Source organism: Rana temporaria, chromosome 7 (assembly GCF_905171775.1).
Source record: "Rana temporaria chromosome 7, aRanTem1.1, whole genome shotgun sequence".
NCBI classification, from domain to species: domain Eukaryota; kingdom Metazoa; phylum Chordata; class Amphibia; order Anura; family Ranidae; genus Rana; species Rana temporaria.
In genome coordinates this window covers 164,930,186-165,849,426 of record NC_053495.1, presented here as the reverse complement: position 1 = coordinate 165,849,426, position 919,241 = coordinate 164,930,186, and the positions used below count along the sequence as shown (strand labels likewise).

General features: G+C 42.3%; 1 protein-coding gene across 1 annotated transcript; it reads right to left on the bottom strand.

The window, feature by feature from the left end:
• Positions 1-34,038: 34,038 nt before the first annotated feature.
• Positions 34,039-830,914, bottom strand: ASTN1 (astrotactin 1). Its single transcript, XM_040360365.1, has 23 exons — positions 829,811-830,914; positions 428,809-428,996; positions 323,328-323,724; positions 279,676-279,849; positions 225,943-226,050; positions 221,288-221,437; positions 219,091-219,258; positions 215,219-215,303; positions 213,393-213,467; positions 210,033-210,170; positions 209,464-209,614; positions 179,513-179,679; positions 169,557-169,751; positions 156,486-156,613; positions 131,390-131,494; positions 109,098-109,286; positions 84,733-85,004; positions 71,494-71,627; positions 59,302-59,453; positions 56,339-56,474; positions 55,694-55,794; positions 39,361-39,544; positions 34,039-34,728 (listed from the first exon to the last, which is right to left on the bottom strand). Exons 1-23 carry the CDS (start codon positions 830,085-830,087, stop codon positions 34,491-34,493), a joined length of 3,912 nt encoding a protein of 1,303 aa, XP_040216299.1. The 5' UTR covers positions 830,088-830,914; the 3' UTR covers positions 34,039-34,490.
• Between the last annotated feature and the right edge of the window lie 88,327 nt (positions 830,915-919,241).

The following is a 919,241-nucleotide window of genomic DNA, read 5'->3' as shown; positions in this document are numbered from 1 at the left end:
TCATGATTAAGTCACGTGTCTAGTGATGTAACGCGTGGGGGAAGAGCTACAAACGGGACGGATTGCACATCCGAATGAGGAGACACATCGTATGCTGAGCAGCCAAATGAGGATTGTTTGTTTGCTGATATTAATCGGTGGATTCGTGAGTGTGACCTATCTCAAGCTTGTCAAAATTGTTTCCATATGGTTGTGTGTTATCTGCACAATGAGGATTTCTCTTTTTGTCTCTCTGTTTTTCACATAAGCTGCACAACTGTGGAAGATCTGATACTCACATGTGAAGCAAATCAGCTTGGAGTCTGTAGAATTTGATCACCCCATACTTATCTTTCAAGCCAGTACACAGCACTTGCACTCAGGAGGTGTATTGTAGTTGCATGCTCAGTAGCATGCATTTGGACTAATTATTTTTATACACATGTACTGAATTTGAATCACCTATGGTTTGTGGTTCCGGTTCACATCACAGAAGTTAATACCAGTGACTTACACTGTCGGATCTTAGGCTGCAATTCTAGGCCGGCCGCTAGGTGGCGATTCCATTGTGGTCGGCGTAGAATATGCAAATGACTAGTTACGCCGATTCACGAACGTCCGCTTTGTCCGTCGCTCTAAATTTACGTTGTTTCCGTAGAGATACGTCGCGTAAAACTAAGCATACCCTCTAGGTGGTCTAACCAATGTTAAGTATGGCCGTCGTTCCCGCGTCAAATTTTTAAATTTCACGTCATTTGCGTAAGTCGTCCGTGAATGGCGCTGGACGCCATTTACGTTGACATCGAAACCAATGACGTCCTTGCACGCGCAGTACGTTCGGCGCGGGAACGCGCCTAATTTAAATGGTCCCCGCCCCATTTGAATTAGGTGGGCTTGCGCCGGGCGGATTTACGTTACACTGCCGCAAGTTTACAGGCAAGTGCTTTGTGAATCAAGCACTTACGCTGAAAACTTGCGGCGGTGTAACGTAAATGGGATACGTTACGCCGCCGCAGCGTAGCCCATTTCTACGTGAATCTGGCCCAAAATAAATAATATTGAGCTGTGTGAAGGCTCTAATAAAGTGCCAATAATTTATTAAACTCTTCTAAAGTGACGCATGCAAGCAAATCACATGGGAATGTTTCTCTTTTGGCTTGATTGTCCATTTAGTCATTTATTTGACATTGCAACAGGAGTGGTGAGATGACCTTCTGTGGCTTTGTAAAAGTGAAGTTTAGTCTAATGCCATGTACACATGACCGTCGTTTTTCTCAGCAGGAAAAAAAACATTTTTCCCGGCAGGATTCCTCTCAAGCCTGCCTTGCATACACACGTTCAGGCCAAATACCGCCCGTCCAAAGCGCGGTGATGTACACCACGTACGACGGGACTGTACAAGGGAAGTTCCATTCAAACGGCGCCACCCTTTGGGCTGCTTTTGCTGATCCTCGTGTCAGTAAAAGTTTGGTGAGAGACGATCCGTGCTTTTCAGTCTTTGTGCTTTTCAGTCTTTGACAAATGTGCTATCTCCATTCCGAACGTTTGTTTTACCAGAACAAGCGTTCCCGTCTCATACTTGATTCTGAACAAGCACGTTTTTTTCCCCCTCGGAAAAGCATACACATGACCTGTTTTCACGATGGGAAAAAAGAGAACATGTTCTTTCCTGTCACAAAAACTGTGATGGAGAATACACACGGCTGGTTTTCCTGGCCAAAAGCTGTCGTGGCAGTTTTCCCGACATGAGGCATAAGTTGGGCATGAAAGGAGATCCCAAAAAAAATGCAAGACAATGATTAAACCCACAATTATACAAGTCAAACTAAACTCAGAGTTCAATGGGTACTTCTTTAAAGACGACCAAAACTGAAAAAAAATAAAGATTTGCTATGTTATCAAAAAGCATTTAGAAATTGTTCCTAAGCTAAGCAATGTCCTGAAAAATGTACCTTTGTCTTGAATGCATCCTGCTAAATAGTAATGTACTTCCTGGTATGTGCGTGAGCCTAAATAGTCCTAGGCCTTCAGCCTTGCAGCTTTATATCTGCAATGTATGAGATCATCTAGGGCACTGCTGCTGCTTCTGACTGCTAGTCTTATAGACTTGGAGTGAGATTTAGGCCCCTTGCACACTGGGGCATTTTTCATGCGGTACAGCGCTAAAAATAGCGCTGCTATACCGCATGAAAAATCATGCCCTGTAGTGTTCAATGTGAAAGTCCGAAGGCTTTCACATTGAAGCGGTGCGCTAGCAGGAGCGCACCAAAAGTCCTGCTAGCCGCATCTTTACCGCGGTATAGGAGTGGTGTGTTCACCGCTCCTATACCGCGCCTTCCCATTGAAATCAATGGGAAAGCGCGGTAACCCTTTTTCGGCCGCTAGCGGGGGTTAAAACCTCACTGCTAGCGCTCGAATATCGCGGTAAATACGAGGGTATAGCCGCGCTACAAATAGCGCGGCTATACCGTCACCGCGGCTGTCACCGGGTGTGAAAGCAGCCTTAGTGATGTCACCATTCTGCTGCTTACCTCTCTCCTTGTTGGAAGCTTTGACATGAGAGAACAAAGCCCTGCCTCTACCAAAATGGTCACCTCCACCGAGAAGCTTCTGACTGCTAGTCTTATAGACTTGGAGTGAGATTTAGTGATGTCACCATTCTGCTGCTTACCTCTCTCCTTGCTGGAGGCTCTGACATGAGAGAACAAAGCCCTGCCTCTACCAAAATGGTCACCTCCACTGAAAAGCACAATGCAGAACAAGGTGAGATAAGTCGGTAATAGGGAATGATCAGCTGTAGCGATACCTCAGACACTACTGGTGACTAGTCCTTTGCCCTCGACCTGCCTTGTTTAGGTCACTGCTTCCAGAGCTCAAAGTGTTCAGTTCCCCTTTAAAGTTTTTTTCTCTTTTTTTTTACAAATTGATTTGCACTATAGTGTTTTTTTTTTTTTTTTTTTTACAATCATGGATACACTTGTAAATGTTGCAAAAGATTCCGACAGTAGCAGATAGTTAAATGAAATTTCCCGCTGTATAAAACACTTTTATTACCATTTTTTTCATCAGTTTACATTCATCAATAACCATTTCTTGTTATGGAAATGAGCCCAGGGAGAATAAATTGATCATGAATAATATGAATAACAGACCTGGCACTTTATTCCCCAACCAATTCTTAAGCACAAAAAAAGTTTGCATTTCTACAGGGTCTTGCTGCATCTCTAAACCATAGAATCAGATAACAGTCACCCATTGGGGTCATTTATGGTCAGGTCAAGAAAACAGCAACTAACACTAAAAGGTTCATAAACCAAATCTTCCTGGTAAAATAGTAAAAACAGTGTTGCGCCCCAACCCAACAAAAAATAAAATTAACATAAACACAAAACATAATTAGGTAGATTCACACACAATAGCCTAAACTTGCGGCGGCGTAGCTTAGCGCGTTTAGGCTACGCCGCCGTAAGTTAGCTAGGCAAGTACATGATTCTCAATGTACTTGCCTGCTATGTTACAGCGGCGTAGCCTAAAGCGGGCGGGCGTAAGGGCGCCGAATTCAAATGTGTGTTAGGGGGGCGTGTTGTATGCTAATTGTGCTTGACCTTACGTTTTTTACGTTTCTTTTTAACTGCGCATGCTCCGGGCGCCTACATTTCCCAGTGTGCATTACGGCTAAGTACGCTGTACGGGCCTATTGATTTCGACGTGGATATAAACAACGTAAATCGCTATTCGCAGAACGGCGGCCATACTTTAACATTGCTATTCCATCTAATAGATGGAATAACATTAGGCCTGATAATGGCTTCCGGAAATGGCGTAAATGTACTGCGGCGGCCGGGCGTACGTTGGAGAATCGGCGTATCTACTCATTTGCATATTCTACGCGACCGCAATGGAAGCGCCACCTAGCGGCCATCCGAAATATTGCAACCTAAGATAGGACGGCGCATACACTTAAACATAAGTCGGCTTAGATTCTGAGTTAGGTCGGCTTATCTACTGATAAGCCGGCCTACTTACTGAATCTACCTAAAAGTATATCAAGTGAAGAATTCAAGAGAATACATGATTAATGTGTGAGTCATATATAATTCAGTTCATCTATTTATTTATTTTAGTTTTTGCTATAATACATATCAAAAAAAATAAAATAAAAATAGATATTTATTTATCAGTTTAGATCGATATGTATTCTTATACATATTTTTGTTAAAAAAATTGCAATAGGCGTATATTGACTGGTTTGTGCAAAAGTTATCGCGTCTACAAACTATGGGATAGATTTAGGGACTGCAACATTGCGGCGGACAAATCTGACCCCAAATTACACTTTTTGGGGACCAGTGACATTATTACATTGATCGGTGCTATAGAAATGCACTGATTAATGTAAAAATTACACTGGCAGGTAAGGGGTTAACACTAGGGGGCGATCAAGGGATTAGGTGTGTTCCCTCAGCACGTTCTAATTGTAGGGGGGGTGGGCTACCAGGGACATGACAGAAATCACTGTTCCCAATCACTAGGAACAGTACATCTCTGTCATGTCTCCTGTCAGAATGGGGAGCCGGTGGTTTACACTGGCAGATCCCCGTTCATCGAGTCCGTCCGACCCGCGTGCACGCTCCCGCAGCGTACAGTGTGAGCGAGAGTGCACAGGCGGCGGCGTGTACACTCCCGCAGATGCGCCTCCATGAGCCGCCGGCTGCTTGTCGGCAAGTGGTTAAAGGGAAAGATATTCTTTATTCAATTTGCTTCGGAAATACACATGTACCATTTAAACATTATTGTCTCATGCCATTTAAAAGGAACAGTAATCATTTATTCACTTGGATTCTTCACTTGATATACTTATGTTTTGTGACATAGTTTTTGTTAATTTCATTTATTATGTTTGAGCACAGCAAGTTTTTTGCATAATGTGCACACACATACACACACACACATACACAAATTAAAGTGAACCTTAAAGCAGAGCTCCACCCAGTGCCGATCCTGACCTCCCTGGGGCCCTAAGCAAAATGACATGGCACATTAAAAATGGGAAGCGGGGGGCGCTGACGACAGTGACATGTCACATTAAAGAAAGTTGCTGCTGTCAGAAATTACATCTTACATTAAATTGAGAAGCAGGGGGTGCTGACTTCTTACCTCTTCTCCCATGCAGCCAGGGAGTTGAGAAGCAGAGTGAGGGGGCGAAAATTACTTCTTACCAGGCGGGGCCTCTAGTAATTTGGGGGGCCCTTCGCAGCTTTGCAGGGCCCTAAGCAGCTTGCATAGTGAGCCTATAGCGCGGATCAGCCATGGCTCCACCCAAATATGAAACTTCCGCTTATCTGGTTCCTCCCCCCTCCGGTGTCACATTTGACACCTTTCAGGGGGAGGGTGAAGCAGATACCTGTCTAATACAGGTATTTGCTCCCACTTTTGGGGAAAGATCGCAGCATCTACGCCATATCCGGCTCATCCTCCCCACTGTCTTCTGGCAGACACACAGGTCCCAGAGGACAACAGGGACCAGTTATGTGCAATAGGGAAACAATCTGTGAAGCTGCAAGACTTACTTAAGATGCCAGCGCCTCCACCCGGGAGCTGAGGGACAGGTTGGTTTCGGTGAGGACATCGCGGGCTAGTGATCTTATATTAAAAGTCAGCAGCTGCAGTATTTGTATCTGCTGACTTTTAATTTTTTGCAACTCCTCTTTAAGTTTGGGTTTAGTAAGGCAAAGTAACTGGTTCATTTTAATTCTCCACCTCCCCAACAGCACATACACTATATTGTCAAAAGTATTGGGACATCTGCCTTTTAAACGCACATGAACTTTAATGGCATCCCAGTCTTATTCCATAGGGTTCAATATTGAGTTGGCCCACATTTTGCAGCTATAACAGCTTCAACTCTTCTGGGAAGGCTGTCCACAAGGTTTAGGAGTGTGTCTATGGGAATGTTTGACCATTCTTCCAAAAGAACTTTTGTGGGCTCAGGCACTGATGTTGGACGAGAAGTCCTGGCTCGCAGTCTCTACTCTAATTCATCCCAAAAGTATTTTGTCAGGTTGTGGTCAGGATTCTGTGCAGACCAGACAAGTTCCCCAAGCCCAAACGCGCTCATCCATGTCTTGCTTTGTGCACTGGTACATTTTAAAGGTACACTTTACCCAGAGCACTGGTTGGTTGAACAATTAGCTACATTTTATATCTCTCAGAGACACCACTGGCAATATATATATTTTGTTGATGTCACAATGTAGAGAATAAGATTTCCTATCATCTGTGCCCAGTCTTGCCACACAGAGTTAATCCATCTCTGAGCAATCCTCTTTTTTGTTCAGTGAAAATTAACAGACTTCCAGATAAAACCCTGTCTAAATTAAAAGTCCGAAAGCCTCTCTCCTTGCTTTGAGTGACAGGTTATTTACATATCTAGCTTGGACATGTTTATTATATGTTATGTTATGTTTATCATAATATGAGGTGATCCACAGTATAAAAAGTGAGAAATTCACCCCTCCCCCACATAACACATCCTGGTAATATACAATGACCTGTGGATCACCTCATATTATGATAAACATAACATAACATATGATAAACATGTCCAAGCTAGATATTTAAATAACCTGTCACTCAAAGCAAGGAGAGAGGAAAGGACTTTTTATTTAGACCGGGTTTTTATCTGGAAGTCTGTTAATTTTCACTGAACAATAAAAGAGGATTGCTCAGAGCTGGATTAACTCTGTGTGGCAAGACTGGGAACAGATGATAGGAAATCGTATTCTCTACAGTGTGACACTTTAATGGATGGATGTCAGTCTGGAAGAGTGGGTGTTTTTAGGTAGTCTGAATTTGCCTGCAGACTGCCCTAGGTAATGTCCATGTGTAATGCTGAGACTTTATGATTGAAATAACTAAAACCTGATGGATGAAAGAGGTGGTCTAGGAACCTTGGGCCAGATTCACAAAGGAGATACGACGGAGTATCTCAGATACTCCGTCGTATCTCTCAGAGTATCTATGCGACTTATTCATAGAATCAGTTACGCATAGATAGCCCTAAGATCCGACAGGTGTAATTGTTTTACACTGTCGGATCTTAGGATGCAGTACCGCGGCCGCCACTGGGGGGAGTTTGCATCGTAAACCAGCGTCAGGTATGCAAATTAGGAGTTACGGCGATCCACGACGGTTTTTCGCGTTCGCTACATCGCTGCTAGTCTAGTTTCCCGACGCAAATTTAGTCGTCGTTTTGGGTGCCCTAACTTTACACAGCACACGTATGTGCTGTATAAAGTATGGCCGTCGTTCCCGCGTCGAAATTTAAAAATTCACGTCGTTTGCGTAAGACGTCCGGGAATACGGAAGTACGCTACGCACGTCGCCGTTCGAAAAAATTACGTCAGTTCGCGCAAAGCACGGCGGGAATTTCAGAATGGAGCATGCGCAGTAGGTCCGGCGCGGGAGCGCGCCTAATTTAAATGGCACATGCCCCTTTAAATTACGCGGGCTTACGCCGGAGGCCGCCAGCGTAGGTTTTCATTGCAAGTGCTTTGTGAATCAGGCACTTGCGATGAAAACTTGTGGCGGTGTAACGTATCTACGATACGTTACGCCGCCACACTTCTACGTGAATCTGGCCCAGTAAGACAGGCAAGTAAAGGTCTAGATGGTGACAATTGTCCCACAGCCAGAAAATTAACATTGTGCAGTAACATTGGAGTAAGTCGTTTTTTTTTTTTCTGTTTTTTTTTCTTTGTCTTATAAAAGTAAGTAATTTCAATAGAGGCGAAAAAAAGTGTAAGTCCCCTTTCACACGGTCGGACCGTTCAGGTCCACCAGTCATATTTGTCAGCAGACCTGAACGGCCTGAGCGTCAGAGCTGACATCCAACCCGATCCAATCTGCTAAAATCAGACGGATGGCGATACATTGCCATCCGTCCATGGCAGATCGGGTGAGATCTGATGAAAACTGATAATATATGCTGTCCGTTTTTATCAGATCGCTCCATAGGACACAGCGGCGCTGCACAAGCCCCTCCCCGCTCAGTGAGCAGAGAGGGACTTGTCATCTGCCAGGCTCAACGGAGATCTGCGGAGAGATCTCCCTCTGAGCTGGCGGACTCCGCTGAGATGGAGTCCGCCTAGCGTGAAAGGGGCCTAAGACCAGAGACAAGGCTGGAGATTAGCTTCAAGAAAGGTCATCTGCTGGACAAAATAAGTGAAGCTGTAAATTCTGACTGCAATTTCATACATGCCTAGTAATTAAAAAAAAAAAAAAAAAAACACATGGCATTTTTAATTGCTCCTATGACCATGTAAATGTAAATCTTTAAGAATGAAAATATAACTGGTCCTTGCCCATTTACATGAATGTTACTTTTTCTGAATATTCTAAGCTCCTACAAGATGGATCACGTATGCTATATGCATCGCTTTGTAGTGTTTGGATCAGGAATATTAATAGGAATAGCTTGTATTTTCTCTAGAAAAGTCTGTCTGTATCTAAGTGACTTGTATTTTCTCAAAAAAAAATCCATCTGTACCCAAGTGACTTCTGTGCAGTTTTACTGTTTTGATATGAAAGCTGTATAGCAAGCAGCAGTTAAAAAAATGCTGTTTTGTTCCCATAACTATAAAGCATTATGGGGAACAAATTTAGTGACGCATGAAAAATTTGATGTGAAAGAAGATTTTGGTATCTGTCATTCTTTTACAGGTGCCACTTCCCCTGATTTCTCTGTCAATATCAACGGCTCAACTATCAACTTGTCCCCCCACGCCAAGGTCCTAGGTGTAATCCTGGACTCCGAACCAACCTTTCGGGTCCCACATGCTATCGCTATCCAAAATTTGCTGCCTCAACCTCTGCAACATCTCCAAGATCTTCTTAATCAATGTCACCACAACGCTTCTAATCCACTTCCTGGTCATCTCTCGCTTCGACTACTGCAACTTCCTCCTCAGTGGCTTACCTTTAAATAGGCTATCCCCACTTCAGTCTTTCATGAACGCTACTGCCAGGTTCATCCACCTCACAAATCCCTCCATTGGCTTCCACTCAACCAACAAATTAAATTCAAGATACTAAAAATAACTTAAAAAGCCATCCACAACTTGGCCCCAGCTATATCACTAGCCTATTCTCAAAATACCAACCTAATCGCTCTCTTCACTCCTCCCAAGACCTCCTGCTCTCTAACTCCCTTGTCACCTCATCCCATGTTCACCTTCTGGACTTTTCCAGAGCCTCTCCTATCCTCCGGAATGCTCTACCCCAATCTGTTTGACTTTCTCCTAGTTTGTCCACTTTCAGACGATCCCTGAAAACTCATATCTTCAGGGAAGTCTATCTGGCCCTCACCTAACAACTGTACATTTATTTTCTCCATCAGCACCTCCCCCACAGTTATTACCTCTTGTACCTATTGACCTTCCCCCTTAGATTGTAAGCTCTAAGAAGCAGGATTCCAACTGTATTAAAGTGTATTGTGTTTGTACTGTCTACCCTCAAGTTGTAAAGCACGGCATAAACTGTTGGCGCTATATAAATCCTGTATAATAATAATAATAATAATAACAGTGTGTTCATCACTAGGGGAAATGTATGAGTGGATCCTAACCTTGCTTGATTTAATTTTTGCAGTGCTTAAAATGTTACTGTCTTTCTAGGACTGTTGTTTCATTTTGAATTCATGGGAACCCTAAAGCTGGATTCCCTGTTGTGACTTTCCTTTAAAAAAATTGTTGTATCCCACAGCAGGAGGAAAGAATAGAGACTCCCCCTGAAGGTTATGAATTACTTATAGGTTTTCCACGTGCATTGGAAACAAAGTGGTTTGCATCCACCTGGTGCACTGTGTTACAACAAAACTTTGGGCCACAATAAGGCCAGGTTCACACCTTTGCAGGTTGCAGATGATGCAAATTCCAGGTGCATTTTACATTTTTCAATACACGGTTTTAAGTCTATAGAACCAAAAACACAACCTGTTGGTCCCTGGCCTTTCCCTAAAATGCACAGAAAATACACAAAAAAATGCTTATAAGGCCGGGTTCACACTGGAGTGCTTCATTTTTGGCCTCAGTGTGGGTGTTTGTGGGGTCTACATGTGTTTTACACACCTTTTTAGCTTTTGTCCTATTGACTTCTATTAGGTTGTGCGTTTTTGCCGCGATTTCTGAAGGCGCATCAAAGGTTGAAGCATGCAGGACCTTTCATATGCTTTTAGAAATCGAAGCAAAACCATGCGATCTAATAGAAGCCAATGAGACTGCAGGTAAAAATGTGTGTAACATGCACATAAACTACTCATACACCCAAACTGTGGCCAAAATGCAATGTACTAGTGTGAACTCAGACTTACTACTACAAATCAATACACAATATGTATTTAAGAAACAAAGTGTGACTATGGCCAATATCAAAAATGACATATATGATACAGTCTCTCAATAGCATTTAATCAGCAGTCTTTTTTTTCCCGAGTCCCAGTGTAAGTAAGTTTATTACCTGTTGGACCTTTACAAGCAGGCATTAACGTGGTTGTAAACCCTTATAGACTTTTTTTAACTACAAGTAAGCCTATAATAAGGCTTACCTGTAGCTACCATGGATATCTTCTAAACCTGCACGGTTTTGGAGATATACCCTGTGTCAGCATGTGCCGACATCATCGTTACATGCACACTGAAGCAACAGCTTGCTTGTGCCATTTCTTCAGCTGCTGTGCCATTACAGGTGGCTCACACGCACATGTGCGAGAGTGACATCATCGCAGCTCTGGCTAATCACAGCACCAGAGCCCGCGATACCCAGAAATAACTCCAGGAGACATGTCATCGGGCAGAACAGTGTCCAGGGACCGCTGCGGGGGCTTCGATCTAAGGTGAGTATTTCAAAATGAGCTAGTATGGTATGGATGCTAGCTCATTATTCCTTTGTCTTGCAGTTTTTTTTTTTTTTTTTGGGGGGGGGGGGGTTCTAGGGTTTACAACCACTTTAAAGGCATTACCTTTAAAGCAGAACTAAACACCAGAACATACTCATCTCAACCTTTCAGTGATGTGGTGGTCAGATCTCTCACAGGTTCTAGCCACACGATTGGCTAATGATTGATGTCATTCTTAGGATGCGTTCAGAAGTCATTCCAGCACAGTCAGAGTGTTCCGGGAATGCGCAGCTCAGTGTACAGTGAGTAGAAAACAGTGAGCAGGCAGGTAAGGGTGTATTATTTCAGAAGAGATATAGCATGTCTTCTCTGCAACAAATAACTGCCTTCTTAGGCCGCGTACACATGACCGGACATGTCCGCTAAAAATGGTCCGCGGACCAGTTTCCGCGGACATGTCCGACCGTGTGTACGGCCTAGCGGACAGGTTTTCAGCAGACAAAAGTTTCTTAGCAAGCTAAGAAACTTGTCCGCTGGAAAGGTGTCTGTCGGACATATGTCGGACATATAACCAGCGTCGCGAAATCCAGCGCATTCGTCGAATTGATTCGACGCATGCGTGGAAGCATTGTACTTCCGTGATAGAGAACGTCGGTGTCTTCTACGTCACCGCGTTCTCTGTCCGCGGGGAATTTGGTCTGATGGTGTGTACACACATCAGACCAAAAGCTCCCAGCAGACATGTCCGATGAAAACGGTCCGCGGACCGTTTTCATCGGACATGTCTGATCGTGTGTACAGGGCCTTACAATTTTCTATAAGTTGCTATAGCACACACAATGCAGTGGCTACCAACTTGCCACAGGGCCCTTTACCAGATCAGCGCATTGGCAGCCCGGCACACATCAACAGTCACTCCTCTGGCTCAATGAACAGTCTTGTTTTTTTAAATATTTATTGAGCTGCTCACAGTGCCGGATCACCGTGTGTGGTGTGTGCTCTGCTGACTTCCCTGCCAAGAGCACACACCACCAGTTGGAACCTGGCACTGTGAGCAGCCTGCTTGCATGCTAACAGTGGGATTTAAACCTCCGGGAAGCTTACTACTCCTACATCCCTGTCCACATCGTGTTACACCAGCCCAGGGGACCCCAAGGCACTGCATGTCCTGTGCAGCCCTCATCTGGATGCCTATAAATGGGTCGGGATCAGGCTTATAGGTCATACCAACACCATCGATTGGTGTGCTGTGATCAGTAAGGACTATTGCAACAGCGAAGGAGAACTATTCCCCCAAGGCTATACCATCCATACAGTCCTCTACTTATAAGCAAACATACAGACCAGACTCGGTTCCATAAGGCTCCGAGGAAGAGGAAAAATCCTTGAAACGCGTTAGTCGATTACTCCATCTCACCATCCCATGAGACATGGGTTTTGCTTTGTGACCTCTTAGAAGAATTATGCAATGTTATTAAAGTAACTAAATGTGAGTACTCCACCTACTTTTCACCAAGGATAATGCACCAGACCACACACCTTTCTCTTTCTTTCCTTGCTTTAGTTCTTTGAACTCCCCCTAGTTGGCTGAGGCAGTAGGGCATGCAATATCCATCCAGTAAGCACCTTACAGAAGTACAACACATTTGTATCTAGGCCCTCTGCATAGCGCAGGAGAGATTTTTCAGTTGATATTGGATTGAGACAGACCATTTACCACTAATAGGCATGCTTACAGTACACTGGTCAGATATTATTTATTTAAAACCTTTATTAAAAAAGAAAAAGAAAATATTGCTGTAACTGCTTAATTAGTGTTAGCTGGAGTTTGACTTCACGGTCGGAATTTCCGATGGAAAAAGTCAGATGGGAGCTTTTCATCTGATATTCCGACCGTGTGTATGCCCCATCTGACCTTTTCCTATGGAATTTTCGACGGACTTAGATAGAGAGCAGTTTCTCTATTTTTCAGTCGGAAATTCCATAAATCTACTAGTCCACCTAATGTTGCCCTCTCCACTGATTGACAATGCTACTGTCCAAGCCTGGCTAAGTTACTTTTCCATATATTCACTGGAGGAGTAAATTGAGCCACCCTAACACTCAGGCCTCGTACACACGACCGAACATGTCCGCTGAAACTGGTCCGTCGGTTCGCGCACGGCGCCGCGTCATCGTCGCCGTCGCGTCGCCACCACGTCACTGCGTATTCTGTCCGCAGGGATTTTGGTTTGATGGTGTGTACAACCATCAGACCAAAATCTGCTAGCAGACATGTCCGATGAAAACGGTCCGCGGGCCATTTTCAACAGACAGGTCCGCTCATCTGTACGAGGCCATACTGGGTACAAACGGGCTAAAAATTGGACAAAAAACGGTCGGTTCGTCAGGAATCTGGCAACTTTTGGTCTGCGTGTATAGTTCCTGATCTGACAGAAGCTGGTCATGAGAGCATACAAGAAAACCAGCAACCGATTAGTGCTGTTAGCCAATGGCTGCGAGTGCTGATTAGTGTTTTCTTGTGTGGGGAGGGGGGCAGTCCCCCTATCATAATACAATAGCACATCGGGAGAGATTATCGAACCAACATCGCTTGTGTTGGTACAACAATCTGTCACTTTTTTTTGTTTAGCCCGCTGCATTGAACTAAAAAACTGGGTAATGGGTTTTAGACCCTGCTTCCCTGTCCTAGTACAATGTATGATACTGACAGGTTGTCCCAAAGTAAGTATATGGAATTGTATGTGGAATTCTGGCTTTACCGACAAAATATTTAAATCCATGTTGCATGCAGACTGGTGGATTTTAGCATAAGTATGCCATTGTGTTTTCTTATTCAGTTTTGGGCTCATTACTGTCACAAGGTGTACTTATATAGAAAAAATATAACCCCAGTATCTCATTTAGAAGTTTACAGTCAGGAGTTTTATGCAGAAGAGCAATAAGCAAAAACAGAGAGTTTCTTGAAATGTTTCTGAATACAACAGTGGAAAAGCAATCTTTTTGTTATTTCCATGGTTTCTGGTGTTTAATCTTAAAGTACCAGTCACTGCTGTCTCTTTATATTTTAAATTGCACAATTTTAGAACTTCGAACCACCAAGTGGTTTAACCACTTGACCACTGGGCACGTAAACCCCCTTAATAACCAGACCAATTTTCAGCTTTCGGTGCTCTCACAATTTGAATGACAATTACTCAGTCATACAACACTGTACCCAAATGAAATTTTCATCCTTTTTTTCACACAAATAGAGCTTTCTTTTGGTGGTATTTAATCACCGTTGGGTTTTTTATTTTTTGCGCTATAAAAGAAAAAAGACTGAAAATTCTGTAAAAAAAAAATTGTTTTCTTTGTTTCTGTTATAAAATTTGGCAAATTTAGTATTTTTTCTTCATTCTTTTGCATAAATGTGAAAGATGAAGTTACGCCGAGTAAATAGATACCCAACATGTCACCCTTCAAAATTGCACACGCTCGTGGAATGGCGCCAAACTTCGCTACTTAAAAATCCCCATAGACGACGTTGCAGGGTATTGCGGAGTATTGTGGGGTATTGCGGAGTATTGTGGGGTATTGCGGAGTATTGTGGGGTATTACGGAGTATTGTGGGGTATTGCAGGGTATTGCGGAGTATTGCAGGGTATTGCGGAGTATTGCGGGGTATTGCGGGGTATTGCGGAGTATTGCGGGGTATTGTGGGGTATTGCGGAGTATTGCGGGGTATTGCGGGGTATTGCAGAGTATTGTGGGGTATTGCGGCGCATTGCGGAGTATTGCGGGGCATTGCGGAGTATTGCAGGGCATTGCGGAGTATTGCGGGGCATTGCGGAGTATTGCGGGCATTGCAGAGTATTTTGGGGTATTGCAGAGTATTTTGGGGTATTGCAGTGTGGGGGCATTGCAGAGTGTGGGGGCATTGCAGAGTATTTTGGGGTATTGCACAGTGTGGGGGTATTGCACAGTGTGGGGGCATTGCAGAGTGTGGGGGCATTGCAGAGTGTGGGGGCATTGCAGAGTATGGCTGGTACTGCAGAGTATTGCACAGGGAGGGATCGATGGCTGGATCTGTGACTACATGTGTCACAGATCCAGCCCGCAGCAGCAGCTGCTGCTGCTTCCGCTCTCTCCCCTCTCCTCTCTCACACTGTACCGTTCGGTACAGAGAGGAGAGGGAGGAACCGGCGTCATCACATGACGCCGGTTTGTTTACTAGTGATCGCTCCGTCATTGGACGGAGCGATCACGTGGTAAATCGCCGCTATCAGCGGCGATTTACCGTGATCCGTGATCAGCCGGGTCCGGAGCGCGACTCTGGGAGGACGTACATTGACGCCCTCCCAGAGTTAAGCAACCGCCTTGTAGACGTATTTCGTCTATAGGGCGGTTGCTAACTGGTTAAAGGCGTATAACGATTACAAAATCTTTTTTATTATTATAAAAAAAAATGTGCATGTTTATCATAATTAAGTTAGAGTCTTTTTTTGACTGACTCCTGACAGAAAAAAAAAACTGGACAATTACCTAAAAAAGGTGCTTAAAACGTTTGATAATCAATAGTATTAGAAGCCACCACTTAAAATGCTAAGTTCTCTTTTTTTCTTCTAAATTCCAGGCCCCCTATGTACCAATATACCATTAATGTACTTATTTTGAAAAAAAAAAAAAAACAGCTTTCCATTTATTCTACGCCCTCTTATCTCACTGCCTTTATGGCTGTTTTAAAAAAACTGCTCGATTATTTCTGTCTTACTTCCTAGACAGACTTCAGGTCATGACACAAGAAGTTGACCAGCTGAGGGTAGATGATACAGGGTGTGTGCTAATGAGATCAGCTGGACAATTCCTTCCTGTCTCATTAAAGTCTGTCCAGGAAGTAAGGCAGAAGTAATGGAGATGGAAAGTTGTTTTATCTTTGCAAAAGAAGTACATTAATGCTATATTGGTACATAGGGGAGCTGCAATTTAGAAGAAAAAAAATAATGTGTGTGCCGTAAAGAAGCTTCTTAAACCTTGGAGTATCAGGGAGCTGAGCTGAGCTACCACAGCCTTTTTAATTTGCCTCTTAAACTACAGAGTCAAGGTGAATATTTTGCAATGGGCTAGGGCCATAAATGACATCCTATATAATGGATCCAAAATTATGTTTTTCAACAATTTTTCGCCAGGGGTTCAGAAGCGAAGGGCACATTTTCAAGGAGTTTGCTACTCCTGGGGTTAAAATATTCCATGCTTTATCCTGTTCGACTACGGGTGGTCTATGAAGGCCATGTACAATTTTTTCAATCATCCCAGGATGCACAGGACTGGTTGGGTGGTCAATTTAAAACCAACACTCTAGGGTGATGGGCATATTCTATAAGGAAAATTAACATAAGGTTCACGGTGTGGTTAATGGTGCACAATTAACATAAATGCCGTAGGCTTAATCAGTGATAGTAACTAGATGTTTTTTTTTCTCTATTGGTGGCTCTCTCCTGTGTGAAACTGTTTTGTGTGTTTTTTTGGAGCATTTATTATTTTGTTCAATTATTGATTGCTATTTATTGCAATATGTGGTGCAGGACACTCTTAACTGTATCTCTGTAATTATGGTAAATCAATCAATCCATGTTTTTTTATGAAATGTCAGGGTATTGAACAATGCCTTAAAAAGACAATGCGTATTTGACTATATTGCCTCTTCTCGTCCCGCCCCTTGTTTGTCTACAGGAGACACATGCTTCATGTAATACGACTAGATTTCTGAAATGTCACTTTGTTCAGAAAGCTTATCGGTCTGCTTTTACCTCCTATTCAAGGGGGGTTTCTGTTTTAGTTTATTCAGGTATGCTGCTCTTCTGCAGTAGGACCATGATGGACGAAAGCGGCAAATATGTATTTTGGCAATGCAAGATGGATGATCTTGAGTTAATATTTGCCGCTATAAATATACCTCCCCATACAATCCAGAAGTGCTTCGTCAGCTCATTTCCTTTGCAGGGGCTTTACCTCAAGTGCCAATTTTGGTGCTTGGAGATTTTGGCCTGAAGCTGGATAGATGGTCAGCTCCAAGGTCGATGACCTCTGAGTGTCTTCTCCCCCTTTTAAGGAATCAGTGCTATATGATATATGGAGACGATTGCATCCTGAGACATGTTATTCTAAAACACACAATTCCTTATCAAGAATCAATTTGGTTTTGTGTTCTGTAGACATTGTTCCATGTTTAGTTGAAGTTAATATAGAACCTTGTGAAATTTCAGATCATTCTTCTCTGTTAGTTACCATAATATAAGGGCATTGGTCGTCTAATATACCCTGGTGGCTGAACCCTTTCTGGCTCGAGATATTTCCCAAAGAAGATGTTATCGCTGCCCACATTGAGGATTTTTGGGCCCTCAATCTGGGTTCTGCTTCACTATGGATGGTATGGTATGCTCTTAAGGCCTTTGTCTGGGGATTGTTAATTCAAAAAATATAAGCCATTAAAACTGCTTCCCGGAGAGTAGAACTTTCAAAGGCTGACACCTCTGTGGCAAAAGATTGTATATCCAGGATCCTTTTTCGGATGGCCAACAGGAGTGGTTATCATCTCAAGGAAGGCTGAACAAACTGTTGGAACGTAGGGCGAGGAATAAACTGTTCTTTCAGAAGAGACTGAACTGGACGGAGGCAGAGGTGAATGGTAGGTTGCTGGCTCAGATAGTACGGTCTCAATCTAATCACGCTCATGTTTCAGCCTTAATGAATGGAGAGGGTCAGGTTATTATTCAGACTAGTGCCATTGTGAACAATTTTTATGTCTTATTATCAGGATTTATATACTTCTACAGACCCCAGAAGATGTGGATCGGGGCCACTGTGTGCAAAAGAGCCACACAGTGGAGGTAAGTATGACATGTTTGTTACTTTTTTTTTTACTTTAGTGTCGCTTTAAATATGCAGGTCCTGGTCTTGGACTATTCAGACTGTGCTTTTTTAACACTGGATGCCATCAAGGCCTTCAATAGCATCGTGTGGCCTTATTTGTGAGCCATTCTTGAAAAATTTGGGTTTGGGTCTATTTTTTACCAATGGATCCGGTTTTTGTATATTGCTCCTATAGCATCAATTAGGGTTAATGGTCTCCAATTCTCTACATTTAGACTCTGCTAGGGGAACTAAGCAGGGGTGTCCATTGTCTCCCCTGATTTTTGCCCTAGCCATGGAGCCCCTGGCTTATTTTATACGGGCCTCTTCAGTTGTTACTGGTCTGATTAGAGGAGACATGGAGGAAAAGATATCATTAAATGCAGACAATGTTCTTCTGTATTTAACTAATATTCATTTATCTTTGCCAGCAGTAATGAAATACGTCAAAGAATTTGTCAGGTTCTCTGGGCTAGGTATAAATTAGGAGAAATCTATGCTATTGGCTCTGGATCCTCTTCTGGACTCATTACCACCTACATTGTCTCATCTTAGGGTAGTGTCTTCCATAAAATATTTGGGTTTAACTAGTTCTGACTCTGTTCAGTCGTATACTGTAGATAACATACTTCCACTACTATTGAGATTTCCAAAGTAAAACTTGGAATAAGCTCCCTCTAATTAAAAAAATAAATGGATGCCACAGCTTTTGTATTTCTTACTTAACGCAGCTATTTGGATACCCTTACGTATTTTTAATAAGATTAACAGTATATTTAGGCATTTTATATGGCAAAATTAAACCCCCTGCATTTAACTGGAGGTTCTCCAATACCCGAAATATGATAGGGGATTGGCAGTTCCCAATCCGAAGATATATTTCCTTGCATCTCAACTACAGCACTGTGCGGGATGGGAATCTGAGCAGTTATCTTCTCTTGCTCGACATCTATTCTCCCACGTATTTAACGGTCGGGCACCACTCCATGTATTAGACTGGCAGTGGATGGTGTTTTTCTTACTGCTATGCCCACTCTTAAAGAGGAAGTAAACCCTCAAAAAAAAAAACACACCCTGCAAGACAAAGGCATAATGAGCTAGTATGCATAGCATACTAGCTCAATATGAATTACTTACCTGAGATTGAAGCCCCTGCATCAGTCCTCGTTCCCCTCCTCCATCAACGCCATCTCTCCCGGAGTGACTTCCGGGTATCGCATTTGCTCGCAGGAGCCGCCAGTCACGGCACGATCGACGTTAGAAACGGCACACTCAATGAACCTGCGCCGTTGTCTATGGCTCATGCGCCGTAGACATCCGTTCCTTTCTTGTAGGTTTAGGAGCTATTTCTTGCACCTACAGGTAAGCCTTAATCTAGGCTTACCTGTAGGTAAAAGTGGTCTGTAAGGGTTTATAACCACTTTAAGTTAATGTGTATACAGTTATACATGGTATACAGTTAAGAAAATGATGGGTTTTTCTTATCCTACCAGATACACCCCTATATGGGGCAATGATAGATTTCCTGAACTTCTGCCTCTCAGAGATTTTCAGAGATGGAAAAAATCTGGAGTAATTACTCTAAGTTGTATGAGAATGGTTTACTTAAGTCCTTCGAAGAGTTAAGGATAGAGTTTTCTTTACAGTCAAATTGTTTTTTTCACCTGCGTCATGCTTTATGTTCTCAATTTTTTTCTCTCAAGATATTCTTTCCTCCTACCCCTGTACTGGATAAGATAGTACAAGAAAGGTCAACTAAGGGTCTTACCTCTGTCACATATAGGGTGCTATCAGATAAGTTCTTAGTATAAGAAATTACACTTTGCTACAATGTAAAGTAGTGAGTGTACAGATTGTATAACAGTGTAAATTTGCTGTTCCCTCAAAATATTAGTATGTATTTATTTATTTATTTATTTTTTTGGGGGGGGGGGGTTCTTTATGTAGCATCTGTTTTTTTTGCATGTTGTTTGAATAATTTGTTTGTAATGTTTAAAAAAAAAAAAAATATCTGATAAAAAAAAAAAGCGTTAACAGCTTGCTCTTCTCTGTGCTGTATAACTTGTATCCAGGTATTATATTCAAATACTTTTTTTTTGTTGCAAATTAACAATTCTCTTTGATGAAACGCAAAGTTATCATTGTGAAGCATGTGCAATGGGGAATATTCCAGTGATAACAAAGAATTATTCATCTGACATAGTCATAATGTTTTGTAAATTCATGTGCAATACTCTTATACATGTTATTCTAGGGGTTCTGCTGCCTTTGAGATTACCAATATAATATTCATATATGTGTTTGGCCATAATGCCATACATGTATATGTAAAGAAAAGAAAAACCTGTAGAAAATCAAATGGTCATCAATTTATGTAAGTACTAAATTTTAATGCATTTAGAAGTAAGAGCATCAAAGCCAGCTTTTCTCCATGACCTAAGAGGCAGACACACTACCTTTACTCCGAATAATTTACTTCACGGTTTAACATATCCCAACAGACTGCCCACATAAAATGCATAAAAGAACAAAGCTTGTTACATAAAGACCAATTACCATTCAGAGATAAAAGTGTACAAATGGACAGGTAGTCATGATAGCTCTTAAAGTGGGTGTAAACCTCAGACATGAAATATGAACAAAGCATATCCCTCTATAGCAGTGATGGCAAACCATGGCACCCCAGATGTTTTGGAACTACATTTCCCATGATGCTCAACAACACTGCAGAGTTCATGAGCATCTTGGGAAATGTAGTTCCAAAACATCTGGGGTGCCAAGGTTCGCCATCACTGCACTCTAGTGTGCACTTGTCTTAATTAAAATCACTACGTGTCATTTCTGTTTGCTGCTTCATTCTTCTGTGAATATTCCCAGCAGAAGCAGCATTCCAGCAGCACATGCACCCCCTGCAGGTGGAAATGCAGGATCAGGTATATATACGTGATCTGGCGCACAGCTGCTACCTTGTAGCAGTAAAACTGCTTTAGGGTGGAAAGTGGTTAAAACTGCAGTTTAGTATTTAATTATTTTTATTTTTTGGACAGCTTTTCTCATTTTACTTACCGATAATGAAGCATGCCCCATGTTGTCCTGCAGCTTTATCCTGTTGAAATCGTGTGCAGGGATGCACTGACTTCCTGTCTCTGAACTTCCAGCAATGGCAGGCGTACCTCAATTACCAAACACTAATGAAAAGCTAAACTAAACTGAGTGACCGTTCTAATAACACTCTCTAAATTAAGAAAAAAGTATCTGAATATGTAAAAATTTGTTTCCACTTTGGCGAGCATTTACTGAAATCACTCTGCATACAGTATGCCAACTCTTTATGGAAGTGTAACTGTTAATTGTCCTACACATATCATTATCTGGTATTCTACAAAAAGTTATATTTTCTGACAAGGTACATTGTAGAACTGTCACCAAGGTCAAAGTTGAATACTTGTGGTATATGTAGGGTATGCAATCTAAAACACAATCCATCAACCAATCAAACCTACAAGGGTTAGACCAGTGTTTCTCAACTCCAGTCCTCAAGGCGCCCCAACAGGTCATGTTTTCAGGATTTCCTTTAGATGAAACGGCTGAGGTGATTACTAAGGCATTGAAACTGATCAAATCACCTGTGCAAAATAATGGAAAGCCTGAAAACATGACCTGTTGGTGCGCCTTGAGGACTGGAGTTGAAAAACACTGGGTTAGACACATAGGCACGGTTTGCAGGAAATACATTTGCATGATTCCGTCATCAACACAGATAGTGCTGACATCACAATTAATCCTCCCAAGCAATTGTCTTCTCCACCCCTCTTTGCCAACCCTTGGGAGAAGACAGTGGGGCAGATTAAGATAGAGATACGATGGCGTATCTCCTGATACGCCGTCGTATCTCTGAGTTCCGTCGGTCGGATCTATGCGCCTGATTCATAGAATCAGGTTCCGCATAGATCTCCCTAAGATCCGACAGGTGTAAGTGACTTACACCGTCGGATCTTAGGCTGCAATCTCACGCTGGCCGCTAGGTGGCGCTTCCGTTTGTATACGCAAGGAATATGCAAATGAGGAGTTACGCCGATTCAGAAATGAACGACCGCCCAACGCTTTTTTTTTACGTCGTTTGCGTTCGGCTTTTTCTGGTGTATAGTTACCCCTGCTATATGCGGCGTATCCTATGTTAAGTATGGCAGTCGTTCACGCGCCAAGTTTTGAATTTTTTACGTCGTTTGCATAAGTCGTTCGCGAATACGGATGGACATAATTTACGTTCACGTCGAAACCAATGACGTCCTAGTGACGTCATTTAGAGCAATGCAAGATGGGAAAATTTAAGGACGGCGCATGCACAGTTCGTTCGGCGTGGGGACGTGCCTGATTTAAATTTTACACGCCCCCTAGCCGCGGAATTTGAATTCCGCCGGGGGATTTACGATACGCCGCCGCAAGTTTACAGGCAAGTGCTTTCTGTATAAAGCACTTGCCTCAAAAACTTGCGGCGGCGGATCGTAAATTAGATAGGTTACGCGGATCTAAAGATCCGCTACCCTATCTGAATCTAGCCCATTGATTTCTGATAGCAGCTATCGCAGACGCTAGCGATAATCGCAGGAGAATCCAGCATGCTGGTTGTACTCAAGTTAATCAGTTGATCAACTTGGTACATTCAACCTTCCCACACACAGATTCCAACCATCTATGGCTGGCCTTAGGTTTCCTAAGACTGAAGAATGCAATATTTGGCAAAGGGATAATAGAGCGATCCATTGGATTTCTGAATTGCTGTCCTTTCTAACTGCTACTGTTAGGCTGGGTTCACACTACGGTTTTCCCGTCCGTCAGCCGCATACGATTTATATGAAAAACCGTATGCGGCTGAAACGGACGGGAACGTATGGAACCGCACATATGTGCGTTTTCCATTGACATTAATGTTAAAGGAAAACGTATGCGGTTGCCATACTGTTTTAAAAACGACCGCAAAACCGTGGTTGAACACGGTTTTGCGTACATTAAAAAAACGTTTTGCCAGCAAATCGTACGCACCCGGATGCATCTGAGTGCATACGATTTGCAATGCATTGTCTATCTATACGTTTTCCCGTCCGTGCCCGTACGTTTTCAATACTGAAATCGTATGCGGCTGACGGACGGGAAAACCGTAGTGTGAACCCAGCCTTATTGTTTTGGTGCACTTACTGAACATCTCACAGTATAAAAGGTTCAAAACCGAACCCTAGGACATTGTAATTACATAGAATGATCGAGTGGGCTGAAAATCTCCATGTGGGGACAGTGGAACATCAAGCCATTCTTGTGGTTCACAGGATGTAGAGAGCTCATCTGATGGTCAAGAAATAACAAATATGCATGTTGGGTTGAAAAAAAAAAAATATCTGAAGGCTTGCATGGTCAGATTTGCAACCATGAGCACTTTGCTATGCCTGCTGTTCACAGAACCTATGACTCAAAGATAAATACACTTCTAACACAACCGATACTCATACTTATGGCGAGCCAGTTTGAGAAAACATTGAAGTCCTGGTAAAAATAGTTGTTCCAAAGAGGGGAGTGTACCATGGTACTGGGAGTGATAAAGGGAGCCTAAGTATGATTTAATGGCTCTTGTAATCTTTTTAGTACGTGACATAGTACATAAGAACCCCCAATTGACTATTCTGTCACCGAACCTTCATTAAGAAATCTCCTTTGTTTCATTACCTGACACCAGAGCCCGAACGTCTTAAATTTCCAGCAAACACTCGTAAACAGAGATGCCGTTTATTGCTTCTGAACATGAAAATCCACCAGAGATTCGGATACTTCATCATTTTAAATATCCATGAGAGCATGAAGTATTCCGATTATTTATTTACAATTTAGCAAATATACAGGGAATATCGTACACTTTTATAGAGTATACATAAAACAATCAAGATTATATAAATGATATAATATACTAACAGTTAGTAAACAGTTTAAACAATGTAGAACTGTAAAAAGCATCACAAAGTGCTTCTTTACTGGCAGAATAATTGATCAGACATAGATCTGCCTACGGCAGAAAAAAATGAGAACTTTAGTCAGGACAAAAATCACCAGTAAAATTACATAATAATAATGTTGTTTTTGTGTTTTAAATATGAGCTTCAGAAGTTTCTATTTGGAAGTTTAAAACACAGTTCTTAAAAGTCCTGGTGATTACCATGGTAGACATGTGGCGTGCCCACTTTTGGCTCTGATCACATAGTCTGTGATAGATAATGGTATATTGAACTCACTCAGAAGTTTTTGTGGCAAGCAGGTTATGAAGACCAACATCAGGTGTGTATACATAGATTTTCTACCACACAATGCATCTAAAAGTGCAGACATAAGGGATCAACTGTCTGACGTATCATAAACCTAATGCCAAATTAAATCTAACAAACCTTCAGCATACAGGGAAAGAAGGCATCTAAAAGTGCAAGAAAGTAATTTATTGTACCTTGCACGGCCTTTGGAACCCAGAAACCCAAGATGCTTTATTATGCAAATGCTGGAGTAGGAACTCAAGCTTGTGTCTATCTATTGGTCAGTGAGGCCATATATCACAGCTATCGGCCAATAGTATGTTTGAGACGATTAGCTAGAGAAAATTAGGCCACTATTTGCATAATTTGGCAGATCACGGGGGCTCTGTTGGATATGCAAAGTTGGTTCGCAATTTCTGTGTATTCTGACAAGTTACTAAGATATTACAGGTTTACTTTAACTCCAAAATCTGTGTTTGCCTGCAGTTCGTCTTTAATATCCATATGCGTAGGTTTCTACTACCCTCTTATCAGCTGTCCTATTAGAATGTGAAATATAAAAAAAATATCTAACAATTACACAGGTTTAGAAAAAAAAAAAGTCTAAGCTTCTCCCTACTAGCCCCATTACCATATTTTTTCGAGGAAAGAGAGCCTTTTAAATTCTGTCGCAAGGCATGGGTCTTTGCCGACAGGTTCTCCGATCCATAGCAGGTTGTCAAGCGTAATACTCTATATCTGAAATTTTAAGCAGGAGTTTGAGCAGAAAATTCATATTCATCTTACAGTAAGTTGTCATTGTTTGAATATTACAGTGACGTGGGCTGTCAAAGTCTTTGTATTCCAAAAACTGTGCACACAGAATATTTCACAAGGTATTACATCAACTTAAGCATGCAAAGATACCTTTGGGAATAAATCATCTCAGTTTCCAATATGTATAAAACAAATATAACTAAAAAAAATATATTTTTAAATGTACGACATGTATACATGATGGATAAAACAATAGGATCTTGACATATAGCACCTTTAGTAGCAGAGATAATTTATTGGGTGCCTTTAAAGGCCAATATAACAAGAGTGAACAGATAATGGAACTCTAGCTATCCTTTTGTGTATTTTTTTATAACATTTAATTTTTGTTTTGTTGCTATATTATTCGTAGCAAATTGTAAAAAAGAAATATTAGGAAAAATCATACATTTTAACAGTGAACAAACTAACATGCCATTTTATATAATTTAACAGTACTTCTTAATGCAGAGAAATAATGCAATTTAACAAATGCCTAAAACCTGCAGTTATTTGCAGAAAAACCTAACAGAGTTACCAGCCCTTATTAAAGGGTATTTTCTGACCCTCTGTATAAAAATATGAAAGGGTCCATCAACTAATATAAAGGGGTCCACCACACAGCTGATGTTTTCTGCCATTTTACTTGCGGTCTAAAGTTGTGTCTTTCAGATACACTAATGGTTAGCTACTTTCTTTATGTCTGAAAAAAATATGAGTCTCCTGCAGATGATGCAACTGAAATGGGAATTTTAGCATTTGAAGGAAATGGATCTGCATCCTTTAAATCCAGTTTATTTCACTGTGTAAGTGTGGTTTTGACCATTCCCACAACTTTTAACTCTTGCCATATTTTAAATGCCTTAGCATGAACAATGGTTTGTCTTCCCTAGGCTAGATTTATTAAAGGAGAATTCCAGCCAAAGCTTGTTTGGCTGGGCTATCCGCTCAAGTCTGGATCCGTCAGGTGCCTGGACTGACACCCATATCAGCCTCTCAGCGAGCCTGATCCATCCCCTCCAAAGCTAAGCACTCCAATTAGCAAGGAGGGAGAAGAGCAGAGAGCTGTGATGCACAGTCTACAGCTCTTTGCTCACAGAGCTGTAAAAACCAAGCGATCTGTGGTGTTCGACTGCTCGGTTCTCAGTGTAGAGGCGCCGGGGGACAGATACAGCATCGGAACGATGCTGCATCCACTTAGGTAAGTATGATGGAGAGAAAAAAGAAAACCATAATTCTATTTTAAAGCAAACCTTAACATAAAACCTCCAATATGCAAAGATGGGCTTTTTCTAAAACTCATGACTCCATGTTGTCCCAGGAATGTGATTTAGAGAATCACTGACTAATAGGAGGGTGGAAAGCACCAAGTGCCAGCACCCAGGGTGCATCTGACACTTTGGACCAAAGCTGGAACACTTGTGGGTGAAAGATTGACAACTTTTCATCAGCTTGAATATCTAGTCTAGTGCAATAGAAATTTTATAAAAACATCACCTGAAGCAGGACATGACATTATGGAAAGTTCTTGGAACAACTATAGATAATAAAAACAGTTTGAAGGGCATATCTATAAACATAACTAGTGGCACCTGAACCGTGATATGTGGAATATGTGACCCTTTAAAGAAATGGTGCATCACAATGGCTGTCAATGGCACAGCAGCCACTTTCCACATTTTATGTATCAGAGACTGCAACAGGCTAAGAAAGACACCTTTGCTTGTTTTATTAAAGGCCATAGTAAGGTTGGGGGTAGTAGAACAGTGATCTGTGACAAGATAATCTGTCCCCTGAAGTCCTGGAGAAATAGCTAAAACCAGTGGATGATTCATGCTGAAATAAAAGGCAGTCAATTTCCGAGCATCAGTGGGGCTATGTCTTAATACTATAGAAAAAAAGGAGAACAAAGGTAGCATTGTTGCCAATAGCAACCAATCAGTTTTCATATTTCATTTAATGGAAAAAATAAACACATATCCTGAATCACTTATGGCCATTGGGCAACAACCTAATTTTCTTTTTTCCACTTTTAATGAATCAGTCTGTTGATGAGAATGTGTATTGGGGAGACATTAACAGCCAGATTCACGTAGAGCGGTGTATGTTTAAGCGGGCGTGGCGCATCTCATATGCGCTACGCCAACGTAACATAGAGAGGCAAGTACAGTATTCACAAAGCACTTATTCCCTAAGTTACGGGGGCGTAGCGTAAATGGGCCGGCGTAAGCCAGGGTAATTCAAAGTAGGCTGGTAGTGGGCGTGTTGTATTGAAATGAATCGTGACCCCATGTGAATGCATGGCCGAACGAACGGCGCATGCGCGCGCATGCTCAGAATTACGTCGCAAATACTCCCTACGATACGACGTCTCAATGCATACGACGTGAAACCTCACTTACGCCCAGCCCCATTCACGTACGACTTACGTAAATGATGTAAAATCCGACGGCACTTCCGACGTCCATACCCCAAATGACTTAGACCAGCTTTTTGGTGGTTTAACTTTACGCCGGAAAAACGCCTTACGTAAACTACGTAGATTACAGCGACGGGCGCAAGTACGCTTTCTCTTACGTCGTCGCTAGTCGGTTTTTCCCGTCGTAAAGTTGCACTTGCTATTTAGGTGGTGTAATATTAGACAGCCCATGTTAAAGTATGGCCGTCGTTCCCGCGTCGAATTTTAAATGTTTTTTTTTTGCGTAAGACGTCCGGGAATACGAAAGGACGTAACGCACGTCGCCGTACAAAAAACACGTCGGGGCGCCGTAATTTCGCGCAAAGCATGGCGGGAAATTTCCTAACGGAGCATGCGCAGAACGTTCGGCGCGGGAACGCGCCTAATTTAAATGGTAAACGCCCCATTAGAATGAGGCGGGCTTGCGCCGGACGGATTTCCGTTACGCCGCCGCAGGTTTACAGGCAAGTGCTTTGTGAATCAAGCACTTACGCTTAAAACTTGCGGCGGTGTAACGTAAATGACATACGTTACGCCGCAGCGCAAGTACGTGAATCTGGCCCTATGTGTTTCTGGTCTTAATTCACTTGAGCCAAATATATCATATACTAGGTTTTCACAGGGAAGCCTGTATATATATATACATATATATATATACTGTATAACATAGTATGCAAGATTCATGAAGCTTCAATGATGCTTGTGTTTGATAAACAGGCATGCTAAATTGGCATATGATAATATTAATGGAGGCATGCTAAACTGGCATATGAATATTGATGGAGAGGTCACTTTGGTGTGGTTTAATACCATTTAAAATGCCTAGGGGAGCTTAATTAATCAGGGCCAGTAATGCTTTTTGATATATACCTTCTATTGGAAAAAAAAAAAAAAACTAAGCAATCAAGAAAAAAAAAAAGGTATAAATGGTTAAAGTAAGAAACCATGGGAAAGTGTAATTGGGAGACATATTATCCCTTTTCTGTTGTCATTGGAATAAGCATTTAGGTTCAAACTGAACAGTTATTGTTAGCTGTTTGCTGCCCAAAATATGACAAAAGTCTCAAGAGATTGTACTGCTGAAAAACCTACAGCATTCTTGTTGCTCCTAGAATGCATAATATCTTTTTAATCCTGAGCTTAAGGCGATGCTCTTTTGCTCATTTGCTCTTGACATCTATATTGTTACTTAAACAGCTTAAAAAGTTTACAAATTTATGATAAAATATGGTTAACGAAACAAGGTGCAAATCAGGCCCCATACACACCATAGAATCTATCCGCAGATAAATCCCATCAAATGGGTTTCTGCGGATAGATCCTATGGTGTGTACACTCCGTCGGATATCTATCCGCAGATAAATCTCCCCTGGAATGGATTTCCAGCAGATAAATATTTGTCGACATGCACAGAATATCTATCTGCTGGAATCCATTCCAACGGATGGATCCGCTCGTCTGTACAGACTTACCGGATCCATCCGTCCAAAGGGATTCCCCGCACGCGCCGTAATGAATAGACGCATGCGTGGAATTCCTTATATGACAGCGTCGCGCCCGTCGCCGCGTCATAATAGCGGCGACGGCGCGACACGTCATCGGCAGAGGATTTCAGCGCGGATTTCAATGCGATGGTGTGTACACGCCATCGCATTGAAATCCTCTGAAATCTTAGAGAGGATTTATCCGCGGATACGGTCCGCTGAACCGTATCTGCGGATAAATTCTATCGTGTGTATGGGGCCTCACAGTTAGAGCAGAAGCAGAGGGTGATTGACCCTGTTCACCCATTAAATGCAATTGTTAGAATATATAATCCTTGGAACATTTATCTAGGACTTAGAGCTGTCATTATTGCCACATATTTGCTTAAAAAATAATACAAAGCAAATAGAAAACAAAAACCATAGACTCAAGCTTTTGGCTTTTGGCACGTTCTAATCACTTATTTCTCTGATATGAAAAGATCCAATCTATACTGTGATCCAAATGAAAGTAATCATGGTCTCAGGTCTTACAAAATGGAGTAAGATACTACACTGGTTTTCAGAAGTAATAGGCTAGGATGCATGGTAATATGTCATCACAGTCCAGGTCTCTTATTTTCTCAAATTTTAAAATGTTTTATCAAGGGTTCATCTAAACCTTGCACATATACTTACACGCTCAAACATGCCTAAAGTTAAGCTAAAGCCAAATTTTTCTTTTCATTTTGGATTAAGTACAAATAGCCAAAACTCCATCAGTTTTTTTTCTTGTCTGCGCTCCATTGGAGATATTTCCATTTACTTTCTTACTTGCAGACACAACAGGGAGAAGAAGGAAATCTCTCCAAACTTAAAGTATTCCCCTCCCCCAACATAGGTTGTCACTGGATCAAGTGCCCCCCTCTATACCTGTTCTACTGACAACATTCTGCTGAAAATTTGGGATTTTCCCTCACTTTCACTTCCAGACAGCAATAAAAGCTTCACAGGAGCACTAAGACCTCTTTTACAATGAAGCACTGCTAAAACAGCCGCTAAAGCGCAGATCGTTTTTGCGTGACCTTAAAAACACCAAAAAATACTTGTTTTGTGGTTCTTTCAAAGCGCTTTTAAGGCATTTTAAACATGACTAAACAGACTGGAGCCAGATTTTTTTGCAGCGTGGGGACCAGAGCCTGGGGTGTCTGTGCCTACACAAGAAAGGGCACTGACCTGTTACTGATGTCTGAGCATAGCACCAGCGGCATTAAGCCATTGAGAAATTTCTTGCTGAGCTGGGACTGGAGTTGAAAGGACCCGTTGCCGTAAGTGCCTACAGGAAGGGAGAACCAGCGAGGACCAGAGCTGAGAGAATGAGCCTTGTGAGGACCTGTTCACGAGGACTGAATTACTGGGTACCTTAAGGACAGCAGACTGCCAAGTGATCTAGAATGGCTTCCTGTGCACCAAGAGGCGTGAGCTGAATCATCTGTGCTTATCTCAAAACTGACACAGTTAATGCAATACAGACTGCACATCTTCACAGGCTTCCTGACGACGTGGTAACACGAAACATACGTCGAGGCGCCTGGTCACGCAAAATCAACGCACTTCCGGTCGCGATGGCTCTCTGGATCCGAGAGGTGGAATGCACGCTATCTTTGCAAGCGTCCTGGTCGCGGAACCGTCTCTCCACTAACAAACTTTCAACGCTGACTAGCCTCAGTGCCGGGGAAAGGCACCAACCAAAGTAAGGGGCCACTTGGCGCTGTCTGATTTTATATTTTTTATTAAAAACTTTATTACCCTATGACGGTTTTTTCTTCTTTCTGGTTTACTTCATGTGATATGGAGTCTGGTGGAATCAAGTGAATAAGAGCTGCACATGGAATCCATGGCTTTTGCTATTTGCCTTTTTAATTAAAAAGGTCAACATCTTGTGGTAAGGTGCCATCCTTGAGCACATTTGCGGTGATTGCTTCTCTTTTTGGTGGAGGTGGAAACTTCTATTGGTTGAGTAGAATCATCCTCCGAGCACAAGTTTATTACCAACTTGTTAGGTTATGCACTGTGTTGGACATTATTATTAATATTATTACTTTGTATGATTATTCACTGGTTTGCTAATGTTGGACATTATTAATATTTCAATTTTATTTTTAATATTTATTAAGATTTACTTATGATTATTAAGGTATTTCACTATCTATAGCGCCCCCTATATTTTCACTTTACAGACTGCACATCACTGTCCACCAGCCATCAATTGCACCCTCTTAAAGGGATAACTTCACATGCACCCCCTCACAGTACAGATCCAATGCCAGCCGACATAACATTTCACACTAGACACCAGGTATCACTACAGAGTGCACTGCAGGACAAATCTTTGAATTGGTTTATTGCTGTAATATCCCTCACTGTTTATGCAGTTTGTTATTAATGCCGTGAAAGCCATGTTAGTTTGGTTTAGCATTAATGTGGTCTAAGCTAAATGCCATATTTACGGCTAGTATTAAAATCAGTTAGCCTAACGTGTTCTAATGTGATCTTTGCCCATTTAATGGTTTGTGCATCGTATTACCTTGCCTTGCCTTAAACTTATTCTACTTCCCACCAAGTTGCTTGTGTCCTATTTTCTGTGTACTGTTAAAGGGTGGTAACAAACTAGCACTTACGTTACACAGGTGTGAGCAGCTCTAACTTAAAAACCAGATGTGTCAGTGAAGACTGAGAAGCTTAGAGATTCATGGGAAAAGCGAGAACTCATCCTATAAAGTGGCTCCTATGGGGCTAAGCGCTACATGCTGTATGGAGGTAACTCTTTCATATTAATGGCATCAAAGTACAGTAGGGTAATATTAAATTAAAGGCCAGGTTTCCCGAGCTTTAAATGGGAAATATTTAGGGTATATAGTCCTAAAGTGGCATGATTTTCCTTGTAGAATGTCAATGGCACAAGAAGGAATAAAAGGTTCGAGTGAAAATCCTGGGTTACATTCCTGTTAGGAGATGCATTTTTTTGCTACTAGGCTGGGAAATATATATATATATATATATATATATATATATATATATATATACATTTATTAATGGCTCTGACTGCATTGTGTGATCAGATCATTCACTAGAAAATTATAGAATTTTCTATATACAGCGCTAATGTGTTAACAAACCAATTCAAACTTTTCCATTAACAAATCAAGTGTCTATATATCTATATCTATCTCAGTTCATTAAATAAAGTGTTATGCAGTGCCATACACACAAAAAAGTGTCTCTGTGTGTTCTTTCTTTAAACACTAAACAATACATTGATAATATTGGCCCAGATTCTCAAAGGGCTTACGACGGCGCAGCACCATGTACGCCATTGTAAGTCCTAATCTGGCCCGTCGTATCTATGCGACTGATTCTTAGAATCAGTTACGCATAGATATCCATTAGATCCGACATGCGTAATTCTCTTGCGCTTCGGATCTTAACTGCAAATTTGTTTTGGCCCGCTAGGTGGCGCTTCTGTTGATTTCCCCGTCGAGTATGCAAATTAGCTTGATACGCAAATTCCCGGACGTACGCGCGGCCGACGCAGTAAAGTTACGACGTTTACGTTAGGCTTTTCCCGGCGAAAAGTTGCCCAAGGGTCTATGAGGCGCAACCAGTGTTAAGTATGGCAAGTTACGTCGGTCAGATGAAGCCTATTTTCAGGCGTATCTTAGTTTCTGAGTCAGGTGCACAGATACAACGGTGTATATTTGCACTTACGCAGCGTATCTCGAGATACGTCGGCGAAGGTGCTTTGTGAATCCGGGCCAATATCACCAGTGTATTGTTTGGTGTTTAAAGCTAGAACACTTGGAGTGTAAGGCACTGCATGAACAGTTTATTGAATGACGAGACAACAGGGGCACAAGATTACACTATATATCAGGGTTTCTCAACCAGGGTTCCATGGAACCTTAGCATTTCTCCAGAGACTGCTAGGGGTTCCTTGGGCAATTTCTGCCTCTCAGAGAAGTTCCCACTGACACCATTGATCTTTTTATCTATCTGTAAGGGGGCAAATCTTCCCAATGACCACAAGTGTAAGGGACATTGGAGTTGTAGATTTAGTAATTTTAGCAGGGATTCCCAGAAAATGTTATCAAGGGTTCCTCTGTGTTAAAAAGTTTGAGAAAGGCTGCTATATACTATATATAGACACTTCATTTGTTTATAAAAAAAGTTTGAATTGGTTTGTTAACACATTAGCGCTGTATATAAACTATTGCATTTAGTAGGAAGTGTTAAATCATCACTAGTGATAAAGCAGTGTTTGATGCTATTGTATTTTTTGCACACTATGGGCCAGATCCACGAAGCAGTTACGCTGGCGTATCTATTGATATCTATTGATACGCCATTTACGTCGGGTCAAGACGTATTGACATAAAACACGCCCCCATCTCAACCATTTGAATTGCGCGCCCTTACGCCGACACAGTTACACTACGCCGCTGTAACTTATGGCACGAATTCTTTGTGGATACGGGAAATACGCTGTAAGTTACGGCGGCATAGTGTATATCTGAGATACACTACGCCAGACGTAAAGAAGCGCCGCGCTACTTGGATCTGGCCCTAAATATTTTTTGTCATGATTGATTTTGGTTTTTCCTAAGTGCTGGTATATAACACTAAGTACTAAATGATAGAATTTGCCAATTTTGTTGAGCACCAACCAGAGCCCTGACTTGTTTAAATTTGCTACTGTTTCTGGGTGGATATATTTCTAATGAAATTTGCAATACAAAGATTTTGTTCTATGCCTTACCAAAATTAATTCTACTTTATGAAATATCACCCATTCCACATTTTCTTAAACATTCTTATCTTCTAATTACTGAAAAAATAACATTTTAAGGTTTCCTGGTAAACAAAGACTTGGCTATAACATGTCAGTAATTTTAGTGAGCCTAAGCATCACGATTATCTTCCAAGGGCAGAACTGCTAGTATGTTTTATCTGTTTTTCAGCAGGAAGACACTGATAAGTAACCCTCCCCAATGAGAATTAGGCACTGTGTGAATGGACCTCAAGCTATTTTAGACTGAAGGAAAGTGAGGCAAAGTGTGGGCAATAGGTGTAGGGTAATTACTGAACTAATTGAATACGTTTCTAGTACAGTTATTTAGGCAGCTGTTCTAGCCAAAAGTGAGGATATGTGCGTGTATAATATGGCATGTTCTTCTATGTCCCACATTACTCATCCATTTAAAACACAGATTCTTTCTACAACTATATTTTGGAATGGCAAGCCGTTGTAACTTCTTGACATTCCTATACATTTTTACATTGCACTGACCTCATAAAATAATAAGGCAAACATTCCTATGACTTAAAGTCTAAGTTACACAGCTGTTGCCACTATTTACTAAGTCATGTCAGAGACATTTGGAAAATACTGTAGGCCATTAAATAAGAAGGACAATACAGAAGGATACTGGGGCTCATTTATAATGCTTGTTTTTTGTGTAGTGCACCATCATGTAGATTTCCACCAGATCTCTTGTCAAAAACGTCGACTCAACAAGCAAACGGGTGGCAGTCGATTATCTTCTGCTTTTAGTTCATCAGTGAGAGCTTCAGTGGTCTCATTTTATACAGTGTCTAATTCTTTTTTTTTTCAAGCACTGTCTGTTCCTGAGTCCTGGTACTGGTCGAAGTACCAGTGACCTTCAGTAGTCTTTGCTGTCTCCATAGTCATTGCTCAATACAATTAATATTTGCTCCTCGCAGTTCTTTCGCAGGTCTTTACTCAGTTCTGTCCAGTTTAATGCATGAGGTTTTGGCTCATTGTAGCGGCAGGCCAAATATCGCAAGGAAGAACGTCTCAGGCTGATACGCGGTTCTCCCAAAAGATAGCTGCACCGAGGACTCAAGACATCCAGCTGAGATAGTACTAAGCCAGCTTTCCTGAAAAGATGGAAAAACATTGGTTTTATCTACTGTTAGAGATGATGACAGTATTTTATTTAGTAAAAGAAATGGAAAATGCTCAATGTGCACCCGAGACAAGTTTTCATAACTGACACCAGGAAATGTTGCTCACGTTTTCATCTTCCTATTAACCAGAAGGTACAAACTGGCAATACCAAAACACATGGGCGAGACCTTCTGGTACACATCACTTCCACCTTCTGGAACGTAGGTGGAACGCAAATCTGTGGTACTGGACTTTTCATTGATGCTGATTTTTATTGCTACAATGTAAATGTATTTTTCTGGAATAAAAGTTTTAAATACTACACTATGAGATAAACTTTCATGTCTCCCCCTAACCTATGGGGTATTAAAGATACAGGAATGCCCTTTATGATGCACTAAAATACCCATGATATCGAGGGAGAAATAAAAACAGCTCCTTTTCGGGGGATTCACTTAACTAAAGCGTTTCACCTTTGAGAAAAGGGGTCACATTTTTCTGGTAAGTGCAGTGTGAGCTCACGTGTTAGCATGGATTTGTGGTGTTTCTCATCATTAAGACACTATTTCTGATTCTATCATCACAGCAAGCACTTTTATGGAAAGTCATAAGAAAACACTTTATTGAAGTTTATGATGAACTTTCTATATATGTACTGTTATATGTGATTTGAACATAACTTTTTGGGACTATCACCTAGCACTTTTTATCGGTTGTCACAATTTTTTATATACATTTAATTCATGATTTTTAATGGAATTTTTTTTAACATACAGGTGCACCTCATAAAATTTGAATATCATCAAAAAGTTAATTTATTTGAGTAATTCAATTAAAAAAGTGAAACTCATATATTTTATATAGATGTGTTACATGGAGTAATATATTTTAAGCATTTCTTTCTTTTAATTTTGATGATTTTGACTTATAGCTAGCGAAAAGACAAAATTTTGTATCTCAAAAAATATGATTATTACATAAGACCAATTAAAAAAAAATGTATACAGAAATGTTGGCTTACTGAAAGTATTTCTATGTACAGTACAGTATGCACTCAATACTTGGTCGGGGCTAATTTTTCATGAATTACTGCACCAATGCGGCGTGGTATGCAGGCGATCAGCCTGTGGCACTGCTGAGGTGTTATTGAAGCCTGGGTTTCTTTGATAGCGGCCTTCAGCTCATCTGCATTGTGGGGTCAGGTGTCTCTCATCTTTCTCTTGACAATACCTCACAGATTCTCTGAGGGGTTTAGGTCAGTCCAGTTTACTGGCCAATCAAGCACAGTGATACCATGATAATAAAACCAGGTAGTGAAACCTTTGGCAGTGTGGGTAGGTGCCAAGTCCTACTGAAACATGAAATCAACATCTCTTTATAGCTGGTCAGCAGAGGGAAGCATGAAGTGATCTAGAATTTCCTGAGAGGGCTGCGCTGACTTTGGACTTGATAAAACACAGTGGACCAAACCCAGCAGAAGACATGGCCCCCCAAATCATCACTCACTGTGGAAATTTCACACTGGGCCTCATGAAACTTAGATTCTGTGCCTCTCCACTCTTTCTCCAGACTCTGGGATCTTGATTTCCAAATGAAATGCAACATTTTCCACAGTCTGTGATGATTTGTGAAGCCATGTCATCTGCTGGTGTTGGTCCACTGTGTTTTATCAAGTCCAAAGTCAGTGCAGCTCTCTACCAGGAAATTCTAGACCACATCATGCTTTCCTCTTCTGATCAGCTTTATGGAGATGCTGATTTAATTTTCCAGCAGGACTTGGCACCTGCCCGCACTGCCAAAAGTACCAATACCTAGTTTATTAATCATGGTATCACTGTACTTGATTGGCCAGCAAACTTGCCTATAGAATCTGTGGGATATTGTCAAGAGGAAGATGAGAGACACCAGACCCAACCATGCAGATGAGCTGAAAGCCTCTATCAAAGAAACCTGGGCTTCCATAACACCTCAGCAGTGCCACAGGCTGATCGCCTCCATACCACGCCACATTGGTGCAGTAATTCATGAAAAAGGAGCCCCGACCAAATATTGAGTGCATACTGTACTGTATATGGACATACTTTTCCGTAAGCCAACATTTCTGTATTAATCCTTTTTTTAATGGTCTTATGTAATATTAGAATTGTATGCGATACTGAATTTGGGGTTTTCACTAGCCATAAGCCATAATCATCTAAATGAAAATAAAGAAATGCTTGAAATATAGCACTTTGTGTGTAACACATCTATATAAAATATACGAGTTTCACTTTTTTAATTGAATTACTCAAATAAATAAACTTTTTGATGATATTCTAACTTTATGAGATGCACCTGATAGTCCCAAAAAGTTATGTGCAAATCACATACAACAATACATACAGTATATAGAAAGTTCATCATATAGTTCAATAAAGTATTATCTTGGTGAATATCCAATATGCTTCCCGTTTACAAAGCCTCTGGTGCCTCCTACCCCTATCTAGGTCTCCAGTGATCGACTCAATGAAAAAGCTTTCATGCCAGAAGGGTCACCAAGGTGAGCTTCTACAAAATGTCTAGGGACCGGGTATTTCACTCTAGTCTTAAGGATATCCCGCTTGTGTTCACCAATACGCACTCTCATAGCACGGGAAGTGCGTTCCCCGGGTGGCTGTACTTATGGCGATTTCTCTCTAAGGCGCCTCAGTGTAAGTCTTCAATGCCCACCCCCCCCCCCCATCTGGCCATTTCCTTCTCTCCCTTTTCATCCTTCTTCTCTCTTCCCCCACCCCACCTCCCCTCCCCTCTCCCCCCCCCTTTTCCGTGATCTGTTCCCCTGTCTCCCCTTTTTGCCATCTATGGATGCATATATACATTTGCATGGATGGGCTATGGCATGTAGGGGATACTGTGACTACCACTGAAATGCAACATAGTGTAAAACTGTGGATAACTGGTTTACTTGGCAGCAAAAAAGTTTGAAGTTTACACTCACATTTCAGTAGAGTTATATCAGGCATGTAACAAAGTAAGCAGTAAGGTCAGCGGGTCCCTGATATAACTCTACTGAAATGTGAGTGTAAACTTCAAACTTTTTTGCTGCCAAGTAAACCAGTTATCCACAGTTTTACAATATGTGCATCTTCGTTTTTTTCTCTTTTTTCTCTCCTACATATGCTGAGTTGTTGCATTGCTAATGTTGGCTTAAGCCTATATCACTACTGGCTGATATTGGGATGATCCCTCCCTCTGGTTTATCATTTACCCCATTGTACTGGAAATCACCTTCCTGCATCTTACTAAAGACAGCTCTGGAATCGGGACACCATTATTTCTAGCCTTCATGACCCATTAAGTATACGCTTATTTGGGTCCACGCAATCTGGTAAGCCTCAATTTACATAGGTGGTGGATTTTTTTGGCACATCGTCACTTTATATTTTCAACACTATATCACAATTTGTTGGACTATTTTTTGAATCTTCTATGGGACTTTACAGTACTATTCCAGTGAATTTTGATTCATATATATGGACATTTGAACACTTTTGGTGTCATCTATTTACGTTTCTAAGATTCATTTCTTGGTTATTTCACATATAATTAGCGCTACACTTTTTTGTTTTATATGTTTATGCCTGCAGAATTGATCTCATTCTGTGGTGTTGGCTGCCATTTATATGTTATTTTAGGTAGCGCGGTGATTCATATACATTCTGTATATTGTTTGTTGGCTCCTGAATTATTAAATCAATATATGCCGCTGTGATTGCCTCCTACTTGACTTGGTCCATTAACCAAGGAGTTGGATGTGCTGAGCTAGACTGCATTTCCTCGTGGCCTTTTTACTTTTAAATGTTGCTTGATCTCTATGTATTTAGAGATCATGGTGATCCGGTAAAATGTTTTGTAAATGGTGGTGGACACCCCGATTGGAATATTCTCCTGCTGGTTTCACCTATTGCATGGACATTTATAATTCACATGTGTACCTTATGATTTGAGCACTTTTTACTTTTTTCCTATTTAAGAATTTCTGGATGCACACTTATTAATGTTCACAGAAGAGTGAATTTGACAGGTTGGACTTTCTTTGAATATACTATTGCCATTGTTAATTCAAAAGAGGATCAGAGTCACACATATTTGTACACTGGAAAAAAACAAAACATACACAATGGAAGTGTATGAAGATGACGGCCATTTTCTGTAAACACCTTAGTGCACAATGCACATGCAAACACAATTTTGCATCTTATATACATGGATTTTGGGGATTATGGAGGAGGATGGACAAGTGCTGTAGACACCATGCAGTCACATGGAAAACCAAAAGTCACTGGCCATTCAAATTCATCCAACAAATTCATTGTTCATGAAATGAACAGGCATCAGGTTAAGCCTACAGACAGAACATTCCCTGATCTGACTGTACATAACTGCATCCAAAGAATGGTCTTTAATATCTATCCATAGACTTGGCCTGTACCAGCCTTCAGGTCTGAGTGCCTATAATTCTAAATAGAGATTGTTCATTGTTTGGATCTTCCAACCGCCCCTTCATGTTTATGGGCACCTAAACTATGAGGACATTAAATACATCAAAATTACATTAAATGTATATAATAAAAAAGAGGTACCTTGGACCAAGCTCATCCTCACAACGCCAGTTGAACTCCCCAAAACTCTGAAAGTGCTGGTTGTAGTGAAAACGTACACGGTGCAGGCTGGGGGAGCCAAGTTCCAGCAGTGTGTTGTATGCCGTTTGTTGTTCTTTACCGCTGGTGTAGCCGTTGAAAAGGTTGTAGATTTTATCAGCAACCTCTGTGGGAAATTAAAGTTATCAGCTCAGAAAGTGTAATATACATTTCATTCTTAATGGCCCATGCTTTTCAACTCATCTCCATCTTCATCTTTATTATGACCACAAAGGAGTCTATAGTGACTCGGATCATCTCTTAATACTTGCTGCCTTTCTCAAACTCATTAATTTTTTTAACAGCAGAAATTAAAAGTGCAACAGAAAATATAGAACCGAGGCACCGAAACAAAATAATAACCCATTCTAAACGTTCTTTATCATCTTTAACAGTTTATTAACTTCAGTCTTAATTATATTTAATTGGTTGCCAAAGCAGCTAAACTGCAGGAATCGCTGTAACAAATATCACTGAATATACAAAATATAGCAGTTAAGGTCATGCAACTGGAGGAAGAACATTCAAGCAATTTATAACATTTAATTAATTAGAATTGCCAAGCAATCCGTTTGCAGTTGCTACTGCTAGAACAATTTTAGGCATTTGGGGATTTCATGAGGCAGAAACATATCTGGGATAAGTAATCAAGCTTGTCGTTTTCAAAGGCCCCTTGTATGATAAGTTGCTGAATATGAATCAGTCATTGGGGGCTCATTACACAATCAGTAGCTGGAAGCTACCATAGAAACCCAGGAGTCCTATGGTTTACACTTCCTGCAGCTATGGAACCGAGTGCAGCACAGATTATCTAACTTTTCATAATAGTACAGGAAAACTTTATAGAACAAAAGTTGTTCATATTATAACGGGATCCGATCTTTACCAAATACACTATATTACCAAAAGTATAGAGACACCTGTAATTACGCGCACACAAGCACTCCAGTCTTAGTCCACAGTGTTCAATATTGAGTTGGCCCACCCTTTGCAGCTATAACAGCTTCAACTCTTCTAGGAAGAGTGTCCACAAGGTCTAGAAGTGTGTCTATGGGAATGTTTGACCATTCTTCCTAAAGCGCATTTGTGAGGTCAAGTACTGATGTCGGAGAGAAGACCTGGCTCGCAGTCTCCGCTCTAATTCACCCCAAAGGTGTTCTATTGGGTTGAGATCAGGACTTCTGGAAGAATGATAAAACATTCCCATAGACACACACCTAAACCTTGTGGACAGCCTTCCCAGAAGAGTTGAAGCTAGTATAGCTGCAAAGGGTGGGCCAAATCAATATTGAATCCTACAGACTAAGACTGGGATTCCATTAAAGTCCATGTGCGTGTAAAGGCAGGTGTCCCAATACTTTTGGTTATATAGTGTATTATAACTGGACTGTATTCACACATTAAACTTTAGTATGTAGTACCAGCCAAACAGAATATATTGGTATTTTTTTTAGTGCTGGACCAAAAAAATTAGAAAGGGTTGTGATTGGTTGCAGTGGGTGAAAGACGCAAGCTTCCCATTATATCCTATGATTTGTATGTTATTTTATATATTATATATAGTACTATGCTGAATAATATATATATATATATATATATGAAAAACATTTAAAAAAATAAAATGTTATTCAAAATATAAAAAAAAATACATTTACAATTACAATTATAAACATTGCCCTATCTATAGATATAGGGCCAGATTCACAGTCGAGATATCGCAGAGTATCTCGCAGAGTATCTATGCAACTGATTCATAGAATCAGTTACGCATAGATATCCCTAAGATCCGACAGGTGTAATTGTTTTACACTGTCGGATCTTATGATGCAGTACCACGGCCGCCGCTGGGGGGAGTTCGCGTTGTAAACCAGCGTCGGGTATGCAAATTAGGAGTTACGGCGATCCACGACGGATTTTCGCGTTCGCTACGTCGCCGCTAGTCTAGTTTCCCGTCGCAAAGTTAGTCGTCGTTTTTGGTGCCTTAACTTTACACAGCAAACGTATTGCTGTATAAAGTATGGGCGTCGTTCCCGCGTCGAAATTTAAAAATTCACGTCGTTTGCGTAAGCCGTCCGGGAGTACGAAATTACGCTACGCGCGTCGCCGTTCGAAAAAATGACGTCACTGCGCGCAAAGCACGGCGGGAATTTCGAAACGGCGCATGCGCAGTAGGTCCGGCACGGGAGAGCGCCTAATTTAAATGGCACACGCCCATTTTTCACGCAAGTGCTTGGTGAATCAGGCACTTGCGATGAAAAATTGCGGCAGTGTAACGTATCTACGATACGTTACGCCGCCGCGATTCTACCTTAAAGCGGTAGTTCACCCTGACCCACATGATGTTAGCATCGAGACAGGCATTGTAGCGCGAGCTACAGTATGCCTGTCCCGATTTTTTTAACCCCGTACTCACCTCGTAGTCGTCCATCGTAGATTTCGGCTCCCGCGGGGAATGGGCGTGCCTATGGAGAGGGAGGATGATTGACGGCCGGCCCTGGCACGTCACTCTCCCCGAAGACAGCCGGAGTAGGTCTCGGCTCTTCACGGCGCGTGCGCACAGGCTATGCGCACGCGTCGTGAAGACCAAGCCTATTTCGGCTATTTCCGGAGAAGCGTGACGCGCCAGAGCCGGCCGTCAATCATCCTCCGTCTCCAGAGGCACGCCCATTCCCCGGTATCTTCGATGGACGACTACAAGGTGAGTATGGGGGGAAAAAATTCGGGACAGGCATACTGTAGCTCGCGCTACAGTGCCTGATTTAAAGGTAAAAGAAAATTTTTTTTTTTTTTTCCTGTCGATAGGGTGAACCCCCGCTTTAATCTGGCCCATAGCTCTTCTAGTCTCTACAGTGACCGCTTAATACGTTATTTTTGTGAGTTGAGAAGAAGTTCTTCTCAACTGTCATGACAAACCATAATTTTTAAAATCACAATTCACTGAGGTGGAAAATATGATCTAATCTTGACTTTCTTGCTAAACTCTTTAGGTAATGGAATTGCCCATCCCTACATGACATAGGGGAATTTTACAGCAAAGTTATTAATACCTAACAAAAGTGCAGTTCTCCCAGGTAAGGTCTATTTCAGTCAGCCAAACATTTATTTTGTTCAAATAGGTCGCCAATGAGCTAAATTGGCAATATAACGTTATTCCAATGCAATTTTAGAAGAACATATACTTTGTTAAAAAGTAAGGGCCAGGGGGGCGTGGCCGACCGGAGCTGAAGATGGCAGCCTAATCTCACAGCTCATCAGCCCAGGGAGAGCAACACAGCCACAACGGCCCTCTCAACGACTCCATCCACAGCCATCCGTCCTCCTGACATACCCTGGACCCCGGAGAACATGTCCAGGAAGAGGCTTACTGAATACAAGCCGCAGAAACTGACGGCGTTCTCCTTCAAGCCGGCGGGGAAGGTCAGTGACGACAGTAATGGCGCCGGCCGCGCCGCGCTGCGGGACACGCATGACAATGCCACAGGCATTAATCCGATCAGATCAGGCAGCCAGTCCCCCCCTGTATCCTCCGATCGCCCCCTGGACAGAGACCCCCTCACCAGCAGCCCGGCTAAGGCTAAGATGCGGCTGGATGCGCCGCCGGAGCGGCAGGCCATAGCATTAATTGAGGCCCCGGCTTTTCTGTCCAACCAGGCCTTACACTCCTCAGTGGCCTCTTTCCCCACTTCAGGCCAACCTGTGCTGGACTCTACATTAAAAGACATGCTCCTATCTTTACAATCCTCCCTGATGACTGACCTATCCTCCCTTTTCACTAAGGTTAACTCAGACATCCACTCCCTGGGGGAAAGAATTTCCCACGTAGAAACCAGTATGACTGACTGTACCTCAACAGTAAATGACATGATTGATGTATATGAGGCTGTCAGAGAGGAGCAAACGTGGATGCGCAGTAAACTCGCAGATTTAGAAGACCGATCTCGCAGGAACAACGTGAAACTTAGAGGGGTCCCTGAATCCATACTTCCTGCAGATCTCCCTAAGTACGCCAAGGAACTCATACACCTCGTACTCCCGGACGCACCTCCCCGCGACATAATTATTGATCGGATCCACAGGATCGCAAAACCGTCCCATCTTGCCGCCTCAGTACCCAGGGATGTGTTGATGCGCATACACTTTTTCCATGTTAAGGAACGGCTCATGTTTGGTGTTAAATCTAAGACACCGCTACCAGCTCCGTTTACGGATCTCCAGCTGTTTCCTGACCTCTCAAAGTATACCCTCCAAATGCGGAGGCAATTGAGCCCAGTCACCAAGGGTCTCCAAAATCACAGCATCCAGTACAAGTGGAGATATCCAGCCTCGCTAATCATCACCAAAAACGGAAAATCTCATGTGGTCGCCGACCTCGATAAAGGCATACACCTCCTACGCACCTGGGGCATACTGCCTGAGCCCCCCGCACCGCTCCCGCCTCGCGAAGACCGCAACTCTCCCCGCCGGAACCTGAACCCGCACCCTAACAATGTGGATATGGCATGAAGCAATGATCGACAACGGGCCACTAACTACGACCCCTCTCCCATGGGTCCTGATTGAGCCTTCCCTGAGTTTATTCAGCTCCTGTTGTGTTGGACTGTTCTGCCCCTGACGGAGGTCGTGGTTGAGATCAACCCCACCTCCCTTGAAGCACTGCCTCCGGAAGGTGGTGCCGCTCAGCTTATAGCACTTAGTTCCCTCATCAAGTTATCCTCCTCCCTGAGGGATAGTTCCCTTTAACTTTGCAGTTTCGTTTCCTCTTTTGCTCTGGTGTGCTTCTAATGATTCACGACTCTACTCACATACTACCAAGATATTGTTTTTTTTCCTTTTGTGGTAACATGTTGTTCTATCCGCAGTTCTGACCTCAATTCCGCAGCTGAGTCCTGTCCTTCTCTGGTCTCCTACTGACTGTCCTCCTGTTTCGTTCCACCGCCGAAGAGAGCACCTAACTGTAAGTGTTTATTTCCTGCACACCTGCACTGTCTACCCAGGATGCCACTCAACCTCATTTCGCTGAACGTTAATGGGCTTAATCACCCGGCCAAAAGACACTCATTATGGAAAACCGTGAAGGCTCTTCATGGTGACATTATCTTTGCTCAGGAGACGCACCTCCTCCAAGCGGACGTTCACCTATGCAATAACCCTCACTTTCCACATGTCTACCATGCATCCCACGCTACTAAAACCAGAGGAGTCATGGTAGCGATCCACAACTCCATTGACTTCAGGCCCCTGAACGTAGTACTAGACCCTGAAGGCCGCTATATATTTTTGGTTTGCACCATTGACAAGAAAACGTTCACCCTGGTCAACGTGTATGCCCCAAACACCCACCAGAGGCAATTCCTCCACAAAGTCTTAAGGACACTCACACCAATACAGCAAGGTCACCTGATCATAGGGGGAGACTTTAATCTTGCTCCTGATTCCCTCCTTGACACCACAGCTGCAACCGGACGGCGAGACTCCCCGTTGAAAAAAATTATTTCGTCCCATAACTTGTTTGACATCTGGAGATGTCATCATGGAACTGAGAAGGACTTCACTTTTTTTTCCCCTAGACACAATTCGTACTCGCGAATCGATCTATTTCTAACGGATAAATGGCTCTTACAGCAAGTGTCAGCCTCGGCGATCCACACTGCCACCTGGTCAGACCATGCCCCAATCTCGATTGCCATTGAAATCTCGGCTCGGCCCCAAAACACTTTCCTGTGGAGAGCGAATAATTATATTTTAGAGCACGACGAATATGCCGTAGAGATAGAGAGCCACATCAATGATTTCTTTGTACTCAATAATGGCTCAGTGTCTGACCCTGGGGTACTGTGGAGGGCCCACAAGGCGTATATGAGAGGGGTACTTATGAAAATAGGATCTATGCATAAGAAGAAGAGGACGCAACGCATTGATGACTTAACGTCTCACATAGCATCCTTAGACTCCAAAAACAAGTCGTGCCCCCACCCCTCCCTACTTGACCAAATCATGACCCTGAGAAGAGAGCTCCGAACGCTACTCCTTCACTCCTACGAATATCTCCATAGGAAGGTTAAGGCTACTGTCTATTCCACGTCCAATAAGGCCGGGAAGAGACTTGCAAACCGTTTAAAGAATAGACGTACCAAAACCAATATCTCCCAAATTTTTCACCCTCACTCCAATGAATCCCTGACGAATCCCCAAGATATAGCAAACGCTTTTAGTGACTATTATAGAGACCTGTACAATCTTCAGCAAGACCCCCATACCCCGCAACCAACGCCAGACGACATCAACGGTTTCCTCCAAGCCATTAGACTGCCTACTCTGACCGGTGATCAATTATCGTCCCTCAACGCTCCATTGACAGCCCATGAAATTGCGCTGACTATTAGATCACTTCCCTCTAACAAAGCCCCTGGCCCCGACGGCTTTTCAGGGGAATACTACAAAAGATTTTCTGCCCACCTGACTCCCCACATGACCGAGATGTTCAAAGCTGCTGCCTCCTCTTCTCAATTTGCGCCTGATGTTTTAAATGCCCTTGTAGTAACGATACCGAAACCAGGGAAGGAGCCGAACAAACCTCAAAATTTCCGCCCAATTTCGTTGCTAAATCTGGATTTGAAAATATACGCCAAAACCATAGCGAACAGACTGAAAGCAGTCATGCCCACCCTCATCCATAGAGACCAAGCTGGTTTCACTGTGGGCAGACAGGCATCAGATGCCACTAGAAGATTACTAAACTTGATCCACCATGCGGAAACGACGGGAACGCCTTCTCTGCTCCTCTCCTTGGATGCAGAGAAGGCGTTCGATAGAGTACACTGGGCATATCTCAGGTCTGTGCTCCAACTATTTGGCTTCCAGGGTTTCATTTTCAATGCCATTATGGCTCTATATTCCGCCCCTTCAGCCCAAGTGTTCACAGCAGATATGATCTCCCGCTCATTCCCCATCACTAATGGTACACGCCAAGGATGCCCCCTTTCCCCTCTCATCTTTAACCTACTCATGGAGCCCCTCGCAACACATATCAGAAACAATCCCTCTATCTCCGGTATGCAGATTGGACACACCTCTCATAAACTCAGTCTCTTTGCGGATGACGTAATCTTAATCCTTACTGATCCGGTCTCTTCCCTGGTTGAAGTACAGAAAATACTTAATTGGTTTAGTAATATATCATACTATAAGGTAAATGCAACCAAATCGTTTATACTCGACATTAACCTAGACGCCACGACTAAGAACCTCCTACTGTTACAACATCAGTACACCTGGGCAGACGATGACATATCCTACTTAGGGGTCAAGCTGACCCGCACGACTAAACGTCTCTTCTCAGCCAACTTCCCGCCCCTCCTTGCCAAGATTCGTTCGGACTCCCAACACATCACACAACACGAACTCTCATGGTCGGGTAGGCTGGCAGCCTTTAAAATGCTTTGCCTACCACAGATATTGTACTTTTTCAGAACGCTACCTATACCACTCCCTACGTCCTTTTTCAGGTCCCTACAAACAATTCTCAACCAACATCTCTGGAAAGGTAAAAGACCTCGGTGTGCCCACTCAAAACTGATCAAGCATAAACTAGCCGGGGGCGCGGGATCCATAGACTTCGAGGACTACTACCTCGCGGCCATTCTGGCTCAGCTGCCCGAATGGTTCAGTGCATGTCCAAAATCACCATGGGGACACATAGAACGCCTCTCTCTCGCACGCCCCTCCCTTAAAAACTGGGTCATGAGTATCCCTCTGGGAGCGGCGGTTCCGTTCTCTCTCTCACCCTCCATGAAAGCAACGGCCAGAGCCTGGGACAAGCTGGTCACAAATATTTCCTGTACCACCTCTCCCTCGCCTGACCAAATACCCCTAGAATCCCTTCACTATCTATCGCCGGACCTGCCCTTGACCCACTGGACCCTTAAGGGAATTCGATTCCTGAATCAGATAGTACTTGACACAGCACCTAAACCCTTCTCCCAGCTTCAGAAGGAGTTTGACCTCCCCTCTACTGAACTCTTCACGTATGTGAGACTCTGCCACTGCATTAAGACAATACCTCTGCCCATTTACGCCATTCCTCCACAGACCTGGAAGTTCCTTACGGACCCAGTCACCCGCATTAAGGGAATCTCCCACTTCTACAATCTACTGCACTTGAAGACCCAATTTTCCAAGTCGCCCTCCCACCTTCGTTGGGAGGCCGACTTGGCTTGTACCTTCTCCGTTGACCAATGGTCGAGGGCACTGCAGGCAGTGTACACCTCCACAAAATGTTCAGCACTTTGGGAACTTACCCAAAAAATCTCTCTACGGTGGTATCTGACGCCGGATAGATTGGCATCATACAACCCCCAATCCTCCAATCTATGCTGGAGATGTAGCTCCCTTAAAGGGGACATGCTCCACACATTCTGGGCTTGCCTCTCCATCCACACATATTGGGAAAACACTTTCAATCTCATATCTAACGTCACCAGACACCCGGTGCTCCCATCTCCTGCTCTCGCGTTACTCAACCTGACCATTGAGGACATACCTTCTCCCCTTAGATACGTTACTACACATATTTTACTGTCTGCAAGACTCTGTCTAACAAGACTTTGGAAATCAGAGAAGGCCCCGACGATAGACCAAGTAATTGACCTTGTGGACCTTCACTTTAGCTACGAAACCTTGACAGCGGCCAGCGCTGGCCAAACCACGAAGTGCCGTCTGGCCTGGGGTCCCTGGGTAACCTGCTCTAGAACTGCGATGACAGCCAAACGTAATGTGACCTAGATGTTGATATCCAGACCCTTCTTGACTGAACAATGTGACCACCGTCTATATGTAATGTATGTGAACCTTTGAGGCGCTGTTACACACCTTGAGGGGGCTATCCCCCTCCAATTGTATTCGACGACGGTCCCCCCCCCCCTCCCGGACCACAAATAGAGCCCATTTGGGGTGGCCGGGAGATGGCGGAGACCACAGTGCGTGTATGTTTAAATATGATGTTTACCTTTAATTTGTCTATGACACTCTGTTTCCCTCTCTAAGGGATGTCAATCCGTAACGTCGTTGCGCGACGTACAATGTTCATATTGTACTTGTACCCATGTTAAAACCAATAAAAACGATTGAAACAAAAAAGTAAGGGCCAGATTCACAAAAGAGATACGACGGCGTATCTCCTGATACGCCGTTGTATCCCTGTTTCTAACTATGCGACTGATTTATAGAATCAGTTACGCATAGATAGGCAGAAGATCCGACAGGTGTAATGGACTTACACTGTCGGATCTTAGGATGCAGTACCACAGCCGCCGCTGGGGGGAGTTTGCCTCGTAAACCAGCGTCGGGTATGCAAATTAGGAGTTACGGCGATCCACGAAGATTTTTCCCATCGTCGCGAGTGTTAGATTTCTGTCGCAAAGATAGGGCACCTTTAACATGGTGTAAAAGTACTCCACCATGTTAAAGTATGCCTGTCTTTCCCGTGTCGCTTTAGAATTTTTTTTAAATCTTTTATTTTTCCCGGCGTAAATCTTTTTTCACGTCGCGATTCACAAAACGTCGGCGCGTCGTAATTTCGCGCAAAGCACGTCGGGAAATTTGCGATGGGAGCATGAGCAGTACGTCCGGCGCGGGAGCGCGCCTAATTTAAATGGTACCCGCCCCATTTGAATTGGACCGCCTTGCGCCGGACCTGTTTACGATACACCGCCGCAAATTTCCAGGTAAGTGCTTTGTGGAACGTGCACTAAATTGGAAAAATTGCGGCGGTGTAACGTAAACCGGTTACGTAAACTTGCGCCCGCTGTACGCGAATCTGGCCCTAAGATCCCCACCTTCAACAGTATATACACGTTAATAAATAAAATTAAAGTTTTTTTTTGCTTTGCTTTTTAGGAATAGAGGGGTAGATCCACAGAGCCAGTACGCCCGTGTATCTACTGATACGCCGGCGTACTTTCAAATTTCTCGCGTCGTATCGTTGTTTTGAATCCTCAAAACAAGATACGACGGCTTCTGGGTTAGATCCGACAGTTGTACGTCTTCGTATGCCTTCGGATCTTAGATGCAATACTTTGGCGCCCGCTGGGTGGAGTTCGCGTCGTTTTCCGCGTCGGGTATGCAAATTAGCGATTTACGACAATCCACGAACGTACGCGCGGCCGTCGCATTTTCTAACGTCGTCTGTAGTAGGCTTTTTCCGGCATATAGTTAAAGCTGGTATTTTGCAGCGTATAGATAGACTTGCCATGTTAAGTATGGCCGTCGTTCCCGCGTCGAAATTTGAATTTTTTTTTTTGCGTAAGTCGTCCGTGAATAGGTATGGACATAACTCACGTATAAGTTCAAAAAATTACGTCATTGCGACGTCATTTCGCGCAAATCACGGCGGGAAATTTCTGGATGACGCATGCGCAGTTCATTCAAATGAAACCCGCCCCCTGATCGCCGATTTGAATTCCGCCACCAGAAATACACTACGCCGCCGTAACTTACGGCGCAAAATCGTTGAGGATTCGAAATTCCGCCAGGTACGGCGGCGTAGCGTATCTCTGATACGCTGCGCGGATCCAATTTTCTCTGGATCTGGCCCATTGACTTGTATAGGAATGCTCCTGAATTACACATGTCATTCAGCTTTGAACAGGATAATATCCTCACCTGATCCTGATGTAAACCTGACCTGATCCTGATGTAAACCTAACCTGATCCTGAAACGCTGAACAACTACTGGGTTCACGCTGCTGCGGTTCAGACACTGCATGTAATTCCTGTGCGAAATTACATGCAATCTCTCTGGGGTATGATTTGAACCATGCATTTGTATGGCTCTAATCGCACCACATTCGCACCAAACTGGTGCAAGACCATTTTTTGTCCGCACCAGAATTAAATTGAATGGGTGTTCACACCCATGCGATTCGATTCTGCAAATCGTGCTGCATTTTGCAAACCGGTTGCGTGGTATTGTTAACTTAACCACTTGCTTACAGGGCACTTAAACCCCCTTCCTGCCCAGGCCAATTTTCAGCTTTCAGTGTTGTCACTTTTCAAAAATGACAGTTGCGTAGTCTTGCTACACTGTACCCATATGATTATTATTTTATGATTTTTTTTCACACAAATCAAGCTTTCCTTTGGTGCTATTTAATCACTACTGGGGGTTTTATTTTTTGCTAAGCAAACAAAAAAAGACCAAAATTAAAAAAAATATATTTTTTATATAGGTTGGATTAACATTTTGCAAATGGGGAATTTTCCTCCTTCATTGATGTGTGCTGATGAGGCTACACTGATAAGTACTAATAGAGCGGCATTAATAGGCACTGATAAGGCGGCACTGATGAGCACTGATGAGGCGACACTGGTAGGCACTGATGAGGCTGCACTGATAGGTGGCACTGATGGGCAATGATAGGCAGCACTAAAGGGCACTGATAGGTGGCACTGATAGGCACCTATAGGCACCGATTGGCAGCACTGATAGGCAATGATAGGTGGCACTGGTGGACACCAGTGGCGTATCCAAGGTATGGCAGCCATGGCAAGTGCCATGGGCGCGATGGGGGGGGGGTGGCAGCCAAAAAAAAACTCTCCCTGCATTGAAAAAATCCCCTCCCATTCTTCTGCGGCCGCCTATTGCACTATATCCCCGGTGCCAATGGCGGCATGGCAATTCACTTGCAAGTACCTTGGCTGGCTGGCAGTATAATGTAGGAGAGTGACAGGCGTGGACGCCCACATGCTTGTCTATCAGTGTGACCAGAATTGAAAATCAGTCAGCAGGAGTAAGCGAGCTGTGCAGGTGGAATGGAGGAGCCATTGTAGTGGTCTGAGTTTTTTCCTGACGATCCAAATTGTTGGAGACAGCATGACAGTCCAGCCCAGGCATCCACAGCACAAACAGACCAGCCCAGCCAGGCATCCACAGCACAAACGGACCAGCCCAGGCAGGGCAGGCACACCTTAAGGTAATAAATAGAGGAGGTGCTGGAGGCAGGAGGGATGGATCATGGAGGAAGGAGGGATGGTGTGATGGTGACAGGAGGGATGGATCATGAAGGCCAGAGAGATGGTGTGTTTGTGACAGGAGGGATGGCTCATGGAGGAAGGATGAATGGTGGGATGGTGACAGAAGGGATGGATCAGGGAGGAAGGAAGGATGGTGTGATGGAGGATCAAAGAAAGGCAAGGCACTTGGCGGCTCTGAGGCAGTCGCACTCCCCCACAACAAAGAAGGTCAGGACACTACACTACTGTGGGAGGGGGGGGTGAATTGGGCAAAGGAGGATATACTACTACACTACTGTGGGGGGTGAATGTTTTGACAGGGGCACATTTTCGGTGCTTGCCATAAGCGCCATTTCCACTAGATACGCCTCTGGTAGACACTGGTAGGTTCCATAGTTATTCAGGTTGAAAAAAAGACACAAGTCCATCTAGTTCAACCCCCAAAAAATTGTAATAATAACACAATCCCATATACATAATCCTTCACCCACAGTTAATCCAGAGGAAGGCAAGAAACCCCAGCAAAGCATGATCCAATTTGCTACAACAGGGGGAAAAAAATCCTTCCTGATCGGAGGCAATCGGATTTTCTCTGGATTACCTTTACCTATAAATGTTAGTACTCAGTTATATTCTGTAGATTTAGAAAATAATCCAGGCCCTTTTTAAAGCAATTTACTGAACTTGCCAGAACCACCTCTGGAAGGAATCTATTCCACAATTTCACAGCTCTTACTGTGAAGAAACCTTTCCGTATTTGGAGATGAAATCTTTTTTCCTCTAGACATAAAGAGTGTCCCCTTGTCCTCTATTATGACCTTAAAGTGAATAACTCAACACTAAGTTCACTATATGGACTCCTTATGTATTTATACATGTTGATCATATCAGGTGGCACTGGTGGGCACTGCTTAGCAGTGCTGATATGCAACGGTAGGTGGCACTGGTGGGCACTGTGCGGGGACGATGTCCTGTTTACTCCAGACAGTAATCTGCCTTTTTTCTCCTCACTCGACTTTGTTTACATCACATGACCAGATGTCATTGGCTGACAGCTGATCACGTGGTAAGGGGCTGGGACCGGCCCCTTTCTCCGTTCTGTAAGCACATAAGTCTCATTGTGACTTGCTAATCACAGAGCGAGCTGCACGCGCCCCTCGAGGGGCACGCAGGCTGCTCATGCACTGGAGGACATACATTGATGCCCTACCGGCAATATAGGCTTGCGCTGTAGCCGTCTTTTGGAGACAAGAGTTTAACATACACCCGGTTCGCATACATAGGATGCAATTTAGATGTAGTGCCGAATCTGTATCAAATTTGCTGCAAAATTGCACCCCATTAAGTGTGAACCTAGGCTTAGCTGTGAAAAAAGAGCTTTAATTTGCACCGCACATGTGAACCCAGCCTCAGAATTCTGATGGTGATCTCATTTAAGAAGTTTTAACCACTTCCCGACGGCCTATATACGGCCGCAGGGTGGCTCTACTTCTTTAGGACGCCGTCTTTTTACGGCCGCCCCTTTCCTCGTTCCCCATGCGCGCTCCAGAGCGCGCAGCGGGGAACTTCTGTGCTGGCCGTGTCCCTTGGACACAACCAATCACAGATCGCCGTGAACGGCCAATCGGAGTGGCCATTTGGTAGACGATCTGTGCAGCCAATGAGAGATGTAAACATATCAGATCATTTCTCATTGCCGGCTCTCACAATGACAGCGTGCTGTCAGGGAGAGAGGAGACCGATCTGTGTCTCTTGTACATAGGGACACAGATCGGTCACCTCCCCCAGTCACCCCCCTTCCCCCACAGTTAGAACACTATATAGGGTACACATTTAACCCCTTCCTCACCCCCTAGTGTTAACCCCTTCAATGCCAGTCACATTTATACAGTAATTAGTGCATATTTATAGCACTGATCGCAGTATAAATATGAATGGTGCCAAAAATGTGTCAAAAGTGTCCGATGTGTCCGCCATAATGTCGCAGTCCCAATAAAAATCGCAGATCGCCGCCATTACTAGTAAAAAAAAAAAAAAAAAAAAAAATTATTCTGCCCCCTATTTTGTAGGCGCTATAACTTTTGCGCAATCCAGTCGCTTATTGGTTTTTTTTTTTTTTTTACCAAAAATATGTAGAAGAATACGTATCGGCCTAGACTGAGATTTTTATTTTTTTTAATTGGGCTATTTATTATAGCAACAAGTAAAAAATATTGTATTTTGTTTCAAAATTGTCGTTCTTTTTTGTTTATAGCGCAAAAAATAAAAACCGCAGAGGTGATCAAATACCACCAAAAGAAAGCTCTACTTGTGGGGAAAAAAGGACGTCAATTTTGTTTGGGAGCCATGTCGCACGACCGCGCAATTGTCAGTTAAAGCGACGCAGTGCCGGAAGCTGAAATTTCACCTGGGCAGGAGGGGGTTATGTGTGCCCAGTAAGCAAGTGGTTAAGAAAACATAAAAATCACCATGTATTTCACCCTGATAGCTACTTTACAAACCTAAAATATTGTTTTGATAAGGTAAGATTGGTGTTCCCAAACGTTATGAAGCATACACGGTATCTTTTTTGGGGGTATATAAAGAAGCCCTGTAGTGGGGGATATTTTTTATTCAGTCTGGAAAACCTCTTTAAGTCCTCCTGTACGTGATTTATGCAAACAAATGCAATCAAATCTGTCCCAGGTCCCGAAGTTACATTTGTGCATCAATCTCATTTTTCACTGCTGACATTTTTTTTTTTAGATGCATTTTAGATGTTTTCCCTTTGAACATCTACTACCTATTAATTTATTTACAAACCAGAGCACTTTGTAATGAAATATGTAGAAGCTGGTGGGTGGTTTAGCTTCATCTGTAGTACAAAATTTAAACTTCTGCTCAGTATGCCATACCATAAACCTGGACCCACTCAGAGCACAATCGTGGAATCACAAACAGGATGTAGAATACGGATTTTAATGTATTCTGCTGCATAAGTGTACAAGAAAGAATTACAGTTATGTCCCCAGATATCGTATTGACCTTCTATCTCCAGGAGAAGTGTGTGTAATACAATGTTTTGTGCATTAATTATATATAGATCAGGGAAAAAAATATGTGCACACTGAAAACAGGAACACACGATGGTCTAAAACAGTGATCCTCAAAATACGGCCCTCCAGCTGTTGCGGAACTACACATCCCATGAGGCATTGTAAAACTCTGACATTCACAGACAGGACTAAGCATGATGGGAATTGTAGTTCCTGAACAACTGGAGGGCCATAGTTTGAAGACCCTTGGCCCGGATTCACAAAGCACTTACGCCGACGTATCTCGAGATACGCCGCGTAAGTGTAACTATGCGCCGTCATATCTGTGCGCCGTGCCCACAAAACTAGATACGCCTGAGAATAGGCTTCCTACGACCGACGTATCTTGCCTACGCCGTCGTATCGTGGGCGCATATTTACGCTGGGCGCATTTTCCGCTCCCATTGATTTTCTATGCACATATGCGAATGAGGGAGATACGCTGATTCACGAACGTAGTTGCGCCCGGCGCATAATATACGCGGTTTGCTTAAGTAGTACGTTAGGCATAAAGTTATTCCCCATATAGGAGGCACAACTCATGCAAAGGTATGGACCAGGGAACACAAGCCGTCGTATCTTTTGTCGTTTACGTTGTACGTGAATATGACTAGGCGTAGGTCACGCTCACGTCGTAGTCAGTGATTCGACGTATCTTAGGCAGTTGTTTTGACGTGATTCTGAGCATGCACACTGGGATGCGGCCACGGGACGGCTCCGTTCATTTTAAGTACTTCTATGGCGCTTGGCCCATTATTTGCATGGGGTCACGCCTCATTAGCATGGCTCATGTCCACTTCCACCTAAGCTGGCTTACGCCGAGGAAACCCAGCGTATCTTTAAGAACGTGTGGGAGCGAGTGCTTTGTGAATCCAGTGCTTGCCTCTGTGCGATGCGTCGGCGTAGCGTATATTAGATACGCTACTGCGGCATAAATATGCGCCGATGTATGTGAATCCGGGCCATGATCTAAAAGTTATACAGTAATTAGAAGCTGTAAGTATTGTTTCCATATAATGTATGTATGTGTGTGTCTGTATTGTATATGTGTGTATGCTATATAGAGCGTAAATACACACTCTGTACTTCATCAGGGTCACCATATGATGACAGAGGTCTCAGAAAAGATGTCAGATGATTGTGGAGTGACACAATCATCATGACATCAATAATGTTAAGAACAAAACTTTTACCTTGTGACTTTACATCATCCACCTCCGGACAGGGCATTCGGACAGTGACGTGACTTGGTTCTGATCGTCTTCCAGTATTATCGACTCCCCATAGAGTGAACCTGAGCAGGAATTGCAACAACAATCTGTTATGTTGACTCTGACACAAAGCAATCCGGGAAATTTATTATATCATAAAACAAGATGGGTTAAGGGGGGACTTTAAAGCTACCAATGATGGAAGCTATAAATTATATTACCAACTGCATTTTAAATTGAGTAGGCCTGAGGCAGGGTACAAAGCTTATCATACCTTGGCCAAAGTAAGACTTCAACTTAAATAGATATTACCAAAGATGATTAAATGGTAGCAGTATGAAAAGATTAATTTACCAAACTGGGGTTATTAACAAGCCCTTAAGTCCCAAGGCAACAGTATGTCACCCGTTAAATAATACAGGGACTATTAATAGCAAAATCTATTAACCTTTTTTTCCCACAATGCTCCAAAATAATTCACTTCACTGATTTCCTTTGCTAATGTTAAAGATGGGCAATTTAAATGAAAATAGAATTTGAAGCATTTGAACCGGCAGAGTTTGACTTCATTATTGGCCTGATTATAAAGAGAGAGGACAGGTGGCAGCAGGAGAGAATGGAGCTCACGTGTAGGAAGTGTCGGACTCCAGGCAGCGGACCACGATCGATATCAATGAAGAATGTTTGTCGGGTACTTGGGCCGGCATCACACATGGAGATTTGGCTCCTGAGATGATGTCTTCGACAAAACTCAGCACGTTTTCTGAAGAGGAGGAAAATTATAACATTTTCTAGTTTATATGCATTTATCTAATCCCTCTTAAAACTTAACACATAAGGACCGAGCTGCTTTCTGGGATTTGGTGTTTACAAGTTAAAAACATGTTTTTTGCTTTACATTGAGTCCCCTTAAAATCCATAGTTAAAAAAAGGATCAGTTAGTATGAGGATTAGCGTTACAGGAAGGTTCAGCATAGGGCTTAAAGGGGTTGTAAAGGTACATTTTTTTCCTAAATAGCTTCCTTTACCTTAGTGCAGTCCTCCTTCACTTACCTCATCCTTCCATTTTGCTTTTAAATGTCTTTATTTTTTCTGAAAAATCCTCACTTCCTGTTCTTCTGTCTGTAACTACACACAGTAATGCGAGGCTTTCTCCCTGGTGTGGAGTGTGGTGCTCGCCCCCTCCCTTGGACTTCGGGAGAGTCAGGACGCCCACTAACACACAGCTCTTTTCTCTATCTGCACCGTAGAGAGCGTCCTGACTCTCATGTAGTCCAATTTCTCAGAAGAAATAAGGACATTTAAAAGCAAAATTGAAGGATGAGGTAAGTGAAGGAGGACTGCATTAAGGTAAAGGAAGCTATTTAGGGAAAATAAATTGTACCTTTACAACTCCTTTAAGGTAGGAGAGTAGGTAAGTGTGATGGCTAGGGTTATGGGGCGAGGGGTTGGTGTGAGTGTTTGGGAGGTCTTATGATAGAGCAGAACATCTGTACCAATAACTACCAATACTAAACTATTGTCTTTGGAAGTTAATATATAGAACAAATAGACCTTATGCAGAGTTGTGTCAGTTATTGTAACCATGTTTGCTATTTTATCTAGCACACATTTTCATATGAAAATATTTAAATCATGTACTTAAATATTGTATAGATGTGTTATAGACATTTTGTTGCATGCACATGGTTGTACTAGTGCTACTTTCTCATTATCAGTATTTTTTTTTTCATAAAATGTTTACTGTCCCCTAGACAGATAGGTTAATTTTCTGCTCTGCTCACAAAACCTAATTAATGTCAGAAGATAGCAGCACAGAAGAAGAATATAACATGAACATTCATACAATGATTTTTGTGAATGGATTTTACATGCATATACAGAATAATTTCTAATATAAGGATAAGAATAAAGCATGTACGTGTATATATATATATATATATATATATATATATATATATATATATATATATATATATATATATATATATATATATATATATACCTGACCCATGCAAAACCTTGTGAGAATTGAAAATAATTTTTTAGTTGAACAGTTTGACAGACACCACCGCAGTTCCAAACCCCCCACATATGTTATCTTTTAGTTAATTGACAGTTAAGGATTTTATTCCCAGCAGGACCACACAAGATGCAACATTCCAGGAATGCTGACTTGCATACAGATATTGTCCTAGTTAATGTGTGAATGTGAACTTTAACAAGGAACTTCTCTTATTTTTTCCATTTTAGGCTTCTCAATATGCCATTGGAAGTGTTGTTATATCTGTTCAATAAAATACCCATTATTCCTGCCAGAAATCTTGTGAGATGTTAACGTTTTACTAAACCCAGGACCCTGCATTCACTATATTTGGTCTCCCACAGTACACAGAAAATGGAAATATTTTTTGTGAATATATACTGCTAAATGCATTTTCTCATCAGCAGTATATAGCAGTCTTGTGACTTTGATAAGTGTCTGGCTGAGCACTAGTTAAAGCTTGTGGGAGGAGTTTTCAATCTCCTCTGATTGTCCTATAACAGGAGTGACCAACCAGTGGCCGGGGGGGGGGGGGCACATGTGGCCTGCGGAGCCCTCTGATGTGTCCCACGACTGCTCTGGGATGGCTGGTTGGCAAGTCTAGATTGCAGGTTTGCTGACCTGCCATCTGAGAGCATCAGTGTTGTGATTGAAGCCAGCGGTAGAGGAAGCAATCGGCTTTTCAGAAAGTACACCACACCTGCAGGATATAATAGCCATCTACGGCAAAGTGCAACTAACCGGCAGAAAAAGCACAGGTACACTGCGCCGCAATAGATCGCAGACCATCAGTGTAAAAGAAGCCTTATGCCCATTTCACATGATCGGTCCGACCCAATCGAACCCTCAATTCACCTCTATGGAGTGGCAGATGTAAACAGACTTTTGTCCGTTTACACGTGCCTACCTCCAATACGATCTGCTAAAAAAACAGAAGTGGATCTGCCCCTTCTATCTGATTGGATCGGAGGGCCCATAGAGTAGATTGGGCTGTGTCTGTATCTGTTTTGTATATGTAGACTGGACACAGACCTTTCATCTGCCCACTTCGCCTATTGTGGCCTGCGACTAGTTACTAAGTCGCTTAAGTGGCCCTCTGCCTTCAAAAGGTTGGGCACCCCTGTCCTATAAGGATGCAGGACCCCTGACCCTCTGTCTGGACAGTGCTGATTGGCCCTGTTCTGATCACATGCACTCTCCCAATAAAAATGAAAAACTCTCTAGCAGTGGTGTGAGCAGACTATTGCATTAGGGTGTGCACCCCAAAGCTCAAACAAACATGTGTGCGTCTATATACTGTATATACAGCGTCAGCTGAACTGGACAGTGATTGAATGGAAAATGCTCTGTACTAAGTTGCTTCCTGTTCATTTACAAATTGAAGCCTAGTAAACAGTTTACTAGGCTTCAATCATAAACAAAACAAAATGCATCTACCACATCTATGGGCTAGTAAGCCACAATATAATATATTTTTGTGTGTAAGGCTCCCAATTGTCTGAAGAAAAGTGAAGAACAAGGACTGTACTATTCTATAGGGGATTACCTGTTTCCATTTTGGAATGGTCTAGTTTGTCAGCATTTTTCTCCTGACTGATGATGTAGTCTACTATTCTTGCTCCGATTGGAGATTCTAAATGCTGCCACTCCAGCACGAGGAGGGTACTGCTCGGTTCCTGCAGCATAGACAGATGTAACCTGAGAGGAAGAGAAGGAGACACTTAAAGCCTGGCTAAATTAACAAAAAGCAATGATTCACTGCTAGGAAAAGATGACATTGACCAAATCTGACAAGCAGCACTGTAATGTAGTATGTTCAACAAAATATGTACACTCAGTCTCAATGGCTGGAGGCTAAATCACCAGATTACAAGGGGATATCAAGCTGGTTGTGTGACCCAGGAGACAGTCAGAGTTTGTGGAACAAGCTAAGAACTGGAACAATGGATTATGGGAAAGTCAGCAGAGGTAGCCATAATATATCATATAGTAAATTTTTTATTTCATTGATGGGTTTTAGTTCTTTTTTAAGAACTAAAACTAGTGAAATGACCACTTTCATAGGCAAGTAATATCATAGATACATCATAGGTAACCCTTGCAAAATATTCAATACAATGTAATATTCTAAAAAACATCATATATACCATATATACTCGAGTACAAGACAAGTTTTTCAGCCCTTTTTTTTAGGCTGAAAATGCCCCCCTCGGCTTATACTCGAGTCTATACTCCTGACTGTGTACCTGATTATGGTGCAGAGTCAGATGGCGGGCGCCCATTGTTGAAAAGTCGCGCCTCCTCCTCATTCTGTTCTGTTCCGCCTATCACGGACGTCCTCTTGTCCAAGGATGAAAGGACATCTGTGATAGGCGGAACACTGAATACAGTGTCTGCTGGGAAACTGAGTGTTCCGCCTATCACGGAACAAAAGGAGGAGGAGGCACGACTTTTTAACAATGGACACCCACTGTCTGACTCTGCATGACACCATAATCAGGTATACAGTCAAGAGTATAGAATCAGGTATGGCGATTGGCAAGCCTGCAATGGGCACAGTGAGGTGAGGTTGCAATGGGCACAGTGAGGTTGCAATGGGCACAGTGAGGCTGCAATGGGCACAGTGAGGTTGCAATGGGCACAGTGAGGTTGAAATGGGCACAGTGAAGCTGCAAATGTGCATTGTTGACCCTTGTTTCCACTTACAGTAGCTGCTGCATTCTCATCCTAGGCTTATACTAGAGTCAATAGGTTTTCCCAGTTTTTTGTGGTAAAATTAGGTGCCTCTGCTTATATTGGGTCGGATTATACTCAAGTAATATATATATAAGAAAAATATACACATGTAACAATTAGAGGATTTTTAGATTGGTCCTCTTCTCATTAAAGTCCCAATATGCTAGCTAAGTGCTTATAAAACGATCAATGCTTCTCCCGTGAGATGTTAAAACACAACGTAATTTCACCACTTCAGTGATATTCCTGTCACCGTTAAGAATGGCCACTCACCAGATCTCATTTAATAAATACCTTTGGTTCATTCCCAGGATAACCACTCCTTTTATACATATTTCCACCAACTGCCAGGTGTGGTTATCCTGGGAATGAACCAAAGGCATTTATTACATGAGATCTGGTGAGTGGCCATTCTTAACGGTGACGGGAATATCACTGAAGTGGTGAAATTACGTTGTGTTTTAACATCTCACGGGAGAAGCATTGATCGTTTTATAAGCACTTGGCTAGCATATTGGGACTTTAATGAGAAGAGGACCAATCTAAAAATCCTCTAATTGTCACATGTGTATATTTTTCTTATATATATATATTTCAAATTTCTTTTTGGTTATCACAATGGTTGTTTGTTTCTATGGTAGTGATTCTTTGAATCTGATATAGGGGAATCTATGCTTCATAAGAGCACTATTTAATACGTGTACAGCACATATATATATGTTTTTTACATTTTTTCCTGAGAAGAATAGATGTATATAAGCATTTTTGGCACACATTTGTACACATCTATACATATCTGGTGTATTGTCAACGCAGATGATATGTATTGGGTTTAGAAATTAAAAATATTGCCCAGAAGGAGGTGGCGATAGACAAACCACCAGGGGAGCGCAATTCACATATCACATTCATTTTTTAAGGACAAGACACAATTGGGTGTCTTGCCCCCTTTCTTTCTGATTGCAGCACACCCACTATTATAAAATAATTTTGGTTTCCACTTGCACCAGCAACACTCGTATCTCAGAAAAGGCAATTGCTTTATGCCAACAGAGAGGAGGCCTGATCCCAGATTGTAATTAATAGAGCTTATACAGTGAGGCTGTAACATATGTCAGCCCCCTGTTTTTTCTAGAAAAGAGGGAACCCCATTTTTCAACATGTTATTTAATGTAATATACTTGGACAAAAATTAAAAAATATTCAGAATAATGGTCAACCTAAATCTATTAAGTGCTTTTAAAACGTAATCAATACTTACGATTTAATGAGTCATAACAGAACCATGCTATTCCCTTCAACAGTTCTATATTCCCTCACAAGGTGCAGTTGGCTAAAAATGGATACTCTTGTATTACAAAGCCAGTGAGTATTCACAAAAGTTCTATTTGTTCTTGGCCCAACATGTTCCAGGTCTCCAGACTATCTCTAGACCTGGATTTCAGTTAGTTTATGTACACCAAGGGGTACTTCTTCTAATGAGTTTGGCTTCTTATTGCAAATCTATTATTTGAAAATCATTCATTAAACATTAGTAAGCTTTTTGTTTTTTTTGCAAACATAAAAGTTGAAATAAAAAAATGCACATAATGAAAATGTACTGGTAATAAATGTTCCCAGAGCAAAGGTTTTAGTTTAAAAGGACACTATTGAAATACTGTACTGTAAAAATTTATCAAAACGATAATAACTCAATTGATTTCCATATTCACCTGAAAATTGCTAACCAAGGTAATTTGAATTATGTCGGTCTGTGAAAAAGTTAAAATGGTAGCTGCTATGTCGTCAACCACTGACAAGTGCCACCGTGTAAATAACATCTCCTGGGGGGTTGAAAGGGGTGTGAATTTTATGAGACTGCTAGAACAGAGAACATATCTGGCAGTAGACTGCCCATCAAGGGTCACAGCTGTAGTAGGGTTTTTCTTGGGTGGATGAAGGCCACTCAAGAATCAAATTTAATCTAAATCAGGCCCATTATAGATACAAGGGACAATGTCCTTGCAGTCAAAGACCTCAAGAGGTTTGCTGGTGAATGGTAGGGCAACACATAGCAGCAGCACAATCATCCAACTACCATATAGGGCCAGATTCACGTAGATCAGCGGATCTATAGATCCGCTCGATCTACGTGATTTAAGATCCACTCCCGCAAGTTTGAGAGGCAAGTGGCTAATTCACAAACCACTTACCTCCAAACTTGCGGCGGCGGATCCTAAATCCCCCGGTGGAATTCAAATTCCGCGGCTAGGGGGAGTGTACTATTTAAATCAGGCGCGTTCCCGCGCCGATTTAAATGCGCATGCGCCGTCCGGGGAATTTCGCGGCGTGCATTGCTCCCACTGACGTCACTAGGACGTCAGTGGTTTCGACGTGAGAGTGACTTGCGACGCGCATGTTTGTGAATCGGCGTACGCAAACGACGTTAGAAAATTCAAATTTGACGCGGGAACGCCGGCTATACTTAACATTGGCTGCGCCTGATAAAAGCAGGGGTAAGTATACGACGGGAAAGCCGCTACGGAAACGTCGTAAGAAGACTGCGTCGGGTCCGCGTAAGTTCGTGAATTTGCGTATCTCGCTGATTTACATATTATTCAAGGTAAATGAGCGGGAACGCCCCCGGCGCCATTTTTAAATCGAAAATAAGATCCGACAGTGTAACACATTGTAACACAGGCGCATAGATAGGACCAGTGTAAGTCAGAGATACGATGGTGTATCTGTAGATACACCGTCGTATCTCTTTGTGAATCTGGACCATAGTATGCAAAGCACAGCTACTAAAGAACAAGGTATGAGGGTTTCTAAGAAATTGTGCTGCTCAACTACAGATCACACATTCCAAAACAATTTGATTCTATTAATGCTAAGGGCCACTTATCTTTAGTACAGAGGAGATAAGATATGAAGTAATTGGCAACCATACCACTCCAGACTAAATTACTTGCAACACTGTTAGGTTTATGGCCTATTACCTCTTTTTGCCTTAGAAAATACAAATTCCATATATTCACAATAACTAAAGCCACATGTCAATGTTGCACGTATTGTTGCCCTAATTGGATATTGAAATATCTGAAATTCATGTGACACAGCAGTGGAGATTACTTGTTGTCAGACAGCTACATGCAGTTCGATAAAAAACATTCTGATACACTAATGGACTAATTCATGAAAAACATGCAGATGTTGTTACAGCAGTCAGACAGTATCCATGGTTTATTTTTCCATTACAACTAACTGGTAGTCTTTTCTTATACCTGCATTTCCTAAATATTCAGCTACTTTGTTATAGGGCATTTTCACCCAATGCTAAGATACGTAGTAATAATAATAGATAATTTATCAGGACAAATTGCAAAAAAAATGCAAAATAAATAAATAAATACTTAGGGAGGGAGTCAATGCATGCAGATTTGCTGAGGTATAACAGATAACGTCTGACCCTTAGTTGGGTCTTCAACACCTTTGGATCTTCAGAACCCTGAATAACTGGCTTCCTCTAGACCACTGCATTGCATCAGCCTTGTGTTCCTTTCTACAATCGGATATGAACTATGTGTATTGTCCTTAATAGTTATATCCAAGTACTGCCGCTCAGATACCATAGTATTGAATTAAGGGATTATACTAAACTGTTCCTTTGCAGGACCAGCTGTCCAAACACAATATAAAGCCCTGGAGCACGTAGACTCATATGGTTTTGCTCACAACTGTGTCTCCTCCTCTGCAGAGCAGAGGAGGAGACACAATAGACCAATACCTTAGCATACCTGCTAAGGTATTGGTCCGGCTGCTCAGCAGAAACTTCAGCGCCTGCCTCTTTCTTCCAGCAGCGCACCAAAACGTATCTGGAGTCAGCCTTAACCCCTTCAGCACTGATGTAAAGTGAAAAAAGACCAGGCTGACACTCTCCCAAGAGCAAAAAGACAATTTGGTTCTTCCCCACATGGTTTAAAAGAACAATAGCACAGTCTCTGAGGTACACATACATTACTTGCCACTCTCCCATGGAGCCAAATGGAATTTCTGTGTAACTGCAGTTTGTTGCTAGGGGTGACCACAGCAAAAATAACGTCAAGCCCCACGTTGGGTGCCAAATGTAGTGCCTACCCCACATTTCCAGGGGCCTGGTGGTGACCCCCAGAGGCAGGGAGAGCTGACATAACTCTTCAGGGTGCAGGTTAGTAGGCATGGTGGGTGATGAACAAGATAGAAAATGGGCCCCAGTCACTTTTTATACTTAAACAAGGAGAAGTTTATTTCTCACAAACAGGAAAAATGTGGGAGAGAGGGGATTGTCTTAGTCAAAAATAGTAACGATCAGCAGTCAGGCAGACTCCTTTGACAAAAAGATGAGGTAAGGCTGACAGAAGTACAGGAAAAGAGCCTTTAAGCTGAACCAGCACATCTGTACTTTGTATAATAGGCTGTCTCCTATAGTAACTGAACTGAACTCACGAAAGGTGCAGGAACTTCATTGATGATTCCATCTTGACGCTTTCCCAGGCTCTACATGGATTCCGGTCCATGCAAGAGTCCCCTCTGGTACTTTATCTCAGGCTTCAGGGATGCAGCCAAGAGCTGTTCCAGACACATCCACCCAGGCCGTAGCCCAGGTGGGAAGAACCCTGATGACCTGACTCCTTCCAAATAAATACCTCCTCCCAGCATTCATAGCAGTGAATCTGATTGGCTGAGAAATGTATTTTTACTTATGACCTGAACTCACAGTAGCTCATCATATTAATGTCAAAGGCAACAGCGCTATCTACTGACAAAAAGCAGAAGCCCCAACTAAAAAGGATTAGAAAAAAAAAACAATTTGATGCTACAAATTAACCAGGCTGGATACCACCCAGCACAACTAAATTTACATGTAGCCTTACTTTGGGACAAGGGTGCTACACCCGAATTTCCTAAATATTCAGCTACTCTGATATAGGGCCCATTTTCCCCATGCTAAGATAACTAGTATTAATAATAGCTAATTGATCAGGATAAATCGCTACGTTTCTGCAAAAAGCAAAAAAAAATAAAACTTTTCACGATTTGAAGTTTTTATAATGCAGTTGCAAGCTCCTTCAGGTGGAAACCTTTTTCTTATTATGTTCTAATGTATGAATAGTGAGTAACTTGGCTCTTTTGTTTTGTTATATAAATTGACAGTTCTCCATAAGCTGTAAAATAAGGGATTACATACTTCCACCTTATAATTTGCGCTGCTGGAAAGAGTATTCGCAATAATAATTAGCTTTTTTTATTACACAACCGCCTGACCTCTGGGAGCCAGTAATAGAATACTACACAGCCCAAATCCCTAGGAACACACACAAGGCAGCTTTATGGCACACAAAACACACAGAGATGGAACACGCAGACACACATAGCTTACAAAAGAGGTTTGCCAGGCTGTGATCCATAACTTAATAAAAAGAAATATTATTGCTCATATCCCACAAAGCTCAGAGATGTGTGACACAGAACATGAGACTGAGGTCTGTGGAAACATAACTATCAATAAAACATGGTTTATTGCATCATATAAAAGATGAGACAGCTGCAAACAATGATCTTTTAGAGAGATGAGAGCTGTGATATGGTGCAACCCTGAGGGAACAGAGGATGACAATGATGTCAGGGATCAGGTGAAGGGACTGGAAACAGCAAAGGGCATGTTTATATGAATAGGAGAAGAAAACAGAGATTGGATACATTGCGTCCAGGGCAGAAGCACGTTGGTTTTTTTTTTTAAGTGAATTTGTAATGTCCTATTCAAGAGAAAACAAAAATATACTGTTCTGGCAGGATTATATGGGTGCTGCAACATTTAGACCTGCAATGGGATTGAAGCAGCTTCAGTGCCTCCAGTTCCATCAAGCGCCAAGCCCCAAAGTATACAGAGTATGTTTTTTTCTAATACTCCAACTGCTCACACTTTTCTGAATATTCATATTTGTTTAGAGCAGACTTTCTCCCCTCATTACACACTGGTAAATAAAGTGCATGCCATACAGGCTTGGGAGGGTTCCATGGCGGGGGCACCGGAAGATGTAGGAAGGGCAGCAAAATGCACCTTCACCTAAGTAGACAAAAATCCTTGCATCGGCCCTGTGTGTAACACAAAGGTTCCTCCAGAGGATGCTAGGGGTTCATTGAGCGATGAACAAATTATGACAGATAAGTAACTACTTAGGCACTTTAGTAGGCATTCTTCCCACTGATCACCAATGAAAGGAGCATTCATTTCACTGACCCCAACAGTGTAATGGGGCTCTTCTCTCCCTGACTCTCCAAATAACCACCAATGTAAGGAGATCATCCACCCAATGATTACCAAATCAAAGAGGGTCCTGTTTCAGTAACAATCAATGATGAACTTCACTGACCACCAAAGGAAGGTTATGGTTTACTGATAACCAGTGGGGCATCTTTCCACTGACCACCGATGTGAGGTTACACTACGATTTTCAAAATTTCACATTTATTTTCTGGTCATTATTATTATTCATTTTATTTCATTATTATTATTACTGAAAAAAATGTTGTATAGAGCAACCCTGGGTGTCAAATGTTCTAATTGCACTAAATGTTTTGATTGTTAGTTTATGCTTTCATCTCAACTTACTGTTCAGGCTAATTTACCCTGAGCTATAATAATTATTAGCAGGGGTTCCCCAAGACCTTAAAATTATCTCAGGGGTTCTTCCATGTTAAAAAGGTTGAGAAAAACTGGTCCAGAGAATATTCAATGAATATCCATATCTGTCAAGAGCAGCCTTTCTTAACTATTTTAGCCTAGAGGAGCCTTAGAAAAAATGTTGAGCTCCCAGGGAACCCTGCTGCTAAAACAAATATTATAACTAAAGGTCGTGGTATAATAGCTTGTTCAGTAAGTTGAAGAAAGTTTTAGAAAGCTAAATACAAAAAATGGCATACCTGGAGTATTTGACACCTAGAGTGGATACTTTTACAATAATTCCATGCTCTATATAGCAAGCCTCATGCACACTGGAAGTTTTTGGATGTTTTTTACAGCAGCTGTTTTTGGCAGTAGATGTTTTTTTATACATTCATTAAACATTCCATCATGTTATCCTATGTATCCATGCACACATAGGCTGTTATCAGCAGTTTTGGGCAGTGGCTTTTTTGAGCAGTAAAAAATAAAAAAAACTAGTGTGTTCTAATGCCGCGTACAGACGGTCGTTTTTTGTGATGAAAAAAAAATTGTTTTTGAAAACGTCATTTAAAATGACCGTGTGTGGGGAAAACGTTGTTTTATGTCTTCTGAAAAACGACAAAAAAAATATTCGAACATGCTTGAATTTTTTGTGTCGTTTTTCAAAATGCCGTTTTTTGTGTCATTTAAATAGTGTTATACAGGCATACCCCGGTTTTAAGTACACAATGGGGTTTATTTACTAAAGCTGGAAAGCAAAAAATCAGGCTCACTTCTGCATAAAAACCAATGAGCTTCCAGGTTTTATTACCAGTCTTAATTGAACAAGCTGGGGATAGAAGCTCATTGGTTTCTATGCAGAAGTGAGCCTGATTTTGCGCTTTCCAGCTTTAGTAAATAAACCCAATTGTGTACTTAAAACCGGGGTATGCCTGTATATGATAGTGTGTGGGCAAAACGACGTTTAAAACAACGTTTTTAAACCCGCGCATGCTCAGAAGCAAGTTATGAAGCGAGCTTCAATGGAACAGAGTGGCGCCGTACGTGCTGAACGTAACCGCGCTTTGCTACAGCATTTTCAAAAAAATGATGGTGTGTATGCTTCATCGTTTTTGAAAATTAAGTTTGAAAAAAGTTGTTTTGTTTCATGATTTAAAACGTCGTTTTATTTCATCACAAAAAACGACCGTCTGTACGCGGCAAAGAGAAGTTTTTCAGCTGTAAATGTTGATAAACGTTGATAAACTCTCAAAAACATCACGTTTTTGAACGTTTTTCATCCATCAAAAGAAATAAACACAAAACATACTAATAAACGCTAATAAACGCTAAAAAACGTTATTGCAAAAACGTTGAAAAAAGTTGGAAAGCTCACTCCACAGCTACTGGCGTTTTTATAACATTATTTTAACGTCCAGTGTTCACGAGGCCTTATAGTTAAATGTAATAAATTATAATGGCCAGAAAAGAAACACAGACTATGAAAATTTTAGTGTACCTTTAAAGGGGTTGTAAAGGTAAAGAAAAAAATCTAAATAGCTTCAGTTACCTTAGTGCAGTCCTCCTTCACTTACCACATCCTTCGATTTTGCTTTTAAATGTCCTTATTTCTTCTGAGAAATCTTCACTTCCTGTTCTTCTGTCTGTAACTCCACATAGTAATGTGAGGCTTTCTCCCTGGTGTGGAGTGTCGTGCTCACCCCCCTCCCTTGGACTACAGGAGAGTCAGGACGCTCTCTACGTTGCAGATAGAGAAAGGAGCAGTGTGTTAGTGGGCGTCCTGACTCTCCTGAAGTCCAAGGGAGGGGGCGAGCACGACACTCCAGACCAGGGAGAAAGCCTTGCATTACTGTGTGGAGTTACAGACAGAACAACAGGAAGTGATGATTTCTCAGAAGAAATAAGGACATTTAAAAGCAAAATGGAAGGATGAGGTAAGTGAAGGAGGACTGCACTAAGGTAAAGGAAGCTATTTAGGAAAAAAAAATTGTACCTTTACAACCCCTTTAAGCTGGGTATGCACATTTAGATTTCTTTTGTTTACCTGGCGGTTGAATGAAAAAAAATGGATTCCCCTATCCACACAAGCAAGGTGGATATGAAATGCTTCCCCCCAACTCATCCACTGTCAGAATACAATGATCAGCAATGCAGTAGCTGATTGAATTAAAGTTTTACAACGGTCCTGTTTGATCCACTGATCGACTTCTGTCAAACAAGGATGGTCTCATACGGAACAAAATATGTCCAGTTCCTGAAGATCTGGATACATTTTGATCCATGAGCACGCACCCACCTTTACACTAGTTGTCAGTGGAACTGTGTCCTTTTGGTTGAGGATCTCCAGCCTGAAAGCAGCATGTGGCCCTTTTTGGTATATGATGTGCAAATCTTGGACCTCAGCAATTTGTAGTAGGAACATTGATCAGAGCGATAGAATTGATCTCTACTAGCCTCATTTAACATCTTGCCAGTTTTTATCTTCTGCAGCATATCCCCATCCAAAAATGTCCACACTCTCCGACTCTCATTTCTCTTTTTAGGTCTGCAGTTTATGACAGTCCTTTCAAGCACTACATTTATTGAACATCACCCTCTCGTGATGTCAGAGGCCTCCTCATTTGAGGTCCCATTTAACTCATAAGTTGACAGTTGGTCTAGAGCAGTGTTTCTCAACCTTTTTTCGAGGCACCCTTTAAAATTATAAACAATCTCAAGGCACCCCTTTTAAAATGATGGACAGTTGCGAGGCACCCAATTCGAAAATGTAAAAAATGATTCTAATAGTTTTACATAACGCAGCAACATCCACAAGTAGGACACCCAACGTTAGAGGGGATTTATTCTTCCAAAGTATTTGCACGTTTGCACACTTGTAGTGATTAGTATTCCAATGATTTTCTTCTCCCACAATTTCTCTCCATCGGGCATCTAATTTTACCCCATTGATGAGGGACAGGAGCACAGAAGGGTCAAACAAGGATGCTGTGGAGGCAACAGACATACTCCTTATTAACTGTCCATCAACTTTCATTGGTTGTTTGGATGCCAGTGTCTAGAAAGTCGTAATGGTGCATAATGAAAACCTGTGGTTTTGTGTATCTAAAAGGCAGACTTGATCCACCTGCTGGCTTTTTTTGGCATTTTGCCAAGGCACCCTTGAAGAAACCTCAAGGCACCCTGGTTGAAAAAGGCTTGTCTAGAAGATGTCAATTTCATGCCTACATGAATAGGATAAATATATAGGAATGGGAAGCTGTAAAACATATACAGTACCATGATCTGCCAGTTCAATTAGAAGCTAATTCTTTCTTTCATTTTTAAAACTCTACAACGAAAAAGAATGAGGTTGTTTTTCTTTCATATAGTTTCATACACGTTGACCAGTGTGTGCCATGAGCTTAACAACAACCACAACATGCAATAGTCATCATTTTTATTGTTGATTTTTAAAAATATATTTTTTTAGTTTTGGAAAGAGTAGGAAAGTGTTATGCCGCGTACACACGGACGTTTTTTGTCTTGTAAAAAAACATTGTTTTTTCTCATGAAAAAAACAACGTTTTTCAAACTTCATTTTAAAAAACGACGTTGCCCACACACCATCGTTTTTTCAAAATGCTCTAGCAAAACGCGGTTACGTACAACACGTACAACGGCACTCTGTTCCATTCAAGCTCGTGTCATAACTTGCTTCTGAGCATGCGCGGGTTTAAAAATGTTGTTTTAAGCGTTGTTTTAGCCCACACACGATCATTTTTTATGACACAAAAAACGACATTTTGAAAAACAACATAAAAAATTGAAGCACGTTCGAATTTTTTTTTTGTTCATTTTTTTAGAAGACAAAAAACGACATAAAGCCCACACACGATCATTTTAAATGACGTTTTTTAAAACATTGTTTTATTTCATCACAAAAAACGACCATGTGTACGCGGCATCAGACCACCTACTGGACTTTAATTCTACCAGGGTCTCTATTATAGAGATTTTTCATTTTTCTTTACTCCCTGTCCTGCCAACAGCAGTTTCACTAGCCAGGAAGTAAGTGAAAATCTGCAACATTAACATAGACAGCAATAAAAATCTCCCTAATAGTGCCCCAGATAGCATTTTAAGCCAAGAATGATTCTATCCCACACTCAATCAAAAATAAAAAAAATGTTTGGGCAATTTAATAAATGAACTTTGAAATGCAGTTGTTGCTATGAGCTACTACAAAGTATTATTCATTGCACCTATTAAACAAGCTGATGTGACACATGTGGCCAGACAACACTAGAGTTAGATGGGTTAAAGATAAAAAAGTCTTACACAGGTTGTGGTAAAGGGGCGCAGGTTGGGAGTCCATCCACACCAAAGGCAGAAGAATCACATCGACACCAATCCTCAATCACGTCTCCACGGCCAGAGCACCAGAGAGAGCTGAGCACAGCTTCCTGCAGCAACTGAGAGACAGACAGACAGACAGCTGAGCACAGAACCCTGCAGTAACAGAAAGACAGACAGACATCTGAACGCTCAACCCCTAAAGGTAAAACGTGGGCACAGATATAACATAATATTGGATCATGCAGGCACAAACATAGAGTTATTGAACAAACAAAGGTGTAGGCGTAGATGAAACCTCAGCTTTTTACTGTTATATAGGCAACCTCTATTTGTGGACAGGATACATAGGCTTTAAGGATGTCTCTGAATGGTTGCCCAGAGTCTCCAATCTCTCCTTAGGTCACACTAGAATGAATGGCAACCTTATCAATAAACCTCACTTATTTGCTCCCCTTTCGTCTGGTCAGTATGATGGAAAGTGTGTTTTTTTTTTTTATATCTGCTAATGATAAAGTGTAAAAATAAAAAAAATAAAAAACCTGTTGAACTTATCAGAAATAAGAGCTGTCACTTTTTGTTCACTCTTCCTGTGTTATCACATGTTTTGGAGAAGAGGAGAAATAATTTGATAGTTTAACAAAAGACAATTTGGCATGGTTGGCACAACTTTTTCTTATTTCAGTCCACACAATGCTGTGTCTTGTCACAACAGGAAATAAAAGCGAATTTGTGGCAGATAAATAAATATTTCTCTGTACTTTCAGGGTCTATAAAGGGATAGCACATGGGGAAATGTGCATGAATTGTAAAGATGTGCTTCATATTTTTTATGCCGACATACTGTACACTTTTATAGTTGTCTAATCTAAAACTCTGTTATTGCTTGAAGACTATGGTATATCTAGTCAGCTGCATCATGTGTTTGTCAACACTCTATTCAAATAAATACATAAACCCTTGATGGGTGGTATCCTTGTTCGGTCAATCCTATGTTCAGTCAAAGGCTGGTTAAAAATGGTTGTATTTTCTAGACTATTCTGCGATCAGTGTGGATACCATTCCAAGAGAGGAATGCAAACAATTTAGAGAAATTTAGTTGCTCGGTCCTCAGAGACTCCATTATCACCAGTATTCTCATCTAAGGTATAGGTGGTCAGCTTATTGGACTTTCTCCTCAGATACAACGTTAACCTTATATATTGACCACTATGAAAGGTTAAATGTGTCCTAAACCAAGAGCCAGTTGCCAGATTATGCTTGATGCAGATGTTATATTTTTGAACAGAGGCAACAGAGGAACAGAGAACTTATCTCATGTCAAAACAATACAACTGGGCAAAAAAAAATTTCCAATGGAGACCCAAAAAACTGAAATATAGGTTTTGGATGGGCTGGCTGGTCTGGGATTAAGATTAGGTAGCCATATAAATGTAGCACAGTTTTACTGCACCTTATATCCGTGGTTGGGAATGAATGTACCATAACATCTTGCCTCAAATGGAGAAGAAAAACAAAAGGGGTGATTGCATAAAACATATGGCCACAGTTGCCAACTGCCCAAAAGTTTATAAACAGCCCACACAAAAAAAGGCTAAGTCTCTCTTTAAAGAATAATATTCCATACTTCAACAAAACCTGGCAACTGTGGGTCATTTTCAAATATTCTGAATCCTTTGACTCATTTATAAAGCGGTAAACCCTTGAACAAGGGATCCTGACACCCTAATGTCTTTCTCTTATCTCCTTTCACACTTTCCTCATTTTCCCAAGGGAACCTTTCTTGGGGGCCAACATTTTCTTTATTCCTTTCTACCTAATTATTAGAATTATGTATACTATTTTCCAAATACAGATTTGGATTGGTGATCGGCTGATCGCTAAAATATACCTCACCATGTGGAGGTATCGTCTACGGCCTTCACGCTAAATATGGAAAATTTTATATCAAAACGTAGTTCGAATAAATATTCTAAAAAAAATACTCCATTGTTGAATCTAGTTGTAAAAATGTTAATATGATTGTACAACAGTTTATTTTTGATTATAAAATAAAAACCTTTATTGTTTAAAAAAAAGAATAATATTCCATTATCGATATATCGTTTTTAGAGTAATAGCAATGACATGACTTTTTAATCTCATACTTTAATTGATTTGCCACAGGTTCCTTTCCCGGATTAGTGCAACAGCAGCCAGGCACACAACAACCACTCTTCTGGCTCAATGGAAAGTCTAAGGGTTGCCTTTCCTTTTTATATTCATCACTGAATGAATTTGAATAGGGCTCAGGGAGCTGTGGGATACTCCATTAATGCTGAACAGTAATGAGAGGGCACTCCCTACTTTTAGGTAGATTCACAAAGAGTTAGGCCGGCTTATCAGTAGATAAGCCGGCCTAACTCAGAATCTACGCCGCCGCATGTTTAAGTGTATATTCAAACAGAGATACGCTTAAACATATCTAAGATACGACGGCGAATCGGGAATTACGTCGTTTACGTCCACGTCTAAATCAATAGGCCCGTACGGCGTACTTAGCCGCAATGCACACTGGGAAATGTAGTCGCCCGGCGCATGCGCAGTGACAAAAAACGTCAAAAACGTGAGTTCAAGCCTCATTGCCATGAAACACGCACCCCCAACCCATTTGAATCAGGCGCCCTTACGCCCGCTCGTTTTAGGCTACGCCGCCGTAAATTAGCAGGTAAGTAGATTGAGAATCATTACTAGCCTAGCTAATTTACGGTGGCGTAGCCTAGACAGGCTACGCTAAGCCGCCCTAAAGTTAATCCAGTGTACCTGAATCTACCTATTTGTCTCTACTCCTTAGAACAGTCCCTTTAGTAATTACCCAGAAAATGGATATCACTGAGAAACAATCAAAAATATCCCAGGCAAGCACAAGCACTAGTACTGATACACACGAGATAGCAGCAGCAATGGTCACCGGGATCTAGATTGTTCATTATTCAGAGATTTGGATATATCTGAATACCCGAATTACAATATAAACAAATTTTACCGAATGCTCCGAATAACGTAAATGAAATTTGTCTGAATTTTGGAAATTCAGACTGAAATTTTAATCACATTTTAAATTGAACTCCATTAGAATCTAACTACACATATTGCTGAAATCAAAGATTGTGTGTGTTATTAGAGTACCATTTTGAAATAATGCTGTTTTTGTTAAGCCAAATGATTTAAAGAGTCATTGTAATCATTTGATGAAGATTTTTCTTTTGTTTGCTCACTTTGTTGCATTCAAATCAAAGACAATATAACATTTTCGCTTCTACGGATGTCAAAAATGTATTGATTTGAATGCTTCGAATTGAAAAAATCTGTAAATTCAAAGAAAATTCGAAAATTCTGAATACCAATTCCGAATACGAATTGAACGAATCAGCCAAATTTAACTAAATGACATAACTAGATTAACTAATCAAAACTAAACTAAACTAAACAAATTTTTCCCCCCAGGTTTAAAACAGCTGGGACCTCAATGAACTCCTTAAGGCTGGGAACTTCTCCTCGATAAGAACACGGCAGCTCCAGACCCCAGACACTCCCCCAGCCACTTTCTGGGCACCCTCCCCCAGGGATTAGCTGAGACAACATAAATATTTAGTTTGCTGATTTGCCTTTCTAGCCCACTGCATTCTAGAATCCTTTAGAAAGCAGGGGGAAGAAATCAAACCTGCAACCAGTGGAGCCCAGAACAGCCCAAAGCAATCCCAAACTGCTCCACTGATTACAGAGGAGCCAAAAATATAAGATCTCGAAAAACAAAAACCCTACATTTACCTAACAATCCTAACAACCTGTTTGGGAGGGTGCTAAATCTACAGTATACAGCTTTGAGATTATATTGAGCAATCTATGGGATTGATTTGCTAAAGGAGTAGTGAATGTTTATTTTGCAAGGGAAATGTGAGCTTTCTTAATCTATTTCACTAATCTAAGTGCATATAGATTTTTCCAAAATTAACATTCATACACATTTATTAAATCAACCCCTATATGTCACACAACACTAGCGAAGTGCCAGCCTGCCCTATTATTACTAGTGTCATATATGGTTGTATAAATACTGCTAATAATGTATTTCTAAGAATGTGACTATTGTGAGCGATTTTTTTGCAGCTGTGACCTGCTCCTGACTTTTCAGATGTGCCTATTTTTTGCTGAGTTACCAGAAGTGTCCCCTCCATGTCAAAAATTGTCCCACACCTTATTTAGCGCAGTTCACTGGGCAATTGCATTACACTGGCGCTCCCCCGGGATCAAAAACTGAGGTGTATGAAGGCCATTCAACTTATGGAGCATTTTCACCATACCATTATGGATACCATGCCTGTCTATAATAGAAAATGGGTATCTTGGTCCGCATACAGATCTGTAGGGTTACAAAAGTTTGGATAGCATCATACTGACAACACTAAGATTTTGTGCCTTGTACCTTTTGTTTCCTTTTTTTTTCGTTTTATATTAGTTTTTCTCCCCCTTTTTTCCCCCCGCTTATATAACACGGTTTTATCTTTGCCTGTCATTATGGCCTAACAGTTATAAAGTTGTCTAGATGATTCAAGTTGTTACTCCCCCGTAGGGAAATGGCCAATGTTATGTATGTTCTTTAGCATTTGTGCTATATTTGTACCAAACTGATATCTGTATATGTTCCCTTTTTATTTCTTATGCTGCAATAAAAATCGTTGGTAAAAAAAAAAATACATATTGGAATGGCAACCCCAAGTCTAACCGTAGACCTAAGTATCAGGAAAAACTATAAAAGCGAGAGAGACGCTTCTCCAGGTGAGTAGATCCAGGTGAGGTGAAATTCAATAATGAGGACTCCTCCTATGGGTGCAAGTTTCGGCTCACCTGCCATGAAGATACATATGGGAAAAAGAATGGCTGCGCATCAGAATTTCGAAACTCCTTTTTTTACCTGTTTTATTATCTGTTTGTCTTTGCACTTCATGGGATAATATAATAAAATTACTTTTGAGATTCCGGTGTTAAGCCATTCTTTTTCTCATATGCATGAGGTACAACTAGACCTTACTCTTAATATAACTGCCATCCTGGGCATTTGAAAAAATACTGTTGCCTTATATGTACATAGCCAAGAAGACTTTCCTGTGGGTTTCTAAACTCAGTTAGCCCTTTATGAATAAAACTGTGAAACTTACAATAGCCTGTATGCAGCACATTCTGAATCTGTCCTTTATTGCTACACATATGGGGTGTACAAAATGGCTCCACAGGGAGTTACCTACGATATACATACACTTAAGAACTGGCTTGTACTATGCATCAAGGCCATTTGCCAGATATACATAAACTTAGCATAAAATCTTGAACCTAGCTCACATATTTCTGTTTAATAATGCATGTATTATAAATGGGGTTTTAAACTCGTTTTTAATGCCTATTGACACGCCATTTCATTATTTTCATGGATCATGCATATATGCTCCAGGGCTCAGAAATTTCCTCATGTGTGATCATTTGACGCTCTGCATCTCATATATAAACTGTGTCACTTAATAAAATGGATAAGTAAAGATAAGGGAAACACACATGTGATACAATGCACCACAGTGTATTGCTGGAAAAATTTGTGAGGCATTCAATTGTTGGAACATTTTGGTGTCAGAACTTTATTGATTTCAATTGACTGTCTTAAAGTGATTCTAAGAGAAAGAATGAAAGAAAGAAAGAAAGAAAGAAAGAAAGAAAGAAAGAAAGAAAGAAAGAAAGAAAGAAAGAAAGAAAGAAAGAAAGAAAGTGATATACTTACCTGTTCTGTGCAATGGTCTTGCAAAAAGAACCCCCTATGCTTTTCATTTTGGGTCCCACACAAGCCTCTTGCTATATGGGCACTCAAGCAAGCTTGCACCCAGGCATGCTCTGTGTGTCCATTCACATATAGGACGTTGCTTGGCCCCTCCCCCACTCTCGCCTTATTGGTTAACTGACTTTGATTGAGAGCAGCAAGAGCCAATGGCTTCTGCTGTTGTGTGAGCCAATCAGGAGAGCGAGAGTCCATTTTCTAGCTGCTTTGAAACACCTGCTGTATACATTAGAGGGATGGCAGGCCATTACGATTCTGCATCAAAAGAAAGCAAAGGAAAAATAAGTTATGATTTCAGTGTCTCGGTTGTGAACTTTGAAAATTAATTTCTCCAGAATGCCTATAGCTATAGAGGTGAACAGGGACTTTTTTTTCTCTGCCTGTAAAAAACCCCATCACTTGTGTGTTTAGGAGAGGAGCTTTTGAGCATTAAAAACACTTAAAAGTGCCTTACTGCACATTCCCACCTTAATGCAATCTAATGGGCAGAATTCTGGCTAATAGAATGCATTAACACACATGCAAATCTGCTGCTTTTTACTGTGCTTTTGCTGCTGGAAATTTCTGTAGGAAGAAAATAAACATCTTTTAGCTTACAGTGTGCATGAGGCCTAATACATCACAGTCTTTTCCCTCAAGACTCTCATTTATTTCTACTTAATAAAATAGTACTTTTCATATATGTGTTGTTTTGTGCAGTGTATCGCCACACTTAAGCATCTGTATGTGAACAAGATATGAGATTTGCCACACATTAAAGGACAAACATTTAATACAGAATGCATCTGTTAATAATAGACATGAAACCATACAGTTACACATGGATGTGTACATAAAACCAAATATTTCCATACAGAATCCAACAGTTATAGACAAAACATGTCAATCTACATTGTCACAGTGATTTACATGCATATTAGGAAAAAAATATTAAATTCATCAGAAAACTAATCAGGCTTCATAAGCAAAGACATTTGTCACTGCAAATAGTAATCATTTCATAGCTAGTTATTGCACTAGTTACTTGCTGTTGGTAATAGCCTCACAATGTGTATTCCCTTCTTTTTCAGTGTTAAATTAGACGATTTAGTAGTATTTAGTATTAGGATGCCCTGTTTTTTTTCACTATTGAAGCTATTAGTTTGTCATTAAATGGTTGACTCAACAGAAGGAAATGAAATAGAAATCTCACATTTAATGTAAGTATCATCCTGAATAACTAAACAATACAAAAGATCCACATGGATTAATATGCAGGACTTTAAATATACCTCACCAGCATTGTACATGAGTCATAACAGCAAAATTATACATAAAAACACAATTTTTATTACGTGAACAATATACAATCCAATATTAAAGATAAAATCCCATAAACATGGGTTATAATGGAACAATCTCAATCTATGTTAGCTTCTGTCTTCTGTAGTGGAAGACCCGCAAAACATGTAGACTGAAGTTCACGTGTCTAGATTGTACTATTGTACCCCATATTATTTTTTAATATTGGATTTCATATTGTTCAAATAGTAAAAATTGTGTTTTTATTCATAATTTTGTTGTTGTTACTTATGTACAACACTGGTAAGGTATATTTAAAGTCCCATTGATTAATCCATATGGATCTTTTGTATTGTATTCAGTTATTCGGAATGACACCTACCATTGTTGTTCCTTTTCGGAATAGACATTAAATCAGGGATTTCTTTTTCATTTTCTTTCCCAAGCGACTGTAAAGATCATTTTTGTTAATAGCAAACATGTTCATACTAACCTGTTCTGTGCAATAGAATTACATAGAGTGGCACCAAACCTCCTCTTCTCAGGTGCTGGTGCTCCTGGCTCATCCTCTCTGGCTAGTGCCCCCAACAGAAAGCTGCTTCCCATGGGGACACTCATGCAGGCTTGTTCTTGGACCCTGCTGCTGTGTCCATTGACACAGACATGGGATTTGGCCCTGTCCCCTGCTCTCTCATCACTGGCTTTGATTGACAGCAGTGGGAGCCGATAGCTCCTGGTGCCCCAGCAAAGGTTGTGAGACCCAGAAGTGGGGGGAGAGAAGAGCTTAAGACGTGCACAGATACAATGAGAACTTAAGTAAGTATAAGGCGGGGAGGGTGTGGAGCCAGTACCAATGCCTACACATTTTTTACTTAAGGTAAAAAATGTTTAGGGTTTAGAACTACTTTATAGTCCCATTTATTAATCCATACGGATCTTTTGTATTGTGACTCTACAGAAGGACTTGGATTTTTATCAAATGAAAAAATTCTTCCTATAGAAAAAAATCATACAGTGGAGTAGCCATGTTTGACTATTCTAAGGCCCCGTACACACGAGAGGATCGATCCGCTGAAATTGATCCGCGGATCGGTTTCAGCAGATAGATCCGCTGGTGTGTATGATCCAGCGGATATTTATCCGCGGATATATTTCGGGCCGACCGATTTCCAGCGGATAAAAATTTCCTAACATGCTAAGAAATCTATCCGCTGGAATCGGCTCCAGCGGATCGATCCGGTGGTCTGTACAGACTCACTGGATCGATCCGTCCGAACCCATCCCTCGCATGCGTCGTAATGATTCGACGCATGCGTGGAATTCCTTATATGACAGCGTCGCGCACGCCGTCGCGTCATCATCGCGGCGACGGTGCGACACGTCATCGCGATGGGAATTCGCATCGCGGATTTCGATCCGATGGTGTGTACACTCCATCGGATCAAAATCCTCAGAGGATTTATCCGCGGAAACGGTCCGGAGGACCGTATCCGCAGATAAATCCTCTCGTGTGTACTAGGCATAAGAGTGTATTAAATAAACTTTCTTGTTTCACATTGCCCTTAGTGTCCTCCAAGCATGTGCCATATGGCTATCTAGCTAATTGCCTGATAGATTACTCACTGCATACACCACATGGCCAGCAGATTAGGAAGTATCAACTAATCTGCTTTTTCAGTTCAGAATTGTCTGAATGCCAAGCTGATAACTGCAGTATGAAATAGAGGAGGAAACTTGTATCTTTGAATAGTAGGCTTATTATGGGAACGGCCTACCCTACCTCTTAGGCCGCGTACACACGGTCAGTCAAAACCGATGGAAACGGACTGAAGGACCACTTCATCGGTCCAAACCGATGGTATGTGGGCCCCATCGGTCAGTTATCCTTCGGTCAAAAATGTTAGAACTTGCTTTAAAATTTAACCGATGGATGCCTAACCGATAGGTCAAAACCGACGGTTAGTATGCAAAAGCATCGGTTAAAAACTTGTGCATGCTCAGAATCAAGTCGACGCATGCTTGGAAGCATTGAACTTAATTTTTCTCAGCACATCGTTGTGTTTTACGTCACCGCGTTGGACTCGATCGTTTTTTTTTAACTGATGGTGTGTAGGCACATCAGACCATCAGTCAGCTTCATCGGCTAACCGATGAGAACGGTCCGTCGGACCGTTCTCATCGGATGGACTGATCGTGTGTACGCGGCGTTACACCATGTGGTAGATGTGTTGTAGAGATATGTTTTAGGTAGAATAAAGCACAGGGCTGGCATGACAGGGTGGAGGGGGAACCAGACAGTGTAGGGTTAATATGCCTCAGGCCTCGTACACACCACCCAACATGTCCGATAAAACCATTTTCATCGGACATGTCCGCTGGGATCATTTGGTCTGATGTGTGTACACACCATCAGACCAAATTCCCCGCGGACAGAATACGCGGTGACGTGGCGGCGACGATGACGCCGCAATGTGCGCGCACCAGGAAGTTCAATGCTTCCACGCATGCGTCGAATCACTTCGACGCATGCGTGGGATTTTGGGCCAGCGGACATGTCCGATGAGTCGTACTGACCATCGGACATGTCCGACGGACAGGCTTCCAGCGGACAAGTTTCTTAGCATGCTAAGAAACTTTTGTCCACTGGAAACCTGTCCGCTAGGCCGGGAAACTGTCCGGTCGGCCCTACACATGACCGAACATGTCCGCGGAAACTGGTCCGATGGACCAGTTTCAGCAGACATGTTCGGTCGTGTGTACAAGGCCTTAGAGATAGGTGGGAGTTTCCTACCTATGTGATTGGTGAGTAAACAGGGTGACAGGGAGGAGCATAGGAGTAAATACTGTAGGAAGGGGTGGTACCATAGCAGTCAACATTGGGAAGACAGCAGTGGAACGCCCCGCCCTCCCTCCCTGGGATAGGTTATATTTATTTTGGGTATAGGTGTGGAAATGGGAGTTAGGACCCCTTGGATGAGGTTAAAAAATCTGTCGGTGGGATACAAGTGGGGAACCATTGTTGGTATTCTGTTCTCTGGTTGGGTGTGATCCTCTAAGAAGGACCAGGTATTGGTAGACCTGTAAGGTCTGTGGGGTAAGTGTTAATGTCCCCGAGTCGGCTGGGGACATCTAGCTTTGGTTTAGGTTACGGTTAAAAGTGTTAATTATGCATTTTGTTGTTTAATAAAAGGCCGGAAGGCCATTTAACTCTAACCAGTGTCATGTGTTTACTGGGAATGGGGAGGTTGGAGGTATAGGGGGCTAAGTATAAGTGGCACGGGTACCTATGAGCTTACCTAGTCATGACCTGACTGTGAGACAGACTGCTGGTACAGATAAGAGACAGATTGTTGTGGTAATATACTGTACAGCCAGGTTTCTCTATGATGCCAAACTCCTCCTTCTTCCCTCCCAACAAGCCAAAAGAGCAGTTTTGAACTGTCACCTTAAGACAATGAAGTTGACATCTTGAGACTGTCATGCTGTGATGAAGCAGTGAGTCAAATTGCCATTGTTATGTGCGTGTGGCATGCAACTAGGCTGTTGAGCTGCGACATCAGGTCATTTTGTTACTGCTAAATTTATTTGTCTGCAAGGCTGTGTATAAGAGGTTTGTCTGCCTATTAGGCAGCCCTTGTTTGTATTCCTGATGCTAAGAATTGTGCCAAAGAAGATATACTTTAAAATACAAGAGCTTGTGTCGATGGGGAAATACAACGTGATTTCAGGTGCATTCCACTTTCTTTTGACAACAGTTTAAAATGCTTCTTAGATCATTCAGAATGCTTAGAAAGGGTACCCCCCAGTGTACACACAGGGACTTTAATGGCAACTCAGTATACAGATAAATTGGAAAATATTTTATAAAACATTGTTAAAAAGTTGGTGCATACAGTACATCACCATACAGTAAAAAAGTACAGTATAACAAAGCTGATTGAAATGTAATTGTCTCCTGATACTTTACTACGATACATTTCAGGACCTGTGAATAGTCCTATATATATTTGAGCTGTTGGCAACAACTTGGGTTTATTTGGATGGGTTTCTAATTTTTATGTCTAAGAGCATTCAGAATTCATTTACAGGTACAGGTGACTAGTGGTTGACCTGCTCTGATCTACATTTGACCTCCTTCTAAGCTGCATCAAGCTGCTTTTGCATTCCATTTGGCTTATGACTTATGGGGAGGGAAGCAGTTCTGACATGAACGAAAGCCCATCAACAAAAAGGGCTTTTTAATTAACAAAAAATCGAATCTTTAGCAAATTTCCTCTGGGGGTGAACCTTTCAGATGCATGAATTTTAAAATGGCAGTGAGTGATGTTCCATCAAAGAATGTTCTGGTAAAAGTCACAATAACTGCTTTATAAATAGACCAACTACTGTGTTTCCCCGAAAATAAGACCTACCCCGATAATAAGACCTAGCATGATTCTTGGGGAGGGCTGCAATATAAGCCCTACCCTGAAAATAAGCCCTAGTAAAAATAGTTTAACATTTTTTTAAATCCATTTTGCAGAATGATTGAAGCGGCTCCCCCTTTCCTCTCTCCTCCCGCCCGATGCCCGCAGCCCCTCCCTCCTCAGCACATGAAGCGGGCAGATGCCAGCGGGACACTGGCTCCCCGCTCCTCCGCTCTCCTCCCACCCGATGCCCGCAGCCCCTACCTCCTCAGCGTACAGACGCCAGCAGCACACTGGCTCCCCCCTCCTCTGCTCTCCTCCCGCCCGACGCCCCCTCCCCAGTGCACGGAGCAGGCTGATGCCAGAAGGACGCCGGCTCCCCCCTCCTCTGCTCTCCTCCCGTCCGACGCCCGCTGCCCCCTCCCCAGTGCACAGAGAAGGCACGGAGCAGACCAACGCCAGTATGACACTGGCTCCCCCCTCCTCTGCTCTCCTCCCGCCCGACGCCCCCTCCCCAGTGCACGGAGCAGGCACGGAGCAGGCCGACGCCAGCAGGGATCCTGGAGCAGAGAAGAGCCCAGGCAGACCATGCGACAGCCAGGAAAGTCAGGGAAGCTGCAAGAAAGGTACCCACTTTGGGATCATTGTGCATACCATAGTTAAATAAGACACCCCCCAAAAATAAGCCCTAGTGTGTTTTAGGTTGCCAAAATTAATATAAGACCCGGGCTTATTTTCGGGGAAACACGGTAGTCTGTTTATTACTCCTCGGGACAAAGTTGGCAACAATTGTTAGATTCGTACTGCCAATGGCTGTACCTGACTAAGTGGACCTGGTCATTATAGAAACATAGGGCCAGATTCTCGTAGATTGCCGCATCTCTGCGGCGGCGTAACGTATGCTCACTTGCCTGTAAAGTTGCGGCGGCGTAGCATAAATCCCCCGGCGCAAGCCCGCCTAATTCAAATTCGGTGGGTAGGGGCGTATAGCATGTAAATTAGGCTGTTCCCGTGCCGAACCTAATGCACATTCACCGTCCCTAAAATTTCCAGACGTGCATTGCACTAAATGACGTCGCAAGGACGTCATTGGTTTCGACGTGAACGTAAATGGCGTCCAGCCCCATTCACGGACGAGTTACGCAAACAACGTAAAATTTTCAAATTGCGACGCGGGAACCACGGCCATACTTAACATTGGATACGACACCTAGAGGGCATGTTTATCTTTACGCCGCGGATCTCTTACGGAAACGGCGTAAATTTACTGCGACGGGCAAGCGTATGTTCGTGAATCGGCGTAACGACTCATTTGCATATTCTACGCCGACCACAATGGAAGCGCCACCTAGCGGCCAGCGTAAATATTGCACCCTAAGATACGATGGCGCAGGATGTCGTATCTTAGGCATGTTTAAGTGTATCTCAGTTTGAGAATACATTTAAACATACGACGGGCTTAGATTCGGAGTTACGTCGGCGTATCTACTGATACGCCGGCATAACTCTTTGTGAATCTGGGCCATAATTGTTAAATACTTTTCGGTCACTTACATAGTTACATGAGAAATACAGTATAGTAGAGACCAGCACATTTCATGCAAATGCAATATACAGTAGAATTCATTATTTTAATGCTTTTCATATCCATAACATTTATTGGAAGATACCTACCTGCTGGGTGATATTGTTATTTGTGACCAGCTCATATATGGGTGCTGCCTTTGTGACCTCTAGAAGAACAGGTTCTGGGGGAGCATCAGGACTCGAGGTTACATGACACAACTGACAATAAGAGGAGCAACGACCTCGGCTCTGGCACTCCATTCGCAGGCCTTGTACAAGGCGCCTCGTACTTGTGTCCAACAGACTGTTAATATATTCAGGGAAAGTCAGCACCTTGGGCTCTCTCTCCCGTTCCTCCGACTCATCTGATGGGGTATTTCCTGCAGGAAAAATAGTGTATGTATTAATAGATTTATAGACTGTAACTAAACATTTTAGAAGATAACCTCAAAAAAGTGGACTAACTTTGCCTTCATGTACCTATCTAAGAAAGTGGTTATGGAAATTCTACTCATACTAGAACTTCCACTTTTGTTCAGTATGGGTTAGACAAACATGAAGTATAGCAGATTAATAAGTTGCTTTTTTCAAGTGTGATGTGCAGAAAACAAATTTTGTTTTCTAAGCCCTGCTCTGGGTCCTGTAGCCCAGAGGCATTGTAGAGCATTGGATGGGATAAAGCCTCCAGCTCTAGCTCCACATTTTACCTATTAGCTAGACTGCACTATATAGAGAGCTATCCATAGCCCTTTTTATATGTGACACAACCAAACCACTGCCAGGCGCTCATGCTATAACCCACCAGAATGTAAACTGTCCATGGGCCAGATGTGTGAAGCTAATGATAGTGATTATTGGAAGTCCGGAGTCCAGTAACATAAGTAGCCGGAAGTCAAATAAAATGCAGTTTATTCCAACAATGAAGCAGCAATAAAAACAGCAAGAAGCCTGAGTTGAATGTGGAACAGCATTACCAGAGGTGGATCCAATCCCATCCTGCAGCAGCAGAGGGCGACGAGGGAAAACCTGCTCATACCAGGAGATCTAGATGGAGGGCAGATCCTGTGTGAGAAAGCTGCCCGCCACGGCCGAACAGCAGAGAAGCACAGGTCACCAGGAACAGCGTTGCTGTAACACCGGGATCAGCTGTTCTATCACCAAGAAGCTGAACAAACAGGAAGTGAAGTCGGTTGCCAGGACTACATGATTTGGGAAACACCCCTTTGTCAAATCCCACAAGCACCCCTTTGTATATGTGATCTGACTGATGTCCACAGATAGCTTTCTCTTGCTCTCTCTGCTTTGAGAGCTTGCTGCTGGGTGAAAAGACTGACTACTGACAGAATGCTACAAATGGAACTGATATTTGTTTACTTGCTTGGTTGAGCAGATGTCTTGTTTTACAGTGAGGGAAAAAAGTGTTTAAACCCCTGCTGATTTTGTACATCAATCTCCCTCAGTCCGGGGCTCCATGCAAGATCTCACCTTGTGGAGTTTCAATAATCATGAGAATGGGGAGGAATCAGCCCATAACTACATGGGAGAATCTTGTCAATGATTTCAAGGCAGCTGGGACCATAGCCACCAAGAAAACAATTGGTAACACACTACGCCATGAAGGACTGAAATCCAGCAGCACCCGCAAAGTGCCCCTGCTCAAGAAATCACATGTACAGGCCTGTCAGAAGTTTGCTAATGAACATCTGAATGATTCAGAGGAAAACTAGGTGAAATGTTGTGGTCAGATGAGACCACAACAAGCTTTTTGGCATTGACTCAACTTTCCATGTTTGGAGGAGGGGAAATTCTGCCTATGACCCCGAGAACACCATCCCCACCATCAAACATGGAGTTGGAAAGATTATGCTTTGGGGGTGTTATTCTACTAAGGAGACTGGAAAACTTCACTGCATCAAGGGGATAATGAACGGGGCCATGTACCATCAAATCTTGGGTAAGAACCTCCTTCCCTCAGCCAGGACATAGAAAATGGGTCGTGGATGGTTATTCCAGCATGGCAATGACCCAAAACACACGTCCAAGGCAACAAACGAGTGACTTAATAAGAAGGACATTAAGTAATGAAGTGGCCTGGCCAATCTCCAAATCTTAATCCCATAGAAAATATGTGGAGTGAGCTAAAGGTTCGAGTTACCAAACATCAGCCTCAAAACCTTAAAGGGGTTGTAAAGGTTTGTTATTTGTTTTCTAAATAGGTTAAAGCGGATGTGCCACGGGAAAAATATATTAAAAGCCAGCAGCTACAAATACTGCAGCTGCTGACTTTTAATATTAGGACACTTACCTGTCCTGGAGTCCAGCGCCGATCGCAGCAGATGACGAGCGATCGCTCGTCACTCTGCTGCTCCCCCCGCCATCCACGCTGAGGGAACCAGGAAGTGAAGCGCTGCGGCTTCACTGCCCGGTTCCCTACGGCGCATGCGCGAGTCACGCCGCGCCCGCCGATTGGCTCCCGCTGTGTGCTGGGAGCCGAGTGTTCCCAGCACACAACGGGGGGGGGCGACGGGATATGACGGAATGCCCGTCTTTTGCCCGTGAATGTCGGGCCGGAAGTGGGTGCAAATACCTGTCTTTAGACAGGTATCTGCACCCCCCTCCCCCCTGAAAGGTGTCAAATGTGACACCGGAGGGGGGGAGGGTTCCGATCAGCGGGACTCCACTTTAGGGTGGAGAACCGCTTTAATTTAAGCTAGTGCATTGTTGGGTCACTAACCTTTTCCTTCAATGTCAATGTTTTTATTCTTTGTTTTCTTTGTCTGAATCCCTCACTTCCTGTTTCTCCTCAGTAAGCTGTTCTGGCTGACTATCCCCCAGCCAGAAAGGCTCGGATGATGGGGGCAAGGTTACTGAGGAGAAACAGGAAGTGAGTAATTCAGACAAAGAAAAAAAAAAATTAGAAGGGAAATCGAAGGGAAAGGTAAGTGAATCAACAATGCACTAGCTTAAAGGAACCTATTTAGAAAATACAAAATTAACCTTTACAACCCCTTTAATGACTTGGAGAGGATCTACAAAGAGGAGTGGGACAAAATCCCTCCTGAGATGTGTGCAAACCTGGTGGCCAACTACAAGAAATGTCTGACCTTTGTGATTGCCAACAAGGGTTTTGCCACCAAGTACTAAGTCATTTTTTGTGAAGGGGTCAAATACTTATTTCACTCATTAAAATGCAAATCAATGTATAACTTTTTTGAAATTCTGTTTTCCTGGGTATTTTTGTTGTTTTTCTGTCTTTCACTGTTAAAATAAACCTACCATCCTTTACAATCACTGTAACACTCCTCTATTCCATCCAAAAGGTAAAACATGAAAAACCTTCTGTGCTGTAGCAGCCCCCCAGACTCTCCCCTTTTTTCTTTCCTGAGCCTGATCCAATCCATCGATGTGCAAGAGCGCAGCGGCTCCAGCCGCTGTCTCACTCCTCATTGGACAGATTGATAGCAGCAGGAGCCATTGGCTCCCACTGCTGTCAATCAAATTCAGTGACACAGGAGTGGGGGACGGGGCCAAGTCCTTCTCTTTGGGTCAATACATGCAGCAGCTCGGTAGTCAGCCCGCACACGTGCCCCTATGGAAACCAGCTTTTCGTGGGGTCATCTGATGAAGAGGAGGGGCCTGGAGCATTGGCGGGAACCACAGAAGAAGAGGATCTGGGCTGCTCTGTGCAAAACTATTGCACAGAGCAGGTAAGTATGACATGTTTGTAAAATAACAGGAAATGTACCCAATGCCATTATGGTTTCTCTTTTTGGCTGTTACTTCATACAGAGCTTTAAACCACTACTGGGGCTTGCATTTGGGTAGTGAACAACAAGTGATTCAAACAGCCAGATGTCGGCACATGCTAATTTTCATTCAATATTTTCAAAAAAGTTTAATGCGTGGTATAACTTTTAAATAAGAGAGAGAAGGCAAGCATTAAAAATTGTGAAAAGGAAAGCTGCACATCCACACCCTCTGTGAAAACATACCCTAAGGCCCCGTACACACGGTCGGTTTGGTCCGATGAGAATTAACTGAAGTTCATTTTCATCGGACCAAACCGACCATGTGTATAGGCTATCGGTCTGTTTTCCTTCGGTCCAAAATTTTAAAACATGCTTCAAAACTGAACCGATGGACCGCTGCCCCATCGGACCAAACCGATGGTTAGTACAGAAAAGCATTGGTTCAAAACCCGCGCATGCTCAGAATCAAGTCGACGCATGCTTGGAAGCATTGAACTTCGTTTTATTCAGGTTGTTGTGTGTTTTACATCACCGCGTTCTGACCCGATCGGATTTTGAACTGATGGTGTGTACACACATCAGGCCGTACGGCCACTTCAGAGGTGAACCAATGAAAACGGTCCGTCGGACCATTCTCATTGGTTTTGTCCAACCGTGTGTACGGGGCCTAAGTGGTCATGTTCCAGGCAAAGTCTAAAGCTGTGAATGTGTGTATTATGATGTAAAATGAGTTGTAAGTGGAACTACTGTAAAGGCAAAACCTTTTGTTCATTTAGAATAGTGTAAGGGAGGGCTATAACCACTCTCCTCTCACCATTTTTTGCCAGGTATTTCTTTTTGGGTATATTTCCCATTACTTCCTGTCCCATAGCCAAAACAGGAAGTGAGAGGAAAAACCTCCATAGTGTAGGAAATCCTGGTAGTCACCAGAACAAGTGTCCCCAGTAGAAGATTCCTGAGAACCCAAAATGTGAGATTTACTTTAACTTTCACTCTCGATGATAATGGGAAACAAATCTCCCTAAATGGGTTTTCATTTTAGCTTTCAAAATTCTCCTGATGAAGCAGAATCCATGTTTGTGAAATGCATATAGAAAGTTCCAGTCCACTATCTATTTAGCAGGCATGCATGCATGAGATATCAATATGATGTGTATGAATGAATATATTTGAATGCATATAGGCAGATAAAAGATGTTAAATAGAAAAATATTTTTGAGGCTATTTATTACAGGTACTTATACAACACCATACATTTAGGCAGTGATTTCCATATATATTGTACATTCACACCAGTCTCTGCCCTCAAGGAGCTTACAATCTAAGATCCCTAACTCACATTCATACATACACATACTAGGGCCAATTTAGATAGGAGCCAATTAACCTACCAGCATGTCTTTGGAGTGTGGGAAGAAACCGGAGTGCCTGGAGGAATCCCATGCAGGCACAGGGAGAACATGCAAACTCTGTGCAGGTAGTGTCCTGGTTGGGATTCTACCCAACTACTCTAGTGTTGCTAGGCAGAAGTGCTAACTACTACTTACTGCTAGTGCAAAACATGTGTTATGCAAGGTTTTTAGGAAATGTTTAATTTGTTAAAGTTACAGTCAGGTTGAAAAAAGTCCATCCAGTCCCATCAATAAAAGAGACAAAACAAAATCATACAATCCCATATACACAATCCTATACCCACAGTTAATCCAAAGCTACCCACAACTCAGCCCCCAGCTACATTCTCTTTGTTTTTCTCAAGACCTCCTGTTCTCTAGCTCCCTTGTCACTTCCTCCAATGCTCACCTCCAGGACTTTTCCAGACACTCTCCAATCCTATGGAACGCCTTACCCCAATCTGTCCGATTATCTCCTATTCTATTAGCTTTTAGACAATCCCTGAAAACCTTCCTCTTCAAAGAAGCCTGTTCTACCCACACCTAACAACTGTATTTTCATTTTCTCCATCTGATCATCTCCCCACCACTGTTATCTTTTATTCCACTTGACCTTTCCTTCTAGATTGTAAGCTTTAACGAACAGGGCCCTCTGATCCTTTCTGTATTGATTTGTATTGTAACTGTCCCCACGTTGTAAAGCGCTGCGCAAACTGTTGGCACTTTATAAATCCTATATAATAATAATAATCCAGAGGAAGATGAAAACCCCTAGCAAAGCATGATCCAATTTGCTACAGTGAAGCCCCATACACACTATCAGTTTTCCTGACGGTTTTCTCATCAGGTTTACCAAAACCATGTAGTACAAGGGCCTGCCTGATTGCATACAAATTGAAACTCTTGAGGTTTGACCTCATATTAGATGGTTTTGGTAAACCTGAAGAGAAAACCGTCAGGAAAACTGATAGTGTGTATGGGGCTTGAGGGAAAAAATTCCTTCTTGATCCCCCGAGAGGCAATTGGATATTCCATGAATCAACTTTACCTATACTGTAAATGTCAGTACCCAGTTATATTATATACATTTAGGAAAGAATCCAGGCCTTTTATTATTATTAAAAAAAAAAAATTGTTTAAAATGATTGCCTGGATACCCAAAACTTCCACTGCTTTCTGCTGTTGTGATATGCAACAGCTATTTGGATGAGGTACCTTACATATGAACACACTTCAATTCCCTATAATTACCTACATTTATTCAAAAGAAAATTGTTTTTCAGCTCTTATCCACTAGAATAATATTAGGTCAGTCAGAGCAATGAGAGATGATTTGGTGCAATGGGTCACTGCACATTGGCCTTATTATCAGTGTTCCTCCAGTTGTGGGGCTGCCAGGCACAATGGCTCCTTGATTGTTTTACCTCTACTTCTATCTTCATTTGTAGAAGTCTATCTGCACATCTGGAAATGTATATACAGTAAAACCTTAGTTTGAGAGTAACTTGGTTTGAGAGCGTTTTGCAAGACAAGCAAAATGTTTTAATAAATTTTGCCTTGATATACAAGCGATGTCTTGATATAGGAGTAGCGTCATGTCACAACTGAGTATAAAAAAGAAGAGAGGAGCCTCTGAGTGTAGCAAAATGGTTACATTTAATGAAGGTACAACATTTAGCAACTTATTGCTACACTAAGGCTTTGTACACACGACTGAACATGTCCGCTGAAACTGGTCCGCGGACCAGTTTCCGCGGACATGTTCGGTCGTGTGTAGGGCCGACCGGACAGTTTTCCGGCCTATCGGACAGGTTTTCATCGGACAAAAGTTTCTTAGCATGCTAAGAAACTTGTCCGCTGGGAGCCTGTCCGTCGGACATGTCCGATGGTCAGTACGACATGTCCGCTCGCCCGAAATCCCACGCATGCGTTAAAGTGATTCGACGCATGCGTCGAAGCATTGAACTTCCACGTCAGAGAACGTCGGTGTCGTATACGTCACCGCGTTCTCTGTCCGTGGGGATTTTGGTCTGATGGTGTGTACAACCATCAGACCAAAATCTCAGAGCGGACATGTCCGATGAAAACGGTCCGCGGACCGCTTTCATCGGACATGTTTGCCCGTGTGTACGAGGCCTTAGAGTTGCCTCTCTTCTCTTTTATACCCTGTAAAAAAATGCTTTGATATACAAGTGCTTTGGATTACAAGCATGTTTCTGGAAATAATTATGCTCGCAATCCAAGATTTTACTGTAGTTTATATACTCTTTTGGTGCATAAGACAAACCAGGAAACTAAAATCAACAATTAATGATAGACATGGAAAAGCGGGGCTAATTAAACTTTGGCGGCTACCTTGTATCTGCTGTGCAGTTTAGCAGGTTTAGGCAATAGCAAGTTGCACATGCAAATAATATGCTGATGCAATAGTCACAAATGAGTGGGAGACAGATGTACAATACGGAAGGTTTTTTTTTTAAGATCTGTCTGCGTTGAGAACTGTAATATGTGAGATGTCTCACTGCTGGATACCAGGACTTAGGCAGATCTGACACTTTAATAACACTCAGGCAAAATTACCAGAAGTCTGCAGAAAGTAACACTTCACATGTTGTAACAGCAGTCTTGTTTTGTATTTCATGACTTTTTTTTGGAGTACAAAAGAAAGTAAGAAGTGTAAAGAGATACTGAGTTCAAAGTAAATATTTTTTTTAATGTATCATTCAGGCTAGTTTAACTCTAATGCATTACAATAAATAGATTTTGTGCACGTATTCAGTAACACACAGTACTATCCTTATTTTTTTGGTTGTGTATTCATTTATTACAGGTACTTATATAGTGCCATCAATTTACGCAGCGTTTTACATATATATATTGTACATTCACATCAGTCCCTGCCCTCAAGGAGCTTACAATCTAAGGTCCCTAATATAATTTGAGGGGTTTCAGGGATTCCCCACAGACCCCGAAACTCCAACAGGAAAAAGTGGGCGGGGAGGACTATACCGGTACTACATATATTGGTTGAACGCAACCAGAGTAATTCACATTGGGTAAATTTAGAAAAATATTATTATTAGAATACTAGGACGATGGTACACCCCCTATTCTATTGTATTTTTTCAATTATAAAAGGTTAAATCATAATCTAAGGTCCCTAACTCACACATTCATACATACAAGGGCCAATTTAGATAGGAGCCAATTACTTACCAGCATATCTTTAGATTGTTGGAGGAAACAAGAGGACCCAGAGGAAACCCACGGAGGCACAGGGAGAACAAGCAAACTCCAGGCTAGTATTACCAAGGTTGGAATTCGAACCAACAACCCTAGTACTGCTAGGCAGAAGTGCTCACCACTTAGCCACTGTTGTTTATGTTAGTATAAAATTTAAAGGCCAATATTAAATCTTAAACATTAGAATAACTAAGGATATTTAATCAAACCTAAATAAACTGCCCCTTATGCCGCGTACACGCCATCGGGTTTCTCGGCGGTGAAAACACCACCGAGAAAACCGATGGGGAAACCGAGCACCGGCTTGGTCCCTTTTCCCCGTGTACACATGGCCGGTTTGCCCCGACTGGTTTTCTCTTGGTCGAGAAAACCGGCCATGTGTAGGCTCCCTAGCAGTGTTTCCCTATGGGAAAACTGCCGATCAAAAACACGCAAAACAACATGTTCTAAATTTTCCCGTTGTGATTCTCGGTGGTTTTCTCGTCAGCAAAACTGCTGGAGAGCCTACACACGGAAGATTTTCTCATCCAAGAGAAAACATGACAGTTTTCCCGACGAGAAAACTGATCGTGTGTATGCGGCTTTACCCTCCTCTGTGGACCCTTATTACAGGGGTCAGAAGAGCCTTGGATGCAATTAGCCTTGATCACCACAAAACACGATGAGGAAACCAGGCATGGTGAGCATGGACAAACAGCTCTCCACAATCCGTTTTTTTATTGTTGTTCATCAATTGTGTGCTGGCTGCTTAAGGATTGTTCATTTATTCGTCCATTTTTTAATTATTCTTTTATTTCAACCAGTGCAGCAGATTTTAAAATATTATTTGTTGAGGGGTATACATTTTTTTTATTGTGGCATTTATGTTCATATTTTATTGATAAGGTAGCGCTATTTTTTTTTCATCTTATTTGCACTTTAAAGCGGGGGTTCACCCTATTAAAAAAAAAAAAAAAAAAAAAAATTATTCTAGCATTACATTCGGCATCGTAGCGCGAGCTACAGTATGCCGGTCTTACATTTTTTATCCCCGTACTCACTGTGCTATTCCACATTGAAGATTCTGGGGAATGGGCGTTCCTATGGTGAGAGAAGGTGATTGACGGCCGGCCCTGGCACGTCACGCTTCTCCGGAAATAGCCGAAATAGGCTTGGCTCTTCACGGCGCCTGCGCATAGCCTGTGCGCAGGCGCCGTGAAGAGCCGAGACCTACTCCGGCTGTCTTCGGGGAGCGTGACGTGCCAGAGTCGGCCGTCAATCACCCTCCCTCTTGCTAGGAACGCCCATTCCCCGCGGCAGACGGAATCGTCTATGTACGATTAAACAGTGAGTACGGGGTTAAAAAATGTAAGACCGGCATACTGTAGCTCGCGCTACGATGCCGAATTGTATGCTGAAATGTTGTTCAGCAGGGTGAACCACCGCTTTAATGACTCACTAAAAAAGGAGCAGCAACACTATAATATTATTACAGGGAGTGCAGAATTATTAGGCAAATGAGTATTTTGACCACATCATCCTCTTTATGCATGTTGTCTTACTCCAAGCTGTATAGGCTCGAAAGCCTACTACCAATTAAGCATATTAGGTGATGTGCATCTCTGTAATGAGAAGGTGTGTGGTCTAATGACATCAACACCCTATATCAGGTGTGCATAATTATTAGGCAACTTCCTTTCTTTTGGCAAAATGGGTCAAAAGAAGGACTTGACAGGCTCAGAAAAGTCAAAAATAGTGAGATATCTTGCAGAGGGATGCAGCACTGTTAAAATTGCAAAGCTTCTGAAGCTTGATCATCGAACAATCAAGCGTTTCATTCAAAATAGTCAACAGGGTCGCAAGAAGCGTGTGGAAAAACCAAGGCGCAAAATAACTGCCCATGAACTGAGAAAAGTCAAGCGTGCAGCTGCCAAGATGCCACTTGCCACCAGTTTGTCCATATTTCAGAGCTGCAACATCACTGGAGTGCCCAAAAGCACAAGGTGTGCAATACTCAGAGACATGGCCAAGGTAAGAAAGGCTGAAAGACGACCACCACTGAACAAGACACACAAGCTGAAACGTCAAGACTGGGCCAAGAAATATCTCAAGACTCATTTTTCTAAGGTTTTATGGACTGATGAAATGAGAGTGAGTCTTGATGGGCCAGATGGATGGGCCCGTGGCTGGATTGGTAAAGGGCAGAGAGCTCCAGTCCGACTCAGACGCCAGCAAGGTGGTGGTGGAGTACTGGTTTGGGCTGGTATCATCAAAGATGAGCTTGTGGGGCCCTTTCGGGTTGAGGATGGAGTCAAGCTCAACTCCCAGTCCTACTGCCAGTTTCTGGAAGACACCTTCTTCAAGCTGTGGTACAGGAAGAAGTCTGCATCCTTCAAGAAAAACATGATTTTCATGCAGGACAATGCTCCATCACACGTGTTAAAGTACTCCACAGCGTGGCTGGCAAGAAAGGGTATAAAAGAAGAAAAACTAATGACATGGCCTCCTTGTTCACCTGATCTGAACCCCATTGAGAACCTGTGGTCCATCATCAAATGTGAGATTTACAAGGAGGGAAAACAGTACACCTCTCTGAACAGTGTCTGGGAGGCTGTGGTTGCTGCTGCACGAAATGTTGATGGTGAACAGATCAAAACACTGACAGAATCCATGGATGGCAGGCTTTTGAGTGTCCTTGCAAAGAAAGGTGGCTATATTGGTCACTGATTTGTTTTTGTTTTGTTTTTGAATGTCAGAAATGTGTATTTGTGAATGTTGAGATGTTATATTGGTTTCACTGGTAAAAATAAATAATTGAAATGGGTATATATTTTTTTTTTGTTAAGTTGCCTAATAATTATGCACAGTAATAGTCACCTGCACACACAGATATCCCCCTAAAATAGCTAAAACTAAAAACAAACTAAAAACTACTTCCAAAAATATTCAGCTTTGATATTAATGAGTTTTTTGGGTTCATTGAGAACATGGTTGTTGTTCAATAATAAAATTAATCCTCAAAAATACAACTTGCCTAATAATTCTGCACTCCCTGTATTCACTAATATTTTTGGAACAGTGTTGGCGCCACCATTTCTTCTTCTAATAATGTAACATGTTTACCATTCTCCCCCTCATCCCCTGACCCCCCCTTCCCTGTGACAGAAGGTGGGGATTCTTCTCTCCTTACCTGCTGTTACATTTAAAAAATGTATTAACTGCCTGGATGTAGATACGGACAGAGTGTTGACAGAAGTGTCTGCAGAAGCCTGAGATCATAATTACTCTGCAGGCTGAACAGGGTTACCTGACAGCCTGTCTGATATTGGGGTGCAAAAAAAAAAATTCAGATGGCAGAACATGGGAGGTCAGCAGGGCTAAGGATAGAGGTTGGCTGAGCCAAGGGCAGGGGTCAGCAGGGTGGAGTACAGGGGTTACCACTGGCAGGGCAGAGGACTGGGGCCAATGCTGGCAGAGCAAAAGACAGAGGTCACTGCTAGCAGAAGAGAGGACAGAGGTCACTGCTAGCAGGAGAGAGGACAGAGGTCACTGCTAGCAGGAGAGAGGACATGGTTCACCACTGGAAGGAGAGAGGACAGGGGTCACAGCTGGAAGGAGAGAGGACAGGGATCACAGCTGGAAGGAGAGAGGACAGGGATCACTGCTGGAAGAAGAGAGGACAGGGTTCACCGCTGGAAGGATAGAGGATAGGGTTCACCGCTGGAAGGATAGAGGACAGGGATCACTGCTGGAAGGAGAGAAGACAGGGGTCACAGCTGGAAGGAGAGAGGACAGGGTTCACCGCTGGAAGGAGAGAGGACAGGAATCACCACTGGAAGGAGAGAGGACAGGGATCACCGCTGGAAGGAGAGAGAGGACAGGGATCACCGCTGAAAGGAGAGAGGACAGGGATCACCACTGGAAGCAGAGGGGACAGGGATCACATAACTTCCCACATTCCCCTTATTAAAATGACATGGAAGAGGAAGTCGAATATGAGTTTTCAGCAAGAAAAAAATCAACTAAAGTGGTTCTAAAGGCAGAAGGCTTGTTTTCTTAATGCATTCTATGCATTAGGATGGAATATAATGTGCAGCAGCCTTCCTCAGCCCCCCTAATACTTACCTGAGCCCCATCTCAATCCAGAAATGTGCACAAGTGCCTCTCCCTCCTGATTGGCTGTGACACAGCAGTGACACCATTGGCTCCTGCTTCTTCTAAGTCAGTTATCAAATGAGGGAAGAGAGGGGGGCAGGGCCGAGCCACAGCTTCGTATCTGAATGGACACACAGAGCTGTGGCTCTGCTCAGGTGCCCCCATAGCAAGCTGTTTGCACTCGACAGGAGTGTCGGCGAAGGACCTGAGAAGAGGAGGATCCGGGCTGTGCTGTGCAAAACCACTGCAACAGATCAGGGAAGTCTAACGTGTTTGTTATTTGTAAAGAAAAAAATGAGACTTTAGTATTACTTTAAAAATGTAAACAGCAATTTGTAATTTTTTTTTTAAGTTATGCTATTTGAACGGGTACATGTAACAAATAGTAATTAGCTGTTATCTCAGTTTGGCTGCAAAAATGGAAATACGTAATAGGCAATCCTATCCTTCTGCCTAAAGAGCACTTCAAACCCCTTCAAATTTGTCATTACTTAACACCAACATTCACCTACAGTAGTTATTCCAAATATAACTAAGGAATATCCTTTTGGGAACTAATTTCCCTTAAAATAGGTACAACTATATTTTACAATCTTTCCCATTTACATTGGAAACAATAATTCAAAGCAAACTACAGTCATGTACTGTACACTGTATTGGGAGCTGGGGGTGTCCTCAAAAAATATTTCTGAAATGGTTCATAACTCCATATAGGCCTTGTACACACGGGCAAACATGTCCAATGAAAACGGTCCGCTGGACCGTTTTCAGCGGACATGCCCGCCCGGAGATTTCTGTACAATGGCTGTACACACCATCATACAGAAATCCGCGTGTACACGATACACAGTGACGAGGCCACGCCGTCGCGGCGACGATGACGCGGCGACGTGCACGGCCCTGGAAGTTCAATGCTTCCACGCATGCGTCGAAGTCATTCAACGCATGCGAGGGATGGCGGCCGCTCAGACATGTACGGTAAGTCTGTACAGACGACCGAACATGTCCGACGGACAGGATTCCAGCGGGCATGTTTCTAAACATGTTTAGAAACATTTGTCCGCTCGAAAACGGTCTGGTGGACAAATGTACGCTGGAAACCTGTCCGCTCGGCTGTACACACGACCGAACATGTCTGCTGAAACTGGTCCGCGGAACCAGTTTCAGCAGACATGTTCGGTCGTGTGTACGGGGCCATAGAGTAAACTCTTTAAAGAATGCTCCCTTAAATGTTGGAGGAACTGTGACCAAAAAAGGACTATCATACATTTACTATGGGCAGGCACCTCCCATAGAAGTTTTGATACTCAGTACATAAAACTACTATCTACAATCTTGGTATGTTTTACAAAATCAGAACTAGCTATGTTGATCATATGGTTAGAAAAAATGCCTTTATCAATATCAAATCATTATAGTTGCTTAATTCTCGATTAGTGGCAAAACTAACCTAAACAAGATACTAGTAGAGGCGTATCTAGTGAAAATAGCGCCTATGGCAAGCACGGAAACTGCGCCCCTGTCGAAACATTTGAAACCCATCTTTCAGATAACCTTAACAAAAAAAACAGCTAACAAAACTAGTGATATTTATCATCCCTTGTGATACCTTGGGTAGTGACATATCCTCTATATGGAGAAATCTGGTGTTAAACCCCTGATCCCTCCTCTACCCTCCAGGCCAGGTAAATGCAGAACCAATACTGGAAGTGATGAAATCTTCATCACTTAAGGCCTCAGTTTTCACAGAGGAGAGGGAGAAACTGATGTTCCTCATTTGTGCGCTGCCAATCCGACCAGATGGAATGGAAGAGTCTGGGAGAACAGGGGAGGGCTGTGGCTGAACGTAGCAAGGATAGCACTGCCATTGTCCATTAGCAAATGTGCTGAAAAGGAGATCTGCCTATGCTTGGGAGGAGGGAAGAAGAGACCCTCAGACCCTGGTAAATGCCTTGCTGCCCAGCCACTCAACAGCGCCCCCTTCATATGGCGCCCATGGCACTTGCCATGGCTGCCATACCCTAGATACGCCACTTACTAGAAGGAACATGAAGACAATAAAAGCAAGTGATTTGACCTGTTGTCAATTTAGGAAAAATATCACCTTAGGCCCCTTTCACATGGGTGCCTCCGTCGAATGAAATCGGCTTGCTCAGCGGGGGATCGACACGCTGAGCAGGCAGATGACAGGTCCGTGTCCACTCCGTTGTGCAGAGCAGACACGGACACAGGCCACTCTCCTCTATGGGGAAATCAGATTTAAATGGACCGTCCATTCCCATCTGATCCACCGACGGATTGAAAATAGGACCACCATCCGTCTGTTTTTTGTGGGCAGGATCAGATCAGATGGCGACGGGTGTCAGCAGACATGAAGGAAAATGGAGGGTTCGATCAAGTGCACCTGAAAAACTGACAGGTAGACTACTGTAGAGAGTAGTCTAGCTTAGTGGTTCTTAACCTTTTTTGAGACCAAGACCCGGTAAATACCTGGCGAACATTGGCTGTTTGCCATGCTCAGGTAACACCCAAATTTGCGGCGGGTGTTTGCCATGCCGAACACCCTGCAATGCAGTGCTTGCTGCACAGTGCATTTTGTGGCCGGGTTGGGCAAAGCTTTGCAGGGAGCAGTATAAGCTGGTTTGTAAGAAGTGGGCCGGGAAGCCGGCCGCGGTGTCCTTAACAACTGATGAGTCATCAGCTGTGAATGGGCTTTCCCATTTTTCTTCTAGGTGCGGCGGGAGGCATGATTGATGATGGATCTACATAGGGGGACACTGTTTTTTTTATTTTTTAATAAAGGAATCAAAAACTGTCTTTCTGTTTTTTTTTTACTTTTTGACACATCAACATGGGGACACGGTGCTTTGAGGTGGGGGGCAGAGCCCTCACTGCCCCAAAGCTACCACCCCCCCATGTTGAGGACTTGTGGCCTGCTATGGTTCAAGAGGGGTGCTCACTTGTTCCCCTCCCCCTTTTCCAAACTGCCAGGCTGTTTGCTGCAGCATGTGCTATGCATGCTACAGATGCACCACTTTACAGGCAGGCTAAGGGGACCTCCTAGGCACTATATTTAAAGGGAATTTGTATTGTTGCACTTTAAGCATCATTAAAATCACTTGTCCTGAAAAAAACGATTGTTTTAAAAAAAAAATTGGGATTGGAACATGGACCCCCATACCTCTTTTATGGCCAATTACTTGCATATAAGCCTTCAATATGGACACTTTAGATTTTTCCCATTTGGCTCCCATAGACTCCAATAGGGTTCACCGTTCGGGTTAAAACTTTTCCCCTGTTCGGGAGTTCTGTTGCGAACTGAACAGTGGGGTGTTCGGCCCATCTCTATGTGGGAGATTGGGGGGCACTATTTAGGCTGAGGGCTCTCAGGGGGTGTGGAGGCACTGTAGGACACTATGAGAGGTTGGGGGCACTGTGGAAGCTAAGAAGCACTGTTGGAGGTTAAGGAATCTACAACTCTGTAATATTTAAGCAATAAGCTGTTCTCATTGTTACCCAGCATACATCATCAGCATAAGCTGTGGCTGTGAATACCATTCAATCTGGATTTATGCTGAAGATCCACCCTTTGATAGAAATGTTTTTTTACGATACATGAGAGTCTGCACTGATGATCCATGCTGGATAAATGGTCCCGATTGTTATCTTTTTCATGAGCTCATGAGCTGATTTAGATCTCCAGTGCTGAGATCTATTATTTATTCAATTATATTTGGGAAGCAGCTTTACATGTCTGGTTTTACTCAAGCACTGGAAGACATTTGGAATTTTTTTGGGCACTTTAAACGCTTTTCTTCACTGTATTTCATCAATTATTTATATATATATAGTTTAACAAACAAAATAATTCTACAAATTATTTGTAAATACACCTGTATAGTGTATTTTTTTGTACATGTCTATACCTCAGATCAGGGGGAGGGACATTTGAAGAAGTAACGGGAGATAGAGGAATTTGATTCTAATATAGGGACAGACTCTTCATATCAGGAACAGTACAGAATGTAGTCTGATGAAACTGCATTGTATGTACTTGCTACAGCATTTTATGGCATCTATATCAAAGCAGGACATTGTCTGAGAGTGTTATTTGTTTTTTCAAACAGGGCATCTAAAAACAATAGGCAGACATAGAGAAATAACTATGTCCTTTATGCATTTATGGCGTAATTCTGTGTTTTGCCTGACTTTCTTTAAAGAAGCTGTATGTGTATGTGATTTATATTATTTCAATGTGAAGCCTCACGACCCTCTAGTGTGCAATGCTGGCACTACAAGACATTTTGCCAATCACTGCATTGAATGTATAAGTACAATTTTACTACCAAGACAGCATTTAACTGTCATGTCATTCAGTGTTACAGCTTCATCATATTTCTCGGAGATGCTTCCTCCCGCTTGCGGTAAAGTTCCTGAAATAAATGAGAGCAGTTCAGTTTGTCAGACTACCTAAATCAGTTCGCTCACATGTTTCAGGTGAATTTACTGCCAATGCTAATAAGGAGCAGATATGTCTCTTGCAGACAGCTGTTTAATATGCACAGGAAGATGCCTAATAGTTCTTATACAACAGCAGTGTACACACTGAACCCTCAGAGGTTTATCCAGAAGAATGTTTACAATAGCTGTAGACAGAGCATTGTCAATGGTGTCACATCATCTAATATCAGGATTAATGAGATAGGGCATCTGAGATAAAACTAATAAGAGACAATCCCGCTGTGACAGTGTTCCCAGGCTGACTCTTATAACATCATTCATAGAGTTACCAAGAGCAATGCCCAAGATTGTTTTATGTTTCATTTTGTGGTCTCCAAACTGAGCCGGGGGGCAGATGTGGTCCTTTGCTTGCCTATATCCTGCTCTTGGGGCACTATTCCCCTCACTGACACCAACAATGGGGTATAGTTCCCATCACTGACACCATCAGTTGGTGCATTATTCCTTCCACTGACACCAATGGTGGGGCACTATTCCTTCCCTTGATACAAACAGGGGGGCATTATTCTTCTTACTGACACCAATGTTGGGTCACTATTCCTTCCCCCTTAACCAACAATAATTCACTATTCAGTAGCACCCTCCTAGTGTAGGAGGCTAGGTAAAAAATAATTCTCCTTTTTTTTTTTATCAAGGGAGCAGTAATTGTTTGATTTCTTGTTTGATTGCTTCCCCATCCTCTGGAATGAGCTTCCAGAACTTAAGGAGGAAGATGCAAAATAACCAGCTTGAAAATGTATAAGGTTCCAGCTAATCCCTGGAGAGGAGTGTCCAGAAGAGGCTGAAATGGTGATAAATAGTCTGAGACACTGGACAGCAGGTCGGTGGTATTTACGCTACTGCAATAGAAACTGGTCTTCGAGCCTGACCCCTGATCATGACAACAGTAGCAAGGCCACCACAAGTGCAGCAGTGAGCAGTAATAAAATGTAATCTACTGAGAACTGGAACTACATATATATCTAGAGCACATTTATGGCTGCAATGCTAGTCTTAGACTGACTGGGTATGCACTGTCTAATAGTAAAGGAGGATGGTAGAGGAAGGGGAGGCAGGGGAACAACAGGGACTTGCAGAATAATTATTATGGGAGGGGCAGTTTTTGAGAAGTTCTTCTGCTGGCTATCCTTGGGGTCCTTTAGGAGCATCTTTTCACTTAACAACAGTCCCAGTTAACCTAGATACAGTATAGGTACAGCATGGGTATTGTATAGTCTTGGCACAGGTGCAAGGTAGATGTGGTTTAGATGCAGAAACATGTTCCGTATAATGCAGTAAAGGGTTGGTATAGGTGAAGTCCAGGTTTGGAATAAGTGCCTTATGGAGTGCAGCATGGGTGTTATATGGATTGGGTACCCTTGTTCTCCTGCTGTCAGTGGCTCATTTCCTGCAAGCAGTATAAGCAGTGGGCGAATACCCCTCCCACAAGTCCCCAGGGGGCCCCCTCAGTCTCTCCTCAAAGGCCTCCAGTGAAAATCGATGGGAAGTAGAGGGTGAGTGGATGCACCAGTCCCTTTATGGCACTAGTGCAGGTGCTGTAGGGGGTGCTGTGTTGTCCCCAGGTGTCCTTACTCCCAATCTCAGGCTTGTATCTCTGCTGACATGGTCTCCCACTGGCAAATGAATATTCAGACAGAGAGGCTCTCTCTCTAACTCCTTCAGCTCCATGAGAAATAAATTTCCTGAGCAGTTTAATAAAAATCCCTCCTTACATGGCTGCTGTCTGAAACTCCCAGGATTCTCAGCGTTCTGCATAGAAGTCTATGGGCTTGCTTGGCTTAAGCTCTCCCCCTGCTGGCTGGAGGAGAATGGTGTAGCATAACATCAGTATCTCAGTGAAGGGAGAGAAGAATAAAAGACTGCTTCATACTGCTGTAGCCCAGCACCTAGCTACAGGAAGATTCACCCTTTCTGTTTGTCATGTTTACTGTTATCACCAAAATTAAAAATGAAAGAAAATATAAAATGTTGTCCGCAGAATAGTATTAGAGGGGAAATCTTCCAATAGCGACACTAGTTCATGTGACCTTCATGACAACCAGGGATTCTCTCACTTCCTGTCTTGGCTATGTGAAAGGAAGTGAAGGGAAATCTCCCAAATGGGACAAATATGGCAAAACAAAACAAAACTGACAGGGGTTATTTTATGAGTTCAAGCCACTTTTAAGTGGACCTATGGTATACTAACACCTAGCTACCCCTAAGTAGTTTCTGGTGCTAGGGCCTCAACACTGCATGATGCATGGATTCTGGCATGTGGTATATCTGCATGCTTTTACAGGTAAAGATGCTGCTGCAAGAAAAGGTGAATAAACAACACAAAATAGGTATGGGTTAACCACTTGGATCTTGGGTGCCCTTTTAAAATGGCACTGGGACAGTAGTTATGTGTCCCAGAAATGCTTTCAAAGGGCAGCAGGAATCAGTGTCTCTGCAGGGTCAGCTTTGCAGCAGGCTCAGCTCTTACAGCACTTTCTTTCAGCTGGTAGACAGCTGATCTCTCGATATTGCATGTCAACAGATACTCCTCCCATGGCGAATTGTAAATGATATTATGAGGATGGAGGATTTACTGGCATTCAATATGGACACTTCCTCTAAGTTTTTATCCCATTTCTTCAAAACGTAACAGGACTATGATGTTTTCACCACTATACATTGCTCAGGGACAAACCACTCCCCCTCTCTTTCTTTCTTCTTCAATCTATTCGCCTTTTTTCTTTCTCACTCTATTCACAGTTCCTAATGCCTGGTACACACTATGAGTTTTTTTTCCTTCAACCCAGCAGTGATTTCCCCTGCTAAGCTGTTGTGTTCTGACAGCGGGACGTGGGGGACAAGGTGGATGCCCCCCCACACCAGAACACTTCGATCGGGCCATTGTTTTTTTTAACCGCCCGATTTCTCCCAAAGTTTGGCCAGTGTGTACGGTGCTTTACCCACAACCTGTACTTTGTCATGAGACTATGCCATATATGTGGTAAAAAACAATGCATGATGTTATTTTATGGAGTTCATTCTTCAGTGTCACTCGATCACTAATGATCAGTTATTGACCTTCTTTTCGACCGTTGTACCCACTGAATGACTGTAGCTTTTTGACATTTGCCTCAGTTATGTGGTAATAATTGGCTGTATGTACCACCTTTTTTCCTTCTTGTAAGTTTAAAATTCATATTAGAAAATGTATTCAACCTTAAAGGGGGGGGGTGAAGTTTGTAGTTCAGATGTAGACTTTCTTTTTATTTTCTATATATATATATATATATGTTCTCGTAATAAGCTTGTTGGAGCAAAAAAAAATGCAATAAGACAAGGTTTTTTAACATATCCAATCTAGTCTGCCACTTACGAGCAGGGCTGGACTGGGACAAAAATTTGGCCCTGGACTTCATCCAGACTGGCCCACTTTGACATGTTTCTCCTATGCCGGCCGGACAACTCCCCAAGCCCCCTCTCCCCCTTCACTAGCCACTAGCCGTTCTACTTTATTAGAGTAGAATGGTTGGTACTGGTACTCTTATAGGCAGTACCAGTGGGGAAGCTAGACATTATTTTACCCAGGGCAAAGAATCAGTTCGGTGCCCCCCCCCCCTTATGGGACAAGTTTAGGCAGAAGTGAGAAACTCCCAGTCCATAGCTGTTGAGTCAGCTGTCTGTTCCCCTCCCCCATGCTCCTCTGTCATCCCCCCTGCTCCTCTGGTCCTCCCCCAGATTCTCTGTCCCCCCCCCAGGTGAGCGCTGCGGGGAAGGGAGAGGAGGTGAGCTCTGCGGGGAGGGAGAGACAGAGGAGCGGAGGGGGGGCGGCAGTCACTGAAGCCGGCCCACTGAGCCATCGGCCCACCGGGAAACTCCCTGTAGTCCCAATGGCCAGTCCATCTCTGCTTACGAGCCACTGCAATGTGTACTTTCTGGTAACCCATAGACATAACATTGTATCCCAACCCAGCAAAAAGAGGCGGAAGACTATTATCTAATGGCTATGGATATCTTTACATTTGGCTTATCACCCATCCAAAATCATTCCCAATATTTAAAAGAGCTAAATACAGCAGCTTTGAAAAAAAGTTGTGTTATGTTTACATTTAGCAAATACGTTTTTCCTGTAAGACTATGAACAGATAAAGGTTTAGCATCTCTGACCTGAAATGTCTTTGTTTTCCTGTTTTATCCTGCCACATATCTGCAGGCTACGACCACTGTTAAGATTGCAATTATCCCTGGCCTACTTGCTGTTAGTCAATTTAGATAAGGATTCAAGTGAACAAAGAGATATGTATCTTCAGAAGCTTTTGAGAAGAACAAAAGCAACAATTAATACCCCAGCACAAGCCTAACAGTTTGATATCTGCATTAACAAATCAGTGAGCTTCAATGGCAGAAATGAATTTATTTGCCCGGGAAAAAGAAAGGAGCTTTCTGTTGAATCATTTCACTATCAAAATAAATGCATCCTTTTATTATGTGAATGATTTGAAATCAGTAGTTACTTTTTGCAGGGGCTTTTTTTTTTTTTTTGGAGGGGGTATTTTGTGCTTTTCAGTTTTTAATTAATTTATTTTCATTTTCTTTTTATGTTGATAGGGCCTTTTTAAAGTTTAGGGTACTCAAAGTGCAGCATTAAGGCAGGCCATCAATGGTGCAAATTTCGTTCCTGCAATGACAGGAGGGACAAAAGAAGTTCACACGATTTTCCCATCAGCACAGACAGTGTTGGTGGGAGGGGGCGGGGGAAGCCGTCCCTGCCGTGACAAGATAGTGATTATCGATAGCAGCTACTTATGATAATCGCAAGCGAATCCGACAGGCTGGTTGCACCCAAGTTGATTGATCAACCAGCTTAGTACATTCAGCATGCCCATTAATGGCTCGAATCTTGTCTGTTTTCTGCTGAACCGGCTGAGATTCGAACCGTCTATGGTTGGCCTTACTTGTTACTGGCCATCAATTCCTGGAACTGCCATCTGATTGCAGCATGCCTCTGCATCATGTGAAGGAGAAAAAAGGAAGATGCAAGAACAGTTTGTACCTAAAACACCTCATATTTTACCACTCACATTCACTGCACCTCCAATGTCCATATATAAAATAAAAGTTAGGCATACACTGATTAGACCTTTTTATCCTTGATTAAAACTATCCTGCCAATGGAAGTTTTACACTGCTGTATCCTATGCAGAATCCTAATTCTTGTAGTAAAGCCCCAGCATGCTCTTTGCCTCTAGTAAACTTGGGAACAGCCAAAAAATTTTTAATTTTCCTGGTGCTGGCAAATTTTACACTGCTGGGTTATCAGACATCTGTTGATTTTTGCAGTAAAACACCTACCTGTATGCTTGTCCTCTACTACGATTTGGGAACGTCTCCCTCATTAATAATGTCCTGCTGCTGGTACATTTTAGAGAGAAAAACAAGGTGCGCAAAAAAAACTAAGTGCAGCAGAAGATGCAATGAATGGTATATTTAAATAAAATCAGCCAAATGGCTACTCACACTAATATAAAGATCAATATGCATATCACAGTATAATACTTTGGTCACAAAGCGGGTCCCCAGAGGATGGTGGTGTGTAGATGTTAAAACAAGAGGAGAGGAACAACCGGCCGGACATCCATATTGTCATCTCGGAATCAGCACGGAACACTCGTAGTCGCATCGGAAGTGATGTCAGAACATGGAGATAACGTTTCAAAGCATCCGCTTCTTCATCAGATCTAAATGGCTTTTGATCAATAGACTAGGGATCAATAGCCATTTAAATCTGACGAAGAAGCGGAAGCTTTAAAACATTATCTCCATGTTCTGGCATCACTTCCGATGCGACTCTAAATGTGTTTCATGCTGGTTCAGAGACGACGGGATGAATGTCCAGCCGGTGGTTCCTCTCCTCTCATGTTAACATCTACACACCACCATCCACTGGGGACCTGCTGAGTGACCACAGTATTATACTGTGATATGCCTATTGATCTTTATATTAGTGTGAGTAGCCATTTGGCTGATTTTAATTAAATATACCATTCGTTGCATCTTCTGCTGCACTTACTTGTTGGCGCACCTTGTTTTTCTCCCATTGTTCTTCCAGAGACTGCTTCACTCTCAGGGGAGCTGCCACTAATGCTGCATACGTATACTTCCTGGACTTTATAGACTTTTAGTTGTGTTACCAGTGTTTCGGTACCCTCTCGAGTGCCATTCTGTTTTTGTCTTGCTGGGTAATTTTATACAACTACAGAATCTGATTGTCTTTTTTTGGACACAGCTTCCATAGTTAGGAACTGATGGTCTCTTTAGTTTCTTAGCATATTGTAGAAAATCTGTGCTGCCTGTTTAATATTAAGTGAAAAAAACAACAACAATTAAGGTGCTACCTCAAGGGGGGGGGGGGATAGGGTTAATTCCTTAAACCGTGAAAATAATGTGATTAGGTATAGGTGCTGCAATTTAATTAGCCTAAATATACAGCTCATAAGTAATGGAAAATAAATTAAAATTGCGCAAACCTATACAATAAATTCTGATACAATCAACCTGCGTGCAATAAAATTCTGATACAATCAAACTGTGTTGACATTCAAGTCCATATGGTGTTTCAAAAATAAAACAAAACTGGGGATATTAAGCATTCACGTGGAAATTTGAGACTTCTTATTCAATGTTGACTGATAAGGGGGGCCACTTACCGGATAAGGTGGATCTCCAGTAATAGAGATTAAATGGGCTCAGTAATATTCAGCTAAAGAGAAGGAGAAGAGACTTCATGGTGCAGTATTTCCTTTAAAATAATTTATTGCAAAAACTTCCATAGAACACTGACATCCAAAGACAATGAAACAAATTTTAAACAGCCGAGGCTCAAACCATGCGTAGTGACGTCAGAGACCAGTGCTCCACCCAACGTGTTTTCCTGTACAAGGATTGAACTGGGAATGGAGCCTCCATTCCCAATTGAAGCCTTGTACGAGGAAAATGCATCGGGTGGAGCACTAGTCTCTGACGTCACTATGCTTCAGCTGGCTGGCTTGAGCTTTGGATGTCAGTGTTCTATGGACTTTTTTGCAATAAATTATTTTAAAGGAAATAATGCACCATGAAGTCTCTTCTTCTTCTCTTTAGCTGGTAAATGAATCTGAGTTTGGAAGACATATAGGAGGATTGGGTAATGCTGTGTGGAAAACATTGCATACAATAGCAGTCTGCTGTATCGGGAGGAATACTGGTTCAGGAGGTGTATCAGGAGGAATATCCACAGTCGGACCGACCCATCCCTGAGCGAGTGTAATATTGGTTCCGGAGGTACATTGGAAGGAATACCCTTGGTCAGACTGACATATTACTGAGCCCATTTGATCTCTATTACTGGAGATCCATCTTATCTGGTAAGCGGCCCGCCTTATCAGTCAACATTAAAAAGGAAGTCTCTTTTGTTTCTTACCTTTACTTATGTCTTCAAATTCAAGCCATAGCTGTCTCTGAACTTGCCGATTGGGGTACCAGATCGAGCATGTTTCCTCAAACCCATATACCGCCTCCTGAATGTAATGGTTTCCAAACTGTTCTAACAGTGGCATGAATTCCAAACGTGAAGTCGCCCCATCTAGTGCATGGAGAGCATGAGTAAAGGCTGGAAAAGATAAAAAAAAAACAAGAGAGAAAATTAAACTAGACATAAACACGTTTGCTATTTTGCTTTCTCTTTTGCCCACCACTAGATATTTGTGGTCAAATTCATCCAGAGAACTGAAAGGGATGCAGGGGACAGAGAAGTCAAAAGACTTTTTATAGTTCAATAAACATGAAACCATCTCTCATTTCTGTTGTTGTGTGGTCTGTACATTTTAAATGTAGCTGTGAATATGAAGCAGACAGCTTCTAATAGCACATTTTAGAAGTAGTTTTTATTAAAATAACCACATAACACAAGTTGCAAAATTGTATAAAGGTGATTTAGGTGTGCCTAGGGCATCTTTTTTTAATCTCTTTACCCGGAAAAACCCTAAGAATAATTTCTAGCAAAAGATAATATCAACAGTTCACAGTATTTTAGTATTTAGTATTTAGTGTGATGAGTAATTTGTAGATAGTATAATAATTGTAAAAGATGAAAGAATGTAATGTACCTTGATTATTTTTAACACCTCTCTTGCTCTATAGGATACAGGGGGTGTGCGACTTACGAACGCCCGACTTACGAACCACTCCTACTTACGAACCGGGCACTGCGGGGACCCTCTGCCGTTCTGCGCAGACCATCTACTGTTCTGCGCATACGCGGCCAGACGGAGCCTCGGAAAATGTTGGAAATGTCCGTAATTGGCCGCACATGCACAGAACGGCATTGGACGGAACATTAGAAAACATCGGAAACTTCTGTAATTGTCATTCGCGCATGCGCAGCCGACTTACGAACATTTCCAGATTACAAAGAGGAGGAAAGTCCCTAACGGGTTCGTAACCTGGGGACCCCTGTAAAGGTATAAAAATAAAAATAAATAAATAAAACTATAATAAAATAAATGAAAATACAGTAAAACCTTGGTTTGAGAGTAACTTAATTTGAGAGCGTTTTGCAAGACAAGCTACTTTTTTAAATACATTTTGACTTGTTATACAAGCAATGTCTTGATATACAAGTAGCGTCATGTCACAGTAGTTGAGTATAAAAGAGAAGAGAGGCACCTCCAAGTGTAGCAATATGGTTACATTTAATGAAGGTACAACATTTAGCAACATATCACTACACTTAGATGAACCTCTCTTCTTTCTCTTTTATACTCTGTTGCTCCTGCTGGATTTTGCTTCTAATCCCCTTGGGGAGGCTTTCATCTGTGGATGGACATTTTATGGTTACACAACCTATCACATTGCTATAATCTTTTTATATGGACTATAAACTGAAGGACAAATCATCTGAGTTTCCATTATTTCTTATGGGAAAACTCGCTATGATATACAAGTGTTTTCGATTACAAGCATGTTTCTAGAACAAATTATGCTTGCAATCCAAGGTTTTACTGTAAGGCAATAATAATGAATAAAAAATAAAAAAAACAGGCTCTGGAAGTCAGTGGAGAAGTGCTCCCTTGGTGGCCAGTGGAGGCATATAAGCTTACACTGGTGGTCACTGGAAGAAGAGCCTCTTTAAATCTACAGTAATTAGGAGGAAGAATGCCCCTAACATTAGGAGTCCGTGAAAAAAATGCTCCATTACATTGATGTCTGATTGGAAGAATGACCCTTATATTGGTGGAAAGTAGGAAGAATGCCAGCCTTACAAACAGGTACCGTGTTCCCCAAAAATAAGACCTACCCCGAAAATAAGCCCTACTGTGATTTTCTGGGCGGGCTGCAATATAAACCCTACCCTGAAAATAAGCCCTAGTTTAAAGTGATTGTCAAATCCCAAAATGCACTGCACTACAATATTACACAATGCAAACCGTGCATGCTGTTGCAGTCCATGTGTGACAAACACCTTCTGTACAGCGCCACTCAGAGCTCAGCTGATCCCCTGTTGCTCTCCTCCTCTTCTCCCAGCTGTCAGGTGGAGATCTTGCCCCACCTCTCTGCAGTGCTCAGAGCAGGCGTGGGAGCTCTGACGGACCATGAAAGTGCTGAACAGCGCTCAGGTGATCCCCTACTGCTCTCCTCTTCTGCAAACTGTCAGCTGGGGACCTCGGGCCCGCTCCCTCTGCAATGCTCAGAGCGTGCCCTGGACTGCACCAGAAAATTAAGGTCAGTGCAGGAAGAGAGGATCAGCAGATAATGGAAGCACTGAGCGGCGCTATAACAAGGCACCCATCACAAATAGACCACAGAAAAATGCACAGTTCACACTATAGATTACTGCAATACAGTGCACCCCAGAATTCCACAACCACTTTAAGACCTAGGATTATTTTCAGGAAAACACAGTAAGAAGACCACCAGAGTTGGTGAAAAAGCTCCACTGGTGACATGCCACTGAGTCTTTCGAGTTAAGTTTGCCCTAGTATTATGCAGGTAATTTCAAGAAGGAGATGGATCCATTGTGAGCCTAGGCTGCAGTAGGAAAACACCCAAGGGTCACAGGAAGTAGGTTAAATGACACTGGCTGACTTTTAATCCAGGAGACAGATGACATCTAGTGTGTGTGTGTTGGGGGGTTGCCTCTTTATTTTTACTTTTTTATGTATGTATTTTTAGTTTTAATTCTGCTGAAAAGAAATGACATGCTACCTCTACAATAGGAGTTCAGTTTATGGCGATATACTTTCATAAAGGCTTGTAGACTAATGAAATGAAGAGGCTGCTGCTGCTGCTTTCATTACAACACTGAGACTATTCAGGTTGTTATAATAAGGGCAGACTCTCACACTTTTCTGTGAGTTTTATTAAATGTGCTGGCACATATTTCATCAATAGTGTTGGGCAAATGGTTCGGCCCAAACATGAGTTCGGGCTAAACATTGGCTGTTTGCCCTATTCAGAGAACACCCAAATTTGCAGGGTATTTGGCGGGTGTTCACTCCACCAAACACCCTGCAATGCACTGTGCGTCCTGCACCCTGATTGGGCAAAGCTTTGCCCAACCAGGGCGCAGTAAAAGCTGGTTGTTAAGGAGCGGGGTCGGGAAGCCAGCTGCGGCATCCCCATTGCGCAATGAAATTAATGATTTTTACATTGATGGTCAATGGAATCAATTCTTCCTATGTTGGTGGTCAGTGGGAAGAATGTTCTCTATACAAATAGTTAAAAAAGATTATTTGTCTGTTTCTTTATGTCTTCAGCCAGACAGCTCATCCCATCCTATTGGAAGTCAACCACCACCTCTCCCTTGTCACATTGGGTTTTGATTATGAACGACACTATGAGAATGGAGGAGATGTTGGCCCTTGACAGCGATACATTTGATAAATATTAACTATTGTGCTCATCTGGCTCCACTTCTCCTCCTCCGATACTCTTGCAAATATGTTGTCAACTCCGACATGATCATTCATGCATGTCCCATGACAATGGGATGGGCTAGGTTCGTACCTCAGGGTCCCCCTCCCCCAACACACCCTTAATAACCCTTCTTGGATTGTCTTCTCAGCAGCACACACTCTTCTCTCTGATCTCTTCTTGCTTGCTTCTCTTTTGTCTTTCTTTCTTTTTCATCTTTTCCCTACTTTTCCTCCTTTTTCTACCCCATCCCATTCTAGACTCCTGACCTCCCATTTTCATTTTTTTTTCTGTTGGTTTGGCCATTCCCTCCTGAAATTTTTGGTTACAATCTTGCCATGAATGACGAGGCTTTTGTGGTCAAATCTAATTCTTATATCACTTTGCGGTCATTGATGTTAATGTTGTTCTACATGGTGATAAGAGTTATGCTGTGGGCGATAGCCATTTGGCTGACTCATCACACATGCTTACCTGTGACTTTTTCAGATTGTGACTCTTCATACTGTTCTATGTATACTATGTTGAAGTACCAATAAATATATTTTCAACCCTTGGTTGGTGGTTACTTAGCTGACAGTCATAAATTGCTCATTGCACAAGGAGCCCTGGGGTTGGATAAACCCTGGTTGAGAACGTCTGGTGTATAATGTGGTTTTTATTGTGTCTTTAGAAAAAAATGAGGTAAGAACCTGCAATACATTTTTCTGAAAACCTTGCAATGTATATTGTTTGTCTGGAAGATTCTGAAAGATATTTTTTTTCTTTTTTTTTTTACAAGCTGAATTACAGATATAGGGCCAGATCCAAGTAGTGCGGCGCATTCTTCCGTCCGGCGTAGAGTATCTCTGATACGATATGCAGCCGTAACTTACAGCGTATCTTTGGTATCCTGAAAGAATTTGCGCCGTAACTTTGGCGGCGTAAGGGCATGCAATTCAAATGGATGTGATGGGGGTGTGTTTTATGTTAATACGTCTTGACCCGACGTAAATTACGTTTTTTTAATGGCGCATGCGCTGTCCGTGGGGGTATCCCAGTGCGCATTCTCGAAATTAACCCGCAACAAGCCAATGCTTATGACGTGAACGTCATTCTACGCAAAGCCGTATTCACGAACGACTTATGCAAACGATGTAAAAAATTAAAAATTCGACGCGGGAAAGATGGCCATACTTAACATTGAGTCCGCCTCATATAGCAGGGGTAACTATACGCCGAAAAAAGCCTTACTGTAACAACATAAAAAAATGCGCCGGCCGGACGTACGTTCGTGGATCGCCGTATCTAGCTAATTTCTATACTCGACGCGGAAATCAATGGAAACGCCACCTAGCGGCCAGCGTAAATATGCACCTTAGATCCGACACCAAGATACTAAGGCCCCATACACACGAGAGGATTTTGATCCGATGGAGTGTACTCACCATCCGATCGAAATCCGCGCCAAAATCCCATCGCCATGACGTGCGCGACGCTGTCATATAAGGAATTCCACGCATGCGTCAAATAATTGCGACGCATGCGGGGGATTGATTCGGACGGATTGATCCGGTGAGTCTGTACAGACCAGCGGATCAATCCGTTAGGATGGATTCAAGCGGATAGATTTGAAAGCATGTCTTCAAATTTTTATCCGCTGGAAATCCATCCCAGGGGATAAAAATCCGCGGAAACAGATCCGCTGGATCGTACACACCAGGGGATCTATCCGCTGGAGCCGGTCCGCGGATCAATTCCAGCGGATGGATCCTCTCGTGTGTATGGGGCCTTAGACGTACGCCAATCGGATCTAGCACAGCTTCAGGCGTATCTTGTTTTGTGGATACAAAACAAAGATACGCCGGAGCAAATTAGAAGTTACGCGGCGTATCAATAGATCTGGCCCATAGTATGTAAAACAAATCTGCCTAATAGAAATAGGACTATGGGACATTTTGAACTGTTATGATCTGGAGGTTTCTGGATAAGATCTGTGGTTTGAAGGACAGGGAAGTGACATATTTTCACAGTACCAAGATAATACTGTGACAGAAAATAATGTGAGCTAAAACTCTATCCTTCTGTAAGACAATACTTGTACATGAATCAGGTAAAAACACATAGGTCACAGATTCTTTAGTCTGCCAAGAGTACGGCAGATAATGCATTACATTGTGCACTAGCACATACTTCAATGAATTTCTTGCCAATACTTGATGGAGACATTTTCCAACTGTAACATATCAATAACGAGATAAACTAAGATGAGAAAACCGAAGAATTTCACAGAACAGAACTAAAGCATTAATTAGAAGCAGAAGAAAAATACCAAGGGTCTCATGTTTGATACTTCATCAATACCAAAACAATATTTTACCAGTTCAGTATTATTGTAAGCTTCTTTGTTTCAACATGACTCTTTTAAAGAGCGGCCTTATGAATGTTGAGTATTATATGTATATTTGGTGCACAAATGCACATTTAATACAAGGTACACCTGAGAAACAGGATTCCCAGAATAAGTCTCTCTAATTAAAACCTTAAAACTCTGAACAAAGCAGGAGGGAATCACTGCTATAATAGTTTATATAATATTTTAGCTTGAGCTACAGAGCTTTGTTTAACCACTTTGCTGGTGAAAGACCAGAGCACTTTTTGCGATTTAGCACTGCGTCGCTTTTACTGACAATTGCGCGGTCGTGCGACGTGACTCCCAAAAAAATTGGCGTCCTTTGTTCCCACAAATAGAGCTTTCTTGTGGTGGTATTTGATCACCTCTGCGGTTTTTAGTTTTTGCGCTATAAACAAAAATAGAGAGACAAGTTTGAAAAAAATGAATATTTTTTTACTTTTTGCTATAATAAATATCCCCCAAAAATATATAAAAAACATTTTTTTTCCTCAGTTTAGGCCGATACGTATTCTTCTACATATTTTTCATCCAAAAAAATCGCAATAAGCGTTTATTGATTGGTTTGCGCAAAAGTTATAGCGTTTACAAAATAGGGGGTATTTTTATGGCATTTTTATAAAAAAATGTTTTACTAGTAATGGCAGTGATCAGCGTCTTTTTTTTTCAGAACTGCGACATTATGGCGGACACTTCAGACACTTTTGACACATTTTTGGGACCATTGGCATTTTTATAGATCAGTGCTATAAAAATGCATTGGATTACTATAAAAATGCCACTGGCAGTGAAGGAGTTAACATTAGGGGGTGGGGAAGAGGTTAAGTATGTTCCCTGGGTGTGTTATAACTGTAGGGGGGGTGGCCTGACATGGGGAAATGACTGATATTCTGTTCATACATTGTATGAACAGAAGATCAGCATTTCTCTCCCTGACAGGACCGGGAGCTATGTGTTTACACACACAGCTCCCGGTCCCCAGTCTGTAACGAGCGATCGCGTGTGCCCGGCAGTGATCGCGCCCACCGGGCACGTGCACGGGAGTCCCTAGTGGCCTGCGCGAGAGCCGATGTATAGCTACGGGCTCTCGCGCAGGGGAGCCGACCTGCCGCCGTATAACTGCAGTGGCTGGTCGGCAAGCAGTTAAAAAAGGCTTTTTTATTAAAGTGGAGTTCCACCCAAAAATGGGCAGCACCCAAGAGCCGAGACACAGATCGGCTTCCGCTGCGGACATCGCGGGCGCCCTGGACAGGTAGGTGTCCTTATTTTAAAATTCAGCAGCTGCAGTATTTATAGCTGCTGGCTTAAAAAAAAAAATAATTGGCGAACTCCACTTTAAAGATGCTTGGGAGAACCTGAAAACATGTGAAAAAGAGCCAAGAGCTCCACCTGATGGCTAAAAATCTAAATACAAAATATTAGTATATGTAATTTCAAATGTTCCAGGTTATTTTCTTCTCAGTTCAGAATATAATAAAGCAAGAACGAAAAAAGATTCCCTTTAAACAAAATTTTGCCTGTGGTCATTTAGCTTTAAGGATTAAAGTTATGTTAATGGTTGAGTTTCAATGTTGGGGGGAAGGATTGTCTCAAAATGTAAATTCAGTTTTGCTGAAAAATAGATGACATCTTACTTTGCTATTTCTTAGGAACAGGACAATGTGGTGAACTGCAATACCTCTCTGTGGGTAGCAAAATAATCAAACACAGAAAGACAGCACATAACAGTGTTCTTTGATTGTTAAGCTTTAGTTAAACGACATGTAGCAACTTCAAAGCAACCTTACATACGCATATCAGGCTGAACCATAGCTGCAGCTGGAGCTGTGTAAGGCTGAAAAACATAAGCAGAGTTGGTTTGACATTGCTAGATGTTCTTTAAATAAAGACTTAAGTCTAGGTAAAGACTCACACCTGTTTTCCCTATAGTCATGTATGTATGTATGTATGTATGTTAGGATTTTTGATTGACTTTTGTTAAATTTTGCCTTACGGCAAACATGCTTCTTGCTCTCCCCCTCAGCACAGATGACCACACACATACTTTTAGCATTGAGGACAAGCGGACCTGTATCTGACCAGGTCTGCCTGAGAATGCTGGGCAAGACCAGGACAGCACTGGGTAGAGTGGTCAAACGCTGGTGCCTGCAATCTCATATTTAGTAACCATGCATATCTATAACAACAACGTGGGTGGAGTTAAAGTGATTCTATCTCTAAACAAAAAAGTAAAAAAAAAAAAAACAGCTGGCAAAAGATTAGTAACATAGGGATTATATTGTATTGAAGTGTTGAGGTTAACGTTAAAGTGGATGTAAACCCAATTTTTTTCTTTTTTTTTATGTCACAATGTAGAGTATGAGATTTCCTATCATCTGTGCCCAGTCTTGCCACAAAGAATTAATCAAGCTCTGAGCAATCCTTTTTTCTTATTTCAGTGAGATAAATGGACAAACAGGAGAAAACTTTTGTCCGTTCTTCCCCCTTGCTGTGAATTACAGGTTATTTATATATCCCATGCACTAGCCTGAGATAGGCATTATTTTTTAATTCCCACCCCCATTTTTTTTCTGAAGTCATGTGGTTACTTTTCTGGATTTTAAATGGATGTTAGTGATCATAGCAAAATTTAGTGTAAAGAATACACAGGAGAAAATGCATGTTGACAAGGGGAGTGTAGAGGTGGGTGGGGAGTCTACTGACATCACGACTCCACCAACCAAGCTCCAGACAGCAGACCCACCCACAGAATCTGCAGTTTTTCAGTTCTTATAACAGACAGAGGGGAGACATTTGACAGGTAAGGATACATGCAGGAGGCATGTACCCAGTATATCCTTATAGATCAGCACTCTGGTAGTAGTTTAGAAAGGATGAGAGTGGGTTTACATACACTTTAAGTGTTAGGGATAAAGTTTGCATGTTTTATCTGTGATTGTGTTGGTTTGCTCCAGGTACCCTAGTTCCCTCCCACAATTCAAAGACATTTTGGTAAGTTAATTGACTCCTGTCCAAAATTGACCATAGTAGGATTTTCTACTGAGTGCACCTAATAATACATTAATAGTTTTAGTGGTTAGGTTATAGTGGTTGTAAAGGCAAACGTTTTTTTTTTTACCGTACTGCCTTTTATGCAGTAAGGTAGAAAAAAATCTGCTGCATGCAGCTGCCCTCTACATACCTACAGTATACATACCTGACTCTAATTTTGATTCAGTGGTGTGTATGAAAGCTGAGGCTCTCTCGGCTCTCTCGCTTCTTATTGTTTCAGTTACAGAAGCAGGAGCCAAAATCATTGCATGCAGGTATGTGTAACATGCTTGTTATTGAAATTTAAAGAAAACAAGCTTTACAATCACTTTAACCACTTGCGGGCTTGTACTGGGGACAGGCGGCCCGCACAAGCAAAGCAATGTACCTGTACGTCGCTGCCTGATTCTGGGCATTTGTACACAGGGGGGGCCTGTCAGCAAGTCAGCCCATGATTCCTGCAAATCAGGGATGATAAACTTGGAGATCTATAAGTAAAAGCAGCACAATTTACACATACTACAGATTGTTAGACACACACAAATCCCCATGATTGCCATAGAAGTTAACCCCTTCCCAGCCAATGTCATTAGTACAGTGAGAATGTATAGTATTATGACTGATCACTGTGTTACTCACTGGTGATGTCAGTGGCAGTTATTCAGTTCCCCCCAGCATCAGTTTGTGTCCGATTGCCTGCTGCACTATCCCATTATAAGTCTCTGATCACCTCCATTAGTAGTATATACAAAAAATCCAGTATACTGTACATACCATATATTTTTTTAAATTAAAGACATGTAGCAGAATTCATTTTGACCAAAATATATGAAGACATTTGATTTTTAAAAATGTTTTCTTAGATATGTTTTGTGGCAAAAGGTAAAAAATATTTTTTTTTTCAAAAATTATTTCATCTGCAGGAGATTTGTGCTTTGTATTCTATGAATTCTGTCAAAACGTATAAGCGTTAATACTTTTCTTTTTAGAGCTTTATTGAACACTTCCCGTAATACTTTGAAATCTACTGTATGTCCTTAACAGTCTCTGGGAGGCCCTGAACCCTCAAGTTTTTTCGTCTGCTACGGTTTTCCTGATCTTCAAGCTTATATTGAATGTTCCTTATCCCTGTCCATTCCATCTCGACTCTCTTGCAATTCCATAATGGCCCATTTGTACTCATCTAGATGTTCTTCTGTTTCTTCTACCCATTGTAGGACATTCTGTATGTCCCTTCTTGTTGCATTAATTTCACCTTTATTCATATGTTCTAAATGTGACATCATATCTGCCATATCTTGTTTTGTAGGGAGTACTTGTAAGTCTTCGGCATGCATTTTCTGCTGTTGGTGATCTTCTGAGGAAGCCTGATCTATTTTGCTGCTCTTAACTTGTGGAGACTGAGCTCTATTAACCTTTTGTGTATCATCTACGGATGTTTTATCTCCTTCCTCTCCCATACACGTTCTCTTTTTTGTTTGCTCTACTGGGGTGATATAATCTCAACTGCACCTTCTACTACTTGATCCCAACTTATCTTAGACCAGATATGATTTTATGGAACTATAGTTCCCACCTTCCGCTTGATATGTCTTAGCTCCTTTCTTCCCCATTACTTCACTCCAAATGGTGGCTACTCCAAATACAACTACAGTGCTACTGTAGCCACTTAGTTTTTATTGCGTTCAGTTTAATCAATCAATAAATTGATAAGCTGCTAATTAAAAAGCGGGATAAAAAAAGGGAGCTTAGTGCAAAACAATGCAGGATTTAAGCAGTGTCTCAGTAGATGGTATAAATAATGTATATAATGAAATAACTATGATGAATAATTGTTCATACTAAATGGACTGAGCTGGGTTCATATGGAATGTTGATGAGAGGAAAGGAAAAAAAACAAAACAAAAAAAAACAAATTAGTCTCTAGTCCTTGGGTCTTGCATATGCAAATGCACCACCAAATACGCTTTCCTTAGTTATCCAGGCAAAGAAACATCACAAGCAAAAAAGACATTGTAATTTATTTGACCTTGTAGTATTTATCCAAGTGTTTTCTCCCTCCCCACTGAAACCAGGAAGCATATAGCAGACACCCTTAGTATAGTCCTTTACATATATATATATATATATATATATATATATATATATATATATATATATATATATATATATATATATACAGTATATATATACACACACACACACAACAATGCACTTATTGTATGCAATATTATTTTTAGTTTTATTTGTTTTGCATGTATATATCTCTTGTGTTAATGATAACAGTGTATTTGTACTTTATCCGCTCCTACTGATGCTATTTCCTCTAGTGCTATGTATCTTTTTTTCCTTTCCCTTTTTTTGTCTTCCTCCACTTTCCTCTCGAACCAAGACCACCTGTAATAACATTCACACTGGGTTTAGAGCTTAGTTGCTATTTGCTGAGGTACCGCTGCTGGCTGTGGGCACCCTCCTGTACCTTTCCAGTGCTTTTTCTATAACCTCTCACAAGCCGTGTCTTCCAGGCGGGTCTCCAGGCAGGTTCCACACAGTCCACACCAGCCGAGCTACTCTTTAAGGCTAACGGTATCCTTTAATGTCCTCAGCACTCTGCACTTACTTGACTCCCACTGCACTTGTGATGAGCTCCTGTCACTCCGACCCTCTCCGAAGAACGCAGAGAGACTCTGATCCTCCGAACCCACGAGCAGAGCTCGAGGACACTCCCACGAACCTCAGCTGCTTCTCACTCCACTCCAGGACAGCTTCACCAACAAGGCAGCAGCGGCAAAGAGGGAGACCAGAGACCCACTGGTATGGGCAATTAACAGGCTGTAAGGGCTGTACGGTCCACAGACTTAACAGACTAACAGGCTGACAAGTCCGATTTAGCAGGTCGGATTGAGCAGGATTTAGCAGACTGAGGGATGGCTGCGGATGTCAGGCATTACTTTATACTAGAGTCACCTATCCTAACGCTCACTTGGGAAAACACATGGAGCTCGCAGGTACACCCTGCAACACGGCACCATGGTGTTGCTCTGCCCCGCTGTCATCAGTTTTTCTCATTGGGGACAATGTGGGCATATAAAAGTCCCCAAGGGATGGTCCACTCAGCTGAGTGCCCTTTTGGGCGGAGGCCGGGTGAGACACAACACTGTTTCCCAATGTACAGGTAGGGAGGAGGGAGGGATAGGTTTGGGGGTGTATATGTTGTTTCAGTGTTATATGTTCGTTTTTTGGTTTTATTTTTTGTTAGTTGCATGGTACATTCCTAGAGTTAGGGGAAAACCTTTTTTTATTATTCCTATTGCAAAGCTTATAGTGTGTTTTCTGAAGTATGGCACCCCTGAAAATAATTACTTAGAACGTTAAAGGTTTAAACAGCCCTAACAAGAGACATCAGATACCTCAGGAGTTGAACGGATTCTCTGCCATTCTCTAAAATGGTCATCAAAAATTGGTTGGGGGTCTAAAACTGTTCCAACATGGTTGCATAGTTACTCTTGTAATAAAAGATCTAGGGGGCCAGCAATAGGGTTTGATAAGAACACACCATTTATACTGAAAGTAATGAAATCAGACCCGAAGGACGTTATTTATTTATCAAGGGATCTTTATTTAATTCTGATTATACTTTGGTGAATGTATACTGTCCAAATACTTGCCCCTCGCTTTTTCTGAATATTAAAGTGGAGGTTCACCCTAAAAACAAATTTTTAACATTAGACTTTTTTTCTCCCTACATACCTTTATATTCTGATTTGGTCCAGGGCTTCCACTTTCTGATGACTCCGGGACTGGGTGTTCCTATCCCTGCCTCAGGGTTCCGATGACTGCGAGACTGGGCGTTCCTATTCTTGGGTTTGATGATTGACGGCTTGTGAAACAGGTCCCCTGACGCACAACGCGCGTCACCAGATTTCCGGAAATAGCCGAGCTGCGAGTCGGCACTATACGGCGCCTGCGCAGTCAGCTCTACACGGCGGGCGCAGGCACCGTATAGTGTCGACTCGCAGCTCGGCTATTTCCGGAAATCTGGTGACGCGCGTTGTGCGACAGGGGACCTGTTTCACAAGCCATCAATCATCGAACCGAAGGATAGGAACGCCCAGTCCCGCAGTCATCGGAACCCGGAAGCCCCGGAAAAAATTGGAACATAAAGGTATATACGGAGAAAAAAATAAAGACCTGCCGAAATTAAAGCGGGAGTTCACCATAATTTTTTTTTACCCTTAGATTGATGCTCATTTTGTCTAGGGGAATCGGCTAGTTGTTTTAAAATCGAAGCTGTACTTACCGTTGTAGAGAGCGATCTTCTCCGCCGCTTCCGGGTATGGTCTTCGGGAGTGGGTGTTTCTTATTTTGATTGACAGTCTTCCGACAGGCTTCCGACGGTCGCATCCATCGCGTCACGAGTAACCGAAAGAAGACGAACGTCGGTGCGGCTCTATACTGCGCCTGCTCACCGACGTTCGGCTGCTTTCGGGAAATCGTGACACGATGGATGCGACCGTTGGAAGCCTGTCGGAAGACTGTCAATCAAAATAGGACCGCCCAGTCCCGCAGCCCATACCCGGAAGCGGCAGAGAAGATCGCTCTCTACAACGGTAAGTACAGCTTCGATTTTAAAACAACTAGCCGATTCCCCTAGACAAAATGAGCAGGAATCTAAGGTTAAAAATGTTAGTTCCAGGTGAACCTCCACTTTAAATGCCCTTACTATGCTTAGTATGCTAAATGTAATGTTATTATTATTTTTTTGGGTGAACCCCTACTTTAAGGGTCATAATAAACTAGAGGTATTTAAAGAGGGAAGATTGATGCTGGCGGGAGATTTTAATTTTGTCTATGACCCAGCTCTAGATACTCAACCTCTCTATTTGAGGTCAGAGAGAAAACATCTAAATGCAATTAAACATAAATGATATCAGTTAGTGGAGGCATGGAGAATTTTACACCCTAGGGATAAAGATTTTACATATTACTTTTTAGTACATTCTTCATATTCTAGAATTGATTATATTTTGTTAGATCATCAGCTCTTAGAAGAGCTATTAAGGGCAGAAATAAAATCAATAACCCTCTAGGACGATGCTTCAGTTGAGGTTGCCTTGAAGTAAACCACTTAAGACCCGGACCATTATGCAGGTTAAGGACCTTGCCCCTTTTTGCGATTCGGCACTGCGTCACTTTAACTGACAATTGCGCGGTCATGCGACGTGGCTCCCAAACAAAATTGGCGTCCTTTTTTTCCCACTGTAACTGGAGGGTCCATGGAATCCAGAAGCTCTTACATAGTATGAGCCAGGAAAAAAAAACATATCTTGGATTGCTTTAACATGGGTCTGTAATCCACAATATATTCCAGGATATCTGTAAGAACTATTTACAGGTTGTTGATTCTGAACTCAACAGGTTAATTGAAAGAGTGACTCATTCAATGTGGAAACACATACTGTTAGGTGTTAATGTTGTCTGTTGTAATGTAAATGAATCTAGTATGGTTTCTAAGGATCTGTCATTGTGTTGTGCTAATTAACCCGGTATTGTGTGAAGGTCTATTGGTGATAATGTGTGTATTGCAAGTTAACAGACAGTCTAAAGGCCATAATGTCTACTAAAAGAATGTGTATTGTATAGCAGGTGAGAGAAGAAACCTTGAAAGGTCATATCTCGGAGTCACCATGTCTGGGTAAATGATTAGTTAATTAGCTCATGTAAATTATGTCAGAGATGGTGCCAGAATGTCTACCAAAAAAGATGTGTATTGGGCTGATTGTGTGATGATGTGGTTGAGTCATTGTTCATTGTGGTTACTAACTGTATATAAGAGCCTGATTTTCTCAATAAAGGTTCTAGTCGTTTTGAACCTCAAACAGAGCTGTGTCTTGTTACTGGGGGAATTCGTATGGATTGTATTCGCCGGATTGTCGATAGCTGTCTTGAGTTCGGAATGGAATATCATAAACCGCGTTAACCCCTGTCCCATTTGAGGTTCTGTTACACCCACAAATAGAGCTTTTTTTTGGTGGTATTTGATCACCTCTGCGGTTTTTATTTTTTGCGCTATAAACAAAAATAGAGCGACAATTTTGAAAAAAATATGTTTTACTTTTTGCTATAATAAATATCCTCCAAAAATATATAAAAAAAAAAACGTTTCTTTCCCTCAGTTTAGGCCGATACATATTCTTCTAGATATTTTTGGTAAAAAAAAATCGCAATAAGCGTTTATCGATTGGTTTGCACAAAATGTATATCGTTTACAAAATAGGGGATAGTTTTATTGCATTTTAATTAATATTTTTTTTTTTACTACTAAGGGCAGCGATCAGCATTTTTTTGCGTGACTGCGACATTATGGTGGACACATCGGACAATTTTGACACATTTTTGGGACCATTGTCATTTTCACAGCAAAAAGTGCTATAACAATGGACTGTTTACTGTGAAAATGACAATTGCAGTTTAGGAGTTAACCACTAGGGGGCACTGTAGGGGTTAAGTGTGACCTCATATGTGTTTCTAACTGTAGGGGGCGGGGCTTTATCAGGGAACAGACGATCAATGACACTGCCACAGTGAAGAACAGGGAAGGTATGTTTACACACACCTCTCCCCGTTCTTCAGGACATTTACTTATTTTTTATAGAAAATAATAGAGAAAATATCGCCTGACTGCTTTGGGAAACCCATGAGATGTTTATGAGGGGGAGGCTGATAATAGAGAGAGCTAAGAGGAAAAAAAAATATATGGCAAGCCCAGAAACAATCCCTTTACAAGAAATCCAGGATTTGAAACAGCTACATAAAGGATTAAATGAAGATCAAATAATGGTTACATTAACAGAAAAGCGAGAGGCCTTGAAGGACTTGATGGAGCAAGACACTAAATGGGCATTCAATAGGATAGCTAAAAACATTATAAAATGGGAAATAAGCCAGGGAAATTGTTGGCAGGGTTAATTAAATCTAGAAGTAATGTAAATTATATAGCAAAAATAATAGATAATAAGGGGGAGCTGGAATATATAAAAAATTACATTACAAACATTTTTCAAGAATATTATCAACTACTGTATAAAGTGAATAATATACAAAATATTTACGATATATAACTTAGAAGAAATAAAATATAGCAATATTTAGAAAAGGCAAAGTTACCGGCTATATTAGAAGAGGGCTGTACTAATTTGGACACAGAGATCTCTAAAGGAGAAATAGAATAGGCAATCAAATGTACTAAAGCAGGTAAAAGCCCAGGTCCGGATGGGTACACTTCTTTATATTTTAACAAATTCTCAGGAACATTAATGCCGCGTACACATGATCGGTCAAACCGATGAGAATGGTCTGATGGACCGTTTTCATTGGACCAAACCGATCGTGTGTGGGCCCCATCGGTTAATTATCCAAAGGTTAAAAAAAGCAATCTTGTTTTAAATTTAACCGATGGATACCTAACCGATAGAAAAAAAAAACGATCGTTTGTAGGCATGTCCATCGGTTAAAAATCCACGCATGCTCAGAATCAAGTCGACGCATGCTTGGAAGCATTGAACTACATTTTTTTCAGCACGTCGTTGTGTTTTACGTCACCGCGTTCTGACACGATCGTTTTTTTAACCGATGGTGTGTAGGCACCACTGAACATCAGTCAGCTTCATCGGTTAACCAATGAGAACGGTCCATCAGACCGTTTTCATCGGATGGACCGATCGTGTGTACAGGGCTTAACTCTCTACTTTCAGACATGTATGAACTCCATAGGTGGAGCTTTGGAAACATGTGCAGAAGCCTTAGGGGCCCATATATCTCTTCTAGTTTAAGAAGGGAAAGATCCAACATTGTGAGCCAGCTGCGGGCCAATATCCTTGATTAATGAAGATATAAAGATTTATGTGAGGATATTGGCCAAGAGGCTGAAGCCCTTTATGTCAAACTAGTTTAGAGAAAGATCAAGTGGGTTTTGTCCCTGGGAGGTATGCAAGGGATAATGAAGTAAGAGTATTACATTTAACCCATGGAGCCAAGAAGGGAAAAAAAACATTACGATTTATTTCAGTAGATGCCAAAAAGGTCTTTGACAGATTAGGCTGGGAGCATGGGCGTCCGCAGAACTTTTTCCAGGGGGGGGCATAATTTTACGGTCACCTATGCACCACTTCTTTGACAATGTCATGAAGGGGAGGGGCTTAGTCATTATCCCATAAAGCATAGGCATGTGCCCATGATATGCAGCCTCACTGTGCTGATCAAATGTACAGTACAGAGGGTGTACAGTATGTGTATATAGAAGGGGTGGATGGTATTGGTATATAGAGGAAGGAAGGTGGGTATATACAGCTCTATATACAGGACAGATGATGTATATCTGCAGTCAGTGATGATGGAGGAATACAGGAAGGAAGATGGGTGTATATAGCTGTATACAGGACAGGACGGATGATATGATCTTTCCTATATCTGTCACCCCCCTTCACTGATCATACCTGTATGCACTCAGCTGCCCCCATTTTCTGTATATATGTCAGCCCCCCCCCCTGTACACAAACAGCCATCTCCCTTCGCTTGTAATCAGAGCCCCCACTTGTAAGGTCACGATGGTCTTCCTTCTCCCAAGTCCTGTTTCCACATGTCCCTTTGAAAATACATTACAGGAAGCAAAGCAAACATGAGGGCGCACATACAGGAAGCATCCAGAGATGGCAGTAAAGAGCTCTGTAACTCAGTGACACTGATCTTGCAACAGCAGTGGAGCCGACTCGCACAAACACAGAGAGAGTCAGCACAGCTACAGATGCGAGCATGGCAGACCCTTGCCAATTCCAGGGGGGTCACTCGCCCCCCCTTACCCCTATGAGCGGACGCCCATGGCTGGGAGTATATGCTTTTGACACTAAGACACGTTGGCATAGGCCCACGTTTGTATAAGTGGATAGAGGCATTATACTCCAGACCAACGGCTCAGGTATGGGTTAATGGGACCCTGTCAGATTCCTTTATTATTCATTATAATTGTACACGCAAGGGATGTCCACTTTTGCCTTTACTTTTTGTCCTTTCTTTAGAACCATTGTTAGAAACCATATGTGAAAATCAGGAAATTGGGCATATAGAGGTTGCCAGTTCTTGTCTTCTTCTGCATTTGCAGATGATATGATGTTATATGTTTCTAATCCTATACAAACACTTCCAAATATTTTAGCTGAATTGGAAAAGTACAGGGAAATATCTAATTTAAAGATCAATCCAGAGAAAACAGAGATATTGAATGTCTCTGTTCCCCTAGCAGAATGTAGAGATTGTAGATCTCTATACCCCTTTTCTTGGAAGCAGAAGGGCTTAAAATATCTGGGTATATTTCTATCTGCAGCAGTAGTGAATTTATACCAAGATAATTACCTGCCTCTGTTTAATAAAATTATACAGGATCTGAAGGGATATCCTGTTGATAATCTGTCCTGGTTTGGTAGGATAAATGTGATTAAAATGGTGAGCCTACCGAAAGCCCTATATGTTTTTCAAACTCTCCTGATAAACATCGCAAAGGCTTATTTTAAAACTCTTAGATTATTGATTGGGAGATTTATATGGAAACATAGAAGCCCTCAAATTGCTATTGAGATATTGATTAGACCAAGGTCAAGAAGGGGGGGGGTCTATATCTCCCAGATGTTGAGGTATCATCAGGCAACAGTGCTACAGAGTACAATAGATTGGATTTATGGTACATCTCAGAAAAAAATGTGTATCATTGGAAGAAAATTTAAGTGGAACATCCTTGGGACAGATAATCTGGGTACCAAGGCAATACAGGGGTCTTCCCGGGGATGTAGTTCCAATAACAATAGAAACTTTTAAAGCTTTTGATAGCCTGTTTAATGGTATAGCAAAATAATAGCTCTCTAATGCCCCTCTCGGGTACAAACTACTTTCCGACAGGGAAGGAGAATAAGTTGTACTTGAAATGGACATTTTCAGACAGCATGAGATTAATGAATGGGAATACTCTCTGTTCAATATCTGATTTACGAGAGAGATATGGTGTCTCACCCTTGGATGTCTGGAGATATAGACAACTCCAACATCTTATGGATGTCCTCCCAAAACCTCTCTACTCTATTAGGGAGTTTAGTCTATGGGAGAGACTCATAGACCAGGGGGGATAAACAGACATGGTATATCCAGTATATATGGGGTGCTGATCCCCCCCTGGTTTCTGGGTCCCTATGTCCTCTGGAGAGTTGGGAATCTGAACTAAATCAAACCATATCAGAACAATTGAAATGTAAGGTTATGGATTATATACATTCCACTTTAATAGATACGAGGATATAAGAAATTTATTATACACTGTTAACTAAATGGTATTATGTCCCAGCAAAACTTCATATGATCAATCCAGATGTATCATCGATGTGTTGGAGGGATTGTGGATTTGAGGGAACACATGCCCATATATGGTGGCATTGTCCCTTGATCCAGCCATTTTAGAAAGAAATATTGAAAGTAACTAAGAAGATCAGTAATGTTGAAATCAGGCAAAAACCCCTGTCAGTGTTTGTTCCATGCTACAGACGAGGTAAGAAAAAAATATAGCGTAGCTGTTGTCCCGTTTTTGTTAAAGTGGTTGTAAACCCTTTACAACCACTTTATGCTACAGGTAAGCCTATATTAAGGTTCACTTAATAGAGATGGAGGCAGCACCCGATAGACGATTGAAAAATCGGCTCTGGTCAGGTTTTTTACCCTATGCATTCAGATAAAAAGCCTTCTGTGTGCTGCTCCCCTCACAGCCCTCCTTAATACTTATCTGAGCCCCTTTTTGATCCAGTGATGTGCACTAGAACCTCTGCTGTCTTGGGACTCCCTTTCCTCACTGGCTGAGACAGCAGCAGGAGCCATTGGCTCCCACTGCTGTCAATCACAGCCAGTGAGCCAATGAGAAGAGCGGGAGGTGGGGCTGAGCTGTGGCTCTATGTGTCTTATAGTCCCATAGAGCGAGCACGCACCAGTGACTTTAAATGAGGCACAAAGAGGAACCGGAGTGTAGAAACGATCATTTATTGATCGGCAATAACCATGACATAGTACACTTAAATAGATATTGCAGTAAAAGGTTATGTTTACAGAAACTCTAATACAATAGAAAGATAAATAAAAAACATAAGTGATACAAAAATATACAATAATATTCGCGTAGTCCTCTCGGTGCTTTACAGTGCCATGCTAAGTTTTTAAGTGAGTAGAAAGTATCAACTTTTTCCCGTCTATGCCCCCCCTTCCCCATATCTTCATTTGTTATTGGGGTTAATATATGTTCAATGCTTTATACTCTTTTCACAGAAACGTCATACGCATCAGCTCCTGACAAGGTGGTATTATCCATTGAAACGCGTAGAGCTTACAAAGATGCATACTCTAATGACGCCATCTGTGAGGATATTCATTCCTTTTTATAAAAGAAAGTTTTATACGAATTTGTACATGGAGCTATAACGGGAATATTATTGTATATTTTTGTATCACTTATGTTATTTATTTATTTATCTTTCTATTGTATTTGAGTTTCTGTAAACATAACCTTTTACTGCAATATCCATTTGAGTGTACTATGTCATGGTTATTGCCGATCAATAAATTATCGTTTCTACACTCCGGTTCCTCTTTGTGCCTCATTTAAAGTCCCAAATTGTTCTCGCATTCACATTGCTATCAGGGATGGAGGCCCTTTTCCGAGGTGCTTCATTTAAAGTCCCAACCCCCTTGTTTTTCGTTATTTGTTTTTAGAGCCGAACCTTTAATACCACTTAAACACATAAAAAAACACATTCTGTAATTTATATACAGTCTGGCTGGATAATACTGATAGAAACACGGCTTTAACTCAGTTTAGGTTAAAGTTAGGGGCTAGGACATGTTCACTCTGAGCTTGATTTTAATGTCAGGAACCCCTAGCCACAAAAAAGGGTACTGTATCAAACATAAGGTAATACTTTTAATTATTCAAATATAAAATATACAATAGCTGACAATTCTAAAACACTTCTAAGTATAAACTGCTACCTTAATATAACTTAACTAGCTTATTTAATAAGCCAAGGAGAAATGTGCTATCTGCAGTAACGCTTAGAGGCCATCATTGTTCACTGATACATCACTGATACATCTGTTCTACTCTGATCAAAGGTAACGTCTGATTGGTTGCTGTGGATCACTTATCCTTGGACATTACCAATCCACTTTGCACTGCCTTAAATAATAAGTAAAATATATCTATTGCAAATAGAGATGTGGGCAAATCCACAGATAGAAGATGGCAGTGGCTTGACAGGACACCATCTGATGAAAGGTTTTTGTACATCTCTCTATAAATTTCATAGTGCATATTTTCCTATCATTATATATGCTGAAAACTGCTGGGCATCTCTTTGCACTTACAATACAAAACAACAGGGAATTAGATTAGATTCTAACCAGTCGACAGGTTTTTCATCTCTCTTTGGTGTTCCGTGGCTATCTGTCTTTGATGGATCATTCCAAATACATTGTTCAATTACCACCCAAATGTGTCAAAATCTTTAGCAATTTTAAAATACTGCTCTAAACTATGTAGAGGGTCCAATGTCATAGATCCATAATTGTACCATTACTGCAAAGTTACACATGTCATTAGAGGTTATATGCATCTTTAAATTTTGTGATGCTTCTAGAATTCGTAGCTCAGGGACAGAGCAGTAGCAGGGCCCTTTAATGAATTAGCTTGTCTTTCATTTTTTTTATGTATTTTGCTACACACATTAATGCCATCACAATTGTGTTTTATTTGCTGAAAAATGAGAACACATTTTTTTTTCTAAAATAAATATGTTATAATTGATCAGCCTATTTTCCTTCACAGCATTTTTGCTTTTCTGCATCTAAGAACACAAGGTCAATTTTAATGAGTGGGATTATTTCATCAAATAGCTCACGTCCTCATCAAGAAGCCTTAGCTAGCCAGGTTACAGGACATACGTAAGCAGAACTGAACCAATTAGTGGCACTGACATTTTCACTTATTTATTGTGGTTATAAAAAAAACTTTATAAAAGAATATTTTTTTTACTCCTTCCAAAAGTCTATATACATTGGTCAAGGAATAGTGAACTCGCTGAACATTTCAAGCCACAGCTCAAGAAGGTCAGCTGTGGTTGAATTTAGGGCATCATTAAAACTAGACTAATGCACTCTTAGGGGACTATTGAAGAGCTGTCAGAATAATGCTGACTAGTACTAACTAGGTGCTATACCTTATGTTCAGTGATATTTGCTCAGTATTTATTGTAAACACACTTCTGTTTAAGTGTTGACATTTTATCGAATCTCCTTACCTTGGGAGACAACTGGCTGGTTAAGTCGAACATGATACATAACAGACCGAACAGTCCAATGTTGAATTAGAGGATAGCCAGTCACTTCACTGAAATTTACCATGCCTGAAAGAGAAGTAAAAGGGTATACAGTATGTATAAATTATATAAATGTATATTAGTGCATTACTTAGCAAACATTTTCCCAAAGCCTTCAAGGAGTGGCTGACACTTATGCAAAGCACGGTTAATAAATGGTCAGACTGGACTATCTGACTCACAGCACATTTAGTGCTCATGTACACACAGACTAGGTTGACCACCGGATGTGTGAAAACGTGAAACTTGGCAAAATCGAGGTAAAATTGTTACCGCCATGTTACCGCAATTTTTGCCAGAGTTGTCCGGCGGTCAAAATGTTTCTACCTGATTCTTCCACATTCAGAAGAGGGGGGTTTAGGGAGGTTGAACCACCCCTTATCGAAGCAGCTTCTAAACTCAGGTAAAATCCTATGTGTACATGGACCACAGGCTTTTATGAAGTTGAATTTTGGAGCTTTGGCATGTAGTGTACATGAGTCCTTACTCATCTATGCTGCTGGGATCATGGGGTTCCATAGTAAAAATTGGCAGGGACCCCCTGACCATCTCTTTCTGTAGCACCTGACAGTGTGAACTGTGGAAATGTTGTCACTGATCATAGAATTATGTACAGTAAGCCTAAATCAATATTAGGTAGCAGGATAAGTGTCATCATAGTCAGTACACTTCTTGGGAGCAGTACTATTGATATAAATTGTTATGAAAAAGCAGCAGTGCATGGAATTAGCTTTTAATCTTAGGAATAGTAATATTTATAATTAAAAAAATCTGGATATTTTATATGATTACTGTCAGGGATACCGAATGCAGGTACCCGGCAGCAGGGATGGTTGGATCACTGTAGCTGCACTTAGGAAACTAAGACTGGACTATATGGGATCTAAGTAAGTTTATTAACAGTGGAAAAAAAATGCAAGCCCAAGCAAACAGAAAATACAGCAAACATGAAGATATAAGTAAACTATAAACCAAGTGACAAAAATACCCAACTATAATAAAATATATACAATATATACAAAATAACACATATCACAAGCTAAAACTGGAGGTGTAAGGAAAGGGGGGGAACCCGGGCTGGATTTAGGAACAAGGGGCCAGATCCTCAAAAGAGATACGCAGACTAAACTGCTGTTCAGTCTGTGTCTAACTTTGGAAACGATCCTCAAAAGGCTTTTTCCAAAGTTAGGCAGAAGATCAGGCACGTGTAATTGAATTACACTGCCGAATCTTAGGATGCAGTACCGCATCCGCCGCTGGGGGCATTTCGAGTCGAAATGCCGTTGCTAGTATGCAAATTAGCACTTAAGGCGATCCACAAAGCTTTCCAGCTTCGTTTTTTTCGCCGTAAGTGTTATTTTGCAAGTGTAAAACTAGGGCTGATGTTACAAAGTGTAAACTAGTCACACCATGTAAAAGCCCATTCCAGCGACGGCATTTGGTATGCATTCCCGAGGGAGAACTCCACGGCAATTTGTAAAGACAAAACCGGCATGGGTTCCCCCCCAGGAGCATACCAGGCCCTTAGGTCTGGTATGGGTTGTAAGGGGACCCCCCTACGCCGAAAAATCGACGTAGGGGGTCCCCCTACAATCCATACCAGACCCGTATCCAAAGCACGCTACCCGGCCGGTCAGGAAGGGAGTGGGGACGAGCGAGCGCCCCCCCCCTCCTGAGCCGTGCCAGGCCGCATGCCCTCAACATGGGGGGGTTGGGTGCTCTGGGGCAGGGGGGCGCACTACGGGCCCCCCCACCTCAGAGCACCCTGTCCCCATGTTGATGAGGACAGGGCCCCTTCCCGACAACCCTTGCCATTGGTTGTCGGGGTCTGCGGGAGGGGGCTTATCGGAATCTGGGAGTCCCCTCAAATAAGGGGGCCCCCAGATACCGGCCCCCCACCCTAAGTGAATGGATATGGGGTACATCGTACCCCTATCCATTCACCTGTAGGCAAAAAGTTAGTTAGTAAACACACAACACAAGGCTTTTTAAAATATTTTATTATTCTGCTCCGGATGCCCCCCCTGTCTTCGTTATTAGCTCAATTAGCAGGGGGGGCTTCTTCCGCTCTCCGGGGGTCTTCTTCCACTCTCCGGGGGTCTTCCGCTCTCCGGGGGTCTTCTCCGCTCTCCGGGGGGGGCTTCTCCGGACTCCGGGGGGCTTCTTCCATCTTCCGCTGTTGACTCGGCGAACCCCGGTTCTTCTGCAGCTCTCCGGTGCCTTCTTCTTCAGCGCTGGCTGCCTGCTATGTTTGTGTGTTAGTTCGATTTCAAACAGGCAGCCGGCGCGGTCTTCTGTGACGTCAGGGTCTTCTCTTCCCTTCTTCCGATGTTGACTCGTCGCCTGTTGTCGTTGTAATGATGGAAGCGCACCTTGCATCCCATTTATATAGGCATCACCGTCCCATCATGCTCCGGCAGGTACCCACGTGGTGGGTGCCTACCCACGAGCACCCACCACGTGGGTACCTACCGGAGCATGATGGGACGGTGATGCCTATATAAATGGGATGCAAGGCGCGCTTCCATCATTACAGCGATAAGATGCGACGAGTCAACATCGGAAGAGGGGAGAAGAACAGAAGACCCTGACGTCACAGAAGACCGCGCCGGCTGCCTGTTTGAAATCGAGCTAACACACAAACATAGCAGGCAGCCAGCGCTGAAGGAGAAGGCACCGGACATCTGCAGAAGAACCGGGGTTCGCCGAGTCAACAGCGGAAGAGGGGAGAAGATGGAAGAAGCCCCCCGGAGTCCGGAGAAGACCCCCGGAGAGTGGAAGACCCCCGGAGAGCGGAAGACCCCCAGAGAGTGGAAGGCCCCCGGAGAGCGGAAGAAGCCCCCCCTGCTAATTGAGCTAATAACGAAGACAGGGGGGGCATCCGGAGCAGAATAATAAAATATTTTAAAAAGCCTTGTGTTGTGTGTTTACTAACTAACTTTTTGCCTACAGGTGAATGGATAGGGGTACGATGTACCCCATATCCATTCACTTAGGGTGGGGGGCCGGTATCTGGGGGCCCCCTTATTAAAGGGGACTCCCAGATTCCGATAAGCCCCCGCCCGCAGACCCCGACAACCAATGGCAAGGGTTGTCGGGAAGAGGTCCTGTCCTCATCAACATGGGGACAGGGTGCTCTGAGGTGGGGGGGCCCGCAGTGCGCCCCCCTGCCCCAGAGCACCCAACCCCCCCATGTTGAGGGCATGCGGCCTGGCACGGCTCAGGAGGGGGGGGGCGCTCGCTCGTCCCCACTCCCTTCCTGACCGGCCGGGTAGCGTGCTTTGGATACGGGTCTGGTATGGATTGTAGGGGGACCCCCTACGTCAATTTTTCGGCGTGGGGGGGTCTCCTTACAACCCATACCAGACCTAAGGGCCTGGTATGCTCCTGGGGGGGGAACCCATGCCGGTTTTTTCTTTGAAAATTGGCATGGAGTTCTCCCTCAGGAATGCATGCCGCTGTCATTTTTTTTTTTTCCCGACGCAACTTTTTTAAGCCGTCGCGATCCTCAAAACTCGGCGTAACGTAACTTCGCGCATGCGCAGTACGGCCGGCGCGGGAGCGCGCCTCATTTAAATGGGACTCGCCCCATTTGAATAGGAACGCCTTGCGCCGGCGGAATTTTAGTTACACAGCCTGAAATTTCTAGATAAGTGCTTTGTGGATCGGGCACTTAGGTAGAAACTTTAAGGCAGTGTAACTTAAATGGGATTTTTTAAGTTACGCCAGGTTTTTGTGGATCTGGCCCCCGGGGAGCAGATATGAGGGCACAAGGTACAGGTACAAGACATAGGCAGGATCGGGTTGGAAACAAGTACAGCATCAAACAGCAAGCAGTTTCTGGCTAGCAAGGCAAAATACTTATACACAAGGGAATGGTAAAGGAGGGACTAAATACCCTCCCAGTAGCCAGCCTCAGGTGGAGACTGATTACTGGGATGTGCTGGCTGCTAGGAAACACCCACTGATGAACATTGGAACTACAATCTTCCGCTCCGCTTACATTATTGCTAATACTCCTGTGCCCAATTACTCTAATAGCTAATACAAGCATCTTTAACTTCTTCCCACCCAGCCACTGTACATAAATGGCCGATTGGGCCTTTCGTCATAATGAGTGGATGTTCAGGAATGTCCCTCAGAATGAGTGATCACAGGACACAGCCAAGACAGGATCAGGATATGGGAGCTGTGATTGGCTGTGATCATGTGACGGCTGTGTCCAATCACAGCCTTCACAGTGTAAACAGAGACACATGTCTCTGTGTCAGTTCACCATGCTGAGCTCACAGATCCCCCCCACACACAGTACACCAAGCACCACTGTCCCTGTCCCCATACACACCTGTCACATTGCCCCCATAAACATCTTTACCAGTGCACAAAACATCTGTCAGTGTCTCTATCACACCTGTACCAGTGCACAAAACATCTGTCAGTGTCCCATCACATCTGTACCAGTGCACAAAACATCTGTCAGTGTCCCATCACATCTGTACCAGTGTACAAAACATCTGTCACAGTCCCCCATTACACCTGTACCAGTGCACAAAACATCTGTCAGTGTCCCATCACATCTGTACCAGTGTACAAAACATCTGTCACAGTCCCCCATTACACCTGTACCAGTGCACAAAACATCTGTCAGTGTCCCATCACATCTGTACCAGTGTACAAAACATCTGTCACAGTTCCCCATCACATCTGTACCGGTGCACAAAACATCTGCAATAGTGCAATAGTGTTCCATTGTGACATCAACATCTGTCAGAGTCTGCCAGTAGTCGATCAACATCTGTCAGTGTACCAGTGTCCCCGCCCCCACGTGCAAAGGCAAACACACACATGACCCCATACACATATGTAAACAGCGATAGCACCACACATGTGAGGTATCGCCACGAACATCAGAGCGAGAGCAAGAATTCTAGCACCAGACCTCCTGTATAACTCTAAACTGGTAACCAATAAAAGCTTATAAAATGTCACCTATTGAGAGTTTCCAAATTCCAAAGTTTGGCACCATTTCACAAGCATGCGCAATTTTAAGGAATGATATGTTTGATATCTATTTACCCAACGTAACACCATTATTTTTATATTTTACCAAAAATGTGGGTATTATATTGTCTCTGTGTGCATTACAATTAATTAAAATATATTTCTGCGCTAGTGTGTAAAATTGTGTTCGACAATCTGCTGTGCAAATACCAAGTGACATAAAAATTAGCAGAACCCGCCATAAAAATTAGCAAAACCCACCATTTTATTCTCTAGGACTTTAGAAAAAATACAAAAGTGTCAGAAAAATGCCTGGTAAAGTGGATAATGGCTAAAGGTGCCACTTGGATGTTGCGCCATGTAGGATGCCTTGGCTATACTTATGCCACTGCTGTTGACCAAACCTGATATTTTGTCCACATATGCCAACTTTCAAACAATTCCAATGATTTTAAATAAGCCTTTAATGATGGTGATGCAAACAACCAGGCATTAGAATAAAACCTACCCCCAACCATTTCTCTAAGATCTTCAAACTCATCAAAGATGTCGGTAGGAGGTTCCCTTGATCTATTTGTATGTTTTCTCTAAATAATACATTTACAATACAGAGGTGATACTGAGATAATTAAAGGCTTCTCAAAAACCTGCTTGAATCATGGCAAAAGCTTGCTGTACCCTTTGCAGCTAAATGTCAAAGTTTGGATCCAAACCATTCTCTGCATTAAAGGGTCACTAAAGGATTTTTTTTTTTTTAGCTAAATAGCTTACTTTACCTTACTGCAGTCCTGGTTTCATGTCCTCATTGTTCGTTTTTGCTTTGATTTTGCTGTAATTCCTCTCTGTTCTGGACACTTCCTGGTTGTCTGTTTCCTGATCACCACAGTACTGGGAGATTTCTCACTGTGGTGACTAATCAACGAGGTGTGTCTAAAACCCCTCAGCACCAATCCAGTTTTGTTTTGCAAAACCTTCACAGCCCTCTATTGGCTCTCTGGCTCTGTACATCAGAGAACCAGGAAACAACAGCAAAAACTAAACTAAACTGTAGGTACATTATATGATTGGTTTTTATCTATTTTTAATAATTTTTAAAAGGAATCAGTTAACTATTATGTCTCTATACCCTGTAAACAGTCATTTCAGCAAAACATTTTTTTTCCTTTAGTGACCCCTTAAGGTCAAACACTTCCTATGCCAGAGGATCAGTTCAGCCCCACTCCCTTTATACTTCCCCCAGCCTGATCTCAACCATGATGGTCTTTTTTTAACCTCGCCTACTTTGTAACTATGTTTATTATTTTTTTTTTTTTAAATTAAAGCTTTAGTATCCCTTATAGAAATCAAATTTCTGATACAATGGGCATGCTCAGTTTTTGTAAAAAAAAGGGACTTTATACAAATAGAAAGAGCAGAACAAATATACATATAAAAAATGATATAACATTACTGGTAGTTACAAAATAAAAAAATAACCTAAATTATTATAGCTTCCTTAAAAGGAACTGTAGATAAACAGATTAAAAATATTGACCCATCTATTTATACTTTTTGATTTATAAAATCTTGATATATTGGTGTAAGTAATAGGATTCTGAAGGCCTCTTTGTAAAGCATATAAGGGCAGACAACCGTACTTGCAGATTACACACCATGTACTGTTCGCAGTAGCTGAAGAGGAGCTGTACTGTGTGGCTGAGGCTAAGAAACCACCTGAGATTCATTCACTGCATGAAGCCATGTGTGAGATTCATAGACCAGTGAGAGATCCTTGATAACTTTATGATGATCATTGTGAGCATAAATGCGAAGAAGTGTGAAATTATCACAAATAAGATTAGGAACTCGTAGCCATTAATTTAGGTCTTAATTGATCAGAATTATGAAATGAGCCACTCTGCAAATTTGTGATATCACATAATCCATCTGAAAACTGGTGTGTGAATCACCTTCAGAATTATTATTCATTTGGCAAGTAATCCGATTGAGGTAATGTCATCTCAATACACATCAGCAAGATGCACGTGTGTATTGTTGCAAAAAGAACAGACTACTTCAAACAAAAGGCATCCAAATACAGAATTATAATATAATAATAACTATAATTATAAAAAGCACACAACTTGCAAGTTCCTTTCTTGTGCTCAGAATCAGCAATTTAAAAAAAAAAAGACCTACTTTGATAATAAGGATGTAATTTTTTATAATAATAATACAAGCAAAATTGGAAAGTAACAAACCCCTGTCAAATGACAGATGCATACTACTCCTTCCAGCACAATGCAGTACTTAGGGCCAGATCCACAGCCCCGCAGCGCAACGTAACTTAACAGATTTAAGTTACACTGCCGCAAATTTCCTAAGTTAGGTATTGATCCACAACACACTTACCTGGAAATTTGCGGCGGTGTAACTCAAATCCGTCCGGCGCAAGGCGTTCCTAATCTAATGGGGCGAGTCCCATTTAAATTAGGCGCGCTCCCGCGCCAGACGTACTGCGCATGCTTGTGACGCAAATTTCCCGACGTGCTTTGCGCGACGTGACGTAATTTTTTGATCGGCGCGTAGCGTATTTCCGTATTCCCGTACGGCTTACGCAATCGACGTAAAAATTAAAAAATTTGACGCGGGAATGACGGCCATACTTTACACAGCAGTACGCCTGCTGTGTAAAAGTAGGGCCGCTTTACAAAAGTGTAACTAAGCGACGGGAAACTAACGTAGCGGCGACGTAGCGAACGCGAAAAAGCTTTGAGGATCGACGTAACTCCTCATTAGCATACACAACGCGTAATTTCGACGATGAATGCCCCCAGCGGCGGTCGCTGTACTGCATCTTAAGATCCGGCAGTGTAAAACTATTACACCTGCCGGATCTTCTGTCTATCTCTTGGAAACTGATTCTGTGGATCAGTTCCAAAGATAGAAACAGGGATACGCAGGCGGAACAGCAGATCTGCCTGTGTATCTCTTTTGAGGATCTGGCCCTTAGTGCTTTGGGCAATACATTTCGAGGCCTAAGCACAGTCAGTTTAGGAGGTGTAGGGGATGCCTAGCCCTGTGTAAATGCTGGTTTTCTGAAAGTCAGAATTTGCATTAACCCCTTTATGACAGAAACATTATTTAACAATTTGCATTAAAAACATATGTTTTAGTGTTACAACATTTGTAAATATTGGTTGGAAACCGCACTGCCTTGTCACGGCTCTTCTGTAAAGTGCAGTCCTAACTCTGAGATTTAAGAATCTCCATGCTGGAGCATATATAGCAGTGGGTAAATGAAGGACAGGTATGCTTGACGGCAACCCATTCCTCTTTAAAGATGCAGGGGCACACCAGAAGGCCAGCAAAGCATGATGATAGCTGAAGGCATCCAAAGAAGAAATGGGCTGCCTCTAGGCATACCTGCCTGTAATTTATCCATTGCTTTATATGCTCTCACATGGAGATAAGCTACTAAGTGTGCTTGGGAAAACTCTTGTTTTGTGTTTTCTGTGCAAAACCCTTTCATATGCACTTTACTTTGAAGGATATTTATTTTTTACAAAGAAAGATATTAATAAAATGGGGTGGTTGCTGGCTTTGTGTAGCTTGCAATCTTGTTCTTGTCACAATCCATTGACACACCTATAACTGTAAATTATTGATCTGTACCCATGCAAAAATTGGTCCCCCGCTGGCTCTAAAACTGAGAACAGAGCGATTAAACACTGTCGATCACTTGGTTTCCAGAGCTCCACTGTCAGTCACTGGCTCTGCCCCCCCCCACCCGTGCTCACTGGAGTTCTGGTTGTGATGGGGGCAGGAGCGGCCGGCTTAGGCTCTCAGCAGCTTACTGAGAGGCTGAGCTGTGTGCCTGTCCATGCATGTGGGCAGATCACAACCATATGGTCGAGATCTTTCCCGAGCCTGGACCGGCTTCTACCATCAGCTGACAGTGGACTTCAGCCTGCTGAAAACGGGTCACAGGAGTGCAGAACAAACTGCACTCTTGTGATCCATAGGAGAAGTGCAGCCAAACAAGCTTTGGCTCTACTTCTCCTTTAAAGGTATAAAAATGTGCACCTATCATGTAATCAATTCATGAACCAAAACCTAAAAATGTACAATTAAATATAAATTTAAAAGAGCTGCAGGTCTTGATTAGGCCAAAGAGGTAAAGAGGTAAAGAAGAGGAAAAAGATCCAACGTGCTCAGTACAAATAAATATTAATAAATGGTATTAAATAAACAATAAACAATTGTTCAAAGAGTCCATAATGTGAAATCCTAATTAAAGTGCTCAGTGCCAATAAATCCATCTAAACGTGAAGGAAAGTAACAACCAGGAGAATGGTGCTCTTCATCTTTTTCCCAGTAGAAACACAACACACTCATCAGAAATAGATGACCTCTTTTCTCAAAGAAGGCCAAAACTCACTTAAAGTTTGCCAAATTGGTGTTCCCATATGCATCATTTTAAACTTTCAGTCAGCCATTAGTATCCTGTACATAGATCTCACCATATATTTGATGGTACTCCTGCACCTTCAAGAGACTCTGTACAGGCCAGAAATATATGACCTAATTTCTCAAAGAAGGTCAAAACTCACTTAAAGTATCCCAAACGGGTGTTCCCATATGTATTTGTTTGATTCTCAGTTAACCAAACACGTTTCGTCAGCAATGCCAGACTCCTTACTGTACTTGTCACGAGTTGTCATGTACTGCTCATGGTCAAGTACTGACAATTGAGAGCTGGTAGGACAGGTTGGTTCCTAATGATGTCAGCATTGCGTAGCCAATCGCACAAAATGCTGCATGATCATGAGCTCCTCCTACTGGCCCTGGGCATCACAGCTCATTTAACGCACCAGTAAAGTCCAACACGTGTCCCTGTAGGGTAATAAGAAACATTCCCTTTTCATCTTTGGAGTCCACCATTGTCATCCTGCCAGCAAAGTGCTACTTGTATTGCTACACCACCATCTTCAAAAATATCCCATGCATGGGCAAACATGTCACAGGTTTCTGACAGCACCCAAATACTTACAAGAGGCCAGCAGCCTCTTTCAACCATATGTCATGTGCGGGCTTCCCTATGCATGCACGAACATGTCACTGGTTTCAGTTATGTGGGACATGGCAGAGACAGGTAGAAAGTCTGTGCATGACTGGTGGACCATGCACATGCACAGAAATGCTGCAGATCTCTGTGAGATCCTCAATACTTGGCATAGACCAACGGCATGTTTGTACATGTGAGGGATCCAGCTGCGAACATGCACCCTTTAATAAAATTGCCTTCTTAAAAGTATGATGTGAACATACCATGAGACGGTGAAGAGATTCCTTTTGTCATCCTTGCTCAGGCAAGGAATCTGAAAGTGGAGTACAGCACAACAAAATAGTAATAAACTTCTTAAAACGTTCAAACTATCTGCTAGTCTGGACATTTTAAGGGGTTGGAAACATCTTTTAATTGATGAAGGTCTACATTAAGTTTGCCCTTGGGCTGCTTCTGGTTTTGTCACTACTGCTGAAATGTTCAAATTGTGCTTCTTAGCAAAGAATGCTGCTGGATCAGCTATATCCACAGGATACTCTGTATATATGTGCTGAGAGCCATTCTAAAAGAATTACAAAGGCATTTCATGGACATACCTGAATTTACATTTGTGCAGGTGAAGCTGTACTTAAGTCATGCTGTCCTAGACACACTTACCTGGCAGTCAGGGCCGGCCTTAGGCCCTTAGGCGCCCTGTGCGAGAAAGCTTTACAGCGCCCCCTAGTGACCACGCCCCTTGGTAACCACGCCCCTTGGTAACCGCACCCCTCGGTAACCACACCCATTTCTCCAATACCAGCTCCATTTAAAGCCTTCCATTCCGTTAAGTTCCCAACAAAAAGATTACAAGCTATGATAAAAATACAACTTTTATTCACAAGGTATAATAACGCCACATATACTGTATATCACACGGTATAATAACGCCACATATAAAGTAAATCACATGGTATAATAACGTCACTTATAAAGTAAATCACACGCTATAATAACGCCACATATAAAGTAAATCACACGCTATAATAACACCACATATAAAGTAAATCACACGCTATAATAACGCCACATATAAAGTAAATCACATGGTATAATAACACTACCTGTAAATTTACTATCAAATATCAAACATAATTACAATAAAGTATTTTTTAACATTTGCATTTACAGTTCCTTTAAGAAACACCCTATTTAAAAAAGAAAATACAAAACAGACATTACGCAGTACACTGCACTTATAAAAAAAGAATTTACTTACAGAAAAAAGTTTTTACATCTGCTGCCTGCTTCTGTGGATTTTTGCCCTCTTTTGTCTTCTCAGTGCGCATGGCATATGAGCTCCTCATAGCAAGGCAAGGACAGCCGCCATGCCATCTTTCCGGCAGAATCCGCCTGTGGCCTGCCAGGTGTACCTAGAGCATTTGGCACCCGGGGCGGATCCTATATCTGCCCCCCCCCCCGTAAAATGTAAAAACACCCCACTGTGCCCCCTGCGTCCTTCTATATATCTGTCACTACTGTGTACCCCCTCTCCACAACTGCACCAATGGACCTCTCTTCATTACACAGCACCCTTCACCTCTGGACCCCTTTACATTACACAGCCCCCTGCACCTCTGGACCCCTTTATATTACACAGCACCTCTGGGCCCCGTTACATTACACAGCACCCTGCACCTCTGGGCCCCTTTACATTACACAGCACCCTGCACCTCTGGGCCCCTTTACATTACACAGCACCCTGCACCTCTGGGCCCCTTTACATTACACAGCACCCTGCACCTCTGGAACCCTTTACATTACACAGCACCCTGCACCTCTGGGCCCCTTTACATTACACAGCACCCTGCACCTCTGGAACCCTTTACATTACACAGCACCCTGCACCTCTGGGCCCCTTTACATTACACAGCACCTCTGGGCCCCTTTACATTACACAGCACCCTGCACCTCTGGTCCCCTTTACATTACACAGCACCCTGCACCTCTGGACCCCTTTACATTACACATCACCCTGCACCTCTGGGCCCCTTTACATTACACAGCACCCTGCACCTCTGGGCCCCTTTACATTACACAGCACCCTGCACCTCTGGGCCCCTTTACATTACACAGCACCCTGCACCTCTGGACCCCTTTACATTACACAGCACCTCTGGGCCCCTTTACATTACACAGCACCCTGCACCTCTGGGCCTCTTTACATTACACAGCGCCCTGCACCTCTGGACCCCTTTACATTACACAGCACCCTGCACCTCTGGGCCCCTTTACATTACACAGCACCCTGCACCTCTGGGCCCCTTTACATTACACAGCACTCTGCACCTCTGGACCCCATTACATTACACAGCACCTTGCACCAATTGACCACTTTATATTACACAGCACCCTGCACCTCTGGGCCCCTTTATATTACACAGCACCCTGCATCTCTGGGCCCCTTTACATTACACAGCACTCTGCACCTCTGGACCCCTTTACACTACACAGCACCTTGCACCTCTGGGCCCCTTTACATTATACAGCACCCTGCACCTCTGGACCCCATTACATTACACCACCCCTGCACCTCTGGACCCCTTTTACATTACACAGCACCTCTGGGCCCCATTACATTACAAAGCCCCCTGCACTTCTGGACCCCTTTACATTACATAGCACCTCTGGATGAACCCCTTTACATTACACAGCACCTTGCACCACTGGGCCCCTTACATTACACAGCACCCCACAGCTCTGGACCCCTTTACATTACACAGCACCCTGCATCTCTGGACCCCTTTACATTACACAGCACCCTGCACCTCTGGACCCCTTTACACTACACAGCACCTTGCACCACTGGGCCCCTTACATTACACAGCACCCTGCACCTCTGGGCCCCTTACATCACACAGCACCCTGCACCTCTGGGCCCCTTTACATTACACAGCACCCCGTTACATTACACAGCACCCTGCACCTCTGGACCCCTTTACACTACACAGCACCTTACACCACTGGGCCCCTTACATTACACAGCACCCTGCACCTCTGGGCCCCTTTACATTACACAGCACCCTGCACCACTGGACCCCTTTACATTACACAGCACCCTGCACCCCTTTACATTACACAGCCCCAGACACCTGTATGTAACACAGACACCCCCCTAACAGTTCTGGACCCCCTGCATGTTACGCAGACCCCCGTACAGTGCATACCCCCTCCCCCTAAAATACAGATCTCTCCTTACAATACAGAACCCCTTCTACAATACAGATTTACCCCTACAATACATAACCCCCCTACAATAGACCACCCCTACAGTGCAGACCCCCCCTACAATTAAGAACCCCCCCACAATACAGAACCCCCCCTACAATAGACCACCCCTACAGTGCAGACCCCCCTACAATAAAGAACCCCCCCACAATACAGAACACCCCCTACAATAGACCACCCCTACAATAAAGAACCCCCCCCCCCCCCACAATACAGAAACCCCCCCCCCCCTACAATACAGATTAACCCCTAAAGTGCAGACCCCCCCAACAATAAAGAACCCCCCCCCACACACACACAATACAGAAAACACCCCCCCTTACAATACAGATCAACCAATACAATAAAGAACCCCCCCCCTCTAAAATACAGCCGACCCCCCCTTCAGACCTGTAAAGCAAGCAGGCTCAGATAACCTGCTTGCCGCGTGTTGCACACACAGCACAGTACAGGCAAGGGGGAGGCTGCTTCACCGCTCGGCTGCGTGACTGAGACAGTCACAGGCAGCCAAGACTCAGAGCCGCGGAGCTGCCTAAGGAGAAGGGGGATCACTGCGGCCAGGTCCCGGGTGTGCCGACGGCTCGCTGGGATGCGGCTTGCACGGCACCCCCCCTGCAAAGCCAGGCACCCGGCACCATGCCATGCCACCCGCGAAGGTCCTCTTCAGTTGCGGGGGGGCGCTGGCGCCGGCCTGACACCCCCAGTGTGCGGCACGCCCCCCGCCCACTACTTAATATACAGGCGAATTAAAAAATCTGTGCGGTCGCCAGGCGCCCATGTTGTTATGGCGCCCTGTGCGATCGCACTGTCCGCACACCGCAAAGGCCGGCCCTGCTGGCAGTACCTTTTTGTATGAACTCTACCCATTGATTGCATGTTATTATTATAGTAAAACATATTACTAGAATGTGCTATTGGAGGAAACAGGTTGTCTGCTTTATATTCCCAGCCAACTTAAAAGAGAAGTATGTTTTTTTTAATTATTGGCCAATCAAACTTACCAAGGTGCATGCAGCACCGGTGCTGCATCTATCTTCCACCGCCTCCTCACTGAGAACCGAGCCATCGAACACCACTGATGATTCGGTTCTCTCACCCCCTCAGGCAGCTGCTGCCTGTCAATCAGCAGCCCCCCTGCTCTGCTCCTCCTGGAGTGCTGAGCTGTGGAGGGGTGGGAAATGGTCATCTCAGCGGCTCGCTGAGAGGCTGAGACTACCATCAGTCCAGACACCTGGCGGATCCAGACTTCGGAAGTCAGGATGACATGGAGCCTGGACTGATCTTCATGACGTCAACACAGAGCGGACTTCAGACCGCTCTCTGCTGAAAGCAGGTCACAGGAGTGCAAAACGAATTGCACTCCTGTGACCCAGAGGAGAAGCCCAGCCAAATGATCTCAGGCTGGACTTCTCCTTTATGTGCACAGAAGATGGTTTCATGCTTCTTGGAGTATAGTAAGACTTATGAGTCTTCGCAAGATCCCCTGCAATCCCTTCCCTACAGTTATATTGCTGAATGTACCCAAAATGTGCAGAGATGGCCAAAGAAAGAAAAATGAGGAAATGCTTATGACAGTTTATAAATATGAACACTTTATGCTACAACCCCCCCCCCCCCCCCCAAAACACACTCCCTAACTTGTGTCTTTAAACACAGACCTACTAGTGCTATTATGGTAACTACAGTTCTAAATATGGTGGATAATCTAAAGCAGAAGTCTTCTTGTTTATCAACCCCCACCCCTCCCCTTCCCTCTGTTCCCTGATCCCCCATCCACCCACCAATTAAAAAAATAATATGTATACATTTTCCGTCGCCTTTTTTCCTTTCAGTTTTCTGTCCTGTATAAGTATTGCAGCATAAATGTTTTTTTATTTATTTTGTTTGTTATTATTTTAAACAATGCTAGCCTCTTGAATTAAAAGTTACACTTTAAGGGCCAGATTCACAAAAGAGATACGACGGAGTATCTCAGATACTCCGTCGTATCTCGCAGAGTATCTATGCGACTGATTCATAGAATCAGTTACGCATAGATAGCCAGAAGGTGTAATTGTTTTACACTGTCGGATGTTAGGATGCAGTACCGCGGCCGCCGCTGGGGGGAGTTTGCATCGTAAACCAGCGTCGGTTATGCAAATTAGGAGTTACGGCGATCCACGAAGATTTTTCCCGTCGTTACGTCGTCGCAAGTATTAGATTTCCTTTGCAAAGATAGGGCACCTTTAATATGGTGGAAAAGTACTCCACCATGTTAAAGTATGCCCGTCTTTCCCGCGTCGCTTTAGAATTTTTTTTTAATTTTTTCTTTTTCCCGGCATAAGTGCTTTGTTGACGTTGCGATTCTCAAAACGTCGGCGCGTCGTAATTTCGCGCAAAGAACGTCGGGAAATTTGCGACGGGAGCATTCACAGTACGTCCGGCGCGGGAGCGCGCCTAATTTAAATGGTACCCGCCCCATTTGAATTGGGCCGCCTTGCGCCGGACGTGTTTACGATACACCGCCGTAAATTTCCAGGTAAGTGCTTTGTGGATCGGGCACTAAATCTGAAAACTTGCGGCGGTGTAACGTAAACGAGTTACGTTACGCTGCGCCCAAGCTACGTGAATCTGGCCCTAAGCGCCTGTATATTCATAGAGAAAAAAATAGGTAATAAATATTTGCCCTTTGAGAACGTCACGTGTGACGAAACATGTCAGGGCGGTGCTACGTACTGACGTCACTACGCATTCACGTGACCCCGGAAGCACGGGTGTTCGCCTAGAGTTCTTTATGCCGGCTTTTTAATGAATACAATTTTTTAATGTCTGTATGGATTTTTTTTTGCCATTTGGAATAAATGAACAAGCGTATTTGAGGTAATACAATATTTAAGTCTTATTTTTGATTCCCTCACACGCTACTATCCTATTGGAGGAGTATTAGGCCCTTGTTTGGGCAAGGAGATCTTACTTCTTTCACCCTAACGGAGAAGAGAGATTATTGGCAGGAAGCACTTTTGGATCCCAACATTGTGATGTCTTTGGACGAACCCAAGACCCTGCAGAGGGTTTGATCTGCAGAAGCTGCTGACCTTGCCAATAGTGGAGGTCCACCACATCTGGTAAGGTTACCTATTACCTATAATCATCTATCACTTTTATTTCAACTTTTTCTGCGTACTCATGGACTTCATTTGTCCTGATCATTTTGGAATTGGACTATCCTTGATAATAGGAGTCTCTTTTCAGTCACTACATATTTTACATTTTTCACCTTGAAATTTCTGTTCTCCAATGTTTATTTTTTTATTCACCTATATGATTGTAGCACATCTATTTATATAAAATATAGTGTGAACCTAGAGCTTTAGGATATTTTTCTATTAGCCTAGGTTTTTTTTTTTTTTTTGCACATACAGCTGTTCCCTTTGGTGTGTGTATGTGAGTCCAGCAAGTGTATGGCAAGTTCTGGCTGGATACATTGCCACAAGTTGATGTGATACCATTTGTCTCAGTTATTTGCACACTGTTTATCTATTGTTAGTTTGTAGTGTGACTATTTTTTCTTTATACATTTTCTCGCATGGTTTCACATGTATATTGTGTCGCAGCTTAGTTTTCATTAGTATTGTTTCAAGTTGTCATTAGAGCAATATTAACCCCTTTTCTTACAATAAATATTTACAGTATTGATAATTTTACTGTTCTGCTTAGCAGAAAATTAGGATAATTCTTGAAAAAAAAAATCACATTTACAACTATTTGTACTGACGTGCTCTTGTAATATTACCACTTCCTAAGGTAGATGTTGCTATATATGGAACTCCTTTTCCTGAAATGCAGACATAGCAAAAACAAATTTATCAATGCCATGGATTTCTGCTAACAATACAGTTTATTTACAGGCTCAAGCCAATGACTTTTATTGAGTGGTAGGTCATCGCAGGAAATCACAGTCCTTGCTAAACAGTTTATGAATCATAATCTGCATGAATAAAACTGTCAAGGAATGCTTTCTTTAGACTGGTCTTATGCTATGAGTTTTTTTTTTAGCAATGCAAATACCTACTGGAATTGCATTTGTGTCATTCAGGGTTTGAACTTGCAGCCAAATGTTCTAAGAAGGAATGGATAAAAGATTGTTTTTTGCATCTGACATGAACTCCCAATGCTGCCAGCCAAAGGTACCCAATCATATGGTGGAAAATTATGTGACTGAGTCATATATGGGGACGTCGCTACTTTTGGCTGCATCTATCTATATGTGTATATTAGACATGTGCATTTGTTTTCGTCCAAATGCATTTTCGTCTGAATTTCAGGTATTTTCGTTATCGTTTTAACAAACGATAATGAAAGCACAGAAAACGAAAAACGAAAGATCCGACATAAACAAATGCTTTATTTTCGTTTTTGTTGCGGTCCAATGTGCCTAACCTTAACTCTATTAGTCCAATATTATTCTACATAAAGAGAAAAGATTCGACATTATAGAGACATAAAGAAGAGTAGACATAGAGAGAAAAGATTCGACATAGAGGGACTTGAAGATTCGACGAAGTAGCTAAAAACATACGATCGCAGCAAGCGGACATTTATGGTGAAATGCTCGGCCCATAGGCTATAGAAGAATTCTAATGTTGGTTGACTAGTAATAATAATTAATAAATATAATTATTATTAGTCATACAACATTCAAATTCTTCTATAGCTTGTAGGCGGGAACATTTAACCGGTAATGTACGATTGCGGCATTGTAGTTTCGATGCTCTGTCAAATCTTTTTTTTTTTTAAAGATTCTTTCGAATCTTCTTTTTTTTTTTTAAAGATTCCGTCAAATCTTCTGTTTTTTTTTCTTTTTAGATTCCGTCAAATTTTCTTAGGACATTCGACAGGCACCATAAGCCTTCAATGACAGATTTGACCTTAATTAATTTGGATTTTTAACAAAAAATGAAATAAATAAAAACGAATTTCGGGAGTAACTAAATACATTTTTTTTTTCGGACGAAAACGAAATATTTCAGTGTGCACATGTCTAATGTATATGATCATCAATTAACACTTCTACTGTGCTCTCTACAGCCTGAACATTTGGACTGGGTGCCAAGTGTTTGAACCTGTATGATGCAACCAAACTCATGAGAGGCCAAACTCAAAAATCAAAATGCCCATGTCTGAAAAAATCTTGGTGGGTGGCCTGATTGTCCAGTCAATGGGAATGTATATTTTGTACTACCCTCTATACAAAAAAGTAAACAGGCTCAATAAATGAATCAACTTTCTTGCCTATCAAAGTGTTCCTCCTCCATGAAAAACAGATAAATGATGAGGAAAAAATGTAGACTAGTTATGTTTGTTTGTAAATACAAAATAACATTTTATGTATTATCCTTTTTACCAGTTTTTGCATTTTAAAGCCCAAGTTAACTCTTAGTTTAAAACAACTAAATAAGCTCCACGTGCATCCAAATAAAAAGTGATTAGCGTGCCCTAGTGACACATATATTTTCAGCTGCAACACAGTCAATTGGAAGTCGCCAATTCTCAAGCCGGGTGCATTGTATTCTGGTAAATGAGAAACTGATGGTGACAATAAATTACGTACATGACACATTTTTCTTTGGCAGCCCTGGGTAGATTATTTTTGTCTAACGCATCTACCTACATGCTTTCTATAAGTATAGAAAGAGAGGAGGTGTTCACTGACTCATATCACACATTTGTATTGGCCACATCCCTAGGACAATACACAAAGTGTTGAAATGTAAAAAAGGTTTATTAGAAACAGGTACACACAATGGCACTTAATGGTAGTACACGTCACAAGCACCTAATATACATATAAAAAGACAAGTGAACAGATACAAAACAATAAAACAGCACATATGCCACACAGGGTGTGACAAATAGACAGAAAACTCTCCTAATAGATGATTGATAAATGACCAATGCGTTTCTGGAAATAGACCGTCATCAGGGACCACAGATGAAGAGTAGTGTTCCTCAAGCCTCAGGCACCTGTACACTGGGGGATAACGCCATTCCTTGACCCTGCTGCTTTGAATCTTGAGATTGAATGGGTCTATTTAGACTCCAATAGGGATCCAGGGTATTTTGGACTGGGATATGGGCAGGACGTGATCTGGTATCAACACACCGGAAGGCCCTGGGCCCACTTATTCCCCGTCCCTCTGGGCTTGAGGAACACTCAGATGCACATCCTATCTTTATATTTGCAGGCAGCCAGGGAGGGTCTATACCCATGAAATGACTTGGTTTGTGTGAAAAAAGAACCACGACTGCACTACTCTTCATCCGTGGCCCCTGATGACGGTCTATTTCCAGAAACACGTCGGGCATTTATCAATCATCTATTAGGAGAGTTTTCTGTCTATTTGTCACACCCTGTGTGGCATATGTGCTGTTTTATTGTTTTGTATCTGTTCACTTTTTATATGCACATTAGGTGCTTGTAACGTGTACTACCATTAAGTGCCATTGTGTGTACCTGTTTCTATAAAAACCTTTTTTACATTTCAACACTTTGTTTGGCCTTCAAAGTCCCACTTAGGGGGAGATATTCTCTTTTTTCTGTAAGTATAATCCAACATTCTGGGTCAACATACTTACAGTGAGCCTTTGAGACAGAGATGCCCCCCCCCCTTTTTTTTTCTCATCTTCTTCTCCTCTATCACTTTCCTATCTATATTTCTGGACTCTCTCCACTAAAGCATTGTCCTTTTTTCTTTTTATTTGTATGCCTTCGAGCAGGGGCATTGCTAGGTCTACAAAAGACCTGGGGCTAGAGCCCATAGCCGCAAAGTAAAGAAAGTCATACGCTTGGGCAGGCATACTCATGTATATAATATAATGACTATATATTGTGACAGGAAGTCAGGTAAATCTGTGGGTGTTGTCACTGATGGGACATACATTTCTGCCTTGTTTAGACGATACACAGATGGTTATCGGGCGTCGGCTACAAACGTAGCCAGAGAAAGGCTAAAGGCCGTTGAAAAACCTCAGCTGTTCAGAATGAGGCAATTAAAGGCCTCTATAAGAAGTCCAGCGGGTTACCACTAATTGCTGCATCACTTCTAAGGCTGTGTGAGTAGGAGAGCAGTGCCAGAAGGTCTTCTGTGGAGGTGAGGAGACCATTGATTTTTTCTGTGTGAAACAAAATCAAAAGACTATTGTTTTGTGCTGTATGACCAGCACTGTCTACCCAGCAGTAGGCTGTGTTAGACTTCATAGATAGGTTCCTGTGTGGAAGGTAGACGCCCAAAGTGGCTAGAGTTTATTTTATGTTTTGATTTTGTTTATGCTGTTTGAATGCTTGCAATTGTTTTCCAGCAAGATGGAAAAATAAACCAGAAACTTTGTTTTCAACCATCTTCGACTGCCAGTCTGTATATATTCAGTGTGTGTGGTGAACCCATCCAAGTGGTCACACACCCCGCTACCAAGCTAACCCCTCACAATATATATATATTGTCATTACATCATGGTCCCCAGAGAGCCCCCCACTTGCATCAGGGTCCCCAGATAGTCTTCCCCTTACATCATGGTGCCCATAGAGCCATTCCTTACATAAGGGCCACCAGAGAAAAGGCAAGCAGTGAGAGATGATGTTGCTGCCTTTAAACAATGCTTAATTGGTACTAAGGGGCCCAAAGTGTGCCAAAAAATACCCTCCCCCCCACACCATTACACCACCACCACCAGCTGAACCATTGATACAAGGCAGGATGAATCTATGCTTTCATGTCGTTTAGGCCAAATTCTGACCCTTCCGTCTGAATGCTGCAGCTGAAATCGAGCCTGTGTGAATTGTAGCCTCAGTATCATGTTCTTAGCTGACAAGAGTGGAACCTGGTGTGGTCTTCTGCTGCTGTAGCCCATCTGCGTCAAGCTTCAATGAGTTTTGCATACAGAGATAGTATTCTGCATGCCTTGGTTGTAATGAGTGAGTATTTGAGTTACTGTTGCCTTTCTATCATCTCCAACCAGTCTGCCCATTCTCCTCTGACCTCTGACATCAACAAGGAATTTTCGTCCACACAACTGCCGCTCACTGGATATTTTCTCTTTGTCTGCCCATTCTCTGTAAACCCTAGATATGGCTGTGTGTGAAAATCCCAGCAGATCAGCAGTTTTTGAAATACTCAGACCAACATATCTGGCACCAACAACCATGCCAGTCTTTCTTCCTCATTCTGATGCTCGGTTTGAATTTCAGCAAATCATCTTCACCACATCTAGATCCCTAATCGGATTGAGTTGCTGCCATGTAACTGGCTGATTAGCAAATTGTGTTACCAAGAAATTGAACAGATGTACCTAATAAAGTGGCCAGTGAGTGTATATTGAACATTATGTGCAGCCCTTTGGTGATATCAGGGGTTGAGGCCCCCTTTAGCTCATAAAGCAATAACCGTTGCTTTAAATATTCACAGAACATGCTGTAGCAAGTGCCTTCTGTTGAACACATCCATAAAAACATTAATTCCAAACTGGCAGTGGCAGCAACTGATGCAGGCTAAGCTCACAAAGCGTCGGATGCTGCCATCCTTTCCTTGAATATGCATCGAAGAAGAAAAAAAATGAAATCTGGCCAGGATTTGGCAAAGAGGTGGCTTGCAGTATTTGTGTGATACATGCAGGAGCCCGGGCAGAGTCAAAACATCCTTACAATCCTTTTATCATATTAACAAAAGGTCAACCTCATCCGTTTAAGCCATGTTCCCAATTTCCATAAAGGGAAGATAATGCGTGTGCATGTATAAGGTTACAGCGTAAGCAAAAAAAGGAGAATTGCGGACAGCTCTCGTGATAGGTGAGCGGAGAGTAATGACAGATCCCACTTATCTATGAAAGCTGCTAATTAGACAGGGTTCATACAATATCGGAGAGCTGACTACGCAGCATATGTTAGAGTGGGATAAGAAGATGTCTAAGAAAAACTGAATGGTTCGATAATGTCACTGTGCTGATTAGCATTGTCTTGAGCTGGAATTGTCGAACGGTAAATTTAATGTCTGAACCTTTTAGTTATTTCTCATCACAACACTATGGTACAAGGTCAGCAGCCAAGACGTTGGCATCATCTAAAGGGGAACTCCAGCCAATAAACTCTGAGCTGCTGAAATGCCTGCGCTGAAGGTTAAAATCTGCTTTCAGCGGGTGTGCTTGTTTTTAGTTGCAGCATTGTGCGGATGGGGAGAAGGGAGACTTGCATTGCATTGTGGGTAATAGTTGGTTTTCTTACTAATATTATTATTATATAGAATTTTTATAACGCCAACAGTTTGTGCAGCACTTAAATAAAGGGAGACAGTATATTGTAGTTACAATACAAAACAAGAGGGTAGGAGGGCCTTGCTCCAGACTAGGGATGAGCCCAATTTTTGAGTCGAGACCCGACAATTCATCCAGCCACGATCAGTTTTAAATGACTTTTTTCCTTTAGAAATGTCATTTTGCTGCGGGACTGTTCTAAACATGGGAAAATGTGCCACTTTACAGTTATACTAGAGACCCCCAGGTATGAAATTTAAAGGAATATTTCACTTTTAGGGCCAGATTCAGGTACATTTGCCGCGGCGTAACGTATCGCATTTACGTTACACCGCCACAAGTTTTACGGGCAAGTGCTTGATTAAAAAAGCACTTGCCTGTAAAGTTGCGGCGGCGTAGCGTAAATCCCTCTGGCGCAAGCCCGCCTAATTAAAATTATCCGGGTAGGGGGTGTGAATCATTTAAATTAGGCGCGTTCCCGCGCCGAACGTACTGCACATGCTCTGTTTTGAAATTTCCCGCCGTGCTTTGCGTGAAATGACGTCGCACCAACGTCATTTTTTGAACTTCGACGTGCATTACGTCCTTTCCTATTCACGGACGACTTACGCAAAAAATAAATAAATTTGAAATTTGACGCGGGAACGACGGCCATACTTTAACATGGCACGTCTATCTATACGCCACAGAATAGCAGCTTTAACTATACGCCGGGAAAAGCCGACTAGCAACGACGTAAGAGAATGCGACGGCCGCACGTACCTTCGTGGATCGACAGAAAATGCTAATTAGCATACCCGACGCGGAAAACGACGCAAACTCCATTCAGCGGGCGCCAAAGTATTGAACGTACGATCCGAAGGCGTACGAAGCCGTACACCTGTCGGATCGAAGCCAGAAGCTGTCGTATCTTGGTTTGAGGATTCAAACTAAAGATACGACGCAGCAAATTTGAAAGTACGCCGGAGTATCAGTAGTTTTCAAAACCTTTTTTGCATTGATACATGTCCCCTGGGGCAGGACCCGGGTCCCCAAACACTTTTTTTGACAATATCATGCATAAGCCTTTAAATTAAGCACTTTTGGTTTTTCATGTTCGTGTCCCATAGACTTTAACGGTGTTCGCATGTTCAAACACATTTTTTGCCTGTTCGCAAGTTAATTTTTTCATCAGCCTAGGCCAATATGTATTCTTCTACATATTTTTGGTAAAAAAAAAAATCACAATGACTTTATATTGATTGGTTTGCACAAAAGTTATAGCGTCTACAAAATAAGGGATATATTAATGGTATTTTTAGTATATTTTTTTTCTACTAGTAATGACAGTGATCTGCAATTTTTAGCAGGACTGCGACATTGCAGCAGACAGATCGGACACTTTTGATACTTTTTTGGGACCAGTGACACTTATACAATGATCAGAGCTAAAAATAAGCACTGATTACAGTGCAAATGACACTGGCAGGGAAGCTGTTAACACTAGGGGGCGATCAAGGGAGGTGTTTATAACTGTGGGGGGAGTGTACTGACAGGGTGTCGAGATCGCTGTTCCTGATCAGTAGGAACAGCAGATCTCTCTTTACTTCCCTGACAGAACGGGGAACTGTCTGTTTACATTGACAGATCCCCCGTTCTGTTTCTCTCAGGAGCAATTGTGGGTGCCCAACGAACATCGTGGCTGACGGCCACGTGCATCGTCTCCTACGTCAAGCGGGCACGCACCTGCAAAGTCTATTTAAAGGGCCACCTTACAGCTATGGTGATTTGCCCAGTAGAGCCAACCGTATTGAAAAAAATTGCCTGGTCATGAAGGGGGGGGGGGGGGAATCTTCCGGAGGTCAAGTGGTTAAACAGACTCTAAATCAAGGTCCCTTTTTGTTTTACATCACAGCTTTCCCCGTACTCAGACTGAATATGATTACAAAACTCCATTCCCTCTCAGGAAATCCATTCTTTGGCTGTATCAGGATTCAGGAAGCCTTATTTGAATGTAACATTTCCTTCGCAAACCTGTCTGAGACATCACTACCCAGAGGTGGTTTCATCGATCTGTAGCTTATGTGTTATCACTCAATATTATCACCTTTTAATGGTTTATCAGGCTTTTCACTCACAGAAATAAAAAAATAAAAAACTTCCAAGACTGACATGCGATAACTCATTAAAGGGTGATAATATAGGTTTTAAACACCCAGTAAACAATATACTCCAGTATGGTAGGAATAAGTAGCTAATAACACAACAGTGTAGAAAAAGCACATTTCACCAAGGTAATTCACATTCAGGCGTTCCTTTGACAACCTGACTTTCACACTACCGTTAAGCATGCAATTTCCAAATCTATTAGACATCTCTTGATCTGCTCTTCTGTCGCATTGTATTGAACCAGCTGTGAGTGGGTAAATAAATGGATTTACTGACCTGTCAGGAAATCAGGGTCGGGAACAGGCTCAGATATCTCTTCGTGACACTGAGTTTCTGATGGTACGGTGGTAACAAGAAGGCCATCTGGCAGCTGGTGCTCCAAACCGCGAGCAAAGTTATTTTGTCTGAAACAGAAAAAAAAAGATCAATGCTAGTGAAGGATTGGGCAGGGAAATTTGGTTCCTAATGATTCTTCAAGTGTAGCGCACATGTATTAATACATTTGTGATAAGAGATAGCAAATAGTGGTAAAGAGTGATGAGCGGCAAACTTCAAATCATATAGCTGAATTTTGGTTTGTACTAACTTATGCCCCGTACACACGATCGGAATTTCTGACGGAAAAAGTCAGATGGACTTTTTCCATCGGATTTTCCGATCGTGTGTAGCCCGATCGGAGTTTTTTCATCAGAAATTCCGATGAATTCCATCTGAGTTTAGATATAGAACATGATCTATTTTTTTTCGTCGGAATTCCGATGTGATTTGGCCAGGCAAAAGCCTGATCGTGTGTACGCAGCATTAGAAGTAGACTCTGGGCACATTTCTAACTGGGTCCTATTGAGGTATCACATTTTACTAATAGGCAGATAGTTTACTGCTATGTGATAAATGGCTTCACATATATTTTTTTACCAATCTGTATAACATTACCTTATTGTCCTATTTACTTATTACTTACTACTGGTTAGTCACATTTGTGGGAAACATAGGATGCCTTGATGAATTTATATATTGACAATTAATAATTGCAGTTATTCCATATATGTAGAAATATTTACAGTTTAACTGACACTCTTGCATGTGTGCTAAGAGTTAGGCCCCATACACACGGGAGGATTTATCCGCGGATACGGTCCAGCGGACCGTTTCCGCGGATAAATCCTCTCGAAGATTTCAGCAGATTTCTCTGCGATGGAGTGTACTCACCATCGCATTGAAATCCGCGCCAAAATCCTCTGGCGATGACGTGTCGCGCCGTCGCCGCGATTATGACTCTGCGACGTGCGCGATGCTGTCATATAAGGAATTAGACGCATGCGGTGGATCTCTTCGGACGGATGGATCCGGTGAGTCTGTACAGACCAGCGGATCCATCTGTTGGGATGGACTCCAGCAGATGGATATGTTCTGCATGTCAGCAAATATCCGATCTGCTGGAATCCATCCCAGGGGAGATATATCCGTGGAAACAGATCCGCTGGCGTGTACACACCATAGGATCTATCCGCTGAAACCCATTTGCTGGGATTTAACTGCGGATGGATTCTATGGTGTGTACGGGGCCTTAGTTTACTTAATTCCTCTTAATCAACACATGGTCATTATTTGGGAACTCATTGCAGGCGCCGACTCTTCTGTCCCTTGGAGGGCGTCAACAGTGTGGCTCCTTGTAAATCCCTCGGGTTGGGCTCCTCCCTCCTGGGGAGGTGGGGGCAGCCATGGAGACCTCCAGATCATTCAACGGCTTTTAATATTTCTGGTCACGTGATTACTCTTTTCATTCTTCAGCTGTGTATATTCCATTATGGTTTATTCAAATGTGATGTATGATGATATGCTTCTTAAATTCTGTAGATATTTAATGTATTTTTTAGAGCCAATTATACCTCTGAATAAGACCATACACAGGTCGAAACGCGTCAGGTTCTCACACTATATAGCATTATGTAATGTAACTAGGGTTGTCCCGATACCGATACTAGTATCGGTATCGGGACCGATTCCGAGTATTTGCGGGAGTACTCGTACTCCCGCAAATACCCCCGATACCAGAATAGAATACTTCCCCGCCGCCGCTACGACGCGTCCCGGCGCATCCCCGCTTGGTTCATACGGGCGGGGAACATTACAGCATTCATTTGAATAGCTGTAGTCTTTCCCGCCCCGCCGCGTATAGACACTCCCCCTTGCTCGGGTGAACTGTCCAATCCGGAGCAAGGGGGAGTGTCTAAACGCAGCGCGAAGCGAATCATTACAGCTATTCAAAGCTGTAATGTTCCCCGCTGTGTAGTGTGTACAGCTTCTGTGTGCAACGGCGGACTAAGCAGGGGGCGTCAGGCCGACACCCCCCCTCCGTGACTAAAGCATGGCGCGGCCGCGGTGACAGCATGATTGATGGCACGGCATGGCAGACTAGGTAAAACACAGGCTGGGCTATTCAGGGGGGGGGTGGTGTTTGCGAGCCGTACCCTAGTTATACCCGCCACCCGGGACCCGCCGCAATGATCCCCTTCTCCATGGCAGCGCAGCGCCGCAGCTCTGATACTATCGGCTCAGCTGTGACTGTCTCTGTCTGACAGTCACACAGCCGAGTGTGAAGCTGCGGCGCCGCCTCCCACCTCCTCCTCCGTACAAGTGCTCTGCTCTGTGGGGCGCGCTGAGTCTGAAGACAAGGGGGTGTCAGTCACTCTGCACTATTGTAAGGGGGGGGGGTGTTCTGTATTGTGGGGGGAGGGTGTTCTGTATATGAGGGGATGTTCTGTATATGAGGGGATGTTCTGTATATGAGGGGATGTTCTGTATTGTGGGGGGAGGGTGTTCTGTATGGGGGGGGGTTCTGTATTGTGTGGGGGGGGGTGTTAGTATAGGGGGGTTTTGTATATGAGGGGGGGGTTCTGTATTGTGGGGGGGTGTTAGTATAGGGGGGGTTCTGTATAGGGGGGGTTCTGTATTGTGGGGGGGTGTTCTGTATATGAGGGGGGGGTTCTGTATTGTGTGGGGGGGGTGTTAGTATAGGGGGGTTCTGTATATGAGGGGGGGTTCTGTATTGTGGGGGGGTGTTAGTATAGGGGGGGTTCTGTATAGGGGGGGTTCTGTATTGTGGGGGGGTGTTCTGTATATGAGGGGGGGGTTCTGTATTGTGTTAGATGCCTCTGTCTGTGTGTCCCCCGCCGTGTACCGCTCCGGTCCCCGTCCATGCTCTATTGCTGTACCCAGCAGTGCTGTGCATCAGTACCCCTCCATGCTCCGCTCGTGTCCCCCGCCGTGTTCTGCTAGTGTTTCCCCCGCCGTGCTCCGCATCGGTCCCCCTCCATGCTCTTCTCCGGTCCTCCGCTCCCCTCTGTGTACCGCTCTGGTCCCCGCCGTCCTCCACTCCCCTCTGTGTATCGCTCCGGTCCCCCGCCGTGCCCCCCCCCCCCCCTCTGTCCTCGATCTGTCAGGATGGAGAGCAGAGGAAGGAGCCCTTTTCTGAATGAACAGTCAGTGATCACTGACTGTCCATTCATAACTGAGCATCATAACTGTGTAACGATGTCTCAGTTTATGGATGTAGAGAAGCCGCTGTCTCCTTTACATTCATTTACAGCGCAGTTGAGCCTGCAGAGAAAGGGACTGGGGAATCTGTGTCCTTAGTCCCTTTCTCTGTCTTAAATAGGAGATATTAGGGGTCTGTTAAGACCCCCAATATCTCACCAAAGCCCCCCCAACAGAGCTGCTAAAAACAAAAAAAATAATTGTAAAAATAATAAAGTTAAATAAAAAAAAAAACTGACACCGCCCCCCCCCCCAAAGAAAGCATTGTGTGTGTGTGTGTGTGTGTGTGTGTGTGTGTATGTATATGTATATATATATATATATATATATATATATATATATATATATATATAGTAAAGAATATTAAAAAAAATGAATTGTAAAAAATAACTGACAGTCCAAGCGTCAGTACTGCATATTACTGCCACTGTCAAAATAAAACTTAAAAAAAAGTATCGGTATTCGGTATCGGCGAGTACTTGAAAAAAAGTATCGGTACTCGTACTCAGTCCTAAAAAAGTGGTATCGGGACAACCCTAAATGTAACGATGTGTATAATTGTGTTTGTATGCTGTATTGTGGAATATGTATTGTATCATTGGACCAGAATTCATATCTGGTATTTTAATTATAATATGACATCAGACATTTTCTTAATAAATCATTTTTATAGCGCTATCTATCCTACTTTCTTGACCCTGTTACATTGCTGTTAAAAAGCCCCAATGGGAAAACTTTTCCATATGATCTTTTTTCGGGGTGTGCAGCTCATACATCTCTCCTACACGTGTCTTTCCCATATCTGTATAATACTTGCCTAGATCCTAGTCCTATTCAGGACTGTCTTCCTGCACAAACTAGAAGGCTGCCGCTTTCATGTCAGGGCAACTTTCAGTGAGCGCTGCACCGGAGTGGTCATTTTTGCAATCCTCCACCTCACTCCTTACTTTCTGCTCTCCAGCTACATTGGTCGGGCCCGGGGGAGGGGGGCAGGCTCAGAGAGGTCATACTGTTAGGTCCCATGGCTTAATGAGAATTGTAAGGAGAGCACCTGTGTACTGCTCTGCCTGTGCGTGGCTCACCAGACTACTTTTCCCGAGCATGCACCTTTCCTCTTCGGCCGCCAATCTCATCGAGACTCTAAGTGTAGGCACAGATTGGAGGGAGATTGGTCATGCAGCCCTGTCATCACTCGCCCCCAGCTTAAATCCACTCGCCAAATGCTAGTAGGCAAGTGGAAATTTTGAGGGCTGTGTTATATAATAAAAGCTTATGATTTTTTATATGTCCGATTCCTACTTTTTTTCTATTACAGATATTGCCTATGAGTGTCAAATATTTTTGTCTAACTTCAAAGAAGCTCAAATGCTGAATTTGAACCCCATTAAATACATGGAAACTGAATTTGTCAAATTCAAAATGCCCTTTTTTGGGCTAAAAGGCAAAGGAGTATCAAAAATAACATGGGGATGGGCTTTAGGAAACGTGTCATTTATAGCTTCTTAAAAAAAAAAAAGAAAAAAAAAAAGCAGAGCACAGACCCATTCAAGAGTCTGGTATGTATTTTGGGCAAAGTTTGGAGGGGTCTGTATGCTGTTTTTTACTTTTTTAAACTGAGCATATATATTTTTTTAATTGGTAAATTTAACTTTTACTGCATAGAACCCCCCCCCCCCCCATATATATATATATATATATATATATATATATATATATATATATATATATATATATATATATATATATATAAACAATTGTGGATTGTGCTAACTACTATTCCCAATTAAATTACATTTTGTCGTGCAAAATATGTATATAAATATGTGGGTACATATATCAGACCCTTTGAGTCTGGTATTTTAAGGGGGTGGAACATCATGCAAATAAAATAAACAAACAAAAATTCTTGAGATTCTTGAGGTTCCCCAGGACATCTAAACACTTGTGACTTTTATATCTGATTTTCAACTCCAGGCAAACAGGCAATGGTTTGGGCAAATCGTCCACCAAAGTTTAGTCCAAACGTAGGTTTGGACCAAACCGTCAACTCATGCCTAGTGATAAATATAATTTAAAGGAGACCAGTACAAGGATAAATATAGAAGATGTCATTACTGTTTTACTTCTGAAACTATTATGCACCGTACACACGATCGGAAATTCCGACAGCAAAAGTCCGATGTGAGATTTTGAACGGAAATTCCGACCGTGTGTATGCTCCATTGGACTTTTGCTGTCGGAATTTCCGTCAGCAAAAGATTGAGAGCTGGTTCTCAAATTTTCAGATTTTTACATCCGATCATCTGTAGCAATTCCGACGTGCAAAATTCCGATGCATGCTCGGAAACAATTTGACGCATGCTCGGAAGCATTGAACTTAATTTTCTCGGCTCGTCGTAGTGTTGTACGTCACCACGTTCTTGACGTTCGAAAGTTCAGAGACCTTTTGTGTGACCATGTGTATGCAAGCCAGGCTTGAGCGGAATTCGGTTGGAAAAACCATCCAAGGTTTTTCCAACAGAATTTCCGATTATGTGTACGGGGCATTAGTTGCCTGGCTAGTACAATATGATGACTGAAGATGGATTACAGTAGTGAGGCTCTAGGCAAGGCAAGAACATTGCACCCCACCCCATCACTTTGATTCACAGATTGGCATTCATAAAGATGGCAGTAGGCACAGAGAAGTTGCCTAAATAGCACTGAACGATTGTGACCATCAGACACCGAGTAACAGGCAAGTAAGTAGACAGATGCGACCAACTGCACTATCACCTTGGTTCACTGCAAGAGCATGAAGGTTGTAGCTGGCACCTCTGGACATCCACCTAGGCTTCTTTCTAGGTTGCCCTGTGGATGATCTAATTATGTGCCATTGGTTTCCACACTTTCTAAAACAGTGGTATAAAACTAGTTTGCATAAAGCATATTCAGAGCTCTTTATCTGCATACTTGTTCAAGTGTCTTCATTTACACTCCTGGTTTTGTAAATGCTTTTCTTCTAGCAGGCATTTGGGCACATTTAGGTAATTTATTTATTTTATTGGGCAGAATATTCATTTATTCTGGACACTGAAATGAAAAAATGCTGACGTGCCAAATGTTTCTAGCTCTTAGGCACGTTTAGATGCATTTAGGCTTTTCCAACCATGTAAACAATAGGGCAGGGATAGAGGCTTCCATCATTGCAAATATATGGCTATGATATATACCTCCTACTCATTTATGTAGGGTGCGATGGTAGATGGTATCTGAGGCCCCTTTATTGTTAGCTGTTCCAATATAATTTGGGTATCTTTTGTTCAACTGGGAACACTACGTCACAGTAATTTGCTCCTGTGTACATATTGTGTTTAACCACTTCAGCCCCGAAAGAATTTACCTCCTTCCTGACCAGAGCACTTTTTTGCGATACGGCACTGCACCTCTTTAACTGACCATTGTCCGGTCTGCACCAAGAACAAAATTGATGTCCTTTTTTTTCCACAAATAGAGCTTTCTTTTGGTGGTATTTTATCACATCTGCGTTTTTATTTTTTGCGCTTTAAACAAAAAAAGAGCGACACTTTAAAAAAAAAAGCAATATTTTTTATTTTTTGCTATAATAAATATCCCCCAAAAATATATATATAAAAAAAATGTCTTTCTCAGTTTAGGCCAATATGTATTCTTCTACATATTTTTGGTAAAAAAAATCGGTTTGCACAAACGTTATAGTGTCTACAAAATAAGGTATAGTTTTATGGCATTTTTATTATTATTTATTATTAGTAATGGTGGTGATCTGCGACATTATGGCGGACACATCGGAGACTATTTGACACTATTTTGGGACCATTGTCATTTATACAGCGAACAGTGCTATAAAAATGCGGCAAGCGGTTAAAGTGTATGTACAGTAACAACGTTGTATATTAGATTTAGATAGCGTAATGAAGGGTTGGATCCCCTATCAATTAAATTTTTGCTGTCTGTTTTCCATTGGGAAAACTTCTCTTCAATAACCGTTCCATGGGTGCAACATGGAAGTGAGAGGCAAACCCTACAATGTGAAAATAATTACTCTCTTGGACAGTTGACAATGTCGTCATTGGAAGATCTCCCCTTACTTCTTGTTCTGGAAACAACTCTTTTGAATTTCCCACCCCATTTTGTCTCTGGGACGGTGGGCATCTCCCTAATGAAGAAAAAACAGCAATTCAAACTTGACAAGGGTTCAAATGTATCCCTAATCTATCTAATGGTTTTAAAACAAGGTTTGGCTATATACACAATTTAACCCTTACTGGATGAGCAGATTTATCAGGTCTGATCGTGTTTATGGCCACATTTATTTCTACTAAATTAAAAGATGTCCTAATTGACTTATGGAGTAATTATAATATTAACTATTAGGCCTTACATAGAGTTAATTAAAGGGCATATTTTGACTCTAATGCCTTTGCATGTGCAGATTTAGCACAATTAAATGGATTGCTAGGTTAATTGCACTATATGCATTATAGAACTGCAGGATAGAAGATAAAATAGAGAATTGACAGTAAATAACAATATACAGTACATCTAAAGATGTAATGTTTCCTATGAGTTTAATAGTAGGGTTTGTATATTTTCTTAAGGTTTCACAAGTTTTATTCACAAAGAGATAAACATGGCTTGACCTGGTTGAAAACAGACTTCATTGACGTCTATGTTAAATGCACTGCGACTATATAGTCACTGTGTTGATATGAAAGGGATAATAGACCTTGAAAGCTGCTTGTTATCTTTTTTTTTGGTCCATTATCCTTTTGATGCAAACACACTGAATACAGATGATTCATTTAACAATGGGCTTGAGGATCCATATTTTAACTCTGTCCAAGCTGGGGTCAGACAAAGTACCTCCAGACAATGCTGAATTGTTGGAGTAATTGTCAGGGCTGTGGTGAAATTTATTACAAAACATTTTTGATGTGTTCGCTGTGACAGAGATGAGATCTTTTTGATGGAGACAAATAGATGGACTGGACAATCGCAGGCTGGCATTTTGAGAGGTAAATTGGGGGGAAAAAGAAAAAAATTGCATCGGTCATAACCACTTCAATGTTATTCGAATTTCCAGCCTTAAATGACAGTTTTACTTTGGCTGGTTGCTATAGCTTATATCAAATTCCTTATAGTTCTTTACCCAGAAAGGTCCTCTTGTACATCTATTGCATATCCACAATTACAACATTTCCATTTAGCCAGTTTGCAAATAAACATCCAACTTTGCACATTTTGCAATGGAAAACTAAAGTAAACCTACGCCTTCCACATAAAATATTCTTAATAACTCTATCCTACTATGGTATAAAATGGTGTAAAATACGATACCAGTGGCGGCTGGTGCTCAAAATGTTTGGGGGGGGGCGAAGAAACAGAAAAAAAAACATCAATTGCAGCCACTGTGCCCTTCAAATGCAGCTACTGTGCCAAACGCAGCTACTGTGCCATCAAACGCAGCCACTGTACCTATAAATTGACGCCACTGTGCCATCAAACCCAGCCACTGTACCCATAAATTGCCGCCATTGTGCCATTAAACGCAGCCACTGTACCCATAAATTGCCGCCACTGTGCCATCAAACGCAGCCACTGTACCCATAAATTGCCGCCACTGTGCTATCAAACGCAGCCACTGTACCCATAAATTACCACCACTGTGCCATCAAACGCAGCCACTGTATCCATCAATTTCTGACACTGTACCCATTAATTGCCACCAGTGTGCCCCATCAGATGCTACCAGTGTGCCCATCAATTGCCGCTATTGTGCCCCATCAGATGCTGCTAGTGTGCTCATCAATTGCTGCTACTGTGCCCCTTCAGATGCTGCCAATGTGCCCATCAATTGCCGCTATTGTGCCCCATCAGATGCTGCCAATGTGCCCATCAATTGCCACTACTGTGCCCCATCAGATGCTGCCCCACACTTACCTGGCTCGCACGTCCTCCATGTCCTCTTCCGCCCAATCACAGCGCTTGACATTTCAGGCAATCAGGTGACCGGTAACAGACCCGGCAACCTAATTGGCTGAGAGGCGTGTTAGCAAAGCAAATTCTTTTGCTTTGCTAACACACAGCTGAGCGAACAGATATAACCAACATTTTTGGTTGCCTCTCAGGCAGTTCCAAAAAAAAACCCTGCCTTTGTAATTCAGGTGCCCGGCACCCGAAAAGGGGTGGGACACCTGAATAGGGGGTGTCAGCAGCGACCATAGATAGATTCATGCAATGCATGAATCTATGTATGGGTATAAGCTAAAATTAGCATGCCAATTTCCATGAGCAGAGACAACATGTGTGCCAGGCCAGCCGGCTGATACCAAGTCCCCAAAGTCCGGGATATCAGGCACAAAAAGGTGACTCGAGTACTGTATAAGCCAAGGGGGCATTTGCAGCAGAAAAACTTGGCTTATACTCAAGTATATACGGTAAGCAATTGCCATGTTTGTTTCTTTATTAAAATATTTTCTTCACACTTTCCTCCATCTTTTGTAGCCTCTCAGCGCTGCTATAACCACTTTCCATTTTTCAGGTCAGGTGTCCTGCACTGTAGTCTTTATTGGAAGAGTATGTGAATGAGCGACATTACAGGACCATCATTGAGAAAGGGAGAGTGTGTTGCCATCCCCTAACAGTCACTCAACAAGGATTTCTATGGCATGATCACCTCCCTTCGGAGACTGGGGCGCAGGACAGTATTTCAACATGATAACGACCACAAACACACCTCCAAGACAACCACTACCTTGCCAAATAATCTGAGGGTAAAGGTGATGAACTGGCCAAGCATGTCTCCAGACCTAAACCATATTGAGCTTCTGAGGGACATCCTCAAATTGAAGGTGGAAAAGCGCAAGATCTCCAACATCCACCAGCTCTGTGATGTCGTCATGGAGGAGTGGAAGAGGACTCCAGTGGCAACCTGTGAAGCTCTTGTGAACTCCATGACCAAGAGGGTTAAGGCAGCGCTGAAAAATAATGGTGACCACTGAAAATATTGACACTTTGGACCCAATTTGGACATTTTCCCTTAGGGGTGTACTCACTTTTGTTAGCAGCGGTTTAGACATTAATGGCTGTGTGTTGAGTTATGTTGAGGGGACAGCAAATTTACACTGTTATACAAGCTGTACACTCAGTACTTTACATTGTAGCAAAGTGTAATTTCTTCAGTGTTGTCACATGAAAAGATATAATAAAATATTTACAAAAATGTAAGGGGTGTACTCACTTTTGTGACATACTGCATGTCATACATTCAAATTCAGTAGTATGTGGCCAGTCCTCTAAATACATTTTCAGAAAGAAGAAAGAGGTAAACTTTTCCCTACTGACACTGTGGGATTGTTCAGTAATTTACAGCACTCAGGTTATTGACTTCCATAACTGAGCTGAGAACTGGATAGAGCCTTTATCTGAAATTAGCCAGACTGACACTGATTAGTTGTTAAAGGAAGAACTGCCATATGTATTTTCGATGAGTGTCAATGACAGCCTTTCCCCTAAGAACAACAACTTCTCAACACAACTGGTTTATGATGATTGATGCTTCATGCAATCATTAACTCTCACATAGAAAAGAAAGATGAACTCCAGGCAAACATCAATACACTGTTGAAATACTTATATGTGAACTTCTTTATCTGCCAAAGAAATTTTCATTTTTTTCTGGCCAGTCTTGTGATCCAGACACTGCTGCTACACTAAATAGTCAAGAAAACAACTCTGCCCTTTCTTGCTTTAGTTTCATTGCTTTCAGGGTCACCTAATTTTTCTATGGACAGAAGGATTGCTGATTTATTGTCCAATGAGCAGGCTGGACACATAGAGGTGACATGGAAAAAATGGAAAGGTGAATTTAAAAAAAGTGGGGTCACATGCCTACCTGTGCAGTGTGGTGAATGTGTGTAAATCACAAGACAGGCTGAACAAAATTACAAATCCATTGGTAAGCAAAACATATATACACTGTATGTACCGTATATTACTTGGTTGTCTGGATTTCAACTTTAAAGCGATGAGGGTTGTACAGTATATCACTCCTTATTGCCTTATGCCACGTACAGACGGTCGTTTTTTTGTGATGAAAAAAAACGTAGTCGAACATGCTTGAATTTTTTGTGTCGTTTTTCAAAACGTCGTTTTTTGTGTCAATTAAAATGATAGTGGGTGGGCAAAACGACGTTTAAAACAACGTTTTTAAACCCGCACATGCTCAGAAGCAAGTTATGAAGCTAGCTTCAATGGAAAAGAGTGCTGAACGTAACCGCGCTTTGCTAGAGCATTTTGAAAAAACGATGGTGTGTAGGCAATGTCGTTTTTGAAAATGAAGTTTCAAAAACGTCGTTTTATTTCATGATTTAAAACGTCTGTTTTTTTCATCACAAAAAACGACCGTCTGTACTCGGCATCAGTCTGTCGTGGCATCAAAATGTGGACTTGTGCAATTAGTTTTGGCACAAATATAAATTTGGATGAATTTTTGGTTATTTGGATGTATTTAAATCTCCAAATGAAATAGTAAAGAATTTCGCTGAAATTCATTAAATTTTGTTTCATATATTCGTTTTCTAACAAATTCCAAATTTTCTAACTATATGAATAGGGATTGAAGGAAAAATTATCGACCGATTAAAATTCTGTGTGAAGAATAGGGATGAGCTTCGAGTTTGAGTCGAACTCATGTTCGACTCAAACATTGTCTGTTTGCCTCGGAACACCCTGTAAAAGTCTATGGGAGAAATCTAAAGTGCTAATTTTAAAGGATAATATGCAAGTTATTGTCCTAAAAAGTGTTTGGGGACCTGGGTCCTGCCTCAAGGGACATGTATCAATGCAAAAAAAGTTTTAAAAACTGTCATTTTTTCAGGAGGAGTGAATTTAATAATGCTTAACGTGAAACAATAAAAGTGAAATATTCCTTTAAATTTCGTACCTGGGGGGTGGGTGTATAGTATGCCTGTGAAGTAGCGCATGTTTCCCGTGCTTAGAACTGTCCCTGCACAAGAGTTCCCCTTAAAATCCACACCAGACCTGAAAGGTCTGAAATGGATATTTGGGGGGAACCCCACGTCATTTCTTTTTTTTTTTTCTTGACGGCGGGGTTCCCTTTAATATGCATACCAGACCTGAAGGGCCTGGAAATTGAATTTGGGGGGAACCCCACGCTTTTTTTATTTTTATGAATGACTTTTCTCTGAATTGCCGGGAGCCGACAATACATTATAGCCGCGAGAGATTTTAACAGGGCTTAAGATCATGGATGTTTGTAGATACAGGGATTTTAGTGTTAGGGTTGACTTCTACTTTCATGCCAGCTTGGTTAAGGTCTTTTGTATGGGTTTGGTTTGGATATATGGGTTGGGTCGAGATTACAGAGGGCTCAATGGATAAATTTAAAGACTCAAACTGACCTGACCTTTTCTAATGAGAAATCAGGCAGTACAAAAGGCGGATGAACAGAGGCTGCAATCAACGAGTATGGCTAGCTTTACACGGGTATTTGCAGGCATCACAGGGTGCTGCAATTCATAAAATATTTTAGTCCAAGATAAGATTTTAGGGTATTCCCTCTTTCAGGTGTACCGACCAGCTAGGTCAAGGCACATCAGGCCTTGGTAGTTAGGGTATCGCATTTCCAAGTGAAGACTCTGACCACAAGTTTACTTTAAGCAAGGCAACTAGAGTAAACCCAATAAATGTGTTGTATTTCGCTTCAGCCTTCACAGACAAACTTTTAAATGTATTTCATCAAAAAGAATAAATATATTTATTACTCACCTAAATGTTCCTTTCAGTAGTTGCCCTGACGAAATGTCCTTGGTCTTATTATTGTAGCCATAGAAAAGCTCTCCAAAGAGGGTCTGGTTCATCGGCATCTCAGGACTCTCTCCACAGTGCGCTCCACCGGGACAGGGCTCTGTGACCAGATGACATGACAGCCCATCAGGACCCAATTTATAATCTTCAATACAGCTGCAGGAGAAAAACATACATAAGGTCAAATCAATTATTGATTCTATACACTAAACTACAGAGCTTTAGCTATTTCTTGTCATCAGCAAATACGTGCCTTCTTTGTTACGATATGATCAGAGGCATGTAGAGGAAAAAAAATCAAAGACATAATTGCTGGGTGTGCTCATTAAGAGAGAAAAGAACACGGGTCTGACCTTAATGATAATTAAAACAGAACATTAATGAAATAAAATCCATATATTGAGTAAAAGCGGTCTTGACACCCACACTTAAAACCACATATGCCTTTAAAATAAATATGTACTCATGGCCAAGTGTGAACAAATTCATTCTGTCCAATCTAAGAGCCAGAAAAACTGTCAACAAGAAAAAAAAAAGGATTTTAAAAAGGTTAAGCAGCAACGGAAATGATTTGGTAATAACCATTACATGACCCCTGGGGTTTGTATAGTTCTGCTCAAAACTTGCACTTCTGCTCCAGAAAAAAAAAAAGATTTACTATGTCCATAACATTGTGTCCTACTGATATTTTTACTGCCCATTTAATCTTCCAGTTTTTACTGCCCAGGTGAATGCATTAAATATGGGCTGTCACTGTTCTAGTAGACATTCTCTGCAATGAACATGAGGGTTCAGAGACTATGGTGCCTTGGTGCAAAATCTTAACCACTTAAGGGCCGAGACTCTTTTTCAGACTCAATGTTTGAAAGTTAAAAACACGTTTTTTTGCTAGAAAATTACTTAGAACCCCTAAACATTATAAAAAAAAATCTAACACCCTAGAGAATAAAATGGCAGCCATTGCAATACTTTATGTCACACCGTATTTGCGCAGCGGCCTTCCAAGCGCACTTTTTTTGGTAAAAATAAAAAATTTGTATTAAAAAATAAGACAACAGTAAAGTTAGCCCAATTTTTTTTTTTGATTGTGAAAGATAATGTTACGCCGAGTAAATTGATACCCAACATGTCACGCTTAAAAAAAGCCGGCTCGTGGAATGGCAACAAACTTTTACCCTTAAAAATATCCATAGGTGACGTTTAAAAAATTCTACAGGTTACATGTTTTGAGTAACAGAAGAGGTCCTAGGGCTAGAATTATTTTTCGCGGCGATACCTCACATGTGTGATTTGAACACTGTTTTCAGGAGGGGCTGCCCCTCTCCCGCCGCCGACAACGGTGATCTTGCATTGAATCCACTGCAGAGATCACCATTATCGTAAACCGGAGCACTCATTGAAGAGATGGATACCTGGATTATGGCAGCTAGCTGCTGCCATAACAGAGATATCCATCTTTAAAGTGACAACGCATATATACAGTGGGTGGTCTGGAAGTGGTTTTTAATAGGGACCTCTTATTTCTTGCTGTTACGTATAATACAAGTAAATGAAAAAGTGTCTATTAAAATCTATAGAACCTATAACGTTCTCTGAGAATAGCAACCTTTGCAAAAGCCCATGACGTCAATCCTCCCACTGATTCTGAATGCTTGTCTCAAGGGACCCCAGTTCATATTTTGTATTAGGGTCCTAAGAAGATTACCTGCACCCATGCCACAACAAATGGCCTATGTCTTTTTTGTTTTCAGTGATCTCTCTCTTTTATATATGTTTTGTCAGTGTTGATTAAGAGGTAGTAATCAGTAAATCTGTAAAAATCCATTATGTGTGAATTTATTAACTCTAAGTTCATTTTAGCCCGACCTGTTTATTTCCTTTGAGACTACACACCTTCTAAATTGAGTTTAACATTAAGTGAGCTTAGGTACAAAAAGGCAAATCTTCATCAGCTCAGCTGCCATTTAAATTTGCCCTTGGACTGTAACACAATTAAAAAATGCCTTTCAGCTTCTAAGTTCTGAGATAAAACAAGAGAAAAAAAAACAGATAGTTGATACAGTGCACCACATGCAGTTAATAGCCACTATTTTTTATTTTTTACAATATACAAGGGAGAAAAAGACTTAGGCCCCGTACACACGACCGAGTTTCTCGGCAGAATTCAGCCAGAAACTCGGAGCTGAATTCTGCCGAGAAACCTGGCCGTGTGTACACTTTCGGCCTGCGGAAGCCGACGAGGACCTCGGCGAGGAAATAGAGAACATGTTCTCTATTTCCTCGTTGTTCAATGGGAAATTTCAGCTCGCCGAGGTCCTCGGCGGCTTCACAAGGAACTCGACGGACAAAACGATGTGTTTTGCCCGTCGAGTTCCTCGGACGTGTGTACGGGGCCTAAGGGCCAGATTCAGGTACAATTACGTTACTCCTCGGCGGCGTAACGTATCCCATTTACGTTACACCGCCGCAGGTTTACAGCGTAAGTGCCTGATTCACAAAGCTCTTACCTGTAAACTTGCGGCGGTGTAACGTAAATCCGCTCGGCGCAAGCCCGCCTAATTCAAATGGGGCGGGCACCATTTAAATTAGGTGCGTTCCCGCGCCGAGCGTACTGCGCATGCTCCGTCGGGTAAATTACCCAACATGCATTGCGCTAAATGACGTCGCAAGAACGTCATTGGTTTTGGCGTTAACGTAAATGGCGTCCAGCGCCATTCACGGACAACTTACGCAAACGACGTGAAATTTTAAATTTCGACGCGAGAACGACAGCCATACTTAACATTGCTTAGAACACCTAGGAGGTAGCCCTAATTTTACGACGCACATCTCGACGGAAACGTCGTAAATTTAGATCGATGGGCATCGCGAACGTTCGTGAATCGCCTTAACTAGTCATTTGCATATTCTACGCCGACCGCAATGGCCTCGCAACCTAGCGGGCGGCCTAGAATTGCATCCTAAGATCCGACGGTGTAAGTCAATTACACCTGTCGGATCTTTGGGCTATCTATGCGTAACTGATTCTATGAATCAGCCGCATAGTTAGGATGGGCGGATCACAGAGATACGACGGCGTATCAGGAGGTACGCCGTCGTATCTCTTTTGTGAATCTGGCCCTATATTTCTTCCCTTACTTTCTGTCTTCATTAGTTTCGATCAGGGGTCTCCAAACTATGACCCTCCAGTTGTTGAGGGACTACATTTCCCATCAGGTCTAGTCATGTCTGTGAATGTCAGAGTTTTACAATGCCTCATGGGATGTGCAGTTCTGCAACAGCTAGAGAGCTGTAGTTTGGAGATCCCTGTTTTAGAGTAGACCATGGGTGCTAAACCAGTGGCCCTCCAGCTGTTGCGAAACTACAAGTCCTATCATGCCACTGCCTTTGGGAGCTTGTGAGCTTGTAACTGTCAGCCAGTGTTTATTACTTGTGATCAGCACTTTTTTTGTATTTAATGGCAAGGGGCGTGGAAATTTGCTCCTGAGGAATCTATTGTCACTTGGGAGATCTGTTGTTGTTGGGGAGGACTATTACTCCAGGTGGGGGATCTATTGTTGTTGGGGGTCATTTTCTCATGGGATAGATCTACTCTTGATGAAGGGGTCTATTGTTGGTGGCTGCTGGAGAGTCTATATTGATGATGGTTACTGGGAGATCCATTGTTGCTGGTGGCGGTGTCAGAAAAATGATCGTGTGTACGAGGCATTAGAAAAAGATTTTGGAGCTCAACTGATAGTTTTAAAAAAAAACATGTATTATTCCTTGTGTCGTACACCTTAAATATGTATCACAACGGCTCATGTTTTGGGTTGTTGCCTTTCATAAGAATTTATTTTGGCTTGCTCAGTGCAATTTCAGGAAACAAGTCAAATCAGTCACTGAACTGCTAATGCTCACCATGAAACGGTAGCTGTGGTAAGGCCAAACATATGTTCAATAAACCCCAGGGCTACTAACAAGGCAATACAGCCAGCCCTCCTGTACCGGGTCCAGGCCTCATGAGTTCAAAAGGGGAGCTGACATTACAGCCTTATTGCTCTGACACTTGTGCAGTATTTTTTGACACAGTATTTTTACTAAGCGCCAAAAATGTCCAGATTATACGGAAATCAAACCAATCCATAACTTGTGTAATCAGAGCGCAGATGCTTAAATCAACTCCAAAAGATCAATATGCAAAATATCTGTATATAAATAGTGTATATAATGTGCACACAGTAATTTGTACCCAGTACTTTGTATCTCATCTACATTCTAAAGAGCAATAAATGATACTACTGTCTCACACGGTGATCATTACCTCTGAGGTAGTCCAATAAGGACGTGACGTGTCAATTGGGCATGGGCAGTGACATCATTGTGCATGCAGTGATGTCATTGTGCATCCTTGAACAATTAAATGCTGACGCTCTTGGGAAGCCATGACAGGCAGCTTCCACAGTTGCTTTCAGTGTTTTTAACCACTTTGCAATTTTAATAAAGATAATGGCAGTGAGCACTATAGAGTCCTCTATTTTATTTTGAGCTTTGCATACTACTTGAGATGGATGTGGGAGCTACATGGAGGAATACTGCCTAACTGGAAGTCATAGGTCCTTCATCTTTTAGGCGAGTGTACAGCTACACAGGTATACATTTGGGATTGATCACTTGGAGATACTGGAAGTTTTATTCACATTTTCTGAAGATAGTGGATTTGTCACAGTGGATTATTTGTATTGCACCAACTATGATCATATGTACTATATACAGTACATATAAAAAACAAAAATTAGAGAAAGTTAGAATTGTGATTCTGCTCACAGGTAAAGAATACACATAATGGGTTTGAATAGGTAATCATAAGAGTGGGAGGGATAATAAGGGGGTGGGTAAGGGAGTACGATAAGGGAAGGGTAAAACTGGGATGGCACAATTATCCCTAGTTTTCGCCCCGTAAAATATCACCAAGGGGTGTTTTTTTGTGTGTGTGTGGTTTTCTTATCTTCTCAGGGTAATTTGGAATAGTGAATTTGCTCATTCTATCTCTTGCCTCCTCCGGGGGGGAAGGATATATTTTTATACTTGGTAATTATGATAAGATTCAGGGAGACACACCATTTATTTATACGTAGGTATTGCATTTATGCTTTGTTGAAAGATTAATGTTTTTTGTAATACAGGATGCATTTTATGATGATGTTATATTGTTTGTAATTCTTTGTCAAATTAATAAAAAATAAGTTAAAGTAAGATACAGTAAATAGCATTGGGCATGTATCGCAGTGTTCATATTACTGTATATATATGTATACACTTATTTCAAATATTGATCTTTCGGAGTGGATTCATGCATTTGCACACTGATTATACCATGTGTATATGTGGTTATGGGTTGTTTAGGTTATGTATATTTTGTTCAAGTTATTGCTATATGTGTGTAAGTTATTTAAAATGAACGTCAACAGTTTTATTGAAGGTATTATTTTCAATATGTACAGTATACTTGTCACTTTGAATAAGTGTCTACAGTTTTCTGAAGATATTATTTGTGGGTTGAGGGGAATGCTGCACTAGTACATATTTATTGATCCTAGTTTTGTGTGAATCACAGTTTAGTGGGGGCTGGCTTTAAACTAGTGAAATATTATTTTTATTACTTGAGAGGTAGCGCAGAGACATTACAATCTATTATTACAGAAATACAATTGTCATTAGTCATTTGTGGACCTCTAAGGTGAAGCTATAGTTATTATTCAAACTAGGAAAGCTTAAATTGCAATCAGTTCACCATGAACATCTTCAGACAATAAGTATTGTTGTTAAGGTACAATAATTCACACAAAGAATGTCTTAGACTACCAATTGTGCTGTCAATATTCAGATCACTTTACATTGTTCAATGTCACTTTCCAAAGTTTAGACTAGATCTTATTGATCAAATGTCTTCTCAAACATTCTGTTTGATTATATATCTATAACTATCACCCTCACACACTTGGGCCATTAGGTTCTTGGAAGTCCCTTGCTGAACCAAATTGCCAAATATGTCTGGGAAGCAATCACTTGAGTTGGAATCTATGTAGACATGATCAGCAACATCAAGGGCCAGATTCACAGAAAAAGTACGCCAGAGTATCTGCTGATATTCTGGCGTACTTTCAAATTTGCCGCGTCGTATCTTTATTTTGAATTCACAAACAAAGATACTACGGCATTTGGCTAAGATCCGACAGGCGTACGGCTTCCTACGCCTTTGGATCTTAGGATGCAATACTTCGGCGCCCGCTGGGTGGAGTTTGCGTAGTTTTCCGCATTGGGTATGCTAATTAGCTTTTTACGGCGATCCGCGAAGGTACGCGCGTTCGTCACATTCTCTTACGTCGCCGCTAGTCGGCTTTTCCCGTCGTAAAGTTGCGATTGCTATTTAGGTGGTGTAAAATTAGACAGCCCATGTTAAAGTACGGCCGTCGTTCCCGCGTCGAATTTCATTTCGCGCAAAGCACGGCAGGAAATTTCAAAACGGAGCATGCGCAGTACATTCGGCGCGGGAACGCGCCTAATTTAAATGATACTACGCTGCCGCAAGTTTACAGTCAAGTGCTTTGTGAATCAAGCACTTACGCTGAAAACTTGCGGCGGTGTAACGGAAATTGGATACGTTACGCCGTCGAATATCTACATGAATCTGGCCCCAAGTGTTCACCCTAAAACTTAGTTTGAAAAACAAAAATATTGTATATATCTCAATACAATGTTGTCACATTGGCATTGATTTACTAACACTGGAGAGTGCAAAATCTGGTGAAGCTCTGCATAGAAACCAATCAGCTTCCACTTTCTTTTGGTTAAAGATTAATTGAACAAGCTGAAGTTAGAAGCTAATTGGCCACCATGAAAAGCTGCTCCAGATTTTGCACTCTCCAGTTTAATTAAATCAACCCCATTGAGGCATTACTATATAGCTTGTATCAAATATCAAGTGCACATTAAACTGGTGACAAAAAAAACATTCATTGGTTCTAGAATTGTGTTTGCAGCAGCACCGGTGTTAAAAGCTGCTGTTCTTGTTGGTACAAAAACTTGAGATTGTTCTGTTATTCACTGAAGAGAGACTGCAGGAACTTATAAAGGCAGAAGGCATAGAATGCATTAGGATGAAAAACTTTCTGTGTGCGACAGTCTCCCCAGCACCCACTAATACTTACCTGAGCTCCTTCACTCTGCAGCATTGTCCACAGGTGTTTTAGCTGTGCCATACACTCCTCCTGATTGGTTGAGACAAAACAGCGGCGCCATTTGCTCCCGCGGCTGTGAAGACCGAGGAACTCGATGGGCGAAACACATCGTTTTCCTCGTCGAGTTCCTTGTTAGGCTGTCGAGGAACTCGACAAGGCAAGTTTCTCCATTCCCTTCAAGGAAAAAGAAGACATGCTCTCTTTTTGACTCAACGGGATCCTCGACAGTTTCCTCGTCGAAAAATGTACACACGACCGGTTTCCTCGGCAAAAAAAAATCTCAGCAAGTCGTGTGTACGAGGCCTCAATCAAAAACATTCAGCCAATCAGGGGAGAGAGGGAGCAGGACTGGGTCGGGGCTTCATGTCTGAATGAATACACAGAGCTCTGTAGCAGGCTGCAGACTGAGGGGGCACTCACCAGAAGGGGGGGGCAAGAGAGCAGAAGAGGGACCCGAGAAGAGGTGGATTTGGGCTGCTCCGTGCAAATCCAGCTGCACAGAGGAGGTGAGTTTAATATGTTTGTTATTTTTTTAAGACAAAAAAAAAATCAACCTTTTACAATCACCTTAATATGTACCGCCAAAGGAAAGACGTATATGGGGAATGTTATTGAAACTCAATAAGGTTCATGTATTTCAATATAAATCTGAGATCACAGGCATTGCTTCAAGTTCAAAACTAGCCCTAGAAAGTATTATTTTACCAAAACAATAATGGATGCTGGAAACTTCCAGCAGGGGTAGTGAGTTCATCAACAGCAAGTGATTTTCATCCCTAATATAAGTAGGGAGAGACTTTATACAAATGGATGTACGTTTGCGCCAATTAAAAAATATGATGTGCGCAAGCACGCAAAAAAGCGAACTCGCTGTTCGTTGGAGATAGGCCCACTGTTTACAGCCTCCATGTGAGTGCATGTGCATGTGATCCATTATTTCCCAGGTTATCCCCACAGTATTATGCCATTTGCTTCTTTCTTTTATTTTTAATCATGTCCACCTGATGCCGAGTCTTCATCCAGCCACAGACAAGCTCTGTTGGGATTTTGGGATACATCCAAGGTGTTTTCGGGCTGTCCGTGCTATAGCCTTGAGGTGAGCATTTTGAGCCACTAGAGGTGTTTGCACCGAAGTTTGTCTCTTCCCAACACTGGAGTGTGGTTTTTTATTCAATCACTGTTTTCAAAGGGGTAAATTCAAAGAGCAATTGCGCCTGCGTAACCATAGTTACGCAGCGCAATTGCTTCCTTGGCCCGGCGTAACGACTTCTCCTGATTCAGAGAGCTCATTACGCCGACTGCAGCCTAAGATATGCGTGGCATAAGGCTCTTATGCCCTCATATCTTAGGCTGCATTCTTACGCAGGCCGCTAGGTGGCGTTCCCGTTGTGGTCAGCGTATAGTATGCAAATTGCATACTAACGCCGATTCACAACGTTACGCGAGCCCTGCGTAAGCAGTTTACGTCGTTTGCGTACGGCGGTTTTTGCGTAAGGCTGCCCATGCTATTAGCAGGGGCAGCCAATGCTACGTATACCCATCTTTCCCGCGTCGCGAAATTTGAAATTTATGTAGTTTGCGTAAGTGAATCGTGAATGGCGCTGGACGCCATTCACGTTCACTTTGAAGCAAATGACATCCTTGCGACGTCATTTACCGCAATGCACATCGGGAACGTTTCCCGACGGAGCATGCGCTCTACGCTCGGCGCGGGAACGCGCCTAATTGAAATGATTCCCGCCCCCTACCGGATCATTTACATTAGGCGCCCTTACGCAGGGCATTTTTGAAGAGCGCCCACGCAAATTACGTGGCTACTGCTTCATGAATGAAGCGTAGCGCAAATAATTTGCGTAGGCACAGGGTAAAAAGGGTACACTGCGCCTCCGTAAGGAGCGCGCAGCTGTACCTGAATCTACCCCAAAGACTTTAATATCTATTTTGCATGATAGATCTTTACTTGGACTCTGATCTACTGGACTTGCACTATATACACATATTTGGATTTTTTTGTTGTGGTATAGCTTTTGTGTATTTATAATATTTTGTTATAAGGTTTGTTTTTGAGTTTTGCTATTTTTTGCACATTGTCACTTTTTGGGTATACTACTTTTACTCTGCCTGCCTATAGTGTCTATTGCCCCTAGTGGCCATCTTGCCCACGTGGTGGGCCTTTCTTTGCCTTTACCCCTCCCCAGTTACACAGCGCAGTCAATATCACCTATTTGCAAAAAAGTGTGTGCTCAGACGCACTGTCTGGTGTGAATAAGCCCTCAGACTGGTGTACCCAAGGATTGTGCACAGGGGCGGACTGACTATTCGGGCACTCGGGCACTGCCCGAGGGCCCCATGCCACTAGGGGGTCCCCATAAGGGTTGCCAGGCTCCGTAAAACCAGGGACAGTATGTCCCTGATATGTCCGAAACCGACATGCTTTTGATGTGAAAATCCAGAGATTTTAGCTTCCCCGCCTCTGCACTGCCTCCTGGCGTGGTGGCCATCTGTAAGCCTGGGGGCCCCATCATATTCTATTGCCTGGGGGCCTCATGAGTTGTCAGTCCGCCCCTGATTGTGAATGGTTCTAAAGGGTGCCTTGACTGAAAAACGGTTGAAAAACACTGTGGTGAGATTAGGTATTTGTACTTCAATATAGTCTTCAAGGCATGGATAAATATTAGCGTGGTTTATAGCTCTTACCCGCAAATCATGAGAATATTGTACATTTCTGGATCGTCTGGAAAAGGGACTTCTTTCTGAAGGCAGAGCTGTTCACAGCCACCATTAAAACCATCCGAACAGTCAACCCCCATCTGGCGATTGTAGCATCCTGATTGGTCCTTCATAGGGCTAAGTCCTGGAGGGCACTGCAGAGAAAGATTGATGTTTCATGGTTCCATCATAAAACCCACCAATTTATTACCTTCTACAACCATGATTACATTCTGCATATGCTATCCCACATTCATTTGTTCAAGAGCCTCTCTATGATTCCCTGCTACATTTAGTGAGAACATAAAAAAGAAAAAAAAGAAATACTTGAAGTGTTTATCGTTTATTTGTGTGTTGCTGTACCAAATATAAAACATTTTAATCAAGTGTCTGACAATTGATCTGCTTGCTGGAGAAGTTCACATTATTTCTTTCCAGTCTTGAGAGTTTAGTTTATGGAATATAAACCACTTTTTAGCAGGAGTGACACCGCTGCCGCAGGAAGATGGTGTTGCTAAGCAACTGTTTTGCAAAAACTTCAAGAACAAGTTTGGCTTCATGCTCAAAAAATAGACAAAGCCTACAATAATCACACTGAAATCGTGCCAAAGTAAAAAGAAAGAAAAAGCCAAATATGTAAAAATAACACATTAGTTTTGGGTGAACTAACACAATCATACAGTTAAAAAAAACAAGTTTCTACGTATACAATGCATTCTTCATTTTATGTGTTACAGTTTATTTCTGTCCCTGTCCCTTTTTGTATTATTATTATTATTTTTTTCTGGTTCTGTAAAGTTTTTAAAATTGTAGTAATTGTCATTGTACAGCATAGCATATAAAAGCATATAAAAAAATTGAAATGTTTCTAACATGATTGGGGCTGCCAGTTAGGGTTGCCACCTTATCCCTTTAAAACAGAACACATATGAATTACACCGGTTCTGTGGCTGATTAAGGTGGTAATTGAACTCAAGTGGAGCCTTATCTAAGTTAAATTAGCCTCAGAACCTGTGTAATTCATATGTGTTCTGTTTAAAAGGGATGAGGTGGCAACCCTACTGCCAGTTGTGCACTTGTAGCTCACACCAACCTTAAAGTGATTGGAAAGGCTTGTTTATTTTAATTTTTTAAATAACAAACATGTTATACTTACCTCCTCTGTGCACAGAGCAGCCTGGATACTCCTCTTCTCAGGTCCCCCTTCTGTGCTCCTGGTTCCTCCCTCCTTTCGAGTGACCCCTCAGCCAGCAGCCTTCTATGGGGGAACCCGAGCTGAGTCAGAGCTCTGTGTAACGGAATGACCCGGGACAAACAGAGACTTTGGAAGGATGTGACATTACTGATAGCTCATATTGCAATTGGAGATATTGCAAAGTGTTGGTTTATTCTATGACTCATCTCTCTGTGTAGACTGTTGACATGTTAAATGTGGCTGGCTCTTGAAAGGCCTTTCATTGTGTGATAACACTGCTTAAAGCCTATTGATGCTCAGAGGTGTGAATACGTTTCTGTCGGAGACGGACCGTCTGTCTAAAGATGTGGATTGAGAAGAAATCATTGTGTTTTGTTTGAATTCTGTTAATGAAGGAATGTGCAGTGATTAGGTCATGATAATTATAGCCCAGCGCTGAGATGTCTGGAATTTTTAGCAATTAGCCATCTGAAGGTGTATTGAAGCCCCCCCAGGGTGTGATGTGTGGGTGGAGAGTTTGATTGTTCCTTTCATGATTGAACTGTATATAAACTTGAGAGCTAACCATTAAAGTTGTCTTGCATTTGAAACCAGAACAGAGCTATGTGTCTCGTGTCTGGGGGAATTCTTATGCGTCGTGTTCGTTTGCCTGATTGTGGAGTGTCGATAAGCTGTCGTGGGTTGATGGAAGGTCGTAAACGGTGGTGACCGTTACACTCTGTATATCCATTCAGACACGGATCCCGACCCAGCCTTGCCCCCTCTTTCCCTTGATTGGCTGGCTGATTTTGACTGACAGCCATGGGAGCCAATTGCGCTGCTGCTGTGTCTTAGCCTATCAGGAGGAGTGTCCCAGACAGCTTAGACATTTGTGGACATCACTGGAGAGAGATGGGCTCAGGTAAGTAATTAGGGGGTTCTGGGGAGGCTGCTCTAGGGTCCCTATTTGTTGCTTCTAGCCCCTCTCTCCTTTGAGTGGCCCCTCATCCATCAGCTTGCTATAGGGCCCACCCAAGCCGAGTCAGTGCTGCATGTGTCCATTTAGAAAAGGCGCCCCGACCGGGCCCCGCTCCCTCTCTCCCTGATTGGCTAACTGACTTTGAGTGACAGCCACGGGAGCCAATAGAGCCACTGCTCTGTCTCAGCCAATCAGTAGGAGTGTACTGGATGGCTGAGGGGATCGTGGATATTGCTGGAGAGAGAAGGAGCTCAGGTAGGTAATTGGGGGGTGCTGGGGAGGCTAGTACACACAGAAGGTTTTTTATCTTAATGCATAGAAGGCATTAAGATGAAAAACCTTCTGCCTTTACAACTCCTTTAATTAAGAAGTCAATATTTCTTCAGACCCACCTCCATAATACCAGAGTTGGAGAAAATTACAGATATATGACTATAAAATTGATTAACCTCTTGCCCTCTGATAGATTTACCCCTCCACCCCTTTCCTGACCAGGCCATTTTTTTGTGATATGGCACTGCATTACTTTAAATAACAACTGCGCGATCGTGCAACGCTGTACCCACATAAAATGTATGTCCCCTTTTTTCCCACAAATAGAGCTTTATTTTGGTGATGATTGTTCACCTCTGCGTATTTTATTTTTTGCACTATAAACAACTTCTGACAATTTTGAAAAAAAAAAACTATATTTTTTTCTTTCTGCTATAAAACATATCCAATAAAAAAAATGAAAAAAAAAATCTAATTCCTTAGGTCAATATATCCACATACTTTTGGTAAAAAAATCCCAATAAGCATATATTGGATTGGTTTGCGCAAAAGTTATGCAAGGTGTGCACCCTAAAGCTCCAACACATATGCGTTTGACATATTTACCGGCCTCTTCCCCACTCTCCATCCTGAAACAATGGGGGCATATATTAGTACCGATCCCCTATATTAAACTCCTGTGGCAGCTGAATATTGACAAAAGGGAGAGGAGGAGAATCCTACTTTCAGCTGCTGCAGGAGGAAAATACAGATCGATCCCACTAAATGCCACCTCCGCCACCTCGCCTGTCCAGGTTCTGAGGGTCCATAAGGAAATATTGTGGTTTATCTATCACCTGCCCACCATTGACAGGTTGCCAACCCCAGGATTAGGGTGTGCCCAGGCACACCTGGCACACCCCTTGCGCACGCCTATGTATGGGATATTTTTATGGAATTTCTATTTATTTATTTATTTTACTAGTAATGGTGGCGATCAGCAACTTATAGCAGGACTCCGATATTACGGCGGACAAGTTGGACACTGACACTTTTGACACTTTTTGGGGACAGTGATCCAGTGATCAGCACTAAAACATATGCACTGTCACTGTACTAATGACACTGGCTGGAAAGGGGTTAACATCGGAGGCGGTCAAAGGATTAACTGTTTGCCTAGCCAGTGTTTTACTTTAAGCCCTGTACACACGATCGGATATCTGATGGAATCTAGTCCGATGGATTTTTTCGTCAGATATCCGATGAAGCTGACTTTCATCAGTCTTGCCTACGTGCTGAAAAAAATGAAGTTCAATGCTTCCGAGCATGTGTCGACTTGATTCTGAGCATACGTGGATTTTTGACCGATGGACTTTCACACAGACGATCGTTTTTTTCTATCGTTTTTTTATCCATAGGAAAAATTTAAAGCATGTTCTATTTTTTTCACCAATGGAAAACAAACCGATGGGGCCCACACACGATCTGTTTGTCCGATGGAAACAGTCCATCGGTCTGTTTTCATTGGACAAACCGATCGTGTGTACAGGGCTTTTAGTGTGGGAGTTGCTTTTGCTACAGGAATGCATAGATCCATGTCCCTGCTTTGGAACATAGGATAAATTCCTTCCTTACTGACACTTTTTACACTTTTTTGGGGACCAGTGACCCTAATACTGTGACCAGTACTAAAAAATATGCACTATCACTTTACTAATGACACTGGATGCCTTTGCAGGAAAACAGGATCAATTCCTTCCTTACTGTCAGTACAGCGATCTTCCTTGTTTACATAGGTAGATCGCAGTTCTGCCTCTGTACAGAATGATCAGCGGGTGCCGGCGGACATCGGGTCTGCATGATCCGCTGATCAGCTCCTGCTGTGTAAAATCACAGCGAGAGCGAGCCACTGGCAGTGTGCACTCGCACCGAAAACCTGGAAGTGCAGGATCATGTAAATATACATAATCCTGTGTAGCACGGCTACCTTAGAGCAGTAAAACTGTTATAGGGCCGTCGACAAGTGGTTAAAATGAGAAAATATAATTATGATATTAAAGCGGACCTTCAGCCATTTTTTCAACTTTCCATCTATTAAATCTTCTGCCTGTCAGGAACGGTGTTCACCTGCTGGTGGCCACCAGAACTACAACCTTTGGTGCTGTATGCAACAGTGCCACCAGCAGGTGAACCAAGCAATGAAATCGTTCCTAACACTGCCCTTGTTGTTTTAAAGGGGTTGTAAAGGTACACGTTTTTTCACCTTAAACCTACATTCTATGCATTAAGGTGAAAAAACATCTGAGGATTAGAGGCCCCCCTTCCCCCCTGCCCCCCCCCCCCGTTTACTTACGTTGGCTTCTCATTCATTGGTTGATTGAAAGTAGCGCAGCCATTGGTCAATCACATCCAATGATGGGGGAGTGGCCGAGTGATACAGGGAGCGGCTATAGCCGCTGGCTGTATCACGGGAGCCCGCCCGCAAGAACTAACCACCATGCGAGCTTGCTCATGTGAAGGTGGTTAGTTCTTGCGGGGCGGAGCCGAGACAGCCGGCGAGGGACCCCATAAGACCAGGTTCGGGGCCACTCCGTGCAAAACAAGCTGCACAGTGGAGGTAAGACATGTTTGTTATTTAAAAAAATATATATATTTTACCTTTACAACCCCTTTAACTTTGGATAGTAAAACATTTTTTTTTCTGCCAGTAAAAACCTCATACAGTCCACTTCCTGCTTCTTGTCTGGTCAGTAGCCTAGGCGTATGACATCATGCACAGCTCACTCTAGTAAGAGTTTTCCAGGAAGGGAGGGAGGTGAGTCATAAGAGAGCCAATGAGAGCTGCAGGCATGCAGAGCTGGAGGTGTGTGTGTCTGTGTAAATCCAGGAAGTGAAAAGGCAGTTAAAATGGATACAGCCAGACTCAGTGGAGGGAGATTGCTGCAGCATATTTGCTAAGTACATTGGTTTCTATGCAGAAGTGAGCCTGATTTGGCGCTTTCCAGCTTTAGTAAATAAACCCCATTGTGTACTTAAAAGTGGGGCATGCCTGTTCTCAGAACCCTAAATTTGAGGTTGATCCAGAGGAAGGGAAAACCCTAATGCCGCGTACAAACGGTCTTTTTCGTCATGAAAAAAAAAATGAAATTTTTTTTCATGCCGAAAAACGACCGTGTGTACGCGGCATATGAATTACAAGTAACTAAATGTTCACAAAAGTGGAGTCTCTAACAATAGCAACCAGTCAAGTTTCATCTTCCAATTTATGGAAAAACGATACAAGAATTCCAATAGGACAATATTTTAATAATTTGTATTGCCCAAGAGTGTAATCATCACTTATTTTCACTCCAAGAAGCAAGACCATTTAAAAACAGGAGCATTATACAGTATTGATTGTTTAAAAAGTGGGATTTTTTTTTTTTTTTTTTTTTTTAGGAGCTACCAAAGTTATAAATATAACCAGATAGCACTTTTATCAACGTCAATGTCATATGTGTTTGAGATTTGACTGTTTTTGATTATGAAAAACACACCATTTAGGTTTATTTGATTGCTCTGTATAAACCACTGGAGATATAGACTCCCTATATTTTAAACAATGATCATTTTCAGAACATCCTGTATAGTGTATACTGTAGCTTTGTCAAGACTCACAGGTTTCTTTCACACATATGAAAGAGTCTATCCACAGAACATTTCTGAATACATTATACTGTATTTGCACCATACTTATGTACCTTTCAATGAAGCAAACCATGCAGTAAATGTCCATTTAGCACCATTCAGTGGCTAATGGACACTGTCTGCTAATTACAAATATGAGAGCATAGGCGCGCGCAGCCTATTGCATTAGGGTGTGCACCCCAGAGGTAAAACACACATGCCTGTATATATATATATATATATATATATATATATATACACACACACACACACACACACACACATTATATTGTCAAAAGCATTGGGACACACATAAACTTTAATGTTATCCCAGTATTTGTGAGAGAGCTTGGGGGGTATTATTTAGAGAGCTGGGGGGGGGTTGGTGAGAGAGCTGGGAAGGATTAGTGCGAGGGCTGGGAGGGATTAGTGAGAGAGCTGGGAGGTATTAGTGAGAGATCTGGGAGGGATTAGTGAGAGAGCTGGGGGGTATTAGTGAGACAGCTGGGGGATAATAATGAGAGAGATGGGGGTATTATTGAGAGAGCTGGGGGGATTAGTGAGATAGCTGGGGGATATTAGTGAGAGAGCTGGGGGGGATTAGTGAGAGAACTGGGGGAGTATTAGTGAGCGAGCTGGGGGGATTTAGTGAGAGAGCTGGAGGGATTAGTGAGAGAGCTGGGTTAATTATTTGGAGATTAGAGGGAGAGCTGGGGGTATTAATGAGAGAGCTGGGGGGATTACTGAAAAAGCTGGGGGGATTAGTGAGAGAGCTGGGGGGATTAGTGAGAGAGCTCAGGGGGATTGGTGAGAGAGCTGGGAGGGATTAGTGAGAGAGCTGGGGGTATTAATGAGAGAGATGGGGTTATTAGTGAGAGAGCTGGGGGGGTAGGGAGAGAGCAGGGGGGATTAGTGAGATAGCTCTGGGGTATAAGTGAGAGAGCTGGGGGAATTAGTGAGAGAGCTGGGGATATTAGTGGGAGAGCTGGGGGATTAGTGAGAGAGCTGGGGGGTATTAGTGAGAGAGCTGGGGGATTAGTGAGAGATCTGGGGGAGTATTAGAGAGCGAGCTGGGGGGGATTAGTGAGAGAGCTGGGGTAATTAGTGAGAGAGCTGGGGGATTAGGGGGAGAGCTGGGGGGTATTAATGAGAGAGCTGGGTGGGAATAGTGAGAGAGCTAGGGAGTATTAGTGAGAGAGCTGGGGGGATTAGTGAGAGATCTGGGGGAGTATTAGTGAGAGAGCTGGGGTAATTAGTGAGAGAGCTGGGGGATTAAGGGGAGAGCTGGGGGGTATTAGTGAGAGAGCTGGGGGGATTAGTGAGAGATCTGGGGGAGTATTAGTGAGCGAGCTGGGAGGATTAGTGAGAGAGCTGGGGTAATTAGTGAGAGAGCTGGGGGATTAGGGGGAGAGCTGGGGGGTATTAATGAGAGAGCTGAGTGGGATTAGTGAGAGAGATGGGGGGTATTAGTGAGAGAGTTGGGGGATAAGTGAGAGAGCTGGGATGGCATTAGTGAGAGAGCTGGGGGGATAAGTGAGAGAGCTGGGGGGATAAGTGAGAGAGCTGGGGGGATTAGTGAGAGAGCTGGGGGGGATTAGTGAGAGAGCTGGGGGGTGGAGGGACATAGGTGAGAGAGCTCTGGGGGGCATTTGTGAGAGGTGATTGCATTTGCAATCATGGCATACCCATGTATGGCAAGTAACTCTTAAGGCCTGGTGTGTAGCTCAAGACTTGAAATGTTATTTATGTATTGTATATTATGTGTGTATATATATATATATATATATATATATATGATAGGTAGTGCAGAGATGGGCCGTACACACACTTGTAGGGGTATTGGGGCTGGGTGCAATCCATGAAATAATATTGAGTATAAACTATTTTCTAAAAACTGTACACTTGGTAGTTTACATAGTGTCACACTGTGTGCTTTTGGGTTATGTAAATGCTCAGCAGAGCCATTCTACATATTCTATTATGTACAGTGCCCTTAGCTCTGCAGCATTGTGAGATATGTATTTATAATCAGCACATTGTTAGCTGCCGAGCACATTGCACTAAATAAACCAATGCAATACCATAGTAGTATTTCAGTTTTACTATTTCAATTGCCCATGCCAGAGTCACGGGTCTTATAGATATTTTTTATTGTTTTTTCCTATGCTGCATTTTTCTCCCTCTCTCCTCTACACCTTGGGCATCTGCTCTTATTTCTTCTCCTATTTACACCTCTCATCCTATGGCTGCTGATAAGAATTTATTGGCCCTGGATTTGGTTTTGCCATGTAGATATGGCAATTCCACGCAGAATTACCTGGCCTAATCTGCCATTCTGATTACCATGTATATTGACACCTTTAATCATAGTTTCAGAATGTGAGAAGCTGATGTCTAATCAAATGAAATGGCTAATTGGGTTTGCTAATCATTAAACAGACTCTTCTGCTTGGCAAAGCTTTATTGCAGGGAAAGTCCAGACTGCGGCTGTATATTTGTGAATGCAATTAAAGTGTTGGGCAGAACACCTAGCCATCTACTACATATTCTGCGAGGCAAGAAAGCTGTTAAGGACTCCCTAGTGGGATTACATTTCCTCCTTACTTTACATGCAGTTATAATTTTTGCTACTGCTAAAAAACAGCTACAACAGACAGTTATTAGATCATTAATGCTGCAAGTAAACGAAGTGTGAGTGATTTTCCATAATTACCAACTGCAACCATTCGTAGCATTGAAGGAGAAAAATGAAAAACACCAAGCCCCCTGATCTTGAAGCAATGCTCAGCAAACCCCAATACCCTTCCCATAGGTGTGCACAGCCTATTGCATTAGGGCGTGCACCCCAAAGCTCAAACCCGTATTCCTTTCTCTACAGCCTCAGTTGCATGGGGTAGTGAATCAATGGGAAGTGCTCTGTGCTGAGTGGATTCCCGTTTATTCACCAACTGAAGCATAGTAAACTATGTATACTATGCTAAGTTTACTATGCTTCAGTTATGAATGAACACAGTGAGCATATGTCCATTTAGAAAAGGAAGGGGCCAGTAAATTTTATATTTACTAGCCCCTTTCTCCAATTTCCATCCTGAAACATCCCCACAGCAGCCAGGGAAGAGGAGGGAAGCCAGAAGCACTGCAGGGCAGGGGGGGCCAACACGGGAGGAAGCCCGGGCAGTAGGGGGAATCGGTGCCGCACAGTGATTAGGGTGTGCCCAGGCACACCTGGCACACCCCCTGCGCATGCCTATGACCCTTCCAACAGTTTACTCCCCCCCTTTGCTTCTCTGGTTAGGTTGACAAGTAACAATTTGCAGTATGCAAATGTAACACACACAGACAAAAAATAATAATGCAAAACAACATATTGAGTAATAATGTATACAGTGCACAAATAAAAAATAATAAAATCTTGAGCGTATAGATCAGGGGTCTCCAAACTTTCTAAACAAAAGGCCAGTTTACTGTCCTCTGGACTTTAGCCATTGGTAGTACAAAATGTCCCATCATTGGTTTCATTGGGAGGAATTGTGCCCCATCATTGGTGTCATTGGGCCCCATTGTTTTTGGCGTCATTGGGAGAACTGTGCCCCATCATTGGTGTCATTGGGCCCCATTGTTGGCATCATTGGGAGAACTGTGCCCCATCGTTGATGTCATTGGTAGGAATTGTGCCCATCATTGGTGTTATTGGGCCCCATTGTTGATGTCATTGGTAGGAATTGTGCCCCATCGTTGATCTCATTGGGAGTAATTGTGCCCTTCACTGGTGTCAGTGAATGAAATATTATCCAATACAGTGGCGCTTTTAACCCCTTTTCGTCCGCTAACGGGGGTTAAAAGCACCGCAAAAACTATGGTAAAGCACGGCGCTTTACCGTATGTAGAAATTAATAGAATTCAGAAGACCTCAGGAGTCACTACCACTCCAAGGGTTGGAGATAGCTGTGCATCTGCCGACATATTCTCCACTACTCTTATGTAGGAAGGCAGTTGACAAGCTTCAGTATCTTCCTTTATCTTCTAGAAATCCACTTCAGAAAATATTCTAGACTAAAGTCTTTACTACTTATTTTTTTCCTATATTCCCCTATTAATGTAAAGCTAGCTTGCACTGCATTGTAACATACGAATTCCGCAGGAGGCTAAATCTACTGAACCATAATGGAACTATAACCTTTTCAATATATTTCCTATGGCTTCTTTCCATAAATCCAGGTATGGTAACAGATCATTACATTATGTATAGTTAAAGATTCAATTGTTATATGAAGTAAGAGCTGAATGAAAGAATAAAAAAGTACATCCTATGGAGCAGAGTCTATAATGCCTATTGATCGTCCCAGCTATGGAGAAGTTGAATGCATATGTTTCATTGCTGTAAACGTGTGAATGTTCCCTTTTCTCTTTCCCTGCACCTGACTTTTATTCTGCAGCTTTTTTTTTTCTTGCCATCATTTGAAAGTTGCACGCTGAGCTCTTTTCTATTTGCCTGCCACGCAATCCTTCATTTCTAAATATACTCTTCTGTTCTCTCCTGGTGTCTTTCTTACAATTCTCATTCTCACCTCCCTTTTCCTGTTATCCTGTTCTCTGTTTCACAATCACAGACTTCTTGTGATTCGATTTCTCTTGTTAACAGATCTGGTTCCCTCAGAGGGGAACAAAATACCACTGACACTTTTTTTTTTCTACGTTTGCCTGTCTTTGACAGAGCAGGTGCACTGAGGTGTTACATACTAAATAAGGGGATGTGTGATCGCAAGTTCCCCCCAACCCTTCTCTGCACAGCAATGTCAACACAAACCACCAGGTGCTAGATCTCTTCCAAGGTATTGAGCATTCCTATCCTTCCGTATCCTCACTTTCGTAAAATGCAACTCATCCAGATGGTAAAGCTTAAAGGAGTTGTAAAGGAAACAATTCGACTGTTTACAGGGTATAGAGACATAAAAGTTAACTGATTCCTTTTAAAAACGATTAAAAATAGATAAAAATCAATCATATAATGTACCTGTAGTTTCATTTTCGTTTTTGCATGTTATCCTGCCTCTGTGCTGTATAGAGCCAAAGAGAAGTGATGGTTTGGAAAACAAAACTATAAGCTCCCAGTACTGTGGTCCTCAGGAAACAGACAACCAGGAAGTGTCCAGAACAGAGCAGAATTACAGCAACATCAGAGTAAAAACGAACAATGAGAACATGAAACCAGGACAGCAGTAAGGTAAAGGAAGCTATTTAGCTAAAAATATGTTTTCCTTTAGTGACCCTTTAAAGCTGAACTCATGGGAAAACAGTCTGCATTTCAAAAGTCAAATGCTCGTTATCATCTGGGGCACCAGAAAATAAAAATGTTACGTATTTTATCCTCCTTATTACTAGACCGGTCCCCATAGCCTTTTCTCCCCTAGGCTCTGGCAGTCACAGGTGCTCTGACATCATCAACTACAATGCACGGCCTATGGCTTTGCATTGGACATGAGGATGCTGAGGGGCAGTCCACCAGTGAAGGGCAGTTGAAAAGAGGATCAGGGAAGTAAAACAAGTAAAAAAGAGGACCACTCTGGGTGCAGCCAGGGGCATTTCCACCACTAGGTAAACAAGGCGTCTGCCTTGGGTGGCATTTTTCAGGTGGCGACGTCGCCCCCAGGCACTTTAACCACTTCCCATCCTTTCAGTGGTTGTAGCGGGATTTTACTTACACAATGTGCGTGTAGTACTCATTTGTCTATATATTTTTTATTAAAAGGTGTCACACTAGGGCCGGTGCACGCTCTCTTGTACTCGTCTTTGTACCGGGATGATGCCTGTTGCAGGCATCACCCCAGTATTGTTTTTTAGAGCCGGCGGTTAGCTCTCTTGTAATAGCAATCAAAGTGGCTTACTAGTTGCTCATTTGCTATTATAAGCAGCGGGAGGGGGCGCCCCTCCCGCGGCCCTCTCTGGATCTTCCGGTAGGATGCAGGCTGGCTGGAGGCCAAGCAAAGCCGGGTATGGTTTTGATCAGCTGTTCGTAATAGTAAAACGGAAGCAATGACATAATATCACTTCCAGTTTACTCAGAAACCACCGGCGCCAGTTTTTAAAAATCAAAAGCATTCAAAATCACAGATCTTGGTGGTTTAAATGCTTTTAAGTGTAGAGGAGGGGTCTTATAGACTCCAGATCTCTCCATAAAGAGTACCTGTCACATACCTATTGCTGTCACAAGGATGTTTACATTCCTTGTGACAGCAATGAAAGTGATCAAAACATTTTTTTTACTTCCGCTCCTTAGGTTTCATTGGTAAAATCCTGTCCTTCCCACCCAGCTGATGTTAACAATGATTACATTTTATTTCCTGTAATTATGTAATACATATATACCTCTCAGTCTTTGCTGTTATATTGTATTACTCTGTGAAGATGCGTTTGTCTGTCCTGGATGCCGCCACGGACTTTATATATTGTAAATGTTTTCATAAACCTAATAAACATATTTTAAAAAAATATTAAAGCAACAGTTTAAAAAAAAAAGAAATGTAATGCCCCGTACACACCATCACTTTATGTGATGAAAAAAAATGACGTTTTTAAAAACGTCACTTTAATTGACCGTGTGTGGGGGAAAACGTCGTTTTATGTCTTCTAAAAAACGACCAAAAAAAATTGAAGCATGCTTCAATTTTATGTGTCGATTTTCAAAACGTCGTTTTTTACTTCACAGAAATTGACCGTGTGTAGCAAAAAACGTCGTTTAAAACAACGTTTTTTCACCCGCGCATGCCCAGAAGCTAGTTAGGAAGCAAGCTTCAATGGAAAAAGTGGTGAGAACGTAACCTCGCTTTGCTAGAACATTGTGAGAAAAACGATGGTGTGTAGGCAACTCCGTCTTTGAAAATTGAAGTTTCAAAAACGTCATTTTTTACTTCACAGAAAATGTCGTTTTTTTTCATCACATAAAGTGATGGTGTGTACGGGGCATAAGAAATTTGTAAAAAATAAAATAAAAATTGAAGTGTCCCCATCCTCCTGTACTCGCGTGCAAAGTACATCGGTCCTGCACACATGCAAACAGCGATTGTATCACACATGTAAGATATCATGTGAACATCAGATCATGGCCAGTAATACTATATATGGCACTTGGATGAATTATGTCTCAAGGTCTGATGATGTTCACTGTGAATGGCTGCAGCTTCCCTATCAGACCCTGAGAAAAGAACAGTATACCACGGCTGGGGTGGGACAAATTTAGATGGGGGGGGGGGGGGGGCGCTGGATTTCAGTGTTGCCTGGGGCAGCACAAAACCAAAATGCACCACTAGGCCCAGCATCACTAGTAAGAAAACTTATTAGACAGTAAACATTGCATTTCAGACCCACCAGGGTCAGTGTGGCAGCAGTCTCATGCAGATGTCAGGCAGTTAAGGGATCCACTGCTCCTTGACTGCCTAACATCTGCATGAGACTGCGGCCACACCGACCTTGGCGGATCAGACATGCGCTCCTTTACCTGCTAAATGTGAGTTGTTTATTGTCTAATAAACTTGCTTATTAGTGATGCTTCACCCAGAGTGGCACTCAAGGTTAAGTAGGTCATATTCCCCGCCCACGACTGTGCTGGGAGCGTGCACAGCGCACGCTCTCAGCACAGAAAAGTAATTGCATAGGGCCATATATATGCGATCCCTAAACTGAGGAAAAAATGTTTTTTATATATTTTTGGGGGATATTTAATATAGTAAAAGGTCAAAAATATAGCTTTTTTTCAAAACTGTCGCTCTTTTTTTGTATATAGCGCAAAAAATAAAAACCACGGAGGTGATCAAATACCACCAAAAGAAAACTCTATTTGTGGGGAAAAAGGGACGCCAATTTTGTTTGGGAACCACGTCGCAGGACCGCGCAATTGTCAGTTAAAGTGACGCAGTGCCGAATCGCAAAAAATGGCCCGGTCATTGGACAGCCAAATGCTCCAGGGCTGAAGTGGTTAAAGTGTATTTTCGTGCTAAAAACTTGGATCAAATGGGGAAGAATTTGAACTCCTGTCTGGCTTTTTCTGCTATCCAGTTCTCAGTTATAGTGATTTCCCTTTATTTTCTGTCGTGAGGACAATGGCTTCATCAGACAGAAAGTGAGAGAATCTCTCCAACAGCAATACAATCAGATAAAAAAAAAAAAAAACCTGGCTAGCCTTTCTATACTCTTCTGTCTATGTTATTGTTGGAAATTTACTCTTACTTCCTGTCTGATAAAACATTGGGGAATTACATTACTTGGCATTATTTGCATGTTCTCAGGATGATTTATGTATCTAAATATTATGTACAGGTATATTAGGCCTTTGATTACATGTATGAATGTGTCTATCCTAATTCCCATTAAGTTGTACTGTGTTCAGGGGCGGACTGACAACTCATGGGGCCCCCGGGAAATAGAATATTATGGGGCCCCCCGGGCTTACAGATGGCCACCATGCCAGGAGGCAGTGCAGAGGCGGGGCAGCTAAAATCTCAGGATTTTCACATCAAAAGCATGTCGGCTTCTGACATATCAGGGACAGGTTTAAAAAAAACACAGATTTTTACATACTGTCCCTGGTTTTATTGAGCCTGGCAACCCTGATGGGGCCCCCTAGTGGCATGGGGCCCTCGGCAGTGCCTGAGAGCCCCAATGGTCAGTCCGCCCCTGACTGTGTTATCCTACCCTGTGGCTGGTGCCCCATGCAGGACCTTGTATGCTGGTGTGATTTAAAAATCCTACAACAGCTGCAATTATTTCTAAAACATTTTTACATTTCTTGATGTTTCAGGCAGAATTTATTTCCTGCTATGGAGTGATTGTGCTGTGAAAGTATCATCTCCATTCTCAAACATCTGCTGTACTTGTTAATTGTTGCTAATTATGGTTCTTTAGAAGGTGATATATGCTTTGGGAATTCTGGTTGAAAGATCATCCAATTGCAAGTCCCATCTCTATCAAACTCCAGACCAAGGCTATGCGGAGATATTCATAGCTGCTATTGGTAACCGAGTCATCACCAGTCAAATGAGTCCAATGACCACATCTCTTCTAGGCTTCTGCCCATAAAAATGGTCACCTTGTCACTGCTCAAAACTGCCTGTATTTAAGATGATTTGCAGGTAGAAAGGTAAAACAAATCTAAACGTAAATACGTGGATTAGTGTGGATATCAGTCTCCAGGAATCCCATTCACAGCAGCACTCAAACTCAAAAAGGAAGATCCGCGTCCTCACTCTTCAATTAGCAAGCTGCTGGTTTGTTCTTAACTAAACTGTGCTATAGCTTCAGTGGAAGTGTCGAAGTTGGGCATCTGAATCACCAAACGTAACAATTTAAATTAATTATTTTTGGCCTTCAGGGGTAATTCAACTTAATTAAAGGGGTTGTAAAGGTAAATTTTTTATTTTCTAAATTGGTTCCTTTAAGCTATTGGATTGTTGGTTCACTTACCTTTTCCTTCGATTTCCCTTCTAAGGCCCCTTTCACACGGGGCGGATCAGTAATGATCCGCCTTCGTATGCTCCGTAAGCTCAGCGGGGATCGCTCCGTTGATCTCCGCTGAGCCGGCGGATGACAGGGCGGTCCCCGCACACTGTGCAGGGACCGCTCTGTCTTTTCTCCGCTCTCCCCTATGGGGGGATCGGATGAACATGGACCGTATGTCCGTGTTCATCCGATCCGATCTGCAGACAGAAGAAACATAGGGTTTTCTTCCGTCTGCAAAACTGTATCATTGCGGAGGCGGATGATTACGGGTGTCAGCAGATGTTCATTACAATCGCAATCTCATAGGGACCAATGTATGTCCCTTTTTCATCCGCAAACGGATGGATGAAAAAGCGGACATACGGTCTGCACGTGTGAAAGGGGCCTAAATGTTTTTTTTTCATTGTCTGAATGTCTCACTTCCTCTTCCTCCTCAGTAAACTTGCCCCCATCATCCGAGCTGTTCTGGTTGGGGGTTAGTCAGCGTGCTTACCCCCTACCTTGGGACTACAGCGTCTCCCCACAGGGATGTAGTCCCAAGGGAGGGGGCGAGCACGCTGACTTTACAACCCCTTTAATTTTTATTTTGGCTTGTCCCCTTCTGTAAACTATGGCATTATTTTTTGTGCGTTTTTGTGCCAAAAATTTTGGTCTTATCTGACCAGAGAACTTTCTTCCGCATGTTTACCGTGTCCCCCACATGTCTTCTCACAGGCTGCAAACGAGACTTCTTTTGCCTATCTTTCAACAATGACTTTTCTCTTGCTACTCTTCCAGAAAATCCAGATTTGTCAAGTGCATGATTAATAGTTGTCCTGTGGACAGATTCTCCCACCTGAGCTGTGGATCTCTGCAGCTTCTCCAGAGTTACCATGGACCTCTTGGCTGCTTCCCTGATTAATGCTTTCCTTGCCCAGCCTATCAGTTTAGGTGGATGGCCACGTAGTTTTGCAGTTGTGCCATACGCTTTCCTAATTCTCTAACAAACCTCCGAGGGCTTCAAAGAACAGCTATATTTAAACTGAGAATAAATTACACATAGGTTCCATCAGATTTTAGTTAGGGGTATCAGAATAAAAGGGACTGAACACAAATGCCCGACCCCCTTTTCAGATATTTATTTGTAAACAATTTTGAAAACCATTTATCATTTTTCTTCCACTTCACAATTATGTGCCACTTTGTGTTGGTCTATCACATGAAATTCCAATAAAATACATTTACGTTTTTGGTTGTAACATGACAAAATGTGAAAAATGCCAAGGGGTGTGAATACTTTTTCAAGGTACCGTATATCAAGATGTAAGTCCCATTCATGGTGAATTCCCACTCAAAGGTTGCTAGGGTGCTCTCCTGTTCATAATCAAGGCTCATTAGTGAGTAAAAGGCTTTTTTGAAGGAGTTGTTGAGGGAGAGAGTAGCTGCGGTTGAAAATGGAAAATACCCACATCCCTAGAAAGGATGACTAACTTCTGTTCATTTCCCCCATTTGGGGGGGGGGGGGGGAGATGCTACATTGCCGCTAGTTGGGAAAGGATTTGTTATTACTTCATAAAAAGAGCACTAGGCTGTAGGCCACATGTGGGTACTGCGACTCTCCTCCTGGTACTACTGTCAATGTCCAATGCAGGGTTAAAAAAAAGGTGATTTGCCCTGAACCATGATATGGGTGTTGTTGTGCTTTACACTGTTAAGAACCGCATTTTAACTTTTGCTGTTATGAGACTATGAGATATATAGGGCCCCTGATGACGTCAGTTGTGATGAAACAGTCGTAGGGCGTCACACACGTACTGCGCATGCGGGAACAAAATGTATGGCTGACGAACCATGGACCTTTTTATCCTTGCATGGAAATTTGTTTTATCACTTTCTATCCAAGAGTCCTTTTGTTTTTATTGTTTTGTATCCAATTTTTTAATAAACAACCTTAAGTATGTCTACACTATTGGAAGTTTCCTCTGTTTTACATTGGGTATCACCAATCCCCAACACCGGATGTTTACCTGCCTCAACCCTGGAACCAGTTTCTGGATTGCATCTGGATCACCCATCTGGGAACTGCGGAATGGTCGTATCTGGAAGGTTTCCCTAAAGCGCCAGTGAGGACCATCACTCTGCTGAGCCTGTTTTGACCCCCCTGAGAAGGGCGGTCACTGGCTAGTTGGTAAGCCTTAAGTTCTCCTCCTGGTGGCGGGTCTCTTCACGCATTGGATTCCATCCACATATATTAGATCACTGGAGGTCTACATGAATACATCGAATTCTCACTTTTCTCCTTAGGAGTTTTTTCATCTATGAACTTTTTAGTGATTCACTGTTCACTATTTATCAATTTGTGGTTCTTATATTTTATTTTTTATACTTTTTCACACTGTACATTTACATATTGAATCACATAGTTGCATATGGTTCATCATCCAACCCTACACTTTATTGTATATATGAGAAGTGACTCAAGATGCATACAATATACAAGTTGCAAAGTAAACATATTCTGAAACCAATTATGCTAAACTGGCCTTCTATTTTTTCTGAGAAGACAGGGGTGTAGCCAATGCCTGGGTGAAGAAATTATTAGCTGGCTCTAAATAAAAAAGGGTGGTTGGTCTGCCATTGGGAAAACCTATGGATGGTATTGATGCCATCTTCTGAAAATCTAGCCAGAGGCCTTTGCATTCAGCAGGCCTTGACTGCTACAGTAGCCCCACGACTCATGGAGTAAATTTCCTTTGTTGTACTAAACTGTGAAATAATGAGCTTCACATTATGGCCTGGGCTACTGACCCTTCTATAAGTGAAATATCGGCAAAATGCCCTTGCAAGTGTCAAGGCTTAGATGAACCTGCTGAAAGGGACATTACATATATATATATATTGTGACAGATGGATGGTCTGTCACTGTCCAATGATGCAGATTTCAGCATTAAAGGAGTGCCTGATCAGATGTCAAACTCATTAGTGACAAATTTTGGCTCAATAAAGAGAATCATTATAGACAGACATTTCTCCCTCCCAGGAGACAGATTATTTCAGCAGAAGCGTGTGGCTAGAATGACACATGTTTATCCAGGGCAGCCTGGCCTCATGTAAAGGCACTTTGACTAGATTGTCATCTGATGGAAAGGTTTTGGGTCACTGCCTTGCACAGAGACAGATGATGCTTGAATAAGCTGAGAGCCTGTAAAGACCAGAGTGGCAACTCCATTGCTCCAGATAAGAGGCCAAAATGTATATGTTGGGTGTTGATGAACCCCCTGCAAGGGTAAACCTTGTGTAATGATGCTTTCATTGATGAGAAAAAATAAGCCAATGGGTACACTTTTTTAAGTGTGATGCCAGGTACACACGATAATTTTTCTCCGCAGGAAAAAAAACAAAGTTTTTCTACAACGTGATTCCTCTCCAGCCTGACTTGCATACAGTACACACGTTCATGCAAAAAAACGCCTGACCAAAGCGCTGTGACATACAACACATACAACGGGACTATAAAGGGGAAGTTCCTTTCAAATGGCGCCACCGAGAGCTGGTTTCAAATTTTTTGCAGGCAGTTTTTTCTTTGAGAAAACTGCTAGGGAGCATACCCAGGGCCGGATTTCCCACAAGGCCAACAAGGCCAGGCCTCGGGGCGGCACTGTGTGCAGGGGCGGCGGAGAAGACAAGTACCTTTTCAGCAGTGCGGGCCGTGATTCTCTCATTGCCCGCACTGCTGTTACAACTTCCGCCCTTACATACAGGCTGCATGACACAGAAGAGAGAGAATGACGTCATCTCTCACCGCCTGCCCTCACTCTCCTCTCTTACTCTCATCTCATGTGCCTCTGTTTTACAATTCACCTGCAGCTAATTTCCCCGTGCGGGAGGGGAGAGGCTGACAGTGTTGTACCTGGCTGCAAGTACTCTGTAATGCTGGGGGGGGGGGGGGGGGGGGTTTACATGCAATTAGTGACAAACTGTTATTTTTTTTTGGGTGGCAGCCAGGTAACTATGGCAATCCCCATCTGGTGGCAGGCAGTGTGGCAAGTGACATTCCCATCTGGTGGCAGGCAGCATGGCAAGTGACATCCCCATCTGGTGGCAGGCAGCATGGCAAGTGACATCCCCATCTGGTGACAGGCAGCGTGGCAAGTGACATTCCCATCTAGTGGCATAATGCATTTCAATCATCCTGACACCATAACAACCATGGTGCCGGAATGATTGAAGCACTAACACCAGCCATTGTCTGCGAAAAATCGCTTACCCACCTGTGCGCCGCTCCCAGCCCCCCTATGTGATGATGGGGGGGGGGGCGGCATTGAAGGACCCGGCCTTGGGGCGGCAAAGGGAGTAAATCCAGGCTTGAGCATACCCATGACCGGTTTTCACAACCAATATAAAAAATTGCAGTTTTCTCGTCGTGAAAACCGGTCGTGTCTACAAGGCATAATAGTTCCCTAGTTTTGGAGCTCCAGGAACCTAAAAAAAATTGAATTAATTCTCTTGAGCAAGTCAACCCAAATCCAAAATGAAAGTTTTGAGTGGATATAACCTTTAAGTGATAAAGAAGCTGGGATTTAAAAACTCCCCCTCCATCACCAAAAAAGAAAAATCATGAGTCAGAAGACAGAAGGACATTTTTTGGCATAAAATATTAAAAACCAAGATTCCCTGGCAAGTACCTCCTCTGTGTGATTTGTATCTGAATTAGTCATACCAAGTTGAGATAACTCACGATGCAGCAGACATACATGTCTGGTGATTATGATTCATAGAAGAATCACTGCAGAGGTGGACCGGGTGTTTAATGTCCATTAAATAGTGTAATAGGTAACAGAGTACCAGATTACTCTTGGTGCATGCCACATGACCCAGTTAACTGAACCAGATGACTGTGATATATTAAAGCCATTAGAAACCACATATTGCGGAAGACTTTGCAAGTCTCCGAGTTTCTAAGCCATTCAATGTCAAGGGGACAGCAGAAAATTGCTCTGACATCCACTGCAGGACCCCTGCTGCTGATGTGAAGGGGTTAATGCTGTTACTTACTAGGACAGAGTGTGGTCTATTATAAGGAAATTTATTTCAACTATTACTATTATGTTCAAGAACAACACATGGAAATGTTATCATAATACCTTCTGCAGCCTCAAGAAATTCCTCATGACTGAATATCATTACCTGTGCGCTATTAGTGCCATTCTGTAGCTAATGTTTTATTGGAGTTTTAAATGAAGATCTCCAATCCACAACATCCAATGTCAGCCTCTTGCAATCTTGATGTTCTATTCTTTTGTTCTACTAGTAAGATTAATTGATGCACATGTGGGCAGAACAGAGGTTTAGTGGTTAGCACTTCCACCTACCGTGTTATATATAAAATATAATAATTATTATATTAATTTTGCCAACAAAAGACATATTAGGGCTTATTTTCGGGGTAGGTCTTACCATGTAATATGCTTTTCCCCCACTCTCTCTCCCTGCTTGACAGGAATCCCCAGTGTGAACTGAGTGAAAATGCTTGTAAAATCCTATAATCCACTCTATTACAGTAGTATATAATGTACATTGTATTTGTTTCTGTAATATAATTGTGGCAAATACCTTCATTATAGGGCTGTTCTGCTCTTCTGCGACCCACCGGAGCTCTCTTCCCCGCAATTATATTACAGAAACACACACATTATATACTACTGTAATACAGTAGATTATAGGATTTTACAAGCATTTTAAACTAGGGCTTATTTTCAGGGTAGGGTTTATATTGCAGCCCTCCTGGAAAATAATGCAGAGGTGGACCGGGTGTTTAATGTCCATTAAATAGTGAAATAGGTAACAGAGTACCAGATTACTCTTGGTGCATGCCACATGACCCAGTTAACTGAACCAGATGACTGTGATATATTAAAGCCATTACTTATTTTCGGAGTAAGTCTTATTTTCGAGGAAAGACGGTAATAGGACTGGGGTTCTTGGTTAGAATTCCATTCAGGATGCTGTATGCATGGAGCTTGTGGGCCAGATCAACGTACCCTGGCGCATATTTCCGTTGGGCGTAGCGTATCTAAGATACATTACGCCGCGTAACTTATTTTTTTTTTAATCCTCAAAGAATGCGCTCCGTAAGTTACGGCGGCGTAGTGTATCTTTGGCGGCGTAAGGGCGCGCAATTCAAATTGATGTGATGGGGGCGTTTTTATGTAAATACGTCGTGACCCGACGTAAACAATGTTTTTTTTTAATGGCGCATGCGCCGTCCGTGGGGGTATCCCAGTGCACAGGCTCAAAATTAAACCGGAACAAGCCAATGCTTACGACGGTGACGTCATTCTACGCAAATCCCTATTCGCGAACGACTTACGCAAACAACGTAAAAAATTCAAAATTCGACGCGGGAACGATGGCCATACTTAACATTGAGTATGCCTCATATAGCAGGGGTAACTATACGCCGGAAAAAGCTGAACGCAAACGACGTTAAAAAATGCGCCGGCCGGACGTACGTTCGTGGATCGCCGTATCTAGCTAATTTGCATACTCAACACGGAATTCGACGGAAACGCCACCTAGCGGCCGCCGGAAAAATGCACCTAAGATCCGACGGCGTACTAAGACGTACGCCTGTCGGATCGAGCCCAGATGCAGTCGTATCTTGTTTTGTAGATACAAAACAAAGATACGACGCGGGAACTTTGAAATTACGCGGCGTATCAATAGATACGCCGGCGTAATTCTTCTGTGGATCTGGCCCTGTATGTTTTGCCTGAGGTTGTGTGGTTTCCCCCCACTCCAAAGACATGCTGGTAGGTTGATTATGGCCTATTTAAATTTACCCCAGTATGTTTATGTATGCATGCACAATAGGGAGTTTAGATTGTAAGCTCCTTGAAAGCAAGGACAGATTTGAATATGCAGTGTATAAAGTGTTGCATAAATGGTTGGTGCTATATACAATATCTCGCAAAAGTGAGTACACCCCTCACATTTTTGTAAATATTTTATTATATCTTTTCACATGACAACACTGAAGAAATGGCACTTTGCTACAATGTAAAGTAGTGAGTGTACAGCTTGTATAACAGTGTAAATTTGCTGTTCTCTCAAAATAACTCAACACACATTAATGTCTAAACCGCTGGAAACAAAAGTAAGCACACCCCATAAGTGAAAATGTCCAAATTGGGCCCAAAGTGTCAATATTTTGTGTGGCCACCATTATTTTCCAGCACTACCTTAACCTTCTTGGGCATGGAGTTCACCAGAGCTTCACAGGTTGCTACTGGAGTCCTCTTCCACTCCTCCATGACGACGTCACAGAGCTGGTGGATGTTAGTGACCTTGCGCTCCTTCACCTTCCATTTGAGGCAGCCCCACAGATGCTCAATAGGGTTTAGGTCTTTACCCTCAGCTTCTTTAGCATGGTAGTGGTCATCTTTGAGGTGTGTTTGGGGTCGTTATCATGTTAGAATACTGCCCTACGGCCCAGTCTCCAAAGAAAGGGGATCATACTCTGCTTTAGTATGTCACAGTACATAGTTACATAATAGGTCCAACCTTTGTGTGTGATTATATGTCAGTATTACATTGTATATCCCTGTATGTTGCAGTTATTTAGGTGCTTATCTAATAGTTTTTTGAAACTATCGATGCCCCCCCTCACCCCCACTGAAACCACTGCCTGTGGAAGGGAATTTCAAATCCTTCACACTCTTACAGTAAATAACCCTCTACACAGTTTAAGTTTAAACCTCTGTTCTTCAAATTTTAATGAGTGGCCATATGTCTTATTGAACTCCCTTCCGCGAAAAAGCTCTATCCCTATTGTGGGGTCTCCAGTGCGGTATTTGTAAATTAAAATCATATCCCCTCTCAAGCGTCTCTTCTTCAGAGAAAATAAGTTCCTTGCTCGCAACCTTTCCTCATAACTAATATCTTTCAGATCCTTTATTAGCTTTGATGCCCTTTCTTATAGTTATACTCTCTCCATTTCCAGTACATCCTTCCTGAGGATTGGTACCCAGAACTGGACAGCATACTCCAGGTGAGGCCAGACCAAAGTCTTGTAGAGTGGGACAATTATCGCTTTATCCCCTTCTTAATGTATGCCAATATTCTATTTGCTTTGTTAGCAGCAGCTTGGCATTGCATGCCATTTCTGAGCCTATCATCTACCAGGACCCCCAGGTCCTTTTCCATCCTAGACACTCAACACAAAGCAATTATGCCCTGTACACACGATCGGGTCATCCGATGAAAACGGTCTGATGGATTTTTTCAGCAGGTATCCGATGAAGCTGACTTTCATCAGTCTTGCCTACACACCATCAGTTAAAAAAACTATTGTGTCAGAACGCGGTGACGTAAAACACAACAACCTGCTGAGAAAAATGAAGTTCATTGCTTCCGAACATGCATCAACTTGATTCTGAGCATGCGTGGATTTTTAAACGATGGACGTGCCCACAGACGATCGTTTTTTTCTATCGTTTTTTTTAACCATCGGATAATTTTAAAACAAGTTCCTAGTTTTTTCACCGATGGATAAAAAAACTATGGGGCCCACACACGATCGGTTTGTCTGATGAAAACGGTCCATCAGACAGTGTACGCGGCATTAATGTCTAAACCGCTGGCAACAAAAGTGAGTACAACCCTAAGTGAAAATGTCCAAATTGGCCCCAATTAGCCATTTTCCCTCCCCTGTAACTCCCAACTGATGTCATCTCTTTTCTCCAATCAGCAAATTCCAATTTAGATTCACAGCACACATAGCATCCAAATACAATGGTACATTAGGGGAACTATTTAAAATACATTAACCACTTCCCGCCCGGCCTATGGCCGATTTACGTCCGGGAAGTGGTTATGAAATCCTGACAGGACGTTCTAGAACGTCCTGCAGGATTTCATGCCGCGCGCGCCCGTGGGGGCGCGCATCGCGGCGATCGGTGATGCGGGGTGTCAGTCTGACACCCTGCATCTCCGATCTCGGTAAAGAGCCTCCGGCGGAGACTCTTTACCACGTGATCAGCCGTGTCCAACCACGGCTGATCACGATGTAAACAGGAAGAGCCGGCGATGGCTCTTCCTCACTCGCGTCTGACAGACGCGAGTAGAGGATAGCCGATCGGCGGCTCTCCTGACAGGGGGGGTTAGCGCTGATTGTTTATCAGCGCAGCCCCCCCTCGGATCGCCACACTGGACCACCAGGGATGCCCACCCTGGAGCACCAGGGTGGGCAAAAAAAAAAAAAATGACAGAAAAAAAAAAAAAAAAATGACAGAAAAAAAAAAAAAGCATAAAGAAAAAAAAAAAGATGCCAGTCAGTGCCCACAAATGGGCACTGACTGGCAACCTGGCAAAAATCAGTGCTGCCACCCCAGTGTCCATCAGCGCCACCCCAGTGTCCATCAGCGCCACCCCAGTGTCCATCAGTGCCACCCCAGTGTCCATCAGTGCCACCCCACAGTGCCCATCCATGCCCAGTGCCCACCTATCAGTGCCCATCTGTGCCACCCATAAGTATCCATCAGTGCCGCCCATGAGTGCCCATCTGTGCCGCCTATGAGTGCCCAGTGCCGCCCATGAGTGCCCATCAGTGCCGCCTATGTGTGCCCATCAGTGCCGCCTATGTGTGCCCATCAGTGCCGCCTATGTGTGCCCATCAGTGCCGCCTATGTGTGCCCATCAGTGCCGCCTATGTGTGCCCATCAGTGTCGCATACCAGCGCCGCCAATCAGTGCCACCTCATCTGTGCCCGTCAGTACTACCTCATCGATGTCCATCAGTGCCATCTCATCGGTGCCCATTAGTGCCACCATATCAGTGCCCGTAATTGAAAGAGAAAACTTATTTACAAAAAAATTAACAGAAAAAAATAAAAACGTATTTTTTTTTCCAAATTTTCAGCCTTTTTTTAGTTGTTGCGCAAAAAAAAAAAATCGCAGAGGTGATCGAATACCACCAAAAGAAAGCTCTATTTGTGGGGAAAAAAGGACGCCAATTTTGTTTGGGTACAGTGTAGCATGACCGCGCAATTGCCATTCAAAGTGCGACAGTGCTGAAAGCTGAAAATTGGCTTGGGCGGGAAGCTGCGTAAGTACCTGGTATGGAAGTGGTTAAATTATGTTTTAATGAACAAATAACTATATTATATAAAGGTCTATTCTACCTGCCTACACTGACAATTTGTCAGATCTTTTTGATGTAGGAGAAATACATGGCAGTATCTGTATGTACAAATAGGTAGGTTATTACAGCAGGAACCTTCTTGTGCTAGATCTCACTTTAGGTCTGCAAAGGAATTTTTTCCCAGTTATAAATTATTTTAGGATAGGGTTTTTTTGGACAAACACTTCTTTGTGTGAAAGTACTTGATCAAGACATGACAAAAGCTACCCTTACCTAACAAATACCCTTGAATTCATGGGGGGAGAGGGGGGGGGTTAATAAAACTAGGGAAAGCTATTTGTGTAGCATGTAAATCTTTTTCTGGGAAGCAAGTGTTTTTTCTCTACTAGATGTTATTATAATGCATAGTAAGGCACTTAAAAAAGTTTGTACGGTAAATAATTGGCAAAATTGTGTGCTTTAAACAAAGCATGGTTATTTCGTATTTCTTAAACTTGCTCTAGTTTTACATAAGCTCCCAAAGTGTCAGGACAATTACCAACTGCTCCATATGTTGATTTTTTTTCAGGTTGGGTGTAGACATTAATGGACACATCAATGTCAGCACAGTCATCATGAATGGACACATCAATGTCAGCGCTCAGCAGCATTCATTACATCTTTGGCTTTAGATAAACAAAGGTAAGCAAAGCAACTGCATGCGTGTTTTCAGCCATTCAGCTCAATACTTTCCAGTACACTGAAAACCTGGGATGGAGGAGATCTCTAAGGCCCCATACACACGAGAGGATCCATCCGCTGAAAAATCTCAGCGGATCGGTTTCAGCGGATAGATCCCCTGGTGTGTACGTTCCAGCGGATATTTATCCGCGGATATTTCCGATTATCAGCAGATAAAAATTTGTAGACATGCTAACAAATCTATCTGCTGGAATCGGCTCCAGCGGATCGATCCGGTGGTCTGTACAGACTCACCGGATCAATCCGTCCGAATCCATCCCCCGCATGCGTCGTAATGATTCGACGCATGCGTGGAAGTCCTTATATGACAGCGTTGCGCACGTCGGCGCGTCATCATCGCGGCGACGGCGCGACATGTCACCGCGATGGGAATTCAGCGCGGATTTTGATCCGATGGTGTGTACACTCAATCGGATAAAAATCCTCAGAGGATTTATCCGCGGATACGGTCCGGCGGACCGTATCCGCGGATCAATCCTATCGTGTGTACCAGACTCAGTGGTCTTTTTTTCGGTGCCAGTAGGTACACTTCTTTATATTATCTCAAATGACAGGACTGTGCAATTACAAAAATCTGTGGACATTGGATGACGCAAGAAAAGTGGACTGAGGGCACATAACTGAAATCTGTCCAATGGAAATGGGAACTTAGCTGGAGTCTTGAGTATTTTAGGTATCACAGAGAGTAAGGACTCGTACACACGACCGAGGAACTCGTCGTAAATGAAACATGGTTTTCCTCGATGAGTTCCTTGTTAGGCTTGTCGAGAATCTTGACAAGCTTTCTTTGTGTACACACGGTCAAGACAAAATCTTGTCGTTCTCAAACGCGGTGACGTACAACACGTACGACGACACTATAAAGGGGAAGTTTGATTCCACTGGCGCCACCCTTGGGGCTGCTTTTGCTAATCTCATGTTACTGCGTGTTAAGTAAAAGTTTGGTAAAAGACGATTCGCGATTTTCAGTCTGTTACAGGGTGTCGAATGTGGTATATCCATTACGAACGCTACTTTTACCGAAGGTGCTCTCCCGTCTCATACTTTATTCTGAGCACGCGCGGGTTTCTAAGCATACACACGAACGTGTTTCTCTTTGTAAACCAGCCGACGAGAAACACGACGAGGAAATTGAGACTCCAGACGAGGAAAAAGAGAACTTGTTCTCGTTTTTTCTCGTCGAGTTCCACAACAGTTTTCTCGACGAAAAACATACCCCCGACCGTTTTCCTCGGCAAAAAAGCTCTGCCACCAAGTTTCTTGATGGATTCTTTCGAGGAAAACGGTCGTGTGTAAGAGGCCTATGACTTTTTTGTATAAAGTTGCCCCTACCTTCCTTTCATGTCGGTGCATTGATTAAATCAATAACATTGACTTATTAAAAGACATCTGTTTGGCTCTCTCAATGGTAGCATTTTAGCCTGCAGGCTAAATTAAAAAAATCTATGCGTGTATAGTCAGATTAGGTGTCTGGTAAGGGAATCTTCTGACAACATTTTAGAATTAATTTCTTATAAATGGGCAAGAAAAGACTACCAACTGTCCCTGATTTCGAGGGACTCTAATTTTGAACAAAGTCCCTCTGTCCCGCTTTCCTCCTTATTTGTCCCTCATTTTGGTCTGATCTATATACTGTAGATGTATATAAAATACACGTTTTCTCTTTCAAAAAGTGTTTTCCAGTGCTAAACCTTTCATCCAATACCTAAATTGCTGCATTTGTAAATTTCATTGGTAAAAGATTTTTTTGAGGGTATAGTTCTCCTTTAAGGGGGCGTGTCAGAGGGGGTGTCCTATGCCTACATACTTTTGCTAATAGGTGTCCCTCGCTCCCACCTCAAAAAGTTGGGATGTATGTAAAGTCTAAACATTTTTTAGCGTAATGCATTCCTTGCATTAAGGTAAAAAACATTAAGGCATCAATATCCCCCCTCAACCCCCCCCCCCCTTTACATACTTGAGCACTAATTTGATCCAGGACTGTGCACATCTGCAGCTCTTCTCTCCCCACACTTCCTGGTTGCACTGACTTTCTTGAGGCTGCGAGAGTCACTGACTTCCACTGCTGTCAATCAAAGCCAGTGACGAGGGAGTGGGGTGCAGGCCAAGTCCCACTGTCTGTCTCTATAGCGGCTTTTCTATAGGGGCACTCGTGGAGGGGAGGAGTCGGAAGCACCAGCCAGGAACCAGAGAAGAAGAGGTTCAGGGCCGCTCTGTGCAATTCCATTGTACAGAGCAAGTAAGTATAAACCTGTTTGTAATTATTTTTTTTTATTAAATATAACAATCACTTTAGAAACATGGTAACATTTAGTCCTTGTAAATTTAGAGACTGTTACGAAACGCAGCACAATACATTAGAACCATTCTGAAGGCTAAAAGGGGATTGCATGATGTTGTAAAGAGCTATGTCCTTATGCATGTAGGGCTTCGAATATATGAAAAATTGCAGTGTAACACTTGCACTGGCTGTGGTGTCCATACAGCCACGGAAAGCTAACCTTTTTATGTGTTATAGGCTGCCTGCCAGGTCGCGATATTAGATTTTGCTTTATGTTTGACCATGCTTCAAGTCTTCCATGTTTGAAAAATGTCCATTCGATGTCAAAGCACAGTTGTAAGTATGGCACACTCCCCATGTTTCTAACACCTAACTAAATACATTGCTAACACTCAGTTTAGAAAAGTTGTCCTTTCAATATTCCTGACAATTCCCTGAGTGACAGCAAATGTACTCATATACTTACCTTCAACCCTGAAGCCAGAAAGCTTTTGTTAAAAAAAGTCAAAATCTTACTGCCCATGTGCTCTGCTTGTCTTATTCATTCCTATGGCTGGAGAATAACTCTCCTGGATGTCTGGGGGCCACCATGAGTACAGAGCAGATTAGGTTAAGTATTTATGTTGGTAGTTACCACATAGGCCTCATACACACGACCGAACATGTTTTGCCGCGGACATGTTTGGTCGTCTGTACGGCCGACCGGACCGGATTCCCGGCCGAACGGACAGGTTTCCAGCGGACAAATGTTTCTTAGCATGCTAAGAAACATGTCCGCTGGAAGCCTGTCCGTCGAACATGTTCGGTCGTCTGTATGACTCACCGGACATGTCCGCTCGGCCGAAAGCCCTTCGCATGCGTCGAAGTGATTTGACGCATGCGTGGAAGCATTGACCTTCCAGGGTCGCGCACGTCGCCGCGTCATCGTCGCGGCCACAGCGCGGCCACGTCACCGCGTATCCTGTCCGCGGGGAATTTGGTCTGATGGTGTGTACAGCCATCAGACCAAATGATCCCAGCGGACATGTCCGATGAAAACGGTCCGCGGACCAAACTACTTAGCTAAAGAATCTTTACACTTAAATTAAACACACAGAATTACAAAATCCAGGAGGCACTTTGCTAGTATATCTAAAAACGATAGAAAGAGACTACAGCTGCCCTTTAAAGATTACTTATATCTTTGTGAAGTATGCAGCTAACCACAAAGACTAAAACTTTACAAATCTACTTACCACACAACCACTAGAGTCCAGCTTACGATCAGAAACACAGCGGAAGTTCTTGCTGCATCCCCCATTTCCTTTGGAACAATCCCGAACAGGACCGAAGGAGTCTAGCAGAATCTCAAGGTTATCAAATGAAGAAGAGGTCATAAGCTCCTCTCTGTTGGCCAAGCAAACAATAGGAAAGGAAACAGGGGGGGAAGGATGATAGATAGGAAGAGACAAGAAGGAAATATATCAAATTAAGCCAAGCTAGAAAAAGAGAGCACTAGTCAGTGAAAGGGGCATGAAAGAGGTCAGGGTGATGGGAAAATAGATTAAGAAAATGGGTAGGATTGAGACATAGGCAAAAAGTGAGAGATGCGTTGATAAAAACATACAAATCATCTGGCAGAAATGTGCTGCCTTGGTAAGATAGTAACTGTTTATGAGCAAGCAGCACAAAGAATGCATTCAGCATTCAGCCATTATTTACTAGAACAATGTGTCCCTGATACAAGAAGGCCCATTAATCAGAGCACAGGGAGAAGCACAACACACTGACACTATGTCTCCCCTGTGGATCCCCACGCACTCACCTGACCTCAACAGCATCCTCCATGACAGTCATGTCTGTTTTACACTTGGCTGATGGATTAATGGCCAGTTCGGCAGGAGGGATGACAAAGCTCTTACTGAGAGGAAGCCACATACCCTCTCCCAGTGTGTACGTAAATCTGTGTTAAAAGAGACAAGGTGTCACCACTCCTTTTTTCCATATACATTCATGGAAAATAAATGAATCAGGACTAAAAGCAAACATCATTACTACAGCTTTTCTTCAAACCATGCACACCACAAGAGAAGAAGGACCATCAATTTCTACAGGCCTTGGGGAAAAGAGTGGAAGGGGGAGCTGGAATTCAGCCTTGTCAATATATTATGTCTATACCTCAGATAAAAATTGAAACGTGTGACTGTCAACCAAAGAAAAAATGTTTGAATGGAAATTGCACCAGTGACATTACCAAGCATTAAAAATGTTCTGTAGTTGGCCAAAAAATAACAAATTTTCAAGTCTTATCCCTTTACTTGAAAGTTTATCTCTTAAGATTTGCGTCATGACACTGTCTTTTGTTTACAGTACTGATGAAATGTATCATAAAAGCATCTTACTTCTGCATGAACATTCAGGCCCGGATTCTCGTACGAGTTACGCCGGCGTATATCCAGATACGCCGTCGTAACTCTGAGTCCGAGCCGTCGTATCTTGGCGCCTGATTCAAAGAATCAGATAGGCCAAAAATTCACTAAGATATGACCAGCGTAAGTCTCTTACGCCGCCGTATCTTAACTGCATATTTACGATGGCCGCTAGGGGCATGTACGCTGATTTACGCCTAGAAATATGTAAATCAGCTAGATACGCCAATTCACGAAGGTATGCCCGGCCGACGCAGTACAGATACGCCGTTTACGTTAGGCTTTTTTCCGGCGTAAAGTTACCCCTGCTATATGAGGCATAGATGAGGCGTACCAATGTTAAGTATGGACGTCGGAACAGCGTAAAATTTTTCACGTTTTACGTCGTTTGCGTAAGTCGTTCGCGAATAGGGCTGTGCGTTCACGTCGAAAGCATTGGCTTCTTGCGGGTTAATTTGGAGCATGCGCACTGGGATACTTTCACAGACGGCACATGCGCCGTTTGTAAAAAGCGTCATTTACGTGGGGTCACATAAAATTTACATAACACACGCCCACATCTTCCACATTTGAATTAGGCGGGCTTACGCCGGCCTATTTACGCTACGCCGCTGCAACATTGGTTTGAGAATACGGCACTTGCCTGTCAAAGTTGCGGAGGCGTAACGTAAATAGGATACGTTACGCCCGCACAAAGATGCACGCTTCTACGTGAATCCGGGCCTCAGTTGTCATTTGTTGAGAGTTTTCTTTTTTTTTAAACCTGCCAGTGCTGTAATGGCATTGAATTGTATCAAGAACTGCAACATATCTTTGCATACCTGCTCCAAATCTCACAATGTTTTTCTGACCAAATTTCAAATCTTACTGCTAGTATCGAGGGCTGGTGCACTGCATCAGATGCACCCTTTAGTTAATAAGGCTACAGGAACAGGAAAAGTTTGACCACACTCACAGATTTGAAGTAAAACTGAAAATGCTATTAAAGAGAAAAATCATCAGCCAACATCATGGACATCAAGACATCAATGCAAACCTGGCAGAGATTAACGCGTTTCACGAAATGAAATTTGCAAAGCCATAGACCAGGGGTAGGCAACCTTGGCCCTCCAGCTGTGGTGAAACTACAAGTCCAATGAGACATTGCAAGACCCTGACAATCACAGGTATGACTCCTAGAGGCAGAGGCATCATGGGATTTGTAGTTTTAAAACAGCTGGAGTGCTGAGGTTGCCTACCCCTGTCATAGACTAAGCAAATTTAATTTCATGAAACATGTTAATCTCTGCCAGGTCTGCATTGATGTCACGATGTTCATGATGTTGTGATGATTAGTATCTTCAATAAAATTGAAATACCAATGGGTAGGGAAAAAAATCCTTGTTTAAACTCTATTGTTCTTTCCTAAAATACTGACACTTAGGCCCCGTACACACGGTCGGACAAAACCGATGAGAATGGTCCGACGGACCATTTTCATCGGTTCACCGCTGAAGTGGCCTGTACACACCATCGTTCCAAAAACCGATCGGGTCAGAACGCGGTGACGTCAAACACACGACGTGCTGAATAAAACGAAGTTCAATGCTTCCAAGCATGTGTCGACTTGATTCTGAGCATGCGCGGGTTTTGAACCGATGCTTTTCTGTACTAACCATCGGTTTGGACCGATCGGGCAGCGGTCCATCGGTTCAGTTTTGAAGCATGTTTTAAAATTTTGGACCGAAGGAAAACAGACAGATGGGCTATACACACTGTCGGTTTGGATCGATGAAACTGAACCTCGGTCCATTCTCATCGGTTTTGTCCGACCGTGTGTACGCGGCCTAAGGGTTCTCTGTACATGCTCCTTTGTGTAATTTTATAATGACATGGCTTATGTACTGGAGAACTGATGGACTGTGTCTGTATGTCTGCCCTCCCATGTTGATGGGTACCTTTACTCATAGAGGTAGATTATAATTTCTAACCCTGAGCTTATTAAACTCCATAACAAATCTGAAGGGTTTTTGAAGACTCAACCGTTATCTAAAATCAGTCAGTGATGTGATGAACTAGGGGAGATGCTGCCATAGATACACTATTCCTGGCAGCCAGTCGTTCTTAGTACAGCTAAGTTTAGAGAAAGACTGTGACTGCAAAAAAGTTATCAGCTTTCCTTTGGAAATTAATGAGCTGAAGGCAGTGAATCACCAAACACCCCCCTCTTTGTCTATGGTAAAAGTCAAAAATCACAATCTGATCTGTGTTTAGAAAAAAGTCACACAAGCACCAGGCTCTAAGTTAAAGTGGTATCATTTATGGGCTAACCCAGTGGATCAAAGATGCAAGCTTTCAAAATCCTTAAGACTTTTTAGAGATATTGTCTTGCCTGGTGAAAAGCATGAGAGCCAGCCAATAATTGGCATTTACTTTAAAGCAAAGCCTTCTGCTGTCATTGATGGTTAAAAATGCAAAACATTCTGTAGTAACTAACCATTCTTCAAAAAAACAATGGAACAGACTAGTTAAAGTTACTGAGGAAATTGTCAAACCTGGAGGCCATAAGCAAAATTATAGACTCCTGTCATCCATCACTAGCAGTGTGTGTATAGAAGGAGCTGGGCACAGCGAAGGTCAATGTCTGAGCCTATATTACAGCCTGAACTAAATGTCAGTTGTCGCCACACATTGCCCCTGTTCACTGAGCTTGATATCTACTGTGAATTGTAAACTAGTAATGCAATGAGCACAGTGCTGATAAGCTAAAGTTATACCTGAATATTTTGTCGGCCGGTTGTTCCCCGAGGACCAGGTCAAATCCTCTCTGAAACATGGTGTAAGGCCAAGGGCTGCATCAAAAGACAACGATAAGTACAGATATCTGATTATACCGTTTTGTGAACAGAGGGAATTGCACTGTATGAGACATTCACATGTGTGTTTAAACCTTTATTTTTTGTGAAGGAAGCAATGGTGTACAATGGCTGCAATTATTATTATTATACAGGCTTTTTTATAGTGTTAACAGTTTGCTTAACGCATTACAAAGAAAAGGAAGACAGTATAGTTAAAATACAATTCAATCCAAGAGGGTTCAGAAGGCTCTGCTTGTGAGAGCTTACAATCTAAGCTTACTGCTACTTATGTTGGCTTGCCACAGGGGTAATCTAGAGATGTTTAGTCACTTACTAGGACCTCAACGGCTGAAGCATCTCATTCTATGGCACACTCAATATAATGTAAAAACTGTATCGAGCATCATGTCCATGTGTATCATCATGTTTTGTATGATGTGACTAATACATTTGGAATATTTTTTTATGTAACTGTTTTCTATGTTTATATTCCTGGGGGCAGATCCTCAGAGCGAGTACGCCGGTGTATCTACTAATACGCCGGCGAACTTTCAAATTACCCGCATCGTATCTTTGGTTTGAATCCTCAAACCAAGATACGACGGCATCTGGGTTAGATCCGACAGGTGTACGTCCTCGTACGCCTTCGGATCTAAAATGCAATACTTTGGCGTCCGCTGGGTGGCGTTCACGTCGTTTTCTGCGTCGGGTATGCAAATTAGCTATTTCCGACGATCCATGAACATACGCGCGGCCGTCGCATTCTCTTACGTCGCCTCTAGTCTGCTTTTTCCGACGTATAGTTAAAGCTGCTGTTCTGCGGCATATAGTTAGACTTGCCATGTTAAATATGGCTGTCGCTCCCGCGCAAAAATTTGAATTTTTTTTTTGCGTAAGTTGTCTGTGAATCGGGATGGACGTAATTCACGTCTAAGTTAAAAAAAATGACGTCGTTGCGACGTCATTTAGCGCAATGCACGGCGGGAAATTTAGAAACGGAGCATGCGCAGTTCATTCGGCGCGGGGACGCGCTTCATTTAAATGAAACACGCCCCCTAATCGCCGTTTTGAATTCCGCCGCCAGAGATACACTACGCCGCCGTAACTTACGGCGCAAATTCTTTGGGGATTCGAAGCGGCCAAAAGTAAGTTACAGCATCTCTGATACGCTGCGCCCATCTATTTCTATGTGAATCTGCCCCCTGGTTTTTAGCTTTTTGCAGACAGGGTTAGTTATGGCAAATACGCTAAATGGAAATGAAGGCAAAAACCATAAGAAAGGTTTCTCACTTGGATAGAATAAAATGCCAGCCACAACGGTAGTATTAATATTAATGCTCCTCTGCAGAGCCCTGAAAGCCCCTATATCTGGGTGCTCTGCCCCTATACCATTTGATTGGTAAGGGAAATTACATTAATGGATCACTCAGGACGCAGACAATTTGGAAAGTGCTAGGGCCATTGCTAACTTCCAAACTGAAGGTATTTATGTATTAGAATATCCTAGGTTTAAGGGCTTCTTAAACACCCTAGAAAAACAGTTACTATGATCAAGCACCTAGAATTGCTTGCTATTGGTTTCAAGTAACTGATTACAAAACTACCTTTTACTACCGGTTATATGTACATATTTGATGTAGGGCCACTTGTTTTACAGGACCCTATGCCTTAAAATTATTTTCAAAGCCTGCATAAATCTGTGTCACATGTAATAGGATTAAAGTAGAGCTTCCATAGTCACTTACCCCTGATTTGTTCCCCACTCATTCCGTATGCAGAGGTGTTTGTGCACTGGATCCCTCATGTATCCTTCATGACAGAGACACTCTCCTGAAATAAGAAAAGTAACCTGACTATCCTTTGTACAAAGTTCAATTGTACATAGTACAGTTAATGTACACTTGCTCTATTTTGTTACTTGACGGGTTAGTCCTTCTAAACTGCTAGGGGTGGTGCCAGCAATGGAGTAAATGCACAATGGGCTATTAGGCACAGTAACAGCTTTGGACCACCAATCCCTTCAATAAACAATGACAAGGATGAGGCTAAACACAGGGAAGCCACCCTATCTGCTTTGCCTGTACTGACAGGGCCCACCCCATTAGACATACCGTAAATTGCCTGGAAGTTCACCCTCCTTTGTGTCATGACATGCCTCTGTTTAATAGAAAACTGGATGACAAAGAGTTATCTTAAACTCAACAGCTCCAAAACAGAACTTCTCCTGTTTCACGCCAGTCGTAAGAATCAATTTGCAACAACTTGGACACCCCCGTCCATTCTGGGCCAAATCATCACCCCTAGCGCCAAAGTCAAAAGTCTCGGGGTCATCTTTGACTCCTACATGACAATGGACGCACAAATAGGGTCAGTAGTCAGCGGATCCCATCATCTGCTGCGCCTACTACGCAGATTTACCCCATTTATTCCTAAAGAGAACATAGCAGTCGTGGTGGGAACAATTGTGAACTCCAGACTTGACTATGCAAACGCCCTCTATCTGGGACTCCCAAAGTACCAAATCACGCGCCTGCAGGTCGTTCAAAATACGGCCGCCAGACTGGTGACTGGGAAAAAACCCTGGGAATCAATCTCACCTTCGCTGAGATCCCTTCATTGGCTGCCAGTAAAAGACAGAATTGCTTTTAAAACACTCTGTCTGACACATAAGTGCATCCATGGGAAGGCCCCCCAATATCTATCCGAAAAAATAAAACCCCATAACTCCAATCGCATTCTGCGATCCACCAACCAAAATCTCCTCCAGATACCCAAAACCAGATAAAAATCCAAAGGAGAAAGAAGATTTGCGCTCCAAGGTCCCAGACTATGGAACGCTCTGCCAACCAGCATTCGGTTGGAGGAGAACCACTTAGCCTTCAGAAGAAAGATCAAAACTCATCTCTTTTGATATCAAAGGAGAAAGGAACAACGAGCACCCAGAGGCGATTTAGTTTGCATGTGCTGCGCTATATAAGTTTTTCATTCATTCATTCATGAAGGTTCATTGGTTAGACCGATTGTGCTCTTGGATTACTGCAGGAACATGAACATTGAGTCCCTGGGCCTTCAATAGCCCCTAGGCTCCTGCTTAGATTGTCCTGTGGATCATCCTGCTTTGGCAGGTACATAGCAGCAGAACAAAATTGTGTCATTGTATAGCAGAAATCAAGGACTAAGGAAGAGGGAAACAGGAAATTCTGTCTCATTTAGTAAATCTCACCCTGGAAGATATTTAGCTGACTAAATATGTGCCTACAGATTAGTTGGATCTGTGAAGAATCATGCAATTCATTAATTCTGATTGTTTGGATTGAATGAAGGAATTGTATGAGTCTCTATAAATCAGGTTTGACAAATTGGAATGTACATATTCAGGCAAAACAGAAATGGCCAAATTGAATGCTTGCTAAAATGGACCCTGACACAATTTAAAAAGTAAAATGAGAATATTTATCTGTCTTGCTGCCATTTCCTTCAATCTTTGCTCTTTCCAAAAGCTACCTCCTCTGTCATAGGCTGTGGTTTTTCCTTTTGGTCCCAATGTCACTACTGTGTCCTGTAGTGTCTTAAGGGCTAGTGGATGAAATCACATTATATGGCGAGGGGCCAAGCATCCAACACATGTGAAAGTGTGTTAGATGTAAAGGGGCAGATCCAAAGAGCAAGTACGCCGGCGTATCTCCTGATACGCCGGCGTACTTTCAAATTTCCCACGTCGTATCTTTAGTTTGAATCCTCAAACCAAGATACGACGGCATCTGGGTAAGATCCGACAGGAGTACGGCTTCGTACGCCTTCGGATCTTAGATGCAATACTTTGGCGCCCGCTGGGTGGAGTTCGCGTAGTTTTCCGCGTCGGGTATGCAAATTAGCGATTTACGACGATCCACGAACGTACGCGCGGCCGTCGCATTTTCTAACGTCGTCTGTAGTCGGCTTTTTCCGGTGTATAGTTAAAGCTGGTATTTTGCGGCGTATAGATAGACTTGCCATGTTAAGTATGGCCGTCGTTCACGCGTCGAAATTTGAATTTTTTCTTTTTTTTGCGTAAGTCATCTGTGAATAGGGATGGACGTAACTCACGTCTAAGTTAAAAAAATGACGTCATAGCGACGTCTTTTAGCGCAATGCACGGCGGGAAATTTCGGGACGACGCATTCGCAGTTCATTCGGAACACACACTATTAGATTTTCTGCAGATTTATAGCTTCAGATTTACCAAAACCATATATTATTTTCAATTTGTATGCAATCAGGCAGGCCCTTGCACTACATGGTTTTGGTAAATCTGAAGACAAATTTTTTTTCCTCAGTTTAGGCCGATACATATTCTTCTACCTATTTTTGGTAAAAAAAATCGCAATAAGCGTTTATCGACTGGTTTGCGCAAAATGTATAGCGTTTGCAAAATAGGGGATAGTTTTATTGCATTTTTATTATTTTTTTATTTTTTTACTACTAATGGCGGCGATCAGCGATTTTCATCGGACAATTTTGACACATTTTTGGGACCATTGTAATTTTCATAGCAAAAAATGCTATAAAAATGCATTGTTTACTGTGAAAATTACAATTTCAGTTTGGGAGTTAACCACTAGGGGGCGCTAAAGGGGTTAAGTGTGACCTCATATGTGTTTCTAACTGTAGGGGGTGGGGCTGGACGTGTGATGTCATTGATCGCCTTTCCCTATATCAGGGAACAGACGATCAATGACAGCGACACAGTGAAGAACGGGGAAGCTGTGTTTACACACAGCTCTCCCCGTTCTTCAGCTCCGGGGACCGATCACGGGACTCCAGAGGAAATTGGGTCCACGGGTCCCGTGGCCGCGGTCACGGAGCTTCGGACCGGGTCGCGGGCACGTGACCCACGGCTGGGCACTTAAAGAGGACGTACAGGTACGTGCTTGTGCCCAGCCGTGCCATTCTGCCGATGTATATCTGCAGTAGGCGGTCCTTAAGTGGTTGAAGTTCAAATCTAGTTTTTTTTATCAATTCTCTCTGTGGTCCTACTGGGAGAGTTTTCCTCATTTCCTAAACCTATAAGCAATTGTCACAGGACAGGAAGGCAATGACAGCAAAATAAAACAAGATTAAAGTTCTACCCCCACTTTACTTTGCTTTTGTCCTTTTCTGTGTCTCCTATGGAAAGAGTTCCTATCACATCCTGTCCTTACAGGAAAAAAATCTCCCCAATAAGTATGAAGACGGCAATACAAATCTGACGGATGATCTAACATTTCCCCTCTATAGCCAAAGAAAACAATTATCTTTGGTTGGAGTTGGGCTTTAATAAATAGTACAGGAGACTGGTGTCCATGATCTTGCATCATGCTACCATTAATAATTTCCTTGTAGGATGCTAAAGTGTCACTTTACACCTTGCAATAATATCTTTGATGCAAATGAAGTGGCAATGTATTTAAGAAATCAAAGAAAAACTGCAAATTGTAGCAATTTTTGACAGATCACAAGCAGCTTGCTACATTCATGTTAATTAAAAAAGATTTCATATTCATTGCCATGGGGCACAACCCAAACACATTTTATACAGTACATTGTAAAGGAGCAGTATAATGTACAATAAGAGTAAAAAGAATTTGAATTACTTTACCTGTATCAGGGTCACATAAGTGCTCACAGGGGTCCAGTATTCTCTTTGCACAGAGATCCAGTGCCCAAGGGCCACTGGAGTTCATCTGTGAGAAGAGCACCACCTGGGCAGGGTTCAACCAATCACTGGCATCCAACTGGCTTCCCTCAAGTAGGATAAAGCGGCTGCCTAATTAGGAAAGAAATCAAGGTGGTTCAATATATTAATTAAACTTTTTTCAATTTAGACTAGTAAGAACATTAAAAAAAAAAATCACAGGGTCACACTTTGAAACAAATGTTTTTTAAAGAAATGATCTTATACTTTCTTTTAGCTTCATTGTACATTAATCATACATCTGGAACATGGGCAAAACACAGATCTACAAAAGACTACAGGTTTTAGAAAAATTGAAAATTGGCTTTTTATTCAACTGTAATGGGATAGTGACATAGATAGTACTAGACACATTTCACCAACCAATCATAAGACTGATCAAAGGTTGGATCAGGTTAATAGTCATATTGAATTATTTCACTCTGCTGCTTTTGCTTCTCAAAAGTCAAGCCAGCCAATGTGGTGTCTGCATATGATCCCCCTTCCCAATACCACAAAAACAAACATGCAATCGTTTGCAGTTGAGCATACATGTCTATGCATTGATCTATACAAATGAAGAAAAACTAATCTTAAGTGGTTTGACCAGGTCTACAAATACAACTGCATTGTAATGCACAGTCTATGAGCATCCTAAGTGCTACCCATAGACAGATTAAAGAGTTGCCTCCACATTTGTTGTCAACAAAGGTCCAGGTCCATCGCTTCTACTGATCCCAACAAGATCTGAACACCTTCAACACTAAGGCCTCGTACACACGTCCGAGGAACTCGACGGGCAAAACTCATAGTTTTGCTCGTCGAGTTCCTTGTGAAGCCGCCGAGGATCTCGGCGAGCCAACTTTCCTCATTGAACAACGAGGAAATAGAGAACATGTTCTCTATTTGGCTCGACGAGATCCTCGTCGGCTTCCTCGGCCGAAAGTGTACACACCACCGGGTTTCTTGACAGAATTCAGCTCCGATCGAGTTTTTGGCTGAATTCTGCCGAGAAACTCAGTCGTGTGTACCGGGCCTCAGGATGGGTTCACATATGAGCCACATGCAGCTCACAGCAGGGGTACGGTGCGTCCTGGTTCACTGTTTCAGCTCTGATTTCAGCGTGAATTTTAGGCTGAATTCAGACCTGCAATAGACCAAAAGATGCACGGCGCTTTTGTGCAAAACGCACCGGACTTGCTGCGGAGATATGTGAACCGGCTCCATATCCTGCTATTGTGAATTGGATGCCGGGAACCGGCATCCAATTTGCAATGGTGTGAGCCCAGCCTTAAAGGGGTTGTAAAGGTACAATTTTTTTTCCTTAAATAGCTTCCTTTACCTTAGTGCAGTCCTCCTTCACTTACCTCATCCTTTGATTTTGCTTTTAAATGTCCTTATTTCTTCTGAGAAATCCTCACTTCCTGTTCTTCTGTCTGTAACTCCACACAGTAATGCAATGCTTTCTTCCTGATGTGGAGTGCTGTGCTTGCCCCCTCCCTTGGACTACAGGAGAGTCAGGACACCCACTAACACACAGCTCCTTTCTCTATCTGCAACGTAGAGAGTGTCCTGACTCTCCTGTAGCCCAAGGGAGGTGGCGAGCACGACACTACACACCAGGGAGAAAGCCTCGCATTACTGTGTGTAGTTACAGACAGAAGAACAGGAAGTGAGGATTTCTCAGAAGAAAGAAGGACATTTAAAAGCAAAATGGAAGGATGAGGTAAGTAAAGGAGGACTGCACTAAGGTTAAGGAAGCTATTTAGGAAAAAAAATTGTACCTTTACAACCCCTTTAATCTGCCCATCCGGTGACAGAAATGTTTTATTTACTGCATTATGGGCCAATAAAGTTAGAGTTGGTTGGATCCAGTCCACTTAACCCAAAATAATGCTGTGAATGGCCAAATCAAAGTTAACTGAGGATTATTCAATCCATACACAGCTGTTTTATTTTGAAAGCAATGCAACAAAATGGACAACCGAGTTTTTATAAATGTATGCAACCCAGTAACTTTAATGTTTTGCTAATATTGCATGCTTTTTCTCTTTCAAAAGCATCCTAGTGTCATCAAATTTATAGTTCTGAGGATACTTACTGTTACTGTTTCTTTACTTACCATCGGCAATCAGATGTTCTGGCACATGAAGGGTTATCCTAACTATCAAGGGGCAGCTGATATGTGATGAGCAAACCAGACCGATAACACAACTGGTTATACTAAGGAGTGTTAGCGTCATTTTGTTCACAGGACTCCGGGGCGAACCAACTGTAAGCACAGAACACAATAATGGCAAAACCTAGAGTTACATACAACTGAAAATAAAAGTATGTTCAGTCCACTAAAGTATTTCTAATTTTAGCTTTGCATAAGTGACAGTTTTGGCTTCATGGAAATTTGAACTTTTTAAAGCAACGAGTTTACTTTAGAGAAAGGAGGAAATGGGGCGCACACTTATCATCCACTCATATCCCCCATTACCCTTTAAAGTTAACATTTACAGAGAAAAGCCTGGTAATTCTGCTTTTGGAAAGTGTGTGCAAAAGACGCTATTAGTCCTTAATGGGGTGGATTCAGCAAGCAATTACGCCTGCGTATCCATAGATACGCAGTGTAATTGCTAAGTAGCGCCGGCGTATCGACTTTCTGTATTCTGAAAGCTCGATACGCCGACTGTAGCCTAAGATATGACTGGCATAAGGCTCTTAAGCCGTCGTATCTTAGGCTGCATTCTTACGCTGGCCGCTAGGTGGCATTCCCGTAGTGGTCAGCGTAGAGTATGCAAATTGCATACTCACGCCGATTCACAAACGTACGCGCACCCGGCGTTCGATTTTTACGTTGTTTGCGTTCGTCGCTTTCTGCGTAAGGCTGCTCCTGCTATTAGGAGGCGCAGCCAATGGTAAGTATACACGTCGTTCCCGCATTGCGATTTTCAAAATTTACGTCGTTTGCGTAAGTGAATCGTGAATGGCGCTGGACGCCATTTACGTTCACGTCGAAGCAAATGACGTCCTTGCGACGTCATTTACCGCAATGCACGTCAGGAAATTTTCCAGAGGGAGCATGCGCAGTACGTTCGGCGCGGGAACACGCCTAATTTAAATGATCCACGCCCCCTACGGGATCATTTAAATTACGCGCGCTTACGCCGGCCACTTTTACGAAACGCCCCCGCAAATTACGGAGCAAATGCTTCATGAATGAAGCATAGCTCAAGTAATTTACGGAGGCGTAGCGTAAAAACGGTACACTGCGCCTCCGTAGTAGTGCGCGCCCCTACCTGAATCTACCCCAATGTCTCATGATTATAGAAGGTCAGTCCAGTATATGGAGCGCTGTGTCTCTGGTAAGGCTGCTTACAGGCAAACAGAGTAAACTCAAATTAGAGACCCAGGTGGAGACCCAGGTTAGGATCTACAAAGAGCAAGTCTAATAGGAGAACCAAACCAATGGTCATTCAATCCACATAACCCAAACCTAGTGCTGTCATTTCAAATTCTAATCCCTGATAAAGGAGCCATGCCAGAGCCCCCAAAATGCATTGGTTGTGTATGATCACTTTAGTATGAATCAATCAAAGCTCATGTGGACTTTCTGACCATGGGTATGGTACTCTGTTTGGACTTGCTACTTGCAGACCTCTGAGTTTAGATACACATGTACATCAGTCTCTTGCCTACCTACTAAACGGGCCTTGGTTACTCAGTACCCTATCTAGACCTAATTATTTTTATAAATAGCTATAAACTTGGGTCAGAACGTATATAGCATAGGTGTGCGCAGCCTATTGCATTAGGGTGTGCACCCCAAAGCTCTAACACATATGCGCTTGAAATATTTACCGGTCTCTTCCCCGCTCTCCATCCTGAAACAATAGGAGGAAAAGGGGAGCAAGGGAGCACATGGGGGACTCGGGCAACAGAAGGAAGAGGAACGGGGAAAGGAGGGGTGGCATATATTAGTATTGATCCCCTATATTTCCCTCCTGTGGCAGCTGAATGTTGACAATAGGAAGAGGAGGAGAAGCCTACTTTCAGCTGCTGCAGGAGGAAAAGACACATCGGTGTCACTATATTCCACCCGCACAACCTCTCCTGTCCAGGTTCTGAGGGTCGGCAAGTTAGGATTGCGGTTTACCTGTCACCTGCCCACCATTGACAGGTTGCCAACCCCAAGATTAGGTTGTGCCCAGGCACACCTGGCACACCCCTTGCGCACGCCTATGGTATATAGTAATTCCGAGGGTGTTTTAGCTAGCAGGGAAACACACTGATGATAAACCTGTTAGATTGCCCAGATTAGGCTAGTGATCTTAATATGTGGAAACGGCTACCGAGAAGAGATCATGATTGTCATCGGATGTCATCCATTGCAAGGATGAAACAACTGCAAGACTATTGTGATATAAGCCCTCAGGATCAGACATGAAGAAATCTACTTTAAAGTGGAATATTATTAAGAGACATTTTCTGAAAAGTTTCCACATACTCTGGTTTATTATTGCTTATCTGCCAAACTAAATAATGTCTTGTCACGTATGTCTTGACCTTGTGCTTGGTCTGCAAGGCAAGCTCTTGAGGCTAGTGGTAATGCTAATGCAGATAGTACAAGCTGTGTACCCATACTGTTAAAAAGTGCTTGGTGCGAAATATATATAATGAGTTTGGATTTTTGTTTTCTGAGACTGAGATTTCCCCTTCCATGTTCATAAATACCAACCACAACCATCATTTGAGACAAATAGCAATCAGCCATCTCTACTGTTTTATCAATCGAGAAGTCAGTGCCAAGTATGTTTTCCTAATCTACCCACTTTATCCCCTACAGCAATACTCATACATACATAATATATTTAAATAAATAATTAAATATTAAATAATAATTTAATATTAAATTATATATTTAATGTAATTGTAATAAACAATAACAAAGACCGGTCATGGATGCTCTGTTTTTCTGTAGTTTTTTGCAGGCAGCCTGAGGTGGGTAGACCTGCTGGGTCCTTCCCTTAGCTATGATTTCTGCCTAGTGCTAATGTCATTACTACTTGTAAAAGATAAGATCATAGGGCCAGATTCTTGTACAATTGCAGCCGTGTAACGTAACCCGTTTACGTTACACCGCCGCAAGTTTTCAGTGTAAGTGCCTGATCCACAAAGCACTTACCTGTAAACTTGCGGCGGTGTATCGTAAACACGTCCGGACGTACTGCGCATGCTCAGTTTAGAAATTACCGCCGTGCTTTGCGCGATGTGGCGTAATTTTTTAGAATGGCGACATGCGTAGCGTCCATTCGTATTCCCAGACGTCTTACGCCAAAACAAAAAAAAATTGAAATTCGACCCGGGAACGGCGGCCATACTTTAACATGGCTCGACTAAAGATAAGGCATGTTAAAGCAGGTGTAAATTTGCGACGGGAAAAATTACTAGCGACGACGTAACGAACGCGAAAACCGTTGTGGAGCGTCGTAAATGCTCATTAGCATACCCGACGCAGGAAAACAACGCGAACTCCACCCAGCGGCGGCCGAAGTATTGCATCCTAAGATCCGACAGTGTAAGTCAATTACACCTGTCGGATCTTAGGGCTATCTATGCGGAAATGATTCTATGAATCAGCCACATAGATAGGACAAGAGATACGACGGTGTATCAGGAGATACGCCGTCGTATCTGTTCTGTGAATCTGGCCCATAGTTTGAAAAGGCATATGGTGCACACAAAATGCCTTTATATTCAAAGTGGACATTAAGGAATAGATTTATATTTTAATGTTTCTCTTTATTGGAATTATCAATGGATGAATATATTTAGATTAAAGTTCTTGTCCTTGGAATTCAGCTTAAAGGGGTTGTAAAGGTTCCTTTAAGCTAGTACATTGTTGGTTCACTTCCTTTTTCCTTCGATTTGCCTTCTAAAAGTTTTTTTTTCACAAATGGGCACTGACTGGCAACATAGGTAAATCAGTGCCGCCCCACAGTGTCCATCAGTGCCACCCCACATTGTCCATCAGTGCCACCCTACAGTGTCCATCAGTGCCACCCCACAGTGCCCATCCATGCCCAGTGCCCACCTATCAGTGCCCATCAGTGCCACCCATAAGTAGCCATCAGTGCCACCCATAAGTGCCGTCCATGAGTGCCCATCAGTGCCGCCTATGTGTGCCCATCAGTGCCGCCTATGTGTGCCCATCAGTGCCGCCTATGTGTGCCTATCAGTGCCGCCTATGTGTGCCCATCAGTGCCGCATACAAGCACGGCCAATCAGTGCCACCTCATCTGTGCCCGTCAGTACTACCTCATCGATGTCCATCAGTGCCATCTCATCGGTGCCCATCAGTGCCGCCATATCAGTGCCCGTAATTGAAAGCGAAAACTTACTTATTTACAAAAAAATTAACAGAAAAAAATAAAAACTTATTTTTTTTTTCAAAATTTTCAGTCTGTTTTTAGTTGTTGCGCAAAAAAATAAAATTTGGTGATCAAATACCACCAAAAGAAAGCTCTATTTGTGGGGAAAAAAGGGCGCCAATTTTGTTTGGGTACAGTGTAGCATGACCGCGCAATTGCCATTCAAAGTGCGACAGTGCTGAAAGCTGAAAATTGGCATGGGCGGAAAGGTGCGTAAGTGCCGGGTATGGAAGTGGTTAATAAAGTCAGCTAACAAAGAAGACAGTGCAAGCCCTTTAACATTCATACACCTAAATATCAATAATGGGTGAACTGACCATTTAAAACATCTATTAAAAAATATAATTTGAAAACTAACCTCTACTACGTCTTCGGCTCCGAGAAGGGTCCGTATAGAAAGTCAGCTGAGTGTCACTATCCATCTCTCCTCCGCATTCGCCTTCAGGGTTGAGGAAGGCCGAGCCTGCTGTAAGATATAATTCAATGTCTTTCGATAAGTAAAATTAAAATAGGGCATCTCAGGGAAGGAGGGTTGTGGGATCAATGCAATAATCTGATGGAATATAAATAAACTCACACAAACATATTCCACAACTCCAGGGGCCAACAAAAAATTGCAAAACGACATACTTTCAAAGCCTCCGGCACGCAAGAGATTAAAAGAAGTACAAAAGAATATGTCATGAAATCTCATGTAGCTGGTAGCATTTGTCTCTTCATTTTGTGTCTCCTATTGCATCTCTTTTCTAAATCGCTATCTGAAGCTGCTTTTCTCTTTTGCCCTTTGGCCTAGTAGATGACAGCCACTGGCTACCTGTTGAAATGTTACACATACTGATTCTTCTATTTAATTATATTCAATTCAAGGGCAACGGAAGGACAGCAGGCTACAACACTGACAATCGCAAAGCTGAATTGCTGCCTTGATGTTACAGTGAATTACCTACCCTGAATAGTATAAAACATCTATTTCGTACATTATGTACTGTTATTGTTCTCGAGTAAAGGAACACATTGAAGGCCATTTATTAATATGCTATTCTGTTTGCTAAAGAAGAAAAATATTCAACAAAACAAAGAACCGTTCATCTTCATTTTAATGAACATTCATGGACAGCAGAGATGTATTTGCTTTCTTAAGACCAAAATGAAAGCAATGAAAGGTAGTGGCATGGCCTATAATAATAATTATGATTTTCCAGCAAAGAAAATGGAAGCTGACACCTTATTGCTTGCTATGGGCAGCATCTCTTGTTTTTCAAGTGTTCCTGTTTTTATAATTGAACCCTAAAATTGTACAAAGCACTATAAGGGCAGTAACAAAAAAACAAGTTTTATTACCCAGGAAGACCACATGCCGGCTTCAATTTTCTAAATTACACAAGAAAAATGTCAATCATATAGTATGATTGAATGCTACAGGGTGATACTTGTTTGTTAAAACAAGAATCGATAAAAAAAGAAAAAAAGAAAAAAGAAAAAAAATGCCCCCAATAAACTGTAAGCCACAGGAGTCAATATGAAGTTTCTTTAACATACACAAGGGAAATACTTCTGGATATTTATAGCTGTTCTCAGTTACAAAAGCTGGTTGTTACTATAGTTCTAGAATGGAAGTTACATACATTTACTTAAAGTGATACTTTTTAATATTTAATACTGCACTGTTTCACAGTCCACACCACGAATTACCACTGTAATCCAGAACATCCACCTTTAGAATCTTCTAATTCCAAAAAATTAATCCCTACATAGCCACTGTTTTATACAGTGACAAAAGAGATAAACAGGGTTAAAGCGGAGGTTCACCCATACCCTACACATTTTCCCCTTCGCTTTATGCTCGTTTTGTCTAGGGGAATTGGCTATTTGTATTAAAATATGATCCGTACTTACCCGTTTTCGAGATGCATCTTCTTCCGCCACTTCCTGGTATGGGCTGCGGGAATGGGCGTTCCTTCTTGATTGACAGTCTTCCGAGAGGCTTCCGACGGTCGCATCCATCGCGTCACGATTTTCCGAAAGAATCCGAACGTCGGTGCGCAGGCGCAGTATAGAGCCGCACCAACGTTCGGCTTCTTTCGGCTACGAGTGACGCGATGGATGCGACCGTCGGAAGCCTCTCGGAAGACTGTCAATCAAGAAGGAACGCCCGCTCCCGAAGACCCATACCCGGAAGCGACGGAAGAAGATGCATCTCGAAAACGGGTAAGTACGGATCATATTTTAATACAAATAGCCGATTCCCCTAGACCGAACGAGCAGGAAGCTAAGGAAAAAAAGAAAAAAAAAAAAAAAAATGGTTGAACTCCCGCTTTAACATTGTGGGGTTGATTTACTAAAATGGCAGAGTGCTAAATCTGATGCAGCTCCAGGATTTTTTGGCACTGCTTAACTGAACAAGCTGAAGTTTGAAGCTGATTGGCTACCATGCACAGCTGCACCAGATTTTGCACTCTCCAGTTTTAGTACATCAATCCCTGTGAGTCATGATTCCACTATAACCCATAATGATGTAGGTCAAACTTTAAGTTCTAGGGCGAACAGGTGATAGAGATTGCATTCTAAGACTATAGCCTCGTACACATGGTCGAGTTTCTCGGCAAAAGCCTGCAAGAAGCTTGCTGTGGTTTTTTTTTGCTGAGGAAACCGGTCGTGTGTACACTTTTCAACGAGGAAACCGCCGAGGATCTCGTCGGGCCAAAAAGAAAGCATGTCTTCTTTTTCCCCGATGGCAATGGGAAAATTTTGCTCGCCGAGATCCTCGGCGGCTTCACAAGGAACTCGACGAGCAAAACGATGTGTTTCGCCCGTCGAGTTCCTCGGACGTGTGTACGAGGCTTATGAGGAAGTCAATACCTCAGCCATCTAAGGCTCTAGGAAGCCACAAGGTCAATTGAAAGTAGAACTATGGCCTGCCATAAAAAAGTGTTGCAGCTTGCTGTGATGGTGGGGCAACAATGCTACACTGCTCTTGAATTCAGAGCACAGTCACCACTCTCTTGTAGATTGTGCCTGGTTGCACTACAGTGGAATGAAACAATGTTGCAGGGGGCTTGGCTATCAGATTGGCACTGCTGATTCACAAGCTTATCAATTAGCATCTGGACACACCAAGTCTGAGTATGACTAAGTGAAGGGGTATAAAATGTTAAAGTGTAACTCAATGCACATATCAGAACAATAATGATAATATACTTATTCATTCATTCATTCAAAGAAATAACTATGAAAGCATACATTTAGCTAGATTTGTTTTTCCTTTTTTACCTATCAGATGGGTGATTCTCATTACCGTAAGTTTGGAGGGGTTAACCAGGGTACATAGAGGATGCTGGTAGTGTATACTAATAGCAAATGATAAATATGGAGCTTATAAATAATATCTTGATGTTAGGATACTTGCCAGGAGTTCCACTTAAACAACATAGCAAAAAACAAAATATAAATATTATGCTCATGAGCATCAAAATGTTAGGATCAAACGTAATGTCTCTCTTTCAGTTCTTGAGATCAAAGCGATCTTAAAGGGGTTGTAAAGGTAATTCCCCCCCCCCCCTAAAAAGCTTCCTTTACCTTAGTGTAATCCTCCTTCACTTACCTCGTCCTTCGGTTTTGCTTTTAAATGTCCTTATTTTTTCTGAGAAATCCTCACTTCCTGTTCTTCTGTCTGTAACTCCACACAGTAATGTGAGGCTTTCTCCCTGGTGTGGAGAAAGCCTCTTGAGGGGGAAGGAGGCGAGCAGGAGTGTCAGGACTCCCACTAACACACAGCTCCTTTCTCTATCTGCAAAGTAGAGAGCGTTCTGTCTTGCCTGCTCGCCCCCTCAAGAGGCTTTCTCCCCACCAGGGAGAAAGCCTTGCATTACTGTGTGTAGTTACAGATAGAAGAACAGGAAGTGAGGATTTCTCAGAAGAAATAATGACATTTAAAAGCAAAATCAAAGGATGAGGTAAGTGAAGGTGGACTGCGGTAAAGAAAGCTATTTAGGGAATTTTTTTTTTACCTTTACAACCCCTTTAAATATCCTTAGTCAAGTTAAAAGATATTAAGATAATTATGTAGTTATAACAGATGTTTGGAGAGGTTAACGAAGGTACATAGAAGAGGCCGGTAGTATAAACTAATAAGAAATTATAAATATGGAGCATCTAAGTGATATCCTGATGTTAAGATACTTGTCAGGAGTTACACTTAAACAACATAGAAAAAAAATAAAAAAATAAAAATAATATTATGAGAATGTTAGGATCAAATTGAAGGTCTCTCTTTCAGTTCTTGAGATCAATGTGATCTTAAATATCCTTGGTCAAGTTAAAAAGATGCAAAAATATTTAGTTTTAACTGATGTTTATGCATGTCCTATTTCCTCCAAAAATCCTGAATAATAGAAATGCTGACAAGGGGGAGTTGGTTTAATATATAACAATTAGATTTTGTTTTACAAAGGCAGTGAAAGCTCATAAAAGGAAACATTTCCGCAGGCCCCCTTTATGCCTTCCAGCGGGACTGAAATGATGGCCCGCCACCTAATTTATTTGGACATCTAAAATTGGTGCAAAGAGGTGAAGTGGTTTAGTAAGTTGATGGACTAAGCAGAGGTTATACGATTACCCGAAGATGTAAAAGTTAAGCAAAAATTAGGCCAATAAGAAGCGCATTGCATTAATGAAGGCGCAGAATTATGCATTGAATATTGGCGGTGTGAGTGATTTAGTAATAGTTTGAGCTTAACAATGTTTTTTTTTACAGCTGGACATGCCAGGATTTAATTAGATTTTTAAATATGTCCGATAATATGCCAGAATATAAGGCAATACAAGATATTAAACAACGGGAGGAATGGTGAATTAGGGGGTGGTCAAATGCTATAGAAAAAAATCTGCTATGAAGATGGCGGGAAAATGATTAATTCAGTTTTGGCTGGATTTAATTTGAGATAATTGGAAGACATCCAGGAAGAGATGGATTTAAGGCAATTTGCAATAAAATAAGGAGATATGATGCGAGTGGAAATATACATTAATGTATCATCAGCATATAGATGGTGATTTAAACCATAAGAGTTGATTAGTTTGCCTAAGGAGTATATGGAAAACAGGAGGGGGCCAAGGACAGAACCTTGATAGACTCAAAATGATAAATGCAAAGCAGAGGCACAGATATTGATATGAGACAGTACAAGATAGAAGGTAAAAGGAAAGACATTTTGTCAGTTGCACTGTGTAATCTACGGCCATCACTGCCAATGACAAACGTATATATGGGCAAAATAAAAGAAAACAATATGTACATCTCTCCAGCATACGCACATGTCACTATGTGTTACCCCTTTAAAAATGATAGAAAAATACTAATTGATACTGCCGGAAATCCATTCAGCTCCTAACTTTTTGTAATTAGCTGACAAACATTGTCACCTCTGTGTAGTGGCATAGCTGGAGTCAAAGGGGTGATTGGCCAGAGTGCAACATTTTTTGGGGGGTGCAAAATTATTAAGGATTTAGGGTGAGAAGAGGAGATGAACTATCCGTCTGTGTGCACTGCTGTTCTGTTCCTGTCAGTGTTGTGCTCCTTCATTTCTCTCTATCTTAGACTGTGTGAATGGGTCCAGCTGGGAAGTTCTAAGTTAATCCTGGTACACACTATGAGTTTTTTTTCTGTCAGCTCCGGTAGGAGCCACTGTACTAACCATCCAATGTTAATACAGTGATCTCCCCCGCTGAGCTGCCCCCCCTCCAGAAAACTCCAGTCTGCGATCTCTGCCATTGGCTGAGAGTGCTGAGCGGGAGCTGGTCAGCTGCTGGTTTTCCAGCATTCTTGTCCAAAGGAAGTTGGCCAAACGGTTGGCTTCTGTTGGACCGGCTGACATACAAATGGGACAAATGTCAGGCATTTTTTTGAACCGGCCCATGTCTCCCGACATTCAGCCGTGTGTATGGGGCTTGAGAGTGGGGAGAGTGGAGGAGAGTGAGGTGTACTCCTGCTGCGTGTGTGGCTGTGTGCTCCTCAGTACTGTTGGGGGGGGGGTTATATTGAGTTAGGGTGCAAAAAAAGGGGGTGGATGGACTGGGGGTTCACAATGAGGGGGTGTATGGAGTAGGGGAGCTCAATGAGGGGATGAAGGGAGTGCGGGTGCACAATGGGGGGAGTATAATGTGGCTGGCGTTTGCTTAGGAGGGTGCATAGAGTGGGTGAGAATGATGGGCGCACAGGGGAACTCTCAGACAAGACATAGATTTTCCCACTATGTACACAGTACCATATACAGTATATAGTATAACATTATAGTATAATATATATTTCTATTGACATTTTATATATATATATATATATATATATATATATATATATATATATATATGGTGCTCGGGTGCTCGCTGGCAGCCCACACTAAGCCACTGCCTCTGAGAACTATTATGTGTTTTGTAGTCCTATCACACTTTCTGTCCTAAAGTGTCAATGCTACTCAATAAATACAGTACAGTTAATGAGTGTTGTCAATCTACTATAGGAAGGATGTAACTGAAAGTATCACCTTGTTAAAATAATGGAAAAAAAGCCTGCAAGATGAACAGAGCAACCACATCTAAGGTCTGATAGTCTGCAACATATTATATTTTTTGTTCTTGGGGTTTAATGCACTTTAGTACACATGGGGGGGGGGGGGGGTGATTTACTAAAACTGGAGAGTGCAACATCTGGTGCAGCTGTCCATGGTAGCCAATCAGCTTCTAACTTCAGCGTGTTCAATTAAGGTTTGACAATAAAACCTGGAAGCTGATTTTTATGAAGAGTTGTACCAGATTTTGCACTCTCCAGTTTTAGTAAATCTTCCTCTGTGTTGTCCAAAATATAAAATCAGGACCAGGGCCAATCAAAGTTTTAGTTGGGGGATAACACATTTTAATTGGACAATTTTGGGAATCAATAAGCAACATAATGTAAAAAATACAAGTTTTCTAGAGGAACTATATTTATCAGCTTTTGTTTTCCTGCAAGCAAAATTCCAAAAAACAGACAAAATTCTTTGGAGTATTTGTTTCTGTTGCCCATACTGTATACATTATTGATTTTAGAGAGGTTTGATAGGGGGTCCAATGGCACTAAAGCAAAGGCTGAACGGGTGGTCAAATTTCTTTCTCACTGACAGATTTAAAGTTAAGTTTAGGAAAAAATATAAAAAAATCAGCACAAGAGATGTTCCATTGAATTCAGAGTGTGCTTTGTACTTGTGCCAGCTGTAATAGTGGAAATCCAAAGTACCATACCCTGCAACTGTAATTGTCTGGGGTTAATATCAGCGCTGGGCCTGTGACAGGCACTTATCAAATGCGCAGACTATGTCTGCCCTTTCTGCCCACTCCCCTCCTCCATTCATAGAAACTGTTATATACAGAGAAACCATTTTGACTTTCCAACCACTTTAAGGATTTTGCCGATATGCTGTGATAGGCACTTTCTTCCCACAGAGAACAAGGAATAATCATCATCGCACATCTTCCGATCTGCTGGACAAACTCTGCATGCTCAGAGGAGCTCATTATCGCATTAACCCCTACACAGGATACTAGTTTCTTGAATCTGTTTATGTTTATCAGGCTCGTTTATGGCCACCCTTAGGGTTTGTTCACACTTTAGTATTTTGTGCATTTTAATGCATGCTCCCACCGCAGGTAAGCCACAGGACACTAGTTAAAAACAATTGAAGTCAATAGAGGTGTATGACATTTCTGGAGGAGAAACTGCAAGATTCACATATTTGCATTGTTGCTTGATGTGTTTCCACTGAAATCAACAAAGACACAACAAAATACATTTCAAATACATCGTGCTAAGACACACATCAACGTGTGTCATGAGTAAGATTTGTTGTCAGCACACCAGCAAGTTTGTTTCAAAGTTCAAGTCTCTTCTTTGTTGCATGAAAAAATAGACCACTTTTTGGTAATGTGCAGGTACATTTCATCAGGCATGTATCACATGTTCGATCAAGGGTTCCTGCATGGTCCCAAAACACTGCCATTCTATTTGGTCATGCAATAAAGAAGAACTTTTGGAAGAAAACAAAAGAAACAACAGCACAACCTCATAGTGTAGCATTATTTTTTATTTTATTTTTTTATTATTATTATTGAGAAATGCACACGCACAAAAGTACACACATGTGTAGGGTCAGTGCTGATCCTGACCTCCCCGGGGCCCTAAGCAAAATGACTCACATTAAAGTTAAGAAGCGCGGGGGGGGGGGGGGGGGGCGCTGCCGACAGTGACATGTCACATTAAAGATTAAAGTTGAGAAGTGAGTGGAGGGGCTGTTGTCGGAAATTACATGACATCTTACATTAAAGTGAGAAAAGCGGGGGGTGCTGACTTCTTACCTCTTCTCCCATACAGCCAGCCAGTTGAGAAGCGGGGTGAGGGGCCGAAAATTACTTCTCACCAGGCGGGGCCCCTAGTATTTTGGGGGGCTCTCTGCAGCTTTGCGGGGCCCTAAGCGGTTTGCATAGTGAGCCTATAGGGCGGATCGGCCCTGTGTAGGGTGTGGCATAAAGGTGACTTGTGGGCCAGAAATGTCCTAGGGGCAGCCAGAGAACCACCAGCCCTGGCCACCAGCTGGGGATGAAGTGTGCTGAAGATGGAGAAAGACACTGTCACTGCGATCGGTGTTCAACCTGGGACTTGAATTCCCCAACGTCACTGTAGAAACATGCACTGTAGAGACTGGACGTGTTTCAAAGGTGGTCATATTTGTTCCAAAGAAAACCTTTACACTGTCAAACAAGCTTATCAGTGTTCTGATGACATATCTTATTCATGTTATATACACTGTGACTAGCTGGAAGTCATTGCAGCACTCTCTTGACCAAATGGTTGATTCCGGTATGGTGTGTGAAACAAATAAACTCCATGTCAAGGTGTGTCATAATGCATGTGAACCAAATGTGATGAGCATCCACGTGCTTTGACAGCCAACATAAAATGCATTGCAACACATGTTTAAAACGCATTAAAATACACATTAAAACATGCCGACAAGTGTTGACATGCATTTTGAAGTGCCTCTATTGATTTCAATGCAAAACCCATCAGGTGGAAAATTGCATAGGTGTGAATGCAGGCTGGGAAGAAAAAAATTAAACAAAACAAGTCTAAAATGCTTTTCAGTACACAGTAGATCTAAACCCAATTACTACAATCTCATGTAAGCTTTATTCTGTTAATGTCTTTTTGAAAATAGTTTTTAATCTTCTTACATCTGCAGCTTAAATTAAAATAATACCTGGTGCTTGTACAATGAAGGTGCAGATATAAAAAAAAACTTCAGATGGTATTTTATGGAAAAAAAAACAATGTGTTATGGAACAAAGTGCTTTGGCAAACTAAATATTATCCAGTTAGGGTTTAGATCCATTCCATATTGTGCTACAATAAAATGTGTGTGTTACTGAAAGTTGCACTAGAAGTTATTTCGTTTGGCGTATTAACCTCCTTAAAATTAAAGTGGTACCCAAACTTACATACCTTTTTAGGAATTCCCAACACTGGCTCCTGTGTACTTTCTTTGTCACACTTAAATGTCTATTTGTTGTAACTTATATGGGGATCCCAACTACTATAAATATACTTCCCTTACCAGGCCGGTTGACAGAGGTGACTGTTTTAAGTATTTTCTAGCAACACAACTTGTGACGGTTCAATGGCGGTTACAGCCTGATCTTACCAACTCCTCTGTTGTGTGAGGCTGCTATTGTTAGATCCCTGGAAGCTCTACAATCCCTGATGTTTAGAGGACATATGTCCCCTCATCCTCTTACTCCTTCCATGCATACCACCATCCAGGCTTGAAAAGTGGGTACAGCTCTGGAGTCTCTTCCCCCTATCACTCAATCCCCCCATACCCTTTTATGGCTTGTTCCCACTCTTAGGCCCCGTACACACGACCAGTTTCCTCGGCAGAATTCAGCTTCCGACCGAGTTTCTGGCTGAATTCTGCCGAGAAACCCGGCCGTGTGTAAACTTTCGGCCGAGGAAGACGACGAGGAGCTATCAGTGGCTGCCAGCCCTGAGTTATCTCCTCTTCACCAGAAATGGTCTGTGGATATCCCTGGACTGGATGATGAAGTTTAATTTTGGTCTCATCTGACCAGAGCACCTTCTTCCACATGTTTGCTGTGTCCCCCACATGGCTTTTCACAAACTGCAATTGGGACTTCTTATGGCTTTCTTTCAACAATGGCTTTCTTCTTGCCACTCATAGTGGCAAGAAGCCATAGTACAATGATGGCATGATATTTTGGAAGTGATTGGTCACACGGCGCAGATAACTGTACCATGTGAACTGCAAAATTGCCTACTTGGGTTAGTGGACTGACAGCCTTCCGACCGTTGCATACAGCGCGTCACCAGTTTCCGAAAGTAGCCAAACGTCGGTGCGCAGGCGCCGTATAGCGCCGCACCGACGTTCGGCAACTCGTGACGCGCTGTATGCGACTGTCGGAAGGCTATCAATCAAATAGGAATGCCCAGTCCCGAAGACCATGCAGCGGAGAACATCTATCTCAAAAAAGGTAAGTACTGTATTGATTTTGATCAAAACACCCGATTCTGCTTCCCGTAATTAGGCCCAATCTAATGTTAAAAAAAAAAATTCGGGTGAACTCCCGCTTTAATAGGCCTCGCCTTCCTCTATGGGGTTGTATTTTTTGTTACATAAGTTATTTTTGTTGTTGTTGTATAGTGGCCTCTTTAATGTTCCTGCCCCTGCGTTTTTTATATGTTTTTCAAATACTCAATAAAAAGACTTTTCAAATAAATAAAAAATTCTTTAGATTTAGGTCTCCTTCACACAGGTGATATGGCCCATAAAGTGTAAATGAGTGTCTTGTTTATACGGCTGAGGCCTCGTACACACGACCGAGTTTCTCGGCAAAAAACAGCAAGAAACTGTCTGGGAGAATTTTTTTTGCCGAGGAAACCGGTCGTGTGTACATTTTCGTTGAGGAAACTGTCGAGAAACTCGACGAGCAAAAAAGAGAGCAAGTTCTCTATTTCCTTGACGGGAATGGAGAAAATTGGCTTGTCGAGTTCCTCGACAGCCTAACAAGGAACTCAACGAGGAAAACGATGTGTTTCGCCCGTCGAGTTTCTCGGTCGTGTGTACGAGGCCTGAGTCTGTCTGAAGCTGAGCTCAGGCAGACAATTTTTTTTTTCCAATGGGGACACACTGGTTGTATGGACACAACCACTGGTCCTAATGTGGTGGCTGTGCAGGGGTGGGTTAGTGGCTCTGAAATTACACTATTGGTGTTAAGGACCACTTTTCTGCCCCTGCACGCCAGTCAAATTAAGATGAGCGTCTGTGTCTGTACAGCCACCGCAGCGCCAGGCATCTATAGCCACATAGAAAGAATATAAAGGTGAACTAACACCTGACCCACTCCTCATCACTGTGGTGGTGATGATCAATCAGAATCGAACTGGTCCATGCTGCAAGTATTGCAGATAGAAGGGGAAGAAGAGTGGGAATTCCAAATCCACAGACCAGCTTATCAGCCCCAGAGGTAAGTACTGTATAGCAAGGACAGGGAAGGTGGATGTCTGGTGTTAGTTCACTTTTGCATTTTTTCTTAAAGTGGTCCTAAAGTCAAAACATTGTTTACCTTAATGCATTCCCTGCATTAAAGTGGCCCTAAAGGCAGAAGTTTTTTTTTTTATCTTAATGCATTTATGCATTTACCACGTTTAGTTACATTTTTGTTTTGTTTTTTAGCTTTCTGTCTATCTCCTTTCCTGTGTAAATGGGTTAGAAAGGGGAGAATAGATCCAGTGCTGCTCACAGATGCATCTCTTCTCTCCTCTCTTCCTCTTCACACAGGGACTTGGTCAGTAGCAAGAGCCATGGGCTCCTACTGCTGTCAATCAAATGCAATGAGGAGGAAGCGAGGGCGGGGCTAAGCCCCTCTGTGTGTGTCAATGGAGCATGGCTCCATAGACACACACTGCTCGGGAGTGAGCATGCACTGTTTGCCCTTATAGAAAGCAGCAAAGAGAGAAGAAGTCAAGAACGGCAACTGGTACCCCAGAAGAGGAGGTTTGGGGCCATTCTGTGCTAAACCTTTGCACATACCAGGTGAGTATAACATGTTTAAAGGGGTTGGTAAGGTTCATGTTTTTTCACCTTAATGCATCCTATGCATTAAGGTGAAAAAACATCTGACATTTACGCCCCCCCAGCCCCCCATTTTTACTTACCCATCGTTCACCTGCTGCGCTCGCCCCCAACGTCCTCTTCTCCGCTTAGTCTGGCAGTTAATTGGCTAGAGTGGATGGATTGGTAGCAGCTCAGCCATTGGCTCACGCTGCTCTCAATCACACCTAATGATGCGGCGCGCCAGGGGGCGGGACCAAGTGATACAGTGAGTGGCTATAGCTGCCGGCTGTAACACAGGAGCGCGCCCGCAAGAGCTAACCCCCATGGGAGAGAGCTCCCATGAAGGGGGTTAGTTCTTGCGGGGAGGAGCCAAGACAGCTGCCGATGGACCCCAGAAGACCAGGTTCGGGGCCACTCTGTGCAAAAGGATCTGCACAGTGAAGATAAATATAACATGTTTGTTATTTTAAAAAAAAAAAAAAATCCTTTACAACCCCTTTAATATTTTTTTTTTAAATTCCCTTAGTAACACTTTGAGTGAGGAAGTGAATATTAGCCTACCTCTAATAGGCAGCAAAGTAAATTTGTCCAGCCGTGGCCCCACTCTAAAAACACTTTTATTTTCATTTGTTAGGATAGAGTTTGGGTGTCATCTTCATTCTTCACTGAATGAATGAAGACAGATAATATATATATATATATATATATATATATATATATATATATATATATATATATATATATATATATATATATATATATATATATATATATATATATATATATATATATATATTAAGATTATTAGATGAAATTGAGCTAAAACTCAGAGTGGATCCTGCACAGTTAGGCCAAATAAATGAGGATGAAGTCATTGATCTTCCATCCAAGATCCAACCAAAACCAGCACATTCGCCTAGTTCTCTGGTCCTTAGATTAACTAGCTGCCCAAATAACTTAAAAGAACAGGAATTATTCATTTTCTCTCTCGGTTTCCTCTGTTATTAATTGCCTAGTAAGATGAAACTTCTATCAGTCTGTGTATAGGCTTCAATTTGAATGCTGATATTAGAGAATAGTAATTTCTCACTAATTATATGGAATACAGAATTGGTGAACTTTCAGAAAGATTTGTTCATGTTAGGTAAAAAGTAGTTGGAAAAGTTTAATGGTCGGATGTGTTATAATGATATCACTGCCTGTGTTAAAACTTTTGCATCAGCAAATGTGTGATAAATCATTTTCTGGACAATGTGCCATGCTTTGTGTTATTGCAAATAGCCAAATGTGGATGCAAGGTGGACTGTGTTATATATGTTACATGAAATGTCACCCGACTTAACGTATTTATTAATGATGTAATGTGAAGGGAAATTGTTCTTCTAATTACTGCTTTACAAATTTAATGGTAGGTGTCATAATTGGTGCACAGAACATTTCAACACTATTAGAGCTAATCAGAAAAATGTCTCGTATTATCACCTTAGTTTAGTAAGACTTATTTAAAGGTGATTAACCAGTCTTTTACACCACTTGCTTTTAGGGTGAGGAATACAGAAATATTTTTACTGTATTAATTTAAAAAAGAACATGCAAATCATTATATTGCATATAGGTACACAGGCAGCAAAAATGAGACCTAAAGCCAATTAACAATGTGAATCCTAAACTCAGAATGGGTGTCATAGGAAAGATAGAGGGGTTTTGTTTCCCTTAAATATTACCATCAGCACTAATACAGTCATTTTTTAGAGGTAAATATGTAATGGAACAGAATGCTAGTATCCACTTCACATATTCAGCTATTCCAGCTATGCTAAAAGAAACCCATTGTCTACAAACTTTGAATGGGTCATCCTAGCAGTACAATCACTTATCAGATGACCCAGAGGGCAGATTTTGTTAGACACAAGTTGCAAAGCAAGCCTCATTTGCTGTATTGTTGCTTTAGCTAACCCATCGTACTTTGGGAATCCTTTGATATGAGATAGATGTTTATTTACAAAAGAATATATATATATATATATATATATATATATATATATATATATATATATATATATATATATATATATATATATATATATATATATATATATATATATATATATATATATATATATACTGTATATATATAGTACAAAAACTGATACAAAACAATAGTTTGAAAACATAATTTATAATTTTTAAAAATAACGAATACAGTAAAACCTGGGATTGCGAGCATAATTCATTCCAGAAACATGCTTGTAATCCAAAGCACTTGTATATCAAAGCGAATTTGCCCATAAGAAATAATGGAAACCCAGATGATTCATTCCACAACCATTTATTCATAAGTCCTTCAGTTTATAGCCCATATAAGAATTATAGCAATGTGATAGGTTGTAAAACCATAAAATGTCCATCCAAAAATGGAAGCCTCCGCAAGGGGATTAGAAGCAAAATCCAGATGGAGATACAAGGTATAAAAGAGAAGAGAGGCGCCTCTTAAGCCCTGTACACACGATCGGTTTGTCTAATGAAAACGGACCGATGGACCATTTTCATCGGGCAAACAGATCGTGTGTGGGCCCCATCGGTTTGTTTTCCATCGGTGAAAAAAAATAGAACATGTTTTAAAATGTTCCTATGGATAACAAACTGATAGAAAAAAACGATTGTCTGTGTGGAACTCCATCAGAGAAAAATCCGCGCAAGCTCAGAATCAAGTCGACGCATGCTCGGAAGCATTGAACTTTATTTTTTCTCAGCACGTCGTAGTGTTTTACGTCACAGCGTTGGACACGGTCGGATTTTGGACTGATGGTGTGTAGGCAAGACTGATGAAAGTCAGCTTCAGCTTCATCGGATATCCGACGAAAAAATCTTTTGAAGTGAATGCAGTGAAGCAAAGTTAAACATAATTTTGCAAAGAAAAGCCAATCATGTGCAAGGAAAATAAAAAGCATGGTCTACTCCTTCAGTTAATCACCCCTTAGTTTTGGACTGTAAAAGCGCAACCACTGTGTACCCTTATGTAGCACTAACCCTGAAGGAGCTGCTGGTTTGTTTTGGGTGGCATGTTACCTCATGGCTCCTCCGCCGTCTAAGGGTGTATAGTGAATGTAGCATTAACGGAATGTCCACGACAGGTGTCTTTTTCTGTGCTCTTTATTACCCTGTCGGGTAAAAACAATAAAACGTTGTGGTGATAGAAGAGTTGAAGTAAAGGAGAAATAGAAAATTCAGGCGTAGCAATAGGGAAAATAGTCCTGCTTCCAACAACACTTAGGACCGGATTCACAAAGCACTTACGCCGACGTATCTCGGGATACGCAGCGTAAGTGTAACTATGCGCCGTCGTATCTGTGCGCCTAAAAATAGGCTTCCTATGACCGACGTAACTTGCCCACGCCGTCGTATCGTGGGCGCATATTTACGCTGGCTGCAAGTGGCACTCGCATTGATTTCCTATTCAAATATGGTAATGAGGTTGGGCAGAGGTTGGTGTCAGTAGTAGCAGTATTTGTATTATTTATTTTTACTTTTTTACAATATTTTTATTTTTTACAGTAATTTGTTTAGTTTTTAGTTTATTTCTTTTTTTAGAAACCCCATGATTTTTCAGTTTTCAGACAGAGAAATTGACTAAGGACAGATATTCCCCAGTCCCTTTCTCTGCAGCCAGGCAGCAGGGGGGATCTGCACAGCACAGGGTGATTAGATTGTGCTCAGGCACACCTGACAAACCCTGTGCGTACAACTATGATGCAGTGTCATTTATTTTAAAATAATCCCCCACCACCACGTACATCTTCGGTACACCTTAACAGATCTGTACAATGTTGTACCATAATGCACACATGAGAATCTTCAATGTTTTGTGATGGGGGCTGAGCTTGGGTCTGATCCAAACCGAGGAGGCAGCTGTCAGTGCCAGGCCAATGAGCTTTGCCCCACATGTGCAAAAAAAAGGTGAGGTTATTCATGACATCACTGACCGAATATGACCACGTGGCAATACTAGATCAATGTCATTGACCTAATATGTCCATATTATGTAAATGAAGACATGTAAATAACAATATGAGATTCACCACTGCTTTGGCCACAGTTTATTGGCCCAACATTGACAGCTGCTTTCTGGGTTTGGAGCTGAACCCAAGTTTATCACTAGTTGTTATTTGCTGGAAAACAAATTATTGCATGTGGTTTAAAAGGTCCATTGTGGTACATTACCAGCCAATTTAATACAAATAGACTGTCCTATTCTAATGTAAATACTGTAATATGCAACATAGCACATTGTGCGTGCAGTAGCACACTACAAAGATCTGCACCCATCCTTAAAGCGGTGGTTCACCCTGCAGAACAACATTTCAGCATAAAATCCGGCATAGTAGCGCGAGCTACACTATGCCGGTCTTATTTTTTTTTATCCCCGTACTCACGGTTATATCGTACATAGACGATTCCGTCTGCCGCGGGGAATGGGCGTTCCTAGCAAGAGGGAGGGTGATTGACGGCCGGCTCTGGCACGTCACGCTCCCCGAAGACAGCCGGAGTAGGTCTCGGCTCTTAACGGCGCCTGCGCACAGGCTATGCGCAGGCGCCGTGAAGAGCCAAGCCTATTTCGGCTATTTACAGAGAAGCGTGACGTGCCAGGGCCGGCCGTCAATCACCTTCTCTCTCCATAGGAACGCCCATTCCCCGGAATCTTCAATATACAATTACACAGTGAGTACGGGGATAAAAAATTACAGACAGGCATACTGTAGCTCGCGCTACTATGCCGAATTTAATGCTAGAGGGGAAAAAATTATTATTATTTTTTTTATATAGGGTGAACCCCCGCTTTAATGTATATAAAAATAGTAAGAAATGAACAGTAGTTATTACGTCAGTCGGGTTTTGTTCTGTTCATGAATTTACACTGGAATTTGATTGGTTGCCTGGTAACAGTTCCATTTTGCTCCGGCTTTCATTATTCAGCCTAGCGGAGTGCACATTCAATAGGCAGAATTTTCTTTTGCCGTGAAATAAATTCAGATATACAGAAAAGCTCCAAATATATTCCACTCCCAGTGCTGAGACCAGCAATGTTTTACTTATCAATTACAGCACTTAAATATAAGTGTTTTGTGACAAAAGGTTAATAACCCTTTTATAATAAGATATGGCTATGTGGCATGGAGATAATTTTCCTCATATACAACTGATCCATTTACATTTTGAAAAGCTAGGATGTTAGCTATTGCCAATCAATAAATACAACTAAGGACAAGGAAAACAAATATCTTTCCTGCAACGCTCTCAAAGTACAGCAAACTGTAAGGAAAGGTCATGTTATATTCTCAGGCCTTGTACACACGACCGTTTTCCTCGACAAAATCCATCAAGAAACTTGGTGGCAGAGCTTTTTTGCAGAGGAAAACGGTCGTGTGTATGCTTTTCGTCAAGAAATATGTCATGGATCTCGACGAGAGTTTTATTTTTTCTTGTCGGGAGTCTCAATTTCCTCGTCGTGTTTCTCATCGGGCTGGTTTACGATGAGAAACACGTTTGTGTGTATGCTTAGAAACCCGCGCATGCTCAGAATAAAGTATGAGACGGGAGCGCACCTTCGGTAAAAGTAGCGTTCGTAATGGAGATAGCACATTCGTCACGCTGTAACAGACTGAAAAGCACGAATCGTCTCTCACCAAACTTTTAATTAACACGCAGTAACATGAGATTAGCAAAACCAGCCCCAAGGATGGCGCCAGTGGAATTGAACTTCCCCTTTATAGTGCCGTTGTACGTGTTGTACGTCACCGCGTTTGAGAACGACGAGATTTTGTCTTGACAGTGTGTACGCAAAGAAAGCTTGACAAGATTCTCGACAAGCCTGACAAGGAACTCGTTGAGGAAAACAATGTTTCAATTACGACAAGTTTCTCGGTTGTGTGTACGAGGCCTTAGAGGTGGATATATTACACAGCCCCGGAAAAGTACAATAAGGTGGATCAAGAATTTACCATGTGAATGTAGGTTTACTAAGTGTAGATCAGATTTACGCAAATCTAAAGCTGGTCATATAATCTTTTTTGTAACATTTTGTGCCAGAAGCCCATGTCTTAAGCTGGCCCTAGGTAGAATTTTTAATGAAAATTCTTAGGAAAAGAATGTTCTAAGAAAGTTTGCTAATTTTTTTTATCATTATTATGTCAATTCGATGTTCATTTTCGACTGCGGTGACAAGAAAATTTTAAGAAGCAGGGTGGAAAATGTCCTGTACTGGTGGCGGAGTAGTTGGAAGGACACAGTAGTTATTGGACATGCGACAAAGTTTTAAGACACGGGCCACCAGAACAGGACAGTATTAACCATTCTTAGTTACTCTAGATCCTTAAGCTTCTTACACACGCTCGGTTTTCTCGGCAAGAACCAACAAGAAAACTGCTGGCAGAGCTTTCTTGCCGAGTAAACCGAGCGTGTGTACGAGGCTTTCAGGTTTCTCCTCAAGAAAACTGCCCAAAATCTCGACGAGAAATATAGAGAACCTGCTCTCTATTTTCTCGTTGTGATTCTCGGCAGTGTTTTTCTTCCTAGGCATAGGTAGGGTGTAGCAAGATGGCGGCGACGGCATCAAATGTGATGAGCGCATGCTTGTCGTAGTCGATGACATCACCGCGTTCGTTCCATTCCAAAGAACGGCGGTTCTTTTGAATGGAGTGTCTGTACACTCAGCCGGCAAGAGATTCTTGCCAAGAATCTCGTCAGGAAAAACAACGTTTTTTTCCTGACGAGATTCTGGGCCATGTGTACATGGCTTTAGTGTTTGGACATCTTTGTACAAAGTTCAATTTACACATTTTTCTTGAATGAAGGAATTTCTAAAGGTAAATGTGTTTTTCATTTAGTAAAGTCCATTCATTCCAAAATGAATTGTTTAAAGGAAACTAAATATTTTCAACAACATTTGAATGTTCTGAAAATTTTTCTACAAATTCTCCTAAAACTTTTTCTATCTTCATTCTGTCTATCTATGGCCAACTTCAGGACTAGCCATCAGGCCCCGTACACACGACCAGTTTCCTCGGCAGAATTCAGCTTCCGACCGAGTTTCTGGCTGAATTCTGCCGAGAAACCCGGCCGTGTGTACAATTTCGCCGAGGAAGCCGACGAGGAGCTCGACGAGGAAATAGAGAACATGTTCTCTATTTCCTCGTTGTTCTATGGGAGCTCTCGGCCCGCCGAGCTCCTCGGCGGCTTCAGGGCTGAACTGGCCGAGGAACTCGATGTGTTTGGCACGTCGAGTTCCTCGGCCGTGTGTACGGGGCCTGAGCTGTGGTTCTTCTTTATGGCTTTGATGTCCTGTCCTGTACTGATGTCAGAGCTGGTGGAAGGACACAGTAGTTATAGAACATGAAGCAGAGTTTTTTTTCAAATATTTTACTTCTTAACCATCAAAGGCGAGTCTAGGTTCTCACAACTGTCATATATACACAATAACTTTAACAGATATATTCAGACCTTTTTTTCTCAGAAAATAGGTGCAGGAACTCAACCACGACCTGTTCAGATTTCACAAACAGTAGAAGGGTCTTAAAGAGGCATTAAATACCAGAATTGCATTACATACAGAGTGCAGAGTTCAGGGGGTTACAAAGCTGTCACTTGTAAACACAGAAACCAGACGTCTGTGTTTGCAAGTGATTGTGGTGAGCAGGCACCAAAGGGTCTGAGCCAGAGGTGGTGGAACTGAGTTCCCCCTGAAAAAAAGCCCTGGATATATTTAAGGAAATAGAACTATAGTCCAAAAAATAGAAATCAGATCATTCATAGTACCCTCAATATACATCCAATGAGAATTAGTTTTAAGGCACCAGCATTGAAAGTAGTACCACTCTTAGTTACTCTAGTACCATAGTGTTTGGCCATCTTTGTACTAACTTCAATTTACAAATTTAAAGGACAAGTTTGCAACAGCTGTGGACTAAAAGCTAGTAAAAGTCTAGTGCCAGGCTGTCTACACTTCTTGGACTTTATTGAGATGTGGCTTCTGCAGTACGGGTAAGTCCCATATCTATGGAATGTCACTGCACAGATGTGGCCTGTCCAGCATAAGACTTTAACCAGTAATACCCAGTGGTGGCTGGTGTTTTTTTATGGGGGGGGTGGCAAACAATCCTCCTGCCCCCTTCCCCCCGTTGGTCATGTACACAGACGGCACCAAACCAACCAACCCCCCCCCGGTTAGGGTGACCACATTTCCAAACTACCATTCAGGGACACCCTCCCTTCCCAAAAATCAGCTTGTGCTGTAACGAATCACAGAACAGTGATTGGACACGAGAGGCGGGATTTATGATTTCTCCAATCCAATTGTGCTCCTCCAGGCATTCCTGGCCAGTTCAAGTACTGTCAGTGAGTAAAGCGGTGATGTGGCAGCCTTTTTTTGGGGGCATAAGATTGGCCCGGGGGGGTGGCTTTGTCAGTTTCATTCCGGGACACTGTATTGTCCTGGAATGAATGTGCCCGGTACAGACCTGGAAAATGCGGGACTGTCCCGGGCAATCCGGGACACGTGGTCACCCTACCCCCGGTCAGTCAGACAGTTGGGGCTCCGCACTTCCTCCTGGTGGCCAATCCGATCAGATCTGCTTTCGGCCAATGGGGTGACAGGTCTCATGACCTGCTTCCTGATTGTCCGGGAGGAGAATCAGCGTTACAATAGTGAATATTAATTTGCTATAGTCACACAACTGGGCGGGCTTCAGGCTCTGCATCCCGAGTCCACCCTTTTTTTAAGCCTATTAGATCCTCTGGCTCTAATCACGTGCTTCAAAAAACAAACAAGAAACAAACACTGGAATCCATGCGTCCAGCACCCTGCATGTAGATCAGGGGGCTGGATGCATGGAGGGGGGTATCCCTAATGGACGTGCTGTCACTGGTCATACCGCAGACAGCTCAGGATGGGGTAAGTAAGGACTTGGGGGGGTTCACACTGTATTGAGAAGGGACAATTTGAGTCACACACTGGGGGTCATTTACGAAAGGCAAATCCACTTTGCACTACAAGTGCAAAGTAGACTTGAGATTGCACTAAAAGTGCACTTGGAAGTGCAGTCGCTATAGATCTGAGGGGTAGATCTGAAATGAGGGGAAGCTCTGCTGATTTTATTAGCCAGTCATGTGGAAGCTAAAATGCTGTTTTTTTCTTTTTCTTGCATGTCCCCCTCGGATCTACAGCGACTGCACTTCCAAGTGCACTTTCAGTGCAATTTTCAGTGCACTTTGCACTTGTAGTGCAAAGTACACTGAAAATTGCACTAGAAGAGTAAGTCTGGTTTTAAAAAAAACAGATCGTTCAGTTAAAAAACAATATAGAGCAACCCTTTCAGGATGTGTTACCAAACTCACAAGAGTAAAATCAGTCTGTATATGTAGTAAAGCATGCTTGTTATACTCACTGTGGAACCTAATGGGTTAATCCTCTGCATTGTGTAAAAAGGCTGTATGATCTTATATGCACAGAACCTCCTCTTCTTCCACTGACTCCAGAACATGTCTGGATAGCACAAAGCCTTTGGAGTCAGACTGCATATGCTCAGTTTGGTGTGTATTCCTAGAGAGTTTTTTTTTCTTAGGGGAGTGCATGTGATCAGCGTAGGACCAATCAGCACTGTCCAGACAGAGGGTCAGGGATCCTGGATCCTGATAGAACAGCTCAGTGCAGTATGAAAACTCCTCTTACAAGCTACAACCAGGAACTGAGAGATGCCACAATACTGCTTTATACTGCTGATGAGAAAAGGTATTAGCAGTTTCTATTAACTAAAATAATTGCATTTCCATGTTCTGTGTACTGTGGGTGATCAGATATAGTGAATGCAGGGTCCTGGGTTTAGTGATGCTTTAAAAGACTGTGGGCTAGATTCAGGTAGCCGGGCGCATTGTTACGGCGGCGTAGCGTATCGTATTTACGCTACGCCGCCGTAAATCAGAGAGGCAAGTGCTGTATTCACAAAGCACTTGCCTCCTAAGTTTTGGCGACGAATGGGGCCGGCGTAAGCGCGCCTAATTCAAATGAGGGTGAGGGGGGCGTGTTTTATGTAAATGGGTGGTGACCCGACGTGATTGATGTTTTTTACGAACGCATGCGCCGTCCGTGTACATATCCCAGTGTGCATTGCTCCAAAGTACGCCGCAAGGACATATTGGTTTCGACGTGAACGTAAATTACGTCCAGCCCTATTCGTGAACTTACGCAAATGACGTAAAAAATTAAAAATTCGATGCGGGAACGACCTCCATACTTAACATTGCGTACGCCTCATAGAAGCAGGAGCAACGTTACGCCGGAAAAGCCTTACGCAAACGACGTAAACAATTCAAAAATTGAAGCGGGAACGACGTCCATACTTAACATTGCGTACGCCTCATAGAAGCAGGAGCAACGTTACGCCGGAAAAGCCTTACGCAAACGACGTAAACAATTCAAAAATTGAAGCGGGAACGACGTCCATACTTAACATTGAGTGCGCCTCATAGAAGCAGGAGCAACGTTACGCCGGAAAAGCCTTACGCAAACAACGTCAAAAAATTCCGTCGGGCGCACGTACGTTTGTGAATCGGCGTATCTAGGTCATTTGCATACTCTACACCGAAAACTACGGAAGCGCCACCTAGCGGCCAACGTAAATATGCACCCTAAGATACGACGGCGTAAGAGACTTACGCCAGTCGGATCTTAGCCTAATTTCGGCGTATCTTGCTTTCTGAATACAGAAAGAAGATAGGCCGGCGCAGCTTTGAATTTACGCGGCGTATCTATAGATACGCCGGCGTAAATTCTTGCTGAATCCGGCCCTGTGCTTTTAAATGTGATTGTTAGTGATTTTATGTTATTTGTATTTAAATAAATACGCTTGCTCTTGGTACAACTATGAGAGCTTATTTTAGGGAGGGTATGGGTGTTAAAATCAGAGAAGACTTAACATGATGGAGTGATCCGTACAAAAGGAAGGAAGGCTAAGTCCCAGTGGGATAATATCTGAAAATGCTGTAAGACCTTCTATTCATTTTGGGGTCATTACATTTTCTGGTGAGTGCTTCATCTACAAGGGTGGTAAAAGATCACAGATGGCAATAAAGTGGAAGATATAGTGATTTATTATGTTTTAAATTACAAGGAGTGAAATAATGGATATTTTTTGCATGAAGAATATTTTGTTTTTGTTTGACATTTATTTGCAAACACTTTATTAGTACAAAATGTATTTGTACATGATTGATAACATACTAAATTAATTAGGGGGTGAAGTGTATTATTGATTTTCATCTTTAGAATTTGTCATTGGTAATTTATTTGAGATCTAGCTGCTGGGGGATGTATTTATCTATATTATTTATTAGCATAAACATTTATTAAAATTTTGACTAGTATTTGTAAAAATAATGATTTTTAGTAACACAGTGGCTGTACTTCACTGCTTCTCTCTCTTAAAGGGTCACTAAAGGAAAAAATTGTTTCAGCTGAAATTACTGTTTACATGGTATAGAGACATAATAGTTAACTGATTCCTTTTAAAAATGATTAAAAATAGATAAAAACCAATCATATAATGTGCCTAAAGTTTAGTTTAGTTTTTGCTGTTGTTTCCTGGTTCTCTGATGTACAGAGCCAGAGAGCCAATAGAGGGCTGTGAGCCAATAGAGGGCAGTGAGCCAATAGAGGGCAGTGATACTTTGTCTGAGGCCTCGTACACACGACCGAGAAACTCGACGGGCGAAACACATCGAGGCCTCAAACTCCTCAGCACCAATGCAGTTTTGTTTTACACACAGTAATCACACCTCCTTGATTAGTCACCACAGAGAGAAATCTCCCAGTACTGTGGTGATCAGGAAACAGACAACCAGGAAGTGTCCAGAACAGAGAGGAATTACAGCAACATCTAAGCAAAAACGAACAATGAGGACATGAAACCAGGACAGCAGTAAGGTAAAGAAAGCTATTTAGCTAAAAAAAAAAAATCCTTTAGTGACCCTTTAACCACCTAACCCCCGGACCATATTGCTGGTAAAAGACCAGAGCACTTTTTGCGATTCGGCACTGCGTCGCTTTAACTGACAATTGCGCGGTCATGCGACGTGGCTCCCAAACAAAATTGTCGTCCTTTTTTCCCCACAAACAGAGCTTTCTTTTGGTGGTATTTGATCACCTCTGCGGTTTTTATTTTTTGCGCTATAAACAAAAATAGAGCGACAATTTTGAAAAAAATAAATATTTTTTACTTTTTGCTATAATAAATATTCCCCAAAAATATACAGGCATACCCCGCTTTAAGTACACTCACTTTACATACACTCGCGAGTAAGGACAAACCCACGAGTGTATGTAAAGTGGCTTACAAGTATTGTACAGACATTTTGCAGCCACAGTAGAAGGAGCTGAAGCTCCGAGGGCATAGCCCGCCCTGTTCCAGTGTGCCCCTGACACCCCCACTACAGCCTCTGAGACCTCAACTACAGCTTCTGACACCCCCACTACAGCCCCTGACCCCCCACTACACCCTAGAAGTGAAAAAGGGTATTGTTTCACTTTAAGTACATTTTCATTTTACATACATGCTCTGGTCCCATTGTGTACTTAAAAGTGGGGTATGCCTGTATAAAAAAAAATGTTTTTCCTCAGTTTAGGCCGATACGTATTCTTCTACATATTTTTCGTTAAAAAAAAAAATCGCAAAAAACGTTTATTGATTGGTTTGCGCAAAATTTATAGCGTTTACAAAATAGGGGGTATTTTTATGGTATTTTTTTTTTTTATACTAATAATGGCAGCGATCAGCGATTTTTTTTCGGTACTGCGACATTATGGCGGACACTTCGGACACTTTTGACACATTTTTGGGACCATTGGCATTTTTATAGCGATCAGTGCTATAAAAATGCATTGGATTACTATAAAAATGCCACTGGCAGTGAAGGGGTTAACACTAGGGGGCGGGGAAGGGGTTAAGTATGTTCTCTGGGTGTGTTCTAACTGTAGGGGGGGGACTGACATGGGGAAATGACTGATCGCTGTTCATACATTGTATGAACAGAAGATCAGCATTTCTCTCCCTGACAGGACCGAGAGCTGTGTGTTTACACACACAGCTACCGGTCCTCGCTCTGTAACGATCACGTGTGATCACGTGTGACCGGCGGCGATCGCGCCCACCTGGCACGCGCATGGGAGTCTGGGGAGAGCGGGGGCGCGCACGCAACCGACGTATAGCCACTGGCTCTCGCGCAGGGGTGCAGACCTGCCGCCCTAAAACGACGGCGGCTGGTCGGCAACCAGTTAAAGTGTTACTTAACCCAGAACCTTGCATTCACCATATCTTGTCTCCCACAGAATGAATGTAATTATTTTATTAAATATAAACTGCTAAATACCTTTTCTCATCAGCAGCTTGTTGGATGATTTTTCAATCTACTCTGATTGTTCTAAGGGGCTGCAGGACCACTGACCCTCTGTCTGGACAGTGCTGATTGGCCCTGTGCTGATCACATGCACCCTTCCAAGAAAATAAAAACGACACCAAACTGATGGAAGGGGGCTTGTCTCCCGAAATGTGTCAGCTTTCCAACTGCAGATCCACCGTACCGGAGTTGCGATTTGATGGGCTTATATTTCTTCTCTTATTTGTGAGTATGTTTTTGGCATTTTAATAAGTTGACTTTAGTGTTGACGGTAAAGCACTAGGCGTTTGTGCCGTCCTTTCTTTTTATTATAACACACTAAACTGAGCATGTGCAGGGTGCCCCCTCTGTACTGTCAGGAGATATATTAGGAACAGTGAAGGAAGGGGAGGATCCGAGGAGACAGGCTCAAACAGCCTTTTTACACAATGCAGAGTATTAACCCTTTAGGTTCCACAATGAGTATACCAAGGATGCTTTACGGCATATACAGACTGATTTTACTGATGTGGGTTTAGTAACACTTTAATGCCAGTGTGTGCAGGGCCGGATTAACAATGGGGCTGATGGAGCTGCAGCTCCAGGCCCCTTTCTCAAGATAGGCCCATTTGCCCCAAAAAACAAAAAAAAAAAAAAATTTTTTTTTTTTTTTTTTTAAGATTTTTTTTTTTCTAAGATCGAATTTGGGGGGTTGTAGCTCGATGACCAGAGGTCACAGAAACCCCACATTTGGGGGTAGGCATGGGAAGAGCTACCCCACAACTGGTTAAAATATGGGACGGCTATCATTTATGATTCCGGCGATACGGGCCTGCTTGCACAGCCTGTCAGAAGCTACATTCAGAGCGGCCAGTATAAATACAAGCTGACACACTGCAGCAGACTGATAGGATCACAGGGCTTATAATAATTATTTGTATATTACTCATGGTAATTAACCCCTTGCCACCCAGGCCAATTCTGACACTTCTCTACTACATGTAAAAATCATCATTTGTTTTTTGCTAGAAAATTACTCTATGGTGGTCTTTGCACTTTTTATGTTGCAGGGTACAGAGCTGCACGATTCTGGCTAAAATGAGAATTGCAATTTTTTTGCTTAGAAGATAGATCACGATTCTCTCACGATTGTTGCGGCGTAACATCATCTTTCACATTAAAAAAAAAAAATGGGCTAACTTCACTGTTTTGTTTTTATGGTTTTTATTATTCATTGAAGTGGGCAAATGCAGTGTGACATAACATATTGCAGCAATAGCCATTGTATTCCCTAGAGTCTCTGCTAAAATATATATAAAGTTTGGCAGTTCCAAGTAATTTTCTAGCAAATAATATTGCTTTCTAACTTAAGAAACAAGTGTTGGACTTTAAGTGGTTAAATTTAGTTACAATGTTAGTTAGTTACAATGTTTCATTTTGTTTACAAATTTCGCAGACTGCCCAGATTTGTTCTTTACACACAGAAGTGTATCCCTTTGATCTAAGAAGGAAGTGTCAGTTACAATGTTTCCTGTTAAAAACTTGGCAGACTCCCCAGATATTTTCTTTTGACAGCTGAAAGTCTCTCCACTTGTTATATGAAAGAATCAGCAAACTCTGCATTGGAGATCGTCAGGGGGGTTGAATCGAGATCACGATTTTTTTAACGATTAATTGTGCAGCTCTAGCACGGTATTTGCGCAGCAATTTTTCAAACATGTTTTTTTGGAAAAAAATGTTTCATTCATTAAAAAACTAGTTAGTTAGTTAAGTTAGCACAATTTTTTTGGTATCCTAAGCGACGCTTTACATTTTTTTAGGTTACATGTTTAGAGTTACAGAGGAGGTCTATTACTAGAATTATTGTTCTCGCTCTAACGATCGTGGCGTATGTAACCTGTGTGTATCTGGCTCTGATACTACCAGTGCCTACCCAGCCACTGACTAGTATCTCTCCCCAGCCTGTCCCCACACACCCTCTCACCTGCTGACCTGTGGATGGGGGAATCACTCCTGCAGTGTTATTGTGTTCTGCCAGTGCATACAATGATCAGTGTTGCTAACTTTAGCTGGCAGCACTGATTGTTTTAAGAAAAAAAAACAGGCTGGTTGTACTCAAGTTGATTAATAGATTGACTTGTGTAAAACCAGCTAGCCCATACATAGATTGACTATGACTGGTCTCTGCATAATTGGCGTAATTTCAATCCATGTATGACACGCTTAACCACTACTCAGTCCCTAAATATCCTTCCACTCCTGTACATAGTGCTCACTGTCATACTCTCCACACTCCTCTCCTGTACATAGTGCCCACTGTCATACTCTCCACACTTCTCTCCTATACATAGTACCCACTGTCATACCCTACACACTCCTCTCCTGTACATAGTGCTCACTGTCATACTCTCCACACTCCTCTCCTGTACATAGTGCCCACTGTCATACTCTCCACACTTCTCTCCTATACATAGTACCCACTGTCATACCCTCCACACTCCTCTCCTATACATAGCGCCCACTGTCATACCCTTCACACTCCTCTCCTGTACATAGTGCCTGCTGTCATACACTTCTCTCCTGTACTTAGTGCCCACTGTCGCACCCTCCACACTCCTCTCCTGTACATACTGCTCACTGTCATACCCTCCACACTCCTCTCCTATACAAAGTGCCCCATCATACCCTCCACACTCCTCTCCTATACAAAGTGCCCCATCATACCCTCCACACTCCTCTCCTATACATAGTGCCCACTGTCGCACCCTCCACACTCCTCTCCTGTACATACTGCTCACTGTCATACCCTCCACACTCCTCTCCTATACAAAGTGCCCACTGTCATACCCTCCACACTCCTCTCCTATACATAGTGTTCACTGTCATACCCTCCACACTCCTCTCCTATACATAGAGCCCACTATCATACCGTCTACATTCCTCTCCTGTACATACTGCCCACTGTCATACCCTCCACACTCCTCTCCTGTACATACTGCCCCATCATACCCTCCACACTTCTCTCTGGTACGTACTACCCTCTGTCATACCCCCTCACTCTTCCTGTACATACTGCCCATTGTCATACCCTTCACACTCCTCTCCTGTACATAGTGCTTTTTTCCGTACCCTTTGCACTCCTCTCCTGTACATAGTGCCCACTGTTAGACCCTCCACATTCCTCTCCCTCACCTGCACATACTTCCCACTTATATTCCGTCCATACTCCTCCCCTATGTCGCTTACCCACAAAAACAGTTCTTTAAAATTATACTGAATATCCTCAATGTTACCAGCTCTAGAATGGACACACTTTTGTTAGTTCAACTAAAGGAAATCTCAGTTCTCATATTTGTTCTGCCCCATTATTATTACTTATTTAATTTTGTGATTACTACTATGATGTATAGAGGAACATCGGGGATCTCAGCTACTCTAAATATAGCACTTATATAAAAAAGTGGCCCTGAAAATATTTTTTAAATTTTGGCAACTGTGCACTTAGGCACTGCCCAAGGGCCATCGTCCACCGGGTCAGTAGGGGGCCCCATGAGAGGCTCCTGGGATCCTGTGATAATAAAGCGGTAGTAAACTTTCCTGACATTACTACTTTTTAGAGGCCCTGGGGTAGGTTATGCCACAACGTACAAGTATGCACAGCATATTAGCACATTAGTGTACACTTCAATTTTCAGACTGAGCCCTCCAGTGCTGCGCTGTGATGAATGAGGCGGGGACCGGGCGCTTACATCTTCACCCGGTCTTCCTTCTGGGTTCTGTGCCATTGGTCACTTGCCTTGGCTGGGCTGCGTTCATGTCATTCCCACGCATTTATTTATTATTTATTACACCCCATTCACACCTCCGCGACAAAACGCCCGACGCCGGCCGCTCGTGCCGCTGGAGGGGGGAATTCCCATTGCTGTCTATGAGATGGTTCACATCTCAAAGACGCCGTACACCTGCGGCATTAAAAAAAGTCCCGGACCCTTTTTTTCAGGCGGCATTGGCGTTCGGCCATACAAAGCAATAGGAAGGATTTGTAAAAAAAAAGTTACGCTATTCGGGGCAAAATATGCCGCGTACGCGGCGTTACTTGTCGCGGGGGTGTGAATGCAGCCTAAAAGGCCCCACCAAAATCCTCAGCACCAGGCCCATGATGTTCTTAATCTGGCCCTGAGTGTGTGGATCATTTTTTTCCTGATTAAAAACGACAGACTCTCGGTTAAGGTTTACTACATCTAACTTAATACATCTTATCCCAGGAAACAAACATTTAAAAAGTTGCAGCTTGCCAGGCCTTAGATGTGTTGGGTGCATTGGCATTTATTTTTCTAAATGACTAAATACATTTTCTTCATGCACTGAAATATACTTGTAGATCCTGCCAGAATTCAAATGTCTTTGTAACATCCTATGCACTAAACTGAAATCTCACACAATGTTATCAGTTTTCCCAGTTCTCATCTATGAGCTGCAGAGCACTTCTTCCTTATGTTATAAGATGAGGAGAGGGTGAGCTGTTTGTAATCTAGACCAGGAGGGCAGCCCAGGTGGTCTTTCCTTGAAACACTACAATGAGCATTGCCCCTCTAGGATGGGAAGTGTGTAACTGGTACTTACACCAGATGACAATAGAGGCAAAAAAAAGAGAGCCTGAAAAAAAGAAAACGAAAGCAGAATCACATGTAAAGACTGGTATGCTGAAATATATTCAATTATTGTTCTTGGGTTTAGATACACTTTAAGCTAATTGAATTTATCTTAACAACATGTATTCAGTGCTGCTAATCCCACTCCCTCAAAATCCAGATGGCCACTTGAGGGAGCATTTACATATGAAAAGCAATAATCATAATATGAAACACAAGTCAATTAAATTTGTTAGTCACGTAACAAAAAGACTAAATTAAAATGTGTACTCACTAAAAATGCACTGTATTTCCCTTTATCTAGGTTTACTTTCAGTGCCCCAAAAGGAAAGTTCTGTTTTTGTCCCCCCTCTCCCCCTCCTCCACTACATTGGGGGGGCGAGTACCTAGGTTTGATAGGTACTCGCTCCCACTTTTGCTTGGATAGCCTAGGTGATTCGAGCAGACGTTTGGCCCCCTCTCTTTGCCCGCAGCCTTATGGGATACATTACAGGTCTGAGAAGGCTGCAGGGCCATTCACAATGTGAAGTGTGGCTCATGCATGTGCACAGGGCCGGATTCCAGACAAGGCCAACAAGGCCAGGCCTCGGGGCGGCAGTGGGTACAGGGGCGGCACTGCGGCTGAGAGGAGAGGACACTTTCACTTTCATATCGGGAGTTCCTCCCTGTCATGCGGATGGTGAGAGGAGAAAAAACAGAGGGAAGAGGAGGTGAGAAAGTTCTTGGCAGCAGCAACCTCCCTCCCGGGTTTCAATGTCATTTTGTCATTTTCGGCAGCAGCACCCCCCCAGTGCTCAATGTCATTTTTGGCAGCAACACCCACCCCTGCTTCTCAGTGTCCTGCCGAAAAAGTCCCCCGGCGGATAATGTCCCCCCTGTACTGCGCAGGCGGGGGCGGCATTGAAGGACCTGGCCTTGGAGCGGCAAAGGGAGTAAATCCGGGCCTGCATGTGCAGTGGGAGACATATAGCTGGCTTCCCACAGTAAACCCGGCAGCGCAGAGGGCCCAAAGGCTAGCATAGAACCGGTCCAGGTGAGGACAGTGCTGGATTTCTGGACAAGTAAATGTTCTTTTATTAACTGCTTGCCGACCATATAACATAGATATATGGCAGCAAAGTGGCACGGCTGGGCCGTGCTGTTACTAAACACAGCAGATGTCAATCACTGGGTGCTGGCCAATCAATTACTGCCAGCACCCGGTGATCGTCATCTATTTACAAAGGACAGAGCACTGTCCTGTCAGTGGGTAAGTAAGAGATGTTCTTTCCCTGCAAAGCAGGGAACAAAATCCATCACTTCCACTAGTAAAAGCACTTAACACAGTACACCAAAACACTGGCTAGGAACACAGTAGCTGGTTGAAGCAGCCTTAATACCTGGTTAAAACCACAATCACATTCAGTCCAATATTCGTTGTCTCTCCCTCTACAAATCCTGATGAAGAGCTTTCTTTTTCTCTGAAATGTGTCTGCTTTGTAAAAAAAAAAAATGTTGGGCCAGATTCAGCATTGAATTACGCCGGCGTATCTATAGATACGCCGCGTAAATTCAAAGATACGCCGACACTAGCCTAAGATCCGACTGGCGTAAGTCTCTTGCACCGTCGTATCTTAGGGTGCATATTTACGCTGGCCGCTAGGTGGCGCTTCCGTCGTTTTCTGCGTAGAATATGCAAATGAAATAGATACGCCGATTCACAAATTTACGTACGCCCGGCGCTATTTTTTTACGTCGTTTACGTTAGGCTTTTTCAGCGTAAGGTTACTCCTGCTATTAGGAGGCGCACGCAATGTTAAGTATGGCCGTCGTTCCCGTGTCGAAATTTGAAAAATTTACGTTGTTTGCCTAACTCGTCCGTGAATGGGGCTGGACGTAATTTACGCTCACGTCGAAACCAATGACGTCCTTGCGGCGTTCTTTGGAGCAATGCACACTGGGAAATTCCACAGACGACGCATGCGCCGTTCGGGAAAAACGTCAATCACGTCGGGTCACCAAGAATTAACATAAAACACGCCCCCATTTGAATTACGTGCGCTTACGCCAGCCCCATTTACGCTACACCGCCCTAACTTAGGAGGCAAGTGCTTTGTGAATACAGCACTTGTCTCTCTAACTTACGGCGGCGTAGCGTAAATACGATACGCTGCGCCGCCGTAACAATGCACGCCCCCTACCTGAATCTAGCCTGTTATCTTTTCTTTTGATGTGTGTGGCCACTAGAAATGGACCACTAAAAATTAAAGTTGATTCCAATGGAACTAAGTGATCCAAGATGCAAGTGTTTTTTCTTTGAAACAAGCAGATCCGTGGTTGAGATTTGGTATAAGTGGACACTCTTCTGGTCATAGGCTGCTACCTCTCTGATAGCAACAAAAGAAGTGCTCGACAGATGGTAAATTCTTAGGTGTGTACTGAGGAGCAACTGATAAAAAATGTATCTCACTTTTTGACAGCTGTCTTTAATGCTGTCTCAGCTCTAAGCACTGTATGTATGGCATGTAACTTCAGATAAATACACTACAGTGCTAGGTTCTGGCTGTGAGACAGAGACTTCTTGTCTCACACCCCAAAACAGTAGACATGTGCAATTTGTTTAATTTCTAATTCGAAGGCTTTAGTTTCTAAGCCCGAAGGCTTTCACACTGAAGCGGTGCGGTAGCAGGACCGCTCCAAAAGTCCTGCTAGCCGCATCTTTGGAGCGGTATAGGAGCGGTGTGTTTACCGCTCCTATACCGCGCCTTCCCATTGAAATCAGTGGGAAACCGCGGTAATACCGCGGTATTAACCCTTTTTTGGCCGCTAGCGGGGGTTAAAACCTCACCGCTAGCGCCCGAATATTGCAGTAAGTACGACGGTATATCGGCGCTACAAATAGCGTGGCTATACCATCACCGCGGCTCTACCGCCCAATGTGAAAGCAGCCTTAGAATAAATCTATACCTGGATGATTAACTTCATTGTGGCACTTCAATCTTGGATTATCATTGTCACAAACCAAGGAGACAGTGGAAATCCTTTGGTGTCAAGAAACTGGCAATTCCTAGAATCCAGATATCCTGATCAAATACTTCTATAACCCCCTCCCAATAACAAAAGGATAATTGTAAGGTCTACCCCTGCACTACCCTTAGGTCCCTTTCACACGAGCGGACCGTATGTCCGCTTTTTCATCCATCCGTTTGCGGATGAAAAAGGGACATACATTGGTCCCTATATGATTGCGGGTGTCAGCGGATGAACATCCGCTGACACCCGTAATCATCCGCCTTCGCAAAGATCCGATTTTGCAGACGGAAGAAAACCCTAGTGTTTCTTCCGTTTGCAGAGCGGATCGGATAAACACGGACATACGGTCCGCCCTGTGTGAAAGGGGCCTTAGAGCTCTTTCACACGGGCGGACCGTTCTGGTCCGCCTGCCAGTCTTTTAGGTGGACCTGAACGGGCGCTCCGTGCTCCTCTATGGAGCCACGGATGTCAGCGGTGACATGCCCGCTGACATCCGACCCGCTCCGAAGTGTGACGGAGGAAAAATCTACTTTTCCATCCGTCTGGCGGATCGGGTGAACATGGACAGACGGCCCATGTTCATCCGATCCCCCCATAGGGGAGAGCGGAGAAAAGACAGGGAGGTCCCTGCACAGTGTCATCCGGGGCGGATCATTACTGATCCGCCCCGAGTGAAAGGGGCCTTAATATTTTTCTTCAAAAGTGATAATATGGAAGACACTTCAATCATACAAGCAGGGCCTTTTCTTTATTCGGTCCCACTTAGCTATAACATTCTGTGAAGGAAGAATAGCCATATATAGATCCTACTTTTCTAAATTCCTGCACATAATCTTTCTGCTAGAAGCACCATACCATACCATAATTGGTGCTAGGCTATTCACTCTACATATTCTTACAGCACGTTATATGTAGAATTTAGATCCACTTAGCACTTATCAGAGTTTCCCTTTAGGTTTATCTAGTGCATTGTTATGTCAGTAAATTGTAAGAGAAGGAAGGCAGCCCAGTCTGATTACACCTGTCAGCAAGTATAACATTGTGCATCAATGTCACAAGGAGTGAAACTGGTGAATAGACGCAGAATGCTGCTATTACTTTAGGTCCACTTTTCTGCACAATTTACACTTCTAATCTCTAGGCAATCTGCTTTACAATACCTCTGGGGACCGGAATACAATGTCCTATGTCTACACTCCCAGCTTGATGTGTTCCAGGTCAATAAACAGGAATGAGTACAGATGAGGACTCATACAGTACTCAAGCAGTCAATGTAAAGCCAGTTGACTTGTTTTTAACAATGGTGAGAAAAGAACTTTGCTAACATTTATTGATTGTATTCAGATGTGCAGATAGGGCACTTTTGGATAATTTTTTTAATTGTAATAAAAATAAACATATCATTAGGTAAATATGCACACATAGGGCCAGATTCACGTAGCTCAGCGGATCTATAGATCCGCTCGATCTACGTGAATTAAGATCCGCTCCCGCAAGTTTAGGAGGCAAGTGGCTAATTCACAAACCACTTACCTCCAAACTTGCGACGGCGGATCCTAAATCCCCCGGCGGAATTCAAATTCCGCGGCTAGGGGAGTGTACTATTTAAATCAGGCGCCGATTTAAATGCGCATGCGCCGTCCGGGGAATTTCCCAGCGTGCATTGCTCCCACTGACGTCACTAGGACGTCAGTGGTTGCGACGTGAGCGGGACTTGCGACGCGCGTGTTCGTGAATCGGCGTACGCAAACGACGTAGGAAAATTCAAATTCGACGCGGGAACGCCGGCTATACTTAACATTGGCTGCGCCTGATAAAAGAAGGGGTAAGTATACGAAGGGAAAACCGCTACGGAAACGACGTAAGAACACTGCCACGGGTCCGCGTACGTTCGTGAATTTGCGTATCTCGCTGATTTACATATTATTTATCGTAAATCAGCGGGAACGCCCCCGGCGCCATTTTTAAATTGAAAAAAAGATCCGACAGTGTAACACAGTGTAACACTGTCGGATCTAGCCCTATCTATGCGTAACTGATTCTATGAATCAGGCACATAGATAGGACCAGTGTAAGTCAGAGATACAATGGTGTATCTGTAGATACACCGTCGTATTTCTTTGTGAATCTGGCCCTATACATTGTTGTGCTCCTAAAAAAAGCAGTTGCCTATCTGGTAGGGTTGTCCCGATACTGAGAATTTGCGGGAGTACCACAAATCCCCCCGATGCAAGATCCGATACCACCCCCCCCCCCGCCGCCGCCATCATGCCGCCGCATACCGCAACGCCCCCGCCGCCTATTTAATCAGCGTGCGGAGAACATTACAGCTTTCATTTGAATAGCTGTCTGTTCCCCGCCGTGCCGCGTATAGACACTCCCCCTTGCTCGGGATTGGACGGGTGATCTGTCTATCAAAGTGCAGATTACCCGTCCAATCCCGAGCAAGGGGGAGTGTCTATACGCGGCTCGGCGGGGAACAGACAGCTATTCAAATGAAAGCTGTAATGTTCCCTGCACGCTGATTAACTAGGCGGCGGCATTTGGTATGGGGATACATGGCTGCATATGTGGGGGACATGGCTGCATATGTGGGGACATGGCTGCATATATGGGGGACATGGCTGCATATATGGGGGACATGGCTGCATATGTGGGGAACATGGCTGCATATGTGGGGGACATGGCTGCATATGTGGGGGACATGGCTGCATATGTGGGGGACATGGCTGCATTCGTGGGGGACATGGCTGCATTTGGGGACACATTTAAAAAAAAGTATCGGTATTCGGTATCGGCGAGTACTTGAAAAAAAGTATCGGTACTTGTACTCGGTCCTAAAAAAGTGGTATCGAGACAACCCTACTATCTGGTATTCTGGCCCATTTGGGCTGATTTACTAAAGGCAAATAGCCTGTTCGCTTTTCTAGAGATCTTTCCCTTAGCTTAATGAATTTGGTGAGGCTCTGCTGACTTCTATCATCAAATCATGTGAAACAAAATTCAGTTTCTTTATATTCCTTAACTGTTGTTGAGTACTCTTTGCAAACTAAATCTTCAGCTAAGGGAAAATCCCCTTGCAAAGTGAACATTCTAGTTGCCTTTATTAAATCAATCACACTGACTTCAATAAGTTTTATAATTCAGAAATGTATAAAGATCCTAAAAGTTAGAGTTAAGCCTCGTACACACGACCAAGGAAATCGACGGGCGAAACACATCGTTTTCCTCGTCGAGTTCCTTGTTAGGCTGTCGAGGAACTCGACAAGGCAAGTTTCTCCATTCCCGTCGAGGAAATAAAGAACTTGCTCTCTTTTTGGATCGTCGAGTTTCTCGACAGTTTCCTTGACGAAAGTGTACCCACCACCGGTTTCCTCAGCAAAAAAATATCTCCCAGCAAGTTTCTTGCTGGTTTTTGCCGAGAAACTCGGTCGTGTGTACGAGGCTTAAGAGGTCATTATCTGCTTGTTTCATGCCAAGGACTCAAAATGTTGGAAGGACAAGTTTACAAAATTGAGGGACCAGTAGGATAGGTAGGCAGCAGTAATTAAAAGTGTGGGAGATGTCTAAAGATGTCGTAGCTCTAGAAATATTCTGGCTAGAAGTCCTGAGCCCTGTAAGGAAGGTGGGAATCAGCCCAGGCTGTGCTAAGCAAGATAAAGAAGTGCTGACCACCCATGAGTACATTCATGAGCAGTGACATTGTAGAACTTCTAAATCTAGTGTTGAGCAGGGCAAGGTAGTACTGGAGCCCTTGTATACATGCCTGTAGTGTGGAAGCCATAACTGAACTGAAGTTACTAAGGTGGTTGTCTGTATATCAAGAATAAAGTTGTAGAATCTTTCATGAATATGTGCTCATGTCTGAAAAGCACCAATTCAAAGAAAATGAGTGCTGGTCTCTATTTCCATACCAACATAACCTAGTATTCTGAACTCTTCTAATGCCATACAAGACAGACGAATGGTCTAGGTACACTGTGTGAGATTTTCTCAGGCCACGACCGAGTTTCTCGGGAAAAAACAGCAAGAAACTTGCTGGGAGAATTTTTTTTGCCGGGGAAACTGGTCGTGTGTACATTTTCGTCGAGGAAACTGTAGAGAAACTCGACGAGCCAAAAAGAGAGCATGTTCTTTATTTCCTTGACGGGAATGGAGAAAATTGGCTTGTCGAGTTCCTCGACAGCCTAACAAGGAACTAGACGAGGAAAACAATGTGTTTTTTCCGCCTGTCGAGTTTCTCGGTCGTGTGTACGAGGCTTTAGGGTGATGGAAAGCTTGGCTCTTAATTGCAATAAATCCCCATCTGTACAGTAATTACAAACCTCCCGTTTTACATTTTTTTTTTGCAATGTTAAGATGTGGAATAGTGTGTTATAACATTATAACCAGAATGAAACATGGGACTAGAACATGCCTTAAATATAATACTTTAAAAGATGATAAAGTAGTTTCCATCACTAGAAGAACCAATTGCAGTGTATTCTCTCCTAATTGACTCCTTCACCAAATTATTTTAACTTCTACATCAACCAATCAACAGTTATTTGATCTAATGAAAGGTAAAATCCTATTGGTTAACTGCTTGCTGACCACCACCAGTAGATATACTTTGGCAGAATGTCACGGCTGCACAAAGCAACATACAGGTACGTTGCTTTGAATTTTCCATTGTGTGGGCGCATGCATGCCCCTGCAGCAAGCTCCGTGACCGTGCCCGTGGGACCCACGGACTTGATGTCCGCCAGTGTCCCACGATCGTGTCACGGAGCTGCAGAACAGGGGGATGGCTGTGTAAACAAGGCATTTCCCTGTTCTGTCTTGTGACAGGTCACTGATCTACTGCTCCCTGTGATCGGGAACAGTGATCAATGTCGTGTCACTGGTAGCCTAGCCCCCTCACAGTTAGAATCACTCCCTAGGACACACTTAACCCTTTCTTGCCCCCTAGTGGTTGACCCCTTCCCTGCTACTGTCATTTACACAATAATCAGAGCATTTTTATAGTATTTTTATAGCACTAATTGCTGTATAAATGGAAATGGTCCCAAAATAGCATCAAAAGTGTCCGATGTGCCTGCCATAATGTCGCAGTCATGGTAAAAATTGCAGATCGCTGCCATTACTAATAAAAAAAAATTATAATAAAAATGCCATAAAACGATCCCCTATTTTTTAGACGCTATAACTTTTGCGCAAACCAATCAATATACACTTATTGCAATTTTTTTACCAAAAGTATGTAGAAGAATACATATCGGCCTGAAAAAAAAACATTTTTGAGGATATTAATTATAGCAAAAAGTTAAAAATATTGCTTTTTTTTCAAAATTGTCGCTCTTTATTTGTTTATAGCGAAAAAAATAAAAACTGCAGAGGTGATCAAATACCACCAAAAAAAAGCTCTATTTAAATAATTAATTAATTATCTAATTTTGTTTGGGAGTCACGTCGCACGACTGCGCAATTGCCAGTTAAAATGACGCAGTGCTGAATCGTAAAAAGTGCTCTGATCAGGAAGGAGGTAAATGGGTTGCAGCAATTACCACATAACAACTCTCTTTCCAGTCCTCTATAAAAATAAATTGTCCTATTAAAAAAGAAAAAAAAAAACGGGTTTAAAAATAAAACTGTGGCCATGCTATGCCATTAAAATATTGACAAATTTACAAGCAGAAAGTAAAGTTTAAAATAATCCCTCACTGACCTAAGTAGCTGCAGCCACTTTGAAACAAAATGCAAATATTTAAATGTCCAAATCCTGACCACAGCTTATTTTTGGAAAGTATGAAAAGTAAATCCTAGTGTCTTATCCTGTATTAATTTGTGTAAAGTCTTTATATTACTTAAAATAATTAAAGACCAGCACTGTCTTCTTGGTAATTTTATCTTTCCTGATTTTCAAATCTATTTCACAGCAGGACTGTTAAATCGTTTTTTGGATCGTTTGGGTACAAGTGGTAAATCTGAAATACCATGACATGTCTCATATTTACCTGATTAACAAGATCCTTGATTATTATTTTGTTACATGATGTAATAAATAAAAAAAATACAAAATATAGATTTTCTCAAAATAAACCAACTATATATAATTTGGTGGAAGAATGATGCTTACCAAAATGCAACAAGTAAATTAAAAAAATCGAACTTTTACACTTAAAAATGCAAAAAGTTAAGTCAGAGGAAATAAATGCCCATTTCCTAGATAATTATATTAGAAACCTCAATTAATTACTTCTGTTCTTTGTGTGCTCTGACAGTCATTCCTTCCTACACGCCTTTCTTTGTATATAGTTATTTCCATACCATGGTAAGCACACAGCAGACCAATTACAGAACACCAAGCTGGGATAATGCCAGCCTCTCTCCCACAACCCCATTCAAGATATTCATTTTGTAGACAGAGATTAACATTTATAAGAAGCTTTTTATAAATAGAAGAAATTATATATTCCTCCTGTGCCTTAATTATTCATTAAAAGGGTAAAATGGCTCGTGTCACGGATATCACAAATACTGACAGCTTCAAGAAAACATTACACCAGTTAGATTGTTAGTGTAGATTACAATTCAGATTGTTAGACCTGTAATTGTGACACTGCGAGTTAATGACATTGACAGGCTAACACACACTGAATACCTAGGATTGGCATAATGGGCGTCACCAGATCCTAGCTCCAGGGGCCTAGTAACTCAATTACCTATTTCATATCTTAGTTTTGAAATAATATTTTGTTTCAAAGCAAACTTGTGCGCAAGGGATAGTAAACTAATAGCAGGGCTAGAGAATTGGTAGCATAAGTCATCATTACACACTACTTCCTAAGACTTCAAATGCCCAAAGGAGCCCCTCCTTCCTGCTCAGTATTTCTTGGTATTGTGATAGTGCACTTGTCCACCCCAATGTCTTTTGTCAGTAATTCAAGAACCCCAGGTCTTTGCTATCTTTACATATAGAAATCCTGGTTTAAAAGTGGCTCTGTCACAAATGTTACAGCAGAACTTCAGACAGAAATAACAACATAACAATAAATAGCCCATTAAAAGATTACCGTATTTATCGGCGTATACCGCGCACTTTTTTTCCCCTGAAAATAGGGGGAAAATCACAGGTGCAAACTATACACCGATAGCATACCTCGGAGGGGAAGGATCGCCCACGAAAATCACCGAGCCGTCATCTCCGCTTGGCACTCACTCGGCTGTCACGTCACACGCGCACAGTCCTGCCTCCGCCACCAGCATTGGACCAGTGTTCTGTCTGTCACAGAAGATGGTTCAATGCCGATGACGGAGGCGGGACTGTGCGTGTGTGACGTGACAGCCGAGTGAGAGTCGAGTGGAGGTGCTCGTCCCCCTCCTTCCCCTCCGAGGTAATGGCTGCCTCAGTGGTCAACAGGAATGTGTGTAAGGTGGATGGGGGAGCTCCAGCTTTTACCAGGAAATACCTAAGCGCTACCCAATCAGGAAAGCCTTGCATTTAGGCAAACTGGGAGGACAAAAAGTTCCAGCTCCCTCCCTTCCACCATCGAGTGCTGATAGCTAGAAGCCTAAGGTACTGTGTATCTCCTTGAACATAGGAGCTGCTTTCTGAGTTACTTGCTGTACATTGCTGCTTATCTTATTTTTAATTGTAACTGCATTTACTATTTGGACTACAAAAATTAGTTTTTCCAGAAAATTCCTTCTTAAAATTGGGGTGCGCGTTATACGCCGGAGCACGTTATACGCCGATAAATACAGTATATATCAACCAGCTTTTGCTTCAATATCCACCTTCAATCCAGAGGTTTCCCTGCAGTATTTTGTTTATGTCACTAGATATTCTCAGTCTTATGGCATTGGCTAGCATCATTCAACTCACCTCCTCTAAATCCAGGTTGTCCTGGACATGCCCCAGTCTGGACAATGAATGGAGAAGTAGCACGGTTAAGAGCTAATTTCTCTGTCACTCTTCATTCTCGTTCTGCCAGCAAGCTTCTTTACAGCCCATGAGCTGACTGGCTCCTTTTATTGTTTCTTCCTCTTACACTCCAGCCCTGCTGTACTGCAAGAGGCTGATACCTGGTTGCATTTAAAAAATAATAATGAAGTATTAAAGTGGTTGTTAAGCCATTGAGTGTTCATGCTACAATCTCCTGTGTTATAGTAAATGATCTGCCCCATGTGTTTTTGTTTTTTAAATATACGCTGCTATATACCTTATTTTAACATCACACAACCGGCCGCATCTCTCGATCTGACAGCAAAGTGGGTAGGACAGAGAAACCCCCGCTGATGTCAGCCAGGAGGAGGAGAGCAGAAGAGAGGCGGCCAGTCACGTGAGCGCTATGAAATAGGGTATATAGCGGCATATTTTTTTACAAAAAACATACACTGGGGCAAATCATTTACTATTACAGAAGAGATTGGAGCACAAACACTAAGTTATGATAGCAGCAGGACAAAAAGGCAGGGGAGCAGATCAGAGCTGACAGGCAGGGGGAGAGGGAGAGGAAGACAGAGGAGAGCTGCAGATGACGGAGGCACGTAAACTGACCACGGTGTTAGGGCTCATCAGCCATGATAAACCATGGTCAGCTTACATGGGGGTGGCAGAACCAGGCAGGATCAGCCAGGTATTTAAGATGATAAAAGGGGCCAAATTACACAGCAAAAGCATTGTGCTGTATAACATGCTTTAAAGGAATAAGATCTACTTTTTTTTTTTTTTGGGTTGCAAATTCTTTAATTAATGCAGACGTGCATTAACTAGCGTCTCCTGTTTTGACCCGTCTGAGCGTGTCAATGTCCTGTGTCTCCCTTTGAGTTCTCTGGTTCTTTTTGCACTGATCTCACTTCTGTGACCAATAGTTATGTCAGGGTTGACGGGAAGAGCCACTGAGTGCTACAGGGGATACAGGAAATCGACACTCCCAGAAGTGTCAAGTTTCAGATGAAACTTCAGGCAGTGACTCCTTATCACTGGAACAGTGTTTAGTGCTATGAAGTGTAGTTAGAATTTAGTCTCTTCTTTTCAAATATAGTCAAATAAAGTCACTTTAAAAGTAGGTCGGTTTCTCCCAGCTAACTACTGACAGACCTGATTTAGCTGTTTGAATGTAACTGGTGATAGAGAAACAAAGATTTCTATAATACAGAAAGAATACTCCCAGTAACCCTGTTTAGAACAAACACCAATAATAATCTTCTTGCCACAACGGCAAGACTACACCCTTTCAGCCCTAGCACCTGGGGAGTATTTGGTAAGTAGTTGAAGTAGGTGTCAAGCCCCCCCTTGTTATCACATATATTTAACTCAATCATGTCCGGACACCTTCCTATGTGAGTTCCAGTATACCAAAGACATGCACATGTAGTCAGATGAAGGAAAACGTCAAACAAGATCAATAGCTCTGGTGAGGTGGCTCCCACACAGCAAAGCTTCCCTCAATGAGCACCCAACAGTATCTCAAATGAAAGCTAAACTAAATACAGAAAGGTGTGCCAGACCCAAATTCAATGAAAGTGTAACAGAATGGCCCGGGACACCCAGAGACTTTTGAAGGATGAGGGGTACTCCTGTGCCAGCGTCACTAATAACTCTTGGGTCTAGGGTCATCCTGTGCCCCTTTTGGGCATAGGGTGACTGAGAAATATTAATTATAAATTACATGAGATGTGACTGATAACTGATAATTCATATTGCAGGAATATTACAGTTTGGTTCATGCTGACCCACACCCGGTCAATAAGAGTGTCTCCTTCAATGTGGGGACACATGCTTTTGAGATGTTAATTGAGGCTCCTAAAGACCTTTCATTATGTATGCTAATAATACTGTTTTGTGTGTGGAATGTGACTTGTCAAGCTGTAGTAATTACCTCCTCTAATGCAGAGACAGGCTGTCTGGAATGTTTAGTAATTAGCCCATCTGAAGGTGTATTGAAGCCCCCCAGTGTGTGATGTGTGGGTGGAGAGTTGATTCATTGTTCACTTGGTTTCTAAAACTGTATATAAGAAAGCTAAGTTACCGTTAAAGGCATTCATACTTTTGACTCAGAGAACGGAGCTTGTCGCGTTATTCTGGAAAATGAAATGGATCGTGTCTGCTAGATTGTGGAGTGTCAGATAAGCTGTCGTGGTTGATGGAATGGGAATATCGTAAACGGTGGTGACAGTTACAGAAAGAGTCCAGGGTAACTTTAATTGTTGGTAAAAAAATGACATATAAAAACAACAAAGGTATTTCTGGGGCAACACCACTCCCCCTTCATCAGAGCCCAACACAGGATTTCATCTTGGGATGCTCTGTCCCCTTGGACAACAGTGACTTCACAGATCTATATTATAACCAATGCTAAACTCTTCTCATGGAGTAATAGTAATTTCCTAGCAACGGGATGTTGAGCCCTAATGAAGGGGGAGTTGTATTGCCCCTGAAACCTGTTGGATATTTTTAGTTTCAGAAATGTTTTTTTGAAAAAACAAGATAATACAATAAAGAAATTCCAAGTATAGCACATTTGTTGCAACATAGGTACAGAATGTTGTGTCATCACTTCCCAAAAAAAAAAAAAAGTATACAAAATCGATGTATGTGACCTATATCAGGTTTGGGGCCTAAACCCGAAATGTGAGTACCTGGACAATATATAGTATAATGAACTTTTGAAAAGAAGAGGCAAAGTGATACACAAAGAATTAGGCCCCGTACACACGACCAGTTTCCTCGGCAGAATTCAGCTTCCGACCGAGTTTCTGGCTGAATTCTGCCGAGAAACCCGGCCGTGTGTACACTTTCGGCCGAGGAAGCCGACGAGGAGCTCGACGAGGAAATAGAGAACATGTTCTCTATTTCCTCGTTGTTCTATGGGAGCTCTCGGCCCGCCACCGAAGGGACCTCTAGGAGGGAAGAGATAGGAGGGCCTGCCCCTACAGTGAAGGGGCATGTTGTCTGAACCAAAAGCAAAGATGAGAGGGTAGATGGGGTAGATGGGTAGATGGGGAGGGGATGGTTCAAGAGTATATAAGGAGCCAGGGAAAAGCAGAAAAAAAGGGAAGAAAAAAAATGGGGGGGGGGGGTATTTCGGCTTCTTTCATCTAGTTTCGATCTGGTACACCTTTCTGTATTTCTATGGTTTAATCTTCCTTAGCAAAATGGCATTAGTGCCAAAGAAATATAATTTTAGATGCCAATACTGCTTCATCTTTATTCCTCAAATACTGCAACATTTTCGAAGGACCTTCTGCTCAAACCATTTAAGCTACACTTCACCTTGTTTTCAAAGTACCCAGATGTCAGTTTTCCTGTTAGTTGGGAACTAATCATCTAAAGGATTTTTGTTTAAAAATAAAAAAAGGAAATTACTATTATTCCAGGTGTAATTACATTATATTCAGCATCAATTGCACACAATGGTGTACATTGGTACTCGTGTCAACCTGGCACAAAGTTATCACACAGCTAACAAAGGCACACAAAAAATAATAATGTTGATTTAAGCAGTGTTTATTAATGGAACCTTACGAACAACACCAACAACAAGCAATGAACGTGTATTATTGTCATACAGTAGAACTATATAGACAGTTAAGTGATAATGGACAGAACACAATGCCTGACAAAGACAATATTTCCAGAGGCTTACATGACAATAAAAACATTCAAGCTACAGATAAGCATATCATTGTGGAGGCACTCAAGGGTTTAAAAGGAGAAACTATGTGCATACAAGAAGTGTTTAATATATCCAATGTTTTGATGGAGTGCAATGTTAACAAAAATGGACAATTGGAATATTGCTCCCTATTTTTAGTGTATATATCACAGTTTACTGCTTCTCCCTCCACGTGCCTGCATTTTCTCGCTGCTTGTCCTGGTCTCATATAGAGGTCTGCTTTGGTACATTTGCTGCTGATTGACTACTTTCTGCCTTTTGCCTGTCCACTCTGCTTTGCTTCTATGCATATGACGTTGGAATTCTTGGCTCCATGCGGACACTTGCTGACCTGCTTACGATGACTGCAATCCTATATATATCCATGGATGTCCTTATTGGCCATTTCTGTCTTCCCTAATTAGAACACCGGAGGCATCTGGATATTGCATCATCGGTGTCGGTTTTATGTACCTCGAGGCTTTGCTTCACCCACATGTACCTTTATATTTTTTACACCCGGCTGTCCTATATATGGATTTACTGCATTGGCAAACATTTTTTGAGCTTTTTTGGTCGGCTGTGATTTCACGCCACATCAAATTTTTTTTTGATTAGTTGTTTGTCTCCTAATCTTTGATGGTGCAGTATAATTCCTAGGACAAATTTAGGTGGAATTAATATACAGTCCCTCAGTTTGATTTCTTTACATATTTGACATGATTTGTTTGGAATGACTGTATGAATTTATGTTTGGCGTCTAGACGCACCTTTGTTTTTTATAGTGTTGGAAGGTGTTTTTTTTTTGTATCTTTATTGCCTGATTTTTGTAATTAATAAAGGATTTCTTTATTTTTTCACATGGTTTTTTAAGACATTTCTTTATGGGTCAATAATACCCTGGAGTCTCATTATTATGGTCCTGTTGGCAGTTCTCTTTATCTGCCCTTTTGTTGTATATGCTTTGTATTGGCCAAAGAGCCCCACCCTAATGTAGTGAGTGGGCAAGTGACCGGGAATACATGTCTTGTACCCTTATAATTCCTTTTTTTTTACCTATTTCCTCAAAGGTGGACTATGCAACAATCGAAAAGTTTGAAAAAATACACATTTCTTGTTTGGACATATTCTCCTGCTTTAAAGCGGATCTCCCACGCCAGATACGTTTTTTTTTTTATTGGCTATGTAAAACTTAAATTACCTTAACCTCTGCAACTCATGTGTCCTGTCTCCGCCGGCCGCTCCGCCGCTTTGCAGCATGAAATAATACGTTATATTCCCCCTTCCGGTGTAGGCACCATTTTAACTGTGGGAATAAGCCCACAGCACGGCACTTCCTTTTCCAGGTGGATGCTGATGTCCCAGCATCCACCGCTAGATCTCGCGCATGCGCGCGAGCAACGGGGACCATCGGCTTTGGCGTGTGTTGCCATGAAATCGCGCAATATTTTGTCTAACATGGGAAGAATACGATATCAACGGAGCTATGAAACGAGCTCCCAGAAATCACTGCGCGGGACAGGAAACGAAGAGAAACCCGAGCAAAAACCAGAGGAAGGCAGACCGGAAGACCATCTAGTTTTATGGTACTGTGATTATTATTATTTTTTAAATATCGGTTTCTGCATAGTTTTGGAGCATTATTAATTATGCAATCATGTTAAATTTTGGGTGGAGATCCGCTTTAAGGCACGTGAGTGCCTCTGCAACTATATGCTTATCTATTCATTTTATTCTGCTGCACATCACCCGGGCAGATTTCACCAAACAGTGTGCAGTGACTACCACAGGATAATATTCATTAGGCTATGAAAGGTATTTATGATCTATGGCTAACATGGTACAACAGTTTACTACTGAAATGTTAAATAAATCCTAACGTTTTCTATATAATCAACACATGCAATATCAGAGATTTGTACAACTGTAGGCACAACAGTCTTATTACTAAATTGCCACAAATGCTGAAAAAAGTATTACTGAAACATGAATAACCCACAAGGTAAAAAAAAAAGAAAAAAAGAAAACTGACCGTGGGTAATTTATAATTGATGTATGTAAATTTCTACATATGTGTCTGTTTCTTCCTCATGTGTGTCTCTTATTTTTCCTGCTGTCTTTAGCAGGTTTGTTTGCTACTTCTAACTTGAACATTAAACAAAAACGTAAAAAACTCAACACCACATAATTTACATTTACGCAAAAAGAACAATAAATCACATTATTTTTTACTTTCTTTACATGGAAATGATATGACGATTTTGTACATCTCACTTCTTTATCCCTACTGCCAAAACATATCTCATAGTACGATGTTCAGAAATTTGTATATTTTTGTTATAGTAGGGAAGGGTTAAAATTCTGTCATGTTTCAATGCTGTCTGAGGTTTTTATGACCTCAGAGGTTTTTAGGTATCCGTGTGCATTGATGTTTATTAATTGCTGTACTATAACCGGTTAAGACCCGGACCATTATGCAGGTTAAGGACCTTGGCCCTTTTTGCGATTTGGCACTGTGTCGCTTTAACTGACAATTTTGCGGTCATGCGACGTGGCTCCCAAACAAAATTGGCATCCTTTTTTTTCCCACAAACTTTCTTTTGGTGGTATTTGATCATCTCTGCGGTTTTTATTTTTTGCGCTATAAACAAAAATAGAGTGACAATTTTGAAAAAAATTCAATATTTTGTACTTTTTGCTATAATAAATATCCCCCCAAAAAATAAAAAATGTATTTCCTCAGTTTAAGCGTTTACCGATTGGTTTGCGCAAAATGTATAGCGTTTACAAAATAGGGGATAGTTCTATGGCATTTTTATTAATATTTTTTTTTTATTACTAATGGCAGCGATCAGCGATTTTTTTCGTGACTGCGACATTATGGCGGACACATCGGACACTTTTGAAACCTATGCTACTTCACTATTTTGATGGGACTTTCATGTGACTTAAGTGTCATAGACTGCAATGTAGTAGTATAAATATTTGCCAGCACACCATGGAACAACGTAAATAGCGTTCAAACGGATGTTTTATTGCATGATCACAACAGAAAGAAGGTGCAACGTTTCGGAGCCACGTAGGACGTAGGGCCCCTTCGTCAGGCATGTGTCATTAAAGCAAAAGGTGGTCCAACAAAATATTGACACAAGAGGGTGATCCTTTTTCCAACTCAGTGATTCTATTTTAAAAAAATGTATTCCTGACATCTTGGTTTTATATCTTTCACTTGGATGTTATAAGCTGCACTGAGCAAATACAGCTAGATAAAACAAAAACTATAGCTGTCTTGATTTGTGGCTGCAAAGCAACAGCATATAATTATTTTCTATACACACTGTATTTATTAAATGCTATCAGAATCCCAGTTGGGGGATCTGCTTTCATTTACTGTTGTTTCTTTGGAACAGTATATTAGGCAAATCCATCCAAAGGAGACACCAACAGCAATAAAAACTGACAGGGGTCAAAGCCTGACAGATTTGGGCTGCTATTTGCGTATTTGGTAAGAAGACATATCCCCAGCGCTTATGACCATCCTGAACTTCTATGATATCCCTGTTTTTATATATATATATATATATATATATATATATATATATATATATATATATATATATATATATATATTTATATATATATATATATATATATATATATATATATATATATATATATATATATATATATATATAAAAAAAAACTCCTTGAGTTGGATTAATGGCCATATCATCCTTTTAATATAAAATAAAAGAGTCCATACAATAGGTCCACAGCTGCTTCATATTGCCTTGGCAACCAGTTTACAAACTGACCACAAACACATCCTAATCTATCAAATACCAGGCCACTGCAAGTTGACCACACTGATAAGAGAACACCACACCCAAGATGGGTCTCTGACGAGTTTTCACCATTACCAAATGGAGCATATTTAAAGGCCCCCAACCCACTTACCAGCTGCCATGACTGCAAATCAAGTAACCCTACTTCTGGTAATATAGGGCAGTGGGAATTTAATGCAATGCCTGAAAATCTCCAGTTCCTTCCTTCAGACGACCCCTGGGGCCCCTCCCGCTGGACTATGTCCAACCAACCAGATGTGCACGCTAACTAACCTTACTTTACCATGTGACATTTTTAACTCCCTAAACTTCTTTTAGTCTGTCATGTGGACCATGTTGCTTTTTAAATAAATGAAAAAAAAATGTTTTGTCTGGTGTTCTACCTTCATGGGTCAGTTTACCCACTACATTTCTTACATGTAGAGCATGGTGGTATGGTAAACCCAGCCTCCTTTATTTGTCTCTGTTCCCACACACGGGTGCTGGCTGTTCACATTCCTGTTTGGACATTCTCCCTTTTTTTGGCATTCACCATATTATAAGGTGAGTGAGACCCTTTTGTAATCATAACGTTTTTATTGTTGCTTGCGTGACATAAATATAAAAAGAACAGTGCACCAGCGTGCATAGTCTTGACATAATAAATACACAGCATACATTTTTCCCCATTTTCCCCCCTATATTTTCTTCCTCTCTTACTCTATTGCATTGTGATTAAGTGAAGAACCTCTTGGTTCCAGGTTATCTTCCCACGTTTCCACCCACCTGCCCATCCCTCTAACCCTCCCCCTCCCCTCACACCGTGAAACAGTTTTTGAAGTTGATATAATTAATTAATTAAATCTTCCCTAAAGAGGGATGCCCAATAGCGGGTTAGAATATAAATACAATTTTGAGAGCCAGCTGTCATCTTATTATATAGGACATCCTATTGTAAGACCTTTTGTAAGGTCTGTAGTAGATATGGAGACCTGTAAACTCAACCATGGAGATCTTGCCCCTGGAGTCTCTGAAATTTATAGAAAACCATTAGGAAGTTTAACCATTAAGCATCTACCAAAAGCTCAAATATGAGTTTGGGATGCACTGTCTTTATAAAGCCTATCTTCTGTTATTTTTTTTTTTTAGATTTGCATACAATAGAGAAGGGTTAGAACCTCTGTCAGCTGTTCAATGCTGTCTGAGTCTCCTTTGGAAATATTTCTTCTCATTGGCTCTTCTGAAACCCTTAAACAAGACAGGAAGTGAAATACATCTTCCAAATAAGGCCACAGAGAGCAATAAATCCTAACAGAGGTTAATAACCATTCTCTATCCTATTGTGATTATTGCTGTCACCATCCTGACAGAGGGAGATTTCCCCTCACTTCTTGTTCTGTCTGACACCCATCAAATAGACTGAAAGGGTCTGATTTACCAAAAGTAGCCCAATCTTTTTGCAAGTGGAGCTACAAGAGAATTTACCCAGAGCTTAGTGAATGAGGTGAAGCTCTGCTGACTTTCATCATCAAATCATGTGCAAGTAAAAATGCTGCTTTTTTTATTTTCCTTGAACATGATTTGATATAATTTGCAAAGTCAAGCTTCACAACATTTACTAAGCTCTGGGGCACAGTCCCTTGCAAAGTGTTACCTACCTTGCAGAGTGAGGAGCCTATTTTGCCTTCAGTGAATCAACTCCAAATTTAGGAGAAATCTCGTAAATGGGGACACAGACAGGAGTGAAAATAATAATGCACAATTAAATGGGAATGCTCAACTTTTGTCCATAGGGATAAACTTTATAAAGAAAAACATGGACAATGTTTTTTTTTCAAGGGTGCTGTTATTTATTGTTGGTATATTTTCCAATGTGTTTCGGGCTTTTAGTAGATCTCTTTGATCTGGGCTATAAATATATCATATAAAAACAAAATTAGGGCCATATTAAAAAAATCTAACAGAGAATAAATGTTTAAAAAATTAAACATATTATGCAATATATGGAAAAATATACATATATGTAATTAGAGAAGGGTGCTCACTTTTAGCTGTATGATATTTAAAGTGATTGTAAACCTTTTATTTTATCCTTTTTAAAATAACAAACATGTTATACTTACCTGTTCTGTGCAACAGATTTGCACAGAGCATCCCCAAACCTCCTCTTCTTGGGCCCCTGACGATGCTCCTGGCTCCTCCTCTTCTGTGCCACCATACGAATCCGCTTCCGATTGTGACACACCTGCAGGCTCAATCCCGAGCCATGCTGCCTATGTCTACAGACAGAGACAGCGTGGCTCAGCCCTGCCCCTGTTCCTTTATTATAGAATTTGATTGACAAGTGGAAATCAATGGCTCTAGCTGCAATTGTTCTGCCCTGTGAGGAAGAAGAGAGAGCTGCTGCTCTTGGGAACAGGGCTAGATCGAGTTCGGGCTCAGGTAAGTATAAAGGTGGTTGGGGGGATCCTGCAGCACAAAAGTGTTTTTGCCTTAATGCGGAGAAGCCGCCGGAGATGCATTTTAATGCCTTAAAAGAGAAGTATTTTTTTTATTGCAGAATCATACTTACCTACCTACTTACCTACCTAGGTGGATGCAGAATAGGTACAATGCTGCAGTTGTTCCCTGCTGGCTCTACCACGGAGAACCGAGCAATTAAACACTTTGTTCTCAAGGCTCCAGGAGCAGAGAACTGGCGACTGTGTCATTGGCTCTCTGCTTCCCCCCTCCCACGCTCACTGGAGCACTGGGATGAGGAGGGGGTAGGAGAGGCCGGCGGATCCCGACTTCATTGTCACGATCTTGTCCAAGCCAGGACTGGACTCAAGGATCAGCCTGCTGAAAAAGGGTCACAGGAGTGCAAAACAAACTGCACTCCTGTGATCCACAGGAGAAGTACAGCCAAACAAGCTTTGACTGTACTTCTCCTTTAAGCCTTAAGAATAAATGTAAAGTTCTGCAGGTGAGGGCTAAGAATGTGCATGCATCATACATACTAGGGGGAATAGAACTGGGGGAATCAATGGTGAAGAAGAATCTGGGTAGTCTGGTAGATCATACGCTTAATAATGGCATGCAATCCCAAGCAGCAGTTTCCAAAATGGACAGCAGAGAGAAAGATATAATTTTGCCCCTGTACAAATCATTTGTAAGGCCTCGTACACATGACCGTTTTCCTCAACAGAATCCATCAAGAAACTTGGTGGCAGAGCTTTTTTGCAGAGGAAACGGTCGTGTGTATGTTTTTCATCGAGAAAACTGTTGAGGAACTCGACGAAAAAAGTTCTATTTTTTCTCGACGGGAGTCTCGATTTCCTCGTCGGGCTGGTTTTCGACGAGAAACACATTCGTGTGTATGCTAAGAAACCCGCGCATGCTCAGAATAAAGAATGAGACGAGGGCGCACCTTCGGTAAAAGTAGCGCTTGTAATGGAGATAGCACATTTGTCACGCTGTAACAGTCTGAAAAGTGCAAATCGTCTCTTACCAAACTTTTACTTAACACGCAGTAACATGAGATTAGCAAAAGCAGCCCCAAGGGTTGTGCCAGTGGAATCAAACTTCCCCTGCCGTTGTATGTGTTGTACGTCACCGTGTTTGAGAACGAGGAGATTTGGTCTTGACAGTGTGTACGCAAAGAAAGCTTGTCAAGTTTCTCCACAAGCCTGACAAGGAACTCGTCGAGGAAAACAATGTTTCATTTACGACGAGTTCCTCGGTCGTGTGTACGAGGCCTCAGACCTCATCTGGAATATGCAGTTCAGTTTTGGGCACCAGTTCACAAAAAGAATATCGGAGAACTGGAGAAAATGCAAAAAAGTGCAACCAAAGCGGCATGGAGGAGCTCAGCTATGAAGAAAAATTAGAGGAACTAAATTTATTCTCTCTTGAGAAGAGGAGATTAAAGGAAGATATGATCAACATGTACAAATATATAAGGGGTCTATGAAGTGAACTTGGTGTTGAGTTATTCACTTTAAGATCATCTCAGAGGAAAGGGGGCACTCTTTATGTCTGGAGAAAAATAGATTTTATCTCCAAATTGGAAAGTCCTGTACACACGGGCAGAATGTCCAGGGACATTTGCCGGTTAAAAAAAAAACAGTCAACATTTTGCCCGCGTGTATGTCGGTCTGTCGGACGTGTATGCTGGAAAACCAGCAGCCAACTGACTCCCAATCAGTGCTTTCAATCAATGGCAGAGAGCCCTGGTCAGAGTGTTCTGGCGGGGGGATCGCCCCCCCCTGTTAGAACACAATAGCTCAGCGGGGGAAATCGTTGGACAAACCCTGCATGGTGAGTACAGTGTTTCCAACCGACGTGTTTTGAAAAAAAAAAAAAAAAAAAAAAACTGTTGGTGTGTGCCGGGTTTAAGAGCTGTGAAAATGTGGAATAGACTCCCTCAAGAACTGGTTCTGGCCAGCTTAGTAGATTGCTTAACAAAAGGCCTGGATTATTTCCTAAATGTATTTAATATAACTGGATACCAATATTTATAGCTAAAGTTGATCCAGGAAATATCCGATTGCCTCTTGATGGATCAGAAAGGATTTTTTTACCTACTGGAGCAAATTGGATCATACTTTGCTTGGATTTTTTTGCCTTCCTCTGGATCAACTGTGGGTATAGGATTGTGTATATAGAATTGTATTTTTTTTCTTTATTGGTTGAAGTTGATGGACTTGTATCTTTTTTCAATCAGACTAATTATGTAACTATAATGTTCACTTTACAAAATTCCCTTTTTGGGCCTCAGCGTGTTGTCCATATGAGTAACCAGTTTCTTCTGATATACAATGGTTTCTAGTTAGCCTCTAGATTTTTTTCTCTTCCCAGCAATTACAAGTTAACAGAGATTCTAACCCTTCCCCATTAGTCTATCCAAATCTAAGAGACAAAAGTCATTGGCTGGAATTGGGTTGTAAAATGGTTTATATCACAACGTAAATTGCTACGCACCTAAATTAAAAACTATATTTTCTTAAAAAAACACAGCATCACATATTTATTACTGGAGTATTTGATGGGTTTGGTGGGTTTATAGACGACTCCCATCCTAGCCTGCTACAATTTTTGCAGTTGATGCACAGTGTTAGATAAATACACAGTTATGCAGTATAAACACCAGCAAATGTGTTACGACACCATGCGAACATTCTTCATGGTGAGAGGCTACATTGTAAATTCCCTATAAAGAATTTAGTGTAAAGTCATTCAGAACTACACATACTTATATAGACAGTATAGCAAATGTCTTGTACACACATACACACAGATTGATTTGATTCAGCTCAACATATGTACTGACATTAATTAGCAAAACAGGCATTTACACAATGCAAAAAAAATACACCCACGCAGACCCTCTCACACACGGGCACCTCGCGATTTGCTGTTGATTCGCTTATGCTGGCTGGAAGCCCCGTGCGACAGCAGTGTCATGGGCTGGTTGTTGGGGTCGACTGAGCTATTAGATATCATGCTCTCCTTGTACTTGCTCATCAGAGACATCTTAGCATTCTCACCTCCCGAAGACGCAGAATTCAGAGCGAAAACTGGAACAACAAGATGTGGAGAAAAGAAAAGAAAATTACTTGTGCGATTGGCACACCAAAACTGTTGCAGTCATTCAAGGGCATTAAAAATGACAAAAAAATGGCTATGCTACAGTACAGCACGCAGGTATATCCAATTTTTATTATAAGGAACTGCCAAGCTAACAGGTAGTAATTGCAGCAGCCTAACAGGAGCCCTTAATTGTGCATTCAAAGCTAATGCTAGCTAAAAAGGTGTGGGGAGTATCATTTTGGATGTAAGAAACAATTTTGCTAGAAGAATCACACATTTGGAGGCGTTTGTTTTGTTAGGAAAGTAAATGGGGCTAAATGTGACCACATTACGAGTAACGGCACAAGGAAATATGAGCTAAACTCCAGAAAGATACAAAAGACACAAATAAATGTAGCTCTGTATGCATTAATACATCCTTAAAGTGGTAGTAAATTATTATTTTGTATTGTTTAAAAATAACAAAAATGTTATACTTAAATGTATGTAAAAAGAAAAAGTGTAAACCATGCTAATGGTAGCAAAGTACTAAAAAGAAGGACAAAGCTCATATATATATATCTATATGTATATATATATATATATATATATATATATATATATATATATATATATATATATATATATATATATGTATATATATATATATATATAGATATATAGATATCTATCTATATATATATATATATATATATATATATATATATATATATATATATATATATATATATATATATATCTATATATATATATATATATCTATATATGTATATCTATATATATATATATATATATATAGATAGATAGATAGATAGATAGATAGATAGATAGATAGATATATACAGTACACACATATATATATATATATATATATATATATATATATATATATATATATATATATATACACCTATAACACAACAAAAAGTATTGGGACATCTGCCTTTACACACATTAAATTTAATGGCATCCCAGCCTTAGTCCATAGGGTTCAATATTGAGTTGGCCCACCATTTGCAGCTATGACAGCTTCAACTCTTCTGAGAAGACTATTCACAAGGTTTAGGAGTGTGTCTATGGGAATGTTTGACCATTCTTCCAGAAGCGCAAATGTGAGGTCAGGCACTGATGTTGGACGAAAAGACCTGGCTCACACTCTGCTCCGATTCATCCTTAAAGGTGTTATATCGGGTTGAGGTCAGGACTCCGTGCATGCCAGTCAAGTTCCTCCACCCCAAACTCGCTCATTAATGTCTTTATGGACCTTGCACTGGTCCAAATCATTTGATGGAAGGGGAATTATGATTTGGGGTTGTTTTTCAAGGGTTAGGCTTGGCCCCTTAGTTCCAGTGAAGGGAACTCTTAAGGCGTCAGCATACCAAGACATTTTGGACAATTTCACGCTCCCAACTTTGTGAGAACAGTTTGGGGATGGCTCCTTCCTGTTCCAACATGACTGCGCACCAGTGCTCAAAGCAAGGTCCATACAAGACAAGTCAAGACACGAAAAAGTTTTGGCTGGAGATACAGTTTGATGCACATTAAAAGATAAATCATATTATGACATTTCAGTTCTGCTCTCCCTTCCCTCATCATTACACCAGTAGAGTCTCCTGATCTTTACAGCACTGTCAAACTCTATAATTTTTGCTTTTTTTTACTTCTAAAGTAAGAAATGTAATGAGCGTCAAACAACCTTAAAAAAAAAGATACAGTGGTATTCTTAGCTTGTTCCCAGAGATGCCAGTTCAGACAATTAACATAAAAGCAATGGGAGGTGGAAATGCTGTCAGAGGATTTGAGGCTGTGCATCCCGTTTACAATCCCGTAACATCTGCACTGTACCTCAGAGGGCTGCCCCATTTTTCTTAGTGTTTAGAAAATTACCTAACACCATGCAAATATCATAAAACTAGACTGCCTTGAAGGAATAAATTGATATCATACTGGGAAAAAATGGCAATTACTATAGAGATCCATTTGTGATTTTTAGTTTACTGCACATTTACTTCTCTACATATTTGTGCTAATAAATGTGTAATCATATACCATACATCGATTTTATAAGCATATTTTGACTGGATATTTTTTTTTGTATACTTGATTTGCACATAAATGTTAAGTGCTCATAGCCATTAGATAATGCATGTTCATGACACATCTATTGTATCCCTGACATACGCACATGATCATTATTGGATTTAAAATGTCAATCTTTTTATTGAACTTATACAACAAAGAAACTCCCCTGGAGCAGGAAATCAGAAACAGGCACTTGGGTACAGATGTCTTTAATCTATAACAAAATCATCAGTAACAGAGCTGTTGGCTTAAGTACAGAACAAAATTTGTGGTTACGACATAACATTTGCTTGGATGATAAAGAGATAGACGATATCAAATAAAGTTGTGCTTCATAACCAATATTCTTGTCTATTGTCTTTCTAGTGAAAAGTGTCCAAGAGAGACAATAACAAGTTTAACTATGTCGCAATGGGAAGGGAAAAGAGAGGAAAATGAGAGAAAGAGAGAGAGAAAAAAAAAAACTTGGGGAGGGGGTGGTAGGGATTGGTGTAGAGAGAGGAAAGCAGAAAGACTAAGGAAAAAGTTAGAATGGAATTCAAGAGAGAAAGTTAAAGCACAAGCAATTGTAGTCCTCAAGTGAGGCCTCGTACACACGACCGAGAAACTCGACGGGCGAAACACATCGTTTTGCTCGTCGAGTTCCTTGTGAAGCCGTCGAGAAACTCGACAAGCCAATTTTCTCCATTCCTGTCAAGGAAATAGAGAACATGCTTTTTTTTTGGCTCGTCGAGTTTCTCGACAGTTTCCTCGACGAAAATGTACACACGACTGGTTTCCTCGGCAAAAAAATATCTCCCAGCAAGTTTCTTGCTGTTTTTTGCCGAGAAACTTGGTCGTGTGTACGAGGCCTCACACTAGACCAGGGGTCTCAAAACTTTTTCAACAAAGAGTCAGTTTACCGTCCTTCAGGCTTTAGGGAGGCCAGACTTTGGTTAGAGTAAATATGTCCCAGAATCAGTGGGAGTAAACACTGCCTCATCATTGGTTTGAACAGGAGGAATAGTTCCCCACTGTTGTTTTTAGCAGGAGGAATGGCCTTTGGTTGGTATCGATGGGAGGAATTTTGCCCCACTTTGGTCTTAGCAGGAGCAATACTGCCCCATTGATGGTGTCAGTGGGAGAATGGGGCCTGGTCATTGGTATCAGTTAGAGCAATAGTGTCCCAAGGGCCAGATAGAGGCAAGCAAAGGGCCGAATATGGCCCCATGGGCTGTGGATTGGAGACCACTGCACTAAACTCTTTCCAGAAACCACAGCCATGGCTTCCAGATTTTTATTAAACTTTACAAAGATATTATTGAGGGTACACAAGATTTTAAGTAATCATTATCTAGTTCAGGTTTTTGTAACAAATTAGAACGAGAGTGATACCCCTGACTGGGTCCAGCAACAATGTCGATTCTAGCCACCAGAAAAATATAAGATATTCTTTTTTTTTTATGTATTCAGAAATCTCAATGTCCATTTTTTTGGAAAAGAGCTATTTCAGGTGTACAAGTGTAATAAAGTAAAGATTCTAATTAGGGTTACAACGATACCAATACTAGTATCGGTATCAGCGCCGATCCTTTTTATCCTCTGGGTCCCCTTTGTGTCCTTTCGGCTTTCCATGTCCTCCTTCAGTCCCCCCATGTCCTCCTCCGGTCCCCCCATGTCGGTTCCCCTCTAACCTCCTCCAGGTCCCCCTGTGTCCTCCCCGGCTCTCCGGCTCCTCCACCGGTCTCCCCCTGCCCCAGATCTTTCAGGATGGAGAGCGGAGGAAGGAGCCGGTAAATCTGTAATTTGCTGGCTCCTTCCTTTTCTGAACGAACAGAGTCAGTGATCACTGCCTCTTTCCATTTATCATAACTGAAACATCATAACCTGTGTTTATGAAGCATCAGTTTATGATTGGAAACCCTTTACAACCACATTTACTAACAGGTAAGGCAAGATTAAGGCTTACCTGTAGGTGCTTGAAATATCTCCCAAACCTCCACGGTTTAGGAGATATTTCCAATAATGCTGTAGACAACGGCGCAGGTGCGCTTTAGAAATGGCAGTCGTGCCGTCCCTAAAGGAGGCCATGACTGGTGGCTCCCACGCGCATGCCGTGATGTCATCTGGCTCCATTCAATCGCAGTGCCAGAGCCGCGACACCAGGAGGAAACCACCGGGAGAGATGTCGGCCACCCGAAAGCTGTACGAGGACGACAGCGGGGGCTTCGATCTGAGGTGAGTATTACATAATGAGCTGGTATGCTATGCATACTAGCTCATTATGCCTTTGTCTTGCAGGTGGTGTTTTTTTCCCTATATAGACTGTGTGTTTTCTGAAAGAACATCAAAGATGCAGCATGCATTACTTTGATGGGCTTTCATAAAAATGCAAGGTCTAAGAAGAATCAATAGGAGTACACGTAACAATCAAATGTCAGCAAATAGTAATATAGTAGTTATTAACTAATATAATACAGTAAAACCTAGGTGTGAGAGTAACTTGGTTTGAGAACGTTTTGCAAGACAAGCAAAATGTTTTAATAAATGTTGCCTTGATATACAAGCGATGTCTTGATATAAGAGTAGCGTCATGTCACAACTGAGTATAAAAAAGAAGAGGAGCCTCTAAGTGTAGCAATATGGTTACATTTAATGAAGGTACAACATTTAGCAACTTATTGCTACACTTAGGGTCCTTTCACACGTCCGCTCCGTTCGTCCGCTTATTACAAGTCCGCTGACGGACTTGTAATGGTTCCCTATGGGATTGCGTCCGTTAGCGGATGGAGCATCCGCTAGTGTCCGCAACCATCCGCGTCCGTCAGGATCCGCTTTTGCAGATGGAAGAAAACCCTATTTTTCTTCCGTCCGGCGGAATGGAACGGATGCAGACGGACAGACGGTCCGTCTGCATCCGATTCCCCATAGGGGAGAGCGGAGGAGAGACAGAGCGGTCTCTGCACTGTGTGCAGGGACCGCCCTGTCTGCCGACAGCTCAACGGGGATCCCCGCTGAGCCGACGGACACACACGGAGCGGACACAAAAACGGTCCGCTCCGTGTGAAAGAGGCCTTAGAGGTGCCTATCTTCTCTTTTATACTCTGTAAAAAAAATGCTTTGATATACAAGTGCTTTGGATTACAACCATGTTTCTGGAACGACTATGCTCGCAAACCAAGGTTTTACTGTAAGTAGGCTGAACAAAAAGAGCACTGAGCAACCACCCCCTCACCCACATATCTGCCCGCAGCCACAAGGGGCCACAAGGGATACTGGCAACAAATAATGGGCCAGATTCAGGTAGATCCGCGCAATATTTGCGTGGGCAAAGGGCAACGATTTTTGCTCTGCGCCCACGCAAATATTTTGATATGCCCGCGATTCACGGAGCAGTAGCTCCGTAAATTGCGCGGGCGCTATGCTAAATAGCTCGGCGTAAGGGCGCCTAATGTAAATGATCCCGCCGGGGCGGGAATCATTTAAATTAGGCGCGCTCCCGCGCCGAGCGAACAGCGCATGCTCCGTCGGGAAACTTTCCCGAAGTGCATTGCGGCAAATTACGTCGCAAGGACGTCATTTGCTTCTAAGTGAACGTGAATGGCGTCCAGCGCCATTCACGAATCACTTACGTAAACGACGTGAAATTTTAATTTCACGAGCGGGAAGGGCGGCTATACTTTAGCATTGGCTGCCCCTGCTATAGCAGGAGCAACCTTGCGCTAAAGTCGCCGTACGGAAACTCCGTACCTTGCGTGCGCAGGGCCCGCGCAACTTTTGTGAATCGGTGGTAGTATGCAATTTGCATACTATACGCCGATCACAATGGCCGCGCCCACTAGCGGCCAACGCAAGAATGCAGCCTGAGATATGAAGGCATAAGGAGGCTTATGTCTGTCATATCCTAGGCTGCAGTCCGCGTAGCGATGTTCCTGAATCAGGGGCATTCGCTACGCGGGAGCAAAACAGCTATTGCGCCGCGCAACCTATGGTTGCGCGGGCGCGATAGCTTCTTGAATCTGGCCCAATGTTTTTCTGGGTGAACATACAATTCTTAAACAGGTCTGTGTCATTTATGGGTGTGTACAGTATATGTCCTGCATCTGGCATGCTTTTGGGTACGTAGACGGCATAGCACTTTTGTTTTAGTTCCTATAAATCATCTCTGAAGTATGTACAACATATTACAAAGCAACATGTCTTGATTACACATACAATTATGTAGCAGACCCATTTAATGTCAATATAATGCTTTCCTGAAATTACAATTCGGTATGTTTGTGCCTCTCATTTGATTAATCCATTTTGCCAGACAGAGCCTCGGTTTGTTCTCCGGTAATAGAGTCCCTTTTCTCCCTTTCCTTTCTGAACACACAGCAATCATATACAGCAGGGGGCCTCTGCAGTAAGTCTACTACAAAGAGCCTTCATTTGAAGCGAAACAGGTGAGTTATTACCAGAACAGTCAAGGCGCATGAACCTAATTTCACATAATGATGGAGTGACCCTGGTTTGTAATAAAGAGTACTTTTATGATTTTGGTCAACTAATTTTCAAATGTATGATTTATTAAAAACTACAATTTTTCCCACTTTTACTACACCAAGTTTGTCTCTGTATCTGGTTGGTCTGTTGATCAAAGATAAGTCTCTACTTTCTGTGAACACATAGATGATATCCCCACTCCCACCTTTTTATGATGGCTCGTTATAACACGGCGAACTGGCTGCTCTTCGTCTATAAAACCAGCAGAGGAGTTGGGAATGTACTGTATACAGGTCTGGTGAGACATAATAATTAATTTGTATCGCAAATACCTCCAGGGCTGCTGTTAGAAATCATAGGGCCCCATACAGCCTACCTGACAGGGCCCCCAGCCGGAGGTGACTGAGGACATAAATGTATCATCAGTCCTTTTCTTTGCAGCCTCAGTTGCAAAGATGAATGAATTGGAAGCACTCTGAAGTTTCTTGATCATTCACAAACTGAAGCAGAATAATCACAGTTTACAATGCTTCAGTAATAAATGGACACATGAGTGATTGGTAACGATCACTCACTATGTTCATTCAGGAAAGGAAAAAGACAATACATTATATATTTATCTCCCCGTTCTCCCGTTCTCCTAACTGAAACATCCCCTGTGTGCCTGCAGCAGAAAATGAGAGGAAGAAGAGGAGGAAAGCCAGTAGCACTGCAGGGGAAAGGGGCACACAGTAGGGCCCAGACAGAAGATGGAAGGGGTGAATGCACGAGAACCACTCCCCTGAAATGCAGCCAGAGGGAGAAGCTGGCAGCATTGCAGAAGAAGGCAGAATAGAATTGATGTCTGTAATAAGACAGTACAGCAAGCCCTCCTGCTAAGCAAGTGAGTGGGCCCCCCTTTTGAGCTGATGGGGCTCGGGGCCCAGTACAGGAGGGATGGCTGTACTGTCTTATCAGCAGCCCTGAGTACCTCCACAAATAAGGTATCCATAGAGAAAGTATTCAGGTTGTGTCATTGGGACAGGTTCAGACCATCAATTTTTTCTTCTAACAAGCTCATTTATTGGACAATGCACACTAGAGTAACTGGCCATTGAGTTGTAATGTAGCTTCAAGTCATCTTTTTTTTTTTTTTTTAAGAAAAGATTTTATTACGTTTTGGATGTTTTTGAAACACATCACAGGATGATAACAATGTACAAAACAGTGCAGAGATTCAAAAGTTCAGCACAAAGCGTGAGTTATAGCAGTACGAAAGATGGTACTTTGATGCTACAGTGCGGCACCATCAATTATTGAATATACCTTAAAGACCTCCAACCTGCTCTTTGGCCTGGAGGCCACACTTTGTAGCAGAACTTATCAAAAGAGTAGGTTGTGGGCTATGGGTGCCTTGAGAGCTAAACACCTAATGATTTGAATCATATTGCACGTGGATGTGGCCAGTGCCTTGGTCGAGGAAAGAACAAGAGCAAGAAAAAGGTGGAAGAGATAGGGGGATGAAACTAGAAAAGCCATCCAGAAGGGAGGACTGATGACTGGGACCACACCAAGACTCCTGGTAGCTTCAATTAATCTTTACTTAAAGAGGAGCACCAGGCTCCTGCAGATTTTTTTTTTAAAGTCAGCAGCCACAGATACTATAGCTGCTGACTTTTCATATTAGGACACTTACCTCTCTAGGAATCCAGTGCAGACTTCATTAGAGCCGATTTTTCAATCGGCTATCATGTGCTGCCTCTGCCTTCTCTACTAAGGGAAACCAGCATTGAAGCCTTGCAGCTTCACAGCCGGGTACCCTAATGCACTGCGGGAGGAGGAGGGAGGCCAAACTTCCGGCTCTGTTCACCGCTGCAAACTCAGCCGGGAGTGGAGGTGAGTACCTGTCAAAACCAGGTGCCAAATGTGGTAGCGGAGGGGGAGGAGAAGGCAGACAAGTGGGGTTTGCCCTTTTGGGTGGAGCTCTGCTTTAATATGGTTTTAAAGTTAGAAAATGTTTTTCGTTAATGAATTCTTTGTAGGAATGCACCAATACCAATTAAAAAAACAAAACAAGTATGAGTACTGATCCTTTTTCTCAAGTACTCGCCCATACCAATTACCGGTTCCCAGTGGTGGCTGGTGTTTTATTTTTTTGGGGGGATGGCAAACAATCCACCAGACAAGACCACCCAGTCGGGTCAGAGATGGCAAGCACCCCCCCTCCGGGTCGGTCAGTCAGTAGTAGGGGCCCGACACTTACCCCGTCTCGCATGCAGCGCTTTAGGCATCAGGGCGGCTTCTCTGTGTACTGCTGTTTACTCGCTTCCCCTGCGTCTCCTCCCTCCTCCTCCTGGTGGCCAACCAATCTGATTGGATCTCCTTTCGACTAATTGGGTGATGGGAATACATGCGTCTGGCACCCTGCATGTATCTAGTACGTGATCCAGCACTTCCAGCTTGGGGAAGTGCAGGTGCTCCATCACCGGCCCGTTCCTGCTGTGATTATTAACAGCGGGAGCTGATCAGCAGGTACAGCGGACTCGATGTCCGCTGGCACCTGCTGATCCTTTTGTTACAGAGGTAGAATGGCAGTCTGCCTATGTAAACAATGCAGATTACCTTTCTGTCCGTAGGGAAGGCATGGATACTGTGTTCCTGCAAAACAGGGACACAGATCCATGCCTTCCCTTAGTAAAACTGATGTTAACCCCTTCCCAGATAGTGTCATTAGTACAGTGACAGTGCATATGTCACTGGTCCCCAAAAATTGTCAAAGGTACTAGTTTGTGTCCAGACTGTCTGCTGCAATATAGCAGTCCTGCTATAAGTCGCCGACCACCACCATTACTAGGAACAATATAAAAAATAAATCGCCTGGTCATGAAGGGGGGTAAATCTTCCAGAGGTCAAGTGGTTAAAGCTTATAGGATAAGTTTTCATTCTACTCTGACTGTGGCTGAAGGACCTCTTTTTCGTTGTGGGTTTAGTAACAATTTAAATGGCAGGAATTATGTTTTTTAGGTTACTTTGAGTTTAGTTTTCTTTGAAGTATAACGAGATTAAGATGTGATTTTTGTAATTTTATTTAAAATCCTACAAATAAACATACAATACAAGGTACATCCACAAGGTGCAATTTATAGAGTATGCAGCAGTGCTGCACTATCTAATAGGTCCCTTCTTTGTGTCATACGGCAGTAAAAAATGTATATGTAATATTTACTAATTCCCTGATGGAAAAAATTAAAACTGTTATTTTTTTTTTATAATTTGTGTGTAAAACAATATAATGCATTTAAAGAAAAAAGCCTTCTATATCCTGAACTGGTTCAGTACAACTAACCTCTTGTTCCTAATTACTTTGATGATGGAAGGGGGTGATTGGTGCACTAGAGATTAGAGAATAAACTGCATATTTGGTCAGTCCCAGTAACATGCCATTTACTTTGCATGCTTGTTAATTCATTGTATTTCTTATTTTCACATCAAGTATAATAGTATAATTTTAAGACTGAAGGAGATTTTTTTTCCCAGTAATGAGACCAATCATTGTCCAATCAACAATGCGTGTGGCCCTTTGACACGAGATTGAAGTTCAAAAGCAAGGTAATCATCTGAAAGCCATGCTTGTAACATCTATTTCAAGCTGTAATATTCCTTGAAGTATTTTTCTAATAAATGAATATTTAAATTGTAATTATTTTAAATATATATATATATATATATATATATATATATATATATATATATATATACACACACACATATATATATATATATATATATATATATATATATATACATATATATATATATATATTTATATCATTTGAATTATATTTAATTAAAGGAGTCTTCGAGACTGCATTTAGTAAAAGCTGTAAAAAAGGTTTAGCAGCATCTGCATTTTTTTAAATTGAATTTCTTAACAGAAGAGTTAGAATTCCACATGGATTTAGGGACTACAGACGCCATTTAGAGGCATGGCAGTGGAATAAAGGCTTCTGTTAATATTGTGATTAACAGTAGCCAATGGGGGTTATTTACAAAAGGCAAATCCACTTCTGCAAACTACAAGTGCACTTGAAATTGCACTGTAAGTGCACTTGGAAGTGCAGTCGCTGTAAATCTTAGGAATAGATCTGAAATGAGAGGAAGCTCTGGCGATTCTATCATCCAATCATGTGAAAGCTAAAATGCTGTTTTTTTCTTTTCCTTGCATGTCCCCCTCGGATCTACAGTGACTGCAGTTCCAAGTGCACTTTGCACTTGTGGGGCCAGATTCATGTAGAATTACGGCGGCGTAACGTATCCCGTTTACGTTACGCCGCCGCATGTTTTTGGCGTAAGTGCTTGATTCACAAAGCACTTGCCTGTAAACTTGCGGCGGCGTAGCGTAAAGCCGTCCGGCGCAAGCCCGCCTAATTCAAATGGGGCGTGTACCATTTAAATTAGGCGCGTTCCCGCGCCGAACGTTCTGCGCATGCTCCGTTAGGAAATTTCCCGTCGTTTTTTTTTGTGCGAAATTACGGCGCCCCAACATGTTTTTTGAACGGCGACGTGCGTTACGTCCTTTCGTATTCCCGGACGTCTTACGCAAAAAAAATAAAAATTTAAAATTCGACGCGGGAATGACAGCCATACTTTAACATGGGCTGTCTAATATTACACCACCTAAATAGCAAGTGCAACTTTACGACGGGAAAAACCGACTAGCGACGACGTAAGAGAATGCGACAAACGCGCGTACCTTTGTGGATCGCCGTAAACAGCTAATTTGCATACCTGACGCGGAAAACAACACAAACTCCACCCAGCGGTCGCCGAAGTTCTGCATCCTAAGATCCGAAGGCGTACGAAGCCGTACACCTGTCGGAGCCAAATGCCGTTGTATCTTGGTTTGTGAATTACAAATAAAGAAACGACGCGGCAAATTTGAAAGTACGCCGGAGTATCAGCAGATACTCCGGCGTACTTTTTCTGTGAATCTGGCCCGTAGTTTGCACTTGTAGTGCAAAGTGGATTTGCCTTTAGTAAATAACCCCCAAAGTGTTAACTAAATTAACAGTAGTTATACCCATTTGCGATCAACACAGGTGATCATAATGGAGTTTCAGATTTATTTATTATAACTCTTACATCATCAAGAAGTACTTGAAACATCAGCACTTTAAAACATATTGGTGTGCATAATTCCACATTTGGTGTTATTTTTCTTGCATTAACACCTGTATTTGCTGATATTATTTAGGTATACGCTGAAGACTAATTATCACATCATTTGCATTCATCAAGACTAACATCTGATATTTCCATGACTAAGATTTCACCTTCTATACACAGCAGATTTAATAATCAGTAAGGGGAGTATACCTGTTATTTATTGTGAAACATTATTCACATGAAATAAAGTAGCATTGTGTACAGCAAAATAAAAATGGTTGAATTTGTATAACATTTTATAACAATTTTATTTGTAAAATTGTTATATACTGCTTTTTGTATAATAATTAATTTTGTCCTAAGATGGCCACGCGCCTTACATTCTATACAATCTACCTTAGATAAACCAGCAACTATGTAGCCTATAGACCAGTAGCGGCTTGACCATATGGGGCACAGCCCCCCTAATCCATTCGCCTGAGGCCTCGTACACACGACCGAGGAACTTGACGGGCGAAACACATCGTTTTCCTCGTCGAGTTCCTTGTTAGGCTTGTCAAGGAACTTGACAAGCTTGCTTTGCGTACACACTGTCAAGACAAAATCTCCTCGTTCTCAAACGCGGTGACATACAACACATACAACGGCAGGGGAAGTTTGATTCCACTGGCTAAACTCTTGGGGTTGGTTTTGCTAATCTCATGTGTTTGCGGGATAAGTAAAAGTTTGTTAACCTTCCTGGCGGTGTTCCCGAGACTGACTCGGGGTTAGATTTTCCTGCTACGATCGGTAACCCCGAGTCAGTCTCGGGCTTGCCTCGCTGAATCCACAGGCACTTTTTACTTACCTTGTCCCTGGATCCAGCGATGCCACCGCGCTGTGTGAGCGAGCGGGACCTCACTCGATTCACATAGTACCTCCGTGTGACGCCGATCTCCGTTCCCTGCGACGTTACGACGCACGGGGACGGAGAACGGCGCCAAATTCCAAAACGTAAACAAACACCTTACATACAGTATACTGTAATCTTATAGATTACAGTACTGTATGTAAAAAAAACACACCCCCCTTGTCCCTAGTGGTCTGTCCTGTGTCCTGCATGTCATTTTATATAATAAAAACCTTTTTTTCTCCCTGCAAACTGTAGATTGTCCATAGCAACCAAAAGTGTCCCTTTATGTCAAAAATTGTTTTAGATCAGCTAAAAAACAGCGATAATAAATTATAATCACTTGCAGAATTGTGCGATAGCCATTTGTGGGGAAATTCGTCATAAAAAAAAATAAAAAATGACAGCAACAATTCTGCAACTGAGCAAATTTCAGTGATTTTAATTTGATTACATTATTGAATAATTTTTATTATAATTATATTATTATTTGTTATAATTATTTATAATTATTTATTATATTATAATTTATAATTTTGTTTTTAAAAAAATGTCATACCCGGGATGCCTACTAGTCTCTTGTTTGGTCAGATTTAAGTGAGTTATTTCTAAAAACTACAGACCTACAATATAAAACGCCAAATTTCCTTGCAAATAATGGTACCGCTTTCAGCATGTTTTTTCTGAAAGAATCATACCGCCAGGGAGGTTAAGAGACGATTTGCACTTTTCAGTCTGTTACAGCTTGAAAAATGTGTTATATCCATTACAAATGCTACTTTTACTCCCGTCTCATACTTTATTCTGAGCAAGCGCAGGTTTCTTAGCATACACACGCTCGAGTTTCTTGTCGCAAACCAGCCCGACCAGGAACTCGACGAGCCAATTTGAGACTCCCGTCGAAGAAATAGAGAACTTGCTCTCTTTTTGGCTCGTCGAGTTTCTCGACAGTTTCCTCGACAAAAATGTACACATGACCGGTTTCCTCGGCAAAAAAATATCTCCCAGCAAGTTTCTTGCTGGTTTTTGCAGAGAAACTCGGTCGTGTGTACGAGGCCTAAGAAAGGCCTGGGTTCTTTCCTAGATACACATAATATAACTGGATACTAATATTTATAGGTAAAGTTGATCCAGTGAATATCTGCCTCTTGGATTATGCTTTATTGTATATATAGGACTGTATATATGTATAATAAAGATATATATATATATATATATATATATATATATATATATATATATATATATATATATATAAAATCAATTTTTCCTTCTATTGGTTGAACTAGATGGACTTTTTTCAGCCAGACTAACTATGTAACTAAGCTAAGGGAAAGGAAACAGCCTATTTTCCTTTAGTAAATCAACCCCTTTGTATAAAATGCATTCTCTCTCAGCTCCAAAAGCTAGGAGATGTATGTTTGCAATAATTTGCATTTACATTTATATATTTTTTTGTTTTACTGTGTTAAGGCCGTTCGTAGATGGTTCGAATGCCAGAATACACGCTTAAAAATAGGGTCTCCTTTAACGGCAAATGCACTGTTCATTCTTTTGTATCACGTTTGTAACACCCTGATATGTGGATTGTCAATAACTTTCTTCCACCAAAGAATCTGAACTAAATGTAATCAGTAAAAGAGTTTTTGCTGTCTTTTTTCTTGCTATTGATAGAACTGTAGGCTGTAGAATCATGCATATAATAACACCTCTAGGGCATGCATTTTAAGCAGAATGCAGAATATTACTCCTGATATGTAGCGGAAAAAAATCTGCTGCTCCTTTTACAGAAGCAGTAAAAGCAAAAAAATATATAAAAATAGCAGACACTTATCTCTGAAAAAAGTGTTTTGAAAAACAGCACAGCTTTTCCAATTCTAAGTGTCACTGACAGCTATTCAGTAAAACATAATTGAAGACAGCATTCCAACAAGGACACAGAGTGAAGTGCAAGTCTTTCAGTCACTCTTTTTCTTTAAAGAAAAGAAATCCATGCAATTCTGTTTGCTATGACAAGAATTTCTGAGTCATAGCAGTGTCATATTAAAAATATTTTGTTTTATTACTTTAAATGATATTGAAGGCAAGAATAATTCATTCGGAGTTAAAGGGGTTGTAAAGGTAAAATTTTTCCCCCTAAATAGCTTCCTTTACCTTAGTGCAGTACTCCTTCACTTACCTCATCCTTCCATTTTGCTTTTAAATGTCCTTATTTCTTCTGAGAAATCCTCACGTCCTGTTCTTCTGTCTGTAACTACACACAGTAATGCAAGGCTTTCTCCCTGGTGTGGAGAAAGCCTCTTGAGGGGGGAGGGGGCGAGCAGGAGTGTCAAGACACCCACTAACACACAGCTCCTTTCTCTATCTGCAAAGTAGAGAGTGTCCTGACCCTCCTGCTCGCCCCCTCCCCCCTCAAGAGCATTTCTCCACACCAGGGATTTTGTATAAAGTTGTGCATATCAGACCCAAACAATGGACAACTGAGGCTACACGACGGACAGAGGCATTTAGTTTCAAAAGAGTGACAGTCCCTCTAAATAATCGATAGTTGGGAGCTATGTACCAGTATTTCACTGCAGGAATAGGTACCATATAGTACACTGCAGGAAAGGGCACCATACAGTTTACTGCAGGAAGAGGTACCACAAAGTACATTGCATGAAGTGGTACCATACAGTACAATGCGGGAAGGGTTAACATACAGTACACTGCTGGAAGGCGTATCACACAGTTCATCGCATGAAGGGGTACCATACAGTACACTGCAGGAAGGGGTGCCATACAGTACACTGCAAGAAGAAGTACCACAAAGTACACTGTGGGAAAGGGCACCACACAGTTCACTGAATGAAGGGTTACCTTTCAATACACTGCATGGTGAGGTACCACACAGTACACTGAAAGAAGGGGTACTACACATGATTGCACTACATGAAGGGTTACCACACATACACTGCATGGAGGGGTACCACATAGTACACTATATAAAAGTATACCACACAGGTAACTACAGGTAAAGGTACCATGCAGCACACTGTAGAAAAGGCTACCAAACAGTATGCTGCTAGAAGGGGTACCACACAGTACACCATAGGAAGGGGTACCACACAGTACACTACATGAAGGGATACTACATAGTACACTACAGGAATGAGTACTATCCAGTACACTAAAAAAAGGTAACACACAGTACACAGAAAAAAGGGGTACCACACATTACACTACATGAAGGAGTACAGCACAGGACACTACATGAAGGAGTACCACACAGTACACTGCAGGAAGTGGGAGTACACTACATGAATTAGTCCAACACAGGACACTGCATGGAGGAGTACCGCACAGCACACTGCAGGAAGGGGGATCACAGAGTACTCTACATGAATTAGTACAACATAGGACACTGCGTATAGAAAGGTGTACAATGAAGTACATTGCACGGAGGAGTATCACAGGGTACACTGCATGGAGGAGTATGTGTGGGTTGTTTACATCTGAGTGAAACTAGAAGTGACAAAATCTTTGTCGCTTTTGGGTTCTTTGATGATCGGGGAACTTCCAGTCCTCGGTTATCTCTATGCTAAGCCGGCAAAAACCACAAACTTTAGTTCAAGGCTCCCAGGTGGCACGGGAGAGTCCAGAAATGGGGGGGAACCTCCTCCGCCACATGTAAAAGCGATCCAGCTAGGATTCTTTTTAAATTAAAAAGCAACGCTGGCTGGGGCCATGGCTGCCGACTGCAGCCATGGCCCCAGTATACCCACTTCAAACTAAGGACATACAGGTACGTCCTACTGGCTGGAAATGGTTAAACAAAAATTTTTTTGTAAATCTGTAACATTTTGGGCATGGGGATATTGCTAGTAACAACACTTCCTGTTGCAGGCAATGCTAACCCACTGACTCATACTTAGTAGTATTGTAAGTCTGCCATGAATGCTCCTTCAACTTTGCAACGGATTGACAAAAAAACAACAAATTGGCTTAAGAGAACTGTATACAGTGAGGCATGAAGCCAGACATACTGAAAAACAAATTTAGGGCATATATACATTTTAAGACTGTCCCTATTACCAAATTGGACAAGGTCCGATGCATTTACCAGAGTACTTGGTTATATTTCTTTGCTCAAACATTCCAAACCACATCCTTTGCAAGAGATGGAACACATGTCAAGCAAATATTGCTGATTGTGTCCTCAAATAGATTCAAAGGTGACCATTGGCAACGGGTGATAGAGGGAAAACTTACAGTCTTTGTTTGGGTGACAACTTTGTGAGGCCTCATGCACACAGGATGTAAAAAATGCTGCTTTTACAGACCCTTTACTTTTTTTTACAGCTTTTAGGCTATTTTCACACCTAGGCGTTTTTTAGTAGTTTGCAGAAACGCGCTACAGTCCATTTAATATGGTTTCCTACGGCACACATTCACATTTATGAGTTTTTCTGCTGGTGCATTTTTGGAATGAGTCAGGGACTTTTTTTCTGCAGCAGATTGCGTTTTGTGTATAATAGACTTTAATGGGCCTGCATCAAAAACGTGTTTTTGATGTGCTTTTACATGTGTTTTTCCTTTTTTTTTCTTTAAAAAAATGAAAATAGCTGGTTGTTAAGGAGCAGGCCAGGAAGCCGGCTGCCCCTTTCTTAACAACAAGAATTGCTGGTAATTAAAAAAATCAGGGATAATAACGGCGTGGGGTCCCCCTCCCCAAATCAAACTAGACCCTTATCCGAACATGCACCCGGGCAGGTCGGGAAAGGGAGGGGATTCCTCCTGAACCATACCAGGCCACATGCCCTCAAAATGTGGGTGGGTGCTTTGGGACAATTCTTGTTTCATTTTCATCCAGCTTCCCTGCTGACAGCTGGTGACTCACTGGTTGTTAAGGAGGTGGCGGCCAGCTTCCCGACCCGCTCCTTAACAACCAGTTATTCATAGTTTGTTAACCATTTCCCGCCTGCAGTATGCAGAATGATGGCCGGAAAGTGGTTCAGTTATCCTGACTGGGAGTCATATGATGTCCAGCAGGGTAACAAGCTAGAGCGCGCCCGCTGTGGTGATTAGTGGTGTGGTGTGTCAATCTGACCCACTGCATCTCCAATCTTGGAAAAGAGCCTCTGACGTAGGATCGTTACATGATCAGCTGTGTCCAATCCCAGCTGATCACAGTAAGAATTGCTACCTAGTAGTGCCCATCAGTACAACCTATAAGGGTCCAATGCCACCTATGAGTGCCCATTAGTGCCACCTATCAGTGCCCATCAGTGCCACCTATCAGTGCTACCTATCAGTGCCCACCAGTGCTGCTTATGATTGCCACTCATCAGTGACAATCAGTATTGCCTCATCAGTGCCCGTTGCTGCAGCCTTATCAGTGCCCATCAGTGAGAAAACATACTTCTTTACAAAGTTTTGTAACAGAAACAGCGAAAAACTTTTTTCTTTTCACATTTTTCTATATTTTTTTGTTTGTAGCTTAAAAAATAAAAACCCCAGTGGTGATCAAATACCACCAAAAGAAAGCTCTATTTCTGTGAAAAAAATTATAAACATTTTGTTTGGGTACAGTGCAGCATGACCGTGCAATTGACATTCAAAATGCATCAGCGCTGAAAGCTGAAAATTGGTCTTGGCAGGAAGGAGGAAAGTGCCCTGTATGGAAGTGGTTAAAGGGGAAAGAATCACGAAAAAAATGCATGAGAACTGCATGCAAACATGCATCAAAATGACGCGTTCTAAATCGCTATACGCACTGCAAACCACATCACCTGCACAGTTAAGAACCTAGCCTAAAACACAACTCTATGTTAGCCTATGTGTCCATGCACACATAAGCATTTACAGGTGTATTAAAAGTGCATCAGGGATAGGAGCGTTTGAGCGTAAAAAACGCTGAATACATCAAAACAAGTGCAAACACGCCTAAAAGCTAGGCACGTTTAGTGCTTGAGCATTTATTCATTCCAATGGCCAGAATAAATGAATTTTCTGGTCAATGGAACGCCCAAAGGCACATTAGGCATGTTTTTTAAGCTGCTTTTTCTTCCTGTGGAACAAAAACCGCCTGGGGAGGAAAAAATGTCCTGTGCACGAAAAGCATGAAGCCTCGTACACACTATCGGGTTTTCATCAGACAAAGCATAGGACTTTTGCAGGGCCGTCTTAATAGCATCATGGGCCCCTGGGCAAAGTAATGCTCTGGGGCCCCTACAATGATGACAGTGCAGGTAAACAGACATTAAGTAGGTAGGAGGCAGACTGCCTCCCCTTGGCATCTATCACTCTCAGTGCCATCATGGGGCCCCCAATTTCAGGGCAGTGTGGGCTCAAGGACCAGCTGCTTTGGGGAAAGTGCAGGGCCCCCCATGCAGCTGGGGCCCCTGGGCAGTGCCCAGGTGTGCCCTCTCATTAAGACAGCCCTGGACTTTTGTCCGAAGGGCGTTGGCCAGGAATATGCATTGCACACAAACGGCAAAGAATTGTTGGCCAACAAACACAAAACTACGTGTTTTTTTTCAACTCTTTAGCGCCACCCTTTGGGTAACTTCTGCTAATGTTGTGTTATGGTGAGCATTGCTTCTGAGCATGCGTGTTTGTCCGATGGACTTCTGTACCCACAATTGGAAAATCTGACAACACACATTTGTTGGCAGACAATTTTAAAGCATGCTATCAAACATTTGTCCGCGGAAAATCCGACAACAATTGTCTGATGCAGCGTACAAACGGTCGGATTTTTCCACAACAGTCTGTCATCGCACAATTCCCTTTGGATAATCCGATCGTGTGTACGAGGCTTTAGAGGGGAAATCCTTTCATTTTTAGAGATTCTTAGCTAGATTCAGAGAGACTTAGGCTGGCGTATCAGTAGATACGCCAGCCTAAGTCAGAATTTGCGTCGGCGCTAATTTAAGCGTATTCTGGTAACCAGATACGCTTAAATTAGGCTCAGATACGAGCGGCGTAAGTGTCTTACACCCTCGTATCCTAAAGTGTAATTTTTAGGCTGACCCCTAGGTGGCGCTTTCATTGCGGTCAGCGTAGAATATGTAAATCAGTAGATACGCCTATTCACGAACGTACGCCCGGCCGACGCAGTACAGATAGGCCGTTTACGTAACGCATTAGCAGGCCTAAAGTTATTCCATCAAATAGATGGAATAGTAATGTTAAGTATGGCCGCCGTTCCCGCGTCAAAATTCCGTCTGTGAATAGGGATTTACGTCGTTTACATCCACGTCTAAATCAATAGGCCCGTGCGGCGGACTTAGCCGCAATGCACACTGGGAAATGTAGGCGCACGGCGCATGCGCAGTTCCAAAAAAACTTCAATCACGTCGGGTCAAGCCTAATTATCATAAAACACTCCCGCTCAGCCTAATTTAAATTAGGCGCCCTTACGCCCGCCCGCTTTAGGCTACGCCGCCGTAACTTAGCAGGCAAGTACATTGTGAATCATGTACTTGCCTCGCTAACTTACGGCGACGTAGCCTAAATGCCATAAGCTACGCCGCCGCAAGTATGCGCTCGCCATCCTGAATCTAGCTATCTCTCTTGATTCCTTTTTCTAGGACTCTAGTATGAAAAATGAAGGATAATCTCTCCAATTGGACACATAAAATAAAAAATAAACTGACAGGGATTTTCACCTTTTGCCTACTATTAAAAAAAATGCCTATACATACAATTCAAGCAAAAATGTCTTAGCACATTGGAACTAGTTAAAATCTGCAGCTAATATAAGAAAAACTCTAAAAACAGGAAAATTACGCACAACCATTACAATCTATCTCAGGCAAAATAAACTAGTGTTACAATTCAATGGGATATTTATCTCACCCAGCTGAGCACATAACTAATTGGACACTGCGTTCTTTTTCCAGTCTGACAAACCCAGAACTGGATCACATGCTGGGCTGCTGTTTAGGAATGGATGGCATACGGCACTAATGCCACAAAAGATTATAGCATGCCACACCACCGATTGTTTGCTTGGTGACTGTTTTATGCCACATGGATTTTCAGTTCCTTCAATGTTTCAGATTTAAATATTACATCTAAATAGAATTAGAATATTAACCACTGCAGCCCCGGAAGGATTTTTAGCCCCCTTCATGACCAGGCCAATTTTTGCAATACGGCACTGCGTTACTTTAACCACCTCAATACAGGTCACTTTCATCCCCTTCCTGCCCAGGCCATTTTTCAGCTTTCAGCGCTGTCACACTTTGAACAACAATTGCGCAATCATGCAACGTTGTACCCAAATGACAAATAGAACTTTCTTTTGGTGGTATTTGATCACCTCTGCGTTTTTTATTTCTTGCACTATAAACAAAAGAAGAGGGGCAAGTTAAAAAACACAATATTTTTTACTTTTTGCTATAATAAATATCCAATTTTTTTTTTTCCTCAGTTTAGGCCAAAACGTATTTTTCTACATATTTTTTGGTAAATAAAATGCAATAAGCGTTTATCGATCGGTTTGCACAAAAGTTATAGCGTCTACAAAATAGGGGATAGATTTATAGCATTTTTTTTTTTTTTTTTTTTTACTAGTAATGGCAGCGATCTGCGATTTTTATCGTGACTGCGATATTGCGGTGGACATATCGGACACTTTTTTTACATTTTTGGGACCATTCACATTTATACAGCGATCCGTGCTATAAAATTGCATTGATTACTGTATAATATGTGACTGGCAGGGAAGGGGTTAACACTAGGGGGCGATCAAGAAGTTAAATGTGTTACCTAGGAAGTGATTCTAGCTGTAGGGGGAGGGGACTCACAAGGGAAAGAGACGATTGGTGTTCCTCTGTACAAAGAACACACCATTGGTCTCCTTTCCTCTGACAGGACGTGGATCTGTGAGTTTACACACACAGATCCACAGTCCTGCTCAGTTACTGGGCAATCGCGAGTGCCCGGCGGACATTGCGGCCGCCAGGCACGCGCATCGTGTCCCCAGTGACACGGCGGGTGCGCGCACACGCCGTCGGCGGGGTGCACGCACACGCCGTCGGCAGGGTGCGCGCCTCCTAGTGGCCCAGGTAGGCAAAGACATCATACGACGTCCGCCCAGAACGAGAGCTGCATCGTCCCGCCATCATATGACGGTGGGCGGGCAGCTAGTGGTTAATCACCCTGGCGGTACGATTATGTCAGATTTTTGAATCTCTAAGCCGTACATTGTTTTGCATAGAAATTTGGCGTTTTATATTGTAGGCCTGTATTTCTTAGTAATAACTCAGTTGAAATCTGTCCAAACAAGAGTCTAGTATGACAAAGTATGAAAAACAAAATCATAAATTATAATATAAAACAAAATAACTATAAATAATTATAAAAAATAATAATGTAATAATAATAAAATTAATTTCCCCACAAATCGCTATCGCTCAATTCTGCAAGTGTTCTAATTCACTATCTCTGTTTTCTAGCTGGTCTAAAAGCACTTTTGACGTAAAGGGACACTTTTTGGTTGCTATGGACAATCTCAAGTTTCCAGGCAGAAAGAACAGTATGGAAAAAAGGTAATAATCAAGGCTTGTAATATACCATGTAAGTTAATGAAATACCAATCGCTGTTCAGCCCCTAACTGCATAAACAAAGACTTTCAACCCGAGATGATCGGGAAAAAAAAGGGGGCTAAAAGACAACAATGTATGTATAATGTATCAAAAAGTAAATCTCCAATACATTTTAGTCGACTAAAACTAATTTTAGTTGTCTAAAATCCAATAGGTGTAATTCAATTGTAATGCATTAGTTAACATCTCTCTTTCCAAACCCATTATATACTGCAGTGCTGGAGTGAAAAATCGAATATGTTATTATTTATGGTATTAAGGTATGAACATGCACCATAGACCAGTGTTCATTTTGAAGTTAAATTTCAATTTAGTTTTAGTTTTTTGTCTAAAATGCCATTTTAGTTTTAGTCCCATTTTCATCTTTTGACTTAAATGCCATTTTAGTTTTTGTCATATTTTAGTCATCTCAGTTGTTTTAGTTGTATTTTAGTCAACTAAAATAGTATTCATTTAGTCGACTAAAATGTTTTAGTCGAATAAATTAACACTGATCGCAGGGAACGGAGCCCGGTACACAGAGCATAGGGTCGGAGGGCACAGCCCGCAGGCACAGCGGGGGATGACATCTCAGGATCCTGGGGACAAGGGGCCAAATTCTCAAAACCATGTGTAAATTTAGGATTATCTAACTTATGTCATTTAAGTTACGGCGCCCTAAGTTGGTGTCGTAACTACCGTATTCTCAGTGCATTTGCGCACAAAACTGCGCCATCCTTAACTTAAGTTTCAATGCGTAAGGCGTGGTTATGGCAAGTGGGAATGAAGTGGGCGTGCTTCATTGTAATGAGCCGTGACCCCATGCAAATGAAGTGCCGGCCGTACTGCGCATGCGCGCACGAATCTGGACCTCAATGCGCATGTGCAGAACTTTGGTCAGCGCAATCAGTGAGATAGGTAAAAGGCCAAGCGTACTTAGTTTGAAGATCGCCCTGTGTTTAAATAGCCCCAGTCAAACAGACTTCAATTGCAAAAGTATTTCCCTGTGTTCCCTTCCTAAAGCAAGTTGCTTCTGCTTTGAACGTTTGTCAGTGTTTGTTGGTAAGATTGTTTTGTGAGAAAAGTGTTTGTGGAGTTGGAGGGTATAGTTGGTGTTTGTTTTTGCTAATTTGTTTTTTGTTTTGATTGGTTGCCTGTTTGTTTTTCCTAATAGTTTTTTTTTGGTTTTGTTTATATTTTTTGTTTTCCATTTTTGCCTGTTTGTTTTCGAATTAATAGTAGCTGTCTGTCTATTTTTTATTTTGGCTTGTTTGTATTTTCTTTGGTGTGTGTGTGTATTGTTGTTTGTTTGTTGGGTGAGTTCCCTGTTGCTGGGTGTTGTCTGTCATGGCTCCCAAGCGCAGGAAGCTACATTTTTCACCGGCAGAGAAGCATATACTTGCTCAGGGCGTCATTAAATTTGGGCGATTTCTCCATGGCCCTGAGAGCCACACCACCACCCCGGCCAGGAGGAAGGAGATCCTTCAAAAGATCACCGATCGGATCAATGCGGCGGGGGGGGGGGGGAGACCAGGACCATCGCTGGAGTTCAAAAAAAAATAAATGACTTGAGGAGCGTGTCCCGGAACAAGCTGGCAACGCTGCATGCCCATACCAGGGGCACTGGAGGAGGGGGACCCTGCCCAGTCAGGATGAGTGAGGAGGAATGGGCAGTGGCCCAGTGTTTCCACCCACAGCAGGTGGTGGGCCTGCCTGGCTTTGACAATGATCCTCTTATGAGGACAGGTAATTTTTAGGAATTTCTATCTGGTGATTAGCATGTGTGGGTGGGGGAAGGGAAGATGTGCCAAGTGTATGGATCCAACAACCTGTGATTGTTTTGTGTCCTCCCCAGATGGCCAGGAGGTTGCAGCCCCATCAGCCCAGGAGGTGGCAGCCCCATCAGCCCAGGAGGTGGCAGCCCCATCAGCCCAGGAGGTGGCAGCCCCATCAGCCCAGGAGGTGGCAGCCCCATCAGCGCAGGAGGTGGCAGCCCCATCAGGTCACGAGGTTGCTGGCCCATCAGGTCAGGAGGTTGCTGGCCCATCAGGTCAGGAGGTTGCAGGCCCATCAGGGCAGGCTGCTGCACCACCCCCAAGACAGGCTCATGCAGAGTCCCAAGAAGGGCAGGATTCGCCATGGGAGGGGAGTGCCCACAACTCCCCTAATTTGGATGTTGAGTGGGAGGAGGATGAGGGGGAGGAAGATGACAATATTCTGATTGGGCAGGAAATAATGATGGGCCAAGATATGACCTTTGAATCATCCCCTGAGGGAACCCCACAGGCGCCCAGAAGTCAGGCCACCATCATGGGTCGCCCCTTCCAACCCTCCTCCAACATGCAGCAGCACCCATGGCTCACTCCAACTCCTCCTCCAAGGCCACAAGCCTCAGGGGCAAGTAGGATGCCGACCCCTGAAAACAGGGGGGGGTTGGTGCGTCTGCCAGTCAGTCTGTTGAGGGACAATGTCCGGCAGACCCGCAGTCTGTCTGCAATACAAAAAACTATGAGCAAGGTGGAGCGCAGCCTGGGTGCAATGAGGGAGTCACTGGGTGACGTGGCCACCAACTCCGTGGGGGTCATCACCTGTTTGTGGGACCTGAGGAACGCCACAACAGGTGTGGCCCAGGAGGTGACTGCCCTCACCCAGGCTGTGCAGGCCAATACCCGGGCTGTGCAGGCCAATACGGCTGACATAACTTCCTGTCTGACAAGGATAGCCGTTGCCTTGGAGGGAAGGCCAGCAGGAGGACAGACACCAGGGGAGGCTGCTTCCTCCCCTGTACAGTCCCCCCGCCCTGAAAATACTCCCTCCCCTGCACAGTCCCCCCCCCCCTGAAAATACTCCCTCCCCTGCACAGACCCCCCCCCCGTGAAGATCCCCCAGTCGGCCGTGGCCGTCCCCGTGGCCGTCCCCGTGCCCGTCCCCGTGACCGTGCCCGTGCCCGTGGGCAGCCCAGAAGGAGCACTCGGCAACATCCATAATTTGCAGGGGTACTTTTTTTTTTTTTTACACTGTACTTATGATTTGGTATATGTGTGTGAATGATGTGTGAATGTGGGGGGATGGCATTCCTGAAAACATAAGGGTGTCACCCTCAGTTTTGGTGGAGTAGGGATCCCCAGGACCAGGGAGAAGTCATCCTAGGTTCCTGAATGGTGTATGAATGCACAGTGACATAATTGGAGCCGTGGCGGGGCGTTACTGCTCCCAAGTACCAAAGGGGGGGGGGGGTACTTGGATCTAATCCAATTCGATGTGCATGTGATGTGTCTGTGCTAGGGACCACAGTGACGTGCATTCATGCATTCTCATTGTGAGATAATTAATGTGCGTTTTGTAAATAAAAATAAACATTCTCTTTGGCATATAAGTAATGTGCATTTATTTAACAAAATAAAGATTTAAAGGTCACATAATCTCTGTGATTTGGTCTTGGCAAATCAAAAACAAAAATAGTATTAGGATGCATTTACTGGGCAAAGATGCCTTCAGACAGTTGGCTCCTGATTGCCTGGCCCTCAGCAGACCGGGTAGAGGGGTTTGGGGGGGGGGGGGGTTGCCTGGGTGGGGGGTTAGGTCAGGAGATATCTCCACATGCATGCCCCTTCTTAATGCAAAATTGTGCAGTATGCAACATGCACCAATAATTTTGCATACAAAGTCTGGGGAATACAATAGTGTACCCCCAGTCTTGTCCAGGCATCTGAATCGTGACTTTAGCATGCCAAAAGTCCGCTCTACTATAGCCCGGGTCTGGCTGTGCACCTCATTGTATTTTCGTTCTCCGGGTGTTTGGGGGTTCCTAAAGGGGGTCATCAGGTGGGGTCCCAATGCATATCCTGAGTCACCTGTAAGGGAAAAGACAGGAGGATATTAGTCATGCATGTGCCCCTTGTGATGTCTCCATCATGGGGGGGGCATACCTGACACCAATGTCACTCACCAATCAGCCAGCTGTCTCCATACACGTTCATCTCAAAGTCTCTGTAGATCTTGGTCTGCCTTAGTATGAAACTATCATGGCACGAGCCGGGAAACTTGGCACAAACGTGCCAGATGAGGCCATGTGCATCTACGATCATCTGGACATTGATCGAATGCCAGCCTTTCCTGTTTCTGAACAGGTGTTCAGTATCATGGGGGGGCTGGAGTGCCACATGGGTGCAGTCAATCGCCCCGATGATCTTAGGAAAGCCAGCAATATTGTAAAAGTCTGTCATTGCTTGCACACGCTGGTCCTCCTGGGTGGGCATGACAAACTGGTGGCTCATGCGCCGCAGTATGGCAGGGACCACCTGATGTAGGCATTTACTCATGGTTGACTGCACCATCCCAGCCACACCTCCAGATGCTCGCTGGAATGAGCCACTCGCTAAAAAATGGAGGGTTGCCATAACTTTTTCAAGAGGTGTCAGGGCATGGGAACGTAGGGTTGGGCCGATTAGATCCTCATGAAGGAGTTGGGTGATCTCCAGGATGGCCTCCCTATCAAATCGGTAGTTGCCGATGACCTCATAAACTGGCATTTGCCAAATATCACGGCGTGGCCGATAAACACGAGCCTGTGCCCTCATCCTCCTCCTCTGTGCCCTCCTCCTCCTTTGTGCCTGTAAGGCAGCAAGTGCCGTCAAAATCATTGCTGGTCCTGGCATTTTTCAAAAACAACCTTCACAACTAGAGCTGTAACCTCTAGTCACTTCCTTCTGCAAACCCTTCCACAGCATGTGTAAAATTAGGGCTGGTTTTATAATGTGGAAATTTAGTCAGAAAAACTAACAGGTGCGCACAGGGCGGAAAATAGGGCACACACACTTAATTCTGAGAATCGCCCTAACTCCCTCATTTGCATCTTTGCCTATCAAAAACAGCGTCGAGCCTAGCGTAATTTGCGCCCGGGAATGCGCAGGTGTAACTAATTTAAGTACGGCTGAAAATACGGAAATCTTTGCTTAAGTCGTTTTGACGATCGCGCGCAAATATACGCGCCGTGTAAAATTAGAGGGGCCAAATTCTCAAAACCATGTGTAAATTTAGGATTATCTAACTTATGTCATTTAAGTTACGGCGCCCTAAGTTGGTGTCGTAACTACCGTATTCTCAGTGCATTTGCGCACAAAACTGCGCCATCCTTAACTTAAGTTTCAATGCGTAAGGCGTGGTTATGGCAAGTGGGAATGAAGTGGGCGTGCTTCATTGTAATGAGCCGTGACCCCATGCAAATGAAGTGCCGGCCGTACTGCGCATGCGCGCACGAATCTGGACCTCAATGCGCATGTGCAGAACTTTGGTCAGCGCAATCAGTGAGATAGGTAAAAGGCCAAGCGTACTTAGTTTGAAGATCGCCCTGTGTTTAAATAGCCCCAGTCAAACAGACTTCAATTGCAAAAGTATTTCCCTGTGTTCCCTTCCTAAAGCAAGTTGCTTCTGCTTTGAACGTTTGTCAGTGTTTGTTGGTAAGATTGTTTTGTGAGAAAAGTGTTTGTGGAGTTGGAGGGTATAGTTGGTGTTTGTTTTTGCTAATTTGTTTTTTGTTTTGATTGGTTGCCTGTTTGTTTTTCCTAATAGTTTTTTTTTGGTTTTGTTTATATTTTTTGTTTTCCATTTTTGCCTGTTTGTTTTCGAATTAATAGTAGCTGTCTGTCTATTTTTTATTTTGGCTTGTTTGTATTTTCTTTGGTGTGTGTGTGTATTGTTGTTTGTTTGTTGGGTGAGTTCCCTGTTGCTGGGTGTTGTCTGTCATGGCTCCCAAGCGCAGGAAGCTAAATTTTTCACCGGCAGAGAAGCATATACTTGCTCAGGGCGTCATTAAATTTGGGCGATTTCTCCATGGCCCTGAGAGCCACACCACCACCCCGGCCAGGAGGAAGGAGATCCTTCAAAAGATCACCGATCGGATCAATGCGGCGGGGGGGGGAGACCAGGACCATCGCTGGAGTTCAAAAAAAAATAAATGACTTGAGGAGCGTGTCCCGGAACAAGCTGGCAACGCTGCATGCCCATACCAGGGGCACTGGAGGAGGGGGACCCTGCCCAGTCAGGATGAGTGAGGAGGAATGGGCAGTGGCCCAGTGTTTCCACCCACAGCAGGTGGTGGGCCTGCCTGGCTTTGACAATGATCCTCTTATGAGGACAGGTAATTTTTAGGAATTTCTATCTGGTGATTAGCATGTGTGGGTGGGGGAGGGGAAGATGTGCCAAGTGTATGGATCCAACAACCTGTGATTGTTTTGTGTCCTCCCCAGATGGCCAGGAGGTTGCAGCCCCATCAGCCCAGGAGGTGGCAGCCCCATCAGCCCAGGAGGTGGCAGCCCCATCAGCCCAGGAGGTGGCAGCCCCATCAGCCCAGGAGGTGGCAGCCCCATCAGCGCAGGAGGTGGCAGCCCCATCAGGTCACGAGGTTGCTGGCCCATCAGGTCAGGAGGTTGCTGGCCCATCAGGTCAGGAGGTTGCTGGCCCATCAGGTCAGGAGGTTGCAGGCCCATCAGGGCAGGCTGCTGCACCACCCCCAAGACAGGCTCATGCAGAGTCCCAAGAAGGGCAGGATTCGCCATGGGAGGGGAGTGCCCACAACTCCCCTAATTTGGATGTTGAGTGGGAGGAGGATGAGGGGGAGGAAGATGACAATATTCTGATTGGGCAGGAAATAATGATGGGCCAAGATATGACCTTTGAATCATCCCCTGAGGGAACCCCACAGGCGCCCAGAAGTCAGGCCACCATCATGGGTCGCCCCTTCCAACCCTCCTCCAACATGCAGCAGCACCCATGGCTCACTCCAACTCCTCCTCCAAGGCCACAAGCCTCAGGGGCAAGTAGGATGCCGACCCCTGAAAACAGGGGGGGGTTGGTGCGTCTGCCGGTCAGTCTGTTGAGGGACAATGTCCGGCAGACCCGCAGTCTGTCTGCAATACAAAAAACTATGAGCAAGGTGGAGCGCAGCCTGGGTGCAATGAGGGAGTCACTGGGTGACGTGGCCACCAACTCCGTGGGGGTCATCACCTGTTTGTGGGACCTGAGGAACGCCACAACAGGTGTGGCCCAGGAGGTGACTGCCCTCACCCAGGCTGTGCAGGCCAATACCCGGGCTGTGCAGGCCAATACGGCTGACATAACTTCCTGTCTGACAAGGATAGCCGTTGCCTTGGAGGGAAGGCCAGCAGGAGGACAGACACCAGGGGAGGCTGCTTCCTCCCCTGTACAGTCCCCCCGCCCTGAAAATACTCCCTCCCTTGCACAGCCCCCCCCCCCTGAAAATACTCCCTCCCCTGCACAGACCCCCCCCCCCCGTGAAGATCCCCCAGTCGGCCGTGGCCGTCCCCGTGGCCGTCCCCGTGCCCGTCCCCGTGACCGTGCCCGTGGGCAGCCCAGAAGGAGCACTCGGCAACATCCATAATTTGCAGGGGTACTTTTTTTTTTTTTTTACACTGTACTTATGATTTGGTATATGTGTGTGAATGATGTGTGAATGTGGGGGGATGGCATTCCTGAAAACATAAGGGTATCACCCTCAGTTTTGGTGGAGTAGGGATCCCCAGGACCAGGGAGAAGTCATCCTAGGTTCCTGAATGGTGTATGAATGCACAGTGACATAATTGGAGCCGTGGCGGGGCGTTACTGCTCCCAAGTACCAAAGGGGGGGGGGGGGGTACTTGGATCTAATCCAATTCGATGTGCATGTGATGTGTCTGTGCTAGGGACCACAGTGACGTGCATTCATGCATTCTCATTGTGAGATAATTAATGTGCGTTTTGTAAATAAAAATAAACATTCTCTTTGGCATATAAGTAATGTGCATTTATTTAACAAAATAAAGATTTAAAGGTCACATAATCTCTGTGATTTGGTCTTGGCAAATCAAAAACAAAAATAGTATTAGGATGCATTTACTGGGCAAAGATGCCTTCAGACAGTTGGCTCCTGATTGCCTGGCCCTCAGCAGACCGGGTAGAGGGGTTTGGGGGGGGGGGGGGGTTGCCTGGGTGGGGGGTTAGGTCAGGAGATATCTCCACATGCATGCCCCTTCTTAATGCAAAATTGTGCAGTATGCAACATGCACCAATAATTTTGCATACAAAGTCTGGGGAATACAATAGTGTACCCCCAGTCTTGTCCAGGCATCTGAATCGTGACTTTAGCATGCCAAAAGTCCGCTCTACTATAGCCCGGGTCTGGCTGTGCACCTCATTGTATTTTCGTTCTCCGGGTGTTTGGGGGTTCCTAAAGGGGGTCATCAGGTGGGGTCCCAATGCATATCCTGAGTCACCTGTAAGGGAAAAGACAGGAGGATATTAGTCATGCATGTGCCCCTTGTGATGTCTCCATCATGGGGGGGGCATACCTGACACCAATGTCACTCACCAATCAGCCAGCTGTCTCCATACACGTTCATCTCAAAGTCTCTGTAGATCTTGGTCTGCCTTAGTATGAAACTATCATGGCACGAGCCGGGAAACTTGGCACAAACGTGCCAGATGAGGCCATGTGCATCTACGATCATCTGGACATTGATCGAATGCCAGCCTTTCCTGTTTCTGAACAGGTGTTCAGTATCATGGGGGGGCTGGAGTGCCACATGGGTGCAGTCAATCGCCCCGATGATCTTAGGAAAGCCAGCAATATTGTAAAAGTCTGTCATTGCTTGCACACGCTGGTCCTCCTGGGTGGGCATGACAAACTGGTGGCTCATGCGCCGCAGTATGGCAGGGACCACCTGATGTAGGCATTTACTCATGGTTGACTGCACCATCCCAGCCACACCTCCAGATGCTCGCTGGAATGAGCCACTCGCTAAAAAATGGAGGGTTGCCATAACTTTTTCAAGAGGTGTCAGGGCATGGGAACGTAGGGTTGGGCCGATTAGATCCTCATGAAGGAGTTGGGTGATCTCCAGGATGGCCTCCCTATCAAATCGGTAGTTGCCGATGACCTCATAAACTGGCATTTGCCAAATATCACGGCGTGGCCGATAAACACGCGCCTGTGCCCTCATCCTCCTCCTCTGTGCCCTCCTCCTCCTTTGTGCCTGTAAGGCAGCAAGTGCCATCAAAATCATTGCTGGTCCTGGCATTTTTCAAAAACAACCTTCACAACTAGAGCTGTAACCTCTAGTCACTTCCTTCTGCAAACCCTTCCACAGCATGTGTAAAATTAGGGCTGGTTTTATAATGTGGAAATTTAGTCAGAAAAACTAACAGGTGCGCACAGGGCGGAAAATAGGGCACACACACTTAATTCTGAGAATCGCCCTAACTCCCTCATTTGCATCTTTGCCTATCAAAAACAGCGGCGAGCCTAGCGTAATTTGCGCCCGGGAATGCGCAGGTGTAACTAATTTAAGTACGGCTGAAAATACGGAAATCTTTGCTTAAGTCGTTTTGACGATCGCGCGCAAATATACGCGCCGTGTAAAATTAGAAAAATGGAGTTAAGTCTGCGTATCTCTTTTGAGAATTTGGCCCATGGAGTTAAGTCTGCGTATCTCTTTTGAGAATTTGGCCCACGGTAAGTAACCTGGACCAGGATTCTGCAATGCAATCCCGAGAATATCTAGCAGAATGCATATTGGCCTAAATTGATGAGGAAATTCGATTTTCTTTTCATTTTTTTTGTTAGATATGTTTTATAGCAGAAAGTAAAAACTATTTTTTTTTTTTTTTAATTGTGGGTCTTTTTTTGTTTATAGCGCAGAAGTGATCAAATACATATTTGTGGGTGAAAAAATACGTATATTTTATTTGGGAACAGCATCGAACGGCCGCGCAATTGTCGGTTAAAGTAACGTAGTGATGTATCGGCCTGGGTTAAAGGGTTTGTAAAGGAATTTTTTTTTATCTTATTCGCTTCCTTTACCTTAATGCAGTGCTGTTTTCATGTCCTCATTGTTTGTTTTTGCTCTCAAGTTGCTGTAATTCTTCTCTGATCTCCACACTTCCTGGTTGTCTGTTTCCTGATAACCACAGTGCTGGGAGCTTTCTCTCTGTGGTCACTAATCAAGGAGGTGTGAATACTGTGTGTCTAAAACCCCTCAGCACCAATCAGTTTCGTTTTCCAAACCATCATTGCCCTGTATTGGCTCTGTGGCTCTGTACGGCAGGAAACAACATGCAAAAGCAAAACTAGAAACTGCAGGTACATTATATGATTTATTTATATCTATGTGTAATCATTTTTAAAAGGAATCATTTAACTATTATGTCTCTATACCCTGTAAACAGTAATTTCAGCAACAAAAAAATGTTTTTATTTACAACTCCTTTAAACCCACAAGTGTTTTTTTTTACCACTACTATTCCTTTATATTGGCTTTTGAAATTTACAAATGCAGCAATTTAGAAGTTAGATGAAAGGTTTAGCACTGGGAAACACTTTTTGAAAGTGCATTTTATGTACAACTCTATGGATCAGACCAAAATGAGGGACAAGAGAAGAGGAAAGAGGGACAGAGGGACATTGCTCCAAATCAAGGACAGTCCCTCGAAATCAAGGACAGTTGGGAGCTATGAATAAGGTATGTAATGAAAGGTCTTATTTAAAAATGTAATTGACATATTGATAAAGAGGACCAGGGAAGGCAATATATAAGCAGAATACATTTCAGTGAGTGTAGCGTGACTGTAGCCTAGCAAACAAGAGTTATTATTAAGGGGGGATCAGCTTAGATGGAAATCCCCTATTTGCTGGGATCACTTCAGTGTAGAAAGTCAGAATGCTTTCCTCGCCCCCACAGCACATCATGAATTGAAATTCTACCAGCATGGTTCAACTTCTCATAAAGACGCTTATTTTGTTGCTTGCAATGCCAGATTCCACCAGAAGGTGGTGTTGTAGGAGAGATCCTTGGCAGATAAGGGATTTTTTTTTTTTGGATAGTTCAAAAATCTCTAAAGGGTTTGTGTTGCCTAAAATTCTATTTGGTGCGTCATTTTGCAGATGTCATAATAGGAAAGATTTTGAGTCAGACGCAGGGCAGAATATGAAAGTACATGATTAGCTGCTAGACAATACCCCAATATTCCTCTTCACTACTTCATTAAATGATTATCTTTGTACTCATACAGCTTGAAACAACAAACCATGACTAATATATTATCTACGATTCAGCATCCTGGCAAAAAGTGGGAATTACGGCATTTTACCATGCTGAGTATTTGTCATCAATAAAACTTTTTCCCTTTGGCAGTTGTTAAAATTACATAATATTAATATTTATCATCTTTATAAAACTAAACTGAATCATCTTGTATAGCAAAAACATATTGTTTATTATTCTGTGTAGTAAAAAACAAACAAACAAAAAAAAAACGCCTAAAACTGATTTATGATTGGATTTCTGATGGAAATGGTGTTATGTAAATTTTCTCTTTTTTTTTTTTTTTTTATAAAACCATGAATAGGATTTTTATTTAATAAATTGGGTGACTTTTAGGCTTCATTTCCATGGACGTTTTTACAGCCACTTTCTTTAGCCTTTTTTACAGCTTAAAAACGCCTGTCCATGTTTATTTATTTATTAATTTTTTGGAAACATTTTTTTTATTTTTTTTGAGCTGGAGCTCAAAAACGCAACGGTAACGTTTTTGAGCGTTTTTGAGCGTTTTCGGGCATTTGAGCGTTTTTTTAACGTCTGGCGTTTTTACAGCTCTACTCTGGAGCTTCAGAACGCCCTGGTCCTGCGTTTTTTTTACAGCTCAAAAACGCCTATGCCATTTGCAGCTCAAAAACGCCTATGTGGGCATGATGCCATAGAATAACATGGACAGGCGTTTTTAAGCTGTAAAAAACGCTCAGAAAAGTGGCTGTAAAAACGTCAGTGGAAATGAAGCCTTAATGTGCTTTTCACAATGTCATATTAAACTGCACTGAGCTTAACTGGTGTTTCTTGAAGCAGGACTCCAGTTTCCATTTTTTTTATTGAATTGTCCAGCCTTAAAAATGCAGTTTCTACAATACGCATCTTGGCCCAGATTTACAGAGTGTGGGCGCACATTACGCCGCCTAGGGCAAACGCCGTATGCCACGCCGAGCATTGAATTCAGCAAGCCAGTGCTCCCAACGCTGCGCCAGCGTGGCGTAGGATTCGAAGGCGTAGGTGGAAGTGGGCGTGACCCATGCAAATGATGGGCCGAGCGCCAGACAGATACGTATTACGAACTGCGCATGCACCGTGACGTGGACGTATCCCCCTGCGCCTGCTCACAACCACGTCGGAAACAACTGCCTAAACTACACCGGATCACTTCGTACGGTGTGAACGTAACCACGCCTAGCCAGACACACGTCCAACGCACAATACGCCGGCTTGTGTTTCCTGGTGCAGACCTTTGCATGTCTGCTGCTGGGTTGCGCCTCCTTCATGGGGAATAACTTTACGCCGGACGTACAACTTATGCGCATCTCGCGTAGCCTGCGTCGGGCGCACACAGGTTCGTGAATCACCGTATTTCCCTCATTTGCATGTTTGAATGGCTAATCAATGGGAGCACCATGCACCCAGCCTAAATGTGCGCCCACCCTACGACGGCGTAAGCAAGATACGTCGCGGGGTGTAGCATGTATCTGTTTGCGGGTCTGGCGCACAGATACGACGGCGCACATTTGCACTTACGTTGGCGTAACTTGATATACGTCGGCGTAAGTGCTTTGTGAATCTGGGCCCTTGTCTACAGTGCATTCTGTGAAGCCCTAGGGTTCCTACAGAGATTGCTAGGGGTTTCTTGAGCAATGAACAATTTCAGCCTCTCAGCAGTGTTAATTTAGTCGACTAAAATGACTAAAACATTTTAGTCGACTAAATGAATACTATTTTAGTCAACTAAAATATGACTAAAACTAAAACAATTGAGATGACTAAAATATGACTAAAACTAAAATGGCATTTTAGTCAAAAGACTAAAAATAAATTGAAATTTGACTTCAATATTAACACTGGTCTAGGGTGCATGTTCATACCTCAATACCATAAATAATAATATATTCGATTTTTCATTCCAGCAGTATATAATGAGTTTGGAAATTGTAGAGAAATGTTAAAGGGGTTGTAAAGGTTTTTTTTTTTTTTTTTTAAAGTGGAGGTCCTGTGAAAAAATAAATATTAAAAGGCAGCAGCTACAAATACTGCAGCTTCTGACTTTTAATAAATGGACACTTACCTGTCCAGCGCGCCTACGATGATGGCAGCAGAAGACGAGCAATCGCTCGTCTCCCTACTGCCCCGCCGCCATCCTCGGTGAGGGAATAAGGAAGTGAAGCTTCACTGCCTGGTCCCCTACTGCGCATGCGTGAGTATCGCAGCGCCTTCCCAGTGGTCTCCGCTGTCTCCTGGGACCAGTATGTTTCCCAGAAGGCAGCGGGGGAGGGAGGACAGGAAAGTGGAGTGACTCCCGTGGTATCTGCACCCCCTCCCCCCTGAAAGGTGCCAAATGTGACACCGGAGGGGGGGAGGTTTCTGAAAAGCGTAAGTTAAATTTTTGGGTGGAACTTCGCTTTAAATAACAAACGTGTTATATTTACCTCCACTGTGCAGTTTGTTTCAGAGTGGCCCCGATCCTGCTGTTCTGGGGTCCCGCGTTGGCTCCTTCCTGCAATAGCCAACCCCCTCTGGGAAGTTTTATTCTGAGGGGGTTAGCTTGCAGGCGCGCTCCCGTGTAATACAGTTGGCATCCATAGACACCGAGTGTATAACTCGACCCCGCCCCCCCGGCGGCCGCGTCATTGGATTTGATTGACAGCAGATGGAGCCAATGACTCCATGGAGAAGAGGATGCCGGGGGACGTGCCAAGCAGGTGAACTGGTTCAGGTAAGTAAAACGGGGGGGGGGGGGCATGACAGCCAGGTGTTTTTTCACCTTAATGCAGAGAATGCATTAAGGTGAAAAAACACAAATCTTTACAACCCTTTTAACTAATGCATTACAATTTAATTACACTCATTAGATTTTAGATGACTAAAATGAGTTTTAGTCGACTAAAATGTACTGGAGATTTAGTCGACTAAAGACGATTAAAACTAAAACAATTGCAGAAGACTAATATGGGACTAAAGACTAAGGCCCCTTTCACATTGGGGCGGTGGGTGCGTCTGCGATAAAGTGCCAATATTTTTAGCTGTGCTTTACCGTCAATTGCGCCGCACTATTCGTCCACTAGTGGGGCACTTTTACCCTCCGCTAGTGGCCAAGAAAGGGTTAAAACCCACAGCAAAGCGCCACTACAGGAGGGCTTTGCCGGTGCTTTGCTGGCGGTATAGACACGTGCCCATTCATTTCAATGGGCAGGAGCGGTGGAGGAGTGGTATACAAAGATGCTGCTAGCAGGACCTAGCCCTCAGGTCTTTCACACTGGAGAGACAGCAGCGGCTCTTTCAGGGTGCTTTGCAGGCGCTATTTTTAGCGTTATAGCACCTGAAAAGCGCCTCAGTGTGAAAGGGGTCTTATGCCGCATACACACGATCAGAAATTCCGACAAGAAAAGTCAGATGTGAGCTTTTGGTTGTAAATTCCAACCATGTGTATGCTCCATTGGACTTTTGCTGTCGGAATTTCCGCCAACAAAAGATTGAGAGCAGGTTCTTTGTTTTTCAGACGAAAAAAGCTCCTATCGGAAAAACCAGCTGGTCTGTATGCAATTCCGACGCGCAAAAAAACACACATGCTCAGAATCAAGCAGAAGAGCTGAACTGCCTATTGAACTTCATTGATCTCTGCTAGTCGTACGTCTTGTACGTCACCTCGTTCTTGACGGTCGGAATTTCCGACAACATTTGTGTGACCTTGTGTATGCAACACAAGTTTGAGCCAACATTCCGTCAGAAAAAATCCACGGTTTTCTTGTCGGAATTTCCGATCGTGTGTACGCGGCATAAGACTAAAGACTAGGGCCCGGATTCAGAGACGAGTTACGACGGCGTATCTCCGCATACGCCGTCGTAACTCTGAGTGGCGGGGTCGTATCTATGCACCTGATTCGTAGAATCAGTTACGCATAGATTTCCCTAAGATCCAACCGGCGTAAGTCTCTTACACCGTCGTATCTTAGGCTGCATATTTACGCTGGCCGCTAGGTGGTGCTTCTCTAGTTTTACGCGAGGAAAATGCAAATTAGGTAGATACGCCGATTCAGAAACGTACGTCTGCCCGGCGCATTTTTTTACGTCGTTTGCATAAGGCTTTTTCCGGCGTAAAGTTACCCCTCATAAAGCAGGGGTAAGTCATGTTAAGTATGGACGTTGTAAACACACGAACAACGTCGTATTTTACATTGTCTACGTAAGTCGTTCGCAAATAGGGCTGTACGTAAGTTATGTTCACGTCGAAAGCATTGACAGTTTGCGGCGTAATTTGGAGCATGCGCACTTGGAAACGTTCACGGACGGCACATGCGCCATTCGTTAAAAAACGTCAAATACGTGGGGTCACAAGGAATTTAAATAAAACACGCCCACATCATCCACATTTGAATTAGGCGGGCTTACGCCGACACATTTACACTACGCCGCCGTAACTTAGGGAGCAAGTTCTTTCTGAATACGGAACTTGCGCCCTAAGTTACGGCGGCGTAATGTATCTGAGATACGTTACGCCGCCGAAAGATACGTAAATGTATCTGAATCCGGGCCTAAATCGAAATTTGCTGCCAAATTTAACACTGCCTCTCAGTTAAGTAAACACTGACAGCATTGATCTTTTTAGCTATTTACAAGAAGGGATGGGGGGGATTCTTCCCAGTGACCATCAATACAAGCAGCAGTAAATTCAGTAAATAATTAGAGAACACACAAAAGTTAAAGATCTTCCACAACTACCAAATGACTTTTGGCGGAGCATAGCAGAACAAGCTCTGCAGGGCTCTTCTTTTCTGAGCTGCATCAGCTTTATATAGATATGAATGAGGATTGCTGCACCACATCACATAGGCATGTTGGATGAGCGATTGTTCTTAAAGTCTATCTAACAGAATGATTAATCGGCATTTTTAATGCTAGCTGGCATGTTAAATGTCTTAAAAAATGTAATTTACCTTTTTTTAATGGTAAATACAGCTGGTAAGTTGAATTTTCCCTGTACCTTGTTAGACAACACTGGACGGGGAGGGAAGAACAGAGCAGGGCTTTGACATCATTTCCCTAAGGCCCCCTTCACACCTGAGCGATTTTCTGCTTGTAGCTCTAAAATGCTCAACAAGCCAAATCACATTCTTTCAATGGTCCCTGTTCACATATGAGTGTTCTGTCGCCTAAAGCAAAATGCCTGTCGCTCGAAAAGTACATGAGCTTCTATTTTGGCAGATTACAAGCGTTTTTGGCCCCATAGACTTCAATAGAAAGGCCTGAAATTATGTGACATAGAGGATATGTAAAGGTTCATTTTTAAAAATAAACATGTCATACAGTGGGGATCGAAAGTTTGGGCACCCCAGGTAAAAAGTTATATTAATGTGCATAACGAAGCCAAGGAAAGATGGAAAAATCTCCAAAAGGCATCAAGGGCCAGATTCACATACAAGAGCGCCGGTGTAACGTAACCCGTTTACGATACACCGTCGCAAGTTTCCAGTTTTAGTGCCCGATCCACAAAGTACTTACCTGGAAACTTGCGGCGGTGTATCGCAAATACGTCCGGCGCAAGGCGGGCCAATTCAAATGGGCGTGTGCCATTTGAATTAGGCGCGCTCCCGCGCCATACCTACTGCGCATGCTCCGTTTCGCAATTCCCGTCGTGCTTTGCGCGCAGTGACATCATTTTTTCGAACGGCGACGCGCGTAGCGTAATTCCGTATTCCCGGGCGGCTTACGCAAACGTTGTTCATTTTAAAATTTTGACGCGGGAACGACGGCCATACTTTAGACAGCAATACGTTTGCTGACTGAAGTTAGGGCACCCAAAACGACGACTAACTTTGCGACGGGAAATTAGACTAGCGGCGACGTAGCGAACGCGAAAATCCGTCGTGGATCGCCGTAACTCCTAATTTGCATACCCGACGCTGGTTTACGACGCAAATTCCCCCCAGCGGCGGCCGCGGTACTGCATCCTAAGATCCGACAGTGTAAAACAATTACACCTGTCGGATCTTATGGATATCTATGCGTAACTGATTCTATGAATCAGTCGCATAGATAGAAACAGAGATACGACGGCGTATCAGGAGATACGATGGCGTATCGGGAGATACGCCGTCGTATCCCTTTTGTGAATCTGGCCCCAAATTACAGATTAGACATTCTTATAATATGTCAAAAAAAGTTAGATTTTATTTCCATCATTTACACTTTCAAAATTACAGAAAACAAAAAAATGGCGTCTGCCAAAGTTTGGGCACCCTGCAGAATTTATAGCATGCACTGCCCCCTTTGCAAAGCTGAGACCTGCCAGTGTCATGGATTGTCCTCAATCATCGTCTGGGAAGACCAGCTGATGTCAATCTCAAAGGCTTTAAATGCCCAGACTCATCTGACCTTGCCCCAACAATCAGCACCATGGCTTCTTCTAAGCAGTTGTCTAGAAAACTGAAACTGAAAATAGTTGACGCTCACAAAGCTGGAGAAGGCTATAAGAAGATAGCAAAGCGTTTTCAGATGTCAATATCCTCTGTTCGGAATGTAATTAAGAAATGGCAGTCATCAGGAACAGTGGAAGTTAAAGCAAGTTCTGGAAGACCAAGAAAAATATCAGACAAAACAGCTCGCAGGATTGTGAGAAAAGCAATTCAAAACCTTTGAAAGTTTGACTGCATGATCCCTCCAGAAAGATCTGGCAGACACTGGAGTTGTGGTACACTATTCCACTATAAAGAGATAATTGTACAAATATGGTCTTCATGGAAGAGTCATCAGAAGAAAACCTCTTCTACGTCCTCACCACAAAAATCAGCGTTTGAACTTTGCAAATTAACATATAGACAAGCCTGATGCATTTTGGAAACAAGTTCTGTGGACCGATGAGGTTAAAATAGAACTTTTTGGCCGGAATGAGCAAAGGTACGTTTGGAGAAGAAAGGGCACAGAATTTAATGAAAAGAACCTCTGTCCAACTGTTAAGCATGGGGGTGGATCAATCATGCTTTGGGGTTGTATTGCAGTCAGTGGCACAGGGAACATTTCACGAGTAGAAGGAAAAATTTCAGCAAATTTTGAATGGTAACTTGATGCCATCTGTGAAAAAGCTGAAGTTAAAGAGAGTATGGCTTTTACAAATGGATAATGATCCTAAACACACCTCAAAAACCACGGGGGATTACATCAAGAGGCATACACTGAAGGTTTTGCCATGGCCTTCACAATCTCCTGACCTCAACATAATTGAAAATCTATGGATAGACCCTAAAAGAGCAGTGCGTGACAGACAGCCCAGAAATCTCAAAGAACTGGAAGACTTTTGTAAGAAAGAATGGGCAAAGATACCTCAAACAACAATTGAAAGACTCTTGGCTGACTACAAAAAGCGTTTACAAGCTGTGATACTTGCCAAAGGGGGCAGTACAAGATATTAACTCTGCAGGGTGCCCAAACTTTTGCAGACACCATTTTTTTGTTTTCTGTGATTTTGAAAGTGTAAATGATGGAAATGAAATCTAACTTTTTTGACATATTATAAGAATGTCTAATCTGTAATTTGATGCCTTTTGGAGATTTTTCCATCTTTCCTTGGCTTCGTTATGCACATTAATACAAATTTTTACCTGGGGTGCCCAAACTTTTGATCCCCACTGTACATGTGTATTTGGTTTTGCATAGAGTGGCACCGATCCTCCTCTTCTGGGGTCCCTTAGCGGTGCTCCTGGCCCCTCCTCTTCTCGAGTGCCCTGTTGGAGAGCCATTGACACAGGCAGCAGGACCCGGCTCCCACATCATTGGATTTGATTGACAGCGCTTCTATCAATCTATCCAATCAGGATGTGAGACACTGACTGGAGCTGGTGTGCTCCTCCCCGTCACTGGAAAGACCAGGTTCAGGTAAGAAAAAGGAGGTTTTTCACCTTAATCACTCGCCGACCGGCTCACGCTCATATACGGCGGCAAGGTGGTTCATTCCTGCGAATCGTCATATGGGTACGTCTGTTCCTTTAAGCGCGAAAACAGGCGTGCGCGTCGGCTGCGTGGCGGGGGAACCCAAACCCATGTGCATGGGAGCAGGAACAGGGATTTGTGTGTGTAAACACACAAATCCCTGTTCTGTCAGGAGAGAAGAGACATACTGTATCGTTTGTTCCTAACAAGCAGGAACAACTATATGTCTCCTCCTCCAGTCAGTCATATCCCCTCACAGTTAGAACACACCTAGGGAACACACATTTAACCCCTTGATCGTCCCCTGGTGTTAACCTCTTCCCTGCCAGTGACATTTACACAGTAATCAGTGCATTTTAATAGCAGTAATCGCTGTATTAATGTCAATGGTCCCAAAAATGTATCAAAAGTCCTACGCAATGTCGCAGTACCGCTAAAAATGTTGCAGCTCTCCACGCCTAATTTCTCTTCTCCCCCTGGTGCTTTCTGTTGACTAAACAAGAATACCTGAAGCTGTAAAATGTGTGTAATGCACTTCTAAAAACGCAAAAAAACTCTCAATTAAAAGTGCCAGTAAATCAATACGCTAAGGTGTGAATGGAGCCTTAAGTTCCTGCTAATAGTACTGTGCTGACAATCTTATGAGCTGTGGGTGCAACTAGGCATGATAGTTCTCTGATAGGGCTATCAAGGGAGCAAACACCTAAGCAGCTATAGCAGCAGAAATAGGGGCAATACTGCAGTAATTTCACTGCAGATCTAGAGAATTGTCTCCCTATTAAAGGAGGTGCCTATCCAATGGAGCCAAGAACCCAGCCTTATTGGTTTGGGAAGCCCTAAAATTGAACAGTCTGACCATAGTTCTACTGAATTAATGTATGCTCTGCTCTCTGAGTCCACCCTCTGGCTTTAATCAGGTGCTTCGAACCCCCCCCCCCCCCCCAATTGGAATCCATTCTCTGGCACCACTGATAGGTAGATCAGGGGGCCGGACACATGGATAAAGGAGGCGGTGCCCGTGCACCCTCTACAGATGGGTCGCCACTGATTCAAGGGCAAAATAGGTATTGGTGAGTGCTTAAAGTGGTTGTAAAGGTTTGTTTTTTATTTTCTAAATAGGTTTCCTTAAAGGGGTTTTCCACCCATTTTGTAAGTTTATTAAAAGTCAGCAGCTACAAAAAGTGTAGCTGCTGGCTTTTAATAAACCGACACTTACCTGCTCCACGGCTCCAGCGACGCGCCGGACGGGGCTCCGTTCCTCGCCCCCCCCTCGCCGGCCGGCATCTTCATGCTCAGTGTGAGCACCCGGCCGTGACAGCTTTCGGCTTCACGGCCGGGCACCCACTGCGCATGTGCGAGCGGCACTGCGCATGCGCGAGCGGAGCGGCCTGGCAAGGCGCCATCTGATTGGACAGGCGATCGCCGAGGACCTGTCACGTGTCCTGGGCGATCGCCTACAGCAACCCCTTCCTGTAGGTGATTAAGCTTAATCGCCTAGGCGATTAGGCTTAATCGTCTACCTGGAAGGAGGAAGTGGGACAGGAAGTCCCACTCCTCCTGAAGCCCCCACTCCCCCCCCAAAAAAATTACATACCAAATGTGGCATGTAAGGGGGTGATGAGTGGGATAAGCGGAAGTTCCAAATTTGGGTGGAACTCCGCTTTAAGCTAGTGCATTGTTGGTTCACTTACCTCTTCCTTCGCTTTCCCTTCTAAATTATTTTTTTCTTTGTCTGAATTTCTCACTTCCTGTTTCTCCTCAGTAAGCTTGCCCACATCATCTGAGGCGTTCTGGCTGGTGGTTAGTCAGCATGCTCGCCCCCTCCCTTGGGACTACTTGATGCGTCTCCCCGTAGGGAGGTAGTCCCAAGGGAGGGGGCGAGCTAATTAAACCCCAGCCAGAACATCTTGGATGATGGGGGCAAGTTTACTGAGGAGAAACAGGAAGTGAGAAAAAAACATTTAGAAGGGAAATTGAAGGAAAAGGTAAGTGGAACAACAATGCACTTAAAGGAACCTATTTAGAAAATAAAAATCAAATCTTTACAACCCCTTTAAGAAAAAAGTATCGGTACTTGGTCTTAAAAAACTGGTATCAGTGCATCCTTAATCTTCATGAACTGTTGAACTATAAAACAAGTCTGGTTTATGTTTTATCTGCACACAGTAACATAGAAATAGGTGCCACAACATCCCAGTTTGACTCAATCACACAGCAGCTCATCAAACAGATAAACATACTATCCAAAACCATCAAAACCATGGCTCAATGCAAAGGGCCCCTGCCTTTGATCACACACCAGGAGTGAGGTCCATGGTGTTCTTATCATTGCATCCGTGAAGGGATTCCAGAGTGCGGGACACCTGGCTGCTAAAATCTTCCCCACCATTCATGCACTCCCGCTGGAGGTGATGACGTAGCTCAGCGACATCATACTCGTAGCCATCTAGGATAGGTGTCTCACGAATGCCAAGGGTTCCGCCAGGGTGGGTGGACTGTCCGCGGGCATTGCGAAGGCTTTCTCTGCCATGGCCACCTCCAATGAGTACTGAAGGTATGTAATGGATCTCATTGGCTGCTTCTGCACTGGCACTTTTCTGTGGCTGTGGGGCGCGTCTCCTCTTGCACCATCGTCGTCTTGTATACAAGATAAGAAGCAGGCACAGGATGCAGAGCAGGAGGGCAATCATTCCACCCTAAAAAAAAAAGAAAAGAATATTGTAAATGAGTATACTAAGTAGCCTCTTAACATAAATTACAAATCAGCTTATAAACATTATTTTAAAAAATATGATAGTTTAAAGAATATGTTACCCCAGAATTATTATATCCCAGCACTTGGTAACAAGTATCCTGTTCTCTTCCTTTGCATGAAATACCTGGTGATACTGCCAGTCCCCCTGCTTTCCTATTTTAAACTGAGTATGCTAGGCATAGAAGCACATCCTCCGTAGTGTAGCCAAATTTTTGTCTGTGCCTGCCTGTCCTCCAATGGCCATGACTTGTTCTGGCACACCCCCTGCACAGCTCTTCACTGGGAAGATCAGTGTATTGCCATTAACCTGCCTCTGCTGACAACCCCACCCCCTCCTGCAATCTCCACCCACAGCTCTCTAAGCCCCCTATGCAGCTAAGAACAGAAGTTATGTATTCACTTTAAAAAAAGAAAAAAAATAATTATAATAGTTATATATTACCAAAAGTATTGGGACACCTGCCTTTACACACACATGAACTTTCATGGCATCCCAGTTTTAGGGCTAGATTCAAGTAGCCCGCCGTAAGTTTGTGCGGGCGTAGCGTATGTTATTTACGCTACGCCGCCGCAACTTACACGGGCAAGTGCAGTATTCACAAAGCACTTGCTCCGTAAGTTGCAGAGGCGTAGCGTAAATGGGGCCGGCGTAAGCGCGCCTAATTCAAATGAGTATGAGGGGGGCGTGTTTTATGTAAATGGGTGGTGACCCGACGTGATTGACGTTTTTCCCGAACGGCGCATGCGCCGTACGTGGAATTTCCCAGTGTGCATTGCTCCAAAGTACGCCGCAAGGACGTCATTGGTTTTGACGTGAACGTAAATTACGTCCAGCCCTATTCGCGAATGACTTACGTAAATGATGTAAAAAAATAGCGCTGGGCGTACGTAAATTTGTGAGTCGGCGTATCTAGGTCATTTGCATATTCTACGCCGAAAACAACGGAAGCACCACCTAGCGGCCAGCGTAAATATGCACCCTAAGATACGACGGCGTAAGAGACTTACGCCAGTTGGATCTTAGGCTAATGTCGGCGTATCTTGCTTTCTGAATACAGAAAGAAGATACGCCGGCACAGCTTTGAATTTACGCGGCATATCTATAGATACGCCGGCGTGAATCAATGCTGAATCTAGCCCTTAGTCCGTAGGTTTTGATATTGAGTTGGCCCACTCTTTGCTGCTATAACGTCTTCAACTCTTCTGGGAAGGCTGCCCAAAAGGTTTAGGCGTGTGTCTATGGAAATGTTTGACTAATCTTCCAGAACTTGATGGACTTGTGTCTTTTTTCAATCTCACCTACTATGTAACTGTGGGCCTGATTTACCAAGCCTTTACTCCATGACTCATGGAGTAAAAGCAGGAGTAGCAGCCGTTTGGCCATTTACTAAAGAAATACGCTGCTAGTGCAGTGTATTTCCCTAGTTACTAATGTGCTCCGTGCGCCCAGGAGAGGGTGCATTGTGCACCAGTACAGACCTGGCGCACGGCACATTAAACTGTAAATTGCGGGGGTTCGGGCGGGAGTTTATTAGGGGGGGAGGTGGGGGGATGCAGGGGAAGTGAAGTGACATGTGTTTTGAAGTGTTTGGCGGGCCGAATTGAAAGGGAAAGTGTTTTTTGAAAACAGATCCCCGTACGCTTGCACAGTGCGCCTGAACCTCGGGAGGTTCATTTGCATACTGGGCATGCGCAGAGAGAAAAGTCAGGGATTCCCGTGCGCCTTGTCAGTACGCCGTGAAAATCTTGGTAAATACCAAGTGGCGTACCCGTGATTGCGCTGCGTGACGCGGCGCACGGGAATCTCCGAGCTGTTTTCAGCCCTGAAGGGGAACTCGGCGCCAAATTTCAAACTTGAAATCGGCGCGGGTCCCCCTTCAGGGCTACATTAGGCTCTTAGGCTTGGTCCGGAACGTGAGGGGTTAAACCCGCGCCGATTCGGCGCGGGGGTCCCCCCCAGATCCAAACCAAGCCCTCATCCCAATGGGGGAGGGGACGAGCGAGCGGCCCCCCCCCTCCTGAGCCGTACCAGACCGCATGCCCTCAACATGGGGGAGTGTGTGCTGTGGGGGAGGGGGCACTGCCCCCCCACCCCACAGCACTCTTGCCCCCATGTCGATAGGGACAAGAGCCTCTTCCCGACAACCCTTGCCATTGGTTGTCGTGGTATGCGGGCGGGGCTAATCGGAATCTGCGAGCTCCCTTTAATAAGGGGGCCCCCAGATTCCGGCCCCCCACCCTATGTGAATGAGTATGGGGTACATCGTACCTCTACCCATTCACATGGGGGAAATGTAAAGTAAAAAAAACACCACACAGAATAAAATATTTTATTAATCTGCTCCGGAGCCCCCCCTTTCTTCTTTAGCTCTCTTAGAAGGGGGGGTTTCTTCTCTCCCGATCTTCCGCCGGGACCCTGGGCTTCGGTGATTTCTGCCGGGGGAGGGCGCCATCCCTCGGTCCTCTCCGGAGCCTTCCGCCGGATGCCCCCACCCCATTTAAGCTCTTTTTCATTAGGGAGGGGCATCCGGACTTCGGGGTCTTCTGCCGGGGGATGGCGCCTATCCCCCGGTCTTTCCGGTGCCTTCCGCCAGGGTTCCGGTCTTCCTGGTCTTCTGCCGGGGGTGCGCCAACTCCCAGGTCTTTTCTCTTCTGTCTTCTCTGCTCCCTCTTCTGCCTGGCTCCCCCGCGGAGCCAGGGCTTTCTTCCGTCTTCTTTCTTCTCTCTTCCTTCTTCTGCCTGTCTCCTCCGGGAGCCCAGGGCTTGTCTCCGCTGTTTTCTTGCTTCTCTTCCATTGGATGTTGACACGACGAGGTCCGGCGCTGGAATGCCGTCTGAGCAGTGGGCATGGACTTATATAGGGCAATGCCACCATGTGACCTCAACCCATGTGACATCACATTCCCATCATGCCCAGGGAATGTGATGTCACATGGGTTGAGGTCACATGGTGGCATTACCCTATATAAGTCCATGCCCGCCGCTGACACGGCATGTCAGCGCGGAACCTCGTCGTGTCAACATCGAATGGAAGAGAAGGAAGAAGACAGCGGAGACAAGCCCTGTGCTCCCGGAGGAGACAGGCAGAAGAAGGAAGAGAGAAGAAAGAAGACGGAAGAAAGCCCTGGCTCCGCGGGGGAGCCAGGCAGAAGAGGGAGCAGAGAAGACAGAAGAGAAAAGACCTGGGAGTTGGCGCACCCCCGGCAGAAGACCAGGAAGACCGGAACCCTGGCGGAAGGCACCGGAAAGACCAGGGGATAGGCGCCATCCCCCGGCAGAAGACCCCGAAGTCCGGATGCCCCTCCCTAATGAAAAAGAGCTTAAATGGGGTGGGGGCATCCGGCGGAAGGCTCCGGAGAGGACCGAGGGATGGCGCCCTCCCCCGGCAGAAATCACCGAAGCCCAGGGTCCCGGCGGAAGATCGGGAGAGAAGAAACCCCCCCTTCTAAGAGAGCTAAAGAAGAAAGGGGGGGCTCCGGAGCAGATTAATAAAATATTTTATTCTGTGTGGTGTTTTTTTTACTTTACATTTCCCCCATGTGAATGGGTAGAGGTACGATGTACCCCATACTCATTCACATAGGGTGGGGGGCCGGAATCTGGGGACCCCTTTATTAAAGGGGTCTCTCAGATTCTGATAAGCTCTCCGCCCGCATACCCCGACAACCAACGGCCAGGGTTGTCGGGAAGAGGCCCTTGTCCCTATCGACATGGGGGCAAGAGTGCTTTGGGGTGGGGGGCAGTGCCCCCCTCCCCCACAGCACACACTCCCCCATGTTGAGGGCATGTGGTCTGGTATGTCTCAGGAGGGAGGGGGGCGCTCGCTCGTCCCCACCCCCATTCCTGTCTGACCAGACTGCGTGCCTGGGATAAGTGCTTGGTTTGGATCTTGGGGGTGACCCCCACGCTATTTTTTTTTGCGCGGGTTTAACCCCTTATGTTCCAGACCAAGCCTAAGAGCCTGGTATGCACCTGGAGGGAACCCACCTTATTTTTTTTTGGGGGGGTCTGGAGTTCCCCTTCATGAACAGCGATCTGTCATTTACACATGTCAGTCCCCCCCCTACAGTTAGAACACACCCAGGGAACATATTTAACCCCTCCCTCGCACCTAGTGTTAACCCCTTCCCTGCCAGTGGCATTTTTTGAGTAAGCAATGCATTTTTTACAGCACTGATCGCTAGAAAAATGCCAATGGTTCCAAAAAAGTGTTCGATGTGTCCGCCATAATGTCGCAGTACCGATAAAAATCGCTGATCGCCCCAATAACTAGTTAAAACAACAACAAAAAAAAATTTGTAGACGCTATAACTTTTGCAAAAACCAAACACTAAACGCTATTTGCGATTTTTTGGAACCAAAAAGATGTAGAATACGTATCGGCCTAAACTGAGGGGTTTTTTAGTTTTTTGAATATATATTTTTGGGGATATTTATTATAGCAAAAAGTAAAACTAATTTTTACATATGTGGGCGGGACTTACGCAAGTCCCGCCCACATATATAAACATCGTTCAAACCACACATGTGAGGTATTGACGCGTGCGTTAGAGCGAGAGCAATACTTTTACCACTAGACCTTCTTTGTAACTATAAACTGGTAACCTGGAAAAAAAAGAAAAAGGTTGCCTATGGGGATATTCACGGAATTCATTTTGGCCCCATTGCAGGAGTGTTTCCAATAGTAAAGCGTGACATGTAAGGTATCTATTTACTCAGTGTAACATCATCTTTCACATTATCCCCAAAAATTGGGCTCACTTTTGTGTTTTGTTAATTTTTAACCACTTGAGCCCGGACCATATTTCTGGTCAATGACCGGGCAAGTTTTTGTGATTCGGCACGGCGTCGCTTTAACTGACAATTGCGCAGTCGTGCGACGTGGCTCCCAAACAAAATTGGCAACCTTTTTTTTAACACAAATAGATTATTAAATGTGCGTGTTTACTTCTGTCTTTAACACCTCCCCTTCAGGCTGGAAAGCATCAGATCAGGGGAAACCAAAAAAAAAAAGCTCTCATTCCATTGCAGCTTGGTTCCTACATGTGTGATGAACTGAGCATGCTCAAACACTTAGAAAAAAAATATCCTTTCTTTTTAAAAGGTGAAAAACACTCATTGGATGCTCATAGAGCGTGGTTTGGATTAATTGCAAGTGTGCCCAATTACAAGCTCACCCAAACTAGAGACTGCAATTTGTTCATGTGATTCCAATTGCTTCATTACTAGCACTGTTATAAAAAGCTTGGATCGATCAGTCCTCAGCTGCCCTCAGAAGGGGCAGGCTGGCAGAAATGCTGTTGCTAAACACAAATGTGGTTTGTTGCATGGGTTTTGTTTTATTTTGCCAATGGTTTTGGTTTATTTTTAAATGATGTTCACTTTGATGTATTTGTCTATGTGGCCTTATTTTATGAAAAATGTGTAAAGCTATGGTTATTTAGAATTTTGAAATGTATTTTTGTTTGTTTGTCTTTTTTTGCTTTCCTTGTTTTGTTGACCAATAAAAATTACTTTAAAATTGTTAAGTTTTTGTCTTTTGTTACTTTTTCATGCTACATATGTTGACAGCTGCAGCTGAACTAGGTTTGGGCCTAACAAATTATGTGTGATTTTTGTCTAAGCTTCTTTCCTGGTGTGTAATCATGAAATGTTTGCCATGTTTATTCTCCATGACTTTAAAGACAAAAACTGGTAAGTATTTTATTTATTCTGCAGTGGTCCTCAGCCCTCAAGTACCCCCGACAGGACATGTTTTGGGGATTTCTCTTATCAAGAATTGCTGTCCAGACTGTATTTTAAAGCACATGTGCAAGATGAAGGAAAACCTGCAAACATGGCCTGTGGGGGGGGTTTGCTATTGGTGGACAGGCTTGACGTGCTGATTTACAGCACTGTGCTTAAATCTAGCGCAAGGCAATCCTATTCAAATTGTGGGTGTTTGAGGGAAGCCAAGTGAGTGTTAGAACCCCTGCTTTGTGTTTTTTTATTTTTGTGTTGAGCTTTGTGTCCCTTTTCTTAAAATTGGCTTCACTTCCTGTCACACAGCTGAACAGGAAGTGAGGTTAAAACCCTACCAGTGTCATTTCTTGGGGACACAGGTCAATCTAACTAGTGTCCCCATTAAGCAAATTGCACTCCAGCACTGCTGTGTACACCCCAAATCATGGGTCTTCAAACTACGGCCCTCCAGTTGTTCAGGAACTACAATTCCCATCATGCCTAGTCATGTCTGTGAATGTCAGTGCATTACAAGGCCTCATGGGATGTGTAGTTCTAAAACAGCTGGAGGGCCGTAGTTTGAGGATCCCTGCCCCAAATGATTATTTAGTTTGGGGTTTAGTAAAGGCAAAGCCACTCTGCAGTACAAGCATAGTTGCTGAAAATCAGAGAGGAAGCACTGATGGTTTTAACATCCAATCCTGTAGAAGCAAAGTTGTTTTGTTTTCTTTCTTCCTTGCTTTGCACTTGTAGTGCAAAGTGGATTTGCCTTTAGTCAATGGACCCCAAAGTCCAAGATCCCTAATAATTTGGGGTGTACACAGCAAAATGCTAGAGTGCAATTTACATAATGGGAAACTATTTAGCTTGATCTGTGTCCCCAAGAAAAGATATTAGTAAGGTTTTACCCTCACTTCCTGTTTGGCTATGTGACAGGAAGTGAATGAATTAGAAAGGGTGAAGACACCTCACAAATGTTGTCACTATCAGGGGTGCAGACATCCCCAAAAAATGAGCAGATAATACTTATTTGCAAATTAATAATTTTTTAGTTAACATTGGGTGGGGTGCTCTAACGCACACATTCCTACATATTAGCAACGCTCTATCCTGGCCTATTGGCATGGTTATATTTTTTGGGGCTCTCAATAAAACTCTATGAAATTTGTGCTTAAACTAGAACCAGGGGCGGACTGACAACTCATGTGGCCCCTGGGCAATAGAAGATTATGGGGCCCCTCTGGCTTACAGATGACCACCACGCCAGGAGGTAGTGCAGAGGCGGGCAGCTAAAATCTTGGGATATTCACATTAAAAGCATGTCATTTTCGGACATATCAGGGACAGATCTAAAAAAAACACAGATTTTTACATACTGTCCCTGGTTTTACTGAGCCTGGCAACCCGGATGGGGCCCCCTAGTGGCATGGGGCCCTCGGGCAGTGCCCGAGTGACTCAATGGTCAGTCCGCCCTTGACAAGAACTATAATCAACAAGTTTTATTTTCTTTAATTTTGGATAGAGTGAGGGAGGGTTATAGGCCCTGTCAGTTTATTTTGTATTATCTGTGTCCAATTGGGGAGATTTGCCTTCACTTCCTGCCCCATAGCCAAACAGGAAGTGAGAGAAAAACTATGCAAATTAACCACTTCCCGCCCAGCCTATGGCCGATTTACGTCCGGGAAGTGGTTACACAATCCTGACAGGACGTCCTGCAGGATTTCATGCCGCACGCGCCTGTGGGGGCACGCAGTGCGGCGATCGGTGATGCGGGGTGTCAGTCTGACACCCTGCATCTCCGATCTCGGTAAAGAGTCTCTCACGGAGACTCTTTACCACGTGATCAGCCGTGTCCAATCACGGCTGATCACGATGTAAACAGGAAGAGCCATCGATGGCTCTTCCTCACTCGCGTCTGACAGACGCGAGTATAGGAGAGCCGATCGGCGGCTCTCCTGACAGGGGGCGTTCGCGCTGATTGTTTATCAGCGCAGCCCCCCCTCGGATCACCACACTGGACCACCAGGGATGCCCACCCTTGACCACCAGGGTGTGCAAAAACAAAAAAAATATAGAACAAAAAAACAAAAAGCAATAAAAAATAAGAAAAAAGATGCCAATCAGTGCCCACAAATGGGCACTGACTGGGAAAATCAGTGCCACCCCACAGTGTCCATCAGTGCCACCCCACAGTGCCCATCCATGCACAGTGCCCACCTATCAGTGCCCACCTGTGCCACCCATAAGTATCCATCAGTGCCACCCATAAGTGCCGCCCATCTGTGCCGCCCATGAGTGCCCATCAGTGCCGCCTATGAGTGCCCATCAGTGCCGCATAGCAGCGCCGCCAATCAATGCCACCTCATCTGTGCCGTCAGTACTACCTCATCGATGTCCATCAGTGCCATCTCATCGGTGCCCATCAGTGCCGCCATATCAGTGCCCGTAATTGAAAGAGAAAAACTTATTTACAAAAAAATTAACCTAAAAAAATAAAAACTTTTTTTTGTTTCAAAATTTGCAGTCTTTTTTTAGTTGTTGCGCAAAAAAAAAAAACGCAGAGGTGATCAAATAACAACAAAAGAAAGCTCTATTTGTGGGGAAAAAAGGACGCCAATTTTGTTTGGGTACAGTGTTGTATGACCGCGCAATTGCCATTCAAAGTGCGACAGTGTTGAAAGCTGAAAATTGGCTTGGCGGGAAGGTGCGTAAGTGCCCTGTATGGAAGTGGTTAAGGGAATCCAGTGCCCCCCCAGAACTAGTGTGTGGGTCCCCTGAAAATTACTGGGCGGGGTTATACAAAAACAGGGTGTGACCTTGACAGGAAGGGGTGGGTCATTTTTCTATTAGGAGGTGCAGATATGTAGTCAGGCCTAGGGCAGAACCAAACCTAAATATACTACTGCATATTAGGGCTTATTTAGACCGGAACCGATTTACAGCGTGTTTTTATATTGTGGGAGGAAACCCACGCAGGCACAGGGAGAACATGCAAACTCCATGCAGATGCTGTCACGGGCGGGATTCGAACCAACGACTCTTTTGCTGCTAGGTCAAAGTGCTATACACTACACCACTGTGGTGAACGAACATGTTTGCAGCTGAAAGCATGAGAACTTTTATTTATTTTTTCAATACCATGCTTTCCAGCCTTATTGACCCCGCCTCTCTCCATAAAGAGGACCTGTCACACACTAGTCCTATTACAAGGGATGTTTACATTCCTTGTAATAGGAAGAAAACTGATCATTTTTTTTTTTTTTTTTATTTCAGTGTAAAACATTATAAAACTAAATAAAAATAAATAAGAAAACCCCCAAAATTTTTTTTAAAGCGCCCCGTCCCGACGAGCTCGCGCACAGAAGCAAACGCATACGCGAGTAGCGCCCGCATATGAAAACGGTATTCAAACCACACAAGTGAGGTATCGCCGCGATCGTTAGAGTGAGAGCAATAATTCTAGCCCTAGACCTACTCTGCAACTCAAAAAATGCAACCTGTAGAATTTTTTAAACGTCGCCTATCGAGATTTTTAAAGGGTAAAAGTTTGATGCCATGCCACGAGCGGGCGCAATTTTTAAGCGTGACATGTTGGGTATCATTTTACTCGGCGTAACATTATCTTTCACAATATATAAAAAAATTGGGCAAAATGTATTGTTGTCTTATTTTTTAATTCAAAAAAGTGATTTTTATCCAAAAAAAGTGCGCTTGTAAGACCGCTGCGCAAATACGGTGTGACAAAAAGTATTGCAATGACTGCCATTTTATTCCCTAGGATGTCTGCTAAAAAAAAATATATAATGTTTGGGGGTTCTGATTAATTTTCTAGCCAAAAAATTGTGATTTTCACATGAAGGAGAGAAGTGCCAGAATTAACCCGGTGGGCAAGTGGTTAAAGTACTCATGGCTATAAAGAATAGAGTCATTGCTCATTAAAAAAAAAAAAAAAAAAGGGGGTCCCTCCAAATTAAATTACCAGGCCCTTCAGGTCTGGAATGGATATTAAGGGGAACCCCGCCGTAAAAAAAACCCCAAAAAATGGCGTGGGGTCCCCCCAAATATCCATACCAGACCCTTCAGGTCTGGTGTGGATTTTAAGGGGAACTCCACCCCAAATTGAAAAAAAAATGGCGTGGAGTCCCCCTAAAAATCCACACCAGACCCTTATCCGAGCACGTTGACCTGGCCGGCCGCAGAAAAGAGGGGGGGACAGAGTGCGGCCCCCCCCCCTCTCCTGAACCGCACCAGGCCACATGCCCTCAACATGGGGAGGATGTCCCCATGTTGATGGGGACAAGGGTCTCATCCCCACAACCCTTGCCCGGTGGTTGTGGGGGTATGCGGGCGGGGGGCTTATCAGAATCTGGAAGACCCCTTTAACAAAGGGGACCCCCAGATCCTGCCCCCCCCCCCTATGTGAAATGGTAATGGGGTACATTGTACCTCTACCATTTCACCCAAAAAAAAATGTCAAAGTGTTAAAAATGACAGTAGCCGGTTTTTGACAAATCTTTTAATAAAATCTTCTTTTCTTCTTTCCTTCGGGTTTCTTCCGCTGCTTCTTTCTTCTCGTCCACATCTTGCCCGACGTGTTCTTCTATCTTCTCCGTCCGTCCTTCAGCCTTCTGGTCCCGCATCTTGCCCGTTGTCTTGTCCTGTCTTCTTCTCCGTCCGCCTCCTCGTCCGCATCTTGGGTCTTCTGCGGTGTTCTTTTCGTCCCCGGACCCAGCGTTTGAATTTGATTTGGCCGCCGTTTTCCCGCTCCTGGGACCCGCCCCCCTCTGACGCCACAAGTAAACTCCTTAGAAGGTCATGTGCGTCAGAGGGGGGCGGGGTCACATGAGTGTGACACGGCGGGAACTTCTTCTCCGGGCGGCGCGATTGAAATTGAATTCCCCTGCTGTGTGACGCTCTGCGACCCCGCCCCCCTCTGACGCACATGACCTTCTAAGGAGTTTACTTGTGGCGTCAGAGGGGGGCGGGGTCACATGAGTGTGACACGGCGGGAACTTCTTCTCCGGGCGGCGCGATTGAAATTGAATTCCCCCGCTGTGTGACGCTCTGCGACCCCGCCCCCCTCTGACGCACATGACCTTCTAAGGAGTTTACTTGTGGCGTCAGAGGGGGGCGGGTCCCAGGAGCGGGAAAACGGCGGCCAAATCAAATACAAACGCTGGGTCCGGGGACGAGAAGAACACCGCAGAAGACCCAAGATGCGGACGAGGAGGCGGACGGAGAAGAAGACAGGACAAGACAACGGGCAAGATGCGGGACCAGAAGGCTGAAGGACGGACGGAGAAGATAGAAGAACACGTCGGACGAGAAGAAAGAAGCAGCGGAAGAAACCCGAAGGAAAGAAGAAAAGAAGATTTTATTAAAAGATTTGTCAAAAACCGGCTACTGTAATTTTTAACACTTTGACATTTTTTTTGGGGTGAAATGGTAGAGGTACAATGTACCCCATTACCATTTCACACAGGGGGGGGGTCAGGATCTGGGGGTCCCCTTTGTTAAAGGGGTCTTCCAGATTCTGATAAACCTCCCGCCCGCATACCCCCACAACCACCGGGCAAGGGTTGTGGGGATGAGACCCTTGTCCCCATCAACATGGGGACATCCTCCCCATGTTGAGGGCATGTGGCCTGGTGCGGTTCAGGAGAGGGGGGGGGCCGCACTCTGTCCCCCCCTCTTTTCTGCGGCCGGCCAGGTCAACGTGCTCGGATAAGGGTCTGGTGTGGATTTTTAGGGGGACTCCACGCCATTTTTTTTTTCAATTTGGGGTGGAGTTCCCCTTAAAATCCACACCAGACCTGAAGGGTCTGGAATGGATATTTGCCGGGAACCGCACGTCTTTTTTTTTTTTGGTTTTTACGGCGGGGTTCCCCTTAATATCCATTCCAGACCTGAAGGGCCTGGTAATTTAATTTGGGGGAACCCCTACACATTTTTTTGTTTGTTTTATGAATGAATCCCTTTAGAATTGTCAGAGCCGACAATTCATTATAGCCGCGTGTGAATTTTTAAATGACTTTTTTCCTTCTGAATGTCACTTTGTGCAGGGGGAGTTCTAAGTGCGGGAAAAATGCGCTATTTCACATGCTGACATTACACCCCCCCTAGGTACGAAATGTAAAGGAATATTTCACTTTTATTGTTTCACTTTAAGAATTATTAATTTCACTGCTCCCGAAAAAACGGCCGTTTTAAAAAATAAAAAAAGCATTGATACATGTTCCCTGGGGCAGGACTGAGGTCCCCAAACACTTTTTAGGACAAAACTTGCAGATTAGCCTTTAAAATGAACACTTTTGATTTCTCCCATAGACTTCTATAGGGAGTTCGGCGCGGCTTTACATATTAGTTTCAATGCGCCGGCTGCTACGCTGGTTCATGCGCCCAATTAAGCCTCCACCCGGAGTACTAATTAACGCATGAACCAGCGCAGCGCACAGAGCATAGTAAATCAGGCCCTATATGTTGGATGAAAGGGCCTGGCTCACAGTTTAAGCTCGAATTCATCCCAAATGTGTTCTATCAGGTTGAGGTCAGGAAAGTCAAGTTCCTCCACTCCAAGCACGCTCATCCGTGTCTGTATGGACCTTGGTTTGTGCGCTGGTCTGAATAATTTGGTAGAGGAGGGATTACTGTGTGGGGTTGTTTTTCATGGGTTGGGCTTGGCCCCTTTAGTTCCAGTGAAGGGAACTCTTAAGGCGTCAGCATAACACGATTATTCATTCACTGGCATAAAAATAAATTTTTAGCTGTGGGTGGGGGGAATGTAAAACCGCCTCAATTGTGTTTCATTTTCATGATGAGATAAAAAGTTCTGGATTCCTAATTATAACCCCTGGAACTTAGTTTAAGTGGAACTAAACTCTCTCAATCAACATGAACTATTTTTAATCCTTATGTTGTTAGCCTTACTAAATATATGGGAAAGTATATCATGTTTACTTGTTTTATTTTTTATTTATTTTTTACATTTCTGAATGATGTTGTACGTCCCGGGAGACATTTTGGACATTTTTTTCTTTCACACCCTCCTGCCTACAAACCTGAGATAAAGGCAGATGGATTCCAGGAAATAAATGATACATCAGGGGTACCCACCAACAGTACCAGTTAGCGGTACCAGCCAGTAGACGTGCAGAGTGGAAAAATCTGTTTAGTTAGTTTAGTTTCAGATAGATTCATTATGTTACTAATTTTGTTTCGTTATGGAATTTGTTTAGTTTGGTTTCAGAATTTGTTTAGTTTCACGCCACACAAATGTACACCACACTTTTCACATATTTGTAAAAAAAAATGAAAACCATTTATCATTTTCCTTCCACTTCACAATTATGTGCCACTTTGTGTTGGTCTATCAAATAAAATCCCAATAAAACACTTTTACGTTTTTGGTTGTTGTAACATGACAAAAGGTGGAAAACTTCAAGGGGTATTAATACTTTTTCAAGGCACTGCAAAAAAGACTTCAGAAAGGGGGTGGTGCCACTGGTGACGTAACCAAGTGGCCCCACCCCTTGCCTATATAAAAGCTTTAAAAGCGAAGAGAAGGCAGTTGGCGGGTAGCCTTGTTTTTTTTTCAATTGTTTGCTATAACTTGGGTTGGTGGGCGCCGTGATGGACATTGAGGGACACCATTTTTTTTCTTTTAATAAATGACTTGTCAAAAACGGATTCCCGTGTTTCTTACCTTTTAAGACTTGTTTTTTGATAAATGGGTACGTGTTCGGGTGGGGGGGAGGGGTTGGGCGGTGGGGGGTGCAGAGTTTGGACCGAAACAAATTGCACATGTCTACCAACCAGCAGTACCAGCCAGCAGTACCCACCAGCAGTACCAACCAGCAGTACCAACCAGCAGTACTAGCAATGAGTACCCACCAGCAGTGCCAGCCAGCAGTACCAGCCATGAGTACCCCCCAGCAGTACCAGCCAGCAGTACCCACCATCAGTACCAGCCAGCAGTACCCACCATCAGTACCAGCCAGCAGCACCCACCAGCAGTACCAGCCAGAAGTACCCACCAGCAGTACCAGCCATCAGTACCCAGCAGCAGTACCAGCCAGAAGTACCAGCAATGAGTACCCCCCAGCAGTACCCACCAGCAGTACCAGCCATGAGTACCCCCCAGCAGTACCAGCCAGCATTACCCAACAGCAGTACCCACCATCAGTACTAGCCAGCAGTACCAGCCATGAGTACCCCCCCAGCAGTACCAGCCAGCAGTACCCACCAGCAGTGCCAACCAGCAGTACCCACCAGCAATACCAGCCCTGGAGGACAGCCAGCAGCAGCCACCAGCCATACCTGCCTGGGGGACAGCAGCAGCCAGTTATACTTGCAGGAATCCTGAGGAAGAAGTGAAAATTGAGGTCAGTTGAGGTGCAGGTAAACCGCAGTGCATCAGTGTGAAAGCAGCCTTAGGCCCCTTTCACACAATCGTTCCGATCAGGGCCGCCTGTCTGTTTTCCAGGTGCACCCAATCAGGCACTCCATTCACCTCTATAGAGCGGCAGCAGATTGTGTCCATTTACACCCGCCTAGCTCCAATCCGATCCACTTGAAAAAACAGAAGGGGATCCATCCTCTTCTGTCTGGGCAGATCGGGTCAAAGGGCCTATAGAGAAGAGTGGGCTGTATCTGTGTCTGCTCTGTATATCCGAGTGGACATGGATCTGTCACCTGCCCGCTCCGCTCATTGTGGGCCGTGACTGGTTACCAAGTCGCTTAAGTGGTGCACGTACCTCAAAAGGTTGGGCACCCCTGTGCTACATAAATCATCTGTCCTTACTCAAGATGGGTACCACTAGAAATGCTAGGGGGTGTTTTTCAAATTGATTTCTCAACAATAAAGCATGGAGACTTGGATGGGTAGGAGACTCAGGTCTCAATATCAAAAATTTAATCACGCAGATAGAAAGGGAGACAAGTTTTACATGAATAAATAAAAGTTGATCACTGTAATCACCCCTATCAGTGGTAAATGGTTTGTATCAACACTTGTTACTGCTACATTTGCAGGAGAGCTTGTGCTGTTGAAAAACATCAGACTCACTAGCCAGATCACCAGATGAAAATAAAAGACAGAAACCCTAAAAAAAGAAAACTAAAGCAGCCATCATATCTAAGAATTAAATAAATGTTTCAGAGGCTCATTGTGCTAAAGAGCTAGCTAACCATAGCCACCACCTTCCACGATATAGACTATGCTAAGAAACAAAACAAATGTTGAATCCAGCACCTCCTATTTATACCTTCTGATAATGGAGTGTGGATCAGCATTTTTTATTCATGGCATTAACAAGTATATTATATCTGCTCAAAAATACACTTTGGCAATACTGATATACCGTATATTGTCAAAAGTATTGGGACACCTGCCTCTACACGCACATAAACTTTAATGGCATCCCAGTCTTAGTCCGTAGGGTGGAAGGCTGTCCACAAGTTTTAGGAGTGTGTCTATGGGAATGTTTGACCAAGCGCGTTTGTGAGGTCAGGCACTGATGTGGACGAGAAGGCCTGGCTCACTGTCCTAGTTCTAATTCATCCCAAAGCTGTTCTATCGGGTTAAGGTCAGTACTCTGTACAGACTAGTCAAGTTCCTCCGCCCCAAATGCGCTCATCAATGTCTTTATGGACCTTGCTTTGTGTACTGGTGCGCAGTCACGTTGGAACAAGAAGGGACCGTCCCCAAACTGTTCCCACAAAGCTGGGAGCGTGAAATTGTCCGAAATGTCTTGGTATGCTCTATGCTGACACCTTAAGGGTTCCCCACACGGGAGCTAAGGGGCCAAGCCCAACCCCTGAAAAACAATCTGATATCATGATCTCCCCTCCACCAAATGATTTGGACCAGTGCACAAAGCAAGGTCCATAAAGATTTGGGTGGAGAAAATTGACCGGCCTGCATAGAATCCTGACCTCAACCTGATAGAACACCTTTGGGATGCAATAGAGAGGTCAGGCCTTTCTTATAAAACATCAGTTCCTGACCTTACAAATGCGCTTCTGGAAGAATGGTCAACATTGCCATAGACACACTCCTAAACCTTGTGGACAGTCTTCCCAGAAGAGTTGGAGCTGTTATAGCTGCAAAGGGTGGGCCAACCCAATATTGAACCCTACAGACTAAGACTGGGATGCCATTAAAGTTTATGGCCTGGATTCAGATACAATTGTGTATTTATCGGCGGGCGTATCTGTTACGCCGTCGTAACTTAGGGCGCAAGTTCCGTATTCATAAAGAACTTGCGCCCTAAGTTACGGCGGCGTAGCGTATGTGGTCCGGCGTAAGCCCGCCTAATTCAAATGTGGATGATGTGGGCGTGTTTTATTTAAATTAATTTTGACCCCACATATTTGACGTTTTTTACGAACGGCCATGAACGTTTCCAAGTGCGCATGCTCCAAATTACGAAGCAAACTGTCAATGCTTTTGACGTGAATGTAACTTATGTACAGCCCTATTCGCCAACGATTTACGTATACAACGTAAAATACGACGCTGTTCGGTCGTTTCCGACGTCCATACTTAACATGACTTACCCCTGCTTTATGAGGGGTAACTTTACGCCGGAAAAAGCCTTATGTAAAAGATGTAAAAAAATGCGCCGGGCGGACGTACGTTTCTGAATCGGCGTATCTACCTAATTTGCATATTCCTCACGTAAATCTACGGAAGCGCCACCGAGCGGCCAGCGTAAATATGCAGCCTAAGATATGACGGTGTAAGAGACTTACGCCGGTCGGATCTTATTGAAATCTATGCGTAACTGATTCTATGAACGCTGTCGTAACTCCTATCTGAATCCGGGCCCATGTGTGTGTAAAGACAGGTGTCCCAATACTTTTGACAATATCGTGTATATTCATTGATATGTGTGATTTCAATGATAGGCTCACTTTAAGAAAAAAAAAACGACAGTAAACAAAATAGACAGACAATGGGAACAAACACAAGAATGATTATTTAAAGCCATGCTTTGCATAATACAAGCACATTGAACATCTTTTGATATCCGGATAGAACAAGACTGAATAATGGAAGATCAAGTAAAGTCTGCTTGAATGAGAAATATTATCATATTACTTTATTTGTATATTTCATGTTAAATTACTTCTCAGGAAAAAACAGAAACATTTTCTGTTCGGTTACTGGAGGATGTTTACGTTAAATTAATAATGAAGCCATTTTGTGCTAAAAGGAAAAGGCAGTGCTTGCATTATCTTGGAGCATTTTATTTTCTCTTATTGTTCATGGTATTTTTTACCTTCCCTTTAAAATGAGAACGCAAGTCTGGGCATAAACACCTAAAAATCAATTCTGGAAAAAAAGAAGATCTTTTCTAGAGTTCAGCTAAAATGGCAAGAAGTGTGTGCAAAAAAAGAAAAAAAGTATTAGCTCCCATTTATATATCCAGCAGAACAAAATATCCAATCTTATTAAGTTGTTCACATGAATGCCGCAGCAAATTGTCCACAAATAATTTAACACTGCTGTAAATATGAGATGTTACAGGCGCATTATGGCTGCAGTGTCATTATAGAAGAAGTCCGAGAAGATGCTTTCTTTGAGACAACTGTAATATAATAAAGGTACAAAACAGTAATATGAACTGGATAGACAGGGAGGGGTCTCACTGTGCAGTCCACCAAACAATTTGGGGTGTTCGCGGCAAATTCGAAAAGCCGTGGAACACCGTTAAAAATCTATGGTAGAAATCAAAAGTGTTAATTGTAAAGGTTAATATGCAAGTTATTGTCATAAAAAGTGTTTGGGGACCTGGGTCCTTCCCCAGGGGACATGTATCAATGCAAATAAAAAGTTTTAAAAACTGCAGTTTTTTTTGGGAGCAGTGATTTTAATAATGCTAAAAGTGAAACAATAAAAGTGAAAAATTCCTTTAAATTTCGTACCTGGGGGTGTGTATAGTATGTGTGTACAGTAGCACATGTTTCCCGTGTTTAGAATCGTCCCTGCACAAAGTGTCATTTCTGAAGGAAAAAAGAGTCATTTAAAACTACTCGCAGCTATTCATGAATTGTCGGCTCTCGGCAATACAGATCAAAGCCATTTAATAAAACAACACCCAAACCCAAAAAAAAGCGTGGGGGTCTCAACCCCACAAACTTTGCCCGGTGGTTGTGGGGGTCTGTGGGCGAAATCTGGAAGCCCCCTTTAACAAAGGGGAACTCCAGATCCCGGCCCCCCCTATGTGAATTGGTAACGGGGTACATTGTACCCCTACCATTTCACAAAGAAAGTGTAAAATATTGTAAAAAACACACAGACACAGCTGGACAAGTCCTTTATTTAAAAATAAAAAATTAAAACATTTATTCCAGCTATGTAATCCCGTCTCTCGATGTCCAACGATGATCCATTCTCCGGCGGTGCTGCAGTCTCCACTCATTCTCCAGCGAGGAACGAAACCCCTATGACGCATAAGAGGAGGCGGGGTCACCCGTTCATGTCACTGGAGTTCCCCTTAATATCCATACCAGACCTGACGGGCCTGATATGGAATTTGGGGTTCCCCTTAATATTCATACCAGACCCAAAGGGCCTGGTAATGGACTGAGGGGGAACCCCTGACGTTTTTTTCAATGACTTTTATCTGTATTGCCAGGACCCGACAATTCATGAATAGCCACGAGTAGTTTTGAATGACTTTTTTTCCTTTCGAAATTACATTTTGTGCAGGGACAGTTTTAAACACGGGAAACATGTGCTACTGTACAGGCATACTATACACACCCCCCAGGTACGAAATTTAAAGGAATATTTCACTTTTATTGTTTCACTTTAAGCATTATTAAAATCACTGCTCCCAAAAAAAATTCAGTTTTTTTTTTTTCGTATTTAAATTCTTTATTTTTCTTTGTTTATAATCAGGGTTACACAAAATTAACATCACATTTCACATTTAGCCTATACATATGTTAAGCATAGGGTTACATAAATGTTATCCCCTCAAAACTTCTGCCAAAGAAAAAGGCTAGTCAACCCTATAATTCTAGAGACATCCTAAAACTTCAGTTTTTAAAACTTTTTTGCATTGATACATGTCCCCTGGGGCAGGACCCAGGTCCCCAAACACTTTTTATGACAATAACTTGCATATTAACCTTTAAAATTAGCACTTTCGATTTTTCATGTTCGTGCCCAATAGACTTTAACGGTGTTCGCATGTTCGAACACATTTTTTGCCTGTTCACATGTTCTGGTGCGAACCGAATCGGGGGGTGTTCGGCTCATCCCTACAAGTAATGTATGCAGCCGTAAAACCTGAAGTGTCAGCGTTTACGGTGCATCCAGAAAGTATTCACAGCACTTCACTTTTTCCACATTTTGTTATCTTACAGTCTTATTCAAAAATGGATTAAATTCATTATTTTCCTCAAAATTGTACAAACAATCCCCTATAATGACAACGTGAAGGAAGTTTGTTTTAAATCTTTGCAAATTTATTTAAAAAAAAATCACTTGTACATAAAGTATTCGCAGCCTTTGCTCAATACTTTGTTGAAGCACCTTTAACACCAATTACAGCCTCAAGTCTATTTGAGTATGATGCTACAAGCTTGGCACACCTATTTTTTGGGCAGTTTCTCCCATTCTTCTTTGCAGGGCCTCTTAAGCTCCATCAGGTTGGATGGGAAGTGTCGGTGCACAGCCATTTTCAGATCTCTCCAGAGATGTTCAATCAGATTCAAGTCTGGGCTCTGGCTGGGCCACTCAAAGACATTCACAGAATAGCCACTCCTTTATTATCTTGGCTGTGTGCTTAGGGTTGTTGTCCTGTTGGAATATGAACCTTTGCCCCAGTCTGAGGTCCAGAGCGCTGGGTTTCATCAAGCATGTCTCTGTACATTGCTGTATTCATCTTTCCCTCAATCCTGACTAGTCTCCCAGTTCCTGCTGCTGAAAAACATCCCCATAGCATGATGCTGCCACCACCATGCTTCACTGTAGGGATGGTATTGGCCAGGTGATGTTTGGCCAGGTTTCCTCCAGACACAACGCTTGCTATTCAGGCCAAAGAGTTCAATCTTTGTTTCATCAGACCAGAACATTTTGTTTCTAATGGTCTAAGAGTCCTTCAGGTGCTTTTTGGCAAACTCCAGGTGGGCTCTCATGTGCCTTTTACTGAGGAGTGGCTTCTGTCTGGCCACTCGACCATACAAGCCTGATTGGTGGAGTGCTGCAGAGATAGTTGTGCTTCTGGAGGGTTCTCCTCTCTCTACAGAGAAATGCTGTGACCAGGGCTTTTTTTCTCAGAAAATGGGTGCAGGAACTCAACCACGACCCACCCCCCCCAAAACCCCCTCCCACACACACCCTCCAAACCTCTTCACATAGGGGTTAATAGTGTGGTCAAATTTCACTAACAGTAGGAGTCTCTTAAGGGGCATTAAACACCAGGGGCCAAATTCTCAAAAAACCTGCCTAACTTAAATTTCAGCAGTTAAGTTACACTGACTTAAAATTTCTACCTAAGTGCCCGATCGTCAAAGCACTTACCTAGAAATTTCAGGCCGTGTAACTTAAGTGCCGCCGTCGTAAGGCGGTCCTCCTCTCCTGGGGGTGTTTAAAATTTAAATGAGGCGCGCTCCCGCGCCGGCCGTACTGCACATGCGTGTGACGTCATTTTCACGACGTGCAGCGCGCGAACGTAATTAACGCCGGGCGGCTTTGAGAATTTCGACGGGACACTAAAGTTGCGACGGGTGAAAAAAAAAAGACGCGCCGGGAAAACAAATAATTATAAAAAAAAATGACAGCGTCGCTCAGCATGCATTCCTGAGAGGGAGAACTCCATGCCAATTTTCAAAGAAAAAACCGGCATGGGTTCCCCCCCCAGGAGCATACCAGGCCCTTAGGTCTGGTATGGGTTGTAAGGAGACCCCCCCTCCGCCGAAAAATCGATGTAGGGGGTCCCCCTACAATCCATACCAGACCCGTATCCAAAGCACGCTACCCGGCCGGTCAGGAAGGGAGTGGGGACGAGCGAGCGCCCCCCCCTCCTGAGTCATGCCAGGCCGCATGCCCTCAACATGGGGGGGTTGGGTGCTCTGGGGCAGGGGGGCGCACTGCGGGCCCCCCCACCCCAGAGCACTCTGTCCCCATGTTGATGAGGACAGGACCTCTTCCCGACAACCCTTGCCGTTGGTTGTCGGGGTCTGCGGGCGGGGGCTTATCGGAATCTGGGAGTCCCCTTTAATAAGGGGGCCCCCAGATACCGGCCCCCCACCCTAAGTGAATGGATATGGGGTACATCGTACCCCTACCCATTCACCTGGAGGCAAAAAGTAAAAGTTAGTAAACACACAACACAAGGCTTTTTAAAATAATTTATTATTCTGCTCCGGATGCCCCCCCTGTCTTCTTTATTAGCTCTATTACCAGGGGGGGCTTCTTCTTCCACTCTCCGGGGGTCTTCTTCCACTCTCCGGGGGGGGTTTCTTCTTCCGCTCTCCGGGGGGGGCTTCTCCGCTCTCCGGGGGGCTTCTTCCATCTTCTCCCCTCTTCCGCTGTTGACTCGGCGAACCCCGGTTCTTCTCCAGCTGTCCGGTGCCTTCTTCTTCAGCGCTGGCTGCCTGCTATGTTTGTGTGTTAGCTCAATTAGTAACAGGCAGCCGGCGCGGTCTTCTGTGACGTCAGGTTCTTCTCCCCTCTTCCGATGTTGACTCGTCGCATCTTGTCGCTGTAATGATGAAAGCGTGCCTTGCATCCCATTTATATAGGCATCACCGTCCCATCATGCTCCGGTAGGTACCCACGTGGTGGGTGCCTACCCACGTGCACCCACCACGTGGGTACCTGCCGGAGCATGATGGGACGGTGATGCCTATATAAATGGGATGCAAGGCGCGCTTCCATCATTACAGCGACAACAGGCGACGAGTCAACATCGGAAGAGGGGAGAAGAACAGAAGACCCTGACGTCACAGAAGACCTCGCCGGCTGCCTGTTACTAATTGAGCTAACACACAAACATAGCAGGCAGCCAGCGCTTGAAAAAGAAGAAGGCACCGGACAGCTGGAGAAGAACCGGGGTTCGCCGAGTCAACAGCGGAAGAGGGGAGAAGATGGAAGAAGCCCCCCGGAGAGCGGAGAAGCCCCCCCCGGAGAGCGGAAGAAGAAACCCCCCCCCGGAGAGTGGAAGAAGACCCCCGGAGAGTGGAAGACCCCCGGAGAGCGGAAGAAGAAGCCCCCCCTGGAAATAGAGCTAATAAAGAAGACAGGGGGGGCATCCGGAGCAGAATAATAAATTATTTTAAAAAGCCTTGTGTTGTGTGTTTACTAACTTTTACTTTTTGCCTCCAGGTGAATGGATAGGGGTACGATGTACCCCATATCCATTCACTTAGGGTGGGGGGCCGGTATCTGGGGGCCCCCTTATTAAAGGGGACTCCCAGATTCCGATAAGCCCCCGCCCGCAGACCCCGACAACCAACGGCAAGGGTTGTCGGGAAGAGGTCCTGTCCTCATCAACATGGGGACAGGGTGCTCTGGGGTGGGGGGGCCCGCAGTGCGCCCCCCTGCCCCAGAGCACCCAACCCCCCCATGTTGAGGGCATGCGGCCTGGCACGGCTCAGGAGGGGGGGGCGCTCGCTCGTCCCCACTCCCTTCCTGACCGGCCGGGTAGCGTGCTTTGGATACGGGTCTGGTATGGATTGTAGGGGGACCCCCTATGTCGATTTTTCGGCGGAGGGGGGGTCTCCTTACAACCCATACCAGACCTAAGGGCCTGGTATGCTCCTGAGGGGGGAACCCATGCCGGTTTTCAATTTAAAAATTGCCGTGGAGTTCTCCCTCGGGAATGCATACCAAATGCCGTCGCTGGAATGGGCCTTTACAATGTGTGACTAACTTTCCACATTATAAAACCAGCCCTAGTTTTGCGCAGGCAAATTCGGAACTTAGGCAGAAATCACAGTGATGAAATGCTTTGAAAATCTGATTAAGTCCTCATTTGCATACGCAAAGCTGCATTTCAATGAGAAATGCCCCCAGTGGCGGATGCGGTACTGCATCCTAAAATCTGACCGTGTAAGTGTCTTACACATGTCAGATTTTCTGCCTAACTTTGGAAAAAGCCTTTTGAGAATCGTTTCCAAAGTTAGGCACAGGGATACGCAGGCTGAACAGCAGTTAAGTCTGCGTATCTCTTTTGAGAATCAGGCCCCAGGAGTGCATTACATTAGGATTGCAGTGTTGGGGTGTGGGGGGTACACTCAGAGCGCAGAGTTCAGCCTTCTTTCACAGACGCTTACCTCTGCATCCCCATCCACATATCACATTCACCCTTCTTCAGCTCGGACCTCTCCATACAATCCCCCCAATCTTCTCCGTCCCTCTTAAAAGCTTCACCATCGTCCACATGTCTTACTTTTGTTGCTGTATTAAGCTTAAGCACTCAACCAGCTCTAGTACTTTTCACACACTGTAGGTGACTTTGCTTCTCTCACTTGCAGGGAGATCATCCAGTAAGGATGTCGGAATTTGCACTCCACCCCGGGCACCTGCACCTCCCTTGTCCACATCCTGCACTCAGTGGGAGGCACTCAAGAGGTCAGATTTGTGGTAGTTGGTGAGAGACAAGCTGTCACTTGTAAGCACAAGAGTGGGACTTGTGTTTACAAGTGATAGTGGTAGGCAGGGAGCAGAGGGTCCGAGCCAGAGGTGGTGGAACTGAGTTCCAACAATTTCCAGCTGAAACAAAGCCCTGGCTGTGACCATCAGTTCTTGGTCACCTCCCTGATTAAGGCCCTTCTCCCCCGATCGCTCAGTTTGGCCGGTCGGCCCGCTCTAGGAAGAGTCCTGGTGATTCCAAACGTCTTCCATTTACAGATAATGGAGGCCACTGTGCTGCAGAAATGTTTCTGTACCCTTTCCCAGATCTGTGCCTCAATACAATCCTGTCTCTGAGGTCTACAGACAATTCCTTGGACTTCATTACTTGGTTTGAGCTCTGACATGCACTGTTAACTGTGGGACCTTATATAGATAGGTGTGTGCCTTTCCAGATCATGTCCAACTGAATTGATCACAGGTGGACTGCGATCAAGTGTTAAGCCTCGTACACACGATAGGTTAAACCGATTAAAACGGTCTGAAGGACTGTTTTCATCAGTCCAAACCGATAACCCCCATAGGTTATTTAACCTTAGGTTAAAAAAATGGCAACTTGCTTTAAAAGTTAACCTATGGATGGTAACCGATAGGTCAAAACCGATCACTAGTATGCAAAACCATTGGTTAAAAACCTGCACATGCTCAGAATCAAGTCAACGCATGCTTGGAAGCATTGAACTTCGTTTTTTTCAGCACGTCGTAGTGTTTTACGTCACCGCGTTCTGACACGATCGGTTATTTAACCTATGGTGTGTACGCACAACGGACCATCAGTCAGCTTCATAGGTTAACCTAGGACAACTGTCCTTCAGACCGTTTTCATCGGATGGACTGATCGTGTGTACGAGGCTTTAGAAACATCTCAAGGATGATCAGAGGAAACAGGATGTACCTGGTACCTGAGCTCAATTTTGAGTGTCATGGTAAAGGCTGTGAATACTTATGTACATGTGATTTTTATCTATATATATATTTTTTTTTTTTATAAATTTGCAAAGATTTCAAACTAACATATTTCACGTTGTCATTATAGAGTATTGTTTGTAGAATTTTGAGGAAAATAATGAATTTAATTCAGGCTTTAAAATAACAAAATATGGAAAAAGTGAAGTGCTGTTAATACTTTCCAGATGCATTGTACCTACACATGTGCGTTCAATGTATTTCCTGAACAAGTTTTGCATTTGGGAAAAACATCATGCACTCATGTATAGCTAAATGCCAATGCTTCTGTGCAATGACATTTTCATGGGTATGGCCATTCACTTGCATGGCAGGCTGTACATGCCTTGGAATGTTCCCCAGGTGCAGGATAATTTTGTGCCCAAGGTTTTTTTGAGGATTTCATTATTTCATAATTTATGTGTATGATGGTTAAAGTGTATCTAGGAGCAAAACTGTAATTTATTGCAGCTCCATAGTACATGGTGATTTGGTGAATACATGTACTTTTTTCCCTTTACTTTCACCTAGTGATCCTGCCAACAACACAGTTCAGGTCAGCTTTGAAAAATGTCCTGTATGTCTACATTAGAGGGCTGGCAGGCTGTCAAGGTCTGTTCTTATAGAAAATAGCTTAGATTTCAGTGAATACCTTGGAAACATTTTCTGAACAATGCCTATAGCTATATAGGTGAATAAGGGTCTATTTTAAAGTGTTTTACTGCTTGTTTAGAACATGTATTCATAGTCCCTGCACAGGTTCACTTAAAATCACATAGCATAGTTATGTATCACTTTTGTATCACTTGACAATAACATCTGGAACTTTTATTGAAAAAACTTCAGCAATCTGTATTTATATGCAACCCTAAACACAATTCTGCTGTGACTTCAAAAGAACTATAACAACAACTCTCTGTGTGAAAGCACTTTGGGGTCTTTTCATGACCAAAAAATTTGCATAGCCATTGATTCATCAAATCTGTATGTACATTTTGTTCTGTTCAAATTGGAGAAAAAAAAATCATATTCAGGCTTTCTCTTTCAAACAAATGTGCTTTTATTAAGGGAAGCAGTAAAATACTGGATTATGGCCACTAGATGGAACTGAGGAGCATAGGAAATACCAGCAAGTGCAATGTTTGCACAAATTTCCAGCATACTCTTGCAAATGTATATTATCTTTTTGGCTGAATCAGGATCATTCTTAAAGGAGAAGTACAGCCAAAACTCGATTAGTTGTACTTCTCCTGTGGATCACAGTAGTGCATTTTGTTCTGTACTCCTGCGACCCTGTTTTCAGTCGACAGAGGGTTGAAGCCCACTGTTGGCTGACATCACAGAGCCGGTCCAGGCTGGAGAAAGATCACGACCATATGGTCGGGATCCACCCAGGAGCCTGGACTGGTACCTGGCTTAGCCTCTCAGTGAGCCTCTGAGAGCCTGAGCCAGCTGCTCCTGCCCCCTCCACAGCGCAATGCTCCAGTGACCACCAGAGGACCATGTCCATCCCTTTATGACTACAGTGTACTCATCTTCTGATGGCTCCTTCCAGCAGAATAATGCTCCATGTCACAAATCTCAAATCATCTCACCACTGGTTTCTTGAACATGACAATGAGGTCACTGTACTGCAATGGCCTCCACTGTCACCAGATCTTAATCCAATAGAGCATGATGCTATCATATTAATATGGACCAAAATCTCTGAGGAATATTGCCAACACTGAATCTATGTCACAAAGAATTAAGGCAGTTATGAAGGCAAAAGGGGGTCCACCCCATTACTAGCAAGGTGTACCTAATAAAGTGGCCTGTGAATGTATGTACATGGAAGTTTTGTGTCCAGAGCACAGCTTTAAGTACCTAAAAAAAACACTGGCCCAGATTCAGGTAGATTTGCCCATTACTTACACATGAGCTGCTCAGCTGAATTTCTCTGCGCTGGGGCAATTTTGCCAAATTGCCACCTGATTCAGGAATCGTTTGTTCAGTTAATTTGCTCCTGTTTAAGGCAAAGCTGAGGGCGCAAGGCCGTGCAAGTCAAAGTGGGTGTGCCCCTATGTAAATGAGGAATTTTCGGCTCAGCAGAGGTTTGCGCCGGGCGCGCGCATGCGCAGTTAGAGCGCTGCCGTCTGCGCATGCGTCAAACTGCGCCTAGCATACTTTCAGGGCAAATCCTGCTCAGCTGCTTGCACTGAGCAAATAAATAGGAGCAGACTTGCGCAGGTTCTTTGCTGAATTTCATCCTGCTTTTTCCAACCCCCCCTGAGCAAGGAAATTCAGCCCATTTAGAAGAGATGGCACCTCCCAAAGCAACAAAAAAAAGGAAGGCAAACTTTGTGGCTGCGGAGATGGACATCTTAATTGCTGCACTACAGCAACATAAAGAAGTTCTATATGGTGCCCAGCGGGCAAACACCACCGTTGCCCAAAGGAGGGCTATCTTTGAAGCCATAGCCCTGGACATCAATGCCCTGGGTAATGAAGATCGTTCCTGGGATGACATTAAAAAAAAACTGAACGATATGAGGCGCAGGGTCCGGGATAAACTGGCTCTTATCAGAAAATATACCGGTGGCACGGGAGGTGGACCGCGCTGTAAGATCCGGCTAAATCATGAGGAGGAGCTTATTGCCCAAACTTTTGTGCAGGAGCAGGTGGAGGGACTTGAAGGGTACGACTCCACTGTCGGGAACTTGGGGACTGGTAAGTTATTTTTGTTTCATATCTGCTGTGCATCATGGGAGGGGGTAGAAGTGAACATATTTGTGGGTAGAAGTGAAGATGGAACTATTATTTTTGTTTCATATCTGCTGTGCATCATGGGAGGGGGTAGAAGTGAACATATTTGTGGGTAGAAGTGAAGATGGAACTATTATTTTTGTTTCATATCTGCTGTGCATCATGGGAGGGGGTAGAAGTGAACATGTGAGCAGTGTGTTGCACCAGCAAAATATTTCGTTTTGGTGTCATCCACAGGTGGTGATGATGATGATGAAGCTGGGCCGTCTTCGGCTGCGGGTCGACCCAGCCCATCCATACCAGAGCCAGGGGTCCAGTCAGGCCCCATGGATATTCTGTCTATGCTGGTCCAGGAGGAGATCCTACCGGGGCCAAGTATGGTGGAGGAAGTGGTTTTGGAGGAGGATTCCTTTTTCCTCATCCAGGAGGACTCTGGCTCCCTCCAGGAGGATACCACCATCCCTGAGCAACCCACCACCCCCCGCCCAGCACGTCATCCCCCTCCAGGGCAAGCCCCTCCATTGTGGACCCCTCCCCTTCTCCCTCTGTCCGTGCCCGAGCCTCTCCTCCCAGGAAGGCTCTGTCCAAAACGAGGCATATATCCTCCAGCCTCCGTGACGGTCTGCTGGAGGAGCAGGCCCTGCAGACCCGCCATATAGGGGACATGGTGGGAGAGGTTCGTCGTCTGGCGGACAGCATGGCATCCACCTCCACCTCTGTGCAGCATGCCCTCACCCTGCATGCAGACCGTGACAAACATGTCTCACAGAGCCTGGGGGAAATAAGTGGCAACTCCAAGGCCATAGTCACCTGCTTGGTGGCTCAGGAGACCACACCCGCTTTATTAAGCAGGATGGCAGCTGCGGTGGAGGCCAATACCGCTGCTGTGCAGGCCAACACCGCTGCAGTGCGGGAGGAGGGGAGAGTTACCCGCCGTCATCAGCGGGATACCACCACCCGCCAAATGAGGATGTTGGCCCAGACCAACACCATCCTCGCCCGCCTGGCCAACGCCATGGAGGGCATGCAGCCACCACCTGCGCGGAGTCTGGAAGTAGGGGTTGATGCTCCTCCCCCCCCTCAATCCCCACCCCATGCCTCCTCCGCACCACGGAGATTGAGGAGCCAGAGCCGGGGCACCCTTGGCCCAAAGAAAAAAACAAAAAAATAATATAATTTCGACATTTATTTTATGCACAGAATATGATTTATTTTATTTTTGATATATGCTCAGGATATGAGCTTTTATATTTATTTGTAGTCCCTACACACGGTGAGGAGTGTATACTACAGTGTGACTGGTGTGTGAATGGGGGGGGGTGGCACTCCTGCTGGAAAAGGGGTGTCACCCTCTGCCATGTGAAAGGTGTATGAATGGACAGCAACATAATTGGAGCCTTGACGCGGCGTTGCTGCTCCCTAATACCATGGGGTATTGTTGGGTCTAATCCAATTTGGGGTGCATGTGTCGGGTGTGTGCTAGGGACTACAGTGGTGTGCATACATGCATTATACTTGTGACAAGATCAGGGTGTGTTTAATGTGCAAAGAGACGTTCCACAAGACCATTCCGGATTGCTCTTCCCTCAGAAGATCCGGTAGTGTTTCTTGGGGGGGGGGGGTTGCGTGGTTCGGGGGTAAGGTCATTGCGTAGCTCAATGTGCATGCCCCTTCTTTGAGCTAAATTGTGGAGAATACTACATGCCCCGACGATTTGGCACACGAAGTTGGGTGAATACAACAGGGTCCCCCCTGATTTATCCAGACATCTGAATCGAGATTTAAGGATGCCAAATGTGCGCTCCACCACCGCACGGGTACGTGCATGGGCTTTGTTATATCTTTCCTCTCCTGGTGTTTGAGGGTTACGAAATGGGGTCATCATGTGAGGTCCCAGGGCATATGCAGAGTCACCTGGAAGGGAAAAGACAGGAGGATGTTAGTCGTGCATGTGCCCCTTGTGATGTGTGCATCATGGGGGGGGGGGGCAGTCATACCTGACACCCATGTCACTCACCAATCAGCCAGCTGTCTCCATACATGTTCTAATCAAACTCGGTTGGGATGGGGCTGTGTCAGTAAATAAAACTGTCATGGCTTGACCCTGGGTGTTTGGCACGGACATGCCATATGAGGCCATGTGCATCCACAATCATCTGCACATTTATCGAATGCCAATGCTTCCTGTTGCAGTAGATATGCTCGAGGAGCCGGGGGGGGCGTAGTGCCACATGGGTACAATCTATTGCACCCACAGTGCGTGGAAATCTGGCTATTGCATAAAAATCACTGATTGCCTTCTGCCGCAGGTCAGCCGTGGTTGGTTTGATAAATTGTGTGCCCATGCGTCTGAGTATTGCAGGGATCACTTGGTGCACACACCTGCTCATGCTGGATTGGGACACCCCGCCACCATTCCACCTGTGCGCTGAAATGAGCCACTTGCCAAAAAATGAAGGGTTGCCACTACCTTCACCAGTGGCTGCACTGCCTGTCCCCGATGGGTCGGGCTGCTGATGTCATCCTGCAGGATTGTTACCAACTCAAAGATGACTTCAGGGCTGAAGCGAAACATGCGATACACCTCATTATCACTCATGTGAAAAAGGTTGTAGCGCCCTCTGTAAATCCTCTCCCGTGCCCTCCTACGAGTCGGCTCAGTCAATAGAATATCAAGAACCATAGCTGCCCCTGGCATGTTGGTGCACAGATGTGAGGTCCCGAAAATGTGGGTGCTCTGCTTGTTCAGCTCGTCTGTCTAGGTGCTGCTGAAGTTGCGCGCTCCTTCAGATGACATTTGGCCATCTTTTGCTAACTTGCCCCTGCTTTTAGCAGGAGCAAGTTTGCCCGGGGAAAAAAGCTTGCGCGCTTCCAGCGCAAGATGCGCATCACACGCGCATGTTTCTGAATCATCGGCAGTACCTAATTTGCATATTCGCTGAGGGAATTCCATGAAGGCGCAACTTACACCCCACGCAAAATTGCGCGAAAATTGCACCGGAGCAGCGAGGCTGCGTGCGCGGGAAAATGGCCGCATTTCAGGCTTAACTGGTTTACAGAATCAGCCGCAAATTTGCATGGGAGCAAATCGGTACTTGCGCGGCGCAAATCACACTTGCTCCCACGCAAGTGCTTCTTGAATCTGGGCCACTAGGCCTAGGCTAGGTTCATACTAACGTTGTGCGGGAACGGGAAACACCACAGCCTGTGCACGCTTCCCAGACCGCATTCAAATTGCACTGCCCATGTGACCTGCAGTGGTTTTGATTGCAAACTTAAAGCGGGGGTTCACCCTAAAAAAAAAAAATTCTTTGTCTACCATGCCATCCAGCATACTAGCGTACTATGCCTTTATTTTATTTTTTTCGCTGTACTCACAGTTTAATCCATTAGTTAAGTTTCAGACTAGTTTCACTAGGCGTTCCTATGAAGAGGGGAATATGATTGACGGCCGGCTATGGCGCGTCACGCTTCCCGAAAATAGCCGAAATAGGACTTTGCTCTTCACGGCGCCTGCGCAGTCAGCTCCCAGTCTGTGCGCAGGCGCCGTATAGCGCCGTGAAGAGCCAAGTCCTACTCCGGCTATTTTCGGGAAGCGTGACGCGCCATAGCCAACCCTCAATCATGTTCCCCTCTTCATAGGAATGCCTACTCCCCGCGGGCGTCTGAAACGAAACCAATGGATTAAACTGTGAGTACAGCGCAAAAAAAATAAAATAAAGGCATACTGTAGCTGACGCTAGTATGCTGGATGGCATGGTAGAAAGTTGTTTTTTAGGGTGAACCTCTGCTTTAATGATACCCCACACACAGGTCACAAACGCAGTTTCCTGGTACCAAATTACATGGTACAAAGCAACCATGCAACCTGGTTGAAGTGCGGTTCCAAAATTGCTGCATGCATATTTTTGTTGCATTGTGCCGCAATTTGAGTGCATTCAAATTGAGTGGGCTTAAATCGTATCACACTGTATTGCATGTGAGTTGAGCAGGAATGCGGGGCAGTTCCTGTGCGATTCACATGCGGTTCATAGTGTAAACCAAGCCTAAATCTGTCTCCATTGAATATTATAGAACTCAAAGGTTCTAGAACTCTCAGGTTTTCGAAGGCTTCTTGTAGGGTTTCTAGAAGAGAATGACGTGGCTAAATGGCAGACGGCCCAGAAGTACAGCGCCTGAACCAATGGATGCATTTGCTTTCATTTTCTCAGATTCAGAACCATTTAGAAGATAAGGATATAAAAGAAACTTTAACTAGCGGCACAGAAGATTAAAAGTTAGTGGCCAGGTGCAGAAGATGAAAAGCAGGATGTAGCCCCTGAGTCAGTTTATATGCAAAATGTTTATGTTTGACTGGAGCGTGCCTTTATCAGCCGAATCTCATCTAGGTTATCTCACTCTGGCTTGTTTTGCTCCTTTGAAATGTATGGCACAATAAGCTTTACTGATTAGCAATCTCTATCAAATTTAAGATTTGTTATTAAAAGAATTTCACATCTGACCCTGCGGCAGGCAAAAAAGGCCCGTTCTCAATAGGCTGCGATCTGATACGGCTTGCCATAGTTTATGTTCAGCTTCTGCTATTTTTAGTGCCCAGAACTCCAAATCCAAAGTAATTCTGGTATTTTAATTAAACATAAGATATCATTTAATTGAAAAGGAGAGCAAGTGAGACAGTGAACTTTAAAACACCCATTTCTAGGATGCTGGGGAGCTGTCCACGGAGGGTGGTGCTGAAATTGCTCTCTCTATGATAAGTGGATATTTAAAAACTGTTTACTCCAATATAATGTTTCCATAATTATATTCTTCGTACAAATAGGATTCTAGGCTGTCAGCAGTAATGGCTGGATGGTCTGGGAAGAAATGGGCCTGCTTTTATTTCCGAAGAAAATTATAGCTAAAATAGAGGTTGTTCCTGTATAATAATATGGTAGAATGAGAGAGAAAAGGATATGCAAGAAGGGAAGCGATGAAACATATTGTGTGACACGGAACAAGATAAAGAGGAAAGGGACGAGGGGGAAAGAAAAGAGCCGGAGGCTGAGAAATGTGGCACGGCTGGAGTTAATGTAAAGTGACAGTGACGGGTATTCAATCGGTTGTGTGCCCTTGGTGCTGAGCAGTCAAGACTCTGCTCTTTCTTTACACAAGTGGAGGAAGAGTGAAGGAAAATTGATCCATTTGCTGCACATGATAATTTTATGTTCTCTGAAGCTCTTAAGAATAGTCAAGAAGAGTCTGCATTGCCTAACTTTAAGAGCGCACAAACCAAGAAGCACTCTGTGTGTACCCATCAATCAGCTATTTTGTGGCAAAAAAACAATACTTAAAAAGCTCAATGAAATCTAATATTTTGGCTATAAGTGCATGCAGGGCTGGATTATGACAAAAATTTGGCCCTAGACTTCATTCAGACCGGCCCAAATTAATTTTGCAAACAAGCACAGAAAAAGTTTATTAACCATACGCAATCGTGAAAAAACAAAACAAAAACATAAGTATCATAACATAAGGAGTCCTCTTTTATTATTTTACTTATTCTCCTCTGTATTTTTCTCATCCTTCTTACATAACTTCATGAAGTGGAGGGTGAGCAGTGCAGCCATTACTTGACAGGCTGTCACTGAAACCGGCCCACTGAGCCATCGGCCCACCGGGAAACTCCCTGTAGTCCCAATGGCCAGTACATGCCTGAGTGCATGCTGGGACGCTCAATCACCCATTGGCATCTTCCATCTCTTGAATCCATGGAATCTCAAAGCTCCTTCACTTTAGCAGCCCTTTCCATGACATTAAACAGAGCATTAAACAGAGCTTCGCAAATGTGCACATTTACAGTGATAAATACAACAAACAGTATAGTTGTCACCAGTATTATCATTTTCCTTATTTTCAATCACATTTCTACTCTTTTAACTATTTAAAGTAGCAGTGGGCCAGATTCACATAGAACTGCGGCGGCGTAACGTATCGTAGATACGTTACACCGCCACAAGTTTTCATCGCAAGTGCCTGATTCACAAAGCACTTGCGATAAAAACTACGCCGGCGGCCTCCGGCGCAATTCAAATGGGCGTGTGCCATTTAAATTAGGCGCGCTCCCGCGCCGGACCTACTGTGCTTGCTCCGTTTCCTAACTCCCGCCGTGCTTTGCGCGCCATGACATAATTTTTTCGAACGGCGACGCGCGTAGCGTACTTCTGTATTCCCGGACGTGTTACGCAAATGACGTTAAATTTTAAATTTCGACGCGGGAACGACGGCCCTACTTTAGACAGCAATACGATTGCTGACTAAAGTTAGGGCAGGTCAAATAACGACTAAAATTGCGACGGGAAACTTGACTACGGACGACGTAGCGAACGCGAAAATCCGTCGGGGATCCGCCGTAACTGCTAATTTGCATACCCGACGCTGGTTTACGACGCAAACTCCACCCAGCGGCGGCCGCGGTATTGCATCCTAAGATCCGACAGTATAAAACAATTACACCTGTCGGATCTTATGGATATCTATGCGTAACTGATTCTATGAATCAGTCGCATAGATAGAAACAGAGATACGACGGCGTATCAGGAGAAACGCCGTCGTATCTCTTTGGTGAATCTGGCCCAGTGTTTTTATCAGCTCCCAGTGATTGTAATTCTCTGAAATGCAAAATGAACAGAGCATATCCCTCAATGGTGTGCAATAGCCCAGATAGCAAGCAATTGCGTGCAAGTTTGAAAATGACTTGTTAAGCTATTGCTAGACTTTCCAGGCTTCACAAGTTTTGTTGCACAATTGCAGCAAGTCTGCATTGCATGACTCCAGATCAACTTTCTTTGCAAACATTATGCAAGTCTGCTGCAAGTTCTGGTTCAGTTATGCTGTGCAATAGTCATCCCACCACAGGGGTCACTGTGGCTGAATTTTTATGCTGAAGAATTGAAGTAGGCAGGGTTTACTTCTTCTTTAAGGTAAGAGACATTCAGCTCTTAGAACCACTTTAAAATTCTTATTCCAGCACTTTCCATTGGGGGGCACTCATGCAGCCCCCTCCTCACTTTCTGTAATTGATAGCTACAGGAGCCAAATGTTCCCACTGCTGTTTCTGAGCCTACAAGGAGGGAAAGAGCAAAGTGAGATGCTGCTCTCATGCACATCACTGGATCGAGATCGGGCTCAGGTAAGTATAAGGTTTTTTTTTTTGTTTTACTTTATTGCAGAAAATGAATTAAGGTAAGAAAACTTCAGTCTATAGAACCACTTTAAAATCTTTACTCTAGCACTTGCAGTTTACAGCATTTAATGTTTCTGGATCCTGCTTTCTCTGTGCTCCTTCTTTAGGCTATGGGGCTGTGTGTTTCCTTTAAAAAAAAAAGCATGGGTCACCCCAAAAAAAAAAAGTTATTCCCACCTAAGCGAATGAAACATTGTGTCCCCCTCTGCCTCTAAACTGAGAACCGAGCGCTCAAACACTACTAATTGCTCAGTTCTCCCATCCGCTCTGAGTAGAGAGCCATAACTTTCAGTCACTGGCTCTCTTTTCTGCCCCTCCAGCATTCACTGGAGTGCTGAGCTGTGCAGGAGTCGGTAGGTGCTGGCTCAGTCTCCCTGCAGTTCACTGAGAGGCTGAGCCAGCTGCCGGTCCAGGCAGTGATTAACCTGTATATAGTGGCCTGCGCCTCTGTGACTTAGGTAGCCCCTCTTTTCTCTCCCCCTCTGGGATATTTGACAGGTTAAAACTAGACTGAGGTGTCTGAACATAATGTGGTTTTTGAATCAAGCTTCTTTTAATAATATATTTTTGCCCGACTGTGAAGCCTGAATCAGTTTAGGGCCTGGACAGGCTGAGTGACGTCAGCCAACAGCAGGCTTTAGCTGAAAATGGGTCACAGGAGTGCAGAATGAACTGCACTCCTGTGATCCATAGAAGTAGGGCCAAAAAAGCTTTGACCATACTTCTCCTTTAATGCCCACAGTGTAGGAAGACACTCCAGTCCCTGTATGAAAGACTGGTTCCATAGGATGTTGTAAGAAAATGCAGCCACCCTGAAACAGGAAACCTGGGGCAGCATTCTTGGCACCAGCTTTACCTGGAACATAGGCAGGGCCGCCATCAGGAATTATGGGGCCCCTTACACAGCTTCAGGCATGGGCCCCCTGGATCAGAGAACCGGGGGGGGGGGGGGGGGAATTGAAATTGAGAAGCGGGGGGTGCCACCGCTAATTGAGAAAATTGAGAAGCGGCAGGGGGGGGGGGCCTTTACAAAAAAAAAATATGGAAAATATATATACAAAAATATATATAAAAAAATATATTTAAAAAAAAAAAAAAAAATTAAAAAAATGTAATTTTCTTATATAAAAAGGGGGGGGGGGGGTTGCCATCCGGGGGCCCTGGGGACCTCTGGGCCCTTTAATAAAAATAAAAAAATATATAAAATAAATAAATAAACATTTATTAAAAACAAGGGGGTTGCCACATGGGGCCCTGTGGACCTCTGGGCCCTTTAATAATAAAAAAATATATATAAAAAAAGAAAAAGAAAAAAGAAATAAAAAAATATATATAAAACAATGTTTTTTTTTTATAAAAAAAGGGGGGTTGCCTTCCAGGGCCCTGGGGACCTCTGGGCCCTTTAATAATATATATATATATATATATATATATATATATATATATATATATATATATATATATATAAAATTATAAAAAAAAGAGGGGGTTGTCATCCGGGCCCTGGGGACCTCTGGGTCCTTTAATAAAAAATACATAAAACATTTTTTTATAAAAAATAAATAAAAAAAGGGGGGTTGCCATCCGGGGACTTGGGGGACCTCCGAAACCCCTTTTTCCAAAAATAAAAAATAAAATGTTATAAAAAAAAGGGGGGTTGCCATCCAGGCCCCTTACAGGAAAGGGTTAAAGGATAAAGAAGCTGTATACCCATGTGGAAGTAAAATATATTTTAAATATATTTTAAAAAAACATTCTTAATATATTTTTCTCAAATATATTGCCATATATTTGAAATGCTACAATTTTGGCCAGATTCAATATATTTCAAAAATATATTTCAATATATTTGTGAATATATTATGGAATGCATTGTGAAATATGTTGCAAATATATTCATAAATATATGTTAAATGTACTTCTGAACACATTTAGCAATATATTTATGCAACCATAAATATATTGCAATGTGCATTTTGGAATGCATTGTGAATATATTGCTAAATGCATTGAGAAGTACATTTCACATATATTTATGAATATATGTGCAACATATTTCACAATGCATTCTGAAATATATGCACATTGAAATTGAAATATATTGAATCTGGCCAAAATTGTAGCATTTCAAATATATGGCAATCTATTTGGGAAAAATATATTAAGAATGTTTTTTTAAAATATATTTTAAATATAAATGTAAATGTACTTCTGAATGCAAAATTTTAAAAAATACATTCCTATTACATTTTGAAATGCTGTGTATTTATATATTGTATTTTATATATTGTAGGCCTATAAAACTAGCAAACATTTGGAAAAAAAACAATAACACAGTACAATACACACAACTTTATTATCATGTAAATATACAAAAACTACAACACAGGGAATAGAAAGTGGTGTTAACTGTGGTAAATGACATTAATGACATAAAAGTTTGTGGTATTCTGCTGAGGTTCCTGATGTTTCCCTTCAGGTGATATTTCAACGCCGCAATTTTTCTCGTAACAGCGTCACTGATCACAGCTTATGAAGTCCCAGGAAACTTTGCCAAAGTAGCAGCTTTAAAAAGTAAATGGAAAATATTAGACTTATTAGATATTCCCTGGGAATCAAAAGCCATATAAGACCCTTTTCACACTGCAGCGATGCTAAAGCTCCGGCGGTTTTGCAGTGTTTTTGTAGCACTTTTTAGGCGTTTTTTTTTTAAAGGGAAAAAGTCCAGTTTTTAATGCGCTTTTAGGGTGCTTTGGAAGCACTGCCCATTAATTTCAATAGGCAGGTGCATTTTAGGAGCGCTATTTATAGCGCTCCCAACCCGCCCCAGATGCTGCTTGCAGGACTTTTTCTAATGTTGTGCAAGCGCACCGCCCCAGTGTGAAATTACTCATTGCACTGAAAGGGATGCAGTTTTATTAGCTTTTTAGAGGCTATTTCTAGCACTAAAACGCCTGAAAACTGCCTCAGTGTGAAAGGAGTCTAACAGATGCAGCTGAGTAAATAAAACTAACAAAATTAAGCATGTATAAAAACATCAAAATATTGTAGACTTTTCAAAAATCAGTATAAAAATCAACATCTTGCCTACAACTTGCCTTATTAGTTCAGACTACTACCAGACTGAGCAAGATATCTCATTTTGACACAGCAGTCAAATTGGCTTACAGTCTACATGTCAAAGCTGATGTTTTCATAGGGTCTAATTGTACCCGCTTCTCTCCATCTGTCAGCCGCTTGGAGGCACCGCCTTAAAATATACTCTTTATTGAAGTGGTTGTAAAGACACAAGGGTTTTTACCTTCATGTATTCTATGCATGAAGGTAAAAAAAAAAAACTTCTGTGTGCAGCAGCCCCCTATACTTACATGAGCCCCCTCCGGATCCAGCGATGTCCACGAGAGCCTTGTCTCTTCAGGGACTTGCACTGCTGATTGGCTTTCTGTAGCGGTGGGAGCTATTGGCTCACGATGCTATCAATCACAGCCAGTGAGCTAATTAGGAGATGGGGTCAAGGCAAGGCTCAGTGTGTGATTGGACACGCAGAACTCTGGTTCAGGAGCACCGACATGGGACCTGAGAAGAGAAGGATCTGAGCTGCTCTGTACAAAAACCCTTACACAGAGCAGGTAAATAGGAGTAGGACATGTTTGAAAAATTACTTTTTAATGTTTCGGTACCAAAAGAAAACCTACCTGTTTAGGCCTTGAGTACGACACTTGACAAGGAGATGAGCTCAACTCTTCAGACGGGACAGAAGGTGATGCACATGATACACCCACACAGGATGAACTTCCACCATCATTCTTCAGTGCTATTAGCTGCGCTCTTGTGGTTTTCAAAGTATCCATTACACCAGGCAACTCTATGGAAATGCATAAAAACTTTTTAAGTAACATAATGGCCTATTTTCTCACTATATCCATTCATTTCATTTGTTAGAAATTGATGACATGGAAAAACGTACTTTTACATGATTAGAGGGCTTCCTCCAGTCTGCTGCTGACCCCCTCACTAGATCAAAATTATTCCAGGAGGGTTTCTCCCAAGGTAAAAGTAAAGATGTTCCACAAAACAAAAATCCTACTTGTGTATATAGTATGTAGTTACCTCACTGATACTATAATGAATGTAGTACAGTAAACTCCCAGTTACCCAACAATCCCCATTGGTACTGTTGTTTCTGGTTGCTTGAGAGCTAATAGTAACTCTCAAGCATCCACCTCCTATGGCACCCTGACCCCCACTTAGAAGCTAAAGGGGGTAGGGATTGGGGGCAGGGTTTTACCACCCCCAAATTCACATGTGAATGAGCCTTAAAAGTGCTATTGCCAAATGCAACTAAGGGCTCATTCACAAATGCGGTATGCAATGCTCCTCTGAGAAATTCTGCAAGGTGGTGAGGAGGCAAAATGTTAACACCCATAATTGCAGTGAAAGGCACGTGATTGCAGCGCGGTAGTATGGCAATTATAGGTTTTAGTCAGGTGTGAGGAGGCAACATTGGAGGACACTGTGCCCAGTGATCTTTGACTTCTCCCATGTTGTTCAGGTAGATCTCCACCTCTCTAAGTCCGAGGGGGTCCGCCGGACCGTTTCCAGCGGAGATTCCTCCTCCGGATTTTGATCCGATGGCTTGTACACACCATCGGATCAAAATCCGCGCGGAATACATCCGCGGTGACGTGTCGCCGCGACGATGACGCGGCGACGTGCGCGACGCTGGAAGGTAAGTACTTCCACGCATGCGTCGAATCATTACGACGCATGCGAGGGAGGGGAGCGGACGGATTGATCCGGTGAGTCTGTACAGACGACCGGATCAATCCGCTGGACACGATTCAAGCGGATAGATTTCTTAGCATGCTAAGAAATTTCAATCCGCTTGAAATCGATCGGCCGGAGGAATCTCCGCGGATAAATATCCGCTAGGCCATACAGACGACCGGATTTGTCCGCTGGAACTGATCCGCGGATCAATCCCAGTGGATAGATCCGGTCGTGTGTACGAGGCCTAAGGTTGCCTAACTCTGCCATAAAACACTGTAGAATGAAAGGGAAAATGATTGGTCAAACAGAAAATAAAGATAAAAAAAAATCAGTACTGGTGGAATAACACACAATAAATAGATAAAAAATGAAAAGACTGCGCCAATATAAAAAATTTGATTAAAATACAAAAATTTCACCAATACCAATTCACATTGAAATATTGGCATCCAGGGGCTGATATGCCAAAAACGGTGCACAATAATTAACCAAAACAAAAAATCAGAGTGCACGGAAAAATTTGTATATAAATTCACAAAATGAATGTCCAATTATATGTATAAACATTGAGAGGTTAATACGCCAAATTGGTGATCCCAAAATTGTATGCCAACAGCACACAATTGGCAAACCAAACCTCAAAAGTTCTTAATGATATCACCACAAAACTCAAACACTGATGACCAAATGAATAATGAAGGATGATGCAGATATGATGATCAGATAGTTGAATGCCAGTTGAATGCGGTGATATAAAAAAATGGAAGGTGCCACCACCATAATTAAGTTGTCTGCTTACCAAAGGCAAGTTGTCTCAGTTGTTGGTTTCCTTCTTCCAAGTGCCTATTCCGGTTTTCCATTCACCAGCTGTCAGTCTTGGTCAGGTGCTTTGACAGCGGCTGGCGGCCCATCTGTCCCCCCAAAAAATTAAAAAATTTAACTTTCCACCCCCACACCCCATCCACCCCCCATCACACACACACACACCCCATCCACCACACCCCCCCCACCCCCACACACCGCTAACCTCTTTCTGCACACTTTATTTGATGGCAGCTGAATGTAAACAGCAGGTAGTGGGGGAACCATAGCCAGACTGCCATTGGCTGTTTAAATTTTAAAATTAGGCTGACTATTGCGCCCCCTTCCCACTGCCTGCTGTCAATCAGCAGAGGAATGAGAATGTTCTCCTTCAAATCCTCTCCTTTGCTGATTGACAACAGGCAGTGGGCGGGTGCAATAGCCCACTAGCTATTGGCTACTGCAATTTAAAATAGTCAATAGCAACCTGGTTATTGATTCCCCTGCTATCTGCTCCTTTTTCCTGTATTCTGACAGTGGCCAGTGGCTGTTAGAATACAAAAAAAGGCCTAGGTGTCAACTGATATCAGGCTACTTCTGGGACAGCTGGATGTAAACAGAATATCAGTACCTGGCCCATAATTGGTATCTGTATGGAAAAATCCATATCTGTTGGCACCTAGTAGCAGGGCAGATAATATGCAAAAGGGGAGGGAGACATAAAACATTGGTAGCATTGTGCCCTGACATTATAATGGGGTATATTTACTAAAGGCAAATCCACTTTGCACTACAAGTCCACTTGGAAGTGCAGTCGCTGTAGATCTGAAGGGGACATGGAAAAAAAAAGCATTTTTGCTTGTACATGTTTGGATGATAAAATCAGCAGAGCTTCCCCTCATTTCAGATCTTCCCCTCCGATCTATAGCGACTGCATTTTCAAGTGCACTTGTAGTGCAAAATGGATTTGCCTTCAGTAAATCAACCCCTATGCTGCATGATGAGTGGATATAGAATGGAAGCCGTATAATATTATATGCAGCAATGTGCACTGAAAGTATGCTACACAGTCACTGGATATAACATGGAAGCCATATATATTATATGAAGCAGGGTGCACTGAAAGTATGCTACACAGTTACTGGATATAACATGGAAGCCACACATATTATATGAAGCAGAGTGACATGCTGTGGAAGAGGAGCTCTATAATATTACATTACTGTGCACATGCTGCATGGTAACTGGGAAGGTGAATGCACACAGAATGAGAACTATTCAGCAGGAAATAGACAAATACAACTTAACTCATGCACCAAACTGTCACAATTCTAATATTATTTGATAGAAGACATACCTTTAATCCAGGAGAATCCATCCAGGAGAATACAGAGTATCTCCACCATGCCATGCTTTCCTTTTCAGACTAGGCCTTACAGGAAGTGAGAGGTGGAAGTTCACCACCCCTCTGGTTCCCACCCAGCTCACTTCCTGTCTTCCTGTATTATGATAGAAGTCTGTCTGTTTGAAGAGTTTTTCCCAGGGCAGGATTTACATATTAGAAGATTGAAGGCACAGAAATCACAGACCCACATCCCAATAAAAGGAATGAAAAAAAAGAAATGAGAAACATATTTATACATGTAAGTAAGTGATGGGAGAGGCATTCTAGCTATATATATACACATACACACACACACTTTATATTCATTCTGCTATGTGTGTGTGTGTGTATATATATATATATATATATATATATATATATATATATATATATACACACACACACACATAGCAGAATGAATATAAAGTGTGTATGTGTATATATATAGCTAGAATACCTCTCCCATCACTTACTTACATGTATAAATATGTTTCTCATTTCTTTTTTTTTCATTCCTTTTATATATATATATCAGATATACTCTGTGTGTGTGTGTGTATGTATGTATGTATGTATGTATGTATGTATATATATATATACATATATATATATATATATATATATATATATATTATATACACACACATATATACTGTGTATATACACACACAAGAATGCAGCTCTCATCACTTCCATATTTATCTTCCAGCCCAGCCTAGTATTGGCACATGACAACAGTGCAGCTTGGGCAGGGATATGACACTTAAAGCGAAGTTCCACCCAAAAGTGGAAGCTCCACTTATTTGCCCCCCCCCCTACTTTGCCACATTTGCCACCTTTCGGGGGAGGGGAGCAGGTTCCTGTTTTTGACAGGTACCTGTCCCCACTTCCGAGAGATCTCGCTGCGGCAGATGCGTTTCCGATGCTTTTCTGCATGCGTGTTTTTGATGCATTCCAGGGCATGTTTGGTGTGTTTTTAAAGCATTCCAGTGCATTTTCCTCCTTTTTTTCTTAACCTTAGATAAGGACATGTGCGTTCAGGTGCATTCTAGTGCGTTTTTGATGTGCTTTACAGTGTTCCATTACAGTCCAGTGCAGGAAAAATGCAGCATGCTCTACTTTTTTTCTGGAACTGCAAGCACTGGTGTGAATTATGCCATTAAAAAACATATATCCTACTTTCCATGCAGAAAAAAAAAAAACGCACTGGACTGCATGTGGTGTGAATTGGCCCCTATAGGGAATGGCGGCAGCAGCAACCGAGAGCCAATGGAAACATTGGCTGGGGTACCAACATCGCCGGATTCCAGGACAGGTAAGTGTCCTAATATTAATTCAGCAGCTGTAGTATGGGGGTTATTTACTTGAAATTGCACTGAAAGTGCACATGTAAGTGCAGGCGCTGTAAATCTGAGGGGTAGATCTGAAATGAGGGGAAGCTCTGCTGATTTTATCATACAATCATGTGCAAGCTAAAATGCTGTTTTTTTATTTTATTTTCTCCCCTCGGATCTACAGGGACTGCACTTCCAAGTGCACTTTCCTTGCAATTTCAAGTGCACGTTGCATTTGTAGTTTGCACTTGTAGTGCAAAGTGGATATGCCTTTAGTAAATAACCCCCTTTGTGTAGCTGCTGAGTTTTAATTGTGTGCTGGGGAGAACTTTAATATCCCAATTCCTTTTATTTGGCTGCTGGAATTACCCTTCGGCAGGTACTAAGTCCAAACAATGGACTGGACTTAGTATAAAAAGAATATACAGTATATATACTATATTGCCAAAAGTATTAGGACACCTGCCTTTACACGCACATGAACTTTAATGGCATCCCAGTCTATAACAGATTCAATTCCTCTGGGAAGGCTGTCCTATGGGAATGTTTGACCATTCTTCCAGAAGCACATTCATCCCAAAGGTGTTCTATCAGGTTGAGGTCAGGACTCTGTGCAGGACAGTCAAGTTCCTCCACCCCAAACTCGCTCATCCATGTCTTTATGGACCTTGCTTTGTGCTCTGGTCCAAATCATTTGGTGGAGGGGGGATTATGGTGTGGGGTTGTTTTTCAGGGGTTGGGCTTGGCTCCTTAGTTCCAGTGAAGGGAACTCTTAAAGCGGATCTCCACTCTAAAGTGAAGTCGCGCTGATCGGCACCCTCCCCCCCTCCGGTGTCACATTTGACACCTTTCAGGGGGGAGGGTGGTGCAGATACCTGTCTACAGACAGGTATCTGCACCCACTTCCGGCCCTACGATACGGGCAAAAGACGGGTTTTTTCCTTGCTTCCCGTCCGTCCCCCGTTGTATGCTGGGAACACTCGGCTCCCAGCACACAGCGGGAGCCAATCGGCGGGCGCAGCGCGACTCGCTCATGCGCCGTAGGGAACCGGGCAGTGAAGCCGGAGCGCTTCACTTCCTGGTTCCCTCACCGTGGATGGAGGGGGGAGCAGCAGGGTGACGAGCGATCGGCTCGTCATCTGCTGCGATCGGCGCTGGACTCCAGGACAGGTAAGTGTCCTTATATTAAAAGTCAGCAGCTGCAGTATTTGTAGCTGCTGGCTTTTAATATATTTTTTTAGTGGCACATCCGCTTTAAAGCGTCAGCATACCAAGACATTTTGGACAATTTCATGCCCCCAACTTTGTGCGAACAGTTTGGGGACGGCCCCTTCCTGTTCCAACATGACTGCACACCAGTGCACAAAGCAAGGTCCATCAAGACACTGATGAGGGAGTTTGGTAATAATAGTGTAACTACTGATTCATGGATTAAACAGAACATTGATGATTTATATCCGGAGTTTCTCTCGGTACCCTGTAAGCAGACAAGATCCTTGGACTGTGGATGTGGATATCTGAAGGTTCTCATTCATTCAGGTCAATCAATAAATCAAACTAACTGGACTTGCTGTATTTTAAGACATTTTGCTGGTCCGCCGACAAGCGTTCTCAATTCAGAATGACATTCTTTGGGAATGGAAAGTGGATGCGAGAGGTTTATCTGCTTTGTATTAAATGGATTATGTGCTTAAAATCTTATAAAAAAAATTTAATATTTTATTTGAATCTTTTGGTTTTTATTTTATTTTTTTATTTTAAAAGGAGTAAAACAAACCATTTTAAAATGGGAGTGGCTCTCTTATAAATGTATTCAGAATGTTATCTATGTCATAGTTACAAAAATGTCAGAAAAAATATATGTTGAAATGTCTTTATTAGACATTAAGGGGCAGATCCACAAAGATCTGCCCGGCGCATCGTATCTGAGATACGCTACGCCGTCGTACCTTACCTGGCTTTGGTTCGAATCCTTAAAGATTTTGCGCTGTAAGTTACGGCAGCGTAGTGTATCTCAAGCGGCGTAACGGCGTGGAATTCAAATGCGGCGAGTAGGGGGGCGTGTTTCATTTAAATGAAGCGCGTCCCCATGCCAAACTAACTGCGCATGCTCCGTTCCTAAATTTCCCGCCGTGCATTGCGCTAAATGACGTCACAAGGATGTAATTGTTTTGACGTGGACGTAAATTACGTCCATCCCGATTCACGGACGACTTACGCGAACGTAAAAAAAAAATCAAATTAAACGCGGGAACGACGGCCATACTTAACATAGCAGGTTTAACTATACGCCACCAAATAGCAGCTTTAACTATACGCCGAAAAAAGCCGACTAGAGACGACGTAAAAGAATGCGATGGCCGCTCGTACGTTCGTGGATTGTCGGAAATAGCTAATTTGCATACTTGACGCAGAAAACGACGTGAACGCCACCCAGCGGACGCCGAAGAATTGCACCTTAGATCCGAAGGCGTACGAAGACGTACTCCTGTCGGATCTAACCCAGATTCCGTTGTATCTTGTTTTGAGGATTCAAAACAAAGATACGACGCGGGAAATTTGAAAGTACGCCGGCGTATCAGTAGCTTGTGAATCTGCCCCTAAATATTTTCAGAAAAACATATTTTAAAAATATATTTTCTAATATATATCTTTGGAAAATAAATTTTAATTATATTTTTGGAATGCATTTACAAGTATATTTAAAGATATATGTTCAAATGCATTTTTTTTATATGTTCAAAAATATCTGAAACATATATTTACAAACATATATTTTCACATATATGCCTTTGGAAAATATATTAAAATTATATTTTTGGAACACATTTACAAATATATGTAAAAATGTATGTTGAAATTACTTTTTTTATGTGTTAAAAAAAATCTGAAGAATATATTTTAAAAATATATTTTCCAATATATGTCTTTGGAAAATGCATTTAAATTATATTTTGGAATGCCTTTACAAGTATATTTAAAAATATATGTTTAAATGCATTTTTTTAGATGCTCAAAAATATCTGGCAAATATATTAAAAAAAATATATTTTCAAATATATGCCTTTGGAAAATATATTTTAATTTACATTTTTGGAATAGATGTAAAAATATATTTGCGTACGCCAATATATTGTAAATATATTTAAAATATATAATTGTTTTTAATAAATATATTGGAAATATATTTTTCTTCCATATGGGTACTTAGCAAGTGGGTAACTCAGCTGCTGAAAGTGTTTAAAAGCTGGGGATCTAATATGACTTTGACTGTAAAAATACAATTGTTTGAATATTTTTTTTGCACAAACCACAGACAGAAGCTTTTCACCATGGGTGTTATACCTGTGGTCAGGAAACCTTGTCATCACACTTCTAAATTCTGTTTCAATTTTCTTTAATACTAAGCAATGTCTTCCAACTGTCAGCAAATTCACTTGACATGAAGTAATATATTGTAACAATTCAGAAATGAGACAAAATCTACCCTTGCAGGGCTTCCTCCTTCTTCCCATGCTGCGAGAGTTAAATGTTCATTTTATCTAGGGGTTTTGAGGTATGGTTTATAAATTACCCTATCCCTGGCTCAGGCAGGGTCCCTCAATCCATGTGACCGGTTCCCCAAAGCATCCTGCCTAAGCCGTTTCAGGCCACGGTTCCAAGCTTACCTCTTCATATACAATGCTGGGTTAATAGCTTTGCACTGTGTGTGATGATGCCGAAGGACTGACTACAGCCTGCTTGCAGAACAAAGCTTGAGGACAGTGCTGGAGCCTGCTGGCGCCAGGATTAAGGTGAGATATACAGCGTATCACTGCATTCTAGACTGACATTTAACCCCTGCAGTATGGGGAGAGGCTCCCTATAAGGGTATGTTTCATCTCCCTTCTAGATTTCATCTTTAAAGAGAACCTGTCATAACTGAGCTTAGTCATGACAGGCTTTAATATTATTTAATATTATACCTACACAGGCTTGCGTAAATGAGAACTATACCTTTAAAGAAAGCACAGTTATCCTTTTAACCCCCAAATCCCAATCCAAATGAACCCCTCCTTATAGAAAGTGACTGGCAACATCTTCGGAGTCTGCCCCAAAATTCTTGTGGATGTCCGTGTGTTGTGAAACCCTACAGACCTCTATGGGGCCCTCTACCACTTGAAGCTACATGGCTTCATTAATTTGATTAAAGCTACAAGTTACAAAAACTAAAAAGTAAAAATGTATTGTGCTAGTTCCAAGGTGGATTTGATTTAAATCAAGTTGATTTAAATTACTAGTAAAAAGGCTTGATTTAAATCATAATTTTTAAAGAGCAACCGTCATTTCTGTCCCGAAGCAGATTCTCCTCTGAACTGCTGTCCACTCACCGACGGTCCCATTCAATTTAATGGGACGGCTGGTGACGCGGCAGTGACACAACAAGATGAGGGATGTGGCGGCAGCAGGTGAGTGGATGCCCGGTAACAGGCGCTGCCACGATGACTCTGAAATAACTGGTGCTCTTTAAATATAAGGACTTATTCTTGCTGGAAGTTAAAATGTTTATTGTTTGCAAACAACATTAAGGTTTCCTATTTAGAATAATAAGCTGCGATATCTGAACCGATTCAATTATACTGTTATTAACCACTTAAGCCCCGGACCATATTGCTGGTCAAAGACCAGGCCACTTTTTGCGATTCGGCACTGCGTCGCTTTAACTGACAATTGTGTGGTCGTGCGACGTGGCTCCCAAACAAAATTGGCGTCCTTTTTTTCCCACAAATAGAGCTTTCTTTTGGTGGTATTTGATCACCTCTGCGGTTTTTAGTTTTTGGGCTATAAACAAAAATAGAGCGACAATTTTGATAAAAATTAATATTTTTTAAATTGTACCATAATAAATATCCCCCAAAAATATATAAAAAACAATTTTTTCCTCAGTTTAGGCCGATACATATTCTTCTACATGTTTTTCATAAAAAAAAATCGCAATAAGCATTTATTGATTGGTTTTTGCGCAAAAGTTATAGCGTTTACAAAATAGGGGGTAGTTTTATGGCATTTTTATTTATTTTTTTTACTAGTAATGGCGGCGATTTATTTTCCGGTACTGCGACATTATGGTGGGCACTTCGGACACTTTTGACACATTTTTGGGACCATTGGAATTTTTATAGCGATCAGTGCTATAAAAATGCATTGATTACTATAAAAATGCCACTGGCAGGGAAGGGGTTAACACTAGGGGGCGGGGAAGGTGTTAAGTATGTTCCCTGGGTGTGTTCTAACTGTAGGGGGGGTGGGACTAACTTGGGGAAATGACTGATCGCTGTTCATATACGCACGCTCCCCTAGTGGCCGCTTCGAGAGCCGACGTAGAGCTACGGGCTCTCGCGCAGGAGAGCCGACCTGCCGCCGTAGAACTGTGGCGGCTGGTCGGCATGTAGTTAATGTATCTTAAATAGAAAACTATATTTAGATAGATTTTTACTCCAAAAACATTTTATTAAAATAAGTTTGATAAAAAAAAAAAAAAAGAAGATTTAATTAAAAATAATCAGATTTTTTTTTAATCTGTGATTTATATCCACCCTGTCTGATACTCCATCCTACTGAAGACACCAATGATTGGAACAATGCTACATCTAAAAGAAACCAAGTTAATAATAATGAAGAAATATGGGGGAGTGGTGGAGGCATATTCGCTATTGTTTATTAGGTTACTATATTTTTTGTGCATTGATTGATCCACTTTCTGTACTCTCTTTTCATGCAGGGTAATAGCCCCATTGGACATCTTCTTAAATGTACTGTTGTGATTGTTTGGTTAACGCCTATGTTTATTCTTGAAAGTGTAATAAAGAACTTTAAAAAAAAAAGAAGCTACATGGGAGACCTCCCTGTTGAAGTCCATGGGGATCTACTGTGCAGAGATGCAGCCAGGAAAACGAGGGTGTGTTATGGAGGTACTGAAAGTTCCTATAAGCTGCAGTCCTTTGATGCTGGTAAATAAACACTGTTAAAAAAAAATTAAAGGAACACTTTGAAAACATATCAGATCTCAACGTGCAAAAATCTCATGCTGGATATCTATACTGATATGGACTGGTTAATGTGTTAGGAATGAAAGGAGCCACATCATTTGATGGAAATGAAAATTATCCACCTACAGAGGGCTGAATTCAAAGACACCCCGAAAATCTAAGTGAAAAAATTATGCAGCAAGCTAGTCCATTTTGCTGAAATTTCATTGCAACAACTCAGAATGGTCCTCAGTAGTTTGTATGGCCCCCAAGTGCTTGTATGCATGCCTGACAACATCAGGGCATGCTCCTAATGAGACGATGGATGGTGTCCTGGGGAATTTCCTCCCAGATCTGGACCAGAGCATCACTGAGATCCTGAACAGACTGAGGTGCAACCGGGCGGCACCGGATGGACCAAAACATAATGTCCCAGAGGTGTTATTTTGGATTTAGGTCAGGCGAGTGTGGGGGCCATTTAATATCAATTATCAATTTCTTCATCCTCCAGGAACTGGCTGCATGCTCTCGCCACATGAGGCCAGGCATTGTCGTGCACCAGGAGGAACCCAGGACCCACCGCACTGGCGTAGGGTCTGACAACATGTTTAAGGATTTCATCCCAATACCTAATGACAATCAGGGTGCCATTGTGTAGCCTGTAGAGGTCTGTGCGTCCCTCCATGAATATGCCTCCCCAGACCATCACTGACCCTCACCACCAAACCGGTCATGCTGAACGATGTTACAGGCAGCATAAAGTTCTCTGCGGCTTCTCCAGACCCTTTCATGTCTGTCACATATGCTCAGGGTAAACCTGCTCTCATCTGTGGAAAGCATGGGGCACCAGTGGCGTACCTGCCAATTCTGGTGTTCAATGGAAAATGCCAATCAAGCTCCACATTGTCCGGCAGTGAGCACACAGCACACTAGAGGACGTTGGGCTCTCAGGCTACCCCCATGAAATCTGTTTCTGATTGTTTGGTCAGAGACATTCACACCAATGGCCTGCTGGAGGTCATTTTGTAGGGCTCTGGCAGTGCTCATCCTGTTCCTCCTTGCACAAAGGAGCAGATACCGGTCCTGCTGATGGGTTAGGGAACTTCTACGGCTCTGTCCAGCTCTCCTAGAATAACTGCCTGTCTCCTGGAATCTCCTCCATGCTCTTGAGACTGTGCTGTGAGAAACAGCAAACCTTCTGGCAATGACACATATTGATGTGCCATCCTGGAGGAGTTGGACTGCCTGTGCAACCATTATAGGGTTCAAGTATCGCCTCATGCTACCAGTAGTGACACTGACCCTAGCCAAATGCAAAAGTAGTGAAAAACAGTCAAAAAAGATGAGTAGGGAAAAAAATGTCAGACACTTCCACCTGAAAAAAAAAAAATCCTGTTTTGGAGGCCGTCTCATTGTTGCCCATCTAGTGTGCCTGTTGTTAATTTCAATTAACAGCAAAGCAGCTGAAACTAATTAACAACCCCCTCTGTATACACCCCTCCCCCTCTGCTACTTAACTGACCAGATCAATATCCCAGGAGTTCTGATTCAAAAGTGTTCCTTTAATTTTTTTGAGAAGTGTATATTTGGGATTGGGCAGGGGGGGTTACTTTAGGTCAGGGCACGGGGGGTAATGGGATAATTGTACTTTCTATAAAATAGTTATCCTTTAAAAAAAGACTGAGAACTCAAATTCTTGAACAATTCCATGGATGACTTGTTCTCTTTAATGCCTGAACTTATTTCCAACAAGACATTGTGAAACACAGTATAATTAAAAGGTTTGAGTAAAAGGTAGGAGACATTTTGCCAATTAGCGGAATTTTACAGTTTGGTGACTTTAAAAAAGCTTTAAGCAGGATTATGAAAAGTAAGGTTAAAAGTAGTTTTTTGTCTAATATGTCTATATAAAAGGTATGTTCACCTAAAGTTGCAATGTTTGTTCAAACACTTTTGTTAGAGATCTTTAACTGGAATCTCTTTTACATCTATTTTACATGTTCTAAAGTATCAGGATAAAAATAAGCACTGAGTTCACGCTGTGCCTCCGTTGGTCTGGTAGGAACCATTGTATGACTTGCAGTCTTTTTTTCTCTCCAGTCTCAGTTGGCATTCATGTGAAATAACCGATCACAGCTCAGGAGACGATCAATGGCTCCATCGCTGCGCATGATGTCCTCAGACTATTCACATCATGCAGGAAAAGGTTGTAACATTCTTGTCTTACCTCTGTAGCTTTTAACATAACTCGAGGGCAATGCACAAAGCACTGCAGTGCAGTATGTGAGAAAAGCCTTGAGTCCCTGGTGGTTTGCTTATGGGCAGCTGCTACTGACATGGTTAAGACTAGCAGACAGTGAATGAAGACAAACAGGTATTAGAGATCTGCGCTGGGAAGTGGCAGAGGGGAATATGCAATACTATGCAGCCTGCTACAACCAAACAAAAATGATCTTGTTGTTTTTTAACCACTTCAGCCCCAGAAGATTTGGCTGCCCAATAACCAGGCCATTTTTTGCAACACGCCACTGCGTCAATTTAACTGACAATTGCGCAGTCGTGCAGCGTTGTACCCAAACAAAATTGATGTCCTTTTTTTCCCACCAATAGAGATTTATTTTGGTGGTATTTGACCATCTCTGCAGTTTTTATTTTTTGAGTTATAAACAAAACAAGAGCGACAATTTAAAAATAAACACAATATTTTGTACTTTTTGCTACAATAAATATCCCCAATTTTTTTTTTTTTTAAGGCATTTTTTTCCACAGTTTAGGCCAATATGTGTTCTACATATTTTTGGTAATAAAAATCTCAATAAGCGTATATTGATTAGTTTGCACAAATGTTATAATGTCTATAAAATAGGGGAAAGATTTACGGTATTTTTATTTATATTATTTTTTTTTATTATTAGTAATGGCTGTGGTCAGCAATTTTTATCTGCACTGCGACTTTATGGTAGACAGATCGAACACTTTTGACACATTTTTGGGACCATTGACAATTATACAGTGATCATTGCTATAAAAATGCACTGATTACTGTGTAAATGTCACTGGCAGGGAAGAGGTTAACACTAGGGGGCGATCAAGGGGTTAACTGGGTTCCCACGTGTGTGTTTTAACTGTAGGGGGGATAAGATTGACTAGAGGAGAAGACAGATCTTTTTTATTAGCTAGTAGGGACACACGATCTGTCTCTCCTCTCCTTACAGAACAGGGATTTGTGGGTTTACACACACGTCCCTGTTCTGTCTCTCGTGATGATGATCACGCGTGGCCGGCAGTCATTGCGACCGCCGGCCACGTGCTTTGGCACCCCCCGCAGAACACCATCCGTCAGAACTAACAGGAAGGGGAAAACTGCCGCTCCAGGTGAGTGCACTGTGCAATCAGTGTCCTCTCAGAACCGAATGGGTGCCGGCAATGCACGAAGCAAAACTTGAAGAGGAAATATGGACAGCCGCACACCAGAAAAACCTTAAAAAGGTGGCCTTTTAATGGTAAAAGGAAAAAAGCACTACAAAGCACAGCAAGCAGTGGGGTATATAGCTGACACGTTTCGCACTAGGGTTCAGTGCTTAGTCATAACTTGAAATAGTCATCTCTGCTTATGAAAAGGTGGCTACGCATGTATTCTATTAAAAAAAATGTTTTTAGGATACTCAGTGGTTTAGCAAAGTACATGTCATTCACTTTAGATTCATGTCTACTTTAAAGTGGTTGTAAAGCCTAAGGCCCAGATTCACAAAGAGTTACGCCGGCGTATCAGTAGATACGCCGACGTAACTCCGAATCTAAGCCCGTCGTATGTTTAAATGTATTCTCAAACTGAGATACACTTAAACATGCCTAAGATACGACGGCCTGCGTCGTCGTATCTTAGGGTGCAATATTTACGCTGGCCGCTAGGTGGCGCTTCCATTGCGGTCGGCGTAGAATATGCAAATGAGTTGTTACGCCGATTCACGAACGTACGCTTGCCCGTCGAAGTAAATTTACGCCGTTTCCGTAAGAGATACGTGGCGTAAAGATAAACATGCCCCCTAGGTGGCGTATCCAATGTTAAGTTTGGCCGTCGTTCCCGCGTCGCAATTTGAAAATTTTACGTTGTTTGCGTAAGTCGTCCGTGAATGGGGCTGGACGCCATTTACGTTCACGTCGAAACCAATGACGTCCTTGCGACGTCATTTAGCGCAATGCACGTCGGGAAATTTTAGGGACGGCGCAAGCGCAGTATGTGCGGCGTGGGAACGCGCCTAATTTAAATGATCCACGCCCCCTACCCGGATCATTTGAATTAGGCGGGCTTGCACCGGGGGATTTACGCTATGCCGCCGCAACTTTACAGGCAAGTGCTTTGTGAGTCAAGCACTTGCTCGTAAAACTTGCGGCGGCATAACGTAAATGTCATACGTTACGCCGCCGCAGTTTTGCGCGAGTCTACGTGAATCTTGCCCTCAAAGTTTTTTTACCCTTCTGCATTAGTGCAAAAAAACCTCTGTCCCTAAATAACAGCGCTGCTCTCTCTCCCCCTCCTCACTGCACTCACTGCCCCCCCCACCCCCTCTCAATCAAATCCAGTGATGAGGGAGCGGGGGATGGGGTTGAACTGCACTCAATAGACTCACACAGTGCTAGTCGGGATTGAGCGCACAGAACAACCTGTCCCAGCATGTGGCTAGCTGGGGGGTAATCAGAAGGCAGGAGGAGCGAGGAGGAGCCAGGAACGCCAGTGACAGACCCCAGAAGAGGAGGATCAGGGCTGCTCTGTGAAAAACTCATGCACAGAGCAGGTAAGTATAACATGTTTGTTACTTTAAGAATCAAAAAAATTCCTTTCCAATCACTTTAAACAGCATATGCTGTATTTTCCTACTTTGCCTTTTAACACAGTTGTAAGGGTAACAGTCTTTATGGATCTCTCTCTGCCACCAGGGTTTAATTGGCCGTTGAAGTTATGAAGGTTAAATTACAAGTAATTTTAAACTTATGACCTACAGCTCCCATATTGTCAGATTATGGCATTCATGTACAGTATATAGCTACAGTGGGGATCGAAAGTTTGGGCACCCCAGGTAACAATTTGTATTAATGTGCATAACGAAGCCAAGGAAAGATGGAAAAATCTCCAAAAGGCATCAAATTACAGATTAGACATTCTTATAATATGTCAAAAAAAAGTTAGATCTTATTTCCATCATTTACATAAATTACAGAAAACAAAAAAATGGCGTCTGCAAAAGTTTGGGCACCATGCAGAGTTAATATCTTGTACTGCCCCCTTTGGCAAGTATCACAGCTTGTATTTTTTTTTTTTCTTTCCCACGTCAGACTCTGCTCACATTTAGCAGCGAGACTAGCTCACGGTTCGACCGCCCATAACGTCTCTCTTGTGGCTTCGCATCATTCGTGGGATTTATTTATTTGTTTGAGTTCCTTTTCTTCTATACAATTATAAATTTGGCATTTTTAAACCATTAATTATCCTTTTACCGATTAACCAGTCTGGCTGTATTGCTTACTATTATAACATGACTAACCCCTTTTTTTTTTTTTTCACCCCCTCCCCCCCCCCCCTTATCCTCCCCCCTTTCCCCCCTCTCCCTAGATCTGTGTGCCATGCTGTCTTCTCTTAGGTTTCTCACCTATCTGCTTCTGCCATTCCCTGGACAAACTTTTCTGTAGATTTAAACACTTTCCATTTTTCCCAGACCACCCTGTATTTGTCTTCGCCACCTGTCTCTCTACAGGCAAGATACTCCATCTCTTCTATATATTCCACCCTTTCTATCCACTCTTTAATTGATGGCCTCTTTGGGTGTAGCCAGTTCTTTGGGATCAGAGCCTTTGCTGCATTTAGCAGCACTGGGACCAACGTTGTTCCATACTGTTTTTTTGTTTTTTCAGTTCCGTGAAACAAACAGGTAAGCGGGCTGCAGAGAATCCTCTCCCCCGTTATTTCTACAATATATTCCAAAATTTCTTTCCAGTATTCCTGCGCTCTCGGGCAGTCCCACCATATATGCATAGTTGTTCCTTTTTGCTTACAATTTCTCCAACATAGCTCTGAGTTATTTGGGTGGATCTTACTCATTCTCAACGGGGTCAAGTGCCATCGGACCATACATTTGTAATTTGCTTCAATGGTGGTGTTGTCCGAAGCATGATTGTATACTGCACCTATCATTTGTTGTTTATCAATCCTTTTACCCAAATCGTTTTCCCATTTTTCTAAAAAGGGGAGAGTTTCCTGGGACTCCAGCTCCGTTAGTATCCCGTATGTCTTTGATATACCGTGTATCAGGGGCTTATCCATATTGCAAATTTTTTCTATTGGGTGTAGTGTCTTGTCTTCCCTAATTGGTTGTGGTAATGTGCTCACAAAGTGTTTTAACTGCATGTACTCCCATTCACTCATCATGTGTTCCCCTTCTCCTATCTTTATATCTTGTCTTGGTTTAATTTTCCCCCGTGTGACAATATCTTTTAATTTTTTCTCCCCCAGTAGCTTTCCAAAACGTGTTCCATTACCTGGTGGAAAAAAAATTGTGCCTACTAAAGGGATCAATGGAGAGTTATACTCCCATTTTTCCCGTCTAAATATTGTGTCCCATATTCTAAGTACGTTCCTTGTTATACTATGTGTATTTGTGCCCAATTCCCTCATTTTGGGTGGTATCCATACATTTCTATTTAATTGTGTGCTACTTAATATTTCTTCCATTCGTACCCATTTTTTTTTTGTGTATGTATTTGACCATTCTACCAACCTAGCTAAATTAATCGCGAAGTAATATCTTTTTATATCAGGGAGCCCCAACCCCCCTCCTTTTTTTTCATGCTCAACAATGAGTAACTTAGTCTAGCCTTTTTACCTGTCCATATGTATTTCAAGATTACTGTTTTGATTACTTTAAAAAAACTTTGCGGTATTTTTATTGGGAGCATTTGAAGTTTATATATAATCTTCGGTAATATCATCATTTTAAACGCATTGATCTTACCTATCCAAGAAATATGTTTTTTTGCAAGATTTTTCAGGTCTTGGTTGATTTCGTTAATTAGGGGGACAAAATTAACCGAGTAAAGTTTTTCAAATCTTGATGTAATTTTTATTCCTAAATACGTTATAGCTTCTTTTTCCCATGTAAATGGGAACTCTTTCTGTAGTTCTTCAGCTTCTTTTTTATCCATCCCCAAATTCAAAATAACTGTTTTTATCGGGTTTATTTTAAAATTTGAAAGTTCACCGTATCTTTTTATTTCCTTTATGATATTAGGGAGGGACACCCTAGGTTTGGTCAAATATAGGAGTATGTCGTCTGCGTATGCCGCCACCTTATGTTCTTCGTCTCCCACTCTCACCCCCCCTATATCCGGGTTTTCCCGAATTTTTGCTAACAATGGTTCCAGAGCTATTACATATAGGAGAGGTGAGAGCGGGCACCCCTGTCTGGTTCCGTTTTTCATTTCGAACACAGACGACATACCCCCATTGACCTTCACCCTTGCCGTCGGGTGACTATATAGATTCTTTACCCATTTCATGAACCTTGGTCCCAGGCCTATATTTTGTAGGGTTTCCATCATAAACCCCCAGTCGACTCTGTCAAATGCTTTTTCGGCATCTAGAGACATGAGTACGACTGGGGGTTTCTTTTTTGGATCATGTTGCAATAACAGCAGGGTCCTTATGCTATTATCTCTCCCCTCTCTGCCTGTTACGAAACCTGCCTGATCTGTGTTTATTAATTGCGGCATTAAACTTTTTATCCTAGTTGCTAATATTTTCGCATATACCTTCAAGTCTGCATTTAGCAGTGCGATTGGTCGGTAGTTGGAGCACAGAGTTCCATCTTTTCCTGTTTTAGGGATAATAGTAATGTTTGCCAATAGGGATTCTTTTCTTATTTCCTCTTCCTCTCCTATTTTATTAAAATAATTACACATCTCTGGGACCAAGAGTTCTTTAAATTTTTTGTAATATATAATCGGCAAGCCATCAGGACCTGGGCTCTTACCACACGGTGTTTCCTGGAAAGCTCTGTATATCTCATCTTGAGTTATTGGAGCCTCCAGGGATTCAATGTCGTTTTGAGAGATTTTAGGTAATTTCACTTCTTCTAAGTATTCCCTCATTTTCTTTTTTCTAATATTTTCCTGCTCTTGAGTTTCATTTATTCTTATTGCGTATAATGAACTATAAAAAGTCCGAAAGGATTCCGCTATTTCAGACGTCTTATATTTCATCTGGCCGTCTTGATTTTTTATTTTTTCTATGTAGTTTTTCTTTTTTTTTTCCCTGGATATTCTCGCTAAATATTTCCCTGGTTTATTCCCCCATTTATACCTCTCCTTTCTAACGTTTTTGAATATGTCCCTTGTTTCAACCTTCATCAAGTCTCTGAGTTGAGCCCTCTTTGCAACAATTTCTTGATATATTTCATTTTCTCCTCGCTCTTTATGCGTTTGCTCCAATTCAAATAGCTCAGTTGTTAGTTTTTCCATGTTTAGTTTTCTTATTTTTTTTTTCCCTGCTCCTATCGAAATTAATTTCCCTCTAATGTATGCCTTATGGGCCTCCCATACAGTGGCTACCCTTACTTCAGGTGTATTATTAAGAGTGAAATATTGCTCCAAATCAGTTCTCACTATGTTATTTACCTCGCTGTCCTCTACCAGTTCTTCATTTAAGTTCCATGATCCTTTTCTTTGCTCTATCTCTTTGAATCTAATTTTTACTATTACCGGAGCATGATCTGAGATTGTAGTTACCCCTATTGAGGTTTTAACTACCTCTTCTAGTAACTCGTGGTCTACCATTATATAATCCAGTCTTGAGTATGTTCCATGCACAGAAGAGTAATAGGTGTAGTCCCTTTTATTTGGATATGTTATCCTCCAAGGATCTATTAAACAGTGACTGTGCATTTTTTTCCCTAATATTCTTAGCTGTTTAATATTTCGCCTCTGTGCCCCGGACGTACTATCAAGTTGATAGTCCATTGAAAGGTTGAGGTCTCCTGCGAGTATTACATGTCCTAGCTTAAAATCCATTAAAGCATTCAAGATCCCCCTCAGGTATTTATGTGGTTGGCTGTTTGGGCAATATATGTTTGCTAACGTGTATTTTTTCCCTTGGAGTATTCCTTTTAGAAACAAATAGCGGCCTTCCGGGTCCACTTTCCTGTCTTCTACTGTGAAGGAGATGTTCTTCCCTATTCCTATGGCGACCCCCTTGGCTCTCTTCTTTGGAGAGTCCCCATAGTACCAGGTGGGAACTGCCCGAGAATACAATCTAACACTAGAATCCAATGTTATGTGAGTCTCTTGCACAAAAACTATTTCCGCTGAGTACCTTTCAACCTCTCTTAATACCATATGCCTTTTTTCCGGGCAGTTGAGACCTCTTACATTATATGTTAAGAAATTTATATTTGTCATATTTTTCTCTTTTTTTTTTCTTTTCCTTGCGCTTTTCTCAAATGCATTTGTTTTTCCTTGTTGCATGACACACAGATCTGGGCCCCTTTTCCTAATCTTCCCCTCCCCCACCCAAACCCCTTCTCCCCCCCTCCCTCCCCTCCTCCCCCCCACCACTCATACCTTGCCCCTATGATCTTCGTATGGGGCTTTCTCCTCCCCTCCCTCCCCCCCCCCTTCCTTCTGGTTGATCCTTGACCCTTTGGTCATTTGGAGCTTTTCTTGTTTGGCGCTCCAGGCGCTCTTTTGCTCCTCCGGCTGAGGTGGAATTCTATTTTAGCCCGGTCTCCTATCTCCCACGCATGGGAGACTGGGGAAGGAGTACTCTCCAGGTCCTCCCTCTCCCCAACCCTGCTCCCGTTGTTTACTATATTTAAGCCTCCCTATCCCCCCTCCCTATCCCCCCTCCCTATCCCCCCTCCCCCCCCCCTCCGCCGTCGCTTCAACATTGTTAATCTTTTTTGGGTGGTATTGGGATATCCAGTCGCTGACAAAATTCTGGAACTTCCTCTAAGAACCTCAATCTTGCAGAGATACCGTTTTTCCTGCCTATTAGGCAGGCTGGGAATCCCCAATTATATTGTATACCATGTTCCTGTAAGATTCCTATCAGGGGTTTTAAGCTTCTTCTTCTTTTTAACGTCTCTTGTGACAGGTCTTGGTATATTTGAATAATATGTTGGTCGTATTCTAATGGCGACTTCCCTCTCAGTTTTCTCCATAGTTGGTTTTTCTCTTCCCAGCTTTCAAATCGAACAATAATGTCCCTTGGGTAATCCTGTACTCTCTGTCTAGGGCGTCTTATCCTGTGTGCTCGCTCTATTTTTAGTGGGGAAGTTGTTTCTCTCTCTAATATTGGATTACAGATTTTTCTTATTATTTCTGAGAGATCCTCATCTTGTGTCGTTTCTGGGATTCCGCGTATCCTTATGTTCTTCCTTCTATCCCTGTTTTCTTGATCTTCTAATTTATATGCCTGTTCTCGTTGGTTTGTTTTTAATGCTTTTATTTCGTCCTCTAGTTTTTTAACTGAGGTTACATTATGATCGACTTTTTTTTCCACTTCTTCCACTCTTTCCAGTATATGCCCCATGTTTCTCTCCATTTTTTCCATTTGCGATTTGAGTGATCTTTCTAAGGCCGCGAACATTCCTTCCATTTCCCTTTTTGTTGGCAAACGTGTCATGTCCTGCGTTTCATCCTTATTTCTTTGTTCAAGGTCTATTTCTTTATCTTTATCCATTTCTCTATCTTGATCTATTCTAGTCTCTAGGAGTGACTCTGAGAGTGTTTCTGAGTCCGCCAAAGTATTAGCGATCCCCTTTTTTTTATCTTTTTTTTTCTCCTTCTCTACTTGAGCTCCTCTGGTAGTTATTGATTTTTCTGTATGCTGATTGTCCCCGTTTGTCCCGTGGGTCACAAATTTGCACATTGGGCCTGGACTTTGACTTAAGCGGGGGGCCTTTGGGATTGCCCCACCTCTCACTCCTTTTCCCCTTGTGGTCATCCTTCTCCCCCTCTCGGCCCTACGATAGTCCTGAATTTTTACCCGTGCTTCTTGCCGCGCCTAAATTATAGCTGCACACTTCACCGGTATTTTATATGTAAATTTTATAAGAAGTCCGTTTTGCGGTTGTGGGGGGTATATACTACCTAAGACAGAACCTTTTGAAGTTTCTTGTATCAGGATTTAATATTTAATGTTACTGTAGTGTTTCTTCCTCTTTAGCTGTATGTTTACAGGTATTCAATGCGCCTAACGCATATTCTGTCCCCCTCCTTCTGTCATTCTCCAATGTCCGCCAGTCTTAAGGTCCTCCTTATACCGGTTTTAGGGCTTAATAGTGTGATAAATTACACAAATGCTTATACTTTTGCCCTTGTGTCCACCAATTTTAGTCACGTTCTCTGCCCAGTCATCTGTATATTGTATATTATAGGTTCTAAAATTTCTTTTAAACAGAGTTCAATATATATTGCGTATGTTCTGCCGAGCAAAAGAAAGGGAAAAGGGGAAAGAAGAAAAACACTCCCTCCCTGTGTTATAATTGCTCCCACTAGAGAGGGAAAAAAAAAAAAAAAAAATATCCAGGGGATGCTGCCTAGAGAGCCCAAAAAAAAAAATACCAGCTTCTTACAAACACATCGAGTTCAGTAAGCTTATATCCCTTTATGTTATGTCAGTCACTTCCAGTTGCCGTTCTTCTCCGAAACATAGTCCCATTGATATATATATTCACTTCTCCTTTTTTTTAGTTTTTAGTTTTTAAATGGACATTTGTACTCACCATTCTGGTGTGACGATAAGCAATAGACAAATAGCTGACAAATGTACTCACCAATCTAGCAGCTTTATAGCAAAGTAAGCAAAGTAAGGAGAAATAACTGCTGCAATGGGTTTTCACTTTGTTTCACCTTGTTTCAGGTCAGGCTATGGCTATGCATGACTGCCCATGATTTTTTTTTTTTCCTCCTGGGCTGCAGGGCTGGCGTTGTGTCTCCCCTCGGCCCCCTCTCACGGAGCGGAGCGGCACACCTCCACCACAAAAAAAAAAAAAAAAAAAAAAAACCTCCACCACTCAGCAGCCCGCACGCCTCAGGGGGGAAAGAATCCACCGCTCAATTACTGCCACGGGGGGGGGGGGTCCGATCCTCACTCCCCTCTGCAGCTCCCTGCTCGGCGCGCCGTTCTAATGCGCCGTCCTATCACGGCCGCACACCTCACGGAGTATCCAACCAATCCTGCCAGGAGCCGAGGAAGCCGCGCGTGTCCTCTCTAAGAGGCACGCTACACTGACAGGTATGTGCCTCAGCCCGGGGGGGTGAACGGAGGGGGGGGAGATGGGAGGACGAGGGACGCCCTAGCAGAGGGCGCGGGGGGTCCGGCTCACAAGCATCGCCGGTCCCGGCGTGTATTCAGAGCAGGGCTGAGGTGCGGGCGTCCATGTCTAGTCACTCCTCCACTCTGACCGCGCCATCTGCAGACTCCTCCCTCCCGTATCACAGCTTGTAAACGCTTTTTGTAGCCAGCCAAGAGTCTTTCAATTCTTGTTTGAGGTATCTTTGCCCATTCTTCCTTACAAAAGTCTTCCAGTTCTTTGAGATTTCTGGGCTGTCTGTCACGCACTGCTCTTTTAAGGTCTATCCATAGATTTTCAATTATGTTGAGGTCAGGATTATTGTGAAGGCCATGGCAAAACCTTCAGTTTACGCCTCTTGATGTAATCCCCCGTGGATTTTGAGGTGTGTTTAGGATCATTATCCATTTGTAGAAGCCATCCTCTCTTTAACTTCAGCTTTTTCACAGATGGCATCAAGTTACCATCCAAAATTTGCTGAAATTTTATTGAATCCATTTTTCCTTCTACTCGTGAAATGTTCCCTGTGCCACTGGCTGCAATACAACCCCAAAGCATGATTTATCCACCCCCATGCTTAACAGTTGGACAGAGGTTCTTTTTATTAAATTCTGTGCCCTTTCTTCTCCAAACGTATCTTTGCTCATTTGGGCCAAAAAGTTCTATTTTAACCTCATCGGTCCACAGAACTTGTTTCCAAAATGCATCAGGCTTCTCTATATGTTCACAGAGGTTTTCTTCTGATGACTCTTCCATGAAGACCATATTTGTACAAGTATCTCTTTATAGTGGAATAGTGTACCACAACTCCAGTGTCTGCCAGATCTTAATGGAGGGATCGTGCAGTCAAACGTGGGTTTTAAATTGCTTTTCTCACAATCCTGCGAGCTGTTCTATCTGATATTTGTCTTGGTCTTCCAGATCTTGCTTTAACTTCCACTGTTCCTGATGACTGTCATTTCTTAATTACATTCCGAACAGAGGATATTGACATCTGAAAATGCTTTGCTATCTTCTTATAGCCTTCTCCAGCTTGGTGAGCGTCAACTATTTTCAGTTTTAGTTTTCTAGACAACTGCTTAGAAGAACCCATGGTGTTGATTGTTGGGGCAAGGTCAGATGAGTCTGGGCATTTAAAACCTTTGAGATTGACATCACCTGGTCTTCTCAGATGATGATTGAGAACAATCAATGACACTGGCAGGTCTCAGCTTTGCAAAGGGGGCAGTGCATGCTATAAATTCTGCAGGGTGCCCAAACTTTTAAGAATGTCTAATCTGTAATTTGATGCCTTTTGGAGATTTTTCCATCTTTCCTTGGCTTCGTTATGCACATTAATACACATTTTTACCTGGGGTGCCCAAACTTTCGATCCCCACTGTATATTCAAAGAGACCAGTTTTTTTTTTTGCACTTGAGTTGAAAAGAATGGATAAAGACAGGACATGCACATGTTATTCTTGTATATGGAGAGGGTTCTGATCAACCCTGCTGTAAATGGAGATTAAGTGATGCCACCAGCAACAAAGCATTAGCATTTGGGGGCCTCAGATTCACATATAATATGACCCTGTGCCTGCAATGATTCACTTAAGACAATGTCTTGGGCTCCTATGACTGGAATTCCCAATACTAAATTGAATTAGGCATTATTTCCATCCCATGTTAGGCACAGATACTAAGTGATGAGCATGTATGGAAATCTACTAGATAATCCTTTGGATGACCTTGAAACGTGTGTGCACTATAACTATACTTTACTTCAATAAACATAGGAGCCGGTGATATAAAAACAACTCCAAAGTAATTTAAAGATTAAATTAAAAATACATGCTCAAACTTTTACCATTATGACTCCAGATCAAAGAAATATACACTCATCGGCCACTTTATTAGGTGCACCTGTTTATTGCTTGGTAACACAAATTGCTAATCAGCCAATCACATTGCAGCAACTCAATGCTACTCAATTAGCAGCAATTTGTGTTACCACAGACTCTATGGAGTCTGGCACAGCCTAGTGCTGGGCAGACACTGCTGGTCATACAGCAGAAAAACAATAGTCTGTTGATTTTTATCACACAGAAAAATCAATCCTCTCCTCACCCTCTCAGAAGACTTTCAGTACACTGATCTCCTTATTCACAAAGCCTCAGGATGCAGCAATTCAGTGGTAATCCTCTGGATTACTTATAGAGGCCTTAATTTCCTCATTCGGAACAGCTGAAGTTTTCCAACGCCCTTAGACCTTTTCTGGTTACTTTTGCAGCCGACGCCTAATAACAATTGGTGTATTGTCTAAACAAGGCAGAAATGTATGTCCCGTCTGTGACAACACCCACAGATTTACTTGACTTCCTGTCACAGTAGGAATAATTACACATATAGAAAAGCGGAACTACACTTTATCTGAGCACAACAAACCAAACATGCTATTTAATAAACTCACCCATCCATCCCTCCATGTCTCCATGAATTATTTTGCTGAGAAATCACTTTGAAAGACACCCCCTAGCATTTCTGGATGTGGCCATCTTGAGAAAGGACAGATGATTTACTGTATGTAGCAATTTTTTTTCTTGGAACCCACCTGCCCTTAACTCAAGCCTGCAGGCATGAGGGTGTGCTTAGTTAAAGCGGAGTTCCACCCAGAAGTGGAACTTCCACTTTAAAGTGGAGTTCCACCCGTTTTTTTTATTCTAAAAGTCTTAAAAAAAAAAATTGAATATATGTTTTTTTATACTCACCTGAAAGGGCGGTTGCTATGCGGAAGTAGCTCTTCTGCCTCTTCTTCCACCACGGAGGATCTTCAGGCTAGCCCTACGTCACTGTGTCTTCTTGTGAATGAGCCACGCTGCCTTCTGGAAACTGTGTGTATCCCAGGAGGCAGCCACCCATTCACAAAGCGCCGTGCGAGTTGCGCATGCGCAGTAGGAAATGGGCAGTGAAGTCGTAAGGCTTCACTACCTGTTTCCCTTAGTAAGGATGGAGGCGCCAGGACCGATCGCCAGTGATTGCCGTCGGGGGACCGACATCACGGGAGACTAGGACAGGTAAGTGTCCTTATTTAAAGTCAGCAGCTACACTGTTAGTAGCTGCTGACTTTTTAAAAAAAAAATTGCGGGTGGAATCCTGCTTTAAGCACTCCTCGCCCCTGACATTTTTTTTTCAGGGGGGAGTGGGTAACATCTTTTTAGTGGGACTTCCTGTCCCACTTCCTCCTTCCTATCTTCGGCCACCTAGGTGACTCCTCCTCTCGCCCTAGTCGGTCCCTCCATGCCAGCGATGTTCTGAGACACAACTTAGGTCCCAGAAGATCGGCTGGCCAATAGGAGAGAGCAGCGTGACTCGCACGTGAGCAGTGCGTGCCCGGCCGTGAAGACGTAAGCTGTCACGGCCAGATGCCCAGCCCACAGTTATGTTGACGGCGCCGAGGAGAGGAGGGGGAGAGGAGCGAGTCTCTGGGCGGCCGCATCGCTGGACCATGGGACAGGTGAGTGTACAAGGCATTATTCATGATTAATATTTGACAACTATTTTGTTTTGCTTACTATTTCTGAGCCTGACACTTCAGTCCATGACAGGGGCTTTTAAATTGTGTTCAGTCAGTTAGTTACTGTACATGAAAAAGACACAATTCCATCTAGTTCCGTCAATGGAAAAAAAAAAGTTACAGAACTTGGCTTTTGTTAATATTTCTGACACAAGGCATTACGCAGTAAAAAGATCTATTGACAAGTTTCAGTGCTAAGTGGCCCAGTTTCCATAGTTTGTTATATATTTTAACTTTTTTATTTTGAATGCTCTAGTTTGACATAAAAGTTACACAATCAATGTGCTATTTCAGCTCCAGTTATGTCCAGTTATGTTTAGATGTTTGCTCTGCCAAAAATGAAACTTCAATGTGAAGGTCCCATATGGGCCTGTAGTGTGTGACTGCGTATTCTCTTACTAACAATGGCTTGACCCCGTCACTGACATCTCAAGCAGTAGATCCCTCAATACAATTGCAACATTTGCCTTTTATTTTGAAATTTTTTGGCATTTTGTGAAAAAAAAGTATGTGAAAGACAGTAAAACATCAAGACCTCTGAAGACGGCTGGTATGTCAAAGGATCAGAAAGTGGGTTCATTAAGTATTCAGTAAGTTTGCTTACCGTTTTTTCCTCTAGCTGTTCTCTGAGAACATATACTTAACAAATACATAAAAACTAATTTTATACCTCACGGCAGCCGCAGTTTATAAGACATATGCATTCCATTTCTGTTAAAGGGATGTTCTTGTTCGTAAAAAGGTTCTTCTACTTCCCCTAAAGATGTATCCAATTCCTCCTTTAGGGGTTTGATAGATAAAAGATAACGGTGTCTTTTTTTTGTGGTTTTCAGGTTCAGATGTTATCCCTCACCCTAAAAAGTGCATCTTTTATTGCAGTTTTGATTTTCACAGTAAAAGGGATGATGAAAAAGCAATACAACTTTATTCTACACAGGATAAAGTGGGAGAGTAGAAATGATGCCTGATCCTACTAACCTCACTGGCTCTGGGAACAGTTTCATCCTCTGCATACCATTTAGTATTTAGAATAAAATGATAGTATGCAGCCATGTAGCTTATGGCACTGATAGGAAGAGTAGAACTGAAGAAACACCATCAGCAAAATTTAAAACCAAGAAACCAATAACAACACTCCTTATCTCATACCATTGGCTCATTTACACTTCAAAATATAGGCAAAATAGTGGCATTGAACATACTTTTTTAAAGCACTGTGAATGCCAATCAAAGCACCTGTCACTAAATAAAATGGGTACCTTAGGGGGGCCATAGATGGCGTGATTTTCTTTCCTGCAACACAGTAAGTGTTGATGAGGGAATCCCTCCCGGTGAAACATTGTTTTCTCCTGGCAGGGGGAGCCGACACAGTGATTACTGCTAGTGGCTGTAACAGCCACTAGCAATAATCGCATTTAAAATCCAACAGGCTGGTTGTACCCAAATTGATTGACTTGGGTACATTCAGCCTGCCCATACTGTACATGGTTTGAATCTCATGCAGCCCCTGCCGAACCGGCCAAGACTCAAACCGTCTATGACTGGCTTTACAGTTTGCTTTGCTTCGTTTAAAAAAAATTATATGTGTTGTGACGTTTTCTTGGTACTTCCAAGTGTCTCCAAAGCCTCCATAGAAGTCTATGACAATGCTCGCTTACAGCGCCTGTAGCTTTTAAGTGGCTTTTATTCAGCATCGGCTTAGCTTTGTTTCGGAGTTATTGCAAATACTATATAAGATATCCCAGGATGCACTTGGAAACCAACAAGTGAACTGGAAAGATGTCATCAGCAGTCACTTCTGGTTCATGTGTATTTATTCTGGGAGTGTGTGGTACAGACATCATATCTGATGTGCAGCGTGGAGCAGCAGGCAGGTGAAAGGGGTCCGGACTGAAGTGGAGCAACAAGCAGACGCCACATGTGGTGTGCAACATGGGAAAGTTATAGCAGAAAAGTGGGGACTGGAAATAAGCAGTAGAGGATCAGCAGAGCTGAGGCACTAGGACAGGAGAAACTAGCAGATGTCACACACAGTGAGCAGTATGAGAGCAATATAGCGGGAGATGAGCAGGGAACAGAGAGAAGAGGATCAGCAAACCAGAGGCAGAGAGAGTAGAGTATTAGCAGAGCTGGGTGTTACTACTTAGCAGGGGATCAGTACAGCTGGGAGTACTACTGAATGGGGCATCAGCAGAGCAAGGGGTACTACTGACCAGGGGTTCTGCTGAACAAGGGTACTAATAAGCTGAGGATTTGCTAAACAAGAGTATTAATAAGCTGAGGATTCTCTGAACAAGGGTACTAATAAGCTGAGGATCTGCTAAACGAGGGTACTAATAAGTTGAGGATCTGCTGAACAAGGGTACTGATAAGCTGAGGATCTGCTGAACTGGGTACTAATGAGCTTGGGGTCTGATGAGTGAGGATACTGTTGAGCTGGGGTTCTTTTGGGCCTCTTTAAAGCAAATAGAAAATCAACACACAAGGAGCATTTGTCAAGCTTCAGAAGAGCATCATCGAAGCATCACTGAAGCATTACCGAAGCATCACTGTAGCATCACAGAAGCATCGAAAACACATTAAAAATGCATGTTGAAGCAGTAGGCACATTAATGTGTGTTACATTCGAAGTAAGTGTAAAAAGCAGAGCCTGCAGCCCAATACGACTAGTCAAGCGCTAACACAAGCCACATACCCTGTCCAAATTGTTTTATGTAGGAACAAAAATTGTCTCTGGAAAGCCGCACACTGAACAAATTGTAGCCTTTTATTAAAAGAAGGACAGCACTACAAGTCACAGCAAAATAAAATAAAACCTGACTGCTGATGCGTTTCGCACTGAAACTAGTGCTTAGTCATGACTAAGCACTAGTTTCAGTGCAAAACGCGTCAGGGGTCAGATTTTATTTTATTTTGCTGTGACTTGTAGTGCTGTCCTTCTTTTAATAAAAGGCTACAGTTTGTTCAGAGTGCGGCTGTCCAGAGACAATTTTTGTTCCTGCTTTTCTAAGTGCATTGCCTGCACCTGAGTTATCTGCAACGGAGGATTTTCATCTGGGTTCCCACCTGGAGCGGCTACTCCCTTTTCACAAATTGTTTAATTCATTTGACATTTCAAGACCCTTCATCTCTACTTTATGTCAGGAGTGATACTATTTGTGTTTTTATCGATATCCCATTATTCCTTATTTTTTTTAATACCACATTATGTCATTGTGTATTTCTTATTATACCATATAGAATTGCCTAAACCTGCCCTGTTTCCATGGGATGCACAAAAGCATGTGGAATCTCCAGGGCAGGGTGAGAACCTCACAGGAAACATTCTAGTTGGCAGAAATGGCCCCAGATGTTTGGCTCTAAGTGTAGGTGTGTCACCTGCAACACCTATAGCTCTTAACTCTATCGTTGGTCAAGCTCTTAAAGAAAAATTATGGTATATATACTGTATTTATCGGCATATAACGTGCACTTTTTTCCCCTAAAAATAGGAGGGAAATCACAGGTGTGCGTTATACGCCGATCGCTGCTGTCTCCGAGGGAAGAGGGAAGAGGAGTGCTGCTGAATTACAGAGCCGCGATCTACTGTGTACTGGGCGCTCCGTCACTCACAGCCACGCCTCCTGGCCCTGCATTGGGAAACTGTCTATCATATGAGCAGGGCCAGGAGGCGTGGCTGTGAGTGCCCGGTACACAGAAGATCGCAGCTCTGTAATTCAGCGGCACTCGTTCCTCATCTTCCCTCGGAGACAGCAGGGATCTGACACTGGCGAGGCTGCAATGATGGCAGTGTTTCCAAGGTCAGTGTTTCTGGAACAGTGAGGGGGTGCTGTGAAAGACAATATAAGGTGTTCGGGGTGTGGGCTTTATCCTAAATGGACAAGGTCTCCTTATTACATGGACTTTATTATACGTACAGTAGATACTTCAAGCTGTTCCTCCAGGAAAAGAATACTAAAGCAGTTTGTTTATATATCACTTGTGGTCTAATTCAGCGGCACTCGCTCCTCCTCTTCCCTCGGAGACAGTTCAAAGTTCTTTATTTAAAATGTTTTTTTTCCTTAAACTTCCCTCCTAAAATAGGGGTGCTCATTATACGGTACGGTACGGTAACTCCTTTAAAGCCATTTTGTAATTTGAAAAAAGTTCTGTACAGTCTGCAGCCAGCAATGTTTTTCTATAATTGACAGAAATGTCCAATTTCTTCCCAACAACTATGACAACAGAATTAGCTCACTGCATCTGCTGAATGTGTGCTACGACCTTCACTTTACATCACAGGCATCCTCTGCAAGGCTCTCAAATTTACTGTCAACTTTGGTGACATGCTTGCAAGCAGTGTTGCACGCAGGGGGGTAATGTATCTTATATTTGTATCTCATATTACTGAAAATTGTAAAGGCAAAGCAAATCCTGTAGAATGGCCTTACTCATTATTTTTAGAAGAGAAGCAGATAAGGATTTTGCAATGTGTATAGCTGAACTGTAGGGTGGATTTGGACCTAAATTTATACTTTCTGCTTCTCCAGGCTGGCTTTCTTGTTCTGTCACCCCTCTCCCTTCAATCTCTTTGCAAGCACTTTCATTGAGATGGCACATGGTTTGTCAAGCTGTGTAGTTGAAGAGGTAACCTGTAATACTATGGACAATTGCCTGCATGCAGGATAATAACCTGTAACCTGTTACCAAGATTTTTGGAAATGCATATTATATACAGTTAACTTTAAGTATGTTAAATTAGAATTAAAGGTTCAATTTTTTTTTTATATAAAATGCCTGACACAGAAAGAAGAAAACGTATACTCTATTCCAAAATTGATAAGCAGATTAATAGATCATACTTACTTTGGCTCCACATTGTCCCTGCAGAGCATTTCCAATGCATAAATGCTGTGATCTTCATTAACCTACAGTAAGCCTAAAAAGCAAAGATTGTATGGCTGGTCTATTGCCTATGTAGCCTATGCAGGGTTGCAGGGTGGGGATTCGGTCAAACTGAAGTTCACATGCAATGCTTTTTTTAAATTATTTATTTAGGATACTAAGGGCCAGATCCACAAATAGCGGGCGTAACTTAACTTTTCCCATTTAAGTTACACTGCCGCAAATTGTCCAAGTTAGTGCCCGATCCACAAAGCACTTACCTGGAAATTTGCAGCGGTGTAACTTAAATCTGTCCGGCGCAAGGTGGGCCACATAGAATCGGGAGAGTCCCATTTAAATTAGGCGCGCTACCGCGCCGGACGTACTGCGCATGCTCCGTCGGGTTAATTACCCGACATGCATTGCGCTAACTGACGTCGCACCGACGTCATTTGCTTAGACGTTAACGTAAATGGCATCCAGCGCCATTCACGGACGTCTTACGCAAATGACGTGGATGTTTAAATTTCGACGCGGGAACGACGGCCATACTTAACATGGCTTAGGAGAACTAGGTCTCAGCCCTAGTTTTACGCGGCGTAACCCGACGGAAACTACGTAGATTTAGATCGACGGGCCGTTCGGGACGTTTGGGGATCGCCGTAAGTCTTCATTTGCATATTCTACGCCAGCCGCAATGGCCTCGCCACCTAGCGGCCGGCCTAGAATTGCATCCTTAAGATCGGACAGTGTAATTCAATTACACCTGTCGGATCTTAGGGCTAGCTATGCGTAACTGATTCTATGAATCAGTCGCATAGTTAGAAACAGAGATACGACGGCGTATCAGTAGATATGCCGTCGTATCTCGTTTGTGGATCTGGCCCTAAGTTACAGCACCAGGCAGATTATTACAATCATCAACTCTATTGTTGAGTAGCAGTTCCCATAGTTACATTTTAAAAGTGGTAAGATAACATTTCTACTTACCCAGTTAAAATCAAAGTTTGTAGACATGCACCAAATGCCTCGTACACACGACCAGTTTTCTCGTCGGGAAAACTGCTATGACAGCTTTTGGCCAGGAAAACTGTCTGTGTGTATGCTCCATGGCAGTTTTCCAGACAGGAAAACCGTTGGGAATCCCGGTGGGAAAAATGAGAACATGTTTTCTTTTTTCCTGACAGGATTCCCGGTGGTTTTTAAGCCGGCAGTTTTTCTATGGGGAAAGCCTGTGGTGGAGCATACACACGGCCGGGTTTCCCGACCAAAGCTCTCATGGCAGTTTTCCTGCCAGGAAAACTGGCCGTGTGTAGGGGGAAAAAAGCTACTGAGCAGGTTCTCGGTTATCCCCTTGGTTTTCCCGGCAGACTTTTTACTGCTGGGAAAACCGATCGCGTGTACAAGGCATTAGTATAATTTCCCCATGACATGCTACTTACCCCATGACATAACATACTTACATAAATAATATGTTAGGGCTTTGATGATATAGAAATTTAATTCACAACAACCTAGGGGGGTGGGCTCAGTGCAAAATTAAAGAATGGCTAAGAGGGATGGAAAAAATAGAAGCTAAAACCAAGTTATAGGAAGAGATAGAACTGAAATGGGAAGTATGGTGGAAAGACAAGGGGGAAGATTTAGTTGAAAGGAGAAATCATAGATTTGGAAATGGCGCAACCAAGGGGTGGTAAGAAGGGTTGGGAGGGCATTAGGAGTGCAGTAATATAAGGACTTTCCATTGGTATGTAGATACAAGGCTTTTTATAGTTAACTGAGCATGGAAAGCCAAGCAGTGTCTAGCGGATGAAGACCCAGTAACTACAAAGAGCCAGAGGCAGATAACAAATCTTTGTATGTAGTAGGATTAATTAAGTCAATCTGTGGTGTGCCCAAACTTCTCTCCTTTGATGTACAGAGAGGCCATTAGGCCTTTCATCTGTCTAACTTAGTTGATGCAGCACTGTTTTAAAGCCAAGGCAACTTTAATGTAACACTAAACAATATTGTTACTCTTGAAACATAATCCATACAAATTCACTACTTCACGGCTCTGCTATCTATTTTTCATGAAATAGTTTCTTATTCCTTGTTCACACTTGCTTTGCTCTCCGAAGAGTTCTCCACGCTCAGATCACTCTTTAGAAAAAAATTGACATAAAGTGTGGAGGTGTTGTATCGCCTACTCACCACCTGTTATAACCCCTTAAATGCTGAAGTACCATGTCACAACCGTGTACATTGCGGGCAGTTGCAGAATGGCCCATTCAGTGGCCAATAATTGCAGCAGTGGCTTGTGTACACCCCTGGCAGCAGGAGAGCAGTTGAGGGGTGTTACAAATGAAAAGGGCACATTTGTACTTGTCACTGCTCATAGATCAGGAATTACATGTGGCACAGTAAAACCTTGGTTTGAGAGCATTTTGCAAGACAAGCAAAATGTTTTAATACATTTTGACTTGATATACAAGCGATGTCTTGATATACAAGTAGCGTCATGTCACAACTGAGTATAAGGCCCCTTTCACATTGGGGCGTTTTTCATGCGGTACAGCGCTAAAAATAGCGCTGCTATACCGCATGAAAAATCATGCCCTGTAGTCTTCAATGTGAAAGCCCTAAGGCTTTCACACTGAAGCGGTGCGCTAGCAGGAACGCTCCAAAAGTCCTGCTAGCCGAATCTTTACCACGGTATAAGAGCGGTGTGTTCACCGCTCCTATACCGCGCTTTCCCATCGAAATCAATGCGCAACGCGGGCGGTATTAACCCTTTTTCGTCCGCTAGCGGGGGTTAAAACCTCACCGCTAGCCCCCTGAATATCGCGGTAAACACAATGGTATAGCCGCGGCTCGACGCTGCAATGTGAAAGCAGCCTAAAAGAGAAGAGAGGCACCTCTCAGGGTAGCAATATTGTTACATTTAATGACGGTACAACAATTAGCAACATATTGCTACACTTAGAGGCACCTCTTTTCTCTTTTATACTCTCTAGCTCCTGCTGGATTTTGCTTCTAATCGCCTTGTGGAAGCTTCCATTTGTGGATGGACATTTTATGGTTCCACAACCCAGTCACGTTGCTATAATCTTTTTTTATGGACTATAAACTGAAGGACCTATGAATAAATGGTTGTGGAACAAATCATTTGAGTTTCCATTATTTCTTATGGGGAAATTCGCTTTGATATACAAGTGCTTTGGATTACAAGCATGCTTCTGGAACAAATTATGCTCGCAATCCAAAGTTTTACTGTAGTTGCATGCATCACTAGCACTGAAGCAGCAGCATTTTCCTACAGAGGACCAACATCTTATGCCGCGTACACAAGATCGGTCAAACCGATGAAAATGGTCTGATGGACCATTTTCATCGGACCAAACCGATCGTGTGTGGACCCCATCGGTTATTTATCCATAGGTTAAAAAAAAGAAATCTTGTTTTAAATTTAAAAATCCATGCATGCTCAGAATCAAGTCAACGCATGCTTGGAAGCATTGAACTTCGTTTTTTTCAGCACGTCGTTGTGTTTTACGTCACCGTGTTCTGACACGATCGTTGTTTTAACCGATGGTGTGTAGGCACGACTGACCATTAGTCAGCTTCATCGGTTAACCGATGAAAACGGTCCATCAGACTGTTTTCATCGGATGGACCGATCGTGTGTACAGGTCTTTAGTATTGTGAACCCAAAGAAGAGATGTACAATGCAGCAAGCACTGAATTTAGGCAACTTATCCCATATTTGCTGCAATCACATTTTATTGAGTTGATCCTGCACACTTGTAGTGTGAAAATAATATTCCTTTAGGATTACTGCAGATAGAAATGTTGATTTTTGTATTTTTTTTTTCTTTACATAATTATTGCTTCACAAAATGGTAACTATAGCGGGAGTTGGCAGAAAAATGTTTAATTTACTTCTATTAAGAGGCATTAATATTCCAGAAGAAGGTAATGGGACAAAATGACATAACATTATTTTAAGCAAACAAAGGCTTAATCCCAAAGACAGTGGGGTTGAGAGAGACAAAGTGAGCGGCATTGTCTACTATAAGGACCTGGAGACGTGTTGACAGCTCATTGCTTTTGTTCTAATTATTCACATAATATATTAAGATGTGAGCTGGGAGCGTGATGGATCGCAGGGAAAACAGAATGTGGAGAGGGGAATTCAGACAGCTTGTTATTAAAATTAATTATCTAGGAAATAAATATCTACTGAGATTGCTTCAAAGAGAGTGACGAGTGGGATCTACTAGTTTCACAAGGAATAGGAAAAGTCATTGAGAAGCCCGCGGGCTCTGACCTATTCTGTAAATGACAATACTCGATGTCCCAATTTATTATATGCAAGAGAGTCTACAGGGCATCCATCCATCATATACTTCAGTGGTGGAAGATTATTGAAGATTATTAATGCCATTAGTGTCTTCACCAACTTATACAGAATGCTGCGGTGACTTCGTATGAGTTTGCAAGCAGAGAGGCTGCTAGATATTGGGCAATGAGCCCTGTCAAAATAAAGCACCTAGTAAGCTTGTAACATTACAGCATTGTAGCTGCCCCCCTTACTTGTTTGAAGTGAAACAATATTGAAGCAGTGTATGTAAATGTTTTGTTGTAGGGAAGGGTTAAACTATGTCAAGTTATTATTGCTGTCTTTGTCCTCACTGGGGAAATTCACTGCTCTATTCGTCCTGGTGACCATTGCTACCAAAACAGAAAGTGAGTGGAAATTCCAATTTTAAGTCATTACCATAGCAAGAAATGAGGGAAAATGCTCCAAAGGGGACACTGGTTCCTGTGACAATTAAGATGTGAATTATTTTAGAAGATAGAACAAATCCCATATACTCGACATGTAGCCAGGCTCTGGTCTACAGCAATATGGATATCGGGATGTTGTTCCTTTTTTTCTTTTTTCCTTTTCTGTGATGCCACACTATCATTTCTCAAGTCAGTAGGGGGAGAGCTAAGCTAAGAGAACCCATAAACTTCCATGCAGGATGCTGGAAACCATAGGAGGTGTAGTCCAAAGCAACAGCCATGTAATTGAGCTGCTGGGTTTCTGAACTACATATCCATGTATGCTTTATGGGCAGAGGAGGAGCCAAAAGAGAACTTACGTAGAACTGCCCTGGAAAATCTGCTCTCTTGACGCCATGGCAGTCTGGCGGACGGATCCATGGGACTGTACTTCCAAGGAGGCCGAGCTAGACAGGCTTGGATCTAATGAGCAGCAGGAGTGCAAAACTGCCAGCAGTCCTGTTGGTTTCACCGCTTTTTCCCTCAGGGCTGCGGAGAGACCTGCGGGTACTCGAGCCCACTGCTACAGAAAGCTGAACTGGTGCTAACTCCCAGTAGAACTTAAGGGGGCCCCTTCCACCACTAGAGCAGACTGCTGAGTCCAGGAGCTGTTAAGAGGGCCACAAGCCCACCTTTCTTTCTGTTGGTATACCCAAGACCCACTGAAAGCAGGATAACCAGATAGCAGAGAACATCCCCACCCAGTCTAAGCCCCCTTTCCAGCTAGTGACATTACCTTATACCTCCCCCAAAGTACCTGTGCCGCATGAATATTAAATTACAACTGCAACTGAGTATAGTGTTTAAGGACTGTACTGAAACCAGTCCATATCGACTGTCTATTGACTACCTATAGTCTCTTAAAGGAGACTCTCACCAAGTGCACCAACATTGTTGAAGGGCTCCAACGGTAGCCTGCCAGAGAATCACATGAAAGAGACTGCCTCTCCAGTTACTATCATTACTCCACATTAGTCTTTCTCTAAGTATTCAATCAGTTTATGGTCTAAGACTATCCAGCCAGTTTTGGCCTGGCATAGCCACCACTAATGCATGTTAGCAATATAGCCTAATCCTTTAGTAGTTCCAACTTGTTTGCTGTTCACCACTGTACTTCTGGTGCATTGTGTTTGTTTATGCAGACCTGGAAGTCAAATGCAAATACAGTGGAACCTCGGATTGCGAGTAACGGGGTTAACGAGCGTATCACAATACGAGTACTGTATTTCCTAAAATCCTAACTCGGTTTGCGAGTGATGTCTTGCAAAATGAGCAGGATTCGGGTCAAAGCGGTGTGCAGTACTGTGTTTGGCCTGAAGTGGGAGGGCGCCGGAGCTGAACAGCGCTGAGGGGCGCCATTCGGAAATGGCCGAAAAGGCCAGAGGACAGTGCGGCTGACCGCAACAAATCTCGGAAAGGCTTGTGAACAGAGTATTTCTGAGGTTTGTCGAGGTCACCCAAACTGTCCTTGGGCTTTTCCGGCCATTTCCAAGGTTCTCCGGTGCCCCCGCCTCTGGATGTATGCAGTATTGCATGCCATTGAAGTCAATGCGGAACAAGTTATTTTTCCATTGACTTCAATGGGGAAACTCGCTTTGATATGCGAGTACTTTGGATTATGAACATTCTCCTGGAACGGATTATGCTCGTAATCCAAGGTTCCACTGCATTGTTTTAAATTCTGTTAGTGCTACTCTGTATGTTGGTTAATGTTAATACTATGTTCAACCATGTGGCTTATAACTGGTCATATTCACAATACAGTAAGCTGTCTTTTACTATATGATCTGGTGCTTGTATTTTTGGTAAAATCGTATTGCTGGGTGTCAGGTACTGCCTTGCTGGGTTTGTGATGTTAAAGGACCTCCACCCAATCAGTTGAGTCAGAGAGGTTAAGACATCTGAGGAATCTGAGGAAAACCACCTAACCTTCAGAAGACAGATCAAAACTCTGCTCTTTTGATGTCTATAAAGATAGGAACAACTAGCGCCCAGAGGCGATTGATTTCGCATGCGCCGCGCTATATAAGTTTTTCATTCATTCATTCATTCATTACCGCCTCAGCTCCCGGTTGGCTTGTATGTTGTCCCCGGGTGTTCTTCATCTTACACAACAACAGCTACTTTTTTTACTATTGTATATTACAACTTACAGGTATGAGTGCAAGGATTAGACATTTTATGCTCCCTCTCTTCCTGTTTTGGTTAATTACCATTAACCATTAATTAATTTATTTACTACTTACTCATTATAGATGACCCCAATTACTGCTCCTGATTAGTGGATATTACTCCACGAAACGCGTCGAGCCTCACTACCAATTGATGTCATATCACAGCAATCATGAAGTCACCATGGGTCATATTGAAAAGTTTGAGTCATTTATCAATGTTATTTTATTGTATAATTTAATATGTTCAACATTTGAGTATACCACTGATATGTATGAGAATCATGGGTTACTATGCAACTAGTTTTTACCATGTCTGATATGATTTACCAATCATTGTATACCATACCTGGTATTGTTTTATGGATGTACTATGAATGTCATTCTATGTATTATACTCAATGATGCTACTATTAAATGTTTTATTTACCTTATTGGTTTCTGCCCCATCCTGCCCTAGTGGTTTGTTTCAATGAAAAGTCCCATTGCCCCCTCACCGCTCCTTCCCCTGTCCCCATTGCCACCATTTCCTTCAACTATTTGGGGATGGAGACCTGTGTACTGTATAGTCATGGTCTCATATAAAGTCCCAACCATTTATCTTTTCAATCTGTGATAGTTCTCTTGGTTTAGGTGTTGCAGCTCCCTTGTGAATCCACTGGGTGGTGGACAGAAATCTGTAACACATACTGTATAAGGAGAGATAGTGCATGGCTGCCCTAGTGTGATATCGTGTTTTTAATTAAAATCAAGAAATAGAAAGGTTGCACTCACAAACAGATAATTTCTTGTGATTACACCAACATGTATGCCTCCTCTCCTGGCATGTGAGAGTGACTGGGCTCCAAGACCTGATGAGCGGTGAAGAATGAAGATGAGATCCCGCTGAATGGTACGAGGAGCCGCGCATGTGCAGGGACCATCCGGGGCTGCATGACGTCAATCACGGTCGCGATGGGGAGTGGTAACAGGTGAATCGTCTCCTCAGACGGGCAGGCGGTTAATATTACAACATGTTTCAGAGGTACGGCCTACTTGTTCAGGTCACACCCTTCCTCTCATTACCCTTGTTATATACAGAAAAAACCCTCCCTGGGGCAGGCCCGAGTCCTGCTCTCTGGGTCCAATGGAAAGTGACTTTCCATGGGGGGACCCAATGAGGAGGAAGGACTGGGAGCACCAGTGTGAAACCCCAGAAGAAGAGGATCAGGGATGCTCTGTGCAAAACCATTTCACAGAGCAGGTAGGTATAAGCATGTTTGTTATTTTTAATTAAAAATTTTTAAAGTTTAATATCACTTTAAGCTCTTCCCGTTGGCTGTATGCGATGAGAGCGTGCACCCTGTGCACCCCTATTCCACTCACCAGCGGGGACCGGAAAGTTCCTGATGCATACTTGCGATTGGGAGCTTTCTGATCATGTGACCACTGTTACAGCCAATCAAGCAGGCACATGACCCGAATGCCCGCCTCCCAGTATCTGTAAGTTCTTTTAAGACCGGGATGTGGTGGGGGGAAGGGCTTAAACAAAGTTGAAAAATAACAGAGTTTCTAGCCAGATCCCCAGGTGAAATTAAAAGGAAAAAAAAATAAAAAAGAGAACAAATGCAGCCACCCCACCTAAGAATTGATAAATTGCAAGATATATAATTTTTGTTTGTTTGGTTTCATATTGCTGTTATTTAGGTATCACCACTAAACTACAACACAAACATGTATTTACCAAAGCATTTGAACTGAATGTAGATGTTCATTAGACACAGAAACCCGTAGTGCACTTATCAGAGCAGCCAATCAGAGCTTAAAGGCTAAGTTCACCTTTGTTTTTTCTAAATTTCACCCTGTGTACCAATATAGCATTAATGTATTTCTTTTGAAAAAGTAAAACAGTTTTCCATTTATTCTACATGCTTATCTGACTCTCTTTGTAGCTGTTTAATAACACTGCTCCATTATTTCTGCCTTACTTCCTGGTCAAACTTTAGGTCATAAAACAGGAAGGAGTAGACCAGCTGACCTCATTAGCACACACACTGCATCATCTACCCTCAGCTGGTCAACTCCGTCCTGTCTCATGACCTAGTCTGTCCAGGAAGTAAGGCAGAAGTAATTGAGCAGTGTGTTTAAACAGCTACGAAGAGAGTGAGGTAAGCGTGTATAAAATAAATGGAAAGCTGTTTTATTTTTGCAAAAGAAGTACATTAATGCTATATTGGGACATAGGGGGACTGAAATTTAGAAGAAAAAAAAGTAAACTTAGCCTAAACACTCAATGTAACTTGTGAAAAAGATGACTTCTAATTGATTTCCATGGCTTTTCCAATTATTTATTAAAGAGTAATAAAAGGTCATAAATTTACAGTGAGTGACAGCATAAAAACTGGAATCCTGCAGGACCTAGCATTTTTGCCTTTTAATTACCAAGGTTGAAGATGGGATTTGATAAACCTAGGTGGAAGGTAGGAAACCCATTTAAATATCTCCAGTGGTGAAGACAATGAAGCTTTCCATGTTCCACTTATATTAATTTGCCTAATTATTGCTGCCAGCCAGGGCTATTATTGTGACTGCACTTGCACATTTTATTCTGCACGCTGCCAATTTTCTTTGGCAAAATCATGAATAAGTACGACTTACTTCATGCCTCATTAAATTTTCATTCTTTCATTCTAAAGTTTTTACTATTCATTGAGACGTAATATTAAACTATTTTGGTGCCCAATTTAAGAGTCAGGTATACCCCATTATAAAAGGCCGTTATAATAAAATATACTTTTTTTTAATTCATTAACTATGGCATATCCTGCTCTAGGCATGTGTCAAGTTGGTGGCTGCCAGGCACACAAGGAAAATGCCAAATCAAGATAATTGCAATTGTTTAAACATGTTCTCTTCAAAGATATAGAAAGGCCCCAACAATCTTTTGTTGGATGTACATTTCAGGTAGGATAAAAGGCAAGTAGATTTTAATTGTCTTCCGCGCACAATCCTGACTGTTAACTGCGGCTAACTTGGCTTCTCATTAGGGAGAAATCGAACGGGTACACGTAAAAAGAGACGCAGTGCTCGTCAAGTATGACTGGCATAGCTTATTCTGCAAAGGGTATAAGGAAAAATAGATAGCAGCTTAATCTTTCATCTCAAGTCAGTTGAAATGTTTGGCATCTAAAAATACAACAAAGGATTGGGGGAGAGGATGGCAGAAGAGGTTCAAAGAGAAGCTGATAATGACTGACTAGTAAAGAGACTTTTCTCTGCTTGTTTGTTTTATTGCTTAAAGATTTCTAGATAATACCGCACATGAAAAAAAATCTTCCCTACCACTCTTCCTTTCTTTCTAACTTCTGTCTTAGTCCTGCAAAATAAGATACCAAATTAGGAGAAACATATTGGGGTTTTCTAAGACACTTGTAGAGTTTTTCATTCTGGAAATTGCATATAGATTTGTTCAGTGCAACTTGGAGCAATAATTAATGTTATTAGGCTATTTTCTCTGCAGGTCGAATGATATTCACAATTTTACAGTGATTCATTTAATTTCACATTGTGGCAAGGCGGGGCCGAGTGCCAGTCTAGGCTCCTGGGGGGATCCTGGCCATATGGTCGCAATCTCTCCCCAGCCTGGACTGGCTCTGTGATGTCAGCCGACAGCTTGAGCACGCTGTTGGCAGAAAACAGGTCACAGAAGTGCAGAATGAACTGCAGTCCTGTGATTTACGGTAGAAGTACAGCCAAACAAGCTTTGGATGTACTTCTCCTTTAAGTTTAGATACACTTTAAAGGAGTTGTAAAGACAGAAGGATTTTTATCTTAATGCATTCAATGCATTAGGATAAAAAAACTTCTGTGTGTAGCAGCCCCCCCCCCCCCCAATTACCTACCTGAGCTCTTTCTCTCTCCAGCAATGTTCACGATCCCCTCAGCCATCCAGTACACTCCTCCTGATTGGCTGAGACAGAGCAGTGGCACCATTGGCTCCCACGGCTGTCAATCAAAGTCAGTCAGCCAGTCAGGAGAGAGGGGGTGGGGCCAGGCTGGTGCTCTGTGTCTGAATGTATACACAGAGCTCTGACTCAGCTTGGGTGACCCCTGTAGCAAGTTTCTGGCTGAGGGGCACTTAAAGGAGGGGGGGATTAGGAGCAGCAAAGAGAGACCCGAGAAGAGGAGTATTGGGGATGCTCTGTGTAAACTGCACAGAGGAGGTAAGTATAACATGTTTGTTATATAAAAAAACAACAACAAAAAAAGATCCTATACATTCACGTTCTACTAATTAAAAATCATATAAGCTGTAATTACTGTATCTATGTGTATTAACATTACATATTTTTAGGCTTGATTTTAGGTTGATTTTAGGTTGAGTTTGCTGACTCTACACACAAGGAACATGAAAAATGGGTGGGGTTTTTCACTATTGGAAATGTGGGCAAGATCTGCCACTATTGGAACTATGTGAGCGGAACATTAACTATTGGAAATGTGGGTGGAGCTTGTTACTATTTGAAATGTGGGTGCAGTCTGTCACTGTTTCAAATGTGGGCAGCGTTTTTCCCCTGTTGGAAATGTGGGTGAGGCCTGTCACTGTTGAAAAGTGGGCGGGGATGGTCCCTATTGGAAATGTGGATGGGGCATGTCCCTGTTGGAAATGTGGGCAGGGCCTTCAAAAGTTGGAAATCTGGGAGAAAAAACAGCCAGATCAGAAAGCAAAAGCAGCACACATTACATACAATACAGTACACATTGTTAGGTACACAGTTGCCTGCTACCATATCATAGCCCCACGATAAGTCACTGATCACCTTCATTACAGTATATCATTTATAGCTGCATAAATACCAGCATACATACCGTAGTTTGTAGTCTATAACTTTCTTGCAAACCGATTAATATACACTTATTGGGATTTTTTTTATTTTTTTTTTACATGTGTCGGAATACAGTTTGGCCTAAATTTAAGACATTCACTTTTTTTATTGGATGTGTTTTATAAGTAGAAAGTAGAAAATATAATTATAATCAGCCTTTTTTTGTTTTTATAATAAAAAACCCAGTGATTAATAAATAATATCAAAACAATCTCTATTTGTGTGAAAAAAATTATACAAATGTAATTTTCATACCGTTTTGCAGAACCATGCAATTGCTAGTTAAAATTGCACAGTGCTGAATAGCATAAAATGCCCTGGTCATGAAGGGGGTAAAACCTTCTGGAGGTCAAGTGGTTAAAGTCTAAGTGCAGCCAAAATAAAAAACAGAAATCTCAGCACAAGGGATACAACTTACAGTCAGTAGGATGTGTCCATTGTGCTAGCGCCTCTCCTATTAGATAAAACCTTCCTCTGTTTATACCCCCAACCCTCATTGATGTAATCTTCCAGGAAGTTATTAGAACTAAGAGGCTGTCACAGGCGCTCATCAAAATTGCCCAACTATGCCCGCCCTTTCCAACCAGCTGCTGCATTTATAGGAGCTGTACTACAACTTATATGAATAATATGTGATCTATGAATGGAGGGGGGGGGGAGCGGACCTTTCAGTTATTTTCCCTTCCTTCATTACATTATTACTTTAAGTAGTAGATTCAAATATTATCAGTTTTTAACCACTTTCCGCCCATGCTATAGTTGAAAGACAGCTACACTGTGGGCTTACTTTGCTGAGAGGGTGTACATGGACATCCAACGTGATCGCTTTAGACTCAGCTGATCACAGATCGGAGTAAAGGGCCAATCATAGCAGCCCTTTTAACATGTGATCAGCTGTGTCCAATGAAAGTTGATCACAGATTTAAACACAAGCCAGTTATTGGCTTTTCTTTCCTCATGCTGACAGCATGAGGAGAGGAGAGGTGATAACTTGCTTGTGTTATTATCAGTGTCCTGATTATCAGTGCAGTCCCAACAGTGCCCACCAGTGCTGCCAATCAATTACCACCAGTGATGCCAACCAGTGCCATCAGTGCTAATCAGTTCCTCCACATCATTGCCACTTATTAGTGCCACTTACCAATGCCCATCAGTGCCGCCTATCAGTGAACATCAGTGCCACCTATCAGTGCCCTTCAGTGCTGCCTATCAGAGCCTCTCAGTGCCACCTCATCAGTGCCAATCAGTGCCACCTATCAGTGCCACCTCATCAGTGCCCATCAGTGCAACCTCATTAGTAAAGGAGAAAAATTATCTGTTTGCAAAATATATATAATAAACTAGGAAAAATGATTTTATTATTCAAAATAAAGGGCCAGATTCACAAAGCACTTACCTCAAAACTTGCGGCGGCGTATCGTAAATCCCCCAGCGGAATTCAAATTCCGCGGCTAGGGGGAGTGTACTATTCAAATCAGGCGCGTTCCCACGCCGATCTAATAGCGCATGCGCCGTCCGCAAATTTACCCAGCGCGCATTGCGCTAAATGACGTCATTGGTTTCGACGTGAACGTAAATGGCGTCCAGTCCCATTCACGGATGAGTTACGCAAACAACGTAAAATGTTTAAATCGCGACGCGGGAACGACGGCCATACTTAACATTGGCTGCGTCTCATAGACCCAGGGGTAACTATCTGCCCGAAAAAGCCAAACGCAAATGACGTAAAAAAAAAGCACCGGGCGGTTGTTCGTTTATGAATCGGCGTATCTCCTCATTTGCATATTCGTCGCGTAAATAAACTGAAACGCCACCTAGCGGCCAGCCTGGAATTGCAGCCTAAGATCCGACGGTGTAACACAGTTACACCTGTCGGATCTTAGGCATATCTATGCGTAACTGATTCTATGAATTAGTCGCATAGATACGAACAACGAAACTCAGAGATACGACGGTGTATCAGGAGATACACCGTCGTATCTCTATGTGAATCTAGCCCAAAGAGTCTTTTTTTGTATAGTTAGCAAAAAAAAAAACAGTGGTGATTAAATACCACCAAAAGAAAGCTCTGTTTGTGTGAAAAAAAATATACAAATTTCATATGGGTACAGTGTAGCATGACTGCACAATTGCCATTCAAATTGTGACAGCTCTGAAAGCTGAAAATTGACCTGGGCAGGAAGGGGGTAAAAGTGCCCAGTAGGCAAGTGGTTAATATGATAGGATTTACTAAGTTATACAAAGGCTGCCAAAAAGCACATGGGCATTGTCAGATGTTCTTTTACAAACTGAGCCTCCTGGATATACCCTATATTAAATATTTGGTCACCAAATAAAGGTGTTATACAAATGAGTAAAACACTGATAAGAAATACACTTTATGGGCCAGATTCACAGAAGAGATACGACGGCATTTCTCTGAAACGCTGTCGTATCTCTCAGAGTATCTATGCGACTGATTCATAGAATCAGTTCCGCATAGATAGCCCTAAGATCCGACAGGAGTAATTGACTTACACCGTCGGATCTTAGGATGCAGTACCTCAGCTGCCGCTGGGTGGAGTTTGCGTCGTATTCCAGCGTCGGGTATGCAAATTAGCAGTTACGGCGATTTACAAAGGTTTTTACCGTTGTTACGTCGGCGCAAGTCTTAGTTTCACGTCTCAAAGTTAGGGCTGCTATTAACATGGTGTAAAATTACTCCACCATGTTAAAGTATGCCCGTCGTTCCCGCGTCGCTTTTGAATTTTTTTTTTCCGGCGTAAGTACGTTACGCACATCGCGATTCACAAACACGTTGCGCCGCCGTATTTTGCGCAAAGCACCTCGGGTGAATTGCGAACGGAGCATGCGCAGTACGTCCGGCGCGGGAGCGCGCCTAATTTGAATTGGGCGGGCTTGCGCCGGACGTGTTTACGATACACCGCCGCAAGTTTCCAGGTAAGTGCTTTGTGGATCGGGCACTAACACTGTAAACTTGCGGCGGTGTAACGTAAACAGGTTACGTTACACGGCCGCAATTGTATGTGAATCTGGCCCTATAAACTTACAAACTTTCATAAATACCTTTATGCTTTCTCTTTAAGCACTCCATAGTGCTAAAAAAAAATACATTTTAAATGGCAGTTTGACTTTCTGCCCCTTACTAAGCCCTGTATTTAACAAAAAAAAGCCAAGCTACATTGTCTGCTGGTATGAAGGGACTGGGGGCACGCAGCAGGAGGCTCTGTGTCAACACAATTGTACTATTTTGGTGACTTCAAATTAAAATACATCTGGAAATAAAAATAACTAGAGCAGATTCCCATGTAGAGGGCTCCAAATGGCACGTTTCAGAATAGTACAACAAGAGATAAATATTAACTCTACGCAGCGAGACTGTCTATTGCCACCAAAGCTATTTTGTTGATGTGCATATTATATTATTTCCTGTGATATAAGTAAGGCTATTATTAATTCAATAAGTTGGCACAGTGCTATGGCAAGATTCAACGATCCACAATATTATTACCGTCTCTTAGGCATTGTATTGGGGGAAAAAAAGGAAAATACAGCAGTGATGCAATTTTAGTGTGCCAGTATCCACAAAATACAGCCAGCAAAGGAGCAATAAAAATTGCTAAAATGTGGAGTATCAATTTATAGGGGCTTGGGGCCAGATTCACAGAAGAGATACGACGGCGTATCTCTCATACGCCGTCGTATCTCTCATACGCCGTCGTATCTCTCAGAGTATCTATGCGACTGATTCATAGAATCAGTTCCGCATAGATAGCCCTAAGATCCGACAGGTGTAATTGACTTACACCGTCGGATCTTAGGATGCAGTACCTCGGCCGCCGCTGGGTGGAGTTTGCGTTGTTTTCCTGCGTAGGGTATGCTAATGAGCATTTACGGCGATCCACGATGGTTTTCGCGTTCGTTACGTTGTCGCTAGTAAATTTACACTTGCTTTAACATGGCTTAACTTTAGTCGAGCCATGTTAAAGTATGGCCGTCGTTCCCCGGTCGAATTTCAATTTTTTTTTTGTTTTGGCGTAAGACGTCCGGGAATACGAATGGACGCTACACACGTCGCCGTTCTAAAAAATGACGTCACATCGCGCAAAGCATGGTGGGAATTTCTAAACTGAGCATGCGCAGTACGTCTGGCGCGGGAGCGCGCCTAATTTAAATGGTACACGCCCCATTTGAATTGGGCGGGCTTGCGCCGGACATGTTTACGATACACCGCCGCAAGTTTGCAGGTAAGTGCTTTGTGGATCAGGCACTTACACTGAAAACTTGCGGCGGTGTAACGTAAACGGGTTACGTTGCGCCGCCACAAATGTACGAGAATCTGGCCCAAGGTTTCCATTTTTTTAAAAGTGGAATGTGTTAAAAAGAAAAAATAATCGTTTGTAAATAGAGAAAAAATTATCTCATCAATATATGCTAAAACAACACTGTTGCTAAAAAATACGTTTACGAAGAACAATAATACAATTCTTGTGTCTCTGATCTTCTCTAGAGAGCTACAAAGACTAATCAAGCTGCAGGTGGGGAGGTGACACTATTGTATTCTTTAAGCTGGTCATACAATCTGCAATTTCATAGAGCTATCAAAGTTTTCTTACCATTTTTTGTTGCAATCGTAGAGCAATTGAAGACATAAAATGGTGGTTTCAACCTCAGTGAGATGGGATCAAACCTGGAAAGATCCGATCACTTTCAAAGAATATTTCCATAGTTTTTGCCTGTTTTCATCCTTTAATAAACTGTATTTAAGCTGCCAATGTATTGCCCAGTTTTGACTTCACAATTGACCATATCTTGGTGGTCAATAGAGGTTGTGAGTCATAAATTGCTTAGCTTCTGGAAATGACTCGCAGTTTGATTTATTATTCTAAATGGATAGAAATTGGGCACAATTGACTGAAAATAGCCATGTGTATACCCAGCTTAACATGAAAAGTGTATCATCTTCCTTCCTACTCACTATGCGGTCAAGCAGAGGTGTACATATCACTAATGGCTAGGCAGAATTACACATCTTTTATCAGGTAAGACAGTTCATATATGTGCATCTAGCTCAGTGGTTCTCAACTGTTGTCCTCAGGACCTACTGACAGGCCAGGTTTTCAAGATAACTGAAATACATCACCGGTGATATAATTTGCTGCTTAGTAATTGCAGTATTATAGTCTGCATCTCCCCCAAAGTAATACCGTATTTATCGCTGTATAACGCGCTCCCGCGTATACCGCGCACCCCTAAAGTGGCCCCCAATCCTGTGGAAAAAAAGTTTTTTTGTACTTACAGTTTTGGTGTCTTGCGTGGCGTCCATCGGCGGCCTCGTCGGGTCCGGCGTCCGTCTGCGGCTTCGGGTGTCCTTTTCGTCGGGTCCGGCGTCCTTCTGTGGCTTCGGGTGTCCTCTTCGTCTGGTCCGGGGTCCGTCTGCCAGCTTCGGGTGTACTCTTCTTCGGGTCCGGTCCAGTCTGCAGCGTCCTCCCCGCTCGTTTCCCGCGCCGAGTTTTGAATGCTGCGCCGACATATACTGAGCGCAGTACACTCGTGTATTGTCGGGCAGGCTCGGCAACACTCACGCTCACGTCCTGTACGTCCAGGACGTGAGTGCGGAAGGAGCCGAGACTGGCCGACTATACCCGAGTGTACTGCGCTCGGTATATGTCGGCGCAGTATTCAAAACTCGGCGCGGGAAAGCGGGTATCGGCGTATACCGCGCACCCACGATTTTGCCCTGATTTTCAGGGCAAAAAAGTGCGCGGTATACGCCGATAAATACGGTACTTAAAATCTGGCCTGTTAGTGGGTCCTGAGGACAGGAGTTGAGAATCACTGATCTAGCTGTTTGTCTGGAGTCTAGACTTAAATTTATTAAAGACTAAGTTCACCTCTGTACTATTTGCTTAAGATTTACCACAACTATGGAAAAGGAGGACTGACCTATCAATTCATTCACTATGTATCCAATCACACAGGCCCTTGCAATACATCAGGGATGTTCAACCTGCCGCCAGGGGCGGACTGACCATTCGAGCTCCTGGGCACTGCCCGATGGCCCCATGCCACTAGGGGGCCCCATCAGGGTTGCCAGCCTCAGTAAAACCAGGGACAGTATGTAAAAATCTGTGTTTGAAAAAAATCCCAAGAATATAGCTGTCCCGCCTCTCCAGTACCTTTTCAGTGTGTGTATGTGTTTTCTGTGTGTATGTATACTGTGTGTGTATACTATGTGTGTATACTGTGTGTGTATATTGTGTGACTATGTGTGTATACTGTATGTGTGTGTATACTGTGTGGCCCCATAATCTATTGCCCGGGGGCCCCATAATCTCCTGGCTGCCACGCATGTGGCTCCCCGCCTAGGGGGGACGAGGGGATGCCGTGCAAAGATAGCAGCGGTGGTAGCCTACTGTACATTAAAAAGCCAGGCAATGCATGCCTGGAGGGATGCCAGGGATGTTGTGCATACATAGTTAATGGGTGCAGGGTTGTGTGTGTTAACCACTTGCTGGCTGGGCCTTTTTCTGACATTTGCTGTTTACAAGTTAAAATCTGTATTCTTTGCTAGAAAATTACTTAGAACCTCAAACAATATATATTTTTTTAGCAGAGACAATAGAGAATAAAATGGCGTTTGTTGCAATATTTTAAGTATTTGCGCAGCGGTCTTTTAATGACTTAAAAGAAAACAAAACAGTAAAATTAGCCCAATTTTTTGTATAATGTAAAACATGATCCTATGTCAGGTAAATACCTAGCTAACACGTTCGTGGAATGGCGACAAATTACAATACTTAAAAATCTCCATAGGCAATGCTTTAATTTTTTTTTACAGGTTACCTGTTTAGAAATACAGAGAAGATCATACGCTATAATTATTGCCCATGCGATAAATGATCACAGAGATACTTCACATGTGGGGTTTGAACACTGTTTACATAAGTGAGAGCGACTTACATATGTGCTCACTTCTGCATGCGAGCTTGGAGGGATGGGGCGCTTTAAAAAAATGTTTTCTAAATTACATTACTTTTTATTTTTTTATTTTTACATTGTCCCTTTAATTGTATTTTTGTATCACTTTTATTCCTATTACAAGGAATGTAAACAATCATTGTAATAGCAAAAAGCATGACAGGTCCTCTTTATTGAGAGATGTCTCATTTACCTTTAAATGCAAGGAAAAAAAATGTACATTATACCTTTGAAAAAAATTCTGTCTGCCTGAGAACAGGAAGTGACATCAGATGTGGCTCCAGTCCTCCAGGGTCATAGAGCTGAGTGGGGGCTATCTTGCCCTCACTCGAATTCCTGCCTAGATATCAGCTGCACTGGATAAGTTCTGGGCTTACCAGCGGATCCAAGAGGGGGGGGGGGCACCTCTCCCACCACCTTCAAAAGTGACCTTGCTTTGAATCTGTTGGTGGAATCACTTTTTTCAGAAAACCAACCACCTGGGGAAAACCCTGGTATTTAATTGTAATGACGTACATTTACAGTTAGGCGGTCGGCAAGTGGTTATGAGGTCAGCTGCTGAACTGCTTCCTGTGTCTTATTGGTTTTTACTGTATCTTACTAAATCTACATGCTATGATGTAATCGGTATTGCTGAAACTTGGCTTCAATCCTCACATGACTGGGCTATTAATATTCCTGGCTATGCTCTCTTTCGGAAAGACATGGTAAAAAGGAAAGGTGGAGGGGTCTGTCTCTATGTGAGAAGTGACCTCAAAGCAAGCGTGAAAGAGAACCTGGTTGATGGAGAGTGTGAGGCTGAAGCATTATGGGTGGAACTGCATACAGATGTGCGTAGTTCAAAATTAATCATTGGAGTTTGTTATAAACCACCCAATGTTAATGAGGAGGTGGAGACTCAGCTCCTTGCACAGATGGAAAGGGCTGCAAGGTCTGGGACGGTGATAATAATGGGGGATTTTAACTACCCAGAAATTGACTGGATTAATGGCACTTCTGGGACAGTTAAAGGACAAAAATGTAAAAACCTATTGCAGGACAATTTTATGGTGCAGTTTATTGAGGCCCCAACTAGGAATGATGCTCTGTTGGACCTGATAATCTCAAACCATGCAGAGCTTATTACTAATGTTCAGATAAAGGAACACCTGGGTAGCAGTGATCATAACATGATTTAATTTAATGTTAACTATAAGCAAGAAATACATACAGGAAATATTAAAACACTAAATTTTAAGCGAGCAAATTTTCCAAGGATGAGGGCTGCTCTCCAGGACTTGGACTGGGAGGGACTATTGGCACAGATGAACACAGAACAGAAATGGGAATTCTTCAAAAAGACTGTGTGGAACCTCACTGCAAAGTATGTTCCCATGGGCAATAAGTTTAAAAGGCTAAAAATAAAACCTATTTGGCTCACGGTCAAAGTTAAAAAAGCTATAAACAATAAGAAAGTAGCCTTTAAAAAATATAAAAATGAAGGAACACTAGTGTTGTTTAAATGTTACAAAGAATATAACAGGATATGTAAAAAGGAAATCAAGGATGCAAAAATTCAAAACGAACGACAGATTGCAAAAGATAGTAGGACAAACCCCAAAAAATTCTTACATATATTAATAGTAAAAAGGTGAAGTCTGAGCATGTAGGCCCCTTACAAAATAATATAGAGTGGGTGACTGGGGACAAAGAGAAGGCAAATTTATTAAATGTTTTCTTCAGCTCTGTGTATACAATGGAGCATGTGGGAGCTCATGTCCAAAATGGGGGTGGCAGTGACACAGCCTCAAATCCACAATGGCTCAAAAGTGATATGGTCCAGAAATATTTAGACAGAATAAAGGTGGATAAAGCACCTGGACCTGATGGCATCCATCCACGGATCCTAGGTGAGTTGAGCTCTGTCATTTCAAAGCCACTGTATCTAATATTTAGGGACTCATTAAAGACAGGAATAGTACCACTGGATTGGCGCAGGGCCAATGTGGTGCCCATATTTAAAAAGGGAACAAAGTCTTTACCAAGTAACTATAGACCTGTTAGTTTACCTTCTATAGTTGGGAAGATACTGGAACGTTTAATAAAAGACCACATGGATGAGTTCTTGCTGGAAAAAAACTATTTAAGCAGCAGACAGCATGGATTCATGAAAGACAGAAGTTGTCAGACAAACCTGATTTCCTTTTATTAAGAGGTAAGTAAAACCCTGGACAGAGGCGTCGCTGTGGACGTGATATATTTAGATTTTGCAAAAGCATTCGATACAGTTCCGCACACACGGCTCATGTGTAAGGTAAGGTCTACAGGATTGGATATATCAGTTTGTAAATGGATAGAAAACTGTCTGAAAGACAGAATTCAGAGAGTCGTGGTTAATGATTCTTACTCTGAATGGTCCAAGGTTATCAGTGGTGTACCCCAAGGTTCAGTGCTGGGACCCTTACTTTTCAATATATTTATAAATGATATTGGGTCTGAGATCAAAAGTAAAATTTCTGTCTTTGCAGATGACACCAAGCTATGCAGTGGAATAACGTCCTTGCAGGATGTCTCCAATTTACAAGCCAACCTCAATGCTCTGTCTAATTGGGCGACTAAGTGGCAGATGAGGTTTAATGTAGATAAATGTAAAGTTATGCACTTGGGGGCTAAGAATATGCATGCATCATACATACTAGGGGGAGTACAACTGGGGGGATCTGTAGTGGAGAAGGATCTGGGCGTTTTAGTTGATCATAAGCTCAATAATGGCATGCAATGCCAAGCTGCGGTTTCCAAAGCGAGCAAAGTCCTTTCTTGTATTAAGAGAGGTATGGACTCCAGAGACAGAGATATAATTTTGCCCCTGTACAAATCATTAGTAAGACCTCATCTGGAATATGCAGTTCAGTTTTGGGCACCAGTTCTCAAAAAGGATATCGGAGAACTGGAGAAAGTGCAGAGAAGAGCAACCAAACTGATAAGAGGCATGGAGGAGCTCAGCTATGAGGAAAGATTAGAAGAACTAAATTTATTCACTCTTGAGAAGAGGAGAATAAGGGGGGATATGATCAACATGTACAAATATATAAGAGGTCCACACAGTGAACTTGGTGTTGAGTTATTCACTTTACGGTCAACACTGAGGACAAGGGGGCACTCTTTACGTCTAGAGGAAAAGAGATTTCACCTCCAAATACGGAAAGGTTTTTTCACAGTAAGAGCTGTGAAAATGTGGAACAGACTCCCTCCAGAGGTGGTTCTGGCCAGCTCAGTAGATTGCTTTAAGAAAGGCCTGGATTCTTTCCTAAATGTACAGAATATAACTGAGTACTAAGATTTGTAGGTAAAGTTGATCCAGGGTAAATCCGATTGCCTCTCGGGGGATCAGGAAGGAATTTTTTCCCCTGCTGTAGCAAATTGGATCATGCTCTGCTGGGTTTTTTGCCTTCCTCTGGATCAACTGTGGGTATGGAGTTGGGTGTATAGTATTGTACTGTGTTTTTTATTTTGTTTTTTTATTTTTTGTGGTTGAACTGGATGGACTTGTGTCTTTTTTCAACCTGACTAACTATGTAACTATACATACCAGGAAGTCATGAACTTTCTATGGAACACACCAGGGGCTAAAGTAAGGTCTTGTTCTAAAAATTAAAGAAAGCTTTTATTTTTCTGCAACAGAGGTACATTAATGGTATATTGATATATATATATGGGAGTTGGAATTTAGAAAAGAAAAGGTGAACTTAGCCTAATGCCGCGTACACACGATCGGTCAAACCAATGAGAACGGTCTGATGGACCGTTTTCATCGGATCAAACCGATTGTGTGTGAGCCCCATGGGTTATTTATCCATAGGTTTAAAAAAAGCAATCTTGTTTTAAATTTAACCGATGGATACCTAACCAATAGAAAAAAAACGATCGTTAGTGGGCTCAGAATCAAGTCGACGCATGCTTGGAAGCATTGAACTTTGTTTTTTTCAGCACGTCCTTGTGTTTTACGTCACTGCGTTCTGACACGATCGTTTTTTAACCAATGGTGTGTAGGCGTGACGGACCATCAGTCAGCTTCATCTGTTAAACGATGAAAACGGTCCATCGGTCTGTTCTCATCGGATGGACCGATCATGTGTACGCGGCATAAGTCCTGGTCGAATGCAGTAAATGGCCGAGCACCAGCTGCAATAATAGTGAAGTGCATTCATAATGAACGAGATAACGAGCCTTTCACAGTGACCTAGATCTGTGGCAGAATCTTGAACCATGTAGGAAAATATCTATAATCCAAGACAAGGCTGTTCAGAAAAATATAGCTCACTTGAAGAAAAACCCTCCTTAAATCTGCTGTAAAACAGAAATCATTTCCACTGAAAGGAAGAAATTGCAGTAAATACAGCTGTTTGGTGAAAGAAAACGACAGGGTTTTTGTTTGGATTACTGATAAAAATTCTACTTGGGTATAGTTAGCTGTAGATGTAAGGCTCGGACAATTTGTCAGCAGTTTTGGGAATCAAAAGTTCAGCATGCCTTGCTAGATTCTCTACTGGGCACGAAGGCTCCCATAATGCATTGCAGAATACCAAGGTGATGTGCCAGAGACATGACTTGAAGGATAATATGGGTTTGTTTGCTCAGTGCCCCCCGGGTTCACTTGTTTCAATCCTACAACAAAGATCTGCTTATGAAATAAACATACCAGTATCAAACAATTATATGCTTGCCGATGCCTTAAAAGGAAAAAATAATGCTTTGAGGTCAATTTAGCTTTAATTTTTGTAAGGTTTTTTGAGTTTAGCTTTACAACTACAGTGGTACCTTGGATTACGAGCATAATTCGTTCCAGAAGAATGCTTGTAATCCAAAGCACTTGGATATTAAAGCGAGTTTCCCCATAGAAGTCAATGGAAACTCAGATAATTTGTTCCACAGTGACTCTTATTGTATGCAGTACCACATGTTGCCAGAGGTGGGGGGCACTGGAGACACTCGGAGACACTCGGAAACCACTCCAAAGCCGCTTGGATGCACTCAGAAACACTCAGAGAGGCTTGAAGTGTTTCCGAGTGCGTTCAAGTGGCTCAGAGCGGTTTCCGAGTGTCTCAGAGTGTCTGCAGTGCCCCCCCTCTCGCAACATGCGGTACTGCATACAATAAACTACTTTACTACTTTAGATGCCTGACAAACATACTTATGTTCACAGCCTATACTTTTTATGGACAAACGAGGTCTCTATGGACACATCACTACACCTATGCCATGCCTGCTCTCTGTTTGGCCCCTGGTGGGGTCCCTTTCTGACTCCGCCCCCTCAGCTCCCAGGTGAGGCACCTGCTGCCGCCGTCTTGGGGCCGCACACCTGTAGCCATGGTCAAGCTCAGTGGTGATTATAGGGACCCACAACCCCTCCTACCCTGTGCCTTTACAACCAATACTGTGCCATATTGCCAAACAGATATGTATATTTTTTCATACTACATTTATGTACCAATATCTTTTGTTTATGCATCTTTTTATTGGCAACTGTTGGTGTTATCTATGCATGTAAAGAATTTTACTTGAATAAATGATATACTGTAATAACTATTGTTAGTGGCGGTAACATTACCCACTTCATTTAAAGTCCCGGGGGAAATCCTTGTGTTTGACTATATGTTATAAGGATGGAAGTGTGTTACTGGGGACACCAGACCTTTTCTTTTTCTGCATAAAATAAAAGTCACTGTGGAACAAATGATCTAAGTAGCTCCAAGTGCATCTGAACGGCTCCAAGCATCACCGGTGCCCCAGCACCTCTGGTTGAATGCAGTACTGCACACCACAGAGGCTTGGATTCTGCTTGTTTTGCAAGGCAACATTCGCAAACCAAGTCAGGATTTAAAAAAAAATATTAGCTTGAATTGCAAAACGCTTGTTAACTGTGTTACTCGCAATCCGAGGTATTACTGTAGGGTTTTGTAACATTTTTTTGTTACATAAATGCTTTATTTTACAGAAATACAGAAATACATTTAATACAAGGTTCACCAATGACACTGTTTATACAGAGAACTCTTGTATTTCTAAAGAAATAGAACAGAAGTAGCTTTTACTTTTCTAAGTAAAACTCTATATGAATCTGTACAAATCAGAAAAGGTGAAAGTGTAATTATTCATTGAGCCATGTTTGTCATTTAAACTTGAACTATTCTGCTTCGTACACACGATCATTTTTCAGCATGAAAGAAAACGTTGTTTTTCAGCATGTCTAAAAAACTAAGTTTTCCCAACTTCATCATTAAACTATGTTGCCTACACACCATCGGTGACGTACAACACGTACAAAGGCACTTTAAAGGGGAAGTTCCATTCGCCTTTGGGCTGCTTTAACTGATTCCGTGTTAGTAAAAGACGATTTGCGCTTTATTGTCTGTTACAGCATGATGAATGTGCTTACTCCATTCAGAACGGTAGTTTTACCAGAATGAGCGCTCCCGTCTCATAACTTGCTTCTGCGCATGCGCAGGTTTTTTACATTGTTTCAGCCCACACACGATCATTTTTTACAACCCGAAAAACAACTTTTTTTAAAACGCCGTTAAAAAATGCAGCATGTTCGAAAAAAAATGTTGTAGTTTTTCAGAACCAGAAAAACAATGTGCAGCCCACACACATCACCACATCATTTTAAATGACTTTTTTTTAAAAACAATGTTTTTTTCATGCTGAAAAATGATCGCGTGTACGCGGAATTCAGCCTTGACTTTTCTCAATTAAGATGTTAAGATTATCTGGCAAACATTTAAAAAGGAGATTATAGCTCCCTTATAGCTTTCCAGCTCCAGCTTCTGGCTGGAAATTGCAAAAAAATAATGTTCATCAAGAAACAAGTATATATTTTCAAATGTATTTAGCACCTGGTTACTTCCAAGTACCGGTGCTATTGAAATTTAGAGGGCGATCAGAGTACTAATGACTCTGATCCAAATTACAATGTTCAAATAGGGTCTCTGTTTCAGCTTGGCTCTGCTGTGGACTCATTCTGTTGTTGCTGGGGTGCTATCCCACCCCAGGGCGACAGATGGCAGCAGCAGATTCGAGACTTGGATGTTCTTTTTCAGCAGCCAATCAGGAGGGAGTGTCCTCGCTGGGCATGCTGGGAGAGGATACTTATGGGACAGACGCCATTGAGTCTGGGTATTCTTCTTCCAGTGGGCCACCCACCTTTAGGGTGACCACATCACGGTGCCCCAGCGTTATGGCCTACCTGGCTGGGGCGCGCGTGACATGCGGTGTTCCTGGTTCCGGGACTATGTTGGTCCGGAGCGTTTGAGCAACGTCAGGGACCCAGTGATCGACTGGGTTCCCACTTTTGAAGATCCCAAGCGGTAGGGCTGTTCGTGGGGAGTCCATCTGAGGAGCGCCAATGAGAGGCTGGCGGTCCAAAAGAATTTCGACAAACCACCGGGGATCAAGGTAGACGGACAGTGAAGGATTGATTACCTGTCAGTCGGTACTTGGGCGACGTTAAGAAGGAGATCCAGGCGTAATTCTTCCTGAGGAGGATTGCCTCTGCATTTGCAATCAGAGAGGGCCTGTGGCAGAGGTGTCTCCCTGTCCATTCCAGGAGGGTCTGTGGCAGAGACTTTTCCTCAAATCCAAGTTCATTCCAAGGAGGGTCTGTGGCAAAGACTTTCCCTCGAAAGGTTCAAGTGATACTCCGGCTGCCAGGTCAGTGAGAAAGGCCTGTCCGGGTACGCTAAGCCCACTCAGGCAGGAGTGGTACAGAAAGTGTTACGTATGGGAGCAGGACTGTTCTAAATACTACGCCTGAATCTGCTGTTCTCCTTCTTTTTCCAAACTCTATCCTTTCATCATGGGTTCATTGTTTTTACCCGGCTGGGTAATAAAGAGCACAGAAAAGACGCTTGTTGCGGTCATTCCTTTACTACTGCTGTATGCACCATTCACCCCAAGGAATTCGGAAGAGCCACGAGGTAAATGTGCCACCCAAAACAATCCAGCAGCTCCTCTGGGGGTAGTGCTACACGTATATACTGTATAATAATGACTTGGAATTGATTGCCTACATAAATTACTTGTGAAATACTGGGTAAGAAGTGCTATTTTTTCCAGTGCTCATAACCACAAGAACAGCCACAATCACAAGAGTTTTTTTTTGCTTTTTTACATTTGTCTTAGATTCTATATGGGGCTCATTGAGGCAACAAAAAGAAAAATAGTTCTTGTGCTACCAAGATGTAAATTTAATCTCAAGTTTAATATTATGACTCACCTCCATAAGTGGATGGCCCTTTAAATAAATTTCTATATTTGTTTCAGTATTTTTATCTATAAATGCTATGACCTATTTCCAAGTCATTTATAAAAGAGCAGTGGGTTTAGTGTTTAAACCTCTGGCAAGATTCTGAAGTATATAGAGTGAATCGGCGGCTGAATTTATGAGTTCACAAACCAACACTCCATTAAGGAGCATTTACTTTTAACTTCAGTCACATTCCACAGAGGGCCTTTTGCTAATGCTTGCCATGCAAGAGCTTTAAAGTTTGGGTACTGCTAAGCCACAAATGCACCTGTGAGTACCCCGTTGCCTTTTTCCACAAAAACGTTTCTGCATTTTTCATTGTTTTTGAGGTCAGATTCTAATTGATTAAGAAAGCATTAAGAGATCGTATAGTTAACTGGTTCAACCTTGTAGAACACAAAAAAATATTTTTGAACTAGCAAGTGGCTTAAAGATTAAGGAGGAACTACAGTCAAATAGAAAAAATAGGGTATAGCTGTAAAGTTTTAGTTCGAAGTATAATGTTGTGAAGACAAATGAGAAGAAAGGGGGTAGATACTGTATTTGATTCAAGCAAAGAATGAAATATAAAGGCTTCATTGGTAACCTCTCCTAAGTATATGGATAAGAATGCAAATGCATTCCTGGTCAGCATAAAAAACAGACTCTTAAGCCTCGTACACACGATCAGTCCATCCGATGAGAACGGTCCGAAGGACCGTTCTCATCGGTTAACCTATGAAGCTGACTGATGGTCCTTCGCACCTACACACCATCAGTTAAAAAATTATTGTGTCAGAACGCGGTGACGTAAAACACAACGAGGTGCTGAAAAAAACGAAGTTCAATGCTTCCAAGCATGCGTCGACTTGATTCTGAGCATGTGCGGGTTTTTAACCAATGCTTTTGCATACTAACGATCGGTTTTGACCTATCGGTTAGGCGTCCATTGGTGAAATTTTAAAGCAAGTTCCTTTTTTTTTAACCAAAGGTTAAATAACCTATGGGGCCTACACACGATCGGTTTGGACTGATGAAAACGGTCCTTCAGACCGTTGTCCTCTGGCTATCCTATTGTGTGTACGAGGCCTAAGTATTTTCAGAGGGTCAGAAATGGCAATCCCCATATTCCTTTTATGACAAGTTTATTTTTACTCCTATAAAGCTTAAAGTATAATCAGTATTCTTAAATACATTAATGTAATAATAGTAACGTCTGATGAACACCACTTTGTGGATATAATGGGGGAGGAGTACTGAACACCGGGTCGCTCTCATCCTCTCCAAAATTCACAAGGTGGTAACAAAAGTGATCAGATTTAAATCTCATGTCCAGGTTAGACCTGATAAAGTGACACATTTGAAAGGTATTAGACAAGGTAGGAGGTATGCAGGGCATCATAAACTAGATGACCAGACAAGGGTCTTCAAAAGACTTATGATGAAGCCCTGTGGTATATAGTCAAGGCATAGACAGCCTGAGAGCAGCTCGGGAATTCCTTACTGGGAGTTCGGTAGGGTTAACTTCCCAGATCCAAACCATAATTTTATATTGGAATTACCTTCCTAAAAAGTGTTTACACTAATGATCCATTCGACCGTAAATATATCACGTTTGATTTCTCACAAATCATAATTTCATTCTGCTAAACTATGCTGGTTTGCAGATTGTGAAGCCTTGTCATACAGAAATATATAGTTGGCTATAAGGGTGTGTCCACTTAGCATAATAAAATACTTCTCTAGCATACCTCTTGAATTTCTTGATTGTGTGGACTTTAAAAAAGCTGTTGCATTATCAGCTTGGGGCTGATTCCATTTCTATGAGCCAGTAATTCTGCCTTATCAGATTGAAGTTACTCTATTGGACTTCACTTTAAAAAAAAAACTTTTTACCCCTTTCACACTGAGTCTGTGCGTTTGTGGGATGTTAGGAAAAGTTCTGCAAGAAGCATCTTTAGGGCTGCTTGAAATACCCATTGAAATAAATGTAAGGCACTTCCAAAGTGCCTGAAAAGCATTTCCAAAGCGCCTGAAAAGTGATTCGGAAAGGGCTGAAATGCCCATTACAATGAATAGGAAGCAATTCCAAAGTGCCAAAGTACCTAAAAAGTGCTTCGGAAGCGTCACAACACAGGCACTTTTAAGCCCTTCTTTGGGGTTAAAAGTTCCCCTTTAGTGACCGAAAAGTGCCGCTGAAGCAGCGCTAAATAGCCACTAAAATAAGCTGTGCTTTAGCGCTAACGCGGCTGCGGCCCCATAGTAAAAGTAGCCTTTTAATTTACTGTTGCTTATGTCTGGTGTTTCTGTTAAAAAGCGTGGTGCCAGCTACTGTGTGTGTGTGTGTGTGTAAAGGGTTAACTGCTCTGTTAATGTGCCCCAATGATGATCACATTCAGTCTGCTGGTTCTTAGTTTGTTGTCCTGCAAGCTGGGAAATGTTTGCACAGTACAAAAATGCATTTTTAATTGTCAGAAGAAAAATGTGCCAGTACTTTTTGGAAAATAAGGAGACCTGTATTTATGAAAATGCAAGCTGTCCTGCGGTCTCTAGCCTTAATGTATTCTGTATCCCAGATTCAAAACAAGCATGAAGCAATAAAGATAAAGGTTAGTGACTGAACATGTTGGAACTAAAATTCAACATGACTAACTAGTGTGAATGAGCCACTTGGTAATTTAGGTTCTCTGCTTGAGCCTCGACTCTTAGGCCTCGTACACACGATCGGTTAACCAGAGGACAACAGTCTGAAGGACCGTTGTCCTAGGTTAACCTATGAAGCTGACTGATGGTCCGTCGTGCGTACACACCATCAGTTAAAAAAACTGATCGTGTCAGAACGCGGTGACGTAAAACACAACGACATGCTGAAAAAAATAAAGTACAATGCTTCCACGCATGCGTCGACTTGATTCTGAGCATGCATGTTTTTTTAACCGATTGTTGTGCGTACTAACGATCGGTTTTGACCTATCGGTTAGCAATCCATCGGTTAAATTTTAAAGCAAGTTGCCATTTTTTTAACCTAAGGATAAATAACCTATGGGGCCTACACACGATCGGTTTGGACCGATGAAAACGGTCCTTCAGACCATTGTCCTCTGGTTAACCTATCGTGTGTAAGAGGCCTAGGCCTGTGTGCTTGCTTACTGCACTGTCTTCGGGTTTGCATCTGCAACCAGATCTCCTGACACATATCTCCTACAGGTATCTGTGCCACTCTGTGCCCTGTTATACCTTGTCATCACCCGCAGAGGAAACAGTACAAGAGGTGTAAGGGAAGCCCTCTTGCCAACTCAGCCTCAGCCAGGTATGTGTCAAGTGCACTCTAGGAGAATGGTTAGGATATGTTGCAATGTCCCCTGAGAGATACCTCTTAGCATAAGCACTAGGTGAAGGTCTCTGTGTAAAAGCTGTAACGGGACAGTCTTTAGTCCTAACTCTTCAGCCGGCTAGTGTTGGGGATCAATTGGACCATTGGTGCACATAACAATAGTCCCAGTCGAGCCTGCAGGCAACAATAAGGATACTAGTTGATTGTATGGTCAGTTCCTAATGGGCTATGTGTCTGTTGCAGCAATAGTAAATCCCCACAGCAACCGCATCCGCAACCGCATCATTCTGTCACACATGGCAAATGTGGAATGTAAGGGGGCGAGGAGTGCTTAAAGCGGAAGTTCCGCTTTAAAGAAAAATCTGTGCCTCGGTCTGTCCCCTAGTTGCACATTGCAAGCTATTCTGAACAATTTTAAGCTACCTACTGAGTCTTATGCTTAAACTTCCACAAAGAAACAACTAGGAAGGTAAGGGCTCATGTACACTAAAGCTTCTAAACTTGAGTTTATGCGCCTTTGTTATTTTTTTTTACTAAAGATCCTGAACTCAGCTCCATAAAGGCATGTGTGTCCATCTACACATAGGCTTTTACAAGAGTTTAGAAGCTGCTGTGGTGAGGAGAGCTTCAACCTCCCTTCTTGTGAAAGCAGAATAATTTTGTTCTGGATAGAAAAGTTTTGGCCAAAACATGGCAAAATTGCATCTGCATTTTCCCACTTCCGATGGTCTGTGTGTACATGAGCCCTAAAAATGTTTTAAGTAACTTTTGTTGTGTGACTAAAAGCAAACATACACTGTTTCTATGTGGGGTTCTCTAATTTGGCTTCATAAGTGGAAATACACTTTAAAGTAGAACTAACGGCCAAACTTGTTTTCATTTTGGGAGAAGCAAGGGAAAAAAACGTAACCGCACATGTCTCTTTGTGGAAGTTTCTCTTCACTTCCTGTTCCATTGCCAAAAGCGAGGGAATGCCAGGGTGTCCCCATTGGAAGATTTCCCTTTCTAATCCCTTTCTGGTGTCAACACAAAATTTGGGATTTTCTTTTACTTTCACTTTCGATAATAATGGTAAACAGGACAAACAGAGAGGGTGAATCTCCCTAATGGGGGCACAGACAGTGATACAAATCTTGCAGGTGTGATAATCCATCTCCACTGTGCCCACAAAAAAAAAGTTTTTCCTTTAGTTATACTTTAGCATTGTGTATGAATTATTCGGTGTGTTTTTATCAGCCTGGAGTTGAACATTAAATATACAAAGTTCTGTTTTGTGGTAAAGCGATAGTGTAACGGCCAGCACAGCGATTGCTCTGCATGTGCTTCTGGAATGAATAATGAAGCCTGTGGACTTGAATATCTTCCCTATTTGATTCAGACCACAGAAGCATTAACAATGAAGAAAGGGACAGTACAAGACCTTTACAGCGAAATGGATAACGTCACTAGAAATGCTGAGGTGAACGCAGCTTTCGCATGTTTAATAACACAAAGAATTCCACCCAACTCAAAAGCTTTTAAGGTCATTTAAAATAATTCGGCCCAGAGCAACAATTCATTTTACTGTAAACACTGGGCATTTGAATTTATAATACATAATTTATAAGGACAAAGATGCAACAGTCACATTGAATTATTCCAAATGCTTCCAGCTCTAACAACAGAATAGTAATGTTACAAATAAAAGACATGATCGGAAAGAAAAAATCAACATTTCTAAACACAGAGGAACAAGGATACGGCTTTGAACTGCAACTGAGATAATAAAATTTAAGATTAAAGTGGAATTACGCCTTTTACCGTGTTTTATTTTTATTTTAAACAAAATAAATGTATCAATCACAGAAAATAAATATGTATTAATACTGCCACTTAGAGGGAGAATAGATATGTTCAACCCCAGAGTTCACCTGAGCAAAATCCTACCACAGCGCATAAATAAATACATATTAACAATTTGCTTTGGCATTCCCCTGGTACAAGGGAAATTTATAATAAATGTAACAGTTTTTGAAAAACAAGAAGTAAAAGATTTCCTCAGTTGAACTCTGGCAAAATTGCAGGAATGCAATGACTGGGGGTGGGGTAGCCATTGGGCAATCAGGTGTCCCACAAATACATGTTAGGACAAGGAACATGCTGATAGGAGGAGTGAGCAGGAAAATTACTACATGTGTTTTCTGCTGCTCTTTCACTGCCCTACCACAGGTTAGATGCAGAAAGGTCATCCTGGAAAAGCATGTCACCAAGCTGGTTGTGCTGTGTGGTAGGGCTGTGTATATTTTAGGACTGGATGGATAGCAGTACAAATCCTTTGTCGGGTAACTCACCTCCCCTATATGTCTTTTACATTTTTATGTAGCTGTTTGCCTGGAGTTCACCTTTAAGGACCACCTTAAAGGACCATGTTAAGGGTTACTCCTACCTTACAGCCATGTTCAGCTGCCTCTAGTATTCCTAATCCACAAATAGCTTACTATCTGCTTGTTTTCCTCCTGGCCCATATCTGTGATTATCTCCGTTTCTCCCTAATAACCTTCTCTTCATCTCAGTCCTTGACCAGCTCCTGTTCCCCATCCTCTCTAAGACCTGGTTCACACCTATGCATTTTTTTAGTGCGTTTTCAGTTTTGCAGAAACATACTACAGTCCATTTACCTTAGTTTCCTATGGGCTATGTTCACATATATGAAGTATATGGAAAGGGCCAGGGACTTTTTCCTGGTTTTTGGTTCCATAGACGTCAAGGTATCAAAAACATGTATTGAAAAATGCAAAATGCACCTGGTATATTCAAACTGCAACCTGCATAGGTGTCAACCAGGCCTAAGTGGTACACAAATAACTGCTGCTCCTCTCTCCACTCCATCCCTCCAAAACGACTATTACTCTACCTCTCTTGCATAATTATAAATACCTTCTTATGTGACTTCCTGACCATGGTAAAACCACTCTCTGCCTTTCCTCAAAGTAACCTGTAATCAGCCTTCTCTATTCCCTGTCTCCTCCCCATTTTCCCCCACTTTTAGTCTCAATTCCTGCTCAGCTTATGCACTGCTTCCTCTCTTTTCAACAATTGTGGAGTGAATTGGATAGCACAGTCTTCACATGTACATTGAATTAAGTGGTGGGAGAGTAACCCATTCCTTCTAGGACATAGGATGGTCCCCTAGATCTATTGGGGCACTTTGAAAATGGGATTTCCTTAGAGTACCCCTTGGATCCTGCCAATGAACAAAAACAGCCTGGGAGCCTCCCTATCTGGCCTAACCAGCACCCACAAGCAGTCTGTCCCATACCTTTCCCAGATCTTATGGCAATGGATCCCAATAGAAGCCTCTCTCAGCACCATCTACTTCCAGAGGACTTAATAGAAAGGAGGAGGAGCGGAGGCAAATATCAAGCAAATATAAGTGGCATAGTTAGATGAAAATCAGACTGTCTTTCCGTTCCAAAGTATGTGAGACAGTTGTAGCTGTGTTAGTTGAACTGGATAAAGTAAATGTAGCTTTAGGACCACTGCACCTGTAATCCTGGACAGCCAACTGCAACAGGTTTGCAAAGTTCTGAGACAGACTTATCATTGAATTTAAAATAGATTTTAGTTCTAAATAGACATAAAATTAGGAAGGGGTCAGGGTCAGGTTAAGGGTTAGATTCTACTTTAGAAAACTTGAGAGAAGAATTAATCTGACCATAGATGAGTCATTATTTTCGTTCAACCACTTAGTTGAACGGAAAATTACATGATTCCCCGACCCACATACTCGATATGGATGGGGGTATTCTCCCTGCTGATCTATTGTATTCTAAGAGCAGAGAAACTTCCAGCCATCATTATACACTGATCAGCACTGCTGGCTATAGCCGGATGCACTGATCCAGTGGGGAAAATCCAACAGGCTGGTTGTACAGATGTTGATCGGTAAATTGACTTCTGTACAGCCAGTTTGCTCATACATGGATCAAAATGTGTCCAATCCCTGCTAAACTGGCAACATTTTGATCTATGTCTGCCCAGCTTTAGTGACTCAAGCTGTAATCTTGTTGTACTTTAGTTACGCAATCTGTTTCCCTGCTCCTGTTTAGCATTGTTTTTCTGTGCTACAGAACTGATAAATGTCACCAACAAAGTTCTGAAGCCTGAGGCAACCAAGGAGCTCACATTTTAACTTGGGGGACTAACAGCTTTCATATTTCTTTCTGTACAGGTTTCTTTTAAGAAAGCGTTCATAGGATAAAAGTAAAATTGCATGCCATTGACAATTTTTTTATTGTCATGTCGAACTTTAACCTAACCATTCCCACTGTGCCCCACATAGGAAAAGACAGTCATTCCCAGCGCTCAGAGGTCCTCCACAGTGAGATAAGGCTGAACAGCCAACACATCCATAAATGGCCCAAATGCTGTGCAAATGCAGCCTTCCTCAGATAGGGGAAATCTAATGTAAAACTACAAGAAGAACAAACAGGGAAGGTACAGTACTCAAAAATTGTATAGGAAAGATATAAAACCAATAACAATGAATACACACAAAATCACAGCTCTGAGAAAGGGGGTGAGCCCCACGAAATGCATCAGCTTGCCAGAATAGCGGGATGTCGTTGGAGCACTTGCACCCTGCACCACACAGCCTTTTCCAGTTTACATATTATTTTATACTGTACTTTTGTGAGTATTCTTTTTTATTGCTTTTACATCTTTCCTACTAAATTTTTGGGTAATGCAAACCCCACATAGATTAACACCTACTCTCAATGATTTTTTGCCAGTGAATTAAGCAATCAGAGTTATGTTTTTCTGTTACCTAACAGCTAAGATCTCAGGAAGCAAGTATGTGAATAGCTACAGGTATGATTCATTTTATGCAGGCCTCAAACTACACAAGCATTACAGAATGTGAACTAAAGAGAGATCATTTTGGTTTTCTAAAAACCTGAACTCAACAGATTATTTTTTTTACAATATAATATTTTACAATACAATAAAAGAAAAGAGAACAAGGCACCAAATGAGAAGGAGGCGTCGGTTGTACACAAATGCGAACAGGTGCTTCAATACAGAAGGATTAACAACAGTTCCAACCTTCTCTGAGTTGTGCAAAATCCTTTTTTTTTTTTTAACTGTCAAAAGAATCAAGCGGATAAATACCCAGGTAGACAAGTAGCCAATAAACCATTTAAAATGGCTAAAGACATTTTTTTTGTACAATAATAATTCTAAGGGCATATGAAGATCCAGTGTACAGCATAGACTCACCATGACTGAGATGTGCAATATCCTGAGTTCTTCTTCAGCTGCCTCGCCTTGAGGTTCCTCTGTGACTTCTTGTCCTGGCAGATTTGACGCTCCATCCTGGTGGTGAATATGGAAGAGGAGCGTTCCATTCTCAAGCCATTGCTGTCTCCAGCGGACCAAAGGGATATCATCTGTGTTCCCTGCAATTTCTGGAAAAAAAAGCAAAAGAAGAATTGAGAAATAAATTATGAACACTAAAGAATGCTATGAGTTTTTATAGAAGTGTAGCAATAGTTGAATGGGACCTTAATCTCCAATAAATTACCTCTACTGAAGCAACAAAAGGCACAAGGGTTATGGCCCAAATTACAAAAAGTTTCATTTAAATGTATCCCTCAACAGCCACAGAGGATAGAAATCAACTTTTTGTACACTAAGTGCTTTTGCAAACCCAGTTATTTCTTTGAAAAAAGTGGTGACATCATCAATGTGCTGCACATAGCCTGGGGGAAAGAGAAGAGCTGTGGGAGGGACCCAGCAGGCCCCATCCACTATAGGCTGTCTGCAGATAACTACAGAAGGGGGCAGATACAAGACCAGTCACCCTGCACAAGGAGAGAGAGTAGCAGTGACTTGTTTTTATTACAAGAAGCTCCTGCACTGAGGCAAAGTTTCACATGAGACCACTGCACAGATCTGGAAGAAATACACAGATCTCTGCAATAGTCAATTAAAGCTGACCATACCTTTCAGAATTTCAGTTGGTGGCCCTGTCAACTTGACAAAAGTCACTTACTCAACTGACTTTTGTAGAACAAGCTGGGTTGAAAATTGTTATCAGAAAAGCACTTGCAGCCAATCATCTGCAGGCACTGTTAAGGTTGCGACTGCAAGAATACAATGGATAGCAGGGGGGGATTCGTTCATTCATGCCGCCAGTGTGGATGGAGGAATCTGAAGTTTTATTTTGTTCCGCCTTGCAGGCTGAATGAAAAATGTAAATTAGTGTATGTCCATCCTATGAATACAATTGCCTCTTTCATTTAGACAGTGTTTGCCTATCATGGAGTTTAGCTTCAATTAGAACAAAACCCTTCTATAATTTTCAGTCAAGGAAGCTACCATCTTGGCCTTTGTTTGATCTTCAACTGCCGTGGTGCTGCACATGTGATCAATTATGACAACAACCATTTAATGGGTTGAGAGCACCCATCAGGTGCCTGGAATGTAACTTTTTTTAAGCTATTAAATCGATGGGTTTAGTTACACTTTAAGACTTCAGATGTCCGGCGAGGTTTGATGGGAGACATTGACTTACTCTACTACCTACTCTCTCTAATTGAATGAATAATGACAATTTCCAATGCTATCAGTTAAAGCATCTGACAGAAGTACTCTGTTTGCAGCTATTAGAAAGCCAAAACCATTGCACAGAAGAACATCAGAAAGTATTGAGATACACCTTTCATATCTCTTTTTTTAGGGTACCCTGTAACATGATAATCGAATGCCACGTACACACGATTGTTTTTCGTCATGAAAAAAAACAACTTTTTTCGTCATGTAGAAAAACTATGTTTTTTCAAACGTCTTCATTAAAACGACGTTGCCCACACACCATCATTTTAAAAAAATGCTCTAGCAAAGAGCGGTGACGTACAACACGTACGACGGAACTATAAAGGTGAAGTTCCATGCGGCTGACGCCACCCTTGGGGCTGCTTTAGCTGATTCCGTGTTAGTAAAAGACGATTCGCGCTTTTCTGTCTGTTATAGCGTGATGAATGTGCTTACTCCATTATGAACGGTAGTTTTACCAGAACGAGCGCTCCCGTCTCATAACTTGCTTCTGAGCATGCGCAGGTTTTTAACGTCGTTTTAGCCCACACACGATCATTTTTTACAACCCGAAAAACGACATAATTTAAAACGTCGTTAAAAAATGCAGCATGCTCGAAAAAATTTTTTGTCATTTTTCAGAAGCCGAAAAATTATGTAAAGCCCACACACGATCACTTTAAATGACATTTTTTCAAAACAACGTTTTTTTCATGCCGAAAAATTATCGTGTGTACGCGGCATTAGAGTTGAGAATTAAAATGTGTTCCTTTGAGCTTGAGACCAGAATATTAGTTTACTTTTAAAATGAATAAAAACACCACACTATTTAGCTTATCCTGGAAACATTTTTATCGCAACAGTTGACTTTTTTATTTTATTTATACTGCCACCAAAGGAAGAATCTACAAATCTGTAGATGGAATAACAAAAAGTACAGAACATATTCTTAATGAGTAAAAGTCACATCAGAAATGTTACCATAGTAACTCAATATAGGAAGCCACTGAACATATATTATAGTTTATTTTGAATACTTTGGCTTATACTGTAAATTAGGTCTGCATATCTGTTTACGTACTATAAAATTGCTATGTGTGTTCTCAGTGGATGTTTGTGTTCCATGATAGATGCGTTATAGAAGTTTTGCTTTAATAAACACGGTTTTGTGTGCCCTCCGTGTACATCTGCTCATCAGCCTCACTATAAAAGTATGTGGGTCCCAGAATATTTCTCTTCAAGATTATTTTTGTGCCATGAGTTGGCTAGAGCAGCAATTTTCTTTTTTTACAAGCTGTAGAACATCTAGATTTTTATCGTCATTTTTGCCCACAGAAATATTTAACCCTGAGGCTCTCTAATGATTTAAACAGCTTCTAGTCTACAGAATTAATTATCTACAAAAGTTTACAAATGATTATTAAGATTTCTTTTAAAAGTGTTTTGCCCTCTCACATTTACCAGATAGTTCATTTATTATTACCTATTTTTTTTGTAAAGTTATCTGATTTAGTGATATATTTTTAAACTTAAAAAAAATATATAATAATAAATAAAATAGCTGTGTGTAAAACTGAAAAGTACATTCTATGAATAATGTGGTAATTTACAAGGCAATGGGGGATTTTACAGGGGCAGCCATGGATCTATATTTTTAATTGAACATGGGCATGTAAGGAATATATATATATATATATATATATATCTTTGAACCTGATCACAGTAAACCCATTGTAAACATAGTCAAAGTGCCTCACTATAGAGCCAATATTAGGGGAATAAGAGGGGAGTAAAGGGGATGGGAGGGGATAGGAAAGGAGGGGAGAGGAGAGGGGAGGAGAGGGGAAAGGAAAGGAAAGGAGAAGAGAGTCTTTGCAATGCCCAAAACTGTCTCATGCTCTCAGCACCCAAGGGTCAGACCACAAATATTCCCTTCATAGTCAGTCCAGAAGGGGAACTGAGAGAAGTTCTCTGAATGTCTCAAGGCAAGGAGGGAAGGAGGTACTTATCGTCCATTATCACTTGGATATAAGAAAACCATTAGCATGGTAAGTACGCTATTATCACTCAACTGAACTTTGAGTTTTAATAAGCTAAATACATGAAAGGTGCATTAAAAGAAAGGGGCTCAAACAACTAAGGCCGGGTACACACGGACAAACATGTATGGTGAAAGCGGTCCGTCGGACCGTTTTCACCATACATGTCTGCCAGAGGGCTTCTGTACGATGGTTGTACACACCATCGTACAGAAGTCCGCGCGTAAACAATACGCGGGGCGTGTCCGCGGTGTCGCCGCGTCGATGACGCGGTGTCGCCGCGACAATGACGCGGCGACGTGGGCGGCCCGCCTTTAAAATGCTTCCACGCATGCGTCGAAGTCATTCGACGCATGCGAGGGACGGCGGGCGCCTGGACATGTACGGTAGGTCTGTACTGACGACCGTACATGTCCGAGCGGGCTGAATTCCAGCGGGCTGTTTTAAAACAAGTCCAGGAATATTTGCCCGCTGGGAAAAGGCCCGGCGGGCAAATGTTTGCTGGAATTCGGCCCGCTCGCGCCCACACACGACCAAACATGTCTGCTGAAACTGGCCTGCGGGCCAGTTTCAGCAGACATGTTTGCTCGTGAGTATGGGGCCTTACAGTATGTTTTCTTCAGCCACAGCTTGAGTAGAAAAGCTTGTCTCATGCCAACATGCTGTAGAGAACTACCCCATCAGTGTGTAAGCTGTGGTCTCTCTACAGAGATCTAACACACACTGCTGAATCAGATCTATAGTTCTTTAATTAGAAAAGCTTGTGTTCTCTGTTGATTGGAGAGCTCTAGTTATGACTCAGCAGGGGGCATGGTGGACCTCCCCAGTGAGACCACTGCCTAAATACTGAGAGGGGTACTTATGTACAATATGCTGGTAGGGGACAAGATTTTTAACTCAGGGTGTGATTGCTTTCTATAGAAGAGCTTTTTAAAAAAAAAAACTCACTGTGCAGCGTTTGTTGAAAATCTTTTTTTTTTATTAAATTTATTTTTTTCTCAAATAGCAAAAAAAGATACAACATTGTGAAATGTTATATGATTTTCTACAATACATAAAACAATTATTGGTATACCAATCCTCCCCCTCCCTTCCAACCCCCCCCCCCACACCTCTCAATCATTAAATATATATATATACTCTCACTGATTGCAAAGTCTCAAAAAGAGAAAGGAGAAAGGAGAAAAAGAAAAAGGAAAAAAAAACAATACTAGAGACAAAGGGCAGTACAAGAAGAAAAAATGTCTCAGGTCCTATAAAAAAAGAGGAGTAAGAGCGGGGGGTGGCGGGGAACGAAGGAGAAATTCTTGTCTGCTCGCCACCATCCCCTTATAGTGGACACCCCATCTCATCCAGCCAAGGCTTCCACATCCTCACAAACTTCTCATAATTACCACTCCTGATAACAGTCACTCTCTCACTAACTATTGGGTTAATGGTCTCAACCCAATTTCTCACTGTTTGGGGGGCCTGTGACTGCCATTTCTGTGTGATTAATTTCCTCGCCTGGAATAGGCCCCTCAGCACCACTTCAGTAGTGCCGGCCGGGCCTTTACATTACTCCATGCTCCCTAACAGGCATATCTTGGCCACAGGTTCTAGTGTGGTCCTGAAGGTTTTATTTATTCTATCTATTATCTCCACCCAATATCTGAATAGCTTAAGGCAATTCCATACCATATGAATAAAATCTCCCGTCGCCTTGCACCTGGGGCACTCATCATCCTGCCTCCACCCAAGTTTAAATTTTTTTGGGGGGTATGGTAGACTCTGTGTATCAGGAACAGGTGAGATAGTTTCTATGAGGGGGAGATCGAAACCAATGCCCTTCGTTCTAAAATATTATCCCACTCTTCCGTGGTCATTGCCCCCACCTCTCTCTCCCATCCTATTTTACTCTTAGGAGGTCCTGTTCCACTTATTATTCTGTCTCCCAATCTGGCATATAGCTTGGAGATTAGTCCTTTAGATGTTTATGACTTAGTTATTTTTAAGAGAGTGGGGATCAGGGTCCATTAAATTATTTGTGACCTAAATTGTGCTTGGATGGCATGCCTAACTGGTTACCCTTGTATAGTTGAATTGAAAAGCCGGTTAATGCCATGTCTCTCCCACTCCCTGGGCCTCTTTATGCCCCTTACTTCCACCAGATTTTTATTGTTCCATAAGGGGGTATATTCTGTTACACCATTGTGCCCCATCAGTGCCTTCCTTGCCTGCCATACTTTAGTAACTAGTTTTATGGTCGGACATCCATGGATGAATGAGTCTGCCTCTAATGCCTCCACTAGTATACTATGTGGAGCCCTGTTAGCATCATTCTGCTACTGAAGTTTCTACCTCCTACGGCTCCATAGCCCGCTAAATGTTGCAGCTGGGATGCCAGAAAATATGATCTCGGGTGAGGAACTTTCTATGCCCCCTTTTTTAATCGGTAGTTGCATAGTTTTCAGACTAATCCTAGACTGGCCTTTCTTCCAAATTAGTTCCCTAAAAGGGGATTATATTCTTTTAAACCACTTTTGGCCTACCCAAACCGGGGAATTGTGAAACAGGTATAGAATCTGTGGTAACCATATCATCTTTATTAAATTGCAGCGCCCTGCTACAGATAGAGGGAGTCGACTCCAAATATCTCCCTTTTGCTTTAATTTAAGTAATAGTGGGGCTAGATTATTGTTAATGTACAGGTTTATGTAATTCGTGATCCAAACACCCAGATATTTCAGCTTTGCAACAACTTTTAGGTGGGGAGTTCCAGACAGAATCTGTCTGACAAGTGGGTAAACCGGCAACAAGGCCGACTTCTCACAGTTGATAGCCAGACCAGAAAATCGTCCAAACTCCCCAACCATTTGTATCACTGTGTTTAAGGAGGTTTCAACATCTCCAAGAAAGAACAGGACATCATCCGAGAACAGTGCTATCATGTCTTCTTCTGCCTGACTTTGGAACCCCATATGCCTGGCATTGATCTGGTCATAATTGTAAGTGGTTCCATTGCAATGGCAAGAAATTATTTTGAATAAGTGATAGCTACATAGGAATCCCAGAATTCAGGTCTAAAATACAGCAGGAGAGGCCCCAGCATCCACTTGACCCATCTAGTAAAAATGGGCACATACATCCCATAAGACCCATGTGCAGAAATTGTATGTCTGCCCCAGCACTGAAAATTATGGGAGAAGAGCAGCTCCAGGCAACAAGGAAAGCCAACTAGTTAACTGGCAATGCCATTCAGGGACCATTGCGGTTGTGCCAGGAAATCAAGTCAGATTTCCTTTTATGCAAGCTTTATATAATCTAAAGCAGCCAGATTCAACAAGCTTTTCATGGTGCTTTGAATCCGTTGTCACTGTAAAACCATATTCTGTGCTGTGCAATCTCACTCTCTGAGAATTATACACAGTCGTTCTTGGAACTGGAGAACACACAGGCCCGCTTTATCCAAACATAGACTCGGGATCTTTCAGAAAATAAGGATAAATAAATGATTAGTATTCAATAAGGCAGAGCGATGAGATTCACAACATGAACATCAGGAGTAGAATCACAACCACCCAGCAGGTAGGCTGTGTAAATATCTTGTAAGTACCTTTAAAAAGGAACTTCACTGGAATCTGCAAAATTACAAGAAAGGCACCTTTAGAAATATTGTGTAAATCTATAAATGGATATTTATTGGTAATTGCATGCTTTGGTATCTTGGTAGCTATATTTTTTTTACTCTATGCTGTTCTTTCAGCAGCATTTGATTTGCGCCCCCCTTTGCGGACATGTAAAAAAAATCTCATATCTGCACACTCAGCATTTAACCGGTTCCCGACTGGTGCAGGAGGATGTACATCGACAGAATGGCACAGCTGCGCAAATGGGCGTACAGGTACGTCCCCTTTAATTTGCGAGCCGTGTGGTCACGCATTCTCCGCCGCTGGCGCGCTCGTGAACCTGCCGTGAGCTCCGTGACCGCGGGACCCATGGACACGATCACCACCGGTGTCCCGCGATTGGGTCACAGAGCTGAAGAACGGGGAGATGTTAGTGTAAACACAACATCTCCCCGTTCTGCCTAGTTGACACTGTCACTGATCGTGTTCCCTGTCATCGGGAACAACAATCAGTGAGTTGTCACGCCAAGCCACGCCCCCTAACAGTTACAAGCACTCCCTAGGATACACTTAACCCCTTCAGTGGCCCTACAGGTTAACCCCTTTACGGCCATTTTCATTTTTACAGTAATCAGTGCATTTTTGTAGCACTGATTACTGTAAAAATTACAATGGTCCCAAAATAGTGTCAAAAGTGTCCGATGTGTCCATTATATTGTCGCAGTCACGATAAAAATCACTGATCGCCACCATTACTAGTAAAAAAAATGTTTTTTAATAAAAATGTCATAAAACTATCCCCTATTTTTAAACGCTATGACTTTTGCGCAAACCAATCAACGCTTATTGCGATTTTTTTACCAAAAATATATAAAAAACCTATTGGCCTAAACTGAGGAAAAAAAACTTTTTTTATATATATTTTTTGAGGATATTTATTATAGCAAAAAATATAGGATTTTTGTTTAAAGCGCAAAAAATAAAAACTGTTGGTGATCAAATACCACCAAAAGAAAGCTCTATTTGTGGGAAAAAAAGGACGTCAATTTTGTTTGGGAGCCACGTCGCACGACCGAGCAATTGTCAGTTAAAGCGACGCAGTGCCGAATCGCAAAATATGGCCTGGTCTTTGGCCAGCAAAATGGTCCGGGGGTTAAGTGGTTAAAATGCATATTAAAATCCTTTTGTAAATAGAGATGTTTATGTCACCTTTTTATATACACGTTTTGTCAAATTCTAATAAAAATTTTGTATTGTTATAAACCATGTTGTTTGTATGAGCATTACTCTCACTAAAGCCCCACGGGTTACTTGGTTTTGTGTGTTGTTACATTTTTGGGACTGAAAGATGCTCAGGTTGAAATATATGGAGGCTTATTTTTCTTCAAATATGAATGTCCTCTTCCTTGCCTCCTCTCACCATCCTAACTCACCCGTTCTCTAGCTCACTGTACTTTGTAATGCTTTGTATAAGTACACTAAAGCTACCAAAAAAAACAAAGCTTGCAATTACTTATGTAGCGCCCTCCCTTTTTTTTTTGTTAGTGGGGCGCTACGCTAAAGTTAGTGGAGTGGGAGATTTAAGTTGCTCCCACTCACAGATGTTTAGTTTGTGCTGTTGCCAGTTTGGGACTGCCTCCTAGGTCAGTCTGCGTGCCAGGGGTGTCTTGTCACCCCTGGACGACAGTTGGCGCTAGAGGGGTTCTGATGGACCTATCTTTCCCCAGCAGCCAATCAGAAGAGTTTTTCACTCTTTTGGGCAGGCTGGCAGGGGGTATATCTGCGGCAGCCGCCATGAGTAGATGTGATATGTGGGGCCCGAGTCCAGGTGCGGCATCCACCTTCAGGGTGCGCGCATCCATGGGCCCCGCCATGGAGGCTCGCCTGACCGGAGCTGCATACCAGGCAGAATCTCACCTTGATGCTGAGAGGGACCCCAGCGGCTTGCTGGGTTCCAGATCCTAATCTGGGAGCTGTACGATGAGGAGTCTGCCCGGGAGAACCTAGATACAGAGGTTGTCTGCGAGGTTGGGATGTACCATCGGGGATCCGGTCACCACGCCACACGACAGGTACATTGCAACTGTCCATGGGTGACTCTAAATTGTGCTTACTGGGAGGATTCGTCAGTCCTAATCTTGAACCATTTTCAAATACCTATCAGGCCTGTCCAGAGGCCCTGTTTCCTCCCAGTGACTTTATTTGCAAGTGACCCACCGGCTGCCAGGCTAAAGTTAACTACCTGTCCGGGGACACTTTACCCACTCCGGTGAGAGTGGCGACGTTTGAGCTATTTGTACTGAGAGCAGGCTTGCTCTCCATGCTTTGATATCCAAGGCCTGATACCACAGTTCCCTCTTGCTCATCAACCCTTTCCTTACTGTGTGCTATGTTGATGTTGGCTATGTTAGCCTTGGAATAAAGCATTGGAAAATCCACGCTGTGGTCTGGACATTCGCTCCTTATCCACACTCACAAGTTAGACCCCTAGACAAGAGAACTTGGTAACTTAATACGCCGATCCCAAACTATTCAGCGGCTCCTTCGGGGGTGAGCGCTACACCAATAAATTGGAATAAATTGAAATCCTGGCTATTTATAACAAAGAAAAAAAGGATGTCCAATTATGTTAGGTTGGGGTTAACAATTAAGAATAAAGAATGTTAAAAAGGAGGGCAAAGGTTTCCTTTAAGTTAATATACATGTTCTAAATCACATCCTGTCGAGGTTACGGTGGTCAGAACGAAACCGGAACAAAATGTGTAGACTTAGGGACGAGCCCCACCTCCCTGTGTTGCTGCACGAGTTGGTTGAATTGTTTCTTTTATTTATTTATTTATTATTTATTTTTTTCACTTGAACCTGCCTGGATTGCCCGAGGCCGACCAGCACACAGTGAGTAGCTACTACTGCTATCGTCACTGCTGCCTTGCCATATGGTTATTCAGCTTGAGACCGCAGCGGAAAAAAACATATATATATATATACCTTCAGGAGAGCAGCTGAGACATCAACCACAGCAGAGAGAGTGGCTAATAGGATGGAATGAGGATGGGGAGTACTATGGACTTTACAGACCCAAGGTGTTTCTGACTATGGACATATCAGCTGTGTACTGACATAGGTTATATGTTACCCATAACTTGGGACAATCCCAGTCCTGTAGGCCAGACCCTGTACTCCTCAGAGTCTACATCACATAATACTTAGCTGGGTTGGATGGATTAATCCTGTTCTCTTTATCATAGCTACACTCTGGTCCCTTTTTCTATCACAGCTTGTGACACTAACATTGTATGCAGACATGGCTACAGATTCTAACATGGCTATACAGTAGGACACATCACACTATCCCAGGATATGAACATTAATATTTGTTCTTTCATCTCAGTTCACCATCTCCATATGTTAAAGACATTATGTTAAAGACATTACTGTATTTTGTTTTGGTTGTCATACTGTTGTTTATGGAACTGGATTTGATATTTTTGGACTTGATATCCATAAGGATTTTCCTGGGTCACAAGTGGTCTTGGCTTGATAGGTTAACCCGGGGTTCCAGCTTTTACATTGTACAGCTTTAGCACCTCGTTCACCCACTGTGGTTTTAAGGTGGGGCGCTGGCTCTTCAGAGTACAGGCAGGTCTTACTTTTGCTGTTTTTATTTTATTATTTTTGTTCTTGTGCAGGCAGATAGGCAGGGAGTAGGGGGCCTTGGAAGAGGGTCACACCAGCTCCCTTTGGAGGTTATTTTATTTAGTATCAGGAAGGGTGCAATATAGGGAGGGAATCAGCTAGTTAGGGTTGCTTGTATAGTGGAGATAATATGGGAGGTTTTGGGAGGATGTTTGGGTAATGATGCTGATTTTTTCTGCAATTTATATGCAAATAAAGTTTTTGTAGAGGTAACTCATAAAGGTGTGTTTTTCATTTTTTCTTTTTATTTTTTTCTGCCATTTTTCAACTCTTTGTTACTTATGTTTTGTACAAATACACCAAGGTAGGTTGGAATCCTGGCTTTGAAGTCTATTAAGTACATTTTCTAACAGGGATAGTGAATGTCTTGAGTTGGTTATTATCCATTTGAATGAGGCATTTGAAAGTATTTTTTAGAAAACTTTTCTTGAGCTAAGGTATCACAACGACTTGTTTCATTCTCAATGTTTCATGTCCAGTTTTAATGTGGCATATGTTAAAGTTATTGCAAACCGTTTCTTTGAATAGTTAGGATTTCTATGTTCATGGAGACAGGTACTGTAAATTACATATATAGGCTCTTCTTTTTGTATGGTACTGCTGTAAAATATTGAGCCTTGGTGATCCTCTTCTTTGCAAATTTTAATAAAAAATGTAAGACTATTCAGTCTCTAATGCCATGAAAATCCTCTAGTACTTTTGATAGCCAAAGACCATGTGAATTAAGCCTCTTAATTCACACGATAGGTTCATCTGATGAAAACGAACCGATGGATTTTTTCATCAGATATCCGATGAAGCTGACTTTCATCAGTCTTGCCTACACAACATCGGTTAAAAAAACGATCGTGTCCAACGCGGTGACGTAAAACACAACGACGTGCTGAGAAAAATGAAGTTCAATGCTTCGGGGCATGCGTCGACTTGATTCTGAGCATGCGTGGATTTTTGACCGATGGATTTCCCCACAGACGATCGTTTTTTTCTATCGGTTTTTTAACCATATGAAGATTTTAAAACAGGTTCTATTTTTTTCCACCGATGGGAAAAAAACTGATGGGGCCCACACACAATCGGTTCGTCCGATGAAAATGGTCCATCGGTCCTTTTTCATCAGACGAACCGATCGTGTGTACAGGGCATTAGGCTCTTGGAGCACACTAGCAGTATTTATTTTTATCCATGAAAAGCAAGCAAGAGATACTTTCTTCCCCTTCTCTATGACCAGCAGTAGGTACCTAAAATAATAATGTTATTTAATAATGCTTATTGTTTCATGTAAAATTTGAGTTGGAACTACATGTTTAATGTCAAAATTCCCCATTCATTTTACATTCTGAGTAAAAGATTCAAATCTAACATGCGCTTGAAGAAAATATGACATTTTACCCTTTCCATTGCTGCGTATTAAATCCCAAAGCAAAAACTGCTACACTAAACTGCAGGTGACCGTTAGGAACCAAATAGAATCCTGCTGCGAATGCTGGGAAATGTATTTGATGGCGAGCAAAGTTCTGTACCAGTAAATGAATTGTAGAAGATTTCATGAAAATTTACATCAGCCTAAATGATAGCAACATCATACACACATGAATTACCGCACACAGACGGAAGTTTATAGCTCACATAGTGAGTGCCATAAAGCTTTGTCTGAACAAAGACACCAATAAAGCGCAGTCGTGTGTAGATGAGACGCAAGCTTTAGCATATATAAAAATGTGGATCTGTTGAAAAATAACATTCTTTTGAAAGAAGCTTCTGTCTCTCCAAGCAGAGAAGCCAAGTGAAAAAAAAATAAAAAATTACTAAACATTATTGACTTCTTCAAGCTCTTGAATCTTTCTGAAACATCTTTTTCTCCATGGAAAACAATTTTGCTCTCTTAAATATTAACTTTAAGCAATTTCATGGTGCATTTTACCTCCTGTTGCTAAATAACAGCTTGATAAATCTAACATGTTCTTTTATATTTTTAAATATATTTTTGCTGTAAAAAACAGGAATTTACTTGGTCTAGGTAAATGCCAAGTATGATGTATCATAAACAGTATCAGTATTTCAGTTGTAGAAAAAGGGAAAAGTTTGCCTTGCCAAACATCTGGCATCCTGGCGCTCAGCCTAATTAATCATCTGCAATATTAACTTATCTAGAAGGACTTTTTAAACAAAACTGTTGTAAATAGTCACAACAAATCAACACTACCTTAAATAGCTTGGGTTCCAATTGTTGTGAGCAATTTAAATGGGAATTAATTGTTGACATGCTATTGTCAGGATTGTTTTTCTTTCCAAATCCTGAAAAAAATGAAACTCATTAAATGAACACCTCTAGCTTGCTACAGGTAACAAGGCAAAGCCTCCCGGTGCTGTTGAATGTCTGCAGTATAACTGCAGAGCCTGATCACATGGTCAAGCAGAGGTTAAAGGGTGGAAAATCCACCGGGACCCATTAGACGGCTATATGATGGCGCACTAGCAATTCTCATCCATTATGACAGCTGCTGCGAAAATACTTCCTAAACAAAACTAATTATCCGTTGTGATTAAGTCAGGGATTTTTTTTATCATCTTTGATTAAATGACTGCCTGTTTTCAAAGTCAATATGGAGACTCATGTACACAAGATTCTATGTTAAACGGCCACTCTTGCAAGCCACTAGGGACATGCAATGTATTCCCCTATGTGACTCTGACTCCATCTTCACGCTTCAGCACAACATGATAACAACGCAAGCATTTAAAGCCCTATGTACAAGAAAGGAAGCTGTTATGTTTTAAAATTGAATCATTTTGAATTAGTGTACATTTTGCTGAATATATTTTTTCCTATTGGTTTTCACATGTTCTTCTTTTTTTTTATATTGTTTTAATGATCATATTTATTTATAATTTTGGATGTTCTCTCTGGGCCAGATTCTCATGGAATCGGCGTTTGCGTAGTGTAAGCCATTTACACTACGCCGCCGCAAATTACTGGAGCAAGTGCCGTATTCTCCAAGCACTTGCTCCGTAATTTGCGGCGGCGTAGTGTAAATGGCCCGGCGTAAGGCCGCGTAATTCAACGGGGGCGGCTTGTATTTAAATTAAGCGCGCCCCCGCGACGACCTTACTGCAGTCCTGGTTTCATGTCCTCATTGTTCGTTTTTGCTTTGATGTTGCTGTAATTCCTCTCTGTTCTGGACACTTCCTGGTTGTCTGTTTCCTGATCACCACAGTACTGGGAGATTTCTCACTGTGGTGACTAATCAAGGAGGTGTGATTACTGTGTGTCAGCACCAATCCAGTTTCGTTTTACAAAGCATCACTATTGGCTCTTTGTCTCTGTACATCAGAGAACCAGGAAACAACAGCAAAAATTAAACTAAACTGTAGGTACATTATATGATTGGTTTTTATCTATGTTTAATCATTTTTTAAGGGAATCAGTTAACTATTATGTCTCTATACCCTGTAAACAGTCATTTCCTTTAGTGACCCTTTAATGCATCCTATGCATTAAGGTGAAAAAACACCTGGCAATCACTGGCCCCCCAGCCCCCCGTTTTACTTATCTGAGCCAGTTTACCTGCTCGGTGCGTCCCTGCCATCCTCCTTTCCATTGAGTCCCGGCTTTGATTAGATAGATTTATAGCAGCTAAGCCATTGGCTCCCACTGCTTTCAATCAAATTCAATGATGCGCGCATTGGGGGCGAGGCCGAGTGATACACTCGGCATCTATGGATGCCGAGTGTATGACTCGGGAGCGCCCCCACAAGGAAACCCCCTCGGGAAAGCTCTTCTCAGAGGGGGTTATCCAATGCGGGGAGGAGCCGCGAGAGCAGCCAAGGGACCCCAGAAGAGGATCTTTGAGGCAACTCTGTGCAAAACGAGATGCACAGTGGAGGTAAGTATGACATGTTTGTTATTTTAAAAAAAGGAACCTTTAGTATCACTTTAGCATATTCCACTGCTAAATGCCCCAGCATTGGGAGACTAGGAGTGTTGTGTATAGTTGTAAACTATGACTGGCTAGACTAAGTGGCAAACATCTTATATTTATAGGTAACCCTTCATAAATCAATAATGAAGGCCACTTTTGCTCATGTCTCCTTCTTAAAATGCTCATTATCTGGCAGTCACACAGATTACTGCCTTCAATATTTTGAGTCGGTGATACCTGGAAAGAAATAGGTAAATGAGGACTTCAGTTTTTATTTTCACTTTCCAGTATACTTGTTGAGGGTCAATATTGAAGTCAGTGGGTCAGCATATCAATCAAGCAATAAGCATTTTCCTGAAAGAGGCCAGCAGTAGCCACCGCTGGCAGCAGTAGCCCCTTTAACTCACTATGCTGAGATGCAGGTGTGGGCCCCTTTAACTCCTTTTCTCATAACCCTCAGGGTTACCATACGTCCTCAGGCTCCTGGACATATCTAGGGAATTTACAATTACCTTTTCAGCTCAGAGAGATCACACCTGATGAGACAGGAGGTGGCTGGGCGTGGGATCTCTGACCAGGTGTTTGCGTCTCCACTGCTAGTCCTGGCATGCAGGCAGCCAGTTAGGAGCCAAACAACACACAGCTTCTACAGGGGACTCAGCCACTGTGGGAAGCACTGCCTCTAATTGGTACCAGATTACTGCACTTCAAGTGGTGTGGGCCTGTGTCTTCAGCTGCACATCTGTGGTACTAGCCATGGGATTTTCCCAGCTGTGCCAGCTCAGCCAACCCTCCAACTGTTCGCATGTGCACCCAGACCTACTCTTAACTTCACTGTGATAGACACAGTCCAGGTAGCTATTTATGTTCTTTACTGTCCACTGAAATATTGATATTTGTCTAGTATTCTCTAGTACTTGTGGCTACAGAACCTAATAGAGACTGTGCTGTACTGCCACCTATTAGCCAGGTGGCTAATTCATTTTAATAATACAAATCATGAGATTTGGTGTAAGGGTATAAATGCCCACATCCAACATGGCCGAATTAGAGCTTCCTAATGATGGCCCATTGATTGGCTGAAACGCATCGAGGCAATCAAACCAAACCACAGTCAGCGGTATATTACACTTTGTGGGTCGATTTCCCCAAACAAATCACCTGCTATACACGCCGGGTGCCAGGATTTAGTGACAACTATGGCTCACTCTATAGATACAGGGGAGGAATGTCAGGGACAGGAAGTTTGCCATTTGCAAGATTACCAGGTGAGCAGCATAAAGAAAAAAAAAAGAGCCTGAAAAATGAAAATAAATGTAGCCACCAAATCTAGGGACTGGTAAACTGCAATACTTGTGTATTCCATTTTTGTTTTTAAGTTTAAGTATGCTTTAAGTATCAGTAAAAAAGATGGTAATTACTAAATCTAAATTTAACATTTAGTTCTCTTTTTAACTGTGCAGTGTTTGTCCTTAATAAACATTCTTTGATTTGTTGCTGAGCCACTTGGATGTAGTCTCATGGCGTGATGCAATTTTAATTACTTTGATGGCGTGTATTCTTTCAAAATTCATTTTCCAGGTGGGTTTTGTAAAGATAGCTCTCCCAGCGCTAGCTTAATGCATGCACTATGTGCAGAATGAAAAGTAAGTGGGACAGAGCTGAATTGCACATGTTCAATGAGGGAATGTGGACCCGCTCTAGGCTCTGAGGAGCTGTTACTGGCTAAATATAGATGATATTCAATGGCACAACTGTTTATCTTTTCAGAATGGAAGGGGAACTTGGGCACATTAAAAAGCCCCTTTGGGTGTATTTTCCACGGTATGCAAAAAAGATGGCTTCATAAGTCACATATGAGGAACGTTCATAGAGGTAGAAAGTGCAATTAATGAAAAAAGCAATAACACAGTGGTGCTGAAACAATAAATAAAAATGTCACTAAACTGGTTGCTTCGTTTTGTAACATATCTTTTGTTAGCTGCCAGGACATTCCATTAAAGAAAATATGAGATACACAACTTCCAATTATTGTATTGAATGATAGTATCTGGACGGAGCACCAATTGATTTTAAAGTGTGTCAGGAAAAAAGAAAGAAAAACATATGTAGTATATCTCTGTTTCCTGTAATATATCCCTTAAAGTATCTGCAAAAATAGAAAAATGTATCTGCCAGAAATGCGCTCAGCTTCTTAGAATGTTTTTGGGCTGACAACACAGCATTTTTGTGGACAAAAAGGTGTCAGCCCTGCCAGTTTTTTTTCTTGATAAACATAAGCACTAGTTGATCTGTGGTTCCTGCATAAAAAACTGAGAGGGCCAATGAGGTTCCTTGAGATAACACAGAAAGTGTGTACAGGACAGTTCTGGATACAGGGAGCATAACCTGCTCCCATAAAATGCCTGCACATACCCCCAGCTACTTCATTTCCTGCAGTCAAAATCTGGGCCATTCTGAGTGAGCATTATCTGCCAGTGATGGAACTTACTTGGCCCTCTTCTTTCTCACATTTCTATTAGTCAACACGGTAGCTTGTCATAATGATGGGGCAATAAGCAGAAGAAGGACTTCTAATTTCACTCTGACTTTTCTGGTATTCGCACTTGCAGGTCAGTGATTCAGAAAATGTTGAAGCCAGTTGATAAGAATACTAGCCAGGCAACCAAGATTTTTTTTATTCAGTACAGCTGTTATATTTTTGTTAGATAGGATCTATAGTATAGGTTTCTTTGATTCATAGATCGCTAACCAATTTTGAGCAACTATTAGTACAGGAACAGAAACCAACAATACTTTATTAAATGTATATAAGCTCTTGCTTCCTTCAGGTTCCCTTAAAGGAGTTGTAACGGAATTTTTATTTTTGCTGAAATGACTGTTTACAGGGTATATAGACATAATAGTTAACTGATTCCTTTTAAAAATGATTAAAAATAGATAAAAATCAATCATATAATGTACCTGCAGTTTCTAGTTTCGTCTTTGCATGTTGTTTCCTGCTTCTGTGATGTACAGAGCCACAGAGCCAATACAGAGAAGTGATGGTTTGGAAAACGAGTGATGGTTTGGAAAACGAAACTGATTGGTGCTGAGGGGTTTTAGACACACAGTAATCACACCTCCTTCATTAGTGACCACAGAGAGAAAGCTCCCAGTACTGTGGTTATCAGGAAACAGACAACCAGGAAGCGTGGAGATCAGAGAAGAATTACAGAAACTTGAGAGCAAAAACTAATAATGAGGACATGAAAACAGCACTGCATTAAGGTAAAGGAAGCTATTAAGATAAAAAAAAATCCTTTACAAACCCTTTATGGATTTAACAGCTACAAAAAAAATGGGAAAATAAAAAAATTGAAAAATCTATTTCACTATTAGAATGGGAGAAGGCCTTTTTACTTGATACACAAAATAGTTAGTGCGGCTAAACACCAGGATTATGTTAATTATGTTAAGATGGTATTGGTGCCCAAGTGACCTGCATAAGATGGATGGAAATAACTCAGAAACATGTTGGAGATGTTTTGGAGGCAAAAGGTACAATGGTGCATATATGGTATAAATGGTAAAGGATTTCTGGCTTAAAATATTTGATATTTATTGGAAGGTGTCGGGATCTGATATTCAATCTAGTGTCGACATCTCAATAGTATCTATTATGCCAGGATCAGTGAAAGCTACCCGGGGAGATATCTTGCACCATATGATAATAGCAGCTAGGACAATAATAGCCTGTAATTGGCAGAAATCAAAAAGTCCAACAATAATTGAATGGATCTGTGAGATGAGAGAAATGCAAGTTATGGAGGAAATGAATATGTTTGAAGAGAATACAAGTAATCAAAAGCCAAAAAGTTGGCAACAGTGGGAAGAGCTAAGAACCTTGGCAAGATATTTACATTATCTATGAACAGTACTGGGCCCTATATATATATATATATATATATATATATATATATATATATATATATATATATATATATATATTTTTTGTATTATGTGGGTATCGATATTATGTATATATTTCGTTTAGTATGGATGATGAATGAGAGATATGAATGGTGGATGGAAAATGCATATAATTATATACTTAATGGACCATTACAGAATTGGATACTAGAAAATAATATTGAATATTGGTATCCACGTGAGATGCAGCAACAGAATATTCAATTTTGTAACAAAAATATTGTATATGTATTTGTATAATTTTTTTTTAAATAAAAAAAAAAGAGGTTGAAAACAAATTGCGTTTGTAATTTGTTGTTTTACTTTATAGATTATATTTACATTGATTACAAAAACAAAAGGGGCACTCCTTAGTACAAAGTGTGTAGGAAAATGACACACCCCTTGCCACGCCACCAGTTATGTGGCCCATGAAGAATTAGAAAGCAAAGATAGATTGGCTAAACCCAAACATGTCTTTTCAGCATTATGCTTCCTTTATACTGGCTTTTAAAAACAATAATTTGATAATAAAAAAGGTTTGTGTGAAAGGTTCAATGTAATTTGATATATTTGGTAGTTAAAGTGACACTAAATTCTGGTTAACCTCCCTGGCGGTATGATTCTGTCTGGAATTACGTACCAAAAGCGGTAACATTATTTGCAAGGAAATTTGGCGTTTTATACTGTAGGCCTGCAATTCTTAGGAATAACTCACTTAAATCTGACCAAACAAGAGACTAGTAGGCATCCCGGGTATGATTTTTTTTTAAAAAACAAAATTATAAATTATAATATAATAAATAATTATAAATAATTATAACAAATAATAATATAATTCTAATAAAAATTATTCAATAATGTAATCAACTCAAAATCACTGAAATTTTCTCAGTTGCAAAATTGTCGCTGTCATAATTTTTTTTTTTATGACGAATTTCCCCACAAATCGCTATCGCACAATTCTGCAAGTGATTATAATTTATTATCGCTGTTTTCTAGCTGATCTAAAACCATTTTTGACATAAAGGGACACTTTTGGTTGCTATGGACAATCTACAGTTTGCAGGGAGAAAAAAAGGTTTTTATTATATAAAATGACATGTAGGACACTGGGCAGACCACTAGGGACAAAGGGGGTGTGTTTTTTTTACATACAGTACTGTAATCTATAAGATTACAGTATACTGTATGTATAGTGTTTGTTTACTTTTTTGAATTTGGCGCCGATCTCCGCTCCCGTGCGTCGTAACGTCGCAGGGAACGGAGATCGGCGGCACAGGAGGATGCTGTGTGAATCGAGCGAGGTCCCGCTCGCTCACACAGCGTGGTGACATTGCTGGATCCAGGAGAAGGTAAGCCAGCGCGCGCTGCAGGCTCTGCATATCTACCCTGAGCGTGACTCGGGGTTACCGATTATAGCAGAAAAAACTCACCCCGAGTCACGCTCGGGGATACCGCCAGGGGGGTTAAAAAATAGAATTCTATTCAAGTATGTATTCTTAAAATGTCACTAAACTCACCTCATGCAAAACTATATTATTACATGCTGTTCATACTCACTCAGTCACAATGAGATTTGTTTTATATATTCTGCAAAATACCTGGTTGATCCTGCTGCTTTCTTTCTCCCTCTTCTGTTCATGTCCTCAATTCAACTAGGGATTTTGCAGCTGTGTTGGCAACTCAGCACATGCTCAGTTTTCAGTGAGTTTCTATGTTGAGCATTTCCTCCCTATCACATCTGAGCAGCCCATGTGACTATGGAGTCACACATGTAGGTGTATATACAGAGGTAAATTGCAGCCCACTCCCTCCCTCCCTTCCTCCTCCTCCATGCCCACTAACCAGCTAAACACAAAGGAAGTGGGATATTACATGTCAATTATTAGAGGCTTCACCTCCATCTTATTCTAAGACACAGGCTGGTGGGGTGTGACACAGCCTGTGACTGACACAAATCCACCCACACCATGATATTTCCACAAGATTATCAAGATTTAATTTGGAGAAAAAAAATGTATGCCAATGTAATATGATTGGTAGTCTCCAAAGCTGCCTAATGCATTCCTCTTTCTTTCCAGTGCTGTTTATACATTTTCCTGTGTTGTTTTTTTTTCAATATCTTTTAGAGATAAGACAGTACAGTACAACACAATCAAGAGTAAAAAAAGAGTTAAACCATATAAATAACACATACAAAGGTAACACTACCATTATAATGTATATATTTATTTTATACACCTAATGAGCGTTGTTTTAATAGTACAAGTTGTTAATAATTTACTATGTGTGAATGTGCTGCACTAATTATTGACTGCAGGTAATTATAGAGTTGGGGGTGGGGAGCTGTTAGTGTATCAGTGTGAAGCAGATGTATCGTATAATAAATACAGTAGCACTGGGCAGAATTTAATTCTAAAAAAAAAAAATAATCAGCTAAAGGAAAATAAATCTATAGACAGCTATTTACTTTGGAAGAATTTCGGTAACATTAATTGCAGATTCCTGCAGATACCGGGTTCATTTATTGTAGGACGTGAAGCTGTGTTCATTTTAATTACTGGTCATGTGCAAGGAAATATATTTTTATTTTTAAAACATTCATGTATGTGACTGGGTGGTTAAAGTGAACATGATTTACTTTGCAAGTGAACATTGTTTACTCATTAAAGGCATTACACATTTTCAAATGCTTCTTGCTGTTTTAACCACTTCCATACAGGGCATTTACACACCTTCCTGCCCAGACCAATTTTCAGCTTTCAGCGCTGTTGCACTTTGAATGACAATTGCGCGGTCATGCTACACTGTACACAAACTACATTTTTATAATTTTGTTCCCACAAATGGAACTTTCTTTTGGTGGTATTTGACCACCTCTGGGATTTTTATTTTCTGCAAAAAAAAAAAAAAATACAGAAAATTTAGAAAAAATAAACGTTTTTTTTTGTTTCAGTTACAAAACATTCTAAATAAGTATTTTTTCTCCTTCACTGATGGGCACTGATGGTACTGCACTGACGGGCACTGATAAGGCAGCACTGATGGGCACCGGTGAGGTGGCACCAATGAGGTAGCACTGATGAGGTGGCATTGATGGCCACTGATGATGAGCACTAATATGTGGCACTGATAGGCGGCACGGTTGGGCACTGATAGGCAGCATGGATGGGCACGGATAGGCGACACAGATGGGCACAGGAGGGCGGCATGAATGAGCACTGATAGGCGGCATGGATGGGCACTGATAGGCGGCACAGATGGGCATGGATGGGCAATGATAGGTGGCACGGATGGGCATAGATGGCTACTGATAGGTGGCACTAATGTATTGTAATGTGTTGTACTAATGGATGCCAATCAGTGCCAAACAATAATGCCTGCCAATCAGTGATGCCCATTGTGGGCACTGATTGGCATCCATTGTGGGCACTGATTGGCATCCATTATTAATTTCTGATTGTCATCCCTGGTGGGCATACCTGTGGTGGGCATCCCTGGTGGTCTAGTGGCATCCCTGGTGGTCCAGTGTGGGCATCCTCGGGGGGACTGCGCTGATAATCGATCAATCAATCAGCACAAACCCCCTCTGTCAGAGGAGCAGCCGGTCGGCTCTCCTCTACTCGCGTCTAACAGACGAGAGTGAGGAAAAGCCGGTTACCGGCTTTTCATGTTTACATCGTGATCAGCCGTGATTGGAACACGGCTGATCACGTGGTAAAGAGTCTCCGTCAGAGACTCTTTACCTAGATCAGTATTGCGGGGTGTCAGACTGACACCCCGCAACAACGATCGTGACGATGCGTGCCCCCGGGGGCGCGCAGTGGCTCAATATCCTGAAGACGTCAGAATATTGAAACCACTTTGCCGCCGTCATTTTGTAATAGGGCGGCAAGTGGTTAACTAGGTATTATGGTAATAATATTCCCTGTGTCATTTGTTTGCCTTATCCTGCAACAATGGGCTCACATTTTGTGGCTACAAGTTGTAGTGTCAGGCCTGATTGATTCATTTGTCCATGTATTCATTCACCTATCTTGTTCGTATCTACTAAAGGGACAGACAACTTCTGGTTCTGGGTAACACATTGTCCAATTCATGCCTCATCATTTCCTCCATGTTGCATCACAAATGCAGGAGCGCTAATGTGATGAAACATCTCTTCCATCATGGTGACCTCTCAGTTAATTGATTTGTCTGTTTGTGTCTGTGACAGGTTTAACTACTGTTTAGCTCTCATCTGCACTTGTGCTGGACTTAGAAGTTGAACCCTAGGGATTGTCGGATGTATAGTTTCTTCTCAGGCCCCATACACATGAGAGGATTTATCCGCGGATACGTCCAGCGGACCGTATCCGCGGATAAATCCTCTCGAGGATTTCAGAAGATTTCTATGCGATGGCGTGTACACACCATCGCATTGAAATCCGTGCCGAAATCCTCTGGCGATGACGTGTCGCGCCGTCGCCGCGATTATGACGCGGCGACGGGCGCGACGCTGTCATATAAGGAATTCCACGCATGCGTCAAATCATTACGACGCGTGCGGGGAATCCCTTTGGACGGATGGATCCGGTGAGTCTGTACAAACGAGCGGATCCATCCTTTGGGATGGACTTCAGCAGATGGATTTGTTGAGCATGTCAGCAAATATTCATCTGCTGAAAATCCATCCCAGGGGAGATTTATCCGAGGATAAATATCCGCAGGAGTGTACACACCATAGAATCTATCCGCTGAAACCCATTTGATGGGATTTATCTGCGGATAGATTCTATGGTGTGTACGGGGCCTCAGGAAGTGTCAGTTCTCACACTACAGACAGAAGTCATGCATTTACCTGTGCAGTGCCATGTTGCTAGCCTCCTGTTTGAACACAAACAGAAACTTATGACACAGTAATCTGAAGATTTAACATAACATATAGGTGGAGAATTAAACAGACACCTTCCCCAAAATGTATTGTATTATTTAGTAGGAACATGCCATCATTCCACAATGAGAAGAATAGAACAGGGGAATTTATGTGTGCCACAATAGAAAGATATCAGAGACAAAAATTTTAATAAAAAAGCATACAATTTTTTTAGTACAATAAAAGTCACAACCCATCAACTACCCTCCAATTATACATGTATAATTGGAGGGTACATTGGAGGGGTACATATATCTTTCAAGCTATAAAAGATGAAAAGTAGATGAATTTCGACCTGGCATCAAGCAGGATCCAAATTATTGTCTTCAATGTAACATATGGTAGTTTACAAAAGACATATAATATTACAACACCAATGATATGATTGATCTTCAATCAGAAGGCACTTATACATAAGATACATCCGATCAAAATAACACAAAAAAAAACGAAAAAACAATGTGAACCCAAAGGAAGACAAAAGGAGGTGGAGGAGAAAAAGTAAAACACATCCCTATAAGTGAAAACAGAAGTTCTCTCCCAGTATGACAATGCTGCTCCTCCCTAGATACAGCAATGTAAGTGAATATCGTCATCCTAGGTTAGGAGATTTGCTAGTGGAAGGATCACCAGGTAAAAACAGATGACTAAGCCTGAAAAAAACCCACTACTGTAGTCTCTAAACCTCAGAACTGGCAAACTAAAACATTACATTTTTGCTTGCAGGGTTAGATATGCTTTAAAGCCTAATTTCCTGGTACTTAAAGCAGAAGTAAACTCATCAATAAAACAGTTTAATTTCCGGCACATGCCCATTGGTTGTGCTCCCAACCAAACTGTCAAACCATCCAATGGCTGGTGTCATAATTGATCACGTGCACCATCATGGCAGTTGTAGATTAAACAAAGGCAAAGGTGGCAGCTTCCTTGGTTGAAAAGGAAGAAGGAGGGTTTACTTAGACTTTAAAGATAATGCACACGAGGCAGTCATTTTGGGGATCAAAAAGCTATTAATCTTATTTATATTTAAAATGTACCTTTAGCCAAAATATCTGTCCCGTTGGGTAGATTTTCCTTTAGTATCCTGCCAATAACATGCTCCATGTCCCCTTACACTTTTTACTCCACTGTATATATAGGGGCAGCCGTGGTCATCGTACAGGCTGGACTTCAACTATGACTGCCTTGGTTCATATCCCCTACATGGTGGGCATGGTAGAAAGATCAGCAGATGGTGTCTGTGCTTGCTGAAAATGTTCTTATGCCGCGTACACACGACCGTTATTAATGTCATGGAAAAAAACAACGTTTTTTTCTTTAGGTGATTCTTGTCAGGCCTGCCTTGCATACACACGATCGTGAAAAAAAAAATGCTCGAGCAAAGCGCGGTGACAAAAACTGCGTATGACGGCACTATAAAGGGGAAGTTCCATTGGGATGGCGCCACCCTTTGGGCTGCTTTTGCTGATTTCGTGTTAGTAAAAGTTTGATGAGAGACGATTCATGCTTTTCAGTCTGTTACAGCATGACAAATGTGCTATCTCCATTACAAACGCTAGTTTTACCAGAATGAGTGCTCCCGTCTCATAACTTGCTTCTGAGCATGCAGGTTTTTCATCACGTGAAAAAAAACGACGTGAAAAACGACGGGAAAAAATAGAGCATGTTCTAAATTTTTAATGCCTATTTTTCACATTTTAAAAAAATTGCATTTTTCGCGTCATATAAAACGTGTGTAAGCGGCATTAGACTGAAAAGTGAATATGGATGCAGCCATCACATCTAAGGACTGGTATGCTGATATATTTATGTATATATATATATTTTTTGGGGGGGAGGGGGTAGAAATGCTTTATATCAATTCCTTGTTCACTCACCTTTTGTCCCAGTAACTTTTGAGACCATGGTAGAGAATTGACAGACTAGACTTAAAACCCATCTGCAGGAAAAAACTACATTGAAATAGTGCATTGTGCCCCAGTTAGCTTACCCCTTAGTCTTGATTCCAAACACCTTTTCCTAAGTCACACAGTGTGATAAATGGATCAAAGTCTTAGTTTCCTCCATGAGCAAAACAAATTTCCTGCCCTGGAGACCAGGCTATTTTCCCTGCACGCTATCTTCTTGGACACTGGTCCCCTCACCACCCCAGGAGTTCTCTTGCCTCTGGAGGACATGAGAGAGGACCCAGCTTCTGGAAGTATTGGCCCTACCAATGGGAAGTGTCCACATCAAGCAGACAGTGATGTGGGCATCTAAAGAATGACCCCAGGAAGTACCTAAAACTGGTATTTTGATAGGTTTTGTTTTCATACTAGCTGGTGGTTTAAGGGGGCGGGGGAGATGGGGTTTCTTATATCCTGGAGCTGCGCTTTAATTTACATCATATTTTCATCCATTTTACTCATATCATGTCTTCATGGGAAGTAAGGCCATATATTCCGTATTTATCGGGGTATTGCGCGCACCCGCGTATAGTGCGCACCCCTAACCTGGAAGGGAAATTAAAAAAAAAAAATACTTACAGTTTGAATGCCCCTTGTCGGTGTCTTGACAGGCGTCCATCGGCGGCCTTGTCCGGTCTGGCGTCCGTCTGCGGCCTCGGTGGTGTCCTCCCGTGCTATCTAATCCCCACTTCCCGCGCAGTGTTTGAACGCCGCCACCGACATATACCAAGGGCAGTACACTCGGGCATGCTCGGCCATGCTCGGCTTCTAGGAGGCGTCACAGAGCGTGACCGCGAGCGAAGCCGAGCCTGGTCGAATGTACCCGAGTGTACTGCGCTCGGTATATGTCGGCGGCGCAGTTCAAACTCAGCGCGGGAAGCGGGTATCGGCGTATATCGCGCACCCACGATGTTCCCCTTATTTTAAGGGGAAAAAAGTGCGCTGTATACGCCGATAAATACGGTAGTTGCTTTATGAACAGAGATGGATAAAAAGCTGGATGAAGTGTTCCAACCTTCACAAATTGGTAAACCCTTCACGGAATGTATGTCAACATTGGATATATCATTCAGCCACATTACAATGTGTATAGTCATGTTTACTCATAGGTACAGTTTCAGTACAATTTAAATAATTCATGTTTTTATCTCTTTTTTTGGTCTCTGCAGGGGCAATTTGATTAAATAGCTTAACAATTAAAAATAATAATTATTTGAATGTTAAACAGGCTTACCGGTAAGATCTTTATAAAAAAAAAAACAAGAACAGGAGGAAATGAAAATGTAATTTTGAAAAAATATAAATAAATAAAAACTTTCATTTTTATTTTTAATTTTAAGTAATTTTGTGTGATTTTTCGATGATGGCTTTGCTGCCGATGTACACCTCAGTTATGAGAAGCAGACTATTCTAATTACTTTCAAGCACTCATGGAAACATCTCTGGCATTATAATGTTTTAGCTATATTGGCAGTGCAGTTTGAAACTGGGTCAGATTACCAACCTTTCTGCAACTATATATATATATATATATTACTCAACCTCAACTAGGAAGACTTGTTGTGAATGTGAATTTAGCTAGAGAGCCTGAGTTGCAAATGCCACAGGGATGCTCCTTCCTCTCCTGACCCGACTTGGTGATAAATGACTGCTGCTTATTCTGAAGATTATTGGGCCCAAAGGGTACAATCACAGCGGCCTCTATCCAGTAGCCCCAATTGTTAAACCCGTCAGGTACAAGACACAAGTGGTGGGAAAGAGACCTCACAATGCAACAGCTCCTGTCAGCACTCCCTGAAGGTGGTTACTACAAGTCTCCGAAAGCAAAGAACCAGCAGATGGAATTCACAAATGTATTTTATCAACAGATAATAGAATCTAAAGAGGATGAAAGAAATAAAGGTAAAGTCGCTAAAGAATTCTTGTACTAATTAGTTGAGTGGAAAGCTTTGGCTATTAAATTGGATCTGTCATATGTAACATAATAATGTAGTACAACTGTGCATTAAAATATACTGTTGCCACTTTTTTAATGGGTTCTATTTAAGAAAAAAAAAAGTTTATAAACTCTGCTATCTTGTCAACTTCAAAGCTATTTTATTGTTAAAGCTCAGATCCAGGGTAATAAAATATTGTCTAAATACAAGAGACATGTGTATTCTTTCTTGAATCTTGCTGTGCTTTGTGTATTTCTTCCAGATCTGTGCAATAATGTGGTGTGAAACGTCACCTCTGTGTAGGTGCTTCCTGGAGAGAAGACCAGTCAGTGCTACTCTCTCCTTGTGCAAGGTGCCTGGTCGTGTCTCCGCCCCCTCCTGTAGTTTTCTGCAGGCAATCAAAAGTGGGTGGAGCCTCCAACAGCATTGCTCTCTGCACAGGCAGAGCAACAATGAAGTCACTGGTACTTTCACAAGGTAATAACTGAGCTTGGAAAGGCTTTTGATTCACATCCTCTGTGACTATTGAAGCATATACTCAACATAATGACGTGCTTTTCAGGTAGTGGTGTAGCCCGGGGTGGGGAAGTCCCACGTCCTAATGGATGACTCCTCCTTGAAGAGGCTCTGTGGTTCACCCATTTCTCCAGATGCATCTTTAATCAGTGGCTGTGGCTGACTGTTTCATCGACTCTTCTTGTCTGTCACCTGGTCCTCAGAACAAAAACTAGGGTCTAGCACAGTTCCATCCATCCTGGCAGTCCCCTTCCTCTCTGGCTCTGGGAGCGGCTCAGTGATCTCCCTCCTATCATCTTGCTAGCAAACAGCATACAATTTCAATGAAAGCAGCTGATCAACATCACTTCAAAGAGGATGTAACCTTGGAACCTTGGATTATGAGCATAATCAGTTCCAGGAGAATGCTCGTAATCCAAAGTACTCGCATACAAAGCGAGTTTTCCTTATTGAAGTCAATGGAAACTAAAATAATTTGACTTCAATGGGGGGGCGAAGAGCCTCTGAAACACTCAGAAAGACCCAAGGACACCACGGCTGAACTCAGAAAACCTCGGAAAGGCTACGATAATTTCCTAGCATTTCCGAACAGCGCCGTTCAGCTCTGCTCGGCTCTGGCGCCCTCCCACCCCAGGCCAAACGCAGTATTGCACACTGATTTGGCTTGAATCCTGCTTGTTTTGTGAGACAACACTTGCAAACCGAGTCAGGATTTTTTAAAATACAGTGCACATATTGCGAAACACTCATTAACAGCGTTACTCACAATCCGAGGTTCCACTGTATATAGGCTGTAAGGGGGGCATCACACTAGGGCTCGGGTGTGTTTGGATTGAACCGGCCAGGAAGCTGTCACTGCACACCGCCAATCATAGGCAGTGAGGCATTTCCCGACCGGCAGCTGCACTTACACACGCTGCCTATGATTGGCGTGTGCAGTGCCAGCTTCCTGGCGGGTTCGATCCGAATACCTATTGCTACTTCACACTGATCCACTGCTCTTTGGCTGCAGCACAGTGCATCCTCTGTGTGGGTATGCTGCACTTTCCCATATACTTCTTTTATGTTCTACAGTTTTGAAAGTGCACCAAAACCACTGAGGATAATAAAAATCTATGAGAAAGCACAGCTAATCTCCACGAAAAACATGGGTACATTGCGCTGCGACCAAAAACGCAGTGGTGCAGTGTGAAGGAACCCTAAATCAATTAATGGCAACTTTCAGTGCGGTATTTAGCTTCAACCTTCCCTTTTAAAAAAAAAGTGAAAATCAAAACCAAACAACAGGGGCGTGATTAGACATTTCCACATTCCACATTTGTTTTTTAATGAATTTTGACAAACCCATGGATTCGGAAATATCCGCGTTAATGAAAACCCATTTACAAATTGTTCCGAAAAATCGTAAATTTGAAAATTTGTAATTTAATAAATTCGTAAATTTGAAAATCCAAAAATGAGAAAATCTGAAATAATAACTAACTAATAAAAACTTAACTATTACTAACTATTAAATTATAGGTATTGTAATTTTCTTTCAAATTTGACTGTTAGTGAACGTAACCAATACGAATTTATCCGAAGTTACGAATTATCCGAAATAACAAATGCCGTATCTAAACGAATAGATTGTAACAAATTAATAATGATAATAAATAACAATAATAATAATATAAACTTGTATTTATTATTATTTTTATTATTTATTATACATTTTTTACGTTCCATTCGTTTAGAGATAGCATTCGTTATTTCGGATAATTTGGAACTTCAGATAAATTTGTATTCGTTATGTTCACTAACAGCCAAATTTGAAAGGAAATTACAATACATATAATTTAATAGTTAGTTATTATTAGTTAGTTATTCTTTAGAATTTTCAGATTTTCTTTCTTATTTTCGAATTTACGAATTTACGAATTTGCGAGTTGCGATCATAATGAATGACCCTAAAAAAAACAAGAAACGAATGAAACTAAAACATGTCTAGGCGTGATGTTCACTGCCATAGGACTTTTGAGAGGATCGCTTTCATTTTTTCTAATCCATGGCTTTTTCTTTCTACTCCATGGCTTTTTTTTTTTTTTACAACACATCTAAATACTTAAAATACAACAATTTGTTAAAATAATTAAAAATGAATGAATATGCAAAATGTTGTGTCTGCAATGTATAAATTAACATTCCTCAGCATTATGCCTCATGCCAAGGGAATTTTAACCTATGCTTCACTTTAGAAGTAGGAGTGCACAGCATGTAAACTAGGTCTGTGTGAAGGGGGCAAAATCAAATGTTTTCAGGCTGTATTCTCTGAAGATCAATAATGTTTGAATGGAGAAAAAAAACACCTTATGGCCACTAGATGGCATTGACTATCATAAGAAATTTGTATGCTTCGTAGCTCTTAGGCCCCTTTCACACCTGCGGACCGTATGTACATATTTCATCCATATGTTTTTCAATGAAATACGGACATACATGTATCCCTATGGGATTTCATCAGTGTCAGCTATGCTCCGATTCTGCAGACGTAGGAAAATCCTATTTTTCCATCCTTCTGCGGATTGGGTGAACACAGTATGCAGGGACCGCCCTGTCATCTGCCGGCTCAGCAGGGATCAAATGAGCGATCCCCGCTGAGCAAGCGGATGAGACATGTACGGATCCTCACGGGAAAGGGCTCTAAATGTGGTATTTTCCAAATTCATACATTCAAACTGCAGAGATTAAAAGCCTGAGGACATTTGATTTTGTCTTATTTGCAATGAAAGAATCCACATGCAAATACTTTTATAAACACATCCAATGGTGTTTACAAAAGTATGTTTAAAAACAAACCTGCTGGGTCAGCTGTGCATGGAATTGTTGCATTGACAAATTTTAGGCCCCTAAGACCCCTTTCACACTGAGGAGTTTTTCAGGCATTTTAGCGCTAAAAATAGCACCTAAATACCGCCTGAAAAACTCCTGCCCTGCAGTCTCAGTGTGAAAGCCCGAGTGCTGAGGCGATGCGCTGGCGGGACCGCTCCAAAAGTCCTGCTAACAGCATCTTTGGAGCGGTGAAGGAGCGGTGTGTTGAAAACAATGGGACACTGTGGCTATACTGCCAGCAATTCGCCTCTGCGCCTCAGACGTTGAAAAAAATAGAGAACATGTTCTCTTTCTAAAAGTCAGATGGGGCATACACATGGTCGGAATATCCAATGAAAAAATTCCATCTGACTTTTTTCATCGTAAATTCCGATCGTGTGTACGAGGCATAAGGCCGCATACACACCATCGGTCCAAACCGATGAAAACGGACTGAACTTCAGTTTCATCGGTCCAAACCGACCGTGTGTACGGCCCATCTGTTTATTGTCCTTCGGACAAAAATTAAAGAACTTGCTTTAAAATCAAACCGATGGACGGCTGACCATCGGTCAAAACCGATGGTTAGTACACAAAAGCATTGGTTCAAAACCAGCGCATTCTCAGAATCAAGTCGACGCATGCTTGGAAGCATTGAACTTTGTTTTTTTCAGCACGTCGTGTGTTTTACGCCACCGCGTTCTGACACGATCGGTTTTTGAACTGATGGTGTGTCCAGACCATCAGTCTGCTTCATCGGTGAACCGATGAAAACGGTCCGTCGGACCATTCTCATCAGATGGACCGGTCGTGTGTACGTGGCCTAAGAGTTATTAAGTAGTTCAACAACACGTACTGATGCTGATTTATTCTGAGCATTTCAGTTTAAATGGTCCCTGGCTATGAAAGGGTTAGGGCACATTACAAATACCCTTTCTTTCTAAACCAGAAGCTGAAATTATTTTTTCATTTCACCCTTAAGTTAATGGCTTTTCAATTCAGCTTTAAAAATTCTGTAGTCTCTATTCACACTGAGCGATGTGTGCGGCAACAGGTGCTGATTTATATAGAACACTCACCTCTTGTGTCCTTTCATCACATGTTGAGCCCTGAGCCAGGTCAAAGTGTTTCACTTACCAGCTGCATGCCACAATTAATTATTTTGCTACCCAAGGCCCTGATCTTTTTTGGCCTCTCCAGAAATCCAGCTTTACCAACTGAACCATTTTAAATTAAGCGTAGTGCAGGCGGGTATCATTTTTGCCTTTCAACCCACGACCATTTTATAACATTTCGGAGTGAGAATTATACAATAAACATGCTATACAAAGTGGCAACTGCATAGTCCTTTCAACTTCGGAGGAAACCAGGGTAGGAAATATGGGGATTGAGCCACACTAAACTTGCATGCGTGTCACATCCTTTACCCATTCCTAGACATTAAAGCCCCTTCAACATTGGCTTTGTCAACTCCCTTTAGGAGCTGAATAGGACAGCTATCGTTTTTTTTTTTTTTTTTTAACATTTGTGCCCATTCAGTCTGTGTCTGCATTTACACAGCTTACAGAAGAAGACTCATGATAGCTTTATGGGCAAGCTGTTATAGTTGCCGCATATAGCCCTTTGGGGCTACCTGGGTGAGTCATGCTTTTCTCTCTTAAATATACTCAAATAAACTGCATTATCTGTAGCTTCGCTACTATGGAATATGTTTTAATTATATGATATATCATTCCAGATGTCAGAGCTAGACACGCCTTCTGAAGAAGTGACCCAGTCACGAAACATGTTGAGGAATTGTCAATAGCTGCATCAAAATTACGCTCTATACACCTGTGGAGTTGTAATGATATTAACTCAGTGTCTAGTCACCTCTGTGACTGTCAAATGTTATAGTTTGTAATCCTGTGCTAATAATTTTGTAATAAATTGTAAATATTTATCAATCATTTGTTTTGTATCTGGGTACCGTAACAGTCCTCTCACTACTGGCGATCAGGGCCCTATGTGGGAGTGACCCTTGATGTATCTCCTCTCTTTTTTCCAATTTCCTAATTCAGGAGATTCATCCTGAATTAGGAAATTGGAAAAAAGAGAGGAGATACACCAAGGGTCACTCCCACATAGGGCCCTGATCGCCACCCCTATATTCTCTCTTTAAGAATGAGGCAACCCCCTCCTATCTATGGGCAAGCTGACGTAAATGGACTTGTGTCCATTTACATCAGGCCACCTTTAATCCCTCATGTTTCAGACCGGAAAAATCAGATAAGGATGCAGCCCCCTTTTTTTTTTTTTGTCATGCCTAGACAGATTTGGAGCTAGGCGGGTGTAAATTGACTCAAGTCCTGTCAGATCCACCTGAAAAACTGACAGTCAGACCCGATTAGAAAACTCTTGTGAAAGGGCCCTACTTTTTGCCTGCCGATAGTACATTTACTGTGGGCGGGCAGCACGGGAAGGTTGGATCACAAACATATATGTCATCCATCCTGTTCTGGGTTTGGGGCACGCATGCCTGTCACTGGTTACAGCATGATTTTATCAGCAGGTCCCAGCCAATGGCTGAGAACTGCTGATCAGCTGTAGCCAATCTGTCAAAGAAGGACAGATGTTTGGCTAATAGAAATCTGCAAGCACAAAAAATGACTAATACAAATGCGCATGCACGCCAAATTCTCGACAGAATGGTGGCTAGGCGCATATGAATGCAGACGGGTGTGTGTGCACGATCACGGGCACACACTCACTGCATTTTGGCACCAGATAGACTATTTAAAGGGGCTCCTGCTCATGCTCCAGTGCTGACTGGTGTTTCAGCTGTTCCCTGTTTCCTGCTATTACTCTGCTTGTTCCCCTGTTGCTGACTCGTCTTGCCTTTGACCTGTACTTGGATCCTGCTTCTGCTATGTCGCCAGTTCCTGAACCCGGCTCTGTTCTTGACCACATCTCTGTCTTATGTCCTGGTACCTTGCTGGCCACCTGCTGCTGCCCTTGGCTATCACTGTGATCACGCTGCTGTTCCCAGCTCTGCTTTCACATTTGTTCCAAGTGCCTATCCAGTTGTCATCTGTATCAGCTCTGCTCATCACAGCGAGTTCCTCTTTCAAGCCTGCTAGGAGCTCTGGAAAAGCCTAGCATCTGAACCCTCAGCCTGTGTGGAGTGTCCCACCGTGAAACATAGTGATGTCAGCACCATGTTGTGGAGATGCTTTTCTTCAGCAGAGACAGGGAAGCTGGTCAGAGCTAATGGGAAGATGGAGCCAAATACAGGGCAATCTTAGAAGAAAACCTGTTAGAATCTGCAAAAGACTTGAGAATGGGGCGGAGGTTCAGATTTCAGCAGGACAACGACCCTAAACATACAGCCAGAGCTACAATGAAATGATTTAGATCAAAGCATATTCATGTGTTAGAATGACCCAATCAAAGTCCAGACCTAAATCCAGTTGAGAATCTGTGGCAAGACTTGAAAATTGCTGTTCACAGACACCCTCCATCCAATCTGACAGAGCTTGAGATATTTTGCAAAGAAGAATGGGAAAAATGTCCTCTCTAGATGTGAAAAGCTGGTAGAGACATACCTCAAAAAGGCTTGTAGCTGTGAATGCAGTGAAAGGTGGTTCTACAAAGTATTGACTCCGGGGGCTGAATATAAAGGCACGCTACACTTTTCACATATTTATTTGTAAATCATTTTGAAAACCATTGATCTTTTTCTTTCCACTTCACAATTATGTGCCACTTTGTGTTGGTCTATCACATAAAAACCCAATAAAATACATTTATGTTTTTGGTTGTAAAATGAAAAAATTTGGAAAAAAGGGGTGTGAATACTTTTTCAAGGCACTGTACATACATGTATGTATTTCTTTTTTATTTAACCAGTGCGTGCACCTCAATTTAACTTGTTATTAGCATCTTGAAAAAGGCAGAGCTGATCAATTAGGTGTACTGCTTCCAGCTGAAAAGGAACATGCTGGTAGGGGAAAAGAGCAAAGTGATCAGGGTGATTAATGTATCAGTCTACTGCTACTCTCTCGCCGTCCAGTCAGCAGGCTGGTGGGGGAAAGATGACACTGCTGTACCCCTTCTATAATGGTAAAAGAAAAAGTGGTGTCCTCCGGCTAGCTGTTCTGTGTTGCAGGGTTATGCAGATCTCAGAACTACATGGACAGAAATCCTTTAGCAGGTAAGTATATTCAATGTGTATGTAGCTGACATTTAGCTGTATCACACTTCAGATTGTCAGAAAGTGATGGGTGGCCTATAGTGGTTGTAAACCCTTATATACCCAATAAAGTGATTGGCTCAGATAATACCCAGAGGTAAAACAATTCCTCCGACATACGTTGTACCTGTTTATCTGCAGCCATCTCTTCTCCACAGTTTTATGAAACACAATCACACATATCTCCCAACTTTTTGAGATGGGAATGAGGGACACCTATCAGCAAAAATATGCAGACATAGGACACACCCCTTGCACGCCCCCTTAAAAGGAGAATTGTACAAAAAACAAGATTGGTTAAACCCACAAGTGCTTTTTTTTTTTACCACTACTATTCCTTTATATTGGCTTTTGGAATTTAAAAATGCAGCAATTTAGAAATCAAATGAAAGGTTTAGCACTGGAAAACACGTTTGATAGATAAAAAGTGCATTTTATATACAACTAGATAGATCAGACCAAAATAAGAAAATGAGGAGAAAAGAAAGAGGGACAGAGGGACATTTCTCCAAATCAGGGGCAGTCCCTCGAAATTAGGAACAGTTGGGAGCTATGAGCACAGAAGAAAGGCTTTTTTGAGCTCCAGCAGGCAGGGGGCAAGGGGCAGACCTCACACACTGCACATGATTATTCACTTCCATACCAGGCACTTACGCAGCTTCCTGCCAAAGTCAATTTTCAGCACTGTCACAATTTGAATGACAATTGCGCGGTCATGCTACACTGTACCCAAATTAAATTTTGTTCCCACAAATAGAGCTTTCTTTTGGTGGTATTTGATCACCTCTGCGATTTTTATTTCTTGCGGAACAACTAAAAAAAGACTGATTTTTTTAAAAAAAATTAAGTTTTTATTTTTTTCTGTTAATTTTTTTTGTAAATAAGTAAGTTTTCTTCTTCAATTATGGGCACTGATATGGTGGCACTGATGGGCACCGATGAGGTGGCACTGATGGGCACCGATGACTTGGCACTGATGGGCACCGATAGGCGGCACCAGAGCTTTTTTTCTCAGAAAATAGGTGCAGGAACTCAACCACGACCCTGTTCAGATTTCAAAAACAGTAGAAGGGTCTTAAAGGGGCATTAAATACCAGAATTGCATTACATACAGGGTGCAGAGTTCAGGGGGTTACACACAGAGTGCAGAGCTGTCACTTGTAAACACAGAAACCAGATTTCTGTGTTTACAAGTGATTGTGGTGAGCAGGCACCAAAGGGTCTGAGCCAGAGGTGGTGGAACTGAGTTCCCCCAAGTTCCCCCAGAAAAAAAGCCCTGGGCGGCACTGATAGGGCATTCATAGGCGGCACTGATGGGCACTCATAGGCGGCACTGATGGGCACTCATAGGCGGCACTGATGGGCACTCATGGGTGGCACTTATGGGTGGCACTGATGGGTACTTATGGGTGGCACAGATGGGCACTGATAGGTGGGCACTGGGCATAGATGGGCACTAAGAGGTGGCACTTATGGACACTGGGTGGCACTGATGGACACTGAGGGGTGGCACTGATGGCATTGCTGGGCATCACTTCAGCCAGTGCCCATGTTGCCAGTCAGTGCCCATTTGTGGCATCGATTGTGTTATTTTTTTTTATTGTTTTTTTTTTTTGCTCTGGGGGGCACTGTTTTTTTTTTTGCACTGGGGGGCACTCCCTGGTGGTCCAGTGTTGACAGCCGAGGGGGGGCTGCGCTGATAAACAATCAGCGCAAACCCCCTCTGTCAGAAGCGAGTGAGGAAGAGCCGATCAACGGAGGCTCTTTAACGAGATCTGAGATGCGGGGTATCAGAATGACAACCCGCATCACCGATCGCCGTGCTGCGCGCCCCCATAGGCACGCGCCGGCATGAAATCCTGCAGGACGTCAATAGACGTCCAGTCAGGATTTCACAACCACTTCCCGGACGTCAATTGACTATTGACCGGGCGGGAAGTGGTTAAAGAGCAGGAAGCTATGTGTAATCTGAAACCTAAGTGGAGGGAAAGGACACATCCCCCTACACAGTCTATCAATCACCTTCTGTGTGCAGGGGGGGGGCGGGCGGACTCTGTGCATTTGATTGAGGTTAGTACACATTATAGAGGAGCATGATCTGTTCATTTTTTATTTCAGAGGTTTATATTTACTTTAAATGTTAAAAAGTTGGGATCCAAGGCTGCATACAACATTAACAAAATGGCAAATGCAATGTTTAATCATTTCTACGAAGGTGTTTCTAATCTCATTATTTAGTAAAGCTGCATCCAAATGTCCTCACTCTCCCAGACCCATTAAACTTGTCTCATAAATCAAGAGCCTGGGTGTGGCCAAGAAACAAGGGGCATATATGCCAACCATGGGGTGACATGAGATTTACAAGGTACAGAAAGGACACTGATATGGATGTCGCCGTGCTCTGATATATTCCTTATTTCCTCTAATCTTGCTCTGCATGGAAGCAAAGAAAAAATTCAATTAGGTGCTTACATTCCCCTTAATAGACATAATTAAGGGAATAAGACAATCTGAGGTTATGATCCTTTTAATGTGTATATATTTCATAATACTAAGTTATCTATGGCTCTCTTGCTCTTACTGAACTTTAACTTCCAGAACGCTCTGCGAGAAAATGATTTATAAGAGGTACAGACCACATCGGACATATCTTCCATCTATTTCAATTAAAAAATGGAAACTTAATTGGAGTAATTAAGGTAAAAATGAACCCAGGCAAAGGACATTTTCTGTTTTTTTATTCCAGCTCAATATTTTATCCGGCGTAGGTACATTAATCTGCTTGCCTTGAATATAAACCTTTATGTTGTGCAAGAATGCCAATGATATTGATCAGGTGTTCAGTGTGTCTCTCAAGTATTAAGTAACTTCTAAAGTTTACTATTTCTAAGGCCCCTTTCACACTGAGGAGTATTTCAGGCATTTTAGCGCTAAACATAGCGGATAAATAACGCCATGAAATACTCCTGCCCCAGCATTCTCAATGTGAAAGCCCGAGGGCGGTATTAACCCTTTTACATCGCGGTCGTGCGATGTAATACCCAAACAAAATTGACGTCCCTTTTTCCCCACAAATAGAGCTTTATTTTGGTGGTATTTGATCAAGGTGCGACAGTTTTGAAAAAAAATATATATATTTTTTACTTTTTGCTATAAAAAAATATCCCCCAAAAATATATAAAAAAACTAATTTTGTCCTCAGTTTAGGCCAATATTTATTCTTCTACATATTTTCGGTAAAAAAACAAAAAACGCAATAATCGTATATTGATTGGTTTGCATGAAAGTTATAGTGTCTACAAAATAGGGGATAGATTTATAGCATTTTTATTATTATTATTTTTTTACTAGTAATAGCGGAGATCTGCGATTTTAATCGGGACTGCGACATTTTGGCGGATGCATTAGACACTTTTGACACTATTTTGGGACCATTGTCAGTTATACACAGATATTTATATCTGTGGCTGTAAATCGTCACAGATTACTATATAAATGACACTGGCAGGGAAGGGGTTTAACACTAGGGGACGATCAAGAGGTTAAATGTGTCCTAGGGAGTGATTCTAACTATGGGGGAGTTGGGCTACTAGTAACATGACAGTGATCACTGCGCCCGATCACATGGAGCAGTAGATCCCTGTTCTGTCACTAGGCAGAACAGGTAAATGCCCTGTTTACACCTCTGTTCTGCCTCTTCTTTTTTTTTAACAGGAAAGACCCTATTGATCTCTTCTGTCATAATCCAGATAGCAAGCAATTGAGCTCCAATGACTTGTTAAGCTATTGCTAGACTTGCCAGCCTTTACAAGTTTGTGGCACAATTGCAGCAAGTCCACATTGCATGACTCCAGATCAACTTTCTTTCAGAACATTCTGCAAGTTCTGGATCAATTAGGTTGTGCAATAGTCATCCCACCACAGGGGGTCACTGTGACTGAATTTGTATGCTGTCGACTTGAAGAGCTCTTGCTGTAGACTCACCACTGCAACTTTGCTCTTGCTAGAGACTTACCAAACAAATTTGCTACAAATTGGAAAAGTGTCAACTTGTGCTTCATGTGATCCGCAAATGTATAACTTGACAGTGAAAATTTACAGGAAGTTAACAAGACTTACAATTTACCACTGACACGAATTTGTGGCAAGTTATCCTTGCTATCTGGGAACTGCTTCTCCTTGCTTGTCAGTATTCATTTACACAATGCCATCATTGCGGCTTGGGCCAACCAAGTGGTCGAGAATCCTGAAGGAAGCCTGCAAGAAGACAGCAGTGCCTGTGTCCAACAAGAGCACTGACAGGAGCCCTGGCAGGTGGGATAACATGCCAGGTAAGTTTGCCATTATGTCGTAATATGCTCTGCATACTAGCTCATTATGGCTAACAGCTGCGGGGCCCCCCGAAAAAGGCAATCCCAGCAATGAGATTACTGCAGCATACAAATAGCTTTCATAGTAATATGACAGATGCGGGAGAATTATGTACATAGATTGTTTTAATTTATAAATTAATGTGCTTGTCTGTTGTTATTACCATATGGCAAAATAAAACAGACACTCAACCTGCATTGCAAGTGCAAACATACAGCCATAAATAATGCAAGTACACAAAGTAACCAAATTAATTACGTGCTAACTAACATCAGACCTGAATAAAAAAAAACTGGTTACTGAACCTAAAGCCCAACTCCAGGAAAAGGAAAAGTTCTCTCTTGCAGTTGGACTGCACCCGTAGCAGTCTAACAGCACAGTGGAGCATTCAGCAGCAGAGGATTAGTTACATAAAACAGTTTTTTCCAGGCCCCTTATGGCGCGTACACACAAACGAATTTTCCGTTGAAAAAAATCAGATAGTTTTCCGCTCAAGCTTGGCTTGCATGCACACGGTCACACCAAATTCCGACCGTCAAGAACGCAGTAACGTACAACACTACGTCAAGCCAAGTTCAATGCTTCCGAGCATGCGTCGAATTGTTTCTGAGCATGCATGTGTTTTTCCCGTCGGAATTCCATACAGACGAACAGATTTTCCGATAGGAAAAAGTCAGAAATCCAAATCCGATGAAAAGCTCCCATTGAATTTTTTCCATCAGAAATTCCGACCGTGTGCATTAGACATAAATGAGCAGTTAATACTTGCAGTGCAGGGGCAGACCCACCGCAAGGAAGGACTTTTAGTTTAGCTTTAGGCTGGATTCACACTGTGTGCGATCTCTGGGCACAGCAGGGGGACCGCTGCATCCTTGTTCACCGTTTCAGGTCCAAATTAGGTCAAAATTTTGGGCAGGATTTAGACCTGAAATGGACAAGAAGACAAACAAGACTTTTCTGCTGTGCGCTCCGGGGCCGCCCCGGAGATGTGTGAACTGACTCTATAGAGAGCCAGTCACAATCTCCTGTCATGCGCATTGAATGTGGGGAAACCCGCATCTAATTGGCAATAGTGTGAACCCAGCCTTAAAGAGAAATAATAGTAAATTTCCGGTGAGGACATATACAGTACTAAGTGATTATTGCAATGTTTGCCTTAAAGCAAACCTGATGGGCAACCCCTTCTCCCTTCAGCACACGTAGGGTAGGGAACAGATGTGGCCTGTTGTAATTCCCTCCTTTGCCACTAGGTGTCTCTATGGCAGAAAGGCAGGGGAGTTTTAAGAGTTGTTAAAGTGGAGTTCCACCCAAAAATGGAACTTCCACTTTAAGGGAAGGTGACCCCCTGACATGCCACATTTGGCATGTAATTTTTTTTTTTGGGGGGGGGGGAGCGGAAATCCTCTTTTTAGAGTGTTCCAGCACCCACATCCTTCGGGGGCACGCGGCATTGGAAGGAAGTTCACCTCTCCCCCCTCCCTCTCGGCAATCATCAAGGATACTTCACAGGTCCCAGATTATTGCCCATCCAATCACGGTGTGCAACGCAGCCGGGTGTCCACAGTCAGAGAGAAGGGGGAGAGGAGCAGGGCTTTCGTATGCCCGCAGCGCTGGAACCTGGGACAGGTGAGTCTACGATGAATAAAAGTCAGCAGCTACACTTTTTGTAGCTGCTGACTTTTATTATGGTGGAACTATCTCATCTCTCTCCTCATGCCACGTCACTCTAGGAGGCCCTTCAGCTCTTGCAGAACTACAATTCCCATGAGGCATTGCAAGGCTGACAGTTACAAGCCTGACTCCCATAGGCAGAGGCATGATGGGACTTGTAGTTTCGCAACAGCTGGAGGGCCACCAGTTTGAGATCCCCTGTAATCTAAACTATGCCGAACTGCTTGAACCTAAAGCTAAGTGATGCCACCTACAAAGGATGTAAACTGTTAAAAAAGCTTTTCTGGTGTGGACTAACTCTTCTTTTAACCCTTATATTGGGACAACTTCTGGAAACAAAATGTGCGCACAATGGGCAAAGCAGCCCTGAAGAGGGTGTGCAGAGGACGGACAATGTGTACCGGTTAAGCCAGGATGGGTCAACCCGCAGCTTTCCCCAATCAAAAAGGAGGGTAGAATAGTTCCCTTGTGAGGGGGGGCATGTCATGGTATGCTGCTAATACAAGGTTGCTACCTCTGGGTCCAGGCAGGAAAGAAACCCCCTGTAGCTGGACAGGAACGGGATCAGGGGAGGGGGGTCATGACAGGGTGTTAAGGCAGCCTGGGAGCGATGGAGTTAATGCATTAGGCACGTGTTTGGGTTTAAGCCCATTGGCTAAGGAAGGGGTGTGAAAGGGGGGGAGCCTAGGTAATGTAGACCGTTAGTGGGGGTGGGATTGCAACACTTAGCCTCGTGACAGCAAAGTGAGAACGTCCCGCCCTCCCACCCCTTTTATCGGTTTTGTGTTGGTTTTGTATGTTTTGAAGGTGATTGGCGGTTTTGGGGTCCTTGGCGGTAATATAAATGGTCATGTAGGTAAGCGGTGGGGAACCATCTTTGGTATGGTATCCTCAAGTGGGATTCACTGGATAGTGAATGGAGAGCGGTAAGGCCCCTAAGTGGCTGAGGTCAGCTGGGTTTAGGCCCCGAGTCTATTTAAGTAGCGGCTGGGGTGGCAGCTCAGCTAGTTGGTACCTCGGACACAATAGTAATGGGCTATGGTTTTAAATGTTACCGTCTAAAGCAGGATGTCTGTTTTATTTGCACTATTTTGAATGTTTATTTTTTAATAACATGTTAACTTTGTTAATACAGGCCGGGCTTGGCCATTTTACCCCAACTAACTTGTCTGTAATTTTTGGGTTCTGTAGGGTTATTGGGGAGGGGTTGGGGTCACGGTAAGTGGGAGGGTTAGCTCTTAACTACACTAGTCATGGGTTTAAAGAGTGCATGTACTCCCCCAATATCACATCATAGGAACGTATGTACATTTAGCTGCTAGGAGAAAAAAAATACCTTCTATTTTCCATATAGTTCTATGTGGCAGTGCTGGGCTTGAGGGACTTACACTGGGTGCATGAGAAGGTGAGCTTATGCTGCTAGGAAAAGGGGTGGCGGTTAAAATGAACCTTTTGCTTGGGCAAAGCACAGGTTCAGTTTAAAGTAATTTTGATTATTTTCATGTTTTTATACACTGACCTGTCCATATTTTTGTACCTCTTAAATATATAAGGCCAGATTCATAGAGAACTGCAGCGGCGTAACGTATCTTTAAGTTACACCGCCGCAAGTTTTCCTCGTAAGTGCTTGATTCACAAAGCACTTGAGTGCAAACTTGCGGCGGAGTAACGTAAAGACGTCCGGCGCAAGCCCGCCTAATTCAAATGGGGCGTGTACCATTTAAATTAGGCGCGTTCCCGCGCCGAACGTTCTGCGCATGCTCCGTTAGGAAATTTCCCGACGTGCATTGCGTGAAATTACGGCGCCCTGACGTGTTTTTTGAATGGCGATGTGCGTAACGTACTTTCGTATTCCCGGACGTCTTACGCAAAAAAAATATAAAAATTGAAATTCGACCCGGGAACAACGGCCATACTTTAACATGGCTTGTGTAAAGTTAAGCCATGAAAAAGCAGGCCTAACTTTGCGATGGGAAAAACCAACTAGCGACTACGTAACGAATGCGCGTACCTTCGTGGATCGCCGTAAAAGCTAATTTGCATACCCGACGCTGGAAAACGACGCAAACTCCACCCAGCGGCGGGCCGAAGTATTGCATCGTAAGATCCGACGGTGTAAGTCAATTACGCCTGTCAGATCTTAGGGCTATCTATGCGTAACTGATTGTATGAATCAGCCGCATAGATACTCTCAGAGATACGACGGCGTATCAGGAGATACGCCGTCGTATCTCTTTTGTGAATCTGGCCCATATTATTCAGGTTAACACTCATATGCGGATTTAGATAGATTAGCTATTAAATAGAGTCCTTCATTTCACTGTAATAACTGATCATTCTTGCCTAACAGCTGTTGAGGTAGGATACAGCCACATAGGGGGTGAGTGCACTGTATTCAGTGGGTTGGCAAAAGTACAGATTTCTATTGTGAAAAGATGTAGAAACAAAGTATTTAAAATGTTATTGCTCAACAATGAGAATATTATTGATCATGCTTGCATGAATACAATGGAAAAGCCTATACATCCCCTTTAAAGATTAGCACTTTGTTTCCTGCACATTATATTTAATAAGGCTTAGGGTCTTAGGGTCTACTTTGGCTCATATTATGCTTGAAAAGCCAGATGCCTAGCGCAAAGATTCATTTTAAAAGCCATCACAAACAGATTATCCTACATACTAAGTAAAACATCACAGCTACAAATTAGCTAACAAAATTAAAATGAGCAAGCAAATTAATATACATCAACCAATCAGACAACAGTACTAAAACAATGTAAAAACTGGAACTGGGTACCTGAGTTCCCAGAGGGAGTTTAGTAAGATTTTCATTACAGGAACTGAATATAATCAATCAAAACCTGTACCACCAATGACCTTGCAGCATCTGCTCATGCACCTTTAAGCCTTAATGGGAAATCTGTCTCCATGTTGGCTTGGAAGTAGATATCTTCTACATTTGCACATGCATATGCTTGGTAGGTCATGGCCAGTGGAAGAGAAGGAAGGGTAATATTTTGGCTCCATGTTTTTTTTTTTTATAATTTAAAGTGTACCTATCCTAGAATGTGTGTGTATATATATATATATATATATATATATATATATATATATATATATATATATATATATATATATATATATATATATATATTAGGGCTGTTACTGGTTAAAATTTTCGTGTTCGTTTAATCTTTTTTTTTTTATCGATTAATCGACTAATTTCGATTAATTATAACGCACATACAGATCCAACTACTTTTAGCTGATCTCCTTGCATTGCAACTCTGCATTAGTCAGTGGTAAATGTGGTATACACTATATACAATCACCCGACACTAGTTAATTTCCACAATCTATAACTTAACTTCACAGTTCACACAAATACATTTTAAATTCAAACTGTAGCACTGACGTAAGTAATTTGTTTCTTATTAAACTTTAAGAAAAGGGTAGAAAGTTAGTTTAACTTTAATTGTAAAACGTATCTAGTATATTGACTGTCAGTCACTTTATAGTAGGCAAGTAGACATCACTTTAGCCAGTCGGGCAGACATACAAGAGTGTTTACATTTTCTGTAAGCAGACATGATCGCATTTTATTGACAATATACCCTGAAGAACTGAACAGTCTTTCGCACGGAACAGATGTTGCCGATACACAAAGAATTGTCTGCACAAAACAGCTTAGGACAGAAAAACAATGGTTATTTTTGCCCCCTTCCCCAGATGGAGCCTGATGCATCCTCCTGCTCCACAGATGCAAAGGTACCTCAATCCAATGGGTGCAGTTTGCTCGCATCCAACAGGGTAAGTCTCACTGTCCATGCTGTCCGGTGACGTCAAGAATTTTTGATCGATCAAAAAAATTTTGATCGATCAAAAAAATTTTGATCGATCAAAAAAATTTTGATCGATCAAAAAAATTTTGATCGATCAAAAAAATTAAGATCGATCAAAAAAATTTAAGATTAATCGAGGAATTAATCTTTAATTTCCCCAGCCCTAATATATATATATATACACAGTAGGGATGAGCTTTATGTTAGAGTCGAACATGAGTTTGATTTGAACATTGGCTGGTCGCCCATTCACTTAATAGCAAACAATTTGGGGTGTTCGCATCAAATTCGAAAGCCGCGGAATACCCTTTAAAAGTCTATGGGAGAAATGTAAAGTGCTAATTTTAAAGGTTAATATGCAAGTTATTGTCATAAAAAGTGTTTGGGGAACTGGGTCCTGCCCCAGGGGACATCTATCAATGCAAAAAAAGTTTTAAAAACGTCAGTTTTTGCTTAAAGTGAAACATTAAAAGTGAAATATTCCTTTACATTTCGTACATGGGGGTGTCTATAGTATGGCTGTAAAGTAGCGCATGTTTCCCGTGTTCATAAAAGTCCCTGCACAAAATTACATTTCTAAAGGAAAAAAAGTAATTTAAAACTACTTGCGGCTATAATGAATTGTCGGGTCACGGCAATAGAGATAAAAGTCATTGAAAAAAAAATGAACTGAATGGGGGTTTCCAGCATTTTCCCCGTGGTGTCACGGGTGACCCCACCCCCTCTGACACATCACGGGAAACCCCCGTTGCATCAGAGTGGGTGGGGTCAACAGTCCACGTCACGTGTGGCTCCGCTCTCGGTTATAAAACAGCTGTCAGACAGGCAGTGCATCATTCAGCCGGGAGCCTCCTATGGAGGTGGTATCGTTCGTAGCAGCGGGTCGGACTCGTAGAAGGATTACGGCGCTGAATTTTTTTTTTCAACTTTGTGTGAGTGTTTTTTTTCTTTTTCTCACTTTTTTGGGTGAAATGGTAGGGGTACAATGTACCCTGTTACCAATTCACATGGGAGGGGGCTGGCATCTGGGGGGTCCCCTTTGTTAAAGGGCGCATGCAGATTCCGATAAGACCCACACAACCACCGGGCAAGGGTTGTGGGGGTGAGGCCCTTGCCCTTGTCCCGCTCTCTCGTCTCCCCCTCTTTTCCTGCGGCCTGCCAGGTTGCATGCTTGGATAAGGGTCTGGTATGGATTTTTTTTATTTTGGCGTGGGTTCCCCTTAATATTCATACCAGACCCAAAGGGCCTGGTAATGGACTGGGGGGGGACCCATGTCGTTTTTTCCCATTTGCTGAATGTCTCTTTTAGCAGAGATCATGTAACCAAAAGCTATGTCCAGCACTGGAGGGAGCCTTGAGCATCATTGGGGAGATTTACTAAAACTTGAGAGGGCAAAATCTGGTTCAGCTCTGCATAGAAACCAATCAGCTTCCAGATTTTATTGTCAAAACTTAATTGAACAACCAGAAGCTGAAGCTGGTTGGCTACCATGCAAATTCTGAGTGCTCCAGTTTTAGTAAAACTCCCTCATTGTCTCCTAACAGGTAACCAGCCAAGTCCACTATTCTATTTTTCTATCCCGGAAAGACTGTTAGCATAGCTTTATGTTAACTATTGAGTATAGGTCAAATTATGTTACAATCAGCAGTGAAAACGAGGAGACAAATAAGATCTAAATTGCTTTGTGAATTTCTTACAAAGTGTTTCCCTTCAGATCTGCTAAATTTCCCTGAACTGCTGATTTTAAAGGGGTAACAAATTTTGATCTGGATGTGAAAGCAGCTGTGCCAAATATGGTAATAAGTACCTGTCAGCGCGCTCTCGGAACAGGGCAATATCCTAGAAATTATTGATGCAAAGACTAAAGGGTACTTGCTACAAAGCAGATGCTGCAAGGTTGTGGATGGTACAGATTTAGATTGATGACGTTCAGTTCCTGTAACAGAAAAGAAATGTTACTGAACCCCTGTCGAACCTGTTGTGCAACAAGATCTGTGGCTGGATTCATTTACATGAATAACTTTACTGTTCCCTGTCCTTGCCAGTGAAAATCTAGGTGTCAAGCTTCTTATCATTTCTTAAGAAGATTTCCACCTTTAAAAAGGCTCTAATGTATTGACTTAAAAATGCTTTCCTGTCAATTTTACCATTCACATTACCTTAGTTTTCCTAAATTTCAGTGGGAGGAATAATGCCTCATAGTTAATGTCAGTGGGAGAAATAGTGTCCCATCATTGGTATGAGTTGGAGAAATGATTCCCCATAGTTGAAGTCAGTGGGCTGAATATTGCCCCATAGTTGGTGTTAGCAAGAGAAATGGTTCCTTATCTTTGGTAATAAGTGGATGGAATAGTGCCCTGTAGTTGGTGTCAGTGGGAGGAATAGTGTTCCATCATTGATATCAGTAGTAAGAATAGTGCCCCATAGTTGGTATCAGTGGGAGGAATTATGTTACATTGTTGGTGTCCATGGAAGGAACAACAAGCCATTGTTGGTGTCAGTGGGAAGAATAGTGTATATAGTCAGGGCCGATCCGCCCTATAGGCTCACTATGCAAGCCTCTTAGGGCCCCGCAAAGCTGCGGAGGGCCCCCCAAATTACTAGAGGCTCATTCTGGTAAGAAGTAATTTTCGACCCCTCACCCCGGCTTCTCAACTCGCTGGCTGCATGGGAGAAGAGGTAAGAAGTCAGCACCCCTCGCTTCTCACTTTAATGTAAGATGTCATTTCCGACAGCAGAACACCCCCTCCCTCGCTTCTCAACTTTAATCTTTAATGTGACATGTCACTGTCGGCAGCACCCCCTGCAGCCCCCCGCGCTTCTCAACTTTAATGTAACATGTGATTTTGCTTAGGGCCCCAGGGAGGTCAGGATTGGCACTGGATATAGTGCCTGAAGGGTCATATAAACACAAGCAAAGGGCTGTATGTAGCCCGCAGGCCACAGTTTGGAGACCACTGTTCTATCTAGAAGAACAGGTTGAAAACAAAGAAACTTGCGGAACAGGGATTAAAACGACATGCACTCTCCCTTTTCTAACTTAATATATCTAACTCAAATTATGTGTTTCGATATTTGTCCGGGACATAGTTCTAAAAATAGGGATAAGGATCCTCTTCAGTACTGCTGGGCATCATTGTAATGAAGTCTACATATAGAGCAATCATTGTCTGTTGAATACATTTTGTTTTTGTCACAGCGACATGGCTGGAGTGTTACGCTCCTCATCTCCTTCAGCGTAGCACTCATACATACACTTAAATACAATGTAATTATTCTTTATATTCTCGCTGAGAAAGCTGCTCTCACTCTGCTGTGAAATGCTGCTTTATTTAAATTGATGATAATGGAAAATAAAGAGCTTCTTCCAGCATACACTAGTCAAGAGCAATCAGACTCTGGACATAATCCTACTGGGGTTTAATCCATACTGAAGAAATGAAACAACAGCCAATAGCACAAAGGCTCAGAACCCAATTATAGGCAATTAAGAAATAGCAGAAAAAATCAAAACGTGAAAACAGTAGCTATCAACAAGCATTATTGTTCTAGGATAGAAAATTAGATAACCATATAAAATAGATTCAAATGCATTTATGTACCTTTAGGGACCTTTGTTTTCTAGCATAATTGTGTATACATGTAAATATTTTAAAGCCGAACTCCAGGCTTACGTTTACGTGCTCATCTCCTCTCTTGAAAAAGCTTACTCTGATATTTGCTGCACACTGTGAGCTTTAGTACATCAAAAGGAGCCCACTCCCAGATAGCAAACAATTGTGCTGCAAGTTGGAAAATGGGGTGGACTTTAAGCAATCCCAGCTCTATCAAGATCTTATGAGCAGGGAAGATAGGATGTAGTTATGCTTGTGGGTTTAGTACCTCTGGAGAGAGAGGGAGGTCACTCCCTAAAGGGTTGTTTTTCCTATATTAATATCAATGATTTTTATTTTTATTTTTTTTCTCTTTTTCTCTCTTCTCCTTTTTCTTCTCCTCCATCCTTCCCCTCCCCCCCCCCTTTTTTTTTATATAATTTTTTTTTTTTTTTTTTCTCTTTTTTTTTTTTTTTTTTTTTCTCCCCCTTTTTCCCCTTTTTTGCACGAGTGGATTTGAAGGGGAGAAATGTTAGTTAAATCTCCCCCCTTAAGAGGAAAGGAAGAGGAAGTGAAAATAAAAGGATTTATCACTGGGAATAAATATAAAGTTAAACACATAAAGAAATTTGATAGGTATCACGAAAGGGAGAAGAGGATAGAGATACGTGAAGTATTTAATTCCTCCTCCCCCCACCCCCCCCCCTTTTTTTTTTTTTTTTTTTTTTATTTACACGAGTGGATTTGAAGAGGAGAAATGTAAAATTTAATTTTCCCCCCTTAAGGAAGGAAAATAAAAATAAAAATAAATGGACTTAATCACTGAGGATAAATATAAAATAAACACATAAAGATATTTTGATAGGTATCACGAAAGGGAGAAGAGGATGAAGATACACGTAGTACTTAATTCCTCTTCCCCCCCCCTTTTTTTTTTTTTTGCTCTTTTTCTCTCTATTTCTATTGGAGGAGGATGGAGGGAGGGCATGAGAGAAGAGGGAGGATAGGGGAAAGGAGAGGGAGAAGGATAAAAAGGTGTAAGATAGACCCAAATCGAGAATGTTGTCTTCAATGTTGTTATGTATATTTAAGTTATGTCAAGTGTATATAAAGATGAATTTGTTCCGTATAAATTTAACATAAATGTAATTTAATGTGAATTGTGTATGTTTTTTTAAAAAAACTTTTGAAATAAAAACAAATAGAAACAAGTTGGAAAATGACTTGCCAAGCTATTGCTAGACTTGTCAGGCTTCACAAGTTTGTTGCACAATTATAGCAAGTCTGCATTGCATGACTCCAGATCAACTTTCCTTGCAAACATTCTGCAAGTCTGCTGCAAGTTCTGGTTCAGTTTTGTTGTGCAATAGTCATCCCACCACAGGGGTCACTGTGACTGAATTGTCATGCTGTATATAGAGCTCTTGCTGTAGACTTGTGAGATTATCATTGTAGACTCACCACTGCAACTGTCTAGAGCAGGGATATGCAATTAGCGGACCTCCAGCTGTTGCAGAACTACAAGTCCCATGAGGCATAGCAAGACTGACAGCCACAAGCATGACACCCAGAGGCAGAGGCATGATGGGAATTGTAGTTTTGCAACATCTGGAGGTCCGCTAATTGCATTTCCCTGGTCTAGAGACTAACAGTATCATCACGGAAATTTGCTACAAATTGGAAAAGTGTCAACTAGAACGTGTGCTTCAAGTGCTCTACAAGTGTATAACTTGCCAGTGAAAATGTGCAGCAAGGTAACAGACTTACAATTCAACACTGCCACAAATTTGTGGCATGTTATCCTTGAAATCTGGGCTGGAGGACATCTAGCATCATCCAGCTCTTTCCTTGCCAGCCTGATTGTCCTCTCCCAATCCCTTTCATTGATTGGATTTTATGTTTTCCAATCTTGGGGGCACAGAATCACATGTGAGCATTACATAAGCTAGAATGCAAAAAATGTAGCCTGCCTAAGAAAGCCTAATCTTCCAGATTGTCATCTACCCAAAAATGGTTAGTTGGCGATAGGGTCCATGCTGAACTGGTTAGGTTCTCTTAATCAGTATTCGGTAGTTCCACGGAGAAATGGTGGTCTATAACTCCATTTGAAGGTTTGTGCTAATACCTAACTAGTGCAAATGCAATATTGCTTCAGTGGCAATGAAATTTAGATGAGGAGAGAGGAGAGCCCAGTGTCCAGAGTAATAACACACTTGATGGGAAGTTAGCAGTAATTGATTGAGAGTCATGCATATAGAGATCAAGCCAATGAGTTTGCGGGGAATATGCCTTCCCCTTCTTCAGGACTATTGGTAAGCATCAATGGAGATGGGTAGACCTCCTGCCCCTGTCAAATTTTCAAATTCCTGGTGCCATCCCTTCCACCACAGCTGTCTCTGCACCAGTAGAGCCAATATCTGCTATAATAAGAGATTCAGGTACCCCCACACTGCCTACCCATCAATGTTTATAAGTACCAACAGCTCTGAAGAAGGGGAAGGCACATTCCCCCAAAACATGTTGGCTTGATCTATATATATGTGACTCAAAATAAGTGATTGCTAACTTCCCATTAAGTGCATTATCTTTCTGGACCATGGGCACTCCTCTTTCCTCATCTTTCTACCCAACAAGGCATTGTTTCTATCTGTATAGTGTCTCTCAAGAGCCAGCCCACTGCTTGCATCAAGGCAGAGGTCTCTTGAGTGGAGTACCAAGGCATGGTGCCATGATGTTTTCAGGAAGCGCTGTGTATAGCACCCTGCTGATCCCTCCCACCAGCTATGATCTGCCTGCATTGCACATGGAAGCACAGAGTACCCAATAATGGATTTAAAATAAGGTATGTAAATAAAACAAAAAGATTCTATTTAACCACTTCAGCCCTGGAAGGATTTACCCCCTTAATGACAATGCCATTTTTTGTGATACGGCACTGCATTACTTTAACTAACAATTGTGCAGTTGTGCTACGTTGTACCCAAACAAAATTGACGTCCTTTTTTTTTTTCCATAAATAGAGCTTTCTTTTTGTGGTATTTGATCACCTCTGCAGTTTTAATTTTTTGTGCTACAAACAAAAAAATAAACAATTGTTTTTACTTTCTGCTATAATACATATCCCAAAAAATATGAATTTATTCATCAGTTTAGGCCAATTTTTTTGGTAAAAAAACAAAGAGCGTATATTAATTTGTTTGTGCAAATGTTATAGTGTCTACAAAATAGGGGATAGGTTTATGGCATTTTTATTATTATTATTATTTTTTACTAGTATTGGCGGCGATCAGCGTTTTTTAGCGGGGCTGCAACATTGCGGCAGACAGATCGGACACCAAACTGAAATTGTTTACACTTTCTGTGTAAAAATTAATACATTGATCAGTGCTAAAAATATGCAATGACATTGTACTAATGACTCTGTCAGGGAAGGGGTTAACATTGGGGTTGACCAAGAAGTTAAAGCGGATCTCCCGCGGCTCAATCGTTTTTTTTTTTTGTCAAATCAAAATGTGTATTAGCACTGCTGTGCTAAACTTACGTGTCCCGTTTTCGTCCGCCCCTCCGCTGTTTTTTCTGCCCTAATAAACACTTATATTCTGCTCAAAGTCCCGTGGCCATCTTGGCTTTGGGCGCTCGAATCCAAGAAGGAGGTAGTTCCTGTTTGCGGTGGATGCTGTCCCAGCATCCACCGCTCGATCTCGCGCGTGCGCACTGGCGAATGTGCCCGTCGGCGTGAGCGTCCCTGTTGTCATCGCAACGCGGGAAGTCGCGCGATGTGTCATTACAGCTGAATATTAGGAGCTCTGAGAATAGCTCCCAGCAGGCACAGCGCGGCGCCGGAAACTCAGAAAAACCCGTCTAAAACCCGAGGGGGGGCAGACCGGAACCACGGCTAGAATAAAAGGTACCAGTTCAACATTTAAAATGTAAATAGCCGATTCTGGCTTATATTGTAGCGCTTTTAATATGGACGTCCAGTGTAAATGAGGGTGGAGATCCGCTTTAAATGTGTTCCCTGTTTATGATTACTAACTGTATGGGGGACTGTGTGACTGGAGGAACACACAGATCCATCTTCCTGCTTAGCAGGAAGACAGATCTCAGTGTCACCCCCTGACAGAACGTAAATCTGCTTTGTTTAGTTTGGCAGATCACTGTTCTGTCTCTGTGGGAAACGATCGCGAGCAGACACGCTGATTTGCTCATGCCCAAGAATGCTAGTGAACAAATCGCTGTACCAAACAGTGCTTTGCACAGCCGAGCCACCTTGCCGCAGTGCATCTGCGGCGGGTGGTCGACAAGTAGTTTAAAATGTCAATGTTGCATTGATGAGAAGTGAGGAAGGAACCAAGAAAGACAAAATATAAGTAGATTCAACTTCAGCTTTAAATTAGAGTTACGTTAGGTAGCTAAATTCATCAGGAGAATATTCGTAATTCATATGGTTTTCCAATCCAAGCATTAAAGTCAGGCAGAACTGCCAGGATCTGACCTCACTTGTCTGTACTGCAGTTAAAGCATTGTATTGTAGCTTGGTCAAAGACCACCCCAGCCTGGGATTGGATAGTGATAACAACACAGGTCTGACCCCAGCCAATTCCTAGTGCACTGCTTGATTGACCTACAACCTTGCCTCTTCCATTCCTTTTATGAATAATGCTGCATAGGGAATTACAAGAAGCTAATATAAAGGAAGACTGGTACTATTTAAAATGTATTTAAGGATACTTTACAGCATACATAACTGGATTTAATTCATTTATTTTGTAAATAAATGAACGTGTAGCTACCTGCATTTATATAACTGTGAAAATCAAGTATGGCCTGAGGACAGAACATTCACATACAGAAGGATAGCAACATCTTTGTCCTGAGGCTAGACTGGGCATGGGCTGCAAGCTTAATATTAACAATACATTTAGGGATATTTTACAGAATACACCGCTGGATTAAATTAAATTCCTTTCTAAATGAATGAATGTGTAAATGTATGTTTTTTTATAGGACTGTGAAAATCAACAATGGCCTGAGGGCAGAAGTACATACACACACAGAAGGATGGCAACATCTTGGTCCTTAATATTAACAATACATTTAGGGATATTTTACAGAATACACCGCTGGATTAAAGTGGTTGTAAACCCACTTTTTCACTTTTACCTACAGGTAAGCCTATAATAAGGCTTACCTGTAGGTATAAAGAATATCTCCTAAACCTGTACGGTTTAGGAGATATTCCCCTCGCAATGCACCGCTGATTGCATTGGCGCATGCGCAGGGGGAATCCACGGCGAAAGGACCGGCATCCGCCGGACCCTGCCGATTTGAAATCTCCCGCGCGCACGTGCGGGAGTGACGTCATCGCCGTTCCAGCCAATCACATCGCTGGAGCGGCGATACCCGGAAGACACGCCGGAGCAAGATGACATATCGCTCGGCATGGACCAGGTAAGTGTTCTTCACCTCTTTCCGAGGTAAGTATTTCATAATCAGCTAGTATGCGGTGCATACTAGCTGATAATGCCTTTTGCCTTGCAGGTTTGAAAAAAAAAAAAAAAAGTTTATGCGGTTTACAACTGCTTTAAATTAAATTCCTTTCTAAATGAAAGAATGAATGTGTAAATGTATGTTTTTTTTTATAGAACTGTGAAAATCAACAATGGCCTGAGGGCAGAAGTACATACACACACAGAAGGATGGCAACATCTTGGTCCTGTGGCTAGACTGGGCATGGACTGCAACCCTAATATTGACACAGGGGATCAAAAGCACTCTGTATTATGTGCTTAAAGCGAAGTTCCGCCTGGGGAAAAAAAGTCAGCGGCTACAAATGCTGCAGCTGGTGACTTTTAATATAAGAAAACGTACCTGTCCCAGGAGGCCACAATGTCCTCTCCCGAAGCAGACATCTTTAAGGGGAACAGGAAGTTAGGTCTTGCGACTTCACAGCCTGCTTCCTACTGTGCATGCACAATTCGTGCTGCGCGATCTGAATGGTCCTTGATGTTTTCTGGGACCTGTGTGTCTCCCAGAAGATGGGGGGGGGCTAGACATTGCATAAGAAGTGGGAGCAGATAACTGGATTTGAAAAGTATCTGCTCCCCCCCCCCCCCGAAAGGTGCAAAATGTGGCACCAGAGGGGGGAGGAATCTGATCAGCGGAAGTTCCATTTCTGGGTGGAACTCCACTTTAAAGGGCCTTTTGATGCCATTCTCTATGAGGAGAGATCACAGGGCGGTTTCCAATGCAATGGGAACAACTTGCTTATGTGCAAATGCAATTGCATAACAAGATTGGCATGATGGTTAAGGCCAGGGGTGCTCAAACTTTTGAAGAGCAAGAGACACTTAATTTGGTAACCAGTCATGGGCCACAATGACCCATAAATCGCAAATATAATTGACCCCTTATTATCCTGAGCCCCCCTGCTTTCACACTGAGGCGCTATGGATTACCGGAAGAAGTTTATGGCAAAGTGCAGTTAACCCACAGGAAAGCCACATGTGAACTGCACTGCACCGGCAAATCAGTGTAAAAGCAGCCTTAGCATATTAGTTGCTAGAAATGTCCCAGGCGAGGTGCACTTGAGATCATTCTGCTTGGGACGGGAGGCTGTACTCCTTCATCAGCCACCTGCTTCCTCCGCTGCAGACGCCACCTCCCTGTACTCTGATGCTCTGGGATGGCAGGTTGACAACTCGTTGATTGTGATCTGGGCTTTCTGACCTGCCATCCCAGAGCATGGAAATGCGCTTCCCTGGTTTGAGGTCACGGGCTACATCAGAGGGCTCCACAGGTTGAACATCCTTGGTTTAGGTTTTCCTTGAATAGAGTGAACTTTTGCTCAAAAAAATGGTTTGTCATCATCCAACTTCTGCTAGAGGGGGGCTTTATTCTCCATTGTCCCACTTTATATAGGAATGTAGTCACCCTCCCTTGCTCACTCCCCAAATGGACTATATTCTATGAGATTTGTAGTGTGCGTAGAGCAGTATATATGACCACAACTCACGTGAATTTATCACTCAGAACAAATAAAAGTGAGTGGGAAAAGGATAGATTCAGGGGCCTATAGAGGACATTACAAGGAGGCAGAAAAAAATGATAAGAAACAATTTAATGAAAAATAGACAGTAGGGCCTTTAAGCAGGGAATGTGTTCGGATTATGTTTGGAGAATTCTGATATTGTTTAGTGTCACTTTAAACTCTGAGCTCAGCAACTGTTTTAATCACTTAATGATTATTATTCTCATTTATCTGTTAATACTTGCCTATGCACCAGTTTAAGCTGGTGCTATGACCACTGCTCTGGGTTTCCTGTTTCAGGGTGGCCCCTTTCTCTTGCACCATACCATGGAGCCACCCTCCCATGCAGGGACTACTAGAACTGTGTCTCCCTACATTGCGTGCCTTAATAGTAACAAAAAACTACATAGCCTAGAATGAAAAGGCACATCTGTACTCCTCCCTTCCCCTCCCCACTTCCTTATTTAAAGTGGATGTAAACCCGATTGATGAAATTTTGAGCTGGGCACATATATTTCCAGTGTTTTGTTATCTCTCTCCAAATCCCTAAGTCTCGTGGCTTTCTCCTGCTCCGTTCTTCTGTTATCAGTATGATAACTTCTGACAACATTTGTTTTAGGGCGGGTGCTAGAAATAGATTAGCAGACAGCTGGTCAATTCACAGCAGAGCTCTGCAAGTCTCTGCCTATGTGAAGGGAGGTGTGTGCTTTCTTCCAATCAGCTGTCTCACAGTGTATGGCAAAACTCTCCTCCTCCTGTTGGAACAGGAAGAGGAAATTCTAACAGGACGTGCACTTTCTAAACAGTATATAAAGCCGAAAACAGCAGTCATACATATTAACCACTTGACCACCGGGCCTATTTTAGCACTTCTCTTCTTCATGTAAAAATCAAAAATTTTTTGCTAGAAAATTAATCAGAACCCCCAAACATTATATATTTTTTTTAGCAGATACCCTAGGGAACAAAATGGCTTTCATTGCAACTTTTTTTCTCACACGGTATTTGCGCAATCATTTTTCAAGCGCCTTTTTTTGGGAAAAAACGGTTTCATGAATTAAAAAATAACAAAACAGTAAAGTTAGCCCAATTTTTTTGTATAATGTGAAAGATGATGTTACGCTGAGTAAATAGATACCTAACATGTCACGCTTTAAAATTGCGCACACTCATGGAATGGCGCCAAACTTTGGTATTTAAAAATCTCAATAGGCGATGCTTTAAATTTTTTTACAGGTTACTATTTTCGAGTTACAGAGGAGATCTAGTGCTAGAATTCTTGCACACGCTCTAACGCACATGAGCTACCGGGGACAGGGGCGTTTAAAAAAAAAAAAACGTTTAATTTTATTTTTATTTGACTTCATTTTTTTTTTATCACTTTTATTCCTATTACCAGGAATGTAAGCATCCCTTGTAATAGGAATCACTGTGACAGGTACTCTTTATGGAGAGATGCGGGGTCAATAAGATCCCACATCTATCCTCCAGGCTTACAAGCATGAGATCGTGAAAAAAGATTCACCAATCTCATGCCGACAGCCGCGATTGCAGCTTTGTTTACTTCCGGGTACCAGGCGTGACGTCATAACGTCGCGCTCGGACCTCCGACGGTCATAGAGATGACTGGTGACCATCTGGTCACCAGTCACCTCTATGCTTCCCAGCCAGTGCTGGCCGATTCGCTCTCCGGGCCCCCGATGGCACGGGAGAGCCCGGAAAAACAATGGATGACGGTGGGAGGAGGGGGACGTCCCCTCCCACAGCCTATAAGAACGATCAAGCGGCGGAACTGCCGCTTTAATCATTCTTATCATGCAGAGAATCGGCAGCTGAAGACGGTGATATCTGAATGATGCCTGTAGCTGCACACATAATTCAGATATCACCGCACAAAGTCGAGGACGTCCATGGACATCTTCGGTTGTCAAGTGGTTAAAATGATGTTAAGGATTTTTTCATCTCTGTGTATCATTTGAGATTGTTCACTTCACTGGGTATATGTTAGGGTTTACATTCGCTTTAAAGTGTAAGTTCACCTTTACAGAAAAATCTGTAAGGTGAACTTACACAGGTCCCCCTCCTCGCCGCTATCTCCGGTTCTAAGCCCCGGTATATCCACATCAGGAGTCCAGGGCTTAGAAATCCTCTCTCCTTCCTAGAGTCTTCTCTGTAGCTGACAAGATGGCTATACATCTGCTGATGGGTCGGTATTGCCCATGTGACCAATTAGAATGCTCCAAACGTCCCTCTCGATGAGGGACATTTTGGACATTCAGCAAAGAGGATTTCTAACCCCCGAGCCCCTGGCGCGAAAATACCAGGGCTTAGAACTAGAGATATCGGCGGTCCAGGTCAGCGAGACCGGGGGGGCGAGGAGGGGCACCTGTGTAAGTTCACCTTATAGAGTTTTCTGTAAAGGTGAACTTATCCTTGAAGTTAACAGACTGGCTTCAGACTGCACTGACTACTGTTAACATTTTCCTATAAAGACTGAAAGCTCAGGAAAGGGGCACTTAGACAGCAGGATCCATCAGCTTTGCAAGTTGTAAACTGCAAGTGATAGGGTAGGAATTTTTTACAAATTATTTCCTGGAGAATGTTTATTTTATTGGGCTCAACGTGTTAAGGTTAAAAAATGCTGAGGGTTTAACTCTATTTTAACACTTGCACATAAAGTGGATGTGGTGGACACTCCGTGGATGGGTGCCCAGATCAGGGATGCAGATGCAGCATTGCAGGTGGTCAACCAATGGATACGTACGGTAACTAGGCCTCTCCTTGCTGTAGAGCTGTATGCTGGCTCTCATCATCAGGATGTCTGGTTGCCATGTGGTCTGGGACATATGGCTGACCCCTAAACTCTCCTTTTCCTGACCCCAAAACATACTGTATACCTGTGCCGAATAGAAACTCTTTGTCTCTTTTTTCATGTTTGCTGCAGTAAAAATATTTTTTATGTTCATTTTTTTTATGTCGATTTATAAATGGGACTTTGTTTGAAACTTGTGGTTTATACATTATGATATAGCAAGAAGAGAAGAGCAGTTCAGGCAATCTGTATGCAGGTTAAGCTGTACCAACACTAGCTATATGGCAGATAAGGATTGCATACATTATATGGGCATTGCACTGCAGAGCTTCTGGATGTCATTTTTAAAATCTATTGTTAACATAAAATCTGCTGGGTCTGCGATGGTGTAAATTTCTCAGGGATACAGACACATAGCAAATAGAAGAAATTCGATTAACGAGACGCTCGCGCACCATGCAGATGTAAGCAGGAAAATAAAATATTTTTTGTTACAATGTAATAAGCTACGTGCATGCAGAATTTAATAAATAGATAAACCATCGCAAAATCACAAAATTATTACTTTTTTTTTTAGTTTTTCATTTTTTCCCTGCGAGCCTGCCAATGAATAATCTTCATTTTAGGAAGAGTTCTGGTGATATTGTATCAGGCAGATAAATGAAATTGTGTTTGGGGAAGCCATGAAGAAAAAAGCCGTTTATGTATATATCAGACATTATAAGCGACAAAAGTGTCAAATGAAGCTAAAAAATGAGTATCTTAAGGGAGAAGAGAGATGTTTAGGAGATTTCTCGATTTAATATTTCAGTACAGTGTGCTTGTGTTACCGGAGGGCAAACTCACCCCTGAATGCACTCAGAAATATATAGCTTGTTTTGGGAATGTGGATTCATTATATGAGTGCAAAATATAACTCCCAAGGTGACAATGGGAAAGCTGTAAGCTTAGATAGGACAAGAATTTCTGGCAGATGAAGAAAGTTTACCTATACCTCCCGATTTACAGCGTTCTCTGTAATGCTCACCGTTGACTTGGTTATAAAGATTTCCCCCTACAAATGTTTGACCAACATTCCAGCATTACCTTACCCAAGTGACACAAAATGGACTTTAATACCCATAGCAGCTCTTTATTAACAAACTTGTATAAGTAACATATACATAACTTAAACAAATAGTCAGTACAGTATGAAAAATGGGGCCCCAATTACATTGTAGGCATTAAATAAATAAATAATGCAAAGCGCGACTTCCTGAGCTTAATAAAACTCAATAAATAACTGAATTCTATGTGATAATCAAGTGAAATGTCCACACTTTTCAAAATCCAAAAACAAAGTAATGCCGCGTACACACGATCGGAATTTCCAATGAAAAAAATTGGAAATTCCGATCGTGTGTGGGCCCCATCTGACTTTTTTCCGTCTGTGTTTAGAAATAGAACATGTTTTATTTTTTTCTGATGGAAAAAAAACTGATAGGAAATTCCTATCGTCTGTTTGCAACTCTGACGGAGAAAAAACCTACGCATGCTCTGAATCAAGTCAATGCATGCTCGGAAGCATTGAACTTCATTTTTCTCGGCTCGTCATAATGCTTTACGTCACCGCGTTTTGGGCGTTAGGAATTTGGTCTGACAGTGTGTATGCAAGACAGCTTGAATGGAATTCAGACAAAAAATTCCATCGGATTTTAGGCCATCGGAATTTCCGATTGTGTGTACAGGGCATTATTCATCTGAGCAGTGAAAAAACAACAACACTAATCTTCAAATTGTGACAAACTTCTTCTATATAGTGTGTCAAAATTTCTTCTGTATGCAATCTTCTTGATTATCTTAATACTTAATGCTCCCAGAACGCTTACCTCAAAGAGAAATATAGTAAACCTTTACGATCTCGTGAAGCCAGGACAAATGCCAACTTTCAATCTTCAAGTGTCTTAGGCTCACGGTGATGCTAGAAGCCAATTGGGGCTCTCCAATGGTGGCGATAGTTTTCTCGACTTCCAGCTATGTGTGGATCTCTGGTTTCAAATTTAATGAAAGATAAAGAAAGATCCCTCCCATAGTGTAAAAATGTAAGTTATAACAATTTATTTAAATGGCCAAATGGGCTCTTACATTTAAAAACAGTGTAAAAAGCGAATAAAGTGCAAACCGATCGTTGTAGACACCTCCAACGTCACTTCCGGTTCCAATGGTATATCTGGCACGATTACGTCACGACACATGATTTCATCAGGGGCACGTGTCGTGACATAATGCGTAGGGCGTGGCCGGATATACCATTGGAACCGGAAGTGACGTTGGAGGTGTCTACTATGATCGGTTTGCACTTTATTTGCCTTTTACACTGGTTTTTAATGTAAGAGCCCATTTGTCCGTTTAAATAAATTGCTATATCTGAGGCCCCGTACACACGACCAGTTTCCTCGGCAGAATTCAGCTTCCGACCGAGTTTCTGGCTGAATTCTGCCGAGGAAACTGGTCGTGTGTACACTTTCGGCCGAGGAAGCCGACGAGGAGCTCGACGAGGAAATAGAGAACATGTTCTCTATTTCCTTGTTGTTCTATGGGAGCTCTCGTCCCGCCGAGCTCCTCGGCGGCTTCAGTGCTGAACTGGCCGAGGAACTCGATGTGTTTGGCACGTCGAGTTCCTCGGCCGTGTGTACGAGGCCTTACGTTTTTACAATATGAGAGGCTCTTTCTTTATCTTTCATTAAATTTGAAACCGGGAGATCCAAACATAGCTGAAAGTCGAGAAAACTACTGCCACCATTGGAGAGCCCCAATTGGTTCCTGCATCACCGTGAGACACTTGAAGATTGGAAGTTGGCATTTGTCATGGTTTCGCGAGATCGTGAAGGTTTACTATATTCCTCTTTGACGTAAGATAATCAAGAAGATTGCACACATAAGACATTTTGACACACTATATAGAATAAGTTTGTCACAATTTAAAGATTTGTGTTGTTGTTTTTTCACCACTCAGAAGAATTACTTTGTTTTTGGATTTCGAAAAGTGTGGACGTTTCACTTGATTATCACATAGGATTCACAAAGACTTACGCCGACGTATCTAATGATACGCCGCGTAAGTCCATGGATGCGCCTTCGTATTTATGCACTTGATTCTGCAAAGGAGATACGCCTGAATTTCGGCTCCATCCGACCGACGTAAGTCTCCTACGCCGGTGTATCTTGGGCGCATATTTACGCTGGCCGCTAGGGGCGCTTCCATTGATTTACGCGTCGAATATGTAAATGACCTAGATACGCCGAGTCACGAACGTACTTGTGCCCGTCGCAGTAAGCTACGCCATTTACGTAAGGCGTACTTCCGGCGTAAAGATAAACCACCAAATATCTGGTCTAAGTCGTGTAGGGTATGGACGTCGGAACTGCCGTCGGATTTTACGTCGTTTGCATAAGTTGTACGTGAATGGGGCTGGGCATAGGTTACGTTCACGTCTTCTGAATTGAGCCGGCATATCTTAGGGAGTAAATTTGACGTGATCCGTTCGTTCGGCGCTTCATTTACATGGGGTCATGATTTATTTTAATACAGCACGCCCACTACCTGCCTACTTTAAATTAGGCGGGCTTACGCTGGCCCATTTACGCTACGCCGCCGTAACTTATGGAGCAAGTGCTTTGTGAATACTGGCCTTGCCTCTCTATGTTACGTCGGTGTAGCGCATTTGAACTGTGCTACGCCCGCTCAAAGATATGCCGCCGTACGTGAATCTGGGCCTTTTTATTTATTTATTTATATACAATTTTTGTGCACTTGTACACTAAAGATTTAGCAGCATCTTTATTTATTCATTTATTTATATTTTATATATATTTTTAGTTCACTTGGTAGCACAATGGACTATACCCTTTAACATTGTAGGCATTATCAATTAAGGAAAAGTTCACCTTTTTTAACATGTTAAACCCATATTCAGGGTGTAACATGTAACATGTTGCAAACGGACCGCCCCGCACCTCCCCCAATTCCCTTATATGACAGCTAGTGGAGATCCCCCTCCCCCCCTTAAAATCACAGAAAAATATAACAATTTTGAAGAAGGCTAAAATAAAAGTTAGCAATGGCAAACCCAATAACCCTTTTATCAGCCAGCTGTCAAACCAGACTCTCAGTGACAGCTTTGGTTCCCACCAAAAATGCACTTCAGACATGTGACCCTGCAGTCAAATTTTCCACCCCATCCAAGAGCAAGCTTTATAGTGTACTCTTCAGCTATTGTGAGAAGATCGCTGACTGTCTTAAACTCAGGAAGGCCACAAATGTGTGCACTGTAGACAGTTCATTTTGGTTTGAGAATAAAAGAAAAAGTACATAAACATTTTTTTCTGTAACACACTGTAGCTTCCATCAAGCAGTTAATAGGTTGGCGTAGAGCGCTTTATAACACATAGGTCAATGGTACCTTGTTCTCACGTAATGCCTGTATTCCTCTTATCTCTTAGATCTTTGTTCGCGCTAATTATCCTTCTGATACAAGCACTTCAGGCATGAACTTAGCAAAGAGTAGAAGGAATATCTCTAAAGGAACAGTATTATGGTGAGCATTGTCAGGGTATGTATACTCTGTTATTATAGGATGAAACTATAGGAAGGAAGAAATTGTGCACACGTGGTTTTACCATTTTACATACTCTACTATCACTAAAGGAGATGAAAATTAAGGGCCAGATTCAGGTACATTTGCAGCGGTCTAACATATCCCATTTACGTTACACCGCCGCAAGTTTTAAGCGCAAGTGCTTGATTCACAAAGCACTTGCCTGTAAACTTGCGGCGGCGTAGCGTAAATGCGTCCGACGCAAGCCCGCCTAATTCAAATGGGGTGTGTATCATTTAAATTAGGCGCGTTCCCGCGCCGAACGTACTGCGCATGCTCCGTTTTGAAATTTCCCGCCGTGCTTTGCGCGAAATGACGTCGCACCAACGTAATTTTTTGAGCGCCGATGTGCGTTACGTCCTTTCCTATTCACGGACGACTTACGCAAAAAAATTTAAAATTTAAATTCAACGCGGGAACGACGGCCATACTTTAACATGGGCAGTCTAAATCTAAGCTGGGAAATAGCAGCCATAACTATCCGCCAGGAAAAGCCGACTAGCGACGACGTAAGAGAATGCGACGAACGCGCGTACCTTCGTGGATCGCCGTAAACAGCTAATTAGCATACCCGACACAAACTCCACCCAGCGGGCGCCAAAGTATTACACCTACGATCCGAAAGCGTACAAAGCCGTACGCCTGTCGGATCGAAGCCTAAAGCCGTCGTATCTTGGTTTGAGAATTCAAACTAAAGATACGACGTGGCAAATTTGAAAATACGCCGGAGTATCAGTAGATACGCCGGCGTATTTCTACTGTGAATCGGGCCCTAAGTTTTTATTTACAAATAGACTGTGCACTTTTCAAATGCATTTGCTTCACCTTTCAAAGAATACCCAATCACATGCAAGGGAAAAAAACGGAATTTTTTCTTTCACATGATTGGGTGATGGAAATCAACAGAGCTTCACTCTCAATAACTAAGCTCTGGAGCAACAGCACTTGCAAAATTCACAGTCTATTTTCCCTTGTGTGATTCCCCTCTTGTGTGAACTTCAAATTGTTACTCTAATTACATGCCCTTGGTGATCTGTTGGGAATACTCTGAGATTTGACCTGCCAGTATTGGAGACATACGAGAGGCTCATTATATTGATCATGGAGGTGAGAGGCTGGGGCTAATTATCGGACGTTCATTTGATGGTGGAAATTCTATGGATAGTGCACTTTTTTCTCGATGAACTTGGATCTTTCATGTTTTTTTTAAATTTATATTTTTTTCATTATTTTTAATTTTGGACTATTATTGCACACTTTTTTTGGGGCTGTTTTATCTTTATTACAACAAATTTTCTGCACAAGTTTTGCACATCTTTTTCCTTTGTCAATGAAAAATTACCTTGATTGTCATTTTGCGAATTTGTACATCTGAATATTTTTTGCACAAGTTATTTATTTCTTTTTGCCCTTACTTATTTTGCACTATTTACACATTGGGCCAGATTCTCAAAGAGATACGACGGTGTATCTCAAGATACACCGTCGTATCTCTGAGTTAGGCCGGTTGTATCTATGCGACTGATTCATAGAATCAGTTACGCATAGATATGCCTAAGATCCGACAGGTGTAACTGTGTTACACCATCGGATCTTAACTGCAATCTAAATATGGCCGCTGGGGGCGTTCTCGCTGATTTACGCAGAGAATATGTAAATCAGCGAGATACGCCAATTCACGAACGTACGCGGGCCCGACGCAGTGTTTTTACGACGTTTACGTAAGGGTTTTCCGGGCGCATAGTTACCCCTGCTTCTATGAGGCACAGCCAATGTTAAGTATGGCCGTCGTTCCCGCGACGAAATTAGAATTTTTAAGTCGTTTGCGTAAGTCGTTCGCGAATACGGATGGACGTCATTTACGTAATCATCGAAACCAATGATGGGGACTCGCCTGATTTGAATAGCACACTCCCCATAGCCGCAGAATTTGAATTCCGCCAGAGGAATTACGATCCGCCGCAAGTTTGGAGGTAAGTGTTTTGTGAATTACCCACTTGCCTCTAAAACTTGCGGCGGCGGATCTTAAATCAGATAGATTACGCGGATCTAAAGATCCGCTGATCTATCTGAATCTGGCACTTTTTTGGCACTTGGATTTTATTAGTGGTAATTTACATTTTAGTCATTTTATTAGTGGTCATTCCCATTTTAGGTATTATTAATTATTTTTAGCAAGCGCCACAATTATTTATTCATCAATAATAATTATTGTGAGAACACCATTTCTTGTTGGCAGCTACTTGTTTAGATTTTAATTAGTGATTGGTTTGCGCTTTAGTACCCCCCATTGTACTCTAATTACATGGTGCTCTCCACTCTCTTTTCCCACCTTCATATGATAGTACCGGGGTGCCTACATGGGCAATCACCAAGCACCAGCCTTGTCACATGCTACTGGAAGTACATGGTAATGTACATGGTAATGCTGTTATCCCCGAGTAGCCAAAGAGAGCAGCAGGGAAGCAAATAGAAGGCAAGTACATGCAACTAGGAAGCACAGTAGTTAAGGGCCTTTTTTGAATATATACTTAGAGTTTTTTCACACTTTAAGCACAGAGGGAATTTTGGCCAGTTACAGATGAACCAGCCAAAATTCGAGCCATCAGTGGCCTGATGGTACTCTCCCACCCATCATCCTTTGATCTTAAAATCAAAGGAATTGGGCTGAAATTGTTGGCCAAACAGAGCCTGCGTTCAATTAGAGGCAGCCACTGTTGGAGTATAGACAGAATGAATTCATTGATCTATGCTTTTGAGCATGGATGGGGGAATTTAGTGATTTCCCTTGGTTAATCCCTCTTACAGCATGTGGCCAGCTTTAGAAAGGGGGAAATGATGGGGCCAGGCTTGCAACACATAAGCCCAGTAAATTGGTGTCTTTCAGAACTCCAGACATTGGCATGTTTACACTGAGGAAGGATCTAATGAAGCTGAAGTATCAGTAATGAGCAGACAGCACTGGATAAGGTTCATTTTAAAGCAAAACTTTACTCCTTCAACCAACATTGACTATTTGTAATCCTTATGCTGCTGGCATTAGTAAATAGGTAGGCATGTATAAATATATTGACTTGTTTTCAACTTTGCATTTTTACATTTCTTCATTCACTTCCTGGTTTCTAGGACTAGGCAAATTATGTCATACACCCCAGGAGCCTTCAGGAGGGGAGGAGGGGCTTTCTCAACTAAGCACATCCTCCTGGCTGCATAACTGGGCTAAGGACAGATGCTACATTAATCACCTTCCTTTATTCAACATGCCTATGGCCAGAAATCCTAGGGGGGTGTTTTTCAAAGTGCATTCTCAGCAAAATAAAGCACAGAGACATGAAAGGATGGGTGAGTTTACTTTGAATACTAAAAAATGAATTAAAAGGTGTTTTTTGTTAGTGGTATTTAGATGCAATGTAGCTCCGCTTTAAGTACAGATTCAAGTTCACTTTAATTGCCAGCACTAAAATTCAACACATTTATCTGTAGTGAAGCTATAATTATCACAGACTGAACATTAAACAACTGTGAATATGTAAAAGTTTTGAGAGAGTTATTATAACTCTACAAGTTTAATATTTTTAAAACCTTTTTTGAGTAATTACCGCTTGGAGAATCTAAGAAAAATAGTAAAAAACTCCAGCAGGTGCCAATAATAAATCAAATCCTGGTATATTTTTTACAAAAAAGGGAAGGACAGTTTCTCAGCAGGAAAGATAAAGCACGTCCCATGTTTTACTTTGAAAAATACATTTAACGCCAATCATCTGTGCGTGATTCTTTTTACATCTTGTGCGTTTCCTCAAAATTACTCTTCAGGAGCAGAATGGCACAGATGCAAATCTACAGAAATAGCGGAATCGGGGCTTTGAGGAATGTAGGGCAGCGCATTTCCTAACACATGATGGCTGGCAGTAAGCCTGAAATCCGATATCAAACATTACTGCGAAGGTTGGAAGAAAAGACTTTTGATCATGTTTTCATTAGACGTCTAATGTAGGCAAGATGACATTACCACAGAACAGGGAGTTTTTTTTTTTTCTTACACCTTACATTGTAGCAGTTAGATGCTTTTCAAATAACCAAGACCTTCAAGGTCTGCCGTGTCTGTTTGCTGGTATTATACTGGACAACTTGTTTTATTTAAACTCTATGTCAACTACGCACTGTGCAATCTGCTTCCTTACATGAATACAACAGCATAAAAAGGCTAATTTAATAGCACAGTGAAAAGAGTAGGCTGTACATGGCCCAATAAATACAAGTGCAACAGATTTGAAAAACTCTATGCAATATTTAGGCTGTAAGGGAATGTGTTGTGGTTTTGCATAATTTTTCTTTTCTTTTTTTTATTATGATCAGGATTTAAAGAAATAAACATTTTAAAAATATATATTCTTTTTATGGAAAACAAAAAATATTGCATAAAAATAGTTTGTATTCATATTTTCACATTGTCTCCTTAGCACTTGTTGTAATATGTCTGTTGTTTGCAGAACTCAATAGCTTAATGTAGAACTCCAGATTTGTCAATCCCCCCCCTCAAAGTTCCCCCCTCTAGTATTTAAAAAATAACCTTTTATCTTGCAATCTACCCAGCCTTTATACGTGTTGACTTCATTCATTTAATTATTTTTTTACTTTTTTGAAGGTACTCCCCCCTTGCCCCCCCCCCAAATACTTACCTGAGCTTTATCTCTGTCTAGCAATGTCCACAAGTGTCTCAGCCATCCAGGACTCTCCCTTCTGATGGGCTGAGACACAGCAGCGGCACCATTGGCTTCTGCTCCTTTCAAACAAAGTCAGTTAACCAATCAAGAGAGAGAGGGGGCAGAGCAGAACCACAAATCCACATGGAATGGACACATGGAGCTGCAGCTCAGCTTGGGTGCCCCCATAGCAAGGGGGTACTCAACAGGAGGGAGGGACCAGGAGCAGCGAAGATGGACTCAAGCAAAGAAGGATCCAGGCTGTGCAAATCCACTGCAACAGAGGAGGTAAGTATAACACTTTGTTATTTTTATAGAACAAAAAAACAAGACTTTACAATCACTTTAAGAGACAGTCATAAAATGGAGACTGCTAGAGATCACTTCTATTACACCCCTAGTACAGCTTCCACATTTGTGCTCCCTATAGTCCATTTAAAAAGTGACTTGTAACATATTTGAGATTTGATTTACCATTTATCTACTAGAAACCGGTCAAAAGATTCAACACCATTTTCGCTGTTTCGGTGGGGTTGTAGTAACACATCTGAGTGCCCTTGCTGCAAGGGACCCCCGGCTGATTTCCTCCACATGATGTGAAAGTGCCCCAAGCTTATCTGCTATTGGCAGGTTCTTGTAGACACAACTAATAGAGCATATCAAACGCACTTAGACTTACTTCCTGCTATATGTCTCCTTGGTGATTTAGATGAAGAACAGTTTCTACCTGAAGTCCTAAAGACAGTAATCAGATTATTGTCTATTGCTCAAGAAATTATTGCAATTAAATGGTTGTCTCCTGATCCCCCTATGTTTGACCACTGGCAAACGCAAGTTATTGGCACATTGTTGAAGGAGCAGCAGGTGCACCAGCGCAGGGGTAACCCCAAAAAAATCTTAAAACTATGGGAGCTGTGTTTGGCGGTATTAGGCTTAGCCCCTCTTTTGCTTGTCTTACTCAGGCTACTACAATGTTGACTCAAGGAACAATAGATGAGCACTATAGGCGTACTCAAGCTTATATATGTTACACAGGGCTGTGTGAAGTGGTAAGGGTCAGTAGTGAGGAGTGAAGAATGTCATTCAATGGATACCAGTATGTGCTGATGGAGCATTGTATTTACTGTATGTCTTTTTTTTTCTTTCTTTTTTTGTTGGATTAGTTGTTTGCCTACATATCGTAGCCCTTCCCCTTGCCAAAGTCTTCCACACCCATACCTGATATCACTGTATCTCCCATGCTAAAGCCTGGTACACAGTATGAGTTATGTCAGCTCTGGCCAGAGCCTCTGTACTAACTATGCAAAGTAAGCACAGCAATCTCCCTCTTGTGTTCTGACAGGGGGATGCCCCCCACCACAGAACACTTAGATCAGCGCCCTCTGCCATTGGCTAAGAGCGCTGATTGGGAGTCGGCTGCTAGTTTTCAAGCATGCTCGTCTGACAGAATGGCCGGCTACTGTCAGGCAGGGTTAAATTTTCGCCATTTTTCTATGAACCGACCAATGTCTCCCAACATTCGGCCCGTGTGTATGGGGCTTTACTTTGTGTACACAAAATATTTCAGTTGGAAGTCTTTCTGTACCTGGCTTTATATGTGCACTCTGTTGCGCATTTGTAACTTAAAAAAAAACTCTTAAAAAATTATTTGGAAAAAAAATAAGTCAAAATATAGACTGCTATTTGCAAGGTCCACGAGAAATGCACAAAAAATAAGTGCCAAAGGTCTATAGACAGCCCCTGAGTTGTAGGTTGGGCACTAAGATGCTAGAGAGTGGTATCTTTTAAAAAGCAAACTTGTAATCATTTGATAACACGTGAATGTACTGTGCATTTGTCTATTCCATACTGTGGAAAGCTGAAAAATATAACATGAAGAACACCACCGTTTATCTAAAACTTGGATTAAATTTCAATGTTTATCAGGTTTAAGCCACCTATCCTGACCTTGCTTCTGGGGTTTGCAATCCCTGTACAAATCTTATCTTGGTGATTTTCGCAGTTAAATTTTCTATTGATGTGGGTCAGGACAGCAGGAAAACAGAATTATGATGGAACAGATAAAATGCTGGCTCCACTGCAATTAGAACCTAGACATAAGACAGCAACGAGGAGACAGGCACAGAGCGGAGTAGAGGGTGCTGCACTTCCAGACAGCCTACAAGTCTTCATTTCCTTCCTGGCCATAAATGTGATGTTATCAATGTCTATTGAAATGAATGGAGTATGACTGCTGATAATAGCAAGGGATTATATGCAAGGAACAGCTATTTTGTGATAACATAGAACTGCTCATGGAGAAAATAGATCGAATGACTTTTGACCTAGAGCTTCTGTACATTTCTGGTCATTTTAAAGGTCCAGCAAACTTACATATTTTTTTATGTGAATTATGTAGAACTGGATTTTTTCAAACACATACGAAATTATTTGGAATAAATATATTTGTATTGTATTCTGAGGGGACTGGAAATTTATTTTGCTAGTATAATCGAATATATATTGTTAGTCGGTCCTTATAGCATATTTTATGGTGTTTGCTCTCATGGAATGCTAAAGGGTCAGTCGCTCTAAAATTTATATTTTCTTCAGTAGACACAGGAGAGTTAAACCACATGACTGCCTTTTTTATTTTTCAGGGACTCTGCATACCTGGAATTTTTCTTTTTTTTATGCGTTTTATATAATAGAGATTCTACCAAGCAGTGCTGGGCCACAAAAATATGAGCAGGAACACCCAAAAATCCCAGGTGCATTGGAATAGTGTCAGGAATTATGGCAGTAAGATTATGGCTGAATCAGTCCACAAGGCTGTATTTTGAGGGGAATTCAAAAAATACTAGTGAATGAGATCAGATGACGGGCTTTTTGTGAGATAAAGCATAAACATATATGAAGATCTCTTCCCAGAAATGGTTAAATTACTGAGACCATGTAAGTCGGCTTGGGACACTGTCGCCCCCGGTTTAGACTTTGATGATGGAGATGATGTTTGGGAGGCTCCTTTTACTTGTCTAGTCTCGGGAGTGCAGTATAAATCCTATATTTAATAAAAACAAGTAGTAACTCACAGTTACTACTTGTTTTTATTAAATATATTTTTATTAAATATATGATTTATACTGCACTCAGTCTGGCGCCCCTCTCTTCCTATTTCTACACAGAGCCCATCGCTTCACTCTAAGGGAGCTGCCTCCAGGTGCTAATCATATAAGATCTCGGATCATTTATGGACATTATGTTTTAAACAAATGTTTAAATATTATTAGCTAGATTCAGGTACAGCCGCCTATCTTTAGGTTGGGGTAGCGCATCCCATTTGCACTACGCCAACGTAACATAGTGAGGCAAGTACTGTATTCACAAATTCACAAAGCATAACCCTGCCTAATTCAAAATAGGCAGGTAGGGGGCGTGTTGTATGGTAATGAATTCACGATTCATTGCCATACATGTTAATGAAGCGCCAATCGTATGGCGCATGCACGCCTATGCTCAGTATCACGTCGCAAATACTCCTTGCTTTCAACGTGAACGTAACCTACCCAGCCCCATTCTGAATCGGCTTACGCAAACAACGTAAACGACGTGAAATTCGACGGCTGTCCGACGTCCATACTTAACATTGGCTGCGCCATCTTTTTGGTGGTTTATCTTTACGCCTGAAAACGCTTTACCTAAACGGCGTATCTTACATGCGACGGCCGTGCGTACGTTCGTGAATAGGCGTATCTTGATCATTTGCATATTCTCGGCGTAAATCGACATACACACCCCTAGTGGCCAGCGTAAATATGCAGCTAAGATGCGACGGCGTAGGAGACTTGCGCCGGTCGTATCTTAGCAAGAGATAAGCGTATCTCAGATTGAGAATACGCTTATAGATATGACAGCGCCGCATTCGGACTTACGATGGTGTATCTACTGATAAGCCGTCGTAAGTCTATGTGAATCTTGCTATATGTGTGCTTACTCACACACACACACACATTTTATGTATACCTACATTCCAGTTGCTATGTCATTTTAAGTTATCACCATATCTAGCGCCGCTGTTCACCCCTACTTGTCCAGTCTCCACTAGAGACCGTTTGATACTGTACATTATACATTTCTACATAGAGTCTATTTTACCCCAACTAAGCTGGCTAAGATATACAGGGACCAATCCTCTCTATGCTGGAGATGTTCCACAGCAGTAGTAGACTTTTTGCATATTTTTTGGGTGGGCACTACTATTAAACCCCTTTTGGCAGGAGGACACAACGCATTACATCAGTCTATTTAATTTCTACCCCCCTCTCTGTTAAAGTTTGCTTTACTAAGTTTGGTTGAACCCCTGACTATCACAAAAGCTCCTTACTATTATTTTTTTATGCTAGGAAGTTGATTATCTTGAAAAAATCCTCTGCGCCAACATTGGCAGCATGGAAATCTTTGGTAAATAAAGCAATCCCTTTTTACAAAGCCATCTACTCTAGGAGGGGGCCTTTACCAAGTTTGAAAACGTGTGGGCGGTTGGATCTCATCTACAGTACAGTTTCTGATTTACCACTTTAACTCATGAAGGTTTTCACCCACTTCAGGACATGGCCATTTTTTGCCATACGGCACTGCATTACTTTAACTGACAATTGCACAGTCGTGCGATGCTGTACCCAAATAAAATGTATGTCCTTTTTTTCCCACAAATAAAATTTTCCTTTGGTGGTATTTAATCATCTCTGCGATTTTTATTTTTTGCGCTATAAACAAAAAAAGACTGACGATAAATTCCACCGATAGATTATTTAACCCCATCCAAGCGGTCCGAACAGCCATCTCTAAATCTACCTTTTAAACCAACTTACCCCATAACAGGGACGGAGGGCAAAATGTTTCTCTGATGTCTTCCCACACCAACTGTTACGGTATGACCCCCTTCCTCCCGTGCTCCTCCCCACCCACCGTCTACTCCACCAATCATGTAAGTACCAAACTCCCACCTAATCTCGTTGTCACGTTAACTATGATTTGTCTGGTTCCCCTTCCACCCTGTAATGCTGGTCCTATGCATTATTTGTTCCTCCTAGTAGCACCGCTCCTTCCTTTCCCACTAGAGAAACCAACATGCTTTGCCAACAGAGTGTTGCGGATTGACTGCAAGCAATGTAAAAATTATAGAAAACTTCAGTTTAAAGGCGTGTAAAGTTACATGGGCGCAGCGTATGTGAGATACGCTACGCCGCTGTAACTTAATTTTTAAAGCTTTGAATCCAGAAAGAATTTGCGCTGTAAGTTACGGGGGCGTAGTATATCTCTCGCGGCATAACGGCGCGTAATTCAAATCGGCGAGTAGGGGGCGTGTTTCATTTAAGTGAAGCGCATCCCTGCCCTGAACAAACTGCACATGCGCCGTCCCTAAATTTCCCGCCGTGCTTTGCGCTAAATGACGTCGCAAGGACGTCATTGTTTTGACATGGATGTAAAATACGTCCAGCCCCATTCACGGACGACTTACGCAAACAAAAAAAAATATTTTCAAATTCAACGCGGGAACGATGGCCATACTTAACATTGCGTACGCCACCAAATAGCAGCTTTAACTATACGCCGAAAAAAGCCGAACGGAAACGACGTAAAAGAATGCGACGGCCGCTCGTACGTTCGTGGATAGTCGGAAATAGCTAATAGCATACTCGACGCGGATTACGACGGGAACGCCACCCAGCGGACGCCGAAGAATTGCATCTAAGAGCTGAAGGCGTACGAAGACGTACGTCTGTCGGCTCTAAACCCAGATGCCGTCGTATCTTGTTTTAAGGATTCAAAACAACCATAGGACGCGGGAAATTTGAAAGTACGCCGGCGTATCAGTAGATACGCCGGCGTACTTCCTTTGTGGATCTGCCCCTAAATTTTAAAATATAGTTACATAGTTAGTCAGGTTGAAAAAAGACATCTAGTTCAACGCAAAATATGAGTGTTCAAAAACAAATCAACTTACATCTTTCCTTGTAATGATACTCAAATTATTAACTTTTTTTAATGAGCCGGTATGGAATTCCAATTGTCAACTCTTCTGGCTATAAAATGTATTTTCAGCTTTACAAAGTAAAGTGTGTGGAATTCAAGAAAGTCATTACAAACTTCTTTGGCTAGAAGGTGATATCTACCATTATAGAATAAAAAGGGATTTCAGAGGTGACTCAAATGCCAGTGAAAAGTGGCTACTTTTGAAAATGCTATTATTTTACTGTGGAACTTTTTTTATATATATTATAGAAAACTGCTTGAGGTCATTATGATGTCCGGTAGCAGGCATTAGAAAATGGAACAAGCATGAAGGGAGAGTTAGCATTGGTAATTAGTTCATTTAAAAAGAGAAATGTTCCTGAGCCGCAACAAAGCCCATGTCATTTAGGAGGATAGACCACAAAATGAAAAATGTTATCTGGACACTTAAAGCAAACTTAAAATGAATCCATGTCCATGTGTGTGGGTCTCGAGGTTGACAATAGTCAAGGGCAGTGGTTGGTTTATTTACTTTTACCATTATGCAGCTTAAAGACCAGGCCACTTTTTGCGATTCGGCACTGCGTCGCTTTAACAGACAATTGCGCGGTCGTGCGACGTGGCTCACAACCATTGGCGTCCTTTTTTTCCCACAAATAGAGCTTTCCTTTGGTGATATTTGATCACCTCTGCATTTTTTTTTGCGCTAGAAACAAAAATAGAGCGACAATTCTGAAAAAAATGCAATAGAATAGAAATAAAGAATAGAATAGACTATAACAGAATAGAAAATGATAGAATTAGAGAAAGAATAGAATAGAATAGAAAGAATACAACCATTTCCCTAAATTCAAGTACAATCGATTTGATTTTGAAAATAATATAAAATAATAGATTAGAACAGAATAGAAAAATAACAGAATAGTATAGCAAAAGCAACAGAATAGAATAGAATAGAAAAACTAAAACCATCTTCCGAAATTCTAATTTCTAATAGAGTCAATTTGAATTCAAATAGAAAAGAATAGAATAGAAAAGGATAGAATAGGATAGAATGGAGAAGAAAATAAAATAATAGAATAGAAAAGAATAGACTAGAATACACAAATAGAAAAATAATAGAATTAAAGAAACAATAGAAGAGTATAAAAAGAATATACAAGTTTCCCAAAATTCAAATAGAATCAACTTGTTTTGAATAAAAAATAAAATAATAGATTAGAATAGGAAGATGGTTATATTCTTTCTATTATATTCTGTAGTTTTTTCTAGACTACTCTGTTATTTTCTATTCTAATCGATTTTTTTCTATTTAAATTCAAATTTCTATTCTATGCTATTGTTTTTTTAATTAGATTATTTTCTATTATATTCAAATTTCAGACTTTGGTTAATATTATTTCTATTTTTTTTATTCTATTCGCTTCTATTCTATTATATTCCATTCTATTCTGTTCTTTTATTTACTATTCTATTTTGTTCTTTTTTACTATATTATATTCTTTTATTTTCTGTTATATTATTTTCTATTCTATTATATTTTTTCAATTCCATTCCTTTATTTTATTATTCTACTATTCTATTTTATTCTCTTTGTAAATTGGAAAACTATTCAAATTCGAAAACTATTCAAAACTATGCAAATTTGAAAACGATTCGAATTCAAAAACTTTTCGACTTTGGATACTATTTGAAATTAATTCAAAAACTATTCAAATCGATTTGAATTCTTTGAAATTCAAATACATTTTAATCGTGTAAGTGAAATAAATTCTGAAAACAAATTAAATGGGTTAAACAAATTTAACTAAATTAATTTATGTAATTTTCTGCACATGTCTAGTGGTTTTTGCATTTTCTCCTTTTTTTTTTTGATCTGTTCAATATTTATGTATTGTCAATTTAGATTTTAACTTTTTTTCTTTGTATGTTTTTTTTTCTGTGAAAAAGAAAAATATATATATTTTTTTTTTAGGGCCACAGTATGACTCCCGTTGACACAAAATCATTGTAAGGATTGCAAGCACCAGCACAATATATCTTAGAGTGTTTTATTAATCTCTTTATGACCAGAGATCATTGATGGGCAGGCCCAGGGCAAATCTAACAGAATTAGCATATGCTGCTTGATAATAACTGTTTGGAATCTGTTTTTAATTGTTTTCACTGAGATTCTGCTAGGAATTACACATTTTTCCAACAAAATCCAATTTAAAAATATGTCAATCTTGGGTGAAAGGATTTTTCATGAAAACATTCATAAATATTATAAATAGACCCTTATTACTGATGTGTATCCAAATTAATTACATTTTTTTTAATAGAATAGAAAAGAATAGCTTAAAATAGGAAGATGGTTATAGTCTTTGTATTGTTTTTTTTTGTATTTTTTTCTATACTATGTTATTTTCTATTCGAATCTATTCTTTTCTTTTCTATTCTATTTAAATTCAAATTTCTATTCTATTCTATTGTTTTTTTAATTATATTATTTTCTATTCTATTTGAATTTCAGAAGATGGTTATATGTTTTCTATGTTTTTTATTCTATTCTATTCGCTTCTATTCTATTATATTCCATTATATTATGTCCTTTTATTTACTATTCTATTTTGTTCTGTTTTACTCTATTATATTATATTATTTTATTTTCTGTTATATTATTTTCTATTCTATTATATTTTTTCTATCCCATTCCTTTATTTTCTATTCTATTTTATTTTCTTTGTGAATTGGAAAACTATTCAAATTCGAAAACTATTCTAAAACTTTTCAAGTTTGAAAACTATTCAAAACTATGTGAATTTGAAAGTGATTTGAATTCAAAAGCTTTTCGACTTTGGATACTATTTGAAATTAATTCGAAAACTATTCAAATCTATTTAAATTCTTTGAAATTCAAATAGATTTGAATCGTATAAGTGAAAGAAATTCCGAAAACAAATCAAATAGGTTAAACAAATTTAACTAAATTAATTTATGTAAATAACGAATCTAAACAAAATTAAACTAAGCAATTTTTTTTCTGCACGTGTCTAGTGGTTTTTGCATTTCCTGTTTTTTCTCCTTTTTGGATTTGTTAAATTTTTCTGTATTGTCAATTTACATTTTACCTTTTTCTGTTTTTTTCTGTGATTTTTTTTTTTTTTTAGGGCCACAGTATGACTCCCATTGACTTAAAATCATTTTAAAGAATGCAAGCACCAGCACAACATATCTTAGAGTGTTTTGTTAATCTCTTTATGACCAGAGATCATTGATGGGCAGGCCCAGGGCAAATATAACAGAATCAGTATATGCTGCTTGATAATAACTGTTTGGAATCTGTTTATAACTGTTTTCACCGGGATTCTGCTAGGAATAACACATTTTTCCAACGGAATCAAATTTTAAAATATGTCAATCTTGGGTGAAAGTTGTGCGGATTTTTGACATTCATAAATATTATAAATAGACCCTTATGACTGATGTGTATCTAAATGAATTAAACATTTTTTTTATAGAACATAAGGCTTTTTTCTTTTTTAGTGGTATGCCGCTTTTAAGAGTTTTTAATATTGGCTGAAAAATTGACAAAATGTGAAAAAGTATTGTTTTCATTTTAAGCCACTAATATTAGTATATTTTTTATACTCTTCTCAAACCTGCACACCCCTAAAGACCAGAGCAAATTTTACATTTCTGCTAAGGGCTTTTTTATTCAGTTATAACTTTTTTGTTTTAACAAAGCCATACGTATATCTTTTTTGGACAAACAAACTTTCTTTACGCACCGGCGTTCGGCTTCTTTCGGCAACTCGTGACGCGCAGTATGCGCCGGTCGGAAGCACGTCAATCACAGCTTGTGATTAGGAACGCCCACTCCCGCGGGGAAACCGGGGGTGAAAATAGCCCTAACAGAGGTAATTTGCTCCGAATCAGGGACAGTCCCTCGAAATCAAGGACAGTTGGCAGCTATGGCTTACCTGACACCAGGGCTACCAAGATCAAGTACAGTCATAGGTGTGCACAGCCCATAGCATTAGGGTGTGCACCTCCAAAGCTCAAACACACATAGCTTTCTCTGCAGCCTTATGCTGCACTAGATAGTGAATGAACGGTATAGTGCTCTGCACTGAGTGACTTCCTGTTCAACACAGTTTACTATGCTTCAATTATGAATGAACACAGTGAGTGAGTGTGTTCACTGTGTTCATTTAAAAAAGGAAGGAGGCGGTGAATTACATATTTACTAGCCCCTTCCCCCACTCTCCATTCTGAAACATTCCAAACAGGAGTCAGGGAGTGAGAGGGGAGGAAGGAAGCCAGCAGCACTGCATGGGGCACAATAGGGGTGAATATTAACCACATGTAGTGATTAGGATGTGCCAAGGCACACCTGGCACACCCATGAGTACAGTATGTGGTTCCAGCTTTCTGGCGTCTGAACCCTTGCATTGTCCTAGCAATTCTTGTCTCAATCTCCAGGGGTGCTTGGATGGAAATTGTGCAATCATCGCAAGCTCCTCATAGAGGTACATGGCAGTCAGGTTTTATTTGTATCTGTATTCTCTCACTTCTTGTTCCAATGAAATCCTGTTTTTCAAGGTGTGAGAAGGTGTCACCGGAACAAAAAGTGAAGGGAAATCTCCCCAACAGAGACACAGAGAGCACAACAGACCCACAAAGTTTATATTCTCTTCCTTTTCTATCCAAATCTTAAAAAAAATGGCTTTCTGGTAAACCTATGACTGATCAGCTAATCTGCAATGCATTTTAACAGCTCGTTATCTTCAGATACGGAGTACTTTGCTAATACTTTCCCTATATATAGATCTAAACAACTCTGCTAATAGAGTTTAGTGTGGAGTTCTTAAAAATCCAGAGAAAGAAATCCTTTCAAGCAGTCATAACACCTGTCATAAACCAGTAAATGTTTTCATATCCCGGTGTGGCCAATGGTTTGACCTATCAGTCCCTTATGTGCTCTGTTGCTTCATTCTAAATTGTGTCGTATGGATTTTCTGTGCCTGCAATTATATCTTTATATGTCACAAACCCCCTTCAAGAAACATACCTAAGAGCGGTGTTCCTATTTAAAAGCAACCCAATGGACTAGAAATATAGAAACTGCCATTGATTCTTTCCTTTTAGACATAGAACCACCAAGGCCATTTCGCCCTTACTTTTCTACCTTAACCACTTGCTTACTGGGCACATAAACCACTCTTCGTGCCCAGGCGAAATTTCAGCTTCCGGCACTGCGTCACTTTAACTGACATTTGCGCGGTCGTGCGACGTGGCTCCCAAACAAAATATAATAAACATAATAAATATCCCAATTTTTATAAAAAAAAACAATTTTTTTTCTCAGTTAAGGCCGATACATATTTTTCGACGTATTTTTGTAAAAAAAAAAAAAATCGCAATAAGCGACTGGTTTGCGCAAAAGTTATAGCGCCTACAAAATGGGGGATAGATTTATGATTTTTTTTTTTTTTTTTACTTGTAATGGCGGCGATTTGCGATTTTTTTGTCAGGTCTGCGATATTGCGGCGGACGTATCGGACACTTTTGACACATTTATACAGCGATCAGTGCTATAAAAATGCACTAATTACTGTATAAATGTGACTGGCAGTGAAGGGGTTAACACTAGGGGGTGAGGAAGGTGTTAAATGTATTCCCTCATTGTGTTCTTACTGTGTGGGGGGAGGGGACTGACTGGGGGAGGTGACCGATGCTGTGTCCCTATGTAAAGGGACACAGATCGGTCTCCTCTCTCCCTGACAGCACGTGGAGCTCTGTGTTTACACACAGAGCTCCATGTCCTGCTGTGTCACCGACGATCGCGGGTGTCTGGCGGACATCACGGCCGCCAGGCACACACATCGGCTCCCGAACGATGCGCCGGGCACTGTGTTCATATATATATATATATATATATATATACAGTACAGACCAAAAGTTTGGACACACCTTCTCATTCAAAGAGTTTTCTTTATTTTCATGACTATGAAAATTGTAGATTCACACTGAAGGCATCAAAAATATGAATTAACACATGTGGAATTATACATAACAAAAAAGTGTGAAACAACTGAAAATATATTTCATATTCTAGGTTCTTCAAAGCAGCCACCTTTTGCAGCAGACACATCTCTAGAACTGTTAAGAGGAGACTGTGTGAATCAGGCCTTCATGGTAGAATATCTGCTAGGAAACCACTGCTAAAGAAAGGCAACAAGCAGAAGAGACTTGTTTGGGCTAAAGAACACAAGGAATGGACATTAGACCAGTGGACATCTGTGCTTTGGTCTGATGAGTCCAAACTTGAGATCTTTGGTTTCAACCCCCGTGTCTTTGTGCGACGCAGAAAAGGTGAACGGATGGACTCTACATGCCTGGTTCCCACCGTGAAGCATGGAGGAGGAGGTGTGATGGTGTGGGGGTGCTTTGCTGGTGACACTGTTGGGGATTTAATCAAAATTGAAGGCATACTAAACCAGCATGGCTACCACAGCATCTTGCAGCGGCATGCTATTCCATCCAGTTTGCGTTTAGTTGGACCATCATTTATTTTTCAACATGACAATGACCCCAAACACACCTCGAGGCTGTGTAAGGGCTATTTGACCAAGAAGGAGAGTGATGGGGTGCTGCGCCAGGTGACTACCTCTTGAATCTCATCAAGAGAATGCCAAGAGTGTGCCAAGCAGTAATCAAAGCAAAAGGTGGCTACTTTGAAGAACCTAGAATATGAAATAAAGAAAACTCTTTGAATGAGAAGGTGTATATATATTTATATATGTAAAAATGTGGATACTGTGACTTTTTAGGTGTTAAAATTGTACATAGACATCCAATGCTAAAAACAGTTTAAGTCGGTATTACATAAAGTTATAAAAACACAAACACGTAAAACAGGCTTACTACTTGTTCATGTTGTTGACAATGATTTGCAGCAGAAGCTAGAAAAAACATAGCATAAAAAGAAAGTGTCTCTTATTGGAATATTCAAAAGTGGGGATGGGCTTTTTTATTGTACAGGTGCCACATCCAAATGATTAAAGGGTAACTCCACTTTCGTCGGAAAAAAACTGTGAATAAAAAATAAAACATTATATAATATAATATATAATAAAATTATAATATATAATATAATAAAAGTCTGCTGCCTAGTCTATTTCTTGTCATATTGGATTATACTGATTTATCTGATTCAGTCAGGGGTAGTACTTTACGTGTTTCGCAGACCATATAATCTGCTTCCTCAGGAGATGTGAAGAGCTTATCTGAAACTGTGTGAAGATTCACACTAATATCAGTACAAGATTAACACTGTTGGGGTATATCAGCGCTAAGCTTGTGTCATTCATTTATTTGTGTTTTTATGACATTGTGTAACAATAAAATAACTTTTTAACATGTCATGTGTATGTTCAATAAATAAAAGTAGCACCTGAAAAGTCCCAGTGCTCACATTTGTATATGCAATTGTAATGTTATTACTGGGGATATGGTGGGATGGCAGGACATTTTAAAGGTTAGGGAAAGATGCATGGAGTTAGGCCAGCCAGAAAACGGGTAAACATCACAGTTTTTGGCTTGTTGCATCTTCTTTAAAGAGTAACTCCACTTTTGTTGAGAAAAAAACATTCCTCTGGGTGATCTATGTACATTACAAGGATTTTAAACTTTTGTTATTCTGAAGAAATCCCTGGGTGTTTGTTGGTGTTCATGTGGAAAGTGAATGTGAATGGTAGTGCTTTCATAATTATCAACCCGTTCCTGCACCTGTAGGGCTCTAATGAGGAAAAGTGCAGGGTCTGCATTTCTTTTAGATGTGATTTCCTATTGGCAATATCTCACCAAATTTGGTTCAGTCAGGGATAAACATGTGCAGAACGAAAACATATGTTTAGTTTCGTAGTTTTTGTTATTTACATAGTCACATAGTAGGTAAGGTTGAAAAAAGACACAAATCCATCAAGTCCAACCTATGTGTGGTCGTTCAGGTGCTTATCTAATAGTTTTCTGAATCTATCAATACCCCCTGCTGGGACCACCGCCTGTGGAAGGGAATTTTACATCCTTGCCGCTCTTACAGTAAAGAACCCTCTACACAGTTTAAGGTCAAAACCTCTTTTCTTCTAATTTTAATGAGTGGCCACGTGTCTTGTTAAACTCCCTTCCGCAAAAAAGTTGTATCCCTATTGTGGGATCACCAGTACGGTATTTGTAAATTGAAATTATATCCCCTCTCAAGCGTCTCATCTACAGAGAGAATAAGTTCAGTGCTCGCAACCTTTCTTTATAACTAATATCCTCCAGACCCTTTATTAGCTTTGTTGCCGTTTTCTATACTCGCTTCATTTCCAGTACCTCCTTCCTGAGGTCTGGTGCCCAGAACTGGACTGCATACTCCAGGTGCGGCCGGAGTCTTGTAGAGTGGGAGAATTATCATTTTATCTCTAGAGTTGATCCCATTTTTAATGCAAGTCAATATTCTGTTTGCTTTGTTAGCAGCAGCTTGGCATTGCATACCATTCCTGAACCTACCATCTACTAGGACCCCCGGGTCCTTTTCCATCCTAGATTCCCTCTGAGGTTCTCCTCCTAGTGAGTAGATTGCATTCATATTGTTGCCACCCAAATGCATCATTTTACATATTTCTACATTAAACCTAATTTGCCATGTAGTTGCCCACCCCATTAATTTATTCAGATCTTTTTGCAAGGCTTCCACATCCTCCGGAGAAGTTATTGCCCTGCTTAGCTTAGTATTGTCCGCAAATACAGAGATTGTACTTCTTCCCCCATCCTCCAGGTCATTTATGAACAAATTAAATAGGATTGGTCCCAGCACAGAACCATGTGGGACCCCACTACCCACCCCTGACCATTCAGAGTATTCCCCATTTATCACCACCCTCTGAACTCGCCCCTGTATCCAGTTTTCAATCCATGTACTCACCCTATTGTCCATGCCAACGCACCTTATTTTGCACAGTAAAACGTTTATGGGGAACTGTGTCAAATGCTTTTGCAAAATCCAGATACTCCACGTCTACGGGCCTTCCTTTATCTAGATGGCAACTCACCTCTTCATAGAAAGGTAATAGATTGGTTTGGCAAGAACAATTCTTCATGAATCCATGCTGATTACTGCTAATGATACCGTTCTCATTACTAAAATCTTGTATATGGTCCCTTATCATCCCCTCCAAGAGCTTGCATACTATTGATGTAAGGCTGGTCTGTAATTCCCAGGTGTGTATTTTGGGCATACATTTATTTAGTTAGATTAGTATTATTTGTTTTCATAATTTGTTTTGTTTATTCAGATTCAAATCCATTCAAATTTTAATTCCATTTGACTTGCATTCAAATTCAAATCAAATTCCATTTGAATTTCATTTCATTTAAAATTGAATCTATTCTATTCAAAATTCGAATTTTGGAACATGGTTATATTCTTTCTATTCTTTTGTTTTATTCTAGTGTGTATAAAATGAAAGGGTAGACCCTAGGTATATTAATGGGTGAAGCAGTATATATGATGAACATAAATACATATAAACATGTGACACTGCAAACTAAATTGCATAAGAAATCTGGAATAATGAACATATAGCATTACTAAAAAAGACAGCACCGTACTGCCTCTGGCTCCTCTGATGTACAGCTGCTGTAAGGATCAAGTGAAGGCTCATGAAATGTGATTTACAACAAGCAGCAGGTGTTCTCTACAGAGCTGTAGACTGTTTTGAGGTGTATCAGCACAGAATGTGAATATCCATCATGCCATCTGTTAATTAGTAATTTTTTATGTCCTAGTCTCATCCAGAGGGGCCGTTGGAGTGGAATGGTGTTGGCAGTAGGAATCAACTTGGTATTTCAAATGCACGTTTTGACCTACCTTAAAAAGTGGTCAAACACCTCTGGTGAGTGGTCAAACACCTTCCCATTGAGCACTTGTGGTGGAAGAACTAGAATCTTCATTTAAGAGCAAATGTTTTTTTGGTGTTGGATACACTATCACATACGGACTCTCAAGTTGCTATATGTTCATTATTCCAGATTTCTTATGCAATTCACTTTGCAGTGTCATATGTTTATACGTATTTATGTTTATCATATATACTATTCTATTCTAGTCTATTCTTCTATTTTCTATTCTATTCTAATATATTGTTTTATATTTTATTCAAATTAAAACGTATTCTGTTCAAATTTTGGGAAATGGTTATATACTATCCACTCTGTTCTATTGTTTTTTAAATTCTATTATATTTTATTTTCTATTCTATTATTTTCTATTATTTTCGAATGTGAATTTATTCTATTTGAAATATGATATATTCCATATTCTTTGTATTTTATTATATTCTATTCAACTCTTTTCCATCCTATTATTTTCTATTGTATTCAAATTCAAATTTATTATATTTGAAATATGAATTCCAGACAATGGTTTTATTCTTTCTATTTTATTCAATTCTATTTTTTATGCTGTTCTATTTCTTAATTTTCTATTCTATTTTATTATGTTCTTTAATTTTCTATTATATTTTGTTCTGTTTTACTCTATTCTTTTGTTTCCTATTCGATCCTTTTATTTTTTATTTTTTTCTATTCTTTTATTTTGTATTCTTTTCTGTTTTGCTCTATTATATTATATTCCTTTTTTTTCCAATCTATTTTATTTTTCTCGTAAATTCGAAAACTTTTCAAATTCGATTTGAAAACTATTAGAATTTGAATTTTGTCCAAAATTTTGTTTCGTTATTTCGGATTCGTTTAAAATTTTTACTATTGTAATTTGGACATTTGCATACATCCGATTTTCCGAATAACGAAAAGTTTATCTGAATTTCAATTCGGAATGAAATGAACTGCACATGTCTTGTTAGGGAAAGTTTTGTTTATTTTAAGAAATGTGCACATTAAATAGTAACATGATTCAGTACTTGGGCCCAGATTCGCATAGAATCACGGCGGCGTAACGTATCGTAGATACGTTACACCGCCGCAAGTTTTCATCGCAAGTGCCTGATTCACAAAGCACTTGCGAGAAAACTTCCACCGGCGGCCTCCGGCGTAAGCCCGTGTAATTCTAAGGGGCGTGTGCCATTTTAATTAGGCACGCTCCCGCACCGGACCTACTGCGCATGCTCCCTTTTGAATTTCCCGCCGTGCTTTGCGTGAAGTGACGTCATTTTTTCGAACGGCGACGTGCGTAGCGTACTTCCGTATTCCCGGACGTCTTACACAAGAAGAAAAAAAATTCAAATTTCGACGCGGGAACGGCGGCTATACTTTATACAGCACATACGTGTGCTGTGTAAAGTTAGGGCACCAAAAACGACGACTAACTTTGCGACGGGAAACTAGACTAGCAGCGACGTAGCGAACACGAAAAACCGTCGTGGATCGCCGTAACTCCTAATTTGCATACCCGACGCTGGTTTACGACGCAAACTCCCCCCAGCGGCGGCCGCGGAATTGCATCCTAAGATCCGACAGTCTAAAACAATTACACCTGTCGGATCTTAGGGCTAACTAGTTAAGAAGACCCTAAAACAGAGATACGACGGCGTATCAGGAGATACGCCGTCGTATCTCTTTAGTGAATCTGGGCCTTGTTTAGGCTGTCATAAGGGATCTTTTACTTTATTTTTAATTGCATAGGCTTGGTGCTTTGAAAAAAAAAAATATTTTTTTAATTAATTACCCCTAAAATAGGAAAATAATTATTATGTGTTTTAACCCCCCTGACGGTAAACCCGAGCGTGACTCGGGGTTGGTTTTCAATGCTAAAATCGGTATACCCGAGTCACGCTCGGGGTGGACGTGCAGCGGCGCGGCTTACCTTTTGCTGGATCCACGGGCAAATTACTCACCTTGTCCCTGGATCCAGCGATGCCATCCCGCTGTGTGAGCGAGCGGGACCTCCTCGCTCGATTCACAGTCCCCGTGTGACGCCGATCTCCATTCCCTGCGACGTTACGACGCACGGGAGCGGAGAACGGCGCCAAATTCAAAAAAGTAAACAAACACTTTACATACAGTATACTGTAATCTTATAGATTACAGTACTGTATGTAAAAAATACACACCCCCCTTGTCCCTAGTGGTCTGCCCAGTGTCCTGCATGTACTTTTATAAAAATAAAAAATGTCATTTCTGCCTAAAAACTGTAGATTGTCCAAAAGTGTCCCTTTATGTCAAAAATGGTTTTAGATCAGCTAGAAAACAGCGATAATAAATTATAATCACTTGCAGAAATGTGCGATAGCGATTTGTGGGGAAATTCGTCATAAAAAAAAAAAATAATGACAGCGACAATTCTGCAACTGAGCAAATTTCAGTGATTTTGAGTTGATTACATTATTGAATAATTTTTATTATAATTATATTATTATTTGTTATAATTATTTATAATTATTTATTATATTATAATTTATAATTTTGTTTTAAAAAAAAAATCATACCCGGGATGCCTACAAGACTCTTGCTTGGTCAGATTTAAGTGAGTTATTTCTAAAAATTACAGGCCTACAGTATAAAACGCCAAATTTCCTTGCAAAATAAATGTACCGCTTTTGGTACGTAATTCCAGACAGAATCATACCGCCAGGGAGGTTAAGCAATGTTCCCATTTGAAAAAGATGCAGGCATTTTGAAAACAATATGTTGTGTATACAGATTGCCCACGGTTAAGTGTGCTTGTGTAGATTTTTCCATATACATATAAATGCTTTCAAATATAAGAAAGAACACTCTCTGTAAGCAATACATTGCATTATTGTTTCACTTTCTAAAGGTTTGCCATCTCTAATGGTGTTTTCAAGTGGAATGGTTCCTAGTAGCTGATGGAGAGGGCTATACACAGCGCTGGGATCTGCGATGGCCAGATGACTGAGCACCATCGTATGAGCAGCTGCTGAAAACAATGTCGCCTTTCCTTATTAGCCCGAGAGGGAGCAGACTATGCGGGGAAAAATAAATGATCACTTTAAATAAGACCCTTACTTACAGCTGCAGCAGGGGAACAAGCAATAGAAGAGATAAATCCATTCGAAAAATATGCTCCGCTTAAGCAAAATTAAAGGGTTTTGTACACAATTCCCTTCTTCATACAAAAGACTAAAAAATATTTTTCACTCTCGTAAGAAGGAAATGTAACATGATAATGCCTATGCATCTCCAATATTGTAAAGGCTCTCGGTTTGTTTCTTTGATAAAGGAACCTTGTTGACACTTTCCATTTAGGACAGCTCAGGCCAAAGTTTTGTTTATAGGTTCACACTTGAGCTTGAGAACAGCCAGGTGTTCTAGAGGTTTTCTTTTTTACACGACTTGTAGTATAACAGAAATGTAACCTCAAAACAAGCAACTGTGCTGGGTTGGCTCTTTGGCTAACCCTTAGCAGTCACTCTGGGGATCCCTTGTCATTAATTAAACGTTCATTTGTAAATTAAGTTTTATGTAACACCAAACATAAAAAAGCATAAATATAAACTTAAAGTAGCTCCACTTTTGTTGAGAAAAAAACATTCCCCTCTAGGGGATCTATGCTATATTGTCAAAGGTTTTGGAACACCTGCCTTTACATGAACTATAATGGCATCCCAGTCTTAGTCTGTAGGGTCCAGTATTAAGTTGACCAATTGTTTGTAGCTATAACAGCTTTAAATCTTCTGTGAAAGGCTTTCCACAAAGTTTAGGGGTGTATCTATGGGAATGTTTGACCATTCTTCCTTACGTGCATTTGGGAAGTCAGGCACTGATGTTGGCGAGAAGGCCTGGCTTGCTATCTCCACTTTTATTCACCCCAAAGGTATTTTATTGGGTTGACTTCAGGACTGTGCAGGCCATTAAAGTTCCTCCATGTCTTTATAAACCTTGCTTTGTGCACTCTTAAGGTGTCAGCATACCAAGACATTTTGGACAATTTCATGCTCCCAACTTTGTGGGAATAGTTTGGGGATGATGGTGCCTTCCTGTTCCAACATGACTGTGCACCAGTGCACAAAGTATGGTCCATAAAGACATGGATGGGCAAGTTTGGGGTGGAGGAACTTGATTGGCCTCCATAGAGTCCTTAAATCAAACGAATAGAACACCTTTGGGATGAATTCGAGCGGAGACTGTGAGCCAGACCTTCTCGTTCAAGTGCCTGCCCTCACAATGTGCTTCTGAAAAAATGGTCAAACATTCTGGTAGACACACTCCTAAACCTTGTGGACAGCCTTCCCAGAAAAGTTAAAGCTGTTATAGCTGCAAAGGGTGAGCCAACTCAATATTGAACCCTACAGACTAATACTGGGATGCCATTAACTACTTGCCGACCAGCAAGGCAGCAGGTCGGCTCCCATGCACGAGAGCCTGTAGCTATACGTCGGCTCTCCCAGCAGCCACTAGGTATAAAAATGCCAATGGCCCAAAAAATGTGTCAAAAGTGTCCGACGTGTCCGCCATAATGTCGCCGAAAAATAATCGCTGCCATTACTAGTAAAAAAAAATATTAATAAAAATGCCATAAAACTACCCCCTATTTTGTAAACGCTATAACTTTTGCACAAATCAATAAACGTTTATTGCGATTTGTTTACGAAAAATATGTAGAAGAATACGTATCATCCTAAACTGAGGGGAAAAAAATGTTTTTTTATATATTTTTGGGAGATATTTATTATAGCAAAAGTAAAAAATATTCATTATTTAAAAAATTGTCGCTCTATTTTTGTTTATAGCGCAAAAACTAAAAACCGCAGAGGTGATCAAATACCACCAAAATAAATATCTATTTGTGGGGAAAAAGGAGGCCAATTTTGTTTGGGAGCCACGTCGCACGACCGCGCAATTGTCAGTTAAAGCGACGTAGTGCCGAATCGCAAAAAGTGCTCTGGTCTTTGACCAGCAATATGGTCCGGGGGTTAAGTGGTTAAAGTTCATGTGTGTGTAAAGGCAGGTGTCCCAATACTTTTGAAAATATAGTGTATGTACATTGCAAGGATTTTAACAAACTTTGTTGCAGATTCCTACCTTCTGTTTCTCTTTTCTGAAGAAGTAGTTAGTTTGTCTGTGTCCATGTTCAAAATTAATATGAATGGGAGTGACTTTCATTATTGATGACATTTTTGTTGCAGGGGATGCCAAAATCTGACTTGTGTCTTAGGGCAGACTTCTGGGAAAATCAGTGAGCCTATCACACAAGCAGGAAATTATATTTCTGGGGCCCTACTGTACACCATCTGTGTACAGAAAGCCTCCAGGTTGCCAAATTGCATTGCATTTTACAGAAAATTACAACACTGCAGATTAAAAAGGAAATGTCATTTTTTTATATACGTGTTGCAATTGTATATGTTATATTATTTTTTGTTTATTTGATATTTTTTTATGCCCACAAAAATGGAGTTACCCCTTAACCACTTGCCGACTGCCGCACACACATATACATTGGCAGAATGGCACAGGCAGGCAAATGGGCGTACAGTTACGTCCCTTTAAATTTGCCGTCTTGCAGGCTCATGCACGGGTGTGCCCGCGGGTCCCACAAACTGGATCTTCGCTGGCAGCCCATGATCGTGAGACCGAGAGACAGAACGGGGAGATGTAAACAAGGCTTTTCCCTGTTCTGCCTAGTGACATGACAGAGAGCTACTGCTCCCTGTGATCGTGAGCAGTGATTGCTGTCATGTCCCTGGTAGCCCACCCCCCCCCACAGTTAGAATCACTCCCTAGGACACACTTCATCGCCCCCTAGTGTTTAAACCCCTTCCCTGCCAGTGTCATTTACACAGTAATCAGTGCATTTTTATAGCACTGATTGCTGTATAAGTGACAATGGTTCCAAAATAGTGTAAAAAGTGTCTGATATGTCCGCCATAATGTCACAGTCACAATAAAAATCGCAGATCGCCGCCATTACTAGTTAGAAAAAAAATAATTACAAAAATGCCATAAAACTATCCCCTATTTTGTAGGCACTATAACTTTTGCGCAAACCAATCAATATACGCTTATTGCATTTTTTTTTTACCAAAAATATGTAGAATACATATCGGCCTAAACTGAGGAAAACATTTTTTTTATATATTTTATTGGGGATATTTATTATAGCAAAAAGTAAAAAAAAAAATCTAAATTGTTGCTCTTTTGTTTATAGCGCAAAAAATAAAAATCACAGAGGTGATAAAATACCACCAAAAGAAATCTCTATTTGTGGGGAAAAAAATACGTAAATTTTGTTTGGGTGCAACGTCGCACGACCGTGCAATTGTCAGTTAAAGCATCGAAGTGCCGAATCGCAAAAAGTGCTCTGGTCAGGAAGGGGGTAAATTCTTCCGGGGCTGAAGTGGATAAAAGACACCCTATAATGTGCTAAAATTCTTACACCAAAGCACATACCTGTAAAGAAAAGACTAAATACTTACCTCTCATGTCACCCATACCACTTATTGGTCCCCTTAAGTCAATCTCCATGGATCTTCATAAGTCTAAGGCCCCGTACACACGACCAGTTTCCTCGGCAGAATTCAGCTTCCGACCGAGTTTCTGGCTGAATTCTGCCGAGGAAACTGGCCGTGTGTACACTTTCGGCCGAGGAAGCCGACGAGGACCTCGGCGAGGAAATAGAGAACATGTTCTCTATTTCCTCGTTGTTCTATGGGAGCTCTCCTCCCGCCGAGGTCCTCGGCGGCTTCAGGGCTGAACTGGCCGAGGAACTCGACGTGTTTGGCACGTCGAGTTCCTCGGCCGTGTGTACGAGGCCTTACTGTTTTCTCCTGCTGACCTCAATGTCACTGCAAGAGATTTTGATGTGGATGTCAGCAGGAGGAACCATTGAACGTTTTTGGGAACCACAGGTATGAATTGTCTGTACAATGCAGTGAACTGTGTCATCCAAGAAAAGTACATTTTACATTTTTCATGCTCGCTAGTACACATGAAGAGAATATTGGACAAACTATCATCCTTTTTTTTTTTTTGCATGCTAGTCTCATATCAAAAATGAAGAGGTTACACTCCCTACCCTACTGGTTGTTCTGTCTATACCTACACTGAAATCAGAGACAAATATTAAGCCCCTGAATTTAAATTTCTAAAAATTAAACAAATAAAACATTGCTACCTTCGGTGCTTACTAATAGAGACCTGACAACCCAACTGTCATTGTTTGAGCACATTTGTCACCAGACACCTCTCTTTCACAAATGTATATCTACTCTCTTCTCACAGTTGAATAACCTCCAAAACCTTAACAACCACGTTTATGTTTCCAGGTGGGAAAAAGACCTTAAAAACACTAAAGCTGGTCACAAATTTCGGACCACACTGACATCCTGTTCCATTACTATCTTCACAATCTGCTTTTAAAACTGTTTTGAGGTGGTACCTGGTCCAGTGTCATTTGGCACGTCTTTACCCATTTGCTCCTGGCACCTGTTTCAGGGGTTGCCCAGCTCTGGGAGATGTCCTTCACATATGGTGGACATGTCCTATGCTCTCCCGATTCTGGACAATAGTCCTTAAACTTTTAGAATCATTACTAACTTACCCCTTCCCAAGAGACCCGTGGTATGTCCTGTTATACCTTAAATCTCTGGGCCTTACTAACTCTCATTTCAAACTGGCCACTTATGTACTACTGTTGGCAAAACAAACAATAACAAGAGTTTGAAAACAACAGTTTTTTACAGAAGTCTGCCACCACGTAGACTTACTTTTCACTAATGAGAAGCTCTCTGGTATTCTTTTAGATAAGCACAAGAAATTTCTTTAACCTCCCTGGCGGTATGATTCTGTCTGGAATTACGTACCAAAAGCGGTACAATTATTTTGCAAGGAAATTTGGCGTTTTATACTGTAGGCCTGTAATTTTTAGAAATAACTCACTTAAATCTGACCAAGCAAGAGTCTTGTAGGCATCCCGGGTATGATTTTTTTTTAAAACAAAATTATAAATTATAATATAATAAATAATTATAAATAATTATAACAAATAATAATATAATTATAATAACAATTATTCAATAATGTAATCAACTCAAAATCACTGAAATGTGCTCAGTTGCAGAATTGGCGCTGTCATTATTATTATTTTTTATGACGAATTTCCCCACAAATCGCTATCGCACATTTCTGCAAGTGATTATAATTTATTATCGCTGTTTTCTAGCTGATCTAAAACAATTTTTGACATAAAGGGACACTTTTGGACAATCTACAGTTTTTAGGCAGAAATGACATTTTTTTTTTTTATAAAAGTACATGTAGGGCACTGGGCAGACCACTAGGGACAAGGGGGGGTGTGTATTTTTTACATACAGTACTGTAATCTATAAGATTACAGTATACTGTATGTAAAGTGTTTGTTTACTTTTTTGAATTTGGCGCCGTTCTCCGCTCCCGTGCGTCGTAACGTCGCAGGGAACGGAGATCGGCGGCACACGGGGAGACTGTGAATCGAGCGAGGAGGTCCCGCTCGCTCACACAGCGGGGTGGCATCGCTGGATCCAGGGACAAGGTGAGTAATTTGCCTGTGGATCCAGCGAAAGGTAAGCCGCGCCGCTGCACGTCCACCCCGAGCGTGACTCGGGGATACCGATCTTAGCATTGAAAACCAACCCCGAGTCACGCTCGGGTTTACCGCCAGGGAGGTTAAGTATGGACCACGTGGATCCAATATGCTTACCCTTCTATTACAAAGGCCAGTTACACATTGCTATGAGCACTGAGACCCTAGGGCTCCGGTTGTGGTGCTACTGGTGTTCTTTTCCACTTTGCTCTTTTGTCCCCCCCCCAACCCCCATCTCTTCTCGTTCCTTGCATAGTCCCAATATATAAGCATCTGCCAGTGCCTAGTTCTCTGGTATAATCGCACAGATTACATTTACTTTTATCTACATTGTTCTTCTGTTATGGCATGATTAATGTGCTCTTTGACATGCTAAACGTTTTGTCTTTTGCTATAATTTCTCTACTTGATGTAAAACTGCTACTGACTTGCAAGTCATTGATATTATACTTTTATCTGTATATCTGATCACAGTTACACACTGTATTCCTTAAAACTTTTCAATAAAACTGTATTGAAAGAGAAAATAAAGAGGTTACTGAAGTTTCAAAAATTATCGTACAACAAAATACAACTTCAGAAATGATGTAATGTATTGTAATGAATTCTTTCGTTTCTGAGCATGAGCCGTCTTTTTTACTTGTGCTTGTCCCTTTGGAAAATTTTACATGAACTGTAATGATCGGCTCTCGAAAGATGTGTACTAATGATCAGATTATGGTACGATCACTTCGAACTAGGTCTTTTTGTCTTATTTTTCCATTGTGTGTAGTAGGCATCAGCCCATTTAAAATGCATGTGTTTCTTTAACATGGACCTTTAAAACAAAAAAAAGAACATGTTCACACCTACATAGATGTGAATGGAGGCTAAAAGCTTGCTTATCATACAGCATTTATATAAGCTGAATCTCTTATTTAAAAGGTTTGGGGGTGGGCATTGGTTGGGCAGTGTGTGGGTGCCTACAGTAAAACATAGGCGTGCTTTGGGTCCTAAAATGTCTGTTGTTGGGTTTTGGATGCATTAAAATGACTTAGGCACCATCTCCATCCATTGACCTCCTTACCCGAACGATCCCGTTGCATTTTTGGTTGTGACAAGTTACAATTTACCCCCTTATTCTGATGCTTGTTGAGCTATAAATCCCAATATGATCTCTATAAAGTATTTTGATACATTCAGCCCTTTCCTACATATAAGTGTGTATGCCGCCTACCCTATGCCGGTCTTCACACCATCCTGGGCTATTTGTTAGATATTTTTGAAGGTTACTGCCACATCCTATAATTAAATCATTCCCAGTTCACAAACACTTTGTGTATCTAGACACAAAATTAGATTAGCTCCTGAAGAAGCGATCTTCGCGAAACATGTAGAGCTTTAAACACCACTACAACCTTGTATAGCCATACACGTTCGATGTGACGTGTGTTGACATCTCTGACCAACCTTGAAGAGTTTTTAGTCGCTACTGTAGTCATACTGCAGTTTTTTTATATATTGTTTTTCTTTTCTGTTTTTAATGAAAATATGTATTAACTTGCTAATAAAATTGGTGTTTACTTCCATGAAATTGGTGCCTAAAAAGTAAAATTTTTCCACTTTTACCATTTGATTAACTTACTGGGGGAGGTGTTGGGCAGTATTGTTCAGTCTCTTGTATTGTACGGTAGATATCCTCTTTAATTTCATTGAAATATCAGCAAATGTGAACTCTGTCAAGATATTCCCAGCAGCCGAATATACTGTTTGTACACAGCATCGTTTTCTATCTCTGTCTATTTATACAATAGTATTGTGAGGGCTACTGATGTCCTGATATCTGGGCCACTGAGATTAATTTGCACTGTCTCAAGAAATGCCTACAAACCCCAGGTTGCTAGTCCTTATTACTAATTAAAATTATGCCGGTATGCAATGCTTCATAGAACCGCGGAAACAAACGATCACCATGACTGGATAACAATGGATGGGAAATGCAGTGTGTATTATGGCATTAGGGGGGGGCAAGAACGGAATTGAAGGAGAAATGAAGAGGAAACAAGATAAGGTTAACCAGGAGAGCTGAGAGAAAGTACAGACACAGGCAGGGAGAGGAGATAAAGAGCATTGGGATAGAGAGATGTAATCAGAGGTGAAAAGCTAGCAAAGACAGTCAGATACTACTAAAAACCAATAGGATGTGGAGAAAGGAAAACAGTTTTATGGAAAGGAAAGCCGACAGAGAAAAGGAACGGTGAAATGGGCCTGAATGGGTGAATTTAATAGGTTTCTCTGAGTTCCGAGAGAGTGTGGGAATCCATTTCCGTGGAGTTTATGTTGTGTTTCATGAACACATTTCTATCATTGTTTCGGCTTTTTATTCCTTCCGCTTTACTCTTTTTCCTTCGTTTGCCGCTGCTTAATATTTTATGGGCCTGCCTTTCTCTAGCTGAAGGAGGTGTAAATCGTGGTAACACAAAAGCAGATTAAGAGTGCTTCTAAAAATGGTGATCTTTCATCTGCTGACACACGATTTTATGGTGGCTTTTTCACCTCTGTTAGCCACATCCAGTGTTATCAGCTCGTTGGGCAATGTTATCTTGTTACCTGCTCATTGGGGCGGTAAAGGCTCAAGTGCATTCAGCTGTTAGGATAGCCACACATAAACAGCTTTTATGCATATCTCCTAAGTTTTTGAGATGAATAAGAGGGATACTTTTTTATTACAAACTATGTAGGCAGTGGACACACCCCTTCCTTGACCCCCCATATGCATTGACCATGAGGTACTCAGTTGCTAAAAATGATTGCAAACCAAGGATATGTGTGTGAGCCACTCAGGCTGTATGGGAATGAAGTCCTGTGCCCACCACTGTGAGTGCTGGCCAGGAAGGGAGCTTGTCTATGCTCCAGGCAATGGTAGAGAGTGACTATGTGTCCCGGGAGATGCACATCAACTCAAGATCTGCTGTATGATAGCAAATGGCAGTCTCAGCCTGGACACCCACCAGGCCATTCCCCCAACGAGTTTCACTTTCCTCCCACCTGAGTTTACTGATGGGGATTCTCCCAGTGTATGAATGAATGAGTGTAGCCTCAGTCAGTGGCGCTCCAGCTATGCCCCCATGACATGTTTTGTCCAGCGCACCAGGGCTTGATCTGACAACCTCCTCTTTCCGTGTCCCCCACCGGCACTCCTGGCTCCACCATTCTACCAAGTGCCCTCAAAGCAAACAGCTTGCAATGAGGCTCACTTCCTCACTCAGACACAGAGCCGTGGTTCGGCCCCACCCCCTCTCTCTTCTCATTTGCTTACTGGCTGGGATTGACAGCAGGAGTGGCCAATGACTTCCACTGCTGTCTTAGCCAATGCAGAGGGAGAATCCCTGGAGAGCCTAGAGTCTCATACTCATCACTGGATTACGATGGGGCTCAAGTAAGTATTGGGGGGCTGCTACACACAGAAGGTTTTTTACCTTTATGCATAGAATGCATGATGGTAAAAACCCTTGAGCCTTTAGAACCACTTTAATGTATGGTTATAAAAGAAAACAAATGCAGTCATCTTATCTAAGAATTGGTAAGCTGAACTATAATAAATGTTTGCTTTTGGGTTTAATACTGCTTTAAGTGCTTATCTGGACAATTTATTTTTGCAACACGTTCTTATTTTCAACAAGCACACATTTACCCCTCATTTTTGTATTGCACCCCAACACTCAGGGTGTACCAAGAACAGGAAGATAGATCTGAAAACAACAGCAACCTTACAGGAGATATAACACTTCTAACATTTCTATACTATATTAAAATGTGTGTATTCTTTTGATTAGTTTTGTGTATTTGTTGGATATATTTTTGCCAACCTTACAAATATACGGAAAAAAAAAAAGAATAGCCTGGAATTGGGTTTAATTTTAAGTAAGACAATGCTTTCTGTGTCTAATAATAATGTTTTCCTGTCCAAACATACTGTGGAAGTGTCAATTACTGAACTTCACATTTAATGCTTTCTTTTTTCAAAGACGAAAAAGATAAATGGATTTTTTTTCAACAGTTCCTCATTTTAAAACAATATCTTATTTTTTAATTAGACCAGAAATCTTCCTATAGGCTCACTTTTCTTAAAGTTTATATATTCTGTCATTTCAAAGGACTTTTCTATAATTGTTTAAATGAAACAATAATGAAACTCATCCAGTACATATAGCTTTGCTTTCTAGGTTCAGATGCATTTACTAAGCAGACTGAGAGCAGCTATACTGTGCATCCCACTGAGTTAAATTACAACGCAATTACAGACTTCAATAGGATGAGAAATTATCATTACAAATGACAGAAACTGTTTTACTAAGCTGACACTTTTGAAAAAAATTACCTCTTAAATAGAATTATGGCAGATTTACACGGCCTTGTTTAATACAAGGTGAAAAGAGCTATGAGGGCTTGAGAACTATTAGGTCAGTATGGTGGCTTTCCGTCTTCCTTTGTGAGTTAAGACCACTGGGTGTCCACCAGGAATGCTATCTGTGTGGTGTTTGTATGTTGTCTGCACATTTAGGGCCAGATCCACATACCTCAGCGCATCTTTCCGTCCGGCGTAGCGTATCTCTGATACACTACGCCGCCGTAACTTACAGCGTATTTTCCTTATCCTGAAAGAATTTGCTCCGTAAGTTACGGCGGCGTAGTGTAACTTTGTCGGCGTAAGGGCGCGCAATTCAAATGGATGAGATGGGGGCGTGTTTTATGTTAATTTGCTTGACCCGACGTAAATGACGTTTTTTTTAACGGCGCATGCGCCGTCCGTGGGGGTATCCCAGTGCGCATGTCTTCTGGTCGATACACAGGTCCCAAAAGACAGCAGGGGCCAGCAGGGAATCATAAAGTGAAGCCGCAAAACTTCACTTCCTGTTTTCCTTACCGACGATGACGGCGGCAGCACCCGAGTGCCGAGGGAGGGATCGGCTTTAGGTGCCGACATCGCGGGCACCCAGGACAGGACTATTGTATACTATTTACTATTTTTCAGCGGAACTCCGCTTTAAGATAAGTTTTGTCAGTCACCCTACTTCAGGAAGCATGTTATTGGCAGAATCACCAGGAGAAAATAAGCATCAGAAGAAAAGAAAAGAAATGCAGCCACCAATATAAGGACTGGTAAGTTGTGAATATATCTATAGATATCTATAGATAGATATCTATACACATACATATATATTTATTATACTAGTAATTGTATTATTATTATTATTATTATCATTTATTAATATATATTGATGGTATAATATATTTTTCTTCTTGGGTTTAGATACTCTTTAATGCAAGGAAACAAAGCCCTTACTATATATACTACATAACTACAATTACCAAGTAAGATAAAAGATAAAAGCAATTTCAAAGCATCTGCTAGTACTGTCAATTGGAATCTCCCCCATCCTTTGTGAACACAAAATATGGAATCGACACCATGACTTAGGTGGAAAAGAAAGCGCTATATTCCTAATTACATTCGCTGAAAGTAATCTGCATGCAATAGATACAGCTTTAAAATGCCATATTGAATTTTATATACGTATTATACATACATCAATTCTTGAAATCAAGGTCCTACTTCCCCCGGTAACTTAATTAACTCATAATAAGATCATTTTTTCCTTCTGAGTAAACTTAAATGGGTTTCTAATTTGGTGTGGTATAAAATATTACAAATACCAGTTTGCAATATGGAATCACTGTACCAACAATAGAGACAATTACAGGGGCCACATTACAGAGTTGTACGCAATGATTACTCTCACTTCCTGACAGGTCCGGCTCTTTAATGCCTCTGCAACACCATGAGAATTATTGACAGATTCCTGGAGGACATGCTGCTTAAGTCTTGTAATTATAAATTGATGTTAACTAGCTGCAAACAAGTAATAATGAGTGTGCTGTATGCTGATGGGTTATTCTCTTGATATAGGTTGTATTAACCTCCCTTGCAGGTAATCTGCTGTTGCTTAGAATTCATGGCAGACTGTTGACCATCAAGTCTCTTAAAGCAGAACTCAACCTCAAGAAATGCTCACCCTCTCATTCCAGCAATTGTGGAAGTCAAATCCCTATCACTGTTTTTTCCTGGTTTGACTGGTTGGGGAAAGATATCATCCCATGCAGTGCCAATCCTGACCTCTCTGGGGCCCTAAGCACAATTCTACTAAGGGGCCCTCTACCTGACCCGTGATGCCGTGAGCTATGTAAACCATTTGCCATTGCCACACAGTCACACCTAACACTTCAGTGCTCCCAATACAATCATCCCTCCTTTCAACAAATCAGTCAAAGAATAAGTACAACAATATAGTATAATAAATTATAACCCTGAACTTTGGCTTTTGCACAGTGGCTGCGTTTAGCATGGCACAGTGGTGACAATTGATGGGCACAGTGGCGACAATGGCATGGCACAGTGGCGACAATTGATGGGCACAGCGGCGACAATTGATGGCACAGTGGTGACAATTGATGGCACAGTGGCTGCGTTTGATGGCATGGCACATTGGAGACAATTGATGGCACAGTGGCTGCGTTTGATGGCATGGCACATTGGAGACAATTGATGGGCACAGTGGCTGTGTTTGATGGCATGACACAGTGGCTGCGTTTGGCATGGCACAGTGGTGACAATTGATGGGCACAGTGGCGAGAATTTGTTGTACACACTTACAGACCACAGACAAATACAAGACTTTAATGGGACTAGATCCGGCCAGCCTCCTGTTTAGGAGGGTTTTTCACCTTCTTCCCTGTTCACTCCTCTTAATCTTTCCCTCCTTGCCTCCCTTCTTCCGTACCTTTCCAAGTTCTAGTTCTACTAGTATTCAGACCTCAGTGAGTCAGGTGACGTCGCGTGAGATGGCCGCCGCTATTACTTATGGCAAAAACTGTGATAACATCGCTCCCACGCACGTGCACAGGAGTCAGCGTTTACGGCACAGGAACGACCCGGGTGGCCATTCCTTCAGAGCGCATGTGCCAGTGACATCACTGGTGGCATCTACAGTATATATCTCTTAAACTGTGCAGTACCTATAGGTAAGCCTTATTATAGGCTTACCTATAGGTAAAATGCATGCATGGGGGTTTGCTCCCACTATAATTTAACAGGCTAAGCTGTCCAAACAAAGTAGCATTTAGAGGGTTGAGAAAAACATTTACTACAGACAGAGGTGCCTACAGTGATCAGCTTTTATTTATATATATGTACTATTTGTCCCAAAGGGAAAAAAAATTGCAGTTACTGCTTATAAAGTCTTAGCTGGAATTCACCATCAATTTGTTAGTCAAGGCCATCCAAATCTGCTAGTCTAAAGCCTCGTACACACGGTCGGATTTCCATCGGAGAAAGCCAGGGAATTTTGTGAGAAGGGCGTTGGACGTGATTTAGTATTGCATACAAAATGTTGTCTTTTAGCTCTTTAGCGCCACCCTTTGGGCAACTTCTGCTAATAATGTCTTCTGCCGTGTACACACGATCGGTTTGTCTGATGAAAACTGGACCGTTTTCATCAGACTAACCGGTCGTGTGTGGGCCCCATCGTTTATTTATCCATCGGTTAAAAAACTAGGAACTTGTTTTAAAATTATCTGATGGTTAACTAACCGATAGAAAAAAACGATTGCCTGTGGGTACGTCCATCGGTTAAAAATCCACGCATGCTCAGAATCAAGTCGACACATGCTCGGAAGCATGTCGTTGTGTTTTATGTCACTGCGTTCTGAAATGATCATTTTTTTTAACCGATGGTGTGTAGGCACGATTGATGAAAGTCAGCTTCATCGGATATCTGATGAAAAAATCAGACGTGTGTACAGGGCATTCTTGTTAGCATTGGTGCAAGGCATGCGTGTTTGTATTTTGTATTTTTTTCCGACAGACTTGTGCACACATGATCGGATAATCCAACATCACACAATTGTCCGATGGAGTGTACAAACGGTTGGCTTATCCAACAACATCCTGCCATCACACAATTCCCGGGGAAAAATCCAATCATGTGTACAAGGCTTAACACTAACCTCTACCCAGACTGACAATGTTGCTGTCCATTGCTCCTCCATCCAGGGTGGATACACCCTAAGACAGGAAGTATGTTACCGACCAGGTCACTGGGTAAAAATAAGGTAGAAAAGCCCAGAAAAAAAAACTAATATAGCCACCACATCTGATTGGTAAGCTGCACTATATTACATTTTTGTTTTGGGGTTAGTGCTGCGTAAACTTCTGGCGCTATATAAATCCTGTATAATAATAATGATAATAATAATAATAATAATAAAAAAAATACCACTTTAAATATGTTTTATGGTCTTCTCAATGTAAAAACATTCTTCTTTTCCGTACACCAGAACTCATCTAGTGGTGTTTGGTCTGGCTTTGTATTTTCACTCACAAAATACATAACATTACGGAGTGACACCAAAGTGGCACAGCATGTCCAGTCTTATAAATTAATAAGCTTTCACCAGTCTGTAAATCAAAAAGGTCTAATCCAATCTAAAGTGAATTTCCTCCTGTTCTACAGGGTTAATAAATGGGCCATCCACCGAGAAATGACAAAATTTATTGCTCCAGATTCATATAGCAGGGATTCGTCACCCCTGGATGAATTAGACTCTTGGAAAAACACGGCTTGAATAGATGTTTATCTCATGTGCGATAAACATCACATATTGTTATGTGTGCCACTAAATCTTTCTGGATTATAGATATGCAGCTCTCTCCTCGCTAAAACAACGCCCCTGCCGGCCATTTTATCTGAAATGTAAAACATCATTTTATAGGCAAATGATTTAAAGTTACACCAGGATTGTGAGCCAGACACATCCTAAAATCCAGGAAAATGCTTCATCCATAAAGCATGTTTTGTCTAAGAAGAAGGGGGGAATTGTATTTGATTTATTTTGGCCTTCACGGCAATGATGAAATTATTCACATCTCCTGTGCTTTTTTAGTATCAGTGAATCCTGGATAATCCTGTTTAGCGGGATAAGGTGAATGCAGTAGACGAGTCACATGGAGAATTAAAGTGGTTGTAAAGGCAGAAGATTTTTTTTTTTTTACCTTAATGCATTCTCTGCATTAACAACTTCCCGCCTGGCCAATAGCAAAATGATGGCCGGGGCGGTGGCTCTCCTGTCCTGACAGGACTTCATGTGACGTCCATCGAAACAAGCCACTTGTACGCGCCCCAGGGGCGTGCAGTATGGTGATCGGTAGTGCAGTGTGTCGCACTGACATACAGCACTTCCGATCATGGTAAGGAGCTTATGACGGGGGCTCTTTGCCATGTGATCAGCTGTATCCGATTACAGTGTAACTGGGAAGTGCCGGTTATGGGCATTCCTCTGTTCACACTGCCAGCATGTGAGTAGAGGGAAGCCAACAAGCATTTCTCCTAACAGGGGGATGTGTATTTATTTCATACAGTACTGTAATCTATAAGATTACAGTATACTGTATGTATTTACTTTTTTGAATGTGGCGCCGATCTCCGCCCCCGTGGGTCGTTACGTCGCAGGGAACGGAGCTTGGCGCAACACGGGTACTGTGAATCGAGCGAGGAAACACAGCTCGATCACACAGCGGGGAGGCATTGCAGGATCTAGGGGACAAGGTAAGTAAACTCTGCCTGTGGAGACTGGGAGGCGATCCCGAGTCTGGCTCGGGGTTACCGCTTTTGGTTCTGAAATTCCACCCCGAACCAGACTCGGGAATACCGTTGAGGGGGTTAACTGTATTTACACATTTTCTTTAGTACAAATTATAAAATGAATCAAAGAGCCTGCGCTGGTCATCTTCTAAATTGAGTGACGTTCAGCATCATTCATCAGCAATTCCCACTAGTGCCCACCAGTGATGTCAACCAGTGCACATCAGTAATGCCAATCAGTGCCCATCAGTGATGCTTTTCAGTGCCCAGCAGTGATGCCTGACAGTGCCTCCTCATCAGTGCAGTCTATCAGTGTCCATCAGTGCCACCCACCATTTCCCATCAGTGCTGCCTATCAGTACACATAAAGGCTGCCCATCAGTGTCCATCAGTGCTGCATATTAGTGGCGTCTATCATTGCCCATTAGTGCTGCATATCAGTGCCACCTATCAGTGCCCATCAGTGCTGCATATTAGTGCCTCCTCATCAGTGCCACCTTATCAGTGCCCGTCAGTAGCGCCTCATCAGTGCACATCAGTGAAGGAGAAAACCTACTTATTTACGAAAAAGTAAATATAACATGTTTGTTATTTTCATTTTTTTTTATCCAAAGCTTTACAATCACTTTAACATTATTATGCACAAAATATTGAAAAAAGTGCAGTTGTAGAGAACATTCATCTACCATTCATCTTTCACTGATCTGACATCAAAAAACTAAAACCTAAAAAAACTAAAAGCCATGGGTTGGTGTTCCTTTTACAGCTTTGAAGAATAAACCTGGATGTGGCCTAACAGAATGAAGTAAGGTAAGGTAAGTTAAGGTAATACTAGTATTAAAGAGAAAGTGTAGTATGGTTTTAATGAGTACATATTTGGAGTAATTGTTGCAACATTTACATCAAAATCCAACCCAAGGGTATCCTTCAGTACAATGGCATTGCAGGTCCTATATACCCTCTTCTTCACCCCGAACCAGACTCGGGAATACCGTTGAGGGGGTTAACTGTATTTACACATTTTCTTTAGTACAAATTATAAAATGAATCAAAGAGCCTGCGCTGGTCATCTTCTAAATTGAGTGACGTTCAGCATCATTCATCAGCAATTCCCACTAGTGCCCACCAGTGATGTCAACCAGTGCACATCAGTAATGCCAATCAGTGCCCATCAGTGATGCTTTTCAGTGCCCAGCAGTGATGCCTGACAGTGCCTCCTCATCAGTGCAGTCTATCAGTGTCCATCAGTGCCACCCATCATTTCCCATCAGTGCTGCCTATCAGTACACATAAAGGCTGCCCATCAGTGTCCATCAGTGCTGCATATTAGTGGCGTCTATCATTGCCCATTAGTGCTGCATATCAGTGCCACCTATCAGTGCCCATCAGTGCTGCATATTAGTGCCTCCTCATCAGTGCCACCTTATCAGTGCCCGTCAGTAGCGCCTCATCAGTGCACATCAGTGAAGGAGAAAACCTACTTATTTACGAAAAAGTAAATATAACATGTTTGTTATTTTCATTTTTTTTTATCCAAAGCTTTACAATCACTTTAACATTATTATGCACAAAATATTGAAAAAAGTGCAGTTGTAGAGAACATTCATCTACCATTCATCTTTCACTGATCTGACATCAAAAAACTAAAACCTAAAAAAACTAAAAGCCATGGGTTGGTGTTCCTTTTACAGCTTTGAAGAATAAACCTGGATGTGGCCTAACAGAATGAAGTAAGGTAAGGTAAGTTAAGGTAATACTAGTATTAAAGAGAAAGTGTAGTATGGTTTTAATGAGTACATATTTGGAGTAATTGTTGCAACATTTACATCAAAATCCAACCCAAGGGTATCCTTCAGTACAATGGCATTGCAGGTCCTATATACCCTCTTCTTCTTCCTCCAGCGATGGGCAGATCCTGAATGTTGCAGAGATATGTGTAATTATGTGATGGTGCTCAACATTCCTGTAGGACCTGGGTGGGTGGAGGTGGATCCATGACATCATGGGCTCACCGAAAGTGAACTGAATGATGCTGAACGTCACTCAATCCAGAAGATGACCAGTGCAGGATCTTTGATTCATTTTATAATTTGTACTAAAGAAAATGTGTAGCCACAGTTAACCCCCTCAACAGTATTCCCGAGTCTGGTTCGGGGTGGAATTTCAGAACCAAAAGCGGTAACCCCGAGCCAGACTCGGGATCGCCTCGCAGTGTCCACATGCAGAGTTTACTTACCTTGTCCCCTAGATCCTGGGGTGCCTCCCGCTATGCCTGCCCGTGTGCCGCCGAGCTCCGTTCCCTGCGACGTAACGACCCACGGGGGCGGAGATCGGCGCCAAATTCAAAAAAGTAAATACATACAGTATACTGTAATCTTATAGATTACAGTACTGTATGAAATAAATACACACCCCCTTTGTTCCTAGTGGTCTGCCCTGTGTCCTACATGCATTTTTATATAATAAAAACTGTTCTTTCTGCCTGGAAAATGGAGATTGTCCATAGCAACCAAAAAGTGTCCCTTTACATCAAAAGTGGTTTTAGACCAGCTAGAAAACATTGATAATAAATTAGAATCACTTGCAGAATTGAGCGATAGCAATTTGTGGGGAAATTCGTCATGAAACAATACAAGTAATGACAGCGACAATTCTGCAACTGAGCAAATTTCAGTGTTTTTGATTTGATTACATTATTGAATCATTTTTATTATAATTACATTATTATTTGTTAGAATTATTTATAGTTATTTATTATATTATAATTTATGATTTTGTTTTTCCAACCTTTTAATACCCGAGATGTCTACTAGACTCTTTTTTGGACAGATTTAAGTGAGTTATTCCTAAGAATTACAGGCCTACAATGTAAAATGCCAAATTTCCATGCAAAATAATGCTACCGCTTTCAGCACCTAAAATCTGAAATAATCATACCGCCATGGAGGTTAATACAAGAACAAGAAAATTATGAAGTTTTAATTCTCTAATGTATTTACCCCCCCCCCCCCCCCCCCCAAAGTGCACAAACTGAGACTTTGCACACAAGTGCACTTTATTATGGAATGTACACTCCAGGTGGTTTTGAATCTGATGGGTCCATGTCACATTGTGCAGGACTGTTTTTACAAACCCTGGACATGTTGGAGTCTGACATACTATCAGTGGATATTGGGGGAAGCTGACCGCTAAAACATTATGGTATGTAGCTAAGGACTCAGTGGGCTGAGTTTGTGGGAGAAAGCAGCAAAACAAGGCACACTGGGGTTGATTTACTAAAGTGGGAGTGTGCAAAATCTGGTGCACCTCTGCAAAGAAACCAATCAGCTTCCGTTTATTTTGTGTTAAAACTTAAAGTGGTAAACCGACAACAGTAAAATCAGTCTTTATATGCAGTAAAGCATAGTTGTAATACTCCATGTGGAACCTAGGGAGTTAATCACAAGCACTATGTAAAAAGGTTGTTTGACGCTGTCTTCTCTGATCCTCCCCTTCATCCACAGTACCCAATCCATCCCCTGACATTACAGAACCGTTGCACATGCTCAATTTGGTGTGTATGGCTAGAGAGACTTTTTTTTTTCTTGGGAGGATGCATGTGATCAGCACAGGTCTAATCAGCACTGTCCAGACAGAGGGTCAGGGGTCCTGCAGCCTCATAGGACAGTCAAAGTAGAATAAAAACTCCTCCTACAAGCTTTAACCACACACTAATAGAAGTCACGAGACTAGGGTTGCCACATCACCCCTTTAAACCCTAACACATATGAATTACACAGGTTCTGAGGCTAATTTAATACAGATAAAGTACCAAGTGAGTTTAACTACCACCTTAATCAGCCACAGAACCTGTGTAATTAATATGTGTTTGGGTTTAAAGAGATGAGCTGGCAACCCTACACTGCTGATGAGAAAAGGTATTTAGCAGCTTGTATTTACTAAAACTATTGCAATTCCATGTTCTGTGTACTGTGTGAGACCAGATATAGTGAATGCAGGTTCCTGGGTTTAATAACACTTTAATTGAACAAGCTAGAAGTTACAAGTTGATTGGCTATCATTCTGAGCTGCACCAGATTTTGCACTCTCCAAATTTAGTAAATCAACCCTACTGAGACTAGGCACTTCCAGGGGTTGGGCTTGGCCCCTTAGGGAACCTAGCATAAAAGACTGAAAAGGAACATCATTGTACACAAAGGAAAGCCTGATTATTATTTTACAAATAAACATTGAGTGCAGGGTTTATCCATGATACTCTGTTTGCAAGGCATGCTGCGCCTAATACATAAAAACCATTACAAATTACAATATAGGTATTTGAAAGCTTTGTAAAGCTTGATGCACTGACAATAAAGACATTCTGATTGAGCAAGAAATATCGGAGTATGTTTTTTTTCTTTTGGATTTATGTTTGAAAAAAAGAATTGGAAAGGTTTTCAGCATGTAAGTTCACTACATGCATTGTTTTAAAACCCAGCACCGCTTTAAACTGTAAGCTAAGCACAATCAGAACTGCGCATGATGAGGACTATTGCGGTTTTTCTAGATAAAGTACACACACAGAAGACAAAAGCAAGAGCAAAGCTTGATTCCCCAGCAGGTCGTATGGACAAGAAGGGGTGTGAAGAAAGAGATTAAACATAAAATGTAGCAGGTGGCTGAGGACACAAGATCTTTGAAGGACAGACGCTGGACTTTGTTGGAAATACAGAATTTTATGGGGTGTAGCGCTTCACAAACACAGCTAAAGGAGAGGCAGATAAGCCCTGGCGCAACATTTTGTATAGATTGAAGAGTTTCAAGTTCAGAGGAAGGAAGGCCAGAGGAGGATTTATTTGCGGAAGAGCAGATGAAAGTGAAGATTTCAGACCTGATGAATAAGTGGGACTATTCTTCAAGAGCACCAGTGTAAGAAGATTGAGGAATGAAATATTACAGACAGGCAATGTGCTCCGATGACTGTTATGTGAAATGGCACAAGAGATCTAGGGACAAACGGCGATAAATTCATTTTTGACATGTTATTTTTTAAGACAGTATACAGTCACCCAGACTGAAATGTCACAAAGACAATTTTGAGCTTTTATCAGATGAGGATTATTACTGAAGTTGTATATCCAAGCATTAAAAATACTACTTGTTAAATGCTAAGGGTAGAGTTTATGTCATTAGTAAAGGTATCGGACATGTGCAAATATAAAATGATCGAAACTTCCATGTATAATTACATTTAAAGAACTGGCCAAGTCATATTACAGCATATTTATAGAACTGAAATGTAATATAAATAACATGAAATGGTATATATCGATAAAAGAGTCACTAGCATACAGTAAGCTAGGGGAAATTGGTCTGGGTGCAGATCCAATAAAACAGGACGTGTATCAAGCATTTGAGACTCAATTTATCTGTTATTGAAATCAACTCTTTGGTTAAGCTCATCTTTCTCAAGTTTACAGAGAACATTCCCATATGTGTATATATATATATATATATATATATATATATATATATATATACACACACACACACACACACTATATTGTTAAAAGTAATGGAACACCTGCCTTTACATGCACATGAAGTTTAATGGCATCCCAGTCTTAGTCTGTAGGGTTAAATATTGAGTTGGCCCACCCTTTGCAGCTATAACAGCTTCAACTCTTCAGGGAAGGCTGTCCACAGGGTTTAGGAGTGTGTATATGGGAATGTTTGACCATGCAAGTCAATGGCAATACAAAAGCAGCTTGAAGCAGGTCAACTCTAGGTCATATGTGCAATGAGTCTGAAACGTCTCAAGCATTTTAATCTGCATAGAAACCAATCAGCTTCCAGTTTTTTGTTAAAGCCTAATTGAATAAGATGAAGTTAGAAACTGATTGGCTACCATGCACGGCTGCACCAGATTTACCACTCTCCAATTTTACTAAATCGACCCCTATATTTAATAACAGTGAATACACCCCATGTGAAATCTGCTTTTATTCTTCTGTTCCTTTTTTTCTTTTGTTTGTTGTTTGCTTGTCCCTGTATGAAGTTTTTTTATAGGTTTCCTTTTAAATCAGCTTGTAAGTAACATTTCTGTCTTTGCAGATGACACCAAGCTATGCAGTGGAATAACGTCCTTACAGGATGTCTCCAATTTACAAGCCGACCTCAATGCTCTGTCTGATTGGGCGACTAAGTGGCAGATGAGGTTTAATGTAGATAAATGTAAAGTTATGCACTTGGGGGCTAAGAATATGCATGCATCATACATACTAGGGGGAGTACAACTGGGGGGGTCTGTAGTGGAGAAAGATCTGGGGGTTTTAGTTGATCATAAGCTCAATAATGGCATGCAATGCCAAGCTGCGGTTTCCAAAGCGAGCAAAGTCCTTTCTTGTATTAAGAGAGGTATGGACTCCAGAGACAGAGATATAATTTTGCCCCTGTACAAATCATTAGTAAGACCTCATCTGGAATATGCAGTTCAGTTTTGGGCACCAGTTCTCAAAAAGGATATAGGAGAACTGGAGAAAGTGCAGAGAAGAGCAACCAAACTGATAAGAGGCATGGAGGAGCTCAGCTATGAGGAAAGATTAGAAGAACTAAATCTATTCACTCTTGAGAAGAGGAGAATTAGGGGGGATATGATCAACATGTACAAATATATAAGAGGTCCATACAGTGAACTTGGTGTTGAGTTATTCACTTTACGGTCATCACTGAGGACAAGGGGGCACTCTTTACGTCTAGAGGAAAAGAGATTTCACCTCCAAATACGGAAAGGTTTTTTCACAGTAAGAGCTGTGAAAATGTGGAACAGACTCCCTCCAGAGGTGGTTCTGGCCAGATCAGTAGATTGCTTTAAGAAAGGTCTGGATTCTTTCCTAAATGTACAGAATATAACTGAGTACTAAGATTTGTAGGTAAAGTTGATCCAGGGTAAATCCGATTGCCTCTCGGGGGATCAGGAAGGAATTTTTTCCCCTGCTGTAGCAAATTGGATCATGCTCCGCTGGGGTTTTTTGCCTTCCTCTGGATCAACTGTGGGTATGAAGTTGGGTGTATAGGATTTTACTGTGTTTTTTTATTTTGTTTTTTGTGGTTGAACTGGATGGACTTGTGTCTTTTTTCAACCTGACTAACTATGTAACTATGTAACTATGTAACTATGTAAGACACCCCTATATCCAGCCACATTACAAAGGTTTTTACTGATTTATCAGCCTTAGGCCCCTTTCACACAGGCTTTCCAATCAGGCCTGCCTGTCAGTTTTTCAGGCGGACCTGATCGGACCCTCCATTCACCTGTATGGCGCGCAGGATGTCAGCGGTGACATGTCCGCTGACATCTGCCGATATCCAATCTGATCCTGTCCGTGAAATCCAGACGGATGAAGGTGGTGACCCTATTTTCCATCCGACTGGTGGATAGGATCAGATGAAAAATGGACAAGCGGTCCATTTTCATCCGATCTCCACCAATCATTGATAAAGACCCCCCATCCGTGATTATGTTAGGTGGACACATACCACTACAATAGGTTCCCCCCATTTGACTCTTTACCCACGGCACTAACATCAGAATTACTCCGATTTACCATGTCGGTCTATTTTCACAGTGCACAGTGAGCGGAGGCGGAGCTGTAATCTGCCTGCTCACCGGGAATCAGTGGATTGATCCACCCATGAGCAAAGGGCTCTTTTTGGACTGCCCATGTGAAAGAGCCCTAAGTTACCGTGGAGGCACAATTAGTGTTTGAGAAGATGCCCAGAAACCATTGTCACAATGATGGGGGAATTCTAGGATAGATTGGGTTAGGTTAGGGGTTGAGGGAAGGTGTGCTGTGTCTTCTTTTTAAGTTAATGTAAATAAATAAAAGTACAATTTAACTTAAAGGGTCACTAAAGGATTTTTTTTTTAGCTAAATAGCTTCCTTTACCTTACTGCAGTCCTGGTTTCATGTCCTCATTGTTCGTTTTTGCTTTGATGTTGCTGTAATTCCTCTCTGTTCTGGACACTTCCTGATTGTGTGTTTCCTGATCACCACAGTACTGGGAGATTTCTCACTGTGGTGACTAATCAAGAAGGTGTGATTACTGTGTGTATAAAACCCCTCAGCACCAATCCAGTTTCGTTTTGCAAAACCTTCACTGCCCTCTATTGGCTCTCTGGCTCTGTACATCAGAGAACCAGGACACAACAGCAAAAACGAAACTAAACTACAGGTACATTATATGATTGTTTTTTTATCTATTTGTAATCATTTTTAAAAGGAATCATTTAACTATTATGTCTCTATACCCTGTAAACAGTCATTTCAGCAAAACATTTTTTTTCCTTTAAGTCAATCTATTTTACATGTACTGAATACATAACAAAATGTAAATAATATACATACCCATTGGCGAGCCTTTAATTCAGGCTTGTCAAATTTAAGTAATTGAGGGAAATTACTTTTCAAGGGCCCTATTATATCTAGTGAGGACTACACCTCCTTAACTTCAGAAAAACATTAAAGTACTTAACACTAGTGACAAATTGGTTGAAATTTTAAACATTTTATTCGAGTAAAAGGGTCCTTAAAACATTTTCCTACGATACTAAGCTGAGAAATGACATGAGAAAGTAAAGCTTTTATCAGATAGAGAACAGCTGGAGCCTTGTTGGGTTTATATTCCTAAACTATCGAAAAGGCTCCAAAGAAGGAACGTGAAGCAGGACACAAAAGCTTAACCGCTATTAGTTTTTTGTATCAGTTGTGCACTTGAATTCGATTTTGTACAGACTAAAGCAGTATTTTGCTTTCTTTCACATCCTGCAACCTTCTTTTATCAAAGTATTTATGCCACTAACAGACTTTTTCATATTACAAACTAGAACCTCCAAGGTGTGAACAGGACTGTTAAAGCTAAACTCCAAGTAAACAACTAAATACACAAACAAATTACATACATGAGTGCTACTTTACCTGCCAAAGAATTTGTATGTTGGTCCATTTAGTTGTGAAATTTACACAGCTCTGTCCCACAGTAGAACCCTGTCTGGCAGGGCAGGAGACCTGAGCTTTCTCTGCTGTAGTTAGTTTGTGTTGGAGACCGTGCTGGACTGACTGGATAGGTCACTGGGCCTTAGTGGGTATTCATGTGGGTAAAAGGAAGAAATGTCTTCCAGTGTATAGTGCCCAGTGATGGGTGATGGGCCCTCTCGGGGATTGGGCTGCTGCCTTCTCTGTGTGACATTAAAGCGGAGTTCAACCCATTTAAAAGTCAGCAGCTACAAAAAGTGTAGCTGCTGACTTTTAATAGTCAGACACTCACCTGTCCCCCGGTCCAGTGATGCGCGTGCAGGAAGCCTCGCTCCTCTCCCCCTTCTCTCCGCAGCGCCAGCATTATAACCATGGGCGCCCGGCTGTGGCTTCACAGCCAGGCACACATTGCGAATGTGCAAGCCATGCTGCATGCTGTGAATGGCTGGGCAATCTTCTGGGACCTGTGATGTGTCCCAGAATATTGCAGGGAGGGGAGAGAGGTGATCTTTCTTCCGGCGCAGCACCGCCATGGGAGGAAGTGGGAGCTGGATGATTCTAAAAACAGGGTACCTGCTCCCCCCCCCCCCCAAAAAATGACATTCCAAATGTGACATGTCAGGGGGTCACCAGCACTTAAAGCGGAAGTTCCATTTTTGGGTGGAACTCCGCTTTAAGGTCGTTTCAGAGTCTAGACTTCGATAAAAAGAAAGGGCCAGATCCACAAAAGGGATACGACGGCGTATCTACTGATACGCCGTCGTATCCCTGTTTCTATCTTTGGAACTGATCCACAGAATCAGTTTCCAAAAGATAGGCAGAAGATCCGACATGTGTAAGGGACTTACACTGCCGAATCTTAGGATGCAGTACCGCATCCGCCGCTGGGGGCATTTCGAGTCGAAATGCCGCTTCGGGTATGCAAATTAGCACTTACGGAGATCCACGAAGCTTTTCAGCTTAGTTTTTTCTCAGTAAGTTTTAGTTTGCAATCGTAAAATTAGGGCTGCTTTTACAAAGTGTAAACTGTTTACACCTTGTAAAAGTAGACCCTTCTTACCCGCGACGCTGTTATTTTCTTTTTTTTTCCCGCCGTATCTTTTTTTTTTCCCGACACAACTTTTTTTACCCGGCGCGATTCACAAAACTCGGCGTAACGTAAAACCGCGCTATGCACGTCGGGAAAATGACGTCGGGAGCATGCGCAGTACGTCTGGCGCGGGAGCGCACCTAATTTAAATGGGACTCGCCCCATGAAAATAGGAACGCCTTGCGCCGGACGGATTTAAGTTACACAGCCGAAAATTTCTAGGTAAGTGCTTTGTGGATCGGGCACTTAGGTAGAAATTTTACGGCAGTGTAACTTAAATGGGAATTTTTACGTTACGGCGGCTCTTTGTGGATCTGGCCCAAAGTGCCAAGTGTCCAGAGAAATGTGACTTCTAAAATATGGTTCATGGACCTTGCATAAAAATTACCAACATGTACATCAAACCAACATGTTTCAGGGGAAATATACTCACCCTTCTTCAGGGTTGTTACTATTTTTTTTTTTCACAAGAAAAGGGTTGCTACTATTTGGTGGGAAAGATTCCCATGAGTGGTTATGTTGAATCAAGGTTTCTGAATGGCAGGATTCTGGCTTTCTTTGTATAGGCAGAAAATGTTGTGCTGTAGTTAAAGTGGTTGTACAACCACTTTTACCTACAGGTAAGCCTAGATTAAGACTTACCTGTAGGTGCTGAAAATATCTCCTAAACCTCCACGGTTTAGGAGATATTTGCAATAGAGTCGTACGCCGATGTCTACGGTGCAGGCACACTTTAGAAACTGCGATCGTGCTATCGGGATCATGCAGTGACTGGCGGCTCCCACGTGCATGCCGTGATGTCACGCAACTCTGGCCAGTCACAGAGCCAGAGTTTGCGGTCCCAGAAGGAAGAGGGGTGAAGATAGACACTCCTTGCTATTGGGAACAGTGGTGACATTGTAGGCTTTGGTTTCAGGTAAGTAACACATAATGGGCTACTATGCGGTGCATAGTAGCCCATTATGCTTTACCTTTGCAGGGAAATAAAGAGGAAGTAAAACCCTTACGGGTCTTGTTCTTGGATTTATATGAAAAAAAAAAAAATGAAATAAAGGTTTGGGCAATCAACTGTATGAAAATGTAGTCATGAATTTAAATATATCGTAGTCCCTTGTATGATATTATCCCTTTAAAATCTCATTAGCAGCACTGACCTCTTCTTAAAATACCTTTCTGTCTATTCAGCTAGTACCCGAATGCTTGTTATCAAGCTTCAAAAGAGTTAATCTGTTAAAAGAAAAATGCAGAGTAGCCAAACGCATTGCCGAAAGGTTCTTTATCAGGCCAAATGAGTCAGAGGATGTGGGAAGACAAAGTCGACATTAATAGGTTTTACAAACTTAATTGAATCCAATGGTATACAGCAGTGTGTGAAACAAATTTATTACAGTCCTATTTATCCATCAGCATTTTCTCTCTAGGGGGCCTGTGTAATAAGGCAAAAAAATGGGTTTTTATTTTTAAATGGTTGTTAAGAGATGCAATTTCATCTGCTAGTCACGGTTTGTGGTTATAAAATTATCTGCAATTGAGTGCTTTAGTTCATTAGGATATGTGCCATTAGTATTACAGTATACTGTTACCTAATTACTCTTACTTAACACAATAACCTAGAGAGGGGAAAAAACGAACCCCAGCAGATGTACTCTAAAAATGATCCTGCCAGTCATTTTAAATGTTTAATGTACAATGTATATGTAAAGCGCTGCGTAAACTGACAGTGCTATATAAGTACCTAAATAATAATAATAATAATAGCTTGCACACAAGTAGTAATGTTTCTATTGGTCAGTTAAACCTCCTCTATGTACCTCTCTGATACTAGCTTCAGTTTGTTACCATGGGCCTGATTTCCCAGACTTTAGGGCTATGCTATTCCAACAGCCATCCTCCCGTCTAACGATAGTTTCTAGGGATAGTAAAAGATACATAGAAATGAGAGCACCACAGATCTAATGTAAGTCTGGTATATCTTTATTGCACATCAAAAAAGATCAGAAGAGAAAGCCAACACATTTCGGGGCTCAATAACCCCGTTCACCAGGGCTGAGGAATAAGATAACATAAAATAACATTAAAAGGAGATCTAAAAAGATGTATTTAACTACCTAAAGACCAAGCCTCTTTTTGTGATCTGCTGTTTACAAGTTAAAATCAGGCTTTTTTTGCTAGAAAATTACTTAGAACACCCAAACATAATTTTTTTTTCATACACCCTAGAGAATAAAATGACGGTTGTCACTTTATGTCACACCGTTTTTTGCGCAGCGGTCTTTTTTTAATAAAAAATACGAAAATCGTAAAGTTAGCCCAATTTATTTTATATTGTGAAAGATAATGTTACGCCGAGAAAATTGATACCTAACATGTCATGCTTCAAAATTGTGCCCGCTCGTGGAATGGCGACAAACGTCGACCCTAAAAAATCTCCATAGGTGACATTTAAAAAATTCTACAGGTTACCAGTTTTGAGTTCCAGAGGAGGTCTTTTGCTAGAATTATTTATGTCACTCTAGCGATTACGATGATACCTCACATGTGTGGTTTGAACACCATTTTTATATGCGGGCGCGACTTACGTATGCGTTCGCTTCTGCGTGCAAACTCTGCGCTTTAAAAAAATGTAATTCTTATTTATTTTAAGTTTTATTTTTTACACTGTCCAAGTAAAAAAAAAATGTTTGGGTCCCTTTGATTCCTATTACAAGGAAGGTAAACATCCCTTCTAATAGAAAACAGCATGACAGGACCTCTTTAATGTGAGACCTGTGGTCAAAAAGACCTCAGATCTCACATTTACACTTAAATGCAATAAAAAAAGCGCTCCCCCCCCCCAATAACAACAATTTCCCCTTTAAGACCATTGGGTGGAAGTGACGTTTGATGTTTCTTCCGTCATCCAATGGTATGGAGCCGAGTGGGAGCTATCTTTCCCTCACTCTGCATCCATCCTCAGAGATGAAAGGTCCTGATCATCTCAGCCGCTAGCGACGGCTCCGGTAACCAGTGGAGACCACCGGGGAGCAACGGGAGGGGGCACCTGCTAATAAAAGTCATCTTGTAGCGAATCCGAGACCACTTTTATCTGAAAGCGGACCGTTTGCTGTTTAAAACGATACTGGGGTTATGGCAGCTATCAATATTCCATGTTAAACAACCACCATATAATGACGGCAGGTGGTCCGCAAGTACTTAAAGTGGAAGTTTATGCTAACACTAAAATCCCTGCATCTATAGACGCCCACAATCTAACACTAACCTATCTAGCCCTGTAAAGAAACAATCAGTATACATACCTTTTCTGAAGCTGATCCGACCCGATCCCACGCTGATTTTTCAGCTGCGGCTATGCTGTGGAGGCGGGTGCAGAGGACACATCCGACAACAGAAGCCCGATAGTAACACTATGGGTGACGTCACTCCCTATTAATTTCACAGCCGTTGTCGGCCGTGTCCTCTGTAGAGCTTCCGCCGCTCCAAACACAAGCATATACCAACCAGGTGGCTTCAATGTTGTAGGATGCCAGCATCCAACAAAGCTTATCCAGCCTACTGAAAATGACTGTCAAAAATAAATAGGGGGCCCCAGCGCAGTTACCTGCTAATTCACCATTTGTAGAAAAATGGCTTCAGCTGGTGTCCTCTGAATCTGTGTGCTGACGCATTTCACCCCCCATAAGCGTAGTCATAGATGGCCGCTCCTTATGCTTTTTGATATATATATATATATATATATATATATGTTAGGATAACTTAAATATGCATTTTAGATATTTTCTGTATTTTTTTTATGTTATCTCATTTTCCAGCCCTGATGAAGAGGGTATACTGTGTCTTGAAATGCGTTGACTTCTCTTCTGACCTCCTTATGTGCAATTATTATTTACTGGGCTCATACTAGATCTGTGGTTCTCTAATCCTTCCTACATTCTTTAGACTCCTCCAGGGACCCCTAAGGATACCTCAGATGACAGAAATCTGCCTTTAAAAATTGGATTTCAAGCCTTCCTGCTTTTTGAACCAGTATTCTAAGCACATATCTGTTATTGATGAAAGGAATTAGTAAGGACACGTTTACTTGACAGCAGTGATCATTTTGTTAACTAAAATGTTTTCATCTACTAAATTAATACTATTTTAGTCATCTGAAACTAAAACAATTCAGATGACTAAAATACGACTAAAATTAAAATGACATTTAAGTCAAAAGACTAAAATACGACTAAAACTAAATAGAATTTATATCACAACAGCTAAATCTGTGTCTGTAGTGCCTGTTCAAACCTTAATACCATAAATAATAAACTTGTTATTAGATTTTTAGTTCAGAAGTATATAATGTTTGTCAGTTTTAACTTAACTAAACCCATACGATTTTAGAAGACTAAAATGCAGAGGCGACATTAAGGTTGCATGGGCTCCGCCCGCCCATCCATGCATGGATTCCAGTGGTGGAGGGGGGTTTAAGCCAGAAGCTCTAATAGGTTTCAAAATAGTGAATGTGAACCGAGCCCACCCAGGTGTGTAACAATAGCGAATGAATATTAACACTGATCCTCCTCCCGGTTGGCTGAAAGGATTCTATTGGATGCCTAGGAGGAAGACCCGCACGGTGGAAGCCTCCATGATGGAGGAACGGACACAGGACCCTCTGCCCGCCACCCACCACCCGCCACTTAGATGGGGTAAGTGCCACACCGGCCGTCAGATGACGGGGGAGGTGTCGCCCAGGGGACTAAAATACGACTAAAACGAAAGCAACTCAGATAATTAAATACGGCTAAAACTAAAATGGCATTTTAGTCAAAAGATTATAACTAAAACCAAATCGAAATTTGATGTCAAAATTACCACTGTTTGACAGCTTACATAAATCAAAAACATGTGTCACGCTCCTAGTCTACAACAAGACTGTGTACAGTGTCGCTAATCTGATCAACATACATGACTTCTGTGCATAAACATATATATATATTACTAACCTAACATTCTTCATCATGACAACAAAACTGTGTATATATTATTAACCAAAATTGTGCAAAATTTTTAAATACAATTGTGCAGTACCAAAAATAAAGTCCTTTCTTTTCTAGAGAAATTTCAATAATCAATTATGCAAACAGTCTTTAAATCAGTGATATTTCTTCATGCAATACCCTTCCTTTGTGTTTGTAAGCTCCATTTTTTATTAGTGTAAATAAAGTGTTTTATACGTAAATGATATACTGTAAGCACTACTGTTACCAATTTTTATCCCTATGGCCATGACTACATATCGTGTATAATGATGGAAATGATTCAAGTTTTAAAAGAAGGAAGAAGGAGTACTTGAGAGTTCCTACTATAGTCCTGGGAGGACAATAAGCGATTTTTGACCTTACTTAGTTGGGGGGTCACACGCGATCAGGTAAGGGCACATCTGATGGTGGGGGAGCATGAGTGTTATTGGATATTACTATCACAAGGGGAAAACACAAAGGAAGAGTATTGCATTAAGAAATGTCACAGGTTGAAAGATTGTTTTGATCATTGATTATTGGGATTTCTCTGAAATATAGAGGACATTTTTAATTAATAATTGCGTACAATTTTGGTTAATAATATGTACACAGTTTTGTTGGCATAATGAAGGATGTTTAATGGAATCATCTTAGGTTAGGTTTATGCACAATAGTCATATATGTTGATCACATTACCTATACCCAGTCTATTTGTAGAAGAGGAATACAAATCCTATTTTTGATTTATGGCATCTTAAAGCTGTCTTCTTGGTTATATTTAAGGAGGAAAAGCGCCTGTATGAAATGTTTGGAAAGCACTGAGGACTTATTAAAGAGATGTGAGTAGGTATGCACTGAAATTGAAATGTCACTCTTAAGCCCCATACACACGGTCAGACCTCGTACACACGACCGAGTTTCTCGGCAAAAACCAGCAAGAAACTTGCTGGGAGATATTTTTTTTGCCGAGGAAACCGGTCGTGTGTACATTTTCATCGAGGAAACTGTCGAGAAACTCGACGAGCCAAAAAGAGAGCAAGTTCTCTATTTCCTCGATGGGAATGGAGAAACTTGCCTTGTCGAGTTCCTCGACAGCCTGACAAGGAACTCGACGAGGAAAACGATGTGTTTAGCCCGTCGAGTTCCTCGGTCGTGTGTACGAGGCTTCACACTTTTTGCCAACCAACTTCAAAATCTGCTACTTTTCTAATTTGTCTGACCGTGTGTACGCTCCATCGGACCAATTTTTCGGGTTTCATCCAACAAAAAGTTGGATCTGCAAACGGACCAACTTTTCAGCAACAAAAGTCCGATGGTGCCTTGTCTGACCGTGTGTACAGCAAGCCAACCAACTTTTGTACAAAGTGCAAATACGCATGCTCAGAACCAATGATAAAATCAACAAACAATAGCATAAGTTAACCAAAGGGTGGCGGTAAAGAGCAGAAAAACCATGTGATATTGGGTAATTTTTTGAAAAGTTTGCAGAAAAGTCTGAGCGTGTGTATGCTATGGGTGTGACCGGACAAATCAATTAGGAAAAAAATCCAAGGGAAAGTTTGTTGGATGTGTGACCGTGTGTACGAGCCTTTAGGCCTCGTACACACGACCGAGGAACTCGTCGAAAATGAAACATCGTTTTCCTCGACGAGTTCCTTGTTAGGCTTGTCGAGAAACTTGACAAGCTTTCTTTACGTACACACTGTCAAGACCAAATCTCGTCGTTCTCAAACGTGGTGACGTTCAACACGTACGACGGCAGGGGAAAGTAGGGGCTGCTTTTGCTAATCTCATGTTACTGCATGTTGAGTAAAAGTTTGGTGAGAGATGATTTGCACTTTTCAGTCTGTTACAGCGTGACAAATGTGCTATCTCCATTACAAACGCTACTTTTACCGGAGGTGCGCTCCCGTCTCATACTTTATTCTGAGCATGTGCGGGTTTCTAAGCATACACACAAACGTGTTTCTCGTCGAAAACCAGCCCGACGGGGAACACGACGAGGAAACTGAGACTCCCGTTAAGGAAAAAGAGAACTTTTTTTTTTTTTCCTCGTCGAGTTCCTCGACAGTTTTCTGGATGAAAAAACACAACCGTTTTCCTCGGCAAAAAAGCTCTGCCACCAAGTTTCTTGATGGATTCTGTCGAGGAAAACGGTCGTGTGTACGAGGCCTTAGAGGTGTGGTGTTTGCAGTAACTGTGGAAAAGGTGAAAATGAGCAAGGAGATGATGCTACTTCTGACATTTTCTTTATTAATATTTAGCATTAGCAGGGATTCATATTGCTTCAAGAGGAAAAAGGTATAAACCATCATACTTTTTTAGATTTCATCTTTGCCATAATACTCTAAGTTAGGCATAAATATTGGCGTGCACTACTAGACATACTTTAATGCTAGCTGCCCCATGTAAATTAGTAGTAGACTCTCCAGTGGGAACAATCTGTTCTTTTATTACATGGCTCATTTGCCATTGATAATTACTTAACCACTTGCCGAATGCTGCATGCCGATATACATCGGCAGAATGGCAGTGTGTAACAGGCGCTCCGCGCGCCTGTTACTTTCTATAGTGCCTGGCGCTTTCAGCGCCGTAGTGCATTCCATGCTGGAACGCATACGGCAATTGCGCAATCACGTCATCGCCCGGCGGCTTGATGCGTTCCAGCGTGGAGCACGGAAGTGCGCCGCACAGGGCGCTTTGTTTGAATTAGTGCCATGCACTACAGCTGTCCGCTGGCTATAAATCCATTCACAAGCCATACAGGTGTTGTTCTATTATTGTCAAGCGTTACTGTAATGCATAACTATACTGATTTATACTCTATATCCATTATAATCCTTATTATTCCATTACTATTTCACGATAGCGTCCTATCGTGTGTACGAGGCCTAAGAGGTTATCATTTAGTACATTATAGGAATAATGCAAGATCTAACATGGAAACAAAAATGTAAATGTGTAAGATGATATTTTTACTTGTGTAGAAATTGTGGCCAAATAAGCAGACTGGCCCGGATCCACGAAGAAGTTACGTCGGCGTATCTATTAATACGCCGCGTAACTTCTAGGATGCTCCGGCGTATCTTTGTTTTGTATCCACAAAACAAGATACGCCTGAAGCTGGGCTAGATCCAACTGGCGTACGTCTTAGTACGCCGTCGGATCTAAGGTGCATATTTACGCTGGCCGCTAGGTGGCGCTTCCGTCGATTTCCACGTCGAGTATGCAAATTAGCTAGATACGCCAATCCACAAACGTATGTCCACCCGGCGCATTTTTTTATGTCGTTTACGTAAGGCTTTTTTCGGCGTAACGTTACCCCTGCTCTATGAGGCGTACGCAATGTTAAGTATGGACGTCGGGCCAGCGTAGAATTTTCCGTCGTGTACGTCGTTTGCGTAAAACGTTCGCGAATAGGGCTTTGCGTAAATTACGTTCACGTCGAAAGCATTGACTATTTGTGATGTGATTTCGAGCATGCGGATACCCCCACGGACGGCGCATGCACCGTTAAAAAAAACGTCATTTACGTGGGGTCAATAGGAATTACCATAAAACACACCCACATCTTATCCATTTGAATTGCGCGCCCTTACGCCAACACAGTTACACTACGCCGCCGTAACTTACGGCGCAAATTCTTTGTGGATACGGAAAATACGCTGTAAGTTACGGCGGCGTAGTGTATCTGAGATACACTACGCCGGACTTACAAATGCGCCACGCTAAGTGGATTTGGGCCACTGTGTCAATGCTTGAATGGCACCTCCCAGATTACAAATTCTGCTGTCAATGGACTGCAAAATGTTTCCACGCATGCTAAAGGAGTAGCCTCACTTTATTCCTAAGGTTTACCTTGAGCTCCATCTAATTTGCTTGTGTTAACAACCATCTATTTGATTTTGGTCTACAATGGCTTGAACTCTCATTCATTTAATTGTGACCACCCCATGTGTTTTCAACTATAAACAGTGAAAATAAATATTTTCTAAACATTAACACACACATATGACCATTTTACCCATAAGGTATTTATGGGACACTACCAAAAGCCTAAGGGCATTAGCAGAAACACCAAAGACAATTTACAAATTGCTAAATTATTTTTTATGGTTGGCATATTTGGTGACCAGTGGACACGTGTGCAAGGTCAATTGCAGAACCAAGGCACAGGGCAAGCCTACTGAAATCAATCACAATAATCTCTCCAGCTCAGGAAACGATCAACCACCTCTAATTTCTCTTCTGGCTCTTGACTTCAGGCCATGAGTACTTGAGCATGAACAGAAAATATCATATATCCAATAAAGTCTTTTTTTTTTAAGGAATGAAGTCTAGGATTGATTCACATGTGCTTAGGTGTCTCAGATCTGTACACAAACGTCTATACAGTGTGTGCAATGCCTGTTTGAAAGATGAAAACCCAATATCCAGAGCAGACTGTGACCTTCTGATTATTTTCCCGCAGAGCACAGCTAATGAAAGGAGATTCTGTAAAATCTTCCTTGCTACATTTTGAGTAGTTATTGTTATACCAGCTTCTACAAAAGCTGATTGGGTTTTAGGTTTCCTACAGCCTAGAAATATCATAAAGTCTTAGCTGTCCAAATGCTCTACTTTACTTCTATATTGGAAAGGGAACACAAAAATCCATCCACATATAATGTTAACACCACATAAGTAGGGAAGGTAAATCCATAGCTCATGGTTTTGCAATATCTATAATGTTTATGGCACAGGGAAGCTTCTGGGAGGATAAACCTATATGTCATAGTGAAGCAATATGGAGAGCATTCATAATGTGTAGAACACCAGAGATAAGTCTACATCTTACAGCTCTGCATGGTTTACAGTGTTTATGCCATTGTTTGCAGAACCCAGAATATAAATTTGAAGCTTGCTGCTAAGAGCTAGGCCTGGTGCTTTGAAACATCAATGGGCAGTGCTGAGTGTAAAGCCATACGTCATATGTCTTTTGAACATATAAAGTGTAATTCCACCCTGTGGACTAAACGCATACTTAGAGTCATAAATGGCATATGAACAAATAACCAAAAAATGCATTTGCCGTTTCTGGAGTGATTTTTGTGTTGTTAAAAGTTACATTTGATGGCCAGCTGATTGGCAGTTTTTAAAAAATGCTCCTGGCTGCACTCAAAGTTGATATCAATTTTACCCAGAGTAAGGATGCAAAATAAAGATTGTCAATTTGTAATTTAATGAGTGTTTATAGGTCTAAAATATTATCAGTCCTCCCAGAAATGACTTAATGTGTTTTTCATTAGCGTGGTAACTCATAAGAGCATAAGGTGACCTTATAAGTAAGCATATTAGTGCAAAAAGCATCAAGCCGCATCTGAGAAGACTATCAATATTTTTTTTTTATCTTTTTATTTATATCAGGACAGAACAGATACCCACAAGGGCCGCAACAATACAAGGTAGTAAACAATGACCAGAGTAGAGAGACATTGGTATATATACAGAATCACGACATGTCACAAAATCCCAGTACCTCTGGGATGATATTACAGACAGAAGCATGTATACATGGTATAAAACTATCACAACATAGTGTTCCCCAAGTATGGCTCACATGTTTCCTGAAGTTGGCCATAATGTAACGTCCCCATAAAATATAAGAGGTCTCCCGCGACTCTCTCAACTAGGGGAGGCCGGGACTGTGTCACTATCAATATTTTATACCTAAAAACACTTGCTATATTTGAAAGATCCTTTAATATTGGATTGTTTTTACATTGTATTCCACTTGCCCTGCATTCTCTGGTCAAGGAGGATGCCACAGAGGAGGTGTTTTGGGATTCCTCATGCAGCAGTCTTTTGATTTAGGATCTCCCTACAGTCTCCCAAAAAATATTTCCATACCTATATTTCAGGTATGTTATCATTGAGATAAATATACACAGGGATGTTTTGCTACACGAATTGCCAAGTTCAGCACCGTCCTCATCTTCCTCACTAAAGTCATTCTGAAAATAATTTCCCCAGTCCATAGAAAATGGGTGTTTGCAATATCTATGGAAAATAAAGAAATAGGGCTCTGAAATAAATGTTGCCGAAATGTTTTACATAGACTTAGTAGACGGATAGGAGGTATGAAGTATTTCTGAATTCATAAGGATTTTTTCATCTTAATGCATAGAATGCAGCAGCCCCCCTAATACTTACCTGAGCCCCATATCGATCCAGAGATGTTGCAATAGAACTTCGGCTGTCCGGGACTCTCCCTCCTGATTGACTGAGACACATCAGTTGGCACCATTGGCTCCCGCTGCTGTAAATCAAAGTCAGTGAGCCAATGATTTTGATTGCCCCGGGGGGCCGGGGCCAAGCCGTGGCTCTGTGTCTGAATGGACACACAGAGCAGCAGCTTGGGTGCCCCCATTGCAAGATGCTTGCTGTGAGGGAAACTCAGCAGGAGGGGGGCCAGGAGCACCAACAAGGGATCCAAGAAGAGGAGGAACTGGGCCGATTTTTACATAGCTACATTGGTCAGCCGTGGACCCATTTTAGTATACATATGCATAGCCTGTAGGATCCCCATGGAAGCTGGACATCACTATCCTACCTTCACAAAGTGAAGATCATGACATCACCATCCTACCTCTCCACCTTATCCAATCAGAGAATGTTTTGCATTTAATAAGAAAATTAAGTGTTTCCTGAATGGAGCCTTTGCCAACTAAGTGCCCTACAGGGGTTACTAAACCTTGGGAATGCAAAATCTGGTGCAGCTCTGCATAGAAATCCATCAGCTTCCATTTTTTTTTGTCAAAGATTAATTGAACAAGCTGAAGTTAGAAGCTGATTGCACAGCTGCACCAGATTTTACACTATCCAGTTTTAGTAAATTAACCCCACTTTGTCTGCAATGAAGCAGGCCTGCCACTCGGCAAAGGACCCTAAAGCTAGTGGAGATTGCTGTAATATCAGTGCCTAGCTAGAGTGATTTATGGCTTACACAGGGATCCCACATCAGAAACAAAAGATGTCTCTGGACAGCCGCACTCTGAACAAATTGTAGCCTTTATTAAAAGAAGGACAGCACTACAAGTCACAGCAAAAATAAAACAAAACCTGGCTGTTAACGCGTTTCGCACTGGAACTAGTGCTTAGTCATAGCTATGACTAAGCACTAGTTCCAGTGCGAAATGCGTCAGTGGCCAGGTTTTGTTTTATTTTTGCTGTGACTGGCAGTCCTGTCCTTCTTTTAAAAAAAGGCTACAATTTGTTCAGATTTCGGCTGTCCAGAGACATCTTTTGTTCCTGCTTTGCTGAGTGCATTGTCTGCACCTGAGTTATCTGCTACGGTGGATTTTCATTTGGGTTTCCACCTGGAGTGGCTACTCCCTCTTTACAAGGATCCCACAGGTATAGACCAATGTCATAAAGCTTCACTTTGTAAGAAACACCCAATCAGGTGCAAGGAAAATTTAAAGAAAGTGCATTTTTGCTTACACATGATTGGATGATGAAAACCAGAAGAGATCTATCACATTTTCTAGACTCTGGGGAAAATTAGTGCAACTACACTTGCAGATTGCACAGTCTATTTGTCTTTAGAAAGTCCACTGCTTTGTCTCACTATTAGAATGTATCTACTCTTGGGCAGTACTATCAAAAGTTTACAACGGCTGACAGTTCACTGTAAACATTTACTAAAATTAATGACTGCGGGAGTTACTTTTTTATGGATGTGTGTGGCCACTCAATTTTTAAAAGTTACATAGTTGCGTAGGTCTACAATATATCTGGGGAAAAAAATGCACCGTCTTCTGCTCTACTCTGTGTATCCTGGGCTGTTAATGGGTATGGTGCAGTAGAAAGAGTGGGCATAGACACAAAGAAGAAGAAATGGCAGACAGAAGCATTGATTGTTTGTAGGTATTTCCATGGTTCATCATTTCAAAACAATATTCTGCTTTTTGTTTGGGACAGTTGTTCTTTAAACATTGTGTCTCTTTCAGGATCTGCGATTGGGCGGGTGCTCCATGAAAAAGCTTGAATTGAAGAGACAGCAGCAGTGAGATGGAATCATGAAGTGGACATGTGTCAGCTCTGCTAGAGTGATGCAGTAACAGAAGTGCCCTATGGAGTGCAAAGTCCAGTCATAACTGTCACTGCGATGAGCCGCACAGCAGATGAAGAGTCCTGCCCTGACAACTCCCACACACCCTGGTTGCCCTCAGAAGGGCCTGCAGGGCGCAAAAAAAAATTGTCCCTCCTTTTGCTACATTTTCTAATTTTAATATTATATGTCAGTCGAATGAGTTTTGTAGCAATGTCTTCTAGATATTTGTGTTCCATTTTCTCTACACATTTTACTAAAAGACAATAGACAGCCATGGGCAAGGCATGGCTTAGGGTTGACATTGGGCTGTATAGAGGACAAACAGACCTGAATAATGTTTAGATGCTAATAAATGTAGCTTTAATAACTATATTGTATGTGATCAATGTAAGGTGAAGGAAAGAGTAAGCGTTTGCTATCAACTAAACTGTAGGCGTGCCATTACATTAGTGAAGAATAGTCACAATATTGTCACTGTAGGTAAAATATAGGTATTATAATCTGGCATTGATTTAAAAGCACAAATGTGTGCAAGATGACGAGACTCCCCCCATTTCCCAACACGGGACTTCATGAAAAGTCATAAGCATAGACAAGCAAGGCCTGGAATACGCACTTGAATTGGCGCATACGTGCAGATACACGTAGGCATGCGCACGCATCCACAGATTATGGCTCTCAGCAGCCTATTTTAAATTGGGAGTCTACCTGGCCTCAGTGCTGGATTGTCTTAACCTCTGGTTCCTGTGTTCTTGATTCTAATCCAAGTTTGCTAACCTTGTTCCTGACCCAGCTATGTCTGACACCTCTCTTGGAGCATTCCTGCCTGTTATATCTGCTGCTCGCTTATGTTATCGACCTTGTATTTCTGACTATGCCTCCACCTCCTGATTTGCTTGTGACCAGACTCTATACAGTACCCCCACTGGAAGGACTCCTGGGTCTCCAAGCTATAGCTCACTACTACAGCTTCCTGGCACCTGCATCCTCCCACTGCCCAAGCAGTCCCTGTCTTTACTACCAGGGGTGCTTGGACAGGAACAGCTTCTCGGGCTCTACAGTCAGGTACGTGACGACTTGACTAAACTTTAATATTCTTCCACACCAAGGTTATGCCAAATGGCAACCTGCATTTTAAGTTTTAATTAAAAAAATACAGGCCACAATGTGGAAGCTGCAAATTCTGATTAATGTTGCAGGGAGAGCATCCTGATTGGAGATAAGGCAGTCACATCATTTTGATAAGTCATGTGACCAGTTTATTTTTTTCCTCTATTCTGGTTAATAGTGCTGCACTGGCTTTCCTAAGGTCCTAGAGTCCTAAAGTGGAGTACTAAGTAAATTTGTTAGGCTCCATTCACACTTGTATGACTCCAAAGTTGCGCCGACATTGGGGTGCAACTTTGGTGTAACTTTGATGCAACTATGACGCAACTTTGGATGGGTGCAACTTGGATACGACTTTGACCAGTGATGATGGACAACTGTTTCACACAAGTTGCATTGTATAACATTCAAGTATGACTTTCATGCAACTTTTGAGGGTTAACATTGAAGTCTATGGACCTCAAATTGCAGGACAGTTGAACCAAAGTAGTGCATTAACTACTTTGAAGTCGCTGCAACTTTAAGCACATATATGGAGAACACATATATGGAAAACATGGAGGATAACTTGTCATGCAACTTAGATGTCCACAGTTACATGACTAGTTGCACAAGTTTAAATGGAGTCTTAAGCATATTGCTGTGTCTTATAAGTGTGTGCTATCTTTTAAAACAAAATGGAAATTGAAGCATCACACCACTGCTAAGTGGTCCAGATACAACTTTATTTCAATAAAAGTCAGACAATCCAAACAGTTGGTAACATGTTTCAAGGGTCCAAGCACACTTCCTTCATCAGGGCTTGGCTGACAACAATTTAAGTAGATTAGACGTGAACCGGACCTTTGATACATTATTTACAATGTGATTGCAAGGACAGGCCTTCTCAGCAGCTGGCTCGGCCCTCTTGGAAGCCTGACCTGGATACTTTTTGGATTGTCCCTGGCTTTTATTGAAATAAAGTTTTATTAGTAGTTGGTGTGGTGCTTCAATTTTACATTACAAACCAAGGAGACCATGAAAATCTCTGCCTGCCAGGGAACCAGATAATTTACATCAACATTAGTACTTTAAGATAGCAATACCAGTGAGATAACCCTACAAGTCAAACGTGATTTTCCCACTTTATGCAAGTGGACGTTCACCCCAGATTTACCATATGTACATAAAACAACCATATAACACATGTACCTTAATCCTGTTCCACCCCTGTCTCCCGACCCTTTAAGAAGTTCTGGGCATTACAATCATGTGACCGCTGTGATTGGCAGTCACAGTGGTCACATGGTCAGAAAAATCCCAATCACAAGTATGAAACAGGAGCTTTCTGGTAAACACTGGCAACTGTGCAGGGAGCCCGCTCTCAGCACAGATGTTTATATAGAAATGCCCACCCATTAAAGCCCACCCACCGAGAGGCCACATATATGCGTACCTGGCAAAAACATATTAAAAAATGCTAAGCACCATATTGGATATCACAAGGGGGGGACTTACCGTGGGTGGGGTGAATTAACTAAAGGCAAATAGGCTGTGCTCTTTGCAAGGGCAGTTGTTCTCAATCACCACAAAGCTGAGTAAATGCGATAAAGCTTGCTAAATTTCCATCATCCAATTATATGCAAGCAAATATTCTGTTTTCTTTTGTTTTTTTTATGTACCTTGCACCTGATTGGGTATTCATTACAAAGTAAAATTTTACCACTCTTACATTTACTAAGGAAAATTATTGCAACTACACTAATAAAGCACACAGTCTTTTTACCTTTAGAAAATAAACCCCCATGAGTTGCATGTCAGTAATCAACACTGAGGAGTAAGGTGATTGATGGATAAAGCAATAATTTAATTTAATTTGTGTCAGGAGTTGGGCTTTGTAGAATTTTTTTTTTAAAAGGAAAGAAAAACAGCTGAAAAGAAAAGTACAAATCATACATACAGACAGTAAATCAGACTAAAACTATATTACAGCAAAACGAAATAGTGCTGGCCTCTGAACCCAGCTTTGCAGTTTGATGTACTGCCATGCCACCTTCCCTCCGGACATTTTAATGTATAGAAATTAACAAAAGACAGACAGGTGTTCTATTAAAAACAACATCCTAAATGTGTTTTTGTTCTATCAGTACTTGGCGTTCTTGGGCCGCCGAAGAAACAATGCACAGTAAATTATTCTAATGTCCTATATTGTAAATAAAGCACAATTACTAATACATTATAAGACGGTCATAAAGCATTGCTGACGGGTACAGTAAAGCGTCAGAGTGACTAGCGCATGAAATGTGCTTTGTTTTGTTTGGCTGTTATGCTTTGATTGCTTTATCTATACTGTAATGGAAAAACTAATTATTTATATTAGCATGAATGCAGTATTTTCTGTGTTTTTTAAAAGGGATCCATCACAGAACAGTCTCATACATCACAGAAGTGTTCTTTAATGCCGGCTCATTGCAATTATGTGTCAGTTTTATGTTGCTTAAATGTTTTAGTAGCTGCATGCAAATACTAATTATGGAGATGCATTATGTCTTCAAAACGTAAAAAAAGTCTGCACTCATTAAAGTGCAATGTTGAAGTTCTGTTTTATAGCTAGAATCATCTTAATAATAAATATGATGACTTTCCAAGGTAAAACACAATACATTTTGTTTAATCGCAGAAGTTTAACCACTTAAGAAAGCAAATGCGTCTATGTAAGGTGATTATCATATTTTAAGTATACCTGTCATATGGAAAAAGATACATATATATATAAAAAAAAGACGTACTAAAAAATTTGGAAAACATTGTTCCTGGTAAGATGCTGTCTATTATGCATCCAAATCGTGAATGCAAATTTTTCATGTTTGAGGTATGCCAATCCAAGATGGATCTAAACCCTAACTGGATGACACATAGGGGTTGGTTTAATAAAGGCAAATAGACTTTGCAAAGTGCAGTTGCTCCAAAGCTTAATAGTTAAAGCTTAACTTTGCAAAGAATACCCAATCACATGCAAGGACATTTAAAAAAAAAAAATTTTTTGCTTGCACATGATTGGATGATGGAAGTTAGTAGAACTTCTGTTTATTTACCAAACTCCTAAAGCAACTGTGGTTGCAATGTTCACTGTCTATTTGTCTTTAGTAAATCAACCCCATAGTTTGCTAGAGCACTGGGTATCAAAAACAACTGCCATCCTTTATTTTTCAATAAAACACTTTTTTCGCCATTTTTCATACTATTATTCATCATATATGGCCACCTTAATAATAAACATAGTAGCACAACTCGAAGATAATTGTCACTCTATAGCAGGAAGCCCCTGAAAAAGGTCAGGATCCCCAGTTATTATTTTAATGAATTCTGCAAAAAATACAACTCTGGTTTTAAAAAAAATATATTCAGGTTTGCATTCTTAAAGGATACGTTTCTGGAGCCTGGAAAGCAGACTCCCCTGCAGACATGTCAGTGTATCGGCTTGCTTATACCTCGTACAAGGAAGCAGATACATTCTGACAGGAAGTCTCAGTGAACTACCACAGCGCTCACAGTGCTGCTAATGAAGTCTGCGTCGTCCCCGCTGGAGGCCGCATCAATCTTTGCCCATCTTCCTTCCATGCCGCGGACTCCGGTTGTGTGACTGGCCGAAGCCACGTGACATCACTCCCACGCATGCGCGAGGGAGCCGCCGGTAACAGCACTGACTTTTTAAGAAACGGCACGGGCGTCCGTTCCTTCAGAGCACATGCACCGATGACATCATCGACACAGTATACAGTAAATATCTCCTTAACAGTGCATGTTTAGGAGATATTTACAGTACCTATAGGAAAGCCTTATTCTAGGCTTACCTATAGGTACAAATAACAAAAGAAGGTTTACTTTGAAATAACAATAAACAATTTAAAGTAATTCTTAAAAGATTTTAAATTGGATATACATTTACACAAATCTGACAAAAATATTTTAGCTGAAATTACACTTTAGGGTGCTTAATTTGAAAATCCTGAATCCTAAATTGTATAGGTGTAGAGTGCCTCCTGCTGTGCCCACGATTAACAGCCCTGCACTGAAAATACTCCTTTTCTATGGCTTTTTATTCTATAAAAGCATGGTTACTATTTTGTGTTATTCAGCAACCTAATTCTTTCATCCAAGCCCCCTATTAATTCTCATTCAGAACTTTCAAACATATTTTAATTATACAGTTAAGTCATAATTGCTGTGCTTGTCCCTAATTTTGGAAAATTATCACTGGAAAGTGCCTTCACACAGCTCTGGTTAAATATTTCTTCAATTTTTCAAAATGTTGCAAAAAGTATGTATATTGCGCTAATGTTTTTTTTTTTTTTTTTTAAAGGAAAGCGACACCCAAAAAAGAGCAAATGGATAGAGGATCAGCATGACTAAGCCTAGGGTCACATTTGTATGGGTCGGGATCGCTTGCAAAATCTCACTCATTCCTGATTTGCGGCCAAAACGCGCTGCTTTTTAACAGATTCACGTGGTGTACCATTCATTTTTTTAACACGCCCATGCATTGGTAAACGCAGTGCGTGCAACACCATGCAGTTCTATGCAAGTTTTTTTTGGGTGCAGTAACCCATTCAAATGAATAGGCTGCTGTACCCATGATGTGCGCACGCATAAGTGTGAACCTACACCAAGGGGAGGGACAGGTCAGAAAAGGAATACAAATATGAGTTCAATGTGAAGGGGTTGTAAGGAATACCAAATGCAGGCTTCCAGTAGCAAGGATGATCAGATCTGTGTAGCTGCACTTAAGAAACGAAAGTCAGACTGTGTTTGAATAAGCTGTATTAACGCACACAACACCAATACAACACCAATAGACCATAAGCAGGGCAACTGGAAAAAAAATGTGAGGTGAAGCAAAACCAAGCTAACAACCTAACTATACACATTATATACACATAGAGATGAGCTGAAACAAACAGGGCATAAGCAAGACTGGGACTGAGAACAATGCGTGTGGAGATAGGGTACAAGATTACAGGGTAGATTACAGGGGGCATAAGGTACAGGAAAAGGCAGGAATCAGCAAGCATAAATATGGCTACCGGGAAAAACACTTAGGCAAAATGTAATAACTGAGTAAGGACTAAATACCTTCCCAGTAGCTAGCATCAGATGGATACCAATTGCTAGGTACTGCTGTCAGGTGTGGAACTGAAACCTTCAGGTCTGAGAGAGAACCAAAGTGCCACCAGCAGTTGAACCTGTTCCTTTCAGAGGGTATAGGTCTTTCCTTACTGGGAGCTGAAGGTCATATGGCCAGGATGGAGCCAGTAAGGTTATTCATGTGAAGGATGCTGGGTATTATTTCCAGAAAGTTCAGTCAAAGAGGAAGTTTCCTCGTCCATCTACCTAGACTTGCTGTTTGTTGTAAGTCAAGGGTTGTGGGAGGTATTAATTTAAAAAAAAATTGTGACACCAGCTTAATAGGTCAGAGGGACTTTGGGGGAGGGTCAGTGAATACTTGAATTGTTCTAAAACTGGGAGGCCCATCTAGGGTATAGCACTTCTACTTGGTTGGTTATTGGTGGTTGTCCCAGAAGTTGTCTCCTGGGGGGAAAAGTAAGAGTTTCTAACGTCTAATGCCAGTTGGGGAATGGCTGAGGACAAATCTCGTTATGAATTGTGTGCTTAAGGACACTCAAAGACCCCCTCCTGGTTGCTTTGTCAAAACGTTTTATTGTTTGTTGTCTATGTTAATGTTAAGTTATTTAAACTAAAGGGGTTGTTAGATGGACTGAGGTTGAAAAAGCCTTAAAATCAGCATTTAAAATGCAGGAAAAAACTGTATGCCAACTTACTAAAATGGCAAAATTTTGTATATTGATCCATCTTTCTAAAGCCAGATTGTGCAAGAAAAACTTAGGTATATATAAGAAAAGTGGCCTTGGTAACCACTCTTATTTTCCCTTTACACAGTGTAAGGGGTTAAGATGTTTGCAAAGGCAAAATGATGTGATTTCATGGACATGCACCTCAAAGTGGTGTCTAAGGAACAGTACAGTGGACCCCCTACTGATCACTTTCACACTTTCCAGTATCTACCTCTTGCTGAGATACATTCCTCAACATGCTTTTTATGCGTTGGCTCTGTAACTAACTAGCACTGCTAAGATCCTGGATCTCTGAAATCTGAGAGCTTTAAAAACTCACCTTCTTGTACAAAGAAAGATTAGAGAAGCACTGACTGGATTCAGATGTTATTCCCAAGATGGCCCCCCCTACCTTCTGTAGTTCTTTTCAATGAGTTATAGGACCACATTCAGTCTTGAACAAACAATCTTTACAGGGATAAAAGAACCATAGGGTTGCTTTACTAAAGGCAAAAGGCTGCTCATGTTGCAAGGGAATTATGTTTAGTGTATGTGTTGAAAATTTACTTTGCAAACAATACCCATTCATGTGCAAGGAAAATAATAAAAAACTGTATTTTTGCACTTAAATTATTGGATGATGGAAGTCAACAAGAAAAATAGCTTTGTGAATCAACCCCAATGTTTCTGTATCAGACCTTTATATATGTTATAAACTATTGTTTTAGTATATTAAATATAGTCTTGCATTATAATTACTAGCTGCAGGGAACAACTATTCAGTATTTAAACATTCATAGTTCTTTGGCATACCTCAAAAAATAACTATAGACAATAAAAAAAAAAAAACACAGGCAAAATGAAGGTATGAGTATGCCTGACATAGACCACTATTACAAAGCCTATGTTTTGGACCAACTTTGCAATTGGTGGTCCCCCTCTCCACAAACAATCTGGGCGAAATTGTAGTCTGCTACCATTCCTCACACAACTCTTAGCTCTGTCCTTATTGCGATAAAGCTTGGGGCCCCCGGGTTTTATATATCCCTCTCTGACTGTGACTCCGTCCCTAAAACTAAGCTTAAGCTTCAACTCTCCTCCTCTCTCCCCACTCCATACTGAAAACTCCACATACCCATTATGGGTATTTATCATTTTATCTCTGATATGAATTTACACATTTGGCAAAACAGGGTCATTACCCAGTTATGTGATCTATTGTTAGATACTACCTTCTGCACATTTGAGAGCATACTCTCCCAATACTATCTGGACTCTAATGCCACGTACACGCGGTCGGAATTTCCGACAACAAATGTTCGATGTAAGCTTTTGGTCGGATATTCCGACTCTGTGTAGGCTCCATCAGACATTTAATATCGGATTTTACGACAACAAATGTTTGAGAGCAGGTTCTCAATTTTTCCTACAACAAAAGTTCTTGACGGAAATTCCGATCATCTGTATGCAATTCCGACGCACAAAAATCCTATGCATGCTCGGTATCAATTTGAAGCATGCATCATTGAATTTAATTTTTCTTGGCTCGTCGTAGTGTTGTACGTGAACGCGTTCTTGACGTTCGGAATATCCGACAACATTTGTGTGACCGTGTGTATGCAAGACAAGTTTGAGCAAACAATCCGTCGGAAAAGAAATCCATGGTAAAATCCATGGTTTTGTTGTCGGAACGTCCGATCGTGTGTACGCGGCATAAGAAGTACTTTTTATACCTCAGGGTACATTCCTTCTTATAGAAACACCCACTCCACTACCTTTGCAAATTGAATTGCCTATTTCCATGTATCATTTCCTCCATGACTCCACATGCAAAATAAATTCCTGAATGGCAATGCTCTTTTTACTAAAACCACCACCATGTACAAGTGGGAGGAAGACTTAGGATGTTATTTTTCGGGAGCTAGCTGGAAAAAGACCTTCTCACTATCCTACTCCTCTTCTCTCTGTACTTAGCATTGGGAAAAGTATCAAAAGACGGCACATAGGTGGTATCTTACCCCTTAAAATCTATCCAAAATATACTTCTCGTCTCCAGGAAAGCTGATTGCTGGGGAAACTGTGGAGAAATTGGTTGCCTATACAATACCCTCTGGTTGTACAAGTCTCTTATATCATTCTGGAATAACATTTTCACCATAGCTTCAGAGATTCTAGGAGATCCCAAAGCCCCTGACCCTTCTCTAGCAATACTCCACATTGGTACTGATAAACTCCCACCATAGACTAGAGTAGTTTTCCTTCTCTATGGAAGCCAAACTTTTCATTACCAAAAGTTGGAATACAGTAGATCCCCCTTCCATTGTTGACACTGTTAGTATCCTCAACCACCAGTGTTAAATGGAATGCTTCCTATCCTTTATGTACTTAACAACTCCAAACTTTCAAAACAATGGTCTATATGGTTGTGTAATACCAAGTGCACAGTTAAGATTTGATTACGAACATTATATGATGTTGTACAGTCCCTGTGTACAGTGTTAGACTGTTGATGTAGGCAAAAGGGGTAGGCAAACTCGGCCCTCCAGCTGTGGTTAAACTACAAATCCCATTTTGCCTCTGCCTCTAGGAGTCATGCCTGTGATTGTCAGGCTCTTGCAATGTCTCATGGGATCTGTAGTTTCAAAACAGCTGGTGGGCCAAGGGTGCCTACCCCTGATGTAGACTGTTGATATTATATTTTATTTTGTATTAAAGTATAACTCAATAAAAACCATTGACAATAAACATTCATATATCATCCAACCCCCCCCCCCCCCCACAAGTCTCTAAAGTCATTGATTGTCCAAATATAAGGGGGAATTTCCAAGTTCGACCTTGAATTTCTAAGTGTAGCTGGGTAATAGAGATATACTCTCTGATTGGAGGTGGTTATTTTCCCAATAAGGTAAATTAAGTTTGTTCCTACTGGGTCAAGGTCATTCTACTGAAGATATGAAAAATTTGTTTTGGATCTCAAGTAAGAGATACAGTATGGTCCAAACATTCACTAGAGATATAGGCTTTGGTGTGGCATTAAATTGCATAGAAACATATGTTTGTTGGTGCTTGTGAAATGACCTGTATAGTGTGTCCAACTGCTTTAGAGGCTTGCTCTGGCCGGTGAGCCTATACCATCCATGCTTCACTGTCCACCTGGCCTTCACAAGCTGATGAGTTGGGACATTTGTGTTTAAAGCCTGAAAACTTCACTGTCTAGTGAGTCAATTTATATTGTTTTTACTTTATCTTAATCAAAAGGTATTACACTAGTGGGCTCACACTCTCTCTTCTTTTTTGTTTTTGTGTATGGTTCCTAGATTGTTCCTACCACCCGGGGGAAGCTTAAATCAGTTTGACATTTTTTTAGGGCCCGTTTACAACACATGGCAATGCACCTAGTCTGTATGTCTGTAGTTTGTTGCAGTGCCAGTCATTATGGCTGGTACTCCAATGTATCATACAGTGCAGTGCAACTCTGATGAACAGCAGTGCATCATATATTTCCTGCATTGTGGCATGTACATTTTTTAATCAATTTTAAAACATTGGCAGCCTATTTATAATAAATGGGTTGCCTTAATGCAATGCACGCTAATGGATGCCATAACATGCTCTAACACATATATGTTCATGCACCACAACAGATTTCTTTAGCGTGATTTTGCCCTTAAAGGAGAAGCACAACAAAAGCTTGTTTGTCTGTATTTCTTCTGTGGATCACAGTAGTGCAGCTTGTTTTGCACTCCCGTGGCCCGTTCTCAGCAGACAGCAGGCTGAAGCCCGTTACAGAGCCAATCCAGGCTGGGGAATGATCGCGACAAAATGTCAGGATCTGCTCACAACCCGGGACCGTCACTTGGCATAGGCTCTTAGCGAGCCACTGAGAGCTTAAGCCAGCCACTTCTGCCCCCCCATAGCCCAGTAAGTGTGGGGGTGGGGGAGGGGGCAGAGCAGACAGCGGTGACTGACAATCACTAGCTCTCTGCTCATAGAGCTCTAAGAACCATTTGATCAGCAGTGTATGATCGCTCAGTTCTCAGTGTTACAGCTTGTGGGGGATAGATGCAGTATCATGCCGCGTACACACGACTGTTTTTCATGACGAGAAAAAAGAAATTTTTTAAATAGGTAATTAAAAACGATCCTGTGTAGGCTCCAGAGCATTTTTCTCGACGAGAAAAATGGGCATTAAAAATTTAGAACCTGTTCTATTTTTTCGCGTTGTTTTTCACGTCATGAAAAACGGTCGTGTTTAGGCTTTAACGACAGGAAAAAAATGTGCATTCTTAGAAAAAAGTTATGAGAAGCGAAAAGGGTGGCGCCATTCGAATGGAACTTCCCCTTTATAGTGCCGTCGTATGTGTTGTACGTCACCGCGCTTTGCTCAAGCATTTTTTTTTTTACAATCGTATGCAAGGCAGGCTTGACCAGAATCACGTCGAGAAAAACTTCGTTTTTTTCCATGACATGAAAAACGGTCATGTGTACGCAGCATCAGACTGATGCTGCATCCACCTAGGCAAGTTTGATTCTTAAAAAAAAAATCCTTAACTTCACACCAAACTGAGCATGTGCAGAGTGCCCCCAAGGCTCTGTACTATCAGGATATGGATTGGGGACAGTGAAAGAAGGGAAGGAACAGAGATAATAGGATTAAACAGCCAATACAGTGGATTGAGTATAACAAGCTTGCTTTACAACATATACAGACTTATTTTACTGTTGCGGGTTTAGTAACACTTTAATCACAGGTGCATATTAAAAAGCAGGTGCATTTTAAAAAACACAAACACACCATGGCTACAGTGTTGAGATCTGCCATAATCACCCTCTGTCAAGTCTGTTATACAGACAAGCAATAGGGTTTTATGTCACATGCTGCCATTTTCCCTATAACAAAATTATGATAAATATAGATATCATCATGAAAAAGACTTCTAATGCAATAAAATATTAAGGGAGGCAGAGTGCATTTATGTGCATCTATTTCTTAAATGGTTAGTAAGGCTTTTACAAGTTTCTGCTACATAGAAGGACTGATCAGATATTTATGAATGAAACGATTTTTACATTCCATACTCTGTAACATCAGCTTATATATAAAGTTTTACTGTCCAATTCAGTCTAATAAGTTAAAGGTAATATCCCATTGATGTGTCTATTTTCCTTAATTCTTGTTTTTCTGCAGTGACACAGTTTCTAAACTCTGGTGCTGTGGTCCACTAAGTCCCTCAGCGTTATGCTCCCTAAGCACTTATATAGGCTCTTCTCTCAGTAGTCATTATTACCTTCACCAGTGAAGACAGCTAAATCTATCTTGCTTCTCTACCCTTTTACTTTTCATTTATTCTGTGTTACCAGCTGTCTGTGTCCTATCTCCCACTTACTGTTTTGTTAATTCTTGGTTACGTCCAACATAAATTGAGGTTGATGGTTTTACCCTTCACTATCATTTTTACCCCATGCCTCATTTTTCACTTTGGATGCTCCAACCATTCTAAGATCTGATCACAAGGTATATGCTATTGCGAGTCAAGAGATTAATTTTAATCAAAATGGAAAAAAAAAAACCTGTAAGAACACTAGAATATCTTCCATTAATCATATTCGAATATCCTTTGGACTATAAAAAAATGTATATACATATATATATATATATATATATATATATATATATATATATATATATATATATATATATATATATACATTTTTTGATAGTCCAAAGGATATTAGAATATGATTAATGGAAGATATTATATATCCTAAAAAATTATGCTTTGATCAAGGCTTCTTATCCGGAATGCGCCAACGTATAGCCTGTATCCGTGTACCAATGTAACCAATAAAGTACTTTTATTCAAGAGCGTCCGAGTTGCCAGCCCTTTTTGATTCATATATTATAAAAAATATATATATTAAAATATATTATATAGCAATAGGATCAGTATAGCCTCTATTTACTTGATAAGTCAAATGAAAGAGTAGGTCGAATTGAGAGGATTAATAGCTATAACCTCCAATAGATAAAATATTTTCATCTTACATTACTGTACATAAGAATATTTTGAAGCAACTAAACAACAGCTTGAAGCTTCATTTAGTGTTAATTATTAAATCAGTTGAGGTTACAAATAGAAAGTCAGAGAACCGCATTAAGCAAAGAATATTCCAGTTGGATAAGGCCTATTTAATGCATCAACTCTCTTTTTTTTTTTTAAGTGATATAGATGTAATCTAAACATAGGTATGGTCCTGTTTTTTAAGCAGGTCTAAAGGGATATTAGGTCCATACTAACCGTGGAGTTCACAAGAGGGGGGAGCTGAACAGCTGAAATAAAAAATAAAAAGTCTGTTCACTGTGCAAGGTCATTATGTCAATGTAGAGAAATATGATTTGCAAAGAATACCCAAATCATGTGAAAAATTCCCTTGTGAAATGCTCATTGACCTTTCGTAAATCAACCCAATTGGTTGTGATCAAATCCTTAATACATAATGAGATTTTGGTTGCCGTAAAAAAAACTGCTTGATTCCCCCATCAACACAGCCAGGCTAAATCCTTCCCATGGAGCTATTGTGTTCTCCTGGTTGAGGGGCACAAGGAGCCATCCCTGCTGAAAGTCAGGAGAACACAGTGATTATTGTTAGCGGCTATAGCGGCTGGCAATAATCGCTTGTAAAAAGTTAACAGGCTGGTTGTACCCACGTCACTTGATGGATTGACTTGGGTACATTCAGCCTGTTCATAGCCCCAGTGATGTCAACTCTGACGAAGCACATTAAGAGGAGTCCATGTCTGTGATGTCACCACGCAGGCTGAAATCACAAGGAATTTGGATCAGTTCCCAGGAACTATTGTCTTTATTTACATGCTGGATTTTATAGTTACTAGTACTATTTTGTCTCAATAAACTTGTTTACAGTTTTACTTTATGTTGGTGTTTTCCTTTTATCCCCCTTGCTCATTGTGATGGAGGGATCCTTGCTACTTGCCATGTTACCACCCTTACTATCATAAGTGGGGAGAAGCATTGGATTTCCGATTTTGGGTTCATATACAATGTTTCTGACTCATAACTTAGAGGTCATTGTTATCGGTGAGGAGGCAATCTATTTATTTTCATAAGGTACACCTGAGTGATCGATTTACCAATTTGCCACATTCACTTATACTGGATGCACACAGAAGTTTCCAATTAATGGAATTTGCACTTTGCGTTTTCATGATGGATAATAGTTTTAACTGTTTTGCCATATAGACTATACATTTTTTGCCACATTACATTTTTTTTATGACCTATTCTTCAGCGCTGCAACTTTTTATTTTCATAAGGTACACCTGAGTGATCGATTTACCGATTTGCCACATTCACTTATACTAGGCGGACGTCATATGACGTCCTGGGCTACCTGGTCATCCAGGGGGCGCACGCGCGCAGCCGGCTGCCCGCACGCTTGCCTTTTGCATCGATCGGGACCCGGGGCGCATGCCCGGTGGCCATGATGTCTGCTGGGTACCCGCAATTTCCTGTGATCACAGCAATACCGTGGATCTGTGTGTGTATCACACAGATCCACGTCCTATCAGAGGAAAGGAGACCGATGTGTGTTCCCAGTACAGAGGAACTCAGATCGGTCTCCTCCCCTTGTAAGTCCCCGCCCCTATAGTTAGAATCACTACCTAGGACACACAATTAACGCCTTGATCGCCCCATAGTGTTAACCCCTTCCCTGCCAGTCACATAAACACAGTAATCAGTGCAGTTTTATAGCACCGATCGCTGTATATATATGAAGGGTCCCAAAAATGTGTCAAAAAGTGTCCGATATGTCCGTCGCAATGTCACGGTCACAATAAAAATCACAAATTGCCACCATTACTAGTAAAAAAAAATGCCATAAATCTATCCATTATTTTGTAGATGCTATAACTTTTGTTCAAACCAATCAATATATGCTTATTGCGATTTTTTACCAAAAATATGTAGAAGAATACATATCGGCCTAAACTGGGGAAAATAATTGTTTAAAAAAAAATATGTGATATTTATTAAATCAAAAAGTAAAAAATATTATGTTTTTTTCAAAATTGTCGCTCTTTTTTTGTTTATAGTGCAAAAAATAAAAACCGCAAAGAAGATCAAATACCCCCAACAAAAGCTGTATTTGTGGGAAAAAAACATAAAGATTTCATTTAGGTACAGTGTTGCATGACCGCGCAATTGTCATTCAAAGTGCGACAGCGCTGAAAACTAAAAATTGGTCTGGGCAGCCAGGAAAGGAGGTGAAAACGCCCTGTATTGAAGTGGTTATGGTGAAGAAAAAAAAGAGGGGAAAAATGCACTAGAAAGCATCAAAAATGCATAAAAACACACCTGACCCGCATCGACCACCTGTACATCTCCCAAAGGGATTTGGCCAGAGTGACCGAGGCTAAAATAGGGCTCCAGACCCTGTCGGACCATGCACCCACTTCCTTGACGATCATTGAGTCCACACCCCCGACCTTGTCAGCCTCCTGGAGACTAAACGCGTCGCTCCTGACGGATCCAGAACTGCTACCTCAAATAACAGATGACATAGTGAACTTTTTTAAACAAAATGAATCTGAAGAGACTGACCCTATGATGGTATGGGGAGCTCACAAATGCACAGTCAGGGGTGCCCTGATTCGCTTAGGAGCCCGACGCAAGAGACTACAGGAGGCTGAAATTACTAAACTACTGAGCACAATCTCCACGCTAGAGGCCAGACACAAACAGTCTCTGTCTGAACAAACGGCCTCAGAGCTGTTAGAGGCCAGACAGAAACTACAGGCTGCTATGGCCATCAAAACAAAGCGCTTCCTCTACTTTAGGAAAAAAATATACTATGAGGCAGGAGACAAGTCAGGTAAATTGCTGGCGAGGGCCCTACGAGATCCTCACTCCTCCGCTCATATTGCTGGGATCAGGAATGATTCCGGGGCTCTGGACGTTAGGACGGAGGATATTGCGAGACACTTTCACGAATACTACACAAAATTATACAACCTGCCACTACAACACAGACCGACGGGGGGGGAGGGAGATAGGAGTCAAGCCATATTAGACTACTTAGAACAAAGTGGCCTACCCAGATTATCAACAGATGCTACCTCCGCCCTAGAAGAACAGATCTCCCAAGCAGAAATTCACGCTGCCATTAAAGCCTTGAAATCAGGGAAAAGCCCGGGTCCCGATGGCTTCACCTCGATTTACTATAAGACCTTTAGCAATATCCTGGTGGGCCCTATGCAGAAGGCTTTCAACTCCCTAACCAACCCCAGACCCCTCCCACAAGATTTTCATGCTGCACACATCACGGTCATCCCGAAAGCAGATAAAGACCCTGAGGCATGCGCTAGCTACAGACCCATCTCCCTCCTAAACATCGACCTGAAATTGCTGGCGAAAATCTTAGCAAACAGGTTGAGGCCACTCCTACCCAATGTAATAGGCCCGGAACAAGTGGGCTTCATGCCGGGAAGGGAGGCGAAGGATAACATCATTAAAGCCCTCCTGCTGATGCAGGCCTCCCGTACGCAGCATGTCGAAAGCCTTCTCCTGTCCACCGACGCGGAGAAGGCTTTTGACAGAGTGTCATGGGACTTTATGTTCGCGACGTGCGCCCACATAGGCTTCAGTTCACGCATGATGGCATGGATTACATCCCTATACCACCACCCCTCTGCCAGGGTCAAAATTAATGGGACATTATCAGACGTAATAGAGATTCGAAACGGGACACGTCAGGGGTGCCCGCTGTCCCCTTTACTGTTTATCCTCGCCCTAGAGCCATTCATCCGTACGGTGAATAAGGACAACGCAATACAAGGGATCTCGGTGCGAGGTAGGGTGTACAAAACGGCGGCGTATGCAGACGATCTTCTTTTCTTTGTAACGGGTCCACATATCTCCATCCCAAACCTTCTGAAAGCATTTGGCCACTATGGGTATCTCACCAACCTCAAAATAAACTTGACGAAATCGGAAGCGATGAATCTTACGTTGCCTGACCTGACTCTCACCAAAACACAGACCAACTGTCCTTTCAGATGGGAAAGCAAAGCCCTAAAATATCTGGGAATATGGCTGACTCCGTCCCTAGCATCACTATACGACGCCAATTTCACACCATTACTACACAGAATAGAGGCAAACCTCAAGCTGTGGAATACAGGATACTTTTCGTGGTTTGGGAGGGCAGCCATCATCAAGATGGTGATGTTGCCCAGGCTCCTGTACCTTCTGAGGGCACTGCCCATAATTCTACCCACTAGATTCTTTAAAAAACTCCAGACCGCTCTCCTGACCTTTCTATGGTCACATAAAAGGGCAAGGATCAAATTCGCCCTCTTGACCAGGCCAAAGGAGGGGGGGGGTATGGGATTGCCGGACTTCAGGAAATACTACATAGCGGCACATGTTACTAGAGTGGTGGACTGGCACTGCCACAAAAGGGCTAAGGACTGGGTGACTCTGGAAGAGGATCTTAGTCCTTGCCCTCTCCTTTTTTCCCCCTGGAACCCTGGAGTAAGAAAACCGCGCTTGCTGCTCCACCAACCCCTCATAGCTAACACCCTGAAGGTGTTTGACATGGGGACTAAATGTTCCCCCATTTCATCAACAAAGGGCCCGCTCACACCACTCTCAGACAACCCAGACTTCCAGCCAGGAATGGGTGCGCGGACGCTTAGCCGTCCAACTCCTAGAACACAACTCAAGGCTGGAGACTGTTTTAAAGAAGGGACATTTCTGGAATACCAGACACTTAAACAAACCACCGACCTACCTGCCCTACCGTTCTGGACGTACCTACAAATACGTAGCTATACTTGTGACAAGATGAACAAACCGCACTTCACCAGACAGATGACTGAGCTAGACGAGGTCTGTCTCAAAGGTGATCTCCTGCAAAAAACGACGTCAGTCATATATAAGTGGTTGCAAACATCCTCTACTACAACGGAGGATAGATTTCAAAAGGGATGGTCCAAAGCATTAGAGAGGACCATTTCAGAAAGACAGTGGCGAAATGCTTGTATCCTTGCACACAAATGTTCTATCAGCACGAAAATGCAGGAAACGTCCTACAAGCTACTCACGGACTGGTACGTTACACCAGCTAAGCTGAATTCCTGGTATGCTCAGACACCTAGCGCCTGCTGGAGATGTGGAGAGGGAGTGGGCACGCTGATACACATCTGGTGGTCCTGCCCTTGCTTGGCTGGATTTTGGCAACAGGTCAGGGATTTAATCAAGCAAATCACAGAGACCAGTCTGGAACTGGACGCTGCGTGCTGCCTACTCCACATCTCTACCTTTTCATTGAAGAGGTATAAGAATTCGCTGACGAAACATTTGCTGAACGCCGCCAAAGCCCTGATACCGATTCTTTGGAAGACCCCGAAGGCGCCCACGGTTAAGCAGTGGCTAGGAAAGATATCGGAGGTCTTTGAAATGGAAAACACACTTGCGCAAGCCTCGGATAGTGTAGAGAGATTCCACAAGACTTGGTCCCCCTGGTTTGAGTTCCGCTTCTCTGAGACGTACGAGACACTTTTGGGTGACGGCTGAACACCTGAGAGTTGTCCTCTAGTCGCACGACTAGGTGCTGGTGTGGTAGATTGACTGATATAGATAGTGAATGCTCCTCACCTCACTGCCCCCCCCCCTTCCCCACCCCACTCTCTCTCTTTCATCACTGACCCCCTCCCCTACCTCTTTCCCCCTCTATCTGCTACGGCCCTATCTATCAGGCCCAGCAGGATGGTTAAGCCCAACCTCAGGGTATGGTGGTGAGGAATACACACCAAAAGTTATGGATGTCTCTTTCACATTACAACATTGTTTAATTTTGTATCGTCGAAACTTAACCTATAGTTTACAAATACTGTTATGTACTCGAACATTTGAAGACCGAATTCACTTTCAATGTTGGTTGAGTTTAGCTGTAATGCATATCACATCAAGGAACATGATCCCTATAGTTCACCGAAACAGTCCTGATTGTCAACTGTGGATGTATAAAAATTTTGTGTGTAACTGTCATTATCATTCCATACTGTTATGTTGGCTGCATTTGCTACTCTGTTCTTTTTTGGAACACTAATAAACTTGGAATGTTTAAAAAAACACACCTGAAACGCATCAAAAATACGCCAAAAACATGCATGCAGAAAATAATCTGGAACGCACATGGACTATGTTTCAATGGTGTGAACTGGCCCAAAGACAATAAAATATAAATCCCTATAAATGCGTGTTTTTTTTATTAAGAACATTTGATCAAATGCTGTTTAGTATGATATGTTTAACACATGTCTTATTATACTATGAGAAGTTCATGCACACCAATGGCAGAATGCACACGGCACACTCACATGTGCAGCTAGAGGAGCACTAGAGGAGCACTAGAGGACCATTAGTGTACACAAAGTCTAAATGTAAATAAATCAGCACCTTGTGCACCGGAAAGGACAATCAGAAATAGATTTGCTTTCCTACAGCTCCTGATGGACAGCTGGGTTTGACAGACTAAAACTGATTGAGTTCCCCTGGGGATGGCTCCCTGTCACCGCCGAGCTGTTTGCTGGGAAGTTAAGCAAGTCTCTGATTTAATTAGAAGTCACACTGACGGACAAGATGAAGAAAAAAAACACACACCATTTTACAGACCCTTTACTCCATCTGTGAAAGGAGGTGCGGGCGAGAAGGTGTTTCAAAACATTCTGTGATTTAGAAGGAATTTTTTTTCAGAGAGCAAAAAAAAAAGAAGAAAATTGAGAAATAAATCTTTCTGTATTTGTGTTACTGCATTAAACCTCTACTGATTTAGATCAATTGCTAAGAAGCCTTCTGAGAGCTTGAGAGAAAGAGAAACTAGGGCAGCTGAGGTTGAACTATAGCTACCAGAAAGCTCTTCTTTATGGAAGATACGTAGGGCTAGATCTTAACGCTGTACTGAGCTTCAGTAAGGAAAAACTCAACCCAAAATGGCTGATTGGATGGTGAGGTTGCTCCGAAGTGTTGGGCAAGGAGATGTGCTGGTTGTACACATGGGCAAGTTAAATTCAGAATGCTTTTGTTTTGCTTTGAATTGTATTTTAGTTACTTTGACCCGCTTTTGACTTACATGTAAGGTTCCTATGATTTGCTCCAAGCTACTTTTGAGTTGCTTAAAGGAACACCAAAGGCAGATTTTTTTTTTTTAAATAACAAACATGGGTCCCCGAATTCGGTCTTCTGGGGTCCCTCGGCGGCTGTCTCTGCTTCTCCTCGCAAAAGCTTTCCACCTTCTTTCGAGCGAGCGAGCATGGTGGAAAGCTTTTGCGAGCGCGCTCCCCTGATACAGCGGCGGGCATAGCCGCCGACTGTATTACTCGGCCCCGCCCCCCAGCGCACCGCGTCATCTGCTGTGATTGACAGCAGCGCCAGCCAATGGCTGCGCTGCTATCAATCCGTCCAGCCTAGCCAATCAGCGGCCAGGCTGTGAACCGAAAAGGATCACGTGGATGCGCGTGGGACTTTCGAGGGTTCAGGAAAGTAAAACGGGGGTTCAGGGGGGGCGGTACCGTTGAATGTTTTTTCACCTTAATGCATAGGATGCATTAAGGTGAAAAAACATTTACCTTTACAACCCCTTTAACCACTTCAGCCCCGGAAAAATTATGCCGCGTACACACGACCGTTTTTTGGGTTGTAAAAAATTACCTTTTTAAGGGTCTAGAAAAAATTACATTTTTTTCAACCCGATCATTAAAAAGGCCTTGCCTACACACGATCGTGAAAAAAAAATGCTCTAGGAAAGCGCGGTGACGTACAACACGTACGACGGCACTATAAATAGGGAAGTTCCATGCAGGTGGCACCACCCTTTGGGCTGCTTTAGCTGATTTTGTGTTAGTAAAAGACGATTCACGCTTTTCAATCTGTTACAGCGTGATGAATGTGCTTACTCCATTACAAACGGTAGTTTTACCAGAACGAGCGCTCCCGTATCATACCTTGCTTCTAAGCATGCACATTTTTTTCACGTCGTTAAAGCCCACACACGACCATTTTTTACGACGTAAATAACGACAACGTTAAAAACGACGTGAAAAATTTGAGCATGTTCTAAATTTTTATCATCGTGAAAAATGCTCTGGAGCCCACACACGATTGGTTTTAATGACATTAAAAAAACTTCATTTTTTACAACCCGAAAAACGGTCGTGTGTACACGGCATTAGCTGCCCAATGACCAGGCCATTTTTTGTGATTCAACACTGTGTCAGCTTAACTGACAATTGCGCAGTCGTGCGACGTGGCACCCAAAAAAAATTGACGTTCTTTTTTTCCCACAAATTGAGCTTTCTTTCGGTGATATTTGATCACCTCTGCGGTTTTTATTTTTTGCGCTATAATTAAAAAAATAGCGACAATTTTGAAAAAAGGCAATATTTTTTACTTTTTGCTATAATACATATCCCCAGAAATATATATATATATATATATAAAAAATTTCTTTCTCAGTTTAGGCTGATACGGTAAAAAAAATAGCAATAAGCGTATATTGATTGGTTTGTGCAAAAGTTAAAGCGTCTACAAAATAGGGGATAGCTTTATGGCATTCTTTATGTTTTTACATTTTTTTTAATAGTAATGACGGCGATCACCAATTTTTATCGTGACCGTGACACTATGACGGACACACTGGACACTTTTGACACTATTTTGGGACCATTGTCATTTATACAGCGATCAATTCTATAAAAATGCACTGATTACTGTGTAAGTTACACCACTGCCAGGGAAGAGGTTAAACACTAGGGGGCGATGAAGGGGTTAAGTGTGTCCTAGGGAGTGATTCTAACTGTGGGGGGGGGGGGCTACCAGTGACACGACAGTGATCACTGCTCCTGATGACACTGTCACTAGGCAGAACAGTGAAATGCCTTGTTTATGTAGGCATCTCCCCGATCTGTCGCTCCATGAGACGATCGCGGGCACCCGGCGGACATCGAGCTTGAGGGACCTGCAGGCACGCTCACCAAGCATGCGGCAGGGCTTGTGCGCGCCTCCATGGCGGCACATACAAAGCAACATACATTTAGATTGCTTTGCACATCCGTGTTCTATTCTGCTGACGTATATGTACATGCAGCGGTCGGCAAGTGGTTAAAGGAGAAGTCCAGCCAAAACTTGTTTGGCTGAACTTCTCCTGTGACCAGTTTTCAGCAGAGAGCAGGCTGTAGTCTGCTGACGTCACAGAGTCAGTCCAGGCTCGGGGGCGTCATTACGACCATAAAGTCAGGATCCGCCCAGATCCCTGGACCAGCACCTGGATCAGTCTCTCAGCAAGCCGCTGGGAGGCTGAGCCGGATGCACCCACCCCCTCCACAGCTCAGTGCTCCAGTGAGTGAGGAGGGAGCAGAGCAGAGAGCTGGTGATTGACAGTCAGCGGCTCTCTGCTCACGGAGCTGTGAGAACCAAATGACTGGTGGTGATTGATCACTCAGTTCTCAATGTCGGAGGCACCAAGGTAAGAATGATAAAAAAAAAACACATAGATCTATTTTAAGAGCTGCATCAAGGTGCCTTTAAAGGTGTTTTGATTTGCTTCTGAGATGATTTGAGGTACAGTACGTTTGCATTCATATTAACCACTTTAGCTCCAGAAGATTTACTCATTTGCATTTTTTGTGATACAGCACTGCGTTACTAATAATTGCGCAGTCATGCGTCACTGTACCCAAATAAAATTGATGTCCTTTTTTCCCCACAAATAGAGCTTTCCTTTGGTGGTATTTGATCACCTCTGCGGTTTTTATTTTTTGTGCTATAAACAAAAAAAAAAAACAATTTAAAAAAAATGCAAATTGCTTTCCAGCTAATCTAGAAAATGAGAAATGATCCAATTATTACTTTTTTTTAATTAAAATGGACTAGTATTTTACAGTTTTAAACATACACTTAAATTATAAATGCACTTACCATATAAAATTTATACCTAAATATTGTCTTTCTGTATTCCAAAATAACACGATTTGCTGGAACTTTGAGGTTTGCAAACAGTTTGTTGAGGAGGAAAGAAATAGTGGAAATGAAATAGGGTCTGTATTGTGGAGGCTGAGCCGGAAAAAGGCAAGCAATGTGCAGACTGTTAACCGCCAGTATGTCCCGTAGGCTCCCTGCAATGGATCATTTCCTTATTATTGACTTTTTATGCTTTGCTCTGCATTGTCTCTGTGTGGATGAGGCTTTCTTAGCAGAAGAGCCGGACTTTGTTTCCTCCTGATGATGGATGATCTGATGATTGGCGGTGGTGGAAAATTCATAGAGACAGCAAGAAACAGTAGAGGAAGTACAAATCTACAGACTAAGCAAGGAGAACAGTAAGCAGCATAGCAGTGATATCATTAAAGGGGTTGTAAAGGTTTTATTTTCTAAATAGGTTCCTTTAAGCTAGTGCATTGTTGGTTCACTTACCTTTTTCTTCGATTTCTCTTCTAAATGTTTTTCTCTTTGTCTGAATTTCTCACTTCCTGTTCCTCCTCAGTAAGCTTGCCCCCATCATCCGAGCCGTTCTGGCTGGGGGTTATTCAGCGTGCTCGTTCACAGCATCTCCCCGCAGGGATGTAGTCCCAAGGGAGGGGGCGAGCACGCTGACTAACCCCCAGCCAGAACGACTCGGATGATGGGGGCAAGCTTACTGAGGAGGAACAGGAAGTGAGAAATTCAGAAAAAAAATGTTAGAAGGGAAATTGAAGGAAAAGGTAGGTGAACCAACAATGCACTAGCTTAACCACTAGCCGACCGCCCACCACCGTTCTACGTCGGCAAGTTGGCTCGGCTGGGCGAGAGCACGTAGTATAACATCCTCTCTCCCAGCCGCCACTAGGGGCGCCCGCGCCCCCCGCTCGCCCCCGACTCCTGTGCGTGTGCCCGGCAGGCGCGATCGCCACCGGGCACACGCGATCGCTCGTTACAGAGCGGGGACCGGGAGCTGTGTGTGTAAACACACAGCTCCCGGTCCTGTCAGCAGGGGAAATGCTGATCTTCGGTTCATACAACGTATGAACCGAGGATCAGTGTTTCCCCTAGTGAGGCCACCCCCCCCCCACAGTAAGAACACACCCAGGGACATACTTAACCCCTTCCCCGCCCCTTAGTGTTAACCCCTTCACTGCCAGTGGCATTTTTATAGTAATCCAATGCATTTTTATAGCACTGATCGCTATAAAAATGCCAATGGTCCCAAAAATGTGTCCGAAGTGTCCGCCATAATGTCGCAATACCGAAAAAAAATCGCTGATCGCCGCCATTACTAGTAAAAAAAATATAATAAAAATTACATAAAAATACCCCCTATTTTGTAAACGCTATAACTTTTGTGCAAACCAATCAATAAACGCTTATTGCGATTTTTTTTTACGAAAAATATGTAGAAGAAAATGTATCGGCCTAAACTGAGGAAAAAAATGTTTTTTTTATATATTTTTGGGGGATATTTATTATAGCAAAATGTAAAAAATATTCATTTTTTTCAAAATTGTCGCTCTATTTTTGTTTATAGCACAAAAACTAAAAACCGCAGAGGTGATCAAATACCACCAAAAGAAAGCTCTATTTGTGGGGAAAAAAGGACGCCAATTTTGTTTGGGAGCCACGTCGCACGACCGCGCAATTGTCTGTTAAAGCGACACAGTCCCGAATCGCAAAAAGTACTCTGGTCTTTGGGCAGCAATATGGTCCGGGGGTTAAGTAGTTAAAGGAACCTATTTAGAAAATAAAACCTTTACAACCCCTTTAATGATATCACTGCTATGCTGCTTATTGTCCTACTTGCTTAGTCTGTAGATCTGTACTTCCTCTACTGTTCCTGCTGTTTCTATGAATTTTCTAAAAAACTAACCTTTAACCCCTTTAAATCCCACCCAAAACCTTTTGAGACTTGAGGCTCATAGCAGAAGAGTGCCTAGACACAGGAAATGTTCTACCATTTTCCAGGTGGAAATAAAAACAAAAAGGTAAATCTTTCTATGTAAGTAACATGTCTAGATGTTACCTGTAAAATAGAAAATCTTCAAGTTCAGGTCTACTTTAAAGTGCATGAATAGGCATTGTTTAGATATCAAGGGGAATGAAAAGTTTTTACATAAGTTACTGCTAGTTAGATGCATCCCTTTGTTGTGTCTATTGTTGTTCAAAAAGAAAAAAAAATAATAATCCAAAAATGTTACAACTATTACCAGAACAATAGTTGAAGAAAACCCATCCAAGTTACAATTACCTTTAGGCCTCGTACACACGATAGGTTAAACAGAGGACAACTGTCTGATGGACCGTTTTCATCGGTCAAAACCGATCGTGTGTGGGCCCCATCGGTTATTTAACCATCGGTTAAAAAAAAGCCAACTTGCTTTAAGTTTAAACGATGGATTCCTAACTGATAGGAAAAAAATTATCGTTAGTAGGCACGACCATCGGTTAAAAATCCACGCATGCTCAGAATCAAGTCGACGCATGCTTGGAAGCATTGAACTTCGTTTTTTTCAGCACGTTGTTGTGTTTTACGTCACCGCGTTCTGACACGATCGTTTTTTTAACCGATGGTGTGTAGGCGTGACGGACCATCAGTCAGCTTCATCGGTTAACTGATGAAAACGGTCCATCGGTCCATTCTCATCGGATGGACTGATCGTGTGTACGAGGCTTTAGATTTACCTTCAACTATGTAGTGCAAGGGCATGCCTGATTGAATACAGTTTGAACGTGTTTAGGTTTAACCTCATATTATATGGATGCTTTTGCTCAATCTAAAGGAAAGTTGTACAAGAAAATTGTATAATGTGTAACCAGCTTAAGAGAGGTATTTCCCTTAATTTTGGGAGATTCTCTTTTACTTCCTATATTAGAGCCACAGCAGTAAGTGAGATGTAATCTCTACAAATAGGATGCGACAACAAAATGTAATGTTTAAAGAAAGATAGCTAAGGGACATCCAATAAAAACTGTTAGAAAATTGTTTTTGGACATTGTGGCCTCGTACAGTTTATCTGCTTGTTGAATCTTCTTAGAACTTTCGACAGACACCATAAGGCCCCGTACACACGTCCGAGAAACTCGACGAGCAAAACACATAGTTTGCTCGTCGAGTTCCTTGTGAAGCCGCCGAGGATCTCGGCAAGCCAAGTTTCCCCATTGACTAACGAGGAAATAGAGAACATGTTCTCTATTTGGCTCGACAAGTTCCTCGTCGGCTTCCTCGGCCAAAAGTGTACACACGACCGGGTTTCTCGGCAGAATACGGCTCCGATCGAGTTTCTGGCAGAATTCTGCTGAGAAACTCGGTCGTGTGTACGGGGCCTAAGCCTTCAATGACAGATTTGACGTTTGTATGTTTTTTGCGGCTTCGTTGAATCTTCGTCGTTCATGTTGAATGGTCTACCCCAAAACTGTCTCTATAATGTCGAATCTTTCCTCCCTTTGTAGAATAATCTTGGACTAATAGAGTTAAGGTTAGACACATTCGACCACAGGTTCGATAGACACAGATCGTTATTGTCAGCGTCATGTCGAATCTCCTATCTATATCGAACTGTTGTAGCAACGAAAACGAAAATAAAGCAGTTTTTTATGTCGGATTTCGTATTTTGCGCGTTCATTTTTGTTTTGTTAAATTGATAACGAAAATACCCGAAATTTGGACGAAAATGAATGCACATGTCTAAAGATGATCATGAAAGAAATAATGAGTGCAGTTACCATAACTCATACAGCTTTGTGGATTGACCCTCTTCTCATGGAGTCACTATGACTCATGGAGTCCTAGATCAAATATGCAACACTTGAATCAGAAAATGCTTTTGAGAATGCGTAAATACAGAGACATTTTGTATTGTGATGGAGTCCCTTTAATATTTACTATGCAATTAATCTTTGAAGATTCAAATTGGCAATGATTAGAATCTTCCACACAGTCCAGCCTTGAAATGGCTGCTGCATTTTACTTTAGAAAGGCTTTAGATTGTTTATGCTAAAGGCAAATAAAGCAGCTCTGAATGTTTTGCAGCTGCAAACCAGCCATGTAATTAGTGTGCACATAGATATAGTAGGTTTACTATTGTTGTCAGAATTGTAGCTTTTGTACTTCACAGGCAGGCTTGAAAACTATGAGGCAGCACTGACGTCTAGGCGAAATATGAAAGAAGCTCCTTTGGCTGACAGTAAACATCTTTATCTTTAAGATAAACTTCTTTGTGCGCAAAGGGACATAATTACTATAATTCCCAGAATGGTGAAGAAACACTTCTAGTAGAGGAACACTGTGTTTGTTTGGAATAACTTAAATGAACACCATCTTGAAGACAATGCCAAGAGACGGTAATGCTTTGTCTACATCAGGGGTGCCCAACCTTTTGAAGAGAGAGGGCCACTTAAGCAACTTGGTAACCAGTCGTGGGCCACAATGAGTGGAGTGGGCGGATGACAGGTCACGGCTATTCTATAGGCCCTCCGATTCGATCCGCACCGGATGGAAAGGGACAAATTCCCTTCAGTATTTTTTTTAGTGGATCGGATTGGAGGTAGGCGGGCGTAAGCGGACAAAAGTCTGCTTACATCTGCTGCTCTATAGAGGTGAATTGAGGGTTCGATTGGGTCGGGCCGATCATGTGAAAAGAGCCTAAGACTGCTTTCACACTAATGTGCTGCGGTTTACGCACACCATGGGTTCAGCTATCTATCCTGTGGGTTAGCTGAACTTTGCCATAGATTCCGCCAGTGGCAAAATCCAGCGCTGTACAGGAAGCATCGGCTTATGGGGCTCTTCTCCACAACTGCTTTCTTCCTCAACCACCAGCTTCATTCACAACACGAATGCTGTGGTATGACTGGTCGGCAACCTGTGATCTGGGCTTGCCAACCCGCCATTCCAAGCAGGCGATCGTGGGCCACATCAGAGGGCTCCGCGGGCCACTGGTTGGCCACCCCTGATCTACATGCATTCAACTGGAAATTAAGCTGGACCCATAGATGGGTCGAAATTCAACAGGTTCAGGAGAGACCGGCTGAATTTCGAAGCATGTATGAGAAGGGTGTTTGTACAGAAGCCAATATACCAATTGACTTCTATATAACTGCCCTATTGGAAAATGTCCACTCACTCTAGCGGGCAGTTCAAATCGATGAATTCTGATGGGAGGGAAGTCCTCCCATTTTCAGAATACAAGGGCTCAGTGAAGAGGATTCCTCCATCCACCATCAAATGCGTGGATGGGGAAATAGGGGCATTTTAATTTTTCATTCTACCCTCTGCTTTAAATAAAAACATGAATCATCTATGGGCTGCCTTAGGCCGGCCATACACAATGAGAATCTCGGCCGGTTGCTGCTGAACCAGCCAAGATTCGAACCATTAATGGGCAGGCTGAATGTACCAAGCTGAACGATCAATCAACTTTGGCACAACTAGCCTGCCGTATTTTTGTGATTAGTGCAAGCGGCTGCTATAGCCACTAAGTGGTAGTCACCGTCTTCCCCTGTCGGGAGCAGACGACTGTCTGTGTTGATGAGAGATTTGAGCAAAAATTGAGAAAAGAAATTCGCTCCATGTATGGCCAGCCTTAGTGTTCTTACACTATATTACCAAAAGTATTAGGACACCTGCCTTTACACGCACATGAACTTTAATAGATGTCATGGATAAGTGAGTTTGGGGTAGAGGAACTTGACTGGTCTGCACAGAGTCCTGACCTCAACCCAATAGAACATCTTTGGAATGAATTAAAGTGGAGACTGTGAGACAGGCCTTCTTGTTCAACATCAGTGCCTGACCTCACAAATGTGCTTCTGGGAGAATGGTCAAACATTCCCATAGACACACTCTTATACCTTGTGGACAGCCTTCCCAGAAGAGTTGAATTGTTATAGCTGCAAAGGGTGGGCCAACGCAATATTGAACCCTACAAACTAAGACTGGGATGCCATTAAAGTTCATGTGCGTGTAAAGGTAGGCATCCCAATACTTTTGGTAATGTAGTGCATCTTTTGAATAGAACTGTGAAGAGTTAGATTCTCTATTTGATAGTATTGTTGTTAGGGAGATTTTTGAAGACCTTATTATTTTTTCTCTCTCTCTGGAGTGCATACTCTATATTGTACCACAAATAATCCACTATGACAGTACCCTGTGAATTCTTCAGAGGAATACATGGTTAGCACACTCCAGAAAGAGGGAACAGGTTCTGCTCAAATCAATGTGGTAATCGGGACAGGACGCAAGAGAAAATCCAATGGGGATTCAGAAAACACTTAACTTGTAACCCTGCAAACTCAGATGAATGAACTGGCAATCGCCAGTCTTTTAAAGCACTATTGCGCTTTCTTTGATGGTATTAGATCACATCTGTGTTTTTTATTTTTTGCGCTACAAATAAAATAAGACTGACAATTTTGAAAAAAAAAAAAAAAAACAATGTTTTATTTAATTTCTGCTATGAAAACATATCCAATAAAAATAATTGAAAAAAATCGAACGTCTTCATAAATTTACGCCAATGTGTATTCTGCTACATGTTTTTGGTAAATAAATACCAATAAGCGTATTTTGATTGGTTTACGCCAGGGGTGCCCAACCAGTGGCCTGGAGCCCTCTGATGTGGCCCACGAACCTTCTGCTCTGGGTAGGCTGGTTTGCAAGCCCAGATCGCGGATCACCGATCCGTCATTCTAGAGCATCAGTGTTGTGAATGAAGCTGGCGGTAGAGAAAGCAAGCGGTTGCGGAGCAGAGCTGCATAAAACGATGCTTCCTGTATAGCACCAGCTCCTGTCACAGGTGGAGTGATACCAAATATGGGCATATCTGTTCTGCAGTGCTTACTGGGCTGCTTTCAAATTGATCAGCCTGTGAACCGCCTACCTCCAATCTGATCCACTAAAAAAAACAGAAGAGGATTCATCTCCTTCTGCCTGGGTGGATCGGATCGAAGGGCCCATAGGGAAGAGTGGGATGTGTCTGTGTCTGCTCTCGATATGCAGAGTGGACACAGACCTGTCTTCTGCCCGCTCCACTCATTGTGGCCCACGACCGGTTACCAAGTCACTTAAGTGGCCCTCGCTCTTCAAAAGGTTGGGCATACCTGGTTTACGCGAACGTTCTAGCGTCTACAAATTATGGTATATATTTATGGGATTTTTATTTATTTATGTTTTTATACTGGTAATAGCGGCGAAAAGGTGACTTAAAGTGAATATTGCGATTGACAATCGGACACTAACTGACACTTTTCACACTTCACACTCAAGGGTATAAATCTACTTTGCGTGAACCAAAACACTTTACAAACCCAGTTAATACTTTGTAAAAATTGTTGTAACATCATGTGATGCATATAAGTAGCTTGAGCAGAGAGCAGAAATGTGGGAGAGCCCCAGCAGGCCACACCCACTACAGACTGCCTCCAGAAAACTACAGGAAGGGGCGGAGACAAGACCAATCACCCTGCACAAAGAATGAGAGCAGCACTGATTGGTCTTTATTACAGGAAGCTCCTGCACAAAGTTTCACACTGGATTACTGCACAGATCTGCAAGAAATACACAAAGCACACCAAGATTCGAATATGAACAAACATGCCTCTTGTATTTAGAGAATATTTGTTTTTCCCAGAGTTTAGTTCTAAACACTCTTGCTGCATCCTCTGGGATTTCTCAAACTATATGAAATACAGCTGGAAATATATATTTTTTAATTTGCTGTCAATCATCCATCAGTAAGTTTGTGTTTTTTTGGAATTAAAAATAATCCAATAAAGAAAACTTTTTCCCCTGGGTCTTCTCTCCCACACGTCACTCTGTTTTTTTTTGCGTTCTATGAAAGTTCTATGCTACTGCTCACCAAGTCAGTGATGTCTCTGCTTCCCACACAATCACAAGTTCAGTTGCAGTTACAGTCCAGTTTAAAGACTTGGTCATGTAATGAACAAAAATAATAGGGATGCGATTTTGCAAGTTCAATCCTACGCTACAAACTATAAAGGAGAGGGTGGGAAAGAGCACCAGGATGGCATGAAAGCATTCAGAGAAAGTTAAAAAATAGATCAACATATTTCAAAACTTTTTTTTTTTTTTTATCTACAGATATCAAGACTTTCTGAATTCATGAAGCTAAGGTCTATTCTGAGTTTGGGTAGATCAACTTGATTCATCTCTACTTGTTTAATAGTAAGTCTAGTTTACAATTATTTATTTCCCAGGACAAAAAATTAATGTATGCCTAGATACAGAGTAAGGTAAAGGCTCATGTCAATGTTAACCTCCCTGGCTGTATGATTCTTTGCAGAGATAACAGAGCTGGAATTTGTACTGCACAAGTGTGAACCAAGCCATAGAGCGTCTGGCTCTAATCAGTGCTTCAAAAAAACATGGGGGGAGGGCAGCGATGGACAGGAGGGGGCGCACGTGCGACCCTCAATGGATGAGCCACCCCTGCTTGAGATGACAGTTGGTAAAGTGTCCCATAGTTAATACAAACCTATACCACTGCATTTGACTTCAAAGTGACCATAAAGCCTCGTACTCACGTCCGAGGAACTTGACGGGCGAAACACATTGTTTTGCTCGTCTAGTTCCTTGTGAAGCCGCCGAGGATCTCGGCAAACCAAATTTTCCCATTGCCGTCGAGGAAAAAGAAGACATGCTTTCTGTTTGGCCCGACGAGATCCTCGGCGGTTTCCTCGTTGAAAAGTGTACACACAACCGGTTTCCTCTGCAAAAAAACCCAGCAAGCTTCTTGCTGGTTTTTGCCGAGAAATTTGGCCGTGTGTACGAGGCCTAACACTATGAGATTGGTTTACTAAAACTGGTGAGTGCAAATCTGGTGCATCTGTGCATGGTAGCCAATCAGCTTCTAACTTCAGCTTGTTCAATTAAGCTTTGAAAAAAAAAATGGAAGCTGATTGGTTTCTATGCACATCTGCACTAGATTTTGCACTCTCCAGTTTTAGTAATTCAACCCCAGCGCTTTAAATATTTTGATGCTGTCTGAGGTGTCGGCATGCTTGTGCCACTTTTTCTCTATTAAGGCCTCAGCTCTTTGGTAACCCCACCAGTCCATGTCCAACTGTCTAAAATAAAAAAGGGTTAAAGAAGTGTTACTCAGCCTATCTATGCCCCTTGTGCCCCCCTTCACCCCTGGTCTTCTTTTGGGTTAAATGCCCCCCCCCCCCCTCAATTCAACCACTTTCAGTGAGCCCAGATTGTCAAAGACATACTCCCTGAGGATTCATGATCTCATAATTAGAGATCACAGTGGGATGCAGCATAGAATGGTGCTCACACCTCACAATGATATAAAGTTCTATCTAGCAGTGAGGTTTTGCCAAATGCCCATGCTGGAGAAGCAGAGCCCTGCTCATCACCATGACCAGCTGGAAGACAGCGGCATTTAGGATTCGTATCCTGTACATTTTTACAATTCACTGCAAAGAGATGTTCCAGGGAGGGAAGGGGCTGCTAAATTTAGAGTTGGGGGCAGATCCACAGAGCGTGTACGCCGGTGTATCTACTGATACGCCGGCGTACTTTCAAATTTCCCACGTCGTATTGTTGTTTTGAATCCTCAAAACAAGATACGAGGGCTTCTGGGTTAGATCCGACAGGTGTACGTCTTCGTACGCCTTCGGATCTAAGATGCAATTCTTCGGCGTCCGCTGGGTGGCGTTCACGTCGTTTTCCGCGTCGGGTATGCAAATTAGCTATTTCCGAAGATCCACGAACGTACGAGCGGCCGTCGCATTTTTTTACGGTGTCTCTAGACGGCTTTTTCCAGTGTATAGTTAAAGCTAGATTGGATTTAAAGCCAGGTAAGGTACGGCGGCGTAGCGTATCTCTGATACACTGCGCAGGTGCAGATCTCTGTGGATCTGCCCCTTGGGCTTTAAACATAAACACATGTACTTGAATGATCTAAATTTACACGGTTGCACAAGTACCGCTAAAAAAAAAATCTTTCCGCTGATGGATCATGGCGGCATGTCTAACTGCCCTCTGATGTCAAGATCTGTCTTTTAGAATGCCTAGTCTATAGATTCTTGGTACTGAAATACCATAACAATTCTGCAAATAATTACAGGTGGTAGATGAGATGGAACTTGAGTTATAGCTTCAAATAATGAGGCTAATTGTTCCGCCTTTGCCGCTCATCATGGCACGGCGTTCATAGGCAGACACTCAAATCCGACAGCGGCTTGCCATAATGAAGTGCGACAAAGTGACGCTCTCTGCGTGACAATAAAATACAATAAATCAAACTCATTTTGTCTACTGCCGCACAGAGCAGTCAATGAGACAACATAGACAGTTTGCAGAGTGTTTCTACCTGATCCTTATTTCCTGTCATTGAAAATGAAGGTCTTGTAAGACATTATCTACTCTTCACTGAAAATGATAAATCACCGGCTGATTAAATCTGTTTTAATCTTGCTATAATGTAACATTATTGGAGTGCCAGACTCTGTAGCTAAGCAGTAGGGAAGGAGAACAGATGGCTTTGACATGATCAAGTACAGAAAGGGTAAACCTTTTAATAGATCTAATTTTTAACACTTGGTTTACCTGTAGACACAGAAAAAATTCTCAGCGTTATCCAATGCTAAAACTTAAAGGGGTTGTAAAGGTTCGTTTTTTATTTTCTAAATAGGTTCCTTTAAGCTAGTGCATTGTTGGTTCACTTACCTTTTTCTTCGATTTTCCTTCTTTTCTTTGTCTGAATTTCTCACTTCCTGTTCCTCTTCAGTAAGCTTGCGCCCATAATCCGAGCCGTTCTGGCTGGGGGTTAGTCAGCGTGCTCGCCCTGTCCTTTGGGACTAGATCCCTGCAACGTCTCCCCGCAGGGGAGACGTTGGAGCTGACTAACCCCCAGCCAGAACGTCTCGGATGATGGGCGCAAGCTTACTGAGAAGGAACAGGAAGTGAGAAATTCAGACAAAGCAAATAAATATTTAGAAGGGAAATCGAACGAAAAGGTAAGTGAACCAACAATGGACTAGCTTAAAGGAACCTATTTAGTAAATAAAAACAAACCTTTACAACCCCTTTAAGCACCAGATACTATATAAATAGACCCCTCTATTTTGATTTTTTTTTTTAACTACCCCTTCATGCCGATATACATCGGCAGAATGACACGGCTGGGCACAATCATGTACCTGTACATGACTCTTTAAGCCCAGCCGTGGGGCCGCGAGCCGGTCCTAAGCTCCGTGACTGCGCCCGTGGGACCCGTGGACCCGATCGCCGCCGGTGTCCCGCGATCGGTCACCGGAGCTGAAGAACGGGGAGAGCTGTGTGTAAACACACCTTCCCTGTTCTTCACTGTGGCAGTGTCATTGATCGTCTGTTCCCTGATATAGGGAAAGACGATCAATCATGTCACACATCCAGCCCTGCCCCCCTACAGTTAGAAACACATATGAGGTCACACTTAACCCCTACAATGCCCCCTAGTGGTTAACTCCTAAACTGTAATTTTCATTTTCACAGTAAACAGTGTATTTGTATAGCACTTTTCGCTGTGAAAATGACAATGGTCCCAAAAATGTGTCAAAATTGTCCAAAGTGTCCGCCATAATGTCGCAGTCACGAAAAAAATCGCTGATCGCCGCAATCATTTTAATAAAAATGCAATAAAACTATCCCCTATTTTGTAAACGCTATACATTTTTCGCAAACCAATCGATAAACACTTATTGCGATTTTTTTACCAAAAATAGGTAGAAGAACACGTATCGGCCTAAACTGAGGGAAAGAAAAGTATTTTTATATATTTTTGGGGGATATTTATTATAGCAAAAAGTAAAAAATATTACATTTTTTTCAAAATTGTCGCTCTATTGTTGTTTATAGCCCAAAAAATTAAAACCAGCAGAGGTGATCAAATACCACCAAAAGAAAACTCTGGAAAAAGTGAAAAAAAAGTGCGCTTATCTATAGCAATCTAAAACAGCTGCAAACTCAAGATGTTTATACAAACAAAAAATATTATGGAAAAAAGGAGTGGAGTTGCGCTAGAAATATGTGACTTATCAAAAAATAGTGAGCACTATAAAGTCCCAAGTAAGAGAAGAAAAATCTTCTTAGGCAAATGTAGGTTGTGTAAAAGTTCTGTGAATATTTAAATTCCCTATGGAATCACAACGTGAAGAAATATCTGGATCACTGCTCCCTGAAAATGCTGACCCTTACCGGATTTTCAGATCCAAAAGGATCAAGCCGAGCAAGTAGCCAAACACCTGGGCTGCACAGGAGATCTGAATCTTGATATGGTCTTCCCAGCAGTCCGTCAGTGGAACGTCCAGAAAGCAAACAAAAATAAACTAGATAGTGTGATATTGTCTGGTAATCACACACAAATTCTCCCCCTGTGACTGGCAGACGGACAGTGTGACATGCAAACCACCACCAAAATACACACTGACCCTTACCAGAGCCCTGGGTCTAAATAGATCAAAACCATAAGGGGGATATGGGCAGCCACTGGAAAAGATCTTCTCCCAAAACAGTCCTCGGATTCACCAGGCAATCAACAGTCATGGAGAAAAAAGCTCACAATAGTGTGATAACGCTTAAAGCATTTATTAAGTAAAAACGTAGCACACTTACATAAGTAACTCTAAAAAACAGCATAAAGGATCCGGCTGGTAGTAGAACGTGTAGTCCTCAAATCTCGGTGACGTCAGTACGTCTCCTCCCGACGTTTCGTCTAATCAGACTTGCTCACGTGAGCAAGTCTGATTAGACGAAACGTCGGGAGGAGACGTACTGACGTCACCGAGATTTGAGGACTACACGTTCTACTACCAGCCGGATCCTTTATGCTGTTTTTTTGCGTGTAGCGTAAACGAGATACGCCCGCATAGTTTTACGCCAGTATACGAGAATCTGGCCCAATGATTCTAACTTGTAAACAACAAGTTTAAAAAATAGGCTTGGTCCTTAAAGCGGGGTTCCAACCACAATTAGCATTCTTTAAATGTATGTCTTTTCATCATGCGTTTTTATAATATAAATCCGGTCACTAACTATTTTACAATCTGCCGCCGCTCCGCATAATTATTCAAAAAAGATAGTTTATAAAAAAACTACGTCCACACCGTTGTCATTTTGCTTGTGGGCATTGTGAAGCCCACAAGCACTTACTTCCTGGAAGTCTTGGATGGGGAGTGATAATTGGACAGCGCACTGCATCCTGGGAAATTATGACACACATTTCCCAGGAGCATTAGAGGGAGATGATGTCAGAATCCTAGATGATTCAAAAGGCAGATTTTGTGGGACTGCATAGCAACAGGCATTTCCAGATGAGTAAAAAAAAATGTTTTATTTCTGTTTTTCTTTTTTAGGTCTAATGAGCACAATAATTAAAAAAATTAATTTGGGATGGAAACTCCACTTTAAGTGGTTAAATAATCTGTCTTAGGTTACTGTCTTTTAGTAAACTCAAGCTTTCAGTTCTAAGTTGAGTCCAGTTTTCACTGTCCTTAGCCGCACCCAGCGCACACGGTCACTGCGGCAGCTTCTGTCATAATATGCAATAGACTTAATCCGATCACATGCAACGCTTGGGTTGTGACTTCTTACACAGGGCATTCCAGAGCTTACTGCCAGCCCTGAGCGCACAGCAATGCCAAGCATTAAATATCTCAGCTTTTAAAGTAGATAGGAATATGGGCAGATTAATGGGCCATTGGCTCTCATCCTCTGCCAAACTCTACGTTGTCTGTGTACGATAATACCATTTTATACAGTATTCTATTAGAAGGCTCAAACTATTTTTGACCCAAAGTTTAGCAGTAACAGAATTTCTTTTATTGAACTATAACTTTGATAAATTTCACACAATATTTTCTCAGCAGAATCCCAGTGTATTCAGTGATAGGGAGCAGCCCGTTCTGGAAAATTAGTTTGCTGAAGCGGTTAATATGAGAAGTGCTTCTTAAACCTAAGTCTGTAACTGAAAAACATCTGTGCACTTGAGTACATTGCACTTTTTTGGCTTGGATTAAAGGTCCTCTCTACCCAATTTAGGTATTTCAATGTCAATTGAGCAAAACCTAGTTTTGCTTGATTCTTGGGAAGATGCTTTAAAGTAAAAACGTATCAAAATTCAAGGTCCACTTACAGTGGTGGTCAGTGGTAATTTTTTTTTGGGGGGGGGGGGCAAACAGTTTTCCCCCGACGGTTGGCCGGTTGGGTCTGGTGCACTTACCCTGTCTATGTATCGCTTCACCGGCGGCTTCCCTTGCTCTTCGGTAGCGGTGACAGCTCTCCCTTCCTATGCTCTCCACGGGCATTGGCGGCTCCCTCCTCCTCGACGGCCAATCGGGAGTCTTCTCTTTTTGGCCAATCAGAAAACATGTCTAATGCCCTGTACACACGATTGGAATTCTGTCGGAAAAACCATCCAACTTTTTTTCCGACTGAAAATCCGCTCAAGCTTGGCTTGCATACACACGGTCACACAAAATTCCTCTGAACTTTCGACCCTCAAGAATGCGGTGACATACAACACTACGACGAGCCGAGAAAATGAAGTTCAATGCTTCCAAGCATGCGTCAAATTGTTTTGTGTGTCGGAATTGCCACAGACGATCAGAATTTTTCAATCCGAATTGTTTCCGTCTGAAAAAAATGAGAACCTGCTTTCAATTTTTTCCTGGCGGAAATTCCAACAGCAAAAGTCCAATGGAGCATACACATGGTTGGAATTTCCCGTTCAAAAGCTCACATCGGACTTTTGCTGGCGGAATTTCCGATTGTGTGTACGGGGCATCAGACCTGCTCCTTATTGGCCAGATTGAGGATCAGTGTTACAACAGCGAATACTCATTCGCACCTGGGTGGGCTAATGGCACAAGGCTCTGTGCTCTGAGCCCACCCTATTTTGAAGCCTATTAGAGCCCAAGCAGGGGAAGTGAAAATAAAGAGTTTATTTGAGTCTTTCTGACTCATCTTTGAGGTGAGCAGATAAAATAGTTTGTGGTGGTGTGCACAAGCATAAGGATGATTGAGAAGCACAGTGATTTCATAATAACACTGGAGCACTACTATCAAGATTCATATTGATTTGTGGGACATTTATTATATATTTTTTATGAATTAGAATTTTATTGCTACAGTGGAACCTCGGATTGCGAGTAACGTGGTTAACAAGCGTTTTGCAATACGAGCACTGTATTTGGAAAAATCCTAACTTGGTTTGCTAGTGTTGTCTCGCAAAACGAGCAGGATTCAGGCCAAAGCGATGTACAGTACTGCGTTTGGCCTGAGGTGGGGGTGCCGGAGCTGAGCGGCGCCGATCACAGCCGCTTGGCGTGGCTTGGAGCCTTTCTGAGGTTTGCCGGGGTCAGCTGAGCTCTCCTCGGGCCTTTCCGGCCGTTTCCGAGGCTCTCCGGCGCCCCCACCCCGCCTCTGGCCGCATTCAGTATTGCATGCCATTGAGGTCAATGCGGAACAAATTATTCTCATTTCCATTGACTTCAATGGGGAAACTCGCTTTGATATGCGAGTACTTTGGATTACGAGCATTCTCCTGGAACGGATTATGCTCGTAATCCGAGGTTCGACTGCATAAATATCACTAAGTATAGAATTTAATTTTGTGTATGTGTGTGTCCTTTGGTATATATATATATATATATATATATATATATATATATATATATATATATATATATGATATATATGATATATATATCATATATATGGGATTTAAGCTACAGATCTGGAACCGTCAAGCCCTCTGTCCCTGAAGAAGATCTGCATTTTGTTTTTCGAAACGCGTTGAATGCTTTGTCTGTCTGACAATCTTAGGCCCCTTTCACATATGGGGACGGATCCACTTTCAGTGGCCGCCATCTCAGCGGGAGATCTCTCCACAGATCTCCGGATGACAAGTCCCTCTCTGCTCACTGAGCAGGGAGGGGCTTGCCCATCGCCGCTGTCTCCTATGGAGAGATCTGATGAAAACAGAAAGCATGTCCGTTTTCATCAGATCTCACCCGATCCGATCCGCCATGGACGGATTGCGATGAATCGGATCGGGTCGGATGTCAGCGGACATGTCTCCGCTGACATCCGACGCTCCATAGAGAAGAATGGAGTGGCCGTTCAGGTTAGGGTTGCCACCTCATCCCTTTAAAACAGAACACATATGAATTCCACATGTTCTGAGGCTAATTTAATTTAGATAAGGCTCCACTTGAGTTCAATTACCACCTTAATCAGCCACAGAACCTGTGTAATTCATATGTGTTCTGTTTTAAAGGGATGAGGTGGCAACCCTAGTTCAGGTCCGCCGACAAAACTGACAGGCAGACCAGAATGGTCTGACTATGTGAAAGCGGCCTGAGGCTTTACTTTCAGCTGTTCCCATTTCTGTTCCCAAATATTTGTTTGTTTTTACTTCCACTCTTATGTTGTTGCTTGGTTTTTATGTCCAATAAATTTGTATATATTTTTTTGTGGTTTGTGGTCGGTTTGAAGTCCCAATTTGAGGAATCTGTTCTTACTCATTCATGACTTGTATTCCTCAGCAGCATACATTTGTCTCTTAGGTTCTGGTTAAAATAACAAATTGCTTCCACTAGAACTGATTTCACATCACATACAGGTATAGAAACGAATCCACAACCTGGATCCTAAATAACATACAATACTTTGGAAGCAGTAATAGAGAGTGTTACATTTGCAACAGCAGGTGGCTCGCTGCTTATATTGCCTTCTATATCATTCACAGACATCAACGGAATACTGCCATCTAATGATCTAATTATTATGAATAATGGCGGAGCCCTTGGCTGGCATGTAATCAACAAAACAAATCTTCAATATCCAAGTTTTCATGAACAAGAAATGATTCACAAAACATTGTTCAAGAAATTCTTCTAGTTTTATGGCTGCTAACATTTGATATAATTGCTAAGGTAAACGCACAAAAGAAGGACATTCAGTTCTAGTTTGCTGTACCAATTGTATTTTTTTAACAATGCTGCAAGGTCTTGAAATGCTTTTATAAATCTAGCTTGTGCCGACGCATTGGTTTCTGGAGCACATCTACATATACTGCTGGAAATTGGATGTCGGGAATCTAGGATCCTAGTACACACTGATGACATTTTAAGGAGTTTGTAAACTGCAACTGATTAGGGAAATAGTAAGAAGATTATGATTGTGCTTTCAGGCAAATAAGAGAGATAGAGCGCTTTTAAGGGACACGTTACAGAACCTTTATAATTTAAAGTGGTATTAAACCCAAAAGCAAACATTTATTATACTGCAGCTTACCGATTCTTAGATGTGATTGCTGCATTTATTTTCTTTTTTAGGCTTTCTTTCTGGTGATCCAGCCTTTATAGGAGTTGTAAAGGCAGAGGGCCAGATTCAGAAAGATCAGCGGATCTTTCTGCTGGCGTAACATATCTCATTTACGTTACGCCGGCGCAAGTTTATTAGGCAAGTGCTTTATTCACAAAGCACTTGCCTGTAATGTTGAGCCGGCGTAGCGTAAATCCCCTGGCGGAATTCAAATTCCGCGGGTAGGGGGCGTGTAAAATTTAAATCAAGCACATCCCCGCGCCGAATGAACTGCGCATGCGCCGGCCGCGACATAATCCCAGTGCGCATGCTCCAAATCACGTCGCTATTTGTCAATGAAAGCGACGTGAGCGTAACTTATGCCAAGCTCAATTGTGAATCGACTTTACGCAAACGACGTAAATATTTAAAACTCGACGCGGGAACGACGGCCACACTTAACATTAGCTACGCCTCATATAGCAGGGGTAACTATACGCCGAAAAAAGCCGAACGTAAATGACGTAAAAAAAAATGCGCCGGCGGAACGTACGTTTCTGAATCGCCGTATCTAACTAATTTGCATATTCCTCGCGGAAATATACGGAAGCGGCACCTAGCGGCCGGCCTGAAATTGCAGCCTAAGATACGACGTTGTAAGACTGTTACACCTGTCGTATCTTAGGCATATCTATGCGTAACTGATTCTCTGAATCAGGCGCATAGATACGACGGCCAGACTCAGAGATATGACGGTGTATCAGGAGATACGCCGTCGTATCTCATATCTGAATCCGGGCCAGAAGGTTTTTATAGATTTTTTTTTTATCTTAATGCATTCTATGCATTAAAGTGGTTGTAAACCCAATAAAAAAAATCTGCAAGACAAAAGCATCATGAGCTAGTATGCATAGTAGCTCATTATAAATTACTTACCTTACATCAATGCCCCTGCAGCGGTCCCCGGCCCCCCTCCGGCGGAGACATCTCTCCCGGGGGTTACTTCCGGGTATCGCGGCTCCGGCGCTGTGATAGCCGGAGCCACCATGACGTCACTCCAGCGCATGCGCGCAGGAGCCGCCAGTAACGACACACAGACTGAAGCAATGGCACATAGGTGCCATTGCTTCAGTTTGCTCCAGTGCGCATGTGCCGATGACATTGGCACATGCATGGGGACAGGGGATCTTTACAAAACCGTGGTTTAGGGGATATCCTGGGTAGCTACAGGTAAGCCTTATTATAGGCTTACCTGTAGCATAAAGTGGTTGTAAAGGGTTTACAACCACTTTAAGGTGAAAAACCTCCTGTCAGGTACCAGCCCCCCAGTGCCCCCTTTATACTTACCTGAACCCTGTCTTTCTCCGTCTGGGAACGAACACACCAGCTCTAGCTAGTGTCTCGTGTCCTGATTGGATAGATTGATAGCAGCACAGCTATTGGCTCCTGCTGCTGTCAATTAAATCCAATGACGTGGGCGCCGCGGGGCAGAGTCCGGCTTTCTGTGTCTATGGACACAAAAGTTGGACTCGGTAGTACACTCCCACGGGTAACCCAAGGTAGAGCACTTCTTCTAGGTGGTTTCCAGATGCAACGAGCATAAAGTGGTTGTAAAGGGTTTACAACCACTTTAAGGTGAAAAACCTCCTGTCATGTACCAGCCCCCCAGTGCCCCCTTTATACTTACCTGAACCCTGTCTTTCTCCATCTGGGAACGAGCACACCAGCTCTAGCTAGTGTCTTGTGTCCTGATTGGATAGATTGATAGCAGCGCAGCCATTGGCTCCTGCTGCTGTCAATTAAATCCAATGACGCGGGCGCCACGGGGTGGGGCAGAGTCCGGCTTTCTGTGTCTATGGACACAAAAGTTGGACTTGGTAGTGCACCCGCACGGGTAACCCAAGGTAGAGCACTTCTTCTAGGTGGTTTGCAGATGCGACGAGGAGCTACTAGTGCCATTGAGGGACCCCAGAAGAGGAGGGATAACAAGGATGTATTTCTGGGCAGCCGCACTCTGAACAATAGTTGCCTTTATTAAGGTTCGGGCAGCATTACAAGCCACAGCAAACAAAACTTGGACAACTGATGTGTTTTACACTAAATCTAGTGTTTAGCCATAGCTATGACTAAACACTAGATTTAGTGTGAAAACTTGGACAGCTGACGCGCTTGGACAGAGTAGGTATAAACACAATAGACAGCCTAGTCATGTACTCTGCTTTTGCTATAATAACAGCCCACGTGGCAAGTCTATTACTTGGGAGAGGAACATTCACATTTTTTTATTTTCATTCTAACATTTGAGAAATAAATACAAATGGGTAGATTCAGATAGAATTTACGCCGGCGTATACATAGATACGCCGCGTAAATTCAAATCTGCACCGGCGTATCTACTTTCTGTATTCAGAAAGCTAGATACGCCGACATTAGCCTAAGATACGACTGGCATAAGTCTCTTACGCTGTCGTATCTTAGGGTGCATTCTCACGCTGGCCTCTAGGTGGCGCTCCCGTAGTTTTCAGCGTAGAGTATGCAAATTACCTACTTACGCCAATTCACAAACGTACGTGCGCCCGGCGGTAGTTTTTTACGTCGTTTGCGTAACTCGTTTTCGTCGTAACGTTGCTCCTGCTATTAGGAGGCGCAGCCAATGTTAAGTATGGACGTCGTTCCCGCGTCAAAATTTGAAAATTTTACTTTGTTTGCGTAACTCGTCCGTGAATCGGGCTGGACGACCATTTACATTCACGTTGAAACCAATTACGTCCTTGTGACGTCATTTAGCGCAATGCACGTCGGGAAATTTTAGGGACGGCGCATGCGCAGTATGTTCAGCGCGGGAACGCGCCTAATTTAAATGATCCACGCCCCCTAAACGGATCATTTTATTTAGGCGGGCTTGCGTCGGGGGATTTACGATGCGCCGCCGCAACTTTACAGGCAAGTGCTTTGTGAATCAAGCACTTGCCCGTAAAACTTGCGACGTCGTAACGTAAATGTCATACGTTACGCCGCCGCAGATTTGCCCGATTCTACGTGAATCTGGGCCAAAGACTCATACAAGAAATACAACTTTTTGTAAAAAAAGTTTTGTCTGCCTTTCCACCTTAAGAAATGTTGCTTCCTCTACCTCTTAATATATCCTACATGCAAACAGTGCTGGTAATATTGACAAGCTATTTCATAAAAATTCATGCAGCACAAGATAACTTTTTTTAATTACCCAACATTTCCATCTGATTATTAAGCATTTGTCATTACTTGATTTTACAAGACTTCGGAATGTACAAGATAATTCAAACGACAGAACGACTAATGATTAGAACACAGTTTGTGATGAAAATAATGATCAGCAAAAGTATACAAATTAGGCAAACATCAGAATTTCACAACTATTTGCCTGAGCTGGCAAAAAAAGTTTCTTACAGAGACTGATTTAGTTGAATCTATATTTTAAAACATTTCAGGAACATATAAATATTTCTGCATGAATACATTTTTGTTAGAAAAACCCTGGGAATGTAGGCCGCACCTCTCTCTCTCCGAATACCAACAGTATTTGTTTGCGAAAAACTTAAAGCGGTGGTTCCCCCTAAAACTAATTTCTAACAATAGATTCCTAAGACCCGTTACACTGCGGGTAGGCTGGCTTTTTTTTTTTTTTTTTCGTACATACCGAGATCTCCCCGTCTCGTCCCTAGGCGGTGGGCGGAACTAGTTGATTGACGTTCCTCGGAGGGGCGCGTACGTGACGTCACGACTTTCCGAAAGAAGCCGAACGTCGCTGCGCATGCGCCGTATAGAGTCGGCTCTATACGGCGCATGCGCAGCGACGTTCGGCTTCTTTCGGAAAGTCGTGACGTCACGTACGCGCCCCTCCGAGGAACGTCAATCAACTAGGAACGCCCACCGACAAGGAACGAGACGGGGAGATATCGGTATGTACTAAAAAAAAAAAAAAAAAAAGCCAGCCTACCCGCAGTGTAACGGGTCTTAGGAATCTATTGTTAGCAATGTGTTTTAGGGGGAACCACCCCTTTAAAGACACTCAATGCAGAAGCGTGTTATATAATTGGCTGCAGCATATTTATTGGTGTAATATTTAAATACATTAAAATCCATTTAATCCTTTTTATTAATACATAATATTCTTAACTTGTAAATAATATGTACAAAACAGCTCAGTCTTCAGGACTCGAGCAATACCGCATATCAATAAACACAGTCCCCCCTTTAAATGTAAAGGGTGATCAACCACATAACGTGCCTGTGACAAAGGGTGGAGTGGGGGTGGGGAGTTACTTCTGACCAACTGGGGAATATTCCCGTGAAGGCCGCTTTATATAGAGAGCCCCCTTTCTAGAATACTCCAGCTGATCATGTGACCCTCTGGGAATTTCCCCTGCGGTCATGTGGCATTCCGGGAAATTCCCCAATGCTACATGACCCCGTTTTTTCCTGACTAAGAGGCAAATGATTATTTTTTAAAGTGACCCCTTTGTTTTATTTTTTATTTTTATAGAACAAAAAAGTTGGAAGGGGGGCGGCCACAGGCCCATGCTGTTCGGATTCAAATACTTAAAGGGGTGGTTCCCCTAAAAATAAACGTTTAACATTGCATTTCCCACATTAATGACAATTAGAATCGGCTGGTTTTATTAAAAAAAAACGTCCGTAAGTAACGTTTGCTATAGGCGTTCTCACCGCCACTTCCGGGTACGATGGTGGGGATGGGCGTTCCTAATTGATGGACAGGCATCCGACCGACGCATACATCGCGTCACGAGATGCAGAAAGAAGCCGAACGTTGGTGCGCATGCGCCGTATAGAGCCGCATCGACGTTCGGCTTTTGTCGGCATCTCGTGACACGATGTATGCGTCGGTCGGATGCCTGTCCATCAATTAGGAACGCCCATCCCCACCATCGTACCCGGAAGTGGCGGTGAGAACGCCTATAGCAAACGGTACTTACGGACGTTTTTTTTTTTAATAAAACCAGCCGATTCTAATTGTCATTAATGTGGGAAATGCAATGTTAAACGTTTATTTTTAGGGGAACCACCCCTTTAAGCCCTCTCAGTCCATTCTGGCTGTATAGTTCAAGTAGGGGGAAGAGAAACTACATGTTCTGAACATAACCAACAATGTACAGTAGGCTAACTTTTAACAAAGAAGATTCTGGAAGAAAATAAAGTAAGTAAAAGAAATTAAATAATGAAAATGTAGTGATATCCCTGTGATATAATTTCCTCCTCCGTTGCTACGAGTAAGCATCACACGATGTGAAACATGTCAGCCATCCTTTTCCTTTTGTTCACTTCTTTTTGTCTGCAACATTGTTGGTTGTTTTTTGGATTTTACTTGCTGAATAAAGATATCGTTTAAAGGACTGCGGCAGTCCAGGACCTCTTTTCATCCACTGCGTCGCTTTAGCTGATAATTGCGCGGTTGTGCGATGTTGCACTCAAACAAAATTGATGTGCTTTTTTCCCCCACAAATAGAGCTTTCTTTTGATGGTATTTGATCAACTCTGGATTTTTTATTGTTTGTGCAATAAGCAAAAAACGTGCCAATTTTGAAAAAAATGCAATATTTTTTACTTTTTGCTTTAATAAATATCCCCAACATTTTTTTCCTCAGTTTAGGCTGATATGTATTCTTCTGCATATTTTTGGTAAAAAAAAAAAATACAATAAGCGTTTATTGATTGTTTTTTGCAATAGTTATAACGTCTACAAAATAGGGGATAGAATTATGGCATTTGTATTATTATTATTTTTTTTACTAGTTATGGTGGCGATTCGCGATTTTTATCATAGCTGCGACATTATGGCGGACACTTTTGACGCTATTTTGGGGCCATTGTCATTTATACAGCGAACAGTGCTATAAAATTGCACTGATTACTGTGTAAATGACACTGGCACTGAATGGGTTAACCACTAGGGGGCGAGTAAGGGGTTAAGTGTGTCCTAGGGAGTGATTCCAACTGTGTGGGGGTTGGGTTTACTGTGACACGAAACTGATCGCTGCTCCCGATAATAGGGAGCAGCCTTAATCAAGGCTTACCAGTATGTTAAAGTGGTTGTAATGGGTTTACAACCCCTTTAAGCTGCAGCTAGGGGTTTTCACATGCAAAAATGATCCCTGCTGTTGTGCCCCACCGGCAGTAGTGCCTCACCTCACCTGAATGGGGCAGTGCCACTACCGACCTCCAACTGCATGCAATGCATGTGCAAGGTGGTGTGGATTTTTAGAGGTTAAAACACCCTTGAACAGCCTCTAAAGAGCGATCCACCATTGAGCGCGCTTCTGAGGGCCAACATAATTGTAAATGAGCAGTAAATGTCCTCGATTAATGCTAATTACATACAATGACCCCCCATATTTCCCTTCCGCCTTCCCCCTTACTCATCACTTCTTGGCAACTATAAAGTGCAACCCTTGTTTGTGCACCAGGACCAAATGTTCTCTCCAGCACTAAACTGATACCGGCGTCTCTTTTTAAGTTGTTAATCTGTGAATTGCAGTTGCTATGGACACTGTTTGATGTAAGTAAAAGCTGTTTACACACAAACAAAAATGTTCCTCTGGATTTCTAATGTATATGCGTAATGGTGACACAAGCTATGTATTTTATCTTGGCCAGCTGTTCGGCATTTCGACTTAATTTGATTTTTTTTTTAATCAGCAATGTTTTTGAAAACATTACTAATATTCCTTAAAGTTACCATCACACATATTATATTCACCACATAACTAATAAAGATGCCTGCAAAGCTGGAAGGCACTTTACTGCAGCAAATAATGGTCATCACATGGGTCAGATGGCTTTTATACTTTCCGGGTCACTGATCTGGAACAGCTAAGTAGCAAGTGCAGTCAGAAAAAAGACGGAATTTCTGGCCTGCAAAGTACTTTTATTACAGGCATTTATATAGCGCTATCAATTTATGCAGTGATTTACATAGTTTACATTCACATTAGTACTTGCCCTCAAGAAGCTTACAATCTAAGGTCCCTATCTCACATGCATACATACTAGCACCAATTTAAACAGCAGCCAATTAACTACTTGCCGACCAGCCGCTTTCGTTATATGGTGGAAGGTTGGCTCCCCTGCACGAATCACAGTAGATGTACGGCAGCCGCTTTAAGGGCTATATGGAGCGTGGGTGTGCCACCAGAGGAGCGTGCACGCCCACATCATGACCCCAAATCCAATGCGCGTGGCCGGTGTCCACTGGCGACCCATGATCGCTCTTCAGAGCGCCAGTATGGGGATCTGTCAACGTAAACAGACAGATCCTCGTTCTGTCAAGGAAGTAGAGAGATATCTGCTGTTCCTAGTAATCAAGAACAGCGATCTCTCTCTATTCCCTGTCAGTACATTCCACCCACAGTTAGAACACCTCCTTAGGGAACACTTAACCCCTTAATCGCCCCGTAGTGTTAACCCCTTCCCGGCCAATGACATTTATTCAGAAATCAGTGGCTATTTTTATCTCTGATCGCTGTATAAATGTCACTGCTCCCAAAAAAGTGTCAAAAGTATCCAATGTCGCAGTCCCGCTAAAAATCACAGATCGCCGCCATTACTAGTCAAAAATAAATAAATAATAAAAATGGCATAAATCTATCCCCTATTTTGTAGATGCTATAAGTTTTGCGCAAACCAATCAATATACGCTTATTGCAATTTGTTTTGCTAAAAATATGTAGGCCTAAACTGATGAAGAACATTGTTTATTTAATTTTTTGGGGGGTTATTTATTATAACAAAAAGTGAATATATATATATATATATATATATATATATATATTTTTTTTTAAATTGCCGCTCTTTTTTTGTGTATAGTACAAAAAATAAAAACCATAGAGATGATCAAATACCACCAAAAGAAAGCTCTATTTGTGGGAAAAAAAGGATGCCAATTTTGTTTGGGAGCCACGTCGCACGACCGCGCAATTGTCAGTTAAAGTGACGCAGTGCCGAATCGCAAAAAGGGGCAAGGGCCTTAACCTGCATAATGGTCCGGGTCTTAAGTGGTTAAAGGTTTGACAGCAGTCAGCCATGCAGTCTAAATAACTACAGCCTAAGGTCTCTCTGCTTTTTGTTTCAGGGCGACTGTAATAAGTAGTACTCTGTTCATGGAATCCAATCAGATAGGGGATTTATTCTTCTAATGTTTTAAAATCCCCTCTAACAACGTGTTTTGTTTTCTTTTTGGTAATGAGAAAAAAAAAGGAAATGGTCATCCTCTTAAATAGCTCTGGATTTTCTGGAACAGAAACTTGGACAAGGCTTGTGCTTTGCCTAATGTGAACGTTGTGTACAATACTACAATCCTTAATGTAATGTCTGAGGTAATTTTGATGGAAGACGATGTTAATGAAAAAGCGAAGCTAAAACTATTGATCAAAGTGCCTGAATTAAAAGAAGACGTATATTAATCTTGGTCAATCTGTTTCATGGATAGAGAACGTCCTAGAATGGCTACTTGACAGAAAGAGATTATTAACTTTGAAGACAGGTGGTGTCAGTCAGTCAGGGACTGATAAAGTTATCTTCAGGAAGACATAAGCATAATATTTTTTTTCTTTTGCTTGTATGGATGAATTTAACCAATTTATGCCACCTGAGGTAAATTTGACAACTTTAGCCAAGCTAGGCAACTAGACAACTTTAGACAAATTAGACAACTTTTGACAAGCTAGGCCTTGCACAAATATGCCCCCTTCTATTACCTGTTTATATGGGGCTAGTTAATGAAAAATAAAAAAAAATCGAAAATACCTCATGGAGTGGGATTGTATAGGCAACGAATAATAAAAATTTCAAAAGTGTATATGAAAAAATATAACAATTTATTACAAAAATAAATACAACATGTACAAAATTAATAAATATCTCGAGAATTATATGAATGTACAAAATACAAAACAAAACATAGATGATGCAGATACTGTCCGGCATACGATACCATCACCATAAGGGAGGTAAAGTTGTAGCTGAAAAGCCGACGCGTTTCGAATGCTACGCATTCTTCATCATGGCATAAAACAAGTATTGCATCTGAAGTAGAGCAAAAAATTTTATATATATATATCAAATACATTCACATTATATCATTGTATTCTCTTCATTGAAATGCAAAGGCACATATACATCCTCCTCATCAAGTAAGGAAAAGGCACAAATATCAATGAAGAGGACTCACCTATTGCTTAAAAAGTTCCACGCCCAAGAGTGTGGGGCAGAAGGCCCCCCGGTATTCTGGGACCCCGATGTCTCCTATGGCAGGTTGCACCATATAGAACAAATCCCCATTTGAATATCACTCATAGAGTGGATAGAACCAATTGGTTCAATATGGGTGGTGTTTTGCAGTCCTATATAGAGGAGATATCAAAAGCTTGTGTCAAAAATAACCCAGTGTTAGAGCATCAATTTATTGGTTGGAAATTGTATTCCAAGCCATTAATGGAAAACTCACCACCAGAAGTTTGAAATCTTTGTATCCAAAACGGGGCTGGGTGCAGGTAAATCCTGAAAAAGATTTTGATTTCCCCAGACAGATTCCCCTTGGAGAGGAAAGACAGCTCCTTGTTCTCCTAGATGTGGAGAGGGAATGACACCACCCAACCCTCTTGGCCCTCCTTAAGTACCTACCTTAACTCTGTTCAGGTGCTGTAATCCTCCCCCTCATCATCTATTGATTCCAGCTTGTTGTTTGTAGGAAGCCATATGTGGCTCCTTGTTGTTTTCAAATGAAACCGCCACTCTTGCAAGGCGCATTGCAGCGCCGTCATTGAGTGTATGTACATCGGCGTCACTTCCGGGACCGGAAGTATCGCCGCGGCCATTTTGGTAGTGGGATTCGATTGCCATTCGATTGCCATTCGGTTCCCCACCGTGGCCATTTTATTGGTTGGTTATGGCGGAGATGTCTAAAAACATCTCAGCCGGATCCGGAAGTTCCCCGGCGGCCATTTTGGAAAAGGGCATCGACGTGAATTGCACGTCAGATATATCTTAAATGGAAAAAAGCAACCAGATTGCAAGAGTATAACCATAAGGGGCGGTAGTAGGAGGGTAAAAACATTCAAGTATGACCTTGATCACAGCTTGAGAAAATCACAAAGGCAGAGTCAGCCCAGGTTTATGTATGTTAGGGTAAGGCACTGTTCTCCTGCAGTTCTTAAGTGAACCACTGGGAGACATTTTTGGGAGTAAAAAGCCACAGCTGCCTTCTATATCTACCCAAGAGGATATGACTATCACCCTTAAGGTAAATTTTATGACATTTGGGTGCAAAGTCCAAAGTCTCCCCTGGCAGCTGATGAGTCAAACAAATTAGGGAAAGAATGGAAACAACCTGCAGATTGTCCACAGAGACACCGATGTCCCATTGATCGGGGTGATTGGCCAATGTCCCACACTTCCGAGCTATAGAACCAAGAAAGCAAAGTTTAGGTTAAATGAAGAAACAAAATATCAATATCCACATTATGACAATGAATCCCTTCAAATCAATCCACATGAATACAGTGGAAGGGAAGAGTTGAGTCAAGCAACATATCATTTATAATTACAAAAAATACATACAATAATAAGAATAAGCAAAAAACAAAAACCCTCCATATTTCTAAGTGTCATATGTACATTGAGCCCTAACCTGAATTTGTCTACTATCTTCACAGTGAAGGGGAAAGGGGGGGAAGGTGGAAATTGTGAGGAAAAATCTACCAGGAAATCAAAGCCGGGGACGAAATTCTTCATCCCTGATTAAGATCCTAGTCGGTTTTACCAGAGGAAAAACCCTCCAAAAAAGGCCTAAAGCTCTCACTTTCGTTGAGGCCGGGGGGTGTAGTGGCCTTTAGATATCTAATCCAACGCATTTCGCGCTGCAGTAGGGTCTTGTTCCAGTCACCCCCCCGTAGGGGGATGTGGATACGGTCCAACACAGTGAAATTAAGGTCAGGCATATGATAGCCATGGTGTTTGGCTACATGTCGACCCAATGGGAGATAGAGATTACAAATGCGCATAGAGTGCATATGTTTCTCTATTCGCTTGTGTAGTTCTTGTTTGGTTTTGCCCACATAAAAGGAACCACACTGACACTGCATGAGGTATACCACTCCCCGTGTTTTGCAATTCGCAAAATGTTTCAGGGAGAAGGTATCCCCATTGGGCAGTGTCAGTGTGGTTCTCCTCCCTATAACGGGGCATTGGGCACATGCCCCGCAAGGGTAGGTGCCAAATGTTTTATAAGGATCCTTTTTGCTAGTACCCTTGTACTCACTTTTGACCAACAGTGTGCCCAAGGAAGGTGCTTTCTTGAACGTAATTTGTGGCTGATTAGTAATTAGATTTTTTAAAATAGGGTCTTCTGTCAGGATAGGCCAGAACTTGGAGATCGTCTTTCGGATTTTTTGATGTTCATTGGAGAAATTTATAATAACCCTGGTGTTGGATTCTTCCTTCTTATTAATATTCTTGGGTTTGAAGATAAGAGATCGTCTATTTGTATCTCTCACTCTGTTAAAAGCCTTCTTCAGGCTGGTTTTAGTATAGCCTCTTATCAAGAGGCGTTCAGTTAACAGGTCACTTTCCCTTTGGAAGTCAAAATCCGTAGAGCAGTTCCTCCTAAGCCGAAGGAACTGACTATATGGAATAGATTTCTTCAGAACTTCAGGATGAAAACTCTCCGCATGGAGCAGAGTGTTTCCCGCCGTTTCCTTTCTGAATAAAGATGTGCCAAGTGCACCATTCAATTCTTTAAAGATACGTATATCCAAAAAGCTGACCTCCTTGTCGTTGTATGACATGGTAAAGAAAAGATTGAAGCTGTTGATGTTCATCAGCCTCAACATCTCTAGAAGTTCATTCTCCAGACCGTCCCAAACAATAAAAATGTCGTCTATGTAGCGCTGCCAAACAAGAATGTTGGCAGCGCACATAGACGCATTTTCACCCAACAAAAATTCCCGCTCCCACTCCCCCAGGTACAGGTTTGCGTATGAGGGTGCACAGCACGTCCCCATAGCAACACCCTGTACCTGGAGGTAGTGGGAGCCTTGGAAAAGAAAAGTGTTATGCTGGAGGATGAAATCCAGCATAGTTAGGATGAAATAATTAAACTTCCAATCTGTGGTTGGTCTTTGTTTAAGTACCCGCTCGATGGCTTCTAAGCCCAGTTGGTGCGGAATACTATTATAAAGTGATTCTACATCTATAGTTACTAGGATAGCATCTGGAGGTATAGTTAAATCCTCCAGCATCTGAAGAAGATGAATTGTATCTCTAGTATAAGATGGTAGATCAAGTACATGGGGTCGGAGGTACTGGTCAATTACTTGACTAACACCTTCAGAGATTGATCCATTGCCAGATATAATTGGACGTCCCGGCGGATCTTGCAAATTTTTGTGCACCTTTGGTAGGGAATACATGGTCGGTTGTCGTGGGTGCTGTGTTCTAATAAAGTCCCAGACATCTTTGATAATGCTACCATTACTATAAAAACTATCAACGAGCTCATAGAATTCCCCATTGAACCTATCCACAGTTGCTGCTGTGATTTTCCTATAGCATTGTTTGTTGTTTAATATTTTTAGGCACATTTTCTCGTAGTCGATGTTATCCATCAGAACTACATTGCCGCCTTTATCTGATGCTTTGATTATCAGATTAGGGCTGTTTTTCAGGGTTTTTAGTGCGTGTTGCTGCTCAGTGGTCAGATTTCTATGGTTCGTGTCCTTTTTTAACGTTTCCAATTCTTTGGAAACCTGTTTCACAAATAAAGAAATTGCTGGATTCAAACTCAGAACAGGGAATTTGTTGGATTTCCTTTTAAATTTCCTGATTCTGAAAGAATTGCCTTCGTCGATTTCCCCATCAGCTTCCTCATTAGGATCCTCTTCCCATGCGTCACCAAGTGAGGCATTCTCCTGTAAAAGGAGATTTAAGTCTCTTAAGGCTCTAAAATCAGCCGCTTTGAGGTTGGGGGCCACTTCCTCTTCTTGTTTTTTGTGTTTATAGTAGAGACCTTTATAAAAGAGTCTCCGTGCAAATAGGTTGATATCTTTAATCGTCTCAAATGAGTCGGTATTATTGGTGGGGCAGAAGGAGAGTCCAAGACATAAAACTTCCTGCTCTACTGTTGTTAAAACATGTGAGGATAGGTTTATGATATTATTGTATTCTCCTCTTGTGGTATCTCCACTGCCAGATCCATGGTCATCTGTGTTTGAAAGAGTGGGGGCGTTGAGGACGCCCCCTTCTTCTCCAAAAAATTATCTAGGGGGGTACGCGAAGTCTTTGAGATTGCCCCAGTGTCTTTACGGGAAAAAAGTTTACCTCTATTTGAAGGGGACCCCCTGGTGTTTCCACCTGAGGCTCTCCTTGTCAAGCTAGCTCCCCTTTCATTTTGTGAAAAAGATACCTGGGAATCCGTAATGGATTTTTTGCTGGTTTGTTGGACTTCTCCCTCTGTCCCATGTTTAGAGAAGGGGCCCTTTCTCTTGGCCGATGTCCGACTGGTATGTGAGGAAGCTGATGAGGAAGAATTAGAGGGTACATCGGACAGATAATCATTGGGTTGAACATTGGGTTTTTTGGAGTTTTTATTACTAAATTTTTTATTTTTGTCTTTGTTCCATTTATATGCCCTGCCTTCACAGAAGGCATTCTTATCTCTCCAGTATTTCTTTTCTTTTTTAATGAGAATCTGTTAAATGAAATTTTCTAAATGTTCTTTGAGCTTATTTTCCTGTCCTGTATACTCATCCATGGTTTTTAAAGGTGTAAGGCGCGTATATATTAATTCAATTTCTTTGTCCAGAACCTGTAATTGTAGTCTGTATTCATTTTGCAGCAATTGCATTAAATTTTTGGAACATTCGTTCAGGCTGCTTTCCCAATTAACTTTCAATTCTTTACTGATATTCTCAAGTATTGGAAAAATTTGTATTCTTAATCCAATCGGGTTGATGTGTTCATTTATGTATCTCTCCATAGATTGGATATGCCAATGTAAGGCTGATTTTTTCTCCAATAGTTTGGTTAAGTTAAAGAAAAGGGAGAGCAAGTCTGAATCTAATTGTTCCTTTCCCTGGTAGTTACGCTCAATTTGAGTCATAAGTTCCTCCCATTGTCCCCCTTGTAGATCCCCCATAGTGTGAATGGGCATAGACAACCCCAAAGGAAAGACCAAACGAAAACAATGAAAAACCACTGTGTTGAACCCAAAATGGGGTTAACAACAAATCTTTTTAGATCCTAAATCCTTCTCCCCTAGAGGTGATACCCCTGGGGGACATGGAAACAGTTTATAAGGAACAAAAAATAATCCTATATCAAAAAATTAGAGGGCCATGCCAACATATGTGAGCTGTGGTGAGGTAATTGGGTGTATTATCCACCCTGTAATATAGGAAAAAAGAACCAACTCACATATGATAGCATGTAGTTGCCATCATCCCATAGTACTAGAAAAAAATCGAAAATACCTCATGGAGTGGGATTGTATAGGCAACGAATAATAAAAATTTCAAAAGTGTATATGAAAAAATATAACAATTTATTACAAAAATAAATACAACATGTACAAAATTAATAAATATCTCGAGAATTATATGAATGTACAAAATACAAAACAAAACATAGATGATGCAGATACTGTCCGGCATACGATACCATCACCATAAGGGAGGTAAAGTTGTAGCTGAAAAGCCGACGCGTTTCGAATGCTACGCATTCTTCATCATGGCATAAAACAAGTATTGCATCTGAAGTAGAGCAAAAAATTTTATATATATATATCAAATACATTCACATTATATCATTGTATTCTCTTCATTGAAATGCAAAGGCACATATACATCCTCCTCATCAAGTAAGGAAAAGGCACAAATATCAATGAAGAGGACTCACCTATTGCTTAAAAAGTTCCACGCCCAAGAGTGTGGGGCAGAAGGCCCCCCGGTATTCTGGGACCCCGATGTCTCCTATGGCAGGTTGCACCATATAGAACAAATCCCCATTTGAATATCACTCATAGAGTGGATAGAACCAATTGGTTCAATATGGGTGGTGTTTTGCAGTCCTATATAGAGGAGATATCAAAAGCTTGTGTCAAAAATAACCCAGTGTTAGAGCATCAATTTATTGGTTGGAAATTGTATTCCAAGCCATTAATGGAAAACTCACCACCAGAAGTTTGAAATCTTTGTATCCAAAACGGGGCTGGGTGCAGGTAAATCCTGAAAAAGATTTTGATTTCCCCAGACAGATTCCCCTTGGAGAGGAAAGACAGCTCCTTGTTCTCCTAGATGTGGAGAGGGAATGACACCACCCAACCCTCTTGGCCCTCCTTAAGTACCTACCTTAACTCTGTTCAGGTGCTGTAATCCTCCCCCTCATCATCTATCGATTCCAGCTTGTTGTTTGTAGGAAGCCATATGTGGCTCCTTGTTGTTTTCAAATGAAACCGCCACTCTTGCAAGGCGCATTGCAGCGCCGTCATTGAGTGTATGTACATCGGCGTCACTTCCGGGACCGGAAGTATCGCCGCGGCCATTTTGGTAGTGGGATTCGATTGCCATTCGGTTCCCCACCGTGGCCATTTTATTGGTTGGTTATGGCGGAGATGTCTAAAAACATCTCAGCCGGATCCGGAAGTTCCCCGGCGGCCATTTTGGAAAAGGGCATCGACGTGAATTGCACGTCAGATATATCTTAAATGGAAAAAAGCAACCAGATTGCAAGAGTATAACCATAAGGGGCGGTAGTAGGAGGGTAAAAACATTCAAGTATGACCTTGATCACAGCTTGAGAAAATCACAAAGGCAGAGTCAGCCCAGGTTTATGTATGTTAGGGTAAGGCACTGTTCTCCTGCAGTTCTTAAGTGAACCACTGGGAGACATTTTTGGGAGTAAAAAGCCACAGCTGCCTTCTATATCTACCCAAGAGGATATGACTATCACCCTTAAGGTAAATTTTATGACATTTGGGTGCAAAGCCCAAAGTCTCCCCTGGCAGCTGATGAGTCAAACAAATTAGGGAAAGAATGGAAACAACCTGCAGATTGTCCACAGAGACACCGATGTCCCATTGATCGGGGTGATTGGCCAATGTCCCACACTTCCGAGCTATAGAACCAAGAAAGCAAAGTTTAGGTTAAATGAAGAAACAAAATATCAATATCCACATTATGACAATGAATCCCTTCAAATCAATCCGCATGAATACAGTGGAAGGGAAGAGTTGAGTCAAGCAACATATCATTTATAATTACAAAAAATACATACAATAATAAGAATAAGCAAAAAACAAAAACCCTCCATATTTCTAAGTGTCATATGTACATTGAGCCCTAACCTGAATTTGTCTACTATCTTCACAGTGAAGGGGAAAGGGGGGGAAGGTGGAAATTGTGAGGAAAAATCTACCAGGAAATCAAAGCCGGGGACGAAATTCTTCATCCCTGATTAAGATCCTAGTCGGTTTTACCAGAGGAAAAACCCTCCAAAAAAGGCCTAAAGCTCTCACTTTCGTTGAGGCCGGGGGGTGTAGTGGCCTTTAGATATCTAATCCAACGCATTTCGCGCTGCAGTAGGGTCTTGTTCCAGTCACCCCCCCGTAGGGGGATGTGGATACGGTCCAACACAGTGAAATTAAGGTCAGGCATATGATAGCCATGGTGTTTGGCTACATGTCGACCCAATGGGAGATAGAGATTACAAATGCGCATAGAGTGCATATGTTTCTCTATTCGCTTGTGTAGTTCTTGTTTGGTTTTGCCCACATAAAAGGAACCACACTGACACTGCATGAGGTATACCACTCCCCGTGTTTTGCAATTCGCAAAATGTTTCAGGGAGAAGGTATCCCCATTGGGCAGTGTCAGTGTGGTTCTCCTCCCTATAACGGGGCATTGGGCACATGCCCCGCAAGGGTAGGTGCCAAATGTTTTACAAGGATCCTTTTGGCTAGTACCCTTGTACTCACTTTTGACCAACAGTGTGCCCAAGGAAGGTGCTTTCTTGAACGTAATTTGTGGCTGATTAGTAATTAGATTTTTTAAAATAGGGTCTTCTGTCAGGATAGGCCAGAACTTGGAGATCGTCTTTCGGATTTTTTGATGTTCATTGGAGAAATTTATAATAACCCTGGTGTTGGATTCTTCCTTCTTATTAATATTCTTGGGTTTGAAGATAAGAGATCGTCTATTTGTATCTCTCACTCTGTTAAAAGCCTTCTTCAGGCTGGTTTTAGTATAGCCTCTTATCAAGTGTGAGCGGGAATTTTTGTTGGGTGAAAATGCATCTATGTGCGCTGCCAACATTCTTGTTTGGCAGCGCTACATAGACGACATTTTTATTGTTTGGGACGGTCTGGAGAATGAACTTCTAGAGATGTTGAGGCTGATGAACATCAACAGCTTCAATCTTTTCTTTACCATGTCATACAACGACAAGGAGGTCAGCTTTTTGGATATACGTATCTTTAAAGAATTGAATGGTGCACTTGGCACATCTTTATTCAGAAAGGAAACGGCGGGAAACACTCTGCTCCATGCGGAGAGTTTTCATCCTGAAGTTCTGAAGAAATCTATTCCATATAGTCAGTTCCTTCGGCTTAGGAGGAACTGCTCTACGGATTTTGACTTCCAAAGGGAAAGTGACCTGTTAACTGAACGCCTCTTGATAAGAGGCTATACTAAAACCAGCCTGAAGAAGGCTTTTAACAGAGTGAGAGATACAAATAGACGATCTCTTATCTTCAAACCCAAGAATATTAATAAGAAGGAAGAATACAACACCAGGGTTATTATAAATTTCTCCAATGAACATCAAAAAATCCGAAAGACGATCTCCAAGTTCTGGCCTATCCTGACAGAAGACCCTATTTTAAAAAATCTAATTACTAATCAGCCACAAATTACGTTCAAGAAAGCACCTTCCTTGGGCACACTGTTGGTCAAAAGTGAGTACAAGGGTACTAGCAAAAAGGATCCTTGTAAAACATTTGGCACCTACCCTTGCGGGGCATGTGCCCAATGCCCCGTTATAGGGAGGAGAACCACACTGACACTGCCCAATGGGGATACCTTCTCCCTGAAACATTTTGCGAATTGCAAAACACGGGGAGTGGTATACCTCATGCAGTGTCAGTGTGGTTCCTTTTATGTGGGCAAAACCAAACAAGAACTACACAAGCGAATAGAGAAACATATGCACTCTATGCGCATTTGTAATCTCTATCTCCCATTGGGTCGACATGTAGCCAAACACCATGGCTATCATATGCCTGACCTTAATTTCACTGTGTTGGACCGTATCCACATCCCCCTACGGGGGGGTGACTGGAACAAGACCCTACTGCAGCGCGAAATGCGTTGGATTAGATATCTAAAGGCCACTACACCCCCCGGCCTCAACGAAAGTGAGAGCTTTAGGCCTTTTTTGGAGGGTTTTTCCTCTGGTAAAACCGACTAGGATCTTAATCAGGGATGAAGAATTTCGTCCCCGGCTTTGATTTCCTGGTAGATTTTTCCTCACAATTTCCACCTTCCCCCCCTTTCCCCTTCACTGTGAAGATAGTAGACAAATTCAGGTTAGGGCTCAATGTACATATGACACTTAGAAATATGGAGGGTTTTTGTTTTTTGCTTATTCTTATTATTGTATGTATTTTTTGTAATTATAAATGATATGTTGCTTGACTCAACTCTTCCCTTCCACTGTATTCATGCGGATTGATTTGAAGGGATTCATTGTCATAATGTGGATATTGATATTTTGTTTCTTCATTTAACCTAAACTTTGCTTTCTTGGTTCTATAGCTCGGAAGTGTGGGACATTGGCCAATCACCCCGATCAATGGGACATCGGTGTCTCTGTGGACAATCTGCAGGTTGTTTCCATTCTTTCCCTAATTTGTTTGACTCATCAGCTGCCAGGGGAGACTTTGGGCTTTGCACCCAAATGTCATAAAATTTACCTTAAGGGTGATAGTCATATCCTCTTGGGTAGATATAGAAGGCAGCTGTGGCTTTTTACTCCCAAAAATGTCTCCCAGTGGTTCACTTAAGAACTGCAGGAGAACAGTGCCTTACCCTAACATACATAAACCTGGGCTGACTCTGCCTTTGTGATTTTCTCAAGCTGTGATCAAGGTCATACTTGAATGTTTTTACCCTCCTACTACCTGCCCCTTATGGTTATACTCTTGCAATCTGGTTGCTTTTTTCCATTTAAGATATATCTGACGTGCAATTCACGTCGATGCCCTTTTCCAAAATGGCCGCCGGGGAACTTCCGGATCCGGCTGAGATGTTTTTAGACATCTCCGCCATAACCAACCAATAAAATGGCCACGGTGGGGAACCGAATGGCAATCGAATGGCAATCGAATCCCACTACCAAAATGGCCGCGGCGATACTTCCGGTCCCGGAAGTGACGCCGATGTACATACACTCAATGACGGCGCTGCAATGCGCCTTGCAAGAGTGGCGGTTTCATTTGAAAACAACAAGGAGCCACATATGGCTTCCTACAAACAACAAGCTGGAATCGATAGATGATGAGGGGGAGGATTACAGCACCTGAACAGAGTTAAGGTAGGTACTTAAGGAGGGCCAAGAGGGTTGGGTGGTGTCATTCCCTCTCCACATCTAGGAGAACAAGGAGCTGTCTTTCCTCTCCAAGGGGAATCTGTCTGGGGAAATCAAAATCTTTTTCAGGATTTACCTGCACCCAGCCCCGTTTTGGATACAAAGATTTCAAACTTCTGGTGGTGAGTTTTCCATTAATGGCTTGGAATACAATTTCCAACCAATAAATTGATGCTCTAACACTGGGTTATTTTTGACACAAGCTTTTGATATCTCCTCTATATAGGACTGCAAAACACCACCCATATTGAACCAATTGGTTCTATCCACTCTATGAGTGATATTCAAATGGGGATTTGTTCTATATGGTGCAACCTGCCATAGGAGACATCGGGGTCCCAGAATACCGGGGGGCCTTCTGCCCCACACTCTTGGGCGTGGAACTTTTTAAGCAATAGGTGAGTCCTCTTCATTGATATTTGTGCCTTTTCCTTACTTGATGAGGAGGATGTATATGTGCCTTTGCATTTCAATGAAGAGAATACAATGATATAATGTGAATGTATTTGATATATATATATAACATTTTTTGCTCTACTTCAGATGCAATACTTGTTTTATGCCATGATGAAGAATGCGTAGCATTCGAAACGCGTCGGCTTTTCAGCTACAACTTTACCTCCCTTATGGTGATGGTATCGTATGCCGGACAGTATCTGCATCATCTATGTTTTGTTTTGTATTTTGTACATTCATATAATTCTCGAGATATTTATTAATTTTGTACATGTTGTATTTATTTTTGTAATAAATTGTTATATTTTTTCATATACACTTTTGAAATTTTTATTATTCGTTGCCTATACAATCCCACTCCATGAGGTATTTTCGATTTTTTTCTAGTACTATGGGATGATGGCAACTACATGCTATCATATGTGAGTTGGTTCTTTTTTCCAATGAAAAATAAAAAAGTAATTACATGGCTTTAGTGCATGCATGCGGTGAGGTGCCCAGGTGATGATGGGGCCATTATAAGTAAAGCGCACTCAAGCAGCGATTGAATGGCGGACATTTAACATGTGTTTTTTCTTTTACACTTTGTACTTGTCAGCACAGTACATCCTCTGATGAAGCATTTATTTTTATAGTGAAATACACTATATTGTCAAAAGTATTGAAACACCTGCCTTTACATGCACAAGAACTTTAATGGCATCCCAATCTTATGCCGCGTACACACGATCGGTTAAACCAATGAGAATGCTCTGATGGACCGTTTTCATCGGTCCAAACTGATCGTGTGTGGGCGCCATTGGTTATTTAACCATCGGTTAAAAAAAAGCCAACTTGTTTTAAATTTAACCAATGGATTCCTAACCGATGGGAAAAAAAACGATCGTTAGTAGGCACAACCATCGGTTAAAAATCCATGCATGCTCAGAATCAAGTCGACGCATGCTTGGAAGCATTGAACTTCATTTTTTTCAGCACAACGTTGTGTTTTACGTCACTGCGTTCTGACACGATCGTTTTTTTTAACCGATGGTGTGTAGGCATGACGGACCATCAGTCAGCTTCATCGGTTAACCGATGAAAACGGTCCATCGGTCCATTCTCATCAGATGGTCCGATCGTGTGTACGCGGCATTAGTCTGTAGGGTTCAATATTGAGTTGGCCCACCCTTTTCAGCTATAACAGCTCCAACTCTTCTGGAAAGGTTGTCCACAAGGTTTAGGAGTGAGTCTATGGGAATGTTTGACCATTCTTCCAGAAGCGCATTTGTGAGGTCAGACACTGATGTTGGACAACAAGACCTGGCTTGCAGTCTCTGTTATACTTCATCCCAAAGCTGTTCTATTGGGTTGAGGTCAGGACTTTGTGCAGGCCAGTCAAGTTCCTCTGTCCCAAACTTGCTCATCCATGTCTGTATGGACTTTGCTTTGTCCTTGTGGAAAGCCTTCCCATAAGAGTTGAAGCTTTTATAGCTGCAAGGTGGGTCAACTCAATGTTGAACCCTATGGACTAAGGGGCAGATTCACAAAGATCTGCCCGGGCGCAGAGTATCTGACATACGCTACGCCACCGTAACTTACTTTTTTTGTTTCGAATCCTGGAAGAATTCACGCCGTAAGTTACGGCGGCATAGTGTATCTCTCGCGGCGTAACGGCGCCTAATTCAAATCGGCGAGTAGGGGGGCGTGTTTCATTTAAATGAAGCGCGTCCCCGCGCTGAACGAACTGCGCATGCGCCGTCCCTAAATTTCCCGCCGTGCATTTCGCTAAATGACGTCGCAAGGATGTAATTTTTTTGGACGTGGACGTAAATTACGTCCATCCCGATTCACGGACGACTTACGCAAACGAAAAAAAAAAATTCGAATTAAACGTGGGAACGACTGCCATACTTAACATGGCAGGTTTAACTATGCGCCACCAAACAGCAGCTTTAACTATATGCCGGAAAAAGCCGACTAGAGATGACGTAAAAGAATGTGACGGCCGCTCGTACGTTCGTGGATCATCAGAAATAGCTAATTTGCATACTCGACGCGGATTACGACGGGAACGCCACCCAGCGGACGCAGAAGAATTGCATCTTAGATCCGAAGGCGTACGAAGACGTACGCCTGTCGGATCGAACCCAGATGCCGTCGTATCTTATTTTGAGGATTCAAAACAAAGATACGACGTGGGAAATTTCAAAGTACGCCGGCGTATCAGTAGATACGCCGGCGTACTCGGTTTGTAGATATGCCCCTATGACTGTAATGCCATTAAAGTTCATGTGCGTGTAAAGGCAGGCATCCCAATACTTTTATATAATAAATATATTGCGCTAAATTATAACAATGATGGATAATAATAAGGTTGAATTATATAAATCTGTGTAACTATAACATTTAAGGCAGCCAACACACCAGTGGATGATGAGTAAAAAGTTTAGAGAAAAAGTGCAGCGCCAAAAGAAAAAATTGAGGGATCCACCTTAAAGGGTGGGTCTCCAGTGTGGTGTAATCACAAAAAGGACACAAATCTCACATCTATTCCCCAGTGTTTCCAAACAAAGTGCTGAAAGTCATATATTGCTCAAGCAAGTATATGAATACGAAGTATTGTATATTCAAAACAATATAATAAAACAAAGTCTAAGTGAATCCGTAATCAAACAGATATGTGAAGTGTATAGTCCCATGTACATATAAAGGTGGTCCTTAAATTCTCATGGATGCATACAGATACATTGTCCCCTCTGTCAGATAACTTTTAACAATATAATGTATGTTGGGTTTTAGGCAAATTTAATAGCACTCGGCACATTTATTTCTTATCAGAGTGTATAGGGTATATAGCAAATTAATTGGAAGGTCAGAAATGTAATATTTACTGGGCTGAGAACCATAGTAGCAAGTATAGACAGAACACCTCCGCTATCTTTCCTGTTTACTCCCTGCAGGATATTGGTTGGGGATTGTGTCAATAATTTGAAAAATAAAATGGAATAAAAGTGAAATTTTAGGTCCTAGTGGTGGTATGTGTGGCGATTTATTATATTATATTTATTATATTATTAGCAAATAATATTATTGTAAATTTACCACAAAAGGTATTGACTGTTAGCCCAGGTTCACACTGGGCTGTGGAATGCTGTGCAAATTCAGCTGAACTCGCATGATTTCACTCCCGCCTGTCAGTCCTGATTTCGGCCACGATTTCAGAGACATCTGTGAAGGTTTCTGCATAGATGTCAATGTGAATCGCGGCCCGAAATCGCAAAAAGTAATACAGAAACTACCTTTTGAAATCGGTGCAGTGCCACAGATGCGGCGTCGTACCGATTATGACGGCACCATTGCCAGCAAATGGAGCCAATTTGACATGTCAAATTGCATGTCAAAACGCACCAGTGTGATCCAGGGCTAATACATTTTTACAGGCCATTATTATTGTTATAATCAAAAATGGATTTACAGCCAAACATTTTTTTTCAGTTTAAGAGCGAGGAAAGGTTGAAACCTTTGGCGGGATATTTTTGCTATCCAGTTCCTTTCCTAATGACCTCCTGTCACCTATTTGGAGGGGCTGTCCGACTTTTGGACTCAGATGAAGCAAAGAACTCCAAAACAAGTGTACTATATACCAGTGTTTCCCAACTCCAGTCCTCAAGGCACACCAACAGGTCATGTTTTCAGGATTTCCCTCAGATGAAACGGCTGTGGTAATTACTAAGGCAGTGAAACTGATCAAATCACCTGTGCAAAATAATGGAAAGCCTGAAAACATGACCTGTTGGTGTGCCTTGAGGACTTGAGTTGAGAAACACTGCTATATACTACCAAGATAATTATAATACACTGGGGCCCGGATTCAGATACAATTGTGTATCTATCCGCGGGCGTAACGTATTTCAGATACGTTACGCCACCGTAACTTAGGGCGCAAGTTCCATATTCATGAAGAACTTGCGCCCTAAGTTACGGCGGCGTAACGTATGTGGTCCGGCGTAAGCCCGCCTAATTCAAATGTGGATGATGTGGGCGTGCTTTATTTAAATTAATTGTGACCCCACGTATTTGACGTTTTTTACGAACGGCGCATGCGCCGTTTGTAAAAGAATCCCAGTGCGCATGCTTGAAATTACGCCGCAAATCGTCAATGCTTTAGCCGTGAACGTAACTTACATACAGCCCTATTCGCGAACGACTTACGCAAACGACGTAATCGACGGAAAATTCGACACTGGCCCGACGTCCATACTAAACATATGATACGCCTCATATAGCAGGGGTAACTTTACGCCGGAAAAAGCCTAACGTAAACGACGTAAAAAAATGTGTCGGGCGGACGTACGTTTCTGAATCGGCGTATCTACCTAATTTGCATATACCTGGCGTAAATCGACGGAAGCGCCACCTAGCAGCCAGTGTAAATATGCAGCCTAAGATACGACGGTGTAATAGACTTACGCTGGTCGGATCTTAGGGAAATCTATGCGTAACTGATTCTATGAATCAGTCGCATAGATATGACCCCGCAACTCAGAGTTAAGACGGCGTATCCGGAGATACGCCGTCGTAACTGCTATCTGAATCCGGGCCTATATCTTTTACCCATCCTCTAGTTGCATTTCCTATTTTGTATCCTTTAATTACATATGTTATGCTAAAAAGGTGTAACTCCTTATCATCTCAGAAAGTCTGGAGGTATTTATCACTAAAGCAGGGTTCCCTAGTGGGGACAGAGAGCAGAAAAAAATTAGTTTTTAGCCAAGCTTGAAGCCTACATATGGCTTATTTCCTCTCATTACTCCTCAGAGATGGTAAGTACATGTAACTGGGAAGAGTGGCATTTAATTGAACATTTGCTTTGCCCTGCATGTGCTGTATTTTTTGATACTATGGGATTAAAGTTTTGGACCCAATTTTGGAGATCCTTCCTTCCTTCTCGTGATTGCAGTCGGTTCAAGCTGTTGGTCATTTCAGCACCCAATCTAAGATACAGACGTTTCTGCAGGAAAGTGTTCGTTGGGAGTATTGCATTGGACATAAAAGGAACAGTCACACTTGAACAAGAACCTTTATGACACGATTGCCAGGTATTATTTAAAGTTTTTGATTTTTCTTTGCCATTTTGTTTGCTTTGGATGGAATAGGAGAGAGTTGAGACGTTGGTCACCTATTTTGTGCTATCTGTGTACCATTGGGGAAATGTCCCAACCATTCCTGTCCCAGACACATAACATGAAATTAGGTAAAAAAAAGGTTTGTGAGGGGATATCCAATACTATACAGTTGTCCCCAGAACAGGGGCCCCCAGTGAACATTTTTCCCTTACCTCTTTTTCTGCAACGACTCTAAAATATTGGATGTCGCCTCACTTGTTTGCTTTATGACAAAGGTCATCGGTACAAACGGAGGGGTAAATCCCCGAATAGGGACTTAAACAAAAATAAAAACTTGACAGAGGGGATAACCCTTCCCCACTCTCTCCAGAACAGAAAAAAACCCTGTGCTTAGGCAAGCGTATAAGAGATGTTAGTAAATGGTTGTCAAAAGTTTGTAGCATTCACCTCCATAACATCTCTAAAATACGCCCCTTTTTAACAAATGAAACCACCAAACTCCTCATTCACTCTCTTGTTATCTCTCGCCTTGACTATTGCAACTCCCTTCTTATTGGCCTGCCTCTCTATAGGCTATCCCTCTTCAGTCTGTCATGAATCTTGCTGCCAGACTTATCCACCTTACCAACCGCTAAGTGTCTGCCAAACATCTCCTTCAATCCCTGCACTGACTCCCGATCACCCAGCGAATTAAATTCAAAATACTAACCACAACCTACAAAGCCATCCACAACTCTGCCCCGAGCTACATCACCAATCTTGTCTCCAAACATATCCCAAACCGTCTTCTCCGCTCTTCTCAAGACCTCCTACTGTCAAGCTCTCTCATCTCCTCCTCCCATGCTCATCTTCAGGATTTCTCCAGAGCCTCTCCCATCCTCTGGAACTCACTACCTCAACCTGTCCGGCTATCCCCTACTCTTGCTACCTTCAGGCGATCCCTGAAAACTCACCTCTTCAGGGAAGCCTATCACATCTCCAACTAATCTTTTACCACTTCCATCAGCTCATTCCCCACAGTTACAACCTTTTGTACCACCTGCCCCACCCTATTAGATTGTAATCTCTTCTGAGCAGGTCCCTCTTAATCCTTAATCCTTGTATTTAATTGTATTGTAACTGTATTGTCTCCCTTTTATATTAAACTGTTGGCGCTATATAAATCCTGTTAAATAATAATAATCTACTTTAAGGGGCAACTAGAGTTTGGTGTAGGGTAGTAGTTGGATGTTGAGGTTAAAGTGGATGTCAGAGGACTTCAGATTGATAATATCAGTGTGTATCAATTTTAATGTGTAAAAGCCTTAAAACTAAAAAAAGAATTATAGATGTTGCTCATGGTAATGTAAGAATAGGTTGCATTATATGAGACTATGTACACATTTCACATGTCTGATTTCCGGCAACCAAGAGCTTTTTTAATGGAGCTACACTGTCAGAACAGAACATGTATCAGACAACAAATTATAACTGTGCAAGAATCCCCATTCCTATCTGCCAAGCCATTCATCTTTTTACATCAACTCATTTCATCGTGGACCTGTGGGGAAAGTATAGCAACTGCCCTTCCTAGCTGGGTACTTTCATAGAAACAACGGTTTAGTATCTGCCTCACTAGCTCCATGGGCTGACATACTTTTGTGCAGATTGTAGAGCTGCAGATGGGCTTTCTGGTGCTTAGGGACCATTTAGAAAAGACGGGGTCTGATGGCTGCAGGGTCCCCATGCCACCTGCACGTAGTTTAGGACATGGTTCACTTTAATTTAAATATCCAAAGTGAATATTTGTTTTAATTTGTTACATGGGTAACCAAAATGGTCTGGAATGGGGGCTGTTTCTTGACTTTGAAAAGTGTATTAGAAAGATGACCTTTATAAAGTCAATTGGTAATCTTTTCCTTTCCTAAATCCTTTCTTTAAAATGCTATTCTGATAATGTCATTCTACAATATTCCACATTTCTCTTTACTGAATAGCCTATAGAAAAAATATATTTTTAGACATTCACCTACTTATAAACAATTCGGACTTGCTGCTACAATGTAAATGAATAGGATAAGATAAATGAATGACTGCAGAGCAAGCTTTCAAAAAGGACAACACGGTACCTGTGGTTATCAGCGCAGAGTGTGGTCCAGCGACTGCTGTGTTCTCTGTACCCTTGAATTAAAGTGCACAGCAGCTGACAGACATCTCTATATTCTAACTGTGACCTGAAATGAAAGTATTCAGTTACCTGCCCTAACTCATACTTAGATCAAGCTGAGCACTGTCTAAATAAACCCTGTGGCAAATACGGGTATTATATCAAGTGATGTCAAAGGAGGGAACAAAAAAGCAGAATAATACCTTATTGTGTTACCACATAAGGTATTAATGTCTGTTGGCTTTTTTTTATTTTTTATTATTCGATGTATTATGTGTCCATATCTTTTCCTTTTCAAACGGTTTTAACTTCAAATTTAGATTTGCTTTCTGATAGAAAATATATAAAAAGTGTCTTTCTAGTTAAGTAGTAGATATCTTCCTTGAATTCTTTGCAGTAGCAACTCTTTTACTGACACGTGACTGTACCTAAGTAGTCCAATTCCTGTAGTATGAAAATAGCTGCCATTAGAGGCAGGTATAGACAGGATATGTCTTAGATAACCTCACACCGCAGGTATACAGCTAACCTGCGGTGTGAGATTATCTAAGACATATCCTGTCTACACCTGCCTCTAATGACAGCTATTTTCATTAAGTTTGCGGAGGTCACTTTTTCTGTACTACTTGCTGGAGAGGAATCTGTACCTGAGGACTGGCAGTGCAAGAATCTCCCTGTCTCTCTTTTATTTATTCTGTAGACATATGATTTCTCCACCAATCCTACTGCTTTGTGATGATTTCTTACACCAATCATCAGATCATCAGTCATTGTTGCATCACCGTTGCCCCCTATGATGGCGTGGCCGTTGATCAGGTTCAGACACATGCCTAATGGCAGCTCTGATATGAGACTGAGGTCTTACAAGTTTAGGCTATGGTAATATAGGACTTGAATGTGAGGATCTAGCCAATCGTAAAGAAGAAAGTGGGCACGGCTACATCCTGGTCTGTTAACAATAACATTCCTTTGCTGTAAAGTAAAGCCATGCTTATGTCCTTATATGGCCTCCTTAACCAAGATTTTGAGTCTTTGAATTCATTATTGGATATCGTGAGCCAACAATATGGCCCAACAATAATAAGAAAATATACAATTTCCCCATCAGTCATCAGTGGTTGCCCAAGATGCCCACCACCACACAGAGACACAACAAAGACCGAGGCAAGATAAACAAATCCTTGGAAAAAGAACTGCTGCAGGTAGAAAATTCTGGTGACTAGTCACTTGCCCTCCAACAGGTCTTTAAAAGAAACCTGTAGGGAGAGAAATATGGGAGCTGTCACTGTCTGTGTCCCATTAGGATTTCCCCTGGCCTTTGGTTTTTGGAAAGCAAATAGGAAGTAAGCAGACATTTTCATAGCACCGTTGTAACTACCACTATTATTCTTTCTTTCACGTGTATTACCAAATTTACAGCTGAATTCTAGCTGGTTGCTATGGAGAGGAAAGTCAAGTTTTACCTCATTACAGTAATATGTGAGGTGTAATTTCATGTATTTTACCTTATATATATCAATTTGTTCAACAGTTTATCTTAGAGGAGCTCTAAAAGCCTAGAAAAGACTGCATTTTTAGGTCCTTCCTTTGGTGATTAAGAAAAAAAATCTTAACCCCTTGGTGCCGACTGCATGCAAATATGCGGCCACTTCACCCAGAGAGGCTGCATATTTGTGTGAATTGCTGTCAATACAGATGTGCAGAGAGCTTGCATGCTGCATGCTCCCGGAACAGTTACTGTCTTCTAACCAAAAGCTCCAAATTGCGTTCGGGAGTTTTTGGATCACGTGACCGCCATGACAGCCAATCACATCAGTCATGTGATCCTAAGCCCCGCCTTCCAACGTCATAAACCTCCTAAAGGGCTGGGAGGCGCTGGCGCAAAGAGGTTAAAATGTAATCCATATGTATTGACATTTATATCTTGTGTTTATATAGAGCCCATCTATTACACAGACCTTGACTCACAACTATGTTTTTTTTTAAGGGACTATTCCTCATTCGGAACCAATTCTCTTTGTCCCTCTTTCATCCTCTGTTGTCCCTCTTTTGGTCTTATACAATTTAGACCTCTGTATAAATGCACTAATTAACTACCAAAATTGTTCAAGTACTGTGTATCGAACCCCTAATCCAACCTCTATATTATTGTGTTTGCCACCTTGAATATTCAGTATAAAGGAAAAGTAGTGCAAACTGTTGAATGCTCACTCCCAACATTACAGAGAGTCATTACATCCTAGCAACAAGGAGGGGCATGGGCATTGCTAACAGGGAGTTTTTCATCCAGACATCCAAGATGCCCAGATGGCATACAGGTATGAAAATACAATAAAAAAAAAAAATTTGAAAAAAAAAAAAAGTTGAACAGGTTTTTAGTATCTGCTGGAGCCCCTTGATTGCATAGGTTATTTTCTGGAAAAGGTGAACTTAGCCTTTAAAATCCAATTGTGTTTTACGGTTTTATTTTGTTATAGTCATCTACCCTACATTTTATGATTTGTGATGGATTTTTGCTTGGAGATGAGTCAAGAAGCCATAGATAATGTGATCTAGGCTGACTATGCCTTAAAGCAAAGGGTTTCGCGTTGTTTTTTTTTTTTTTTTCTATGTGCAATTAATAGTGATACAGATAGCACCTTAAGACTCACTTGCTAGCCACTTGTAAAATGTTCCGATCGTTTTCCGTCTGAAAGATAAACTTATAAAAATTCTGCCAGGCGTTTTCCATCTTGCTTGTGGGCATTGTGAAGCCAACAAGCAAAGACTTCCGGGAAGCGGTGATGCTATGCTTGTTGAGTCACGTGACGAGGAGATAGCGCGAGATTACTACTATTATTGGTACAGATCGTCTCCTGGGAATCATGACACAGAACTCCCAGGAGACATTGCGGGCAGCTCCCAGCACACACTGGGGCATCGGGGAAAGGATACGCCCACTGCCGCAGGGAAGAATACCCAGAAGCAACATGTAATCACTCGGAATCACGGTAATAAGAGACCAACGAAAAAATACAACAGTGGATTATAAATGTATTAAGTCTGTAGATGTTATTAAGATAAAGTTTATAAGTTATATGAAACAGCATTTTTGCAAGAATTATTATTTTTTTAATTAATAAGCTTACCAATGTAATTTGCTAATGCTAACTTTGAATTAAATGAATATGTGCAAGATGTAGTAGTCATTGACTGATTTTAGAAGGCTGTGGTCAAGGAAAAAAATATGATTGATGCTTTGGGGTACTTCCCTTTCATTACTTTACTACCACGCCTTTCCATGTCCGAAAGAAGAACTGCTGACATTAGAAACCAATCAGCGTTTCTCATTTGCTTTCCAATGGAAAGGAGAATCTAGCTGGTTACTATGGGTAACCAATCAGCTTCTTCTACTGTAAGTAATACAAATGGCTTATAATCTCCTTTGCTTTCCTATGTTAGAAAGGAAGTATTTTTTTTTCTCACCATGCATTTTGCTTCTTTCAAATACACTGGGCTAGATTCACGTAGGGGGACGCAATTTTGTGCGGGCGTAGCGTATCCTATTTATGCTACGCCTCCGCAACTTAGACGGGCAAGTGCAGTATTCACAAAGCACTTGCTCCGTGAGTTGCGTCGGCGTAGCGTAAATCTGCTGGCGTAAGCGCGCCGAATTCAAATTGTCAAGAGGTGGGCGTGTTTTATGTAAATAAAACATGACCCCACGAAAATTACGTTTCTCACGAACGGCGCATGCGCTGGCCGTGAACGTATCCCAGTGCACATGCTCCTAATCACGTCGCAAATAGTCAATGCTTTTGACGTGAACGTAATTTACGCAAAGCCCTATTCGCGAACAACTTACGCAAACGACGTAAAATTTACAAAATTCGACGCGGGAACGACGTCCATACTTGACCGCTTCCATACCGGGCACTTACGCACCTTCCTGCCCAAGCCAATTTTCAGCTTTCAGCACTGTCGCACTTTGAATGACAATTGCGCGGTCGTACTACACTGTACCCAAATTTTTTTTTATCATTTTGTTCCCACAAATAGAGCTTTCTTTTGGTGGTATTTTATCATCTCTGCGGTTTTAATTTTTTGCGCTATAAACAAAAGAAGAGCGACAATTTTAAAAAAAACACAATATTTTTTACTTTTTTATTTAATAAATATCACAATTTTTTTAAAAAAAACATTTTTTTTCCTCAGTTTAGGCCGATACGTATTCTTCTACATATTTTTGGTAAAAAAAAATCGCAATAATCATATATTGATTGGTTTGCGCAAAAGTTATAGCGTCTACAAAATAGGTGATAGATTTATGGCATTTTTATTTTATTAATTTTTTTACTAGTATTGGCGGCGATTTGCGTTTTTTTTACTGTCACCGTGACATTGCGGCGAACACATCGGACACTTTTGACACGTTTTTGGGACCATTCACATTTATACAGCGATTAATGCTATACATATGCATTGATTACTGTGTAAATGTGACTGGCAGGGAAGGGGTTAACCACTAGGGGGCAAGGAAGGGTTTAATATGTGTCCTAAGATGTGTTATAACTGTAGGGGGGAGGGGACTCTCAAGGGGAGGAGACCGATGTGTGTTCCTCTGTACTGGGAACACACATTGGTCTCCTCACCGCTGACAGGAGTGTGGATCTGTGTGTTTACACACACAGATCCACACTCCTGCCATGATTACCGACAATCGCGGGCACCCGGCGGCAATCGCGGCCGCCTGGCACCCGCGCCGGGTCACGAGCGTCGCCACGGGCGCGCCGCCGGTGGGGCGCGCGCGCCCTAGATCGCCGGGAACGCAGGACGTCATATGACGTCCACCCGGATTGAGAAGGGGTCCCTGCCGCCGTCATTTCACAATGAGGCGGTAGGGAAGTGGTTAACATTGGCTATGCCTCATATAGCAGGAGTAACGTTACGCCGGAAAAAGCCTTACGCAAGCGACGTAAAAAAATCCGCCGGGTGCATGTACGTTTCTGAATCGACGTATCAGCTTATTTTTTATATTCTACGCTGAAATCGACGGCAGCGCTACCTAGTGGCCAGCGTAAATATGCACCCTAAGATACGACGGCGTAAGATTTGAATTTACGCAGCGTATCAATAGATACGCCGGCGTAAATTCTTTCTGAATCTAGCCCACTGTCTTGTTTTTTTTTTACTGGTTGTATTATGTTTATGCACTTCAAACCATTATTTCCATGAAACGTCTTAAATAAGCCAGATAGTCTATAGTAGATTGTTTACAAAGTTGTAAATCCTTTTTTATTTGTTAAAAGACCTACTGACTCATTATGATTGTGTTGCTGCAAAGAGGTTAATCAGAAAATCCTTATAAAAAAAAAAAAAATCATCTGTGTCTACTTCTATCCTGCTTTCCCAATTTAGCCCGAGCTGACAAGCTAAGCCACACTGGAGCACAAGAATGAGAAGCAATATGCAGTAACCATGGTTACCCAAAAAGTAGTTAAGGAGACTGCGTGGATCAGCAGAAATCCCAGCGCGACACTCGGCTGGTTCTGCCTCTTCTCTGAAAGCTGGGAGAAGCATGTTGGAAAATGTAATTATTTCCTCGCAATTTCATCCTGTGTCACCTAGCGCTTATTTACAGAATTAACTATTACAGCAGCTGGATCTTCACATCTGTTTACGACTCCTGCCAAAAATAACTCTCCACGCACCCTCTCATTATTTCATCATGTGAAGGTGACACTCAGGAGGAGCCGATTTATTAAACTTCAGCAAAAAAAACAACCCCAAAAAAATGCAAAACGGAAGCGATTGCCAACAGTTTCCAAATTGTCTGTTTTATTTGACAGATGAATCCTGATTGGATGCTGTTGGCAACATCTTCACGTTTTGCTCAGTGGAGCAAAGGAATGTTAGGTGGAAATGAGGCGTTAGCGTAACCTACACTCTAAAGATAACCTGTGCTTGTCTATATAAACAAATGCATGCTAACAATTTATGGTGTTGCTCTACAGCCACTAGATTTGAATTTTAGATTTCATTAAAGCAATTCAGATACCTTTTAGTACCAATACATTTTTTTATTCACAGGAATTATTTTTTTTAACAGGTTCACTTTACTTTCCAAACTGAACATAGTAGAAATGTGCAGTGGGATTTTGGCTGCAAAGTTACAGATTTTGCTGGAAACTCTGTTTCGCTTGTTACACGGATATGAGCTTTAATGGCAACCTAGTCTAATAGCCAGATTCAGGTACGTTTACGCCGGCGTATCAGTAGATACGCCGTGGTAACTCTGAATCTACGCCGGCGTTAATTTAAGCGTATTCTGGAAACCAGATACGCTTAAATTAGGCTAAGGCCCCATACACACGGGAGGATTTATCCGCGGATACGGTCCAGCGGACCGTTTCCGCGGATAAATCCTCTCGAGGATTTCAGCAGATTTTAATGCGATGGAGTGTACTCACCATCGCATTGAAATCCGCGCCGAAATCCTCTGGCGATGACGTGTCGCGCCATCGCCGCGATTATGACGCGGCGACGGGCGCGACGCTGTCATATAAGGAATTCCACGCATTCGTTAAATCATTGCGATGCATGCGGGGGATCCCTTCGGACGGATGGATTCGGTGAGTCTGTACAGACCAGCGGATCCATCCGTTGGGATGGACTTCAGCAGATGGATATGTTGTGCATGTCTGCAAATTTTCATCTGCTGGAAATCCATCCCAGGGGAGATTTATCCGCGGAAAAAGATCCGCTGGTGTGTACACACCATAGGATCTATCCGCTGAAACCCATTTGCTGGGATTTATCTGCGGATGGATTCTATGGTGTGTATGGGGCCTTAGATACGAGCGGCGTAAGTCTCCTACGCCGTCGTATCTTAGGGTGCAATTTTCCAGCTGGCCGTTAGGTGGCGCTTCCGTTGAGTTTGGCGTAGAATATGTAAATGACTAGATACGCCGATTTACGAACGTATGTGCGCCCGGCGCATTTTTTTTACGTCGTTAACGTATGGCTTTTTCCGGCGTAAAGTTATTCCAACAAATAGCTGGCCTAGCCAATGTTAAGTATGGCCGTCGTTCCCGCGTCGAAACTTGAAAATTTGACGTCGTTTGCGTAAGTCAGCCATGAATGGGGCTGGACGTAATTTACAATCACGTCGAAACCAATACGTCCTTGCGGCGTACTTTGGAGCAATGCACACTGGGATATGTACACGGACGGCGCATGCGCCGTTCGTAAAAAACGTCAATCATGTCAGGTCACCAAACATTAACATAAAACACGCCCCCCATCCTCATTTGAATTAGGCGCGCTTACGCCGGCCCCATTTACGCTACGCCGCCGAAAGTTAGGAGGCAAGTGCTTTGTGAATACAGTAATTGCCTCTCTGACTTAAGGCGGCGCAGCGTAAATACAATACACTACACCGCCTTAAAAATACGCGCCCCTACCTGAATCTAGCTATTAGTCCGTAGGGTTTAATATTGAGCTAGCCCACTCTTTGCAGCTATAACAGGTTTGTGTGTCTATGGGATTGTTTGACCATTCCTCCAGAAGCAAATTCATCTGACAGACGCGAGTAGAGGAGAGACAATTAGCGGCTCTCCTGAGAGGGGGGTCTGCTCTGATTGTTTAGGTCCAGTTTGGGCATCCACAGCCCCCCCCCCCACAGATGCCCACACTGGAGCACCAGGGATGCCGCTAGAACCACCAGGGATAACAGCCACACATGTATGAGCAGGTATGCCCCCCATGGCCACCAGGGATGCAGGTCAGTGCCCTAAAAGCTTAAGGCATTTAAGTTACGCCGCTGTAAGTTAGCGAGGCAAGTACTTGATTCTCAAAGTACTTGCCTGCTAAGTTACGGCGGCGTAGCCTAAAGCGGGCGGGCGTAAGGGCGCCTAATTCAAATCTGTCTAGGGGGGCGTGTTTTATGGTAATGAGGTTTGACCCGACGTGATTGATGTTTTTTTTCAACTGCACATGGGCCGGGCGCCTACATTTCCCAGTGTGCATTGCGGCTAAGTACGCCGCACGGGCCTATTGATTTTGACGTGGACGTAAACGACGTAAATCCCTACTCACGAACGACTTACGCAAACAACGTAAAAATTACGAATTTTGACGCGGGAACGGCGCCCATACTTAAACTTTAGGCGGCCTATTTCTTACGTAAACGGCGTAAATGTACTGCGTCGGCCGGCCGTACGTTCGTGAATCGGCGTATCTACTAATTTACATATTCTACGCCGACCGCAATGGAAGCGCCACCTAGCGGCCAGCCTCAATATTGCAACCTAAGATAGGAAGGCGCAAGCCGTCGTATCTTAGATATGTTTAAGCGTATCTCTGTTTGAGAATGCACTTAAACATAAGTCGGCGTAGATTCTGAGTTAGGCTGGCTTATCTACAGATAAGCCAGCCTAACTCTTTCTGAATCTAGCTAAAAGTTGGTACTTTGGTGGAAGCGGGGGGGGGGGAGGGGGCGGTGGCACGGAGTCTAACATAGTCCCTATCATAGACAATGTTTCAACCTGAATTTGTTCAAACAAGACCAAATTTTACTAACTGGACTGGGCTATGTTCCATTTAGATACTAAGGGCCAGATTCACAGAAGAGATACGACGGCGTATCTCCTGATACGCCGTCGTATCTCTGTGATCCGGCCGTCCTAACTATGCGACTGATTCATAGAATCAGTTACGCATAGATAGCCATAAGATCCGACAGGTGTAATTGAATTACACCGTCAGATCTTAGGATGCAATTCTAGGCCGGCCGCTAGGTGGCGATTCCATACCTGTCAGCGTAGAATATGCAAATGACTAGTTACGGCGATCCACGAAGATCCGCGCTAGTCGTTTTTACCCGTCGCAAAGTTACACCTGCTTTAACATGGCTTATCTTTAGATCAGCCATGTTAAAGTATGGCCGTCGAATTTCAATTTTTTTTTCGCAAGACGTCCGGGAATACGAAACGCCGTAACGCACGTCGCAAAAAAAACCCAAACTTCGAGGCGCCGTAATTTCGCACAATGCACATCGGGAAATTTCCTAACGGAGCATGCGCAGAACGTTCGGCACGGGAACGCGCCTAATTTAAATGGTGCCGCCCCATTTGAATTAGGCGGGCTTGCGCCGAGCACATTTACGTTACACCGCCGCAAGTTTACAGGTAAGAGCTTTGTGAATCAGGCACTTATGCTGTAAACCTGCGGCGGTGTAACGTAAATGGGATACGTTATGCCGCCGCAGAGTAACGTAATTGTCTGTGAATCTGGCCCTATATTTTGTGGAATTCACTTTTTATAATTATTCACAATTCAGCAAACCCTTATTTTAACAGGCCAGGCCTGTAAATATTTATATGCATCTGGATAAATCCAGGTCAACAGTGCAATAATGAGCATTTCAATGTTCAGGGCAGCTTCCTGCCAGTTTGTCAACAACTTTGATATAAAAGGACAAAAGCTGAAAAAAGCCTAAAATCTTTATTGTAATGCTGACTGGTTTTTGAATACAAAATAAAGGCCTGTTGTGCATGGTGTGTTCTGATTTCACTGAACTGGCAAGGAAAACTAGGCCCGGAATGGTCGATCTCTTAATATATTCACTGAGCGGATGTACACAAACAGCAAATGAGAATATAGGGGATTATGGATCAGGGAATGAATGCAGCAAGATGAAATTTGTTTTTTTTATTCTGCTCTCTCACTACAACGCGTAATGTGGAAGCACACAAGCGCTGCTTAAATTTGACAGTTGTATAGGTTTAAATTTAGAAAGTTGTAATTAATTTTCTGTGGAGTATTTTTATCGTATAAAATAGCAGGTTGGATCAGGAATGAGACAAAATGGACAATACAGTTTAGTCGGAGGTTTGGCTGAGTGGTATTTTACAAAATTAGGCATGTAAAAGAGGAAAAGCTGCCCACGCCAATCAAGTTCTTCTGCACCAGGTAAAAATAAATTCAATATGGTTGGTCAACACAAGTGTCATCTCTACTTTTATAGTGGGATTGATTTGTGAAAACTGGAGAATAGAAAAATGAAACTTGTCCATAGCAACTTACTATATTCAGGATTCTTATCACAAGACAAACCAATTCTGATGATGTGTGTGTTATAGGGTAAAGGCACTTGTTTTTTTTGTTTTTTTTCGCTAATAGAACAATGGATGTATAATACCCCTACTCATGCACACAATAAGATTATCACCTTGAAATAAGGACACCCAAGCATTTTATTAAAATAATAAAAATCCCTAAAAATGTCCCTTTGTTTTAAAAAAAAACCATGACTCAGCATACACGACTTGCCAAATGAAGACTCCCAAAGTTATATAAGAAAAGGGGCAAGGATAGCGTAGACAAAATTGCCCATATATGGCCATAGGTAAAGATATATAGATAGATAGATAGATAGATAGATAGATAGATAGATAGATAGATAGATAGATAGATAGATAGATAGATAGATAGATGTAGATAGATAGATGTAGATCGATATATAGTACTTACAGTACGTGACAATCTAAGTTATTTAAAATAGGCCTTTCACAGAAAAACAAAAAAGCAACATAATTCATATCCAGCAAACAAAGGCCATAGTATTTTTTAACCACTTGCTTACTGGGCACTTAAACCCCCTTCCTACCCTGGCTAATTTGCAGCTTTCAGTGCTGTCACTCTTTGAATGACAATTTTGCGGTCATGCGACACTGTACCCAAATGAAATTTTTATATTTTTTTACCACAAATAGAGTTTTTTTTAGTGGTATTTAATCACTGCTGGATTTTTTATTTTTTGCTAAAAAAATAAAAAATACCAAAGATTTGGAAAAAACAACATTTTGCAAACAGGTAATTTTTCTCTTCATTGATGTGTGCTGATGAGGCTGCACTGATGGGCACCGATAAGGCGGCACTGATGGACACTGATAGGTGGCACTGGAGGGCACTGATGAGGTGGCACTGGTGGGCACTGATGAGGCGGCACTGGTGGGCACAGATGGGCACTAATAAGTGGCACTGAGAGGTGGCACTGATGGGTGGCACTCATAGGTGGCACTGATTTGCATTGATAGGTGGCACTGAAGATCATTGACAGGTGGCACTGAAGGGCACTGATAGGTGGCATTGATTGAAAGCACTGATGGGCATTGATAGGTGGCCCAGGTGGGCATTGATAGGTGGCACAGGTGGGCACTGGTTGGCGGCATTGCTATGCACTGGCAGGTGGATGGAAAGAAATGCTCCTCATAGTGTGAATCCAAAAAAAATTATTTTTTTTCAATTCAAAGTTTTCAAACTTTTAAAATCACACTTTTAATGGTGCTGCAGGGACAGTACAAATACCACAGCAATAGATCTGGAATGCTTTGCATTCTACAGACTGGAAGTAACCAAGCTCCAAGTAACGCGTTTCGTCATCAGAAACGGTGCCATCACGATGCCATCACATCTTTGTGCACCTCAAATCTTTTATATTGTGTGGTTGTCATACCAACAGGACGCACTGGCGGCCATATTTAATTTAGTTACCGCAGGAGTCAGGAAACATCCAACGGGGAAATTATAACGTAGAGTGTTAAAGGAAGCTTTCTCATACTTGCTGCAAGAAGAAGGAGCATTTGAGGAGGGGAGTTTACTACTGCTTTAAAGCAATTATAATGGTAACATGTAAAATATATTTTACTAAAATAATTATTAAAAAAAATGTAAAGCATAACTTGGCTTCAATTGTTTGTTTTTTTCATGGCTGCCTAGAGTTCCGCTTTAAAGTTTGGAATCCTCAGTTGTCCAGGAGGTGACAAATTACAAATTACAAATGTACTTGGTAAGTTAAAACCCTTTGAAATTATTTTGCCAGCCCTCTAAAAATATCACTGACTACAAAGGGCTATTTTTATCTGCTTTGAAGCTTTCGCATTAAAAAGGATTCCTCCCACATTGATTCTGTGCAAATCCACCATTTATCTTTTTTTCTTCACAGATCAAATTGGTTTTCAAGATGCAAATTCATCCGAACATCCTTTCTTAAGACATGAATGTGGCCAATTCTGAAAAAATTCACAGCGACTGGCTCAGTCACTTGATGTAGCAAATTTGATCAAATTAATTTGCGAAATTCAATTTGCCTAGTTCAACCTACCGAGACTGAGTGACTAGATGTGAATTTGCCACAATGGAATCAAAAGTGCTTTATTTATTAGATGTTTGATGGGTTTTCTACCTCACTGCTTAGTTCTCTGTTTAAAAGGATAGTAAATACCCAAGGCATGAGGCTTAAAAAGAGAAATATACTTACGTTATAAACATCAGAAACTAAGAGGATTATTACAGAAAGGTTATATTCATTACAAAAGATTTTGAATGTTTTATCTAAAAGTCCTGCATGCATAAAATACATTATTTTTAAGTTTAGGCAAAATGAGATTTTAGTAAAACTTATACATAGGGATACATATGTATAAGTGTCAGGAAAGTATCAGAACAGAGTATATTAAATTGTACGTGATAAAGTGAAAGGCTCCAATACACAGCAGGCTGCCTGTATGGTAATACTATGGAAGACAACTACAAAGTCATAATATTGACTTATTTATTTAAAGAGACCCTTTCATGACCACAAAATAAATTATAGACGACATTTTAAAAAGCTGCTATATAGCCTTAATGCAGCTGCATTTAAAAAAAGGATAAGTCCACTTTTATAAAAAAATTATAAATGCCTTTTTTTTTCAGGTAAAAAAATTTGCATTTATTATTTTTTGTTGCAGGAGCCTGAAAAGCATTGCAAACGTGGTGCCATGCAGGACTCCTGCATATCTGTCAGTGTATCGGCTTCCTCGTACTAGGAGGCTGATACATTCCTACAGGAAAACTCAATGAACTACCACAACGCTCACAGCGCCACTGTAGTTCTTTGAAAACTACAAGCCGACAGCCACAAAGGCTGCTGGATCTTGTTGTTTTCCATTCACTGTCACTGTGAATAAGTGACGTGACTGGGTGGGTGATGCCCTTCTTGGCCATGTTTTTTTTTTAATTGCTCAGATCCCGCTAGCTGTGAAATCAGAGTGCGGGGGCTGGTCTGTTCGTAACATGTTACATGTTACCTGAATATGGGGGTAACATGTTACATGTTACCAACGGTGAACTTATCAAAGCATGTAGACTGCTATTGAAATTAATGAGTTTTGGAAAAGAAAGCATGGATAATAGTCTAACATAGAAACATAGAGTGAAGGCAGAAAAAACAAATGGTCTATTGAGTCTACCCACAATTTTTTTAAATGTATATATATAGTCAAATTATTGAGGAAAATCTGCTGCCCTCTGCCAGATGCCCGAACCCACCCACTTGTGACATTAGCGAATCAACATTCGCTATTGTCTTCCTGCTTCTTCTCCCGGCCAATCAGGGCAGAAAGCAGGTCTTAAAGCGGAGGTTCACCCTCAATAGAAACTTCAGCTTATTAAGACCGACACAATAACTACATGTAAATTCCGCTATTGCTAATTTTTTTAATTCTTCCAATACCTTGATTCAGCAAGACAATACCAGGCACTTCCGGGTATCTCCCCCGTGGGAGTGGGCGTGTCATTTCGTTTCCAAGCGCCCCAGTGTTTTCTGGGACTAGATCGCAATGTCTCCTGGGAGCACAGCGTCATGCTTCCCAGGAGACGAGTCATAAGGCAGACTTCCGCTTCCCGGAAGCATTTGCTTGTGGGATTCACGCTGCCCACAAGCAAAATGGAAACGGCCAGAAGAGATTTTTATAAAGAGACATTTCATGCCGAGGGAAAATGCGGGCCACTAGGAACATGAAACATGTGAGTACAATTTAAATAACAGCACAAGAGTTAAATTAACAACAACTAAAAAAAAAACGTCCGGACCGTGGAACCCCCGCTTTAAGACCAGATTGGTTGGGAGGAGGAACCGGGGAAACCACCCTTGACCTGGATGGGGTGTTTGCCACCCCTCCAAAATAAATGGAGCACCAGTTACCACTGCATTCTAACATGACAATGACCCAAAGCACACAGCAAAATTGACAACACAGTGGTTGAGGCTGGGTTCACACTATACTACACGACAGCAGTATGACTTTCATCCTACCTTGACTTTCATGAACAGGATACTACTTTGATCCGACTTTGTGATAGTCTGACTTGTTCTTTGACCAATCAGTGAGATAAATTCCTTTTACTGCTGCTGTAATCACATGTCAGATGTCAAAAGTCGGATGGTAAGGATAAGGCTCCTACTTTGGTTCGACTTCAATGATATTCAATGGGCTGAAGTAGGATCAATGTCGGACCAAAGTAATCCAGGGAGCATTTTCAAAGTCGGACCGACTTGTGTCGGACCAGTTAAGACGGCTCCCATAGGGAAACATTGATTTTCACACGTCATTGCGACATGAGCTCCCAATGTCGGAGCGTTTGTTGGACAAGTGTGAACCCAGCCTCAAGGAGAAAAAGGTGAATGCCCTTGTGTGGCTTAGTCAGAGCCCAGATTTAAACCCCACTGAAATTCTGTGGAATGACTTGAAGACTGCAGTGCACAAATGATCACCATCAAATGTAACTGAACTTGAGCAGTTCTGCAAAGAAGATTGGGTAAATATTGCAAAGTCTAGAAATGCTAAATTAGTAGAGACATATCCCAGTAGACTAAAGGCTGTAATTAAAGCAAAAGGTGGTTCAACAAAATAGAGGGGGGATCCTTTTTCCAACTCTGTGATTCTGTTTTTCATTTATTTTTTAATTTTTTTCTGACATGTTGGTGTTATATCTTTCACTTGGATGTTATAAGTTGTATTTGTATATATACAGTAAATACAGCTGGATAAAAAAAAAACATGTCTGTCTTAATTTCAGGCTGCAAAGCAACAAAAACATTTTTTTTTTTTAAAGGGGGTGATTCTTTTCTATACCCAGTTTAAATTACAAAAAATAAATATTTTTTTGTATAGATTTGTTTGTACCAAGCATGTTTGAATCTGCTTACTGTTGACTGACTCGCTACCTCTGCTGGAAGTCTATTTCAAGCATCAACTAGATTTCGGTAAAATAATACTTTTTAAAGATTTGTTTTGAACATTTCTCCTGCTAGTTAGAGGTCATGTCCCCGTGTTCGTGATCAATGCTGAAACATTTTATGAATAGACTATTGACTGTAAGCTACAGTGTTGACCAACATTGTGATACATAGCAGATCGTAATCAATGTGGGCCTTAGAATACTTACTTGCACAGTGGATGTCAACTCCACTGTGAACCTGAACCAAGCAAAATAACAGGTCCACTTGGTAGAAAAGCTGTAACTTGTTCTGTAACTTTAAGAGTCTCTTTTCTTTACATGTATTGACTTTCACAAAGTTAAAACTTGCTAGGGGCTATGCTTCTCTCCCATGTCCCCATATGTTTGGAACTGTAAAATGGATATACAGGGTCTGAGCAAGGCACTATGGGAAATAAAGGAAAGTGTCCTGTGTTTCCAGTCTATGAAAGTACCATGGTTTTGTCCATAGGTGTGTTCAGCTTTTGGCATTAGGGTGTGCACCCCAAAGCTCAAACACACGTGTGTGTGTGTGTATATATATATATATATATATATATATATATATATATATATATCACAGGCGTAGCATAGAGGGTTGCAGGGGTCACTATCCCATCCCCGCTCCTAGCTCCAGGGGGCCTCTGCAGCCTCCCTGTCATATTATCATATCCTCCACAAAGTCCAGCTCCGATCTGCCCTAAGGCCCTATAACCATGCTCCAATACTGGGATTCCACTTTGCCTTTCACAGTCCACACCCCTCTGTTCTTATTGGCCGGGGAGAAGCTGTGAGCCATTTCCTGAATGGAGAGGAGCATGGGATGAGAACAGCCCAGGATGGGGAAGTTTCTGTGCTGTGTGCTGGCAACATGGAATGGTAACCAAGCTCAGCGAGTTAAGAGGAGAAGAGTGCCGTCCTGTAGCCACGATGGGACGGATGCTACTGGTGAGGTAATACACCGCTCAGTGTATCCTAGTCTCCAGCTGGGATTCTTTGTCCCCCACACCTAGAGATGTCTGCTTACCCAACTTCCCTGACAACGGGGGAAAAGACACACAACTCTGGGAGGTGACCTTCCCCGACACCTGACAACACTGACAGAGAAACCTTCATACATTTCTAAAACAAATCCCTTAACACCTCCTCAGGGGGCCCCCGGCTACTGAGCTCCTTTCCCATTACAGCACTCTATACTGCCCCTCCTCTGCAGGGCTGAAATCACATTCCTTTACAACACAGCCAGTCAGCTATGATCCGCACAGGGTGTATCTGCCTACTGCAACTACACTGCCGTTCCGACCATAGAATTTCACAGGTCAGAACGGCAACATAAAAGCCAGATACACCCTGTGAAGGCTGACAGAGTGTGTAAAGGAATGGGATGTAAAGGAATGGGATTTCAGCCATGTGTAGTGTGTGTGTGTGTGTGGGGGGGGGGGGGGGTTGTATACAGTGCTGGGATGGGAAAGGAGCTCTGCCAAGTGACCTGCCAGGGGTCCCTGTCCTCTAATTCTCCAGCGGTGATCCCTGTCCTCTGATTCTCCAGCGGTGATCCCTGTCCTCTGATTCTCCAGAGGTGATCCCTGTCCTCTGATTCTTCAGCGGTGATCCCTGTCCTCTGATTCTCCAGTGGTGATCCCTGTCCTCTGATGGAGGAACTCTGGGAACTCAAATCTTCTAAGCCACTTAAAGTATCTTGGCGTGCCACGGGTGTATCTGCATGCCCGGTGAAAGTGGTGGGTGGTAGTGGGGCGGAGGGGCCTAGGTCAACTTTTGACTTCTTTCCATCTTGAGACATCCCCATGGCTGGAAAGAAGTGAAGCCGGCAGCGCTGCAGGAGGGCAGGGCAAATCTGCGCCGCATTGGGTAATTAGGGTGTGCCAAGGCACACTCGGCACACCATGTGCGCACACCTATGGCTATGTCTAGTGTAGGCAAAGCACACTTTAAGATGAATGCCAAACATTTCCATTTTCATATATGTGTATCTTTTTTTTTTTTAGGCGGTATGTTTCTACAAAGAAATTCCAAAATAAAGCAAGAATATGGAATTTTTAGAGGAAGAGCATTTAAAATATATTCATCTCCTTGCCACCAATACATCCGACCGGGCTTACGTGGCTATTTGATCCCCAGCTCCATGTTAATTTTTTATTTATCAGATCCTACATATACTTTCATTGTTATGACACTTAAATGAAGGATAAAAGCAGAGAGAAGGCCCGGATCACAATTTTTTAAGCAGACAATTAGATGGACTGAAGCACAGAGGGGAGAATAATACACACTACACAACCATGTCATTCCCAAATAATCACAGAATTCCAGATGATACAAAGCTACTTTCCAACAATACAAAAACAACCAATGGTATTACTTTGCAATGCATATGGTGTTAATCCATTGAAGCTGCAAATAAATCAAGGTGAATTTTACACTTTGGAGACTCTTTTGTGTTGTTTTCTGCAGCCTTATTTCCTTCATTGCTGTCCCTCAGTATGAGCTGATTTAAAGCTATCAAAATACACCCACAATGCAACAAAGCTGAATTATTGTTACTGTGTGAGAGATAACATCATGAATAGAGTGTTACTGCTGTTCAACTTTCTGGAAATGCAGAAAACATGCAGATCTGTTTTTGAAGACTACCCATCAACAACCATGAAAAATGTGACTAGTGAAAGGGGGTCAGTGATCTGGAGGGAAAGCATTAAAAACTGTATCCGGTACAATATGGAATCTAAAGCTGCAACGAGAAATCCCTTAAAGGGAATGTATGCTAGTTTAGTATATATACTGTATTTATTATTATTAGGAATAAAGAAAATGCAATTTTAAAATATGTTTTATTTTATTTTTTTTAGTAAAATATTAACCACTTGCCTACTGGGCACATATACCCCCTTCCTGCCCAGGCGAAATTTCAGCTTTCAGCACTGTCACGCTTTGAATAACAATTGCGCGGTCGTGCAACGTGGCTCCCAAACAAAACTGACGTCCTTATTTTCCCACAAATAGAGCTTTCTTTTGGTGGTATTTGATCATCTCTGCGGTTTTTATTTTTTGCGATATAAACGAAGATAGAGCGACAATTTTGGAAAAAAACACAATGTTTTACTATAATAAATATCCAATTTAGGGCAATTTAGGCCGATATGTATTCTTCTACATATTTTTGGTAAAAAAAAAAATCGCAATAAGCGTATAGTGATTGGTTTGCGCAAACGTTATAGCGCCTACAAAATAGGGGATGGAATTATGACATTTTTTTTTGTATTTTTACTAGTAATGGTGGCGATCTGTGATTTTTGTCAGGACTGCGATATTACGGCGGACACATCGGACACTTTTGACACATTTTTGATACCATTCACCTTTATACAGCGAACAGTGCTATAAATATGCACTGATTACTGTACAAATGTGACTGGCAGTGAAGGGGTTAACACTAGGGGCGAGGAAGGGGTTAATGTGTGCCCTGCTAGGTGATTCTTACCAGGGCTGCCATCAGGGGGGTACAGGCAGTACACCTGTAAGGGGCCCAGAGGTCCCCAGGGGCCCGGATGGCAACCCCCTTTAAAAAAAAAAAAAAAATAGGGGTCCGGAAGTCCCCAGGGGCCCGGAGGCCCACAGGACCGCAGATGGCAACCCCCCTTTTTTTTTATTTATTTTTTATTAAAAAAAATATATATATATTTTTTTTAATATATTTTTTTCATTTTTTATTAGAGGGCCAATTATTTATTTTTTTAGAGGTCCGGAGGTCCCCAGGGCCCGGAGATCCCCAGGGCCCCGGATGACAACCCCCCTTTTTTTATAACATTTTTTTTCTTTTTATTATATATATATATATATATATATATATATATATATATATATATATATATATATATATGTTTTTATTAAAGGGCTCAGAGGTCCCCAGGGCCCCATGTGGCAAACCCCCTTTTTTTTATATAAATGTTTATTTTTTAATTTTTGTTCATATTTTTTTTTATTAAAGGGCCCAGAGGTCCCCAGGGCCCTGGATGGAAACTCCCCCCCTTTTTTTTTATAAATGTTTATTTTTATTTTTATATATATTTGTTTTTATTTATTTTTTATTAAAGGGCCCAGAGGTCTAGGATGGCAACCCCCCTTTTTTTGTAATTTGTATTTATAAAAAAAATTATAATTTGTATATATATATATATTTTTTTTTTTATTAAAGGGCCCAGAGGTCCCCAGGGCCCCAGATGGCAACCCCACTTTTTAAAAAAAATATATGTATATATATATATTTTTTTATTTCCTTTTTATTAAAGGGCCCAAACCCCCCCTCTTTTTTTATATATATTTTTCTTTATGTCTTCTTTTTTTTGTAAAGGGCCCCGCCGCTTCTCATTTCGCGGCAGCCCCCCTCCCCGCTTCTCAATTTATTTCAGGCAGCAGCACCCCCCCGTTCTCTGCTCCAGGGGGCCCATGCCTGAAGCTGCGTAAGGGGCCCCATAATTCCTGATGACGGCCCTGATTCTTACTGTGGGGGGAGGGGACTGACTGCTGGACTCGCCTCTGAAGATGTTGATGAAGAAACGTGTAAGGTGGAGTTACGCACGCACACACGTTACATCCGGGTATCGCCAGCTGGAACGCTGCTGGAGCGCACGCTGCAGTTCCTAGCTTTGGCGAGTGTATAGCGCCCGGTTTTTAGCTTCATTTTGACTTTTTTTTTGCTACTTGTTTTACTCATTTATCTGGCGATAGCTTGCAGCCAAATTTTGTACTGACCAATTTTTATTTTTCATTACCTTTGTATACTTGGTGTGAGAGCAATTACAATCTATTTTATACTACACCATGGAAGTCTTTTTTCCTTCTCTCTGAGGATACTGGACCCCACTGTGTGTGCACCTGTTCCCGTTTGCATAACAGCTGACGTGAGGAGTAGACGAGTGCAGCAGCCAAGGTCCGGGAGATTGGAATTACATGCTGTGTACCCCTGGAGGGGTGAGTCTATCTGGTGAGTGGGGACCATTGTGGGGGAGCACTGGAATCACCTCGGAAGCACGTATCATAATATAGGATCACTCTTCACTATGAATCTCTGCATCTTTTAAGTCACAGGAATTTCAAGATTCAAATGTGTATGGGACTTTAATCACTTTTTGTGACAGACTTTCACTTTTCATTTCCATTTTTTATTTCTATTTCTATTTTTATTTTTATGTGTCTACCTATGCATATATATACATATATATATAATCTTTTTTCAGGATTTTTCTTTCTCCTTTTGGGGATTGGTTTTGTTGTTGTTTTTTCAACCAACTTTAGGTATATCTGGAGATTTTATTGGTACTACTCTTGCTGGTTTTAAGGCACTATATGATATTTTTTATATACATACACTATTTATATAATTTCCTATATTGTACACAGGGTATTGCACAGATTGCACACCTGTTATCATATTGGTTGGTGACAGCTGATAAACATATATTCTTTTAATACACTGTTGAGCACAAAATGTTATTACTAATACACATTGGTAATTGCAGTTACTATCACCTTTATCATCTTGAGGGTTCCATTTCCCCTCTACATCCCTTCTTAGGTGGAAGGGTAGGCAGCGCCACCACCCCCATCCTCCAATAATTTCATGCTCCCAATTTTGTGAGAACAGTTTGGGGGTGGTCCCTTCCTGTTCCAACATGACTGCCCACCAGTGCACAAAGCAAGGTCCATAAAGACATGGATGAGCGAGTTTGGAGTGAAGGAACTTGACTTGACCTAATAGAACACCTTTGTGATGCATTAGAGTTCAGACTGCAAGCCAGGCCTTCTCATTCAACAGTGCTTGGCATCACACATGCGCTTCTGGAAGAATGGTCAAACATTCCCATAGACACACTCCTAAATCTTGTGGACAGTCTTCCCAGATCAGTTGAAGCTGTTATAGCTGCAAAAAGTGGGCCAACTCAATATTGAACCCTACGGACAAAGACTGGGATGTCATTAAAGTTCATGTGCATGTAAAGGCATGCATCTCAATAATTTTGGTAATAAAGTGTATAGAAAAATATATGTTGATAAGGTAGCTGGGAAGTAGGTATGCATTTTTTTAACCATCTCAGGTCAGGATGTGGTTGGTGCCCTAATAGTTCAAGTGAATCCTTTAACATGCAGCTATAAGGCCTCGTACCCACGATAGGTTAACCAGAGGACAACGGTCTGAAGGACCATTTTCATCAGTCCAAACCGATCGCGTGTAGGCCCCATAGGTTATTTAACCTTAGGTTAAAAAAATTAGAACTTGCTTTAAAATCTAACCTTTGGATTGGTAACCGATAGGTCAAAACCGTTAGTATGCAAAACCATCAGTTAAAAACCTGCGCATGCTCAGAATCAAGTCGACGTATGCTTGGAAGCATTGAACTTCGTTTTTTTCAGCACGTCCTTGTGTTTTACATCACCGCGTTCTGACACAATCAGTTTTTTAACTGATGGTGTGTATGCACGACGGACCATCAGTCAGCTTCATAGGTTAACCTAAGACAACGGTCCTTTAGACCGTTGTCCTCTGGGTAACCTATCGTGTGTATAAGGCCTTAGGGGTTTTCTCCATGGATGGCCCTCACTGGCTATTTACCCTCTAGAAACCTCTAAAGACACCCAGCCTGGATTGACCAGGGTCCCGTGGCTTATCCAACCCTGCATCCCCAAAGTGCACAGGACATTTCTTGAGAGATAAAGCATGTGAAAATGTACTGCAACATGCATCTCTCATTGTTGCATGAATGAGCACCCTATGCACCACCCCCTGACCTTTTATACCCCTTCTGTAACATAGATGACTGGCTAAAAGGCTGCCCAATTTGTTTAAACATTTGTAAATGTAGAAAAAAATGAAATAAAGTTGACTTTAAAGCCACTGGTTTCCCAATTCATGCAATCCATGCTGAAACCCTTAGCCACATCTCTTTACTACAATGTATAATGAGCCTTCTTTATTGACCAGCGAACATCATTGAAAATCAAACTCCACCCAGTGATCCCTCTCCTAAGAATAGGCATCCCCAACATTATTTTGAGGTTTTTGCACCACACTCCTGCTGTGGCTTCCAGCCAACGTCAGGCTTGGATTCCTCTACTTTGCAATAAGAGACACACATTTTTGGTACTTCTTCCACATTCAAACTTTATTGTGGAAAAGGCACACCGACAATACAGCAGTTTCTACCTCTGATATGTTTCACCCCCTACCACGCCCTAATTGCGATTCTACAATAAAGCTTTTGCAGGGGCAAAACATGCTCAATAATGTTTTGTATGGAGAGTAAAAAGAGGTATGTGGCTCCATGTTTGTTCCCACTCCATATGATGTTACTATTCTGTCAATTTCCCAAGCCAACGCTAGTTCTATCGGTATGTGATCTCTCTATACACGTTTTCTTTTAACCATCAGTTAAAAGGGGGGGCCTGGACCATATTGTAGACACTGATCCTCTTGTTCCTCCTCCTTCAGCACTGTCAGTTTCTCCACTTTTCTATTCCTCTAGCTGAACTGCAGGGGGGGTCAGTTCTATCATCTTCACCCCCATCCACCTACTGTCCAGGCCCCCAGTCTGTCCATTTCCCCTGCAGCACTTCTGGATTCCCTCCTATCCCACTGGTAGCTGCTATAGGCACACAGGGGGATCTTTCAGGATGAAGAGAGCCCCTTCCTTTTTTGAATAACCACAGTTAATGATTGGTACCGATTGCTTCTGTGTCCATTTATCTCTCAAGCATAGTAAACTGTTACTATGCTTCAGTTTGTGAATGAATAGGAAGTCTGTGAGCGCTACCTGTTTATTCATCTGTACAGTTGAGGCTGCAAAGAACAGAACTTATCAATCTACAGTATGTTCTTAGTCCTTTTCTGTGTGTTAAATGTGTTCCGATTTAAAAAATATCTGATTTTTGAAAATCTGTTTAGACCTCTGATATTTCACCACAGCCTCCCAACAGGTCAGTTAAAAATGTAACTTAATAAATAAACATATAAAAAAAAACATTCTAAAAAATAATCAGAAAAAATAATTTCTACCATGGCTACAAAGCATAGTGTTGCAACCATGTTTTGTGCACACCCCTAGCCACTGCCTCTGTTGCTCTGTGTTTGAGCTTTGGGGTGCACATCCTAATGTAATAGGCTGCGTACACCTATGCACAGGACATTGGACAATTGTAATTGGAAGCGGCGTTCATCGCAATCAATATTTTTTTTGTTTTTTACACCATTTTACACAAATAGAGAAATATAAAGCACATCATAGAACATATGCTACTGTGGCCTTATGACATTCAAAATTAATATATATTGCTGCTTTGTTTATTTTTTCTGTACTGGGTTATTGAACACAGATTTCCTTTAACTAAGGTATTTTATTCAGCTAGCATTACATTTGTATTACTGCATTTTCCAGATATTTTATATGACATTTATATTTTAACATTTGTAATATACTTTCAGGGATAATATTTAATATAAAAATCTGTAGCCACTAGATGCTTTTGCCATTTGCATACCAGTCAGTGCAATCAGCATACTTTGCAGAATGGATATAAGAATATCAATTGCAGGAGAAAAAACTGAAAGCGTATTGAATCCTTGGCTGATTAACATTGGCTAAAGGGTTTTTTATTCAGCTACCAACAATATGTACTGTCTGGGCTATTCATATGGTACTTATTTCGCTGTGATTTATTGGAGTGTGGAGTATTTGCTGTGCTTTTTGAGTACTACAAAAAAAAAAAACTGTGCAGCAATAATTAGTAGAAATAAATGTTTTATGCCAGGGTGAAAGGAACATTTTCTTGGTAGTAAACTACAGCATACGGTAAAAAGACCCTGTCACCAACTTAAAAAAATGCAGGTACAAGCATAAAACATTGTTATTTTATGTGTTTTCCCTTTACATACAGTAAGTCCTCCTGTAATAAGAATGGTTTAACCTCCCTGGCGGTATGATTATGTCTGGAATTTTGTACCAAAAGCGGTACCATTATTTTGCAAGGAAATTTGGCATTTTATACTGTAGGCCTGTAATTCTTAGGAATAACTCACTTAAATCTGTCCAAACAAGAGTCTAGTAGGCATCCCGGGTATCAATTTTCTTTAAAAACAAAATTATAAATTATAATATAATAAATAATTATAACAAATAATAATGTAATTATAATAAAAATTATTCAATAATGTAATCAACTCAAAATCACTGAAATTTGCTCAGTTGCAGAATTGTCGCTGTCATTACTTTTATTTTTTTATGCCGATTTTTCCCACAAATCGCTATCGCTCAATTCTGAAAGTGATTATAATTTATTATCGCTGTTTTCTAGCTGGTCTAAAACCATTTTTGACATAAAGGGACACTTTTGGTTGCTATGGACAATCTACAGTTTGCAGGCAGAAAGAACAGTTTTTATTATATAAAAGTACATGTAGGGCACTGGGCAGACCACTAGGGACAAGGGGGGGGGGTGTATTTTTTACATACAGTACTGTAATCTATAAGGCCCCATACACACCATAGAATCTATCCGCAAATAAATCCCATCAAATGGGTTTCTGCGGATAGATTCTATGGTGTGTACACTCCGTCGGATATTTATCCGCAGATAAATCTCCCCTGGGATGGATTTCCAGCAAATGAATATTTGCTGACATGCTCAACAAATCCATCTGCTGGAATCCATTCCAACGGATGGATCCGCTCGTCTGTACAGACTTACCGGATCCATCCGTCCAAAGGGATTCCCCGCACGCGTCGTAATGATTTGACGCATGAGTGGAATTCCTTATATGACAGCGTCGCGCCCGTCGCCGCGTCATAATAGCGGCGACGGCGCGACACGTCATCGGCAGAGGATTTCAGCGGGGATTTCAATGCGATGGTGTGTACACGCCATCGCATAGAAATCTTCTGAAATCCTCGAGAGGATTTATCCGCGGATACGGTCCGCTGGACCGTATCTGCGGATAAATCCTCTCGTGTGTATGGGGCCTAAGATTACAGTATACTGTATGTAATGTGTTTGTTTACTTTTTTGAATTTGGCGCCGTTCTCCGCCCCCGTGCGTCGTAACGTCGCAGGGAACGGAGATCGGCGGCACACAGGGACACTGTGTGAATCGAGCGAGGACCCGCTCGCTCACACAGCGGGGATGCATCGCTGGATCCAGGGACAAGGTAAGTAACTTGTCAGGAGAAGGTAAGCCGCGCCGCTGCAGACTCTGCACAGCTACCCCGAGCGTGACTCGGGGATACCGTTAATAGCATAGAAAAACCACCCGAGTCACGCTCTGGATCACCGCTAAGGAGGTTAAACATGGACCTTCATGGCAGGATCACCAGGTTTTTAAATACAACTTCTAGTAATAAATGTTGGCTTGATTGGATTGGATTTACATCATTTTAGAACTCCAGATTCAGTTTCACCTCCCTTCGAGTAAGCAGTATATTGCGATCTTGTTACTTGTGTCAGTTTCTAGTAAAGCTTGTAAGAGGAGTTTTCATTCTCCCCTGACCCTGTGTCTGGACAAAGCTGCGGAGGGCCCCCCAAATTACTAGAGGCCCCCGCCTGGTGAGAAGTCATTTTCGGCCCCTCACCACGCTTCTCAACTTGCTGGCTTAATGGGAGAAGAGGTAAGAAGTCAGTACCCCCCGCCTCTCACTTTAATGTAAGATGTAATTTCCGACAGCAGGACACCCCCCCCCCCCTGCTTCTCAACTTTACTGTGACATGTAATTTTGCTTAGGGCCCCAGGGAGGTCAGGATCGGCACTGCTTACAGTTAAGCCTTAATCTAGGCTTACCTGTAGGTATAACTTGTCCCTGACTTTAACACCCTGGGATCACAGGAAGTGGGTGGAATGATGCTGAGTGTCATTCAACCAGGAAGAGGACCAGTGTTGGATTGTAGAGCGAAAAATCTGTGGTTATCAATGCCACGGAGGAGTTGGGTATCACAGCTGGGTTGGGTATCAAGATATGTTTTATTTATGGATTGATATGAGTTTAATACCTACGTTTGTGAGTATATCGGATTATTTTTAATAAACCTTTTGAGTATCAGTAATACTGCACAATCAAGTGTCCTTTATATATCTCTGCACTCCACGTGAGTTGAGGTCCTCTTTCCGTTGGAAGCCCTCCTGGCAGTGAGGTTAAAGGCATCCAGTGATCACGTGGATCTTGTGGCTTGAAGCTGGATTAACTGAATGTATTTTATTAATATATTAGATGTCCGCTATCGAAGGTAAGGGTCTGTGTGTACTTTGCTCTTGGTGGAGGACCTCTAGAGCACTTGTTGTGTGTGAAAACTGCACAGGTTGGATCTTATACAATGGAACTGTAACACATATTGTAAAGGACTCTAAAGCCCTGTACACACGATCAGTCTAAACCGATGAAAACGGACTGAAGGACTGTGTGTGGGCCCCATCGGTCAGTTATCCTTCGGTCCAAAAATTTAGAACTTGCTTTAAAATTCAACCGATGGACACCTAACCGATAGGTCACAACTGATTGTTAGTACGCAAAACCCGCGCATGCTCATAATCAAGTCGACACATGCTTGGAAGCATTGAACTTAATTTTTCTCTGCACGTCGTCGTGTTTTACATCACCGCGTTGGACTCGATAGTTTTTTTAACTGATGGTGTGTAGGCACATCAGACCATCAGTCAGCTTCATCGGTAAACTGATGAGAATGGTCCGGACCGTTCTCATCGGATTGACTGATCGTGTGAACGTGGCCTAAGTGGGAAATATATGTGAAAGTGCTGCACCTATGATACTACTGTTTTCATGTCTCATTTTCAGTGAACTGTGCTAGCTGCTTTCTTTATTGAGTTAATTTGTCATATACTTTCATATCCAATAATATTGTAAGCGCAGGTGTGTTGTGGTTATTTACTGTTTGTGTTTTATTTATATCATATTTTGTTAAATGTGTTTAGTTAGAAAGATTTGCATATTAGCCACTAGAGGGAGCAATCACTTAATTTGAAATCACTTTGCTGTTGAATTATTCCCCTCATGGGAAATATTGTAATCTTTAGAAAAAATAAATCTAGTAGAATCCCAACAATGAATGGCATCTCCATAACAATAAAAACAATTTTATTATCAGAAAAAGCAAGAAAATTGGGAGAAGCTGCTGTTTAACTCCCTTAGTTTATATGCACTCTCACCTTGCAAAACAACATTTGTGTATATATAAAAATATTATAAATACCCTTTTCCCCTTTTGTATAAGTTATCATGCTGCATAAGGAGCTCATAGAGATGGGGGGGGGGGGGGGGCACACTGGTCTTCCCAGTGAATATTTGTGTTCGGAGGGGCAGGACATGTCTGATCACTGGAGGAGAGCAGGCACAGCCAGAACACTGACCACATTGTGCTCTTATGCCCTGGACCGATGGACCGTTTTCATCAGACGAACCAATCATGTGTGGGCCCCATCAGTTTTTTTCCCATCGGTGAAAAAAAAATAGAACCTGTTTTAAAATGTTCGTATGGTTAAAAAAACGATAGAAAAAAACGATCGTCTGTGGGGAAATCCATCGGTCAAAAATCCACGCATGCTCAGAATCAAGTCAACTTAATTTTTCTCTGCACGTCGTTGTGTTTTTAAGTCACCACGTTGGACACGATCGGATTTTTACGCAATGGTGTATAGACAAGACTGATGAAAGTCAGCTTCATCGGATATCTGATGAAAAAATCCATTGGTTCGTTTTCATCAGACGAACCGATCGTGTGTACAGGGCATTATAGTTAATGTGGTCAGTTTTGATAGGAAAGCAGATAGGCTGACAAGACCACCAAGTATTTCAAACAAAGGAAGCAATACAAAGAGAACAGGATACTTTTTCATAAAAGTACATGGTAACACAGACACATATTACAAATATGAAATATTGGGTTAACATATCCTTTAAGGCATAACTATACAAATTATAGATATCCTTTAGGAATAAGCTATTGAGCTCTGTAAGCAAAATACTGTTTACTAGAAAATGAAAGGAGTATCTCAAAAACAGGTGAAAAGAAGCCTAACCGATAAAAACGGTCCATCAGACCATTCTCATCGGATGGACCGATCGTGTGTACAACACGATCGGTCCATCCGATGAGAATGGTCTGATGGTTAAAAAAACAATCGTGTCAGAATGCGGTGACGTAAAACACAACGACGTGCTGAAAAAAACGAAGTTCAATGCTTCCAAGCATGCGTCAACTTGATTCTGAGCATGCGTAGATTTTTAACCGATGGTTGTGCCTACTAACGATCGTTTTTTTTCTATCGGTTAGGAATCGATTGGTTGAATTTAAAACAAGTTGGCTTTTTTTTAACCGATGGATAAATAACCGATGGCGTCCACACACGATCAGTTTGGACCGAAGAAAACGGTCCATCAGACCGTTCTCATCGGTTTAACCGATCGTGTGTACGCGGCCTAAAGCTCCATTTGTTGGCTGAAAATGACATTACATAATGATATACGATATTACATATTTGTAAAGTAGCTTTCTACATTTGTTCCTTATTTATTATGATCTGGATTTAAAAAAAAACTACATGACAAAGTCATGTAGTTTTTTTTAATCCAGATCATAATAAATAAGGAACAAACGTAGAAATCTGCTTTAAATCTCCTTTAATATATCCCCACAATAAAAACACATAAAAGGCATGATAGATTCCCTTTAAACAGATGTTTAAATATTCAAGGGAAAAAAGTCTATAAATTGCTTGGTCTCTGTACAAAAGATGATGAAACGCTTACTTACACCACTCCAGTCCAGACGGAGAATCTCTGGAGGAAAGATGGTGAAAAATGGATCTTGGAAGGGAAGTTGAGACTGTGCATCAATACTTATGAACATAGATCATCTGTCTGCAGCTCTTTTTGTAACAGTCTCTTTATTAAAGAACATAAGGAGTCTCCACAAGCGAGACACTTAGCTAAATGTCAGCACAGACTAAAGGCATGTGAATTTTGCCTATATAGCATGTGTCAAAGCAAAACTAGAAAAGCAACGGCATAAAAAAAAAAAAAAAGCGCCTCAAGCACAAGATGTGCCAGAAATTTAAGAATTTTAAATGTTGGATCTGATAACCATGGCATAATCTAGACTATATTGGACAGCATCCCAAACTTCCCTTTGTGGTTTGTAAAACTGTTGCGTTACTAAATCGTTTTGATAGCTTTATTTTTATCCTTTTTTTTCAGCCCATTATAACAGATTTTGATGATTATTATAGGATACGGCTCATTAACTTGACAACCAGACAGATCACTTTTGTTTGGCGCCGGCAATGGTCTGACCCTACCATTCCAGGGACTATTTATATACGTGATCAACGCCTGTTACAGAAACTTTGCCCTTGATCAAAGTCCTAAAAAATAAGAGTGGATTCGGAACAAAATGATTCTTTAATAAACTTTTTTATACGTGGTATGGCAGATTCCACATCCTTCTGCCATTATCCAACTGTTTAAAAGTAAAATCAAGGGCCCAGATTCACAAAGAGTTACGCCGGCGTATCAGTAGATACGGCGACGTAACTCCGAATCTAAGCCCGTCGTATGTTTAAGTGTATGCTCAAACTGAGATACACTTAAACATGCCTAAGATACGACGGCATGCGCCGTCGTATCTTAGGGTGCAATATTTACGCTGGCCGCTAGGTGGCGCTTCCATTGAGTTCGGCGTAGAATATGCAAATGAGTCGTTACGCCGATTCACGAACGTACGCTTGCCCGTCGCAGTAAAGATACGCAGTTTCCGTAAGAGATACGCGGCGTAAAGATAAACATGCCCCCTAGGTGGCGTACTCAATGTTAAGTATGGCCGTCATTCCCGCATCGCAATTTGAAAATTTTACGTCGTTTGCGTAAGTCGTCCGTGAATGGGGCTGTACGCCATTTACTTTCACGTCGAAACCAATGACGTCCTTGCGACGTCGTTTGGAGCAATGCACCCTGGGATATTTTCCGGACGGCGCATGCGCAGTACGTTCGGCGCGGGAACACGCTTAATTTAAATGCTCCATGCCCCCTACCCGGCTAATTTGAATTAGGCGGGCTTGCGACGGGTGATTTACGCTACGCCACCGCAACTTTACAGGCAAGTGCTTTGTGAATAAAGCACTTGCCTGATAAACTTGCGGCGGCGTAACGTAAATCAAATACGTTACGCCCGCCCACAAATACGACCATCTACGTGAATCTGGCCCCAGATGTCTTTTTTGTGTTTGTTTTATTGCTGCACCAACTTACCAGGAGGCAATACGTTTTTGTTTGTTTTTTAAACCCAGGGTTTCACAATACATGTGCATGCAAGCCTAATATTTAAAAAAATGCTGTTGTAAAAATGCATTCTCACAAACAAAATAAATAAAATACATTTGCAAAAGGTTGGGTATATGTGGAGGAGTGTTGCCTACACACGGGTTTTCACCATCACAACAAACAATATAACCACAATGCCATACAGACGTAATCTTAAAGGCCACTACCTGGTCAGATCATACACTCTACACTGTTCACACACCAACAAAAAAAAGGAAAAGTGCCTCTAAATGCAAAATGTATATAAACTTTAATCCAGCCAAAGATGCCACAAATGGGCACTCACATAATGTATGTAAATGATAAGCTCAATAAAGATCGGGGATGCTGGGATTATGTCTACCAAGGAGCCACCATGGTCCACTGCCACAGTAGTGGATGTACGGAGAAGCTGTCTGTAATCCTCCAAAATGGCTCTGGAATGTAGCGTGGCCCGCATCTGTGGGATGGCGTCACTGAGAAACCCAGCGCCATCTTGGAAGATTCCACCCGGCTTACCCAAACATCCGCTACTGTGGCTCCTTATCCTCAACATCCTGGATCTTTACTGTGATGAGCTTATCATTAACATACATTATCATACATTATGTGAGTGTCCGTTTTTGGCATCTTTGACTTTATAAAAGTCTTTACACAGTTTACACTTAGAGGTGCCTTTCTTTTTTGTTTGGTCATAGATACAGAGCCTGCTTTGTACTACTTTGGACTTTTTATCATTTAAAATATATGGACACATTTTATTGATTGTGAGGTACTTTGGACCTAGTTTCGCCTACATTCTAGTCTCTTTTGATTTTTCTGTTCACATACACTGCTCTTGCAGCCGTTTGTCACCAAGGGAGGAACCTCCCTCTGTCTTCTCTGTTGCCCCTAATGCAACACCCTCCTAGTTAGGTTGCTAGCAGGTTTTGGGCAAATTTCGTTTTTGACTTCTCTGTAGCAAGTGGAGCGACTTTTGATTTCTTTAGGCTTTTCTGGGTTCTGCTGGTTTCAGGCTTGACTGCTTCCCCTCAATTTCTAGTGATTTCTAGAAATTAGTGGGTTGAAAGAGGCAGAACATTAACTTGCATATTCACGTGGCTTCAGCCAATACCTAGGAGGAAGAGTGACCAGTAGGAGGCTGAGGTGTGTATACATAGGCTGGGGCCTAGAACAGCAGGGTCCTTTTTATGTGTAGAGAAGACCCAGACAGAGAGATGTGACCCTCTGGGTCACTTAGCTATAGTTTACAGGAGGCCATTGGGGTCCCAGCTCAAAGAAAGCTGGGGGACACAAGTCTAAAGTTGCTGGGAGCAGAGAGCCTAGTGACTCTCCTTGGAAAGACTGTTCCAGAGTTGCACTTGCATTGGAGTCCACTAAGCTGTAAACTACACTATCATTAGTTTAAATAAGGGTTGCACCCTGAAGAGTTAGCCTTAGCCAGAGAGTGTCCTCTATTGTACTTTGCACTAGATTTAGAATATCCTAAGGCTCACCCTGCGTTCCAACCAAGGTAAATCAGCATTTAACTACAAAAAGACATGCACCTTCTGTTTCATGTGTTGTGAGACTGTGGAACTGCTTCCTCATAAGGAATAGAACCTGGGACAAAACTGCCATCTTGGTTAAGGATCTGTGCTACATTAGAATAAACATGTGAATGCCTGTGCACTCAGGTTCTGGTTGTTGGTAAAACATGGACCTAGGGCTGGAGGCTTCATCCTACCCAAAATCTTACAAGGCATATAGGTTCCAGGACCCTGTCCAAGATTTATCAAACCTGAAGAAAACCGAAAGTCCAGCTTCTTCTTTAAGAAACACACATCCCGAAGACCCTCAACCTCCATGGGTGACAACCCTGGATGACGTCAAATCCTCTTTACACTGAAGCATGGGCAGCCCTGTCACACTTACATGTTAATGCATCCTGTATGATTTTGTACCTGAAATCCTGAAATCGACCCTGGTACATTTTTTTTGTTTAATTTTGTATAGTGTGTAAAATACTTAGACCCTCAAAGACAGCAGATACCCGACAGAGGGCCAGATCCAGAGAGAGAGTACGCCGGTGTATCTACTGATACGCCAGCGTACTTTTAAATTACCCGCATTGTATCTTTAGTTTGAATCCTCAAACCAAGATAAAACGGCATCTGGGTTCGATCCGACAGGCGTAAGGCTTCGTACGCCTTCGGATCGTAGATGCAATACTTTGGCGTCCGCTGGGTGGAGTTTGCGTCGTTTTCCGTGTCGGGTATGCAAATGAGCTTTTTCCGACGATCCACGAACGTACGCGCGGCCGTCGCATTCTCTTACGTTGTCTCTAGTCGGCTTTTTCCGGCGTATAGTTAAAGCTGCTATTTTGCGGCGTATAGATAGACTTGCCATGTTAAAGTATGGCCGTCGTTCCCGCGTCGGAATTTGAATTTTCTTTTTGCGTAAGTCGTCCATGAATAAGGATGGACGTAAGTCACATCTAAGTTCAAAAAATGACGTAGTTGCAACTTCATTTCGAGCAAAGCACGGCGGGAAATTTCAAAACGGAGCATGCGCAGTTCAATCGGCGCGGGGACGCACTTCATTTAAATGAATCACGCCCCCTACCCGCCAATTTGAATTCCGCCGCCAGAAATACACTACGCTGCCATAACTTACGGCGCTAAATCTTCCTGGATTCGACTTAAAGCCAGGTTAGATACGGCGGCGTAGCGTATCTCTGCTGCGCTGCGCCTATCCAATTCTATGTGGATCTGGCCCAGAGATTCTAATACTTCCACACTCTATCCAAAACTAGAAAAAAAAATCTTCAGTTAGCTGTTTGGCTAGCACTAATCGTACAATGGGAAGAGTATTAAACATCATCACATGCCATCTACTTGTGCCCACTCCATCCATTATATCACAACCCAAGTCCTGCAGGGAAAGCTCCATTTGCTATTTTTTTTGCTAAGATGTGGCAATTAGAGGCACAGAAAACACCTTAATAGTTTTTTCTTGCAGAACAGGTTACAGTTCTAAAATTAAATTGGAGCTATGTTACTTTTTAAAATATAAATAGTGGTTTATGAAGTTGTTCTTTAAAACAAAATAGTTACTGTTTGCCCTTACATAGTAAAATGATTTATTATACGTCTTTTTAAGCCAATTTCCGTATAAATAGATCTGCATGACCACAGGAAACAAGTCATTTGTCTTCAGACATGTAGAAGACTTTTCGATGTAACATTTTGAAGGATGCAAACAAGGTTTGCTAATGTCTATTTTCCATTTGTAGTCTGACTAACCTTTACAGCTAGCCACTGTCTCCATCTTATAGTCCATCATTGTGACGTTTTTGTTCATGTTTTTTATTAGGGACTCGGGAGGAAGATTTGAGTGCACGCACAGCCATCCTCCGTATCTATTCTCCCTTTCTGTTAAAACTAAGAATAAACCAAGGATGATTTAATAAAGGTAGCATTTAAATCCATAAATGAAGTCATCCTGGTTCCAATGTTCCTGGCCATCTCCCGAATGCTTTGACAAATTGGTCCCAAAATATCCTACTTAAAAGACAGCTACATTTTACAGAAACCATTAAATAGGATTTAAGGATGTCCGATCCAAATCCAAAAGCAGCATGATCTGTTAAGGCTGGGCTGTGCACTGGCTCCTGTTACAGCCAGCACAGCAGGTAAGGGAAACAACATCAATGGAATTCAACATAGCATTACATTACAGACCTTTTTTTCCCTCTAAAAACACTACAATCCAATAATTTACATAAAACGATAAACTAATTGTCTTTTTGCAGATCTGCCCTTGAATCTAACCAGGTCCATGAGCCAAAGTTAGGAATCATTACAATCATTTGTATCATTAATGCAGCCTTATAGGAATAAGGCACAATGAAAACCACTTTGCATGGCAGATCAGATATAGGGGTTATGTTCACAGGTGGTAAAACAGATGCCTGGTATGCTCTGCAATCTGCTTATCACTTATTAAAAAATGAATCAGGATGTACAAAGTTTGTATGCTTTTGCACAGTGACCCAAAAGGATAAGATGGGCCAATAGGAAAGGCACAGGCAGATTGGTAGAAGGCACATGGATGATGAGTGCTGAACATCTGGGTCTCTCTTTGCACATGGGCTTCAATAAGGAAGCTTGGTGGATTGCGTCCTCTATAAGGAGTGGGTATGCTGATCTTAGAGGTCTCCTAAAAGAAGACAGTGGTGCTCATGATGTCAAGCATAGTGCAACTGGAATGAATAGACTTTAGGCGAACATGTTCCGCAACTTAGGGCATAGGCCCATAAACAGGTAGCACTTATGTCAAGCACGTAGTAAATAGGCGTTGTTGAGACAACTAATAATTACATATGAGAGGCAATTATAGCTCAGGTAATTTGAGAGTACACATAGTAAAGAGAAGTTGTAGCGACAACTAATAGTTGCATCTGGGAGGCAATTATAGTTCAGGTAATGTGAGAGTACCCGTAGTAAATAGGAGTTGTTACGACAACTAATAGTTGCATAAGAGTGGCAAATATAGCACAGGTTTGGGGTTAAAAGAGCCCCGCTAGTGGCAGAAAAGCACAGACCACTTTTACCTGCAGGTAAGCCTAGATTAAGGCTTACCTGTAGGTACAAGAAATATCTCCTAAACCAGGGATCCTCAAACTACGGCGTTCCAGCTGTTGCAGAACTACACATCCCATGAGGCATTGAAAACCTCTGACATTCACAGACATGACTAGGCATGATGGGAATTGTAGTTCTTGAACAACTGGAGGGCTGTAGTTTAAAGATCCCTGCGCTGGAGCTGCCATATGAGGAAGACACTTGCTAAAAATGGCGGCAGAGTTGAGGAATGAGCACCGCTGCGGGGGCTTCAAACTCAGGTAAGTAATACATAATGAGCTAGTATGCTATGCATACTAACTCATTTTGCCTTTTTCTTGCAGTGTTTTTTTTTTTAAGATTTTTTTCAAGAGGGTTTACTTCCTCTTTAAACAGCGCTAAAGCCCCGCTATTGTAGCCGCAGCCCCAGTGTGAAAGGGGTCTTAGTGTCTTAGTGTATATTCCTCCTATAGTCTGCAGATGTCACTCTTGTCATTGATAAATTCCCTTTGAAGGTCAGGCACAATGTAATAAAATGTAATAAAACATTTATTGTTTTTTTTACTTTTTTTTTATTTAATGGATTGATAAATATTTTAGATTTCCTTGCTTTGAATTTTACTCCCTTTGTATCTTCAATTCCGTACATTACTCTGTAATTGACCTTGACGTGTTCAAAAGAAAGTTGAGATGTTGGATTGCTATGGTGATAACAATACTTTTCCAGCAACAGGTAACAAACTCTAACATAGTGTATTGTGATATTATACAGCCCTCAAACCTTCCTGCAACTAGGCTAATAATACTTTCATTAACCTCCCTGGCGGTATGATTCTTTCAGAAAAAACATGCTGAAAGCGGTACCATTATTTGCAAGGAAATTTGGCGTTTTATATTGTAGGTCTGTAATTTTTAGAAATAACTCACTTAAATCTGACCAAACAAGATTCTAATAGGCATCCCGGGTATGACATTTTTTTAAAAACAAAATTATAAATTATAATATAATAAATAATTATAAATAATTATAACAAATAATAATATAATTATAATAAAAATGATTCAATAATGTAATCAAATCAAAATCACTGAAATTTGCTCAGTTGCAGAATTGTTGCTGTCATTATTTTTTTTGTTTATGACGAATTTCCCCACAAATCGCTATCGCACAATTCTGCAAGTGATTATAATTTATTATCGCTGTTTTTTAGCTGATCTAAAACAATTTTTGACATAAAGGGACACTTTTGGTTGCTATGGACAATCTACAGTTTGCAGGGAGAAAGAAACGTTTTTATTATATAAAATGACATGCATGACACAGGACAGACCACTAGGGACAAGGGGTGTGTGTTTTTTTTACATACAGTACTGTAATCTATAAGATTACAGTATACTGTATGTAAAGTGTTTGTTTACTTTTTTGAATTTGGCGCCGTTCTCCATCCCCGTGCGTCGTAACGTCGCAGGGAATGGAGATCGGCGTCACACAGAGGCACTGTGTGAATCGAGCGAGGTCCCGCTCGCTCACACAGCGCGGTGGCATCGCTGGATCCAGGGACAAGGTAAGTAAACCCTGCCTGTGGATCTAGCGAGGCAAGCCCGAGTCTGACTCGGGTTACCGCTCGCAGCAGGAAAATCTAACCCCGAGTCAGACTCGGGAATACCGCCAGGCAGGTTAATGAACTTATGGAAAGGGATTTCTCTGTATAGACAGAAAAAAACACTGCGCTATCGTGTAAATAAATTAACAGTGAAAAAATTAATTTCAGTGAAAAGCTGCCAGTATTAATTACTAAAATACCATAGTAAACAAAGAAACAAAAAACAAGATAATACGGCGCTATTGTTTAGACCTGTGAAAAATATATGTGCGAAATATATCTCAAAAAGCTGAATACAACACTTATAAAAATAAATGTGAAATAAATAACAAAAAGAATGATCAAAGAATTGGATAAATGAATTGACAATATGGTATTCAATGTGACAAATCCAACCATAAAAATAAGTGAAGTGAAAAAGAAATAGTCCATAAAAAATCAATGCAATTAAGTCCAATTAAGGTGAGCATCTGTGATTAATCAGGAAAGGGATCCTCCACCAAAAAGGTCACCCAATGTGTGGGAAATGAAATCTCCTTACCAGAGAAAAAGACCGGGCTTTCAACGGTCTAATTCAGCATAAGGATGTTTAAAGTCTTCCTTGAAAAGACTATTCCGGACACTGCTATGAATCACCAGTATTGATAACTCCAAAAGATAGAATCCCATTCAAATCCGCTCCAGTTAAACATTGGTGTTCCAGCACTACACAGCCCAGACACGAACCGTGCCCGCGTTCCCCTGACCTTCCTGGAAGGTCAGGGGAACGCGGGCACGGTTCGTGTCTGGGCTGTGTAGTGCTGGAACACCAATGTTTAACTGGAGCGGATTTGAATGGGATTCTATCTTTTGGAGTTATCAATACTGGTGATTCATAGCAGTGTCCGGAATAGTCTTTTCAAGGAAGACTTTAAACATCCTTATGCTGAATTAGACCGTTGAAAGCCCGGTCTTTTTCTCTGGTAAGGAGATTTCATTTCCCACACATTGGGTGACCTTTTTGGTGGAGGATCCCTTTCCTGATTAATCACAGATGCTCACCTTAATTGGACTTAATTGCATTGATTTTTTATGGACTATTTCTTTTTCACTTCACTTATTTTTATGGTTGGATTTGTCACATTGAATACCATATTGTCAATTCATTTATCCAATTCTTTGATCATTCTTTTTGTTATTTATTTCACATTTATTTTTATAAGTGTTGTATTCAGCTTTTTGAGATATATTTCGCACATATATTTTTCACAGGTCTAAACAATAGCGCCGTATTATCTTGTTTTAGGTTAATGAACTTAGATCAGGGGTGTCAAACTCAATTTCATTGTAGGCCGCATCAGCATTATGATTGCCCTCAAAAGGGCTGGTTGTATCTGTAAGATTAGATGTCCAGCACATCCCCTCCCCTTACATTAGATGTCACGAGCCACCCCACCATCAGAAGTTGAGTCCCCCACTCTCCCTTACATCACAGTGCACACCCCTTTCCTTATGCTGCTGCTGGGAAGAAGCTAAATGCATTGCTTGAAAGCAGAAAGTAAGGGTCTGGAGTAGGACCAGAGGAGGGCTGGAGCTCTTCTGCAGCTGCAAGAGAGGTGCGAGGGCCACATGAAATGGCCTGGAGGGCCAGCTTCGACCCACGGGCCTTGTGTTTGACACCTGTGCCTTAGAGAGTCTCAATTTTTTTAGCCAGAATAAATGATGGTTTAACAACTTACAGACCGGAAGATTTTCACCCTTAATCACCAGGCCATTTTTTGCGATACAGCACTGTGTCTCTTTAACTGACAATTGCACGGTCATGCGACACTGTATCCAAGAAAAACGTCCTTTTTTACCCACAAATATAGATTTATTTTGGTGGTATTTGATCACCTCTGCGGTTCTAACTTTTTGCGCTATAAACAAAAAAAGAGTGACAATTTTGAAAAAAAATATATAATATTTTTTATTTTTTGCTATAACAAGTACCCCCCCCCCCAAAAAAAACAAAACAAAAAAAACAAATGTCTTCATCAGCTTAGGCCGATATATATTCTTCTATATATTTTTGGTAAAAAAAAAACAACACAATATGCATATATTAATTGTAGCAAAAGCAAACGTTATAGTGTTTACAAAATAGGAGATATATTTATGGCACTTTAGAATAATGTTAGCAAGGACAAAGGTCTTAAAGTGATTGTAAAACAACCCATTTTGTTTAAAATAGAAATTAAAGATATAAAAAATATATATATAACTACCTTTTTTCCCCTTTTTTATAAGTGATCACATCCCCTTTGTTCTCAGCTACATAAGATCCTGGGAGAGGAGAAGCAGCAGTACACTGAGGCTTCCAGTAAATGGCTGTCCACTGAGGGCGTGTCAGGACAAGTCTGATCATTGAAGGAGAGTACACTGAGTTCCCAGCATAGCTTGAGAACTGACCATGATGTGTTCTCCTGCTTAGTGTGGTCAGCTTTTAATAGGAAAGCAGAGGGACTGGCAGGGATTTCACATAAAGGAAGCAATACAAAGGGAACAGGATACTTTCTTAAATAAGTACACGGTACAGCAGGCACATATTAGTATTATGAAGTTTTGGGGTAACAAATGCTTTAATATGTATCGAAACTCAAAAACAAAAATGCAATATATTGCAGCTTACTGGTCCTTAGACTTGGTGGTTGTATTATTATCTTTTTTAGGACATATTTTCCTTTATTTCCACTTGGTCATCCCATGAACCCATGCAAATGAGGCGTGACCCCATGCAAATGATGGGCCGAGCGCCAGACAGGTACGTATCACGAACTGCGCATGCGCTGTGACGTGGACGCAAGCCTCACAACCATGCCGGCACAACTGCCTAAGCTACGCCGGATCACGGAGTAAGCCGTGAATATAACATACGCCCAGCCAGACACACGTCCAACGCACAATACGCCGGCTTGTGTTTCCTGGTGCAGACCTGTGCATGTCTTTTGCCGGGTTGCACCTCCTTTATGGGGAATAACTTTACGCCGGACGTACAACTTACGCGCATCTCGCGTAGTATGTGCCGGGCACACGCACTTTCGTGAATTTGCCGTATTTCCCTCATTTGCATGTTTGAATGGCTAATCAATGGGAGCGGCACCATTCGCCCAGCCTAAATGTGCACCCACCCTATGCCGGCATGTGCAAGCTATGTCGGCGGGGTGTAGCCTGTTTTTAGGCACATATTAGTTTGTGGGTCTGGCGCACACATACGCCGGCGCACATTTGCACTTACGTCGGCGTAACGTGTTATACGTCAGCGTAAGTGCTTTGTGAATCTGGGCCCAGATGTCCAGAGCAAGCCTCCCACAGTCAGAAGTTAAGAGTCCCCCACCCTCCCTTATAATGTATAACCCCCCTGCCCTTACCATGTGCTGCTTCCGGATAGAAACTGGGGGTGGAGCTGGGAGGCAAAAAGTGCAGGGTCTGGAGGTGGGCAGAAGTCTGCTAAATGTTGAGACCAGGGGAGGCGGAGACAAGGTGGTACTACAGCTGCAGAGAGAGAGGTACAGAATCTGTAGGAGGAGTTCTGTCCTCTCTGCTGCTGACTGCTGAGACAAGGGGCAGAGACGAGCCTCTCAGCGACTGCACACAGGATCTGGCAGGGGATTTTTACCCACCAGGGTGTTGCAGCTGTAGGAGAGGTACGAAGGCCACATTAAATGGCCTGGAGGGCAGGATTCGGCCCACAGGCCTTGTGTTTGACATTAAGCAGTAATATCACCATTTCCCTGGTGAACCCCCCCCCCCCCCATGTTATAGGGGAGGGGGGGACATGTTTATAGTACTGTCCGTGGGGTAAACTACACCTCTATAGACAAATTCCTGCTTACAAGTGCTACTATTCCCAGATCTGGTCATAAACAGAGACCAGTCAATGTTCTCTATGGACTCAATGTAATGTGGAATGAACAAGGAGGCCCTCTTTAAGGGAAGTAACACCTTTATTATGGCATTATTGGAGTTAATGGAAGTACAAAGTTCTGCAGGAAAATCTCATTACTAAAGTTTCAAAGAAATAAAAGAAGCTAACAGCTGTTTTACCCAGCCATGCCCGTCTGAATCTAAATGTTCATTCTGTAAGTGGAGTTGACCTTTAATGGTAACAAGAATAAATATGAATGATAATTTAAGTATACGCATTTGGGACATACTTTTTTTTGCCAATATATAAGACTATAAAAAGATTACAGTACCACATATACTAAAGAAGGATGGGAAGCTTAATCACCAACAACTGTAATACATCTATTGTAATAAAACCAATTTAATGACTTTTTAATGACCCATGTCCTGCTCTATGTACACTTATACTGCATTTCGACTCCCTCCTCTCTATTCTACTTAGGCATTCTGTGTCCGCCATGCTGGCTGCTTTGATATCTGTATTACATTCCAATCTCCCACATGTTCTGATGAATGAATAATTCTGCTGTAAATTACTATATACACAATTAACTGATCTGAGATATAAAAACCTCTGAGGACCAAAATCAGTGCGACTCTGTTGTAGTCTAGGGGACCAGTACCAGGAACGAATACATTAACAATAATAATGTGTCCCTATGGCAACAAGCTATTAATGAGAAAAATAATTAGTGATCTCTTACCTACTAAAGTTTATTCGGGCTTTCAAAGTCAGAGGTACAAACAGCTGGTTCATCAGCCTGTATGCTATAAAAATGCAACAGACTTATGTGTGTACTTAAACTCAATATTTTTCTGCATTATGCCATCGGTGCTGTAGAGTCATGTTAGTATATGAATATGTTCCCACCTGGCAGAGAAGACAACAGAGCTGATCCACAATACAGCATAAGCAGGGCTTATGCTGTATTGGGGATCAATGTGGACTGTAGGCCGAAAGGGCATTTTGAGGGACTGGGACTGTAACACGTAGAAGATTTTTCTACCTGGTAGGAGGTACTGATCACACACACCATATGCAGTATATGTATAAAACAGGGGTGCCCAACCAGTGGCCCGCGGTGCCCTCTGGTGTAGCCCTTGACCTCCTGCTCTGGGATGGTAGGTTAGCAAGCCCAGATCACGGGTTGCCGACCCGCCATCCCAGAGCAGCAGTTTTGTGAATGAAGCTGCTGGTAGAGGAAGTAAGTGGCTGTGGAGCAGATCCCCATAAGCCAATGCTTCCTGTATAGCGCCCGCTCCTTTTACAGGTGGAGTGATACCAAATGCACTCCATCTGGGACAGAAACAGCTGGCAATACCTGAATGGAAGACAGTTATTAAAGGTAAGTTTACTACTAAATTCACAGAATATATGGATATATCTGTTTTGCAGTGGTTATTGGGCTGCTTTCGCTGATCTGGGTTTGACTGTTCCTTCAGAAAGTGCGCCACACATGGGTTGGGCAAATCGCAGCGCATCAGTGTGAACGCAGCCTTAGGCCCCTTTCATATGATCGGTCTGACCCAATCGGACTTACTATTCACCTCCATGGAGCAGCAGATATAAACAGACTTGTGTCTGTTTACACCCGCCTAGCTAAAAATAAAAAATAGAAAGGGATCTGCCCCCTTCCATCTGGGCAAATTGGATTGGATCAGAGGGCCCATAGAGTAGAGTGGGCTGTGTCCATCTTCCTCCTGCTCCATTCTTTGTGGCCCGCGACCAGTTACCAATTCGCTTAAGTGGCACTCGCTCTTCAAAAGGTTGGGCACCCCTGGTATAAAATAACTAAATTTGTGCTACTGTGAAACTGTTCTAAGCAACACACAAGGCATATTGCAACAATCATGACCATAAGGCCAGTGTACAAGTTTGTTATTTTCTACAGCTTGTGGCGGCGGAAAACACTCAAAGACCAGTCGGTACCCAAGTAGGTACGCTTCCAGGTAGGATGGCGTGTCCCTGCACTTTCCTTACTCTCTAGGAACCTCTTACTAGCGCTAGGCACTGTCCTGACAGACAGGTGACCTGTCGCTACTCTGACCACACGCAAAATTCCCACCAAGCCTGGGAGCTAAGCCACCAAGGCTGGGAGGTATTAAATAGATTCTGCCTGACCCAAGATGGCTACCAGAGTCACATTGAGTGCCAGCATCCATTAGGATAGCTGACCGCTGTGACCTAGGAAACTATAGGGAAAGTAGGTTGCTCTTAACTTCCTCTCCCTCTACAAAGCCACTGCGGTTGAGCACCACCTGTAGTGGAGAAAATAGACTGTGCCAACCTACAAGCTGCCTGTATATACCATCTACTAGACAGAAAATCCTTGTGGATGGAGAAATCTTTGTATGGATAGATGACCAGCTTTACTATTACATTGCCAAGATCAGATTATATAGCCAGAAAAGAGCCACCAAGGCTGAGGACAGAGAGGTAGAAAGAGACAATTTGCATCAGTGGACCTAGAACAGGTTTACATACTCTTTAAAGGCCTACTCCAGGCCTGGCTGCACATTAAACGCTTGTAAAGTTTAGTGGTAAAGGAAGAAAACTTTAAAGTAGTTCTAAAGCCTTAATATTTTTTTTAACTTAAAGTGGTTGTAAAGCCAGAAGGTTTAACTTAATGCATTCTATGCATTAGGATAAAAAACCTTCGGTGTGCAGCAGCCTTCTTAATAGTTACTTGAGCCCATCTGGATCCAGTGACGTTAAGTGCCTGAGACCCTCCCTTCTCATTGGCTGAGAGAGCAGCGTGGCACCATTGGCTCCCGCTGCTGTCAATAAAAGTCAGTGAGCCGATGAGGAGAGAGAGGGGACGGGGCCATGTCTGAATGAACACACAAAGTGGCGGCTCGGGTTCCCCCATAGCAAGTTTTTAGCTGTGGGTGCACTCAACAGGCGGGAGGGGCAAGAAGGGCCGGTGAGGGACCTGAAAAGAGGAGCATCTGGACCGCCCTGTGCTATTTTTAAATGAAAAAACTAAGACTTTAGGATCACTTTAATGCATTTTATGCATTAAGGTAAAAAAAAACTTCTGTAGCAGAGGATTCCCCCAGCCCCTTCCACTAGAGTCTGATTTCGATCCAGGGCTGTGCACAAGAGCAGCTGTTCCACCAGCTCTGCCCCTCCTCACTGAGTCATTGGCTCCCACTCCTGTCAATCAAATCCTATGATGAGGGGTCGGGCAGGGCCTAGTCACGCTATCCACATCAATAAATGCAGGTCAGGGTGGCTCAGGAGTGAGTCTGTCCAAGTACCCCCATAGAAAGTGAGAGCCACTTGGGGAGGGAGGGGAGCTAGGAGCTCCAGCAGTGGACCCAGGACGAGGAGGATTGGGGCTGATCTGTGCAACACCAATGCACAGACCAGGTAAATATGACTTGTTTGTTATTTTAGGTAACAAAAAAATGGAAGCTTTAATATCATTTAGTACTTACTTTATTGCTAATCCAGCAGGATTCCACCACTCTGTGTGACTGGCCAACTCAGAGCCACTTCCCTTCATATCTCTGCCATTGGAGAGAAGAGGAGAGTGTCTACTACCAGGGGAGCAAGGAATTAAAGCGGAGGTTCACCCTAAATTAAAGTCCACCTTAATCACAGGGGATCAGTGTGTACATTTCAAGTTCGCTGTCCAAATTTTTAAAAATTTATTCCATACCTTGTTTTCTCATTTGTGAACCAGGCACTTCCTGGTTCGGCTCCAGCGGGAGTGGGCGTGTCGCTTTAGCTGCGATATGCCCATTGATTTCTGGGGCGAGTTTGCAATGTCAGCGTGACGCTGCCCAGGAGACGATTCCTTAGCTTAACAGAAGAACTCTTGCGTGATTTCCTACGTCACATGACTCTTGCAGCCGGTCATGTGACGAGGGTGGATACAATTCCGCCATTTTAAGTGATGGCAAACAGGTGATGGCAACTGTGTAGTGTTGACGGCGCCGCTCGCCGTCAACACTGCACATGTGCGGGATAGGCCCCGTACACACGATAGAATCCATCCGCTGAAAAATCCCAGCAAATGGGTTTCAGCGGATAGATCCTATGGTGTGTACACTCCAGCGGATCTGTTTCCGCGGATATTTCTCCCCTGGGATGGATTCCAGCAGATCGAATATTTGCTGACATGCCAAACAAATCCATCTGCTGGAATCCATCCCAACGGATGGATCCGCTGGTCTGTATAGACTCACCGGATCCATCCGTCCGAAGGGATCCCCCGCATGCGTCGTAATGATTTGACGCATGGGTGGAATTCCTTATATGACAGCGTCGCGCACGTCGCCGCGTCATAATCGCGGCGACGGCGCGACACGTCATCGCCAGAGGATTTCGGTGCGGATTTCAATGCGATTGTGTGTACACGCCATCGCATAGAAATCCGCGGAGATCCTCGAGAGGATTTATCCGTGGAAACGGTCCGCTGGACCGTATCCGCGGATAAATCCTCCCGTGTGTATGGGGCCATAGAGCGGTGAATGCTGGGACATCTTCAGAGTGCCCACAAGCAAGATGGAAGCGTCCATCCAAAATTTTTATAAATAATCTTTTGCTGCTGAATCAGAATGCTGGCGGCTATAATATTAGGACAAGCGAGTACCCTATTATCTAAGGTAAGAGCGCCAGAAGCATCTGAAAAAAAATGTATTCCCGCGGAACCCCCGCTTTAAGTATTACCTTACTCTTCTATCCTTAGACCTATCAAGCATTTACTCTTTAAGTGCAGGGAGAAGTGTTTTACGTTGTACGTGTTTTATTTTTATTTTCAATTAATATCCAGAATTCAGCTTAAAAATATGTTATCTGTATAACTTATCAAAACTTGGTATACTTTCTCCAGCCATTTTTAACACAGACCCCAAAGGTGACACCACTATTTAGAGCCTACGACTCTGCAGTTTCCTGAGCCAGCTCCAGCCTGTCCACTTGACAGAGAAAGAGAAACACATGTCAGCATATCAATAATAAATTTGTCTCCAGAGCTGTGATCTTGGAGAACCCAAACCAAGTGAAGCGCTCCCCAGCTACACTCACCGACAAAAGCAGAATGTGGTTGTATTGATCTGGGCTGCTTAAATGTCAGATTTGTATCAAAGAAAAGTTCATGGGGTTAGGATGGTGATTGTTTAAAATGTGATTCTTCAGAAATATTATACTTATGGACCTGCCATATTTAAAATCAACTTTGTTGTCCAAATAGAAAAGCAGTAAGGTTTGTTACACCGTTAGAAAGAGGTAAGCTATCGGAAATACTGCTTAAAAGTAAGGCAGCCTAAGTATCACAAGTAACCAAAAAGTCCTTGAAAGTAATGTATTCATTTATTCTCCTGGATGTCCTATGAGACTGAATGACCCCTGACCCTCTATTTGGACAGTGCTGATTGTCTCTGTGCCAATCACATGCATTCTTCCAAAAAAAATAATCTATAGCAATACACACCAAACTGAGCATGTGCAGAGTGCCTCTTATGCCGCGTACACACGATCATTTTTCGGCATAAAAAAAAACTAAGTTTTTCTTCATCTAGAAAAAACTGGGGGCCAGATTCATGAAAAATTGCGGCGGAGTAACGTATCCCCTTTACGTTACTTCGCCGCAAGTTTTCGTCGTAAGTGCTTGATTCACAAAGCACTTACGTGTTAACTTGCGGCGGCGTAACATAAATCTGTCCGGCGCAAGCCCGCCTAATTCAAACGGGGCGTGTGTCATTTAAATTTGGCGCGCTCCCACGCCGAACATTCTCCGTGTGAAAATTTCCCGCCGTGCTTTGCGCGTAATTACGGCGCCCCAACGTTTTTTTTGAACGGCGACGTGCGTTACGTCGTTTCGGATTCCCGGACGTCTTACACAAAAAAAAAATTAAATTGAAATTCGACACGGGAACGACGGCCATACTTTAACATGGCCGGTCTAAATGTAAGCCATGAAAAAACAGGCTTATGTTTGCGACGTGAAAAACCAACTAGCGACGACGTAAGAGAATGCGACGAACGCGCGTACCTTCGTGGATCGCCGTAAACAGCTAATTTGCATACCCGACACTGGAAAACGACGCAAACTCCACCCAGCGGCGGCCGAAGTATTGCATCCTAAGATCCGAAGGCGTACGAAGCCGTACGCCTGTCGGATCTTAGCCAAATGCCGTATCTTGTTTGCGAATTACAAATTAAGATACGACGCGGCAAATTTGAAAGTACGCCGGAGTATCAGCAGATACTCCGGCGTACTTATTCTGTGAATCTGGCCCTACGTTTTTCCGACTTCATCATTAAAACGACGTTGCCCACACACCATCATTTAAAAAAAATGCTCTAGCAAAGCGTGGTGACGTACAACACATACGACAGCACTATAAAGGGGAAGTTCCATGCGGATGACGCCACCCTTGGGGCTGCTTTAGCTGATTCCGTGTTAGTAGAAGACGATTTGCGCTTTTCTGTCTGTTACAGCGTGATGAATGTGCTTACTCCATTATGAACGGTAGTTTTACCAGAACGAGCGCTTCCGTCTCATAACTTGCTTCTGAGCATGCGCAGGTTTTTAACGTCGTTTTAGCCCACACACGATCATTTTTTACAACCTGAAAAACGTCATAGTTTAAAATGTCGTTAAAAAATGCAGCATGTTCGAAAAAAAAAAATTGTCGTTTTTCAGAACCCGGAAAAATGACGTGAAGCCCACACACGATCATTTTAAATGACATTTTTTAAAAACAACATTTTTTTCATGCCGAAAAATGATCGTGTGTACGCGGCATAAGGCTTGGTTCTATCAGGAGATGGATTGGGGACAATGGATGAAGGGGAGGATCAGAGAAGATAGGATCTAACAGCATTTTTACACAATGCGGAGGATTAACCCCTTAGGTGTTAATTTTGGCAGTGAAACTTTGTTTCGTTTTAGTCCTATTTTAGTCTTCTGCAATTGTTTTAGTTTTAGTTGTATTTAGTCGTATTTAGTCGACTGAATCTCCAGCACATTTTAGTCGACTAAAACTAATTTTAGTCATCTAAAATCTAATGAGTGTAATTAAATTGTAATGCATTAGTAAACATTTCTCTACAATTTCCAAACTCATTATATACTGCTGGAGTGAAAAATTGAATGTTATTATTTATGGTTTTGAGGTATGAACGTGCACTACAGACCAGTGTTCATTTTGAAGTCATATTTCAATTTAGTTTTAGTCTTAAGCCTCATAAACACTATCAGTTTTCCTGCCGGTTTTTCTCTTCAGGTTTACCAAAACCATCTAATTTGAGATCAAACCTTAAGGCCTTGTACACACGGTCGGTCCAAACCGATGAAAACGGACTGAAGTTCAGTTTCATCGGTCCAAACCGACCGTGTGTGGGCCCTATCGGTCTGTTGTCCTTCGGTCCCAAAACAGAGAACTTGCTTTAAAATTGAACCGATGGACGCCTGACCAATAGGTCAAAACCGATGGTTAGTACGCAAAAGCATTGGTTCCAAACCCGGGCATGCTCAGAATCAAGTTGACGCATGCTTGGAAGCATTGAACTTCATTTTTTTCAGCACGTCGTTGTGTTTTACGTCACCGCGTTGGACTCGATCGGTTTTTGAACTGATGGCGTGTACGCACATCAGAACATCAGTCTGCTTCATCGGTGAACCGATGAAACTGAACTTCAGTCCGTTTTCATTGGTTTGGACTGATCGTGTGTACGAGGCCTAAGGCCCCGTACACACGACCAAACATGTCTGCTGAAACTGGTCCGCGGGCCAGTTTCAGCAGACATGTTTGGTCGTGTGTAGGCCCGAGTGTGCAGGATTCCAGCAAACATTTGCCCGCCGGGCCTTTTCTCAGCGGGCAAATATTCCTGGACTTGTTTTAAAACAGTCCGCTGGAATCCTGCCCGCTCAGACATGTTCGGTCGTCTGTACAGACCTACCGTACATGTACGAGCGCCCGCCATCCCTCGCATGCGTCGAATGACTTCGACGCATGCGTGGAAGCATTTAACTGGCAGGCCCGCCCATGTCGCCGCGTCATCGTCGCGGCGATGCCGCGGACACGCCCCGCGTAGTGTTTACGCGCGGATTTCTGTACGATGGTTAGTACAGCCATCGTACAGAAATCCCCGGCCAGACATGTACGGTGAAAACGGTCCGGCGGACCGCTTTCATCGTACATGTTTGGTCGTCTGTACACGGCCTCAGAGTTTCAATTTGTATGCAATCAGGCAGGCCATTACATGGTTTTGGTGAACCTGAAGAGAAAACCAGCAGGAAAACTGATAGTGTGTATGGGGCTTAAGAGAAAAAACTGCAAGAAAACTGATAGTGTGTATGGGGCTTTAGTCTTTTGAATAAAATGGCATTTTAGTTTTAGTTCCATTTTAGTCTTTTGACTAAAATGTAATTTTAGCTTTAGTCGTATTTTAGTCATCTAATTTTTTTTAGTTTTAGTCATATTTTAGTCGACTAAAATAGTATTCATTTAGTCGACTAAAATGTTTTTGTCATTTTTAGTCGACAAAATTAACAATGCAGTATGACAAGTATGCTTTACTGCATATACAGACTGATTTTACTGTTGTGGGTAGACATGTGTGGTTTGTTACGAATTTAAATTCAAACACATTTTTTGTTATTTGGAAATTGGGATGTGTCTGAACTTCCGAATTACAATAGTAACAAATTTAAACAAAACCTAAATAACGAAATCGAAATTTCGGATGAAAACTTTTCAAATCGAATTTGAATTTCCAAAGAAAAGAAAATGGAATATAAAAAAAAGGGAATAGAAAATAATATAATAACATATAAAATAAAAGATTAGAATATAATAGGGTAAAGGAGAACAGAATATGAAATAAAAGAATAGAAAAATATAGCATAGAAATAAAAGGACAGAAAATAAAATAAAAGAATAGCGTAAAACACAACAAAATAGAATAGAAAATAAAGGAATATAAAAAAATAGAACAAAAATAGAATATAATAAAATAAAATAGAAAGAATATAGCCATCTTCTAAAATTCAAACTATTCAAATAGAATACATTTGAATAGAATAAAATAGAAAATAAAATAATAGAATAGAAAAGAATAGAATAGAACAAATAATAGAAAATAGAATGAAATATAAATAATATAACAACATATTTGTTTTCCAAAATTAGAATTTTGAATAGAAGAAATTTGAATTTTGAATAAAATAAATTTGAATTTCGAATAGAAGAAATTTGAATTTGAATAGAATGGAAAAGAATGTAATATAATAGAAAAGAACATAATAAAAAATAAAAAATTTAAATAGAATAAACACTAGAATAGAATGAAATAGAAAGAATATAACCATCTCACAAAATTTGAATTCCAAATAGATTAAATTTGATTTCAAATGGAATTTAGATCGAATGCAAATCGAATGGAATTTGAAAAATTTAAATCGATTCAAATTTGTAAAAAACAAAACAAATTCCAAAAACAAATGCGCTGCACTATTTTCTTTGTTGGTTTGTTTGGGTACTTTATATTTACCTATCGCAAGTTGCCCATTTCTTTTATTTAGTGCTGACCCCCTTTTATATTTTCACATATATATATATATATATATATATATATATATATATACACAACACAAATATTTTGGACCTAGTTAGCACCAGTAAAAACAAAACAAGATTTTTTTTTATCAAAAAAAGAATTATCCTAGAAGAGGATTTGTTGGACAATAAAAAGTTGCATGTCTACAGGCACCGGAGATGGAAATCCAGCCTGAAGAAGAGCACGGCTGCAAGGTTTACAGTATATAACGATTCAAGGCATCCCTTTGGATGTATAGGCTTCTTGCTCATTTCTACTGGCCAGCTGTAAGGTAGCCCAGGGAACCTACACATCTAAAGGAATGCTAAGATTTAGGTTTTTATTTTAACCACTTCAATACAGGACACTTTCACGCCCTTCCTGCCCAGGCCAATTTTCAGCGCTGACACACTTTGAATGACAATTGTGCAGTCATGCAACACTGTACCCAAATAATTTTTTTTTTATCATGTTCTAACCTCAAATAGAGCTTTCTTTTGGTGGTATTTAGGCTGCATTCACACCTGAGCATAGCGTTTTTGCGGCGTTTTTTACCGCGATTAGCCACGACAAAACGCTGCGTTTTTTACCGCGATTTTTTACATGTCTAGGGTCACCAATGTAAAACGCCCAAACGCCCAAATTCGAGCGACAAAAAAGGGTCCAGAACTTGTTTGGGCTTCAGGCGTTTGGCGTCAGGCGTTTTGGAGTGGAGATGTGAACCATCTCCATAGAATATAATGTATTTTTTCCCCTCTAGCGTTTTGGGGCGTCGCGCTTCAGGCGACAAAACGCTCAGGTGTGAATGGGCACTTAATCACCACTGGGTTTTTTATTTCTTGCTAAAAAGATGAAAAAAGACCCCAAATTTTGAAAAAAAAAATTCTGTAAATAAGTATTTTTTCTCCTTCACTGACATGCACTGATGAGGCTGCACTGATGCACGCTGATAGGATGCACTGATTAGGCTTCACTGATGTGCACTGATAGGCTGCACTGATAGGCAATGAGGAGACTGCACTGATAGGCACTGGTGAGGCTGCACTGATGCACATTGATAGGCTGCACTGATAGGTACTGATGAGGCGGCACTGGATGGCACTGATGGGTGGCACTGATAGGCAGGCACTGATGGGCACTCAAAGACAGCACCGATTGTCATCACTGATGGGCACAGAATGACCTCTCTGATGGGCACAAATTAGCATCACTGATGGGTACTGGCTGGTGTCATTGATGGGTGCAGGTTGGCATCACAGATGGGCATAGAGTTACATCACTGATGGGCCCTGTTGGGGCTGCACTGTAATCAGGGCACTGATGATAGATGCCTGATAACCTATACACGTCTCCTCTGTGAGCAGATTCCACTGATCGGCTCTCCTCTCCTCACACTTTGTCAGTGTGAGGTGAGGATAGCCGATAAACCGCATCTCCTTGTTAACAAATGCTCAGGTGTGATTGAACACAGCTGATCACATGGATAAAGAGCCTCTTTACTGAGATCGATGACGCAAAGTGTACCGTGCCAGGTACGCGATCACAGTGAGACTGGGCAACATCATATGACGTTGGCCCAGAACGAGAGCCACCCGGCTCTGCCGTCATTTCACTATACGGTGGCCGGGAGATGGTTGAACACATTTGGGTTGATTTACAAAAGGCAAATAGACTGTTCAAATAGACTGTTCACTTTGAAAATAAAAATGTATTTCACAAGGGAACGTTTCCTAGAGCTTAGTGAATGTGGCGAAATTTCACATTGCAGAAAATACCCAATCACATGCAAGCAAAACAAAACAAAAATAATTTCATGATGGAAGTCAGTAGAGCTTCACCTCATTCACAAAGCTCTGGGCATGATTCCCTTGCAAAGTGAACAGTCTATTTGCCCTTAGTAAATCCAGTCCATTGCATGTAGAAAAGCCTGTATCTACGTTGTACACGAGCATGTATCGTACACGTACGTAGAAGGTAGGGTTGCCACCTGTACGGGATTCACCCGGACAGTTCGGGTTTTGAATCATGTGACACATTATTGTATTCAGACCAGGCTGTGGCTCCCCAAGTAACTAAGATAGTCACACACAAATATGTTGCTGTCCGAGAGCTTCAGTGGCCGTCTGGTGGCAGGTTTGGGATCACTGGAGGGCAGGATGATGATGTCGGGAAGAGTAATCTGGCCACACCCATCATTCGCTGTGGCACGCTATGCGCACCTCATTACTACTCTCCTTGGGGCACCCAAAGGTGTCCCAGACAGCTAAAGTGTTCGGGTTTGGCTTGAAGAAAAGGTGGCAACCCTAGTAGAAGGTTATCTGAGTAGACAGTTGCCTTAGGGCCATGTCACATGAGCAGGGCCGTCTTAATAGCATCATGGCCCCCTGGGCAAGGTAATGCTCTGGGGCCCCTACAATGATGACAGTGCAGGTAAACAGACATCAAGTAGGTAGGAGGTAGACTACCTCCCCTGTGTATTTATCACTCTCTGTGCCATGGGGCCCCCAATTTCGGAGCACTGTGGGCTGAAGGACCAGCTGCTTTGGGGAAAGTGCAGGGCCCCCCATGCAGTTGGGGCCCCTGGGCAGTGCCCAGGTGTGCCTTCTCATTAAGACAGCCCTGCACACGAGCAATCCTGTCAATTGCTCTGAGACCACCAAAACTGTTTCTATGGAGTCAGGCGAGTGGGTTGTCACTAATGAGGACGATTCAGCAGTATTCTAGGTCTGCAGGGGAGCTATTCCATAGAGGTAAGTGGAAGGTTCTTCTGAGTGATTCTGCTGCTGGTGATGTGTCGCCAGCAGCAGAACAACTCTCAAAGACAGCATAATAAAGGAAAATGTTACTTATATCTGCATACTTCCTTGATATGTTTAGATATATAAAGAAGATAGGTGGTTTAAAAGCACACTTCAAGGATAGGCTTTGCAAGGTAAGAGTAGGATAATCACAGATGTAATTAGACACTAAGAGGGGAAATGCTAGTTAAAATATGCAGTGATTACATCATTCAACATATTGTCTGCAGTTCTTTCTGCTTCTCCGGGTTTATATGAATATATTCGTATTTATATGGTGCTAGGAATGCTCCACAATGTACCAGGCATTGAAAAGAAAAAGAGAACAATAAGTAACTATACACAGAGAGTGAGCGCGAGCGTCCGCAAAAAAGAAAAATGAAATTGTCTGGATGGGCTGGGAGAGGTGAGCAGAATGCAAAAGATTAGATAATAAACTGCCTAATCCATAGTAGGAGGAGAACGTCTACTTTTAGAGGCACAATATGAAAATGCCACATGTTATTGCTTTTCATATTTCAGTTTGCCGTTATGGATTCACCAGATCATCTAGTTTAAGGCAAAAAAAAGTCCTAGCACGCTGTATTTTACTGTACTGTCTTCTACTAACAAATGCTGTATGTGAAGATGAGTATTCTGACTCCGATTGTTGTGAAGCGATTTATCCCTTGTGAGACCTCTATGCCTGGCCTGTATAAGCAGATATAATCACTGAGGACAAGCCTTATCAGATAGCTTGAACTCACCAATACCGATTCTATTCACAGAAGTTGCTTTAATCCAAACATCAGAATACATTAGATGACAGGTTATAGCAGATGAACAGGTTGTAGTATTGTGCGGCCAAAAGATAATACTGCCTGTAGCTTACAATGCAGAATACATGTACCCATGTTACATGTGGCCTGTAGCTTTCTCCATTATCCAGGAAGTACAAACTCAGCAAGAAGGGTGGAGCATACACAGAAAGTAAGTGTGTCATAGATCAGACAAAAGAAAATACATAGACTGTGCATTACCACAATCGTCACTAGATGCAGCATGTAAACAAAACATAACGTACATAGCAAATGGTTGAGAAACAGTATTACATATACCAAATTATACGCCTATTGGGCGTCACAATGAGAATGAACCATCAAGTAGACAATATAATCATACAGGCTATCATGAGAATTGCCTACAGCAATCAAAAAGTTCTCCAACCAAATCAGTGCACAGGTATTCACAGGTCTCATTCCATCACATATCCCACTGTGCACTGATTCAAATGAAGGGCTATTTGATTGCGTTAGTCCCAACTTACTATAAGCTGTGTGGGTACACTGTCTTGTTGGGTTCCAGGCCGTACTCCATGGCAGCTGTGGTTTCTATACACTTGTAACACTACCCCCTGAAGGAGCTGTGCTGCTTAATACGGGCGCTTTGTTCTTAGCCTCAACTTTCTCAAGAGCCTCTTCCCCTCTAAAACACCAGGTTGAGAGAATATAAAGCAAGCACAATGGAACGTAGCATTTCATTTTTTCTTTAAAAGCCAGCAGCTACAAACACTGTAGCTGCAGACTTTTAATAAGGATACTTACCTTTCCAGGGAGCCCACGATATTGGCCACCCAAGGCTGATCCATCCATCAGATCGGATGCCGGCGCCGCCATTCCAACCTTGCGGCTTTACTGCCAGTTTCCTACTGCGCTTGTGAGAATTGCGCGCTGCTTTGTGAATGGCCAGCTTGTCTTTTGGGATACACACAGGTCCCAGAAGACAAGCTCACTGCAGAAGAGGATGTGACGTCGTGGGCCGCGGCCCGGCTGGATGGGAAGTACACTCGGTACTTCCAAAAAGGTATGAAAGAAAAAAAAATGTAATATCCAAAAACGAGGTGTTGAGAGGTGGTCTTTAGTTTAAGAGCACCTTTCAAAAATGGGTGGAACTCTGCTTTAACCGCTTGCCGATCGCCGCACAAGTTATTACGTTGACAGAATGGCATGGCTGCGCAAATGGGCGTATATATACGTCCCCTTTAATTTGCCGGCTGTGTAGTCGCTTGCGTGCTTCCGCCGGTGTGCTCATGACCCTGACCTGTGACTATGCCCGAGGGACCTGCAGACTCGATGTCCCGCGATCGGGTCACAGAGCAGAAGAACGGGAGATGTTAGTGTAAACACATCAGGAACAGCGATTAGTGATGTGTCACAGCAAGCCACGACCCCTAACAGTTAGAATCACTCCCTAGGTCACACTTAACCCCTTCAGCGCCCCTACAGGTTAACCCCTTCACTACCAGTGTCATTTTTACAGTAATCAGCGCATTTTTATAGCACTGATCGCTGTAAAAATGACAATGGTCCCAAAATGGTGTCAAAAGTGTCTGATGTGTCCGCAATAATGTTGCAGTCACGATAAAAACCACTGATCGCCAGCATTACTAGTGAAAAAAAAATATTAATAAAAATGCCATAAAACTATCCTCTATTTTGTAGACGCTATAACTTTTGCACAAACCAATCAATAAACGCTTATTGCAATTTTTTTTTTACCAAAAATATGTAGAAGAATACGTATCGGCCTAAACTGAAAAAAAAAACAAATGTTTTTTTATATATATTTATTATAGCAAAAAGTAAAAAATATTGAATTTTTTTCAAAATTGTCTCTCTATTTTTGTTTATAGTGCAAAAAAAAAAAAACGCATAAGTGATCAAATACCACCAAAAAAAAGCTCTATTTGTGGGGAAAAAAAAGGACGTCAATTTTGTTTGGGAGCCACGTCGCACAACCGCGCAATTGTCAGTTAAAGCGATGCAGTGCCGAATCGCAAAAAGTGACCTGGTCTTTGGCCAGCCAGCCAAATGGTCCGGGACTGAAGTGGTTAAGAAACCAGACACCAAGAAACTAAAAGGGGTAACCCCTATTATTCTATCAGAGAGTTGATAACTCCACAAGTACAAGTAAGATAGTAGCACAGTCCAGCACGCTGAATGGTTAAACAAAAAAATAAGATGTCACTCTCCATCTTGGGCTCTTTAGGGCTGGCTCCTGCTCTCACCAACAGGTCTGAATCTGCAAACTCAAGCAGTGCCAACAGACTCAGAGTGGATTTTTTGCAGGCAAAAGAATATAAAGGCCTTTAGGCTCCTTCTGTATCCCACATCATGTTGGGAAGTGTACTTTAGAAAGTTAGTTGTGGCATTACATAGCCGCCACCTCAAACTATACCTCCCTCTGTGAGTTCACATCTACTTAACTCTCCCCTTGCTGGCCAGAGGAGAATTTTGCAGCTCAATATAAACAACTCAGATGGGGGAAATGAAAACAGAGCAATGTTTTGGTCTCCATATTGTTGTAGCCCAGTACCTGAGTACCTGGCTACAAACTGCATTGATGATGGCCAAATATTCTGGACTAAATGGCTCTATAATAGCTATATTCGTACCATATACCAGCAGTTTTGGATGTGCATGTAGTTGGGGCATAAAGCAATGATTTACATAATTCTGTCCACTTCTTGAAATGTGGAATAATCCTCTTAATTTGGGAATTTGAGATTGGATGAGAAATATGAATATCTTCTGTTCTAAAAACATTTTACTGTGCTGTACACTGATTTGGTTGGAGGGCTTTTTAAATGCTTTAGTCTCTTCTCATCATACCTGGTATGCCTATACGGTCTTCATTACACCATAGCCACTGTGCATATGGCGGATAGGGCATAAAGCAATGATTTGCACGTTTCTACCTGCTGTCCTGAAATGAGGAATAATCCTCCTGTTTTTGTACCGTATATATAAGGCGATCGGGTGTATAAGACGACCCCCTAATTTTACAGTTTTTTATGATTTTTTTGCCTGTACTCACCGTATAAGGTAACCCCCCTTCCAAGGCTTCCGACGCTTCATATTTCTTCCTTCTGGAGCCATATTCTTCTTTATTCTTGCTGGAGCTGGAGCCAATCACAGCGAGCGATGTATTCTATTAATGAATACAAAGCCTGCTTGGATTGGCAGAGGCTGTAACATCATCCACCCACGCCTTTCTGACTCACAAAGCCAATCCGAGCAGGCTACTGCATGTAGCCTGCTCGGATTGACAGAGGTTGTTACACCAATCCGAGCAGGCTCTGTATTCATTTAAATACATCGCTCACCGGGATTGGCTAAGCGGTATATACTGTATGTAGTCGAAGCTACATACAGTATTACCGCACATCCAGCAGGCATCCGAGCAGCTGACCCGGTGTAAAAGGCGACCCCTGCTTTTTGGCCAGTTTTTTTTAAGGGTAAAAGGAAGTTTTATACGCCAGAAAATACAATAATTTGATGGAATAAGACATGTAAATACCCACTGTTCTAAGAAGGTTTTACTGTGTCAAGTATCAACATAATTGAGAGGACTACATAATTACAATCCTGCTTGACAAACAAGAGTTATTCCTTGATTAGACAAAACACGTTCAACATGTACTAATGTTTCATTTTTTCTTACTTTTATAGACAGTTTTCCAGGAACCAAATTAAGGATTTTCTTCTTTTGTTTCTTATTTTTTCTTTTGTAGCGCTCACCCCTGAAAGAGCTGCTGCAGTGTATTGGGTCCCTTCTTCCCTGCCCTTACCTGAACCTGAGAACACCAACACATATTGAAGGTTTAAATGGGCTTTTTATTGAAGGCAAAGCCCTAAAATGCAGACACATTGTTAAGCAACACAATTCCCAGGTTGTCACTGCTCATTCACTACATCTGCTTGAGAAGCAAACTGTGCAAAGCGTGCACTAGGCAGGCATGAAAGGGCGATACTGGCTTATGATGGAGATAAACAACAATCCAACGCAGTACAGCAATACAAATGACTTGCAATAGCCATGCTGCCTACCTACTGCAGAGATTCGGGGCCAGATTCACGTAGAAGTGCAGCGGCGTAACGTAACGTATCGTATCGTAGATACGTTACCCCTTCGCAAGTTTTCATCGCAAGTGCCTGATTCACAAAGCACTTGCAATGAAAACCTACGCTGGCGGCCTCCGGTGTAAGCCCGCGTAATTTAAATGGGCGTGTGCCATTTAAATTAGGCGCGCTCCCACGCCGGACCTACTGCGCATGCTCCATTTCAAAATTCCCGCCGTGCTTTGTGCGAAGTGACGTAATTTTTTCGAACGGCGACATGCGTAGCGTACTTCCAATTTTCCGGACGTCTTACGTAAACGACGTGAATTTTTAAATTTCGACGCGGGAACGACGGCCATACTTTATACAGCACATACGTGTGCTGTGTAAAGTTAGGGCACCCAAAACGACGACTAAATTTGCGACTAAATTTTACCCACCCTGGGGAACTTGTCCTCTCATATTAACACAATGGGATTCTGATAACAGAAAAGCGTAGGGGCCCCTTCCCTTCTCTTCTTGTTGTCCTACACAGCAGATCAACCAAAGGGGTAATACACTTCCTTAGATAGGGGTAGGGTGGGGTGGGGGGATGGGAAGGGGTAAGAATAGATTTATGGCTAGGAGATATAGCAGGCATCAGGTACTCAAGGGTATACAAGCTAGGATTACGGTCAGTATTGGCTGTAGAAGCTGTCTCTCTCTTTGTCTCCTCCGGCTTGTATGTATTCTTGTATGTTGCAATACTGTTACCTGTTTAAATATGTGCCTGCTGTACCAAGTCATTTTAAAACTAAATAAAAAACAATTAAATAAAAATTTGCGACGGGAAACTAGACTATCAGCGACGTAGCGAACGTGAAAAACCATCGTGGATCTCCGTAACTCCTAATTTGCATACCCAACGCTAGTTTACGCCGCAAACTCCCCCCAGCGGCGGCTGCATCCTAAGATCCGACAGTGTAAAACAATTACACCTGTCAGATCTTAGGGCTGTCTATGCGTAACTGGTTCTATGAATCAGTCGCATAGATAGATACTCTGAGAGATACGACGGAGTATCTGAGATACTCTGTTGTATCTCCTTTGTGAATCTGGCCCTCTGTACTTAACCACTGGCCAATGGGATAATGTAAAGGGTCTGCTGACAATAGGGCCCTTACGTTGCAGTGCACATCAAGATAAACAAGATCACGCCCAGAGGCCTCTCACTATAGATTAAAAAACAAACATTGCAGCACAAATAAGTTTAAAACATATAAGCATCAGTATAATGTTATTAAAATAGTCCAAAAACCCAAGTAGCCATTTACTAAAAAATGTCAATGGATAGTAGTAGATTTATAAGATGCAACAACACCTTAGGTGAATAAACCCACCACCAGCACATAGAATGCTCGCTCACCTCAAGGGATTGACCCCTGAAACAACAGGATGGTCAATAAATGCTTGTTCCCAATATCAAGGGGATATGTACTGCAGGCAGCAAATGATCCTGATGGTCCCAATGCTCACATCCACCCCGATCAGAAAAAAAAAGAATCAAAGTGCTCTCCATTAAGTTAAAAATCACTCTTTAATGCATAAAAACATTTACAAGAGGCTCCACTTGTTCCCAGCATAAAACTATACACAGCCGAACGCCAGGTCGGCTCCTTCGGATAGCAGCGGGTGACGTTACGAATTGCGGCTCCTCCTCCAATATGTGTTACGTCCTACAGGACTTTGTCAGCGGGGTGGAGCCACAACGTCACCCAATTCCTAATATAGAGCAATTGAAGCCATGTAAACTTTAGATTAAACCATAGCCCTCTATTACCTAATAGATCCAGAGCGGGGTAGATCAGTACTTAACATAAGCACTACTCAAAACAGGGCTATCAGCACTACTTTAAAGCCTTTATTCCAACCTCTGATCCCAGGCAGTCAGTCAGAAATCCTCCTTCCCAAGGCCTACTAAGGGCAGATCCTCTTCAGCTGTAGCAACAGCCAATCAGGGCACAGTTCAATCTCTCTTTTCAACTGTCCATAACAGGTGAGAAGAAAAAATGTCCTTGCTGCTGTTTTTTGTTAGTACACGCTTTAAAGGGCCCAGTCCGGTGCTACATTGTTTTATATAAGTATTAAGATCTCTTTTAAAGAGTATGTAATCCCAACATTTCATATTCCTGATATGTGTCTGCTGTATCATGTACTTTTTTTGAGAAAATATCCATTCTCTTTGTATTGCTTTCTTTGTGTGAAATCCCTGGTGTTCGTGCCAGTCCCTCTGCTTTCCTATTAAAAACTGACCACACTATGCAGGAGAACACACTATGCCAGTTCTCTAGAAATACTGGGAACTCAACCTGCTCTCCTCCAATGATCAGACACCCCCCTCCCCCCCACACACACACAGCCTTAGCCTCACTGGGAGGACTAGTGTATTGCTGTTTCTCCACCCCTAGTTCTCTGTGCAGCTGAGAACAGTGGGGATGTGATCACTTATAAAAAAGGTAAAAAATGTATTTATAATGTTTTTTATATCTATACACAAATGTTTTTCCTTTCATTTCTATTTTAAACAGAATATGTTGTTTTACAAGGTGAAGATTTACATATACTTTAAGCTATGGGATATACTCACTGTCACCTATCCATACAAAAACCTTTACAGTAAAAAAAAAAAAAAAAAAACAGCATACTGCAGATATCAGCAGTATGCTGGCTCTAATGGTAGAAAGTTGATTTTTGGGTGAACCTCCGCTTTAACAATGGAAAGCAATGTCTCCCACTTCTTTACTAGTCAGGCAGCGAAAAGAGTGGTACCTTGTGCTTGTGATGACTAAACTGAGAGAATATTTTTATTTTTTTGTTTACACAGATAGCATCAGGCTGGATCTATCTCATTTGCAGAGAGTCAAGAAATTCAGGAACCCAGGCCATTGAAATTCATGAATTATGGATCATTTGCACACTGGCAAATGAGTTGCATATAATTAGACACATGAAAAAAATCACAATTTACCAGTTTCCTTCATTCTTTAATCAATCCACTTATCCCTACCCAGAACCACACTGTAGACAGGGTTGTTGCATATTTTGAAAGCCTTCTTACTATAATCCAAAATTATAAACCAACAAATCAAGCCCAGTGCGCTTATTAGCAGTTAGATAAAGAGGAACTAAACTGTATCTGAGCTTCACAAACGGAAAATACTATTTAATTAATTTTCAGTATTCAACGAAAACTCACCTTTCCATCCATGTCTCTATACATTATCCGCTTCCAGACTGCCCACCGCATGTGCCTGTATGTGATTTCGTGCACGCGGTATAGGGGGCACGCACGTGCGTGCGTCTCACTATGATTGGACACATAGATCACCCAGAGGGGAATGTTTTTTTCTTAACAAAAGTGGAATTACGCTTATTTCCATTTGGTAAAGTGCAATGAATTTAATAATGTTTAACATAAAAAAAATCATTGAAACTACATACTCCAGGGTGGGTGTGGGCGTGATCTGAACCTGTCTTTGAGTGTGCACACTTGTATAATACATACAACCTACTACAGCAAAACTGACAGTTACAACATTTACAAAGAAAAAAACGTCACTTAAAGGGGTACAGTAGTAAACTCTGCTTTGTCACTTTTACCTACAGGTAAGCTTTTAATAAAACTTAGGTGTAGATATAATCAAAATTTCCTAAATGTGCACCGTTTATGAGACATTTGCATGTTTTGCAGCTGGTGGCATGCACTCTGAATGGGCGACATACTCCATTTGAGAGTGCTGTACCACAACTGTGCGGTAGTGATTCATGGCTCACCCATTCAAATGGCTGGATCCTGTGAACCTGGAAGAAAGACCTGGTGAGACCTGGAAGGAAGACCTGGTGAAGATGAAAGTGACAACGCAGCACTGGAGGGCTTCATTTTAAGCCAAGTCTTTCATCACATGCTAGTATGTGATGCATACTAGCACATTATGACATTAAATTGCAGGAGAACTGATTTTTTTATTTTTATTTGCCAGTGCTTTAAATTGCTGGCTTCATTCTGTTTGTAAAAAATGGTGTTAAATTGTTAATAAACCCACAACAGTAAAATGCCTTTTCCCCTTGACATCCACAACCTTCAAAACCTCAACAAGGTCTGAAAAGGACTGTTGGGTATTTTCAAATCACAGTGAATGTAGGTGGGCTTAAACTTCACAGTCAACCCACCACACCAAAAATTGCAATCCAAGAGGAATCAGTGGCAATATACAGCAATGGATATTATACTGTATATAGGAGAACTATATAACTCTGTAGCAGTACACTACACTAGCAAACTCTCTCCTCCTAAAAGCACTGGAAGCTGTCCCTCAATCTCAATAAATTCCATCATAATGACATTGGGTGGCCTTTTATTGTGTTTTGCCTGACTTTAGCTGAAAACCACCACTGGCCAAAGTCTCGGCCAACAATTGTATTTTGTGGTACATTGTAGGACATTCTTTTGAGCAATTCCCTCCTAACATTCAACAAGTTTAGAATGAATCTGAGGCAAAAATCGCTCTAAACCTGGGTTTGGACTGAACCCGAAGATCATCCCTATACTTGTCCGATCAGTTACATAGTTACATAGTAGGTGAGGTTGAAAAAAGACACAAGTCCATCAAGTCCAACCTATATGTGTGACTATTTGTCAGTATTACATTGTATATCCCTGTTTGTTGTGGTCGTTCAGGTGCTTATCTAATAGTTTTTTTAAACTATCGATTTTCCCCGCTGAGACCACCACCTGTGGGAGGGAATTCCACATCCTTGCCGCTCTTACAGTAATTCATTCTATGTTTAATGAGTGAGCATGTGTTTTGTTAAACTCCCTTTCGTGAAAAAGTTTTATCCCTATTGTTGGGTCACCAGTACAGGATTTGTAAAATATTGTAAATATCCTCCAGTCCCTTTATTAGCTTTGTTGCCCTTCTTTGTGATCACTCAATTTCCAGTACATCCTTCCTGAGGACTGGTTCCCAGAACTAGACAGCATACTCCAGGTGCGGCCATACCAGAGTCTTGTAGAGCGGAAGAATTATCATTTTATCTCTGGAGTTAATGCCCTTTTTAATGCATGCCAATATTCTTTTGTATGCCTTGTTAGCAGCAGTTTGACATTGCATGCCATTGCTGAGCCTATCATCTACTAGGACCCCCAGGTCCTTTTCCATCCTAGATTCCCCCAGAGGTTCTCCCCCCAGTGTATAGATTGCATTCATATTTGTGCCACCTAAATGCATTATTTTACATTTTCTCCATTAAACTTCCTTTGCCATGTAGTTGCCCACCCCATTAATTTGTTCAGATCTTTTTGCAAGGTTTCCACATCCTGCTGAGAAGTTATTGCCTTGCTTAGCTTAGTATCGTCCGCAAATACAGGAATTTAACTGTTTACCCCATCCTTCAGGTTCTTTATGAACAAATTAAATGGGATTGGTCCCAGCACAGAACCCTGGGGCACACCACTACCCACTCCTGACCATTCCAAGTACTCCCCATTTATCACTACCCTCTGAACTCGCTCTTGTAGCCAGTTTTCAATCCATGTACTCACCCTATTGTCCATGCCAACAGACCTTATTTTGTACAGTAAACATTTATGGGGAACTGTGTCAAATGCTTTTTCAAAATCCAGATACGCCACGTCTACAGGCCTTCCTTTATCTAGATGGCAACTCACCTCCTCATAGAAGGTTAATAGATAATCTTAATAATCATAATCTTGTATATAGTCCCTTATAATCCCTTATAATCTTATAATCCCCTCCAAGAGCTTGCATAGATTTGATGTTAGGCTAACTGGTCTGTAATTCCCAGGGATGTATTTTGGGCCCTTTTTAAATATTAGTGCTACATTGGCTTTTCTCCAATCAACTGGTACCATTCCAGTCAATAGACTGTAAGTAAGAATTAGGAAAAATGGCTCGAGGACAATAAGAAAGACATCTGAAAGTCTTATGAACCTAGGGACCCCTTGTTTTTTGGAATTTTGTTTTTTCTTTTTTTTTTTTTTTTTTTTTTTTTTTGTCTCTTTGGGCCCTTTTTTTTTCTCTCTTTGTTGGGCTCGGTTACTTATTGCACTTTTTAACACATTCACGAATTTAGCAAACATTGTAACACGGTAGTGAGCCAAATACTGGCTAGTTAAACCACAGGGAATTCTTTCCCTTATACAATAAAATAGCACTTAAACTGCACAAAATGGGAAGAAGAGAAAGAAGAGAAAGTAAGAGGCACTGAATGGTAGCTAGAGGGTGGGGTGGGATGGGGGATGGAGGGTTGTATGGTTGTGATTCGTACAGGGAGGTATGACAGTTTCACTAATGGTGAGTAGTATGGAGGCCACATGTAGAGTCCCCAGGGGAGGCCTAGGAGGGCCAAGGGTGGGAGGGTTGGGTAGAATGGGTAGGGATATGAGGGAGGGAACTATTGGGGGGAGAGGGGGGGAGGGTGGGCGAGGATTGGATGGGTCACACACCACAACTAAATACTTGATGACACTATCAACGCTTGCAATTTTTCTATTTAGATTGTCTTTTCTTATTATTTTTGGTCAAAGGTCGATATATTTTATGATTGTACCACTTTTTCTTATCTTTTTTTTTTTTTTTGTATCTCTCTCGATATAAGACAAGAGAGAATAATAGGGGGCTAATGTCAAACTCAACCAGAGGATATGGTAGATAAGACGTTCTGTATAAAATCTTTGAACGTGCGTGGAATGAGGGACTCTATCAAGAGAACGACTATCCTAGATATGCTGGGGGGGAGAGGAGCAGGCCTGCTCTGTCTGCAGGAGACGCACTTAACCGCAAAAACAGCCGCACAGTTGAGCGGTCCAAGATTCCAGTCCACTTACCACTCATACCACTCATCCTATTCCAGGGGAGTGAGTATACTGGTGGGGAGAGGTTTGGTATTCTCCTGTAGAGAGAGCAGAATAGACGATCAGGGAAGGTTTATATTTTTATTCTGCTCAATTGAAAATAAATTATTTGTGATAGCCAGCGTTTATATCCCCCCCCATTTAAATTCAAAGTTCTACACAAATTGATTGAGTTTACATTGGATAAACCAGGGATACCGACACTCATTATAGGAGATTTTAATGAAGCCTTAGATAGGATCCAGGATAGGTTCCCGCCGGGAAACAGACCTAAAACAAAAGGAGAGGATCGACTAGCTCTATTTCTGGATGAAGTTGGATTATGTGATATTTGGCGTACTCGCTATCCGCAGGAACGCCAATACTCCTGTTTTTCGAAGACTCACCACACTTTATCCAGAATAGACATGGCATTGGGTAACGATGAGGCAGTAACACTAGTGACAATTATAGAATATGGCCCAAGAGGAGTCTCCGATCACTCACCGATCGAGCTGACAATAAAATCTAGGGGTAAATGGTACCCCAGTGAATGGAAAATTAGTCCTCACTGGCTTGTGCTAATGAGCGAACACAGTATGGTGATGTCTGCTCTCAAAGAATTTTTACAGATAAATGTGGGAACTGCATCGGTGGGGGTGGTATGGGACACCCTAAAAGCTCACCTCCGAGGTCTCCTGATTCAAAAGATAGCAGGGATAAAGAGGAAGAATAGGGAGGGAGAGAGCGAGATAAGGAACCAGTTACTACAGGCAGAGAAGAGATACATTGAAGCCCCAACCTCGAATAGCTTAAAAGAGTGGTTAGAAAAACAACAGATATATAAAATGACTACATTAAAAAGAACAGAGGGAAAACGAATATTCCAGAGACAGAATCAGTTTGGAGAGGGAGAACGAGTGGGGCGCCTACTATCCCTGCTCATTAGAACTAATTCCCCCCCCTCTACTGTTACAGCAGTCAAGTTAGCAAGTGGGGAAACTTCCACCGATAAAACAGCGATACTAAACACCTTTAGAGAATTCTACGTATCCCTTTATAGCTCCAAGAGGAGGGAAGGGACCGAAGGATTGGGAAATTTTCTCCAGGGAATGTCCGTCCCGACTCTGTCGGAGGAAGATAACATTGATATGGAGGCGCCAATCACTCTGGGCGAATTAAAACAGGTAGTGGCGGGGATGTCAACTCAAAAGTCACCTGGCCCAGACGGGTTGCCCTTAGAAATCTATAAAAGATATGGGGATATTCTGTTACCAGAACTCCTCAAGACATTAAATTGGGCATTGACTCATGGAACACTCCCCACCTCTATGATAGAAGCTACTATTATTGTCTTACATAAGGAGGGGAAGGATCCAACTGAGGCCTCATCGTATCGCCCTATCTCACTCCTTTGTACTGACGCCAAGATCTTGGCTAAAGTATTAGCAACTCGTTTAAACCGGAATATCCAAGCGCTCATACATCCTGACCAATCGGGCTTCATCCCTAATAGGTCAACCAGTATCAATATCAGGAGATTGTTCCTGAATATGCAAATTCCAACAGAGGGGGCGGGTTCCAGAGCTGTTTTAGCCCTGGATGCTGCCAAGGCTTTCGACAGTCTGGAATGGGACTACCTATGGAAGGTCCTAGAGAAATTCGGGTTTGGCCCCAGGTTTATTAGTTGGGTGAAGCTGTTATATAACCAGCCAAGAGCAAAAATTAAAATTAACAACGAACTTTCCGAAATCTTCCAACTAGAGAGAGGAACTCGACAAGGCTGCCCCCTTTCCCCCCTTCTGTTCGCGCTGGCAATGGAACCATTGGCCATTAAAATCAGAAAATCAGAAGATATACAGGGGTTCCGTAGACTAACCATAGAGGATAAGATCGCACTGTTTGCGGACGATGTCCTTTTTTTTCTGGGGGACACCGAAACCTCGTTAAAAAATGTGATCAAAACGGTGGGTGAGTTTGGGTCATGTTCTGGGCTGGTCATTAATTGGGAAAAGTCGGCACTATTGCCGATAGATCCCCTTGGTGTCCAGATACCCCACGGAATCCCTCAGTTAAAAGTAGTAGCTACGATGAAATACCTCGGGATATGGATCACGAGGGACATAAATAGCTTCGTTCCAAATAACCTAATTCCCCTCTTGTCCAAATGGGAACAAAAAAGAGACATCTGGTGTAGACTACCATTATCCATAGCGGGACGATGTAATTTAATAAAAATGCTATGGCTGCCCCAGCTACTCTCTATCCTCCATAACTCCCCAGTCTGGATAGATCAAAAATGGTTCAAAAGGATAGAATCCATCTTTAGAGAGTTAATCTGGAAGAAGGGACAAGCCAGGATTTGTCTCCAGACCATGCAGTTACCAGCTAAAGAGGGGGGAATGGCAGTACCCCACCCGAAAACATACTTCCTAGCTTCGCAGCTACAACATCTTGCGAATTGCGGATCGGAGGGAGACGGGAATCCCGGTACATTGATGCTAATAGGGGCACCACATAGGACAATATTGGAGGCACTCGAGGCTGGCTCGTTTATTCATAAATGTCCAACTATAAAACTTGTCCTTAAAGTATGGCAAACTACAAAAGCACTGATGGGCTATAAGGGAATAACAACGTTTGCCCCTCTCTGGTGCAACCAAAACTTAAGGGAATTAAAAGATATTGAGAGATGCAAGGAATGGGAGAGACAAGGGATAAACCGCTTAAACCAATTGTATGATGGAGAACATATGAAATCCTTTCAAGACTTGCGACAGGAATTCAATAGCAAATAAAACATTTTACAGATACCTCCAGATCCCGCACGGCATCCAAGCCCAGTTCGGGTCACAACCCATTGTATGGTCCTCGGCCCCTACCCTCCTGAAAATAAGCTCTTCAAAAACAACTAAAGGCCTGATCTCCGATTTGTATTCCAGAATAGGAGCCAAAACAATAAGTAGGGCAGGCCCCATTAAGAGTAGGATAGGGTGGGAGAGAGACTTAGGGCAAATGACCACGGAACAGTGGAGCGCGATCTTGAAGAGGGGGGTATTGGTTTCAATCTCTCCATCTCAGAAAGTATCACACTTATTCCTCTTGCATAGAGTATACTATACCCCCAGGAGAATGTTCAATCTCGGGTGGAGAAGTACTGACGAATGTCCAAGGTGCAGAGCGACTGGCAATCTTATCCACATGATGTGGAAATGCCCTAAGCTATTCAGATACTGGGAGGAGGTGATAGATATAATAAATAAAACTTTTAAAACGAATTTGGAAGTCGAGTCTAAGACATGTCTATTAGGAAGTATAGAGGAGGATGGAGTGCCCGCCGGTGCCCTTGAGGTGGTGCTGAGATGCCTCTTCCAGGCAAGAAAGTTAATTGCGTGGAGGTGGCAGGCTCAGACCCCACCCACTGTCAAGTCATGGGTTGAAACCATTAACACAATGATCTGGAGCGAGAGAGTGACACTCACTAGACAGGGCAATTATAGAAAGTTTGTGAGGATGTGGAAACCTTGGCTAGACATAACAGGATGTTATATATAAGAAGATGACGTATTTTAAACTTAAATACTTTAATCCGATACTGGACATCCCTTTATGGAGAGGATTAATCTAATGAAGCAAATTAACTCAAAAAAACTGGTCCACGGTGTGATGGGAGGGTGGTTGGGTGGGTGAGGGCGGGAGGGGTGGTGGGGGGGATGGTGGACATACGGGAAGACAATTTGGTATGTAAGAGGCTTTTTTCACCTAATCATAACGATACAGAGGTAGGGGGAGGGGAAAAATGTATGCTTGTATATGTATTATGTAAAGTCTATGCACAATGGTGTACTACTTTTTGTACTTTATATATGCAAACAACAATAAAAAATGAAGAGTGTAAAAAAAGAATTAGGAAAAATGGTCTGGCAATTACTTGACTGAGTTCCCTAAGTACCCCCAGGTGCAAGCCATCTGGTCCCAGTGATTTATTAATGTTAAGTTTCCCAAGTCTAATTGTAATTCTGTCCTCTGTTAACCATGGAGGTGCTTCCCATGATGTGTCATGAGGATAAACACTGCAATTTTGGTTACTGAAGCCCCCCGATTCCCTCGTGAAGACTGAGGAGAAGAATACATTCAATACCTTCTCCCCATCCTTTGTAACCAGATGCCCTTCTTCATTGTTTATGGGGCCAAAGTAATCTGTCCTCCCTTTTTTACTGTTTACATACTGTACTTAATTGCTCACTAAAGAGATTTTTTTTTAAATAACAAACATGTTATACTTACCTCCACTGTGCAACTTGTTTTGCACAGAGTGGCCCCAAACCTGGTCTTCTGGGGTCCCTTGGCGGCTGTCTCGGCTCCTCCCCACAAGAACTTTCCACCTTCATGCGAACTCTCTCACATGGTGGAAAGTTCTTGTGGGCGCACTCCCGTGATACAGCTATACAGCTATAGCCGCTCACTGTATCACTCGGCCCCGCCCCCCGGTGCGCCGCGTCATTGGATATGATTGACAGCAGCACAAGCCAATGGCTGCGCTGCTTTCAAACAACAAATGAATGAGCCGAGAAGCCTGTGCATTTTACGGCACAGGTCTTTAGAAGGGTTAGGTAAGTAAACGGGGGCTCAGGGGGGCCGCTAATGCTGAGGTGTTTTTTTACCTTAATGCATAGAATGCATTAGGGGAAAAACATGTACCTTTACAACCCCTTTGAAGAATTTGTCCTGCCTTTTCTGTGTGTAGTATGCTTCACTTTTCTTAGAATCACTTCATCAACCCAAGGAAGTCACTGCCATTTGAACTCACAAAATTCAGCAAATTTAAGTGAAATTAAAGTGGATGCAACTACCTATAAATAGTGAATTAGATATTGTTATAAATTAAAATTCAAAAAGTAAAAATCATCAAGCTACTAGAGTATATACTTGGCCCATGGGTCTATGCAAGTCATGTACACCTGGCACACGGGTCAGCAGACAGTCAATTGCCTCTTGAACTTCCCTAGCAATAGCAATAAAGCAATAGCAACATTAATAATTTCTAGCAGAGAATCAGGCTATTTTGTTCAAACTCCCTGGTAAATTATTTTCCTTGACACAGTTTCCTGAACACTGCAGTTTTTAGCAAAACATCTGCATTGAAATGAAATGAGAATCAATTTACAAATGTTCTTAATGATTTAACGACTTTGGTAAAACGAATGATAGGTGATTTGTTTTCTGATAGAGTTGCACTCGCACTACCTCAAGTATTTTCTGATTAAATTAAAAAAAGTGTCTTGTTTCGGATACTTTATCAAATAAATAGTCATGACTAACGTAGAGGCTGGAGATTATTTGGAACATTTTAAAGGTGATTTATGAAATATAAAGAAAAAAAACTAGTGATGTATATAATTTTTGTGTATATATAGGTACTAGAGTGTGCTGGAGGGTCTATTGATGTTGAATGCTGGGGGAGGCATTGGTTGCTGTGGGGATCTATTGTTGTGGTGGTCTAGTGTTGCCGGGAGGGTTTATCCCTCCCAGCAACAATTGACTCTCTATTTTCTTCCAGCAACAGTAGATCCTCCACCAGCAATAATAAACCCTCCTGGCAACACTTAGACCCCCACAACAAAAGATCCCCACAGCAACCAATGCCTCCCCCAGCATTCAACATCAATAGACCCTCCAGCACACTCTAGTACCTATATATACACAAAAATTATATAAATCACCTTTAAAATGTTCCAAATAATCTCCAGCCTCTACTGTTGCTGGAAGAAAAGAGAGTCAATTGTTGCTGGGAGGGATCTACTTCTGACATAGGGGTATAGATGCTGGCTGCTAGAGGGTCTATTGATGCTGGCTGCTGGGAGATCTATTGTTGCTATTGGGGTGTCTATTGTTGCGGGGGTGGCGGGTAGTTGTTTTTGACGGCTCTATTGTTGCTGGGTGTAACTTTTGTTGCTGGAGGGGAGGGGGTCTATGGTTGTCGTGGGGGGTCTATTTTATTGTTTTTCTTGTCAAATTCCATACAGATTACTTCCATAAGAATTACTTGGTTCTGTATTCCTTAAAATAAGTGGTACTGGGAGGTGGGTAGGGAGTGGAACCAGAGGCGTTGCACAGTTTTTTATATATATATAAATATATATATATATATATATATATATATATATATATATATATATATATATATATATATATATATATATATATATATATATATATATATAGTATATATAGTATATATCAGGAATTATGATTAACTAAAAGTACACAAAGCTAGAATGGAAATATAGAAAGTCTAGTATTTGTCAGAAAAGCCAGTTTGGAAGAGACTGGTGGGTCAGCTTGAATGTGTGTTGGTTGTTCAGTAGTAGACAAACATTTTCAAAGTGAAATTATACTCCAAACCTTTTCCTCTTTAAGTTTTGGTTAAGGTGATGAAAAGTTAGAATCTTGGTTATTGTTTTATTGTTCAATAAATAAGGAAAAGGTGCCTGTGGGGATTTCGAGGGGTCTAGTCCAAAAAAAAATTGTTCACAGCATCATATAATAAACATGTAATAGCTTTTTTTGTCACATTACATATAAAATTAGAGAACATTTTGGTAGAAAGTGTTTTTTCTTCTTCTACCAAAATGTTCTCTAATTTTATATGTAATGTGACAAATAATATTGTTCAATATTTTTATATAATGGTCTGAACAATTAATTTTGAGCTAGACCCCTCAAAATCCCCACGGGCACCTTTTTCTTATTTAGTGAGTTATTGTTTTGGGGGACTGTGTCTTGCCCTTATCACTGCACCCAAGCCTAATTTTAATTAATTGTTTTATTGTTTTCTCTGTCCCTGTTGGAGAGATTCCTATTCACTTCCTGTGTGATCACCAAGAGATATGTGCTTTGTGTATTTTGTCCATATCTTTGCCTCTATGCAAGAGCTTCCTCTAATAAAGTCCACTCCCTGTGCTCTATCTCCTTGTGCAGGGTGACTGGTCTTGTATCCACCCCCTCTAATAGTTTTCTGCAGGTAGCTTATAGTGAGTAGGGTCTGCTGTTCCCTCCCACAGCTCTGCTCTCTAAACAGGCCATGTACAGCACAGTGATGGAGTCACTACTACTTTTAAAGAGTGATAAATAGGTATGCAAAGAAGTGGTGCCCCGTGCAAATGGGGCGCATGGGCGCCACCCCCTAGTCAATATGCCCGGTGCCTAATCTACATACATTGCTTTTTGGATCGCTAATATGCATTAAAAAAATTTGGACGTTTTTTTAAATGATCCTTGGTGTGCTGGCAAATATGTGTATATGATTTGCTTTCCGGTTCCCAGCTGGTGATCGTTTCAGCACCCTTTTACTTATTGGACATTTTCCTGGAAGGTGTGCAATTGGAATATTTTTGAGACTAATCTACATACAGGGCGCCAGACGCATGGATTCCAGTGCAATTTTTTTTTAAAAAAGTGTGGGCTCTGCACCCTGAACCCACCCAGTTTTGTAACAATAGCAGATTAATATTCGCTATTGCCTTCCCAATTCTCCTCCTGGCCAATCAGAAAGCAGGTCCTGAGACCTGTCACCCAATTGGTCAAGAGGAGAAGCGATCCTATTGACTGCCGAGGAGGAGAAGGAGGGAGGAAAGGCAGAGGAAGCCACCGTAAAGCAAAGGAGAAGGAAGCGTGATGCCACCCGTCGCCCAGAGAAAGCGCTACCCACTGGCTAGATGGGGAAAGTGCAGAGCTGGTTACCGATTGGGGGTGGGGGGGCAGGTTTTGCTATGACCCAACCATTTGACCAGGGCGGGTAGACTCTTTGTCCCCCCCAAAAAATATACCACTAGCCGCGACTGATGCAAATGAAAATTTGTGCCTGTAGGTCATAATTTATTTAACATTTCACCTACAGCTCTGTAGGAGTCATACAAATAAGTTCATGTTAAAATGTTCTCTGTGTACTGCATCCTTTGGATTAACAATAGAAATTAAGAAAGGAAGACAACTACAGGGCTGCCAACTTCAAATGACAACACTCGTAAGCCTTAGTGCCATGATGCCATTGTATGCTGCTCAATTACACTGTAGAACTTTCCAAGAATTTAAATATTAGAAATTTGCAAAACTAGAATTGGAAAAGTGGCAATACTGAACGCCAAATCAACTTAGAGATTATGCCAAGCGTGAGCTGGCATGTTCACTAACACCTCACTGACAGTTAAAAAAAACTGTTAAATGGGCCTAAAGTTAGTTTATATAAACAAGGGGAAAACCCATGTTGTTCCAGAGGCTGGTGTTTACAAAGAATTTATTCTCTTTTTTTTTTCCAGATGAGATAGGGATGTGGTTCAGAATTAAGAATATATACAATGGGCAAACCCCTGCCAAAGCCTACTGTTATGTGAACTAGACATGTGTGATTGGTTTTGTTACAAATTAAAATTCAGACAAAGGGCCAGATTCACGTAGAATCGCCCTACGCTGCGGCGGCATAACGTATTACATTTACGTTACACCACCGCAAGTTTTCAGCGTAAGTGCTCGATTCACAAAGCACTTGCCTGTAAACTTGCGGCGGCGTAGCGTAAATCCGCCCGGCGCAAGCCCGCCTAATTCAAATGGGGCGGGGACCATTTAAATTAGGGGCGTTCCCGCGCCGAACGTACTGCGCATGCTCCGTCCCTAAAATTTCCCGTTGTGCATTGCGCTAAATGACGTCGCAAGCACGTCATTGGTTTCGACGTTAACGTAAATGGCGTCCAGCGCCATTCAGGGACGACTTATGCAAATGACGTGAAATTTAAAATTTTGACGCGGGAACGACGGCCATACTTAACATTGGCTAGACCACCTAGAGGGCAGGTTTAGTTTTACGCCGCGTATCTCTACGGAAACAACGTAAATTTACAGCGACGGGCAAAGCGTACGTTCGTGAATCGGTGTAACTAGTCATTTGCATATTCTACGCCGACCGCAATGGAATCGCCACCTAGCGGCCGGCCTAGAATTGCAGCCTAAGATCCGACGGTGTAAGTCACTTACACCTGTCGGATCTTAGGGCTATCTATGCGTAACCTGATTCTATGAATCAGGAGCATAGATACGACAATCGTATCTCAGAGATACGACGGCGTATCAGGAGATACGCCGTCGTATTTCTTTTATGAATCTGGCCCATAGTTTTCATTAAAATCCAATTCAAATCCGAATCTTTAAATCACAATAGAAATGAATTTGAATGAATCCAACATAAATTATAATGAAATTATAAATTCATTTGTATTCGTACATTTAATTCGGAGGACATGATGTGATAGTTTGGGCCTTTTTGTAAATGTTTGAAATATTCTAAATAACATAACGAATTATATGAACTGATTTGGATCCATTTATTTTGCATTAACAAATTTCACTAAATATGAATTGGAAACATATTGCAATAAATACAGTAAGGTAAACGTGAAATACGATGATTCCTACTTATTGTGTTTGGGTTGGACAAAGGAGGATCCATCAGAATCTCTGAATCATAACAACTAATAAATCCCAAATTAGTTTTGTTCTATTGATTACCTTTAGACACACACGATGCCAATCAATATCGTTCAATCAGCTCATTCCATTTCTTTTTGTGGGTTGGACTAGCAGGGATGACTCAAGGTGCATAAGTAATCTCCCAAAATAACGAATTAACATGCTAAAACAAATATAGCCAATCTTAAAAAAATAAATGAAAAAAATAAATTTGGAACATCAAATATACTAAACAAATGCGAATATACAAAATGAATCCAGATGTATGAAACTAATTCCAAAAATGTATTATTCTAACATATTGAATATGATGAAACAAAATGATTTACTTATACTTATTAATGAAGCTGGCTGACACCAATCACATTTTTCCATCATGCACATCTCCTTGGAACCAACAAAAAATGAAGGATATGTAAACCCAAGAACAAAATTATAATATTTAGTAATTTATCAGTCCTTAGATGTGGTGGTTGTATTAATTTCCATTTTTCAAGCTAAGTACAATTTCTACGAGTACAGAAAAATACCTGTGGATCTAGACAAATTTTCAGTGTCCTTGTACCTTATTCTGCAGTGAACTTAAAGGGGTTGTAAAAGATTATTATTTTTCTAAATAACAAACATGTTATACTTACCTCCACTGTGCAGCTCGTTTTGCACAGAGTGGCCCCGAACGCGGTCTTCTGGGGTCTCTCTGCGGCTGTCTCGGCTTCTCCCCGCAAGAACTAACCCCTTTCAAGGAAGCTCTCTCCCATGGGGGTTAGTTCTTGCGGGGCGCACTCCTGAGATACAGCCAGCAGCTATAGCTGCCCGCGGTATTGGATGTGATTGACAGCAGCACGAGCCAATGGATGCGCTGCTATCAATCCATCCACTCTAGCCAATAAATGGCCAGATTGAGCGGAGAAGCGGAGAAGAGGACATCGGGGGTGAGCGCAGCAGGTGAACGGGCTCAGGTAAGTAAAACGGGGGCTATGGGGGCCGTAACTGTCAGATGTTTTTTCACCTTAACCTCCCTGGCGGTATGATTCTTTCAGAAAAAAGGTGCTGAAAGCGGTACCATTATTTGCAAGGAAATTTGGCGTTTTATACTGTAGGCCTGTAATTTTTAGAAATAACTCACTTAAATCTGGCCAAACAAGATTCTAATAGGCATCCCGGGTATGACAGTTTTTTAAAAACAAAATTATAAATTATAATATAATAAATAATTATAAATAATTATAACAAATAATAATATAATTATAATAAAAATTATTCAATAATGTAATCAAATCAAAATCACAGAAATTTGCTCAGTTGCAGAATTGTTGCTGTCATTTTTTTTTTTATGACGAATTTCCCCACAAATCGCTATCGCACAATTCTGCAAGTGATTATAATTTGTTATCGCTGTTTTTTAGCTGCTCTAAAACTATTTTTGACATAAAGGGACACTTTTGGTTGCTATGGACAATCTACAGTTTGCAGGGAGAAAGAAAAGTTTTTATTATATAAAAGTACATGTAGGGCACTGGACAGACCACTAGGGACAAGGGGGGTGTGTATTTTTTACATACAGTACTGTAATCTATAAGATTACAGTATACTGTATGTATTGTGTTTGTTTACGTTTTTGAATTTGGCGCCGTTCTCCGCTCCCGTGCGTTGTAACGTCGCAGGGAACGGAGATCGGCGGCACAGGAGGACACTGTGTGAATCGAGCAAGGTCCCGCTCGCTCACACAGCACGGTGGCATCGCTGGATCCAGGGACAAGGTAAGTAAACACTCCCTGTGGATCCAGCGAGGCGAGCCCGAGTCTGACTCGGGGTTACCGCTCGCAGCATGAAAATCTAACCCCGAGTCAGACTCGGGAATACCGCCAGGCAGGTTAATACATAGGATGCATTAAGGTGATAAAACATGAACCTTTACAACCTCTTTAATCTCAAACAATGGTGGCAGCTATTTTCTGTTAACTGCCAAACACCTCCTCCCTATGTAATGGAAGTAAAAAGATAGGGAGGTGTTTGTAGTCCACATCAGGAAAGCAGTCAAGGGTGACAATGCTGCTCCCTCACAGATACAGAGCAGTGAGTGAACGTTGTCAATTTAGGACAGAAAGTGTACTAGTAGCAGCACTGCAAGGTATAAATAAATGGTAAAAGCCTAAAAAAAAGCTGCAATATATTCAATTTCTTTTTGGAGTTTAAATATGCTTTACACACAAATGTATTATCTCATAAATGTCATTTCAGCACTACTTTTACTTTATTCAGTTTTTTTTTAATAAAACAAATGCAAAAACATAGAGGTTGTATAACAAGGTTTTGGTCTGTGCATTGGACCAAAAAAAAGAGATATCTGAAGAGATAATAGGTACATAAGAAGGACACCCCTTTACATGGGCAACAGTTGTAATGTATGAATTAGTAGTCTGTTAAGTGGCACTAAAGCCACCTATACCTACCTGCCCCCCAGTGATGCAACATCCATGAGCTCCCACACCAACGTTGACACCTTAAAGTGGAGTTCCAACCATTCAAAAGTCAGCAGCTACAAAACTGTAGCTGCTGACTTTATATAATAGGACACTCACATGTCCCCCTGGATGTCAATTAGTCACAACCCACAGAACCCCTAGAAATACCTGGAGGAACCCCATGAGTTCCATAGGACCCTGGTTGATAATAGCTGGCTTAGTGAGCCAGTGGCATCCTAAATGTATACAGATTGGGAGTTCTGTCTTTACTAGCTACATATTTGGTTTTGGTTAGGGCTTTAGCAAAAATATTGCCATTGTCAGTGCAAGTATTTCATATTAAAGCTCAAGATAAAATCAGTAATCAAGGATAAAAAGAGCATTATACCATCAATAAAATACTCAGAAAACATGGTAGAATTTCAGCATTCTCATGGCTGAGATAAACAAGATACTTGAGTGGCAGACAAGATTTGTTCCACGTTAAAGTCACTTTCGGTAAATATCACAATAGTGCTGTACTATTTTGTATGATAATAATTTATTAAAAGGAGGGCACTCTCTGGCTCCAGTCTGAATTGCAGAAAGGATTGTGTTACTTGCAGGGCAAGCTCAATGGCAACTGAAAAATAGCAAAGGTAATATGCACAGGAGCAGTGTTCTCTGTGTAAAATAATATATACAAGACAGGAGTTTGCAACAATATAGCATACTTTTGTACAGGAAAAATGTTATTGTTTAGGGTTGGGTTGGGTTGGGGTTGGGGTTCAGGTTTGTGGCAATACAGGGTTCACTATGAACTTTGGCTGTTTGTTGACCCGGAAAACGAAATGGCTCATTCAACTGCCAGCTGAACAGAACCTCCAGCTGCTAGAAAGTCATTCATTTAGAGGTGGTGTGACCTTGGCAATATTTGGTCAATGACATCGGCCAGCACTGCTCCCCTTTGGTCAGGCATCTGGATGGGGCCAGGAATACATCACTGGTTGTTAGGACGCCAGCACCCTAGCAAGCAACAAGCTTTAAACAGGGCTTGATTGGTTGCATTAAATTAGATTCAGTTCAAATTAACGTTTGCAGTTTGGAAACTTTTAAGCATGTTCGCTCGAAAAGGTTCACCAGCCCTGTCATTATGTTATAGAAATAGGTAATTATAATCTGGCTCTGATGGAGTTTTTTGTTAACTTCTAAATATTGTACTTATGGCCTCATAATGACATGTCCCTGCAGATATATAAGCCATGCTTCTAATATGCAAGCTGAAGTTTTCCCTATAGTATCACCTGTCTCCACCTCCTCCTACTAACAGGTAATTACAAAGAGGATGCAGTTGGGGGGTGGGGGGGTTGGGTCAAGTCCAAATTGAAAAGCTGCTATATTTAAATATTAACATTTAATGTGTGTTTCTATATTGTGTATTCATTCCCGTCTCAATTCAGAAGATTCGATTCAGAGGTCCAGAGGAGGGCAAAAACCCTAGCAGAGCATGCTCCAATTTGCTACAGCAGGGGCAATCGGATTTTCCCTGGATCAACTTTACTTATAAATGTTAGTACATAGTTATATTATGTACATTTTGGAAAGTTTCCAGGCCTATCTACTGAGCTGACCAGAACCACCTCTGGAGGGTGTCTATTCCACAATTTCACAGCTCTTACTATGAAGAAACCTTTCCGTATTTGGAGATGACTGCTATGTCTACGTCAGCTTGTTAAGTTTGAAGGGGGGGTGGGATTTGTATTTTAACCCCCTTAGCGATATCCCCGAGCGTGACTCGGGGTTGTTTTTTTATGCAAGGATCGGTATCCCCGAGTCACGCTCGGGGTAGATGTGCAGAGTGTGCAGCGGTGCGGCTTACCTTTCACAGCATCCACAGACAAGTTACTTACCTTGTCCCTGGATCCTGCGATGCATCCCCGCTGTGAGCGATCGGGTCCGGGTCACTGTGTGCCGCCGATCTCCGTTCCCTGCGACGTTACAACGCACGGGGGCGGAGAACGGCGACAGATTCAAAAAAGTAAACAAACACATTACATACAGTATACTGTATCTTATAGATTACAGTACTGTATGTAAAAAATACACACCCCCTTGTCCCTAGTGGTCTGCCCAGTGTCCTACGTGTTTATATAATAAAAACTGTTCTTTCTGCCTGCAAACTGTAGATTGTCCATAGCAACCAAAAGTGTCCTTTTATGTCAAAAATGGTTTTAGAGCAGCTAGAAAACAGTGATAATAAATTATAATCACTTGCAGAATTGTGCGATAGCGATTTGTGGGGAAATTCGTCATAAAAAAATAAAAGTAATGACAGCGACAATTCTGCAACTGAGAAAATTTCAGTGATTTTGAGTTGATTACATTATTGAATATTTTTTATTATAATTATATTATTATTTGTTATAATTATTTATAGTTATTCATTATATTATAATTTTTTTTTTTTTAATTCATACCCGGATGCCTACTAGACTCTTGTTTGGTCAGATTTAAATGAGTTATTCCTAAGAATTGCAGGCCTACAGTATAAAACGCCAAATTTCCTTGCAAAATAATTGTACCGCTTTTGGTACGTAATTCCAGACAGAATCATACCGCCAGGGAGGTTAAGGATTATGGTGGGGGAGAGATACTTGTACTGGGGGCTTCAGAAGGTGACAGAGATCTGTACTGGTGAGATTTGGGGTGATAGGAAAGAGAGATCTGTATTGGGAGAAATTTGGGAGGAGAGGAAAATCAGTGCAGGGAGGATTTAAGGGAGGAGCAACAGAGATTTGTACTGTGAGGGGTGCTCAGGGAAGAAAGAGAAATATCTGTACTGAGGGGATGGGGGAGGGGTATTAACTGGGAAGAGGGGGTAATTTTTGGTTGTACTCAGTACATTGGTCTGTGTATTGTTCTGATCCCTGTGTGTTACCTCTGAGCTCAGTGAGCTATGCACTCCCAAGCCCCTAATTCTTTGTGTTGGTTATCCCTGGCTCCTGCACCCTGCCCGTTGCACACTCCTGACCTCTGTGCTCTGTATGTTATGTACTCCTATCCCCTGTACTCTGTATGTTATGTATTGCTGACTCTGTGCCCTAAAACAACCTGACCCATGAGCATTATCCTTTATGCACTCCTGACCCTGCACCAAATTCCTTGCATTTGTACTGTATGTGAATGGGGGAAAAGCTGAAGCAGAGTCTCATTCTAGGAGTTCTCTATAAAATATTTAACCGATAATAATCTTATTTTTCAGATACTGGCAAAAATCTGTATTTCTGAATTGTGATAAATAAAACTCTCTGTGGGCTCATGGCGACCAGCTATGTAGACTATTCAAAGGCAGTAACGTGTTACTGTTTTGTAATTCATGTTTTATCTGAATCTCAACATATCCCTGACAAAGCATAATTTTGACACTGTTGTATTGTTGGAAAATAACATGCTATAAACTGGAATTTCCCTGTAAGGCAATCCCTTTGCATTTCCGGAGGATAAAAGCGAACTGCATCATGATAAGAGCCTTTATAGAATTACAAAAGACAGAATTTTGGTTGATTCCTATACTTATTTCACAGCTGCTATTGCTCTTTTGTAATCCTGAGCTCAACAAGCGAAGATTTATTATATAGGGGAGAATCTAGAATTTTTAAATTGTGCCTATGCATTGCCTAAAGCCCTATAGCTGTATATCTGTAGTGTGAGATCATATAATGCACTGCTGCCTCTCACTGCTAGCCTCATGAGATTTAGTGAGGGTACTGCTATGCTGCTCACTGTTCTCCTTGCTGGAGAGAAAGTGGTAGATGAGAACATACAGTACAAGCATTTCCCTGCTTCTGTGGATGTGTGCTTCCTCCACCAATCCTGCTTTTTGAGTTTTCCTTCTTTATTCATCAGATTACCAGCCATCAGGAAGGCAGCCATGCGCTAATTCGACGCGGAAATATACAGAAGCGCCACCTAGCGGCCAGCATAAATATGCACCCTAAGTTACGACGGCATAGGAGACTTATGCCGCTCTTATCTAGGCAACTGTGAGGCATATCTGATTCTATGAATCAGGTGCCGAGTTGGGACGGCCCGCACTCAGAGTTACACTCAGGTACAAAAAAAAACAGGAATATTTAAAAATGTGCTTACCCTCCAGCATCCGGTGGACCTGCCAAGGCAAGGGTGACATTGCTGGGCCTTCCTGCAGAATCTTGGGAAAGTTGGGGATCCCAAATACAGCAATAATGTGCTTTTGGGGACCTCAGCTTTTATGGGCCCAGCAATAAAATCAACAATGTCATCAACACCTACAAGAAACATCCAGAAGCCAAGCTGAACACATTAACATAAGTGGTGAGACTGAGCATTGTCACCCTATGACATTAGATGGTAGAACAGGGACTTTCTTAACAAAATCATCATAAATTGCTTCATGTGTTCATAAACTCCTACATATACCAACCGATGTAACCAGGCTCAGATGATACACAGAGATGAAACACATCCTCATACATAACTTGTACCTGTTCATCTGCAGCCATCGCTTCTCTACCACCTCCTAAAGTACACATTTTACAAAGCAACTCTGAGCTGTATTAGGCAGGGGCAGGGATTTGATGTCACACATGAAGCTGACTGTAATCTGAGACCTGAGTGAAGGGAATACTGAGTGAAGGGAATAGACACACTCCCTTTTTACACAAATTCAAAGGCTGTGTGCTGGAGCTCCCCTGTCCCTCTTTGACCCTTGGAGTCAGCATTAGCTGTTGGAAATATAGCAATGCAGGTAGTCTGCAGACAGAAATCGCTTTTGGATTGAAGCAAGTACACACTAAAGAAGTATATTCTTTGTTTATTTTTCATGTCACAAGTTTAGACCACTTTAATGAAGGCTGCAGATTGAAAAATATTGACTTTCGAAATTATATTAACATGTGAAAGCTTATATGAGACTTTAGCGGTTGAGTTGACGTATAATTGTATTTCTCTCTATGCTTACTGGAACCCCCAAACAGCAGAGCCCCTATAAACATTACATGTACTGATATAACTACAACCTATGATATACTTTATACCTGTAAAATGAACAGCTTAACACTGTGAAATGTACATATTTCAAATAATATTGCATTTCTTCTTTAGTGTTAAATCTTGTGGAAGTTCCTTCATTTATGCAGCATAATTATCTTTTAACAGCTAACACTTTACCTTACACAAAATATCTGGAGGATGCTGAAAAAAAAAACAGAACAGAAAAATAGAGCATGCTACTATGTAATACATTTAAATATGCAAATGAAATTGCAACATAAAATGAAATGAGAGGGGTGAATGACATGAACGGATCCAGCTGCTTTGGCTCTACAAAAATATGAACATTTCACCGTCTTCATTGCAGAAAATTGCTGCCTAGATTTATAAATGTGTACTTGCTTGTGTTTCTTTTGTGGAATAATATTATCTTAATGAGGAAATGCCCTACTTTTTGTAGTGCGTTTTCCTGACAGCGAGGGCCTACATCTGTATACTGAGGATGGGAAGCAAGGAAAAAGACTGCTCAAAGGAGTGACAGCTAAGCTACTTGAATATGCAGTGATCGATAAACAGCCCGCAGGGTTCTTGGGGGAAATTAAAATCGGATACTTCTATAAAATAGCAATAGGGGAATCTAAATGTGAGGCTTGAGAAAAGATTCAAGTAATGGAAAGCATTGTAATGGAAAATTAGAAGAGCTTCTATTTCTTAAATTATGCCCATTCCAGTTGAGAAGCATTCCAACAGTCAGGGAGCTGGCTTGTCTGTTTCAAGCCCTGCCCACAACTGCAAGCTGGGTTGCTGATGTGGGTTTCAGGGAGGTAGCACAGGGAAGCATTCTGAGATAAAAAAAAAAAAAAAAAATTCATATTAGCAGTAAGCCATGATGTGATGTCAGGACCCTTTTCCATTCCACCCCTAGAATGTCACATCTATCACCTTACCCACAGCAGGAATAGCCATGAGCGTGTTAATTTATACTGTAGATCAGGGGTAGGCAACCTTGGCACGCCAGCTGTGGTGAAACTACAAATCCCATCATGCTTCTGCCTTGAGGAGTCATGCCTGTGATTATCAGGGCCTTGCAATGTTTCATGGGACTTGTAGTTTCAAAACAGCTGGAGGACCGAGGATGCCTACCCCTGCTTTAGATAATGGAGAAAATTATACACAGTATTTTTGAATTCTTTAGATCTGCTTTTTGCAATCAATATGTTTCCAGAGTATGCTAGTGTTCCTTGAGAGATGAGAATTTTTTACTCCTGTAAAATCATCACAGATAACCATTGACACAAAGTATTTTGTAGCTATCTGTAAGAGAGGTATTCTTTCTAATGACCATGTGTAGTTGCTTTCTTTCCACTGATTCTCATTGTAATGACAACCAACGTAAGAGGGCCCCTCTCCCAATAACCCCCAACGTGGGGTGTTTTTTCTCCCACTGATCATCAATTTAAGGGGGTCTTATTCTTACTGACCACTAAACTAAGGTGAACCTTCTCTACTGTCCACCTATCTAAGAGGGCCCTTCTCCACTGACAACCAATCTAAGGGAGCTTTACACTTACCACCAATCTAAGGGAGCCCTTCTACACTGACCACCAATCGAAGAGGGCCCTGCTCCACTGACCACCAATCTAAGATGACCCTTCTCCACTGTCCACCAATCTAAGAGGGCCCTTCTCTACTGACAGACAGCTCTAAGGGAGCTCCACACTGGCCACCAATCTAAGAGGGCCCTTCTCCACTAACAACTCATCTAAGGTGGCCCTTCTCCACTGACCACCAATCTAAGAGGGCCCTTCTCTACTGACAGACAATCTAAGGAAACTCCACACTGATCACCAATCTAAGAGGGCCCTTCGCCACTGACCACCAATCTAAGGTGACCCTTCTCCACTGACAACCAAACTCAGGGAGCTCCATGCTGACCACCTATCTAAAAGGGCCCTTCTCCACTGACCACCAATCTAAGGTGGCCTGTCTCCACTGACCATCAATCTAAGAGGGCCCTTTTCCACTGACCACAAGTCTAAATAGGTCCGTTGAAGTAGCGTGACCAGGTACCGCCTCAATGTATGCTCCTGATGACGTGAAACACATGAAACGTACGTTGTGGTGGTACCTGGTCACGTCACTTCCGGTCCCTTTGGTTGTCCTCCATCGTGGGTGGAATGCACGCCAGCCCGAGTGTAATGCCTCATACACACGGGCCAAAATCTCGTCAGGAAAAAAACTTTTTTCCTGACGAGATTCTTGGCAAGAATCTCTTGCAGCCCGAGTGTACACACAGTCCTTTCAAAAGAACCGCGATTCTTTTAAAAGGCAAGAACGCGGTGACATCATCGCGTATGACGAGCATGCTCTTGTCACATTCGATATCGTCGCCGCCATCTTGCTTCACCCTACCTATGCCGTGGAAGTCATTTCGAGCATGCACGGGTTTCCACGGCGACAGGTAAGTATACACACTCTCGGGTTTCTCGTCGTGAAACAGGCCGACAAGAATCTCGACGAGAAAATAGAGAGCAGGATCCCTATTTTTCTCGTCGAGATTCTGGCCAGATTATCAGACGAGAAACCTGAAAGCTCACACGCTCGCTTTACTCGGCAGTTTTCTTGCTGGTTCTTGCCGAGAAAACCGAGCGTGTGTACGAGACTTTAGCCGTGGGGCATCATTAATTTCTCTGATACGCAATACAGCCTCAGTGCCGGGCAAAGGCACCAACCCATGTAAGCAGCCATTTGGCTTTTGTATTTTATCTATTTTTTAAATAAACGGGATTACACTATTTGGTTCCTTTCACGTTTTGTTGCATATCCCATATGTGATCCCTGTCGGTGTAAGGGACTGCCTAGTCCTACAGTCTCCATCATTTGCAGCAAGCATTATCTTGCTAAAGCGAAGATGTACATCTTATCTTCAGCAATCAGAAGAATCAGAAGAATACTTACTCACCAGTGTCACTTTCCAGCGGACTTTTACTTAGTGATTTTGTGTGTTATTTTCACAAATAATTTTCTAATTTTTGTGGAGGTTTTACAGTTTTTTGTGTTTATGCTTCATTAGGCATTGTTAATGTCAACACCTTATATACCATTGTACGTATTTTTGTGCACATCACACTTTGAAGTTTTTCTGACCAAGAAGTTCAGATCATTGTTTACACAAGTTTCACTTTATATTGGTCCATCAGTAGCGCCCCCTACCTTCCATCCATATGCATTACTAGTTGTTTATCTATCTAGTTAGGGGCAGCGGTTTATACTCATATTTTGTTAATTTGTCACATTTTTAGAGGCGCAAGGTACCTCTTTTTTTTCAATGATGTGGTGATACTTATTTTTTTTTAAAGTTTTACTTTCCAAAGAGTTTTTTCATTGTCTTTGGCCTGTGTTGAAATATACACATTTCCAACACACTGTATTACCAGTAAGGTTATACCACAATATCCTAGTTCAGCTTTACGACTTACAGAATCTCCTCCCTGCTCATTTGACAGTGGTGCTGATATTGATTCATAGCCCAGTGAGCAGGCTGGATCCAGAGAGGCCGACCCTGGAAGATGCAAATTTCAGACATGATATAAGCGTATCACCTGCCTTCTGATGTGAATCATTAGATTGGCTTAAGAGTGCTGACAATCCTTTCACAGGTAAAACATTGTACATATATGGATTTCATTGGACTGTGTATTTAGCTGTTACCTGGGCAATCCACTTTAACCTTCTCCTGAAAATGCTGCACATATCTAGAAAGTTTTTCATTCTAGAAACCATTGATCTTCATAGTAAATACTTGTCCTGTACTCACTGAACCTGACGTCACACGTTGAAAGCAGCAAGAGCAACTGTGATGTGCAACTGCAGTGGAAATTTAAATTATTCATGCTGCTCTTTTTCTGTGAGTATACCTTATACAGTACTTAATTTAAATATATGCTGGTGTTGTAGACTCAAGCATATAATAAACCTATGGGCAGGATAGAGTTAATCCAGGAGTGGTTATATGGTGTCTAGCCTGCTGGACCCTGTAGGATCATAAAGCCTATACAGTACAGTTAAGAAAGGGGGGGGGGGCAACCGCCACTCAGTGCAGTATTAAAAGTACGATTTTATTCACACTAGATTAAAAACACTCACATTGTATCAGCAAGAAATGTGCTCATCATATAGTAAGGATCTGCTTCTCACCTCCACCCTGCAGGCTCTGTTAGGTGGTATATAGCTTGGAAGATGGCGCAGAAGGGCATGGAAGCCCTGCAGATGCAAAAATTCAATGCCAGCCAATGTGAAACGCACCAGCAGAACTGATGTCACCGGGAGGAAGCGAGAGCCTGATGTTGGTCGGGTTGTGCAAGGTGAGCAGCAGACCCTTACTATATGATGAGCACATTTCTTGCTGATACAATGTGAGTTTTTTTTATCTAGTGTGAACAAAATCTTACTTTTAATACTGCACTTAGTGGCGCTCGCCCCCCCCCCCCACCCCCCTTCTTAACTGTACTGTATAGGCTTTATGATCCTACAGGGTCCAGCAGGCTAGACAAGCCATATAATCACTCCTGGATTAACTCTATCCTGCCCATAGGTTTATTATACTTAGTGGTGCCCCCCTTCCTTTAATTTTATCTCTACAAAGCGGGACACACTCTGAGAACGGCTGCAACCTACATTGTTTAAATTATACAAACTTTTATGGATTTTATGGACCGTAAAACATTCCATGGACTGGACCTTTTTCCCCATATATTTGGAGACTCTGCTCATCAGTTGAGTACACACCCTCTGTGCGCCAGAATTCACTAATCTGTTTACAGTACAGTTTTGAAACTGAACATTTTGTAAATGATCTGGTCTGGTGAAGTTTGTTAGGTGTTCACTTGCAGCAATTTACCACCATAATAATGTATAATATAGGGTTATTTAAATGAAAGTGTCCATCCTTGCTGGATTTGTATGGCTATTTGGGGCATGGGCAATGTCTGCGATTATGTTGTCACTGTGAGAGTAAGTGAGAGAAAGTCCCCACTCAGCAGCTGTAAATCTGCTCTCCTTAAAAATTCCTACTCACCTGCTGTGTTGTCTCTGCTCTCCTTCTCTGTCCCGACTCACCTGCTGTATCTCTGCCCTACTTTATTGCCATTCACTTTCCCCACTCATCTTCTCTGTCTCTTTCTGCTATCAATATCTCTCCCCACCCATCTTGCTATTTTTTCTTGACTTCACTCAACTTTTTTTTAAATCTGTGCAATGGCCTTCTTTATTAGATGCCCACCAAAATATTTTACCATTACACCCAACACACCATTAATGATTGTTATCTGCAGGTATGGAAGCCATCTCGCCCTGGCTGCCTCTGTAACAGGTGTTTTGGTTCAAAACTAAGGTTGGCCATAGACGGTTCAAATCTCGACCGGTTCAGCAGGAACTGGTCGAGATTCAAACCGTTAATGGGCTGGCTAAATGTACCAAGTTGATTGATTCTCTTGTGATAATTACTGTCTTCTCCCAGCAGGGACGGTCTCCAACACTCTTCTCTGCTCCCCCACCGGGAGAAGACAATGGCCTGGCAGAGGGATACCCATATTAACACTGTCTGTGTTGATGGAGGAATCAAGCAAAATAAATGTTCTCTGTGTATGGCCAGCCTAATACTAACAGTGTCTGGTCTGGGGAAGGTCATGGACTAGTAACTATAAAGGATTTTTTTTTATTATTTGAAACATACTGGGCTGAGCGTATTCATGAATCATTGCTTTGGAAAAAAAAAGCAATTAGAAGGAAGGTGTCTATTTCAGTGTTGGCACAGCAATATGAAATGGACTGGAACTCTTTGGATTTATATAAATCTTGGGGTACAGTGGTAAACTTTATTTTTAATGTTAATACTTTAAAAGGCCACACTGGATTGGGTGTTGTAGTGGGCAACCTGTATAAGGCTCATTCACACAGGACATGTTGGAAACTGTCATGAAAGCCTTTCTTCCTGGCAGCAGCGTTTTGGCAGAACAAAATGTGTGATGCTTGTAAAAGTGTGTAACGTGTTAAGTCGTATTTAGGCGTGTTTACAAGCATCAATCTCTTGGGTTTTAAATAATTGAATTGGCTAGAATAATAATTAATGTCAACATGATTACCACGTCTACCTTAAATTCGAAGAAACCTTTTACAGCTAGATCATGCAAGCCCCCCAAATGTGCCATTGTGTAAGACTGTGGCACCTGATTTTGTACAGCTTTCCTCCCTCTCTGTTATAGATAGACAGTAAATAGCCTATTATTATTATAGGGGATTAGGGGAGGCACTGATAGTTCTATTATTTATCTTGATAGAGATATCAGTGGAGGGAGCATGAGCAGGGGGGATTTTTGAGCTCCCTTTTAGAAAGATTGGGTTTGAGGAAATAGTACAACATCCATGCTGATATGTCAGTTATTTAGTTAGTGCGAGTGGAGACAGAAGCAGTGAGGTGAAGAGTAGAGAGATAGATTTGGGTGTCATTAGCATAGAGATGGTACTAGAAGTCGTGGGAGTTTATCAAGTGACCAAGGGGATCGGTGTAGTAGGAGAAGAGGAGGGATCCAAGGACAGAAGATTGGGGGGAACCTATAGAAAGAGGAAGTGGAGAGAAGGAGATAGAGTTATAGGTATTACTGAAGTAGTGCTGTTATAGGTAGGAGGAGAACTAGGAAAGAGAAGAGTCTTGAAGGCCAATAGAGTAAGGCTTTTTGAAAAGATGGGGATGGCCAGCAGTATCAAATGCCACATAGAGGTCTAGTAGTATGAGTATGGAGTTGTGGGTATTGGTTTTAACAGTTAGTAAATCATTAATATGTTTTAGTAGGGGATATCAGTGGAGTGGACTGAGTAAAGCCCAGATCTGTAAGGGGTCAAGAAAGTTGCTGTTAGTGAGATATGAGCGCAGACAGTTGTAGACTAAACATTCTAAAAGTTTTTTAGCTTAAAGGGAGCAATAATATGTGTCTTAAGTTGTTTAGGCTAAGGGCTTTTTAAATATGGGGGTGAGCAGCACATGTTTTAGATGAGAGGGGAAGGTGGCAGTAGAGAGGGAGAGATTGAAGATGCGGGTGAGGGAGCATAAGATAGAAGAAAAAGGTGACCATAGCAGTTTTGAGGGAACAAGGTCTAGTGGACAGGTGGTAAGGCTAACATCTGAGAAAAGTTTATTTATTTTTTTCACAAGAAAAGAAATGAGAAAAGTTTATTGACCTCTTGATAGTAGCAAGGTCAAATAAGGAAAGTATTGAATGTAATAGTGATGTGCAGTGGAGATGCCCCACCAATAGTAGATGGATTTAGGAGTAATATTGGGAAGCCCAGAGGTTCATGTTCCCCCAAAAAAATAAATAAAAACAAGCTGACAGCAAGACGTTTTTTTCTATTATTTACTATTTTGAGAGGACGGCAGAGGTCACATGTTGCTGGGTTATGCCCCTTATATGCATTTCAAGGCCTTTTTTTCAATTCTGACTTTAGTAGAAGGGGTCAGAAAAGCCATACACCAGTACACAGCCTGCTTACATACTGTATATTTAATACATTTTGTGTGTCAATACCTAACCTGTTGACACAGCGAGAATGGGAAATCCTGAGACGAGAGATGAATTCCCATAATGATGCAACAAAACAATGTCAGGGTGTAATTATTTCCTTTGTACAGTCCCTGCTTGCATTTCCAACACACAGTAGGCAGAACGTAAATATAATCCTGAAACATATATGGCGTAGGATGCTCAGAAGCACTTACAATTTTACAAGACAGTCTTTGTCCATTGTGTGCTTTCCCATCCCATTATCAGAGTATGAAGACTATTGTTATGGGAGAGCAAGATGTCTGAAGTTCAGGTCTGAATAAAACATGGAGCAGAGGTCAGCACCAAATCAGACGTTCCTTTAAAGTTAATAGGATTGAAGGTAGGAGTTACACTGTTCTAGGGGAAGATGGAAGTCAAGCATGGACAGAAGATATTTTGGTAACTGTAAAATGATACCTTTCCCAGCTCCTTTAAAATATAAACTATAGATCTGTCAGAAAAGGTGATTCAACTGACCCCTGGACTCTCAACTAAGCATTATTTAAAGTATATCTAAAGTCAAAGCTTTATTTCATTTTTTGATAGAGTAGTCAAAGGTTAAAGAAAAATTCCAAGTATGGCATTTTGTAAAAATAAATACATTTGTCCATCTTGGACCATTGTAACTCTGCATATACTTTACCTGTGGGATCCCTCTAGAAGATGGAAATCACTGTAGTAGACACTGCTACTCCAATGATCTCCACTAGCTTCCAGGTCCATGTGCAGAACTGCTGCTTTGCTACATTCTGAACTCAAGAGGTTGCTGCTCCACACAGATGCTAAGCACAGATCACTTTGCTTTTTCTCAATGAATTCAATGTGTTGAGAACATATAGGATTACTCAGAGTGGGTAACCAATCGTCAGACTTTAGAGGCAAGACAACAGTAGGAATATAAAAAAAATATATATATATTATTTATTACAAAAAAATCAACACAATATAAATATACAAGAATAAAAACCGTACAAGATATTGAAAATATGAGTTGAATCCCTAGTGCGTCTTCAATGTGTTCTCTAAATAAATGAGGTAGAGAGGCAGGACGGTGATGTCACACTCTCTACCTTGTCCAATCAGAGAATGCTTTGCATTCATAGAGAAAATGTAAAGCATTCTCTGAATGGCACCCTTTCACAGCGGCATCCTCCTGTGCTCAGAATGTATCAGGACAACTGCTTGGCACGGGATATGGAAGCTAGTGGAGATCACTTTAGTAGCAACATTTAATAAAGTCATATCCTATTTCTATAGGGATCTAACAGGTATGGTATATGCAGAGTTACATAGGTCCAAGCTGACTGATGTCAGTTTTCTTTTATATTTTTTTGCTGCAATATATTTACCTAAGGTGCTGGATTTTGCGTATCAATTGGCCATGATTGGAGAAGATAAAAAAAATGGAGTACAATGATTCTAGTGAGGCTGCCCTTCAAACCAAATAGGGTGCTCATATAAATAGAGGGCCCCAAGTTTGGAAGTTATGAATAACAAGTCCAAAAAGAACACTTGACCAATTAACTGAGAGTACAAAAACATGTAATGCCAGAGTTTGTTCAGCAAGACAATAAAAAACAGCCAATTCATTTTGGGGGTTCAAATCTATACTCCTTCATCAGGGCTCAGATATAACATAAACCTGGTAGGGCTCAAAATTATTATTATTATAATTGTATTTCTATTGACAGTACCCAGGTAAAAATAGCAGCAAAATCTAAAAAATAGGGCCAGATTCAGGTAGGACTTACGCCGACGTATCTTCTTATACGCCGCGTAAGTCCACGGATGCGCCGTATTCTTGAAACCAGATACGTCTGAATTCTGGCTCCATTCCGACTGACGTAAGTCTCCTACGCCGTCGTATCTTGGGTGCATAATTACGCTGGCCGCTAGGGGCGCTTCCGTTGATTTACGCGTCAAATATGTAAATGACCTAGATACGCCGATTCACAAACGTACTTGCGCCCGTCGCAGTAAGCTCCGCCGTTTACTTAAGGCGTATGTCCGGCGTAAGTTTACCCCTCATAAAGCAGGGGTAAGTCATGTTAAGGTATGGGTGCAGGAACAGCGTCGTATTTTACATCGTTTACGTAAGTCGTACGTGAATGGGGCTGGGCGTAAGTTACGTTCACGTCGTACGCATTGAGCCGTCGGATCTTAGGGAGTATATGCAACGTGATTTTGAGCAGGCGCGCGCATGCGCCGTTCATTCGGCCATTCATTTACATGGGGTCACGGTTAATTTTAATACAACACGCCCACTACCTTCCGAATTTGAATTAGGCGGGCTTACGCCGGCCTATTTACGCTACGCCTCCGTAAATTAGGGAGCAAGTGCTTTGTGAATACTGGTCTTGCCTCGTCGGCGTAGCTGTCTGTGAATCTGGCCCATAGGCTTTATAATGTTTAAATATAATAGTTTTAGATTGTCTTACTGAAAATAAAAAAGCTTTAAACGTTTTGGGACTGTCAGCTCATTGGTCTTGCAATCTTTTTGGACTTTGTATACATTTTTTTTCTTCACTTTGTGTCCCATTGGGGAAATTTCCCTTTACATCCTGTCCTGCAGACACAACAGAAAGCGGTGGGAATTTGTTGGAAAGCGAGGGAATGTGAGTGAGTTTCAAGATTGCATTGCAAGATTTCACTTTCCCTTTCTGGTTTCAACACAAAATTTGAGATTCTATCTCACTTTCAATATTTGAATTCATATTGTAGTATTTTTTTTTTAACTTTATTCTTTATTGAAGAATTTTAGAAAAGTACAACACACACTGTTTAGAATATACAGTTAAGAAATGAGTGTGCCACAATAATAGTCATAAAACCGTGACCAACATGACACAATAGACTATAAACATTAACTTGGCAGATATACAGTATATGTTAATGTAGGAAACAAATTACAAGGTTTTGGCAGGAGGACAAACTAGTAGGATATGGTAGATATTGGAAATAAAAGGAGCAAAATCTAAAATATCAAGTGTCAAAGGGCCACCCAGCATGGATCAGTTCCTTTGTTATTCAGCGTCTTGTGTAGGTCTTTCGACACGATGGGGACATTATCTAAGACTGCCAGGGCCTCTAGGATGGTTAATCCAGGGGCACCATTTAATTAAAAAGGATTGCAGCTGTAAGTTTGCCTTGGCAAAGGCGTACTTAAGCAAACAGTGATCATTAAGCATGCATACATTCCTCTATAGTGGGGGAATGGACACTTTTCCATTTCCTGATTTCTATGCATTTTACGTGACTATGCAAAATAGTGAGCCCTCTGTTGCATGGAGAATCTGATGCTAAGTATTCAGGGAACAGGTTTGTTACTGGTAGTAATTGACTGTTTATTACAGGTATATTACGTGTTAATCTCATTTCCGCTAAAAAAAACACCATTGGATTAGTCTGCAAGTGTTTACATTTGCAGCATTTTCATGCCAGAAGATCTGCGTCTTTAAGTATAAACTGGCAAATCCGTAGTAGGCCTAATGCTTCCAAGTTTTGTGTTGTAATTACATCTCAGATGCAAAGTGTGTCACCAATAGAATTCTCCCAGGAATTCTCTGCTCTGTAAAGAAATATGTTGAGAATCAAACAATGGGAAGCAGAAGATAGAAGGAGGACAGTGAAGATGAAGTGTAAACACGGAAGGATTTACAATACTCAGGGGTGGGAGGTGAGTGACACCCTGCTATCACAGTTTTTGTGTTGCGCTGTTTGAAGCTATGGTAACGCTCAGTTGTCTGGTGCATCGGGATACTAATCTTCACACACGGGACTTTCCAGCATGTTTGTGACATCAGTTACTCTTCTCATTGTAGACTCAGAACAACAGTTTATATTGTGCTCATTTCAAAAAATCAAAAAACACAAAAACTACAACTCAGCAAAATGAACTTTGCAGAAAGAACATACTGGGTGAAATGCAAAAACACACATTCATTTGTGATTTTTTGCTATCTGTAGCCCTAGGCTCTAGTTAAGAGAATGAACCCCCAAAATGCTTAAGCGATGATGCTATATTGAGGCAGTGTCAATCAGGCATTGATGGTTGGACAGCTACTGTATTCTTATTGGTCAAAGACATATAGGGGTTGATTTACCAAAACTGGAGCACTCAGAATCTGGTGCAGCTCTGTATTGTAGCCAATCAGCTTCTAACTTCAGCTTGTTCAATTAAGCTTTGATAAAAAAATAAAAAAATGGAAGCTGATTGGTTTCTACTGTATACAGAACTGCATTCGATATTGCGCTCTCCAGTTTAAAAAAATCCACCCTTTGTATTTTATGAAATGCATGTAAATCAATTTTTTCTTTAGAGTTCAATACATTTATAAAATAACGTTTCTTTGAGGATTTTACACCATGCCGGTGCACTACCTGTTTGGTTTATAGCGTTTATCAAAGATTGCCAAGTCTGGGGAGAGCTGTAAGTTTGTGGCTTCTACTCCGTATGCAGTTGCTTTGCGAGAGATGGACTTTTCTTTTTGGAAAACATTGACTAACATTTGTATCCTTTCCATACTTGAGCACAGAGGGTATTTGTTTGCTACTCTTGCACCCAGGCATCTGAGCTGTAAATGCCAGCATATTTTCCTTCCCCGGGAAGTCCAGGTGCTATGGACAGCTGCCCATAGGCATGTATGGCTGTGCGTTGCTGCACTTGGGTATATGCTAATGTTCACATGAACAGAGGTGTGGTGTACGAGCTTATGCAAAAAATAGAAAACATATTTTTTGCATACATCTATATGCTATATGTGCATTTATGCAAGCACCAATGTATGCCCGAGTACAGCTATGCACAGCCACTCATGTATATGGGCAGATATACACAGCACCTGGGCTTTCCAAGCAGCGATAATACACAAAAAAATGTGTTGCATGTTCTGTTCACAGACACCTATGGACAAGACCAGACCTCAGGCCAGTAAAAAAATCACATATTTGTAACCGCAGTAAAATTATTGTAAAACAACACCCACTGACAATTTGTTCATTTAAATGCAGACTGAGGCTTCCAAGTCCCTTCCACAGAAAATAAAGCTTTGATTTCATTGCCTCTTTCGTGAACTTGAAGTTTACTTTCTCCACAATGCTTACAGCTACCGAGGTCAGTGAGGACTTCTTTACTGTTTGTCGAAAATATGGATATACTTTAAAGCAGAGCTCCACCAAGAAAAATAAATCAAAAATGCTGCAAAAAAATATATATATTTTTTTTTATATACATACCTGAAGTGCCTGTTGCTAGGCTGATCATCCTAATCTGCCACTTACTGATCCGCGATTCGTCTTCTTTCTTCTCCTCCTCGCGCTGCCTCCTGGGGAATGGGGTAGCGGTGTCTTCTGGGACCTTGTGTGTGTCCCAGGAGACATCACCCATTCATGCTGCGCTGCGCGGCTTGCGCATGTGCAGTAGGAAATCAGGCAGTGAAGCGGCAAGGCTTCACTTCCTGATTCCCTCACCGAGGATGGCGGTGGGGCAGCCGAGATCTGAGCGATTGCTCAGCTTTGGCTGCCCTCATTGCGGGCACCCTGGACAGGTAAGTGTCCTTATTAAAAGTCAGCAGCTACAGTGTTAGTAGCTGCTGACTTTAATTTTTTTTTTTTTAAAACCGGACCTCCGCTTTAATGCTCATAATCTAAGCGCAGTTCCACTTAAAATAGAGAGGTAGGGATACATCTATCCCCAGGTATAAGATGTTCTGAATTTGTGAAGCCACTCATATAGTAATGTGGTTATCCTGCTTTTGTCTGAAAAACATGATAATAAGTAAGGCATTTCTGTTGGTAAACAATTTTTGTCTGTACTTCTGTGGATCACTCCTGTGACCAATTTTCATCACACAGCAGACAGAAGCCCACTGTCGGCTGACATCACAGAGCCAGTCCAGGCTCGGGCAAGATTGCGAAAATGAAGTTGGGATCTGCCCACATGCCTGGACTGGCATCCAGCTCAGCCTCTCATGTGAGTCCCCAGCTCTCTGCTCAGGGAGCTTTGAGAACTGAGCAATCGGCAGCGTTTGATTGCTGGGTTTTCAGTCTTAGAGCTGGAAGTGGACAAATGCAGCATTGGACCGATGCTGCATCTACCTAGGTAAGTGTGATTCTGAAAAAAAAACACACTCTTTTAAGAATGTGGCTATCTTGCTTAGCTGAAGATTCATGTCAACACAAATGTAGGGAGAATATGCAAATAGGATTAAAGAATGTAGGGAGAATGTAGGGAGAATTATGCAAATATTCACTCAGTTTCAGGGAGAAAAGGAAATCTGTATACTGCAAGATGTGGGGCATTTATCATTTAAAGTCATTGTAAAGTGTACATTTTTCTTTTTAATGACAAGCATGTTATTCTTATGCTGCTTACACACGGTCGCACTTTAGACCGGGAAAAACTCAGTCGGAAATATAGAGAACCTGCTCTCTATCTAAAGTCTGTCGGAAATTCTGACCGTGTGTACGCGGCATTACCTGTTGTGTGCAATGGAAATGTACAGAGCAGCTCTGAATTTCCTCTTCTCGGCTCTCCCCCACCCCCACCCCCCAACGATCTTCGCTCCTCCTCTTCTCAGTGTGCCACCATAGGAGGCCACCTCCGGATCACACCATACCTGCAGTCTTGATCCAAAGCCATGCTGCCTGCTTTCATAGATACAGACAGTGCAGCTTGAGACCGATGCTCCATCTGTCCCCCACCATCTCTGCACTGAGAACCGAGCCACCGAACACCGCTGATGGCTTGGTTCTCTCCCCTCCCCGAGAGGAAAGCTGCTGACTGTCAGTCGGCATCTTTCCTTTCTGCTTCTCCACGCTCATTGGACCACTGAGCCGTGGAGGGGTAGGGAGAGACTCTCTCAGTGTTTAAACGGCTTGCTGAGACTGCCATCAATCAGGGCAGCTGACAGATCCCGACTTGGAAGTCATGATGACGCGCTGCCCCAACTGATGGCAGTGACGTCAGCAGAGAGCGGACTTCAGACCAAAACAGGTCACAGGAGTGCAAAACGAATTGCACTCATGTGACCCTTACGAGAAGTCCAGCCTAAAAAGCTCAGGCTGGACTTCTCCTTTAATGCAAGGCTTTTCAACCACTTCATTCTTTAGGAGGGGAATGAAGAATAATACTATTTTACTATAATTTATTATAATTAAATGTTTCAAATTAAAATGTAGAAGTAAAAATATTTGAAAATCCTTATTCAGCACTGCAATGAGGCAAGGGGTATATACTTGGAGATAGACCATTACAATGATCTTGATAAGTGCTTGACTTTAGTGAATTTACTTGTCAATACTCCAGTGCCAGGTATGCACGTGCACATTAGGAGCACACAAAATTGAAACCAGGGTTTGGTATCCCTGCTGAATATCTGATGATCTGATGAGTGATATGATCTCAAAGGGTTAGACTTTATTGCATAAGCTGTCGGAAGAAGGTAAACACAAAAACTCAAGTTTAGAGATCTTTTTACTAAAGTTCCTAGCAATATAAGCAACCCTTTGGGTGAATACTGGGAACATCTAATCAAAAACAAAATATGAACTTTAAGTAAACCGAACTTAAAAACTCATTCATTTTTTTTTTCAGTAAATCTAGAATTTAGTCTAACTCTGAAAAATAATTGGATGTGTACAATACTCAGACTGTCCTAACCTATGGCCTGCTAGCCACAGTACATTGCTGAACATCAAAATATCTAGTTGCATTATTAACAGCATATTTACAGCTGATGCCCTCTCTTTCATCTAAATGCTAAGATGAATAGAGAGAAGGCATAAATGTGATTGTAATTAGCTTTTGTTGGCCAGGATAAATTCCTTGTACAAAAGAGAAAGAAAGAGGATCTAAGGAGCTATATACCCCACTGCGAACATCACAAGTTCTGTCAATTACAATATTTTCCAGGTCTGTAGTCATATCCGTGTTTGAATATGATGTATCAATCAAATGGAATTAAGTGTGTTTACAATGAGGCCTACATTATTCCCACCAGGCATTTAGCTACCATTGGCCATTTTTTATGCAGGAGTACGGATGTTCATAGGAATGGGAATGACTTATGCCTCGTACAGACAACCGGTTTTCCCGTCGGAAAAACTGAAATTACAGATTTTGGCTGGGAAAACCGGCCATGAGTATGCTCCATCGCAGTTTTCCCAACAGGAAAACCGCCGGGAATCCTGGCGGGAAATATGAGAGCATGTTCTTTTTTTCCCGCCGGGATTTCCAGTGGTTTATCTATGGGGAAAACCTTTTATGGAGCATACACACGGCCGGGGTTTCCCAACCAAAGCTCTCATGGCAGTTTTCCTGCCGGGAAACCCGGCCATGTGTAGAGGGAAAAAGCTACCAAGCAGGTTCTCGATTTTCCCGAGCTGACTTTTTACAGCCGCGAAAACCGATTGTGTGTACAAGGCATAATGGTGGTGTCTATGAGGTACTACAGACCTCAGCTTCTTTAAAATGAACTCACGTTCCTTTTTTTATATTTCAGATTTGTAAAAAACAAGAAAAGGTAAACAGCAACTATAATGACAAGATAAATAAATTAAAATGACAAAATCACTGTTTTTTTATACTAAGTAATGTACTACAGGTTAATGGTCAATGTGCTTATCACCCTGAACCATTTTGAGGAAAATAATAGTTAACTTGAGGGAATACAAAAAAAAATAAACGATCAGAGAAACAGACTGAAAAAAAAAAAGCTCAAACTGTTAATAATGAATTAATGTAAATGACTGCAATATTGCTACATTGGCACTTATGTTAAAAAAAATACATTCAATAACAAGCACATAATGTAAACTTTACCAGATAATTATACTACTTGAATTAAACTGAATGCCACATTCGTTCTATCGATTTAGCATCCTGTAGGAAACAACAGCTATCTGCTATTATATCTCCTTGAAACAAACATTTACTTTAAAGTTTAAAAAATCAGTAGTAAGGGGACTGCTTGAAATTAACAAGCCAGCTGCCCAAAATTGAAAGCCTTGTTGCTTACTGACTAATAATTAAAAACTAAAATGTACAAACCATAATAGCGTCCAAAATGATCATCTTGTAACCAACATAAGTTTCAAAAGTACTCAAACCAGTTTACTAAAAAGTTTTAATCACAAACACGATTATAACGTTATACGGTTGTTTTACTGGTTAAAATTATTGGAGTTTCCTATTAAAGCCATTGTATATAATGCACCTCAAAAGTTCATTGGTTTTTCATAATTTCAGGTCTGACATTGCTGGAAATGATCCCAAGCCTAATACACTTGTATTCAATAAGGCAGCAGACTGCTTGAAATTAACAAGCCAGCTCTTGTTGTTGGGAATTTGTTGCCTAAAATGAGTAATAGTATTAATATAAAACTGACCAAGTGAATAAACTCATTCTATAGCCAAAATAGGTTTCAAAAGCAACCAAGTAAAAAAGCCAAAACAAGTTTCGTCACAAGCATAACTGTGCAGCCTTAGTGGCTATATATTGGGGTTCCCAAGTCTGCAAACAGAACATGCCAACTCTCACTCTTAGTAATCTTGCTGCTCAAAATGAGTAAGAAAAAGGCATGAACCACAGAATTGACCAAGTTAGTTATTTCATTCTAAAGCCAAAATATGTTTTAAAGGCACCTAAGTTAAATAGTCAAAACAATCTTCATTACAATCATAAATACAACTTTGCGGCGATAGTTGCTGAAAATATCTGGGGTTTCCATATTTGCCATTGTACATAATCCAAAATCAATGTTCGCTCACATTTTATAGGTTCAACCCTAAGATTGTTGGAATTGACCTCAGCTCTAATATATATATATATATATATATATATATATATATATATATATATATATATATATATATATATATATATTTTTTTTTTTTTTTTTTTCATAAAGATTTTTATTGAAAATAAGGAAATCCAGTAACATGGATTGAATGGTAATAAACAAATTTTCTATACAGATCACATTTTGTAAAAATGTGAGCATAGTAAAGGTTAACCGTTGTAAATGGAAGAATGTTTGTATCAAGTCTAGTAAGAGTTTTTTGAATTGAAACCATTTTGGCAAATTGCTGTTACTGCCAGAAGGAGGCATATTTAAGGGTAACCAAAGGGCCCAGAGTGGTTGACTTAGGAGCTATTTCCGCTTTTTATCGGACAGGTGCGTAGTGTTTGGCAGATGATTTGAAGGTTATTAATGTTGTCATAGGGATGTATGTATTGAGAATGGGTGTTTGTTCAGTGAGTGAGGTAAGGAGGTTATAGTATAGACTATCGTATCTTGTTGCTAGACTGATATGTACTGAGTAGGACATGATTTTTACAATAGGTATGTCTATTTAAGAGAGTTTTTTTTGTCTGTGGTGTGAGTGAGGAGAAGGGGATTATAATGGGGAAAAGAGGGGGTGGGTGGATAGAATTGGAGGGGAGGGAAAGGAAGAAGGGAGAGGAAAAAAACAGGGGTAGCCAGAGTAGGGAAGAGAGTGAGTGGGTGGGGGTAGGGGGTGTGGATGAATAGGTAGTACAGAGGGGGTTGGTTGGTTACTATCTCTCTCTCCCTCTGTGGGAGTGGGTGAGTTGGGTTTTGAGTTGAGGGTTGCTGAAAAGGGGACAATATGGTTTCCGTTGTGTGTTATAAAGGCCACTGTGTATGAGGTTGGTCTTGAGGCGGTTTTGGTTGAAAAATCTCATGGGGTACTTGCTTGTGGTATGTTGGGGGTGAAAAGGTCATGGTACTCTGTCGTTGTCTGGAAGTGGGTCGAGAAAGGCCCATTTGAAAGAGAATTTTGTGGGCGTATCATTGGCTATGCTAATGAGGCTTTCCATTTCTGCTATCCTGGAGATTCTGGATAACCATTCTTTGATTGAGGGGGTTTGTGGGGCTCCCCCTAATATTATTTTATTTAACAAGGTATCTCAAAGGGCATTCATAATGTGATAATAGCAACAACTCCAAGCAACCAATCTGGTTTCAGTTTATTTTGATTGGCTGCTAGGACTACAACAGTCTTTTTCAACCAGTGATCCAGGGAACCCTAGAGTTTCTCCTGAGGTTGATAAGAGCTCATTGAGCTGTGGCTGAGCAACCTCCCATCTGATGGATCCTGTATAATCCTGGCTCCAATGTCACTTGGCAGAACATGTTGCTGTCTGTACGGAGGATGTCCTACCCCATGACCACCATTATAGTAAGCCTTTTTCTCATTGACCCCTGATTAATTCTTTTTAGCACCTGGAAATTATTTCAAAGGTCCCTGTGGTGTAAACAGGTTTAGAAAGGCTGTACTAGACTCTAAATACATTGCCATGCATTTTACCGGGTAAGCCTGAAAGTGTCCTGAATTGTAACATCCTGATTGATCAGTATAGACATCACCTCCTTTTTTCTTCCCCTCCAGATTTGTAAATGAGGTCTAGTGACTTTTCCCCCATCGTGAAACGCTCTTATTTATAAGTATCTCTTTTCAAAAAGCATGCATTTCTGGAAAGAAGATGCTGCGTCTTCAGCAAAATAGAAACAGTTATATCTGAAGTGTTGCCTCACGGATCTGAAAGGACACAATTTACAAAGTGCCTTAGGTTAATCAAAAATAAATTTGTTTTGTTTTCAGTCAAATCAATTACCACAGATGCGATCTCTAACTGATATATGTAGAAATGGAACAAGAATAGTAATAAGATAAATAATAGGGTTTTCTCTCTACACCGGGCAGATCTGTTTCTTAGGTGACAAGAGTGTAACTAGTCAGCTGAATGCAAAATGCGGATACATATTGTGAGGATGGACGTAAATATCACTCTTGGGTGGGCATTGGGAGGCATACTGCAATTTTTCCACCATCAACTTAGGATTTATCTTTTTCACTGACAGATACAGAAGACTTATACATTTAATACTGTGCCATTTTTGTTTGTGTCAGCTAAATGCAAATGACAGTGGCAAGCTTGAAAGGAAAGCTGTCTGGCAGAACTGTGAGCAGCAAATCATAATATGTACTCAGCTATTTGAATCCTAAAGTCAATAGGTATGTAAAGGATATATTGAGGCTACATTATATAACTGGATGTGCTGCCCATTGCACCAGTTACCTTCAAAAATCTATTTCTGCAAACAATAAACATGGGCTATGACCAGGCAACAATTTGACATTGGCTCTAATTACACTTGTTTGTATTTTGCTAATCAATCCCTTAAAGCAGAACTAATCCCACTAGCTTAACTGTTCCCCCGAAATCATTACATTCAAGGCATGCCTTGAAATATAACTGTCACAGGTGATTGTACTCTCAACTAAACTGTCAATTCATCACACAAGCCATCAAAAAGCAATCACAACTCATCACATGTATCGCACTATGATAAATGCAGATCAAACAGAGGCTAAGATGGCAGCTTTCTTGTCTGTAAATAGGAGGGTATAGTTCTACTAAAGTGGTCTTCCTGGCAAATACACTTAGGTACACCTTGCTAGTAACCGTTTGGACCCCCTTTTGCCCTCAGGGCTGCCTTCATTCTCCGTGGCATTGAATAGACAATGTGTTAGAAACATTCCTCCTCAATTTTGTACCATATTGAAATGATAGCATTATGCAGTTGCTGCAGATTTGTTGGCTGCACATACATGATGCAAATCTCCTGTTCCACCACATCTGGTGACTGTGGAGGCCATTGGAGTACAGTGACCTCATTGTCATGTTAAATAAATCACTTTGAGATGATTTGAGCTTTGTGACATGTTGCATTATCCTGCTGAAATAAGCCATCAAAAGATGGGTACACTGTAGTCATAAAGGAATGGACATGGTCAGCAAAAATACTCAGGTACTCCGTGGAATTTAAACAAGGCGCAATTGGTACTAAAGGGGCCCACAATGTGCCAAGAATTATCCCCCACACCATTACACCACCAGCCTGAACTATTGATACAAGGCAATTGAAAAATAAATAGCTGGATAGTCGCACTCCAAATGTTCAGCTTTTATTATAAAGTAAAATCAAAGCATACAAGGCAGGATGGATCCATGCTTTCATGTCGTTTACGCCAAATTCTGGTACTACAATCTGAATGTTACAGCTGAAATCGAGACTCATTAGACCAGCCAAAGTTTTTCCAGTCTTCTATTGTGAAATTTTGGTAAACCTGTGTGAATTGAAGCCTCAGTTTCCTATTCTTAGCTGACAGGAGTGGCACCCGGTGTGGTTTTCTGCTATCCATCTTCTTCAAGGTTTGATTTATTGTGCGTTCAGAGATGGTATTTTATATACTTTGGTTGTAACGAGTGGTTATTTGGCAATTCTCCTCTGACCTCTCACGTCCACAAGGCATTTTCATCCACACAACCACCACTCACTGGATATTGTTTCTTTTTGGACCATTCTCTGTAAACCCGAGAGATGTTTGTGTGTAAAAATACCTAGAGATCAGCAGTCTTTTTAAATACTCAGACCAGCTTGTCTGGCACCAACAACCATGCCATGTTCTAAGTCACTTAAATTCCCTTTCTTGCTCAGTTTGAATTTCAGCAATTCATCTTTACTACGTCTAGATGCCTAAATACATTGAGTTGCTGCTATATGATTGGCTAATTAGCAATTTGTGTTACCAGGCAATTGAACAGGTGTACTTAAAGGAGTTGTAAAGTAATCAATGCATTAAGGTGAAAAAACATCTGATGCTGCCGCCCCCCCGAGCCCCCGTTATACTTACCTGACCTCTCGAAAGTCCCGTGCGGTCCCAAGATCCTCTTCGCCGCTCAGCCTGGCCACTGATTTGCTAGAGCAGATGGATTGAGAGCAGCGCAGCCATTGGCTGGCGCTGCTTTCAATCACATCCAGGGACGCAGCGCGCCAAGGGGCGGGGCCGAGTGATACAGTAAGAGGCTATGGCCGCTTGCTGTATCACGGGAGTGCGCCCGCAATTACTCACCACCATGCAAGCTCTCGCATGACTGTGGTCAGTAATTGCGGGGAGGACCAGAGACAGCCGCAGAGGGACCCCAGAAGACATGGATCGGGACCACTCTGTGCAAAACGAACTGCACAGTGGAGGTTAGTATAATTTTTTTTTCCTTAAGTAACCCTTTAATAAAGTGGCCGATGAGTGTAGCTATATACACAAATGAGATACATATGTTGTACAAGGAAACTGTTTTAACTGCCAAAGGATTTGTATTTATGCACATCCAATTTTAAGATTTTTACAGCTTTGTTAGGCAGCACAGCCCAGTCTGAGAAGAAAGAAGGCCTGATATTCTTCTGATACAGTTCTGCCGCACTTACAGGTCTTCTTTCTATCTCAGCCTAGTGTATAGACAAGTGTTGTCCATTAAGGCACAGGCGTCGCCCCCCTTATCCATTGCAGCCGAGGGGGAGAGGTGCCACCGGCCGCTCAGGGGGGGGGGTGGTTGTTTGCCTCCACTGATCTTGACAGTTAAATAAGAAGTTGCACACCGATAATAATAAAAATAATAATACTTACACTTATATAGCGCCAATTACAGCGATGCCGCTGTGTCTAAGCGCTGATAATGGTTGTCATTATTACCCAACTCAATGGAACTCATTTTACCAACCTCGGAAGGATGAAAGGCTGAGTGGACCCCGCCGGGATCGAACCTGCAAACCCTTGGGACACAGGCAATCACAGACTGCTGCAAAGGAGCATTAGCCCCCTGTGCTATCTTACCAGCTTGAGCCCATTAGCCCATTCCTCTGTAATTTTGCTCTGTCCTCCTATCAGCATGCATTTTGCACTGCAGCACAGATAACTGTCCTCTCATGCTTGCTCCTTTATCCCCCAGGCCTAAGTTCTGCTGCACTGGGAATGCAGGAGGCTAATTTTAATCAAACTCTGCAACTTGTACTACTTGCATTAAAAATAAATAAAGTAAGGATGCATTAAAGAATAAAGCATTACATTATATAGTGTCTCTTATATCTGCCTGGAGTTTAGCTTTAAACTAGCAAAAGTTGCCCCCCGCAAAAATCAACCCATTAAAGTTGACCCCCCTGTTTTATTTCTCAGGCACAGGTTCATAGCCAACTCCAGGAACAAGAAAAAACGGCTAAATGCTTGTTTTTGTGCTAGAGTAGAGGAATAACATGTCATACTTGCTTTAGTTCTTACTCCAGCAGGGTCCCCCCAACAGTGCAAACAAATCCCTATAACTTTCTTTCACAGTCACACTCCTCCATGTATGATACAGAGGTTAATTGCCCTGGATTATTTGTGATCATACCAAGGGACCACCAAAAGTGCCAAACAGAGAAGAGGAGAGTGCTGTAGTGGGAGTTAAGGTAAGTAATGCAGCCTTTCCACCTCCCCTTAAATTTAATAAGAATTAAACCCTTGAAGTTGGGGAAGGGGGTCTACACTGCAATCCTTTTTTTCCTTCCTGCTCAGAGTTGGGCTTTAACAACAAAACATGTATTGGCTGCTATAGGTAACATCTACATTATCTAGTTCTCTACCCAGATAGATCAACTCCAGAAGGACTCTATAAAAACCGAAGCCAACAGAAAGCCAAAACTAATATTCATTAGAATGTAGAATTCAGTGGAAATTAGTGGTATTCATAAGTTTTATAGCTAATATTCATGAGGCTTAACTTATATTCATGAGATGCTGGAATCTAAGCCAGGTTCTCATAAATATTGAATGTCTTTACTCTATGAAAGAGCTAGAAGGGCATAAAAAATATGGAAATCATGGTAACCAATAGTCAAGAATGATTATGCACAGATTTTTTTTTTATATTCAAATATCTTCACACAAAAAGCAACTTACTAAGCACCATCAGAATAGGTGAAGGTCCTTTGTCAGAGGTGATTTCCTCACTTGTTTCCTTAACCACTTTTATTATAAACTACTAATCAGTTTCAAATATTCAGATTCCAAGTAACAGTTGATATTTAACAGTTGGTGCATTGCTCAAAAAACAAAATGATCCATTGTGTCTTAGTGTCTAAAGTGGCAGGACTTATAGGTGACCAAACCTCAACTGAGGGACACCTCTTTGCACAAAAAGTTTGTGGCAGGAAGGTTTTTAATGCTGCTTTAGGTGGCAGATTAGGCAGCCAACCACAAGAAAAAGTTCCAAATTAATTATTACAAAAGATCACACGAATAGGTCTGTGATGGATCTCAGATACCCCTGCTGGGCACCTCCGCCAGACCTGTGTCTCCTGTCCTCCAAATGCACCCGCAGCCTGCAGACTTGCCAAAACCAGCCCTTAACCCCTCAATCACGAGACAAGCCACACAACTGTTGAAGGTTAAACATGCAGAGCATCAACTCTTTATTAAATACAAACCATAGACCTTTAAACACAGTTAGGGACATTCCCCTTAGCCTTGTCATTGAGGGGGTAGGGTACTAGGAAGAACCAATGAGAACTCAACACTTGTACATTGAAACAGCAACTACAGTTGAAACACATAAAGGGATTATGGTAAGCAGGCAGCCCCTCCTTACACATCCCCTGCTGGGAGGTGTCTCCAGATCCTTTGTCTACATGTCATGACCCAACACAATTAAACACAGCAACAAGAGGGGAGGAGAAGGGATGTAGTATTACATTACATTACATTATCTCAAAGCCTTTTTTGTCCCGAAGTCTCTCAGTCTCTTCTGGGCCAAAGTCTGTGGGTAGAAGGCCAGCTCACAGCCCCTTCCAAAACACACAGTGACAGTGGGTTCTGTCATAAGGTCTTATATAAAAACTGCCCAATCCAAGAACAGTTACCCATAGTAAACACAGTTAAATTGACCTTGCTTTTTAACAACCGTGATAACAGTCAACAGAAAACAAATGCATATTCCATGCTGACCCTACACCTTCATCAGCATTACCATTTGGTAGGTAACATATTATACCAAAATATAAGATCAGCTATAGATTCCCAACCTAACACCACATGGTTATAATTGAACTGTTTTAGCCATAGAACTATATAGAAACATATTGTATATTCTGACAAATTTCCATGGGTATGCTACTCTCAAAGTGACTTTCAATGACAGATTGAAAAACTATTTGAAGAATTTGATTGGCTGTTACCTGCAAGACAGACAGCTTTCTAAGTTGTAAAAGGATCATGCAAGTCACTGTTTTTTGCTCTATATAAGAAATTTGGACGGTTGTTGTTACATGGTTCACTGCTTCATATACACACATCTCTGCAAACCCTTAATTCCCTTTAATAAAAGATGCTGATTAGCCCAGGACAGTAAAGTCCAGTCAATTTACAGAATTTGATTACGAAATTAGATTACAATGTCCCAAATTAAGGTTTCCATCAGTTTAGCTCTGAATCATTTGCCAACTTTGGAGCTTCGATTGCTTTTCCTCTTTCTTTTACTCAAGCAAGCACAATGGCCCTTGGCTATAGGAGCCTGAACCAAACTGCATGTATATTTATATATAGTATAAATATGAGGCAGCCATGAATTAAACCATGACATTCTCTGCTTACTGTGTTCAAAAAAGACATGCATAAATGAATAAAGCGTGGTTACATTTGCCTTCATCTTATAATCTTCCTGGTGGCAAGTTCCGCTCTCAATTTATTCTCCTGCTTCCTCCCTCGTTCCCTGTCTTCCTATCCATACTGTATGTCACTTTTTCTTGACACATTTCCTTCTCCTTCTCTTGATCCTTTGACCTTATTTGGGTCCTCTACATTACTACTGCCTCTCTTAGTCTTACAGGTACAACTACTCTTTGTCAATCTTCTGTCATGTCATGTTTGCTTGTCCAGAAAATATTTATCCTGCATATAACCTGCATATTTCCTTGAATAATAGTCTTCATATTCTGTCATCCACCATCAATATATTCACCATTTTTAGTCTACTTATGTGAGACTGTCAAGGGAGAGCGGGGAATTAATTAAATTCAGTAGCTCAGGGATACCTTCTAGCAGAGTAGGTATAGTTTTGTCTTAGACTTCATCTGCAAATGTATTCCTACATAATGATAGACAAATTGAAAGTAGTTCCCTGACCATTCCTTATATGTACACTCCATTTATGGTAAACTAGCTGCAGAACTGCTAAGAAATTTGGTGGTTACGTATGCAACATATTTTGAAGACACTATCACAAACCTTCAAGAGGATATTACGGAAGTATGTACCTGTTGACACACATGTAAAGTAAATTTGAATGGTGCCAAACTAATTTATAAATTCAAGAAGGGGCACTATACCACTGGGATTTGACTAGTACCTTTGAGCCTCACTAAAATGCACGTGTTAAAGAGGAACTAAACTCTGAAAGCTGAGCTCAAAAAGGCTGGAAGAAGGCAAAGGACTAGAAGTCACTAAAATTGCCTATGGTGTTTCTGCAGCTGATATTTCCCTGAAGTATCCGATGCAATAATATTATGCTGTATTGTAACCTATATCGCTATCGCATCTATGTATTCATTGTATGTCCCTTTATTAACTAATATAATCTACCAGAGTATGCTAGGCCTAATGATATAATGTTAGCTATGAAGACAGACGCATTTGCTTATAAACAAGTTAGGCCCCGTACACAAGACCGAACGTGTCTGCTGAAACAGCAGACATGTTCGGTCGTGTGTAGGCCCGAGCGGACAGGATTCCAGCATACATTTGCCCGCCGGGCCTTTTTCCAGCGGGCAAATATTTCTGGACTTGTTTTAAAACAGCCCGCTGAAATCCTGTCCGCTCGGACATGTTTGGTCGTCTGTACAGACCTACCATACATGTCCGAGCGCCCGCCATCCCTTGCATGCGTCGAATGACTTTGACGCATGCGTGGAAGCATTGAACTGGCAGGGCCGCCCACGTCGCCGTGTCATCGTCGCGGCGACGGCGCGGACACGCCCCGTGTATTGTTTACGCGCGGATTTCTGTATGATGGTGAGTACAGCCACCATACAGAAATCCCCGGGCAGACATGTACGGTGAAAACGGTCCGGCGGACCGGTTTCATCGTACATGTTTGGTCGTCTGTACACAGCCTTACATTTATTTCCTTTAAAATAGGAACATCATATACTAACAACAGATATCTATAAAGCCTATAACAATAATGTTAATAATGAAAGACACTTATCCCCTCCTCTAGGTAAGCCTTGCTGGCTGAGCTCCAGCTGGAAAAGGAGTAGGCCTATGTGAGCCTCATGGAGTTAGGCCCAAGCCATCAGGCTTCCATGAGGCCTTCAAGAGAGCCATATGGCTTCAGCATAGGTCTTCAGCAAAAAAACACGGAATTGCAAGCATCAGCCTAGAGGATCTTGGGAATGGAAACAAATATGTAGAACCTCCAGAAATATTATATTAGCTCATGTTGCCTTACAACATTCCCTATTACTGACTCACCCCGCCTTGTTCTACACTGTCTTTGTGTGGGGTAGACATCTTGGCAGAAACAGGGCTTGCTGTCCTTATGTCAAAGCCTCTATTGAGAAATACAGTAAGCAGCACATTAGTGTCATCACCCAATCTCACCCAGATCTCCAAGGAATAGCAGTCATTATAATTATTGTGTGTGACTCTGGGTGGGGTTGTATATTAATTGTTTCTGGAAAACCACAATTGCTTTTTTTTGGACTTTCAATGCAACTTCTAAACAAAAAATATGATTAAAATAATAACATTTATTTTCTCGCTTTAAATCATAGCATGGTTCCATCTGTGGATGTCCAACACAGATAGAACCATGCTATGATCATAGTATGTCATGCTTTTATCCTGCGATATAATGAGTGGTGGCCTCTGCATGAACTTATGGGGGTCCCGATGACTTGAGAGTCTACTTACATGGATCTGGACCTTCCTTTTTCTATGTAGGACTGGTGCGCCAAATTATAGTGGTATCTTATCCACTATAATCTACACCCCTCAATACAACTGCATATCAACCCCATTCTCACCACTGCACCTGGTTCCCATCCTCTCCCCTTGCTCTTACTTAATTTTTCCCCTGCACCAATGCATTCCCCAGCGCTCCTGTCCCCTTTACCAAAGGGAACTTCTGTGCTTTGCATCGCTGAAGTGACTTGCCCTTCCATATTCAGCCCATTAAACTCTTTTGCCAATATAAATTAAGGGGAAAACTGATCAATCATTGCCGGCTCAGCTGCTAAGCTTATGCCTCGTACACACGGTTGGACTTTTGACCGTGCAAAAGTCCGCCGTTTTCTATCTTAGGTCCGTCGGACAAAAAAGTCAGATGGAGGCTACACATTGCCGGACTTTCCAAGAAAAAAAGCCTGTCTGACTTTTTTCTCAGAAAGACCGACTGTGTGTACGAGGCATAAGAGTAAGATCTAGCAGATACATCTTGTCACTACTCCAAGCATCAGTTCTGATAACTACTTGTGATTTTAAATGACTTAATTTATCTGTAGTAATTAACTGACTTTTCTCCTGCTCACAGATTCTCTAGTCAGTACCTGACTGCCCATGACAAGTAGATAACTGCAGCTCACATAATGCTGTTATAACGATTATAATTATAAATACCCAATTAGGATAACCCTCCTACAAACGTCTGTCATTTATACTCCTGTCCAAAACTCCCTTAACCATACTTCTTCCTCCCTCTTACAAAACACCCACCACAAAACTTCTGCTATTCATTCTCCATATGTACGAGCTATCATACTGTCTATTTCTTAAAAAATGCTCTGGTTAAACCTCATCAAGGCTCGTTTTTTTTTTAACATCATAGAGCAAAGAACAGTGGTGTACAACAATGCAAGGCAACCATCAGAGGATGGATTTCAAAATGTCTGATCCAAAGCATTTTTTACGTTTCTTTAGACTCACAGCTTATCGCTAAGCTACATGTGTGGATACTTCATATCATCTTGACCCTTTTTTTTTAGAGAGGTTGTAATATGAACAAAGCACATTCCCTATAGTGTTTACTTGTCTCAAATAGGAGCACTAAGTGGTTTATTTACTAAAGGTAAAAAGACTGCACACTTTGCAAAGTGCAGTTACTCTAGAGTTTAGTAATTGAGGTAAAGCTTCACTTTGCAAAGAGTACCCAATCATGTGCAAGGGGGGGGGGGCAGCAGTTTTTCTTTGCACATGATTGGATGGAAGTCAGCAGAGCTTTTGCTCATTTACTAAGCTCTTGAGCAATTGCACTTTACAAAGTGAACAGTCTATTTGCCTTTAGTAAATCAACCCCTATGTGTCATTTTTGTCTGCTGTGTCTTTCCTTTGTTATAAGCATGAATCACTTCTAATGATTTTACCTGACACCAGGAGAAAAAAAGGTGACAGAGGTGAGAACTTCACCACACAACCTGTGACTGACAGTTTCAGCTCTGTTCCTGTGTGCTGTGTGAAGGTGGGTGTGTCTTAGAGCTCTGCAGAGTGTAAGTTCAGCTCTCTGCTGAATTTTGGATGAATATGACCTCTAAGATTTAATTAAAGAGATGTCAAATGAGTAGCTGTCTGTCTAGAGGCTAACTTTGGCTAATTGAAACCTTGGAGTGAGTTGTTCAATGACCAGAGGGACATTTCTAATGCTGGTTCACTTGTGCGTGTAAATTTCACTTTGAGCTATTGAGGTTTGTTCATAACAGACTTTCTACAACAGACTGGCTAAATCATCTAGAGATGGTGGAACAACCTAAACTAGTGATCATCAACACTGTCCTCAGGGGCCACTAACAGGCCAGGTATAACTGAAACACATCACAGGTGATAGCATTAGCTTCTTAGTGATTGCAGTATTCTAGTCTGCATCTCCCCAAGGTAATACATAAAACCTGGCCTATTAGTGGGCCCTGGGGACAGGGTTGATGACCACTAACCTAAACATCAAAGGAGTAGCTGTTTGTCTAGAGGCTAATTTTGGCTGATTAAAAGCTTGGAGGGAGTTGTTCAATGATCAGAGAGTCATTCCTAATGCTGGTTTACTTTAGTGTGTACACTTACAGACTTTTTACAACAGAATGGCTTAGCCATCTAGAGATGGTGGAAAAACAACCTAAAGCACAACCTGATGGTAAAAAATAATAATACCATCTATACTATAATTATGCAATGTTTTATATTTACCTACCTGAACATTTTATTTGTTTCCACTTCTGACCTTACTAGGCAAACAAGGAAAACATGTACAAAACCCCAATGCTCTCTCATTAACCTTACAGCCAGCCAAGCACATATGAAGGCTAAAAGCATATTTAAACTGTAAAATGTTGTGTAAAACTAAGGCCAGCCTTCTTAATTAGAACAAGTAGGATAATTGATAGAAAATAGATTAACGGTGAGTCTTTGATACATGGCCAACCAAAGGCCAAATGCTTCAAATGCACACAGACCATTTTAAGTGTAGCAATATGGTTACATTTATTGAAGGAACAGCATTTAGCAACTCACATGGATGATGAACAAAACTGTTACATCTAAGTATGCAGGCATCTGGGGTAAGGCTGTCTGCAATCATGACCAGAAAGACTACCCTGCAGTAGAGTGATCTGAAAGCGATGAGGAGAATGGTCTATGTAGACATCTTTACCCCGGATCCCTGCATACATAGATGCACCTGTTTTAATCATCAACCATGTAAGTTTCTACATGTTGTACCTTCATTAAATGTAACCATATTGCTACACTTAGAGGCGCCTCTCTTCTCTTTTATACTCAGTTGTTACATGATGCTACTTGTATATCAAGACATTGCTTGTATATCAAGTCAAATTTTATGAAAAAATCTTGCTTGTCTTGCAAAACACTCTCAAACCAAGTTACTCTCAAACCAAGGTTTTACTGTATTTCAATTTTTCAAACCCCCAGAGTTCACATGCCTGCATTGAAATAATGCTCATTTTACATCAAGAACTTGCCATAATGTTACTAAACTTCAGTCATTCGTCTTTTTGATGAAATTTATTGTCTGTTCAGTTTTACTCTCAGCTTCAATATGTCATCCAACATCATGCATAAACCCATGCAATTTTTTTTATACCTCTTAAAATGCCTATGACATATAATAAAACTTTATTGTCCATCCTTGTATTTTACATACATTTTTGACGAAAAGCCTAGAATAGGTAAGAAATAGCTAGAGGGAACAGATGGAATAAAGGTTCGAAGAATCTCAGAGGAGATTAGGAAATATAAAGCATTGAAGAAAATAAGAAGGGATATCTAAATCAAGAAAGAAAAAACTCACTACACAAGTAAAGCAGCAAGCTGTTAAAAGTTACAAGAATTACTAGATAAGAAGATTCAGTTAGGAGAAATACTTCAAATGATTAGAGTGTCTTATTTTATCTCCCAATTTATTAATTGAGGGGCACTTACCTAAGATCCTTTTAGAAATTAGAGAATGATTATTCAATTATTACATACAACATACTGCCACAAATAAACAATAGAACAGTGTTTCTCAACTCCAATCCTTAAGGCACACCAACAAGTCATGTTTTCAGTATTTCCCTCAGATGAAACAGCCGGGGTAATTACTTAGGTAGCGAAACTGATCAAATCACCTGTGCAAAATAATGGAAAGCCTGAAAACATGACCTGTTGGGGTGCCTTGAGGACTAGAGTTAAGCACTTGCGGACCGCCCAACGTCGTTATACATTGGCACTTTGAAGACAAATATCGTTGTTATGGCAGCAGATAGCTGCCATAACCCAGTATCCTCTTCTTCAGTGGGCGGTCCTCTTTCAGATAAAAGTGGTCTTTGCGACGGATTCGCAGCAAGATCACTTTTATCGTGGGGCGGGAGAGGCCCCTCCCGATGCGCTCTGTTGGTCTCCGCTGCTTACCAGGGCCGCCGGTAGAGGTGGAGACAATTGTGTCCTCTCTCCTGCTTGGCTGGCTGCCGAGTGAGGGGAAGATGGCCCCCACTCAGCTGCATAACATTGACTGGTGGAAGCAACGTCAACATCACTTCCGCCTAATGCTCTTAAAGGAGATTTTGTTTTCATTCTTTTTTTAAAGCCCAGATCTCATATTTAAGAGGCCCTGTCATGCTTTTTTTCTATTACAAGGGATGCTTACATTCCTTGTAATAGGAATAAAAGTGACCCAATTATTATTATTTTTTTAAAAGGATAGTGTCAAAATAAAAAATAAAAGTAAAATAAATAAGAGAAAATGAAAGCGTCTCATCCCGACGATCTTGCGTGCAGAAGCAACCGTATACATGAATAGTGCCCACATATGAATACGTTGTTCAAACCACACATGTGAGGTATCACTGTGATTGTTAGAGCGATAATTCTAGCCCTAGAACTCCTCTGTAACTCAAAACTGATAGAAGCCCACTGTCGGCTGATGTCACAGAGCCGACCCAGGCTATTAAAAAATTTGTAAAGGTGACTTGACAAAGGGCCGTACCCGAGATGCATCGCCAAGATGACAGCTCCTGCCCCTCCACACTCTTCTCACATATTGTGTTCCATCTATTGTTCCTGCATACCAGTCCCCGCCAGAGCCCAGTGCTCCAGTGAGCCCCGGGGCGGGGGGGGGGGAGAGTAGAGAGCAGTGACTGACAGTCACCAGCTCTCTGCTCACGAAAACGAGTGATCATCGGTGTTATGATCACTCAGTTCTCAGTCTTAGAGTTGAAGGGGTACAGATGCAACATTGTACCAATGCTGCATCCACCTAGATAAGTATGATTCTTTAAAAAAAGTCACAAACTTCTCTTTTAAATGTTAGCAGTATAGCCAGTGTTTATCTGGTGCTCCAAATGGAGTAATTCTTAGTAGACATGTGCATTCGTTTTCATCCGAATGCATTTTCGTCTGAATTTCAGGTATTTTCATTATCGTTTTAACAATCGAAAACGGACGCACAGAATACGAAAATCAAAGGATCCGATATAAACAAATGCTATATTTTCGTTTTCGTTGGTCGAATGTGTCTAACCTTAATTCTATTAGTCCAATATTATTCTACATAGAGAGAAAAGATTTGACATTATAGAGAGAAAAGATTCGACATTATAGAGAGAAAAGATTCGACATTATAGAGAGAAAAGATCGCTGCTGGAATTGGGTAGGGGAAGTAAAATAAAAATAATGATGATGATGAATGTTATTGGTCGATTGTAACCAAAGAGGAGGAGCAGTAAAATAGCTAGAACTAACTTGACAAATCAACATGAACGACGAAGATTCGACAAAGCATCGAAAAACATACAAATGTTGAATCTGTCTGTTGATAAGAAGATTCGACGGAGCAGCTAAACTGTATGACACTGTAATCATACATTTCCGGTCAAATGTTCGGCCCATAGGCTATAGAAAAATTCTAATATTGGTTGACTAGTAATAATAATTAATAAATATAGTTATTACTAGTCATACAACATTAGCATTCTACTAGCTTGTAGGCGGAACATTCGACCGGAAAAGTATGATTGCAGCGTTTTGCTGCTCCGTCGAATATTCTTTGAACATTTGACAGACAGTCAGACACCATAAGCCTTCAATGACACATTCAACATTAATTTGTTTGGATTTTCAGACAAATGCAATTTCCAATGAAAAACTAAATAAATAAAAACGAATTTCGGGAGTAACTAAATAAATGTATTTTTCGGTCGAAAACGAAATTCCGAAACAAAATATTTCAGTGTGCACATGTCTAATCCTTAGGGGTATAGTTTGTGGCTGTAATGGCTGAATGGTGATGTATCCATAGGTTGGGTGGTTGGAAAATAAAGGGGTATTAAGGGTTAAAAAGGAAGGCAACCATTCTTCAGAATGTGTCCAGAACTCTGCAAGACATGTAAGGAAAAAACAGGGAGGGGGAGGTGCCGACCTGAGTTTAGTATTAAAATGTCGACTTTAATAGGATAAGTTAAAAAACACTTAAAAGATGATAGACGATGCATACTCGTCAAAGTAAAGTGCAGTCCTTGCATTCCACATGGCTCTGCGGGTCCCACCGCTGTTTCGGATAGCTGGAAAGTATTAGGCAGCTGACTGGAATGGATCACAGTGTTTTTCCAGGAGCAAGGAACAAGGAAGCTCCACACTGACCAGCATGGAACGGGGAACAGGAAGTGATATCTCCTGTTCAATTAGCCATGATGGTCAGTATGGAACTTCCTGGTTACTTGCTCCTGGAAAAACACTGTGATCCATTCCAGTCAGCTGCCTAATACTTTTCAGCTATCTGGAAAAGCGGTGGGACCCGCAGAGCCATGTGGAATGCCAGGACTGCACTTTACTTTTACTAGTATGCATCTTCTGTCAACTTGTCAATGTTTTTAATCTTATCCTATTAAAGTCATCATTTTAATACTACAATTAGGTCAGCGGGTCCCCCATCCCTGATTTTTCCTTACATCTCTTTTAAATGTTGGTCTTGTGTGAATGGTCTTACTTTAACAAACGATATCCAGTATACGTAGAATGAGACATGGCTGGAATTATTATGCAAGTTTTACTTACGTTGTCTTAAGTTAACACTTCAGCTTGCATGGTTAAAGGTAACCCTAGTTGTTGCCTTGTCAGTAGCCTGACTGCACACGTTGTCTCCCAACTCCTAATGCCCTGTACACACAAATGCTTTTCTCGGCAGGAAACAAAACAATGTCGGGATTCCTCTCAAGCCTGCCTTGCATACACACGTTCAGGCCAAATACTGCCTGTCTAAAGCGTGGTGACGTACACCACATATGACGGGACTATAAAGGGGAAGTTCCATTCAAATGGCACCATCCTTTGGCTGCTTTTGCTGATCTTCATCTTAGTAAAAGTTTGGTGAGAGACGATTCGCGCTTTTCAGTCTTCGTTCTTTTCAGTCTGTTACAGCGTGACAAATGTGCTATCTTTATTGTGAACGCTAGTTTTACCAGAACGAGCGCTCCCGTCTCATACTTGATTCTGAGCATGCGTGTTTATTTCGGCTGGCAATCCGAAAACATGTTCTCTTTTTTTTCCCAGCAGTTTTCCTGTTGGGAAAACTGCGATGGAGCATACACACGGCCGGGATTCCCGACCAAAAGCTCTCATGGCAGCTTTCCTACCAGGAAAACCGATCGTGTGTACAAGGCATGAGGCCTCGTACACACGGCCGGTTTCCTCGGCAAAATCCATCAAGAAACTTGGTGGGAGATTTTTTTTGCCGAGGAAATCGGTCGTGTGTACATTTTTCAGTGAGGAAACTTTCGAGGAATTTGACGAGCCAAAAAGAGAGCATGTTCTCTTTTTGCTCCATGGGAATGGAGAAAATTGGCTTGTCGAGTTCCTCGACGAGCCTAACAAGAACTCGACGAGGAAAACGATGTGTTTCGCCCGCCAAATTCCTCTGTCATGTGTACGAGGCCTGAGAGTGCACAACAAGGTCAAATAACAGAGGCCTCGAGTTTTGAGAAATGAGAACAAAAGCAGTACTGTTAAGAATGAATAACTTACTGCTGCCACCAGGGATAGCCGGCCACAATCCTCTTGCTGCTCCAGCTCAGAATCCAGCCATGCCTAGCTGGTAACTTGTGAACTGAATATAGGAAGGTCTAAAAAACTTCATGCCACATTGGGAGGGCTTATTGACAAGTTATAGGTACAACAAGTGCCAGCGCCTTGACATGTTTTACACTCAAGAATGCTTAGTAAGCCTTATAATTAATCATAAGGTTTATGATTAAGCACTCAATTGCAAAAAAATTCAAGGTTTTAGCTGACACTAGCGGTGCCTTTCATCTTCAACAAACCCGTCTGTTTCTGCAAGCTGTTTGGTGGACCATTCTTCATTCAATTAACAACTACAGTGTTATTATTTAACCCTGGTATGCACTTTAAGAGCTCTTGTACACAGCCATGGGATCCTTCTTGCAGCTGCTGCCAGTGAGATTCAACGTTGATGATCTGTAATTTCACTACTGCCATACAGTACGCATGTACACTGAAGGGTCTAGCACAGCCTTTCTCAACTAGGCTTCCTTCAGAGGCTTCTAGGCATTTCTTTGTGCTGTGGCTGGCTGAACTCTCATTTGATGATGCCTGTATAGATCCAGGGTCAACACCACTTGGCAGAGCCAGATGCATGATAGCAATGATCTTTTTCCAATTCCAACGGAATTCCATTGGAGTAAAAGAGAACATGTAAATATCTAAACTCTGATGGAATTCATCTGGAATTACTCCGATGGGGCATACACACGGTCGGAATTTCCGATGGAAAAAGTCAGTCGGACATTTTACATCGGGAGATACCGATCGTGTGTACGGGGCTTTATGTTTATGAATGTGATGTAAATCACCTTAGATTGTAAGATCCTCAAGGGCAGGGACAGGTGTAAATGTACAAGATATATGTGAAGTGCTGTGTAAATTGTTGACTCTATATATAATACCTGCAATACATAAATAAGGTAATGATTTAAAAGTATTGAAACTTACTATTAACCACTTCCCGACCTCCTCATGTACATTTACGTCGGCAGAATGTCACGGACAGGCACAATCACGTACCTGTACGTGCCTGCCTAGACGTGGGTGGGGGGTCCGATCGGGACCCCCTCCGGTACATGCGGAGGTCGGGTCCGCTCGGGGAGCGATCCGGGACAACGGCGCGGCTATTTGTTTATAGCCGCTCCGTCGCGATCGCTCCCCGGAGCTGAAGAACGGGGAGAGCCGTGTGTAAACACGGCTTCCCCGTGCTTCACTGTGGCGGCGCATCGATCGAGTGATCCCTTTTATTAGGGAGACTCGATCGATGATGTCAGTCCTACAGCCACACCCCCCTACACTAGTAAACACATACACAGTGATCCCTAAATGTTACAGAGCCCCCTGTGTTTAACTCCCAAACTGCAACTGTCATTTTCACAATAAACAATGCAATTTAAATGCATTTTTTGCTGTGAAAATTACAATGGTCCCAAAAATGTGTCAAAATTGTCCGAAGTGTCCGCCATAATGTCGCAGTCATGAAAAAAATCGCTGATCGCCGCCATTACTAGTAAAAAAAATAAAAAAAATAAAAATGCAAAAAAACGATCCCCTATTTTGTAAACGCTATAAATTTTGCGCAAACCAAACGATAAACGATTATTGCGATTTTTTTTTCCAAAAATAGGTAGAAGAATACGTATCGGCCTAAACTGAGGAAAAAATAAATTTTTATATATGTTTTTGGGGGATATTTATTACAGCAAAAAGTAAAAAATATTGCATTTTTTTCAAAATTGTCGCTCTATTTTTGTTTATAGCGCAAAAAATAAAAAACGCAGAGGTGATCAAATACCACCAAAAGAAAGCTCTATTTGTGGGGAAAAAGGGACGCCAATTTTGTTTGGGAGCCACGTCGCACGACCGCGCAATTGTCTGTTAAAGCGACGCAGTCCCGAACTGTAAAAACCCATTGGGTCTTTAGCCAGCATATTGGTCGGGGGCTTAAGTGGTTAAAGCTTATATCAGATTTTAGTAGTAACCTTTACATACATTAAAGTAGAATTCCAGGTATGAATATTTTATACATACTGTACTTATTTATATAGATCCAGCTTTGACCAATGTAATTATGTATATCCCGTACCTGGTCAATGCCCCTGGAAGCTGGAAGCCATAGAAGTAGACACCACAGCACTATTCCAGTGATTTCCTTTTGCTTCCGTTGACGTCACCTTCCTGACACTCCACCTCATCCAATCAAACAACACTTTGCACTTATTTAGAACCCGCAAAGTATTTTTCAAATGGTGCCCATGCCAAGCGGCTGACCAGGTGTGTTCAGAGGGCAGCAGGCCAGCCATTCAACACAGAGCCCAGAGGCAAGTGGAGATCATTGGAGAAGCAGTGCCTTGTGTAGCAATTTCCAGCTTTCATTGGCATCAGCCAGCTATGGTATATACATTACTCCAAGCTGGACTAATGTACCTACAGTATGTATAAGATATCCATACCTGGAATTCATCTTTAAAAGTGGATACTCAGATTCTTGAATAAGTCTAACTGTGACTGGTTTTCATACAATAATATCATATATATATATATATATATATATATATATATATATATATATATATATATATATATATATATATATATATATATATATATATATATATATATTGAGAATCTGCAAAGCAGCAGGTTGTCAGCCCAGGCTTCTTGTCTCCCGGAGTTTCTCAAGACTCTAGCACGGCTAATAAGCCATATCTAGCATAAATACTAGCCGCCTTATCTGGAATGAATGTATAGTAGATTATATATGTGAAGATGTACCCCCCACTGTACATTATTACATCCAGCCCTCTGGATACTTCAGTAATGCTGAGACTAAATTTGCCATGACCATTTCTCCCCATGCATCTTCTGTTACAGCAAGTAACCTTCATTTGCGCATTCCAGCAGGACAGACAAATGTGACTGTACATTGCAAATTAGTTTCTGAATGTATCATACAGCTGCTTCTTCTGTCAGCACTAACCTAAAAGACTGTCATAATCCACAAAGACAATGAAAGCTACAGTTACCGACAATTTATTGTAAATTAATACTGCTGGCACCATGTGGTCTAATTTACTAAGACAAAAGACAATATGCAAAACCAGTGACTTACAGCAGCCAATCAGCAATCACATTTTATTGTCTTAACTGCTCCAAACCTGATGGGAAGTGAAATATGGTTGATTGGAGAACTACACTTTAATATGGCAATTTGTGCCACTGTTTTTTTCAAGATTAATAGTACTCTGACAATTAAACAAAAAAAAAAAAGCAAAAATGTCAGATAATGCAGAATACAGAAAAACCTTTGATTGCGAGCATAATTCGTTCCGGAAGCATGCTTGTAATCCAAAGCACTTGTATATCAAAGCAAATTTCCCCATAAGAAATAATAGAAACTCAAATGATTCATTCCACAACTATTTATTCATTAGTCCTTCAGTTTTTAATCCATATGAAAATATAATTGCAATGTGATAGGTTGTGTAACCATAAAATGTCCATCCACAAATGGAAGTCTCCACCAGGGGATTAGAAGCAAAATCCAGCAGGAGCTACAGAGTATGAAAGAGAAGAGAGGCGCCTCTAAGTGTAGTATGGTTACATTTAATGAAGGTACAACATTTGGCAACTCACATGGTTGATGATTAAAAGAGGCACATCTAAGTATGCAGGCATGCGGGGTAAAGCTGTCTGCAATCATGACCGGGAAGACTACCCTGCAGTAGAGCAATCTGAAAGGGAAGCTTAAACCGCTCGTGGACCGCAGCATGAAAGGGACGATGTCAATGGCGGTTAGTGGGGATGAGCTTCGAGTTTGAGTCAAACTCATGTTCGACTCAAACATTGCCTGTTTGCCTATTTAGCGAACAGCGAACTATTTGGGGTGTTCGCAGCAAATTCGAAAAGCTGTGGAACACCCTGTAAAAGCCTGTGGGAGAAATATAAAGTGCTAATTTTAAAGGCTAATATGAAAGTTATTGTCATAAAAAGTGTTTGGGGACCTGGATCCTGCCCCAGGGGACATGTATCAATGCAAAAAAAAGTTTTAAAAACAGAAGTTTTTTCGGGAGCAGTGATTTTAATAATGCTTAAAGTGAAACAATAAAAGTGAAATATTCCTTTAAATTTTGTACCTGGGGGGGAGGTGTATAGTATACCTGTGAAGTAGCGCTTGTTTCCCGTGGTTAGAACTGTCCCTGCACAAAGTGTAATTTCTGAAGGAAAAAAAGTCATTTAAAATCACTCGCGGCTATAATGAATTGTCGGCTCCCAGCAATACAGAGAAAAGTCATTCATAAAAAAAAAAAAAATGCGTGGGGGTCCCCCCAAATTCAATTACCAGGCCCTTCAGGTCTGGTATGGATATTATGGGGAACCCCGTGTCAAATAAAATAAAAAAAAATGACGTGGGGTTTCCCCCAAATAACCATTCCAGACCCTTCAGGTCTGGTATGAATTTTTAACTCCACCTCAAATTTGAAAAAAAATGGCATATGCAGAGTGGACATGGACCTGCCACCCGCCTGCTATGCTGATTGTGGCCCGCGACCAGTTACCAAATTGCTTAACCACTAAAGGACCCCTTCACGTGATATACGTCGGCAGAATGGTATGGCTGGGCACAAGCACGTACCTGTACGTGTCTCTTTAAGGCCCAGCCGTGGGGTCGCCATAATGACGCAGTCACAAAAAAAATCGCTGATCGCCGCCATTAGTAAAAAATTATTAATAAAAGTGACATAAAACTATCCCCTATTTTGTAAACGCTATAAATTTTGCGCAAACCAACCGATAAACGCTTATTGCGATTTTTTTATCAAAAAAAGGTAGAAGAATACGTATCGGCCTAAACTGAAGAAAAAAAATGTTTTTTTATATGTTTTTTGGGGATATTTATTATAGCAAAAAGTTAAAAATATTGCATTTTTTTAAAAATTCTCGCTCTATTTTTGTTTAATAGCGCAAACAATAAAAACTGAAGAGGTGATCAAATACCACCAAAAGAAAGCTCTATTTGTGAAAAAAAAAGGACGCCAATTTTGTTTGGAAGCCACGTCGCAAGACCGCGCAATTGTCAGTTAAAGCGACGCATTCCCGAATCGCAAAAAGGGGAAAGGTCCTTTACCTGCATAATGGTCCGGGTCTTAAGTGGTTAAGTGGCCCTCACGCTTCAAAAGGTTGGGCACCCCTGTATTACATTGTAGGAACGGGCACATTCATTGTGCAGTAAAATCTTATCAAACTACAAAAATATAGAAAATACTTTTCATTTTTTATCTTTGTCCTTTTAAAGCTGCGGCTCCAGTAAAATAATGTACAGATTTGACTTTTTAACATCACTCTGTGTCTGGAGACTGGAGATGACCATTTGAAATGGAAGAACCTGAAATGAATTTGGTATTCCATTGTCGCATTTATCTAGACATTGGCAGACTTGGCAGAATAAACCACTAATTAGCTAACTGCTGCAGCGCTCTTTTTTTGGTGACAGACTGCGTTTAAAGACACAAACAAGGCATTTTATAAAGCCTAAATCACTGATACTGGATTATACTAATTGTTTTCCCAGCAATCTGGCAGGGGTGTCTGAACAGTTGGTATATATTCTATAGACGTTGTTTATCAAAGTTTTTAATAGAACCATTGTCAATGCTGCCATAGCAACCAAATTCAAACTACCATTCTGTAGCACAGGTTTAAAAAGGAATAAAAGAACATGAATAGTTGTCATGGGCAACATAGACAGCCCTTTAAACAAGTACAGCCTAGTGGGTTTTCTTTTCAAGGTCAATGCATCTTAATGCCGTGTACACACGATCGGTCCATCCGATGAAAACGGTCTGATGGATTTTTCCATCGGTTAACCGATGAAGCTGACTGATGGTCAGTCGTGCCTACACACCATCAGCTAAAAAAACTATTGTGTCAGAACGCGGTGATGTAAAACACAACGACGTGCTGAAAAAAACGAAGTTCAATGCTTCCAAGCATGCGTCGACTTGATTCTGAGCATGCATGGATTTTTAACGGATGGACATGCCTACAAACGATAGTTTTTTTTTCTATCGGTTAGATATCCATCGGTAAATTTAAAACAAGATTGATTTTTTTTAACCGATAGATAAATAAATGATGGGGCCCACACACGATCGGCTTGGTCTGATGAAAACGGTCCTTCAGACCGTTCTCATCGGTTTGACCGATCGTGTGTTTGCGGCATAAGAGAGACTATTCTTGTTATTAATTTGTTACAGAGATATCAGCCTTGAAACAAAAGCGGCCTTTTGTTTGCCTTTATCTGGCCTTAGAGTACACTATACCCCCTACTGATAAGCGACACTATTCCTTTTGCTGAGTCAAAACCACTGGATAATAAATTGCTGCACTGACACCAATAATGGGGCACTATTCCTTCCACTGACACCAACAATGAGGCAAAAAGTCCTGTACTAACACCAACATCAACAATGAGACAATAAGTCCTGTATTAACACCAACAATAGGGCACTATTCCTTCCACTGACACCAACAATGAGGCAATAAGTCCTGTACTAACACCAACCATAGGGCACTATTCCTTCCACTGACACCAACAATGAGGCAAGAAGTCCTGTACTAACACCAACCATAGGGCACTATTCCTTCCACTGACACCAACAATGAGGCAAGAAGTCCTGTACTAACACCAACAATAGGGCACTATTCCTTCCACTGACACCAACAATGAGGCAAGAAGTCCTGTACTAACACCAACAATAGGGCACTATTCCTTCCACTGACACCAACAATGAGGCAATAAGTCCTGTACTAACACCAACCATAGGGCACTATTCCTTTCACTGACACCAACAATGAGGCAAGAAGTCCTGTACTAACACCAAAAATAGGGCACTATTCCTTCCACTGACACCAACAATGAGACACTGTTCCTCTCACTGACACCAATGATGGGGCACCACTCCTTCCCCTAAAGCGAGTGCTGATCACTGTGTTCTGGCGAGGGGGGCAGCAGTCCCCCTGTCAGAACACTATAGCTCCACAGGGAGATTGTTGCATTAACATTGGATGTGTTAGTATGGTGATCTGTACGAGTTTTTGTTTCATTCAGCCCACTAATGTAGGGGCATTTTCAAATCCCACTGGCCACAGTCCAACCTCCCTAAAGTCTGAAGCACAGTAAACTGGGCCTTTGTTTAGAAAATGTTAGAGATTCCCCGGAAGTAATCAGTTCTGGTCTCAAGTATATACCATGATTAGAACTGGCCTAGCTGTGCCCATGACACGTAAACTGTGGGAAGCTTTGTTACATAAAACTATAGCAAATTTCTCCAAACACCAGCGGAGATAGGTGGGCTTTGCTTTCTTGGCAGCCCGCCAAACACTGGCTAAGGCTGTGTTTGGCGGGCTGCCAAGAAAGGCTCCACTGGCTAATCCACTGTGTTTTTTAATGTACAGGGGGATGCTGAAATGCTTGGGCAATTTTATTGCAAAAGTAAACTAACCCTTTAAGTCTTTTCTAGATTTCTTTCTTTGGAATGAGGTAAAGAGGTATTCTGTTGGGCGCTTACAATCTTGGTTCTCTACATCCACTAGTAACATTGCCTATCCCCAAATCTGGGTATGTGGGGCAAAAAATTCATTACTACTCAAATATTTTAGCAGTTACGCATCTCCTACCGATGTGTCAAAACTTGGTTTTTAGCAATTTGTCTGGTGCTGTCCTTTAAAAAATAGCATTTGAAAATACAATCTTCTGCTACAATGTCTAATAACAAAGATTTCTGTAAGGTGGCACTTGGCATCATCTTTAGAACTTGTAATCAGCCAGCATCAAGAGGCAGACGCTCTTCTCAAGACCTCCTACTCTCAAGCTCTCTCGTCTCCAGGATTTCTCCAGAGCCTCTCCCATCCTCTGGAACTCGCTAAGTCAACCTGTCCAGCTATGCCCTACTCTTGCTATCTTAAGGCGATCTCTGAAAACTCATATCTTCAGGGAAGCCTATCACGTCTCCAACTAATCTTTTACCACTTCCATCAGCTCAATCCCCACAGTTACAACCTTTCGTAACACCTGCCCCACCCTATTAGATTGTAAGCTCTTCCAAGCAGGGCCCTCTTAATCCTTTTGTATTTTACTGTATTATGACTGTATTGTCTCCCTTTTATATTGTAAAGCGCTGCGTAAACTTTTGGCACTATATAAATCCTGTATAATAATAATAATAATAATAATAATAATAATAAATGCAGGCTAGCCAGCAGCATGGTACAGTAGGAAATTGAGATGGAGGATCAGTATAAAGTGTCATTCCAAAACTAAGAAGGAAGTAGAGCTTTGTCAAGAAAAGACATTCAAGCATGGCTGACCATGTTTGTCACGGAGAGTGGATCCATGCTTTCCAAGCCGACTGATGCCTAGGGGCAAGCTTGGAAAGTAGTACTGGAAGTTGATACCTAAATATGCAATCAAGTTTTGTATGCCAGGACTCCTGAGACCTAGGCTGACCTTATATGTGCAACTGCTTTTAGGAAGATCTGTACGTATTGCTCTATAAATTAAAACAAAACTATGGAAAATAATAGTTCAGCAATGTTCAATTTGTATGTGTTTATGAATGAGTCATTGCTCACTTCATAAATCTGCATTTCAATCAAATTGGACAGTGCAGGTTCCAGTAACATGTTTTCTGACACATTTGCAGCAGCATTCCAATTTGTCATATTGTTGCAAATAATGTCGCTGGTTTTAACCCCTTGGCGCTGGCTGTCACCGGCCCTTTGAGGGATTTGCTATGTCGGGAGGCTGTAAGAGGCTTACTTCCTCTTTTGCTCAGTACAAAGTCTGCAAATCAAAAGCATAATGGGCTAGTATGCATCCCATTTTAGCATGTTATGTGACAATTACCTGCAAGCAACGCCTGTGCTGTCCCCTGTGCAGGAAGCGTCCATCTTTGCCCCTCTTTTTTCCGGGGCCGCGGACTCCGGCACTGTGACTGGCTGGAGCCGCGCGACATCACTCCATCAGTCATGACACACGCTAGGGAAGAAACGGCACGGAGGTCCGCTTCTTCACAGCGCATGCGGCGATGATGACATTGGCGCACTCCAACTGGAATATCTCCTGAATGACGCACGTTTGGGAGATATTTACACTATCTAGAGGTAAGCCTTATTCTAGGCTTACCTATAGATAAAAGACAAACAAAACAGTTTACAACCACTTTAAGAGTTTCATTCACTGGAACAAAGAAGCCCTAAACAACCCGCAACCATAATTCCCCATTCCTCCAAATGACTTGTACTAGTGCACAAAGCAAGGTTCATAAAGACATGGATGACCGAGTTTGGGGTGGAGGAACATGACTGGCCTGCACAGAGTCCTGCCCTCAACCCAATAAAACACCTTTGAAATGAATTTGAGCGGAGACTACAATATATGGGAGAAGGGTTTGGGGATGGCCCCTTCCTGTTCCAACATGACTGCTCACCAGTGCACAAAACAAGGCCCATAAAGACAACCATGACTGGCCTGCACAGAGGCCTGACCTCAACCCAATAGAACACCTTTGGCATGAATTAGAGAGGAGACTGTGAGCCAGGCCTTCTTGTCCACATCAGTGCCTAACTGCATAAATGTGTTTCTGGAAGGATGGTCAAACATTCCCATAGACACATTCCTAAATCTTGTGGACGGTTGAGTTGAAGCTGTTATAGCTGCAAAGGGTGGGCCAACTCAATATTGAACCCTACGGGCTAAGACTGGAATGCCATTAAAGTTCATGTGTGTGTAAAGGCAGGTGTCCCAATACTTTTGACAATATAGTGTATGTAAAGTGCTGCAAAAATTAATAAATTAGTAGTACTGTTTCCATGAATGGAGGAGGGAGGTGGAAAAGGCGGGCATAGTCTTGATCAGTACCTATGACAGGTCCAGTGTCTATGTCTATGACAGGTCCAGTGACTGTATTAAACCTTGCAGCACTGGACAATTATGGCTGTGAGGGTATTGGGGAGGGAAGGCAGAGGTCTTTGGACAGCAGACATCAGCACAAGGGAGACTTCTTATTGAATGTACGTATTTTCCCTTGGGCTGATTTTTAAAAGAAATACAAAAACAGAAAACTTTTTAAATTAAATGTGCTAAAAAGAAACTCATGGAATGTCATTGGAAATCTCCTACGCTCTCTGACTATCATAAATATGCAGTAGGTGAAGTGGGAACTCGTGATCTGCATTCGGGTTCAGTGATTCATAAGGCAATGATTCCATTGGATCAGCATAAAAGCCTGGCAACTTGCATCTTCAGAAAGCAAGGCCAGCAGTGACAGGCTGCCTTGGCACAGGTTGTCATCAAGCATCTCTGCTATCCTATTTATTTTCCAGCTGTGCCCTAATCATATTAAATTCTAAATAGAATAAAGCAGCTTTCTCCTTTTTCCGCATACTGTTCACCCTTTTCTGTTCAGTCACCTGCTGTTTGAAGCAGGGCCGTCTTAATAGCATCATGGGCCCCTGGGCAAAGTAATGCGCTGGGGCCCCTACAATGATGACAGTGCAGGTAAACAGACATCAAGTAGGTAGGAGGCTGACTGCCTCCCCTGTGCATCTGTCACTCTCAGTGCCATAGTGGTTCCCCAAATTTCGGGGCAGCGTGGGCTCAAGGACAAGCTGCTTTGGGGAAAGTGCAGGGGCCCCCCATGCAGCTGGGGCCCCTGGGCAGTGCCCAGGTGTGCCCTCTCATTAAGACAGCCCTGGTTTGAAGCTCTGGTAGGCTTTTATGGGGGGGGGGGAAATAGTTTTTGTAGATAAAACAAAAATTGTACTTATTAAACTTCATTTTAGGATTTTTCCACTCTTAGGAAAAGGATTAAAGCTTATTTTTTAAAGTATCAAAAAGGGATCGTTGATTTTTTTTCCATAAGATACAAGTCCCCAGTTTAGACATTGCATCAGCATTCTGTAGAACTCAATGTGCCGACAATATGCTATTCATGCATTTGCAGGTAAACTCTGTTGCACAGGAGCACAGGTACGGCCCTGTACAGCCATTTGCTTGTATTGTGGTCTATACACGTCACTTGCAGCTCATGGGGGTGGAGTTAGGGGTTGATTTACTAAAGGCAAATAGACCAGTGGCAACCAGTGGTAATTTTCTTTGGGGGGGGGGGGGCAGCAAACAGTAACAACCCCCGGTCAGTTGGTCGGGTGGGTCTGGTGTAGTTACCCTATCTATGGTGGGCAGTACATCTCCCTTGCTCGGTGGAGGTGACGTCTTGCCCTTCCCCTGCTCTCCACGGGCATTGAGGCGGCTTCCATTTTCTCTCTCCTCCTCCGCCAATTGGGACTCTTCTCTTATCAGACAATCAGAAAACGGGTCTCAGAAGCAGACCTGCTTTTGATTGGCTGGATTGAGGATCAGTGTTTTAATAATTAATATTAATATACTGTTGTAACACCTGGGTGGGCTCCCGGCACATTGCTCTGCGCCACGAGCCCACCCTATTTTTAAGCCTATTAGAGCCTCTGACTCTAATCAGGTGCTGCAACAACAAAAAAACGCAACTGTGATTTGTGCGCCTGGCGTCCTGAAAGGGGCTGGACGCATGAATATGGGGTGGGAGTGTTCTGTCAACATAGCATGGATAGAGGGGGAGGCGCTCGGGCGCCCCTAATGGATGGGCCGCCACTGAAACAGACTGTGCAAGTTACAAAGCACAAGTGCAGTTTTTTCAGATGCTGAAAGCTCTGCAAAAAGAGATTGTCAAAAACTGCAGACATACTATGGGATACAGTAAGTCACCTACTTTCTTCTGTTGCGGGAGCTCCTTCATAAGTTCATGCTGCAAAGATCAGCCCTTGCAGACAGAGGCTGAGAGCTTTCATCAGTGTGTACTGGCAGGGATAGTTCACCTGTCAGAACACAAAGGCACAGCATGGGAGCTCGCTGCACTAACATTGCTTGTGTTGGTATGGTGATCTGATTTTTTTTTCCATTCAGTCTACTGGGTTGGAAAAAAAAATGTATACCTAGCTTTACAGGATTGGACATGCAAGCACAAAAGTTTGCAAGTTGAATGTTCATATGTAGGGGACATAGGGGGTTATTTACTAAAGGCAAATCCACTTTGCACTACAAGTGCACTACAAGTGCACTACAAGTGGAAGTGCAGTCACTGTAGATCTGAGAGGGACATGCAAGGTTAATAAAACATTTTTGCTTGCACATCATTGGATGAGAAAATCGGTTTCCCCTCAGATCTGCAGTGGTCTACAGCAACTGCACTTGCAGTGCACTTGTAGTGCAAAGTGGATTTGCCTTTAGTAAATATATCCCCCATGTAGTTGGAAACTGGGGATAGGCTGCAGAAGACAGTCAAAGACTGGGGACACATTACATGAGACTGCTGCTGATCACTTAATTTTCAAGTCTGTACATTTACAGTTTGGAAGTTAAAGTGTACTAAACCCAGGAACCTGCATTCCCTATATCTGGTCTCCCACAGGAAACACAGAACATGGAAATTACATTATTTTAGTAAATATAAACTGTTAAATAACGTTTTCCATCATTAGTATATAGCAGTCTTGTGACTTGTATCACTGTCTGCCTAAGCTTGTAGGAGGAGTTTTCATTCTCCCCTGACCCGCTGTCTGGACAATGCTGATTGGCCCTGTGCTGATCACATGCACCCTCCCAAGAAAAAGAAAAAAACAACTCTCTAGTAATACACGCCAAACGGAGCCTGTGTAGCCTGACTCCTAATGCTCTGTTCTATTGAGTGATGGGTTGGAGTCAGCTAAAGAAGGGGAGGATGTGAGAGTTAGGATCAAACAAGCTTTATACACAATACAAAGGATTAACCCCTTAAGTTCCACAGTGAGTAGAGCAAGCATGCTTTACTTCATATACCGACTGATTTTACTGTTGTGGGTTTAGTAACAATTTAATGCGTTCACGTTTGTACTCCTTCCTCTAAAACATTACTTTAAATATTTCTCTCACCAAGATTCATTATAAAGGAAGAAAAAAAAAACATAATAGAAAAACAACAGACAACAGAAACAAGTAACAATGTGAAAGAAACCAAGTCACTTAACTATTAGTTACCAAGACCCTGTCTTAAAATGTGTTTCTTTCACCCAGGCAAGTAAACAGATAAATGTATGCAGGGGCCCCTGGGGCTGTACAATAATTATCAAAGGGCCAGGTATTGCATTGAGATTAAAGGGTGGGGACTTTAAGTGTTAGGTTTAAGTACTAGAATTGTGTTAAGTGCTTTGGGTGCGATAAATAATTTTTTTGGGGTATGCTAAAATGTTCTTTCAGGTGCTAGAACTGCATAATTCATATGGTTAAATGGAGTTTGGGGCTAAGTGTCATGCCTGAAAAAATGAATGTTGATTATTGCTTAAAAGCTACACTCTGAAATGTATGCTGTGATAAGGAAAACAAAAACCTGTGCTTACAGTGAAAAATTGTGAACGCGTTTTTCAAGGAGAGGAGCTATAAAGTAAAAGTGAACATTAGAAAGTAGAGAGTGCAGCACCAGAATGTGGAAGTACAACACAATTAATTAATTATTAACAAGTAGGCATAGGACACACACCCTGCCATGCCAAGCCTCCCTTAACCACTTGACCACTGGGCACTTAAACCCCCTTCCTAACCAGATACATTTTCAGCTTTCGGTGCTCTCACAATTTGAATGACAATTACTCAGTCATACAACATTGTGCCCATCTGATATTTTTGTCCTTTTTTTCACACAAATAAAGCTTTCTTTTGGTGGTATTTGATCACCTCTGGGTTTTAAATTTTTTGCGCTATAAAAGAAAAAACACTGAAAATTCTGTAAAAAAAAAAAAAAAAATCTTGTTTCTGTCATATTAGCAGGTATTGCGGGGTATTGCGGAGTATTGGGGGTATTGCAGAGTATTGGGGGGTTATTGCAGAGTATGGGGGGGGGGGGTTATTGCAGAGTATGGGGGGGTTATTGCAGAGTATTGCTGGTATTGCAGAGTATTGCTGGTATTGCAGAGTATTGCATAGGGAGGGATGGATGGCTGGATCTGTGACTGCATTTGTCACAGATCCAGCCACAGCAGCTGCTGCTGCCACCCGCTCTCCCCCCTCTCCTCTCACACTGTACCGATTGGTACAGAGAGGAGAGGGAGGAACCGGCGTCATCACATGACGCCGGTTTGTTTACAAGTGATCGCTCCGTCATTTGACGGAGCGATCACGTGGTAAACGGCCGCTATCAGCGGCAATTTACCGCGATCTGTGATGTGCCGGGTCTTCTAGACCCGGCGCTCACAGATGACTCCGGGAGCGCGCCCCAGGGGGCGCGTGAGAGGAGGATTCTGGGAGGACGTCCCAGGGACGTCCTCCCAGAACAACTCCACCGCGCTGTAGACGTGTTTTGTCTATGGCGCGGTGGCAAAGAGGTTAAAGGAGAATTGTAAAAAATAGATTATTGGTTATTTAACTAATTTAAACCAATTGGTTAAAACAAGTGCTTTTTTACTACTATTATTAATTTATACTGGCTTTTAGAATTTACAAATGCAGCAATTTAAAAATTGGGTAAAAGGTAAAGCACATTTTGATAGATAAGTAGTGCATTTTATATACAGCTATATATAAATCAGACCAAAATGAGGGACAAATAATGAAAAAAGTGGGACATAAAGACATTTTTCCGAATGAGGGACAGTCCCTTTGGAATGAGGGAGCTATGATTATTGTTCCAAGACCTAGTGTCTTTGCACAAACTCAGACTTTTACATTTTTAACACATTCACATAAGAGTTTGGACAAATAATACACCTCAATTGCAAGAGATATTAACTTCTGTTATTTTGGAACATGTTATCAGCTTTCCTGAGAGAGAGACTTTGAAATGACTTGCTGCTCAGTATTTAGAGACTAAAGCTGGCTATACATATATGGAATATTGGCCATTTCCTGCTGAGACAGTTGATATTAGATATGTGGGTGGCCTTGCTGGTACCACCTGACCAGACAAACACAGTAGATCTAAAGATTAAAGGATATGGCAATGGAGATTGCCAGAGGGGGGGGGGGGTTGTTCATCCATGCTATTTAGTATGGATGGAGGAATCTGTTAGATTTCTTTCATTCACAGTGCAGGATGAACTGTGTATGGCCAGCTTAACTGTCTCTCTAGAGACTGCATAACAATACAATAAATCTCTGTATTTGCGAATGATAAAAAGCTAAGCAGGGAAATAACTTCTCCGCAGGATGTGGAAACCTTACAAGAAGACCTAAACAAAATAATAGGGTGGGCAACTACATGGCAAATGAGGTTTAATGTAGAAAAATGTAAAATAATGCATTTGGGTGGCAAAAATATGAATACAAGTTACTGGCTAGGGGGAGGACCTCTGGTGGAATCTTTGATGGAAAAGGACCTGGGGGTCCTAGTAGATAATAGGCTCAGAAATGGCATGCAATGCCAAGCTGCTGCTAACAAAGCCAACAGAATATTAGCATGCATTAAAAAGGGGATCAACTCCAGAGATAAAAAAAAAAAATTCTCCCACTCTACAAGACTCTGATCTGGCCACATCTTGAGTATGCCATCCAGTTCTGGGCACCAGTTCTCAAGAAGGGTGTGTTGGAACTGGACATTGTGCAGAGAAGCCACAAAGCTAATTAAGAGAATGGAGGACCCCAGCTATGGGGAAAGACTACAAGTATTGAACTTATTCTCTCTGGAGAGGAGACGCTTGAGAGGGGATATGATAATGTACAAATACCATACTGGCAACCCTACTATTTAGTGAAAGGGAATTAAATAATACACTCAGCCATTCACTGAAGTTGGAAGAAAAGCGGTTTAACCTTAAACTGCATAGAGGGTTCTTTACTGTCAGAGCGGTAAGGATGTGGAATTCTCTTCCACAAGCAGTGATATCAGCAAGGTACGTCGATAGTTAAAAAAATATATTAGTTGGGCACCTCAATGACCACAACATACAGGGATATACAATGTACTATTGACATAAACACATACACACACCACAGGTTGGACGGGTGTCTTTTTTCGACCTCACTAACTATGTAACTGTAACGTGTCAAGGATATTGTTCTAATAACATATTTTTTAACTAGAGATATTCTAGCAAGTGAACCTTTTTTTTGTTTGTTTTTTATAAAGCACTTAGCATTAGCATATAAGCAGTTAAAGGGGTTGTAAAGGTTATTTTTTTATTTTCTAAATTGGTTCCTTTAAGCTAGTGCATTGTTGGTTAACTTACCCTTTCCTTCGATCTCCCTTCTAAAAAAAAATTTCTTTGTCTGAATTTCTCACTTCCTGTTTCTCCTCATTAAGCTTTCCACCATCATCCTAGCGGTGGATAGTCAGCCAGAACAGCTTACTGAGGAGGAACAGGAAGTGAGAAATTCAGACAAAGAAAACAAAGATAAAAAACATTTAGAAGGGAAATCGAAGGAAAAGGTAAGTGAACCAACAATGCACTAGCTTAAAGGAACCTGTTTAGAAAATAAAAAACAAACCTTTACAACCCCTTTAATATTGTCATTAAAATATAAATAACGTATACATTTTTTTTTTTATTATTATTATTATTTCTCTTTATCAGCTTCAATTTTGCAAAAACAACTGACAAGAGTACAGCACATGTGGTAGAAAAAGTTTCAGGATAGAAATATACACTTTTGTAAAATGGATAGACATAAATGTCAACCAACATAAACATATGAGCAAATTACTATATTATCTGAGATGTTTATGACATGTTCTGAATATTTCCTCATTTGACAAATGTAGTATCTTTTGTGAGTGATTGATTGTCACGATATTACTATATACAGCAGCCCTATCATTTTACATGGTATTGTCCAACTAAGTGAATTACTTGAGCACAATAAAGAAAATGCGTGCCGCAGATTACATTGCTTCTACAATACTTTAGATATCACAGTGTAATTAATGTACCGTGATTTGGATTTAAGTGAGTGATCAGCTGTTTGTAAACTATTAAGTCTAAAATCTTATCAAAGTATATTCTAATTCAGCTCCACATCAGTGTGACAATAAACTCAATTATAATCAGCCAACATAGAGCTGCAAATGCAATTAAAACATGGCTGAGAACTTATATACACATACACCAATGGTGGCTACAAGATTTCTCCAGGGGCCACGAGTCTTGGATGGCCACATAATGAATGCATTCTGGAGCCTGCTGATTAAATAAAGGGAGGAGGACCAGTCCCATAAATAATACATAAACAGAAATACAAAAACTTTAATGGGGTCAGACATCTTGAAATGAGCTAAATTAAAATGTCACCTGCAATACATGTGGGACAGATGTTAAATAGTCAAGCATCAGGCACACATAGCCCTCTGTGTATTACTAGAGCAAAATGGCTTTACATGCATTAAAGAAAATGTTCACCTTTAAACCACCTTAACTCATTATATATGGCCAGACGAATCAAGCATATTTTCAAATATAACCTCCTGCCCTTCTCTTGCTGTCCTTTGAGAACCATACTGGTATCACCATGGATCCTGCAAGTTCATTTTGATTTACTGATAATATAAGGGTTGATTTACCAAAGGCAAATGGACTGTGCACATTGCAAGTGCTGTTGCTCCAAAGCTTAGTACATGAGGTAAATCATCAATTTGCAAAGAATACTCAATTACGTGCAAGGGAAATAAAAAAGAATGAAGTTTTGCTTGTATATGATTGGACGATGGATGTCAGCTGAGTTTTTGCTCATTTACTAAACTCTGGTGCAACTGTCTATTTACCTTTACTAAATCAACCCCTATGTGTCCAACCCCATAGTCTTCAGACAAAGGGCGCTTTATGAGTGAAGTTACAGAAAAGAGCATCTTTGGCATTCCTTTTGTTGTTCATGTTTACTAGGATAGCTCAATATATCCATGAATCAATAGAGAACAATCACATCCTGTCTCCACCCCCCCCCCCCCCCCACACACACACACCAGTTTCTTTAGTACATGCTTTACTAAAGCTCCCAATTAGGTCTAATTGTTACACTAGGATTTTTATTGCAAACGTGCGCTAATTTTTTTGCTTATGTTAAATTGAACATGTGCTTTGTCTATGCAGGGTTGGCTTTGAAGATTAGTCCCCCAGCAGTACAAGGTCCCCTTTTCTTTACTCCCCTACTACTCCATTCAACTATCGGAAGTGAGAAAAGCATGCCACTTGTAAGCTCTAGTCAGATTACTATCACATGCATCAGGCAACATTGTTATGCCTCATGTTTATATATTTTTTACACCAGCACATTTAACTCACTGTATTTAGCAGATTCATAGATACCTTACCCATCACAATTCACTTTATAATTACATCCATCCATTTATCATTATACTTTTTTAAATAATTTGATTGTTTTTGACCCCAATTAGAGATATATATATATATATATATATATATATATATATATATATTCTTATACATTTGGGATTACACTGCAGGTGCCGGTCCTTGTTTTTTCGCCTCTGGGAGCACCAGTGTGTGGCTCCTTGCAAGCCCACTTTTTTGCCGGGTTTCCTGTTTCTCTGGGGAGTTGGGAATCACCACCGGACTCTCCGGATTGTGTACCTGGATCACTTTTCTGGCTATGAGATCATCCATCTCTTTCTTTAGTGGTAATTATCAGTGTATCTATTTATAAATGTATTTAATGCATGTCTTGACATGTCTCAAGTTGCATATACTCCTTTTTATATATTTACAGCAAAATTTTCCCCTGAAGATGACCATAAAGGTTGAAACGCGTCTGTGATTCGTCATGTTATAATATTTTTTGTAAAACTGTTAATATTGGTGTTTTCACCCTGCACAATTGAACATCATGTTGTATGATATAGCCAGTATCCTTTGTTTTTTAATCATAACATGTTATCATTATCATATTAATAAATAACTATTTATTTCATCTTATACTGTTTACCTGATTACATTGCTGTTCAAAAGCCCCACAGGGGGAAATTTCCCATTTTTCAAGTATCTATCATGGTATGCAGCATCCGCATCTCTCCCTTTTGTGTCGTTTCCTTGCTCGCTCTAGTCAGATTATTTTTTTTATTAGGTATAAGGTTTTTTGAGATGTTACACAATATTACATCCAAACATACCATAGTAGTAATATTGGGTATAAAATCACTTCAAAGGTATTATCACCTGTTAGAAACCATATCTAGTGCCCCACGTAGGGTCACTAGGACCATATTAATAATGAAAGAAGCATCTTTATGAAATAAGAAGTACACCACCCCCTCCATTCTGATACTATCTACAGAGGACATTCCCAGTTAGATTACGAAATATTAACGCAATCTATTCAATACTAAATCTACTGGGACTAAACCAAGAGCAGCTAACCAACCATCCCATACCTTCTCAAATTTGGAAAGGCTGCCTCTATGCTGATATATCAGCTTTTCAAACGGTAATGTTGTACTCATTTGTTCAAGCCTACACTGTGGTGTAGTGAGAGCCTGAGATATCCAGTAAAGTAGTATAAGCCTGAGAGCCTAAAACAAAGCCCTAGAGGCTGCCTCCCTAACAAATTCATCCAAAGTAACAGCATCAAGCATAACCAAAATAATTGTTTAGGTTCTACTGGACTGGAGACCTGACATGCAGTGTTTACCATAGTGACAACTGTATTCCCTTAGCGGTGAAGCTTTGGGCACCTCTAGAGCAAGCTAGTCAGATCTTTCTTTGAAGATTACCTAGGGCTGACTGTCTCCCCACCACCACGTGACATTGTGGGGCCAAGCATCAGGCACGTCACCAGTGCTGTAATATTAAAGGAAGGGGGCTGAGATAAATAAAGTTAACCTGCCATTTAACAAACATTCACTGCTGGTGAATCATCCTGGTGCATGTGTTTTGAATGACAATGATTGATTCATCACCAGTAAATGTTTTCTCAAAGTCACCTACACTGATTTATAAGTATTCCCCTTAGTTTGAATGTTCTGTACTATTTTTGGCAGAAGAAGGGAAGAATAGGACTGAAGATCATTTGTAAGAAGACAATCTACATTTACAGTGGAAAGCATCTGCATATGCCAGGTGAATACAAGTTTCAAGGTTGAGGACTTCAAGTATTCAAGCTCCTTGTCAACAAAAAAAATAACAGAATCAAAACATGAAATGCTCCTTTGACTTCTGCAAAAGACTCTATTGTGGCCATTACAGATTTTCTTAGAAAATCTGACTCTTTTTGTAAAACTCTGTATAGCCTGCTACTTGCATATGGAGCTGAAAATGAACACTCTTAAGACAAGATAAAGTGTGGCCTTGATGCTTCAAGTGAAATGATCCCTGAAAAATTTACGCAGTATTTATAGAAAAAAAAGAACCAATAATGAGATCTATCAGTCGTTTTCGTGACGTAGATTTTATAAAATTCAAAAAGGTCTCAGAAGCTCAAAATAGGGAATCATCCAATTGGATGAAATAGCCCGGACTAGTGAGCTCTACTATTTGAGTCTGGAGAAGGATTTCAAAAGAAAGACATTAACTGCAATTTAGTGGCCGTAGTACCAAAGCATGATAGATCATAACAAGCCGTTTAAATTGTTTTCCTATCTATCCAGCTATGGATCTGAACAAAGTAAACACATTATATGACATCTTGACAAAATATATTTTTTCCAACCCCCTCCACTTTATCATTCTGCTGAACAGCTCAACCAATGTTTAATCAAATCTGATAAAGTTCTGGTTGTACCCTGGTCAACAGAAGCAGGCATACACAAGAGGTAATATTCAATTTGTTGGCATTTATTTGCCAGTTTGAGACATGGAAATGTAAACTCTAAAGCCCTCATTCATTAAACCGCCATCACACCTAACACGAGCAATAACTGTCATGTAAGGCTTTATAATTACATAATGCCACTTGTTTTATCAAAGAGGGAAAAGTTACACAAATAATTACTGTCTATAATATGTCTCTTGTGATATTAACAGCTAATTCATAAAGTTTTTTTCTTCAAGTGTAAAGCAAAGTTTAGGCTGAACATCTGGTACAAACAGGTAAAAAAAAAACATATTACATAACTGTAGCAGTGCCCCTGTTAAGGGAAAGAAGCACATGAGTGCTCATATTCATTAATTTTTTAAAGAAAATGAGGCCCACACCCCATGGCTACATCTTGGTACACCAGACATATAGTTAGTTAGTTAGTTAGTTAGTTAGTTAGTTAGTTAGTTAGTTAGTCAGGTTAAAAAAAGGCACAAGTCCATCTAGTTCAACCATAAAAAAATAAAAAATTAAAATAAAAAATATTGTACAATCCCATATATCCAATTCTATACCCACAGTTGATCCAGAGGAAGGCAAAAAGCCCCAGCAGAGCATGCTCCAATTTTCTACAGCAGGGGAAAAAATTCTTTCCTGATTTCCGAGAGGCAATCACATTTTCCCCGGATCAACTTTACCTATAAATGTTAGTACCCAGTTATATTATGTATTTGGACTTATATCCCCAATATCCTTATATTGGACTTATATCCCAAAAGCTGGAGGTTCAGAAAGTCTCTACTCCCCACCTTTCAGGCCCTGTACACACGACCGAGTTTCTCGGCAGAATTCAGCCAGAAACTCGATCGGAGCTGAATTCTGCCAAGAAACCCGGCGTGTGTACACTTTCGGCCGAGGAAGCCGACGAGTTCCCCATCGAGCCAAATAGAGAACATGTTCTCTATTTCCTCATTGTTCAATGAGGAAAGTTGGCTCGCAGAGATCCTCGGCGGCTTCACACAGAACTCGACGAGCAAAACGATGAGTTTTGCCCGTCGAGTTCCTCGGACGTGTGTACAGGGCCTCAGATGCCTCAACATGCCCTTTAGAATGAAAGTGGAACTACACTTTATCTGAGCACAACAAACCAAAAATGCTATTTAATTTATTTTTAATATTCAAATAATACTCCCCCACCCATCCATCCATGTCTCCATGCTTTTTTTTGTTGAGAAATTACTTTGAAAAACACCCCCAAGCATTTCTGGCTTGGCAAACTTGGGTAAGGGCAGTTGAATCATGTACCTTTTACTTTTTGGAATTCACCTGCCCAGCTCAAGCATGCAAACAGAAGAGAGTGTGCTTTGCTCCTCCTCCCCTATGACATAATTTGCCTAGGCATGTAAATCAGGAAGTAACTGAAAAGGTTTAAAACAACCAAATAGGATACGGTTCCCTATCCATTTACTTTAAGGATTAAAAATGGTCAATGTTGATTGAGAGAGTAAAGTTCCACTTTAAGATCTGATTTTGAGACCTTCGAGTTAATAAACGAAGAAAGCACCAAGAGAAAATTAGAATCCAAAAAGAGATTATTGAGCACAAAGTTAATCTAACAATTCCAATGTGTTTTGGGGTTAAAGAGGTCACTGGGGCTGGAGATTAAAACTGAGGGTAACTCTGGACCTAAAGTTGAGCCGTTGAGGAAACATGCAGCCTGCAAAATCAGTGACCAGAATAAACAGCATGCTTCTCTGATTACACTTTCAAGAGCCCAACTAAAATGTGCAGGTTTCCCATAAAAGTCCCAAGACCTTTTGAAGGGACTGGAATGCATAAAATATCTTGCAATTTGTAAATAATCTTTGTGATCAATCTTTCTTTGGACTGCAAAAATCTTTTGGTGTTCCCATATATTACCTTGAAGACATTACTCAAATGACCCAGTTATGGTCACTTGAGATCCTCCTGCATGAAGTGTTTGTACCCATTTTTGGTATACCTGTCTGCAGCAGCATCCTACCACCTAAATTCTCTTCTCTAGATAATTTAATAAACATATTACCTACAGTAATGTCACATAAAAACTGAAAGCTTGATTTTATTTTAATTTGTTTTTTAAATAAAAGGAATTATTGTAATGCGCCCACAGAATCAGTACTATAAACAGCACATCAAATACCACTTCTTACTATTTACAGTAATTGACATGCAGTGTAAGTAATTTTTGCTTGCATGCACATGAAAAAAACAAATGTCTTAAAATTAATTTGCTTTCTAATACAACGCTTGACTTAATGAAATCAAATGCATCAGACATTTGTTTTGTTACCCTCCCAGAAAATGTTATATTTTTGCCAAATCACACAGGGGTTAGTTCTGAGATAATTTTATATACAAATCATTTTTAGTGAAATTCTTTAAGAAATGCATTGTCAATGTCTAGAGGCAAGAAAATGTGAGGGCTGTTCACCACAACCAATCAGTAGCTTGCTTAATTCTTATTTTAATTTTCCTGCCACTAGAAAGGCTTCTGAAATTTGATTGGCACCTTTAGGCAACACATCCAATTTATTTCTCTTCAGTTGTGGACAAGTTTCTATGTAGCTCTAAGCAAGTGATTTTTTTACTGCAATATTCCATTTATTGTGACTCCAAACTGTGGATTTTTAAAAGGTATTTATCACTCCAGTGGATTGTGAAGGTATAATTTGGGCTGTGAAGGGCTCAAAAGGCAATTCTGAGGAGCCATTAATCTGTGTTTAAATATCTAGTTGTCTTCTATAACTATAGTTGTCAGTGACTGACATGTGCAGATCACTGCGTTAACATCAAAGGACGATGGAATCAGTTTAATAAAGAATGTGATTTGTATTGCAAAAAACGTCACAAGGACATCTCAGACTATGTATACATCAAAACCAATAATGTCTATACACAAAGACTAAAGAATTCCTAGTCTGAAGGTAAACTGCTAATGGTACAATTGTTATTGGGGACAGAGATAAGCATTAAGGGCCAGATTCACATATAATTGCGGCGGCGTAACGTATCGTATACGCAAGTTTTCATCGCAAGTGCCTGATCCACCAAGCACTTGCGTGAAAACTTACGGCGGCGGCGTCCGGCGCAAGCCCGCCTAATTCAAATGAGGCGTGTACCATTTAAATTAGGCGCGCTCCCGCGCCGGACGTACTGCGCATGCTCCGTTTTGAAATTCCCGTCGTGCTTTGCGCGAAGTGACGTAATTTCTTTGAACGGCGACGTGCGTAACGTACGTTTGTATTCCCGGACGTCTTACGCAAAAAAAAAAATTGAAATTCGACCCGGGAAAGACGGCCATACTTAAACATGGCTTGACTAAAGTTAAGCCATGTTAAAGCAGCCGTAACTTTGCGACGGGAAAAAATTAGTAGCGAAGACGTAACGAACGCGAAAACCGCTGTGGATCGCCGTAAATCCTCATTTGCATACCCGACGCTGGAATACGACGCAAACTCCACCCAGCGGCGGCCGAAGTATTGCATCCTAAGATCCGACGGTGTAAGTCAATTACACCTGTCGGATCTAAGGGCTATCTATGCGTAACTGATTCTATGAATCAGTCGCATAGATACTCTGAGAGATACGACGGCGTATCAGAGATACGCCGTTGTATCTCTTCTGTGAATCTGACCCTATGTGTTTACATCAGTTGGTCTACTTTTAAAACTCTTTGTTGTAATGTAAAGGATGGGATTTGTGAGGCACAGCTATTGTATCAAATATCATTTCTTTATTGTAATTTAATATAAAAAAAATGCTAATATGCCGTACAACATTTAAAAAAATCTATGATAGATCTATGATACAAAAAAGATCTATGATGCAACCTTGTTCATAAATTTCCCCCCGAGATTTTGTAATATTAGTATGGGTATACACTGGTATACGCATTTCATGGAATTAGTACTGTATATACTTTTCTGTAACTGCTATTACATCTATTGCAGCTAGAATCCATATCTATATATAAACAAAAACTAGGTGCACCAGACTCAGTGTAGTATTGTCTCACTCTTTTAATAGAACATCTGAAGAAAAAGCGGATGTTGTGAAATGCGTCTTCTGATTGGTCACCACGTCACTTCCGGCTTGCACTCCACGCTGAGACGTACTTCCGGTTCCTGTCTCAGGCTTCCGGACGCCATAGAGACTACACGGCGTGCATCCCATCTAGCCTTCCGGATACCCATAGAGGTACTACCGCTGTTCCACCTTCCTGCGGCTGGCTACTGTAATCAATGGTCTCAGCTCTTTACAGTACATCGTAGACTGCAGAGTGACCCTGGACCCTTAAATCTTATATGCCCGATTATTATCTTCTCCCTGTGAGTAGCCATTTGGCTTGTTCTTTTTCTATTAAAAGAGTGCTAAAATACTACACTGAGTCTGGCACACCTTGTTCTTGTTTATTTGTCTTTTAGAGTTGTGCTTCCACTCCCAAGGCTGCTGCCACCAGTGTATACTTGAACTGACTTACCTTCCCCTTTGCACACATTGTTGTTAACCTACATTTGGGACCTATTACAGACTTTAGTTAGTGGGTTCTTGCACCATCTCCCTTTTCTCGTTGAGAATCTATATCTATACCTGCTTGCGACAAGGTCCAACTAATGAAAGACTAAAGTCCATGTTTTGTTATACCAGGTACCCAGGAACTTTGTAGATGCTCTCTTTTCATATGCCAGTAACTCAGTGTAATATACTCTGGGCAGTCGGTTTGAATATATATATTCTCTTTTGCTAGATGCCTCTAGGTAGAGTTGGGCAAATGGTTCGTCCTAAGCATGAGTTAGGGCTGGACATTGGCTGTTTGCCCCATTCGAGGAACACCTGAATTTGCAGGGTGTTTGGCAGGTGCACTGCATTGTCAAAAACCGTCCCTGTGTTTTTATTACTTTTTTGACACTTTTTTGGTGAATGGGTAGGGCTAATATGTACCCAATACTCATTCACATAAGGGGGGGTGGGATCTATGGCCCCCTTGTTAAAGGATGCTACAAGATGTTGATAAGCCCCCTGACCTCATACCCCCACAACCACAGCTAGGGGTTATGGGGAAGAGACCCTTGTCCCCATAAACAGGTGCTTTGGGGTGGGGGAGCTAATAATGTCCTCTTCTTTGACCACTGTGGGTGGAAGTCTGCTTTCATAAGAACATATCAAAATATCAGAAAAATTTGGCATGTGTTCTAGACTAAAACTGAACTCCAGGCAGTTACATAATAAACAAATAATGCTGCCCTGTATTCATTAGTTCATCTTTACATGTTCTCAATTTTAGTATGTGAATTTATTTGGTATCAGCCTCTTGCAGTTCACTGTACAGCAGTGACATCTTGTTTAAATGATAAATTAACAATCCTGCATTTTTGCATACATGTTGGGTATTAAATGAAATCTAGATTTTTAAAGGAATAAAAAACTATTTTTTTGCGACCTGTGTACTTCCCTGAATTTCCCATTTCATATATGCAACAAGAAGTGTGAGGAATCATTCCAAAGTGAAGAAAATTATCACAATGTCCCTATTAGAGGATTTACCCTGTATTACTAGTGGTTCATGTGGCAACTCAAAATGTTGTCTTTTGTCCTACTTTTAATCTCAGTGGCAATGGTCACCATGACAAATAAAGAGGGTGACATTTTCAAGTGTAGACAGCAAAAATAACAGCAATAAAAGCCAGCGTGCAAAAGTTTTACTGAAGTCCATTGTCAAGAAGGCACATTTCATAGACAAGGAAGTTCCCTTTTACAGTACATGTTGGTTTCTACTGTATTTACATTGTAGCATCGTTTTGGACATGCACCCATGTTTTTCAATGAGCAATAAAAACCTGACAGCGTTGACAACCCTTCCACTCTCTGGTCAAAACTAAATTAAAAATTGTCTTAGATACACTTAGGTTGTCCATAAAAGTGTAAAGAATAGAAATTAATATTTTGAAAGTGTATGGTTTAAATTTGAGATTACAGGAAAGCATTCAGCCATGATTACAGACATAAATATGCTGTATAACAATTTAGGCTGATGATGTAAGCATCATTAAGACCCTGGCGATCACAGTCTGAGCTCTCATCTTTGACTTTTTCAAATCATTTTACTCAGCATTGTTGCAAAACTCATCTTGACCTAAACACGAGTAGATGGAAATAAAGTGCATAGGGAATATTATTTACAGTTGCACATGTTCAAATATACTGTGGGATTTAACAAGGCAATGGATTGACGAGGGTCTCCTAGACACATCAGAACTTGAGTAAGCAGCTTCAGTTGTTGAATGTTACTAACAGCCCACACGGAACAGATAGATCAATCACTGTGACTGCTCCAAAGATTGATTCGCTTTTGCAGGAGTGGGGATTTCCTTAAAGTAATGGAGAATGTGTTTTCACATGAAGAAAATTTTATTTGAAGGCAAAAGGGAAATGTAATTTGCTAGTAATAGAAAATATTATGCATGCTGGTGTCTATATGCATGAATACGGGCACAAACTCCCATCAACACAATTATTATTATAAAAAAGGGAAAACAATGTGTGCAAAGGTCAGTGTTTTCTTGATTAGTATGTCAGACACACAATTCCTGGTAAGCAAGTTGTGTTGGGTTATCAGCCCATTAGCGACATAGACCATAGGAGACCAGCAGTCAACTGTTGTTTTAGAGACATTACCATGGGGCACATGTCGTCTAGAAAGAATTACAAATACATATATCCTGTAATCAAAAGTAACATTTCTGTCTTTGCAGATGACACCAAGCTATGCAGTGGAATAACGTCCTTGCAGGATGTCTCCAATTTACAAGCCGACCTCAATGCTCTGTCTAATTGGGCGACTGAGTGGCAGATGAGGTTTAATGTTGATAAATGTAAAGTTATGCACTTGGGGGCTAAGAATATGCATGCATCATACATACTAGGGGGAGTACAACTGGGGGGATCTGTAGTGGAGAAGGATCTGGGGGTTTTAGTTGATCATAAGCTCAATAATGGCATGCAATGCCAAGCTGCGGTTTCCAAAGCGAGCAAAGTCCTTTCTTGTATTAAGAGAGGTATGGACTCCCGAGACAGAGATATAATTTTGCCCCTGTACAAATCATTAGTAAGACCTCATCTGGAATATGCAGTTCAGTTTTGGGCACCAGTTCTCAAAAAGGATATCGGAGAACTGGAGAAAGTGCAGAGAAGAGCAACCAAACTGATAAGAGGCATGGAGGAGCTCAGCTATGAGGAAAGATTAGAAGAACTAAATCTATTCACTCTTGAGAAGAGGAGAATTAGGGGGGATATGATCAACATGTACAAATATATAAGAGGTCCATACAGTGTACTTGGTGTTGAGTTATTCACTTTACGGTCAACACTGAGGACAAGGGGGCACTCTTTACGTCTAGAGGAAAAGAGATTTCACCTCCAAATACGGAAAGGTTTTTTCACAGTAAGAGCTGTGAAAATGTGGAACAGACTCCCTCCAGAGGTGGTTCTGGCCAGCTCAGTAGATTGCTTTAAGAAAGGCCTGGATTCTTTCCTAAATGTACATAAAATAACTGAGTACTAAGATTTGTAGGTAAAGTTGATCCAGGGTAAATCCGATTGCCTCTCGGGGGATCAGGAAGGAATTTTTTCCCCTGCTGTAGCAAATTGGATCATGCTCTGCTGGGGTTTTTTGCCTTCCTCTGGATCAACTGTGGGTATGGAGTTGGGTGTATGGGATTGTATTGTGTTTTTTATTTTGTTTGTTTATTTTTTTGAGGTTGAACTGGATGGACTTGTGTCTTTTTTCAACCTGACTAACTATGTAACTATGTAACTATGTAACTATGTAATAGTGAGGGTCCCAGTCACCATAAAAACGCAGCAAAAACGGACACAGAGTCTGCATGTCAGTGGACTGCAGAACTTTACAGCATAACTTTAAAACGGAGAAAACTGTTTTGGCAGCTTTCTCCGGGTTTTGCTAAGTTTGAATGGGGCTGTGTGGTTTGGAGATCCTGCAGAGACTTGGGCGGGATGGGATCTCCGGCCCTGTGTCCAGGTCTTGGGAATAGCCAGCAGGTTGGGTGCTCAGGTGAAAACAGCCAATATAATCAGGGACTGGTGAGAACAGAGTGGAGAGGAAGGTGGAGTGTGTGCAGCTGGCTCAACACAGTGTGTGTGGAAAGCTGTCTGCCCTGGAAGACTACATCCCTGGTGTGGGGGGGGACTTTGTGCCTGGCGGACTGGGAAGGCTGGTAGACCTGAGGTGGCTAGCGAGTCCAATGGGGCTGGAGGAAGTCCGGAAGTCTGGGAGACAGTAAGCTGGAGAATCCTGTTGAGGCCAGGAGTGGGCCAGGTATAGCAGGTACTGCAAGGCTGAATGAGCCTGGGAGCCAGGAGGCTTGGTATTTTTCTTTCTATGAACATTACTGGAGAAGAACCCCTGCGTGGGAATCCTGTGTGTGAACTGTTTATTTTTGCCTTTTAAATAAAAATGGGCTGCCATGCCCTCAAACCTAACATCTGACTGCTGTGGACTCGCTGAACAATGCATTTACCATTGAGTTAAACCCCCAATGTTTACAATCCTCTTTAAACTCTAGGATCCATCTGCAGAAGGTTTTGACATAATATTTGCTCTGAGATTACTTGAGTCTAGCATAGACTCTACCAGGCACCATCACACCAATGGATCTGTTGGGATCATACAGCATGTTGCTTTGAGTTCAGACCTCATTAGCGTATTGACCCCCAGAGGTCAAGCAGACAGGCCTCTACTAAGTCCACAAAAATGTAACCATAATTCCAGCCTGTTGAACCAAATAACTGTCCAACAACAAAACTCTTGATATCACCCTTTACACCTCAACATCCCCAAATCCTAGACCTCAAAGGAGACTATCAACAGTAATCATATGAGAGTGTATTCCCCTAACTACAGGAAAGCCTTGGCATAAGCAACTCTGCAACCTACCGATGTTTATTTCTTTAGAGACTATATTAGACCCCCCCCTTTCCTTATGTAATTAAGTAGACATACTCATTCTATCACCTATCTACTTCTAAGATGTAACGGACTAGGCCTGTCCATGAAAATCATGTAGGATTTACACAATTATCTTACAGTTTTACTCCCAAATGTTGTTCTTCTTTGGACATAAGCACCTAGATAAGATAGACCTTCTCCCTGTTCTACCTAACCATCCCAATAATCACAATGAAATGAAAAGAGTTCATTAATTGTACCCACATTATTAAATTTAGGGAAATCCATGAAGCTAGGCACCCCAGTCTGTGTCTTTTCTTGCTTTAATATGCTGTGATTATTCCAAAAGAATAATCTTTCATCAATCCAATCCCTTAGCATTTCCAAGTGGCTCTTAGAGGCTGATGTCTTTACCCAACATGCACAGTGTTTGTAAAATCCATTCAGAAGTGAAGCACTAGAGGCAAAACAGGTTTATAGAGTTAACCACTGATCTATAAAAAAAAACAACAAGACAAAGGAACCAGCATTGCAAAGCCTGCACTTCCAGGTTTGTATAGCCTTTGTTACACTGCCATTAATGACTCTTTAAAGGCTAACCTCTGATATGATGTTCCTAACGTGGCATGGTTATGTGGCACAAACAATTCTTCCATTATGCACTCAGGCAGCCTTAGATAATAGTAAAAGTAAAACAAACTACACTATGTTGTATGTATTAAATTGTCCTGCCATATGAATAAACTTCTCGCAGACAAGTGCCTAGTTCACCTGTACACATTTGCACACACATATTTTGGTTGTACTGCATAATATCCCTATTCTTATATATGTAATAACCCCTATTAAACCTATAAAAAGCATGACAGATATTGATAAGGCTTGTTGTATTTATAAGTTACTATCTGGGTTTTATCTTCAAATGACACATTGCTGTTTTGTCTGAAAATGAACAAAAATGCTCTTCAAATAAAATACTTTGTCTCAATTCAGTAGTTAATGAAAAATCAATTCTACTTTGTGAAGGGTTAACTTAATTTTTTTTTCTAATAAACCAATATTATATCACCGTGTATATTATATCTTAGATCATTCTGACAGTTTGCAAGCATACCATTTTTCTTTATGAGAACCTGTCTTCACACATAAAATTAAAAAGAAATATACACACATTAATGGGCAATTGGACATTAGCAGACTTCCCCCTCTTTTCTTACTGATCGTTACTTAGGGTAAAATCTTTAGATACGAAACAATAGCATTCAATCACCTTTGGCAGAAATCCATTTATTTTTCTAAATAATGGAGAAAGCACAATACTAAAGGAGAAATTGGTTAAAATGATGACTGTACAATCAACTCGTGAACCTATTTCATAACAATCAGCTTGGATTGGAGCCTAAAGAAAAGATTGGCAGCTGCCATACAGCTTCCATATTGTGTCCTAGTTTCTCTTAGTGCTTGTAGATATAACTTTATATCAGAATTAGAGATCAGCCATTTAGGTACAGCAACACTTGGTAAGACAGTGCCCCTGCACAGACATTTGACCCCCCAAGCCAGTGCTAATAAGATATGTTCTGTGGGAGGCCCTAAATGAATGCCTCTCAACTGACTATAGTAGGATCTGCAGCGAATGACATGTGCTTGGCATTATATAGATTAATTAGATTGTATCACTACAGGATGGAACTGTGAATACACAGATTAGTAAGGAAGGTGGCACGTTCTTAATGCATAGGAAATATATATTTGGACAATGTCATGGACTTTATAGGCACAGACTACACAAAGTTGAAAAAAAGTTTTTTACTTTATTACAAAAGTTGATTAAAATATAAACATGTTATAAAATAGCACAATACAGATAATGTTTAGAGGGTATATAGGTAACACCATCAAAACCACCAAGACCTATTCCTAGTAGGTGTAAGGCACCCAAGTAGAACAGAAGCCAATATATAAATGGGCTTGGTGTGGGGAAATGTGGTATAGTGATGCTCTACATATTGAATGCAAAAGCACTTCCTCAGGAGCTTTAGACAAATATAATTGTATGGTGGCACACACTATGCGAATGTATTGGCCAGATAAAACTTCAGAAAGGCAGGGCGGAAGGTGCAGAGTAAATAGTCCATCATCCAATATGTCCATAAGGGAGAAAGGGGATCTGGCCAATACATTCACATAGTATGTGCCACCATACACCAATATTTGCTTAAAGCACCTGAGGAAGAGATTGTGAAAGTGGTAGAAAGCGGTAGAGCGATACTATACCACATTTACCCACACCAAGCTCGATTGGATATTGGCTAATATTCCACTTTGGCGCCTTACTCCTACTAGACACCTACTAGAAATGGGTCTTGTTGATTTTGATGGTGTTACCTATATACCCTCTAGGAATTATCTGTATTGTGCTATTTTTAACATACTTAAGTTTTGATCAATTTTTTTGTAATGAAGTAAAAAAGTCCAGGACATTGTCCACATATATATTTCCTAGGCATTATATAGCTATCTTCTCCCAGTCTTACAATCACTTGGCTGAGGAAAGTCTTTTAACTTTCTTTGCAACTCTGAGATGTCAAATAAGGAGAGCACAAAGAAAGCTAATGCTCTCCTTATTTGTGCTACAAACCTTGTAATTTAAGAATACCCATTTTTCATCATGCCTACCAATCATTGTGGCCCTTTGGCACACTTTGCACGTAACACTTTATTTTATCCATAGGAATTTATCTGTACAATAAAAGGATCAGTGTGTTGTGTTTGCCCAGACCGAATGTTCCCAGTTCCCCCTGTTCCTGCCTTTTACTTCTTTATGCTTTTCTGCAGTCTTATCTTTGGAGGAGGCATCTTTTTTTCTTCGATATTGCCTGCTACACATTTGTACATTTCATAAGTGTATCCAAAGATTTAAAGGGTGAGAAAATTTTCTTTGATTTTGATTCTGTACCTTCCTATTTGGCTGTTACTGAACCTGGCTCGTGAATTGACTCCTCCCTTCTACTTATTCAACCTCGGCATCTTCAAGTTCACTGAACTATTGTCCTGGTACCTGCACCCTTCCATTGCCCTAGCACACAGGTGTCAAAAACAAGGCCCGTGGGCCGAATCCGGCCCTCCAGCCCATCTCATGTGGCCCTCAACTTCTGATGGTGGGGTGGCCCTGGACATCTAATATAAGGGGAGGGGGTGCGCTGGACATCTAATCTTACAGATACAACCAGCTCTTTTGAGGACACTCATCATGCTGGTGCGGCCCAAAATGAAATTGAGTTTGACACCCCTATCCTAGCAGTTCCTGTCTCTACCATCAGAAGTGTTTGGACAAGAATTGTGCAAAAGGCCACCCTCATCATCTTGGCCTCCTCAGACAGGTATGTGACAGCAGGCCTGGATGTTGGATAAAGAAGCCAGCAAGAAATAAAAAAAATGCTGCAGACCTTGGAGATCTAGATAAGTATATCAAATTGGGGAGATGGTGATACACCTACTTAGAGAAATATTGACAAAAGAGTAAGGTAACTTTGTGGAAAAGGCTCTTCACATTTTAAGTTCACATCTGTTATACCTTCAAAGAGAAGGAATGGTTCAGTGACTTTTTAATGAACTGCAGATATAGGGACATGAAATAAATGGAAAATACCATTCCTGATCCCTCTTTTTTTAAATCCTGATTCCCAGGATGTGGTGTGATATATTGTCAATATCAAGATATTCTTTCCATTATCAAGATGGAAACATTTTCTTATTCATTGACACCTGAAAGTATTATGAAAGTAATATCCGTACTGCCCATTGCTGACCTCTTCTGCAAGTTGCTTAGCTGTGTCTGGCTTCAATACTTCTGAGTCACAGAACTATAACAATTAGCAAGCAAATTAAAGTTGGAAAAAAACATGAATTCCTTATCATTGTTTCTGAGAAAACATCAGTAAGACAGTCAGGCAACTAGCATGTTCATCTGCTGGGAGTCATTCTACTGTCACATTGCTGTTAGTAACCTGGTTATAGTAAGTGCCTCAGACACACTTACAAACACATTAATGTGCACACTTAGGCACTTGCTCTCATGGGTCTATGCATTCCATCAAATGTATGGGTACATTTACTCCAGAAACACCTAGGGCTACACATGCAGGTCTGTTTGGTTTGTGTATGTGTACTACTATGTGTACTACTTCTTAGTAATCTTGTCATAAGAAAAAATATGAGATTTGCAGCTGATGCCCTCCTTTTAAAATTACTGGTTGCCTACTTGCTATGTTTCACTTCAGTCAAGTCAATAAAAGTCAGACATCTTTATATGCAAAGCTTTACTGAGGCAAAAACATCAAAATGACAGACAAGGATTTTTTGATGGCAGCTTTCATGTTTCTTTCATGACAGAATTTTTATAAAAAAGGTAGTGTAGATTTATCCACCATAATTTACTGGGTAGAGACCCCATGGCCAATCAAAGATTAACCATATTTTTCTGGTCTTTTAAAAGGGGTTACTACTGGGCAGGTGTTGGCGCCAAACTCCCCACCCTGCTTCTTTGATAATGCAACTACCCATCTGTTGTTGAGTTGAACTATTCACCAACTTGTGAATAACTCATGGGCTGAGGCCCGCAGTCAACATCTATAGCCGTAGGCTTTAATATTTGACAACAACGGGATGTCCACACATAAAATGCACTTTACGCACTTTGCTGTAACTTTACAAGTATTTCTTTGACATCAGAAATAACATATGAGACGCTATCAGACTTCTTCTGCAAAAGATCGCCACACAGGAGTAGACATTCTGTAGCTGCCATTTCTGTGCAGAATGCAAGCAAATAACATGTAATCTATCTTTCCTTTACACCTCCATATTTTCCAAGGGAGCACCACAGAACTGGGACCACTTCCCTGTGTTTACTAAGTCCACAACATTAGCTTCCATCACCTCACCTTAGGATCCACAGTTCAGGTCAAGAGATGGATAAGTGCGTTTGGGGTGGAGGAGCTTAACTGGCCTGCACAGAGACCTGACCTCAACTGATAGAACACCTTTGGAATAATTTAGAGGGGAGACTGCAAGCAAGCCAGGCCTTTTTGGCCAACATCAGTGCCTGACCTCACAAATTATTTTACACAATTAGATTATAGATACACTTCAAAACCTTGTAGACAGCCTTCCCGGAAGAGTTAAAGCTGTTATAGCTACAAAGGGTGGGCCAACTCAATATTGAACCCTATGGACGTCATTAAAGTTCATGTGCGGGCAAAGGCAGCCATCCCAATACTTTTGACATTATAGTGTGTGTGTGGGTATATATATATATATATATATATATATATATATATATATATATATATATATATATATATATATATATATATATATACCCACACACATATTGATATATATACCCACACACATATATATATATATATATATATATATATACATATATATTTTTTTTTTTTGGGGGGGGGGAGGGGGTCTTCTGTCCTGTAATGGTTTACCATTTAGAAAAATGCAAAAACAAAACCCATAGAGAATCTATTCTCAAAAGATTAAGCTTGTGCTTGGCAAATAATAACACTAAAAAACAATAAAGTTAATAAATCCCTCAAATATCTGCTCTAAGCATATTGTCATAAAACAGTACTTATTTCAACATGTCCGCCCCTCTGTAATAGTAAAGAGATGAGCAAAAGCTTTTTCTCTTCAGTAAGCAGGATGGATTATTCATGTCAGCTACAGATCGTTGAAAATCCCAGTGTAATCACCTGGATTATTCGGGCCTGATGGGAAAAAGCGAACAAGTGAAAAATAGTTCCTAACTCCATTTAGGAGGTGAAGCAGAATCACAATAAATTACATAACATGAAACTTTAACCTTGCCTTGTATAACAGTTTGTGTCAATATCTATTACTCCAGAAGAGCCAAAGTGTACTGCCTATAATCCATAGCAACTACTTTAGATTCATACCAGTTCAGGAAGGTCTTCTTTATAAATGAAAGCATAGTGTGGTCACTCACACGTCATACCATGTGTCTGTTCAATAAGTCCTTTGCTCTTGAAATGTTTTTATTGTAAACTGAATGATGAAACCTGAGAGGCAAGCTGGAAACTTTATGTAACCTTATTCTGAGGCCTCGTACACACGACCGAGTTTCTTGGCAAAAACCAGCAAGAAACTTGCTGTTTTTTTTTTTTTTGCCGAGGAAACCGGTCGTGTGTACACTGTACAGGACACCAGGGGTGGGTCCTGGACGGGTGCTATACGGCACCACTGTTTGGACTATGGTCCATTTAAATAGAGGTAGAAGGTTCAGGGGGTCACCCAAAAGTGGGTGAAAAGTTCCAGGCAGGCGCTAATTCAGAGAGGACTGGCTCGCAGTCTTCTCTATCTTAATAAAGTAGTTTGGGGCCTGGAATTTTGGAGGCTCCAAAGTGTTATTTGGGTGGGATGGAGCCTCCACTCCTAAACCCTGGAAGCCAGCGCACAAGGGGTTAAAATCTCACAGACAACCACCCATTAAAGCAGGAAGTGATGCTGGAGGGAATGAGTGAGTTGGGAGAGTGCACCTGTGAGGACAAGATGGAAGTCTGCTAGCTGCTCAGAGAGGATTTCTGAGTAGTTTGGAAGTGAAGCTGTGTCTGCAGGGAAGGTCTGGAGGACTTCTTACTAAAAACGTATGTGCCTTTCTTTTGGGTTGTTTTTCTGAAGAAAGACTTTTTCCTAATTTATGCTGGAAACAAGCAGGACTTTTGTTGTGACGTTTTGGATGCTGAAGAAAAGCTTTATTTTGTTTTGTTTGGTCACCAATAAAGACCCTTTGCTTTACTGACACGGTTTTACGCACTTGTCTCGCGGAGCTTAAGAACCCCCAAAGTTTACAATTGGTGGAGAATGCGGGCAAAGTGCATTTGCAGGCGCAAAAACCGTTTAAAACTGACATTTAAAGAGACAGTGTACCTATGGCATGTCTTGGGTGAAGTCAGCCCAGGCGTTACAAACAGCAGACAAAGGCATGGAGGAGGTCGTTAAGGCTTTGGCACAAGCCACTGTGACCCAGCAGCAAGCCACTGTGACCCAGCAGCAAGCCATTGTGGCCCAGCAGCAAGCGTCAGCAGAGTCAAACCGTCGCCATGAGGAAGCGATGGCTCAACAGCAGCAGGCCCTGGCACAGGCTATAGCTGCGCAGCAGGAAAATACACGGCTGCTATCCGCCCAGTTTACGGCCCAGCAGGAGTCCACTCAAGCACAGGTGGCTGCCTTGCAGGAGGCCGTACAGCAGCTGGCTCAGGGACAAGCGCAAGCGGTCGTTGCCGTTAGCAACCCAGTGTCTGTTAGAGCCAGCCATTTTTTGCAGAAACTAACACCCAGCGATGACGTGGAAGCCTTTCTTACCACCTTTGAAAGGATAGCAGAGAGAGAAGCGTGGCCCCGGGACCAATGGGCCGGCATTATATCGCCTTTTCTCACTTGTGACCCGCAAAAGGCCTATTTTGACCTCCCAGCTGAGCACATCAAAGACTATGAACGTCTAAAAGCTGAAATCCTGGCCCGCCTGGGAGTGACCACAGCTGTCCGGGCTCAGAGGGTGCATCGCTGGCGGTACAAATCGGACCAACCACCCAGGTCCCAGATGCATGAACTAATTCAGTTAGTTAAAAAATGGCTGCAGCCAGAAAAGTTGTCAGGTCCACAAATGGTGGAACGAGTGGTAATGGACCGGTACCTACGGTCCCTACAAGATGACCTACAGCGCTGGGTAAGCCATGGAAACCCTACTAATGCTGACCAGCTGATCGAGCTGGTTGAACGGTATACCGTGGTGGAGGACCTGCTTGGGCCTGCCAAGCGTCGAGAACCCACGCCAAGGACACCCAGACCAGCCACCAACCTGAGGAGAGAAGCCTTGCCAGATGTTGGCGTCCGCAGGTTTACACCATCTGCCCTAGAACCACGGAGGTCGGTTCCTGTACCAAAGATGGGAGACATACAATGTTGGCGATGTCGGTCCTGGGGGCATACCCGGGCACAATGCCCACTGCAGGAGGAGCCTATGGAGTGCGGAACTGGTCGGAGAAGCTCCTTCTATGTGCGAAGTGTGTGTACCACTCATCTTGACCTGGCTGCAGGACGGTTTGAGTGTGAAGTGTGGGTGAACCACCTTCCTGCCAGGGCCCTACTGGACTCCGGTAGCATGGTAACATTAGTACATGCCAGGATACTTGGGAGGCTTAGACCAGTGACTAAAACTCTTCGGGTGGTATGCATTCATGGGGATACCAAGGAGTACCCCTTGGTTCCGGTGACTGTTTCTTATGGCCATGCCTCAGTTACACAGGAGGTCGGGGTGGTAAACAGTTTAATTCATGACATCATAGTGGGGCGGGACTGTCCACTATTTCTGGAACTATGGAACGAGGTGCAAATGGCACCACCAGGGGAACTGGGGGCACTGGGCCTGGAAGGGACAGGGTCCGAGGGGTCCGGAGCTGAAATACACCCCTCTCATATAGAAATACCTACCATTGATAATGAAGTCGCAGGGAATGCTAATGTGGAGGATAATGCCCCTGACCCAGGTCTTAAACCCGGGTTGATCTCTGAGGTGGGGGAGGTCTTCCCATTACAAGTCATGCTGGGGGAGGATGACGAGGAGCTCTCCCCGGTTGAGGAGGATGAAGGGGAAACCTCCTCAAGGCCAGTACATCCAGATCTAGACGTGTCCAGAGGTGCATTTGGTACCGCCCAATTACGGGACCCTGCCTTGGTCAATGCTCGAGAGCAGGTTTCTGTTGTTGATGGGGTCCCACAAATGCCAGATGCAGACCAGAGGTTCCCTCACTTTGCGTTGAAGGGGGACTTACTGTATCGAGTGGCTGAGAGCCGAGGGGAAACTATAGAGCAGTTGCTGGTTCCCCAACCGTATAGGCGGATGCTCCTCGATCTAGCCCACAACGATGCACTGGGAGGACACCTGGGGGCGGAGAAAACAGAGGCCAGGATAAACGACCGGTTTTACTGGCCAGGGTTGAAGGCCGAGGTTAAAAGATACTGTGCGTCTTGTCCCATTTGCCAGTTAACCGCCCCAGTGCCACACTATAGAAACCCTCTGGTGCCCTTGCCGATTATCGAAGTCCCGTTTGAACGGATCGCTATGGATCTGGTGGGACCCCTGGTAAAGTCGGCACGGGGCCACCAATACATATTGGTCATCCTAGATTACGCAACTAGGTATCCAGAAGCTGTCCCTTTGAGGAAAGCCTCCTCTAAGGCCATCGCCAGGGAGTTGTTTCAAATGTTCTCACGAACTGGGTTCCCCAAAGAGATCCTGACAGACCAGGGTACCCCTTTTATGTCAAAGGTAATGGCGGACTTGTGCAAATTGTTTCAAATTAAGCAGTTGCGGACGTCTGTCTACCACCCACAGACCGATGGCCTAGTCGAAAGATTCAATAAAACCCTAAAATCCATGTTGAGAAGAGTAGTCCAGAAAGATGGGAAGGATTGGGATATGTTACTCCCTGCCCTGTTATTTGCTATCCGGGAGGTCCCGCAAGCATCCACAGGTTTTTCGCCATTTGAATTAGTGTATGGACGAAGGCCCCGGGGGTTACTCGATCTGGTAAAAGAGACATGGGAAAGTGAGTCCTCACCACACAAAACGGTGGTAGAGCATATCTCTCAAATGCGAGAGAGGGTGGCTAAGGTGATGCCACTGGTGAAGGAGCACATGCAGAAGGCCCAGGATGCCCAAAGAAGAGTGTATAACAGGTCGGCTAAAATTAGACAGTTCCAAGTAGGAGACCGGGTGGCTGTTCTAATACCCACGGTAGAGAGCAAATTCTTGGCCAAATGGCAGGGCCCATTTGAGGTAGTAGAGAAAGTCGGTGAGGTGGACTACAAGGTACACCAGCCAGGGAAAAGAAAACCATACCAGATCTATCACATCAATTTGTTGAAACCCTGGAGAGACAGAGAACAAGTGTCAGCGGTAGTAGGGGTACAGTCAGGGGACCATGCAGGGATCGACTTGGTGCAGGTTGCTGCTACCCTGACTAGACCTCAAACCCAGCAAACAAAAGAGTTTCTACAAAAAAATAGAGATATGTTTTCAGAGTTGCCCGGTCGCACCAACGTCATCAAGCATGACATTGTGACCGAGCCCAATGTAAAAGTCAGGTTAAAGCCTTACCGTATCCCAGAAGCTCATAGGGTGGCAGTGTCCGAAGAGGTTAAAAGAATGTTCGAGCTTGGAGTCATTGAAGAGTCGCAGAGCGAATGGTCAAGTCCAATTGTGTTGGTACCCAAGCCCAACGGCACCCTCCGCTTCTGCAACGACTTCAGAAAGCTTAATGAAGTCTCCAAGTTCGACGCATATCCCATGCCACGAGTAGATGAGCTAATTGAAAGGTTGGGGCCTGCCAGGTACATTACCACGCTAGACCTCACAAAAGGGTACTGGCAGATTCCCCTGACTAAGGAAGCCAGGGAGAAGACAGCCTTCTCTACCCCAGAAGGCCACTTCCAATATAAGAGGATGCCATTTGGTCTACACTCAGCCCCGGCCACGTTCCAAAGGGCCATGGACAAAACTCTGCGTCCACACCAACGGTACGCTTCTGTCTACCTCGATGACATAGTCATCTTCAGCACTGATTGGGAGTCCCACCTTCCCCGGGTTCAGGCAGTCGTAGACTCCTTAAGAAGAGCAGGGTTCACCATCAACCCCGAGAAGTGTGCCATTGGGATGGAGGAAGTAAAATACCTAGGATATATTGTGGGTAGAGGGCTGGTGAAGCCCCAAATGAGTAAGGTGGAGGCCATACAGGACTGGCCCCGTCCCCTAACCAAGAAGCAGGTCAGAGCGTTTTTGGGCATAGTTGGCTATTATAGGAGGTTTGTCCCCAACTTTGCCACTGTTGCTGCACCACTGACCGACCTGACCAGAGGCAGAAAGTCAGTGATGATAAAGTGGAACGCCGAGGCCGAGACGGCTTTTCAAAAGCTTAAGACAGCTTTGTGCCAAGATCCGGTGCTTGTAGCTCCAGATTTTACAAAAGATTTTGTAGTACAGACAGATGCTTCAAGCGAAGGGTTGGGAGCGGTCCTGTCTCAGGAAATCAATGGGGAGGAGCACCCTGTGGTCTTTCTTAGTAGGAAGCTGACGGCAGCTGAAAGAAACTATGCGGTGGTGGAGCGGGAGTGTCTGGCCATCAAGTGGGCTCTAGACTCCTTGCGATATTTCCTCCTGGGCAGAAAGTTCCGCTTGGTGTCAGACCATGCTCCGCTTACCTGGATGAGACAGAATAAACACACCAATGCCAGGGTAACAAGGTGGTTCCTTTCTCTCCAGGAGTTCAATTTCATGGTAGAGCACAGACCCGGGAGACAGCATCAGAATGCCGATGCCCTCTCCCGAGTCCATTGTATGGTGTCTACTGTTGCCTCCAACACCTCCGCGTTGAGGCAGAGGGGGGGGATATGTACAGGACACCAGGGGTGGGTCCTGGACGGGTGCTATACGGCACCACTGTTTGGACTATGGTCCATTTAAATAGAGGTAGAAGGTTCAGGGGGTCACCCAAAAGTGGGTGAAAAGTTCCAGGCAGGCGCTAATTCAGAGAGGACTGGCTCGCAGTCTTCTCTATCTTAATAAAGTAGTTTGGGGCCTGGAATTTTGGAGGCTCCAAAGTGTTATTTGGGTGGGATGGAGCCTCCACTCCTAAACCCTGGAAGCCAGCGCACAAGGGGTTAAAATCTCACAGACAACCACCCATTAAAGCAGGAAGTGATGCTGGAGGGAATGAGTGAGTTGGGAGAGTGCACCTGTGAGGACAAGATGGAAGTCTGCTAGCTGCTCAGAGAGGATTTCTGAGTAGTTTGGAAGTGAAGCTGTGTCTGCAGGGAAGGTCTGGAGGACTTCTTACTAAAAACGTATGTGCCTTTCTTTTGGGTTGTTTTTCTGAAGAAAGACTTTTTCCTAATTTATGCTGGAAACAAGCAGGACTTTTGTTGTGACGTTTTGGATGCTGAAGAAAAGCTTTATTTTGTTTTGTTTGGTCACCAATAAAGACCCTTTGCTTTACTGACACGGTTTTACGCACTTGTCTCGCGGAGCTTAAGAACCCCCAAAGTTTACAACACTTTTCGACGAGGAAACTGTCGAGGATCTCGTCAAATCAAAAAGAGAGCATGTCTTTTTCCTCGACGGGAATGGGGAAATTTGGCTCGCCGAGATCCTCGACAGCCTAACAAGGAACTCAACGAGCAAAACGATGTTTCGGCTGTAGAGTTTCTCGGTCGTGTGTACGAGGCTTAAGATTCTGCCAAATAGTTTCAGCTAGCTTCAGTTACCAGTTCAGAAGGTCTTATCTGGTATCCCTACAATTTGGGTAAAAAAGGCTATGATATGTGTTTAAAGCTGAACTCGAAGTATGATTTTTATTGCATATTTACATTTGTCATGCATGGACCAAGGTAAGTAGGCATATCCTTAACTTGAGTGGCTCACAATCTAATTGGATGGAGTGGATAGGATATATAAAAAAACGTTTTTTTCCCTCAGTTTAGGCCGATACGTATTCTTCTACCTATTTTTGGTAAAATAAATCGCAATAAGCGTTCATCGATTGGTTTGCGCAAAATGTATAGGGTTTACAAAATAGGAGATAGCTTTATTGCATTTTTATTAATAATTTTTTTTTTACTACTAATGGCGGCGATCAGCAATTTTTTTGTGACTGCCACATTATGGCGGACACATCGGACAATTTTGACAAATTTTTGCTATAAAAATGCACTGTTTACTGTGAAAATGTCAATTGCAGTTTAGGAGTTAACCACTAGGGGGCACTGTAGGGGTTAAGTGTGACCTCATATGTGTTTCTAACTGTAGGGGGCGGGGCTGGACGTGTGACGTCCGTGATCGTCTTTCCCTATATCAGGGAACAGATGATCACTGACACTGCCACAATGAATATAGGGGAAGGTGTGTTTACACACTTCTCTCGCCGTTCTTCAGCTTCGGTGACCGATCGCGGGGCACACCGGCAGCGATCGTGTCCACGGATCCCGCGGGCGCGGTCACGGAGCTTCAGACCGGGTCGCGAGCGTGCCGCCACCCCACAGCTGGGCTTAAAGAGACAAGTACAGGTACGTGATTGTGCCCAGCCGTGCCATTCTGCCGACGTATATCGGCGTGAAGGGGTCCTTAAGTGGTTAAACATATAACAAGCTCTTTAATGCCTATTTGCTACCACCTGCCCACCAATGACTCTGCCGCTGCTAAAATATCCACAACCATTATTTCTTGGTCCGAAAAGAAACAAAAGGCCCACTTGTGCACTCATCGGAGTCTTTGAGAAAACGAGAGCTAAATAATAAAAATCATTCATTAGTCATTACAGAAATATTCCCTTTCCCTATGATTCACGCCCTAGTAATTACCATCTGACCAGCCTAATAAAAACTGCGACAAAACAAAGGTCAACTAGCAGCAACAAGTGTTCATTATACAATAATAACATTGTGATTGTGCAGACAGAGCTTTGAAACTGGTTTACCTTTCAACAGCCTCTGGTGTTCTGCTGAATAAGTTCCCCTGGTGGATAAGGACCCCCCTGTACTGCGCAGGCGTGGCACACGGCTAGCCGTCTCAGCTCTACATGTTCGGCTATTTTCATGGTACTAACTATTCGTCAGTTGCAAAAAAGTACTCCACATAGAGTCAGAATTGGGTGTCCTGATCCCACCTGCTGTGCATATATTCAGCCATGCAGTCAGTAATCATTGCATTGTGGTTGGCTATTTAGGGATACAGGTATCAAGTAGCCAGCTGTGTATCAGTATTTACTGCCTCATGCCTTAAAGGGGTTGCAAAACCTTAAGGTTTTTCACCTTAATGCATCAGGCATCAGTCCTGGCGAATCCAGACTTCATGGTTGTAATGACGCGGTGCCTGGACTGATTCCTGTGACGTCAGCAGAGACCGGACTTCAGACTCTCTGATGAAAACGGGTCACTGGAGTGCAAAACGAATTGCACTCCTGTGACCCATAGGAGAAGTCCAGACAAATGAGCCCAGGCTGGACTTCTCCTTTAAAGGTGCCTTTTTTTTTAAAAATAACAAACTTGTCATACTCATCTTCTCCATGCAGTGGTTTTGCACAGATCAGCCTGGATCCTCTTCTTCTCAGGTACCCTGCCGGTGCTCCTGGCCCTTCCCTACTGCCGAGTGCTCCCAGAAAAAGCAGCTTAATATGGGGGCACCTGTCCATTCACACAGAGAGCTGTGGCTCTCGGCTCTGCCCCTCTTTCTCCTCATTGGCTCACTAACTGTGAATGAAGCATAAAAGTCCCTGGAGAGCCGAGGGTCCCGTACACATCGATGTATCATGATGGGGCTCAGGTAATTATTAAGGGGGCTGGAGGGACTGCTGCACACAGTTTTTTTTACCTTCATGCATAGAATGCATGAAGGTAAAAAAACATGGGCCTTTGGAACCACTTTAACGCCTCTAAAATGTAAACACATCTGCACCAGCATTATGCTCGCGGTAACCTGTCATCCTGTAGCTGCATGGCTGAGCATGCAGGTAACTCAGTGGGCATCGCTGCACAACCTTTTAAAAAGATCAATGTGCTCAAATTTCACAGGGTTTGATAGATTGTGGGTGTTATCTTTACTTGGGCTTACTTATCCTGACCGTATAATTATGCTTGGGTGGCTATGATGTTTCTTGACTCAATTTACAAAACACCATAGGATAAGTATACTTTTTTTTTAAAAAGCGACAGTTATTTTCAGCTGAGTCAAATAGGGTTTGACAATTACAGTCAAATTGCTACATTTCATAGCATTATCATTGTGTTAAAGCTTTGGGAATTGAGCCTTATGTATTTGCTCTGGTTCCTCTGCTTGACTGTGGTTATTTCTGATAATGACCTCTGGCTATGCTACTTGACTGGGCTTCTTTCACACCCTCTGGCAAAATCTCTACCTAGATAGCTAGCTTGACTTGTGACCTGACTTGGATCACAACCTTTTTAATGCTTTTGCTTCTTTAATCTGACAAGGCACTGGTTATTACTGAGTCATCTTGGGGACTGAGTGTTCCTGCTTTATAAAATTCAACCTAACCCTCAGGGGCTCTAAGGAAGGCCAGGTACCTCCAGAGCCTGCCAAAATGATGAGAGACTATTTTCATTTTTCATATAGAACTCTGATGGGCACCCTGTCTTCCTGAAACATAGATTAAAATACATTCCTGGTTATTGGTGATAATTTTTTTAAGGTTGGCATTAACTGCTGTCCTTATCGGCAGATTTACGTTAAAATAAAATTGCTGTTAGAGTAATATTAGACTGTCATTGTTGACCTTCTTTGGAAAATGCGAGCTGTATGCATGTTAACCTGACCCTGTGACTTTATTTTTTTCCGAAATGCTGCCATGGGACAATTATGCAGATCAAAAGAGTTGGAGCAAATTTGGAAATCCTTTTTGTATGCTGTTTCAGGTCAGTTACTTCAAATATTAAAGTAAGAGGGCCAGCACGACAGCCAGTTACCTAGCCTTTTTTTAAAGAAAGAATGTGTACCGTATTTATCGGCCTATTGCGCGCACCGGCATATAGCGTGCACCCCTGATCTGGATGTGAAATTCCTGATTTTTTTTTATTACTTACAGCTTTGGTGTCTTGCCCGGCGTCCATCGGTGGCCTTGTCCGGTCCGGCGTCCGTCTGCGGCCTTCGTGGTGTCCTCCCCGCTTGTCCCACGCTGTCTCTGAGCCGATCCCCGCTTCCCGCGCTGTGTTTGAATGCCGCTGCCGACATATACTGAGCGCAGTACACTCGGACATGCTCGGGCACCCTCGACCACGCTCAGCCACGCTTGGCTCCTCTCGGCTTCTCTCGCATAACCGCGAGGGGAGCCAAGCATGGCCAAGTGTACCCGAGTGTACTGCGCTCGGTATATGTCGGCGGCCGCATTCAAACACAGCGCGGGAAGCGAGTATTCGCGTATATCGCGCACCCATGATTTTGCCTTGATTTTAAGGGCAAAAAAGTGCGCGGTATACGCCGATAAATATGGTAATTGCATCCTCTGTGTTTCTTTCATGGCAGGTTTCTTGTAAGATTTCCCTTTTTAGCCAACCATGGATGCTATCTACTTGTGTGGGGTACATTTGCTGTCATTGAATTGCGTTAAATAGGCCTACTGTTCTTCAGCGATATGGGAACACTTATGACACCATTACATGTGCTTGATGACATTGTTGTCAAGTCATGCTCTTCTAGCTATAACTCAGAACGCATAGTCTGTGGCAATATTGGTGATAATGACATGATTTGCTCCATCAAGCTGCACAGGTTATTACGATGCACATATATAGTAATTATTACCACCAGATGTTCTCGGAAATGATATAGAGATTTCAGCATATTTCACTCAATCCAACAAATCATTTCCCAGAACAAATCAAGAGCAATCAGCTTTGCTCTAAAAATTAGTCAACAAACTCTCATTTCAGACAACATTTTATGCAGAATGCTCAGCAAAAAAGCGATTGTGCTTTGAAAGTCACGCGCATGAGTAGTGCTAACATGACTGCTGGTTGGCTTCAAGCAGTTCAATATCTGCTGCCTAAAGCAGATGTAACCCTATATCAAAGAACACACTTAAATCAAAGCTCTAAACAAAAACCTTTATATTCTCTAGATCTCTAATTATCACCCTGTTTTTCAAGTATATGAAGCTGCTATCAAGTAAATGATCTGAGCTGGGAAAACTAGACTCCAGCAATAGACTGCATTTGTCATTTACTGCTGTTACTAGACCATCCTCATTATGAATAGCTATGTCATGCTGAGAATAAGTATACACAGACAGCTCCTATTTAATAAAATGTTTCCACATATATGACTGATAGCAGTAGATGATTTTCCAGATTTACATTATATTATGCTAGGTAGTCAATTTAGAGTTAAATTGTGTGTTTGTTTTGAAGTCTTCTTTTCTTTGACAATCTCCGCTAGTGTTCAATGAGAAGAAGGTGGTTCCAGTGCCAGGCCTTTGGTGTTATATTTCTGGGCTCAAGAAGGTAAGTCTCAGTGAACAAGAAACCAGAGCAGGAGAGGTAAGTCAAACAAGGAGTTAAATGTACATAAGGGAGAGTAGTAGCCGGTACAAACGATCCGAAAAACGTACAACAGATCGTCCGACTTTTTTCGCTTAATAGTCACAAGTAAGAATTGAATAGGTTACTAAACTTACGAAAATTCTCTTACGACAGAAAGAAAAATCGGAAGTGATGTCATGTGTTATAATATATTTGTATTGTATTTTCAGACGACAACTATACTGACGAACGCAAATCGTGCAATCTGGTATCGTACGAAGACATTTTTTGTGCATGTTCGATAAAATAATATCAGATGCATTGTCGTGATTGGCTCTCGAAAGCTCTGTACTAACGTTCCGATTATCGTACGATCGCGTCAAAAGCGGTATTTTTCATCCAATTTTCAGATCGTGTGTATGGGCCATTAGTGTCAGGGTTTCCAGGAAGATTAGCGTTAGAATTATTGTTAAGGTTACCATACATTTTGCAATCTGACTATACACTCTCCTTTAGATCTACTAACAGATATGCAGAGCAAGGGTCTGACTGATTGGATACAATTTGAATGGATAGCATGGTAGGTCCTCTTATTAAACCATTTTGGTAAATCTAAATGAAAGCATGCAAAGTGTATGTTGAGCTACAGGGAGGGTTAGTCTTTGGGTTAGATTTCAGTAGGGGGTTAGGCTTTATAGGAAGGGTTAGAGCTAGGGTTAGGTTTCAGGAAGGGTTAGTGTTAGGTTTCGGGGATGGTACAGGTTAGGTTATAGGCAGGGTTTGTGTTAGGGCTAGATTAATGTGGGGGTTAGGTTATAAGAAGGGTAGGTGTTAGGTTTCAGGGAGAGTTGGGTTATAGAGAAGGTTAGTGTTAGGTTTCAGAGAGGAAATGGGTTACATTATAGAGAGGTTAGTGTTAAGGTTGGGTTACAGATAAGGTTAGTCTAAGAGGAGCTTTAGGACAACGTATTGCTCCCTGTACAAAAAAAGAATCTCCTGCTACTGAAAGCTAAGCTTAAAGCGGGAGTTCACCCATGTATTAAATTTTTTTTTTTCTCCCCTTAGATTCCTGCTCGTTCGGTCTAGGGGAATCGGCTATTTGTATTAAAATATGAGCAGTACTTACCCGTTTTCGAGCTGCATCTTCTTCTGTCGCTTCCGGGTATGGGTCTTCGGGAGCGGGCGTTCCTTCTTGATTGACAGTCTTCCGAGAGGCTTCCGACGGTCGCATCCATCGCGTCACTAGTAGCCGAAAGAAGCCGAACGTCGGTGCGGCTCTATACTGCGCCTGCGCACCGACGTTCGGCTCCTTTCGGACAATCGTGACGCGATGGATGCGACCGTCGGAAGCCTCTCGGAAGACTGTCAATCAAGAAGGAACGCCCATTCCCGCAGCCCATACCCGGAAGCGACGGAGAGGATGCATCTCGTAAACGGGTAAGTACTGCACATATTTTAAAACGAATAGCCGATTCCCCTAGAGAAAACGAGCATGAAGCGAAGGGGAAAAAGTGCCCTCTAAGGGTGAACCCCCGCTTTAAGTAGTGGGTTACATGTAGCATACTACCAGTGTGTGGGGATTGGTTGTAGTGGACAAAACTGTGACCCAAGCTGTCCCAAAAGGAATGTTGCAGTATCTGGTAACCCAGTAAAATCCAAATATTATTTTATTAAATTACTTAAGCAAAAGCAAAACTGGGGTTATGTCATTGTTATAGATCAAGTTTTGACATTTAAAGTCGTTTGTGTTAACAAACCAAGCATTCTTTCTATTTAGTGCATACCATACGATCCCCCATTATACCCTCTCTATACTCCTCTGCTTTATCAGCAGGAATGGAGAGAAAATTGGACAAAGTCTTCATATTCCTTGGATCTCTAAAAGCCTGAACACCAACCTTCCAATCTGTTTATCACTGCTTGTATTGTCACTGCAACTGTGCTAAGATGAGAAAACACACAAATTCACCACAATCTGAGTTTTGTGCCATTGACTGCAACCAGTATTCAAAGAACCCTTCACAGGTTCAGTAATAGTATACCTGCTAAAGTATGATGTATGCTGATGTAATGACAATCAAACGTACTAACAAAGCTTAAGGTAGAACTAAAGGCAAACTTTTTTTTTTCATTTTGTGAAAAGTAATGGAAGATTTTAACCTCCCTAAGGTGTTTTTTTTGTTTTTTTTAGCCCTCTTTGTCCTATTGGGAGATTTATTTTACTTACTGTCCCACAGCCTAAACAGGAAGTGAATAGGAATCCCTCCAAAGTAAGGGAATCCTTGGTTGTAACCAGCGTCCCCATTCAAAGATTTCCCCTCTATTCCTGTTCTAGGGACAACCCAAAATGTTAGTATTTTCTTTTATGATGACGATAAACAGGGAAAATAGAGAGAGTAAATCTCCCTAACAGGGGCCCAGACAGCAATAAAAGCCTGACAGATGTTCTAACCCCTCTCCGTTGTATCTGAAAATAAAAACAATTTGCCTTTAGCTATATTTTAAATCTGATTAGTGGCTATGAAACATCTTTGTGCTGGTATTTTTAGATCAGGCTTTTGCATGTCAAAGTTAACAAGAAGCATGCAATGGGTGTGTTTGGGAACATCTCTCCTGCATCACAAAGTGGGGTTTTAAGAACACCAAGTTATCTACAAAAGGGATTGGGGCAGACTAGAGCACTAAAAATGTCTGTGTTTGTGACAGTTTGAGGCCCTGCCACTGTGTAAAAGTAGGCAAAAGTGACACAGGGTTTGCACAAATGCACAGTGCGGGGCTCCAGAATATCGTATATTTTGAGTGGATTTTTTTTTCTCTGGGCTTTGGTAATCTCATATTGGGATCCAGAGTTTGGAGGTTTCGAAGATCTTTGGGGGGGAAGAAACCTCCAACCCAGTGTCTGTAATAGCTTGAAAGGAGTGAACCTCAACTGCAGTTAGCAAGGATTTCAATGCACCTCTCTATGTGAGAATTCAGTATTGGACCCCAGGCATCACTCCACACAAACAGGAGTTTGGGGGTTCTCTACATCATCTCTCTCTCACATAAGGAAGGGTGTTGAGCTACTAAGCATGGACATATTACAACATGCAACCAAAGCTTAGCATTAAAATTATAGCATACAGATCAAGATTCCAATGCACTTCTATATGCAAGTGACCATCAATACGGGACCCCAGGTGTCACTCCAAGCAAACAGGAGTTTGGGGGTTCTCTACATCATATCACTTAAACATAAAGTAATGCATTAGGCCACTAAGGGAGTTGGTCAAAAATACCTTCAATCCTTAGCATAGAAAGGTTAAAGCGAACATGTTCAGCAACTTAGGGCAAGGCCCATAAACAAGTAACACTTATGTCAAGCACGTAGAAAATATGAATACTGGTAGCAATTAGTAGTTGCATAGGAGAGGCATATATACTGTAGCTCAGCTTAATTAAAAGTATATGTTCCTTTAAGATGTTTCTACAGCAAACAGCCAAGACACAACAGTCAGTCCCAAGTAATATGAAGATGGTTAACAAGCCAACGTTAAGTACAGCATTTGTTTAGCAGCAATAAGTGTAGCAGATCTTCTTAAGGCACTACAAATATAACAACAGCTACTTATCTGTTTGCAGGGCTTGAGGCATGGGATTCCGTAATGTAGGGTGTCAGCAAGGAATTCCTCCTAAGATGTCAGCAGTAATAATAGTCTGGAGGTACATATCATAGAGGCTATATAGATTTAGGGATTCCTGGTAGGGTAGAAGTGTAGCATGGAGAGCGATGGCACTGGTGTTGTAGCGTGGCCGAGCTACGGCTGACAATAATAGAACAGTGTGTAATACACACTGTTCTGTTTAAAGGTGAGAGGCATGTGTGCCCTATACAGCGCTGATTGCGCTGGGCACTTCCGCGTTCCAAGCTGGAACGCATGCGGTGCAGTACGATGATGTCATTGCACGGTCGCCGAGCTGCATTCCAGCATGGAACGCATAGCGACGCCAGGCGCCTTTTACAGTGTCCAGGTCTTGCTGGAGACTGGCAGGCTGTGCACACATCTTTTATAAATATAGGCTTGGCATTTGTTCAGGGCTCCCTACAGGAGACAGAGGTGCTCTACTCAGGAGAAAGTACTCCATGCTGGAGTCAGGAGGTTCAATGTCTAAAGGACAGAATGAGTCAAGATGACTGAGCAGGGCTACTGGGCTGAGAAAATTGATACAAATGAGTCTAGAGGACTAAGAAAACCCAAAGGTCTGAGAGGACAGAGAGCCTGGATAGCTGGGAGAGCCAATAGATGTACAGTGGTTGTACATGAACACAGGGGTACTGTGTTAGTTGGTCTGGAGGACCAAGGAAAAATAATGCCTAAGCAGTGGTGCTGCAAAGAGAAGAAGTCAGAAGGCTTGGCATTGTTTTCACAATCATATTTCGATGGCAAAATCCCCTGCTTGGGCAACTAATTTGTGTTGGATTTTAATTTAATAAAAGTGAATAGACAAGCCCTGAAACACAGTTCTATCTGGCACAGACTCACTAAAATGCTACTACCACTGAGTTGTTTCCCAATATCACACCAAAAAATAAAAAAAAACATCAGCAATAATCAAGCAGACTGTATTTATAGGATGTATTTCAAAATGTATAATTTAAATTTTCAGTTTTTGACATCAATATATTAACAATATATCAATTTAGGCCATAAGCCCACTTTAAAGCTTTCCATTTTGTATGCTATACCTGCATTCAATTTGACAATGAAATTGCCACATCAGAAAATGTAACTTATACCATATTCTGAGGATACAAAAAAAAAGTATTTCTACTCTGAGATCTATAACATGTGATCCAAAACCATTTTTATACTGCGGTGGAGGTGCTAAGAGCCAATAAAGATAATAGAGCACATCACAGATGAAAGTGGTTTATTTAAAAGCACTCAAGAAGTGATGTACCCGTATAAATGTCATGGGAAGGACAACTGAACACTGGCGAGGGAACAGTTCACAAATGTAACTTAATTTTTTATCCACGCATAGCCAACCAATAAAAACAGAAATGTGATTAAAGGTAAAAACAAAACCAACTTAAATCATGAATAAGAGTTGGCGGCTAAAAGAAGCTACCAGTAATAAGATAGACAACTATATGGTAATGTTTAAAGTTCTTCCCTAAAGGATTAATTCAAGTGTCATCTAGAGGAAACAAGTCAAATATTCATTCCGTAAGAAGGAAAATTAAAATAACATCCTTTTATCATTATAGCAGTGCTGATAGAGCCGGAACCTCAGGCGAGCTATGAGAGGAAAATGTTTGTGATATTTTGTGTGTCATTCATTATAATGGTTAAGATGGCTTGTATCACATTCCTTGATAGGCGGAGAAAGAAAGGCATTGGTAAAACACAAATACAGCGAAAGACTGGAAACAGTAAGTATGGCTTTACATAAGATCATCCAAGTCCACCTTTCACTGTATACCTGCATATCTGTCAACAATTTCAAGGAATGTTGTGAGAAGAGATAAACTATGCAATCAAAATTATTGGGACACTTGTCTTTACATGCACATGATCTAATGGTATCCTAGTCCTAGTCTGTAGGGTTCAATATTGAATTGGCCCACTATTTGCAGCTATAACAGCTCCAACTCTTCTGGGAAGGCTGTCCACAAGGTTCAGGAGTGTGTCTATGGGAATGTTTGACCATTCTTCCAGAAGCGCATTTGTGAGGTCAGGCACTTATGTGGACGAAGGCCTGGCTCGCAGTTTCTGCTCTAATTCATCACAAAGGTGTTCTATCGAGTTGAGGTGAGGATCCTTGCAGTCCAGTCAAGTTCCTCCACCCCAAACTCGCTCATCCACACTATATTGCCAAAAGTACTGAGCCACCAATTTTAAATCATTTGGTGGAGGATGGAATTATGATGTGGGGTTGTTTTTCAGGGGTTGGGCTTGGCCCCTTAGTTCTAGTGAAGGGAACCCTTAAAGCATCAGCATACCAAGACATTTTGGACAATTTCATGCTCTTAACTTTGTGGGAACAGTTTGGGGACGGCCCTTTCCTGTTCCAACATGACTGTGCACCAGTGCACAAAGCAAGGTCCATAAAGACATGGATGAACAAGTTTGGGGTGGAGGAACTTGATTGGCCTGCGCAAAGTCCTGATCTCAACTGGATAGAACACCTTTGGGATCAAATAGTGCAGAGACGGCGAGCCAGACTTACTTGTCCAACATCAGTGCTTGACCTCACAAATGCGCTTCTGGAAGAATGATCAACATTCCCATAGACACACTCCTAAATCTTGTGCACAGCCTTCCCAGAAGAGTTGAAGCTGTTATAGCTACAAAGGGTGGGCCAACTTAATATTGAACCTTATGGACTAAGACTGGGATGCCATTAAAGTTAATGTGCGTGTAAAGGCAGGCGTCCCAATACTTTTGCCAAAATAGTGTATTTGGGTGATACCACTGCTGCAGCCTTTAGAAAATGCTAGTTTCCAAGTGTCTGTCTTTAATAGTCTCTGAGACACTTGTCCAGAAAAAGTGATTTGCCAGTGAAATCAGAACATCTGATTGGCATACATGTCCTGTGTTAGAAAGCGGAATAAACTCTAAAAATAAAAAAACTGATAGGTGGTAGGGAGTTTTAGTAGAAGAAACATGCACGTCTCTTTTTCCCTCTTATCCACATTTTTTATTTTCTATTTACACTGAACAGTGCGTGCTCCATACAGTCTCAGGTCTTGTAATAATAGGTAAATGTGTGGTGTTTTGGCAGCCTATTCAAAATGAATGCGACCCAGTAATGCGAGTAATGCGATTTGTTACAGTAAAAGCTTTTATTTTGTGTTTCCACAACTCAAAGATGTGAATCAAGTCTAACACACTTTGGATTATGCCAACTGTGCAATGACAAAGCCTGCAAGACCTCCATTGCAAAGAATCCTGCTGGAAAATGAAGTCAGAATTCCCATAGAGCTTGTCTGCAGGAGGAAGCATGAAGTGCTCCAAAATCTCCTGGTAGACGGCTGTGTTGACCCCGGAAGCACAGTGGACCAACACCAGCAGATGACATGGCTCCCCAAATCAACACACACTGTGGAAACTTCACACTGGACTTCAAGCATCTTGCAGTGTGTGCCTCTCCATTCTTCCTCCATACTCCGGCTCCTTAGTTTCCAAACGAGATGCTAAATTTGCTCTCATCAGAAAAAAGGACTTTGGGCCACTGAGCAACAGACCAGGTCTGGTTTTCTTTAGCCCAGGTAAGACGCTTCTGACGTTTTTTGTTCAGGAGTGGCTTGACAAGAGGAATACAACATTTAAAGCCCATGTCCAGGATGCGTCTGTGTGGTGGCTCTTGATGCACTGACTCCAGCCTCAGTCCACTCCTTGTGAAAGTCCCCAACGAAAATCCCGGTCTTGTGTGAGAGCTTTGTCTCTCCCCAATCTTTCTTTTTTACTGTTCACGTGGGACTGGGAGACTATATGGTTTTCTGTTTCTGGAAATTATCCAATTACTTTTTATATATTCTGAAAGTCCCCAACACTTTTTAATGGCCTTTTCCTGACAATTCTCTCCAGGCTGCGGTCATCCCTGCTGCTTGTGCACCTTTTTCTTCCACACTTTTCCCTTCTACATGACTTTCTATTAATGTGCTCTGATGCAGCACTTTGGGAACATCCAACTGCTTTTGCAATTACCTCTTCAGGCTTTCCCTCCTTATGGAGGGTGTCAATGATGGTTTTCTGCACAACTGTCAGGTCAGCAGTCTTTCTCATGATTGTGATTCCTACTGAACTATTTAAAGGCTCAGGAATTTTTCGAGTTTCACCTGTACTTGGTATTAAAATATACATTCGCTTTACAGTGAAATGGATGCAGAGATCGAGACACAGGCTGGCAATAGTTCACAGCATGCATTCCACAGAGCTAGTCATGAGGTTACCAATGACCAGAAACTGGAAATATTGTCAACGCACTTCGCCCCTCCCACAGGGCGTCTCCAAAGGCAAGAAATTCCGGTGTCACAGTCCATTTATACCTCCAGGCAGGACTCCTCCGCTTCCTATGATACATCTTCTTTTCTGTCACATACATCACTTTCTAAAAGGTGTAGTGGCTTCATGTATAGTATTAAACCCCCCCTGCCTAGACCCAAACTTATAATACTATGCCAAAAAAACAAAGCCTATACCCTACCCTATCTTTAAACAAGGATAATGGCAAGGAGTAAAAAAAAGTGGTATAGAAACACAAAAAAAATACATGAAAAATATATAAAAAGCATATATAAAAAAATAAAATAAACGTTGTTTATATATATATATATATATATATATATATATATACAGTGAGGAAAATAAGTATTTGAACACCCTGCTATTTTGCAAGTTCTCCCACTTGGAAATCATGGAGGCGTCTGAAATTGTTATCGTAGGTGCATGTCCACTGTGAGAGACATAATAAAAATAAAAAAAATCCAGAAATCACAATGTATGATTTTTTTAACTATTTATTTGTATGATACAGCTGCAAATAAGTATTTGAACACCTGAGAAAATCAATGTTAATATTTGGTACAGTAGCCTTTGTTTGCAATTACAGAGGTCAAACGTTTCTTGTAGTTTTTCACCAGGTTTGCACACACTGGAGGAGGGATTTTGGCCCACTCCTCCACACAGATCTTCTCTAGATCAGTCAGGTTTCTGGGCTGTCGCTGAGAAACACGGAGTTTGAGCTCCCTCCAAAGATTCTCTATTGGGTTTAGGTCTGGAGACTGGGTAGGCCACGCCAGAACCTTGATATGCTTCTTACAGAGCCACTCCTTGGTTATCCTGGCTGTGTGCTTCGGGTCATTGTCATGTTGGAAGACCCAGCCTCGACCCATCTTCAAAGCTCTAACTGAGGGAAGGAGGTTGTTACCCAAAATCTCGCAATACATGGCCCCGGTCATCCTCTCCTTAATACAGTGCAGTCGCCCTGTCCCATGTGCAGAAAAACACCCCCAAAGCATGATGCTACCACCCCCATGCTTCACAGTAGGGATGGTGTTCTTGGGATGGTACTCATCATTCTTCTTCCTCCAAACACGGTTAGTGGAATTATGACCAAAAAGTTCTATTTTGGTCTCATCTGACCACATGACTTTCTCCCATGACTCCTCTGGATCATCCAAATGGTCATTGGCAAACTTAAGACGGGCCTTGACATGTGCTGGTTTAAGCAGGGGAACCTTCCGTGCCATGCATGATTTCAAACCATGACGTCTTAGTGTATTACCAACAGTAACCTTGGAAACGGTGGTCCCAGCTCTTTTTAGGTCATTGACCAGCTCCTCCTGTGTAGTCCTGGGCTGATTTCTCACCTTTCTTAGGATCATTGAGACCCCACGAGGTGAGATTTTGCATGGAGCCCCAGTCCGAGGGAGATTGACAGTCATGTTTAGCTTCTTCCATTTTCTAATTATTGCTCCAACAGTGGACCTTTTTTCACCAAGCTGCTTGGCAATTTCCCCGTAGCCCTTTCCAGCCTTGTGGAGGTGTACAATTTTGTCTCTAGTGTCTTTGGACAGCTCTTTGGTCTTGGCCATGTTAGTAGTTGGATTCTTACTGATTGTATGGGGTGGACAGGTGTCTTTATGCAGCTAATGACCTCAAACAGGTGCATCTAATTTAGGATAATAAATGGAGTGGAGGTGGACATTTTAAAGGCAGACTAACAGGTCTTTGAGGGTCAGAATTCTAGCTGATAGACAGGTGTTCAAATACTTATTTGCAGCTGTATCATACAAATAAATAGTTAAAAAATCATAAATTGTGATTTCTGGATTTTTTTTTTTTGATTATGTCTCTCACAGTGGACATGCACCTACGATGACAATTTCAGACCCCTCCATGATTTCCAAGTGGGAGAACTTGCAAAATAGCAGGGTGTTCAAATACTTATTTTCCTCACTGTATATATATATATATATAATTATTTATTGTTTATGTCTAAATATACTGCCCTGTGTTATATATGTACTTATATATGTGAGTTGTATAGTTCTTTACACCAAGGGTGCGCAACCAGTGGCCCGGAGAGCCCTCTGATGTGGCCCGTGACCTCCTGCTCTGGGATGGAATAGAATAGAATACTGTTATTAAAGGTCAGTTTATTACTAAAATCACATTTGGGCATATCTGTTCTTCAGTGGTTACTGGGCTGCTTTTAAACTGATCCGCAGGTGTAGAGCAGTTTACTTGTGGGTTATCTGCACTGAGCCATACACTTCTGCTATTACCTGTGCGTTGGTGAGCTTTCTGAAAGTGCACCAAACCTGCAGAATATAATAGAAGTCTATTGCAAAGTGCAGGAAAGCCAAAGGTACACTGCGTTGCATCCGCAGTGCGGGTAAACTGCAGCGCATCAGTGCGAATGCAACCTTGGGCCCCTTTCACACGGTCAGTCCGACAGCCTGACCAATTGGACCCTCCATTCACCTCTAAGTTGTGGTAGACATAAACCAACTTGTGTAATAACCTTTAATCCGATCCCCAAAAAAAAAAGAGTATAGTGGGCTGTGTCTGTGTCTGCTCTGCATACACAGAGCAAACACGAACATGACATCTACCCGCTCTGCTCATTGTGGCATGCGACTGGTTACCAAGTTGCTTAAGTGGCCCTCGCTCTTCAAAATGTTGGGCAACCCTGGTTTACAGCAGCATTGGTTAATTAGAAACAGAAAACATTTTTTGTATTCACATACATCACAGTTTTACTCCAAGCATGAGGTTCATATGATATAATGACGAGACCTGGTTGACTCTATTAAGGCAAGACACACCACAGAAAAGTATTTTTCCCAGAGGTACATCTGTAAAAAACCTTTTTTCCCTATATTTATAATTCCAATTATTGCATAAAGTACTCATTCAGCAACCAATTCAGCAAAAAACAGGACTTGCTGAATTATATAAACCACAATAAAGAGAAAAGAGAAAAGTTACACAGTAACATCCTAAGCTAGAGTGTTTTTTCAGAATCAGTACTTTGTCTGCATTACCTTAATGGCCTGACAATAAAAATGAAGCAAAAATTGTAATAATCCACCATCACATTAGTGTTGCTGTGGTAACATGCATATACAATATGTAAAAACTAAAGGGAACTGCAAGATTGATTGGTAAAGATCTTATAAACTAAAAAAAGTGACTTTCCTAAATGTTAAATAATAATTTTTAAAAAACGTGCTCTAGTAGCGGAATGCCCATTTACTCACCATGTTCAGATGCAGGTGCTGGCTCCTTCAACCAATTTCCCACAATACCCTGGGTTCCTGGACATGCCCAGTGAATATATGTTTTTCTGCTTTCCTATCTCAGCGGCACAGAAAGGCCACACCTAATGAAGCTGAGGTAGCTGAGCAAATGATCTGCAGCCAGGTGATAGACCCTCCACTGTCAGAAGCGTTATCCTTAGATCCCTGCAGCTGTTCATCTGTGTTAGCAGAGCCAAACTTGACTTCACTCAGAGTATGGCCCCTGTCACACAGGCACCTTCGCTAAGCAGAATCCGCTTGCTTAGTGGGGGATCTCTCCGCTGATCCCTGCTGCGCAAGCAAATGACAGGTCCGTGTCCGCTCTGCTATACAGAGGAGACACAGACACAGTCTCACTTTCTTCTATGGGGCCATTGGATGGAAACAGACCACCTGTCCGTTTCCATCTGATGTCATCTGATCTGCCGGATGAATGGGAAATAGGACCACCATCTGTCTGTTTTGGTGAATAGGATTGGATGGGATGGTGGTGGGTGTCAGTGGGGGATCTCTCTGCTGATCCCTCCTGAGCAGGCAGATGACAGGTCTGTGTCCGCTCCACTATGCAGAGCCGACACAGACACAGTCCTCTATGGGACAATCAGTGGAAATGGACCGCCTGTCCATTTCCGTCTGATGTCATCTGATCTGCCGGATGGATCAGATCGGTCTGGTGGCGGGTGTCAGCGGACACATGTCTGCTGACATCCAACGTTCCATAGAAAAGACTGGAGGGTCTGATCAGGTTTGCCTGAAAAACTGACAGGTGGACCTGATTGGGCAGCCCATGTGAAAGTGACATAATGCTGTTTATGAGGATAATCTAATTTACTGAATCAGTGATTCTGAGCTAGACTCTTTGTTGCTATAGAGTCTTATAGAGCAGTTTTTCTCAACTTCAGTCCTCAAGGCGCCCCAACAGGTCATGCTTTCAGGATTTTCCTCAGATGAAACAGCTGTGGTAATTACTGAGGCAGTGAAACTGATTAAATCACTTGTGCAAAATAATGGAAATCCTGAAAACATGACCTGTTGGGGCACCTTGAAGACTGGAGTTAAGAAATACTGTTATAGAGATTATGCCAGTGATGGTGAACCTTGGCACCCAGATGTTTTGGAACTACATTTCCCATGGTGCTCAACTACACTGCAGAGTGCATGAGCATCGTGGGAAATGTAGTTCCAAAACATCTAGGGTGCCAAGGTTCGCCATCACTGGATTATGCTATGTAACCACATGTTACCCTAACTGAGCCACAGGGACAAGCCCATGTCTGTGCAGCTTTCATAATCTGTTTTGTATTATCCTGCAATGTATGCATGCTCTTTGCTAGGGATGAGCTTCGTATTCAAGTCGAACTCATGTTCGACTCGAACATCGTATGTTCGATTGTTCGTCGAATTACGAACGTTTTGGGCCGTTCGCGCCAAATTCGAGTGCCGTTTCATGGCCCATAATTCACTGCAGCACCGCAGTGCATTGCTGGCTGATGATTGGCCCGCATGCTTGGCCAATCACAGCTTGCAAAAAACAGAGTGCGATAATTGGCCTGCAGGTCGGCCTTGTGTAGTGTGTTGCGGTGGTTAAGAGAGAGAAGACAGAGAGAGAGAGTGTCATTTTTTGTAGGTAGATAGAGCAGGTAGACAGGCAGGCTAGTCAGTTAATGTTACAGTGTGTAGAGGATATATATGCATCCCAGATGTTGTATATATATTCCTAATTTACTGACAGGCAGGCAGGTGATTGTGCTAGCTGCAGTATTCTCACGTGGTGTACTACCTGTGTCCTCTGCAGTGCGTACCTAAAGCTACGTGGTGTGTGTACTGCTCGTGTCCTCTGCAGTGTGCACCTAAAGCTGCATGGTGTGTGTACTGCCAGTGTCCTCTGCAGTGTGCACCTAAAGCTATGTGGTGTGTACTGCCTGTGTCCTCTGCAGTGCGCACCTAAATCTATGTGGTGTGTGTACTGCCTGTGTCCTCTGCAGTGTGCACCTAAAGCTACATGGTGTGTGTGTACTGCCTGTGCCCTCTGCAGTGTGCACCTAAAGCTATGTGATATGTACTGCCAGTGTCCTCTGCAGTGTGCACCTAAAGCTATGTGGTGTGTGTACTGCCTGTGTCCTCTGTAGTGTGCACCTAAAACTACGTGGTGTGTGTACTGCCTGTGTCCTCTGCAGTGTGCACCTAAAGCTACTTGGTGTGTACTGCCCATGTCCTCTGCAATGTGCACCTAAAGCTATGTGGTGTGTGTACTGCCATTGTCCTCTGCAGTTTGCACCTAAAGCTATGTGGTGTGTGTACTGTCTGTGTCTGTGCTATTTTTCTCAATGATTTTCATCCATATTGCAGGGACCAGACATTACATTAAAGCCGCAAGCAGTTTTAAATTACTTTTTTTCTTATAGTAATCTCATTTTGTGCAGGGACAGTTCTAAACACGTGCCACTTCACAGGCATACGCAGCAGGTATGATATTTAAATGATTTTTTTTTTTTTTTTTTTTTACTTTAAGCATTATTAAAATCACTGCTCCAGAAAAAACAACCGTTTTTAAAACTTTTTTTTCCATTGATACATGTTCCCTGGGGCAAGACCCGAGTTCTCAAACCCATTTTACCACAATAACTTGCATATTAGGCTTTAAAATTAGCACTTTTAAGTTTGAACGTTCGAATCCCTACTCTTTGCCATCTTGAACCTGTTTTGCATGATCGCTTCATACTTTGCATCTGTTCAGTAAGCTTCAAGTTACAGTTACTCCCTGTCTGATCAGTCAGCAATCACCTATTCCAGTGATCGCGAACCTTGGCACCCCAGATGTTTTGAACTTTATTTCCCATGATGCTCAACTACACTGCAGAGTGCATGAGCATCATGGGCAATGTAGTTCCAAAACATCTGGGGTGCCAAGGTTCGCCATCACTGACCTATTCTGTTAAACTCATAAAATACATTGGAGATAGAGAATATTTACTGCACTTGGGTTCTAGGAAGCAGCTAGCATAAAATTGTTAGTGGCAATAAGAACAAAAAAGAAAAAGTATCTGCAGCGCTAGAAATAAATATAAAAAGTTCAAAAGTGTCCATAAACTCTGGCATAAAAGTCCATATTTCTTATTGAAGTCACCCGAGGGGTATAATTTAGACAGCCCCTGACAACGTTCCTCATAGGACGAACCGCGTAGAGTGAATCCTGAGATCTTGTGTCGCTACACTACAAGCGGAGACCGCGGCCATCTTGTGGGTTGAAAACATCTACTTGTTCATACCATATGACACGCTCACTTTACACATATTTTAGATGTGAGTTTTCTGAAGTTCTTTTAGAATAAACTTTACACCGGCTTGATATACTGCACCATGAATAGTCGTAATCTCTTATTTTATTGCATGATACCTGTGAACTCACCATCCGTTAGGGCTATGCAAGTTCAAGCTTCATGTTGCCTAATGCCGCGTACACACGATCGGTCAAACCGATGAAAACGGTCCAAACCGATCGTGTGTGGGCCCCATCGGTTATTTATCTATAGGTTAAAAAAAAGCAATCTTGTTTTAAATTTAACCAATGGATACCTAACCGATAGAAAAAAAACGATCATTTGTAGGCACGTCCATCGGTTAAAAATCCACGCATGCTCAGAATCAAGTCGACGCATGCTTGGAAGCATTGAACTTCGTTTTTTTCAGCACGTCGTTGTGTTTTACGTCACCGCGTTCTGACACAATCGTTTTTTTTAACTGATGTAGGCACGACTGACCATCAGTCAGCTTCATCGGTTAACCAATGAAAACAGTCCATCAGACCGTTTTCATTGGATGGACCGATCGTGTGTACAGGGCTTTAGTGAAGACGTGACCAGTTTGTGTATAAACATCATGCCTGTTTGACCACCTATAACCTAGCGGTGCATACTTTGTGGTAAGAGGCTCGGTGTGCTGATGTTTGGTGGAGGATATTATTATTCACTTCAGTCTGTCTAAACTATACACCTCGGGTGACTTCAATAAGAAATATGGACTTTTGTACCAGTGTTTATGGACACTTTTGAACTTTTTATATTCATTTCTAGCGCTGCATATACTTTTTCTCATGAAATACATTTACCAACAAACAATGAGAAATGCCACTATTCTCAGAACTACGCACAAAATGGTCAATAGCTTTCCATTATTTGATCAGTGATGACAGAAACATACAATGTTTTTTGTGCCTTCTGTCTCATACTTTTGCAAAGCAAAGTCATGCTAGTTCACAATATGTGGGTTCTTTGACCAGCTTCTATGAGAAATCCAGTAAATGAAAGAACATCAGAAAAAAACAGCAAACACATGAACAAAGCAGGATGTTTATTAAAAATACATTAAAGCAGAAACGAGAGATGCTAGTGGCCCACAACAAAAAGAGCAAGTGTTACAGAGAATGCATAAGCTAACATCGAACAATACTAAAAATGGTTGTTGTGCTGAGCCACTCATCACAAACCATGAAGCTGAAAACCAACATCGCTATCATATAAGGTATGTACTCAACTATTTAAAAGGTTAGTCCACACAACATTATTTTATTGGATGGATGAGTGGTCACAAGCCATTTATAGTATAGGGAGTATAGCAGGAAAGGTAAGGTTTCTTTGCCTGGCTTCATTTTGGACATTTCAGGCAGAGGGAACGTTGATTCAAAAGAGATATAGAAATCCAAAGATGGGGTTTTGAACCCTCAGAGCAAAAAGAAAATAGGACAACTGTTTATTGTACATATGTAAGTATAAAAGTGTACATTATTATTATATAGGATTTATTTAAAGTGGTAGTAAACTTCGTCTTTTGACTTGTACCCATAGGAAACCGTTTAACCACTTGCTGCCCGCCCACCGTCAAATGACGGCAGGGCGGTACGGCTCTCGTTCTGGGTGGACGTCATATGACATCCTCCCAGAACGACAGCTCTCGTGTGCAGCATGGTGATCGCGGCCGCACCGTGCTGCTAGGACACAGATCGACCCCGATCTCTGTAAAGAGCCGCGGCTCTTTAACCATGTGATTGGCTGTGTCCAATCCCAGCTGATCACATGTAAACACTAAAATGCCAGTAATTGGTGCTCCTCACCTCACACTGACAGAGTGTGAGGAGAGGAGAGCCGATCAGTGGCATCTACTCACAGAGCACATCTAGGGATGTAATCAGGGCACTGATCATCAGTTCCCACCTTTGCATAAAAGTGCCAGCAATCAGTGCTCACAAGTGCCAGAAATCAGTGGCCATTAGTGATGCCAGTCAGTGCTGGCTATCAGTGGTGCCCATCAATGCCCATCACTGCTGTCTTATCAATGCCATCCATCAATGCCCACCACTGCTGCCTATCTGTACCCACCAGTGTCGCCTATCAGTGCCACCCATCAGTGCCGCCTATCAGTGCTTATCAGTGCCACATATCAGTGCCACCTATCAGTGCCCATAAGTGCAGCATATTAGTGCCTCCTCATTAGTGCCACCTAATCAGTGCCCATAAGTGCCGCCTCATCAGTGCTCATCAGTGCCACCTCATCAGTGCCCATCAGTGCCGCCTCATCAATGAAGGAAAAAAAATATTTCCAAAATTTACTGACAGAAACTAAGAAAACAACATTTTTCGTCTTCTTTTTGTAAAAATTAAAATCCCAGCAGTGGTTAAATACCATCAAAAGAAACCTCTATTTGTGTGAAGAAAATGATAACAATTTCACATGGTTACAGTGAAGCACGACCGTGCAATTGTCATTCAAAGTGTGACAGTGCTGAAAGCTGAAATATGGCCTGGGCAGGAAGGGGGTGTAAGTGCCCTGTATTGAGGTGGTTAAGAGATATTCACACTGCATGCAGCCGGAGACATCACCAGCACATGCAGGTGGAAGCCCTGGTTTACAGCATGAGCTCTGAAGGTCCGGCATTGGTATGCTGGACCTTTAGAGCTTGCTCTGTGAATGAGGGTCTCCGCGAGCATGCACAGGAAGTGACGTTATCGCGGTCCCAGACACTCATGTAGCCGTTGGCCCGCAAACCCAGGAGAATGACCAGGTGAAGAGTGAAGCCCTGTCAGCAGTGACAGCATGGCACTGGAGGGCTTAGTTTTAAGGTAAGTCTCACATAATGTGCTAGTATGCGATGTACACTAGCACATTATACATTTATCTTACAGGGGGAAGGTTTTACTATCGCTCTAATGCCAACAGTTTGCACAGCTCTTTACAACATGTCTCCATGAGTCTGCATTTATAACTGAACATGGGCATGTTTGCAGGCTTCTTTTCTTTTTTTTTATACATGCCTTTTTGCAGGCATCTGAGACTTGAGTTTCTTTGTTTTTTTTTTTGTTTTTTTTTATGGTAAAATTTTCGTCAATGGAAAGTTAGATATGTGCATATACACAGAACAAGTTTAGTCTTACCGATCAAACCTCCTTTCCTACACTGTTCACTCAGCGTCCTATACTCACAAAATAATAGTAATACTACTGTAATACAATCGCCTCTCTGGAATGGAAAACTAGTTACTAGGGAATAAAGACGTGCAATGAGGATGTTTTTGAAAGTTCTTGTATTTCACGTTCGCATTTCCTTTCAGGCGTTCTCATTGAAGCTTCTTTGGGGCCAAAGATGCTTGAAGTTTGTACCTCAAAAGATGCTTGTGTACTGTTTCAAGCTACAGTCTTCAAGCAATACTTATGCTAATATAGGTGTAAGAAGGCCCAATCGAAAATCATGGGATTTTGTAGGTTGAGCCTTTTGAAGCTTCAAGGTGTGAATTGGACCCCAGTGTCAAGAAAAAGAAAAATAGTTTGCATTAAAGCAAATCTGTGTTCTGCCCCAGAAAGGGAAAAACAACTGCTTTGCGTTAATCCAACCATGACCCATATATACATTATGGCCCGGATTCACAAAGCACTTACGCCGACGTATCTCGATATACGCCGCGTAAGTGTAACTATGCGCCGTCGTATCTGTGCGCCGTGCCCACAATCTGAGATACGCCTAAAAATAGGCTTCCTACGACCGACGTAACTTGCCTACGCCGTCGTATCGTGGGCGCATATTTACGCTGGGCGCATTTGCTGCTCCCATTGATTTTCTATGCACATATGCAAATGAGGGAGATACGCCGATTCACGAACGTACTTGCGCCCGGCGCATAATATACGTGGTTTGCTTAAGTCGTACGTCCGGCGTAGAGTTATTCCCCATATATGAGGCGCAACTCATGCTAAGGTATGGACCAGGGAACACAGCCGTCGTATTTTACGTCGTTTACGTAGTACGTGAATAGGGCTGGACGTAGGTTACGTTCACGTTGTAGGCAGTGATCCGTCGTATCTTAGGGAATAGTTCCGACGTGATTCTGAGCATGCGCACAGGGATGCGGCCACGGGACGACGCATGCGCCGTTCATTTTAAGTACTTCTATGGCGCATCATTTCCATGGGGTCACGCCTCATTAGCATGGCTCACGCCCACTTCCACCTACGCTGGCTTACGCCGAGGAAACCCAGCGTATCTTTAAGAGCGAGTGGGAGCAAGTGCTTGGTGAATCCAGTGCTTGCCTCTGTGCGCTGCGTCGGCGTAGCATATATTAGATACGCTACGCCCGCATAAATATGCGCCGATGTATGTGAATCCGGGCCTATTTATATATGAACTCTTTATACTGTAGGTGAGTTTTGGAAAGGTGAGCACATACCTACCTTGCCCTTCCCTGTTATGTTCAGCAGCAAGGAGGGGAAATACTCAGGATGGAGAAGTATTACTCACACATTAGTTGATTCGCTCGGAGCTTTCAAATAGGGACGGGAAAGTTTCCAGATGATAAGTTTTGAGGGACTCATGGCATGCATGGGATTGTCTCTCTTCGCTGCAAACAACCAAAGGGACTTATGGGAAGCAATGAATTATGGAAAGGTAAATGTGTACAGCTGTGGATGGGGCATCAAAGTGTTAAGTCTGTTGTAGCTATTAATCGATGCTAATGTATATTAAACTACACCTGCAATGAAAGAAATAAGGGGGCTGCCAGCACAAAGCTTTCTTGGCTAATGCTAATTGCCTGTCCGTGTCTGGCCTCAGTACTTCTGAGTCACTGACATTTAGCAAAATTCAGCAAAATTAAACTATACACAATTACAAACCATACTCAAACTGAAGCATCAGTAGCCTGTTTATTTCAGGTCTTCCTTAGCTCTGTTCCAAATGGACTTGACTGTTATATCATGCTTTGCTGATGCTCCAATGAACTGCTAATACCAATGATGTGAACAGCGTCTCCCCGCAGGGATGTAGTCCCAAGGGAGGGGGCGAGCACGCTGACTAACCCCCAGCCAGAACGGCTCAGATGATGGTGGAAAGCTTACTGAGGAGAAACAAGGAAGTGAGAAATTCAGACAAAGAAAAAAAACATTTAGAAGCGAAATCGAAGGAAAGGGTAAGTGAACCAACAATGCACTAGCTTAAAGGAACATAATTAGAAAATAAAAAACAAACCTTTACAACACCTTTAGGGGTGCACCCCAAAGCTCAAAAGGGAAGGGACTGGTAAATTACATATTTACCGGCCCCTTCCCCCACTCATCCTAAAACATCTCCACAGTAACAGCCGGCAGGGAAGGAGAGGAGGGAAGCCAGTAGCGCTGTGGGTGGTAAGGGGGAGGGCAGTAGGGGGAATCTGTGATGCACAGGGTGATTAGGGTGTGCCTGGGCACACCTGGCACACCCTGTGTGCACGCCTATAGATGTATATAAACTCCATTTCCTCTGCTACTTATTTCTGATACTATTTGTTGGTAGTCATAATATATGGATTTTCAACAGATATTATAGGCTTCCTTTTTTGTACATATTATCCAGTGCACAACTAACAAAGGCAATTTTAAATTTCATGGTTCATACCCGTTTTATTATTCTTTTCCTTAGCTGATTAGACTAATTTCTAAATTATTTTCAAATACATAATAATAAAAAAACGTGAACTTCGAGAAAGACTGATGAATCTACTGATCTACAGATGCAAAAGGAAAATTCCTTAAGTTATAAGTCCTACTGTTCATAAGTAATGGATATTTAGTGGTGAGGAGAGTAGATGGCATATGATAAACTCATTAACATGGTATTTATTACACATTACATCTAATGGTGGCAGAACATCAAAAGCATGGGATTCTCTGCATCTATGTCCAGCCTAGTTGAATATAAGTAGAAAATAAGCCGTTAACTAAGAGCAGGCTAAAAATATATAAAAACACTTAAGCTAGCTCAGAATTAAGAGCACAGCTGGAAGTTCTTATTGAAATGAGATAAGTATTCACTGAGAAATTACTATAATAAAAATCTGTAGTGGGGCTGATATGCTAAAGAAAATAAAACATTTTTTGGTAACATTTATAAATAGTTCTGCCCAGAATAAGGTGATGTGAATGATAAATCAATGAGCTCTTATGTTTTTTCCCCACTGCTGTAGAAATAAGAACATCTGATTGGCATATATCTTTCGTGAAGCATCGTGCTAAGTTTACTAATTCTTACAGGCGTCTGCAAGGGCAATGAGCCAAGATGGCCAAGACTGCTTTGTCAAGACTCTTCCTGGAAAATGATAGACATCTTGGAGATAGAATACATACAGCTTTTTCTTTGTGACCTGCAAACTCCTCCAGGTCAAACCAGTTCCTAAGGCCCCGTACACACGACCGGATCTGTCCGCTGATATTTGTCCGATGGACAGTTTCAGCAGACAGATCCGGCCGTGTGTACACACGACCGGACCGGATTCCCGGCCGAGCGGACTTTTTCCAGCGGACTAAAATTTCTAGCATGCTAAGAAATCTGTCCGCTGGAAACCTGTCCGTCGCACGTGTTCGGTCGTCTGTACAGACTCATCGGACATGTCCTACCGACATCCCTTGCATGTGTCGTACTGATTCGACGCATGCGTGGAAGCTTTGAACTTCAAGGCCGCCCACGTCGCCGCATCATGGTCGCGGCGACGGCGCGGCCACGTCCCCGCGTATTGTTTACGCGCAGATTTCTGTCTGATGGTGTGTACAACCGTCAGACAGAAATCTCCGGGCGGTCATGTCCGCTGAAAACGGTCTGGTGGACCGTTTTCAGCGGACTGTCCGTCCATGTGTACGGGGCCTAAGAGTTACAAGTGAAAGCCTACCACATAAGTGCTCAACCTGTGGCCCCCCAGCTGTTGCAGAACCACAATTCTCATCATGCCTCTCTTTTTGGGAGTCATGCTTGTAACTGTCAGCCTTTCAATGCCTCATGAGACTTGTAGTTCTGCAACAGATAGAGGTCCACAAGTTGAGCATCCATGGCCTACCAGGTAGTATATGTGTAAGATGTCCAAACCAAATTTAAAGACAGTGGTGTCCAAAAGAGTGATATGTATTTAAAAGCCAATACACAAAGATTACCCCCTAGTTTAACACATTAAAATACCACTACTTTTTGGCTGGCCTCTCTGCAAGCCGCAAATGTAATCTTCATTTGCTTGCAGAGCTATGGCCACTGCTGGTAATTAAAACTTTGTGTCATGCTCAGAATCAAGTCGACGCATGCTCGGAAGCATTAAACTTTATTTTTCTCAGCACGTCTTGGTGTTTTACATCACCGAGTTGGACACGGTCAGATTTTGGACCGATGGTGTGTAGGCAAGACTGATGAAAGTCAGCTTCATCGGATATCCAATAAAAAAATCCATCGGATTAGATTCCATCAGATATCCGATCGTGTGTACAGGGCTTTAGCTTTGTTGGTCTTGTAGAGTTTAACTGTTAGCTTTTCCAAAAATCTGCTCAGGAGGAAGGTGTCAGTTCAAATGTTGCTTGATCTGTTGATCTTTTTTTATTTGGAGCCAAATAAGTGGAAGGCAGATGTGGCACAGTTTGAATGGCATCAATAGAGGATTGTTATACATGAATAGAAATTGATGTGTCTGTAAGTGATGTCTATATACGGTGAATGTGACAAGACCATTGTCTACAAGCTGCTCTGTTCATTACAGTAACTATAGATACAGATAAAGACTGAAGACTTCATTGTGACTTGGTTAGCAGAAGCCCCGTGGAAATACTTCCACTTTGATTCCAGGAGAGTCTATCTCACTATTTAAATGTATTATGTGAGAACAGGTCAGATGCAGATCTTCATTTAATGTCACTTGTATGGAAACGGTGCCGTGAGTTTGTCAACCTTTGACATTTTGATCCATCAAAGCTCTTGGCAGATATAGATGTTTAATTTGATTTATTAATTAATGTAAAACATTTCAATGCAATTGTGTATCTCTTTAAAAATAATTAAATGCATTTGTACTTAGTGCTACCATAAGTACCTGAATCTCTTTTAACCACTTGCCTACAGGGCACTTTCACCCCCCTCCTGCCCAGGCCAATTTTCAGCGTTTAACGCTGTCACACTTTGAATGACAATTGCGCGGTCATACTACACTGTAACCATGTGAAGTGTTTTAAATTTCTTAACACAAATAGAAAATTTATTTTGGTGGTATTTAATCACTGCTGAGTTTTTATTTTTTACAAAAAAAAAAAAAGACAGAACATTTTGAAAAAAAAAAGGTTTTCTTTGTTTCTGTCAGTAAATTTTGTAAATAAGTAATTGTTCTCCTTCACTGATGTGCGTTGATGGGTTGGCACTGATGTGCACTGATGAGGTGGCACTTATATGAGGCGGCACTTATGGGCACTGATTAGGTGGCACTGAAGAGGAGGCACTAATATGCTGCACTGATGGGCACTGATAGGTGGCACTAATATGTGGCACTGATAAGCAATGATAAGTGCCACTGATGGGTGGCACTGGTGGGCACTAATAGGCGGCACTGGTGGGCACTGATAGGCATCACTGATGGGCATTGATGGGTGGCACTGATGGGAATTGATGGGTGGCACTAATGGGCATTGATGGACAGCAATGGTGGGAATTAATTGGCAACACTGATAGGTGGCACTAATAGCCAGCACTGACTGGCATCACTAATGGGCACTGATTGGTGGCACTGGTGGGCACTGGTGATGCTGTATTGTAATCAGAGCACTAATGATCAGTGCCCTGATTATATGTCTGGATGTCCCCTGTGAGTAGATGCCATTGATCGCCTCTCCTCCCCACGCACTCTGTCAGTGTGAGGTGATGAGAGCCGATTACAGGTGATTGAACACAGCCGATCACATGGTTAAAGACCCACGGCTCTTTACAGAGATCAGGAGCGCGCTGTTTCCTAGCAACACAGCCCGGCCACGATTGCCGCACTGCATGGGCACGCAGTGGTGGCCATTCTGGGACGACGTCATATGATATTGTTTTTTGGGACCATTGACATGTATACAGCGATCAGTGTAAATTACTGTGTGAATGTCACTGGCAGGGAAAGGGTTAACACTAGGAGGCAATCAAGGGGTTAAATGTGTGTTCCCTCAGAATGTTCTAACTATATGGGGATGTGACTTACTGGGTGAGGAGACATCTCGTTGTTCCTACTTAGTAGGAACAAACACGATGTCTCCTCTGCCCTGAGAGCACAGGAAATTGTGTGTTTACACACAAATCCCTGTGCTGTCGCTTGTGCACGCGATCGCGTGTGGCCGGCAGCCATGTGCACCGGGTCCCCTGCCGCGCAGCGACCACGCACGCACACCCTCTGGCGGCCACTAGGGGAAGACGTACCCATACGGGATTTCGCCCAGAGACCCATTGTGTCGCAGTATATCTGCGTCGGTCGGTTGGGAACCAGTTAATGATTGCAGAGCTGTATTAATTTGTGTTCTGCTTTAAGCTGCATACAAACATTTTTAGTTTGGCTGGACATGAAAAGATATTGCTGCAATTGAGGGAAGAGGGGGAGCGCTATATGATAGCCCTAGATCCAGGCTGTCCTGGGGAAAGACAATAGAGACTGATTCATAATCCAGCAATTGGCTCTCCCTATGAAAAAGCTTGGACAGGGGATATCTGGGTACAGAGACGATGGGGCAGATCCACAGAGCAAGTACGCCGGCGTGTCTACTGATACGCCGGCGTACTTTCAAATTTCCCACGTCGTATCTTTAGTTTGAATCTTCAAACCAAGATACGACGGCATCTGGGTAAGATCCAACAGGCGTACGGCTTCGGTACGCCTTCGGGTCTTAGATGCAATACTTCGGCGCCCGCTGGGTGGAGTTTGCGTAGTTTTCCGCGTCGGGTATGCAAATTAGCGATTTACGACGATCCACGAACAGTACGCGCGGCGTCGCATTTTTCTAACGTTGTCTGTAGTCGGCTTTTTCTGGCATACAGTGAAAGCTGGTATTTTGCGGCGTATAGATAGACTTGCCATGTTAAGTATGGCTGTCGTTCCCGCGTCCGAAATTTTAATTTTTTTTTTTTTTGCGTAAGACGTCCGTGAATAGGGATGGACGTAACTCACGTCTATAGTTAAAAAAATGACGGTCCTAGCGACGTCATTTAGCGCAATGCACGGCGGGAAATTTCGGAATGACGCATGCCGCAGTTCATTCGGTGCGGGGATGCACTTCATTTAAATGAATCACGCCCCCTACCCGCCGATTTGAATTCCGCCGCCAGAAATACACTACGCCGCCGTAACTTAAGGCGCAAATTCTTTGAGGATTCGAAGATCCGCCAGGTAAGGTACGGCGGCGTAGCGTATCTCTGATACGCTGCGCCCATCTAATTATCTGTGGATCTGGCCCGATGTACATAGAGATGTTACCTAATCCAACTGTAAATAGCTGGGTGGTGTGAAACATTCTTTCTGTAGGACACCTTTACGGTGAACCACAAAAAAAAATCACATTGCAGCAACGGTGACCTTTATCTTACATGGATGATTTAGTAAAGCTTGCAAATTCTATGACACTACAGCAAAACTGTGTGCACTTCAAAGGTCCAACTGAGTTAAAAGGATATGAGGAAATGGCCAGGTCTTTGAAGTGAATATTACAGCAAGTGTGACATGTAGGAAAGAATCGAATGGTTTGCTATGGGCATCAGACATTTTCTTCTGTCTGCTTTTTACTGAATACAGCAGCAAGGTGTAACAATCAGGACAAGGGCCGCATACACGTTGTATATTAAACTACTAAACTGGTAATACTACATTCTAATCATCTGGTACAATGCAACCATGCATTTAAAGTAGGGTGACCAGACATCCCCAGTTTCAGGGGACAGTCCCCTGATTGAGGACACTGTCCCCGGACCAAGTCTGTCCCTGGTTTTGTCCCCAGATTGGATTGAATAGGGGGCAGGGGCAATTTCAAAGACAGTCAGTGCAGAATTAAAATAACAAAAATAGAATTACACCCCCCCCCCCGCTCCGCCGTGCCTACTAGCATAGGGGGGTTGTATTTTTCCCATTATCTGTGCCCCCTTCTGATGATCATGTGCTGGTCGGAGCGGAGGGAATATTTCTTCAGTTTCGGGCGCATGCCCATTCAGCTTCGCTCGCATGTTCTTCTGCCTTGGCTCAAATCCTGGCCAGCCACTTGCCTATCTCCTTGCCTTCCCTGGCGGAGTGATCTTCCTCCATTCCCCATCAAGTAGTATCCGGGGCCCGAAGAATAAGACATGAGTGGCTGTGAGGCGGGCGGCGACGGGCAGAGAGTCGCTGATTGTTGCCATTACTAGTAAAGAAAAAACATGTCCCCGGATTTTATTTTAAATATTGGTCACCTTAATTAAAAGGGGTTGTAATGGTACAAAATGTTTTTCCTAAATAGCTTCCTTTACCTTAGTGCAGTCCTCCTTCACCTTACCTCATCCTTCCATTTTGCTTTTAAATGTCCTTATTTCTTCTGAGAAATTCTCACTTCCTGTTCTTCTGTCTGTAACTCCACACAGTAATGCAAGACTTTCTCCCTGGTGTGGAGTGTCGTGCTCGCCCCCTCCCTTGGACTACTGGAGAGTCAGGACGCTCTCTACGTTGCAGATAGAGAAAGGAGCTGTGTGTTAGTGGGCGTCCTGACTCTCCTGTTGTCCAATGGAGGGGGCGAGCACAACAGTCCACACCAGGAGAGAAAGCCTCACAATACTGTGTGGAGTTACAGGACAGAAGAACAGGACTTGAGGAATGGAAGGATGAGGTAAGTGAAGGAGGACTGCACTAAGGTAAAGGAAGCTATTTAGGAAAAGAAAATTGTACCTTTACGACATTTCAGTATTGGTTGTCATTCTGCACATATGTACTGTTTTCTGGTTCTGTAATAATGCATTCGAAAGAATGTAAAATCCAAAATTTATCAGGCAAGAAGAAAGAATATAAAATATAAAATATATATATATATATATATATAAACATGGCTAAAAAAACAAGTACTTATTATTTCTCTTATAGCCTCTTTTATACACAGTTGGATTGGCCATTAAGTGCTGCACATAGTCCTTTGCTTTTTTGTTCCTTGAGAGCTAATTTTCACAGACGCGCAAAGATTTCAAACACAGAAAATGTAGGCCAAGTGTACTGTAGGCTGCATACATTTATGCCAAGTGGAGCTTCTGTTTTTGGAAAATTTCTCATAAATGTAGCAAGTAATCATCAGAAAGCATCGGGGCAATCCTACATTGGTAGTTCAGCCTGAGAACAGAAACACTTGCTTTTCCCCTTATAACAGAAACTAAGGGCCAGATTCACAAGAAGAGATACGACGGCGTATCCTGATACGCCATCGTATCTTGAGTGTATCTATGCGGCTGATTCATCAGTTCCGCAATAGATAGCCCTAAGATCCGACAGGTGTAATTGACTTACACCGTCGGATCTTAGGATGCAATACTTGGCCGCCGTGGGTGGAGTTTGCGTCGTTTTCCAGCTTCGGGTATGCAAATGAGGTTTTACGGCGATCTACGAAGGTTTTCGCATTCGTTACGTCGTCGCTAGTAATTTTTTCCCGTCGCAAAGTTAAGCCTGCTTTTACATGGCTTAACTTTAGATGAGCCATGTTAAAGTATGGCTGTCGTTCCCGCGGCGAATTTCAATTTTTTTTTTTGCGTAAGACGTCCGGGAATACGAAGTACGTTACGCACGTCGCCGTTCAAAAAATTGACGTCACTTCGCACAAAGCACGGTGGGAATTTCAAAACGGAGCATGCGCAGTACGTCCGACGCGGGAGAGCGCGCCTAATTTAAATGGTACACGCCCCATTTGAATTAGGCGGGCTTGCGCCGGACGCCTTTACGTTACACCGCCGTAAGTTTACACGCAAGTGCTTGGTGAATTAGGCACTTGCGCTGAAAACTTGCGGCGGTGTAACGTATAGATGATACATTACGCCTCGCACTTATATGTGAATCTGGCCCTAAAAGTATGATAATAATGTTTCCTTCTCATGAAATAAAGGTCAAAACTACGATTTTAGTTCTGGGTGGTTGTTATGTCATGGTGGCGCGGAGAGGCAGCCAGTGACGTCATCGCCGCTCCAGCCAATCACAGCGCTGGAGCGTCGATACCCGGAAGACACGCCGTCAGCAAGATGACATCTCGCTCGGCGTGGACCCAGGTAAGTTCCGAGGTAAGTTTTTCATAATCAGCTAGTATGCGGTGCATACTAGTGATTATACCTTTTGCCTTGCAGGTTTGAAAAAAAAAAAAGTTTATGCGGTGTTACAACCGCTTTAAGTCATATGACACAGGAAGGGAAAATGGCTAATTGGGCCCAGTTTGGACATTTTTACTTAGGGGTGTACTCACTTTTGTTGCCAGCGGGTTAGACATTAATGGCTGTGTGTTGAGTTATTTTGAGGGGACAGCAAATTCACACTGTTATACAAGCTGTACACTCACTACTTTACATTGTAGCAAAGTGTCATTTCTTCAGTGTTGTCACATGAAAATATATAATAAAATATTTACAAAAATGTGAGGGGTGTACTCACTTTTTACCCTGATGCCACATACACATGATCATTTTTCGGATTGTAAAAATGAGAGCCTGAAAAACTTTGTTTTTTAACACCCCGAAAAATAATCGTGTGTAACGGCATTATAGTGTATATAAAAGAAGGGCCTCACTAGTTTAAAGGAGTTCTCCACTTAGATAAAAAAAAATACCAATTCCCTTCAGTTCTTGCAGGTACTGTATATATGGAGACATGCCAGACTCATGTGCTGGATGGGACCCCAACTTTTTCAAGAAATAAAGGACACCCTAAAGGACTTCTTCAACTTAGCCCAGTGACCTGCATTCTAGGAGATTGGATAAACACAGATCACCATTAGGGCACATAGAAAACAAAAGCCCCATTCACACACCACCATGCAGCCGGAAGGTGCAGTAAAAATGCACCATGTATAGGTAGATTCAGTATGAGTTAGGCCGGCTTATCAGTAGATAAGCGGCCTCTAACTCAGAATCTACGCCGACTTATGTTTAAGTGTATTCTCAATCAGAGATACACTTAAAACATATCTAAGATACGACGGCTTGCACCGCCCTATCTTAGGTTGCAATATTTCGGATGGCCGATAGGTGGCGCTCCATTGCGGTCGGCATAGATTATGTAAATTAGTAGATACGCGATTCACGAACTAAAGCCCGGCCGACGCAGTACTTTTACGCCGTTTACGTTAGAGATAGGCCGCCTAAAGTTTAGGAGCTAGGCCCTAGTTGGAATAGTAATGTTAAGTATGGCCGCCGTTCCCGCGTCGAAATTCAAATTTTTACGTCGTTTGCGCAAGTCGTCCGTGAATCGGGATTTACGTCGTTTACGTCCACGTCAAAATCAATAGGCCCGTGTGGCGTACTTAGCCGCAATGCACACTGGGAAATGTAGGCGCCCGGGGCATGCGCAGTTGAAAAATACGTAAAAAACGTAAGGTCAAGACCCATTAACATAAAACACGCCCCCTTACACACATTTGAATTAGGCGCCCTTACGCCCGCCCGCTTTAGGCTACGCCGCCGTAACTTAGCAGGCAAGTACATTGTGAATCATGTGCTTGCCTCGCTAACTTACGGCGGCGTAGCTTAAATGCCTTAAGTTACGCCGCCGCAAAGTTGCGGCAATCTATGTGAATCTAGGCAGTAGTGTTTTACTGCAGCGCACTGGAAAGCACAGCGTAGCACCGTGCTGCTGTGGGGAGATGCAAAGGAAGTGTCTTTTTGTGACACTTTGAATAAAGTTAAAAAAAAAAAATGTGCATAGCACTGCAGCCCGTTGCCCATAAACAGACAACAGTCCGCATGACAAAACTGAACGTTTTAAAGTGTGAATGTACCCCCAGGTTCATTATAGGCATGATTATTTTTTTTAAGGGTTGAGGAAGAAGCTGACAAAGCCAGTGTTCAGAGGCCTGGTAGTCTATCCACGGCTTTCGTTTTGTGTGGGCGATGACAGGTTGGATTGCCTTCTGGTTTCTTATATAGCTCAGGACTTTGGCAGCAAGATCTCAATATCCTAATTCTCAGATCCACCCACCTGTCACTGCAATATTGTTCCCTTCATTCTCCATATACTGTACATTACGGAGAGAGATTTAAAACAGTCTCAGAAATGTCTATCTGTGTCATTACGGCTCGCTCAGGGAAAGTAAACGGCTTCATTTGCGGCAATAATGATGATGACAATCTTCGCCATTACCGCGTCTCCTCACCCTCTGGACTAAAACATTACTTTTTTCCCTCATTAAAATACATATTTACTGTATATTACCTTTTGCAATTGTGCAATAGAGTTACAGCAAAGCAGATAGGATGCTACGATACCTTTCTAAATGAACACTAATAAACATAATCCCAATACTTTCCCTCTTTTTTTATATATTCAGTCTATCCTTATTAAAGCTTATCTAAACCCAAGAACAAAAATGTATTGTTTTGCAGCTTAGCAATCCTTTTAAAGGGGTAGCTGCATTCGGGGTTTTTTTAGGCTTTTTTTCTAGTTTAACCTAGGGCTCCTCCCAGTAAAACACTTTTGGCCCCATACCTAGGGTGACCAGACATCCCCGGTTTATGGGGACAGTCCCGGGATTGAGGACACTGTCCCCGGACCAAGTCTGTCCCCGGGTTTTGTCCCCGGATTGGATTTAAACAGGGGCTGGGGCAATTTCAAAAACAGTCAGTGCAGAATCAAAAAAAAAAATCTGAACTACACAAGCTGCTTCCGTTTAATCTGCAACTGCCATGGAGCTGCATGTGTGATCAGTTATGACATCAGCCATTTGATGGTTTGACAGTTTGGTCGAGTCAAAAATAAAAATGGGACAGTTATCAATCCTGGCATTCACAAAATTTAACTTTTTTGAAACCGTTAAATCAATGGGTTTAGTTCTGCTTTATGACTTACCATATATACTCGAGTATAAGCTGAGTTTTTCAGCACATTTTTTTGTGCTGAAAATGCCCCCCTCGGCTTATACACGAGTCACCTTTTTGCGCCTGATCTCCCGGACTTTGGAGACCCAGTACCAGCCGGCTGTAGGTCCCCTGGACCCCAACCTTGGCACACATGTATCCCCACTCTTCCTCTACAAGTGTGCAAAGTTTGTTGTCCTGGTGGACCTACGGCTTGGGAGCACCAATTTTTTAAAGCTGGGCACCCCTTCCATAGACTCCCATGTTAAACGTCAGTTCTAGTCATGGACACAGTGAGGCATGGGCATAGTGAGGCATGGGCACAGTGAGGCATGGGCACAGTGAGGCATGGGCACAGTGAGGCATGGGCACAGTGAGGCATGGAAACAGTGAGGCATGGGCACAGTGAGGCATGGACACAGTGGGGCATGGGCACAGTGAGGCATGGGCTCAGTGAGGCATGGGCACAGTGGGGCATGGGCACAGTGAGGCATGGGCACAGTGAGGCATGGGCACAGTGAGGCATGGACACAGTGAGACAAAGTGAGGCATGCAGATGGACACTCGAGTCAACACGTTTTCCCAGTTTTTTGTGGTAAAATTAGGTGCTTCGGCTTATATTCTGGTCGGCTTATACTCGAGTATATACAGTACTTCTGCTCAGGGGCTCTGGGCTTCACCAAAATGACAGCCTCCAGTAAGAAAAAACATGAGCAATGCTGGAGGCAGTTTACAGCACACACTCATTTTCGGTAGCATAATTATTAATGTAGAATGTATGTTCCTTGCTAAAGAACATTATTTTTATCACGTTGTTATGGGCAACGTTCCTATTTAAGGCTGGGTTCACACAAGCCTACAATGTGTGTTCTGGTTGGGGGGAGCGAGAATCGCATTGATTCCCACAACCGCTACCCCCCGCATCTGAATCGCGCTGCTCTTGCATGCTCATTCAGAATGGCAGCCCCATCCATCTCAGCCTGCAGGTTGCCACATTTTTTTGCCACGCTTTGCGGTTTCCCACCGCTGTGGTAAATGTAGGCCAGTATACACGGAGCGTTATCGTTTTATACACAAAGCACTCAACTAACTTCCAATAAATGTTCCCTTTCCCAGCATGCTTCACTCCAAAAACATATTTATATGAAGAAACATTTATGTTAACTCTGCAATTAAGTGCTGGTGCATTGTGCATAGGCAGCAGTATAATCTCTATTGCATGGTATTAGGTATTATAAAGTAAAAGTATGATATTTAATAAAAAAATAACAAAAGGCTCGTTCACACAAAACTGATTTTCTTAGCGGTAGAACCTGCGGGGCTGACGCAGCTGCTATCATTTTATACGTCAAGGAAACATCGACAGCAAGACCTTTCTGCAATAATTGCCAGCTCTGTCCCCATCTAGCTCGGAATTGTGGGTGTTCCAACTACTCCTGTTGCATTCCACAAAATAAATAAAAAAATATATTTAGAATAGTGGAATCCCCTCCTAATGTCCAGAGTAGGTGTGCAGACCCCAGGAACCCCAGAGCAGGTAGCTTACCAATAGAGGCCTTAAAGCGGAGGTTCACCCTAAAAAACAAGTTTCTACCATGCCATTCAGCATACTAGCGTCAGCTACAGTATGCCTTTATTTTATTTTTTTTGCGCCGTACTCACAGTTTAATCCCTAAGTTAAATTTCAGACACCCGCAGGGAATGGGCGTTCCTATGCAGAGGGGAACATGATTGACGGCCGGCTATGGCATGTCACGCTTCCCGAAAATAGCCGGAGTAGGACTCTGCTCTTCACTGCGCTATACGGCGCCTGCGCACAGACTAGGAGCTGACTGCGCAGGCGCCGTGAAGAGCCAAGTCCTATTTCGACTATTTTCAGGAAGCGTGACACGCCATAGCCGGCCGTCAATCATGTTCCCCTCTGCCGTGGGGAGTCTGAAACTTAACTATGGGATTAAACTGTGAGTACGGCGCAAAAAAATAAAATAAAGGCATACTGTAGCTCGCGCTAGTATGCTGGATGGCATGGTAGAATTTGTATTTATTTTTTTAGGGTGAACCCCCGCTTTAAAGCTGAACTCCATCTTTCTTTTCACTAGAACTAAATGGAATGATCAGTCCCAGCATAGATCATATCTCGGTACCATGTTACCCAGTCTGCAGATCCCCTGATATTCTGGGTTTAGTTGAGGTTTTGTACCATGTGACAATCTGTATAGTCTGCATGTAGACTGAGGGCCTCAGCCACTTCCAGCTCCAGCTCTAGTCTAGAACCCACCCCTCTGTAGTCTGCAAATTATGCAACTTCCTTAATATCTCTGATGGTGAGTGGGATCGAATGCATCCTAATTAGCATTTAGCTCTGCCCATGGCGCCCAGTTACACCTACAGGGAGAGTCCAACCCTCCCAAGTCCTGCTTCACAGATTACAGCATTATTCAAGAAGGAAACCCCTTCATACACACAGATCAGATAGCTAGCTATGCTGCTGCTGGGTGGGATTGAATGAATCAAAATTAGAAGATAATCCCGCCCAGATAAATATGCCAACCAGCAGAGCTCCCAACTGTCCCTGATTTCGAGGGACTGACCCTGATTTGGAGCAATGTCCCTCTGTCCCTCATTCCTCCTCATTTGTCCCTCATTTTGGTCTGATCTAAATAGGTGTATTTAGAGTGGTTGTAAACCAGGGGTCAAGTCAAGTCAAGTCCTGGGGAAAAAAGTGTGGGAACTCCCACCCAAGATCCACTCCACCACCAAAAAAAAAAAATGATACGCTCATATGCATAATTACTAAACCGCATGTTTTTTGTTGTTTTTTTGACCCACTGTACGTTAGTAATCTTTTATGTTACTGGCCGCTTCCTGTATATGAATTCATCGGGTAGTGTGCGGGTATTCCGTCACTTCCTCGATGCTGCAATGTCTCCTGGGAGCTTTTGTCATTGTTCCTAGGAGAAATTGTGGAGGTCTGCCGAGTTTTCGCGGGATTTAGAAAGAACTTTAAGCATCCATATACAGGAAGCAGCCAGTAACATAAAGGATTACTAAGGTTTGCCTGCCCCTGACTTGAGCTGGGCATCGCCGTTTAGTGAAGGATTGGCTCGGGCGGATCAGCTGCTCTCGGCTGCTCTAGTCCTGCAAAGGGAACTGCGTTCCTGCTGTGAAAAAAGTGCAGGGACTCCGTTCCCACGTGTCTCCGCAGGACTTGAGCCCTGTTGTAAACCCTCTGGGGGAAGTTACACCTAGAGGTACAGTAAGCCTAGATTAAGGCTGTAGACATCGGCGCAGGCGCACTGAAAATGCTGGTTTTATGAATCAATAATGCTGGCTTTGATGGCTCCCACGCGCAAGCGCGGAGTGACGTCATTGCTGCTTCGGCCAATCACAGCGGCAATACCCGGAAGTAAACTTCCGAAAGAGATGTCTGCGGCCGAAGGGGGAGACAAGGACGGCTTCGGGGGCTTCGAGCTAAGGTAAGTAATTCATAATGAGCTAGTATGCTAGTCATACTAGCTCATAATTGCCTTTGTCTTGCAGGTTTTTATTTAAGAAAAAAAAAAATTGCAGGACTGGTAAAGGAAGGAAACAGGAAGTCAGAGAACTTTGAAATTCAGCCAGGAGAAGAAGTGACATCACAGACACACAAACTTGCTTTTTACAGCTAAATAAGGTAATATACAGGTAGAATGACAGTGGGGTTGTGATTAATTTACATGCACATCACATCTGTTGTTTTGGGGAGGAAAAGCCGGAGTTCTGCTTTAAGCAATAAAAGAATTTAGGATGGACTGACTTTAATGCCGCGTACACACGATCGGAAATTTCTGACAAGAAAAGTTTAATGTAAGCATTTGGTCGGGAATTCCAAACGTGTGTGCAAAATTGCAGGTATATATATATATATATATATATATATATATATATATATATATATATATATATATATTGAGAGAGAGAAGGAAGAAGAGGAAGAGCGAGAGAAGAGAGAGGTGGGGAAAGAAAAAAAAAGACAGGAGGGGGAGAGGAGAGAAGACAGAGACAGAGGAGAGGGGAGAGAGAGGGGGAGAGAGGGAGAGGAAGAAGAAAGAAAGAGAAGAGATATAGAAGGAGAGGGAGAGAGAGAGAAAGACAGGAGGGAGAGAGAAGAGAGAGAAGATAAAGCGAGAGAGACAGTGAGAGGAGAGATACATGGGGGGGGAGGGGGATGAGAGAGAGAGGGGGTAAAGACAAGAGAGAGAGGGGGATGAGAGGGGGAGAGAGAGGAGATAGAGGGAAGACGGAGATGAGAGAGGGGAGAGAAGGGGGAGAGAGATGAGAGGGAGAGGGAGGGAGAGAGAGAGAGAGAGAGAGAGGGGCAGAGAGAAAGAATAGAGGGAGAAGGAGAGAGAGGGGGTAGAAGAGAGGAGAGATAAATGGGGGGGAGAAAGGGTGGAAGTGAAGAGAGAGAGGGGGGATGAGAGAGAGAGAGGGGGTAAAGAATAGAGAGAGAGGGTGAGAGAGAAGAGCGAGGGGAGAGAAGGGGGAAAGAGTGGAGAGGTAGAGGAGAGCGAGAGGGGGGAGGGGGAGAGAGGAGAGGAAGAGAGAAGGGGGAGAGGGGGGAGAGAGAAAGAATAGAGGGAGAGGGAAAGAGAGGGGGGCAGAAGAGAAGGAGAGAAAAAGGAGAGGGGGGAGAGAAAGAAAGAAGAGAAGGAGAGAGAGGGGAAGAGAGAGGACAGAGAGAGAGGACGGAAAGAGAGAGAGAGATGGGGGGAGAAGAGAGAGAGGGAAAGGAGAGAGAGAAGAGTGTGTGGGGGAGAGAAGGAAAGAAGAGAGAGATAGGGGGAGAGAGAGAATATAGTGAGAGGAGAGAGAGTGGGGGCAGAAGAATGGGAGGAAAAATAGAAGAGAGGGAGAGAGAGATAAAGAAAGAATAGAGGGAGGGAAAGGACAGAGAGAGAGAGAGAGAGAGAAAGGGGTGAGGAGGGAGAGAGAGGGGGGGAAGAAGAGAGAGATGGGAGGAGAAGAGAGGGAGGGAAAGAAGAGAGAGATGGGGGCAGAAGAGAGGAAGGGAAAGGAGAGAGAGATAGAGAGAAGTGTGCATGGGGAGGGGGGCAAGAAGAGAGGGAGAGAAGGGAGAGTGAGAGGGGGAGAGAGAGAGTAGAGGGAGAGGGGAAGAGTGTGGGGGGGAAGAAGAGAGGGAGAGAGAGAGAAGAGAGGGGGAGAGAGAGAGAGAATTAAAAAATAGAGGGAGAGAGGGAGAGGGGGAGAAGAGAGGGGGAGAGGGGACACAGAGAGAGAGAGGGGATAAAAGATAGAGAAGAGAGAGAGAAAGAATAGAGGGAGAGAGAGGACAGAGAGAAGGTGAGAAAAGAGAGAGGTAGAGAGAGAAATAGGGAGAAGGGGAGAGAGGGAGAGAGAGGGAAAGAAGAGAGAAATGGGGGGAGAGAGAGATAGAAGTGTGTGTGTGTGTGAGAGAGGGAGAGGGGGGAGAAGAGAGGGAAAGAAGAGAGAGAGAGGGGGGAAGGAAAGAGAGAGGGGAAGAAGAGAGAGAGAGAGGGGGGAGAGCGAATAGAGTGAGAGGGAGAGAGCGATGGGGGGCAGAAGAAAGGGAGAGAAATAGAAGAGAGGGAGAGAGAGAGATACAGAAAGAATAGAGGGTAGGAGAGGAAAGAGAGAGAGAGAGAGGGGGGGGGTAAAGAGAAAGGGAGAAGGAGAGAGAGAGAGGGGAAGACGAGAGAGATGGGGGGAGTAGAGAGAAATGGGGGAGGGAGTAGAGAGAGAGGGAAAGGAGAGAGAGAGAAGTGTGCAGGGAGGAAAGGCGGCATGAAGAGAGTGAGAGGGAGAGAGAGAGAGTAGAGGGAGAGGGAAAGAGTGTGGGGGGGGCAGAAGAGCGGGAGATAGAGAGAGAGAAGGGGGGGATACAAGAGAGAGAGAGGAGAGAAAGAAGAGAATGAGAGAGGGGAAGAGAAAGGACAGAGAGAGAGAGAGGGAGAGGAAAAGAGAGAGGGGGAGAGAGAAAGAGGGAGAAAGGAGAGAGAGAGAAAGGAGAGAGGGGGAGAGAGAAAGAGGTAGAAAGGGTGAGAGGGAGAGAGAGAGGGAAAGAAGAGATAAGTGGGAGGGGAGTGAGAGAGGGTAAGGAGAGAGATAGAAGTGTGTGTGAGATGGAGAGGGGGGAGAAGAGAGGGAGAGAAGAGAGAGGGGGAGGGGAAGAGAGAGAGAGAGGACTCACCCCCAATTTCTCTTTATATTAACCATCTCCCTTCCCCTTATAGTATCCATTAACCCCCTCCCCCTTCCCATACAAACTCTCAAACTGCTTTGGCAATGCTAAAATGTATTTGGTCCTGCCAATAAATCTCATTTGAATTTGAATTGAATTTGAGAGAGAGAAAGAGAAAATAACAGAGACAGTTTATCAACTACAACCCCATTGACTGCTGAAACATATGCAAATATAATTGTAAATTTAAATTAATTTTGCTTTCCTTTTCAATGATTTTCCTTAGCAATAAAAGAAAACCTGTTTAATTTGTCTGGGAATACATTCAAGTAGCAGATTTGGAAAAAAATTAAGGACCTTCAAACAAAATTAGCTGACTCAATGACAGCATAGTTCAATGCCCTGACAATTGATTTTTCAGAATTTCGTAAAAATTTTTCTAATGAAATTGTGTATGGGCAGCTTAAAGCGATACTAAACCCTCCTATCCTTTCAAGCCAAGGAAGCTGCCATCTTAGCCTTTGCTTGATCTGCAACTGCCATGATGCTCTACATGTGATCAGTTATGACACCAACCATTGGTTGGTTTGACAGTTTGGTTGAGAGCACAAACAAACATGACAGTTAGCATTCCATGCATGGCGAGGATGTAACCGTTTTTTTTAAAACCGTTAGATTGATGGGATTTAGTTCCACTTTATGTGTGATGCATTGGGTGTGCCATTCACTTTTAATGGTACCCCAACACACAACATAGCACAATATGTGGGGGTGCTGAGGTTCCCCATCACTGCAATAATATGTTGTAATGCGCGGCCATAACGCAAGCACCATTAACACGCCACAAACAGTCTTAATGCAGCCATCAGTGTAATGGTTAAAGTGTATCAATATGATGATTATGGAGAAGGAAGCAGAAAGAGGAAGATGTCCTGCTCTGGTCAGCAATGGTTACACTGACTGGCCAACAAAGAGGAGAGATCTCAGTGCTGGGATTGTGTAGATTGGAGAACCAAGCTTGACGGCATCCACCCATTACAGACATAGTTATTCTTTTCATTGGTGACTCAAACCCCAACAGTTGCCGAGTTTATCTCAGGCTACAAACTGAGATGTACTAGGTTAGGTCATAGCAAATCAAAGACTACATCACACCAACTAACTCTCACAATCACAGAATGGAATTTTCTCCTAGTTTTTTTATACTGTAAGGCCCTGTAAACACGGGCAAAAATCTCGTCAGAAGAAAAACACAGTTTTTCCAGACAAGATTCTTGGCAAGAATCTCTTGCGGCCCGAGTGTACAGACTCTCCTTTCAAAAAGTTTTCTCGTGAAAGGCAAGAACGCGCTGACGTCATCACGTACGCGAGCATGCGCTCGTCAATTCGATGCCGTCGCCGTCATCTTGCTGCAACTACCCCTATTCCTAAGAAGCTACCCACACATGTGTCAAGTCATTTCGAGCAATGCGCCGGTTTCCCCCCGGTGACCAGGTAAGTATACACACTCTCAGGTTTCTCGGCGCGGTGCACCCTGGCCCTGAGTGTCCATGTGCGGACACCTTGCTGCGGGGGGGGGGGCACTTGCCTCCCCCATGCGGATGCACATAAAAAAGGCTTGTGTCCATGAAAAATGCTCACCTCACCCATAAAATGCGATATCCCAGTTACTGGTGAAGTTTGAAGGGCAGAGACAACCATGGCCCTCTTCTCGTTCCTACATTTTTTTCTTAATCTCATATTTACACAGTAACTTAAATAACAGCAATGGGACCCCACTTATTGCCCATGGCAGCTGTACATGCCAAAACTCAGATTTCAGCACTGTAAAATTAACGAAAGCAACTAAGAAAGACGTTTTGGTATTAAGTGGGCTGAACTTTTAGAAGAAAAGCAGCCCAAACATATTAAAAGTCAAAAGGGGCAAAGCAACAGATTTTCCTTTAAACCTTCCTCAGCAAGCCTGGCTGCACATACTGTACTACCTTCTCCCTTCACACATTTAGCAATAAAAACCAAAAGAAAATGCCCCCTGTACTTCCAAGTACGGAGAAACATGTGCTCAAAGGAAAGAAAGTAAGTGCTGCTGAAAGGTCTGCAATTAAAGTGAACCTGTTCCTTTCCACTTTGCTTGAACAAAAGCACTGATTACCGTAATTTTAAACAGCACTTTTTAGCAATTTTTTATTAATTTCATTTATTCATGCAAAGGAGAAGCGTAGGAATATGACAAAAAAAAAAACACACACACATACTCACCTCCCTGCTGCAGCATCACTGTTATGCTGCAGCTGTCCCTGCCAGCTCTAAGATCTAAGAACTGAGCAACCACATAACCAATGATTGCTCAGGTCTCAGTCAGTTCTGAGCAGAGAGCCTCTTCAGTGCTCACTGGAGGCACCAGACTGGGGAGGCAGCAGGAGCAGCTGGCTCAGGCTCTCAGTGGCATGTGAGAGGCCAAGCCAGCTGCAGATCTGGCAGGATCCTGACCAGAGTATAGAGTGCCTCTGTGACGTCACTGACAGCGGGCTTCAGTCTGCTGTTGGCTGATTCTGGGTCACAGAAGAGCACAAGTAAGCACTGTGACCCACAGGAAAAGTATGGTCGAAATATCTTTGGCCATACCTCTCTTACAAAAAAAAAACTCTCATTTCATTTTTTCTTCGGCATTCTTGCAGTACTTTGTCTACGTACTTTCTAATAGCTACAAGGTCAGACAGAGTGCCCCCCTCCCACCATGACATCCAACAACATGGCTAGCAAAGAAATGGCTGCTTGAAAATGTGGCCCTTGTCTTTTCTCCAAGCACTTGCCCAAGACAAGCAGCTCCAAGAGGAATGAAAAGGGAATGGGCACGTCATCCTACCGCTCCTCTGTATTCCCTCTTGCCACAGCATGTTTCGGGCAAGTGCATGGATCCTAGACAAGTACCAGGTGTGAAGCAGCATCTTCTAGTTAGCAACATTGTTCGATCTGACAGGGGAGCAGGGGGGCTTTCTATCCTTGTTGCTTGGCTTACAAAGCACATAGGGACAAAGGGTCAGATTCACAGTCGAAATACGCCGGCGTATCTACTGATACGCCGGCGTATTTTCAAATTTGCCGCGTCGTATCTTTAGTTTGAATTCTCAAACCAAGATACGACGACTTCTGGCTTCGATCGACAGGCGTACGGCTTCGTACGCCTTCGGATCGTAGGTGTAATACTTCGGCACCCGCTGGGTGGAGTTTGCGTTGTTTTCCGCGTCGGGTATGCCTAATTAGCTGTTTACGGCGATCCACAAAGCTACGCGTGCTCGTCGCGTTCTCTTACGTCGTCGCTAGTCGGCTTTTCCGTCGTAAAGTTACGGCTGCTATTGCATGGCTTATATTTAGACCAGCCCATGTTAAAAGTATGGGCGTCGTTCCCGCGTCGAATTTTAGAAATATTATTTTTTTGCGTAAGTCGTCCGGGAATAGGAAAGGACGTAACGCACGTCGCCGTTCAAAAAATTACGTTGGTGCGACGTCATTTCGCGCAAAGCACGGCGGGAAAATTACAAAACGGAGCATGCGCAGTACGTTTGGCGCGGGAACGCGCCTAATTTAAATGATACACGCCCCATTTGAATTAGGCGGGCTTTGCGCCGGACGGATCTACGCTACGCCGCGCAAGTTTACAGGCAAGTGCTTTGTGAATCAAGCACTTGCGCTGAAAACTTGCGGCGGTGTAACGTAAATGGGATACGTTACGCCGCCGGAATTTTACATGAATCTGGCCCAAAGTTTTTGTCCCATGGGTGACAGAACACTAAAAAACTGATCTCATCATTCTTGGAAGTCCAAGGCAAAAACCTGCCGCTTGAATTCATAGGATACCGATGCCGCCAGGTGAGTCGTATTCTGTCTGTGTTTCAAAAATGTTGTCATTAAAATACTGTCTTGGGGGAGTATGGGTTTGCTAGATGCCAGAATGTTATACTGATCCGCTGGCTTAGATATTTCCTAAGACAGAAACAGGTATACAGAGCAGAAAGGTAATTTGTTCTTATCTGCATGCTTATCTGTGCCATAAAGTTATAAGATCAGTGTGGTGGCCAAGCAACTAGCATTTTCTGTAGTCTTCATATATTTTTGTGATAGATTTTCCTTATTTGTACACAGAGACCAAAAAAAATGCCATAAAAGTGGGGGAAAGAGTCAGAAAGTTTGGAAGTAGACCTTGATTGTTCGAAATCTTGGGAGCAACACATAGCAGTGGTAGTTTTTCCATACCTCCCAACTTTTTGAGACGGGAATGAGGACACCTATCAGCAAAAGTATGCAGGCATAGGACAACCTTGCCACGTCCCCTCAAAGGAGAAAAACAAGATTGGTTAAACCCACAAATGCTTTATTTTACCACTACTATCCCTTTATATTGGCTTGTGGAATTTACAAATGCAGCAAATTAGAAATCAGATGAAAGGTTTAGCACTGAAAACACTTTTTGATAGATAAAAAGTGCATTTTCTATACATCTTTATAGAGCCAACCAAATGAGGGACAGGACAAATGAGGGGGGATGAGGGACAAAGGGACATTGCTCCAAATCAGGGAAAGTTGGGAGGTATGGATTTGGGCCTACAAACGTCCTCTATAGTTGAAATAGTGAACTGATTTAATGCTAGCCATAGACATTAGACATGTGGACATAATCTGTACATCAAAACATGATGTACTATATGTGCACACTCATATTGCCTGAGTATGCATGTTCTTTTAGTAATGGAAAGCTGTGGAAGAACAATTAAACCAATCCCTGGTGCTAAGGGGCCCACCAAAAAGTTCCAACCAAGTCAATCAACTGTTCCTCTAAAACCAACTGTCCAAGTTTGCCTCCCACACCACTACCCAAACACCTAACCATTTGCATACAATGTCAATAACTACTAATCAGTATCTGACAGGACTCTGACTAGAGGTCCAAAACCAGGATTTGGAATCCACCAGTGCAAGTTAAGACCAAATTCCGTAAAAAAAAGAGCCCTTGGTTTCCTGACTCCATGTACTCTTTGCGCGTTAAAGGAACATACAGACATATTTTTAATTCCAAACTGGGGTCAGTCAAACCTGTAGCAGATTTGTCAACAGTTAGACAGAGGTGGTCAAGATAGCTGACACCCGTCCTGTTGTTCTGGGAAAAAATCAATATTTGAGAACGAAAAACCTTGAATAATCCTAGAATGCATCCAGCGACAAATACACAAGTAAATAACGTTAGGCCTTTGTGATTACCAGAAGCCTAGATCTAAATTAACTACCGCTGCTGATAACCATCACATGTACTGGATAATTTAAGACTTGCAATGCTCCACAATATACATCCACCTAAAATACTAAATGATGTATTTGAACCTCACCTCTCATAGGAGTCTAGAAAGTTACACTGGGATGGTAAGTACATAGGCGTGCGCAGCCTATTGCATTAGGGTGTGCACCCCAAAGCTCAAACACACATGAATGCACCGGCTGTCACAGAGAGGCAGTAGGAGACAGTTGATTGGGAGGCATATTACGCTGCACCCTAAATACGAGTGTAATGTGTTCCTAAAGTCGAACCTAGCCTTAATATAATGGTGGCATTTACACTGGCCCCTGGCACCCCCCAACCACCCACCTGGTGCCGCCCCTGGATAATGCTAATTCACATGGGGTGATTAGGGTGTGCCCAGGCACACCGGCACACCCTGTGCACACGCTTATGGGAAGTGAGTGATCGACCATGAATGAGTAAGATATCTGTCCTACAGTATGTCCTCAGTGACCGAAGCCTCTGATCCTTACAGTGGAAAGGGAATGCATTAGTAGCCTTGTGTGACACAAAGTAAGATACTTATCACTTAGTCAATGTTTTCTCCACCAAGGGTAAAATCTTCTATGTAACCTTCAGCCTGTTATCATTACATTTGCAGAGGACAATTCTGGGATGAAGATCTGCAATGATCTTAAAGTGGACATTTTTTCTCTTTGGCCGCTGGACCAACTTCACACATCAATCGACCCAATTTAACAAGCACGCCTCTGGCCAAATCTGGAGCACAGAACTAAGGCAGATGCGCTTTTCATCTCTGAAGTGCACACAGTGCTCAAATACAGATTCAACAGCATACAACTGATTAAGAAGTTAATTACAATTTGCTGTAACCAAAAACAGTTTTAAAAATGAGACTGGATGCAGAGCACCGGATCCCAACAGAGATGAGGACTTTCCACTGGAATTTAAAGGGCTTCTCCGCTTTAAACATCAGTGGCGGTCAATGGGACGGGGCAAACTGAATGGAGCATGAAAACTGCACTTATGCCCCGTACACACGAGTGGTTTTCCCGCCGAAAAAAGTCAGATGAGAGCTTTTGGCCGGGAATCCCGACCGTGTGTATGACCCATCGGACTTTTTCCAACAGAAAAGCTGTCGAAAAAAAAAAAAAAAGAGCATGGTCTCTTTTTGCCCCGTCTGGAAAAAATCCTAGAGGGAAACCCGTTTGTCTGTATGCAATTTCAACGTTCAAAAAACATGCATGCTCGGAAACAAATCGACGCATGCTCAGAAGCATAGAACTTAATTTCCTCGGCTCGTCGTAGTCTTTTACGTCACCGCGTTCTTGGCAGTCAAAAGTTCACCAAACTTTTGTGTGACTGTGTGTATACAAGGCAGGCTTGAGAGGAATTCCGTCAGGAAAACCATCGTTTTTTTTTACGACAGGAAAAACCGCTCATGTGTACGGGGGCAATACTGTACTTTAATGTTCCAGATTTGCCACTTTTGAGTTGTGGTGTATAGTTGTGAGGGCAAGACTCAGAAATGTCCTTAATGAGTAGGTTTCATTTGATAGAACAGTACTAAGTACAACTATGCACAAAGTGCAACAACCTAACGTAACCAATCAGATTTTGTCCTTTAAACTATTATCGTTAAAGAAAGCTGAGTTTTGATTGGTTACTAAAGATCAGTGCACTTTGCCTATTTTTTCAAGACTAATGCCACGTACACGCGAGTCGGAAAATTCCGACAAGAAAAACGTGGATTTTTTTTCCGACAAAATGAGGGCTCAAACTTGTGTTGCATACACACGGTCACACAACATTCTGACTGTCAAGAACGCGGTGATGTACAAGATCTATGACGAGCCGAGATCAATGAAGTTTAATAGGCAGTTCGGCTCTTCTGCTTGATTCTGAGCATGCATGTTTTTTTGTGAGTGGAATTGCATACAGACGATCGGAATTTCCGACAAGAACTTTTGTTGTCGGAAAAATTGAGAACCAGCTCTCAAATTTTTGTTGTCGGAAATTCTAACAGAAAAAAGTCAGATGGAGCCTACACACGGTCGGAATTTCTGACCAAAAGCTCACATCAAACTTTTCTTGTCGGAAATTCCGTTCGTGTGTACGCGGCATTAGCTATAAACATACAGGCCCAATTTTGGCCGACAGTCCAGCAGATATGTAAATCGGCCATGGGCCAAAAGGTACATCCCACCCAGACATGTAAACAGAAGACTGAAGTGTCAAGAATACAGAAGTGAGTGTAGCTTATGCACTCCACACACCTCCTTTCTTGCTACTCAAAAGTATAGTTGTCTTTTACAGATTTGCAAATGCCAGATCAAAAAGGCAACGTATATATTTACTTTCAGCATCCTGCAGGGCCTGGTGGAGCATCTGCAGAAATGTGTGTTTGTGTTTATTAGCACAGCTTCCCTGCGACACACAGCCCAGGATGATGCGAAGGGTGAAGGATGCAGGTTACACACTTACCCAGCACAAAGTAAGGCAGCTCTGTATTCTCCAGATCATCGGCAACCGCAATCTCCCCCGGGAAGTCGTTCCGGACGGAGAAGAGGAGCTTGGGCTCGGAGGCAGAGGGGCTGTGCATGATGCTGAGGTCGTTCTCTCGGAGGAAGGGGAGAGCCGAGACGGTGATGCTCTTCATCTTGCACTCCTGCTCCCTGGACGAATCCTCTTCTCCTCCACTTCTTAATAAGAGCTGGGAACCGGCCAGCAGCAGCACCCAGAAAGCACCGGCAGGAGCCATCTTTAGTCTTCTAATACTTCCTCCTGTCTCCTAGCTGCAGGCACACAGAGCCTTTAGTAACTGCACACACGCACGGTCTACCTATCACATGTAATGCACGCTTCCTCTACGCTGGATGCAAATGCACATGAAGACAGAGTCCGCCAATAAAATAAATAAATAAATAAAAAAGCCTAGAGTGCTAAGCTGTCCATGCACACATGCCTAGTCCTCCTACTGTGGAGATGAGCTGACTCTTCTCATCCTACCTGTCAGGAATTCATCACCACAATGACACTCAATATACAATAACAGCACTTGCTATGTGCCTCGGTGTCAGCAAGTGCAAAGCTATCACATTATTCATCATTGCCTTGGCTTAGACACATGCACGTTGTATTTCCAGAGAGGACGCACAATACAATGCTACAACCCTTTACTGCAGACACCGACACACACTCATTTCCCTTTCCTACCTGACAGCTTGTGTAACCCCCTCACACTGCAGAAATTCCCTCAGAGCTCATTAATGTCCAAAGCATCTTGCATTTAACTCCTCATTGCACCTACATAGAGATGCACAGCAAGAAATCCTAAGCCACATCTGCCTATCACCTCTGCCCATCTGTCTTGCTCTGTATTTCTTCCCTCCTCTCCCTGGTCCTACCCTCCCTCCCTGCCTGTGCCTTTTCTTCCTAGATCCCCGGCTCTCTCTCTCTCTTTCTCTCTGGACGGGGTGAGGGAAGAAAAGCCCTTGTTTATTTCCCAGGGCACAGCAACAAGAGGCGGCTCAGTGCAACCAAGGACCCTGAGCCTGGCTGTGATTTCTTTTGTCTGTAGACAGTGGGGATTGGAGGAAGATGAAAGGAGGATGAGATAGAAGAGGGAGCAGGAAGGAGGGGATGGATGTGGGAGAGGGAGGGATGGATGGATGGAGTCACTCTAAACGCAGAATAATCCTGCTAAGGGCTGCTGAATTCAAATGATTTGGCTGGATGCACAGAGGAGAATGGGAGATGCTCGGCGGTTCCCTGCCAATGGAGGTGAACAGAACACTGAAGTTTACTGTGGTCCCCAGACTACTTGTGTCACCTCGCTAAGTCCCTCTTGGAGGCTGGTGTCACCTGCCATTATTGCCAGATTATTCAAGATTACTAAATAAGGCTGGGTTCACACTACGGTTTTCCCGTCCGTCAGCCGCATACGATTTATATGAAAAACCGTATGCGGCTGAAACGGACAGGAACGTATGGAAACGCATATGTGCGTTTTCCATTGACGTTAATGTTAAAGGAAAACGTATGCGTTTGCCATACTGTTTTAAAAACGGCCGCAAAACCGTGGTTGAACACGGTTTTGCGTACGTTTAAAAAACGTTTTGCCAGCAAATCGTACGCACCCGGATGCATCTGAGTGCATACGATTTGCAATGCATTGTCTATCTATACGTTTTCCCCGTCCGGGCCCGTACGTTTTCAATACTGAAATCGTATGCGGCTGACGGACGGGAAAACCGTAGTGTGAACCCAGCCTAACAGTTGAGGCCCCATACATATTACACACAAACATGTTTATCATTTGATCGGTAATTAAAAATTCATTTAATGTATGGAAAATATTATTGGCCAGATTCAGAAACAGTTACGCCGGCGTATCAGTAGATACGCCGTCGTAACTCTGAATCTACGCCGTCGTAAATTTAAGCGTATTCTGGAAACCAGATACGCTAAAATTAGGCTAAGATACGAGCGGCGTAAGTCTCCTACGCCGTCGTATCTTAGGGTGCATATTTACGCTGGCCGCCAGGTGGCGCTTCCGTTGAGTTCGGCGTAGAATATGCAAATGACTAGATACGCCGATTTTCGAAAAGGAAAGCGTGCCCGTCGCAGTAAAGATACGCCGTTTACGTAAGGCGTTTTTCTGGCTTAAAGTTATTCCAACAAATAGCCGGCCTAGCCAATGTTAAGTATGGCCGTCGTTCCCGTGTCGAAATGTGAAAATTTTACGTCATTTGCGTAAGTCGTCAGTGAATGGGGCTGGACGTAATTTACGTTCACGTCGAAACCAATACGTCCTTGCGGCGTACTTTGGAGCAATGCACACTGGAATATGTACACGGACGGCGAATGCGCCGTACGTAAAAAACGTCAATCACGTTGGGTCACCAATCATTTACATAAAACACGGCGCTCATCCTCATTTGAATTAGGCGCGCTTACGCGGCCCCATTTACGCTACGCCGCCGTAACTTAGGAGGCAAGTGCTTTGTGAATACAGCACTTGCCTCTCTTACCTTATGGCGGCGTAGCGTAAATGCGATATGCTACACCGCCTCAAAGATACACACATCTACTGAATCTAGCTATATATCTATAATCAGACAACGAAGGGTCTTTTTTATTTATTTTTTACCCCCACGATTCACACAGCTTGTTTCCTAAGATTCACACATTTTTTATTTAAACATGTAAAAAATGTGTGAATGTTGATTGAAAATATTGATAAATAAAGCCATAAATGTATCATAGTTAGATAATAAAATCTATATCCATATTATTAAAATAATTTATACAGTAAAACCTTGGTATGTGAGCATAATTCATTCCAGAAACATGCTTGTAATCCAAAGCACTTGTATATCAAAGCATTTTTTATACAGAGTATAAAAGAGAAGAGAGGCACCTCTAAGTGTAGCAATAAGTTGCTAAATGTTGTATCTTCATTAAATGTAACCATATTGCTACACTAAGGCCACGTACACATGGTCGTTCCAAACCGATGAGAATGGTCCGACGGACCGTTTTCATCGGTTCACCGCTGAAGTGGCCTGATGGTCTGATGTGCGTACACACCATCGTTCCAAAAACCGATCGGGTCAGAACGCGGTGACGTCAAACACACAACGTGCTGAATAAAACGAAGTTCAATGCATCCAAGCATGCGTCGACTTGATTCTGAGCATGCGCGGGTTTTGAACCGATGCTTTTCTGTACTAACCATCGGTTTGGACCGATCGGGCAGCGGTCCATCGGTTCGATTTTGAAGCATGTTTTAAAATTTTGGACCGAAGGACAACAGACCGATGGGCTATACACACGGTCGGTTTGGACCGATGAAACTGAACCTCGGTCCATTCTCATCGGTTTTGTCAGACCGTGTGTACGGGGCCTTAGAGGCTCCTCTCTTCTTTTTTATACTCAGTTGTGACATGACACTGCTCTTATATCAAGACATCGATTGAATATCAAGGCAAAATTTATTAAACATTTTGCTTGTCTTGCAAAACGCTCTCAAACCAAGTTACTCTCAAACCAAGATTTTACTGTATCATTATTATTATACAGGCTTTATAAAGCACCAACAGTTTTCACAGCACTTTACAATATATACAGGGGAAGACTGACAACTCATGGGGCCCCCGGGCAATGGGAGATTATGGGGCCCGCGGGCAATAGGAGATTATGGGGCACCTGGGCAATAGGATATTATGGTGCCCCCAGGCAATAGATTATGGGGCCACACAGTATACACACACACACACTCAGTATACATACACAGTATACACACACACACACACATACAGTATACATACACAGTATACATACACACAGACACACAATATACACACACAGTATACATACACACAGAATACACAAACTGAAAAGGTACTGAAGAGGCGCGGCAGCTATAATCTTGGGATTTAAAAACAAACACAGATACATACTGTCCCTGGTTTTACTGAGGCTGGCAACCCTGATGGGGCCCCCTAGTGGCATTTGGCCCTCAGGCAGTGCCTGAGTGCCCGAATGGTCAGTCCGCCCCTGAATATATATATATATATATATATATATATATATATATATATATATATATATATATATATATATATATATATATATATATACCGTGTTTCCCCGAAAATAAGACCGGGGTCTTATATTAATTCTGGCTACAAAAAACACACTAGGGCTTATTTTCAGGGGATGTCTTATTTTTTTATGGTATGTACAAAAAAGTTTCTCCCCCTGTCAGCTCTGAGTCAACATTGCGAAATTCTGTAATGACAAACATAAACCTGTGTTTAAAGACCTTATAAAATGATGTAATCCGTCCTGTAAAAAGATAATATCATGTGCAGTGTGTCTCCTTGTGTAACATTATTGTGGAAAATACCTTACTTACAGTGCAGCTTGCCGCTCACGTGAGCCACTGGAGCTCTTCTTCCCTACTCCAAATACTGTAGAGGGAGGGGCCAAGATCCCCAATGACGTCAGCCCCACTCTGAGTACTGCAGTGGGAGGGGCTTGATAAAGTTTTATTGAAAAAAAAAACAGCTGACATCAGCCGGGAGGAGAGGATAAGAGCTCCGGCGGGTCACGTGAGCGCCCAGCAGTGCTGTAAATAAGGTATTTTCCACAATAAAGTTACAAAAGGGAGACACACTGCACATTATATAATCTTTTTACAGAACGGATTACATGTTTTTACAAGGACTTTAACTAGGGCTTATTTTTGGGGTAGGGCTTATATTGCAACCATCCCAGAAACTCAAGCTAGGTCTTATTTTCGGGGTAGGTCTTATTTTCGGAGAAACAGGGTATATATATATATATATATATATATATATATATATATATATATATATATATATATATATATATATATATTAATTAGGGCTGTGCAAATTAACTTTTAATTAATCGATTAATCTTTAATTTTTTTGATCGATCAAAATCTTTTTGATCGATTAAAATTCTTTTGATTGGTACTCACCTCTCCGCCGGCTTCTGGGCCTTCAGGGAGTTCCGTCGGAGATCCAATAACATCACGGACACTGTGACACCGTGCCGTGTCCATCTGAAGGTCTCCTTTGTTGTGCCTTCATATCTGCATGACGGCGGGACCTTACTATCTGCCACACGCAAGGGCTGTTACACTTCCCTCTATCACTTCCCTCTATCAACCTGGGATTCTACAACCGTCCACTGGGAGTTGTGATAGTTCCCTTCATGGGACATCTACATGCCGACGGACTGATGTTAACCTCTCCTCATCTGGATTCAGCAGTGGTATCGTTGTACACATTTTTATACCAGTATCATACTTAGCTACATGTTTTTATGACTGTTTTTGGTACCGTTTGGTATTACTCACACTATTTTTACAGTTTATGTAGCTACATCAATTTTATCTCCAGTGCAATATTTATTTGGTTACCTACTTGAAGACTATAAAAGTTTTAATGCTATTCCCATCGAGCGCTGCCTTTGTGTGTTTTTTGTATCCTGCTATCCATTTTTCCAGTGGTTGGTAGCTGCACTGGGAATCAGCCTGCAAGGGGATCAGCTAAAAGTAGTTGGATCTGTATGTGCGTTATAATTATTCAAAATTAGTTGATTAATCGACTAAAAAAAAAAAAGATTAATCGAACAGAAACATTTTGATCAGTAACAGCCCTAATATATACACATATATATACACACACTGTATCACACACACACACATATACAGTATATTATACCATGATAATGTTTGTGTGTACACATGTGTCTGTATATATAAAATGACTGTATATATATTATATATATATATATATATATATATATATATAATATATATACTAATATTAATATATATACATTTCCAAGGGTATCCATGGCATGCTATGCTTACCCACAAAGAAATCCATATAAATCCAAAACTGTTTTAGGGCCGGTTCACACTAGTGCGGTGTCAGACATTGCATGTGATTCGCACCGCACTGCTGTGCAGATCACATGCGATGTCTGTGCGATACAATTTCAGCCAGACAAACTGTGTGGCTGAATTTGTATCGCATTCGGACCAAATTCGTGCAGGACCCTTTTTTTTTGTCTGCACCGGAATCGGATCGCATGGGTGTTCACACCCATGCGATCCAATTCTGCAAATCGCACTGCGCTTTGTAAACTTATTGCGGGGTGTCGTTTACTTAACATACACTCCGCAATCAGTTTGCACAAACAGATTGCGATTAAGATGCAGATTCTCAGCGAATTCGCTGTGCATTCTCACCGCATCTAGTGTGAACCCTCCTTTTTTGATCTTCCTCCTCTGCAAGACCCGTGGGTCCCTCTAAACCAGTTTTGGATATACAATATCTCACAAAAGTGAGTACACCCCTCACATTTTTGTAAATATTTTATTCTATCTTTTCATGTGACAACACTGAAGAAATGACACTTTGCTACAATGTAAAGCTTGTATAACAGTGTAAATTTGCTGTCCCCTCAAAATAACTCAACACACGGCCATTAATATCTAACCCGCTGGCAACAAATGTGAGTACACCCCTAAATGAAAATGTCCAAATTGGGCCCAAAATGTCAATATTTTGTGTGGCCTCCATTATTTTCCTTAACCCTCTTGGGCATGGAGTTCACCAGAGCTTCACAGGTTGCCATTGAAGTCCTCTTTCACTCCTCCATGATGACATCACAGAGCAGGTGGATGTTAGAGACCTTGCGCTCCTCCACCTTCCGTTTGAGGATGCCCCACAGATGCTCAATAGGGTTTAGATCTGGAGACATGCTTGGTCAGTCCATCACCTTTACCCTCAGCATCTTTAACAAGGCAGTAATCATCTTGAATGTAAGTTTGGGGTCATTATCATGTTGGAATACTGCCCTGCGGCCCAGTCTCTGAAGGGAGGGGATCATGTTCTACTTCAGTATGTCACAGTACATGTTGGCATTCATGGTTCCCTTAATGAACTGTAGCTCCCCAGTGCCGGCAGCACTCATGTAACCCCAGACCATGACACTCCCACCACCATGCTTGACTGTGGGCAAGATACACTTGTCTTTGTACTTCTCACCTGGTTGCCGCTACACGCTTAACACCATCTGAACAAAATAAGTTTATCTTTGTCTCATCAGACCACAGAACATGGTTCTAGTAATCCAGGTCAAAAATCCACATATGCTCAGAATCAAGTCGACGCATGCTCAGAAGCATTGAACTTCATTTTTCTCAGCACGACGTAGTGTTTTAGTCTGCTTTTCCTCAGCAAACTACAGGCTTTCTTGTGCATAATCTTTAGAAGAAGCTTCCATCTGGGACGACAGCCATGCAGACCAATTTGATACAGTGTGCGGCGTATAGTCTGAGCACTGACAGGCTTACCCCACACCCTTTAAATCTCTGCAGCAATGCCTCATACACCTATTTCCCAAAGACAACCTCTGGATAGGACGCTGAGCATGTGCACTCAACTTCTTTGATCAACCATGGCGAGGCCTGTTCTGAGTGCAACCTGTCTAGTTAAACCTCAGTAGGGTCTTGGCAATCTTCTTCTAGCCTAGGCCATCTTTATGTAGAGCAACAATTTTTTTTCCAGATCCTCAGAGAGTTCTTTCCATGAGGTGCCATGTTGAACTTCCAGTGACCAGTATGAGAGAGTGAGAGCGATAACACCAAATTTAACACACCTGCTCCCAATTTACACATGAGATCTTGTCACACTAACGAGTCATGACACCAGGAGGGAAAATGGCTAATTGGGCCCAATTTGGACATTTTCACTTAGAGGTGTACTCACTGTGTGTGTGAGTTATTTTGAGGGGACAACGAATTTACACTGTTATACAAGCTGTACACTCACTACTTTACATTGTAGCAAAGTGTAATTTCTTCAGGTTTGTGGCATGAAAAGATATAATAAAATATTTACAAAAATGTGAGGGGTGTTCTCACCTTTGTGAGATATTTTATATATTTATTGTTAGATATACTGCCAGTTGAATTCTGCAGCAAAGTTCAGCTGCAGGGTTAGGGTTACCACCTGTCCAGGGTTCACCCGGACAGTGCGGGTTTTGAATCTTGTGTCTGGGTTTTACTCTGCCTTAAACCTGGACATATTATTCAGACAGGAATGTGGCTTGAAACATGGCCTGACAGGAGGGTGACAGGGCACTATGTGTGCCGCATTACTTTTCTCTTTGGAGCACCCAAAGGTGTCCTAGGGCTGTTAAAATCGTATAGTATATACTAAAAAATTGTTTTGCTAAGCACCGCTAAAGTGTTTGGGTTTAGCTTGAAGAAAAAGTGGCAACTTTATGCAAGGGCCCCTGAGAATAAAAACAACACAGTGTCTGTCTTTGTGCCAGAGACCTGAAGACAAGATCAGCAGGAGATCCTCCAACTGTTGTCCACCCGGCTTATAACACAGCTTCTCCCCAGCAGAAATAGTGGTGTGGTACTATTTTATTTATTTATTTATTAAAATGCTTATTGAGAGCGCAGTCTTTACCCAAAGGCCTCAATGCGCTCATAGAAACAACATATCCATATACAGAAAAAGATCTCTAATCCCAGTACACCGTAACAATCATAAAACCAAATAACAAAATAAAAAAAAAAAATCAAAAACAATGCTAATGTCTGACCCTAAATTGGGTCATGCGCTTGAGAAAATATTTTTTTTTTAAAAACTTCCTAAACTTTAAGGCCGCGTACACACCATCAGTCCAAACCGATAAAAACGGACCGAAGTTCAGTTTCATCGGTCCAAACCGTCCGTGTGTACGCCCCATCGGTCTTTTGTCCTTCGGACAAAAGTTAGAGAACTTGCTTTAAAATCGAACCGATGGAGCGCTGACCGATCGGTCCAAACCGATGGTTAGTACACAAAAGCATCGGTTCAAAATCCGTGCATGCTCAGAATCAAGTCGACGCATGCTTGGAAGCATTGAACTTCGTTTTTTTCAGCACGTCATGTGTTTTACATCACCGCGTTCTGACCCGATCTGTTTTTGGAACCATGGTGTGTACGCACATCAGACCATCAGTCTGCTTTTCAGCGGTGAACCGATGAAAACGGTCCGTCGGACCATTCTCATCGGATGGATAGACCGCGTGTCTAATAGATCTAATAGATCATTCGCAAGTCTCAGATATAGGGGTAAGGAATTCCAGAATATGGATCCTTGTACATCCAACGTCCTCCCTCCGCATTTTGTTTTTTTAGAATTTAGGGATGATCAAATTAGCCTGATTAGTATATCTCAGTGATCTTCTAGGAGTGTAGTAGGTGAATTTTTCCTGCAGGTACCCTGGACCCTTAGTCATAGCATTTTGTAGCTATGACTAAGCATTAGTTTTTAATGCGAAACGCGTCAGCTGTTCATCCCACTGCTTGCTGTTTGTATGCTGTGCATTTTTCCTTTTTAAATAAAGAGCACGTCTTCCTTTTAAAAGACCTATTTGGAGTGCGGCTGTCCATCTATTCTCTTATCTGCATTACCCTGGACCTTTCCCATGGGTGGCTTTGTGCACAATACAACCCACTTTAAACAAAGCCCATTCAGCATTGGGTAGCCAGTGCAGGGCCTTCAAAGATGGTGTAACGTGGTCCCTACGACCCACGCCCGTTAATAGCCTAGCTGCGGTGTTTTGAATCAGCTGGAGTTTGTGCAAGATGGTTTTTGGAAGCCCCATATACAGAGCATTACAATAGTCCAGCCGACTGCCGATAAAAGCATTGACCATGGGGACTTTATCCACTTTGTCGATTAAATTGAATGTGGAACGCAGAAGTTTCAGTTGGTAGTAGCACAAACTTACCACCTGATTTACCTGCGCCTTCAGTGTCAATATAGAATCTAGGATGATTCCCAGGTCCCGAACCTAGGTGGCTGGAGACGGAGATGGAAAAAACAAGACCGGCCAAGAGGGAAAATCAGTCAAACTGATTTTGCTCTAATAATACATTCCGTTTGGATCTCATAGTCAACCTAGTCTGTGCTTTGGTCCCTCCCTGGTAGTTTGTAATCTCGGCAGGAAAAAAACAAAGTTTTTCCCGACGGGATTCCTCTCAAGCCTGCCTTGCAAACACACGTTCAGGCCAAATATCGCCCGTCCAAAGAGCGGTGATGTACACCACGTACGACGGGACTATAAAGGGGAAGTTCTCTTCAAACGGCCCCACCCTTTGGGCTGCTTTTGTGGATCCTCGTGTTAGTAAAAGTTTGGTGAGAGACGACTTGTGCTTTTCAGTCTTTGTGCTTTTCAGTCCATTACAGCATGATGAATGTGCTATCTCCATTACGAATGCTAGTTTTACCAGAACGAGTGCTCCCGCCTCATACTTGATTCTGAGCATGCCCGTTTTTTTTCCCCTCAGAAAAGCATACACACAACCAATTTTCCTGACGGGGAAAAAGTACGGCGGGGAAAAAAAGAAACCATGTTCTCTTTTTTTCCCGCAGTTTTCCTGTTGGGAAAACTGCGATGGAGCATACACACGGCCGGGATTCCTGGCCAAAAGCTCTCATGGCAGTTTTCCTGCCGGGAAAACCGGTCGTGTGTACGAGGCATGACATGCAACTGGACCTCTAACTACCAGAAGTTGCTATCAGAGATCTAACCTGGCTCTAGACTGTGCTGGTTATTAAACACTATGCTAAAACTAGTTATAAAATCCCAGACCAGAAGAGACAGCATTACCTAAAATAACAGGATATATGCATAGAAACTCTGTTACAATAAACAGGTAGCACAGAACTAGCTACCTGGCATTGTGCATGCAAGATGATAACAAAAGGACATAGATAATCTGTCTGTCACAAGGATTTAGATACACACTCAAAAAGCTGAGGGCAGTGGCAGCTAAACTATCGAAACATAGAAATAATTGCATAATAGTTTCTTCTGGTCTGGATTTAGCAGCATGGACAGGATATGTGGCTGGGGCGCTCTCTCTATATCTCCACTTCCTCCTTCGGGGGTTTTAAAGCCAGCCTCTCCGAGACAGAAAGTGCTAAGACATAATTATATGTAGCCAGGAGCTAGCTAAATTGCCTGCAGTGACTTGTAGGAGTTGCCACATGGAGACTGTTTCCCCTGGTGTTCAGCACAGGGGAAACAGTCTGACTTTTTCCATTGGAAATTCCGATCGTGTGTACGCAGCATTACTTTCTGGTAAGAGGCTTTTTTCATTAGAGGTGGTGGAACACAGTACACTGGATGAACAGGCATTGAAGTTTTCATTATTGGGTAATTTTTCTACAGTAGTTAATCTGTTCACTGCACTGATTTTATTTACATGGTGGATGTATAGATATATAAACTGTCATCTAATTTTGCACCATCTCACTGTTAATGTTGGTAACCTGAGTATTGCACATACTGCAATTATATTGCGGTACTGTACCTTGTTTTTAGGATTTTTAATTAAAGAAACATCATATCATGGAGCCATTTTTTTAAATAATACTTTATTTTAGTTTAAAGGTACAACATAAACCTAAAACGGTGTTATTGGTTCTACTGGTATTGCATGTAGCTACCTGACCACCAATTACAGGATGCATCACAAAAAAACAATGTAATAAGGACTACAAACCACAGGGTTCATTACACAGGTGTGATGCACCTTTGAATTGGGCATTAGTGTAATAAAAACTGCTAAGAGGTCCAGATAAAACCTTATTCCAATAAAAGTCAATAGGGCAGTCCAAAAAGTAGCCAGCATGTTTCAGGAATCCAGGAGCACCCCCTTCATCAGGGCTTGATTGGCAACAATGTGAATAATTTGGAAGTGAACTGGATCTTTAATTTTTCAAGAGTGATTGCAAGCACATGCTTTGTCAGTAGCTGGTCTGTATTGTTCAGTTTGAAACAGTTCAGGTGCTTGGCCAGATCTACTGGCTGTATACTGCCATTTTGCAGTAGCACTACCCCCTCAGGAGCCGCTGAGTATAATGGGTCCTCTGTTCACTTCTGAGCCTAGGGCAAGAAATAACCCCTGCTGAAACCACCATAAAACTGCAACCAAACGTCACCAGGGATATCACACGAAGGATAAGCACAAGCACACCACCTTTTGATGTAGAAAATATTTGGTTTACATAAGATTAAGGTAGGCAGTATTCTTGATACAAAAATCAATGTAAGAGAGTCAGAGGTAACAAAGTAAGCAATAAAACATATAACAGTGCCACTTTTAATAGACCCAACTGTCCTACAGGACTCCGAGCTTAAATATAGACCTCCTGCTGAGAGAGAATTTTCCCCAAACTAGTATAAAATGAGCATGTGGGCTCTCAGTAACCAGAGCCAGGGCTCACTCTCTGAGGGTGTTTTCAAGAACGAAAAATGTCCCATGTAGAACCTATCACTAGATGTGGGGAAACTCTTCTGCAGGCTTGATGGAGCTCTTTACGTTTGTGCACATTGGAGGTGTAGACCCTTTAATAAAAATATGGCACTTCCCTAGAGGTCATAAGGTTGTTCAAGCTGAAGAAAGGTAAGGGCAGTATTATCAGTGATCTGGAAATCCCTTTTTTCACTCTCTGGCTCAATCAGTAGTGGCCTGTGGTTTCCTAAATCAGCTTCCACTTTCTCACACATCCTATCTCCTTCCCGGTCTTCTCCTCTCCCCCTTTCCAGGCTTTTATTTTTATGTGCTTCCACTCCTGTTGCTTACTCATTTGGAATTTGTAGTTCTTTTCCAGCTGATCTGAATGGAAGGCTTTTGCCTGTAGCATGCAAGTTCCAGCATTCTTACCATGGCTGTATTAGTTTCTGTGTCCATTAAACTGCAAAGCGCTGCCATCTTGTGGCCATTTTATAATCTGCAACCAGCAACAATGAAGTGTGTCACATTCCTATAATGTTTTTGCTTATATATATTCGCGTTGAGCCACACATTTCTCTGCCAACGTTGTGGTAGCCCTGAGACAGGGACATGCCAATAAACTGGAGGGGGGTTGTTGTAAAAATATGGGTTAGTACCAATTTACTGAGGTCCCTCCCCTGGGTGGGTATAAAGGGTGGAGCTAGTATTAGCTAAAACTGGAGTTGCTTGATTCAAAGAATGATGAGAAAAGGCTAACGCTGGTAAACTAGCATTAAAGCTTGCTGACTGAAGAAGTGAACCCTTGGGGGTAGGGTTCGGAGTTGCTCATTAGAAGAGCCCACTTATGAGGGACCTGTAGGAAGGACATTAGATTAGTGGGGCAGCTATTAAAGGTTTGAATTGGAGATGTACTGGGTAGTATATATGCTGGGAATGGAAGTGTGGAGAGGAAGGTATGGATGTAAAGGACAGTACATTATGCTTCTGTCACAATGAAGGGAGAGGCTCTTAGCCAGCATGGTGTTGCTGGCGATTAATCAAGGGCTGCTAACACCTGCATTAACAAGTGAAATACTGCACAATTAATGCATGTGTGGTAACACACAGCAGTGGCATGCAAAAATGTGACGGGAGCCTTAAATTTACTGATAAAGCTGCCTTAAAAGAAGAGTAATAGAACAATAAAACAATGGACTGAAACATTTTTCTCTCCAGGGTACCGGTCTTTGTGGTCTTTCCAACAATCAAGCTTCCGTAACCTCTTTGTGCACTATAATACATTTGTAGTACACGGTGGTACGCTTTACAGTATCGCAATGTTTTCTAAATCAATTTTAGTCATATTAGCTGAATTTGTTTAGCGTGAAGCAGTATGACAATATTTCCCCCAACAGGTAAATAAAATACATTATCAGCCCTTTAGAGTAAAACAGTCACTGCACAAGCTGCACCTGTAGGTACATGTTTTTCACAGCTGCCCAGTGTATTGAATCACATTTTATTGTTGTGGGATTTCATGCTCCTGCAGATAATTCATCTTTTATTTTTGTTCAAAGCATGAGGTTTGATGGAACCACAGTCCTAAAAATTGAATGATTTTTTTCATGTGGATACAAGGCTGTCCCCTGGCACATTTTGTAACATAATGTCACTCCTTTGGCGGCCCATATCTGCTGATTTTTATTGCACCTCAAAGTAAGACAATTTAATTTCGTTCATTTAAGTGCAGAATCCACAGGTGCGTAAAAAAAAATGTGGCCAAAGAACGGCGCAAAGAACAGCTCTTTGAAGTTACGCACTAAGCAGCTTGGGCTTAGCTTTACAGACCTTGGAGAGTGTATACCAATCTGGTGTTTACATTGTGAATCACAACACTGTCGACCACATTTATGAATAACTAGTTTGAAAAATGCAAAAAGGTTGAATGGTGTTGTATTGAAGAAAGTTGCAGTAGTAAATTAAAGCTTAAAGGGCTTGTAAAGGTTTGTTTTTTATTTTCTAAATAGGTTCCTTTAAGCTAGTGCGTTGTTGGTTCACTAACCTTTTCCTTCGATTTCCCTTCTAAATGTTTTTTTCTTTGCTTTCTTTGTTTGAATTTCTCACTTCCTGTTCCTCCTCAGTAAGCTGTTCTGGCTGACTAACCCCCAGACAGAACGGCTCGGATGATGGGGGCAAGCATGCACCAAACATGCAGAATATAATGGATGTCTATTGCAAAGTGCAGAAAACCCAAAGGTACACTGCGTTGATAAATCACAGCACATCAGTGTGAAAGCAGCCTTGGGCCCCTTTTACACGGTCAGTCCAACCCAATTGGACCCTCCATTCACCTCTAAGGAGTGGCAGATGTAAACCGACTTGTGTCCTACCTCCAATCTGATCCGCTAAAAAAGAGTATAGTGGGCTGTGTCCATGTTCGCTATGCAAATGCAGAGCAGACATGGATCTGCCATCCGCCCATTCCGTTTATTGTGGCCCGCGACCAGTTACCAAGTCGCTTAAGTGGCCCTCGCGCTTCAAAAGGTTGGGCACCCCTGGTCTAAACCTCTGACACCAAGTTTGCTGTGGTGGCCTGCAGCTCCCCCAGGAAGATGACCACTGCAGCACAATTGCCGCTGACATCCTGCACTGCATCTGTAATGTGTGCCGAGGAGGCCAGACTGTCAGCCACCCTGTGCAAGTCCCCGGCTATTTCCCCCATATGCCGGGTCTGCCGGGCCTGGTCCCTTGCAATTTGTTCCTGCACGGAATCAGGAACACCCCTGGTCTTCCGTGTCGCCTTCCTGGGGGCAGAAGATGCTTGGGACCGGCTGTATGGTGATGCCCTTGAGGGGCTTCCCCTGCTGGGGGCTGAGCCAGAGGGGCTTCCCCTGCTGGGGGGGAGGTGTGAGAGGTACCAGGCAAAACAGAGGCCTCCTTTATAGAGGCAAACCTGGGCAAGGTTCACCATCTCCTCCTCAACCACCTCGAGAGGAGAGGTGTGGGCACTCCCCTCCACCGCTGGATCTTGGCTTCCTAGGGGGTCAGGCTGAGGATGTTTCGGGGAAGATAGTGTGGGATGGCCACCGGCAGCAGATGGCCTCGCTCCCTCCTGCACATCTGTGGATGACACAAAGCATTCACATGTTGGTGGACCCACACACTTGTCACATATTCCCTTCGACCCCCCTCACATGCTACACACCAAATGGGGGATAAAAAGCACTTACTTGTCCTCGAGGCCTGATCAAGGGAATCAAAGCCCTCCAGGCCCTCCAACTGCTCCCTCTCCAGACATTGGGCAATCACCTTCTCCTGCGGGGTCAAGCTCAAATTACATGGTGCTTCTTGATGGCGGCCACCTTCTCCCGAACATGGCGCCTCGGGTCATTAATTTTTTTATTAATATCCTTGGTGGTCCGGCACTGACATCACTGGCTATGGTCTCCAGGATGACCTGTTTCCTGGCCTGGCTGGTATCGCGACTCTGGGCACCATGGAGGAAGACGTCAAACTTCTCTATGGCAAAGATGAGGACTGCCTTCTCCTCTGGAGAGAAATTCTTCTTCCTCCTGTCCTTCTCAGAATCTATAGCAGCCATCGCACTGCAAAAGTACCTTGCTCAGGGGGGGAAAAAAGCAGGATGTACTTTTGCGTCGGACGGGCGCATGTCTGGGAGTATTTATGCGCTCGGCGTAAGCCGGTGGGCCGGCGTATCCCAGGAAGTTGTGTCGGCATAGTTGTGAGCATGCGCACAGGGAAGCGATCATACGTCCACGTCACTGCGCATGCTCCGTTGATGATACGCCTGGCGTAAGCCACTGCTGCACGCTCAGGCCATCATTAGCATAAGGTCACACCCACTTACACTTACACAGGCTTACGCCTTCAAATTTACTTTACGCCGGCGCAACGTTGGGAGCAAGTGCTTTGTGAATACTGTACTTGCCTCTCTAGGTTACGTCAGCGTAGTGCATATGAGCTGCGCTATGCCGGCACAAAGATGCGCCGATCTACCTGAATCTGGCTATCAGAAGGGAAATAAAAGAAAAAGGTAAGTGAACCAACAATGCACTAGCTTAAAGGAACCTATTTAGAAAAAAAAAAAAAAAACACTAACCTTTACAACATCTTTAACGTGGAAGTTCAGCCAAAACTTATAGAATGCCAAATCTACTCTCTGACATATTCTAAGCCTATCTAGCCCTATAAAGAAGAGGTCACTAGTCTTACCTAGTCTGAAGTCGCTTCGGTCTGGTCCTACGCAGGAGACGTAGCAGACAACGGAATCCCCATATTTTCTCTATGGGTGATGTCACTTTCCAGGCATTTCCCAGCCGTTGTTGACTGTCTCTCTCTACACAGCAGACTAGATCACACGACGAATAATAATTTGGTACTCTATTGAGCAAGGACTGCTCAATTAATATCCGGGCCTGACACGGCAAGGTTCTCCCTTTTCTTCATCAACCTGCTCTTCCCATTTGATGTTGATGTTGGCCGTGTTTGGCCTGGAAATAAAGCATTGGAAAACCATTATTCACTGTCTGGACCTTCGCTCACTGCTTTGTTCTCCAACTGCACCCATACGCCACATTAAGGTAACTCAATATGCTGATCCCAATAACAAATCAGCGGCTCCTACGGGGGTAACGCTACATTTATATATAATGTTTGGGGGTTCTTCTAAGTAATTTTCTAGCAAAAAAAATGGTTGCCACGTGTTAAAGAGTGCCAGAAAATAACTTCAAGTGATAGCTGGGCGGTTCCTGGAGCATGCAGCTGCCCACAAAGCTTCATCACAGCCGCCCATTCAGTTCACGGCATGGCTGGGGGGCAGAGACTAGAGGTCAGCTGACTGGTGAGGAATGTGAGGGGCTGGAGGAGACCCTATCTCCTCATTTCGGCATAGGTGTCACTGCTATGAGACACCACAAAGTCGGAGACACAGTGAGTAACACTACCTGTGATTATAGTTGCCATTAAAAGCCCCCACTACAGTTCTCAGATCAGCAGATGACCTTGATCAAGAGCACCAAAGTTGGCTGATGAGAACCCTCGCTGCACTGCCACTCATACCATTCCCCCCACCCCTCATCAAAGAGTAAGATAAGGAATACAAAATAAAGATACATGAAATGAGGGGGAGGAACAAAGAAAAAGGGAGAGAAAGAATAAGAGAAAGAACACGAAAGACGGCTAGAGAGCGAGGGATGGGGGGGAAAAAACAAGAAATTAGGATAGAGAGGGATAAAAGGGAAAAAAAGGAGAACAAAGAGAAAGGGTGGTACATCCTAAAATGTACCATAAGGGGTTTTAATACTGTACGAGTGGAAGGGACTCAGGGAGCGATAAATGTCCTTGGGTTAGGGACGCAAATTACTTGTCTTGCCTTGGGTGTCGACAACCTAGTCTACAAAACTAATTTTACTGTTAGGGGTCCCCACAACTTGGGAAATGTTATCAAGGGGTCATGGCACTAGAAGGTTGAGAGCCACTGCTCTATTTTCTATATAGTGCACTACAACACACAGATGATTACCCAGAAAAAAAACAGGTTTATGATAACATAATTGAAAAGGAACATCTAAAACACAAAGACAAGCTTTTCTTTATACCATGAAAATTCAGCATTTCCCAATGGGTAAGTAGACAAATGGCAGTTTGCAGTCAATTCTATAACCAATTCTATTACTTGCCTTGCACTTGGTTCTCCATGACGAATGAATCCAGGGAAAGGTTAATAACATTTCATGGAAGACATTTTGGTTGGACTTACACTTCACTTTTTACCCTTCCTAGATATGAATAGTTTAAAGCCCCATACACACTATGGCCCGGATTCACGTAGAGCGGCGTATATTTGTGCGGGCGTAGCGCATCTCATATGCGCTTCGCTGACGTAACATTGAGAGGCAAGAACAGTATTCACAAAGCACTCGCTCCCAACGTTGCGCCGGCGTAACGTAAATTGGCCGGCGTAAGCCCGCCTAATTCAAAGTAGGAAGGAAGTGGGCGTGATCCATTAAAATTAAGCTTGACCCCATGCAAATGATGGGCCGAACGAACGGCGCATGCGCGTGCATGCTCAGAATCACGTTGAATTTACTCCCTAAGATACGACGGCTCAATGCCTACAACGTTAACGTAACCTACGCCCAGCCCCATTCACGTACGACTTACGTAAACGACGTAAAATACGACGGCTGTTCCGTCGTCCATACCTTTGCATGGGAATGCGCCTCCTATAGGTGGAATAATTTTACGCCGGACGTACGCCTTACGTAAATGGCATATACTACTGCGACGGGCGCAAGTACGTTCGTAAATCGGCGTATCACGGTCATTTGCATATTTGACGCGTAAATCAATGGAAGCGCCCCTTGCGGCCAGCGTTAATATGCTCCCAGGCTCCGACGGCATAGGAAACGTACGTCGGTCGGATGAAGCCACATTTCAGGCATATCTAGCATTAAGAATCAGGATAGATACGACGGTGCATCTGTGCACTTACGCTGCGTATAGAAAGATACGTCGGCGTAAGTGCTTTAAGAATCCGGGCCTATCTGTTTTCCTGAAGGTTTTTCTCTTCAGATTTACCAAAACCATGTAGTGCAAGGGCCTGCCTGATTGCATACAAATTGAAATTCTTATGCCGCGTACACACGATCATTTTTCGGCATGAAAAAAAAGTTGTTTTTCAAAAACGTCATTTAAAATGATAGTGTGTGGGCTACACATCATTTTTCAGGTTCTGAAAAAACGACAAAAAAAAATTTGAACATGCTGCATTTTTTAACGTTGTTTTAAACAATGTAGTTTTTCGGGTTGTAAAAAATGATCGTGTGTGGGCTAAAACGACGTAAAAAAACCTGCGCATGCTCAGAAGCAAGTTATGAGACGGGAGCGCTTTTTCTGGTAAAACTACCGTTCATAATGGAGTAAGCACATTCATCACGCTGTAACAGACAAAAAAGCGCAAATCATCTTTTCCATTACGGAATCAGCTAAAGCAGCCCAAAGGCAAATGGAGCTTCCCCTTTATAGTGCCGTTGTACGTGTTGTACATCACCTGCTTTGCTAGATAATTTTTTTTAAACGATGGTGTGTAGGCAACGTCTTTTTAATGATGAAGTTGGGAAAATGTCATTTTTTGGACATGCTGAAAAACAACGTTTTTTTTTCATGCTGAAAAATGATCGTGTGTACGCGGCATTAAGGTTTGACCTCATATTAGATGGTTTTGGTAAACCTGAAGAGAAAAACCTGCAGGAAAACTGATAGTGTGTATGGGGCTTTATGCCACCATTCTCAACTAGGGCACCCTCAAACACTAGGCCTTCCCCAATGGTTACTTGATGTTTCTTTGAGCTGTGGCTCTTTGATGGTGTCTGCATAGTTGAAGGCAGGCCAAAGCCACTTAGCAGAGCCAGTAGCACAACACTAATGACCTTCTTATCTGACTGTAAGAGTGGCATTCTAACAACCACTGTAAGTGGGGCATTCTTCCCACTGACCACCAATGTAGGGGGCATTTTCTTAATGACTCGTGGTGGACTAATCTTAAAGGGTTAATAAAGGAAAAAATGTTTTCTTTAAAATAACAAACATGTCATACTTACCTCCACTATGCAGTTCGTTTTGCACAGAGTGGCCCCGATCCACATCTTCTGGGGTCCCTCGGCGGCTGTCTCTGGTCCTCCCCCCAAGAACTCCACACATTCATGCGAGAGAGATTTTGCATGGTGATGAGTCCTTGCGGGCGCGCTCCCGTGATACAGCGAGTGGCCATAGCCGCTCACTGTATCACTCGGCCCCACCCCTCGGCGCGCCACATCACTGGATGTGGTTGACAGCAGCGCCAGCCAATGGCTGCGCTGCTCTCAATCCATCCGCTCTAGCCAATCAGCGGCCAGGCTGAGCGGCGAAAAGGATCTGGGGACCGAGCGTGGGACTTTTGAGGGGACAGGTAAGAAAAACGGGGGCTCGGGGGGCCTGGCATCATCAGATGTTTTTTCACCTTAATGCATAGATTGCAATAAGGTGAAAAAATAAATTCCTTTACAACTCCTTTAACCTCCCTAGCGGTATGATTATTTCAGAAAAAAGGTGCTGAAAGCGGTACCATTATTTGCAAGGAAATTTGGCGTTTTATACTGTAGGCCTGTAATTCTTAGAAATAACTCACTTAAATCTGACCAAACAAGAGTCTAGTATGCATCCCGGGTATGAAATGTTTTTAAAAACAAAATTATAAATTATAATATAATAAATAATTATAAATAATTATAACAAATAATAATATAATTATAATAAAAATTAATCAACTCAAAATCACTGAAATTTGCTCAGTTGCAGAATTGTCGCTGTCATTACTTTTATTTTTTTATGACGAATTTCCCCACAAATCGCTATCGCACAATTCTGCAAGTGATTATAATTTATTATCGCTGTTTTCTAGCTGCTCTAAAACCATTTTTGACATAAAGGGACACTTTTGGTTGCTATGGACAATCTACAGTTTGCAGGCAGAAAGAACAGTTTTTATTATATAAAAGAACATGTAGGACACTGGGCAGACCACTAGGGACAAGGGGGGTGTGTATTTTTTACATACAGTACTGTAATCTATAAGATTACAGTATACTGTATGTAATGTGTTTGTTTACCTTTTTGAATTTGGCGCCGTTCTCCGCCCCAGTGCGTCGTAACGTCGCAGGGAACGGAGATCGGCGGCACACGGAGGCACTATGTGAATCGAGCGAGGTCCCGCTCGCTCACAAAGCGCGGTGGCATCGCTGGATCCAGGGACAAGGTAAGTAAACCCTGCCTATGGATGCTGCGAGGCGAGCCCGAGTCTGACTCAGGGTTACCGATCGCAGCAGAAAAATGTAACCCAGAGTCAGACTCGGGAATACCGCCATGGGGGTTAACAGATGTTCCTTTAAACCTAACATTATTTCAAGGATTCCTCTGTGGTAAAAACTTTGAGAAAGGCTGGTATAACCATAGGTTCAGCAAAGCCAAAATGTATTCAGGTAAAAGTTTGTGCCATCGATCACATGGTGGTGATTGATTAGCTAACCTGCCGTACTGTTATGTGTAGTTCAAGCAAACACATTTTTATAGTATGAATACATACCCCTGAGAATTTGGAGTACATTTATGAAGTCCTTGTGATACACTAAACACAATTTTGTTCTACATTTGATAAAAGCGTCTGAATATTTTTAGAACCTTAGGCACTGCTTTGAATAACTGTTCATCTATATATATACTTTGATGGATAGGTGTATTTTGAAATATCCACGAGCAGGCTTTACGCTGTGGTAAAAACAAATCTAAAATATATAAGAACTCTTCACAGCATTAAGTGGTACAACTATAACTCTCCAGGTCCTAAGGTAAAATTGTGTAATGTCCTACATAAACCTTCTGTTGTCAAAGCCAAGAGGCACAGCCCACTTTTTTCAATATGTGTATTTTTTATTTTAGATACTAATATAAAATGTGATCAACATAACTGAAATACTTTTAAAATGTGCTTGTTGCTATTTATAATTTGCATAAGTTGTGTAATTTATTGTTATATATGTATGTGAGCAGCCATATTTGCTTGTACACATGTACACATTGGGGGCTATTTACTAAAGGCAAATCCACTGTGCACTTCCATCAAAGTAAGGCATTTCTCTAGTCCGAGATAATGATCCTTATTGTTGCAGATGCGAAAATATAGTTGGCGTGTCATCCGCGTAGGAGTGGTAGAGTAACTTCTGGTTACTAATGATTTCAAAAAGAGGGTGGAGATAGCTATTGAATAGTACGGGCGATAAATTATTATTACTAGTCAACCATCATTCGAATTCTTCTATAGCCTATGGGCCGAGCATTTGACCGGAAATGTACGATTGCGGCGTCGTACAGTTTAGCTGCTTGTCGAATCTTCTTAGAACTTTCAACAGACACCTTTAACCTCCCTGGCGGTATGATTCTTTCAGAAAAAAGGTGCTGAAAGCGGTACCATTATTTGCAAGGAAATTTGGCGTTTTATATTGTAGGCCTGTAATTTTTAGAAATAACTCACTTAAATCTGACCAAACAAGAGACTAGTAGGCATCCCGGGTATGACATTTTTTTAAAAACAAAATTATAAATTATAATATAATAAATAATTATAAATAATTATAACAAATAATAATATAATTATAATAAAAATTATTCAATAATGTAATCAAATCAAAATCACTGAAATTTGCTCAGTTGCAGAATTGTCGCTGTCATTATTTTTTTTTTTTAATGACGAATTTCCCCACAAATCGCTATCGCACAATTCTGCAAGTGATTATAATTTATTATCGCTGTTTTTTAGCTGCTCTAAAACTATTTTTGACATAAAGGGACACTTTTGGTTGCTATGGATAATCTACAGTTTGCAGGGAGAAAGAAACGTTTTTATTATATAAAATGACATGCATGACACAGGACAGACCACTAGGGACAAGGGGGGTGTGTATTTTTTACATACAGTACTGTAATCTATAAGATTACAGTATACTGTATGTAATGTGTTTGTTTACATTTTTGAATTTGGCGCCGTTCTCCGCTCCCGTGCATCGTAACATCGCAGGGAACGGAGATCGGCGGCACACAGAGGCACTGTGTGAATCGAGCGAGGTCCCGCTCGCTCACACAGCGTGGTGGCATCGCTGGATCCAGGGACAAGGTAAGTAAACACTCCCTGTGGATCCAGCGAGGCGAGCCCGAGTCTGACTCGGGGTTACCGCTCGCAGCATGAAAATCTAACCCCGAGTCAGACTCGGGAATACCGCCAGGCAGGTTAATGACAGATTTAACGTTTGTATGTTTTTCGCTGCTCCGTCTAATCTTCGTCGTTCATGTCGAATGGTCTACCCCAACACTGTCTCTATAATGTTGAATCTTTTCTCTCTATGTAGAATAATCTTGGACTAATAGAGTTAAGGTTAGGCACATTGGACTGCAGGTTCGATAGACACAGATCGTTATTGTCACCGTCATGTCAAATCTCTTATCTATATCGAACTGTTGTAGCAACAAAAACAAAAATAATGCATTTTTTGTCAGATCTTTCGAATTTCGGATTCTGCGCATTCGTTTGTTAAAATGATAAAGAAAATACCCGAAATTCGGACGGAAATGTATTCGGACCAAAAACGAATGCACATGTCTATGATTCAGCCAACTGATTAAAATATGGAGGCCACTACTGCAGACTTCTGGAGTACTTACCAGGCCATCATGCTGATTTGTTGGCTTTAGCATTTGCTCTGACTTTATGGACCACATGCATGTTCAGATTTGGGACTTAGAAGGGACTGAAATAAGAGGGTGAAGTGTGAGTGCCAGGTCTAGCACTGGGCTGGGCTCTTTAAATTCTGCCCAGTAGTGCTGAAAATAGGAAGGATTGGAGTTTTGTGTTTTGTGCTCTGCTTGGCTGTTGCTTGCCACAGCTGAAGAGGATTCCTCCCTATCAGCCCTGGGGCAGGAGGACTTCTGATTGGCTTCCTGGGCCAGGCTGCCTTCTTATTAGCTGCTGCTCCACCAATCACAGGGAGAAGGGTAAAAAAAAAAACTATTGTGGTGTTATAGAACAGTTTCTGGGAACCCTGGAGCGAGCTGGAGGTTGGAGAAAAGTGGAGAAGTGACCACCTGTGCTGCAAGGGCAGCCATATGTATTCCATGGAGTATGATTAAAGATTGGGACACTTTACTGGGAGCTGCTGCTGCCTTCATCATTGCTGTGTACAGCCTGGGCTGAAAGTACCAGGAGCCCAGTGTTGCTCCGTACAGGGGACAAGAGAGCCACTCTGATAGATGGTAGAGAGCAGGAGGTGTGCTTGGGAAGGATTACATGGCTGCAGAATAAGCCTGCTGAGTTCCATGGACTGCAAGTTTGCTACTACTGTGGGCTGCCCTGCCAAAGACTGTCTACTTGTCTAGTGAAAGTTACAATACTGGTACTGTGAGTTGTGAGTAGTACTATTGTTATATAGACTGTGCTACTGTTCCCACCTACTACTTTCTAAATATATTTTCACATTACTTTTTTTCTCAGAAAATAGGCGCAGGAACTCAACCACGACCCCTCAAACACCCCCCCCCCCACCACACACACACACACACTTAAAACCGCATATAATAGTGGGTGTGGTGTACTTCACTAACAGTGGGCAGGTCTTAAAAAGGCATTAAATACCAGGAGTGCATTATGTACCGAGTGCAGAGTTAAGGGGAGGGGGGGGGGTTGTTACACATAGAGTCCAAGGTCCAGGGGTGCAATATGTGCATAGTTCAGGGGTGCGCGGCATACAGAGTGCAGAATTCAGGGGGTGCGCAACACAAAAGGAACACAGTTCAGCCTTACCTTTGCGTTCCCACAGCTGCTTATCCATACATCCCCCATCTACATCTCATTTGCACCCCTCTTCAGCTCTGACCTTTGCATGGAATCCCCCCTCCACTGCCCCATCTTCTTCCCCCCTCCTTAAAAGCTCCATCATCTTCCATATGTCTTACTTTTACTGCTTTATAGCTGAAGCACCCAACCGCCTCTTGTACCTCCCTGTAGACTGTACAGACTGCCTCTAACTCGTGCAGGGAGATCATCCAGTTGGGTTGTGGGCAACTACACTGCAACCGGGCACCTTCATCCCCCTTGTCCCCATCCTGCACTCAGTGGGAGCTGCTCAGAAGACCAGATTTGTGGGAGCTGTTGGGAGACAAGCTGTCACTTGTAAACACCGAAGCCGGACTTCTGTGTTTACAAGTGAAAATGGTGAGCAGAGAGCCTGAGCCCTGTTTTTTCATAATATTGTGTGGGTGACACCATATCCTAATTAGTTATTGCACACATTCTTGGAAATAAACTTTGAAGGTGCCACATAGCCTACAGCAGGGATATGCAATTAGCGGACCTCCAGCTGTTGCAAAACTACAAGTCCCACCATGCCTCTGCCTCTGGGAGTCATGCTTGTAGCTGTCAGAGTCTTGCTATGCCTCATGGGAATTGTAGTTCTGCAACAGCTGGAGGTTCGCTAATTGCATATCCCTGGCCTACAGTATAGTTAAAGCGGGGAGTTCACCCATAAGACATTTTTTTCAAAAAATCCCCTTAGATGGATGCTCGTTTTGTCTAGGGGAATCGGCTAGTTGTTTTAAAATATGAGCTGTACTTACCGTTTTTGAGATGCATCTTCTTCGTCGCTTCCGGGTATGGGTCTTCGGGAGCGGGCGTTCCTTCTTGATTGACAGTCTTCCGAGAGGCTTCTGACGGTCGCATCCATCGCGTCACTAGTAGCCGAAAGAAGCCGAACATCGGTGCGGCTCTATACTGCGCCTGCGCACCGACGGTCGGCTTCTTTCGGAAAATCGTGACGCGATGGATGCAACCGTCGGAAGTCTCTCGGAAGACTGTCAATCAAAATAGGAACGCCCAGTCCCGCAGCCCATACCCGGAAGCGGCGGAGAAGATGCATCTCGTAAACGGTAAGTACGGCTCATATTTTAAAACAACTAGCCGATTCCCCTAGACAAAACGAGCATCCATCTAAGGGGAAAAAGTTTTATGTACGGGTGAACCCCCGCTTTAATATTACACAAATTTATTGTTACATTTTTTTACTAAAGAACATTCACATTATAGAATAATACAGCTTTTAAAACAATATTGTACACAGGGCGTCTACAGAATAGTAAGTAGACCCCCCCCCCCCAATTCTGAAAAGCCATCTTGATATCCAGCATATAACGTTTCTATTACAAATACCCAATCAGGATAACTTCAGAAGGTGGTTAAAATGTACTGGGGTGTTCAAGGGAGCTTGAAGTTATACTGCATTTCACGGGAAACCCCACTTCTTCAGGAGAACATTGAGAGACCAGTACGTCTGCTATTAAATAACATGAACATTATACATAGCTCAGCACACAGCAAAAGAAATACTGTTTGCTACCCATGCATCTGTAGGATTACTGGGGACTATGGGTGCCAAAGCTAGGGGATGAGGGTGGGGACAAAGAAATGATATCACTAGAAGAAAAACACAGTCAAAAGATAAAGCAAGTGTGCTTCCATTAAAAGTACAATATGGGAACATGGGGGTAAAAATGCCCACCTGGAGGGATAATGGTATTCAGTGATAAACGTGTTTCTCTACCAAGGGGGGAGATGATAGAAGATGACAATTTAAAGGGCCTTATCTTCTTGTACTCTTTGGTACAAAAAATAAGAAGGTATGAATAATATAGGGTCACAATCAATAATCTTGCACCAGCCCAGATAGCACACATTTGTAGCAGTGTTGAATTGTAAGTCTGTTAACTTGCTGTGCACTTTCACTGGTTAGTTATACACTTGCAGAGCGCATGAAGAACAGTTCTAGTTGACATTTTTCTACTTTGTATCTTTGCGTGGCAAGTCTCTAGCAAGAGCAAAGTTTCATTGGTGAGTCTACAGCAAGAGCTCTACAAGTCACAGTGACCCCTGTGGTGGGATGACTATTGCACAACATAACTGAACCAGAACTTGCAGAAGACTTGCAGAATATTTGCAAAGAAAGTTGATCTGGAGTCATGCAATGTGGACTTTTGAAGCCTGGCAAGTCTAGCAATAGCTTAGCACAGTGGGCCAAATTCTCAAAAGAGATACGCAGACTTAACTCAAGTTTTCTAAATTTACACGGCGCGTATATTTGCGCACGATCTTCAAAACGAGTTAAGCAAACATTTCCGTATTTTCAGCCGTACTTAAATTAGTTACACCTGCGCATCCCCGGGCGCAAATTACGCTAGGCTCGCCACTGTTTTTGATAGGCAAAAATGCAAATGAGGGAGTTAGGGTGATTCTCAGAATTAAGTGTGTGTGCCGTATTTTCCGCCCTGTGCGCACCTGTTAGTTTTTCTGACTAAATTTCCACATTATAAAACCAGCCCTAATTTTACACATGCTGTGGAAGGGTTTGCTGTAGGTAGTGACTAGAGCTTAGAGCTATAGTTGAGAAGGATCTTTGTGTAAAAATGCCAGGACCAGCTATGATTCTGACGGCACTTGCTGCCTTACAGGCACAAAGGAGGAGGAGGGCACAGAGGAGGAGGATGAGGGCACAGGCGCGAGTTTATCGTCCACGGCGTGATCTTTGGCAAATGCCAGATTATGAGGTGATTGGCAACTACCGGTTTGATAGGGAGGCCATCCTGGAGATCACCCAACTTCTTCAGGAGGATCTTATCACCCCAACCAGACGCTCCCATGCCCTGACACCTCTACAAAAAGTGATGGCAACCCTCCATTTTTTAGCCAGTGGCTCATTCCAGCGTGCATCTGGAGGTGTGGCTGGGATGGTGCAGTCAACAATGAGCAAATGTGTCCATCAGGTGGTCCCTGCCATACTGCGGCGCATGACCAACCAGTTTGTGATGCCCACCCAGGAGGAGCAGCGTGTGCAAGCCATGACAGACTTCTATAACATTGCTGGCTTCCCAAGGACCATCGGGGCGATAGACTGCACCCATGTGGCACTACAGGCCCCCCATGAAACAGAACACCTGTTCAGAAACAGGAAAGGCTGGCATTCGATCAATGTCCAGGTGATCGTAGATGCCCATGGCCTCATCTGGCACGTTTGTGCCAAGTTTCCAGGGTCGTGCCACAACAGTTACATCCTACGGCAGACCAAGATCTACCAAGACTTGGAGCAGAATGTGTATGGAGACAGCTGGCTGATTGGTGAGTGACATTGGTGTCAGGTATGCCCCCCCCATGATGCAGACATCACAAGGGGCACATGCATGACTAATATCCTCCTGTCTTTTCCCTTACAGGTGACTCAGGATATGCGTTGGGACCCCACCTGATGACCCCCTTTAGGAACCCCCAAACACCCGGAGAACAGAAATTCAACGAGGTGCACATCCAGACCCGGGCAATAGTAGAGCGGACATTTGGCCTTCTCAAGTCCAGATTTAGATGCCTTGACAAGACTGGGGGTACACTCTTGTATTCCCCAGACTTTGTCTGCCAAATTATTGGGGCATGTTGCATCCTCCATAATTTTGCTTTGAGAAGGGGCCTGCATGTTGATATATGTCCTGACCTAACCCCCCACCCAGGCAATCCCCCCCCCAAACCCCTCTACCCGGACTGCTGAGGGCCAGGTAATAAGGAGACAACTGGCTGAAGGCATCTTTGCCCAGTAAATGGACCCTAATTATCTTTATTTTTTTGCTTTGCCCAGAATAAATCACAGAGATTAAGTGACCTTTAAATATTTTCTTTGCACATAAAATGCACATTACTTATATGCCAATGAGAATGTTTTTTTTTTTGTTACAAAACGCACATTAATTATCTCACAATGAGAATGCATGAATGCACGTCACTGTGGTCCCTAGCACAGACACATCACATGCACATCGAATTGGATTAGATCCAAGTACCCCCCCCCTTTGGTACTTGGGAGCAGTAACGCCCCGCCACGGCTCCAATTATGTCACTGTGCATTCATACACCATTCAGGAACCTAGGATGACTTCTCCCTGGTCCTGGGGATCCATACTCCACCAAAACTGAGGGTGACACCCTTATGTTTTCAGGAATGCCACCCCCCCCCCACATTCACACATCATTCACACACATAAACCAAATCATAAGTACAGTAGCAAAAAAAAAAAAAAAAAAAAATTCAAAAGTACCCCTGCAAATTAAGGATGTTGCCGAGTGCTCCTTCTGGGCTGCCCACGGCCACAGGCACGGCCACGGCCGACTGGGGGATCTTCACGGTGGGGGGGTCTGTGCAGGGGAGGGAGTATTTTCAGGGGGGGGTCTGTGCAGGGGAGGGAGTATTTTCAGGGGGGGGTCTGTGCAGGGGAAGAAGGGGCCTCCCCTGGTGTCTGTCCTCCTGCTGGCCTTCCCTCCAAGGCAACGGCTATCCTTGTCAGACAGGAAGTAATGTCAGCCGTATTGGCCTGCACAGCCCGGGTATTGGCCTGCACAGCCTGGGTGAGGGCAGTCACCTCCTGGGCCACGCCTGTTGTTGCGTTTTTCAGGCCCCACAAACACGTGATGACCCCCACTGAGTTGGTGGCCACCTCACCCAGTGACTCCCTCATTGCACCCAGGCTGCGCTCCACCTTGGTCATCGTTTTTTGGATTGCAGACAGACTGCGGGTCTGTTTTCCGGGGTCGGCCTCCTACTTGCCCCTGAGGCTTGTGGCCTTGGAGGAGGAGTTGGAGTGAGCCATGGGTGCTGCTGCATGTTGGAGGAGGGTTGGAAGGGGCGACCCATGATGGTGGCCTGACTGCTGGGTGCCTGTGGGGTTCCCTCAGGGGATGACTCAAAGGTCATATCTTGGCCCATCATGATTTGCTGCCCAATCACAATATTGTCATCTTCCTCCCCCTCATCCTCCTCCCACTCAACATCCAAATTAGGGGAGTTGTGGGCACTCCCCTCCCATGGCGAATCCTGCCCTTCTTGGGACTCTGCATCAGCCTGTCTTGGGGGTGGTGCAGCAGCCTGCCCTGATGGGCCAGCAACCTCCTGACCTGATGGGGCTGCCACCTCCTGGGCTGATGGGGCTGCCACCTCCTGCCCTGATGGGGCTGCCACCTCCTGCCCTGATGGGGCTGCCACCTCCTGCCCTGATGGGCCAGCAACCTCCTGCCCTGATGGGGCTGTCACCTCCTGGGCTGATGGGGCTGCAACCTCCTGGCCATCTGGGGAGGACACAAAACAATCACAGGTTGTTGGATCCACACACTTGGCACATCTTCCCTTCCCCCACCCACACATGCTAATCACCAGATAGAAATTCCAAAAAATTACCTGTCCTCATAAGAGGATCATTGTCAAAGCCAGGCAGGCCCACCACCTGCTGTGGGTGGAAACACTGGGCCACTGCCCATTCCTCCTCACTCATCCTGACTGGGCAGGGTCCCCCTCCTCCAGTGCCCCTGGTATGGGCATGCAGCGTTGCCAGCTTGTTCCGGGACACGCTCCTCAAGTCATTTTTTTTTTTTTAACTCCAGCGATGGTCCTGGTCCCCCCCCCCCCCCCGCTGCATTGATCCGATCGGTAATAGTTTTAAGGATCTCCTTCCTCCTGGCCGGGGTGGTGTTGTGGCTCTCAGGGCCATGGAGAAATCGCCCATATTTAATGACGCCCTGAGCAAGTATATGCTTCTCTGCCAGGGTAAAATTAAGCTTCCTGCGCTTGGGAGCCATGACAGACAACACCCAGCAACAGGGAACTCACCCAAAAAACAAACAACAATACACACACACAACAAAGAAAATAAAAACAAGCAAAAATAAAAAATATACAGACAGCTACTATAAATTCAAAAACAAACAGGCAAAAAAGGAAAACAAAAAACAATCACACACCAAAAAAGAAACACTTATCAAAAACAAACAGGCAAAAAAGGAAAACAAAAAACAATCACACACCAAAAAAGAAACACTTATCAAAAACAAACAGGCAAACAATCAAAACAAAGAACAAATTAGCAAAAACAAACACCAACTATACCCTCCAACTCCACAAACACTTTTCTCACAAACAAATCTTACCAACAAACACTGACAAACGTTCAAAGCAGAAGCAACTTGCTTTAGGAAGGGAACACAGGGAAATACTTTTGCAATAGAAGTCTGTTTGACTGGGGCTATTTAGACACAGGGCGATCTTCAAACTAAGTACGCTTGGCCTTTTACCTATCTCACTGATTGCGATGACCAAAGTTCTGCACATGCGCAGTGAGGTCCAGATTTGTGCGCGCATGCGCAGTACGGCCGGCACTTCATTTGCATGGGGTCACGGCTCATTACAATGAGGCACGCCCACTTCATTCCCACTTGCCATAACCACGCCTTACGCATTGAAACTTAGGTTAAGGATGGCGCAATTTTGTGCGCAAATGCGCTGAGAATACGGTACTTACGACACCAACTTAGGGCGCCGTAACTTAAATGACATAAGTTAGATAATCCTAAATTTACACAGGTTTTTGAGAATTTGGCCCAGTGTTTCTCAACTCCAGTCCTCGAGGCGCCCCAACAGGTCATGTTTTCAGGATTTCCATTATTTTGCACAGGTGATTTGATCAGTTTCACTGCCTTAGTAATTACCACAGCCGTTTCGTCTGAGGGAAATCCTGAAAACATGACCTGTTGGGGCGCCTCGAGGACTGGAGTTGAGAAACACTGGCTTAGCAAGTCAAAGTTGCAGCTTAATTGCTTGCTACAGTATCTGGGAGAGAAGAGGAAGAGGCTTCTTAGGAGTAAGCATGCTGGTTTAATAAGGTTCTTTAACCACTTAAGGACCCCTTCACGCTGATATACGTTGACAGAATGGCACGGCTGGGCACATCCACGTACCTGTACGTGGCTCTTTAAGCCCAGCCGTGGGGTCGCGCGCGCACGCCGCCGGCACGTGCATGCGAACCCGGTCCGAAGCTCCACAGGACCCACGGACCCAATCGCTGCTGGAGTCCCACGATCTGTCCCCGGAGCTGAAGAACGAGGAGAGCTGTGTGTAAATACTGCTTCCCCGTTCTTCACTGTGGCGCTGTCATTGATCGTGTGTTCCCTAATATAGGGAAACACGATCAATGATGTCACACGTCCAGCCCCGCCCCCCTACAGTTAGAAACACATATGAGGTCACACTTAACCCCTTCAGCGCCCCTTAGTGGTTAATTTTCACAGTAAACAGTGCATTTTCATAGCATTTTTTGCTGTGAAAATTACAATTGTCCCAAAAATGTGTCAAAATTGTCCGATGTGTCCACCATAATGTCGTAGTCACAAAAAAAAAAATCGCTGATCGCCGCCATTAGTAGTAAAAAAAAAAAAATATTAATAAAAATGCAATAAAACTATCCCCTATTTTGTAAACACTATACATTTTGCGCAAACCAATCGATAATCGCTTATTGCGATTTTTTTTACCAACAATAGGTAGAAGAATACGTATCGGCCTAAACTGAGGAAAAAATATTTTTTTGATTTTTTGGGGGGGTATATTTATTATAGCAAAAAGGAAAAAATATTGCATTTTTTTCAAAATTGTAGCTCTATTTTTGTTTATAGTGCAAAAAATAAAAACCGCAGAGGTGATTAAATACCACCAAAAGAAAGCTCTATTTGTGGGGAAAAAAGGACGCCACCTGCCTGAAGGTCCGGGTCTTAAGTGATTAATACCCCCTTTAAAAAGTGAGCAGCTACAAATTCACAGCTGGCTTACTACTGCACATGAATGATCCACGCTGCGCCTTGTGCATAGCTCCCAACTGTCCCTGATTTCGAGGGACTGTCCCTGATTTGGAGCAAAGTCCCTCTGTCCCTCTTTCCTCCTCACTTGTCCCTCATTTTGGTCTGATCTATATACACTAGTTGTACTGTATGTAAAATTCACTTTTTATTTTTCAAAAAGTATTTCCCAGTGCTAAACCTTTCACCTAAATTCTAAATTGCTTAATTTGTCAATTTTATAAGCCAATTTAAAGGAATATTAATGGTAAAAAAAAAGCAATTCTGAATTTAATTAACCTTTTTTGGGGGTTATGTCCCCTTTAAGGGGCGTGATAGGGGCGTGGCCTATGCCTACATATGTTTATAGTAGGCGTCCCTCATTCCAATCTCAAAATGTTGGGAAGCTTGCCCTGTGAAGTGTCCCAAGAAAATGCAGGTGGGGGGGCAAACTTTCTCTCAGATATACCTAGGCGATCCAGGAGGCATTGGGAGTCAGAAAAGCAGAACTTCAGTTTTATGGTGAAGTACCGCTTTAACGCAGATTTCCCGCCCCCAAAAAAGTCAGCAGCTACAAAAAGTGTTGCTGCTGACTTTTAATAATCGGACATGCATCTGTCCCACGGTCTTCTGTGACCTGTGATGTGTCCCAGAAGATTGCAGGGAGGCAGGGGGGAGAAGTGAACTTCCTTTCGGCGCTGCAGAGCCCCGGGCGGAAGTGGGAGCTGGATGCCTCTAAAAAAAGAGGGTATCCGCTCCTCCGCCAAAAAAATGACATGCCAAATGTGGCATGTTAGGGGGTCCCCATCACTTAACGCGGACGTTCCATTTTTGGGTGGAACTCCGCTTTAAGGGTCCCAAGTTTGGTAGAACTGCATTTATTATGCCACTGGCCAGGTAGACAGGGTCTGTGTTTTAGTTGTTGGAATACACTGCTTCGGATACAGTCACTTTTTCTGCTGCATTTTAGTGACATATTACCCAGCGATGGGAACCACAATGTGCATGGAGAGGAGCAGATAATCAGATAATCATACACCCAGAGGAGCTAAAATGCCTGCAGAGGCTGAAGATAAGCAAATCAGTAAAACCTATTGTATAGTATACAGTATCTTCTTTTACAGAAAATCTTTATTCACAGGGTTACTTTATTCAGGAAGGTTAAAAGATCATTTTGCATGGAGTGGGAAGGGATTTGAACACCTGTCAGGTTTTTATTGATTCTGTGTCACTATCAGAAAGATTTCCCCTCTCTGTTTATCCTGTTTAGTGTTACCAATGAAAGTGAAGGAGGGGAACTCTTTCAAAAGGAAATTAGTTTGGCGGTGGGGTCACGGTGGCAATTTTTGATGGGCACACTGGCAGCATTTGATGGGGCACAGTGGCACAATGGTGGCGTTTGATTGGCACAGTGGCTGCAATTGATGGGCACAGTGGCTGCGTTTGATGGCACAGTGGCTGCCTTTAATGGCACATTGGCTGTGTTTGATGGCACAGTGGCTGCGTTTGATGGGCACAGTGGCAGCATTTCATGGCAAAGTGGCAGCAATTGATGGGGCACAGTGGTGGCATTAGATGGCACAATGGTGGCGTTTGATGGGGACAGTGGCTGCACTTGATGGGCACAGTGGCTGCGTTTGATGGGCACAGTGGTAGCATTTCATGGCATAGTGTCTGTGTTTGATGGGCACAGTGGCAGCATTTCATGGGGCACAGTGGGGCATTTGATGGCAGAATGGTGGCGTTTGATGGGCACAGTGGCTTTGTTTGATGGGCACACTGGCTGCATTTGATGGGCACAGTGGCTGCGTTTTATGGGCACAGTGGCAGCATTTCAAGGCAGAGTGGCTGCATTTAATGGGCACAGTGGCAGCATTTGATGGGGCACAGTGGCAGCATTTGATGGGGCACAATGACGGCATTTGATGGCACAATGGTGGCATTTGATGGGCACAGTGGCTGCGTTTGATGGGCATAGTGGCTGCATTTGATGGGCACAGTGACAGCATTTGATGGGCCACAGTGGCAGCAATTGATGGGGCACAGTGGTGGAATTTGATGGCACAATGGTGGCGTTTGATGGGGACAGTGGCTGCACTTGATGGGCACAGTGGCTGCGTTTGATGGCACAGTGGTTGCGTTTAATGGCACAGTGGCTGCGTTTGATGGGCACAGTGGTAGAATTTCATGGCATAGTGGCTGTGTTTGATGGGCACAGTGGCAGCATTTGATGGGGCACAGTGGGGCATTTGATGGCAGAATGGTGGCACTTGATGGGCACAGTGGCTTCGTTTGATGGGCACAGTGGCTGCATTTGATGGGCACAGTGGCTGCATTTGATGGGGCAGTGGTGGCTTTTGATGGGCACAGTGTCTGCGTTTGATGGGCACAGTGTCTGCGTTTGATGGGCACAGTGGCTGTGTTTGATGGGCACAGTGGCTGCGTTTGATGGCACAGTGAATGCATTTGATGGGCACAGTAAGACTGCAATTGATGTTTTTTTCCCCAGAATTTCTCAGTTTGTTTGCACTCCCCTAAAAATCTTGAGCACCAGCCGCCACTGTTTTGCCTCGTACACACGTTCCATTTTTCCAATTGGAAAAAAACAGATCGATATTCCGACCGTGTGTCTGCCCCATCTGACTTTTTCCATTCGTCTGTATGGAACTCCGACGGAGAAAAAAAAACACACATGCTTAGAAACAATTCGACACATGCTCGGAAGCATTGAACTTCATTTTTCTAGGCTCGTCGTAATGTTGTACATCACCGCATTTTTGACGGTTGGAATTTGGTGTGTTTGTGTGTATGCAAGACAGCTTGAACGGAATTCCGTCGGAAAAACACGTGTGAGTTTATTCCGTCGGAAACTTAGATCGTGTTTACAGGGCATTAGTTCTGGAGATTACCAGGGCTTTCCTTCATTTTGGAGGGATTCCTTCTCACTTCCTATTGTGGCTATAGGACAGAGAGTGAAAGATAATCTCCCCAATGGGTCAGAAAAAACTTCAGTGGTTATCCCTCCACAAAAAATTTAAAAAGTTTTGTTTTTAGTTTTACTTTACATGCAGCCAATAAAATTCCAGAACACCCTCTAGTGGTTTGATTTACAAACCTCTATTTTTAATATAACCTAAATCTGGAAAGTGCTGATGCACATATTACAAAAAAATGGACGAATATTTGAACAGGAATACACAGTCCCAGACAGCTAGCCATTCCATGCCCATGTGATTTGGAACTTTTACTTTATGGATATAAAGGGCAAGATTCACAAAGGTTAGCGGATCTTTAGATCCGTGTAACCTATGTTTTTTAAGATCCGCCCTCGCAAGTTTGTGAGGAAAGTGTCAAATTCACAACACACTTACCTCCAAACTTGCGACAGCGGATCCTAACTCCCCCGGCGGAATTCAAATTCCGCGGCTAGGGGAGTGTCATATTTAAATCAGGCGCGCTCCCGCGCCGATTTAAATACGCATGTGTCGTCCGGGGAATTTCCCGGCGTGCATTGCTCCCACTGACGTCAATAGGACGTCAGTGGTTGCGACGAGAGCGGGACTTGCGATGCGCGTGTTCGTGAATCGGCGTACGCAAACGACGTAGGAAATTTCAAAATCGACGCGGGAACGACGGCCATACTTAACAATACTTACCCCTGCTTTTAGCAGGGGTAAGTATACGACGGGTACCGCGCTACGGAAACGACGTAAGAACACTGCGTCGGGTCCGCGTACGTTCGTGAATTTCGCGTATCTCGCTGATTTACATATTATTCAGTGTAAATCAGCGGGAACGCCCCCGGCGCCATTTTTAAATAAAAAAAAAGATCCGACAGTGTAACACAGTGTGACACTGTCGGATCTCAGCCCTATCTATGCGTATCTGATTCTATGAATCAGGTGCATAGATAGGACTAGAAAAAATCCGAGATACGATGGTGTATCTGAGATACACCGTCGTATCTCTTTTGTGAATCTGGCCCTATGTTTCAAAGTCACTTTAAGTGTGCGGGACATGGGTAAGAATGACGCAAAATCCCAGATATGACCTCAGTGTCCCACTTTTTTGATGCGGCTGTATGTTAAGGCATCTAATGTATCTGAAATGTGTTCTTGCTTCAGTTACATTATATGCAGATAATACTAATAACGCTCATCAAAATCTCATCACATGGATTGCTGTAACCTTTTGGTATGTGAACTTCCCACTTCCCAAATGTCACCCCTAATTGTAAATTCTTTTACTCAATTAATCTGCCACTACCTGAAACATTTCCCGTGAACACTTTATAATTGCATCCGAATCATTACAAAGTAATTATAAAATTGTCATCCTTACCCTCGCCACTAGCGAAGAATGTATACTAATGCAGTCAAACCGGCCGCAGCCCACGACTACCAGTTAGATCTTTCCGTTCATTTAAAAGTCAATAAAGACTAAACGCCTTATTCTAGTAAGATTGCGGGTTCCCAGCATGTGGGCACAGAATAATTGTTGATACGGGTCAATGACCTACCGTAAATCACTTGAAAATTAGTCATGTGTCTTGTGGGTGCTTTTTATTTTCACAATTGACTTAAAGTGATTGTAAAGTCTCATTTAAAAAAAATAAAAATAAACATGTTATACTTACCTCCTTTGTTCCTATGTGCAGTTGGTTTTGCAAAGGCAGCCCAGATCCTCCTCTTCTCGGGTCCCTCTTTGCTGCTCCTTACCCCCCCCCCCCCTCCTCCTGCTGAGTGCCCCCAAAGCAAGCAGCTTGCTACAGGGGCACCTGAGTTGAGCTACAGCTACTTTTATCCATTTAGACATGGATCTGCTGCTCGGCCCCACTCCCTCTCTCCCCTGATTGGCTAACTGACTTTGATTGACAGCTGCGGGAGCCAATGGCGCCACTGCTGTGTCTCATCAAATCAGGAGGGAGAGTCCTGGATGGCCAAGGGATTTGTGGATATCGCTGGACAGAGAGGAAGATCCGGTAAGTTTTAGAAGGTGCTGGGGTGGCTGCTACATGCAGAAGGCTTTTTATCTTAACCACTTAACCCCCCGACCATATTGCTGGTCAAAGACCAGAGCACTTTTTGCGATTCGGCACTGCGTCGCTTTAACTGACAATTGCGCGGTCATTCAACGTGGCTCCCAAACAAAATTGGCGTCCTTTTTTCCCCACAAATAGAGCTTTCTTTTTGTGGTATTTGATCACCTCTGCCGTTTTTATTTTTTGCGCTATAAACAATAATAGAGCAACAATTTTGAAAAAAATGAATATTTTTTACTTTTTGCTATAATAAATATCTCCCAAAAATATATATAAAAAAAAAATGTTTCCTCAGTTTAGGCCGATACGTATTCTTCTACATATTTTTCATAAAAAAAAAAATTGCAATAAGCGTTTATTGATTGGTTTGCGCAAAAGTTATAGCGTTTACAAAATAGGGGGTATTTTTATGGCATTTTTATTATTATTTTTTTACTAGTAATGGCGGCGATCAGCGTTTTTTTTTCGGTACTGCAACATTATGGCGGACACTTCGGACTCCTTTGACACATTTTTGGGACCATTGGCAGTGCTATAAAAATGCATTGGATTACTATAAAAATGGCACTGGCAGTGAAGGGGTTAACACTAGGGGGCGGGGAAGGGGTTAAGTATGTTCCCTAGTGGCCTGCGCGAGAGCCAACGTATAGCTACGGGCTCTCGCGCAGGGGAGCCGACCTGCCACCGTAAAACGTCGGCGGCTGGTCTGCAACTAGTTAATGCAAAGAAGGCATTAAGATAAAAAACCTTCTGCCTTTACAACTACAGAAGTGAAGTGAAGTGCACATAAGCAATTTTGTAATATTTATTTTATCCAAATTGAATTTTTTACACTGGCTCTTTATTTATTTGTTTTTTTTTTGTATTAAAGCAGTGGTTCTCAACCTTCTAGCGCCGTGACCCCTTGATAAAATTCCCAAGTTGTGGGGACCCCTAACAGTAAAATTATTTGCGTGGCAAGACAAGTAATTCGCGCCCCTAACCCACAGACATTTAGCGCTCCCTGAACCCCTTTCCACTCGTACAGTGTTAAAACCCCTTATGGTACATTTTAGGATGTATCATTCTCTTTGTTCTCCTTTCTTTCCCTTGTAACTCTCTCTATCCTAATTTCTTGTTTGTTCCCCCATCCCTCTCTCTAGCCATCTTTCTTGTTATTTCTCTTATTCTTTCTCTCCCTTTTCCTCTCCCTTCCTTGTATTCTCTATTTTTTTTCCTTCACTTACTCCTTGAAGGGAGGCCACAGGAACATACCAGCTGGGCGGCTACAGGCTCCGAGGACAGCCCTGCTGGGGGGCCACAAAAGGCTGGGAGAGCGGTGTGGGCTTCAGGAACAGCCCAGGATTCGGTGACCCCTGGAAAATCATCATTTGACCCCCGAGGGGGTCCCGACCCCCAGGTTGAGAACCACTGTATTAAAGAGTAACATTCCCCTCTGGGTGATCTATGTACATTGTAAAGATTTTAACAAAATTTGTTGCAGATTCTGACCTTTTGTTATTCTGAAGAAATCAGATCCTCTGTGCCCCTCTGCTGAGTAAGTCTAATGGGAATGGTTTTATAATTATCAGTCAGCTGCTGCACCTGCAGGGCTCTCATGAGGAAAGTTGCTGGGTCTGCATCCTTTTAGAAGTGATTTCCTATTGGAAGTATCTCACCAAAAATCGCATTTTTGTTGCAGGGGGATGCCTGAAATCTGACTTATCTTATCGTATCTTAGAACAGACTTCTGGGAAAAACAGTGAGCCAATCACACAAGCAGATAATTATGTTTCTGGAGGGCGTTCTGTACACATTCTGGGGCAGATCCACAAAGCGAGTACGCCGGCGTATCTACTGATACGCCGGCGTACTTTCAAATTTCCTGCGTCGTATCTTTGTTTTGAATCCTCAAAACAAGATACGATGGCATCTGGGTTAGATCCGACAGGCGTACCTCTTCGTACGCCTTCTGATCTAAGATGCAATTTTTCGGCGTTCGCTGGGTGGCGTTCACGTCGTTTTCTGCGTCGAGTATGCAAATTAGCTATTTTCGACGATCCGCGAACGTACAAGCGGCTGTCGCATTTTTTTACGTCGTCTCTAGTCGGCTTTTTCCGGCGTATAGTTACAGCTGCTGTTTTGTGGCGTATAGTTAAACCTGCTATGTTAAGTATGGCCGCCGTTCCCGCGTTTAATTTTAATATTTTTTTTTTTAGTTTGCATAAGTCGTCCGTGAATCGGGATGGACGTAATTTACATCCACGTCAAAACAATGATGTCCTTGCAATACATGGCGGGAAATTTAGGGACGGCGCATGCGCAGTTAGTTCGGCGCGGGGACGCGCTTCATTTAAATGAAACACGCCCCCCTACTCGCCGATTTGAATTAGGCGCCGCGAGAGATAGACTACGCCGCCGTAAATAACGGCGCAAAATCTTTATGGATTCAAACCAAACTGCAGCAAGGTACGGCGGCGTAGCGTATCTCAGATACGGTGCGCCGGGGCAGATCTTTGTGGATCTGCCCCTCTGTGTACAGTGCAGCTCCAGGTAGCCATATTGCATTTTCAGAAAATTACAGCAGCTGCAGATTTTTAATAACATTCAATTACAATATGACTTGTGTCGCAATTATATACGCTATATTATTATTATTTTTTTGTTTGCAATTTTTTTTCCCATGAAAGTGGAGTTACGCCTATAAATAAGTATAGTTGAAAAAAGCAGGAAAAAGCCAAGCACAACGCTCCCTGCTGGAGCCAGCACTGACACTATCCCGCACTGAAGATTGCTGTGATTTACCCTGTGGGCTAGTGTGAATGCAGCCATAGGCTTCGATGGTAGCACATGAAAAATGCTTATACATGCCATTCTGGACTTATGCGTAACAACCAGTCAACTTCTACAATAAAAACGCATTAAACATGAAAACGCAGTAAAAATGTGCTACAGAAACGCACTGAAATATGTATGATTATGTTGCAGCCTTAAAGCGGTGTTGAACCCAAAACCGAAAATGTAGTACATTGCAGCTTACCAATCATTAGATGTAATGGCTCCGTTCTTTTTTTTGTGGGCTTTTTCCCCCTCTGTTTTCACCTGGTGATCTGGCCAGTAACATGCCCCCTGTCACAAGCATGCACAGGGGGTGTACTAGGTATGCCTGGGCACACCCTAATCATCACTGTGTGTGGTGCTGATCACCCTATTGCCTGGGCATCCCTTGTGTTGCTGGCTTCCCCTGGCTCCTGCGGGGGATGTTTCATAATGAAGAGTGGAGGAAGGGGCAATTAAATATGTCATTTACTGTCTCTGCCCTTTTCTAAATGAATACAGTGAACAGACTCACTGTGCTCCTTCATAACTGAAGCATAGAAAACTGTTTACTATGCTTTAGCTTGTGAATGAACAGGAAGCTGCTCAGCACAGAGCACTATTCTGTTCATTCACTGTCCAGTGCAGCTGAGGCTGCAGAGAAAGGCATGTGTGTTTGATCTTTGGGGTGCACACCCTAATGCCATAGCTCCCAACTGTCCCTGATTTCGAGGGACTGTCCCTGATTTGGCGTAATGTCCCTCTGTCCCTCTTTCCTCCTCATGTGTCCCTCATTTTGGTCTGATCTATATAGTTGTATATAAAATAAATGTTTTATCTTATAAAAAAAGAGTTTCCCAGTGCTAAACCTTTGATCCAAATTCTAAATTGGTGCATTTGTAAATTTTAAAAGCCAATATAAAGGAATAGTAGTGGTAAAAAAAAAAAAAAAACGCTTGTGGATTTAATTAACCTTTTTCTTGATTAATTCTTCTTTAAGGGGGTGTGACAGGGGGTGTGTCCTATGCCTACATACGTTTGCTAGTACTGTAGGTGTCCCTCATTCCAATCTCAAAATGTTGGGAGGTATGCCTAATGCAATAGGCTGTGCACACCTATGCATCCTGTATTAGAGGGCCCCCACTCGGGATGAAGGAGCACAGGGCTACCTTTGGACAGCAGCATTGTCAGTCTGGGGAAAGGGAAGTGTTATATGCAGTGGCGGCCCGTCCATAGGGGGCGCCCGGGCGCTGCCCCCCCCTCCCCCAGTCAGCAAAAAAAAAAAAATATCTAAAAAAAAAAAAATATCTAAAAAAAAAAAAAAAAAAATTATTTAAACATGTCCCTTTAAGGAAAAAAAAAATCCAAAAAAGGTCCTTATGTGCACTGTCAGGGTGCCGGGCGCAGTGCCGTGTGGGTAGCGCCACGTCTGGTTATATGTAATAGCATATTTAGGTACACTAACTTTTGGGATAAGGGTTTTACATAAATAAAAGCTGATCACTTTAAACACCCCTGTCAGTGGTAGTAAATGGTCTGCCTCAACCCTGTAACTGCTACATCTGCAGAACAGCTTGTTCTTTTGAAAAATAAAAACAGACTTATTGGCCAGATCACCAGGTGAAAAGAGAATAAAAAAGCCCCCCCCCCAAAAAAAAATCAAAAAACGAATTGGTATGTTGCAATATAATAAATGTTTGTTTGTGTAATACCGCTATGATGAGAACACAAGACTTTCCAAAAGGGTGTTCAGCACTTATATACAGTTAGGTCCATATATATTTGGACACAGGCACAATTTTCATACTTTTGGCCACCAGAATAGAATTAAAACAAAGCAATACAAATGAATTTCAGGTGCAAATTTCAGCTTTAATTCAAACGGTTGAACATAAATATAAAGTACACATTTTAGGAACTGTAGCCATTTTTATACACAGTTCCCCCATTTTCAGGGGCTCAAATGTAATTGGACAAACAAATATACCGTATATACTCGAGTATAAGCTGAGTTTTTCAGCACATTTTTTGGTGCTGAAAATGCCCCCCTCGGCTTATACTCGAGTCACCTTTTTGGGCACAGTGATGCATGGGAACAGTGAGGCATGGACACAGTGAGGCATGGACACAGTGAGGCATGGGCACAGTGAGGCATGGACACAGTGAGGCATGCACATGGACACAGTGAGGCAAAGTGAGGCACAGTGAGGCATGCAGATGGACATCCTAGGCTTATACTCGAGTCAATATGTTTTTTGAGTTTTTGTGGTAAAAGTGCCTCGGCTTATATTCGGGTCGGCTTATACTCGAGTATATACAGTAATCATAAATAAAATGTTATTTTTTTATATTTTGTTGAGAATCCTTTACTGGCAATGACTGCCTGAAGTCTGGAACCCATGGCCATTACCAAAGACTGTATCTCCTCCTTTCTGATTCCTTGCCAGGTTCTAAGTGTAGCTGTGTTCAGTTGTTCTTTGTCTGTGGGTCTTTCTGCCTTTAGTTTTGCCTTCAGCAAGTGAAATTCATGCTCAATTGGGTTGAGATCATATGATTGACTCGGCCATTGCAGAATATTCCACTTGTTTTCCTTCAAAAGCTCCTGGGTTGCTTTTGCAGTGTGTTTTGGATTATTGTCTATCTGTACTGTGAAGCGCCGTCCAATCACCTTTGCTATATTTTGCTATATTTGGCTGAATCTGGGCTGACAGTATATCTCTAAACACTGCAGAATTCATCCAGCTGCTTCTGTCTTCTGTCACATCATCAATAGACACCAATGACCCAGTGCCACAAAAAGCCATGCATGCCCATGCCATCACACTGCCTCCACCATGCTTTACAGATGATGTTGTGTGCTTTGGATCATGAGCTGTTCCAAGCCTTCTCCACACTTTTTTCTTCCCGTCATTTGGGTACAGATTAATCTTAGTTTCATCCATCCAAAGAATGTTTTTCTAGAACTTGTCTGGCTTTTTCAGATTTTTTGGGGCAAAGTCTTATCTGGCTTTTCTATTCTTCAGGCTTATGAATGTTTGAACCTTGTGGTGAACCCTCTGTATTTGCTCTTGTTAAGTTTTCTCTTGATTGTAGACTTTGACAATGATACGGCCACCTTCTGGAGTGTGTCCTTCACTTGTCTGAATGTTGTGAAAATGTTTTTCCTTTTTGTGTTACTCCAACACTGTTGACTTCCAGGACTTTTTATGTTGTTGAGCTCACCAGTGCGTTCTTCTTTTCCTCAGAACTGTTCATTTGGCCACTCCTAATGTTGCTGCTATCTCTCTGATAGATTTGTTTCGTTTTTGAAGCTTTACAATGGCCTGTTCCACTTGCATGGACAGCTCCTGAACGCATGATGTAGGTTTACAGCAATAGGTTCTAAATGCAAGTACCACACTCAGAATCAACTCCAGACCTTTTACCTGCTTAATTGATAAAGAAATAACAAAGGAGTAGCACACACCTGGCCATGAAACAGCTTTTGATTGAATTATCCAATTACTTTTTGTCCCTTAAAAAATGGGGGTGGCTATTCTTAAGGGCTGTAGGCCCAGATTCACAAAGGAGATACGACGGAGTATCTATGCGACTGATTCATAGAACCAGTTACACATAGATATCCCTAAGATCCGACAGGTGTAATTGTTTTACACTGTCGGATCTTAGGATGCAGTACCGCGGCCGCCGCTGGGGGGAGTTTGCGTCGTAAACCAGCATCGGGTATGCAAATTAGGAGTTACGGCGATCCACGACGGTTTTTCGCGTTCGCTACGTCGCCACTAGTCTAGTTTCCCGTCGCAAAGTTAGTCGTCGTTTTGGGTGCCTTAACTTTAGACAGAAAACGTATTGCTGTCTAAAGTATGGCCGTCGTTCCTGCGTCAAAATTTAAAATTTTACGTCGTTTGCGTAACACGTCCGGGAATACGGAAGTACGCTACGCACGTCGCCGATCGCAAAAATGACGTCAGTTCACGCAAAGCACGGCGGGAATTTCGAAACGGAGCATGCGCAGTAGGTCCGGCGCGGGAGCGTGCCTAATTTAAATTGTACCAGCCCTTGCGCTGGACGTATTTACGATACACCGCCGCAAGTTTCCGGGTAAGTGCTTTGTGGATCGGGCACTAAAACTGAAAACTTGCGGCGGTGTAACGTAAACGGCTTACGTTACACGGGCGCAATTGTACCTGAATCTGGCCCGTAATTCCTAAACCCTTCCTCAGATTTAGATGTACAAACCTTCAAATTAAACCTGATAGTGTGCACTTTCAGCCCATGCCCATTATAGAACTATAGCTTGAATATGTTTTGGTAAATACCTGAAAAAATTATGAAATTGTGCCTGTCTCCAAATATATATGGACCTAACTGTACATATATAAAACTGAGAGTACTGTACACGCTATATAACATATATAAATCTTTTCACCTTTAAAAATACATGCGTTTCCATGTACAAAGCCAGCATTACTTGCAATCATTCTTATTGATTGCACAATCTTACAGATTATTTTTTTCTGTGCAACTCTGGGCCCCGTCACAATGCAGCATTGCAAATCAATGGCACAATCTTATTTTAGACCATTGCAAATTGGTAGATGAAAGATTGTATTAGGTCATATCATGTGAAAGAGTGACAGCTATTGCAGATGACAGATTATACCCATTCCTCCTGACCCAAGAACTCTGACTATCATGAAAAGTAACCCTTGATTACCTCCCAGACCCTACTTATACCGGAGTCTGTGGAATACCAGAGCCCATATCCAAGGTTTCGAAATATCACTTCAAGGTCAAGCACCTCTATTGCAAAAGCATTGCCACTTTGTCTTCTATGACTTACCTATGCCAGAATGCACAGTACAAATAATCCAATGAATAAAAAAAATTCTAGTAAAATGTTACATGTGCTGGAATACTTAAGGCTCTATTCACGCCTGAGCGTTTTGGATCGGGCGGAATCGCCATGATGGCAAAATCGGAATCATGGCAAAATCTTCAGCGTTTTGCCACGATTCTGGAATCGCTTCTAGAATCCTGGCAAAACGCTGAAGATTTTGCCATGATTGTTGAGCGACAAAACGCATTACAATTGCAGCAAAAATCGCAACCGAAAATGATCCTGGCTCCTCAAATTAATGGTGCCATTCTAAAAACACTCCACTAAAAAAAAAAAACTAAAATAAAAGGCACTGTGCTGAGCTCAGGTGTGGATGGAGCCTTAAGCCTCAAATGCCCCCCTCCCCCTCCCCTTTCCCATTGCCACACACCTATTTATTTATTTATTTTTTATGAAATTATATTATACATGTGCAGAATGAAAAAAATTGTTTTGTTTTGATTTTTTATTTAAATAAAGAAGTTGTGTTAAATTGGTTTGATTTGTTTTTGGAATTAGTTTTGTTTATTCTAATTAGACTCAATTTGAATTTTCAGAATTCCAATTAATTCAAATTCTCCAAATTCAAATTGATTCAAATTCTAATCGAATTCCATTCTGAATTGAATTTTGTTTAACCACTTCAATACAGGGCTTTTATACCACTTCCATACCGGGCCTATTCTGGCACTTGTCTCCTACATGTACAAATCATCATTATTTTGCTAGAAAATTACTCAGAACCCCCAAACATTATATATGTGTTTTTTTATCAGACTAAAATGACTGTTATTGCAACGTTTTATCAATAATTTTTCAAACGCCTTTTTGGGAAAAAAATGATTTCATGAATTAAAAAATAACAAAACAGTAAAGTTAGCCCAATTTCTTTGTAAAATATGAAAGATGATGTTACGCCGAGTAAATAGATACCTAACATGTCATGCTTTAAAATTGCGCACACTCATGGAATGGCGCCAAACTTTGGTACTTAAAAATCTCCATAGGCGACGTTTCTTAATTTTTTACAGGTTACCCGTTTAGAGTTACAGAGGAGGTCTAGTGCTAGAATTGTTGCTCTCGCTCTAATGCACCCGGCGATACCTCACATATGTGGTTTGAACGGCGTTTACATATGTGGGCAGGATTTACGTGTGTGTTCGCTTCCGGGCTACCGGGGTCAGGGGTGTTTTAAAAAATTGTCTTATTATTATTATTTTTTTTACTTAATTTTTTTTTTTTTTTTACATTTAAAAAACTAAATAAAAATTTGATCACTTTTATTCCTATTACAAGGAATGTAAACATTCCTTGTAATAGGAATGGTGTGTGCCAGGTCCTCTTTATGGAGAGATGCAGGGTCAATAAGACCCCACATCTCTCCTCCAGGCTGGAAAGCATGAGACCGTGAAAAATTCATCGATCTCATGCTTACTAGCCGCAATTGCGGCTTTGTTTACTTCTGGGAACCTCGGACGGTCATAGAGATGACTGGTGACCATCTGGTCACCAGTCATCTCTATGCTCGTCATGTGACAAGACACCGGCGCCGGACGATTCTTTCTCCGCCCCCTGGAGAAGCACCGGATGGCGGCGGGAGGGGGGATGTCCCTTCCCGCCGCCTATGAGAACGATCAAGCAGCGGATTTTGGCTGGTACTGCTCTATCAGATAGGCGTGGGCTTCTTTTCAGCAGAGTGCAGTCTCATATGCTGCTCCAACGATCAGAAATGTAGCCAAGGAGTTTCAGAGCACTTCATTTGGCTCTGTTTTACATGTTTGATAGGTGGCAGGCGGGCACAGAAGCACCACACTGAACTAAAAAAATGCAGGCAGTTGCATCGTTGACATAGGGGACACCCACCAACAGATATGAGGCACATGCCCTGGGCGCCCAGTACTAGTACACACAGAATCCGGTAGAGGAAGTGAGAAATACAGAGAATTTCCTCTACCTCCTTCTGTGTTTACTGATAGGTTGGAGAGGACAGGGCTGTTGTAGGCACAGAACGAAGTTCTGCCATGTTCTGGCTGAAAAGAAAGCCCTGAACATTGGTATTGGCGGTGACAATAGTGTGCGTACCTTCGGCTCAAACACTTCTCATGCATTTTTCAAGCAGTCTCCACCTTCCCAACTCCAGGTTCTGTCAAAGGTGGACTCCTTCCTCCACTAGCAATCACATGGCAGGATGTATGGCCTTCCCTCTTTTCCCATGAAGCCAAAAAATAGCAAAACTACCCAGACTATATACTCTCACAAGGGGCCTTGCCTCTGGCTGACACACCATGGCACCAAGTAACCTCACTGTTGCAGAGCATTACACATAGAAATAGAGTGACCACAATAGCACTTGCCAACAAGCTGGTGGATCAGACTGTGTTTTGTGGTCTCTAACCCATTTTAAGTCCCAACCACCCCCCAGTCCCCTTGGCTATCCATGTAAAGCAAATCAGTTGAGCAACGCATTCTGTAATGTGGGCAAGCCAAACACTGTTAGGTTGGCTGGCCCATCCATTAAAACATCTGAGGCCTCGTACACACGACCGTTTTCCTCGACAGAATCCATCAAGAAACTTGGTGGCAGAGCTTTTTTGCCGAGGAAAACGGTCGTGTGTATGCTTTTCATCGAGAAAACTGTCGAGGAACTCGACGAGGAAAAAAGAGAACAAGTTCTCTTTTTCCTAGACAGGAGTCTCAATTTCCTTGTCGTGTTCCTCGTCGGGCTGGTTTTCGACAAGAAACACGATCGTGTGTATGCTTAGAAACCTGCGCATGCTCAGAATAAAGTAGATGGCACAATCTACGGGAGACGGGAGCGCACCTTCAGTAAAAGTAGCGTTTGTAATGGAGATAGCACATTCGTCACGCTGTAACAATCTGAAAAGTGCAAATCGTCTCCTACCAAACTTTTACTTAACACGCAGTAACATGAGATTAGCAAAAGCAGCCCCAATGGTTGTGCCAGTGGAATCGAACTTCCCCTGCTGTCGTATGTGTTGCACGTCACCGCGTTTGAGAACGACGAAATTTGGTCTTGACCGTGTGTACGCAAAGAAAGCCTGTCGAGTTTCTCGACAAGCCTAACAAGTAACTCGTCGAGGAAAACGATGTGTCTTTTCCGACGAGTTCCTCGGCCGTGTGTACGAGGCCTTACTCTTGATTGATACAAGGAACTGAAAGGTCGGAGAAAGCTTGGGAGTGAAATTGTAAATTTTAGGGCAGAGTTTCAGGTCTCAGATTCAAGAATAGTTTCCAATTTGCTCTGTAGTGCAGTTCTGAAATGTGTGCTTCTAAAAGCCATGCTTTGAAAGTAACTGCAAAAAGTAATTTTAATTACATTGTAATTGAACCTAATTTTAAAGCCGAATGTTTGTATTAATAAGTTGTCTCTTTTAGTTGACAAATATTAACCCTGTTCTATCCTAGTAAAACATGACATTCTAAACGTATTTGGGCACAGCACAAAAATTGAATATTTATGAAAGAGATATTTGCAGATCTATTTTTGGAGGCATGAGACCCTGTTTATAAATCTTGGAAGAGCCTCCATAGACCACATGCATCCCTGATGATCTGCCATTTACTAAGCTCAAATAAACAGACAGCCTGCTGTGGTGCACAGTGTTGTTGTTGGCCGTTCTTTCTTATTCCCAAACATCTTGAACATTAACTTGTGAATGGGAAGTTTTATTTCTGCAATTATAGAAGAGTATATATTTTTAGTATTCTTTTTGCCAGTGTTGTAAAGATTGTGGGTCTGATTTATTAAAACTGAAGTGTGCAAAATCTGCTGCAGCTGTGCATGGGTGCCAATCAGCTTCTAACTTCAGCTTGTTTAAAGCGGACCTTCAATAATTTTTTAATCTTTCCATCATTTAAATCTTTTGCCCTTGTTGTTTTAACTTTGGATAGTAATTTTTTTTTTTTTTTGCCAGTAAATACCTTATACAGCCCACTTTCATGTCTGGTCCTTAGCCTAGGTTTATGACATCATGCACAGCTCTCTCTCTCACTCTTGAGAAAGTTTGCCAGGAAGGGAGGAGGTATGAGTCATAAGAGGGCCAATGAGATCTGCAGAGCTGGAGGTGTGCCTCTGTGTGTCTATGTAAATCCAGGAAGTGAGCAGGCAGCAACTTCAGCTGCCCACAGTTAAAATGGATGCAGCCAGACTTAGTGAAGGTTTTTTTTTTTTGCAGAATATTTTGTAAGTACAGAAATAAAAATAATATGCAAAGTGAATAGCTGATTGTTATGGCAGCTAGCGTCCCAGCCCACTCCTTGTCCTTAAAACTGGGTTCACACTGCCACGACCTGGGCAGTCGACTTTGGCGTGGCTTTGAAGCAACTTTAGGGAATGCCCGTGTAATCTTTTCCAAAGTCGGACTAGTTAAGAAGGCTCTTTGGGAAGGCTCTAGGGAACTTTGTATAGTAAAACATTTGTTTTTCTGTCAGTAAACATTGATTTTTACATAAAAAACTATACAAATATTGCAGTGCAAATGTTGAAAAATAAAAAAACGTGTGGTGATAGTGAAGATATCTATTGAAAAACTAACAAAAGTCTAGTCCCAGAGAGATCTTGCTAGATAGATCAGGATGAGAAGTCCCACAAGCCGTGATATTAATGAGAGGCAGGATAGAGCAGGTGTTGGTGGTTTGGTGTTATCCATCATTATATATTTCTACTTTTGTTGCTATCACCTAGCGTGGTGTTTTTTCCCCCTTATTGGCATAGAGCAGGTGGCACCAGCCAAACCGCAAGACTGCGCTTACCAGAGATCGTGTCACCCCCTGGTTAGGAGTGGTCAATCTGTGCTTATTTTAAAATAGCCAAACCAGAGCTCCAGACCATTTGGATATCCTCCCCGTCACCGGATGGGATGGCACCATAAAGACAGGCAGGCAAGTACCGGAAACACAGCCCTCCGTATGCAACTCCCCTACATGGATATATCAAAAGTCACCAGGCATATAATGAAAAGGTATTCATATTTTTATTGTTTTAAAAAACAGATTACTAAAAAAGATTATCACTCACATACAGTAGGTAGCGATGTATGTAAACACGAAAAGGTCATTCTTCCAGGAATCAAGATGGCCGGCCATCAATTGCACATGTGTGGTAGTATGTGTGCATAGTTCCACACTACACATTTCATAATACGTGACGTCATCAGGGGCACGTATGTCAAGTCTGCACATTGTGCATGGCAGATGAATTTTGGATCTTTTGTTCTTTTGACCATTTGCGCGGATTTACTTTGGTTTTTGTATTCATTTTTACATGTCATGCGACATGTTTTTTAAAGTTGGAGCGCATGTCGCACCAGTGTGAACCAAGCTAAAAACCGCTGACAGCTGAATGCAAAAAAGATTAACTGGCAATAAAAAAAACACATTATAAATCGAAAAAAAAAATGCCATGGGGTCCCCCTCCAATCCATACCAGGCCGTTATCCAAGTATGCAGCCCAGCAGGTCAGGAAAGGAAAGGGAAAAAGCAAACGCCCCCTCCTCTCCTGAACCATACCAGGCCACATGCCCTCAACATGGAGAGGTGCTTTCGGGCAGGGGGACTCTGCCCCCCAAAGCAGCTTGTCCCCACCCTGGTTAGTGGTTGTGGGGGTCTTTTGGCGGTGGGCTTATCGGAATCTGGAAGCCCCCTTTAACAAGGGGGGTCCCCAGATCCAAGCCCCCATCATGTGAATGAGTACCCCTACTCATTCACCAACAACAAAGGTATAGTGTAAATAATGACAGCAGGTCATCGCCAAAAAAAAAAAAAAAAATTCTGCTCCCGCTGTCTGACAGCGGTATAGTTCAGGGGGGTTGGGGGGGGGATCGCTCATCCCTTCACTTTCCTGACCTGCCGGCTGTATGATAAGGGTCTTTTTTGTTTTTTTTTTACTGTTCCTTTCAAAATCCATACCAGACCCAAAGGGTCTAGTAATAAGCCAACATGTTTTTTACCCCGCTGACAGCTGATGACTCATCGATTGTTAAGGACATGGCGGCTGGCTTCTATTTACATTTTTGGTGCGGGTCCATTGAAAAAAACTGATGACCCTAACATGACTATTGGCACTCGCTGAATGACAACTTCCTAAGCTGTTATGAGCCATATAAGTAAATGGGCGGGAATAGTGGTGACTCCAATGTCCAAGTATGACCATGGCCATATTTGGCCAATGTTATTGTGGAAATATGGCCATGTAGTCATATTTTGGCAATCATGTCACCCTTTCCCCCACCTCTTTGCTTATACGGTTGGGAATTCCCAGCCGTGTAAGCAAATATGGTCTTCTGACATCGATGATCATTGCAGACTCAGCAGATGCTGTGATGTAATGTGGGAGTGACATTGTGATGAAACTCTATTACATGCATCCACAGAGCAATAGGCTGACCGACCCTGGGATTCTTCACAGGAAGTGCCAGTTCTCACACTACAGAGATCATGCAATAACCTGTTCAGTGTCATGCTGCATGCCTCATGTTTGAACACAAACAGAAACTTCAGACACAGGATAGTGAAGATTTGCTCTACTAAAGGCATGATTAATGCACATCTTAGGCATGTAAAAAATAATAAGTGCATGTAGCAAGGTTTAAAAATCCTTTAAATAAAGAAAAAGTGGTACCGATTTTTTTTCAAATACCAGGAAGGAACTCCTTCATCATAAAAGGTTTTTTTTCTGCAAAATTCTTCATTTTACACATTCCTGGGCTTCTTTGTTGGGGCTTTTGTCATGGCTGAACTTCAATTTTCTATCATGTTGATGCACCCTGTTAAGAAAAAAATTACTACTTACATTTCTATTCTTTTTCAATGGTATGAGCTTCTTTTTCAGGACTGCAAGGCTTAATTCCATGATGCTGTTTGTGTTGTTGCCTCAACCTTCCAAAGAATTTTCTTTCCAGGAAAATAAAAACAGTTTTTTTATTCTCTTTTAAAATGTATAAGCCCCTCAGCTCAGCTTCGGTGATTGCAATCCTTGTTGTGGTGGTGCTGCATGCTGTCAAAAATCCCTTTTTTCTTGAAAGAGTTTCTTCTTTCTTATTTGCCTACTTCTCTGCCTGGACTGAGATACTGGCAGAGCTGCTAATTAAATTGGAAGTCAGGACATCAGAACAAAGACATAGTTCAGTAGAAAAAAAAAACCTGGTACAGGCATTAAAGTCTTCATTTCTAAAACGAAATTGTAAAAGTAACATAAAATCAGCCTCTAAACTCCGACCACCATATGGCTTGTTTCCTATTTTAAAAGATATAGCCTAGAAGCGAGAGGATTTGCTCTTTAAAACTGTTGTGGAACAGGGGCTGTTATGTTCTCAGTAATGCTCAATGGGCAAAGGGAGGGGTGAAAAAACACTGATGACAGCAGGGGTTTCTTTTTCTTGCTAACAAAAATAAATTGTTCTAGACACCACTCTGTGGCCCGGATTCACAAAGCACTTGCGTCGTATCTGTGCGCCGGACCCATAAATTAAGATACGCCTAAAAACAGGCTTCATCCCGCCGACGTAACTTGCCTACGCCGGCGTAGCGTGGGCGCATATTTAGGCTGGACGCATGTGGCACTCCCATTGATTTTCTATTCAAATATGCAAATGAGGGAAATACGGCGATCCACGAACGTACGTGCGCCCGACGCAGGCTACGCGATGTGCGCGTAAGTTGTATGTCCGGCGTAAAGTTAAGCCCCATAAAGGAGGTGTAACTCAGCAGCAGACATGCAAAGGTCTGCACCAGGGAACACAAGCCGGCGTATTTTACGGAGTTTACGTTGGACGTGTGTGTGGCTGGGCGTAGGTTACGTTCATGCCGTAGGCAGTGATCCGGCGTATTTTAGGCAGTTGTTACGACGTGGTTCTGAGCATGCACAGAGGGATGCGTCCTCATCTCGGCGCAAGCGCAGTTGGTGATACGTATCTGTCTGGCGCTCGGCCCATCATTTGCATGGGGTCACACCTCATTTGCATGGCTCACGCCCACTTCCACCTACGCCGACTTACGCCTCCGAAACCCAGCACAGTTTTGGCAGCATTGGCTTTGTGAATTGCATGCTTGCCTCTCTGCGCTGCGTTGGCGTAGCGTATATTATTTGCGCTACGGCGGCGTAATGTGCGCCCGCTCTCTGTGAATCTGGGCCTGTATGTGTACTTATATACAGTATCTCACAAAAGTGAGTACACCCCTCACATTTTTATAAATATTTTATTAGATCTTTTCATCTGACAACACTGAAGAAATTACACTATGCTACAATGTAAAGTAGTGAGTTTACAGCTTGTATAAGGCCTCGTACACACAACCATTTTTCTCAGCAAAAAACTGTTGTGTGTATGTTTTTCGTCGAGAAAACTGTCGTGGATCTCGACGAGAAAAAAAGAGAACATGCTCTCTTTTTTCTCGTCGGGAGTCTCAATTTCCTCGTCGTGTTTCTCGTCGGGCTGGTTTACGACGAGAAACACGTTCGCGTGTATGCTTAGAAACCCGCACATGCTCAGAATAAAGTATGAGACGGGAGCGCACCTTCGGTAAAAGTAGCGTTCGTAATGGAGATAGCACATTCGTCACGCTATAACAGACTGAAAAGCGCGAATCGTCTCTCACCAAACTTTTACTTAACACGCAGTAACATGAGATTAGCTAAAGCAGCCCCAAGGGTGGCGCCAGTGGAATCGAACTTCCCCTTTATAGTGCCGTTGTACGTGTTGTACCTCACCGCGTTTGAGAATGACAAGATTTTGTCTTGACAGTGTGTATGCAAGGAAAGCTTGACAAGATTCTCGACAAGCCTGTCAAGAAACTCGTGGAGGAAAACGACGTTTCTTTTACGACGAGATTCTCGGTCGTGTGTACGAGACCTAAGGCCTCGTACACACGACCGAGGAACTCGTCGTAAATGAAACATCCATTTCCTCGACGAGTTCCTTGTTAGGCTTGTCGAGAATCTTGACAAGCTTTCTTTCTGTACACACTGTCAAGACAAAATCTCGTTGTTCTCAAACATGGTGACATACAACACGTACAACGGCACTATAAAGGGGAAGTTTGATTCCACTGGTGCCACCCTTCTGAGCATGTGCGGGTTTCAAAGCATACAAACGAACGTGTTTCTCATCATAAAACAGCCCGGCGAGGAACACGACAAGGAAATTGAGACTCCCGTCGAGGAAAAAGAGAACTTGTTCTTTTTTTCTCGTCGAGTTCCTCAACAGTTTTCTCAATGAAAAACATACACACAACCGTTTTCCTCTGCAAAAAAGCTCTGCCACCAAGTTCCTTGATGGATTCTGTCGAGAAAACGGTCGTGTGTACGAGGCCTAACAGTGTAAATTTGCTGTCTCCTCAAAATTACTCAACACACAGCCATTAATTTCTAAGCCGCTGGCAACAAAAGTGAGTACACCCCTTAGTGAAAATGTCCAAATTCGCCCAAAGTGTCAATATTTTGTGTGGTCACCATTATTTTCCAGCGCTGCATTAACCCTTGGGCATGGAGTTCACCAGAGTTTCACAGGTTGCCACTGGAGTCCTCCTCCACTCCTCCATGACAACATCACAGAGCTGGTGGATGTTAGAGACCTTGCATTCCTCCACCTTCTGTTTGAGGATGCCCCACAGATGCTCAATAGGTCTTAGGTCTGGAGACATGCTTTGAAAGTCCATCACCTTTACCCTCAGCTTCTTTAGAAGGCAGTGGTCGTCTTGGAGGTGTGTTTGGAGTCGTTATCATGTTGGAATACTGCACTGCGGCCCAGTCCCAAAGGGAGGGGATCATGCTCTGCTTCAGTATGTCACAGCTCAGGGTCTTGGCAATCATCTTAGAGCAACAATTTCTTTTTTCAGATCCTCAGAGAGTTCTTTGCCATGAGGTGCTATGTTGAACTTCCAGTAACCAGTATGAGAGAGTAAGATTGATAACACCAAATTTAACACAACTGCTCCCCATTCACACCTGAGACCTTACAACAATAAAAATTCAATTGACTTCTGGTAAGTAAAATGTCAAATTGGGCCCAATCTAGACATTTTCACTTAGGGGTGTATTCGCTTTTGTTGCTAGTGGTTTAGACATTATTGGCTGTGTGTTATGTTATTTTGAGGAGGCAGCAAATTTACACTGTTATACAAGCTGTACACTCACTACTTTACATTGTAGCAAAGTGTAATTTCTCCAGTGTTGTCACATAAAAAAAATATATAATAAAATATTAACAAAAATGTGAGAGGTGTACTGTATACTGTATAATAAATCATGTTATTTACAACATACAACTCTTAAACTGCCTGCCAGAGTCATTTTAGCTTTTTGTGCACACATTTAATGCAAATTTAGGCCTGAAGATTAGTTTAAACCCCCAAACATTATATCGTTTCTGAAATCAGAGACCCTTGAAAATAAAATGGTAGTAGTTGCATTTTTGTTTATTTTACACACTGGGCTCTATTCTCAAAAGGAACTTTTTTTCGATTTTTAGGTGTCCTGACAAATTTTGCCTAAATATTGCATGTGATCCTGATGCCGTAAAAAACTGAAAAGGCTCAGTAAATACCGCATGAAAAGGCTATTCACAGAATTAAAAAATTAAATGCATGCAGTATTTAGGTAGTGATGGAGGCATGCGGAATGTGTACTGGTTGTTAAGGAGCATGCGGCCGTTGCATCATCATCAACCAACGAGTTATCAGCTTTTAGAGAGGTTCTCTGCTGAAAGCTGCATGTAAAAAAAAAAGAATTACCAGAAATTAAAAAAATAAGAAAAAAAAAACAATGTGCCCCTCCCCCCATATAGATTTTGATGGAAACCCCATGCAAAAAATAAAAAAAATGGTGTGGGTCCCCCCAAAATCCATACCAGATCCTTATCCAAGGATGTAGCCCGGCAGGTCAGGAAAGGGAGGGGAAGAGCAAGAGGCTTCCCCCTTCTGAACCATACCAGGCCACATGTCCTTAGCTTGGGGGGGGGTGCTTTGAGGCAGGGGGGGCTCTGCCTGTTCAAAGCACCTTGTCCCCATATTGATGCGAACAAGGACCACAAACCTGACCGGTGGTTGTGGGGGTCTGCGGTCTGAAGGGGCTTATCTGAATCTGGAAACCTTCCTTAACAAGGGGGGCCCCACATCACTGCTCCCTCTATGTGACATAGTACCCCTACACATTCACCAAAAAAAGTGTAGTGTAAAAAAAAAGACAGTAGGCAATTTTTGACAAGTCCTTTATGTAAAAAACAAAAATAAAAAAAAAGTCCCTTGGTGTAGATTCCCCCATATCTGGAAGCACACTGTAACTCCCAAGAGCTTCTGCAGAGCATCACCGAGGGGGATCAAGAGAACCTATCAATTGCCCTAAATAAACAAAGTGACAGTTTCTCTTCAAGCTTATAAAAGATCATAAAAAGAAAGATGACTGAATCACAAAGAGCATGAAGGGGGCCCCTCAGACAAATTATTGGCAGAGCAGATTTTATGAGGTTTGCTCATCTGTAATCATTATTGGATGCTGATCCTCGCAAACATGAGCCTTCTGATCCAGGTTTGCAGGATATTATTATATCCCATTGCTGACTGCACAAGTTACGGTCATTACTGAATTTGATCGTCATTTTAAATTATGAATGTTCACTCATTCCTTGTGATACTGCCATCCACAATACTTCTCTATTTTTTATTAATGCAATTCCTTTTGTCGCTTTTTTAATTTTTTTCATTTTTTATAAAGACAATGGGAAAAATAGATTACCTCCACATTATCATTAAAGGGGTTGTAAAGCCTTGTGTTTTTTCACCTTAATGCATCCTATGCATTAAGTTGAAAAAACACCTTGCTGTATCCGGCCCCCCCGATGCCCCGTTTTACTTACCCGAGCCCCGAATTTCCATGGGAGCGCGATCCCGCGTCATTCTCCTCATGGCTTCTCGGCTCTTCATTGGATAGATTGATAGCAGAGCAGCCATTGTCTCTTGCTGCTGTCAATAAAATCCAATGATGCGCCCACTAGGCTGAGTCATATGCCGCGTAATCATTTTTAGGGTTGTAAAAAACGACATTTTTCAGGCTCTAGAAAAAACAATGTTTTTTTCAACTTGATCATTAAAACGGTCTTGCCTACACACGATCATGAAAAGAAAAATGCTCTAGCAAAGCACGGTGACGTACAACACGTACGACGGCACTATAAAGGGGAAGTTCCATTCGGATGATGCCACCCTTTGGGCTGCTTTAGCTGATTTTGTGTTAGTAAAAGACGATTTGCGCTTTTCTGTCTGTTACAGCGAGATGAATGTGCTTACTCCATTACGAACGGTAGTTTTACCAGAACGAGCGCTCCCGTCTCATAACTTGCTTCTGAGCATGTGCAGATTTTTCACATCATTAAAGCCCACACACGACCATGTTTTACAACCCGAAAAACGACAACGTTAAAAACATAGGGAAAAAATAGAGCATGTTCGTAAAAAAAATTCCCAACGTCATGACAAGCCTTTATCTTCTATACGTCACTTATGCTGCAATTGCGAGAATTTATGAGCAACAAATGGGTAACTATGACAACACATGACAAACAATGATGACTATACACTGTCATACACAGACTTCAGAGGTCATTGGAAAGTATTACAGAGTTCAGGGGTCAGCAGCAGTAACAGAGAGTGGAGAGGTTAGTAGTAGGACATGCACACTGCAGAGGTCAGTAGTAAGTAATACAAAGTCTAAAGGTAAGTAGTAAGTAGTGCAGAATCCAGAGGGAAGTAGTAAGTAGTGCATAGTTCTAAGGTCACTATTGATGCAGAGTCAGTTGTAACTAATACACAGTTCAGAGGTCAGTATTAACTGAGGCCCAGATTCAGATAGAATGCTCTATCTATCTGCGGGCGTAATGTATCTCAAAAACGTTACGCCGCTGTAACTTTGGGCGCAAGTTCCGTATGCAGAAAGAACTTGCGCCCTTAGTTACGGCGGCGTAACGTATGTGTGGCGGCGTAAGCCCGCCTAATTTAAATGGGGATGTTGTGGGCATGTTTTATATAAATTTAAGATGACCCCGCGTTTTTGGCGTTTTTCGCCGCAAGGACGTATTGGATTCGACGTGAACGTACTGTAAATGACGTCCAGCCCTATTCGCGAACGACTTACGCAAATAACGTAAACATTTTAAAACTCGGCGCGGGAACGACGTCCATACTTAACATTAGCTACGCCTCATATAGCAGGGGTAACTATACGCCGTAAAAAGCCTAACATAAACGACGTAAAAAAATGCGCCGGCGGGACGTACGTTTCTGAATCGGCGTAAATACCTAATTAGCATATTCCTTGCGTAACTATACGGAAGCGCCATCTAGCGGCCAGCGTAAATATGCAGCCTAAGATACGACGGTGTAAGACACTTACGCCGGTAGGATCTTAGGGAAATCTATGAGTAACTGATTCTCTGAATCAGGCGCATAGATACGACAGCCCGCACTCAGAGATACGACGGCGTATCAGGAGATACGCCGTCGTATCTCCTATCTGAATCCGGGCCACAGTGTTTAAAGTCAGTAGTAATACAGATTTCAAAGGTCAGTTGTATGTATCACAGAGTTCAGGGGTCAGTGAAAAGCAATGTGGAGGTCAGAAGCAGTGATCGAGTGCAGATGTCAGGGGTAATGCAGAGTTCAGTGGTCAATAGTAAGTAATGCAGACTTTAGGGTCCAGAAGCAGTAACACGGAGTGCAGGGGTCAGTAGTAAAACTCATTTCAGAGGTCAGTTGTATGTAATACAGAGTTCAGGGGTTAGGGGTAAGTAATGCAAAGTTCAGAGTTAAGGAGTAAGTATAGCAGAGTTCTGAGGTCAAAAGTAGGTAATGCAAAGTTCAGAGGTCAGTTTTATTGCAGAGTTCAGAGGTTAGTAGTGCGTAATGCAAATGTAGCGCCCACCCCAAATCTAGCACTATTTCAAATTTAGTACAAGTCTGGGCCAATACTTGGGCCCAGACCTGTTTGATTAACCTAAATGTGCCTCTGTTCTGGCTGTGGTACTACTTGTTAGTTTCCCTTGTTGCCTACAGGTGGTGTTGCCATCTTGGCCTTATGTTGGAGTGCAGGTGTACCATGGTGTAGTGTAGCGGCGGTGCAGTGGGAGTGGTGACCCCGCTGTGCATGCTGGGGAGGGGTACTTAAGGGGCATACGCCATTGATCGGGGGCCTTCGCCTCGTGGCCCTCCTGGTGCGAGGTTCGCGTGTGTGAGCCCGACTTCGGGGCCACGTTGGCACGGAGTTGCTTAGCTATTAAGTAGGCCCAGCTATGCTGGCTGGGACCTGGAGTTCTGGAGGGGGATCCTAGGCTGTCTGTCCATAAGGGAGGAAGCTGTCTTGGGGAAGGGGACCGGGGGAGGACCTGCCCTGGAGGAGACCAGCAGGGTGCTGGTGTCTCGGGTGGGGCCTGGTGACCTAATCAAGGAGGGATCCACTACATTAAAAGCCCTGCAGTCTGCCGGTTCCGGCTTGGGGGCTCTTCTACTGTGCGGCTGGAGGTTTGGGACTTTGAGGTCCTGTGGCAGAGGATTCCTGGACGCATACAAGTTCATTCAAAGGTCTGTGGCAGAGACCGTCTGGACATCAGTTTGTGCATCATCCCAGCTGCTGGGCCATGTGGGAGGTGACTGTCCGGGTGAGCAATACCCACTCAATAGCTGAGAGTGGAGACAGATTGATTCTGTACCGTGTGCCTGAACCTTCCTCTGCTCTTCTCCTCCCTTCTACTTTCTCTACTTCAAGTTACTCTGCAGTAAAAGTAAAGCCCAACTGTTGAAGGTTTTATGTCTGTCTGGACATTGAATTTGTTATGGACTTTCCCACCCTGACAACAAAGGTACAGAGGTAATGTGCAAACCCAAAATTTAACCAGCAGCTCCTCCGGGGGTAGTGCTACACAAAGTATAGAGGTCTGCAGCAGTAATGCATAGAACAGTAGTCAGTAACAACACTCTCTATTCATCCTACTCTGCCATTTTAGTAGTAAATTTACCACTTAAGACCCGGACCTTTAGGCAGCTAAAGGACCCGGCCAGTTTTTGCGATTCGGCACTGCGTCGCTTTAACTGACAATTGCGCGGTCGTGCGACGTGACTCCCAAACAAAATTGGCGTCCTTTTTTTCCCCATAAATAGAGCTTTCTTTTGGTGGTATTTGATCATCTCTGCGGTTTTTATTTTTTGCGCTATAAACAAAAATAGAGCGTCAATTTTGAAAAAAAATCAATATTTTTTCCTTTTTGCTATAATAAATATACCCCAAAAATATATAAAAAATATGTTTTTTTCCTCAGTTTAGGCCGATACGTATTCTTCTACCTATTTTTGGTAAAAAAATCTCAATAAGCGTTTATCGGTTGGTTTGCGCAAAATTTATAGCGTTTTCAAAATAGGGGATAGTTTTATTGCATTTTTATTCTTTTTTTTTTTTTTTACTACTAATGGCGGCGATTTTTTTCGTGACTGCAACATTATGGCGGACACTTCGGACAATTTTGACACATTTTTGGGACCATTGTCATTTTCACAGCAAAAAATGCATTTAAAATGCATTGTTTACTGTGAAAATTACAATTGCAGTTTGGGAGTTAACCACAAGGGGGCGCTGATGGGGTTATGTATGACCTCATATGTGTTTCTAACTGTAGGGGGGTGTGGCTGTAGGTGTGACGTCATTGATTGTGGTTCCCTATATAAGGGAACACACGATCGATGACAGCGCCACAGTGAAGAACGGGGAAGCTGTGTTTACATACAGCTCTTCCCATTCTTCAGCTCCGGGGACCGATCGCGGGACTCCAGCGGCGATCGGGTCCACGAGTCCCGCGGCCGCGGAGCTTCAGACCGGGTCGCGTGCACGCGCCGGTCGCGTGCACGACGCCACGGCTGGGCTTAAAGGGCAACGTACAGGTACGTTGATGTGCCCAGCCGTGCCATTCTAAGGGGTCATTAAGTGGTTAAAAGCATGTATGACAGCATACCAGAGCACAAAGCAAGGTCCATAAAGAAATGAATGAGCGAGTTTGGGGTGGATGAACTTGACTGGCCTGCAGAGAGTCCTGACCTCAACCTGATAGAACACCTTTGGGATGAATTAGAGCGGAGACTGCGAGCCAGGCCTTCTCATCCAAAATGCATTTTTGGAAGAATGGTCAAACATTCCCATAGACACACTCCTACACCTTGTGGACAGGCTTCCCAGAAGAGTTGAAACTGCTATAGCTGCAAAGGGTGGGCCAACTCAATATTTAACCCTACGGACTAAGGGCCGGATTCAGCAAGGATTTACGCCGGCGTATCTATAGATACGCCGCGTACATTCAAAGCTGCGCCAGCGTATCTTCTTTCTGTATTCAGAAAGCTAGATACGCCGACATTAGCCTAAGATCCGACTGGCGTAAGTCTCTTACACCGTCGTATCTTAGGGTGCATATTTACGCTGGCCGCTAGGTGGTGCTTCCGTCGTTTTCGGCGTAGAATGTGCAAATGACCTAGATACGCTGATTCACAAATTTACGTACGCCCGGCGCTATTTTTTTACGTCGTTTACGTTAGGCTTTTTCGGCGTAAGGTTGCTCCTGCTATTATGAGGCGTACGCAATGTTAAGTATGGACGTCCTTCCGCGTCAAATTTTTAATTTTTTACGCCGTTTGCGTAAGTCGTTCGCGAATAGGGCTGGACGTAATTTACTTTTACGTCAAAATCAATGACGTCCTTGCGGCGTACTTTGGAGCAATGCACACTGGGAAATTCCACGGACGGCGCATGCGCCGTTCGGGAAAAACGTCAATCACGTCAGGTCACCACCCATTTACATAAAACACGCCCCCCTCATACTCATTTAAATTAGGCGCGCTTACGCCGGCCCCATTTACGCTACGCCGCCGCAACTTACGGAGCAAGTGCTTTGTGAATACTGCACTTGCCCGTGTAAGTTGAGGCGGCGTAGCGTAAATAACATACGCTACGCCCGCACAAACTTACGACGGGCTACTTGAATCTAGCCCTAAGACTGGAATGCCATTAAAGTTCATGTGCGTGTAAAGGCAGGCGTCCCAATACTTTTGGTAATATAATGTATAGGTTGCCTCCAAAGCATGAATCATGCATCACTGATCAGCCATTCCACAAATACCTTTTATTTGGCAACTGATTTCAGAGGCATAATTGAGCAATGTATTTCTTCTTCCAAAGCTAAAAAGCTAGTTTCATAGTATAGTCTTTTTTTTTTTAAATTGTGAAATGTCTCTTTTCACTGCAAGTCTAATACAATTTTATCACGTTATCCCTTTCATCTCTTGGCACTTGTAATAAATTGAAAGAAAGTAAAATCATAATGTTACACCCATTTTTTCTCTTTTGCACAGCGAGAATGTAAAATGATTCATTTTTATAGAAAGACGATGTGATTAAATCAGAAAGTGCATATATGCTCATTGGGCGCCCAGCTGGTACCTCTACCTGCTGTGAGACACAATATAAAGAATGGGAGGAAGTTGCACAATGCCCAGAATTGCAGTGCTGATCCCATACAATTTTGGATGAGAATCTTTACCGCAAGCTACAAAGAAATGACATAATAATCCTTAAAGGTACATTGCATTTCAAACTGGAAATGAAATTGTGGGATGTAGACAGGGAGCACACAATGCGCAGTGCAGCTTTTCAGCCAGGCATTGCTGTAGTGCGCCAGTCTGGTATTGAAGGAAAACTCAGTGCAAACAGCTAAACACACAGTGAAAGCGGGGGTTCACCCAAAAATACATTTTTAACATTACATTCATCGGCTGTTTTTTTTTTTTTCCCCGTACATACCGTATTTCACCGCCGCTTCCGGGTATGTCTTCTGCGGGACTGGGCGTTCCTATCTGATTGACAGGCTTCCGACCATCGCATACAGCGCATCACGAGTTGCCGAAAAACCCGAACGTCGGTGCGCGTAGTATGCGACTCGTGACGCGTAGTATGCGACGGTCGGAAGCCTGTCAATCAGATAGGAACATACCCGGAAGCGGCGGTGAAATACGGTATGTACGGGAAAAAAAAAAACAGCCGATTGTCATTAGGACAACTCGGCTGATTGTAATGTTAAAAATGTATTTTTTGGGTGAACCTCCACTTTAATATGTAAAAAAATAAACAATTAACCACTTAAGCCCCGGACCATATTGCTGCCCAAAGACCCAAGGTGTTTTTACAGTTTGGGACTGCGTCGCTTTAACAGACAATTGCACGGTCGCGCGACGTGGCTCCCAAACAAAATTGGCGTCCTTTTTTCCCCACAAATAGAGCCTGTACGTGCCATTCTGCCGACGTATATGTACATGCGGCGGTCGGGAAGGGGTTAACCACTTGCTTACTGGGCACATAAACCCCCTTCGTTCCCAGGCGAAATTTCAGCTTACGGCACTGCGTCGCTTTAACTGACATTTGCGCGGTCGTGCGACGTGGCTCCCAAACAAAATTGACGTCCTTTTTTCCCCACAAGTAGAGCTTTATTTTGGTGGTATTTGATCACCTCTGCGGTTTTTATTTTTTGCGCTATAAACAAAAAAAGAGCGACAATTTTAAAAATATATATATATTTTTTACTTGTTGCTATAATAAATATCCCATTTTTTTTTTAAAAAAAAAATTCTCAGTTAAGGCCGATACGTATTTTTCGACGTATTTTTGTAAAAAAAAAAATCGCAATAAACGACTGGTTTGCGCAAAAGTTATAGCGCCTACAAAATAGGGGACAGAATTATGTTTTTTTTTTATTTTTATTTTTTTTACTAGTAATCTGCGATTTTTATTGGGACTGCGACGTTATGGCGGACACATCGGACACTTTTGACACAAATTTGGCGCCATTCACATTTATACAGCGATCAGTGCTATAAAAGTGCACTAATTACTGTATAAATGTGACTGGCAGTGAAGGGGTTAACACTAGGGGGTGAGGAAGGGGTTAAATGTGTATCCTGGGGGTGTTCTAACTGTGTGGGGGGAGGGGGGTGACTGGGGGAAGTGACCGATCTGTGTCTCTATGTACAAGGGACACAGATCGGTCTCCTCTCCTCTGACAGCACGTGAAGCTCTGTATTTACACACAGAGCTCCACGTCCCTGCTGTCTTAACTGACGATCGCGTGTACCCGGCGGACATCGCGGCTGCCAGGTACACGCATCGGCTTCCCAGCAGTGCGCCGGGACAGTGTTTACCCGCTGCGCGCCCCCCAGTGGCGCGCGCTGGTAATGCTTTTAAATGACGTCCAAAGACGTCCAGTTGGCACTTGAGAGCCGCGCTGTTGACGTCTTTTGTCAATAGCGCGGGTCTCAAGTGGTTAATGGACAAAAAAAGTATATTTATTTTCATTCAGTCCTGAGATTTCCACAGTTGTACCACACAACTAGCCTACACACGATCATTTTTTGGCATGAAAAAAAACGACATTTAAAATGATCGTGTGTGGGCTTCACATCATTTTTCGGCTTCTTAAAATGTTGTTTTTCGTGTTGTAAAAAATGATCGTGTGTGGGCAAAAACAATGTTTTAACCCGCGCATGCCCAGAAGCAAGTTATGAGATGGGAGCGCTCGTTCTGGTAAAACTCCCGTTCATAATGGAGTAAGCACATTCATCACGCTGTAACAGACAAAAAAGCGCAAATTGTCTTTTACTAACAAGGAATCAGCTAAAAGCAGCCCAAAGGCGAATAGAACTTCCCCTTTAGAGTGCCGTCGTACGTGTTGTACGTCACCACGCTTTGTTCATAATTTTTTCAAAAATGATGGTGTGTGGGCAACATCGTTTTTAATGATGAAGTTGGAAAAACGTTGTTTTTTGGACATGCTGAAAAATTAAAAAAAATGTCATGACGAAAAATGATCGTGTGTACGCGGCATTAGTCTTCTCTGCTACAGTTAGTGACACTAAATTACATCCCTACTCTCCAAAAATAATTCATTTACATCCAATACTTAACCAATTTACCTCCCTAGTAATGGCGGCGATCTGCCACTTTTTTTGTAACCGTGACATTGCGGCGGACACATCGGACACTTTTGACACATTTTTGGGACCATTCACATTTATACAGTGATTAGTGCTTTAAAACTGCACTAATTACTGTATAAATGTGACTGGCAGGGAAGGGGTTAAAACTAGGGGGCGCTGAAGGGGTTAAATATGTTCCCTAGTGAGTGATTCTAACTGTAGGGGGAGGGGACTCACAAAGGGAGGAGACCGATGTGTGTTCCTCTGTACTGGGAACATACATCGGTCTCCTCAACTCTGACAGGACATGGATCTGTGTGTTTGCAATGGTATTCGGCCGCTAGCGGTGCGGTTTTACCCCCCGCTAGCGTGCGAAAAAGGGTTAATAACGCCCGCAATGCACCTCTGCAGAGGCCCATTGCCAGCGGTATAGCTGCAGTTTCCCATTGCTTTCAATGGGAAGAAGCGGTGAAGGAGCGGTAAACACATCGCTCTTTCGCTGCTTCTAAGATGCGGCTAGCAGGACTATTGTAGCGGTCCAGCTAGCGCACCACTCCAGTGTGAAAGCCCTCAGGCTTTCACACTGGAGAAACAGCAGCAGTTGCTGTTTTTAGCGCAATAGCGCCTGCAAACCGCCCCAGTGTGAAAGGGGCCTAAGCAGGGAACGACACTGAACTTGTTACGTGAATCGTGGAAACGCCAGATTAAGACAAGGCAAAGCAGTACAACGTGCTGCATGCGTTTGGGTGCCACATCCCTAAAGTTTCACCCCAAATGCAATGAAATTGTGGCACAATTGTAGCGCAACAGGATCATGCAGCAAACCAATCCTTCACAAATCGCATGCCGCTTGTTGCCCAAAAAGGAGCAGAAGCTTCAAGTCAATGGGCTGCCCTATGCGACAGGCAGAATTGCGTGAAAATCGATAGTTCCAGCTACGCGGAAATGTGAATGGGGTCTGAGGGTTTCAGTCCTGTAAACTGGCCAAACAATGGAGTTTTATCTCTGCAACATTTCAACTTTGTATCGCAGTTTACGTATTTACTTTGATCATAAGCTCCATCTAGTGATCATAATGCAATATCTTCCTGATTCCTTCTATTTCTATAAATGGAAAACATTTGAACTGGAGAAGAAATAGCCTAACATAAATTGTATCCAGTTGGATTGGGGGCAGGGCCGGCCTTAGGTGTTCAGGCGCCCTGTGCAAGCTAATCCTGTGGCACCCCTCCCCCCCCATCTTCACCCCTCGCCCCCTGGTCACCTAAACATACACAAAGAGGACCCCTTTACATTACACAGCACCCTGCATCATTGGACCCCTTTACATTACACAGCACTCTGGACCCCTTCACATTACACAGCACTCTGCATCACTGGACCCCTTTACATTACACAGCACCCTGCATCACTGGACCCCTTTACATTACACAGAACCCTGCAGCTCTGGACCCCCTGCATGTTACACAGACCCCCTTCAGTGTATCCACCCCTTCAATGCAGATCCCCCTGTTCAGAGTAGCCCCCCCCGTTGCCGGTCTGACACCGCCCCAGTGTGTGGTACGCCCCCAAACCCCCCTAGTATGCCTCTGGATGGCCGCACGGCGCCCCTGTTGCCCATGGCGCCCTGTGTGGCCGCACAGCTCGCACACCCCAAAGGCCGGCCCTGATTGGGGGTCTCCAACGCCCAGAAACAGCAGTGACGAGGGACCTAGAGAGTGGACTTTGAGTATATGTTCCTTTACCAGGAAAGAAAAACAAAAAGCCTAACAAGATGGGTCAGAGAGGGTGTTTAAGGGCATCTGTGTTCAAAAAATTTACCAAAGCCCCATTTCCACCTTCGCATATAAAGAAGACCTCATATGTGTTTCAGAACCACATTGCATTACGTTTTTTTTTTCTTCTACTCAATGGTACTGGAAAACAATACTGGGATGTTCAGGTAGTAATAAATGGAAGACCTGTCTCACCTTTTTTTAAGACCCCTGACTTTTGACCCTAGACTGAATTTTACTACCAAGGCCATGCGTCCTCTCTGGTCTAAAACCTTCAAAAACAGGAGATATCAAAAACATTGACATCTGCAAATCTCTTTGAATATCATTCTATATTATTAATTGTAGCCAGATTCAGCAGTCTTTCTACAATATTCCTGGGCAGAAATACAGGGCCGGATTCAAATACATTGTAGTATCTGTCGGCGCGGCATAACGTATCACATATACGGTACGCCGCCGTAACTTAGGGCGCAAGTTCCGTATGCAGAAAGAACTTGCGCCCTTAGTTACGGCGGCGTAACGTATGTGTGGCGGCGTAAGCCCGCCTAATTCAAATGGGGATGATGTGGGCGTGTCTTATGTAAATTCACTGTGACCCCACGTATTCGACGTATTTTACGAACGGCGCATACTTACGTACAGCCCTATTCGCGAACGACTTATGCAAACAACGTAAAATTTTCAAAACTCAATGCGGGAACGACGTCCATACTTAACCCCCTTAGCGGCATCCCAGAGCGTGACTCGGGGTTGTTTTTCTATGCTAGGATCGGTATCCCCGAGTCACGCTCGGGGTAGATGTGCAGAGCGTGCAGCGGCGCGGCTTACCTTTCGCAGCATCCACAGACAAGTTACTTACCTTGTCCCTGGATCCCCGCTGTGTGAGCGAGCGGGTCCTCGCTCGATTCACAGTGTCCCCGTGTGCCGCCGATCTCAGTTCCCTGCGACGTTACGACGCACGGGGGCGGAGAACGGCGCCAAATTCAAAAAAGTAAATAAACACATTACATACAGTATACTGTAATCTTATAGGTAACAGTACTGTATGTAAAAAATACACCCCCCCCCTTGTCCCTAGTGGTCTGCCCAGTGCCCTGCATGTTCTTTTATATAATAAAAACTATTCTTTCTGCCTGCAAACTGTAGATTGTCCATAGCAACCAAAAGTGTCTTTTTATGTCAAAAATGGTTTTAGAGCAGTTAGAAAACAGCGATAATAAATTATAATCACTTGCAGAATTGTGCGATGGCGATTTGTGGGGAAATTCGTCATAAAAAAATAAAAGTAATGACAGCGACAATTCTGCAACTGAGCACATTTCAGTGATTTTGAGTTGATTACATTATTGAATAATTTTTATTATAATTATATTATTATTTGTTGTAATTATTTATAATTATTTATTATATTATAATTTATAATTTTGTTTTTAAAAAAAAATTCATACCCGGGATGCCTACTAGACTCTTGTTTGGTCAGATTTAAATGAGTTATTCCTAAGAATTGCAGGCCTACAGTATAAAACGCCAAATTTCCTTGCAAAATAATTGTACCGCTTTTGGTACGTAATTCCAGACAGAATCATACCGCCAGGGAGGTTAACATTAGCTACGCCTCATATAGCTGGGGTAAAAGCCTAACGTAAATGGCATAAAAAAATGCGCCGGCCGTACGTACGTTTCTGAATCGGCGTATCTGCCTAATTAGCATATTCATTGCGTAACTATACGGAAGCGCCACCTAGGGGCCAGCGTAAATATGCAGCCTAAGATACGACGATGTAAGACACTTACGCCGGTCGGATCTTAGGGAAATCTATGCGTAACTGATTCTCTGAATCAGTCGCATAGTTACGACCAGGCACACTCAAAGATACGACGGCGTATCCGGAGATATGCCGTCGTATCTCCTTTCTGAATCCGGGCCACTATCTTTATTTGATAGGCATAGAGGGTGATCTTTCAGATCACAGAACCCTGTAACCTGTATTTTGGCAGACCTAAAGAAAGGATGATCATGTCTTAAGCAATTTAGTTAATATAAGCCACTGAGGCAGAAGATGAAAGTCAAGGCTGCTGAAAGACAGTATGGCCTGAAACTATATGTTAATGTTTTTTTGCATTTTTCCATTAACCTTTCACGTTTTTCTAGGAAAGAATGAATGAACTCAAACCCATCATACACAGTCTTGATAGGGTCTGCAGTTAAATTAAGTGCTTTCACTTTCCATTTTATACATCCCATTGCTACCCATTTTTTTTAAAGATGAAAACATGATGCAGTACACTGATAAATGTATAAGAGCTAATGAGGGCACAAAACTGTGCCTAGTTTAATAAATCTTTGAAGCATGTGTCTGTACGCTGCAGTGTTAAGCTACCTCGCGCTTACTTAGAGCTATGCGGTAGCATCCAGCTGGTGTACACAAATTAATTACAGCGATAAGAGGGCATTGTATATACAAATCTATGTTGCATGAAACCATCAGGGGATAAAAGAAGCTCAAATATAGTAAACATAAACTCTTAGGCCCCGTACACACGATAGAATCTATCCGCAGATAAATCCCAGCAAATGGGTTTCTGCGGATAGATCCTATGGTGTGTACACGCCAGCGGATCTGTTTCCGCGGAGAAATCTCCTCTGGGATGGATTCCAGCAGATCGAATATTTGTTGTGCTGCACAACATATCCATCTGCTGGAATCCATTCCAACGGATGGATCCGCTCGCCTGTACAGACTTACCGGATCCATTCGTCCAAAGGGATTCCCCGCACGCGTCGTAATGATTTGACGCATGCGTGGAATTCCTTATATGACAGCGTCGCGCCCGTCGCCGCGTCATAATCGCGGCGACGGCGCGACACGTCATCGGCAGAGGATTTCCGCGCGGATTTCAATGGGATGGTGTGTACACTCCATCCCATCGAAATCAGCGGATTTCTTTGAGAGGATTTATCCGTGGAAACGGTCCGCTGGACCGTATCTGCGGATAAATCCTCTCGTGTGTATGGGGCCTTAGAGCCGGGCTGCCAGTACTGCAGGGCAAAAGGCAGATGACAACTACTTCTTAAGAAGATTGAGAAGGATTATTCCAGTCTTAAGCCCTGTGCACACGATCGGATATCTGATGGAATCTAATCCGATGGATTTTTTCGTCGGATATCCGATGAAGCTGACTTTCATCAGTCTTGCCTACACACCATTGGTTAAAAATCTGATCGTGTCCGACGCGGTGACGTAAAACACTACGACGTGCTGAGAAAAATTAAGTTCAATGCTTCTGAGCATGCGTCGACTTAAATCTGAGCATGCGTGGATTTTTGACCGATGGACTTCCACACAGATGATCGTTTTTTTCTATCGTTCTTTTAGGAAAAATTTCAAACAGGTTCTATTTTTTTTCACCAATGGAAAAAAAATTGTGGGGCCCACACACGATCGGTTCGTCCAGTGAAAACGGTCCATCGGTCCATCGATCGTGTGTACAGGGCTTAATAGTATCAAACTAGGTGCTCAACACTTGTACAAAAAGGTCTGTGTATGTGTATATATTTATATATATATATTTATATTTATATATATATATATATATATATATATATATATATATATATACACACAGGGCTCAAATTTTCAAGTCCTGAGCTACTAGCCAGGCCTCAAGGCGTACTCGCCACCAGTTGCCCCGCCCAAACCCTGCCATGTCCCTCCTCCTAAACCCGCCCTAAGACACACCCTCATAAATTATCTCATGAAATGACACTTAAATGTTTTATGCAGAATTAAGTTATAAAAATAAATATTAACAACTTTATCCGTGCCCAAAAATGCAGCCTGCCCATGTCTACCAATGCAGCATGTGTCCCCAGTGCAGCCACGTGTCCCCAGTGCAGCCACATGTCCCCAGTGTAGCCACATGTTCCCAGTGCAGCCACGTGTCCCCAATGCAGCCACGAGTCCCCAGTGTAGCCACGAGTCCCCAGTGTAGCCACGTATGCCCAGTGCAGTAAAATGTCCCCAATGCAGCAAAATGTCCCCAATGCAGCCAGTGTCCCCATTGCAGCCAGTGTCCCCATAGCAGCCAGTGTCCCCATAGCAGCCAGTGTCCCCATAGCAGCCAGTGTCCCCAGTGTAGCCAGTGCCCCCAGTGCTGCCAGTGTCCCCAGTGCAGCCAGTGTCCCCATTGCAGCCTACCTGTGCTGGGTAAGAGAGAGTAGAGTAGCCGGACGCGGCGCCGCCTGGTTGTTCAAAGCGCGGGGAACATAACAGCTTTCAATTCAATAGCTGTGTTCCCCGCCGCGCGCAATCATATACAGCCCCTCCCCCCTTGTCCGGTAAACTTTGATAGACAGATCACCCGTCCAATCCTGGGATTGGACGGGTGATTACTTTGTTTCTAATCTGTTCTTGAATTTTTTTAGATTGTGGAATGATGTCTGGATTTTGGTGATTTGTTAGCGTGCTTCCCTTTGTCAGACAGCTTCTATTTATGTGATTTCTTGATTCAACAGGTCTGGCAGTAATCAGGCCTGGGTGTGGCAAGTGAAATTTAACTCAGCTTTTCAAAAAATTGGTTTTAATCACAGTTCATTCATGATTCGGCATAGGAGGGGGCAATTACTTTTTCACATAGAGCCAGGCAGGTTTTAACAGCTTTTTTCCCTTAATAAATGAAATAATAATTTAAAAACTGCATCTTGGATTTATTCGGGTTATCTGTGTGATATATTAAAATTAGTTTTATGATCAAAATAATTTTAGTGTGAGAGATATGCAAAAAATTTTCAAATAAATTCAGGAAGGGGGAAAATACTTTTTCACAGCACTGTGTATATATACACATATATTCCTACATATATTAGTGAATATATTATGTGTTGTTTAAAATGTACTTCCAATTTTGCAGTCGAATTGGGATAATACCTTCTTTATTTATGTTACATATTTCCATTAACATAGCCTAATTTAAAAAAAAATGCATTTTCCTTGCTTAAAAATCCTAACAAGCTCTCCCTGCTTTGCATTTTTTGTATTTACATTTTTCTTCAAATAAATAATATATTTATTAAAGTGTTACTAAACCCAGGACCCTATATTTACTATATCTGGTCTCCCACAGTACACAGAACATGGAAATGCAATTATTTTAGTAAATGTAAACGGCTAAATACCTTTTCCTCGTCAGCAGTATATTGCAGTGTTATCACTTCTATTAGTGTCTGGTTAAAGCTTGTAGGAGGAGTTTTCATTTTACTCTGACTGTCCTATGAGGCTGCAGGACCCCTGACCCTCTGTCTGGACAGTGCTGATCACATATAACCTAGCAAAAAAAAAAAAAAACTCTAGCAATACACACCCTAAGCTATATAAAAGCTGTCAAAGCGAGAGAAGCGTTAGTCCGCGGGAGACTACCATGGAGGCGAAGCTGTTGCGGCTTTTTTTTTGGCTCAGGCGGCGGAATAGAATATGAATGGACCAAAAAGAGGGACTAATGAGAAAGAAAAAAGTCAGAGGGATTTGGCTGCAAAAAAGAGAGACATTTGGGAACTATATTAGCCAGATTCAGGTAGAGTTACGCCGGCGTATCAGTAGATACGCCGTCGTAACTCTGAATCTGCGCCGTCGTATATTTAAGTGTATTCTCAAATTGAGATACACTTAAATCTAGCTAAGATACGACCGTCGGCGCCGTTGTATCTTAGCTGTCTATTTATGCTGGCCGCTAGGGGCGTGTACGTTGATTTACGCGTAGAATACGTAAATCAGCGAGATACGCCTATTCACGAATGTACGCTGGCCCGTCGCAGTAAAGATACGCTGTTTACGTAAGACGTTTTTAGACCTAAAGATATTCCACCAAAAAGATGGCGCAGCCAATGTTAAGTATGGACGTCAGAACCGCGTCAAATTTTTAAATTTTTACGTTGTTTGCGTAAGTCGTCCATGAATGGGGCTGGGTGTAATTTACGTTCACGTCGAAACCAATAAGTCTTTGCAGCGTAATTTGGAGCATGCGCACTGGGATATGTCCACGGACGGCGCATGCGCCGTTCAAAACTTCATTTACGTGGGGTCATGCTTTATTTGCATAAAACACGCCCACCTCCTCACAATTTGAATTAGGCGCGCTTACGCCGGCACATTTACGCTACGCCACCGTAACTTAGGACGCAAGTGCTTTGTGAATACAGCACTTGCCTCTCTAACTAACTGTGGCGTAGCGTATATGAGATACGCTGCGCCTGCCTAACGTTAGGCACGTGTACCTAAATCCAGCTATATATGTTTAATGTACAGCTTAGACCGAGCCTGCCTAGATCTTGGATTGCTTCCCTCTGGCCAGAAACAATGGGCCAGATTCACAAAAGGGATACGACGGCGTATCTGCTGATACGCCGTCGTATCCCTGTTTCTATCTATGCGACTGATTCATAGAATCAGTTACGCATAGATATATCTAAGATCCGACAGGTGTAATAGTTTTACACTGTCGGATCTTAGGATGCAGTACCGCGGCCGCCGCTGGGGGGATTTTGCGTCGTAAACCAGCGTTGGGTATGCAAATTAGCAGTTAGGGCGATCCACGAAATGTTTTCCCGTCGTTACGTTGCCGCAAGTGTTAGTTTGCCGTCGCAAAGATAGGGTACCTTTTACAAAGTGTAAACTTAGTACACCATGTAAAAGTATACCGTCTTTCCCGCGTCGCTTTCAATTTTTTTTAAACATTTTTATTTTTCCCGGCGCAAGTCTTTTTTACCCGTCGCGATTCACAAAACGTCGGCGCGTCGTAACTTTGCGCAAAGCACGTCGGGAAATTTGCGACAGGAGCATGCGCAGTACGTCCGGCGTGGGAGCGCGCCTAATTTAAATGGGACTCGCCCCATTCGATTGGGCTCGCCTTGCGCCGGACGGATTTAGGATACACCGCCGCAAATTTCCAGGTAAGTGCTTTGTGGATCGGGCACTTAGCCAGAAAATTTGCGGCAGTGTAACCTAAATCGGTTACGTTACGCTGCGCCGCCTGGCTGTGAATCTGGCCCAATGCCTCCTCAGAGAATACTGTCATTGGCTGGTCTTCATCAATTGCAGTGTGAATGAAGACTACACCTCACTGTAACCCCTTTCCATGAGCCCTGGTTCACACTGGGTACGATTTGGAACGATTTGAGATGCGATTTGACATGTCAAATCGCATCTCAAATCGGCGGCATTTGCCGGCAATTGTCAGGAATGGCACTGTCCTAATCAGTGCGACGCCGCATCTGCGATTTCAAAAAGTAGTTCCTGTACTACTTTTTGCGATTTCGGGCCGCGATTTACATAAAATTGCAGCCGAAATCGCGGCAAAATCGCGGCCGCGAAATCGCGGTAAAATTTTGCATTGCATTTTACCGCAATTTTGAATTCACAGCAGTGTGAACCTAGGCTGAACCCAGCCCTGCTAAACCAATAACCTGATTCCTAATCAGAACCTAACCCTTACATGTAACCATTAACCCAAGCCTAACCCCGATCTTCAGCCTCAGGTAAAATGTATCCTATCACAGAGATACTAGCAGAGACAATTATATCCTAAAAAATGTCAAGAAATAGATTCATGGAAGATAATTGGGATAAAGTGGAGCTTTCTGTACAGTAATTGCATTGAAGATCACTTTAGAAAACATTCTTCAATAATTGGTAACAGAATAAAAGGTTGAAGTAAAAGGAGTTGTAAAGGAATAATTATTTTTTTTGCTGAAATGACTGTTTACAGGGTATAGACACATAATAGTTAACTGATTCCTTTTAAAAACTATTACAAATAGATAAAATCAATCATATAATGTACCTGCAGTTTCTAGTTTCATTTTTGCATGTTGTTTCCTGCCTCTGTGCTGTACAGAGCCACAGAGCCAATACAGGGCAGTGATGGTTTGGAAAACGAAACTGATTGGTGCTGAGGGGTTTTAGACACACAGTAATCACACCTCCTTGATTAGTGACCACAGAGAGAAAGCTCCCAGTACTATGGTTATCAGGAAACAGACAACCAGGAAGTGTGGAGATCAGAGAAGAATTACAGCAACTTGAGAGCAAAAACGAACAATGAGGACATGAAAACAGCACTGCATTAAGGTAAAGGAAGCTATTAAGATAAAAAAAAATCCTTTACAAACCCTTTAACTTTATAGCAAGCAAAGACACAATGGGGCTGATTTACTAAAGGCAAATAGGCTGTTCACTTTGCTCAGTGCAGGGGAATGTCCCCCAGAACAGAAGGTGAACATTCACCTTGCAAAGAATACCCAATCATATGCATGGAAAATGTAAAAAAAAAAAAGAATTGTTACTTGTTTAGTTCTACCCCCAGAGTAGCTGCTAAATTGTTTTGTGATTTCTCTGCACACCTGAAGATGACACAAATTGCTCACCCAGCACACCTTGAGATATTTCAAATAATTTATTAGGCCAAACGTAGCCTAAATAAGGAGAGTTAGCAAGTGTACTTATTAGACATGTGCACACTGAAATATTTTGTTTCGGAATTTCGATTTCATCCGAAAAATACATTTATTTAGTTACTCCCAAAATGTTGTTTTTATTTATTTTGTTTCATTAAAAAAATGCATTTGTCTGAAAATCCAAATCAATTAAGGTCGAATCTGGCACTTGTGGGCAAAGGTGGGCACTGATTGCTGACAGTGGTGGGCACACATTGCTGGCACTGGTGGGCACATAATTGTAATCAGGGCACCGATGATCAGTGCCCTGATTACATCCCTGGATATCCTCTGTGAGGAGATGCCGCTGATCGGCTCTTCTTGCCTCACACTCTGTCAGTGTGAGGCGAGGAGCGTCGATAACTGGCATTTCCGTGTTTACATGTGACTGGCTGTGATTGCAACACGGCGTGGCCACGATCGCTGGCTGCGCGCCCCCCCCTGGCGAGCAAGAGCGGTCATTCCCGGGAAGCCGTCATATGACGTCTACCCAGAACAAGAGCCCTGCCGTCATTTCACTAAGCCTCCCCTACGCGTACTCTATATATTTTTTCTGCATTTTCGTGCTTCTTGAGCTTCTTTGAGCTTCTTTAAAGTTTTTTCAAGTGCTTTCACGCCTTTTGCCCGTTTTTGGGCACTTAGACCTCTTTTCTGTTCAAAAGCTCCTCTCAAAAATATGAGTTTGGTGGGGTTTTTTTCTGACTGTAAGAGGATATGCCTGTAAATTCCGGAAAAAGCCATAGTGTGCATGGACACATTGGCCAACATGGAGGGGAGTTTCCAGGCAGAAAACAATGAAAGCTCATAAAAGCTCAAAAGCCTGTAGGAGCAGCTTCTTTGAGCTCCTTTGGGCTCATGCACACTGCAGTTTAAAAAAAAAATGTTTTTTACAGGCATTTGAACTTTTATTTCAGCTGGAAGAAGCTTGTGCTTTTTTGTGCTCTTGTGCATGTTTTTATTGAGCTTCTTCAAGCGTCTTCAAGCTCATTTGAGCTCCTATGAGCTTCTTTAAACTTTTTTGAGCACAAGCATTTTTTTTTTTTTTTAAAACCCTCCTAAATAATATTTTCTTAACCACTGTATAAACAAAACAAAAAGCTGGAACAAAAGTTTTTGCACATTCCCTAGAGTCTTTTGAGCTTTTTGAGCTCTTTTGAGTTTTTTTTTTTAGCTCTTTGGGGCAATAGCTCCTCTCAAAAATGTGTTTGGTGGGGTTTTATTTCTGCCTGTAGGAGCATATGCCTGAAAACACCTGAAAAATACATAGGCCCGGATTCAGAGAGATCGGCGCATCTTTAGATAGGCATAGCGCATCTCATATGCGCCACGCCGACGTAACATTGAGAGGCAAGCTGAGTATTCACAAAGCACTTGCTCCGATATTTACGCCGGCGTAACATAAATGGGCCGGCATAAGCCCACGTAATTCAAAGTAGCAAGGCAGTGGGCGTGTTGTATTATAATGAAGCGTGACCCCATGTAAATGCATGGCCGAACGAAAGGCGCATGCGCGCGCATGCTCAGAATCACGTCTAAGCCTAAGATACGCCGGCTCCATTCATGCGACGTGAACGTAACCTACGCCCAGCCCCATTCACGTACGACTTACGTAAACAACGTAAAATACGACGCTGTTCACGCGCCCATACCTTAACATGACTTACGCCTGCTTTATGAGGGGTAAACTTACGCCGGACGTACGCCTTACGTAAACGGCGTAGCTTACTGCGACGGGCGCAAGTACGTTCGTGAATCGGCGTATCTAGCTAATTTACATATTCAACGCCTAAATCAACGGAAGCGCCCCTAGCGGCCAGCGTAAATATGCACCCAAGATACGACGGCGTAGAAGACTTAGGTCGGTCGTATCTTGCCAAAATTCAGGCGTATCTGCTTTCCTGAATAAGCGTATAGATACGACGGCGCACGTTTGGACTTTCGACGGCGTATCTGGAGATACGTCGTCGTATGTCCTTTCTGAATCCGGGCCATTTTGTGCATGGACACATTGGCTAATATGGAGGGGAGTTTCCAGGCAGAAAAAATAAGAGCTCAAAAGAGCTCAAAAACCTGTAGGAGCTGCTTCTTTGAGCTCCTTTGAGCGTCAGTGTGCATGAGCCCCTAGTAAATCAACCCCAATTACGTGCAGTATGAAATAATGTACACTAACCCCCAGCAACTGAAAGCTTTGTTTTCTCATGTTGTAACAGAACATTGTACCTTCACCCACACATTGCCAGTCACTAGTTCCTCTGGGCTACTTGCCATTAATACTCTTTGCAAAACCATACAAAGGGGGGAATAACACAGAGATTAGAGAAGCTATGTCAGCTGTATACACAATTATTATTGACTCCTGTTCACGCTGCCTACATACAGCTTGTGCAATATGCCACCACAAGTGTCTCTTAATTATAAATTATTAAGATAATAGCATGGTTTATGTTGAGTAATTATGGCCTGGCACCTGGCATTGTGTGTACTATCGCTTGTCCATTTGTGCTTTGCTTTTGTGTCTGTACTTGTTTACCAAACTCACCCACTTACATCCTTTTTCCTGAGAGACAGCTTGTTCATAAACGTGGAACATCGCTTGCTCTACAAACTTGGTATCAATAGAACAGAAACACCAAAATTCTCACTCAGGGATGAAATATGCTATGTAATAATATCTCGGTGAACTACGAATTACAGCTAATCTTCTAAATAATAGGGGTGTGGAAATTAAAGATTAATTCCTTGATTAATCGTAAATTTTTTTGATCAATCAAAATTCTTTTGATCGGTACTAGTGGTGCAATGGATAGTAAATGATCAGTGATCCGAACGGGTCACCATATGTGGATCGGCACACCACATGATACTGCCTCGGCCATAGGAAAGGCCGCGGCTTCGGCCTAGCTCCCGAAGCGGCGACCATCTTGGTCCACCCGGCGGTGGCCTAGGTGAGCCTAGAGCAACGCGCTGACGTCATCACCCGGCTTCTCTGGTAAGACTAAGCAAGCACTAATCTTTCTATACAGTGGGGGAGATGTGGACCATATTACAGTTGGGAGATATCTGTGGATTACAGTGGGGAGATGTCTGTGGATATTACAGTGGGGAGATGTCTGTGGATATTACAGTGGGGGAGATGTCTGTGGATATTACAGTGGGGAGATGTCTGTGGATATTACAGTGGGGGAGATGTCTGTGGATATTACAGTGGGGACTATATATGGTGGTGATCCGAAAAATGTATGTGCGTTATAATTAATCGAAATTAGTCGATCAATCGATAAAAAAAAAAAATGATTAATCAAACACGAAAATTTTAATCAGTAACAGCCCTACTAAATAATAAGGAAATTCAGGCCATAAGTGGATAATGCTAGTCAGTCAAATACAAAAGCCAAGGAACCATTGTAAAGAGTTCTTGCTGTGCTAGAGAGAACTAATAATTTGTCTCAGCTGTCCATAGGCCTTTTTATACTTTATATGAGATGACTGATGCTCAGGGCTCTTCCAATTTCTCTCTTGTTCCCTGCTGAGCAATCTTGCTGCTGGGTGAAAAGGCTGAGTGCTGTGAGAATGCTAAGGCCGCGTTTTCACTAGTGGTTGGGGGTAAAGCTGTGGTTTTACCACTCCTAAACTACTCCACCTTATGATGCAATAGCAGTGATCAGGGGTATACACATACCAAAAATTGCAAAAAATATCCCCACTGTCTTGTATAGCAGGCAGTAGCACTCACTGACCATGACCCATTGTACTGAAAAGGGACTTCCCGCAAGTGGTTGCGGCATACTAGCACAGGGTTCAAGTTGTGAAGGCCGGCAGTAAGGTGATAAAACACCTCCCCACTGCCTGTTACTCTCAGAAATTCAGTGAAGATTACGATGAAACATTCACTTCTGTCGTAAAACACTTCACCATCTTAGCGTTGCAGCCGGTAAGGCATGCAAGTGAAATATCTAGACGTTAAAACTGCTTTCCTATATGGAGACATTAAGGAAGACCTGTACATGGAGCAACCACCAGGGTTTGAGCAAGGAGACAACCTTGTGTGTAAACTTCAGAAGAGCATCTACGGTCTTAATCTGCAAGGATGTGGAATGAGAAAGTGAACAAAGTACTTACCAGAGAGTGATTCTTAAGAAGTAAAGCAGACCCCTGTCTCTACTCCAAGAATCAAGAAGACAGGTGGTTATACATCCTTATCTATGACATTATAACTTGTTTTGAACAAGAAGGGGATTACAATCAGATAGTTCACAAGCTGGAAGACATTTTTGAAATCAAAGAGCTAGGGAACATTAAATACTATCTGGGAATACAAACAGAAAGAGAAGAAGAAGGAAGTTATCTTCTCAACCAATCTCAGAAAATCTCTGAAATCTTGGAACAATTCCATATGCAAGATGCAAAGGAAGTGGAAACTCCTATGTAACCAGGCTATCAAAATAGCAATGAAGCAAAAAACTTGCTACCCAACAATGATATGTATTACAGAGCAACCGGTAAGCTGCTTTATGTTGCCACTGTCATAAGACCAGACATAGCGGCAGCAGTGGGCATACTATGCAGGAAAGTTTCAGCTCCCTCAAAACTTGCAACATCTGTGGCATTGTGCTGTGTGATAAAACTGCACATTTTAGAGTGACCTTTTATTGTGGCCAGCATAAGGCACACCTGTGCAAAAATCATGTTGTCAAATCAGCATCTTTATATGCCACACCTGTGAGGGTGATGGATTATCTCAGCAAAGGAGAAGTGCTAGCGACGTCATTGGGAGCAATGCACGCTGGGAAAATTTCTGGACGGCGCATGCGCTATTCGATCGGCGCGGGAACGTGCCTGATTTGAATAGTACACTCCCCCTAGCCGCAGAATTTGAATTCCGCCGGGGGATTAACGATATGCCACCACAAGTTTTGAGGTAAGTGTTTTGTGAATTACCCACTTGCCTCAAAAACTTGCGGCGGCGGATCTTAAATCACATAGGTTACGCGGATCTAAAGATTTTTTTTGCTAGACAATAACATAGAACCCCCAAACTATATATATTTACCTTAGATAATAAAATGGCAGTCTCTGCAATACTTTCTGTCACACCGTATTTGCGCAGCGGTCTTACAAGCGCACCTTTTTTGAAAAAAATAAATAAACTTTTTAAATTAGAAAATAAGACAGTAACGTTAGCCAATTTTTTTTCATATTGTGAAAGATAGGGTTATGCCGAGTAAACTGATACCCAACATGTCAAGCTTCAAAATAGCGCCCGCCCATGGAATGGCGACAATTTGTTACCCTTAAAAATCTCCATAGGCGACATGTAAAAATGTCTACAGGTTACCATTTTTTTTTAGTTAAAGAGGAGGTCTAGGACTAGAATTATTGCTCTCGCTCTAAAAATCGTAACAACACCTCACACATGTGGTTTGAACACCGTTTTCATATGCGGGCTCTACTCACGTATTTGTTTGCTTCTGCGTACAAACTCATCGGGACAGGGCGATTTAAAAAAAATATATTTTCTTGCTCATACATCACGGGACACAGAGCCTTAATTACTTAAAGGATTATGTAGTCACCACAGGTGATTGGACACTGGTAAACCCAATTAAAATTGAGTTCCTCCCCTATATAACCCCTCCCAAATGGAGAGTACCTCAGTTTTTTCCCCAGTGTCTAAGGTGGTTGGTCACATTGAACATGTGCTAAGAAGAAAAAGTCTTCTGTGGAGGCCTAGGAGCTATAACCGGATCCATACCTCGGGCCAATATCAAAAGCCTAAGATGGGTGGTAACATTTATTTAAAAATTATCCTCTCTTACCTTATCCACACTGCAGGAAAGCTACTAAAAAGTAGATCCAGCTTTCACCCATCATGGCGGGTATGTGCTGCCAACCTTCAGGTTTACAAGGGTTCCTACCTGTAGAAGATTCTGCCAGTAACTTTTCGTGCCACAGTTGCATTAGTACATCAAAGCGAGAGAGACTTTACAGGCAAACCTTGTTTCTTCTTTACACAAGGACCAGTTACCACCCACCCAAGGGTGAAATTGCCTGGTATTGAAGTGATTAAGGAAATATTATTTATTTATTTATTTATAAAAATTCTTAAAAGTACAAAAAGTACAAAAAGCAGTCAGTTACCCGTAGGCCTCGAAACCCATTGATAGGTTTGAAGCTCTATGACCCATTTTGTTAAGTGTTGGTCTGTAAGGATATGATCATTTAATATAATGATTGCTTTGGTAAAAGAATTGTATCTGATAAGAAATCAATGATACCGTATGGATGATTTACTGAACAATCATGATTAGTATTGATGAGAAAACACAGTTGAATTTGACCAGCTTGATCTTTTTTTTCTTGGGTCAATTTACAATTTTCAGGTAAAAAATGAAAAAATGCTAATACAGTGAACAATTGTTTATCATTCGCAGTATGGTCAACATAAGTATTGATTATAGCAATTATCTCATAGTTGCATTCACTTAAAGGGGTTGTAAAGGTCCTTTTTTTTCCTAACCATGCTCCCATTTGCTTTAGGGCACCCTGTCCCCACCATCGTACCCCTACCCATTCACCTGGATGAAAAGTATCAATAAAATATACACACAACACAGGTTTTTAAAATAATTTATTAGTCAGATCCGGGGGTCTTCTCCGCTCTCCGGGGGTCTTATTCTGTCTTCTACGCTCTCTGGTGTCGTCTCGCGCTCCCCGGTTCTTCTCCCACTCGCTCCCTGGTGCCTTCTTCGGGGCTGGCCGCTATCTTTTTTAAAGCTCTTTTACTAGCAGCGGCCGGGCGACGTGCTCAGATATGGGTCTGGTGTGGATTGTGGGGGAACGCTGTTTTGTTGGCGTAGAGGGTTTTCCTTACAATCTATACCAGACCTAAGGGCCTGGTATGCTCCTGGAGAGGAAACAATGCCGTTTTTTTATTTAAAATTTGGCGTGGAGTTCCCCCTCATTATTCATACCAAACACAGTGTCTAGAATTGGCGGGAATCCAAGTCGGATCCCTGTCGCATCTATGTAACGCTCGCTGGAATGTACTTTTTTCTATTACAGCGAGTGCGAGATGTCGGCACCCTATCGCTGAGAATCAGCGCGATGCCAATGTGCTGGAAACACATTCTCGCAGACAGGTACTGTACAACCATGCTCCCATTTGTCAGGTTTCCTCCCACTGTCCAAAATGCCCCTTCCTATTGGACCAGCGTGAAACAGGCAGACAACATAAGCAGCATCTGATCACACTGAGTAGCCCCTATAAATGGATCACTGCTCTATGTTAGGCAGAAAACACCTACATTTACCTGACAGTCCCCTTGTTAGGCAGAGAAACCCAAAATTGATGCACTTTATAGCACCTACCTAAGAGGGTGCTACATTGTGAAAAAAATAAATGCAGTATAAATGGCGTTGCACTTCATGTCCAATTTATTTCTGCCCCCTGCTTGATGGAACATGCCATGGGGTTATTCATACATGCAGGATCTGTTCTGCTGAAAATGACACTTAGCAACTATGCCTTAGATTCCTTTTGTTATTTTTATAGTTAAAAATAAGTATTAACACAAAACAGGTTGCTTTTTCTCACTTTTTCACCTTTGACCACATTTTTTTAAAAGTCACTGCTTACCAGTGTTCAGTTTTCTAGAAAAATGTTTTGCTTTAAAATTGCAGAACACCTTTGATTATTGCCTTGAACCTTTCCTGGTACACTGCAGAAATTTCTTAGAGTCAGCCTAAAAGACATACAGTAAAGCTTAATCGGACACGCCATCACTTAGATTCCAGTTAGAGCCTAAGTGACTAGGCTTGTCTGTTACTGGATCTTCACTACATTCAGACTTCAGCCATTGCTGTGTCTTGCCTTTCATATCTTCTTCTTCTTAAAGGGAATCAAACATGAAATATTAAAAAGCGCTGGCTGACTTTTTGCACACAGAGTTCTGCACTGATAGAAAATTCATTTGGGCTCAGCTCTAAAAAAACATGCAAGGTTGCATTTTTTTCCCCTGCGATTGAAAATATTCATATTAGTCTCTTTACTTTACTTGCCACTATTTATTTTCCTCATTTTTAAAGCACAAAAAATTCTGATAAAAATGTGTTACCTACAAAAACGTATTATATTTTCTGCTTGTATTATTTAAAAGAAAGACTGTCATAGGACATGCAAAGTCTTCCATTGTTGAGCTCTTCTTAGACAAATATTGTGGGGCCTTGAAAATCAGTAGCACCTTTTATTAATTGTACCATTCATGTACTTTCAGAAAATATATGGTTCGGGGGAGTCTTTTACAAACTGTATAAGATGTAAGGGAACAATAAAAAGGTAATGGAAAAATTCCAAAAATGGTCTGGCCAGATGAGTTTAAAAGTGGAGCGTAGGGCCTTCCAGCGAATAGGTTAATTAATGGACCACACACCAATGACATCACTTCTTACAAAGTTTATTTGACAAGATAGCACATACTGCACACTACCATCCAAGGACTAACCCGCTAACACGTTTCACCCTTTGTTGTAAACCTGAATGGGTGAAACGCAGTAAAGGGGCGGTCCTTTGGTGGAAGTGTGCAATATGAGCTGTATCATAGAAAAAACGTTGTTGGAGGAAGTGACTTCATCGATGTGCAGCCATTTGTTTGTTACTAGCTGCAATATTTGAAATGATTATTTTTGGGATTAGTTATCCTTTACTCTCACATCTCATTTGACTAACATTAGAAAGTCTCAGGCCTCGTACACACGGCCGAGGAACTCGACGTGCCAAACACGTCGAGTTCCTCGTCGAGTTCAGGGATGAAGCCGCCGAGGAGCTCGGCGGGCTGCCTTCTCCCATAGAACAACGAGAAAATAGAGAACATGTTCTCTATTTTCTCAACGAGTTCCTCGGCGGCTCCATCGGGCCAAAAGTGTACAGACGACAGAGTTTCTCGGCAGAATCCGGGTTTGACCGAGTTTCTCTGTGAATTCTGCCGAGAAACTCTGTCGTGTGTACGAGGCCTCACTGCTTCCAACAATGGTTAGATGTCATACCATCTATTATTCTCAGCATGACATCTGCCTGTCTAGGGTGCATTTTTCTATTTTTAACCACTTGCCGCCCGCCATAGAGCAAAATTATGTCGGCAAAGTGGTTTAGACATCCTGATCGGTCGCCATATGACATGACCCACGGTGTAAAAAGCAAAAGACATGTAGTAGCTTTTCCTCACTTGTGTCTGTCAGACGCAAGTAGAGGTGATCGGCTGCTGCTCCTCTAATAGGGGGGTCTGCGCTGATTGTCTATCAGCGCAGCCCCCCCAAGGATACCAAACCAGGACCACCAGGGATGCCCACCACTTGTGACCACCAGTTATGCCACCCATGGCCAATCAGTGCCCACAATTGATACCAATCAGTGCCCATCACTAATGCCTGCCAGTGTCTGCCAATCAGTGATGTCCATCAGTGCCATCTATCAGTGTCCATCAGTGCCCACCCGTGCCGATCAGTGCCACCTATCAGTGACCATCAGTGTCGCATATCAGTGCCACCTATCAGTGCCCATCAGTGCTGCCTTTTAGTGCCCATCAGTGCCATCTATGCGTGCCCATAAGTGCTGCCTATCAATGCCCATCAGTACTGCATATCAGGGCCATCTATCAGTGCACATCAGTGCCCCCTATCAGTGCCACATATTAGTGCCCATCAGTGCCACCTAATTGGTGCCTATCAGTACCACCCCATTGGTGCCCATCAGTGCCACCTTATCAGTGTAGCCTCATCAGTGCCCATCAGTGAAGGAGAAAACTTACCTATTTACAAAGTTTTGTAACGTAAACTGAATTTTTTTAATGTGTTTAGCAGAAAATAAAAATCCCAGATGTGATCAAATACCACCAAAAGAAAGCTCTATTTGTGGGAACAAAATCATAAAAATTTTGTTTGGACACGGGGTAGCATGACCACCCAATTGTCATTTAAAAAGCAACAGCGCTGAAAGCTGAAAATTGGCTTGGGCAGGAATGGGGGAAAGTGCCCTGTATTGAAGTGGTTAATATACATCATTTTTTTTGTTCTTCCTTTTCTGTTTTTTTATTACATGTTCTATCTGTCCTTAATAATACATATTATTGTATGAAAGTTTAATCCTATCTGTTGTTAAGGCCACTTAGATTCCTTGGAGGAATAATACAACAAAACCACTAAGTATGAAACAGGTGGCTGTTAGCTTGACAAACATTCTTACCTTTTGTGTTCACCTTTGTGTTGTCCCTTGTCTTTGGACATGAACTATGAGGACTCTGAAATAAAAAATTAGAGCAACAGGTGGCTCTTTGCATCGCGCATATATCCAACTTGTTCTCTTTTGCGTTCTCTTTTGTCTTTTAACATGAGCTATAATAAAATATGAAAATATGAAATAATTAGTTTGTAGGAAGTTACATACATCTGCGTCCCAGTTCTGTTACATCAAGAGAAAAAGTTAACCAGTGAACACTCTCCATTTGAGATTAAATGGGGGTTCCAGGTTAAATCTCCCTTATTTATTTCCACATAGCTCCATAAGTGCATGTTTCTCAATTTCCAAATAAATAATGCCCATTTGATCCTGTTGTTTTTTAGTGAATCAATTCATTTCCAGAAATGTGAAGGCAGGTACCTGTATAAAGTTGTTATGTAATACATTGTATGTTTTTGTTTTTAATTGCTGGTGCACGCAGGGGTTAAATTGTTTATTTGATATGTCTACCCCAATGTGGGCAGCACAGTGGTTAAGTCTTTAGCGCTTCCGCCTAACAGCACCAAGGTCATTAGTTTGAACCCCACCATGACACTACCTGCCTGGAATTTGCATGTTCTCCCTGTGCCTGTGTGAGTTTCCTCCGGGTACTCACAGACAGTCTGGTAGGTTAATTGGCTAAATTGACCCTAATATGTATATGCATGAACGTGAGTTAGGGACCTTAGATTGTAAGCTCTTTGAGGGTAAAGACTGATGTGAAAGTACAATATATACCGTATTTATCGGCGTATACCGCGCACTTTTTTGCCCTGAAAATCAGGGCAAAATCGTGGGTGCGCGGTATACGCCGATACCCGCTTTCCCGTGCCGAGTTTGAATACTACGCCGACATATACCGAGCGCAGTACACTTGTGTATTGTCGGGCAGTCTCGGCTCCTCCCGCGCTGACGTCCTGGACGTACAGGACTTCAGCGCGGGTAGCCAAGCATTGCCGACAATACACGATTGTACTGCGCTCTGTATATGTCGGCACAGTATTCAAACTCGGCCAGGAAACGAGCGGGGAGGACGCGAGGACGCCGCAGAAGGACGCCGGACCCGACGAAGAGGACACCCGAAGCCGCAGACGGACGCCGGACCCGACGAAGAGGACACCCGAAGCCGCAGAAGGACGCCGGACCTGACGAAGAGGACACCCGAAGCCGCAGACGGACGCCGGACTCGACGAGGCCGCCGATGGACGCCGCGCAAGACACCAAAACTGTAAGTACAAAAAAAAACGTATTTTCCACAGGATTCGGGGCAACTTTAGGGGTGCACGGTAAGTGTAAATTGATGGTGCTATGTAAGTACCTGTAATAAATAAATATATACAGGAAAAGTTGGCCCCTTGGGGCAGCCCAGGATATGGGAATGTAATGTGAGGACTCACTGTGTCATGTAAACCATTAACCGACAACATTACACGTTAATGGGACCCAATCGCAGGTACCATTTATGTATGGACTTTCCTAAATAAAAGGTATAGGCAGCACCACTAGAGGGAACAGCACAGCAAAATGTATTGGGATTTGCTGCCATTTGAATGTAAGCAACAGTTCTGTGATATTGAACGTTACAGTATCTCATTTGTAATGTGCAAATCTCTTCAGTAAACCGAGTTCTTGTCTAAAGAAGAAGTTGTCTGGTCTCCATTACTAAACAGTGATAAATATGTGTAATACAAAGAGTATTCTTGGTGTATCCTAAAAACTAGAGAGTTGGGAGTGAAAGCAATGGCTAACGTTCTGGGTTATGTGCAAGGCGTGAGCATTACAGTTAATCTTTATGGTTAAGAAAAAGTAAGCAGAGAGAACGAGAAGCAGCTAGCTGGCAGAAGCATACATAGTTACATAGTTAGTCAGGTTGAAAAAAAGACACAAGTCCATCCAGTTCAACCATAAAATGTTTTAAATAATAACAATAATAATATCATACGATCCCATATACCCAATTCTATACCCACAGTTGACCTGGTAATGAGGGGTAGCTAAATACTTCATACACCTCACTTAGTGGCCGTCTCCACATCTGAGCCCACTGGAGTACAGGACCCTCTTAGGCCCCGTACACACGGTCGGTTTGGTCCGATGAGAATGAACCGAAGTTCATTTTCATCGGACCAAACCGACCGTGTGTATAGGCTATCGGTCAGTTTTCCTTTGGTCCAAAATTTTAAAACATGCTTCAAAACCGAACCGATGGACTGCTGCCCCATCGGACCAAACCGATGGTTAGTACAGAAAAGCATCGGTTCAAAACCCGCGCATGCTCAGAATAATGTCGACGCATGCTTGGAAGCATTGAACTTCGTTTCTTTCAGCACGTCGTGTGTTTTACGTCACCGTGTTCTGACCCGATCGGATTTTGAACTGATGGTGTGTACACACATCAGACCATCAGGCCACTTCAGCAGTGAACCGATGAAAACGGTCCGTCGGACCATTCTCATCGGTTTTGTCCGACTGTGTGTACGGGCCTTAGGGACTAAGCCTGGAAGTGCAACTGAAGTATGATGGCTTCCTTCTGTGCCTATGGGCAGAAATTAATTACTTTAAAAAAGATTAGTTGAAAAAAGACACAAGCCCATCTAGTTCAACCAAGATGCAGCTCTTTTAAAATTGCGTGTGGGGTCCTGAATTTTAACATGGTCTCTGATCTGAAGGTAGCGCCAACCCACACTAAAGTAAGGCAATGGGGAATAGTAAAGGCTTGTAATACTCCGGAGGTGACCTCATTATAAGCGTTGTCACCTTCTCTGTAATCCTATGTAAGTGACCACCTTACTAAACTTTCCTCCATAGCACTGTAGTTATGGGGCAGACATGTTTAAAGGCTCACCTGTGTGAGAACTATTACTGCCCCCATAGCTACGGTGGAACTTGGAGCTCACATGGGGCTTCCTCCCTTCACTCTCAATAGCCAAACTAAGACACAAGGCTTGTAAGGTAGGCTAATGCCCTGTACACATGATTGGTTCATCCGATGAAAACGATCTGATGAATTTTTTCATCAGATATCTGATGAAGCTGACTTTCATTAGTCTTGCCTACACACCATCAGTTAAAAAAAACGATCGTGTCAGAACGCGGTGACGTAAAACAAAACAACGTGCTGAGAAAAATTAAGTTCAATGCTTCCGAGAATGCGTCGACTTGATTCTGAGCATGCGTTGATTTTTAACCGATGGATTTCCCCACAGACGATCGTTTTTTTCTATCGTTTTTTTAACCATCAGATCATTTTAAAACAGGTTCTAAGTTTTTTCACTGATGGGAAAAAAAACTATGGGGCCCACACACGATCGGTTCGTCTGATGAAAACGGTCCATCAGACCGTTTTCATCAGACGAAACCGATCGTGTGTACGCGGCATAAGTATGTACAGCTGGTAGACTTGACAATACAAATCAATGTGTTACATTGCTGTGCATGATGGGGGAAGCACAGGTTAACTTTCCTATTCTGCAGGTAAGCACTACAAGAACTCACTGGCTAATTGTATCTACAACCATCTACAGGACGT

Excerpts from the sequence above, each read along its gene's own strand:
- ASTN1 (XM_040360365.1), bottom strand. The coding sequence starts at position 830,087 with ATGGCTCCTGCCGGTGCTTTCTGGGTGCTGCTGCTGGCCGGTTCCCAG. Across the intron at positions 210,171-213,392 it reads CCGGCCGACAAAATATTCAG|ATTTACGTACACACTGGGAG; the intron begins GTATAACTTTAG and ends CTTTTAACACAG. Across the intron at positions 59,454-71,493 it reads GCCCCTTTACCACAACCTGT|GTTACATCTGTCTATGCTGC; the intron begins GTAAGACTTTTT and ends TCTTCCTCTCAG.